The 1,127,575-nt window shown below is 37.4% G+C and overlaps 2 protein-coding genes, 7 long non-coding RNA genes and 5 pseudogenes across 44 annotated transcripts, besides 16 other annotated features; 6 read left to right on the top strand and 8 right to left on the bottom strand.

Annotated features, from left to right (window-relative positions):
* Nucleotides 2,021-2,147, bottom strand: RNA5SP31 (RNA, 5S ribosomal pseudogene 31; annotated as a pseudogene).
* Nucleotides 30,030-30,604: an enhancer, noted in NCBI's record as "NANOG-H3K27ac-H3K4me1 hESC enhancer chr13:61159285-61159859 (GRCh37/hg19 assembly coordinates)". NCBI's record gives its function as "activates a minimal SCP1, AML or CMV promoter by ChIP-STARR-seq in naive H9 embryonic stem cells {active_cell/tissue: H9 hESC(naive)}" and the evidence as "EXISTENCE:reporter gene assay evidence [ECO:0000049][PMID:30033119]".
* Nucleotides 31,126-31,420: an enhancer, noted in NCBI's record as "tiled region #4317; HepG2 Activating non-DNase unmatched - State 3:PromF, and K562 Activating DNase matched - State 5:Enh". NCBI's record gives its function as "activates a minimal TATA promoter and a strong SV40 promoter by Sharpr-MPRA in HepG2 and K562 cells {active_cell/tissue: HepG2 | K562}" and the evidence as "EXISTENCE:reporter gene assay evidence [ECO:0000049][PMID:27701403]".
* On the bottom strand, nucleotides 41,876-220,222 carry TDRD3 (tudor domain containing 3). Of its 14 annotated transcripts, none has more exons than XM_024449417.2 (16): nucleotides 218,745-219,298; nucleotides 175,983-176,067; nucleotides 171,007-171,072; nucleotides 155,215-155,375; nucleotides 148,376-148,517; nucleotides 131,909-131,980; nucleotides 129,807-129,956; nucleotides 121,180-121,320; nucleotides 105,836-105,992; nucleotides 105,000-105,125; nucleotides 86,538-87,388; nucleotides 80,522-80,647; nucleotides 68,447-68,511; nucleotides 68,264-68,350; nucleotides 48,105-48,230; nucleotides 41,876-42,142 (listed from the first exon to the last, which is right to left on the bottom strand). In XM_024449417.2, exons 4-16 carry the CDS (start codon nucleotides 155,286-155,288, stop codon nucleotides 42,109-42,111), a joined length of 2,151 nt encoding a protein of 716 aa, XP_024305185.1. In that variant the 5' UTR covers nucleotides 155,289-155,375; nucleotides 171,007-171,072; nucleotides 175,983-176,067; nucleotides 218,745-219,298; the 3' UTR covers nucleotides 41,876-42,108. The 14 variants fall into 14 exon arrangements, with proteins under 14 accessions (XP_024305185.1, XP_005266617.1, XP_005266613.1 ...); XM_005266560.3 differs by having other exon boundaries at nucleotides 171,007-171,068; XM_005266556.5 differs by lacking the exon at nucleotides 218,745-219,298 and adding an exon at nucleotides 218,350-218,535.
* On the bottom strand, nucleotides 85,974-86,044 carry LOC124903274 (uncharacterized; annotated as a pseudogene).
* Nucleotides 183,535-186,869, top strand: LOC124903178 (uncharacterized). The gene is made up of 3 exons (XR_007063814.1): nucleotides 183,535-183,590; nucleotides 183,716-183,851; nucleotides 186,783-186,869. It is a non-coding gene; the product is annotated as an uncharacterized LOC124903178 (long non-coding RNA).
* Nucleotides 217,684-217,733: an enhancer, noted in NCBI's record as "active region_7803". NCBI's record gives its function as "activates an Ori minimal core promoter by ATAC-STARR-seq in GM12878 lymphoblastoid cells {active_cell/tissue: GM12878}" and the evidence as "EXISTENCE:reporter gene assay evidence [ECO:0000049][PMID:35858748]".
* Nucleotides 217,904-218,473: a silencer, noted in NCBI's record as "silent region_5390". NCBI's record gives its function as "represses an Ori minimal core promoter by ATAC-STARR-seq in GM12878 lymphoblastoid cells {active_cell/tissue: GM12878}" and the evidence as "EXISTENCE:reporter gene assay evidence [ECO:0000049][PMID:35858748]".
* Nucleotides 218,614-218,813: an enhancer, noted in NCBI's record as "active region_7802". NCBI's record gives its function as "activates an Ori minimal core promoter by ATAC-STARR-seq in GM12878 lymphoblastoid cells {active_cell/tissue: GM12878}" and the evidence as "EXISTENCE:reporter gene assay evidence [ECO:0000049][PMID:35858748]".
* Nucleotides 218,614-219,213: a biological region, named in NCBI's record as "H3K27ac hESC enhancer GRCh37_chr13:60970714-60971226".
* Nucleotides 218,663-219,175: an enhancer, noted in NCBI's record as "H3K27ac hESC enhancer chr13:60970714-60971226 (GRCh37/hg19 assembly coordinates)". NCBI's record gives its function as "activates a minimal SCP1, AML or CMV promoter by ChIP-STARR-seq in primed H9 embryonic stem cells {active_cell/tissue: H9 hESC(primed)}" and the evidence as "EXISTENCE:reporter gene assay evidence [ECO:0000049][PMID:30033119]".
* Nucleotides 218,884-219,213: an enhancer, noted in NCBI's record as "active region_7801". NCBI's record gives its function as "activates an Ori minimal core promoter by ATAC-STARR-seq in GM12878 lymphoblastoid cells {active_cell/tissue: GM12878}" and the evidence as "EXISTENCE:reporter gene assay evidence [ECO:0000049][PMID:35858748]".
* Nucleotides 219,544-219,613: an enhancer, noted in NCBI's record as "active region_7800". NCBI's record gives its function as "activates an Ori minimal core promoter by ATAC-STARR-seq in GM12878 lymphoblastoid cells {active_cell/tissue: GM12878}" and the evidence as "EXISTENCE:reporter gene assay evidence [ECO:0000049][PMID:35858748]".
* Nucleotides 220,223-234,306: 14,084 nt separating the features above from the next.
* On the bottom strand, nucleotides 234,307-287,330 carry LOC105370228 (uncharacterized). Its single transcript, XR_942002.3, has 3 exons — nucleotides 287,187-287,330; nucleotides 274,251-274,440; nucleotides 234,307-234,833 (listed from the first exon to the last, which is right to left on the bottom strand). It is a non-coding gene; the product is annotated as an uncharacterized LOC105370228 (long non-coding RNA).
* Nucleotides 285,987-286,056: a silencer, noted in NCBI's record as "silent region_5389". NCBI's record gives its function as "represses an Ori minimal core promoter by ATAC-STARR-seq in GM12878 lymphoblastoid cells {active_cell/tissue: GM12878}" and the evidence as "EXISTENCE:reporter gene assay evidence [ECO:0000049][PMID:35858748]".
* On the bottom strand, nucleotides 339,605-341,035 carry TARDBPP2 (TARDBP pseudogene 2; annotated as a pseudogene).
* On the top strand, nucleotides 347,651-401,408 carry LINC00434 (long intergenic non-protein coding RNA 434). The gene is made up of 3 exons (NR_047022.1): nucleotides 347,651-347,800; nucleotides 388,937-389,150; nucleotides 400,813-401,408. It is a non-coding gene; the product is annotated as a long intergenic non-protein coding RNA 434 (long non-coding RNA).
* Nucleotides 353,826-354,120: an enhancer, noted in NCBI's record as "tiled region #561; K562 Activating non-DNase unmatched - State 3:PromF". NCBI's record gives its function as "activates a minimal TATA promoter and a strong SV40 promoter by Sharpr-MPRA in K562 cells {active_cell/tissue: K562}" and the evidence as "EXISTENCE:reporter gene assay evidence [ECO:0000049][PMID:27701403]".
* RNY4P28 (RNY4 pseudogene 28) lies at nucleotides 427,925-428,017 on the top strand (annotated as a pseudogene).
* Nucleotides 443,609-451,698, bottom strand: LOC105370227 (uncharacterized). Its single transcript, XR_942001.2, has 2 exons — nucleotides 451,556-451,698; nucleotides 443,609-443,767 (listed from the first exon to the last, which is right to left on the bottom strand). It is a non-coding gene; the product is annotated as an uncharacterized LOC105370227 (long non-coding RNA).
* Nucleotides 450,006-450,300: an enhancer, noted in NCBI's record as "tiled region #11905; K562 Activating DNase matched - State 2:TssF". NCBI's record gives its function as "activates a minimal TATA promoter and a strong SV40 promoter by Sharpr-MPRA in K562 cells {active_cell/tissue: K562}" and the evidence as "EXISTENCE:reporter gene assay evidence [ECO:0000049][PMID:27701403]".
* Nucleotides 451,389-451,438: an enhancer, noted in NCBI's record as "active region_7799". NCBI's record gives its function as "activates an Ori minimal core promoter by ATAC-STARR-seq in GM12878 lymphoblastoid cells {active_cell/tissue: GM12878}" and the evidence as "EXISTENCE:reporter gene assay evidence [ECO:0000049][PMID:35858748]".
* On the top strand, nucleotides 451,827-950,172 carry DIAPH3 (diaphanous related formin 3). 19 transcript variants are annotated; one of them, XR_002957478.1, is made up of 32 exons: nucleotides 451,827-452,168; nucleotides 482,766-482,798; nucleotides 503,569-503,745; nucleotides 522,023-522,127; nucleotides 572,935-573,065; nucleotides 599,610-599,684; nucleotides 599,773-599,842; nucleotides 605,086-605,222; nucleotides 607,106-607,211; nucleotides 623,172-623,282; nucleotides 623,569-623,687; nucleotides 624,481-624,597; nucleotides 631,868-631,986; nucleotides 634,896-634,960; nucleotides 641,299-641,403; nucleotides 644,595-644,903; nucleotides 645,697-645,811; nucleotides 690,885-690,980; nucleotides 699,506-699,600; nucleotides 703,919-704,020; nucleotides 736,287-736,526; nucleotides 754,219-754,348; nucleotides 776,307-776,431; nucleotides 782,484-782,648; nucleotides 804,832-804,967; nucleotides 840,932-841,027; nucleotides 841,507-841,566; nucleotides 915,674-919,729; nucleotides 920,310-920,503; nucleotides 921,874-921,998; nucleotides 922,917-923,038; nucleotides 936,264-936,335. XR_002957478.1 is itself a non-coding variant. In NM_001042517.2 (28 exons), exons 1-28 carry the CDS (start codon nucleotides 451,989-451,991, stop codon nucleotides 949,169-949,171), a joined length of 3,582 nt encoding a protein of 1,193 aa, NP_001035982.1. In that variant the 5' UTR covers nucleotides 451,827-451,988; the 3' UTR covers nucleotides 949,172-950,172. The 19 variants fall into 19 exon arrangements, 14 of the variants coding, with proteins under 14 accessions (NP_001035982.1, XP_011533560.1, XP_024305190.1 ...); XR_002957480.1 differs by lacking the exons at nucleotides 921,874-921,998; nucleotides 922,917-923,038; nucleotides 936,264-936,335 and having other exon boundaries at nucleotides 915,674-916,963; nucleotides 917,984-919,729; nucleotides 920,310-920,802; XR_941672.1 differs by lacking the exons at nucleotides 921,874-921,998; nucleotides 922,917-923,038; nucleotides 936,264-936,335 and having other exon boundaries at nucleotides 915,674-918,057; nucleotides 919,559-919,729; nucleotides 920,310-920,802.
* On the bottom strand, nucleotides 462,250-471,057 carry DIAPH3-AS2 (DIAPH3 antisense RNA 2). Its single transcript, NR_046540.1, has 3 exons — nucleotides 470,892-471,057; nucleotides 468,410-468,500; nucleotides 462,250-462,359 (listed from the first exon to the last, which is right to left on the bottom strand). It is a non-coding gene; the product is annotated as a DIAPH3 antisense RNA 2 (long non-coding RNA).
* Nucleotides 571,398-603,037, bottom strand: DIAPH3-AS1 (DIAPH3 antisense RNA 1). 5 transcript variants are annotated; one of them, NR_109838.1, is made up of 5 exons: nucleotides 602,897-603,037; nucleotides 594,747-594,834; nucleotides 590,896-591,014; nucleotides 572,966-573,074; nucleotides 571,398-571,559 (listed from the first exon to the last, which is right to left on the bottom strand). It is a non-coding gene; the product is annotated as a DIAPH3 antisense RNA 1 (long non-coding RNA). The 5 variants fall into 5 exon arrangements; NR_046539.2 differs by lacking the exon at nucleotides 590,896-591,014; NR_051994.2 differs by lacking the exons at nucleotides 590,896-591,014; nucleotides 602,897-603,037 and adding an exon at nucleotides 602,384-602,452.
* On the top strand, nucleotides 580,993-581,290 carry RN7SL375P (RNA, 7SL, cytoplasmic 375, pseudogene; annotated as a pseudogene).
* Nucleotides 821,994-822,859: an enhancer, noted in NCBI's record as "OCT4-NANOG hESC enhancer chr13:60367030-60367895 (GRCh37/hg19 assembly coordinates)". NCBI's record gives its function as "activates a minimal SCP1, AML or CMV promoter by ChIP-STARR-seq in naive and primed H9 embryonic stem cells {active_cell/tissue: H9 hESC(naive and primed)}" and the evidence as "EXISTENCE:reporter gene assay evidence [ECO:0000049][PMID:30033119]".
* Nucleotides 864,446-864,740: a silencer, noted in NCBI's record as "tiled region #8361; HepG2 Repressive non-DNase unmatched - State 24:Quies, and K562 Repressive non-DNase unmatched - State 24:Quies". NCBI's record gives its function as "represses a minimal TATA promoter and a strong SV40 promoter by Sharpr-MPRA in HepG2 and K562 cells {active_cell/tissue: HepG2 | K562}" and the evidence as "EXISTENCE:reporter gene assay evidence [ECO:0000049][PMID:27701403]".
* Nucleotides 941,934-942,435: an enhancer, noted in NCBI's record as "NANOG hESC enhancer chr13:60247454-60247955 (GRCh37/hg19 assembly coordinates)". NCBI's record gives its function as "activates a minimal SCP1, AML or CMV promoter by ChIP-STARR-seq in naive H9 embryonic stem cells {active_cell/tissue: H9 hESC(naive)}" and the evidence as "EXISTENCE:reporter gene assay evidence [ECO:0000049][PMID:30033119]".
* Nucleotides 1,027,620-1,125,685, top strand: LOC107984625 (uncharacterized). The gene is made up of 5 exons (XR_001749886.2): nucleotides 1,027,620-1,027,852; nucleotides 1,084,367-1,084,403; nucleotides 1,088,171-1,088,257; nucleotides 1,096,010-1,096,132; nucleotides 1,125,528-1,125,685. It is a non-coding gene; the product is annotated as an uncharacterized LOC107984625 (long non-coding RNA).
* Nucleotides 1,125,686-1,127,575: the final 1,890 nt, after the last annotated feature.

The following is a 1,127,575-nucleotide window of genomic DNA, read 5'->3' as shown; positions in this document are numbered from 1 at the left end:
CTCAATCTCACAAGTCACACACCACCACCCCCAACTCCTTATGCCTTTATCCTCCTTTCTCCTCTAAGAATTGCTTTGAGCCGGGCGTGGTGGCTCACGCCTGTAATCCCAGCACTTTGGGAGGCCGAAGTGGGTGGATCACGAGGTTAGGAGTTCGAGAACAGACTGAACCATGTGGTGAAACCCCATCTCTACTAAAAATACAAAAATTAGCCGGGCGTGGTGGCGGTCACCTGTAATCCCAGCTACTCAGGAGGCTGAGGCAGGAGAATTGCTTGAACCTGGGAGGCAGAGGTTGCAGTGAGCAGAGATCATGCCACTGCACTCCAGCCTGGGTGACAGAGCAAGACTCCATGTCAAAAAAAAAACAATGTTACTCATCTGAAATCATTTTCAACAAGTCCTACTGGGCACATGCGTTTTGTCTTCCCCTGGGATTTTCCTGGCATTGAGCCTCTCAAAGACCCAAAAACACCGAATACTAATAATGGAAAAGGAACATATAACATATCTGATGAAATTTGTACATTACAATAAACTGGAATAATGTGCAAAGACTTCAGAATGACAGAAGATAAATTCTAAATGGCAGGCATATGAGTTCAAATAATAAAATAACACCCAAATTACAAGCATATGAATTAACATATATTAGGGAATAACCACACACTGGAAAAGAGAAAATAGAATGAGAACTGCACAAATTAGATAAAATTTTAAAATATGAAAGGGTAACCATCAGGCTACTTTTAAATTCCAGACACCCAGAAAGAAGTTTTGAAAGGGCTCCATGATCCAAACAAAATACATTGTTAGGGTCCTGGGCAGAAAGAGGTGCTCCTGAATGGGAGTCTGGATAGAATTTACACCTAGGTGAGGTTTAAAAAAAATTAAAATACTAGTTGATTTGTATGCAAACAAGGGAGAGGACCGGAGAGCTTTTTAGGGATTCTGGGGAAAGCCAAAACTCCCTATGCGAACTGTTAGCCCAACATAGAAGAAACTGTACAAACCTGCGAACCACAACATGAGCAAGAGAAAGCATTAGGAAAATATGAAGAAATTAGAGGGGATGACTATTTATGGTCTAGACAGGATTCATATCAAGCCAGAAAGCTTGACTTTGAATAAAACACCGAAAAAGACTCAGATATCAGAAAGACAAAGAGAAACAGAAAGAAACATTTACTGATTGACTTAAGGGATCAACAGCAGCAGAAGAGATGGTTTTGCTCCCTTCCTCCTTTCTCTCATACCTCTGTTTGAGAAGGACCCTACCCTTCTTACATAACATGGGTTGGGGCCATGTAAAAAGACAAAAAGGAGGGCTAGCACCACTCAGCGTGTTGTGGGTGAAAGACCACGAGCTTTGGGTTAGCCCAAAGCAGAAGCACAGCTCTTCTCTTACTAGGTATGTGATCTAAGGCACATCACTCAACTGCTCCTACAAGATTAAGATATGGTTTATCTCTATATAGGTGATTCATTAAAGTTCTGTAATTATTACACATTAGAATAAGAAGGAATGAAACTCCTGTTCATTATGTTTGAGTTGTTACATTTTGGATTGTTACAGTAAATTAGAGAGTATTTTGGAGTGGTTAACATAACCTGGTCATAAGAATATTTTAATTCTTAGATGTGTCCTGTAAGATAGAGTAATTGAAGCAATAATAAAGTCCTTGTCTCTGAGTGCGTCTTAGGAGAGACTGATGAGAACAAAACCATTGGTCAGAAGTGATACCCTGCTCTGATGGACAGAAGCTGAGCTGAGGATACATGATGTGTAGACCTGGCCTCAAGTAGGAGTACATGCTGAGAGGGTGCTTTGAGTCCCAACCTGATCTCTAGGACTTCCCCTTGGCCAGAACAAGCTGTTGAAAATGGGGAGTTCAAGGTGGTCAATTAGCTGACATGGCGGGGAGCCACATCCATCCTGGGGAAAGACACAAACTGACAGTTTCTTGCCTTGGATCACAGGCAGAACAGGCAGGTGGGATTGGTGAAAACGAAGAAGCCAGGAGTGGGAGAGCCATGCCGCTTTTTATTTGCTTCTTTTTCCCATTCAAATCCTAACCAGGATCAACCCTGCTTAGCTTCTGAGATCAGACAAGATCAGACACATCCAGGAAGGTATGCTTACAGACTTGTACTTTTTTTCTTTCTCAGTAAGTGCGTGGTTCTCAGAGTGCCCAAATCTATCAAAACATATGGATGAGAATTTATAATAGGCTGCTTTAACTCTTTGCTCCTCCTCCTGATGTTGGTGCTACAGCTCTTTCTTTGAAAGATAATCATAGCCATCAAGCACATTCTGTAGAGAGAGCAGTGTGGGAAGCTAGAATGAGCAAGAGTGGTTGGGATGCAGAGCTCTCTCATCATAGAGAAGTGCTGGAGTTAGCCAATAATCCAGGGTTGACCAGCTGTCCAGATTGGATGGCACATTAGGCAATGGCCAGCTTGGTCTTCAGCATCCCTATGCCAATCTCTTTAGTTATAAACAGCACTTCCCCATTTAGTTTGTAGCTCAGGTAAGTCTTAATTCTATGGGGTTTCACATGATCCCTGTCCTCTGATAGCCAGCGTGACTAACTTCCCATTTGCCCAAGACTTTCCTACTTCTAGCACTGGGTCCTGAGAAACCTCTCAGTCTCAGGCAAACTGGGATAGTTGTTCATACTCTACAACACAGTGTCTTCAAGGACCTCTCCTTAGACAGAATCCTGGTGACATGGGATCCCTGGGAACTCACATGTTGGGACCTGAGAGCAGATTTGACTCCTTCGGCCACTGAACAGTCACCATTCACATCCTTGCCTCTTTGTTAAGGCAGCAAAGCCTGGAATGCAACAAGCATTGCCTCATAAGAGGTTTGCTAAGCTGGTGAAGACATGCTGTTTCTCCTCCTGGGATCTGGTTTTGAATAGGATTATGGAACAAAACGAGAAGATGGGGAAATAATTTGTCTAGATACAGTTAGACAGCCATACCAATTTAATTTTGCAATAAAACGGATATCTTCTGCAACTGAAAGACAAGTGGTGAGGCAAAGCATCTGTTTAACAGTAAACAGAGCTGTAAGTCTGCCTTTGGAGTCTAAGACAAAAAGCAGCCACCTAGTCAGAGTATAATTCATTAAACTGGTCAGATTCCATTACTGTGAACTTCCACCAACACAGAAACAAGAAGAATATTAGCTAAGCCTTTTAATCACTTGGGTGTACAGAGATTTTCAACATGAAAGCAGTCGTTGCTGTGGGATCCAATTGGTCCCAATTATGCCACACACACAAGTGATGCTAATACATTGTTGATTTGTTTCTGGATGCCAAGACAGTGATGTCATGATTGAAGGTTCTTTACCTGGTTGGTGTATTTGTGTAAGAAATTAAAATGAAATTAGTGGAGAAAATAGGCGAACAACCCATATAAATAAATATTCAAGAATATCAAAAGCTCTGGACTCAAATTTGTGTTACTTGCCTAGAATCATGTTTATCAGAGATAAGCTTTAGTCAACACAAGATTAATTTAGACCTGATATCACAAACTAGCAGCTCATAAGACAAAGAGGCCCAGTTTGTGGTTGTTTCATTTTTAATTCAATTAGGGTTAAACATGGCAGATCAAACACATGTTTATCTTCTCTCTCTCCTGAAATGTCACTAAATAGTAAATTAATAAAACTAGTATGCACTCCCAATGATGAAGAGAGTGGGAAGAGAGGCGGCAGAGTGCAAGAGATGCAAACAAAATTTTGGAAGACAGAGTGAATTAAGAAGTGGTGACTGATTTAGCAAAGAAAAAGGTGAAATTTAAATACCTTCAGAGGGCAATAATAACAAGAAGCTGTGTAATCTACCCTTTGGAGCTAAAGTGTCATAACTCAGAAGTAACAGATTTCAGAGTATACTTGCGGTCCAAATACCAGGATGGGTATAAAAGCCTTTTCAAGGGGCAGTTGGACTCTCAAGTCCCTGTTCCCAGTCTGTGTGGTTAGGCAATTCCCCTTATGCTCACCTCCAAGGAGACCAGATGTTTACTCTTTTGAGGGACTGAACCTGAGCCACTCCAGACTCAGAGACATCTCATACAGTAGAGGACTGAGGCAGGAGGCCTAATTGGAAGTCTACATACAGAACTACTGAGAAGCCCAGTGCCCTCTTCTGCTCCCCAGCCCCTAGAGCACCAAAAGCCAGACTCATACGGCTAGGATATCTTTTCTGAAAAACTGAAACTATCCCACAGAAGAAACTAATTATATTGATATTTGAGCACTCCAAAGAAAACACAGTTACTGCCCAATAACCCCACAGCAAACCCACTCTTGCACACAGAGCTTGCAAACAGCTGTTTAGCACCTCCCTCTGTGTATTATTAGACAGCCAAGAAGCACCAGGTTATTTGATAAATCCTTCAACATGCAAGAGACCAAAGCCCCCAAAAAATGCATATAAAAGACATTCAAAACTCTAAAACACAATTTCAAGGAAAGGAACAGAAGAAAACTTTAAAGAAACAGAAGAGAAATTGCTGTAAAAATAGAAATTCAGAGATCAAAGAAGAGATCAGAAGTTAAAAATGTGAGAAGTTATTTTTAAATCTATAGAAGAGATGGAAAATAAAGCCAGGAAATCTCCCAGAAAGCAGAACAAAAATATACAGAGATAGGGAACAGGTGAGAAATAAGAAAATCAGCAACTCGATCAAGAAGATTCCACATACAACCAATAGGCGTTCCAGAGAATAAAGTGAAAGAGAGGGAGAGAGGGAGAGAAATTACTCTCAAGGTATATAGACAATTTTTCTATTCAACACTCTTTAAATGAAGGCCCCAAGTGCCCAACACAATAAATGAAAGAGTTCCAGGTCCCAGACATTTCATCATGAACTTTCAGAACATCCAGAATAAAGAGCCTTTAGAGATGAGAAGCTAAAACTACTTAAAGGATAAGTAATCAGAATCATTCTGGAGTTCTAATGACAATATTGGGTGCTAAAATCCAGGGGAGAAACGCCTTCAAAATTCTGAGTGAAAATTATTTTTCACACTCAAGTTCTTTACCAAGCGAAACTATTAAATAAGTGTGAAAGCAGGAATTTTCAAACATGCAAAGACAAAAATTTTACCTTCCACACACTGTTCAGAAGCTAGTGGCAGCTGTACCGCTGCACAGCAAATGGGGAGACCTGACACAGAAGGAAATGGCACACAGGTCAGAGAGGCTTAACCCAGGATGATTCCAGGGGCAACTCTGGGAGGACGCGGTACAACGAACTTGTTGAAAATTATCCATGTTAGGGAGGAGGATTCAGGAGTGGGGAAGGAATGGTTAAGACATTTCTCCATTTGATTATAAATTTTCTGTACTCTCATTTTTAGCCAGTATGTGTTGCTTCGATTTTTAAAATATCATTTTTAAAATGTTTAATTGATTGCAATGTCTGAAAATTAGGAGATATTCCACATATATGGTTTGTATTAGTCTAGGTGGGCTATTTTGAGGCACAAATGACCAAAAATCCCTCAACTTTTTTTTAAATGTATTTCTTACGCTATTTGTCCATCGTCTGCTGAAAAGGCCTCTGCTTATTATCAAATCACTAAAGAAAACTATCAGAGGTTCTCTCCTAAAATCTGTTCCCATGATTTGAAAGGAAGGAAAGGAGAGCATAGAGCGCCATGCACTGCTTCTTAAAGCTTCTGTATGGAGCTGGGTGCCATGGCTCATGCCTGTAATTGCAGCACTTTGGGAGACTGAGGTGGGCGGATCATCTGAGGTCAGGAGTTTGAGACCAGCCTGGCCAACACGGTGAAACCCTGTCTCTATTAAAAATACAAAAAGTAGCCAGGCATGGTGGCAGGTGCCTGTAATCCCAGCTACTCAGGAGGCTGAGGCAGTAGAATTGCTTGAACCCGAGAGATGGAGGTTGCAGTGAGACGAGATCGTGCCATTGCACTCCAGCCTGGGCAACAGAGCCAGACTCTGAGTTCATCAGAGTAGGATTATGTAACGCATTTACAGGAGGGGGCATCCACTGGGCCCATGTTTATTTTTAGCAGAAATCTTCAGGAGATAAGTAGCAATTAGACCATTAAATACATATGCATACTTCAATTTGCTAAAATCTTCACCCTAACATCTCCCTAACACCAGACCAAATGTTAGTTGCCATTCATTATGGCACTTGCAATTTTTTGTAGCATAGTATTTTTAATGGTAGCAATAAAAATAACATGAAATATTTCTCTATACACGCAGAAGAAAAAGAAAAATAGAATGAGAAATAAGCTCAAGATAAATGGAATGAATCTTGTATTATAGAAGTCAAGAATACTCCTGTGCATTTAGTCTGCCAACAAAGCATTGGTTTTACCTCATTTGCTTTATTTTGCTTTCGTGATTTGAATTGTGTTCCCCCAAAATATGTGGAGTCCTTATCCACGGTAACTCAATAAGTGACCTTATTTGGAAATACTGTTCTTTTAAATGTAATTAGTTAAGATGAGATTGTACTGGAGTAGGGTGGGTCTTTGATAGAGAAAACGCCATGGAGGGCGTGGAGGCAGAGATTGGATTTTTGCCACCTCCAGCCAATGTATGCCTAGGGCTGTGAGAAGCTGAAAGTTTCCTCCCTTACAGGCTTCAGAGAAAGCATGTTCTTGCCAACAACTTAATTTCAGACTTCTAACTTCCAGATCTGTGAGGGAATACATTTCTCTTGTGTAAAGCCACTCAGATTGTTGTGCTTTGTTACAGCATCTTACTGATACGCTTCCTAATCCCTATAGGATCAAAGCCTCTTACTCCTAATATGGAACATTTCTGAACAGAGCTGGGCGAGAACACTACAAAACTCCTTACTCCCAGCACTTTGGGAGCCCAAGGCGGGCGGATCACCTGAGATCAGGAGTTTGAGACTAGCCTGGCCAACATGGTGAAAACCCGTTTCTACTAAAAATACAAAAATTAGCAGGGCATGAGGCGGGTGCCTGTAATCCCAGCTACTCAGGAGGCTGAGGCAGGAGAATCGCTAGAACTGGGGAGGCAGAGGTTGCAGTGAGCAGAAATCACACCATTGCACTCCAGCCTGGGCAACAGAGTGAGACTCCATCTCAAAAAAAAAAAGGAAAGAAAAGAAAACCTCTTTACTCAAGTTCTACATTTGTCTCTTTGAGTGAAGACTTTCTTCATTACATTACATATGTAATGGTGATACAGCAGACTGCAAAAATCATTCTGATCCTGATGTCAATTGGCAAGTCATGAACAATTCATTACAGTTAGCTCAGGAGGGCATAAGACTGCAGTCATTCTAGGTCACCAAATGCTACACAAACCACACTCCCATTAAGGAACTGGATTCTCCAAAGAGGGGCATGTGAACACCACATTTCACAAAGACAAAGCAACCTCAGAGTTGAGTTCTGAGCAGCCAGGAGGGAGCAGATTCCAGGTAAGCCAGCTAGGGTTAAAATCCAAACAGAAGGGCATGAACAAAAAGATCATTTCAGAAAGCATGGATGGGAGTGTGGTCTCAGTCTCAGAACGAAGAAGTAAATCCACATAAAGAACACAGTGGATGTTGACAATTTATTCCATGACAGAGATCTGCTGTCCTCTGCAGGGATAGACCTGCTAGGTCTCCGCTGAGAGTAATGGGCTTTACCACCCCCAGCAATTGTTTGGGGAGCCCTAGACGGCGTATCCACAGGTGGTCTGTTGGCACCTGGTGCCTCCCTTCGGTGCTGCCTCTGAGAAAGGTCACAGCACAGTGATATGAGCAGATCTGAGTCAAGCACCTAAACTATGGAGATGCTGTATTGTCAAGAGGAAGAAATAGCATATTTTGTCCATAAATGCCATGTGGTTCAGGAAGATGATGCTTTAATTGCCTGTTGATAGTCTAGCCTGGCTTTTTATCTTCAATTTAGGGCTTAATGCCTTTTCATTTGTGTCATGTCAAAACTGTCCTCATCACATTGTTTGTGATGCTTTCTCTATTTTTCACAGATCACATACTTTTTCATTAGGATATTACAACTTGCATCTTTATTTTCCATCATGTTCAATCAATTATAAGCCTCTGAAATCATTTCTTTCTCCTAGATATACAAAGGCACATCAAGATAAAAGGGCTAATTGTGACTTTCATCTTGTGCTTCTTCCCTGTTCTTTTTAGTAAAACGGCCAAAGAACATCATTTGTTGGTCATATATATAACAAGCACTAATTTTCACACTTCATTGTTATTGATCTAAATAGCAAACCATAGGAGAATCATTAAAAAAACTATATACTTGCCACATGATGGAAGATTGGGAATGAATAAGCATGATGCTCAAAAATAATTTTTCATATCCTGGGGAAAGACAATATAAGTAATCAGTATACAAAATACAGATATCGTATTGTAATAATATATGTTAAAATCTGATGTTTCTTTTTCTTGTTCCTCCCTTCTGTGCCTTTCAAAGTTCCAATTATTAGCACGTGTATAAAATTTTTAAATATTTTTACAGTAAAAAATAATCATCAGAAAAAGATAAACTTATTTTTAAAATTTTGGAAGATTAATGATATTCACATTACTCATTTTTGCAACACTACTTTGGAAGACTTTATACATTCTAAATCATTGAATAGAATTTCACATTTAAAAAGAATAAAATTTAGACCAGGTGTGGTCGCTCATGCCTGGAATCCCAGCACTTTGGGAAAGTTGAGGTGGGCGGATCACTTGAGGTCAGGAGTTTGAGATCAGTCTGGCCAACTTGGTGAAACCCCATCTCTACTAAAAATACAAAAATTAGCCGGGCATGGTGGTGGGTTCCTATAGTCCCTGCTACTCAGGAGGCTGAGGCTGAAGAATCACATGAATTGGGGAGGCAGATATTGCAGTGAGCCAAGATCATGCCATTGTACTCCAGCCTGGGCAACAGAGAGAGACTCTGTCTCAAAAAAAAAAAAAAAAAAATTAAAAATAAATGTTTACATTTATACATAGGCCAAAGTGTTCACACCTGTTATGTGGCCCTCAAGAAAGTACACCAAGAATAATGCTGGAACTTGACAGCTGAGTCTGCAAACTGTTTCTTAAAGGATGAGAGAGTAAACAGTTAAGGCTCTGAAGGCCACACATTCTCTGTCAAAAGTATTCAACCCTGCTGTTGTAGCACCAAAACAGCCATGAACAATACGTAAACACGTGGACATGGCTGTGTCCCAGTAAAACTTTATTTATGAAAACAGGTGGTAGTTTGCCACTCTCTGCTTTAGAGCAGTGCTCATATTTTAATGTGCACATGAATTACACAGATTTTGCTAGAAAGCAGACTCTGATTTGGTAAATGTGCACTGTAGCCTGAGGTTCTGCATTTCTAGCAAGCTCCCGGGTGATGCTATTGCTACTGGTCTGAGGACAACACTTTGAGTAGCAAGGTAGAGCATTGATTTTATTAGCCACATAATATTTAGATTAGAGACTCATGGAATAGACCTCACCAGGAGATAAAAATATATTACGTTAATCCCCAACACATATGCATGTTAAGTGGGAGATAGATGGCTTTAAATATTTAAAAATAGTTTACTCAAGAAAAATAATTAGGCTGACTTTTACATAGAAAAAAGTTATTTGCTTATTCATTATAAAAGCATTTGTTTGTTGTCTCTAGACACTAGGTTGCCAATTGCTTGGAATACAGGGATAAAGGGAGCACAGTATCTGACTTCAAGAAGCACAAAAATCAGGCAGTAGAGACAATCACACAAATAGATCATTACTTTTATTAAAAGAAATTGATGGGCCCCAAATTAGTTTTGTCTGGAAGCATTCAAATCTTTCCACAAAGATTTTAGATTGTAGAGAGAGATGGTATTCCCCTGTGCTAAAAATCCAGCCACTTACCAAACTGTCTCACGGACACATCCAACTTCTAACAAGTCATAATGGCTCCTTTTGCAAATATCTCCTCAAAACTTTCTACCTCAAGGGCATGTGTTGATTGTACCCCAGATTTCCCCAGGATTCATCTCTTGCAGTAATCATGAGGTCACATTACTAGAAATAATTAAAGTTTTGACATCTCTACTTGGATGACCAATAGACATCCCGAAGTCAATATGGCCAAACCCAACTCCTGAGCCCCATAAATCTGCACCACTTCCACTTTCCTTTTTCTTTTGAGATGAAGTCTCACTCTGTTGCTGAGGCTGGAGTGCAGTGGCACAATCTTGCCTCGCTGCAACCTCTGTCTCCCAGGTTCAAACGATTCTTGTGCCTCAGCCTCCCCAGGAGTTGGGATTACAGGCACCCGCCACCACACCTGGCTAATTTTTTTTGTATTTTTTGTAGAGAGGAGGTTTCACCATGTTGGCCAGGGTAGTTTTGAACTCCTGATCTCAGGTGATCCACCCACCTCAGCCTCCCACAGTGCTGGGATTACAGGCGTGAGACACCATGCCTGGCCCACTTTCCTACTTCTTTGATGGCAACTCCATCTTTCCTGTTGCTCAAGTCAGTTATCCCTAATGCCACCTTCTCTCTAACACAACAAATGCTGTTGGCTTTACTTGCAGAATATATCCAGATTCTAACCACGTCTTAACATTACTACCACCTGGCCCAAGCTTTCACCTACATTACTGCAATATTTCTTCAGTAGACTTCTCAGATTCTACACTATCCTCACCAGCCACCCAAGAGATCCTTTTAAAGTTAAATGTGATCATGTCATTTCCTACTCAAAACCCCACAGTCTTTCTCCATTTGACTCAGTACAAGGCCCTTTGTGATCTGGCCTCAGATCATTTTTCTAAACTCATGTCCTACTACTTGCTCCCCCGCTTAGTCCCCGCCAGCCACACTGGCCTCCTTCGGGTTACTAGAATATGCCAAGCACATTCCCACTTTAGGACCATTGCTGTAGCTATACCTTCTGCCTGGGGCACACTTTCTTTAGCCACCTGCTTAGCTAATTCCCTTACCTACTTCAATTCTTTGTTCAGACAGCATCATATGTATATACGTAGCATACATCACTCCTAGCATGCTAGAAAACATATCTATATATACACACATATATATGTATACATATAATTTCAACTTTCATTTATTTATTTTTTGAGATGGAGTTTTGCTCTTGTTGCCCAGGCTGGAGTGCAATGGCGCTATCTCGACTCACTGCAACCTCCACCTCCCAGGTTCAAGCAATTCTCTTGCCTCAGCCTCCCGAGTAGCTGGGATTACAGGCACCCACCTTCATGCTCAGCTAATTTTTGTATTTTTAATAGCTAGGCTGGTCTCGAACTCCTGACCTCAGGTGATTCACCTGCCTCAGCCTCCCAAAGTGCTGGTATTACAGGCGTGAGCCGCTGCGCCCAGCCTAAGCCACTGTGCCCCACCTCAACTGTTACTTTAGATTCAGGGGGTATATGCACAGGTTTGTTACCTGGGTACATTGCATGATGCTGAGGTTTAGGGTGTGATTGATTCCTGTCACACAGGTAGTGAGTGTATTACGCAATAGTTTTCAACCCTTGCCCCCTCCCTCCTTCCCCCTCTAGTAGTCCAGTGTCTATTTTTGCCATGTTAATGTCCATGAGTACCCAATGTTTAACTGCCACGTGTAAGTGAGAAAATACAGTATTTGGTTTTGTTTCAGCATTAATTCACTTAGGATAATGGTCTCCAGCTACATCCATGTTGCTGTAAAGGAAATGATTTTGTTCTTTTTATGACTGCATAGTATCCCATGGCGTATGTTGTGCCACATTTTCTTTATCCAATCCACCATTGATGGGCATCTATGTTGATTCCACATCTTTGCTATTGTGAATAGTGCTGCAATGAACATACATGTACATGTGTCTTTTTGGTAGAACAAGAGATCACCTTTTTAATAAGTCCTAGTCAGAATACCTTCTTCCACCCTATACTCCTAATCCATTTGTTCAGCTCCTCTTTTTAAAATTTTATAGCATACATGCTATAAACATGCTAAGAAACTTATACAACATATTATTTTACCATCCTGCCCACACAGGCACTTTTTGTAAGCTCTACAAGTTCAGGAAGTTTTGTTTCATTTGCTGCCGTTTCTCCATCTCCAAGAAGTGTGCTTGGCGCAAGTTTGTTAATGATTGAATCAATTCTATTGCCCAATATGGGACCTTCTGCAACCCCTCAAAGTCTTGCCCAGGAGTTTGGGAGAGTCTCCAGCAGTGTCTCCCATAAGTTCATGAACAGTCCTTCAGATCTTTGCCTTGCTGTTCATGATGATTCTTGAGGAAACCTGCCACCCACCTCTGCTGCCAGACCCATGATCACTATAACTACTCCCTGCCTGTCCCAAGGAGGAAAGCTCCTGAAGCCCCCAAGCAGCAAAGCTTGCCATGCTTCCTGTAACCCTCACTGAGCTGCACACTGTGTTCTGGAAGCAGCAGAGAGAGTGCTCATCTTTCCAGTTTGTGACCCTGCTTTGTTACTAGGACACCACCACAATAGGCCTGCATACAGAAGCCTCTGAACTACCGGCCCTGCAGACTCCTCTGAAAGCCCAGCAATGTCTGAATTCTACCAATAGATGCTACTTAGGGCCAAACAAGGATCCCTTCACCACAAGTTCACATTCTTCACTTCCAAGATCATGCTTCCAAGTTATGCTGATGAATGGAGTGGACCATGCAAATTTGTCGCTTTGTCAAGGTGTCTCTCTGGTTATTAAGGGCTACTCTTATAGGCTCAAATTGGTACTGCTGTATCCAAAATGTTTAGGTTAGGTGAAAAAGCATGTATGCAATACACCACGCCTAACCTAAAGTGCACAAGGTACTTGTAGTTCCTTGAAAGACACTAAATGAATAAAGAAAACCTTTCTTGTTATATATTATTCAAAGGCAATTTGAATATACATCTTGTTATACATTATTCAGATGCAATTTTTCACAATAACAAATAAATTCTCTAGACTGCCCAGAGCCAAAGGATATATCAATATTGGATGAAGTTCATTCACAATATTTTATTTAGAAACAATTTAAGAGTCACAGTCTATTATTTTTATAAATGTAAATTTGGTAGCTTTTTTGTTGCATTACATTTAAATTCTCTTTTCTTCAAACTATTCTAACTTCAGTGTTTCTGTTTTCATCAAAGGCAGTTTAAGTGTGTCTGACTGGCTCTGGCAGCAGTGTGGTGTGATGGTAATGCTTTTACTCAATTTTCCTGTCCAAAAAATAAAGTGGTTGAATCACTTCATCTCCAATACCTTTTCCAGCAATACATTTTCATGATCCCATGATTTAAGAAGAAACAACCCAATCTTAAGGATTGGAAATGAGTATTAGGGCACATTCAAACTCAAGATCAAGTACTAAATTGCAATTTCAATTGATCTTTAAGAGTTCAAAATAATTATATATGTATATGTTTAAAATTACACATATGTATGTTTAAAATTGCCACATATATTACCTGACAATAGTCTTTTGAGGTATGCCAAACTGTTTCCAATTTCATAGATTAATTCATTTGATCGGTCAGTTGGTCATCCTTTTTTGAACACCTACTAGGTGCTGGGTATTATGTTAGGCTCCGAGCATGCAAAGTTACAATGTAGTCTCTACCTTTAAGCATTAGATGAATATGATATAAAATAACGGCAATAAAAATGCAGCAAATATAGAGCAGAATTCCATATAGGGTACAAAACAGATTCAAAGGGAAAAAGTCAATTCTGTCTGGAGGGAGGGGCTGAGAAATTTTTCCCAAAGGAAATGGAGCTTGACCTGACACTGGAAAAAGGAGATGTTCCGCAGGTGGATGGCATAATAGGAAAAATGAAGGTATTCTAGACAAGGGATACATGGCCAGAGATAGTAAAGCATGAGCAAGGGTGGCACCTTTGGGGGATGCAACTACAGCCGACCCTTAAACAACATGGGGGTTAGGGGCACTAATCCCCAGCATAGTCAGAAATTTGCCTATGTGTTTTGATGCTTCAAGAACATAATTACTGGCCAGGTGCAGTGACTCACGCCTGTAATCCTAGCACTTTGGGAGGCCGAGGCAGGCGGATCACTTGAGGTCAGGTTCAAGACCAGCCTGGCCAACATGGTGAAACCCCATCTCTACTAAAAACACAAAAATTAGCCAGGCGTGGTGGTGCATTCCTGCAATCCCAGCTACTCGGGAGGCTGAGGCAGGAGAATCGCTTGAACCTGGAAAGTGGAGGTTGCAGTGAGCCGAGATCACACCATTGCACTCCAGCCTGGGTGAAAGAGTGAGACTCCATGTTAAAAAAAAAAAAAAAAAAGCTACTAATAATCTACTGTTGACAGGAAGCCTCACTGATAACATAAACAGTTACCTCATACATTTTGTATATGTATAACATACTGTATTCTTACAAAAATAGAGAATGTTATTTTAAAAATCATAAGAGAAAATATATTTACTATTCGTTGCATTAAAGTGGATCTTAAACGTCTTCATCCCCATCGTCTTCATGTTGAGTAGGCTGAGGAGGAGGACGAGGAGGGGTTGGTCTTGCTGTCTTGGGGCGACAGTGGCAGGAGTGGCAGGAGCGGTAGGAGGCAGTGGAGGCAGCGGAGGCAGGAGAGGCAGGAGAGGCAGGAGAGGCAGGAGAGGCAGGAGAGGCAGGAGAGGCAGGAGAGGCAGGAGAGGCAGGAGAGGCAGGAGAGGCAGGAGAGGCAGGAGAGGCAGGCGCACTAGGTGTAACTTTTATTGAAAAATTTTCACGTACAAGTGGACCCACCCAGGTCAAGCCCGTGTTATTCAAGGGTCCACTATAATTCACTACGGCTGGGGCTTAAGTATAAGGAGAGTCAGGTGAGAGAAAGTAGGAGCGGACTTTGTATCTCGTGCTAAGGAGTTTTATCCAGCAACAGTGAGGGATCCTGTAAGGATTTTAAGCAGGAGAGTAGCTTCATCAGGCACACATTTCTGAAAGCTTCTTCTAATAGTGTTTTGCAAGGTGGATCAGATCCTGGCAAGGAAGGCGGGGAGATAGTGTATTAGTTTTTTATGGCTGTTATAACAAAGTACCCCAGCCTGGGGGGCTTAAACTGCAGAAATGTGTTTTTGCACAGTTGTGGAGGCTGGAATCTGAGATTGAGTTGGAAGCAGTTTCTCCTGAGGCCTCTCACCTGGGCTTGCAGGTGGCCATCCTCTCCTCTGTCTTCACATCATCTTCCCTCTTTACGTAGGTCTGTGTCTTAAATTCCTCTTCTTAGAAGGACACCAGTCACATTGGACGAGGGCCCACCCACATGATTTCATTTTACCCTAATTACCTTATTAAATGCCCTATCTCTAAATGCAGTCAGATTCTGAAGTATTGGGGGTTAGGGTTTCAACCTATGAACTGGGGGGACACAATTCAGCCCGCAACATGTAGGGTAGGTAGTGGCTGCTGCAGTGGGCCAGGCGAGAGATGAGGAAGGATAGGAAGCACTGCAGGAGCAGTGAGGATGCGGGGTGCTGAGGAGCATAGCACACATTTAGGAGGCAGTAAGGGGAAGCAGGACTCCCAGGTGTCTGGGAGTCTGACAGGGTGTGGTACACGTGTGAGGAGGTGATATATTTTGATACGATAGGTTTTCATTGTTTTTAAGATGTTTATCCACATATTATATGTATACATCTTAAAGGGTTATTTATTGTTAAGAGGCTTAAATCAAAAGGAAAACCATTGCTTCCCCCACCCACCCTCTGTGCCTTTTCTTTTCCCCAGAAGCAACCACTTTTAACTTTTAGCTCATTCATCTGACATTTACCTCCCTCTTTCTCAATAATATTCATACGCTGCTGATGGAGCTTAACAGCACTCTTCCCAAGTTCAGAACACACTGTGAGGCAGGCTTGGGAGGTCAGATGGTTGAAGATCAAAGCATCAGCTTGAGTTTTGGCCAAGGCAGATGGGTTTCCTAAGAGCTCACGTTGAATTTAACTGACCTGCCCAGGCACAACAGAAATCGAAAAACTGCAGGTAGAGCAGGACCCTGAGAGCTTCTCTGTAGCAACAGCAGATGTACAGGACTCCTGCAGCCTGCTTGCCCTGAAAAGAGTTCAGAAGGGCCTGACCAGGCTTAGCTCCTATGTCCCAATTTGCTAGTCAGATAAGGTAGAAGAAATAGAGACAGAAAGAGATCCATCCCACCCTCTAAAAAACAAGCAAAAAGATCAAAAACAAAACCAAAAAAAAGGAAATTGACTATATTAAGAAATTATTTATATGCTAGTTGGCCACATGTATGTCTTCTTTTGGAAAGTCTGCTCATGTCCTTTGCCCACTTTTTAATGGGGTTGTTTTTTTCTTGTAAATTTTTTCAGGTTCCTTATAGATGCTGGATATTAGACCTTTGTCAGATACATAGTTTGCAAATATTTTCTCCCATTCTGTAGGTTGTCTGTTTACTCTGTTGATAGTTTCCTTTACTGGGCAGAAGCTGTTAGGTTTAAATGGATCCTATTTGTCAATTTTTGCCTTTGTTGCAATTGCTTTTGGCATGTTTGTTATAAAATTTTTGCTAGGTCCTACGTTCAGAATAATATTGCCTAGGTTGTCTTCCAGGGGTTTTTATAGTTTTGGGTTTTACATTTAAGTCTTTAATCCACCCTAAGTTCATTTTTTTATATTGTGTAAGGAAGGGGTCCAGTTCCAATCTTCTGCACATGGATAGCCAGTTATCCCACCACCATTTATTGAATAGGTAGTCCTTTCCCCATCGCTTGTTTTTGTCAGCTTTGTTGTAGATGAGATGATTATAGGTGTGTGGCCTTATTTCTGGGCTTTCTGTTCTGTTCCATTGGTGTATGTGTCAGTTTTTGTACTATACCATGCTGTTGGCCCCGCAGTGAAGTTTGAAGTTGGGTAAAGTGATGCCTCTAGCTTTGTTCTTTTTGCTTAGGATTGCTTTAGCTATTCAGTCCCTTTTTTGGTTCCATATGAATTTTAAAATAGTTTTTTCTAGTTCTATGAAAAATGTCATTGGTAGTTTAACAGGAGTAGCATTGAATCTGTAAATTTCTTTGGGCAGTATGGCCGTTTTAACAATATTGATTCTTCCTATCCATGAACATGAAATGTTTCTGCATTTGCTTGTGTCATCTCTGATTTCTTGGTGCAGTGTTTTGTAATTCTCATTGTACAGATCTTTTACCTTCCTGATTAGATGCCTAGATATGTTACCCTTTTTGTGGCAATTGTGAACATTACTGATCATTAAAGAAATGCAAATCAAAATCACAATGAGATACCATCTCACCCCAGAGTGGCTATTATTAAAATGTTAAAAAATAACAGATGCTATTGAGGTTGCAGAGAAAAGGGAGCCCTCATACACTGTTGGTGGGAATGTAAATTAGTTCCACCATTCTGGAGAGTAGGGTGGTGGTTTCTCAAAGAGCTAAAAACAGAACTACCAGCAATCCCATTACTGGATATATACACGAAGGAATAAAAATCATTCTACCATAAAGACACATGCACTCATACGTTTATTGAAGCACGATTCACAATAGCAAAGACATGGAATCAACCTAGATGCCCATCAATGACAGATTAGATAAAGAAAATGTGGTACATATGTACCATAGAATACTATGAAGCCGTAAAAAAGAATGAGATCAGCTGGAGGCCATTCCCCTTAGCAAACTAATGCAGGAAGAAAAAAATCAAATACACCATGTTCTCACTTATAAGCGGGGGCTAATGATGAGAACACGTGACCACAAAGGAGGGGAACAACAGACACTGGGGCGGACCTGAGGGTGGAGGGTGGGAGGAGGGAGAGAACCAGAAAAAATAACTATTGAGTACACTAGGCTTAGTACCCGAGTGATGAAATCATCTGTAAAACAAACCCCTGTGACATGAGTTTACTGATATAACCTGTGCATGTACCCTTGAATCTAAAATAAAAGTTTTTTAAAAAAGAAATTATTGCTAATAATTTTGCCAATTACACTATTAGGATTATGCTTTTTAAAGAGTTCCTTTTTTTTGTAATACAGACTGAAATATTTGTGAGTGAAATGATATGCTATCTGGAATTGCTTCAAGTTATTAAGAGTGGGGAGTCAGTGAAGGTTTAGATGAAACACAGTTGGCCAAACACTGAAGCTGGGTGATGGGTGCCTTAGCCTTTATTGTTTTTTTTTTCCTACTTTTATGCATGTTTAAAATTTTCCATAATAAAACGTTAAAAGAGAAGGAAAAACAATTGTTATAAAGACCAAAAGATGAGTGAGTTTCAACAAGGAAATGATCAAAAATGACAAAGCTATTGAGAAGTGAAGTCAGATAGGCAGAGTTCATTTGCTTTGATGATTTAGAAGACAATTATTCATTTCTTGAGCAGGTATTATGTTCTTGGCACTGCTCTGGGGACTGGGCACACAAGGGTGAGCAAAACAGACAAAATCCCTACCCTCATACAAGCTTCCTTCTAGTGACACAGATACCTTTGTCAGAAAGAGTTTCAGTGCTGTGTGAAGCATAACTGTCTAACAGCTGTTGGAGATAGAGTTACTGGGGGGGTGAGGAAATAAATTCAAAAAGGTAGAGTGAAATTTTCAAGGGGAAGAAAAACCACAGTGCTATGGTTAAAGGATTTTAAATATATAAATGAGAGAAACTTGAGAATGTAAGCAGGCTATGGGGTGAAGGCAGGAGAGAGAGAGAAATGGTAAAACAAAATAATCGATAAATTCCTGGAATAGGTGAGAGGGAATTGAATTGCATCTGATCAGAGTGGAGGTGTCTTTTTTGCTATTAAAAAAGTAAAAAGACCATCTTTCCTTACATTTAAAGGAAAGGAGGTGAAGGTGGATTCTGTGGAATGGAACTAGGCTCAGAAAAATTAGCCTGGCCCAAGTCACATGCATCATGCAGAAACTGGACACAGATGTTCTGACTACTAGGCCACCTGGAATGATCCTCCCTCCCTTCAATCCCACCTGCCACTTAGGTAATGCCTGTTTATATTTCATTCACTTCCTCAAAGGGCATTCCAGAATCCATAGTTTGAATTAAGATTCAATGTATAACAGTTAGAAATGCATTCAGCTGCAAGTAGCAAAAACCTTCAGTAACAGCAGCTGACAAACAACAAGAATGCCCATTAATAATGACACTAAGGCTCTAAGCTTGCTCCTTTCTTCTCCTCTACTATTTTCGCTTGATGTTTCATCCTCATGGTCACAACAGGGCTGCTATAGCAACAAGCAGGAAGAAAGGGGAAAAGACAGCGCCAGATGCATCTGTCCTTTTTACCAGAGAAAGCACAGTTTTTTCCCTGAACTCTCTAGCAGACTTCTGCTTGAACATAGCAGCCAAAAATATGTCACTTGGCCATTCCTTGCCACCAAGAGGCCAGAGAAACTGAGTACTTCAGTTTGCCAAACAATATACTAGGTATGGAAGACATCTGAAATTTTGCTGGTCAAGCATCCCTCCTTTTCCCCTTCTTTTGGCATCAGAACCTTGATTTTCCCTCAGGGCATGGCCTCTCCCCCAGTGCGTGCAATTCTTGGTAGGACCATCAGTCAAGATGTCCTGTTCCTCCAGCCGAGATGTGGGAAGGGATTCAAGTTAATCCATTCTCTTGTCTCCTGAAAAATTGAATCTTAAGAAGCAGATAACCATCAGACAAAGGTCTAATATCCAGAATCTACAAGGAACTTAAGCAAATTTAAAAAAAAACAAAACAAAAAAACCCCATCAAAAAGTGGGCAAAGGATACGAACAGACATTTCTCAAAAGAAGACATTGATGCGGCCAACAAACTTATGAAAAAAGCTCATCATCACTGGTCATTAGAGAAATGCAAATCAGAACCACAATGAGATACTGTCTTATGCCAGTCAAAATGGTGATTATTAAAAAGCCAGGAAACAACACATGCTGAAGAGGATGTGGAGAAATAGGAATGCTTTTACACTGTTGTTGGGAGTGTAAATTAGTTCAACCAATGCGGAAGACAGTGTGGTGATTCCTCAAGGATCTAGAACCAGAAATACCATTTGACCCAGTGATCCCATTACAGGTATATACCCAAAGGATTATAAATCATTCTACTATAAACACGCATGCACACATATGTTTATTGCAGCACTATTTACAATAGCAAAGACTTGGAACCAACGCAAATGCCCATCAATGATAGACTGGATTAAGAAAATGTGGCACATATACACCAGGGAATACTATGTACCCATAAAAAAGAATTCATACCCTTTGCAGGGACATGGATGAAGCTGGAAGCCATCATTCTCAGCAAACTAACACAGAAACACAAAACCAAACACCATGTGTTCTCACTCAAAAGTGGGAGTTGAACAGTGAGAACACATGGACACAGGGAGGGAACATCACGCACCGGGGCCTGTCAGGGGGTGGGCGGCAAGGGGAGGGAGAGCATTAGGACAAATTCCTAATGCACGTGGGGCTTAAAACCTAGATGACGGGTTGATAGGTGCAGCAAACCACCACGGCACATGTATACTATGTAACAAACCTACACGTTCTGCACATGTATCCCAGAACTTAAAGTAAAATTAAAAACAAGAAGAAGCAGGAAAAAGGATGAAAAGATTTGGAAGCCTGGAAAGACTCTCTGTTGTTCCCACTGCTAGATGCCTGGAGCTTTCCTGGTTCTTCTCCTGGTAGTCACCTTGGTTCAGCTTTTCTTTCTTTTCTGTTATTCATACCTTTACCATCACATTTTTTACTTGTATTTCTTTTGTATGTGTGTGTGTTTTCTTTTTTTTTCTTTTTTATATTTTACAGTCTGAATATGTTCATAGTGTTTGGTTTTTTAAGGAACACAGTCCCATTCTATTGACTAGGTTGGAGGGCAGTGGCACAATCATAGTTTACTGCAACCAAGAACTCATGGGCTCAAGCGGTCCTCCCACCTCAGCTTCTCAAGTAGGTGGGACTACAGGTGCAGGCCACCATGTTCAGTTAACTTTTTTTTTTCTTGGAGCGAGAGGGTCTCACTATGTTGCCCAGGCTGGTCTTGAAATCCTGGCCTCAAGCAACTCTCCTGCCTGGGCCTCCCAAAGTGCTGGGATTACAGATGTGAGCCACCATGCCCAGTCCCTTTACCATACATTTTAAAAATCATTCTATTCCTTTTATGACTGCACCAAAGAAGCCTGACACAAGTGGGTATTTAATAATAATTTGTTGAACGATTATTGTTTTAACTAAAAGTAAAATATAAACCAGAGAATCCTGAAACCAAAAGGAAATAACAAAATAAGTAAGATTCCAACTTTCATTTCTGGCCAAACTTACTGATTTATGTAAGTTTTACTTCTGAGACTACAAAATGTTCCTCTTTGCCAATCTCTTTATCTTAAATATCAGTGATTATACTTCTCTAGATGTGATTTAATCTCTCACGGTGTTTCTATCCCAATTTCCCCTGTCTGCGGAGCCCATGCCCTCTTTGTCCTCTTACCTCATTTCCTTTGAAAGGTGTCAGTCATCTCCAGACAAGCAGTTATCAAAGGAATTTCTTTTTCACACAAGTCTTTGTGAGTTGTCAGAATGAGCCTCTGAGGGATGTTATATCACCGCCTGCAACTCCGAATAGTGCATTTTCTTTTCCTCCAGGTTTGTCTCCTAGATTTACGGTTTTAAGGTCATATTTAGAAACCTTTTGTTCACAGCCAAGTTGTCTCTAAATGTTCCTCGAGCTCCTAATTCAGCCTGATAGAAGGTTAGAGGTGAGAGGAACTTTGGAGATATTATCTTCCGCCTCCTTCCCTTTGTGGAAGAGGACAGGAGGCTCGGGGTGATGTGACTGCTCCAAGGTCATGCACCAGGCTGTCAGCATAGCTGGCATGAGTGCCTGGTCCACGGATTTCCCAGCTGTTAATCTTTCCACCAGACTACTCTGGTTTCTTAATTTTTACCTTTGTTGATTCTCCTCTAGAACCCTACATCCTTTAAGATATGAAAGTACTTTATCTTAAATATTCTTCCTCCAGTCCCTTCCTCCAGTCTTATTATTTTTTAACCCCTGCTAAAAGGTGTTACAGGTAGGCTTCTCCTGGAAACAGACCTGAGCTGGGATTTAATGCACGTGTTCATTAGGGAGGGCCTTGGGACAACCACCTGTGGAAGCAAGGGGTGAAAACAAAAACGGACAGAGAGGCCGGGCGCAGTGGCTCACGCCTGTAATCCCAGCACTTTAAGAGGCCGAGGAAGGCAGATCACTTGAGGTCAGGAGTTTGAAACCAGCTTGTCCAACATGGTGAAATCCCATCTGTACTAAAAATATAAAAATTAGGCTGGGTGCAGTGGCTCATGCCTATAATCCCAGTACTTTGGGAGGCCGAGGCGGGTGGATCACGAGGTCAGGAGTTCAAGACCAGCCTGGCCAAGATGGTGAAACCCTGTCTCTTCTAAAAATACAAAAATTAGCTGGGCATGGTGGCGCACTCCTGTAGTCCCAGCTACTCAGGAGGCTGAGGCAGAGAACTGCTTGAACCTGGGAGGCGGAGGTTGCAGTGAGCCAGGATCACGCCACTGCACTCCAGCCTGGGCGACAGAGCGAGACTCCATCTCAAAATAAATAAATAAATAAAATAAAAATTAGCCAGGTGTGGTTGTGAGCGCCTGTAATCCCAGCTACTCAGGAGGCTGAGGCAGGAGAATCGCTTGAACCTGGGAGGCGGAGCTTGCAGTAAGCAGAGATCGCTCCACTGCACTTCAGCCTAGATGACAGAGCGAGACCGTTTCAAAAAAGAAATGGGCAGAGAGAAAAGTTAACTTGCAATGCAGACCCTAGAGAGTTTTGGCCAAGCCCACGGAGAAGCTCTGGAGCTAGAATGGCCCTTCAGAGTTGCCCCCAGCCAGGCAGAGATGGCCGGCCCAGTCCTTGGGTGTGGCCACCCCCAAAAGATTGTGACCCTGGGCTGAGGTAGCTCTCTACGGCTGAGACTATCCCTGGATGGGTTGAGAGCTGAAGGCTATCCACTGACAAGCCTGGCAGCCTAAGTAACAAGCCTTCCTTGAAGAGGGATCTGGAGGATGCATCGCCACACCCATCATAGACACCGTGATGCCCCTTCTCCGCAAGAACTCACACTTACTGACAGCTTGCTCTGCGCGGCATTATCCTAGACACTTCTCATGATCCCTGCCCTTGAGGAGCCTATAGTCTGGTGGAAGACACAATACATCATGATGATAATGAGAAGCACAAAATTATACACATAAAGGTAAACAGACACACAAGAATGATGAGATTTACACACAGACACGAAGAGGAAGGGGTGCCTGACTCTGTATGGGGAGGACGCAGGGAGACACTGGAGAGGGCCCAGAACTGAGCAGCCCTTGCCTTTAGCGAGAGGAACCAGCTCCGATTTACACAGTAAAGTCTTCATTCCTTCTTCCCATTTAACGCCTCTCTTTCTTTCTCCACCAATAACTTTCACTGAATACAATCCTCTTAATTTCATTTCTCACTGATTTCATGCATTTTCCTGATTTCTTCTAATGTTTATGGAGCCATTTTTCTCTATCTAAAAAGCTAGTCCCTTGGCCTATTTTAAGTTAAGCTTTAAAACCTCATTGTTTCATGACATTTTTGCGTACTCACCGCAACTGTACACCTGGAAAACAGCATTTGCAAGGGATCTATAGACTTAATGAGTTCAGGTTTTAAATATGTACATAATTAAATTTCTGATCTTAATGAAACACATTATGGACTAAATGCTAAGTAGAAATAATATCATGGAAAGGAAGGGGAGTGGGGAATGGAGTCAGTTAACAAGTATTTACTCCTCAGGAGATTTCTAACAGATTATGCTGCCAGATCTGAAAGGTTATATCGCAAAATTTACAAAGGAAATATAATCAGGAAATGCAGAATTGAGACTTAAAATTCTGTGGCCTAAAACAAAGGGAAAAAAAGAAAAAGAAAAACAACTTTCCACATTCAGCATTGAGAATTGGAAGAAAGCAATACACCACAATGCATTTGAAAATCACTGACAAATTGTTAGCCTCCTCAGAGAGCCTGGATGCTTTCCAGTTGCTGGTGGAGCTGGCCTCAGACACACACAATGGAAGATCATCGATAAGTCTAGCGTGCCAAGCCACTGCCTCACTTCCCCGGGGAACTTACCACGCACGATGCGTACGAGTGAAGACAAACCTCAAACCCACAAAACATTGCACTGGAACACTTTCAAGCCAGGCACTTCGACTGCACATTGGCTGCAGCCTTTTGGCAAGTGACAAATGGAAAGCACCCCGGAGCAGGTACACTTCCATGCCAAGAAAAGCCTGTGCAGTCTGGGACCAAAAGGGTTCTTAGCCTGGAGGGCTCCGGTGGGGTGGGTGGGGGGTGGTTAGTAAGATGCAATAATTATACTGAGTCAAAGTCCTCTCTCTCCTTTGAAAGCGCGTCAAGCCCAATCTGCATTTGACAGCCTGTGACAGTTTGTAATACTATTCACTAAAATTTTGAGAAGCGGAGGTGGAATTTTATCCAGCTTGCTCAGCCTCACCTGGAGGGTTTGGTAGATGTCCCAGGACACAGAATCTCTCTGTTAGATGCCAACGCAGCTTCCGAGTGGTTTGACCTTTACATCTGGAATCCCTTTTCCCCAAAGATGAATTATAGCCGAATAGCACAGCTGAAAGGTGTGGCAGGCCTCTCTAAATCCGTTAATTATGCATGCTCCTGAGAGGAGGAAGCAGACAATTATGCAAGTTTAGATTTTGGCATCTGTCTCTATTGCCTCTGAGTTCGGAGAGTCATACCACAACCTTGAAGAGGACTTTGTGACATAGAAAGCCAAACCTCAACCTCAAGCACTAGGTGCTAGTAGAATAACAGAAAACAAGTAGCTGTGTGTCTGTGTCTGGGTCTGGGTCTGGGTCTGGGTTACAGGGAATGCAAAAACAAAGCCAGGTAACCAAATATCCAGTAGTGACCAGAGACTGAACTGTTTGCACATAAACACTTTCAACTTAAAAAGTGATTTAATTTTTTTTTTTTTTTTGAGACAGTCCTGCTCTGTCACCCACGCTGGAGTACAATGGCACGATCTCGGCTCACTGCAACCTCCAACTCCCGGGTTCAAGTGATTCTCTTGCCTCGGCCTCCCAAGTAGCTGAGATTACAGACAACTGCCATCATGCCTGGCTAATTTTTTTGTATTTTTAGTAGACACAGGGTTTCACCATGTTGGACGGGCTGGTCTTGAACTCCTGACCTCAGGTGATCTGCCTGCCTCAGCAGTTATAGGATTATAGGCGTGAGCCACTGAGCCTGGCCAATTTAATTTTTTTTTAAAAAACAGCAAATTGTTTACAAATGTGGCTTCAGTGCAGGTTGCATTTGATATATGTGATTTTACTTGAAATTACGTGAATAAACCAGAGACTTGAATACGTGAACCCTGAATATCTGAGACAGGTCTCAGTTATTCTAGAAAGTTTATTTTGCCAAGGTTGAGGATGCATGGCCGCGACACAGCCTCAGGAGGTCCTGGCAACATGTGCCCAAGGTGGTCAGGGCAGAGTTTGGTTTTATACATTTTAGAGAGACATGAGACATCAATCAGCATGTGTAAGATGAGCACTGTTTTGGTCTGGAAAGGCAGGACAACTGGAAGCAAAGGGGGAACAACTTGAATGGGGAGGAGGCTTCCAGGGCATAGGTAGATAAGACAAATGGTTGCCTTCTTTTTAGTTTCTGATTAGCCTCTCCAAAGGAGGCAATCAGATATGCATTTGTCTCAGTGAGCAGAGGGGTGACTTTGAATCAAATGGGAGGCAGGTTTACCCTAAGCAGTTCCCGACTTGACTTTTCCCTATAGCTATGTGATTTGGGGGCCCCAAGATTTATTTTCCTTTTACAGATATTAAAAAATTAGATCAGAACTAAAATAAATCAGATGAATGGAGTAGAATTGAAATTTTTGGACTACCTACCATGTGCAAAGTACTGTGATTTGCTTATTTTAACTTGATGAATTCTCAGAACAAACTTGTGAAGTAATACAACATGTTCCACAGCAATATAACATACAAGTAATATAATATGTTCCATATGGACATTAATGCATGGGAGGTTTAAGTAGGTTGCCCTGGGACTCAAAGATAGTACAGAGTAACACCAGGCACTACTATTTGAACCCAGGTATTCTGCGTTCAGAGCTCAAGCTTTTTTCTCTCTGTCTTTCTATTTCCTTTAAAGTAAAATGCTACCTCCAAATTTGTAACTGCCCAATGAGTTCACCTCAACAACTGCCTAGACAGAGCCGAATTTATCAAGATAGGGGAATTACTATAGAGAAAGAGTAATTCATGCAGAGCTGACTGTGTGGGAGACCAGAATTTTATTATTACTCAAATCAGTCTCCCTAAAAACTCAGGTATCAGAGTTTTTAAGGATAATTTGGTGGGTAAGGGGCCAGTGAATCCGGAGTGCTGATTGGTTGGCTCAGGGATGAGATCATAGGGAGTCAAAGCTGTCGTCTTACGCTGAGTCAGTTCCTGGTTGGCAGGTCCAGGTGGGGCTGTATGGTTTTTAGAAATGCAAAAACCTGAAAAGACATCTCAAAAGACTCAAAATAGTGATATTACCTTTAAGAGTAATTGAGGAAGTTGCAAATCTTATGACTTCCAGAATAATGGCTGGTAATATTTTGAATTCCAGCCCTTCTCATTCTAACTTGGTGGCTGGTAGCCTTTCATTCATTTTACAAGAACAGTTTAGCTTTTGGGAAGGGCTATTATTGTATTTAAACTATAAACTAAATTGCTTCCCAAGGCTAGTTCGGCCTACACCCAGGAATGGACAATGACAGTTTAGAGGTTAGAAGCAAGATGGAGTTGAGTAGGTCTGATATCTTTCACTGTCATAATTTCCTTAGTTATAATTTTGCAAAGGTGGTTTCAAGTTCAAAGAAATGTCTTCCTTATTGGTTGCATCACATCTTATCTTCTCTTAAGCATTGTAAGGATAGTCTCATAATGTTAATCCTTTTAGAATCTAACAAAGCCTTAAAAGTAGCTGGTATAAACTTCAAATTAGTGGCAGATTGAATGAATAAAAGGATGGATAAATGGATGGATGAATTAATGGATGGATGAATTAACACCTCTCTTATCCTTATTAATATAACAATGTTAATGCAAAAACTAGGGATTAAACTTTTAGCCATATAGCATGGATTTGAGTCTATATTTGTCCAAGCATAATATCTGTAAAATTTTTATTAGAATTTTTGAATTTCTTTAATTGACTTTATAGTATGCATGGAAGTAAAATCTATTTTTGTCCCTATACACCTTAAAATGTAATTAGAGAGAGTTTATAAGAAATTTAAATTGCACATTTGGCCACTTTAAAACAGTTCATTTAAAATGTCATGATTTTAAATGAAATTGTGACTGAGTTTAATAATAAAAACCAAAATTTTCATGCATTGTTTGAAAATGCTATGTTAAATGAATTCTCAGAAGAAGTAGGTTGCTATTTAGCACTTTAAAAAAAACTGACAACTTCTACCCTGCTATTCATTAAACTGTACTTTAGAATACACAATACACTTTTGAGACTTTCAATTTTGCCTTGTAAAGCAGCATTAAGATTTTTCTCCTGTAATTTGTTCAGTAAATTTTATTAGGTCTTCCTCCGACCCTCACTAGGGAGAAGATGAAGAACACTCAGTGAGTAAAGATACAGAGCAGGGAAGGTGTCATTGACAATAGAAGACAAGTTGATCATTCAGATAGCAAAGGACTGGGAGCATGGGTAAAATGTGATTCATGGAGCCTAAAGCATGACAGACAGTATATTTTAAGGGAGATAGTGAAATTTATGGTTCTTGCACATGGGATAGATAGTTGCCACCTATGGAGCACCATTGGTATTAGGTGAGAGTGCCCATTTTAAAGTCCAGAATGCCAAGTCCTGTGTAACTAGTCAAACGAGAGGGTTCCCTGATCCCCCTTGCAAGACGTGTGACAGGGGTGTGGCTTCTCTGGCCACTGCTGTTGCTCAAACCCCTTATGGGAAGGGGAGCATGCAGACAGTCAGGGGCAGGAACCGGGATGAGGGCTTTTGGACTCTGGCCCCAGGGTAGCATCTAGGGGTGGGTGCCTGCAGCTCCCGAAGCCCCAGCGGGTATGCTGCATACTCTTTTAGCTCTGCAATCTGCAGATGGCTTAAGTGTTAACCAGCTCAGTGCCGTCTTGGCACCTAAGTTCTTGTCCAACATCCAGGAAGAATCAGGTCACACACAGACTTGAAGGATGGTGAATGCAGGGATTTTTATGGGTGATAGAGGTGGCTCTCAGAGGGATGGATGGGAAGCTGGAAAGGGGATGGAGTGGGAAGGTGATCTTCCCCTGGAGTTCAGCTGTTCTGCAACTGATCACCTCTCCAACCATCCCCAGCCAAACTCCTCTTGACATTCAGACACTCCTTCTCTTCTTTCCTTCTCTGCTGCATCACTCTTCCATTTGTCTGCTTGTCTGCTCTTGGAGCCTGGGGCTTGGGGTTTATATGGGTACAGGATAGGGGGGCATGGCGGGCCAGAAAGCAACATTTGGGTGCAAAAACAGGAATGCCTGTTCCCATTTATGGCCGTGGTTTCCAGGCTTGAAGGTGGGGCCTTTGCTGGTAAACTGCCCTCTCCTACCCAGTATTTCCCTGTCTCTTGTCTGTATCACTAGCTTCGGTTCTTGCAAGAGCAGCCACTATCTGAAGTGGATCCATATGAGTAGGTCCCAGACTAGAATCTTTATTTGTTGATTTATGTGAGACAGAGTCTTGCTCTGTTGCCCATGCTGGAGTGTAGTGTGGTGATCTCGGCTCACTGCAACTTCCACCCCTAGGTTCAAGTGATTTCTGGCTAATTTTTGTATTTTTAGTAGAGACAGGGTTTCACCATGTTGGCCAGGCTGGCCTTGAAATCCTGACCTCAAGCAATCCACCTATCTTGGCCTCCCAAAGTGCTAGGATTACAGGCATGAGCCACCATGCTGGGCCAGACTAGATGCTGTAGATAGCGAAATTTGTGGTCCTTGCATATGGGATAGTTGTCACCTATGGAGCCCCATTGGTAATACACAGGTGAGAATGCCCATTTCAGTATCCAGAATGCCAGGCCCTAGATAACTAGCCTCATTTCTTGCAAGAGGAGCCTCTATCTGACGTGGATCCATATAAGTGCAGCCCAGACTGGATGCTGTGCTCACATTATCTCATTTAAACCTCACACCTGCTCTCTCAGGTGTGTATGTTCATTTTGTGCTCTGTGAACTGAGGCTCACAGAGGTGAAGTGAAATGACCCAGGTCTCACCAGGAGTGGCAGACTTGAGATTCAAACCTCCAACTGCTAGCTCCAAAGTTGCATTCCACCTGTATGGTGTAGTCTACCAAGTTTCATCACATCACTGAGGTTTACGTTAAAAATTCCACTACACCCAGTTCTGCCATACCATGAAGTATCTTCTACAAAGATCCACCCTACTATTAAGACTTACAAGTACACTGGGTTTCTTCTAGGTTGTCTAGATAGTTTAGTGGAATAGGAATGGAGATAAGGCAAAAAATCCTGTAATGAAGACCTATGTTAGAATACACACTGCATATTTGTTCTACCTTCTTTTGTGCTGTTCCTGTACTACTTGAGTATACCAATTATGGTAGAAGAATTATGAGCCTTGAAACATAATAGTTGTACATATTTTGTGGGTACCCTCAAGGTCCTGCTACTTGCCTAAGGAGAAGCAAATTCATGCAGTATAGTTTGAGCCTTCATAATATTCTAGTTATTCTAAAAGCACCAATTAGGGGCTTACAACAAGTAAGATGGGTAACTCCTGCCCGTTTTAGAAATGAAGAAAATAGAGGTTTTTTTTTTTAAATAAAAAAATAAAAAATAAAAAAAAGAAGAAAAGAAAATGTGCCACAACGGGCAAATAACATGGCCTACAGCAGAACCTGCTTCTCCCCACAGTCTCGGATCTGCTCATTCATCCTATGTCCTCTCTGTGCTAAAAGGCAAATGGCTTAATCAGTCCCACTGAATTTAGGGTTTTGGTGTTGGGGAGGGGATATTTCCACCCTCCTCAAATCTCAGTGCATCGGTGCCGCTTGTCAACACCCAGGCTCCATCCTACTTACCAGGGACACACAGAGCCCGGGAAGGAAGTGGAGACGTGAGGAGCCAGGCAGGGAGGGGGACATGAGTGAGCAAAGGAAGTTTAAAACATGGGGAGGATTGTTCTAGATTTTAAAGCCCACTGAGATAAAATTTCAAACCCCATCAGCTGTAAAAGGCAAAGTCTAAAGAGGAAGAAAGATAGAGAGAAATATCACAGAGAAAAGAGTTGTCCTGGTGCTTGTTTTCTCAGCATTCTGAGAAGCATTCCTCATCGCTGAGCCTGCGCAAAGCAGCGCCCGAGGCAACCAGGATGCAGCCTCTTGGAAATACAGGGCTCAGCCAGAGGCTGAAGAAAGCGCCGCTCAAAGTAGAGCTTGGCAGGCAGGCTGTAAGCGCAAGTGACCTGTGCAAGCCCAGTGCCGGCTTTGCGCTTTGCTAACTCATGGCCTGGTGCCTGGACAGGGCAGCCAAGGTTAGCACGGGGCATGGGCGGGACAATGAGCCCTGTGGTCCTAAGGGACCCTCACAGGCTGATCACATGGCCCTGGAGACAAGGGAATAAGCTCCCCTAAATCTGTGGTTTCTGCAGAGTGGGTAGGCTCACTACTTCTCCTGGGGAACCTATGATAAATATTTGCACCTGTTGGGGGAATAGCATTAAAATCTTCTGTCAATCCAGAAAACCTCTCCTCAAAGGTAATAGAGACAGAAAACAGTTTTATTATGTAATAAACATTAAACCAGAATGTGAGGCACATCACAGGCAATCTGCAAAGAGATCGCAGTGAAAGGAAGAAATTTCACCCTTTTATAAATAGGCAAGCAGATACAACTTAGTGTAACCGCCCAGCAGGGCGCTGCCTAGGCAGAGCCGATTTATCACGACAGGGGAATTGCAACAGAGAAACAGGAAGTCATTCACGCAGAGCCCGGTGTGCGGGGAGACCAGAGTTTTATTATTACTCAAATCAGTCTCCCTGAGCATTTGGGAAGGAGAGTTTCTAATGATAATTTGGTGGGTGGGGGAAGGCCAGTGAGTCGAGAGTGCTGATTGGTTGGGTCAGAGATGAATCATGGGAAGCTGAAGCCGTCCTCTTGTGCTGAGTCAGTTCTTGAGTGGGAGCCACAAGATCAGATGAGACAGTTTATCCATCTGGGCGGTGCCAGCTGATCCATCAAGTGCAGGGTCTGCAAAATATCTCAAGTACTGATCTTAGGAGCAGTTTAGGGAGGGTCAGAATCTTGTATCCTCAGCTGCGTGACTCCTAAACCATAATTTCTAATCTTGTGGCTAATTTGTTAGTCCTACAAAGGCAGTCTAGTCCCCAGGCAAGAAGGAGGTTTCTTTTGGCAAAGAGCTGTTATCGTCTTTGTTTTAACTATATAAACTAAGTTCCTCTCAAAGTTAGTTCAGCCTACGCCCAGGAAGGAAAAAAGACAGCTTAAAGGTTAGAAGCAAGATGGAGTCAGTGAGGTTAGATCTCTTTCACTGTCTTGGTCAGTGGAGGGGAGGGGAGGCGAGGAGAGGTATAGTTTATTACTCATAATTTTCAAGAGGAGGGGCGGATACCCTGCCATGTAAGGCCATAGTAGAGATTACTGAATCAGGTTGGTCACAGGCAGAGAGGGAACAGGAAATCAGGGGAATAAAAATTTTTATTATTTTATTTTCCAGGAATGGGTGAGGCAGGGTGAGTGGGTTGACCAGGTTTAAGCCCAGCAAGTTTGAATCATTTCAGTGGCTCTGGGGTGCAGAGGATGTCCCTAGTTTTCTGAAGCCTGGCTCAGGGCAATTACGACAGGGGGTTAATGTCTCAGAAGCATAAGCGGGCTCGGGATTGGTTTGTTTGCATATGAAAGGCAGTCATTCCCTTTCAGTCTCTAGGAGGAGCAGTCTCTCCCTAGACAGCAAGGCCCCAGATGTCAAAACATCAGATAGAGAAACTAGAAAATGTGGTTAATACAATAGGATTTGATCTCGTGTTGGAGGAATTCGGGATGGCTCAAGAAAAGTGGGTGCTGAGCATTGAATGTTGTCAAGACACAAGATGATTCTCTGAGTAGGTATCTTGATAATGTCTATCTGGATGGTGGGATGAACAAAGCAGAGTGAAAGCCGTAAGAGGTAAAGAAGCAGCAGCCATTCAAATTAGCCGGAAAAGGGAGGGGTTTCATCATTTTTGTGGTTTGGACAATATTCTTATTTTGGTTTTGGCATTTTTCCTTTTTTTGCTTCATCATGGTCACGTGGCCCTGTCTGATCTTGTGTTCTGTGAAATTGTTTATGGGCCACAAGAGAGTTGGGTTGAGTTCCAGGCCAGCTTCTAGATGTCAGGGCTGCTTCTTTGTCACTTAATAGTCCTACAGCGTAAGTAATACTATTGTTCCTGTTTCCCAAATGGGGAAACCGAGGCTCAGAAAAATTAAGCTCCTTGACTAAGGTCACAAAGCCACAAGTAGATGCTTTGTTCCCAGCTACTTCATGATTCTACTTCCTCTCTGCTATAAAGGTTCCTTCTGAAACTATGGCTGAAGATAGGAGGAAAAGCTACACTGAGCAAAAGGGGGATGAATAAACGATTCAGATGTCCACCATAGTACAAGTGTGTTTAAGTAATTTAATAAGTAATTCCACTGGTGCCTTGTTTGTAGTGTGACATTGATAATATAAATAACTTCCTTTTATTGATGTCTAAAAATCTAAGTAAATAATGGATTCAAAGGTTGTAGAAACACTTCAGCACAGGAAAGCCCGACTGAGCTACTGGACATGACCTTGATACCTAAGTAGGAACTATTTGCCATGAAGACTCCAAGAATTAGGTTCCAAGAAGCGGTATAAATGGCACTTCAAAAGAGCAATTCCTGTTGGGATAAGCTGGTTTCATATAAGCAGCTTATTTGCAACATATGGCACAATTTTCTTGTACTAAATCACTCAAGTTCATTCATGGAAAAAATTATTTTAGGAAATAACTAAACTATAATCTAGCCAGCCCAAGATCTGTTTCTTCTCAGGTCGTTCTTGAACAAGCAAATGGTAAATTACCTGAGTTCCTGGGCCTTGTTACTCAAATGACTTCCTAAAACTTTTTAAAGGGATACAAAAAGCTTAGATGGAGACAGTTGTATAAAAAGGGTATTGTTTTGCTAATAACATGAAGACATGAAAAAATTACTATGATTGGGCCAGGCACAGCGGTTTACACCTCTAATCCCAGCACGTTGAGAGGCCGAGGCAGGCAGATCACGAGGTCAAGAGTTCGAGACCAGCCTGGCCAACATGGTGGAACCCTGTCTCTACTAAAAATACAAAAATTCGCCAGGCGTGGTAGCGTGAGCCTGTAATCCCAGCTATTCGGGAGGCTGAGGCAGGAGAATTGCTTGAACTCAGGAGGTGGAGGTTGCTATGAGCCGAGATCGTGCCACTGGACTCCAGCCTGGGTGACAGAGCAAGACTCCATCTCGAGAAAAACAAACAAACAAATGAACAAACAACAAAAAACTACTATGGTCCATGTCAGAATGGAGTGTTTCATATAAAATGGTTATGAAAATCTTCAACTTTATGATAATCACACGTGTCTAGATGTCTCTATTGAATGTATGAGTTTCAGCATGTTAGAAACTCAGTGCCACAGGTTAGGACAAAATGGACACTTATTCATACACATAAACCTGAGTCCACAGAACATTAGAGTTATTCGTTGTTGTTGTTGTTTTTGAGATGGAGTCTCACTCTGTCGCCAGGTTGGAGCACAGTGGCACGATCTTGGCTCGCTGCAACCTCTGCCTCCCGGGTTCAAGCAGTTCTCCTGCCTCAGTCTCCCAAGTAGCTGGGACTACAGGCACGTGCCACCATGCCTAGCTAATTTTTGTATTTTTAGTAGAGACAGGGTTTCAGCATGTTGGCCAGGATGGTCTCGATCTCTTGACCTTGTGATCCACCCACTTCGGCCTCCCAAAGTGCTGGGATTACAGGTGTGAGCCACTGCGCCCGGCAGAACAGAAGGGTTATAATCATATCAAAATACTTCCATATAAGTGTATTTACTTTAGCATGTTTATGTCACATAGATCTATTCCAAAATAGGTGGGGGAAAATTATTTTATGTTTCAAAAATGACGTGTAAAGTTTAGAAGAATTCAGAGTATGGTAAAAATACCAAAGCTAATAATCTATGAGCCATAATTTCCCAAGAGATTGAAAGTATGTATGAAGTTAAAACAAGTACTTTTAAAGTGGCAAATTAGGTAGTAGAGTTATTACTGTCAATACTCGAAAATTGCACATTAAACATAAAGAAGCAGATAGAAAGGGCACACGTGGCCAAATGTTTCCTATTGAAAACCCTAGTCCTGTTAAATAAACGACTGGGACTTCAGATATATGAAAGTTTAACAATAGCAAAGCTAGGCACACACACGTACGGACACATAACAATATAATATTTATAACAACTTATGTGCCCTCTAAGAATTAAGAGCTTTACAAATAATAGTAAGAATTTAAAGACTCCTGATCTCTAAAATGATTACAAAGCTAGTAATATTTTTGATGTTAAATATTCCCTAACAAAGGCAGTTATAACTGTCAATATATTTCTACCACAACCTAGTGAAGAGAGGATAGCTATAATGTGACTTTTTCATTGAATGCAGCAGTTATGTCTGACATTCTTTCTTTCTGTTTTGTTTTTTGTTTGTTTTTTGAGACAAGTTCTCACTCTGTTGCCCAGACTGGACTAGAGTGGTGCGATCTTGGCTCATTGCAGCCTAGACCTCCTGGGTTCAAGCCATCCTCTCACCTCAGCCTCCCAAGTAGCTGGGACCATAGGTGTGTGCCACAATGCCCAGCTAATTTTTCGTACTTTTTGTGCAGATGGGGTTTCACCATGTTGGTTGGGCTGGTCTCAAACTCCTGGGCTAAAACGATCCACCTGCTTCAACCTCCCAAAGTGCTGGGATTACAGGCATAAACCACCATGCCCAGCCATGTTTGACATTATTTCAATGGGTTAAGTAAAGAGCAAGAAAAAGCAGCTTTATTGAGGTATAATTAGCATACAGAAAAGTGCACATAGAGATGGAACAACTTGATAAATATTGGCATAGGTATAATCGGGAAACCATCACCACAATCCAGACAAGAACGTATCATGCCCCAGAAAGTCTTTTCACACCGCTAGGTAATTCCTCTCTCCTATCCCTCCCTACCTCCCCATCTTTAGACAACCACTGATTGATCTGGTTTCTGTCACTATAGGTTACACTGCATTTTCTATGGTTTTCTATAAATGAAATCACACAGTATGTCCTCCCTCCTGAAGTTTCTGCCTTCTTTTACTCAGCATAATTATTTTGAGAGTCATCCCTGTGTTGCATGTATCAATAGTTCATTCCTTTTTACTGCCGACTAGTATTTCATTTATGAATATGCCACATTATGTTTACGCATTCACATGCTTATTTATTTTGTTTTGTTTTTGGAGACACGGTCTTACTCTGTTGCCCAGTTTCAAATTCCTGGACTCAAGGGATCCTCCTCTTGAACCTCCCAAGTAGCTAGGACTACAGGCCCATGCCACCACTCCAGTCTAATTTTTTTTTTTTTTTTTTTTTTTGAGATGGAGTCTCACTCTGTCGCCCAGGCTGGAGTGCAGTGGCGCGATCTTGGCTCACTGCAAGCTCCGCCTCCCGGGTTCATGCCATTCTCCTGCCTCAGCCTCCCAAGTAGCTGGGACTATAGGCACCCGCCACCACGCTCGGCTATTTTTTTTGTATTTTTAGTAGAGACGGGGTTTCGCCGTGTTAGCCAGGATGGTCTCGATCTCCTGACCTCGTGATCTGCCCACCTCAGCCTCCCAAAGTGCAGGGATTACAGGCGTGAGCCACAGCGCCCGGCCCAGTCTAATTTTTTTTAAATGTAATTTTTGTAGAGATGAGGTCTCCCTATGTTTCCCAGGCTGGTCTCAAACTCCTAGCCTCAAAAATCCTCCCACCTCGGCCTCCAAAGCACCGGGATTATACCACACCTGGCCCCCATTCACATGAAGATGGACAGTTGGGTTGTTTCCAGTTTGGGGCTATTACAAATAAACACTCGTGGACAATTCTAAGTATGAACATATCCTTTCATTTATCATGGGTAAAGAACTAGGAGTGGAATGACTGAGTAATATACTAGGCGTATGTTTCTTTAAGAAACTGCCAAACTATTTTCCAAGCAGTTTGTACCACGTTACATTCCCACCAACAGTGTATGAGACTTCAAGTTCCCCTACATTCTCTCCAACCCTTGGTATAATGGCTCCTTTAAATTGTGGTCTTGACAATAGGTGTGTAGTGGTTAATTCATTATGGTTTTAATTTACACTTTTTTAAAATGTATAATGATGTTGAATGTCATTTTCATGTACTCATTTGCCTTCTTTGTATCTTCTTTGGCCAACTATTTGAATCTTTTGCCCATTTTTTAAAAATTAGGATGCTTTCCTATGGAGTTTTGAATAATTCTTTAAATATTCTGTAAGTCCTCCATCAGATCTGGAAATATTTGCAAATATTTTTTCCATGTCTGTAGCTTGTCTTTTTATTTCCCTAACAGTGTCTTCAAGGAGCATAAGTTCTTAATTTTGATTAAGTGCAATTTATAAATTTGTTTTTATGAATAACAAATTTATAAATTGCACTTCATCTAAATTATACTGGTGTTAGATCTAAGAACTCTTGTCTAACACAGGGTAACAAAGAATTTGTTTCTCTCAGATGATTTATAGTTTTTGGTATTACATTAGGTCTATGAACCATTTCTCTGGTATTCTGCCTTGCAACGTCTACTTACCTAGCCTTTCCTAAACTCCTCCATCTCCTACTCAGAGACTGACAGGCACTGCCTGGGTTCCCCTATACCATGGCCTTGAAAATTTTGCCAAGCAGTAACCTGGACAAACTGTAGAGCTCATCTAGCCTGCTTCCCAGCTCTCCAGGGTCACTGCACTTTCTGGCCTGGTGTCCAATGTCTGGAGTGCCAACATCTTGTATATTTTGTCTAGTCGTTCAATTGTTTCAGGCAAGAAGGTAAATCCATCCCCTGATGCTCTATCCTAACCATAAGCAGAAGTCCTGTGAATTCCTGAACTTGAACAAAATTGCCTTTCTTCAGTGGTGAAAGAGTGAGACCTTGCTACCTGAAGCTGGAATGTCACCACATTCCTCTAAATTTTGTTCTTTTCCTATAAACCTCAAAGCATTTAACAGCCTGTGATAATTATGAATATTTCTGTACACTGTTAAACTCGCTGACATAAAAACAGGTTTTTTTAAAAGTTCTGCCTGCCCTTTCACGGGGGCATTTTTCCTTACTACAGCTCTTCTATAATTTATTATTTTTTAAAGAACTAGCCTTACGAAATGGGCAGCTAGCCTCTCACAGCCTTTTATAACTGTCTCTCGAGGTTAGCCTCAGCGGGCCCTGAATTGAATTAGTATATTACTTCAAGTAAGGCTATCCCAATGTGAAACTAAATATCAGGTCATCATGATTTTCTCAAGTCATAATGTTCACTACCTTGGATTATATAATGTGCACCTGACAATTCAGCAGGCAGTGTTTTGAGATTTTTGACCTACATTGTTGATCTACCCATGGTCATAAAAGACTCTGTTTACTCTGTGTTACTTAGAAAGAAGGCAGATGGGAAAATTAGCAAGAAATAGAGAAAAGAGTCACAGGATGCCAGCAAAATCCACACTACTGTCCAGAGACCATCTCCAGTGAATTAAAACTCAGGAGAGATCGCTTAACAGGTTCTACCATTAAGATTTCCACATCCTGAGTAGGAGTGGGAGTCCTCTCTTGGAGAGTGAGATGTAAAAGACTCCTCTCGGTTTTCAGGTATTTCCCGAAAAGCCCTTCTTTTCTTTGGTATTTCTTAATTACTGTTAGTGGTTCCTGGCACCACTGGGTCCAGTCAAGAGAAACAGTTCCATCCTCTTGTGAGCAGAATCTGATATTTATAATGAGCATCTCTCTAAGGCCCTGTTCTCCAAGTAACAACCATAGCTTTTCTTCGTGTTTCTCTAGCCCAGGAAGATCCCATGTTTTTCGTAGTAGGCACTGTACTACTAGTGTGTTTCATACCTGTGTTCTCAAAGGCTGAGAGGAAAACAGATATCTGACAAATGCTTCTCTTTATCAAGCCTGTCATTTCTCAGATTTTGAAATGCTTAAGCATTAGTCAGCTTTGCTTCTAGAATGGGGGCCCAAATACCCCTTTCACCAGCCTCTTTGACCAAAGCAGTGGATTGTGACCCTATTTAAGTCACATACCAGGCCCTCCTTCCACACTGGCTGACAAACCAGTGTGGCAATAGAAAGGAAGCCTAGAGGATTGAGCTCTTGTGGGTGACCCCACCAAGTCTGCACCCTGAAACCATGCCCACCTTGAGGTGCAACTGCCTTAGTTCCAGACAAGCCTGCCTTTTTCCCAGTGCTGCACTGCTACCCACTGCTATCAATCAGGCAATGAGCAGCAGAGGCTCCCAAGTCCACCTCTATCCCAGGAGGAAAACCTGTCCTGCATATGAGGAATCTATTCCTGTGGCTGAGGAGAAGACCCACCTATCTCTCTTAATAGAACTTTATCTCTCCCATCATATGTAAGCTCTAGGACACAAAACTCAAGGTTTCCCTTTTGTAATTAACAAAGAAATTGAGCTAGTCCTGTTCTCTTTCCTATTTATATAAAACCATTTTTTTTTAAATCTGTGGCCTTGTCTTTTTATGTAAACTTATTGTCTTCATGAATATTCTTATCTTCAGTATTTTACCTCTAGAAGTGTTACTGGAATGGGAGACAGGGAAGAACGATAGACATCCTAGCACTTTTTACTTTTGAAAAATGGCATAAAATATATCTATCCATCCCAGAAGGGGACAACAGACAGGGCCTAGTAAAGGTTCTCTAGGCCACGCACTGACATTCTAAGTCACTCACACACAGAACTAGATTTTGTTTTCCTGTGTGTGCTAAGCTAGTCAAAGGGTCTGTGTTGGCAAGACTGATGGCCACTGTGGCCCAGTCACCGTGGGAGCGTAACTCTGACACTGCCGGTCATGTTTTCTTTATTCCCATGCTTATTCCTTGCGGTCAGCTGAACTAGGCATGGGCTTAGCCATGATGTTAGCTATGAGCTACAAAGAAAGGTGCATGAGAGAGAGACGTAACTACATAGAAATAGAGAATCACATGAGGCTGGAGTGTTGTCTTTATGGCCTAAGCCTGAAGGGTCAAGTAAACTACATACTCTTCAGTGAACAGGACACTTCTGCTTTGTGAGCAAAGTGACCAACCTTTCTGAAGGATATCAGCTACTTTGGTTGTAGAATGGAGATAGTGACGCCTACCTTACAGAGCTGTGTGAAGATTTTAAGAAATAATGACTGGTAAATGTTTTAGTACAGTGCTGGGCACATAGGAAAACCTTGGCAAATACTAACAATTATTTTATTATTACATACCCCATCCGCATCTAGGCCTGCAGCTGCCCTTAATAATAGAAAGCCACAGTGAAACTTAGTTTTTGATATATTTAGCCAACTATATCTTGCTCTGGCAGAAATGAACTCCTCACCCTTTAGTGCCCAGTTGCCACCAGCAATCAGAACAGATGGGTTGGCTTCACTTACTGTCCACTTCACTACTGTCCAATTTAAACTTTTCTTGAGTCTTCAGGTCAAATTTATAGATTTATAAATCTATAGCTATCTAGATAATATATATGATCCATATGTCATTTTAATATATATGATCTAGATATCTATCATTTTGTATAAACACATTACCATATGGAACTGTTCTTAAGGACGGTTGAGTAATAACTCCTAACCAACACTAGTATTTATTGAGTGTCCATTTTAGGCTTAATGCTGTATTAGGTATTATTGTCCCCATCTAACAAATAAGTGCCAACAGCCCACATTTTAAACTACCCTCAGGACTCCGTTTCAGTTCTGCTGCCTCTTCCCTTATTATCAGCTGTCAAACGCATCAAAACTGCCATGGGCTTCCTCTGTTTCTCAACCTAAGACACACATTAGAATCATTTGGAGATCTTTAAAAAAATAGCACTGCCCAGACTCACCCACTTCTAGTTAATTATGATGCACAGCATGGGAGGCCTGACAAAAACAAAAACCAAAACACCACTGCTAGACCCAACTATTAACATCTGTGGGCTAATAATGAAAATGTACATAATAGGCCCTGAGGGAATGCCTGAGGACCTCTCCTTCAAAGCACATTTTATCAATTATTTTGCCCAGTGTTCCCTCTCTCTTCTTCCTCCCTCCCTTCCTCCTCCTTCCTTCTTCTGTTTTTAATTGTTCACTCTGGCTTCTCTTTCTCTTCTTCCTTCCTCCTCTGCCTCCCTTCTTTCTTCTATTTATTTGTTCACTTCTGGCTCCACAAGACTGAGACTATAGGAAGACTATTAAACGAAGAGTTTGTAGCTCTGACAATTGGTTTACTGTAATGGATATTCTGGTTGCATCACCAACACCTCTCCCTCTCCTCTTGGCAAGTATCTTGACTTTCAGATGCATATCCTCTGCCTCCAATCCAGTCCCATTGCCAAGCGTGGGGCACATAGATCAGGCCTGAGGTAATCTCTAGGCCTTGCTGGAGTTAATGGTTCACAGATAGAAAAGTAGCCCAAAAGAGCTAAATGCGGTCTAACGAGAAAAGTTGTTCTCTTCTGAGTGCATTTCTGGAAGCAGCCCCAACCCCACCCCTAGGCTCTGGGAGTTGCTGGAAGCCATCTTGTGGCCGCATGGGGTAGGTAGCCTGCTGTAGAATGAAGCTGGTTCCAGAGAAAGCAGAAATGAGAGATAAAAAGAATCAGTCTTTCGGCCGGGCGCGGTGGCTCACGCCTGTGGCAGCACTTTGGGAGGCCAAGGCGGGAGGATCACAAGGTCAGGAGATCGAGACCATCCTGGCTAACACGGTGAAACCCCGTCTCTACTAAAAATACAAAAAAAATTAGCCGGGCGTGGTGGCGGGCGCTTGTAATCCCAGCTACTGGGGAGGCTGAGGCAGGAGAATGGCGTGAACCCGGGAGGCGGAGCTTGTAGTGAGCCGAGATCGCGCCACTGCACTCCAGCCTAGGCGACAGAGCGAGACTCCGTCTCAAAAAAAAAAAAAAAAAAAAAAGAATCAGTCTTTCATGACATCCCCGAGTCACTGAATTAGACCAATCCTGAAACCTACTATGCTTCTGGCAGTGAAGTGAGCCAATAAATTCCCTTTAATGTTTAAGCTGGTTTGAGATGGGTTTTCTGGTACTTGCAACCAGATGCATCCTTAAAGATCCACTGCACCTTTTATGAGGAAGGGAATACCTGTTTTTTAAAATTGAATTACATTTGGAAAAGCTACCTGAGTGTTATAAACAACATATTCAAGTTTTAAATACTTTTTGCCATCATATTTAGCAGGTATTACCATACTAAGAACTGCTATTTGGCTTCAGGCTGTTTTTTTAAGAAATGCGGCAAGCTGTGTCAGTTTATTCTGTAATTGTAGGGGGAGGCTTCAGTATGCTGAAATTGCTATTCTATAGAAAGGCAATTAGTATGGGGTTAATACCAGATGAACAAGAAAGATAACATCAGGCAAATAAAACACACAGTAAAACAATAATAGCACAATGGTTTTATTGACGGCAGAAGAAAAATTCTTCCTTTCACTTGTAAAAGGTATTTGCTTAATTTAACTCAGTATTTTTTTCCATTCTTTGTGTGAGTTGACTGTTTTTTCCACCCTAAAATCTGTTTTTTCTTTCTTCAAATAATAATATCCACCACAGCTACTTATTCTGAAGAGAAAGTGGAAGGTCTGTCAACAGGTTTCCACCAGGGTGTTTCAGTCACTGGCTCGTTTCTTCACAAAGAGTCTACTTTAAAAAGAAATGAAGAAAATGAAATTGAAGCCTCAAATTAACTTTTCCATACTTTGTCAAGATACATTTCTGCTGAAACTTATCTGTAAATGTGAAGTGTTTGTATAAATAGATCTTAACTAGAATTTTGGATACTGCTAATTTGTAAACAATCTTTATAAAGCAATATGAAAGAAAAAAGCAAAATTTTTTTGAAAATAAATTTTTTTTTTAGACTTTGTTAAAGTACATCTCTGCCACTGTTATACCATTTATTGCTGGCATGTTGATTTCAGGAATTTGGATTAACCGAACTGTTTGTAACGGAGGATTACCGAAAACAGATGCAGTCTGCCAATGAACCACGTCTTTCCCTATCCTAACCGCCTCCAGTTCTTCTGTGAACGCCTCTGAATTGAGTTGCTCCACACAGGTGATTTATTTTGGTCTGTCACCTCCCCCTGCCTGCTCCCCACATTTATTAGGCACCACTCTAGTTAAAACCACTTTGGGTGGTGACAAGAGAAAGAGCTGAGATAAATGGCGAGAGAAGACTTGTATGCTCCAGGCCTATTTTAGCCTCATGCATGACAGCGTGCTTAGGCAGGGACTAGTGGAGTTCCTGCGGCTGCATACAAACAGCTCGTAAGTCTTGGGAAGTAAACAGTCTCCTGCTTAGAAAATACAGAGCGTCGGGTACTATAATCCTCACCTGCTGCCTGTTCTGCTGGCATCATGGAGTTCTGTAACAGTTATCTTTACAGTGATCATTTTCCTGACATTGATGCTGGACCAGATTGTCAAAAAAAATTTCAACATTTAAAAATACATCTTTTAGTAGTTAAAAATGGTGTTAAAAACCAGGACTTTGAAAATAAGTTTACAGTACCTATGTAGTAGTCTATGCTTAGCTATTGGTTTTAAGGTTTCTGACTAACACGTGAAACTGGGAATACCATTCTTTCATCAAACAAAGAAGAAACTGGAAGTTCCAAGTGAGTCAGCGTTTATTTAACTGCTTTACACATTGAGCCTTGACCTCCATGGCAGCAGGAGCTTCCTGCTGATCTGTCTTACAAAGGCTTCCTGCACAGGTCTCTGCCATCTCTCTTTTCACAGCAGGACATGCAACTCTAACCAATGTTTGAATGGACCAGTGCAATAGCTTCTTAGATTCTTTCCCTCCTGGTGCTATAATCCATCCTACATCCAGCTGCAATATTTCCTAAGCTTAATTTTGATCATATCACTCTCTTAATCAAAAGTTCATGACAGCATCAAACACAACAAATTCAAACTCTTATGTATTTGAAGCCATGCTGTTTTCATCACCGAAAAATATTTCTAACACCCATTGTTTTGGTTCATATTCTCTATTGTAGCCACTGAGAGCCACTTGCTGTGGACTCTGCTTCCCTCGTTTAAACTTTCCTCTGCCTATACAGTGTCTTCAGAGGACTCCACCCCACCAGGAATGTGAAGCTTAAACTTCATGTCTAAGGGCTGCTCCTACTAATTAGTATCTAGTTCCTAGGACTCCACTCATGTCAGAAACCTCTCCAAACGCACAAAGTTTTGGTTGGACTAAAGAACTGTGTATAATTTCTCTATTTTATATCTGCTCATATTTCCAAGCTGTCTTAACAGTTATGACAGTGTCCAGGAACTAGAAGTTTGGAGTTTTGGGCTCTATCTCCCCTAAAGTCTCATATCTGACTTGTCACCACTTTTTCTCAGACTTGGGCCTATTTTTCCACATGCTCCCCAAGACCTTCTCTCACCTAGCCCTGATTCCTAGGTATCTCCTGCTCTGTCACTGAAGCTGTCCTTAGTATTTGGCTCAAGTGGAATCCAGTTCTCTCACCACAATGAGGAAGTATATGTGTGTGGAGGGTTGGGGGAAGGGGATCTGTGGGGGCCTTGAAAAAAAGTTTTAGGATAATCAAAGAATGTGCAAATTACAATATAAAACTTTATCAAAACATACTGATTTAATAAACACTTACTGAACAGCTACCATGTGTCATTCATCACCTAGTGAAGTACTCAAAACATAAAAAGAAAACCTATGACTGTGAAATTATGTTTTTTAAAAGTGATAATAGAAAGCACCTTAAGTGTTTTTCACTACCTTGATAATTTCAGATAACAAAACCTTAGAAAATTTCAGCATATATTAGAATTCATGCTTATATTTGCTGGAAGTCAAATGGCTGGCTACAATGTTTATCTTTTTTTAGATGTTTAAGTTAATACAAACCAGGAATGAGGAAACAAATATCTTTTATCTCAAGAATATATTCCGTTATGTAACAAGAGCAGAACACTATTATTTTTGAACCTCCCATTCAAAGATAGTATGTCAAAGAGATATTTCATTCTACTTCATAGTCTTTCATAACATATGCTTGAATTACAATGCAAAACTAAGTAAAATTTTCTTCAAACAAGATTACATGTCTTATTTTTTAGGGTGAATTTTGTAGTGAGAGTTTTAAAATGATACCTCATGGCACTGTCCCCCACCAATTTTTTTTTATTGATGTCAGGAATCCAAAATATCTGCATCATATATTTCCTGTTAACAGTACAATCCAAAGCAAGCATTTTGTCGATGGAAGTTTTAACTCAGGGAACATAGAAAACCACCAAAATTGTGATGTTTAAGTTGATTAGGAACTGTGTGCGTTGTTATTTGATATGGATAAGCTACAGTTACCATATGGTAATGGTTTACAATTTACTTTTAAGCAATATATTATTTTTCAAAGGAAATTTCCCATGGAACCCTAGTATATAAAATATATGAAAGAAACTAAAGAAGGGGTCAAGGGGACTAAGAGTTCCCCTCATCTGGCTGCACCCTCATTCATGTTCACTGCCTCCTCTCTACTTCTAGCTCTGCTAGATCCTACCTGCCTTCAACAGCCCTGAAGAAATTGAGTCCACTATTAAACAATGGCTGCCTTCCAGCAATGAGGGCATTGACAATCTTTGGCCACAATTTAAAACTTTGTTTGAAGCAATTAAAAAGAAATAAAATACCCTGATTTCCTTTCCTTTGGATAAATACACAGTAGTGGAATTGCTGGATCATATGGTGGTTCTATTTTCAGTTTTTTTAGGAACCAACTTACTGTTCTCCATAGTAGCTGTGCTAATTTACATCTCCACCAACAATGTAAAAGGGTTCTCCTTTCTCCACATCCTTGCTAGCATTCATTACTGCCTTTCTTTTGGATAAAAGTCATTTTAACTGAGGTAAGGTGATATCTCATTGTATTTGATTTGCATTTCTCTGATGATTAATGATGTTGAGTATTTTTTCATATACCTGTTGGGCATCTGTATGTCTTCTATTGAGAAATGCCTATTCAAGTCTTTTGCCCATTTAAAAAATCAGATTATTATTTTTTTTCTTGAGTTGTTTGAGCTTATATATTCTGGTTATTAAGCGCTTGTCAGATGGATAGTTTGAAAATATCTTCTCCCATTCTGTGGGTGGTCTCTTAACTTTGTTGACTGTTTCCTTTGCTATGTAGGATCTTTTTAACTGATGTTATTCCATTTGTTCATTTTTGCTTTGGTTGCCTGTGCTTTTGAGGTCTTACTCAAAAAGTTTTTGCCCAGACCAATGTCCTAGACTGTTTCTCCAGTGTTGTCATCTACGAGTGTCATAGTTTCAAGTCTTAGACTTAAGTATTTAATCCATTTTGATTTTTGCTTATGATGAGAGTAGGAATCTAGTTTCATTCATCCATATACGGATATCCAGTTTTCCCAGGATCATTTATTGGAGAGACTATCATCACTCCAATGTATGTTCTTGGCACCTATGTCAAGAATGAGTTGGCTGTAAATATAGAGCTTTATTTCTGGGTTCTCCATTCTGTTCCATTGGTCTGTTTGTTTTTATGTCAGTACTATGCTATTTTGTTTACTACGGCTTTGTAGTATAATCTGAAATTAGGTAGTCTGATGCCTCCAGCTTTCTTCTTTATGCTCAGGATAACTTTGGCTTTTCTGGGACTTTTGTGGTTCCATATAAATTTTAGAATTATTTTTTCTATTTATATGAAGGATGTCCTTAGTATTTTAATAGAGATTTCATTAAATCTGTAGATTGCTTTGGGTAGTACTGTCATTTTAACACTATCGATTCTTCTAATCCATGAACATGGAGTATCTTTTCAGTGTTTTGGTGTGTCCTCTTCAATTTCTTTTATCAATGTTTTACAGTTTTCATTGTAGAGATCTTTCACTTCTTTGGTTAAATTTATTCCTAGGTGTTTTATTGTATTTGTAGCTATTTTAATTGGGATTACTTTCTTGGTTTCCTTTTCAGATTGTTTGCTGTTGAGGCTGGGTGCAGTGGCTCTCATGCCTTTAATCCCAGCACTTTGGGAGGCTGAGGCAGGCAGATTGCTTGAGCTCAGGAGTTTGAGACCAACCTGGGCAACATGGCAAAACCCCATCTCCACAAAAAATACAAAAATCAGCTAGGCATGGTGGTGTGCACCTGTGGTCCCAGCTACTAGGGAGGCTGAGATGGCAGGACGTCTTGAGCCCAGAAGGCAGAGGCTGGAGTGAGCTGAGATGGTGCCACTGCACTCCAGCCTGAGTGACAGAGCCAGACTCTGTCTCAAAAAAGAAGAAGAAAAGGGGGGAAAAAAAACAATTGCGGTTGACATATAGAAATAGTAGCATTTTTGTATGTTGATTTTGTATCCTGCAACTTTACTGAATTTGTTTGTCAGTTTTAATAGTTTTTTTGGTAGACTCTAGGTTTTTCTAAATATAAGATCATATCCTCTGCAAACAAGAATAATTTGACTCTTCCTTTCCAATTTGGATGTTCTTTATTTCTTTCTCTTGTTTAATTGCTCTAGCTAGTACTTCTATTTTATTCAACTATGTTGAATACAAGTGGTAAAAATGGACATCTTTGTCTTGTTCCAGATCATAGAGGAAAGGCTTGCAGTTTTTCCCCTGTTCAGTATGAGTCTAGCTGTGGGTTTGTCATATATGGCAAAGCTAAGAGAGAATTCTCAGTTTTCATTCACCTTTAAAATTGCTTTAATTATAAGCACACTGAGCTTATTTTATAAGTGTTAAGTTCTGTCTTATACAACACAAAGTTGCCAAAGTCCTTACATATTCTTTTGATTCTGCTTAAAAGCAGACATGGGCACTAAATGACAAACCAGTTATTCCATGCCGTAAGAAAAATACCTAGAGTCAAGAAGTAGCTCTTCTGTGACACTATGGACAGTAGGTCAGGACTGTTTACTTGATGACCTTGCATTAGGGACACAAAACAAGCCAGTGATAAAAGGAAAAAGGTGCTACATTGGCTGGCTACAGTAATTCAGAAGTCAATTAGCATTAGACTTCCACTCTAGGCAGACTACTACTACATGAGAAGCTGAGGGTTAGAACAGATGAAAAAAATTTCTTCACTTAGGATGGCAGAACTAATTTTTAACCAGGGAAGGAACTCTGGGGAAGATAAAGACATATCACATTCTAGGACAGTGCTGCCCAGCAGAAATATCACAAGACATATGTAATTTTAAATTTTCTAGTAGCCACATTAAAAGGCATGGTGGCTCACTCCTGTAATCCCAGCACTTTGGGAGGCCAAGGCAGGTGGATTACCTGAGCTCAGGAGTTCAAGACCAGCCTGGCCAACATGGTGAAACCCCATTGCTACTAAAAATACAAAAAAAAAAAAAAAAAATCAGCTGGGCATGGTGGTGGATGCCTGTAATCCCAGCTACTCGGGAAGCTGAGGCAGGAGAATCGCTTGAACCTGGGAGGCAGAAGTTACAGTGAGCCGAGATCACGCCACTGCACTCCAGCCTGGGCAACAAGAGTGAAACTTCGTCTCAGAGAAAAAAAAATCACTAATTGGACTTATATGCTTAACATGAATTTCATCTTTCTTTATATGAAAACCACTTCACAATGTTAAGTTTACCTTTTCCTATTAGTTCCGAGCCCGGGGTGGTTGGTAAAACTGTTGGGTTGGCCGAGTGGATCGTCTTGGCTGGCCATCACCTCCCCTACGGAACTCCAGAGTTTGATCGTAGGTGCCTTCTTCCTCCTATTTGCAAAGAGTAGTGATTTTACATGTTCAAAATGGCTCCAAGTTTCTTAAGTAAAAAAAATTGTATGGTCCCTATTTTAATAATATCTCTCTTAAGCTGCCCTGGAATTCACACATGTCAACTTTTACAACAGAGGGAGGCAAGGGGAAGGGAAAAGAAAAGAAAAGAAAAGAAAAAGGCAGGGATACTGTTAAAACTCTTTTGATCCTTGGTAATAGAAAAACATCATTTATAGTGGTAAGATTAGAATTGAATTTTATTCTAGAAAAGGAAACTATTTCCAAATAATAGCAAGATCATCTCATCAAATGGCTTGACACAATGTGGTAAAAACATACAGAAAAGCAAGCATTATAATGACAATTTTCTTGAATATTTGGGCTTCTAAATGTTTCTAGGTATTTATCATGGAAAAGTGTTTTGGTAGAATAAAGAAAAGGGGTTGAAGAGCCAAAGAATGTTCATCAGCTGTCTGTCCCCATCTGATGAAATCTCCAGCACTGTTAAGAACCTTACATCTAGAGACAGAAAAAAATAATGGTTTGGAATAGGGGAGGAATACAATTTACATATAAAGAAAGCTTCATGCAAGATAGAGAGATCACCAGAGTAAGACTCAAACTATTTTATTTTTATTTGCTTTCTTACTGAGTGGGTATATCTACCAGTTCAAGGAGTAGCATAGGGAAATTAGGATAAGCAGATTAAATAGCATAAAGAGTATAGTTAATGATAATATTTGAAAAGGACTTAGAAGCAACAAAATACAGCCAAAGCCACACTGGTTTCTTACTGAGTACTGCCACCCTGTTATTTAAATGTTTTTGAATTAACACAGCTATGAAGTATGTGCCCTATTAGAGAGAGAAAAAATTAGCTCTCAGTTTTGCTTATGAAAAAGAAAGCATCTATTTCACTAAGTAGGGAGTTTAAATTCCAACTGAATTATCAGAGCACAATAATTTGCATTACTTTGGAAATTAATCCTATTTTTTCTCTTCCTTACTTTATCTTTGAATCTTCTTTCTCAAAATATTGCTTTCCTTTGACCTTATTAATAACATAGAAAAGTAAATAAGAAGACTGAGTTCTATTCTTTAAATCTTTATAGATCCAATTACTGCAATTTTACCTAATGGAAACAAAGATGGTAAGATAATTTGGTCAAATCCTATTATTTAGCAATGATTTTTAAATTTGGCATGAACATAATTCTCATTTTAGACATCCTGCAAAGTAGTCTTAAAAAAAAAAAAAGAACTATTATTTCCACTTTATATAAAGAATACTGAAGCTTGGGAAAGCTTTGTGACTTTGCCCTAATACTTCTAAGACAGTAGTATCTTTCGGTTTTGCATTCTAACACTGCTGTTTAAATCTTTAAGTTTCAGTCTGCATGTAAAAGAAAGAAGCCAATAGCCAAAAATTAATGATCATCCTGAGGGGCCTATCATCACTGAAAGAAGAGAATGCAGAAATCTGACAATATATCTGGTATAATTAAATAACTGCCTTTTAGAGATCAACTTCCAGATGAGTTTTCCTTTCCCTATATCCCTTTCATTAACAATCAATCTCAAAATGGTTAGAAGTATCAGATATTATATCTGTAATTTAGCAAAGCAATTAAAAGTAAGAAAATCATAAAAGTATTCAGGAAAGAAGTTATTTATTATTATTCTGGTCAGTGTTCTGAATGATTTTCAAGTATTATAGCTAAATGTGAAAAGTAGCTATTTTAAGACAAATGACAACATTTGAAACTCTGCATATTAACTGAAAACTATGAAAATATATTTGGTACTGTAGGAGATGAAGTAATTATTTCAGGAATTAGAATGGAATACTACTTTTCTCCATATTTGGCTGCAGAATTGGCTGGAGAACATCTAAAAATCTGTATTTTATTAATAAAATACACAGAGATAGGACACTGTATTTGCTGAGAGAATGAGCTGGATTTACATAATAAAAACGACAATGCTATTTGAAAATCTATTTCTATCTATTGTGTTTAAAGAATTCACGAACTGAACTAACCAGATCCAAGTAAATGGTTTTATAGAGATGACCAACCATGAGATTTCTTTCACGTAACTCATAACTTGATGTCTTTAATCTGTCTATATAAAGTAGAAGCTAAAAAAAAGTAAAAAAGATACTGACGGCCGGGCGCGGTGGCTCACGCCTGTAATCCCAGCACTTTGGGAGGCCGAGGCGGGCGGATCACGAGGTCTGGAGATCAAGACCATCCTGGCTAACAAGGTGAAACCTCGTCTCTACTAAAAATACAAAAAATTAGCCGGGCGCGGTGGCGGGCGCCTGTAGTCCCAGCTACTCGGGAGACTGAGGCAGGAGAATGGCGTGAACCCGGGAGGCGAAGCTTGCAGTGAGCCCAGACAGTGCCACGGCACTCCGGCCTGGGCGACAGAGCGAGACTCCGTCTCAAAAAAAAAAAAAAAAAAAAAAAAAAAAAAAAGATACTGATAGTTTGGTTTTCAGTTCCAGTATTGTCAGAGTCACAATCTGTGCTTTTTAACTTTTAAATACTCATCCTGCAGAGCTGTTGAGAGCAAATCTGGTTACCCATAACAATCACTTCTTATAGTATATGGCTAGTAATTTTTAGCACAGAATGGGTACTTCTTTCCTCTTTATTTAACACACAGCTTGATTTAATAGATCAGTTTATTTTCAGTCATCTTTGAATGAAATTTATACTTTATTCCTCTTCTAGCCTATCTTCTTCCTTTAGGTCTCAGTACTCTGTAAGAGATTTACAACTCAAAAAAATAATTTTAATTTCATAGTTTACAAACATTTTTTAAAAAATCTGACACTACATTATAGCTGGCACAGTTCTGGAAGGCCATCTAATCCATCCTTCTAGATTCGACAGATGAGTCTATAAACCAAGAGAGGTGAAGTGATTTTCCCAAGTCACAGAGCTAATTAGAGGAAGAGTCCAAACCAGGGCCATTTTCTTTCTGACTCACAGGCAAGATTCTTTACAAGATCTGCAATAATTTTCATAAACGGGAACTGTCCAATGTCATCTTCGCCTAAGATTCTGAGATTCAGAACCATTTTATTGGGACTCAGATTTTGGCACCAGAAAATCTTTTAAAATCTACCTGTAAGCTAGAAGCCCCGCTTCAAGTTGTCCCGCCTTGACCAAACCAATGTATTTCTTAAATGTATTTGATTGAAGTCTCACGTCTCCCTAAAGTATATAAAACCAAGGTGCATCCCGACCACCTTGGGCACATTTTTCTTAGGACCTCCTGAGGGCTGTGTCATGGGCCATGATCACTCATATTTGACTCAGAATAAATCTCTTCAAATATTAAAAAAAGACTTTTGCTTACCTCACCCATGTTATCAGATAGGTTTTATAAAACTAAATAACTAATACTCAATATGAGCTTTTATACTAATATTTACTAGTTTATTGCTCCTTCTTAATGAAAAGATACAAAACCGCAATAATCATTGACGCCAAACATAAATGAAGTGGTATTTTGAAAACAACAAAAGACAAAAACCAATGCAAAAAGGAGATACACAACTTCATCTATAATGTGCGTTTGACAAGTTACAACTGCGTTTTTCCTGCATATCATCTTCAATCTCTCATTACTGTATACTGTATCTGGAGTGAGAACACAGACAAAACTACATATTCCCCATTTATAAATGAGCCGTGTTATAAAAGTTCATCATAAATTGGTCACTTGGAACACACTTCAGAAGGAAGTATGAAACACACTTAAATAGAAGTCAGGTTCTGTGTTCCACAAATAGTAAGGTGAAATGCAGCTAAGCATACAAACCAGTCCTTTAAGGAAAGAGTTCTCAAGTGAGAGCTATCTGCCTCGGCTGGGGGCATCAGCCAATCCCTGGAAGGAGTTGTTATTCCCTCTAATGGGTAGAGGCCAAGGATGCTGCTAAATATCCTACAATGCACAGGACAGCCCACACAACAAAAAATTATCCAGTCCTAATGCCAGCAGTGTTGAAGTTGAGAAACCCTAGGCTAGGCAAATGACACTTCCTACTCCTAAGTATCAGAGCAGCCTGGAAAAGAATTCTAACCTCAGGAAGTTTGAGTTTGGAAATTTGGGACATTTCTTCCTCTGCTTCTACCCCTAAGATGTAAATGCTGACCCAACTCTCTATAGAAATTTGGCGGGGGCTCTATTTGCTGAAAATACTTAGATACTTACCTCAGCTCCAGCAATATGTTCATTTTTACTTAATGAATCGCCTTGCCTTTTTTTTTTTTTTTAAATTGATATGGAGTCTTGCTCTGTCACCCAGGCTGGAGTGCAATGGTGCAATCTTGGCTCAAGGCAACCTCCGCCTTCCAGGTTCAAGTGATTCTCCCCCCTCAGCCTCCTGAGCAACTGGGATTACAGGTACCAGCCATCATGCCTAGCTAATTTTTGTAGTTTTGTAGAGATGGGGTTTCATCATGTTGTCCAGGCTGGTCTTGAGCTCCTGACCTCAGGTGATCCACCCACCTTGGCTTCTCAAAGTTCTGGGATTACAGGTGTGAGCCACCATGCCTAGCCCACTTTATCTTATATTACCATTCCTTCAGCATTTTCCCAAGTCATAACTTTGTGAAGAGCCAGTGATACATTATTTGGTTGGTGGAGGTGGGAAATGGGAATGGCAATTATTCTCTTCAATGAAAAAAAAAATAAAAACTTAGAAAAACTTAATACTGTCACCTAATAGCTATGTTATGTATAATTTAATAAAATTGAATCATTTGTTTCTTTTAACAGAATTTGTATAGTAGTCACAATACATACATCAGCATATGAAATTCAGTGTACTCTGCAATAGTCCTTGAAATTGAGGATATTTTGAACCATGAAATGTTAATGAGTACATATCTCCTTCAGTGATTCATACATGAACCACTTATTCTATGAATTTCCAAGCCACCTTTTGCCTGAGGTGTTTAGCTTGTATGTATGGAAGTGTAAACTGATTTTCATATAAAACCTAAGCAATCATCATGAAGACAAATCTGCTTTCCCAAAACATGTAATGGACTTTAATAAAACTTAAAATATCTTTAAAAACAAGTCTATTTTTAGATTAACTATACTAATATTCTTCTATATTAGAGTAGCTAAAAATTGAAAGCTGAATCAGCTTTTCTTTTCTTTTTTTTTGCCGGGGGTGGGGGGAAGGGAGACTGAGTCTTGCTGTGTCACCCAGGCTGGAATGCAGTGGTGCAATCTTGGCTCGCTGCAACCTCCACCTCCTGGATTCAAGCTATTCTTCTGTCTCAGCCTCCCGAGTAGCTGGAATTACAGGCACGCACCACCAAACCCAGATAATTTTTTTATATTTTCAGTAGAGATGGGGTTTCACCATGTTAGCCAGGCTGGTCTCGAACTCCTGATCTCAAGTGATCCACACACCTTGGCCTCTCAAAGTGCTGGGATTACAGGCATGAGCCACTGCACCCAGCCTCAGCTCTTATTCTCTATGAAGATTACAGACAACCTTGGTGCCCATGGGAGTCATGTATTATTATCAATACTGAACTTTACCAATTATCCTTGTTTAAAAAAATTCCACTTTAATATTTGTAGTTCTACTACAAACAACAACAACAACAACAACAACAACAACAAAAAACCTGGGCCCATAGTAGCCTGGAACCACAGATTATAAAACAGGAAGATTTTGTAAAGAACAGTTAGTCAAACTAAGAGGCTATCACTTGCTCAAGTAACTAGTGCCACTACTTGGGCTAGAACACAGGTCTGATTCACAAGCCCGACTGCCCCTCACTGTGGTACCCAGTAATGAGGGTAAGGAATACAGGTATCGTAAATCTCAGAACTGCAGGGGAACTGGAGATAAATCTAACAGAGCAGATTTATATTTTTTTATTATTTATTTTGAGGATAAATTCAGCACTCTTGTTTCAAATGAAATCTCACGTAGAATTCCTATATAAAATATATGGGCCTAGGTTAAAGTGGGTGTTTTTACATATTTGTGAGCAGTACCCCTTTGGCTTCCTCTTCCTCACTTTCTTCAACCTCTGTAGCCCTCAAGCCACAGAAATTAAAAACCCAACCTACTTCAACCTTTGCTACTCACTGACAACCAATTGGGTGGAGTGATTTGATTAATAAAATGAGCTAGTGGAAGAGCCAGAACTGGAATGCAGGCCTCTGGCTCTGAGTTCAGAGCCTTTCTCCCTTTGCCTTCTATCACAGAGAAAATTTAAACCCTATACTTGACTCCTATAAATTAAATGTCTCATTTTATAATTAAAAACTCACCTCATATACCTAAATTGAAAAAAACCCTCGGGTTTCATTAACATATGAGAAAATTATTATGATATATAACCAAATATAGTAAGTTTTATAACAGATTATCTTGGTTTCTGAAGCTCTGAGTAAAACAATTCCCCTTTAGAAGAAAATATATTGAAGAATTATAGTCTCCCATCCCTCCAGAGCAGCTCTAAGATAATCTCTTTTTATGTACCTCATCCAGCACATTTTATTTAAACAAAACATTTTATGGCAGAAGAGAAAAAAATGCTAATTGAAGACAAAAGAAAAATCAGATCCAAAACCTTATCACTAAACAACTGTTTCAAAATGCATGGCTGACATAACATAATATTTTCATTCCAGTATCACAGAAAATTTCGGGAGGACTGTGGGACATCCCATTGTGGTTCTAATCTTTTTTCTTTAAATACTATATTTTCTAAAGTTATATTAAAATTGTTTATGATTCTACAGGATATCATGAAATCATCTGAATACCTAACTCAAGGGTTTTATTATAAGCTCTTCTTAGTAAAGCACAATCTAAACAAGACATCTGAACTTTAACATAAATGAAAAGCTAATTTTTAAATGACACTAGAAGCAAATACAGTACTATTCATCATTGTCCTTCCTCTAACATCACTAAGATCTACACATTAATATAATGTAAATAAGCTATTTTTGGCAGGTTAAGCACTTGTGAAAATTCAGTGAAAACATCAAAAAGCTGCATCCATATTTTAATCAGAATATAGTACAAAAAAGACAGTAGGAGAGAAGTCACCCTTATTAAATTCCAAATGATAAAAGTTATGGATCCTCTTCCATTTGAAAACACATGAGTTTACAACTTGAAACAGCAAAAAGGAGTATGAATGCTTATTCCATTGTGTGCCTGGCATTTTGCATGTTATCTTATTTAATCCTTACAATAAGGCTTTGAATTAATCTCACCATTTTATAGATGAAAAAACTAAGGCTCAGAGTACTTAGCTCAAAGTTGTGTAAATGGCCATGCTTCAGTGAGACCTTTAGGCTGTACACCTGAAGTTCTTTTCATTGCATCATACGGTATATATTTCCATTTCTTGCTTCACATAGTTTTCTATCAGGAACTTTTTTCTACAGTCAATGTTATTCCTGAATTTTTTCTGCTTTATTGAGGTATAGACACACAGGAATCACATATATTTAAGATGTACAACTTAATGTTTTGATATATGTATACACTGTGAAATAATCACAATCAAGGTTAACATATCCATCACCTCAGTTTCCATTTTCTTTCTTCTTTCTCCATTTTTGTGGAAAAGAACACAAGATCTACCTTGTTACCAAATTTCAAGCATACAATACACTACTGTTAATTGGAGTGACTGTTTTGTACATTAAATCTTCAGAACCCATTCATCTGGCATAACTGAAACTTCGTAACCTTTGACCAACATCTCCTCATTTCCCTCACCCTCTGCTCCTGGCAACCACCATACTACTCTGTTTCTATGAGTTTGACTATTTTAGATTCCACATATAAGTAAGATCATGTAGTGTTTGTCTTTCTGTGTCTGGCTTATTTCATTTAGCACAATATCCTCCAAGTTCTATGGTTAATTTTAACTAAACGGATGGCTTCAGCCATGAAGCTACTATAAACATCATGTAATGATTATTGTCTTTGTTGAAATAGTATAGTTAAGTACAGGAACGAATATATAATTTTTAAAAATGTGTACCTCTCTGAAACCCATTTCTAAAGATTAAATAGATTCCAAAAGCTTGCCCAGAAATCAGAGTAGGGAACATATTTCTGTTCCAAAACGTGTCAGTTGGCTCAAAGATTTCCTTAAGAGATACTATATCACAGCACTGGCATGTAAGAGCTCAACCTCTTAAGTCAGATCTGAGTCTGGGTTTAGATTCTACCACATCATAGGCACGTTACTAATCTTTTCTACATCTTCGTTTTCTCATATAGATTATAGTAATGACCTCAGAGGTTTATCAGGAGAATTCTATGAGAAATACCTAAAAAGAGCTTCACAAATAGGCAGTGTTGGCTATTAGTCTCAATCAAATAACTCTAAGTTAATAAAACATACTTCTATTCAAAACACATGAGTTTGTTTACCTACTTCAATTAAACTAAATAGACTGATAGATTTTGCTGAAAATCAGGAACTTAGCTTATTGTGAGGGTATTCTTCAAATTGCTTTCAACAGAAAAAAAAAAAAAAAAGCAAAAATGTCTTTGGAAAAAAATGAAAGAGCCAATGCAAGAAGAAAGGTTCTTGCCACCAGCTTAACTTTTATTTCTTCAGAAGTTCAAAAACTATTCACAAAAACTAATAATTTCATATAATTCATTTTATTGTTACCATTTTTTTTGTTTTGGGGAGAGGTGGGGTGGCCTCTTTTTCTTCTTTTTTAATGTATAAAGAAAAAAGGGCAAATAGAACAAAAGGAGGAAAGAAATTAGCAAAGGAGCATTATTGAAAATGATCAATCAAAAGTTACAGACACGCTATAAAGTCTGAGTATTTTAAGATAAAGCAAAAAATAAATTAACATGATTAACTTCTTTGAACATCTTGCCTTTAGCCTACACCCTTAAAATTTTAAGATATCCCATAAAAAGAAACCAGTTAGAAACAACATTTTAAAGGTAGAAGTAGAGCAATTATGATTAATAATGAAAAATGCATATGCCTATCTATGCCTATTGATATGTTTTCAGGTCAATGCCTGTAAATTATTTTTGCAAAAGCAACTACTTTCCCAAATATGCTAACTAAGTATGTTTTAGAATATTTTATGGTTAAGACATATGAGCACTAATCACAAGTGGTTAACTATTTCACTCTCTCATAGTTTATGTCATTTTTACATCTTAAATTGGTAGGCTAATATAAGATGAGTTAACGAATTCTTTCTCTGAGAGCAATGATTATATCATAATGCCAGAATGCTTTTAATGCTAAAACAGGCCAATATATTTTATGTATGTGACTGGGCAACAATACAGACAGATACAGTATGCCACGGACACCTATAATACAGATTTTAAAAAATCAGAATAAAAGGGTCGGGTGCAGTGGCTCACGCCAGTAATCCCAGCACTTTGGGAAGGTGAGGTGGGCAGATCATGAGGTCAAGAGATCAAGACCATCCTGGCCAACACGGTGAAACCCCATCTCTGCTTAAAATACAAAAATTAGCTGGGCGTGGTGGCGTGTGCCTATAGTCCCAGCTACTCAGGAGGCTGAGGCAGAAGAATCACTTGAACCCGGGAGGTGGAGGTTGCAGTGAGCCGAGATTGCACACTGCACTCCAGCCTGGTGACAGAGCGAGACTCTGTCTCAAAAAAAAAAAAAAAAAAAAAATCAGGAAAAAAAAAATCCTTTATGCCAAATTGCTAAAATACAGGCCAGATTGATGCCACAAAAAAGTACTAAAACTTGGAGTGGTAGGAGAGATAATTATAAGAAATGCTTGATATAAGAAAAAATTTTTATATCAAATGATACAAAAATAGTTGTTTGCTGATGTTTTCACCCTCTTAATGAGAGTTAAGAAATATAAAAATGACAGGAAAAGAATGAAAAATTTAAGCCTTAAAGCAGGCAGGGCCCAATGTACCAAACACCATTATCACATTTAACTCCCTATTCATGTCCAACAACCCATAGTTTGTTATTTCTCTTCAGTGAAATATAAAGAAAACTATGGTTTACAAACCTTTATCAATTATCAGGCTGAGTACTAAAGCTATAGTTTCAAAAATGTGAGGTACTCCAGCAGTCACTGCTCTGATCTTCCCTTTAGCACAAAATTCATCCATGGCGTTTCACACAAATGGTGGCTCTGCCTCTTGCAAATAACTCTGGTGAAGGGAGCTCTCTGGCTTTCTCAGGCAGCCAACTCCATTGGTTTGCATCCTTCACTAGAAAGTGCAAATCTGAACTTCAGGAACTACTTTTTTTTTTTTTTTTTTTTTGAGACAGAGTTTCGCTCTTGTTGCCCAAGCTGGAGTGCGATGGCACAATCTCGGCTCACCGCAAGCTCCGCCTCCTGGGTTCAAGCGATTCTCCTGCCTCAGCCTCCAGAGTAGCTGGGATTACAGGCATGTGCCACCATGCCCGGCTAATTTTTTGTATTTTTAGTAGAGACGGGGTTTCTCCACGTTGGTCAGGCTGGTATCGAACTCCCGACCTCAGGTGATCTGCCCGCCTCAGCCTCCTAAAGTGTTGGGATTACAGGCGTCAGCCACTGCACCCGGCCTCTGGAACTTCTATTTACATTTTCTTAAGTCTGTTTCCTTTGCTATATGAAAGATATTATTTAAAAATAAATATTCTACTTCTCCTTATTCTATTAATAAGAATTCTTGGTCAAATACCATTATTTCCAGAATCTCCATCATCTTGATCATCTTTTCCTTTATACATTTTCGTAGTTACCATTCTGCATAACCTAGTACTAAGAATAACATTCCAAGTATGGCTTACTTGGAATACAATGCTATTAGTTCTCATGAAGGTACTCTATTAGGCAATATATAAATCTATTAGGCAATCTGATATCTAATCTTGCTTTAATATTTTTAGTAGGTGCTCAATTACTGGTCACTCATATTGTGCTTGCCATCAAATGAAATGCTTACAATCTATTCCCAGATCTATTTTATTCTAAATTTGTAGAGAATTATTTTCCCAACCTAAATACAAAGTTTTAAATTTAAGTATAGTTAAAGTCCATGTGTTAATGAAAGATATTATTTTGGCACAGTATTATTGTTGGTATATTCTGAAATTAACTATGTAATATTACATCAGGTATTTCTGAAAAGTTATTTTGGTGACTTGTCAGCCTTTATTTTTACAAACTGAGTGGAAGTTAGAAGACTACCATCTAAAAGGGTAACATCTAAATGGGTAGTTGAAATGTACCTTAATCTTGAACCAAGATCCTATTGAATTTTAGAAGACAATAAAGATAGTCTTAGTGTAAAATTAAGTTCTTTTAGCAATGGAATAATAGGTTAAAAGAAATAGGTTGGGCCGGGTGCGGTGGCTCACGCCTGTAATCCCAGCACTTTGGGAGGCCGAGGCAGGCAGATCACGAGGTCAGGAGATCGAGACCATCCTGGCTAACTTGGTGAAAGCCCGTCTCTACTAAAAATACAATTAGCTGGGCATGGTGGCGGGCGCCTGTAGTCCCAGCTACTAAGGAGGCTGAGGCAGGAGAATGGCGTGAACCTGGGAGGTGGAGCTTGCAGTGAGCCGAGATCGCGCCACTGCACTCCAGCCTGGGCGACAGAGCGAGATTCCATCTCAAAAAAAAAAAAAAAAGAAAGAAATAGGTTGGTTTTTTTTCCTACCCTATGTAAAATACTTCTATCACCTTGAAAAGTACCAGCTGATACCTCTAACCACTACATTTTCCATTCTCACCCTTATAGTTTGTGAGAACTAAGATTGAATGAACTAAATGATACTCATCAGAACAATTTATCACATATTGAGAATCAATTAATATGCTAAACATTTTTATAAACATTATTTCCTTAAATTCATACAAAAATTCTCAAGTACGTTGGTATCATTTACCTCCATTTACAGATAAAGTGAAGGTTCATGCTCTATGATGTCACCAAGTCCTAAACCTGACTATCAGCTCTGCAACTTACTAGCTCAAAGATTTTAGGCAAGTTACTTAACAGCTCTGAACCCATATTTGTAGTTTTCCTAGTGTGTAAAGTAAACATTAATATTTGTTTTATAGAGATCCTATAGATATTAAATCAGTTAATGTACATCAAGAGTTATACATGGTGTCAAGCACACAATAAGCATTCCAATGGTAATCATGTTTTGAAACTCTAATCCTCACATTATCAACCATTTATACTACTTTACCTCAGTAAGTTAGTAGAGAATATATCATCTTGTTATATAAATGCTGATTTTGTGCAATATGCTTAAATGTATGAATTTTTGCTTACATTGAGATTTCAAAAGGTTCAACATATTAGTAATTAGCTCTCTTTTAAAAAGAATTATTCTCTTTCCAAGCTTAGAAAACCTTCTCAGTCATTTTTGATGGGAGTATGGTTGAAGGAAGAAAAAGTATCCCCAAGATTTTCTACAAGAACAATAAGAAAGATGAACTTACTTCTGTCAACTTAGATAAAGGAAAATTGAATGACATGTATCATCTGATTCAACTAGGACTACTAGATATATTACATTTTGGTGTAATGATTCTATTTCTAGGTTTATTGAAATTCATAAACCGTATTTTAGTAACCTGTAATTCCACATCTGAAACATCTGAGATGTTCAACAGAGGTTGGGGGAACTGATTACAATCTGGAGAGTAATTTGCTTATCATCTTACACAAAGGAAGAACATAATAAATGTATGATCATATCAAATATGTGTTATATTCTTCTCGTTCAAGGATGAAGCTATTTCTCCTTTGCCATTCAGCTGTAGCTAAAACAGTGACAGCAAGAACAAGTTAGGAAAGCACGAAGTCTCTGTATTAGAGTCACATATTTTCTTGGGTTTTTCAAATAGTATCTTCCTGAAAAGTATTAAGACAATCAACTTTTTAAAAATTCTAAGTTTATCCATAAGATTATTTAAAGTGTGCCCCTTTGTTGTGCCCCTGCCCCCAGTGTAAATTGTTTATTAAAAAGTAGAGCAAATAGATCCTCCGGACAAAGAGAAAGGTACACTGGAGTATCAATGATGATGTCTATATTGTAAAGCAATGTGTAAGACTGGAGATTATTAATTAAGGCTCAAAGAGAAATAAAAAAGACTAGGAAAGTTCAAGTTATTCTAACAGTGTTGATAAGCTACATTCTTCAGAGTACAAAATGCATGATACAATAGTCAAATTCACTTTCATTATCTTTGAATAAGAGCATGACAGTCTTTTAAAAGCTGCTCTGAAGTGAGGAGGAAAAGCCTGTCCAGGGTTAAACACTAATTTATGCAAAACCCAGGTTTTGACAAGAATCCTGTCAATGTCAAGCAGCAGGTACACTGACAGCAGGACTGGCTGAAAAACTTTATGCCAGAGCTAAAACGAAAATCACTGATTTATGAAGGCTGTTACAAACTGCAGGATTTCAAAAGTGTGAAGGAAAATGGTTTTCATAAAGAAAAACCTGAAATCTTTATAACTTTGCAACCAATATTGTTATCTTAAAGGAGCACGGTTCTTTCATTCTGTGAGAAAAACTAGTTTACTTTAAAAAGAGTTGTAGATTTTTATACTAAATCTACATTTTAAGATTTCTAATATAAAACCTCATTATATTAGTAACATTGTGATATAGTTTGACTCTGTGTCCCCACCAAAATCTTTTCCCAAATTGTATTCCCCACATGTCAATGGAGGGACCTGGTGGGAGGTGATTGGATCATGGGGTCGGTTTCCCCCATGCTGTTCTCGTGATAGTGAGTGAGTTCTCATGAGAGCTGATGGTTTTAGCAGTTCCCCTTTTGCCCTCTCTACTGCAACCTTGTGAAGAAGGTGCTAGCTTCTCCTTTGCTTTCTGCCATGATTTTAAGTTTCCAGAGACCTCTCGAGCCATGCAGAACCGTGAGTCAATTAAACCTCTTTTTTTTTTTTTTATTTAAAAAAAATAAATTACCCAGTCTCAGGTAGTATCTCTAGAGCAGAGAATGGACTAATACAGAGAATTGGTACCAGCAGAGTGGGGTACTGCTAAAAAGATAACCTGAAAATGTGGAAGCGACTTTGGAACTGGGTAACAGGCGGAGGATACAACAGTTTGGAGGGCTCAGAAGAATACAGGAAGATGTGGGAAAGTTTGGAACTTCCTAGAGACTTGTTGAATGGTGTTGACCAAAATGCTGATAGTGAATGATGATTTAGGGTATCTGGCTGAAGAAATTTCTAAGCAGCAAAGCATTCAAGAGGTGACCTGGCTTATCCTGAAAGCGTTCAGTGATCTACATTCACAAAGATATGGTTTGAAATTGAAATTTATGTTTAAAAGGGAAGCAGAGCATAAAGATTTGGAAAATTTGCAGTGTGAGCATGGGGTAGAAAAGAAAAACCCATTTTCTGGGTAAGAGTTCAAGCCAGCTGCAGAAATTTGCATAAGTAACTTGTTAACAGCCAAGACAATGGGGAAAATGTCTCTAGGGCATTTCAGAGATCTTTGAGACATCCCCTTCCATCACAGGCCCGAAGGCCTGGGAGGGAAAAATGGTTTGTGGCTGGAGGGCCCTGCTGCTCTGTGCAGCCCCAGAACTTGGTGTCCTGTATCCCAGCCACCCCAGCTCCAGCCATGGCTAAAAGGGGCCAAGATGCAACTTGGGCTGTGGCTTCAAAGGGTGCAAGACCCAAGCCTTAGCGGCTTCCACGTGGTGTTGGCCCTACAAGTGCACAGAAGACAAGAGTTGAGGTTTGGGAGCCTCCACTTAGATTTCAGAGGATGTACGGGAAAGCCTGGATATCCAGGCAGAAGTCTGCTGCAGGGACAGAGCCCTCATGGAGAACCTCTACTAGGGCAATTCAGAGGGGAAATGTGGGGCTCCAGCCCACATACAGAGTCCCCACTGGGGCACTGCCTAGTGAAGCTGTGAGAGAAGGGCCACCATCCTCTGGACCCCAGAATGGCAGATCCACCTATAGCTTGCACCGTGTGCTTGGAAAAGCCACAGGCACTCAACACCAGACTGTGAAAGCAGTCATAAGGGCTGCACCCTGCAGAGCCACAGGGGCAGAGCTGCTCAAGGCCTTAGGAGCCTACCCCTTGCATTAGCGTGCCCTGGATGTAAGACATGGAGTCAAAGGAGATTATTTTGGAGCTGTAAAATTTCATGAGTGCCCTGCCAGGTTTCAGACTTGCATGGGGCCTGTGGCCCCTTTGTTTTGGCTGATTTCTCCCATTTGGAATAGGAACATTTACCCAATGCCTGTACCTCCATTATATCTTGAAAGTAACTAAGTTGCTTTTGATTTTACAGGCTCAAAGGCAGATGGGACTTGCCTTGTCTCAGATGAGACTTTCGACTTGGAATTTTAAGTTAATGCTGGAACGAGTTAAGACTTTGGGGAACTGTTGGGAAGACATGATTGGTTTTGAAATGTGAAAAGGATATGAGATTTGGGAGAAGCCAGGGTGGAAAGATATGGTTTGGCTCTGTGTCCCCACTCAAATCTCATCTCAAATCGTAATCCCCACATGTCGAGGGAGAGACCTGGCGGGACATGACTGAATCATGGGGACAGTTTCCCCCATGCTGTTCTCATGATAGCAAGTGAGTTCTCAGGGGAACTGATGGTTTTAAAAGTGTTTGCAGTTCCTCATTCACTGTCTTTCCTGCTGCCTCATGAAGAAGGTGCTTGTTTCTCCTTCACCTTTTACCATATTGTAAGTTTCCTGAGGCCTCTCCAGCTATGCAGAACTGTGAGTCAATTAAACCTCTTCTTAAAATAAATTACGCAGTCTCAGGTAGTATCTTTATGTTGACAGCAGTGTGAAAACGGACTAATACACATTGAAACAGAAAAGAAAATTTTAACAGAAAAAATAAAAGGAAAAGGAATTAGTCTAAAGAAAAGGGTAGTGCAAAGAAGCAGTTTGGGTTTACTTCCTAGAGAGGTAATTTGGAATGGATACTCAACTCCTGATCTGGAAATTTCAATCAGTGGCTGCTGCTGCAATTAAGGGGCAACAAGCATTACTTTCAGGAGGTGAACAATAAAAGAGACTGTTCTTTCCAAAGCCTTAAAGGAAAACAAGAGAAATGGAACCAGCATTAATTAACAACCTGTGTGCCAAGCATTTCAAACATTCAATGACCTAACAAAATGTTTACTGAATAATTATTATGTTCCTCACAATAATCCTGTGAGGTTACATGTTTTTATAGGTATTTTCCATAGAAGAAAACAAAACTAAAGTTAAAAAATATTCTATATCTTTCCCAAGGTATGTGGACTCTAAAATTCATGCTCTTTCCACATATCCCAGTGGATACAGAGGCTAAAGAAGAGAATTAGACTGACCACATTAAACTCTTAAAGGTTTATATAAGTAGACCAAAAGGAAAGGCTTTCCATCTCACTCGCATTTTAAATACATAATGAAATTAGTAAAACAAAGTAGATATAATTTATATGCTATAGTTCTTACTGTCAAACACGAATTATCCATAATACTTTCTACTCTCAACAGACAGAAAGAGCTATCCTGAAATGGCTGCAGTATCCATAAGCAGCTCCTATACTTAAATGAATTAATGTAAGTAAAAGAGCTTAGAATAATGTCTGGTACAAAGTTGAGTGTTCAATAGTTCAATAAAGTGAGCTATTACTATTACTTCACAAATGTAAAGTTTTATTTTTTATAATGCCAGGTAACAACATAAACAGTTTTTCTTTTACTGGTTTGAGTCAAGCAATTTGACTATTTTATCCCAGTAAGTTAACCTAACACAAAATGCGAAACTAGCTCTTAACTGGCACTTTACAAAGTGATTTTACAATTCATCTGGATTACTTGACTAATGTAATACTAAAAAGAGACTAAGAATCTTGTCATTCACAAAATGTTCATTTTTCTTCCAATGAAGAAAGGAACCCAGAGGCAATCTATTTACTAAGACAAATCCTACCAGTTTATCAAATACAGTCATCATTTTTATAAAATTCATGCAAGTTAAAGTTTTTTCCTCTCTTCGTATCTACAGACACAGAGCATTAACTCCTCCAAGAACATGACTATTGAGAAGAAAAGTGTAATAAAGCAGTAAAATTCACTAATACAAATATTTTCACACCAAATTCTTCACATTACTGCATGTTCCAAGACATTTATCCTCAAAGGCTTAGATGAATACAAATAATTCTGTTCTGTATACTTTATTGGCAAGTTCCTAAATTTACCAAAGAATTTATCACTAGAATACATTTTTCAAATGGGATGTTCATCAATTTCATAATTTGATAAACCTCATAGTATTGTGTTTCTTCATTTAATGAGTGTTATAACATGCAGTGGCATAAACTTTGAAACAGACTATCTTTCTAAGCTCTCTCTACTCTTAGTGACACACTGTAAATTGTTTAGGTTCTTTTTTGAACATTTACCAATATTTTGGCATGGTACCAATTAGAAAGAGATCAAGTGTTCATGATGCAGGCATACTATTCAATGCCACAACAAGATTATTATATGGTAGTTTACAAATTAATTATATTATCATAAAAGTATGTTCTTAATAGGATTACTTGGTTTCCTATTTGGATTTTGTTTTATAATTCCACAGCTAGTAGTGGACAACACTTTGTCATGAAAAAAAATACGATGAGCACTAAAAAAATTTTTTCTCATTCAAAAGTGTGCTCCATGTTAGAAAAATTGCTTTTCATAAAATGGTCAATAATAGACAGATAAGTCAATAGGTTAAGCCTCATGAGATTAAACAAAAGTTTAAACAAAATTATTTTCTACGTTTTCTTACTTTCTTTACTGAGATAAGCCCCCAAAGGAAAAATTTAGTAAATATCACAACTTTTTAAACACTGATATCTCTCACGTTTGTCCACGTGCACATACACGTGCACACACACACGTGTCTTAGAATGCTCAAGTATATAATTAACATTTCAATCTATTTAATGTATTAATATCTGGCATAAAGATGAGCTCTAGAAGGCCTGAAACATTGTCAATATTTTTAGGATTATATTAATGTTACCAGCAGAAGCTAAAACCAGCTTTATAGGGCATTTTCCAATACTGAATTTTGCTGACATCCTAGGGCAATAATATAGTCACTATGATGACACAGATTTTCAAATGGCAGGTTCTTAATGAGAACCTCTACTGAAAATGGGCTGAGAGGTTAACTGTTACCAAACTTTTCTTGCAGCTAGAAACTAATAATGATCTGTCACAACATGTTTCTATTTTCATTTTGTTTCCTTTTACTTTTTAAAAGTAAAATGTAATCCAAAATTACAGAACATTTATAAAATTGAATACACATACCCAGAGACTTGACTCTAAAACCACCACTACCTTGAGTGTCTTTTCAAGCTATAAATTGCTTTTAATCACTTATATACATTCCTCATACAGCCTTTGTAATGATCTTTTTTATCACAGGTGTATAATAGTTCATCCAGCAGATGAATGACAATTTACCATTCTCCTACTGTTGGATGCTTAAGTAGCTTCTGGTTTTTCACTACCATGATAATCCTACAATGATAATCTCCAAGCAATTAGCTTTTTTCTTCTACTATTTCCCTAGGAGACATTAGCAACTATGGGATTACTGGTTTAAAAGTTATGAACATTTTTAAGTGTTGGGAAAAAATAATCAAAAGGATCATACTAATTTTCAGCACCATCAGCAATGTATAAGAGTACCCATATCACTGCATCCTTGCCAGCGTAAGTATTATGATTTCATTTTTTCCACTAATTGGTAAATTTCAAAGTGTATTTTACTGTTTCAATTTGCATTTGATTTCTACCATATTTTCCTCTAATTTTTAGTTATGAAAGATGACACTGCTACTTCAGCAAGAAACCATATTGAGCATAAGTGAATGGTTCAAGGCTTAAAAAAACAAAATAAAAAAATCTTTAATAATGTAATCTAATCATGATATGAGTAATTGTTATTATGCTCCATGGTAATTAGGCATTAATGGCAAGCGGCTCATGTAAGTGGCTATTATTACTATTATTTACAGATAGTCAGACCAAGCATTCTTAGATTGTTGGAGAGGACTGGAACAAGTACAGTGACAAGCTCTTCTTATGCCCTCATAAAAATCCCTTGATCAGAACCCAGGTGTGATCCAGAAGGCAAGTTCTCTTTCTTCCTTAGCTGCAAGCACCCTCTATAAACTGAGCACCCAATAAAGATAGCATTTTAAGTTTAGTTTGGCTGAGGGTGGGCTAGGACTTAATTTCTGAGAAGCTGAGGCAAATCAGATAATATTCAAAGCACTGACCAAACAAATAGCCACCAAATTCTTATGTCTTCCCTCTACTATACTCCTCAGGTTAAGCTTTCAGTGAGACCTCTGAAGAACTTTTAACTCTGAACTATTTCCATTTCCTTTCCCACAGAGAAAATGAATGGACTAGAGGCACATTTATATAACCATTTTCCCAGTCAACCTTACTAACTAATGGAGCAGTGAGCTAAGAAACAGGATTCAAGGGACTTCCCTCTGCCAAAATCTTTCTCCTCAACACTGTCTGAATTTTCATGCATTAGAGATTCTTTGATGTTTCTAAGCACATAATTCTGGGAATATTAAAGAAGAAAGGTGAGAGTGGGAAGGTTAAGAAGGGGTCATAATAATCCACTCTGTATAGTGAAGATTAATTTAACCAACTGGGTTTTACATTCTTAGAATACTTAACTGTTTATCAGACAGAGGATAGAAATAATATTTTCAATATGAAGAGGAGATAGGGAGAAACAAAAGTAGTTAAGTCATTCTGGCTTGCTTTAAAAAGGGATATTTGAGGACAATAGACTACAGAATAGGGGAGAAGAAGGCTAAGCCTATGATAATAAGAATTTATATTTCTATAGCTCTTGGGAGGTTATAGAGCACATTTACATAGATCATTTAATTCTCACAACAATCCTGTACTGAAACTGGGACCCAGAGATATTAGGTAACTTACCCAAAGTCACATAGGTAGTAAGTGGCAGAGCCAGGACTCGAACCCAGGTCTTCTGACTCCTCCTGTGCATTTCCAGCTCCCCTGGAGCTGAAGCAGGGGCAAAAAGGGAGGTGGAAGTAATTTGCCCAAGACCAGCCTTGCCCACTCCCCTTCTCTCAAAGGCCAAGCAGAGCAGATATTCACCTCAGAGATCCCTTTTCACCAAATCCTTTCAGGATAAAGCACAGTGTCTGAAAATGTTTTCCAGCCTTGGGTCCAAGAATGGCAAAAGTGGTGAACAATGTCATGAGATTTTTTTTGGTTATACTTTGCCATTTATGTGAAATTCATTGCAACCTCAAAGTATAGTAATTCTCATTTCAGAATATAAAACATTTTTTATAATGAAAATTATTTAAAGCAGTTTGCTTAAAAATTTTGCTTAGCAGTTTCTGTCAAAACTTTGAAATTATTTTTTTTCAATCTAGACATTTTATTAAGTTCTATTAAAAATATTAAGACATCTGAAAAACTCAGAAAGTTTATAAAACACACTCATACTCAATAATTTTCTTATTCTTTGATAGCCAGTGCGACATGTTGAAGACGTTACACCAAAACCAACCCACCATACTGCAAAAAGCTGTATCTCGAGTTTAATCAACATCCATCCTAATTAAGAGGAAATACACTCTTGTATAAAAGAGTGTAAGTTTTTATTAAGTTGTTTTTAAAAATAACTTTTCCCTTAAACTTAGGAAGGGTTGATTTTGCTAATTTACCCTGAAATTATTTTGAAAACTGCCTAAGAATCAAGACACCAAATCTACCTGCAGCCTGGTATGACCACTTTTTTCCTATCTTAATCATGTTCTCTCAATGACTATTTCATTAATGTAAGTATAGTCATTAGAATAGATAGGAAATTCACATATTCAGTCTTTTCATGACCACTTTAAATATTTTCAATAAATAGGAAAGTGTATCATCACCACCTTGAGATATATATTTTTTATTTCTAAATTATGCCTAAAATTTTTTAATGTAGGCTTTTATAATTAAACTTCTATAACAAAATTTAGACTTTCTAGTCTCTAGTTCCTTACTTTTTCTTAAATGAATTACATATTTTAATTTCCCATCTTAATTATTTATGTTTCTAATGAGTTTTAAATGTATTTAATGAGAAATTTTATTTCCCTTGCTAATTTCTAAAGAATACAACATAAATGGACTGGGCATATGATCAATATTTTATCATTTCTAGATCTTTTTGTAATAAGTTCCAATACAAGTCAGTCTCTAAAAGTCTTTCCATTTATGAGAACCACCACCAGTATGGCCAAGTACAAAGCAAGCATTTACAATAATCAGGGCATACAAAAGATCAACCAGGTATGTCAATGTATTTGTGCCCAAAGCTTTTAGAGGCTTTCTAAACTTTAAATGATGCTCTATTTATTTAGACTTCATTTGAGCACTAGTCCTGAGTTGGAAAATATGCAACCTATATAAAAGCCACATGACACGCATAAGATGAATAAAAAGGTAAACACATAGAAAACAAAATAAAAGAGGAGGAGAATGAGGAGGAGGAGCTTAGATAAAGAGAAAAAAGAGAGAAACAGAGGAAGAACAAAAAGGAAGAGAATAAACAGTTCACCTAAAATAGACTGAAAATTTAGAGTAAGTACCAATACTCTCAACCCCTTGATATGTCTCCTTTTTCCATTTGCTTTAATACTTCAATTTCATATTCTAAGAATCTAATCAAGTCTAACATTCTTTTGGGTACTGATGGTCAAATTCATGATTTCCTAATAATAATATTTATATTATCTGATCACCTTGAGAAAAAAATACATTCGTGTACATTCTCCACATTATTTTCAGCCTTATTAAGTCTTTTCAAGATAAGATGGTCACTAGTGTCCTAAGTCATTCATTAAGTGGTACCAAAAAAATGGTTACCAACACTTAAAATTACATGTCCCTAAATTTTACAGTTTGAATCATACTGAACTAAAATTAAACTGACTTCTAATATCTTGCTTTGTATAATAAACTCTTTAATAATCATGACCAAGAGGGTTGACCCTAATTTCCTAATTACACAATCTGGGAAAAGTGAACATAATCAGACATGATAAAAGATGCCAATAAAAGGCTGTTAAATAGAAGTTTCTGAAAAGTCTATATTGGGCTTCCCGAATTACTTCCTAAATTATCTCATTCACTTAACATGCTGTTATCATGTAAAACTATAATCAAGACCCATGCCAGCAATGGTTCCCAGACTGGTATCATCTCAGTGTCATGGTAGCCTTAACAATATTAGGTGGCTTCTGAAGGGAAGAAAACATACCTTCTACTTCTCTTATATCCTTTTAATCCCTTGAGCATATAGACCCATCTATTTTTCTAAAGTAGCTTTGGTACAAAAAGAACTCAGAATATTTGTTGAAAAGCTATCATATTAAACTGTCATGTACAGGCTTGGTGTCTGAAGAAGGACTTTTCAGTAATAAAGGTGACCACCAGGAATATACCATCATTCAATAAATAATTACTGATCTCCTTCCACTGTTTTAGCTAACAACCCAGTTCATATACTAACTTAAAATTCTGATACTATCAAGATTTAAAAGAGAAGGTACTTATAGTATACATCTATTGATTATTTATAGAGTTCCTTTGCATGAACTCACTTTGAAATCTCTCAAGTGAGCTCTGGAGTTTGATATGGAGTATCACAGCTCATCTGATTTATCAACTGGTATCAGGAAAGTAAGAATAGGAGATCAAGAGCAGTTAAGTACTAATAAGAGTTTGTTTTTTAGAAGGTTCTGAATAACAAGCTTTTAATGAATTAATATACTATTCAAAGGCTTCAGAGACAACACAGTAGCCTATTAATAAAAGAGCAATATAAATGTTGACACAAAGTAGAAATTGTGGTCTTTTAGGAGGCCTCTTCTCCATTTAAAAATGTACACATACCCAATGGAATTTACTAGTTTTGACAATTTTTTCTTTTCTTTTTTCTTTCTTTCTTTTTTTTTTTTTTTTAAAGAGATATGGTCTTGCTTTGTTGACCAGGCTGGAGTGTAGTACAGTCATAGATCACTGCAAGCTTGAAGTCCTGAGCTCAGGCAATCCTCCCATCTCAGACTCCTCAGTAGCTGGGACTATAGGTTCATACCACCTCACCTGGCTAATTTTTTATTTTATTTTATTTTTGTAAAGTAAGGGTCTTGCTATGTTTGCCCAAGCTGGTCTCAAATGACCCTCCTGTCTCGGCCTCCCAAAGTGTTGGGATTATAGGCATGAGCCACCATGCCCAACCCAACACTTTTTTTGATTTAGTAGCCAATGCTAGCTTAACGACAGAAAAAAATTTAAAAAAAAAGGAATTTCAGGTTTTGGCTTAGACTAGGTTATTGTGGAATAACAAATACAAAACCCAAAGAAATGATGAAAATACCTCACTGCTGGGACATATAAACTTCATGTAGGTTATAAGGTAAGAATCACAAAAAAAAAAAAAACAGCTATATTACAAAAACGATAATGGGAGTCTTCATAAATAACAATTTCTGAAAGTTAATACATAAAAGTTTCCAGAATTAGTTAAAATAAAATTAAAAGATCAGTGAGTTGTATATAATTATATGTAAAATAAAATATTTGTATGCAATAAAATAGTATTACTAATGACACAAGTACTTAAAAGGGACAAAATTTCAGGAATATATTTTGTCTTCTACTCACAGAAAGGAAGAGGCTTGGAATGTGATTGAGGAAAAATTGCTGTTTATATATTTAATCTCTATTAATAACATAAAAATACCATATTAGTAGAGGTTTGGAAATTCTAAAACAATGTATTCCAGAGATAAATCTTTACCCATGTTATGAATGAGAAATGTAAAAACTAGAAAGATAAAAACAAATAGTTAAGATGGTTTCCAAGTATTTCCTGTAGACATTGTATAATAGGTTCTATACAGGAAAAAAAATTCCATGAGAAAATAACTTCGTGAAACACATACATTATATATCTCTCTTGGAGATTTAAAATACATATTAACTTGTTATTGACTCAAAGAAGTCCTGTAATCAAAAAATGTACTTAAATTTTTTTAAATCTAGATTTTTCCAAATTTGTTTAACCATGAAGTGGAACTAATGTCCTCAGAACATACTTCAGAAAACCCCAAGCAGGGTGGATGAGGCAAGAATAATTATGTACAAAAAAATAATAACTTTTGTATTCTTATGATGGTCTGGGTTGTTTACTAGAACCTCTTCATTATGTTTACTCTTATTAAACTATATGAGTTTTTTAAGGCAAATAAAATGTACTCACTGTTGTAGTACTTCCTTTCCCTTCTGAATGGAGCTCTCAGCCAATGACAGGCTACTAAAAGAGTTATTTCAAGCCAAAATGTAAAACTCTTGCCAGTGGTTCCCAAGTTTAATGGAGCTGGAAGCTCTATAATACCAGAATATTTCTCACAGGGAAACAGAACAACTCCACTCTTTTACTAGAGGTATGACAGTGAAACCCATTATACACGATGCTAGAATAAACAGCACAGGTCCAGTAAAGTTCAATAAATTAAGATCAGTAGTAAGGGTAGCCCATATACATCAAAAGATACCACTCACCAGAGGTAAAAAGAAAAAGAAATTTAAAAATTAAAAGGCCAAAAGGATATAATGTTTAGGAAACAATGGAAATTGAGAGATGACTCATAAGACGATAAAAGTAAGACTAAAGAGAAATAGTATTAAGTAGAGACATACATAGGATTTAAAAAGAGAATGAACAACTGACAACTCATTATGGTATGCAATCAAATATGTATCATAAGTCCACTTTTAGTCCATCACCATCAAGGTTCACCATCACTGACTTATAAAGGAGAGAAGCTGCACTGAGGGAGTTCCATCTGAAAGGGAATAAAGTCTATGGTAAAATGAGCAATATTATTTTTCTGCTTTTTTAGATGCAGATGAAAGAAGCTCAGAAATTCACCAGAAACTGAAACAGGTGTGTGTGTGTATTCAACAAGGATGCCTTTTCAATTTGTACAAAATTTTTAAAATATATTGACATGAGTGTCAAGATGCATGCCCAATAGAAGACTAACATCTCTGAGACCATAGAAATAAGACAAAACAAAAATATCCTTCAGATCCACTTATTTTACTACTTTATTTCCTGTGCACTGAGTATATTAGCAAGTCTTCTACATATATTTGCGAAAGAATGGTAAAATTCAGGACAGTCTAAAATTATAGCTTTAAAAGTATCTATAAGTAAAGTAAATGAAAAGATAAAATTTGCACTTCCAGGAGAACAAGTTTTAGGACTACTGAACCATAAGTATCAAAGGGAAAAATAAGATCACCTGAACAATTCCAGCCCCGTTCAGTTGTGGCTCTCACCGATGATGCTTCCTTAAGAATATGCTGAAGGAGGCCAGGTGCGGTGGCTCACGACTGTAATCCCAGCACTTTGGGAGGCTGAGGCAGGTGGATCACCTGAGGTCGGGAGTTCGAGACCAGCCTGACCAACATGGAGAAACCCTGTCTCTACTAAAAATACAAAATTAGCTGGGCATGGTGGCCCATGCCTGTAATCCTAGCTACTCAGGAGGTTGAGGCAAGAGAATTGCTTGAACCCAGGAGGCGGAGGTTGTGGTGAGCCGAGATTGTGCCATTGCACCATCCTGGGCAACAAGAGCAAAACTCCGTCTCAAAAAAAAAAAAAAAAAAAAAAAAAAAAAAGACTATGCTGAAGGAAAAATCCATCTATTATATAATATTGGATATACATGAATGAAAAATCAATCTATTATATAATATTGGATATACAAGTAAAGTATCATAAATATACTTCTTAATTAACCAATGCCATATATTCAGAAGTCCATACTTTAGGTTACCATTAATAAAGGGGAGATTTAGTTGATAAAAGATTAATGTAATAGCTTCTGGTATTATTCACGTATACAAAAAAAAATAAAAGAATGCCGTGGACTGGGCAAGGTGGCTCACACCCATAATCCCAGCACTTTCGGAGGCCAAAGCAGGCGGATCACCTGAGGTCAGGAGTTCAAGACCAGCCTGGCCAACATGGTGAAACCCTGTTTCTACTAAAAATACAAAAATTAGCCTGGATAGTGGCGGGTGCCTGTAATGCCAGCTACTAGGGAGGCTGAGGCAGGAGAATGGCTTGAACCCAGGAGGCAGAGGTTGCACTGAGCCAAGATCGTGCCATTGCCCTCCAGCCTGGGTGACAAGAGCAAGGCTCCGTCTCAAAAAAAGAAAGAAAGAAAGAAAGAAAGAAAGAAAGAATAGAAAAACAAAAAGAATGCTGTAGATTTTTCAAATAGTTATGCTAACCTAATATTTAATATTTTTAATCTAGCATTTTCCAAATTTGTTTAACCATGAAGTGGAACTAATGTCCACTTAGTAATAGTTAAATAATTTGAGGCTTAAATTATTTTATGAATTGTAATTAAAGTTAGAAACAGATGCATTATTATTAAAATAACTTTAAAAAGAGTGACGGCATGTGTTAGGTAATATCGTGTCATGTTATTTCACTTTGGGATTTACTTCACCATCAGAAAAATGAAACATGAAATAATAACATAATCTATATTTTCATTACTCAATAAAGGAAAACTCAGAATACCCAGAAACCTTTTAAATATGTTTTTACATATAGTTTAAATAGATTATAATATGTTATTATCAGATATTAGAATTCAAACAATACTTTGTACAGATTATTAAAACAGCATATTATTTTCTTAGTATTAATTTAAATGGTCAATTAAAATGTCCCCATTGAATAATATAGCTAGATCAAAACTAAACCTCAAGTTTTTCATAATATTCCGTTAGGCTTAGCTATCACAAACTGAATTTGGATTTAAGAGTTAGATACGAACGAATTTTAAGGTAACATTTATGCATATGGAATACATTTATGAATAAATGCTCTGTCCTTCTGTGTCAGCAGTTTTTATATCTCCAGCAAAGTGTTTTTGTATAATCCGCAACCTCCCACAAAAATGGTAAAAGGCTGGGTGATAGATGAGGAAGAAATAAATAAAGCTCCATCTAACACAACCAAACTTTACTAAAAGAAAGCTTAAAGATACTGCATGGAATCCCTAAGTTCCATGTACCATGATTTGAAAATTATGTTCTTAAATGGGGCTAAACTAGCCATACAGTTTCCTTCTGATTTACTGTTGTTTATATTGCAAAAGAAAATGAGCACTGCTCACATGGTGATCTCTGAAAGTTTCCCAAAATATGTGTGGTAGAAGAAGATGTATTTCAGTGACCTGAACCAGTAAGTATGAAAAATTATAACTGCAAACTTATTTAAGAACTTATCAGTAAAAATGAAAAATCTTCTGGACTAGGGTCACATAGGTGCTTGTATTGTTTACTAAATACTAATTGGCAAAACCACACTGTTACATAATTCTAATCCTCCTTTGAGGTCAATGGTTTTTGTAAGAATTATCCTTTTTAATATCTACTATGATATTTTATTATCAAATAAAACTAGATGGAGCCTAATTTTATAACTATGCCATTAAAATTACTAACACGACCTTTATCTAGGACTCATTTTAAACTCATGATTATATGTATCACAACTCTCCATCACCCTCCTCATTAGAATTATGGAAGGTTCTATTTTTCTTTTTAATATTATAATAGTGATGGAATAATTTATAGCTTATTAATATTATTTGAATTTGAAAAGGTAACTTTCAAATGTGCTTCCCAGGATGACATTATAAAATAAATTGTATACAAAGTTACTTCAAAACTAAAACTTGAGATTGATAGCTCTTCATTTTAAAGTACGCTAACATGAAAATATATATAATTATCATAAAAAAAGAACCCAAACCCTCCTAAAAACAAATTTTACTTTTTAAATAGATAAAATATATAAGAACTTTTTAAAGAGATACAATTCTTTAAGTTATGCTTTCTTCTTCCACATTAATTTTATCTTTAAACTAATATGGAATAATAACCTATAATTATTTAAATTAAAACTTCAGTAAGATTTTCTCTACTCATATTTTGTTTAAAGCTTCAAGAAGAATTCAGACCCTAATTAGATATTTCAGTTTGTTTCATATAATAAAAACTATGACTTTCTTATCTTTGTGCAGAGGGCAGGGATTTTTGTGTTTTATAGACTTACATATACCCTCACCTAGAACAGTGCCCGACAACTAAGAGATGTACTAGATACATAATGAATATTTGTTGAATAAATGAGTATTCTACAGAAAAACACTTAAGATAGGATGCTCACCTAAAAGACGATAACAATTTGCCTATCACCTTCCAGAATTACTGGCCAAGATGATGTGTATTGTATGTTAAGGTCTTAGAACTAACAATTACCTACACAATAATCATTTTTCTAGTTGAAATAATAGCTGAACAATGATCATTTCCTGATACCAAGAAGCAGATACTATGAACTTTTAAAAAGAAAGTTTAGACATTAGCACACTGTAAAACACTTCTTATGATATAAAAGTCTCAATATAATTCAGGTCATTAATATATATGGAAAATGAGGACCCAACAATGTTTTCCCAGGTTTAGGAGAGCAATTCAGAAGCAACAACACAAAAAGTTTGCCTGACCAGCAGCACCAGAGTATTTTACAAGCCTCCAAATTGCCTGTGGCATCTTTTTACTGGTTTCCTGGAATTCGTTTTAGAGTTTAAAGGAAGCAATTTGGAAAGGGCCTGTGGGAAACACAAGTAGCAGGTTTTCTTTGCCCCTAATGTTTTCTCATACAGTGGTAGGAAATAGAAAATAATCTGTTGTTTTCCATATATAATTTTACTAGTGAAACATGAGACTCCATAATGTTTCATTTACTTTGCTAAAATAAGAAAAATCCTACAATGTTCAAAGAACTCATTTTTTGAGATAAATAAGAGCATTTATCCAGTTAATAATAAGCTGTGCATCTCATGTGTGTTAACTAGAAAGTTCACTGCAATAAAGACATCAAATTAAGATAGAATACCTTAAGACAGCCAAAAAAAAAAAAAATACAGGTGAAATCTAGCTAGAACAAATAAATCAGGGATGACAACAAAAGTTTAATGAATCATTTTGAAGATAATTAGAATTTAATCATAATCGAAACACAATTTTGGCCATATAAATGTGTACTCAAAGACCACAACATTAATACTTTCAAAATATTTCAAAAATATACTCCCTGAGTATGTTCTGGAAGTAAAAATACATATCCACACGAAAAGGAGAAATAAATATTTGGTCTACTGACAAATTTAAGGCAAATAATTTCTAAATTTCATGAGAAAAACATTAACACTTAGATTTAAAGTATTAACTTGATTTTTATTTTAATTTTCCATACAACAAGGTATTAACTTAGTCATCGAGTCACTTCATATATCATGCTTTCTATTTAATGATTTATGCTTATACTTTTAAAAGACAACACAAGCAACTAATTTTCTACAAAGGCTTTTGGCTTATATGCAGGCTTTTTTGACTGTTTTTCTGCAAACTAGTTTAAAAAAATCTTCACTAAATGATCACTGCTACATTTAGGAAAACAAGAGTTTTCCAAAATCTTGTGGCAATACAAACATAAATCTTAATGAAAGATACAATACCATTTCACAATAAAAAAAATTGTAGTGCACATATATAGTGCACAAGTTAAAAAATTAAAAATTCCACAATCCATAGTGTAATTGTGCTAAGGCCTCTCTAACCATTTCCCTGCAGCTTTGCAGCCCTTTAATTTTTCTAGTATGACTTATCAGTTACAGTTACCTTCTTATTGGTACAGTGAATGTTTTGTTTTTTGATAATTTTGTACATTTTTGACTTAAAACTTGTTACAGTTTCCTCTTACCAAAATTTTTAAAAAGTACTCAAAGACCCCAACATTAACACTTTCAATACTCTCAGGGGCTAAGAGAATTCTATATGAACTCTACATTGCATGTACTGACAGCAACACAGACTATATTTCTTCAGGGTTTTTTTACATCTATATGCACACAAATATTTTTTAAAATAGAAATAGGTTGAGATATGTTAAGCTGGTGGCCTCTATATTTCGAGGAGATATTTCTCTCAACTAAGTTAATTATTTATGCAGATAAAGAAGAAAGGCTGATCATAATGTGCATGATCCAGAGATGTCTGTTATAGTAACCTACGCAAATTCATAAAACGTCAACAACCACTTGATTATAAAAGTAGGAGAAAAGAAATACCAGAATCTCCAAAAGATTTAGTGATTCTATCCTGCTTCTTTCTGTAAAATATTTCAAATATTTTATAAAAGATTTCTAAGTTGACTGCAGAGAAAGAAAATAGGTTAATAAATGACATAATAAAGGATAAATATTCACAAATAAGTAGGAAGAATATGAAAGTATTGCTGTAGTTCAGAACAGAATCACTAAATGAGCTGTACACCTGATAAATTTATTGTCCAGCTAAGTTTATACAGACCTAAAATCAAGGATAAAGCAATGAGGACTCTTAAGGGAGAAATAGGAAAAGTCACTGACTGTAGAAAGAAAATGATCACTTCAGGACCAAACACCTCTGAATAGAAGAGCTACAGTAAGGAATAAGAAATGTGCTCATCAGCTATGGCCACCCTGGAACAGCAAAAGGAAGGAGAGAAGAAGCCACGTAAGAAAAGTAAATTTTTCTTTAGGGAGAGAAGAATAAAATTAATCTCTTACTAAGTCTTCTAAAAAGTAAGAAGTAAATAACATAAGAATTGTATTTTCAATCTTTGACTGCTATGGCTAAAAACAACTGGGAACATAATAAATAGCAAACCAGGACTCAACTTGTAGAAATACAGATTCAATAAATAATTACTTTCATCATCAAAACTAGATTAAAATGTGTGTATTAATGGAAAAGAGAGAATGAAAATAGCCATCATATGAGAACCTCTCAGAAGAGTAAAAATATGGTTACACCAAATTTCTCCAAGAAAAGAAAGATGTAAATTAGATATTGATGATTTGGAGTTTTTAGGCAAAGAGCAATTAAAGTTTAGAGGATAAGAGTTAGGGAAACGATCTCTTAATTAAACATATGAGCCATTAGCAATCTTATGTTGTAAAAGTTGGAATAATAAATTATTTAGAAAATAATTTCTCTAGAACAAAAAGGCAAAAAATAAAGATCCATGGCCCAAAACATTATTACTACTATTAGGTTTTTTGTTTTTCTGTTGCCGTTTTATTTCTCTTTTTGGAAGGTGGAGAAGGGGTACCACTGAAGATATGACAGAAAAATTTTAGAAGACCAAAACTAAAAGCAGTTCATGAGAAAACAATGTACCCTTCAATGATGAAGTTACTCTGGATGATATAATTTTCTAGAATATTTTGCTATTTTAGGAAAATACCAACATATTTGTTGATATTGGCTTATAACAATAAATTTATTAACAGCTACTCACAAATTAAAGAAATGAAAGAAGTACGAAAAACTTCACAGAGCTAATTCTAATATGTCTTGTATTCCTGTTTTTGCCTAAATGTAAGAATCAATCTATATAAAATCACATAAGTTCTTTATAAAATGGACTCCATGAGTCAGTAAGTTCTAAGTTACATCATCAAAGTTATCACACAGCTTTGACATAACATTTGGTAACAAAACTACTCCAATAATTAGCAAACAGATAATTTATAGTTAATCTGTACATATATACGTCAATATATATGCAGTAAATGCAGTGTAAAATTGTATATAACTTAAAGTGTTTTTTTTAATTTTACCTGTAACTAAAATAATAAATGACATTGCACATCCAACAGAGATTTGAATTTGACAGCTGCTGGACATAATTTAGTAAAATTCAAAGTAACAAACTGGGAAAAAAACAAAATATGCATAAAAACCCATTTCACGCATACAAATTTTTGGCAAATGTAAATAAGGGCACCTATTTCCAAAGCATAATACAACAAAACATTATACAAGAAAAGTAATTCAATGCATTCATTTTTATTGTAGTTCATTCAGTGTAAGCATTGAATTAAAATCTTACTTTAGGGGTAGCCAGTTATAAGTAAATTCAAAATATGATTCCACTTGCATATTTTGTATGGCTATCTAATTCTTTAGAGCTATATATTTTCTTCAAAATAGTTTATGCCTTTGTACAGAATATGTATCACGTACCCATGCCTCTGTTTGAATGGGCTTGATATTGCTCAGTAGCACCTCTTCATAGTTTCCGTAGTCAATGAATTTAACAACTGCTGTCATACCCGAAGAATGGAGGGCTTCAACTTCTGCCCGGTAAAACTGAGGAGGCAAAAGGAGTTTTAAATATGACAACTGGTATTGTCTATAAAGGGCAATATTTGAGGGAAATGTAAATTTTTAAAGTGTTCCAATGTGTAATATTCTTTAGAAGGAAACTTACCTTTGGAACCCTTTTGAGTCACATTAGTAAGACAATTCTTTTTTTTTTTTTTTTTTTTTGAGACAGGGTCTTGCTCTGTCGCCCAGGCTGGAGTGCAATAGCAAGATCTTGGCTCACTGCAACCTCCGCCTCCCCAGCCCAAGCGATCCTCCCATCTCAACCTCTTGAGAAGCTGGGACTACAGGTGTGTGCCACCACACCTGGCTAATTTTTTGGTATTTTTTATAGAGATGGGGTTTCACCATGTCGCCCAGGCTGGTCTCAAACTCCTGAGCTCAAGTGATCTGCCTGCCTTGGCCTCCCACAGTACTGGGATAAAAGGTGTGAGCCACTGCGCCCAGCCAACAATTCTTATATACTAATCAGAATATATAACTATAGAGTAATTTATTTTAAAAACAGAAATATCTGACTAAAAAAAAAATTGCAAAAAAGGCTGCTCAGTGCTTCAGTCATCACAAGTGGCTAGAATGAAGTAGGAATGTCAGGCAAGAAGCTAAATGCATCACTTAGATCCAGTATTTATAGGATTAAAGACATTGCAAGTCCGGAGGCTTATCAGTTTCCTTAGTGTTAGCCAGCTCTAAGAACTGATGCATATTAACAAACTCACAAGGAACTGATTTACTTAATAACTATAATTTTATCTACTTATTTATTTATATTTATTTCTAGAGACAAGTTCTCACTCTGTTGCCCAGGCTGGAATGCAGTGGTGTGATCATAGCTCACTGCAACCTCAAACTCCTGGGCTCAAGTTGTCCTCTTGCTGCAACCTCCCAAGTAGCTGGGTCTACAGGTGCATACAACCATGCCTGGCTAATTTTTAAAAATTTTTCATAGAGACAGGGTATTGCTAGGTTGCCCAAGCTGGTCTCAAACTCTTGGCCTCAAGTGATCTTCTCTACTTGGCCTCCCAAAGTGTTGGGATTACAAGCATGAGCCACTATGTCTGGCCAATAACTACAATTTTAAAATTTATCTGTTAATTAACTAGGAATAGGTCATCTGATTGCAGTAATCTTTCAGTACAGATCATCCCATCCAGGACCCAAATTGTAGGTCTGAATGTTGCTTAACTACAATTTAAAAATTTATCTGTTCAATAACTAATATATAGCTCTATTTATCTGTTAAATTAACTGGGAATAGGTCATCTGATTGGAACAATCTTTCAGTACAGATCATCCCATTCAGGACAGAAATTGTAGGTCTGAATGTTGCTTAGGAAAGGTGAAATGGACACAAAAAACAAATTGCTCTTAATGTTTTCTTCAAGCTAGGGTATTTGAATACTCTATTACAGTATAACACTATCTACTCTAATAGCATCTCTCTTTTTTTTTGAGACAGAGTCGTCCTCTGTCACCCAGGCTGGAGTGCAGTGGTGCAATCTCAGCTCACTGCAACCTCCGCCTCTCGGGTTCCAATGATTCTCCTGCCTCAGGCTCCCGAGTAGCTGGGATTACAGGCACGTGCTACTACACCTGGCTAATTTTTGTATTTTTAGTAAAGACAGGTTTTTACCATGTTGACCAGGCTGGTCTCGAACTCCTGACCTCAAGTGATCTGCCCGCCTCTGCCTTCCAAAGTGCTGGGATTACAGACATGAGCCACTGCGCCCAGCCAATAATAGTATCTCTTAAGAGGTTCACTAAAATTAGAAAATGCTACAGGCAACAAAAATTCATATTTTTCACATCCTTCTAAAAAATGAGTTACCCTCAAAATAGTTGGTTTTTAACTAGTATATTTAATATTACAAAGGTATTAAGTGAATCCACGGTGTTTCCTTTCCAGGTCTGAATGTTAGCAAGTTTAGAGACATGATGCTGTACTTTTCCTCATCTTAGAATTCTTGTTATACCTTCCTATCTCTCCCCTCTTCCTTTATTTCTTAGCCCCACACTTTTGTGTTCTGTGAATTGTTCTGAGTTGCCAAATTATGCCAGTTCAGGTAAATTAAACAAACACTGAATCATGCTATATCTTAGCATGACTAAGATATATGTATTTTTGACTTATGATATTTTCAACTTATGATGGGTTTATTGGGATATAAACCCAATAAAAATGCTAAAATCTATATTTATTCTGTCAGTGAAGACTTTAACTAGAAGGAATGACATGGTCTAAGACCAGGATCACAGTGGTGGCAATACTGAGGACAAATTTAAAAGGAATAAAGTTTCAGGCAAGGAAACTAATATGGAGGTTGTTGTAATATTTCAGTTGACGAAAAAAATAGCTGAACTAGTTTAGCAGTCTACAGGAAGAAGAACTTTCCAGAAGTTCCCAAATTCTCCTATGGAAATGAAGTTAGAAAGAAGGCAAGATATTGTGAGGAAATTTTTTAAGCAATATGTATACTAATGTATTAATTATCTCCAAAATATCATTACAATGCAATTAAGAAGATTATGGTATCTTAATGATAGTTACACTCAATTCCTTTTCTTAAATGTCTACCCTTGTCTCTGCCTAAAAAACACTGGAAAGTTGTCCATTCTTGACAAGACATTTAGAAGCCACCTCTTCAATTTGTGGTTTCAGAAGATTAACTAATTCCATCTCTTTCACAGGGTATTCTTTACCTTTTTCCCAATGGTTAAGGGTGGTGTAATCTATTTAGAGTCCACAGTTCCTCACTACAACTGAAAGTACACATCTAATCTGAATCAAAGTAGCCATCGTAGAAGATCATTCAGTTACCCTAAGAATGCTCCAATCACTCAAAACACTTTGGGTACTGTTTTGTTAGGTACTGAATTGTTAGGTACTGTTTTTTAGATGCTACATGACATTTTGAACATATTCAGCAGAGGCAATAAATTTGGTACTTTGATTTTTTTTAATTTAATTTTTTCACCACAGCTATTACTGATGGACAGTATTAATTTTTTATACAATTACAATTAACATTAGACCTTTATTAACAATTGTAACAGGTATTTGGAGGCCTTTTAGTACAGCACAGCCATAACTATCTGATATGCCCCAATCACCTGGCACATAGCAGTAGCTACTCAGTTATGATTTGTTGAATATTAGATTAATATTTGTTAAAGAACTCTGCTCAATCTAATTATCTGTAGGCCTATTCTTTTTTGTTTTTGATAATCATTCATAGTCATTCATTCATTCTTTGTTTTTTTTAACTATGGCTCATAACTTTTTAAAGGATATTAGACACTGCAGATAAGTACTGGAAAGGTTGTAGAAGATGTTATTTTTTTCCCAGTAAAACAGTTACATTTTCTACTGGCAGAGAGAATATAAGCAGATATCCCTGATCCTGTAGAGAGTTGCTTTTGACTCTGTAAGGGTTGCCTGTTTTAATTTTGCAGTTACTACCCAGGGTATGATCTTTGTGGGATTTCAATGGAAAGCCTGAGTCACTTACCAAGGCTTTCAAACATTTTGAACGTGAATTCCAATCTCTTACTTCTGCTCTTGTCAAGGTCACCAGTAACCCCACATTATCCAATACAGAAAACACTTTTCCATCCTCACCTTAACCTTTCACAGGAGCATCAGATACAGTGACTATTATTTCTAGGGTAGCTACTGTTGGCTCAACAAACACTGCTTTCCAATTACTTCACTTTTTCTTGCCTCCACCATGAAGGAGAAATATCTAAATATAATGAATCTCCCACTACTCAAAACAAACAGTTCCTGAATTTTGGAAAGTAGTCTGAGTTGGAAGAATAAGAATCTGGATAGTGAAGACCACCTGCATCTGCTTTTCAAGTCTTCCTAATAGCCAGGAAGTGGCCATGTGAAATAGTTCCAAATCTGCTGGTATTCCTGGGAAGGCTTTTGCTTTTCCAGAGAAAAAGAAAAGACACCCAGTGCTGTCTCTTCCCTTCTTTCCAGGCTTAAGTAAAGATGTGACAGAGATGCTGTTTCTAAATAATCATCATCCCAGTCACACAAAAATCTTAAAAGCCTATGCCATCTAGCTGTTTCACTCTGTACTCCTCCTTATTCTATCATCAGGCAACATCTAACACTCTGCTTATACCTCATTATTTAATGAGCACAAGAAGGCCTGGTTCTTGACCCCAAATCCTACAGCATCCTTATTAAAGGATCCACCCAAACCCCTAGTGTGAATTTCAATTCCTTGAAATCTTCAGTTACCTTTACTTACACCATTCCCTTTAGCCACACACTCTCATAGGCACATCCTTACTGTATCAACTGCAACCTATAAAATATTTATTTTGGGCCGGGCGTGGTGGCTCACACCTGTAATCCCAGCACTTTAGGACGCCGAGGCGGGTGGATCACCTGAGGTCAGGAGTTCAAAACCAGCCTGGCCAACATGGTGAAACCCTGTCTCTACTTAAAAAAAAAAAAAAAAATACAAAAAATTAGCTGGGCATGGTAGCGCATTTCTGTAGTCCCAGCTACTCAGGAGGCTGAGGCAGGAGAATTGCTTGAACCTGGGAGGTGGAGGTTACAGTGAGCTGACATCATGCCATTGCACTCCAGCCTGGGCAACAAGAGTGAAACTCCGTCTCAAAAAAAAAATTATTTAAAATATTTTTCCTCTTTTGAGTTGCTTCTCACATCCTCCCAGACCCTTCGCTCTGTAACTCCCTTACATACGTTTTTACTACCTTGCTATTGTCTCCATCCCCACACCATCCTACTTTTCTCATATGTAATTGCTCTCTCCAGAATTAACTAATTAACAGAGTTAACAAATAATTATGAAGTCCCTATACTGTGAAAGAAGCAAGACTACAGACGGAAACCAGAGAGGCACAGTCCAGCCTTCAAGGAACTTAATATCATGGTAGTGCAAAAAGATACCAATTCAAGAACCAAAACAAAAAATATTTACAAGTTGTCATAAATTTTAAAAAGTAATTAAGGCACTGATTAAGAGAATAATGTAAGTAGGAGGATGGGGCAGGTCAAAGAAGGTTTCTTCTAGGAGGTGATGTTTGAGCCAAGCCCTCAAGGATGAGAAGAGTAGCTGATAGAAGAGCATGTTGGGCAGAAGGAAAAAAATGTGCAAAGTCCCCTTCTCTCTGATGGTCCCTCTGTCCCTTTCCCTTTCTTGCTCTCACTGGGCTGGTCTTCTATCTCTTGGGTAGGCTTTTACTTGACCCACTGCACTCTTTCTTGCCCTCATCTTCTGTCTTTCCTTCCTTCTTTCCCCTACAATTTCTTTCTTTGCCTTTAGCCACCATATAATATAAAACTAAAAATTGGTTTAATAATTTTTACACTCGATCTTAGCCAAAAGGCCGAGAAGCAATGGTTTAATAATTTTAAAATTATTATAAAATAAATAATTAACTTATATGTTAACTTTTTAAAAAAGTAAGCTGAATGTGTACTATTTTCTTCAACTGAAAATCTGCAGAATTTTACTTTGTGCCTCTCAACTGATTTTCTTCCTTGTGAATCAGTGTAATTTTACCAGAGTGAAAAGCAAACATATGTAATTCAGTTGATGATAAGTAAAATAAAGCTCAACTTCACATAATTACTTTTACAATACTTTTCTGGCATGTAAGCTAAAACCAAACCGAACTTAACCAAATCTTACGGGACAGATTGTCCCTAGGCATCCATAAAAATATTAAATATTTTGTTTATCCTTTATATATCTATAAATCTGTTCAAAGATTTTAAACAGGTACAATAGTAGAAAAAGACTCATAGTTCCAAAGTGACAGCTTCTATAAAGTCCCACTAGAATGTTACATTTCGTAATATTAGTGTATAATATCTTTAAAGCATCCATACCTTGTTGTCTTCCCAATAAAGTGCAAAACATTCATCTCCAGGTTTCCACATTTTTGCATACTCCATAGGAATAGATGATTCTAGTATTTTTTCTGGCTTAATTGGCCCAGATCTTCGTTTGGGCCCACTATTGTAAAATATTTTATCATCACAGGGTACAGCTGTGACAGGTCCTGCTGGCTTAATAGGTCCTATTCGTCTTCCTTTCAGTGGCATTTCTACTTCTCCATTTGGAACACCAATGAAACTATTACTTCGAACTGGATTCTGATAATCAGTATTTACATTAAAATGTTTTTCAATTTTTATACCACTGAAAGCTTCATTATTTATTGTTTGTGATTTCCTGTCATAAAAATAATCAGGAATAGATGTTTGGCTTTCTCTTTTTCCACGTTTTTGATTATTATAATCTACAGATCCTTGAGGAAGTGGATTTTCTTTTGCCTCTGCAAAGGAGGGACCTTTTCCTGATCTGCTTTGCATAGAGTTATCTCTTTTTTTAAAAGCACCATCACTATGCTGAGAACCTAAAGGATATGAAGTATCTTTAGTTCTGTCATATCTAGAATACGGTCTATCACATTTGATTCTGTCTTCAGCCCATACTTCAGATACTGAAGAAGTACTTGGTCTTTCAGAACCTCTATTTCTAGGTAATCCACTGCCTTCTAAAACTGACTTTGAATTTTGGGAGTCTCTTTGAAAACGAGGCGGTTTTTCATTTCTTGGCTGCCTGGTATCATTTCGAGGAGGATGTCTCAGATGATTATTATCTTTTACTCCATTTTGCTCAGTATTTGATGATCTGTATTGTCCCTGATGAAGCTGCTGTGGCTGTGATTTAGGTTCTGAAAGGTAAAAGTATACCATATGCAAATTAAGATGAAGACTCTGCATTAATAATTATTTTAAAATGCTTTATTCTATTAATACAAAATTATCAAACTACTATTCTAAAATCTTCTTCCATCTTCCTACCTCATTATCTTACTCCTTCTTTGCTTCCTTGGAGTCCTGCATTTCTAATGTACAGTTTTCTTAGTCAGCAACATTAATAAAGTAAAGTAGTAAAAGGGACCACAGAAAAATGATGGATAATCCAAATTCTTATAATACAGCTACCTACATATGCTATTCTGGTAAATCATTTCCTAAAACATTAATGAAATAGAACTGCAAATTGCTAACTCAGAAACTGCTATGAAACTGCACAAGTACAACCCTGATCAACTCTTTCTGAATGCCACTCTAATTTAGAAATATATAGCTATTATTATCAGTCATGTTCTAGCCTTTGCAAAAATGTTTCTTTTCAAATCTTTCTGGATCTGGAATTGCTAAGTGTTTACGTTACAAACAGATATCCTACTATAAAAAAGAGTTTATGTTACAAATAGATATCCTACTATACAAAAGGGTTAATTTTCTTGATCTGTTAAAGTAATTAAGAGTGGGTACTACTTGGAAATACAGAAAAGTGTCAAAAGTGGAAATACCGAAAAAGTGTCAGAAACATTACTAAGCATAATACTGCCTATAATGTCCAAGAAATAACGTGATAAATATAGAAAGGTAATTTTTAATGACTGTATTTCACATAGTGATTTTTATTCTGTTTCAATTTGTACCATGTCATTTATACTTTCTTCCTCCATAATTTCACATAGCATGTCTATAACATGATTACCAAACATACTCATTGGTCTTTGGTGTATGTGTCTTGTTTCCTTTGTCATACATCATAATCAACATGCAGCTGTAATTATTCTTATATTTCCCCAAGGTTACACTTCCAAAGAGGGCCTCCACTGACATCTTGGGTGAGACTGTTCCCTCTGTTGCAAGGAAATTAACTGCAAGAAAATTAACTTCATTGGCCTACAGATATGAAATGCCAAAAGGACCCTCCCCCAGCATCCCCAGGGATGTTGACTATCAAAACTTTCCCCAAACATTTCCAAACAGCCACTGGAGGCCAAAAGGTATCTGGTAAATTGTTTAAAACAACAGGAATAAAGGTTTAAAGGTTACTGAGTGACAAAACAGGTCACTGATTAAAGATCAAGACTCAAAGTGGTCAGGCCAGGCATGGTGGCTCACACCTGTAATCCAAGCACTTTGGAAGGCTGAAGCAGGTGTATTGCTTGAGGCCAGGAGTTCGAGACCACCCTGGGCAACATGGTGAACCCTTGTCTCTACTAAAAATACAAAAATTAGCTGGGTGTGGTGGTGCACACCTGTAATCTCAGCTACCTGGAAAGCTGAGGCAAGAGAATCGCTTGAACCTGGGAGATGGAGGTTGCAGTGAGACGAGATTGTGCCACTGCTCTCCAGCCTGGGTGACAGAGCAAGACTCCATCTCGAAGAAAAAAAAAGACTCAAAGTGGTCCAAAAAAATCCATTCTCAACCGAACCAATGGAAGCTAGAAGCCAAAAGGCTTTAAATACTTTTAAAATTATGGAAAATTTTCTAAGGAAAAAAATTAATCCAGTCAAACCACCCCTTAACTGTGACAAAGAATGAAGATTTTTCTAAGATATAAGATTTCAAATATTAGCCAAGGCCATAAGAGAGATCTTTAAAAAAAAAAAAAAAAACTTTCCCCCAAGAATATCTGCCTAATAAACATAACACAATGTCTTATTTTAACAAATGCAGTCAATATTAAATTTTTCTTTAGAGAGAAGAAAAATGGTCACTTTTAGTTTCTGCTGGCATTGTTTACTGCCCAGGAGTAAAGATTTCGGGAAGAATAGCAGTGACCATAATCAGGACACAAATGAGCACTTTCAGCAGAAGGCATATATTGGCTTTTGTTCCAGACATTTTTATAAAAGCAGCATTTGCCTCCTGTTGATTATCTGCTATGTATTACATAGCCCACACTAGCACTTTATATACATTATCAATAGTCTCCAAGATAGTTTTATGATACAGGTGTTATGAGGCTTAACAGAGAGAGGTAAACTAAGGTCCCTTGTATAGTACATTGAATAAATATTTGGGGAGTAAGCTTTTCAGATCTGCTGTTTAGGGAAGAATTTTTCTTAAATTATTCCACTGAGGGCCCCTAATATTTATGATAATCAGGAGGAAGAGAAAATATTAAGTCATCACGAGAGTAACTAAGTATCCTGGACTACAGATAAAGGATGAATAACGATGCATACAGAATGAAAGTTCAGCCAGGCTTGGCAGATGTGGCAGAATTTGATTTCAATTCTTCTAAAAGGAAAATACAAAAAATTTCCTAATCTACAATTTAGAATTAAGGGGTACTATGGGTCTATGGAACTATACTGGAGAACTATATTAATAGGAAAATATAAAATCTTTTCACTTTGTTCCAGATCCAATCTACTTAAAGAATTTCTGATTTTTTATTATTGTTTTCACTAACAATTAACACTTTCATTTATGTACTCAAGCACTCTCATGCACCAGCCTTCTTACATCAAAAGTACTATCTTAGAAAAGAGAATGAAAAATTCCTGAACAGCTTATTATTTAACAAATAAACAAACTTAGGAAATTGCTGATAGTAAAGAGGAAAAGTCATTACACTTGGTACTTAAAATATTATTTTCAGTTACTGAATTGATGATGATGTACATTAGACTACAGAATAAAACAAGTAATTTTGTTAATAATGAACATACTTCATATCCATTACTATGCTGAGATAATATAGTGAGAGTAAAATTTATAAAGAAAATTATTTTTTAAAAATAAGAATTCCTGGCCAGGTGCGGTGGTTCACCCCTGTAATCCCAGCACTTTGGGAGGCCAAAGCAGGTGGATCACCTGAGGTCAGGAGTTCGAGACCAGCCTGGCCAACATGGTGAAACCCTGTCTCTACTAAAAATGCAAAAATTAGCCAGGCTTGGTGGCGCGGCCCTGTAATCCCAGCTACTCGGGAGGGTGAAGTGGGAGAATTGCTTGAACCCGGGAGGTGGAAGATGCAGTGAGCCAAGATTGTGCCACTGAACTCCAGCCTGGGCGACAGACAGAGATCTCGTCTCAAAAAAAAAAAAAAAAAAAAAAAAAGAATTCCCTTAATATAGTAAAATAAACTCACAGAGGTAGAAAGTGAAAATTGTGGGGTTTTTTTTTTTTTTTTTTTTTTTGAGAGAAAATTTTGCTCTGTTGCCCAGGCTGGAGTACAGTGGCGTGATCTTGGCTCACTGCAACCTCCACCTCCCGGGTTCAAGTGATTCTCCTGCCTCAGCCTCCAGAGTACCTGGGATTACAGGCGCCTGCCACCACGTCTGGCTAATTTTTGTATTTTTAGTAGAGACGGGGTTGGCCAGACTGGTCTCAAACTCCTGACCTCATGATCTACCCGCCTAGGCCTCCCAAAGTGCTCGGATTACAGGTGTGAGCCACTGCGCCTGGCCGAAAATTGTGTTTTTTAAAGAAGTTAGTTTTCATATATATCCATTTCATTCAAAATGAAATAATACCTAAGAAGTCATTCTTGGATTTCCAATCATTCTTGGATTCATCATCCAATCATTCTTGGATTTCCTTAAGCCCAATACCTTTTATCTTAGGTTAGTTAAATCATAAAGTCATATATAAAGTAAGTATTTTGAAACTGAGCTCATCTATTAAACACATAACAAATATACTCAATTATTAAATTGTGGGAGAGGCAATCGTTCTTTTCTTTTCTCTTTTTTTATTTATTTATTTATTTTTTTTTTTGAGATGGAGCCTCACTCTGTGGCCCAGGCTGGAGTACAGTGGTGCAGTCTCGGCTCAGTGCAACCTCCGCCTCCCGGGTTCAAGTGATTATCCTGCCTCAGCCTCCCAAGTAGCTGGAATTACAGGTGCAGACCACCACGCCCGGCTAATTTTTGTATTTTTAGTAGAGACGGGGTTTCACCATATTGGCCAGGCTGGTCTCAAACTCCTGACCTCAAGTGATCCACCCGCCCTCGGTCTCCCTAAGTGCTGGGATTACCATGAGCCCCGTGCTCAGCCAGAAAAGCAATTTTAAATAAACTAAGAAATATATCCCAAATCAACTGAAAAGGCAGCTCCTTGGTTCCCCAGTCAGATTCTAAGTTCTCACCTCCCCTTTTTGAGAAGGCATCATGATTCTAAACTACATTAGATACCAATGGACAGCACAGGTCAGGTCTGCCATCACTCTAATAAATATACTAAGATATTTTTCTGTACAGTCAGCAGAGTACAATGCATCACATTTTTTTAAATCACCCCAAAGGAAAAGGTGGAAAAAAAAAAGCACAAGTAGAAATGGGTAACATTTAATATTAAATAGCAGAAAAAAGAAAAGGTTAGCAAAAAGTGATAGAAAAATGTACTACAGGACCAGTGCTATGGCTCACGCCTGTAATCCCAGCACTTTGGGATGCCAAGGTGGGTGGATCACTTGAGGTCAGGAGTTCAAAACTAGTCTGGCCAACATGGTGAAACCCCATCTCTACTAAAAATACAAAAATTAGCTGGGCGTGGTGGCATGCACCTGTAGTCCCAGCTATTCAGGAGGCTGAGGTAGGCGAATTGCTTGAACCTGGGAGGTGGAGGCTGCAGTGAGGGAAGATGGCACCTCTGCATTCTAGCCTGGGTGACAGAGCAAGACTCTGTCTCAAAAAAAAAAAAAAAAAAAAAGAAAAATGTATTGCAAAATAGACAAAACTGTGAAAACATGTAAAAGATCTAAAAGACCAAGGTGGGGAAAGCTCATATGAGAAAACTAATCAAAGAATGCTATATGAGTTTAGTATGATTTGAGAGAAAACATTCCTATTATTACAAGATTTTAATTTTCAAAATGTATGTTTGTGAGATAATTGACTACAATGTTTTACATCACCATGATTTGAAATGCAAGAATAATTAAGAATAAACTTATTAATTGTCACAAATCATTTAAATCTGTACATAAGGATGTACTAAATTAATCAGGCATCTTAAAATATTAATACTTTTTTGCAGAATATTCTCCAGAAGCAGTTGTACCTGCATTTTGTAGTAGAAAATCAGGTAGAATTTGTTTCCCAAGACTAATCCTCATTTTATTCTGATACACCTACCTGAAGAAATGCCTTAATATTTATTAAGATCCTAATATATGCCTGACTCTATGTTAAAGGTCTTTTGCCTACATAATTTCATGTAATCCTCACAGCCATCCTAAAAGGGCAGTATTATCATCTTTATTTTGCAAGTGAAAAAATAATGTGCCTCAACTAAAGGCTGGTGCTAGAAAATGCTGAAGCCAGAATTAAACTGAAATCTAACTGAAGCTAAAACACATGATTTTTCCATTATGCCAAGCTGCCCACCCAGAGGAAAAAAAACAGAATGTAACCAACAACATGTTACCTTCAATTTTATCACCTGTATCTGTTCATTTCTGGTGAGATGTAGAAATCACAAAGGCTCTTTCACAATCCCTGATGGGGCTGAAAAATACATTTGGACGCTAGGACTGCCAGAATCCTGACCTAAAATTAATAATCTCTTTCTATTAACGCAGAAAAACCTAAACTTCTATTGAAAATTGGATTGCTATTTAGAGCTCACAAACTGGCACTTAGAAATAGCAAAAGAAAGACTACATAGCTTTTTATCATGGGGTACCACTTACTAGTTCTGTAACCTTAGGTGAAATATTTAACTTTTCTGAGCCTCATCTTTAAGATGGGGGTAATAATAGAGCATACCTCGGAGGATTAACATATGTAAAGTACTTAGGACAGTATCTGGCTTTAATAAGCACCCAATAAATGTTTAATTAGCATTAAAATTAAGCAAATAAACTTAATTGATGACACATCAGGAAAGACAAAAAATCAGAAAATAAGGTGCTTCCCTATTTATACATTCCCACTACCACCAACTCCTATTTTTAGTTCGGATCTTTATCTTGCTTTAGTTTTCTTGTTTATTTGTTTTTATTTGATTCTTAATGAAAACAGGGCAGGAAGAATGCTTTAATAAAAACTTCTTTATTCTCATATTATAAAAGTCATATTACAGAGAAAATTTAGATACATCAGAAAATCAAAATCATACTCTAATACTGTTTTTCACTTAAAATATAGTATATCTATAAACATTCTCCATATAAAAATATTCTCTACATCCTTTAATTTTTTTCTATATTAAAAATGCTAAGAAATATTTAAAAAGTAAAAAAATTACTCTTGATCCTATCATTAGAAAAATGTATAGAAGAAAGTTCCACCTTCTGCTTATCAAATCCCACTTCCAGATATAGTAATTATTCAGTTTTGGAGGTTACTCTTTTTTATATAATTCATACACTTTCTTTTTTTTTTGAAACGGAGTTTCACTCTTGTTGCCCAGGCTGGAGTGCAATGGTGCGATCTCGGCTCACCGCAACCTCCACCTCCCGGGTTCAAGTGATTCTCCTGCCTCAGCCTCCTGAGTGGCTGGGATTACAGGCATGTGCTGCCATGCCCGGCCAATTTTTTGTATTTTTAGTAGAGACGGGGTTTCTCCATGTTGGTCAGGCTGGTCTCGAACTCCTGACCTCAGGTGATCTGCCCACCTCAGCCTCCCAAAGTGCTGGGATTACAGGCGTGAGCCACCGCACCCGGCCCATACACTTTCATTTTTAACAAAAAGTAGACTCATGCTACATCTCGTGGGCTGCAATTCAGTTTTAAAATGAACAGTATCTCATGGGCATCTTTCCAGTTTAGTGACTATAGGTATCTCATTCATTTCTGTATTACATTTTTTTTTTTTAAGAAAAAGCTGCTTTAAATATTTTTACATAGTTACTACGTTGAGAGTAGGGTCTGAGTCTTGCTCAGCATTGTTTTCTCCAGTGCTTAGCTACGACAGAATCAGGCAAATAGGTGGCACTCAGTAAATATTTGCTGAAAGAAAGACAGAATTACTGAAAATACTGGGAATGAAACAAGCCTCCAAGTTCAAAATTGCTATCTGTTTAACACCATTACCTGGGCTTAGCTAAGGGTGCAAGATTGAAATAGAAAATATACTCCTTTACTTTTACTTCTTTAGGAGAAGTTTGCAGCAAAGCACATTAGGGTAGATTTAGATTGAGTTCAAATGATCACAGAAAAAGATTGCACAACACACAAAAAGTAAACTTATAAAAGCCATCTCTGATTTGCACTAGAGAACACTGAGCTTGAGACCAAATAAACTGCTTTTCTAGTTTTGCAGTAATGCACCTTTGACAAAGTCACAAAGAACCCCAGTTTCCTCATTTGTAAAATATCAGTAATGATTCTTTCCACAGGATTATGGTAACGATTCAATTTGAAAATATATATAAAACTGCTTTCTCCTGGGCCCAAACAAAGCGTTTGGAATTAGACTGACTACTGGAATTAAATTCCAGTCCTAACCACTGAGCAGCTGTGTGACCTTGTAAAATTGGGATGATGCTACTTACCTCTTTCCTTCACTGTTACTCATCATAGTTACTGAGCATCAACTGCTGGTGGTGTCGTCAACGCTCTCCTAGTCACTCTATATGAAAGCAGTAGTTAAGACCCATTGCCCTCTATCCTGTGGAGCTTAGTTATAATGGGCAGAGGCAGACAACAAATAGGTAAAAAGAACAAATAATGTAGCTTAAAGCTGTAATAAAATCTATGAAAGAAATCAACTTATGAAAAAACTAGGAGGAGTGGGGAGTACAGCAATGTAGAGGGAAAACGTCTGTGGAGAAATGGGGTTTAGGTGAGCCCTAATGAGAAGAAATGTGATGAAAGTAGGGAAGAGTCGTCCAAGAGGAGAGAACAACACATACAAAGATCTTGGGCTAGAAACCTGCTTAACTTCTAAGTAAAGCCATAATCAACATTAATTATTAATTTCAAAGGAAAAATTATTGTATATTCCAATATCATAAAGTTGATGTCCATTATGCTAAATAAAAACACCAGATCCCAGAAAAAATGATCACAAGAATTAACATTAGTTTTAATCTGGCATGGTATTTTTCTTTCAATTATAATTTGTATAATTATTCAAATATATACAATTGTTTTCCTGTTCTCATTAAAATCTTTATAGATACAACACATATTAAATTGAAGACTAAGCTCAAAATAAACATATTTATGATGCCCAGTGTTCAAACAACTAATTTTTTGGTGTTTCAAAGCCCCTTTTAAAAGAAAACTGAGAAAAGCCAATTTTTAAAAAGTTAGCATAAAGCATAAGACTAGTGCTGTTATAAATGAACAAATCATGAGAATTCTAAGAAAAAGTGCCACACACACCAACAATACAACTGCAAAGATTGCCCTGTTTAGTCCCATGTAAAATGCATGCAAAGCCCAAACTAGTCCTTACAAATACAAAAAAGAAAAAAATTTCTAGTTTAGTAAAATTTCTCACATAATTAAAAAACCAAATGAGCTTACCTCAGAGTACAGTTATAACATCCCTATTTCACAGATAAGGAAGCTAAAGAGGCTTGACAAGGTCACACAACTAGCACAGGGTAGAGCTGGGGGATTAACTGAGTAGATTCCAGACCCCAGTATTAACCTCCCTCTTAAACCTCAACAAAGCTACCATTATACTACTGGCATTAAATCATTAATAACCATGAGTTATTTTCAGTATTTCATCATGAAACTCAGGTTAGGATTACTATAAAAATATTTTTCTGCCAGGGTTAAAAAAACTACTAATGGACAAATTGATCCATTAAATGAAAATACATGTATCTGAGTAATTTAGCTACTTAGATAAAGTCAGATATGGCTCTCTTGTTGATAAACAGGTATTTATATACGAGGCACTAGACTTGTGGGTCAAAAACCATTTAGAAATAACCTTATGTTATTTTTGCTTTAATACAAATATTAATATACAAACCTATTTCCTTATCTGTCAAACGGAAATAATATATATTTTGCATTTACAGATGATAAAATGAATTAATAGTATGCAAAGCACCTAGCATAGTCCTGGCACATAGCAGATGCTCAATAAATGACACATTATTTTATCTTATGGTTAATAAATGTATAAGCGAACGGACAATTAATTGAGGAGGAAGAAAATAATGGCAAAAATGAAAAAGAGGCTCATGTGTTCTAGTATTCTAAGAAAAGCTATATCCATCTTCTACAGATCCAAGTACCAAAAAAAGTAATAATATTATCATATGCAAAGAAATTAAGTTAATTTAAAACAATGTAGATTTAATATGCAAACCCTACAACAGAGGAAACTTCTTCAGTTTACTAATGCTCAATTATATTAGATATAACATCTTTCAAAAATTCACAGCAAAGTATATTAGGATCATCTGAATTTAGAAACGCCCCTAATAATATTCTAATAAAACTGTGGGCTAAAAGGAACCTACACATCCTCTTTTCATGGTATTTTACAGAGACTAGTTCTGAAAAATCAGGTCCTTTGGGTTTGGCTCTTAGTAAAGTCTGGAGATGTTTGTAGCTTAGTGCTGGATACATTATTAGTCTAAGAAAGCATCCATGTATATAATGCATTAAGCATAATTTAAGGTTCATAAAAGATGAAGCCTAGAACTCGCACATACCTAGGCAATTAAGTATGACACTGAAATTATTAACTACCTTTTTACATGTATTTACAAAGTCAAAATACTATAATGACTTAAAAAGCAACACATCAATGGCAGGACAAGGTGTTTTTCACTCACCAGTTTTTTTTTAAATCACAATTCTAGGTGAGGCCAATTTTTAGGGATTTTTCCCCAATACTACAGTTATGTAACAAACCATTACTCAAACTTAGTGGCATAAAAGAACATTCGCTTTATTATGCTCACAGATCCTGTGGGCCAGGAATTCAGAAAAGGCACAGTGAGGACAGTGTGTCCCTCTCAGATGTGGAGCCTCCAGTGTTAAGATGCACAGCTTGAGAGGGGCTCAACAGCCAGCACCAGAATCACCTAAAGATTCACATACCACACACAGGTCCAGGGCCAGGGCTGGGAGCACTTACAGACTAGGACTGAGGACTGGAGGCAGCCTCTCCATGAAGCTTGGGTGCCTCACTGCATCACTGTCTCAGAGGAGGCAGCAGTGTAGTATATTTTCACTTCCCACCTGGTACTGTGCCTGCCATCTTAAACTACCTGCCTGGCCTTGTTACTCTGACAAAAGCTATCATGCTGTCAGAATGCAGGTAAATCCAGAGACTGCAATGTCCTAACAACATAAACCAGAACATTTCAAACTTACTGTAGTGAAAGACCAGGGTTTTTGTTTTAGCTGCAGGTTCTGGTTTTAATTTCCAATCTGCTGCTGACTGTTACTTTTGTAAAATGCAGTAACAAATGTTTAGGTACTGTCAAATTGCTAAAGCGGTTTCTAAACACTCTCAATTTCAGCACTGAATCTGTACTTTTTTGTTGACTAGATACTAAGTGGCTCTGGCACAGACTATTAACTATTAAAGGTAACAAGTTGTCCACAAATAGAATTGGAAATAATTAATTCAAGTTAAGCTTAAAGTACTATCTAGAAATTTGGGGTACATTTGCACTTCAAAACGAATGGAATGGTAAAAAGGAATCAGCTTTACAGGAAGAAAAATTCAAGGGCTGGGAAGCCCATAGAGATGGCTAGGAATAGAAAGAAAGTGATAGGCTGTGGGTAGATAGCTACACATTTCTTCTGCTTTCTGCTGTGCTGGCAGTTGATGACTTTACTCACATAGCAACCATTTATCCCTGGTTTCCAAACAGGCACTCTACCATAGATTTCCATCAATATGTAGTAATGCTGTTTGATGCAATAAGATATAAATATACATAATAGTCAATACATAGATGATTCTTGAGGAAATCCCTCACAATAACATCTAGCCTAATATATACACATTCTCTCTTGTCTCGGCCTAGTTTCCTTCCTTTCCAATTAAGCTATTACCATTATATTACATTCCCTTTGTGAGGTCCCTATTCTTCAGTCTTCAAAGTTCAAGCAGTAAATCTACAAGGCAAACTATCCAAAGTGACCTGAAACTTGAATAAAAAAAAAAAGCAAAAACAAAGCCAAAAAGACACCTTCCATGAACTATCAAAGATCTGCAACTTGATGTGAAGTGCCCATCAACCATTAATGTATCTTTATATCTGCTAATATCTAAACAGATTATTTACATCTATATATTCTGTTAACCAATATAAATACTAATTCTCACAAAATCCACAGAAAATAAAAATAATGGAACACCATAAAAACAATATAAATAATGTAGTCTGAATTTTATCCTGCCAATGAGAAGAGTCAATGGAGCATTTTAAGCCAGCAGGTAGTGTGATCAAATTTGTGGTTTGAAAGGTCACTGACCACAATATGCAGAATGGGATCATAAGGTTCTGCAAAAAACAGTGAAAGCCGATGAAAGCCTTGATGAAGGCCTGAAGTAGGGCAGTGAAGGTGGAAATGATACATGGTGAGTGGAGGATGCTGTTGCATCTGCTGCTGTTGCTGATGCCAAGCACTAGGCTTAGCACTTCATATACATTATCTAATTTGATCTTCCCAACGACCTTGTAGCCCTACAATAGGTGCTGTCACTACTTCTCCATTTCCTGATGAGAAAATTAAGGTTAATAGTTCTATATCTTGCCCAAAGACATACAACTAGTATACAAGAGCTGTGAGTTTAGTGGTGGAATTAGTTGTATGTATCTGCTCCAGTACACTGTCCTTTTCATTAGATAACAGAAAACAATGCAATCCAACCTCACTTTTTTCAGAATATTAATAAAAACGTCAACTAGAATTATGTTTTATTCCAATTTAAAGATATAACAACAAAAAGTCAATGCTGAGAAAAATTTCTAAGAAAAGTAAATGTGATAATCAATTATTTCTAATGAAACTTTTAAAAATCAGAATATATATTTTTTTCCAACCAGCCTGACAAATTACTGTCCAGAATCTGATATGACATAACAAGTCCATCCAAGCCAAGGCTTACTGCGCTAAATTCTGACTTCTAGAGGTACTAAAACTAAACAAAATCCTCAGACAGCTTATGCTGATACAAAACACAGAAGCAAGAAAGGTTTGATTATGCAACTGTATTAGAAAAACAAACTTTTTAAACCCTAAATATATGCATATCACTGAATCACAATTACTTCTTTGTAATGTCAATTTGAGTCTATAACAGACCCAAATAAATGATGCTGCTAATATGAACATAAATAAGATCTTAACTCTCTTCATTAGCTGTCCATAATGCATTTAACCATTAAACATTATGAAGATGTTATCCTGAAACACTTTCTAGATTTATCTTAGAAAAATGTCCAACATTTTCTCCCATCAATGAAGTTAATTTTAGAACAAGAGATTTACAGAAAATAACCAAATTTTCCACCAAAGTGGAGATTCAACTTTATAAAAGTAAAAATTTACTCTGGGCTTTAACTCCAATTAAAAATACATGCTATCTTAAAATGAGCTGAAAAACAATTCAGTAGCTTGCCTCAACTGTTTTTGTGTTTGTTTGTTTATTTTACAATATACCCCAGCTCACCTAAGAATACTGGCACTGAGTAGTGTGAGCAGGTCAACAAGAGAAAGTAACACAACGATACCTGCTAAAGATACCTGAGGGCAACCAACACACAGCTTTCCCATCAATCCTGTTATCTTCATTGTACCCATGAAGACAGAACCAAGAGAATATAAGAAATAGCTACAGGCAAAATAATCTTCCATATATATATGTGTGTGTGTATCACTTTATCGTCTAGCTATTTGTACTTATGTGTGTTATCATGAATCTCTTCTGTGTGAGGCCAACATCATCAAAGAGAGTTTAGGGTCAGAAAAGCTACTAGTAATGGTGCAATCAGGTCCTGGTAAGGTAAACCTTTAAAACAATGAAATAGCAAACCAAATAGTGTTTTCAAGTCTGCCTGATTAAAGTATTTAGTAGCCATTCGAAACAATGGGTAGGTCTTATTTTGGCAATAAAACTTTGAAATAAAAGACTAAATATTATTACAGGTTACAAATATACCAGATCAAATCTGATTACTGTTTTCAAAATAACTTCTGCTAAGCACTTATATTTTGCTCAGTACTGTTTTGTTTTACATTAAGTAAATGATGAAATCCTTTGAAAGTAAGCATTCCTATGTCCCTTTAGTTTATGACTTCTTCTGTCTCACACACTAGACAGTGAGCTTCTTTGGGACAAGAGGTACAAAATCAATCTACTTCCCTGTGTTTTCTGAATGAGGTATTTTAAATACTAAATAAAATACTGCATTTATTGAATGAATAATTCCCCACAACACATACAACTATTGTCTGTTTTCAATCTCAATCCCATCTTACCCTATTTTCCTTTTGCAGACAGGAAATTTTTTCTTAAAGCACCAAAATAAACCTCATGGCTCTTATGCCAAAAACCCTTTAATGCCTTTGTATCACATTCGGACAGAATTAAAACTCCTTAGGACAAAATCCTTGTGATCTGGCTCTAGCCTACCAATTCCATGTCTCTCCTCACAGCACTACCTCTACCATACATTCCCAGGCACAGGGAATTGGTGCTCTGATGCCTCCATGCCTGTATACATAGTGCTCCCTCCACTTGGACTGCCCCAACACTTCCCCTCAGTCTTAACTAGATGTCATCTCCCCTAAGAAGCCTTCTGCCCATTTCCTGAATCTGTCAGTGTGCCCTCCCCACACAGTACATCTAGGAGAGATTAAAAATTTTGCTTCCTGTATGTAGTGTGATAGGCCCCCAACAAAGTTACTAAACCTTGAAGGCAAGACTGTGAGCCAAGGTCATGGTGCTCATCCAAGGAGCAGGTGTCCCTGAGAACCCAAACATAAATTTTCCAAACTTTTATCATGTGTTTTCCCTTTAAAACTGAATGCCTTTAACAGCAACCAGGTCACATCTTGAATGCTTTGCTGCTTAGAAATTTCTTCTGCCAGATACCCTAAATCATCTCTCTCAAGTTTAAAGTTCCACAAATCACTAGGGCAGAGGCAAAATGCTGCCAGTCTCTTTGCTAAAACATAACACCTTTGCTCCAGTTCCCAACAAATTCCTCATCTCCATCTGAGACCACCTCAGCCTGGATTTCATTGTCCATATCATTATCAGCATTTTGTTCAAAGCCATTCAACAAGTCTCTAGGGAGTTCCAAACTTTCCCACATTTTCTTGTCTTCTTCTAAGCCCTCCAAACCATTCCAACCTCTGCCTGTTACCCAGTTCCCAAGTCACTTCCACATTTTCGGGTTATCTTTTCTGCAGCACCCTACTCTGCTGGTACCAATTTACTATATTAGTTCATTTTCTTGCTGCTGATAAAGACATACCTGAGACTGGGTAATTTATACAGGAAAAAGAGTTTATGGGACTTATAGTTCCACATGACTAGGGAAGCCTCACAATCATGGCAGAAGGCAAGGAGGAGCAAGTCACATCTTATGTGGATGGCAGCAGGCCAAGAGAGAGCTTGTTCAGGGAAATTCCACTTTATAAAGCCATCAGATCTCATGAGACTTACACTATCACAAGAACATCTCGGGAAAGACTTGCCCTCATGATTCAATTACCTCTCACCGAGTGCCTCCCACAACATGTGGGAATTCAAGATGAGATTTGGGTGGGGACACAGCCAAACCATATCAACTTCTATAGTGTCTCCTAAATCATGAAGTTATGGGAAAATATAGCATAAAAGTCTGGAAAATTTGCAGACTGACAATGTGATAGAAAAGAAAATCCCATTTTCTGAGAAATCCAAGTCAGCTGCAAAAATATGCGTAAGTAACAAGGAGCTGAATGTTAATCCCCAAGACAATGGGGAAAATGTCTTCAGGGCATGTCAGAGGTCTTCATGGAACCCCTCCCATCACAAGCCAGGAGGCCTAGGAGGAAAAAATGGTTTCATGGGCTGGGCCCAGGGTCCCCATGCTATGTGCAGCCTAGGGACTTGGTGCCCTGCATCCCAGGCACTCTAGCCATTGCTGAAAGGGACCAATGTAGAGCTGGGGCCGTGACTGCAGATGGTGCATGCCTCAAGCCTTGGCAGCTTCCACATGATGTTGAGCCTATGAGTGCACAGAAGTTAAGAATTGGGGATTGGGAACCTCCACCCAGATTTCAGAGGATATATGAAAATGCCTGAATGCCAAGGCAGAAGTTTGCTGCAGGGGCGGGCCCTTCAAAGAGAACCTCTGCTAGGGCAGTGCAGAAGGGAAATGTGGAGTCAGAGTCCCCACACAGAGTTCACCACTGGGCACTGCTCAGTGGAGCTATAAGAAGAGGGCCACCATCCTCCAGACCCTAGAATGGTAGATCCACCAACAGCTTGCACCATTTACCTGGAAAAGCCACAGACACTCCTCGCCAGCCCATTAAAGCAGCTGGGAGGGAGGCTGTATCCTGCAAAGTCACAGAGGCAGAGCTGCCCAAGACCATGGGAGCTCTCCTCTTTCATCCGTATAACCTAGATGTGAGACATGGAGTCAAAGGAGATCATTTTGGAGCTTTTAAGATTTGACTAACATGCTGGATTTCGGACTTGCATGGGGCCTGTAGCCCCTTTGTTTTGGCCAATTTCTCCCATTTGGAATGGCTATATTTACCTAATGCCTGTACCCCCATTGTATCTAGGAAGTAACTAACTTGCTTTTGATTTTTCAGGCTCTTAGGCAGAAGAGATTTGCCTTGTCTCAGATGAGACTTTGGACTGTGGACTTTTAAGTTAATGCTGAAATGAGTTAAGACTTTGGCGGACTGTTGCGAAGGCATGATTGGTTTTGAAATGTGAGGACATGATATTTGGGAGGGGCTGGGGGTGGAACGATATGGTTTGGCTGTGTCCCCACCCAAATCTCATCTTGAATGCCCACATGTTGTGGGAGGGACCCAGTGGGAGGTAAGTAAATCATGGGGGCAGGTCTTTCCTGTGCTGTTCTCGTGACAGTGAATAAGTCTCACAAGATCTGATGGCTTTATAAGGGTTTCTCTCCACAAGCTCTCCCTTTGCCTCCTGCCACCTACATAATAAGTGACTTGTTCCTCCTTGCCTTCCACCGTGATTGTGAGGCTTCCCCAGCCACGTGGAACTGTAAATCCAATACACTCTTTTTCCTGTATAAGTTACCTAGTCTCAGGTATATCTTCATCAGCAGCATGAAAACAAACTAATACAGGAGTCAAAAGCAAATGTAAGGGGACAGGAGGATGAAAGGAAATCAAAGGATCTCTCAGTGGGACAGTATGAAGAGAGGCTGGGACAAAAGTACTCATTAAGTCAGAGTCAGGAAAAAGAAAGATCTGAAGCAGCAGCAGAGACTCTCCTGCTGGCTTTGCAGAGCAAACAATATGTAAATTGCCTATGGGGTGGCCCATGTGGCAATAATCTGAAGGCAGCTTTTAGGAGATAAAGCAGTCTCCAGGCAACACCAAGCAAAAAACGGGACTTCATTTCCACAAGAAAATGAATTCTGCTAGAATGGGTGAGCCTGTAAGAGGAACTCAAGTCTCTGATAACATCACCGCTCCAACCAAAATCTTAACATCAGCATCTGAGACTTTAAACAGAGGCCCCAATGAAGCTGTGCCTAGACTCCTGACACAAAGAAACTATAAGGTAATAAAGTTGCATTGTTTTAAGCCACTGACTTTGTGGTAATTTGTTACACAGAAATAGAAAACTAATACATCATGCTTATAAATCTTGCCCACATCAAACATTTGTTTTCTCAAATGCTACACTGCCTTTTCTATATAATCTAGCAAACATGCTTCAATTTTTATGAAATCTGAACATTTCATATTTGTTATAAAAGCATTTTATCTCTGAGCTTATTTGGCTAGATTCAAAATATATCTGAATGAGAAACTGAATTTAAAAGTATATTTCCTTAACTTTTTGGATTGTATTTTGAAAACTTACCATTTTAGAAAATATTTACTATATTATGTGCTTAGAAAAAGGCTGCATATTTACCATACTTACTTCTCTTTTCAATATAGTAATCACTAAAGTATATAAAAAATATACCACATTGTGAAAGCATTTTCACTCATTGTGTGAACATTTTCAAACTATGTAATATGGGGAGAAAGAAGAGATATATCAATTTCACAAGCAAAATAAGTTATATAAGATTATAATAAATTTCCAACACAACAACCTGTTTACACAGTTATATCTGTCATCTAGATATGAGCAAATTTGGGAAAACTGGTTTGGTGAGATTACTAATCCCAGTTAGGGGGCAAAATAAGCTGCCATTATGTTTTCAGATTAAGTAAATTTATAAACAAACACTCAGGATATACGTTCATATTATAGTTGTTTTACACTACAATTCTAAATAAAGTTTGGTCTTTTAAAAAGAAATACGCTAAAAAAAAAAAAAAAGAAAGAAAAGAAAGAAAAAAAAAGGAATCAACTTTAAATTAGCTTACCTTCCACATTCAAAGTTCCCATTTTAGATTCCAAGAAATCAAATAATGTGCTTGGTGCTGATGGCCTTGCATTTCCCAGGTCCTCTTCATCTTCAGATCTTATTCGCCCCCTGCCTTTTCCTCTACCTTTAGATGCAAAAGCAAGAAATATGTACTGTATATGCAAAAACAAAAAGAGAATATATACTAATATATAACCAACAATAATTTTAAATAAGGATTTTAATTTCTTTTCATATTTTTTGTATAGTCTACATCTTTTAAGTAATTTTTTTAGGTTTTTAAGTAATTATATTAAGTAGCATATTTAATCCTCTAAATAAATGATCTATTCAGAAGTCCGAATTTGTTCATATAAACTAACTTTTAAGGAAAAATTATAATTTATTCTTTAACCACAGATATTTTTAAAAGAATATAGGACTGGGACCACATAAGAAACTTGACCATGCAATGATTAAAGAATAACACCAAGTAAATGTAATATTTTTGTTAATTTTTAAAAGCTTAGTCATTTACTGAGGTGGCAGAGTTCTAGAAATAATAGAACCAGTCACATATTTTCTCTATTACTCATAACAACCTTGTTAAATAAGGTATTGTTAGACCCATTTTGTTTTTGTTTTGTTGTTGTTGTTAGATCCATTTTGTACAAAGATGAAGACAATGAGACTGAGACTACAAATGTCTCTATGGTTCCCAAACTGGTGTTCCTTCCACTTACCATAATGTTAAACAAAATTACAGCCCTCACAGAAATAACAGCCTCTGTCAATAACATATATTACTCTGAAAAGCAAACAATACTATCTGGCACACTGCTTAATAAATTATACCTCTCAGAGGAGGACCCATAACAGGTTTCTGTTTATTGCTTGTAAGAAGTACGTTCAGTGCTGCTTCTAAGTTGTTGCCATTATCCATAAGAGCTTGCCTCGATGCTTCCTTACTGAAGCCCATTTCCGTTATGTGCTTCAGAGCTTTCTCATCAACCTGGAAGGAATAAAGAGAAAAGCTGGCTGATAGCCCACAGATAAGGCAAGGCATAAACTTTTAACTACTTACTGTCTTTTAACTAAAAATTACATCCCATACTTATGTAAAAATGTCATTCTAATACAACATTCTCTTGCTGATTTTTTACAAGAGGCAAGGAAGAATCTGTATGATATGTGGGGTTGTGCCTTGAGTATTCTCTGACCTCACAAGTAACACTGCAAAAGCAACACACAAAAAATAAATTTTATGATATGTTAGAGTATGGCCTTTGAAAATAATATAGACAGTGAGGAGAAAACTACTTAATGAAAATTTTTCATGGTAAAAAATGGAAATTTTTTGATACTTCTCCATACTAGAAGGGAAATGTAATTCATACAGCACCTCTCCAAAAATGTAAACTATTGAAGCTAACAAAATGATACCCCCCAGGAGCTTTTTTTTTTAAACTAGTACTTGAGTATTCTAGCTATATTCATTAGCAATACTATCTATGATGCTTTGACAGCTATACCCCAATAAGAAAATCTACTTTACAAATGCCAGAATCCAAATCTCTTTTAAAAATCTAGACCTGAATAGAATTCAAGAACCACTTAAGGAGTATAAACATATCCTACGAAGAAATTTCTTGAACCAAAGCCAGCTGAGAAAAACAAAACTTTAACTTTTATACATCTAATAGTTAACATGTTTATACATTGTTTTCCTGATTTCTTTAGTTCTTTGTCAATGGTTTCTCTCAGACCTTTGAGCATATATAAGACAGTCCATTTAAAGTCTTTCTCTAGTTAAGTCCAATGCATGGGCTATTTGAGGTGTGGTTTCTATGGATTTCTCTTTTTCTTGTGAATGGGCTAAATTTTCCTGCCTTTTGTAGGCTTTGTAATTTTTTGTTGGGAAGTGGACATTTTGAATCCTGTAATTAGGTAACTGAAAGTCAGATTGTGCCTCCTCCCCAAGGATCACCACTGTTAACTTGATGAAGGTTACAGTGATCAGTTTGCTTAGTGACTTTTCTAAACTTTTTTCACAAGAAATATATTGCCCATGCCTATGTCCTGAATGGTATTGCCTAGGTTTTCTTCTAGGATTTTTATGGTTTTAGGTCTTACATTTAAGTCTTTAATCCATCTTGAGTTAATTTTTGTACAAGGTGTAAGGAAGGGATCCAGTTTCAGTTTTCTGCATATGGCTAGCCAGTTTTCCCAGCAAAATTTATTAAATAGGAAATCCTTTCCCCATTGCTTGTTTTTGTCAGGTTTGTCAAAGATCATATGGTTGCAGATGTGTGGTGTTATTTATGAGGCGTCTGTTCTGTTCCATTGGTCTATATATTTGTTTTGGTACCAATATCATGCTGTTTGGGTTACTGTAGCCTTTTAGTATAGTTTGAAGTCACGTAGCATGATGCCTCCAGCTTTGTTCTTTTTGCTTAGGATTGTCTTTGCTACATGGGCTCCTTTTTGGTCCCATCTGAAATTTAAAGTAGTTTTTTCTAATTCTGTGAAGAAAACCAATGGTAGCTTGATGGGGATAGCACTGAATCTATACATTACTTTGGGCAGTATGGCCATTTTCATGATATTGATTCTTCCTATCCGTGAGCATGGAATATTTTTCCATTCGTTTGTATCCTCTCTTATTTCCTTGAGCAATGGTTTCTAGTTCTCCTTGAAGAGGTCCTTCACATCCCTTGTAAGTTGTATTCCTAGGTATTCTCTTTGTAGCAATTGTGAATGGCAGTTCACTCATGATTTGGCTCTCTGTTTGTATATGACCAGTGTATAGGAATGCTTGTGATTTTTGCACATTGGCTTTGTATCCTGAGAGTTTGCTAAAGTTGCTTATCAGCTTAAGGAGATTTTGAACTGAGACAATGAGGTTTTCTAAATATACAATCATGTCATCTGCAAACACAGACAATTTGACTTCCTCTCTTCCTATGTGAATACTCTTTATTTCTTTCTGTTGCCTGAATGCCCTGGCCAGAACATCCAATACTATGTTGAATAGGAGTGGTGAGAGAGGGCATCCTTGTCTTGTGCCAGTCTTTCCCTCTACAAATTGCTTTAAATGTGTCCCAGAGATTCTGGTATTTTTTGTCTTTGTTCTCATTGGTTTCAAAGAACTTATTTACTTTTGCCTTAATTTTTTTATTTACCCAGTAGTCATTCAGGAGAAGGTTGTTCAGTTTCCACCTATTTGTGCCATTCTGAGTGAGTTTCTTAATCCTGAGTTTTAATTTCATTGCACTGTGGTCTGACAGACTGTTATTATTTTCGTTCTTTTGCATTTGCTGAGGAGTGTTTTACTTCCAATTATGTGGTCAATTTTAAAGTATGACATAGTGCTGAGAAAAATGTATATGCTCTTGATTAGAGGTGGAGAGTTCTGTAGATGTCTATTAGGTCCGCTTGGTCCAGAGCTGAGTTCAAGTCCTGAATATCCTTGTTAATTTTCTGTCTCGATGACCTCATATTGACAGTGGGGTGTTAAAGTCTCCCACTATTATTGTGTGGGAGTCTAAGATCTCTTTGTAGGTCTCTAAGAACTTGCTTTATGAATCTGGGTGCTCCTGTATTGGGTGCATATATATTTGGGATAGTTAGCTCTTCTTGCATTGATCCTTTTACCATTATGTAATGCCCTTGTCTCTTTTGATCTTTGTTAGTTTAAAGCCTGTTTCATCAGACACTAGGATTGCAACCCCTGCATTTTTTTTGCTTGCCATTTGCTTGGTAAATATTCCTCCATCCCCATATTTTGAGCCTATGTGTGTCTTTGCACGTGAGATGGGTCTCCTGAATACAGCACACTGATGGGTCTTGACTCTTTATCCAATTTGCCAGTCTGTGCCTTTTAATAGGGACATTTAGCCCATTTACATTTAAGGCTAATATTGTTATGTGTGAATGTGATCATGTCATTATGATGCTAGCTGGTTATTTTGCCCTTTAGCTGATGCAGTTTCTTCATAGTGTCGATGTTCTTTTTTTTGTTTGTTTGTTTCATTCTGTCACCCAGGCTGGAGTGCCGTAGTGCAATCTCAGCTCACTGCAAACTCCGCCTCCCAGGTTCCAGTGATTATCCTGCCTCAGCCTCTCAAGTAGCTGGGATTATAGGCATGCACCACAACGCCCAGCTAGTTTTTGTATTTTTAGTAGAGATGGGCTTTCACCATGTTAGCCAGGCTGGTCTCAAACTCCTCAAACTCAATCCTGACCTTGCGATCCGCCCACCCTGGCCTCCAAAAGTGCTGGGATTACAGGCATGAGCCACTGCACTCGGCCAGTGTCAATGTTCTTTACAATTTGGTATGTTTTTGCAGTGGTTAGTACCGGTTGCTCCTTTCCATATATAGTGCTTCCTTCAGGAACTCTTGTAAGGCAGGCCTGGTGGTGATAAAATCTCTCAGCATTTTCTTGTCTGTAAAGGATTTTATTTCTCCTTTGCTTTTGAAGCTTAGTTTGGCTGGTATGAAAATCTAGATATGAAATTCTTAAAGAAAACTCTTCTTTAAGAATGTTGAATAGTGGCCACCACTCTTCTGGCTTGTAGGGTTTCTGCAGAGAGATGTGCCATTAGTCTGATGGGTTTCCCTTTGAGGGTAACCTGACCTTTCTCTCTGGCTTCCCTTAATATTTTTTCCTTCATTTCAACCTTGGTGAATCTGATGATTATGTGTCTTGGGGTTGCTCTTCTCAAGGAGTATTTTTGTGGTGTTCTCTGTATTTTCTGAATTTGAATGTTGGCCTGTCTTGCTAGGTTGGGGAAGTTCTTCCGGACAATATCCTGAAGTGTGTTTTCCAACTTGGTTCCATTCTTCCTGTCACTTTCAGGTACACCAATCAAATGTAGGTTTGGTCTTTTCACATAGTCCCATATTTCTTGGAGGCTTTCATTGTTCCTTTTCATTCTTTTTTCTCTAATCTTGTCTTTCCACTTTATTTCATTAAGTTGATCTTCAATCTCTGATATCCTTTCTTCCACTTTATCAATTCGGCTATTGATACTTGTGTATGCTTCACAAAGTTCTCGTGCTATGTTTTTCAATTCCATCGGGTCATTTATGTTCTTCTCTAAACTAGTTATTCCAGTTAGCAATTCCTCTAACCTTTTTTCAAGTTTCTTAGCTTCCTTGCATTGGGTTAGAACATGCTCCTTTAGTTAAGAAGCACTGTGCTGAGAGATCCGCTGCTTGCTTCAGAGCCGGCAGGCAGGAATGTTTATGTCTGCTGAAGCTGTGCCCACAGCCGCCCCTTCCCCCAGTTGCTCTGTCCCAGGGACATGGGAGTTTTATCTATAATCCCCTGGCTGAGGCATCTGCCTTTCTTTGACAAATGCCCTCCCCAGAGAGGAAGAATCCAGAGACGCAGTCTGGCTACAGCAGATTTGCCAAGCTGCGGTGGACTCTGCCCAGTGAGAACTTCCTGGTGGCTTTGTTTACACTGTGAGGGGAAAACTGCCTACTAAGGCTTAGTAATGGCAGACACCCCTCTCCCCAACCAAGCTCAAGCATCCCAGGTCAACTTCAGACTGTGGTGCTGGCAGCGAGAATTTCAAGCCAGTGGATCTTAGCTTGTTGGGCTCTGTGGGGGTGGGATCCGCTGAGCTAGACTACTTGGCGCCCTGGCTTCAGCCCCCTTTCCAGCAGAGTGAACAGTTCTGTCTCACTGGCATTCCAGGCGTCACTGGGGTATGAAAAAATAACTCCTGCAGCTAGGTTAGTGTCTGCCCAAAAGGCCATCAGTTTTGTGCTGGAAACCCAGGGTCCTGGTGGCATGAGCACCCAAGGGAATCTCCTGGTGTGCAGGTTGTGAAGACTGTGAGAAAAGCATAGTATCTGGGCCGAAGTCCACTATTCCTCATGGCACAATACCTCATGGCTTATCTTGGCTATGGGAGACAGTTCCCCGACCCCTTGTGCTTCCCAGGTGAGGCAACGCCCCACTCTGCTTCTGCTCGCCCTCCATGGGCTGCACACACTGTCTAACCAGTTCCAATGAGATGAGCCAGGTACCTCAGTTGAAAATGCAGAAATCACCTGCCTTCTGCCTTAGTCTCGCTAGGAGCTGCAGGCCGGAGCTGTTCCTATTCAGCCATCTTGCCAGCCACCACCGAATCAAATATTTTTTTAAGGAAAGATAAAAGCTGTAATGCTTTTTAGTTCATGTGACTTTAATATTTAAGAAACAAAATGTCTTAAGGATGGTAAAATGCAAGTGTCATCAAAATGCAAATATGTGGTCTAAATCATACAAGTCAGATACTAGGTTTGCTAAATGTTTTAAGGTTGTAAACTGCCTGCTTTACAGACAGGCAAGTCCTGGGACATATGGAGTTAGATGCTGGAAAGTCAGACCTTATCTGCACTTCTGTCTGGGTCCTAGGCTCCATACCTGGTACACAATTAAAACTGCTTACTAACCAGGTTTTTCACCAAAAGTAAAAGTTGCTAAGAGTTTACATTGCAACATGTATTTGAGATCACTAAACAGTTTTACAAGCAAGGTGTATAAAAACAGTAACTTTTTTTAGTAAAAGATTATCAGAAAGCATGAAAATGTAAATTTTGCCCAGGGATGAGTGATTATCTCAGATTTGATAAGATAAACCTAGAGGTAATTAAGCAAATTATAAAAAGATTTAAAAAATTCTAAAATTTTTAAAATTAATCTTGCAAAAACACACAAACATTAACTAAATTCAAAAAAGTATATGATCTTTTCATAAATTGAGCATTGAAATAAAAGCACAGCAAGGTTTTCTTCTGATGCCAATCTGCCCTTTAGCAAAAAGCATTATAAAAGGTTTGTAAAGATTTCATTTATGGTCAAACTGGTTAAGATTAGATGGAATCGTCTATAAGGTTTCATTTAAACCAATTGGGGTTAACATTAATAAACTGATGCAAGGGTACAATTTGGCTTTCAACAGGATTTTCATGTAATAGTAAAGGCTAATGAAAGGCTTTTGCCTTTTGAGTTATCATTTTGGCAAAATAAATAATTTGTAGCAATATGGAATTCTATTTCATAACATCAAGTGTTTTAAGTCCTCCAACATTTAGCAGCCTTCCCAAAATCAAACTTCAAGTTTCAAAATTTTCTTTCCGGATACCTTGCTTTCTGGATGGTTCAGAGGGCCCCTGAAACATCCAGAGAAGAGATAAACAGGATTGTTTGGCATGTTTAGTCACATTGGATTTCCGAAATGATGTGCAATCTTCTTTAAGTTATATTTTGGTGAATAATACTAATATATGTTCCAATATTGTATGGAATTTCTAAAAGTCGAATGTCTAATTATATCCTATTAATCATAATTAAGGTTGTCAAGTTATTGTAAACCACAGATAACTAAACTTTATCAGTCATGTTTTTAACTGTAACTACCCTGGAAATGTCATTTGCAGACAATTCTTGTCTTGCTCTGTTCCTTCTCAAAAGATGGGTTACAATCAAGCTATACAACTTTAACAGGTGCTCTCAAATGCAGGATTCTAATAGCTTTGAAGATTGTAACACTGGAATAGAGAAAAAGGTACAGGACTCATGAAGAACTGAAATGTTCACAAGTATCAAGCAAAACAGAAGTTAACTAAATGGACTAAACTCAGAAAGCTAAAGGAACCTTTTTTATTTTTCTTAGAATATTGATGATCCTTGTTTGTCTTTCAGAGTCAAGGAAACTTATTTTGAACGATTTACAGCCTTTAATAATTGAATAAGGTATTCTGTGAACAAAGTTTGGAGCATGTTTGTTTCTCTCTGCCTGGTTCCTCTAGAATTTCAAAACTATCTCTGAGTACTCTTAAGTTATCACAATATAGTAGTTTGCATCAGTTCAATAAGAATCCATTTTCCTTTTGCAACAGGACACAATTAGAAAAACCGGTTATTTTATCAAGGCTTTGACTGGAAGGATATGCTTCCCTTTAAGGAGTCAATCTCAACTTGTAGAGACAATAAAATTCCCATGGAGAGAACTGGCCTCATACCTATATATATAATCCTGTACAAGGTTCCTGACCTGTGGTCAGTAAAGAATGTCACTTTCTAACAGGACCAGGAGCTCCTGGTTTATCCTGGGGCCTTTAGAGGAGAAGATCACCCAACTCACAGGTATTTGAAGATACAAACCCATGGCTGAGCTCAGCTTTAAAAGATCTTATCTGAGGTTCCTTGTGGAACAGAGTTCCATCAAAGACAATCCAAAAGGCCTATATAGAAATAATCATTCTTGCTGCACTTTATGCAAATAATCAGGCCAAGTATAAGACTAAAGTTTATTCTACAAAAAACACAGTCCTATCATAATTTGTTTTTACCAAAAATAAGGACTAGAGAGAGAAAAATTATGATCCAAAGCTTATACATTTGTCATTAAATTCCAGTCTCATTAATTGTTTTTTAGTTTATTTTGTTGACATTTTAGACTAACCCTGCTTATTCCTGTGAATCAAGTGGTGATCTCTTGCAGCTTGGAAGAAACAAAAAGGCATGGGTAATGTAAAAATCTGGATCAATATCCTAGTTCTGGACAATTATCCTGCAAATTCTGTCAGGTAATGAAAGTGAGTAGGGTGCCCATAACCCAGAGGTTCATTTGGGAAGATAAAACTAAGGATCTTCATAGAACCACAAAAGGAAATTCTGTATCTTAGCAAGTAAAATTTTAGATGGAAATTATGTACTACACAACACTTGCGGGAACTGCTATACTCACTCTACTATTTGCAGTAGGGTTATACACGTTACCACCTTCTAACTGGAATATCAGACAGAGAGTTTCCATTGCTATAGTATTTTGTGTAATTATTATCCTGATAGCAGGAATAATAGTTACCAACAAAAAAGAAGCATAAAAATTTTACTATCACTGAGTCTGCTAGAACTTTATTGGGTTTGGTAACATGTCACACCCTGGCTATGCAAATAAGGTTATAAAGGAAAGAGATTTTATATAAGAAAGGATCTTGTATAGTAAGTACTTGTCCTAAAGAGAATAGTTGGTTGTTTAAAAGAGGGATGTTCAGGACAAGTCAGAAGGTTTAAGCATTTTGTGGATGGTTTGGGGAAGTCATAAAATGATTTTATGGATGGTAAACACTTGTCCTAAAAAGAATCTTTGGTTGTTTAAAAAGAAGGATGTTTAGGACAAGTAGGAAAGTTTAAGCATGTCTTAGATGGTCTGTGTAAGTCATGGAGGGATTAATAATTGCAGAAAAGATTTAGCCAGGGTTAACACTGAAGTTACTCTAGCCATCCAAATCCAATGCTACTTATCCCAAAAGGAATGTTCCATTTATATTAGTGTTTCAGCAACATCTGGTGGAGGCAAACCAGTATTACAACCCATCGGAATGGCTGACAGCAATCAAACTCCAAATGGTGCTGTAGACAGAACAATGCATGGACACATCTTTCTGCTGAGGACCTTTAGATTGATCCTAGGAGGAGCCCTAGCTGTTGTTCCCCACACAATGCCTCTCTTAAGCAGGAAGTAGCCAAAAGAGTCATCGTCCAACACCCCCTAACAGCAGTTAGAGTTACCACTCCAGCGGGGGGAATGATACAGGAGTTAAGAAGAAATTACTTAGGCAGATAGTGAGTGGCTATTCCAGTGAGAACAAACCTCTGCCCTTTCCATGATGGAAAATGTGCAATATAATCAACGTGCCAACAGGTAGCTGGCTGATCACCCCAAGGAATAGTCACTGGCCATAGCCAGGTCAGCCTTGGTGAGTGGAGTTCCATGTTGCTGAGCCCAAGCGTAACCTCCCTCCCTCCCACCATGGCCACTTTGTTCATGGGCACATTGGAATATAATAGGTGTGGCTGGAACAGAGGTTGAGGTGGTGTCCACAGAATGGGTCATCCTATCCACTTGATTACTAAAATCCTCCTCTGCTGAGGTCACCCATTGATTAGCACTCACATGGGATACAAACATCTTCACAGTTTTTGACCACTCAGAGTGGTCCATCAACATACCTCTTTCCCAAATTTCTTTGTCACCAATTTTCCAATCATGCTTCTTCCAAGTCCCTGATAATCCAGCCAAACCATTGGCTACAGCCCATAAATCAGTATATAATCGCACATTTCGCCATTTCTCCTTAAATGCAAAGTGCACAACTAGGTGCACTGCTTGAAGTTCTGCCCACTGGGAAGATTACCCTTCACTGCTATCCTTCAGAAATGTCTTAGAAAGGGGCTGTAGGCTGTAGCTGTCCACTTTTGGGTGGTGCCTGCATATTGTGCAGAACCCTCTGTGAACCAGGCCCCAGTCTTCTCTTCCTCTGTCAACTGATCATAGGGACTCCCCATGAGGCCACTGGTGCAGACTTGGGGAGACAAGGCAGGGTGGCAGGATTGGAGACCATGGACATTTGAGCCACTTCCTCATGTAACTTACTTGTGCCTTCAGGACCTGCTCAAGCCCAATCACATATACAACTTCCATTTGATAATGGAATGCTGCTGTGCATGAGCCATTTTATGGTGAGATAGGTCAGAAAGCACCCAGTTCATGATAGGCAGTTCAGGTTGCATGGTGACTTGATGACCCATAGTCAAATGTTCGGTTTCCACCAAAACCCAGTAACAGGCCAAGAGCCGTCTCTCAAAAAAAGAGCAGTTATCCACAGAAGATGGCAGGGCCTTGCTCCAAAATCCTAGAGGCTTCTGCTGTGATTCACCTATGGCGGCCTGCGAAAGGCTCCAACTAGCATCTGTGCCACTGACACCTCAAGCACCATTGGATCTGCTGGGTCATATGGCCCAAGTGGCAGAGCAGCTTGCACAGCAGCCTGGACCTGTTGCAGAGCCTTCTCCTGTTCTGGACCCCACTCAAAACTGGCAGCCTTTTGGGTCACTTGATAAATCCGCCAGAGTAACACATCCAAATGAGTAATGTGTTGCCTCCAAAATCCAAATAGGCCCACTAGGCATTGTGCCTCTTTCTTGGTTATAAATGCAGCAACTTATCCTTCACCTTAGAACGAATATCTCAACACGCCCCACACCACTGGACCCCTAGAAATTTTCCTGAGGCAGAACATTCCTGAATTTTAGTCAGATTTATTTCCCATCCTCTGGCATGCAAATATCTCACCAATAAGCCCACTGTGTTTGCTACTTCGTGCTTACTGGATCCAATCAGCATATGTCATCACTGTAAGAGACCAGTGTGATATCTTGCAGAAGTGAAAAGTGATCAAGTTCTCTCTGAATACAATTATGACACAAAGCCAGAGAGTTGATATACCCCTGAGGAAGGACAGTAAAGGTATATTTCTGGCCTTGCCAGCTGAAGGCAAATTGCTTCGGGTGGACCTTATGGACCAGAATGGAGAAAAAGGCATTTGCCAAGTCAATGACTACATACCAGGTACCAGGAGATGTGTTAATTTGCTCAAGCAATGAAACCACATCTGGTACAGCAGCTGCAATTGGAGTCACCACTTGATAATCCACTGTAATTCTCCAAGATCCATCTGTCTTCTGCACAGGCCAAATGGGAGAGTTGAATGGGGATGTGGTGGGAATCATCACCCCTGTGTCTTTCAGGTCCTTGATGGTGGCACTAATCTCTGCAATCCCTCCAGGGATGCAATATTGTTTTTGATTTACTATTTTTCTAGGTAGAGGCAGCTCTAATGGCTTCCATTTGGCCTTTTCCACCATAATCACCCTCACCCTACCAGTCAGGGAGCCAGTGTGAGGGTTCTGCCAGCTGCTAAGTATGTCTATTCCAATTATGCATTCTGGCACTGGGGAAATGACCACAGGATGAGTCCGCGTACCCACTGGACCCACTGTAATTTGGACCTGAGCTAAAACTCCTTTAATTTCCTGACCTCCATAAGCCCCTACTTTAACTGGAGGACCACAGTGACATTTTGGGTCCCCTGGAATCAACATCAGCTGAGCCAGTTTCCAGTAGTCCCCAAAACGTTTGATCATTTCTCTTTCCCCAATGCACAGTTACCCTGGTAAAAGGCCGGAGGTCTCCTTGGGGAAGGATAGAAGAAAGACTCACTGCATAAACTGTCGGTGGGGTCTTTCCTCAAGGGGACCCAGCCTCCCCTTCATTCAAGGGATTCTGGGTCTGTAAACTGGCTGAAAATTGATTGAGGGGCCACAAATCTCTACTTTCATAATTCAAATTAGTCTTTTGTCCATTAGACCTAGAAGCTTTCTGCTTGTCTAAATTATGTAGGAATGCAGTAGGCTTCCTATCAATTTCACATCTAGGAACACCATGATTAATTAGCCAATGCCAGAGCTCTACACAAGTCAGAATATTCTGATTGCCGTTTTGCTTCTACCGTCCATTACAGTAGCCACGCTTAACCTTGCCTTTGATGGTTGAGTGCCACCACTTGGCCCCTGCCACCTTGGGATCCAATTATTCCCACTGCAGTTAAATTTTGTAGTTGAGTGACTGCAGTTCACACTGTTAGCTCTGACATACAGAGAAGAGCAATTACAGGGCATCTTCAAAGATGCCTGTGCTGCCCTCACAAATCTATTTTGCAAGGCGTTGCTCAAGGGTATATCTTCTGGACCCTCCCAGCTGGAATGAGTAGGTCTAAAGAGACTAATCCACTCCACCATCCCAATCTCCCTAAGCCATTGTATCCCTTCCTCTACATTAAGCCAAGGGAGATCAGGCATTTCCAGCTTGCTCACAGTGGGCCATCTTTTAATCCACATTTCAGCTAACCAAGCAAATAAACTATTAGCCTTTTTTTTTAACCCCCCGAGCTGCAATATTAAATGCAGATTCAGGCCTACTTAGCAGGCCTGAATCAATAAATTCAGCCTGATCCAACTCAATGTTGCTTCCACCATTATCCCACACCCTTAATATACATTCCCATGTCTGCTCTTCAGATTTCTGTTTATATAAATTAGAAAACTCAAGCCATTACTGGGGATGGGGAAGCTGTTTCTTCTAGCAAAAAAAAATTCATCAGAGTTTACAAACTCAGTGTCCCCAGCTTCATCAGGGCCCACCCACACATCCCCATTCCAAGCTACAAGGTCCTACTCTTTTCCAACCAATGCCCTCACTTTAAAAGTAGACACCTGGCAAGACTGTGCATGCACCTTTCATTTCATGTCAGCCACTCACATGATAAGAGCTTGTGTCTGTTTTTCCACAATTTCAGCTTTTTCTCCACAGGAGATAATGAAAGACAGGACTAGCTGGATTTCCTAGGCCGACTAAGAATTCCTAAGCCTAGCTGGGGAAGGTGACTGCACCCACCTTTAAACACGGAGCTTAGTTCACACCCGACCAATCAGGTAGTAAAGAGAGCTCACTAAAATGCTAATTAGGCAAAAACAGAAGAAATAGCCAATCATCTATCACCTGAGAGCACAGGGGGAGGGACAATGATCGGGATCTAAACCCAGGCATTCGAGCTGGCAATGACAACCCCCTTTGGGTCCCCTCCCATTTTATGGGAGCTCTGTTTTCACTCTATTAAATCTTGCAACTGCACACTCTTCTGGTCCATGTTTGTTAAGACTCAAGCTGAGCTTTCGCTTGCCATCCACCACTGCTGTTCACCGCCGTCCCAGACCCGCCGTTGACTTCCACCCTTCCGGATCCAGCAGGGTGTCCACTGTGTTTCTGATCCAGTGGGGTGCCAGCTGCCGCTCCCAATCAGGCTAAAGACTTGCCATTGTTCCTGTATGGCTAAGTCCCCGGTTCGTCCTAATTGAGCTGAACACTAGTTGCTGGGTTCCACGGTTTTCTTCCGTGACCCACCGCTTCTAACAGAGCTATAACACTGCATGGCCCAAGGTTCCATTCCTTAGAATCCATGAGGCCAAGAATGCCAGGTCAGAGAACAAGCAGCTTGCTGCCATCTTGGAAGCAGCCCACCACCATCTTGGGAGCTCTAAGAACAAGGACCCTCCAGTAACAATAAGACTCTTACTCAGGGCAATCTTAGCAGATTTGAGGCTCAGTATCTGCTTCTGAAGCCAGGAGATAGGATGCCTGAGTTCATCATTTTCTTTCATCACTTTGTCCACCAAACTTAGAAGCAACCAACCAGCTTCATTATGTTCCTTGGTTCTCCACATATGGTCAAAGGTATTATGTATAGAGTCACTAAACTCCTTGCCTCTCATGAGTGATGAATCAAAAACAGTAAATGCATTTATTTTGCATAACTCTCTAAAAAGTTCATGTGAAGGACTATCAGTGTTCTCCACACTATTAGAAGTAGAGTCCATAGCAGTTTTGGATCTAATCATATTAAGCAGCCAACTCCAAAAATCCCAAATCTAACGAAACAAATACATCCTTAATATTTTGTTCCTCTAGAACCACTCCTGGTACCAAAATCTGTATTAGGGTTCTTTAGAGGGACAAAACTTTAGAGGATATATATATATATATATATATATATATATATATATATATATATATATATATATATGGGAGTTTGTTAAGTATTAACTCACAAGGTCCCACAATAGACCATCTGCAGGCTACGGAGCAAGGAGAGCCAGTCCAAGTTCCAAAACTGAAGAACTTGGAGTCTGATGTTTGAGGTTAGGAAGCATCCAGCACAGGATAAAGATGTAGGCTGGGAGCCTAGGCCAGTCTGTCTTTTCACATTTTTCTACCTGTTTATATTGTAGCCATACTGGCAGGTGACTAGATTGTGCTCACCCAGATTAAGGGTGGGTCTGCCTTTCCCAAGTCACTGATTCAAATGTTAATCTCCTTTGGCAACACCCTCACAGACACACTCAGGATCAATACTTTGTATTCTTCAATCCAATCAAGTTGACACTCCATATTAGCCATCACGGCCACAAGATTAGAAACTATGGTTTAAGAGTTATGCAGCTGGAGGCTACAAGATTCTGACCCTCCACAAACTGCTCCTAAGATCAGTGTTCTTGGCTCACTGGCTTCCCCCACCCACCAACTTGTCCTTAAAAACTTTTATCCCACCGGGCATGGTGGCTCACGCCTGTAATCCCAGCACCTTGGGAGGCCGAAGAAGCGGGTGGATCATCTGAGGTCAGGAGTTCGAGACCAGTTTCACTAATATAGTGAAACCCTGTCTCTACTAAAAATGCAAAAAATTAGCTGGGTGTGGTGGCAGGTGCCTATAATCCCAGCTACTCAAGAGGCTGAGAGAGGAGAATCACTTGAACCCAGGAGGCAGAGGCTGCAGTGAGCCAAGATTGAGCCATTGCACTCCAGCCTGGGCAACAAGAGTGAAATGCCATCTCAAAAAAAAAAAAATACCTCTGATTCCTGAATGATCACTGAGATGGATTTGAGTATAATAAAACTCCAGTCTCTCACGATAGCTGGCTCTGCATGAATTACTCTTTCTCTATTGCAATTCCCCTGTCTTGATAAATCAGCTTTATTTAGGCAGTGGGTAAGGTGAATCCATTGAGCAGTTACATAACACTAAGGAGAAAGCCAAGAAATCATGGAAATACCCACAAATGCCCTAATATTGTTATACTGCTGAATTTACCAACACTTGTAACCATCTACTTCTGAACTTCTTGTTATATGAAATAATAAACCTCCATGGTTTAAGCTGTTTTGGGATATTCTGTACCCTAAAGACAAAAATCAACCAAAGTCATTCAACCTCTAAAGGGAGAGGAAAATGAATTTTTGCAAACATCCTTAGATCTGAGAACACTACAGCATGCCAGAAATATGTTTGACTCCACTCATTTATCTTAAAAATTCAAGAATATTTTGCAATTGGGTCCACATAATACATATGCTTGTTTCACAATATTCTTCCCAAAGAGCAGTAGAAAACAAAACAAAATCACTTTAGACAAAATTTGACAAAAGATGTGGGGAAGGTGGGGAAGCACAGAAAAATGTATGTTTTTGATGCATCATCTTTTGATGGCTTTTTATCAATCCATTCCAAAATATATTATTAGGACATTAGTAATTTAAGTGAGATAGAAGTTTTAAGTAAATTATTTTTCAAACAATCCAAATTTTTAATGATTTAATTGTAATCCTTAATGAAAGCCTTCAAGAGTTATAACATCTATCCATAATACATTGCACAAAGCCAGTGGTGGTGGTAAGAAAGAATAAAAGAATCATTTTAAGAAATAACACTTTAAATTTGTGGTTAGTTCTTTAGCCTTACCAGTTCTCTATAGACACCTTCATGTTTTCCCTCTGATTTGGTTGACTTTTCTTTCTGTAAAACTTCCCTATTTCGGTTACCAGCAGCATTCATATTGAGATTACTTCTAGCACCACCACCACCTCCTCCAAATGTCTTGGTCTTTACATAAGAGAAAGATAAAAGAGAGGTATGTAGACAGCATTTAAAAATAGTTCTAAAAACTAAGCTATGACTAAAAACAACTGAAGTAATTAAGTTTCCTAATTATGTTTTACATGAAAAAATAAAATATTAACTTACTCCTTTTGAATAGCAAAAATATCTACTAGTCACAATCTCTTATTCACAAATCCAGGCCAGGCAATAAAAATAATTACATGATTTGTGAATAAAAGGGAAGTCATGAAAATGAGTGTACAACTATAGAGAAGAAAATACTACAAGCATTATGAAGACTACTTGTTAAAATGATTTTAGGGTAAAATACTTGACTACTGCCTTGAGAGTTGGGTTCTAAATCCAGCTACCAGGCAAGGTTATCTTGAATCATTAAAATTATGTCCATAGTTCAGTATTATGATTGCATAATCTTAGTAAACAAGTTTGAACATTAGATTGAAACTCTCATTACTAATTTATTATTTTCATTAATCATGTAATATGTCATTTCTTACCGACTGCATATAAAAGCTTTTAAGTCTGTATTTCTTATTTGGCCTGTCTTTTTTGAATAAATATATATGTGACATTAAATTTGAAAATTTGATTTTATCTTATATTTGTTTTTCAAAACTATTAGGAAAAGATTAGGACATAAATAATATTGGTTTTGAAAGACACAACTTCATAACTGAAAAGCATCGCCAGTTGTTACCTGTACAGTATGAAACATTTGGTTAAACAATATTTTTATAGATTTTGTTTTTGTTTTTTGAGACAGGGTCTTTCTGTCACCTAGACTGGAGTGCAGTGGTGCAATCTCAGCTCACTACAACCTCCACCTCCCAGGCTCAAGTGATTATCCTGTCTCAGCCTCCTCAGTAGCTGGGATTACAGGTATGTGCCACTACCACCCGGCTAATTTTTGTATTTTTAGTAGAGATGGGGTTTCACCATGTTGGCCAGGCTGGTCTCGAACTCCTGACCTGAGATGATCTATCCACCTTGCCCTCCCAAAGTGCTGAAGTTACAGGCATGAGCCACCATGCCTGGCAAATATTTTTATAGTTCTCATGGATATAATAAAAGAAGAAGCTAAAACAATTTTTATTAGAGACAATGACCAATATTTTAAAATATGTTTTAAAATGATTACAGTAAGGAAACATCTTACATATAAATTATATATAATACAATAACATTAGAAAATTATTTGAGGCCGGGCGCGGTGGCTCACGCCTGTAATCCTAGCACTTTGGGAGGCCGAGACGGGTGGATCACGAGGTCAGGAGATCGAGACCATCTTGGCTAACACGGTGAAACCCCGTTTCTACTAAAAATACAAAAAATTAGCCGGGCATGTTGGCGGGCGCCTGTAGTCCCAGCTACTTGGGAGGCTGAGGCAGGAGAATGGCATGAACCTGGGAGGCGGAGCTTGCAGTGAGCCGAGATCGCGCCACTGCACTCCAACCTGGGAGATACAGCGAGACTCCGTCTCAAAAAAAAAAAAAAAAAAAGAAAAGAAAGAAAATTATTTGAAACGGAAGAAAATACAAAGAAGTATACATGAAAACTTTTTTAAAATGTTGGATGAGCACTAATGGATAACATATTAAGCATCTCTATTAGGTAGCTGATAAACTACAGTATTTACATTTAACTCAAATCAAAATTAAAACCACATCTTCAATTACCAAGGATTCATTACTAGATTCATTCAATTTTGGGTTTATGGAATCCCAGCAAAAAAAAAAATATTTGAAATGCCTTCATAGTCATTACTTGTATAACTAGAAAAACGTATTTATTAATGTGATACAAAATTTATTAGACTAGGAGGCAAGGTAGCACAGTTAAGCACATAGGCTTTGTAACTAGACAAGGCTGGGACTTATCTTGGCCCAGCCACTATCTTTAGCCTTCAGGCAAGTCACTTAACTTCCACCTTCCACAGAGCCTCAGGTTTTTCATCTTTAAAACTGGGATTAGAAAACCTACCTCATTGGGATATTTGGAGAATTAAATGACATCATTGATATGAAGTGATTATCTCAGTAGCTGGCACATGGCAAACACTCAATAACAGATGGTATTTACTATTTTGGTTAATATACTAGAACAAAATTACCTGAAAAGTCTGGAATCTCACCTGCTCCAAATTAAATATATTTCCAAAATTTACATCCCCTAATTCCAAAAGTGTTTTTTCCTTTGGTGCCAGTGAAATAGTCCCATCTTCTGGATGCATTTACTTATAATTTTCTTTCCATTGTATGGATTAAGGAATAGGATAAGCAGCATTTTCGGAGTTGCTTTTTACTGCTCTAAAATAGTTACTACTCACTCATATAAATATCTAGAACCATCACAACCTAAATATTACCCATAAGGTAACTGGTGTTGCCCTTTATGAGCCACATCTTTTTGCTCATATTATATGAATTAGGCATCCATGAGATCATCATGACTGTGAAACTCAAGTGGGCCTTAATGCTGTCTAGCAATCTTACCATATTTCCCTAGCACACACATATACCTAATCTTCTAGACCACTATTTTACACATTCTCCTCACTTCTCAAACCTCCTTCTCATGTCACTGTTGACCATGCTTACTTCCTTATTAAAAAAAAAAAAAACCTGAAATAATCATTAAAGAACTCACATAGATTTTGACCACATCAACCCACACACTGTTGGTAAATGCATGGTCATACTTTATCTTAACCCCATATGGTTTATCATACCACCAACCATATGCATGTTAAGAGGAATGAGGATGGAATAAACAACTTCCTCGATTCTATATTAATTCTAAGTCCTCATCTTATGTAACTTTTCAATTGCCTTTGATAAGTTTAACACTTCCTTCTCCATAATGTATTTTCTGCATTGTCTGTTTTTATCCTGTTACTGGTCACACCTTGGCTGGTTCCACTTCTGCCATCTAGGCTCTAAGTTCAAATTGAAGTGTTACAGGGTTCATTATTAGCTTTTTCTGTTCTCTATCAACACTCATTCCTTTGGTGATCTCATTTGGCCTCATAATTTTCAATACCATCCATATGTCTACAACTCTCAAGTGCATGTATCTATTATAAAGCTCACTCTTCAGTCTTACTGTCTATTAAACATTATTACTACATGCATGTCTGATAAGTACCTCAATATTCACATGTTCAAAATGGAGCACCAGATCCTCCTCCCCTCACACCTGCTCCACTCCACACTTCTTCATTTCAAGGCAAGCAACTCTAACCTGCCAATTTCTCTGGGTAAAACTCTTAGATTCATTCTTCTTCTTTTTTTTTTTTTTTTTTTGAGATGGAGTTTTGCTCTTGTTGCCCAGGCTGGAGTGCAATAGCACAATCTTGACTCACCACAACCTCTGCCTGGGTTCAAGCGATTCTCCTGCCTCAGGCTCCCGAGTAGCTGGGATTATAGGCATGCGCCACCACGCCCAGCTAATTTTGTATTTTTAGTAGAGACGGGGTTTCTCCATGTTGGTCAGGCTGGTCTCAAACTCCCGACCTCAGGTGATCTGCCCACCTCAGCCTCCCAAAGTGCTGGGATTACAGGCGTGAGCCACTGCGCCTGGCTAGATTCATTCTTGATACCACATCTTCTCTTGTACCCTATATCCAATCTCAGTAACCCTAATGGCTCCTTCAAAATTCCAGAATCTGACCACTCTGCACTACCTACACAACTGCTATGTTTGTCCAAGGCATCATCATTTTTTTTTAAATCCTAGATTACTTCAATAATTCTCTACTTGTTGGTTTCCAATTCTCCTTCTCTGCAACCAAGTCTGAACACAGCAGCCACAATTACTCTTTCAGAATATAGGTCAGCTGAGGTTATTGCTGTGCTCAAAACATTCCAAAGGCTCCCATTTCTCCTTGAATGAAGTACAATGTCTTTACAATAGTTTACAGGGCCCTACATAAGGTAACCTCTATTATCTCTCTTGACTTTATCTTCTACTACTTGTCCCTCTGTTCTCTCTGCTTCCACTGGCCACTCCGCTGTTTCTCTGTGCTCCTGCTTTAGAGCCTTTGCCATGGCTTTTCCTTCTGCCTGGAATACTCTTGCTCAGATAACCAAGTAGTTAATTCTCGTACCTCCTTCAAGTCTTGGCTCAGCTCTCACTATCTTGAGGACTAAACAGACTATTATATTTAAAATTGCAATCTGCTTATTTAGTATGCTTATATTACTATGATTCAGATCTTCTGAGTTACATCGATTGAGTCCTACAATTATCACTGGATAACCTTGCACAAGTCCCAAGTTTGTTTGTTAGTTTTAAGCCTCCATAAATTCTCTCATATATAAATTGAGATGTTTTGATGTCTGCTGTAAAAAAAAAAAAAAAAAAAAAACTAAGATGCTTTAATTATCAAATATTCATGGGAAAATATAATATCAATTGTGACAACAAAAAGAAGCACATTATAATAGGTTAACTATGCTCCAATAAATAGACAGCTGTAACTGCATCCAACAAAATCCTTGGTAGAAAAGTTCATTTGAGATAAATGTAAATCAAAAGAACATCTTTCTATAATCATTTTAAAAAATATATTCTCAATATCTTCTGAAACTCCATAATTTTATGTATTTCTGGAAAAAAATAAATATATTTCATGCAAATTATATAAAATGTATTAATTTAAGAAATGGTAAAACTGTTTTTTTAAAAGTATGCCTTGTAGAGGAAAAAGTAAAGAATAGCAATAGTCGTGTTTACTGAGAGCTTTGAGCAAGAGTGTTATGATTTGTGCCAAGTAGCAGTAGTATTAGCTCTAAATGTTTTAATTCTCACATATGAAGTAGGTACCATTATTATCTCCGAGTTTCACAGATGAAAAAAATAAAAAACAGGGGATACAAAAAAGCTGAGTAACCATCCAAAGGTGTCAGTAGGATATGCTTCCAGCCTGTGATTCCAGAGCCTGTGCTTCTGGCCCCTTTACTAGACTGACAACAGAAAGACATTGCGGGAAGAACAACCAAAATTCAAGAACACTACTACTTACACTTCAAAATTAAATAGGAAAGCAGTTGTAAGCTAAGCTTCATTACAGGTTTTGAATAAAGGAAACAATTTCAATCTCACTGGTTAAGAAATGTCTATGTAGCAACTAATTTATGACCTAAAATTTCTTATCAGTCTAAAAGAAATCAATAAATAACTAGGAAAAACACCTATTACAAATAAGCAAATAATTCAAAATAATAAAAAGAGAACTTTGGCTATCAATAATATAAGAGAGAGGGGTTTGTTGTTCAGGATGTTGGTCTGGGCAAAGATTTTTTGGATAAGACCTCAAAAACACAGGCACACAAGTAAAAATAGACAAACGAGATTATATCAAACTAAAAAGCTTCTGCATAGCTAAGAATTCAATCAACAGAGTGAAGAGACAACCTACAGAATGAAGGAAAATAATTGCAAACTATCCATCTGACAAGGAGTTAATATCTAGAATATATAAGGAACATAACAATTCAAAAGCAAAACAAAACTAAACAAAACAAAAAATAAACCCGGCCAGGCATGGTAGCTCACGCCTGTGTAATCCCAGCACTTTGGAAGGCCAAAGTGAGCGGATCACCTGAGGTCAGGAGTTCAAGACCAGCCTGGCCAACATGGTGAAACCCTGTCTCTACTAAAAATACAAAAAAAGAATTAGCCAGACACGGTGGTGCACACCTGTGGTCCCAGCTACCTGGGAGGCTGAGGCTGGAGAATAGCTTGAACCTGGGAGGCAGAGGTTACAGTGAGCCAAGATCGCGCCACTGCACTCCACCCTGGGCAACAGAGCAAGACTCTGTCAAAAATAAAAAAAAACAAAAAAACCCAAACAATCCAATTTAAAAATGGGCAAATGATTTGAATATCATTTTTCAAAAGACCATACAAATGGTCAACAGGTATATGAAAAAATGTCAACATCATTTACCATTGAAATCAGCCCAATAGTCCCATAGACAGTTTTTTTGTATAAACAGAAATTGACCCTTCTGATCTTAAAATCTGAAACTTTCATTTGATTTATCTTTATCTGAGTTCTTTCCTCAGGAAATGACACTCAGGCCTTTCAAAAAGTATCAAAGAACTAAAATTAACCAGATCACCACATCCAGACAATGAGATGCCACACCCCTCATTCATCAGAATTGCTTCCTTACCCCTCCTTAGTTCCTATTTTCCTGCACATAGATTTCTTCTCTGCTATATAAACCCCTAATTTTAGCCCATCAGGGAGATGGATTTGAGACTGACGACCCATCTCTTCAGCTGTAGCACCCAAATAAAGCCTTCTTTCCTGGCAACACTCATTGTCTCAGTGATTGGCTTACTGTGCAGTGAGCAGCAGGATCTAGACTGGGTGTCTCAGTAACATCATCAGGGAAATGCAAATCAAAACAAAATGAGATATTATCTCATTTCAACCCAGTTAAAACTGCTATAATCAAAAAGACAAAAAAATAACAAATACTGGTGAGGATGTGAAGAAAGAAGAACTCTTATGTACTGTTGGTGGGAATGTAAATTAGTGCAGCCATTACAGAAAACAATATGGAGGTTGCTCAAAAAAACTAAAAATAGAACTAGCATATGATTGAGCAATCCCACTACTGGGTATTTATCCAAAGGAAAGGAAAGCAGTGGGTCAAAGAGATATCTCCCATATTTACTGCAGCACTAGTCACAATAGCCAAGTTATGAAATCAACCTAAGTGCCCACCATCAGATGAAGGGATAAAGAAAACGTGGTATACAGTCATCCTTTGGTATCCGTGAGGGATTGGTTCTAGGACTCCCACCACTCTCCCACTCCCAGCAGATTTCAAAAACATGCTCAAGTCGCTTACATAAAATGATATAGCATTTGCATACAACCTATGCACATCCTCTTGCATACTTTTTTTTTTAATTTTTATTTTTTGAGATGGAGTTTCACTCTTATTGCCCAGGCTGGAGCGCAATGGTGCAATCTTGGCTCACTGCAACCTCCGCCTTCCGAGTTCAAGTGATTCTCTTGCCTCTGCCTCTTGAGTAGCTGGGATTACAGGCATGCACCAGCATACCCAGCTAATTTTATAATTTTAGTGGAGACAGGGTTTTGCTAGGTTGGTCAGGCTCAGGTGATACACCTGCCTCAGCCTCCCACAGTGCTGGGGTTACAGGCATGAGCCACTGCACCTGGCCATTCTTGTATATTTAAATCATCTCTAGATTACTTATAATTCCTTATATGGTATAAATGTTATATAAATAGCTGCTATACCATATCATTAGGAAATAATCACAAGACAAAAAAAAAGTTTGTACACATTTAGTACAGATGCAACCATCCTTCCCCGCCCCCACCAAAATATTTTTGATCCACTGTTGGTTGAATCCATAGTTAGGAAGAGTTGAATCCACAAATATGGAGAGCTGACTGTCTACACATAATGGATTATTATTCAGTTATATAAAAGAAAGAAATCCTGCCATTCTCAGCAACATGGATAAGCCTGAAGGACATTACATTAAGTGACATAATCCAACCACAGAAAGACAAATACTGCATATTCTCTCTCATATGTGAGAGATAAAAAAGTTGTCTCATAGAAGAGCAGCATAGTAATTACTAGAGGCTGGGAAGGGTGAACGTTAAGGGACAGTGGGAGAGGTTGATTAATGGGAATTAAATTACAGTTAGGAGGAATAAGTTCTAGTGTTCAATAAAACACTAGGGTGATTATAATTAACAATAATTTATTGTATATTTCAAAATAGCTAGATGAGAGTTTTGAATGTTCTCAACACAAAGATGGTAAATGTTTGAGGTGACAGATATAATTACCCTGATTTCATCATTACATATTGTATACACGTATCAAAATATCACATGTACCTCATATATATGTGTAATTATTTGTCAGTTAAAAAGGAGGATTTGTGTGTGTGTAAATAGACATATAATGTAAAGATAAAATTATTTTTTACTATACACTAAATAAAATAAAGTATAAAGACAAAAATGTTAATCCTGACACAGTGACAGATCCGCTGATTTTTATTCATCTCTCAGAAGCTGCTATTTCTCATAAGTTGCTATTAATAAGGGGAAATTATCCCCAAAAAAGTGGCAACTAGCCCAACTACTAATAGGAAACTCCCTGCCAGAATAAAAAGTGTGTTCAGTTACTACATTGTATAAAAAAAAGGAAGGAGAAAAGGAGGGTAATTTGCCAGCAAGAGTAACTTACTGGAACTACCATGGAGATCTGGAAAAAGAACACATGAATAAAATATGTAAGATCCCATGAAGTGGCAGGGCATTCCCAGTTATGGAATATGCAAGAAGAATAAGGTTAAGCGTTTGTTGAATTAGTTAGCTTATATGAAAAGACAATAACGATCACAAATAATCTAAATAGAACATAATGATAAGAAATAAAACGTGTAATGATTTGATTTCTTACTTCCTTGCTCTTTGCAACTTCAGCAATAGCAGCCGTCCTTTGCTTTTCAAATTCATCATTATCATTTGTAGGTTTGACAGGCATTGTAACTTGCAATGTTTTTCTTCGATCAAGTTCTCTGCTATCCACTTGGACATGAGATACACACTTCTAGTAAAACAAGTAAGAATAAGTCAACTTAGTAGTTCCAAAAGAGATTCAAGTTTTCGTTAGAAAGTAATACTTCTTCAAAAGTATCTTGTATCTTTTACAATAGCTAAAAGCCTACACAAATAAAATTCTATCCCATATATTTAAAAGTAAAAGTAGAAAACTGGAAAAGTAACTTTTCAATAAACGTAACTAGTAAATAAAATTAAAAGCTATATAAATATGTGGCTATCTAAACAGGGCACATATTTAAAACATACACTGGATCAAGAGAGCCTTCATTTTAGGGTAATAAATAATTTTAGATTTCAAACAATCTTGACTAATGCACAATAAGACATAAATTTGGTTTTGTAATTAAGAGCTTAATTTCCATATTATACCACAATATACATATGTGGATTGGTTAGTACAATTATATTAACATATAAAAAGATGTCTCTGCACTTATAAACCACACTCTAAAAACATACCCACCCCCCGTATCAGGCTTCAAAGTTTTTATATTTTTGTCTCATAAAGTAAAAAAAAAGGCATCACTGCCTAAAAAGAAGCCCTCAATTCTGATCTCCAGTCCAATCTTACCAGTAAAAATAGTATAAAATGAACTTTTTCTCAACTCATTAATAAAAAGGAAAATGGGAAGATCTCAAAGAAATGTGTTCCACAAATACAGAAAAATTTCAGTAATATAAACATATCATATTGACACCAATAAATACACAGTCAGCATTACCTATCTTCAGCCCATGTACAAGGCTGCAAGATGCTATACAAGAATTTTTTCAGAATGAACTTTATAACCAAATAATATTATTGAAATTATAGCTTTTATTATATTCTCTAACCCCTAAGAAGCTATAAAACACACTTCAAAGTCTTAAGAATAATTAGATCATAAGTCTCTGGAAGAGAAATATTATCACCAAAATGTTTAAGGGTAAATTTTTACAAATATACTATTATTTTCAAATATAAGTTATTAGAATGTTTACACTGTTTTCCCTGTGGAGGTTTTCATTACACTGGGAGAATACCAACCATCAACATGGATCACACCATAGGACTTCACACTTTCTTTTATCTTGGCTATTTCTTCTTCCAAACTCAGTAAAAAAAAAAAATCAACATTATTTTTTAAATGCTTCAAAATAGGTTTGATGCAAAAATGACTTATTTAAGTGAGAGTATATCTTACAAAAGGCTTTCAGAGAGGGTGACAGTCAAATGATTTTACTAAATACCAAAATTTGGACACACACACACACGATAAACCTTATTATGGAAACACAGATCTGTTGCCTACCTGTTATGTCCACAACTCATTGCTACTCTTAGCCCAGCACTCTTGAATAAAATTAAAGAGCAAATGCAAGACAGATTACCAACCGCTAAATTTTGATGGCATCATCAGGAGAAGAGCAAGCTGCCACAAGAATTATTCTTAGAATTGTCAGGGATAAAGCAAGAGCAGGCTGGAGAAGATTGTTGAGAATCAATTTGATGCTGAAGACAAGTGAAGTCACAAGATACTGGTCAGAAGGGGGGCTGCTTCAAAGTAGCACTTTGATCACTCTGTGTGGCTTTATTTTTCTCTCCCCCTCTAATGTTTTTAATGAACAAGTGAGAAATTATGATGTATTTTTGTCTTCTTACTTTTGAATTTCCCTCAAAAAAAAACCCTCTCCCATCCTATTTTAATTAGTTATAAGTTACTCTTCAGATATGGCTCTTAATTGCTTCAATCTTTGGGTTAACAGCTCTCGCAAACGTCAACAATATAACTACAGTGAAGGAAAAAAACCTCAAAATTATTAAATTCCTTGAACTTCATATTTCCAAATAACTCCATAACCTCTTAATAGTTCAGCACATAATGAAACACAGCTTGAATGCTAATGAAAAACACTTTTTCCTAATTTAAATTCATCTGCCAACACAAAAGTCATTACCTGTCCAAAAGGCACAAAAGGCGGTGGTCCACCTTCAGTTCCAATATTGCTTCTATTGTGTTTTGATAAGCTCTGCGGAAAAAATCCAGTCACAAAAGAGCAGTTATACATAAAAAATATATTTCCAGCATTTATAATGTAACAGGAATCTACCTATTTGAGTAGATTCTTATAAGAAATAGGAAAAAAAAAGGCCTTCCATGAAGTATTTCAAACCACAAAAAAATATATTATTCTTAACTTCAATAATTAGGCAAAGACTCTCCTCACCTCCCCTTACCAAAACACATATTCACATAAAGCTTTCAGAAATATTTATCAGGCCATTCCCCTAAGGAGAAAACAGTCTTCTTAAGAAGCAAATTCAAAAATATCAAACTTTGGTAACAGAATTCCATTTTAAAGCATAAAGCTATGACAGACAAATATTACCTGGAAATTATCTTCAAAAATAAATTTTTTAGACACCAAATTTATTAGTTAACATAAGGGTGATTTCTAATTACTTAAAGAGAACAGATTGTTATAGTGTATAATATGGAGGTTCTTTTAATTATACTAAAATTTCCTTAACCTTCCTTATACTAAATTTTCCTGTTTTGTTTTGCAAAACAATTCATATTTTGAAAAAGTATTCAACAAATTGTTCATTAACTAAAAATAAGCTTCCAAATCCAACTAATTTTAGTTTTCTTTTTTCCTGAAATCTCATAAAGCTAGAGAGATAACAATGTATTATGAAAACGGAAAGAAAATCTTCTGGCAAAAGCAATTTCTCACATGATAAAGTCTTTCTAAAATCCCATAAGGAGTCTCCAGGACTCTCTTCAGTTATCTCTTCCTCTGATTTATTTTGGTTTTGAGGTATTAATATATACATACATTTGTCTTACTAGTTGTTACTTAATACATCTCAACTTTAAACTTTTTGTGCATTTTAATTGTTATCACTACAGAAACCATTATGATTAAAATATGTAAAATAGGTGACAAAGTTAAAAAAAAAAAACAACCACCATGTGCACTTTCAAGCATATTCCAGAGTTCCTGAATTGTGTAAACACTGTATATTTTATAAAGATAATTAAGAGTAACGACAGTCAAGCACAACATTCAGTTTATTGAGCAAAGAATAATTTAAAGTGTATATGAGTGCCACGTTTCTTTAAAACCTATATTTAAGATATTAATCTAATTTTTCACAACAACAAATGCATAAAATTATCAAGAGGCCCTTTCCTTAATTTAAACATTAAACAAAGACTATTCAAACAGCTATAAATCATTTCAACTTATACTATCATTTCCTTGAAAAGTTCATGAATTGCAAATAATACCATAGCTCAATAACATTACATAATTAAAAGCATATTACAGGACCTGATAAAGGCACATGAGCAATACTTACTCTCTCTTTAAAAACAACTAACAATCTTAACAATGTGTAAGAAACAACTGTTTTAAGACATAGGATAACAGATAATGCAAGACTATTATCCCTGAGAGAAAGAGAAAAAAAAACAGGTGAGCTATGGCTTTCTGCTTGTAGCCATGATGCAAACAGAGGTCATAGGGAGCTGAGTTTAGAATATCAGTCTCACAGTTCAAGCAGGCTGATGCAACTGGAAGTTGTGGGGCTGTTTCAGAAAGAAGAACCTGTCATAATAAAGAAGCTCCAGAAACCCTCAAAGGAGTTCCCTTGAGTCACTGCTGAGAACAAGGCTGAGCAAAAAACAACTGAGAGTTGTAAGCTGAACAATTCCCAGAACTCATAAAGGGTATACAGACAATCCAGCCAGATCAGACCATGCAGACTAAAAACTCTTTGGACATTCATTCAGGACAGGGAGTAGAAATCCAGAGAGCTAAAAAATATTTGGAACAAAGGCTATGCTAGATACTCCTTTCAAAGCTTGAATACACATCTTGAAGGGGTCAAACTGATCAAAAGTAAATTAACTGTTGACCAAAGCTAATTCTTATACTCATTAAAGGAAAATAGCAAAATCCAGGCTCTCAACAACTACCAACATCACAATGTCCAGCATCTAAGCAAAAACTACAAGGCATGTCAAGACAGAAAAATGTGACCATAACCATCTGAAAATTTAGTCAAGAGAAACTGGGCCATAGATGACAAAGATGATGAACTAATAAATAGGGCGTTAAACAGCTATTAAAACTATGTGTAAGTATTTAAAAGAAAACATAAATTCAACTAGTAAAGAAAAATACAAAAAAAAGAAGAACCAAATGGAACTTCTATAAAAGAAAAAAACCACCAACAATGAAAACTCATTGGATGGGCTTAAGAGTAAATAAAATAAGACAGAAGAAAAGATCAGTGAATTTAAAGGTATAGTAATAGAATCTACCAAAAAGAGGCCAAAGGAAAAGCCTAGGGTAAAAAAATGAATAGATCTTCAGTGACTGGTTGGAAAATTACCAGCAGTCTAATGTATGTGTAATTGAAGATATAATACAAAAAAAAAAAAAACACAAAGAGGGAAGAGAAAAAATACATATGAAGAAATAATGGCCAAATCACATTTTCTAGATGTGATGAAAACAATAAACTCATAGATCAAAAAAGTTCACTGAAAACCAAACAGGATAAAACGCACACCAACCATGTTAGGTACATCATAATTAAACAATTGAATTGTTGAAATCAGTGATAAAGAAAACACTCCTCTAAGAGTCCCTGCCTGGCCATGCCTGCAAGCAGTGCAGCCCCCACTGCCCCACCAGAGCACTTTTGCTGACAGCCTCCTGCCAGAATTTGTTTGCCTGTGACCTCGCTGCCACCCCTTCAGAAAACTTCCCACCTGCTGAATCCCTGCCACCCTATTAGAATGCCCCCCTCCTGTGGTGCCCCTCACCAGAGCTATCCACCCAAGACAACCCAACTACCAATACCAGAGGGCTTCCCACCAGAGTGCACCCCCATCCCATATGGCTCCCTGCCTGCAGTGCCCCAGCTGTTACCAAAGGAGCATTTCCTGCATGTGGCCCCCTCGCTTGCAGCACTCCCCATCATGCTGGCTATAATACCCCCTGCCTGTGGGGCCCTCCTCACTGGAGCACTCCCACTTGCAGCACCCCACACCCATGGCATTCCCCTGTGAAAACACCCCCAACCTGAGGTAAATTATAATTTAGAAAATGAACAAAACCTCTAAGAAATATGGGGTTATGTAAAGAGACCAAACATACAACTCTGACATTCCAGAAAGAGAAGAAGAGAGAACAAGCAACTTGGAAAACATATTTGAAGACAGAATCCACAGAACTTTTCCAAATCTCACTAGACAGGTCAACATGCAAACTGAAGAAATTCAAAGAACCTCTGTGACATACTATGCAAGATGACTATTCCCAAGACACATAGTCATCAGATTCTCCAAGGTCAATGCAAAAGAAAAAAATCATACAGGCAGCTAGAGAAAAGGGGCCTTACAAAAAGAATCCCACTCAGCTAACAGCACACCTTTCAGCTTAAACCTCACAAGCCAAAAGAGAGTGGGGCCTATTTTCAATATCCTTAAAGAAAAGAAATTCCAACCAAGAATTTCATATCCTACCAAACTAAGCTTCATAAGCAAAGGAAAAATGAAGTCCTTTTCAGACATGCAAATGCTAAGGGGATTTATTACCACCAGACCTGCCTTACAAGAGCTCCTAAAGGGAGTGCTAAACATGGAAATGAAGAAATGATACCTGTCATCACAAAGCACACTTAAACACATATTCCAGTGACACTATAAACTATGCAATCATGTCTACATAACAACCACCTAGCAATATGATGACAAAATCAAACCCTAACATATCAATATTGACCCTGAATGTAAACTGGTTAAATGACACACTTAAAAGGAATACGATGGCAAGTTGGATAAAGAAGCAAGACTCAACTGTTTGCTGTCTCCAAGGGACCCATCTCACAAGTAATGATACCCAGAGGCTCAAGGTAAAGGGATGGAGAAACATCTTTCAGGCAAACAGAAAACAAAAAAGAGCAGGGGTCACTATTCTTCTGTCAACTAAAACAGACTTTAAACCAACAACAATTAAGAAGCACAAGGAAAGAAATGACATACATAATAATAAAGAATTCAACTCAATAAGAAGACTTAGCTATCCTAAATATGTATATACCCAACACTGGAGCACCCAGATTTATAAAATAAGTTCTTCTTTACCTATGAAAAGACTTAGACAAACACAATAATAGTGAGAGATTTCAACATACCACTGAAAGCATTAGACAAATCATCAATGCAGAAACATAACACAAAAATTCTGGACTGAAACTCAACACCCAATCAATTGGACCTAATAAACATATGCAGAATCCTCTGCCCAACAACCACAGAATATACATTCTTCTCATCTGCACACAGAACATAGTCTAAGATTGACCAAATGCTTGGCCACAGAGCAAGTCTCCATTAATTCAAAATAATCAAAATCATACCAAGCACACATTTGGACCACAGTGCATTAAAAATAGAAATCAACAGCAAGATCTCTCAAAACCATGCAATTACATGTAAATTTTAAAACTTACTCCTGAATAACTTCTGGGTGAACAATGAAATCAAGGCAGAAATCAAAAAATTATCTGAAATTAATGAAAAAAGAGACATAAATCTTTGAGATGCTGCTAAAGCAGTGATAAGAGGAAAGCTTTTAGTGTTAACCACCTACATCAAGAAGTTAGAAGGTTCTCAAATTGGCTGGGTGTGGTGGCTCATGCCTCTAATCCCAGCTCTTTGAGAGGCCAAGGCAGTCAGATCACTTGAGGTCAGGAGTTCAAGACCAGCCCGGCCAAGATGGTGACACCCTGTCTACTAAAAATACAAAAAAAAAATCAGCTAGGCATGGTGGTGTGTGCCTGTAGTTCCAGCTACTTAGGAGACTGAGGCAGGAGAATTGCTTGAACCCCAGAAGCAGAGGTTGCAGTGAGCCAAGATTGCACCACAGCACTCTGGCCTGGATGACACAGTGAGACTCCATCTCAAAAAAAAAAAAAAAAAAAAGTCCTCAAATTAACAATCTAATGTTGCACCTAGAAGAACAAGAATAAAAAGAACAAACTAACCCTGAAGCTAGCAGAAGAAAAGAAATAACTAAAATCAGAGAACTAAGTGAAAATGAGATGCCAAAATCCAAATAAAAGATCAATGGAACAAAAAGATGGTTCTTTGAAAGAATAAACTAAGATTGACAGACTGTGGACCGGGCACGGTAGCTCATGCCTGTAATCCCAGCACTTTGGGAGGACAAGGTGGGCAGATCACTTCTGGTCAGGAGTTTGAGACCACCCTGGCCAACATTCTGAAACCCCATCTCTACTAAAAATGCCAAAATTAGCCACATGTGGTGGCACGGGCTTGCAACCCCAGCTACTTGGGAGGCTGAGGCACAAGAATTGCTTGAACTCTGGAGTTGAAGGCTGCAGTGAGCCGAGATTGCATCACTGCACTACTCCAGCCTGGGAGACACAGTGAGACTCTGTCTCAAAAAAAAAAAAAAAAAAAAAAAAAAAATTGGTAGACTGCTAGCTAGATTAACAAAAAAGAGAGAAGATCCAAATCGGTACAATCAGAAATCACAAATATGGTATTACAACCAATCCCACAGAAATACAAAAGATCCTCAGAAACTATGAACATCTCTATGCACACAGACTAGAAAATCTAGAGGAAATGCATACATTCCTAGAAGCAATCTCCAAAGACTGAATGAACCAGGAAGGGAGTGAAAACCTGACCAGACCAATAACAAGTTTTGAAATTGAATAATTAATAAAAAAAAATCTCTTAACCAAAAAAATCCTAGACCAGATACATTCACAGCCAAATTCTTTAAGACATACAAAGAAGAACTGATACCAATCCTACCGAAACTGTTCCATAAATATCAAGAAGGAGGAAATTCTCCCTACTTCTTTGCACAAAGCCAGCATCATCCTGATGTCAAAATCTGGCAAAGATGCAACAACAACAAAAAACTTCAGGCCAGTATTCCTGATGCACGTAGATGAGAAGATCTTCAATAAAATACTAGCAAACTAATCCAGCAGCACATCAAAAAGTTAATTCAATATAATCAACTGGTCTTTATCCCTGGGATGCAATGTTGGTTCAACATATGCAAATCAATACATGTGATTCACCACATAAACAGAATTAACAACAAAAACTACATAATCATCTTAATAGATGCAGAAAAGGCCTTCAATAAAATTCAACATTCCTTCATATTAAAAACTCTCAACAAACTAGACATATAAGGAACATATCTCAAAATAATAAGAGCCATCGAGCTGGGCACAGTGACTCAAGGCTGTAATCACAGCACTTTGGGAGGCCAAACAAGGAGGATTGCTTGAGGCTAGGAGTTTGAGACCAGCTTGGGCAACAAAGAAAGACCTCATCTCTATAAAAAATTTAAAAATTAGCCAGACTTGGTGGTGTGCACCTGTAGTGTCAGCTACTCAGGAGACTGAGGCAGGAGGATCCCTTGAACCCAGGAGTTCAAGGTTGTATTGAACTATGATTCTGCCATTGTGCTTCAGCCTGTGTGACAGAGCAAGATTCTGTCTTAATAATAATAATAATAACAATAATAATAATAATAACCATCTATAACAAACGTATAGCCAACATCATACTCAACAGGCAAAAGCTGAAGCATTCTCCTTGATAATTGAAACAAGACAAGGATGCCCACTTTCACTACTTCTATTCAACATAGTACTAGAAGTCTTTGCCAGAGGAATTATGCAAGAGAAAGAAATATATGACATCCAAATAAAAAAAAAAGTCAAACTATCTCTCTTTGCTGATGATATCATTCTATATCTAGAAAACCCCACAGACTCCACCAGAAGGCTTCTAGAGCCGATAAACAAATTCAGTAAAGTTTCAGCATACAAAATCAATGTATAAAAATCAGTTGCATTTCTGTATGCCAATAGCACCCAGACTCAAATCAAGAATGCAAACCCATTTACAATGGCCATAAAAAGAATAAAATACCTAGGAATACAGCTTAACAAAGAGGCGAAAGATCTCTACAATGAGAATTACAAAACATTGCTCAAAGAAATCAGAGACAACACAAAAAAATGGAAACGTTCCATGCCCACAGATATTGGCAAGAACCAATATCATTAAAATGGTCACACTATCCAAAGCCATTTAGAGATTCAACACTATTCCTATCAAACTATCAATGTTATTCTTCACAGAATTAGAAAAAAAAACTATTCTAAAATTCATATGGAACCAAAAATGAGCCCATATCACCAATACAATCCTAAGCAAAAAGAACAAAGCTGTCCAACTTCAAACTATACTACAAGGCTACAATAACCAAAACAGAATGGTATTGGTACAAAAATATAACAATGAGTACTGGGTACAAAAACAGACTCACGGACCAATGGAACAGGATAAAGAACCTAGAAATAAAGTGATACAACTACAAACGCCTGATCTTTGACACAGCTGACAATAACAAACAATGAGGAAAGGAATTCCTATTCAATAAATGATGCTGGGATAACTGGCTAGCCAATATGCAGAAGATTGAAACTGGACCCCTTCCAGTCATCATACGCAAACATTAACTCAAGAAGAATTAAAGACTTTAATGTAACATCTAAAACAATAAAAACCCTAGAAGAAACCCTAGGAAATACCCTTCTTGAGACTAGCCTTGGCAAAGAATTTACAACCAAGTCCTCAAGAGCAACTGTAACAAAAAACAAAAATAAGAAGTGGGACCCAATTAAACTAAAGAGCTTCTGCACAGCAAAGGAAACTATAAACAGGGTACACAGAAAACCTACAGAATGGGAAAACATATTTGTCAACTGTACATCCAACAAAGGTCTACTATCCCGAATCTATAAGGAATTTAAACAAATCAGCAAGCAAAAAACAACCTCATTAAAGAATAGGCAAAGGACATGAACGAACATTTCTCAAAAGAAGACATACAAATGGCCAACAAACATATGAAAAAAATGCTCATTATCACTAATCATTAGAGAAATGTAAATCAAAACCACAATGTGATACCATCTCATAACAGAATGGCTATTATTAAAAAGTCAAAAAACAACCAATGCTGGCAAGGTTGCCAAGAAAGGAAAATACACATACACAGTTGCTGGGAATGTAAACTAGTCCAGCCACTGTGGAAAACAGTTCGGAGATTCCTCAAAGAACTAAGAGTTCAACTACTATTACTGCACATAAGACACATGCACTTGTTTGTTCATTGCAGCACTCTTCACAACAGCAAAGACATGGAATCAGTGAAGAGGTCCATCGACACAGAACTGGATAAAGAAAATGTGGTAGATATACATGATAGAATACTACACAGCCATAAATAAGAATGAAATAATGTCCTTTGCAGCAATATGGATGCATCTGGAGGCCATCATTCTAAGCAAACTAAGGCAGGAACAGAAAACCAAATACCATATGTTCTCACTTATAAGTGGGAGCTAAATAAACACTGAGTACACATGGACACAGAGATGGGAACAAGAGACACTGGGGACTGCTTAAGGGAGAAGGGTGGGAGGAGGAAATAAGTTGGAAGGCTACCTATAGGGTACTATGCTCACTACATGGGTGATGGGATCTTTGATACACCAAGCCTCAGTGACACACAATTTACCCATGTTAAGAAGCCTGCACATGCACCTCCTTAACCTAAAATAAAAATAGGAAGAAAAAAAAAAGGAAAAGACTTAAAAGTAGATAAAGAAAAGATACATTACATAAAAAAAGATTACTACAGACTGTAGATAGTATACCAGGTAATTGACAATGAGATGATGTCCTTAAAACACTTAAGAAAAATTTAAAAAATCTTTCAATGTAGAAACATACATTCAGAGAAAATATCCTTAAAAAGTAAAGAAAAAAAAAACATTCTGACAAACCAAAACTAAAACACTTCATCATCAGCTAACCTGAACTAAAAGACACACCATGCAGGAACTTGATCTTTACCAAAGAAAAGAGAGAGGGACGGAAATGGTAAATGTGTAGAAAGACAAAAATATCTTTTAAAAATTGTTTCATTGTTTTAAAAACCATTTAAGGGAAAAAAATTAAAACGTGTTGTGACCTTCGTAACGAATGTAAAGTATATAACAAAACCAGCATAGAGACAAAACTGGGTACATGAAAGCATATAATTGTATGGGTCTTACAATACGCATAAAGTGGTATGTATTATTGAAGGTAGAAAGAAAGAAGTCAAGGGTACACATCTTAAACCTTACAGCAACCACTTAAAAACAAAAACACAGTCATATAGTATAGGGCCCAGCCCTACAAGGTCTGTGGGTTTTTTCTCCTCGTGTGTGGAGATGAGAGTATGTAGAAATAAAGACACAACACAAAGAGACAGAAGAAAGGACAGCTGGGCCCGGGGGGGGCCACTACCACCAAGGCGCGGAGACCGGTAGTGACCCCGAATGCCTAGCTATGCTGTTATTTATTGGATACAAGACAAGGGGGCAGGGTAAGGAGTGTGAGCCATCTACAATGATAGGTAAGGTCATGCGAGTCACGTGTCCACCAGAGGGGCCCTTCCCTGTTTGGCAGCCAAGGCGGAGAGAGAGAGAGGACAGCTTACGCCATTATTTCTTCTATGCATTTCAAAGACTTTTAGTACTTTCACTAATTCTGCTACTGCTATCTAAAAGGTGGAGCCAGGTGTACAGGGTGGAACATGAAAGCGGATCAGGAGCGTGACCACTGAAGTACAGCATCACAGGGAGACAGTCAGGCCTCTGGATGGCTGAGGACAAGCCTGCCATCAGTCAGGCCTTTCACAAGAGGTGGTGGAGCAGAGTCTTCTCTAACTCCCCCAGGGAAAGGGAGACTCCCTTTCCTGGTCTGTTAAGTAACGGGTGCCTTCCCCAGGTACTGACGCTACCGCTAGGCCAAGGTCCACTAGGTAATCGGCACCTTCCCAGGCGAGGGCGTTACTGCTAGCCCAGGGAGCCCTCTAGTGGCCTTGTCCGCTAGACCAGGGAGCCCTCTAGTGGCCCTGTCCGGGCATAACAGAGGGCTCACACTCTTGTCTTCTGGTCACTTCTCACCATGTCCCTTCAGCTCCTATCTCTGTATGGCCTGGTTTTTCCTAGGTTATAATTATAAAACAAAAATTATTATAATATTGGAATAAAGAGTAATACTACAAACTAATAATTAATGATATTCACATATAATCATATCTATAATCTATTTCTAGTATAACTATTCTTATTCTATATGTTTTATTATGCTGGAACAGTTTGTGCCCTCGGTCTCTTGCCTTGGCACCTGGGTGGCTTGCCGCCCACAATATAGCTGATAAGCTAATAATGCAGATAACAGAATCATTTAAAAAATGCAATTCATTTAAAAGGAAGTGCTATGATTTGACTGTCTCTCCAAAACTTATATTGAAATGTAATTGCCATTGTAACAGTGTTAAGAGGTAGGACCTTCAAGGGGTGATAAGATTATGAATATTTTTCCCTCATGAATAGATTAATGCTGTTATCACAGGAATGGGTTAGTTATCTTGGGAGTGGGATCCTGATGAAAGATGAAGTTTATGTCCCAGCCTCTCTCTGTCTCACATGCTTACTTGTCCTTCCACCATGTTATGATGCAGCAGGAAGGCCCTGGTGAGATACCAAAGCCATGTTATTGTACTTCTGGGCCTCTGGAACTGTGAGAAATAAATTTCTTTTCTTCATAAATTACCCAGTCTGTGGTATTCTGTTATAGCAGCAGAAAATGGAGTAAAACAGGAAACAAAAAGCAAAACAACAACAAAAGAAATAGCAAGATAGTAGAATTAAAACTTTCCATACTGAATTCCATTAAAAGTAAATGGTCTACTAATGCTGAAACTCTATACTCATTAAACAATAACTCCCCCATTCTCTCCTCCCCCAGTCCGTGGAAATCACCATTGTACTCTCTCTCTATAATTTTTGCTACTTTCAGTACCTCACATAAGTAGAATCACACAGTATTTGTCTTTTTATACCCAGCTTATTTCACTTAGCATAATGCCCTCTGCCGCTGTAAACAAGGGTACACAAATATTTCTTCAAGACCTGTTTTCCATTCTTTTGGGTTTATAGCCAGAAGTGGAATTGATGGATCATATGGTAATTCTATTTTTAATTTTTTGAGGAACTGCCATACTGTTTTCTGTAGCAACTATGCCATTTTATATTCCCACCAGGAGTTCACAAGGCTTAGTTCCAATTTTTCCACATCTTCGCCAACACCTGCTATTTTCTGGGGGTTTTTGTTTGTTTGTTTGTTTTACAGTAGACATTGTAATGGATAATGGCTGTAGGGTAGTATATCTCGCTGTATTTGATTTACATTTTGATTAGTGATGTTGAACATTTGTGAATGTGTTTTAAACTACTGTACATCTAAGATGGTTAAGATGGTAAATTTTACGTTATGTGTATTTTACCAAAATTTTAGAAATTAGGAAAAAAGTAATCTATCATCAATGAAAAACCAGTAATCAGAATCCCATACCATATAAAAAGCATTAGAGACCATGACCAAATGTGATTTATTCCCAAAATACAAGAATGCTTCGACATATAAAAATCAATCAATGTAACGCATTAACAGAATGAAGCAGGGGAAAAACACATGATCATCTCAATTGACGCAGAGGAAGCATCTCACAAAACCAAACACACTTTTATAATAAAAATATACGACAAACTAAAAATAGAAAGGAACTACTCAAACCTGATAAAAGCCATATATAAAAAACCCACCACTAACATCATATTCAATAGTGAAGGACTGAAGGTGTTTCCTCTAAGATCAAGAACAAGAGAAGGATGTCATTTTCATCACTTCCATTCAACACTATATTAAAAGTTTTAGCCAGGGCTAAATAAGGCAAGAAAAATAAATAAAGGTATTCAAATTGAGAAGGAAGAAATAAAATTAACTCTTCACAGATAACGTGATCTTATATGTAGAAAACTCCAAACATTCCACACTAAAAAGAAAAAAAAACTGTTAGAATACTAAATTCAATAAAGTTGGAGTACGCAAAATCAACACAGAGAAATCAGTTGTGTTTCTCTACACTAACAATTTAGAACAATGTGAAAAGGACTTCCCATGGTCATGAATTGAAAGATTTAATATTGTTAAGATATCAATACTGAGTGGTCAATAGAGTCAACATAATCCTTATCAAAACCCCAATGATTTTTTTTTTTTGCAGAAATAGAAAAATCTATCCTATAATTCATAAGGAATCTCAATACTGAATAGCCAAAACAATCCTGAAAAAGGTCTCACTTTCCAATTATGAAACTTAATAAAAAGTTACAGTAATCAAAACAGTGTGGCATAAAGATAGACATTTAGACCAGTGAAACAGAACAGATAACCTAGAAATAAATTTGTTCATATATGGCCAAATAATTTTTGATAAGGCTGACAAGATCATTCATTAAGAACACTATTTTCAAAAAGTAGTGCTGGGAAAACTGGATATTCACATGCAAAAGTATGAATTTGGACCCTTTACTAATACAAAAATTAACTCAAAATGGATCAAAGACCTAAGCATAAAAGCTAAACCTATAAAAACTCTTCAACAATTCTGTGCATCAAAAGACACTACCAACACAGTGAAAAGGCAACACATGGGATGGGAAAAATATTTGCAAAACATATTATGTTAGTAGGAATTGATATCTAGAATCTATACATAACTCATACAATAACAACAACAACAGCTGACCTGATTAAAAATGGGCAAAGGACTTGAATAGAAATTTCTCCAAAGAAGATCTACGCATGGCCAATAAGCACACAAAAAGATGCTCAATATTACTAAGCATTAGGGAAATACAAATCAAAACTATAATGAAGGCCGGGCATGGTGGCTTACACCTATAATCCCAGCACTTTTAGAGGCTGAGACCGGCAGATCACCTGAAGTCAGGAGTTGGAGACCAGCCTGGCCAACATAGTGAAACCCCGTCTCTACTAAAAATACAAAAATTATCTGGGCATGGTGGTGCACACCTGTAATCCCAGCTACTCGGGAGGCTGAGACAGGAGATCGCTTGAACCTGGGAGGCAGAGGTTGCAGTAAGCCGAAATCGTGCCATTGTACTCCAGCCTGGGCAACACTCCATATCAAAAAAAAAAAAAAAAAAACCCAACTATAATGATATTCTATTTTACCCATGTTAGAATGGCTACTATCAAAAAGACACAAAATACCAACCGTTGGTGAGGATGTAAAAAACTGGAACCCCTGTAATATCCTGGTGGAAATGAGTGTAAAGTAAATATAAAACAGTATGGCAATTCTTCAAAAAATTAAAAATACAATTATATGGTCCAGCAATCCCACTTCTAGATCACACAAAAGAATTGAAAGCTGGGTCTCAAAGAGGTATTTGTGTACCCATGTTCATAACAGCATTATTCATAAGACTTAAAAAGTGAAAACAACCCTAATGTCCATTGATGGATAAATGAACAAAAGATGGTATAGATATAGAGTACTATCCAACCTTAAAAAGGAAGGAAATTCTGACACATGCTGCAACATAGATGAACACTGAAAATTCTATGCTAAGTGAAATAAGTCAGGCACAAAAAAGATATATACTGTATGATTCCACACATATGAGTTACTTCGTCAAATTCAGAGACAGAAAGTAGAATGGTGGTTGCCCAAGACTGAGAGGAGGAAGGAATGCAGAGTTACTGTTTAATGGGTACAGAGTTTAAGTTTGGGAAGATGAAAAAGTTAGGGAAGTGGATGGTGGTACCAGCTGTGCAACAATGCGAATGTTCTTAATGCCACTGAAATTTACATTTAAAAAATGGTTAAAATGTTAAATTTTATGTTATGTATACTTTGCCACAATAAAAACATTTTTTAATCTACAGTTTGGGGGCACTAAAACTTATAGAACTACAGTATTTTGTAAATTACATCTGGCACCAACTTGCTACAGTTACAATGCCTGCATATAGTTTACTGAATGCTTAGTGCTTCTTCACTTCCAACATTAGCTTTATGGTTTATAATTTCTATGTATATCACTGCCAGCTGCTCAAGTAACTGCACTTTCCCTGTTTCCTACATTGCTGTGGCTACCAAATCAAAAACTATAAAGCCAAAAAGAACTATAATCATATTAAAATGTTTTAAAATGATTTTAAATGTAAATTTTTATCACTCCCTAACAAGAAATACTAATGTGGCTTGCAGGAAGTCAAGTGCAGAGACATATAATTAAACATTTCAAGGGCAACTATTAAACTACTACTAAACTCCGTGTGTGTGTGTGTGTGTGTATGTGTGTGTGTGTGTTGGTGAGAAGGTTACTAGGAATGTTTACAGTTGTTAGCAAAGTGGTCCTGGCTATGGGACTGGGTTGTGGGAAAATTATATAAGGTATTAGAGTTGAGAACTTTTTACCACACTTTAAAAAATCTCTACTGATTAAAAAAATACAATTATATCAACATATGAAAAGATCACATGAAATGGGTAGTTTCTCCAGGAAATTCAAAGTTCACAAACTTGGCTGTTTATGTAGAACTATTAAGCTACTTCTGAATTACTTTTTTGGGACATTTTCAATTAAACAATGCAGTTGTGGAACATTACTTTATATTGCATAGTACAGCAACCCAAATCACAGCACATTAGTATCATAAGAAATTAGTACTAAGGAATAAAAATGTGCCTAAGGTCCTTATCTATTTACCTCCCAAACACAGGCACTTCCCAACTAAGAAAATAGGAGAGAGTAGTGTATCACAAAATACCAAAAGCTTGAAATATTGCTTAGGCCTTTGGCTGACTTTACAAAACAGGCAAGATTTGAGGGTGTCACAAGAATACATTTCAGCTCGAGGAGTAATCAGTTTTGCTATTCATTTGTTCCACAAATATTTTTTATGTGCTTTGTAATTCATTTATACCACAAGTATTTTTTATAACATCTATTACATGTAAAGTTCAGAGCTACTGCTTTGGAGATTGCAAAAAGGCTACTCTGGTATAACAGAAAAAAATGGTCTTGGATTGTGCTCAGATCCATCATCTGTCTAATCATAAAGTAAGTTATTTAACAGCCCTTATAAAGACTACTAGGAGGATAACTTGAGATACAGATGCAAGATCCCAGCACAGTATCTACACATTGTTCAACAGATACGTGCAGAACTTAAGAAAGATGATACAAACAAAAATTCTGACCTCAGAAGCATACTATCTGTTACAGGAGATGAGAAATGAACATAATTTTAGTGCTAGGTAAAAAGCAATACACAAAAAGAATAAAATGTTTAAAGAATTCAATAAGGAAACAAGTACTTCACCTTGAGAAGAAGCAATCATTTGATCTGGGTCTAAAAGCACAGGGATGATTTGGCTATGCGGGGATCAGGAGAGAAAAAACAAGATGAATAATGTAAAAATGGAAAAACGTTTAATTAAAAATGTATAACTGAGGAAATCATAGAGCATCAAAGAAAGACGAAGCAACTCCATTTGGCTACAACAAGATCTATGTGGAAGAATTTAGAAAGTTGAAAATTAAACGTAAACTGGAACTAGGGCTAGAATATAAATGGCATTCAATCTCAAATTAAGGCATTTGAAATAAAAGCATCTCAACTATGCTGAAGGAAGAAAACCTGGTGAAAGTACATAAAATAAATTAGAAGATGGAGAAAGGATATGTGGATAGACAGTCAGAAGGCTAATACAGCAGTCCAGGCAAGAGATACTAAAGACCTACACTACAGTAATAATAAGAACTGGAGAGCAAGGAAGTGATACGAGATTTGACTGCAATGGATCAACAGAAATGGTTGTTGGAAGCAAAGTAGAGGAACAATTACAAGATAACCTACATGACTGGAAAGATGAAGATATTGTTAATATAAATGGGGAAAAATATTAGCTAATGAGACTAGGAAGTCAAGTGCAACAAGAACTCCTCCATTACAGTGAAATTCTAACTTACTTTTACTTGCACGTATGTGTGTCTGTAGATAAGACAGGTATACATATATTCACATAGATGCACTTTTGTTTTTTGCAGAAAGAATTATACACAAATAAATTGTACATAGCTTATAACTGGTATCTTGACAGTTTTGAAACTTGTCAGGAAAGAATGTTTAAACATAAGTAATAAAATGTAACAAATACTGAAAAAGTATATCTACTTTAGAGAAACAATACACTTAGACAAAGATAGTTTCTCTAAAGATAATCATATTCCATTCTATTCAACTCCGACACAAAGAACTAATTTTACTCATTATTGAAAGAGCTCTTTAATGCAATAAAAAAGAGTGTAATGTTTCAAAAGTTCAAGCCATAGTTTACACTTACTCTCTGTAACTCCCATTTCTCAATAAGGTGTTCCACTTCACCACCAAGAACTGTGGTGTTAGAGTCATTCAAGAGCAGGAATCCATTTTTTATGTCAACAATGCCTGAGAGCTTAACTTTAGTTCCAGGTGGTGTGTTCAGGCTAAAGCAAAGAGAAAAGTGTTAAAAACATATTGAAGCTGAGAACACATGGACACAGGGCGGGAAACAACACAGACCGGGGCCTGTCAGGCAGTGGGGTAGTGGGAGGGAGAGCATTAGGAAAAACAGCTAATGCATGCTGGGCTTAATAGCTAGGTGATGGGTTGATAGGTGCAGAAAACCACCATGGCACATATCACCTATGTAACAAATCTGCACATCCTACACATGTACCCTGAAACTTAAAACAAAAAAACAAAAAAACACACACACATTTGAAGCTCTTTCCCAAAACTGGAATTCAGTCTTATATTATGACCTAATCAGGTTCTTCAAAATGCACTAACACCAAAACTAATTTTTCAGGAGGCTGACTATATCATATGAATAGACCACCAGAGAGGAAGTGAGAAGACCAGGAACAAGATTTTTTTTTTTTTTTTAAAAGACAGAGCCTCCGTCACCCAAGCTCCTCAAGTGCAGTGGGCAGTGGCACAATTTTGACTCACTGAAACCTCTGTCTCCCAAGTTCAAGTGATTCTCCTGTCTCAGCCTTTCGAGTAGCTGGGATTACAGGCATGCGCCCCCACGACCAGCTAATTTTTGTATTTTCAGGAGAGACAGGGTTTCACTATGTTGGCCAGGGTGGTCTCCAACTCATGACCTCAGGTGATCCACCTGCCTCAGCCTCCTAAAGTGCTAGGATTATATGCGTGAGCCACTGTACCTGGCCAAGATTGTCATTTTCTATCTCAATGACAAAGAAATGAGGTTTAGTCTTCACTTGCAAAAGAAAAAAAAAGGTGGACAATAACCACATGTCACTAAGCTGTGATAAAGACATGATAAATAGAATAAAAATATAAAATACTTTTTCAACTATGCTATGCTATATAAGATTTGACATTTTTTCCCTCTGAGCTTTAGCTGTGCACAGAAAAAATACTGTTTTTTTGTTACAAAGTTGAATTTCAATACAGAAGATATCTGACCAGTAATAAACCTAAAAATTTAACATCTATATGAGCCATAGTGATTTATACAAAATAATGCTCTTTTTTTGTTCACCATCAAGTCAAAGATCAAATGAAAGTTATTTATGCACTAACTTTAAAAGGATTTTTATATGCTAATTTTTAAGCTATTTATATACTAACTTTAAAAGAACATTTCTATAGTAGGCTATCAGATTTGGGGCAAACATTACACCATGACTCTTCTTATAGAAAACCAGAGACAAAATGTTTACCCTCTTAACCCTCTGGCAAAGGAAAACAAGGAAAGAAATCCATGCTGTCACTTAGGTCTGTTCTAAAATAAAAGCATACACACCAAGCCCCACCCCATCTCTTCTCACATACAGCAAGAAGTACTGCAAATAGTACTTCTAAGGTAAATACTTAGGATAAATTAGAAAATTATTCTGAAATGGCTTTGCATTGTTCACATCTTAAAACCTCATAAAATTCACCACATGCTAATATATGCAAGAGCAAACCAGTAAGAATGCTAATATCACTGGCCTTTTTTGGAGAAAGATAATTAATAAAATAATTATTAAGAAGAAATAGAGGATGTCTGATTTTAAAGCTTCAAAGAGCCCATACAGAGTAAGATAGATTATATATTAAAAATTATTCTGTACATTTTGCATATATACAATTTTTATACACCAATGCTATCTCAATAAAGCAATTAAAAAATTATTTTGAGGGCCCCAAGCTTAATCATTTTTAGTGATCAATCACAACTGACAAAACAAATGGTCATGAACAGCCTTACCTAACCTAACCCTTAAGTAGAGAGCTGTGGTGGTAAATGTAGTAACCATCTATTACCGTTCAAGATCAGCAACAGCTGAATACAATTACAATAGTGAAGAAGCGTTCCCAATTCCAGACAATCAGCAAATTCAGATTTTCATAACTCTGACAGTCATTGTACAAGGATAAATAAAAATAAGCACCAAGGACACCAGGCTACTGTACTCTTTACCTCCAAAGAAATTGCTAATGAATTAGATCATTTACCTAAGACCTATGTAGTCAAGTTATTTGAAGCTGGACCTACAATTTCACTGAAACAATTGATAGTCTGACCAGATTAAATTCAAGTTCTATTCCCACAAAAGGAATTAGGGGCTAAATTTTTATTTTTGTGTTGTCATAATTATACATATTTTGGGGGTATGTGTGATATTTTGACACATATATACAATGTGTAATGATCAAATCAGGGTAAAAATGAGATATCTATTACCTCAAACATTTATCTTTTCTTTGCGAGAACATTATGAATCTACTCTTTTAATTATTTTGAAATATTCAATAAATTACTGTTAACTATAGTCACCCTATTATGCCACTGAACACTAAATCTTATTCCTTCTATCTAACTGTATTTTTGTACCCATTAACCAACCCCTCCTTATCACTCACTCCCCACTATCCTTCCTGGCTGCCATTTTACTATCTCCAGGAGATCAATTTTTTTTAGTTCCCACATGAATGAGAACATGCAATATTTGTCTTTCTGTGCCTGGTTTATTTCACTTAATACAATGCTCTCCAGTTCTATCCCTGTTGTTGCAAATGACAAGATTTCATTCTTTTTTATGGCGGAATAATATTCCAGTGTATGTGTGTGTGTGTGTATGTGTGTGTGTGTATGTGTATACACACACATATACATACATACATATGTTTTCTTTATCCATTCAACCAATGATGCACACTTAGGTTGATTCCATATCGTGGGTATTGTGAATAGTGCTACAATAAAAATGGGAGTGCAGATGCTTCCTCAATATGCTGACTTCCTTTCTTTTGAATATATATCCAGCAGTCAGACTGCTGTATCATATGGTATTTCTATTTTTAGTTTCCTTAGGAACCGCCATACCGTTTTCCATGGTGGTTGCACTAATTTACATTCCGATCAGTGGTGTTTGAGCATTCCCCTTTCTCTGCATCCTCAACAGCATTTGCTATTGTCTTAGTCTATTTGTGTTGCTATAAAGGAATACCTGAGGCTGGGTAATTTATAAAGAAAGGTTTATTTGGCTCATAGTTCTGCAGACTGTACAAGCAGCATGGCATCAGCATCCAATTCTGGTGAGGGTTTCAGGTTGCTTCCACTCATGGCAGAAGGCAAAGGGGTATATGCAGATCACATGAAAAGAGCAGCAAAAGAGAAAAGAGGGAGGTGCCAGGCTCTTTTTAACAACCAGCGCCCACAGGAAGTAATAAAGAACTCACTCACTGCAAGGATGGCACCAAGCCATTAATGAGGGCTCTGCCCCTCCATGACCTAAATACTTCCCACTAGGCCCCACCTCCAACACTGGGGATCAAATTCCAATATAGGGTTTAGAGGGTCAAATATCCAAACTATAGCAGTTATCTTCTGTCTTTTTGATAATAGGCATTCTAACTGTGTGAGATGATCTCTCATTGTAGTTTTAGTGATGCTGAGCATTTTTTCATATGCCTGTTGGCCATGTGTATGTCTTCTTTTGAGAAATGTCTATTCAGGTCTTTTATCAATTTTTAATTGGATTTTTTGTTTTTTTGTTTTTTGCTATTATTTGAGCTCCTTATATATTCTGGATATTAATCCCTTGTCAAATGGATAGTTTGCAAATATTTCCTCCCATTCTGTAGGTAGTCTCCTCACTTTGTTCATTGTTTCCCCTGCTGTGCAGAAGCTTTTTAGTTTGATTTAATCCCAATTTTCTATTTTTACTTATGTTGCCTATGTTTTTGAGGTCTTATCCAAAAAATTTTTGCCCAGACCAATGTCTTGAAGCATTTCCCCAATGTTTTCTTCTAGTAATTTCATAGTTTTAGGTCTTATCTTTTTTTTTTTTTTTTTTTTGAGCCAGAATTTTGCTCTTGTCACACCGACTGGAGCGCAATGGTGTGTTCTCAGCTCACTGCAAACTCTGCCTCCTGGGTTCAAGTGATTCTCCTGCTTCAGCCTCCCAAGTATCTGAGATTACAGGTGTGTGCCACCATGTTTCACCATGTTCGCCCAGCTAGTCTTGAACTCTTGATCTCAGGTGATCCGCCCGCCTTGACTTCCCAAAGTGCTGGGATTACAGGCATGAGTCACCATGCCCAGCCACATTTAGGTTGATTTTTGTATATGGTGAGAGACGGGAATTTCATTCTTCTACATATGCTAGTTTTCCTAGCAGCATTTATTAAAGAGACTATCCTTTTGCCAATGTATGTTCTTGATGCCTTTGTTGAAAGTGAGTTGGCTATAAGTATGTGGATTTATTTCTGGGTTCTCTATTCTGTTCCATTGGTCTATGTGTCTGTTTTTATGCCAGTACCATGCTGTTTTGGTTACTATAGATTTGTAGTGTAGTTTGAAATCAAGTAACGTGATACCTCCAGCTTTGTTCTTTTTACTCAGGGACTAAAATTTTAATACAATTTTTACTATCACCTTCAGAACCATAATTAATTCTTATTCAGAAAGTATATTTTGGTTAATATTTTCATTGGCACCCAAAGGTTCCTTTAATCTCACTTCATTGTAATAATAATAATAATAATAAAAACTAGCAAGGGGCAGGGCAGGAGGTAGGACAGAAAAGTAGAAACAAGCACCGCAGAGAAATGCAAAGCCCATGTAAGGTAACACATCCGTATTAGCACCTGGTTTATCCCATCTAGAGAGTTGTTTCACCTTCCTTCTAAGATAACTATAAACTTATTTTGTATAATGTCTTCCAAATTGTTTACCTGTAAGAACTATTTTGTCAGCTGCCATTTTTACGGCACCAAAAGTAGGCATGCTGCTTCAATGATGAGTGAAGAGCATACGACGATTAATTTTTTCAGTTTTCAAGCTGCAATAAATTCAACAAGGGATGACAGTAGACAGCACTGGGCAGATTGGGCAGTGACACTCAGGGCTGACCTTGTGTTTTTATTCCTCAGAGAAATATACAGCCATAAAATCAGAGAATGAGCCATTACATGGCAAGTCTTTCTTCTCAGTCATCTGTGAGCTCCCTTGCAAGGGGTGTGACTGAATTCGTCATAGGAATTTGAAAAGCTGTTTCTACACAAAAGTACGAATCCTACTCTTCAAAAAGAAGAGAATATAATCACAATGTCAACAAATCTCCCTTTGTATATAGAAATCAACATTTTCGACAAACATATCTTCTGAGGAGGGGGCCTCATTTACCAGAGGCAGACACCAGATGAAAGAAGAAAAAAGAAGGGAAATCACTGAAAAGGTCATACAAGGCCTCAACCTACCACATTTCCTCTCGCATACCCACTGTTCTAAATCACCTAAGCTCCACCAAATGTAACTTCTCACTCTTTCTGTTGTCAGAACACTGTGTCTCTGCATGTGCTATTCCCTCCCTGCACCTTAAAATACCTACTCATATTTTAACCCCACTCCTGGTTACCCCAGGCAGAAGTAATTTTTGAGACTCTTAGACCTCTCAGTTTATATATGTCTTACAATATTTGTATGCCTACGTGCCTACTTAATTAGCATATGAGCTACTAAGAGGCTGAAATCTAAACCTCATTTACCTTTGTACCTCCAGCACTGGATTAAAGGGCTGGAACACCTGATAAATGCCTGCTCAAGAGAAAAGTATGGTATACAAGTTTATATTAAGTGAAAAAGCTTAGAGGAGCCCGAGCTGCAAACGTGAGTGTATAAAATGACAAAGAAGACCAAAAAAGGCAGGTGGGAGGAGGGCTGCAAATGTCTAGTGAAAGTTTCCACCTCAGAAAACAGAGCTCAGAATGGCCAAATGGAAATATCAAGAATAGAGGGGACAATTTCCCTTCCTTCTCATTGTTTTCGTCCATTCCATTGGGCATGGCTCTAAAAGATTCTTATTAAAATAACCAAACAAAGGGTTTGGAAAATCATTCCCAATGATTTCCTAGGAAATGACTAAAGTCAATCACAAACCTCCCTGACTTCAATCATTTCCTAGGAAAATTTATTAGCCTATAAAACTCTGCAAGAACATTAAACAGTGTGATGAACACACTATTATACACACAACTACTGAACTGTCAAGGATGAAACCGTATTTTTAAAAATTCTGTTTGTTCTAACAATTGAGTGACCTAAAGTATCTGACAAAACTGAAAAGATTACTTTCATTTTATAATTAACATTCAATCAAGAAGTAACTATATACTTAACTATTTTTTAATTTATTTTTATTTTATATATATATATTTTTGAGACACAGTCCCACTGTCACCCAGGCTGAAGTGCAATGGCATGATCTCAGCTCACTGCAACCTCCGCCTACCAGGTTCAAGCTATTCTCCCACCTCAGCCTCCCAAGTAGCTGGGATTACCGGCACCCGCCATCATGCCTGGCTAATTCTTGTATTTTGTAGAGACAGGGTTTCACCACATTGGTCAGGCTGGTCTTGAACTCCTGACCTTGGGTGATCCGTCCCCCTTGGCCTCCCAAAGTGCTGGGATTACAGGCTTGAGCCACCACGCCTGGCCATATATTCTTAACTATTTTTATACAGGTGAAGCAGAAATGCAGAAAAGCTCTATAATTTCATCTGAAAAACTGTAACACACAATTAAGGGTCCATTCCTACTTTTCAAAATTCTTAAGTTATTCCAATTGAATAGCACCTTCAACATTCTGTAACAAATACACAAAATAAAGTGCCAATCACCTTATTTTTGACATATAACTAAATTCTACTGCTGTGCAACTTATATGACCATCAGTCATCTGTAATCGCAGCATCCTTGGTGCAGCCTGAGATTCTTCATTATCCTTTGGTGCAGCAACATTGCGAATTTTTTGAATTTGCAAAACACATGGACCTTCGAGCTGTCAAAACAGAAAAGAATAAAAATCACTTTCTAGTCATGAAACTCTATTCAGGGCTGTGTTTTCATTTATAGTGTTTCTCTTTTCCTTAATAGTCATGCTTTATGATTTATAATAACTTCAATTAAGATTGAAACTGAAATTATATATTATCAAGTTTTTTCTTTGTTTTGGTATTAAAAGAGAAAACTTCAAAAAGGTCTCCTGAAGAACAATTTTGTTTTAATAATTCTGAATTCATTTTCAGAAGGTAATGAGAAAAGAAAACCCTAGGAAAACAGTTATATTTCTGGATGAAAGGTATATTTATTGCTGTTGTTAGTCTTATGCACTCTAAATCATACCCATAAATCCCACTTCTCCCTCCTTTTACATTAAGGGACACCTTGAAAATAAAGAACTTTGCAGTTTTTTTAAGTGAATCAAATTTATGGCAGCAATCCAAAAGAATGCTCTCTGGACCGGGTGTGGTAGCTCACACCTGTAATCCCAGCACTTTGGGAGGCCGAGGCAGGTGGATTACCTGAGGTCAGGAGCTTGTGACCAGCCAGGCCAACATGGTGAATCCCCGTCTCTACTAAAAATACAAAAATTAGCTGGGTATGGTGGCATGCACCTGTAATCCCAGCTACTTGGGAGGCTGAGGCAGAAGAATCACTTGAATCCGGGAAATGGAAGTTGCAGTGAGCCGAGATCAAGCCATTGCACTGCAGCCTGGATGACAGAGCGAGACTCCGTCTCAACACAACAACAAAAGAGTGTTTTCTGTTCAGAGACATCAAGTTTAAAGTGCTCCCTCTCCTGGTATACATGAAGCATACAATACCACCAAAACTAAAAAGTTGAAGAAGTATGAGTTGTAATTGACATATTTTCACATTTTCCTTTTTAAAATAAAAACTTTAACTTCGATATTAAATCTAATGCTGTATTATATGTGTTGGCCAAATTTCAATCAAAGATAAAAATAAAACAAATATACTTAGAGCAAAGTTGAGAAATAACAGTAAAATCTGCTTACGTGTCTGAAAAGTAAATTTAACTAAAGTGGCAACTTCTACATCTTTAAGTAGTATCATACCTTAGGGGAAAAAGGCTGTTTTAAAAATAGGCTTTTAAGTAAAATCTTTCTGTGCATATTAATTTATATTTTCAGCAAAGAGAAATGTGAAATGATAGACAAATATTTACACTACATTTCCTAAGCAAGCATGTTCCTAAGTTGAAAAATTTCTACTCCATATTTATCAGTATTTTGCCTAAAAAAGGAGTAATTTTGTTATTATAAATTTAGGCCTAGAGAACATAATTGGAAAAGATAATCTAAAATTTCATCTAATTTTCACTTACGAAAAAAAATTCCAAGTTGAAGCAAGTCCGAAACTGTTAACAAGTATAGATAAGCTGCTAATTCAGGATGAACTTTTTATTTGGCTTTTGTTAATGCCATTAAAATAAGGACATTTAAATTAAATCACAGGCATGTTATGGTTATTATAGCTCATAATTCTGTTTATTTTGGTATCCCATATTTTTAGCCTAGGCATTGACAAATATCTAGCCTATGCTGTCCAATACAATCCTCCAGCCACATGTAGCTATTTAAATTTTCACTTAAAATTAAGTGAAATTAAAAATTGTTCAATCGTACTAGCCATATTTCAAGTGTTCTATATATGGAGAGCACAGAGTTAGACCACTTTCATCATTGCAAAAAAACCATCACACAGTTGGTGATGATCTAGGCCTACATGTTCCAAAATGAGACTCATGCATCCTAGGCACCGCACTTCCATTCAAATGTAGGAGGGAAACATTTGCTTTTATTTAATGTTTAGTAGTCAAAAAAATCCAACTTTACCAATATTCGATATCTGGAGCAACCATGGCACCCTTATTCAATCCATACAACACAGGTCACTAGGCATCTTCATGGAATTTTGGGAGTTCTACGTCCCCTGGGTGTTGACATGACACCTTCTCTTGTTTGCTTTCAATGTGTTGTGACAAACTGCCTTTTCTTTGTACAGTTAAATGGACACATGCATTACATTACCTAGTTTTACTCACTATTGCTCACAAAGTGGACATGTCACTTTAAAAGATTCTGTCAAAGGAACACAAATTGAAGACAATGCCATTGATGCAAACACAGGGCAGGAATAGGACTATTTTGGTGATCTCCTACATCTGGTTGACTATGAGAACAAAGATCTGGGGAATGAAGGATAAGGAGGAACACCTGCCCCCAAATGCCGATTTCCAAGCAAGCAGCAAGTTTACTTATTTAATTAATCCAACTCCTGGCCTCTCCACCTCTTTTAGTGGGTTAAATAGTGGCTCCACCAAAAGACAAGTCCACCTAGAACCTATAAATATGACCTCGTTTGGGAACAAGGCTCTTTTCAGATGTAATTAAGGTAAGGATCTAAAGATGAGAACACTGTGAATTACAGTGGGCCCTAAAGCCAATGACGAGTGTCCTTAGAAGAGAAGGGGAAACAAACACAGACAGAGTATAAAGACCATTTGAAAATGAAGGCAGAAATTAAAGTTATGCATCTACAAGCCAAAAAAGGCCAAGGACTGCTACAGCTACCAAAAGCTAGGTGAGAAGCATGAAACTGATACTCCCTCAGAGCCTCCAAAAGGAACCAACCCTGCTGACACTTTAATTTTAAACTTCTGGCCTACAAAACTGTGAGAAAATAAATTTCCATTGTTTTATAGCCACCAAGTTTGTGGTAATTTGTTACAGCAGCCTCAGATAACTACTATACCCACTTATGGAATGAGTTACCTGATTGCGAAGAAAATACTGTATATTGGCCTCAGCCTCACTCATCTTCCTCTTGAGATCTAGCCTAGCTAGGGAACATGAGGGAGGGGGCACTTATTCAGCCTCCTCACCGGATTGGCACTTCTACGAGTGAGTGTACAAGCCTACATGTTCTGTGGTTCAGTTAATGCGTCCATTTGGCTGTCCCACTAAGCCACATCTTCAAAATACATTTTAATCAGTAATAAAGTTATTTTGGCCCACATATGCCACTCTTGTACTTGTTAACTGGTTCAAAAGCAAGGTAGAAAGGAGGTATTATTTATTAGATCCTCCTGAGAAACCCACAGATTTTACAGAATCTCTTGTCACTTCTTAATTTGAATCATCAAGCCTTAAGTTAGTAGTTCCACAATTCAGAAATATTCTATGAGTAAACCAGTAAATATAACGATTTTTTTCATTATTCTGCTTACAATATTCAGTTTCTTATACTCTGTAGTTAAAACATAGGGAAGTAATGGACCTAGATAAAATATACATAATAAAATTTTTTAAATGTTATGGTTCTAAGATCCTAAATCCTGAATCTAAAATCATCTTAAGGCTGGGTGCGGTGACTCACACCTGTAATCTCAGCACTTTGGAGGATGGAGGTGGGTGGCTCGCTTGAACCCAGGAGTTTGAGACCAGCCTGGGCAACATAGGGAGACCCCATCTCTACAAAAAATACAAAAATTAGCCAAGCGTGGTGGTGTGTGCTTGTAGCCGCAGCTACTTGGGAGGCTGAGATGGCAGGATCTCTTGAGCCTGGGAGGTGGAGGCTACAGTGAACCACGATTGCGCCACTACACTCTGGCCCAGGTGACACACATACACACAAAAAGGTGTCTCAAAAAAAGTCATCTAAAACATCCACAAAAATAGACAAGAATTAATTTCTAAATCTTTCTTCAACTACTGTTAAGAGCAACTCCAAAGTAAAAAAAATACCAATTTCAAATGAAAATAATAAAAAGGATTAATCTTGATCACCCAAGTCTTCTTTAATGTCTGATTTTCTCTTTTGTATTAGTAATAAGAAAAAATCAAAAGAAATTACTCTAAAAAATTTTAGTGGCTTAGAAAGATGTATCATTGCACCTCCAGGTAAGCATGTCTAACTCTAACAAACAATATTAAGTATCTGCTAGAAATATTCTCTCAGGCCATTAATCCAGGCATCATTCCTTCTTCTCCTGAGGTAGACGAATACCTCTGTCATCTAAACTCCTAACTAGTCATACCAACGGATATGAAATATCAGATTTAAATGGTTGTGTTAATTTATTAATTTATTGATCATACTAAATAACATTCTTGTCTATCAATCAGACTCCAAAGTTTGGATGACAGGGGACTAATTCTCTACAGTATAATCACATCTGGATAAACACTTAAAACAATTTTTTTTTCTTAACTCTAGAAACCATTTAAGACACTTAACCTGAAAATACATGCCAGCCATTAATCTTTTTTTTTTTTTTTTTTTGAGACATAGTCTCACTCTGTCACCCAGGCTGGAGTGCAATGGCTTGATCTCGGCTCACTGCAACCTCCGCCTCCCAGGTTCAAGTGATTCTCCTTCCTCAGCCTCCCTAGTAGCTGGGATTACAGGTGTGAGCAACCACACCCAGCTAATTTTTCTATCTTTTTTAGTAGAGATGGGTTTCACCATGTTGGCCAGGCTGGTCTCGAACTCTGGACCTCAGGTGATCCACCCACCTTGGCCTTCTAAAGTGCTGGGATTACAGGCGTGGGCAACCATACCTGGCCTGTTTTTGTAATCTTATTAATTCTCTTGAGAAAGAAATTTCTCAATCTGTATACCTAACAACATAAGCATCACACTCTCCATCAACCCTAGAAACAAACCATACACCCAAAAGGAATATATGAGTGTGATTCAGTTCCAATCAATGTTCCACCATTATTGCAAAGTAGATTAAAATTAAGAGAAAATGAAATAGTTTAATCTTCCATAGTTCTTTTATCTACTTAAAGTCTTAATTCATTTCCTTCTCTACCCCATCACTACTTCCAAAAGCATTTCCAGTGGCTTCAGGGGAGATTTCCTAGGGATCATTTTTTCATCCATTCTTTTATTTCAAGGGAGGTTTTTGACTAAATTATTCACATCTTTACCTTAAGGCCCATTGCCCTTAACAGGGCAATGTTTCAAGAAAGCTGCCTTGGAAGAAGAAATACTAATTCTGCCTATAGCTGCTTTAAAAGCCTGAAAGATAAGCTTTAAATAGCACTTATGACGACCTCTTTTTTACCTACTTTCTCTGTCAAAACATCTCTTAGTATCATTTCAACACAATTTGACTTTAATAAATAAATATAAGCCAGGTGTGGTGGCACACACCTGTAATCCCAGCACTTTGGGAGGCTGAGGTGGGCGGATCACCTGAGGTCAGGAGTTCCAGACTAGCCTGACCAACATGGTGAAACCCCGTCTCTACTAAAAATACAAAATTAGCCGGGCGTGGTGGCAGGCGCCTGTAATCCCAGCTACTTGGGAGGCTGAGGCAGGAGAATCGCTTAAATCCGGGAAGGAGAGGTTGCAGTGAGCCGAGATCGCGCCACTGCACTCCAGCCTGGGCAACAAGAGCAAGACTCTGTCTCAATCAATCAATCAACCAATCAATCAATAGAGGTGGGATAGGAAGAGAGAAAAAAATAAAGTCTGATTTGTCACATACACCCTGTACCATTCTACGTATGGTATCAGACCCAAGAAAACAAAAATAAAAAAAAAAAAGAAATATACATTGTTAGAAATTTCAGAAACATTCCCAATGTCATCCATGTACGCATCTAGGGTGAACCCCAATTTGGGCTACATTTCCCTCCAAAGAAGATGTTTGCTTCTGGCAGTAACAACACTGCAACTAAGAGTTTCAGCTTTGGGCTGGTGGCCAAGGGGCAAAGTTAACCTTAGCCAGCACTTTAACTCACTGTAAGTCAAGTAGCACCCCCACTAGCTCAAGGCAGAAAGAAGCACATATCCCTTCTAAAAACAAAACAAAACAAAAAAGCATTTCTGATTCAAGTGGCCAGGATTCTCACAGAGAAAGATCAAGAAAAATGAAATCATAACAAACTATCATGAGACTTACAAGGAAACAAGCTACGAAGATTGAGAAATATTAAAAAAAATTATTAAAAAAAATTTTAAGCCCCTAAGGACTTGAGAATTTGTAAGTATCAAACACAGACTACAAAATAATAAGCCTAAACTAGAAAATTTATACAAAACTTTAAACCCAATAGGAACAAGTATCTTCTCAAGCATACATGTGACATTTACCAATACATATCAAGCCATAAAGACTCTACAAATTTCAAAATACAGCTATCATTCAGTCCAAATTCTCTGATCACAACGTAACTGAATTAGAAATCCGTAACCAAAACAAACCTAATATTCTGTAATCAAAATAGGGAAAGAAGTAATCATAAGGTTAATTGAAAAATATTTAGAGCTGAATAATGAAAGTACCATGTATAAAACCTTTATACCTGAATATAAAGTTATGTTTGTAAATATGTAAATACACATATATTTCCTATGTAAATATAGGAGTATAGTTAAATCAGTGCTAGAAGAAAAATTGATAGCCTTAAAGAGAACTGAAAAAAAAACAAAAAAAACTAATGAGTTGAATTAAGAAGTTGTCTTTTATATCATGAACAGCACTCCAAGCCAGCTCAAGAAGCAAAGCAGGCCAATAGAAATGCCGTATTTTTAATTTATTCTACTGAAATGGTTTAAAATGCTTTGTATTTACTGAAAGCTTAAATGGGTGGGTGTTTGTTCACATAGCTCTACAGTACCTCACCAGGGAGCATTCCAGTATCCTGCAGGGTCTTGTGATCTAGCCAAGAGCAGCCATTAACCTAGTGATTAACATGGGAGTCACTGTCTTATGGAGAATGGGATGCTTAACTTTGTCAAGAACCTCGGTTAAACATTTGCCTTTTCTAGAATTGCACTTCCCAAGTGCTATTCCAATAAGAGCTGATATTCATTTTACGTACCAAACCTTTTGAGTTCAACTGATTAAAGGAAAGTGTTGCTAGAGAAAATTAGGGAAAAGGTGAAAAAGAAAAACTGGTACTAATTCAGTAGAAAAACAATTACTCTAATTTATATATGTATTGATTGGTAACCAGATTTATCTAAGTAGAACTGAATTGGCTAGGAAAAGAAAAACTACATGTTACTCGTTTTCCTAAGCTGTCTTTTTGAGGCTTAGTCAGTCATTGGGAAAATGTTTAGGATTGTTTCTTGCTATTAGTCCCCATTTTATGTATGTTACCCTTCAGTAAGTTCTTCCCATTTTAGTTTTCTAGTATTGAAAGGCTTATTATATACATTATTCATGTGTATTGTCATATTTAGCTTTTGCTATATATTTTAACTTCATCGTTAAACTTTTGTATTGCATAGTTTCTTTGGTATATCTTAAAACCTATTTTTGAAAAAATAAAACTAATGAGTTGAACTAAGAAGTTGAGGAAAAAAAGCAGTGAGTTCAAATCAGGTAGAAGAAAAATAAATGAATCAAACTAAAAATACAATAACAACATTAACAAAGTCTATTGTAACAAAGACTAATGAAACTGATAACTGACAAGAGTAATCAAGAAGCAAAGAGTAAAGGCACAAACCAACAATTTAAGAACTGATAACAGTAATAAGAGACATATACATTTAGTAATTAAAAAAAAAAAAAACTAAGAACAGTGATCAAAATGTCCAGAAACTATTAGGTTGGTGCAAAAATAACTGTGGTTTTTGCCATTACTTTCAATGGAAAAAACTGCAATTACTTTTGCACCAAACTAATAGTAAGTGGAAGGACAAAATGTGGGATATCCATACAATGGAATATTAATCACCAATAAACAGGAAAAACTATCAACATATGCTATGTTATCGATTATCCTAAAAAATATTACACTAAATGAAAGAAACCAGATACAACAGGCTATATATCATGTGATTCCATTCACGTGAAATACCAAGAAAAGGCAAATTTATAGAGAAAACTCAAAAGAATATACAGAATAATGTAAGAATATATTATTCTTGTTGTAAATGGTGTTTTAAAAATTATATCTGGAATAAGAAGAAGAATAGAATATATAAGAATAATAATGTAAGAATAACTGGCAGGTGACAGAATTACAATCAATATGCAAATATCAGCTGCCTTTCCATGTACCAGTAACAGAGGAAATAGTAATTAAAAAATTTTTAAACACCATTTACAATAACAAAAATAGATAGGTCCAGGAATAAAGCTTACAAAAGATGCACAGCCCATATACTTCCAATAAATTATAAAACTTTATGGGAAAAATAAAGGAAGAGATATACCCAGGGTTGTGCTGGAGCCAGCTCATGCAAGCTCACAAAAACTTTTTATGTACATTTCTTCCTAATTCCCGGTTCAGTGATTTTATAACATAGCTTACAATCAGCCAAACAGGGAATATTTATACCATAGAAAGTGGCAAATGCTATGTGTCAGGGCTATTTTTTGCTCTTCAGAGAAGCATTTTACCAGCATTTCACTGGTAATATCATATCATATAAAGATGTCAATTGTTTTTAAGCTAATGCGCAGATTCAATGCAATTTCAATCAAAACTCCAACATGATATTTTTAAGAGTCTTAATCATTTGATTCTAAAATCTGTATGGGCAGGGGAGAGAATAGCCTAAGGAAGAATAATGTATTTTACAATCACAAGATTAGAAAATTTTGATCAAGTGCCACAAAAGATATGGCTCAATTGAATCTCATATACAATACTGAAGGTAACATAGTTGATACAAGTGCTTTGCAAGATAATTTGGCATTATCTTGTAAAGTTGAATACTGGCTTAATTCCACAATGCAGTAGAGTTCCATTCCTGTTTATATTCCTTAGGGAAACTGTTATATGTGTGCAGAGGTGTGTTGGTAAAATACTTCTGGTAGAGGGACAGGGGAAAAGCCACTGTAATCTGTAATTTGTGCCAATTTCCATGGCCAACCACAACCGTCAACTGGAGGTTATTGCACTCTAAATTGGAAAAAGATGCCGACAATGAACTTCACGAGCTGGAACAAGCTGGATCCAGCACACGGCAAGCATCTAACACTATTTCTTGTACCAGAGATCTCAATGGCTCTGGACACTTACTCTGGCACTCCTGCAGCCACTACTCCAGAAACAATCTTGCTGCAACTTCAACTATTACTGACAGGATTCTCCACAGGTCCCGCTTTTTTGTGTGTAACTGGCCCAACTCCAAGGCAGCTACACCTGACTAGCATAGCTGCAAAGGAGGCTGGGAGAAAAGTATCTGGCATTTTCTTCTTCTCTACCACCAAAACTCTTAAAATGGGAAATTCCCCCACAGGGAGATAATTCAGGTTTTAGAAATTACAAATATCCACTATACTTATCTTCCATGTATTGTTACCAGTCAAGATCTGTCAAGCTTTATTTTTTATTCTTTAGTTTCCACTACAAAGGAGCTTTTTGTGTAATAGAAAACATTAAATATAGTGTGTGTGTATGCGTGATCTGTGTGTGTATGTGTGTATGTACCGTAGAGCTATAACCTAAGATTTTAAATACGCCCGATATGGGGCATCTACCCACTATTCCTTCATTGAAAATCACATCTCTAAAAGCTAACAGTCTAGCAAGAAAAGCAACCTAATACCCTCACTAAACTGAAACAGCTGCCCCTTTATTGTACACACCTTTGACATAGCATTTGTTTCACTACATTGACACGGCTGGTTTCTCAATCTCTCATTAGGCTATGTGCTCCAATAAGACAGAGGCTATCTTGATCTCTACATCCCTATCTCTTGGCACAAATACACATTCAGACACCGTCTGATTAAAAAAATATATTTTCTAGTGCTTTAACTATAATTTACTTAGCACTTCCTAGATACATACCAGAAAATATAGCAGGATCTTTACATAAGTTCTTTAATTTACCTCCAGAAATATAAAGTACCCTAGGATTATTTGTATTTACTAAATAAGAAAATTAAGGACAGAGGATAAAGTACTTTACCAGTGGTCACTCAGTCAGTAAGAGGCAAATTAGAATTCCAATTCGGATCTATCTCATGCCAAAGCCTGTCTTTGTAGTGCATATTCTAAAAGTATGATAATATTTGTTACATACTAAAAACAGATGTAGGTATAAAGGGCAATGAGAATATTCGTATTTAAAAATTAATTCTGCTCAAAAGAGGTCAAGAAAATTAGAAGAGAAGGGTCACACCTCAGTTGGAATCTGAAAAATAAATAGCAGTTTGTCTGACAGCTGAGGGAAGGACACTCAGGTGCTCTAGCAACAAAAAACTGTGATCTTAGGGAAGGTGCAATTCTCTTATCTCTAAAGTAAAAGGGAAGGCTATAATAGTTTATATTTTCTGTGTTGTTCTGAATATTGTATAGATAATACATATAAATTATTTAACATGGGACCTAGCATAGAATAGGTACTCAACAAATGACAGAAGAAAAACAAGAACAAGAATTATTAGAATTCACTAAAAACCAGGGTTCTCCTAGGTAAGGTAGGTGCTTGTGCCAAAAAAGATCAAGAGGGAAGCAGATGACAAAAGCATCAAGAATATTGAAAGAAATAGCTTTAGGGAAGGGAGTACCTAATCCTAATCTCAAATTTTTCAAATGATATTCATATGCAGCAAAGGAGTTTAAGTGGAAAGTAAATAATAAAATTAAAACTTTCTAAATTATAAATATAGTTGTATATTTACTAGAAGATCTACCCCTTAGGAATTTTTAAAACATTTAATAAATTCCTTATAATTAAGAAATTGACAACATAATCTTGAATAGGTTTTTGCAAACGTAAGATTCCCTGAAAGTAAAAAGCCTCAATTTAACCCTCAAAATAACAGTAGGGCACATAAGTTGCTCGTATTCAATCACAAAGTAATTATAGCAAATGAATACAAGGAAAGTATGTGGGACTACCAGCCAAAAGCAACACTTTTCCCAGTGTATCATTTGACAATTTCCACATTTCTATTCTTCACTTCTCTAACTTTTTGTTCCTTGGAACCAAAAACAGAAAAAGGTAAGTTGAATAGTTTATTTTTCAGTTATCTATTTAAACTCCACAGAAGTCCTATTAGTAATTACCAATAAGGACTTGTAAATAAAGCATGAAAGTTTTAGTAATCCATTTTTTCTAATACAAGTAGATGTTTAATTTTAATATATAGCTCACTAAAAGAAACAAATTGTATTACTTAACACAGACTAACATATAGGAAACATATTATTTTATTAAATCAAAAGTTAAAACTTTTTTCAATTCCTTTTCTTTTTAAAAACATCCGATTTCTAGACTATCCAAGGGCAAGAGAACCTTCACTTTGAATTTTAAGGCAGTGAAGCCATCTTGTGGTTGATGTCAGTATTGCTGAGGTTTTGAGACCAGTCACTCCTACTTGGGAAAATTAGGTCTTATTCATAGTTTTACATTTAAAAAGGTATATACAACCTGTCATTCTTAGAACTTAGAAAAAATAAACACAGAACTCAAAGACTGTACAGTTAGGACTCCATAGCAGTACATAAGGTCCTCGAGTAGCTGAATTGATAAGAAAGTATTTTGAAACTAATCTGTATTTTATAATTAACTTTTACGCCTAGGTTTAAAAAGCTACAGCAAAATATTAAAATTGGGGAAGAATATTAAACAGTTATACTTCCTTTTTATCATGACTTTTTCCATAATTTTTAGCTTACAAGCTGCTACAGCAGTCCTAGGACTTTGTAATATCCAAGAAAAACAAAGCATGCCCTGAAAAACTCAGAAAATAAGTTGCATAATATGGCTTCCCTACCACACTTCCTTCCAGTCACAATTTTTACAGCTTTTGAATCAAATATGAAGTGCCTATAAGAAAATCTGGAAGCCTGGAAAAAATTGTGATTGTCCAACTCTCACCACTTTTTAAATTTTTCTGAAACTTTTGCATCAAGGTTCTGGGGAAACTTTGTGGAGAAAAGACAGAAATTGAAAAGTATGTTAAGAAGAGAATGGAAGAAAGAGAAAAGAACCTGAGCAAAACTACTATATTAATTAGTAATAAAGCTACTTCTACTTTTTGCCATTCTGTCTTCTCCCAAAATAATCAATGATAGTAGCAATTATTAAGACTTCAGTTTCAAAGCTTCAGGACGACGCCTTTCTGAAGGCCTCTGATGCGTCTTAGAATGAGAGCTGTAAATTCAATATGTCCAGGATTAGCTGGTCTTCTAACTGCAGACTTACAATCTTTCTTACCTGATGACAGATCTATCAGCTCTCCATTCTCCCTTCCCACTCTCAAGTTCCCAAATGCTGAAAACAGCATTATCTAAGTCTTATTAACTATAAAAATAATAATACACACTGTGTGATCATTTACTTTGGGCTTTCAGGAGATGAAGTTTGAAGACTCGTCTCTACACTCCTTTAATCTACTTCCAAAAAAGATTACTGATATGTCTTGGAGAAGCTCCAGTGCATTGTACTGAGCCTCAGGCCTAGTGAATGAGATTCCAAGGTGGTTGGAAAATACATGGGTGAGGCCCTTTCAAAGGCACCACACAACGTTAATGGAGGCAGTTTCTACTAAGATGACACCCTCCTCCCCGCAACATGTTGCTTTTTAACTCTTTGCTTCTTAAATACTGGGCCAAATGCTCTCCAATCCTCACTCTCCTTTGGCTTTCTCTCTCAGAAATGGTAATATCAGATGGGCTTGGAACTTAGTAGAAACAGTCAGAGAAGGGGTTTTAGCTTGCTTTCATTCTACCAGAGACCAACCTACCTCAAGTAGTAGAATTCTGCATGGGGTTTGGGGCCAAAACCCAGACAATAATGATTTACCAATTTGCCTTACCTTATTTATTGAATCCCCTTGAAGATCTCTCAGTAACAAGATACCTAGCTGACATAATAAGGATTCACATATTCTTAGACTTTCAAGATAAAAATACCATCCTAAATTGCTCATAATTCTCGAAGCTTGCCATATGCATTGTACTGGATTTAGTATTATCTCATTTATGTCTTCAATGTTGTAAGGGAGTAGTATTTAAATGATAAGGAAATTAAAATCTGGCAAGATTAACTGACTTATGAAAAGTCACAAAAACCAATAAGCAGGAGAAAGAAGATTTAAATCCAGGGCAATGACCCTATGTCTGGATGTCTCTAATCTGTTCCTGGTCCGTATCATTTAATGCCTCTCCACCCTCAATCAGAAACATGCCACAACCATGCCTCCTCTGCTTCTTGAAATAGTCTATTGTATATTTTAAGTTTTCTAAGTTAGTTTTTGGAACATTGGTTTTTAGTACGCCCTATTTGAAAGATCACTGGATAACCCAGCTCTTTCTTTCACTCTTTTCTAATATAAAAAGAAAACTAGAAAATATCATTTTATACCAAAATCTGGCATGGTCAAGAGATAGGCAGATTACTTATTCAAATATTCTGTTTGCCAACTGTTGTCCTGTATCTTATGCACAGATTCAAACAAAGTTGATTTAAACAAGAACTATAACTTACATAATGTTAGTAAGTAACGGATCAGTAGTGACTGATTCTAGAGTCATGCATTTATAGTCATCATTAATGGTAAAATGCTGGTTAATAAAAGCATTCCAATGAAGACATAAATAAGGAGCTTTTACTATATTAGTCTTATTTTACTAACAAAGAAACCAAAATAATTCCATTCACATCAAAAATATATTCCTTGAATATGTACTCTGGTTTAAGATAGTTACATTTTTATATAACATATGGATTTTTAGCTAAAGACAAACCAAATGAGTAATTTCTGTGTGCCAGCTTCTAAAATGTTTATTTAAATTATTTTTCAAAACATCTTCATTAATACTGGTGAAGACAATTATTAATTCTGTGAGAATAATATATATTCTTATATGACATATAAGAATAATTCTGTGAGAAGGCCAGGCACAGTGGCTCACACCTGTAATCCCAATACTTTGGGAGGCTGAGGTGGGCAGATGACTTGAGGTCAGGAGTTTGAGACCAGACTGGCCAACATGGAGAAATCCATCTCTACTAAAAAATACAAAAATTAGCCAGGCGTGGTGGCATGCACCTGTCTGTAGTCTCAGTTACTAGGGAGGCTGGGGCAGGAGAATCAACTGAACCCAGGTGGTGGAGGTTGCAGTGAGCTGAGATCATATCACTGCACTCCAGCCTGGGCAACAGAGCAAGACTCCATCTCAGAAAAAATAATAATTCTGTGAATAATAATTCTAGAAAACTATTAGTTTATTAATATTGTGTTGGAAGTATGTAATGAAAGGAAAAAATATAATCAATGAGGAAGAGCAAGCAGAGATATCAAATTTTTGTTTCATGTGAAAAGTTACATTTGCATTAAGAATGTTTTAAAAGATAAAATTTGACATAATAATCTAGATCAGAAAGTTTTAAAGTTATTTTTCTTCTTGCTAGCTACATTCAAAGGAAATCTTAAAGAGACCACTGTGCAAAACTTTTAAAAGTAAAAACACTCTGAAAGAGTGAAGGGAGCAGACAAGAATCTCTGTACTACTATTCTATGAGCTTGTAGCAGAGGTGAGTTCTCAGCATCTTTTTAGGACACACAGAGAAAGCAGAAAACCAAGAATCAGAAAGCTTCAAAATTTTAAGTAAAATAATGTAAGGATGTACAGACACTGCTTTGATATTATTTACTTTTCCTATAGAGATTTGTTGCATTCAACACACCTAGTCAAGATTGTTGCCTACTTTTCTAAGTATCCTTCCTAGAACTCTACATCTCCTGGAAAACTGTTCGAAATGCAAATTCTTGGATTCCATCCTAGTCCTACTGAATCAGAAACTCAGATGGGAGTAGAGGTTGTTTGAGGTCCAGCAATTTGTGTTCTAGCCAGACCTCTGGGAAATTCTGGTGCACACTGAAGTCTGAGATAGCCACTATAACCAAAAGAAAAAGAAATGTAAAGAAACTGGAGAGGATTCTAAGAACAATAGAGATGAAAAGTAAAGCTTGAGACTAAAATAAACAAAGGAATCAAGATAGATGGCTTTAGCAAAAAGAAACCTGTGGCACTGACATTTATGTCTTCACGTATATAATTATTTACAAAGGAAGGTAACCAGATGTACTCCATTTCTCCTGATGAAAGACAAAGAAGACATGGACTTTAACTTGCAGCATAAAATGTTTAGGTAAAAATATAATTAAAGTTTGCTGACGCAAAAAAATTCATAACACGAATACATATGTGTGTACTGCAAAATGATTGCAATAGACAAATGCACAGCTTCACCAACTTGCTCCTAATACTTTCATAATCTTATATTTGTATATAATAAGTTCATTAAATAAACATAACAGTTTATTAAGGTAACTAAAATAAAAAGGTAAATAAAATTGAAAGGTAAGAAAAGGTCATTGTAATGAGTGCCAATTACATCTGGTTTTAAGTCTCACCGTTCATGTAAGCATGCCATAGTTACAAATTCTGAAACAAAAGGTTGCTTTTTTTTTTAATGTTGAAAAGTCACCAAAAGTTGAATTCTTAATAATTTTCCATGGAAGTCACCATAACAATGACTTTGTGACCTGTTCACCTCCAGAGTATTTTGCAATTGCAGTCTTTATTGACAAAAAGTAATTCCAGTAATTTAGTTCATATTTATTGTAACTAAATTAATTAATGTAAGAAGTTATTGATTTTCTTTACCTTTTCTACCTTTCCACTATTGATGTCACTGGGGAGGAATTTCTTGCCAATTGTTCTCAGATCTGTCTAAAATAAAAATATTATTATTAAAATGGAATTATAGAAAAGAGTAAATTTAAATCTAACCTCATGAACAAAAGATGAAATTACTTATGGTTTGTGAAACAAAAATTCAGTTTAACTGGTCATGAGATCTACATGTATTATCAATCTTTCAAGTAACAGTGTCCCATAATACGTTGTTTAAAGTATACCAGTAAGATGAACAGTAACACATAAGGCCTTAATCCTGGTCATATTTCTTTAGGTAACCTTTTTATTTACTAACTCTTCTCTATTAAAATCCAAAACTTAATTTATGTAAATTGTGATCTTACTAAAAAATATCACATTCCAAAATCAAATGACAGCTTTTGAATACATATACATAGTATGTTTTTTAAAACTGAATCTCATATAACCTTGACATTACATAAAAACATATCGCCCTATAGGCTATGATATCTGTAACATAAAGCTATATAACATACAATATCCCAGGATACAATACCACTGGAATACCAAAGAAGTTATAGTAACCTTTACTATAGTAATTTCATTTGCTTAAACAAGTTACAGAAATAGAAGGTGGTAAACAAATAACTATGAAAATGCAGAAGTACCTGTAACTCAACAAGGAAAATATAAGGACTAACAAAAACAAGGCTATAGCATTCATGACATAAGAAAAGGAAATTCTGACTACACAATCTACATAAAAAGCAGAATATTTTACGACTGTGTCCTCTTTAGAAAGTGAAAATATAAAGGAATGGTAAGAGATTTGTTCACAGGAAAACTGTCAGTACTCATAAAAAAGATCCAATTATTTAAACTAATAAATTATCCTGATGGTTGAGATAGTGAGATTAGCATAATAACTGAAGTTGTGTTGTTTTATTTTTCCTTATAATATAGTAAACAGTAGCTCTTCATCACCTTAAGAACAAGTTAAAAGAAAACAGACTTAAAGTGCATTTAACCACATAAATTATAAGGGAAAAATTTTTGTTAGACTTAAGGAGAAAACACTAGATGATTAAAATTACTGTGATGTGAAATGAATACATACAGAGGGGCAGGACCATCTTCTTTTAACACCTACCATAATAAAACATCCTCCTATTTGAAATATCCACATGTAGTCAGCTTAAGAAATGAGAATATAAGTTGTATAATCCCTACAGATTCTTTCCAGTTTTTTACTACTGTGATTCATAATTTATTCCTTAATGTAATGCAGGGATCACTCAAAGTAAAACTCACTAAATAGAACTGCATGGCAAATTAAGAGCCAAATCCAGACTCATGTGTAACAATGCTTTAGACTTATGCTTTTTACAACCTCAATCCAATGACAGAATTAAAAGAAATATAAACCGTACCTCACGTTGTACGCCTTTTCACTTGGAAAGTACTGAATAACATAAGTGTAAAAAAATACTTTCTTACACCAGCCTTCCCTATATTAAGACGGTTTTATAATTAAACATTAATAGATGTGAAGCACTCAGTATAATGACTTGCACAGAGTAAGCACTCAATAAATGTTAGCCATTCTGTTTATTTTAGTGAGTATAAAACATGTACTTTTTTTAATCATCTGAACATACATAACCATCATATCAATAATGTAACTAACAGTTCATGAAAACATTTACATTATTTTGAAGTCACCCAAAAGCTGAAATATTTAAATATGAATGAGAAACAGAATACATACAAATTTTATAATATATCATGGTCCCTCATTTCTGGTTTTCATCAATAATTATGAAATTTAATTCAAGTGAAAATGAGCCATCACTGTAAAGTAAATGAGCACTAGACAAAAATCCTAAACTTTGATCCATCCCAACGGTAATTAAAGAATCATATGATCTAGGACACTGTCACTAATTCTCTAAACCCAGTTAATTTACTCCTCTATAAAATGGAAAAACACCACCAATCCTATCTCACAAAGTTGTTGTCAGGCTAAAAAAAGACTACACGCTCAAAGTTTACATAATTTCTAAAGTGCCATACATATATATAGTATGTGTCCTTAAATATACAAATGTTATTTTGATGTATTTTTAGCAAGATGAAAATGATCTACCAAATCTTTAAATGCCCTAAATTCACACTATAAAGACAACTTTATTATTCAGATGCCATTGTATCAGGATTGCTAGGACGATGACTGGGTCCAAGAATGCTGTTATATTGAACAACAAAAAATAATAATACAGGAAAACTTTTAGCCTGTAAAACTTTAAAAATAATTTTCAAAGCATCTACCTACCCACGCACACATACATATGCACACATAAATACACACACACACACACACACATAAAATCCCTATTTACTTAAGTAAATGCAAGATAATATCTACTTGGTGAATCATTTTATATTATACAAAATCTTAAAAGAAATAAAAATATAATTTGTTTTTAAATTTTTACTAATGGATAGTGATCAGTAATTTAAGACTGGTCTATCATTAAATATTTTTCTGAATAATTCCAGTATTTGAACGTAAAACTTACATGCTGGATTTCAATGTCATTTCTTAATATTCTTACTCCCCAATTTAAAAAGCAAAAATTAAAAACATTCCTTTTCAACATAAAAAGCTAAGCCTAAAAGTTACATAGCAGATCTGAGGCAGCTATCTTTAGAAAGGCCAGCTTACAAGGTTAGCCCTAGGCTGGCAGCTAGGGACTTTGCACTTGGACCACTCCCTAACTAAAAATGTAATTCACTGCATGGATTATTCATATAAACAATATGATTTATGGTGGACATCTGTTTTCTGGGAGGGATCTGAAATTCTGGTACCTTTGCGGGCAGCCCAATAAAGGCCTTGGGTATTAGTCTTCAGAGGGCTTCCCTGGAGAGAAACACTATATACATGTTACTGCAGTGTTCATTGTCAGATAAAGGAACAAGCTCAGTGTCTACCCCATAGAAAGAAGAGAAGAAAACTTGTTCATGGATTATCCTCCCAATATATAATTAGCTATGCATGTGTGGGTACGTACATATATGCACAATAAGAATCAATAATACACGTCTTTCTCAACTCGTGGTTAATTTCCCACAATCACTCAAAAGTTGAAAAAAATTCAACAGAATACTACAAATGCCTAAATTTTATTAAAAGATGATAAATTTGGAAAAATAGATGATTTGTCTGGTATAGGCTTCACCCTAATCAAAATGGTTTTTTTTCCTATCATATGGCATCATAGCTTTGGACTGCAGTATTTAACCACATATTTCAGGGAAAATAAAAAAGACAAATTAACTCATTCAGATAATAGTCAGCATGCACCTCTTACGAACACAGCACAAATACTTCATCCTGATTTATTTTATTCAAATTTTCATACCAATTATAGTTTATTGCTATTTACCTAAGAATATAAATAAAAAAAAACCCCAGCAAATTGTCATAAAATCTCTTTCCTAGAATCTGTAGAAAGTTTTTCTTAAACAAGAAGAGTCCTTTATAATATTTTTAAGCAATAGAATTAACTAATTTCAGTGCAAGACAAACAGTTTTTAGTCATAAATAACATGCATAATTTCTAGCTAATGCTTATTATTAAAAAATTAGTCTTTTATTTATTAAAAACCTAAATACTTAGCTCAGAAACCAAAATAAAATGATCTTACTTGTCTTGTTAAGTAAAATTCAAAGAAGCTGAAAAAAAGATGACTCAGTGTAGGACATAAATTTTATCTGTTTAAACCCAAGTTTAATTCTATAAATATAAATTTAAGTAACTTTTTTAACGTTAGATTTATACATTTATTTATGTTTTAAATGTTCCTTGTGCCCATCATTTCTGCTTTACATTGATTTTGCAGTGATATGATGGATTTGTCAGACTATAGTTCTCTTAGGAATTTCATTGACCACATATTGTAGTACATACATTTGATTGTTTATAGCTTATTATAAAGCTACATAGAAAAACAATCAGAGGGTAATTGCAGGAATGAGAAAAGAACATTTGTTTACTTACTTTTTTTTTTGAGACAGAGTCTCACTCTGTTGCCCAGGCTGGAGTGCAGTGGCATGATCTCGGCTCACTGCAACCTCCACCTCCTGGGTTCAAGCGATTCTTCTGTCTCAGCCTCCCGAGTAGCTGGAACTACAGGCACACACTACCACGCCCAGCTAATTTTTGTATCTATGCTAGAGATGGGGTTTCACCACATTGACCAGGCTGGTCTCGAACTCCTGACCTCATGATCCTCCTGCCTTGGCCTCCCAACGTGCTTGGATTACAGGCGTGGGCCACCATGCCCAGCCTGTTTACTTACATTTTTATTTCAAACAACTTTTATAACTCTTGAAAAAACCCAAAAGCCAATACAATTATGGAAAAAAAAAACAGCTAGAGGGTTGGGTGGACAAAGAGTTGAAAAGAAATATACACTAAAACATTAATAGTAATTATAAGCAGATTTAATTTTCTTATTTTGCTTTTCTGTTTTTTTCTGAAATGTTCCACAATAAGTATTATTTCTATCATCATGAAAAGTTATTTTGAAACAATAAATACCACTGTCAAAAAGCTATAACCTAGCTAGAGTTTCTATGTAAATTAAATGGCAATTCATTTTAATGAATAGTCAGTTTTTACTACTATTACGTAGCTATTGTAAATGTTAAAAAAGTCTATGACTGATCAGTGGGTGAAAAAAAGGGATGTTAATTTCATTTTTTCCTTTTTCATTGGATTCTGTATAACAGATATTAATAACTTGCTAATATGAGATTATTAAATTCAACAAACATCATCACTACAACTTAAAATGGACAAAATAAGAAAGATGTTCTCTATATTTGTTATCATATAACCCAATTTACTCTGAGACTTTTTTATGAATACAGCTTCCAGATTTCAAATGTTTACAAGTTAATAAATATAACCTACATTGAGAGCAATCAGGATGATGTCATTTACATTGACTTTGTCTGGAGAGCTTGTGCAAGCTTCAATGCCTTCATCTGAAAGATACCTGTTAAAATAAAATAAATGGCTTAATATTATCTAAAATCAAAATTAACCAAAATTCTTAAGTCTACATGCAATTTTGTTTTCTACTATAAAGTGCTTCTGCTACAAATACTAGGGAAAGAGTCTTGGATATGGATTCCCTGTTTATTTACTATGTCTTATAGAAGAGATGAACAGTGCATACTTTTCTTTTGTACCCTTAAAGAGCTATTGTGTCAATAGGATTATTCATACGCTTTCTGAGAAAAGCTATTTAAATGTCAATATACTTAAGGGATGTATAAGCTGCTCTTTGCTATTATACAAATATAATCTCGACTTAAGTATCTGTTAATACCATAAGATCTTAAAAAGAGATTGAGATGTGTTATAAAAATAAAACTAAAATAAACACTGTTTTAAACTGAGTACAGCAGAACTTCTCTCTGGACTTTCTCACATTATCTTCTCAAGTCCCCTTTCTTTCACATAAGGTTCTCAAGGATCCTTCAATAAAGGCTATTAATTCCAAGTAACACAAAGATAGGCAACTTTTTACAATACATCTTTTACTTTTCCTATCTCTTTTCAGTTTTTTTTACGCATTGTCTTATTTGCCCTTTTTTCTTTTATCCAGTCCAAATCAGCCATGCATCTGTCAGAGACAATTAATTCAAGAGTAAAGAGATTACTGAATCTGAAGGAAAAAAATTCGTCTCTACCCATACCCATGGACATTTTGAAACTCTTTGATAAACTCAACAATTCTAAAATCAACCATCAAAAATCCACTTGTAAAAACCCCAATTAATATCTCACATTTTTTATAATCAGTATCAACCCCTTTAACCAAATGGCTAATGGTACCATCACCATTGCAGACATTCTTCCACAGTTAAAAGGATCCAAGACTGCTAGTCTAAGAGATCTAACTCAAGCTCATTTTTGATGAACAGCAATTCCACCATCAACTCTCAACACTAGACTGATTCTAAGATACTTATCAAAGTAAACCTTACCCAGAAATAGCAACCAAAAAAAAGTGCCTTTAAGAAGTAGAGAATAATTTCTCCAAAGTAAAAAAGCAAGTGAAAAGAAATGTGAATAGTTAGAACAGTACAGAAGAGCAATAGAAGATTAAAGTAGATAAGCCAATGAGCAAGACCAAGGCGATAAAAGTCAGAAAAATATATATTTAAGTCAAACCAAGAATGTTAACAAAATGAGGTACTATTAAAAGTTTAAGACCATGACACTGTTAAACCACAATGATAAATGAAGGCAAGTAGTTAAATGGGTGACAGAGAAAATACAAATATATCGATGAGTCAGTAAGAATGAATAGATGGTAGGCAGGAATGACAGTATATAAGTGACCATGGAATACAAATATCTGCAGTCAATTTTGATGGTTAAAATACTGCTTTAACTCAAAATGGCTATAATAATTTATTATCCTGTTAATTTTTCACTATGAATAATGAAAAATTGTCCAACTGTATCTGTAACTCTAATTAATAATCTTATAAATTCACTTTCATAAATATTATGCCCCGCTTATGTGAAAAGTATTGTGTGAAATCAGTAACAAGATTAGTAAAATGATGAAAACTAAACACCTGCCCTCAAGAAGTTTACAGTCTGCTATACAGTATAACACAATACATAAACAGCTATCATACAAGGCCAAAATAACTATAAAAATGTTATAGGAGCTCAAAGTGGCTGTGGGATGGGAAAAACACAGAAAAGGAATAGTGTAATCAAAAACATGGAAGTGAGTAAGTGTGAAGCACCTTCTAGGAATAATATCCTAGAGCTTTCTGGCTGGAAAATGGAGAAGAAAAAAGAGATAAGTATAGGTTGAGACCAATTTTAGAAAGCAACAGTACACAAAAGGATATGGGTGATAAATTAAATTCTGATTGAGTGATTACAAAAACACAGCTTTCCAAGCTCCTACACAAGAGGGAAATAGTATGTAATGACTAATAGAATATTTTGTTTTCTAGAAAGGAAACTGTAGAATTAAAGAATTATAGGATGTCAGATAAACTAGAATAGATTAATTAATTTAAATTATAATAGATTATTTATATTATAATAAATTAATTTAATTTAAAAATAACCAAAATTCACCTCTTCAACTTTACAGATGAAGGAGTCCTAGAGATGTAAAATTAAACTTGCCCCAAAAATACAAATTTAGAAGATGCAAAGTTAAAAACAAAAATGACTCCTAACTCCCAATTCAGCACTCTTTCCATTATAACACACCATTTTCAGCTGGGCACAGTGGCTCACGCCTCTAACCCCAGCACTTTGGGAGGCCAAGGCAGGTGGATCACCTGAAGCCAGGAGTTTGAGACCAGCCTGAGCAACATGGTGAAACCCCGTTTCTACTAAAAATACAAAATTAGCCAGGCATGGTGGCACATGCCTATAATCACAGCTACTCGGGAGGCTGAGGCAGGATAATTGCTTGAACCCGGGAGGCAGAGGTTGCAGTGAGCCGAGATCATGCCATTGCACTCCAGCCTGGGCAACAAGAGCAAAACTCTGCCTCAAAAAAAAAAAAAAAAAAAAAAGTTTAATTTATCAAACAATTAATGCTGATACTAGTGATATGATAATCTCATTAAAAAAAGCCAGTAGCTATCCAAATCAGTTTCCTAATCAGCTAGATACTTCAGCTCACACAGACAAAAGCAGAACTAGACAAATTCAATTGGTGAGCTCCAAAGTACATTAAACAAGAACAGGTATAAAACTCAGTTGATAAAAGCAGTCATGCTGTTCCCTTCTGCATCGTAGAAGATCAGGAAACTAATATCAACTAATTATTAGATATTCAAGTTTTCAGAAGAATAAAAATATTCCATCCCTACAAAATATTAAAAGGTAAAGTCTAACAAAAATTCTAAAGGCAGAGTTGTAAGGGTTTGGAAACTTGCCTTTATCCACATAAGTCAAATATGTGATTTCTTTCAAACAAGGCCCATACATCACATTGCTAGACTTAAAATTATACTACAAGGCTATAGTTACCAAAACAGCATGGTACTGGTATAAAAATACGCAATGATACCAATGGAACAGAATAGAGAACCTCGAAATAAAGCCAAATACAGCCAACTGATCTTCAACAAAGCATACAAAAACATAAATTGGGGAAAGGACACCCTTTTCAATAAATGGTGCTGGGAAAACTGGCAAGCCACATGTAGAAGAATGAAAATGGATCCCCGTCTCTCACCTTATACAAAAATCGACTCAAGATGGATCAAAGATTTAAATCTAAGACCTGAAATCATGAAAATTCTAAACATTTTCATGGTTTAGAAATTCTAAACATTGGAAAACTCTTCGGACATTGGCATAGGCAAAGAATTCATGACTAAGACCCCAAAAACAAATGCAACAAAAATAAAAAGTAAGTAGAACTTAATTAAACTAAAAGCTTCTGCACAACAAAAGAAATCATCAGCAGAGTAAACAGACAACCCACAGAGCAGGAGAAAATATTTGCAAACTATGCAAAAAGGACTAGAATCCAGAATCTACAAGGAACTCAAACAAATCAGCAAGAAAAAAAAAAAAACAACCCATCCAAAAGTGGGCAAAGGATGGAAATAGACATTTCTCAAAAGAAGATATATAAAAACAGCCAACAGACATAAGAAAAAATGCTCAGCATCACTAATCAACAGGGAAATGCAAATCAAAACCACAATGAGAAACCACCTTACTCCTCTAAGAAAGGCCATAATTAAAAAGTAAAAAAAAAAAAACCATAGATGTTGTCATGATGTGGTTTACACTGCTGGCAGAAATGTAAATTGCTACAACCACTACGGAAAACAGTATGGAGATTCCTTAAAGAACTAAAAGTAGATCTACCATTTGATCCAGCAATCCTACTACTGGGTATCTACCCAAAGGAAAAGAAGTCCTTATATGAAAAGACACATGCACACACGTTTACTGTAGCACAATTTGCCAGTTGCAAAGATGTGGAACCAACTTAAGTGTCCATCGACCAAAGAGTGAATAAAGAAAATGTGGCATATATACACCATAGAATACTACTCAGCCACAAAAACGAATTGAAATAATGTCTTTTGCAACAACTTGGATGGAGCTGGAGGCCATTATTCTACATGAACTAACTCAGGAATGGAAAACCAAATACTTAATGTTCTCACTTGTAAGTGGGAGCTAAGGCATGAGGGTGCAAATACATATAGAGTGATATAATGGACTTTGGGGACTCTACTGGGGTAGGTTTGGAGAGGGTGAGGGATAAAAGACTACATATTGGGTACAGTGTACACTGCTTGAGTGATGGGTGCACTAAAATCTCAGAATTCACCACTATAGAACTTATCTAGGTAACCAAAAACCACCTGTACCCAAAAAAACTATTGAAATAAGAAAATAATAAGGCCTATAAAAGGTTTTCTGAACATAACAAAACCAAAAAACTTAAGCCTTATAGGTTTACTCCATAATTTTCAAGAAACAGGGCACCCATTCACAGCTCTCCCTGAATAATATCTTACTGATCCTTTTGTTAATACTGGACGATTGTCACAGAAGGACTGAGCCTAAATTAACAATAATTTGGGATTTACAAATTAATCTTTTCATTTTTATAAACATTTAAAACTCCAATATTACCAATGAATAAAACAAGTGATAAAAAACAAAAACTCAAAGACCAAAATGTGCTTCAAGAACTTCAGTAACACAGTAACTGAAGAACAACACAACACAGGATTCACCAGTCTTAATTGAGGTAATCAGGAAAGAAAGCAACTGAAAAGTGGAGCAGGCACTCCAGTTACGGTCCCTGTGCACACCCACCTGGTGGACCTTGAGAGAAGAGAATTATCATCAATTCCCATGTGCCATCTTTGAACACCTAAAACCCAAGGGCATTGATACAAAAGAAGAAACTGACACCAGAGGGTTCTTGTTTACTAAAACAGCCAGCAAAAGCACACTTTTTTTTTTCACTCTCTAATGGAGATTTTGGACATTAATATTATAAAACCACTTATTACTAATCTAAACTATGACAACATCTGAATACATTTTACTGACAAGCAGGGCATTAAAAGGCTAAATTTCTGCATTATACTCACAGAACAGACAAATATTTCTCACTAATTTTACCTTCAAATAATGCAATTTTTAAGTCACCGCAGTTTAGTAAGTGCTCAATTTTTTTTTTTTTTTTTTTAAACAGGGTCTCACTTTTCACCAGGCTGGAATGCGGTGGCACAAACACAGCTCACTAGAGCCTGAACTGCCTGGGCTCAAGCAATTCTCATGGCTCAGTCCCCCAAATAGCTGGGATTACAGGCACTCTCCACCATGCCCACTTAATTATTTTATTTTATAGAGATGAGATTTCACCATGTTGCAGAGGCTGGTCTCCAACTCCTGAGCTCCAACAATCCGCCCACCTCGGCCTCCCAAAGTGCTAGGATTGCAGGCATGAGCCACCACACCCAGCCTTAAGTGCTCAAAACTTTTTAAAAAGGGATTTTAGAAAATGCTTCCTTTAGTAAATGCTTCTATTTATGAGATGTCAAAATTCCGTCTTAGAATCACTTAACTGTCTTCACGTCGTGTTCAGAAGTCACTTGGCATATAAAACAGACATGTCCAAACCATAGCTCAAGAATCTCAATTGGCAGAAAACTGTGATAAAACAAACACTATTGTTTTAAACTCATTGTTCCAGATAGTAGATCTCCATTACCACCCTTTACCATCAGTAAGGAAAGAAGAGGGCCAATTTTCTTTTGATCCATTTCTTTGAAAGCAGGTAAAATCGGTGAATCTAACTTACTCACTGGCTATAATGTATAGATAATGAAACGGAGCAAGGCAAACTACACATCAGCTGACTGAGCTAAAGGGGGCAGCCATGTCTGCACGAGGACTAGTAAAGCAGTTACTGCGTCAGATTTGATTTTTAGCTTTTAGATTTCCGTAAAGCAGTGTACAAGCCAAACAAAACAGGGCTCAGCCTGCATGTGGTACATGTACTTTGTACTTATTAAACACATTAGTTTATTTAAATTATTTGCTCCTGTTCACTTCCAAGTTGTCTCTGACATACAGTGTTGTGCCGTAAGTGTACCTCAGATAGTATAACATTCATAGCCAACTTCCTTTCCAAGCAAGAAAAGAACCAAGTATCTTTTAGGTCACTTTGTACGCACTGGGAGAGCAAAGAACACAATTATGCCTGTAACAAATGTTCTCTGGTGAGTTGTTTACATCACACTAAAAAGTATCAAATCATTCAGTCTGGTCATTGACATAAATATTTTACAAACTGGACATATAAAGAACCCATGCTTACTTCAGACTTTGAGGACTACTTATATTTTTAAGGAGGAGGAATGTTTTAATTGGCCAGAAAGTGAGCCATAAAAGCAAACATTAAAGTTTTATTCTCTTTTACCCACTGCCACCCATTGAAATAATGAATGCCCATTCAAATCTGAACTGCAACTTGACTTCCTGAAATAATAAAATACAGAATTATTGCACATTGATATAAACTGGGCTGATGACACATGAAAAGTCTTTAAAATGCCAATGAGAAAACCAAGAGTGAAAACATTCTTCACAAATGGATAGGGACTATGTCAAAAAAAATAAGAAGATATCTGGACAGTGACTGGTACATGGTGTTCTTAATTGCCCCTGAATAAAACCCAAATCAAATGGCTTCATGCAGTTTTTGGGGTTCTAACCTACACCTGATTATCTGCTACCACACTGAGGTTACTAGCCCCCGCACATGATATCCAAATACCAAAATGGGAGTTTGATAAATGAATTCTTGCTTAGCCACAAAGAAAATAAAGATAACTAATTCCCAATTACCCAAGCTAAGGTGGGACAAGAGAGGGAAAAAACATAAAAGATAATTTAAAAAATAACTTCTATTAAAGGATATTTTTGATCTTAGCAAATATGGAAGTAACTGACCTACTGCAAATTCCCAAAACTTCAATGTTGTAAAGATATTTTTTAAAAATTACCCATACGAAGATCTCTCTGTTCACTCTGCCTAAACTGTTTCTCTCTCCATAGTGTAAATTGATTGTAATACACCTGCCAAAAATTTGTTTTATATATTATTCTTATAGACTCTTACTATACTATACCTAGTCAGAGACACTGAAAGAATTAACTTGCCAATTCCCTCCTCTAGGGCAGAAGGAAAATGGCTTGAAAGTTCTTGTTTATGAATATAACTTGGGAAAATACAGTATTTTGCCATAATGAATAACAAGATTAGTAAGGTAAAAATGCTAGTAAGAATTGGGGCACAAGATTTTCTTCAGATAACCTGTTAAAAATAAAATCAATATATTCAATACAGCTTACAGATATATTGGAAAGATAGCACATGAGAATATAAAATGGAACACCAGCAGTTAGTTGAATGAATCCATGAATTCCATGGCAAAAGCTCTATTAAGCATAATAAACAGAAGGATCAGAATTCTACAAAAGGTAATTCAGAGGAGTGAGTACTATGAAAAATGGTGGAAAATGAAAAAAGAGGTCTTTTATTTTGTTTCCCTTAACAACTAAGTACCTCTTCTATTAATATTACCACATTTTCTTTTCTTGTCTAGGCAAAGTAGCCACTTCCTATCCCACATTGAATACCACAATCTGTATTCCAACAATTAAACCAGGACTTGAATCAATGCTAGCTTAAAAATTTAATTTTCTCTGTGGCTTATATATAAATGGATCAGATAAATAAAGGTACGTACTATTTAAAGTACTTCTAAGTACCAGCATGTAGTGTTAATCTTAATGTAGTAAACTACTTTCAATATAAGATTTATTTTACTCATTAATCAACTATCTATTAATATGCATTATTTTTTCAGTTTTTAGTTTTTATGATTTCTTTGCCATCATAAATATACATTAGTTCCACCTTTTTTTTTTTTTTTTTTTTTGGTAAAGATAGTCTTGCTTTGTTGCTCAGGCTGGTGAAAGGATTAATATGCAAAAAAAAATTTTTAATTACTTAACACTATTTAAGAATCTTCTTCTAAATAAACAACTTCTGATGATGCAAAACAATATGAAATGCCTTGATATCATCATGGTTAACATCCACACTGGTCAAATATCAGTATTTCAGTAGCCAAACAAAAAATTTATTTTAAAAATTGAGATGGAAATTTAAAAAATTTCTAGGGAAAATCCTTTGTAAGTTTATATCTAATTTAACAGTATTCAAAAGTGTTTAAATTCTGAAAAGTTAAACCTAGATAGCTTTTTGTTAAGCACTTCCTTTAAAAAGCTGAAGACTATCAGCTAGCTAATTGTGAAAGCTGTACTACTTGAAAGCACCACTAGATGACAACCTTGTTTCACAAGTAAAATATTATACTCCTGTTGAAGCTAAGACCCTGAAGAGATACTAAACTAGCTTAAAGGTTTCTGACATTTGTTTTTTGTTGGAGAGTAGGGATAACAAAGAAAATAAAATAGACTACTATAATTTTGAATTTGTGTTTGATATAAAGATCACTCAGGGTTTAAAAAAAACTCATTTAGTAAGCATTCAAGAAATACCTCACCATTAGATATATTAAGACAATTTTCTCTTCCCGTCTCTTCTACATCTATATCGTCTGGAAATAGATGATTTTATAAAAATAAAGTACACATAAATTATTACAGACTAATGCTTTTTTGCTGTAGAATAGTTACAAAAAGTATTTTCAGCATTATTTCAATAATTGCTTTTCTGTGACATCAAAATACAGCATGACGATTTTAAAATGATCGTGAGATAGGTAATAAACAACAAACTTCTATTTTATGACTCATATTCAAAATATTAAAATATTTTCCCCATACATAAACCAATCCATGAAGGCATTCACCCTAGAATGCTTATTTGGTATTAAAAAAATTGTAACAGCTGAGCAAGTAAAAATTTGTAAATAATTCCTTTGAAATCCCATAATTGATATATTACATAGTATAGTGGCAATGGTAACCTAACTATGTTGTTATTCATCTTTGTAAACCATGACTCCACATAAATTTAAAAGTATAAAATGAAGGCCTAGATATTTTTACTTTCATTGGGGTTATAATTTACAGCCTTCCTCTAATTCTATATTTTCATACATTAATTCAGAAGCAGAACTGGGGTTACTTTTTAATAAATCAGATTTTAAGATGTGAGATTACTTAATATTTCTGTCCTCTTTTTCTCAGCAAAAAGGTAGTGGCTATAAAACCATATATCAGTTCAAAAGGCTTACATGAAGCCTAATGCCCTAAACACTACACTGACTACTGCACTCATAGCATTGCTGCCTACAAAGTCCATGCTGAGGGTCTCTCAAGGTGAGGCCTTCCAGAATTAACCCCAAGGAGATCACATACTTGGTTAAGTTTCCATAAGAAATGCTATTTATAAATGTAAGGTATTACAAAAATTGGAAGGCATTTTCATGAGTAGCTGGAGAGACTATCACTTTTTAGTGAAACTAGTGAAAACTAGATGAAAATCTCAGCCTTACCTTTCAATACATGTGGGACCCTAGTCAATTTACTTCATCTTTCTGTGCCTCAGTTTACCCTTGCCGAAAAAGACCGTACTGAAAATACTGATCTACAGAGTTTTTCTAAGAATAAATGAGGAGACAGCATGTAATACCTAGCATATGCTTGGAATACAGTAGGTGCTAAATAAGTATTAGTTTTCTTCCTTCTTAAACATGGTGCCCTTGTTTATTCTACAAAATATTTTCAAAACATAATGATATTCAAAAATCTGGATTCTAATGAGAAAGAGAATACAATTTCTCTAATGAGAAAGAAAGAGAATAAAATTAATGATAAAGGGAATTTCTTCAAAGGCTACAGCTAATAGTCAAAAGTGTATATGCTTCCTTACTGGTAAGCCTAACTACATATTTCTAGCAGGCTACTCACATGGAGTTCACTGAGAACTAAAGAAAAGTGTCAGAAAGAAGGAAATACCTTTATTATTTATTTTGTTTAAATCATTCAGTTTTACAATTGAAAGTTTTTTAACAATAAGAAAGTAAGTTATTCCATTAGACTGTGCAACTGTTTCTGCCTGGAACAGAATTTCTAATGCAAAATGAACTGCTATTGTTTTTGTTCAACCTGCCATTTATGTCAAAATTTAAAACAATAATGTCAAGAAAGAGCTAGTAAGCAATAAAGTTTAAAATTATATTGCACAGAGAAAAATTAGCCATTTTACAATTTACATTTAAAATTTATTTAATGTCATTCAAACTCTTAAAAATGAAAATCTACTTCAATTATCATAGGCAGTTAAGACAAATACCTATTTGTTTCTAGTATATGCAATCATATGTCTTACAATCTAATAGCATAACGATTCCCTGTACATTAAAATGAAGTAAAAAATGAAAGAGGCATATAAAAAGCACAATATTACAATTAAAAAGGGCAGCCATTTAAATGTGTCACTAAACAGGTAAATACTAAACAATAAATTTTTTGTCAAAAGAGTGAAATAGTCCCATATATATGTCAGCTGATAAATATGAATTAGTAATTCTCATTTCCATTTCTTTAAAATGCATCTTAAATACAAAGTGCTTAGTGTTGCTTACATTTTTGAAATAGAAATGCTGCAAATAAATTAGATATTTTTTTCTATTGAAGGAGACCAGGAAATTTCACCCCAAAATATGGCACCCTGGTATGCTGATTATTTTAAATTAAAGGCCCTTGGAGACTGGCAGATACTAGAAGAAGCTTTACTCTGATACTCCCTTATCTGCTTAAACTCCAGACTCTTCAAAGAAGAAAATTACCACTGGTCCTTTCCTTGAGTTTTCATTAACTCATACTGCAGGAATAAAGACTGAAGTCTGTCAACACACCTGGACAGAACCACTGTCTTCTCTGTGGGCCCACAAGGCTTTGTCTCAGGATGCACGAGGACGTATGTCTCAAGACGTATGTTCTCCAAGCCCATTGAATTCCCCTAAAAATCACTTTTCACCTTAAAATTATCCACATCTCCCTTTCCTCTGTGAAGAGTATATAAGCTTCTGTACCCCCACTGCACTATTGTATAAACAATCATTCTCTTGTAATTCCCTTGTGCTATGCACGATAAAATTAATTTTGCATGCCTCTGCTATTAATCGGCCTTTCTTCAGCTGATCTTCAGCAAACCTTCAGAGGCAGAAGGGAAAATTTTCCCTTGGCCCCTATATTAACTTAGAAAACATAATTTGACTACATCCCCCATACCTCTTCATAGTAGCCTGAATGGTGGCCCACAAAAAGATATGCTTATGTCCTAATGCCTGGGAATCTGTGAATGTTACTTTATTTAGAGACAGTCTTTACAGAAGTAATTAAATTAAGAACTTTGAAATAAGAAAATCATACTAGATAATCCAGGCAGGTCCTAAATCCAATGACAAGTGTTTTTATAGGAGAGAGGCAGAGGGAGTTTAAAAATAAACACACAGAGTAAAGTGACACACAGAAAAGTAAAAGGCCATATGAAGCTGGAGGCAGAAACTGGACTGATGATGCCTCAAGCCAAGGAATGTCAGCAACCACAGAAGCTGTAAGGGGTAAGTTACTGATTCTCCCCTAAAGCCTCTGCAGGGAGAACAGCTCCAAAGACATTTTGATTTCAGACTTCTGATCTCCAGAACTGTTAAGTGAATAAATTTCAATTGTTTTAAGCCACCCAGCTTGTGGTAATTTGCTACCGCAGCCACAGGAAATAAATATACCCATTACAAATTCCAGTAATTACTTGAGAAGTATTGATTTAATTAAATAAAAAACATTATTTTGAAAGGCCATCCATCCCTTAGCTTAGAATCTAGAAGGACATTTTCTATTCAACTTAAAATGCCTTGATTCATTATCTCTTCCTGAATGAATACTTTCAGTGAACCTTATTGGTTAGCTTAAGTCTATAAATAAGAAAATACAAATTACACAGAGTGTCAGTGGCCCTTCTTATTATACAGAAAAGGATAGTGGGTAAACCAGGAGCACTGAACAGTGTGGAGAGATCAGTCAAAGGAAAGACGTAGAGAGGGGATCACCAAACTCTGTCTACCTACACCTGACTGACCTCCAAATGACACGTGCGAAGCCGACTCCAAACATCCCAGCTGAAGACAAAAGATTTGAAAAGAGGATGGAGCTGCTGCATTAGAAACGAAACTGCAGTTCAAACCCAGCCTCCCCACAAAAAAAAAGTACCTTTAATAACACAGGAAACAATATTCATCAGTGTAAAACAGAACAAAAATCTTTACAATTTAACACTATTAATATGCACTACAAAATCCAAAATTACCCAACATACAAAGAACGAAAAAATGGAACACATTCTGAAGAAAAAACAAAATCAATCAAATCTGTCTGATGCCAAGATGAACCTGATGCTGAAAATAATAAAGATTTAAAGTGGATATTACAGCTATTTGCTCTTAAGAAAAAAAAGTTTTCAATACAGTCACACTCCACATAACATTTTGGTCAATGACAGATACATATATGACTGTGGTCCTCTAAGATTAAAATACTGTATTTTTACTGTATCTTTTCTATGTTTACATATTTTTTAATATACAAATATGTTTAAATACATAAATACGTACACAATACTAAATTGTGTTACAATTGCCCACAGTATTCAGTACGATAACATGCTGTACAGGTTGGTAGCCTAGGAGCAACAGGCTATGCCATATAGCCTATGCGCGTAGTCGGCAATACCATTAAGGTTTGTGTAAGAACACTCTGTGACGTTCCCACAGTGACAAAGTTGCTTGAGAACACATTTCTAGAACATACCCCATAAAGTGATGAATGACAGTATATGGTATGTGAAGGTTTTATAGAATTCCTCTGTGAAACCATTTGTCCCTTGGTGCTTTTATGGAGTAATCTCTCCTTAATTTTCTCTATTTCTTCTATAACATTGGTCTGCTTAAGCTTTCTAACTCTAATGGGGGCAACTTTGGTCATCTGTACTTTCCTAGAAAACTACCCATTTCATATAGGTTTTTAGAATTATTTGCAAAGTGTCTCATGACATTTAAAAAAATTTTTATTGTGTATATTCAAGGTTTACAACATGATGTTACAGGATACATATAGATAGTAAAATAGTTACCATAGTGAAGCTTATTAACATATCTATCATCTCACAGTTACTTTTTGTGTGTGACAAGGGCAGCTAATATCTACTTATTTAATAAAAATCTCTAATTTTAATAACTTTAGTCCTCATGTTGTACATCTCTCAACTTGTTCATCCTACAGATCTATTTTTTGTCCTTGGACCCACATCTCCCCATTTCCTCTGCCCTCCCCACTGCCTGTGGTAACCACTGTTTCATTCTCTATTTCTATATTTGAGCTCTTTTTTGGTTTATAATATTGCACATATAAGTAAGATCACATAATACTTTTCTTTCTGTGTCTGGCTTTTTTCACTTAGCATAACATCCTATAGGTCCATTCATGGGTGAGAAACGGCAGGATCTCCTTCTTTTTAAAGGCTCAATTATATCCCATTGTAAATACAAGTCACCCTTGAACTCGGGTGTTAGCAGCACCAACCCCTGCACAGTTGAAAATCTGAGTATAAATTCTGACTCCCTAAAAACTTAACTACTAATAGCCCACTGCTGACCAGAAGCCTTACCAATAACATAGTCAATTAATACATATTTTGTATATGTATAATGTACTATATTCCTACAATAAAAAGAAAATGTTACAAAAACCATATGGAAAACATATTTACTGTTCATTATGTGGAAAGAGACCATCATTAAGGTCTTCATCCTCATTGTCTTCATGTTGAGTAGGCTGAGGAGGAGGAAGAAGAGGAGGGGTTGGTCTTGCTGTCTCAGTGGTGGCATGGTAGAAATCAAAGAAAATCCACGTATAAGTGAACTCACACAGTTCAAATCCGTACTGTTCAAGATCAACTGTATATACCACATTTTCTTTATTCATTTTTCCATCGATGGACATTAGATTGTTTCCATAGCTTGGCTACTGTGACTACTGCTGCAATAAACTTGGAAGTGCAAATATCTTTATGAGGTAGTGATTTCATCTTCTTTGGATATATACTCAGAATAGGGATTGCTAGGTCATACTGTAGTTCTATTTTTAATTTCTTTAGGAGTTTCCATACTGTTTTCCACAAGGGCTGTACCCATCTACATTCCCATCAACGGTGTACTAGGGTGTTTCTCCACACCCCTGCCAACATTTGTTATCTTGTATCTTTTTTGATAATAGCCATCCTTATAGGTGTGAGGTGATACATCATAGTGGTTTCAATTTGCATGTCCCTGATCATTCGTGATCTTGAGCACCTTTTCATACACCTCTTAGACATTTTTATGTCTTCTTTGGGGAAAAGTTTATTCAGATCGTTTGCCCATTTTTTAATCAAATTATTTTTAATGTATTCTGTTTCAAAGATGACTTCTCTTTGTTATTTCTTATTTTACATAGTTATGCATTTTTTCCTTGAATAAGTTAGCTAATGGTTTGTCTATTTTGTTAACTTTTTCAAAAACACCAAGACTGTTCATCCGATAAATGAATATAAACAAAATGTGTTATTTCCACACATTGTAATATTATTGTCATAAAAATAAGTGAAGGAATGATACATGCAGCAACATGAATGAACCATAAAAATGTTATGCTAAATGAAAGAGGCCAAACATTAAAAGCCACAATCTGTATGATTCCACTTATATGAAACGTCATATAAAAAAATCCATAGAGACAGAAAGCAGATGAGAAGTTGCCAGGGTCTAGGAGGAAAGGGGAATGATGCCAATGCATATCGGGTTAAATGTTCTTGAATTAGATAGTAGTGATGATTACAAATCTCTGTGAATATACGAAAAGCTACTGAATGATATGCTTTATTTTTATTTATTTTTTCAGACAGAGTTGCCTTCTGTTGCGCAGGCTGGGGTACAGTGGCACAATCTCTGCTCACTGCAACCTCTGCCTCCTGGGTTCAAGCAATTCTCCTGCCTCAGCCTTCGGAGTAGCTGGGACTACAGGAGCATCCCACTATGCCCAGATAATTTTTGTATTTTTAGTAGAGAAGGGGTTTTGCCATGTTGGCCAGGCTGGTCTCGAACTCCTCCCTCAAGTGATCCGCCAACCTCAGCCTCCCAAAGTGCTGGGATTACACGCGTGAGCCACTGCGCCCAGCCAGAACTGTACACTTTAAAGAGGTGAATTTTTTTCTGTGATTTATAACTCAATAAAGTTGTTTTTTAAAAACCACTGTCTGGGGGCGGTGGCTCACGCCTGTAATTCCAGCGCTTTGGGAGGCCGAGGTGGGTGGATCACGAGGTCAGGAGATCCAGACCATCCTGGCTAACACAGTGAAACCCCGTCTCCACCAAAAATACAAAAAATTAGCCGGGCATGGTGGCGGGCGCCTGTAGTCCCAGCTACTCGGGAGGCTAAGACAGGAGAATGGCGTGAACCCGGGAGGCGGAGCTTGCAGTGAGCCAAGATGGCGCCACTGCACTCCAGCCTGGGCGACAGAGTAAGACTCCATCTCAAAAAACAAAAACAAACAAACAAAAAAAACCACTGCATGGCCAGGGAGAGAAAACATCAGGATTTTGGCTTATTTGCTAGATTTACTGTTTTTCTATTCTTTTGCTCATCAATTTCTGCTTTTATAGTTATTATTTTTCTTCCTTTCTTTTGACTTACCTTGATCTTTTTTAGTTTCGCTGAAAATTTAGTTCATTTATTCATTTTATTAATAAAAGCAGTAAAATAAATTTTCCTCTAATCACTGCTTTAAATATACCACATAAATTATGATATAAAGTGTCACTGTCATTACATTTTTTTACAATTAAATACACTTAATTGTATTTCTCCTTTTACAATTTTTTAAAATACTTTTTAAAAAGTTGTTTAGTCAAACTTTTTAATTTCTAGGTGAAAGGGCTTGTATTTGGTTTTGTTAGTAAATCCTAGTTTTAGTCCACTGTAATCAGAGTGTTTATAATAGTTCTACTTTATGGAAGTTATTAATGTTTTCCTTATGACATAATATATAATCAGTTTTTGTGAATGTGCCATAGGCACTTAAGAAAATGAGTATTTTCTCTTATCGAGGTATAGCATTCAATATACAGTATACCCAGAAGATCAACCTTATTGGCTATATTGTTTACATCTTCTACCTCCTTATATTTTGTCCACTTAAATCTATCATTACTAGTAATGAAAGCAGTATAACGAAGTATCCTGTTACTGGTATGTTTCTATGTATGTGTCCCTGCAAACTCCTGAAGTTTCTGTTTCAGAAAGCCAGTTGCTCTATCTCTTGATGCATAAAAGTTCTGGTATGATGAAAACTATTTTTATATGGCCTTAATATTTAAAAAGCAGCTTGGCTAGATATAAAATCCCAAATTCATACTTCCACTGACTTTTCTTTGAATGCTGCTCTATTTCTGCCTTGCTTTATATATTGGTTTTGAAAAGCTTGATGCTACTATAATTCTTTTGCTTTTATTTGACTTGTTTCATGTCGGTCCTAAGGATTTTATTATCTTAATAATCTGATAATTTTTAACTGGGATATGTCTTGGAGTTAATTGCTGTGGATTAATCTTTCATTGCACTTGACATACTTTCAATGTGTGGATTTACATCTTTTTCCATCTGGAAAGTTTTCTTGAATTATAGTTTTAGATATCAGCTCTTTTCAATTGTTTTGGTTTTTTCCCCTTAGGGACTCAAATAAAACAAATATTATTCCTTCCTTGACTTGAATATTATTCCAAAGGAATAATATTCGACTACTTTCTCTCTGACATTTCTTATTTAAATTCTCATAGTTGTTTTTCTTTCTTCAATGCTCCTTATCAATTTTTCATTCTAGTCCATTTTCCCTTGGGTATCTTGTAATATATTCTTTATTTCTAAAATAATTCTGATATTTTCTTCCATTTCTTTCCAAAGCTCCATCAACATTTTCCCCCATTTGTCCCTGTTTATTGTCCACTTCTGTCTTTAGTTTTTTAATTTCTGACTCAAGTGATTTTTCATACTTCCAAATGCTCGTTGGAGTAAATTTAATTCTGTTGGAGTATGAACTTAGAGTTATAGTTCACGGTTGTTTTGGGGAAAAAGAATTTTCCTAGGTTTGCGTGCAAATTTGTTTCCTGATTTAGAAATATTTTGTTCATTTTTGTGACATTGGGCTGTTTTACAATATTTCTAGTCCAATGTCACCCTTTCCTACCAGTCAATCCATGCTATATACTTTAATGAAGTGGTTGGTTTCATTAGGGGGCATATTATGAATCCTCCACCTGTGTAGTTCTATTTTGTCTCACAGGGCCTTAATTTTTCCCTTTTCCTTCTTTTCCTCTTCATTATCCAATTGCCAAAGGAAACGCCTTCCCTCCTTTTTGTTTCTTTCTCCCCCAGAAGCTATGCATTTCAAAAATTGAACCCTTTAAATCGTACCTATTCTTTGAAATCAGACTTACCCATTTAAATAGAATCTATCCCTTTAATTCACACACCAATTCCTTTATATGGCATGTGTCTATTTTAAGTTACATGCCTGACCCACTGTTTTTCATCTGTTTCTTTCTGGCCCTTTACTTGGCACCTGTCCTTACTTTGAAATATCTTCCTAATAAGCCAAATTTCTTTATTTTTCACATTTAGGGTGGATTTGATCTTTCTGGTGGTCATTCCTACCACCCTCCAGTCATTTCATTTGCATCTCTCCTCTGCTTTTCTGTAGTTTTTTTCGAGGTCTGCCTTGGATCACCAAAGCCCCACAAGTGGGACAAGATTGGCACAGGAGTGTGTGGAACCATGGGGCTGGCTTTTAACTTTTTCTTTTTACTCACAGGTCTTTGATAGTTTCCACATTCTCTGTGCTCACATAAGGTTGAGAGCATTGTTTTACACAGATTTTGCTTAGGTGTGAAGTCATCCGTATAGTTTGGGGGAAAGATTTTGGGAAGTTATTTACTACACTGCCACCATTTTCTAGTTATCATAAGTCCTAGTAGGATTTTCTTCAGCAAATAGACAAACTGATGTTAAAATTCGTATGTGATATGGTTTGGCTGTGTCCCCACCCAAATCTCATCTCGAATTGTAGCTCCCATAATCCCCATGTGTCACAGGAGGGACCCAGTGGGAAGTAATTGAATCAAGAAGGCAAGTTTTTCCTATGCTATTCTCGTGATAGTAAGTAAGCCTCATGAGATCCGATTGTTTTATAAAGGGCAGTTCCTGTGCACATGCTCTGCTGCCTGCCACCATGTAGGATGTGCCTTTGCTCCTCCTTCGTCTTCTGCCAAGATTGTGGGGCCTCCTGAGCCATATGGAACTGTGAGTCCATTAAACCTCTTTTTTTTTATTAATTACCCAGTCTCGGGTATTTCTTCACAGCAGTATGAAAATGAACTAATACAATATGGAAACGCAAATGCTCAAGAATTCCCAAATTAACCTGAAAGAAAAGATGAGGGCTCACACTAATTGTTATCAGTACTTATCATAAAGCTTCATTAATCCAGACAGTGTGATATTGGCATGAGGACAGTCAAATAGAATAATAAAACAATATAGACCCACAAAATACGGTCAACAGATTTTCTTTTTTTTTGAGACGGAGTCTCAGTCTGTCACCTAGGTTGGAGCACAGTGACGTGATCTCGGCTCACTGCAAGCTCCGCCTCCTGGGTTCATGCCATTTTCCTGCCTCAGCCTCCCGAGTAGCTGGGACTACAGGCGCCCGCCATCACGCCCGGCTAATTTTTTTTGTATTTTTAGTAGAGACGGGGTTTCACCATGTTAGCCAGGATGGTCTTGATCTCCTGACCTCATGATCCACCCGCCTCGGCCTCCCAAAGCACTGGGATTACAGGCATCAGCCACCACGCCCAGCCTGGTCAACAGATTTTCAATCAAAATGCCAAGTCAATCCAATAAAGAAAATTTTTTTTTACAAATGTCACTGAAATACCTGAATATCTGTATAAAAATAAAAATAATACCATGCTTCTTTCCCACTCCACAAACCAACATAATTTGATCATATACTTAAATATAAAACCCATATCATACAGCTTCTGGAAGCAAGCATAAGAAAGTACCTTCACAAACTTGAAGTAGGCAACAATTCTTGAACAGGACATAAAAAGCCCTCATTATAAAAGAAAAAAAAAACTGATAAAATTGATCTTGACCAAAATTAAAAATATTTAGTCATCAAAAAATATCATTAATAAAGTAAAAAGGCCACAGATTGTAAAAAACATTCATAGCATATGTATTTTAAGACTCATATCTAGAACATATAATCAACTCCTACAAATCAACATTAAGAAGTCCAACAATCCAATTTCTTTTTGTTGTTGTTGTTGTTAGGTAAAAAACATTAACCTTTATGGAAATAATTACAAGTAGAAAAAATCATACTTCTTATACACTGATTAACTTGATGTAAATGATATCTATCTTCTAAGTCTATATTTGTAATATTAATAATCTAGTATATCTATCATTACATGATGTATTACATATAAAACACATAACCACAATAATTATAAGAGAGATGAAAATACCTTTTCATCTCTTTTTGTCTTCTAATATGAAATATTTTTACTTATAGGAAAAACATTAAAAATAATTTTTAAAAATTCCTGCTCACACCACCTAGATTTTTAAAATATTAGCATTTTACCATATTTACTTTAGATTATTCCTTTTCTTCCTTTCTGCTTTCATCCATCTATTCTTTTTTTTTTATTTTACTTTAAGTTCTGGGATACATGTGCAGAATGTGCAGGTTTGTTACATAGGTATACATGTGCCATGGTGGTTTGCTGCATCTATCAACCCATCATCTAGGTTTTAAGCCCCACATGCATTAGGTATTTGTCCTAATGTTCTCCCTCCCTTTGCCCCCCGCCCCCACAACAGGCCTCAGTGTGTGATGTTCCCCTCTCTGTGTCCATGTGTTCTCACTGTTCAACTCCCACCTATGAGTGAGAACACATGGTGTTTGGTTTTTCTGTTCCTATGTTAGTTTGCTGAGAATGATGGTTTCCAGCTGCATCCATGTCCCTGCAAAGGACATGAACTCATTCTTTTTTATGGCTGCATAGTATTCCATGGTGTATATGTTCCATATTTTCTTTAGGCTATCAGTGATAGGTACAACAATCCAAATTCTTAACGGACAAAAGACTCAAATAGATACTTTATGAAGAGCTAATAGTCACATTAAAAAGTACTCAACATCTTTAGCCATCAAGAAAATACACATTAAAACCACAATGAGATACCATTTCACACCAGATGAACGGCTAAAATCAAAAGGACTGAAAATAGAATATTGGTGAGGAAGTGGAGAAACCAGATCTCTCATACACTGTTGGTTGGAGTATAAAATGTCACACCCACTTTGGAAATAAACGTTTGGCTGTTTCCTATAAAGTTAAACAAAAATGTGCCCTATGGCCCAGCAATTTCACTCCTAGATATCCTCTAAGAGAAATGAAAACATATGTCCACAAAAAATACTTATAAATGAATGCTCCAAGCCTTATTCATAATAACCAAAAACTGGTTATTGTCTATCAAAAGGAGAATGACCAAACAAATTATGGTATACTCAAACAGGAACTACTACTCAACAATAAAAAATGAACTACCAATACAGACAAGAATATGAATGAATCTCAAAAGCATTATACTTCTAAGATGTCAGAAGAAATAAGGTTTCCATTTTTATAATATCCAATTACAAGATAGTGAATTCATGATGCCAGATGTCAGAAAAAGACTATCTGTGGGCACAGAAGGAACAGAGCAGGAGAAAACTTTCTTGGGTGATGAAAACATTCTATATAACATTTAGAATGGGGGTTACTTAAACGTACACAACTATCAAAACCTATCATGCTAAACACTTAAGAGCTGTGCATTTTAATGTACATTAATTGTGCTGCAATTTAAAAAGACAAGTCCATTCAGTTTATTTATTCAATAAACATTTGTTGAGTCTCTATCTACTCTGTGGCAGACACTGTACTAGTCCCAAGAATTCAAAGATGAAAAAACCATGGTACTGACCTCAAATAAGTTTAGTCCCAGTGAAGCTTGGTTTACTTGAGGAGACAAACATATAAACAATTATAGCACAATGAGCTAGAGACAGAATGTTAAAGGACCTCAGAAGAAGGGTACCTACTTTCTATCAGGGAAGACTTCTTATAACAGATGACAGTTATGTTTTAAAATGATGGACAATAATTAACTAACTTAAATGGAGAAAAAAATCCAAGCAGAAAGGACAAGATCAGAAATGGTACAGTGGCAGGACATAAAATACCATGTACATAAGAGACCCACAAGCAAGTTGGTCTTGTTAGAGCATAAACTGCTGGAGAGGTAGGAGCAAAAATGGATGCCACAAAGAAACAAGAGGCTATGCATACCTTTGTAAGACAGACTTCATCCTGTAGGTGACAAAAGATCTAAAGATTAGACAACCTTTATAGATAACTCATTCTAACACCTATAGAAAAGACAGATTTGAGACAGTAAGCAAGAAGACCAATCAGGAGGCTACTCTCAAGAATAAAGGCCTGAAGTAGAAAAATATTTAGAAGGTAAAATTGGCAGGTCTGATTCTTAATTTAGATATGAGTGAATAGGAAAAAGAAAAAAATGACTCATGAATGGTGAGATGAGTGTACCACCTCTAAAACAAGAGTGTAAAGAGAAGAAGAACTTGGGAGATGGAGGGGAAGAGAAGTACAGTGAAAGGCATGAGGAGTTCGAGGTGCCCCTGGGATACCTAGTTCGAATTGTGCAGAGTATTTCATATATAAGGCTGTATTTTGAAGTTCAGGCCCAGAAAGATTTAGGAATCATCAGTATATAGAAATTAGTTTAAATCGGCCAGTGTGGCGGCTCACACCTGTAATCCCAACACTTTGGGAGGCCGAGGCAGGTGGATCACCTGAAGTCAGGAGTTCAAGATTAGCCTGGCCAACATGGTGAAACTCCATCTCTACTAAACATACAAAAATTAGCTGGGCATGGTGGCAGGAGCCTGTAATCCCAGCTACTCAGGAGGCTGAGGCAAGAGAATCACTTGAATCCAGGAGGCAAAGGTTGCAGTGAGCTGGGATAGCCTCCAGCCTGGGCAACAGAGTGAGACTCCATCTCAAAAAAAAAAAAAAAAATGAAATTAGTTTAAATCATGAAAGCAAATGAGACTGGGTCAAGTACAATGGCTCACACCTGTAATCCGAGCACTTTGGGAGGCTGAGGCAGGAGAAGCCCTTTGAGGCCAGGAGTTTCAGACCAGCCTGGACAACATAGCAAGAGCCCATCTCTACTAAAATAAAAAATTGGCCATGTGGGGTGGTGTGTGCCTGTAGTCCTAGCTACTTGGGAGGCTGAGGTGGGTTTATCACTTGACCCAAGGAGATTGAGGCTGCAGTGAGCTATGATTATGCCACTGTACTCCAGCCTGGGCAGCAGAATAAGACCTGGACTCAAAAAAAAAAAAAAAGAGAGAGAGAGACTGATCAGTTAAAGTCAGAAGAACAAGAAAGTGGACCAAAGATAGAACTTTGTTAGTACCAATAAGGAAACTAAGAAAAGCCAGGGAAAGGTATGATAAGAATATCATAAAAAGACAACGAATGATGAGAAAGGAATGAAGAGAACAAGAACAAGATGAGGAGAACAGTGTTAGGGGAGACAAGGAATAGTGAATTTTAAGACACTATGTCTTAACAGTGAATTCCAAGATAGACATAAACCGTCCAAAGTAACAGAGCCAGTAAGGAAAAATTTGAAAGATATCTCACAACTGGAAGGTCACTGGTACTTTAGCAAAAGCATTTCAGCAGTGTGGAAGAAGCACAAGCCAGACTGTAGCAGACAGCCCAAAGAAACAGTAGCTATAAGTAAGACTAATGCAAACAAATGTGCACATGAACACAGTCATACATGTGCTAAACATTACAACAACAAGAAAAGGCATTCGTAAAATATTTTCTTAAAAAAGGAAACTCAGATTTTGGAGAAAAAAGTCTTGCTTAATAAATATCTACTTGGTAAATGAATGTTTTAAATACAGCTTCATTCACATACTGCTTTGGAAATAGCACTAAGAATGGAATTAGTAGTTGACCATATCAGCTCAACTGATCATGGGAAAGGTAAGAGCAAGTATCACCATCTTTCAATAATCACTGTTTTGTAAATCTGTTCTTAAAACTTCCTTAGTTAAAAAAAAAATCTCATTAGAAATTTAGACTAAGAACTATATTATGAGTACTTCCACATCTTCCTCTAAAAATCTTTACACTTTACACTTAGAGAAACCTTAATTATTGAAAAGAGTCAGTGAAATCATAAAGTGGATCATTTTTGCCATGATTTGATATTGTACCATGTTAAATCTAAAATCAATACCTTATCAACTTCCAAAACACAATTTTTGAGCCATCCAACAAAGTTATTAATTCTTAAGCAAAGGGTATTTTAAAATGTCCAACATTAACACTAATAAACATTATTAACTGATTCTATTTTTAAATAGGGGAAGGAGACAAGTCAAGGACACTGACGGCCAACCAGAGTTCTCCCTTTCTTCACTTTTCCTTAAGAAAAAGATATATTGATGAAGTTTGTCTCTAAAGAATGTTTTTCCGTAAATTGTCTTTGCTTGAGCCTTGATCTCTTCACCTATCCTTGAAATAAAGGCCAGAACTATCTTTGTAAACTTGGCAAATCTGATCTTTTCATGGCTCTTATTTAAAACTCAATAAATCTCTGGACATGGTAGTTCCCGGAAGATCCATCAAGGCATCTGTACAAAGCTTGCCCATTTGAGAAAAGAAAGCAATTTTATTTGCATACATCTTACAATTTGATATTAATCATGTTTTACAGAAAAATTAATGTACTCTTCAAAATTCTCATATTCTTTAAGTGTGTGAATGAGTTATAAAGATTGCATTGGTCTGTTTAGTTAGCTAACATTGAGGGCCTAGTTTTCCCAATAATGGCATTTGCCTATTATTGCTTACATTTGTTAAATGAGTATGTTTGCTTATTACCAATATGTTAATTATAGTCCTGATACACCCAAGTGGTTGGCTGAAGCGTAAAGATTCTGATGAAATAGTAATGTAATCAGAATAATATAATCTGATAATAAAATAATAATATAATCAGAATAACATCAAAAATGAAAATTGTGCACTGGATCCCGGTTGATATGAATGTCCACAGAGTGGAATTGGTAATTCTCAAAGTTTCAGAACACAAATCTAAAAAGGAAAAATATGAATGAGAATGGCAATGAATATTGTAAAACAGGATCTCATTAGGCCCTTCATGCCTAGTTCCCTAAACACTGTTATAAAACATCAATCTTGGTCAAATCAACACATGAATTTTTTTTTCATAAGTTCAATTTCTTATATAAAATAATCAGTATGCTGATGACCAATCAGTTTAATTTAAATATGATTGGCTACCAAATATATTTTGATATCTAAGAACAAACTCCTCCTATATTTTACTCAAGACTGATGTGTTTTAACAGGTTTTTCAACCTCATATTCACCCTTTTCCCTCTGTTTAAGCAGTACTGATTTTATTTTTTAAAAACAAAAACAGAAAAAAAAAACCACTGTCTGTTGTCTAGGTATTCTACAGAATCCAAAAGTTGTCCAAGTGTGATAGGAATGCTCAATTGAAACCAATGAAGGATTTCTATCTGCCCTAGGATATAATGGAAAGTTCTATTAAAATTAGTAGACCATTTCAAAACACCTGATAACTCTGTATTTGACAAAAAGCCCCCACTGCAAGTACTGACACATTCCTATCAAATAGTTAGGATTTACTAATTTATGAGGCAGCCCTATTCATACTAGTCACTACAAATAAGGATAAGAACAAGGATTGTGGTTTTCTTGGCAAGTTATTTTTGACAAATTCTGGTACCAATAGCATATACTACTTGTTCCAACTTCAGTTTTTTCTAAGTAATAAAGAATTAATATATCTATTTTACTAATTACTTAGGGCAGAGATTGGCTAACTTTTCCTGTAAAGAACCAGATAGTAAATATTGCAGGCTTTCCTACAATATTTGATTTCTGTCACAACTACTCTTTGCTCCTGTAGCACAAAAGCAGCTACAGACAGTAGGTGTATGAGTGGTTCTGGCTGTGTTCTACTAAAATGTTATTTACAAAAACTGGTAGCAGGCCAGATTTGGCCCACTGGTCATAGTCTGCCAACTCCTTAGGATAAAGCTATATAATCTTTCTTTCTTCAAAAACTAGATGTAATAGACATGTCCTTCTCTCAAAAAAAATGTATCTGGACTTAAAAAAAAACGTACATTGTCTCACAAATTTACATATTGCACAACTGGTTCCACACATTTAATTTTTGAGGAGGGCAACACATTATTCTTTAAGTGAAATCCTTATTTATAAAAATATAAGGCAAATACTTAATAACAATGCAACATTTCAACAAGAATATGAAAATACCTCCCTTCAGCTGAGACTTAAGTTCATGTCCATATTAAGAGACTGAATATTGACAGTTTCCTCTCTCAAATTTCTATTCTTCCTGTACAAGTGAAATAATGTAATATTATGTGAAATATTCTACCTGTACCTTTTATCTTTAATTTGAGACACTAATATTTATAAGATTATAAAATGCTAATGGTATGATATATATATTTGAGATTAAAAATCCATAAGATATAAAGATTTTATCTTTATTGAAGTAACACTCTCACAGGCTATATAAGGTAATCTAAAATAGAGTAAAGGGCATCAACTTTTTCCAAAGGTGACACAAGATCAGAAATTCATGTGTGCAAGTAACATGAATGTATTTAACTGACAACACTAATTTAAGTGAGTCCAGTCTTGACATACAACAGCAAGAACATTAAGTATTTACTGGGCATTCAGCATATGCCAAGCAGTATTCTAAGCACTTTGTGTGTATTAACTTATTAATCCTCCTAACAATACTATGAAGTAGGTATAATATTGACACCATTTTATAGATAAGCAAACTGAGACATGAGCAGTTAAGAAATGTGCCCAAGGTTATAGCTAATCTGTGGCAGAACCAGGACTGATCTCAGCTCAGGAGAATTGGTCTTCAAGAGCCCATGCTCGTAAACACCAGCCATACAGCTTCTCAAGCAGATATATATCTAACTGAATATAAAAGGTACATGGCAGTGTTTTTGTAACTATTTTTTTCCTCAGTAATCTCTCACAATAATTCAGTTTTGTGATGAAATTCTAATTAATTATAATTAACTAATTCTAATATAAATGTTTATTCAAAATCATTTAATTTACACATCTCAGTTTCAAACACAAAGTGATTCAAGCTTTTGGGCCCATTCCTTGGCAGCATTTTCACATGCTAACTTCCTGTTGACCTATTAGTTCATATATATTGGGTACTTAGGCAAAAAAAAAAAAAATTGGGAGTACAGGGATACTGCAGGGAATACCAGGCAGGCCGTAACAGCAAAAAGCAAGTTGAAAATAACAAAAACATTCAGTCAAACATGAGCCTGTATTTCAACTTTTAAAGTACGCATCTTAGATATGTAGAGATCTATAATCATATTTTACATATACTTTTGCTTAAAGCATTACTTTAAGCAAATGTTTAAGAATAATGATAAGCAATTTAATTTACACATGAAATGAAAGCTACTGCGATAAGGTAAACCATTTTAAAAGACCACTAACAGTCCAATTCAATTTTATTTTCCATGAAAACATGTCAAGGCAAGAATAATAACAAAAAAAATCAAGCAGTTGGCCAATATAATGGCCCAGATAAGTTTCATAACACCAATTCAAAACAAATACTAATTAATAACTAAAAGTATAAGAAAGTTACAAAATACATAAAAAGAAGGCATCATTTCATTAAAAAAGCATCCATTTCTTGATGTGTCATACTAGTTATCAGCATGATTAAACCAACAAGGCTTGTAATCCCTTTTTATAAGCAAATACAGTCCATACTACCTACTATTATAGAATGCCATATAATGTAGGGAAAAGGGCTTTTCAAGCTGAAAAGTCCTTACAAACGTAAGATTATCACTAAAAATAAGTGATATCACTATTTTTTAAAAAGTAGAAGAATATTAAGTAAACTAAATCAAAAAGTATCAAAGGCCAAAAAAATAGAGCCTCATTTACTCACACCAATTCACTCAAATTTACCGTAAGCTGAACAATATCACTGAATGAAAAATTCAAATATGTCAAATATGACCTACTTCAAGTGTGGTTCATGGATTAATGCCAATCCACAAACTCTGTTACTGTCACATGATTGGATATGTACAGAAACTTTTGGAGCAATCTCACACTACCACAAGGTTTTACAGTTTATAAGATTTAACTAGTTGTTTGTTTGAGAGTCACTGAGCTAGGCCACAGTTCTCAGAATCCCTTTCAGGTAGATGTCAGATTAAAGTTCTTAGAAACCAAGGATACGATGTCTCTCTTCCTCAGGGAACTGACTCTATGGCTCTCTGCTGTTCTTCCCATTCCAGCTAGGGAAACCCAAATTTGTCAGCTACTCTGCTATGACCATGAAGACAATGACAATACCCTAAAGTGCTGCTCCTCAAACCTTAATGTGCAAAAGAATCACTTTAATGTGCAATAAGATTCTTTAATAAGAATCTTACTAAAATTAAGATGCTGGTGAGGTTTGAGATTCTACACTTCTAACAAGCTACCAGGTGATATCAATGCTGCTGGCCTGTGGACCACACTTGGAGTAGCAAGGGGTGAGGGGACATCAAAGCAATAAGATGAAAGGAACCTGGGTCCTTAAATGACAGCACAAAGCAGAACTGTCTAACTATTTTGGGTTGTTTTGTGACCAAAAAAAAAGAAAAACCAAAAAAAACCTATGTTCTCCAGGCTTCTCTTACATCAGCCTAGCCTTCAACCTAATTAAGGCAGGGCATTTTTTTTAAGCATTGGAAAAATGTAGCTCAGGCCAGTTTCGTATTTAATCTGCTTTTGCATTTTGCTTAAAATAATATCAAAATAAATGCTTATTCACATAAGTAGAAACTAGTAAAAATGTCAAGGCTCTGTTGAACTTTCAAGATAATCAAACTTCAGTAGGCACACCATAATTTCTGTCATGTATTATTTAAGTATTAAGTCCATTCTCATTACCCTGTAACTGTAAAAGTATATACCACTACACTGCACTCTTTTCTTCATGAATTTTTAATTCAACTTGTTAAACTCTCAATTTGTTAAGAAACTACATCTAATTATATGAGAGTGTCTTTTAATTGTGAACTATCATAGCTAACTAAGTCTTTATAACTAGTAGAAAATTTAATGAGTACTATGGCAGGTGTCTGTGTTGCAAAGAGCAGCTAGATATGTTTATTAACAAAGTTAAATATTTTGGGTGGCCACTTTGCACTAACAACAATGTAAACACAGGCACAAAAATGGTCACTGAAATTTCATGGTACTGTACAGCCATTATGTTTTTAATATACGCATATACAAACTTTCATTATGTATCAACTTTACTAGGGAAACATCTAATTAATATGTTTATAAAGACTTTTGATGAATGAGTAATTAAACAGGGAAAAAACATAAAACCAAAGCAAAAAATCCACAACCAGAAAAGGCAGTCAAAAAATTTATCAGCAACAACCAAAATAAGGGAAAACGTACATCCAGCTCTTGCACAACTTCAAAATGTAGCAACCAAAGAAGATTCTCATGTAGCCTGAGAACTAACCCTACCCTATCCATCCCCAAGAAGCAAAACTGAGGAAAGAAGTCAAATCAAAACGATCCTGAGAAATCTCATTATTACTCAAATTAGAACATACTAAGGGAATCAGCAGGCAGCCTAGAGAAAAGATCGTGGCCAATTCCTAGGAGTAGAGGCCCCTGAATATCAACTTGCACTCTCAGCACAGACACAAAGGGTTGCCAGTACTTGCCATTCTGAGTACAGTGAACTGAGCAAGGATACTGAGGAGCCCATTTTACATGCTTTATGTCCTAACAGTAACACATACACGTCCTTTTTGGTGCTCATAATTGCAAGATAACAAGAGTAAACTCTGTTTAGCAGAGTCCTCAGGTAAAACCCCAGTGGACTTGAACTCTATGACAACTTAGACTGCAAGATACCTAGATTCCTACTTCTTTGCCTCATTAAAGGCCCTAGCATGAAATATAATTTCATCATCTTAACTCCTTTCTAACTGAATATACTAGACCATTTTCATGCTACTGATAAAGGCATACCCAAGACTAGGAAGAAAAAGAGGTTTAACAGGACTTACAGTTCCACATGGCTGGGGAGGCCTCAGAATCATGGTGGGAGGTGAAAGGCACTTCTTTCATGGCGATGGCAAGAGAAAAATGAGGACGAAGCAAAAGCAGAAACCCTTGATAAACCCATCAGATCTTGTGAGACTTATTCACTATCATGAGACTAGCACAGGAAAGACTGGCCCCCATGATTCAATTACCTCCCCCTGGGTCCCTCCCACAACACGTGGGAATTCTGGGAGATACAATTCAAGTAGAGGTTTTGGTGGAGACACAGCCAAACCACATCATTCCAACCCTGGCCCCTCCAAATCTCATGCCCTCACATTTCAAAACCAATCATGCCTTCCGAACAGTCCACCAAAGTCTTAACTCATTTCAGTATTAACCCAAAGTCCACAGTCCAAAGTCTCATCTGAGACAAGGCAAGTCCCTTCCACCTATGAGCCTGTACAATCAAAAGCAAGCTAGTTACTTCCTAGAGACAATGAGGGTACAGGTATTGGGTAAATACAGCTGTTCCAAATGGGTGAGGTTGGCCAAAACAAAGGGGTTACAGGGCCCAGGCAAGTCTGAAATCTAGTGGGACAGTCAAATTTTAAAGCTCCAAAATCATCTCTTTTGACTCCAGGTCTCACATCCAGGTCACACTGATGCAAGAGGTGGGTTTCCATGGTCTTGGACAGCTCTGCCCTTGTGGCTTTACAGGATACAGCCTTCCTCCCAGCTGCTTTCACAGGCTGGTGTTGAATGTCTGCAGCTTTTCCAGGTGCACAGTGCAAGCTGTCAGTGGCTCTACCATTCTGAAGTCTGGAGGACAGTGGCCTTCTTCTCACAGCTCTACTAGGCAGTGCCCCAGTAGGGACTCTGTGTGGGGGCTCCAACCCCACATTTCCCTTCTGCACTACACTAACAGAGGTTCTCCATGAGGGCTCTATCCCAGCAGCAAACTTTTGCCTGGGCATCCAGGCATTTCCATACATCCTCTGAAATCTAGGTAGAGATTCTCAAACCTGAATTCTTGACTTTGTGCCCCCACAGGCTCAACACCACATGGAAGCTGCCAAGGCTTGTGGCTTCCACCCTCTGAAGCCACAGCCCAAGCTATATGTTGGCCCCTTTCAGCCAAGGCTGGAGTGGCTGGGACACAGGGCACCAAGTCCCTAGGCTGCACACAGCACAGGGACCCTGGGCCCAGCCCACGAAGCCACTTTTTCCTCCTGGACCTCCAGGCCTGTGATGAGAGGGGCTACTGTGAAGATCTCTGACATGGCCTGGAGAGACATTTTCTCCATGGTCTTGGGGTTTAACATTAGGATCCTTGCTACTTACACAAATTTCTGGAGCTGGCTTGAATTTCTCCCTAGAAAATGGGTTTTTCTTTTCTATCACTTAGTCATGCTGCAAATTTTCCAAACTTTTGTGCTCTGTTTCCCTTTTAAAACAGAATGCTTTTAACAGCACCCAAGTCACCTTTTGAATGCTATGCTGCTTAGAAATTTCTTCTGCTAGATACCTTAAATCATCTCTCTCAAGTGCAAAGTTCCACAAATCTCTAGGGCAGGGGCAAAATGTTGCCAGTCTCCTTGCTAAAACATAACAAGAGTCACCCAGTTCCCAACAAGTTCCTCATCTCCACCTGAGACCACCTCAGCCTGGATCTTATTGTCCATATCACTATCAGCATTTTGGGCAAAGCTATTCAACAAGTCTCTAGGAAGTTCCAAACTTTCCCACATTTTCCTGTCTTCTTCTAAGCCCTCCAAACTGTTCCAACCTCTGCCTGTTACCCAGTTCTAAAGCTGCTTCCACATTTTTGGGTATCTTTTCAGCAATGCCCCACTCTACTGGTACTAATTTACTATATTAGTTCTTTTTCATGCTGCTGATAAAGACATACCTGGGACTGGGAAGAAAAAGAGGTTTAATTGGACTTACAGTTCCACATGGCTGGGGAGGCCTCAGAATCATGGCGGGAGGTGAAAGGCACTTTTTACATGGCATTGGCAAGAGAAAATGAGGAAGAAACAAAAGTGGAAACCCCTGATAAACCCATCAGACCTCCTGAGACTTATTTGGGCTTACAGTTCCACACGGGTGGGGAGGCCTCAGAATCATGGCGGGACGTGAAAGGCACTTCTTACATGGCGGCGGCAAGAGAAAATGAGGAAGAAACAAAAGCGGAAACCCCTGAAAAACCCATCAGATCTCACGAGACGTATTCACTATCACAAGAATAGCATGGGAAAGACCGACCCCCATGATTCAATTACCTCCCGCTGGGTCCCTCCCACAACACATGGGAATTCTGGGAGAAACAATTCAAGTTGAGATTTGGGTCGGAACACAGCCACACCATATCACTGAAGTGCTAAGCTGTAAGCAATTCTGAAATATCAAAAAGAAAAGAATTTGTTGCTATCTCATAAAACATCAAATGTGAAAGAAATAGTTCTGAAAACAGTTTCTACTAATATTACCTTGAAACAGAACATTTCAAAGACCCTAAAGAGACAGCTGGTTGTCTCGGGCAAAGAAATGTTATCAACATATTTCAAACTTTTCTTCTAACTAAATACAAACATATACCTTTAAGTGTATTATCTTCATTATCACTAGTTATATCTCTTAACAGTTGAATTCTATAAACAAGGTAGAAAATATCAACAAATAGAGAAAGCTTTCTATAACAGGCTATTTCCTGCATTTCTGAGGAGATCACATTTTTCATAACATTTTGTTTAAATTTCACAACATTCATTTCAGAAATAACAATTTTCTACTCTACAAAAAGCTTGAAGAAGTTTCATGTCCCTTGAGGACACAAAAGCAAAATGATGAATGATACCAAGACCAACTAAGATGAGAGTAACATTCATTCCACAAGTATTTAAGTGTCTACTGTGCACCTTACATCGTGCTAAATGCTTGGAATACTACAAAAATATGAAGACTTGATCTTTCCCTTACAGAAGCTTACAAAGTCATAAGGCATCAATCAAACTATCAATGTTATGGACACCTAAACTTAACATATGTCCCTATTTCTCTCTCAAAACAAAGCTTGAACTGAGTCAATTCCAAATTCATTATAAAATACTGGCTTAATTTATTTAGCAAGTTTTTCCATCAATACTTACATTTATTATTTCACATTAGGTATTTTACAAAATCCACCTTTATTAATTTTTAAACTCTTCATGGTCCCACTTAGAAATTTAATAAAATAAAATTTTGTTTTCTTAACATCTTCATGTAATATCCATGACAGACTGCCTTCTGAAAAGCTGCAGCTAAATTTTATTTGTATTTTATATATTTAGAGGAATTTGGGGAAAGATTGTGGGGAATTTTTTAAAAGACTTTCAGATATCTAAATTTATAAAGAGTGTTTTAAAAGGTGCTCTGAGTCTCCAATATCAGCAAGTCAATAAACTAACAGTGACCATATCAAATAGTCTTATCAAAGAACTCCAAAAGATATGTCCATTTTCTGTTCTTAGAAAACTCAATGACTTTATAATGCATTCTAAAGCTTTTTCCCCTAACTAGCAGGTCCTTAAAGGCTAATTCTCCTCTAAAAATGCTAAAATTTCTCAGTACTTGAACCTAGCCTCTTACTCAAAGCTTGGTTCTTACATCAGTACTGTCCAACAAATATAATGTCCACATATGTAATTTTAAATTGTCTTGTAGCCATATTTTAAAAAGTAAAAACAGGTGAAATTAATTTAATAATTATTTTAACAAAATATATTTTAAAGTATGATCAATATAAAAATTACTGAGATCCTTACACTCATTTTTAGTACTGTCTTCCAAATTCAGTGCGTATTTTACATTTATAGCACATCTGAATTTAGACTAGACATATTTCAAGTGATCAGTAGCCATATTTGTCTAATGTCCACCATACCGGACAGCTGCAGCCTTAGATGATCTTATCCATGCACCATTTCAATCACCACCTATACTGGAATGACTCCAAATTTATCTCTAGCCCAGTCTTCTCTTCTGAGTGCAAGATTGGTATTTCCTAATGCCTAACATCTTATTTTAGATGACTTAAAGGGACCTCACACTCAAGTAATGACCAACTTAACTCATGACCCAACCCCCAAAAATGCGACCGTCTTCTAACAGTCCCTAACTGAATTGTAATTGATTTGAGGATACAAGTCCAAAACCTAGAAATCAAGCCTTTAACAACTCCTGTGTCACATTCATGTCCAATCTGTCAAAAAGTCCTGTCCATTTACCTTCCAAATATCTGTCAAGTCGATCTGCTGCTCTCTATCTCAACCATCACCATCTATTTCATAGTCCTGCCCAGCTCCATTTTCTTCAGTCCAAGGATACTTCAAAACCATGATGTTATTCCCACCATAACCCTCACATCATGATTAAAACTATTCAACTGATTCCTATTGCCTTCAAAATAAAAATAAATCCTAACATGGCCAACAAGGTCCAAGCTATGTGACCTGTCCCTAGGTAGCTCCTAATTCCATCTCACTACACTGTCCCTCTGTCTTGCCCTCTAGCCACCCAGGTCCTTCAGATGTTTGTATTCACCATGCTCCCTAGTGCCCTATGACTTTTGCAGATGCTGTGCTCCCCTCACTTAGTCAGTTACCACTCATTCTCCAGATCTCAGGATAGCATTCTCTGACCACCATGAAAACACGAACTCCCCTTTAGTAATTCTGCTATTCTCTGACCACCATGAAAAGGCTAATTCCCCCTTAGTACATGCATTTGGAATGATGTCTCTTCTCCTCTCTAGTATTCTTTATAGATGCAGTATGTTTGAATATGTAATTAATGGGTTTTTTTTCTATAAGACTATATCTGACTATACTAAGAAAGTGCCTGCCACAATATGCTGTTTAAGAATTATTTGTTGAGGCTGGACACTGTGGCTCACATCTGTAATCCCAGGACTCTGGGAGGCCGGGACAGGTAGATCACTTGAGGTCAGGAGTTCAAGACCAGCCTGGCCAACATGGTGAAACCCTGTCTCTAATAGTCCTTTTTCATGCTGCTGATAAAGACATACCTGAGACCGGGCAATTTACAAAAGAAAGACATTTATTGGACTTAACAGTTCCACATGGCTGGGGAGGCCTCACAATCATGGCAGATGGCAAAGAGGGACAAGCCACATCTTATGTGAATGGCAGCAGGCAAAAAGAGAGCTTGTGCAGGGCACCTCCCATTTTTAAAACCATCAGATCTTGTGAGACCCATTCACTATCACGAGAACAGCATGGGAAAGACCCATCCCCATAATTCAATCATCTCCCACCAGGTCCTTCCCACAACATGTGGGGATTATGGGAGCTACAAGATGAGATCTGGGTGAGGACGCAGAACCAAACCATATCAACTAAGAATACAAAAATTAGCTGGGTGTGGTGGTGGGCACCTGTAATCCCAGCTACTCAGGAGGCTGAGGCAGAAGAATCTCTTGAACCTGGGAGGTGGAGGTTACAGTGAGCCAAGATCATGCCACTGCACTCCAGCCTGGGCAACAGAGTGAGACTCTGTCTCAAAAAGCAAACAGGGCCGGGCGCGGTGGCTCACGCCTGTAATCCCAGCACTTTGGGAGGCCGAGGCGGGCGGATCACGAGGTCAGGAGATCGAGACCATCCCGGCTAAAACGGTGAAACCCCGTCTCTACTAAAAATACAAAAAATTAGCCGGGCGTAGTGGCGGGCGCCTGTAGTCCCAGCTACTTGGGAGGCTGAGGCAGGAGAATGGCGTGAACCCGGGAGGCGGAGCTTGCAGTGAGCCGAGATCCCGCCACTGCACTCCAGCCTGGGTGACAGAGCGAGACTCCGTCTCAAAAAAAAAAAAAAAAAGCAAACAAACCAACAACAACAACAAAAACGAATTATTTGTTGAATGAGTGCATTGATGAATGTGCCTTGTTTTTTCCTTAGCCAAATATCAGAAGACACAATATTTAAAGAAAACATATACAGTGCCTTGTTTTTTCCTTAGCCAAAGAGCACAAGACATGATATTTAAAGAAGACATATACAAAAACCTTGCTTATACATCATCAGTACTGGAAAGGCTTCCAACCTTCCCAAGTCTGGGTTAACTGCTCTCAGATGTGTTTCAACAAAATCTTGCAAGTAAAATAACAGTGTATATCATGTTTAAATTCTGCCTGTCTTGTACATCATAGCTCAGCAACACAGTGCTTTGTGTACAGGAGGTATAAATATTTACTAAATGTATTTCAGTGCACATATTATTGTATAGAGTTACATATTTCTCTGTATATGCCTTACTTATTATTGTAAAGATATTATAATTCAAGAGCACTATACTGCTATTTGTCTCTACTTTTAAGGCCATAAAATTGTACTACATGTGAAAAGTACATACACACACTCACATCCATCCAATAGAGATGTGAATCCTATTGGAGTTCCAGTGCTATGGTACATATAGGCTCTCTGTCTATGCAGTTCTTTCCTCCTTTTGTCCATCACCAACCTGTTTCTTTTCTGCTATCAGTGTCTTTGATTTCACACCCTTCTTAATACTTTACATTATTACCATACATTTTTGCCCCATCTTGTTTGCTTTTCTTTGCTGTGCTATGACTTCACAAGTGTTTCTCAAATTTTTACATGAAAATTTCTGGGCATTCAGTATTCTTCTTCCAAAATTTATCTGGCAATACTGTTCTTCGGCTACTTCTATATCCTAGACCTTTCAGAAAGAATGAATTTCTAGACTGATGGCACTTAACTGAAACATGATAAGTCAAAATGCCAATATTCTTTTGTCAAAAGGAGAAAACATAAGCCAAAAAAGTTGATATAGTCATATTTTTATGGTTCTTAAAATGTTACTATGCAATTTTAGTTGATTTAGCAAATGCTGCTGTATGAAAGGAGAAAATTATTTTCAACCTGCTGAGGTAGCAAGTTTCTTTTTATACCCCCTTTATGCTTAAGGCAGTCAAGTCTACAGGCAGTTGAAACTAGATTTATAGGTTAGTCACCAGAAAAAAAAAAAAAATCACTGCAAACAGCACCTTGAAACCTGAACACTTGCACAGTTTAACAAAACATCCAGTCATTTTTCGCAGTTTACAGTATCAGCAGAAGCTGTAAAGCAATATGTAACATATTTTGAGACAGAAAGTCGGCAAGGCTTATTACCTTTGAACATTTTCATTTCACAAACAATATAAGCCAAAGAGATAGTTACAAATGTTCATTAAAGAAATAGAAAATATTTCAAAATAGAAGGATGTCTCCAATAAGCTCCACTAAAATCTGATTAAAAAGCAATTGGCTAGCCAGGCGTGGTGGCGCATGCCTGTAATCCTACCTACTTGGGAGGCTGAGGCAGGAGAACCTGGGAGGTGGAGGTTGCGACGAACCAAGATCGCGCCATTGCACTCTAGCCTGGGCAACAAGAGTGAAACTCCGTCTCAAAAAAAAAAAAAAAAAAAAAAAGCAATTGGTTTCCTCTAATGTTCTTCAGCATCTAAAAAAGTGTTTTAATGATTCGAATCCTTTCCAAAAGAGTATACCAAGCTATTTATATCTGCCTGTCTTGTACATGTGACTTACTTTAAAGGCCATGAAGCATGGTAATTAAAGGTATATCATAATTCTAGATTTTAAAAACCCTGCACTTAATATTAAACCTTATAAAGAACTACCAATATTCTCTACAAATATTTACCTATTTCTAAGAGATGTACTGGAATGGTGAGGGAGCAAAACTTCTAATACCCTCTTATTATATGCATAAACTCATATTTTATGTCTATTACCACTAGTATAAGAAGGTATAATTACATTACTGCTACTGCAGAGGTTGTACTGATGCTGCTACACAATGTTTCTCATCTGAAGAGTGAGATCATTCACCAGCAATCTCCTGGAAAAAAGGTGTGTCTCTAAGAAAACTAGAACCAAACAAACAAAGGCACAGCAGTGGCTGCAGGCTGGGTATCTGAATTTCTTAGTCATGATCATTAATGTGTTTGAGAAGAAGCCTCTATGTAATGGAATGTGAAAAGAAGCCCTTCATCTGTGGACAGGTCAAAAACTAGGAATTAGAAATTCCAGCAAAATATCCTGAAGTTGTTCCACATCTTTGTAGTAGCTATCTTCAAAGTAATGTGGAATAGAGTGGGCCCTTGAATACAAGAGTGCAATAATCACTTTATAACCTATACTGTCATTATGCTTCTTATTTTTTTCTATTTATCCCATGGTTGTTTTCCAGTTCTACATTTTGACAAAGACCTTAATAAGCTGTAGGCTTTCTTAGTTGTTCAAAGGTGAAATGAAGGGAAAGGAGTTATGTATGCACTTGGGCCAGAGGATGTTAGCATGGTGATAGCACCAATAATCAAATGGAGATAACCCCAAAGGGGAAAGTGAAATTCAAGAGGTAAGAAGGAGACCTTTGTTTATCCTCTCCATCCCATCTCTGCCCTCAAAACAAACAAACAAAACAAAACCTGGAGTACTCCATGGCTAACACCTGGGTGTTAGAAAACTGGGCTTCCTAAGACTACATGTTCTTTCAGAACAAAATGGAAATGCTATTTCATATGCTACCTTAAAGGGTCTTCAACTCAAACTACTGGGTAAAAGAAGCAAAGACACACAATACAGTGTCCCACTTTTTCAGATACAGTCATCCCTCAGTATCCATAAGGGATTGGTCCCAGGGCCCCTACAGATAACAAAGTCTACTGATGCTCAAGTCCCTGACACAAAATAGTGTAGTGTAGTATTTGCATATAACCTACACACATCCTCCTGCATACCTGAAATCATCTCTAGACTACTTAAAATACCTAATACAGTGTAAATGCTATGTAAAATTATATTTTATTTTTTATTCATATTATTTTTGTTGTTGTATTGTTATTTTTATTTTTTTTTATTTTTCCAAATATTTTAGATCTGTGACTGGTTGAATCCAAGGGTGCAGAACCCACAGATATGGAGGGCCAACTGTATTCTTAAACCTTAAAAAATACAGAATTTACCAGATTTTCAGATAAGCCTAGTACACAATTAGTTGATTCACTGCAAGGCAAAGATTTATTTGATTCTAATAGGATCACCCCTCAGAATAAGCCCTTTATCTTTCCTGGACTAGGAAAGTAAATTTACACACCACAAAATGCTTCAACCCAATTTTCAATTTTTAAATGTGTCACTTTTGATCAATAATTTAAATTAGATGCGGTCACTTCTGTTAATTTTTGGTGGAAATGAGTACTGAATCTTTATTCTAGACATCTGGGCTCTATTCTTGGTTCTGCCATTTATAACTCTGAGCAAATTATTGAAACTCTCTGTGCTTCAGTTTCTTCATATGCACAGAGAGAGAGTTAAGCTATGCAACATTAATTCCATGGAAGACACTTTTTTTTTTTTTTTTGAGACACAGTCTCGCTCTGTCGCCCAGGATGGAGTGCAATGGTGCAATCTCGACTCACTGCAACCTCCGCCTCCTGGGTTCAAGCGATTCTCCTGCCTCAGCCTCACCAGGTAGCTGGGATTACAGGGGCCTGCCACCACGCCTGGCTAATTTTTTTGTATTTTTAGTAGAGACGGGGTTTCACCATTTTTGCCAGGCTGGTCTCCAACTCCTGACCACCCGCCTTAGCCTCCCAAAGTGCTGGGATTACAGGCATGAGCCACCACTGCGCCCAGCCAGAAGATACATTTTCAAAAACAAAAACACAACTGATTAGGTACCCCGTGACAGGTTTCTGTTAAAAACAAACAAACAAAGGAGGAGATGGAAGAGAAAAATTCAAAATGTCCAGAGATCAACATTTTGAATCTTTCTCCTGTGAGTAGAATTTTATATTTCCACTCACAGTGATCAGGGATATCATCCTAAAGGAGAATGAACCTCTGAAGAGAGAAAACAAAAATGCAGAGTGAGTAAAATTGTTATCTAGATAAATTCAGAGTCAAATTTCTTCTCCCCGTGAAGTTATTCCATGCATATAATTAAGCTTTACAAGGTACCATTTAGTGCATTATTTAAACATTATCACTACTCTGTAGAAAGCCCTGGAACATTCAAGTTCAAATCAGCAAAATCTAATAGTTTGTGTGCTACTGGCCATTGAAGAACAAAAATTATTTTAAGTCCGCCAGGTAGCTACTTTTGAAGTTATATTTTAAAATACTGATTTTTATAGGGGTTCTAATGAAGATTAAAACCTTAAGAAGGAAAAAAACTGCGCTTAAAAATAATGTAAACTTGAACAGATTGGTCTACATAGATCTTCTGTACCCCCCTGAAGATCACATTTTCAGAATTGTAAACTTTTCAGCACTAAATATTTCCCTAATCTGCTATTTTAGGTGAAGCCTATAGAACAGATTTAACAATAGTGTGTCCATGTTTTAGCATCTACTTCTTTTTAGCTTCTACAAGTAACTAAGTACATAGATTTGAATACTAAGAAAAATGGTTTGTCAGTGACAGTTAACAGAGAACCCCAAGTGTAAGAGCAAACTCAGGATATAAGAACTAAAATGAGTTGGTGAAAGCCCTTCAGTCAGAAATTTTCCCTCCAGTGCTCTTTTCTGCCTTTAAACCTTTGTGATTCTAAATTTTAACATAGTAAGTCCCCAATTAAAGACCTAGTAGAAGCCACCTGAAAGCCTAGGAGATCCTCATGCCTAGTCTGTTCGAGACCTAGCAGGAATTACATGAAACTCACAATTCCTAGAAAGATAGTGTTTTTAGCCCCGCAGATTACTACTGCCTTTATGAGTCACTGCCATACAGAAGCAGCACAGACAGGTGGGAGAAACATAAACAGTTAAGTTGCAATATAAAGTAGCAAATGCTACAATATAACATTGCTGAAGATTTATAACAATATAACGAAGCAGGGTGGGACTCTACCTAAGCTTCTGCAGAGGCCCTGCCCAGAGAATTCTGACTGGCAGGGGCATTCCAAGGTCAACTGTATTAGACTTTACAGAGAACCTACAATCTGGTGCATTTCTTGACAATCCAGATAAGGAGAAAAATAAGACTCACTTCCCTGCCCTGGAAAAGCATAAGAGGCCAGAGAAAACAAAGTCAACACGTGTTCGGGACCTAAAAAATGAGACTAATCTTTCCAAAGGAGGGGGGGTCATGTTGGAAAGCAGTAAAATACTGAGTTTGTAAATGAAAATATTACTAGTGTGAAGGATCAACGCTCAACCTAATGAGAAATGGGGAGAAAGGCAAATGAAAGAGGGATCCAAGATTATTCAGGACACCCTTGTGGGTAAAAAAACTGAAAGAAGAGATTCCTATTGAACAGAAACAAAACTGAAGACAGTGTTTTTAACTCTACAATCTTTTACGCCCATGCTGTTCTGCGAAAAAACTGTAACAACAATAACGCATAAGCGTTAAAGGAACCAGGCCCAGAGCCAGGCCCTCTGTGCTCAACATTCAACTCCACCACTTTCTAGCTATGTCATTTTGGGAAAGTTACTTAACAGCTCTTTGCCTCAGTCTCCTCACCTGTAAAATGGGGTGTATAATAACACAAGTGCCTTTAAAATCAGGAGGGGCTTCTTCAAAGCACAGTTGTGATTATATCCCTCTACTGATCAAAAACTTTATTCACAAAATCAAATCCACATCTTTCACGAACCATATAGATCTTGTGTAGGTTCTGCAAAACAATAAGCGCTTCCCTGTGTCATCTCCAGCAGCTCTGTGCTAGAAAGCCTTTTCCTTACCATCTTTCCAAGTCCACTTTAGGAAAGTAACTCTCCCTCCCATTCCACAGTGCACTCATCTGTTCCTCTGTACGTACGGTTTATCACTATTCCCCCTGGTTTTGTTTGGTCTTTTAATGCCTCACTCTTTCTCCTAAAGCAGTAATTGCAGAGAGCCGTTGCAAATCTTTTTCATCCCCGTTCCTACCCTTCATCCCAGAATGTGCCTGTGCAAGCCTGGGAAAAGCGTTACTGAATTAAACGGGATGATTACAACCGTAATGGCCGCAATTCCAGAAACTGCCTAATTTCGCATAATTTTGTATTGTTTTCAAATCCTGAAAATCTTGACACGAAAGGCCTCTTAAAATCAGAACACCATCCTTTCAAGAAAAGTTCTACCGAGCACCCCCACGAGTTGACATTGCGGTCATTCTTAGCTCCAGAAGTTGTGTGTGTGCCGCGGAAGGCAGATTCACACTGGTCCACACTGTACTTTGAAATAAGGGGTAAGAAGAGGCGGCTCCGGCCGCAGCGCGGGCTGTGCTCTGCTCTGCCCTCAACTTCCTATGGGCCCGCGGGCTCCGGCCGCGTTCGTCCCTCTCCGCCGCACTTCGTTCCCAGCCCTCGCCTCCCGATCCCGCTGCAGAAACACCCCCTCCCCGGAGAAGCCGCGCGGACGGCGCTGCAGGTCCTCCCCGGCGCTCCGGTCGGCCGGGGTCTGGGCCGCCACCCGCCCGGCTCGCGGCCCCCGGCCTCTCCCCAGGCCCGCCGCCCGCCGCCCGGGGCCCAGGCCCGCCGCCCGGGGCCCAGGCCGCCGCCGCCGCCGCCTCCAGGGGACCTAGGGGAACTCGCAGGGCTCCGCGTGGCGCCGGGGGCGGAGCCGGCCCGAAGGGCCCGGGGAGAGGCCGGGGGCGGACGACAGCCTCCGCCTACCCCGACACGCACCCCGCCGCCCCCAACCCAACCTCCCTGGGGCCCCGGCCCGCACCCGCGGCCCGGCAGCCGGCGGGACTCGCCACTTACCAACCCGCCTGGGACAACGCCGCGCCGGCCACCTGGGCCATGGTAGCTGCTTAGGCCGGGGGTGGTGGGGGGCTGGGGTGGGGGTGATGGGGAGGCCTCCTACTTGAGACCCCCCCCCTTAAAAAAAAAAAAAGAAAAGAAAAGAAAAAACTCCTCTGGTCGGCTCTGCAACTGGGCATGCTCAGTGCGGCCGGCGCTTCCGCGTGCGGGTTCCGCTCGCCGCGTTTTCTGAGCGGCCGTAGGGGCCGGCCTGGTGTGGGGCTCCCAGGCTGCGGAGCTCCGGGACCTGATCCACCAAACACCGGCTGGTGGCTGGAGTCAGGACGGTTCAGGGACTTTGCCTCTTCCCCGAAGGCTTTTACTTGTTTTGGGGGGCGCTTTTCTGAGTTGCACACCTTGGAAAGTCGCGAGGAGGTTCTTCGTAGAGCAAAAGTGTGGCGTTTGCAGCGCCCACAGGCGGCCACCTCAGAGAGGGCAGGATAAGGCCTGAGGAGACTGACGGGTTGGCTGCGAGGGAACGCGTCCAGGACCGCGCTAAAAAGGTCACGTTGCGGGCAGCAAAACTCAGAGGTGTCCCCAGCCCATTCTGCACAAAAGTTTACTTTCTTATAAACACTCGTTCCCTTCACCTCGCCTTTTGGTCCGCCCGGACGCAAAGAAAAAATGCAGCTCAAGCTTTTTTGAGTCCCCGCGGGCAGATCGAGTTGCCCCAGTCGGACACCACAGTGAAAATGCCCTGGTCAGCCCAAGAAAACCTGCTTTTAGGGGACATGGGGAAATGGGGCAGTTGTGTCAGTGCTTGTTTTTCCTGTTGCCCTCCCCCTGGGACCATCCGTGTCCTAGCGCGGCCCTGCCACCTTGGCTCTGTACTGCCAGATCTGGCAACCACAGCCGCTTCCCCGCCGATGCCCTTCGCCCGCGCTGTAGAGGGCTGGGGCGCAGGGTGGGTCCCTGAGTGGGCATGCGCGCCGCCGTCGCCCAGCGGCACGGCGGACGCTACCGCGCGATTGGGCGTCCGTGACTCACGCTGGCCAATCAGAGAGGAACAGGCGGAAGGGTACGCGGGCCCAAGAGGCGCTCCCTAAAAGTTTGCTCCACCTTCTTGGTCTTTCACCTCTGCGGCGTCCCGTATTGCGGGGAAAAAGGCTTCTAAGGGGCAGCGTCCCCATCTGCCAGGTCAGGGGAAGAAGACTGTTAGGAACTTAATCCCTATCTCCGCCGCTTGCCGCTGCCCCTGCTTCTAAGGGCATCATCAAAAACAGACTTGGAGCAGAGACTGCGGAACTGGGCAGAGGCGCTCTTGGGATTGGGGAGGAAATTGGCAGTTACGGAAGGAAGGGGATAATTGCCCTGGGTGGAGCTAAAATTCCTTAATACAGATTTTTCTCATTTCAGCTGGGGTATTCCGTTTGGTCTTCCCAAAAGTCATAGTTATAAAATCGCGATGCTTTCGTTAGATGGAATGCTATTGAGATTTGCTCCCAAGTATATTGTTTAGATAATTTTAGATCACAAGTAGCTCCATCCTGTTCGCTGCAATGTGCAGTAGTATGCAGTGTTTAAGTCATACGTATGCTACAGGTATATTTCAATTTATAGTCATCGGCCATCATATACAGGAGCCAGGAATAGATATGCCATTTTAAAGGTAAATAGATGACTCAAAAATAAATTGCCAATAATTTTTATTGGCGGTTAGAATTTTCTGTTACCAATTATTTACATTTTTCAGTTAGTGTAACCTGTTAACTATGAAAATATGTTGTACCAATCATCAGAATTTCTCACTGGTTATAAAGTCATTTGTTCTCACATGTCGTGTGATTCAGTAAGGATTTACCACTGCATGGTCCTTACAATAATAAAGTACTCCACAAAACACTAAATTCTCTTAAAGAATGGGTTTTTTACTGGAGAAATGTGGGACAACATGAGCATCCAAAAAATGGTGACAATAATTGATGAAACACATTGAATTTCTTCGGAGTGCCACCAAAAATGAAGGAGGACAAAATCTTTTCTTTCAGAGCAATACAAGATAGTAAATGTAGAACAAATGATAGAATTAGAAAAATCACAGTTTTCCAAGTCAACCACAATTGATAGAGGAAAATTTATCAGACGATACTAAAAGCCACAGGGTAAAAGACTAGGAGTACAGGATCTTCACATGGTCTCAAAGTTTCAAGCCATAACTTACTTATTACAGAAGGGAAAATGTAGCTTTACCTTTTAAAAAAAAAAATCACTGCCTTAAGAGATCAAAGCTAGAATCACTAATAATGGGACAATCTAATGTATTCTGCTTACTGATGTAATGCAACTAGACATACACATCACTTAAGAAGTATTCTTGCCAAAATGGTTTAACCTGAGTTTAACCAAGCTTGTGGACAGTGGATCCTAAACCAACCCCCACACCCCCAAATCCATTTAGCAATGTCTAGGTTGTCACAATCTGAGGAGGTAGGAGTGTTGTTATGCATCTCATGGGATGCAGCAGGAATGCTGCTAAATATCCTACAAAGCACAGGACATCGCTGAACTCCAAAGAATGATGTGGCCCAGAATGTCAGTAATGCTAAGGTCTAGATGTAAGAAGAAATGTAAAGGACGTATAGGTGATATTTGAGCAAGTTAAACATGAAGACGCAGGCACATAAATCCACAATGAGGCATATTCTCCTCTGGCCTAGACTGTTAAAATGTAATTTAAGACTTTTTTTTTTTTGAGACGGGAGTCTCGCTCTGCCGCCCAGGCTGGAGTGCAGTGGCACGATCTCGGCTCACTGCAACCTCGGCCTCCCGGTTCAAGCGATTCTCCTGCCTCAGCTTCCCGAGTAGCTGGGACTACAGGAGCCTGCTACCGCGCCTGGCTAATTTTTTGTATTTTTAGTAAAGACCGGGTTTCACCGTGTTTGCCAGGATGGTCTGGATCTTGTGACCTCGTGATCCGCACGCCTCGCCTCCCAAAGTGCTGGGATCACAGGCGTGAGCCACCTCGCCCGGCCAGAAATAATTCTTTAGAAAAAAAAAAAGAAGGCTGGGCGCAGGGGCTCACGCCTGTAATCCCAGCACTTTGGGAGGCCAAGGCGGGCGGATCACGAGATCGGGAGATCGAAACCATCCTGGCTAACACGGTGAAACCCCGACTCCACTAAAAATACCAAAAAAAAAAAAAATTAGCCGGGCGCGGTGGCAGGCTCCTGTAGTCCCAGTTACTCCGGAGGCTGAGGCAGGAGAATGGCGGGAACCCCGGAGGCCGAGCTGGCAGTGAGCCGAGATCGCGCCATTGCACTCCAGCCTAGGCGACAGAGCGAGACTCTGTCTCAAAAAAAAAAAAAATATTATTTCAGATTTAAGAGATGCAAGAGACATGAAAACAAAATTCAATCCTGGATCTAAAAAATAAATGAAAAAAATAATTACTGGTGGCCAATTGCAGAAATTTGAATCTGGACTGGATATTGGATAGTATAATGGAATATGGTTTTCTTAAATGTGATAATGTTATTGTCCTTAAATTGAGAATTTTATGTCAAAACATTTATGGATGAAGAAGAATTGGATCTACAAGTTATTTGCAAATGAGTAAGAGAAATACATTTGTAAAATATATAAAACATATAAACATTGATACATGTATATAGGTAAGAAAGAGAAAGGAGGCTGAGGCAGGAGAGTCGCTTGAACCCAGGCGGCGGAAGTTGCAGTGAGCCCAGATCGCGCCACTGCACTCCAGCCTGGCGACAGAGCGGGCCTCCGTCTCAAAAAAAAAAAGGAAAAAAGAGAAAGGAGGTAAATATGGCAAAATATTAAAAATGGGTGAATCAGTTGGAGGAGGGTCCACATGTTTATTTTTTTTCTCTAGGTTTGAAATTTTCCAAAATAAAAAGAAGCGTGGATTACACTAATTTCACATCAAAATTTTAAATTGGAATTATGTTCTGTATAGATAATTTAGTGCCATGAAAAATGGTAATAGCTAACTAGATAAAATGAATTTCCATTTTTAATTAGATAAATCATTGATTTACAGAAAATAGAAAGTCTACAATGAGCTGAAGTTGGGGGAAACCCTAAGGGTAGAAAAAAAAATTGTTAGGTCCAAGAAAACAAAAACGAGGAATGAAATCTATTTCGAGTCTGTGGTAAATTAACAGAAGAGAGAGACTGAAAATCCATTCTCCTCTGTTTCGCCTCTTATCATTTTAGTAAAGGAAAAGTTTCTCAGACTGAAAAGGGTAAAAGAATATGGGTAAGTAAGAATAGAAGCTACAATAAAAAGTGAGATGATAAGAGTGCCTGGCCCTCTGAGGCAAATTACATCTTGTGACTGTAAGCCATTTGCATCCTACGGAATACTAAAATAACCTATGAATGACAGATGAGCCAGTGCCAGAGGGCCCTATTATATTTGAAATCACCTGAAGAACCTATAATTTAAAAGAATGCTAGTTGCACTCACTTATAAAATGAAACATCACAATTTAATGTATCTTCTGGATACATTTTAGATTCCCATACTCACTTTGATTTCAGTAAAAATCAGTCACTTTCCAACAGTTTTACCATGTGACTTTTCATAAGTATATACAAGAGGAATTGGCCTCTTTTGCTTTCACATCACAAGATACAGCTGTATATATTTTAGTTAATTCATTTCAAGCACTAAACTTTGCCATATTAAAGCCATTAAACTTACCATTTTAGCTATTTAGGACAAAGAAAGACTACATCTATTTTGTGTTTACAGCATGATACAGTGTGCAGGAACGTCTGTTTTTTAAAGAGAAGTGGAAAATGACCCCCCAAAAAACTTTGTAAACTTTTGGTGTAATTTTCACAGTTAATGAAATTTGCAAGATTACGTCCCATATTTTCTCACCTTCCTCATGAGGGAAATAATATATACAGTGGTCCATTTCCAAGACAAAGTGCCTTAAGTCGGCTTAGGCCAACAAACTACAGAAGAAACAGGATGTACTAAGCTCCTGTTTGGATAGCTGATGCCTGCTTGTTGGCCTACCCTCCCCCCTTCCCCGCCCCTACTTAGTTGCCCTCACCTGAATCAAAGAAGTTTAGTCTAAGATGAAAGTTTACTAGCCTGCAAAATAGCTCGTTTTTTCTGTTCTTATCAGCCTACCCAGCTACTTAAGTCTTAAGTCAAATACTTGAAGAGCCTCTGAGCTAACTAGATTGCAATGCATTGTGGGCTGCAATAAAATGCAGCAAGACAACCCTAAAAAAAAAAAAAAAAAAAAAAACACCTAAAGCCCCTACCCAACAATCAATATGCAATGTCCAGGAAAACTGTGACCCCATAGTACTCAGCCAATGAGGAACCGGGGGAAGGACCTGTGCACTAGGGGATAAATTGCTTGTTAAAACTGTGCTGGGTGTGCCTGCTCATCAGACACTCAATCTTGCAAGACTATCATTAAAAGTCTCACTTTCACTGTTCTCCAGTTCTCTAAGTCCATTCTTTGGATTTGGACAGGTGACTTTATGTCTCACACTCAAAATTACCATAGTCTAAATATGCTACAAATCTCTCACTCTCTCTGAAGCTTACCATTAACACTTGGCCTAACATGCAGTCCCCTCTTCAGATCTCCTGAAGAGCTCAACCACTGTCACTTATCCCTGGTCTTTAGTACAAAGCCACTTTTCAGCACACTGAAAGGACTCTTATCTAACTATTTTGAATTAATTTTAGAACTAACACTTCATGAGAAACTATGTAAAAGAAAAAATATATACGCTTTATTATTCACCTTTTTTCAACTAATGTTAACACTTTCCTTTAGAGTGGTCAATAAAGTAATGAAATTCAAGGTTAAAAAATATGTTAGCTCTATTTCTTTACAGACTATTTCTGCCACTCTCCACTTCTCTTGAAGTATGAGGAAGTTTTGATCTCATATGTTTAATGGCATCTTGTTGATGCGTAATTTTCTGTTAAAATTGGTAAAATGTAGAAACAGGACTCCAGAATATTCTGACTCCAAAACGCATGCACTTAGCTCCTATATTCATAAGGAACTGGAAATATGACGGAATCATCGGCAAGGAACAGAGGATGAAATGAATGTGCTGATTTTAAATCTGAATCTAAAGTGACAAGACATGGCAATTATCAAATAGAGATGTGGGCTGGGAAGAGGTAAGGGCAGATTTGGAGATAATGATTTTAGAAGTCACTTTATAAGACATTGCTAAAGCTTTAAAAATGAATAGGCTTCTGAGGAGTTGTGTAAAAACAGAGAAGAGGCGCAAAGATGCAGCCTAAGGAACAACCGCAGTAAACAGCAGAAGAAGAAGCCACAAAAAGATAGAAAAGCCATACTCAGATTTCGAGAAGGAGGACTAGAATGCTAGAAGGACAAATAATATGACTGGGTTTTTAAAACAAATAAGCTAAATTAAGTTAAAATGTATTTGCTTGACAACCTATAGACAAAACCTTAATAAAAGGGCAATTTATGTATACAGCCAAGCCTCCTCAGCCCATCTTGCACATCAGTATTCACATTATTAACATCATGATTGCAACAAAATTTATTCAATGTGCTAAATATTTTCTAAATAAAAATGAAGAAAGGATAGCAGTAAAATGACCATCTTAAGGTAGCTTCGTCGTTAAGTGACAAAGCTGGGATTTAAATTCATGTCTGTCCAACACTCATACCACCCTCTTAACCAGTACACTATTCCCAAAATGTTGGACAAGTAGAGATAAACAGCATTTCTACGTGTTCGTAACATGACATTAAATAACATTGACTCAATAAATATTGCTGGATCAATCCCATAATGAGAAAGCTATTTCCCCTTCCATTTGTCCAACAGCCTCAAAGAGAAGGTGTCAGTTTGGAGTGAGTTAACATCCCTTTAACACTTGCCAAAATCCATTTTTAACAAAAAGATAGCAGGCCTCAAGGTCATAATCTTCTGTAGACTACAATATCTAGCTATAATTTAATAACATTATTTTATTTTTATTATATTTATGTTTTATACTTATGACACATTATTTTGACATTTCATTAACAGTAGTGAATAAAGTTTTCTGTTTAAATACACACAAGGCCAGGTGCAGCGGCTCACATCTGTAATCCTAGCATTTTGGGAGGCTGAGGTAGAAGGATCACTTGAGGCCAGAAGTTCAAGACCACCTAGGCGACATAGCGAGACTCCATCTCTTCAAAAAAATTGAAAATTAGTCAGGCATGGTGTTGTATGCCTGTAGTTCTAGCTACTCAGGGGGCTAAGGCAGGAGGCTCGCTTGAGCCCAGGAGTTCAAAGCTACAGTAAGCTATGATCATGCCATTGCACTCCAGTCTGGGTGACAGAGTGAGAACCTGTCTCTAAATTAAAATAACAACAACAATAATAAATACACATAAGATTTTTTAAAGTAACTGTTCAAAAACTCATATTAAGCAAACAATAATACAGGAAGTGTGTGGATGTGGCAAAATTGTAAGGGAGGCTTGTGGATAATTAAAATTTAGGGAAAACTGCACTGTCTTAACTATCTTCCTTCTTTCTGTGAAATCCTTAATCATAAACTTGGTGCCAAAGATCAATTATTTATTTTCCACCCTCCATTCCTATAACTCACTATAGCACTGATCCAAGTAATACCTTCCAGGTGATTATCCCTCTCACATAGTAGATTTTTTTCTCTTTCTTTTTTTAAAATCCCTATTCACCAGCTGTCAGAGCACTAGCTGTCATACTGAGTTTCGATGGGATGTTTGTAGGCCAAAAAAGTAGAGCTGAGCTTTGAAACGCTGCTCTCACAGTCCAACTCTCTTCACTGACTTTCTAGGGCTAAAAATATGAGACCTCTGCATCACCAGCAAGGAGTCACTTCTGCTCATTTTTGCTATAAAGGACTTAGGGGCAAATTTTCTAAGCGCAGAGGAAATGAAGCAGGTTTACATTCACTTTTATGCCTAAAATGTTTCAGTAATAAATAAACGCTATTTTTACTTTTCAAAGCTTTTTTTTTAAAACCTCTCTGCACATTCAAAACTGTCCAATTAACATCTATGCTCCACTTCTTGAGAATGACCTTTAGAAACAAACCAGCTCATGTAGAGGAGTATCATGTAAGCAGGGATTAAGGGAGGTGTTGGGTGGAGATCGCTTTATCCAGTTAGCACTTTTTGAAAAAACTTGGTGCATAACTCTTCCATGACCTAAATAAGGAAAGTTCCTGCAATGAGAGCCACACCTTTTTATGTATTAGATCATTTAATCCTAGCAACAAAGCTATTAGAGGTGTGTGTGTGTGTGTGTGTGTGTGTGTGTGTGTGTGTGTGTCTAAAGTCCTCATTTTGCAGATCAGGAAACTAAGGCCCAAATTTGCATGCATAGTTGGTCAGTGGCAGAGCTGGGGTTTGAGCCTAAGCTTTGGATAACACATTATCCACCCTCCAACCACCTACGCAACCCTGTCTCCACTTCCATAAACCATCCTAACATCGCTTTTGTGATTTTTGTAAATTTCCAAACCCCTCTGGATTTTAGGTGGCATGAGGAGACTTGGAACTTAGGGAAAATTAGGATTCTGGGAACAGCAAAGACTGAGACAGTAAACAAGACATCCAGATTACAGAGGCTGAGGATCTCTAAATTACAACAACAGCAACAAAAGAAATCTATAAGAATGATTTCAAATAGATTCTTCAGTAAATGTTTTTGTAAAGGGTAATAAATTGGGTAATTTTATAATGCTTCAGCTTGACTCAGAATGAAAGGAGGAAAAGGTAACAGTTTAGGTATTTTTAGACAAAACTTACCCAAATGATTCTTTCAAATACCCTTCAGAATTCTAAGTCAAATAAAATCATTGCTAATTAAATGTTAACTATAATTTATTAGCGCGATCCAAATATTCACAGGCTGTATCTGCCAGCAGGTTCAACTGAGGCTACATAAGCATTTATACTCAATTTTATTGTCACTCTTCACAACATAACTACAGGATTTAAACATCATCCCCCTAACCCCTGCTCTCTCACAATAATTCATTATAGTTTTGCAAGGATTCCTCAGGGGCTGTGTAAACATGGACAGTAACAGTCCTCCACTATCTTCTGTTCCGACCCCTTGTATCTATCCACCGTTCAAAACCCACTAGAGAAAAGTAACTGTGCCAGGCACAGTGGCTCACACCTGTAATCCCAACACTTTGGGAGGCCGCGGTGGGTGGATCACTTAAGCCCAGAAGTTCAAGATTAGCCTGGGCAATACGGCAAAACCCCATCTCTACAAAAAGTACAAAAATTACCCAGTCATGGTGGTTCATGCCTGTAGTCTCAGCTACTCTGGAGGCCGAGATGGAAGGATTGCTTAAACCCAAGAGGTCAAGTCTGCAGTAAGCTGTGATCCCACCATTGCACTCCAGCCTGGGCAACAGAGTGAGACCCTGTCTCAAAAAAATAAAAATAAGAGAGACAGAAAGAGAAGTAACTGGATATTATCACGCTGCAGTGACTTCTTTGAAAATGCTGTTTCTCTGCATAGAAGATTGTTACTGACCCCAAACCTGCACAATCTCAATATGTCAAGCAGCAATGTGTTCTCTCCTGTTTCTGTGCATGAAACGAGGACTGCCCCTCTCCAAATCCCAGTTGCATTTGAGTCACCTGGGACCCAGGGCAGCTCAGCTTACTCTGTGGTCTCACAAGTTCCTTTTGGAGCAGCTTTTGCTTCAGCCCTCTGGTTCCCTACAACCCAAACAAGAAACTGCATGGAACAGGGTTGAGGAACAGACACTATACTGTCCTCTCCACTCCTCAGTCTTGCTGAAACTGACCTATACATCCAGCTCATACAAGTAGATGTCAGGGAGATCACAAGCTAGGCTGTTTGTCAGACACACCAACTTTTTTTTTTTCAAGTTAAGTCTGGATTTTTAATTTATTTATTTTAAATTTCAACTTTTATTTTAGAAACAAGGGGTACATGTGCAAGTTTGCTACCTTTGTATATTGCACCTAGGTAGTGAGCACAGTACCGAATAGGTAGTTTTTCAACCCGCACCCACCTCCCCACCTCCCTTCTCCAGTAGTCCACAGTGTCTGTTGTTCCCATATTTATGCCTGTGTGTGCTCAATGTTTAGCTCCCACTTATAAGTAAGAACAGGTGGTATTTGGTTTTCTCTTCCTGCATTAATAATAAAGACATATTTCATTCTTGTTTATGGCTATGTAGTATATGTGGTACATATACATGGTGTATATGTACCACATTTTCTTTATCCAGTCCACCACTGATGGGCACCTAGGTTGATTCCATGTCTTTGCTATTGTGAATAGTGCCGCAATGAACATATAAGTACATGTGCCTTTTGGTATAATAATCTATTTTCCTTTGGGTACATACCCAGTAATGGAATTGCTGGGCCAAATGGTAAATATGTTTTAAGTTCTTTGAGAGATCTCCAAACTGTTTTACATTTCATTAGTAAAATGAACTAATTTACATTTCTACCAACAGTGCATAAGCATTTCCTTTTCTCTCAACCTCATCAACATCTGTTGTTTTTGACTTTTAAATAATAGCCATTCTGACTGGTGCAAGATGGTATCTTATTGTGGTTTTGATTTGCGTTTCTCTGATGATTAGTGATGTTGAGCATTTTTTGTATGTTTCTTGGCCACTTGTATGTCTTCTTTTGAGAAGAGTCTTTTCATATCCTTTGTGTATTTTTTAATAAGGTTGTTTTTAGCTTGATTTAATTCCTCTAAGTTAGACTTTTGTCAGATGCATAATTCGTGAGTATTTTCTCCCATTCTGTAGGTCATCTGTTTACTCTGTTGATAGCTTCCTTTGCTGTGCAGAAGCTTTTTAGTTCAATTAGGTTCCACTTGTCAATTTTTGTTTTTGTTGCAATTGCTTTTGGAATCTTAACCAAAAATTTATTTGCCAAGGCCAATCGTGAGAAGGTTATTTCCTAGGTTTTCTTCTAGGATTTTTATACTTTGAGGTCTTACATTTAAATATTTAAAACATCTGGAGTTAATTTTTGTATGTGGTGAGAGATAAGGGTCCAGTGTTATTCTTCTGCATATGGCTAGCTAGTTATCCCAGTACCACTTACAGAATAGGGAATCCTTTCCCCATTGTTTGCTTTTGTCGACCTTGTTGAAGATCAGATGGTTGTAGATCACACCTACATCTTTAAAACTCCCAGCTGGGGAATATCCTCCTCTAATATTAGTTTTAATAATTCAGATTTCTCATATAAGGATTGTGTTTTTTATACAAATGGATAGTTTAAAATACATTGAGCCCTTTTTAAAATCAACGAACAAACTCAGACATATTTTATAGCATATTTATAAGGTAAATCACTATAAAATTGAGATTCAGCAAACCTGGGTTTAACTCTTGACACTGGAATAACCAGGTGAATGGTTCCATTCAGATAATCTATTTCTCTTAGACTCTATTTTTCATTCAGGGGGTTAAATTGCTTGAAGAGGTGGAGAATAAAAATCCTCTAGAACCTTCTACTTTCTATGATTTTAAATAATAAAAGTATAATTTTATTATTTCATATTATTGATAGGTTAGCAAATTGCATTTTCCGAAGATGGCTGCACCAATATATAGCTCCTCCCATGCTCTTCTTACAGTGTGGCATCCACATGCCTCCAGTGAAAGATGGAGTTTCTATTTCCACCTTTTGGATCTTTGTAATTTCCTTGACCATAAGAATCTGGCAGAGGTAAGGCTGCTTGATTTCTGAGGCTAGATCATAAAAGGCAAAACAACTCCTGTGTAGTATGTCTCTCTGTCTCTCTCTCTCTATCTATCTATCATCTATTAAGCTATCTTGATGCTTGTCCTTAGACTCCAACCACTATGTTGTAAGGAATCTCAGGTGACACAGAGAGGCCACCTGTAGTTGTTTCAGTCAGCAGCCCTAGTTAGGTCCCCAATCAAAAATCACCATCACCTGCCAGACATGGGAGTGAAGAAGCCTTCACATGAAGCAGCCATTAGCCTTTGAGTATTCCAGCTGAGGCTTCAGATGTTGTGGAGCAGAGGAAAGCTGAGTCTGTGTGCCCTGTCTGATTTCCTGGCCCACAGGAACCGTGAAAGGGAATAAGTGATCATTACTATTTAAAGCCATTAAGTTTTGGGGCAATTTGTTAAGCAGCCAAAATAACCTTATTCTGGGATATGAGAAACTAACACGTTTGGTTTGGCTCCCATATGCCAGGCACTCTTGCTGGACCTTTATCTGCATCATTTCCCTTAGTCGGCACTATGCCTCAACATTTGCTTTTATGCCGTATTATTGGACATATCTTGATTTATTATATGCCAAGTTTTGGGTCAGTAATGCAACTCCCAGATATATCATTGTCCCTTGGGAAAATTTCCTAGTGCTGTTCCCAGAAATGCCTGGTACTGTCTGATTAGTACAGAGGAAAAACTACCATGAGGTAATGAAGACCCACTTCAGGGTTGATGCTTACAGATAAATGTTTTGACAATGACAATTTTAAAAAACCTGTTTTTAAAATGATTAAAATTGAACTCTAAACTGCCTTCCATCTCTAAGGTTTAATTCTATAAAATTATCAATATATTTATTTTTCAGATGCCTTTTAAAAAGAGGGAATGTTAGTCACTACTCTAAAATATTTCTTCTACCTCTTCTCTCATATTAACTAATATCTATCTTTCTTACTTTGCTGAAGGTAATAAATATAAGGAAAATGTGGTCAAATGAGATAGAGGTGTTTGCTTTTTTAATTCTTAAAAAAATAATTTTTTATGCCAGACTTTTGTTACAGAAATGTAGCTGTTTTATGCCTAGTATTTGAGTGAGATACCTATTTCCCCCAATCAGTCTCTCTTATGCAAAAGTAAAAATAGTAAATATAGTAATAAAGCAATATTATAGTGATATATATGTTTACTTTTATGCATTATGATTGGTGTCAATTAGTATCAGACATAAATATTATTACTATTAATTATAAATATTATTTGTATTAAAATGCTTGAGGTGGAAATTCTACCCATATTTAGTTCAAAGCAGAATTCAACTGCTTTGTTTTATCAGTCATCAACAAATGGAACAGATGCAGCATTTTGTTGACAGATAATATTCAGCGGTATATTGGATCTTCAGCTAGAAACACTGGTGAATATTAAAGTCGTAAATAATTCAATCCTTTATAGCGTCAGTGAATGACCTCAAAATAACCCTGTTCAATCTGAAGCCACTGGTAATGGCCCAAAGTTCGGCAAGGCCAAATCATACCCTGCCATATATAGTAACACACTGTAATATAGAATTTCAACAAAGAAAATACAGTTAGCATAATAATGAGGCATTAGCTGAAATGCACATGGAATTGTTGACCTAAAACAAAAAAATCCACAGAAAGGATGTGTTCTGAAGGATGCTGATAAAGTAATAAAAATAACTAGAGAAATAGACCTAGCTAAAAACTTAGCAAGTCATAAGTCCTGTCTTAGTCACTTAACCTCTAACTTATGCTCTCTAATCCTCGCAGACTATTTTAATATTCAGTTATTCAATAGAGTAAATTCAGAGCATCGCCGTAGTTAATTCCAATGCTCCTGCCACAACCACCTCTACCCCAATATCGAACTTTGCATGATTTCCATAACGTGCTAATGCCTTTTCCTCTTTGATGGCTTTTTACTGATTGTGTCCTTAGTCTCGAATGCTGCTCTTCTCATTTGTGCCTCAGCTATCACTTCTGCGAACCCTTGCCTGATTTACCCAGATGCAATTGCTGCCTCCCGCCTCTATGGTCACATGCCATTTTGTATATCCATTTTCTACAGTTCTCGCTGTACCACATTGATATCATTTATGTGTTTATGCATTCAATTCTGAGATGTGAGGTGCTTAACGTCAGCATTATTTCATCCTTTTTCAACCATTTATTTTCCTTTTCAACCATTTTCAACCATTTCAACCATTTTCAACCATTATTTCATCCTTTTACTACTCAGCCTGGTCACAGAGCTTGAAAGTTAGACATGCAGATTTGAATTTTGGCTCCACCTTTTATTGGCAGTGTGATACCAGAAGAGCTACTTAACTTCTCTAAACCCTCTAAACCCTCATTATCTTTTCATGGACTGTCTTGGTAGGATTGCTTTGAGGATTAAATGAGATAAAATACACATACAGTGTCCGTTATACAGCAAATACTCAATAAACACTGATCACGGAATGTGATAAACGTGGGTCATCATCTAACTAACTTGAAATGTTTATGCCAGGTTAGATCAGACTGAAATTAGTGTAGTGATAGCATTCATCCTTTCTAGATTAAAAGAACTTCATGTACTTTTTCATTTACATGTTCGAATGTTATCAAACAAATCACCAATTCATCGTAAGAAGCAATGAAAAAAATCCCTAGAGGCATCATTTGAGTCTATACCTTTATCTGTCCCAGGACATCCTCAAAACTACAAAATGATCACGACCATCATCATAATAGTTATCAATTACACTAAATGTATTCCCCCATAATTTTTCCTTGTTAATATGAAGTGTATTTAAATTAATTGAATGCATTTAAATTAATATGTTTACATTTATATATGAAAATGGACCCATTATTACCATTCTAACAAATATTATTTTATTATATATAAAAGGTTCAAAATATATTACTTAATATCTTTAGAGATGGTGATTAATGGCAAAAATAGGAATCATGGGAAAATAGTTTTCTTTGTGTTTTCTTAAAAATATTTTTATACACACACACACACACACACACACACACACATATATATACATATATACATATATATATATACACACACATATTCCAAAATATTTATCTGCAGGCTCACATAAGGCAAAGGAACTCTGTGTAGAATCAGACTTGTCTCCTGCTACAGGACAAGGAGCTTGAAACATTTTGCATTTTGCAGTTTCAAACTAGGCTATAAGGGAAAATTTGGTCTGGATAACTGATTGGATATAGGTTAACCTTATTTATAGCCCGGGACAGTAACAATAATCAGCTGCCAATGTCCTGAAGCCATAGTCCCGAATACAGGACAGTGGCTGAATGAAGGACAAGTGCCTGTGTGGAGTAAAGTCAGAAGTCAGGGGACTGGAGGGTGTTCCTGAAACACAGCAAAAATGAATCCTGTCTCTCCCAAGCATGCCAACCTCTTTGTCTTCTAAGGACTGGAGATATTTTCCTCCTCCCCACATCAAAATGCAAAAAAACAAAAAACAAAAATACCCCACCAAAGATAGCCCCTACTGCTGAAAAACAGCATGTGGGAGGCAGAAGGTAGGAACTGAGCTGAATAATAATATTGTTCAGCATTTCCTTCCATTATCACTGCTCTTCATTACTTCCTGTACTTAAGCTCTGTTCAGAAATGTCAAGCAAATAGCCAGGATAGTATTACCTCCAAATGCACATTCTATCTACAAATGAGCGGTGGGGGAGAGGTTGATCCTTATTATATATAAACTGTAAGTCTTTTTAAAATTCAAGGCTCTTAGAAAAGCCTGCATAAATTCATTCATTCTCAAATTTAGACCTTCCAGCAGATGATAGCTTTAAAATTGATTATTCTAACTTTAACAAAGTAAAATGAGATTTCCCAGGAAGTATTAATAAGTGGAATTAAATATAGTGGATAAAAATGTAAATAGATTAATAATGCCTGGAATGTGTATAATTTTGTTCATTATACCTCAAACTACTTTTTAAGTCTATTTTTTATTTATGTTGCAGTATTGTATCTGTATTTTTTAATCTTCATTTTATTAACAATAAAACTAAAAATATATATCAGAAGCTGTTTCTTGATCATTTTAGGTAATAAAAAGAACTCAGGGATCCTGGGTAATTCAAGTCACTATATATATTAGCTGTCATAAATTCTCAACAAATGGCCCTGACTGTGACCCTTGTTATACTATTGACTAACAGCAAAAAGGTAAAAGGGTTTTTTTAAAAAACAAAACAAAACAAAACAAAAAAAACACTCATTTTTGTAATACCTATAGATTCCATAAGGTGGTAATGAGTTAGGCTCATTAGAGTAGTTACAGGAATGTGACAGACCCAGTAGAAAAATACCCTTCTCTTTGAAAGTAATATATTGAGGGGCATGCAGTCAAAAGCTTATTGGGTTAGAAATAATATTGGAAGCTCTTCTTCACACCAAAACCCTGTCAAAGACTTACTTACTTTCTCCAATTTCTCTCCTCTATTTTCACTTAAACCCATCTCATTTTGTCCCCATTACTCCTTTGAAACTGCTCAAGGTCATCATAGGTCTGCAGATTGCCAAATCCAGTACTCAGTCTTTCTTTACCCTTTTGTGGCCAATCAGCCTTGACAATGGACACAGTTGAGCATTTCTTTCACTCTGATACATATTCTTCATTTGACTTGCCAGATACCATAGTCTCTTGATTTTCTTCCTACAAGAGAGAGAACAACTTCATAGAAATTGACCCATTTGAAAGATTTTAAAAATATTCTCAGAAAGACATTCTTTGTCAATGCCCTATAATCCAAGATGGCTGAGGGTTCAGTGATCTGAAGGTTTGCAATATTATACAAATAAAATAATCTGCACTAAGCTAGAGAAATATAAACAAAGCAGGAGGTGGGAAACCTAGCATGAGATGAAACTGGCACTTAAAAGAAGTCTGATGGTCTGGCTCCTACCTAGCATCACTTGTTATAAATTCTCTTCTTGCAACAGGGGATAATTATTTTAATTGCAAATATTCACTGGGTTTGCAGCTTGGGGGCCAAAAGTCAATTAGCCATTGCCTCTTCACTGGCAGACCATATGTTCACTGTGCTGGGAGACAAAGGCCGAGATAAAGGTCCTGAAACTGGGGTCTAGGCAAACAAAGAAGGAACTGAAGGTAGTTGCTAAGAAGTACAAATCCCCTGCCCAGCTTCTATGTTGAAAGACTCTAACTTTACATCAACAGAGTTGGTGATTAACCCATGGAATTTACAGACTCAGAGCTAACTAAATTCTTTTAAAAACTGCGCTGCCAAAGAAATTCCAAGATTAATAAACAAAAGTTGATAATTACTAAACCCCTAAGTCCTAAGAAATCCCTTCACTTCCTCTCAGTGATGTCCTGGTAGAATGGTAATACTGGCTATGGGGAGCATTTGATTCATAGTTGCTGATTTTGTGGTATAAATACTCCCTTCATGGCCATTTCAAGCTATCAACATGTTTCACTGGATACAGAGGTGAGAAGGGATGTATACAATTGGCTCTCACACTCCTGTCTCCTCTGTACCAGGAAGTGGGGTGTAAAGATGTACATCCACCACAAGGGGCTTCCTTCCTATTACTCATTATCTATGGAGGATACCAGATTTGGGAGAGCTTTCCAGAGGGAAGAAAAGAGGCAGCTAAATTCGCTGTCCAAAAATTTTCTTTTACCACCCAGTCAAAAAGTTCCTCATCTGCAGGACATGATATATAATATTGAGTCAGTCACCACTTAAAGTTGTTTCCCATTCTATCCTCCTCTCTAAAAGAGTTCTAAGTTGATATTAGCCTATTTCTATCTACAATTACATTTTGAGTGTATTGGGAGGGATTAGATTTATCATTTATCTATAAGTTCTCAGACCATGAGAATTATATTAAGATCTAAACATGCTGATATGGTTTGGATCTGTGTCCCTGCCCAAATCTCATGTTGAATTGTGATCCCCAATGTTGTAGGTGGGGCCTGGTGAGAGGTGATTGGATCATGGGGGAAGGTTTCCCCTCTGGTGATGTTCTTGTGACAGTGAGTGAGTTTTTGTGAAATCTGGTTGTTTAAAAGTATGTAGCACCTCCCCGTCTCTGTCTTCTTCCTGCTCTGGCCACATAAGATAAGCCTGCTTCCCCTTTGCCTTCCCATGACTGTAAGTTCCCTGAGGCCTCCCTAGAAGCAGATGCTGCCATGCTTCCTGTACAGCCTGCAGAACCGTGAGCCAATTAAACCTCTTTTCTTTATAAATTACCCAGTCTCAGGTATTTCTTTATAGCAGTGTAAGAATGAACTAATACACATGCATAACCGAGATATTATAGATTTATAGTTAGATGCAGTAATTGTACCAAATGCTGAGTTGTCTCACTTGCGGGAAGGCATGAGTACACATGAAAGTGTGTCATTACGTGGCAAATTAAGACATGTTTGGAAGCTTATCTACATGAAGAAAGATGTGTAGTGATGTTAAGTTAATCAAAGGGTAGGTTCCAGATGATTTTCTTAAGTCATTACCCCGCTTTTGCTAGCAGTTTTGTATTTGAACTTCTTTTGGGTTCCCATTTCTCTGCAACTCTTGCATCCATGTGGTTCAGGTACAATTTCATCTCTTGTTCCAGGGATGAAGCATATGACTCAGGCCTGGCCAGTCAGACTACTAATTTCCCCTAGGGGATAATTTGATTTGGAATGGGAATATGACCCCAGTTGGTCCAGTAAAAATAGCATCTAAGATTCTGCTGGAGTTACCAGTAAGAGACATGTTCCCTTTTTACATAGGTTTAAATCCGGGATGATACAAGCCTGGAGATACAAGAAACCACTGCTTGAGGCCTTAAAATGATGCCCCACAGTGGATAGCATGGTTGAAAAAGATAACTTGATTTATTTTAGCCCTTGAATCAAGCCAAACCTGATGAAATTAGGTTGTACAGGCCAATACATTCTTCAGCCTGTTTGAATTGGATTTTCTCTCTTACAACCATTTCAAGCACTTCTCTGGTGTATTTCAAATTGAAGAGAAAAAATTTACACTAGATTATAGAAGTTGTATATTTAATATGCACACTTCATCTGATTCCCTTAACCACAATCTACTTGTTTAATTAAATGGAATGCTACCATTTCAAAAAGAAATCAAATAGCATTTAGGAAAGCTAGAATACTGATTATTTTATTCCCTATCTGAAACCTTTCAAAAACTCCAGAAAATTAATGCATAAAACAAACACTGGCATATTTTATGTTTACCAAATAAAATTGAAAATTGAGATTTCCACAGTAGCTGGTTTCTGTGACATTGCCCCAACTGTGTCATCTTATGATCAAAAATTCTACTGCCATCAAGGTCTTGTCTCTGCTGTCTGTGTTCCATTCAATTTTATTGACCCACAGACCTGTCAGATTTTTTGTCTCTACAGAAATCAAGATGATAAATAGCTCATATAATTAAATAATTTATATAATCACAATAGGAGATGGGCATGCTCTACTAAAATATCCCTTTTTGCCATGACATACAGAAATATTTTGGAACAAGCTGACCTTTCGGTGTCCTCCAAATAAAAGTTGTACTGGAAACTACCACTTCACCAAATTATTCCAACAATGCTAGTGAGTCTTCTTTTTAAGTCATAAGTTAAACTGAATTATTTCTTGAAAGAGCATGGGACTTTGAACATGGCAAAGCTTTACTTACATTAAAGATGATTAAGTATCATCTGGTACAGGAAAATTGCGATCCAGACATAAATTAATCTATCTGCTCTCCCTACATTTAACAATTTTTTTTTTTTTTTGAGACAGAGTCTCTCTCTGTCACCCAGGCTGGAGTGCAGTGGCGTGATTTTGTCTCATTGCAACCTCCGCCTCCCGAGTTCAAGGGATTCTCATGCCTTAGCCTCCCAAGTAGCTGGGATTACAAGCATGAGCCACCATGCCCAGCTAATTTTATTCTATTTTTAGCAGAGACAGAATTTCACCGTGCTTGGCAGGCTGGCCCCAAACTTCCAACCTCAGGTGATCCGCCCACCTTGCCCTCCCAGAGTTCTGGGAGCCACCATGCCCGGCCCTAATAATCTATAAAATAAAATATTTGTCCTTCCATTGAACAAAGATGCCACATTTTCTTTTTCTCATTTCTTCATATGGTGTTTTATGTTTAAAACATATTTCATTTTCTCATTCTTATATTCATAAGAAATGATTTCTGTCTATTACACAAGGGTCAGGTAACTTCCAAGGTTAAATCTTAAAGTACCAGATCTCAGTTGGTAGTCTCAGAAAGTCTAGAGTTTGAACAGAAGAAAGTAAAGAATTTGTACAACACAAGAAGGAAAGAAATTAGGCACCAAATTTGTATCTGAAGAAAAATATTTAGACACTTAATGGGATACAAACATTCAGGGAACAATTGCTCTTAATTTGCTGGGCTGGGGCTAGACCAGCACTCAGTCAGAGTTCAGAGGGTACTGCTCAGTGAATAACAAAATTAAGCAAAATGCTGGATCTAGTCCTCTGGCTTCATATTCTTTTTTTTCCTCGAGACAGAAGCATGTTTACTGTGCCTGTTTTATAAAATTTGCAAAAGAAGGATACTTTACTCACTTAGCTAAAGCCACTGTCTCTTTCTACTCTGCATTGTCATTGTGCAGGCATTTTCTGGATTTGCCTAAGGGGAACTGTGTTGGGTTACATTTAGTTTGGGTTTGGTGGCATGTATTTAATGTGGTTTGTAGGTACTTTTCTTTTTTTTGTTTTTTGACGTTTTATAGCACCCCCCTCTTTATTGGTCTTCATCGCCAACAGAAAAACTTACAAAAGAAAGAAAATGTGCTTTGTTATATTTAGAAAATATATTAATTTTCAAAGTGGGGGCACATTGCTATATATGCATGTTGTTTAGGTCAGACATATTGAAGAGTCACAATTTGAAGGTAAATATTAAAACATCTTTTTAATTAAAGGCATTTCCGCAAATGCCTAGGGATTATTCTTTTTTTGTTATTATTATACTTTAAGTTCTGGGGTACATCTGCAAAACGTGCAGTTTTGTTACATAGGTATACACATGCCATGGTGGTTTGCTGCACCCATCAACCTGTCAGCTACATTAGGTATTTCTCCTAATGTTATCCCTCTCCTAGCCCCCCATCCCCCAACAGGCCCTGCTGTGTGATGTTCCCCTCCCTGTGTCCATGTGTTCTCATTGTTCAACTCCCACTTAAGAGTGAGAACATGTGGTGTTTGGTTTTCTGTTCTTGTGATAGTTTGCTGAGAATGATGGTTTCCAGCTTCATCCATGTCCCTGTAAAGGACATGAACTCATCCTTTTTTATGGCTGCATAGTATTCCATGGTGCATATGTGCCACATTTTCTTTATCCAGTCTATTATTGATGGACATTTGGGTTGGTTCCAAGTGTTTGCTATTGTGAATAGTGCTGCAATAAGCATACGTGTGCATGTGTCTTTATAGTAGAATGATTTATAATCCTTTGGGTATATAACCAGTAATGGGATTGCTGGGTCAGATGGTATTTCTAGTTCTAGATCCTTGAGGAATCACCACACTGTCTTTCACAATGGTTGAACTAATTTACACTCCCACCAACAGTGTAAAAGCTTTCCTATTTCTCCACATCCTCTCCAGCATCTGTTGTTTCCTGACTTTTTAATGATCGCCATTCTAAATGGCATGAGACAGTATCTCATTGTGGTTTTGATTTGCATTACTCTAATGATCAGTGATGATAAGCATTTTTTCATACGTCTGTTGGCTGCATAAATGTCTTCTTTTGAGAAGTGTCTGTTCATATCCTTTGCCCACTTTTGATGGGGTTGTTTTTTTCTTGTAAATTTGTTTAAGTTCTTTGTAGATTCTGGATATTAGCCCTTTGTCAGATGGATAGATTGCAAAAATTTTCTCCCATTCTGTAGGTTGCCTGTTCACTCTGATTTATAGTTTCTTTTGCTGTGCAGAAGCTCTTCAGTTTAATTAGATCCCATTTGTCAGTTTTGGCTTTTGTTGCCATTGCTTTTGGTGTTTTAGACATGAAGCCTTTGCCCATGCCTACATCCTGAATGTTATTGCTCAGGTTTTCTTCTAGGATTTTTATAGTCCTAGGTCTTACATTTAAGTCTTTGATCCATCTTGAGTTGATTTTTGTATAAGGTGTAAGGAAGGAGTCCAGTTTCAGATTTTTGTATAAGGTGTAAGGAAGGGGTCCAGTTTCACTTTTCTGCATATGGCTAGCCAGTTTTCCCAACACCATTTATTAAATAGAGAATCTTTTCCCCATTGCTTGTTTGTGTCAGGTTTGTCAAAGATCAGATGGTTGTAGATGTGTGGTGTTATTTCTGAGGGCTCTATTCTGTTCCATCAGTCTATGTATCTGTTTTGGTATCAGTACCATGCTGTTTTGGATACTATGGCCTTGTAGTATAGTTTGAAGTCAGTTAGCGTGATGCCACCAGCTTTTTTATTCTTGCCCAGGATTGTCTTGGCTATGTAGGCTCTTTTTTTGGTTCCATATGAAGTTTAAAGTAGTGTTTTCCAATTCTGTGAAGAAAGTCAGTGGTACTTTTCTTACATAGTTTTTTTTGTTTTGTTTTATTTTTTGTCTTTTTGAGACAGAGTCTTGCTCTTGTCACACAGGCTGGAGTGCAGTGGCCCGATCTTGGCTCACTGCAACCTCTGCCTCCCGGGTTCAAGCAATTCTCCTGCCTCAGCCTCCCGAGTAGCTGGGATTAGAGGCTCCCACCACCACACCCAGCTAATTTTTGTACTTTTAGTAGAGACGGGGTTTTGCCATGTTGGCCAGGCTGGTCTCGATTTCCTGACCTCAGGTGATCTGCCCCCCTCGGCCTCCCAACGTCTTACATAGTTTTAAATGCTGGCTGTTCCAATGTAGGAATGGCTTCCAGCAATCTTCTAACACCACACTGTACGGAACCACCGAACATCTTAATACAAAGGCCTCAATTACAAATTTTTTGATCTCCTATCAGCTCATATATGAAAGAAATTTTATAGAGATAGTTTCTCAAATTTAGCAACAATATTAAAATTGTACATCAACCTTATCAAGAAGGAGTTGTGAAGCTGAAACTTTTCTAAACTTTCAAAAGGAGAACCAAGTTTACATCAACGATGCTAGGGAGAAGCCTGAATTATTTTTCTATTCCCTGGATAAAAAATTATATTCTGAAATTATTGTCATATGAAGAGACAATCAGTGAGTTTGAGGATAAAAAGTGTAAGGAAAAAATTTTTATAGAGACATATCAGAAAGTTCATCATTTAAAAGCATTTTGTTAAATTTCTGGATATTACGATCTTTGTGGTATTTTTTAGCTTTTTGAGATTTATAATTTGTTGTGCTTTTCACTATATTTCTAAGTAAATACTCACTTTCTTGCCAAATATTTGTGCGTAATTTTGTATTCTATTTCTTAAAGAAGTGCCACCCCTCCCAAATTGTATAAACTTGAGGACACATAAAATATGGATCCACACATTCCTTCAAAATAAATATCAACAAAATTATATCTATATGAATGCAAAGTAAAAATTTGTGTCTGTCATCCCAGAGTTTCCAAATATCTAGATGATTTGCTGAATTAAAAAAAAAAGCTCATCAAAATGTTTAGCATCAAATGCCCATAATCAATGGATGGCATTGCAGGAACAAACACATTAGAATCTGATTTACAGCCTCTGCCAATTCTCCAGGCAGTGAAACATCATTTGTTTGAGGGTTCAGTCCTACTAAAAATTAAAGAAAGTTTTAAATTACTCTCTTTATCATGGAAAATTATTTCTGACTTCTTGCCTCCTTATCATATAGTTCTTCTCATCTAAACACAGCGAGTTCTTCCTTTGCATTTTTATTCATTATCTTTTACCTAAGCATAAAACAGTCACTATCAATTTCTCACCAGTTCCTGAACATTTCTAAGTTGAAATTATTTTAGAGTAGTTATTCATGGGGCTTGCAAATTGAAATGAGAAAGCACTGAAAATCAATTTCATTATAAGCTTTGAAGTAAAGGGATGTTGCATCAAAAAACTTTACTGGTTGGCAGGTGGTATTTACTTATTTTATTCTGGAATGCTACAGCACAGCAGCTTTTAAACCACTGAAAAACCCAGCTGGTGATTTTCTGAACATATTCCCTATACATAATCAGGGAAGTCTCAGCTTGACTGGGTGTTTGCACAGAATTCACTGAAAAGAATACATCTGTATTATTTCATGGCAGTGACTTCATTTATAACATTATGCACTTTCCTTCTCATAGTGGCTGCTTCAGTTAACGATCCTGTTCCATAGCAGGTTGGTTATTTTCCCTGGTGGGTATCAAAATAGTGAGACTAACAAATGATTCTCAAAACCCTGAGGACAGTTCAAAAATCAAAGTTTGCTGTATTTAATGGGCCAAAAACCTAAGGTTTTAAAGTCGTGCATACACAAGCAGTGTGATGTGGAGAACAGCAATTGACACTCTGAAATTTTAATACCCTAAAGTGCTAGTGGCATCTGACCTCTATGGGAGACCAAAGCTCTTCCCTACCCCTACTCACTCCAACTAGTGAAAGAGTCAAGGACAAAATGGAGTCCAAAGAACACCAGATTTAGGTCTTTGTATTAGGGAAGGACATTTTAGTGGAAATTGCAAAGATATAGTTAATAGAATTATAATAAGAACATCAGCCTCTTTCCTTCCTAAGCCACTGGACTGATTTTCTTCATTCTCATCCCCTCCATGTGACTATACATCAAGGCAGAGCCTGGGGGTATTTCCCATAGGGGAACTCCACCCTACTACAACTTAAACAGTGTAGTTCTTTGGAATACTGGGATATCTGAGAGCAAACAGAAGGCTGTTTACCAGCAGAATTCTTATTGGGAATGCCTTAAATTTGGAAGGTTTAAATGGACAGCTGGGTGACACCAGGGAAAGAAGACAATGAAAGCTCTTCTCCAGTCCTTACAGAGAAGTCTCTCTTTTTCTCTACCTAGCTTCAGAGGTGAAATTCCAGGGTGCCAGGGAGAGTGGTGCAAGCCTCCTGAAGGAAGCCAAGGAGCAAGCCTCCAACTTGTCTCTGGTGTAATTTGAAGAAAGTCTCCTGATCTTGTGTTGAACGACAGCACCAAGCAGAAAACCAGATAGGAGTTCTGACCAAAGTCCAGGCATCAGGCCTGAATAACATAATGCCTGTAGGATCAGGTAGGTAACATGACTGAGCCAGGCAGGCCAACTCTAAGGTAAACAATGGCATGAGTGCCATGATAAAGGATCAGTGCCATTTGCCTTCAGGGTCAGAGACAGGAGAAAGCGGTAGGGCTGTGGCCAACTAGAGTGCCTGCCCTGTCCAAACTGGGCAGCTGCTCCTCTACTCTGGCTCATTGCTACCAAACATTCCAATTTTTCAAGGGAAATTGGAAATCTGGGTTTTTAATGTGAAATCTCCTGATTTTTAAGGTTCTGTCAATTAATTAAAACTTTTTAAAAAACTGGCCGACACCATCCAGGCTAAGCAAAATATCTGCAAACTGGATGTGGTTTATGGGCCATCAATTTGTAGTTTCTGTGTGGTGTCCCCCCTGTGTTACATGATCTTCATGTCTTAGCAACTGCGTGGCAGTAGATAGTTGTTTAAAGAGTCAGGAGATCTGGAGTTCGTACCTCTTTATATCATCAGATGGTGGAACTAAGACTACCTACTTAATAAATAATAAATTCTAAAAACAAAAAGCAATGATTAAAATTCAAAGTAATATGACTATTATATTGCATTTAATTGGAATTGAAGATGATAATTTTGCTTTAATTTCAAAAGCTGGATAGAGAAAAACCAATGGGATATAGGCCAAGCTACAAACCATAGAAAACGCAGGAAGATTGCAGTGCTATAAAACACATGTTGACAATAATGAATGCAGATGACATCTTAAGGATAAGCTTTAATGTAGGATAAATTACTCAATTCTATGGTTTTTAGAATAAGTAATTTTAGCACACAAAACAGAAATACATTATATTAGATGTGGATGAAAGTAAAAATAGGAAGTCCTATCTATAGAAAATCTGATCATATACCATTAATGTATGAGCTATCTCAATATAATTAAACTTAAGGGAAAATAAAAAAATGCTATAGCACATTTACCTTATTTTACCAATACAATAAGATAAGTGCATTTATGAAGAAAATAATCATGAATTAATTTAAAGTAAATAAGCCACAGGCTCTCTGCAGATAATTTAAAAACTACTCACCGGGAGCTAAAAAAAAAAAAGTGTGGCATGAACGAAAATGACAAGGATCCTTCATGGTTGATTAAAATGTCTTTTAAAAAAGGCAACATTGGCCCAGCACAGTGGCTCATGACTATAATCCCAGCACTTTGGGAGGGTGAGGTGGGCGGATCACCTGAGGTCAGGAGTTTGAGACCAGCCTGGCCAACATGGTGAATCCCTGTCTCTACTTAAAATACAAAAATTAGCCAGGTGTGGTGGCATGCAGCTACCTGTGAGGCTGAGGCAGGAGAATTGCTTGAACCCAGGAAGTGGGGATTGCAGTGAGCCAAGATCATGCCATTGTACTCCAACCTGGGTGACAAGAGAGAAAGTGTCTCAATAATAAATAAATAAATAAATAAGGCAACATCAAAGGTTCTATTACAGAAAAGGATAGAGATTCTCTCTAAAAATGTGGGAGGCTAAGGAGGGAGGACTGCTTGAGCCCAGGAGTTCAAGGCTGCAGTGAGCTATGATCGTACTACTATGCTCCAGCCTGGACAACAGAGCAAGATGCTGTATCTAAAAAAAAGTAAAAAATAAAAATAAAATCAAAATGTAAAGATTGCTCAAGCTGAAGGCCATTTGAAAATTAAATTATGTGAGGAAAAAAATTAAGGGCTTATCTTGAATTAAAATATCAATGATATAAAACAGAGGTCCCCAACCTCTGGGCCACAGAACAGTACCAGTCTGTGTCCTGTTAGGAACTGGGCCACACAACAGGAAGTGAGTGGCGGGTGAGCAACCGAAACTGACATCTTCCTCCTGTCAGATCAGTGGCAGCGTTGGATTCTCACAGGACCGTGAACCCTATTGTGAACTGCACATACAAGAAATCTAGGTTGCATGCTCAGTATGAGAATCTAATGCCTAATAGTCTGAGCTAGAACAGTTTCGTCCCAAAACCATTCACCCATCCCCCTGACGAAGCCCGTCCCTGGTGCCAAAAAGGTTGGGGATTACTGATATAAAGAACCAAACACACACACACACACACACACACACACACACACACACACACACACACCAGGAAAACTGGGGAAATCTTAATATGATTGGTGAATTCTGTCAATGTCAATATCCTCATTGTGATACTGTATTATTGTTCTACAAGATGTTACTATTGGGGTAACTGGGTAAAGGGCACCTGGATCCTCTCATATTATTTCTTACAACTGTATGTAACTCTATAATTATCTCAAAAAAAAAGTTTAAGCACAAAAACTAATAAAAACATAAAAGATTAATAGTTTTAAAAATGTTAACAGGTATGGATCTTGCTAGATAGGCACTTAATAATCACAGTGTAAAAGAAGGACAGAGGAGACTAGAGAGAGAAAAAATGAGTTGCTTGCTTCAGTCAGAGAAACATATGAGAGAACTTCTCATTTCCATATTGTTTTTTTGAAAGAGAAAGGTAGCTGGTGCTATAGCAAATATAAAAAATGGCATGTCCCAGCTTCAAGTTAGTGCTAGTTAAGTTATGGTACTATTCTTCAGAATCTTTAACTTGTTGCTGTTAGCCACTGTCAGCCTGAGGGCAGGCACAGTGCTATCTATTACCTATGAGAGTAGCTGGCATATAATAGACATTTAATAAATGTTTTATTTTTATTTTTTTAAAAATGAAAGAATAAGGAACTGATGGCCTAATGATTGAAGAAATGCCAGAGTAAGCCCTTTCTTCAGGAGGTAGTATAACCCAATAATTAAGTGTATGAACACTGGACTTAGTCTGCCTGGGTTCAGATCCTGGCTTTGTTCCTAACTAGCTGGACAAGTTATTCAACCTCTCTAATGTTTAGGTTCCCACCCTTGAAATGAGGATGATGACAATAACATGACCTACTTCAAAGGTTTTTGTAAAGCTCAAAAAACAATGCAACTAAAGCACACTAGCACAGAGCCTAGTTGACAATAAACACTAATGAACATTAGTTGTTACTGTCCATAAAATAATCCCAGTGGTAACACTGAGAATTGCAGGCCAGTAATCTTTCTGCCATATGGATGAATTTGTTAAATGTAGAATAATAGTAATCACTAGCAACTAAGCTAAGTAGAGCAAATACAAGAGGATAATCCTTACATAATGACTGGAGTTATGCACAAATATAATTGTTTATTAAATACTTAGTAAATACCAGCTACTTTATGCAGTAGTTAACTCTCCTAACAACCCTAGGAGGTAGGTACTATTATTTTGCCCATTTTACTCCTCAACAATGTGAAAAAAAGAGGTAGGTAAACTAACTTGCTCAAAGCCAAACAACTTGAAGCTGGAAGAGCCAAACTTTGAGCTGAGGTATTACCTCCAGAGCCATTGCTTTGATGTCCACGACAGCTGGTCTTTTTGGGGAGATAATTAAAGATAAAATTTAAAGCATGATCAAGGACCTAAATATTGATACTAAAGTACTTACTGTAGATTCTCAGGCAGTGCATACTTTATGAGATAGTAAGCACCAAAAATTGCGGGGAAATAAAGGTCTCCAGTGTCAATAGAAATTCTTTTTTTTTTTTTTTGAGACAGAGTCTCACTCTGTTGCCCAGGCTGGAGTGTATTGGCACGATCTTGGCTCACCCGCCTCCTGGGTTCGAACGATTCTCCTGCCTCAGCCTCACAAGTAGCTGGGACTACAGGTGTGTGCCACCATGCCCGGCTAATTTTTTGTATTTTTAGTAGAGATGGGGTTTTACCATATTAGCCAGGATGGTCTTGATCGCCTCACCTCATGATCCACCCACCTCAGCCTTCCAAAGTGCTGGTACCACAGGTGTGAGCCACAGCGCCTGGCCAGAAATTATTTCTAATGGATATCTAACTCATATTAAGGCAGTTTTATAAATAAAAAAGTATGTATAGATTAACTTTTGAATGCCTCAATGATTCTGGAGAGACACTTCTAAAATGATCAAGTAATTTCTGGAAAAATAAACAAAAACTGTTGAAGAGAAAATTGGTGACCTGTTGCATCTGAATGAACTTGAGCAACTAGAAGACAGAGGGATTGAGAAATATATATATATATATATATAAATATATATATAGTTATATATATATCTAATTATATATATAGTTATATATCTAATTATATATATAGTTATATATATATCTAGTTATATATATCTAGTTATATATATAGTTATATATATAGTTTTATATATATAAAATCATTGTACATATATGTATAATCAGTGTATATATATGTATATAAAATCACTGTACATACTTGTAAGTTCTAATTTTTTGTTTTCCATGTATTATTTACAAAAACAAATGACTAAAAAATGAAATGACAAGGGCTAAGTGTATTTGTTCATTCACACACTGTTGTAAAGAATAACCTGGGACTGGGTAACTTATAAAGAGGTTTAATTGACTCACAGTTCCACAGGCTGTACAGGAGGCACGGTTGGGGAGGCCTCAGGAAACTTACAATCATGGGAGAAGGGCAAAGGGGAGGCAAGCACATCTTCACATGGTGGCAGGAGAGAGAGAGAGAGAGAGTGAAGGGGAAAGTACTATATGCTTTTAAATAACCAGATCTCCTTAGAACTCACTCAGTATCATGAGAACAGCAAGGGAGAAATCTGCCCCCATGATCCAATCACCTCCCACCAGGTCCCTCCCCCAATATTGGGAATTACAATTCAACATGAGATTTGGGTGGGGACACAGAGCCAAACCATATCACTAAGTATCTAGTTTGATGCTATAAAAAGCTAAAGTATTAAACAAATCATCCCTAGGTATTTACTAGATTAGATAGATGTTGGCTTCAAACAATATGCCGTTTATATTTTCTCTTAAATTTGATTGTGGTTAATTACCTAATGTTAACTTTTGATTTCACATAATATTACCACCTGGTTTAATAACTTTTCTTCCACACAACTTCAGTCTTTTAATATTAAGGTTTAATTAACATTTTTAAAGTCTGGTCTCAACTTTATATATTTCCTTGCTTGTCTGATATAACAGTAAGGAATGTTGTGGTAGGCTGAATAATAGTCCTTCCAAAGTTGTCTACGTCTAAGCCCCAGAAACTGTGAATATGCAACCTTACATGGCAAAGGGATTTTGCAGTTGTGATTAAAGTGAGAATCTTGAGATGAGTCTCCTGGATTATCTAGGTGGACCTGATGTAATCAGAAGGGTCCTTATGATAGAAAGGATGGATAGTCAGAGAAGGAGATGTAAGGACAGAAGCAGAGGGAAGAGCGATGCAGCCCAAGAGCCAAGGAATACAAGCAACTTCTAGAAGCTGGAAAAGGCATGCAGCATATTCTCATTAGAGCCTCCAGAAGGAATGAAGTCTTGCCAACACCTTGATTTTAGCCCTGTGAGACCCATTGCAGACTTCTGACCACCAGAACTATAAAATAACACATTTGTGTTGTGTTACGTCTCTAAATTTGTGGTGATTTTTTTACAGTAGCGATAGAAAACTAATATAAATGCTGTGTTTTCAGTTTTTGAATATTGTAAATAAGAGAACAAATGCATAGATAATAGCAACATCTAGAGCTAATGTAACACAATAAATAAAGGTTTTACTATAAGCAAGAGGTTTAACCACAAAATCCAATGCTGTTATAACAAGAGGAGAAAATAAACAAAACTAGTTATATCAGCAAGTAAATGTGTAAACATTAAATAATTATATTGGAAGTAGAAACTTGTTATTAAAATTAAATTGGATTAAACAAATGTTTATTGACCTAGGCTGGGGTGTCAATCAAGGTCTGAGTCCCAGGTGAGTTGATCCAGGGCCATAAGGTAAGCAGAGAGCAAGAGCAGGATGGAAATTCATGGGTCTGCCATGAGGCCATGAAGGATAAGAGATTGTTTCTGGAAGCAGAGCATGGAGAAAAGCCCTGATGCAATGGAGTGCATGGTAGAAGGGAACCTGTAGGTGAGGAGGAATCCTGCACCTGCACCTACATCAGTGGGAAAGGACGAAGTCATTAGGACTTTCCCAAACAACTAGAACGGCCATGGTGATTTGCCTGATTAGTGATTTTATTCTTTAGCTGATAAAAGGCAAGTAGACTTTTCTCAATCCGGTCCGCAATATAAGAATAATTGATCGTCACTATGGCCGTAATGTCAATACAACCGTCAGCACAGTGCCCATGTGGAATCAGAACTCTTTTTCCATCACATGGTTTTATAAAAGAATAAAATAATACCGATAGTTTATTTCGCTATGTCCCTTCCTTCCCTCCTTCCCCCAACTCTCAGGTTCTTGAGCCCAATAGATGGACAGTGAAACATTTAAAAGAAACTCTTCGACACATTTACTTTGAGTTTTTGTAAATATAAGTAATAAAAGTTCCAAAAATTGTGTTCACTTTAGAGCAATTTATTAGTAATTACTTAAACATATCTTCTCTTAGAAACTAAAAATGGAAAGGAGTGTTGCTAAGTGGAATTACAATTCATTGGTAAAACAGAATTAACATTTTTAGAGTATAAATATGAAGAGTGACATTTCATATAGACTGACTAATATAATCATTTCTATTTCACTTTCTTGACTTTTAAAACAAATCTACCTAACTTCTAACTTCTAAAACAAAATTGAAAAAGTTAGTGGTCTTAACTCACTTAAAAGCAGGTTAAATATGTTATGATTAAATGGGATAAATCTAACTATACTTTCAGAAATAATTCAGAGAAATACTTGTGTACACTATAGTACTGTTAAGACTAACTTGTACTTATTGTGCTCAAATTAATTACCCTATTATCTTCATTTTACAATTCTCTACACTTAGTTAAACACATGGTTCACAATATATTAAAGGATGATACCGAAAATAAGAATTAGATAAGCTTACAATATGATCATTAAATCAAATTAACTTGACTGTAGATTAAAGATAATAAAAGAAACACCATTCTTACAAAGACATGATGAGTCAAGAATGTTAAGTACTTAATACATTTTGGTTTGTCACTTGCAGAATATTTGTACCATATAAGTAAGGCTGAGATTAAGCCTTGACCTTGGATCCAGATAATTTTTACAAAATGTTTGCTCCCCCTGACTTATTTTAAGAATAGAAAAATGTTTGTATACCATTTTGCAGACAAACACGGGCACAGGGGAGGTTTCCTGGTTATAGACTCCTACTCCATGAATTGACTTTCCTGGACACAGCAATGGATACAGGTAGAAGGATTCAGTCTAAAGTGAGCTATTTATGTTACTATGAATCTGGGAATGGGCAGGTGACTCAAGGTAAGCCTATGGAAACCTGCTCCAGTAGCTGAAGTTTCCTTCCTTCATGATGACAAAACTGAGAGGAAGTAAACTTAGGGCTAGTGTTTGCCCCCTCTATGACCCGAAAACTGTCCTCACCGAGATCACCAATAGCTTCAGGTTGCCAAAGCTAATCATCACTTTGACCTCTTACTTAACCTCTCAGCAGCATCCAAAGCAGTTGACCACTTTATCTTCCAGTTGGCCACGTTGTCCTCTTTGAAACTCTTCTCTTGATTTCTATGACACCACACCCTCTTGCATTACTCCTCATTCACTGGCCAGTTCTTCTTAGGCTTCTGGCTGTCTCCTGTTTTCAGCTGCTCTAAATGTTGGAGTACTCTAAGATTATTTCCTGGACATCCTTCCCTTTTCTACTTACACTCTTGCCGTAGAGAGTCCTATCTAGATCCTAGGATTTTTAAAAATTATTTTATTTATTTATTATTATTTTATTTTACTTTTGAGAAAGGGTCTTACTCTGTTGCCCAGGCTGGAGTGCATTGGCACGATCTTGGCTCACTGCAACCTCCACCTCCCAGATTCAAGTGATTCTCGAGCCTCAGCTTCCTCAGTAGCTGGGACAACAGGTGTGCACCACCACACCTCCTGTAATTTTTGTATTCTTAGTAGAGACAGGGTTTCGCCATGTTGGCCATGGCTGGTCTTGAACACCTGGCCTCATGTGATCCACCCACCTCGGCCTCCCAAAGTGCTGGGATTACAGGTGTGAGGCTCCACACCCAGCCCCTAGGATTTTTTTAAATCTATTTTTTGATTGAGATAAAATACATACGTATAATTTACCATCTTAATCATTTTTAAGTGTACAGCTTAGTGGTAATAAATACATTTATGTCCTTTTTTTCCCTTCATGCTATCTATATGAAAATGGCACACAAATCTCTGTGTCTCCAAGTCCATCCACTCACTTCTGCCTATTGGACATTTCTCTTAATGTCTTTGAAATCTCAAACCTACCATGGTAGAACATAATTCATGATTCTCACATTCTACCCACTTACCCTCCATCGTAAACTATCTGCTTCCCTTTAACTTTTTCCATCTGAGTAAATAGCACCACCATCAACCCAGACCCAATTTGTAGCATAAAAAATATTGACATCCCTGATTCCTTTCATTCCCTTAGCCTCCAAATCAACAAATCTTGTTGATCTACCTAGTCCAAAACGTGCTCCAAGTATGGTGACTTCTGTCTCCATTATTACCACCTTAGTCCGAACACTATCATCTCTTACCTAGACTACTGCCAGACCTTCCCACCTGGTCACCTTGTTTCCACTCTCATGTACAATAACTTCTTGCCACAGCATCATCAGGCTTCTTGTCAATCGGATTCAGCTTAAATTTTACTGCACAGGGGTCTTCCATGGCCAATCATTCTCAAGCAGTCCCCCCACCTTGTTTTAATTCTTGGGATAGCTCTTCCCTGTCTCACTCTGCCTTGCTCTCCTTAATCTACATTCTTTCACAACAGGAAGATATGCTCCATGTCTTGCTCCCCACTGTGCCCCTGGCACCCAGTAGAGAGTACAGACGAGATAAACATTTATTGAATGACTAATTAAAGGAGTAATTATACTCCCTGGAGCTTCTCAACATAATTTTAAACCTCCTTCCAACCAAGAAACCTCCTTGTATTTCACAGTAGTTCTCTATACTTCTATACCAAGTTGTCAACATTAACCCCCCTCATGGTCTTACTGAGTTGTCCCTAAGGAGCACCCAAGTTTACAAAACTGAGGTCTTTGCCCTTTACTTATTGATTTGAAAGGCGCTTTATACATTAAGATATTACCTTTGCCTAACACATTGCCAATTTTTTTTTACCATTTTGTCATTGATACTTTAAATTTATTAATAAGCTTTAGTATTTGTTTGCTGATTTTTTTACTCCTATATAGAAGTTTAAATTTTTATGTTCCTCTCTTCAGTGTTGTGCTTAGAAAATTTTTTCCTTCCCAGAGATCATATGAATTATACATAATTATATCTATTGTTCTCTGGCTTATTTTAATGTAAATTGTTTCCATTTAATCCCTCTGGAAATTGCTTCACTCCGATGGGAAGGATCCAACTTTATTCTCTTCCAAATAATATATCAATTGCCCCAACATCAGCTATTCACTAGTCTAAACTTTTGCCAACAATGTCACCTTAAGGCTATATTGACGGTGGTTAAAAGGATGGCCTCAATGAAGTCTACTGTTTTTGATGCCAAATTGCTTCAGCTGTAAAAGTGGAATAATAATAGTATTTACCTCAAAGAGCGTGCCAAAAATAAAATAGTTGTGAAATACTTAACATGATTCCTGCCACATGGTGAGCATCATTATTAATCTTGTTAATATTAGTATTACTATACTTCTATTTATCTAGTCTCTGGTAGGGTAAGTTTTCATGACCTTTTAAAAAATTTCTTAATCTAGATTTTCAACTTCAAATGGAATTTTTATTGGACTTGTATGAAATATATAGATTAAATTATAGAATTGCAATATTTTTTTGAGACAGGGATCTCACACTGATGTCCAAGCTGTAGTGTAGTGGTGAAATCATGGCTCACTGCAGCCTCAAATTCCTGAGCTGAGGTCAAGCAATCCCCCTGCCTCAACCTCTGAAGTGCTGGGATTATAGGTACATGCCACCATATCCGGCTAATGTTTAAAACTTTTTTAGAGACACCCAGCCTAGAATTGCATATTTATAATATGCAATCTTCGCATTCAAGAGCACAGCATGTCTCTGATTTTTCAAGTCTTTTTAGAGGTTATATTAAAAAGTTGTTCTTTCTTTCTATTCTTGTTAAGCTTACTGCTAGGTAATTTATATGTTTCTATTGCTGTTTTGAATGGGATTACTTTTCTCATTATCTTTAATAAATGGTTAGTTGTACTTAGAATTCTATCATTATTTAAAAATTTTTCTCTGTGATGTATATTTCTCTTTTCTCATTGGTCAGATTTGTCTGATGTTTGTCTTACTAGCCTTTTAAAGATTTTCGCGTATCAATTCTATTTCTGTTTTTGTCTATTTTATTGTTTTTAACATATTCAATTATAGATTTATTAATTAATTCTTCCTGCTTTCTGTTTATTTTTTGTTTCCCCCCTCCCAACATTTTAGTCGTGTTGTACATTATTCATTTAAAAATATAGCTTTATAGCTTTAACTATATCCCATAAAAAATGTTCCCCCATGGTATTCTCTCTCTCTCTCTCTTTTTTTTTTTTTAAGTCCAGGTCTCACTCTGTCACCCAGGCTGGCATGATCACAGCTCACTGCAACCTCAAGCTCCTGGGCTCAAGCAATCCTCCTGCTTCAGCCTCCCTGGTAACAGAGACTACAGGTGCAAGTCACTGTGCCTGGCTACATTATTGAATAAGCTATTGACATCCTACATATATTTATTAATGTGCTGTCCTATTTAGTGGTTTCAACCTTTACATTTAATTCTCTCATTTTTTTTGGAACTCAGGTTTTGACTTGCATTTATTTATTACTGTGTAGCAAACTACTACAACTGGGTGACTTAATACCACTTATATTTATGACCCTTCAGTTTCTGTAGGTCAGGAGGCCAGGCATGGCTTAGACGGGTCCTCTGCTCAGGGTCTCACAGGCTGAAATCACATATTGACCAGGCTGTGATCCCTTCTGGAGTCTGGAGTTCTCTTCCAAGCCTACATGGTTGTGGGTAAAATTCACTTCTTATGATTACAGGACCCTCTTTCTTGCAGGCTCTCTGCCAAGAAGTATTATAATTCTGAGAGACCCCCACAGTTACTGGCTATGTGATCCCCTTACATCTGGATGTTTGCTTCTTTGAGGCCAGTAGGAGAATCTCTGACATTGAAACTTTTCATTAGAGGGCTCACCTGATTAGGTCAGGCTCACTCAAGAAAATTTCCCTTTTGATTAATTTAAAGTCAGCTGATTAGAGACCTTTATCACATCTGTTAAATCTCTACTTTTTCCCAGTAACATAATCTAACTACAAGAGTGACACATATTCATAAATCCTGCTTATAATCCAGTAGAAGGGATTGTAGAGGCCATGTACACTAGGAGGCAGGAATCTTGGGGATCATCTTGGAATTATGCCTCTCAAAGGGTGTTAAGTATCTTTTTAAAGTATTTTTCAGAATGCACAACAGTTTTTTCAACACCACTTTTTGATTAGCTTTTTTCTCAACAGCTTTCAGATGTCTCATTTATCATATACTAATTTATACTATATATTTGGCTCTATTTCTGAAATTTTGATTCTTAACCTATTTGGTTGTCTGAAGGCCTTGTAATATTTTAATACTTCGTAAGGTTAGTTCTACCTCACTAAAAATTCATTTCCTTTTTTAAGAGTCATTATGTTTTATTCTTTCTAATTTTTCTATGTGAAATTTAGGAACAACTTGTCTAGGTAAAATAAATCTGTTGTATTTTCACTGAGACCATATTAAATTAGCAAATTAACATAGAGGAAACTGATTTGAATCCTAATCAAGCACATGATATGTCTTTCCATTATTTCAATTGTTTTATATGTGTCCTTCCTTTGTGTTTTAATATTTTTGTGTGTGGGTCTTGCAAACTTATGAAAAAAATTGACTTAGAATTTTAGTTTTTCTCCATACTTGGAATAGTTCCAATAGCATTGGAGTCATTTTTTTAAAGGTTATGCAGAAATTCCTATAAAATTGTCTGGGCCTGGTAATTTTTCAAAGAAGATCACTTCTTGACAACTGTTATTTCTTCTTAGAAATTGGTTTGTTTACATTTTCTATCTTTTTATGGTAATTTATTCATTTCATCTAGGTTTTTCATTTATTTGCATAGAGTTGAGCAGAGTAGTCTCAGAATTCTGTGAATGTCCTCCTTCATGGGTTACTTCCTTACTGTCATTTATTAATTTGTGTAGTTACACTTTTTTTGTGTTTTTTTCTTTATTAAGCCAGCTAGTTTGTGTACTCTATTGTTTTTCCACCTCAAATAATCTGGTTTTGGATTTATCCATTTTATTTTTCTATTTTTAATTCATTAATATTTTATCTTTATTACTACTTCCTTATTTCCTTCAGTTTATTTTGATTTCCTTTTTCAAACATTTTCGGTTGCTAGCATAAGTCATTCATTTTTATTCTTCTTTGTTAAGTAATATAAATATTTAGGGCTATAATCTTTTTATTTAGCTGAGTTTTATAGTATTTTCCCTATTATTATTTTTAGAAATTCTGCAATTTAAGCTTATAGCTCTTTTTGACCCATGCCCCAAGTTGCTTAAGAATTTTTAAGTTATCAGATGAAAGGACCTTTTTATTTTCTCATTAAAGTTTTACTTGATTGTGATCACAAAGTTATTTGATTGTGATCAAATATACTATTTGAGGAGTAATCTATGATCTAAAAGATGACTAATTTTCATTACTTACTCCGTGGGCATTTGAAAACAAGGTGTATTTTTTATTTTCAGGAACAAAGTTCAACATGCATCAGCTGGATTTATTTTAATAATGTTTAGGTCTTTTAAGACATTCATCTTCTATACTGATGTATTTTTGTCCATTTCTCCTTGTAATTTCTATCATTTCTGCCTTATGAGTATGACTGCTATTTTGACTGGTGCATAGATTTTCATGACTTTTATATCTTCATTGTCAATTTTCTGCTTTGGCATTATAAAAACATTTGTTATAAAATGCTTTTTATTCTGAATTTTACCTTATCTGATATTTACAATTCAAGAACTACTGTATTTTGTATTTTTAGAGACAGGATCTCTCTCTTTCACCCAGTCTGGAGTGCAGTGGTACAATCATAGCTTATCAGAGCCTTGAGCTCCTGGGCTTAAATGATTCTCCTGCCTCAGCCTCCTGAGTAGCTAGGACTACAAATGCACACCACCACATCCACCTAATTTTTTTTATTTTTGTAGAGATGGGGTCTCGCTATGTGGACCAGGCTGTTCTCAAACTCCTGGCCTCAAGTAATCCTCCTTTACTCAGCCTCCCAACATGTTGGGATTACAGACATGAGCCATCACACCTGGCCAAGATCTACTTTAATTTTAACTCTTCTGAAAGTTTTATATGTGTCTCCTGCATATAGAACAAAACTAAATTTTTATTTATTCTCCAATAAAATTTTTTGCAGAAGTGAGTTAAACTCATTTACACTTATGGATATGGTAGATATATCTGGCCTTATTGTTTATGCTATGTTATCTGATGAGAGTTTTTTAAAGTACTTTTAATGTAATTTGTTTATATTTTATGTAGTTTTTTTATATTCAGGAAGGCCTATATTTTTATTTTTCGATTTACCCTTATTTCTTTAGATACCATTAGTTTCTATGACGTAATCCTATGAGATAATATCAGAATGTTTTCTTCTTTGCTATCCTTTTTTGCCTTTGTCCCCATTATGAGTCAATACAATTATATTTATTAGTATTTATTCATTTTCTTTTACTTCTAGTATTTAACTACCAACTCACAATAATATCTTGTGACTTTCAGATATTACAGATGAGACAATCTTCCTTTTTCTCCCCCTTACTCTCCCAATTAATTAGCTAATTAATTTCAAAATTGTGACCATGTATACGAGGTTTGCTTTCTACAGTAGAGTGGTAGAAAGTAAACCCTGTATACATGTACACAATTTTGAAATTAATTAGCTAATTAATTTGTCTTGGTTTTATTGTTAAATGAACTTAATTCTCACTGTAAGTTCTTTGCTATTGTTTCCTTAGTCACTCTTTGTTAATGAAGTTTATCCTTCAATAATTTCCTCAATAAGGGCTCATGGGCATTCTATTCCTCAAGTTCTTAAGTGCTCAAAATGTTTTCAAAATTTACTTCAAGGCCTTGAAGGACAACTTGGGTAGATATAAAATTGTTAGCTTGAGAGGCTGGGCGCAGTGGCTCACGCCTGTAATCCCAGCACTTTGGGAGGCCGAGGTGGGTGGATCACCTGAGGTAGGGAGTTCGAGACCAGCCTGACCAACATGGAGAAACCCTGTCTCTTCTAAAAATACAAAATTAGCTGAGTGTGGTGGCACGCGCCTGTAATCCCAGCTACTAGGGAGGCTGAGGCAGGAGAATCGCTTGAACCTGGGAGGCAGAGGTTACGGTGAGCTGAGATCGCACCATTGCACTCCAGCCTGGGTGACAGAGCAAGACTCCATCTCAAAAAAAAAAAAAAAAAAAGCAATTGATAGCGTACAGGAACAGAAAACCAAACACTGCATGTTTTTGCTCATAAGTGGGAGTTGAACTGTAAGAACACATGGACGCAGGGAGGGGAACATGACACATCAAGGCCTGTTGGCGGGTGAAGGGCAAGGGGAGGAAGAGCATTAGGACAAATAAGGCATGTGGGGCTTAAAACCTAAATGATGGGTTGATAGGTGCAACAAACCACCATGACACGTGTATACCTATGTAACAAACCTGCACCTTCCGCACATGTATCCCAGAACTTAAAGTAAAATTAAAAAAATTAAAATTAATATAAAAAAATTGTTAGCTTAGTAATTTTGCTACGATATATCTTCAGATTGACCATTTTAGGTCAATTTTCCTTGAACTAGTATATACCCTTTCAACAGGCTGAATCAAAAAGTATCTTTAAATTTAGGATTTTTTTAAATTTCATCTTCCTTTAAGGATTTCAAGATGCATACACTGAAGCTTCTTTGCCTGATTTTTCTATTGTTTTCCTTCTAATTCTTTTTATCTCCTCAATTTTTTTCTACTTCCCTAATTTCTATTTCCTCTATCTCTTATATCCCCATGAATTTCCACAGTGTCTATTTTCCCTTGTTTTCTAACCAGTTCCTCTTTTTCTGTAATTGCTTTACCTTTTTGCTTCAACTTTCAGTTCTGCACTTCATATTTCATTTCTTTCTGTTATTTTACAAAATTCTTATATATAGCCCTGCTTCATGGTCCCTTTTTCAGAGACAGTTGTTTCATTTACCATTTAAAACATATTTGTTGCAATTAACTGAATGTTTGTGTTTCCTTAAAATTCAAAGGTTAAAACCGTAAGCCCAACTTGATGGTATTTGGAAGTGGACCCTTTTTGAGGTAGTTAGGTGATGAGGGTGGAGTCCTTACGAATGTCATCAGTGCCCTAATATAAGAAGAGGCCAGAGAGCAACCTAGCACTCCTTCTACCAAGTGAGGACACAGCAAGAAGATGTGTCTCATAACCCTACCTTTCTGCAGGAAAGGTAAATACAGAATTTTCTTACAGGAACAAGCAAAGGAAAGACAATAGGCCATTCTGCAGACCCCCTTATATGTCATTGCTAGCCTTAGCTTTCCTCACTGTACAACTAGCCAGTACCTCAAGGTAAGAAAAGCTGAAACTAATGTTTTAGATAATTCCATGGGACACAGAGTTGAAAAGGCTCTTCTTTTCTCTTCTCTTTTCTTTCTTTCTTGCTTGCTTGCTTTTTCTCTCTCTCTCTTTCTTTCTTATTTCTTTCTTTCTCTCCTTCCTTCATTCCTTTCCTTCCCTCCCTTCCTTCCTTCCTTCCTTCCTCCCTCCTTCCCTCCCTCCCTCTCTCTATTTATTTATTTATTTATTTATTTTCTGAGATGGAGTCTTGCTCTGTTGCCCAGGCTGGAGTGCAGTGGCGCGATCTCGGCTCACTGCAAACCCCACATCTCGGGCTCAAGCAATTCTTCTGCCTCAGCCTCCCGAGTAACTGGGATTACAGGCACACACCACCACACCCAGCTGCATTTTGTATTTTTAGTAGAGACAGGGTTTCACCACACTGGCCAGGCTGGTCTCAAACTCCTGACCTCAAGTGATCCTCCTGCCTCAGCCTCCCAAAGTGCTCGGATTACAGGCGTGAGTCACTGCACCTGGCCTGAAAAGGCTCTTCTTTCTTTTTCCTACATTTTGTTCCCATCCCTGTGTCTCTCCCTTCATTGTCTCTTCTTGATGTAGCATGACTACTATCGTACTTCTCTGACTCAACAAACACATAGGTTGTGTCTACCATATTGCCAGCATTGTATTAAATACTGGAATTGGTGCTTGAGAAATAATTCTTATTGAAAGTTATAAAATCTTGATCTATTCTGAGGGAAAAGCTATGGAAAGCCAATTAATAATGTAGGGAGGCTGCCTTACTATAGCTTATTGTTATGTCTGATTTGGAAATACAGCAACAAACATAGTTTGTGGTTTGCAGAGTTTTTGTTTATTATACATCATTTTCTCCTTCAGCCAGATTTGTGGCTTATAAAAATAACCAAATATTTGCTTACAAATTGTTATAATGAAAATCTGTAGCTTGCTGCAGTAAGATTCATGGTCATGATAACTTTGAAAGCATTTGTTTGCATTTAGAGTGTGGGGGAATAATTTAAATTTAAAATTTTTGCCTAAATTATTTATATGTTGAGTCCAAGATGCAGTGCAATTACAGCATTTTTTAGAAGTGAGGCAGAAGTTTAAAATTTATAAATACCTCTTTACATTTTGGTGGCACTCGATATAGTTTTCTAGAAAGCTGTATTTTTTGTTGTTTGAATAGCAGTTAGCTGTTTTCACTCTCTCTAACAGATGGAACCAAAGCATTGTGAACATTTTTATTAAAACAGCAAATGAAGCTATGAAAGAAGTGTCACATTGCCAAGTATTCATCTTGCAAATTAAATTCTACAACTTAGCAGGTGGTTTAAGTTCCCTTTAGAAATTTAAAATCAGCTTATTTCATTTCTCTGTGGTTTAACAGAGACACAGGTTCACTGCTGCATTCACTTACACAGATTCTGTTTGCATGTTTCTTAGAATTGACAGTTGGGAAAATATTTGCTAACTCTCACTCAAAATGGCTCATAATTGCCACATTCAGATGGTTGAGTCTTCAATTTTCCTCACTATTAAAGTGTACCATTTGTCTCTGCAGTCTGTTTGCAAGGCCCTGATGGATCCAAAAATTTGAAGCCCACATTCAGTATATTTTTTGACCATTTCAATACATATTATCATTTCGTGTACTGACAGTATACTACCCAATTTAGAAAACTCCAATATCAGTTGATAATATTCAGCTAGTCTGCTTCTAGTTTAGAGAATGCCAGTGAAGTAATTGGCATTTCCAGGTCTCTACAGAACCGTACTGATGAGCTAAGGCAAGTCTAAAGAGCCACCTTTACTGGTCCTTGCAGAGGAGAGAAAGTAGAATTTCCTGTACTGCTTCTAATGTCACTGCAATGAGATTAATTTCACAAAACATCATTTTCCCTCTACATAAATTTTCATACTTTCACTACCTGCATAATAAAACTTAGGCTCATTGTTCACAGCCTTCTTCAATTTAGCCCCCAAACTCTTTTTACATCGATTTTTCAACAAATGTTCTTGGCCCAGGTAAAATGGTCTATTTATTATTGTCTCCCAATAATAAAGGTTGACATTTCTTTGCCTACCCCTCTGTTCACCTGTACCAATGCATTTTCCTTCTCCTTTTTGATTATCCAAGTCCTTTTTTTCCCAGAAGGCACAGCTGAAGTCACAATGCCGAGAAGCCCTCCTACCTTCTCCTAGCCCCCCATCTCATCCTCATTCCTTCTCCTTTAATCCTCTCTAGCACCACTTATTACATGGCACCTTGCATTATTCTTTATTTTCCATGTATACATCCTGTTTCCTCAATTAAAATGTAAGATCCTGAGGGTAGAGATACCATTTATACACTGAATTACTGGCACCTCTGTATCCAAAACACAACAGTCAGTCATGTGTGTTGATGTTGGTAAGGTAACCAAGATTTACAATAAGGGCTAGCTCAAAACCCTTGGGGTTTAAAATTAAAACTAGTTTTGCTTATCCAGCATACTTTCCTATTTCTCTTCTTCTGGCTTTCTTGTGAACTTGACCCCTACTCTATGTAGAGTTGTCAATTATAGTTCTGTATTTGTCAGGACAGACCACTAAACAAAGAACCTCTGGATATTAGATAGTTCAAGCAAAAGTTTAATTTTCACTCACACTGTATGCCTGTGTGCTTTGTCTCAGAGCTCTTCATGTTACTATCACTCTGAAATCCAAACTAAGACTTCAGCCTCTTTTGGGAGCATTGCCAATGAAAAGGCAGAGGAACAAAGTGTGGTAAATCATTCACTTTCTCTTAAAGCCTTCACATAGAAGAGACACACATGTCCTGGTAGAAAGCTAGACATATAGATCAATGATACAGAATTGAAAGCCCAGAATTACACCTTTTTATTTATGGGCAACTGAATTTTGAAAAGGTTCCAAGACTGTTCAATGAGGGAAAGAATAGTCTTTCCAACAAATGACATTGGGATAACTAGATATTCACATTAAAAAGAATGAAGTTGAGCCTCACATCATATACAAAAATTAACTCAAAATGGATCATAGACCTAAATGTAAAAGTTCAATGTAAAATGTAAATGTAAAGCTAACTGTAAAAACTAAACATAGAAATAAATCTTTATGACCTTGTGTTTCTTTTTTATGACAGAAACAACAACAAAAAAATGAACTTCATCAAAATTAAACTTTTGGCTTCAAAGAACACTATCAAGAAAGCAAGATTACAACCCAAGGAATATAAGACTATATTTACAAATAATATATCTGATAAGAAACTTGTATTCAGAGCATACAAAGAACTCTTACAATTAAAAAACAGCAACCCAATTTAAAAATGAACAAAGGAGTTGAATAGACATTTCTCCAAAGAAGATATACAATTGCTTAATAAGGAGGTGAAAAGATGCTCAACATCATTAATCATTAGGGAAATGCAAACCAAAATCACAATGAGATACCACAAGGATAGCTAAAGTTAAAAAGAAAGAAAATAAATAGCATTAGCAAAGAAATTAGAATGCTTAAGCATCGCTAATGGGAATGTTAAATGGTGTAGGTGCTTTGGAAAACCGTAGAGAAGTTGTTTGTGTGTGTTTTTCTTTAAGAAAACATTGAGTTACCCTATGATCCAACAATTCCACTCATAGGTATATAACCAAGAGAACTGAAAATATGTCCACACAAAAACTTCTACACAAATATTCATAACAGCATTAGTTGTAATAGCCCCCAAATGGGAATAGCCCAAATGTCCATGAACTGATGAATGGATGAACACAATGTGGTATATCCATAAATGGAATACTATTCAACCATGATAAGGAATGAAGTACTAATATCAGTTACAACATGCAAGAACCTTTAAAACATTATGAAAGAAGCTAAAGCTAAATGAAAGAAGCCAGTCACAAAAGGGCCACATATTGTATGAAATGTTCAGAATAGGCAAATCCATAGAGGCAGAATATAGATTAGTAACAGACAGTGAATAGGGGGAGGAGAAAATGAGCAGTAATTACTAATGAGTATGGAGTTTCTTTTTGGGGTGACTAAAATATTCTGGAATTAGTGGTGATGGTTGAGCAGCTCTGTGAGTATACTAAAAACCACTGACTTCTATAATTTAAGAGGGTGGCTTTTATGGTATGTAAACCATAGCTCAATAAAACTGTTATATTTTTAAAAAGTAACTCCCATCACTTCTGTTTAGTTTCGTTAGTCAAAGAAAGCCACAAATTACTCCAACAGGCCAAGGAAGTGCAATCCTTCCTTACATGTGCTTAAAAGGGAAATGGAAACATTTGTTGAACAGTACTAATGACTACAACAAGGCCCCCAGCCTTCACGAGGGTATGAGTCTCAGAGTAGGCCAGTCGTGATCTTACACCCTCCTGCATACAATGATTGGTCCACTAGTGGTCATATAACATAGGCAGGCCAACCAGCCCTTTTATGGAATGAATGTATGTTACAGGCAGAAACATCTTGTGATTACTGAATAGGAGGATGGGAGACTGGGACTGTCAGAAGCCATCCTATCAGCTTTATGGAGAGAGCCTGCATCCAGTTGTGACTGTTCAACCTCGAGATTTTCAAGATGCAGAAGAACTTTGCTTAGTAAGTCATTAGCAGCAAAATGGAATTCCAATCTTATAACTCTTTGCCCAGCAGATGTCTCACATTATTTCCTAAGAAATCCTGACAGTATTTCATCTTGCCACCTTCTAGACTCTCCTCTCTTCCCCATACTCTTTCCAATGCTTAAAAGGGAAGATCCCCCTTCTCAGCCTCTCATGTTCCCCTTATTTACAACCTCAGGCTCCATCTCCAATGTTATCTCTAGATTGAGAGATTTTCAATGGGGCTTATTCTTCCCATGTTTTCCTACCTGTATTAAACACCTCCTAAGATGGCTTGTAATCTCCTCCTCTTGCAAGTGGGCTGGACATTAACTGCTAGCAAATAGAGCATAGGGCACTTCCAAGATTAAGTTACAAAAATGTTCTGATTTCTGATGTGCTTGCCCTCTGATGGACACCAGATGCCATGTTGTTAGCTGCCCCGTGGAGAGGCTCACATTGCAAGGAACTGCAGCTGGACTCTGGCCAACAATCTACAAGAAAACTAAGCCCTGCCAATAACCACAGGAATGACCATGGAAGTAGATACTCCTCCAGATGAGCCCTGAGATTTCTGCAGCCCAGCTGACATCTTGATTGCAGTCTGTGAGAGACCTTAAAGCAGAGCATCCAGCTAAGTCATGGCCAGATTCCTGACACGACACAAACTGTGAGATAATAAATATTGTTGTTTTAAGTCACTAAGTTTTGGGTTAATTTGTTATGCAGCAATTACATAACAATTGGTTATCAATGCAGTGCCCCTCCCAAAAAATCTTGGCAGAATCTGTCTTTAGATCTGGGTTGGGAATCATGTAAACTTTGTTCTAAACTGCTCTTAAAAATGATCTCTCCTAGGCTGAGCGCAGTGGCTCGTGCCTGTAATCCCAGCACTTTGGGAGGCCAAGGGGGGCAGATTACCTGAGGGGAGGAGTTCGAGACCAGCCTGGCGAACATGCTGAAACTCCATCTCTACTAAAGATACAAAAAAAAAAAAAAAAAATTAGCCCAGCGTGATGGTGCATTCCTGTAATCCCAGCTACGCGGGAGGCTGAGGAAGGAGAATCGCTTGAACCTGGGAGGCAGAGGTTACAGTGAGCTGAGATCATGCCATTGCACTCAGGCCTGGGTGACAAGAGCGAAACTCCGCCTTGGAGTTAAAAAAAAAAAAAAAGAGCTATCCTTACTCATAGCTTATTTAAGGTCCTAAACCAAGCAGGTTCACCTTACCACCCTTCCTTTCAGTGAGCTGCTTCTTCATTTCAGTATGCTATCTGGGGAGGTTACTGAATAGGAAGATGCCATTCATGTTCTTTCTTATCTTGATCCTAGAGTTTCAACCTAATGTGCCCAGTAGTTTCTTATTCTGAGACTACGATGCTGCTTTCACACTAATAGAACCTCATTCCTCCTGGACACTCTCTGACACGTTCCAATTTGCAGTGAGCATGCAGTTAATCATCCACTATAGGAATCTCATTTTACTAAATTCTGAGACTGAATGAGAATCAGGATAGTAGTAAGTAAATTTCAGAATAGGCTTAGGTGGGCTTTTTATATGAGCAGGCAATGGTTCTACAATAAGAATCTGATCATATCCCTACTACTTTCAGTCATCTGAAGCCCTATAAATCTCTGCAGAATAACGTCCAAGATATTTAGCCTTCCCCCTCATCTGTCACCCCTAATCCTTCCTCACATCCTAGGGTCCAACCATGTTGCATTCTTTGGCATTTCCTAGACTTGCTGGGATCTCTCATGCCTGGGATCTTTGGCATATGGCTCCCTCTGTTAAGAATACCCATTTCTAGGTTTCTTCATGCTTCAAAACTTTATGCACACAGGACTCTTGACCTCTCTGGAGAGCTCCTCTCACCCAGTCCCTTCACCATACACTTCCCCCAAAATAGAGGAATATTGTTATATTTGGTCATCTTAAAGGCATTTTACTGAGTTCCATGAGAGGAAAAGAGCTTTTCTTTGGGTTGAGAAAAGACATCACATGGTAAACCCGTGCATGGACAGTCTTTGTGGTTCCTTCATCAGTTGCTGGAGAGGTGCAGTGGGCTCAGGGACTGTCCCTGCAGCCTCAGCCTGACGGGGTTGGAGGTAGTTGGTCTGCTCTTGGGTCGAAATCAGGGTGAAGGACAAAACAGAAGGAGGCAAAGGATTGTGGGGTTACTTTTGTTGTAGGCACTTGATCTGCACAATCCCCACGGTCTGTCCTAACTTGCTCATTTCACTGACTTAGGGCCAGAGCTGATCATCAGTTTCTGTGCACACATTTCCCTGCAGAAGTTTGAAAGAGCAACTACTGGTTAAAAAAGGATTTTATAGCTCAGTGCTCCCGTCCCAGGTCTGTCTGTCTGTCTGTCTCTCTCTCCCCCCCGCCCCGACTCCCCTCCTGGCTCTCTCCTCCTTCCTCTCTCTCTCTCTCTCTGTCTCTCAGTGTAAGATTTACATCCTAGTTGACATGACTTTCTTTGTCTGGGAGGCTGTTTTTAGCTCCCAGTCTAAGTAGGGTATTCTCCCTTGGCCTTCCATAAGACTTGTTGCTTGTATGTAATATAGCAAATTAGGCTTTTTTTTTATTTATTTAACTCATGCGCTTCTCTACTAGACAAGGAGCTTCTTGAGAACAGTGGTGATATCATTCATCTTTGTGTCTTCAGTACCTAGTATGGGTCTTGTCCCATAGCACTTTCTCAACAATTATTTAATACATGAATCAATGCTCTATAATGCCCTAGTTTTTATCCAATCTGTGTCATGTAATGACAAATGATCATATACTGTCTTGACTTGTTCTATAATAAGTTATTCACAAGTCTCTTCTGCCCCCTCAGAAATCAAACTCTGTCCATATTGATGGCAATTCCTGTCCCTGTCTTAGCCCCTTTCCAGATGGTCCAGATGACCCCCTGCAGCTGCAGTCTGCTCTGCCTCAAAATTAAATCAGAAGATATTGAATCTGCATATCAACTTTTTCATCCAAGGAAGCAATAGGGTGTGAAATATTCAAGCCTGAGACAAGATTGCTAGGGGAGCCTATGAATCCATCTAAAAGAACCCTTTGAATAACTCCAATGGGGGGCATGCTGCCTAACTGACTTCTTCCACCTGGGTGTTTAAGATTCCTCTCCCCTGGTCGACATCGCCCATCCACAGACTCACAACTCCCACCACCACTCACACACAGACCTTAACCACCCTGGTCAGAGCCCCGGCTCCCTGTGGGAGCTCAACCAATGTCTCTTGCCAGCAGCTAGGATCTGCTCATTACCTTGTCCCTGCCAGCCCTACTCCCAGAAGATTGAACCCACTTACTGCCTTCCTTGATCTGGTGACAGTAGTGCCTAAAATACGGTAGGCAGCCATCAGTTCACTTCTCTCCTGTAACCTAGGGATCTCCTGGGGCTCCCCTCTCCATCAGAGCTGTTAGAAATGCCCGTCCCAGCTGGTGTCCATCTAGAGCCCTCCCTGTGATTTCCTATAGCTCTCTGGGAAGGGAATGCTTTCCCTTTTCTTCATTATGTTCTCAACATCCATCTCCACCTTTCCCCAGTTTCTACAAGAAATCCAACCAAACTTGGTATTTTGTAATTTTCTGTGGATCTTTATTCAAGTTGGGAAGCTTGAAGGGCATGGGGGAGCTTTCAACACAGGCTTCTACTTCCTATCCGGCCCTATCAGCCTGTCCTGCCCTCGGCATCCACCCAGGTGACCTATCCAGCTGAGCACAGTGCCTGGGAATTCTATCTGGCTGTCATACACACAGCACCAACTCTGCCAGGAGTTTTGCTTTTAAAAGTTTTTTCCTTATTATCTTGTTTTGGATGCAGTTTTTAGTGCGACCTGGCACTATGCCTGCTAATAGCTACCTTCTCTGTAAATCCCTATACTTCACCTATTCAACCACATTCCCCCAACAACAAAGCACCCCTTTTGTTTTCAAGGCCTGTTCTAGAACCGGGCTGCATCTGCCAAGCCTTGGATGTATTGGCCTGTTCCTGAGGTTTGGTCTCCCTTCTCCGAGCTGATCCTGCATTGTTTACCACTAAACCCCTTTTTTGGGAACACTCTAACAATAGACTGGGACAGCAAAGCTTTTTCTGTTTCATAGATGTGTGTACTGAGCCTGAGGCAGTGTTTTCTCTTGAATCTGCATGCAGGGAAGCAGATTAATCAAAAAGATCTTAAGCAGGCACTGTTTGTTTTGCATGAACAAACAGCAATTGCTCTTTGCTTAAATTTAATAGTTAAAAATGAACAGTTCTGGTGATAATTACCACATATTTATATTGGCATTTTATCTTTTAAGTTCCAAAAGAACAGGAGTTTCACTCAATTGAATCATATTTATCAAGCCAAAGGTTAAGTTCTACACAGTCTTTTAAAATTAGAGAAGGCAGTGAATTACTAAGAAAATGCCCCAAATTAATAGTCGTGTATAATATACATATATTTTGTTGGGAAGGTGTGAAGGGAGAAATACGAGGAATAGCAGACCAAAAGAAACAAATATAACATTTGTCTACCAATATCTGAGACGGTTCACAGAAAATCATCATTGCTGTTCACATTTGCACATGCTGACTTAGGTCACTGGACCATTGAAACATGTTTGTCATTGTAGGCACTGCAGCACAAATCAAACACTATAAACTTCACACCCAAAACTAATCCTGCTGATGCGGCATGTACTACACTATAAGTGAGAATGTCAACAGTGGCATTTGCAATAAGAATATTGTTAATGATAATCTCATGGTTTATGAAATACACTGCTGGTTTAAGAATCATTCTTAATTTTAATCCTGTTTCCAGCCAACACAAAGAGGAAATTTTCCCTTTTCATTGTGACAATCTATTTGCACCTCTCATTAAAATGTGTCTTGCCAGTGCATAGTATGCAAGTATTTTAATTAAAACTCATCTATATGGAAGCTTCCTACCTGCTCATAGTAAATAATTCCAAATAGAAATGTTTGAAAAGAGACCAAGTTATGAATTAGAAGCAATTACCAATTTGGAATTGGAAACAGAGTAGATAACATAAAACATGTTTATAAAAATGTGTCTATAGTTATTTTTACTTTAGAAATTGAAGACACAATTAAATTATAGAATTAGAAAACTAGAAGAACTCCACAGGTTACCAACCTCTCCTCATTTTGCTAGAGAAGGTAACAAGAAGTTAATTATGTCCCTGAGACCACACAACTGGTGGCAGGGATGGAACTAATACACAAAGCTCCTGATTTCTAAATTAACATTCTTTCTACGACCTCAGTGTTCCAGTAGTAAATAAAATTAATTTGAAGTATTAAGCTTCATTGTATTTTAATAAATCAATTTTCTAAATGAAATTAAGATATCAATATTTCAACCCGTCAAACCATTGACTTTGTGTAGATATATTTTCACGTTTATAGTATTTTGCATATTTAATATTCAAGATGTTCTTTCCATACACCTAATTTTCAATCCCTACAATTGCTCAAGGTTGAGGGAAGGATAAGATATAGACTTTCTATATTTGCATCTTTTATTCCAAATGAGAGTTCAAAAAATTAGTTTCAGTGAGGCTTTAATATTAAAATATGACTTGAATTGTAGAACGCATTAATAGGAAATATATATTCATTTTCAGATAAGTAAAATGCTTAATCCATTATTCCTAAGCTGATTTTTTTGTTGTCTTATAAGATTAGGTTGCTGATTCCATTTTATTAGAAAAGTGCTTTACAAAACTCATTGAACAATACTTCATACAAATAATCTTTCTTGAGAATTTGAAATAAATCAGTGACTCTCTAACAATTAAAAATAGAAGGAGCCTTCATATATCACTGTATCAGATAAGTGGCTTCCAGCTACAAGTAACAGAAACCCTAAATTAAACTGACTCAACAACAAGGAAGTGTATTAACTTGCATAACAGAAAGTTTGGTTTGGTAGATTTGGCAGCTCAACCATGTCATCAAGGACTTTGGTTACTTTAATCTCTGTATTGGAGTCTAAAGTGCCAGCTTCATCCTTTATGATGCATTATCCCCATTTTACAGATGAGGAAACTTATGGTCTTAAAATGGTACCCTCATTATCACTTCATGGTTGTAAAATGGCTGCCAATTACAGTCAGTGCTATTATTTACATCCAATGGGAGAGAAAGTCACTGGCTTCCTGTGGCTGTTTAGTAAGAGAAAGAAAGGACTTTCTCAGAAGTCTTTAATACACTTCTTGCCAGAATTGGGCCTCAGGTTCATTCTTGAACCAAACATTGGCAAGGGAGCATAGGATTGCTTTTTACTCTTTCAGATTCACTGTTGAGTCAGAGTCCCTTCTCCAAAATATGCGATGGCGCTACTCAGTGAGGAGGAGAGAATTTCTGAGTTCAGCAGAGGGGACCACAACTTCCTCCCTGAAACATTTTAACCTCTTGACTTCCATAACATCACATTCTTAGCTCTTGGTTTGCCTTCTACCTCTTTAGCCACAACTTCTCAGATTCTTTTGTAAGCTACTCTACCTCTTCCCTCCCTCTGAATGTCAAAATTACGGATGCCTCAATCCTAGGTCCTCTTCTTTTTCTGTCTCTAACCCTCTGCCTAGGTTATCTTACCCATTTTTATGGCTTTAAATATCATACTAAGCTGATCGTCTCCCACCCAAAACTATCTCCTAAGCTCCAGATTCATATATCCAGCCTTATTCCACATAATATTCAGGGACTCGGGTTTCTCTCATTTTGTGTTTTCTCCTTCTCTTAGAATAGTGGCTCTCAAACTCCAGCATGCATCAGAAGCACTTGGGGGGCTTGTTAAAACACACATTGCTAGGCCCTGTGTTAGTCCGTTCTTCTACTGCTATAAAGAAATACCTGAGGCTGGGTAATTAATTAAAAAAAAGAGAGAGAGAGATTTAATTGTCTCACAGTTCTGCAGGCTGAGCAGGAAGCATGGTGCTGGCGCCTGCTCAGTTTCTGGTGGGGCTCCAAGGAACTTTACTCATGGTGGAAGGCACAGTGGGAGAGGGCACTTTACACGGTGAGAGAGGAAGCAAGAGAGAGGGAGCAAGAGACAGAAAGGGGAGATCCCAGACCTTTTTAAACAACCAGATCTTCCATGAGCTGAGAACTCACTTCAAACCAAGGGGATGGTGTTAAGCCATTCATGAGGGATCTGCCCCATGATCCAGTACCTCAAATTAGGTCCCACCTCCAACATTCGAGGTTATGTTTCAACATGAGATTTGGAGGGGACAAACATACAAACGATATCAGCCCCATCCTCAGAGTTTCTGATTCAGTAGGTTTGGGATGGGGCTCAAGAGTCTGCCTTTCTAGCTAGTTTTTGGGTGATGTTACTACTGCTGATCTCAGACAACATTTTAAGAACAAGTATTTTAGAGTCTTCTCCACATCTAAACACCCAAAGCTTAAATTGCCACAAAGAGGGTGCAGTTAAACATTCAAAGAAGCTGCTACAAAGAGGATGCAGCCAGTTGGAGTGGGGGAAGAGAGGATAAGGAGGTGCACCCATTGTATGCATTATTGGCCCAAAAGTATTCCACATCACTCCCACTGACATGCCACTGCTCCTCCTAAATGAGGGGAGCCTGGGAAATATATTGCAGTTGTACCTCCATTCACCTGGCTGCATTCTAGTGTTACAAAAGAAGAAGACAATGGGTTTTTGTGAAGAGCTAGGTCTCCACCCCTCTCTAATCTTATACTACCAACAAATCAGCAGTCACACTTGCTTTCTTTTATTTTAACTGAGGGTCTCTATACATGCTTCTATACACTCCTCTTTGCTCTGCTCATGGTTGACTCGTTCTGTTTCTTTGGTTTCAGTTTAAATGTCACCTTCACAGAGAAGTCTTTCCAGAAATACCCTGTCCTAAGTAGACATCAGTCTACTTCCCAGCTCCTTGTTTATTTCCTTTTTATTACTCATCACAATGTATAATTTTATTTTTTAAATGTAATATCTATCACCCTTGCTAGGTGATTTTGTTGTTGTTGTTAGCTTCATCAGGACAAGAAACTGTGCCCCTTTTACTCACGTGTACATTACTCATCTAACAAGACCATTTCTGTTGTTGGCTCAAAATTCATTTCCCTTTCTTTCTTACTAACATAATCTCAATTTAGTTCAAGTATCAGAAGATTCATCTCAGGCAATATGGGACTAGTGTTCCAGGGGCAAGCGTGTAATCCAACTGTGGACAGTGGAAAGCAATGAGAAGTCTGGAAAATGGAGGAGAGCTTTTCTTCCCTGATAGTAAAGAGATGGTGAAACAGAACTCTGCCCTGCATTTCTGTTTCTTGCTTCTGAATGCAGTTATGTGAGGGCATGATTTCTGGAGTTGCAGCATCCATACTGCAACTATTAAGTCAAGAGAATTGTAGAGATATGAATCCTAAGACCTAACATCATTAAGCCACTGCACCCGCCTAGCAACCTCCTACCAATTGTTAAGGGAGATAATAAAACACACTCTATGTTTAAGCAAGTTTCTGTTGAATAGTCGTATAGAGCCAAAGTATTGTGACTTAGCATATTACTTGGTCCATACAAGCAGTATATGTTCAACTTATTTAGGAATTTGTTGTTGAATGAATAGAAGAATACATAGCTTGCTGGCCACAGTGGCTCTCACCTGTAATCACAGCACTTTTGGAGACCGAGGCAGGAAGATCATTTGAGGTCAGGAGTTCGAGACCAGCCTGGCCAACATGGCGAACCCTCACTCTCCCGTTTCTACTAAAAATACAAAAACAATTAGTGGGATATGGTGGCACATGCCTGTAATCTCAGCTACTTGGGAGGCTGAGGCAGGAGAATCGCTTGAACCCGGGAGACAGAGGTTGCAGTGAGTTGAGATCAGGCCACTGCACTCCAGCCTGGGCAACAGAGTGAGACTCCATCTTGAAAAAAACAAAAACAGAAACAAAAATTTAAAAAAAGCCAGAAGAAGAATAAATAGCTATTCAGATACTTTAAAAAAACAAAACATAATTCTGTTTCTTTGGGTTACATCTGAGGGGAAGACAAGTGAGCACAGGGTACATATTATACAGACTGGCTATCTTTATTAGAAAATCATACAAAATACTCTTTCATTCTTTTAAACATAATAAAGACTTACTACTTTGAAAAGTAAGTAAATAAAGAAGCATATAGCACACTATTTGAAAATACAGGATTTGAGTTTTAATTTAAGGCAAGTCACTATCTGTCATTGACTTCAGTTTACTCATCTTTAAAAAGGAAATATTTATGCCTTTAAGAGTTAGTGTGATGAATAAGTGAGATAATACACGTAAAGTGCTCAATGTAAATATACCCATCTATGGTAAACAATAAATAGTATTATAATTGTTATTATTATTAAGCATAGTTGGGACAAATGGGACATAAAGGTGAAAAATACATAGCCCATTCCATAACTAAAATACCAAAGAACATTTAAGTAATACAATCAACATGAGAAACGTGAAGGAAGGGAAGGTCTTTCTGTCGTGGAAGATCAAACAATGTTTCAGGAAAAGAGAAGACATTTAATCTGGACCTTTAAGGAAATGTTCAATTTAATACACAGAGATGAGCAAGAAGCATGTGTATTGTGGTGGCTGGAAGAGGGAGAAAAGATAAATGTGTTACAGACAATAATGTATGGGGAAAGGAGGACAGGTGTCTTAGTCTATTCCTGCTGCTATAACAAAACACTGCAGACTGGGTAATTTATAAATAATAGAAATTGATTCCTCATAGTTCTGGAGGTGGAAAAGTCCAAGATCAAGGCGCTGGCAGGTTCAGTGTCTGGTGAGGGCCCGATCTCTGCTTCCAAGGTGGCACCTTGAATCCTGCTTTCTCTGATGGGGAGCAACACTGCGTCCTCACATTGCAGAGAGTGGGCTAAAAGGGTTGGGGTGCTCTCTCAAACTTCTTTTATAAGTTCACCAACCCCATTCATGGGGTGCTACCCTCATGATTTTGTCATCCCCGAAAGGCCACTGCTTAATACCACCACATTGGCAGTTAAGTTTCAACATATGAATTTGGAGGAACACATTCAGACCATAACAGCAGCAAAGTACAAATCATGGTTATGTAATAGCTGATAGAATGGTTTGGCACCAGTAGAGCTATACAGAGGAGGTCCATGGTGATGAGACTGGGGAAGTGGAAGGGCTACCTCATGGAGGAGTCTTAATAACTGCTGAGCAAGGTGAGAGCACTTTGAACAGGCGATGTGGTGACATGAAAGGGTTTTGAAGCAGAGCAAGAAAGTGACATGATGAAAGCATAGCAGACACTGTTAACTAGCTCCCCAGTAGCTGTTCTTTCTTTCGGCCTGCCTAGCTTTAATGGATGGAGACCACTAGCTCTGGCAATATAACATAAGTCTGAGCAATAAGCTGTAAAATAAATCCACTGAATGCATCTGGGGGAAAAAAAACATTTCTCAAAGAGAAAGACATACCTTTTAAGAGAAAGACATACCTTTTTAAAGGTAGAACAAGAAAATCATCTTGCTACCGCATTCTCCAAATCCATCTTGTTCCCCTTGTGAATTCCGTTGTGTAAGGATGTGGTACTTATGAGCTTCAGCAGCAATCTTAGCTCCATAAGGAAGGCTCTCATGTTGACCACAACCTTCTAACTGATGCGGAGATGGATATTTTAGAAAGATCTGAAAGGAACCAATGGGGATGGATTGTGATGAAACTAAAGGCAGGAGATAGAAAAACAACTATTGAACACATCTTGTGTGCAATCGTTAAATTAAGAAACGTGTATAGCACTTACTATGCACCAGACACAATGAAGCACTTTGCTCATCTATTCCTCATAAAACTTCTATGAGGTTGGAATACTATGCAGCCATAAAAAAGGATGAGTTCGTGTCCTTTGTAGGGACATGGATGAAGCTGGAAACCATCATTCTGAGCAAACTATTGCAAGGACAGAAAACCAAATACTGCATGTTCTCACTCATAGGTGGGAATTGAACAATAAGATCACCTGGACACAGGGTGGGGAACATCACACACCGGGGCCTGTCGTGGAGTGGGGGGATGGGGGATGGATAGCATTAAAAGAAATACCTAATGTAAATGACGAGTTAAGGGGTGCAGCAAACCGACACGGCACATGTATACATATGTAACAAACCTGCACATTGTACACATGTACCCTAGAACTTAAAGTATAATAAAAAATAATAAATAATAAATAAAAATAAAAAATAAATTAAGGTAAAAAAAAAACTTCTATGAGGAAAGTACTATCATTATCCCCATTTTTCAAATGAGTCATAGACAGATGATACAATTTGCCCAAAGACACAGAGCTAGTAGGTAGCCGAACATTAAACCAAGCAGTCTGGCTTTAGAGTCTGTGCTCCTAACCACTAGTGTGCATTTATTTTACAAACATGTACTATCTTGCTTCTACATAACAATTCTATGAGGAAAAATACCATGGCTATTGCCATTTTACAGATGAGAAAACTGAAGCAGAGAAGTTAAGTAATTTACAGTGACACATGTAACAAGAGATGGAGCAGAAAGTCAAGCCCAGTTCTACCCAACTCCAAAGTTCAAGCATGATACCAAATTCCTAGTTAGAAAACTGTTTTAGGCATGCTTCTTGGGGGAAAAAATATATTTCAAAGAGAAAGATATACTTTTTAAAGGTAGAAAGGAGAAAATCATCTTGCTACCTCCTTTCAGAGACCTGAATCAAGGCAGTGGCTTCAGAAATGTAAGGGAAGAAATCTATGTGAGACAGATTGTGAACAAAGGTTAGATAAGAATTATGGGTAGGTTATATACAAGGTAAAGAGATGAAAGATGATTCTGTCTTTTCAAAGCTAAGTTAAAACACAGGGATACTTTATTTTAAAGGAAGCCTATAAAATGAATATTTTAAGTGTATATTTTAAGTGAATACTTCAAAGTCATTGTCAGCATATCCAGTAAGCTAGGGTCAACTCAAAAAGTGGGTATTATGATTAACTATTACTTGTTTAAGTGGCAATTTCTTTGTGCATCTAAAAATGTAGCCCTGTAAGAGTGGGTAGGGGTGTCTTCTATATAATGCTTTTGCAGTTTAAATCCTTGCGTCAATTGTCTAAAGTTCCCTGATAACTCACCTCCCCTAGAAGTAGGGTATGATTAAATTGCTTGTCCCTCCCACCCAGGCTTCTCCCACTGTCACGCACAATCTTCCTCAGTGTAGGACACAAGTAATAGTTTAAGAACTTGACATATTGTACTGCTGTGGAAGGATTCTTATATATATTCCCAGGGTTTTGGTGGGCTATTTCCTGCCCTTTCTTCCCAGGGTCCCTTTGCCCTCTAGCTCCAATCTTTAATCACTCTGCTCGTTCCTCATTCCACACCATACTTTTTATCTCTGAGCCAAGGCAGATTTTCTTTGTTTGTTTTGAGACAGAGCCTCACTCTGGTACCCAGGCTGGAGTGAAGTGGCACCATCTCCTCTCACTGTAGCCTCCACCTCCCCAGCTCAGGTGATCCTTTGGCCTCACCCTTCTGTGTAGCTGGGACTAGAAGCATGTGCCACCAAGCCCAGCTAGTTTTTTTCTTTGTATTTTTTTTCTTTTGTAGAGACAGGGTTTGCCATGTTGCCCAGGCTGCTCTCAAACTCCTGAGCTCAAGCGATCTGCCCACCTCAGCCTCCCAAAGTGCTTGGATTACAGACATGAGCCACTGTGCCCAGCCCAGATGATTTTATTTAGTTTCTATAGTCACTAAAAGTTTAGCTGTAGCTCAAGGCATTGGTTTTGGGTTGAAATCAATTTCTTCATCTCCACCTGTAGCTCAATTTGGTAGCTTCTAGGAATTCAACTTAATTCATTCAATAAATTTCCATTAAGAGTTGACTAAGTGCCAGGCGCCATGCTAGAAGCTTAAGGTCTATGAAAGTGGTGATTCTCAATCTGTAACATGCATAGGAAGCATCAGGGTATCTTGTTAAAAATGCACTTGTGAGTGCTTAGTTCTGGGATAGGGCTTGAGCGCCTGCATTTCTAACAGGCTCCCAGGTGAGGCCCATGCTGCTAGTCCTAGGACCACATTTTGAATAGCAATAGAGGACAATGGGAATATAAACAATGAAGTTCAACAAAATAGTTACAGATGCTAGGATAAATATGTTAGAAACTGAGAATGGAAGGTATGGGGGTCCCATATCTCTCTGGTCTGTGCTAATTCCTCAGTAACCCCCTCTAACCTCCCCTCCGCTGCTCTTGATTCGTTTAAGTATTTTTGGTCCTATTCTGAACCTCTGCCATCAATTCTCACTCTAAAAATTTACTAAGCACCTACTAACAACTACAGTTGATCCTTGAACAACATAGGAGTTTGGGGAGCTGATACCCTGCCAGTACCCGTGTATTCGAAAATCTGAATATCATTTTTGACTTTCCCTAAACTTAACTGCTAATAGCCTACTGTTAACCAGAAGCCTTACCAATAACATAAACAGCCAATGAACACATATTTTGTAAGTCATATGTATTACATACTTTATTCTTATAACAAAGTACACTAGAGGAAAGAAAATGTATTAAGAAAATCATAAGGAAGAGAAAATGTATTTACTACTCAATTAAGTGGAAGTGGATCATCAAAAGGCACTTTATCCTCATCATCTTCATGTTAAGTAAGCTGAGGAGGAGGAGGAAGAGGATGGGTTGGTCTTGCTGTGGGAGGGAGGGAGATAGAAGTGGTGGAGGAGGTAAAAGGGAAGGCAGAACAGGCAGGCATACTCTTTGTAACTTTTATTGAAAAATTTTCACATATAAATGGATCTGTGCAGCTCAAAGCCATGTTATTCAAGGGTCATGTGTAACATTCTTCTTTCCACGTCTACGAAAGCATCTCTTTGCTCTGCTATTTCCCTCCTTTGTTTCACTTAAACCTTTATAGAATTCCTTCATCCTGAAATATCTCATCCTTGGTCATCAGTCACTCTTCAGAAAATTCCATTTTCTAGGCATACAATGCTGAATTTTATCTCATCTTTATAATCACTAGCAGTGTCTAAACATATACATGTAAACCTATTCATTTATATGTTGGTTATTTGTACCTAATAATAATAACAGCTCACATTAGGGGAAGCTTAAATTATGCCAAGCACTGCTATCTCATAATAGCCTATGGGATCAATACTAATACCCCATTTTGCAGACTGAATATAACTGAGACATAGAGCTTAAGGTCACATTGCCACTAAGTGCCAATTTGAATATAAACAGGTCTTCAAAGAATGGTGCCCCTTAAAATGAATTGCAATACAATCTATTCGCCGTCCTGGTATGGTTGGGAATGTGTGTGTTAAGCATTCCTGTGGCATGGGAAACCTCCATGATATGGAAAGAACTGGACATTTTCTCCTCTGCCTATGAGTGAAAGGGTATCAGGGCAGATCCAGTATCTAAGAATCATCTTTCAAACCTGCATAAAATGCATGCCAAGGTAACTTATTTCCCTAAGAGTCACTTAAACTCTTAATTCAGCTCTGCCTTATTTAGATGAGAGACTCACTTTTATTTGACACTTTATGTTCTGATCAAGCCTCTCAGTCAAGTGTCTCAAAATGCAAACACAAATTTTGGTTTTATAAAATCATCTGGGTTTAGCAGTAAATCTGATCTTGATAGAGAATTGTATCATATTGGGTTTCTTTTATGCTGTGACTATAATTGAATTGCCTTTTCACCAAAAGGATTATTTTGAACTCATAGAAAACTTCTTAAAAAAATGACAATGAAAGCCCAAAGGACATTCAATATGAAACCAAATTATTATGGCATTAAAGGATCTAAGTTAAATCCATGAAGGCAAGAAAATTCAAAGCAAGGTTTTAGGAGTAAAATTCCTTTAGTTTCATGCCTCACCGCATGTACATGACCACTTCTGTTGATATATAGCAAGGAGGAGAGGCAGTTAAATTATTTTGCTGATGACAACTCCTATGGGCCATTACATAATCAAGAAACAAAATATTGGTAATAGGAGTGGGATCATAAGGGAATGATCAACTTTTTTTTTCAAATGAAACCTTTCAAATGAACCTACTCTTCTCCCATCTTTTCTTTGTCCTTAGTATTTTCTTCAGCATACTTCCTGGAAGCTATCTTTTTGGCCAACAGAATGATATCACAAAAAATGAGATTCTGTTTCAAATGCTATTGCCATCTCTTTACCTCACTTAATCACCTCCCACCCCCAACCATCACTATTTCCCTGATTCTGTCTCATCTTCATTTTCTATCAGCCCCTCCTAACAAAAACAATCTTTCTTTGTTCTTTTCATTTGGCCCTCTATAAAACCTCAAATACATGGGCAGCATGGTGACTCACACCTGTAATCCCAGCACTTTGGGAGGCCGAGGCAGGCAGATCACTTGAGGTCAGGAGTTCGAGACCAGCCTGGCCAACATAGTGAAACCCCATCTTTACGAAAAATATAAAACTTAGCTGGGTGTGGTGGTGTGTGCCTGTAGTCCCAGCTACTTGGGAGGCTGAGGGATGAGAAAGGTTTCAACCCAGGAGGTAGAGGTTGCAGTGAGTCGAGATCGTGCCACTGCAGTCCAGCCTGGGTGACAGAGTGAGATCCTGTCTCAAAAACAAACAAACAAACAAAAAACACCTCAAATACAAATTCATTCCCTATATTAGTGCCTTCACCAGATCTCTGTACTATCCTGATGAAAATGTATAACAATTTCCAACATACATACGTGTGGGGTGTTTCAATAAGAAAAGCAGTCAAGGACAGTGCTCCTGAGTCAGTAGGCAAGTAGCCACTTTTGTCTGTTTAATCAGATCATTCCAAGGGCCTTGAATTTCCTTGTAATGTGCTTCACCTCTCCTCTCCATTGTGGTTAGCAACATCTTTGGTTCAATCATATACACAGCTTTGCAGTTTAGAGCATCAGACATAATGTTTTTCTCTTCTTTTTCCCTTTGGAATAAAAATGTTCTGAAATTTGGTAGTTCCCCTTGCACAATTTCAACTCAATATGTTACCCTTGCCTTTCTGGCTATTATCCAGGCTACAGAAATATTTAGGCAGCTGGGAAACCCATCTAAATTCTATTTTTTAACATTAAATCTAGCTAACAGAAATATGCTGATTAATCTTTATTATGCACAACTTTTAGCTCTATATCCCTTTCCCCTGTTATATTTCAACTTACACAAATAAATTAGTGTAATGCAGTTCTGCATCTTTTTCACAAGATGGCACTATACGTTTCTGTATTTATTATCAAGCAAGGAAACAATGGAATTCTAAAAATTTATAGTTTAAATTACATAAATTGTAGTTGAATATTAAAGGGAAAATAATAGCACAAAAACTATATGATGATCTAGTTTTCTTTAAGATATTTTAACTCCCTTTTAAAAAGTAATCAGTGAAAATTAGAATGACCTCAAGGAAATTTGTGTTTTTATTTCTTCCTGGTTTTTAATATCTATTAAGTCAGGGAAACCTTTCCTCCTTTAGAATAATATGATATGGTATTTTCACTGGTGCAGTGATGCCAGACCTCTACTTGGCTCTACTTTCTTGATTTAATTTTTCTAATAATGTAATAAATACTTACTTGGAGAACAACTATTCCAATATTATTAATATATAAAAAAATCAGATTTTTTTCAGAAATATGGGGGAAATCATAGAACTATGAATTCAAATTGGATTCTTAATGACATCTATGAGCATGGCCCTATAAAGAGTAGATTTTTTTTTCTTTTTTTTAATTTAAATAAAGATGGGGTCTCACTATGTTCCCCAGGCTGGTCTTGAACTCCTGCCCTCAAGTGATCCTCCTGCCTCGACCTCCCAGAGTGCTAGGATTACGAGCATGAGCCACCATGCCCAGCCAAGAGTAGACATTTTTTAAAAGAAGATATAAAGAATGAAAGTAACAGGAAAAGTTAAAGAAGTTAAGGGAATGCATAATTATTTAATTCTTCTATGTCTAGGCCCTGAGATATGCATTTCAAGTAACTATATGGAATAATAATAATAGTTAACACTCACTGAGCTCTTACTCTATGCTAAACGCTATGCTGGGTTCTTTGCAGAGGTGAGCTCACTTAATTCTAAAGCCCTATGGCGAGGTTACTATTATTGGCCACATTTCACATAGGAAGAACTGATCCTTAGCTAAATTATCCATCCATTCATTTATTCCTTCAACAAGTAATTGTTGAGTCCCTACAATGTGGCTTGAACATCTGAGTGTGGCACAGTTGAAATTTAAACCCCGAATCTGCTGAAACCAAAGCCCCAAACACTTCTGGTTAATTATAGAACTATAAAGAATAAATTTCTCAGATAAGCCTAACAGGAAATTCCACAGTGAAAAAGAGAAACAACTGCTATAAAATGAATAAGCAAATTGACACACTATCAAAAACAGTATTCTTCTCTTGTTTTGTGTATTTTCCTTAAGATTGATTTAAAGCTCCTTTATACAAGGTCCAATTCAGCCAAAGTGTGCTATAAACCTTAATTATATAACAATTCAACAACTATTTCTTGAGCATCTAATCTGTACCAGAGTGAAAATTACTTTTGTGGTAAAGACAAGAAGACCTGGAATGACATCCAGTCCAAATGGTGGACTAAGCAGAAGGGGAAATCCTTTTCACTCCTCCAGAAAAGCAAAAAATCAAAAAACATAGACATCTAGATAGGACATTTAAAATATTTTAATAGCATGTATCTAAACTAAACACTAAAAAAAAAAAAAAAAATCCAGGTTGCATAAATGAAGAAGTCTCCAAGTAAAGAGGAATTAAAGCTTCATTGCCTATGAAGTACCAGGATACCATAATTGAGGCTTTAATACTTTGTAGAGATAAGACTCAAAGTGCAGAGCCTGCACACAGCAAGAACTAGATTCATTGCCTAAAGTGAGAAGCCAAGGAAGAATTTTCCTGCCATGAGGCCAGTAGACTTTAAACAGAGCCCAGAAACAGCCCATCTGGTTGGGGATATGGAGGAGTCTACATGGAAAAGTCAAATCTATGCTCAGGTGAAAGTATCTAAATTTACATTATTCACATTATGCAGAAATCTCAAACTGGAAAACATGATAGTTCAGAACCTCAATAGAGGCTATGGGAAAATTTCCTAAGGGAAACCTCTAGGGCTCATATGATACTGCTAGGAAAGATAACTTACAGAAGGTGAATGCATAAAAAGAAATTATAATATATAAGAGAGTTTAGTGGTAAACAAGAAACCCAACAAAGTGGAGATTTCACAACTATGACAATACAGCAATCTAAAGGGGACTTTAATATAAACATATTTAAGATGTTCAAAGATATAGGGTTTTTGATGAGTAAAACTTTAAAGCTGAAGGAATTTGGACCATTTAAGAACAATAGAAAGGAAATAACAGTCACTTAAAAATAAACCTTTGATAGACTTGTTAAATAACGGTTTAGATACAGCAGAAGAAAAAATTAGTGAATTGAAGATAAATCTTTGAAAATAAACCAGAACACAGCACAGAGAAATAATAAGATAGAAAATGTGAAAGAGAAGTTAAGAGAAATAGAAAATAGAATGAAAATATTGGGATAAGAAGATAAATGGCTAAGAGAATTCCAGAATGAAATGAAGACATGAGACCTCAGACTAAAGAAGCATACTTTATTCTGAGCTAGATAAATGAAACAAATCCATTCTTAGACATATAGTGAAATTGTGGGATAAAGTAATCAAACTTACAAGTCATGAGAAAATCTTAGAAATAACCAGAGAAAAAACAGATTAACTTTTAAAGTGGACTATCAGCATGAGCACTGAGTTTTCACTGGAAAGAGATGTGTTTTTTTTAAGGGCTAAGAGTAAGTATAGTAAGCTAAATTTTATTCTAAAGTGAAGGCAAATTGAAGATACTTCAGATTTACTGATACCATCTAAAAGAAGCATAAGTTGGTCGACCTTTCCCTCTCACACAGCAGTTTTCTTTTGAACTGAAATATTGCCCAAAGTGGAGGGGAAAACTGACAAGTACAGTAAACTCCACTTCTAGGTAAGGGAATCTGTAATATTTCAAGTACTGGGAAGGACTTCCTCTTTTACCACCTGCCCTGCTAAAAGAGATTTTTAGTTGTCTTCTTAAGAAAATTCCTGTTACCTAAAAGAAAAAATAGCTTTGATAAACACCAACTTTTGTTTCAGTGAGAAAGATGCTGAAGGAACCATAGGATTTTGACTTCAAGATGTCCAGAATAAAGGCTTTCCTTTAATAATTTCATGTACAGCTATAAACCCAAAATATTGCTTTCTCTCCAGCTGGTATACCCATCCTTGGGGCAGAAGATTAGGGACATGCAACTTTTGGAATTTTAGATTTGTGGCAAGCCAATTCTTCCTTGTGTAGGTCTGTCCTGTGCATTGCAAGTTTAGCATCTCTGGTCTCTACCCACTTATTGCCAATAAATCTCCCACCCACACTATTTTAAAAACTAAAAATTTCCCCATATTTTTGGAAGACCGGTTCTGTGTCACCGCAGAACTAATTGCTTTTCTTTTCCAGTAACCTCCAGAAATACCAATTAGCTCAGTGCTTATCTAAAGATAGCACTTACCGCCTTCATCAGCCATCTTATCACCCAGCCATTTAAACAAACTTGGCTGCAACCAGAACAGCAGTTTTGCTCTGATTGGTGCTAATTCCCAATCTCTGTCCAATTATAGCCAATGCAATCTACAAAATACAATGTTCCCTAATGAATCAATCATATTAAAGTCAGCTCAAGTTATGAAAACTCATGTTGTAGCAGAGAAGCCTGCACTCCTGAGACCTCTGCACACTTTTTGTTCCCCTGTACATTGGCAAATCTTTCAACTTGTTCTCAGTTCTGAGCTCTGAGTACAAACCCTTTCCACCTCTTACCCACCCACCTAGAAATCGAACCTCAGATTCATATTGTGTAGAATACATTAGGTCAGAAGTCTAAAGAAATCAGTATTTAAGCCCATTTGAAAGTCAGTGAGAAATTTGAGAAGAGAAGCATTACTTCCCTCCTGGAGACAGAGCACTCTCAAAATTATAAATAAATAAGAGGCAGGAAAGAGTGAAATGTTTCCTGCTGAACTCTCTCCTTCCACCCCTCCTCCTCAGGCATAATGGGACCAGGCAAGTAAGGAAACCAGGGAGAACCTTAGAAACTGTGTGTTCTCTTGTTTTCTCTTTTGGGTGTGGTGAAAATCTTCAAATAGGAAATCAGTTCTATTCTTTTATAACACAACGTTTTCTGATAAAGAAAAATATTCTCTCCTATTAGAAGATATAATGAGAAAAATGTGATCAGTAAAGACAGTTAGTAACAAAGTGATGAGGTAAGAAACGGGCTTACTTTAGTGGACAGGGCTTTTTGGAGGCAGCAGACAGGGCCTTGTTGAGATTGAGCTGCCCTGTAGCATCACAGGCAGAAAACGCAGAGGAGATCCTCTGTAAATGCAGAGAGGAAATGCAGCAAGGTGTCAGACTGCACCTGAGGCTTAGGAGGCAGCCTGCAGAGGACTGACAATGGACAAATCAGCAGCCCAGAGAAGGAGCAGCCCGTTGGTGCTGTGCTCCACAGATAAGATGGGTGTCCAGGGGAAAATATGCAGGAGAGCAAAACTGCAGAAAAAAAGAAAATTATGCTCATATCAGGACATTCATACACAGGACAGCAAGGACTAAATCCAAAGATTTATATCTTCCTTCCTTCCTTCCCTCCCTCCTTTCCTTTCTATTTTTTTTTTTTTTTTTGAGACGGAGTCTTGCTCTGTCGCCCAGGCTGGAGTGCAGTGGTGCGATCTTGGCTCACTGCAACCTCAGACTCCCAGGTTCAAGCGATTCCCCTGTCTCAGCCTCCCAAGTGGTTGGGATTACAGGCACGTGCCACCAGGCCCGGCTAATTTTTGTATTTTTAGTAGAGATGGGGTTTCACCATGTTGGCCAGGCTGGTCTTGAACTCCTGACCTCAAGTGATCCGCCTGCCTCAGCCTCCCAAAGTGCTGGGATTACAGGCGTGAGCCACTGCGCCTGGCCAAAGATTTATATATTCATCCATCCATTCCTTCATTCAAGGAGTCTTTAGGAAGCTATAATTCCATGCCTGGCAATGTGCAAGGTGCTGCCCCAAAGTGAGCATAATAAAATCCCCTTTGGAGTTTGGCGAGGAAGACTCACAAATAAACAGACACAAAACAATGTGATCAAGTGATACAGAAGAATACAGGATGCTGGGGAAAGAATGGAGTTTTCCTGGGGTTATAGAGAAGGCTGGAACATACTTCACAGACTGTTTCTTTCAAGGGCGAATAGAAAAGCCAAGATGTAAATGTATAGGTCCAGATGCTGACGTGTAGGAACTGCAATTCATTTACAATGGTCAGAACCTCAGTTGTCTATGGGAGAAGGTGGGGAGAAGGCTAGAGAATAGGCCCATGAAAGGCCTGCCATGTAAGAAGTCTTGGCTTCATGTTGTAAGAAATTCAGAGAAAGAGCTTCTAAACTTGGAAAATCCTGTGGTCTAAATGTTTCCATACCCTGAGAATTCATTTGTTGAAACCTAATCCCCAATGCAACAAAATTAAAATGTGCAGCCTGTAGGAGGTGATTTTTCAAGAGGGATTCACCCTCATGAGTGGGATTAGTGCCCTTAAAAAAGAGGCCTAAGAGAGCTCGTTTCCCCCTTCTACCATGTGAGGACACATAGAAGGCACCACCTCTGAGGAATGGGTACTCACGAGACACCAAATCAGCTGGCACCTTGATCTTGAACTTCTCATTCTCCAGAACTGTGAGCAATACATTTTTATTGTTTATAAATTACCCAGTCTAAGGTATTTTGTTATAGCAGCCCAAATAGACTAAGACAGAAAACATGGCCAACATTTATTAATGATGCCCAACACTCATTTCCAACTTCCTTCTTCCTTGCTCATCTCTCCCTCTCTAGAAGCTGGAAAAAAACAAAACAAAACAAAAAACAACAAAACAAAACAAAACCCATATATTTACTTTCCTGGTCTCCCTTGTAGCTTGCATGACCATGGACCCAGTTCTGGCCAACGTGACCTGAGAGGTCTCATGGGCAGGCTTCTAGGAAAGGTTTCTCTCTCCCTGATAAACAGGAACAGGCCTGTGGGAGGAGCTCTCTCACCACTCTGGCCTCACTCTTGCTTCTTGTCTTTAAATTTTGAGGCCCGAGAATGTGGTGCCTGGTGCTGCAGGGATGTCCAAGATAATCACAAAGACATCAAGCAAGTACCCTAAAATCTGGAGCTGCTGATCTAATCCTCAAATCATATGCCTCCAGGCTTTTGTTACATAAACAGTAAGAATTCTTATGGCTTAGGTCAATATCAGCTGGAGTTTTCTATTACATGCTGCCCAAAACATTTCTAAGAGAGTTAATAATTTGTAAGTAGTTACTAAGAATTACTACAATGTGGTATTCATAAATTAAATTAAACTTATTTTGGAATTTACTAGGGACTCTAAATTAACATTCTACTGGCTTTTAAACAAATTTGCAAACTGCTCACTATTTATACATTGCAGATACTTGAAATTCTTTCTGCTTTTTGAAAGTACCCTTTATCATCAGTGTATCAACAGTATTATGTTGGGTTAGTCATAATTTTCTTCACTACTAGTCTTACTCTTTAATTATATAGGACTGTTCACTTCATCATTATTAATCTAGTTTATTTTGCATTCTTTGGTTAAACTTATAGTGTAGGCTTATTTTCATTTGATCTATAAATTTCCAAATAATAGACTTTACTTCATGTATACATTGTGGTTCCAAATAGAGCTCAACAATGTTGCTACTGATAAAGGAGTAACTCTCAACAAAAAGTTATTTGTCCACGTTTCGTTGGTGTTAGGCTACCAGCGGATTTGTGATTTTTTTTTTTTTAACTTACAATGCTATCACGGTGTCATATTATTACTGGATTATTTTTAAGATTATCTATGAAATCATGCTTATATGTTACGAACAATTCATGTGTATTATGAAATGCAAATGTTTCCTAGTTTCCTCTTTTCCCCTTTCAGGGAAGCATTCTCCAATCTATAAGGGTTGCCAGGTTTGGTCTTACATTTCTTTGGAATACTCCTCTAAGACTGCCAAACAGCACTGCTAATCACCTCGTGGAACTGTGACCCACGGTCCACTCAAGAAGCTGATGCCGTCTTCCCTGAGGGCACCATGTTCCTTTGGTCTCTTTAAACAAGCACATCACACACAGCTAAATGTAGATTGCTCTAGTAGAGCACTAGCAGAGTAAAGGATAAGTTTCTAGCTAACATAAATTTTTTATTTTGTTATCAAAAGGAAAGACACCTTTTGATAACAAAATACCTACCTTCACAAAGAGGTCAGTCTTCCTTCATAGCTGCCTTTCCTGCACACAGAGGAAGTCAGGTCTCCTTACTCAGTTCTCTCCCTGTGGAACTCTCTTCTTCTGGGAGCATTACACTTCTTTACACAGTAAGAGACCCCATTTTCTGGGTTTTTTTTTCCATCATACAATACCCCAAATATAAAACTTCTGTCAGGTGGTAGGGGTCAGGTTCTATTTTCATGTGTAAAAATTGATATAGATTTTCTATTCTGAGTTTCTGTTCCTGTGGTTTCTTCATCTGTAACAAGATAATAATAGTAGCTATCTCAGAGTGAATAGGAAGATTAAGTAATAGCTCATGTCTTCTAACAGTGACAGGCACATAGAAATAGCTACAGAGGAATTTGTTTTAAAAAAATCATGTGATGTTCCTTTGACTAATGTATCTAACTAAGATAGGTATATCTCTCCACGACAACTACCAATTTTTTCGGATATGGAATGGTCAAGTCCTGTGCTGGGGCTGTTAGTCTATTTAAACAAACGAATAAATAAGTACTAACTGGTTCAAATAGTGCACTTCCAACTAGCAAAAAAATAGAAATGCAGGGAAAAAAACTGAGACTAGAAATGGGCATTAGATTATTTTTAAAACAACATAAAAAGAAACTAATGAAATTAAAAGTGAAATAAGAACGGGAAATATAGTAAGAAAACACAGAAGAACAAGAAGCAAAGAGGAAGAAAATCAAGTTGTTTGTTCCAGGAAGCAAGCTTCAGAGTTAATGAATATAGTTTCCCGTGGATTACAGCCAGGAGAAAATTAACAGTTTAGGTAACAGCCAATCCTCACTGGATGTGGAAGTCCAGGAAATTGCCAAGGCAATAGCAGCTATTTATGACATTTTGAGAAGAAGGGATACGGGGAATTTCTCGTTATTAAGCAGCTGAGACAATGGCAGAAGGCCATCAAATAGTGGAGGTGAAGAACAGAACATGTCCAAAACTCAGCAGAAATGCAGTTACCAGCCATACAAATGTAGGGGAATGCTCCAAGTGTTTGTTGAATTCAGTTGGGTTGAACAGTAAAAGAGATGTAAGAACAGTGGGGAAAAAATGTGGAAATGAAAAGAGAAACGAAAGGAGACGCTGTGGGCTTTGCATCTTCTGTAAAGATGGGATGTGGCCTTTAGTGCCAAAAGAAAACTTGGCTTTGAATCCTGATCATATGTCACTGGACAAGTTAACTTAAATGCTTTGAACCTCAGCTTCTTCACCTGCCAAAAGGAGGTAATCCTAGAGGATTGTTATGAATTTAAGTGAAATAATGTTATGTCATTTCTGCCTGTTCTGTTGTTAGTGCTCCATAAATTTTAGACCTCTCCCCCTTTCTGTAGCTTTCTAATATTCTAAAAAATATTAAAAATATTTTTATAATGGAGAATTCAAATATTCAAAAATTAGAAAGCATGAAGCTGAAAAAAATTAAATGGTGCTGTGTTTGGACAATTAAAAGTAAAAAATAACTTGAAAAATCTGAGGTTTATTTCAGCTCTGTAAAATCAAAGAATTACATTACTAAGCATAATCCTTCATGTTGTGTATATTGATATATTTAGGCTAACTACAGAATGTGATTGACTTTATATTCATAATATATATATAATATAATATTAGCTCAAGCTCATAGATCTGACTTTCTAAATTACACCTTTACTTGAATTTCTCAGAGACATCTCAGATTGCATGTTCAAAACCAACCTCCTGATCTCTCAACACACAGATCTTTGTAGGGTTTCTCAGTTCAATACATGACACCATGTTCACATATGAAACACTCAACCCAAGAGGTTTCCTTGATTCGTCCAATCCTTCAGCCTCCACATCGAATTCAGCTTTAAGTCCTTTTCATTCTACCACCAAAATCTGTCCGTTATTCTTTATGTCTTTTGCCAACCTCTGCTCTAAGCCACTCTCATCTCTAGCCTGGAATAGCGCAATAGGCTTTTTTTCCTACTTAGCTTCAGACATCCACTTTAGCTTGTTTATATCTATTCCTCACATAGCCACAAGGGTGATCTTTTGAAAACATACGTTCCCTTTCAATTTAGAGTAAAATCCCACTCCTTTGCAGGGCCTATAAGGCCCTAAATGATCTGGCCTATGACCACCACTTCCTCATTTCATACCATTCTTCACCAGGCTCACTGACCTTTGACAGTTCTAGAACAGTCTACACTCTTTCTATTTTAGGGCCATTGTATTTGCTATTCCCTTTATCTGGAAACCTCTCTCCCAGCTCCTAACATAGCTGACCCCACTTTCTTTCGTTCTCAGACAAGCCTTTTCTGAATGTCCTGTGTAAACAATTCCTCGTTTTTACTTTCAATCACGATCACAACCTGTAGTTATTTATTGATTTATTACGTTAGCTTTTACTTATCTGTTTATCCCACTAAAATTTAGGCTATATCAGGGTAGAGACTGTGTTTATCTTTTTTTTTTTTTTTTTTTTTTTTGAGACGGAGTCTTGCTCTGTCACCCAGGTTGGAGTGCAGTGGCGCGATCTCGGCTCCAGGTTCACGTCATTCTCCTGCCTCAGCCTCCCCAGCAGCTGGGACTACAGGCGCACGCCGCCACGGCCGGCTAATTTTTTTGTATTTTTAGTAGAGACGGGGTTTCACCGTGTTAGCCAGGATGGTCTCGATCTCCTGACCTCGTGATCCGCCCGCCTCGGCCTCCCAAAGTGCTGGGATTACAGGCGTCAGCCACCGCGCCCAGCCTGTGTTTATCTTATTCTGTGGTGTAACCTTTACAATTACATTCAGGACTTCCTTGCTCTATAACTATGTGCAAAATAAGTACGTTTTTAGTGAATTTCCCATGTTTCCCTTTCTGCTAATGTGTATGTGTAGGTATATACATATTTACACATACACTCAGTGGTTTTTTGTTTTTAAAGTAAGCCCACCGAGAGTATAATCAAAATTTTTCTTCTATTTTCCCATTATTTTTTAAATATTTGCATTTTGTTGTTTCTGTGGTTATTCAAGCCAAACATGAAGATTACTTTCTCCCACAATAATTAGCTCCTTCTGGGAAAACTTTCTGGAAAAATTCTTTGTAGTCTTGCCCAATTTGAGCTCTGGTCTTATGTTAGCTTTTTTCTTTCACCCCTTATATTTCATCTCAACTGGCAAAAATATTGATTGACAGCTTAAAATCCATGTCCCTCTCTTGGAGCAGGAATTGATACAGGGATTAGGAAACCCCAGCACAGGCTAAGAAGTCCAACTGGCTGCTACAAATGTGAGGTCCTAAAGAACACCCAGGCCAGATGCTTAAACATATCTCTTTGCTAATAGCTTAGTACAAAGAAGAAAAAGGGTCCCTTGCTAGATACCATATTTCAAATGGTTTTAGAGATGGGATTTAAGGTAATGAAAACAGGTGAATAAATACCAATTTTTCTTGTTGAAAATACAGGTGGTTCTTTCAAGTGCAGCTGCTGTGTTTTAGGGGAAGATACTAGAAATATATTTTTCTAATTTCATTATTCTGAAACTTGATTTTTCTTTGGAAAAGTTTGAAACACTACATAAATGCAAGATACTAGGACAGTTGTTAATATTATTAATATTGACATTATCATTTGTATTAGTTATCTATTGCTGTGTAACACGTTACCCCCCAAACTTGGTAGCTTGAAACAACAGTTTTTGTAAAGTAGGAATCTGGCCATGGCTTAACTAGGTCCTCTGCTCAGAGTCTCACAGGCTGCAATCGAAGTGTCAGCTGATCGGCAGAAATCTCAAGGCTCAGGGGAGGAAGGATCCACTTCCATGTGCACACATGTGGCTGTTAGCAGTATTCATTTCTACCTGGGCTTTTGGCTGGAGGCCACCCTCAGTTCCTTGCATTATGGGCCTCTCCATAGGGCAGCTCACAGCATAGCAGTTTGCTTTATAAGAGCAAGTGAGCAATAAGGCAAGTCAGAGTGCTGCTAAGATGGAAGTCACAGTCTTTTATCATCTAATCTTAGAGTGGCATCCCATCACCATTGCCACATTCTGTTTATTAAAAGCTAGTCACAGGGAGGGGATTACGTGAGAGAGTGAATATTAGGAGGCAGGGATCATTGGAGACCTTTCTGGAAGCAGTCTACTATCTCATCATGACTTCAGATATACTGAGGCAATGTCATATTGTACTTAAGAGCACAGGCTTTGAAGACAGAGGAGATTGAGTCCCAGAACTGTTATTTATTAACATGTGACTGGACAAGTCACTTAACCTCTGTAAGTTTCCATTGCCTAATCTCTAAAATTCATGCATACTCCACAGAGTTAGAGGAATGATTAAATAAGACATCTGGCCAGGTGTGGTGGCTCACACCTGTAATCCTAGCAATTTAGGAGGCCGAGATGGGCAGATCACCTGAGGTCAGGGATTCAAGACCAGCCTGACCAACATGGTAAAACCCTGTCTCTACTAAAACAAAAAACAAAAAACAAAAACAATTAGCCAGGCATGGTGGCGGGCGCCTGTAATCCCAGCTACTCAGGAGGCTGAGGCAGGAGAATCGCTTGAACCCAGGAGGCAGAGGTTGCAGTGAACCAAGATTGTGCCACTGCACTCCAGCCTGGGCAACAGAATGAGACTCCACTTCATAAATAAATAAATAAAACATCAAAGTCAAGCACTTAGTACAGAACTTGGCACATAGTAAATACTCAATTAACATTGCCAATTATTATAGGTATGATACGAGACCAGACAAGTGATGGGGCCATCAATGTTTTCTTAATTGCACATCACTCCTTTATTATACTGATATGGAAAAATCATTTAGTATATTATACTAAAAATGAACATTGGGCCCATGTGGCAGGGCTAAGCAATTAAAACATGATTCAGAAATAAGACAGTGAAAAACACACTTGGACATGATCAAGGGGCATTACTCTGCCACAAAACAAGGTGGGGAAGATATTCTAAAACACACAGCAGGATGCATTCTTACCCCTTAGAAGTCAAGGAGCTTATCCCATATTGGTGTGGGACTATTTCTAATACTTTCTAATGATTTCGTGTGGGACTGTTTCAACTACCACTAGAAACCCCAGAAGGGCTTTTGTTTTGTATCATTATATATATACATGTATATACATGCATCATTTTATATATATATACACACACATATATATGTATCATTATTTATATACATATATATATATAGAGAGAGAGAGAGAGAGAGAGAGACAGTGTAAATATAGCATATAATCTTAATTTAGGATTGCCCTCAACCTTCTGGAGCCAGCTCCTCTAGAGTCAGGAAGGAAAGAAATAGTTATTTTTTTACATCATCAGGCAGGTTACATTTATCTTTCACTGGAGTGACTAAAGCCCCCTAAGGCAGTGGCCTGGCTACAGGAGAGCACAAGACTGGGGGGCAATAGGCTTTCTTGCTTCTCCTCATTGGTCATGCCTCAGCATGGTTCCCTCCCTAACCCCTACTTAAGCAGGTTCTTAGTAAACAAAGCACTAGCAAAAACCCGAGTTACTACCTCAATATTACCTTGAAAAAGAGGAGCCTTCCCTCAGCTTGGACTGAGAACCCAGGCCCCAGAGGTGTCATTCTGACTAGACTGTATGAAGGAAGTAGGTGCAGGAGACAAAATGGCTAAAATAAAAATGGGAGGCACCAGTCCCCATCTGCAGCTACAACTTGAGATGCCTGCAGTTGTGTTCAGTGTGGTACCTGCAATGGGCTGGGCAGGGAGGGTGTTCCTGGGGATAGTAGCCTGCCTGTTGGCCTTCACTTCTTGGCCTAGCCCTGGCAGCCATGGCTTCCTTAGCTTTATCTATGGAAGTTAATCCCCCAAGAACTGCATGGGCTTAATGGGCTTCCAGATCTTGTCCAATACTTAAACAATGGGAATACCAGTCAACAGGTTCAGCTCCATGATGGCCTCTTCAGGGAGACTCTCCAGATGCTTGTCAAGGAGACATCAATATTAGAAAGGACTCTTTAAAAAAAAAATTTTTTTTTTTTGAGACAGAGTGTCATTCTGTTGCCCAGGCTGGATTGCAGTGGTGCGATCGTGGTTCACTGCAACCTCCACCTCCCAGGTTCAAGCAATTCTCGTGCCTCAGCCTCCCAAGTAGCTGGGATTACAGGCACGTGCAACCACACCCAGCTAATTTTTGTATTTTTAGTAGAGATGGAGTTTTGCCATGTTGGTCATGCTGGTCTCAAACTCCTTAACTCAGGTGATCCGCCTGCCTCAGCCTCCCAAAGTGCCGAGATTACAGGCATGAGCCACTACATCTAGCCTACAAAGGATTCTTATGTGAAAAACCCAAGCCCTGGGATGATGGGATGATATCAATATGAGCTCCTATAGCAGCCATCTCAACAATTCATCATTATATCCTATGGATTTTACCTCCAAAATATACCTTCAGTTTACAGCTTTCTTCCTCGTTCCTCAGACACTTTCTGTCACCTGCATGAGAGCAATGCCCTCCTAACTGGTGTCCCTAATTCCTCTCCTGAAGGACATCCACTGAAGCCTTCATATGGCAACCAAGGTGATCTTTATGGTATCTTAAAAGACCAAAGCGGCCGGGCGCGGTGGCTCACGCCTGTAATCCCAGCACTTTGGGAGGCCGAGGCGGGCGGATCACGAGGTCAGGAGATCGAGACCATCCCGGCTAAAACGGTGAAACCCCGTCTCTACTAAAAATACAAAAAATTAGCCGGGCGTAGTGGCGGGCGCCTGTAGTCCCAGCTACTTGGGAGGCTGAGGCAGGAGAATGGCGTGAACCCGGGAGGCGGAGCTTGCAGTGAGCCGAGATCCCGCCACCGCACTCCAGCCTGGGCGACAGAGAGAGACTCCGTCTCAAAAAAAAAAAAAAAAAAAAAAGACCAAAGCACTCTCCAGATTTAACACCTTTCAATGGCTTGACCTTTTACATGAAATCCAGGTATTTTAATCTGGTCTACATGGTTCTATCTTTCCAACCTCATCTTTTCCCTACTCACCTTCCCCTTTATACTGAGCCACACCAGCTTTCTTTTGGGCCCTTGGGCTTGACAAGTTCTTGCCTGCCGTGGGGCCTTTGCACCTTCTGTTTTCTCTGCCCAAAACCCTCTTACTCAGACACTTCATCTAGCTGACTCCAGTTGTTCTTCGGGTCACAGTACCAGTCACTTAGTACGGACTTCCAGCACCTTCCTCTTTCAGTTTAAATGGGGCTTTGCCATCATTATTTCTTGTAGTAGCTTGTGCTCTCTCTCTCTCTCTCACTCTTTCACAGTTTCTTTTTATTTTGAGGGAATTATATGTTTAATTTCTGTCTGTTCTGAACAAACCGAGACTGTCTGTTTTATTCACCACATTATATTTAAGAATAACACAATATCTGACACATACTGTTAAGTAGGAAATAAAGGAGAAAGGGGAGAAACCTCGCAACTTGAATTACAGCATACCCTAATACTATACTTCTCTACTTACTTAAAACACCTCACCTACTTTCAACATTCTATCTGCTGTTAAAAGAGGCACCTGACCAGGCGTGGTGGCTCATGCCTGTAATTCCAGCACTTTGGGAGGCCGAGGCGGGTGGATCACCTAACATCAGGAGTTCAAGACCAGCATGGCCAACATGGTGAAACCTTGTCTCTACTAAAAATACAAAAATTAGCTGGGCGTGGTGGCGGGCACCTGTAATCCCAGCTACTCGGGAGGCTGAGGCAGGAGAATTGCTTGAATCCAGGAGGCAGAGGTTGTAGTGAGCTGAGATCATGCCATTGCATTCCAGTCCGGGCAATAAGAGTGAAACTCCATCTCAAACAAAAGAGGCACCTACACGTTCTCTGTTTCAGGAATATCTATATCCATTAGGGAACAGCTTTCTCTCTATTTCATTCCACCTTAAGAGAATTTTTGATACTTTTTTTAAGTTAAGCACTTAAAAACTCAGAATAGTCTCATTATTTGGTTATTTTATATTTTCTTTTACATCTGAAATAATATTGAGAAATGTTTATGGAGCCTGTATTTTAGAGATATATGCAATACTTACAGATGAAATGATATATTATTGGGAAATTGCTTCAAATAATTTGGGGCATTGGTGGGAGCTACAGGTTTAGATGAAGCAAGATTGATAATTTTTGGAGCTAAGTGATGGCACACAAATGTTTGTTATACTATTCTATTTTAATTTGTTTGACATTTTTAATAATAAAAAATGTAAAAGGATCCTTACAATGTAACTTTAAAACCTCCCAGATTCTATATACCTGTTTGGTTTCTCCTAACTTCACCTTAGGTTCTTACCATACTGGACTTAGAACCATAGTGACTGAGAGTGTGGTCTGGTCCAGACTACGTGAGTGCAAATCCTGGCTCCACTACTTACTAGCACACATAATTGGTATATCCTGAAAGAGGCAGTACGACCTTTCTGTGATTCAGTTTCCTTTTCTATAAAGTGGGGATAAAAAGAAATCTCTAACTATTATGAAGATATAATGAAATAAGGAATATAAAATGTCATCTGGCATGTAATATATGCTTCTTCATGCTAATAATGACAATCATTTATAAATTAATCCAATTGATAATTTATTGAGTACCTACTCTACATAGGACACTGCTCTAAAGGTAGCTATTCTTATTCCTAGATTTGACTGTTGGCTATAAATACACAGAAACCTGAAAAAGCAGGGAAATTTCCAGAAACTCAAGAGTTGAAACTTGGTTCTTGAAGGACATAAGACCCTATGGGCAGAAGATCTATTTTGAGGTTGTCCTCTTTATAATGGATAAGAACCTAATTGCCTGGTTAACAACAACAACAACAAAAACAATTAAAAACCTATACACTGGGAACCCTTATCTATTCAGTAAGGACAAACCCAGGAGAATTTTTATCTCAAATTCAAAACTTCAGGGGTACAAGATTCATGGATTTAATATGCATTTCTTTCTCAGGTTGCCTCTGAGGGAAATGCCCTCACCCTAGTCACCTGTCTGGTGTTGCTTATTTAGCCCATAGCTACCATAGCCTCAGAAAGACCAGAAGCAGGGGCAGACAGAGAGTTTTTTCCAAAGATAAAGTTTCTTTGACATTGTGAGTGCCCCCTTCTCTATCTGCAGCTGCCTGGTCCTGTCCCTGCCTACAGATTCTCCCCAGCCTCTACCTCTAGTCAGGGGCCTCAGACCCCCTGATGTCGGAGCCCTGGTGTGAGATCTTGATTTCCTCGCTTCTGCTCCTGCTCGTCCAAGGCTCACACCCGGCTGCCCTCCTGGCTTGGTGCTGTCCACCTCTCTACTCTCTGGGTCCACAGTTTCATGAACCTGATGCCACCTCCTGCCTTGGTGCTGTCAAGAGAAAGAAAGAGAAAAAATTACGACCTTGGAGATTAAGATTCTTAGCAGCACACTTATTGAGAGTTGTACAAACAAGAAAGGGAGAAAATAAGTTAAAAAAAAACTTTTTTAAGAGTACACAAATGTCTTAAAATGTGGAAGTTTTCTTTAGGAAAATAATTTTAAGGAATTCTTTTAGAATTATTTCAGAATGTTTTTGAAAGACTTAGAAACACAAACACTTTTACATAAGCCTCAATTATCTAATTCAGGGTGAACACAGAGTGACTGCTTTTCTTAGGAAATCAAGCCTCCTCTCACCTAAGCATGTGGCATCTGACAAAATATGTTGACCACCACTACCTTAAAAGTTATTTTCTCATTTTTATATATTTGTCAAGATCTAAATTAAAGGTTTTTTCTTTTGTTTTTTTCTTTCTTTTTCATTTCTTAAGTCATTAGCTGGAAAGAAAAGGAGAATCATCCTATGGTATCTACCAATGATATCTGTAGCAGTTACAGGGGAGAATTTGAAACTCAGTTTGGCTGATGTGATCTTTTAAAAATTGCTGTGGATTATGTTAAATAAGTGATGCACTCTAATGACCTTTTTTCTAGTATTGGTGGAGTTGGTAGAATGCCCACTTTTTGAATCTCGCGGGGAAATCAGCAGAATTCTGTTATTGACGTGCTCAGTAACTATTCATCCTCCCATGTTGATTTCCTGTAGATATCACCATAGCAGCCACCTGGACATTTCCTACTCTCCTTAACACTTCCAAGCTTCCCTACTCCAGCCACTCTCTGCTGTTAATATCACTTCCTCTTCTTTTTGAGACAATCAGAGCCATAGAATGTGAGCTTTTGCTTTCTCAGCTTTCCTTCTCTCCATGGTGATTCTCCACATCTATATAAGCTCAATGAAGATTAAAATGTGTGTTGGCAGAGGCAACAAATAGGTTTGCAAAAAAAGTACTGGCAGTAGAATTCTCCAGTAGGAGAATTTTAAGGGATTGCTTCTTGCTTCTTAAAGATTCTATCCATTGCAAATTGTCAGAAAAAAACAGTTAATATTTTGATCAGAAAAAAACCCTATATTTTGCAAATAACTGAAAGAATTTTTTTTGTTCTCTGCAGCATCTCTTCTCTTTTACCCTTCCTAGCACCCCTTTCATTCCTTAAAAGAAAGCCAGTATCAATTTCAGAGCAATAGGGGGTAAAACAGGTTTATTTTGTAGACCTCAAAAGAAACTGTTTTTCAGTCTTAGCTCAGTTCCCAGGGGCCCGATTTCAGTCTGTTCACAAGACTCCATTTCTATCCCTCACACCTTGGTCTTGTTCCCGGTCCCTTTTCAGACTCTCCCTCATACAGTGCCTAATCTTACCCAATCCCTCACCCTTTCCTCTCCTCTCTTAGCACTTCTTTTGTCTTATAGAATTCTAGATCCATGATCAGCAAACTCCCCTGTAACTCCGACTTCTTGAATGTACCTTGTACTTCTGCTTACAACTGAAACGAGGCTGTTCCCTGAGGATATGGCTCCCTTACAGCCTTCATGCCCTCCCTTTATCTTGGGCTAGAACTAAAGGGTAGAATGTTCATTTCCATACCCAAGCCATTTCTCTTCCTTCAAAGCCCCAGATCTTCTGAGTCTCCTAACTTCTTATTTGCTGCATTTTCATCTCCTGTTTAGTTGCCATCTACTGACCCCCTTCCCAGACTCTTTTCTTTGAGGAGTTTTGCTCACTGTCTTCCTCTCCACCCCTGCAGTTGGCACCATTCTCAGTGACTTTTGACATCACAAGATGTCAAACATCCCAGTCTCTCTGGTCTTGGCCCACTCAACTTCAGTCAGCTTTTCCTTCATCCTGCTCCAGCCACGCACACCTATAGTCACAGCCTACTCATCCTGATCACCACTAATAGCACTCTGCTGAAATCACACTTTCAATAAGCTGTCCTTTTTTTTTTTCTTAAGAGACAGGGTCTCACTATGTTTCCCAGGTTGGATTCGAACTCCTGGGCTCAAGCAGTACTCCTGTCTCAGCCTTCCAAAGCGCTGGGATTATAGGCTTGAGACACCATGCCGGGCTAATAAGCTGCCTTTTAAATACAAACGCCTATCTTTCCAGCCCCCTTGTTCCTCTATAGACACTGTAATAACTCTTTGGCCCCCTTGACATGTTTAAGTGACCACTTTCTTTTTTAAAGAAAGGTGAGAGGAGGCTTGATTTCCTAAGAAAAGCAGTCACTCTGTGTTCACCCTGAATTAGATAATATAATTGAGACTTATATAAAAGTGTTTGTGTTTCTAAGTCTTTCAAAAACAAAAAGTGTTTGTGTTTCAAAGTCTTTCAAAAACATTCTGAAATAATAATTCTGAATAATTCCTTAGAATTCTTTTAGAGTTCTAAATTACATTTCTTTTACTTATTTATTTTTATTGATGTATAATTATTGTACATATTTTGGGGGTACATGTGATATTCAGATTTCTGTATACAATGTGCAATGATCAAATCAGGGTACTGGGATATCCATCACCTCAAAGATGTATCTTTTACCTGTGCTGGAAACATTACAAATCTTTTCTTCTAGCTGTTTTGACATACACAACAAGTTATGTTTAACTTTAATTTTCGTACTATACTATCATTCCTTTCTTTTCCTTTTTTTTTTTTTTTTTTGAGATGGAGTCTCACTCTATCACCCAGGCTAGAGTGCAGTGGCGCAATCTTGGCTCACTGCAACTTCCACCTCCCAGGTTCAAGCAATTCTCCTGCCTCAGCCTCCTGAGTAGCTGGGATTACAGGCGCACATCACCACATCCAGTTAATTTTTGTATTTAAGTAGAGATGGGGTTCCACCAAGTTGGCCAGGCTGGTCTCAAACTCCTGACTTCAGGTGATCCACCTACCTCGGCCTCACAAAGTGCTGGGATTACAGTGTGAGTCACTGCGCCCAGTCTCCTACTGTACTATTAAACACTGGAACTTATTTCTTCTATCCAATTGTATTGTTGTACTCCTTAAGTAGCTTTTCTTCACCCTCCCAACCCTTCCCTTCCCAGCCTCTGGTAACCATCATTCTACTCTCTACCTTCATGAGATCCACTTTTTTAGCTCCTGTATATGAGTGAGATGAGAATTTACAATATTTATCTTTCTGTGCTGATATAGTTTGGATGTTTGTCCCTCCAAATATCATGTTGAACTGCAACCCCAATGTCGGGGGTGGGGCATGGGTAAGAGGTGTTTAGATTCTGGGGGAAGATCCTTCATGAACGGTTTGGTGCTGTTCTCACGGTAATGAGTGTGTTCTTGCTCTGAGTTCATGTGGTGATTGTTTAAAAGAGCATGGCACTTCTTGCCTCTCTCCCGCTCCCTTTCCCACCATGTGATACATCTGCTCCCCCTTCACCTTCTGCCATGATTGAAAACTTCCTGAGGCCTCATCAGGAGCAGGTGCTGGCACCATGCTTCCTGTACAACCTGCAGAACTGTGAATCAAATTAAACCCCTTTTCTTTATAAATTACCCCGCCTCAGGTATTTCTTTATAGCAATGCAAGAATGGCCTAACACGTGTACCTAGCTTATTTAACTGACCATTTCCGACTATTCATCATTTCTCTTCTGTTTTCATGTCTTTGCTTCCCAGTCTAGAGTTCCTGGTCCAGCACTTCCATGCAACCATCCTCAATGAACTTTCCCCTCTTCTCTTACATCATATTCACCTGTCAAAACTCCAACCTCTTTGAACACATATCTGTACCAAAGTTGCTAACCTTTGCTAGGAAAATGATACATAGGACCCATGGGGTGACTGGTTGCATCAAAATTCATGATCATAAACCCCAAATGAACATCCAACAGTGCCCAACTATCCTGCTCATTCATTTCTAGTGGGTTTGTTTTGCTTTCCCACTCTCTGAAATTGCTTTTTTTTTTTTTTTTTTTTTTTTTAGAACAGAGTCTCAACCTGTAGCCCAGGCTAGAGTGTAGTGGCACGATCTCAGCTCATTGCAACCTCCAGCACCCAGGATCAAGCAATCCTCCTGCCTCAGGCTCCCAAATAGCTGGGATTACAAGCATGCACCACCATACCCAGCTAATTTTTGTATTAGTGGAGATGGAGTTTCACCGTGTTGGCTTGAACTCCTGACCTCAAGTCATCTACCCGCCTTGGCCTCCCAAAGTGCTGGGATTACAGTTATGAACCACTGGGCCCAGCCTGAAATCACTCTTTCACAAGTCTTACTTCCCACATTTTCTTATTTCCTCACTCCAGCTGATGACCTTTCCTTGCTGTTGATTGATGGAATAGAATTAAGAACTCTCTTATTCCTGCTACCAAATAGAAAAACCTACCTATTTTTCAGGTTCTCCTGTGTTACTTCTTCCTCTTGTTACCGCCCCCTTCTTGTGACTTGAATACCATCTCCCCTCTCAAGGACTTCATTCATCTGATTATTTCCTCTCTCCAGTATCATCTGTTTCTCTCTGTCTATTGGCTCATCTGATCAGTACAACAGATAGGCTGTGTTTTGTCCTATTTAAAACAACAACCTTCCTTTGCCTCACATTTCCTACCAGGTTTTTCCTTATTTCTCTTTTGTTTTTCGCTGCAAGGTGTCCCCTAACTGGTTCTATACTTACTGTTTTCACTTCTTCACTCCCATTCTCTCTTCCAATAACTTCAGCCTGGTTTCTGCCTCCACCATTCCAACGAAATGCTCCTCTCAAGGTCACTAATGACCCCCAGGTCGCCAAATAAAATGGGCACTTTTTTGTCCTCATTCTGAACTTTTAGCAATTTTTGCCAAACTCGATAACTTTCTGTTTCTAGAAATTCTTCCCGCTCCAGGGGTTCTCTTCTACTCCCTCAGAACCCTTTGCTGGTTCCTTCTTCTCTTTCTTCCACCCCAAATATTGGAGGGCTCCTGTACTCCCTCCTTTTCCCTTGTTTCATCTACAAGCCACCTCCCTCCCTCCGAAGGCAACCTCCTCCTCCTCCATGGCTTTGAGCATCACCACTATACTGCTTACTCTCAAATGTAATCTTGGGCACTCTCCTCTTTCCCCTGAGCTCCAGACTCATACATCCAACTGCCTATATGTCTCCACTTCAATGTCTAGTGTGCATCTAAAAATGGAATTGCCCAAAGCATTCCCTACCCCTCAAAACTGTCTGTCTGCCAGGCTTCACAGTTTGAATAATGGAACCACTATGTACCCAGATGCTCAAGTCAAAAATCTAAGTGATATTTTGCTTCATCTCATTCCCTCCTTCTCACTCCAACACATTAGAATATATCCAGAATATGCCCATTTCTTTTGTTTTTGAGATAGTGTCTCACGCTGTTGCCCAGGCTAGAGTGCAGCGGTGTGATCGCAGCTCACTACAACCTCCACCTCCCAGGTTCAAACAATTCTCGTGCTTCAGCCTCCTGAGTAACTGGGACTCAGGCACATGCTGCTATGCCCGGCTAATTTTGGTATTTTTAGTAGAGATGGGGTTTCGCCATGTTGGCAAGGCTGATCTCAAACTCCTGGCCTCATGTGATCTACCTGCCTCAGCCTCCCAAAGTGCTGGGATTATAGGTGTGAACTTCCATGCCTGGCCCAATTTCTCTTCTTATCTACAGTTGCCACTCTTCCAGGACACTTGGAATATTCCCTTGAACAGGCTTAGCTTCCACTCCTGCCCCTCTTCAATCTGTTTTGTGGAAGAGTAATCTGTTTAAAGACAAATTGGATCCTTTAGCACACACTTTACTGGCATCCCATTATACATAGAATATACTCCAAATCTCCTTACCGCCTACTCCTCCCTCAGGCCCCAGCCCAGATGTCACTTTCTCCCGCTCTCCTCTTCTTTGACTGCACCCACTAGTCTGAATCATTGGCCTTCCCAGAGCCACGGAACAGTCTACTCTTCCTTCACAGCTCTTCTCCTACAGTGCTTCCCCTGCAACTCTATCTCACTATGTTTCCTTATTGTCTGCCTCTCTTATTATGCTGGAAATTCTTTTAGAGCAGGGAATATGCCTATGCGGTTATTATTATATCCCAGGAACTGAGCACAGTGTCTAGAAGATAAATAATTATAATAGATGAATGACCCTCCCTACTATGTAACTCTCCCCTGTATTCACCACAGTTCACACTTCACGTCACTCTGGTAGTGTTTTCTCCCTATGAGTAACTGATAAAGAATCTTGCTACTGATTTAAGTGAATTTTTTAGACAATACAGATTTATTGACCTTTATTTGATGAACACAAGGCAAATAAAATAAGCAAGCAATTTTTGCAGTCTCTAGAAGATTCAGAGATATGAAAGTGCTCTGTGAGTGTATTTTCTCCAGTTCCAGCTGCCAGAATTACATGTGGAATGGTGACAGATATTCAGGACCTTCAGCTTTCTCTTGCTAATTACACAAAGATCTATCCCAAGGGCCTAACTTCAGGCAAGATAATCAGTGAAAAAAAAAAAATTATGGCCACAACTAGGAGTAGAAACTTCCAGCTTAGCAGTTTTCTTCCAAGCAAAGCTTAAAATGAATTCAAAGCTAACTACCAAGTATACCTCATTTGAGTTTTTGTTGTTGTTGTTGTTTTTGTTGTTTTTGCAGTTTCTTTCAAAACACCTACAACAGTCCAGGCATGGTGGCTTACACCTGTAATCCCAACACTTTGGGAGGCTGAGGCAGGCAGATCATTTGAGGTCAGGAGTGCGAGACCAGCCTAGCCAACATGGTGAAACCCTGTTTCTACTAATAATATTTTTTTAAAAAATTAGCCAGGCATGGTGGCAGGCACCTGTAATCCCAGCTACTTGGGAGGCTGAGGCAGGACAATGGCTTGAACCCAGGAGGTGGAGGTTGCAGTGAGCCGAGATCGTGTCACGGCACTCCAGCCTGGGTGACAGAACAAGACTCTGTCTCAAACAAAACAAAACAAAACAACCTGTAACAAATATTAAAGATAAAGTTTGTTTTTAATTAATTCATTCATTCATTTAATAAATATTTCTTGAGACATTCTATATATATAAGTATATATAAGGCGTTGGGCCAGGTACCAGAAATTCAGCAGAGAAAAAGACACAAAAGGTATCTGCCTTCAGGGAGCTTACATTCTAATAGGAAGACAGATGCTAAACAACTAATTATGCTATCCCTTTTTTATTTAAAATTGTGATAAGTGCTACAAATAGTAACTATGACAACACATGGGATAGATTATCTTCATTTCCTCCTCCAAATGCATCCTCTCCCTTCTCTGCTCTGTGCCATGGGAGACTGGCTTTGTTGGGCAGCATCAGTGAGTTCCCCTGTACACTGGCTTCCCTTTGGGTTCAGTAGGAGATAGGAGGGCCAAAATGTATCAAGGTCAGGGTAGTTATAGTCCCAGCTCCCTCCCAGCCAGGCCATAGTATGACAGTAGTTGCCTTCCTCTGCAGTTTCTGGGAACCACTTCCTGTGCCACTCAGGCGTGGGTGTGGTCACAGCTCCCACGGGCCAGGCTGGCATTATTGGTCTCCCTTAACCCTGCATACACCTTTGTGGATTATCTCCTTGTTGAATTCATCAGTTTCCCAGTTTGAGTGTGCCGCCCACTTCCTGTTGGGACTAACTCAGACCAGATAGCTTGGGGGATCCGACTTAGCTTAGACAGAGGAGGCAGCGTCAAAGATGATCTCCTTGACAGAGTTATATTTAAGCTGCATGCTGAAGGATGTTAGTTTCCTAGTCATCCCTCCTCATACCTCCTCTTTTCCTCCATTCCAGCCTAGAAATATCTCTGTCAAGTGGAGAATATTGGCATAGTTCATCATTGTTCTTTTATTTATCTCTTTCTTCCACTGATCTCCCACAACCAGCAGTAAACACTTTCTTTTTTTGGCTTTAAAGCCCCTCCTCATTGGTCTTTTTGTCCTCTGAGACCTTTCCTTCTCAGTCTTCCTCCCAGATCTTTCATTTCCTGTCAGTGTCTATCAAATATGTACAATCCCTCCCCATATGACCCACCTTTGATCAGCAGTTGCCTCATCTCTCCCTGCTCCTAGAAATTCAGCCACACTAGACCACTCACTGTTCCCACGCCTTTGTTCACTCTGTTTTCTTGCCCTGGATCTCCCTAACCTCACCCATACCCTCTGCTGAAATCCAATCCAGTTTAAATGCCACCACTCTGCAAAGCCTTCCTAAAGGTCTCAGCAGGAAGTCCTTACTGCCATTATTTTTTGCTCTCATAAATACTTTTTTTTTAACCTTTGTTGCACTTCCTACATGCTTTATAGTTTTGATATTTGTGGAATGTCTTATTTCTCTCCCATGACCATTAGCTCTGAGCAGGCAGGGGCTAGTTTTTCTCTGGAAAGTCTGCAACATCTAATGCAATGCCCAGCACGTAGTAGGAACACTATGGCTTTCATATTGACTGACGCCTATTTTATCGTCTGTGTTGTAGAAAATCATTCTAAAGTTATTCCCTTATACAACAAAGTAAATGAAAACATTAGTGTGCTCTCTCTGTATGAGGTCCTTGGCATGGTTACTTTCATTATGTAGTTTTTTATTGCAACGTAATTAAATTGTATAGTTAAACCCAAAATAACTAGGAGAAATAGAGCTAAGAATATTTTCTCCAGTTAAATCTTGGTAGGCCTGATTTTATTCCTCTATTTCCAGTCTTTTCACATTTGAGAATCAGTGATGCCAAAATATTTATTGTCTCAGGAAAAATAAAATAGAAATATTTTAAGGGCCTCCAGATACCATATAGCTGCATAGAGCTGGAGAAGTAGAAATGAGACATAGACAGATTAATTGGGAGGAAAATAAAAATATGTTTCCCCTATCTTACGGTTCTGCACTCCAAATTGGGATTTCTAAAAGTTCTCCTCCAGGAGGGTTTTATTATATCTAATGTTTGGTTTGAAAATGTTGGAAGATGACAAATATGAGAATTTTAACTCCTAAAAGGCTTTTCAATTAAATGTGTTCTGTGAAATTGAATTTGGTTTTAAGTGGTAGTTTCTCTATTTTTAAGATATATTTAAAACAACACAGTAATAACCACCATTTATTCATCACCCAATAACTATTTTAATGTTATAACCTGCTCCAATGCAGGTAATATTGCCCCCATTTCATAGATGAGGAAACAGAAGCTCAAGATGTTAATTGCTGTATTCTAGGGCCCAGATTTTGGGTGACTGTCTTCTGTGGTCTCATGCTCATGTTTTTAGCTAATAAGCATACCTCCTCCTGTTGTGAGTGCACATTTGCTTGGCCATCCTCTGTGGATGCTGCAAATATTCTATAACCCACTGGAACACTTCCCCAGAAGGCCCGTCTCTCAGGAAGGAGAGATGAACAGGAGCTAAAGAAAAAAATGAACTGGCCAGAAAAATGCTGGAAAATGAACCAGACAGGATCCCCCAGAGTGGTGCACCTGGGTGCATCCTGCCTGGTTCATTTTCCAGCAATTTTTTGGTGCATTGTGGTGCATTGTGGAAGCTGACAGGGCTTCCTGTGCCTTCCAGACCCACAATGGCAAGGAAGTGAGCCTGTCAATATGCTAGGACAAGAATCTGTGGAAGGACAAAAAGACATTCTGCCCTGCACACACAAGTGAGCATGCTCCAATAGCTTATACTTATCATCATCTGTTAAAACATTACTCAGGTAAAAGTGAGTTTTCAGGCAATTTGAGGATAGATGTTTTACATTGCTTTCTATGCATATTTAAATGCATCTTTTCCTCAGTTGTCACATGTTTAAACATCAAAAGCCTCAAAGACATAGAAATCTGAGAAAAATAGTTTGTATTGAATTGAAGCTATTTTTTTTTTAATGGAGAAAGAAGTCAATCTAAGTGGTTTTTCCTATTTTCTATCTCACGTATAACAGAACATCTCAACAGTAATGTGAGAGACAGTATTCAGAAAGCAATTCCAAACACATTAGAAGAGCTGCTTTGGAAAAATGAATCTAGTGAGTTTTTTTCCTTCAAAGGTCACAAAAAAGGAACACCCTTCCTATGGTGCAATAGGTTGAAAAGGGGATAAGAAGAGAAACACAATATCTCATCTAAAATCTTGCAGGCAAAAACATTTATTACTGCAGGAAGCAGAAGGTGAACCTAGCTTATAAATGAGATCCTGCAGACGAGGGAGATGTATCTTACTGAAGTATTACTGTACAGAATGAACCTTTAAAGCTTGGACTCTGAAGACATAAACTATTGTCCAATAAATCTAAACTGATATATTCATTTTTAATAAAAGTAAACGTGACATCACATTGCCACCATAATATGTAATTTCATCCTTGCATTTCAATTCTCAGGGATTATTTAATTTTCCTTAAAACATTACAGGAAACCACAAGGGGTTGGTTGAAAATAAATCTTGTCACCTAACACTGAGAAACAATAGTAGAATTCTCAAATGTAAAGGTTCGTCTATGGTTGATCTGTTTAATAAGTTTAAATACCGAAATTGACAAATACAAGAAGAGATGGCTAATTTTTTTCCTTAAAATTAGTCTCTTCTTTGGATATTTAAATTTCCTACAAAGAAGGTGACTCACAGGAAAGACATAAATATTAATTGTGAAAAATAAAGAGAATGGAGTCAATATAGGAGTATTTTATTGAAAATAGTCCTCAATATGAATAATCGATGGGGTTAATTGCAGTCCTGAAACCAAATGATGGCCAAAGGTGTTTGTTTAAAATGTTTTTCTTAACGTTACATTAGGTTTTCTTACCTCAGCTGTTTTTCTCTCTTTTTCCCTTTTCCTCTTCCCTATTTTCTTTCCTGCATCCTTCTTTGCTGTTGCTTTCAAAGTCAGATTTAAGTCAGTTATATTAAAGAACACATAAATAAGAAGGTAAAGAAAATAAAAAATGAAAATTACTTGAAACTAATAACTTTACTATAATGCTCTATGAAGATTGTGGAATCTTCCTGTGTCCCTGAGAATGCAGCTGAGTGAGTTTTATGGTGACCCAGGGAGGGAGATGTTAGGCCTTCTATCAGTGACCAGTCATCAGTTACTTAACCTCCTCCATTACCTATAACATACCAGAGAAACTTTTAGTTTCTAGTACATAACTGTATTCAATGATTTAACGTAAGAATGTTTTTCTTGAAGCTCATATCATTCAAAAAAAAAAAAACCCCAAATATACAGTTGATCCTTGAACAGTATGGATTTGAACTGCATGGGTCTACTTATACATGGATTTTCTGTCTCCATCAACCCTGAGACAGCAAAACAAACCCCTTCTCTTCCTCCTCCTCAGCCTACTCAACAAGAAGATGAGAATGAAGACCGGTGTGATGATCCACTTCCATTTAATACATAGTAATTGATATGGTTTGACTGTGCCCCATCCAAATCCCATCTTGAATTATAGTTCCCATAATCCCCATGTGTCATGGGAGGGACCTAGTGGGAGGTAATTTAATCATGGAGGCAGTTACCCTCATGCCGTTATCATAATACTAAGTGAGTTCTTATGAGATCTGATGGTTTTATAAGGGGCTTTTCCCCCTTCTGCTTGCATTCTTCTCCTTCCTGCTGCCCTTTGAAGGACATGTTTGCTTCCCCTTTGCCTCCCACCATGATTATAAGTTTTCTGAGGCCTCCCCAACTCTGTGGAACTGTGAGTCAATTAAACCTCTTTTCCTTATAAATTACCCAGTCTTGGTTATGTCTTTATTAGTAGCATGTGACAGGGCTAATACAGTAAATTGGTACCACAGAGAGTGAGGCCCTGCTATAAAGATACCCGAAAATGTGGAAGCAACTTTGGAACTGGGTAACAGGCAGAGGTTGGGATAGTTTGGAGGGCTCAGAAGAAGACAGGAAAATGTGGGAAAGTTTGGAACGTTTTAGAGACTTGGAGGATTCAGAAGACAGAAAGATGTGGGAAAGTTTGAAACTTCTTAGAGACTTGTAAAATGGCTTTGACCAAAAGGCTGACAGTGATACAGACAATGAAGTCCAGGCTGGGGTGGTCTCAGATGGAGATGAGGAACTTGTCGGGAACTGGAGTAAAGGTCACTCTTGCTATGCAAAGAGACTGGTGGCATTTTGCCCCTGCCGTAGAGAGCCATGGAACTTTGAACTCGAGAGAGATGATTTAGGGTATCTGACGGAAGACATTTGTAAATGACAAAACATTCAAAAGGAAGGAGAGCATAAAAGTTTGAAAAATTTTCAACCGGATGATTTAATAGAAAAGAAAACCCCATTTTTCTGGGGAGAAATTCAAGCCAGCTGCAGAAATTTACATAAGTAACGAGGAGCCAAATGTCAATCACCAAGATAGTGGGGAAAATGTCGTCAGCACATATCAGAGACCTTTGTGGCAGCCCCTCCCATCACAGTTCTGGAGGCTTAGGAGGGAAAAATGGTTTCCTGGACTGGGCTTAGGGGCCCCCCTACTCTGTGTAGCTTCAGGACATGGTGCCCTGCTTTCCAGCTGCTTCAGCACCAGCCATGGCAAAAAGGAGCCAAGGTATAGCTCAGGCCATTGCTTCAGATGGTACAAGCTCCAAACCTTGGAGGCTTACACATGGTGTTGAGCCTGAGGGTGCACAGAAGTCAAGAATTGAGGTTTGGGAACCTCCACCTAGATTTCAGAGGATGTATGGAAACATCTGGATGTCCAGGCAGAAGTTTTCTCATGGAGAACCTGTGTTAGGGCAGTGCAGAAGGGAAATGTGGGGTGGGAGCCCCCACACAGAGTTTCCACTGGGGCACTGCCTGTTGGAGCTGTGAGAAGAGGGCCACCATCCCCCAGACCCCAGAATGGTAGATTTATCAACAGCTTTCACCATTTCCCTGGAAAAGCCACAGACACTCAACACCAGCCCATGAAAGCAGCCAGGAAGGAGGCTGTACCCTGTAAAGCCATAGGAGCAGAGCGGCCCAAGGCTGTGGGAGCCCACCATCTTGCATCAGTGTGCCCTTGAAGTGAGATGTGGAGTCAAAGGAAATCATTTTGGAACTTTAAGTTTTAATAACTGCCCTACTGGATTTCAGATTTGCATGGGGCCTGTAGCCTCTTCGTTTTGGCTAATTTCTCCCATTTGGAACAGGAGTATTTACCCAATGCCTGCACCCTCATTGTATTTAGGAAGTAACTAATTTGCTTTTGATTTTACAGGCTCATGGGCAGAAGGGACTTGCCTTGTTGCAGATGAGACTTTGGACTTGGACTTTTGAGTTAATGCTGGAATGAGTTAAGACTTTAGTAGACTGTTGTAAGGGCATGATTGTGTTTTGAAATGTGAGAACATGAGATTTGGGAGGAGCCAGGGGAGAAATGATATGACTTGGTTCTGTGTTCCCACCCAAATCTCATCTTGAATTATAGTTCCCATAATCCCCATGTGTTGTGGGAGAGAGCCAGAGGGAGGTAATTTAATCATGGGGCAGTTATCCTCATGCTGTTCTTGTGATAGTGAGTGATTTCTCATGAGATCTGATGGTTTTATAAGGGGCTTTTCACCCTTTTGCTCATACTTCTCCTTCCTGCCACCCTGTGAAGAGGGATGTGTTTGCTTCACCTCCCACCATGATTGTAAGTTTCCTGAGGCCTCCTCAGCCATGTTGAACTGTGAGTCAATTAAACCTCTTTTCTTTATAAATTACCCAGTCTTGGATATGTCTTTATTAGCAGTGTGAGAACAAACTAATACAGTAATATATTTTCTCTTCCTTATGATTTTCTTAATAGCCTTTTCTCTAGCTTACTTTATTATAAGAATACAGTATTTAATACATATAACACACAAAATATGTGTTAATCAACTATGATTGGTAAGGCTTCTGTTTAACAGTAAGCTATTAGTGGTTAAGCTTTTTAGGGAATCAAAAGTTACACAAGAATTTTCCACTGCACAGAGGGTCCGGACCCCTAACCTCCATGTTCTTCAAGGGTCAACCAAAAATAATCAAGTAATTGATTATTTTGAATTTTTTTTTTGAGACGGAGTTTCACTCTGTCACTCAGGCTGGAGTACAGTGGCATGATGTTGGATCACTGCAACCTCCACCTCCCGGGTTCAAGCGATTCTTCTGCCTCAGCCTCCCGAGTAGCTGGGATAACAGGCACACGCCACCATGCTTAGCTAGTTTTTGTATTTTTGTAGAGATGGAGTTTCACCATGGTGGTCAGGCTGGTCTTAAACCCCTGACCTCAGGTGATCATCCCGCCTCAGCCTCCCAAAGTGCTAGGGTTACAGGCATGAGCCACTGCACCTGGCTGATGACTTTGATGTTAAGACTCTGGGTGCAATTCAAGGAAAACTGACTTTCAGAGATATTTCATCTAAAACTTTAGTTTTTGTTAAAGAGAAACTTTACAAGTTGAGGAAAACACATTTGCAGTTCCTCAAAAAAATAAAACACAGAATTACATAACACACAGTGATTCCATTTCTAGATGTATCCCCTAGAGAACTAAAAACAGGCACTCAAACAAATACATGCACACGCATGCTGGTAGCAGCATTATTCAAAATAGCTAGAAGGTGGACAGTTCAAATTTTCATCAGTGGAACAAAGGACAAACTGTAGTATATAAATATAGTGGAATACTATTCGGCCATAAAAAGGAATGAAATACTGTTACATGCTACAGTGGAAGAACCTTGGAAATACTGTACTAAGTAAAGGAAGGCAAACACAAAAGGTCATATGTTGTATGATTCCATTTGTATGAAATATGAAGAACAAGTAAATCCAGAGAGATGGATGCAGACTGATGGCTGCCCAGGGCTGGGAATGGGAAGCAACTGCTTAATGGGCACAAGGTGGTGTTTTGGAACCATGTAGAATAAGTTTTGGAACTATGTGAAACCAGCACTGGGAGTGTACTCCATGCCACTGAATTATTTACTTAAAAATGGTTAATGCTATGTTTTGTGAATTTCACCTAAAAAAAACCCAAAACTTTCCAGTAAACAAAAAAGTTTAGAAATGAAGCCTCAAAGCCACTGCAGCTTAAAATATGGCTCAGAAAAATATGTATAAGAAAGGCATTGGACAGTCAGAATTTTATGTAAATGAACATGTGATAAGATCAGGATACAGAGAAGAAAACTGAGCTCAAAACAAGTTTAAAAAAAACAAACTTCCATAGAAAGGCACACCTAACAAAAGCAAACCTTCCCTAAAGCAAACTTTGGAGCTGTTTTTAAATAAATGAAATATAAATGTAGACATGTTTTAAAATGTTAGATTATTGACCCAATTTCCCAATAAAGGTTCTAATTCAATTTTTTCATTGATAATAGGTAATTTATTTATACTTAGCTTATGAAATTATATAATTATTTTCAAATGTATGGCATAATTCGAGGAATTAAATGTACTTCCTCAATCTTATTTATAGTTTTGCTCCATATGCCCCACTTTCAGAAAGTAATGCAAAGGAAAATTTTAGTCTATCTTTGGTCTGTTGTCAAAAGAATTCTATGTAAGTTAGGTTTAATTAGTTTTAGCATACAAAACAAAGAACCATATCAGAATAAGGGATGTGGAGCAACTTCTAAATACAAAAAGGGGACTATAAAAGTCCACATGTTGAGTCTGAGTTATAGCGATGGTACGATACAGTTATTTCAAATCATTTTAATGATTAGGGTACGTTAATCTGAAAAAAGAGAAAAGCAATTTGAAAACACGGAGACCATATTGAGTACAATACAGAGGGATAAGCGAGAAAATAGGAAAAGAAATGGAAAGTGTTGAGGAAGCAATTACTCGGTCTCCCAGGGTTCTGTGAATGATCTAACAGTAGGTGCCCCTGGAGTGGAAAGGGGCGACTACAAGAGAATAGGACCTGGAGGAAGTAATCAGAGATAAGAATAACGAGTATTAGAGGCACAAGATACAGAATATAGAGAGAGGGTGACAAAGTTTACAGCCTGAACTTCAAAGACATTACACAATGAGAAAGCAAGTGAAAGCTGAAAATTAAATGAAGTGTCTGCTCACAAATACTATGAAAATGTAAGATGATGGAATACAAGCTCACTGAAGGAGGCAGTAAGGGCGGGTGAGAGAAAACCCAGGAATGATGTGCAAAACACAGTGACATTATGAAAAGCATAAGTGAATTTTCAGCCTTCATGTTCAAATGTATAGATAGGCAAGATGAATAGGTGCTGCAGTCAGGAATATAATTCTCAGAAGAAACAATTTTGGAAAACCAAGTCCACCTAAACTGAAAAACAGAAAATGAGTCCTTGGCAATCAGGGATGCACTGAGACCAGTTTCCCTTCTAGAAGTTTCAAGGAGGTGCAAAACAGTGAACTTAGAGCCTTTCCCAAACACTGACTATGTGTTTGGAGAATACTGAACAAATACCGCAAACTAAATATTGGGAAGAAAATGATAAAAATGATACAAGAAACAATTCCTTATCCTCTACCTACATCTATACACAAATGTGAAAATTGAGAAGCATGTTTGATTACTCAAATTATACCAGAAACAGTTCTAACACTTCATATCCCCCTCAAAAATGTTTATGTGTAAATATGATGTGAAGCCAAATGTGTTGTCTTTACTTACTGTTTTAAATGACAGATGTTATAGTTTTATATGCAACTTTGTCTCTTTCCAGTTGTGTCACTTAAGATTCCTCCCTCTCAATTTTCTTATCTGTGGAAAGGAGCTACTGACACTATCAGTATATGCTGTATGCCACACACTGTTGACATCAAAAGAAACAAGAGATAATGTTGTGACATGCCCTGCAATTTGTGACACAGTATACTGCTGTTAATTTTGTTGTCATTATTATTATTATTGTCAGTATGACTCTGTCAAATAACATGGAAAGGGAGAAGAAAATCTTTTGGTCACAAACAATATAAAGCTTATTTGGTAGCAACTTACCATGACACAAGAGAAAATGACAAGCTTCTTTCCTACATATTTTTTAAAAATTAAATGTTATATTTTATTAATAACCATATTTTGTCAGAAAAGAGGAAATGTGCACATTAAAAATGCTTCAAACCAAAATTAGTCCAATGTAATTAGTGTGAATTATCAAAATACCGGCATATAAGAGTATATGTGTCCTGTTATAAAAACCAGGTGTTTAAATAAGATAAAACTGCCTCCTGAATTAATAGGAGATTTGAATTATGCTTTGCAAATGTAGAAAAGATTGTTTCTAATTGCTTTTCCATAGGTACCAAGTTTTTACATTTTATAAAAATGTTTCAAAAAGAAGTTGTCAATGTGATGTGGACATTTGCATTCATTTTATCCCTTCTCAATGTATATTTGGCCCCAAGAAAAGAAATTTAAATATCAATCTATTATAGAATATTAGTTGGGAAAATGCTAACTACAATGAAAGGAAAAAATGTTTTTCAGGATCTTGAGTTTAGCATAGAAATTTCTGCATAAAGTTTTGAATCCTAGGAAGGGTATGTAAAGACAGAACAAGGCCCTGAAAGAGGCCAAAGGTAACTGGCTCAAGGGACAGGTAAAGGGTTTGGCGTTAGGCAGGAAAAGGGAACACCTCAGCCTCTGAGACAGGGTGAGAGAAACTGAGTGCAGGCATGAATGAAAATAGTTTATGGGTCGAGGGGCAGGATTCAAGAAAGATTGTGTACCCAATGGCCTCGATTTTCTTGATTAATTGGGAGGCAAGATTGTCTGCTGAGAGTGGGGCCAACAGGGGTAGGGCCAGGTTGAGGGAGCTAAAATTAAAAGCAAAACCAAATGAAGCATTAGTTATTGTCACGGACTCCAGGACTGGGATTAACCTGAAGAGATGTTAAGCTTTTTTTTTCATTTTACATATTTTCCTAAAGAAGTAAAAGATTATAATCTCATATCCTAAATTTTTTACATGGCATCAGACTATCCTTTCATCTTCCATGTAGCTTTCACATTTTTCCTTATAAATATTCTTCACTAAACTGCCAGAAATACACGTATGTTTTGCTCTGGCTGAAAAACCAATGCATCAGTCTCCGATTCTTCCAGGTTATCCATGCTTGCAAAAATTGGTTCATCTCAGATTGATAAGAGAAGTCATTTCTAGGGCTTTATATTTGCACGAGGCTGTCTCAGCAATAACATCACTATGAAATCTTGGTTCCTACTGAATATCTTAGTCTCTGAAGATAATATCCCAAGGAGTATGCCTGTAATTTCTACTCTAATTACTATAGTTCTCCAAAGGAAACTCTGTTTGACAGTGAGGTCAATTTGCCTACTCCTTCCATTAGCCAGGAAACAAATTCAGGATCCTATCTCTTCCATTTTTGCCCAAAAAAAGTCAGATAAAGAAAAGTTTTGAGCATCTTGTCAACAAAACTTAGCTGTCTAATTGGCAATAACAAGCATCTTTTCACTCCTCAATAATCAACAGTTAGATGTGGACTTAGAAAGGTGGCCCATGCCTCAGTCCAGGTAACATCAATTTGTCAAACCACAGCCTACTGGGAACCATAATATAATGGCACCTGGTGAAACAGTTGTCTTACTGTTGGATAAGCCCTTTAGTTGTATCCAAAATGATTGTATCAGTTAATGTTTAAGTTCCAGGCAAACAAGATGTTGAAACCATAAAAGAAATCTGCTGCGACTTCTATTGGCAAGCCCCCTTGTGTCTGATTAATCTTCATAAAGTCCTGGAAGAGTTTTTCAAAACAGTTGGTGGAGGAAGGAATTTGGATTCCTGGGGCTTGAATATCTGTGAAACTATTAAACTTAAATAAGATACATAGGTGAAGGAGACAGGAGAATATATACCATTGGAACCTGACCCATACTGAAAGCACAGTTTCATCACCCACTTCCATCTACAGCCAATTCACATGGAAAATCAAATTTCTGGATAGTATAGACTGCAATAATACAGCCTTAGATGAATGACTAGGAGAAATGAAATGATGAAGCTGCATGATGTCCTAGCAAGAGCCGGGACTGATTCAAAGAGATGGAAGTTCAATTAGCTAGAGCACAGCCTGTCCTCTTACTAACAAACACTCAGCAGCTGAAAGGCTGTTTTTTGTCTGGTCCCCCACATATTTGAGCACTGGGAATCTGTGGTTTGATAGTGTGCATTGACTTGAAAGTCACGCATCTCAGAGATCAGCAAAGACCCAGGACCCAACAAAATGCCAGCACCCAAGGAGAGGCAAAATGGGATGTCATTATTAGATGTAAGCACACTTGCTAACTCACTTTCCAACCATCCAATTCTTTCATTTTTTGTTTTTTTTGTTTGTTTGTTTTCGAGACAGAGTCTCACTCTGTCTCCCAGGCTGGAGTGCAGTGGCAGCATCTCTGCTCACTGCAACCTCCATCTCCGGGCTCAAGTGATTCTCCTGTTTCAGCCTCCTGAGAAGCTGGGATTACAGGCACCCACCACCATGCCTGGCTAATTTTTGTATTTTTAATTAAGATGGGGTTTCACCCTGTTGGCCAGTCTGGTTTTGAACTCCTGACCTCAAATGATCCTCCTGCCTCAGCCTGCCAAAGTGCTGTGATTACAGGCATAAGTCATTGCTCCTGGCCCTATCCATCCAATTCTTAACAATCATATTTTATCAATCTGACAGAAGATGCAGAAAAGAGGATGCCACTCTGAGTCACTTTGCGTTAACCCAGACAAAAGCCAATGTAATCAAAGATGGAAGCTCTTCTTTTGTTGATATAAAACAAGATCCATCTGTCTGTTAATAATAGGGTATTGCATTGCAGAGACATTACTAAAAAAAAAAAGAAAGAAAAAAATAGGATATCAGTGTCAATAATATATTTTTAATAATATATTATGATCACGTAAGAGGCTATCATCAGGGAAAGCCAGGTGGAGGATACACAGGAACTCTGGCAATTCGTGAGTCTTACATAAAAAGTTTTTTAAAAAGTCAACCAAAACAAGACATAAAGGTCCTTCTGCATACAAATTTGTCTCAATCTCTCTCCAGTGATCTATTTGTCAAAAAAACATGATCTGCATTAACAGCAGAAGAAGTGGTTTCCTTTCTGTACTTGTTCCAGGAGATTTCCACCTTACTCATAGGTTCAAGGTGGCAGTAAAGATGGTATGAGGAGTGGGCCAAGACTGGGAAGCTGAAGGATGGGGAAAACATGTCATACGAGGGCTTTTGTGTATTTGTCTTCTGTGGGGAAATAAAGTCCAGAAAGTCCATGTGGTTTATGAGGAGTTGGTGTAGCTGGGCCAGGGCTGAGAATGCCTGAGCACACAATTTATGTCCCATTCTGGATGTGGGCTCCTGGATAGGCCCAGGGACCACATCTCTCTCCAAGGTCAAAGAAAGTGGGAAGGCCAACTTGCCAGTCCTTCTACTTCCTCCATTTATGCCCCTGTTGCCCTATCTCTACCCTGCTGGCTAGATAAAACCAGCCAAGGCCTCCTTGGCTCACCTGTCTACCCAGAAGCTGACTAGGAAGTGTCCTCCTCTGAACTGGGTAATGCAGACTGATCACACTCCCAGATAATCCCCACTGCTCAGCTCTCCAGCCCTACCCTTACCCTATGGCCAAGTCTTTCTCCAAAGCTCATTCTCTGATTTTCCACAAGGCCAAAGCAAGGCCCTGTTATTACACAGTGTCCAACTTCACCTTTAATTTGGCCTATTCTGTTTATGATTAATCCATTTTAAATTACTATACCATATCTGCTTGGGTCACCTGTTATACATGATCATTTCATCAAAGGTATGTAGAAGACAGCATTAGCACCATGCTTGTTAGCCAGCTATGTATGTTGGCCAATTTAGACACTGGCCCTGAGTCCCCAGAAATATGCAAGGGAGATTAATGGGAGAAGTAAGTGTCCTCATCTCATATGCATCTGACTCCTGCGATGTTTCTAGTGCTACCTCCTATGGCTGATGTGGGAGAGACCTCAGATGGGCTTATGAAGAAAGCATTGGAAGAAAGGGTCATGAAATACCCTGGACATACAAGTTCTTCACTTAGGCACTGATATTGAGAGGTGTTGGATGAGTGTGAGGAACACAAACCAGAACTGAGCCAAGAGGTGAGAAGACCGAGGTGGCAAAAGGTAAGAAACAGATGGGAAATGTAGACAAAATACTAAGTTGAACCGTATGAAATAGCCATTTGTGTAGATCAAAAATAGAGTATCAGGCTTGGTGCTGTGGCTCACGCTTGTAATCCCAGCATTTTGGGGGCCAAAGCAGAAAGATCACTTGAGTCTGGGAGTTTGAGACCAGCCTGGGCAACAAAGTAAGATCCTGTCTCTACAAAAAAGAAAAATTAGTGTGTATATGTGTACACACATATACATCCAGACATAAAAACATTGACTATATATAGTCTATATATATATATAGTATGTTAGTAATATGCATGCACACATAGTATGTTTATCTTAGTATTACTATCTACATCAGTCTAACATTATATATATAATGAATGAGTGTGTGTGTATATATATACATAGTGTGTGTATGTATATACATATTTAGATAGTAATATGTACTATGAAGAAAAATAAGAAGGAAAGGAAAACAGGTAGTGCAGGAGGTGTAATGTACAATTGTAAATAAGGTAATAAAGAAAGTTTTTATTGGTAAGTTGACCTTTGAGCAAAGACCTAAAGGTTATAATGGAGTAAACCATTAGGATATCTGGAAGAATGCTCCAGGAAGGGGGAACAGCAAAAACAACAAGGTGACAGAAATGGAATGAGCAAAGGAGAGCATAACAGATGATGTCAAAGAAGCAATGCGAGCCATATTATATCGGGCATTGTCAAGTTTTGGCTTTTACCCCGGGGGGTGTCAAGGAAGCCATTGGAGGGGTTTGAGCAGATGAGATCTGTGCCCTGATGTACATTTGTAAATAATCACTCTGGCTTTTCTGTTGAGAATGCACTCTATAAGAGCAAAGGTGGAAGCAGGCAGCAAGTTAGACAAGTCTTATGGTAATTCAGAGGAGAAAGAGAGAGTGGTAGCGATAGAGATGAGGAGAAGTAGTGAGATTTGAGGAGTATTTTGAGGGTGGAATAAATAGGGTTTGCTGAAAGATTGGCTATGGCATGTGAGAGAGAAATAGAGAGGTCAAGAAGACTCTGAAGTTTTTGGACTGAACAACTGGAAGAATAAAAACCTGAAAGAATATGAGCCGGACATGGTGGCGCATTCTTGTAGTCCCAGCTACTTGGGATGCTAAGGCAGAAGGTTCACTTGAGCCCAGGGGTTAGAGGCCAGCCTGGGCAACATAGCAAGACCTCTTCACCTATAAACAAAACACAAACAAACAAAAACTGAAGAAAAAAAATGGGGAAAACTGTAGCAGAAGTAGTTATGAGCAAGATATAGGGAAATAAAATATGAAGAGTTCAGTTTAGATTGTGTTAAATTTGAGATGTCTATTAGACATCTAAGGATCATAATATAACATTTATTCCAGAGCTAAAGCTATAAAAATTTTCATACATTTATAATTTTTAAGCATCCTCAAATGATTGCCTGTGCAGTTATAGAAACACCTAGTTCTTTAAAATTAACCTTATTTTTATGTTAGCTTAAATGTTAACATACTCTTTTCTCAAACAAACAGGAATTATATCAACTGACTGTAAAGTGTTGTACAAAAGAATAGGCAAAGGTAGAATTTGATCCACATTTTGCATGTTAATCACACAACTGAGAAACTTTTGCATTTAAAAATGATAAACACATTCTTCACTTTATCCACATGTACATGAGAAATAAAATTTGACTCAATTCTAATTTTTAAAATTCATGAACTTATATCTGGTGCTCAGTCATGCAGGACTGTAATTTGCTACTCTTATGTTCTCTTTACTTTTTTTTAAGTTCAGCTTCTTTGACTCTCTGGTGTCAGAACAAATGTGTCCAGAGTCTTCCAAAAGCATGTATGTCATCTCTTTTTGTTTCACAGAGTCCTAGACAAGTCAAGATCTAAGCCCGGGGCAGTCAGAACACAGGTTGTGTGTAAGTGGGTCATGGTAATCGTCATTTCTGTGGATCAGAGACAAATGCAAAGCAGAAATCCAGTTATGTGCATTTTTTTTTGTTTTTTTTATTATTATACTTTAAGTTTTAGGGTACATGTGCACAATGTGCAGGTTAGTTACATATGTATACATGTGCCATGCTGGTGCGCTGCACCCACTAACTCATCATCTAGCATTAGGTATATCTCCCAATGCTATCCCTCCCCCCTTCCCCCACCCCACAACAGTCCCCAGAATGTGATGTTCCCCTTCCTGTGTCATGTGTTCTTATTGTTCAATTCCCACCTATGAGTGAGAATATGCGGTGTTTGGTTTTCTGTTCTTGCGATAGTTTACTGAGAAGGATGATTTCCAATTTCATCCATGTCCCTACAAAGGACATGAACTCATCATTTTTATGGCTGTATAGTATTCCATGGTGTATATGTGCCACATTTTCTTAATCCAGTCTATCGTTGTTGGACATTTGGGTTGGTTCCAAGTCTTTGCTATTGTGAATAGTGCCGCAATAAACATACGTGTGCATGTGTCTTTATAGCAGCATGATTTATAGTCCTTTGGGTATATACCCAGTAATGGGATGGCTGGGTCAAACGGTATTTCTAGTTCTAGATCCCTGAGGAATCGCCACACTGACTTCCACAATGGTTGAACTAGTTTACAGTCCCACCAACAGTGTAAAAGTGTTCCTATTTCTCCACATCCTCTCCAGCACCTGTTGTTTCCTGACTTTTTAATGATTGCCATTCTAACTGGTGTGAGATGATATCTCATTGTGGTTTTGATTTGCATTGCTCTGATGGCCAGTGATGGTGAGCATTTTTTCATGTGTTTTTTGGCTGCATAAATGTCTTCTTTTGAGAAGTGTCTGTTCATGTCCTTCGCCCACTTTTTGATGGGGTTGTTTGCTTTTTTCTTGTAAATTTGTTTGAGTTCATTGTAGATTCTGGATATTAGCCCTTTGTCAGATGAGTAGGTTGCAAAAATTTTCTCCCATTTTGTGGGTTGCCTGTTCACTCTGATGGTATTTTCTTTTGCTGTGCAGAAGCTCTTTAGTTTAATTAGATCCCATTTGTCAATTTTGGCTTTTGTTGCCATTGCTTTTGGTGTTTTAGACATGAAGTCCTTGCCCGTGCCTATGTCCTCAGTGGTAATGCCTAAGTTTTCTTCTAGGGTTTTTATGGTTTTAGGTCTAACGTTTAAGTCTTTAATCCATCTTGAATTGATTTTTGTATAAGGTGTAAGGAAGGGATCCAGTTTCAGCTTTCTACATATGGCTAGCCAGTTTTCCCAGCACCATTTATTAAATAGGGAATCCTTTCCCCATTGCTTGTTTTTGTCAGGTTTGTCAAAGATCAGATAGTTGTAGATATGCGGTGTTATTTCTGAGGGCTCTGTTCTGTTCCATTGATCTATATCTCTGTTTTGGTACCAGTACCATGCTGTTTTGGTTACTGTAGTCTTGTAGTACAGTTTGAAGTCAGGTAGTGTGATGCCTCCAGCTTTGTTCTTTTGGCTTAGGATTGACTTGGTGATGCGGGCTCTTTTTTGGTTCCATATGAACTTTAAAGTAGTTTTTTCCAATTCTGTGAAGAAAGTCATTGGTAGCTTGATGGGGACGGCATTGAATCTGTAAATTACCTTGGGCAGTATGGCCATTTTCACGATATTGATTCTTCCTTCTCATGAGCGTGGAATGTTCTTCCATTTGTTTGTATCCTCTTTTATTTCCTTGAGCAGTGGTTTGTAGTTCTCCTTGAAGAGGTCCTTCACATCCCTTGTAAGTTGGATTCCTAGGTATTTTATTCTCTTTGAAGCAGTTGTGAATGGGATTTCACTCATGATTTGGCTCTCTGTTTGTCTGTGGTTGGTGTATAAGAATGCTTGTGATTTTTGTACATTGATTTTGTATCCTGAGACTTTGCTGAAGTTGCTTATCAGCTTAAGGAGATTTTGGGCTGAGACAATGGGGTTTTCTAGATATACAATCATGTCATCTGCAAACAGGGACAATTTGACTTCCTCTTTTCCTAATTGAATACCCTTTATTTCCTTCTCCTGCCTAATTGCCCTGGCCAGAACTTCCAACACTATGTTGAATAGGAGTGGTGAGAGAGCATGCTGTTATTCTGTGGTTGAACTGGTTTAACTTGGGCATTTTACTGTGTCTATCATTGTTTCAATAGCCTTTAGGTAAACAATAAGAAGACCTTGGATTCAACTAGCAGGATAAATTATTGGATGACAAAAAAGATAAAAAAAGAAATGAGGGAAAGATGCAGTTTAGGATAATGATAGAATATACATGTTCCTTGACTTATGATGGGGTTATGTCCCACTAAACCCATCATAAGTTGAAAAAAAATTAAGTTGAAAATGCAGCCTAGCCTGCCTTTAACGTGTTTAAATTACATTCGCCTACAGTTGGGCAAAATCATCTAACACAAAGCCTATTTTATACTAAAGTGTTGAATATCTCATGTAATTTATTAAATACTGAAAGTGAAAATTAGAATAGTTGTATGGGTACTCAAAGTATGGTTTCTGCTATATATGTATTACTTTTACACCATTGTAAAGTTAAAATATAGTAAGGCAAACCATAGTAAGCCTGGGACCATTTTTATTTTTTTAAAAAAAGAAGAAAGAAAGAAAGGAAAGAACAAACAAGGCACTCCCCAAAATTCAGCCTTGTGTTTATTATATTTTACACAGTTTTCTGTACCTCCCATTTTGTAGTTTTCAGACTTGAACTGGGCTGACTGTGATTTCAGTCCGCCATTCCCTATTCACCTTGCTTTTTACCTATTATCCTTCTGAGAGCTTTGAAACAGGTAGGCATGTCTTTTAATGTAAACACGATAGTTTGATCTAAGTAAAAAAACCAGAGTGAGTAACTGGTTACACAGTTAACAAGGTGCTCCGTTTTCACCTCAAGATCATCACGGATTCCTTCTCAATACCACCTTAGAAAGAAACAAATTCCCTCTAATCAGCTAGAACCACTATAAATTCTCAGTCTTATGCTTGGCCTGCTTTATAAGTGAACACAGTGTTTGCATAGGAAAGGCTACAGACTGGTATTTTTTAATTAAATTATCCAGATAATTATGCAATTCTTCATATCATTCCACTAATATACACATAGACTGTGCTAGAGGCTTGCTGACAGTGCTAACTACGATCCCCAATGGTGCAACCACTGAGCTTTCCTATGTTCTTTTTTAGTCTCTAGTTTTAAAAGTAAGCAAGAGGCGAAAAAAAAACCTAGAATGAAGGAGGAAAGATGAGTGATTTGATCATCACAAACCCCAGAGCCCCGTTAAAAAGTATTTGTACTTTAAAAAATCTTTTTTGCCGAAAGCTTTTTCAGGAGAAATAAATTATACTGACTATATAAATAAAAGCAGAAAGAGCAAAGACGAACATGAACATATATTACCAATGCCATTCATCAAATATAGCTGATACTTCAATCTAATCCAGCAAATGAAAACACAGAAGTTTATAGAGTTATAGGAAGTAAGTAAGCAATTTAAACATACCAGGGTGCAGGGTCATCTAACAACACAACTAGGAAGATGTTCCCTTTTTCTTTTCTCTTTTTCTCTCTTTCATCCTTTCGAGCCTCTCAAATACTGATTTATAATCCATTTTTCTCACAGGATGAGGTGATCTTTAAATCATATAATTGATAGTAGCAGTCCAAATGTTCTTAACAAGTCCACCTTCCTCTAATGTCATAAAATAAAAGGACATTTCATCCTATCATTAGGGTGCCAGGTTTCTCTTTCCATAATAAAGTAATACATTTCTTAACTAATTAGTTCATTAATTTTAAATGTGATTCCCAGTAAAAACTCTTTGAGATAGTTAATCTTTCCTAAAAGTGTGTGAGGTTGTAAAAAACAGTTCTTAGAGCACTGTCACCACCAATCATGAACAGTCGGAATGGGTGAGGAAATACAGAGCTGCAAAGACACATCTCATTTGTTTCTGAAAGCAAACCTCCAAGGCTGCTTTATAACCAGAAATCATATCCACATCATGCAGATGCTGTGGTAAACTTTACGATTCCAATTAGGAATGGACAGTTTTCAATGCACTGCTCAAACACTTTGCTAGTCTATATGTAAATACTTCACTAAAACCACTGAACGGTGATGGAGTTCAATATTAATATCACAAATTAAAGATGACATCTGAATGCCTACTATCCAGAAGAGCGATCAGAGCTCATGGCAAGGCAATAATCAGTGGCTTAAGCAACTTTCAAGCACCATGGGGGGAAAACCAAATGGGATAGAGCTTGGAAATTGCACTGGTGCATGAAGAACATACCATATTAAAGAGCAACTGCTGATTGACCTGGTGATGAAGTGGAGGATATGACCATATGCTTCTATAAAGGACATTTGGAAAAGGCTTCGAGATTATCCCCTGAGAGCTCATGACTATTACCTGGTGTATTCCCATTAACTGACAATGTAAACTTTATCTGTAACAGTGAAATAAGCTGTCAAAATAACCGCCTGTCCTCCTGGGAGGAAAAAATTACCTGAATAATTATCATGCCAAGCATATTCTCCAGGCAGAACTATCAAAGAGTTATGCTGGCTGGATTCCCCTTACATATTGTACTCATTGCCTTGGAAAGAGGAATGGTTTCCACTTCTTTACTTGGATCATTTGGATGGGGAACATAGGTGTGTTACAGTGGGAATAAGAATACAAAGTTATAGAAGAGGTGAAAGGTGAATCAATAGAATCAATAAAGAGTTTATAATGTCAGTACAGTGCCCTTTGCCTTATGCTAAGAATACTGTTCTGGGCCTGCATCCTTTAGTAAACCATGTTTTTACTTACAGAAACCAATAATAAAGAGTGTGTAAAGAAGATAGCCCCAGACATGATGTCCAAATCCAAGAATCTCTATGAGGAAAGCTATGCAGTTCCTAAGACACTGCACCATCATTTCTTACTGCATGTTGGGAAAATGACAGGAGTGAAGATGAGCATAGATGTGAATAAATGTTATTTCCCTGTGGCCCTACGTGCAATGGTCAGAAGTGCAGACTCTGGAGTCTGGTGGCAGGAGTTCAAATCCCTGCTCTGCTATTTGCCAACTGTGTGGCCTTGGTTATTTATCTGTGCTTTGGCTTCCTGTGTCAAATGTGGCTACCCCACAGGTCAGGGCGTGGTATACATTCTATGGATACTGCCTCTTATTTTTGTCTTCCTGGCCCTAGAACAGTTTAGGGACATGTTTAGGGAGCAAATTTAGAGTTTGACAATTGTCCTGGCCCCAATTCATCCCTTTGCTCTCTTTGGTTCAAAAAGTGAGAAGGGGGATTTTGAGTTGTTGTCATAACTCCCTTTGTCTGTGTCTGTCCTGGCTTCACTGAAGAAACCACAACCTGGGCTGCTTCCCCTGCTGAACCTGGGCCCAACAGGGATGTCACTCCCCAGGTCCCTTCTCCACCTGAGGAAGAGCCCTGGGCCATAGGCTGGGGTCACAGCAACTCTTGCCCCCACTGCCTTTCTTTGTACTGTCTTCCCACATGTTGTTCTACTCTAGGTCCCAGGAGATAGATCAAGCACCATGAGGAAAATGGAGCCATCCCACTCTGGACACCTGTCTCCGACATCCCCCATAACTATGTAAAGCACCAGACCTCTGATGCCAGATGGCACCATCTCCCCTGATTTCCCAGGACCAACTCCTAAGTAAACAATTTGCACTTAGGATCCTCATCTTGGGTTCTGCTTCTGGAGAAAACCAAACTAAGATATTCAGTGGTCGTTTTTTTCTGGTGGCGTCCCTAGGGCTTGAAATAGGTCAGGGAACTGCAGTAGTTACATTGCTTTGGATGTTAGAGACACAGCGTCAGCAGCAGCAACCAGGCAGACACCTGCGAGCAGGTGAACAAAGGGAGAAATGTTCATAAACATTTGCATGTCATGCTAATCCTTCTTTTATTTATGGCCTTCTCTTTTCCTGAATATTCTTTTTCTTTCAAGAGGCTTTAAAATAGGAATTTTAGAAGAAAAGAAACAGGATACAGAAACAGGTCCAAAGAGAGCACTTCTTCCTCCTCTAATTGCTGTGAGTGTAGAGACAGACTGTGAAGAGCAGGTGCCACATTAGGTTGAGATTTTCTCACCTGCACTTTTTCCAGGAGGCTGACACAAATGGAAGGATGTGACATGAGGGCAAACTCTCTGGAACAATCATCTCCCGCAACTGTATAGGCCATAATAGCTTTAATAGAGAAAGCAAACAATAATAAAGGCATGCTACCTTGCCTCTGTGAGATCAAACAACGCTCAGGTTGATGGAGGGGACACTTTTATGTCTCCTGAAAAGTCCATATTTCTGGATATCAGTGAACTACCAAGACTTTTCCTAAGGGAAGGTTAAAAAAATAATTGTAGTTTGGGCATCTGTTTCAAAAGGAGAACAAACTGTTATTTAAGTTCTATGAGAGAACAACAGAGACACTGACTATAGACAGTGTCTCTGACCCATCGTGTGACAGAAGAAAAATAAAGCGGAGGCTGCCCATTAATACCCTGCCCTGAAGTCAGGAGTTGTTGGAGTGGGTAGGACAGGCAGGAGGTATTATTATTTTTTAATGGCTACTTCAATGGAGATGTGCACGCTAACGTTGTTCTTGGAGAGAAAGCTTTTATTCTGTGAGATACTTGTCACGCTCCAATTAAAAACAGAATTTATTGTTAAGGGGTAGGAGAATATCGGTTTCTTTCCACCTGTATTTTGTCTATTGTTGAAAATCTTACATAAGGAAAAGTTTGAGGCTGAGAAGAGCTTTTTTTTTTTTTTAAGTCCAAAGTAGGGAACATTGCCACTTTAAAAAATATCATTTCTGAAAGAAAGCAGAGGTGTCAGAGACAAAGAGAAAAGGAGGGAGATGTGTCAGTCAGTCAATAGTATTTATTGAACACTCACTGTGTGGGGAGAACACAAAGGGCATAATACACTTGGTACTCATTTGCCAGGAGCTAGTAAGCTACAGAAAGGACCAGCATTAACACAAGTAAACACTTTTAAAGCAGACACATAAGAAACCACATGACTAATTGTAACTTTTAAGAAGTGTGTGTGTGTGTGTGTGTGTGTGTGTGTGTGTGTGTGTGTGTGTTTAAAGGGAGCCTGAAAGTAAGAAATAGCCATGGTAATGAAATCAGAAAATAAACGCCACCAAACGTAGGAGAAATGATATGAGAATACAAATTATCCTGTAGCACTTTTGTCTTTCAGTTGACTCTTCTCTGAGTGTAAATCAGGAGTGGAAACATAACACAGGATACCTTTCTTGTCATTGGAACATCGGGGAACTGGCATCTCACCATGTCTGATCGCTAATGCTTCAAAGATATGTGTCATATATATTACGGTTCCACCTCGTGCAAGTGATTTGACTTGAAAATGCAATGACAGGGAGCCATATTGGGGAACAGAAATTGTTTACATAATTGCTTGGTCTGTTGGTGAATCTAGGCCCTCATTTAGAATTCATTATTTTATAAACTGCACAAAGGGATTTCCAAGTTGTCAACTTAGTTTGTAAAAAATAAAATAAAAAGATATGATAAAATGTCTGGCACAAGCTTTTCTGACTTTAATTTTTTTTCCTCTGTCCTATTCATCTTCCCAGTCATAGCGGGTACTCCATCAGCTGTGATAGCTGCTATTTTCTCTGGATTTAGATCAAACAACCTCAGAACATCCATCAGGGCCATTTTTACATCCTTTCTCCTTTGATGCCAAACCCCAAAGATTCCCCATCATGTACAGTCTGCAAGTTGTTGGACTGACAAGCATTAGTAACCTTGGAATGTCACCCAGACACCAGCTTTCATCCTGGAGGAGGCTAATGAATTTTGCTGCAACCAACTTGGTCTTGAAATGATTTTTCTTTAGGTCACCTTTCATAGTTAAAATAGTTTGCTTTCTTATAGTTTACTTTTTGTCTGCTGAGTTAAAGTGGCAGAGAGAATTGAGCCCGAGGACATGAGAGTCTGAAGCACAAAATTCTAATACCGACTTTTAATGCTGCATATTTTTTAATCATCTGAGCAAAACTTTAATTTCTGAGAGTGTCCTCATCAGTGAAATAGAAGTATAAAAGTATAATCTACTATTTAGGGTTTTTGACTTTTTAAGCATAGGAACCCTTTTAAAAATACATATATACAGTATACACACATTTAACATACTTTTAACATAATGTGGGTACACACACATACACACAGAGACTCCTGTGTGGAATTAATTATACATATGGTATATCTTAAAGAGGAATATACCAAATGACATAAATGTAATAAAATTTTAAGCAAATTTATATCTTATTAAGCACAACAGCCACTCTACATACCCTTTAACAGGACAGTACGAACACACGTGAGATATATCAATTACTAATGCAATTTCTGTATGCCTAAAAATGTGCCTGTTCTTCAACATAACTGAGTTCTAGGGGATGCCACAGATTTAAGAACCAACTAGTGTTGGCATAATATGCAATAACTATTTCTGGGTCTATAATTTATTCATTTGAGAAGAGTGTTAATGTGGCCCAAGTCAAATGTTCAATCTCAGGATCCATGCAGTTATGTAATTAGTATTTGTTGAAGACTAACCACATGCATGTCACCCCTGTTTACCCAGCCATTGCTGGAGGCAGAGGAGACCCTCAACATTTCAAATAAAAATAAATAAATAAATCTATGTCACCTAAGTTGTCCTCCCTCTCTCTAGTTTATAGCTTCTAGTGGAGTTACCTGATTTACGGATAACTTCACTGGCTTCCGCCCTCGCCCAAATATTGCAGGCCTTTGGCCCCTGAAAACCCCACCTAGGGACTGTATTTCTTTTCTTTTTGTTTTGTTTTTGTTTTTGTTTAGTTTTTTTGTTTTGTTTTGTTTTGTTTTCGGTTTTAAGGAGCGTTTAATAGGCAAGAAAGAGGGAAGAAAAAAAAGAAGTTCCCCTGTACAGAGACAGAGGGAGGGGGGTTCCAAAGCCGAGAGATGGAACCCCACACTTAGGTAATACCAGCCAGCTATATTTGATGGCTAGAGGAGGCCGTGTCTGATTTGCACAGGGCTCAGGGAATTGCTTTGACCAGGCATGTCATTCACGTAGACCGCGAAAAAACTGGCCCTCCCACCCTAGCCTTTTAATATGCAAATGCAGAGCGGCAGGATGTTCCACATAAGTGGGGATATGTGGGGGTGGCCATGCTGCCAGGCACATGTGCGGGCAAGGGCAAGAGGAAAACGGTGGGAATTGCCATGTTGGGTGGACGCAGTTTCCAACGGCTGGCATTTGCATATCAAAGATTGCTGGCTGGCCCGGGTCAAACAGCCAGGGCTTTCATGCTAGACAAGAGCTATAGAAAATTAGAAAATTTTCCAAGGACCCCTTTTTCCTCTCTATGTGCCTAATTACTTTTTTTTTTTTTTTTGAGACGGAGTCTCGCTCTGTTGCCCAGACTGAAGTGCAGTGGCTTGATCTTGGCTCACTGCAAGCTCCGCCTCCCTGGTTCATGCCATTCTCCTGTCTCAGCCTCCCGAGTAGCTGGGACAACAGGCTCCCGCACCACGCCAGGCTAATTTTTTGTATTTTTAGTAGAGACGGGGTTTCACCGTGTTAGCCAGGATGGTCTCGATCTCCTGACCTCGTGATCTGCCCGCCTCGGCCTCCCAAAGTGCTGGGATTACAGGCGTGAGCCACCGCACCCGGCCTAAAATAATTTCTTAATAACTCCTACCTCATTTCCCCCTGTGGAGACATCACTCTAACTGCTGTTAGGGGGTTCTGGGCGACGACTCTGTCTGGCTACTTCCTACTGAAAGGGGGCGTTGAATGGGGAACAGCAGCTGGGACTTCTCCCGTCTTGTCTTCTCTACGTGTCTCACACGTGCCCTCCTTTCCTATTCCTCATTCCCACCATGGCCCACGGATCCACTTGAGGGTGCCAGCATCCTCCTCCCGAAGGCATGGTCTCCCAGGGCTTCCAAAGCAGAAAACTGGTCATTTTAGAGGATGGTCGCATTCCCTGATGACTTCTCATGCAAGTTTCACCATGTTTGTCACAGAATAGGGGGGGATTGTGCTTCTTTCCCACTTTGTGCCACATTTTATCAACGAGGCATCGAAAAGAAAGATGTCTCACCTGATCCCTCATGAAAGCAGCTTGTCCTGGTAGCTTCCGCTTGTTCCATAGCCACTGTTCCACAAGGCTCATGAGGAAGACCTGAGGAACAGATATCTGAAATGTGCCCCACACTGTCCTCTCCAATCCTGCCCGCCCCCCTGCACCCCATCCCAACAGCACTTCAGCAGTGCTTCTTGAATTTTATTATGCATCTCAATCACCTGAGGATCTTGCTAAAATGCAAATTCTGATTTAGTAAGACTGACCTGGGGCCTGACCTTCTGCTTTTATCAGGGCCAAGACTAGGCACAAAATTTAAGGGTTGACAAAAAATTCAGCAATGAAGATAATAATATTTTCATGCAATATTTTGAAAAATCAAAATGAATACCAAAAATCCATGATGAACAGAATACCCAAATTTTAAATGCAGAATTAAAGATCCCAATTGATGTTAATCAGACCACATTTTGAGAGGCAAGTTTCCATAGCCAAAAAAACATTAACTTACTCCAAGGGGTTATGCCACTTATTTACACCAATTATGCACTAATCTGCTGAGTTGGGCATATGCTAGGACTACACACACACACACACACACACACACACACACACACAGAGGCATCTCATCTTATGCTTACGTCATCATGGGAAGGAATTATTATTATTATTATTATTATTATTATTATTATTATTTTTGAGACGGAATCTTGCACTTTCCCCCAGGCTGGAGTGCAGTGGCGCAATCTCAGCTTACTGCAAGCTCTACCTCCCGGGTTCACCCCATTCTCCTGCCTCAGCCTCCGAAGTGGCTGGGACTACAGGCGCCCGCCACCACGCCCAGCTAATTTTTTGTGTTTTTACTAGAGACGGGGTTTCACCGTGTTAGCCAGGTGATCTCGATCTCCTGACCTCATGATCCATGCGCCTCGGCCTCCCAAAGTGCTGGGATACAGGTGTGACCCACCACGCCCGGCCCATCATGGGAAGGAATTATAATTAGTTGAAGAAACTTACATTTTCAACTAGGGAGAGGAGTCATTTTTGTGCCCCTGGGAGTGTTAGCACTACCTCAAGACATTTTTGTTGTCACAAGATCTAAGGAGTCTACTGGAATCGGGTGGTTAGATGTCAGGATGCTACTAAATATCATACAATGCACAAGACAGCTCCCCACAACAAATAATTATCTGGCCTAAAATGTCAACAGTGTCAAGATTGAGAAATTCTGCTATAAAAATAGTATACAGCACATAAGTATACCATAGACAATCAATGTTGTCATAACTGAGTTTGATCTCAAGTATTCTTGAGTTTTTAATCTTTCCTACTCACCATCTTCTCTCACTATGAATAAAGGATTTTTACTTCTAACTTTGTGCATGACTTAGTAACAGTCAATAAATAATACCTCTTTATGTATAAAGATATAATATATAAAGAAATTAATATTCTGGGAATCTTCGGGAAAGGCCATTAGGTGACAAATTGAAAAGGTTGGGAAGAGTGGTTACATGTTTCTAATTTAAAGCCAATTAAGGATGCAAGCCCACTGTGATTCTGTGGAAAATTGGCTGCGACAATGTTTAATGAAAGTAGATCTCAAACCACATTATCTGGCATTGAATTTGGAAAGCTGAACTTACCCTGAAGTTTTGCAGGGCTTTAGATTTGAAGCCAGTAGAAAATTCATCTAGCTTTCCAAAATTGTTTATCTGTCAGTTGAATAATAATATCAAATGCCAAAATAAAAAATGCATAAGAACATAATTTAAAATGTGTGAGTATATGAATTAATAAAACATCAATATAATATTTTCATCTTGCAATAGTATTTTAGGGGTATTAAAAATGATAGGATCCAATCTTACTCTGTACCCCTTGTGATCACAAAGTCCCAAGGTATAAAACAACTATAAATGGTTTCAAGGAGTCTTAAGGAAAAGTAAAACGTGCCTGCTTGTACAAAAATTTAGACAAAAAGGTACTATATTAACTAATAATTATTGCAGAGCTGTGGATTGATGATTTGCATATTGTCTTTCAGCACTAAAGCCACTTTTCTATGATCTGCTGTGTGATGCTGGGCCCGCGATTTTACAAAACATTTCCAAGGCTTCCTTGACTTCTACCTTCTCTTAGGCTAACAGAAGGCACAGACAGGAGATTGGAAGGCAGAAAGAAGGGAGAAGATATTTCTGTCATGTTCTCCAGTTTCTGGACAGCCACTGCTACAGCCTCCAAGTTCTTTTGGCACTCCCGGCAGCACACATGCCCCCAACCCAGGGACAAACATCAGCAGTGGGGTGGGGTGGAGGCCTCCTCCAAGCTCCTCTTCTCTTCTCTTCTCTTCTCTTCTCTTTTGTATCCCTAGGCCTAGGGGTAGTATCTGCTCTCAGCAGTTACTGACATCAGGGTTTGTGACGGTTAATTTTATGTGTCAACCTGACTGAGCTAAGGGATGTCCAGATAGCTGGGAAAACATTACTTCTGGATGTGTCTATGAGGGTGCTTCTGAAAGGGATTTCACGGCTGAGTAAGGAAGAATGTCCTCACCAATGTGAGTGAGCATCATTCGATCCATTAAGGGCCTGAATAGGAGAAAAAGGCTGAAGAAGGGCACATTTTTTTTCTCTTCTTGAGCGGAGATAACTCTCTTTCCCTGCCCTTGGACATCAGTGTTCCTATTTCTCAGGCTTTGTATTTGGACTGTGACCACACCAAAAGATTTCCTGGACCTCCAGCTTGCAGATGGCAGATCATGAAACTTCTCAGGCCCAACAATTACAGGAGCCAATCCCTCAAAATAAATCTCTTTATATGTACCTATCCATATCTATCTATCTATATAGGCTAGAGAGATGGAGAGAGGGAGGGGAAGAGTGAGAGAGGGAGGGGAAGAGTGAGAGAAGGAGAGGCAGAGAGGGAGAGGCAGGGAGGGAGAATTAAGGAGGGAGGGAGAGGGATGGAGGGACGGAGAAGGATGGAGGGAGGGAGGGAGAGAGAGAGAGAGAGAAAGAGAGAAAGAGAGAGAGAGAGATCTCCTATTGTTTGTTTCCCTGGAGAACCCCTGACTAATACAGGGCTACCTCAGCATTCCCTTTCTGTTCTTTCAACCTTCAAACACCTGAGTAAATAATTCTCTGCATGAAGTCCCTCTGCTTGAAATATCTATTCTCCTTCTGTTTTCTGAACTAGAACTTCACTGATGTAGCATACTAACAACAAAAATATAGCAGATATATAGCAATAAAATGCATGTAAATGTGCTGGTTACATCTTTTCATATACAACTTATCAGTTGTGCGTTTCTCCGTGACTGTGCCAGGAATGAATAACACGTGTAGAACATTACATTGTATGCCTGGAACAGAATAGGTAATTATAAACAGGGCACATTTCTTTGCCGTTCATGCTTTCTTTTTTCCAAACTGGAGGAAGTTGAAGATTAGGCAGATCAAAATTTTATTTAAAAAAAAAAAAGGATTCCAGCTGTTTGACCAAAAGAAGAACTGTCCAGAATGTATTTCAATAATGTATCACTACCAGATGTTATCCTTTTTAAGAGCAATGAAGCCTGTCCAAGAGAAACACTTAATCATCCCACTTTTCCTTTGGGACTGTGGAAAATTGCTACCTGCAAATGTTGCAGGCCTAGTTGATCATATGAGAGTATATATGTATGCCTGTGTATAACTTTTGATTTGCCTGTTCATTTTAAACAAATACATCTCGTTTTTTTCTGTGGATCCTGGATGTTCTTAAGTCTTAAAGAAACTTGAATATTTTGGCAGCCTGGCTTCAGTTATCTAAATTATACTCTGCATAACTGTGAAAGTTTTCCCTAAAAAACCAAACCTTAGGAATGATGACAATTTCTGAATCTTCTGACAATCATTTTATTCTACACAAACACAGCAGTTAGTGATTTTATGCCAATTTCAATGACATTTGGTAGGTAAGGAGAAGACAAATGAATGTCTGTATCTTTATAAAGCCAGTTATATATCTTATTATAGTACCTTGTTGTTCATAATATTCATGTTAGAGGAAAATATTTTTCTTGCCCTCACTTATGTGATTGTATTGAGTGAGATCTACAGTTAATAGAGATATTTATACAGCCACTGTCTGCAGGTTACCAGTGGCACAACACCATGAATTATCCATTGAATTTGGAGCAACATCCTGGATGCTAAAAAGGAGAACCAAGGGAACATGAGATACGGGCCCTGCTTTTTAGTCTTTAGCAGGAAGTGATGGGATAATCATGTGTGTCTTTATTGCAGTGTGATAAACTTTATAAATACATGTACATATGGAGGGCTCTTTGTGATGCACTGAGACATGCTTAAGTGACAGATAATTCATGGAGAGGACATTTGAAATCAGGGGAATGATTGCTGTGACCTGTGGTATGAGTCTGCTGTCTTAGCCTGACTTCCCCCTGGGAAAACAAAGCCTGAGATTCAGGCTTTTGTACAGGTAGTTTATTTTGGGAAGGAATCCCCGGGAACAGGAGTGAAGGATTAGGGATTATGAAACGAGGAAGGAAGAGAAGCCAAATCAAGGATATATTCTTGAGTTGGTCACCTCTGTGAGTTTACTGGAGCTCTACCATGCTGGTACCTTGGGTGGCCAAATAGACAGTCCACCCAAAGGATCATGGGGAAAAGCATTTATCCATTGGCTCTAGGATGCCCCTTGGATCTCCTCTGGGGGTTTAGCACTGCCCTTTGGCACCCGCTTCCAGAGTCACAGGGGTCCCATTCCACAGCATGAAGAGCACAGGGCAGGTTATGAGAGAAGCAGTGCTTTCAGCATAAAATCGGCCAAAGCTCCTGCAAGCTTGTTTACAGTAGCTGCAACTACAACAGGAAGCAAGATTAAAATGGCATGAGGCAGTGTCCAAGAGGGGTCCAATAGGTCCAAAACAGAGTTTAAGCAAGGAAGTCTTCTAGAAAAGATATTTGGCCTTCTCTGCTATGATAAATGTTTTCATAAGGAAGTACCTGTCAATATGTCCTGGTTTATCTTTTCTTTCTTTCTATCTTCTTCTTCCTCCTCCTTCCTTCCTTCCTTTCCTCCTCTTCCTCCTCCTCCTTCCTTCCTTCCTTTCCTCCTCTTCCTCCTCCTCCTTTTTATTCTTCTTCCTCCTCCTCCTCATGCTGCTGCTGCTTTTGTTTTTGTTTTTGAGAAAGGGTCTCACTCTGTTGCCCAGGCTGGAGTGCAGTGGCAGTCTCGGCTCACTGCAGCCTTGATCTCCCAGGCTTAAGTGATCCTCCTGCCTCAGCCTCCCTAGTAGCTGGGACTACAGGTGCACACTACCACACTCAGCTAATTTTGCTCATTTTTTGTACAGACAAGGTCTCACTATGTTGCCCAGGCTGGTCTCAAACTCCTGGACTCAAGCAATCCTCCTGTTTCAGCCTCCCAAAGTGCTGGGATTATAGGCATGAGCCACCACACCGGCCTTCTTTTTCTTATGAAGCACCTCATTTTCACAGACTTTCCACTAACAAAAAACTAATTTATTTCCTGGCTCTTATATAAGTGATATATATGTCATCAACTTTGAAGAAAGGGAAACTTTCTCGTCTTACTTTAATCTGGCTAGATTGTAATCTTTATTGCTTACTATAACTAACTACGGGGCCACCCTTACCTTGGGATGGAAGGAGGAAGGTAAATATATTTTTATTTATTATTATTATTTTTAGAGACAGAGTTTTGCTCTCTTGCCCAGGCTGAAGTGCAGTGATATGATCTCGGCTCACTGAAACCTCCACCCTTCCAGGTTCAAGCAATTTTTGTGCCTCAGCCTCCTGAGTAGCTGGGATTACAGGTGCACGACACCATGCCTGGCTAATTTTGGTATTTTTTAGTAGAGACGAGGTTTCACCATGTCGGCCAGGCTGGTTTCAAACTCCTGACCTCAAGTGATCTGCCTGCCTCAGCCTCCCAATGTACTGGGATTACAGGCATGAGCCATCACACTCAGACCGTTAATATATTTTTAAAGAGCTACTGTCTACATAAACAATTTGAGTCACCCCAAATCAGCTCGTTAGCAACATTCTGATGGTTCATCTCATGCAATCCAGCAAAAGAAATACTGAGCCTCCAGCAAGAATCACTTGCTCACCAGGCTGTCCTCTGGGAACTGGCAACTGGCAACTGGCCGCAGGGCCCTAGGATGGTCCCACAGATTCGAGTACTGGGATTCCTAAGGGAATCTGGGTGACTTACACTTTGGACATGGGGAGAGGATTGGAGTACCTTAATGGGTAGCCATGGGGTCCAGGGCACCCCACAGGTGTTGGTCCAGCTCAGGTCATCCTGCTGGGATGGCACTGCTGCTCTGGCTGGTCTCAGCCACAGAAGGAGGGCTTAGAAGCTTTTGAGGAAGTTGCTCCAACACACAATGGGGAGAGGAGGACAGGACCGGGTCCCTGCTACCCTGCTCCCAGCCCAACCCAGGGCCCAGAGTTGGAGCCTTTTTGCCTAGATCTGAGAGCAGAACTAACTCTCCTAGTTGCCTCCTGTTTTGAAAACATCTTTCCTAGAGGCCAAGTCACTGTTATTCTGACAGACTAAACACCTGAAGAAATTGACTTTTCCTTTGTGTGCTAATGCTGAACGTTTATAAATCAGGCTTTATGCACTGTAGAAATGTGTATGTATATTGGAAACCCGTTTTTATCTGCAATACAACCAAGGGGCAACTCATTAGCAGTATTAAAAAACCATCTTCATGCTTTATATATTACTCCCCAGACATTCATATTCTACTTAGAATGCACTCCTGGTTTAAGCAGAATGGAACTTACCTCATTTTCATTTGATCTGTAATAGAATCTGTAGGCAACACTGTATATTTTCTTCTTTTCTTCATGTTTAAAGGTGCTGCTTTATTATTTTAACACTTGGTTAATATTTCTTAAAACCCACATTTAAATCACAGGTTCTACAGAAAACAACATTATCAAGGTCATATAGTGCAAACATTGTCACCTATATACCCTTTCTTAAGATGACAGCATTAATGCTGCAGTTACTGTTGAACTGCTCCTTTTTCCATGAGGTTAACATATAAAAATGTATTATTCATGAATGAAAATGCATTTCATATATTTTACCAATTGTTATTATTGTTCTAGAGGGGGAAATAAGTGAAAATGGTGGTGGTTGTAGAAATGCATCCTTATTCAGGACTTAATATACACTACCAATTTAGACTACTTACCTTCTTCAACTTTAAGCCTTCCATTAAACTGCAAAGCTTGATGTCAGCTAAACTCTATAAATGTTAATTTAAGGTCAAGGTGCTCCTGGGAAGCATTTGAATGCTTAGAGCAAAGCCCAAGAAAACTTCTTTTCAAAGATTTATGGGATGATATGGCTCCTTTCTGAAAAATAGGAACTCTATTTCTACCTTTTCCAATCACTTTCTATTTCAAGCTCTAGGACACACTTTCCTTTATGGATCTTTCTGAGATATTTAATAGCATTCTGGAGATGTTAAAATGCAAATTTTTTCCATGTGTAATATATGGTGTCTCTCCAATTTAAGCTTCATTTAGTAATGCCAAATGCTTTGTACAGTGAGGGATGAATCATCCATAACTCAGGAGCACCTTCGTCCATAAAGATGGCCAAAGCACAGTTGCATCATTTACAATATCCAAATTATCACAAGGTTGGATTTTTAGCCAATAAGCACTTTTTCTGAAAATAAATCACATTTCAAAGTGCATTTAAGGTTTGGTTCAAAGGGGCCCATCATCCAGTTTTCTTGTTGCCTAAATTACTGTATGGAATAAAGTTGAGCATATAGGAATCTAAAGTTGTTTTCCATATTTAGGCTACCAAAGTTTTTTCAACAGGGATCTGGAATCTTTTGGGGAGATCAGAAAGAGCAGCCTGGTTTATTATTTGCCTGGAAGCTATGGAGTCACTTCATTTCATGCATGAACATGAGGTGCTGACAGTGAAGTCTCACAAGGAGAGAGGAAACACCATCACCACATTCAAACTTCTTTCTCGGGTACAGAGTAGTTAGGCCAAAGTTTATTGGCTTTCCTAGGAATCCCCCATCCACAGCTGCTGGTTAAGGAAAGCAAATTTAGACAGTCTCTTAAGTGTTTTTTTTTTTTTAATTTAAATCAGTTTTAAGAATTTCCAACATTGACAACTCTTATAAAAAGCATCCAAGCACAGGACACAGAACTGCAGCAAACAGCATTCTTATGGCTAGCTAACAGACATTAGAACTTCCACCCTTCTTTGAGACACCTGAGCTCACTGGTGAACTCTGCTTCCAAGTACTCCTGCAAAGCACATTACAAGCTCAGTCCATGTTCTCAACCCATCAGCTTTAGTTCACATCACCACACTTACATATCAGTAACAGAAGAGAACACACACCATACAGCATTCACAGCAGTTGACAAAGGGGTGGGGGGGGGGGGTACAAGTATCGTTTTACTTAACACATTCAACTAATGTGGGTTATCTAAGAACAAAAACTCATTTAAGGTCTTCCAACAGATGTGGATGTGCTTTGAATGCAAAAAACATTTGCACATTATTTGCTATCATTGCTTTCTGCACACTCTTTCACCGAAGCCACAGGATTGAGAGACATAGCTCACCAAGTTAAAAAATATCCATTATGCACCACCAAGTCTCTGCACGCACTTTCTCCCTTTCTTGCTCATACTAGCCTTTCATGCTTTGGCACCACCAGCAATCCCACACAAGGTTTCAAAAGTTCAAACAGCCTTCTGGTTCCATATCACAGCCTTGCGTTCATAGCGTTGATACAACTCCATGAAATAAAGAGTAGTGGATAAAAATCAAAGACACGGCCTGTGATGCGTGATGACGAATTCTTGAATGAGAAAGGATGTAGACAGAAGTATTCCTATGGCAGAATATTTACAGCACTACTTTCAATGAAATGCTTGTTCCATAAACATTTGAAGTGAGATGAACTGCAGAGAATAAATGAAGGCTTCATATTGTGCTTTTGTATATGAGGGGAGACAAATGTTAAAAAACAAAACAAAAGAACCAAACACTGTGACACCATGATCTCCCAAAAGGATATTTTCTTAAGGAAAAAAATTCATATGGTGGGGTTCACATTAAAACAAGGAGTAAAGAATGTAGTTCTAATCCATGGTTTCCATTTTGAAAATGCAAAGAATTCACTTGACAAGTCCAGGGATAAAATATTACAGGAGAAACTCTTTGATATCAATTGTAGTGTGTTGGTTTACCAATCAGGCAAACAGCAGTTCACTTTCAACCACTCAATATTTCAACCTTTCATGTAACAAAACTTATTTTTATTTATATATTTTTTTTTATTTTTTGAGATGGAGTCTCACTCTGTCACCCAGGCTGGAGTGCAGTGGTGCGATCTTAGCTCACTGCAACCTCCGCCCCCCACATTCAAGCGATTCTCCTGCCTCAGCCTACTAAGTAGCTGGGATTACAGGCACCTGCCGCTGTGCCCGGCTAACTTTTGTATTTTTAGTAGAGACGGGGTTTCACCATCTTGGCCAGGCTGGTCTTGAACTCCTGACCTCGTGATCCACCTGCCTCAGCCTCCCAAAGTGTGGGGATTACAGGCATGAGCCACCGTGCCAAGCTCTTGTAACAAAACTTATAAAATTCCTTTAGCTCTTCATATGTATATGTATACTTTAAGTTCTAGGGCACATGTGCACAACATGCAGGTTTGTTACATATGTATACATGTGCCATGTTGGTGTGCTGCACCCATTAACTTGTCATTTACATTAGGTATACCTCCTTACTGCTGAATATACTCCACACTGAACAAACCAATTTTGAAAATTCTTAGTACATATGTATTTTTACAATATACTTATCATGAGTTTAGAAAAATTTGAATTCCCACCATTCTATATCAACCAACCACAACCCCACTGTCTACATTCCCCAGCCAGAAGACTTAGAATCCATGCTTGAGCCAAAGCCTCCATTAAAACCACTGCCCGACCCTGCATTTGATGCTGATCCCCAACCAATTGCTGCACCAGAATTAGAACCACTATAGGAGTTATTTCCAGAACCGAAGGCCTGGTTTGGCTCCCTCTGCATGTTGCCTTGGCTTTGGTTATTACCCGATGGGCCTGACTGGTTCTGCTGGCTGGCTAACATGCATATCATACCCCAACTGCTTTGTAGCACTGCCTGGGCTGCAGCCATCATGGTTGGATTTATGCTGAATGCACCCAAGTTTATCCCACCACCCATATTACTACCTTGATTGTTTCCCAAAATAGCTCCACCCCCTCTACTATTACCACATTCACCCTGATTCCCAAAGCCACCTGGATTACCACCAAATCTTCCACTTCTTTCTGTCTATTGCTGTTGTGCTTAGGTTCGGCATTGGATATATGAATGCTGATTCCTTTAATGATCAAGTCCTCTCCACAAAAAGACTGTGCAACCTGATCATCTGCAAATGTAACAAAGGCAAACGTCCTGAATGGCTTGAGGATGACGACATCCACCACTTCCCCGTACTGACAGAAGAACTGCCGCAGCTCATCTGCAATCATGTCCTCTGTTCAGCGCCCCACTTTCATGCTTCTCAAAGGCTTATCTGGGCTTTGCTTAGAATTGGGAAGTTTACAGTCACACCATCGTCCATCTATCATATGTAGCTGTGACATTACTTTCACCTGTGTTTCATCTTCCGTAAAACAAACGAAGCCAAACCTCTTTGAATGACCAGTGTTAGTATCTTTCTTGACCTGCACCATAAGAACATCTCCAAAGGTACTTAAATATTCTTTCAGGTCCTGCTCAGTTGTTTTCCATGTGCGACCCAACACTACTAAATCAGATGTTTTCTGGACTGCTCTTTTCACTTTCACAGCTGATGAAGCATCTATCTCATCCATTTCTCTTTTGTTATCTTTAGGATAGTTGACAACATACACCAGATTTCCCAGCCAGCATCGGGGGCATGAAGAATTCCTTCTACCAACCGGACACCTCTCATACACTGAGACACTGGATTTCTGTAGCGAAGCCCACACACCCCTGGAAACTGGGCTGTAACCATGGACAGCAGCACCGTCCCATCGTCTTCCGATGGTATTTCAATGGGCTCATCCTTCTCATCTTCGGTACGCGAATATATTCAGATATCTTTTACTTTTCTGCTAGGCCACTGCTGGGAAGCATGACAGGGACACCAAGGCAGCGACCGCTTTGCCCCCACTTTTAAGCGTTTTATATAACATTTTATATAACACAACATTTCCTAGACCAAGTGATAAAAGGCCAGCCAATATCCAGAGGTTTATTAGGTGGTTTGACAGAACAGCTTTGTCTAGCAAGGGATGATGTTGATTAGGCAGGGCAATGAGATTTTTCTCCCAGGAATTTGAAAGTGAAATAAAAAACAGAGTTGAGCAATTAGCAGAGGGGTTGAAGGTAAAAGGACTGCAGAGAAGGCCATTTGCAGAGGCCATTAATGCCATAGTCATAAAGTATAAAATGCACATGTAGAAAGAAATTCCTCAGAAACAACAGGAGACAGAAGTTAAGTCATGTTAATCACAAAATACCAGAATACAAACCTTCTCCATGAGGCCTTGAGGTAGGCCTTTTTCTAATCCCCTGAGGCACTTGCTCTCCTCATTCCCATATGTTTTTTCACCATAAATGTTTTGTTTATTGACATAACCTGAATTCTTTTCATAGAACCAACAAAGAGGGGCAGGATGGTCACTTATGGAGCTGCCTGTAAGGCTGAGAAAGTAACTTAGGCACCCTTATCATCTGATGGAGGACTGCTCCTGTCTCATGACTGACAAAAGGTGAAATTATGCAGATTTCACAATAATCATTGCATTCCTGAGGAAAGTCCTGTCTAAATAGCACCACCTTTTTGATGGAAAGGAGACACCTGGAGGTTGGCATGGATGTGCCTGGCAACAGCAACATGAGGAATCCAGGTGGATCCAGAACAACTGCCATCCTGAGAGCCTGAAGGAAGAAAGTCAGCCTTAGACTTACTCTTAGTACTTTCCCCTAGTTGATGCTGTGAGGCCTCACTTTCAAGACAAATGTACACCTTGAGTCCCTTCTCTTGGTTAACTGAGTCTAGAAGAAAGACGCCAGAAGGAAAGAGTCTCTTAGAGTCCTTGACAGAACAGACTTGCTTTGACCAGTGTTGGGCTCCCACTAGGAACTCATTCTCTCAGGGAAAATCTGGTCTAAAATAATTAGAAATAAGATGGGGAGTGAAATTCCAAATAACTCAAGCAGCCTTATTTGTGAAATGGTGGACTGTGGTAGAAAGTACTGGGGCAAGAATTTAGAGCCTATCTGTGACTAAGAGCATCTCACTTCACCCCTCTGGGCCTCAGTTTCTTCATGCCCTCTGCTACCTGCAAGCTAAAGACCCAGGAAAGCTGGTGATATCAATCCTACTCTGAGCCCAAAGGCCTAAGAACTGGGAGCATTAATGGGGTAAGTCCTAGTTTAAGGGCAGGAGAAGATCAATGCCTCAGCTTAAGTAGTCAGGTATAGAGAAATAATTCAACCTCACTTCACCTTTTTGTCATATTTGGGCCCTCAACAGGTTAGAGAATGCCCACTCACATTGGGAAGGACAATCTGCTTTACTTAGTCCACCAATTCAAATGCTAATTTCTTTCAGAAACACCCTCACAGACATGCCAAGAAATCATGTTTAACCAGATATCTGAGTATCCCACACCCCAGTCAAGTCAACGTATAATTAACCATCACACTGCCCATAGGTAAGAAATAGTTCATGGATTATTTACTTATTTATTACCTCTTTCTAAAAATGATCTAAGACAGATTTATATAATCATAGTTTTTTGGTTTGAAGAACCTTCCAAAGTTTTTAGAACCATCACTCAACTGAGATATGTAACATATATTTGTATACTACCCAAAAATGTGAGAACGTTCTCACATTTTTGGATAGCATTCTTCAAAATGCTATTCATTTACTCATCTATTAAACAAATATATAGTCACATTCTACAATGTACTTGGAACTATGGTAGCTGCTGGGAATATAATGAGGAATAAGATGTGGTCCCCACACTCAAGCAGATTTTCCTCCAGTAAAAAAAGATGGGGTTGGGCGTGGTGGCTCACTCTTGTAATCCCAGCACTTTGGGAGGCCAAGGCAGGCAGATCACCTGAGGTCAGGAGTTCAAGACTAGCCTGGCCCACATGGTGAAAGCCCTTCCCTACTAAAAACACAAAATTAGCTGGGTATGGTGGCACATGCCTGTAATTCCAGCTGAGGCCAGAGAATCGCTTGAACCCGGGAGGCAGAGGTTGCAATGAGCCAAGATTGCACCACTGCACTCCAACCTGGGCAGCAAAGTAAGACTCGTATCAAAAACAACAACAGCAACAACAAAAAGATGGAAAAGTAAACAGCCAAGTACAATACAGCGTGATGAGTTCATTGATTAGGTATGCACAGAGGGTGCCACATAGGAGTGTACCCACAAGGAGGAATAACACTGAGTCTTGGGGTGTTGCGGACCAGAGGAAGAAAGAACGAGTTAGTAAGGCAAGGGTAGAAATGGGAAGTGTGTGGGGGTGGGTGCACATGGATATATGCACAATATGTGTGTGCATGCAAACTTGTTCTCTTTTTTTACTTCTATATGTGTGGATTTTGAGGGAAGCTGGTTTCAGGCAGAGAGCTACATGTGCAGAAGCCCAGGAGTTAGGAAGAAATGGTGACTTAGGAAAGTGGCAAGTAGTTCTTTGTAAATAGAGCTTAAATGTGGGGAGCAAGAAAAGGTTAGAGATTGAAGCAGGGGCCCTTGAGCATTTGGATTTTGTTTTTGTGGTAATCAAAAGTTATTGAAGGCTTTTAGTGGGGGAATCAGGTTTTCCTTTTTGGAAATATTACTTTGTCTGCAATGTGGATGAAAGAATTGAAGCAGCAAAGCTGAAGGCAGGAAGACCAGCTCTGAGACAGTTTCAGAAACTCAGATGAAAGATAATGGAATTTTGCATGAAGTGGTGTCAGTGAGGATGGAGGAGCTGCCCTTGGCACCCGCAAGCAGATAGTCCAAGCAGATCTGTCCCCAAGGCAGATACAGGCTGCCTTCCTCTATTCTCTCACTGAATACAATACGTATTGTTTGCATTTATCATGATCTGTTATAATTGTTTGCTTGCATGTCTTTCCCACTGGACAGTAACTTCCTTGAAGTGAATAAGTGCTGATTTCCATCTTGCATCTAGTTTCTCAGAGCTCTACCCGATACCTGGCAGTTTCTTCAATGTTTGTTGAAGGAGAAACATGCATCCCTTAAACGTTTCACCCATTTTCCTAGTTCTACCACTTGGCAACTGTAAGACACATATTTAAACCCACTTTCTATTTATTTTATTTTATTTGTTTGAGACAGAGTCTTACTCAGTTGTCCAGGCTGGAGTGGAGTGGAACAATCTTGGCTCGCTGCAACCTCTGCGTCCCAGGTTCAAGTGATTCTCCTGCCTCAGCCTCCCAAGTAGCTGGGATTACAGCTTTTGTATTTTTAGTAGAGACAAGATTTCACCATGTTGGCCCGGCTGGTCTCAAACTCCAGACCTCAAGTGATCCACCCGCCTTGGCATCCCAAAGTGCTGGGATTACAGACGTGAGCCACCACGCTCAGCCTCAGCCTCCACTTTCTGTTTAAAGTCTCTTCAGAGCTCCCCTTTCCACTTCCAGGGTCAACGACTTAATCCTTTCAACAGTTCTTTGTCTGACTTAGTTTTGAATCCTTCATAATCCTACTTCCAGTTTACCAACTTATACCAAACTCCCAGGACAGTGCACTTGATTTCTGGTATCTTGGAAGATACAAGCCAAGCTCCAGAAGGTAAGTGAGATGGAAGAACCTAGCCTATACTGTTAACCAATGTTTATCTGCAGTTTGCATGATCTTCTTTTCCAAAGACTAAGCTAAAGACTAAAGCAAAGAGAAAGCACTTTAAGGAAATGAACAATTTCCTCATACATTCTACGAGAATGTCCTCTATGTAAAGATTGGGGAAGGAGTGAGAAGCTGTGGAGGAAGGTTCCAGGTAGGCAGGAGTGAATCCAGCCCCACTAACAAAGAACAAAAGGAAATGCAAGCAGTTGAAATGAGAACCCAAGAGGGTCTACATTGCATTTTATCCCTTAGGCTGCCAAAGCACAGAGTATCAACTTCAATCCCACTCACAAGTTACCCAACCATCTCTCTCCCACAAAACTAAAATATTTAACATTCCTTGTTATTTTTCTTTAGATATACATGTATAAGCACAGACTTTCTGGCTGGAGAAGGAGAGAGACAGCAATATTGAAGAATAAAAGTTCCATTGTTCTGTTGCTTCTAAAGTAAATGATGGAAATTATAAGCTAATTTACATATGGGAGATTAGCAGAGTATCCCTTTATTCCTATTAATATATTTTCCCTTCCTAATTATAAAGATTTGAATCTTTTTAAAACAACTTTATACAAAACATTTGTGTGGATATAAGAATTGCATGTTAAATGCTAATTCTGGATGAGTTATTTGCATAACCTTACAAAGGAGCTAAATTGCTTGTATTTAATAATAAATAGAGAGTTTAAAAAGGATTGAGGATATCTTGAGAGAATGTGAAACAGAGAAAAAATTTGCTTCTATTTTAAGATATGGAACTTTTTTTCCACTTCGAATTTAAAACTACTCTCCACCCTCTAGGGAAAACTTGTCCTAACTTTCCGATAAGCTTAATATTCCAAGTCTCCTGTAACATGACAATTCAAATACGTTGAAGGTGAAGAGCTAATCTGTTTTTAAATGAACATGGATAATTTTCAAAAGACAATAAACTGCTTCTAAAATAGTTTTGCATTTGAAAAGTGAAGACTTGAAGATTATAGATTCTGCATATGTTAGCAAAATAAAGAGAATTGTGGAAATTATCCAGAGAATTCAGGGAGAATCAAAATTTATGAAGAAAAAAAGATTAAAGTCTTTTTTTAAAGTATGAGATTTGACAGTGCTCATGAATCAGATAGTAGTCATCACTCCTGCAGGAGAAACATGATAGTAGGTGAAATACACATGAAATAAGTATGATAAATACTTCTAAATTTGATTTGATGTTTATGCTCTTTGAAATTAAGAACCAGCCTCTTCCTTACCAGTATTCAATACAGTAGGCAGTTTATCTTTCTTTCTCCCCTTCTACCCTTAACTCTTTCCTTAATTGACACCATCCTCTCTTGGGTTTCCTTCTATCTCTCTGCCAAATCCTCCTCACACTCCTTGTGAACCCCTATCTCCTTTTGACTTCTAATTGTTGCGTTTCCCCAGGATTTAGTCCTGAGCTCTCTTTTCTTCCTTATTGCCCTCTTTCTAGGGGATCTCTTCAGTTCCCATGACTTTAAATTCCATTTATATGCCCCCGAATACCAACTTTACACCCAAAACCTCTCCTCAGAGTTCTGGTTTGCAGGTTCCTGCTAGCTATCTGCTCTCAGACATCTCCCAGCATCTCACAAGCAACAAGGCAGTCCCAAACCACACAATCAAGGCAACCCACCACTCTTATCTCCCCAAACTCCTCCACTTCAGCAACGATACTCATTCTGGTTACACCGTATCAACACAATCTCTCTGTCATTTCTACATTGAAAATGTACATCGAATCCTTCCACTGTTCTTCACTTCCACCACTGACACTCTAGTCTAAGCTACCATCTCACATTGACTATTTTGCAGGCTTCTCTACTGGGTACTGACATGACTCCAAAAACCGGTTTTCTCCACAACAACTACAGTCATCTTCTTATATCACAGATCATTACTGGCTGCCTTTCCTTCGAGTTAACAAGCAAATTTTAGACCCTACTGCAAAATGGCTACTCTGGATTGCCATGAGTTTGACCTGATCTGTGAACATGTCACTTTTCTATTAAAACCCATTCATTGGCTTCCTACTGCATGAGAATAAAATCCAAACTCCTTACTATGGTCTACAAAGACCCCATATGATTTGGCTATTTCCTGTCTCACAAAACTCAACTATCTCCCGGCCCCTTCCCCTTTCTCACTACTCTGCAGCCACACTGACCTTCTTTCAATACTCAAAGGCCCCATGCTTTTTCCATTCTCAGGAACTTTACATATGCTGTTCTTCTATTGCCTTCCTCTACAGCCCAGTGCAGTGGTGAGAGGAGGGGCTGGCTGGGCTTCCTGGGTCGAGTAGGGGCTCAGAAAGCTGTGAAACTCCCTTATTTCCTGCATCAGGACTTACTTTGGTCCTGGATGGATAATATTGAAGATACATGCTTAAACTATTCCTAACACCAGGATTTCTGCATGTGTTTTCTTCCCCAAGAAAGCCATAAACAGCGAAAATTTTCCTGTACGTTTCTCTGTGTCCTCTCTCCCTCTCTCCCCTTCCCCCTCCCCCGAAACTAAAGTAAAAAGAATGTTAACTGGCCATTTTTCTGTGACCAGTGGACCTTATCTATACTCCCAATCCCAATTCCTTGTGAACATACTTTGTAAAGTCCTGTAAGATGCTGTCTCCTTTGCCATGCCGCTGCGAGGTCATAAAATAAATAAAACCTAAGTTGCAATTCCGGTTTTCCTTAAGATCTAAGACATGTCACAAATGGTTGTCTTTTTTTCTTGCTCTGGTAACATCTTCCCGCTGCACGTATTTCCCACCTTAAAGAGTTTAAAAGGCAGTTGTATAATCTAACTCTGGCTACCCATTCGGGAGGGACCCCTTCCACGCTGTGGAAGCTTTGTACTTTCACTCTGCTCAATAAAGCCTACCGCTTTTTCTCTCTATCAGTCCTTGTGTCTATCACTCGCTGCGGTCAGCTGCCACACCAATTCTTTGGTGTGGCTAGGCAAGAACCTTACGTGTTACATTTTGGCGAGCCAGCCAGGAGTCTCCAGGAAAGGCATCTAGATCGTCACATGGTGAGTATGATCGGACCTCTTTCACTTGCTATTCTGTCCTGTCCTTCCTTAGAATTCGGAGGCTAAACCGGGCACCTGTTGGCCACTTAAAGGCGATTAGCACGGCCACCGGACTAAAGACACAGGTGTCAGGCTGTCCGGAAAAGGGCTCTGTGACAACCCCTGACCCTTCGGGTTTGGGAGCGTTGGTTGGCCGGTTGGCCTGGAACCAGTTCCAACTCTTTTGCTTTCTGTGGTGGTCCCAAGGTACACCGGGAGTGCTCAGCAGACGTCTTAGTCTCCCGGATATCCTGGTTGAGACCATGGCCCCACCAGAGGCTCCCCCTGCACAGGTTACTGAGCGTGAGACAGCCACATCTTCTGACTCCTGCCTCCTGGGTCCTAATGTCCGCCAGTTAGACTTCTTTCCTAATCTCATAAGCAAGGTTATTCCCGCTAGGCAGGATCAAGATTCCCTATTTAGAAGTCTTTAATTCTTCAGGTGGTGCCCAAAAGATCCCTGTTCATGGTTCCCTCCAGGGTTTAGGCAGATGTCGCCATTTGATGGCTATTTTGAAGGGCCAGTTCCCCACCATGGTGTATGGTCCCCCACATCAGGACAATTTAAAGGCAGGTCTGTAATTTTCATGTGGATAATAGAAGCCTTAGGGCATTTCCTCCATTGCTCCCCAGATAAATTTTCCCCTTCCTTGGTGCCTCTCAAGTACAATCTGTGGTGCATAGGCACAGGTCTTAGAGCCGTTGAATTGTTGTTTCAACCATTCAATAATTGGTATTGGATGGAAGAAAATATGGTCAACTGGGACACAGGATACTGGTACCGCCTTGAGAGGGGGGCTTACTCCTTTGATGGCAAATGGGGACAGAAGGCTAAAGTACAGCAGCTGTTCTCTTGGCCCTGGCCTAGAGGACATCCACTACCTCCTTTAAGCTTACTAAGCCTCCTGTGGCTAATTCAGAGATTTCTCCTTGAAAGACGGTTTTATGGCCAGGCCCACATAAATTGGGCCTTAGTATGCAAGCATCAGTGGTGCCCCTGACCCAAGCCTTGCCACCCTGGAACAGGTAGGATGTGTTGGCAGAAGGACCACCATAAATCCAACAATCCTTGTGCTCCATTTAGTGGTCAATGGGCCCATGGCAGGGGCAAGGGAAGTTTCCACCCTGCTGGTAAGCATGGTTAAATGCTGTAGATGGAGAGCTCAGGAAAAGTGGCCATGAGCTTTGAGCACAATTGGACCTGACCCTTAGGGAATACCCTAAGGGAAGACAAGTCCCAGGACTAACCAGGGGTGCGGGCGTCCCTGTGTTTAAAATTCCAGATGGGCATCACACCTTCAAAACTGGACACTCCCTTAAGATGTATCCTGAATTACTGGAACAAATTCAACCCTGAAACCTTAAAAAAGAAGCGGCTGATTTTCTTCTGTACCAATGCCTGGCCACAGTACTCCTTACAAAATGGAGAAACTTGGCCCCCTGAGGGAAGTATTAATTATAACACCATTCTACAACTAGATCTTTTCTGTAAAAAGGAAGGTAAATGGAGTGAAGTCCCTTATGCACAGGCTTTCTTTGCCCTTTGTGACAATACTGCCCTGTGCCAAGCCTGCAAGCTTTGCCCAAATGACAAAGGCCCACAATTGCCTCCATACTCAGGGCCTCTTCCCTCAGCCCCACTCTCCTCAGTCTGTGTCTCTATCACTCGCCGCAGTCAGCCGCCACACCAATTCTTTGGCGTGGCTAGGCAAGAACATTAGGCATTACAGTGGCACATGCCCGTAGTCCAGCTACTCAGGAGGCGGAGGCAGTAGGATTGCTTGAGTGGAGGAGATCTGAGCTATATCACGTGGTGACTGTGCCTGTGAATAGCCACTGCACTCTAGCCTGGACAATATAGTGAGACCCTCATCTCTAAATAAATAAATAAAAATAGAGGTCTTCCTCTGCAATACGTAATACTATGTATTATGTGTTTGTTTCCTTCGGTGCACTTAGCGTAATTTATATTTATTTACTTGTCTATTCTGTTCTTGTTTTGATACTCTTTCTAGACTGTTAACACTCTAAGGGCAAGGATTACATTTGTTTTATTCCCCAAAATACCTAGAGCTTAGTACAGTACCTGTCACAGACTAGGCCTTCAAACATTTCTGTAGAATGAGTAAAGGAATGAAGAAATGAATAAGCTGTGGAAATTACAGAGATAAAGTGTTTTATCAAATTCTTAGGGAGTGAATAAAACTAGTCAACTTCTTAGCATGTGGAAACTCAGTGGTGGGTGGCTGTAGTTTGCTACTTAGAACTTGATACACTTTAGGGAAGCAATTATGTTCTATAGCAACATTTTCATGTCTGGAGAATATTAAAAGTTTTGTCATGTAACCTTTCAAAATGTCAAGTGCCTATTGTATTAAGGTTTTTAATGTTTTTAAATGATTTAGGCTAAACTGCATTCTCATTATTTACTCACAAAACCCTTGCATGACCCCAAGGAATAGAGTCAAGACCTACAAATGAAGACAAGGAAGTCAGCACACAGAGACTGAAATGGCCTGTCCTGTCATTGCAGGTCTCCAATTTTCCTGGCATGAGATGGAAAAACACTGTAGCAAGGTGACTGCAGAAAAGAATTATTCACCAGTGTGGGTTGGGACCAAATGACTTTAGGAGTACATGATTCAGTGACTCTCAACATAGTCAGTGAGTTGATGTGGCTCCTTGGACTTCTATGCTATTTTCTTTGTTCCAATATAATTTTTTGAGTCCTAAATATTGCTTCTGGAGTTATATAAAATAATAACCTATGCAAGGCCAATGTCAAATCCTTGACAATTAAAAAAAATGTATTGAGATCTGCCAGAAAATAGCCTGTGCCCTGCTAATTCCCTCTGAGTGACATTTCAAAGCTGATTACTTAGCCCCACTCAGACAGATATCCTACTGCAATCAACATCCTTCTTGTGTTAGCCTAATAGGGATTTTGCCTTAATAAGAAATATAGAATTGGGTTCTTAGTGATAATTATGATAATAATTTTCAAAAGACAAGTCTTTCCTTTAATAAATAATCCTTTTCTAAGAGCAAGCATCCTTGAATCTTACCTCTGCTGTTTTTCAAATTAACATTTTCAAAAATCAATTTTGATACTTGAGACTTATGCAAGGATAAGCGGAACTCAGAAGTGACAGATTCTGCTTTTATGTGGATATAGATGTGTACCTGATGCCAACAGTAGGGGCAAAATAAGCAAATTTACTCATTAAGGTGTTCTTTAATCTTCAGATGTCAAAGATAACCTCCAATTTATGTTAACCTAAATATCCCGTCTTCCTAAATTAATTAATTAAAACGAACAGAGGCTATCATATCAGCATATTGTTATCATTATAGCTTAAAACAAGACAAGTGATATCTCATTGAGGTTTTGATTTGCATTTCTTGATTACTGATGAGGAGCATTTTTTCATATGCCTTTTGGACATTTGTATGTACTGTTTGGAGAAATGTCTATTCAAGTCCTTAACCCATTTTTAAATCATGTTATTAGTTTCTTTGCTACTAAGATGTAGGAGTTTCTTAATATTTTGGAGATTAGCCCCTTATATCAGATATATGGTTTGCAAATATTTTCTCTGATTCTATTGGTTGGCTTTTCACTCTGTTGATTCCTTTGCTGTGCAGAAGCTTTTTAGTTCCATGTAGTCCTACTTGTTTATTTTTGTTTTTGTTGCCTTTGCTTTTTGGTGTCCTATCCATTGTCTTAATATGCTCAGACTGCTATAACAAAATACTACAAGCTGGGCACTGTGGCTCGTGCCTGTAATCCCAGCACTTTGGGAGGTCAAGGCAGGTGGATCATGAGGTCAAGAGATCAAGACCATCCTGGTCAACATGGTGAAACCCCATCTCTACTAAAAATACCAAAGTTAGCTGGGTATGGTGGTGCATGCCTGTCGTCCCAGCTACTAGGGAGGCTGAGGCAGGATAATCGCTTGAACCCAGGAGGCAGAGGTTGCAGTGAGCAGAGATGGCGCCACTGTACTCCAGCCTGGTGACAGAGTGAGACTCTGTCTCAAAAAAAAAAAAAAAAAAAATTAAAAAAATTTAAAAAAATACCACAGTCTGAGTTGCTTATAAACAATGGTAATTTATTTCTATCAGTTCTGGAGACTGGGAAGTCCTACAACAAGGCACCAGCAGATTCAATATCTAGTAGAGCCCACTTCCTCATAGATGGCCATCTTCCACTGTTACTTCCATGTGTTCCATATGTAACCTCACATAACCAACAGGGGTAAGAGCTCTCTCTGGTCTCTTTCACAGGGGCACTATTCCCATTCATGAAGGCTCCATCTTTATGAACTAGTCACCTCCCAAAGGCCCCATCTCCAAATACTCACACATGGGGGATTAGGTCTCAACATACAAATTTGGAATACAAACATTCAGCCTATAGTTTCCATGAAATCATTGTTGAGACCAATGTCAAGAAGCTTTTCTCCTATGTGTCCTTGTAGGGGTTTTATAGTTTCAGGTCTTACACTTAAGTCTTTAATCCATTTCCATTGATTTTTGTGTACAGCACAAAATAAAGGTCTTATTTCATTCTTTTGCATGCAGATATCTTGTTTTCCCACATCACTTACTAGTCTCAAAGAGACTATTCTTTCCCTACTGTGTCTTCTTGGTACCCTTTTCAAAGAAGAGTTGACCATATATGTATGGATTTATTTCTGGAGTCTCTATTTTGTTCCATTGGTTTATATGTCTGCTTTTACTTGAGTACTATACTGTTTTGATTACTTTAGCTTTGTAATATATTTAAAATCAGAAAGTGTGAAGACTCCACCTTGGTTCCTCTTTCTCAAGATTGATTTAGTTAGCTATAGTCTTTTGTAGTTCCATATAAATTGGAAAATTGTAGAAGAGTTGGTAAGGATGTGGGGAAGTTGAAACCCTTGCATACTATTGTTGGGACTGCAGAATGCTACAGCTGCAATGGAAAACACTATGGATGTCCCTCAAAAAATTAAAAATATATTTATCATATCATCCAGCAATTCCACATTGGAACATTTGTCCCAAATAACTGAAATCAGGATCTCAAAGATATATTAGTACTTCCATGTTAATTGACACACTATTTACAACAGCCAAGACATGAAAACAAATCTGTCTGAATGGATAAAGAAAATGTTGTATATACACATAATGGAGTATTATTTGGCCTTTAAAAAGAAGGATATCCTGTCACTTGCAACAACATCGATGAACCTGGAAGACGTTATGTTAAGTGAAATATTTCGGTCACAAAAAAACAATACTGCATGATTCCACTTATATGAGGTATCTAAAATAGTTAAATTCATAGAATCAAAGAGTAGAACAGTGGTTTCCAGGGACTGGGGGAAGGGGGGAATGGAAAATTAGTAATCAACAAACAAAGTTTCAGTTAAGCAAGATGAATTTCTAGAAATCTGCTGTATAACATTGTACTTATAGTCAACAATACTGTATTATACAACTTAAAAATTTAAGAGGGTGATTTCATATTAAGTGTTCTCGCCATAATAAAATAAAATTTTAAAAATACATAAGGCAGGTGGTTGGATGACTTGAGGCAATTTAACACTTCCTATTTCCATCAGCCATCTCCCACTCTACCTCCTATAAATATATAATTAAGTAAAAACAGAGCATTTGCTAGGCTATAGCTATAAGTTCACAGCCCTCTTTTAAATTCACATTCCTGCCTCCAAACTGCTCATATATGGAAACTCTGGACCCATCATCGGAGACAGGCAACATGGTGAGGCTGCTAAAACTGTGCAGAGGTTCTTAAAGAGTACAGATGATACAGGAAGTAAAAAGAAATTATTTAGGCAGTTAGGGTAAGAGAGTCCTCAGTAAGGCTTCCCTTTTAACAAAAAGCAGCCCCCAACTAATTTCTTTTCTAACAAAGAACAGCTGTAAAATCGAGCTGCAGACATAGATAAGCAAGCTGGAAGCTTGCACGGGTGAATTCCAGCAGCTGTGTCAATAGGAAAAGGCTACCTGGGGGCCAGGCATGTTCAACATGGAGGCTCCATCTTTCCTTTTGTCAACCACCTGTACAGTAAAGGAACAGGCAACATGACGCCGGCCGGGCAGAGAACCCATCTGCATAATAAAAGATCAGCGTGGAGCAGCCAGCTTCTTTACGTGCTATGTAAATGACACACCTGGTCTGACCAATCTTTTGGGCCCTATGTAAATTAGACACTGCCTCCTCAAGCTCATCTATAAAACCCCATGCATTTCACCAGGGAACTGGCAACCCATTTTTCTCCAGGACCCTGCTCTGCACAGAGAGCTCTTCTCTTTCTTTTGCCTATTAAACTTCCGCTCTTGATCTCACTATGGTGTGTCATGTCCTTGATTTCCTCGGTATGAGACAACGAACCTTGGGTATTACCCCAGATGAATGACACTGCTTCACAGAGTAAAGAAAAAAAGTTGCCGAGAGTCAGTGGCAGTCCCTACAGTGTTTTTATGACACTGTCTCTTGTTACATCATCACAGGTACACATCCTTTCAGTATCAAGAAGATACCCAAATTTCACTGTTACAATGATGAGAGCACTGAATGAAGTGCTGCAAAAGTAGGTTTCTAATTCTGTCATGCCACTAGTAGCTGCAGATCCTTACCCAAGGTTTTAGTTTCCTCATCTTAAAATGGAATGTGTTGAATTTCTGCTTCTTGGAAAATAGAGTAGATGTATTTTTCCTATTTGTCCTGTTAAACACAATTTTAAAACCCTGAGCTTTACAGATAAAACAAATACAAGAAGACACTGAAAGGTAGAGAGAAGACAGACCAACAAGAGATTTTGGGACATAGGAAAAGAAATGGGGATGAGTTTCCTAAATTTTCTTTTAGCCTCATATATCCCAGACTTAGAGCTGAAGAAGCCAATAATATTGGAATGCCAGTGGGCTCAAACAAACAAAAAAAACCACAACAAAAACCTGCTCTCTCTAGCCAAAGACAGAAAAAGGACAGTCTAGCAAGGCAGAAAGCTTTTAGACAATAAGAGCGAAGCACCACAGTTAAGACTGTGGCCCCAAACTCACTCGTGCCTGCAAAGGCTGATTTAGGAGCTGAGACTTTCAATCACACATCACTATAGCTAGATGGCCCAAAACCCCCACCAGAGGGCTGTTTGAGAAGGCCAAGTAACAAGCCAGGACATCCATTCCTGCTGACTGGTTATAAATCCCCTCTCCTCATAGTAACGCTGGAAACCATTTGAGAGTCTGTAGTTCCACCCCCATTCAGCGGTAATGAGGCACCACTCCCTGTCCCTGCTGGAGTGGTATCAGAAAAGGCCCAGAGGATAGTGGGGGCTTTCACCATTAACTAGTAATAATAAGGCCATCTCTACTGTAGTGTCAACAGAGACCACAGGGGGAACCATAAGTCCCACCGTTTCAGCAGTAATGTGAAGCACCTCTTTTCCCCAGGTGTCAAAAGAGGCTGGTGGGAAACTTGGACTTCTACCTCCACCAGGCAGTAACAAAGAGATTCCCTCCCCTTTTCCTGACAGAGAAAGATAGTTAAAGTAAAATGCTTAGATAAGATCCAGAGTCTCATTTAAAAAATATAAAAAGGTTAAGATTTTATTTGAAAATCACTCATCATAACACAAAGACCTGAGCAATGTAGCAAGAACCTATCTCTACAAAAAAATAAAAATAAAAAAATTAGGTGTGGTGGTATGCACCTGCAGTCCTAGCTACTTGGGAGGCTGACACAAAAGGATAGCTTGAGCCCAGGTGATTGAGGCTACAGTGAGCCATGATTGTACCACTGCACTCCAGTCTAGGTGAGAGTGCAAGAGCTCATCTCATAAAAAAATGAAAAATAAAAATAAGACCTTAAACTTAACTAAAAATACTAACAATAATGCCAACAGTGAGATGACACAGATGTTAAATATTATTAAAATCTTTTTTAATAATAGATTTTAAATTAGCCATCATAAAAACACTTAAATGAACTGTATAAACACTCTTGAAACAAATGAAAAATAGAAAGTCCCAGAAAAGAAATAAAAAATATAAAAAGGAACCAAAGGGGAACTTTATAACTTAAAAATACAATAACTGAAAAAAAATGAGTGCAACAGTAGAATGGAGGGGACAAAAGAAAGAATCAATAAACTGGAAGACAGAGCAAAAGAAATTACCTAATCTGGCAGGGTATGGTGTCTCACGCCTGTAATCCCAGCACTTTGGGAGGCCAAGGCAGGCGGATCACGAGCTCAGGAGTTCAAGACCAGCCTGACCAACATGGTGAAACCCCATCTCTACTAAAAATACAAAAAAATTAGCCAGGCATGGTGGCAGGCACCTGTAATCCCAGCTACTCGGGAAGCTGAGGCAGAAGAATCATTGAACCCTGGAGGCAGAGTTTGCAGTGAGCAGAGATCTCGCCACTGCACTCTAGCCTGGGCAACAGAGCGAGACTGTCTCAAAACCAAAAAAAAAAAAAAAAAAAGGAAAAAAAGAAATTACCTAATCTAAACAACAGAGAGAAAATAAACTAAAAAATAAATGAAAAGAGCCTGAAAGACATGGTGAACTGTAACAAAAGATCTAACATTTGTGTCATCCTAGTTCTGGTGGAGAAGAAAAATAAGATTTCTCTAAGTACTTTAAAAAGTAATAATTTATACTTTAAAAAGTACTCAAAGACATAGTGACTAAATACTGCCCAAATTTGGCAGAAAATGTAAGTCTATAGATTCAAGAGGCTGGGGAAAGCCCAAACAGGACAAAACCCAAAGAAATGCATGAAAAGACACATAGTGATTAAACTTCTGAAAACTATAGACAAGGAAAAAATATTGAAAGCAGCTAGGAAAAAATGACACCTCACTAATGGGGGAAAAATAATTCAAATGACAGTAGATTGCCCATCAGAAATCACAAAGGTCAGAAGCATGAAGAAATCACAAAATATACTGGACTGAATAAAAATGAAAATACAACATGTCAAAATTTGTGTGGCACAGCTAAAGCAGTGATGAGAGGGAAATCTATAACACTAAAAGCATAAGTGAATCAAGAGAAAATTCTCAAATCAATACTATAACATTCCATCTCAGTGACCTGATAAAAGAAGAACAAAATAAACCCAAAACAGGTGGAAGAAAGGAAATGATAAAAAGCAGAAGTCAATGGAATTAAAAACAAAAAAACAACATAGAAAATCAACGGAACAAAGAGCTGGTTCTTTGGAAAGATCAAGAACATTGACAAACCTCTACACTGCGAGGGTAAAACCACCTACTCAAGCCTCAGCAATGGTGGACGCCCCTCCCCCGACCAAGCTCGAGCGTCCCAGGTTGACCCCAGACTGCTGTGCTGGCAAGGAGAATTTCAAGCCAGTGGATCTTAGCTTGTTGGGCTCCGTGGGGGTGGGACCCGCTGAGCCAGACTGCTTGGCTCCCCGGCTTTAGCCCCCTTTCCGGGGAAGTAAACGGCTCTGTCTCACTGGTGTTCCAGGTGCCACTGGGGTATGAAAAAAAAAACCTCCAGTATTATTAACAAAGAAAAAGAGAGAGAAGATAAATTACCAATATCAGAAATGAAACAAATGATATCACTAAAAACTCTCCAGACATAACAAAAGATAATAAGGGAATATGGATTGAGTATACCTTAACTGAAATACTTGAGACCAGAAATTTGGGTTTCAGATTTTCTTTTTCCAATTTTGGAAGATTTGCATATACATAATGAAATATCTTGGGGATGAGACCCAAGACTAAACACAAAATTTATTTATTTTTATGTAAACCTTATACACACAGCCTGAAGGTAATTTTATACAATATTTTAAATGATTTTTGCATGAAACAAAGTTGTGTACATTGAACCATCACAAAGCAAAGGTGTCAGAAATGAAATTTTTCACTGTGGTGTCAAATTGGTACTCAAAAAGTTTCAGATTTTGGGGTATTTCAGATTACAAATTTTCAGATGAGGGATGCTCAACCTTTCTCAAGGTAGTTTCCTTGAGAAAACTACCATAATCCATCCAATATGAAATAGATAATTTGAAATAGACCTATAAATGTTAAAGAAATTAAATCCATAATTTTAAACACTACCAAACAAGAATTCTTCAGTCCCAGATGGTTGGTTCTACTGGAGAATTCCACCAAACATTTAAAGAATTAACACCTATTCCACACAACATCTTCCAAAATCTAGAAGAGAAGATTCCCAGTTCATTTTATGAAGCTAGTATTACTCTATATACCAAAACCAGACAAAGACAGTGCAGAATAAGAAAACTGAAGACCAATATCTCTCATGAACACAGATGCAAAAAAAATTTAAGAAAAATATTAGCAAGTAGAATTTAGCAACATATAAAAGAGAATTATACATGATAAGTAAAAGAGATTTATTCCAGTGATGCAAGGCTGATTCAATATTTGAAAATCATTCAATGTAATCAATTTGATGTAATCCACTATATTAATCAAAGGGAAAAAAATACAACACAATGAAATAAATCAATGCAGACCAACTTATTTGACAAAATTCAATGCCCATTCATGATTAAAACTCTCAGAAAAATAGAAGTAGAGGGGAATTTACTCAACTTCATAAAGAGCATCTACAAAAGAAACCTACAACTAACATTATACTTAATGTTAAATTGCAAGGATCTACTTTTACTACCCTTGTTTGACATAAAACTGGAATTTCTAGCCAGTGTAATAAGGCAAGAAAAGGAAATAAAAGGCATACAGATCTGAAAAGAAGAAATAAAATGGTCTTTATTACAGACGAAAGAATTTCAAATTCTACAAAAGAAAAAATCTTGTAGAACTAATAAGTGAAATTAGCAATGTGGCAGGATACAAGATCTACATGTAAAAATTAATTATATTTCTATATACTAGTAATGGATACTGAAATTTAAAACATGATACTTCTACATTAGCTTTTAAAAATTACTTAGGTGTAAATCTAACAAGACACATACATGATTTGTATACTAAAAACCACACAATGCTGATGTAAGACATCAATGTTATAAATAAATGAAGAGACATACAACGTTCATGGATTGGAAGAGTCAAAATAGTAAATATATTGCTTCTCTGCAAATGGATATGCAGGTTTCACACAATTCAGCAAGGTTTTTGGTAGATAAATAGCATAAGATCAGTCTAAATTTTACGTGAAAATGCAAAGGAACTAGAATAGCTAAAGTAATTTTGAAAAAAGAATAAAACAGGAAGAATCAGTTCTGTTTTAAGACTTATGATATAGCTACATTAATCAAGACTCTGTGGTCTTAATGGAGGGATAGAAAATAGATCAATGGAAGAGAATAGAGAATCCAGAAATAAATTCACACAATTATGCTGATATAATTTGGGTCTGTGTCCCTGCCCAAATCTCATGTCAAATGGTCATCCTCAGGTTGGAAGTGGGGCCTAGTGGGAGGTGATTGTATTATAGGGGTGGATTTCCCCTTTGGTGCTGTTCTTGTGATAGTAAGTCATCATAAGATCTGATTGTTTAACAGTGTTTAGCATGTGTGTCCCCCCACCCCCAATTCCTCCTGCTCTGGCCATGTGAAATTGTGCCTGCTTCCCCTTCACCTTCCACCATAATTGAAAGTTTCCTGAGGACTCCGCAGCCATGCTTCCTATACAGCCTGCAGAACCATGAGCCAATTAAACTTCTTTTCTTTATAAGTGACCCAGTCTCAGGTATTTCTTTACAGCAGTGCAGGAACAGACTAATACCTATGCCCAAAAGATTTTGACAGAGGTATAAAAGCAATTCAATGGAAGAAAGATGACCCATTTAACAAACTACTGTATCAAATGGACAGCCGTAAGTTCAAGAAAACATGAAGAAACTTGGCCTAAGTCTTATAACTTATTCAAACAATGAAGTTGAAATGAATAATAGATTTAAATTTAAGATGTGAAATGACAAAACTTTTAATAAAAAACAAAATTTTCAGTAATTAGGGCTACACAAAGACTCCTTGGACCTGATACCAAAAGCATAATGCATAAAAAAAGATGATAAATTGAACATTATCCAAATTTTAAAATATTTACTTGGTGAAAGTCCTCATTAAAAGATGAAAAGACTGGTCACAGACTGGCAGAAAATATTGGCAAACCACATATCTGACAAAGAGCTTCTATCTAGAATATATAAAGAACTCTCAAAACTAAACAGTAAAAAAAAAAAAAATACTATCAGAATATTGGCAAAATACATGGAGAGACACTTCACTGGAGAGAACACACAGAGAGTAAATAAACACATGAAAAGATGTTCAACATTATTAGCCATCAGAGAAATGCAAGTTAAAACCACAATTAGATATCACTGTGCATCTATCAAATTGGCTAAAATAAATAATAGTGACAACACCAAATGCTAGAAAGAATATGAAAAAATGGAATTACTTGCATATTGTTGATGAAAATGAAAAATGATAGTCACTTTGAAAAATAGCCTGAAAGAAAGAAAGAAAGAAAGAAAGAAAGAAAGAAAGAGGAAAAGAAAGAAAGAGGAAAAGAAAGAAGAGTAGAGGAGGGGGAGGGGGAGAGGAGGACTGGAGGGGAGGGGAGGGGAGGGGAGGGGATGTCCTTCAATGGATGAAGAGTTAAACATATGGTGCATTCATACCAAAGACTACTACTCAGCAACAAAAAGGAACAAGCTATTGATACATGTAATAACTACATGAACCTCTAGAGAATTATGCTGAGTAAAAAAGCCAGTTCTCCAAGATAACATTTATGATTTCGTTTCTACTACATCCTTGAAATGACAAAAGTATGCTCTTTGGTGCTGAAATTATGTCAGGAATTAGTATACAGGGTCAATGTGGAAAAGAAAGGTAGGCAGCTTAACTGGCTTCTTTTTTTTGGTTTTTATTTATTTTTATTATTATACTTTAAGTTCTAGGGTACATGTGAACAATGTGCAGGCTCGTTACATAGGTATACGTGTGCCATGCTGGCCCGTGGCACCCATCAACCCATCATTTACATTAGGTATTTCTTCCAATGCTATCCCTCCCCCCGCCCCCCACCCCATGACAGGCCCTGATGTGTGATGTTCCCCACCCTGTGTCCAAGTGTTCTCATTGTCCAGTTCCCACCTACGAGTAAGAACATGCAGTGTTTGCTTTTCTGTCCTTGTGATAGTTTGCTCAGAATAATGGTTTTCAGCTTCATCCATGTCCCTGCAAAGGACATGAACTCATCCTTTCTTATGGCTGCATAGTATTCCATGGTGTATATGTGCCACATTTTCTTAACCCAGTCTATCATTAATGGACATTTGGGTTGGTTCCAAGTCTTTGCTATTGTGAATAGTGCCACAATAAACATACGTATACATGTGTCTTTATAACAGCATGATTTATAATCCTTTGGGTATACTCCCAGTAATGGGATCGCGGGGTCAAATGGTATTTCTAGCCTAGATCCTTGAGGAATCACCACACTGTCTTACACAATGGTTGAACTAGTTTACACTTCCACCAACAGTGTAAAAGCGTTATTTCTCCACATCCTCTCCAGTGTCTGTTGTTTCCTGACATTTTAATGATCGTCATTCTAACTTGTGTGAGATGGTATCTCACTGTGGTTTTGATTTGCATTTCTCTGATGGCCAGTGATGATGAGCATTTTTTCATGTGTCTGTTGGCTGCATAAATGTCTGCTTTTGAGAAGTGTATGTTCATATCCTTTGCCCACTTTTTGATGGGGTTTTTTCTTGTAAATTTGTTTAAGCTCTTTGTAGATTCTGGATATTACCCCTTTGTCAGATGGGTAGATTGCAAAAATTTTCTCCCATTCTGTAGGTTGCCTTTTCACTCTCATGGTAGTTTCTTTTGCTGTGCAGAAGCTCTTTAGTTTAACTAGATCCCATTTGTCAATTTTGGCTTTTGTTGCCATTGCTTTTGGTGTTTTAGACATGAAGTCCTTGCCCATGCCTATGTCCTGAATGGTATTGCCTGGGTTTTCTTCTAGGGTTTTTATGGTTTTAGGTCTAATATTTAAGTCTTGAATCCATCTCAAATTAATTTTTGTATAAAGTGTAAGGAAGGGATCCAGTTTCAGCTTCCTACATATGACTTTTTTTTTTTTTTGAGACGGAGCTTTGATCTTTTTGCCCAGGCTGGAGTGCAATGGTGCGAACTCAGCTCATTGCAACCTCCACCTCCTGGGTTCAAGTGATTCTCCTGCCTCAGCCTCCCGAACAGCTGGGATTACAGGTGCGTGCCACCACACCCGGCCAAATTTTTGTATTGTTAGTAGAGACGGGGTGTCACCATGTTGGCCAGGATGGTCTCAATCTCTTGACCTCGTGATCCGCCCACCTCGGCCTCCCAAAGTGCTGGGATTACAAGCATGAGCCACTGCACCCAGCCCTTAACTGGTTTCAATCCAAAAGGTTCAAGCTGAGAGAGCAACTGTAGATATGAGATATCAAATCAGAAACCAGAGATGGTAGAAATGCTGCCCAGAGCAAAAGAAGGCTGGATAAATTCTCCATATTGCTGGGACATAAATGAAGACACTTTTATAGGATATTTGTGCTTCAACTGCAGATGAAGAAAGCTGTTCTATGTTGGTTCAGACACATTTCTTTCTTTTTTTTGTTTTTTTTTTTTTTTGAGAAGGAGTCTCGCTCTGTTGCCCAAGCTGGAGTGCAGTGGCACAATCTCGGCTCACTGCAACCTCCGTTTCCCAGATTCAAGTGATTCTCCTGCCTCAGCCTCCTGAGTAGCTGGGACTATAGGTGTGTGCCACCACACCTGGCTAATTTTTGTATTTTTAGTAGAGATGGGGTTTCACCATGTTTGCCAGACTGGTCTTGAACTCTTGACCTAAAGTGATCTGCTTGCCTTGGCCTCCCAAAGTGCTACAATTACAGGTGTGAGCCACTGCACTGGGCCCCAGACACATCCTTTTATTTGACAGATATATAGTGAGAACTTCCTATATGTGCCAGGCCTTGTGCTGAGTATTGGGGAAGTAAAGGCCATTAAATGCTTACAGTTTAGTTGAAGATAGAGATAAAGTAGCAATTACTAAGTCCTATGAAAAGATAGAGGTAAACATGGGGAAATATAAGTGCTCCCAAAGAGGCATTTCTGTTGTTCATGAGTTTGTATTGGTAAGGGATGGTGAGGGGGTTAGGCCAGAGAAAATGTTTCTGAGACCTGCCACTTGAACTGGGTCTTGGAAGGACAAATAGGGGTTGGCAATGTGAAGGAGAGAAGGAGGGAGAAAAAATGTCAGGCAGAGGAAAGCAGAAAAAGTCTGTGTGAAGGCACTGAGGTTCAAAAAACCATGATGCCTCTATGCAAATTCCATTACTGAAGAAATTGACCAGGAAAAGGTGGTGGTTTGGGAAACACTGGACAGAGCCTCTGCTGAGAGTGAGTCGTAGAGCTGAAAGCAAGAGCATTAAAAGGAAGACTGCACAAGAAAGGTGAATCTTCAAGCCCCGACCCTGTGTTCAGAATGCCAACATCCAGGCTTCTACCACCTGGGACAGAAGTTTATTCTAGTTCAGTGTTTATGACACTTTAACGTATGTATGATTATCCTGGATATCTAGCTTTGCAGATTCTGATGCAGTGGGTTTGGGGAGGGGCCTGAATATTGCATTTCTAGGAGTCTTCTGAAGGATGCTCAATCAGCTGGTATGTGGACCATACCGTGAAGAGCAATGGTTTAGAGTGGACTCGTCTCCAGGGCAGACATGAAAACATTCCATAGGAGTGATGGAAGACAATATTAGAACTTGTAATTTTTATAAAAACTGCTTTATTAAAAAAGTAGGAGTGAGGGAGGAGCCAAGATGGCTGAATAGGTACAGCTCCGGTCCACAGCTCCCAGCGTGAGCGACGCAGAAGACGGGTGATTTCTGCATTTCCATCTGAGGTACCGGGTTCATCTCACTAGGGAGTGACAGACAGTGGGCGCAGGTCAGTGGGTGCAGTGCACCGTGCGCGAGCCGAAGCAGGGCGAGGCATTGCCTCACTTGGGAAGCACAAGGGGTCAGGGAGTTCCCTTTCCTAGTCAAAGAAAGGGGTGACAGATGGCACCTGGAAAATCGGGTCACTCCCACCCAAATACTGCACTTTTCTGACGGGCTTAAAAAACGGCGCACCAGGAGATTATATCCTGCACCTGTCTCAGAGGGTCCTACGCCCACGGGGTCTTGCTGATTGCTAGCACAGCAGTCTGAGATCAAACTGCAAGGAAGCAGCGAGGCTGGGGGGTGGCGCCCGCCATTGCCCAGGCTTGCTTAGGTAAACAAAGCAGCCCGGAAGCTCCAACTGGGTGGAGCCCACCACAGCTCAAGGAGGCCTGCCTGCCTCTGTAGGCTCTACCTCTGTAGGCAGGGCACAGACAAACAAAAAGACAGCAGTAACCTCTGCAGTCTTAAATGTCCCTGTCTGACAGCTTTGAAGAGAGCAGTGGTTCTCCCAGCACACAGCTGGAGATCTGAGAACGGGCAGACTGCCTCCTCAAGTGGGTCCCTGACCCCTGACCCCTGAGCAGCCTAACTGGGAGGCACCCCCCAGTAGGGGCAGACTGACGCCTCACAGGGCCGGGTACTCCTCTGAGACAAAACTTCCAGAAGAACGATCAGACAGCAGCATTCGCAGTTCACGAAAAACCACTGTTCTGCAGACACCGCTGCTGATACCCAGGCAAACAGGGTCTGGAGTAGACCTCTAGCAAACTCCAACAGACCTGCAGCTGAGGGTACTGTCTGTTAGAAGGAAAACTAACAAACAGAAAGGACATCCACACCAAAAACCCATCTGTACATCACCATCATCAAAGACCAAAAGTAGGTAAAACCACAAAGATGGGGAAAAAACAGAGCAGAAAAACTGGAAACTCTAAAAAGCAGAGCACCTCTCCTCCTCCAAAGGATCGCAGTTCCTCACCAGCAATAGAACAAAGCTGGATGGAGAATGACTTTGACGAGTTGAGAGAAGAAGGCTTCAGATGATCAAACTACGAGCTACAGGAGGAAATTCAAACCAAAGGCAAAGAAGTTAAAAACTTTGAAAAAAATTTAGACAAATGTATAACTAGAATAACCAATACAGAGAAGTGCTTAAAGGAGCTGATGGAGCTGAAAGCCAAGGCTCCAGAACTACGTGAAGAATGCAGAAGCCTCAGGAGCCGATGCGATCAACTGGAAGAAAGGGTATCAGCAATGGAAGATGAAATGAATGAAATGAAGTGAGAAGGGAAGTTCAGAGGAAAAAGAATAAAAAGAAATGAAAATAGCCTCCAAGAAATATGGGACTATGTGAAAAGACCAAATCTACGTCTGATTGGTGTACCTGAAAGTGACGGGGAGAATGGAACCAAGTTGGAAAACACTCTGCAGGATATTATCCAGGAGAACTTCCCCAATCTAGCAAGGCAGGCTGACATTCAGATTCAGGAAATACAGAGAACGCCACAAAGATACTCCTCGAGAAGAGCAACTCCAAGACACATAATTGTCAGATTCACCAAAGTTGAAATGAAGGAAAAAATGTTAAGGGTAGCCAGAGAGAAAGGTCGGATTACCGACAAAGGGAAGCCCATCAGACTAACAGTGGATCTCTCAGCAGAAACTCTACAAGCCAGAAGAGAGTGGAGGCCAATATTCAACATTCTTAAAGAAAAGAATTTTCAACTCAGAATTTCATATCCAGCCAAACTAAGCTTCATAAGTGAAGGAGAAATAAAATACTTTACAGACAAGCAAATGCTGAGAGATTTTGTCACCACCAGGCCTGCCCTAAAAGAGCTCCTGAAGGAAGCACTAAACATGGAAAGGCACAACCGGTACCAGCCACTGCAAAATCATGCCAAAATGTAAAGACCATCGAGACTAGGAAGACACTGCATCAACTAACGAGCAAAATAACCAGCTAACATCATAATGACAGGTTCAAATTCACACATAACAATATTAACTTTAAATGTAAATGGACTAAATGCTCCAATTAAAAGACACAGACTGGCAAATTGGATAAAGAGTCAAGACCCATCAGTGTGTGGTATTCAGGAAACCCATCTCACATGCAGAGACACCCATAGGCTCAAAATAAAAGGATGGAGGAAGATCTACCAAGCAAATGGAAAACGAAAAAAGGCAGGGGTTGCAATCCTAGTCTCGGATAAAACAGACTTTAAACCAACAAAGATCAAAAGAGACAAAGAAGGCCATTACATAATGGTAAAGGGATCAATTCAACAAGAAGAGCTAACTATCCTAAATATATATGCACCCAATACAGGAGCACCCAGATTCATAAAGCAAGTCCTGAGTGACCTACAAAGAGACTTAGACTCCCACACATTAATAATGGGAGACTTTAACACCCCACTGTCAACATTAGACAGATCAACGAGACAGAAAGTCAACAAGGATACCCAGGAATTGAACTCAGCTCTGCACCAAGTGGACCTAATAGACATCTACAGAACTCTCCACCCAAAATCAACAGAATATACATTTTTTTCAGCACCACACCACATCTATTCCAAAATTGACCACATAGTTGGAAGCAAAGCTCTCCTCAGCAAATGTAAAAGAACAGAAATCATAACAAACTATCTCTCAGACCACAGTGCAATCAAACTAGAACTCAGGATTAAGAATCTCACTCAAAACTGCTCATCTACATGGAAACCGAACAACCTGCTCCTGAATGACTACTGGGTACATAACAAAATGAAGGCAGAAATAAAGATGTTCTTTGAAACCAATGAGAACAAAGACACAACGTACCAGAATCTCTGGGACACATTCAAAGCAGTGTGTAGAGGGAAATTTATAGCACTAAATGCCCACAAGAGAAAGCAGGAAAGATCCAAAATTGACACCCTAACATCACAATTAAAAGAACTAGAAAAGCAAGAGCAAACACATTCAAAAGCTAGCAGAAGGCAAGAAATAACTAAAATCAGAGCAGAACTGAAGGAAATAGAGACACAAAAAACCCTTCAAAAAATTAATGAATCCAGGAGCTGGTTTTTTTGAAAGGATCAACAAAATTGATAGACCGCTAGCAAGACTAATACAGAAAAAAAGAGAAGAATCAAATAGACGCAATAAAAAATGATAAAGGGGATATCACCACTGATCCCACAGAAATACAAACTACCATCAGAGAATACTACAAACACCTCTACGTAAATAAACTAGAAAATCTAGAAGAAATGAATAAATTCCTCGACACATGCACTCTCCCAAGACTAAACCAGGAAGAAGTTGAATCTCTGAATAGACCAATAACAGGAGCTGAAATTGTGGCAATAATCAATAGCTTACCAACCAAAAAGAGTCCAGGACCAGATGGATTCACAGCCGAATTCTACCAGAGGTATAAGGAGGAACGGGTACCATTCCTTCTGAAATGATTCCAATCAATAGAAAAAGAGGGAATCCTCCCTAACTCATTTTATGAGCCCAGCATCATCCTGATACCAAAGCCGGGCAGAGACACAACCAAAAAAGAGAATTTTAGACCAATATCCTTGATGAACATTGATGCAAAAATCCTCAATAAAATACTGGCAAACCGAATCCAGCAGCATATCAAAAAGCTTATCCACCATGATCAAGTAGGCTTCATCCCTGGGATGCAAGGCTGGTTCAATATACGCAAATCAATAAATGTAATCCAGCATATAAACAGAACCAAAGACAAAAGCCACATGATTATTTCAATAGATGCAGAAAAGGCCTTTGACAAAATTCAACAACCCTTCATGCTAAAAACTCTCAATAAATTAGGTATTGATGGGACGTATCTCAAAATAATAAGAGCTATCTATGACAAACCCACAGCCAATATCATACTGAATGGGCAAAAACTGGAAGCATTCCCTTTGAAAACTGGCACAAGACAGGGATGCCCTCTCTCACCACTCCTATTCAACATAGTGTTGGAAGTTCTGGCCAGGGCAATGAGGCAGGAGAAGGAAATAAAGGGTATTCAATTAGGAAAAGAGGAAGTCAAATTGCCCCTGTTTGCAGATGACATGATTGTATATCTAGAAAACCCCATTGTCTCAACCCAAAATCTCCTTAAGCTGATAAGCAACTTCAGCAAATTCTCAGGATACAAAATCAATGTACAAAAATCACAAGCATTCTTATACACCAATAACAGACAAACAGAGAGCCAAATCATGAGTGAACTCCCATTCACAATTGCTTCAAAGAGAATAAAATACCTAGGAATCCAACTTACAAGGGATGTGAAGGACCTCTTCAAGGAGAACTACAAACCACTGCTCAAGGAAATAAAAGAGGATACAAACAAATGGAAGAACATTCCATGCTTATGGATAGGAAGAATCAATATCGTGAAAATGGCCATACTGCCCAAGGTAATTTATAGATTCAATGCCATCCCCATCAACCTACCAATGACTTTCTTCACAAAATTGGAAAAAACTACTTTAAAGTTCATATGGAACCAAAAAAGAGCCCGCATCACCAAGTCAATCCTAAGCCAAAAGAAAAAAGCTGGAGGCATCACGCTACCTGACTTCAAACTACACTACAAGGCTACAGTAACCAAAACAGCATGGTACTGGTACCAAAACAGAGATATAGATCAATGGAACAGAACAGAGCCCTCAGAAATAACGCCGCATATCTACAACTATCTGATCTTTGACAAACCTGACAAAAACAAGCAATGGGGAAAGGATTCCCCATTTAATAAATGGTGCTGGGAAAACTGGCTAGCCATATGTAGAAAGCTGAAACTGGATCCCTTCCTTACACCTTATACAAAAATCAATTCAAGATGGATTAAAGACTTAAATGTTAGACCTAAAACCATAAAAACCTAGAAGAAAACTTAGGCGTTACCATTCAGGACATAGGCACGGGCAAGGACTTCATGTCTAAAACACCAAAAGCAATGGCAACAAAAGCCAAAATTGACAAATGGGATCTAATTAAACTAAAGAGCTTCTGCACAGCAAAGGAAACTACCATCAGAGTGAACAGGCAACCTACAAAATGGGAGAAAATTTTCGCAACCTACTCATCTGACAAAGGGCTAATATCCAGAATCTACAATGAACTCAAACAAATTTACAAGAAAAAAACAAACAACCCCATCAAAAAGTGGGCAAAGGACATGAACAGACACTTCTCAAAAGAAGACATTTATGCAGCCAAAAAACACATGAAAAAATGCTCACCATCACTGGCCATCAGAGAAATGCAAATCAAAACCACAATGAGATATCATCTCACACCAGTTAGAATGGCAATCATTAAAAAGTCAGGAAACGACAGGTGCTGGAGAGGATGTGGAGAAATAGGAACACTTTTACACTGTTCGTGGGACTGTAAACTAGTTCAACCATTGTGGAAGTCAGTGTGGCGATTCCTCAGGGATCTAGAATTAGAAATACCATTTGACCCAGGCATCCCATTACTGGGTATATACCCAAAGGACTATAAATCATGCTGCTATAAAGACACATGCACACGTATGTTTATTGCGGCACTATTCACAATAGCAAAGACTTGGAACCAACCCAAATGTCCAACAATGATAGACTGGATTAAGAAACTGTGGCACATATACACCATGGAATACTACGTAGCCATAAAAAATGATGAGTTCATGTCCTTTGTAGGGACATGGATGAAATTGGAAATCATCATTCTCAGTAAACTATCGCAAGAACAGAAAACCAAACACCGCATATTCTCACTCATAGGTGGGAATTGAACAATGGGAATACATGGACACAGGAAGGGGAACATCACACTCTGGGGACCGTTATGGGATGGGGGGAGGGGTGGAGGGATAGCATTGGGAGATATACCTAATGCTAGATGACGAGTTAGTGGGTGCAGCGCACCAGCATGTCACACGTATACATATGTAACTAACCTGCACATTGTGCACATGTACCCTAAAACTTAAAGTATAATAATAAAAATAAATAAATAAAAAATAAGTTGGAAATTAAACTTTGCTAATGTAACACAGAGAACAACGCTGGCACCTTCACCCGCTCTGTCTAGTGCATGCTTGAGAGGTATAATATGAAAGGAATTTTAAAGGCAGTGTGACATTCTGGAACTTGGAGGCATTGACAGTGGCACTTTTTCTCCTGTCAAATTTCAACTTATAGCCACATATTGCAGTTATAACATATTGTTTAATGGATATTATATTATCTAGCATTAACTAACATTCATAAAATGAACAATTAGCTTAAAAGGATCCTACAAACAAACCACTGATCAAAAGTAATACTAGGTATATAAATACAAGTGAACAATAAAGTAGCAGTGAAAACATTTCCACTACTCCCTTCACATAGGGAAGTCAAAACAGTGATTCCAAGATCTGACTCCAAGTTGGTCAAAATAAATCAAAATTATGAATAAGACTTTGTGAGCTATGAATTTACATCTACTAATATTAGCAATGAAGCTGGCTATGATTTTTTTAAATTACCTATATGTTGTTTCCACATGAATGTGTTTTGTTTCTTAGGATATTAGTGAAGCCATCATGATTGGCAAGACTTTTTAAAACAAAGCATCACCGTGAAGCAAACCTCTACTCTTTTTTGATTACATTTAAAGACATACAATACTCAACCTGGGACAACATTGTTTTAAATTTGATGGTAAATTTTTAGAAACTGATTTTGAATTTTCTTGCATAATAGCAGAGGCAAAAAATTCATGACTTGCTCTTTCTGGTGGAGTAAAAATGGCTGAAACATTACAGGGAAAACAATCTGGCATCCAAGCATGTTGAATATACCCTGATCACCAATACTGTTTGAAGACCCATAGAAAAATCTGCCAGTATTTAAGTCCCTTAGAAAAATCTGCCAAATATTTAAGAAACAAAAGCTGATTAAAAACTAGTCAGCTTTTCACAGTTTCACTCTTAAATATGAAGAAACATCCAAGGACCACTAGATATATGAGGAAATTCTCCGATGTGAGAAAAAGAAAGAAACAAGAACTAAATCTAGAGCACATAAAGAAAGCAGAAAAAAAAGTTTTTAAAAAATTACCAATAACACTTTGAGAGAGGAGAGAAAAGATATTGTGTATTGTATCCATGAAAAAGATGAAGGGAAATAATCAGAAGATAAAAATAGTTCTTGGAAATTAAAAATAATACAGCAGAAATAATTCTGTAGAAGAGCTGGGAGCTAAAGATGATAGAGAGATAAGGAAAGTTGAACCAAAAGACAAATAGATTGAAAGCAAGAAAGATAAGACAAGCTGATAAGGCCCAGAGGTTCCATATATGAGTAAAAGGATTTCTAGAAGGAGATTGCAGAGAAAACAAAGGGAAAGAAAAAAGCAATATCGAAAGCTTAAAGAAATGTCTTTGAAATTTTGAAGAAAACAATATTTCAAACAGTCAAATTATTGCATCAAGTGTGAGAATTTTAAAAAGACATTTTCAAAAATGTAATTATTTAGAAATGTTACCTACCATGTATCTTTCTATTTTTTTGGCAAGCTACTAGAGGATATACAGTAAACAAACCAAACAAAGGCAGTAGATCAAGAAATATCTATTAGTCAGGGTGGGCTAACTGCTATAAAAAAAATCCCTAAATCTCTGTGTTTTGGCACAATAAGTTTATCATTTATGCATCAGTCCAACAGCAACTCTTGAGACCAACTCTCCTCCAAACAGTGATTCAAGGATCCATTATTTTAGGTCCCTGAGTCCCCTCCATTTGCGGGAAATTGGGAATAATATCGAGGAAATTTTTGATGGGCCTGGAAGTGGCTTGCATTACTTTTACTCATATTCCACTGGCCTAAACTCAATAACTTGGCTGCAAATAATTGCAAAGGAGCCTGGGAAATGTTATCTACCAAAGACTTAAAAAGAGCTGAGTTGGTATCCCTGTTGAGTAAGACTGGATGCTGAGAAGTGGGGCAGGGTATATCATTTTACTTACTGGTTAAACTGTGTGCATGTTGGCTTTTAAACATTATTTTGAAGAATAACTTTTTAAAAATAATAAAAGCATAAAATAAGTGGACATCTAGCAAGGCATTTAGAATCAGCAACCAATCTGTTTTAGGCATGTATGTGTGTGTGGTTTTAATTTTTTGGAGGATATACCAGTACCTAGATCTATTTGAAAATATAGATAAACAAACAAGAAGGTCAGCTAAAATTTTATTCAAAATACATACAAACAACTTTTTACTAGACACCTACAAAAAACAATGAAAATATTCATAAAATTTGGGGTGTATGATAAAGACTAAGCATTAAAATATATGAATCTAGGTAAGTTTACTTTCTTTTAATATTAGTCTATAAAACTACTATCTAAAATTACCATTTATAAATGCTTAATTGATATCTAATAATATTCTCTAGAATTTAGGGAATTAATCTAATTAATTTTGTTAAGCTGACAACAAAAAGCACAGAAAACAACTCAAGAAATGCAGACCATATAACAGATGACTGTTCTTATTACCTCTGGAAATAATAATTCCCAGGGAAGATAAAACGTTCATCATACTGTTGTAAAATGAATGAAAGATGCAATTTAAAATTCTAAATCCTGATAGCATAACTGTACAAGAGGGGAAAGTGAAATTTACAAGGAACAATTAGAAAAATTATAAATACTTTGGTTTTCTAAAATTATTTTATAATGTATTTGATCACTGAGCTATTAAGACTTTTCTCTCACAAAATTATAATAAACCCTAGGCAGTCTGAAAATCCTATCAGCAGGAAGCATGTGTCTTTTTTTTAATGCAATGTGGCTTTAAAATGAGCAATTCCCAATTATTAACCTTAAAACATTTCAACAGACAGAAATAGAGATAAATTCATTGTTTTTCTGGAGCCCCACACTAGGCATTTCCGTCATCTCCTCTTTCCTTCATGGGAAGCAATTAAATTTTGCATATAAGATTTACGGTCTTTGGAAAAGCAAAATCATTAGAACAAAACAATGTGGCCATTTGAAAAGAGTATCAGGGTAGGTAATAACAATTGAACTTTGAGTTATTAAAGCAATAAATTTTTTAATCAATTTGGAAAGTATGATGAGTATCTGAAATCTTTACTTGGTATTAGCTAATTTTTCTCTTCTAAGACAGGTATTCTCAGAGTGACCTCTCAAGATCTCTTCAAGACCTAACTCAATTATTACATTTTTCTTCAGACTTCCTGAAGAAATATAAAATACTTTTAAAAATCAGTATGATCTTTATTTTGTTTAATTCTTGTGAAAGTTACTTGTTCTATAAGTCTAAGGATTTTTATAAATACACTTCCCCTTTTTAACCTGAAGTGATATCTGCAGTTGCCAAAAGCAGTAACACTATCATTTATTGCTCTAAGTAGAGTTAAGGTTAATTCAGGATGGTATCTAGCACCTCATAGCTGATAACATCACGCTGGGACAGTCCCACCAACAAAGGAATGAAACAAGTTACTTAACAGTTTCAGCATTTGAATACCAATTCTTGAAGTTGCAGACAGGATCCAAGAAACCAAGACTGGAATATTGTTTCAAATCTCCTGGGAAACCCTTTCCACTCAGGAGAGTGTAAACACCATAAAAAAATCTTTCGGTTGTTGAACAGCTGAATGCTGATGAATGTGTACCCAAAGTGCTCACACCAGCAGATTTGCTGGATATATGGTATTGTTTGGGGGAGTCAGCACAATGTGTGCTCATGATCAACCAAAGACCCCAGACAGGCTGCAGCCCAAAGATACAGACAGGAAAAGACACAATTCAGAAACATATGACTGTGAGCCAAGATCAATTCAAAAATGCTCCCAAATATTTCCAAAGGGATGAAACCATTTATGTCGTAGTTACTTTTAACAAAACAACAAAAATTCTTACAGTACTGCCTCCATCCTTGTCATGGTCCTAATACCTCTCACCAGGTTTACTGATGCAGCCCCTGATATCTCCTTAATTTCAGTCTCTTCCATGAATTCTCATATCTCTGTGAACTATTGCCAAACTAATCTTCCTAGAGAATTGCTCTATTATTTTTCATATCCTCTATACTTCAGTGAGATGGCCCATGCGGAAGATTGCGAAAGTAGCCTTCCCTGTATCCTTTATGATGTGACTTTGCAGCTCCTCCCATTTAAGTCTCTACCGCTGGAATCCAGGCTGGCCTTGTGATATGCTTTCACTAATAGAATTTAGCAAAAAGTGATAGTGTGCCAGGTACACCTCAAGAGACTTTGGAACACTTCTGCTCTTGCTCCCTTGAATCCCTACCATGTGAGGAGAACAAGCACAGACCAGGCAATTGGAAGATGAGAGAATAAACAGAGGTGAGCTGAGGTACTTCGGCCAACAACCAACCAACAACCAGCCAACAACCAGCCAATGAGCCTAACATGTGAGTTACTCCAGACCAGCCCACCCCTGCCTGACCTTCCAGCTAACTGCATCCCAACTGATAGCAAGTCCAACTAACATCCACAGAGCCTGTCCCAGATCAGCAGAATCACCCATCCAATCTTACAATAATGGACAATGGCAGATGGCCTTTGTTTTCAGTCACTACGTTGGGAGATGATTTGTTACATAGCAAAAACAAATGAATATAGCCCCCACACACTACTTGCTTATTCTCACCTCTAAGTTTACATCTACACATTGATCTTCCTGGAATGCTTTCTTTCTCTTTCCTCCACTTCCATCTGTCCGGACACTTTAGGTTCCAAGTCAGGTCCTATCTTACAAAGCTTTCCTTGACTACTTCAATCCAAATAAATCTCTCTCTTTAGTTTAGAAAAAAAAAAGTTATCATTATCTCATATTTCACATATCCTTTATTATATTATACAATCCCATAGTTATCTCAGTCCCTAATATAGAGCTAATTCATTCTGGAGGCTTAATAAAAATTTATTGGCTGGAAGCAAATATTCTCCCAACCCCTCCAACCTGTGGCCTGGTTTAGGCATCAATATAAACTCTGTCAACTGACTGTGTCTTGGAACCGATTAACAGGTGCAAAAATTTCCCTGTGGAAGATCTTTATAAGGAGAATTGATGAGTATATAAATACAGTTTACTTAAACCATCACTTTCCTTTAAACAAAAGAACTATGTTGATAGATTTTTCATATATATATAAAGCTTAAGAGAATTCCCCCTTTGTAGGGGCTATCAGTTTTTGTTTCTACTTCTTAAGGATGTACTTCATATTCATTTTACTTGACACCATAGGAAATTGTGCATGCCTCAGGCTACATAATTCTGAGCCTATTTCTGAGATGCTTTGTCTATTATTTCAAACTGTCATAGGTCGGCTGACTCTTAAAATACATCAGGTAAAATAAGGTCACCTACTATTTTATTTGTAATATTAATTTAAATGCCATAATAAATATCCATGTTCAGTAACATCCATGATTGCCTCATGTTCTGACATTACTTTTTCCAGAATGTATGATACATACACATGACAATGCAAGAGTTACAGCACTAGAAATTTCATGCAATAAACAATTTTAGAATTATTTATAATTTTGGACTCATTCGTCACCCCCAAATAATTCCAACAATTAGGATGAAAAATTTAACTATTCAACCTATTTTAAATATATGTTTTCCCTTTACTGAATTTTCCTTAGAAATCACAAATGCATACTCATTACCAAAAAAAAAAAAAAACTGTCTCAGCTCAAAACTCTTATTCTGAGATTAATATTAAATAGTGATACTACCGAATATTATATACAGGCCACTCAAGAAGAAAATTTAAGCCAATGTGCAATTTGATTTATGCAGAAAAAGTTATCTGTTAGAAGTGGTACTGGCTAGGAGTGAAAGTAGCTATTCTTTATTTAAAGACAACCACTTACTGAGTATTTTCTATGTGATGTACATGTAAAGGGCTTTACCTTTACGATCTGATGTAATTCTCACAACAATCTCATGAAAGAGGTATTAATATCAGCTTCATTTTTGTGAATAAGGAAACTGAGGCTCTTCAAAGTAAAGTAACTTGCTCATAATCACTCAGATAATGGGTCATATTTTTAACATCACGTAACTTGCAGCTTGCTCTTGTTTTAAAAAATTCCAAATGTATTGTTAAGTGTTCCCCTTGAGATTATTCTGAAGGCAAAGCTTCTTCCTATTAACATTTCCACCCATATCACCTTTACCTAGGTAGCTGCTGCCTTCTGTGTACAACCAGCGCAGGACAGTGGGTGTGCTGCATGTGTAGTTTCCACACATGCATAACTATAACTTTAATGCTTGTGTCTTCATTTTAGAAGTCTGCTAAACTCACTAGTCTAAATTATTAGAAACTTGATGTATTAAATCTTTGGAAAAAAAATATGTTTTAAAAGAAGATAACCAAGAAAGGAAATAACCAAAAAGGAATTCTTTAGTCTGAAGGAAACAGTTACTCATGGTAGAATTTTAGACAAGTGTGAGGATGTGTAATTAGATGAGTGGTTCTCAGTCTTGGCAGCACATTAGAATCACCTGTAGCACTTAAAAAAAGCCCTTACCCAGCAATCCCTAGAGGTTCTGATTCAATTGCTTTGTGTGGTGGATACTGGGTACCAGCATGTTTGAGAAAATTTCCCAAGGTCGTGATAATTGTCAACCAGGGTAAGAAAACCACTAGTTTGGATAAGGAGCTCCTAGAACCGTTCACAAAATGCTTACATATCCAAAAAATTGGATCTGTCTTTGGTTTTCCTCAGACAGTGAATCAGTCTGTGGCACTGAGCTTGCTCTCTAAATGAAACCCAATTTTTTTCTTCACCAACATAAAAGTATGTGCACTTTAAGATTTTTTTAAAAATATTTTTCTAGGAAAGAATTAGAAGAAAACATTGGGAAAATGTTTTAACTCTGAAGTGTGGAATGGCTAATAAATTAATCCCAGAAGCAAAACAAGAATGGTGGGCAAATTGGGCTGCAAAATGACCAATTATTTCCGAACAGGAAAAAAATCATCATAAATAAAGTCAAAACAAAAACTTCCCACTGAGAAAAGCTACTTGCAACACAAGTGACAAATGGGTAATTTTCTTAAATGATAAAGAAAGGGCTTGAAAGGCCTGAGAGAATTGGGAGCAGCAACACCCCAATAGCAATATGCACACCTAGCAACCAAAGTTTAGTTTCTAAGTACCATTTGCCATTAAAAGGAACTGGGGTCCTTAGAGAAATGGCTGATTCCAGGGCTGGGGCAGAAAAAGGACCAGATGAGCCTAGAACATCTTCTTGTGCCAGGAAGTAAGAAAGTACTAAACAAATGGTGAGGACATGTGAAAAGGACATGGGAACCACCTTCAACGGGATCCCACTGTCATTTGAGTATCAAAATAAATATAGTAACATTATAATCCATTGAATGAAGTAGGAATCCAAGAGCCCGCACTGAAATAAACAGGAAGTTAGATATGGAACAAGATATTTATGTAGCTTAAAGTATCTCCCCATAAAGCATTTATTGATTTAAAAGGGGAAGAGGTAAATACAGATAAGACTGGCAGGTCTTTAACATCAGCTCATCAGACAAACCAAAATCACATTCCATCTGATAGGATACAATGAGAACCAACATCCTTTTGGTGGCATTCCTGCCAAAAATTCATACTGTGAATCTAATCATGAGGTAACAAAATGACAGCCATTCTATTAAAAAAAAAAAAAAACTAATCTGTAATCTTTAAAATTGTCAAAGTAACGAAAGTCAAGGAAAGAGAAACCCATTCCAAAGATAAGGCAACTTAAAAACAACTAATGGAAACACTTAATTCTGAACCAGATTTTTTTTTCTGTGAAGGATATCGTTGTGACAGTTGGCACATCTTGAGTGGAATCTGAGAATTAGATGGCAGTAAAATATCAATTTTGATCTCCTGATTTGCGTACTTGTATTGTGGTTATGTAGGAATATGCCCTTGGACTAAAGTATTTAGGGATTATGAGACATCAGGTCAACAATTTACTCTCTAATGGTTCTAGGAAAAAATCTTTGTACGGCATTTGCTGTTTTTCTGTAAGTAAAAGTGTTTCCTTTTTTTTTTTTTTTTATTTTTGAGATGGAGTTTTGCTCTTGTCACCCAGGCTGGAGTGCAATGGCACAATCTCAGCACACTGCAACCTCCACCTCCCAGGTTCAAGCTATTCTCCTGATTCAGCCTCCGGAGTAGCTGGGATTACAGGCATGCCCCAGCACACCCGGCTAAATTTGTATTTTTAGTAGAGACGAGGTTTCACCATGTTGGCCAGGCTGGTCTCAAACTCCCAACCTCAGGTGATCCACCCACCTCGGCCTTCCAAAGTGCTGGGATTACAGGCATGAGCCACCGCACCCAGCCTGAAAAACTGTTAATGCATTGGAATTAGGAGATATCAGTGAGGTAGAGATGTGAATATACGTATTCACAGGAAAGGGAGAATAGTAGAAATCCTCTAGATACTATACATGGCTAAACAATACAAGACCTTGCTAGCTAAGTATCAAAAGATCCTACCTTGAGGCTTCCATGACAGGTTTCACCCTGCCTTCTGACATTTAGGATTGCCACTAAAAACCATAGCAGACTGCTGGAAGCAGAGGGACTTCTTGGAGGAGAAATGACTTATTTTCCTCCTCAAAATTCAGTGGAAGAAAGAAGGAATCTGTAAAGAGAAAGATTATGTAAATAAAGCTCTGAAGTTTTGCAGCAGCTCTCTAGCAAATCTGAACATTTAACTGCAGTTAAAATATTTTTTAAAGCACAGATATTTATGAAGTTTCAACAAATACTTCACAATGCAATTTTTTTCAAAAGCAAACTCAGTTTTTTAAAATGCTACCTCTTCTCAGAGATAAGAAAGACAGTCTTCATTGAATTAGAGCTTAAAGAGACCTCTGGAGCTCAACTAACCCATATACCTCCTGCTGGATTATAACCCCATCCTTTTTGTTCTGCCCCGGTGGGTGTGGAGAACAGATGGAAGTCATCCTCTGATCCGAATGAGCTCCAGGGTCTGCAGATAGAGTGCCTAGCCCCTACGCAGCCTGCAGTCATGCCATGCCTGATTCCCATCAGATCTCCTCCAGCTGATGTCAATATTGATGTTTTGTGGTTCACAAGCTCCACGGGCCACAGGCTTTTCAGACAATGCTTACCTCCTGGCTGGCATTTTGCTAATCCTCCTGAACCGTGTAGTTTGTGGACCAAGCTAAATGGGAAAGGGTAGAAATTGGCTTTCATCATATTCTGAGGATATCTGTGGGATGCACAATGGTCATATTTCACCCCTTCCTAGAGTATAATCATCTTTCAAACAAGATTGCTTCCTAAAATCACTTGTCCAGTTTCTATTCCCAGACTTCAAATGCCCTGCAGAAAGAACAGCACTATCAGTCTCCTGTTCCTCCTTCCTTGCCCCTTCCTTCTATGTGATCTATTAACCAGCCATCGAGTGGATTGACTGAATGACGCCTTTATTTGTTTGCTTTCACCTAACATGAGATGACTGGGCCCAAAGTGGAGAGTTCCACAGGAGAGGGAAGCCATGGACAGAAATAATGCTAAAATCAGGGAAATCTGTCTCTGAGAAATCCGAGTTCACATGTTTTATACCTGAAATAAACTGCAGGAAATCAATGAATCTTCATAAAACCACAGAGTGGGAACAGACTTTATAGCCACTTGTTCCAGCTGAATCCTGTTTACCATGAATACTCATAGGAGTTCTTAAGCTATAATCCACATTTCATTTACAAAAGCTTTTTCCTTTCCTCTTTCGATCCATAGAAGAAGCAAGTTTGTGTAGTACTGCTTTGTCCCTACAAGTTGTAATGTCCTTACCTTCTGCCTAGATAAGAATAGACAAAGTCAGTATTTCTTAAGCCTCCCAACTTACCTATGAGGTAGGAACTATTATTTTCCCCATTTCCCAGATGATAAAACTGATTCTTAGAGAGGTTAAGTGGCTTATTCAGGATAAGTCGCAGAAGCTAGGAGTGGCAGAACCAGGATTTGAAACCAGACTGTCTGATTCCGACTTGTGTTAATAATCTCATTTCTGAAAAAAAAAAATTGTAGTGTTTGATGCATACAAAATAATATATGTGACATCATGTTCTGGCTATCTCTTGTATGACCAACCATTTCCAACTTTGTGGCTTAAAACAGTGATGTACTAATCTCTCTCACAGTTCTGAGGGTTTACTGGGCTCAGTTGGGCAGTTGTCTCTTGGAGTTTCTCATGCAGTTGCAGTCAGATGGTGGCTGGGGCTGAAGTCATCTGCAGACTCAACTGTGCTGGACACCCATGATGGCTTCTTCACTTATATAACTGGTGTCTCAGCTGGGAATAGCTAGCCAGACATCCCTTGTCTCCAGGCAGCCTTTCCATGTGGCTGACTTGGGCTTCCTCACATGGTGGTGTCTGGATATTTGGACTTCCTGCATGGTGGCTTGCTTTCTCAGAACATGTGTTCTGAGAGGCCCAGGAGGCAGATACAAGGCTTCTTATGACCTAGGCTTAGAAGTCACACAGTGTCACTTCTGCTGCATCCTCTTGATTAAACCCCCAGGTTCAATGTGGGAGAGGACTATACAAAAGCATGAACACTGGGAGGCACCGTGCTTTGGAGAGCCATCTTTACAGACTGGTTACCAAATATAAGTTGTGAAGCATAATCAAAACACAAACAGCCATCAATCCACCATTCAACTAGTGAAACAAAATGTTATCATCACCATTGAAGATATTATGTATTTTATCCTTAGCCAAATCCACTGACCTCTACAAGTGGTAATGCTGTCCTAAATTGTGTAGTTTTATTCCCTTGCTTTGTTGAAAAACAATGTGTGTATATAACTGTTTAATTTTGTTCACTTTAAAACCATATTTGAATGGTATCATATAGTATTGTCAACCTAAATAACAAACAGAGAGAGGCTATCTAAAAATATTTAGTTTAATCAGGAACAAATAGGGCATTGCAACGTGGGACACATGCTGTGACAAATCATACGCACATCCAGGAAGGCAAAGAAAGACAAGCGTTTTTAAAGGTAAAATGAGGAGGGTTACATAAGTTGTGAGACAATTATCCTTGGCTACAAGGATCAATAATAAGGGTAGCATCGGTCCAAGACTGGAGAGGCATTTGCTAGGCAGATGTCCTCACAAAAGTATTTTCTTTTTCTTTTTCTCTTTTTTATTTTGGCAGGGGGCGGTGTGCAAGGTTGTGGTGGTTTTATGCAATCTTATGGGTTTGGCAGAATCTTTTGTGATAGTTTCTGGCAAATATGTGTAAGCATCCCCCCACTTCATGACTGCCTAACTCCATTTTGCCAGCGTCTGACATAAGTCAGTCCATTTTGATACCAACAACTTTCACAGTATGTAGTCTTTCATTACTGCTTTTTTTTACTCTCAAAACTCTATAGTAGTCCCCACTTATCCACAGTTTTGTTTTCCGTAGTTTCAGTTACCCATGGTCAACTGTGGTCCAAAAATATTAAATAGAAAATTCCAGAAATAAACAATTCATAAGTTTAAATCACATGCCATTCTGAGTAGCATGATGAAATCTTGCACTGTCCCACTTCTTCCCAGCTGGACACAAATCATCCCTTTGTCCACCATATCCACACGTCCATGCTACCCACGTGTAAGTCACGTAGTAGTGGTCTCAGTTATCAAATCAACAGATCATAAGAAGAAGGCTAAGTACAGTAAAATAAGATATTTTGAGAGGGAAAGAAAGAGAGAGATCACATTCACATAACTTTTATTACAGTATAATAGTTATCCAATTTTATTATTAGTTGTTAATCTCTTACTGTGCCTAATTTATAAACGATAAACTTTATCATAGGTATGTATGTATAGGAAAAAAACATAGGATATATAGGTTTCAGTACATCCAAGATTTCAGGCATCCACTGGAGGTCTTGGAATATATCCCCTGAGGATAGGGGGACCCCTGTGTTTGTAAGATTCATCTATTTAATTGCATATAGATTTGATTCATTCATTTTCACTGTTGTAGCAAATTCTCTTATGGGAAAATACCACAATTTATTCTCCTATTCATCGATATTTGGGATAGTCTTTTTTTTTTGCTACTACACACATTGCTACTATGAACACTTTTCTACTGTTTCCTAAGGTACATATATTAGATTTTTTTCTCAGACACATACCCAGGAGAGGAGGCTGGGTCCTGAGTTATAAAGAAAATCATCTTTTAATCAGTCTCCCTGTCTCCAGGATCACATCCCTCAAGTCTGTTCTCTACGCTCTTTGCAGAGTGATCTTTCTAAAATACAAATCTGGTGTTACTCCCTTACGCCAGGGTCTTCAGTGGTTCCTCACTGACTATACCAGTGGCTCTCAAACTTTTGGGTACACTAGAAGCACCTGAGGGGCTTGTCAAATACATGTGTCCTGATCCTGCCTCTGGAGATTCGGATGCTGTCACTCAAGGGCAGACGCTTGTGTTTTAATAAACTCCTCCAAGTAATTCGATTGCATACTAAAATTTGAGTATTACTGGATACATCATTAATGTCCAAATTCTTACTGTAATGCAAAAGACACTGCACAATTTGGTCCCTGCCTATGACTCCAGCCTTATGTTCGGCCCACCTTGTCAAGCACCCTCGAATCTAGCAAAGCCAAAGGGCTTGAAATTCCTGGAATGCCTATTTCTGTCTCTAGCCCCATCCCATCTATTTCTTACTGTGGCACGTGTAGCTCTTTATTATTATTTTTTTACTGCCAGTCTTTCTCAGGGGAAAGTTGAAGAACTTTTCCTATTGTCATTTTAGCTTCAACATCTTGCATAGTACCTAGGTGCTTAAGGAATATTTATCAAATTCATTGATTTTTCCCAAGGTCACAAAACCAGTTAATGATGCATCTGGGATGAGAACCTACAGTTCCTTTTTAGTCCAGTGACCTTTCCACACCATGCAGTCATAATAACCAAATATCGCATTACTATAGTGCTCCTAATATCTGGACTAAAAGAAGAATGACCCTTCATTCCCCTTAGGAAAGGAGTACAAAATCGGTCCTGAAGGATTACACTGAAAAGAATATCCTCCTTTCAGAAGTACAGGTTGAGCATTTCTAGTCAGAAACCTCAAATCAAAAATGCTTCAAAGCTGAGCACAGTGGCTCACACCTGTAATCCCAGTACTATGCGAGGCCAAGGTTGGCTGATCACCTGAGGTCAGGAGTTCGAGACCAGCCTGGCCGACAAGGTGAAACCCCGTCTCTACTAATAATACAAAAATTAGCCGGGTGTGGTGGTGCATACCTGTAATCCCAACTACTTGGGAGGCTGATGCAGGAGAATCGCTTGAACCTGGGAGGTGGAGGTTGCAATGAGCCAAGATCATGCCATGGCACTCCAGCCTGGGTGACAAGAGTGAAACTCCATCTCAAAAAAAAAAAGAAAAAAAATGGTTCAAAATAGGAAACTTGTGGAGTACCGACATCATGCCCCAAGTGGAAAATTCCCCAACTGACCTCGTATGTCAGGTTGCAGTCAAAACTTTCTTACACAAAATTATTTTAAAATATTGCATAAAATTAGTTTCAGGCTGCGTGTATAAAGCGTGTATGAAATATAAATGAATTTCATGTTTAGACTTAGGTCCCATTCCTAAGATATCTCATTGTGTATACGCAAATATTCCAAAACTAAAAAAAATTCTAAATTCAATAATACTTCTGATCCTATCATTTCAGAAATACTCTACCAGTACATGTAAATCCTTGAACCTCAATTTCTTCCCAACTGGACTAAATTATGGTTCTCCAAATAATACAAAGTTTGTTTTTGTTCACTTTAGTAAATAGCTTTGAAAATCTACCTTTTTTTTTAATACTTTAAGTTCTAGGGTACATGTGCACAATGTGCAGGTTTGTTACATATGTATGGATGTGCCATGTTGGTGTGCTGCACCCATTAACTCGTCATTTACATTAGGTATATCTGCTAATGCTATCCCTCCCCGCTCCTCCCACCCACGACAAGCCCCGGTGTGTGATGTTCCCCTTCCTGTGTCCAAGTGTTCTCATTGTTCAATTCCCGCCTATGAGTGAGAACGTGCCTACCATTGTTTTTAAAGGTTGCCTTTGGAAAAGTCATAGAGGTTTGTTTATTTTGTCACCCATCTTGTTTCTATTTGTTTTAAATTTATTTACCTTCAATTACTTTATTAATCTTTTCTGCACTATTTATAACTGATTCCATTGTTTTAATAAACTCAGGCAAACCATGTGTAACCTATTCAAAACTATCCATATTTTATTATGCATTTCTGGGAGGCCTTTTTTGGAGATTTCCCATAGATCAGAATATGAATGGAATTGTTATTGTTGTGTCGTTGGACTTGGCTTCTAGCTTTAGAATTCCTTCTAAATGTTTTTTCAATCAGACTTCTAGGGTCTTCTATAGTTTAATGTTCTCATGCTTCCAAATTTCTGCTCTTTTAGAAAAGCAATGTTGTATGCAACTTCAAATAAAATATAAACAACAAAAAGATTTATCTGAAAACTCATTTAAGGTGATTATTGGGTAAATGAAGTTAATCTCATGTTGAAATAAGCCAAGATATTTCCATTTAGCAACATATCCTATTTTACCGATATGAATTATTGCCCTGACAGTGAGCCACAGCAGACAACTTGAGACAAGAATAATTAATTAAAAGATACATTTCTTGAAGCAGATGACATTGACAGAGTAAGAAATAAGCAAAGCAGGAAGGCAAAACAGAATTTACAATCTACAGATGAGGCACTAAAAAAGCTCAGCCCTTTCAAGTGGTATAGGTATTTTCTTCCGATGAACAAAAATGCAGAAGGCAATTCAACCCTTTAGAGGTCTGTTTTTCATCAGCTTTGATCTGAAAATTGAGACAAGTGTTTGGAGTACTGTCACTGATAAGGAGGAAAGTGAGGGCTGGAAGCATAGTCGAACAGAATGTGGTTACTCACACCCTGAGCGATTAAACACTCACTGCATTTTTTAAGGCAAATTCCACAAGTCACACAGTTTCAGAAATCATTACAGGGAAAAAGAACACCACACTCAGTACTTTCATAAGAGCAAAAGCTGTCATGACCACAGAATACCAAAGCATAAGCTGTGCACATATTCCCAGTTTCATCTTTAGTTTCTCTTATTTGTTTCTAGACACTGTTTTCTCTGCCACCGACAGTGTTTACAGTCTCTGACTGTCACATAATGAAACAGAAGCAGAAAGCCTTTATTATGGTGTTCATACTTTGGAAGACACCAACATAGCTAGGTGCCAGACTTGCTTTTGTTTTATTTTATTTTTATTCTCTCTCCTGGAGAAGTTTATTTCCTTGCTCTGAGGATCTGAAGAAATTTCAGGTCAGCAGATTGTTAGTAATTAAAAGGTCAAATTAATAAATCCAGTTGCATGGTTGAGACACAACCCAATGGGACCTAAATTATTATAGACATTTGCTCCTAGAAGAGGAAGAGCCATTCCATAAGCCCATCCATCATTGTAATTCTAAGACTTTTTGGTCCGGGCAAGAGTGAAACTTCTCCTACTGGCCTGGATTGAGCATGTGGAAAATCTGACCATTTTATTCAGTGCCTCTAAGGCTGGGGCAAGATCTCATCAGCAGCTAAAAAACAGAAACTTCTGACTTAACCATAGTGCTTTAGTTTCCTCCTTATTAGCAGAATGCGTGAAATCTCTTTAGAGTTGCTCTCTTTCTGTATCTGTGCTAAATGACTGTGCATGTGTGACAAAGTATAGTTAATGAAATCATTTAAACATTACTCAGCACCCACTATGTGGCAGATACTGCAAGGCACTGGAGACACAAAGAAGAATGAAACATAATTATCCCAGGCCTCAAGCAGTCATGGTCTAGTGGGGGGAGACAGATCTGCAAACATCTAATTACTATATAATGACATAATGTGGAAAATGCTGTAATAAGAAGTACACAGGGAGCTGTAGGAGCATAGAGGAGGGATGAACTCATTCCACAGGGTTTCCAGGAAAAGGGAGACTGGGACCATGTGACAAAGATAATGATATATTTATCTGCTGAGCCAGAGTTCTCCAGGTAGAGGAGTAGAAAGGCACTCCCAAAAGAGGATCTAGCAAAGACCAAAGCTAGTTGAATGTTTGAAAATATGTTTAGGAAACAACTGATTTGGAAAGTTTGTTATCAAGGGACCTCATTCAACAGGGGAAACCTTGGAGAAAAGAAATAATCCCCTTTCTACCGGCACACAGAGGAGAGTAGATGAAATAAACATTAGAGTTGCTTTGAAAAGGAAAAGAAGTAGAGATGGTTCAAAGAAGCAACAGACAGTGTGATGGGGAGGGAGGAGGGTAGGATAAGGTAAAGCCAGTCCCAGATGGATGCCCTCATGTTTCCACATTGTTTCTAAGTCCATACCTTTATCAGGTGCATTTTATTCCATTTTTACACACGTTCCCCTAGCCACCTGGTCTCTGAAGCAGCACTGAACCCCTTAAGTGACAGGGTTCAAAGATGAAACCGGATTCGGCCATGCCCCAGGGATGGTGTTATCTAAATCCCAAGAGAGACATAGACTAAAGGTCCCCTCAAAGAACAAAAATAAAAGGGAGACAAAGATTTCATCAGCCAAATTTGGGATCTTGAGGAGGAGAAAGGCTCTCTGGACAATTGAACTCCTGTCAGAACTGGGGAACAAAGCAGAAGCTTGTTACCTAAAAGACCAGGAACGTTCAGCCAGAAACTAGTGATACGGATTAATTTCCAGGATATATGTTTTTTGTTTTTTGGGTTTTTTTGAGACAGAGTTTCGCTTTTGTTGCCCAGGCTGGAGTACAATGGTGCAATCTCGGCTCACCGCAACCTCTGCCTCCCAGGTTCACGTGATTCTCCTGCCTCAGCCTCCTGAGTAGCTGGGATTACAGGCATGTGCCACCATGCCGGCTAATTTTGTATTTTTAGTAGAGACGGGGTTTCTCCATGTTGGTCAGGCTGGTCTTGAACTCCTGACCTCAAGTGATCCGCCCACCTTGGCCTCCCAAAGTGCTGGGATTACAGGCATGAGCCACCGCGCCCAGCCCCAGGATATACTTTTAAGTGAAAAAGCCAAATGTAATCCTAGGATGTTATGTACATCCTAATGTGTATAACATAGTATTAAAAAGTACACACATAAGGCCAGGTGTGGTGGCTCATGCCTGTAACCCCAGCACTTTGGGAAGCTGAGGTGGGTGTATTTCTTGAGCCTGGGAGTTCGAGACTAGCCTGGCAACATGGTGAAACCCTGTCTCTACAAAAAATACAAAAATTACCAGGGTGTGATGGCATGAGCCTATGGTCCCAGCTACTCAGGAAGTTGAGGTGGGAGGATCACCTGAGTCTAGGAGGTCGAGGCTGCAGTGAGTCGTGATCATGCCACTGTACTCCAGCCTGGGAAAAAGAGTGAGAATCTCTAAAAAAAAAAAAAAAAAAAGGAAGAAGAAAGAACGAAAAGAAAAAAAAGAAAAAAGGGAAAAGAAAATATACATGTATCTTCTTATTTGTGCAAATAGAAACATAATAAGAATAAACTTGAACTAATGAGATTGGTTACCCAAAGGAGATGGGTAGGGACTCAATAGAAAGAATGGGAGAGCAGGAACAAAGGAGAAGGGCTAAAGGGAGGTGACATTTCTCTGATTATACCTTTAGATATATATGTATATGTATATATATATATGTATATGTATATGTGTGTATATATATGTATGTATATGTATATATATAGATACATATGTACACACACACACACATATGCTTTGACTTTTGGTATCATGATCACATTAGTCATACTGAATAAATAGTCAAAATGAATTAGGAAGTAGAGAACATCGAAAATGAAATACAGTAACAAATTTGAAAAACAATGTTTTGACTATATTTTGTAAGGCTAAAGACAAAAAAAAACTGTTCACAAATATTGTTAGTTACTGAATTTGTTTTTCACTGGAGTATGAGTTAGCAATTCAGTAACTACTTTGTGTATGTTCTAGGACTGCTCAAATAAATATATTGGGGGTAATGAGAGTCTGGTTCCTCACTATTGGAGACAGAGATGGGACAGGCTTGAATGAACACTGAGGTGGTGGTTTGGAATCTGAGGTATCAATGTGAACTTGTGTTTTTGATATATTTGAGATAGCTAGAGATAGAAAAAGATGTAGATGGATGTATGTGGAACTTATGTATGTGTATACATGTATATATTTCTCATCTGTTTTCTCTGTGAGCACCTAGAAACAACATCACCTTGGCAAATGAGCCCCACCAGCACTCAGATCTCATTTTCATTTTAAAACCATTCTCTAATAAAAGGAACCAGTGCTCCTTGGCTGATTCCAGAGTTGAGGAAAAAAAAATACAAGGGGAGCCTGAAATATCTTGTGATGCCAGAAAGTAAGGAAATGATAAAAAATTGATGAGTCATGTGAAAAGGACACCAGAGTCCACTTGAGGGAACTCCCCATGGTCAAAGCTGGGAAAGGCAACAAAATAAATGAGACTAATAGATTATAACCTACTGATTACAATAAGTATTCATGAGTCCACATTGATAGAAAGACATACTGTTTTCATGTGGACCTTTATTTTCTACAATATCCTCATCTATAATAACGGAATTAGTAATGTTTATCTTGCAATATTGTTGTGAGGATTCATTTGGGAGAGGGTTTGAAAGAACTATTTAAAACACATAAAAAGTGCCTAGAAATGTTAATTGACTTCCCTGCCTTGTTCTCTTAGTACACAGTCATTTTCCTGGAAAACCAGACTATCACAATTTTGAAGCTGAATCCCTGGTAGAGTTTTGATTTAGTTTTAGAAATATGGTGTTAATCACTTTTTAGCAGCCTCCTTCAAAATGAAACCTTCTACCCATTGACTTGTCAGTAGTATTTAACCTAGAATAGTCATTAGGAATTCATCATCATTTCCCTATGCATTCTGCCTTCAGCTTCTTCCCTCCAGGTAAATTGCAGACGTGATGCTCAGAATTAAACTGTCAGGATGCTGCCATTCTGCTGCATGCTCCGGACAGCTGGCCGTTAGGGAGCACTGCAGGCTTGGAAGAGGTGACTTGTCTCCCTGTGTACAGCCCTCTGGGTAGAGCAGCTGTCATCTAAATACAGATGCTGATCTCCAAAAGAAGTTCCAGTTTGGTTACAGAGGTAATTTCAGCATTTTTCCTTTCTCTCAATATTTGAGTGGTCCATTTTTAGGATTGTTTAGAAGAGCTTCAATGGACCTATTTTCCTACCTATTTTCTATGGGTATTGTCTTCCCCTTCAGGTAATATGATCCTTGAAGGCAGAGAATGTTTCTACTTTTCTTTGCTAATCCCTCAGCATCCAATTTAATAATCTGCACACTAGACTTGATGCTATCAATCCAGTTATGGGTGCAAAGTAATCTTAGGAAGCAGATACAAATCCAATCCTCCTTCTGTTAGAGGGAGATAATAATACCTGCTTTTTACCTATCATACAAAGATGTATGTTCAAATCATTTTTTTTTAAGTTGGAAAAACATACTATGATTTGTGTGTAAGTGCTTTAGACTCTCTGGCATAAAGACAGTTAATTTGTTGATAACACTATGATGTTACTTATTCAACAAATATTTATCAAGCATTCATGTTAGCCCTGGTATTGTGTTAAATAGTGAGGATAAATAAAACTCAGGGCAAATAAAAGACTGTAACATCTGTCCTCAGTGAGTTTATAGTCAAATAATACGTGACAGATGTATAAATATGTTCAGCAAAGTGCCATAGTGTATGTGCTATGACAGCCATCTGTACAAGGCACATTGAGGCACAAGGAAGGTCAAGACATTCTACTGAAATTATTGAGAAAGGCTTCACAGAGAAGCTATCAATGTGAGCTAAGTTGGAAAGACAACCTAGCAACAGCATGAAGAACAGGTAAAAAGGAGAACTGACTGTAAGCAAGGAAACCAGTTATGAGACAATTCCAAGAGTCCAGGCTGGAGACAATGAGTCCTGCAGCAGCGACAATGGCAGCAGCCAGCACTCTGCAGGTCTTGTATGAAGAGCTCAGTGAATATTTGTTGAATATGTGAGGAATATCCAAGGAAACTGAGACGATAAATGTTGAAGGAGTAGGTATGACAGGAATTAATCATACAGTCATTTAACAAATGTATGTTTTGTCTCTACTAAAGATTGAACACTGTTCTAGGGGATGAAAATATAGTTAGTAAGCTAGACCCTGGTTTCAGGGGATGCACATTTTAATAGACAAGAAAAATGAACAAACAAAATAAGTCAGGTGTGTATAAGTGCTAAGAAGGAAAATGAAGCTGGATAGGAAGATAAGAGAACAGTAGGGGAGTAGGTTACTAATTTTATGTGGGGTGGTTAGGAAAGGGCTCAATGACAGATATTTCTATCAGTAGACAGATGAGCAAAGGAAGGTGGGGAGCTGTGTATCTGGAGGAAGAAAGGTCCAGGGAGAAGCAGGAAGGCTAGCATTTCTGGCACAGAGGAAGCAGGAATAAGAGAAGCAGAAGGTGAGGGCAGAGAAGAGGAATACACTGTGATAATGTGGGATGTCATTCCAGGATCACAGGTTGTCCCACAAGTCCTGTGTGCAAACCGTAAGTGAAATTCTGAGGGCTTCTGTTGGCAGCTCCACGGATGCTGGAGGTGGTGTCTTTAGGAGTACTCAGGTCTCTAGCCTTTGAGGAAAAGGAATACTCTAGAGTGGCTTCATGCTTCCTTGTTGAATTCCTGGTGCCATTCAACGAGATAAATAGTAGAGGTAAAGCCAGCCAGAGCGGTGGTGAATGAGCTACGTAATGAGTGTGTTAAGATATGTTGAGGTTGAGGTGTCTATGAGTGGCCAAGAGGGGCTGTCTAGTAGGCTGCCTATATAAAAATCTGTATCCAGGAGAGACTTCAGAGCTGGAAATAAGTGTTGTGTGCTTGTTTTTGATAGTTCTCTCATGGGAGTTGGTGTGGTCGTTGAAGGAGGGGTGAGGGAAGCAGAGGATGATGCTAGCACCTGACGATTGCCAACGTTTTAAGAGAGGGCAGAAATAAATGAGATTCCAAGTAAGACTGAGAAGGAATGTTTGGAGGTAGAAGAAGGAATAATAAAAAGTGATATCATAGAAGTCAAAAAGAAGAGATTTCTCAAAAAGACTGGAGTGGCCAGGTGCGGTGGTTCATGCCTGCAATCTCTGCACTTTGGGAGGCCACGGTGGGCGGATCACTAGAGGCCAGGAATTCAAGACCAGCCTGGCCAACATGGTGAAACCCATCTCTAATAAAAAATACAAAAATTAGCTGGGCATGGTGTCGTATGCCTGTAATCCCAGTTACTCAGGAGGCTGAGGCAAGAGAATTGCTTGAACTCAGGAGGCGGAGGTTGCAGTGGGCCGAGATCGTGCCACCACACCCCAGCCTAGGTGACAGAGCAAGACCCTGTATACCTCCCCCACACAAAAGACAGGAATAATGAACATTGTGCATTGAAGAAATGCCAAACGGGAGGTAAAAACATAAAGACACTGAGCACAGGTTACTTTTTCAAGGAACTTTGGTATAAAGGAAAATGTGTGGGATGTTAGCAGGAGAAAAATCAAAGGAATTGAAATGAGGCAGTTCTTCCTTTTGTTTTTGTTTCAAAGGTGGTTGGAACTTTAGCAAGTTTGTAGGCTTTGGGAAATGAATGCCTATACAGAGCTAGAAGCTGAAAATTTAGGAGAGAAAAGAAAGAGCTAATTGAGCAAACTCGCGGGAGACAAATGAAAATGGGAAGAAAGGCATTCCACTTGGAAGCCTGGTTCACTAGTGGGAACAGCACCCTTATCCTAAAGTCTAATCCTGTCTTTATTTCAGATTTTGATATTCTATGAATCATGGGTTTTTTGCATTAAGTTTAATTTTTTAAATATATTAAATTAAATACTATTTATCTTTATCACAGAGTTTTTTGGTCCTCTGAAATTTTACAGCAGAACTCTTACACACACACATACACACACACACACAGACACACACACGCACACATATATATATCCCTTACTTACCAATGAAAATGTTATTAGGATTAATTATTCAGGAATAAGGTTAATAATTAGACAAACACTAAGGACTGGGGATGCAGGACATAGGTGGAGGTGAATATTCTCTGGGGCTCAGGGCCTGGACTCCCAGGGAGCAGCAATACTGTGACTTCCCTGGTGAAGGAAACGAAACAGAAAGGCACCACACAAGGGATCCCCTCTACGGATGGGCCTGGCTTTGAATGTGAGCACATTGACAACAGCCATTAGATGTTCACTAAATCATTCTTCTGTGACCTGATCCCAGGATCTTCAGTAAAGCTTTCTATCAGGGACAAACTACTGCCCAGAAAACATATAGCAACTAATGAACTCATATTATTACCAAATTATGAACCCATGCAGTGCATTTCCTTATTTTAGTACATTCTTTTCACAAAGCACAATTTATGTCCCTCCCCTTGTGATAGCTTTTTCTCCATCTCTGACTGATATATTCATGCAATAGATTTATGAGTTTCATATATTTACTTATTTTCTAACAGCATAAAATTCTACCCACATAGTTGATTGGCATCATTTTTATTTCTTGTTGAAACCCAATTTAATTCTTTATTGCTGCTGATTTACAATTTTCACTGGTGATAAAGAGAGAATGAGGGAATTCAGTTGTGAGTATCAAGGCTCACAACATTATAAAAATAGCTAGTTGATGGCAAAATGTCTCACTAGCCAGTCATGTAAACATAAGTAATTGTTTTGTCAAGTATTGGCAAAGGAATTGACATCTATTTATACTCTCGTTGTCAATGGTGTGATGGTAAACATTTAACAACTAGTTCTCTTGAAATAAAAGCCCTATTTTTTTATGTTTGCCAATTTCCATGGTGTAAATGCTCATAGTTGATTTCAAGCTACCCACCTGACATCGCTGAATGTGGAGTGGAAAAGAGTTGCACACTTTTACATGATATTTCTACCATATAGATAAAATGAACATAAATATTGTGTATAGATTGTTGTAAAATGTAGTAAAATCACCAAGATGTGAAGAGTTTGGATTATTTGTTACCTTTTTTTAAAAGAAATTTATTTAATTCTAAGGTTATACAATTTAATTTTTAATAGTGGGATGTATTAGTTTGGTGCAAAAGTAATTGCAGTTTTTGCCATGACTTTTGATTACTTTTGCACCAACCTAATAAAATAAAATTCCTAAAAATATAACAGTCAGCTCTAATGAGGCTGTATTGTCCAGCTTCAGCATACCACTGTTCCTTCTAACTTTAATGAAGAGAGTTAGTTATGAGGAGACAGATAGGAAGCACATAACTTCTTATTTACTATAATAGCAGCAGCTCTCAGAGATGGTGGCTGCCTGCTTTGAAGGAACAACAGAGAAACTGAAAACACAGTCAAAGAAGCTTTCCATGCAAAGGTACAACATTGAAATATATAATCATGATTATCACATACTATGAACAATTCATAACGCTTTGACACATCTAGCTTTGCGCTACGCAAGTAGGTCCTTACTATTGAATCTGCCCAACGTAGCTATTCTGCCAGGTAGCTTTGTTTAGGATATGGAAATGTTTTTCCCTTGTAGATTTATAAAAACCAAGGATCCCACTCTAGAACTGGAAAATGGGGGCTCATCCTAAAGATGGTTAGTCTTCTCAAATATAATGCAGGGAACTGTTGTCTGTAGAATAGTGCCTCTGGGATCAAAGTTCCCTTTAGCAAAGTAAGGTTTGGCATGCTTGCTTGTGTTGGAAGAAAAATTCTTTTCTCTCCAGTCTTATGTCAAAGTCTAAGCAACTTAGGAGTATATCTTTGTGATGCAGGATTTTTGTCTGCCACTTTGCCAGTTGGGGCCCTCCATGGCCAGCGATGCCCCCACCTAGGCCTCACTTGGCCCCAGGCTGGCTGCAGGAGGCACTTCATCCACTCGGCCCACCAGGCTGCGCCTGGCTCGTGCACCAGCTCAGCCCACAGCTGGGCTGGGTGTGCCCCAGCCTGCCTGTGTTACAGCTTGTACCCACATTTGCTGGTTCCTGAGTTCTTGTCCCATGTCCAAGAATGAGGTTATACTCACAATAGAAGGGTAAGGAGGACGGAGAAGAATTTTATTGAGCGATTGAACAGTTCTCAATAGAGAGGGGAGGCAAGGGTGGTCCCCCGCCCAAAGTTGGGTGGTGTCTCTCTCAGTGTGTCTAGGTCCGGGGCTTTTATGGGCTCAGAATGGGAGAGTACATGCTGATTGGCTTGTGAGTATGCAAAAGAGGCTAAAACAAATCACCACAAAAGGTGGGCATGACAGTGTAAAAAACCAATTAGGGAAGGGTAGGTATATGTTAAATAGGTGAAGGGTGGAGATCAATCAGGGGAAAGTGTGCCAAACAGGAAGAGATGTTCTTAATCCAATCCATGGATTTTTCCGAGATTGTGGCTTGATTTTCAGGATTTAAACTGTCTTTGGTTTCAAAGTGGGGTTTCACCAGCAACCTGCCTGTATCTGCCTAGGCATTTGTCTGCCTCCTGCCACTATCATTTGTACTGTCTCGACTGGGAATGTGGGTCCAGAATATGACCCATTTAGGTTTTCTTCCAAATGGGTCATATTCTGAACCCACATTCCCAGTGTTTGGATCAGTTACCCAGTTTGAAAGTCCTGGGCTTACAACATGTACAACTTTGAATTATTGGGAGGATATCCATTCAGGAGAGAGGCAAGAGAGCCAATTGCTAATGTGCTGCTCCAGAGCCCCAGCCCTTCCAACCTGCAGGAGATGGGGAATGCAGACTGGGAAATTCAGTCTAGAACCTGTGTAGCCATTTCTATTTCTGGTCACAAAGCCTAATCCTGGAATTCAACTTTTTCATGACTACAGTTACTATATGTTATTTTCTACATATGTTACTTAACAAATTTCTATTCTTTGAGCAACTTACATTTTTTGAGGAACTTACATCCTCTATTCTGGCTAGGAAACCTGTCAGTGAAAGTATTTTTGGTATAGGGCAATGATTTTCCAATGATTTTCCTGATAGGAGATACTTCCTGAGCAGTTCCACTATGCTGTTGGGTTCTGAGTCAGATTTTATTTGATAAGAGATTCCTCAGCTCAAAACGCAAGTTTGAAAACCACTAGGAAAAAAGAGACTGTACCTGTGCTATATGACAAAAGTAAGAAAGAATTAATCTGGAAGCATTTGAAAGTCACTGTTGGAATTTAGACTACGATACAAGTCAGTTTAAAGTTAAAAAAGATGTGAAAAAGGGCCCTCAATATTAAATTGAAGATTGTTGTCCTGATATCATTCTTATTCAAGGACTATTGATTTTTTAAAAATCAAGCTGTTTAAAAATGTTGCGCTAAGGATGAAACCATATTCAATGACAAATGAACTGCATAAACTGTCTTCACAGGGCCTTATCAAAGCCTTTCACATGGTGCTTGGATGGTTGGTTTTGATGGGCAGAATCTGAGTCATGTACCCTTATCTAGCTTCATTATGATGGATATGGACTTGGTTCCCAGAGACTCTCACTAGTTCCACAAAAGGAGATTTTTTAAAATGCAGCCTGATAAATTCTCCATTCAATGAGAGATGGGGAATGTTTTATTCTACTGTATTGCAACTTAAAGACACCTGACCTGAGTTTCTGCAGGAAGTTGTATTTATAGGGAGAATATTTGGGTTACAATCCTCAATGTTGCTCTCCTCCCTTCACTTTCACTTTCTCCAAACCAGGTTTAAGTATTCCCTGCCCCATCCACCCCCCTCCCACCCACCCCCTTCACTTAATAATCCAGGAGAACTTAGAATGAGAGACTATGATTGGAATAGAAGGAATTGAGAGCTTTGCTAAACATCTGGAAAAGCATTTTGGAGGAGTATCAATTTGCTTCATCACTATAGTAGCTCAGTTCAACTCCCCTAAGAAAAAAATAAGACTAATCTTAGATCTGAACCCCCGCAGTGCTAGATTTGCTATGACAGATTCTCTCCAGTTTATGCAGTTGTTCTTTTCAGTTTTTGTCATAACTTAAAAGTAGGAAAAGATTTAATATGTAGGTCAGCAAAAGAAGAACCCTGCCATTGGGGTCAACAACATTAAACTCTGAATTTACTAGCAAGGGTATTTACTACAGGCTGCTATTATGCTAAGAGTACCTGATCTATTTCTGTATGAGTACCATGCACTAGTTGATTGTGCCACTGAAGCTCCATACCTGATCTATCTCTTATAACAACTCTGAGAAAGAAAACATTACTCCTACTTCACTGATTAGAATATTGAGGCTTAGGCCAGGCATGGGGAGGTTCATGCCTGTAATCCCAGCACTTTGGGAGGCTGAGACAGGCGATCACCTGAGGTCGGGAGTTGGAGACCAGCCTAACCAACATGGAGAAATGCCATCTCTACTAAAAATACAAAATTAGCCAAGCATGGTGGCACATGCCTGTAATCCCAACTACTCAGGAGGCTGAGGCAGGAGAATCGCTGGAACCTAGGAGGTGGAGGTTGCGGTGAGCCAAGATTGCAGCATTGCACCCCATCCTGGGCAACAAGAGCGAAACTCTGTCTCAAACAAGAAAAAAAAAAAAAGAAGAAAGAAAGAAAGAAAGAAAGAAAGAAAGAAAGAAAGAAAGAAAGAAAGAAAGTAAGTTGAGGCTTAGAGGCTTTAGGTGACTTACTCAAGGTCATTCAGCTAGAAAATGGTAGAAAAAGGATACAAATCCAAGCAGCCAGATCCCAGGGTCTGAGCGCTTAACTGCATCCTGTACTATGGTACAGTCAAGGATGCAGGGCTGTGATTCTAACACATGGCAATGTGACATGATGCATCAAAACACTTTGGGAGGCAATTCATCTATGCACTAGGCTACTTTTTGTTTTCACATAAAATGCAAATTTTCTACATTTCTAAAACTTTACTGTGTTCCTTATATAATAATTTGTATAAGGTCAAATTTGCATAAGTCAAGTGTTGAGTAACGTGGTGAGCATCTGTACATCATTATACTGTAACTAAATAGAACAGGAAAGGAGAAAGGTAGGTAGGATTAGGTTTGGTGTTTTTGTTGTTGTTGTTATTGTTGTTGTTTTGAAGGGAGAGAAAGGATCACAAAGAATAAAGAAGTGGAGGTGGGGAGGAAAAAAACAGCAATTGGAGGACAGAAGTCAGCTTTTACTTGATAATAAGAATGAATACGCTAGCTCTGATCACACGTGCTTCTTTCTCTCACTCTCTCCCTTTCTCTTTTCTTCCTTCCTTTCTTCCTTGGTGGTTTTGTTATTAAACTCTGTCAGATTCTCAGGATCATAAACATGCCTAGGGCATCTCAGGTAATAGGAGTTATTTGTAAGGTACGTTAAAAATAAGGAAGGAAGGTAGGTAAGGTAAACGCACACACACACACACACACACACACACACACACACACACACAGAAAAACATCCAGGAGTTAAACAAAACAACCAGGCCTTCAGGATAATAGCCCTTTGCTCACCAAGTCACACCTCAAGGAGAACTGGAACACCCTTCAGCTACCACATGGTTGTGTCTCATTATTTCACCCTCTTCATCCACAGGCTTCCAGTGTTTCTCTCTGTCTTGGCTTCTACTTTTCTTGACACCGCAGATTCTCCTGACTCTCTGTTCACCTCATACCTTTTTCTCACTCTAGACTTCTGCTGACCCATAGCTTTGCCTTTCTTCTGTTTATATCACAGCTTTTGCCGAGCCATCCAAGAAAGTTCTGTGTATTAATTCTTTCACTCAAAGAATATTTAGCTTGGATGAGATGTCTCTCACACATATATTCTGGACACCCATTTTTGTCCCTGTATTGAAGACCTTTTAAAAGCTCTGATCAGTTCGCAAGAAATTCCCTTAACTGCCCCCCTGTTACAGGTAGTTAAGCATGAGCAGGGCAGGAGAGGGCTCCCTCCCCTCTACCAGGAATGTTGAGTGATGATGGTTTGGCAGTTATCACATAGCCTATCTAAAAGTGATAAATTGGCAGCCAGTGCCAGGGAGAGGCCATTTCCTGATGGTCTACACCTGTCGCACCAAAGTGTTGACTGAATGCAGATGTGAGAAAAAGCAACTTCCTGGGCATGCACATTATGAGACAAAATGATGGAGCATGACTTTCCTGTGGCACTCCATCAGAAAAGGGAAGAAAGCCTCAGATGGCTATGCATACAACTTCCTAAACACACTAGGAGTGTTCACTTCCCAAAGGTAAGGAGGACACTGTGCATGCGGGCAGCCCACCCTAAGGGAAGAAATCATGGGAAAGGGATGCAAGACCCCAGAAGTGGGCCAGCCTTCTAGGATCAAGGTTAAATGCCGCATTTGTCCTTCAAGTTGCTTGCTTGGGTCTCTTCCAAGTGTACTTTCCTTTCTTTCCTATTCTAAAGGCTTTTAAAATAAACTTCCACTCCTGCTCTGAACCGTGCCTTGGTCTGTTTTTCTGCCTTATGCCCCTCAGTGGAATTCTTTCTTCTGAGGAAGCAAGAACTGAGGTTGCTGTAAACCCGTACGGATTCGCCGCTGGTAACTCAGATACATTCCACTGGTAACACCCCAGCCCACCCCAACATAAATGTGGATCCAACAGTCATTTTGTACATAATCCCACCCTTCTATCTGCCCCTCTTGTCCCAAGATAAGCCAAGCAGAATTCTTTCCTGGTCATCTGAAATTTAACGAAGAGAATGCATCAATCTCTCCAGGTGGCCAAGTCTTTAGCTTGTGTGACTTGGTTGTCCCTGCTCCCGGCACTGTCTTGTTTTGTTGCAACCCAGACAACTCAGTTCTTTTGTTAGTTTCTAGTAAAATATCTATCATCCCCAGTATCTTATCATTTTAATAGTCTTTACTATAAATGGAATGGAGAGGGGAGAGTTCATTCAGTCCCTCCCCTCTCCCTCTCCTTCCTAACTCTGTCTCTCTCCTGGGCCACACTAATTCTCCTCCTTGTTTTGTGCATAGCAATTTACAGCAATCGTCTTTTCAGACATGAGCATGCCCTGAGGGCTCACCCACTAAGCCAATCAGCTGATCGAAGAGCTTATTGAAGCATTACTTTCAAGAGTAGATATTCCTCCTTAGGGGAATTCTGGTCAATATAATTGTCTTCTCTGGACAGGTCTGTACTTAAAAGCTGTGACCAGTTTTACAACAGCACTTGGACTGGGGAGCAAATAAGACAGTTTTGGGGTAAAGAAAAGGAGAAGCAGAGAGGAGAGTCAGAAAGAACATTTCCTAGGGAGACAATGACTCTCCAATTCCCAGTCCCTGTCCTCCCAAAAGTCAGGCTGCGTTCCCCCTCTTGTGTTCTGTGAGACACCCCATTACCTAATAATTCCCTTTTTAACTTGGATTAGCTAGGCTGTCTACTTGTCACACCAAAACTATAACTAATCATATATTCCCCCTATCAAAAAAGTATTACTTGGCCAGGGGTGGTGGCTCATGTCTGTAATCCTAACACTTTGGGGGTTGAGGCAGAAGGATCAACCCCCTAACACTTTGGGGGTTGAAGCCAGGAGTTCAAGTCCAGCCTGGGCAACAAACTGAAACACCATCTTTATAAAAAAATTTTTAAAAAATTAGCTAAGGGCAGTGGCACATGCCTGTAGTCTCAGCTACTCAGAAGATTGAGGCAGGGGGATGGCTTGAGCCCAGGAGTTTGAGGCTACGGTGAGCTATGATCATGCCTCAGTACTCCGGTGTGGGAGACAGAGTGAGACCCAGTCTCTTAAAAAAAAGTATTACTTTTTATTATGATATCATTGCCAGTTATCATCTTCTCTGTGCTTTCCACTTGAAAGCTTCTTAAGGGCAAGGACTGCACTTGTCTTGCTCACTATTTTATTCTCAGTAATTAGCATGTTCTCCAGACACTTAATAAATACATTTTGAAAAACTGTAGAGTTATTGACTGCCAACTGTGTACCAAGCACTATTTTATGCACTGTGATTAAGAAGATGAATGATATAATCCTTTACCTCCTATTGCTTAGAGCCTAGATTATTCCCAAATCTATCTTGTTCATCTTTAATTTTTCCTTGTGTTAGTTAAAACTCTTTCATGGGGCAGTGTTGGCTCAAGTGGCCAAATATTATAAAGGGCAGAGATAAAACTGGACCTAAGGGACAGCTGGAACCAGGTCACATGTGGTCAGGACTCTTTCCCCTCTTGTCTCCATCCACGGGTTGACTTCACCATCTCAGACTCATTTCCTCCTGAGTATGGAGTATGGGACACTCAGCGACAGCAGTTTTCAAGCTTACATTATTCCAGTTTTATCACTTTCCATGGTTGCAACTTGAAAAATTGGGAGAAGTCCTCCAGTCGGCTCAGCTCGTGTGAAGTGTCCTTCTTTGGGCCAATTACCGTGGAGGAAGGCGCTAGGATGATTTTAATTTAGGTTTCCATTTCTACATCAATCACCACAGCAGAATCTGTAGGAGGATGGCAGCTTCCAGTCTCAGCCGTATGAGTGGGGCATGGCCAGAAGGGGAGTGGATTCTCTTCTATGCAGATAAAATAATAGTTGTGTGTCCACTCCATTCCATTATTCTCATATCCATAAACTCTTTCCCTGACTTTAAGTAACAAATGTTTATAAAATGCTCATTGAGCACAAAGCATTATTCTAGGCTCTTAGATTAAGCTTTTAGATTTCGTATATCGAAATTAATTTTTAAAAGAAAAACATTTTTTCTCAATTCCTGCAATAATAGCCTGACCTTTTCTGTGTTTCTTTTCCAGAGTTACAGCATAGTGAAACTTCAAGAACTAGGTTTTTCTGGACCATCCCAGTGCGCATGAATCAGGTGATTTTATCTTTTGTTCCTCTCCTTGCTATCCCTAATCTGTCAGGCAGTCCTAAATCTATACCATCAGGCTTGTTTGTTCTACTTCTCTATCCTTTTATTATGGTTCCATTAACTCACATCCAAGGATGTCAAGAGAATAAATAGCCCAATAAAACAAAAGAATATACTTCCAGATTTAAAAAGAAAGAAACATACAAGAAATACATAAATCATACTATATGACGATAGCCCAGAAGATTGCATGGAGGATCTTTGTGTTTCCTGTAGAAGAAAAGAAAAATGGAATTTCCATCTCTTGCATCAGCACTTGACAGCTGGAGTTATTGTTGACCAGGCATCAAGAAAGGAGGGATATGCATCAGAAATCATTTTGCCTGAAATAAGCACAACTCCATGGAGGACAATGACACATTTTCTCTGGTGATCTTGTAATTGGGGATGATGTAAACATGAGTCTAATCTGCATTTTGTCTAAGAAATTCTTCATCATGAGCATCTTCCAATAAAACGTGGTTCCTTACAACATGAGTTTGCATGACAACTTCTTACCACTTACTTCATGTCACACTTATATAATGGAGACTCATGTCTCAATGAACGCTTTCCAGATAAACAGAAGCACTTCTCCAAGAGTAATAAACACCTGCCATACAGGTTGCTAAGAGCTCAAATAAAGATAAATTTGTTGGCTTGACCCAAACGTTCTCTGGATCTCAAATTAATCTAATGTTATCAGACATTTGGCACTTTCTCTATCTCAACCAAAAAGACCAGTCTTTGATCATGGTCTCATCACTCTTTTTCAAGAAGTAATTGTTATTTTTCTTCCTGGTGTTCACGTGCTGCTTCAGTAGGGTACATCATGATCTCCAAACGTAGCACCCAAACTCGAACAGAATATAATTCCCAGTCAAATTGAATGTTTGCTTCTTGGAATTACTGTTAATGTAAGTCTAAGTCCAATATCAAGGGAGAATTTATTTTTTTAGGTTCTCTACAAGACTTGATTTAGAAATTATATTAATATTTTAAAATATTTAGAAATTATATTAATATTTTAAAATGCGCTTTAAAGATTTCTTAATTTAGGCTTATAGTTTTACAGTTGACGAAACTCAGACACAAGAAAGCCCTTCCCCAAGGTCACACAGATCTTAGTGACAGAGTGCTAACTTACACTAGAAGATAACTTTGTTTTACTTTAATTATGAAGAAATTGAAACTATTTAACTTCAAAATATGTTCTATATATCTTAATATATTTAGTTATGACAAACAAAGAATTTTTTTATGTCAATGAAAGCTGTCTTGGCAAGTAGCCAGCAAGCTTATCTACCAGCTTTTATAGATTTAAAAGTTAGTAATTACCTTACCTTTCTAGGAAATAAAGATTCGATATAGAAAACTCAGAGGGAAAAGTCAATGCAGAGAGGGAGAGAAACCACTTGAGAAGGTCACCAGCTGTGGATGCAGAAAACACCTGCCCCAATCTCCCCCATTAGATAAGAACAGACTTACACTATTAATATTATTATTACTATTACTAGTTTTATTCCATTTAATCTAACCTCTGATGTCCTCCCAGAGCAAGCTCTAAAACATGATTTACAGCACTTAGGAAACTTTTATTTTTTTTTCCTGAGCAAACCCTTTCTGCTGTTGTCTGGAAGCCTGGAATTTGCAAACAGCAGCTTTCTGACAGCTGAAACTGTAAAAAAGTTTTTCTTCTTCATTCCCACTGGAACCTAAACTGATCTGAAACAGGTGAGATGGGCTTACAGTAGAACAGAAGAGACCACTGGAATTGCACTGCATCTGCCTCAAACCCAGGAGTCCAGAGGGTTTTGGGATTGCTGTGTGCTTCCTGCAAACCCTCCCAGGAGTGCAAGCTTCCTTTGTTTACCATTTTAGCCAGCTCGTTATCTCTCTGTTTTCTAGTTCTGCCAACACTCTCCACAGGATTACCACACAATCTTACTGATTTTCCCAAACATCTGCCCATTTCATTTACTCGGAAGTGACAGCTCTCTAGCTGACTACATCTGCACTTCGGTTGTAGTCAAATGCTCTTAAATGACTTTTTTTTTTTTTAAACTTTCTCCCCTTAAACCAGTTTATTTAACCATGCATTTATTTTACATCACAGTGAAATTTAAACAGAAGGAAATGCACTATTCTATATTCTGCAGGAGGCAGATTACAGAAATCATTAAGTCCAGTGACAATGAAAAACAATCAATTCCAGTCTCATGCACATCATGGATGAATTCCCCAGACATAATGCTGAGCAAGAAGAAGGAGATGCAAAAGAGTACGTATTGAGTAATTCCATATTTGTGAAACTCAAAAGCAGCAAACCTAATCTGTGGAGATATAGGTCAGATACCGGTTGCCTTCAGCAGTGGTATCAACTGCATGTGGGCATGAGCAGGCTACTGGTGACACCAAAAGATCTCTCTTGACCTGAATAGTGGCAAAATGAATTTATAGTTATATAAATATTCACCTAGTTGTAGATTTTAGATTTTTGTACTTTACCATATATAAATGTATATATAGTCATGCTTTAATTTAATTTAATTTAATTTAATTTAATTTAATTTTTTGGGACGGAGTCTTGCTCTGTCGCCCAGGCTGGAGTGCAGTGGCACGATCTCGGCTCACTGCAACCTCCGCCTCCCAGGTTCAAGCAATTCTCTTGCCTCAGCCTCCCGAGTAGCTGGACTACAAGCGTCCACCACTACATCCAGGTAATTTTTGTGTTTTTTAGTAGAGACGGCGTTTCGCCGTGTTGGCCAGCCTGGTCTTGAACTCCTGACCTCAGGTGATCTGCCCACCTCGGCTTCCCAAAATGCTAGGATTACAGGTGTGAGCAACCGTGCCTGGCCAATAGTCATGCATTAATTTTAAAAGTTTTAAAAACATGTTATATCACTACTTGAAAGTATAATCTTTTTTTTTTTCCTTTTAAGATCCAGTGTTGTGCTCCAGTCATTGATTCACATAAGAAGCATTCCTTGGGGTTACCACCCCTATCATCACAAATTTCCTTCTAAGAGTTCACAAGTCTATAGTCCTACTGTTTGTTGATGGAGGGGCTCACCTCTCTCCGCCAGCCTGGTTGCTCCACCAGGGGGATAATCCTGCCAAGCTGCTCTTCAGGGAAGGTAGACTCCTCACACTTCTTCACTGGAGTCAGCTAGATCTTCCAATGTGGCTGTGATCTCTTGGTGTTTTCTCCTGGTTGGAATCATAGTCCAGATATCCAGGGTACCCACATATCTTTCACCCACAAGCATAATTTCTGAAAGCACTCCGAAATCATCTTTAAAATATTTTAAAACATTTTAAATATAACAGCATCATAATGGCAAAGAATACTGTGGTACATTCACAATCATCACAAAAATAATATTAAAAATACAGGAGAGGGATCTCAACAATTATAGCAAGCTAACAGGCCATTTATTTTCCTGGGTTCATGTTCTTTATCAGTCCTTGTCTATAGGTATAAATAATTTAAAATATATAATATAAAACATTTTTACTTAATTGATCAAATATTTTTTGAAAAATTAGTTGAATTGATAAAGTGTTAAGTATCCTCATTTTGTACAATACTTGAGGTTTTCAGTTTTTTAGTATTGTAAAGAATAAATCTTCAGTCATATAACTTTCTTCATAGTTTCAGCACTGAGCATGGTTTAAATTCCCAGGGGCAGGATTACTGGATGGAAAGACTTGTACAGCTCACGGAAAGTATAGTCAAATTTGCTTCAGAAAAGAATTGTACTGATTTCTAAGCTTTAGAAAAGAATTGTACTGATTTCTAAGCTGCTAATAATATGTAATTGTACCAGTTTCATCAGTCTTGACAACATTGAATGATACAATTTATTTAAAGAACAGATTTATTGATATATTGTTCACGTATCACCCATATCCATTAGGAGCCACTCCCCATTTTCCTTTCCTCCTAGATCTTGGCAACCTCTGTTTACTTTCCGTTTCCATGGGTCTGCCTATTCACAGAAATGAAATCATGTAATATGTGACCTTTTATGACTGCCTTCTTTCACTGGGTCTAATATATTTTAAGTTCATCCGTGTTGTAGCATGAGTTAATACTTCATTAATTTCCATGGCCAAATAATACTGCATTGTATGGAGATACATTTGGTTCATTGATTCATCAGTTGATGGACATTTGAGATGCTTCCACTTTTGGCTATTATCTGCTGTGAACATTTGTGTACAGTTTTTGTATGGACATGTCTCAAATTATTTTGGATATATAACCAGGAGTGGAATTTCTGGGTTATAGTAACTCAGGTGACTATAACTATTTCTGGCTTAGCTATAACTCAGTAACTATAACTCTTTCTGGGTTAACTTCATGAGAAATTGCTAAACTGTTTTCCAAAACAGTTTCATTTTTTACATTACTACCAGCAATGTATGACAGCTCCAATTTCTCCATATCCTTGTCGATATTTGTCTGTCCTTTTTGGTTATAACCATCCTCATACATGTGAGGTAGTATTTGAGTTAATTATGGTTTAATTTACATTTCCCTAATGATTCATGATGTTGAGCGTTTTTCTATGTGTTTATTGGCCATTTATATATCTTTCTTGGCAAAATGTCGATCCAAATTCTTGTCCATGTTAAACCGAGTTATTTGTATTTTTATTGCTAAGTTGTAGGAGTTCTTTACATATTCTATATACAAGTCCTTTGTCAGGAACTTGATGTATGATTTGCAAGTATTTTCTCCCGTTTCTGGCATTGTCTTCTCACTTATTTAATGATATCTTTTGAAGCACAAAAGTTTTAAATCTTGATGGAGTTCAATTTATTTATTTTTTTCTTTTTGTCATTTTTACTTTTGATGTCATATCTAAGAAACCATTTTCTACTCCTAGGTCACAAAGATTTATGCCTATGTTTTCTTCTAATATTCTTATAATTTTAACTGTTACACTTAGATCTATGAACCATTTTGAGTTAATTTTTGTGTGAGGTAGAGTCCAGCTTTATTTTTTTTCATGTAGCTATCCAGCACCATTTGTTGAAAAGACTGTTCTTCATTGAACTGCTTTGGGATTCTTGTCAAAAATCAATTGCTGTAAAGTATAGGATTTATTTCTGGATTCTCAGTTTAATTCCTTTGATCTATATTTCTATCCTTATGCAATCTATCACATTGTCTTTATTACTGTATCTTTGTAGTAAACCTTGAAATCAAAAGGTGTGTGTCCTCCAAATTGGTTCTTTTTCAAGAATGTTTTGGCTTTTCTGGGTTCTTTGAATTTCCATAGGAATTTTACAATCAACTTGTCAGTTTTTGCCCCTAAAAAGGCAGCTTGATGTTTTTATAGGCATTGTGTTGCATCTGCAGATTAATGCGAAGTGTATTGTCATCTTAATAATACTGAGTATTCCGATCCAGAAGCCATGGGTTGTCTTTTCATTTATTAAGGTCTTCTTTAATTTTTTTCAATGACGTTTTCTGGTTTTCAGTGTACAAGTCTTGCACATATTTTATTAAATTTATTCCTATGCTTTTTATTTTTTTGATGCTTTCATAAATGTAATTGCTTTAATTTCGTTTATAAATTTCTCACTTATAGTCTATATAAATACAATTGATGTTTGTATGTTGCTCTTATAGCCAGCAACCTTGCTAAACTCATTTATTAGTTATCATAGTTTTTTGTGTCTTTCTTTAGATTTATGTCATCTGCAGTAGAGAGAGTTTCTTTTTTATTTCCAATCTGAATGTCTTTTATTTCATTTTCTTGCCTACTGGCTCTAACTAGTACCACTAGTACAATATCAAATAGAGCTGATGAGAGCAGATATTCTTATTCTTGATGTTAGGAAGAAGTCATTCTGTCTTTCACCATTAGTTTTGATGTTAGCTATGGGTTTTTGTAGATGGCCTTTATTAGGTTGACATAATTCCCTTTTACTTTTTTGTTTTTTTTTTTCATGAAAGGATGTTGTATTTTCTTAATGCTTTTCTTTATTATTGAGAAATTGTGTGGGGTTTTTTCCCCTTCGTTCTGTTTGTGTATGTGTGTGTGGGTGTGTGTGGGTGTGTTTCTTTTTTTTTTTCAAGATGAAATATGGCTCTGTTGCCTAGGCTGAAGTGCAGTGGCGTGATCTCAGCTCACTGCAATCTCCATCTCCTGGGTTCAAGCAGTTCTTCTGCCTCGGCCTCCCAAGTAGCTGGGACTACAGGTACGCACCACCATGCCCAGCAAATTGTTTTATATTTTTAGTGGAGACGGGGTTTCACCATGTCAGCCAGGCTGGTCTCAAACTCCTAACCCCAAGTGATCCACCTGCCTCAGCCTCCCAAAGTGCTGGGATGAGCTACCACGCCCAACATGAGCTACAGGCATGAGCTACCACGCCCGACCCCCTTCATTCTGTTAATGTGGTCTATTACATTGGTTACCTGGGCTAAAGCCTGTTTGGTCATGATGTATAACCTGTTGTTGTTTTTTGTTTTGTTTTGTTTTGGTTGTTGTTGTTTTTAGAGACAAAGTCTCTTTCTGTCACCCAGGCTAGAGTGTTGTGACACAATCATAGCTCACTACAGCCTCTACTCCTGGGCTCAAGTGATCCTCCTGTTTCAGCCTCCCAAGTAGCTAGGACTATAGGCACATGCCACTGCATCTGGCTAATTTTTTTATTTTTAGTAGAGACAAGGTCTTGCTGTGCTGCTCAGGCTGGTCTCCAACTCCTAGGCTTAAGCAATCCTCCTGCCTTAGCCTCCCAAAGTGCTAAGATTACAGACATGAGCCACCACACCCAGCCTGTAATCTTTTTTATATGTTACTAGATTTGGTTTGCTAGTATTTTGCTGAGGATTTTTGCATCTGTATTCAGAAGAGACATTGATCTGTAGTTTTCTTTTCTTATGATGTTTTTGTCTGATTTTGGTATTAGGATAATACTGGCCTCATAAAATGAGTTGGGAAGTATTTCCCCCTCTTCTTTTTTTTTTTTTGGAGGAGTTTGTGAAGGATTAATGTTAATTATTCTTAAACATTTGGTGGAATTCACCAGAATATCATTTCTCTTACACATTAAAGTGGTGTAGGATATTAACACAATTATTTTAGCTTGTTTTTCTTTGATAACTAGCAAGGTTAAACATTTTCCCATATGTTTGCTTGCTAATTATCTTCACTGGCATGTATTGTTTATTCATGTCCTTTGCTCATTTTCATATTGGGGTCTCAGTGTTTTTCTTATCAATTTTAATGAGCTCTTTAGAATAGTAACCCTCAGACCATTGTGTTCTAATCTGGTAATTTTTTACTGTCCAGAAGTATTAATGTACTATAGGCATACAGAGGACAAGTCATGTTTTAAAGACCCTTCTGTTCATAATTTTCTTGGCCAGTCACGGTGGCTCACACCTGTAATCCCAGCACTTTGGGAGGCTGAGGCGGGTGGATCACTTGACGTCAGGCGTTCAAGACCAGACTGGTCAACATGGTGAAACCTCGTCTCTACTAAAAATACAAAATAATTAGCAGGGTATTGTGGTACACACCTGTAATCCCAGCTACCTGGGAGGCTGAGATGGGAGAATTGTTTGAACCTGGTGCGGAAGAGTGGGTGGAGGTTGCAGTGAGCTAAGATCATGCCACTGAACTCCAGCCTGGGCAACAAAGCGAGACACTGTCTCAAAAAAAAAAAAATTGTTTTTCTCACAACTTTTATCCTGTTGGCATACAAAATTATTCCATATTTGGAGAGGGAAAAACAGGAGATCACAAATCTAATTAAAATATATTTATGTCTCTTGATGCCCAGACCAATTTTTAAAATTTATTTTATTGACTATTTTATCATTGTTACTACATCAAACTAGGTATATGTGTCAGGCATACTCAAATCCATCACGTTTTATTCTTCCTGTGACTTCTTGCTGTGGGTTCCAGCCAGTGAGTTTGACTTACTGTGTATCATGCCTGAACACTTAGTTCAACATCTAGTTCAACTTCCCCTTTTTCATTTCAGGAATATAACACAACAGGAATAAAAAATTTAACAAAGATGTATATTCAAAAATTAATTTTGTCCACTATGCTAATAAAGAGCCAATTGTATAAAAAACGCTTGATGACCCCACTCTAGAGTCGAGCATCTGTTTAAGAAGACCAGTTGGTATAAGCTATTATACCCCACAGGCCTATCACAGTGCCTGTACCTCCCCCATTAAAAATGTATCGTTTGTGATTAGATCTGGAAAAGTCCTATTCCAAATATATTTTGTGTGGGTTATCGTGTGTGTGAGGGTGAATGTGGGTATGTGATTTGAAATGCAAGAAAAGTAAATAAAACACACAGATGCACAATGGTGTATTTTTGCTAGCACAGATTAGGAATCAAATTACTCTTAAAGTCTGTCTCAAGAAAGTAATTTAAACTGGCTGGTAAACTAGAGTTTTGTTGGCTCTTTGCACTGTCACCAGAAACAAAAACTGCCATTTGGGTTAGGAGATTTTTATCTCCTACTATGTTGTCACATTGGATGGGTACTGCACACAGTTGTACAACTTCTTCCCATTCCAGAAACTATAGAGATAATGTCCATGCAGACTATCTGGAGAGCAGAGAGAAAAGTTTACTTTGTTTTCGTCATTCTTAGGTTTTCCCTTCTTCTATTTTAGTCCACTTCTCCTGATCATAAATTGACACCGATCCTACACTTTAAAAATCGTCCCCACAAAATATGTTGCCATATGTATAACTTAACAAAGTATAAATATCACCAGAAGCTTGCTAGACAGTATATTGAATACAATTCTCTTTCCCCCCAAGTTATCATTTTCATTTCGCTGTTTGAGCTAGACAGGCCTGCAGGCGCTATCATTTATATCTACATAATCGTAGTACAAGTCACCTAACCTCTCTGGGTCTCAGTTTTCCCATTCTTAGTAGGATAATTCTTCCCTTTTGAGGTTGTTGAGAGGGTCTGTCAAACTTTTTTTTTTTTTTAAGTAAACTTTAATGTCGAAAATGCAAATTGGGGAAGGCAGAAAGATCACACACAAGGCTGTCACTTCACACTTGGAAGGTTGCACAGCGGCCGGGCAGAGGCGCTCCTCACATCCCAGACGATGCAGGGGCCGGGCAGAGGCGCTCCTCACTTGCCAGACAGGGCTGCGGCCAGGCAGAGGCACTCCTCACATCCCAGACAGGGCAGCAGCCAGGCAGAGGCGCTCCTCACTTACCAGACAGTGGGCAGCTGGGCAGAGGCGCTCCTCACTTACCAGACAGTGGGCAGCTGGGCAGAGGTGCTCCTCACTTTGCAGTCAGGGGTCTGCCAAACTTTTGCTCTCATGAAGCTCCAGTTGTAAGGCTACTTAGATGAATATAACATGCCTATTCTCTTCCAGCACAGCTGGATCCATGTTGACAGAATCGCTGGAAGATTGAGGAGTGCGAAGAAGTTTAAAACTGTTTCTGTATCCTTTCTCATTGTTATATCTTCCATGGATATTCCATCCCTTATTATATCCTAAGTCTTGACATAAATACTTAGATATCTGCTTCCTTTTTGTTGTTGTTGTTGTGGTTGTTTGAGATGGGGTCTCACTCTTTTGCCCAGGGTGAAGTGCAGTGGTGCAATCTCACTGAGCCTCAACCTCCTGATCTCAAGTGTTCTCCCACCTTAGCCTCCCAAGTAGCTGGGACTACAGATGGATGCCACCATACCCAGCTAATTTTTGTATATTTTATAGAGACAGGATTTTGCCATGTTGCCCAGGCTGGTCTCGAACTTCTGGGCTCAAGAGAGTCACCCGCCTTGGCCTTCCAAAGTGCTGAGATTACAAGTGTGAGCCACCATGTCCAGCCTTCTGCTTCCTTTTGAAGCAAGGTTTTTAAGCTACCCCTTGAAAACTTTTCTCCAACCTTATCACTATTTATGTTTGACCTATTGCTAATGGAAATATTTCACCCAATGTCCAGGAAAAATGTACACTTTACTCACCTTACTCACATAATAACTCAAATTATGAAAATATCTACAGTCCTAAGTGTATCAACACTAGAAATAATTGCAACTAGGTCATTGGAACTTGAAATAGATAAGCATTACTATTAGCAGAAGCCCAGAGAGCGGAGGCCAAGAGTTAGGTTTTCATACAAACTAAAGGCTTCTAAAAGCTTAACACAGGAAAGTGTTGATCAACTCTTTGCATCCAGTGACATAGGTAAGTTTTATTCATCTAGGAAGTGAACACTGAAGCTGTGAAGGAAGAAATTCCCTCTGTATAGACAACTTTCTCATCACCACTAAGCGATAAAGCTGTTGATAAAAGTCAATGCTGTGTGTTCACATTATCTCTTTCTACAACCTTAAGCCCTTCTCAGCATATCATCAAGAGCAGGAAAATGAAAACCTGAAAACAACTTGAAGAAAACGGAAGCACCTCATTTCTCATTATGGAGTTTAATCAACTGAAAAGTTTTCCCTGAGTTTGGTACATACTCATTTGGCAGCAAAACCTGAGCTGATATAAGGCTGTTTAAAGACTTTATTTATCCGACTTAGTATGAATATTCATTCCTTTCTCTGCAGAAGTGACAATGTGGTGATTACAGGGCACAGACCTGTTGGTGATGTTATATAATATATATCAGTACATTACAGAAGGCATGTGCATTCAAGTACCTTTCTGAAAGCCAAGAATTCTGAATTCTAAAATATTTCTAGCCTTAAAGGTTTTTAGGAAGAAAGGATGAATTTATACTAGTTTTTCCTATTCAGGTTATATGGAATATTTCTAGACACTTTTACTTTATATAGCCTTATACTTGGCCCATATTCCTGATCCTAGCTTCTTTCTTTCTTTCTTTCTTTCTTTTTTTTTTTTTTTGAGGTGGAGTTTCGCTCTTTTTGCCTAGGCTGGAATGCAATGGCGTGATCCCGGCTCACCATAACCTCTGCCTCCTGGGTTCAGGCAATTCTCCTGCCTCACCCTCCTGAGTAGCTGGGATTACAGGCATGCACCACCACACCCAGCTAATTTTTTTTGTATTTTTCGTAGAGACAGGGTTTCTCCGTGTTGGTAAAGCTGGTCTTGAACTCCCTACCTTGGTGATCTGCCCACCTCGGCCTCCCAAACTGCTGGGATTACAGGCATGAGCCACCGCGCCTGGCCAATCCCAGTTTCTTAATTTGTATCCTTAATGTATCTCATCTTAATCAGAGTACTAGGTAATTAATAATAGCTAACCATTTAAAATGATAATATGTATATTATCATATATGTATATTCATGTGTATACAAACACACACATAGCTGCTACAGCAAATACCTTGAATTTAGTAAACACAATTGATAATGGATACTTTCACTCAACTCTCAACAACAACACTTTCTCAACAACAAAGCTTTCATCAAGAGCCCAGGCTGCCAGCAGGTAGGAAAGTGAACCACTGAAATATCGTTTGGTTTTAAAGAGGCTATCTCTAGGCAGAGAACTCACGGATCATTCTTCCAATTGCTGAAAGTTTTAGAGGAGCCTAATATTCATACTGAAAATTAAGTTATCAAAATATTGTTTAAAGAGCTTATATGTGGCATCTATATCTATGCGGAGCACTGTAAGCATTTCTTGACTGTGTTGCAGGAGTATCTTAGGTTTCTATTATGGTTTTTCAAAGAGCTGCAGTATATAGTTTCTATATTTGATTTTACATAACGGGATGATAATATCACATCGAGAGTTGTTTTGAGAATTAACTAACGCAGTAAATGTCAAGCCCACTGCATTCCATTTGGTATCACTGTGCATTATTATCCCCAGTTTTCAGATGGGGCCCAGAAATTGTAGGTAGCTTGCCCAAGGTTACATGACTAGTAAGTTGGAAAACTGACACTTGATCTCATTTTGCTGTCAACAGTTGTTGTTCAGTGTTATTTACATACTATTTCACTATCTAAAATAAATGATGGTATCTTTTACCATAGCTTTTTGTAAGATGGAAATGACTCTGCTGTTTTTACTGATTATTCAAATAGTACATGCTTAGTGTAAGGACAATAGCACGGATCTAAAATTGAATCAATATAAAAAAGTACACAGAGAAATCTCTTATTCAATCACCCAGAGAGAGCCATGTCTGAATAGGAATATAAACTTTAAGACATTTTTCTAGCTGGGCATGGTGGCCTGCGCCTGTAGTTCCAGCTACTTGGGACACTGAGGCAGGAGGATCACTTGAGCTCAGGAATTCAAGGCCAGTCTGAACAACATAGTGAGACCTTACCTATAAACAAATAAATAAATAAGGCACTTTTCTATGCATAAAAACATGTAAATACAATATAACAATTTGAATATAATAACATGTTTTATAATGTGGTTCTTTCATATAATAATATATTGTAGACACCTTTCCCTATCAATACATATATATTTTGTTTATGCATTTCAAAGTAGTTACTAAGATGCACAAAAACGTACCTTTCTAAAATGCTATTTAATTTATTCTTAAGATCCACGACTAGTAGAAAAGTCAATCTGGCCAATTCATGGTCAACTCAGTCACTCCTTTGTTTTCTTGGTTACTCTGGTTTGACCTAATCTCATCACTTCAGGATTTTTTTCTCTCTCACTTCTCCGTCTCTTCACCTAGGATGATTTTTCAGTAATCAGACAAGAGCTAAAAATCATCTGGACAGCAAAGATGCTAAAGTCCTTTGCACAATGGCTTCTACACTTGCTACATCTGCGAAGAGGCTGGAATCATTCCTTGACATCTGCCTGTCAGATTCTTCATTCTTCATCCTCCTTATTCCAAATACAAGGCCTCTTCAAGTCTGCCCAACCAGTCTGTCTGTGCCCTCTCATCCAACACTAAACTGAAGTTGCCCTTGGGACCATCTGCTGACACATTTAACACAGTCATTGCTATTCTACTGTTAGGGGTACCATGTGGTAGTATGCAGAATAATGACCCCCAAAGATGTTCAAAATCTCATTCGCAGAACCTGTGAATGTACTATCTTACATGATAAAAGAGACTTTGCAGATGTGATTAAATTAAAGATCTTGATACGGAGAGATTATACCGATTATCCTGGCGGGCCAAATGTAATCACAAGAACCCTTATAAGAGAGAAGCAGGAGAGTCAGAAGCAGAAAAGGAGGTGTGATGTTGGAAGCAGAGATAGAAAGATTCAAAGGTGCTATGCTGCTGGCTTTAGAGATGGAGGAAGGACTAAGGAGCCAAGAATAGAGGCAGCCTCTAGAAGCCAGAAAAGTCAAAGAACAGATCCTCCCCTTAAGCCTTCAGAAGCAATGCAGCTCTCTCACCTGTCTTGATGTTTAGCCCACTGAGACTGATTTTGGACTTCTGACCTCTAGAATGATAAGATAACAAATGTATGTTGTTTTAAATCACCAAGTGTGTGGTAGTTTGTTAAAGCAGCCATAGGAAACTAATATATTAATACATACTGAACAGGAAGTTTCTTTAAAAGTCCTGCAGTGTTCCTGGGCTATACCTAGAAAAGTAAAACACAGATGCCTTCTCCATGAATGCTCCCCACCCAAACTCATTGGATTTCTATTGCTCCTACTCATCCCACCTTCAAAGCTTGGCCAAAAGGGCAGCAGAGAACTGTATTTCTTCCCAGAGACCACCACCCACAGCCAACTCCATCACTCTAACCTCTGTGAAAAATAAACCTGTTTCTCTGTCCAGTAAGGGGAAAACACTGGTCAGACATTATGCTTCCAAATCTACCATTCATTTTTAACATCTGAGGACTTTGGCTTTTAACATGCAAAGACGAACTTTTCAAACTAAACATCTTTCTCTTAAAAGGTTCAGCTCCGGCTGGGCGTGGTGGCTCATGCCTTTAATCCCAGCACTTTGGGAGCCTGAGGTGGGCGGATCACCTGGGGTTGGGAGTTCAAAACCAGCCTGGCCAACATGGTGAAACCCCGTCCTTACTAAAAATACAAAAATTAGCTGGGTATGATGGTGCATGCCTGTAATCTCAGCTACTTGGGAGGCTGAGGCAGAGAATTGCTTGAACCCAGGAGGCGGAGGTTGCAGTGAGCTGAGATCGGGCCATTGTACTCCAGCCTGGGCAACAGAGCAAGACTCTGTCTCAAAAAAAAAAAAAAAAAAAAAGTTCAGCTCTTACAAACCTAAAGCTTATTAAGTTTAAAATTTTATTCCCAAGCACCTATTTTCTCAGTTATATTTGTCCTCTTTTTGAGTCAAGAATGCATTAATTTAACAATAGGTGGGGATATAATGTGGGTTAATATTACTGCAGTTTAACTCTGTTCATATGGAACTCCAACAACACTTTTAATAACTGTGGAATATTCTATTATATGACTACTCTACTATCTATTTACCTAATTCCTTTTTGATGAACATTTCTATTATTGCCAAGCTTTTACCAATATAGATAATGCAGAACAGAATATTCCTGTATATACGTTTTGGTCAAGTATATAATCACTTTTTTAAGGGGAAAGCCCTAGGAACAGATTTTTTAAGCTAAAGTGTATAGACTGTATAGACATATTTTATTTGTAATTTTACAGCCAAACTGCTTTTCTTTTTTCTTTTTTTTAATTGGTAAATAATAATTGTACATATTTATGGGGTACATATATTTCAATGCATGTATACAATGTAAACTGATCAACTGAGGATAAATATCTTTCTGACCACAATGAAATAAAACTAGAAATCGATACAAGAGGAACCTTGGAAACTACAAATGCAGACATACCTCTTTTTTTTGTGCTTCACTTTATTGCACTTCATAGGTACTGCATGTTTCCCAAATTGAAGGTTTGTGGCAACTCTGTGTCAAGTCTATTGACGCCATCTTTCCAACAGCAGGTGCTCACTTTGTGTCTCTGTGTCACATTTTGGGAATTCTCATGATACTTCAGACTTTTTCATTTTCTATTATTAATGTTGTTTCATTATCTATTATGGTAATATGTGGTCAGTGATCTTTGATGTTACTATTGTCATTGTTTTGGGGCACCACAAGCCACACACACCCATATAAGATAGTGACCTTTATCAGTAAATGTTGCATGCGTTCTGACTGCTCCATTTAGGGGCCATTTCCCATCTCCCTCTCTCCTTGGGCCTCCCTAATCCTTGAGACACAGCAGTATTAAAGTTAGGCCAATTAATAACCCACAATGGCCTCTAAGTCTTCAAGTGAAATGAAAAGTCACATGTCTCACACTTTAAATCAAAAGCTAGAAATGGGCCAGCTTGAGCAACACAGTGAGATGCTATCTCTACAAAAAATGAAAAAGTTAGCTGGGTGTGGTGGTGCACACCTGTAGTCCTGGCTACTTAGGAGGCTGGGGTGAAAGGATTGCTTGAGCCTAGGAGTTCTAGCTTGGTGAGAGAGTGACCCTCTGTCTCAAAAAAAAAAAAAAAAAAAAAAGGAACAAAATCCAGAAATGATTAAGTTTAGTGAGGAAGGCATATCCAAAACTGAGACAGGCTGAAAGCTAGGCCTCTTGTGCCAATCAGCTAAGTGATGAATGCAAAGGAAAAGTTCTTAAGGAAGTTAAAAGTGCTACAAGTGCTACTCCAAGTAAACACACAAATGATAAAGAAGCAAAACAGCCTTATTGCTGATATGGAGAAAGTCTGGGTGGTCTGGATAAAAGATCAAACCTCCCACAACACTCTCTTAAACCAAAGCCTAATCCAGAGCAAGGCCCTAACCCTCTTCAATTATATGAAGGCTGAGAGAGGTGAGGAAGCTGCAGAAGAAAAGTTGGAACCTAGAAGAAGTTCGTTCATAAAATTTAAGGAAAGAAGCCATCTCCGTAATATAAAAGTGCAAGGTGAAGCAAGCAGCAAATGCTGATGTAGAAGCTGCAGCAAGTTGTCTAGAAGATCTAACCAAGATCACTGATGAGGGTGGCTACACTAAACAACAGATTTTCAATGTAGATAAAGCAGCCTTACATTGGAAGAAGATGCCATCTAGGACTTTCACAGCTTGAGAGAAGTCAATGCCTGGCTTCAAAACTACAAAGGACAGACTGACTCCCTTTTTAGGGGCTAATGGAGCTGGTTGCTTAAAGCTGAAGCCAATGCCCATTTACCATTCTAAAAATCCTAGGGACCTTAAGAATTATGCTAAATCCTCTCTACCTGTGTTCCAGAAATGGAAAAACAAATCCTGGATGGCAGCACATCTGTTTAAGAATGCTTTACTGAATATTTTAAGCCCACTGCTGAGACCTGCTCAGAGAAAAATGGTTCATTTCAAAATATGACTGCACGTTGACAATGCACCTAATCACCCAAGAGTGCTGATAGAAATGCATGAAGAGATTAATGTTTTTTGTTGTTGTTTGTTTGTTTTTGAGACGGAGTCTCACCCTGTCACCAGGCTGGAGTGCAGTGGTGTGATCTCAGCTCACTGCAACCTCCGCCTCCTGGGTTCAAGTGATTCTTGTGCCTCAGCCTCCCAAGTAGCTGGGATTACAGGCACGCGCCACCACACCCAGCTAATTTTTTGTATTTTTAGTAGAGATGGGCTTTCGCCATGTTGGCCAGCATGGTCTCTATCTCCTGACCTCATGATCTGCCCGCCTCGGCCTCCCAAAGTGCTAGGATTACAGGCGTGAGCCACCACGCCCAGCCTAATGTTGTTTTTATGCATGCTAACACAACATCCATTCTGCATCTTATGGATCAAGGAGTCATTTTAACTTTCAAGTCTTATATAAGAAATACATTTCACAAAGCTATAGCGGCTATAAATAGTGATTCTTCTGATGGATCTGGACAATGCACATTGAAAACCTTCTGGAAAGGATTCACCATTCTAGATTCCATTGAGAACATTTGTGATTCATGAGAGGAAGTCAAAATATCAACCAACATTAACATGCATTTGGAAGAAGTTGATTTCAGCCTCCATGGATGACTTTTAGGGGTTCAAGTCTTCAGTGGAGGAGATAACTACAGATGTGATAGAAACAGCAAGAGAACTAGAATTAGAATAGGAGCCTAAAGATATGCCTGAATTGTTGCAATCTCATGATAAAACTTTAACAGATGAGGAGTTGCTTCTTATGGATGAGCCAAGAAAGTGGTTTCTTGAGATGGAATCCACTCCTGGTCAAGATGCTATGAACATTGTTGAAATGACAACGAATAATTTTAAATATTATATAAGCTTAGTTGATAATTAAGTGGCAGGATTTGAGAGGATTGACTCCAATTTTGAAAGAAGTTTGACTGGGGTAAAATGCTATCAAACAGCATCACGTGCTGCAGAGAAATCTTTCATGAAAGGAAGAGCCGATCGATTCAGCAAGCTTCATTGTCTTATTTTAAGAAATGGACACAGCCATAACAATTCAGAAAACTTAGTCTCTAGCATTGCGATATTTGCTACACTGGTCAGGAACTGAATCCATGCTTTTCTGAGATATGCCTGTACATGGAAATTAAATAGCATGGTTTTGAATGAACAATGGGTGATTGAAGAAATTGAGAAGAAAATGAAAAGTTTTCTTGAGATGAATGAAAACAGAAGCACAACATACTAAAACCTATGGGATACAATAAAAGCAGTACTAAGAGGGAAGTTTATATTAGAGGTAAATATCAAATTAATTTTATTGTTGATGTAAAAGAGGAATCATTCCATTGCTTGTACAAATTTTTGCTTTCATATGTACCCCAAAGTGTGAAAGTCCTAGTTTATCTATACTCTGCCAATTATAGATGTTATTCTTTTTTCTTTTATTGTCTTAATAATCAAAATAATATCAAAGTGATATTTTACTTTTTACATCTGTAATTATTAGTCAGATTAATCATCTTTTCCTATGTTTATTGATAATTTTTATTTTTTCTCTAGATTCCTCAATCTTATTCACTGCCCTTTTCTAAATTTTTGAATATCTTTTTAGATTCAGGGTCTCACTCTGTCACCCAGGCTGGAGTGCAATGGTATGATCATATCTCACTGCAGCCTCAACCACCTGGGCTCAAATGATCCTCCCACCTCAGCTTCCAAAGTAGCTAGGACTACAGGTGTGTGCCACACACCCAGCTTTCAGACCATTTTTCTATGTTTGTCTGCTTTATATTAGCTTTACATGTCACTATAAAAATTTCCAACATCCTTTTTGCTTGCCTTCTAAAAAATTTTTACCTTTTATTTTACTTTCATGGTTTCTTTGCCCTAGGAGGTTTACAAGTATGTCAATCATTCCTTTGAATTTTCTGATTTAGATATTACTCCAGCTTTTAATTTTGGTGCTGTGGATGATTTGCAAAGTGTGATATCTGAATACTGGGGTTAAGTAGGAAAGTTTTTAAAAAACTTTTCAATGACACGTCAACAGTTTATTTCATAATAAATAAATACACTTTGATTGAACTAAAGATTCAGGGTCTTTAAAAGCTGTCAGGCATAATTGAATGGTTTTCTGAAATTTTACAGTAATGTTCATAGCAGCACGTCCCCACAAAACACACTCATTTAATGTTTCTGGTTCAACTAATGGTTTTTATTTCACATTTGGCATCTTTTTCTTCTACAAACTAATAGACTCTCCAGAACCTATTCACCTGAGATTTCTTTTTCTACCATGCCTGTCCTTTGCAGGATTGTTTGAATTTTCAAGAGAATTTGAAACACTTAGTCTCTAGACAGTTTCTTTCAATGTAGCCCTTTGCTCTTCAGACATATGTGACAGGAGTCAAATCACTGTTGAACACACCAGAATTACCTCTGTGTCTGCTGAAAGGTTGGCGTACTTTGTTCGGTAGGTGCATGTCTTCAGTCTCTGAGGGAAATGTAACCTTGAAAGTAACCAGGGGGAAACACTGGGGCAGTATTTATACTAACCTACCAGATTAAACATTTGGACTAAAATAACAGTCAATTCAGTTAGGCAACTAAACTGGCTGTTAAGCAAGCAGTTGTTTGTATAAATTAATGAAATCAATTAGTGATTTGGTATTTTGTAAATACCAAACTATATTTTGGATTCTTTAAAACTGAAATCATTGTCATGGTCTTGATATTTTATTTCTTTTTTACATTCTTCTTAAAATTTTTAAATATTTAATTGACAAATGAAACTTGTATGTATTCAAAGTGTAAAATATGATGATTTGATATATGTATACATTGTGTACTGACTATATCAAATTAATGCATCCATCACCACTCATAGTTACCATTTGTGTGTGTGTTTGTGTGTGTGTGTGTGTGTGTGTGTGTGAGGAGGGTGGTGAGTACACTTAAAACTCTGCTGTCATCAAATTTCAAGTAAATAATACAGTATTATGAACTATAGTCATCATGCTGTACCTTATATCCCCAGAACTGATTTTTTATTTCAACACATTGTTACTCTTGGTGCTCTAAAGTATGTGTGTGTGTGCATGTGTGTGTGTGTGTGTGTGTGTGTGTGTATTGGAAAGCGGATGGCAAAGAAAGTAATTCATGCCATGTAATTGTTTATAGATAAAACTTTTAACATGGGATTTTTTAAAACATCAATGACTCTTTCAAAGACATTCTTGATAAGCTGATTAATTAACTGATTAATAAACAATTCTCTAAATAAGTACTATTATAATTATGTGCCAGATAACTTTAATATTCCTACTTAAAATAGTTACATAAAAGATACTGTGGAATAGTACACAGCCACCAAAAAGAATTAACATAAATTGAAAATTATGTTTGTTGGCTCTTTCCTTCTAATGTAATTTTATCGGTTGAAACTTACTTTTTCTAACTGATACATACATTCAAGAATTGTTAAGCTATGAATGGAAGCAAAACCAATGTACTTATTTCTTAAAATAATAACTTCTGGCTCAAAAAAATTTATGTTGACTATTTCTAAATGTCAGATAGCTGGAATGTTAGAAATCTTTAATTCGGTTTTGCTAAAAGAGCTTGGTTGAAAGTTGAGACCATAGGTGCTATGCTTTTCCCCTGATAAATTCAAGTAGCTTGCATGAAAAAATCTGATATATTTTCATCTTATAATCTTTACTACAGACATAAAGAAAGCTTTGATTCCTCTTGACCACAGTCTATCTAAATCAAATTCATTTTTCTTCAACAAAAAGTTCAGGAAGACAGCACAGAAATATTATTAATGTTGAAATACCAAACATTTTCCAGATAATTCTACAAAAAGATAATTTTGAATGGGAGTTTTTATCTTGATAATGTGTTGCTATTCATTTTTCTTGGAACTATTTTTTCCTGATATATATAGTTTTTCTCCTGTGGTGGTGAAGCCACTGTTTTGCTAATAGTTAACAATATATCTCCCAGATGGTCACTCCCTCTGCTTTGGTTCCTTGACCTTTTCCTTCAGCAGTGTAAAATTCTTTTCAACAAATGCTTTTTAAAGGTATCTACCAGCTTTTAACAATTAAATTAGCAAGGAACTCAGTAGGTCCTCTGTCTAATTGCTTTTCATCTCTGACTAACTTGTCATTGGCTGCTGATTTATGTGTATCCAGAATCCCTAACTTCCTTAGCATGCTACCATGTTACCAACTGTTACTTGGGCAAGATCTTTCTTATTTCTAAATGGTAAAAATATATTTTCATTTTTCTTTGTAAAGAAAGATTTTTTAAAAATGACTTCAGTGGCACAGTCATAGTTTTATGCTTGTCCTCATTTATTAACAAATTTATTTCCTTTTGGTGATCTTCTTCGCCTGACATATTTGTTAACATCCTACTGATTAGTGTTAATCCTTTGTATTATTAGAATATTTTGCTTACTTGCAAACACATATCTTTTCATCTAAAGTATCTTCTCCTTATCTGATGTGTTTGCTTTGCTTCCTTGTCATCTTTTTATTTCCCACACAGATTTTATTTGTCAAAAATTCTTTTAGTGGTATGTACTCAAGTCACTGTTCTATAGAGTTCTCATTCTTAAAGGAGTGAAAAGATACGCTGGGTTTTAATTAACATCTCTTAGACTGAATACTTCCTTCACACTTCTTGATTTTAGTACATTTTTTCCTCTGAGCAATTTTCAAGAGTTACTATATAGTGAAGTCTCTACTATTATTCTAGAGCTAACCATCTTCTGCACTCCTACCTGTTTTTATATCTATAGTGTTCCACAAAATACGTATTTATGTTTAATCAACAAAACATCTTTTAAGAATTTCTAAAAAGACTTAGTCATTGTATTCTATGTTTTTTGCATCACCTAACATTGGAGATGAAGAAATAATTTAAGAATATAGTGGGCCGGGTGTGGTGGCTCACTCCTGTAATCCCAGCACTTTGGGAGGCCAAGGTGGGCAGATCACCTGAGGGTGGGAGTTCAAGACCAGCCTGGCCAACATGGTGAAACCCCATCTTTACTAAAAATACAAAAAAATTAGCCTGGCATGGTGGCGCATGCCTGTAGTCCTAGCTACTCAGGAGGCTGAGGCAGGAGAATTGCTTGAACCCCAGAGAAGGGAGGTTGCAGTGAACCAAAATTGTGCCACTGCACTCAAGCCTGGATGACACAGTGAGACCCTATCTCAAAAAAAAAAATAGTGATTAATACTAGAATTCTTTGGATTTTTTTTTCTTTTTTTTGAGACAGGGTCTTACTCTGTTGCCCAGACTGGAGTGCAGTGGTGCAATCATAGCTCACTGAAGCCTCAAACTCCTGGGCTCAAGTTATCCTCCCACCTCAGCCTCCTGTGTAGCTGGGACTACAAATGCCAGATGTGTGCCACCATATCTGGCTCTTTTTTTTTTTTTTTTTCTGTAGAGATGAGGTCTTGCTGTGTTGCCCAGGCTGGTCTGAAACTCCTGTCCTCAAGCAGTCCTCCTTTCTCAGCTTCCCAAAATGTTGAGATTACAGGCATGAGCCACCACGCCTCACCCTTATTTGCAATGACTACCTTCTACTTACTTATTAGCAAGTAACTTGAGGCAACTTGTTGAAATTGAAAAAGGATAAAATCTATATATTTTTAAAATATTTGGGTTTTAACACTGCTGTTTCCCAGCTATGATCTTGGATGGATTTCACAAGCAATTTATGTCTAGCATCTTTATTTATAAAATAATACAAAAGCACTTTGAGAATAAGAGCATATAATTGAAAGAGCTACGTAAAATGTAACAGACTCTCTAGACATCAATTTCTGTTAAAACTCCCTCTTTGTTTATGTATGGGTTCAGAAAATGTGATGTGAATTGATTTATATGTAAAGATTTGATCAGGGAAAACATATAAATTAAAAGAATCAAGGTTGGAGAAAGGAGGAGGAGAGGCCTTCTCATTCTTCTCTTGATGGATTTAATTATCTTTTCTCAATTTTCAATGGTTAAAGTTAATTAAAAGAGCTCCTCTTCTCCCTCCCACTATTGCTCTTTTCTACCTTTCCACTTACCCCATCATCTCAGGACAACGTTGACCTTGATTTGGAGGATGCAGCCAGGTCATAATAACTCTGGAGGATGGTAGGTCACTATTGCCTGATTAAGCCTTTGTAGATATTTTATACCTAATCACCTCTCCCCCATGAAAGTTTAATACCATAGATTTAGTGTATATGTGTTGTCATAGTGTGGCCCTTCAGAAAGCCGCAAACCATTGTAATAGCTCATTTTTTTAACCCTATGTAACAATTTTTACCCTCTTAGAGGTAATATTGCCCTTATTGAAAATTTGTGCTACGATAGAGAGACAGCAGAATTAATTCTTCAAGTTCATCCTCCTCTTCCTGTCCACTCTTATAATAAGGCTTCCCTTAGCTAAACACAGCAGAAAGCCAGGAGGCAGTAGTGTTCATAATCATAGTCTGTACAGCTCAGCCTCCTAGGACACAGAGATGAAAGAAGAATGGTGAAGAGTGGGTCTGGATGGGTGAACAGATGATATTAACACAGACAGTAAGCCAATAGCCATGAAATACCTTCAACCTACGTGGGTTGGTTTTGAGAATAGGCAAAGTCAAAAGTCAGATTTGCTGATGCTCTAGAGGAGACAGAGCAGACAGGAAATCAGAGCAATAAAGAGAGAGCTGAATACAACACACAAAACAAATAGCAGTGGCTAAGCCAATTCAACACCTAGATCTTCTTCCCAAATCTTCAAGGCAGGAGTCCTCAAACCTAGTGCCAGAATTGATGATACTCTACTGCGGGCGTCTTGATGGATTTTCTTAGTTAAATTAGGTTCTGCCAGGGATGTGGCCCAAAAGGGTTGAATAAAAGATTTCATTTAAAAGAATAAATGAGGCCCAAGAGAAGTGATTGGGAAAAATTAGAACTTGTGTTTAAATCTCTAATGTACTCCAGGGCTTTCCTGGTGTACCACATTGTGTCACAAGATTTCTCTTGCTGACCCAAATTTTCCAGCTCTTTCCTGAAAGTGTCCAGTTTATAACTATTGATACTACTTGTAAAATGTTAAGAAAAAGACTCCACTTTCCCTCCCTTAAAATTTCACAAGTAAGATTAACAGTTATAGTTATAAAAATCATACCTAATAAGTTTTTTTCAAGCATTCACATAGTTGACTTTTCCACTTTTGATTCATAAATAATCCCAGATTTTCATGCCATATAATACAGTCGTCTGTGGAGTGGCAATGGGCATATGTTCTAACAAATGCTTCATTAGAGCAGATTTGTTGCAGGAACATCATAGAGTACACTTACACAAATCTGCATGGTATAGCCTACTACACATCTAGGCAATATCCGTATAGCCTATTGTTCTTAGGCTACAAATCTGTACAGCATGTTACTGTACTGAATACTGTAGGCAGTTGTAACACAATGGCAGTTTTTGTGTATGTAAACGTGTAAACATAGAAAAGGTTACCCATTGTGCTACAACTTTATGACAACTACAATGTCACTAGGCAATAGGAATTTTTCAGCTCCATTATAATCTTATGAGACCATCTTGTACATGCAGTCTTTCTTTGACTGAAAGGTCTTATGCACACATGACTACGATTTGTAATTTTGCTGGGGATGCTGATTTTAGTTCTTTGTGTTACATGGTAGCTGTCCCTTAGCTAGTGAGTAAGGCTAGCCATCCATCCTGCGTGAACATTCAAATGAGCTTTGTGTTTAGCAACTTTTATGGCCATCACAAAGCAACTAAAAAACTTTGTGTTTATTGACTCATACGGTCATTTTTATGTCAGAAATTATGCATTAAGGTAGTATTTAGGAAAAGAGGAATATGAAAATGTAGGTAGGCCGGGCGCGGTGGCTCACGCCTGTAATCCCAGCACTTTGGGAGGCCGAGGCGGGTGGATCATGAGGTCAGGAGATCGAGACCATCCTGGCTAACAAGGTGAAACCCCGTCTCTACTAAAAATACAAAAAATTAGCCGGGCGCAGTGGCGGGCGCCTGTAGTCCCAGCTACTCGGGAGGCTGAGGCAGGAGAATGGCGTGAACCCGGGAAGCGGAGCTTGCAGTGAGCCGAGATTGCGCCACTGCAGTCCGCAGTCCGGCCTGGGCGACAGAGCGAGACTCCCTCTCAAAAAAAAAAAAAAAAAAGAAAAAAGAAAATGTAGGTAAAGTTCCACTATAGTTGAAAAACTAAGTATATAAAACATAAAAGAATGACTTTTCTCATAGGGTTTTAGTTTTGTTGTCTTTTAGATGACACGAGAGAAATCTTCAATAAATGCAGTTAGAAAGAAAAAAGGAAAGAGGCTTAGTCATTATTCTCTTTCTGATGAAGTCCTATCACAAACTAAAAGTTTTCTCAATTTATCTAACACTCTTTAGAAGAGGCACAAAATGAAACAAATGGTAATTTTTAAGAGCACAAATACTTACTCTGTTCTGCTTAAAATAAAATTACATATTCCCTCGTAAAAGAAAAGATGTCGAAGTTAGCACAGAAGAATGAATTCATGTTATTAAGAATTCACAATTAAAATATTAAAATTCTGACATTATAAAAATGCTCATAAACCCATAACCATCATTTGATGTCAGGATGATATTATAGTCATTAAAAAATAATATCACCTAGAAATTGCACTTCGAACAAAGAAATTAGATAGAAGAATTTTATTAAATAAAATTACCATTCCTAAAGATGTTTGGAATCTACTTTGGGTAACTTTTGCATTTGTGAACAGTAAATATGAGCATTAAGTACATATTTAAACCTGGTGAGTTACATTTACTTTTTATTTTTGTCACATATTTAGTTCTCCAGTTTGTAAGCAATACTAGCAAATTTATATTTAGAACAGCTTTCAATTTTTATATGCACATTTAAACGTGTTAAAGATACAGTTTTCAGCAATGTGATAACTTATTAGGTACCCATACATAGTCAACTTAGTACTGTGGATGAATTGTGTTCACCTATATATTCATCAATAAAATATAGAACATGCTTATTTATTTTTGTCTACATAGTAAAGTGACATTGACAGTGAACATTTAAATGCAAGTCAGAATCTATCCCTTAGCTTTACTTCACCTGGGATTAGAAGCAAGTATCAGTAATGATCCAGTTTGTGCAGTGTTAAGAATACACAAGGTACCTGCAAATTTATTACAAATATATTTAATCACACAAATGACTTTATAATAACAATAAAGCGTCATTTAAAAAGCATATTTTTCTCTGTGCCATGAGAAAACAAAAAAGTACACCTTTTTCTTTATGATGGAGAAAATGATATTTACTACTTTACGGAGCAGACATTTGGCCTTATCATATTGCAAATGTGGAAACGAGGATTTTATGAATGGGTTTCTTTTCAGATTTTAGGGGATAGGTAAATCTCGTATAGCAAATTATCACTTTTATATACTCCAGTAAACTGTTATTTTTCACTATCCTTATTATGTATGTTGACTCTCTAAGAAAACATTTTGAAATCTCAGGGTTTATTGTAGTTCCACTGGAAACATCTTCATTTTAACCAGAAAAATATTTGCTGGAAAAATATTTTCCACACCTATTTTTAGTCCCAGTAATATACATTTATTTAACTATCTGTCTTAATTTGTAAATAACAGTTCTGCTATAAAAATATTTCAGTTCTTATGAGTAGAATGATCTAAGATATAGAACATTCTTGCCCAGCTATTTATTCCATTTCTATGATCAAGAATTAATGTTTCATGTTTTCTTTCTCACTGTCACTTATGTTTAAAACGCCTTTCTCTTCTCATTCAACTAAACCTCCTCGCCTTCTTCATAGTCTTTCTGAAGTCCTACCTTTTATAAACATTTTCAAATAACTAAAATGGGACAGTTGCCCTTTAGAGTAAATGGCATCGGATGTTGATTTCTCTGGTAGGGATAATAATGGCCCACCAAAGATGTCCATATCCTAAACCCCTGGAACTGGTGAATATGTTATCTTACATAGGAAAAGAAAATAAAGGGTGCAGATGGAATGAAGGCTGTTAATGAGCTGACCTTAAAATAAGCAGATTATTATTGCAGTGGACCCAATATAATTATAGAGAGTCTTAAAAACAGAAGCAGAAGATTGAGTCAGTTAGAGATGCAATGATAGATGAAGAAACAGATGAGGTTTAAAATTTGAGACATCTTGACCCTTAGTTGCTGGATTTGAAGATGGAGGAAGAGAGCTTTAGTAAAGTCATCTGAGTGGTCTCTAGAGGCTGGGACCAGCCCTCAACTGACAACCAGAAAAGTAATGGATGCTCAGGCTACAACAGCAGGGAAATAAATTCTGTCAACAATCTGGATGACCATAGACATGAATTCTCCCCCAGAGCTTCCGGACAGAAATGCAGGCTTACTGGACACATTGATTTTAGCCCAGTAAGACCCATTTTCAAAGTTCTGAACTCCAGAAATATAAGACAATACATTTCTATTGTTTTAAGCCTATAGAGAAGGTTGGTTCTGTTCCACTGTGGCAAACTGAGCCAAAGGCTTTTACCACCCACTCTTCCCAGAATTCCATTGAAATATTAGTAAATAGAAGAATATATTCATAAAAGACTGAAAAACAAGGCTGGTCTGATGGTAGTGGGTTATCAAAACATAGCATTAGTGACACTAAAGTTAGTCTACAACCCCTCACTGCTAAATTTGACTGGCTTAAAAGAAAGAAATCAAAACCAAGAGAAGGAACATCCACAGATATTTAATGAATTGTAGAAGATAGAAAATAGTTGGGAACATATTGATGAGCAAGCTGAAGTGGAAGAATTAGAGACCCAAACCTGCACAGACAAGCCTGTGGTGGAAGCGAGCATGGGCATTTTCTGCCAAGTCCTGGAAGACTGGCAGTTTAAAACTAGAGAGTGAGAAGTGAGACAGAAATCACAGTGACTATGAGAAGAAATATCTATAGATCAGCTGTGCAAGTTTCTTCATTTTCATCCCCAGGTAAAAAATTAGTGGAATAATCTTCCAGAGGAGTACGGTTTCCAGAGTGGGGGTTGTCCACTGGTGTAAGCCGTCTTCAGAGTGAAAGATGGGAAAGAAGACTTCCTGCCTGTTCCTGGATCTTGTACTTAAGGGGAAAGAGTCAATAGACTTAATTATACTTTTGGTAAGTGGTATAAACTTTGACAATGTAAACATAACTAGTTGATAGAAATGATGGGGGGAGCTGCCACCAGGGAGGTAGAAAGAAATAATTTCCTCATTTTATGGTGGTTGAGAGATATTCTCTAAAGATGTAGAAATAAGAAACAAGATTTAATTATGTATATTGTTTAAAATTATAAGTGTGATCTATTGTAGTAGGTAGCCCCTAGGATCATCCCTACGGGTCCCTGCCTCCTGTTATTCACATTTTGTGTAATCCTCACACCTTGCCTGTGGGCTGGATTTACTAACTTCTAAAAAAACAGAATACAGCGCAAGCAGGACGTCACTTGAGACTAGGTTATAAAAAAGACTGTGACTTCCACCTTAAGTGCTTTCTCCTGCTCTCTCTTGGATTGCTTAGTCCCCAGGTTATGGGACAATCCTGTGGAAAGGTCTTCTTCCAGAGGTGAGCCTTTCGTTGAGACTGAGCTCCTGGCTCATAATTTGACTGCAGCCTCAAGAGAATCTTTAACAAGAGGCACCGAGCTAAGCCACATCCAGACTCTTGACCCAAAGAAACAATGAGATAGTAAACTGTGATATATTTATTTTTGTATTATTTATTTTATGTATTATTATTGTATTATTTACATTATTATGAAGGTAATTTATTATGCAGCAATAATTAATATACATATTTATATGTGTATTTACACACACAAATATATAATTTGTCTATTGACTTTGTAAATTTTGAATTTTTGTGTAATCAAATATGTCTCATTTCTTACAGAAATTTTAGTTTTCCTATTCATAGATTGTACATATAGTATCCCAGGTATTTGGGTAAGAATGTTTTTTCATTTTACATTTGTATTCTTGATCCATATAAAATTTATTTTTTGTCTAAAATGGAGTAATGTACTTATATGACCAGTCAGTTTTGCCAGCAACGTTTATTAAATAATCATTTTCCCAGCTACATGAATGAATATAGTAAGTTTAATGAATTATTATATATACTTGGATTTGTTTCTGGAGACTATTCTACAGATCCGTTTGCCTCTTCCTATACAAATATCATTGATTTGATAAATGTACACTCTGCTACATATGGTGGTACAAAAGTAATTACGGTTTTTGAAAAAAAAGAAAACACATTTACTTTTGCACCAACCTAATAGTAAAGCAAGGTCTGACCCCATCCAAAATGCTTTTCTTTTCCACATTTATTGGCTATTCAACCTATAACATACAAAGAGCTCAAGATGGGTAAGAAAAAGGCAGCTCAATTTTTAAATGGGCAAAGAACACAACAGTAATTACGAAATAGCAAATCTGGCTGAGTGTGGTGGCTCATGCATGTAATCCCAGCTCTTTGGGAGGCCCAGGAGCACAAATTGCTTGAGTTAAGGGCAGATCACTTGAACTTAGGTGTTCGAGACCAGCCTGGGCAACATAGCAAGACCTTGTCCCTATTAAAACATTTTTTTAAATCAGCAGGGCATGGTGGCACACACCTGTAGTCCCAGCCGCTCAAGAGGCTGAGTAGCCAGGAAGTTGAGGCTATAGCGAACCTTGATTGCACCATTGCTCTCCAGCCTGGGTGACAAAGACCTGTCTCAAAAAAAAAATCACTTTGCACGGTTTTACCTTACGTGGCCATTTCAATAGTGCTGTCCTACATGCAAAGAGATTGACTGCCTCCGTAGATTTTTTTGGCCATTGTTTAATGTTGAGATCATGTTACCTACACTTTTCTGCATTTTGCTTTTCTCATTTGACAGTTCTTTGTGGAAATCTTTCTAAATCAACTGATACAGCTTTAAGGGATTTGTAAATAATCATTGCAAATTTTGTGATATACATGTACTATAATTTATTGAACTATTCCCTTCTAATGAGCATTAAAATGTTTTCTGGGGGTGGCTGACGCCTGTAGTCCCAGCTACTCGGGAGACTGAGGCAGGAGAATGGCGTGAACCCAAGGGAGGCGGAGCTTGCAGTGAGCTGAGATCGCACCACTGCACTCCAGCCTGGGTGACAGAGTGAGACTCCGTCTCAAAAAAATAATAAAATACAAAAAAATTAAAAAAGCTTTTTTTTGTACCACAATAGTAATCACTTCGATAAACATCCTGTACAAATATTCTTAAGTACTGCTTGATATATTTATGTGAATTAGATTCCTAGGAGTGAGATCGCTAGGTCGAAAATATGTGGTCTTTAAAAATTCTTTTAGATGTCATCAGACAGATTTCCCAAAAGGTTGTGATGTTATACACTCTATTACCTGTAAGTAAGTTAAAGTAAGGAAAGTAAAGTTAAAAAGTTCCTCACTAGAAATAATTAGAGCTATTAAATTGTTGCCAGACTGATAGGATAAGATTATATCTCATTGTTAATTTAATTGGCTATTATTGACTATTAGAGAATTTGAACATATTTATAGTCTGTTGTCATTGAGATTGGTTTTTGTTGTTGTGGTTGTTGTTGTTGTTGTTGCTGTTGTTTGGATATAGGGTCTCACTCTGTACCCCATGCTGGAGTGCAGTGACGCTATAATGGCTCACTGCAGCCTCAATCTCCTGGGCTCAAGTGATCCTCCCACCTCAGTATTCCAAGTAGCTGGGACTACAGGTGTATGTCACCACCCCCAGTTAATTTAAAAAAATTTTTTTTTGTAGAGACAAGGTCTTATTGTGTTACTCAGGATGTTCTCTAACTCCTGGACTCAAGGGATCCTCCTGCCTTGGCCTCCAAAAGTGTTGAAATTACAGGCACTAGCCACCACGCCAGGCAGCAAAGTGATCTTAATAGTAAATGGAGTAAACTATAATTGTTTTGACACCTTTAAAAATTTAATCCAAACATTGTTTTTTTTTTTACTGTAAGTTATAAATATGTAGGGAAATAAAAAATTTTAAAACTAGTATTTACTTAGTACTCTGTAAATGAAAATATTAGAAGCATTAAAAATTAAAGCATCCTTTTTGTAAAATCCAATTAAAACAAACTTATTAAGTGTAGTTGCAATAGTGCTGCCTTCTTATTGTATAACTTAGAACATACAGCAAGCATCTTTTCTATGCCTTGGCAAATTGTCATACTTCTTTCTAAGTTTAGATCAGCTCTGACATTTTATTCATTGTACTTTCAATGTTGTCAAGTAGCTCCAGAAATTTCCTTAATGTGAAGTTTTTGTTGGTGTTGCTTCCTCTGGGACACTATCCTTTTTGTCACAATTATTTTCCTCATTTATGTCAATAAGTTCACTTTCACTAAGTTCCTCTAGCCACAATAGCTAGAGTCTTCTGAACATTGGCAGTGTCAACATTTCTGTGGCCAGCTATTTTTTTAAACATATGTATATATAATTTTATTTCAATAGCTTTTAGGGTGCAAGTGGTTTTTGATTACATGGATGAATTGTATAGTGGTGAAGTGTGAAATTTTAGTATACCCATCACCTGAATTGGGTACATTGTACCCAACTATTTTCTTCTATAACTCCATTTATGATCAATTTGAATTTCTCTTTCAGCATTATTTCCCCTTATTTGCAGCATTTTCATCTTTGTTGACCATTTCCCTCTTTTGATTATTTATTTTTGTACAATGTCATGTGTGTTTATTTCTGGGAGACAGGGAAGCAATACAACTATATGCTTTGCTGTCTGTGCATGAACTAAGTAAAAAATGTGCAGTGACCAATCACCAACAGATTTTGAAAGAAGTGACATGATTGGTCACCAACCATGATGTATATTTGTTGTCTACGGTGAGTTGTAGAGTGACAAGGTAGCAATGAAGTTTATATTTTTATGGAGTCTTTCACATTAATACACCACGGCAACTGATTTGACCCATGTTTTTGGGGTGTGGTGTTACTTAATTGAATGGTGGTAACTGAAATTTATATATAGGAATGGTATAAAGTGAAGACTTCCAGTATGTGTATTATTATATACAGGTATGTGGATACATATGTGTATGATTATAAATAAGTATACACATACATATGTGTACAATTATATAATTATGTATTTTTAAATTTTTAATTGTGGTGAAAAAACATGAAACATAACTTTAACATCTTAACCTTTTTTTGTTTTGTTTTTTGAGACAGGATCTGTCACCCAGGCTGGAGTGCAGTGATGCAATCAATGGCTCACTGGAGCCTTGACCTCCTGGCCTCAGGTGACCCTTCTTCCTCAGCCTCCCAAATAGCTGAGACTACAAGCATGCGTTACCATGCCTGATAATTTTTAAAAGTTATTTGTAGAGACAGGGTCTCACTATGTTGCCCTGGATAATCTCTAACTCCTGGACTCAAGTGATCCCCCTGCTTTGGCCTCCCAAAATGCTAGGATTACCAGTGTGAGCCACTGTGTCCAGCCATCTTAATCATTTTTAAGTGTACTCTCTGGTAGTGTTAAGTACATTCATATTATTGTGGAACAGATGTCCAGGACAGGCACAGTGGCTCATGCCTGTAATCCTAACACCTTGGGAGACCAAAGCGGGTGGATCCCTTGAGTGCAGGAGTTCAAGACCAGCCTGGGCAACATGGCAAAACCCTGTATCTACAAAAAAATACAAAAGTTAGCTGGGCATAGTGGTGTGTGCCTGTAGTCCCAGCTACTTGGGGGGCTGAGGCGGAGGATCGCATGAGCCTGGAAGGTTGAGACTGCAATGAGCTGAGATCAAACCACTGTACTCCAGCCTGGGTGACAGAGTGAGACCCTGTCTCAATAAAAAAAACCTGACAAAACAAAAACCAAACAAGCAGATGTCCAAAACTTTTCATCTTGCAAAACTGAAACTTTATATCCATTAAACAAAGTGTAAGTTTTATATAATTATATAATCATGAAGAAATATTGAAGCATTCTTAACAGGTTGCAAACGTGTTAATGGGAAAAGACTATTTCTGAGTTGAGGGAGGGAGAATTAGGTAAAAAGAAAAGAAAAAAGACTGCATTTAAACAAAACATATAATATTATATTTATGTACTTATAATAAATGTAAATATATTTGTGTGTATACTTATGAATAAAAATAAAGGTAGCTAATTGGATAGAAATAAACATTAGCAAAAATTAGGAGGAGGAGAAGAGATGGCAGAAGGTAGAAATAAGTTAACTTTTTCATTTTGTCATAATAGCCAGTTGATACCATTAAGCACCAATAAATTGAGAAAATGAGACCTAAGCATAAAATTCAGTATTTTGGAGGTAATGACCAGAAGAACTTGAAATAGAAACAGTTAAGTGTGGTTATCTCCGCTGAATAGAATTAGGAGTAGAGAATGGGAGATTTTTACTTGGTATTTCATAATCTTTTATAATGTTGAATATTTTTATTACCACATCTATCTTATTTTTATAATTTTAAGAAATAGAAAACATAGTACATATTCTCTAAGTGCTTAAAATCAAGTTATACATCACATAATTAATTAAAGTACCATATAGGGCAGTATCATTTGACAGCATAATTATCTGTTTTGAAATACGTATATAATATGATCATTTTTCCTTAAGAATTGAAGCTTAGTAGCAGCATTAATGAGGAGAAAGGAAGTACTACATTTAAAACTTCTGTGATCATTATGCAGACAGTAATATCTAACACCATAAAATACTGAGATGGATTAAGGTAAGTGGCAGGACAGCAGTAAGAACATTAACCTAAAATTTGAAACCAATTTAAATAGTCTTTGGTCAGCTATACCATATAATGGATAAGCATGTCAGTTTCCTCCTTAAGTGAGCCAAGGCACTTTAGCATTACTTGTATCAGGCAGACATAATAGAAAAATGGATCCCGATTTAAAAGGTTTTCTAGAACATCCTTGATATTGAGTAATTTAAGTAGAAGTTATTCATTTCTTTTAAAGTTAGCCATATTTAAATCATGGCTCTAGATATATTTGTGGGCAAATTTCCAGACTTTCAGAGAACATGTGTATGTATACCAGTATCAGAAGGGGCAATGATTGAATTTGCCAAAATGTATGAGTGAAGATCTAATAATATTTTGAAGATGTTAAAAACCCTTCGAGAACATGATAGTGTGGTAGTAGGTCTGTTTGTTTTCCTGCTGCTGTTATTAGAAAAATGAAGTTGTATTTTGGTATGAAGCTGAAGGTTGGTGTGGGTTTTTGTGTATGACATAAGACTGTGGTTGGTAACAGGCATTCTTCTCCCTAAATTTTGGTATTGAAAGGATAACATATTAATGGGAGAGATTAGATTTTGCTTACCAAGAAGAGAAAATTTGATTGTACCTTCTCAATACTAATTTTCAGAATGGCTCATGTAAATGGACAGAAGGAATAAAATAAATTAGCAAACCACATGGAGGAGAACATCTGTTGTCCAATCTTACACTTGGTAATTAAGGCAAATAGACTCATTTATTTGCCTATTTTTTGGTACCAGTTATTTCTGAATGCATGGGAAAATCCATTTTGTAGCAATGACTGTTGCTTTTCCAAGACTTCGACTTTATGTTAAAAAAGAGAGAAAAACATAGGGCATGTATTTAACATTTAACATGCTTTCTTGAAGAAAATATTCAATATTTACAGAGTTTCCATAAATGAGTGCACATTAAAAGGGTTATAACCTTTTAGTTATGTATTATATTTTGCAAACATACATACAGAAAAAGACCTATCAACCATCTGACATGATTAAAAATTTTTTTGGTCCTCCATGTAGTTCTGAAAGTATGTTCCATATTAACCTAAGTGAAGTACATAAAAAAACTCAAGGTAGTTAAATTTTCAAAATGTTTAGCTTTTAAGAAAACTGGCTATTTATATCAGTTATGAATCAATTCTCTGTGTTACTCTGCCAGTGTAATAAAAACAAAATGTTGATTATATTTTTATCTTTTACTAGTTATCTTGTTTGTAATAAATTCTCTATTCAACTATTCCTAGAAATTTAACTTTAGTCCTTTCTCTTTGAGAGTGTAGAGAGCTGCTTTACCTTCTTCGATGAACTTTCAATAATGCATGGGCTAAGGGTGTAACCAGTACACCCATGTGTAAAAGAAAGGAAGCTCTGGAATATACTTCACAAAGTTGAATGAGAAAGACACAGAAAGCTGTTTAGCTTGGAAAGCTGAATAGGTAATGACTAGTAGGGAACCTTTAGAAAAGGGCTTGTCTTAAAACTCTTGGAAAAGTTACATTTGGTAAATTTTTAAAATTCCATCTTGTTATCTCCAAATTTTCAAAAGAGCTTTATTTATCACTACAAATTGTCTATCTGTACTGAGGGGAATTAAAAGACAGATGATCAAGTTTTTACAAATAACGTGTACCATCTCTATTTAGGAAAACCTGTTCTGGAAAAAAGTCAGAGTCTTTATATTGTAAACACAAGTTTCCTGTCGCTTGTCCTGCCATTTGTCCTTTAGCTTTCTCTCAACCGTTACGTTAGTGGGTTTCGCGGAAGAGATTTAGAACCAGCCAGAATCACTGTGCGGTTCATCTTTACATACGGATTTGAAAACTGTACCTCTACCCCAAATTAATGATACAATTCTTCATCTGAGGCCCACACTATCATTAGAAAATATAAAACAGGCCGGGTGCAGTGGCTCATGCCTGTAATCCCAGCACTTTGGGAGGCCGAGGCAGGTGAATCACCTGAGGTCAGGAGTTTGAGACCAGTCTGACCAACATAGTGAAACCCCGTCTCCACTAAAAATACAAAAATTAGCTGGGTGTGGTGGCGCATGCCTGTAATCCCAGCTACTCGGGAGGTGGAGGTTGTGGTGAGGCAAAATTGCACCACTGCACTCCAGCCTGGGAGACAGAGTGAGACTCTACCTCAAAAAAAAAAAAAAAAAAAAAAGATAAAGAAAATACAAAACGAACTAATATAGGTTGAATGCCCATAATGTAGTATTAACCACTTCATTTAATCTTCACAACTGTGAATTAGAAAGATTAAAAAACTACAACCAGTAGGGTGGCAAATCAAACCCAGTGGGTTTTATGTGGTAATTTCAGTTTTGCTTGTTTAGGATACTGTTCCATCTCATGTTTACTGGTACGAACATTCCAGTTTCCTTTGAGGAGCCCTTCCCCAGTTCCTTGTGATTTGGATGTATGGGTCCATACCATTATTTCACATGTATAACTCCACCTCTTCCCTGCAGATCTCCTCAACAGAGAGGCTTTTCACTTAGGCCTGACCAATCAGAGCCCTCTCTGAGACCTTATGTGCTTGAATTAGCAAAGAAGACTGGCTCAACCCCTCTGCAGTAGGAGACAATGAGGAAAACAGAGAAGGAAAAGAAAAAAAAAAAAGAGAAAAGTAGATATGAGACATTTCAGAGTGTAAAAGGGAAGGGAAGTCCTGGTTGACTTGAATCTCCAGCAGGACCAGGTTTATGGGCATGTCACATATATAGTCACACGCAATTCTGATCCTAGAAGGGCCCCCACACTTGGTTTCATGCTCTACCATCTAGAAATTCTTAATAATTTTTAAATAGGACATTTTGCATTTTAATTTTGCAAAGTGTGTAAGCAGGCCTCATCACCACCTCCAGATCTAGTTGCTTCTATCATGTGAACTTCCCAGGTATTTTTCTCAGTGTTGTGAGAAAATAAAATGTCCTATGTGCTTAAACTAGTTTGAGTTGAGAATTTGTGACTTGCAATGAAGCAGTTCTGACAAATACATCTCTGAACCTGCACTTTCTATCAGTCCTCAGGTTATGGTACTATCAACCCCTGATTATCTGTGAAGGATACATTATTCACTTATGAATAATTTATGACACAGTTCTAACACTAAATGTTATTTTCCTGCCATCTGTCATGCTTTCAGCTAACTTCACAACATCAGTGAGGTAGTCCATGGAATGAAAACTAACGTTAAGAACATCTTAAAATATATCTATTTCTTATATACATAAAGTGTATTTTAATATATAATATAAAAATAATATAAATATTTAAAATATAACACATTTGAAAATATATATTCTATATATTTGTGTATATATAACTATCTCATATATATGTAACTATATATCACATATATATATTTATATATTCTGATACCTATATAGCATACCAGAGAAAAACATACTGGAGAAAATTACAACACATACAAGAAAAAGTAGTAATTTTTTTATGTATATGTGTGTATGTATATATATGTGTGTGTCTGTGTATGCATATATATATTTGGAGACAGGGTTTTGCTCTGTCACTCAGGCTAGAGTGCAATGGTGTGCAGTCACAGCTCACTGCAGCCTCAACCTCGTGGGCTCAAGCAATCTTCCTACCTCAGCCCCACGGGTAGTTGGAAGTACAGGTGCATGCTACCATGCTTAGGTAATTTTTAAAATTTTTTGTGGAGATAGGGTCTCACTATGTTGCACAGGCTGGTCTCGAACTCCTGAGCTCCAGAGAGCTTCCCTCTTCAGCCACTGAAAATGCTGAGATTACAGGCATGAGCCCCATGCCCAGCCCATAATTTGTATTTTTAGAGTGATTTCCAGTTTATAAAATGCTTTTACTTACAACATATTACTATAAGAAGTTCGAGGCAGGCAGATCACAAGTTCAGGAGTTCAAGACCAGCCTGGCTAACATGGTGAAACCCCGTCTCTACTAAAAATACAAAAGTTAGCCAGGCATGGTGGCGGGTGCCTGTAATCCCAGCTACTCAGGAGGCTGAGACAGGTGAATTGCTTGAACCCAGGGTGCGGAGGTTGCAGTGAGCCAAGATTGTGCCCCTGCACTCCAGCCGGGGTGACAGAGCCAGACTCTGTCTCAGAAAAAAAAAAAAAAAAAAAAAGAAGTTTTCTGTTTTGAAATAAACTCATGGGTCATTGTTAGGTAAACTATCTATTTTGAAATTGGTACATTTTCACATTTGAATCTTTTGAAAATGAATGAAAACCATATCCCATTGCCATATAAAAGCATGGTTCATTTACATATGAAATTCAGTCTGTGGTTCTGGTTATCACATGTTAGTAAAGACACAGAGAAGTAGAAAAAAATTCATCCAAAATCAACCAAAACATCTGAAGGGGCTGAGTGCTGCTATATTGAGGTAGAACTCAAAGATGGGAATGCTTTCCACCAAAAGAATGAGACTGGGGGAGGACATGCTCAAAAGGCCTAAAATCGTATGTGTTAATTCGATGGAAAAGAACATGTACTTCAAATTCTGAATTATTAGAATGAAGTCTTGTGTTCTGAATTCCCAGTTTAGAAAGTTAGGTCCAACTAGAAGTACCATTTAATTTTAAAAAGCATTTGGTCAAATTTACTAAAGACAGAGGAATAGGTGGTTACCAAAAGAAAACAGACTATGCCTGAACATTAGGGTTTAACATACATTTGAAGGAGGCTAACACATGTTTGCACAGTCTTGTGGTTTTTAGGTGGGACCTTTGGGAGGTGACTAGGGCATGAAGGCAGAGTACTCATGAATGGGGTTGGTGTCCTTATGGAAGGGACCGCAGAGAACTTTCTTGCCCCTCCAGCATGTGGGGCTGCAGAAAGAAGACATGCGCCTGTGAACCAGGGAGCCGGCTCTCACCAGACACTGAGTCTGCTGGCACCTTCGTCTTGGAGTTTCCAGCCTGCAGAACTGTGAGAAGTAAGTTTCTTTTGTTTATAAGCTGCCCAGTTTATGGTATTTTACTATAACAGCCCACATGGACTAAGACAAGTCTCCTAGGTGTTCATATCTCAGAAGAACTTCAGCAGGGCCATGGTGCACCAGAATTGTCTTTTTAGCATCTTCAGTAGCGCTTCTCCTTTCTTCCTTTGCCAGCATGGTTTGTCCTTGCTCAAGACCACTTTCAGGAAACAGGTAAGTTGCAACTCTTTCTTGTCATAGTGAATGTTTTATTTTGTTTATGACAGTTCACTCTCTCCTGTTAGTAAGAAGTGGAAATTAGGTTTAGGGAATCATACAACTGAAGAGGTGAGAAACAGTTATAGAATGGCAAGACCTTAAAATGAATTCAGGATTTAGTAGCCATCTGAAGGACAATGGCAGATGGTAAGTTTAGAGGTGTACAAATATAATGGGAAGAGGTCAGGTGAATTTTGATAGCAATTGCAGAAGAACTGCGTGATAGGTATGAGGAATAACGAAGAGAAGAGAAACCATATGGTGAGATGATAATTAGGCTCAAGTATTTGTCTTTAAGAAAAGAAAAATATTGGAGACATATTTATGAAGACACAACCTGAGGTAAAGGAAAAGAATTACTGGAAAAGAGAAAAAGGAGAGATGGTGATATAGGTCTAAACTGAAGAGTTTTGGAGAGATTTTGCAGTAGAATTAAAGCTAGGAAAATGGAGGAAGGAAATACAGTTATACGTTGCTTAATGGCAGGGATACGTCCTGCAAAATGCATTATAGGTGATTTCATCATTACGCAAACATCATAGAGTGCATTTACACAAACCTAGGTCATACAGCCTGCTACACAGCTAGACTATGTAGCATAGCCTATTGCTCCTAGGTGGAAACCCGTACAGCATGTTACTGTACTGAATACTGTACAGTATAATATACTGTGAATACCGTGTAAATAATTTTATTTTGTTTACATACTGTGTTAATAAATTTACTTTATTTTGTTTGTCCTCTTGCTGGATCCCCACATGGTGGAGGGGCAAGAAAATTCTCTGAGGTCCCTATTATAAGGACACTAACCCCATTCATGAGCACTCTGCCTTCATGTCCTAGTCACCTGCCAAAGGTCCCACCTAAAAACCACAAGACTGTGCAAACATGTATTATCCTCCTTCAAATATATGTTAAACCCTAATGTTCAGGCACAGTCTGTTTTCTTTTAGTAACCACTTATTCCTCTGTCTTTAGTAAGTTTAGCGAAATGCTTTTTAAAATTAAATGGTACTTCTAGTTTGACCTAACTTTCTAAACTGGGATTTCAGAACACAGGATGTCATTCTAATATTTCAGAATTTGAGAGACATACAATTACAACACAGTGGCAAACGTGTGTATCCAAACATGCCTAAACATAGGAAAAGTAGAGTAAAAATACAGTATTAGAATCTTATGGGACCACCATCGTATTTGAGGTCTGTCATTGACTAAAATGTTATGTGGTGCATGACCATATGTAGTAAATTAAACAGTACAGAACTATGAATCAGGCTTAATTGTAAGAATAGTAGAATATTGTTTTACAATATATTCTGTATACTAATTCTTAGAATGAGAAGATTGAGACTCACCTGACCTATAAAATTAGCAATTCTGTATTTCTGAATCCAGGATTACATTATAACTACAGGGGACCATGACACATGTAGTTATGTCCCTGAAAAATTAAAGAGTTCCCAAAGAAATTATTTATGAGAGCTAATAAAAAACATTTTGACACTGAAAATAAACTAAGTAAAACTTTACTAAACTCAGGGGTTACTCCTTTACCTAGGCTAGGCCCAAGTTTGTTTCTTTTAAGGTCAACGGAAGGTAGGTTTCATGACATAAAGCAACTAGTTAAAAGGTTTTTCTGCTGCCAGTTTTCTAGTCAAGGCAATACTGCTACATTGCTTTGTGGCGGTTTCTCCTGGAGTGGTTTCCCCCTCTCATTCTTTTGAGGTGTTGGAGGGGTGTGAAGTGGAGTAGCTGGATTTTAAACTGTGGGAGTTACGTAGATGATTAGATATCCTTTTTACAGACAGCACTGTGGCAACAGCCTGCAGAATGCGTTGGAGGGATCCGAGCATAGCCTCAGAAAGCTGGGCTGGGTCACCTGTCTGGGGGAGCAGGGGCAGAGCCTGTTCTCAGGTGGAGCAATGGTGTGGAGAGAATGGATTTGAACGATATTAAGGATGAAGAATTGACAGGATTTAGAGGCTGGATGTGAAATGGAGCAGATTTCTGCTTAGGTAATTGGGTAGGCTATGTTGCTATTGAGTGAGGTGAGTTTATTGGGTGAGACAGGTGTAGGGGCAAAAATGCTGAGTTTACATTTGTAATGCGTTGGATTTTTAGATGTCCGTGGGATAGGCTCATTTTTTTTCTCCTTTCCGATTCTGACGGCAACCTCTGGTTAATATTCTTCTTTGCTGATAGATTAATATACTCTTGAAGTAAAAATTACCAGTTTTTTAACTCAGAAAACAAACAAAAAATAATCTCCTTCCTATTATATGTTAATGTAATTGGTTTAATTATCAGCGAGGCAACCTATTTCATTCCTCCTTCCCAGAGTTTTGGGATGGTACTACTCTTTGTTCACCCTATGCCACCTTGAATTAGGTGTAATTTGTCAAAGAGAGGGAAAAATCAAAGAGAACGTTCCGGATTTCTGCTTGGAATACTAAAGAACAGTGCTAACGCCGGCAGACACTGGCAATCGGGAGGGGAAGGTGATAGCAGTAGGACTGTGAGAGGTGGCTTTTTATGTTTAAATTGGGAAGATCCAAGTAGAATTGTAATTTCATAGAATGTCAGACTGCATGAGACTTTCAAGGTGAAAAAAAATTAACCTTTATTGAGTATGTAATATGTACCAAGTGCTTTCTCCTGTTTTGTAAATGGAAATAGAGATTCTCAAGGATAAGAAAGTAGCTCGAAGTTACCCAATTATTTATTTAGTGGGTTATTTAGGTGATTTACAGTACAGGGGGGACTATTACCCTTGAAAATTTATTATGAAAATTCACATTTTTGAGGTTATGAAAATTGGTTCTTAGGGGGCAAATAAATGTTCTCTTTTTAGATACAAAACAGTGGCATACATATAGTACCTAAACATATACAGTATATCTAAAGTAGTAAAATTTCATAGAGGAGGACAATTAAGAAAAATGTCTAAAAGATTTTTTAAAAGGCTGATTTATTTATTTATTTGTTTATTTATTTTGAGATGGAATGTCTCCCTTGTCGCCCAGGCTGGAGTGCAATGGTGCCATCTCAGCTCACTGCAACCTCTGCTTCCAGGGTTCAAGCAATTCTCCTGCCTCAGCCTCCTGAGTAGCTGGGATTATAGGCATGCGCCACCAGGGCTGGCAAATTTTTGTATTTTTTTTAGTTTTAGTAGGGACCGGGTTTCGCCATGTTGGCCAGGCTGGTCTCAAACTCCTCTCCTCAGGTGATCCGACTGCCTCGGCCTCCCAAAGTGCTGGGATTACAGGCATGAGCCACCGTGCCCAGCCCAAAAGGACGATTTTGAAAAAAGGTTAAGAAACACTGATTTGGCCGGGTGTGGTGGCTCATGTCTGTAATCCCAGCACTTTGGGAGGCCGAGTTGGGAGGATCACTTGAGCCCAGGAGTTCAAGACCAGCCTGGGCAACATAGCGAGACCCTCATCTCTAAAACTGAAAGAAAAAAGAAACACTGATTTATAACCCATTTCATTTAATAAAGGTTTTATTCTTTTTTGCTGACTTCTTTTTTTGTTTCACATGGTACCTCGTGTTGAATAATAAAACAAACAGGTAAAAGCAATGTCAGTTTAAACGTCCCTAGAGGGAGGGTCTAGAATCATACCACATGGATGCTTTTTCCCTCACCTTCTGCAGTGGTCCCTGAAGTACTGGTGTGAAAGCTTAGAGCTCTGAGTATCCCAGTTTGAATGTCTGGGGAATACAATTTGAACTCCTCATTTTCCCCATGAATAAACTGAGGCAGATTTGTCCTGAGTAAGCATTCACTCCTCCAGTTGTTTTATTATTTGGAAGGTGCCCACATAGTGGAACTAAATCAGGCTTTCTGTCTCAAAGCATTCTACACAAAGAGGCATACCATCCCACTAGAAGATGGGGAGAGAAAGAAAAGCCCAAGCAGAGGTCAGGGAGATAATTTTTAGAGAGATGATGAGAGAAATAAGTGAGAAAAGAGTCTCAAGAAGGATACTGTGATCAACAGCAGCAAATAAAGAGGGATCAAAGACTGAGAATGAGGCTCTGGCAGTATAAAATTATCTGGTGACTTGTGACTGCAGTGTCAGGACAGTGTGCAGGCACAGCTTGATTTCACAAGAAACTGTAAATATTTCAGACATCTCAGCAAAAAGGTAAGGACGCTAACTTGCCCTTGTAACTGTTGCAACTAATTACACGTTACTCTTTCATGACCCAAATATAAACAGCAATACCTTAATCAAAGCAAATTTAGTAAATAATTTTAAGTCTATTGTGTTACAATGGGTTCAAAGAACAAAACAGAAAGCAAATAATGCACACAAATGGACACCCTAAGGAGAGACGTAGATACAGACAGGTTTTATGTACATTTGATCTTGAGGAATGTCCACAACACAGCAATTCACCTGAGGATAAAAAGAAAAGCATATGTGGTGATGAGACAGAAATATAGATGAAAGAAACAGACAATTTGAAAATCTCTATTGGGCACCACAGAATTCTTATCGTTTATTTTACATTTCTTTTTAGCTTTGGGACATAATTTCTATTTGCTATTGTCAGACAAATTATTTTCCAAGTGACTCAACAAATTATATTTAGGTTTTAGTAATTGTGCTTTAAAGGAATTAAACTGTAATCTTACAAGAGTCTTAATAATTACCTAATTCCTTTTTTCTACTTATTTAATACTGGGAATACGATCTGGTAGTGACATCTAACACTTTCAACTGAACCTTAGTTAAGTATCTCACACTAATAGGAATATTTCTGTTCTCCTTTAAACGGCTCTATCATCTACAAACAGGGGCAGATTAATTTTCTAATCAAAACATTCTGGGAAACTATTAAGCATGACATTAAACTGTGTTATACTAATTACATTCCCTATGAAGAATTTCTATCTGAACTTAGAGCATAAGACCTTGGAGAAAACTTATCAGAGCACAAATTGCTTTAATGTATTTTAAGAAGAATCACATATCCATATAATAATTTAATAATTTTAATAATTTGGCTTTTTTTTGCCATCTCTTCCTGCTATCATTTTGCTTTTCAGATGTACCTTAAATCAACTTGGTTCTCCGCAGTGATTCATTATGATGGCAAGATATTTTTGACCTTGTTAAATAGGTTAAAGAAAAAAAAAGGATTAAAGCCTGTGTGGGTGTATAATATGGCAAAGGCAAGTACTTAGCTCCATTGTGAACACTTGTCCAAAATTAACATTTACTTTTTACTAGAATACTACTCTCATTGAAGAAAAAGAAATAACCAAACAAAAGTAATTGTGATACAATAAGGGAAAAAACATCCTTTAGCAGGGCTCAGAAAACATTTTCTGTAAAGGGTTTGATAGCAAATTCTTTAGGCTTTGCAGGCTATGTGATCTCCGTTAAAACTTCTTACCTCTACTATTGTAGAGCAAAAGCAGCTATAGACAATATATAAAGGAATGGGTGTAGCTATATTCCAATAACATTTTTTTAACAGAAAATAGCAAATCAAAACCACTTCACACACACTAGGATAGCTAAATTCAAAAAGTCAGATTTTAAAATATTGTTGATGAGGATGTGGTGAAATTAGAACCCTCATGCACTGCTGGTGAGAATGCAAAATGGCCCAATTCCTCAAATATAGGATTACTGTATGACCCAGAAATTCCTCCACTGCATATTGACAAAGATTCTTTCCTTTGACCAAATTTGAGTCAGCCTCCTCTGAGTTCCTTCTGACTAGGCTTGACCTTGAGCTTCCCTATCTGTCCTTGTAGAGTCCATATTGAGCAATAATCCTGCTAAGTCAGTGTATCCCCCACCACTGGTATCTTTTTTTTTTTTTTTTTTTTTTTTTTTGAGGCAGAACTTTGCTCTGTCACCCAGGCTGGGGTGCAATGGCACGATCTCAGCTCACCGCAACCTCTGCCTCCCAGATTCAAGTGATTCTCCCTGCCTCAGCCTCCCGAGTAGCTGGGATTACAGGTGTCTGCCACCACACCCAGCTAATTTTTTGTATTTTTAGCAGAGATGGGGTTTCACTATGTTGGCCAGGCTGGTCTCCAACTCCTGACCTCAGGCAATCCACCCACCTCGGTCTCTCAAAGTGTTGGGATTACAGGCGTGAACCACCATGCCTGGCCTGACTGTTTTTATCACTCTGGTCTGTCTTCAACAATAATTCTGTTGAGTCGGTTTAGCAAGAATCTCCTTACCCCTGATGTTTCCTCTTGGTAATTTTCCATCCACTGACCCCCCAACTCAGCTCCTTGGCTATAAATCCCCACTTGATCTTCTTGTATTGGAAGTCAAGCCCAATCTCTCTCCCGCCCTGCAAAACCCCATTGCACTGGTCCCTATGCTTGCCTTGATGGCAGTTTGTTGAATAAAGTCCACCTTACTTTCTTTAACAAGTGTCATGGATAATTTCTTCCTTAACAGTGTATACGTGACAGAAGTAAATACTTAGGTTCACACAAAAAGTTGTACATGAGTATTTGTAGCAGCATTATTCAAAATAGCCACAAGGTGGAAATGTCCCAAATGTCCATCAACTGATGAGTGGATAAGCCAAATCGAAGTGTTATGTCCATATAATGGAATATTACTCAGCCCCTCAGGGATACTTGGCAATGTCTGGGGAAATTTTTAGTTGTCACAACCATGGGTCTGGGTCTGCTACTGGCATCTATTGAATATAGGCCGGGAATCCTGCTAAACATCCTGCAATGCACAGGACAGCTCCCACACAAACAATTATCCAGCCCCAAATGTCAATGGTGCCAAGGTTGAGAAGCCTTAGTGTAGACACATACATTATGTGACTATATCAGTGGTTAGTCTTTGTACCTATTTTGCTTCTTTCCCATGTAACCTTATATTGTTAAACAGCAGCAATCTTAAGACACACAAGCATGTGGAGAGTGTGGAAAGTGCCATGCCACAAATCCTGTAAGACAAGTAACAGCATTATATCTTATCACTGAGGGTTTGAAATGGAAGGTGCAAAGTCAGTGCTGTTGGCAAGATAATATTCTAATACCCTGTCATTAAGCACAAAATGCTATAAGATTTGTGTTCAGTGAGGTATATTTCTGCTGTAGTCAGATGGTGAAATAATAATGAAAGTTGTGAAATTAAATCAATTAGGCATTGAATTAGACAGGTAACTGAATGGTTCTTCTTTTAATATACTGACCACTTGGAAAGCATGCATGGTAAAGAACTGAATTTTTAATCTAACCTGAAACTGGAAGAGTGAAATGTTTTCCTGTCTTTTGACTCTGTCTCTGCACTACTTTAAGGGAGAGAAGAAAAAGGGATGTGAGAAGAGAGAATAGAAGAAAGTGGAAAGGCAAGGTGGAGGGGAAATAATATATTTTATTATCCAGAATTAAAAATCAACTTAAAATCATCCTGAAAGGAAATTAATTATTTTATACTTTCTTACATAGACTTAATATCTCATCGTGGGCTCAATGCCAATAAACCAAGAATTTGTGGAGGAACAAAGTTAAGGGGCCTAGTTCTAAAGTGTCTATTTTTCTGCTAATTTGTGTATTGTGTTAAAAATTTAATATGAAGCATTTCCAACAAACAGAAAATAATAATATAGAAACCAATATCCCACCACTGAGATTAAATACATGTTAATATTTTGCTAGATTTACTTCAGATCTTTCCCTATTAATAAATAAAACATTTACAGATATTTTAACTATGAAGTTCCAGCTTTAATTCCTTCCCCTTCTTCCTTTTTTCTCTCAAAGTAGGTGAAGTTGTTGTGTATAATTCCCTTGTGTTTTTGCTGTGTTATAACATGCACTTACATATAACATATTATGTATATATACACACACGTATATATACAATTTTGTTTGTATGCTGTTTATATTTTGCGACTTGATTTTTCTGTTTTTGAGATGTATCCATATGTAGGTTTAGATATTTATTTTATATGTAGTGTAGAATTCCACTGTAACAGCTCTTTCACACTGTAATCTCTTGCTCTTTCCCTGACTATAGGACAGTTAGGTTACCCATTTTTGCTTCTATGAAGTGTTTAGAAAAAACTCTCAGCCGGGCGGTGGCTCACGCCTGTAATCCCAGCACTTTGGGAGTCCGAGGCAGGTGGATCACAAGGTCAAGAGATCGAGACCATCCTGGCCAACATGGTGAAACCCGTCTCTAATAAAAATACAAAAAATTAGCTGGGCGTGGTGGCATGCACCTGTAGTCCCAGCTACTTGGGAGGCTGAGGCTGGAGAATCACTTGAACCCGTGAGGCGGAGGTTGCAGTGAGCCGAGATCACGCCACTGGACTCCAGCCTGGCGACAGAGTGAGACTGTCTCCCTCCAAAAAAAAAAAAAAGAAAAACTCTCAAACTGTTTTTCTTCTGCTCATCAACAATCTACACACAAGACTTCTGTGACCCCAAAATATGTAAGGATTTCTCCCCACCAGCAAGCAAGCAATCAGTTCTCCTGTGGACACCAGCTGAGTGTCTTCCAATTCAGTTCTGATACTCCTTATCCAGAGATAGTGTCAGATCCCACAGGTTGAGGGCTCAGTCCTACAAGATTGCGTCCTCCTTCCCATCAATCACAAGTCTGGGCCTCTAGCACTTCTGATCCACTGGCTTCAAGCAGGGGTTTCCATTATACCTTCTTTGGGCTGGATTAATTTGGAGAGAGGCACAAAGAACTCAGGAAACACATTTTCTGGTTTATCATGAAGGAGATTTTAAAGGATATAGATAAACAGCCAGATGACAAGATACCTAGGGTGAGGTCTGGAAGGGCCCTGAATGAGCTTCTATCCCTGTGGAGTTGAAGTGCACCACCCTCCCAGAATGTGGATGAGTTCCTGTTCACCTTCCTGTCAGCCTCCATGTGTTCAGCTCTCTGAACCCTGCGTTTTATGTAGACTTCATTGGTTGTTCATGATTGAAGCATGGATAATTGTGTCGAAATGTGATTGCACAAAAGGGTATGCTCTAAACCCAGCAAGGCCTGTCTGTTCTGTTCAGATTTTCCTGGTCTCTCTGTGCAGCATTCCTTTCTCTAGAGCGTGGGGCAGGACTCTCTCTGGCCTGAGGGTCTTATGACCCACCATCAGATTAGATTCCTGTCTTGGGCAGGTGAAAGGAGAGCAGAAGTTCCCAGAGAGAGATTCTGTTCCCTGAGGCCTACTTCTGAGGCCTAAAGCACTCTCACATTATAACAAAAGGCTGTAACAAGAGTTATGAAACTTATGAACTAGGAACCATGGGTGAAAATCTGTATCTATATATATATACATATATAGATAATCATAATATGGCAGAAGTGTTCAAGAAATATCTTTGTAGGTGTATGTTTGGGCTTTTCCAGGGAGACATCTAGACATGGAATTGCAGGGTCATAGGTACACATACCTTCACCTTTACTAGGTATTACCAAGTTTTTGTCCAAAGTGCCTATACCTGTTTTGCACTTCCACTATCTATCTAGGAATTCCCAACTTGGCCCAAACTTGGAAACATGGAACTTTGTAGTATTTGCCAATTTAATGAGGGTAAATGACATCTCATTTAAAAAAATTGATTAAGGATAATCACTTCCTTCCCTCAGCTTTCAACAACTTTCTCATATGGTCCATAAGAGTGAGCCATCAAAAGAAAGGCATTAATAATTTTCTGGATGTTGACACTGAACAGAAATGATAAAGGGAAGAAATATATTCCTAGATTCCAAGCTTTTCCAGGCCTTTTTTTTCACCTTCAACTTTCTATTTCCATGACTATTGACTCACTGGGGTGTATCATCTCGCTGGGTGATCAAAATGAGGGTCAGTGCATGCTGTTATGAGGTTTAAGTATGTTGGGGCACACATATAAAATGTACTTTAAAAAACATAAAACTTATACAAAGATATTTTCACTAGTACACTGAAGTTCCAGTGCATTTCTATGAGAAAAAATTCAGAGTGCTGTACGTAAACTTGAAAATTAATTATCATGGCTCCTGTTTACTTATATTTAGTACCTTCTATGTGGCAAAGACATGAGAAAGAAAGGAGCAGTCCCTGACATCAGGGAACTAGTTTGACACTTATAGCTAAGCCTCAGTGTTTTTAGAAACTGGCCTGACACTCATAGCTAGGCCATGTTGTTCTCCTGATGAACAGCATCTCACAGAACAGCAATATCAGACAGGGTCACTCTGTGACCATGATGAAGTGAGACAAAACAAGATCACTTCCATGTTTTGTCTAAGCACAGACAATAACAAGGTCAGTATGCAAATCAGAAAATATCAATGTTAAATAAATTCATGGGAAATGATTATAGACTAACCTTAGTTTTGGACTAATCTGCTGCACTAGGCTCCGGCAGACCAGACCAAAGCAGAATGGTCCCTCATGCGTATTGCCACATAATCAAAAGCAACTCTGAAACCAGCCAGTTTTCCAAAAAGCAGGAAATTCATAGCACCCAATCAGAAGGGGCCAAGTTTATCTGAGCTGGTATGCTAAGAAAGTTCCCCTGTTTTAACCCTATAAGGAAAGTAACTTTGAAACAACTCATCTGCTTCTCATTCCTTATTTCTGTTCTCTAGCTTTTTTCTGCCTATAAAGCCAACCTCCTCTGCTTAGCTCATTGGAACAGATTCTATTTTAGAGAATGAAGTTTTGCCTATTCTGGAATTGCAAATAAAAGCCAATTAGATCTTTAATTTGTTTTGTCTTTCAAAATCAAACATTCCCCTCTCTCCATGATATGGATGACTAATGCTTGTCAGTTACAGCTTTAGGCTTGTCTTTTAGCCTGCCATCCTCCTAGATAAGATAATCACTGAACTGTCTCCACTTCCTGAAGGCACTTAATCTTGAGCAACCCTTCCCACCTCTTTCCACGGAGTCTTTCCCAAATCACCTAATCAAAGCCCAAATCCTTTAAGTGCTTTCTAATACCATTTACCTAAGACACTTCATGGCTCCCCATAGTGCATGTTCTCCCTCCCTGAGTAATAATCCCAACTTCTTCAACTACAGTATTCCTGTAGGAGCATTGACAAAACTCTAAGGGCTTTACATATGCTATGTTATTTAGGCCTGAAAATGCCCCTCTTTCATAGGTATTAGTATAATTACCCCCCTTTTGTAGATGAAGCAGCAAAGAAAGTTAAACGTCATCTCCGGTATCAAATAGCTAGTAAATGGCAGGAATAAAATCTGTATCTGGGTCTGTCATCAAGATATAAGGAACTACTTGTAGTTCTCCTGACCTTGCTGTTCTCCTGTAAGTTTCCCTAAAGATTATGTGCTCTTTGAGGACAGAGCTGTAGAGTCTGGCACAGTAAAACAAATATTAAAAAAGAAAAGCTGTAGTGTGAAGACTTACTGAGAACTAAGGCTCATTTTTTGAACCTCTGTGCCAAACTCCTCAGAGTACCTAGAGTTGTTTCTTGTACCAAAATCAATACTGCATGTTTCCGAGTCTTGGCCTACACCACCTCCATATAATCAGAAGACAGATATCTTAAAGGAATAGTTCCAAGGAAAAGCTCATTTTTAAAGAGGGTATATTGATGTGTTGAGAAAACGGTGTTTGCCTTGTAGCTTGACCTTGGGTTTACACAACAAACTCTTTTGCATGGTTTCAGTTCAAGGCCCTTTGTTATGTGACCTTAAAGTTTCTTCACCTCTATGCTTTCTTGGCCTTGCTCCTGCCTGGAATGGAATGCCTTTTAAATGAATGCCCTGCCACTGTTTCCTGCCTAGTGAAAACCTATGCAGCTTTCCTTTTACCTTTCCAGATCCACTCCTTCAGATTTAATAACTTCCCTTTTTGTTCTCAAGGAACTTCTAAAACAACTGCTATAGACATTTACATTCCTTGGTTAATTGTGTTAGGGTTTGGAAACTACAGGAGACTGTGAGCTCCTGAAGGGCTCAGCCTAGCCTAGCTCTGTCTGATTTTGGGTGGACCCCTCTGCCACCCCAGAGCGAGCACTTAGGCAGGAAATATGTCCAGAAGGCTTCCTTTTGGAGCGTCGTGGGCCCCGTCGTTTCATCCTGCCTAGTACCCCTTCCAGCACCGTACCCAGTCCCAGAACTACTTTTTCCAGCCCCAGACGTGCAAGGAGAGGGCTAGCAGATGGTTTTATATCCCAGCGCTGCTCAAATGGTGGCGCAGGGCCTGTCTCGCCCACCTTCCAGTTCTGCTGGAACCCTATCTGCAAATCCAAAGAAATCCAGGCCGATGACTTCCTCCACGGTCCCCGGCGCTTCTCCAAATCTGACGCCACTCTGCGTCCTTAAGGTGAGCGGCCTGGACCGCCGGAAGGGTTGAGCGGCTGCATAGACAGGCCGCAAGGCCAATCATGTTTCGCAGTGCCCGGAAGGGGCGGTGCCTCAGCGTGTCATTGATCCGGCGGCGCGGGATTGGCCAGTCCCGGGCCAACACGGGTGGCGGGAGTTTTCAGATGTGTTGGCTGCGGCCCCGACTTCAGCGGTTGGGCTAGGCTGTGCTGACTGTTTGGGTGGCGGACCCCGGGAGTAAAACCTGTTGTCGATCCCTCAGCTTCCAGCTTGCGGCTTGCTGAGTGGCCACCTTCTTTCCGGTCCCCGGAGCTGCGGGGAAAGATGGAACGGCACCAGCCGCGGCTGCACCACCCGGCCCAAGGCTCAGCCGCTGGGACTCCCTACCCTTCCTCAGCCTCTCTCCGCGGCTGCCGGGAAAGCAAGATGCCGCGCAGGAAGGGCCCCCAACACCCTCCGCCGCCCAGTGGCCCCGAGGAGCCTGGGGAGAAGCGCCCCAAGTTTGTGAGTATCGCCTGGAGCTAGGGTGGGGCCGCTCCCGCCCCGCCGTAGGGCTGACTGCCGAGGGTGGGCCCACAAGAACTTGGGGACCAAGTTTTATTCTAGAGATCCAGAGGTGCCAAAGATCATAGATTGACAACGACCGGGTCTAGTTGTAGTTGGATCCTGTGACAAATGCCCAGATCTTTGTGTTGCCCCCAAATTTCTTAACGCTGATGTGAAAAGCAGTTCAAACGTGTATATGTATTGACGTCATCTAGGTGGACATTGCATTTTTTAAGTCGAAGTTCTCCCTTCCTCCCTAGTGTAAGAGGGTATAAGATATATCAAAATGAACTTTTAGGTGACAGGTTTTTTTTCTGCTTATTATTTTAATAAGAACTTTTAATTACATATAAGAACTTTTAAGGTAGATATAATTTTCCAAGTTGAAACAGCTAGTTTTAGAACTTGGCGGGTGGTGTGGTCACTGCTAAAGAATGTTTTGCTTAGCTTGGAAAGAATTCTAAATATTTGAAACTTGCTATTCTGGTTTGCTTGTGTTTAACACTTAAGGAAAGTGTCATGATTAACACCTTGTCTTTTCGTTGGTGTCAACTAGTGAAAGTATAGGCAGTGATGATTATTTTGGGGTTTGTGTGTGTAAATAAATCACATAGAGGGTTGATAGATTTGGGATGAGTCCAACAGAATTGAAATTTCACATTGACCACTCCACCATTTTCCTTAGGAATATGGAAAAACTGTGTGTGTGTGTGTGTGTGTGTGTGTGTGTGTGTGAGAGAGAGAGAGAGAGAGAGAGAGAGTACAGCATTTGCCTTATGTGGGCAAGTAAAAATTGTGAGAAATTTAAGTCATGATTCACAAATTAAGGGAATAATGGTTTGTGAACCAGTTGCTAACTATAACATTTAGTTAAAAATAATAGTTGAATAAGACTGAGAGCCCATATTCTGATACATGAGATATATCAGAATACTGAAAATGAGAAACAGCATAGATTAATTGAAAATGAGGAACAGCATAGATTAATTATGCCAAATTAAGTATCAAAATGGTCATAGGAATAGTGACATTTTGCAGAAGGATCAAGTATGGACTTGATCATTATCTTGACAAATCTGAAGAATGAATAGGACAGAGTTAACTTCCCAATGAAAGATTTTTGCCTAATGTGAGAAGAATCCACTAAGGCAATGACTTTTCTTCCTTTTATAGTCTACTCTCTGGGTTAATAATCTTATTTTATTTTGTTTTAACTTCTGTGGTCCAGAATACAGGAGGTGTTATTTTCTGTGACTCATTCCCAGCAAGGAGGTCATGAAAACAGGATCTAAATTAGTATTTATGTTAAGTTTCATTGAAGGATTTCATCATTTGGTTTCCAGTCTCTGTGCTGTTTTTCATTCTTATGTATGTCACATTGACCATCTCAGCATGCCATTTGTTAAATGGATTCTCATAAAGATGAAATGACATCTAAAAGATAACACTCTTAAGCTGTAAAGGTAAAAAACACATCTAAAACACTGTGTTTTTGGGTGGGAGTCTGGTATGAATCATGACTTCCAGTTAATTTAGAAGTAATTTGGACTCTTGGTACTTTGAAACTAATTTAGGTTCTTGCTTATATGGTAATTTCTTTAGTTATATCTTCCAGTTCATTAATTTTGTTATCAGCTATGTCTAATCTGCTACTTTTCTGAATATTTGATTTTAGCAATTATTTTTTATTTTAATAAGTTCCATTTGCTTATTTTTCAAATCTGTCTGGGCATTCTTGATAGTCCTTTGTTTCTTATTCATTTATTTCTTTAGACATTTCCTACTTGATTGTTCTTATTCTTTATTTGACAGTTCTGCTGTTTGCAACCTGGGCTGTCTACATTGACTCAGATTCATGATGGCTTGCTCTCTTTCTTGTGTGTATTTATCTTTGTAAGCTCATTGCTTTATCTTCACCTGTAGGATTCCAGAGATGCTTTTCTTTGGAGATAGTTTGAGTTTGTCTGCCAAGGAGCCTGGGCATGCTACTGATTTTGGACCACCTTCCTGTTGAACTGGAAATCTTAACATGGGCAGAAGTTCCAGGCACAGCTCTACTCTGTTCCTGTACTAAAGTTCAGTATCCCAGTCTCAAGACTGCTTCCTGAGCAGCTCTTCCCAGTTTGCCTACCTTTCACTGCTCTTGATTGCACACCAGTAACTCTTGTTTTTTGGATGGAGAGGGATCTTTGAGACCATCAAAGTTCCCAGCAATGCCTCAGAAAGTAATTGTACTTGTAGGTGTCAAGTCAGTCACTGTTCTTGCAGATGTCAAGTTAGTTCTTGGCTTTTTCTTGATTGGATGAAGTGACGTTATCCTAAATCTTTTCAGGTCACCCAGTCATTATCTGAGCCTGGGGCAGCTGTTTTTGATGGGAACAAGTAATATAGGTTGGTGATGTGATGGATAGGAGTAATTTAGGTGGCCAGTGTTTTGCACACTTCTGCAAAGCAGCAAGCGAGTAGTAGAATGGAGTGGTAGACTGGTCACTCCCTCCTATCTTAGTGTAAGAAAGCAGGAGCTCTGGTACCCGCTGAAATCTTGTTTTACTTTGAGTCCTGTTAAAGTTGGCAAATTCTTGTTTTCTACCAAATGTATAGTTGCGGGCTTCAAGTCACTTGTGAGTTGGGTAAAAGAGTTTGTAGCTTAGATATCTCTTCCCATAGATAAGTATAAATAGTAGAAATTAGTCTATTGTAATTGTATGATACTTTGGCTGTGCTACGAATCAATTGACTTTGGGATGCTTGTGAATTAACCAACTTGGTCTCATTTGAAAATATCTTAAGCCGTGAGCATTGAGATGGTAGGGATAGCTACTGGGGCATAGAAGAGAGATGGAGGAGGCTGAGAGGACAGGGCAAGTATCTGGGTGGAGACTTTGTGAAGGCAGATAAAATTCCGTAGGAATTAAACTTGGAACCTGCCCTAGGCCACACTCAATACCTGGACCTGAGTCCTATATCCTTTGTAGAACAGAACAGTTGTCCTACAGATTGTGGAAAGCCTTTCAGTAATACCTGTTTCTCATTACTCTTGGCAACACACAGGTAGTGGTGGCAGAGCAGGACATGTGGCTTCTAGAAGTGTCCATCTCTAGGATGTAGGTCAGTCCATTCAAAGGGAGCCTGTAAATTGGTGGTCCAAGTTGATGAAGGAGTTCTTTTTAATTAGGAGAGTCCTCTAAAAGTTCTCACAGACTTCAGTGTAAATCGTCTAATCGTTTCCATCAAATAGATTGTTAATTATTGATTGATTATGTCATTGTAGTACCTTCAGTGTTGGTTTTGAGATTTTTCTTTTCTTTTTTTTCTTTTTTTGAGACGGAGTCTTGCTCTGTCGCCCAGGCTGGAGTGCAGAGGCGTGATCTCGGCTCACTGCAAGCTCCGCCTCTCGGGTTCATGCCATTCTCCTGCCTCAGCCTCCCGAGTAGTTGGGACTACAGGTGCCCACCGCAACGCCCGGCTAATTTTTTGTATTTTTAGTGGAGACGGGGTTAACCGTGTTAACCAGGATGGTCTCGAACTCCTGACCTCGTGATCCGCCCACCTCGGCCTCCCAAAGTGCTGGGATTACAGGCGTGAGCCACCGCGCCTGGCCGGTTTTGAGATTTTTTCACCTTGTCCTTTAATTTCTGTATATTTACCATGTTTGGGCATTGATGGTAATACTAGTTAACCTTTCTGAGTGAGCCAAGCACTGTTCTAGGTGCGTTGTAATTATCAACTCCTTTAATTCTTAGAACAACCTTGTGAGGTAGGTAGTATTATTAATCTTGTTTGCCATAGGAGGAAACCAAGGTACACAGAGATTAAGCTGCCTAAAATCACACAGCTGCCAGTTCATGAGGCTGAGATTTGAATCTAGGCAAGCTGGCTTCAGAGTATACATTCTTTCTTTCTTTCTTTTTTTTTTTTTGTGAGACAAAGTCTCATTCTGTTGCCCAGACAGGAGTGCAGTGGCACAATCTTGGCTCACTGCAACCTCTACCTCCTGGGCTCAAGCAGTTCTCCTGCCTCAGCCTTCTAGTAACTGGGATTACAGGCACGTGTCACTACGCCCGGCTAATTTTGTATTTTTAGTAGAGATGAGGCTTCACCATGTTGGCCAGGCAGGTCTTGAACTCCTGACCTCAAGTGATCCACCCGCTTCGGCCTCCCAAAGTGCTGGGATTACAGGCGTGAGCCATCGCACCTGGCCTAGAATACACATTCTTAATCACTGTCCTGAATTCTCTCCCATAGCTGTTGGGAACTTTAATCTTTACTGCTTCTTTTCTCATCCAGGAACCATTAGCAATAATTAGTGATGCCTTTAATTAATATATAATATGAATATAGAATTGATTTTCTGATTATAGGCAGGCTGCGAGGTGAGAAGATATACAAGGTTGGAGAATTTTTGTTGATTGTACACGTAGTAGGAATTTGAGTACAGATGAAATCCCAGTAAGCTTAATGAGATTAGTGCATGTTTGCCAATTACTTTGGGTTATTTGGAAGCAGGTGTAGTAGGCCGAACAATGATCTTCTGAAAGGTAGACACTCCTTAATCCCTGGAACCTGTGAATGTTACCTTATATGGCAAAAAATGACTTTACAGGTTATTTGGTTTTTTTTTTTTTTTTTTTTTTTTTTAAGAGGGGCCAGGCAGGAGCAACAATTAAACCCAATGTATGACTGTGCTGTGGTGTAACTTCTGACAGCAGGATGTCTGAAAGAGATACTGCTCTTTGCTCTTCCAGCCCCTGAGAGACAGGGTATCTCATAGCCTCCAACCTCCTGCTGGGAGGATGAGGAACCATCCTTCAGTGCTTGCCTGCCTGAGTTTGGGCTGCCACTCTAGAACTCCCTGCTCAGCTTCCCAGCCAGTCCAGATTGTGGAATGTGGCTGCTTCTCCCCTTTTAGCTGGGGCAACCACAGGTGGTTCAAGCAACCTCTGCCTGGGCCTGTTGAACTCCACCAGGAGGAGGCAGCCCCAAAGTTCCACACATCTGGACATCTGGGGCCTTGGACAGTGATATGGTCAGCACATGGAGATTGAATCTATGTCTGAGGTGGATACACATTAACTAAGCTCACAAGCTTAATGAATAAGCTGTAACCCAACTCATTAATGTATACCAGCCAGTGTGTTGCAGCCAAATCCTTCCAGGCATGCAGGCCCCAGAACAAAGAGGATTAACAAAGAGCAGATGAAAACAATTCTAGCCAGTAAGCTAAAGGAGAAATCTGCTGGGGAATTCTGAGAAAGATGTCTTTGCTCTGTAAAAAGGAACTAACAAAAACTTTGCATCCAGTATTGGCTGAGATCTCATTGGACCACAGACCTCTCACATGACAAAATTATAAAAAGCAACTATTAAAACACTGGAGAGTGATCAAAAGACATGGCTATTGGAGACAATACTTGGAAGAAGGGACTAGCACTGGATAAGTTTGTCATTTTTTGTAGCTTTTTGCATAAGGGAAGCCCCTAATCAGGGTCATGTGGGGTGGTTAAAACTAGAATATAAGCCCACAGTTGTACTGGCATAAAAAACCAGAGGGCAGAGTTCTGGTGACCATATAGCTGATAAATGAGGAGAAAATCCTGGAGAGGAGAAGGAGCCACAAATGGGTAGCCCCAAATTCTGTGTGTAGAGTCCTCAAATTTCTGAACCCTACATGTATGGGACAGACTCCAAGCAGCACAGGTAGGGCTAACATATCTGAACTAAGATTTCAGGTCCCATCCAGCGGATGGGACAGTATGTGCAGTTTGAGAGTTCAGCCAAGTTAACTGCCTGCTAAAACAAACACAAAAAGCAATACTTCTCAGAAGAATAGAAGGAATTCAGAGTCCCTACACCATACATTCACAATGTTCAGGATACAGTGCAAAGGTATTTGACATTAGGAAAAAACAGGAAAATGTGACCCATACAAACAAGAAAAAGGAATCAATGGAGACCAGTCTCAAGATAACTCAGTTGTAAGCATTAATAGACAAGGATTTTAAAGCAGTTGTATAACCATATTTAAGAATATAAATGAAATATGCTCACAATGAATGAAATGATAGGAAACCTCTGTAGAGAAACAGAAACTATAAAAAGACCACAGTGGAAATTCTAGCATTGAAAAATACAACATCTGAAAGAAAAAGGCTAACAAGAAGCAATAGCCCATTTTTTGCCTTTGGCCATAGTCAGGATGTGATGCTTATTTTGCCATAGTCTTCTGGTCATGAGGATAGCTAGCCTGAAGACAAGGCCCATGTACTGCGCTACATATGGCAGAGCAAGAATATAGGAAGGGGTTGGGTACGGTGGTGCATGCCTGTAATCCCAGCACTTTGGGAGGCCAAGGCAGGCGGATCACTTGAGGCCAGGAGTTCGATGACAGCCTGGCCAACATGGTGAAACCCCGTCTCTACTAAAAATACCAAAATTAGCCAGACGTGGCAGTGGGCGCCTGTAATCCCACCTACTCCGGAGGCTGAGTCAGGAGAATCGCTTGAATCTGGGAGGCAAAGGTTGCAGTGAGACGAGATTGTGCCACTGCACTCCAGCCTGGGTGACAGAGTGAGACTCCTCTGTCTCAAAAAAAAAAAAAAAAAAAATATATATATATATATATATATGAAGGATCTGGGTCTCTGGGCCACTATAGGTTAGGTTAACCTGGGAACTTACCTGCCACCAGACATCTTGTACTGGGAGAAAAAGAAAACGCACTTATTTAAGCAACTTCTGTTTGGAGCTTATGATACTAATCTGAGAAAGAAAGCATTGTTAGGGCTCAGAAAATTATACCCCCAAATATGCCACTTTGGACTTCAAATCGAGAGAACCTGGGGAGCCAGAAATGCAAGAAAGGGTCTTCTCTGAAGTTCCCCTATCTACCTAAAGGTTGTATCCTCCAGAAGATATTCAACTTGTGAATCTCTTTCCCAGACATCTCAAGTCAAATAGATGTATACTGAAGGAAGATTGGAGTTGACACCACACCAAGCCCAGATAAACTTTGTCTCAGACTTTCATCTCTTCTTTGGGCCCATTCATCCCCCCTAAAGATTATTTACTCATCCTGTAAATTGCCTTACATACCCCACTTCCCTCTTCCCTATGAAGAGGGTATTTAAGATTTAGCCATCTGGCCCTTGTTTGAGTTTCATACTTTGTATGACTCCACACTTGCCACACTTGCACATAATACCTTTGTATGCCTTTTCTCCTGTTTTCTTTTTTAAAGGACTTTACACAGATGATTAAGGATTTTAAAATGAGATTATTCTGGATTATCACAGTGGCCCCTAAATGCAAACACATGTATTGTTATTTGACCACAGAAGAGGAGAGAGTGTTGTGACTGCAGAGGCAGAGATTGGTAATGCAGCCATCTGAAGCTGGAAGAGTCAAGGAAGGCTACTCCCCTAGAGCTTCTAGAAGGAGAGCAGCCTGCCTTCATTTTGGCACAGTGAAACTGATTTGGGACTTCAGGCCTCCAGAACTGAGAGAATGAATTTCTGTTGTTTTAAGCTGCCAGTTTGTGGTAATGTGTTACACCTGCCATAGGAAATGAAGCTAGGTATAGTTACAAGGAGGACCATCAGATTCATTTAAATCTCTGCCTTCACTTTATTTCAGAGGGTTTGTTTGTAATTTGGGAGGACAGACGATAACCAAATTACAATAGAAAAATAAACCACCACTGGAATAACAACCAAAACCTCCATTCATGTTTTGTCTACTCTGTATTTATAGTTTCTAGGAAGCTGGGAAAAGATGGAGGTGATATCTAAATGCTCTTTTTGATTTTTTGAACTTGTTCCTTCATTGAGTTCTCAGCTTAAGTGATGCTCTCAGTTGTCCTAGGGTTAAACTGTCAAGAATTGAGATACTGTTTTTAGTTGAAAGCTTTAGGCACCTAAATTTTATTCGTGTCAGAATTCTACCTAACACACACCAGGCATTGTAAGCTTCAGAAGGAGGTAAAATCATTTTATTCAGGCTGCTGTTCTAAGAAATTGCTCTGAATTTTCCCAGCCATTCTTTCCTTTCTATCCTTCTTAATAAAACAGAAAAACCCAGAAATTTTTTTAAATAAATGATTTATCAAAAGAAACAATATATATTAAGTGGCTTTTTGGGGGATACATTTAGTTGCTGAAAGTAGATAACATATGGCATTTAATACTCCTGGACCACTCTGGGTCTTTTCTTTGACGGTAAAAAGGGGTGGGGGTAGAGATAGGGATGATTGTCTCAGATTTAGAACAGGGCTTAATTGCTTTTTTCAAAGACTCATGTCTTTAATTATGAAGCAAGCAAACTGACATACATTTATTACATGGTGAAACCTTGCATCTCATCTAGTCTATCTTGTAGCAATTGCTTCTGAACAGATGTTACCTGAAACACCTTTGTGCAGTTGGTGGAATGCTAAAATTTGTCATGCTTTTATTATTGTTGTCTTGAATTAACTCTACTTTATGGCGTAACTTTATTGCTGTGTCCTAGAATCTTTATATATTTATTGCCTTATAAATTGGATTTAAAATTGGCTTTTTATATAGAATGTAAATTAACATGTGTCTAACTTGTTTATGCTGCAGAATAATACAGGAAAAAACTGCTACGTATTACACTAATGTAATTGTCTTTAACTTAGCACATAGTATCCTCTAAACTAGGAATCAAATGAATGCTAAAGAATATGCTTATCCTTACACTCTTGCTTGTTTATCTCAGAAACTAATTTGACTTTTAGATCTATAAAATATAGATTAAGCATAACCTTTTACTTCATGGGATATTAAGGATCAAAGCATGGGCTTTCTTTGAACAGGATCTACAAAGGTAACTTTTCTTTCAGTAGCAGCAGGATGGCATTGAAATACCTTACCATTGGGAGTAATTTTTCTCAAATAGCAAATTGAATAGTCTTTATTAACTTAGGGGAGAATTTAAGAGTTTAAATAAGCTTTGGTCCTGAAACATTCATGTTACTAGTTACTTAGTGAAATCTATTTGGAAATGCTTGCCATAGATTTTATTCTTCAAAAGACCCACTGCTATCTTTTCTTACAGTTTTTTGTAGAAGAAGCGTTATGAGTAACATTTATGAGCAGTGACTTGAACCACTCTCAGGGGTTGAATCCCAGCAATATCACTTATTAGCTGTGTGAACTGAGCAATTACTTAACCGTTCTCTGTGCCTCCCCTTTCTCATGTGTAACATGGGGTTGTCATGAAGATTAAAAGTTATGTTTTGGGCCTAGAATACCTGGCTCATTGTAACCTCTATGGAAATATTTGCCATTTATAGGATTGTTGTTTTTGTTATCATTAGTAGTAACAGTAATAATAGTACAATTTTTGCCTACACTTTAGGGCATTAGGAATACATTGGATATTTGAAAAGCTTTCTAATCTTGGAAAACTTAATTGAACCAGGCTATTTCCTCTTGGTGTGCTGGAGGCAGAGCCATTCTGTTCTTAGTTCTTATCCTGGCATACCAGGTAACATTTGGATTGATGCAGAGTTCTGATCTGATGACTGAATGGTCAGAGCAAGTTTCTGAAGCTTTCTTAGGGGCCTGTTCTTTATGTCTAAAGTGGGGATAATAGGATGATGAAACTTGGGGTACAAATGTAACTTACAAAAAAACGTATAAAGGAAACAACTTCAAACTTAGGAAAAAAAATTCTTGTGATACTCCAATATGGACTTGAATGATAATAAAAATAATGTTACTAATATATGTACAGATATAAAACTAAGTGTAACTCTTTATGCCTATCACTTTTTACAGCTATAAAACTAAAACAGATTTACATCTACAATCCAAAACAAAACTATAAAACCCATAAAATTCAAATTAACAGCAACATTAATTTAATGCGATTGATGATGTTTTGCTGAAATTAAGTCATCATTATTGGATTTAATAGTGGAAAAATATGTGTATATTTTGCTGTTTTTCTTTCTATCAATTTAATTCTTGGGTGGAAATGGAATCCCAGAGGCTGAGGAAGATATGTGTAGACTGAGGAGTTCACAGATAGCCTTACACTGTTAGCAGAGGCCTGTCATCGGACACCATTATCTTTTTCATAGGTGTTGGCTTGAGGATGTAGATGAAGTAGTGAACTGTTATAAACCTGTTTTTAAAAAGAAAATAGCCATATATAAACATTTTTTAGTAAATGTTATAAAACTGTTGAAGCAGCAGAAAAAATAAAAACTCTTATACTTCCAGCTTCTATATTCATTTTTCTCTTGAAATCTAATTTTCCATACCTGTGGGTGCATAGTTTCCAGAATAATGTGATTTTGGAATTATAAATAGCCATTTGGAACTGAACTCTTCCTAAGTGGAAGAGCTTGTGAAAATCTATTGTGTCATGATGTTGCTTGGCCCTCATTGAGAACCATATTGGTAGTAAATACAAAAGTATTTACAAAAGTAAAACCAAAAGTTCCTGAGAGAACATGGTTATAGAGTGGGTCATTCACAATGTCCAGAATATGCTTACTTTAGTTCTAATGTTTAAGATAATCTTGAAAAAACATAAGACTTAAGTAGAATTTGTGGAAGGCCTCTGTAGACCACAGTTTGGGGTACCCAGAGATGACTTGAGTTAAGAAATTAGATGTGTACCTGAACCAGGCAAATGTTTTTCACCTTAGTCCTTTGTTTAGTGATGAGGTAAAAGTGATTAGTAAGTATCAGTAGTGAAGGATGTATACAATGTGTTTCAAAACAGTTTGCTTCTAATAGTTTTTTTGGTTAAATAAGAAACTTGCAATCTTTAAAAAAATATATTTTATCATGTATGTATCATACAAAAGAGGTGTAAAACACTGTATACTCACTAATAAGCTTAAAACATTAAATATCATAAATTCCATTGAAATGTTCATTTTCTCCCTTCTTATCTTTATCTCCTTCTAATCTTTACTCTTCATTTCCTGGGTTTACAGGGCTTTTTTTTTTAATTCAATTTTGATTTTTTTAAATTCAATTTTGATTTTTTTAGGGTTCCAATTTATATATATATATATATATCTTTCCCTAAAAGTAAATCTGTGAATGGAATTAATACTCAGTAGCTTTCTGATCTCTCCATCTTTGAGGATCATGACAGATCTTAAATACTGGAAAGGAAGGGGGAGACTATGAATTAATGTACCAAGTGTGAGGTCATTCTGTGTGCTGAGGGATGTGGGATATATCCAAGTAGCTGTGGTCTAAGTACACACCCTCTTGAATTAAAGAAGACTGAATACCTGTTCAGTCATAGTTCTGTCAAAGGAGTTATGGTGTAGAATTTCTTGAAGCCCTTAGTAAAAGCCCTGAGTAGATTAATTGTGAGATCCATAATGCTGCATTTATTTAGTTAATTTTATTATGAAGTATCTTCCCAAGATACAGAGAGTTTATCCCGTAATTGCTGCATTTTTTTCCGAGGTTGGCTGTTTATTTGGGTGTCATAAAATGAAACTTTGTAACATTCAGTTTTTAAGTAAAAGATTTGCAAATTGGTGACATTAATTATGGACTTTACTATAGAATTAAACTGTTTTTGTTTATTAAAACCTTTGATTGAATTCCTTGCATAATGACAATTACAATTCTTTTTTAATGAAAAAATTGACAGCCTGGGAAATGAACATGAAAAATGGAGTGCATATAATCTGCATTGAGAAATTCAATATGACTATTTCACTTCTTTATAAAAGGTGACGGTCTCCAATTAAAACCATGTTCTAACTCCACTCAGTCTCTTTTGAGGGTATAATTTTGCTCTTATTGTTATGTTATATTGAACCTGCTTTTAGTTACTTTATACATGTGTTTGTAAGCTTTTGGAAGTCACTTTCTGTGTGGTGCCTGGTATAGACTTGTGCTTACAGTAGGAATCTGAATGTTTGGCTAATTGAAAATCAAAACAAAGTACTCTTGTAACTTTATATTGCCTGGTTCATTAACCCATTCATGATGAATTTGTTTAAATGTTATTAATAATTACTCATTTCTTTTTATAAAAGATCCTAGTGGTGGTGGGCAAGGGTATGTAAAGACTACCAGAAACATATGTGGGTTATTGAAGAACTTGGGCCTGGCAATGTGGCTCTGAAGTCCCACCCTTAAACTGTGATAAAAAGACTTGAGAGAGACTCAAACGTGTCTGTATATCCTTGGGCAAATTATCAACCTTTGTGCCTCTGTTTTCCCTTCTATAAAATGGAAGTAATTAGTCTGTTTGCTTATAGATTGTTGTGAGGATTAGTTGAGTTAACACATGTTACGATAGCTTAGGCACAGCACAATTAATATGTGACAACTATTATTAATAGGGGAGACCTCATCACTATAGTGTTAAGTTCTCAGTTATTGACAGTATTTTAACCTCTTCTTCCTGCTTCCTACTTCCTTTATCCTCATAGCTTTTTTTTTTTTTTTTCCTGGGGGACACTGGTATTGTGTCCAGGGACTCAGCCATTCATTGCAGTGGGACACACACCAGAGGTTTGTTTGGTGCCTGGATATATTCCCTTCCTTTCTGTTTCATGTAGACCTACTACAGCCTCTGTACATTGCCTCTCTTTCTCTGTCTGCCTCCTGCTGTCAACATTTGCTCCACACTAAACCCACACTCCACAAAAGTAACCATGGAGCTCCCTTTGAACTGGGATGCCTTCAAACTCCTCACTTCCTCACACCTCACATAAGGTAGAATATCAATAAATAATAGAACCTTTGGCCTCCTTGTTCAGTTGCCTCAGATCTCCAAGCCTGGAGCAACCTGGCAGGCTTCTGTGGCTGAACTGGGTTCCTGCATCCTGGTGGAAACCACTCCCAGCTTTGTGAACTGATGCCCTTAGACACTGGGTATCTGTGTGTCCTCAGTGCTGCTAGATAACAATCATCATCACAATAACCGCATTTGTTCAGCTCATACAACGGGCTGGGCACTATTTTAATCACTTATCCCTCACACAGTACTTTGAAATGGGCACTCTCCCTACTGTTATTTTGCACATGAGGGGGTTGAGACACAGAGAGATTAACTGGGAATAGGGCATGATGGGTCCTGACTTTTCACTAGCTCTTTGGTCATCTCCTTTTCAATTTCTCACAGCATTTATGCTAAACCTATCACTTCTTTATCTCATCTATTGGCCTGATTCTTTTTTGTCCCAAATAGTTTTTTTTAATTGAAAAAGCGGCCAGGCGCGGTGGCTCATGTCTATAATCCCAGCACTTTGTGAGGCCAAAGCAGGTGGATTGCTTGAGTCCAGGAATTCACGACCAGCCTGGGCAACATGGTGAAACCCCGTCTGTACAAAAAAATACAAAAACGTTAGCCTGGCGTGGTGGTGCATTTCTGAAGTCCCAGCTGCTTGGAAGGCTGAGGTGGGAGGATTGCTTGAACCTCGAAAGCTGTGGTTGCAGTGAGCCATGATTGTGTCACTGCACTCCAGTCTGGGAAACAGAGCGGGATCCTGTCTCAAAAAATAAATAAACTGAAAAACAACATCTGTACTTCTTAAAAAGTCCAACAATGTAGGAGTACAAAGGGGAAATTCCCTAAGCCTCCCTTCCATCCTAGACCACCAATTAAGGTCCCCCTCCCCACCACCTGCCATGATGACATTTATTATTTTTTCTTTTTTAACATGAAAGAAAGTATCAGAGAAGTAAAGAAACAAAAGATGGCTACTCCATAGGCAGAGCAGCCCCAAGGGCTGCTGGTTAGCTTATTATTTTCTTTTATATCTTTTTTTTTTTTTTTTTTTGAGACAGTGTCTCACTCTGTCACCCAGGCTGGCGTGCAGTGGTACAATCATGGCTCACTGCAGCCTTCACCTCTTGGGCTCATGTGATCCTCCCACCTCAGCTTCTGGAGTAGCTGGGACTACAGGCACGCTGCACCGCTTGGCTAATTTATTTATTTATATTTTATAGAGACAGGGTCTCATCGTGTTGCCCTGGCTTGTCTTGAACTCTTGGGCTAAAGTAGTTCTTCTACCTCAGCCTCTTAAAGTGCTGGGATTGTAGATGTGAGCCACTGCACCTAGCTCTTTTGTATCCTTCCAATGATATTCTGTGTGTATGTCAAGCACCCACTTTTTTCCCACATGGGAACATACCACAGCATTCGCTTAAGATCTTAGGAATGATTACTCCTGACTCTTAGCATGCCCCTTGATACCTTTTTCAGAGAAAGTTTTCCTAGAGCTTGCTGTAATTGTCTATATCTGCGACCATTCTTCATTGTTTCTCCTCCAATATCCACACAAGGAATATATTTTCCTATTTGAGGTTAATCTCTTTACTGCTGTTTTTGGCCCATCCACATTCTGTCAGGAAGGTTTTGCTTTTTACACGCTCCATCCTGTAATGGTGCTGAAATGTTTACCATTGTGAAAGAAAAAGCAGAAGGAAAACCAAACAACCCCTTTCCTCAACTTTCCCTTGACCCTTTGTCTCTCTGAATACCATGCTCTGCTTCCTTCCTTTTTAGCCACTTTCTGTGAATTACTTGTTTTCATTTATTCGGTAAATTTTTGAATGCCAGTTATACTGAGCATAGCACACGGGTAGATGCAATTTGGTCCTTGATTTCAAGAGGTTTATATTCAGTCTGGTATGGGGAAAGAGAGGTGTGAATCAACACATACTACAGTGTTGCTGGGGAGTTCATGTAGCATAATCTTTAAGAACTCAGGCTGTGGAGTTAACTTGGGCTTTTTTTTGAGTCAGGGTCTTGCTCTGTTGCCCAGGCAGATCAACTGCCAAACCCAGTGCTGATTTTTGTCTTAAGCCTCACCCTATATGACTTCTTCATTGTATTTGTACAAACCTTGCCCCCCTTGAAACCATGGTCTAACATGTTCTTCTCTTCTGATCTTTGGTTATTCCTTTCCCTATCCTTTAAAATGAGTCTTTCCAAGTAATCTCTTTGATTTTCTCTTTTTACTTTATACGTGCTTCTAGTGTGAACTCATCCATTTCTTTAGCTTTTACTACCACTTAGATTAGTGCTTTCTGAAATGATGGAAATGTTGTGTCCTGCCATGTCCAATTTGATAGTCACTAGCTATATGTGGCTTTTGAGCACTTGAATGTGGCTACTGCTACCAAAGAGCTGAATTTTTAATTTGTGTAATTTGAATTAAGTTGTGTTTAAATAGCCATATGTGGCTAATGGCTAGCATATTGGACAGCTCAGATTTAGAAGCTGATGACTTCTTAAAACTCCATCTTTATTTTAGGATGGTCTTTTGAGCTTTTGTCCAAAATATTCAACCTTATTTTACATGGATGGCTTAGAGGTACCTCAAACTCACTGTATCTCAACTCGAATTTATCTGCTTTCTCATAAACTTCTTTCTTTTGTATTCTCTTAGTCAGTGTCAACATTTTATCCTTGGATTTATTTTCAACTTCTTGATCTTTAACTTCCATATGCATTGGTTATCCAGTAACCTTGATTATGCTTCCTGGGTACTTATAGCACTTGCCTCTTCTCTTCTCCTACTGTCCCTGACCTCATCTATCTTACCTTCCATCTCTCTGCTGGGTTATTGCAATAGATTGCAATAGCTTCCTAACTGATTTCCTTGGCTCTCGTTCTTGGGTCTACTCTGTTTTATCCACCATGTTGCTGCTACAATAGTTTTCTTTGGAACCCAAGTGTGATTATGGAACCTGCTTAAAACCCTTCAGTTTCTCTCCTGCATCATCCACAACTTAAAGGCCAAGTAGCATGATCTTGTCCTTTAAATTTTGTCATTGCCCACATTTCTAGATTGGATCCCTCAACTTCCACCTGAAATTCCAGTTCCTATTCATACAATTTACTTGTAGGTCCCTGCATGATTGCAATGTATTTTTACAAGCTAGACCTCCTGTCTAGAAAGCTTTTGCTCTGTGCTGGTTTGGTCCATTCCAGTGTCCTCTGTGCATGCTTGAAGCAAATCTGGACCCTGAGGTGTTCCCTGGTATCTGTAAGCAGATCTTCTGGAATGCTTAGATCAGTGTCAGTTATAGCACTAATCTCACTGTACTGTACCTTACAGATTGAAGTTTCTGTTAGCCTTACTTATCTGATAGAGGGGAAGGGGAGGCCCAAGAGCAAATTTTCCCTATTTGAGTCTCTAGTTCCAAACATGTACCAAGTAGATTGATGAACAAATTTACCTTTTTTTTGTTTTGTCCCAATCTCCTATACTTAAGAACCTTGGCTGCTCAGTCTTCCAAAAATGGCTATATTTTCCAAATGACCTTTTCTCTGTAAATAGGAATTTGCACAAGTTGAAGACACATGCTGAGAATTTTCCTATGGTATTCTTGGCAGCATTTTTTTTCCTAGTTCTTCAGCTGACAGACATTTGCCTACATTCAAGTTTAAAGGGACTACCTATGGGCCTTGGAGGCTTCACCTGTGAGTCAGGTGTTTCTTATAGACTACCTTCCAGTAACGTGATTTAACTCTTATAGATAACATGGACATTTTATTCTGGCAAAGATGATGCAGTTTTATAGCCTATGGAGCTACCCTCAATAAGTTTACGAGTGAAACAACATCAGTGATGACAGAAACAGGCATGTGAGAATTATCTTCACATCCTTGTGAGATCTGCAGTCCTTAGTAATTTTCACTAGATTATTAGGATCAATGGGTGCCTTCCCTTACCTGTGGCTATCAGCTGCTGACTTCCTGCAAACCTTGTTGCCTTTTTTTATTAGTGTGTTTGAATGGTGCGATAATCAACCTAAAACTATTGTACTTTTAAAAGTCCTATACAAATATGCTTAAATCATTGCTGAAGTCTCCTTTGGCATTGTTGGAGGATTTCCAAGGACAGTTAGGCTGCAGTTGCTTGAGCTTGTGGCTGGACTACAGAAATTGGTGTGTTCATAACCAGACTGCAATATAGACTGTAATGTGTTAGGATTTCACTGTATTGCATATGGCACAGTGCAAATTAGGTACAGTATTGGGCCGCTCTGTATCAAATCCCATTCTAGAATTTCTCTCTCCAAATTCCCCACATTGCTTTGGATGACAAGTGCAAAGGAAAGCATTAAGGAGATGAATCTGTGTTTTTCAGTATGTTTAGCTCTGGCAGGCAGTTACTAATGTTATATTGTTTTTTTGAATCACCAAGAAGGGAAAATAAATGACCCAGCTTATTTCTTTTTCCTCTAGAACTTATTGGATTGTAAACTTCTTCAGGGCAGGTACCATATTTTATAGGTCTTTATGACCCAGCCTGCACCTGGTGGCCTGGTAACTTAGATGTGCAGTAACTATATCCTGTTTGGTTAATATTTCTGAAAGAAATGTAAAAGGTAACCTACATCTTATGCGTAGTACTGGAACTGCATGTAAAAACTGGAATTGTGCTCTTCATTTTTCAGATGCTCATTTTATAAATATGTAATCATCTTTTTGATTCCTTTTAAGAGATAAAACAACTTAGAGGGTGTAATAAGTAGTATTAAATTATACAAGAAAACTTAATGGTAATTCAGTTATTTAGAATAAGTTCAAACTTTATCAATAATTTAAGAAATTAAATTTTCTTTAGCTGTTGTATTATAATTCCTGACAAGCATTTTTTAGTGACATGTTGGAATGTGGATAATTTTGGCTTATGTTTCAGTCTGAATTGGGAGTGTATGGTTTATAAGGTTTGTGGTATATACCCCAGCTTTAAAAATCTATAAATGAGAAATAAAAAAGCTTTTCATTTCTATTACACATTTGAGAGCAACTTAAAAAAAAAAAGGAGGAAACACCCTAGCAAACCATGTATTCTTATTAGTGTTAGTCAATTGACAGAAATTGCAACCCCCCTCCATGCCCATTTATCTTTGAGGTTTTGTTTTTTGAGACGGAGTCTCGCTCTGTCACCCAGGCTGGAGTGCAGTGGCACGATCTCAGCTCACTGCAAGCTCCGCCTCTGAGTTCACGTCATTCTCCTGCCTCAGCCTCCCAAGTAGCTGGGACTACAGGTGCCCGCCACCACGCCCAGCTAATTTTTTGTATTTTTTTTAGTAGAGACGGGGTTTCACTGTGTTAGCCAGGATGGTCTCGATCTCCTGACCTTGTGATCCACCCGCCTCAGCCTCCCTGCTGGGATTACAGGCGTGAGCCACTGCGCCTGGTTTTAAGGTGTGGTTTTGTAGTCAGTGTTGTTGTTATCATTTAGTAATCATCCAATTGGAATTATGCTCATCTTTCTTGTTAAGATTTCATTTTTGAATTCTTTGCTCCATAAATAATTCAGAAACTGCTTCAGCAGCTGGCTGTCCCATCATAGTTCTGGGGACTGAGGGAAAGGAAGGAGAGTGAGGCTGGATTTTTGACTCATTCCCAGCCTAGGTACTCACCAACCCTTATAAGTCACTTCTGTGCTGTTCAATTTCCTGTTCTCTAAGATGGGGATAATAGCGAGTTTTTAGGGTTGCTGGGTATACTAGTAATCGCAAAGTGTCCAGTAAGGTGTAGTAGTAGTGATAAGGTGGGCTGTATCATATGGGTACCTAGGGACCCATTTAGCAATCTTGGGTTCTGTCTCAGTTAAAGGCCCATTTGGTCTAAAGGAACAGATCCCTATACAATATCTACTGTAATCCTGAAAGGAGGAATTGTAAAGATACACAAGAGTAGCACCTCTAATCAAGCTGGCCGTCACAAAGGACTGGAACCAGGAACTAAAAGCTGACAGCTTTTCTCAGTCTCTTTCCCTCTCAGGCCATCCAGTGTCTCTTTGCTTCTCACTAGGCATAGCTCCACTGTTGATTCTCTGCATTGTGTGGCTTCCTCTGCTTTGATCTTCACACAGCCAAGCCTAGAACCTCATAATTCCAGATAGACATACATGTCCTTGGTCCGTGCAAGAGTAGAGCCTGATTTTCATATCTGAATTCCAATTCTAGAATTCTGGGAAAATGGAGATTTGATTGGCTCTGCTTGGGTTTATATTCTGCCTTGTGTTTAGCTGCGGCTAGGGCTGGCTTACAAGGAACAGTGAAGACTGGTGGGCCTACCTCTATGGCATAGGCATTCTCAGAGAAGAGACAGTGTGCAGGAGGCAGATACACCCACAGGTGTCTACCTTGTTTACATGTGGGGATCTTTGGAGATTTCTTGATGACAGTCTTGGTGCTGAAAGACTGAGTCTAAAATAGTTTGCCTAGTTTTAGTAGTTTTGTTTCCAGGTTGCACATTAGAGTTACCTGGGGACCTTTAAAATTATCCATGGCAGGCTCCATCTTTGGGTATTGATTCATTTGGGCTGGGATATTACATAGGCATCCGTATTGGGAAAAGAAAACAAGCTTTCAGGTGATTCTCATATGTAGTCAGGTTGATAACCACTGCCTAAAATGTTCCCTGCACCATGGTAGGGCTGGGGATTCAAAGTTGAGGGGAACATAGTACCTGCGACATACAAACAGAAAAGGAGGTATAAACACAAACTGCAAGACAAACCATTATCGGTGACCCAAGGGAATTGTAAACAAAAGGGCTGTGGGAAGAAGGAAATGAGATCATTTCTCCATAATAATGAAGGTTGATCCACCCTTACTCTAAATTTTTATCTGCAGTACCTACTTAATCTGTTTACCTCACATCTGATTCGTCCATCTGACTGTGAGTCTCCTGAGGCCCTGGCAACATGCTGGCTCTGGGGATGGCATTAGGAAACTGCCACTGCATAGATTTTTCAACCCCCATATTTGAGCCCCAAAGAAATATGACAGCATGTGAAAGGCCCCAGAGGGCAGCCCAACATAACTGACACCCAGCAAAACAGAGCTGCTGGTAAATTGACCATGACAAAAATCAAGCCCACAGGAGAGGCAGTACACATTTAAAATGGATTTAGATGGATTACAGACTGGTTATGGGGCCCTAGAGGAGGAGAAGACTATTGGGAGTATCCTTGAGAATGAGTGAGCTGAACCCAGGTGATGCCTATATGGATCTTACTGTGAAGGAAGCAGAATAACATTGGTCAAAGTTTCTGAACCTCAGGTGTAGTATTTTGTGTACCATGGTCTTTTCTATAAGTCTTCTACCAAGCCTATGGGGAAGATGCTTGTTTGCCTCATAGTACAGTTAAGAAATTCAGGCTCAGAGAGTTTAAGTGCTCAAGATCACACAGATGATTGGTATCAGAGCTGGATTCTGATCCAGGTGAGTCTTATCCCAGAGCCGAGGCTGTTCACCTCTGCTCAGTACTGCTCTATTGTGCCACAGTGCAAGGCAGGATGTAAAAGTGCTAGGAAGGCACGCTTGATGTGGGCAAGCTTAGAGAACCTTCCTGAATCAGGCAGCATTTGAAAGGTGAGCCAGGTATTGAGAGGGAGAGGACTGCGGTAGTGTCTTGGTCAAGGCCCAGAAATAAACAGAAACCAAGGTAGGTTGGTTTAAGGTGAGGATTATTTAGGAAAGTATTAAAAGAGAAAGGCTGGCCGGATGAGGTGGACTCACACCTTACTGTAATCCCAGCATTTTGGAAGGCTGAGGCAGAAGGATCACTTGAGGCTAGGAGTTTAAGACCAGTCTGGGCAACATAGTGGGACCGCCGTCTATAAAAAAAAAAAGAAAAAAAAAATGTGGGGCATGGTGGTGTGCTCTTGTAATCCCAGCTACTTGGGAAGCTGATCGCTTGAGCTCAGTAGTTCGAGACTGCAGTGAGCTATGATCCCTCCATTGCATTCCAGCTTGGGCGACACAGCAAGACCCTGTCTCTAAAAAAAATAATAAAAAATAAAAAAGAAAGGAAAAGGGCATATTGGAGATGCTGAGGTAAATCAGAGATTATTAACTGCAGGAAGGGAAAGAGTCCCTGATGGTAGGAGCTGGAGGAGGGGCAACCATGGCTGGTGCTGGGCTGTCTACAAGGGTCCCTGTTGCTGGGACTCGCACACGTGTGGAGCACATTACCATCTGCATGTAGACCTCTTGGGGGGACTCCTTAGGGTTGGCGCTCAAACTTCCGAGGGGTCCTCAGAGTTATGTTTAAATTGTTGTAAATACTGTTTTTCTTACTGTTTTTTCTCTAGACATGCTAAACTGGTCCCTCTACCCCCTAGACTAATTCCATATTAAAAAAATAATTGATAGAATTAACTGAGTTTTTCCAAAAATTGCCTTTATTGGCTTTACAGTGTTTTGAGAGTATTTCTAATACCTTCTGGTAAATGACTCCTGGAAGCATAACTAAGCCACTTAAAGGGCCCTCAAGTAAATAATGATTATTTGAGTACAGACCTTCCTCCCTACCTTCAGTAATTTGTATAATATGCTGAATATGCTGATCTGATTATTATTTACTGTGTAAGTTGGTTATTTATATTTGTATACTTACAAAATATTTGTGACTATTCAGTTAGAAAAGTAAAAGCCCACGTCTTTGAAATGGTCTGGGACTGATCTGCCTCCTCCTTCCCTCTCACTGACTTCATTTTGTCCTGTTGGAGCCAACAAGCTCCCTTGTTTCTTGAACATCAGGCATACTCCTCCTGACAGCCTTGTTATGGCTGTTTTTTCTATTGCAAACACTCCCCTGCCCATCCATATAGATGACACCTTAGCCCACTGGCAACTCTGCTCAAACACCACTTTGTCAATGAGGCCTATGCCTACCTCAATTCCCCATGTTTAAAATTGCAACCTGCAAACCCTCTTGGCTTATGCTACTTTTTATTTTTATCAGAGCATTCATCACCTTCTAACATCTTAAATAAGTAATTTACTTATTGTGCTTATTGTCTGTTTCCCCAATAAAGATAAGTTCTTTTAGGGCAAAAATCTTTGTTTTATTTATTGATCTCTCCCTTGTCAAGAATATAGCAATATTTAATTAACAGTTGTTGCATGAATGAATGTTTTAGGAATCTTTCATTCTGTTAGAAGAACAAATTCTACATTCCAAGTTTTACCTGAATCATGGCTAAAATTTTATTTGCCTTTAGTCTTAGATCATTGCTATAATGCTTGCCTGTTAATTAGCATGCATTTAAGCATATATGATTAGCAGGTGGAGACTCCGCTTTTCTTCCAATCACCATTGAATACCTTATTATGAAGCATTTTGGTTATTGGTTTATCTTGTTCTTTTGGTTGCAAGCTTGTAAGGGGAGAGACTGGGTCTTCATATTTAATGATGTGTCTCACACATGTTGGCCTAATTGTGTAGTAGAAAAAATTAGAATTATGAGACTAGGTCTTGCTTAAAATCTTTATCTTTTATTTCTTATATTTTGGCATCATGACCTTATTTACATTAAGGAATTATCTAGTAAGTGGTATTTACCCTAACTTTCTCAAGATGGCATGATATCATTTACATTTACAATAAAGAAAAATGATAGATTTCTTTTAACTCTGCCATTAATAAGTGTCATAAAGTAGAAAAATAAAGCAAAGTCAATATATTATTGTTGCCACAGAAATTGAATTTGTGTCAAAAGGATTTGTGCTTGTGATGTAGTGATTCGTATATTTTTCTTGGAATTAAGTCTGTAGCAGGTGACAACATCAATAATTCACAGAACCAAGGAGCTTTTTGAGATTGGATAATTTATATATGTGAATTAGAAAACAGACGAATAATGTGCTTAATATATTCTGACATACTTGAAAATATGCATTAAAAAACTAGCCTATTAAAAAGTCTGTGCACATATTTATTAGATGTTTTTTAGATTTTCATTTTTTCTTTTACTAATACATACATTTTTATTTGAAAAGGAACAATCTGTATTTTCTGCTCAATCTGAAAAGTATTATCCATAGTAACTTAAAAAATACTTTCTGTATTAAAAGTAAATATGCTTATTGAGACAACTGGGAAAATACATGAAGATATGAAAAAAACCCACAAATCCCATAATCCAGATGTGTAAAATTACCTATGATTCCTGTTTTATTTTTTCCATATATATGTATATTAATGAAGTTGGAATTATGTTACATATGCAATTTTAAATGCACTTTTTTTCATGTACCATTGTATTGTAAGCATTTTTCCATGTCATTATAGTTCATATTGGTAGGACTGTGATTTATTTAATCTTTCCTATGTTTGGGGAAATCTCAGGCTGATTACAGTTCTAGCTATTTAAAGTAATGCTGTAGTGATACATATTTGTATATAAACTTTTGATTGTATTTCTTAATTCCCAAGTATGGATTCTAGAAGTAGAATTATTAGGTTAAAGTGTGAACATGGGATTTGTTTTACCAAATTGTTTCCTAAAATGGTTTAACCAAATTTCCTTTATGGTGATGCTGAAATATAAACAAAATCTTTCTCAAATATATGTGAAAGAATGGGTGATGCTCTGTCAGTCTCAGGAACATCCAATCTAAATTTGTGTTGTGGACAAGATGTCTAGGATGCTAAGCCACTCTCAGAAGTAATTTAGTAGTTGCGATAAGCTTCAAGGTGACTCTGGGAGTTCTGGGATCTCTAATTCTCTGTATAGCAAATACTGTAAATGCTTTTCAGCCTTCTCCAGACAATGAAAAAGGTCTTGGATTCCCATAACCTAGAACTGAACCTACTTGTAAAGTGGTTCAGAGATTCGATTTGCTTTTCCCTGGACATGTTGCAAAAGAGTTTTTCATCTGGTAGTATAGGTGAAAAGAACTGAAATAGACGAAGAGGCATCTTAAAATATGTACAAAAGCTGTGTTACTAAATTAGCCATTATATTTTTCCTTTTATTTTACCCCAACATTGAATGAGTTCATTCAAGGAAAAAGAATATTGGAGTTATGTTAGAATGAAAAATGACTTGTTAGGTTAGCCTCTGTGGGGTGCAATCTAGGTCAGAGTCCCAAGCCACAATATGATAATTGTTTTTTTCTACAGAGGCAGTTCTTTCCTAGCAGGTATGTTGCCTCCTTAAACCTTGTGTTCTCAGAGAAATGCATCTTTTCACTGCTGTGGACACTTGAATGATGCCTTCTCCTTAACGCTGATCTCTCGTTGGCTCTCCTTTCACGATGGAGGAATTGAGGGGCAGGGAGGTCTGGATACTTGAGTGCATGACAGTAGAGAAGCTTTGGATAGTGAGTAATACATGGTATGTTTGTCTTTCTGAGGTTGGCAGAATTGCAGTTTTGAATAAATGAGCAGATTAAAAGAGGCTGGAGAGCTTTTCCTAATTCTCACCTGTTCCTAACATCTCCCCTTTCACTTTTTTCCACCTTGGACTGAAAAAACATGTCAACTTAAAAGTTTTTCTTTGTAGTATCAAAGAGCCAGCTCTACTCTTGTCCTCAGTGCTATGAAAGCTTCAGTATTATTTTTGGACCTTTCTTAGATGTTAAATCTGGAGCCCTTGAAGAATAATATTTTCACATCTATGTGTGTTGTGTAGTTGCCAGGGAGATGATCCATAGACTCTGTAGGTGTGTCGAGAGTCATGGCTGGTAGGAATATTACTTTAAATTTTCATAGTCTTTATAATTGGTGTTGACGTTAAGATAAACACAGGTGTGTGGGCTAGAAATGTTATCAGATTGAAGTACATATTCATACATTATTGTTGGAAAGGAATAATCTGGACTTCAAAACAAAAATGTGAGCAACATCTCAACCTATTATCAGCCATAGATTATGATTAAGAGAAGATGATTAAGAGAAGACTAATCCTTTCCTTTTTTCTTTAAGATATCCTCCCCTCCCCTCCCCTCTTCCCTCTTCCCTCTTCCCTCTTCCCTCTTCCCCTTCTTCTCCTTCTCCTTCTCCTTCTCCTTCCTTCCTGTTAGTAACCTGTGATTTATTCATTTTGTCAAGCAAATGGTATCATGTCATAGTCTGATACAATGAACAATCTTTAATACTTAGGTACTAAGTTTATGTTTATGAGACTGAATGATTTGTACCTTAGACTAAGCATTTAAATAAATGATGCAATTGGTAATTCATCATACATACCAGAGATTGTTGAATTATCTTAAAACAGTGCTAATTGGTACCTTTCACTTCATGGCAGTAAGGCCTGTCCCAACTTTATCAGCTCTCTGTTTTCACTTCTTTGAAATACTCTTGTACTTCTTATCTATACCCTTCATGTGGCTTGTTTCAGGTATGTCCAGTTTTTAAAGTGAGCTACATGATGAGAAATTCATATGTGTGCAGGCTGAGGGAATGTTTAATGGCTGATAGTGGTGGAGTATGGAGTAGGGTTTCTCACGTGGTCCTGGGCATGCTGCCACATCATTACAGGCATGACTTCTTAAACATGTGGGTTCCCAGGTCCCACCTTAGACTTACTGAATAAGAATATTGGTAGACTGAGGCCCTCTAATCTAGCTTTTCAGAGAAAGTCTTGGTGTGATTCTTGTGCACGCCAAACAAACAAAAACCTGGAAAAACCAGCTGGTCCGGAGGATCTAGCTTATGAAAATTGTGTCTGAGTCTTTAATCTTACAAGTTTTCCTCATGTTGGTAATCCCTCATAACCCACTTAAATGACGTAAATTTTTGGCCAGGCGTGGTGGCTCACTCCTTTAATCCCAGCACTTTGGGAGGCCGAGGTGGGAGGATCACCTGAGGTCAGGATTTCGAGACTAGTCTGGCCAACATGGCGAAACCCTGTCTCCACTAAAAATACAAAAATTAGCCGGGCATGGTGGTGCACGCCTGTGGTCCCAGCTACTCGAGAGGCTGAGGCAGGAGCATCACTTGAACCTGAGATCAAGTGCACTGCTGCACTCCAGCCTGGGTGACCGAGCAAGACTGTGTCTAAAAAAAAAAAAAAAAAAAAGTCAATTTTAATGGAATTAAACTGTGTCAGCCAAAGATTATTTAAAAATGCTACCACATATTTGGTTCTGATAATAATAAATTGATGCAAGCCTACTGGCTTGAATCTGATGGTGGCTGTCATGTTCCTAATGATATCAATGGACAGATCCTTTGCTCCATTGGCCTGCTAGTTCAGATATGCTAACCAATGAAAGAAAACATAAAATTTGCGAAAAGTCTTGGGCTACAGCTTGGCATCTTTTTCACTGTGTGTGGACCTCCTGGGTTTGTATATTGCTTTGTGTACTACAATTTATCTGTCTTTGTTACTTGTAAACTAAGTTAGTGGGGAAACTATTTCACATGCCTCTTGATATTCACAGCATTTAGCACAGTTCTCTGAAAGCTCTAAATCCATTTTTTGACAGCATGTACTATCTTCAATAAAAGTTTTGATGCATTGCTTAAATGGGAATATAGAGACCGATGTTCTGTGTTTCTACTTTTTTCCCCCCGACTCCTATGTTCTTTTGAAGAAAAATCTATAAAGGCTTTTTTTCTCTTTCAATTCCAGAGTGACCCTCTTGACCATTCATCCTAGGAACTGTCATTAACAGAAAACATTGTTACCCATCTGTATGTGGTTCTCCTTACTTTTTAGGGAGAAAATAGAATTAGTATTTGAGAAACATAGGACCAGAGGAAGAAGGATGAGTTTTTAGCTTAGGAAAAGAGCCCTCATATTCTTTAATATCACACCTTAACCAATAACCAGTAGTCTTGTGGACAGAACGGTTATTTATTATTATTTTTTTTTTTTTTGAGACGGAGTCTCGCTCTGTCGCCCAGGCTGGAGTGCAGTGGCACAATCTCGGCTCACTGCAAGCTCCGCCTCCCGGGTTCACGCCATTCTCCTGTCTCAGCCTCCCGAGTAGCTGGGACTGCAGGCACCCGCCACCACGCCCGGCTAATTTTTTTTTTTGTATTTTTAGTAGAGACGGGGTTTCACTGTGTTAGCCAGGATGGTCTCGATCTCCTGACCTCGTGATCCGCCCGCCTCTGCCTCCCAAAGTGCTGGGATTACAGGCGTGAGCCGCCGCGCCCGGCAGAATTGTTTATAATTTAAAATCATGAGTTTTATTTGATTTCAGTGCCATAAAACATTAATAACACCTCTAGAATCATAGGCCAGGTAGGTAATATATGTAAAGGTCACAAAGTCACATTTAGATATGAAAGTTTTAATGTCTAAAACTGTATGCTTCTAACTTTTTTTTTTTTTTTTTTTTGGTAAATATAACCCTAAAAATTTGCTATCAGGTTATTATTTTTAAAGGTGTTTCCTAGTTGCTTCCATTTAATAGTCGGTTTTATGTTTCTATTTCCTTTTTGGAGTAGATGTCCACGGTGGCTACTCATGAACTGGATTGATGTTTGCAGTTAACTATTTTCCTGAACTAGAAGACAGTAAAGAGCATTGCTGGTGGCTATAAAACAGAGGTACTTCATTTTAAACAGTACCTCAAGTACCACCATAAAATCAATATTTTTGTGTTACAAAGTTTTTTCTAATTTTAATTAAGGATATTACCCTTATAGTTTTGTATTTACAAAAGTAAGGCTAAAACCCCATAGAATTATCTGAGGATTTAGTTAGTCATTTTCTTCCTTTCTCCCTCTTCTTGGCAATTTCTACTTCATGGATAGTCCCTATTTTATGTGTATAAGCCAAACAGGCAGGACCTTGAGATCATGTAAACTTTCAATGATAAACTTGAATTTAGTATTAACATTCAGACATCCTACAAAAGATTGCCACTTGATATAGTGTTTACATTTTTTCACTAAGTATTTAGTGTTTATTTTTTCTTTAATTCACGTTTAAAGTAAACTATGATGAGACATTCCAGTTTTTAAGGGAAATTACTAGTGCTTAGATTTATTTAGATTTTTAATGCTAGCCTATCTTTAGTGGTTTAAGATTGCATGTGTGTACATAACTATGTAATCTCTATTCTTCAGCAAGCTAAATCTTGAAATGAAACCTATTCTGACTTTATTGTTTTGGTGTAGAAAGAAACACAATTCTCAGATCAGTTTTCCAGCTCCTTACTCTGTTAGTGAGTTTCTCCAGTCCCGTCTGGACTCTTGAATTTGCTGTGATTTCCTGCCCTATTGACTTCTCTTGCTGATGGTGAGAATTGATAGGTAAGTGTTCTCTGGAAGAGAAGGAATGATGAATTTGACCTTCTTTTCTCTCAGACTCTGTTATACTCTCCACATCTACATCCCTTTGAGTTTTCTTCTCCATGCAGGATACACCTGCATCTTAATTCTGTTGTGATTCATCACATGTTCTTTGGGAAATATAATAACATAGGTTATAACTGGGCTTATGTACATACCTATATAGTTTGAAAACAGATCAAGCCTTTAGGAAATTAAATCTTTTAAAAAGCTATACCCTCAATGAGATAGTTTCAGAATGTATATATTAAAAAAAAAAAAAAAAGAAAACCATGACCAAAAATGGATCCCTGGGTTGCCTTGTTTTTACATAAGAGTGGCTGTTCTTTTTCCTGAACGTTGTGAGCCCAACTGAAATTTTAAAAAGATGGTCTAATTTTAGACCTTTGACAGTATATAAGTGTTTCTCTTGAATGTTTACAACTGGATTTTGCATCATGTAACTTACATTTCCTATTTTCCTGTCTAGTTTTATTTTCCTTTTACTTTCTGTATCTTTTATGTAGTTTTTAGATCATAAATCTTGCCTGGACCCTAGTCGTCTTTATTTTAAAATTATTTATCTATTTTTATTGTCTTTTACTCTTACTTTTTAAAATATCACTTTTATGGCATTTTCCTGAGGCAATTCAAGCTGGTTTTGGGAATATTTTATTTGTTTAAGTAGATGTTTTTCTCTTTATTGTGGCATACCATCCTAAATAGGATTTCAGCTTTATAGTTTATTTCTTTGGCTTTACTTTTTAAGCATTAGGCCACTTGGCATGCCATTGTGCCAGAAGTTCATTACCTGCCACTTTTTTTTTTCTTTTTCACAGGAACTTGAAATGAACCCTTTTGAGAGTGAAATGAGATGTGATTGGAGTGATACCTCTGATTGTGGAATAACAAGAGTGAAATGTGGTTAACCAAATGCAATAGGCTGGAAGCCTCTACTGGCAGGAAGGCACACATACAACAGGCTGTTAGAGGAAGGGCGCCTCACACAGGCATTGCCCCAGCTCCTTTCTCTGCAAACTCAAGAGCCCTCTACGTTTGGGTTTAATTTTAGTAATGGTCTCTGGGGTGACACTGTGGCCCTAAGTTCCTTACATACTTTACATCCCGCTCAGGATCCCAACCACTTTTAAGGACCACCGTGCGTACTTGTTAATTTCAAAGGCTGAAGATAGTATTGATAAAAAAGCAAATTCTATAGCCTGGTATTAGATACTAACCCTTAGTTAATCCACTATTATTACTTCCTTATTCCCAAGTCAAAGTAGGTGATTCTAATTCAACAAGGCAGTTTAATCTGGAGCCTAGTGGTGTGGCTAATGGTCTTTCATTTGGCTACATTTTCTTTGGTATACACAAAATTCATTTTAGATACAAGTTACCTTCTTTCCTTTGCACTAGAAGAAGGAACATCTTGGTGAAAGAAAGGGAGAAGAGAATCTGGGATGGTGATTTACATTGTACAGATTTTTAATCTGGATCATCACTGAGGTAGATTCATGAGCATGAAGGTGTACTTGAGTATACAAACATGAATGATAAATTTCATTCTATTAAGTAAATGTTGAATTTAACTGTGTACCACTTAGTCTGTTAGATAATGGTTATTAACATCTGTCCTTATAAAAGAGTAGACCTTGTTTCCTATTTAGAAAATGTGTTTGACCCTTTCCCTGCCCCTTTAAAAATTGAATGCTCCAGTGAATAAGAGAAAGGAGAATTGGTAATTGATTCCAGTTACTTGAATACAATATCTTTCCCGACACTGGGACTTATAAAACTTAGATTTCTGTGTTTTTTCTCTAAATAATTATTTTTTTCTTTTGAATTGTATTTTGCAGGAAACTATTCACTCTCTAGAATGGTCTTATGTTTGTCTAGCAAGGAAATCAGCAAAAGGGTCCTTGAAGCTAGCAATGAAATTGAAAAGTGTCTACTGTCACCACTCATGATAAATCAAACTGATGTTAAAGATGCAAATAGTCATTTTAGTACATTCTTCTCTGTTACTAGAATTGTTTAAGTTAATTAAGCCAGCAAAGTACTTCATTATCTATTATGCTGCATACTAATGGTAAATTTAAAGTTTCACTGTTCTATAATATGAAAAATTTTCTGAAAAATCATCACATTAAAATCTTTTATATCCAGTGTTCTTTTTCATTTTATTTTTTCTATGTGCCCTCATTCTCAGACAGATACATTGTGTTCTAAGTTAATATACTTAATGGTAATTAATACTGTTAATTGGGATAATATATTTATTGTACCATAGTTAATTTTTTAGTTTGTGAGTTTTACAAAGTAAAAAAATTTTAGTAAGTGTTTGGAACTATCACACGCAGGGTAACTTTTGTCCATCTTTTTGAGAAAGAGATTAAAACGATTATATATAATGTGTTTTTATTGGACTGTCAGAAATTTAATTATATTCAAGTTAGGATTGTAGAATTTTGAATGTACCCTATTAACTAAAATAAAGAAGCTGTTATAAATTACTAATATGATTGCTTTTTTTTAATTTGCAGCATTTAAATATTAGGACACTGACGGATGATATGGTAAGATTATCCTCAACTTTTCCTTTGTTATGAATTGTAACTAACCATATAACGTTGATGGTGTGCTCTGCTAACATCTTTGAAATGGCTAAAAGTCACATATATTGGAAACGTACTATTCTTATAGTGCTGAAATAAGAGGCAGAACTGGTAAAATACACTAAATTGTTGGTTTTAAGTTGTAAAGTGAATGGTGGATATGTTAATTAAAAAAATTTGTTTAATTACAAATTGTTAGTCAACTTTGAATCATTCAAATCAACTCTCATTCTTTAGGAATGAGTTGCACACTTCAAAAAAGAAGTAAAAATAGCAAAGACATGTCAGCTTTTCAGAAATATGTAGTTGCTAATTAAAGTAAGTCAGACTAAAATATTATGCATATATATTTTTAAAATTTTGCTTAAAAATGAGAGAACCGGGTATGCCTTACTACGTTTTTTATGTTGAAAATAATAGGGCTTCTCATAGTAACACTTTATAGCACCATTGTAGATTCTTGCATAGTCAAGTAAGTTTTTCTGAGAAATATATTTTTAAATGTAACTTGTGGTTAATAGTAAAGGAATAACAAGAAGAACAACAACAAAACACAAACAATGACACCAAAAATATGTAAGTGTGTTATAGAGGAAAAAGCATGGCCCCCCATTGACCAGGCTTTGCATTAAACTTCACCATATATGAAGCATGAAGGAGAATGCCTAGACCATAGTAAGCACTTAGAAAATAGTACTTCTAATATCCAAAGTACTGTCTTATGCACCTGGGTAAGGCAGAATACAAAGACGAATGAAACGTAGATCTTGACATGAATGACTTAAAAATTGTATTAGAATGTTGGTATGTTTTATTCCTTTGAATAGTACCTAAGAAAAGCATATTTACATATAATTTTCTGGATGACATTTTCATATACTAACATATAGAAATTGGTAACAATACAGATTTCTCACCTTGCAAGGTAGATGTCTTTATTTTACAGTTGACAATATTGAGGCTCAGACAGATTAAGTAGCTTGCTCAAGTGTGCCCAGCTGGCAAGTGATACAGTTATAGCTTGAATTTTGTTCCACATTGCTTTAAGTCTCATATACTTAGTGTGCTAACTTAACCCAGCTTGCAAATGGCTTCTTAAGGCTGATAAACCATCTGCAATTTTTATGTTTGAAGTTTTATGATATACAATGATATATTTGTAACAGCTTTGATCTGTTCAGAAGAATTGTACAACCATTACTACAGTCATTTTTAGAACATTTTCGTCAACCTTAAAAGAAACGTCATGTTCATAAATAATCCCTCTCTGTTTTCCCTCAACTCCCTCAGTTCTAGGCAACCACCAATCTACTTTCTGACTGTATAGATTTGCCTGTTCTGGACATTTCATATAAATTGACTCATATCGTATGTGGTCTTTCGTGATTCACTTATTTCGCTTACCATAATGTGTTCAAGGTTCATCCACATTGTTGCATGTATCAGTACTTCATTTGTTTTTTTTTTTTTTTTTTTTTTTTTGAGACAGGGTCTCGCTCTGTTGTCCAGGCTGAAGTGCAGTGACATGATCATGACTCACTGCAGTCTTGACCTCCTGGGCTCAGGCAATCCTCCCACATCAGCCTCCTGAGTAGCGGGGATTACAGGCATGCACCACCTCACCTAGCTAATTTTGAAGTTTTTAATTTTTTGGAGAGACAAGATCTCCCTATGTTGCCCAGGCTGGGTTTAAACTCCTGGGCTCAAGTGATCCTTCTGCCGTGGCCTCCAAAAGTTTTGGGATTGTAGATGTGGGCCACTGCACCAGCCTCATTCACTTTTATTGCTGGATAGTATTCTGTATGATGACATTTTTGAGGTTTATTCATATTTTATGGACATTGCATTTTTTTCTCTTTCAAACACTGCCCTTATTTTCATTATATGACAGTCCTTGCACACTGCCAACCCACGATCTTTACCTTAAGTTTTAGAAACTAGAGTCATAGGGTGGCTTCGGCATGCCATTCCAGAAGCCATGTTGCTCTATCTTATATTAATAATTGAGTTCCTCATTGAGGACTTTCTTAGTTCTTTCTCTGACCTTCCCCCATTCCTCACCTCTCCCTTTATCCTTGCAACTGGCCTTGGTAAGGTAAAAACTTTTGAGTTGTTACCATAATGCCTAGTGCATATCTTCAACAATACATCATTTATTATCTGCCTTTCTCAATGGTTTAAACCTTTTGAAGGCAGGGACGATGTGTAATGAATACTTCCAGTACCTAGCATGCTTTCTGGCACATAGTGAGTATTTTAATAAATTTTTTTGTTGAACAAGTGAAAGAGTCACTGTTCTGATAACCTGCCTGGTATTGGATCTCAGCCTGGCTTGGCGCTAGTCAGGCTTCCCAGAGACAGAGTCTTGCCTTTTTTGCACAAGGTAAGGGAGCTGTAATGAGGACCTTCTGTCAGTCTTTCTGACCGCTTGCCTGGATTGCCTTGCCCCTGCTTTCTTCTTAATTGTACACGTCTGTCTCTCCTGGATTCCTCATTGACCCTCTTCACATGGACTTGCTGACTGAACTACTGTCTCCTCACTCTCACTGTTCTCTTCTGATCTTGTGCTTTAGCTTGTCTCTTGGGTAGGCCCAGAATTTAGTCCAGGGAAGGATCAGGCAGGTAGCCTAGTTTAGGCATCTGTATCTGTTGCTGTAGAGATTTGAGAATAAGCATGGCTATCTTCAACAGGAGACACCAAAGAGTAAATTCTTTCTTATTCATTGTTGACTGATACAGTGTAGAAAGAGCATTGTTGGATTTGGAATCAGAAGATTCTTGGTGAAAGACAGAATTTTACCTCTTATTAGCTCTGTTACCTTGGCAAATCAATTATTTGATTGTTCACTTATTTAAATTGGGACTAATTATACAGTTTCTTCCTTTCTCATAGTTTTGGTGAGTTTCTTAAGTTTAAGTATGTTGACCTGCTGCATTCAGTTCTGTCCGTTTTTACCCCTTTAAAAAATATTTCTTGATGTACAGACAGAGAAGTGGTGTGACACATTTGCAGCTGAGCCTTCCAGGGTATATGTTATAGATCAATGCAGAGTTGTGAGAAGGGAAAGGGTAGCTGGATATTTTGAGGGCTCTTTAAACTATTTCTGGTGTGTTAGAGCTCAGGGCAGCATTTGCCAATGATGCTTTGATATGTACTGGCAATATGTTTTCTGATTGAAGTTTGCCCCCTTACAACATACACATTGCATGTATGCTTTCAACGTAGAAATTCTTAATGTGAATAGCCTTTTTTTTGGTCAGAACTTGAGAGAGGCATATAAGAATAGCAATGTGCTGTAGTCATACATTTGAATAACAGTATTTTAGAAACATTAAAACATCACGGGAAGCATTAATGTTAAAAACCTATCCCTTTAAGTTGTTTTGTTAAAGGTCTGCAAAAGTACTTCATGTTTTAAGGTTATTTCTTGAGTTACTATCAGAATTGAATTTCACTGTCTTGTTAAAGGAATAAAGGATTGCTATATTGTTGGGTTCCCTAGGCAGAGTTAATAGACTATAAGCAGTGTTTGTTCTATAAATATGAGCATTCTCTTTGTATAAAGTGCAGCTTAGGTGCTAGGGTAATAAATAAAGGTGAATAAATGTTTAGCTTATAACTTCCATTGCTTATACCTGGGTTTTGAAGAAGGTTTTCCTCATAGAGGCAAAAAGGTTGGGAGGAGGGGGGAGTGAGGGGAGACAGGTTTGAAAAGGTAAGTTGGAAGACATTGAATGTGGATGTGACAATGCTAAATTATCCATCAGTGTGTCCACTGAGTGTTTTTGGAGTATAGGAGTTGTTTTTGACTTGCTGTTTTCTCTCCTGTCCTTCATAACCATTTGTCTACAGTATAGTACTTCTATGATCCTCATCTCTTTGTTCATCTGACTGCAGCCTGCTTTACTGTTTGGCCTGCAGCAATGGTTTTCAAATCTTTTTGACTAGATACTGCATTAAGAAATATATTTTATTTTGTAGCCTGGCATGCATAAACTCCTAAACTCTCTGCTTCTCAGTTGAAACAAAAGTTTAAAAACCAGTATTTAACATTTCTAAGCAAAATGAATTCTGATCTTTTTATTTCCATTCCTTTCTAATTTTCTTCACTCCTCTCCATTCCTTAAAAAAAAAAAAAAGGTAATTGAATCCACTAAATTGATTTCATGACCCACAAATGGTTAACAGCTATAGCTAGAAAACCAAACATTGGCCTGCACAGAAACTAGAGGAAGTCATGAGGTCTTTGCATTAGTGTCTATTCTTTATTATATGTAGTTGCATGTAGGAAAGCCAGGTTAGAATGCCACCTCTGCCATTTACTAGCTGTGTGACTTTGTGTTAGTTATGTAGCTTTTGAGCCTTGGTATAGAGATAGTTTAAGGGACAAATTAAGTAAGATGCTTGGTAAACCGTGCATTTATAATTTAGTGCTATGTTTAGTAATACACACTTTCAAAAAATGAGGTATGATCCAGCAATCTCATTGCTGGGTATATACCCAAAGGAATATAAAATTTTCTACCATAAAGACACATGTACACGTATGGTCATTGCAGCACTATTTACAATAGCAAAGACATGGAATCAATCTAAATGCCCATCAATGGCAGATTGGATAAAGAAAGTATGGTACTAATACACCATGCAATACTATGCAGCCATAAAAAAGAACAAGATCATGTCCTTTGCAGGAACATGGATGGAGCTGGAGGCCATTATCCTTAGCAAACTAACACAGGAACAGAAAACCAAATACTGCATGTTCTCACTTGTAAGTGGGAGCTAAATGATGAGAACACATGGACACAAAGAGGGGAAAAACAGACACTGGGGCATACTTGAGGGTGATGGGTGGGAGGAGGGAGAATATCAGAAAAAATATCTATTAAGTACTAGTACTAGGACCAGTACCTGGCTGAAATAATCTGTACAACAAACCTATGTGACATGAGTTTATCTATATAACAAACCTGCACATGTACCTCTGAACCTAAAAGTTAAAAAAAAAGTTGAGGTATGATTTACTTACAATATAATTTACGTGCATTATATTGTACCAGTATTGAGTATAATCTGATGAATTTTGAGAAATATATACAATAATGAGTGCACTAGTCGTGATATGAAATATTTCCATCACCCCAAAAGGTTCCCTCTGTACCCGCTTACAGTCAATTCTCTTCTCCCATCCTGGCTTTTGACAAACACTTATCAGCATTCTGAACTATAGTTCAGTTTTTAGAATTTCATATAAATGGAGTCACAAAGTGTGTTGCCTTTGTGTCTGGCTCATTGTTTGGTAATACTACAATTGGTTTAACTTCAGCAGTTTGGGTTGTTTCCAGTTTTCGGCTATTATTAGTACAGTTGCTATGAGCATTTGAGTACAGCATTGTTTTTTTTTGTGTATATGTTTTTGTTTTTTGTGGGAGTCATATAGTAAGTGTGTCTTTAACTTGATAAGAAACTGACAAATTGTTTCCCACAATTACTAATGTTGAACTTTTTTTTATGTGCTTATTTAACATTTTCTTGTTTAAATGTCTGTTACTAGATATAGGACTATTCAAGTAATCTATTTTTTCCTAAGTGAGCCTTGGTAGTTTATGTCTTTCAAGGACATACATTTTACCTATATTGTTAAATCTAAATTTTTACCTATATTTTAAATTTTATCTATGTTGTTGAATTTATGGGTATAAAGTTGTTTGTGATATTTTCTTATCCCTTTAATGCAGGATCTGTATTAATTACCCCCTTTGCAATCCTCATATTGATAATTTGTGTTTTCTGTGTTTTTCTCTGTGACTAGTCTGGCTAGAGGTTTGCCAGTTTTATTGATCTTTTGAAAAACTAGCTTTTGTTTTCACTAATTTTCTTTATAGTTCTTTTGTTTTTGTTTGTTTTACCTTTATTATTTACTTTCTTTTGTTTTATTATTTTTTTCTCTGATTTCTTAAGGTAGAACTCTAAGTCATTGATTTAATACCTTTGTTTGCTAACATGTTAGATTTTTTATGCTATAAATTTTCCTCTGACATCTGCTTTAGCTGCATCCCACAAAATTTTATTGAATTGAATATTTTTAAATTTCTTATTTTCTTTGACCCATGGGTTATTTTGGTATATGTTATTTAACTTCCAAATATTTAGGGGTTTTCCTGATATTTGACTGTGTCTGATTTGTAATTTAGTTCCCTCGTGGTCAGAGACCTGTAGTTTGCATGAATTCTGTCCTTTCTGATTTTTTAAGTCTTACTTTATGTCCCAGAACATGGTCTATCTTGGTCAGTATTCGTGTATATTCTGAATGGTTGGTAGTGCTGTTCACATCTTCTGTATTCTTGTTAATTTTCTGTGTGTTCTAACAATTATTGAGAGAAGTATCGAAGTCTCCCACTGTGATTTTAGATTTTATTTTTCCCGTTCGATTGGTTTTTGCTTCACGTATTTTGAAGCTTTGCAGTAAAGTGCATATATAAGATTGTTGTGACTTCTTTATCTTTAATAAATGACGTTTTAAAATCACAAATAATTTTTATTAGTTTTTAGTTCTTGGAAATTTATTGGATTTACCTACTCTACTTGATATAATCATATGCTGCTTCTTTGGAGAACAAAGATTTCTTGACTTCTGTGACATCAAATTTTCTCAATTTCATACCCCTTTGACTTTTCATTATCTATCTGGTTGCATAATTTTTCCTTTTTGCCTTAAATTATTGTTTTTTCTCAGTTGTTTTTCCTGATTCTACTATTCTTTCCCTCGGTATGTAGTGTTTTACTTGGGTAATCACCTCTGAAGTTTTCAACTAACCATGTATATCTCTGTTTAGGACCTTTTCCTCCAATTGAGAAATAATTCATTGGCCTACTGAATAACCTCAATGGATGTCTCATCTATTCTAGAAGCTCTGTGTGCTCTAAGTTAAACCCTTTACTTTCCTCATAAACTTGTTTTATTCCTTATATTCTCTTAGAAAGTAGCTTCACCTTTCCAATGTTTCTTTCTGATTATTTCTTGAATCTCTTCTTCTCTCGTTTCTTCTATCAGTCCTAGTCTTCTCATTTTTTCTTCTCTGGACTCTGGCAGCTTCCTATTGCTACCCAAAATGCCACCTTCCCACACAGCTATCAGAGTGATCTATCTACATTGCCTATCTGATAATGTTTTATGCTGTTTGAAACTGCTTAATTGCAACTGTTTTATATAGGTCAAGTCTAACATGGCAGATAAGGCCTTCATGACAGGACCCTGCCTCTCTAACTTGATAATGCATCTCTCATTAGCGTGCAGAAACCTTCTAGGGAATACAAAGATATAAGATGCTGGAGAATTTACTTAGGGAGTATAAAAACATAATTAGGGGGCTGAGTGTAGTGGCTCATGTCTGTAATCACGGCACTTTGTTTGGGAGGCTGAAGTGGGAGGACTGCATGAGCCCAGAACTTCGAGATTAGCCTGGGCAAGATAGGGAGACCCTGTCTCTACCAAAAAAAAAAAAAAAAAAAAAAAAAATTAGCTGGGTGTGATGGTATGCAGATGTGAACCTGTAGTCCTAGTCCTAGCTACTTGGGAGACTGAGGCAGGAGAATCACTTGAACCCTGGAGTTTGAGGCTACAGTGAGCCATGATTGTGCCACTGTACTGCAGTCTGAGTGACAGAGGGAAACCTTGTCTTAAAAAAACAAAACAAAACAACATAACTAGGGAATTGTGGTTGCTAATTAGAAGAGCGGTGTGTTAAGTAACAGTAAGGACTATGTAATTGTTAGCTATGTGCTAAAGAGTGTTCCAAATGTTTACTATATAAACACATTTAATTGTAACACCAAACCTCTGAGTAAGCACTGTTACTGTTCCCATCTTTAAAGATGGGGAAACTGGGGGAAGAGAGAGCTTAAGTAACTTATTCAGAGTCATAGAGGGCAGCCAGGAAAACTCTGGCAGATTGGCTCCAAGTAACATGATCTTTATCAAAAGCATTATAATGCCATTTAAGTACTATCCTTTTCTCCGCTGAGAGCACCAAATGTAAAATCTAGAAGTATATCTCATTCTTTCCCCTTTTTTTTTTTGAGACAGGGTCTCGCTTTGTCACCCAGGGCAGTGGTGCAAACACAGCTCACTGTAGCCCCAACCTCCTGGGCTCCAGCTCAGACCCCCAAGTAGCTGGGACTACAGACATACACCACCTTGCTTGGCTAATTTTTGTATTTTTTTGTAGCGATGGGGTTTCTCCATGTTACCAAGACCGTATCTTAATATTGTCCGCTTTTCCCTTGATGCCATCGATATGAGACTTCTAATTGGAAAAGAGAAATTGTATCATAGCCATTGACCTTAATCCGGAGAAAATCATTATAATTATAAAGACATACTATATCTAAGATGTTTTCTAAGATGAGAAATGAACTATTTTGAATATCTCAAGTAAACAAAACTGAAAAAAATCCACCCCAAAAAATAGTGAGGTGTTGGACTGAGAGGTCATCTGTTAAAGGATATGAGATTCTTTTAATTACAAAGGACATGGAAAAATTTCTCTGTATAGAAAGCACTTCACATATCTCAGAACAACTGCTGCCTGCGCCCAGATATAGATACAGGCTTTCCTTGTTCTCCTCAAAGTTCCCGGGGTAATGGGGTCATAGAGCCACTGCAGAAATCACCTGCTGTGGATGTAGGTTCTAGTGAGTGAGTGGAAGCTTTCACCTCACTCTTCTCTCACCTCCTAACTGTTCTCTGGGCCTTCTTCCTCGGTATAACTGTTACCAGACAACTCTAGTACATTCCGATGTGATTTCTGTGAGACTTCACTCAAAGATGAATGCGGCCTAATAGGACTGAGCTTTGTTTACCTGTACCTACCTAGATGTGATGTGTCTTGTGGGATATATGCTAAATTATACATCATATTTATGAAAGAAAGGAAAATGACTTTAATTACCTGAATTTGTGCCTAACTTTAAAGTCAAGTAATAGAACATAAGTCAGTAGCTTTTAAAAATAAAGGCTCAACCTAGAATTATTTAAGATAGTTTTATCTTATTATTCTAGTAGGATATAAGGCTCTCTGTACTATAATTTACTTTCTATTTTCATTAACTTTTTATATTTTCCTTGGTAAGTTAATAACAATGAGTGATAAAAAGTGTGATGTACCATCTGCCCAACCACAGTTTTTCAGTAAAACTATATATTCATATTATACTCTTCTGTGTAAAGTAGAAATACCAGCATGGATTGGGGCGACTGAATGTAAAATACATCCAAACAAGTTCTGTTTTAAATAACTTAAACTGTTCATTTAGTCAGGTGGGCCTTTCTTAGCCCATTAATGAGTTAATTAGGACTTCCTGTACTTAAATTTTCAGTAGTAATACTTAAGTACTATCTTAGAATCTTTAAATATTTATAGGATAGTTTAGAGAGCTCCTCCTCAAATCAGCACAAACTTGGGAATAAGATCAAGAGCTCTCAGAGTTGAATATACTAATATGTAGTAGGGTGTACAGACTTGTATATTCATTGTTTTGTCCACTCATTCATTAATAATTTGTTGAGTGCCTAGTACTCTTTTAGAAATACAAATATGGAAAAAGAAGGTCTCTGTCGTCTGGGTGCAGTAGAGAAATGGATGTATAGACAATCAGTAGTTTTAGTGTGATATGATAGGGGCTGGAAGGTCACTTGATCTTAGAAGACTTCATGTGAAGGTGACTTTTCAGCTGAGTTTTGAAGGACAGGTTGGAATCTGGGCTGGCAGGAGTTGGTGTAATTTTTACTCCTTATTAATTTTACTTCTGGCATACCAATGAAATGGATTCGTAGTGGAAGCATGTCAGGTTGGCAAGTAGAAAGCGATTATTGATGTCTTCACATGACTTTTTGTTTATGGGTAATATAGGTCTATGCTTTTTAAAATAAAATGTAATATATACAGGGCTAATTTATATTACTTCTCAAGTATATATTATTAATATTTAAATATATGCAATTAGAATTGTACTTTGAGTAGATGGGTAGATAGAACTTTGGGGTTTCTTGAATGTTAAATTTTTTTTCAATGATATGTGTGCTCCTTTTTGAATGGATATTTTTCTTATTACCTTATATCATGATATTAAATAACATAAGTTATCCTTGTTTTTAGTGTAGGGGCCTACTCTAAATTATCAGTGTTAGGAAGAGTCTGGGTTTTCCTATTGAATATATAAAAGGCATAACACCTGGCATTCTCCCTTCATATGCTGTGTTAATTATTTTTTATTTAAAATATTGTTGAGAAAAATTTAGCATGGCAAGAAGCAATGGCTAGGGTGTTCCAGGCCTGGAAGATAGGAAGCTAATTATTAATTTATTCACTTAACAAATATTAATATAACATCCACTACATGTTTAGAACTGTGGTAAGTTCAGAGGGGGTTTAGTGAATAAAATAACAGTATCTGTTCTCAAGGACTTAAAGCCTAGTTCACAGGCATTTAAAGAATTGTATACATATTATATGATGCAAGCACTAAGTCTTTGAGCATCTAACTCAGTCTTGAGGAATCAAAATGGGCTCTTACATGAGCTGTAGTTTAAGTTGGGAGCTGAAGATTGAGTTGAAATTAGCCAGGTAAGGGGATGGGGTATGAGGTGTGGGTAGGTTTTAGGCACAAGGAACAACCTGTACATGTTTAGGAGATTCTAGGTTGTTCATTATCTCTAGATCATACAGTGTAAGGTGGTGGAGTGGTGAAAAGATTGTCTAGAGAGGAAATATGTTCAGATCAAGATGAACCTTTGAGCCAAGAATGTCATCCTTTGAGTAATGAGGGGCTATTGAAAGAGTTTAACCACAGGAGTGAGGGGCATGACTGGATTTGCATTTTCAGGTGGTTGAATGATGTTGGGGTAGAGAATTGCTATAGCATGGTAGGGGGAGAGGGCAGTGAAGAGATGGAGGCAGGTTAGAAGGCTAGGAGGCAGGTTAGAAGTGGCCTGAGCTAGCGACAGTAGAGACAGAGAGAAGATGAATAAAGGAGGTGTAGTCCACATGCTTTGGTTTATGTCTTTATTAATTTTCATTACAGTTATCACAATTCAAATCACCTTTCGGCAGAGCTGAGTCATAATCAATTCATATCATCAGTAATCACCCCTTTGCTTCTCTCACTATTCAGGTCCATTCATTCTTCTAATCTGATATCTATCAAGTCCTCCAGGCTTCCCAAACCCTCCTACTTTGCCCTTTGGAACTCGAAGTCTGTCGTCTTCTTTGAATGTTCTCTTTCCTCCTTGCTGTAGTTGAAACCTGGATGTTCTTTGATGGCTTTATTTTCCTGGTGGCTTCTTACTTCAAAAGCTTCCAGCTCTCTTTGAAGCATAAACCATCAGAGTATACAACCTGTTGGTTCCTCCTTGTTGGTGGTCTCAACTGTAGGTCTTCTAGTCCCTCCCACTGATTCACTGAAGGCATTGGAACTTGAGTTACTTTCTCCTTTTCCACCACAATTTCTGCTATCGTTCTGTACCCACCTACCAGGTGTTCTTAGCTTGTGGTCCATGGACCACCAAGGGGTCTTGGTGGAATTCGTGGTGTCCTTGAAGAAAAAATTAAATCTTTATTTTCTTTAATCTGTAAATGAAATTTAGTATTTCTTTCAGTTATGCATATAGGAAAAAAAAAACCTATCAGCATGCCAGAAAAACCCACAGTAGTATTTGGCCTGCGACTTTATCACCAACAGAAATCAGATATTTTCAAAGCACAGTAGTTACTGAAGACATTTCAAAATATGGTTTACATTTGACAATATGTTGAAATTAGACTTGTCATTACCTTTGTTATTTAATGCAATAGTGAAGAACATTTATTGATATATTAAAATTTAATAATTTTATAACCTCATTTTACTTTAGTTCGTATATATTTTAGGCATTTAAAAGTATTCTATGAGGAGCTCTGTAATTATCTATTGCTATATAACATTTCTCAAAACTTGGTGGCTTCAAACAATAATAAACACTTGATATTTCAGTTTCTTGCATCAAAAATTTGGAAACAGCTTACAGTATGGTTCTGTTTTGAGGTCTTTCATGAGATTATAATCATCTGCAGCCTTGATGGGGCTGGAGTATCTATTTCCAAAGTGGCTCACTCATGACTGGCAAGTGGGTGCTAATTGGTGCGGGGAGGCCTCGGTTCTTCCCTGTGCAGGCATCTCCAAACACTGCTCCATGGCATGACAGCTGGCTTTAGAACACGTATTGCATGTTGTAACTTATTTTCAAGCAATTGAAGAAATTTTAAGAGCATAAATTTGTTTTTCATTTAATAATATTAAAATACTATGTGAAACCTAAATGTGGACAAAATATTATAAGTAGATAATCAAGTATTTTTTGGTAGGGAGGGAACAGTAAGTTTTCGTCTTTTCAAAGAAGCCTCTGGCTAAAGAACTTCTTATAAATTCCAGTAAAATACAAATTAAGAGGTGAAGAAGCCCATTTGTAACATTGAGGAATATCGAAGTCAGAATGCAGTTGATCGGATGGTAGGAATTGTTCCTGGGTGGTTAAGTCTATGGCCTAAAACTGGCCTCAGCTTATCATACCTGAAAGATTGAATGGTTGGTTTTTCTCTCCACAGTGATACATCTTTGTAAAACCAGTGATGTCACTAGTGCTTAAATGTAAAGACCATGGAACAGGCAGACATACTGCTTAGCAGTTAACATGTTCTATAATTTTCATATCAGCATCACAAGTTCCCTGTTGTACTTACATTCCAAAGCCCCTCTCAAGGTACTTTTCCCCACTCTAGAATTAATCATTCATTCCTGTTGCTAGTTCACTTGGCTTATTTTCTTGGGGGCATTTACAATATTCTACCTTAAATTATGATCCTTTATTGTATATTTTTCTCTCAAATGGTAAGCATCTGTAGGGATGGTAACTATGTTTTATATATTTTATCATCTAGTAATTGCTCATTCATTCATACCTTCAACAAGTATTACTTGACTGACTGCTAACTATCAGGTACTGTGCTATAGGCTGCATACACAACATGACTATAATCGTTATCTGTTGGTATATAACGAGTTGCCCCAAAACTTAGTGACTTAAAATAGCAAAGATTTATCATTTCTTTTTTTTTTTTTTTTTTTTTTTTTGAGACGGAGTCTCGCTCTGTCGCCCAGGCTGGAGTGCAGTGGCGGGATCTCGGCTCACTGCAAGCTCCGCCTCCCGGGTTCACGCCATTCTCCTACCTCAGCCTCCCAAGTAGCTGGGACTACAGGCGCCCGCCACTACGCCCGGCTAATTTTTTGTATTTTTAGTAGAGACGGGGTTTCACCGTTTTAGCCGGGATGGTCTCGATCTCCTGACCTCGTGATCCACCCGCCTCGGCCTCCCAAAGTGCTGGGATTACAGGCGTGAGCCACCGCGCCCGGCCAAGATTTATCATTTCATACCACTTCTGTGTGTCAGGAATTTGGTAGTTGCTTAGCTGGGTGGTTCTGGGTTGGGTTCTGCCTTGAGTTTGCGGTAAAAATGTTGGCTGGAGCTACAGTCATGTGAAGGCTTGACCAGGACTTTCAAGATGGCTCACTCACATGGCTGTTGGCAAGAAACCTGTTTATCTTTTAGTGGAAGCCCTCAATTCTTTGTCATGTTCTTTGCCTCCCCTTAGGAGTTCTTGAGTGTTCTCATGATCTGGCAGCTGGCATACTCCCAAGAAGGAGCAAAACAAAAGCTGTAAAATCTTTTATGATCTAGTCTTGAAAATTGCACTTCATAATTTCCAAAATATCTGTTGGTTACATAAATCAGGATCACTGGGGCCATCTTAGAGACGGGCTGCCACAGTGATTAAAACAGTTGATGGTTTGTCTAGCATGGCACTTACATTTTAGTTGGAAAGAGACAGAGTTAACAATTACAAAATAAATGAGATAATTACAGATTTTCGTAAGTCATGTGAAAGGACATAGGAAGAGACTGTACTGTGTGCTGTGACGGATAAGGGGTGGGTACACGTGCTACTTTAGATAAAGTGGTCAGGGAAGGCATTTCAGCCTTTTAAATCCAAAGATGAGAGTGAATAGTACTTTTATTTCCTGTTAACACTTCTCTGTGATGGGTACCATCATGGAAGGTTTAAGTAGCTTAGTTGTGGTAACACACTAAGCAAGTGGCTGGACAGGATTGTGAAGTCAAGACTCCAGAGCCTTGCTTGTTTTTAATCACAAAGTTCCCAGATTAGTAATAAAGTTAACTAAAGAGCCAAGCTATGTTAGCTGTTAGGTTTTTACCCCCTCTTAAGCGTCGTGTAAGATTGCCTGAAAATAGAGAATTTCAAGCAGTAGATTTTATTCTGTATTTCAGGTATGTATTTGGATAGAATTGATTCTATAATGAGAAGGAATTTTTGTTTGCTTAATAATTCTCCTGGATTTCGTGAAAATTTCTACTCCCTTCTGGGTTCTAATGAAGTATGTTTATGATCATATGTAGTTTTTCATACTTGTGAAATTGTAAGATGACTAATTATATTTTCCTTTCATTTTAAATTAAAGAATCACTTGCCTTTTGGTGTTTAAAATGTTGTAATACTGAAAACCTTAAACACTGAGTTTTCACTTTTACAGTGATATACTATAGCTAAAAATTCAGATAGTTTTTTTTGAACCTTTTTTTGTTTAATTAATTTTATTTAAACTGTCATTACTGATTATTAGTGTAATTACTCAGTATGAGATAATACTCAGTAGGGTGCTCATTTAGCTTCCCCTGAAGATACGTGATATTAATTTATAAAACTTAGTGTACCCCAGACACAGTCAAAGCCATATTAATGAAGTGTGGTGTACCATCTCCAAATGGCATTATAACAGAATCTTCTCAGTCTTGCATATGTTTAACTAATTCTTCAACAAAGGCAAATTGTTTGTATACTTCACCTCTCTGGGTTGTGTTTCTTGCTCAACTTTAAGAGGAGAATTTCATATAAAATTATGGAAATTTTACATGAAATAGAAAGTGCACAAATTGTAATACACACACATAAACAACCCCCAGCCAAATTGCCAAATACAAGATAACCAACTTATGGTCAATATTAGGGGGATTCCTGTCATATTTTTATGTAAAAAGTATTTTTAAAGTTTGCTCAAGTGTTCTATTGTACCTTGGTTTAAGCAAATCGTGTGTGCAATTTCATCAAAGATAGATTAGGAGTGATTTTTCCATGTGTGAATGGAATCATAGTAACCTCTCTTTTAAAAAATGAAACTTCTTTTATAACATGTAAAATGATTTGATAGTAAAGCTCACTTTGTGCCTAGCTTTGTTATAGTGCCCAGATTTTGTAGAATCTACCTGGAGTGCTCAATAGGGCACGGAATGCTTTTACTTTTAGCCTCAGGTATTCATTAGATTCGAGTTGCTATTCCAGTATAGGAGGAAGGATTGTGCTTATTTTTCTTTTATGGTTCTTTCCTTATTTTTTTCTTTTATTCTTTCTTATCTGGGAAAAGAAATAAAAGCATTATATTGAAAATATGAAATACTGATTGATCCTTTTGTATCTCATATTACTATTTTGACCATTGTGGATTTATAAGCTAGAAGAGGGGAATGCTAATTTTTCCTATCTTGCCTTCATCCGTCTATACTAGTGGTAATGTACAAATTTATTTTTCCATTTGGGTAAAATTTATCTTTTCCCCAGAGTTTTAGGTGCTAAGCATATGGGGTAGGTGTGATAATTATATTTTATTATTAACGTTATTACTTTTACAAATTATGTTATTGATACAAGTACAGTTTTACTAGTTTTACTCCTGAAAGCATTAATGGCTGATTTTTTTCCTTTGTCCTATTTTTGAGCTCAATACTATGAAATCGTTAGGTACAAAAGTGTTTTGGAGCTTGTTCTTTTATTTTTTAGACATACAGTTTCCTCACTTTAAGGATTAAACCAACGTATTCAACCTGATGCTGCATTTCAAGCTCTTAGCCTGGTGCTTGACATATAGAAAAGGCTCAGTAAATATTAGTAAAAATATTGTTAATTTTTATGACTTTAGAGATTCTTTTTAAAAAAAGTTTTGGTTTTTGGTGAAAATTAAGATTTTATGTCTTCTATTACTGTTAGAACCATTAGGTTATGCATTTACAAATTAGCTTGTGAAGTGCTTAAGCTTATTATTCCCATTTATTGACATGTTTACATTTATAATATTGATGTTGCATTAATGAAGTTTTGCTTAATTTCACTTCATTATAAGTTTGGCATATTAATTAAGTTACACTGGGTTTTTTTTTTGGATGTGTGTGTATGTAAAGAACCAGAATAGTTTCTGTGCTTAGGAATTGATATTATCCGTACAGAAATGATGGCAATGAAGTAGTGACTTGGGAGATAGGTAACCAGTCCCATTTCCTAAAACAGTTTTTTTGGTTTCTCTCAGTTTTTGTTTTTGTTTTAAACAAACATCAGTAATGAGGGTACAAATGTACATAGGGATAGTAACTTCTGGACATATATTCATGTGGAGACAGTTTTATGTTTCTGAGTTATTCCAGAGTAGGAAACGCTTATGGTGGTGAGTTATATGCCACTCTTTTTTGCTATTATAATACATTTCACATACCTCCTACATTTTCTGTGTAGCTATATAATTACCTATGTGCTTGTCTCTTCCACTTGATAATTATTTAAGGTAAGTCTTATAGCTCATTTATCTTTGTATCACCAACATCTAATAGACAACTGTTGATTGCTCTTCATTTCTTTTTGTAGATCTAGGATTTCATCCCAGAACAAGTTAAGAAAAAGTTATATATGTATCACTTCCCTACAGCCTGAAAAAATTCTTTTATACTTTTTGTAGTACAGGTCTGCTGGAGACAGATTATCTCAGTTTTTGTCTGAAAGTGTGTTTCTTTTGCTTCTACTTATGAAGGGTAGTTTCACTGTATATAGAATCCCAGGATAACAGTACAGCTGATCCTGGAACAACATTGATTTGAACTGCCCAGATCCCCTTACACACAGGTTTTTTTCAAAGAAATATATTGGAGATTTTTGTAGATTTGCAATAATTTGAAAAAACTTGCAGACAAACTGGTTAGAAATCTCGAAAAAAGAAAAAGTTATATATATCTTGAATATATTTAAATAATAGTCTGTTTTCTCACTTAATACCATAAAACATTTACAAATCTATTATAAAAAAAGTTAAAATTAATCAAAATTTATTGACTTTAGTTCATACAAACATGAACTAAAGATGGTGCCGTTTGCAGTCAAGAGAAATGTGAACAAATGTAAAGATGCAGTATTAAACTATAACTTTATAAAATTAACTGTACCGCACACTATATTACTCTATTAATGTTGTAGTCACCTCTGGTTGCTATTCCGGTGAGCTCAGGTGTGTTGAGTATCTACTTAAAATGTCACCTGACACTAATCATCTCCACTTGAGCAGTTAATCTCTCCAGTAAATTGCGTATTTCAGTAAAAACTGATCTCTTGCAGTTCTTGAGTATTTTTCATCGTGTTTAGTGCAATACCGTAAACCCTGAGTAACACCATGGGACCCATACAAAGTGCCACTAGTGATGCTTGAAGTGATCCCAAGAATCAGAGAAAACTCATGACATTACAAGAAAAAGGTGAATTGCTTGATACGTGAATTGTATAGATTGAGGTCTGTAGCTGTGTTGGTCACCATTTCAGCAGACAATTCATCTTGTTATATGATGTAAACTTACAGTATTGATAAATATAGTACAGTATTGTAAATGTATTTTTTCTTTCTTATGATTTTAATAAGATTTTCTTTTCTCTAACTTATTGTAAGAATACAGTAAATACATTTAACATACAGCAATGTATTAATTGACTGTTTATGTTATTGGTAAGGTTTCCCATTAACAGGAGGCTATAAGTAGTTAAGTTTCTGGGGAGTCAAAATTTATATGTGGACTTTGACTGCCCTAATCCCTGTGTTGTTCAAGAGTCAACCCTACCTTTCTTTCAGCACTTTAAAGATGCCATTCCATTGTCTTTTGCCACCATTGTTTCTGGTGAGAAATTAGCTGTCATATCATTTTTTTCTCGTGTATATAATGTATTTTTATTTCTCTGGCTGTAGTTTTATGGTTTGCTGTTTATTTTTAACTTTCAGCAGTTTGACCATGAAGTGCTTAGGGGTAGGTAGGTGTGTGTGTGTGTTTGTGTGTGTGTGTGTGTGTGTGTGTGTGTGTCTTTTGTATTCTTTTTGGGTTTTGCTGAGCTTCTTGGATCTGTGAATTGAGTTATATATATGTAATCAATTTTGGAAAATTCTTAGTCATTATCTTCTGAAATATTTCTTCTGTACCATTTCCACTCTCTCTTCTGCTTCTGGACCCCAGTTACACTTGTGTTACAACATTTGATGTGTATCACAGATCATACTCAATTTTTTTTCTATCTCATTATTTTGTTTGTGTTTGAGTTTGGAACTTTCTATTGATCTGGGTTTAGGTTCACTGATTCTTCCTCAGCTATGTCCAGGTTACTGTTAAGCTCATCTAAGAAAATCTTCATTTCCGATCTATTCTTTATTTCTAATTCATCCGTGTTTTTTTTTTTCTTAATCTGTGACTTTGCTGCTGAAATTATTCATCTCATGTGTAATGTCCACTCTTCATTATATCGTTTCAGGAAAAAAAAAATGCCCATTTTAGGGTTAATGTAGAGTTCTCTTTCTGTTTTCAGTTCTACTTCTGGCTGTTTCTTCAGGAAATCTCTTTGACCAGGTACCCTGCCCCAGCCTTTAGATGGCATTATGACATGCTCTTTCAAAGTCCAGAATGTGTCATGGGGATTTCTCTCCAGTCTTTTGCCTAGTCTATGGCCTTTGGAGGGCAGTTGTTTGCATATGCCTCACGGAGTATTCATACAGCTTTCCTGTTCTGCTCCGAGCCATTGGCTTACTACCGCATTCAGTTGGTGAAGACTAGGGAAAGAGTTGGTAGGTGGGTGTAGACTTGCCAAATGGCTGGGGCTTCATGTGGGGCTCCTTGAAATTCTAATGCCAGCACCCATGCAGCTATCAATATTTCCTTAAATATTTGGCTGGCTTTTCTTTACCCTTGTTTAACTTATTCTTCTTCCTCAACTGTTTGTCAGGGATAAGAGCAGCTTGTCATTTTCTGGTATTTGATTCTTGTAGATTTCTTTGGGTCTTCAGTTTTCTGTTGGGTTGACGACAACAGCAAGTATAACTTTATACGTTTTCTGGTTTGTTTTGGTGGTTAGAATGAGAGCAGTGGTGTTTTATGACAACTTTCTAAATCCTACAGAAAGCTGTCGTATTCTTAGTACTTTAATGTTTAAGTGATGTTAGGTGGACCATGGGTGAGTGCAGTACATAGTATTTTTCCTAGACATTATCTTCATAGTAAATTTAGAAACCTATTTTGAAAGATAATACTTATCTTTACATCTCATTATTTGAAGAAATCCTATTTCTTTAGTGAATTGAATAAACAATACTGTGACTTAATTGTCCTTTTGAATTGAACCTTTGAGGTATCAGACGTTTTTAATGGCTATACCAGCTCTGTCCATTAAAACTTTTTGCAATGATGGAAATGTTCTATATGTATTAGTATGCTGGCCACATGTGGCTCTTGAGCACTTGAAATGTAGGCTAGTCCAATGAAGGAACTGAATTTTTAATATCATTCAATTTAATTTAATAATCATACATAGCTAGTGGCTACCATAATGAATAGTACAGGTTTATATACAGTATACGTGGTGAGAACAGTAGCTTAAAAATGTATACAACAATGATAAAAAAAAACTCATGGAATCACTGTGCTGTTTGAGTATACTTCTATTCTTGATGCCTGGTTCAGCTTAAGACTTTTTGCATTTTTGATTGTTGAAACATTGTATTAGTCATGAAATGTATGAGTCTGGGTTCTTTGTGAGCAATATAACTTGTGAAATTCAAACAATTTTGAATAAATGAATAATTAGCTTTGTAAACTAATATCTATGCTTTTTTGAATGTCAGCAAGCTATTTGATTATCTAGTTGTAGAAGAAATTTCATTGCAACAAAAATCTAGGTTTATTTCTTAAGGCCTTAACCATTTTGCCCTGTAGATATTCAAGAAGTTCACATACAGACCAGCCTGAACAAAGATAAATAGTTTATCAGGCCACTAAGCTATGAAGATATAAGTAGAATTCAATTCCTAAAAATTCCTAAATCATGTTCCCCTCCCACCCCCACTCCGAGAGACAGGATGCATTATGGAAAGGGCAATAGGCAGAGGGGCCAGGAGGGGGTGGGAGATGGGACAGTGAGTACTAGTTTGGGACCAACACTAAATTATCTAAGTAATCTTTCTAAACTGCTTAATTTGCTAATATATAAAGCAAAGGTCACCTGTCATTAGAAGCTCAAATCTATGTGTGGTTTTAAGATTAGAAGGAATCTTTCAATGTTGTCTGAGCTCTCTTCAATCTTTAGATAGAATGGTTGCTGAAAAATTTTCACCACTCTTTATTATTATTAATTTTAAATATTCCAATGCTGAATGCCTCTTGATGAAATCACAATGATAACACGATTGGCCCTCTTTGTTTTTCTCATTTTTGAGATGAGATAAATGTTGGGAAAGGAAATACTTACACGTGTGTCATTCTGTCTTTCTTTGTAGCTGGACAAATTTGCCAGCATAAGAATTCCAGGGAGCAAGAAAGAGAGACCTCCACTTCCCAACCTGAAGACTGCATTTGCAAGCAGTGATTGCTCAGCAGCACCTTTAGAGATGATGGAGAACTTTCCAAAGCCACTGTCAGAGAATGAACTCTTAGAACTTTTTGAAAAAATGATGGTAAGAATTTTGATTCTTTAGGAAATGTTTGAGGAAAAAGCCTTAGCTTTTGCTCATGTTAATGGAACTCTAAGCATTTTTGGTAGTCATACTCCATAGGCTAATTTCTGATGTCACTTAAGATAGCACTTCAGCCACAAAGAGTTTTTGGATTACAAAAATATGAAATCTGAAGAAAAACAACATACCAGGTTTTGGTTTTGTAAAGAGTATGTGAAAACAAATACTCCAAAGTATCGAACGGTATATTTTTGTCTTGAGTAGATATTTAAGTCAGCGGTCCCCAACCTTTTTGGCACCAGGGACTGATTTTATGGAAGACAATTTTTCCATGAGCGTTTGGGGGGTGGTGGAGATGATTTTGGAATGAAACTGTTCCACCTCACATCATCAGGCATTAGTTAGATGCTCATAAGAAGCGTGCACAGTTCACCATGGAGTTTGTGCTCCTTTGAGAATGTAATGCCACTGCTGATCTGACAAGAGGCGGAGCTCAGCTGGTAATGCTGGCTGGCCTGCCACTCATCTCCTGCTGTGTGGCCCAGTTGCTAACGGGGTTGGGGACCCCTGATCTAAGTGGTCTGAGTCCAGTCCATGTTAAAATGACAGTCACTGTGCTCTACTGTTTGCATTGTTATGGGCTGGATCTTAGACCTAACTTGTTTTATTCTTTTCTTAGTTTTTAGGATAAACAGGTTCTTTTTGCAACACTTAGATCTGTGGAGACTTGAACTCACTTTCTACGTCTTTTTCTGGATGCCTAACCTTTTTCTGGTTAGCCTTTGCCTCTGTTAATGAGGCCTATATGAAGGTAACTCTCTTCAGTACTATCTTTGAGGACTCAAGATCGTAAAGTGCACTTTTCTCCCATCCGTGCACTATATATCGAACCACTCACCTAGGTTATCCATCCATGAGATTTCAGGATGACACTTTTATGGTTCACTTGTGGCTACTAAGTTAAAAAATTTCATCATAATTGAGGGTGCCATCTGAGTAAGTGGACTAAGTAGCCCATTGATGTTAAACATTTATGGAGGCCACATTTTATTTCCACAAGTTAAAAGTACAACTACCTAGAAAGTACTGAATATAGTTTATGTTAGTTTTCTGTTACTCGTAGCTGGGAGGGGGCTAATACTATATATTTTAATATTATTTAGAGGTCAGATGAATATCAGCATTTTTGAAATATTTACAGAATACTTTTAAAATAACTGGGCCAGATCACTTTTTCACCCTTAAGCAGGTCTACCTATTGGCATTAGATTTTGGTGATCAAACCCTCACTGGAGTAACTCAGCAGAAATAAAATGAAATTGTTGCCTTCTCAGGGCTGTCCAATTTGCTAAGGGATGAGACAATTACAACTAAGCCCTTTTTAAAAAATAAGAAACAGATTCTTTCTTTCCCTTACTGATTCCTTGAGTATACTACAGTACTCTGTAGGGAAAAACTGCTATTGATTCTGAAGCTGAAAGGCTTTTGAAGGGTGTTGTTGCCTTCTTTAAATGTGGATTAGGATATTTTTCAAACTTCTCAGGGTACCATATTTTTGACAAATTTAGAGCTATTTCTATGTCTGTGGAGAATGCTAGATTTAAACTGGCTTGATTTTTGGCTTGTACGTATCTGTTACATTTTTATTAATAAGAATTCTCTTGAGAAAGCAACATTGAATAATCAGCCATGGTAACCTTTTGGCATTTGTACCTACAGAGGCTTTATACTATTTAAAGTTTGCATCTAGGTTCTTTGCTTTGGCATTGTGCAATTTTTACAATGATTGTTCTTATTTATCATTATCAAAGGTATTTAGTAATTTTTACATGAAGTAACAACTTTGTTTTGAAGAACACCTCTTTTCCCTCCTCAAGACAGTCCTTTGAAAGACTGTGCTGACTTGATTACTTAATGAATGTGAAGTACAGTGTAATAACTTCAACATTCATACTCATTTCACTTGGGAAATTGATTTACTTGGTCTCTGGGTAATAGTCTAGTTTCTGTGTGCATTCTTAAAAGTGGTGTTGAATTTTTAGTTATACTTAAAGACTTTTCCCCCCGTTTGTCTTTTGGTGAAAGCTGAAATTCTAGCTGAAAGCCCATATTGGTTTCTGTATGACTATTAGATACGTGAAATAGTTGTGTTCATCACTACATTTACAACTTACGTTTCTGAAGTCAATTTCAGTGATTACTCCTGAACTCTTAGATACCTGTAAGTAGTGTTTTTTGAACAAGGTGAACATGATAGGTGTAAGTTGGAAGTGGCTAGTTTATTCCAGCTGTTGCACCTTTAAATCAGCCCTCTGAGCTTATTTTTCTTCTGATCCTGGTTAAAAGTCCCAGGTAGGTTCCAGAGATTTCCTGTTGGTTTCAGATAATACAAACCCTAGCTTAATATAAATTAATTTTCACCCAAAGAAAGCTGCTCCTTTTCCCTTGTTCAAGCTTGTTCCATTTCTAGTCTCCAGTAGGGGCAGTTGTTGGGGATGTGGTTGGCCTCTTTTCCTCCATCTTGCTTTTCCATTCTTCCCTATTCTCTGGACTGAATTTGTCTCTTCCAAGACTAGATTGGGGTCGGGGGAGGGAAGGAATGAGCACTTGCTGGCCTAAGGTATCTATTGGTTTCCTAGAGTGTTGTATTAGTTTCCTATTGCTGCCGTAACAAATTACCACGGACTTTGTGATTTAAAGCAACACACATTTATTATAGTTCTGTAAGTGAGAAATCCTGGTCGGCTTGACTGGTTCTGTGGCAGTCACACACCGTGTGAAAGAAGTGTGTGTCTCTGTGACACACACTTCACTTTTCCTAATTTTCCTTCTCTCTGGCCAGTTTTTTCCAGTTTACTCTCCATATCCTTCTATGTGTTCTTTTACTTCCTCTCAGTGTTGCCTCTGCCTGTCAGTCTTATCTTTATACACTTGAGTTTTCTGCGTACTCCTTTTGGGAGACTTGAGCCCTTTCATGGAGAATATCTTTTATATTGTGACACCTTGGTATGTCTTCTACAGAAGAGCAGTTATAATCCAGCTCTCTAAAAGATGCTGAACCTCAACACATCAGAAAGTGAACTCATCATATTTCCTAAATACACACACACCTCCCCCCAACACACACACCCACTCACCAAAATTTCTGCTTCACTCTTAATTTCTTATCTCAGAAGTCCCCACTGAAGTCATACTTGGGAGTCATAGTTGATCTCATTAAGGCATCAGTCACATCCATTTACTTCTCTATCTTCATTAGCTCTTAAGTTTATTTCCCCCCTGCTTTAGTTCAAGCTTTCATGACCTCTTATCTAGGATACTGCAGTGTTCTCTGCCATTTATCTCCCTCCATGCCTCTGTTAGAGACTTCTTATACTTCATTTTTTAATTTTTATTTTTTTTTCGAGACGGAGTCTTGCTGTGTCACCCAGGCTGGAGTGCAGTGGCATGATCTTGGCTTATTGCAACTTCTGTCTCCCGGGTTCAAGCAATCCCTGCTTCAGCCTCCTGAGTAGCAGGGACTACAGGCACATACCACCATGCCAGCTAATTTTTGTATTTTTGGTAGAGATGTGGTTTCACCATGTTGGCCAGGCTGGTCTCGAATTCCTGACCTCAAGTGATCCACCCGCTTCAGCCTCCCAAAGTGCTGGGATTACAGATGTGAGCCACCGTGCCTGGCCTTATACATACTTTAAATCTTAGTTTAAACATTAGTTTTCTTTAATTATCTTCACATGTGCTGAGTTAAGGATTCCTTAAACCTGCCTCTCAAAACTGCTTATGAGTCTATTGTGAAATTCATTCTTTTTTTTTACTTTTCACTTTTTAGATATCTGTCTTCCCATTAGATTATATCCATGCAGTATCATCCATTGGTTTATCATTCCAAACAAATGTCTGTTAAGTGCAGCTTCCTAACTTAAGATTTCTAGGATACTATATTTCTCTTCACCTTAGACACTATACTTAGATGGAGATTAGCTTTAATTGCTAGTCAGCCCAATAACACAAAAACATTAAAATAATGAATGGAAGATAGCTTTTTTCATGCATTCATACCTTTTCTTATTTTCACTATCGGTTGAGAGAATGAAAGCTATGCAAGAAAGCTCATCTATCAGAATGCTATCATTAACAGGCATTAAATGAGTTCCAATGATACCAAAATCATTCTGACAAAAATTATTTAAATTCTGGACTTCCTGTCTAGAATTGTTGTAAGTGTAGAAAAAATGACCTGATAAAATTGCACGAAGTACTTAAGTATGAATAGTGATGTTCTATTCTTTTACTGGGAAGATGTTTATCAGGCTTTTTTGTAATGTAGGAGAAAGCACATTTATAAAATGCCATCGTCATCTCTTAAGCGTATGTTTGAAGTATGTCCTGGTAGTAAGAACTTAGATGACCTACTATTTAATACATACATTGGCTTTTCAGTGTGGGAAACCTGGTTTAGATAATACCAAAGGCATTAATATTTGACTTTGAAACAATTTTCTGTGTATAACATAGAGTGGAATCTAATTTTGTCCTGCAGTGTTTTTTTTAAATTATACAGTATTTCAGGCATACAAAAAGTATAGAACATAATATAAAAAATACCACCACGGATATAAGTGAAATCCCTTGTGTAATTCTTCTAATTCCCGCTTTTATCTTCTTTTTTTCCCTGAGGTTAACAGTACCCTGAATCCAATAGTTTTGCTCCCATACACTGAAGAAACTTTCCTTTTTTTTTTCTGTCTGTATAAGAATACAGTTATACGGAACAAAACCTTTTTTCTTCTGAGATATTTGATGGTAAATTGCTGATTCAATGCCCCATAATCCTGTAATACTTCAGTGTATGTTTTCCACAAGTAAGGACTTCCTTCTATATGACCACAATATAGCCACCAAAATCAGAAAGTTAACACTGATCAATTTCTACCTCACACACTATTAAAGTTTTACCAATAGTACCAATATCCTCTTTATAGCAAAAGAATCTAGTTCAGAATCATATGTTGCATTCAGTTATGTTTTTAAAATCTTCTTCAGTCTGGAATAGTTCGTATGTTTCCTTGTATTTTATGAATTTGAAAGTTTTGAAGATTGCAGGCTGGTTAATTTGTAGAACATCCCTGTTTGCATTAGTATTAGACTTTTTAAGTTTTGCAAGTAAACAAATGTAAACAGCATATCTCATACTAAAGGATTTATATTTTTCTGATTATAAATGTGTCCGAACATCTTTTCACATGCTTATTGGCCCTTTGCTTTACTCTTCTGTGAATTTTCTGTTTATATTTTTGCCCATTTTGTTGTTTGAGATTTCCGTCTTTTTCATATTGATTTGTAGAATTTCCCATATAGCCAGAATAATACTCATGTGTTCAGTTTATATGTGTTGCAAATATCTTGTCCTAGACCGAGTCTTGTCTTTTTACTTTTGTTAGCGGGAAAGGGGAGCTGAAGTACAAAAATGTAAAATTGTGGTCAGATTTATCAAACTTTTTATGGTTTGTCCTTTTTGTATATTATTGAAGAAATCTATCCTGACATCATAAATCTATTCTCCTATATTTTCATTTAAAATTATTAGAAATATATATCTCTATGCCTGATGTGAGATGTGGATCCAATTTTTTTCCACATAGTTTTTCCAGCAGCATTTATTTGAATAGTTCATTCTTTTTTATGATTTGTAATATCTCTAATGTTATAGATCAAGTTTGTGCACATGTGGGTTTGTTTCTGAGGTTTGATTTTTGTCCATCAGTTCGTTTGTCTAGTTCTGCATTTACGTCTGTTGTCTTAGTCACCACAACTGTATAATAAACCTTAATATCTAAGAGCTGTTTTTCCAGAGGAGAAAAGAAGGGCTCAGGTGAACCGATAAAAATCAGATGTGACCATGTTCTTTTGATATTTTTGGTATAGAGGTGGGGAGGGTTCATCTTGCTAAGCTTATTCCATATTGCCACTCTTAGGGTACATACTAATGACAATTTTTCTTTCTTTATTCTCTTTAATTCTTGGTGTTAAAGATTTATGCATAGCTATTACTTTGGTCAAATAAATGAATTTTGTGTTGAGTGTGCAAGGAATATCTTAAGGGTCAACCAAGAGTCTGAATGAAAAGAAAAACCAACAAAGACCCCTTTGTGTTAATTCTCTTAAGTGTTTATTGACTGCTATAGATTCCTACCAGCAGCTTATTTCAAGTATTAGTATTCTTTACAAATCTACTTTCCTATATCGTGAACATTTTCTATTTCTTACAATCTAAAAAAGTGTATTAAGGCTTGACTAGATAAAATGAGAGAGGTTCTGTGGGAATGCTTTGTTCTGATTTATTACTTGTCACTCTTTTCCCTCTCCATTGGGTAGAAATTGAAAAATTCAGGGAAAGGTGGTTTAAAAGCAATCCAAATAATGAAGAGGAAGAGGGAGAGAGTATAGTAGTTCAAGGCAATTATCAAGTTGATTCATGGGTTGTGTTTGTCAGGGGGATAATGTCAGTGTTTAGTTGTTTCTTCTAGATCCAGATAAATGAGAAAATAAATGATTTAGGTGTACTGGATTTTGCCTGGTGGGATTTTGTAGCACCAATAAAATGGTTAGAGGGAGGAATTTTAAAGGGGTAAATGTTATGGTAATATTTCAGCATGCTGTTTTGCCAGTTAGGAGCTGTGCAGGCAATTATTTGTGTATACCTGTGAAGGCCTTTTCTCAGTCATATTTTCTTCTGTAGAAAAGGTGGCCTTAAGAAAAAAGTTGTATCTTAAGTCAAATGACCATTTTATCCTTTATGTAAATGTATGAAGAAATTGTCATTTACTTAGAAAAGTTGAAAAACAAATATATGAATGAAAATCCTTTTTCATCACTGGCAGTTTTTTTTTTTTTTTTTTTTTTTTTTGAGATCGTGTCTCACTTTGTCGCCCAGGCTGGATGGAGTATAGTGGCGCAATCTCAGCTCACTGCAAGCTCTGCCTCCTGGGTTCACGCCGTTCTCCTGCCTCAGCCTCCCGAGTAGCTGGGACTACAGGTGCCCGCCACCACTCCCAGCTAATTTTTTTGTATTTTTAGCAGAGACGGGGTTTCACCGTGTTAGCCAGGATGGTCTCGATCTCCTGACCTCGTGAACGAACCGCCTGCCTCGGCCTCCCAAAGTGCTGGGATTACTGGCGTGAGCCACCGCGCCTGGCCAATCACTGGCAGTGTTCTTATCTGCAGGATTACACAGCAGTTGTTTGTGATTGTAGGTGCTTATGCATACACTTGAACAATTCTGGCAAGGTTACATTCCAGAATAAATTAGAGTTGTGCAGCTTTCTGAATATTCAGCTCTCTTCTTGTCTGTTCTGCTAAAATTTACAGTATATGAAAGAAAAGTGATATTTAAATTTCTTTTTTTCTCATCGTGTGTGTGTGTGTGTGTGTGTGTGTGTGCCTTGATACTGCATTAGGATAAACTGAAATTTGTTTTTCAATTAAGATAGTTTACACTCTTCCCATATTCTCCAGTTAGAATATTTGGCCAAAAAATAGTGTTTATGAGTTCATTATCAGTCTCTGGGTAAATGTCATTCTTTGGCTGCTGTTCTATTAATGAGCTAGCCATCTGACTTTCTTTTAATTTTAATGGGAATTGAGTAATCCAGTGTCTACTGGATAGTACAGTGGAAATTCAACCCCACTATTGGTAAAACCAAAAAATATAACTTTTAAATAATCATATTTCTGTTAAAAATGATTATTTAAAGGTTTATATAAGGACATAGTAAAGCTGATAGGCAAAATATTTTATAGCTGTTTTAAGCTATTTTATAGCTTCAATGTATTTATAGACATCTTGAATATAGAAAAGTAGTAATAAAGTTAATTCTAAGTTCCAGGTTCTTGGTAGTATTTATCTTTTAGTTTTCTAATTATGTCTAAACCCAATAAAATTTATTAAATTGCAGAACTAGATAAGATTCATTTAGTCTGCCCTGTTCAACAGTGTATAATGACCTTGAATGAGGTCATGAAATCTTCTGTTTTTTTTTATTTGGCACTAAGCCATTCATGGTAGTAAAAACCTTAGTGTAATGAAAAGCTTGACCGTTTGATATTGTGTGATGTCAAAGATGAATTCAAATGTAGTTAAGAACAGAATTACACTTTTAGCAGAACTCTGGATAAAATTGTGCTTATATGATGTTGAGCTCTGTCACAAGAGAGGGAATTAGGGGATCTTTGTGGACCTCTTAAGATGCTTAACCAATTTGTGGCTTTAATAATATAATGCTGGCAAAACAGAGACTGCTACCAAGAATAATTATGTTGGCTTTAACCCCTAAAACAAAACATAATGTTATTGAAATTAGATGATTGCTGTTGACTTAATAGGAATAAATGTTTGGTTTTGCTATTGCAGTGCTTCTAATTTTTATTTTCCAATATTATGCTTATTGGTCCATTATAATACTGTATTTCCCATATCCATTTTGTAATGCTAGTCATGCTCTGCCTGTCTGTAGTGTTTTTCCTTTTTGGTTGAATATCCTTCCACCTGACCATCTTCAGCAACTTGCTGCTTGTATATATTCACTTAATTCTGCAAATAGTCAATCATTTTAAATTTAATCTGACTCTCTGTGGTGTTAACTGTCCCGCTCAACTTGATGTATGTAAATTTAATGAGCATGCTGTCTTGCAAAATCCACAGCCATGAATGAAAATATTGAGTCTAACGTGTGTAATTCAGTTGGAAAAATGTCCACTCTCTCATTGCTGTTCTCTGCTTGATTGTGCCTTAGTGCTCCAACGAGTTGCATGTGTGTGCACAGGTACTAAGTTACATATTTCCCCCCCACCTCGGTTTTGCTAATAAAATGTGAAAAATATTTATTTGGTACTATTTTTAAAAAATCAGTCTAGTAGGGAGTTAGGGTCCCTAAAAACAGTAGCAAACTGGCAATTTGCTGGTGTGTGGGAACTTCTGGCCCCATGCAACTTGTAGGAAGACTCTTTGGGAATATCTTAAAAGTTGCTTGATTGACCTGGTTTCCAGGTAAGGGCTGCCGCTGACTAATTTGGTGTCCTTGTGCAAGTTACAGAATAGGTGTATGCTTTCATTCTGGATGGACACAGCACCACACAAGGTCACAAGTTTGGAAGTTTGGAATAGATGATGAAGTGAGTCTGGAAGGGACCTTGACCCCATTCATTCCTCAACCAGGTACTACTTGGCAGGGGTCAGTCGTTATATTGACTCTGTTCTAGGTCACTGAGGTTTAGTGTGGGTCTGCTAGTGTTCTCTGAAAAAGTGATGGATTTTAGCTTGGCCATCTTTGTGTCAGTGCCACGACCTGAAGATTTCTACCTCCAGAGTTGGAACTTATTCCCGTAACTGTTATCTGAAGATTCTTGAGAATCTTCTTAGGAGCAGCAATTGCTCAGTGTTCTAGTCTGGGGCTGTATCATCTCCAGCTTCAGTTCCATCTCCCAGAAGCTTACCTGCATCTCATGTTTGTCCTAAAATAGGATGAGCAAATTCTATTTGAGAACTTTTCTGACATCTTCTTTATTTAGCAAATATTTAAAAAGTGACCATTATGTTCCATGCACGGTGAAAGAGGCAGCAAGTATAGAAATATTTCTATTAAATGTTATCGGTGAGGGAGAAAAGAGTTACATATAAAGAGCCAGAGTTGAGGGAAGTTTTTTTGTTTAATTTTAATCCATTAAAGATTAACTTGCTTACATATTGATACTCAACCAACTGAGAGAATTTAGTGAAATAAAATAGAAGAGGATAATCGATGTGTAATGCCCTTTCTTGAGGTGGGAGGAAAAGGGATCTCGAGCATAAATGAATAGGAATGTCTTTGGATAAATGCATTGGTTGGGTAGGGAAAGATAGTAGTGTGCAAATAAAATGGTAAAACAGCAGAAAATGGAATTATAGCTTTCTTTTCATATAGGGAATTGAAATTTATTTACTGAGGGTGATAGGCAGAAGTAGTAGTTTCACAGTTCCTGAAAATAGCTAAGGTTTGAAATAAGTACCATATGAAATGTGAAAAGAGAGAGACTAGTAAGATTTGCCATAAATGTTGTAAGAATTGATGAATCAACAGTGGCCTGCATTGGAAGAAAATGGAAGGGTCAAGAAACTGGAGGTTTTTACTGGGGCCAAGAAAAAGATGGTTTGGGAGTGGGAGAAGTGGCAAGATGGAAGATTGAGGTCAGAGATAAGGATTATGGAGATTCTGATGATGCCTGTGGTGGACAGGTTTTAGATAATGAAAAGGTCCAGGTGTGGTCATTAGGACTGTAGCTGAGGACAGTGGAAGTGAAGCTTGCATTGGCAAGGAAGCCAAGGACACTCTAGGGCAGGGGTGCCCAATCTTTTGGCTTCCCTGGGCCACATTGGAAGAAGACTTGTCTTGGACCGCAACTAAAATACACTAACACTTTTGATAGCTGATGAGCTAAAAAAAAAAAAAAGAAATCGCAAAAATATCTCATGGTGGTTTAAGAAAGTGGTTTGAATTTATGTTGGGCCACATTCAGAACCGTCCTGGGTGCAATCTGGACAAGCTTGCTTTAGGGCCATTGTGGGTGATAGCAAGGTGTGGAGTGTCAGAGGAATCAACCCAAGTTGATGGCAGTGGAAGTGTTCAGTCAGATGTTACTAGCCCCAAGGAAATCGGACTTTAGATGATAACATAGATAAATAATATGGAAATAAGAATGAGGGAGATGAGATAGAACAGAGTTTAAATCTAAGTTAAAGAACCATGGTCAACTTACAGAATTTTCCTAAACCTCAGCTCTCTCCTCAATAAAGAGGACATACCTCAAGTTACTGAGGATTAATTAAGTAATGCTTATGAATGTTTAGCACAGTGCCTGGCTCAAGAATTTGACCATAGTTTAAGATTACAGGAGTACTAGAGGTCTTTGTAAAATGGTTCTGGGAGAATGGGTGAGAAGGTCAGTGCATAGAGCAGGTTTGGAATGAAAATAGGAGGAAATGTAAACAGTTGGAGAAGTTTGTGTTTTGAATGGAATTCTGTTACCTGTGTCTGACCTACTTAACCCTTCCTCTCAGGACCCTTGGATTTGTCTTGATTGTGGTTTCCTTAGTCTCCTTTCCTCCCTCAATTCAGTGTGTATTTACTATAGCCGAATATTCTACAAACCTCTTCTTTTTATTTAGGGGATATAAAAAAACTTCTTTTTTTTTTTAATAATGATGTTCTGTTTTTCTTTTTTTACCCCAAGTTATTTATAAAAAGTTCTATTAAAATATTTCAATTTAGTCTTTTAAAATAACTCTTTATTTTGAAATAATTTTAGACTTATAGAAGAATTGCAAAAATAGTATAGAGAATTCTTGTATACCTTTCACCAAACTACCTCTAATGTTTACATCTTATATAACATTAGTACAATTATTAAAACTAAGAATTGAATACTGAGACGATATTGCTAACTAAACTACAGACTTGCTTCAGATTTTGCCAGCTTTCCCACCCATGTCTTTTTTTTCTTCCAGGATCTAATCCAGGATCACATCTTGCATTTATTTGTCATGTCTCTTCCAGTCAATGACAGTTCCTTATCTTTTATGAGCTTGATACTTTTGAAAAGTTATGGTTAGTTATTTTGTAGGGTGCTCTCAATTTGGGTTTGCCTGACTTTTTTTTTCCTTGTGATTAGATTGAGATCTATTTTGGGATAAATACCACAGAGGTGATCAGCCTTCTCATTATATCATAGCTGGAGGTTTGAAATATCAATATGTCCTATTATTTGTGGTGTTAGCCTGGACAACTTTGTTAAGGTGGCATCTGCCAGCTTCTTCCCTTGTAAAGTTAGTATTTCCCCTCTATAATTAAGGAGAAAAAGGATATCTGCACAGTCTTAAAGTATCTCCTCAATTTATTTTGCTTTTTAGGTTATAATCTAATACTATCATTTTATTTTTCAAATTGTTCTAGTTTTGGCCACTTAACAGCTCTTTCAGTTTGGCTCATGTCCTTTTGACTTTCCTTCCTTCCTTCCTTCCTTCCTTCCTTCCTTCCTTCCTTCCTTCCTTCCTTCCTTCCTTCCTTCTCTTACTTTCTGGTACCACATTAATTTGGTCTTTTTAATTCTAGTCTTTTTGGATGACATAGCTGTGTTCCCACGTATTGAATGAAAAAAAAAGCTTTCCAAGTATTGTACTTCTGAAATCTGTTCCTAGTGCTAGTCAGATCAGCACAGTGATTCTGTTTAGATATAGATTTTAATTAGAAAGTAATTGGCCAAAGGGAAACTATTTTTTTTGCTGTTGCAACTCGGTTTCCCCTGGCAAGCCGAGAGTGGTCCCCAACATATAGTGGTTCGATTTAACGATTTTTCGACTTTACAGTGGTGAAAGCAACATGCATTCGGTAGAGACTGTACTTTGAATTTTGATCTTTTTCCTGGGCTAGCTATATGCAGTTTGACACTCTCTTGTGACGTGGGGCAGCAACTGAGAGCTGCAGCTCCCCTGTCAGCCATGCAATCATTAGGCTGAACAACTGACTGTACTGTGTCCCCAGCATTTTTTGGATATTGTGCTTTGTGTTTTCGCATCCCACCATGTCTACAAAATGTGCATCTGTGTATTCAAAATGTTATTATAAAATAGCATTTGTGTTAGATTATTTTGTCCAACTGTAGGCCAATGTAAGTGTTCTGAGGATGTTTAAGGGAGGCTAGGCTGAGCTGTGACATGCAGTAGGTTAGGTGTATTAAATGCATTTCTGCATTTCAATTTTTAATGGCTTTTTTGGGACATAACCCCATTGTAAGTTGAGCATCTGTATATTAAGGAGTACTATGAATGAGATAATTCATAATGTATATTACTAACATATTAATAGAACTTTTTAATAGAACTTTAACATCAAAAACAATAATATGCTCTTCAGAGAGATTAAAATTTTGAATAGGTGACTTGGCAAATGATGTTTTTGAGTGTGATATATTCAGCCCAATAGCCAGTTGATAAGATTTTTCCATTTAAAGGGTAGAGATTTATTTCATATATCCATGGAAATTTTAACCTCATTCAGATTACTCACTGAGCCTTATGTATTTATGTTTACTTTGTATTTCCTGTTCAGTATTTTACCTATAATAGATATTTAATGAGATACGTACATATATCAGCATACTGATATATTGAGGTAAACAGCCATTTTAGAGCCGTTTTACAATCTGTGTCTGCAGTGTCATTTTGTACCTATGTAGTGTGGTAGCACAGTAAAGCAGCATGTTTTACTGACCTGTGTTTGAATGGAAGGAGGAGTTAATACACAATAGTTTATATTGCCTTTTTTTTTAAGGTCAGCTATATGTGTTTCTATATTTATTCTGTTCAATTTATTCTGTTCAATTTGTTTCTATATTTATTCTTTCAATTTGAAAGAAGTCTTATTTTAATATCAAGTAAATTATTTTCAGATGGTATAGTAGGTACTTTTAGTACCCCCTCCCAGCTCCTTTTTACCAGGCTGGTGCACCCATGCCCCAGGTGATGAGTGTTGGCTTCTAATAGCTTATAGATGCCCCTTTCTCCAGAGATTTGCCCTCATCAGAACTAGGATTCTGCAGCTGATGACTAACTTGAGGTTGTTGAGGCTGGTTTCTGCTACCAGGCTATCCTGACTGTGGTGCATCTCAGGGTGAAGTGAGAATCCACCAGAGGCCACCTTTAGTATGTCTTTTTTCCTCTTTTGTCTTACCTCCTTTACTTTCTTATCCTGAGAGCAGCCCCACCTGCACCTGAATCCCTGTTTCAGGCTCTGCTTTTAAGGGAAACTGACCTTAGATAATGGAGATACAACATGATAATTTTGAGGAAATATAAACTAAGAAACATAAAAAATGATAACTTGCTCACTTCTCCCCCACTGACCTTCACCAAGTCCAGTTTCTTAGATAGCCTTGGGAGATGCTTCACCCTTCTGGAATTGCAACATAAAATATGGATATGCATTTTTTAGGAAAAAAAGCTCCCAATAAATTTTCTAAGGACTTCGTGACCCCCAGAAGTTAAGTGCCACTGCCTCATGGAGTTTTCTTCTTTCAGCCTTGTTTTCCATAAATAGAAATTCAAAATATATTCTAATAATACCATACCCCTCATGCTTTCATGCATATTTTCTCTCTACTGCCCCCTTATTTCTCTCTCTCTCTCTCTTTTTTTTTTTCTTTTTTAAAGGGCAGAGCTTTTCTTACGCTTTCAAATGCCATTTCCTCCTGGAAATATGGAGGATGACCTGTTAGATGAAGTTACATGCCTAGTGGGTATCCCACAAAAGTTTAGGGTGTTATGTAGTTGATTCCAAACTTTTGTATTGTTGTCTTAGTCCATTTTTATGTTGCCATAAAGGAATACCTGAGGCTGAATAATTTAAAAAAGAGGTTTATTTGGCTGTCAGTTCTGCAAGCTGTACAAGAAGCATGGGACCAGCATCTGCTTTTGGTGAGGGCCTCAGGGAGCTTCCACTCATGATGAAAGACAAGAAAAAGCTGGTGTGTGCAGAGATCACATGGTGAGAGAGGAGGCAAGGGAGAAGGTGGTGGGGAGGTTCCAAACTCTTATAAACAGCCTGCTCTCATGGGAATTAATAGGGCAAGAACTCAATCGCCCCCACCCCAGGAAGGTCATTAATCTATTCATGAGGGAGCTGCACCCATGACCCAGACACGTCCCACTAGGCCCTACTTCCAACATTGGGGATCAAATTTAAATATGAGATTTGCATGGGATAACATCCAAATTAGAGCAAGTATTATTTGTTTCCTTTTGGTTTTTTATACTAGGACTGTCATCATACTTTTGTCAGGAAGGCGAGTGCCATATTTAGGCAAAAGAGGTGGGATAAACCAGAGGAAGCAGCTGGGAGAATTTTGGGTTTCTCCCTTAATTCCAGATGTATCACTACTAGTCAGAGTTCTCCAGAGAAACAGAACCAATAGGATGCCTGCCTGTCTATATGAGAGGGGATTTATTAGGAGAACTGGCTCACATGATTATAAAGGGCAAGAAGTCCTACAGTATGCTATCTGCAAGCTGGAGAACCAGGGAAGTCAGCAGCGTGGCTCAGTTAAGGCCCCAAGTTTTCAAAACCAGGGAAGTTGTTGGTGAAACTCAGTTGGAGGCTGAGGTGGCTTTAAGGCCTGAGAACTCCAGGGAGAGTGTCACTGGGGGAAGTCCCAGGGCCCAAAGCTTGAAGAACCTGGAGTTCTGATGTCCAAGGGCAGAAGAAGTTTGTCTCAGCTCCAGAAGAGAGAGGGAGACTTAGCCTTTCTTCTGCCTTTTTGTTCTATCCAGGCTTTCAGCTGATTAGATGGTGCCTGCCCATACTGAGGGCGGATCGTCCTTACTGACTTACAGTCCAATGATTCAAGTGCCAATCTCTTCTGAAAGACGTACCTAGAGATAATGCTTTACCAGCTATGTGGGTATACTTTAAGCCAGAAGTCTAACCTAAAATTAACCATCACACCTAAAATTAACCAACCCCCAAAAATAACAATCACAACCACTTTTTTGTATGAACTGGTGTTATCATGAAGATGTCTTTCCAAAAAGAAAGCAGAGGCCTTTTTAAAAAATTCTTTCTACTACTCACCTTGAAATTTTATTTCAATTTCAGCCACAACTAAAGGGCTTTCTGTTTTTTGGTATTCTGTGTATATTAAGTATTTTAATTTACTAAAGAGACTGGGTAATGTTTGGCCATTAGCCTGAAAATAAAAATAAAGTGAATAATTTAAAACAGAATTTTCCAGTGCTCTCAGATTGCCCCACGTTTTATAACAATTATCCCCTAACTATCTCATTACTTTCTTCCAGTGAAATTCTTTGTGGATAATGTTACCTATGTTCATAAATTAAGAAAATCAATATGTCTTACTCTACTATATAATAAAATATGTATTTCAATTTAAACAATTGGCCATGACTACTCAAGAAGGTATAGTAAATTCATACTCTTGAATCTCTGCTTCATACCTCTGTGAGTACAGCAGTGGCATTGTAGATTGGTAGATTGATATAGTTGTGCTATTTTGGGGATTCAGATACCACAGACAGTATTTCCCTGGGATACCTACATTTCAGAAATGAAGCACAACTGTTGGTAAAGCTTAAAAAAAGCAGAGTGTAACTATAATTTACAGAATAGTTTGATTCTTGGAAAATTCAGTAAAGTAAAACTATGCAATACAAAGTATTTAATATGTAATAATTTTACATTTTACATCTATTTCTGGAATAGGAGACTGGCAGAACATGTTTTCTAGTCACAACCCTGCTGATCAAAACAGAAACTGGTCCAGACAGACTAAAATATTAAAAAAAAAAAACACAAAAAACAGCAATAACTGGCAAATGGGACAAAAGCAATCCCTAGCTGCCCTCATTAATTAGCATAAGACACTCTCACTAGCGCCATGACAATTTACAAATGCCATGGCAATGGCCCAGAAGTTACCACCCCTTTCCTAGAAAATTCTAAATAACCCACCCCTTAATTTACATTGACCCACCCCCTAATTTGCATATAGCTAAGTGAGTTTAAGTGAGTATAATTACAATTGCCAAGAGCCCATACATTGCTGACTCTGAGCACACTGCCTATGAGTTAGCCCTGCTCTGCAAGGAGCAGCACCATTCGATAAAAGGTTGCTGTGTAACACGACCATCTTGCCTTTGAATTCTTTCTATGATGAAGCCATGAGCCCCAAATTTGGGGCTCACCTGTCCTGCAACAGTTCCATTGAATTCGAGTCTAGGCTTAGTTAAGGATGATTCTTTCTCTCTCTCTTTTTTAGGTGTGTGAATCTCTCTGTGGGGCACAAGGTAGTTTTTACTGTACAGGTCAAACTGTGATGCTACCCCCTGTAAATGCTGGTAGCATCACCTCAATTATTGTGACAACTAACATGCCTCCAGAAGTTTCCAAAATTTCCAAAATGCTTCCTATGTCATATTAAGGCCTATTGAGCCTTCTCTCACTAGCTTAGAGAAAAAAACGAAACAAAACAAACACTTATTCACGTAACAGGATGTTTGTGTTTCTAACTAGAGCAGCAAAAGTGACATTGCCAATTACTACCTTTTATCGTAGTGTCAAATGGAACAGCTTCTAAGATCTTAAATATTTCTATCAAGGTAAAATGAAGGGAATTTTGACTTTTAAGTGCTCGAAGGGTTTGGTAGCCAAGAATTGAGTCAGCTAAAGGCATAAACTACAGCGTTTGATGAATGTAGCACCCTTATAAAATCTGTAAGAAATTTAACTTGCTAGGCTCCATAGGTGATCCAAAGTCCTGAATTTTATGGATCCATTCTGAGTAGATACGAAGTTTATATACATTCAGATATTTTACATTGCATATCACAAATGACTCAGGGCTAAGTTCACGAGGAAATTCATTTGAGCTGCCCTTCTCCTTTAGCCATTTCTGTCTTACCTCAGGCGCCCTTTCCTTTGCCAGAATAGCCTCTTACTTCAGGAGCTTAATTAAGAGCAATTCATATATTTATGTGGATATATACCTGACTTGAATTTTTAGTCAAAATTAAGCTTGTAGCAAGATCTTAGTTACTTAAACCCTTATTTTGGTTGGTGCTGTTGAGAAATGTTCGATTTTAGGTGGTAGCTGTTTTTATAAGTACAACTTTTATGTAATTTAGAACATTCAATAAATTAGTTAACATTTTTGATAAGAGTAGGGAAAAGACAAAACTATAAAGTGCTTTGTCTTTTGCTGGAACCAGTACTGGATATTTGATGTGGCTATCAGAATCTGAAAATTGGTTGGTTTATTTACCTTTTAATTTTTATGACACACAGAGCAGCTCTTTCAAAGCAGTGGAAGATAGCTTCAGGTGCAGCTGTTGTAAAAATAAATAAATATATTGAAATTGTGTGACCTTATGAATGGCAGAAATCTGCAACTGTCTAATTATCTATAGTTATGTGAATATAATTTTATTTGCCTGCTGTGAATTTTAAAAGTTCTTTTAGTAAGTGTTTTACCTGTTAAAATGATCTAGAATACTTTCTTCTCTCCCTCTCCACCTCTTTTCTCTCTCCTTCCTTCAGGCAGAACTACACGTAAATCATTCCAAAACAATTAATGCTGCTTTAGTCACAAATTATTGATTTTTCCATTTGTAGTGCATGTAGAATTGCTGCTCTACTTAGATTCTAAAATGAGGCATTTTAATTGTGTTTTCCAGGAAGATATGAATTTAAATGAAGATAAAAAGGCACCATTGCGGGAAAAGGACTTCAGTATCAAAAAAGAAATGGTGATGCAGTACATTAATACTGCTTCTAAGACAGTAAGTAAAACTGTCAAGTTGAAAAATACTGCCGAACATGTTTTAACATGGAAAACAGCACATTTATCTAATGAAGTACTTAAGTTTGTGGGCAACTGTAATCAGAGGGCTTCTGAATGTATAATTAAGGGCACAAGTATATTATACATTTGTTTAAATTAAAAATATTTCTCATCTTAAAACTTTTAAGCTGCTTCTGTTTTTTAGCTAGTTACATTGCTAAGAAACACTGGGAGGGGGTCTACTCTGTCACCTTTCCTTGTTAGTGAATTAATATAGTCATTGATTTTTAATGTCACTTATAAATCACAGTGATATCTGCATTATAGAAAAGTGAGACCGATTTTACTCTGTCTACATCAAGGTACATAATAGTGGCTTAGAAATGTCTTTAATGTGAGTCTCCCTATGAATAAAATTATCTTGTAACAAATTATAAATGTTGGTATTGAAAGGAGCATTAGGCCTCTACATGGCTGCCAATTTTCTAGAGAAACATGAAATATGTGGGTGGAAGTAATGACTAAATGTCTAAGAAACCATGACTGGCACACAGAATCAATTGCATTTATTTCATGGAAAACAAATGAGCTTGACTAGTCACATACAAATTGTGAATAAATGGATTGGATGAAAATATAAAATGGAAGCCAATGAAGAAGCAATCAGTAGAAAGACAGTGGAAAATGATTTTGGCTCAATTTACAACAGAATTGGATTAGGAAAAAGTAGCTTAACACACTAGTTTTCCTTGGGTATTTTAACCTAAGTTCAGGTTACAAGAACATAAGTTATTTATACTTTAACTCCACTTAACTGCTAGACCAGTCATTGACTCTGAGGCCTTTCTTTTGGAAGAAAGACACAAGTGATGTTTAATTTTTAAACGTGTCTCATGTTTTGGCAGCTTGCTCTTCAGGTATAGAAATCACTGTGAGTACTGTGCTTTTTTTAGCGGCACTTTTTTTTTTTCTTTTGAGACGGAGTCTCACTCTGTCGCCCAGGCTGGGGTGCAGTGGCGCCATCTCGGCTCACTGCAAGCTCCGCCTCCCGGGTTCACGCCATTCTCCTGTCTCAGCCTCCGGAGTAGCTGGGACTACAGGCGCCTGCCACCACGCCTGGAAATTTTTTGTATTTTTATTAGAGACGGGGTTTCACCGTGTTAGCCAGGATGGTCTCGATCTCCTGACCTCGTGATCCGCCCGCCTTGGCCTCCCAAAGTGCTGGGATTACAGGCGTGAGCCACTGCGCCCGGCCTTTTTTTAGCTCTCTATATAGATGGGCTCTGTATCCTGCTACTATGATACTGATACTAATTGCCTTTGTCCTTTAATGATACTTATATATCACAAATTGGTATTGGGGGTTTAAGAATCAGAGCTCTGGTGTTTTGGATCTGCTTATGTGTCTCTGCTTGACCTTGGAAATCTTATTTTACCTCTTTGATTCTCAATTTCCTTACTATAAAATGGGAATACCTACATAGTGGACTCATTATCAGAGTTAAATGGGCAGGTATGGTGGTTTGAGAAGTCAAGGTGGGAGGACCTCTTGAGGCCAGGAGTTTGAGAGCAGCCTGGAGAACATAGTGAGACTTTGTCTCAACCAGAAAAAGAAATTAGCTGGATGTGGTGATGAGAGACTATAGTCCTGGCTACTTGGGTGGCTGAGGTGGGAGGATTGCTTGAACCCAGGAGTTCGAGGCTGCAGTGAACTTCGATCACATCACTGTACTCCAGCCTGGGTGACAGAGTGAGACCCTGTCTCTAAAATAATAATAATAATAAAAACAAAATTAAATTGTTTATTTCATGATTAGAACACAACATATTTTATGACTGGTGACTGCCTCTTGTGGTAGCAGTGGTGGTAGCAATAGTTTGTTTTTCTTTGTAATTTGTTTTTTGTTCTTGTTATTGTAATCATTATACCATAATTTAAAATATAGAGAAAAGTACATCAGTAAAAATACAGATTTACTATTTGTAAGTTCACATTTCTAAGGCTTTTTTTTAGTTGTTGTTTTTTAAGTGTCTATAAGGCCAGGTGTGGTGGCTCACGCATGTAATTCCAGCACCTTGGGAGGCAGATCTCTTGAGCCCAGGAGTTCGAGACCAGCCTGGGCAACATAGTAAGACCCTGTCTTGACAAAAGATATAAAAATTAGCTGGGTGTGGTGGCATATGCCTGTAGTCCCAGCTACTCAGGAGGCTGAGGTGGGAGGATTGCTTGAGCCCATAAGGCAGAGGTTGCAGTGAGCCGAGATCGTGCCACTGCAGGTCAGGCAGCATTTTAGGCACTAGAGATGGTGTGTGACGATAGTCTATCACTGTGTCCTGTGAAGCAGCACTGGATGTACATAACAGAAACACATAAACATATATGTAATAGGAGGTGAAATGTGATGTGGAAAAAAAATAACAGACTGGTGAGTGTAGATAGTGTTTATGTTTTGTGTAGTCAGTGAAGACTACCCTGTTAGGGAATTGTAAATCTAACAAGTAGGAATTCATTTATTATAAGAGATACGACATCAGTTAGAACTGGTTTAGAAAACCTTGGCATGATAGTTCATATTAATTCTTGAATTTGAGATAATAAACATAATTTTAAGAAACAAACTGTTTTGAACTTTGTTATGTGGATCTATTTCAGTTTGCATTCACTGATTTTCAACTTTAATCCTCTAATCATTTTGGACTAAGGTTGAAATTTGTTTACCAGAATTAGGTAATTAAATTATCAGGATTGAAATAGATTAGTTATCTAAAGTGTGATTACAGCATTGACTCATTTAATTAGTGTGTGGAGGATCATGGCTCTTCCTAGGAAGGTTCTGAATAATTTGGCAGATGGTTAACATTCTAGAAAGTTCAAGCTGACCAGTCATTTGTTTTTGCTCTGGAAGTAGAAACACATTTTATTAACTCTAGGGTACAGACTTTGTCATGCCACTTTATTTACATTAATGACTATTGAAAAAGCTACTCTGAAAAGAACAGAATCAAAGTTTATGGATACATTGTTCTACACAGGATATGAAAAGGACACAGGATAAAAAAGATATACTTTTGTTATGGTTTTAGGCTTAGAATTGCTTTGAGATTCTCCTTTTTGGGTAAGCATTAATATTATTTTTTTGAAAATAGTACTGATGTCTAACAGTGCATGGTTTGAAAATACTTAACCCTCAAAGTATTAACCCTCAAAGTAGGCCTAACGTAGATAAGGTTGGTTTTTAGAATTAAAAAAAAAAGCCACCAATCAAACTAGGTTATTTCTAAGACGTTATTAAGTTTGAATTTAGGTGGCACAAGAATAAAACTGAATTTGTGCAGTTAGGAAGAATGATTACAATTTTATTAAGGAAGTGTCGTATTTAGAAGCAGAAAATACCAGATTTACATTTTTCTAACTTTCAGGGCATGGGAACGTGATCCAGGTTTGTCCGGTACACTCTGGTGGGCAGTTCCACTTTGGGGTTTTTGAGAAAGGTTTCCCTCCCTCATGAAAGGATCCAGAGTTGGAGAGCCACTTTGTTCCGCCATTGGATGTGATTGTGAGAGGTTGTACGGTGCTTGATGTCACAGAGCTGCTTCTCTGGCTTAATGCATTCCTGCCCCTAGACTCTTCATTATGTGAAGTGATGCAGGTTCTCATGGAAGCTACTCCGGGTTTTTTCTTTGCCGCTGTTAAAGAGTCCTGATATACCATCCACATGCATTTTTGCCTGTGCTGGATCTTTAATTCTAATTCAATCTGGAAATTACTGTTTCCATTCAAAGGAGCATCCTTAAGACGCTCCCCTCACTTAGTGTGGGCTCACTCATAGCATAGATGAGAGAGGTACTACAAGGCGCTGTGCCCATTCTATGGTAAATGACTCAACTCAGATGTTTAACAGCAAGTTTATTGGAGAAAATGTCTTTTAAGAAGAATATAGACTTGACTTGTTAGATCACGTAGCTGGAAGGTAAGACTGTGATGCAGTTAGTGGTAAAGGCCTTGATAGCAGGATGTGATGTGATAGGCCAAATGGAAGAGGATCCATGGTTTCCAATAAATGTAAGAACAAGAAAATTCTGGACCAGAACAGAGAATGCTCTTGTAAACCACAACTGCCTGAGGATTTTCATTATTTTTAAAAATAAAAAAGAATTAGAAATTAATATACAAATCTATTATATAAATATAGATGTATTTAATAGTAATGCTTAACCTTGAGTATAGTTCTCATTCTTTATTAGGGTTTGATTATTTTTAATCTTATCTTCCCTTAGAATGCTTAAAGTACTCCATCAGATACTGTTAAAAGATGATTTCTGTAGTCAAGCTTCTTATGTTTGAGTGGACAAACCAAGCATGGAAGATATATCCTAATAGAGTTGCTGCCTTCACTTAGTTTTCTTTTTCCTCTTTTCTCTTTGGGATGGTGCATCATACCTATGTCTGTGATAGAAGTGTTTATTAATGCTTATTTTCTTGTAGGTGCTTGAGTTGTGTTAAAGGTGAGCTGTTTCTGGATGTATTATTTCTGGATAATGTGAGAAAAATCTCATGATGGGGGTCATGGGAGACTATGGATTAATTTATATACAATTAAAGTATGTGTTAAAAAGGATTCTTATTGATCTAAATCTATTCTGAACAAGATTTATATATTTTTTCTCTATCAATTACAGAGGGTTAGTAAAAATAAAATATATGGCTGCGCTTGGTGGCTTACTCCTGTAATCCTGGCACTTTGGGAGGCCGAGGCGGGTGGATCATTTGAGGTCAGGAGTTCCAGACCAGCCTGGCTAACATGGTGAAACCCTGTCTCTCCTAAAAATACAAAAATTAGCTGGGTGTAGTGGCACAGGCCTGTAATCCCAGCTATTCAGGAGGCTGAGGCAGGAGAATCGCTTGAACCCAGGAGGTGGAGGTTGCGGTGAGCTGAGATCATGCCACTGCAGTACAGTCTGGGTGACAGAGTGAGACCCTGTCCCCCTCCCCGCCCCTCAAAAATAAACATACATTATACCTTTCCTATCTGTTGAGAGGAAGGAGTCTTCTATTTGCCGTTCTACTTTCAGGTTTGTCCGGGTAATCTGCGGCAATATGAAACTAGGGAAGTCCTGAGAGGCCAAAACCTATATTCCAGACAAGTGAAAGCAGACCCTTGAAAGGAGCAGCAGATTCTTGAAGGAAGCAGAGGGGCAGAGAGGGAGTAAGGATAGAGGGAAGGAGGACAAGTTTGAGAGATAGATAGGAAAGGAGAACCAAAAAGATGTCTGGTCCTTTGTGGGGAGGTGGGGTTTCTGGGAGAGATTTGGAGAGATATTTAAAGAGATTTTCGGGGGAATTTTGGTTTATGTTATGTAGTGCAGTGTGTTTATTGTGTCTCCAAGAATACTTAGTAGAGATGAACATTTGCTTATCAGTGCTTTGCGAGTTGTCTTTTTCCCCAATTAATTTTCGTAGGTCAAGATGATTAAACTGTCCAGACAGTTTAACTACCTACAGATTACAACTGGACTGCTACCTCTTAGCATGTTGCACTCCCCCGTGCCCCACCCCTTACTTTTTGGCTGTACCATTAGGTTTAGATAAAATGCTTTAAACATTTCTCTTTGAACTTTGTACTTCTAATTAAAAGCCCTTCTGAATGCACTAGCTTGGAGTCAGAAGTTGTGATAGACTCCTCACCTCCCTTATCCACGTATCATTGGCATCTGTATTACAGCTGCATTAACATGCCCAGTTTAGGTGAGCTGATATCGAAGGATAGCCCATCCCACATTTCTAAGATTCTTAATTAGAACATCCATTCTTTATTTTCTATTTATGTTTTTTTTTTTTGATATTTTGGATCAAGAAGCAGAATTCCTCTTTTATAAATGCTCCTGAAAGTTTGCTAGCTCCTTCTTTTTCCCTGTCAAGCTGGTTTCCAACTGAATGTAAGGGCTATTCTGAGGAATTTATTAGAAAAGTTTTGGATAAAGTTTTTATTCTTTGAACGCTTCCTTAAGTATTACTGTAGTAGTTCTTCCTCAGACTTTTTAAATGTGAAAGTTAAATATCAAGTATTAATGATCATAACTTTACGAGGCATAAAGACTAACAAAAGTTTTTTAAGCAACACAATGAAACAACTGAGTCTAAATTGAGTTCATAAGTGTAGAATTATAGTTTCTTGTGTGTATGTATATATTTGTGTGTATGGATATATGTATAATATAGTGTTTAAAAGTATTTTGAAAGGTCTTGTCATAGTACTGCTCTAGCTCAATAGGCCATTATGTTCTCAAGGATGGAAGACATTGTATTCTGCAGTATTACTCTTCTAGGCGTATCTTGATCAGAAAAGAACTATGTTTTGAGAAAAATCAGTCATATATTTAGATTTATGTATACAGTCGAACCTCTGTATCCATGGGTTGGTTTTGCATCCATGAATTCAACTAACCGTAGGTTGAAAATATTTGGAAAAACAATTGTGTCTACACTGAACATGCACAGCTTTCTTTTCTTGTTATTCCCTAAACAATATAATGACTATTTACATAGCATTTACGTTGTATTGGGTATCATAAGTCATCTAGAGATGATTTAAAGTATATGGGAGGATGTGAATGTTATATGCAAATACTATGCCATTTTTTATCAGAGACTGGAGCATCTCTGGATTCTGGTGTCTGTGGGAAGTCCTGGAACCAATCTCCCATGGATACCAAGGGGTGACTGTATTTTCTCTACATGGAAAATCTGGAATTGATTTGTTAGTTTTAGCATTGATTTGTTAATATTGTAATATTAGTAGGGAGTTTTAATACATTTCAGTGTCAGTTTTTCTTGCTTTCAGTTACAGTTTCCAATGTTAATTTTGGAAAACATTGTCAGTTACAAGTAAATTAAGTTCTTTTTATTTTCTCTCACTTTTTGGTTGTTCTTACTTAAAGGAGGCTTATATTTTAACCACTAGAAACTTAGAAGAACCAAAGTTTCACACATTCTTGTTAACATTAACGTGAATTTTTTTTTTTTTGCTTCTATTTCCGATTAGGGATTTGATAAAAATGCCCCTATAACACAAAAGCTTAGTAAAAAATTTGTGATTGACATTAGATGTATCTAATAAACACAATGCCCTTGCTTATGATGCTTTGCCTGCTTGTTTCCAGGTCTTACTTGCTGACTAGCAGAAAATTTCAGAGCCTCAGCACAATGAACCGATTTCTTGTTAAGAGTATTTTCTAATAATCTAGCTGGCACTTCAGTTTTCATTTATTCCTATATAGGGTAGGTTTTATGTATGCACAATTAAAATGATCTTCCAACAGCTAAAATTCATCCAGATTCCTTATGAGTTATTTCTGGGCAGCACCAGTGGTGTTTCATGTTCTCTAGTATTACTGCATTGTGTTTTTGTTTAGGTAGGAGATGATAATGAAGAAACTGATCATCTTTTCTTTTTTTATAGGAGTAAATTATATTAGGCTCACATTAGAATTGTATACTTTTGGTCTTTTAAAAATCGTATAGGTAGTTAAGACAGCTTTTCTTTTATTATAGCGTTTTTTAAAAAAGGCTTCATCAGATATGGAAAAACTGCTATTTACTAGTTGAATTTTATTAGATCCTGAGTTGGTTAATGATGTTTATACCGCTTGTTGGCATTAGAGGTCATCCAAGGTCATTTTCACCCTGTCACTGAGTTGTTTTCATCTTGTCACTGAGTTGTTTCTTGGCCTAAGACATTTTGCTATGCTCGTACTTACTTTTTAGATTTTTGTGAATATAATTAAAAACTTACCATGTCAGATAACCATGAATGTAGTGATAAGTTTGAAAGTGCCACAAGAGGCATGTGACATCTGTATATACAAATATAAAGAAGCTTTTAAAAGAAGGAACACTTCTGAAGGAAAAAGTGAAAATTTAAGAAAATAAATGCTATGTATGTGCAGGTGTCTTTCAGTGAACAAAGGGGCTAAGTAATTGATGAAATGAGGAAAAAGTATCCAGGAGCAATAACTCTTGATCTTGATATCCAGTAGAATGATCTGGGAACTTTAAGTATTTTAATGTCCAGGCCTTACCACTTAACACTTCCATAAAACAGTTCCTGTGGATGGGACCCAGGTATCAATATTGAGTAAAGCCCTCCTGGTGATTCTAGGATACAGCCGAGAATGAGAATTACTGGGCTGCAGAAGATGAGCCTTATCACCAGATGTCTCTTAGTATAACATTAATTTAACAAGAGACCAGGAATTGACAGAATTTAAAGGCTAAGCATGGACCATTTACTATTAAAACTATTATCTAGTCATGGTGGCTTCAAGGATAGTTTGCCATATGCATAACATCAAAATGAGTGTTCAAGTACCATACATACTAGTAGCTGCTAAGAAATTCTCTATGACATTTGGTCACTAGTAGAAATAATCAAAGGAGAAGGTTAACTATTGTAACAGAGAAGAACCTGCTTTCTTTTGGAAAAAGATGCCCAATAGAACAGATATTAGTAAGGAGAAGAGTATGCCTGGTTTTAAAGCTTCCGTGAATTTACTCACCTTCCTAGTTGGTGGCATTAAACTTAAACTCCTAAGCTCTTTTGTACTTAAGAGATATCCTTTGATTTCTTAGTTATTCCTAAAGGGCATAAATTCTATACATACTTAAAAAAAAATCCTTAATAGGCTAATCAATCACCTTGATGCCCAAAAGGCATTTGTTCCCAATTTAATGGTTTCCTGACTTATTACCATTTCCTAACCGGCTCAGTGTAGTGGTTTCCCCCACAACCCTCAAGACAATAAATATGGTTGGTATAGCCTCTTACTATCAATATGCTGCAAAAATTTTTCAAATGCTTTTATTACCAGAAGGCCTTCCAGAGTAGATTAAGTAAATTAAGGATCTGTCCTTAGGATTTGTTGAGATGTGGAAACCAAATAGTCCAACAGTAACTTTAATCTTAGGTTTTGACTATTCCTTGTATATTACTGTTATGGTAGATTTTATTTGTGGATTTTTTTTTTCCTTGGGAAACTGCTTTGTGCTACTTTGGTGAGTTTAAAACCTTTTTTCTGCATTTTTGTTAAGGATGACTTTGTTATACTCTCGTATTTAGTAGATATATTTAGTAGTAGTTCTTTTTTTTATTTTTATTTAGGTCTGGAAGATATCTTACAGCATCTTTAAATTTTGCACATGAGGGAATGGTCCAAGGGAATGTGTGACTTTCCCACATTAATGCCATAGCTAGGACTAGAAACTAGGGTTTTAGAAAAGAAAAAAACCGTTTGTCGAATAAAAATAGTTACAGAAAACATCAAAAAAAGATGTGTAGCTTAATGAATTATCATAAGGAGAATACCACACAGATAAGTAAATAGAACCTTGCCAGTCATCCTGGAAAGCCCTCCATCTGCCCCGTCCCATGCTAAACCTTTCTTCAGTTTTGTGTATATTTTAGCCTAAAAGTAATCACCATCTTGACTTTTATGGGAATCATTTCCTCGAGTTTCTTTCTAGTTTTATCACTCAAAAGTGCCTCTGCGGACTATAGTTTATTCTTTCTATCTATCTATCTATCTATCTATCTATCTATCTATCTATCTATCTATCTATCTGTCTATCTATCTATCACTCAAAAGTGCATCCTCAGACTATAGTTTATTCATCCATCCATCCATCCATCCATCCATCCATCCATCCATCCATCCATCCATCTGTCCATCCATAGGGTCTTGCTCTGTCACCCAGGCTGGAGTGCAGTAGTGATGATAGCTTACTGTAATACTGAACTCCTGGGCTCAAGTGATCCTCCAACCTCAGCTTTCCAGAGTGCTGGGATTATAGGCATGCACCACCGTGCTTGGTCTTTATTTAAAATTTTTTTTTGAGAGGGAGTCCCTTGGTCTATTCTGTCCAATCACTGTTGAAGCAAGTGATAGATCCATGGGGGCCACAAATGCACTACTGTTGCTTATATTTTAAAATTTGGATTATCTCTATGTCTTGTTTAATCTTCAGTTATTTTATCCAGGACATTCTGAATTTTGCTGATGTGTGTATTTGTGGTAAAGTTAACGTGTTTTCCTATCCTCTGTATTTCCTGCACAGAGACAGCTAGATCTAGAGGCATGATCAGACTCAGGTTTCATCTCTTTACCAAGATCATAAGAAGTATTATATTCTTTCATTAATATCTAGTTTGCAGTTAGAATTCTATAATTTCATTTTCATTTATTGGGATACTTTTACAAAGAGACATCTCTCAAATACTGTTTGGTTAGCCAGTGATATAGGAAATTTAGGATAAATGCTTGATTCTTTTCCTTTATTTGCCAGCTTTCAATATATTGATTTCATTCTCTATCATTCTCTGAAGATGATCAATCATTTTTAATATCATTAAAAATTGATGTGTTACAATTATTTTTAGTGAAGATCAAATTGTCCCATCTTTGGCCATTGGGACTTGTCTAGTTGGCTCCTAGTCATTTTGATCTGATGATCAAGCTCCTCCTCTAGAATATTTAGCCCGCTAGACCTGGTATCAGTTGACTCTTTCCTTTAGGGTGGGGAACGATATTTCAAAGTTTACAAGCTGAGGGCCAAGGATACTTACTGTTCTTTTTGTTTAATTACTGTTTTTAGTGGAGAAATAGAAAACTAAAAAAGCGTGTGTGGATGTGTATGTAAAAAGTTTTTATTTTGCATATGTTCTGTCTCCAACTGCTATTTTTGTCCTACTATGTCGACATTGACTAAGCATATAGCCATTACATTTCACACTCTTCCTTTTAGTTCTCATTTAGTTTTAACCTCATTTAGTAACTATATTTGAATGCTCACCATGGTCCTTATGTTATTTCTGCAGACTTTTTGTTTGTCTGAAGTTTCTTCTTTAGTAGATTCCTCTGAAGGACTCATGGAAACAGTATTTCCTGAGTTTTGCATGTTGGTAATAGTATATGCCCTTTATTGTTTAGTCAGCTTTGTTGGATATAAAATGCTTGGCTCACACGTTTTTTTGCTTAGGATCTTGAATAATACTATAGGATCTTGAATAATACTATTTTTTTTTCTAGCAAAAAGCTTAATGGCATTGTTGTCAAAAGGTCAGCTGATAACTAACTTTTAGTTATAAATTAATGTCTTTCTTTCTCTGGGATATCTGAGTTAGGATTATCAAGTATGCAGTATGCTCTTTTTCTTTTTTTCTTAAATTTCTTTTTTTTTCACTGATGTGTTCTAATTTTTTGCTTTGGTTTTCTTTTTCATGGATTCTGTTATCTGTATGTTGGATTTTTGTCTATCTTTAATATGCCGTCTTCTCCCAAATGCTTTTTATCTTATTCTTTATTTCTATTTAGGTTTTAAACATTTTATTTTTTTCATGTCTGCATTCTCTTATGACATTATGTTTATTCTTGTGTTCCTTGTTAGTTTTTATTTCTGAAATGATTTTTTTATTTCTATTTTTTTCTTGAATTCCCTCACTGCATTTTTGAGTGTGTCTTAGTCCACTTTAAATATTTTTTTCATGTCTTATATATTCTCTTAATGTCTGTTAGCTCACTTTGAAATTGTAAGTTACAATTTGATTTATAGGTTTGTCTTTGAGGTGTCTTTCATCTTTTACAGGAATTTTCTGCTCAATTTTGATTTCACTTTCAGCACTTTCTCTTCAATGTAGGATCCTGTTCTGGAAGGAGCTCTGGCAACTCATGGGACATTGAGTGCTCCAGCCCCTTCAGATCTTTTCTGGGCCTCTTGTAGTCACTCATACTCCTTCCAGTTCCAACTGCTGCTTTCAAATTGGTCTACTGAGATGTCCAATGGATATCTCTGGGCCATTTTGGAGTTATCTTGTTTTCATGTTCATTAGCTACTCTGTTGCCTTCCTTTGGTTCTTCCCATACACGTATTGCTACTGTGCGGATTTGTGGCTGTTGGTGGTTTGTCTTCAACCTCCTGTAGTTTGAGGATTGTTGAGAAGGTACTTTGTCACTCAATATTGTTGGGTGTTTGATTTTGCTACTTAGTTATTTTGTCTTTTTTTGTGGGAGATCAGGGAGTTTTCAAAACTGTATTGCTGCTGCCATCTGCCTAGCTCCTCTAGTCTCTGATTTTGAATCTCATATTCTTTTCTTTATTCTATGCCAATTTATGTCTTTGGTTAAAAAACAATTCAGGGTTATTAGCACCCCCGCTGCCCTAACTATTAGGGTAGAAAATAATGACATTTTTCTATGTAACTTTTAGCTGTTAGCTCTTGGTTTTGCTGTTATTTCATCCATAAACTTTCATTAAACCTCTTAATGGTCCATGACCTACAAATAGTTTTAAGTTTAATTTCTATGCTATGCTTATGCAGTGTTATCATTTCCTTATGTAGTTTCAAAGTTATGCAGGATGCATCCCTTTCTGAATCCCATTGATAGTTGGGAAATTCAGACTGCCCTTCAGTACTATACCCCACCCCTGGAAAAATAGGTCTCATCTGCTTGTATATGTCTATAAATTAGTGAGTGTGTTAAATCTATCACAGCAGGAAATCACTTCAAGCACTGTGAAAGACTATCTTAAAGAATTTAAATTGATTGCAGATGTTAGTGCAATTAAGCAGGCCTGATGAGCTCAGAATCATGTTTCTCAGATTTGAATATGAGCGCATTTTAAAAAAGCATAGTGATGTACTCCATGTAAATTGAGTTCATAGGCATCTAAGAGTTTTTATCACCTTCTGTTTTAAAATGGCTCAGTAATGTGAAAAGTGATGTGTGACCCCTTGTGCAGATACTTGTATTACTTTGGATAAATGTGTATTATTTGTCTTAAGTATATAGAGTTGACACTGAATGATTATTTCCTTTGTTAATTCATTTGTCTGCTGATTAGTTTGTCTACCTTTTGTGCCTATAATTCATTTAAAAATTATCCTATAGACAGAAAATGTAATGTTATTTCATTCCATTTTTAAGAAAAAAAATGAGTATGACAAGTCAAACGTATTGGCTTAGATTATAGGAGCATAGGATCTTTTTTACCCTTGAGTTCAGATTTCTTGACTAATCAAACTTTACCTACCTTAATTTCTTTTGCTTTATTTTAGCTGAAATGTAAAAGTTTTCTAATTATTATTTTAAAATGTAACATACTGGGTTTCAAATTAGAAAGTGAATTCTGAAACCAAACTATAACGAGATTAAGTAGAGTGTACAGTATGTTCATTTTCAATTTATTTCTAATTGATCTGTGCACATTAAGTAATTAAACTCATCAATTTCTATAACACATTGTAGAATGTTACGGACATTAGGGCTTTATTATATATAGAGTAGTAAAATAAAGTAGAAAAATGGTGAGTAATTGTATTTTGCTACTGTTTTTAAATACTAAGAAAATCACTGAAATATTGTTTGAAGGGTAACAACATTAATGATTTTTAAATAGGAACAAAATACAATATATTTTTTCTAGATGGTAAAAATTAAAGCTGTGTTCTTCAATATTTTATAATAACTTATTTAGCCCTTAAAACTATACTTTGTTTCCTGGAGTTAAGAATCTAGCTTTGTTGCTTCTAACTTTGTGGTTTCAGAAAATTCATTATTTTTCTCTAGGACTCGGTTAACTAAATTATAAAATTTAGGGGTTTTTGTGTGGGAAAGTTTGGAATAGGGGCTAGGTTTAAAGTCTTAACAGTTCAAGTCTTCTAATCCAAGTTCAAGTAAAGTGTAAAATGAGCCTGAGAAAATAAATGTTACAGTTGAAGGCTTCTTAAATCTGATTCATATTTGTAATAAAAAGTTGAATAAAAAGTTAATAAAACTGGGTATAAGAAAAAATAACACATATAATATTTTTCCCGCACATGAAATATACAAGTATGTATTCACAACCTGTCTTTAGATATTGAGCCAAACCCTTTTCTTTGAGTAGGAGTGGCTCTTACTTTTTTTTTCCCACATAAGACATGCCCATAAGACATCATCTGTGATAACCATTTTTGTGTATGTTTTGAGTAGACCAATAATTTATACTCGTAAAGCAATCTAAGTTTAGACTTATAGGAGATGTATATGGTATTTATAATGTGATTTTTTTGTTATCTTAAACCTATACCTAATTTTTAAGATAAGTTTTTTTAAGCAACTTACCCTAACCTTGTCTTTCTTAAGCCCTAATAATATTCTTTCTTTTAATTCTCATATATGATTACATTAATGAACACAGAACAGTTCATAAACAGGGGTACAAAAAGTCAACTCTTGGTATTCACAGAATTCAATTTATGGAAGTAGATGTGTAGCCTTCAGTATGCTTTGAGCATCTATTGCTTACTATGTATTATAAAATAATGGAAAGCCTAATATTGAACATCTATCTCTGGAATCTTAAATAAATCATGCTTTATTTTTTCTGGTGAACTTTGTTTTCTGCCCTTTCCCCAATGGGGTCATAGAAATATATTTTTCTATAACTTGTTTTATTTTTCCCTCAGTTAACTTTTCTGCCCTTTTTTCTGTCAGAAATGACCTACTGAATTCAAACTGAATCAAAAACAGAGCATATTGGCTCGTGCATCTGAGAAGCCTGGTATTGGCTTCCAGCACGCATAGATCTGGGTTCTCAAATGACCTAAGGATCGGTTCTTTCTGTATCTCTTAGCCCTGCTTTTCTAATCCTGGCTTCATTCATGTAAGTTCTTTCTATATCTAGAAGGTTAGTAGAACCTCCCAGTTTAACACCTGTATTTTAGGTCTAGTAGTATCCAAAAATTTTAGGTCTCTCACCCCATTGATTTTTAAAAAGTTGATTATATGTTACTAAGCTAATATATATGTATTTGTCTATACCTCATATTTGTTATTTTATATGTAATATAGATTTTATTTCAAATATATATGAATTGAAAATATAAATAAAATAATGTATTAATATTTCATCTGAAAATTTTGCCTCTTAAATCAGTTTGGTCTCTCTTTAATTTTTATCATATTTTAGGTATGTTAGATTCATGACATAATTCCTTTTATTAGTTTTCTTCTAAAAATTATCTCCATTTCTACTCCTGAATTTTAACTTTGAATGACCCATTCTATTCTTTCCTGTATAACTGAACTTAACCATATTCCCTCAGGGATGTTCTGGGATCATGTGCAAACATGCAGTAACCATTATACTTCTCCAAAGTTCATTCTGACCTCCACCTTGCCCACTTCAAGTCTTTTTTTGTTCTTGCCTTGCCTGTACTAGTTCCGCCCTTCTTATACCACAAACCAGCTCCTGTTCTCTCTTTAGTCACATTTAACTATTCAGTTTGAATTTGCTGTTTTGACTTCAGCATTGCCACCCTTTTTGCCTATTGAGTTAGTAGTTGAGGGCACTGAGTGAGATATAATATGCTTTGGTTCTCCCTTTTTGTGTTGCACTTGGAGGAAAAGACATGTACTGAGGTAATGTGTCATTTAGGCAAAATAAATCCTTAAAAGAGTATTACTTTTGTGAATTCTTCATTATTCACATTGATGGGGATCTTGGAGGCTCACAAACTTGATTGGTCAACATACAAAGACTCAGTTTTCATTTCATGAGCAGGTATACAATCTGTTTTAATGGAGACTGATGTTTAAAAATCCAAATGTCACTTTAGTAATTTACAATCAGAAATATTATTCTTAAGAAGACTCTTGTAGTCTCTTCTCTCCTTATAGGCTAGTCTACACAGGAAGCCAAATGATAGAGAGTTGCTTACTTGGTTTGTTGGATGATCCACTGTGGAGATAATGGGGCGTATATTTAGACTAAGATCCTGCCACTGTGCGTGCACCCAGCATCATGTGCTTTCTTTAATGTGATAAACTAGAAGCTCCACGAAGGCAGAGAAATCTTGCTGCAGCAAAAACTAGATAATTGTGTTTATGTGTCTGAATACTCCCTTTCCTGGGGAGTTGCAGTGGTATTTTGCAGCACTTTAGGTCTCTGGACATGTTTGCAGGTACCATGCAGACTGCCTCCTCCTGTAACACATATTCACTTCTCTTAGAGTACTCTGAAATTGATAAAGTCATACTTTCTTATGGCAACTAAAATAAATTTGTTTTATTTTGAGGTCATAAATTAATTTTATTCTGATATTGGTGCAACTGTGTGTGCGTGTAATCTCCTGGGTCATTTTACTGGGAGGCTCATATTATCTCATATTTTGATTTTCCTTAATTTAATCTGAAGTTAATTATAATTTAAGATTTGGGAATATCTTATAGTTGGCAAAATGTATCTCTCCTAAAGTATACTTCTTGTCTGGTTATGTTTTAGAGAAGTTAGATGAGAACTAGTGTTCTCATTTTATTTTTGCACTATTTAGATTTTATAGCTCGTGATCTTTACGCATTTCCCCCTGTCATTTTTGAGGATTTTTTTTTTAGGACACAAAGGTTGTTTCAGTAATCAAAATAAAATGATTAGAAATTCTAAGATAACTTGTTTAGTAATCAAGTAACATTCCAAGTATCATTCATTTATTCATATACTCAAATTTAAAATTATTAAAATCAAAGATACAACTTAAAAGAATAGAGTATCTCTTAATGAAGCAGTCTTTAGTGTGAAATAATTTGTTACTATTTTATTGCTTTGTTTTGTCTACTTATGTGAAAAAGGTGTATGATTTATATATACTTCTCACATTAACAGTGCTATAGAAGTAATACTTCTGATATATGATCAGAATTCAGATATCATTTTAATGCCCAATAAATAAGTAACAAGATAAATGAGTGAATAAAATGTCTTTAAATAATTACTTTTGTATAATGCTTATTTAAGATTAGTGGCAAAATCCAAGTTAAGATTGTGACCAGTGGGTAATGTGCCAAATAAAGGTATTTAAAATACAACAGTTTTAACAGTCTTTTTTTCTTCTTTCAGAAGTGATTCATTGTTGCAGAAAATTTAGAAAGTATAAGACATTATGAGGAAAGAAATAAAAATCCTACCAAAGATGAGGCATTTATCTCTAATATTAAGGTTGTTTTGATTTTTGAACAGCCTATATAGGAATTTAATAACAGTAAAACTAAGATTTCTATAACAGAAAAATTAAATATGACTTTCCTGTTATGTCAACGTTTTGACAGAAGCCCAGGGGCTGAGGATATCAGGTGCTGAAACAACACAGCCATGAAAAGAGACTGCAGAGCCTATTGTGCTACCATTAGCCTGTCATCTACTTTGAAACTATACAAGATAAGGTTCACAGTAATTTAAGAAATGGAAGATCGACAGAGGGGGTTTCTTCGGAGAGAGAGGTGTCGGAATGCTGTGATATTATTTCTGACCCCTTGTGAGGGACTGGAGCCAAATGAGTGGGCATTTGAGAGAAGCACTCAGAGGTTGATGTGTATCCCTTCCAGTTTGGAGACCCAGATTGGAAACTTACTGTGTTCACTCTGCTAGGTTCTAAAGGCAAGAGGCTATTCGAGCTGCTTTGGTGGCAGAGCAAAGAAAAAGGATTAGACTTATGGTTGGAACAAGCTGGACTTGTGCCAAAACATTGGTCAGATGTGGATCTTTCAGAAGGCATTGACTGTGACTTGTCTTAGGAGGAATTTTGTCCCAAGGGGACCCCCTGCATGTGCAGTGACCCCCAATAGGGACAGTTTATGCAGGGTGGACTGCTATTTCTTTAGTAGTATTTCTTTACTGTCTGAGTAATGCACATATGCATTCCATGGAAGATACGGTCAACACTTGGATATCAGCTACATCTGGAGGACCGTGGCACCAGAGTATAACAGTGATGCTTGATTATAGCAGTTTTCTGCATCTGTTTCTCTTTCCTCCCCACTGTCTCCAGCCCTGAAGGTAATGGAGGAAACCTGAAAAGTTGGCATGGTGGAATGGAAGTACAAGGTGGGAAAATGGTGAAGATCTGCAGCCCCGTTCATCACTATAGATTTCTTTGAGTGAGGTTCACACTGAGAAAGGGGAGAAACTTTAACATAATTAAGACTGAGGTTTTAATATTTTCTGTCTCTTGAGAAAGAAAAACTTACTTTATGAGGCTAGATAAGTTATCTGAAAATTACACTATCATCCTGAGATGATATTACCAAAATTAATCTTCAAGTGAGAGAGTGCTATTGAGCAGGTTAAAATCCAGAAGTCATAAGGGAAAAAAGATGGCTACATTTGCTAATACAACTAAAAACTTTTGTATGGGTAGCGAAGGAGAGAGAGAGAGGGAGCAAGCAAAGTTAGAAGAAATAAAAAGCTGGAAGAAAACGTTTGCTATGTATCAATAATGTGTAAAGAACACCTACAAATCATTAAGAAAAAGATGAACAACCCAATAGGAAGAAGTTTATTTCATGTCAATAGGCAATTTGCCCAAGAAAAATAATGAATGTCATACATCCACATGAAAAGACGTTCAATTTCAATATGTAAATTAAAATAGGTATGGAGAGCATTTTTTGTCTGTCATAATAGAAAAACTAAAGATTTTTGACAGTAAATGTTTGGTGAGAGTATAGAAATATATATCAATGCAAACTATTGCTAGTATAATTTGTCAGTATCTATCAAAATAAAAACTTGTATACCCTACTGATGTAATGGTTCCACTATTTTGAACCTATTTTATAAGAATAGCTTGAACATATAAAGATCTGTGTACCAGCATGTTCTTGCAGCACTGTGTGAAATGTCAGGAAATTTAAAACCAAAATATTTATCAATAGAGACATGATTAAGTAATTTATAGTACAGTCATGCAGTTGATGGATAATACAGCTGTTAAAACCAATGACTTAGATCTGACTTAGAAAGTTACCCAATATTTAAAAAAAAAAGCATATGTATAGTATGAACCAATTTTTGTTTAAAGACATTGTGAGTTTATACTGTGAATGAGTGGGTGTCTGTGCATATCTGCCCATGTAAAGGAAAACCCTTGATGGATTCTAACCAAACTTGTAAAAGCATTTGCAGTGATTATCTTGCACTAGGGCTGGAGAAACTGGGGCAAGAACTTTCATTTCCTTGTGTACTTAAAAAAGAGTAGTGAGATTATGGGTGACTTTTTATTGTGGTATTTTTGCATATCTCAGGATAGTATTTTTTGACACACACACACAAAGGATAATGTGGTATAAAGAGCTAGAGGAATAGGAAGGGCAGCCATCCCTCGGATCACGTCAATCTTCTGGAGTGGTGAGATGTAAACCATTGCATAAATGACTGCTCCTTGATTTTAGCCTAAAATAATCCAGTCTTTCTTCTGTTAAATGCAAGAAACTTGGGGTAGTTAATGTGAATAAGATAAGGTCTATAGCACTTCAGAGAGCTCACAGTTTAGTAGAGACAAAATGTATAAGCAGGTAAGAGGAGTACAATGTGATATATGGGCCCTAAGTATGTGCTAAAGTGCTGAATTATTGCCAGGACAGTGTTGAAAATGCAGTACTCTGACTTATTGGAGTTAATGGGAGAGACCCTGGATTGTCGTCAGCATCTTAGCAGGCAACCTAAGCACTGCAACAAGCATCTCCTACTGTGGCCTCCTTTATCAAAGTTTTCAGCATTAGTACCAGAAAATATCCCTTTAGAATAATGTTTTCTTAGCAGAAACAGAATCTGATATTGTTCCTAACAGAGAACACCATTTTTGTCTTGTTTACCAGGTCATTTTGCCACAGTGCAGATGGCCTGATAACATGGACCACATTTCAATTAGGAAAAATAAAAACAAATCAGCAGAGCTAATAGCATGCTGTTTGCAAAGCTTTTAAATGTGACTTGGAATAGCACAAAAATTCATTTTATATTCTTGTAGTAAATTGGCACTCATTTAGTAACTTTTATTTACAGAACTTAAAGTCTTGGAAACATCTGGGTAAATCTGTGAATAATTTAAGTGTTCAGTTTGTGATCATTGTCAAATAGTGTTTATTAAGCATTTACCTATGTGTTACAATGCTGGATGCCATAAATATCACCATAAATGAAAAATAGAGGCAGCTGGGATATTTACCTCATAAAGGAGGTATGTTACTACATTAAAATATATGAAAAGTATGATTTTATATTTGAAGAATTTATGTATTGTCCATCTGAGAGTTTATTTAATGTTACATAAACGGATTGCTTTTAATCTAAAAAATTAGAGGACTAGATTTGATAACATCTAAGTTACTTTCCATTTTGCAAAGTTCTTTCATTCCTTCATTTACTAGGAAATGCCACCCAGTTATAATTCTTGCTTCCAAAAGGATTCAGTTGAAAACTTGGTATTTTCATCTTTTTTTTTTTTTTGAGACAACATCCCGCTCTGTTGCCCAGGCTGGAGTGCAGTGGCGCCGCCTCGGCTCACTGCAACCTCCACCTGCTGGGTTCAAGTGATTCTTCTGCCTCGGCCTCCTGAGTAGCTGAGATTACAGGCACCTGCCACCACGCCCGGCTAATTTTTGTATTTATAGTAGAGATGGGGTTTTGCCATGTCTACCAGCCTGGTCTTGAACTCCTGACTTCAGGTGATCTGCCTGCCTCACCCTCCCAAAGCGTTGGGATTACAGGTGTGAGCCACTGTGCCCGGCCTATATTTTCATCATAACACAACTTTTCAAAAGTAATATATTATCATTGTAGAAAATACACAAAACAAAATGCAAGCCATCCATAATTTCTCCCCCAGAGGTAACTATTGTTAATATTTTTGGTTACTTTATTTTTAGTCCTTGAAAATGAGATTGAAGACACCAACCTCAAATGGTTGTTGTGAAGAATAAATGAATATTACTTTATGTGTGTAGGCTGGCAGATATATTTGTTAAAGCATCTAGCAGTACTAAACATAGGTGCATTCTTTAGTTATCTTTTAAGTGTCAGCCTTATTTCTGATATTATTTCTCCTTTTTTTCAATAATGTCTGGATTGTGTTTCAACTTTTTATTCTGAGATTTGTTAGAGACCTTTAGTAACTATAACTTATAGTAAGCAGTATGAGGTATATTTTGATAAAGATACATTTGTAATCTAGTGTTTCTTGGTACTATCCAATTTTCCATTTCAAGGAAAATTTTAATGTTCATATATATGAAAGTTTAAGTCTGATAGAGAAGAGCAAGGAATACACATTTTCCCCTGAAATTAATAAAATTAGTTATGGCCTGCTATAGATTGGTTTTCTTGTGCATGTGTGTAAAGGCATGTATGAAAGCTTATCAATGAAGTTAACTTAGCAAGAAGAGAGAAAAGATGGAGTGATAGTGAAAATGTCTGTTAAGTGGGTAGAGGAGGAGAAACTCATGAAAGGACAACGACCAGCTGCTACAAGCATATCTACATCTATAGGTACAGTGGAGAGAGGTAGAGAAGAATTAGATGAGATAGTCTAGGAAGAGGGCAGTTCAGGTAGGAAAACACAAAGTATCTTGCTTCAGGAGATTGGCAGATGCGCATCGAGAAGAGACTTGTAGATTATGAGGTTCCTGATGGTCATTTGTAAGAGCTACCGTGGGAGAGGGCCCATGTGGAAGGTAACCAAATCTATGGAGCCTTCTGAATTGAGTGTCTAGTGAGGAAGGGGGTTGGCGAATGTGCCCCACACTGCTCAGATGTTTGGTGATTAGCAGTGAGGGATGAATTAGTAGCCTGATGGGAAGCAGAATTGGGGGAGGTTTGGGTGAGAGGGTGAGTGGTTGAAAGGTTTGTAGAAAAGGAGTCACTAGGGAGAAAGAGATTGAAGATAAAAGAGGCAAATAGGTATTGGGATTAGATTGATTAGATTAGATTGATTAGATTAGATTTAGGGTTAAAAGTTTTAAAAATAAGGAATCACACATATTTCTCTGGGCAGAGGGATCAAGTATAGATAGAAGAAAACTTGTTTCCTTGACAAAGAAGAAGTTTGAACCAGTTCATACTATGTAGCTTCACTATTCTCAGTGAAGTAAGGGGCAAAGTTATGTGTTCAGAGTGGAGCAGATTTCAGGATAGTTTTGAGAAGGGCTCATAGGTTTGGAAGAAGCATTGAAGGAAATGGGATATGATAAAAATATCTGAAAGCTACCTTGAGGGCCCATTTGAGATTGGAAAATATAAACAAATAATAATGCAGAATAATGGTTCTTAAATTCTGTTTAGTGCAGGAAACCTTTCTGTAAAAATGGAGTCTTACACAGTCCTCCCTCCCCACTATATCTGAAGGATAAATATGAAGCTATTCTGTTTGAAAAAGGATAGTGGGACTTAGAAGCCACGGTCAACTCTCTTACAGTCAGTTCTGAATCCTAGAACTCTGAGGAATGCAATGCAGACTGCTATTGTCTGTCCTGATGGGAGAGGAGTACAGCAATCAGAAAAGGAAGATGATAAAAGAGAAATGGAAACTTTGGGGTCAACTTCTCCTTGGCTACAAATAGGTCAGAACAATCTCAATCTGTAAATAACACAATAATGACTCTGAGGTTAAGGTTAAGGCTAGAGAATAAACACGTAAAATGGGAAGTATTTTCTGAAATTAAGTATTAGCCATTGTATCCATAACTTTTGGGTGAGTGGAAGTGAGAATAAAAATTTTGCATGTTTAAGAAAAAGAAACATTTGTCAAATGGAAATTCTAAATGTATTATTACTGTGGTTCTTAGGAATAATTTAAATAATAATGTCAATTATACATCAATTTCAAAAGCTTTAGCTATTGTACATGAAGAAATAATTCAATTCCATTTCTCTCAAAATAAACCATGTAATGATATGTTCTTTGTATAAACATGTGGAGACTTAGGAATACTGACATGGGTAGTGAAAATGGAAAATAATTTATATAATACCAATTTTCTAGTACTGACATAAAGCCGCAGTGTATCAAACTCAACAATTCAGTTGGGTAAGTATATGGCAGTGTTAGTCAGATTTCTTTTTGTTGTCAGTGACAGAAGCCTAACTTGAGATAATTTGAGCAAAAAGGGAAATTTTATTGGCTTGAATATCTGGAAGGGAAGGGGTAAGGTTGGAATGACACCAGAATGAAGTCCGATGCCAGGGCATTTTCTCCCTTCTTCCCTTGGCCTCTTTCTGGATGTTGATGTCCTTTTTGCAGACTGCAGAACAGTTTTCTCCAAAAACTGAAAACTTGAAACTAAAATAAAACATAGACATGATCAACTTTTTTTTTTAAACCCTAAAACTGTTTTTATGTCAAATTAAGCACAGGCAAAAGACAAATAATAGATCTGGTAAGAAATATTTCTAATGATTTTTACAAAGAGCTGCTAGCAATACCCTGCAGTGGGCTTTTAGGACTTGGCTAGAAAAAAAGAGCAAAAAAAAAAAAAAAATCCAACAGAAAAGCCAAATCAAGAATGCAATCCCATTTACAGTAGCCACAAAAGGAATAAAATACTTAGGAATGCAGCTAACTGAGACATGAACAAACTCTACAAAGAAAATTACAAAACATTGCTGAGATAAATTAGAGACAACACAAACAAATGGAAACATATCCCATGCTCGTGAATAGGAAGAATCAATATTGTTAAAATGGCCATACTGCCCAAAGCAATTTGAAGATTCAGTGCTATTCCTATCAAGCTACCAAGAATATTTTTCACAGAATTAGAAAAAAAAATGTATTCTATAAATTCTGTGAGCCAAAAAAGAGCTTGAATAGCCAAGACAATCCTAAGCAAAAAGAACAAAGCCAGAGGCATTTCACTACCCGACTTCAAACTATACTACAAGGCTACAGTAACCAAAACAGCATGGTATTTGTACAAAAACAGACATATAGACCAATGGAACAAGTTAGAGAAATGAGAAATAAAGCCATACACCTGTAACCATCTGATCTTTGACAAAGTTGACAATAACGAGCCGTAGGGAAAGGACTCCCTATTTAATTAATGGTGCTGGGATGACTGGCTAGCCATATGCAGAAGATTGAAACTGACCCCTTCCTTACACCATATACAAAAATCAACTCAAGATGGTTAAAGACTTAAATGTAAAACCTAAAACTACAAAAACCCTTAGAAGAAAACCTAGGAAACACTATTTTGGACATAGGACCTGGCAAATATTTTACGATGGAGACTCCAAAAGCAATTGCAACAAAACCAAAAATTGACATTTGGGACCTACTTAAACTAAAGAGCACCCTCACAGCAAAAGAAACCATCAAGAGAGTAAACAGACAACCTACAGAATGAGAGAAAATATTTGCAAACTATGCATCCAACAAAGGTCTGATATCCAGAATCTATAAGGAACTTGAATCAACAAGCAAAAAACAACCCCATTAAAAAATGGGCAAAGGACACGAGCAGACCCTTTTCAAAAGAAGGCATACAAATAATCAACAAGCATATGAAAAGTGCTCAATATCACTAATCATTAGAGAAATACAAAGCTAAACCACAATGAGATACCATCTCACACCAGTCGGAATGGCTGTTATTAAAAAGTCAAAAAATAACTGGTGCTGGCGAGGTTGTGAAGAAAAATGAATGCTTATACACTGTTGGTTAGAGTGTGAATTAGTTCAACCATTGTTGAAAACAGTATGGTGTTTCCTTAAAGACCTAAAAACAACCACCATTCAGTCCAGCAATCCCATTACTGAGTATATACCCAAAGGAATATAAATCTCCCATAAAGACACATGCACGCACATGTTCATTGCAGCACTTTTCACAATATCAAAGACATGGAATTAACCTAAATACCCATCCACAGTGAACTGCATAAAGCAAATGTGGTACGTATACACCATGGAATACTACACAGGCATAAAAAAGAATGAAATCATGATCTTTGCAGCAACGTGGATGGAACCAGAGGCCATTATCCTAAGCAAAGTGATGCAGGAACAGAAAACTAAATACTGCATTTATAAGCAGAAGCTAAACATTGAATACACATGGACATGAAGAAGGGAACAATAGACACTGGAGCCTACTTGAGGGTGGAGGGTGGGAGGAGGGTGAGGATTGAAAGACTATCAGGTAGTATGCTCATTGCCTGGGTGGCAAAATAATCTGTACATCAAACCCCATGATATGCAGTTTATCCAAGTAACAAACCTGCACATGTATCCCTTGAACCTAAAATAAATGTTGGAATAAAAAAAAAGACAAAGAAAAATGGGCTAAGGATCTGAAAAGTCAATGGAAGAACAAATTCAAATAAGTAAGTACATCTGTAAAGACTGACAGTATGGATATCCAAATTAAAGTAACTTTATACCTACCAGTATCTTTACTTTTCTAGTGGAGAAAAAATACCTTCATACATGGCTGGTGGAACTGTGATGTAATATAGCATTTTTGGTTAAGTTATCTGAAATGTCTATGAAAAAAGAAAATATGCATTCTCATTGACCCAAGAATCCACTCCTGGAACTCTATGGTGTAGAAATGAAAGCACCAATAGATGAGCACATATGCACAAAGATGTGTTTTCTACAGTTTTATTCACTGCTGTTAAACAATTGGAAACAAAAGGAGATGGTGAAGTGAATTAAGACTATTCATGTTATGAAGCAATATGCCCATATTAAAAAGAATGAATTTGAATAATACCAGATAACTTGAGGAATTTCCATGAGGTGAACAATGAGAAAAGCAAATCTGCAGAAAATCATATAAGATGATTCTATTAAGAAATAATGGAATTATTCTCTATGTGTATATGTGTGTGGGTGCATGCACACACCTATATAGGATTTTATCTGTAGGGATTAAAATACAGAAGCGTATATATACCAGGCTTTTTACATGGATTACTTTATTACGGGAAGGAGATAGAAAAGCTAGGCAAAAAAGTGTGTTGCTATGGATTTATGAAAAAAATCAGATAAATATACACAATCAAATTAAAGAAGAGTTAAAAAATTGTTTAGAAAACCATATTAAAAGGGTAATATAGATTTGGTTACTCTCAGGAATTATGACTAAAGGATTTCAGAATGCCATATTTACAGTCCACTTTTCAAACTAAAGAAGTGGAGAAACATTAAAATAAATCTCCAGGCATAGTTTGAAGATGGCAGATAGACTTACTGTGAAGGAAATTAGCTTGAGGTAATGGCATATCTAAGTCTAATTGTATCTCCTCATCCTAGCAAGGGGTCGGCTATCTGTATATATCCATGGCTGTATCTGGCATTTAATAGATGTTGGTTGGATAAAGAGATATGTTTATGCCTATTTATCCAATATGTATATATACCAGGCCTGTATATATTTGACTTAATAAATGTTGGTTGAGTAAATGCATTGGAAGATGTAAATAGAGTGACTTTCAGTGAGAAAATAATTTTCTTTCTTTTTTTTTTTTGATATAGGGTCTCACACTGTCGCTCAGGCTGGAGTGCAGTGGCGTGATCATGGCTTACTGCAGCCTCAATTCCTCATGCTCAAGCAATCCTTTCACCTTAGCCTCCAGAGTAGCTGGGACTACAGGCATATGCCACCATGCCTGCCTAATGTTTCATTTTTATTTTTTGTAGAGATGGGGGTCTCATTTTGTTGCCCAGGCTGGTCTTGAACTCCTGGAGTCAAGCAATCCTCTGGTCTCAGCCTCCCAAAGTGCTGGGATTATAGGCGTGAGCCACCTCACCCAGGCAAGAAAATAATTTTTGAAAAATATAATTTCGAATACCAATTATATACTTCCATAAACATATAGTTCCTTTTAGGAAAGATCTGTAATTCAGTGTCACTTTGATACATTTTGGTTAACTTGATGATATTGAGATATGTATGAAATCAGATTGATGATTGAGCAATCTAAAATGAATGTAAGCTGTTGCCAATTTAAGATGGAAAAAATAAATATCTGTTTTAGATTTTTAAGCAGTTTAAAATTCATATGGCATGTGCCATTTCTGATTTTCACAAGAATTCTAATTTCATTGAGGGCAGGGATTATGTAATTTTTAATCTCAGCCTGGAATGTAGCATATGAACAATAAGTTATTGATGAATAAAAGTGATTTATAACTACAGTATATCTCAAACACAAATTAGTCTAGCACAATATATCCTTCAGTGGTGGTCTAGATTCACTTTCTCCTTTGCATTCAGTGACATTGCACTGGTTGCTTGTAATCAGCCATCTGGGAGTATTTACATCACATAGATTGGCAAACAATATTAGACTGTTTTTGCGTTACTGAGAAATGGTTGTTAAACATTTACCAGCAACACCACTGTATTTAAGTATGAATCATGACCTGTGATATGGTGACTATACAAATTAATTCATGAAGGTGAGTGTTACATTCTGTAATTTGTGATGTAATTGTTTCATCAGAAATTAGATATAACATTTATAATATATAGGATATTTTTCTCACTTAAAAATTTTATTGTTGTATTGATTATTATTAAAAAAATTAATCCATTAATGCAAGTGTGAATTACTGCACTTCCACTACTAGATTTGAGGGTGGTAGTATTTCAAGGATAAACCAATTTACTTTCATGTTTAATGAATGGCTTATTGCTTATGATTCATGTTATTGAGTGCAAATGACACTTAAAAATTATACTTCTATGAAAGTTATACTATTTTCTTGAATTTTCTTGTCTTGTTTCTGAAGAAATGATTTATTAAAAATGACATTTTATTTTGATATATATGATTTGTAGGAAATGTGTAGGTTTCTGCAGATCATCATGAATATTAATCATTCTGAAATATATCATCCAAAACAATGATTAAATAATGGCTTTTCAGGGCCACTGTATTTTCTCCTTGATTTTCCATTCAAAATTAGAAACATACTTAATTACCTACCCACCCCCACCAGTTTTTTGTTGCTCAAAGCTGTGATTGGTGTGCTTTTCTCTCCTGTTAGTAGTTATTTTAGTAGTTGGCCTGGAAGATAGCATATTTATAAACTATTCTGGGAACTTGGGAAAATTTTTTAAAGATCAACTCCAGAAATGGAAATTTGTTGATGAGTTGACATGGGTCATGTCTCCAAGTCATGAACTTTAGTTTGAGATACTGTAACAGCAGTGTATCTCTTAAATTAGTGGAATTGTTTCATCTCTCTCTCCCTTGTTCATTCATTTTTCTTTTGACAAATATTGCTGTGTTTCAGGCACTGTTACTAGGCAGTAGGAATACTATGATGAGCAAAGTTGATCATGTCCCTACCCTAATGTAGCTTACATTTTATTAGGGGAGTCAAACAATCAGTAAGTGCAACATAAGATCAGATTTGGGAACAGAAGAAATTATAATAGTTGTATTATAATAGTTGTAGTTTTACTATTATTAATATAGGTGTACCTTGTTTTATTATGCCTTGCTTTATTGGTCTTTGCAGATGCTGCTTTTTTTTTTTTTTTTTTTTTTAATAAATTAAAGGACTGTGGAAACCCTGCATTGAGCAAACCTATTGATGCCATTTTTCCAACAGCATGTGTTTACTTCATATTTCTGTGTCACATTTTGGTATTTGGTAGTTCTTGCAATATTTCAAACTTTTCCATTATTTGTTTGTATATCTGTTATGCTGATCTGTGATCAGTGATCTTTGATGTTACTTTTGTAATTGTTTTAAGGTGCCACAAACCACACCCATGTTAGAAAGTGAAGTTAATAAGTGTTGTGACTGCTCCATTGACCAGCTCTTTTCTGTTTCTCTTCCTCTCCTTGGGCCTCCCTATTCCCTGAAGCACAGCAATGTTAAAATTAAGGAAGTTAATAACCCTACAATGACTTCTAAGTGTTCAGTGAAAGGAAGAATCCCAAGTCTCTCATTTTAAATCAAAAGCTAAAAATGATTAAGCTTAGTGAGGAAGGTGTGTCAACTCGCTGAGATAGGCCAAAAGCCTCTTATGCCAAACAGCCAAGTTGTGAATGCAAAGGAAAAATTCTAAAGGGAATTAAAAGTGCTACTCCAGTGAACATGTGAATGATAAGAAAGCAAAACAATCTTATTGTTGACATAGAGAAAGTTTTGAGTGGTTCAGATGGAAGATCAAACTAGCTACAACATTCTCTTAATCCAGAGCCTATTCCAGAGCAAGGCCCTAACTCTCTTCAGTTTTATGAAGGCTGAGAGAGGTGAGGAAGCTGCAGAAGAAAAGTTGGAACCTAGCAGAGGTTGGTTCATGAGATTTAAGGAAAGAAACTACCTTCATAGTATAAAAGTGCAAGGTGACACAAGCAGCAAATGCTGATGTAGCAGCTGCAGCAAGTTATCCAGAAGGTGTAACTAAGATCATTGATGAGGGTGGCTACACTAAACAACAGATTTTCAATATAGATGAAAAAGCCTTATATTTGAAAAAGATGCCATCTAGGAGTTTCACAGCTACAGATAAGTCAATGTCTTTCTTTAATGCTTCAAAAGACAGGCTGACTCCTTTGTTGGGGCTAATGCAGCTGATAACTTAAAGTTGAAACCAATGCTCAATTACCATTCCAAAAATCCTAGGGCCCTTAGGAATGATGCTAAATCTTCTCTGCCTGCACTCCAGAAATGGAACAACAAATGCTGGATGGCAGTGCATCTGTTTATAGCATGGTTTACTGAACATTTTAAGCCCGCTTGTTGAGACCTACTATTCAGAAAAAATATTCTTTAAAAAAATATTTCTGTTCATTGACAGTGCATTTAGTCATCCAAGAGTTCTGATGAAGAGGTATAAGGAGAGTAATGTCTTTTTTTTTTGAGTTGGGGGTTTGCTCTTATTGCTCAGGCTGGAGTGCAATGGTGCGATCTTGGCTCACTGCAACCTCCGCCTCCTGGGTTCAAGTGATTATCCTGCCTCAGCCTCTCGAGTAGCTGGGATCACAGGTGCGTGCCACCATGCCTGGCTAATTTTGTGTATTTTTTAGTAGAGACAGGGTTTCACCTTGTTGGCCAGGCTGGTCTCGAACTCCTGACCTCAGGTGATCCACTTGTCTCGGCCTCCCAAAGTGCTGTGATTACAGGCGTTAGCCACTGTGCCTGGCCAGGAGAGTAATGTTTTTATGCATGTGAACACAACATCCATTCTGCATCCCATGGATCAAGGAGTCATTTCAACTTTCAAGTCTTAAGAAAGAAATACATTTCTCAAGGCTGGAGCTGCCATAGATAGTGACTCCTCTCATGGAAAACCTTCTGGATAGGATTCACCATTCTAGATGCCATCAAGAACATTTGTGATTCATGGGGGGAGGTCTATCTATGAACATTAACATGAGTTTTGAAGAAGTTGACTTCAACCCTCATTGATGACTTTGAGGGGTTCAACACTTTAGTGGAGGAATAACTGCAGATGTGGTGTAAACAGCAAGAGATCTAGAATTAGAGGTGGAGCCTGAAGATGTGACAATTTCTGCAATGTTATGATAAAGCTCAACAAATGAGGAGTTACTTCTTATGGATGGGCAAAGAAAATGGTTTATTGAAACGGAAACTACTTCTGGTGAAGATGTTATAAACATTGTTCAAATGACAATAAATGATTCAGAATCTTCCATAAGCTTAGTTGATAAAGTAGCATTTGTGATGATTGACTCCAATTTTGAAAGAAGTTTGAAAGTAAAATGCTATCAAGTAGCATTGCATGCTACAGAAAAATCTTTCATGAAAGGAAGAGTCAATTGATGCAGTAGACTTCATTGTTGTCTGATTTTAAGAAATTGCCACAGCTACCTTAATCATCAGCAACAACCACGCTGATCACTCAGCTGCCATCAACATTGAGGGCAAGACCCTTCACCAGCAAAAATAGGACTTGCTGAAGGCTCAGATGATCGTTACCATTTTTAGGCAGCAAAATATTTTAAAATTATGTATGTTGTTTTAAGACCTAATGCTGTTGCTCACTTGATAGACTGCAATATAGTGTAAACATAACTTTTCTGTGTACTGGGAAACCAAAAAGTTCACGTGACTCACTTTTTGTAATATCTATCTGCTTTATTATCATGGTCTGTAACTGATCCTGCAATATCTCTGAGGTATGCCTGTATTTTTGTTCAAGTTCCTTCACAGTACCACAGAACTTAAGAATCTGACATGTTCACCTTTTCTACTGGCACAGATATCCTTATTCATTCATGATGTTCATGAGGGGTTGTGCTTGGTAGATGTCAGAATGTAAAGGTTTAAAGGTAATTGGAAGGAAATAGTATACAGAAACACTGGTTTAAGTAGTAATCGTAAAAAAACTACTCTGGAAAGAATTACCCAGTAAATTGGTAAAATTCCCAAGCATGTATTTCCAGAGCTCAACAGGAATTTTGCAGGTTTTGTTCATTTTTGTATTTTTAACATGTAAAACACTGCTTGTATATAATAGATGTCCAGCAAATGTAGAATGGATAAATGGATGTAAGTATCTTGTTTTAACCAGTAGCCCCAATATGGTTTTAATCAAGGATTACAAAAATTTTTTAAAATGTTTTTTGAGTTCCTGTTTTCTGAGATGCAGGTAAAGATAAACCCAACATTTATCTTTCTCTCAAGGAGTCTTTAATCTTGTAGTCATAAAATGTCTAAATATGTCACTGAAACAAGGTAGAAGTAATTAAGATAAAATAGGGGAAATAAACCTAAGGTGGGAATTTGAGGGTCAGCACTATCTCCTGCCGAGGGGGTTAGAAGAGGTTTTGTTGGGAAGGAGCAGATAGGATTTGAACATTTGGAGGTGGGGTTGTGTAGGAGGCTGTAGGCAGTAAAGATGTTTGTATAGGGAAAACCATGGTGTGCATAGCTGGATTGGAAAGTTGTTCTCCCCCTCACCCCCCGGAGTTAAGGCTCTTACGAAAGAGAATAGTGGGATATGAGGTTGGAAAGGTAGGTTTTGGAAAATTTTTACTTTTTTTAGATAGTAGAAAATTGAATATTTTTGAGAAGAGTTAGATTGTTTGAGAGACGCTCCTTTGCTTAGCGTCTATTAAGAGGAAAAACAATTCTCCCTGTATTTTGTCTTTTAAGTTCCTTGAAGTCAGATGTGTTTAGTTTCCTTCTTACATGTGGGGGTGGGAGGTGTGTGTGGGGGGAGGGGCATGTTTTGTGATCAAATGTAGCAATTTTTTCCAGCTGTTTCTTTCTTGATTTTTTTTTTTTTAAATGTTATGGTAGAACTGAGAAGATGTATTTATTCATGTCCACCTGAACGTGCCTCTTTGTCTCTGTAACCTTCTAAGCCTCTGGAGAGGCTCATGTCTCAGTCTTCCTCACTGTTGCTTGAATGTATTTCTAACATACAGCTTTTTGTAACTTCATTTCCAATCAGTTTTGCAGTTCCATCCTATTGTCCATGGGTTAAGGTCTCCTTTCCTTAGTATGAGGTAGGCACATTTCACTTTCTTGTTTCTGTGTGTTTTGTGCTTCTATTCTCTCCCTTCCTATAAAACCTGTAAATGTGGACATCTAGCTCCTAAAACACACCAGCTCTTCCACCTGACTCTGCCGTGGCCCATAGTGCTTTTGTTATTCTGCTTTCCAATCCTGGTCTTTTAAGACCTGGTTCTTGTAGGATCTCTGCTGGGAAGCTTTCCTGACCTTCTAGGCAACAATTGGGACATCTTCCCTTCTGCTCCCAGAGACTAGGTTCATATACAGGATCCCTTACTTTTTAACTGTTTAGATGTTCTTACTCAGCTAATGATGAGCACCTCATGGGCAGAATTTTCTTATTTCTGAGTTTCAGTGGTTATTATAACAGTATATAATAGATACTTACATGGTTATTTGAATGTATCTTTTAGGTGGATAGCTGGGTTTTTACAGAACATCCTAGAAATTATGAATTTATAAAATCACTAGATATAATTTTGTATATTATTAAAATTTTAAATTTTCATGTTTGTGAATTTTCTTAGGAGCATGGTAGTTGAGTAAATTTAGGTCTATTATCCTTTTTACCCTCTCTTTTATTTAAGAAGTATTTATACATTTTCTGTTTAGAACATAATAGTGCCCAGGATTCTGGGAAATATAAAAGGCGTATGAGACAATCTATCCAGTTAGTTACAAAGAGGATGAAGTATAAGCAAATGAACAACACAACTCTTTTGGTTGGACTTTAGTTGCTTCTCATTTTGATCTATTCATTTGATCAAGTTGTTCCCTTACCCTACCCTGCAAACTATGGGTGAGTACTTTCTTCTTTTGCTTTACTCTATAAACTGCACAGCTTTAAAAACTGTTAATCATAAAAGAGAATATTTGCTTATTGTGACAACAATGCAGGCATTTTCCCAGTATATTTCAATTTTGCAGCTTCTTCCACTCCATAACCACTGTGAGCATTTTATACTGAGGAAATCGGAGACCAAACTCCCATAATGGATTGTAGTGGGGTGTGATCCAATGATCCAAAGATTTTGTTTTATCCTCTCTACTATTTATTTTTTGCCTGTATTTAGCTGGTACTATTATTAATATGAAGAATAATCTAGAAAGTGAATTAGATTTTGTTCTGTTTATGTTTTTGAGCTTTTTACTAATATAAACAGATTACATTTATAGGCTAGCTTGTACATATGAAGAGGCAAGGTGGTGTTCTTCCAAAAATCAAGAAAAGAAAAAAAAGGAAGACAGACTTAAAGTGTAAATGTAACAGTGACACTTGAAAGTAGTACTCTGAACTGTGGAGGCAAATAATTGTGCGATTACCTGGAGGGATTGGAAAACAAATTGCCTAATTTTAAAGACTGGAACAGCTGGTGTTTTCTTGTCCCTCCTCCCCTTTTGTTGGTAAATGCCCAATGAAGTTTTGTTGTGGCTTTTCTTTTTACATAAACATAATCAACACAGTAAAGACGATAATGAACCAATGACTAAGAATATCAGTGGATTTTTTCTATCCGTTCAGATGTGCTGAACACATCTTCATCCTTCAATGAACCATCAAATAGAGGCTGGCAAATTAGAACATCCATGTTTGTTTAATCAGCTCCCCCACCCCCCAACTTTGAGCTGCCTTTAAATCTTTAAATCACAATTTGTTTTTTAGGTGAGAGTAAACATTTTCCAATACTAGAGGTATACTGAAGATCCAAAATAAAAACAAGTGGTCCTGTGTGACACCATATGACCTTTTTATTTAATTTTATTGTTCAGAAAGGAAGCATATAATGATAATCTATGTAAAGTATTTTAAGTGGTATGTTTAAAAACCTGAATTAAGGATTTCAGAAGAATTTGATTTGAATGTACCTTATAAATAGCATAAAGCATGAAACATTTGTAAATTTAAAAATAGTTGTTTAGTACTTTTAAGATTACGTTCATACAGTAAAATCCATAAATCTTAAGGATACCACTTGATAAATTATCAATGAGTAGACACACCCATGTAATCAGTATCTAGCTGTGGAAATAGAATAATGCCCATAAACTCAAATGTTTCAGTCACTACCCTTTCTCCTCTTCAAGACTGCTTCTCTCCTGGCTTCTAACACTACAAATTAGTTTTTTTTTTCTATTTTATAAATTTTTTTAAAACATTGTATTTTTTAGTTTTTTAACCATTAAAAAATTTTTACTGGACATCTAATACATATATAGAACATGTAAGTCATACTTTTTATACATATTAACAGTTTTTAATCTAATTAATATTTTTAATTTTAATTTTATTTCAACAGCTTTAGGGGTACAAGTGGTTTTTGGTTACATGTATGAATTGGATAGTGGTGAAGTCTGGGATTTGATGCACTTGTCACTTGGGTAGTGTACATTGTACCCAAAAGGTAATTTTTCATCCTCCAGTATTTATTATACCACGCTGTATGCCTTGTGTACACATAGCATAGCTCCAACTTATAAATGAGAACATGCAATATTTGATTTTCAATTCCTGAGTTACTTACATAGAATCATGGCCTCCAGATCCATCCAAGTTGCTGCAAGATATGATTTTGTTCTTTTTTTATAGCCAAGTAGTATTACAGTGTATGTGTATGTGTGTATATATATACATACACATGTGTACACACCAACACACCACATTTTCTTTATCCACTCACCAGTTGGTGGGCAGTTAGGTTGATTCCATGTCTTTGCAATTGCAGATTGTGCTGTGATAAACATACGTGTCCAGGTGTCTTTCTGATAAAGTGATTTGTGGAACTGCTGGATCGAATGGTACATCTGCTTTTAGTTCTTTGAGAAATCTCCCTACTGTTTTCCATGAAGGTTGTACTAATTTAAATCCCCACCAGCAGTGTATAAATGTTCCCTTTTCACCACATCCATGCCAACATCTGTTATTTTTTGGCTTTTTAATAACGATCATTCTAGCTGAGTAATGCAGTATCTCATTATGGTTTTAATTTGCATTTCCATGATGATTGGTGATGAGCAATTTTTCATTTTTTTTGTCCATTTATATCTTCTTTTGAGAAGTGTCAGAAATGTCTATTCATGTCATTTGCCCACTTTTTAAAGGAATTATCTGGTTTTTTTTTTTGCTGATTTGAGTTACTTTTAGATTCTGGATATTAATTCTTTGTCAGATGCATAATTTGCATATATTTTCTCCCATTTTGTAGGTTGTCTGTTTACACTGATGATTTCTTTTGTTATGCAGAAGCTTTTAAGTTTAATTAGGTTCCATTTATTTTTTGTTTTTTGTTGCATTTGCTTTTGGGGTCTCACTCATAAATTATTTGCCAGGGCCAATGTCCAGAAGAGTTTTTCCTAGGTTTTCATTTAGAATTTTAATGATTTCAGGTCTTAGATTAATTCTTTAGTCTATTTTAAGTTAATTTTTATATATTGTGAGTGATAGGGATCCAGTTTTATTCTTCTACATGTGGCTATCAAATTTTCTCAGCACTATTTATTGAATAAGGTGTCCTTTCTCCAATTTATGTTTTTGTATGCTTTGTTGATGATCAGTGGTTGTAAGTATTTGGCTTTATTCCTGCGTTCTCTATGCTGTTCCCTTGGTCTGTGTATCTCCTTTTATACCAATACCATGCTGTTTTGGTTACTATATCCCTGTCGTATAATTGGAAGTCAGATAACGTGATGCCTGCAGATTTGTTGTTTTTGCTCAGTATTGCTTTGGGTATTCAGGCTCTTTTTTGGTTCCATATAAATTTTAGGAATGCTTTTTCTAATTCTGTGAAGAATGGGATTGTTATCTCGATAGGAATTGCATTGAATCTGTAGATTGCTTTAGGTAGTATGGTCATTTTCATGATATTGATTCTTCCAATTCTGGAACATGAGATGTTATTTCCATTTGTGTCATCTGTGATTTCTTTAAGCAGTGTTTTCTTGTTCTCCCTGTAGAGATCTTTCATCTCCTTGGTTAAGTATATTCCTTGGTATTTTATTTTTTTGTAGCTGTTTTAAAAGGGATTGAGTTCTTGATTTGATTCTCAGCTTGGTTGTTGTTGGCATTTAGCAGTACTACTGATTTGTGTACATTGATTTTGTAACCTGAGGCTTTACTGAATTCATTGATTAGATCTAGGAGTCTTTTGGAGAAGTCTTTAGGGTTTTCTAGCTATAAGATCACATCATCAACAAACGGAGATAGTTTGACTTCCTCTTAATGCCCTTTATTTCTTTCTCTTGCCTGATTGCTCTGGCTAGGACTTCCAGTACGGTGTTGAATGGAAGTGGTGAAAGTGAGCATCCTTGCCTTGTTCAAGTTCTTAGGAGGAATGAAAAACTTGTTTTAATTGGGCAAAATTTATATAATATAAAATTTATCATTTTAAATTGCACAATTCAGTGGCATTTAATATCTTTACAGTGTTATGCAACTAGCACTACCATCTAGTTCCAGCACATTGTTGTCAACCCAAAAGGAAACTTCATATGGTTTAAGTAGTAACTCCCTATCTCTTCCCACTCCCCCAGATAGATTTGGCCAATAGAAGTCTCTTCAAGCTAGTTCCTTTGTCCTTTTTTGTCCCTATCATTCTTTGAATACTTCCTATTGTCTTGTACACTGTCTTCCAGGATCATCTGGTACTATTCTACACCCAGCCTTGGAGTCAGACATTTCTCCAAGGACCCCAAGTTCCTTGTAGTTCCTTTTAGTGGAGAATGTTATTTAGAATTCAAGATCTGGATGCTAGGTCTTTTAATGGTATATCTTCTAGGCCCTTATAGACAGAGCTAGGAAAAATAAAATAAAATAAAAATACACAAGTACATATGGGTGTATATTTACATGTATGTGATATGTGTATATGTACATGAGTATGTGTGTATATGAAATACATGTAGATCCATGTATAGAAAACACATATTTGTATACACATACCCATCTTTATTCTTCTTTTCATCTATCTATGTCTATGTATCTGTATCCCTCCAACTCTCCTTTCTCTGTCTCTATTGCTCGTTCTCTCTCCTCTCTCTCTTTTCTATATATATAGCTAGATAATATATTATAGCAGATTATATATAACATATAAAATAGATAATAGATAATATATGTATTTTATATATATTCAAAAACCTCAAGTTCATGTTGATAATCTTTAGTTAGAGTCTAACATTACAGGGTTCATTCTAGCCTTCCATATTTTCATACTCTTATTTCTCTGACATTATTGTTCATTTGAAATACAATTAGGTTTCTTGTGTTTGGATTTTTAGGATTTCCTTCCACTCTTTCTGATATTAATATTTCTCATTTCAAGTGTATGAAACATTAACATATTTCCAAAAGTCAGAACTATACAAGGAGGACTATACTAAAAAAGTCAGAACTTTACAAAAAATAACTATGCAAAAAATTGTCACTTAGTCTCTCATCCCCCTTTCTTCTCTGGAAATTTTCTCTCCTCATCTTTTCTACCATATTCCCATCCACCCCGAAGGTATGCGATTGTATTAGTTCCTTATTCCTTCCTGTGTCTTTTTGCACAAATGAAGAGATATGTGTATTTTTTCATTTCTTTCTTTCATAAACATAAGGTAATATACTGTAGATATTCTTTGGCATGTTTTCTAGTTACACATGCTTTCTAGGATATGATTTTATCAGCTCATAGAGATATTGTCTTTTTTTCTTATAATTGCATGCTACTCCATTATGTGGTCCATCATGGTTTGTTTAGTATTCTCTGGCTATGGGAGAAACATTAGACTGTTATCTGTATAGTATATCCTTTTTGAGGCTTAAGAGCTAAAAGAATACTTCAGTTCTGGTCATGGTAAGCAGGTAGAAGTGTTATAACACTGGAGTATTGCATTCAGCAGTTGAAGCAACACTTCTTAAATATGTAAAATAGTCTAAATAATCAACTCTCTTATTGAAGGCACTGGGCCAATGCAGGACAGCTTTTCCATTAGATTGGAGGTCGTGCTGGTTAAATATTGATGGATAATAAGAGAATGTTGTGTGTCAAATTTCTTCTGCTATGTCAAGTTAATTTCTAATTGTCTAAAATTAGTATTAGATCACTATAATTGTTCTTTATAGAGATATTTTAGAAGTGAAAAGGGGGGAAGTAGCATATTTTCTGTACTTTATCTTTTTTTTGGGTAAAATATAGTTGGTAATTTTAAGCTTTTTAATGTACTCTAAAACCAGCTTCCAAATTATAGGCAGAGTTTTTGGCACGTAATGATACTCATTAAATGTTTTTTTAAAAAGCCAAGTAACTCTTTAAGGGAATCCCTTGCTAAACTTTATTTTGTTGGTGAATGCACCTTTCTGCAATATTCTTCAGCTTTCATAGTTTCTACTATGTGTTTGCATAAAATTATCTGTGAATAACAGATTTTATTGGCACTGGAGATCTGTTTGTATATGTTCTGAAAATGAGTTATTCATACAGCAGTGACAGCTTAGTGTTTCTGTTGATCATTGACATTAGAGATGCTTGAAATCATTTGAAAAATGCAAGGAAATAGTCGCAATGCATTTTAATAGTAATATGCATGATAGTAATTTAGATTATAATTACCCTCTTGGCAGCAACTGTGCTTACCCTTGTTTTGTACTGCACTGACTCTGCTCTGCTCTTAAAATATTGTCCCTACCAGTGCAAACTATTTCTTTAAATAGTCTTGACATTTCATATCATCTCATTCTTCTTCACAAGTCTCATCACCTGAGTAGGTACTGGGAATTCAGCAATTGCAAAATCAAAGAAAAACTGAGGCAGTTAATTAATGGTTATTGACTTAAATAGAAACCTACAGGCATAGAGATAGATACATATACCCAGGCAAGAGTGCATTTAACTCTCTTATCACTATGAGAACGTAAGCTTTTTCACTATTTAGGCTTTATGTAGATAACAGTTTTCTGTTTTCTGTAATTTACTTGCTTAAAATTACAAAGTAAATGTTATGGAGAAGGATCTAGAATCTAGTAACTAACTTCACTTAAAAATTAAAGTTCAAACTATTCTTACAGTTCTCTGATATCTTAATATTTTAATCTCTAGAGGCTATATATTATGGGCCTTCATGTTAAAAAAAATACTGGTTTTCTCTACAGGTTTAAGTGTGATTTAAAGATTAAGCTATCACCAGCAGTTGAAGATGTTGCATGGGGAATTTTGGTATAGGCTACTATCTGGGAGAAATAAGGTATCATTTAGTGAGTTGGAAAACAGTCTACAGTGATTGGAGTAGTGTTTAAGAATATAATTTCTGACTCCTTTGATATCACAGGTATTCTAGGCAAACTTTTGCTTTAAGCAACTACCATATGTTAGATACTTCATTAGGCAGATAAAGAAGGTCATTGTCCTGATTGATATTGGCATTATGCTGTATCATCTTCTTTCAGAGTGTGTAGATATATCAGATTTAGTTTTTTTTTACATTTATTATTTTAAAAATCTGGTCATTAATAAATGGTAGATTCTTTATGGTTGTATAAAAACCATTCAGTTATTTCAAAAATCAACTGGTAACTAGAAATTCAATGTATTCTTATACATTGAATAAAGCAAACAATGAGATAGAATAGTGAGTGAACATACACTGAATAAGTGTTACACCTGAACTGAGATGAAATGTAGTCATTTAGGTAGGGGCAAAGTAATCTTTTCAAGACAGGTCAAAGGGGAGGGTTACTATTACCTGTAATAGTTACCTAGCAAAAGAAAGAGCATTTAGTTTTAGACGAACAGAAATGGTATGGGAAAGGGTATATTACTTTTTGTACCTTAGAATACATTTAATAAAGAATATGATAAGAGGAATCTATGTACTTTTCTTTCTATGCTGCATTTGGTATTTTAGAATAAAATTTGCTAAAGGATTTAAAAAGATTTAAAAATTATGTTGGATAAATATCCTTCTAATTTTTGTGATGTCAGGCAGACATCCTTATCTCACTAATATGTTTTGATACCACAGGGGATAAGGCTTTCTAAGTATTTTCATCTTCATGGCTAATGGACTTAAAGATATGCAGCCGTGAGTATCCTTTCCTTCCTCCCCGTACTTCCCTCTTCCTTTGAAGTTATGTAAAATGAAATACAAGAGCTGTTCTTAAAAGGAGTATTTCTGATTATTCTTGTAATATAATATTTTCCCCCTCAATTTCCTTTTTTTCTATACCTGTGTTTGGATAGTAATATAATAAAAGGTAGTTAATTGTGTTGAAAAATAGTCTCTCTGGTCTATTTCCTATTTCTTTAATTTAAGAGGTGTGTGTGACTTTTCTTCTTTCTTATTATTATTTCTTTTTTTTTTTTTTTTTTTTTAAGAGGGAGTCTGGCTCTGTCACCAGGCTGGAGTGCAGTGGCGCGATCTCAGCTCACTACAATCTCTGCCTCCCGGGTTCAAGTGATTCTCCTGCCTCAGCCTCCCAAGTAGCTGGGACTACAGATGGATCCTACCAAACCTGGCTAATTTTTGTATTTTTAGTAGAGACGGGGTTTCACTATGTTGGCCAGGCTGGTCTTGAACTCCTGACCTCAGGTGATCCGCCCGCCTTTGCTCTTTTCTTATTTTAACCTTAGTCTATGTATACCTTCCATTTTATTATAACTTCATTCATTCACTGAAAGCCATTCACTTTGCAAAGAATTGGTGTTACAGTGATGAATTAGGCAGATGCAGACACTGCCCTGTAGGGTGTATTCTAGTGGAGAAGATGGCATCACACAGAGATGCTGGCATGTATGACAGACTTCTTATACCTTGAAGACTGGGCTACCTAGTTGATTGCTTTTCCTTATGCTACTACCACCTCCATCATCCCTAATGATTTCATTATTCACATATGTGATCTGTCCAACATCCCACTTTCTCATTTACTTGACTTTATCACTCCTAGTGAACTTTGTTTTTTCACCCAATCTCAGTCACCTGGGACAGTAAAATACCACTTCTAAATATGATTTACAGACTTCCTTTCCTGTGCACTGTCTATCTTTCCTATTTACTTAGTGCCCTCACTTTAAGAATTTTGCAATCCCATTGGCAATTCTGACCCATTGACTTTACATGTTTCATGTTCCTCACCTCCCTGTTCCTGCCATGCCCTTACTTCTCTCCTTATATACTTAACACCCTCAGATCTTCACTCTCACACATACCATCAGTTTGTTTGCCTCATCGTTCATATAAACCCTGCCCTTGGTTAAACTAAATTGCCCCCTCCTCTGCATCTGCACCTCAGCACAGCATGCATCTGGGAGGAAGCAGGTAGCTGCTACACTGACTAGTGTTTTTTGAATGACCACAGTTAATAAGCAAGCCCTTAACAGTGCTCCGATATCCTACCACATGACCATTTTTATTGCAATTCTTTACTTCCTGAAAACAATTTCCTACCTTCAGCTCGGTGTTCTCACTTTTAGTTGATTATATGGCTGCTTTTTTCACTGAGAATGTTGATGTAATCAGAATAGAACTGCCATACCTCACTTTCTAATCATCAGATCTGACAAGGTACCAGAATCTGTTCCCTTAAACTCTGCTTTTGCTCTTTTTACAGTGATAAACTTTCCTTGCAGCTGTATAAGGTCAGTCTCTCCCCTTGTATAGTAGGGCACATCCTCTGTCATCTACTCAAGTGGTTTTTGTTTTCTTGTTTTTTTTTGAGACGGAGTTTCTTGTTGCCCAGGCTGGAGTGCAATGGTGTGATCTTAGCTTACTGCAACCTCTGCTTCCCAGGTTCAAGCAATTGTCCTGCCTCAGCCTCCCAAGTAGCTTGGATTACAGGCATGTGCCACCACGCCTGGCTAATTTTTGTATTTTTAATAGAGACAGGGTTTTGACATGTTGGCCAGGCTGGTCTCGAACTCCTGACCTCAGATGATCCACCCGTCTTAGCCTCCCAAAGTGTTGGGATTACAGGCGTGAGCCACCTTGTTTGGCTGCTTGTTTGTTTTTCTGAGCCTGTACCTACCTCCCTGCGTCATCAGTTTTGTTTCCTTTTCTTGGTCATTCTCATCAGCATGCAAACATTACCATATATATATATTTTTTTCCCACTCCCCCCAAATTATACCCCAGGATTCCCTCTAGCCACTGCCCCAGTTCTTTTTTCCCCTTTACAGAAAATCTCCTAAGAGTTGTCCATTCTTCTTGCTTTTCTTCTTGAATTTGTGATCAGGCTTATCCCTAATCCACCACTAAAACGGGTCTTTTCAAGGTCACAGTGATCAGTAGACAGTATTCATTTACTTGCTGAGAACAAAAACCTGGACATCATCTTCACAGTTTACTTTTTTCATTCTTATATCTAAACTACCAGCCTCCTGTCTGCTGTACATTGAAAATTTATTTTCATATTGAGGACATCTAATGTTTTCCATCACTGCATCTTATGCCAGGCTACCAACAACTCTTGACCAGACAATGCAGTAGTCTTCTAACTGACCTCCTTGTTTCACGTTGTTTCTGTCTGTTGCCACACAGTAGATAGAAAAATCCTTAAAAAATGTTTATTTCATCTTATACTTTCTATGCTCAGAACTCTCCAATACTTATCCATCCCACTCAGAATAAAACCTAAAGTCCTTACCATGGTTTATAAGATCCTATCAGGGGATGGCATACTTTTTCTTAAATGTCCACACAGTAAATATTTTAGACTTTGTCACATATGGTCTCAGTTGCATCTGCTGCTGCTGCTGCTTCTGATTTCTTCACTTCTTCCTCCTCCTCCTCCTCTTCATTCTCTTCCTCTTCTTTTTAACAAGCATTTGAAAATGTGAAAATTATTCTCAGCCCCAAGATCATACAAAAACATTTGACACTCAGGCTGTAGTTTTTCAGCTGCCTGCCTAGAGGATCGGAGCCCTGCCTTTTCTGTCTGTCCTTGTCATCTGTAACTCTTGTCGTGTTCACTGAGTCTTCTTACTGTCCTCTAAATATGCCAAGTTCATTCCTGCCACAAGGCTTTGTATTTTCTCTTCTGTTTGCTAGAAGTTCTTTTTCTCAGCTTTCCCATGTCCTCTCCTCTTCATTCTGGTCTCTGCACAAGTGATATTTTCTTTCCTTCTGTCTTTTCTTTTTTTGAGACACAGTTTTGCTCTGTTGCCTAGGCTGGAGTGCAGTGGCACGATCATGGCTCATGGCAACCTCAAACTCCTGGGCTCAAGTGATCTTCCAACCTCAGTCTCCTGAGTATCTAGATCTACTGGCATGCACCACCATGCTGGGTTAATTAAGAAAAATGTTTTTTGTAGAGATGGGGTCTCACTGTGTTGCCCAGTATGTTTTCAAACTCCTGGCCTCTAGCAATCTTCCTGCCCCAGCCTCCCAAGTTGCCGGAATTACAGGCATGAGCTACCATGCTTAGCCGCACAAGCGTTATTTTCTTAGAACAAAAGATATTATTTTCTCTAGAGGCTCTTAAATAGCTATTTCCCCTATCACTCACTCTCTTTATTCTATCTCCCCCATCTAAGTAGATGGTACCATGTTTTGGCATAGACTGAAGTCCTAGGACTCATCTTTGACTTTTACGTCACTCCTGTGTCTGCATCATGTAAACAGTACTTGGCACACAATAGGTGTTCAATATATCCTTTAAATAATAAGTAGTAATGAAAGTTATTTTAATACAGAGTAAGAGTTATGAAAAATGAATCCATAGACTGGGGGAAGGGACCCATTGCGTGGCTCACGAGAGGCCTTTTGTGGGAAGCCACTCTCAGCCCAGGTCTAACCAATGTTTAGGAGTAGGCCTGGGTAAGGGTTGTAGTAGTGGTGGTGAGGGTTTGGATAAGGGCGGAGGGTGTCAGAGGCAGGATTCTCAGGTGGGAATGCAGAATCCTTGAGGCAACAAATTGTTCAAGTTGGACAGTTCAATATGGCTGAAGTAATTATCGTTAGCTAGTGGATTTAGTCTGTCTTTCCCAGTGTTTATTGGTTAAATCTACTTGCTGCCCTATTTAAAATGTTGCCTCCTTTTAATCCTATCCTCCAGCCAAACACACCAAATTTAATAGCTCTGCTTCTGTGCCTGAATTGTAATGGTCCTAGAGAAAAGATTGACAGGTTAGTTTTGGTTTTTCATATAAATAGAACCATCCACTGTGTACTTTTTGTTTGGGCTACTTCAACCTAGCATAATTTTTTGATTCCTTTGTCTTGTTGCATTTATCAGTAGTGAATTCTTTTTATTGCTGCATAGTATTTCATTGTGTGGTTATACTATAATTTGTTGATGAATACTTGGGTTGTTCTCAGATTTTAACTATTAAGAATAAAGGTATTCCATACATCGTAGATTTTTTTCATTTTTTTCCTCCTGCTTAACACTTAACTGCAATTGCTGAGTAATATGGGCAATGTATATTTAACTTAAAAGAAACAAACATCTTCCAGGGTGATAGTATCATTTTATATGTCCACCAGTAGTGTAGAAGAGTTCCAGGAGTATCAAATTCTCACTACTCTAGTAACTGCAATTGCTGAGTAATATGGGCAATGTATATTTAACTTAAAAGAAACAAACATCTTCCAGGGTGATAGTATCATTTTATATGTCCACCAGTAGTGTAGAAGAGTTCCAGGAGTATCAAATTCTCACTACTCTAGTAACTGCAATTGCTGAGTAATATGGGCAATGTATATTTAACTTAAAAGAAACAAACATCTTCCAGGGTGATAGTATCATTTTATATGCCACCAGTAGTGTAGAAGAGTTCCAGGAGTATCAAATTCTCACTACTCTAGGAGACTACTATAGGGACTGTGTAGCACTCCCTCATTTGTTGTTCCAATTTGAATTCCTCTGCTGACAGGTGATCTTGAACATGTCCTCATGTGATTATTGGCCATTCACATATCTTCTGTTATGAAGTTTTTAATCTGTTTATTAATTTGTCTTATTACTATTGAGTTATAGGAGTTCTTTATTCTGAATACTAGTCCTTTATGAAATGTATCATTGGGAGAGGCAGTCTTCCATGGGTCCTGAGTTTCCCTACATCTACTTGCTGGCTATGCCAAGAATGCAAGGTTTGATTGCTCTTTACCCATCCCATTTTTCTGAGTTGCATTTGCAGTGAGTAGCCTGGAGAGGCGAGGTTTTGCCTCTCTCTGCACAATGAGCATGCCTATTACTGCTCACTATAAAAATGGTGAATCCCCCAAGCTTTGTGTTCTTCTCTTATGATGCAATCCACTGCATGTGCAGGCATTCACCATGGGCCCTGCATTGTCCCCGTGCGACTGGGTGGGTTAGGGACCCAACACATGCATAATGAAGTCCTTTGGCTCTAATCCAGGAGTCTTGTGTTTTCTGCCAGCATCTGTGAAATAGTAACAGGCTAACTTAGCTTGTAAGTTGAAATCTCAGACTCTATACAGTTGAAATCTCAGACACTATACAGTTCTTAACTGTATTGCAAATATTTTCTCCTGGTTTGTGCTTACCTTTCATTTCCTTACTGAAACTAATTTAATAAGAGACTTTTGAATTTAATGAGGTACAATATTTTAGTTTTATAGCTAGTACTCTTTGTGTCCTATTTAAGAAATCTTTGCCTTCTCCAAGGCAAGGAGGATTTTTACCTGTTTTCTTCTAGATGTTTTATAGTTTTAGCTTTTACTTTTAGGTCTAGGATCCAGGTTCACTTTCTTTCATATGAAAGTCCAATTGTTCTAGCACCATTTGTTGAAGAGATTCTTCTTCCCCCCATTGAATCATATTGACAACTTTCGTGAAAATCATTGATGATATAAGTTATATTTCTGGACTCTCTATTCCACTGATGCCTGTATCACTCTAATTTGATTACTATAGATTTATAGTTAATCTTGAAATCAGATAGTGTAAGCTCCCCAACTTTGTTCTTTATCACAATTGTTTTTCCTATTTTAGGTCTCCTTTATTTTCATATAAATTTTAGAATGTAGTTTTCAATTTCTACAAAACACTTGATGGGATTTTGACGGTAATCATTGATTGCATCTATGGATTTTTTTTTTCAGAAAATGTACTTAATGGATTTCTTAATAAAATTAATTCTTCTGTTCTGTGAGTATGGTATAACGTTTATTTTTGTAGGTTGTCCTCAGTTTCCACAAATGTGTTGTAGTTTTATCTATAGGTATTTCCTTTTTCTTTTTTTAAAATAATACTTTAATTTCTGGGATACAAGTGCAGAACGTGCAAGTTTGTTACATAGGTATACACGTGCCATGGTGATTTGCTGCACCTATCAACCCATCATTTACATTAGGTATTTGTCCTAATGCTATCCCTCTCTTAGCCCCCCAACCCCCCGAAAAGCCCCGGTATGTGAAGTTCCCCTCCCTATGTCCATGTGTTCTCGTTGTTCAACTCCAACTTATGAGTGAGAACATGTGGTGTTTGGTTTTCTGTTCTTGTTGTTAGTTTGCTGAGAATGATGGTTTCCAGCTTCATCTGTGTCCCTGCAAAGGACATGAACTCATTCTTTTTTTATGGCTGCATAGTATTCCATGGTGTATATGTGCCACATTTTCTTTATCCAGTCTATCATTGATGGGCATTTGGGTTGGTTCCAAGTCTTTGCTATTGTGAACAGTGCTGCAATAAACATACGTGTGCATGTGTCTTTATAGCAGCATGATTTATAATCCTTTGGGTGTATACCTAGTAATGGGATTGCTCGGTCAAATGGTATTTCTAGTTCTAGATCCCTGAGGAATCACCATACTGTCTTCCACAATGGTTGAACTATTTACACTCTCACCAACAGTGTAAAAGTGTTCCTATTTCTACACATCCTCTCCAGCATCTGTTGTTTCCTGACTTTTTAATGATCGCCATTGTAACTGGCGTGAGATGGTATCTCATTTTGGTTTTGATTTGCATTTCTCTAATGACCAGTGATGATGAGCTTTTTTTAATATGTCTTTTGGCCACATAAATGTCTTCCGTTGAAAAGTGTCTGTTTATATCCTTACAGTAATTGAGCATTTTATGATTGGGACATATAATATCCTATTCAGTGATAATAAAATGAACTAAAGCATTAAGATTTTTGGATGCCTGAACTCATCTCTTTAGGGATGTAGCTGTAAGGACTTTATAAAATGTGGATTCAGTTAGCTCTCATTTCATGGAATGGCATCTTTTGGTTCAATTGAGTTTACCTATTGCTATTCAGGAGTTGGAAGAGAAGAGGTTCCAATGTTTGAAGATAATTAAATCCTTATTTTTCATAATACAAATCAAAGGTAATAATGAATATTTAGAAATCTAAAAATATCAGGTACATTAGACATATTAAGCAACTATCAGAAGAAACTGTTAAAGGAATTAAGAATTATTGTCTTTGTGAGACAGGGCTAAGATGTAGGATAGGTGGTTTTTGTTTTTTATCTTTTAATATCACTTTTGTTCTTATCCACATGCACTTACTGGTTATTCTCATACTTAAAAAGTATTTGCTACATGGAGCTTACTTATTGTTGAAGAAAAAAATCTATTTATTCAGTTGTGGTTTATTTTGATCCTACCCAAATTGCAAGTTTTTCGGTAATAAATTTAGAATGGGCTGCAAGAGATCATCTAGTTAACCTCCACTGCTGTATTTTTGGATAAAAATATTGGCCTGACAGCACACACAGGAAACTTGAAAAATTTATGATATCAAGAAATTGTAAACAACCTACTTGCCCAAGAGCCAGGGACTAATTAAGTAAGTAATGCAATAGTCTGTAGGCAGGAAGAGGTCATATTCTTTATGGCTTATGTTTTGAATTGGAATATGTTCATGAAATATTGCTTAAAGATAATAGCCTATAGAACAATAGGTATCAAACGATGTTTTAAATAAGTAAAGTGTATTGTATTAGTTTTTTCTCGCGCTGCTAATAAGATGTACCTGAGACTGGGTAATTTATTTATTTTTATTTTTATTTTTTTTTTGAGACGGAGTTTCAATCTTGTTGCCCAGGCTGGAGTAAAATGGCATGATCTCTGCTCACCTCAACCTTCACCTCCCGGGTTCAAGCGATTCTCCTGCCTCAGCCTCCTGAATAGCTGGGATTATAGGCATGTGCCACCATGCTCAGCTAATTTTGTACTTTTAGTAGAGATGGGTTTCTCCATGTTGGTCACGCTGGTCTCGAACTCCCGCCCTCAGGTGATCCGCCCGCCTCAGCCTCCCAAAGTGCTGGGATTACAGGCATGAGCCACTGCACCCAGCTAAGACTGGGTAATTTATAAATAAAAAGGTTTAATGTACTCACAGTTTCACATGGCTGGGGAGGCCTCACAATCATGGCAGAAGGCAAAGGAAGAGCAAAGTCACATCTTACATGGCAGCAGGCAAGAAGTGCCAAGCGAAGGTGGGGGAAAAGCCCCTTTTAAAACCATCAGATCTCGTGAGAACTCACTGACTATCATGAGGACAGCATGGAGGTAACCGTCCTCATGATTCAGTTACCTCCTACTGGATCCCTCCCAAAACATAGGATTATAGAAACTACTATTCAAGATGGATTTGGGTGGGGACACAGCCAAACCATATCATATATGTTTTAAAATATAAATATATGCAAATATATTAATATTCTCTCTATATATGAGAAAAATGCTTTATGTAGAAATATATTAACAGTAGTTATTTTGAGGCACCTTTGTTCCTGTTGCTTTTCTGTGTTTTCTAAATTTTCTCTGTTGAACAATCAGTCCTTTGGTAATTCAGAGCAAAAAGAGACATCAATAAGTGCTCTGTTGGTACAAGTTGAATATGTTCTTTGAATGATATCAGTGACTGCGGTAAAAATAATCGGATGTTCATTTTCATAGCTTTCACCATTTCCCCTTTTATTTTCGGAGATTGTACCATTGAATTCTTCTTTATTAAATTACTACTTTGATAATGACATGAATAAAAATAACCCGTCTTTACAGTGCTAATTTGTTTTGCTTTATTGGGAATGTTGTTTTGAATAACATTATAGTAAATTAATAAAAACAAAAAACATGAAAAACACCGAATTTCGTACCACTTCACCTGATCTTCTTTTGAACTTACACAATTCATTTCCTGCCGTTGGATGGTGAATCTGTAATTCAAATAATATAATTCAGAACTTTATTGTTAGTTCACCATCCTCATCATTTCCTATCTAGGCTATATAGATACCTTCTCAACAGATCTCTCTGCTTCTGATCTCAGAGTAAAAGTCCAAGTTCTTTCAGTGGACTGTAAAACCTACAGTTCCCTCCATCACAGCATTTTTTTTTCCTGTATATGCATGGTTAGCTGTCTTATCTCCTTCAGACTTTTTATTTAAACACTCAAGTTTGAGGCCTTTGAAGTCTTCTCTGTGAGGCTTTCTTTGACCATCCTGTTTAAAATTGCATGTCTCATATGAAGCTACTTATTCTCTTTCCTGCTTTTATTCTTCTCTACAGCATTTATTATTTACAGTGCAATGCATTTTCGTTATTTTATGTATTGCCTGTTTCTCCCCATATGTAGTAAAGCTACATGTAGGTAGGAAGTTCAATCTCTTATTCTTCTTTCATCTCTGCTCTATTCTCAGTACTTAAAACAGTGCCCAGTATTTAGTAGGTACTTAATGTTTGTTGAATAATGAGTGAACTCTAACTCTTCTAATTCATATTTCACACTGGAGTGATCCTTCCAAAACTCCCCAGGAGAGCTAATTGCATAGTAGTGCTCTATCACTCCATGATCTGGCCTCTGTCTTCAGTTGCATATGTTTTTGTTTTTCTCTGCATGTGTACGTGTGTGTTATGTTTTGGTCTGGAAGTTAATTCCTTTCTCATTCTTTGCCTCCCTAATGCTTACTTACAAAAGAAAAACCAGGAAGATGTAGCCCTGTTTTGCAAGCTTCCCTGATCTGTTCTGCCAAGTTAGATGTTCTTTCTTTGAGTCTCTTGGTGCTGTGTTACAGGAACTAGACTGTAAAGAAAATTATTATTTTCTTGCTTGCATTTCTTCCAGACTTCGCTTTTTGTTAATCCATGTGTCTACAGTGCCTAGAACTAGGCTTATAGTGATAGTTGAATGAATTAATACCTAATAGCCTTTTCTACACTGCTCAGAATACTAATTTTAATAGGGTAGTTCTTGTATTGAGTTTTGAATTTTATTTTGTGTGTGCCTAAAAATATTACTGTATTTTAAGATATTTTCTATAGTATACAATTGTTCTCCATGTCATTTTACATTTGAGAAGGCAGTTATTTCAATTTGCACACCTTCTGATGTTATATTACTATCTTTTGTGGATACCACACATTATGAATTCATAGATTTTTGGGCAGAAGTAAGGAAATTATTTACCACCCTTGCCCAAATAGTGTTAATTATAGTAGTTATGTGCTGCTGTTAGGGAGATTAACTTGTTATTTTTTAATGGGTAATCTCCATGCAGTATTAATCAAAACATTTTTTGACTTATTTTATAGGGAAGTCTTAAGAGAAGCCGACAGATCTCACCTCAGGAATTCATTCATGAGCTGAAAATGGGGTCTGCAGATGAGAGACTTGTCACATGCCTGGAGTCTCTCCGAGTGTCTTTGACCAGCAATCCTGTGAGGTAATTCATCTATTTGAACACCAACAGGGCAGATGTCATTAATGTGTTCTTTTAGTTTAATACTTTTTTTCATTTTGCCTGGTAAACCTCAACAGTTTCTCAAAGTACAAACTGAATACCTAATATTTATATGCAGGAAGAAATATAGTCTCAATAGTACCTTTTGCATTTATTACTGAGTGGTACATTGCTCAGGGACTGTAAAAAAGCCTTTTGCCCACATAGAATTTTTAGAAACTTAAGGTGTTTTCTAAAAGACAATTGTCATGTGAGAAACTATTAATTTAATATGACTGAGTTTCACCCTGAATTTTGTCATTGTATATTTACTTGCTGATCTTATTTGACACAGTAAGAAATACCACTAATTAATTTTTTCTGTTGTTGGAAATGATGTCGTTGTAGGGGCCTATAGGTTAGTATTGCTATATTTACCAAATAAAAGTACAGAATGACCAGAAATATTCAATTCTAGACACACACACACTGTTTATCTGACGTCCAAATTTAAGTTTGTATCCTGTATTTTATCTGAAAACAATACCATAGGTGTTTCCATAAGTCAGTTTTGGAATGGGGCTAATTTTTGGTGCCTCTAAGAAATAGTTGTGAACAAAATTGAACAATCAGTGTAAATATATTTTGATAAACTGGACATATTTAAACTTGTCAGATTATTGCATGGTAGGAGACAGACTTGTTAAAAAAACAAAAATCAGGAAGATGTACCTGAAATATATCATGTATGTTAATTGTGGTGCTTAAAAAGAGAGATTTCAGTCTATTCAGAGGCCATTTGCTAACTCTGAATTAGGTAGGTGGCTAAACAAGAGTATTCTTGAAAAAATTCAAGCAGAAGTTGTTATGAAATACCTAAACAGTCAGAAACAGAGAATTTCAGAGCTACAAGGATTGTAGATCAGTTTTGGGTTTTTATTGTGTAAGAAATGAATGATTATTTCTGCATAAGAATATATGTATATGTAGTCATGTATCTATACGTGTGTGTGTGTGTTCTGAAGGCTAGAATTGCATACTATAATTGGAGGTTCATGATATGGAGAAGAATTTGCTCTGATTATTACTTTTTTGGACATTTCTGTGGCTAGGATATAGTATGCAGAAATCTTTGACCGTACATGTATTTAAAAGAAAACAACCTTACCTGCTGAGATGTGAGACTGAGTGAGATTTATCTAAGGAGTATGATGAGTCAACAAAGAAACTTTAGTATATTTCAACTTTATTTTTCCATATTTTGCCATTTCCAGTCTGTCCTCTAGACTGCAGACTAATGGTTGGCATGAGACTAGGGCTTCATATGTGTAATTTACCTCGCGTTACCAGACACGCTGTTTAGCATGTAGGAAATGCTCCATAAAGATTTGTTGATTGAAACAATGAGGTTTTAATTTTAGCCTTCTTTAGTCTTACCTTGGCTAGTGTTAGAAACTGAGAATGGATTGGGGAATTTATTTGACAGATATATTCATAAATGAAGAGCTTTGGTGTCCAGCTTAATCTTTGCCTGTAGAATATGTTCATTTAAAAATATATTTGTCCAGGTTCATTTAAAAATATATATTACAGGCTCAAGCCTGTAATCCCAGCACTTTGGGAGGTCGGGGCAGGTGGATCACTTGAGGTCGGGCATTCCAGACCAGCCTGGCTAACATGGCGAAACCCCGTCTCTACTAAAATTACAAAAATTAGCCAGGCATGGTGGCAGACGCCTGTAATCCCAGCTATTCAGGAGGCTGAGGCAGGAGAATCGCTTGAACCTAGGAGGTGGAGATTGCAGTGAGCTGGCATCGTGCCACTGCATTCCAGCTTGAGTGCGAGAGCGAAAAAAAAAATTATTGAGCACCTGCTGTTTTCCAGTAGTATGTTGGGTGTGGGGCTTGAATAAACAAAGCAGATTCACATCGTATTTCTATGGAGTTTAAACATAGAAAGGGTATTGGGGGTGTTGACTGGGGAGACAATTCACACTCATTTCTCAGTTTATCTGTCAGCTAGTGGGCACTGGAAATATTCATAGTTTTTCAATATAATGAGGAGTAGACCCTTTATTTACTACTACTATTATTCTCCTCTTCATCTACTCAAAAGTAGATGTCTGTGCTAACAAAAGAAAACAAAATAGAAGGTTTTTATATATGAATTCATGCATCTTACAATGGGTTATTATTGTGATTTTACCTAAAAACACTGGGAAATTATGCTGTGTCTTGTTCATTTGAACCTTATTTAAAGAAGAAAAACTAGAAACTGGTGGAATTCTTTCTCTAAGGATGGACAATTCTAGAATATGTTATTAGGAATCCATGATGTTATCCATGAAGTAGTTTTTTTTAATTGAAAAGAATAGAAAATATCATTGGAGAATTTTTTCTGAAATCATGCCACTTTATTTAGAGAGAAAATTGAGAAGATCCTTTTTTTTTTTTTTTTTTTTTTTTTGAGATGGAGTCTCACTCTTTTGCCCAGGCTGGAGGGCAGTGGTGCAATCTCAGATCACTGCAGCCTCCATCTCCCGAGTTCAAGCGATTCTCCTGCCTCAGCCTCCCGAGTAGCTGGGATTACAGGTGCGCACCTGGCTAATTTTTGTATTTTTAGTAGAGACAGGCCTCACCATATTGGCCAGGCTGGTCTTGAATTCCTGACCTCTAATGATCCACGTGCCTTGGCCTCCCAAAGTGCTGGGATTCCAGGTGTAAGCCACTGTGCCAGGCTCAAGAAGATACTTTTGAATATTTCTTTGTCCAGTGTTCCAATTAGAGAAATGACTTAGCTGGACATGTAAAACTTGGAAGTTATGCCTGTGATCAAATTTTTGGACTTTCCTGTTAGTTATGATATGCCTGCTCTTTGAATCAGTTTTTAATTTTTATACAGTATGTGACTAAAAAGAATTTCTAATTTTTCTTAAGTTTGAGATCATTGTTAGACCTGTAATATCATTAAGTAAATTAGAGTTAAAGTTTTTAAAATGTCTGAATAGAACAAAAAAGAAAATTGAACTGATTGATGGTTTTCCAATGCTGGTGTAGGTTCAGGATTTATTTAAATAAAAAATGAAGGAAGGCTGAGTACGGTGGCTCATACCTGTAGTCCTGGCACTTTGGGAGGCTGAGACGAGCGGATCACTTGAGGCCAGGAGTTTGAGACCAGTCTGGCCAACATGGTGAAACCCCGTCTCTACTAAAAATACAAAAATTATCTGGGCATGGTGATGCATGCCTGTACTCCCTGCCACTTGGGAAGCTGAAGCACGAGAATCCCTTGAACCTGGGAGGCAGAGGTTGCAGTGACCTGAGATCATGCCACTGCACTCCAGCCTGGACAATAGAGTGAGACTCTATCTCAAAAAAAAAAAGAGAAAGAAATCAAGGAAAAAGTAGACTCCTCTGTACTCCCAATTAGCTCTCCCCTCTTGGCTCTGGATATGTAATATTTTTAGAGCCACTCTTCAACTTCTGAAACTGCCTAGCAATTGTGAGCCATGTCAGCCTTTTACTCTCTATGAATTATGTGAAAATCAGTATGCTAAATACTAGATTATTTGCCTTGCTTTATGAAGATTTGATGTAGAGATCACAAACATCTTCTATTTGTTATTTATTGATTATCTAGTATTCTCGGTGACAGTTTTGAGCTAGTTCTGAACACCAGGGAAAAGACCAATTTCTTCAAATTATCAAATATTATTTTTAGTGGATCTTGACATAGTCAATAATTATGTTTGAATTATGGAATACATTTGGGTAGAAACATAAAAAGGTAGACAGCAACATCATTTTGATTGATATCAGCATTTATAGATCATACTCATCTATGCATATAGCAAATTAGTGATAGAAGGTATCTTTATTTTCTTAATTTGACGTGCCTGTCAAGGGTAAGATTTTTTGTCTCAAAATCTAGGCTTATCAGGTTTTTGTGTTTTGAAATTTTAGGCATTATTTTCCATTAATCATAGTTAAAATTTTCATTTTCAAATTAACAAGAATAATTTTCTCATAAAGTTATCTTTTTGTTAGATTTCTAAAGAGATTCTTAAGTTGATAACTATAATTTTGAGAAAATCATTTTGGAAAATTTTGCAGAAATGTATGTGTTTACGTGAAAACAAGTAAACAGCCTTTGAATGTCATTATTCCATTTAATAAGTGTCGTTTTTGGAATCCATTTTTTCTTCATTTCTGGGATTAAAAACACAAAGCAGGTGGAACATCTTGATTTCGGAGTTGATCTAGTTCATACCATAAGTCACATGTGTAAAGACAGAAAAACTTGTGACAAGCAGTGAGATCAGTGTACTCATTTTTATCAACATGATCTGAGGAAGTCTTTCAAGATCAGAAATTTGAAGTTGCTAATACTTTGACTTACTTTAAATTTTTAAATTAGATATTAAACATTTCCAAAAGACAATTTGTCATAACAATATAACATGCATCTCCTTGCCTACTAATGAGGCTGAGACATATAATATTGCCTATAGCTTTGAAGCTTCCTTTCATCCCTTTTTAATCCTATACCCTCATTCATTCCTAAACACCCCTTCCCCCTACTATTCTGTGGTAACCACTATCCTGAGTTTTGGGTTTATCATTCCTTTCTATTATAGTTTTAGTATATACATATTCCTAATTAACCTACTGTTTGGTTTTATATGTTTTTGAACTGTATGTTAACCAGTCATCTTCCATGCATTCTTCTGAGAGTTGTATTTCCTCTCAATATTGTTTCATAGATTTATCCATCTTGATGTGTGCAGCTGTTTACATTTTTCCCAACTAATCATTTTCATACCTTGTATTTTAGGAATATCTATTATAAATAGCATATGAATAATTTTTTTATCCCGTCTGATAATCTTTGTCTTTATCTGGTAGTTTTAACTTTTTGTATCAATTGTGAAAATATGTTGGAATTTATATCTGATGTTTCATTTTGAATTTTTAATTTATGCTACTTTTTCCAGGTTCATCATCCAAACTGCTCCTGCTCCTCCTCATTTCTTCTTTCTGCTTCTTCCTTTTCTATATTCATCCTTCCTCTTTATTCTCCTTAACTTCTTTTGGATTGATATTTAATTTCTTATTTTATTTTTCCTCATTTACTAATCTAATTCTAATCTTAGAAAAGAAATTTAACATGAACACACTTTAAAAAGAAATTTAACTTGCATGTACTTCAAAGGTACAAAAGTAAGCAATATCTCTTCTCTTGAACCAAAGAATACTTTAAAATCTTTTTTCACTTGTATGCTAGTTTTGAGTGAAATTTCAGTGTATCTGTTTTCTTTTAATAAGTTAGATTTTACTATTATTGAGTCATATTATAACTGTGTGTATATGTATATATGTTTCTACACACATCATTCTTTTTGATTTTTGTCCCCGCCCCCCAGATTATTTTACTTTTGCTTTAAGTATATTATTAAGATTCCTTAGTGAGAGTGTGATGGCAAAATTCTGTTTGAAAATATCTTTTTTAAAAATGATATTTAATCAGGTTGACCCACAATTTTTTTTTTGTTATTATACTTAACGTCTCAAAATATCTATTTGCCTTTGCTTTGGAAGGATAGCCTTCCTAGGGCATGCAATTGAGATGCAATTGAGGGTTTTAGATATCTATGCTTAAGGTGTTGTAGAGTTTCTTTTACGTGTCTGGGTGAGATTTCTTTCTTTTTTATTCTGATAGGGAATTTTCTTTGGCTTTTTGAATATGATGGGTATCTTTCTGTGAAAATTTTGCCATTGTTTTGTCAAGTATTGCCTTTTCCCCTCTAATTTTGTATATGTTAGACCATCTTGCTCTATACTTTATTATTTCCTATTCTATCATTAATACTTTGCATTTATTTGTCTCTCTCTACTCCATTCTGGATATGTTTTTTAGATTTGCATGGCATGTTTTAGAATTTTAGATTAACAAGTTATAAAAACTTATTAAAAATTCACCTTAGGTTAAAAAGTGTTTGATAATTAACGATATATTCAGATTCATTTTGATACTAGTAGTGATAATTTCTGAAAGGGGCAGGTGGAGTAAAGGTTTTATTGGGTGTATTTCTTTTCTCTTTTTCCTTTCCTTTGTTTTTCTTTCTCTCTTTTCTTCCTTTCTCTTTGATATTGATACCACGGAGGTAAGTAATGCAGGCAGCTCTGTTTTCTTTCCTGTTATTCAATATGGTAGCCACTAGCTGCCTGTGGCTATTTAAATTTAGTTAACTAAAAATGAATGAAAAAAAAACACAACAACATATTAATTGCTTGAGAGCCACATGTAGTTAGTGGCTACCATTTTGGACAATATATATATATAGGCCATTTCTGTCATTGTAAGCAATTCTATTAGACAGTGCTGCCTAAGGGGCCTTGGTTCTGCATATCCACTTCTTTGATATATTAACTACATTATTATTACATTCTCAATGTTATATTCCAGATGGTGAGACTATTATAAAGAAAATAAACACTGACAGATTGAAGATTGTTTTTTAAAATCTGCAAGGATGATTGGACATTAATCTCAAGAGAGTCCCAAGGGAATAGAAGAGTGATCTAAGGAGGTTTCCCTTCAGCAGAGAGTGCTGGCTTAGCAGGATGAGGCTAAGGGAGGGAGTGGGCTTTATACCAGGTATTAAGGAATAGAAAAGGAGAGGTGAAGTATGTCTGACAGGAAGTGCTATAGTTATGGTCCCTGGCAGTCATCGGTGTAACAGCCTGTAGCTGGAATGAGGGAATCAGCAATATAGTACATCATAGAAGTTGTAGAAACATCTCTGGTAAATTAAAAATATTAGCGGGATGCATTTTTTAAACAGAGTTTTCATTAGAGAGATGTGCCTACTTGTACCTCTTAAAGGCATTTTTTCAAGATTACTTTCCAATAAGAAGTCAAAAAGTATTAGGTAGGTTATTAATATTGTTCTTTATTGTTTTGACACTGCCATCTATCTTCAAATATGCCTTCTATTATTTCTTAATTGCCATTCAGAGTTTGTAATGTTTATGACAAGTAGCATTGCTTATTAAATAAATATTTGTTGAAAATACCTTCTAATTTTAAGTCATGTGGCTGTCCTTTCTAAAAGCATGTCAAATTGATGAAATATTAATGAAAAAATGTCGTGGAAGAAAGTAACTATTAATGTTTTCAAATAAGTACTAACTTTACATTTTCAAAGGACAAGCCATTACTTTCTCATGCTTTCACAGTCCTTCCAAACCTAGCACCATTTCTCTAAGAGACCTCTAGAAGACTGAATGTTCCCTAGGGGTAGGAGGCTGCTTCTTTTGTATACCGTCATTCATTCTATAGCTTTTTTTTGGTTTATAGATGTAGCAAAATGTTGTATAAATATTTGGTTTCAAAGTGTATCTGTATCTTAAAAGCTTTGGCTTTGAATACAGGGTTAACAGTAAACAAAGAGCACATGGAAAATTTATTAATTGCTTTTAACAGACACGTGTATTCTATAGATGGTAAATAAGAGCTACTCAGCTCAATTTATAGTTGACCTGAGAGGGCCTGGAATTGTAAAGTGCTCCAAATCTATTTTTTAAAGTTATATCTATATCTATATATGCTGTACATATATACATGGCGTATATACATATATATGGTATATATATCTGCCATATATATCTCCCAGTTTATTTAAAATATAGCTGTTTAAATGGCCAAGATTGACTTTTTAAAAAAAATTCTGTTAACATGTAAAGTGAGTCACAATGTGACACAGAATCCAAAATCTTCATTTTTAACGCAGTTTCATATAACTACGAGAGCTCATGTATGTCTAGATTAGTTAAATTCAACTACTCTATTAAAAAATAGATTTTGTACCCTATATTACTGATACTTAAGTATAACGGGGAGAAAATGTAACTAAAACCTAATTATTTGAGCTGGGCATGGTGGCACATGCCTGTAGTCCCGGTTACTTGGGAGGCTGAGGCAGGAGGATCTCTTGAGTCCAGGAATTCTGGGCTGTGGTACACTGTGCCAATCAGGTGTCCACACTAAGTTCAGCATCAATATGGTGACCTCCTGAGCACGGCAGATCACCAAATTGCCCAAGGAGAGGTGAACTGGCCCAGGTCAGAAACAGAGTAGATTAAACTCCCATGCTGAACAGTAGTGGGATTGTGCTTGTGAATAGCCACTGTACTCTAGCATGGGCAACACAGTGAGTCCCTGCCTCTTAAAGCAAAGCAAAACAAAACAAAACAAACCTAATTATTTGAAACTATCAGTTTACTGTTTAAAAGACAACAACAGAAGGTAGAGTGTTAAACCAAAACAATTTGGAAAAAAAAACTCATTAAACTTTACAGTTTCTTATGGATATAAAGGTAGAATATAATAAACTTTCTTTCTTTTTAATTGTTAATGCCTGTTTTCTGAGAATGTAAACCTTATGTGTTTATGGCTTTACAGCTATCAGTATGAAGTTATTAACTGAATATTTTGGTTTCTTTGGTTTCTGTTGAAAGATAAATATTTTCAATGAGAGAAATTATTAAACTGCAGATACTAAAGCCTCTAGTTATTAGTACTCTACATACAAAGAATCAGTATAGTTTATTCCTTAGATTAATTTTCTGGGCTTGTTATTATGTCTTAGAGTATTGCCAAGTCGGTTAAGTAAAAGATTTTTAAAATGATGATGTTTATCTTGGTATTCCCTTACATATCTATACATGAAGAAAGGCCTTAATACAAAGGAAGGCATCACATTGACAATAGAAGAAGTTTTAATTTTTATCATTCAGAAAACTTTTTAAGAGTAAAACTCCGTCAATTAGATTGATGATGGATTAATAGTTCTTTTATTAGAGGGGCAGTATATGTCTGAAAGGAACAGGTACAGTTTATTTCAGCTTCTTGTATATTAAATTTCATAAATAATAATTGATATAGTTTGGATATTTATTCTTGCTCAGATCTCCTGTTGAATTGTAATCCCCAGTGCTGAAGGTGGGGCCTGGTGGGAGGCGTTAGGCTCACGGGAGTAGATCCCAATGAGCTTGGTGCTGTCTTTGCAATAGTGAGTGAATTTTCATGAGATCTGGTCATTTAAAAGTGTATGTCACCTCTGCCCACACTCTCTTTCTTGCTCCTGGTCTCACCATGTGATGTGCCTGTTCCCCCTTCACCTTCCACCAAGCTTCCTAAGGCCGACCCAGAAGGCAAGCAGATGCTGGTGTCATGCTTCCTGTGCAGCCTGCAGAACCATGAGCCAATTAAACCTCTTTTCCTTAGAAATTACCCAGATGCAGATTTTTTTTTATAGAAATGCAAGAATTGCTTAATGCAGAAAATTGGTAAAAAAAAGAGTGGGGCATTTGCTGTAAAAATATCTGAAAATGTGGAAGGAACTTTGGTACTGGGTGATGGGCAGAGGTTGGAAGAATTTGGAGAGCTCAGAAGAATATGGGAAATAAGGGAAAGTTTGAAACTTCCTTGCGACTCATTAAATGATTGTGACCAAAATGCTGATAGTAATATGGACAGTGAAATCCATGCTGAAGAGGTCTCAGATGCAAATGAGGAACTTATTGGGAACCAGAGCAAAGGTCATGCATGGTATGCCTTAGCAAAGAATTTGGCTGCATTTTGCTTCTGCCCTTGGGATTTGTGGAAGGTTGAACTTCAGAGTGATTTAGGGTATCTGGTGGAAGAAATTTCTAAGCACCAAAGCATTCAAGATGTGGCCTGGTTTCTTGTAATTGCCTATGTTCCAATGTTGGAGCAAAGAAATTTATATTTGAACAGGAAGAAGAGCATAAAGGTTTGGAAAATTTGCAGCCTGCCCATGTGGCAAAGAAAAAGGTTTTTTCAGAGAGGAACTCAAGAAGGCTGTGGAGCAACTACTTGCTAGACAAATTTGCATAACTAAAAAGGAGCCAAGAGTTAATGTCTAAGACGATGAGGGAAAAACCTTGAAGACATTTCAGAGACCTTTGGCAGCCCCTCCCATCACTGGCCCAGAGGCCTCCTGGGGAAGAATAGTTTTGAGGGCCAGGCCTGGGACCCTGCTGCTCTGTGCAACCTTGAGACACTGCTCCCTGCTTCCCTGCCACTCCGGCTCCAGCTTTAGCTCAAAGTGGCCCTGGTACAGCTTGGGCCACAGCTCCAGAGAGTGCAAGCTGTAAGTCTTGGTGACTTCCATGTGGTGTTAAGCCTGTGGGTGCACAGAATGCAAGAGTTGAGGTTTGGTAGCCTCCGCCTAGATTTTAGAGGATATATGGAGAAAGCCTGGGTGTCCAGGTAGAACACTGCTGTAGGGGCTGGCAGAATCCTCACATAGAACCTCTGCTAAGGTAGTACCAAGGGGAAATGTGGGGTTGGACCACTTACAGAGTCCCCAGTGGGGCACTACCTAGTTGAGCTGTGAGAAGAGGGTCAGTGCTCTTCAGACCCAAGAATGGTAGATTGACCAGCAGCTTGCACCCTACACCTGGAAAAGCTATAGACACTCAATGCTGGCATCTGAGAGCAGCTGTGGGTGGTGCACGCTGCAAAGCCACAGGGGCAGAGCTACCTAAGGCCTTGGGAGCCCACCCCTTGTACCAATGTGGCCTGGATGTGGGACACAGAGTCAAGAAGATTATTTTGGAGCTTTAACATTTAATGACTGCAGGCCAGGTGCGGTGACTCACGCCTGGAAGGCCAAGGCGGTGGATCATGAGGTCAAGAGATTGAGACCATCTTGGCCAACGTGGTGAAACCCCGCCTCTACTAAAAATACAAAAATTAGCTGGGCATGGTGGCCTGTGCCTATAGTCCCAGCTACTCAGGAGGCTGAGGCAGGAGAATTGCTTGAACCTGGGAGACGGAGGTTGCAGTGAGCCAAGATCGTGCCACTGCACTCCAGCCTGGTGACAAAGCGAAAGACCCCATCTCAAAAAAAAAAAAAAAAAAAAAAAAAAAAGATTTAATGACTGCCCTACTGGGTTTCAAACTTGCTTAGGGCCTGTAGCCCCTTTGTTTTGGCTGATTTCTCCCATTTGGAATGGGAATGTTTACCTAATATCTGTACCCCCGTTGTATCTTGGAAGTAAATGACTTGTTTTTGATTTTACAGGCTTGTAAGTAAAAGGGACTCACCTTGTCTCAGATGAGACTTTGCACTTTGGACTTTAGAGTTAATGCTGGAATGAATTAAGACTTTGGGGGACTATTAGGAAGGCATGATCACATTTTGCAATTTGAAAAGGATATGATATTTGGGAGGGGCTTGGGGCAGACTGATACAGATTGGATATTTGTCCCCACCCAAATCTCATGGTGAATTGTAATCTCTAGTGCTGGAGGTGGGGCCTGGGGGAGGTGTTTGGATCATGGGTCAGATCCCTCATGGCTTGGTGCTGTCTTTGTGATAGTGAGTGAGTTCTTGTAAGATCTCATCATTTACAAGTTTGCCTCCCCACCCCCTCTCCAGCCAACACACACACTCTGGCTCTGGCCATGTGACATGCCTGCTACCCCTTCACCTTCTGCCATGATTAGAAGCTTCTTAAGGCCTTCCCAGAAGCAGAGGAGATGCTGGCGCCATACCTCCTGTACAACCTGCAGAACTGCGAGCCAATTAACCTCTTTTCTTTATAAATCATCAAGCCTCAGGCATTTCTTTATAGCAATGCAAGAATGGCCTAATACAATAATATGAAAGAAACACCCAAAAGAATGTTAGAGCCACTGATATCACCTGCAGTCCCTCTGCAGGGCTAAGTAGAAGTTTAGCGCATTTGAACAGAAGCCTGATAGAACTTTCTACAATGACAAAAATGGTCTATGTCTGTCTTGTTCATTACAGAAGCTACTTACCACATGTGGCTGTTGAGCACTTGAAATATTGCTAGTGTGATTAGGATTTAAATTCAGAATTTAAATAGCCACATGTGTCTAGAGGCTACCCTATTGGACAACACATCTTTAGAGATCAGAAAAACATTTCTTGTGCACTTGTTTTGAGCCTTTGTACTCTTGAGTCTATATGTGTGGCTGCTCTCTCCACTGTGCTATGAATTTCTGAGGAGGGGACCCGGTATTGTATCATTGTGAAGCCTTAATATGGGACTCAGGAGAGAAGATCAGAGTACATGTTAAATGGATTTGAATAGTAAAAACAGAATAAGGAGATTAATGCTTGAAATAAAGTAAAATACATGAGCCTGTACTGCTCATTTGCAAGACAGGAGAGCAGGTATTTCAAGTGTTTTTATGTATTCTCTGTTTGGAATACTAGATGAGGTGCAAGGATTTCTTTTCTTAAATTGTTGCGATTCCTTTTAGAGAGAAACATCTAACATGTGAAAGAATAAAGCTCTTAAGTTCCTAAGTATGTGACATGGATAACATGCCACTAAAATATAGCACAGGATTTTGTAATCTATATATGCAACAAGTATTCCAAGGGCTATGCTAGGTACCACAGTAAAAGAGAAGCATATAGGAGAGAGAAACCTAGAACACAAATAAATAAAACAAAAAGGTATAATCAGTTCAGTGAAGAAAAAATGAGGACTGAGAGTAATTAATGGAGAGGTTTTTTGATTTAGCTGATTATAGAAAGTCTTTCTGAGGTGGTGGAGTTTGACACCAAAGGACAAGGAACTAGTTTAGAGAAGAGTGGGCAGTAGTACTGAACATGAGGTGGAAAAACCGTGTGGCAGAGGGATGGAGAGAGGAGAGGATGGTGGAATCCAAAAGGCTGTCAGAGAAGGTGGGCAGTGGCCAGGCCATGCGGAAGGTCATGGCCATAAAGCTCGTGGTAGGGTTATTGGATTTTCATTCTGTGGAAGTGGAGTCTGTTGAAGAGTTTCAAGCAGGAGATGAGCTATTCTGGCTTAACTTTCTAAAAGGATCACTTTAACTGCCACAGGAAGTGTATTAGTGTGTTCTCAGGCTGCTATAAAGAACTGCCTGAGACCGGGTAATTTATAAAGGAAAGAGGTTTAATTGACCCACAGTTCTGCTTTACTGGGGAGGCCTCAGGAAACTTACAATCATGGCAGAAGGCAAAGGAGAAGCAGGCACCTTCTTCACAGGGTGGCAGGATGGAGTGAGTGGAAGCAGGGCAAATGCCAAATTCCCCTTATAAAGCCATCAGATCTTGTGAGAACTCACTCACTTTCAAGAGACTAGCATAGGGGAAACCACACCCATGATCCCATTACCTCCACCTGGTACTGCCCTTGACATGTGGGGATTATGGGGATTATAATTTGAGGTGAGATTTGGGTGGTGACAGAGACCCAAATCATATTAGGGAGAATTGATTGAAGGGAGGAGAGAGTGGACAAGAAGGTGTGAGATAGGAGGCTCTGGCAGTAGTCACATGAATTAGGAGGGTGGCTTGTATAAGGATTGTAGCAGTGGTGGGCCAAGGGGTGGGTGAATGTTGCAGATAAATTGGAGGTGGAAACTGTAGGACCTGTTGGTGGATTGGATGTAGGATGTGAATGAAAAGGAGGAATCGAGAATAACAGTTTTTTTTTTTACTTGAGCAAATAGGCAGATAGTAGTGCTGTTAATTGGGGTGGAGGAGGTTGTTACTTGTTCCGTGAATTTTGGAGAAGAAAAAAAATCCCCCCTTTTTTTTTTGAGACGGAGTCTTGCTCTGTCACCAGACTGGAGTGCAGTGGCACGATCTCAGCTCACTGCAACCTCCGCCTCCTGGGTTCAAGTGATTCTTCTGCCTCAGGCTCCTGAGTAGCTGGGACTACAGGCGCATGCCACCACACCTGGCTAATTTTTGTATTTTTAGTAGAGATGGGGTTTCACCATGTTGGCCAGGATGGTCTCGATCTCCTGACCTTGTGATCCGCCCACCTCGGCCTCCCAAAGTGCTGGAATTACAGGTGTGAGGCACCGTGCCCGGCCAAAAATATCCCTTTTTAACATGTTAAGTTTGACATGTTTAAAAGAGTATCACAATTTGAGACATCAAGCAAACCCCTAGATGTGTGAGTCTGGAGCTTACATATGTGGAGTGGAGATATTTAAGTCCTGAGAATGGATGCAATCCCAGTGTGGGCAGGTTGTATGGAGAAGGAAGCTAAAGATACAGGTGAGCGGTCAGAACAAGTTCTGAAGGACTCCGGGTTCAGAAAGTGTCCAGAAATAGGTGATCCAGAAAGGGAAGAGGAGGCAGAAACACAGACTGAGGAGTAGCCAGTGGGGAGGAGAACCCCAAATGCTGGTTTCTGGACCTAAAGGAAGAGTGTTTCAAAATAAGGGAGTGACAAACTGCATAGCGTGCTGCTATGAGGTGGGGCAAGATGATATTATTGGAACTGGCAAGAGGAAGGTTGTTGGCGTCCTTTTAGAAAATAGATTTTTTTGGAGTCTTGGTGGTAGAAGCCAGACTGAAATGAGATTGAGTGAATGGATGGCAAGAAGTGCTGACCATGCTTGTGATGAAATTTTTTGAGACCTTTTGCTATAAAAGAAAGGAGAGAAATGGGAACTAACTTGAGGGGTATCTGAGGTCAAGTGAATGGAACTTGGTGAACACATGGAGAAATCAAATCAGCGAGAGTTCAAAGAAGAAGGAAATGTGAATTGGCCTTGAAAGCTGAAATTGTTTCAGTTGTTACAAAGGCAGTTCTGTGGAGGGGAGCATTATGAGTGCATTGCCACACAAAAGTAGCAATGAAATTTATAGAATCAAGGGAAGATCATGGGTTTTAATAATTAGGACTGCTCTGACCAGCATTGGGTAGTAGTGACAAGTATTTAGGGTGGGGACAAGCGGTGAAAAGCCTGAAATGTGACCATAACGTCTTTTCCACATATATTGTTGGCAAATTAGTCTATATTTAAAATGAATAATTTAGTGCTTTCTTGAACTAATGATGTTTAATTTGATACTAAGAAACTACTTACTGGTACTGGTAGTGCCCTTTAGTTAAATATTAGTGTACTAATATTTAACACATTCCAAATAAGATATTTCCTTTTTTATAATATGTTCCTTTTAATAGTGGACTTAAGTTTTGATTAGAGCACATACCAGTATCTATGTTTTAAAATCCATACTTGTTTTACTGTTTTTTCATCTAAAGGTCAAGAACTCTTGTTTCTTGTGCTTTGTTTTTTTATCATTCCTGTTAACCTGGTTTTATTTTCATTTTATTTGGAATGCTTTCTCTAGATATTTTATGCCTTTCAGTATGTTATAGCCAAAAAGAAACTAGGAGAATACTACATTTATTACTGTGTTATCTTATCTGATATGAAAAGTGGGAATAAATGATTGTTTTTAAATATACAGTTTCTTTAAGAAGTATATTTCAAGAAAATATACATATTAGTGGTTGTATTTTGAAGGTTAGTAGATTTTACAATCTGAACATTATTTATAATAGTTCCTGAATTCCCAGCCTTGCTCTGTAATTTAGTGTAATTTGGGTGGATGGGCCATTGAATGGCATGTAGGTGTATGTTTGTCTTGCCCCACAGGGCATGCTAAGTGCTTTGTACTCCCTCCTAGAACTGTTCATTTTAAGTATTTAGTCACCTTGGTAAAGGTAGGTGAAAATGAAAGCTTAAAATAAGCTATAATTATATTCAGCATTGGTGATATATTACTCTGACAGAAGAATGTAAATTGGATCTAGATATTATACAGTATTAAAGCTGACCTTCCAAGTTTAAGGTACAAAATTTGTTAGTTTGTCACATGTGAGCAGTAATGTATTTTTTCTCCTTTTAAGAAGCTTTGTGTATTGATTTTAAACCATCTAGATTTGTGTTTCCCTAGGCATTCATGTAAGATTATTCTTTTGGGTAATTAAAAATATTTTTCTTATTACAAAAAAGATAAGATCATTATAGGACAATAAGAAAATATGCAAAAGCAAAATCAAGAAAAATGTATAATATTATCTACTTAAATAGACACTAACTTCTTGGAGGAGAGAGAGAGAGAGACACTTTGTCTACAGAGGAAGTCTTCCTGTCTAATACCGTTGGTTGGTTGGTTAAAAAAGTTGCTTAAAGCATGTAATAATCAAATAAATGATTCAAATATACCCCAAACATTTTTTTTTTCAATCTAAAGCATAAACATTTTTTTCTGTAGACATTTCATATGGAGCCCAGACCTTTTCTTGGAGTGGGCAAAGGCTGATTGCATAAAGCATACTCATAATGCGTTGTCTTCCTGATATTGGTGCTTTAAAGAAGAACAGGATCATAAAGGCTCTGGCAGAGCAATCTGAATGCAGAAGTATTCTTCTGCTAAAAAAATTTTTTTTGGTACTACGATTTCCCTTTAATATATAGTTGTGCCCACATTTACTTCTACAGCAATTTAAAAAGTAATCTATTTTTAGCTTTCCAAATCATTACGCTTAGTTTTCATAGAAAAAGTACCCCTTTCCCCAATTATGTGTTATCTGTTTATATAATATTAATTATATAAATACAATAGTAGGTACAACTGTCAGGAATGGATTTGGAAAGAAACCCAACTGGTTCTGGTGGGAGCAGTGTGTGGGGATGTATAAGAGAGTAGAACTCAAGCCTTGAATTAGCTGACTAGGTGGAGGATGATTAAGAATGTTTGTATAGCTACACATATGTACATACATTTCTTATATGTGAACAAAAACATTTAAGAATAATAATAGAAAATGCCTTATATACCATTTCTGCTTTTTAAACTTAAGATATATGAGCATCATTCCACTTCAAGATTGTAGGCATAGTTTTTTCTTTAAGTTTGGTTTTGTTCCTAGGCCCTAGCTAAGTGTGGTAGCCATCTTCATTGCTCCTCTAATATTCTCTGTTTATTTTTGTAATAGTGTTTATGGCACACAGTTTTTTTTTAAATTGTCCTCATCTCAGTCCTCCTACAAATTTCTTCCATCAACTCTTTAATCCCAAATTATGTTTTTTTCTTTGTTCTTACTACCCCTTTTCTGTTTTAATTCTTTTGCAATCAGGATTTCACTTCTACAGAATTATTTATAAATTGTTGTTGAATTCATTTCTTTATAGTTCTTTTTAGCCCTTATTTTCTTTGACCTCATTTTAGCACTTGACTCTTGACTCTTCTCTTTTTGAAACTTCTTCTTTCCTTTGGATTTGTTATGTCAGGTTTACTTGGTTCTCCTCTTACCACTGTCACTGCCTTTTTCTCATTTTCTTGGTGGGAGCTTCTGCCTGTTCTCACACTCTAACAGTGGATGTTTCAGACTTGTGTTTGAAAGATAGACTAAATCTACTATTTCCTTTTTTTTTTTTTTTTTGCTAAGCACAACTAGAAATACTGGACATTATATGTGAAACAAATATAAGAAGACAGGCTAGGAACCTTGAGATTTAAGAAACAATATGGCGGTGAGTTTGCTGGGTTGTCTTTCTGCCTTTTTGTCAGATTTGGAGGTGAAGAAGTCAGTAACCCAGAAGTGACAGTGGGCACAGAACAAAGAAGTCCCAACAAAAGCCTTCTCTCTGAAACCAAAGGACCACAAAAATGGCAGCAAACAAGACAGAAAATGTTGGCAATAACTGCTTTGTATTTCTGCTAAATATCGCAGAAAAAAATATGTGGCCCCATCCCCCACCACACTATCAAAAAGCAAAGTGGGTAGCCTGGATTTCTACCCACAGATGGCATTAATGAGGCATTCTTCCCCCTCCCCACTGGCATTATGTCCAAAGAAGCCAATAGAGTCAGGGCTTTCACAACCACCCAGTGATAACAGACGTCCACATCCCCCTTCCATGGTGCTATTGTAGGTTACATGGTGAGCATAATGAGGCAGTCCTCCTTCTCTCCATCAGGGAGTACCTAGATTCCCATCCATGTCAAGTGGTAACAAAGAATCTCTCTTGGACTTCTGTTTCCACCTTGCAGTAATGAGGTGGTGCTTTCTCTTCTTCCACTGGAGCTGTGTCATAGGAAGCTTACTGAAATAAGAGGTTTATATAAGATTTAGAATCTTATAACACGATATCCCAAATTTTCAGCCTTCAGTATAAAAAATATGGTCATACCAAGAAGCAGGAAAATCACAAACTGAATGAAAAAAGACAATAGATGACACACTGATATGACAGAGATGGTAGAATTATCTGACAAGAATCTTTTAAAAAGCAGTCATCATAAAAGTGTTACAATAGGCAAATAGGAATGTGCTGACAAAAGAAAAAAAATAGAAAGTCTCAGCAAAGAAATACAGGAAACTATTTCTTCTTTTAAAGAACCAAATGTAAATCTTAGAAGTGAAAAATACAATAACTGAAGTAAAAAGCTTACTGGAGGGCCTCAAAAGCGAAACATGAGGCTGAAAGGAGAGAATTAGTGAACTGGACTATAGAATGATAGAAAGTATATAGTCTGGACCACCAGGAAAAAATAGATTGGGAAAAAATACATACAGAGTCTCAGGGAATTATGGGTCTATAACCAAAGATCTAACATTCTTGTCATTGGAGACTTGAGAGGAGAAAGAGGACAGGATAAAAAAGTACATGAAGAAATAATGGCTGAATAGGGTGGGCACGGTGGCTCATGCCTGTAATCCCAGCACTTTGGGAGGCTGAGGCGGCTGGACCACCTGAAGTCAGGAGTTTGAGACCAGCCTGGCCAACATGGTGAAACCCCATCTCTACTAAAAATACAAAATTAGCTGGGCGTGGTGGCACGTGCCTGTAGTCCCAGCTACTTGGGAGGCTGAGGCAGGAGAATGGTGTGAACCCGGGAGGCGGAGGTTGCAATGAGCTGAGATTGTGCCATTGCACTCCAGCCTGGGCGACAGAGCGAGACTCTGTCTCAAAAAAAAAAAAAAAAAAAAAAAGGCTGAATAGTCCCCAAATTTGGCAAAAGACATAAACCTACCTAAACTGAATCACAAACAGGATAAACTCAAAGAAATTCACACACAGACATATCATAGTCAAATTCCTGAGAACTAGGCTGGGCACGGTGGCTCACGCCTGTAATCCCAGCACTTTGGGAGGCTGAGGCGGTTGGGTGTCTTGAGGTCAGGACTTCGAGACTAGCCTGGCCAAAATGGTGAAACCCTGTCTCTACTAAAAATACAAAAATTAGCCAGGCATGGTGGTGCGTGCCTGTAGTCCCAGCTACTCAGGAGGCTAAGGCAGGATAATTGCTTGAATCCAGGAGGCAGAGGTTGCAGTGAGCTGAGATTGCACCACTGCCCTCCAGTTTGGGAGACAGGGTAAGACTGTGTCTCAAAAAAAAAAAAAAGTTCTGAAAACCAAAGATAGATAAAAACATCTTGAAAGCAGTGCCCAAATTGCGAATTTCATGAACTAAACAAGATATATTACCAAGACATCAACAGGATAATAAGGGAATACTTTGAACAACTTTAAATATACAACTCAACAACTTAGATGAACTAGATCAGTTCTTTGAAAAACTACAACACACCCAATATGAAATAGATAATTTGGATGGCCCTCTGACTATTAAGATAATTAAGTTCCTTCTCCCCACCAAAAGATCTTCAGGTGCAGGTGATTTCACTGGAGAATTTTACCACAAACTTAAAGAAGAATTAATGCCAATTTTCCATAGTCTGTTCCAGAAAATAGCAGAGCAGACAGCAATTAATTTTTTTTTAAAATGAGGCTTGAATTACCTGATAGCAAAACCAGACCAATACAGTACCAAGATAGAACAAAACAAAACCAAAACCCTCAAACTTACAAACCAATGTTCATCATGAGTATAGATACAAAAATCCTTATATAGTGCATTATATTGACAAGCAAAAGAGGAAAAGTCACTTGATCATTTGAATCAATGCAGAAATAGCATTTGACAAAATTCAACACTTGTTCATAATGAAAACTCTCAGAAAAGTAGGAATAGAGGGTGAATTCAGTTGTGTCCCTAGAAAGATGTATTTACATTCTTAACACTCTGCAGAATGTGGCCCTTTTTGGAAACAGAGTCATTGCAGTGTAATTAATTAAGATGAGGTCATAAAGGAGTAGGGTAAAGTCTTGATCCAGTATGACTTGTGTCCTTAAAAGAAAAAGGCAGAGATACAGGAAGAGTCCCATCTGATGACTGGAAGGATTGGCAGCTTCCATCAGAAGCTAGGAACAGGCAGTGAAGGATTCTACCCAGAGTCCCAGGCAGCAGCCCTGCTGACACTTTGATTTTGAACACCTTGCTTCCAGAACTACAAGATAATATATTTGTGGTTTTAAACTCCTCAGTTTCCTGCAGCCCCAGGAAACTAATACAGAGGGGAACTTTCTTAACTTGGTAAAGAGATCTACAAAAATCCTATAGTTAATATTCTATTTACTGATGAAAGACTAAATGCTTTCCCTCTAAGATAGATTGAGAACAAGGCAAGGATGCCTGCTTTCAGGACGCTTGTTTTACACCATAGGGAAGTTCTAGGTAGAACACTGAAGCAAGAAAAGGAAATAAAGGCATGCAGGTCAGAAAGGTAGAAATAAAACTGTCCCTATTTGCAGATGACATGATTGTTTACATAGAGAATCTCAAGAAATCTATCAAAAACTCCTAGAACTTATCACTGAGTTCAGCAAGGTTGCAGCATTCAAGATAAAAATATAAAATTGTATTTCTATGTACTAGCAATGTACTTGTAGAAAATGAAATTAAAAACACAATACCATTCATAATTGCTCAAAAAATAATTGTAATTCTAATGAATTACCCATAGGACTTTTATGCTGAAAACTACAAAATAACGATGAAAGGAGTTAAAGAAGATCCAAATAAATGGAGACATCTAGTGTTTATGAATAAGAGACTCAACTCAATTTGCTTGTCCATTTGGGTTATTGGCAGAACCCAATTTCTTGTGGTTGTGGGATTAAGATTCTTACTTCTTTTCTAGCTGTTCAGTTGACGGCCATTCCCAGGTTTTTCAGTCCACCTACATTTTTTGGCTCTTCTTTGGCCTCCTTCATTTTCAAAACCAGTAAAGGCAAGATGAGTCCCTTTTATGCTCTTTTTTTTTTTTTTTTTTGAGACAGAGCCTTGCTCTGTTGCCCAGGCTGGAGTGCAGTGGGCAACCATCTTGCACTTGTTGTCTGGGCAAGATGGAGCCCAGGCACCATCTTGGCTCACTGCATTCTCTGCCTCCTGGGTTCAAGGGATTCTCCTGCCTCAGCCTCCCAAGTAGCTGGGATTACAGGCACTCACCACCACACCCGGCTATTTTTGTATTTTTAGTAGAAACGGGGTTTCTCCGTGTTGGCCAGGCTGATCTCAAACTCCTGGCCTCAAGTGATCCACCCACCTCAGCCTCCCAAAGTGTTGGGATTACAGGCGTGAGCCAGGGTGCCCATCCCTTTTTATGCTTTGACTCTCTTTCTTTCATCTCATCTCTCTAACCAAGCTGGGAAATTAAGAATTACATGATTAGATTGGAACCACCTGGATAAACTAGGGTAATTTTCCTATCTTAAAATCATCTGATTAGCAACCTTAATTCCATCTGCAATCTGAATTTCTCCTTTGCTACATGAGGTAATATATTCATATGTTCTGAGTTTAAGATGTGCAGATCTTTTGGTGGGCAAGGGTAGGATTACTCTCTTTACTACACATGCTTAGTCCTTTTATGCCCTCCCATTGCCCATGGCATTACATATGTGGTTTTTCAAGATCAAGCCCTTTCTTACCTGTTTGGTTTTATCTCTGATACAGCTTTCTCTGTTGCTCAGCACAGGCCATTTCTTTTACATTTAATGTCTTTGTGCATATGCCCTCCTGCTTAGAAAGAAAGACTCAGGTCAGACAGCAGATGCTTTGAAGTTCCCAAGAGAGGTAGATATTGTACCTTCTGTTCCCAGAGCACCATGAGTATAGCATTTATTGCATTATGGAAATAATTTTGTTCGACATTTGTTTCAACCACTGGTCTGTGATCTTTTCAAGGGCAGAGAACATATTTTATTCAGTTTTGTATTTCTCATACCTAGTGCAGTATCAAGAATACAGTGTGCCCTTTAATAAAGGCTGACTTGGCCAGGCATAGTGGCTTACACCTGTAATCCCAGCACTTTTGGAAGCTAAGGTGAGAGGATTTGCTTGAGGCCAGGAGTTTGGACTGGCCTGGGCAACGTAGTGAGACCCGATCTCTACAAAAGTTAAAATTAGCTGAATGTGGTGACACATGCTTGTAGTCCCAGTTACTAGGAAGGCTGAGGCAGGAGGATTGCTTGAGCCCAAGAGGTTGAGGTGGCAGTGAGACATGATTGTGTCACTGTACTCCAGCCTGGGCGACAGAGTAAGACCCTGTCTTTGGTTTTATTATCTTTGATTCAGTATGGGCAAATAACAGTTCTGAAATTGCAATTGAAGTTTCTAGCTTGAAGGTTGAGACAGGTTCAGTAATGGTGTGGAGATCTGTCATCTCTTTGTGTTTATTTCTGCATATATAAAGGCCACAAGCCTGGTTATCAGCAGACCTAAATATTATTTCTAAGTGACTATAACCTCTTATATGTAACAATAGAAGGGGACTTAGTTTCATTCTAAAATGATTTATTGAGTGCTCAGTCTATCCCATGCTGGAATAAATATGATATATAAGAAACGGTCCCTATACTCAAGGAGTATGCATCAGGTAAGATTGCTCTTATGATCTGGTATGTTTATTCCAGATCATAAGGGTAATAATTCCAAGATTAATTCCATTATAATTCATGATGCATTTGTCTTTCCCTTTCTACGAGCACATCTGGGAAGAAAGGTAATAACTTTAAACAAAACAAAGGAAGAGTAGGAGATCAGTCTTTGGGAAAAATACTTGAGAGCGCTTTGTTCCTTTTGGCCAGGAGGTAAATCTGAGACCTGATTGTTGCCTCTATTGCTCAATGAGGTGACTGACTGTATTTACTTCTGTATTAAAGCCAACAACATGTCAGAAACCACTTTACACACTTTCAGTTTCATCCTGTGTTTCTGGAAGTAGTAACTGAATTTCAAAGTCTAAGCTGCTTTTGAACATTTAAAGGCGGGTTAAACATTGTAATTCTGGGAACCTGTTCTCCCTCTCCCTCTGTTTTTTTTTTTTTTAATTTTTATTAAGTTTTATTACCTCTTCATCTCTTCTTTTCTCCTATATTGAGACCCCTACTAGGAAATGCTGAAGGGTAATATACTTAGAAGTTTTCCTTGAAGCAATTAGAAGAGTTTAATATTTCCTGTTACAGAATTTTAAGAGGTAGATTTAGTATTTAGCACACTACGGTTGCTGTTTTAAAGCAGTTTTTTTCTGATACAAATGTCATACTGATCTCTATGTCATTTCTATTCATGAAGAAGAAACGTGCATATTTATCCATGAATGCAGTTTATAGTTAAACCACATAATGCCTGATGGTACTGTGCTGACAGGCATAGAACAAATAGTGCAGATTTTAGTTCGTGGAAATTAATCATTTATAGATCAGTTGATAATTTTTTTCTAGGTTGCTTCTTACACTGATGATGAGAAATTTTTTCATTTTTGTAGAAAGCTATGGATCTCAATAAACCTCTGTCAAGACTACAGACCTGCCTACTCAATATCACTTTTTATCTTGAACATCTTTTCCAGTGGAAATAGGAAGTGATATTCATACCCCTATCTTTAAAAATAATATTGCTGAAAATAGTAGGGGTGAGGGTGAAACACTTGAGATTATTGCTTTGTGAGTGACACCTGTTAATACAACAGTATGTTGAGTTTGCAAATTTTTAAGAAAACAGGGAGATGTTTTATGCATATTTAATTTTTAATCTTTTTAGTAAGTACTTTTGTTAGCTTTCTTTTAATTCTTATATTGTTTCTTTGGTTGTCAGGTGTCTCAGTTTTCTTTCCCTGTACCCTGTCCCACTTTTCTTGTTTTTGACATGTTTTATGAGATATAATGTATAATCTGGTTTTCAGAAGGCCATTGCCCAACTCTCATTTTATTGTTGTTGAGAAATTCCCACAGTGACTTAAAAGATTGTAATAGATGAAGTGATTTGGTTTAATGCCTCTTTACACGGAACTTTAATAAGTTTTGTTTTATAGAGAATTAGTTTATATATAAAATACATGAGTAGGCATAAATTCTATTTGAATAGTTCATATTCTGTAGTTTAGAAGAGAGTTATATAGTGGGTCTAGAAATAGTTGACTTTAGACCATCTATGAGTCACACTATTCTAGTTATAATTATGTTAAAGGTAATACATTTTAAATAGCTATTTTTTATTATTAATTATGTAGATCAGAGAACTTACTGATTTACATGGATTTGTGTTTCTTAAATTTTATAGTGGGTCATAATATAAGCATATTAAGTGTAACAAAGTCTTTTTGTTATATTAACATAATTTAAAATTACTTTGCCTATTTTGGTGTGAGGCAGTTTGATGAACAGTGATTTTATTCTTCACAATGATTAAAGGTGATAGCAGTATGAATAATCTGAAACCATTTATATTGGCTTTAGAATATCTTTGTGGCTATACTTTTGAATATGGATATTGTTGAAAACTTACTTCAAACAAAATATTGAAGGCCCTCTGTGAAGTATTAAAGAGGAGTGCCTTATGAACAGTCTCTCTCCATGCATCTCAATGTCAGCCCAAGTAAAACTCTCAGATTTCTCCTCACTTCCCTGCTGCATGTGAAATAGGAATAAATTCAGAATAGGATGTCAACAAGGCAAACAGTTAAGTGAGATGCTGTAGTTGTTTTCATGAAACATAAAAACAAGATTCAAAATGCCTACAGATAATCTGTGTGTCGCTGATAGTGAAGAGTAAACCCTTCACTTTTGAAGTAGCAGCCTGGTTTGAAAACAACCTCTGTTTAACTTTTTTCCTTACCTTAACTATAATAGCAATCTTCAGTCTTTTACAAGAGAGTATCTTTCCTGTTTAAGTGCATTTTAAAAATTAGTTATTTCATGGCTTTCACTGGCAAGAGATGAGTAAAATATTGTCTGACAAGAGATTGCCAGTCTAAATGGCAAATTTCTTTTTCTTTTTTGTAAAATCAGAAATCCTCAACATTGATAGGTGTCAAGTTGTATTTACAGAAATATGCAAATGAAGAAGCTGGATTTTACTCAATATTTGTATTTTTTATATAAATATGTTGCATTTGGTTTTTATTCTCTTTTCACTGGAAATGTTGTATCTTAAGAAAAAATGATATTTTGGTATTTTCTGATATATGACTTAAGCTTGTTTTTATTCTTTATAGTGTTCTGTTTTTCATTCCTTGAATTTTTTTTTTTTTTTGTGATGGAGTTTTGCTCTTGTTGCCCAGGCTGGAGTACGATGGCGCGATCTCGGCTCACTGCAACCTCTGCCTCCTGGGTTGAAGTGATTCTCCTGCCTTAGCCTCTCCGAGTAGCTGGGATTATAGGCATGCACCACCACCCCTGGCTAATTTCGTATTTTTAGTAGAGATGGGGTTTCACCATGTTGGTCAGGCTGGTCTCGAACTCCTGACCTCAGGTGATCTACCCGCCTCTGCCTCCCAAAGTGCTGGGATTACAGGCAGGAGCCACCACGCCTGGCCGAAATTTTGTTTTTAACATCTTACTGTTCAAACAGTACACATACACATATATAAAATCACATATATAAGTACAGGCATACAAATAAATATACACACATATATCTTTTCTTTCCTTCATTCTTTTGGTGACAGATTATTATCATTGTTATTATTTATTGGCCTAGGTTTACTAATCTCCACTGAGAAAAGGTATTCATTTCTAGCGAGGTAGTTTTCATGTAATCCAGGCAAGCTGTTGTCTAGTGACAGTAATGTTCTAGTTATGTAAAGGCCTGTGATTGGGTCAGTGGGTTTATGGGACAGGTTTGGTTTGGTGAACATGGAGATAACTCATTTAAAACCCAGTGATGCAGTTTGTTTGTTTGTTTGTTTGTTTTTAAAGCAACTGAACTTTGAAACTTAGGAAATTCTTAACATTTGTAGGAATGTATTTCAGTGGTTTGGGGAATTCTGCTAAAGCATCTCTTTTTTTTAATTAATTTTTGCCAGTAATCTTTTTCTTTATGTTGATCTACATCTTTCCTCCATAGATCTTTACTCACTTGTACAATTTGTCTTCTTTGGCATAGCCCCAAATGGGCTGTAATTAGTGGTATGCTGGTAAATGTTTAGAGCCAGCTCTGGGTGCGTGGGTGGGGGAGGCTCTGATTGGTTTGCCAGTTTCTTTGGTGTGAATACTTTCACTGTGGCTGATTTCAAGCTACCCACGTGATGTCCCTAAACATGAACCATGGAAGAGATGGGCACAGTCTGCTCTTACAAGCCTGTGCAAGCGGAGTTTAGCACACTATTGGCATATCCATCTTTGCTTCTTTCACAACTAAGATGAGTCATGAATAATTTTTATATATGGTGTTATTCTTATGTTTTAGTTACGATTAGGAATATAGCAAATATAAAATACTTGTAGGTATATAATATGATAACACAAGCTGCGTTACTGACAATGTGTAACTGTCTTTTTTCTGTTTTTCAGTTGGGTGGAAAGCTTTGGACATGAAGGGCTTGGATTATTATTAGACATTTTGGAAAAACTGATTAGTGGAAAAATGTAAGTATTGCTAATAATTATTTTCAAGTAAGCATCATTCATATGTCCAATTATAATTCCAACACTGCTATTTTTTATGTCAATACAGCCAAGAAAAAGTTGTAAAGAAAAATCAACATAAAGTCATACAGTGTCTAAAAGCCCTGATGAATACGCAGGTATGTACATACGTAATTAGTATTTGTCCGTCACCAATTTTGTAATATATGATTTTCAGTTGCAGTAAAGTGATGGTAAATTGTTCTGATGTGTTTTTTAGTACATGATGGAAAAATATTGAATTTTATTGAATTCTAGTTTCAACTGTCTTGCAATAGGAGAAACTTGATAATGAATAAACCTCTTCTGGTGCTGAACTCCTCATGTATAGGTTAATTATCTCTCCCCACCCTTTCCTCCCTCTCAACCCTGCCCACCCCAACCCCATCTTCTTTCTTTTTTTCTCTCCACCCACCACCCTTTCTCTGCTTTTTTGTCCTACTCTTCCTCTTTTCTTCCTTCCTTCATTTCCTCCCTCTCCTAACTCTCAAAAGTACGGCGTGAGTCAGCTTTAAGATCATGATTATTAAATGTGAGCTGCAATAATACTTATTACCAAAGGTTCAAGTTAGGAAGATTTCTTATATTCTAGGAATTTAAAATCTACAATGAAATTAATGTAAACAGATATAAGCAGGTCTCAGAAATAGAGCAATGAGGCTTAACCCAAGTAATATTGAGAATAAACGTAATATGGAGGAATTTGCATAGTTAAAGAGGTTACATTAGAAGGGAGAAACCTGCTTGTGGCTCTCACCTATAATCTTACCGCTTTGGGATGCCGAGGCAGGAGGGATTGCTTGAGGCTAGGAGTTTGAGACCAGCCTGGGCAACATAGTGAGACGCCATCTCTACAAAAAGTAAAACAAATAGCTGGGCATGGCGGCACATGCCTGCAGTCCCAGCTACTCAGGAGGCTGAGATGAAAGGGTGGCTTGAGCCCAGGAGTTTGAGGTTATAGTGAACTGTGATCGAATCACTGCACTCCAGCCTGGGAGACAAAGTGAATCCCTGTCCTTAAACAAAACAAAACAAAACAAAACAAAACAAAACAAAACAAAAAAACTAGAAAAAAAGAGGAATTCTTAAGCTCTTTACTGAAGTTAGATTTTAGGTTTATCTAGCAATGTTTCTTTTTTGCTTTTATACTGTTAACTGTAGAAATTAGCATTATCCTATGCTGTTTCTTTAAGCTCCAGCATCTAAACACATTTACCTCATGATGTGTGAAGTGATGATAGGTGTTTAAGTTGCTGTTAGACAGCAGGGGGGGAAATTTTACCTGTGGTGGTACGATTATTTTTGTTTTATAGCAAAAGCATCTGTATATTTCTGATTAATTTTAATTATAATATTTTGCCTTATTCTAATTTAAAAACAAACTTTTATAGGGCTACACACTTAAGTACTAGTACGTAAATTATTGATTTATTTTATATTTATTTTACTACATGTATTAGCAAATATTTATATTTTCTAATTATTTTTGTCTTGTTAAACTGTGTATTTTTAAGCATTTTCTGGAGCTAAGCTTTCTATTTTTAACCAATGAAATATTTTTTCTTCCTTGCCTCCTCTAAACAGATATTATTTTCAAAGAAAATATGTGATGTAGGAATCACAACTCCTTTCTATGCTGAATTCACGGTTCTTTGAAAATCAGATATTAGATATATAAGGTAGCTTTTTACATATCTGTTTTAAGAGTAAATGAATGAAAGAATCAAATTGCTGATAGGGAGAGGTCTTTGCCCACTAAGTACATAGAACTGGTTTAGGAAGCCCTTTTTAAAGTGAGAATATAGAAATTGGAAATTTCATTGGTGATGGAAAAGCCAAAAGTAGAAAAAATCTAGGAACTTTTTTTAAACCAAAGGGACATTTGGATCATAATTTGAATTTAAGAAGAATATCATGGTTAAATTAAGGTGGTAAATAGAAGATAATATTCTTACTTTGTTTCATAATGAATCTGAGGAAGATTGAACTTTATTTTCTAATTAATATACTATTTTTCTCTTAAGAGATTTTTGTTGCTTGTAGTTTATATACATGGAGCTATAAAATATTGCCATTTTATTTGGTGCTTTTATCTGTGTTATTAAGAATAAAAAGTTAATTTAAGTTATTGTTACTTAGTATTATAGTGTCTGAACTCTAAACCTAGCAATATGTGAAATTTTTGGTGAAGTTTTTTTTCCCTTCAAGATTGGTTAATGGTTGTCTTAATCTTTATTTGATCACATCTATAAGTACAAAATTTGTTAAACCTCACTTATACAGTCTTTATTAGCATTCATTGAATGGTGAAAATATAAGTTTTAAGAGGAAAAAAATGTGGTACCTTATTTGGTACTAGTAATTAATTATACAATTAATGGGCAAATTTGATAACATTACATGAAAGTGAATTTCTTATAACATTAAATTGGACTAAGAGTATTTTTTAAATGGAAGAGAATTTTAATTGCGTAGGGGAAAGAAAAGATAATAAGGATGAAAAGTTAGTATATTCAAATTGAAAGGTAATTAGAACAGAGACTTCAGTTTGGTCAGTTAACTGTGTGTGTTGCTTTGAAGAGTGCACCCAAGGTGCGGGTGCTTTGCTTCTGAAGCCAGCAACTTTAACCACATTATTTCTGCTACTGGGATTAACTCACTGTGGGTGGCTGCTCAGCACTAGTAGTCATGCTGTGTGCGTCCAGATGTTGGGCGTCCTACACGAGGATTTAGAGCATTAACTTTCCTCTACCTAAAACATCATCTTCAGTGCCTGAAATTCCATCTATTAGCTAATAATAGGCCTCATGTGGAATGCAGGCGGAACCTGGCATTGATCCTCAGTTTAGAACAGGCCAGTTACCATATTGTCCGGAGTGGGTCCTTGACATTCAGGAAAGATACATCCTTAGACCTTTCAAAATTTGTCATGCCTCTCTAACCTAAAACAGCCCTCATTAAATGCACTTTAATCCGAGCACTGGTAAGTTGACAACTTCTCACACAGAGTCAACAGTTTTTGTTTTGTTTTGCTATGTTTTTTAAATAATTGAGAGTAATTTATACAAGTAGCAATTCTGTATTTATAGATACTGAGTAGTAGTAATTGGCCTCATTCCAGTCTTAAAATGAGTGTGACACATTTTTGCATTACCAAAATCAGAGAACGTTACCTGTGATGGACTTTTGGGGTCACAGGATGATGGTTAAAACTGTGAAATCAGAGTATGCTCCTATTTCACCTTTCATACATGATAGGTTAGGGCCAGAGGGTTTGGCAGAGAAGGCAGGTAGTATCACTTGGAGGAAGTCAGCATGAGTCACCTTGGGTGGCTGGAGGAGTCACAGGATTCTGATTCTAGAAGGGCAGGTGTTAGCTAAGGACAACCAGGTAGGTGGGAAAAGAAGGGGAAATGCTAGAGGCAAGCTTTACTCAATTCCCAGATTTATTAGGACAGAGCCAGCTCTTGTGTACTTGGTAATCATTGACTGACTTTCTGAATTGAATCTAAGTGGTACTTTATAAACCTGACAATTCCCTGGAATGATTAGCAAGGCATATTGTAGTTTCTGGTCCTGTGCCTGCCTTTTCATTCTTTTTCCAGTTAGGTAATAGCCCAGGCTATCATAAAAGTAAGTATTTCCTGACTGTTTAGCTGTCTTGTTGTAAACTTTTCCCTATTACTAACAAGACAGAGTAATCTCTCCAAAATTCATATTCTTGGGCCCTTGGCCTTTCCTCATACTTTCTCCATTGTTCCTGTGTTTCTCAGATAGTGGTTTAAAGTAAATGGAGTATTTCAGCCCAGTACAAGGTTTCTTTGCATAAATGGCCATATACAAGATAGGAAAGTTATAAATAGGATTTTATCACAATCAAAGTACTTGGGTCTAAGCTGGTTATAGATTCAACTTCAATGCTTACATGTAGTGCTGATTTTGAGTTTAGTTCATAGGCTTGTAATTGGGAATAAGGCCCTTTTTTAGTGTTTGGTAGTAACTCTGATTAGTCAGTTCTCATGCTTTAGTAGGATCCTCTGAGATGCATGCTAGATAAATAGTACTGTTTTATTGTTTCTATTCATCTTCTGTATTTTGACAGTTATCTTTCATAGATACATCATTAACATAACTTATCTTCTAATTGGATTTGACTTCCTGGCAGTAGTAAATAAACTTTATCCTAATCCCAATCGTCTCATTTATAGAATGAGTTTACAACTGCATTGTTTTCCTTATAATAAATACCATTGTGATTAGAATACCTGTGCCCATTGTGGCAGTTTCTACATGGTATCTGCTCAAATCATCCTTCAGTTTTTGCTTATTTATGAACTAAGTGCTAATATCTAGGCCTGTATTTTGTAATATGGTAGCTACATGTGGCTTCTGAGCATTTGAAGTGTGGCTAGTCTGAATTGAGATGTGCTACAGTATAAAATACACACTGGATTTCAACTATTTAGGAAGAAAAAGAAGTGAAATGTCATCAATAAATGTTTTATATTGGTTATATGTTGAAATGGTAATATTTGGGGTATATTGGATTAATTTTATTGAAAATAGTTTTGCTTGCTTGAAATTTTTAAATTACTCATGTGGTTTACATTATATTTCTCTTGGACAGTGTTGATCTGTGTGTTTGCTTATGATAATATATCTCTTACCAACCTTCCTTCCCAGGAAAAAGATTTTCATGGCCTCAGTGTCTGGTTCCGTATCTGGCTGTTTGTTTCATATGCTTCTGTTGGCAAATCCCATGTTTCTGACTGCTTCCCACTTTCTCAATTTGGCTACTTAACCTGTCTTAATAATTGTCAGCTGTATTGTTGTAAGATCACCTTGAGTTATCTTTATTTGGTTTAGTTTTGTGGTTCTTGACATAAAGTGAATACCCTTATGAACTTTTTATTTTATTTTTTTTTTGAGACGGAGTTTTGCTCTTGTTGCCCAGGCTGGAGTGCAATGGCGTGATCTTGGCTTACTGCAATGTCCACCTCTCGGGTCCAAGTGATTCTCCTGCCTCAGCCTACCGAGTAGCTGAGATTACAGGCATGCACCACCATGCCTGGCTAATTTTGTATTTTTAGTAGAGAGGGGGTTTCTCCATGTTGCTCAGGCTGGTCTCAAACTCCCGACCTCAGGTAATCTGCCCGCCTCTGCCTCCCAAAGTTCTGGGATTACAGGCGTGAACCACCGTGCCCAGCCATGAACTTTTTAGAGTGTTACACAGTCTATATTTTTTAGCTTTAGTAAGTGTAAAAATGTCCTATAAATTTTTTTTAATAACTACATTTCCTTCAGGGTATTATTTTTCTAACTAATTTCTAACATTTGACCTCTTATTTTCAAAATATTATAGTATGGCTTGGAAAGAATTATGAGTGAGGAGAGGAGCCTTTCCTTATTGGCCAAAGCCGTGGATCCCAGACACCCCAATATGATGACAGATGTGGTTAAACTTCTCTCTGCGGTATGCATTGTAGGGGAAGAAAGCATGTAAGTGTTATCAACATATTCCCCTAATTATATAATAATTTAATACAGATTGATTCATTTAATGTTTCATTATCTACTCTAGGCTAGAATTTACTAGAATTTAAATAAATGTTGAGGTATATTTAAGCAGCTAATATAGTTTCTTATTGGCTGGAAATTTTTGAGTAATTATTTCTCTTAATTGATTTATTAGTTATGGTCTAACATACTTCTATGAAAAACTGATTTCCTTATCATATTTAAACTGTTTTTTTAACTGAAACCCTAAATTAAAAAAAATTCTAAATGGAGGCTTTGAAAATATACAAATGGTTCTATTTCTTATGTGATTTTTTTTCCCCACATAGAATTATTTCAAACTGTAGGTCTTCTCTATCCCCTTGTAAAAGCAAACATATTACGATTTGGAAATCTATATATAAGGCAGATTAGAAAGTGATTTATGTAATAGTAGTTTACTGGTTGAGGGTACAAAGTCCTTGAGCATAAAGCACACACTAGAGCTGTAAAGAACTTAACCACATTTGTTAGGAGTATAATTAAATACCATTACATACATATTAAAGATAATTATAAAGATAAAGATTTTTAAAAATTAGGGTTCTAATTATCAGGAAGCATTTAAAAATTATTTAAAATGCCTTTTAAAAAAGATAAAAATGTAAAAACTAAACAGGCAAAAGAACTAACAGAAATATCCCCCATATGTAGGGGTTGGCAGAGTCCTGTAAGGGGAGCCTCCTGTGTTCGTTTGAAAATCAGCCTTGTGGAGGTCCTGCTGGAGTTGGTGGGATTGAGCAGGTTCGGCTTGATGGTTGGATAGTCAAAGACACCACTCGGCCTCAGCCTGGCAGTCTGCCCGCAAAGTGTGCCTACAGTGTTTATCTATAGAAGAGGTGTTGCCACACCCAGCAGCAGTCCCAAGCGTGCAAAGCCAGGCATACAGCTTCAGTATTTAAGGCCATATAAATGTTGGTGTACAAATCTAAGAGTGAAATTTATGTGGACATATGATACTTTCTGAGCTTCCCTTCCCACTTTCTTCCTTTCCCCTTTCCCCCATCATTTTTTAATTCTGTCTTTTAACCTCCTCTTTTTCCCTTTTCTTCCTCCTCTTTCCTCTTGGACTCTTCCTTGCTTTTCTTTTCCCTTCCCTATTCTGTTATCCTTCCCTTTTCCTTGTTTCTTGACTTCAGAATGGGTATCAAGATCCTGTAAGTAACATTTAGGACTGCATGCCCATGTCCACGAACTGTGAGCTTCTCCAGTGTGCTGGATGCTGTTAACTATTACTTAAAAGAAGAGGAAGTATAGTTTTTGCATAATTATTATATTTTATATTTGAATATTTATAATACCATACTATTATATATTTTCGACTATCACTCAGCTTCATTTACTTAAACTTGTGAGGCATAAGAGTGCAGTGGTTGAGAGCATTTATATGGTGCCCACCACATAAACTGTCTGGTTTCAGATTCTTGCTCCACCATTTCACAGATATGAGACCTTGGACAGATTGCTTAACCTTTTTCTGCCTTAGTCTCCTAATCTATAATACGGGTTAATTATAGTACCTACCTCAAACAATTGTTATATACTTTAAAATGAGTTGATGTTTGTAAAGTGGCTTAAATGGTGCCTGATGTGTAGTAAGCATTATATAAATGCTTGATAAACATCTTCACAGGGTTATTGTCAGGGATAAATGATTAAAATGTAACATGCTTAGAACTGTGCTTGATACATGGTATGTACTCAGTAATCTACTTCTAAAATATATTGGCTGCTTAGGGTATTGACTTCTTTAGTAGGATAAAGCAATTGTATTATGGCATTTGTGTTTGCTACTTGCAATTTAATTGACTCAAATTTTCCAATAGCCTTGAAGAAGTTTTAGAAGCTTTAACTTCAGCTGGTGAAGAAAAAAAAATTGACAGATTTTTTTGTATTGTGGAAGGCCTCCGGCACAATTCAGTTCAACTGCAAGTAAGTTTTGTGTGTATATAAAATCTGTTTTTAAATGGCATATATTACTTTTAACGGTTTTATGATTGGTTTATATGAAAACATTGTTATGAAGCTCTGCATGCCTTTTAATATTCTTTTATAGCATTATTTATTTATTTATTTATTTGAGACGGAGTCTTGCTTTGTCGCCCAGGCTGGAGTGCAGTGGCGCGTTCTCAGCTCACTGAAAGCTCTGCCTCCTGGGTTCACACCATTCTTCTGCCTCAGCCTCCCGAGTAGCTGGGACTACAGGCGCCTGCCACCATGCCCAGCTAATTTTTTTTTGTATTTTTAGTAGAGACGGGGTTTCATTGTGTTAGCCAGGATGGTCTCGATCTCCTGATCTCGTGATCTACCCGCGTCGGCCTCCCAAAGTGCTGGGATTACAGGCATGAGCCACTGCGTCCGGCCTAGCATTATTTTTAGAATATAGAATTCCTATTTGTACTGTGTCATAATTTATCTTATAGATACATCTTGGCACACAACAATGGTTATTTCCTAGGTTGCTTTTCGTGTAGTAGAATTATTAGATTTCCCTGTATGAGATATTATCATAGTTCTATGAACTGTTTATTCTATGTTAGTCTCTTAAATTACTTTAACTTTTGAGATGTTTTGCCAATTAGGTCGATTAGGGCTTTTCATTGTTTTAATAACTGAAAAGTTGAGCTTACGTGAATAATAAGGAAACCCAAGGTTATAGATGTTTCCAAAAATACTGCTAAAAAGACACATTTAGACTTAAACATTTAAGTATTCAAGCTGAATAATATTCATTTAATTTCTCTTTCTTTTTTTAAAAAAAGGAAAAGAGGCTTTTATTGGTATAATTGTTCAAAAGTGGTCATCTTAAAAAATACTAATACCTGATTCTCACCTCCGTACTTCTAAAACTTAATTGGCATGGTGTGACCTGGACATTGGGAAATTTAAAATGATCCTCAGGTGATCCTAACGTGCAGCAAAGTTTCAAAGCCAATGTGTTAATAGATATGAAGTAAATCTCTTTCACACTTAATAAAAGTAAAAAGTTATAGTTTTTTTTTAAAGGTTCTGGGTGCTTGGCCATTTTATTGTTTCTTGGTATATTAGGAATAGAAAAGCTAAATCTGAAATAAAAAAATAAAGTGAAAAATTAAAAGTAAACAAATGGTATTTTAAAAATAATAGGCTGGGCGCGGTGGCTCATGCCTGTAATCCTAGCACTTTGGGAGGCTGAGGCAGGCAGATCACCTGATGTCAGGAGTTCAAGACCAGCCTGGCCAACATGGTGAAACCCCATCTCTACTAAAATACAAAAATTAGCCGGGCATGATGGCAGGTGCCTGTAATCCCAGCTACTCAGGAGGCTAAAACAGGAGAATCACTTGAACCCCGGAGACAGTGGTTGCAGTGAGCCAAGATCGTGCCACTGCACTCCAGCCTGGGTGACTGAGCGAGACTCTGACTCAAGAAAAAAAAAAAATGAGAATATGATAGGAGCTGTGAAACTAATAATTTAGTATGACATTTCAGATGACAGTGTTAGTGAATAGCCAGTGAGGAACCCTATGTTGTGATTTGGTTCTCTTCGAATAGGCAGGATTGAAGATCTGACCAGAGGGTCTCTATGGCATGGGTCCTGCAGGAACCTCTGTAAGAGAGCCCCTTTTCATGCATTCTGGGCTTGTTAGATGACATTGGCTTCGAGGTCTGGGATGTGTTCCCCATCTGTGACATCGACCTTGCCCATTTAGTTGCTTGAGAGACTAGAGTCTTTTAATTCATGTACTGCTAGCCTCATTTCCAGTCTCCTCCTCTTTTCTTTTCTCTTGCTTTCTTGTCTCTTCTCTCCCACCTCATCTCTGAGCTCCCCCTTCCCTGCTCTCCTTTTCCTTCCTATTGCTTTTCTTTTTCCTTTCTATTTTTTATGTCTTTCCTTGTCAGGTTGATCTGCTGTCATCTGGTGCTTTGAACAAGTTTCTTTGTCATCTGGTCCCAGGCTTTTTATTCATCTGAAGATTAATGAAGAGTAGCCCTAAAGAAAACTTTGTAGAGGAAAGTTGAACCATTACTTTATCTGATTTTTTTTTGCAACTATCTATGAATCTATAATTATTTGAGAGTAAAAGTTTTATGAAAATATTGGTAAAACTGGGGTCCCATCCTTTTGTTTACAACAGTATTACATTACATGAGGTTTTAAACTGTAAGGGAAGAGATAAATAATGGCTTGTTAAAGACAAAGCCCTGTTTTGTCCTGGTAAATGACATGATCTCCTCATTTATTGGAAAGTTTCGACTATTGCAGTCTAATTCTTGGTTATTTGGAATATTTGTTTTGGCTGTTAGACATAAAGGTAAATATATCTGACCTTTATTTTAATTAACTACAAATTAAATTGATGAGTATGAACTTGAAGGCAAACTACGTTGATTTAAAAAATTTAGGGGGTAAATTAAGTAATTTCTTTTATAGGTAGTTCTGCTTTTATTGAAGGTGCTCTTCTGTGGAAAAATAACATTTCTATAGTCATGATAAACTTATATTTAGTCAGTAAATATCTAGAAAGAGAACTATCAGTTAAAAGTTTGGGATTTTATAGGTTACTATTCTATAGAAGATATTAAGACTTAAATAAATATTAAGAATTCTGTTTATATAAAGTTTTGATACAGGTTTAATTTCTTTTATTAACAGCTCTAGTCAGACTAAATTAACGTATCATAAAATTTACCCATTTAAAATGTGCGTTTCAGGTCAGGTTGTGGTGGCTCATGCCTGTAATCCTAGCACTTTGGGAGGCCAAGGCGGGCAGATCATGAGGTCAGGAGATCGAGACCATCCTGGCTAACATGGTGAAACCCCGTCTCTACTAAAAATACAAAAAAATTAGCCGGGCATGGTGGTGGGTGCCTGTAGTCCCAGCTACTCGGGAAGCTGAGGCAGGAGAATGGTGTGAACCCAGGAGGCGGAGCTTTCAGTGAGTTGAGAACATGCCACTGCACTCCAGCCTGGGCAACAGAGCAAGACTCTCTGTCTCAAAAAAAAGAAAAAAAGTGTGATTCAATATTTTTTGTATATTAACAGCTTTGTGGAATCTTTACCACAGTCAATTTTAGAAGATTTTCATTGCCACCCAAAAGAAAGTCCCCATCCCTTAGCTATAACTCCACAATCTTTGATTCTCTCTAGCCTGAGACAACTATTGATCTACTTTCTGTCTTTATAGAGTTGCATATTCCAGACATTTCACGTAAATGTAATCATGCATTATGTGGATCTTTGTGATTGGCTTTTTTTACTTATTAATAGCAAAATATTTTAGAGGTTCGTTCATGTTGGAGTACTGCATTTTAAAAAATCGCCACATAATCGTCTGTCATGAGTGTACCACATTTTATCAGCTGTCAGTCGACAGACATTCAGGTTGTTTCTACTCTTTGGCTGTTATGAAAAATGCTGCTGTGAACATTTGTGGAGTTGATTTCTTTTTAAACTACTGCTTATTTGCCATATTTAGTGTTGAGTGAATAGAGGTAGGGAGGAGGAGAGCTTAGAGCAATGTTTTCCTTCCGTAGTTATGGAAGTCACGGGAATGATACAGTTTCTTTTTAATTTTTAATTTTTGTGGGACATAGTAGGTGATGATTCAATTTTTGAAAAATTTTTGCCAATATATAAGTAGCTGATTATATTTGCTTTTATGAAACTAATTGCTTTAGTTGTAATTATATTTTCTGTTACAGTTAGTAGTAGTGTTAATTATTTGATATCCTGTAAACACTAAAATAAATTTCTTGATATAGTTCTTAGAGCTTAATTTTTAAGAAGTGAAAGATTATTTTAGCATCATTCAAATTTATTTCTTTCTCATTTTTCTGATATGTTCAGGTTAAATTTCCATGCTCTTAATTGGGAATAGAAAATGGAAAGAATTGTTTTACATTCTTATTTTTTCTATTCAAATATTTTGTTGAAGGCTTTTACTCCTTAATAAAGGTTTCTCATTGTTTTTAAGCCTAATGTGTGAAATAGCTAGCAGGTAGCAGGCTTCAGAGTAAAAGATACCATTTTCTATAGTGCTAACTTAGGCCAAACAAACAAAAAAAGGTAACATAGATACTCTTTTCTGCATATTGCAGGTTATGCTCTTTCTAAAAATTGTAGTAATATCTAAAAATACCTATTTCTCTGTCTTTCTGAATTTTCCACAAATAAAGTAAATTTTGAGGTGGCTGGCTATCAATTTTCCTATAAAACTATTTGTACCCATTTTATTCCATTTTAATAAATTGCATTATTAAAATGTGCTAAACTAGATGACATTAGCAAATCGCCAATTAAAAATAAAACTTGTTTATTGGTGAATAAAATAGGAACCAATTGTTTACTTTTAAATTGGAGAAAATGAGATAGCAAAATAAACACATTCTTCATTATTCTTTTACTGCAAAGTATATTTATGACAAAGTATTTTTTTTAAAGGAGAATAAGGAGAATTGTTACTTTTTTGTTATTCTGATCCTAATAATGATAATTTGTTTATGATTATGATAGAATTGTGCACACTTCCCCCATTTGATATTATATAGTAAGAAAATGTTAAACTTTGTACTTGGAATAACTTTATTCTCAGGCCTTGAAGAATATTATCAGGGGCCGTGCGTGGTGGCCCACGTCTGTAATCCCAGCACTTTGGGAGGCCGAGACAGACGAATCACAAGGTCAGGAGATTGAGACCATCCTGGCTAACCTGGTGAAACCCCGTCTCTACTAAAAATACAAAGAAAAAAAAAATTGCCTTGCGTGTTGGTGGGTGCCTATAGTCCCAGCTACTCGGGAGGCTGAGGCAGGAGAATGGCGTGAACCCAGGAGGCGGTGCTTGCAGTGAGCCGAGATCGCGCCACTGCACTCCAGCCTGGCTGACAGAGCAAGACTCCATCTCATAAAAAATATATATATATCTATATCTATCTATCTATCTATATATAGATAGATAGATATATCTATATATATATGTATACACACATACATATATATTATCAGGAAAGAAAGTACAAATATAAATCTAGGACTTAAAATAAGCATACATTACTTTTTTTTCAAACATCAGACAGGGTTTCTCAGCTGCAAGCAACATAATCACTCTGGGTAATTTAAGCAGAAAATGTTATTACAAAATTAAATATGCTATGAAACAAATTGAACAGATTTCATCATAGCCTATATCAATTAATTACTTCACAAATTTTGTACCTACCTTACAAAATTTCTGGTAGGCCCAGGGAATCATGTGGGTGGTCTGTAGCTAGAAGTAATACAGAAGATACGCTGCACTGTATCACAGCAATGCTCTAATGGAAGTGCCACTCCCAACTCTCTGCTGTGGTCAGCACTTGTGACACCAGGGACAGACAGCCTTCTGCCACAGTTGCCCCAGGAGAACCAAACCCTCCATCGTAGTGTCCATTGTTCATGTGTGTGCTTGTCCCTCATGTTGGCCAGTTTTTCCTTAGTAGAAAAGGACTGGGATAAGTATTGGTTAACCAATCTCTAGTTTCTGCCGTCCTTTAATCTTCTGTTATTTTTATTTCTCTCCTCTTTTTCTTTTCCTTTCTGTGTCTTCTGTCTACTCTTGTCAGGGTCATACTTTCCTGGAGTATCAAGAGCATTTTCTAGATTTCAAAGAGTTTGTTGAAACCCTTGCTGTTGGTCATACGACTGATTGAATTGTGATATATTTTTGGAAGGGAACCAAAACATGGGAATCCTAGAGCATTTTGGGTGGATATTTGGTTCTTCTTCTGTGTATATGTCCTCAGGTCTGCAGTGATAGAATGCTGTAACTTCCTTTTCCTGTGGTTTCTCCCTGATCCAGTACCCATGAAGTTGCTGATGGGAGGGTCAGGAACATGAATGGTCTTAGACGATCTGCCACTTGTAAACTGACATGTTAGTCTGTCATAGTTCTATTGGTGCTGTCAAAAGACGTGAACTCCTAGGTTAAAAACAAAGGATTTTATTGCTCACAGCAATAGCAGTAGGCTGAGTATCAGCTTTGTGTCAGTCCCAAAGCCCATATTGTGACACTCATAGTGTAATGTGAATACTGCCAGTTGCAGTGGGTTGTGTTTTAGGAGAGAAACCTTGAGCATAGGGAATATTACTTTTATATTATGGGCAGCAATGACTGTAATTGATCTGATTGATACAGGCTATGATGAAATCTGTTCAGTTTGTTTCATAGCATACTTAATTAAGTTCAGGAGAGACTGTGGGCAGCAGAATGAGTCCTGTCTGAAGTATTTGCCTCAGTCCTGCCTTCCAGGTCCCAGATCTAGTCAGCTGAACAAATCCCATAATCCAGTAAATCATCAGAGTCTACCTTAGAACACCAGGTGGCTTTCTTTTTAAATTTTTTGATTCATCTTTCCACTTGGCCCGAGGTGTTAATTCAGATACAGTATGATGTGTTAGTGATTGCGCAAACTTCCCCTTGTTCAGCAAAGAAGTCTAGGACAATTCTTTCTTCATAACAATCCTGGTCAGTGAGTTGAAGCTGACCTGATTGCCTCCCAGGGCTGATGTGGTGTCACTGATCACTTTAGCTGAAATCAGGCACAGATTTTTTACCACTTCCCATTGTAGGGATAACTGCCTGCAGAGTACACATAGTAAGTCAGTTTTTTTCTCCAGGAAGCTCCCCAGAGTAACTAAGCATAGCTTCCATTTGGAGAGAACTCCATAGTTGCCTAAGAGTTGCATGACATACTGGTGGCATTTCTTTAAACACTTGAACATTTCTTATGATCATACCTGTAGGGTTCAAGTCATGGTGTTTTTGAAGAGAGAGGCAAGTTAATGCCTGTCTTTCACATAAGATAAATAGTCTTGAAAGGTGTACATGGTGCTCCTGGAAGGAAAGTGTTGTTTGTAGTTGTTGGGACTACCCAAATAGGAACTTTATTAGTTAAGGGACTACAGGGTGGCAGAGCTTTCAACTTGGCTTCCAGGTGGCTGATAAATTTTACAGTTCTTGGTTCAGGAAATAATTAAGTCTAACAATTTTTGGAGGGACTGTCTGAAGACAGTCAGTCCAACTTATTCCTTTTTGTCAGTGCCATTCACCCACTCCACAGAATGACTGAGCTACAGTTATGGGAGTTGGAATGGGGTTGACATCCAGAGAGAAGGGAAGATGTTTTGCATGGGAGATGCAGGAGCTGGATCTATTCTGATTGACCTCTTAGTAAAGTGTAGGTAATGGTAATCAAATCATGGTCAGAACTTTCTGGTGGTAAATGGCAGGATGTGCTGTAGGAGAGGAACTTTGAACTTGCCTGCACTTTGCTCTAAAAGACATTATCTTTATTATACTAGACATGAAGTGAGCCTGCTCTTTGCTCTGGAGAGATATGCTGTTTTCCAAGATTGTTTTGTATACACACATCCTTGAAGAGCATCTAGATCAAAGACCATCAATGTCTTTACTTGCAATACAAGTGGAAATGAAATATGAGAGACCCAGGGAGAATTGTCTTGCAACAGACAGAAGACCACAAATCTCCTAGTGTCACCTTGGCTACTTTTCCTTTAGCCCGGTTCTTCTAATGTTGTTCCTATACATTGGTTTTATCTTGGATGTAGATTGAATGGAATGAAACCCTCATTAATTTTGATTCTTGGAAATACCTCAAGAATATTTTCCCTATGTTAGTTACTGAATAAAGGGAAAACATGATTTCCAAAGTTTCTGAGTCCAGAGAGGAGAAATAATTATGTCAGAGAGCAAATAAAGGAAAAGATGGGAAGCTTGTTTCAGAGAGAAAAAATTGTTTGGTTGTCTTTGATGGTTTGATGTGAATCTGTAGCATCTTTAGTTCTGAGCTTGCTCACTTAAAATATATACTTAAATCCTTTTACTTAATTTCATTCAGGGTTCTAAATATCTGATTTTAGTATACTCTTTAGATATAATACCAATAGCTGGGTTTATGTTGTCCTTCTGTGGATCTCTACTTGTTATGATTATCTAGTAAAGATGACCCAGATCTTGTCATTTCTTTACCCACTGTTGAAATACATAGCCATTGTTTGCTTTAGGTTTTTTTTTTTCCTATTGTGGTAGGATATATATAACATGAAATTTACCATTTTAACCATCTTTGAGAGTATAGTTCAGTGACATTAAACACATTCACATTGTTGTGCAACCCTTATATCTTCAGGCTTCTTAAGCTATGGTGATAACAGTGATGCAGTACTGGACAGGGGTGATTGATGGTTGGTATGTCTTTCTAGGATTCCTGTGGTAGATATTTCTCTACCCTAGAATATATTTTTCAAGGAAGCAAAAGCAAGGAATATAATCCAGGCTATTGGTGTCTCTGGAAATATTACTAGAGAAAATCTGTGTTCCAAATGTATTTCAGTGTCTGGCATACACATGGTCTTAACCCGTATCTCATAGTAACATATGAAAATACAGAAGCTGGTCATATATAAAGAACAAGAAGAAAAAGCAAAAGTGTTCTGTTAAATACCTAAAAAATAAGAAATTTGATTAAGCTTCAGTTATAATACTTATGAGTCTGACAATTTGAAAATGATAACCCTTGTTGAAACTTGCATTGTGAAATGAGGCTGTTAGTCTTGGTTCTATGAGAAGCAAGAGGTTTGATGTGTAAGGGACTAGAGGAAATGCCTGTGAGAGACCCTGGAGGAGGAGCTGGGGGAGGCTGGGAGAACTGTCAAACTCAATGCAGATCTGACTCTAGGTGAAGGAGAGTGGGAAGGAGTGGAGATGGGGTGAAAGTGTCTCAGGCTGCCCTGAAATTCTAAGAGAGCTTGACAAGCCTGTTGGGGAATCCTTGAGCCAAAGTCCCATGTGTCCCAGGAACAGGTCTATTTTAGTATACTTGCTGTGCTCAAGCCTTGGCTGGGAGCAGGGAACTGTGACTTCAATTCAAATGCTGTGATAGCTTTCAGAAGGTAGCAGCTGGGGCTGTAGGCCATTTATGTTTCCTGCAGTCAAAGACTGAGAGTTGCATTGTTATGGCTGCTGCAAAGATAGTTAAATTTTTCCTTAACTTAAAAAAAAACTCTTCAATCTGTGGATTTCATTAAGTTTAATTAGAAGATAGATCTTTGAAAGTTTGATGGGATTGCATTTTTCCATGTCTGAAAAAGTAGAAAAAGCAATATTTTTATAAATTAAAAAGGATAACTTTTTATCATTATATAAATAGTTTCATTAAAGTATCAAAAATAGTACCAAAAACCTTTCTTAAGTGAGGGATAATCACTATATTTTGAAATTTGTCAATGGGCAATAATCAGACAAATATGCCATTGAATACTCACATTAAAACAAATTAGAGGTTAAATGCCTTTCTGGATTTAGCCAAGTATATTTGCTTTGGTTGATTTTGTTCCACCTACCACTTTAATCTTCAAAGTTTACCCAGGTTTTATTATGCCCAAGACCAAGTAAAGGTCTTATAATAAACAGTTATATCTTGATTTACTATTTTTTGTTTTAAGTGTCTCTTCTGTTCCATCAAATAATTATTAATTAATTTTCTATTTTAAATAAACTTTTCTCACATTTAGTGAAGGACTAAATGAAGAATACAGACTATTAGTAAAAGGCTTATTTTTAGGATCATTGTTGAGCTATCCCGGAAGGATGCAAATGTTAATTTGTTTTAATTCCTTTCTCTTCTGACTACTACTTTTATTGAGGTTTGCATGAATAGGGTTGATATATAAGTACCAATCAATTAAAACATCAACCATATTAAAATGGATCAGTAAATAATAAGCCAGTATGCTAGTAGACATTAAAGGAACAGATAATATTCTAATGTGAACTCATATTATCATATGGAGCATACCCAAGTATAAACTAATGGTTATCATTATCTAGAGTTTACTGGCAGTTTTCTGAATCTACCTAATAAGTCTATATAATACATTTCTTCATTTATTCTACAGTGGACAACTAGAAAGATAATTAATGTCTTGAAGGTAACTAAAAAGTTTCATAATTAACCGATCAATTACTTAGTTATTCAGTGACTGCTAGGTACTGGGCTATGCTGGGTATTGGAACTACAAAGTTGAGTGAAATACACCTCTGCCCTTAAGAAGCTTATACTCAAGAATTTAAAGCCATCTAACATTTCATACGAAAATTGCAATAAAGGCAGTTTTAGAAAAAGGCATGGGAGGACATAGAAGAAATTAATGATGTCTTGGGGGAGTTTTCAAATAAATATTTTAAGAATTCAAGTTTGTTCTTTAGTATCCCTGGTATAAATTATAGCTTCTTGAGTCCTGCATTTTATTTCTCTGAGTCAATGTGGGGTATATGCAGTTACTTCAATGCATGTGTATAAAATTTTAAAATCTTTGGAATTTCTCTATTTACACTAGAGGCAAAATATTTCTCCATAAGCATCATTTACTCATTTTAACTTGATAAATGTGAAATTTAATTGTGCAAAGAGAGACAGATGATTTCTGCTATGGGGTAGGAAAGATGAATAGCAGTCTAAACTGTATCTTCCAGGCCCAGATAATAAGCTTTTGCAGCCTCTGATAGAATTTTTATTTAAGTATTTTACTGGTTCTTGTTTTCAATCTGGATTTAGCTCCTGAAGCTGATATGTTGTTGCATTGTAGAGCCACGATTTAATTGTAAAAACATCTACTTATACCCAGGATGAACATGTTGACTCAAGAGTAAACTTTCTAAGAACTACTTACTTTTGCTATTAGACAACTTTCTAAATCTCATCAGCGCAATCAGGTTGAAAGCTTCTGCTCTGTCGGCCTTTGGAAAAACTGGATGGTCCTCGTGGATGGGGCTCAGGGATAGTACCTGTTAGTGAACCTTGAATTTTGTGCTTAAGTTTGTTGTCCAAAAAAGGGTCAGGGAACCAAAGGTTAGAAAAAAACAGTCTCATTACCGAGTATCCACCCAAAAGAAAATAAATAAATATTTCAAAGGGATGCTGGCACTCATGTGTTTATTACAGCACTATTCACAATAGCAAAGATATGGAATAAACCTAAGTGTTTATCAGTGGATGAATGGATAAAGAAAATGTGGTACATATTCACTGTGGAATACTATTCAGCCATAAAAAGGAACGAACTCCTGTCATTTGCAGCAACATAGATGGAACTGGAGGCTATTAAGAAAAATCAGCTAAGCACAGAGAGACAAATATCACATGTTCTCACTTATATGTTGGAGCTAAAAATTGTGATCACATGGATGTAGAAAGTGGAAAGATAACAGTCTGGGAAGAGTGAGTGGGGGCAGAGGAGGAAGGATGAAGAGAAGTGTGTAAAGGGTGCAAACATATGGTAGAAGGGATAAGTTTAATGTTTGATAGCAGAATAGAGTGACTGTATCTGACCAAATAAATATGTTGTACTTGGGGAATAGACACCCTAAATACCTTGACTTGATCACTGCACCTTATATGCATGTAACAAGATTTCTCATGTACAATAAATTTGTACAAATAAACACATTTGTCTTTTCTCATATTTGTGTTGAACATAGTAATTGCAGTAAATTATGTACCAAAGGAAATTTAGGTACTATATATTCACATATGAAGAAAACTTCTCACTTTATTTTCAAGGGCAGAAAGCCACTTTGCTGATTCAGTGATGTAGATGTAGTGGCATGTTCCTCTATCTTGTTGTTAACCTCTTTCGGCTTCTAATGATTTTCCTTTGATCGTTTGCCCTGTTCTTAAGATGGCCTTTGACTCGCTCTGCCCCACATATTGAATATCTTTGAGATTTCTATTTACAGCTTATCTACTTTATTGGCCCCTGTTATGTCTTTACCTTCCTACTTTATGGTATTGCTGACTTTTGTCCCACTCTTTGTCATTACCTTTTTGGCCGCTCGCTTTCCAGTCTTAGGCTGTCTGGAGTTTGCTGATGTCAGTCCTTGTACTATACTTTTAGTTTACTGCTGCCCTAAGGAAATCCTCAACTATCCTGAATCATAGATGGACACACACCCCTCCAGCTAGAAGTTACGTTTAAAATACCTTTTCTCACAGAAGACCCTTTTTGATAATTGACACAAGAGTAATAAAGTGAGCTTACAGTATTGGCTTTCCAAACCATTAGAATTGAATTTGTAATCCATAACACCTAGAGATAAGTGTCTTTACATAGACTTTTTAAAAACAAAGATAAAGGAGCAGTTACTTCTAACATATAAAGATGCATTTAGGGCAAAGAGGAGAATATTTTACAGCAATTGTTTGTTTACTGGCTGCATATGGCATCTGTGGGGAGGCAAGTAGTTTCTGCTTGGAACAGTAACTCTATCCCTTTGTAGAAACTATTCTTGTCAAGTCACCAGTGTTTTCATTTTGCCAAATGCAGTGGTAATTGATTAGTCCTTGTTTTATTTGACCAGTTGACACAGTTGATCACTCTCTCACTGTTGAGACCACTTTCCATACTTCCAGGACACCACAATCTCCTTGTTTTCCTTCTACCTCACTTATGGTTTTTAACTTTTCTTTTTCTTTAACTTATTTCTCTAATCTCCATGTTGAAACCTACGGTTGAAAATGCCCTAAACAGTTCTGACACCTCCTTTTTCCTCTATACTGTCGTGATTCCATCTGAGGTCTTGGTTTTTACGTATTATTGCTATGGCAATTGCTTTATTTTGAACTGGAGTCTTCTATCTTCAATTTCCTTCGCAGCTTTTAAGATTTAGATCACTAATAGGCATTTCCAACTTATCATCTCCAAAACTGATTTCCTCTCTCTTCCCAAGCCTGTTTTCTCCCGTGGTCATTTCTGTTTCAATAAATTACAATTTCATCCTTTAAGTTGCTCAGGCCCAAAACCTTGGAGTCAGTCTTGACTCCTCTTTCTCTCAAAGAAATTTCCATCTTTTTTCACAGCTGTATGTCTAGCACCAAGAACAGTGCCTGGTATATAGTAGGCATCAATAAATAGGCTTTGAAGGAATGAAGTATGTGAGCCAATATCGGGGTAAACTGCTTCTGATGCCCTAAGATGGAACCTTTAGTTAACTAGATGCTCTCAAGAAGATGGAAGTTCCTTGTTTTCTTACCCTTATTAGCGCAGAGGGAGGTTGGTTTTGTAATGTATCATAACGATTTCTGTAACATGCAAATTAAGAGAGATCATATGCTACATTTTTGGAACATCAACTAGAGCACAGAGATTACTTCCTTATGACGAACATCTCACTTTTGGTTCTCATTTTTTGAGTATGAGTATCTCCAGTTGACAGAAGTTGTAGGTAGTCAGTAATTGTTTTTTTAATGAATGAATGATTCTAATATACATCTCAATCAGAATTTTGAAAGTAGGATTTATCCTATTCTCTAAAACCTGTTGCTCTTCTTACATTTTGTATGTCTGCTAATGGTACCACTTTCTATCTAGTTAAATAACAAAAGTGGGAGGCCTCTTGTAAATGCTTTTCTTCTACCTCATTCTATCAATTTTTCTTCATATTTCAAATGTTTGAACCTTCCTCCTTGCTCAAAAATTTACTTCTACAACAGCTTCTGAACTTGAATCTATTGCCTCTGTTATTGTGCCCCTGTTGCATAAAATTCCTTATGATTTTCACTATTTCTGGTTGAATCTGAATTTTGTGACTTGACACACAAGGCTATGCCCTCTCTCCTGTCTCCTTGTTCAACCTCATTTCTTGACTTCTTCCCGTTACTCCCCTTTCTACCTTGACAAACCGCTCATAAAATTTGAATTGCTTGTAATTTAAAGGTTCCATGTCTTTGAACATGTTAATTCCTCGGCTTAGATCTTCCTTCTTCACTTCTTCATCAGGCCATTTTATTAATCCTTTAGTTAGTACTTTATTCAGCTGTCTTAGTTCTCATTTAGCATCTCCATATTCCCATTATTTACCAAACATATTTCTTACAGTATATAGTATATTTTTATCATTTTACTGATATATCTTCATTGGACAGGCAAAATGTCCTGTTAACCTTTGTAGTTTTTTAACGTTTCTCGATATCTCTAGGCGTTGATTGATATGGCATAAATGCTGATTGACACTCCCTTCTGCTGGTATGCTAAATTATTGTGAAATTGTGTGATACCGCAGGTATGTATCTCATTATGTATAAAACCTACAAGGAACTCCTTGGTCTTTACCTTGATTATAGAATTATTTATCCATAAAGAAACAATGCATTTTAGTGCATACCTATGTGTATTCACAGACATGTTTGCATGATTTAAATTAAATAGATTGTAAGCCATGCTAATGGCAAATTATGATTAGAATTGGGAAGCAATTTTATAAATTTAACTTGAATTCATTATTTCAATTTAATTTCCTATTTTTTTTCTTCTATGGAGAATCACCTTTTTGAATAGTTCCCGGAAATAATTTGGATTATCCTTTCCCTTATTTCTAAATTTCATGCTACTGTTGTCTACATATATGTATTTTCCATTTAGGTAATATTTGCTGCTAGTTTTTGTGTTCCTTGTTTTTGCTACTTTCTGTGAGTTATCTGTAATTTGTGTTTTTCTAGAAGCCAGGTGACTGAGTTTGATTTAGTTTCTCTGAATGTAGAGAAGCATTATTTGCTCTTTGAGATCTTTAAAAATTATATGGCATTGCTGAAGAAAACATTTGTGGGTCCTGGGTAATGACTGGCAAGGGGGTGGAAGGAAAACATTTTAAACTTGACTTTTTGACATGAACTGGTTACAGCTGAATGAACATGTACTGGAAAGGTAGATTCTGTTAAGTTTTTTTTTTTTTTTTTTTTAAGTATGTTTCTCTTCTTCCTCTCTCTTCTGACATATTTCCCATTCCCACTTTAAACAACCTTAAGTTTCGACAGTAGAGGCATGCTGGTCAGATTTTAATGCTTAGATATCAAATATAACAATTACTATATATTTCAAACAGCAGGAATTGAGAATTCTGTTGGTGTCTTACTCCAAAACAGCATTTTAAATTCATATAAACCTTGCCTTAAGGGATGGAGAAAAGACAATTTAGGGAACAGCATGAGGTTAAACATATTGATCAGTAGTCCAGTAGTTCTTGCTAGACTTGGATAGAATGTAGACTTTAGAAAAATAGTATTATCAACAACAACAAAGAATGCTTCTCTAGAAAGACTGTCTTTTGTTTCCATTTTATGGATTTTGGAGGATGAAAGATATATTTTAGCCAGGGATGAAAAAAGTGGAGAAGTTGAAAGTTGAAGTGTTAAACATGAGCTGAAAATTTTGTGATTTAAAAATTTTTATCATTTAAGCTATATATTAAAGGATTTAGTGAGCTCTGTTATTTATTTCTGGTTAAAACATAGGGTAATTTTGAATTTTTGCCAAAGTATGAGAACCATTGCCTGATAAATTAACTTCTAGAAATTAATTATACAGTGTTTATTTATAACCTTGTTAACTAGAGTTAAGACCCTTGTTGACCTTGAAGTCTTTGGGACTTTGAGTCTCTCTTGATGAATGGAAAACTATTTTATTATCCTATTTTAGGTAAGTGTTATCTATCCAATAGGTATATTGGATATGTTCAATTTCTGTTGTATGTGTGTAGAGTGATATTATTGGACAAGAACTTAGCTTTTGGTTACAAGTGTTTTTTTTTTTTTTTTTCTATTTTTTTATGGAGCAGTAGTAACGGCTAATATTTTTCCATCTTCCTTTCACCTCAGTAACCCTCAAATAAATGAGAAATAAAAAACGCCACTGAAACTTTATTTCTTCTGTAGTTTATAACTGACTGAAATATTTTGCTTACAAATTGTTTTAATAGGAAAGATATTTAATAATGCTGGAACAAAACCTTGAAGTTTACGTTTGTTACTCTTTCTTTAATGTTGGAAACCCAGTCTGTCTCACTGTTTGATCTCTTGTAGGTAGCTTGTATGCAGCTCATCAATGCCCTGGTTACATCTCCTGATGATTTGGATTTCAGGCTTCACATCAGAAATGAATTTATGCGTTGTGGATTGAAAGAGATATTGCCAGTAAGTGCCCTGCAGTCTCCTTATTAATATTTAAATTAAAAGAGTACTTGAGTAGGGGGAAATTTAGATAAATTACCTTGAAGAATAATTTATCTGTGGGAAAAGGCTTGAGTTAAAAAATCTATTTTTGAAATATAGATGATAAGATTCGAGTGTTATTTAACACTTTAAATGTTCGAATGCTATAAATCAAGTTGAATGGTTGGTTTATTGTTTATATGTTTTTTATTCTTTTGCATAATTAAAAACAAAATCATTCATCATAATTTCTATTTCATATCTCTAGAATTTAAAATGCATTAAGAATGATGGCCTGGATATCCAACTTAAAGTCTTTGATGAGCATAAAGAAGAAGATTTGTTTGAGTTATCCCATCGCCTTGAAGATATTAGAGCTGAACTTGAATATCCTTTTGTTCTGAAGTCTAGTCAAATCATATATAAAATTATTGCTAAATCCAAAATACTCAGCCACAAATATTTAGCTCATTTCTATATAAACAACATGAAATCAAACCTTCATGCATCAGAAGAATGTTATTATTTTATTAATTTGTGTGTTTTTATGAATACACATATATGTAAGCGTATGCTGCAACTAACAAATGGATTCTGTAGATTGGTTTCTTATATGTATGTGTGCAATCTATTTTGTTTTCTTTTTATATTTGACACTTTTCCTTCTACTTAGGGCTTTTTAGCATTAGGAATAGGGCAGCCTTAGTCACTGGCTGCTCTTTCCCTGCATCTTGGGTGCATACTCATGGGTCGCATGTTAATCTGTGGGTCTGCAGACGTCTGTGCTCCTCATGAGACCCAACAGGTTCCTATCCTCACCTGGGGCTTCTTCATGGTAGATAATTAACCTGACCACCAGCTCTGTTGGTCAGGCAACCTTTAGAATTCAACACAGTATTCATAGCCAGCTTCCCTACTACCTTTGTTCCCAACAGCATCTGTGCTTAGGGGAGACAGATTAGTTGGAACTGATTGTAGAAGGGAAGTCAGGAAGTGTCAGGTTAAGTCACCATTTCCAGAGTTTTTCCACTACCCTCAATCCTAAATATCTGTATTTTATGTTGAATATATAAGATGCCTGTATTACAGTTCCAAAACCTTACAGGACAAATTCTGTCATATTATTATAGTTGTTTGGTGTAGAGTATAAATAAATCCATATATTCCTTAATCAACTCACTGAAGCATATGATGTTTACAACATGGTGTGGAGCACAGTTAAAGAAACTAGAGCAGAGGGATATTTTATTTCTATTCTTCAGCATCTTTTGCTGATTCGAAATGATTATTTTATAAGGTAAGAGGAAGTTGTATTCTAATGTTTTCTTTCACTAATAAAAATCTATTAATTGTGAAATTCACATCATATTTGCCTTTGACAAGCAAATGATTTTTATTTTTGTCATAACACTGATTCATAGAATGTGTTGTTTTCTCTGGGCATATATTTAGGTAGACGATGGTAAAATGATATTACTATTACTTTTTAAGCTCCTGTGGATTCCTGGTTACAACCTTTCATCTGAATAAAAATGCAAACTAGCAACAAATTACTAGTTTATCATGTGACAGATAATATTTTCTAGTTATTTCTTAGGCAGTAGGAATGATGTTGATAAGTTTCTTCTTATAAGTTACATGAAGGGCACTAAACATTGCTTTTATTAGTGTTTAAGTAGCTGGCAAGTCTTAATAATACAGTTGCGTTTAATGTTGCTAATATATCAAAAAGCCAGACAAATGGCTTTTAAAGATTGATTATATCCTAGCCATCTGAGGTTAACAAATTATTTATCTTTCTTTTAACCTCATCTACATTATAATGTGACTAAATATGGAGATTAGTGCCTAACTCACTGGGTTGTTAGGCAGATGAAATATGGGAATGTGGGTAAAAGTTCTAGCCAAACCCTTGGCATATGGTGTATGCTTAGTAAATGTTCTCTATATCTACTTTCCATTTCTATTACTGTTTTATGGTGGAAGCTGAGCTCTTTGAATATAAAATCATTTTGTTGCCACCAATTTAGGTTTGCTGAAATTTCATTCTCTTATACTTTGGGTGTTTTTTTCTTTTCTACTTAATTTCAAGTAGAAGAGTTTTTTAGACAAGCTTCATTCAGGCTGTGTCCTCGGGGTAACATCAGAGGGTATGACTCAGTGATTTTTTGATGTACCTAACAAGCAAGGAGGAGACCCAAAATGTTAAAACTTTAGGTTTTTCAGGATGAGGATAGGACATGCATCAAAATTACTCTCTTTGTAGCCAGAAATCCCACTGATATTCTAAAATATGAGTTTAGTAACTGATTTTTTTAATTTGCTCCTTTCTGATATTTTATTAAAAATAAACCAGTTTAAATATTTATATTATAAATGCTAGATTAAGAATTGCTAATTTAGATTTTTAAAATATCATTTGTACCATGCTGTTTATGATACTATATTTCTACTCCAAATTTACTTAAAAATGACATTGAAACTTCTATTTACTCTAAAGTAAACTCCATACATTTTTTGATCTGTGTGTGGTCAGTCCTGTCGTCTTCTGGAAGTTTGATGCTGTTTGAGTACCCAAGAATTTAAGACTGTTGTTTGTTTTCAATGGTTTGAACATGCCTGTAGTCCTGCAGGGGTTTTATCATACTTATGACTTTGATCCCTTCATCTGTGCCCCAAGAGAGCATGTGGTTGTATCTAGCTTCAAAACAGATTAAAAAACACAACTGTTTTGGGTTATGTTCAGGTGATACTATCATTTGAGTTAAATCAAGAGTCTTGGAGAAAGATTAAATTGTGGCATTACCAAAATGACATTAAGGCATAGAAATTTAGATATTTGGCCATCTTTTGAGTATGAACTTTTACATTTGATGTTCACCTATGTTAATTCCTTCTTTGGCTCTTTAAACCCCGGGTATCTTGATTCCAGATATGGTTGCCACAAAGGCAGTGTTCTTCCTGTGACTGCTAGACTCAAGACAACTCCATCAGTTTTTTCCTCATGTTTCCAAACTCTCCTATTTATTATTGTTGTTGTTAATATTTCTTTAAAAAAATTTCTTAAAAAAATTCTTAAAAATATTTCTTAAAATATGCTTTTATTCCAAGATTGTGTCAGAATTGTGATAATTTACATATATTTTTGTCATGCATTTATTTTTTAAAATTTTATTTATTTACATACAGTAAAACTTACTCTTGTTGGTGTACACGTCTATGAGTGTTGTTTTTTTGGTTTTTACCTTCATTTTTTGGTTTCATCTACCTCAGAAGGACCTCTATTTTACCTTTTCAGCAATCTTAGATAACCTGTAACATTTTTTGTTTAATGAGCTCTTTAAACTACTTTTGATACGAACACACATAATTTTTCTTTTTCTTTTTACAAACAGTAGATTGTTCTATTGCAGAATGTTAAATGTTCTCATTTGAAAGAATTGGTGGATGGAAAAATTAGAATCTTTTTTCATTTCCACTTTTGGGACAAAAGAAAGTTTGACAGAAATGGAATTCGATTGGAGAATATATGTCAAAGGCAGCCCCTTTTCCCTGGGAAAAAGGGAGGGGGCTGAAATACAGCAAGATAATTGGGTGGAGAAGATCAAATTCAGTTTTACACCAAATAATTAAGGCTTACCATGTGTAAAATACCACGCTAGTTAAATGCGCATGGGAGATAATTTCTGATATTTGTTAACAATACCACAGAGAAAAGTGAAGATTTCAAAAACTCCTCCAACAAAAATAGCATTTTGTCAGTAATGACAACTTAATGTTCATCCCTTAATTAAGTTATTCACATATTCCTCAGACACATTTACTACCTCACCAATATTGCTCATGGAGATTATTTTCTAGATTGACATTTCTGGAATCCAGAAATGTTGTGTATTATTCTTTGATAGTATTGCCTCCCCAGTGAGTTTTTGCATGAAATTTCAGCCACATTATAGATGAACTCATAATTGGACATTGTGGAGTTGAGGAAAAACTTACTAAAATTATGATTTCTTAAAAAGATGACATGAAATAGCTTGTGTTGTTAATTTAAAACATTTTCATTTTAAAAACATTAGAATAATGTTGAGTAGAAAAGAAATACATCATCTAGATTTTTAAATGTAATAGATGTAAATGTGTTTAAATGTATGTACCACGTGTAAATGTGGTTATTATGGCAGAAATATTTGGGGATGGGAGATAATGTCTTGAAAGAACTTGAACAAATAGAGGCAAGCATAGATTAACACTTTTGATTTGTACCCAGGAACCGTTTCTTAAACATTTTCACTCTATGACAGTTAATGATCATTAGTCATCTTTGCTAGTGTTAAGCTGTAGTGGATTTTCTTCACTGTAATAGATGGTTTATTAGGTGTAAGGTAAGTAGGTCAAGAGCAGTGGGTCATAGTTTATGGAAAGGAAAGTCTAAATGGCTTGAGGGACCCACACTTTAGAATTTAGAGAGGAAAAGTATGTTAAAAGTCATTAAGGAAAGAAGTTCTAGGGGATGATCTGAGATGGAGGACTGTGCTTCATTAGAATAGTACCCAACCTGTTTATCACTTTAGTTTGGTTTTGCTTATAAAATCTTTTATCTGTTTTATTTACATTTATTAAATCTTTTTTTTTTTGTCCCTTTCTGAGACATCTTTCTTGTTCCAGTTTTCTCTTTAATCCTCTGTACTAATGATGAGTGACATCATTTTTCATATTACCGGCTTTCCAAAGTGAACTAATATTTGGCATAACCAAAAAGGTACAATATCTAAAAGCACTAGGATATTTTAAAACCAGTCTTCTCAAGAAGAGATGATTATGCTTTACAAGAGGAAATATTTCTACCATTAGCCTTATTTCACTAACAAGTTTCTGGCCAAAAAGAAAGCAATAAATACCTACTCATGCTCAACTAATCTCAAATAACTTTTTTTTTTTTTGGTTTGGTCTTTTTTTTTTTTCTTTTTTTTTTTTTTATTATACTTTAAGTTTTAGGGTACATGTGCACATTGTGCAGGTTAGTTACATATGTATACATGTGCCATGCTGGTGCGCTGCACCCACTAACTCGTCATCTAGCCTTAGGTATATCTCCAAATGCTATCCCTCCCCACTCCCCCCACCCCACCACAGTCCCCAGAGTGTGATATTCCCCTTCATGTGTCCATGTGATCTCATTGTTCAGTTCCCACCTATGAGTGAGAATATGCGGTGTTTGGTTTTTCGTTCTTGCGATAGTTTACTGAGAATGATGATTTCCAATTTCATCCATGTCCCTACAAAGGACTTGAACTCATCATTTTTTATGGCTGCATAGTATTCCATGGTGTATATGTGCCACATTTTCTTAATCCAGTCTATCATTGTTGGACATTTGGGTTGGTTCCAAGTCTTTGCTATCGTGAATAATGCCGCAATAAACATACACGTGCATGTGTCTTTATAGCAGCATGATTTATAGTCATTTGGGTATATACCCAGTAATGGGATGGCTGGGTCAAATGGTATTTCTAGTTCTAGATCCCTGAGGAATCGCCACACTGACTTCCACAATGGTTGAACTAGTTTATAGTCCCACCAACAGTGTAAAAGTGTTCCTATTTCTCCACATCCTCTCCAACACCTGTTGTTTCCTGACTTTTTAATGATTGCCATTCTAACTGGTGTGAGATGATATCTCATAGTGGTTTTGATTTGCATTTCTCTGATGGCCAGTGATGATGAGCATTTTTTCATGTGTTTTTTGGCTGCATAAATATCTTCTTTTGAGAAGTGTCTGTTCATGTCCTTCACCCACTTTTTGATGGGGTTGTTTGTTTTTTTCTTGTAAATTTGTTTGAGTTCATTGTAGATTCTGGATATTAGCCATTTGTCAGATGAGTAGGTTGCGAAAATTTTCTCCCATGTTGTAGGTTGCCTGTTCACTCTGATGGTAGTTTCTTTTGCTGTGCAGAAGCTCTTTAGTTTAATTAGATCCCATTTGTCAATTTTGGCTTTTGTTGCCATTGCTTTTGGTGTTTTGGACATGAAGTCCTTGCCCATGCCTATGTCCTGAATGGTAATGCCTAGGTTTTCTTCTAGGGTTTTTATGGTTTTAGGTCTAACGTTTAAATCTTTAATCCATCTTGAATTGATTTTTGTATAAGGTGTAAGGAAGGGATCCAGTTTCAGCTTTCTCCATATGGCTAGCCAGTTTTCCCAGCACCATTTATTAAATAGGGAATCCTTTCCCCATTGCTTGTTTTTCTCAGGTTTGTCAAAGATCAGATAGTTGTAGGTATGCGGCGTTATTTCTGAGGGCTCTGTTCTGTTCCATTGATCTATATCTCTGTTTTGGTACCAGTACCATGCTGTTTTGGTTACTGTAGCCTTGTAGTATAGTTTGAAGTCAGGTAGTGTGATGCCTCCAGCTTTGTTCTTTTGGCTTAGGATTGACTTGGCGATGCGGGCTCTTTTTTGGTTCCATATGAACTTTAAAGTAGTTTTTTCCAATTCTGTGAAGAAAGTCATTGGTAGCTTGATGGGGATGGCATTGAATCTGTAAATTACCTTGGGCAGTATGGCCATTTTCACGATATTGATTCTTCCTACCCATGAGCATGGAATGTTCTTCCAGTTGTTTGTATCCTCTTTTATTTCCTTGAGCAGTGGTTTGTAGTTCTCCTTGAAGAGGTCCTTCACATCCCTTGTAAGTTGGATTCCTAGGTATTTTATTCTTTTTGAAGCAATTGTGAATGGGAGTTCACTCATGATTTGGCTCTCTGTTTGTCTGTTGCTGGTGTATAAGAATGCTTGTGATTTTTGTACATTGATTTTGTATCCTGAGACTTTGCTGAAGTTGCTTATCAGCTTAAGGAGATTTTGGGCTGAGACGATGGGGTTTTCTAGATAAACAATCATGTCGTCTGCACACAGGGACAATTTGACTTCCTCTTTTCCTAATTGAATACCCTTTATTTCCTTCTCCTGCCTGATTGCCCTGGCCAGAACTTCCAATACTATGTTGAATAGGAGCGGTGAGAGAGGGCATCCCTGTCTTGTGCCAGTTTTCAAAGGGAATGCTTCCAGTTTTTGCCCATTCAGTATGATATTGGCTGTGGGTTTGTCATAGATAGCTCTTATTATTTTGAAATACGTCCCATCAATACCTAATTTATTGAGAGTTTTTAGCATGAAGGGTTGTTGAATTTTGTCAAAGGCTTTTTCTGCATCTATTGAGATAATCATGTGGTTTTTGTCTTTGGCTCTGTTTATATGCTGGATTACATTTATTGATTTGCGTATATTGAGCCAGCCTTGCATCCCAGGGATGAAGCCCACTTGATCATGGTGGATAAGCTTTTTGATGTGCTGCTGGATTCGGTTTGCCAGTATTTTATTGAGGAGTTTTGCATCAATGTTCATCAAGGATATTGGTCTAAAATTCTCTTTTTTGGTTGTGTCTCTGCCCGGCTTTGGTATCAGAATGATGCTGGCCTCATAAAATGAGTTAGGGAGGGTTCCCTCTTTTTCTATTGATTGGAATAGTTTCAGAAGGAATGGTACCAGTTCCTCCTTGTACCTCTGGTAGAATTCGGCTGTGAATCCATCTGGTCCTGGACTCTTTTTGGTTGGTAAACTATTGATTATTGCCCCAATTTCAGCTCCTGTTATTGGTCTATTCAGAGATTGAACTTCTTCCTGGTTTAGTCTTGGGAGAGTGTATGTGTCGAGGAATGTATCCATTTCTTCTAGATTTTCTAGTTTATTTGCGTAGAGGTGTTTGTAGTATTCTCTGATGGTAGTTTGTATTTCTGTGGGATCAGTGGTGATATCCCCTTTATCATTTTTTATTGTGTCTATTTGATTCTTCTCTCTTTTTTTCTTTATTAGTCTTGCTAGCGATCTATCAATTTTGTTGATCCTTTCAAAATCTTAAGGGATGTTTCACCTATGACCAGTGTAGATGGACTAGACTTAACTGTAATGACAACATGAAATCTACTTGGAGGTTTTAGTTAAACTTCGATTTTTGGACAAATATTATTATACTGAATTTTTCTATTTCCCTTTGAGTAAGAAATATGAATTTGATATTATATATAACTTACAGTACCAGTTTTAAATTTGATTTCACAAACACTTGGAAAACAGTATACCACATACTCCCATAAAACTTTTTAGAGAAAATTTTTGTTTATTTTGGTTGTATTAATGAAGTGAATTAATGATAGCTATTTCAGTGTGGTACAGTGGAAAGTTGATGACCTCTGAGCACAAATTTTAAGCACTTATCACTTCACTTTCAGCTAATTTACTTAATTCAAGGTTTTGACTTTTATAAGAAAATTAAGGGATACTGTATTTCCTAAAAGACTATAAAAATGATGTTTTGAATTCATTAAAAGCAAAGTGATGACAATTGTATTTACTCTCACTCCCAGGTAAAATCTGTTGTGTCAACTATTGAAATTATATTACTAATAAATTGTTGAACTTGAAATCAATCTTAGCCAAAAAGTTTTGTTTTGATGTAAAGTTACACTAATTATCAATTGTACATTTACTCTTTTCTTTGGTTTTAGGCAACAATACTTCAAATTAATTGATGAGTGTGTATCCCAGATTGTATTGCATAGAGATGGAATGGATCCAGACTTCACATATCGAAAAAGACTAGATTTAGATTTAACCCAGTTTGTAGGTGAGTATTTATTATTTAAATAGAAATATCTTATTGTCTCTTATTCTATGAATGAGCTCTAGGGCATTGGTTCTCGGGTTGTGTCTCTGGACTCCTGAGGGCCCTAATTGTCAAAACTGTTTTCATAATAGCACAAAAACATTATTCGCCTTTTTTATTGGGTTGGTATTTTGCACTGGTGGTGCAGAACAATGGTGAGTAAAACTCCTGGCACTTTGTTATGAATCAAGGCAGTGGCACTAAACTGTGGGAGTAGTCATTATCATCTTTACTGTCAATAAAACAACAAAAACTGCCATTTTTTACTTAAGAATGCCTTTGATAAGGTCCTAAAAATGTTAACTTTATTAAAGCCTGACCCTTGTATACACACTGTTTTAATATTCTGTGTTAACAAATGGGATTTATACATACAGTACTTCTGCTGCATATGACCAGTGCCTGATGTTACAAATTCTCCATAGGCAAAGATCTATTAAAAGAGTTCAATAAGAAAATATTTGTGTAATTGAGTTGCAAGCAGAATTGCCTGTCCCCCCCGAAGCCTTTTTTTTTTTTTTTTTAAACTTGGAATGACTCATACAGACGATGGCTTCTATAACTTGAGAGTTTTTTTTTTTTTTTTTTTTAAAGATAAAGCATTATTATTTAGTGTTGTAACATTTGAGTTTTTATTAAAGTTTTCGTCAGGCACTTGCTTTCTTAAAAATGAAATAAAGTGAGCCTATAACTTCAAAGAAAATGGCCGATAAATAGGCTGCCAATGAGAAAATTTGAGTTTTTAAGTGGAAATTTGAATTTTGGAAAACTTGTATCTGCTGCTTTTAGGCTGACAGGTTCTCAATACTAAAATTATTTCCTGATGTCACTGGTGTTATTAACCTATCTGATTATTCATTGTGATATTGTATAAAGACCTGTTAACGTTCGGAACATTTGCATGACTCAGCACACCATTCTTTCCATATGACCAGTGCCTGATATTACAAATTCTGCATAGGCAAAAGATCTATTAAAAGTGCAACATTTATCAAGAGATTTTAGGGTAACAGAGTACAAGTTAATTGATATGATATGTGATTCCACATTGTAACTACTGTTTAAGAAGTCACCATTTGTCAGATTTCGATATAACATCAAAGAAGATTACCCACAATGATTTGAAAAGGCTATTAAAATACACCTCTCATTTTCAGCTATGTATCTGTGCAGGGTTATGTTTCTTTTCGTATATTATCTGAGTCCTGGGAGAAGAATGAAATATAATTAGTGAAGAACTAGATAATATTAATGAAAATGCTTGTTTCTCTCTATAAGAGATAAGCAATTAGAAGTTCCTGGGGTGGGGGGAGTGGGAAGAGGAAGCAGAAATTAAGAAAATGGTGCTGTAAATATGCAGCAAACTAAAATGTGGAATGATTTTGAATAGTATCTGAAAAAATGTATTCCACTGGGTCATTTAGGAATGGCAGCTGAGAGGTTTTTTTCACTGAGCTCTTGAGAAGGAAATAAAATATTTGAACACCATTTGGTTGTATAAGTGATGCGTGCTTATGTAGTTTTAATAAATTAATTGTATTTACTGATTTTTAAATATTTAGAATAATCTCATAAGTAAATACAAAAGATTTAAATACAGAAGAGAATGTCATTGTATTTCTATGAATAGGTGAGAGAAGAACCAAAGGTGGGCAATAGGGGAGAAAAGGTATTGGAAAGCATGAGGCACAGATAATTTGACATACTGTGGCAAGAATTTTAAGTTATTCTTAATGTAATGGGAATCAAAATTAAATATTTCATGCTCTGGAGCAATCCAGTTTAGTAAATAAAATATCAAAAATTAGGATTAGAGAACAAATACTGTCTTAATCTTTTATAATAGAAAGTTATCTATAATGTCTTAAATAGATAAATCAAGAAATAATACTTATGTACATTTTATTTACAGTTAAGAAACTAACCACCAAAATAATCTAGTATAGAAATGGTAATAAGAGGTTGCATTTAGGAAGTGTGATTAAGATTTGGATACAGTAACTTTGTTGACTTATTTTTTATTATAAATTCTTCTGTAATATATTTTTATAAACTTTGTTCATGTATCGCTTTCATTTAATAAAAAAGAAGGGATAACATATGGGAAATCCATATGAATTACTTCTACATTGTATTCTATCATGTATATATATCATAACTTATTTAAGCAGTTCATTATTGATGGGCATTTAAGTTATTTTCAGTTTTTTTTTTTTTTGTCTAACATCAAAAAATATTTTAATGAGTTTTCAGGCCTAATGGCCAAGTCTCAGAAATGGAATTGCTAGGTTAAAAGAAAATCCATATTTACAATTTTAGTATATATTGCCTAGTTTTTCATCAGCAAAGTTCTTAGCTTTCACTATTGGTTTCCTCATGTCAACTCCAACACTTGGCATTATCAGTCATTTAATCTTCACATTCATATTGCTAATTTTCATATTGTTAGGGAATAATAAACATTTATTCATCTGTTTTGGTGATTTTTTAGTATCAATTTTTCTAATTTTCTGTTTATTACTGTTGGCTGTTTTTTTTAAGCTTGTTTATAGACATCATCTTTTTTCTTTAAAATATGTACGAGTTGGTGATAGAAACATTTGAGTGTTATTACAATTGAACATCTCCTTTTGCCTGCTAGAAGTTTAAAATTGTTATTGAGTTTGGCTTTTCCTGTGTTTTCTGTTTTCTGGTATCATGCTTAGAAAAGCCTTTTTCATTCCAACATTATAATATTTTTTCCATTTTGTTTATTACTGGTAGTATCAGTATTTAATTATTTTCTATGATCTTTTTTCTTTCTAAACTTTTGAAGTCATAATGAGTTTAAGAAGTTTCACATTAAAAATTTCCTGTCATTGCAATTTTAGACATTTGCATAGATCAAGCAAAACTAGAAGAGTTTGAAGAGAAAGCATCAGAACTTTACAAGAAAGTAAGTAGTTTTCACTAACTTTATAGTATTCTGTGGGGAACCACTGCAGGCATGCTTCTGCCTCAGGGAATTTGCTTGTTATTCGTTCTTTCTTCTTTATCTGCTTCAGGTGTGTGCATAGATGCCCTCCACCAAGGAGGACTACTGTATCTAAAAAGTCTTAACTCCCCACTCCCAACCTTGACCTTCCCTATTCTTCTTTCCTTATTTTTCTTTGAATGTATTTATCATCATCTCACATGCTACATAGTTTATGTATTTATATGTGAATGACTTATCTATTTCACCCTAACAGTAAACTTTGAGGCATTTTGTTTGTTTTATTCACTATCCCTGCACCAGGAACAATTCCTGGCCCTTTGTAAGAACTAAAAAGATCCTTTTTGAATGAGTGGATGATGGAGCAAAATGTATGTAATCAAAATTTTAAGGTTGTGGTAATTCTCAAGAAATGATATTAAGCCCTTAAGAATGAAATCATATATAAAAATTTTAAGAGAAAAGTTAACTTGCTTTTAGTTTTGATTAAAGTTGCTTCATTATATTAAGTTGAACTTTATAAAATTGCCATTTTCATAGGTCATAGCTGTTGGATATTACACAAACAAAACCAGTTTTGTTTCAACTCAGTAGTATTTCTAACCATCCAGCCAATTCCTTACTTTTCTTTAACCCATTTATGCCTGAGATTGCAATTTTTTTGAGTTTTGAAAAATCAGACATTGGCAGTGACCTTAAGCAGTAGGATATAAATAACTTCCACATGCTCAGCGTTCCAATAATGGAACAGTAGGCATAAATTTAAGGTATTGTTTTGTCCTTTTATCTCTGGCTTAGCAAGTACCTATTAGACTTTTAATTTGTTATTCCAATTCTTTGCATTTTAAATAGTCAATCTGATTTGAATTATTCAGGTGGTTTTTCACATTGAAGGAGTGACGATAATTCTTACTACTGTTGTCACCATGATGAACCCACAGCAAACATTTACGAAGTGAATATTTCCTGTGTGTTAGGCATCATGCCAAGGAGTATAGGTTTTTGATGTAGCAGATACTAAATGTATCTTGAGGCAGTTGCACATTTCTATAGCTTTGAAGATAAAACATAACTTACAAATTATAGGCACTGTTTTGTAAGTTAAGAGTAACTTAGGTAAAACATTATAAATGTCCTAAGGGGCCTTAAGGTTCTGACTTTACCAAACGCTAAATGAGAGGTTGTTATTTCCCACGCCTTCGGCTGCAGGTTAGGATTACAGTTGTGAATATAATATTGTTGTTGCTCTGAAGTGACTTAGTTTAGTGGGGGAAACAAATTAATGGATCATTTAAATTTAGTCTCATAGTGTTACAGTGGATAGATGTTCATGTTGTGGGGTGACCCTTCCCCCAGCCAACATTGTATTCTAAGCTGGATAAGCACTTTAACTCTTCATAGGAAAGTAGTAGTAGACTTTCAAGTACTTGATTTGGATACATCCCAGATAGTATAAATTTGATTTTGTTATCATTTTTAGGTATATAGTATATATGAATGGAGTCAAACATGAATGGAGTTAAAGTTTCTCAACAGATTTTTAAACAAATTGTAGGTTTTAAATATATAAATAGAAGAAAGACCTTGTTCAAGGTTACTTGTCTCCTTTTAGTCAGAAATTATATGTGTTAGTTAGATTCAGAAAATACTATTTGCTCCATAAAATATTTCTATTGCCATATCATTTTGTATATATCAGCAAAAACTTTGTTCTGATAGTTTTATAAGGACACATGTAAATACTTTGCTTTAGGCAGGAAGCTATCATGGTTGCTAGACACATTCTTTATTTTGGTGCATAAATTTGAAAAATGAAGACCAGAAATGTCAGAAAGTATATAGAGAATATTGAATTATCAACCTTCTTGTACAGATGCACTAATACATTCACCCTAGAGAATGAAATTAAGCAGAGCCTCAACCTTAACTGTGTCTTTCAACATTTTTTTGCATGTAATTTTGTAAGTGTAATATCGCTCTAGTAACTCTTTTTGGAGAAGGCTATCATATCAGTTTTTATAAGGTGTGCTTTTAATGGAGATTCATTTTTTCCCCAAGGCTACAGTGATTTGACTATAGATATTACAAAAATGCTAAAACAAAGTTTATATTTCAGCTATCTTTTTATAGGCGAGGATGTGGAAACTTATTTTTTCATAAGTAATACAGTTACTTTAGTATTAGCAAGTTAATTTAATAAATGTTCTTAGAATGTACTCATTATGACTGTGGTTGTTTTTATAATTTTTATCTTAAGTCCCGAAATAATTCTTTTTCCTTATGAATTTTAGTCTAGGATTTATGAAATAGATATTTCATAATTCACATATTGATATTGTAGAAAGGCTTTTTCATTCTTACTCTCATAAGAACGTAATTTTTTTTCTTGCTGTGTAACAGTGAACTTTGTCTTAGTTGTCAAAAAGAGAAAATGACCTCTCAAAGATTTCTGATGCTGGGAGAGTGACTATGTTGACATAGTCATTCAACATATAAAGGAAGATTTGACGAGGTTGGCTCATCACTTCGTTCAACAAATATTTATTTGACTTTAATTATAGATGTAAGACACTGGAAAGGTGATGAATAAAATAGAAAAGTTTCTCACATTTATGAGCTTTCAGGTTGGTGAGTGTTATTTTGACAATTTTATATTACAGTGTGCAATTGGTATGGTAGACAAACCCTATGTGGTATGTAAACCTAGAGGAAAGGTCCCTCACCTAGTCATGGGTGGCCAGGGAAGCCTTCTCCAAGGAAGTGATGTCTAATCTGAGCCTTGAGGAATCAGTATGAAGAACAACGCGAGATAGCCAAGAAGGATGCATATCTAAATTTCTTTTGAATTTCCTATACCTATCTCAAGCTGAGCATATCCAAACCAAATTTATCTTTCTTCTCCCTAAAAATATCTTTTCCCCCTGCATTTTATAACCTTATTTATTTTCCCCAAATAACAACACTTTTTTTCTAGCTTGTAAAACAACAAAACCCTGTAGTCATCTTAGATACACTCCTCTCGCTCATTTCCTTCATTCGGTCAGATACTAACATTTTTGGATTCTGTAGTCTTTTTTCATTTCTTTGTCATTACCCTCTCCTCCACCTCAATTCAGGAAGGCCTTCAGTTCTCGCTTGGATAACTACAATAGCCTCCAAACCAATTTCCATGCCTCTAGTATGTCTTTTTCAGCCCATCTTTCACACTGCTGCTGGTTGAGTTTTTGAAAGTAAAAATTTGATTATGTTGTTTACTTATTATACATACCTAATAATGCTCCAGGATTTTTAGGAAAAGAGGATTAACTCTTTGGCTTATTGCAAAATTCCTTTCAGCAGTTTTATTTCTGTGTTCATCTCTGGCTTTATCCCCTTCAGTTTGTTCTCATACCTCTTTTTGTGCCCCTTACAAAGTATTGCTTGTCATTCATCCACACGCTGAAATGCTAGTAAGTTTTTCAGACTTTGAGGTCAAACATCATTCCTCCAGGAATCATTCCCCAGCTTTCAGTCTCTCTCTGTCTCTCTCTTTATTGCTGGTATTTTTAATTGATTTAGGGTTGTTAGTTTGCTTTTACTTCTCCATCAGCCACTGTGCTGACTAAAAGTACACTGACCATATTCTGTTTAACTGTGTCTTCAGAACCTACCACTCTGAGGGGGCATATCTCGGGTGTGTTGTTAAATATTTATTGCGTAATGGGAAATAGGTAGATTAGGGCCAGATCCTACAGGGTTCTTAGATAGTAATGATTATAATGAAGTCACTGATAGTTTAAGAACAAAGAAGTCATGTTAGTTGAGCTGCCCTTTACAAAGAATAGCAACATTCAAAAAACAAATCTTGTAGGGGGAAACATGTTTGGTTTTGAAAATATGTTTTTTCGTCTGTCTTGAAAAGTTTTCATTAAGTGGTTGGAAATATATTCATGGACTGATTTGTAGTCTGGAATTCAGATGAGAAGCTGAGATGTTGATAGGGATTTGTAAGCCATCAGTGTATGCATGGTGATTTAAACATGGCTGTGGAAGATGAGACAAGCAGGAGGAGGGTGAGGAAAGAGTCCTATAGAATGCCATCATTAGTGGGTTGGATTTTGTAGAAACCCATAACAGGAATTGGTAGGAGCACTCAAGGAGTAGCAGGAGAACCAGAAGTGTGTGTTGTAATGGAACATACAGGAAAAGAGGTTGAATATGGAGGCCTATTTGTAGGTATTTATGCTATAGAACTGGCCTGTCTAATATGGGATGGTGGAAATGTTTTATAATCTATATTGTTCTGCATGGTAGTCATCAGCCATATGTGCCCATAGTGTACTTTTTAAAATGGCTGGTGTGACCGAGGAACTGAATTTTTAAACTTTATTTATTTTTGATAATTTAAGTTTACATTTACATAATCATTTGTGGTCAGTGGCTATGATATTGAAATAGCATGGCCCTAGAGAGATCACCTAAGATGAGGCTGAGAGCAGTCCAGGGAATTTGGACTTCTGGAATTGGAATTTGGTAAGTCAGCGTTTTTAGAATGAATTATAGCTAAGTGTGATAGATAATGAAATGAACAGAGTTCAACAGGTCAGAAAAGTGAGTGTGGTTTAAGAATACCCTTTGAAAAAGTTGACTTTTAAGCTAAAGAGGGATTATGGTAAGGGGTTATAAGGAGTAAAATGAGGGATGAAAGTACAGAGAGGTAAACTATGCAAGGGAGGTGTGAAGGCAATTGATTTAGCAAGTCCTTAGGGGGAAGCACTGGGTGACAGGAGAAGGTGGGCGGACCTCTGAGACTCATGCATGGCTTGTTTTGTAGTTAGTAATTTGATTAGATATAGGCTTAGAATCTTTTTAATTATTTAACGGTAAGAGGGGTTTGTAGGAGCCGTAGTAGTTGTGGGGAATGGTAGTGTTGCTGTGGCTTACGTCAACTGAAGGACATTTGGACAGTTTTTACCTATTAGTTTTTGTTATTTTAATAAAGGAACACAGGTTGAGACTGAGAGAATCAGTAGTCTGAAATTTACCTTCCTTCCCTGTAAAATGGGAATTAAAGCAGTATTTCTTATTTCACAGAGTTTTTGTAATGAAATTTAAGAATGCTTCTTTTTATGCTTCAAAAGCTATAAAGTATGGGGAGAGAGAATGCATGTGTAGGGTTGGGGGTATGTGGAAAATCTCTATTTTCTGCTCAGTTTTGCCGTGAACCTAAAACTGCTCCAAAAAATAGTCTGTTAAGTAAAACCGTAAAGCATTATCTAAACGTTAATTGCAGGGAGGTGGCATAGTTTCATTTGAACTTAGACTCTGAAGGCGGGGAATCTGGCTTTTTAATCTCACATCTTTTACTAGCTATGAGGGACTAGCAACTGCCTCTTAGTGTTATTAAGGACAAAGTAAGATTCCCTTTATAAACTAAGTAAAAATAAAATCCCTTTGTAAACGGTGGAGTTCTACATTGTTGTTATTTTCCTAATTAAGGTTTGAGTGTATTTAAAATGTGGAGGCCACATTTGTGAGATAGTTGCATTTTTTTGATTGATTTTTTTTTTCATTTTTCTTAAGAAAGTCAAATGCTTGTGTTTGTGAGCAAAAAGGAGGTTTTTAGTCATAATAATGGCAAAGTTGAATGTGTTTGAATGCAAGATGAGAACTGGTGATGAGTGGATATATAAATTATTATAGAAAATTCACTGGATTCACCAAATTTTATTGTTTCCTTTTTTTTCCAGAAGGTATTTCACTAGGGACTTTGAAAAATTAATTTATCATTACTTTCCCAAAGATATCAGGAGATATTATGTTGTTACAAGAAAAAAAGTTAGAAACTGAATAGAATGGAGTTGTTTAGTAATAAAAAATATTAAAATGAAATCCTCTAAATCATGTTGATATACTTCAGATAAGTTTCAAGAATAAGTTTTTGCAGGTGGAAGATGCAAGGAATTTGTACAATGCTTTGCTCTCTATTATTTTACACAAAGTCACAATAATATTTAGAGACTTTGAAGAAAAATGCCAATGCTGCAGATAACTGTGGCCAGTTTGCTCTGCAGAGAGAAGGTCACAGACTTGTCTATGGCTTTTTTCTGCCCCCTTGTGAATGAACGATTTTGGTTGGGACCTGGAGGGGCCTAGAGAAAGACTGTAAGTGACTTTTCAAAACTCTATCACTCCTTTCATAAAACCAATTCAGGAATTTGTGTTCTACCGGCAGATCATTCGAGTCACATTTCTATAAGAAGAATAGTGCTTTTCATTTTCATCTTCCTGTTTTTGTTATTATTTTTAATTTGTTTCAGTTTGAAAAAGAGTTTACCGACCACCAAGAAACTCAGGCTGAATTGCAGAAAAAAGAGGCAAAGATTAATGAGCTTCAAGCAGAGCTACAAGCTTTTAAGTCTCAGGTAAAATTCCACTCTGAGTGAATTTGGGTATTAAAAACACAGTGAGGGAGCAAAGGTTATGTTATATCTTCATAGCATCAAAATGTTTAAACTTTAATTTTGCTTGTATATTTTTATAGCATTATTTGTACTGTGTTTTGCTATTTTTTTGTCATTTTTTTCTATATGTATGTATATCTAAGCTTTTACTAATTAATCTGCTTTCTTATGTTTTGTTAGGGTTTTGTTCCTAATGTCACATGTTTCCTAAGTAATTCAGCATAAAGAGTAAGAAAATCTTTTACTCTCAGATTTGTTATTCATCACTGATCTTTATCCCACTACAAGAAATTATTGCTCAAGCTATTTATTTTTTAAAACCTTCAGCCTAGGGGTCCCTTGCAGTAAAAGATAACCTCTAGCTGAATGAGAACATTTTCTGATAATTTTTCAATTTCCAAAGTAAACAGATTTAAAACATGACAAAAAAGAGAGTAAATCTGGATTATGAAGCAGATAGCTCCCATGCACCCTCTACACATAAAACATTTAGATAGCAAGAAATACGTCATCTGCATGCTTTATGTGGATGTAAGTAAGGAGGTAGAATATTCATAGCTAAATTTCTTCATGTAGATTTACGTACAGGATGATGAGCAATAAGTATAGTTTTGCTATTTTCCTTTCATCTTAATTTACAGTTATGTTGAAATAGTCTCAGGTATACTATATCCTATCTTACTGGCAATTTTGTTTTCTTTTAAATGCTTAGTGGATAGTTTTGTTGCTGAGGCTGTCTGGAGATACCTTAAGAGATAGCTATCTGTTAGTATTCAATTTTAGAAAAAAATTAAAATCTCCTATCTACAAGAAAATTATTCTCATTCATCTTCTTTCTTTAGTGCTGCAAGAGGGAAGTATCACATTTTATTGAATTTTTTTTTTTATCTTTCCCATATGGTTCCTTGTCTCTCATATTGAAAGAAACATTTGATTGTGTCTGTACTTCAGACTGAGTTACAGACAGTGGCTGAAATATTTATAACAAGTTTTTCTTGGTCTGGGGTAACGTAAATTTAAGAACTTTCTTTTCTTTTTAATTATGTTCAGTTGAAGGTTTGTTTGTAAATCTCCAGAAAATTCCAGTTTATAAAAAACGTATCCACCATTTTTGAATAAGTTATTGCTGCATAGTGCTTTTACATAAAATGGGAATAAGTGTATGTTTTGAAAGTGAAATTAAATCAAGGAATCTCCTAAATTGTTTTAAATTGTATACAGTGATGACCCATGTTTATGGCTATGAGAAGAAAACCTAGAATTAGATACTTAATATTGGCCACCATATTCATGTTTGAACAACTGGCAAATTCTTTCTTTGGATTCTGGTTTATTTCTTATGAAATGTGGGCATTTATCTTAAGATCCTTCTTTTTGTTCAAAGCTATGCTGACTATGAAGAGTATGAATAAAATATGTTCTGTTATCTGTGATTTAATTCCTTTGCTCCCGTAGTCTCTTCACAACCAGGTAGTTTAGGTGCTGGAGAGACATAGTGATGAGCAAGATAGTCACAGTGTCTGGCCTCCCAAACCATATCTTTAAGTCAGTCTTCACACTTTATCAAATGAACTATTCTAGAGCAGAAATTCAGCCATATCTTTAAGACATTGATAGTTAATTATTAAATACGTTCAAAAGGAAGTATCATCTTTGATCACAGCAACCCAGAGTAACACTGAACTGGTTCTTCTTTATACTTAATGGTTTTGATAAGGCATGCTTTTGATTTGTGGCCTCAACTTCTTTTATAACACTGTTTTCTTTGTCATGATTTCAGACGTCATTGATTTCGAGCTTTTATACATGGTCTATTTTTCATAATTGTGCCATGAAAATTCAAAATTATGTAACATTTATTAAATGTTAAAGGTAGTTAGAATTGAAGTTTGTAATTTCAAGAAGCTACTCATATTACAAAAGTTATTTATTAACCCAGAATGTCTTCTTTGTATCCATCGAAATGCATCTGTTAAATTCTTATTATGCCATGGAAACATGAGGACAAAAGTGACCAGTGGACACAGGCGGTTCTTTTTTCACCCCTGATTTTACCTTGCTTCTCTGTGGCATTTGATTCTGCAAAGCAGTCTTTTAGGTGGTGCTCTCTTCATTCATAGTTTTTGACCCTGTGCCCAGTTGGCTTTTTCTCTTCTTGTCTTTCATGCATTTATCCTACGCATTTCTTCCATAGCTGTCATGCACCAGTCACTGCTTTAGGTGCTGGGGAAAGAGCAGTAAATAATACAAGATAGTCACTTACCTCATCAGCTTATGATCTGTCAAAGAGATAAATGCTAATGATTCCTTAAATAAATTCTCACTTTTGATAAGAGCTATTGAAAAGTACAAGGTGCTATCAGTGTAAAATGAGTGGTCAGATAAGGCTTTCCCAAGGAAGGGACCTGTTAGCTCAGACTGAAGAGGCTAGTAGGAGATGGTCAGGTGAAGAGAATGTTCCAGGCAGAGGGACCAGCATGTACAAGGGCCCTGAAATTAGCATGAGGTTGGCACATACACAGAATTAGAAGAAAGTCCCCTACAAGACCAGATAGCAGGGACTAGATCATGATATACTTATATAGGTCCTACGAAGAATTTTAGTTTGTTGTTGTTGTTGTTTTCTCAAGTGCATTAGGACACCATTGAGAAGATTTGAGCAAAGTCATGATGTGGCAATACCATTTAAGTTCTTTTGTTGAAATCTTATTTCTTACTTATCACTTAAATGCTTGCACTCCATAGAACTCTGTGCATAGACCCTTTGTCATGCTACATATTCTCTCCATACTATGAGTGAACTTCTCTGCTTCCCTGGCTTCAACTGTTCTCCAGAGACTACTGATTTTCAAATCTTCTAGATCCACATACCCATTTCCCTCCTGGACATTTCTACCTAGATGGTCATAACTACCTCAAAACAGGGAATTATACTTCTGGCAATTATGTTTTTATGAGGGAAAAAAAGCTATAATTATATTCTTAAATTAGAAGAAAAATTGTTGGAATTTTGATTTTTGGTTAAACCTTATGAAATTACTGATATGTAATTATTTTTGGTTTAAATGAATGCCTTATTTTTGAGTAAAGTGCATATTTACATGTTTTGTAGATATGTTCTTAGTTATGTCTCTTATTGTTTTTTTCTCCAGTTTGGTGCCTTGCCAGCTGATTGTAATATTCCTTTGCCTCCCTCTAAAGAAGGTGGAACTGGCCACTCAGCACTTCCTCCTCCGCCTCCACTGCCTTCTGGTGGAGGGGTGCCGCCTCCACCTCCTCCCCCACCACCTCCTCCACTTCCAGGAATGCGGATGCCATTCAGTGGTCCTGTGCCTCCACCACCTCCCCTGGGATTCCTTGGAGGACAAAATTCTCCTCCTCTACCAATCCTGCCATTTGGGTTGAAACCAAAGAAAGAATTTAAACCTGAAATCAGCATGAGAAGATTGAATTGGTTAAAGGTAAAAGAAATTAATAGAGGAAAATACTTTTACTTAGATCTAAATCTAATTTTGGATTTATATATACATAATTTCTAATGAGATTTAATTTATGCCTACATAATTTAATTTATATATACATAATTTCTAATGTCACTAATCAAAGTGACAATAAAATAGCTTTTTTTTTAAAGTATTGGGACAAATCCCTTTCATATTGACTAAGACTTTCTGCTTTATAAATACAGTGAGAGTTGATGTTGTTCCAGTGGAATCCGATTTGTAATTAAATTGATAATTAAACATTATTGCAGTGAATCCTATGTTTATGAAGTGTTTCTCAAAAAAAAATGATGGTGTTCTTAGGAAATTTTCTCTATTGATAGATGTTGGGAAAGTGTTAACTAGTTGTCAGAAGCTAATATCTAGTCAGATCTTAAGAATTCAGAATCCTGCAGAAAAATGGTTTCATGGTAACAGAAACATGGAAAATGCTGTATAATGTGTCCTGCCCACCAAAATGTATAGTGCAGGTGAAGATTATTAGAGACTATGAGAAATGCAATTGAGAAGAAGCTAATTAAATCGTATTTCAAATCCTCAACTATTGGATCATGGAAGCCTTTTCTTCCTAATAAGACCTTAACATCCTGCAGAACTTGTATCTTATTGAACACACTTCAGGGAAAAATCTTACAGATACGACTTTATAAATATCTGCTGACAGCTATGATACTCAGTGTATGCATAGTGCTTGACTTGGGACAGGTGAAACACTCACCTATTGATGAATCAGTCTTCTCTCTGATTGTAGATCAGACCTCATGAAATGACTGAAAACTGTTTCTGGATAAAAGTAAATGAAAATAAGTATGAAAACGTGGATTTGCTTTGTAAACTTGAGAATACATTTTGTTGCCAACAAAAAGGTAAGTTTAACATCTTGATTATTTATTAATTTGATTTTAGAATTTTAACATATACTTTTTATGTATCAATTTTCAGAAAACATTATTTTATGAATCCTGTACATGTTATTTTTACATTCCTAATGGGCAAATAAATGGTATAATGAAATAAAGTGCTTAAAAAGTAAATTCTGTTTTAAAAATGCAAAAGGTTAATATAAAATTTTGATTATTAAATTTTCTATATGATATTATTTTTGAAGATATTCCATTGGGATAAATTAGACTTTTGTAAAAGAGGATATTTTCTGTGACAGTTTTGGCATGAGAAGGTCCTTCAGTTTGAAAAATAGAAAAACAAAATGTGTGCTTTCTTGTAGTTAGAATTTTACTACCCTTTAATATTACAGTGACTAGGGGAGCTAGGAGAGGGATAGCATATAGCATTAGGAGAAATACCCAACGTAGATGACGGGTTGATGGGTGCAGCAAACCACCATGGCATGTGTATACCTATGTAACAAACCTGCATGTTCTGCACATGTATCCCAGAACTTAAAGTATAATCCAAAAAAAATTACAGTGACTATCACATAATTTAATTAATTGCTATGAGTCACATGGGATAAAAATATCAGATTTATAATGTCTTCAAAGTTAGCTTGAAAGAGAAGTATCTGAGTAGGTTATATGATCTTTTCATTAAAAGCAATGGCATTCATTTTCCAAAATGTTTTGTGATAGGTTTTACCTGTGCAGTGTGATTTTTAAAAAATTGTTTAGGTATTACATAAGTGAAAATTGAACTTATTTCATCCAATTTCGTGGGCCTGCTACTTACATTTCAAGGCTGATATCCACACAGAATTTTTAAGTATTATATAAAACTTACATTTTAGGTCTGTAGTGCAAAACACTTAGATCAATCATTACCTTTTAATTTTCAAAAAGAAATTTTTCACTATAGACTTATGCCACCTATATCCCTGGGCTCATAGAACAAAGGAAGAGGTGGCAGGGAGAGATTGTACTGGATGGATACAGGTCAGAGACCTTTGTGTAGAGGGTTGAGTTGACTTCCTAAATGTTGACTGTTAGCCAGGCACCATGCTAGATGCTTTATGTATCTGTTTAACTTGAGCACAGCAGCCAAAGAATGCTGGCAGATATTTTAAAAATGTATTAGTATTCCTTTGAATGAGTTTCTGAAAGATTAGAATCTCTTTCTAAAAGGTAATTGTAAATTAAGAAATTATTAATGTAAATTAGAAACTCTCTCCAAAAGGTAATTGTAAATTAAGGTAGTTTTCTAGAATTTGATAAAAACAGTTAACAGATATTTTTGAGTACCATTTATCCTGACTAAAGTATTAAAAATGGTATATTTTTGGTCTTTGAACACAGGGAGAATTTTCTCAGCAAGCTCACCCTAGTAAATTTGTGAATAAGATTTTAATTTTACCTTTTGATTATGGAGGATCAAAATTTTCTTCAAATAAGATTAGTGTACTCTTCTGGCAATCAAGGAAAATACATGGCAGTTAAAATTTGTGTTTACATGTAAAACACTTCAGAATTTCAGATTTCATAATCTGGAGTTGATTAGTTTTCCTTTTGCTTTCCTAGTAGGTACAAATGGTGGTACCTAAAAACTATTTAAGTAATTCTGCCATACAGCTACTCTCTTTTTCTCCTTACTCTGATTACTTTCTTAATTAATGAGGCTCAAAAGGGAAACTTGTTAGCATGTCTTTAATTTAGCTGCAATGTTAGCCCTAAATGAAATAATTGGACCTTTAAAAAATTCTTAAGTCATCTAACTTTAGCCTTGAGATTCAAGGTTGAATAAAAAAATGATGTATTTGCTCTATCTAATACTAGTTAGAAAGATTAAGGTGAAAAGGTGATCATTTTTTGCATACTCCATATTTCCATCTCTCTCTGCCTTTGTACTGCTGGTCCTTTGGCCTGGAATCTCTTTACTTGACTTAGAGGCTGGCAGAGGACTATGATACCTTCTGTCTCAATTCAACTCAAATGCTGCTTTCTTTTTTTTCTGTGACAGTAGATGACATTTCCAGGGGGAACACAAAGAGTGGGGAAGCCCAGGGTTGTGACTCCGAGCCCTGCTAACATTTCTCAGTGGTAAGCAGAGATGAGCTGTAAAGGTGACTATTTTTTTGGGACTTCATTTTAAAGAATAATTCCTAGAAAGCATTATTTGAGGAGTCCTAAGAGTGCTTTTTGGCATTACTGGTCATCTGGCAATCAAGGAGAATATATGACAATTAAAATGTGTATTTACATGTAAAACACTTCAGAGTATTTTATAGGAAAGGCCAGTCATTGCTACGTTCAGAGAAACAGGATTTTATATAGACATTTAATAGGAAAGATCAGAAAGGAAGGAAAGAGAAAGATGTCCAGAGAGCTTAGACAGGACTGGTCAAGTAGACAGGTCTACTTGTGGTCTTTTATTCATGGCCTGGCTGCTGAGGCATTGGGTCCAAATGTTACATTCACGTATCTCCCTGAGTCCAACATACTTTGTTTGAATCAATTTTGTAATTGCTGCAGAATTCAAAACTATGGCCGGGTGCAATGGCTCCCGCCTGTAATCTCAGCATTTTGGGAGGTCGAGGTGGGTTGATCACTTGAGGCCAGGAGTTTGAGACCAGCCTGGCCAACATGATGAGACCCTCATTTCTACTAAAAAAAATTAAAAAAAAAAATAGCCAGGCATGGTGGTGCACACCTGTAGTCCCAGCTACTCCGGAGGCTGAGGCATGAGAATCGCTTGAACCTGGGAGGCAGAGGTTGCAGCGAGCCAGGATCACGCCACTGCACTCCAGTCTGGGCAACAGAGTAAGACTATGTCTCAAAAAAACACAAAAAAACAAAAAAACAAAAACAGGCAAACCCCCAAACAAAAGTAAACCTGGTCACTTATGTATTGTTCACTCCAAGGTGAAAATCCATTTGTCTTTCCACCCTTTCGCAAGCCAGTGCAGGAGGTAGAGGCATTGGCTGCTGGCTGATTTTCATCACAACTAGGTAGGGAAGGATGGTAATTACTGAAGAATAGTGGGTTTTTTAGAGAAATGGTGTATCTCTGTTTTTCATTGCAGTAGTAACTGTTTGGACTGAGAACCGAGGCTATTTCTTTGATTACAAAGATGGACATTCCATCCCAGGCATTTAAATGATAGATGCCAATCCTTTGTGCTTCCCAAGCATTCAAATTGGGTAGTAAGAACAAAGGAACTGAATCCAATCATTTAAAGAGATCCTTGAAGTTTTCTGTCATGTAGACTTTATTTGTTGTCAAGTAAGTGGGGCTTTTTTCTTATGGTAGACACTACTTTAGGTTTTCAGGACTTCTAATGTTTAGACTACTGGGATTTACAGGTCTAATACACTTAGAGTTGGAAAAGGAGCTAATATCTATATCAGATATTGTGCATACGTGATATATCAGTGCCTCAGCTGGGTTCTCTTCATATTATCTTGTTTAATCTTTAGTGTATCTCAGCTGAGATCTTTTCTCCTGGTCTCCTGATGGCAAAACAATTCTGGCTTCTTGTGATACTATCCAACCCTACCTACATTTACATATTACCAAGATATTCTTGGTAAGGGCTTGGCTCTTTCCTCTTAATTCCTGTTGCCTTTTATTACATTCCTACTTTTTTTTTTCCAATTAGATCTTACCTATTCTGCTTTTTAAACTAATCTTTGTGACCATTTACAACAACGCTTCTGTGGGAAAGTACCTTGTGCCATATCTGTAGAGGAATAGGAATCCTCTCTAATCCTTTTCCTGTGAAAAATCAGTAATTTTTTCCTGATTCACTTACATCATTTTCTTTTACACTTTATTTTGCTGTTAAGTAGCTCACTTCAGTTTTCTTGATTCTCTCTGTTGTAAGTTTTTGGGAGACATCTTAGCTTTCTGTATTTTAAATTATTCTGGAAATGTATATAAGCACTTTTCCAGATTATGTTTTTTCTTTTTCTCATACCTCCTCTTTCATACCTTCCACTTTTTCTTATTGGCTACCACTGTTCCACTCAATAACTATTTATTGGGTGCATATTGCATGTTGTGCCTCATGCTTGACATTGGGGATACCAGCATGAATAAGGCAGGTGTGCTTCCCATACTCATGTTGCTTTTACATTCCTGATGAAACTCAGTCAAGTACTTAGTTGAAGCATAATAACAAGGAGTGGAATAACAAATGCTGATTTTGATTTTAGAAAAGACTGACATTTTACTAAATTCAGCTTCTGTTAAGACTTAACAAGGTTATAAAAAAAGATTGTTTATCTATCTCTCTGAAATTTAATCATAATATTCATATATTGAACATTTGGTATCATCAAAATAATGCTAATGACCTATGTATTTTTTTTTTTTTTTTTACCAGATTGGAAGCATCTGTTGGTTAATTTTTACAGGCTGTTGGAAAATGGATTAGAGTATACTAACAGGTTATTGGTGTTGGATTTGTCAAGTAAAATTAATATTAACTACTTTCATTATTCACAAACTGTTAATAGGGATTAAAGGGCTTTCTGAAAGTATATGAATAGTCTAATTCACTTAGACTAATTTATTATGAAAATGTGGTTCCACAATTGTTAGCTTTCTGAAGTAATCATATTTTATAACAGGTGTGTCATTTTTGCCAGATAGGGCCCATAAATTGGTTTATAAATTATTTCTCAACTGAATAGTTATGGCATATGGAAACAGTTAATGGATTATCCACTTAAAAACAAATCAAGCTTAGATTTCTGACATCATAGTTCAGTGGACAAAGAATTGAGGAAGTAGGTGATAAACGTGGATTATCCCAGCAACTTGGCGGTGTTCAAGATGTTGCATTGTGTTTGAAACATAATTTATTCCTCTATACAAACAAATGTGTATAAAATTTTTTAAACTACCTCACAAGGCTACATTAAGGTGAACACATAGAAATATGTTTTTTTGTAATGCATGCTAATAAAGAGATGATGCCAAAATAAATGCAACATGTTTTATAGATAGTAAAGTTTCCTGAAAAGAACAGAATATTTCACAAATACTGATTTGGAAAGATTGGGGAGAAAGTCAGTAGAGAATGAAATATTTCTCTAGGGACATATCATTTGGTTCTTGTCTGTGGCTGAATCTCAAAAGTAGTAAAGACTTAAAGAAATTATGAAATGGGTCAAGAATATCTTATCTTCCCATTAAAGGATCTTATTGTTACCAGTTATAGTATATTCTCTGTTGGGGTGCGGAAGAAATGGAAATTTATTTTGAAAGCTTTAGCGAAATGGGAACTAAAGACAGAGGCTAAAGAAAGTGGATTTATTTAGCTTGGAGCCAAGGAAGACTTGCAAGTCCACCTAATGCTTTGGTTAAATGCTTAGTTACAGCATATCTTTGGTATAGTGTGGTAGAAATTTATGCATTGTAACATCTGTACAGTATACAAAAAACATGTCTGTTTTGAATCCCTATAAATAGACATGTTTCTTGCATACTGTACAGATGTTACAAACAGAAAGAGAGGAAACTAGGGTGTATGTGTATTGGTGTGTGTATGTACATACACATAGCTTTTTCCTTCTTTTTTCTCCTTTCCTACTTCTACTGGAGAAAGGAAAGATACTAGGGTAATGGATTTGACTGGAGTCACTTGACGAATGGTAGATTGGAGGATACTGTTGCTTTTCCATATTACAAGTTGACCTTGATATTTTAATCTTGGTAGTAAGTTCTTAGTGGTGTGTCCGTAGCTATCATCCCTTAACAAAATTATAAAGTTGTTACATTTCATTGTTGTTATCTCACACCTTTTGTCTCAGAATTTATCTTCCATTTTCTCTGTCTTCTGCCTTACTCTCCATTTCACCAGGGCAATTCCAGTTGCCCTCCGATTGCTTAAAGTTCACTTCCCTATTTTAGGCAGTTCTTTGCCTTGTCTGCATCATGTTCTGTCATTCAAGACTCTGGCTCAAATTAGTGCTTGTTATTATTCACCTGGAAATTTAAATGAGGCTTATCCTTCTGAATGCACTATTGTAATCTTAGGGCATTAATAATATTTTGAGGCTGGGCACAATGGCTCATGCCTCTAATCTCAGTGCTTTGGGAGGCCAAGACAGGAGGATTGCTTGAGGCCAGGAGTTCATGACCAGCCTGGGCAATGTATTGAGACCTGTCTCTACAAAAGTAGAGATTGGGTGATAGAGTGAGACCCTGTCTCTATTTAAGAAGAAAAATTTGTAAATCTAGCTATTCATTTACCTGTTCTCCCCCTTCCCCTCCCCCCCATTACATACACTGTTTGCCTGGCTAGAAGAGATGGAATCACCTAGAGTTAGAATGGTAACCTGATACCATCCTTGGAACACAGGAAGAGAATAGGGTCAAGATAGGAGAGTCAGAAGTAGATACAGAGGACTTCTTGCTAGATTAAATGCTATATAGCAATTTGGTATTAAATAAATAGTATAGCAAATAAATGGTATAATATAGTAAGTAGTAAATTCTATGTAGCATTTTGATGTTAAACAGTATAGTATATTCTTAGAAAAATCTGTATAAAAATAACTTTATTATATATTTTAGAATCTTGAATTTCACAGTTTAGATTTTTAGGTGATTATGCATTCATGTGTTTAGATAAGCTGTTCTTGTCCCTCAAGGTTAAATCATTTGGGCATATGATCTTATAATGTATTCTGTGCATTTAATAGAAGCTTTCACATGTGCGTTGGCATCTGAGTAGGTAAGCCAGGTTAGAGACCTTTTGTTAACCACAGCTTTCACTTGTCTAAGTGCATCTCTGTATCTTAAAAGAATGGATGTTTCAAAATCAGACACTTTATCCCAGGATTCTTAACTTGGGGTCTGCAAATAGAATTCTGGGGTCTGAACTTGAATAGGAAAAAAAACCCACATACTTTAACCTCTAATTGAAATTTAGCTTTTTCTTCAATTATAGGTAACAAACATAGCAGTACCTATTAAGTTTCCATGAGTACAATTCACATATACTTTCAAAATACATTAGAATTATTTTAGTTAAGTTGAAATATCATTTAAAATGATCAGTATTTCAAAATTAAGGTAGTTATTAGACTTGCAACTAGATCTTGTTATTTAATTCATTAATAAAGAAGCAGATTTTGTTGATTGCTTCCACCTGGAAGCAGACACAGAGATGCTGGAGTGTAAATGTGTTTTTTTTTAAGGGTCAGGATGCAAGACCGGGCGGGAAAAACCTTAGACCATGGTGTAAACCTGATAAATTCTCAGCCAGTCTAGCCAGGAAGGAGCTCTGGAACAAATGATGCCTGTGAGGGGAGTCCCTCGTTGGGTCCTAATGGCAGTCCTTACTACTTGTGCCAGGCTCAGCCATTGGCTGGGGGCTGCCCAGGAGGAGTGTGGCCTGGACTCAAAAGCTAAGGAGGATTCTAAAGGTGCTAACAACTTGAAGCCTGTCAGCTAAATGCACTCCTTGCGGCTGAATGGAAAGTTCTTCCTAAATGGAGATCTGAGCAGCACATCTACATTGCTTCCTCACATGTGTATTACTATTTCATAAACTGCTGTTTAATGCATTTTGATAGCTGCATTCAAGTATAATTTACTTCCTTTGAAATCCTATGTATTTTTGTTTATGCATTTAAAAATACTATTTTGAGAAAGGGTCCACTTCTTTGACTGTCAATGGGGTCTTTGGCAAAAAAGGTTAAGAATTAATTTAGACTCTCTAATTTGTGCAGTGGTGAGAGTGAAGTAACATCAAAGACCTGGGCCTGAGCCTCAGCTTAACTGCTGCCTATTTAAATTTATATTGCCTTTTTTTCTTTTTTTTAATTCAAAGAACCAATACATGTAATGAAATATTTCATCCAACTTAGAATAATGTTTTAAGGCAGTTTCAACATCAGACTGTCCATTTTTGAATCTCACTTTAGCAGACTACTCTGATGCATTTATTAATAAAAGTATACTTAGGTCAAATCTGGACAAAATATGAAACTCATTAATTAGATAATAATAAAACAACATATTATTGATGTATTTTTTACTAGTCAAATGTTTGCTTATGTTACTTTATTTGCTCCCAGAAACATTTATGTGAAAGAATCAAGGCAGATATTGTATACATTTATATATAAGAAAGTTACATTCTTCGGTGAATTTCAGCTAAAAGAAGCAGCCCCTCTGAATGGAATACAGATCCGAGTCTAAAGCCATTGCTCTTTGTGCTATGCCATGCTGCTTCTCTGATTAAAAGAAATCCTATTATGTTTTATTTAAAGTGCTCTGCATTGATTTAAAATAATTTTCCTCTCATCTTCTGCCACCTTACCACTGCCCCACAGCAGTTCACCCTCATTCCACAATGTATATTAAAGGCTTTAAAAACTTGCCATTTTTTATTAAAACCATCTTTCATCATTTCGTACCTCTATTCACTTCTGTAAGTATTTGAGCTGTAAATACTAACACCATGCTGTGTAATATACACGCGAAGTGAGGGATGTTGTGGAGTCCACCCTACAAGTGTGTGACCCTGGCTTTTACAGCGTAGTTTCTTTCCTCTATAAAATGGGGGACATAATACCCATATCATGAGGTTATTGTGAGGATTATATAATGCATATTGTAAAGCATCTTTTGCAGTGCCCAGCTCATTGTAGTTGCTCAGGAAATGTTAGCTGAACTTAAATGTTGAGAATACAGAACTCATTTCAACTTGTAAAGTTTTGTGTATCATCTCTGAATCTTCCACAATGTAACAAGTTAAATGGCCTATGTTCACTGTAGCCTTGCTTTCAAGTGAAACTTTCTAAATCATGAAACTACTGTGTTAACTGACCTATGTTAATAGCCACTTATGGAGACTACTGTAACACTAGTTCATACCATTAACTTTAGAAAATAATAATAGATTATTCTGTATATCTAGTTTCATTTTTATGTATGTCTTAAATGTCAAGTGCTTCATTAAGTTTCTCGAGACAGGGATTTGTTGAATCAGGAATAAATATAAAGCTCGTTTTTATTTGCTGATTTTTTTTTTCCATGACTTTTTTCCTTTCAGTTGATGACTCATTTATGGGACTGGGGCCTAATAATATTTGTAATTTTGAGATTTGAAAGCTGAGATTCTAAACTGCTTTTCTTGTTGTGATTCAGTTTTAGAGCATAGAACTGGTGACTTTGGGGGTGATCTTGAAAAGCTCATTCAGTCTCATAAAATATTACTTGTTTTTGCTAATAATTCATTATTTTTGACAGTTATTTACATTTTCAGAGATTAGTGAGGATGGTAGAGATGGCTCAATATAATTATGGAACTGGGTTGAATTAAGGCATAGAGAGCCTTTATTTGATAGGCAAATAAGAGTGCCAGATAAAGCGTATGGCTAAATTCTCCCAAGGGTTTGCAGGAGGCGTGATAACTCTTAATGTTTTTAGTTTCATAGATTGCTAGCAGAAGGTTTGGAAGAGTGATAATTTTTTAGGAATGGATTACTCCTTTTTTTCTCCTCCATTTGTGTGGTGCAAGCTAATAGAAATTAGTTGAGTGAACTATATGCCATTATACCATTTTGACAATCGCAGCCTTCACACGGTTCAACTAAATACTTGTTTCCTAAACTGGTGACAAATTATTAAGGAAACACATAAAGAAATGTCTTTAGTTTTTAGCTTAAATGAAAGTGAATATTTATACTTCCCTACTAGCTTCACAGGTAATAGATGAGGAGGACAGAACTCTTGAAGTGAAAATTATTCAACTCAGAATATGACTTATAGCCCCCCAAATCTGTGATTGGAAAAAAACCTTAGAATTTTACATTCTGTATTAGTGTATATAAATCAGTCTTGTCTTGTGAATCATTGAGGAAATTTGCCTGCAGGGAATGATTAAAACAAGAAGTCTGGTGGTTGGTGGTCCTAGAATTGGTTAATTCAATATCCCAGTGATGTGAGAACTCTAGGTTAGCTTCTCATCTATTTTTCCTAGTTTTCCCTTCAATTTCAGCTTAGCTTAGCTAGAGACAGGAAGAATCATTATGCTCACAAATGGCCTTTGTATTAGTTTTCTATTGCTGCTATAACACATTACTACAGATTTAGCAGCTTTAGAAATGCAAATTTATCATCTTCTAATTCTATATAAGTCCAGTATGGGTCTCACTAATCTAAAATCAACAGGACCATGTTCTTGATGCTCTGGAGAAGAATGTGTTTCCTTGCCTTTTCCAGTCGCTAGAGGCCACCCACATTCCTCAGCTTGTGGCCTCCTTCCTGTATCATCAAAGCCAGCAATAGCCGAGCAAGTCATTTTGTTAGATCTCTCTCGCCTGGCTTCCATGATTCCATCTCCTTCTCTAACTCTGACCTAAGTTACAAAAGGTTCTTTTAAAGACTCACACGGGCTTAAATTGGGCCCACCTGGGTAATCCATTCTGCTCTTCCCCATCTCAGAATCCTTAACCTTGATCACATGTGCAAAGTTCCTTTTTTCCATGTGGGGTAAAATATCCACTGGGTCCAGAAATTAGGGCATTGATATCTTTGGCAGCAGAGGCTGTGGAACAACTCTATGCCATAAAATTTCTTATTTCACAGTTAAATGAACATATTTGTGTTATGTCACTTTCTTTTAGCTTGCATTCCTTTTATAGGAAGGCCATTTTAGGAGTCCTGGGGCATTTTGACTCAACTTCTTAAATCATTTATTCTATTCACAAAAGGTTTATTGAAGACTGGGTGCAGTGGCTCACACCTGTAATCTCCGCACTTTGTGAGGCTGAGGTGGGTGGAGCACCTGAGGTCAGGAATTTGAAACCAGCCTGGTCAACATGGTAAAACCCCATCTCTACCAAAAATACAAAAATTAGCAGGGTATGATGGCGGATGCCTGTAATCCCAAGTATTTGGGAGGCTGAGGCAGGATAATCGCTTGAACCCGGGAGGCGGAGGTTGCAGTGAGCCGAGATCGTGCCATTGCTCTCCAGCCTGGGCAACAGGAGCGAGACTCTATCTCAAAAAAAAAAAAAAAAAAAAAAAAAGTTTATTGAAGTTTAGATCTATATCAAGTCACATTAACATATGTTTTTGTCACCACAGCCAAAAATGCCTTTCTAGATTTTTAGGAAAAATTCTTATATTGTGTTTTCTTAAGTACCAGGAAAGATTTTTTCCCCTTCCTTTTCAAAATATTATATTTAATTAATGTGCATCAAGTATCATAGTGTATTATATATTTTGCAGTTTACAATATATACTACTAACTTCATTTTTTTCTGGGAAATAATTAAATTATATATGTTTTTATTTCATATATGTTTTTAAACCTGGAAATACTTTCTATAAACCTAAAGAGCCATTGGCATTTAAAAACATTTTTTGTGACTCTCACTACTATTTAAGATTGAAAGAGAAACTAGTTCTAATCTAGAGAAAAGATTTATACATTATTAACTTTTAAAAGATAACAATGTCTACATTGCCTGTTGATAAACTAAGTTTCCTTATCTTAAAGTTTTTATTTTAAAACACAGATTGTTACTCTTGTTTTATGATGTTTCACAACATATTTTTACTTGAATATTTCTGTTCATGTGATAGAGACTCTGGCAATAGAGACCTTTTCCTAGTTCAAATGTTACGCAGACCTAATAATGGATATGAATATATATAATTTTATCACAACATGGAAAATATATGTTATTATAATTGCATATTTAAATGGATAATTAAAAATACAGTATATAAAGTTTATTTTAATTGGAAAAATTTTATCACTGAGGGAAATCACATTTATCAAAAGATCTATTGCAGCGACATTTCACACAAAATAAGCAATTTATTTTAATTTAATTGTTGGCTTAGTCATTTTCCAGTCCACTCTTCTATCATCATATTACCTTAGACTCATTCTTCCTGAAGCAGGGCTCTTCTTTCTCCTTTAATCTTCTTTTCTTTTTGATTAGAGAACCAATTATTTTTCAGGGTTTCACAGGTCACAGTGGGACAGTTTGGCTTTCTGTTTCCCTAGCATAAGATTCAACCCAGGAGAGCTAAAATAGCCAATGGGATAATTGTGTTTGTTTTTAAATGAGGGGTATTAGTCTTTAGAGATTTTATGTTTTTCTATTTTAAAGTTAGGCTTTTTCTGAATATTTTACTTTCCCAAGTTTTATTTTACTTCATTTTGTATCTTCTGTATCTGTATATACATAAATACATTTTAAAATTGACCAGTTGTTTGTGTTTTCATTAAATACTTTTGCAGATTCGGCAGTTTTTCAGTACTAATAGCAAGAAAAACGGCAGTTTGTGTCAGCTTCTGCATGGTAACTATAATTGTCTGTTCTCATGCTGCTAATAAAGACATACCTGAGACTGGGTATTTATAAAGAAAAAGAGGTTTAATGGCCTCAGAGTTCCACATGGCTGGGGAGGACCCACAATCATGGCACAGGCAAAGGAGGAGCAAAAGCCCATCTTACATGGTGGCAGGCAAGAGAGCATGTGAAGGGGAACTGATCTTTATAAAACCATCAGATCTTGTGAGACTTATTCACTATTATGAGAACAGCATGGGAAAAACCCACCCCCATGATTAAATTACCTCTCACTGGGTCCCTCCCACAACACGTGGGGATTATGAGAGTTACAATTCAAGATAAGATTTGGGTGGAGATACAGCCAAACCATATCATTCCACCCCTGGTCCCTCCCAAATATCACGTCCTCACATTTCAAAACCAATCATGTCTTCCCAACAGTCTCCCAAAGTCTTAACTCATTTCAGCATTAACTCAAAAGTTCACAGTCCAAAATCTCATCTGAGACAAGGCAAGTTCCTTCCACCTATGAGCCTGTAAAATCAAAAGCAAGTTAGTTACTTCCTAGATACAATGGGGGTACATGCATCGGGTAAATACACCCATTCCAAATGGGAGAAATTGGCCAAATCAAAGGGTCTACAGGCCCCGTGCAAATCTGAAATCCAGCTGGGCAGTCAAATCTTAAAGCTCCAAAATTATCTCCTTTGACTCCATGTCTCACATCTAGGTCACACTAATGCAAGAGGTGTGTTCCCATGGTCTTGGGCAGCTCTGCCTCTGTGGTCTTGCAGGGTACATCTCTACTCCTGGCTGCTTTCATGGGGTGGTGTCGAGTGTCTGTGGGTTTTCCTGGTGCATGGTGCAAGCTGTCAGTGGATCTACCATTCTGGGGACTGGAGGACAGTGGCTGCCTTCTCACAGCTCCACCCAGCAGTGCCCTAGTGGGGACTTTGTGTGGGGGCTCCCACTCCACATTTCCCTTCCACACTGCCCTAGCAGAGGCTCTCCATGAGGGCTTTGCCCCTGCAGCATGCCTCTGCCTGGGCATCCTGGCATTTCCATACATCCTCTGAAATCTAGGTGGAGGTTCCCAAACCTCAGTTCTTGACTTATTTGCACCCACAGTCCTGACACCATGTGTAAGCCGCCAAGGCTTGGGGCTTGCACCCTCTGATGCAACAGCCTGAGCTGTACCTTTGCCCCTTTAGCTACAGCTGGGACACAGGGCACCAAGTCCCGAGACTGCATAAAGCAGCAAGGCCCTGGCCCGCCTACGAAATCATTTTTCCCTTCTAGGTCTCCGGGCCTATGATGGGAGTGGCTGCTATGAAGACCTCTGACATGCCTTGGAGACATTTTCCCCATTGGCTTGGTGATTAACATTTGGCTCCTCATTACTTATGCAAATTTCTGCAGCTGATTTGAATTTCTCCTCAGAAAATGAGTTTTCTTTTCTATTGTATCATCAGGCTGCAAATTTTTTGAACTTCTATGCTCTACTTCCCTTTTAAACATAAGTTCCAATTTGAAACCATATCTTCTGAATGAATAAAACTGAATGCTTTTAACAGCACCCAAGTCACATCTTGAATGCTTTGCTGCTTGGAAATTTCTTCCACCAGATACTCTAAATCATCTCTCTCATTTTCAAAGTTCCACAGAACTCTAGGGCAAGGGCAAAATGCTGCCAGTCTCTTTGATAAAACATAGCAGGAGTCACCTTTATTCTAGTTCTCAACAAGTTCCTCATTTCCATGTGAGACCACCTCAGCCTGGAGTTTATTGTCAATATTACTGTCAGCATTTTGGTTAAAACCATTCAACAAGTCTCTAGGAAGTTCCGAACTTTCCCACATCTTCCTGTCTTCTGAGCCCTCCAAGTCTCTAGGAAGGTCCAAACTTTCCCACATTTTTCTGTCTTCTTCTGAGCCCTCCAAACTGTTCCAACCTCTGCCTGTTATCCAGTTCCAAAGTCGCTTCCACATTTTTGGGTATCTTTACAGCAGCGCCCACTCTGCAGTGCCAATTTACTGTATTAGTCGCTTCTCATGCTGCTAATAAAGATATACCCGAGACTGGGTAATTCATAAAGAAAAAGAAGTTTAATTAACTTACAGTTCCACATGGCTGGGAAGGCCTCACAATCATGTAGGAATGTGAAGGAGGAGTAAAGGCACGTCTTACATGGTGGCAGACAGGAGACCGTGTGCAGGGGAACTGCCCTTTATAAAAATATCAGCTCTCATGAAACTTATTCACTATCATGACAACAGCACAGGAGAAACCCGCCCCCATGATTCGATTACCTCCCACTGGGTCCCTCCCATGATGGGATTATGGGAGCTAGAATTCAAGATGAGATTTTGGTGGGGACACAGCCAAAGCATATCAGTAGTAATAGTTTTATAATAGAATTTTTCATATATAAAAATACATATGTACAAATACAAATACAAATATATATAAAAGTGTGTGTGTATATATACATGTATATATATATATACATGTATATATATATATGAAAGAATATTCCATAAACCAGAAAATCTAAAGTTGAGTAATCGTTGGATTATTTCATTTGTTATTACCTTGATATGGTTTGTCTCCATGTCCCCACCCAAATCTCATGTTGAATTGTAATTTCTGGTGTTGGAGATGGGACCTAGTGGGAGGTGATTGGATCATGTGGGTGGTTTCTAATGGTTCAGCACCATCCCCTTAGTGCTGCCTCATGATTGAGTTCTCATGAGATCTGGTTGTTTAAAAGTGTGTAGCTACTTCCCCTTCACTCCCTTTTCCTCCTGCTTCAGTCATATAGGATGTACTGGCTTCCCCTTTGTCCTTCTGCTGTGACTATAAATTTCCTCAGGCCTCCCCAGTCATGCCCTCTCTACAGCCTATGGAACTATGAGTCAATTAAACCCCTTTCCTTTATAAATTACCCAGTCTCAGGTAGTTCTTTATAGCAGTGTGAGAATGGACTAATACACACCTATATTATTTAATAAGAGAGTTGAATCCAGAGAAGTCAACTAACCACCTGACATGGTCATCCCCTGTCCACTTTTGTATCTCTGAGGTATCCGTTATTAAGACGGTTGTTTTGTGAATGTGTTCTTGATGAATAAGCATGTCCTACAACCATAATAACCCAAATTTTATCATTATTTTTGATTATATTGGGGTTATAAGGCCAGAGCAGCTGTTAGAAGCAAAAGGGAATGAGATAAAGGAAGTAACTTACAAGTTAAAGGAAAAATGAGTGCCTTGCATAATAACCCCAGGGATGGTGCCCAGTCCTCACATTTGTAATTTAGGCTTTTGCCTTATTTTAATGTAAGAGGGTGAGACTCAAAAGTTAAAACTCTGTCTGTCAAGGTTGCATTATTAGAAAGGAGTTGAAAATCAAGAATTTACTTTTTGACTTCATAACTTTTGTTCTTTCCTCTCTATCCTGTTCACAGACATTAGAGAACAGGAGGGAGGGAAAGGCATGAGAGCATACTAGGTGCATCTTGAAGGACCTTATGCATTGGTATGGAATGGACCTTGGTGTCAGGAACCCTGACTACTTATACAGCACAGTTACATCTCCTATTTTGCCTTATTTTGTTTCTTGACACTTAGAAACAGCGATAGCCTTTCATTTATTACATACTTTCTTCAAATACCTCTTTAAAAAAATAGCTTCCAAATTGCTCTTTCTATTCATATTCTTTTTTAAAGACAATAATGCAAACTATCTTCAGATTTATGGTCCTGAGGAATATCCCATTTATCATATACTTTGTATGCACACATACGAAAAGATTAAAAAGAAAAGGGACTTCTCAGTCTGGCATTTGTAGCCTTCTGCAATCAGGTCTAACTTGTGTATCTAGCTATTTTCTCCTTGTTACTTTTCTGCTCTACACATCGTTTACTCCAGTAACATTGGTCTCCTTTTTCTCTAAATTTGGCTTTGCATTTCATTGCCCCTTCCTTTTGTCCTCATCATTTATCCTTGAGTGTTTTAATTTGTAATCCTTACCCATTCTTTATCTCCTACCAAAATTCCTATTGGTTCCTTCTGGGAGCTGTGGCTGACTGACTTAGAGTACGTCTTTCACCAGGCATTGGAGAGCCCACCTGGATTCTGCCCCTGTCCTCCACATTCCATGTAGTTCTCTTTCTACCTTCAAACAGTTGAGCCCTTTTTTCTCAGTATCTGGAAAATGCTGAAGCTTCTGGAAACATTTTATTCTCCCACTCCTTGGCTTGCCAACTTCATTTCCTATTACCTCTCTTTCAATTCTTTCACTTCTACCATACTGGGCAACCTTCATGATGTACCCCAGATATGCCAGGTATACTCCTGCCATGGGCTTTTCCCTGCCAGGAACATTCATGCTCCAGATATGTGCTCCATGAGCCCCTTACCACCTTCAAGTCTTAACTCAAATGTCGCTTTCTCAATGAGGTTCCCATGCTCAACTCCCAAATTAATCCTGCCATGTTTTCCTTTGTCCTCACGCCATCCCCATTTTCTCTACTGTGTTGTAGTTTTCATGTCATTTATCTCCTTCTAACATACTGTTAGCTACTTATATATTCGGTATGTTGTCTTATTCTCTCCCTACTCCCACTGGAATTTAAGCTCCTTTACTAAAGAGCTCTTTGTTTCATTTACTGATGTATCACAAGCACCTAGAAGAATGCTTGGCACATATGGGCATTGAATGTTTGCTGGATAAATGAATGCTTTTTCATTTCTTTAAAGCAGAAATGCAATAATTTCAGCCTCCTCAAGCAAACTGTCTTTTTTCATTTTAAGCAAATGGAAATTTTGGAAGGGGAGTAGAAATATTTAAATGATCTAGATTCCAATTAACTCTGCCTCTGATGACTTTAGCTCTGAGTGAATAGCAGACTCTTGTAAATTAGGTTAAAAAAATTCAGAGAATAATGAAGGTGGTTGGGAGTGGAATAGGTTCAGGACCTAGATGCTAAAATGATTCACCTTTTTTTTCCTTCTGTTTTAGCAGCAAAAAGTAAGAAGGAGGAAAGTAAAAATTATAGGTAAATTCTGTGTTGTTGTTGGATGCACCCTGATTGGTGTCTACAAACCAGGAGCAATTAATAGCAAACATACTCTAACACATTTTGTAGGTATTTTTCCTGAAAATTGCTCCTTTGTTTGGTGTTGATTTTTGTTAAATTGTGATAAAACTTAATATCACATAAAATTAACTATGAATAATTGTGGCTTTTAGTACGGCCTCTATCTAGTTCTAAAACATTTTCATCATTCCAAAGTAAAACCCTGGACCCCTTAAGCAGTCTCTCCCCATTATTCACTTCCCCTAGCCCCTGGCAATCACCAATCTGTTTTCTGCCTATAAATTTATGTGTTCTGGATGTTTCATATCAGTGGAATCACACAATATGTGACTTACCGTATCTGGCTTTCACTTTACATAATATTTTTGAGTATGCATTGTAGCATGTGTCAGTGCTATGTTTCTTTTAATGGTTGAATAATATTCCATTGTAGTTTTATACCATGATTTATCCATTCATTCACTGGTGGATATTTAGGGTGATTCTGCCTTTTGGCTATTGTGGATAGTGTTGCTGTGAACATTGGTGTACATGTATTTGAATACCTGTTTTCAATTCTTTTGGATAAATACTTTGGATTGGAATTGCTGTATTATTTGGTAATTCTATGTTTAGCTATTTGAGGAACTGCTAAGCTGTTTCCACAGTAGCTGAATCATTTTACATTCCTATTAGCAATGTATAAGAGTTGTAATTTCTCCACATCCTTGCCCACACTTGTTATTTTTAATTTTTTATAGGTGTTGATTTTAAGCTTTAAAAACCTCAAAATTTTACTGAAAGTGATGCTTTTATAAAAGTTTGATGGGACATAACAGAAAATCAAGTATATTAATGCCTATTATAGAAACTAATAAAGTCTTTAAGTAGGGAAATATGAAGATCAAAATAGTATTTAATTATGAAGTTTATTGAGTGAATGATGGCAGAAGATTCATAAATATGACTGAGAAGCTTGCAATTTTACATGAAAGATATATGTGTTATAGGTAATACAGTATACAGTATTATGTATGTCTGTATTAGTTCATTCTCACGCTGCTAATAAAGACATACCTGAGACAGGGTAATTTACAAAGGAAAGTGGTTTAATTGACTCACAGTTCAGCATGGCCTGGGAGGTCTCAGGAAACTTACAATCATAGCAGAAGGGGAAGCAAACACGTCCTTCACATGATGTCAGGAAGAAGTGCTGAGCGAAGTGGGGAAAATGCCTTTTATAAAACCATCAGACCTTGTGAGAATTCACTCACTATCACAAGAACAGCATGAGGGTAACTGCCCCCATGATTCAGTTACCTCCCACTGGGTCCCAACCACAACATATGAGGATTATGGGAACTACAATAGGAGATTTGGTTGGGGATGCAACCAAACCTCATCAGTGTCTTAATAGTTAAGTACACATAAAACATTACTTATGTATTTCATTAAGATTATATAAAGCTTGTTTACCTAAGCTGCCATAATTTATTCATTATAGAATAATTATGTTACAGAAAATTTAGAAAATTGATGAAAGAAAAAAATACCACCCTAAACTCCACTACACTATTCAATTTCATCGTAGAATTTAAATTTCCTTTAAGCTTTTCAAAACTTTTGTTTTCTAGCAGTGTTTATACTGCTAGAGTAAATAACAATATATATATATAGTTATTTCCACATATTTCTCATGCTATTAAATAGCCTTCATATCTTGACTGATCGTATAGTATTACATTTAGTCATTATATCACAGCTATTAAGTATATTTAAAAACCTGTTGATTTTAATTGGGATAATTAGAAAAGTATCATGAAGGAGATAGCTTCACTTTGCCCACCTCATATACTTCATTTCTTGGCTTATGTGTCATCTCCTTTGGGAAATGATTTCTATGACTTCTCAGATTGGCATAGGTTTTGTGATTCAACCCCACAGTGCCCTTTATTTTTCATTCATAGCTCTGGTTTGTAATTCTACTAAAATTCTTAGTTGTGTGAGTGGTTAGGAACTATGTCTTCTGCCTACTCTACTCCTTTTACTCAGGGCAGTGTCTGATGTTTATCATTGCTTAATAAGCTTGTTGGATGGATGAGTGAACGTACAAATAAGGAGAGGAAGTCAAGAGTGTGAACAAAGGCACTGAAACATGTGCTGCTGGGGTGTTTGGGGAAACACGTAGGCTTGGGAGCTAAAGATCAGCAGTGAAATATACTGCTCTGTGTTTGAGAATGAGAAGATATATATGGGACAATGTCACTGGAAGATGAACCTAGAAAGAGTTGTGTTTACATTAGGGAGGTTTATATGCAAAATCTAGGCATTTATATTTTCTTCTGTCACGTTTATAAATAAATTAAAATATTATATTGTCACAAAGTTTTAAATGGAGACATAACATATTATAATCTATGTTTTAGCATGACACCTTAGTATCACACAGCTCTGTGTTGCAGTAGGTAAAGTCCAGAAACTGGAATGTCAATTAAGAGACTACTTTTATTACCAAGGGCATTGGTGATGAATTTATGAATCTAGGTTACTTCCATGGGAGTACATTAGCTATAAAAGCTCTTTGAGGAAGTGTGATCCACGAGGTTTAGACAATCATTAGCTGGTAGATTTTGGGAAGAAAGCAGAGCATGGGATGATTTAGGATTATAGAGTGAATCAAGCTGGTGTCTGTAGATTTTAGGCTAAAGATAAATAGGTTTTATTGTTATCTGCTTGACTCAAGATACTGTTATGGATCTCCACTACAGATTATAAGTTGGCCACATTTTTCTATACAAGACTGAATAGTAAATATTTTTGTTTTTGTAGGTCATATGGTCTCTGTCACAGCTACTCAGCTGTGCTATTGCAGTGTGAAAGCAGCCACAGACTCTATATAAACTAATGGTCATATATGTGTTCCTCTTATACTTCATTTATTAAAACAGGTAGCAAACTGGTCTTGGCCCATGGGGCTATAGTTTGCTGACCCTGGTTATATTACTGAGGTTTTATTTCAGATTATATTATTAAATTATAGTAGATCCCATTGCAGGTGATGTGATTTCCTTCAACAAGGAGCACCAATCACAAGTAGGACTAGAGATATAGACTGTTATATCTATTAGGTTTCTTGATTCCCCTCTCCCAGATATTTGTGACTAAATGTTGCTAAACAAAATTCATGGGAGGCCATTGTCTTTTACTAAGCTGTTGCACTTGGCCTTAACATGCCAGATCAAACCAGAATGGAGTCACTTGTGCTAGGTGCCATTTAATCAAATTGAACTTTAACATGTGCCAGTTTTCTGAAAAATAGGAGATTCGCAGCAGCCAATCAGAAGGGGCCTATTTTACCTGAGCCTATATGATAAGGAAGTCCCCTGTTTTAACCCTATAAAGAAAGTAACTCAAAAATGACCAGTCTGTTTTTTGTTCCTTCTTCCTGCTTTCTTTACCCCTTCTCTAGCTATAAAATCAACCATCTCTGCTCAGTTTATTGTGGCACTTTTCTACATTTTTAGATGAGATGCTACCTGATTAATGAATCATGTATAAGATCTTTAAATTAGATCTTTAAATGAAATTTGTTGAAGTTTCCTTCCTTCCTTCCTTCCTTCCTTCCTTCCTTCCTTCCTTCCTTCCTTCCTTCCTTCCTTCCTTCTTTCTTTTTATGTCAAGCAAGGCAGAGAAAGGGTGTAGAAAGAACCACATTAAGAAGTTTGATTAGAAAATCTAAAGCATGGGCTGGTGAGGTAGCTCACACCTACAACCCCAGTGCTTTGGGAGGCCAAGGTGGGAGGATTGCTTGAGACCAGGAGTTTAAGACCAGCTTGGGCAATATAGCAAAAACAAAAACAAACACCCAACATATATACGAAAAAACACACTGGGCCTGATAAACCCATGCCTGTAGCTCTAGCTACATGGGAGGCCAAGGCAGGAAGATCACTTGAGGCCAGGAGTTTTGAAGCTGCAGTAAGCTATGATCACACCACTGCACTTCAGCCTTGGTGACCAAGTGAGACCCCATCTCTAAAAACAACAACAACAAAAACTAAGTGTAATGGAAACTAGGTAGACGTACAGGGACTAGAGATTATCTGAGTGTTAAGAGCAGGTTTCTTGGACACAAGGAGAGTAGAAAATGTGGAAGTATAAATGCTATGTCTTGGAATAAAGACCTTCTAGAAATAGGTCTAATTCTACAGAGTCAAAGAATTGTACAGCCAAGGAATTGGGATGAAATAATGGAAAATAAACAAGATTCTAATGTGGAAATTAACCATGAAGCCAGGTGAAAAGCATCGGCTTTGGAATCAGACTACCTGGTTGGAATCCTGTCTCCATAATGTTTTGACTTGGGATGAATTTTCAGTCTCTTTCAGATTAGCTTTAATTTTCTCATCTGAAAAAGAGAGTTAATACTACTTTTAGGATTATTAAGAGACTGTGTCTGTTGAGTGCCTGGTATGATACCTGACTCACATTACTCTAAAAATGGCAACTAGTATTATCATTATCATATTAATTCCATTTTATTTTTATTGCATTATGGCAAAGAAGTAGCTATCAAAGCTGTTATGAATAGGATGTTGGACTGGATTCTAAATTCCCTTCCCTATGTAGGACTCCTTTTTTATTGATATTCCAGATTTCTTCAGTGATATTAATTTATTTTTCTGAATTGACAGTTTAAAGCAAAAATAATAAATAATGATTTTATGGGACTTCATGCAAAACGATTGTGGTTTGTTTGTTTTTTTTTTTTAAATACAGAGTCTTGCTCTGTTGCCCAGGCTGGAGTGCAGTGGCATGATCTCAGTTCACTGCATCCTCCGCATCCGGGGCTCAAGTGATGATCCTCCCACCTCAGCCTCCTGAGTAGCTGGGTCTACAGGTGTACACCATCATGCTCAAAACAATTGTTATTAGTAAGATGTGAAACTCTTCTCTTCCTCCTCCTCTCCCTCCTCCTGCTTTTCTGTCTTTAAATTAAATCACAAATTTAGATCGTGTCTGATTGTAACACATCAAAAATATTACTTCTTTTCATGAAATAGTACAGTAACAGGGTCAATGTTTTTCATTGGTTTATTTCAAAATAGGAAAGCGTTAAGAGAATCAGGCGGTGGACCATGCAGAGTTAAAGTTAGAGGAGATTGCTGTTTGTGATAATGACATTTCCTTCACTTCTGTTGAAAGCTATTCAACACGAACATGTGACTCTTTTACTAATTGTAATGCATTACAGTACCCCATAATCTATGAGAATGTTCACCTCTGCACTCTGCCTGTCCAGCTGTTGTCTAGAACAATTATCAGCGAGTTATTATTCCGGTATGAGCTGTGTCATGCTCGAAAGTGGGATGAAAAAAATGTTAATGAGCATGCATGAATGTTGGTTGATGAAGGTTAAGTGGTTGCAGATATGCCCTCTGCATTCTTTCCTATGAATGTTCAGACTGAGGCAATGGGTTCTGATGAGGGATTACAAACAAATGGTGCTGATTGACAGTTCTTGATTTAACATTAAAATGGTATCTAAAGGCAAATTCTGTGTTTCAGCTGAATAATAGACACAATGTTGTTGACCCCTGGGTGCAACTCAACACTTCAGCATCCATTTTATCTTAAGAGTTTTTTTCCCTTATCGTACCAGATTTTCAAATGTTCTCATTTTTGTATTACATTTTATTTTAAAGTTGTGCCTGGCAGTGGTGGTATAGTTAAAAAAAATAACATATCCGTTATGTACTTACATTTTTAGAAGAATAACTTTGCAATTTTAAGTATGATTGAATTAAAATATTGTACACAATAGCTGTCTAAGTAGGTAAGCATGGGCCAGTACTCATCAGCAACATGTTTGTTTCTCTTTGTGTGTTTGCATGTATTTTAAATGACTCAAGTGCTTTTTTAGCATTTGTTTATTTGTGTGCTACTTCAAATTAGCTGTCTATATACTCTTTAGGAACTTTTAAAATTTATTGTTGTGAACATTGTGTTTCATATGCTATCTATTGAGCATAAACTTCAAATACTTCTCTTTTTTTGGAAGAAATGAACAATGTAAAGAATGGTATCAGGTAGTGTTCGGGAGGTTTTTTTCTCTCATCACTTTCCCCATCATTAATAATCTTGAACTTGGTGCATTGTATCCAAACTGGATTCTGTGCTTTGTAAACTGTAAAATGTTGTGCAAATATTTGTTTTTACTTAACCATTTTAGCTGAAAGGACAATATAATAGGAACACAATGCTTTGCAACATGTAACAGAAGTACAAAAAAGTGGAAGATTGTTCAATCATCATAGGATTGTAAAGTTACTAGATCATAGCTATCATTTTCTCATTTAATAGATGAAAAAAATCTGAGCGCTAAGTATGGAAGCCATAAAAGTGTTGCCAGTAGAGATATCATTTGACATATTTGGGTTATTTGTTGATCATTGAGAAATATTTTCTTATTTTTTATGTCCACTATGGAGACAGCTCTCTGTAACTCACTGCCTACTTAATGTATAAGCTTTCAGTAATAAGCCAGAGTGTTCGTCTTCATTTTTTCTTCGTAAGCATATTTTTAATATGTGAAGCTTTCATTTAAATTTTAATTCATAGATTTTTAATCTTTTTTTGGTAAAATTATAATTGTTATGGAAAATACTTGTAAATTAACCTTGAGTCATGAAGGAAACAGGACAGAAATACTCACCTGTACCTCTTGACCCTGGTTCTCATGTCAATATTCCTCTGTGGAAGAGGGCCTCCCTATTTCCTAGCCCAGCAGCTTTGTGCTTAAGGACTATTTCTTCTCAGAGCTCTGTGATTCCTATTGTATTAAGTGCTTAAGTCTTAGTGCTAGTGTGGCTTTTTTTTTTTTTCTGTCAGCAAGTGAAATTGGATATACAAGTCATATTCCCTCAAGGCTAGCTGCTACTTAGTACTATGCCTAGGATTGCAGCTATCTGCTATCAGTAAGCAGGGCTCTCGTTTTGGTTACTGGGTCCATCATGGCAAATCATGCAGCCAGCTGAACAGTTATTCAGCCAAGCAGCAAATAACATTGGATGCCTCTCCCATGAAAGGTACTGTCCTAGCTCCTGGGATACAGTGCTGAGCAGATAACTTCTTGCTTTCCTATAGTATATAATCTAATGGAGAAGACAGAAAATAAATAGGCCAACAAAAATGACTGTAGTTTTTGAATGTGCTATGAAAGTAAATGAGCAAGGTATGATGAGGGGTGTGTTTAGAGAGGATAGTCATGGAAGGTCCTCAGATTGGAAAGAATCTGTGATCTAGGATCCATCAGAAGTTTAGTGTGACTGGAGACAAGGGCAGGAGATGAGATTTGAGGTGTGGATTTTTTGGAAAATCTTCAAAGAAACATTTGAGTTGTTTTGAAGCATGAGTATATGATTTTTGAAAGCAGGGAGGAAGGTGAGGGCCAATCCAGCAGTAGGAGTGGTAGGGGCAAAGGAAGCATTGGTACAATATTGAAATACCCCTAGCTTAGGGCATAGTTATGTAGATGTTGATGATGGTGTTGCTGGCCCGCAAGAGGGAGTGGTGGTGTTACAAGTTAGTTAGTGGCCAGTTATGAGCCTGGAAAGATTGATTACTAAGGGCAAGTTCTTTCCACATGTTTTGCCTCTCTCCTTTCTAAAAGGTTCTAAAAGGAGGTATAAAGGATAATAGCCCCCCCCCTTTTTTTCTAACACACAGAAAAGTTGCTAGAAACAAGTTAGTGTTAAACATAGTAGTTTTTAATTCAACTATGCATTAATAATAAATGTATATATTTAAACAAACTATCAAAAATCCCATTGTACACAAGGTATGGGTAGCAGTAGAAGTCAAATCTATCAATTTTTCTTTCCAAATTTGAGTCCTTACGATTCTGCTTCCTTGTGAAGATTGGTTATGTGTGATAATTTTTGAAACAAGTGTTCCTATTCTCCAGTTGTCTTCCAGAAAATAAAACTGCAAATGCCTAAAGCTTTTGGATTCATCTATATTTTAGTCAAATTTTCTTCTACACTGTATGGAAAACTTATTCAGAGCCATAGTTTGCTTCTTTCTCTGTATGTATACAAATGCATATATTTATATTTGGAAAATAGCTCTTCATAGAGAAGAGAGGAAAGGAATGCATTCCAGTTTTGTCCCCTGTTAATCATTCATGGCCTACATGTAATACCATTTACTTTGTGAAGATTTTCCTGGTCCATCTACTGAGATGTTATTGCCTCTTTTAACTTTCTAAGTCCTCCATCATTTTTTTTTTTGAGACAGTGTCATGCTCAGTCACCCAGGCTGGAGTGCAGTGACATGATTATCACACACTGCAACCTTGAATTCCTGGGCTCAAGGGATCCTCCTGCCTCAGCCTCTCAAGTAGCTGGGACTACAAGTATGAGTTAGTATGCCCAGCTAATTTTAAAATTTTTCTTGTAGAGACATGGTCTTGCCATGTTGCCCAGGCTGGTCTTGAACTCCTGGCCTCAAGTGATCCTTCCACCTTGACCTCTCAAAGTGCTGGGTTTGCAGGCATGAGCTACCGTGCCCAGCCTCCATCATCTTTTCCCTTGGTTGGCCTCAAGGAAATAGTAGTAATTGTTATTATTAATAAGTATTAGTGAGACCTCAAATAATTGAGGCCAATCAAAGCCTTTGGTCATTGAAAAATTTACTATCCTTTTAATAAACTTTTACTGGGCTTCTGATAGAATAAATATCAGAATTTGCTTGAACTCTGTAATGCTTTTCACTTTATATAAATGATTATGTTATTGTATAATTTTATATCTTCACATCTTATTGTTCCAATAGATCTTCACATCTTCACATCTTATTGTTCCAATTTCAACCGAGATTCTTTATGAGCAAGCCTTAACATTTGACTTTTCTGTATTCTTCTATAGAGAGCCTAACTCAGTGATTTGGGAGGGAGTGAGTGAGTGAATGAATGAACGAAATAGATTAAGATTTTCTTTATCATGACAGGGAAGCCCTCAGAGGAGCTCCATATTGAGAGCTATTACATTTCCAGTTGCTATTATTGTTCTAACAGGGCTTTCTTGGTCCTGTGTGTCTGTGTTCGTCCTTCCCCAGGAAATGGAGTGTGGTACAGTAACAGTGGTCTAGAAGCAGGAAGCCGATTTCTTGTCTTGAATCTACCACTAGGTAGCTGTGTGCCTTGGAGAAATCAATTCTCCAGGCCTTAGTTACATATCTATAAAATAAGAGTTCTTGGTAGCTTAACATTCTACAATTCTTTGAAACTGCTGATCTTCGTTGACATTAAGAAATAAACTGCCAAAATAAACTTTTTTTAAAAACCAGAAAGCCCATTTTGTTCAGACTCGATAGAAGAGGAAATGTGCTAACGGTGTTAAATTGATCATATGTCTTTTCTCATAAGAGAACGAGATTATTACATCGGCACAGTTAAAAGTAGATGCAACAAATGCTTATATATATATGGAAAAATATGCAAGAATATTTTAGTAATATTGATAGCAAAGATTTATAAACAACTTAAATGCTCATTAATAAGGAAAATAGCTAAATTATTATATGTAGCCAAATTATGGTACCAGGTGATATGCTATGAAGCTGTTAAAACAAATGTTGTTGATCTAGACATATGAACATGGAAAATTACACTGGGTTTATTGCTTTGTGAAACAAGTAAAATGCAAAATAATGTATATGGTATGAGCTCATTTAATTAAGGAAAAAAACCCTTCAATTGTATATTTGTATACATGTGTATACATCTTTTTTGTTTATGTACACCCTTATACACTTATATGTGTAGCCTTTCAGAAGGCTACCAGCAGTAGCTTTTGTTAACAATAACTATCATTTCAATAGTTTCCTTTGGGGAATATTTGTATTAATGTGTGGGGAAACTTTACTTTTTAAAAATTGTACTTCTATATTGTTTGAATTGTTTCACAATGAACTTTAAAAAGTCAATATCTTTTCCTGGGGGACAAATCTAGAATAATATGGCAATTAGCTGGAATAGCATGTTTAGATTTTTTTGAAATCCTTATATATTTTGATGTGTATTAACTAGAAAATAAAAAGGCAACTTTGCCTTAGTCAATATAAATGAATCTAAAAAAATTGTTGCAAGATCTGTGAGTCATTTGTTTTATTTTTAAAGTTACAGCTTAGAAATGACCTTAGCTTTTCAAAGTGAAAGAAATTTTTGTCAAGTATATTACATACACAGGGTTACATTAATTCAATAAACTCCATTCAGAAAGCAATATATTTGATAGTTAATTATTCCAAATGGTGCCTGTGATCAAAAGGGACACTCATTTGTAATGAAGGAAATCTGTATAATGGTTATCCTGAAGAATATTTGCTCAAATTTGAGGATGGAAGTAATTGATGAAGTGAAAAATCATATATATCTTCTTCAGGCTTAGAAGGAGCAGCTTGTGAAAAGCTGAGAAATCATTATGAGTATTTGGGAAACTAAGCCAAAAGAGCTAAGTATGGGGATAAGATGTTAAATTTGATAATTTGAGATAAGGTATTACATAGGTCAATAGAAATACGTGTTTTATATGTTATAATGCCTTTGGGCCTTTGCATGTACATATTGGGAAGAAATAGATTTTTTTTGCCATCCTTCTTTGCTGCCTTATTCTTTGAAATATGAAATATGATATTTGCTGCTAGTATACATTTTTTTTCCTAATTGAGTTGCAGGGGATTTTATATCCAATGAGAATTTTTCAGTTGTTACTTGAAAAATCTAGTGCAACGTAGTAAATATTTTTTGAAAATATGTCCGCTGACTCTTTTAGTGCTTTTACATCTCCCATTAACCACTTACAAAGCAAGATATTGTCACAAGCACACTTGTCTAAACATACTATGCACTATTTTTGTCTCTAGCGCTTGCCCCATATTGGTAGAGGCTTCTGTGAGGCGGTCTTCCTGTGGAGGTCCAGACAGGAAGCTGGCCACAAATACCCTCTGCTCTGGGGGTCTCTAATATCTCTTTAGTTATTTAGTTATTCTTTGGAGTTACTCCCCAGGTGGCTCTCCTTCAGCCTTGCACCATGAGGGAGGAGGAAGAGAGCACACCCTCCAGAGGTGTATATGAATTCTGATCTTGTCCTTCTGATCCCCTGCGAGTTCTCTCTTGGCCCAGGAAGGGCTTTTGTGTCTTCCCTATGTCTGACACTCTGTCCTTTTCTCATGTGCTGCATCCTTCCTAGCCACTCCTTATAGTAGGGCCCTATTCTCAGTTTTATATAGTTAAAGGAATGTTTTGTGACTGCATTAATTTTTTTTCCTGTAAGTAACCAGCTTTTGCAATTGAACCACATAGCTTTCAAGACTATTGTCTCACTGTAGATATTAACAGAAATCTAATTTTATACTCAGTGCTCAGGAATGACCTCTTATTCTAGGGTTTATCTTTTCTCCCCAGAGGAAATAAATGCCATTGATCCTGAAATGGCAAGGCTATTGGACAAATTTCAGGAAAGAAAAATATTAATCTCCAGTTATCATCTCCAATTATTATCTGGCTCTACTTTCTCTGCAGGGTAGAATGAATCTTAGTCATTCTGCTTTTAATTTCATTTAGTTCTTCTGTCATCACATTTGCAGTTTCTACTGATGGGCTAGATAGGCTTTGAATGGCCAGGATGGCATCAGCACAAGAATGAGAGTCCAGAGTCCTCATTTTCATTTGCCAGGCCCTTAGCCTCTTATGGGTTAGTTTTCTTATTGGAAATAATGGTTTCTTATTGGAGATTTTTTTTAATTAGATGATATTCCACTGTCCATTAGATAATATCCCACTGTCCATTTTAATTGGGAAAAAAAGGATTTGAGTCTTACAGAAATTCAAGAAATTATATGAAATACAGATTTGATGTTTCCAACATGAAGTAAAATAGTCTTAAGCATATGAATATGATTTATTCAAACATTTTAGAGATTAGAAATTTTGACATGAGCCAGAGTCCCAATTAATAGGTGTTCCTGGATGTCAGAGGTATTCTGTTTAGTATTGTTCTGTTCTGCGTTGGCTTGTTGGTGTATGTCTTTTGAACAAAAACTTTTACTTTCTGACATTTTCATGAAGCATTTAAAGATAGTTTTTAATTAGTTAGGTTGGGGAGTTTACAGTAAGGGATATTTCAGTTCTTGTAAAGATTCTTCTTCACTAAGATGTTAATTCTTCTCTGCCCAAGTGTCAGGTGGCCAAACATAATTGTAAAGTAATTGAGTTTAAAGTGAGATTTCTAATACAATTTAAGCCACTGCATTCCCATTAACGAAAGGTTACCTCGCTCCCCATTTCACAATACAGCTCTGTTAAGTACGTTCTTTTTAATAGCAGATTTGGTTGTTACACTGAAGGTAAGATTGTTTAGGGGAGTGGGGGCAGGCTCGAAAACATTGGGAGATTTTCATTTTATAAGTAGCCTAACTTTAAATATGGACATTGGCAAGGGGATGAAAGTATTGCTTATTTTATATTCTTTGGAGTTTTTGTTGGGGCTTGAAGGATTATAAACCATCCAGGGATTTCTGAATCCTGACTTGGCTTAGCTCTCCATTTTTCCTGTGGGATTCCTTAGTGATACACACACACACACACACACACACACACACACACACGCCTCATTCTCCCTGTAGATACATATACATATGTATTGTTTAACTAGAAAATAAAAGGTGACTTTGCCTTAGTCAATATAAGTCAATATGTATATACAGGGATCCACAACAAACCTAGATAAAGAGCCATTTCATTGTTAACTTGGCTTTTGTCTGAATATTCCAAATACATCTCCCTGGTCTCTGGTCCTGGGTAAATGGTTTGAGGCTTTTAAGCATAAGGATGGCTTGGGTTTCCTTTCCAGAATCTAATTCTATACATTATCCATGTGCCACCTGTCTTTATGCGACAAAGAACAAGAAGCTGAAGAGAGTCAGTTTCTGTGTAGGAAAAGATGAAGATCTTCCTTTCATGTAAAAGTCTGCCCTGGCTTTATCACTATGCACCTTTAATGACGGAGTAATTGATATGGGCTACTATAAGCTTAGAAATCTGAGAGCTGGGTATTCAAGGAAATAGAAATGCGATTAGGTTCTTGAAACACTGAATTGCCCAAGAATGAAATTCTTTGTACAATTTGGAGAGGTAATCTGGGTGAGAGGTAGAAGAGAAATCGTTATTTTGTAACAGCATTATCTATATCATTATATAAATAGTCAAACCAATGTATAAGTTTGAGGTGTGCAGTGAATAAGGACCAACTCTGCCTTTGAACACCTCTTGGGAAAGAACGTATACATTTTAAATGATCCCAGTTTGGTCTGATTAATTTTACAGCCACTTAGATTTTTGTTCTTCATTTGACAAAGCAAAATTTTAACTACATGATTCCTACATAAATTTTCAAATCAAGAGGTCAAATTAAAATGAGTGATTTGAAATCAAGCCTCATAAAGAAATTTTTTTCTATTTTTAAATGTTGTGGTTAAGAATACATAACAAAATTTTACCGTTTTAACCATGTTTAACTGTACAGTTCTGTGGCATTAGCAACACTAACGTTGTGCATCCATCAGTACCATCCGTCTTTAGAACTTATCTTCTCCAGCTGATACTCTGTACCCATTAAACACTAACTCCCCATTCTCTACTCTCTCAGGAAGATTATTTTTAAAAATATCATTTTCTAATCACAATATAAAATGAATCCTGCTAGTCTTCCTTTAACCTCACCTCCTTATACTACTAGGGAAGTGTATATGGAACATTTGGGTTGCAGTTAGATGGTACAGTGGAAAAGAGGTCTGTATGTGAGCTGGGCATTTTATTAATTTTTTTTTTTTTTCCAAACAAGGTCTGCCTCTGTTGCCCAGGCTAGAATGCAGTGGCATGATCTTAGCTCACTGCAGCCTCAAACTCCTGGGCACAAGTGATCCTCCCACTTCATCCTCCTGAGTAGCTAGCACTACAGGTACATACCACTATGCCCAGCTAATTTTTACGTTTTTTGTGGAGATGAGTACTCATTTTGTTGCCCAGGCTGGTCTTGAAATCCTGGCCTCAAGCAATACTCCAGCCTTGGCCTCCCAAAGTGCTGAGATTACAGGCCTGTGCCACTGCAAGCCGGGTGTTATAAATAGCTATATAGGATGTACACAACACAAGCTCCAGCCAGAAGGTAAGATAACATAGAACTACAAATTTTAACAGCCCAGATTAATAAAAATTCCAAATTCAGGAGATTGTGGGGACAGAAACTAGCACAGAATAGTTTATTCTAGAACACAGATCAGGCAAATAATGGAACTCCAATTAGCTAGACCAATTGGAGACCAGAATGATCTGGAATGCTAACTGGGGCATTATTCTTAGAGCACAGAGAAATAAAGATTTAATAACTGAGAAACTGGGCAAGTGACTTGAATTCCCAACTGAGCTATCAAAAACAAGAACGTAAAAGCAGAGAGAGAGAGACAGGATAACTACGTATCAGAAAGTCCAGATAATAAAAGTTGAGTTCAGTTGAACAAATACCTAGGTATTGTCTCTACCTTCTCCTCCTCTTTTCTACCCTGGCACACCCACACTCCATTCCCCACACAATAAAGCATTTTCTTTCTTTTTTTGCTTCCCGTCCCCTCCCCTGCCTCCCCACCTCCCAAAACAAGATCACAAAATTATAGGCATGCTGTCATCAAATATAGAAGTAAGTTTATTGTAAAATTCTACTACTTAAGCTTGACCATTTTGCTGTCAGTCAATTCTTTTTCAGTATTTTGGAATAATGGTCATTTTTGTGTCAGATCACTTCTCTTCTATCAAGTTTTGGATAATCACTCTGGCTGTTTTGATGATTGTGTTCTGTTTTCCCCAGGAATATGCCAGGATGGTCTGCCTATGATTTAATGTGGCATTGCTTTTTATCTGTTTGTTAATATAATGTATTGTTACTTCTTCTAGTCTCAAGTTGCTTAGCATTGTGTGTACAAATACTAGTAAGCTGGTTTATCAACTCTTTCCATTCGACACCATGCTAGAGATCCTGAATTACCTGTGTTATCATTTGGATTTAGTTCTTCTAAATTAGGAATGTACACTGAGTTCTCACTCATGACTTTTCTCCTCTCTTGTACTTTCTTTTGTATATGTCTTCGTATGTCATACATTAACTTTCAGAGTTGGTTTTGTAATTTATTCTAGCAGAGATATATTTCTACCATCAGAGAACATATGAGAGAATGTTATACGTAAAAATAGTGGAAAAATTATTATTATTATGTTTTTTTTTTTTTGAGATGGAGTCTTGCTCTGTTGCCCAGGCTGGAGTGCAGTGGTGCAATCTCAGCTCACTGCAAGCTCTGCCTCCCGGTTTCAAGCCATTCTCCTGCCTCAGCCTCCCGAGTAGCTGCGACAACAGGAACCCGCCACCACGCCCAGCTAATTTTTTGTATTTTTAGTAGAGATGGGGTTTCACCATGTTAGCCAGGATGGTCTCGATCTCCTGACCTCATGATCCGCCCACCTCAGCCTCCCAAAGTGCTGGGATTATAGGCGTGAGCCACCGTGCCCAGCTGGACAAATTAATTTTTATGAATATACATGTATGATTCCATGACTGGGAAACACCAACATTCAAGAAGAATTCACAGGGGCCAGATACTAGAAGTATTTCTTATGGTGGTGAGATTTTGAGGGCACATAAAAATTTATGGATGTTTTCTGGAGAAGTTGTGATGAGCCAAGATAGATGATGTTAGAACAGGATTCAGTTTTCCTTCAGTCGGGTTTTGAACTCTCTTTCCTGATATCTTTTACTTTCTTCTCTCAGTCCTTAGATCTATTCAGTCAGAGCTCATCTCAAATTGTAATGAACCCAGTTAACACTAAGATATATGTGATAGATAGGCTTAACTTTTCAGGATTATTTTTCTCCCTAATCCACAGCTTGTGAATTTAAAAAGTTGTTTCATCTGTTATTTTGAATGGTGTTAATATTTTATTTGATTTGAACTCTTGTTTTTCTGCTAGTTAAATCTTTGGTTATGAGGGGGTGATTATACCCAAGGAGACCTCAATAAAATGGTTCTTTTTGTAGGGGTCGTACTTTTGAGATGAGCAAAGTTGCTAATTATTATAATTTAGAAGGTCCTTGGATATTAAGCAGTTTTTATGAAATATTTTGATTTTTAATTTCATATAGGATTAAAGAGGTAGGGGAAGCATTCTTTAGGTAGCCTTTGTAAAAATCTTTATTGTTTTGAGGTATGTACTTTAAGTTTTTTAACAAGGTATTTCCCGATACTTTAACAGTTCTTTTGTACATATGACTATGGCTAAAAAAAATCTAGATATACCCATAATGAAGGGTTTATTAAGTAGTGAGATTCTTATTCCTGTCCATGTAGGACTTGACTTGCAGAAAAAAGACCTTCAAGACTGTTTGTTTTGTGACATTGTCTGCTAAAACAGAATGTCACAGAAAGAGAAATACGCATTTATCTGCTACATTTTTTATGATTGCTACAGTTGAAATAATCTGTTTCACAAAATTTTATTTAGGGCTTCAGCTACTCTTCCTATATATTATATAATTCTTAGCCTTGAATTGTCAAACAGACTTCTTTTTGCTAGTAAAATATCCTGATTAGTTATGGCAGTCATATATTAGTATTTGAATAGAAAAATAGCCTATCTGTTTCTCCACTGATTATTTTCTATGTAGTTAGGTACACACCCATTTATTTATGTGCCTAGAAATATTAAAACTTGGTTTGGGAAGCCAGATATGACTAAAGTGATTTATACAATGTGATTTTCAATACCAAAGCATTTACTTCGATATTTTCCCAACGGTCTATTGCCATCTCATAAAAACATTCCAAATTTTTTGACTTTTTTTCCTATGTATTCTGTATCATTTGCTTTTGAGCTACCTAAACCTTCTTTGAAACCATATTGTCCTATCAACCACCTATATTGTTAACTCTCAGAAATTTAGTTTTTTTCTCAGTCGTTTGCCTATTCTCCATTTCTGACCTTTAAGTTTATCAAGTGTATTCCATTCTACTATATTGCTGAATAACTGAACCCTATCCAAAGCAAAGTTACCCACTACTTGAGAGGTAGTGATAGGCGCATTCTTGACTTTTCCTTTGGAACCAGAGTCATCCTTCTGTATTTGCAGGGGATTATTTCCAGGAACCCAACAGATACTAAAATCCACACATACTCAAGTCCTAAAGTTGGTTCTGCCCAGCCTGCAGTTGACCTTGCATATCCACAGGCTTTGCTTCTTGAGAATACTGTAGTTTCAGTCTGTGTTTGGTTGCAAATGGGAGTCTGTCAATATGGAAAACTGACTACATTTATTGAAAAATACCTGCATATAAGTGTACCTGTGCAGTGCAAGCACGTGTTGTTCAAGAGTCAACTGTGTAGTTATTTCCCAAAGCTTTAAATCCTGTTTATTGTGTTCTGGAGACTAAACATTTCTCTTCCCTCCCTCAGGCCTATTCAGTTTCCACTAACTGTCCTGGTGAACATGTACAGCAAGGGAAAATTTGGATCAAGTGTAAATGCAAAGTGTGGGGAGTTATCCTTTCTAATGTGCTTGGTTGCAGACTGCTTTCCTCATGCAAATTCCATGTCCCAGAGGATGCTCTAGGCTTGCTGTGTGGTGGTCAGTTCCTGGTCTCAGGTCTGCTCATAGCCAAGCCTTGTGCCACCTTCAGCATGTAGCTTATATTCTCTGCTTAGGTTTCCTGATTTATAGAATGAGGTGGTTAAAGTCCATACTGAAGGGCCGTTCTGGTTCAAAAATTTGTATCTTTCAAATTTTGATACTCTTTATCAGCCTCTTAGAATCTCATGAGTTAGAAGGCAAAGAAAAATAACAGCCATTATGCAAGTAATTCATAGATATCTCCCCATTTGAAGACTGTCAGGGACTGGTGTTTTTCATTTTCTAGGTAAATTATTTTGCTTACTTTATTTTTTTAGTTGAGTTGAATTTATTATCTTCTCTCTGTGTCATAGAGAAGAATGCTTGCTTATTTATTCAGATATACTTATTTTCATACTCTTAAGGCTAGTGTAATTACAGTCTATTTAGAAAGGTAATTTATTATAAACATTAACATGTAAAATTTAATAATATCTATGCTAAAGGCATACCAGAAAAAAACTTAAAAGGCTTAATATTTTAAGTGCCTATTGTCATAAGATACATTTAACCAGGGAGCACCAACAAAAGCAGAGTAAACACTTATTAGTAACATTTACTGATTTAAAATACTCAGTTATAGAAAGAGAAAACTGGTTTTTATTACCTTTTATGCCTATACTGACTACTAAAACATTTAAGACTGCATATTCTGAGGTGTTTTTTCTTTTGCAATGGTGAAATAATGTATGATAACATTTATATGAAATCTTACTCCTAAAAAGCTATATTTTTAATCAATCTGATTAGTACATAATGGAAAATGAACTGGAATAATATGTATAACCATGTGACATGGAATTATGATTTTTAAATGGAAAATTTAGTATGAAAGAAAGGATTTTGAAATGATATTCTTTACATAATTTTGCTACTATTTTTGAAACTTTGAAAATAGAAAAAGAATGAAGAGAAAATGTAATTAAAAGAGACTTTTTCAGTTCATGGCTCTTGGCAACATAGGAACTTTTGTCATCTTTGACTTCATTCTGACATAAAACCCTTATAAAATGCTGCATATGCTGTGTTAGTGATCAGAACAGTTTTTGAACGGTATTAATCTTCTCTTGGAAAAATGGAGCCTTACACAGCATCTCTAGGAAGTAAGATTAAACACAAAACTCTAATGGCAACAAAGCTAGATCACAAGTATAGATGGCACTAATAATCTGACTTTATGATTCAGAGTTTCATGTTATATTTGAGAAAATCTAGTCTTTCAGAGTAAGTGTATTTTGTACTGGCTTTAGAAGAGTAGCTCCACCGATTCATGGGTTTGAGCCTGAAGTGTGCTTTACTCTTGAATGCTAAATTGTGTTTATGGACTCTGATCGTACTCTTCTTTGTCACCACAGGGGGAGGGTTACATGAAGGTATTTATCATCTCATTTCATTTTCACAACTACTCATAGAGGGCCAGTATCCCTATATCATAGGTGAGCAATCACAGCCATAATGAGGTTTAGCTACTAGCATGTGGCAGGCTGGGATGTAGAACCTGTTGTCAGGATTCCAGGCCTGAGTTCCCAGACAGAGGACCCTGCCCTTCCTCCAGGCATGCTAGTATTTTACCAGAGGTATTGCCAGCATGGCTAGCAGAAATAGTATTTTGTACAAAAACTTCATTCTCACTAAATGTCCTCCTTTATTCTCATTTGTTTTTAATTCATCCTTATTGTTGCCAACATTTATGTGCGGCTTTATCAGTGGTCTTTGCATAAAACATTTTTGCTGGTTTTCCACTGATGCAGCCCTGATTGCATTAAAAAATAAAAAACAAACAAAACTTTTGTTATCTCTCAATATGAAAGATTTTTCCAAATCAATCTTTTTGTATAATAGACTCATTATCTGGCTTCATATCAACAAAAAAGTATTTCTCTTTTGGTTTTAAAATTTCTGTTGTTTTCTCTCTTAGGCAGTTCTGCTTCTTTGTATCCCTTTGTCCATATTCTCACTATCTAAGTTCCATTGATCCTTTGTCCCAACAATCCTATGACTATATGATAGCAGTGAAGATGGTAGAAGAGGATTACCTTACTGGGTATATACTCACCATCCTGAGTATGCTGATACATTAAATTAAGTGAGTCTAATTTGTCATTTTTATTTTCAAAAGGTAGAATTGGTTAAATTATATCAGTGTCTTATTTGGAGGTTGAAGTGGTGAAGGTTGCTTGTATTTGTTTTTTTTTAAACTGTGACACCTAACATACTTCATAGATAGTGAAAAGAATATTGGAGTCCAAGTCAGGTGGTCATCATTCTTTTATCAGATTTATTGCTTAAAATTACCCTAAGCGTTATTTTTCCTTATTGTGATGATGATGATGACAATGATACTAGTAGTAGTATTAGGATGACTATAATGAGAATTATATAAGAAACGGAAACAGAAAGCCTTCAGTGCAGTACTTAATAGGGGTTCAGTAAATGTGATTTAAAATTTACGGTTACTTGTGTCTTTGACGTTTTTCTTTAGGTAGACTACGAAATGTTTCAGAATGTAAAAGGATACTGATAATGATGAGAAAAGTAAACATTTTAAAAAGTTACAGTCTGCTCTTAAGAATAAAGACAAGAAAATAAAATGTATACATTTTCTGAGAAGTTGAGGATTGCTATTTGGTCAGGTTAAGGAAGGGAATCCTACTAACTTTTTTATTAGCCTTCATCTGAAAATTTTAACTAATACAACAAGACCAGAAACAAGTTTTAAATTCTGGGAATAAGGAGATGAAAGTGTTGTTATATGGTATCTGGAAAACCTGTGACAGTTAGTGGAGTAGTTACTAGGATTGATACCTGTATCATCATTCCCATTTTCTCTTCTCCACATCTGTATGTCCAGCTGCCTCTTGTACATGACTAATGTGGATATACAAGAGCTTCTGTAACTGAACATGTTTTAAACTGGACTAGTCCAAACCTGTTCCTCAACTGTTGCTGAATTAAATAAACATCACCATCGTTTATCTAAATAAACATCATCATTATCATCTATCTGATTGCTTAAGCCTGAGTATCCTCTTTATTCTCTTTTACTCTGCCAATTCATACATACATACACACAAGTGACCACATGTATGTCCATCCAAAAGATATTTGTTGAGCACCTGATGTGTTCCAGGCTTTAATCCTGGTGCTAAGAATATAGTGACAATCAAAGTTTCTGCCTCTAAGGATCTTATCTTCTAATGGAGGAAGAGGGACAATATCAAATTTATGATATGTAAGGAGTAAGTGCTTTGAAGGAGAAAAAAGTCAGAACAATGGTGATAGAGAACACCAGGTGAAGAGTTTGCTTTCTATATAAGGCAGTAAGGGAAGGCTTTGCCACTAAGTTTTTAACAGGATTCATTTGCTGCACTGTAGTGGAGAGACTACAGCTAGTCAAGCCTGAAAGCAAGGAGACTAGTTAGAAACCGGCTGTGGTCCAGGTGAAAAAATATGTTGGCCACAAAAAGAGAAATTGTAGCCAGGGCAATGGTGAGGAGTGATTACTTTAGTGAATATTTTGGAGTTAGAATCGACTAGATTCACTGATGGATAGGATATTATCGTGAGGGGAATAGTAGCAAAATTCAAGCGTTTGACTTGAAAATAGCAAAAAGAACATTCCCATTTTTTAAGCTGAAGAAAATAGTTGGGAGAGCAGATATGGAGGTAGGCACGTATATGTCAGGAGTTTGCTTTTGGGCATGTTAAGTACAGGTGCTCATTAGACATCCAAATAAAGATGTTGAGAGGGAGCAGTTGGTTATTCAAGTCTGGAGTTCAAGAGACAAATTTGGGCTGGATCAATAATTAGTCTATTTCCCACTACAGAATCAACTTTTGGAACTCATCCACACTCTCCTTCCCTGTTGTTATTGCCCTTGGTGAAGGTACCATTGACTTTCGTTTGGATTACTGTAACTTCCTTCAGTCTTGCCCTTCTATTGTAATTTTTGCCATTCTTCTAATCCACCTTCTTTAGCCTGAGTTTTTCCTAAAATATAGTTATCCTGATGTCTCATGTGCTTAAATCTTCAGTGGCTCCTCATTAGTGTGAGAATAAAATCCAAATGTCTTAGCCTGGCTTAAAATATCTTATGTGATCTGGTACCTGACTCATTTCTGGTGTCATTTATTTCTGTTTAATATTTTCTGTTCTTATTATCTTCAAGTCTTTCAGTGCCTTTAGAGTTTTTGCACCTTTACACCTTCAAATACTATTCTTCTATTGTTGTGTCTTTCCCACATACCCCCACCTTCTTACCTGGCTGACTCATTTTTCCTTTCAAGCTTTGCTTAGGTATTTATCCCAAAAGGATTATTTTTGACAAGCATAGTTAGGGTGCTCTTCTTTATTCTTGTGTAGTTTTCACTATAACATCACTAATACATCCATGTATTATAATTGTCATTTATTTTATAGTCACTTCTATTAGACCTTAAATTCTTTGAGGCAAGGAATTTCTCTATCTTGTCTAGCATTGTATCTTTGTTGCCTAACACAGTCTCTTTTTAGTTGCTTAATAATTTTTTTTATCTGAATGAAAGACAAAATAAGTAAAATCCTGATTATAAAACATGTATACAAAATTAGGCAAAGTTTCTACACAATACCTAGGAGTACAAATGTCCTTTGGATACCTAACACTTAACATAAAATATACAGGTCATGTATGAAGAACACTGTGCTAAGTTGAATAATTATAAACACATGCCATGTTTATGATAAGGAAGTTCAGAAATTGTCAAGATATTAAATCTCTCAGAATCTATTTGCAATTACCTTGCAATTCAAATACAGTTCAAATGGATTTTATTTTTAGACCTTTTGGATTGCTCTAAAGTTCATGTGGAGAAATAAATGAGGGCCGGGCATGGTGGCTCACACCTGTAATCCCAACACTTTGGGAGGCTGAGGCCGGTGGATCACTTGAGGTCAGGAGTTTGAGACTAACCTGGTCAACATGGTGAAACCCTGTCTCTACTAAAAAAAAAAAATACAAAAATTAGCTGGGCATAATGGCATGAGCCTGTAAATCCCAGCTACTCAGGAGGCCGAGGCAGGAGAATTGCTTGAACCTGGGAGGCGGAGGTTGCAGTGAGCCGAGATCACACCGCTGCACTCTGGCCTGGGCGACAGAGCAAGACTCTATCTCAAAAAAAAAAAAAAAAAAAAAAAAAAGAACAAAATTTAGATATGGAGAAAAATAATTTGAACAGCCAATGAATAAAACGTATCATAAATCTATAGTACTTAAGACAGGGTGATAGCAGTGTTAACAGTAGCACAGAGAATAATGTAGCAGAACTAGTAGCCCAGAAAAATAGAAATAACTTATCTAGACACTAATTATATGATCAAAGTGTAACTTAAAATCAGTTGAGAAAGATGGTTAATTATATAAAATGACACAGAAATATCAAATGTTTTGAAAAATGGAAAATTTGATTCTTACCTCATGCTATGTACCAAAATATATAATTGTAATATACAGGTTGAATATCCCTTATCTGAAATGCTTTGGACCAGAAGTGTTTTGTATTTTAGATTTTGGAATGTTTGCATAATACTTACGGGTTGAGCACCTCTAATCCAAATCTCTCTAATCTGAAATGCTCCAATGAACATTTCCTTTGAACATAACCTTTGAGTGTCATCTTGATACTCAAAGTTTCAGATTTTGGAGCATTTCAGATTTTGAACTTTACCTTTAGTGATTTACATATCTACCAAAACACATTGCTACACTCTTCTTTCTTATCAAGTTCCCAATTTTGTCCAATAGCGACCTCGCCACCTCCAGTGTGGGACTGCCATACGATCACATGTGCCACCTGACTGTTACTGCCATTCCCCAAGTACAACCCCCAGGGGCCCAAGGACTAGTCTTCCCAGAACCTATGTTTGCTGCCCCGGGGATGAAGGACTGATGTGACTAGGGCCTGCTGGTATCCATATACATGCCACTTGGGCTCAAGGACAGACCCACCTTGGGTTTGGCTCTTCATCTTCATCACTATGAAAGTCATACCAAAGCCTCCACAAACAACTGCAGCCTAAGCCACTGAGGAAATCTCAGACACTGCTGATGATTATAGCTGAAGAAATCACACAGAGACTATGTGGCTGCTCCCACCCAAAACTCCAAACACTCTACTTAATCGATGCTGTAAATACATCTGCAGGAAAAAGTCTTAGCTTATTAAAGCTACTCTATAAAATTAGAAGTGATTATTAGAGGAGGTGCACAGATATCACTTTAGGGACACACAAAAAAATCTGAAAAAGAAAGGAAACATGATACCTCAAAGGAACATAGTAATTCTCCCATAACACACCCCAAATAAAAAGAAATTTATAAAAGACCTGAAAGGGAATTCAAAATAATGATTGTAAGGAAACTCAGTGAAGCGCAGAGAACACAAGTAGACAATATAAAGAAATCAGGAAAACAATTGATTAGAATGAGAAATTCAACAAAGAGATAGATATAAAAAAAGAGCCAAATAGAAATTCTTGAATCAAATAATTCAATAAAGGAAATAAAAAATATAATCAAGACCTTCATCAGTAGACTAGACAAGGACAAGAAATAATTTCTGAGTTTGAAGATAGGTTTCTTGAAATAACCCAGACAAACCAAAAAAAGAAAAATAGAGAAAAAGATTTAAAAAGTCTGCGTGACATGTGGGATAAAATTAAGCAAATATATATTTGTGTTTTGGGATTACTGGAAGGAGAAGAGATGGGAAAAGGCATAGACAACCTATTTAATGAAATAATAGCTGAAAACTCTCTAAGTCTTGGGAAAGAAATAGACATCCAGATACACGAAGCTCAAAGATTCCCAAATAGATTCAACTCAAAAACTCTTCTGTGAGACATATTATATTCATATTTTCAAAAGGCAAAGGCAAAGAGTGATTTATAAAAATAGCAAGAGAAAAGTGTCAAGTCACATATAAGAGAATGCCCATCAGACCAACATCAATTTTTTTTAGCAGAAAATTTACAGACTAGGAGAGAATTGGATGATACCTACAAAATGCTTAAAGAAAATAACTGTCAGGTAAGAATGCTTTACTCAGTATAGCTGTTCTTCACAGGTGAGGGAGAAATAGTCTTTCCCAGCCAATCAAACACTGAGGGAATTCATCACTGCTAGACTCCCTGCTTAAGGGAGTCATATATCTGGAAGCAAAAGAAAGCTGTATCTACCACTGTTAAAACACATAAAAGTAAAAAGCTCCCTATAGAGCAGACACACAAATGAGAAAGGATGCAAATATTGTTATTACAGAAAACCACCAAACTACAAAGATAAACAGAGAGGAAGAGAGAAACAAAGGATATACAAAACAATTAGAAAATGATCAACAAAATGACAGAAGTAAGTGCTAACCCATTAATGACCTTGATTATAAGTAGTGTAAATTCTCTAATTGAAAGTTATGTACTGGCTGAATGGATTAAAAAAATGGGATGCAAATATATGCTGTCTACAATAACTCACTTCACCTGTAAAGATAAACAGTGACTGAAAGCAAAGGGATTGAAAAAATGTAATGTATGTAAATGAAAAGTCAAAGTGTGCAGGGATAAGCTATACTTGTATCAGTCAAAACAGACTTTGTCAAAAAGAGATAAAAAGAGACAAGATCATTATATAATGATAAAGGGACCAATTCAGCATGAGAATATAACAGTTTTAAATGTGTGAATGCCCAGCGCCAGAACACCCAGATTTTTAAAGCAGATATTATTATATCTACAAGGAGAGAGACACTCCAATATAGTTGTAGTTGGAGAATTTAACTTTCAGCATTTGTCAGACCATCTAGGGAGAAAATTGTCAAAGAACTATCAATCTGAAACTGCACTGTAGACCAAATGAATCTAATAGACATTTACAGAACATAGCATCCAGTAGGTGCACAACACACATCTTCTCTTCAGCTCATGGAACACTCTCCAGAATAGACCATATGTTAGGCCAGAAAACAAGTCTCAACAACTTGTAAAAAATCAAAATTATATTAAGTATCTTTGTAGCTCACAATGGAGTAACACTAGAAATCAACAACAGGAACTTTGGGAACTTTACAAATAATATGGAAATTATACAGCTTGCTTCTCTAATGTCCAGTTAGACAATTAGTCTCAATGTCCAATATGTTATGAAGAAATTAAGAAAATAAAAAATATTTCTGAAATGAGTTAAAGTAGAAACAAAATATACCAAAACCTTTAGAATATAGCACAAACAGTACTAGGAGGGAAGTTTGTAGCAAAAAATGCCTACATAAAAAATAGATTTCAAATCAAGAACTTAGTGATGTATTTCAAGGAACTAGGAAAACAACAAACCAAACCCAAAGTTAGTAGAAGGAAAGAAATAATAAAGTTCAGAGCAGAACTAAATGAAACAGATAAAAAAAGAAGACACATTGCTGGGTGAGGTGGCTCACACCTGTAATCTTAGCACTTTGGGAGGCTGAGGTGGGAGGATCACTTGAGGGCAGGAGTTCAAGACGAGCCTGGGCAATATAGTGGGGCTCTGTCTCTATGAAAAATAAAAAGAAATTAGCTGAATGTGGTGGCACACATCTGTAGTCCCAGTTACACGGGAGGCTGAGGTGGGAGGATCAATTGAGCCTGAGAAGTCAAGGTTGCAGTGAGCTGTGATTATGCTGCTGCACTCCAGCCTGGGTGACAGAGTGAGACCCTGTCTCAAAACAAACAAAAAACAAACAATATGAGATTAAACAAATGAAAAGTTGTTTTATTTTTAAATTAAATTGATAAACCATTAGAAGAAAAAGAGAAAACCCAAATGAATAAAATCAAAATCAAAAAAGGAGATATTACAACTGATACCACAGAAATAAAAAGGATTGTTAGAGTCTAATTATGAACAAATGTTTGCCAACACATTGGAAAACCTAGAAGAAATGAAGAAATTTCTGGACACGTAGCTACCAAGATTAAATCAGAAAGAATAGGAAACCTGAGCAGACCAATAATGAGTAAGGAAGTTGATCAGTCTTCCAACAAGACTGGATGGCTTCACTGTTGAATTCTACCAAGGTTTTAAGGAAGAACTAACACCAATTCCTTTCAAACTATTCCAAAAATATGAAGAGGAGAGAATTCTTCCTAACTCATGCTACAAGGCCAGCTTTACACTAATACCAAGACAAGACGAGGACCCAACATAAAAAGAAAACTTAGACCAATATTCCTGATGAATTTAGATGCAGAAATCCTCAACAAAATAGTAGCAAAACAAATCCAATAGTACATCACGAAGATAATACAGTATGATCAAATGGGATTTATTTCAAGGATGCATAGATGATTCAACATTCACGATCAATAAAATTTATTCTGTTAATTTTTCATAAGGTATGTTTTTAAATAAGAATGGTATTGTATATTAGACATAAAATGACTGTTTTAGTTAGCATTCTTAGAGCTAGCTTCATAATCCAATTAATATACTTGCAACTTGAGTGCAGGTGTTTTAATTTTTATAACTGTATCCTGTATGCTATTCAAATGAGCTAATTGTAGTTATTCTTATACCCATTGGTATTGGTTTCCATAGTATACATAAGTTTTATTTTTGTTTTTCCTGTTAGACCTTCAAATATTTACTTTCCATAGTTTCTCTGGCATAAAAGCTCCCAGTTTCTATCTTCAACAGTTCAGGTCTTGGGATATCTATCGTTTTATTTGTTTTTATAACTTTTATTTAGAAGAGTTACATCCTTTTTAGCTTATTTAATGATAAAAAGTTCACTTTTTCCACTTTTGTATTTGAATGAATTGCTGCCCCTAACATGGATCTATCTTGGTTTTACAGAGAGAAGAGAAGAGGAAGATATTGAAGAGAAGAAATCGATTAAGAAAAAAATTAAAGAACTTAAGTTTTTAGATTCTAAAATTGCCCAGAACCTTTGTAAGTATCATATTCCAATACCATTCAAAGACAGTGGAAATATTTCTTTAAATGATTTCATTTTCTTTAAGACCGATTATTCATTATTTGCTATTTTCATTTTGTTATTATATGCATGATAAATTCACAGATAACTCTCCTTTAGGTAAATTATGGGATTAAATGCTTCAAAAGATAAGTGCATATTAGAAAATACAAATAAGAAGAGGTTTTAAAATGAAATTCTACCTTTCATAACTGAAAAAAAAAAACAGCTACTCTTTAAAGTCCCTTTTTTTAAAGTATAAAAATAAAGACTTAAGGAATTTAGGTAATGACATCATATTTTGAAAAAAATTGGTAGTGTATTGCTTCTTTTATAACTCTGAATCTCTAATATTTGTGATACTTGATCACACATAAAGGAGGTTATAATATTAACGGAAATAAGGATGGTGAGTAAAGTGAATTCAGTTATCCCATCTGAGCAGTTCAAAGCCTTTCCTCAAAAGTTCTGAGTAGAAATATTTTAGATTTAATTACTGTTACAGGAGCTAAATACTCAGTATTAAATTATCTTCTTGACCAAATTACTGTGAGAGAAGAAGGCAAATAGTTTTGCTCTTAACTCATTTCTAACTACTCTAAATGCATCAAAGGTAGTTATGCTTAGAGATGATATACTATGGTCTGTATATATCACTTTCTGATGGTGCAAGAGGGATATGAATAATGGGGAGAATCTAGAGTGATGAAGAATTAACATGGTTTTTAGTCTCCCTCAATTATTACATGCCTCAACTGAGCTTTTAGCAAGTATTGGAATAAAACAGTTCTTCAGCGAGAGGATAAAGATCCATGCTACTGATTAAAGAGAGAGTTATGTTAGAGGCAATATATTCAAATGGTAGAGTTGGCATTCCTTTTATGAAAATTTCAGAACCTCCTCTCCTTCGTAATCACTTTGATCTAAACCCATCTCTTTTCTACAATGCAGGCCTGCCAAGATCCCCATGGATAGTATGGCGGCATTGGTGTATTGTCTAGTATTCAATTCTCTATTTCTGGGCACTGCTGATTGCACATCTCTGCCCCTGTCAAGTTAGGAGTCACCAAGTGACATGCTTGGACCAGTGAAGATGGGAGTGGAGTTAATGTCACTTTTTGGGGTGGAAGCATTTCATTGGTGGTTGAAGAAGCTCCCCCTGGCACCCAGAATGGCATTCAGAGTGGTGTCCATCATCCTGATATAGGGATCATAATTAATAATTAACAGAAACTGGTGTGATGAACATATGGTCTTCATGAGAAATAATTTGTGTGTGTTTGCTTAGACCACAGAGATTTTGTGTTTTTTGTTTTTTGCATGATGTACATATTTTAGGGAATTTCCCTCCCAAAAGAACTTTGTCTAGGTTCAAAGCACTGTGTTTTGAACTATGTCAGATAATGTCAGAAAGTTCCGTATCTGTGATCTAAAAGAGATGATTTTATTTTGAAAAATGTTCATGACCTGCATTACAAATTACTAGTGTTGATTCTAAATAGTCTTGTAATAGTTCCCGAAGAAATATAATGTTTAATAGAATTCTTTCTGAATGGGTCAGCTGTGGTAAGTTAGCCTAAATGTCCATCTCATAGTTAAATAACTTTTTGAACACGGTTATTTATTTATGTATTACAGAACATGTTCTACATGGGATTTCAAATTTAATTAAAACAGCTAATAAATACTGATTACCTTTGTTTACTAGTTCTGTATTTGGCCCTTTAATCTTCACTACAACCCCACCAGGTGGGTATTAGCATTAACAGTATAGGTAGGGAATCTGGTGGGTGTAGCAGTTAAGTGATTTCAATAAGATTGCTCATTTTGAAAATATTTTAATGTTTATATAGTTTAATGTATATCTGTTCCTTTTTACAGAAAACAGAATAACATTTTTATGGAGAAAGATCCTGTTTGCCTTGTTTAATTTAGCTAGAGTATATATATCCTATTCATTTAATTGAGAAACATGTTTTAAAGTGTAAGATGAAAAGATACAGAATTTATACCATGTCATATTATGATGTAATCCATTTTAAGATTATTCTTCTCCTCTCTGATGGTAGCAGGCATTATGATTTAAGCTTTAAGAAGCTTTAGCAGCCTATGATCTTCATTGTAATTATAGTTTTTTGTCATGAAATTTAGAGTTTTGAGAGTCTGAATTCTGAGATGAGTCTTAGAACTGTTTTGGAATGAGATAAATTGAAATAAAACAGTGGTCAGTAGTAGAATACTGATACTAAAATGGAAAGGTTCATTTCTAAAGTTCATTGAAGAGAATATTATGGGTATGTACTAGATTAGAACTTTGGAGAAAGAATCTAAAAGTCATTCATTTATCTACTTGTCTATTTAAAAGTGGTTTTGGTTTCCTATATTTTTGAGTTCATAAAGGTTTCCAGACACTAGGATCAAGAGAAGGCTTAGGAGTTTTATAAGTTTCATTTGTTTATGATTTTTTATATTTAAGGTTGTTTTCTGCAAGCAAGTACAGCTTAACTTATTTCTGCCTATTTTTTTTCTCTTACCTAATTGCCCTGGCTAGGACTTCAAGTAATATGTTGAATAGAAGTGGTGAAAGTGGAGATCCTTATCTTCTTCCAGATTTTATAGGAAAAGCTTTCAACTTTTCTGTTTGTTATGATGATAGCTGTATGTTTGTCATATATAACGCATATATTTATTGTGTTGTGACACATTTCTTCTATACCTAATTTGTTAAAATTCTTTATCATAAAAGAATGATGAATTCTGTCAAATTATTTTTCTATCTATTGAAATGATTATATGGTTTTGTCTTCCATGCTGTTAATAGGGTGTGTCACATTTACTGATTTGCATGTTTTGAACCATCCTTGCATCTCTGGAATGAATCCCATTTAATCATGGTGAATGATCTTTTTCATGTATTGAATTCATTTTGTTGAGAATTTTTGCTTCAGGGTTATTGACAAGTAGCTTTCCTTTGTTGCATTCTTGCAGGTTTTGGTTTCAGGGGAATGCCAGCCTTGTGGAGTGAGTTTGGCAGTATTCTCTACTCTTTGATTTTTTTTGAATAGTGTGATAAGAATTGGTAATAGTTTTTACTTACATGTTTGATAGAATTAAGCAGCAAATGTATTAGATCCTCAGCTTTTCTTTGGTGGGAAACTACTTATTACTAATTTCAGTTTCCTTACTGGTTATTGGTTTATTCAGGTATTGTATTGTTTTATAATTCAATCTTGGTAAGTTATAAGTTTCTAGGATTTTATCCATTTTTTTTCTAGGTTATCCAATTTATTGATGTATAAGAAATTATTCAAAATAGTCTCATATAATTCTTTTTTTATTTTTGTGGTGTCAGTTGTAATATCTTTTCATTTATGACTATATTTATTTGAGTTTTCTTAGTCTAAATAAACATTTGATTATTTTATTTTTTCCAAAAATGAAATTTTTGGTTGTTTTTTCTTTCTTTTTTTTTTTTGGTATTTTCTGGTCTCCATTTCATTTATTTCTGCTTGGATCTTTAATATTTTCTTGCTTCTACTAATTTTGGGTTGAGTTTGTCTTGTTTTTCTAATTCCTCCAGGTGCAATGTTAGGTTGTTTGAGATTTTTTTTTTTTTAGTGTAGACATTTATTTCTGTAAACTTCTCACTTAGATCTGCTTTTGCTATATCCCATATATTTTGGTATGTTGTGTTTCCCTTTTCAATTTTCTAAATACATTTTTATATTGAAGACTTTTAATTTCTTCATTGACCCATTGGTTATTTAGAAGCATGTTGTTTAGTTTTCATGCATTTGAAAAGTTTTTGAATTTTCTTCTGTACTGATTTCTAGTTTTATTCCATTGTGGTCAGAAAATATACTTGATATGATTCTAGTCTCCTTAAATTTGTTAAGACATGTTTTGTGGCATAACATATGATCTGTCCTGGAGAATGTTCCATGTGCAGTTGAGAGAAGGATGTTTATTCTGATTTTGTTATATGAAATGTTCTGTAAATATCTGTTAGGTCCTTTTGGCCTAGAGTTCATTTTCTAGTTCATGTTTGTTGATTTTCTGTCTAGATGACTGTTTTATTGCTGAAAATGAGGCATTGAAGTCTCCTAATATTGTATTGCAATGTATGTCTCCCTGTAGATCTATTTTCTTTGTATATTTAGATGCTTTGGTGTTGGATACAAATTATATATATATATACATATATATGTATATACACGCACACACATGCATATACACATATATATGTTTACAAGTGTTACATCCTTTTGCTGAATTGATCACTTTATTATGTAATATCCTTTGTCTCCTTTTACAGTTTTTGGTTTAAAGTATATTTTATCTGATGTAAATATAGCTACTCCTGTTCTTTTTCGGTTTTCATGTGCATGGCATATCTTTTTCTATCTTTACACTTGGTTTATATGTGTCTTTACGGGTGAAGTTAGTCTTCAATAGTCAGCATATAGTTGTAGTTTTGTTTTGTTTTCATTCAGCCACTCTGTCTTTTAATTTGAGAATTCAGTCCATTTAGATGCTAGATAATTATTGATAGTGAAGGACTTATAACTACCGTTTTGTTGATTGTTTTCTAGTTGTTTTGTAGATCCTTTTTACTTTCTTCCTCTATTACAGTTTTCCTTTCTGGATAAGTGATTATTCTCTAATAGTATGTTTTGATTTTTTTGCTTTTAATTTGTAGTACATTTAGTATAGATTTTTGCTTTGTGGTTATGAGGCTAACTAAAAGATTTTTTACAGTTACAACAATTTATTTGAAACTGATAAACTTGATCACTTATAAAAAATAAAACTACATATTAATTTTACTCTTTCCTTGAATTTTGAATTTTTGATGTCACAACTCACATCTTTCCATATTGAATATTCCTTAACAATTTATTGTAGTTACTATTAATTTTAATAGTTTTGTCCTCTATTCTCCCTTTTAAAGATACAAGTGATTTACATACCACTATTACATTATTAGAATATTCGGAATTTGACTATGTACTTACTTTTACTGGTGAGTTATACTTTCAGATATTTTTATGTTTCTCATTATCATCCTTTTCTTTCAACTGGCAGAATTTCATTTAGCAATTTTTATAAGACAGGGCTGTTGATTGTGAACTTCCTTAGCTTCTGTTTGTCTGGGAAACTCTATCTCTCCTTGATTTCTGAAAAATAAATTTTGACGGTAAAGTATTCTTAGAAGTTGTTTTTCTTCAGCACTTTGAATATGTCATCATATTTTCTCCTGGCATGTAAGGTTTCTGTTGAGAAGTCTGCTGTTAGGTATACTGGAACTCTCTTGTATGCTATTTTATTATTTTCTCTTGTTGCTTTCTGGATCCCCTCTTTGTCTTTGATCTTTGACAGTTTGATTATAATGTCATGGTGTAGTATTGGATTCAATCATACTAGACACCTTTTACCTTCCCGTATCTGGATATTTATATCTTTTTGCAGGTTTGGAAAGTTTTCTGCTATTACTTTTTAAAATAAGTTTTCTACAATGTTATCTACTCTCTCAAACCTCAATGACACGTTTTTGCTCTTTAATGCTGTCCAATAAATTTCACGTTTTCTTCATTCCTTTTCATTCATTTTTCTTATTCTCTTACAGTATATTTTTAAATAAACTGTCTTTAAGTTTACAGATTTTTTTCTTCTGCTTGATCACTTGTACAGTTGATGCTCTCTACTGAATTTCTCATTTTGTACCTTGTATATTTTAGTATTTCTGTTTAATTTTTAAAAACTGTTTTCTTTGTTAAAAAATACTGATTTTTTTTTTTTTTTTTTGTATTTTCTTGAAGTTCACTGAACTTTCTTAAACCACAGCTTTGAATTCCTTGCCAGATAGTTCATACATGTCCATCTCTAGTGTACATCACTGGCAGCTGATTTTGTCCCTTTGGTGATGTCATGTTTCCCTGATTGTCTTTTTGCATTGTGGTCAAGTGTTGCTGTCTGCATGTTGAAGAAGTAGATATTTATTCCATTCTTCTCAGTGTGACTTTATTTTAGGTCATCTTTCAACAGTAAGTCTGTCTAGGGTTTTTGAGTAGACCATCTGGTATGGGTTGCTGTTGTTGGTGCAGTGTTAGGGAGTGCCCTAAGCCTAGAAGTGCTTTGGGTGGTGCAGCCCAGGCTGGAAATTTTTGGCTCCCACAGCTGGCCCTGCATCAGGCTTACTTTCGTGGTTCTTAATGTTGTTGCAGTCCTGGGTGGTTCCTGAAGCCCATGGCTTCTGTTGCCTGTTTGCCACTGAGTATTTTCTGTAAACGAAGGTCGCTGCAGTCATCCGTCAGTGATATAGGCCAGAACTCGAGTCTTTTCTCAAAGGACCGTTAGATTCCTGTCTGGTACCAGTGTCAGTCTAGATGCTTAGACTGCAGATACCTGTCAGGAATCAGAGTCCATGAGCATTTTATACTGGTAGATTTGTTGTTAGCGACAAAGGGAAATTTCTATGTTCACTTCTCTTTTTTTTCAAGTGGACAGTATCTCTCTCTCTCTCTCTTTTTTTTTTTTTTTTCCTGTGCTGCCTGACGTTGGTGGATGGATTGATACGGGTGATGTAAAACATTCTTTACATAATCAATGTATCTTTTTTAGTATTAGTCTATACCAGGTACTGTGATTTTTCACTTGTTTTCTCTCTTTTGAAGGTATTTTCTTTCACATGTGGCTAGTTCAAATTCATGTTTCTGTGAGGGTGGAGAATTACTGGAGAGCCCTACTTCACCATCTTCAGTGATTATATTTTTTGCATGTTCTATTGTCTACTACGGAGTTGTCTTTTGTAATTTTATAAATTTCTACTTACTTTTTTTTTTTTTTTTTTTTTTTTTTTTGAGACAGAGTCTTACTCTGTCGCCCAGGCTGGAGTGCAGTGGTGCAATCTTGGCTCACTGCAACCTCTGCCTCTTAGTTTCAAGCAATACTTCTGCTTCAGCCTCCCGAGTAGCTGGGACTACAGGCACATGCCACCATACCTGGCTAATTTTTTGTATTTTTAGTAGAGGTGGAGTTTCCCCATGTTAGTTAAGATGATCTCGATCTGCTGACCTCGTGATCCGCCTGCCTCTGCCTCCCAAAGTGCTGGGATTACAGGCGTGAGCCACCGTGCCTGGCCAAATCTCTATTTACTCTTATACCATTTACATATTTCATCTTGTTCTTGGGATATTAAGGATTATAGACATCTGTGAGTTTTATTGTAATGATTTCATATTTAAGACTTCTTGGGTTCAGAACTGTGTGTGTTGGTGATATGAATACAGATGATGCCCTTGTTAATCTGTAGGTGATACATGATATTCTCACAAATCAGGAATACAACCTCAATACAGAAAAGAAGTAGATCCTGTTTCCTGAGTTTTATAAAAAATAGTCATCCTTTGATATCAGAGGGATTGGTTCCAGGACCCCTGATGAATACCAAAATCCACAGATGCTCAAGTTCCTTATATTCTGCTTTTATATCCATGGTTTCTGTATCTTTAGATTCAACCTACTGTGGATTGAATTTGATCCACAGTTGGTCAGATTTGTGAATATGGAACCCACAGATATGAGGTGCTGAACATAGTTTCTTTATCTAGAAATACACATACCAGATGACATAGAAATTCATTAAATAAAAAGAAAAATAATAGGCTATTGATTTGCAGGTGCTGAGTATGGTTAAGAAGTGACATCTTGAATGTAAAAACATAATAGTACAATAAGGGTTGAACTAGCAAAAGCGTTGTATCTGTTGCTGTGAAAATATCCTTCTACTTCAGTAACTTTTGAAAAAATCATTATAATAGTTGATATAAGAGCCATCAAGAAAGATGTTTAGAATTCTCAGTAATAACATATTATACTATCTAGTACATTTGGATAATTTTCAGTGAGAATTTGTTTTCTAAAACTGGATATTTTAAGCTTTGGTTACATGTGAAGGTTTCCCTAGCATACTGTTTACAATGTTTCTGAATAGTGAAGTGCTACTATTACTTGTAAAAGTGTTAATGTACTGCTTAGCAGTTTTCTTAAAATACTTTTTCCTGAACTCTTTCCTAAGGCTAGAAGAGATACAAGCAAATAATACATATGCTTAGACAAATATTACATGCACATACTGTGGTTTTCTTATTATTTTCATTACAATGTGATGTTTTTATAGTGTACCTTATTTCATTTTTTGTTATCACATGAAAATTGACATCATTCCTATGGTAGATAAATAACTGAGCATTTAAAAATCAACCTTGGATCCAGTGCAATAACACAGGACTGTTGTTTAAACACTAGTTCTAAAACTAGAGAAGAGTATAAAATGTAGTAATGAAAGTTTCCCCCATAATATGTTTCCCCCAAACATAATATTAAATGTTTGAATTCTCTTGTTTTATGAATTTATTTTTGATTTTATAAATAGAACTACATCTGAAATACTTTTTTAAACCTTATTCATTATAAACCTTTCTCTCTTTCTCCTTCTTAGCAATCTTCCTGAGCTCTTTTCGGGTGCCATATGAGGAAATCAGAATGATGATATTGGAAGTAGATGAAACACGGTTGGCAGAGTCTATGATTCAGGTAAACAAACAGGCACAGCTTAAATTTCAATATTTCATTGCAAGCTTCTCATTAAATAGAAATCTGTAAGTGAAGCAAAATTCTTCACCCAAATCATTCAACTGGAAAATCATTGCTGCATAATTAGTTTTAGCATAACTTCTGCATTGCCAGGAGAGAAAGCTGCATCTTCTCTTAACTGCACATGAAATAGAATGCTATCAAATGATTACATTTTAAGTATTTTAAGTTATTGTTTCTGAAAAGCAAATTGTTTAATTTTACATTTTTGTTTTTGTTATACTTTATTAATGTGTTACTTAAAATTTGTTTCTATAGCCCTTTTAGAATGTGTTTTTCTTTGGCTTATGAAGATATTATTATATGGTTTAGAAGATTGAGGGAGTTTTCAATTACAGTTACCTTTACTAACAATTCTTCTTAGAGTCATTTGGGCTCCTATGAGTATTAGAGATTGTTTACATAGTATTCTGAATTTATTCAGAAAGCTAGAAGATTTTTGTTAATGGCTTTTATTCATAGTATTTTCAAATGAATACTAGCATCATGTCGAAGTTATTGCTGAGTTCCACATAAGAAATCAATAATGTATATCTTGATAAAATTTAAAGTTGGAGAATCAAAACACAAATTATATAGTGAGAGATTATCTTCAGCTTACCATCTTTTGTTCTGATAGCGGATATATTTAGGAAAATGATTACTTAGCAATAAAAAGAAACCAAATATTTATTAGTGCCAACAAGCAATTAAAATTATTCTGAATATTTTAACTAATCAATAAATGATATCTTTGGAAGTTGTTCTAAGTTTTGCCTTTCCTATCTTGTCTTCTAAATGTAGTGGTCATATAATTTCACTAGTGATTTGTGCTGTGAGTCGCTGAGACTCATAAACTACCTGATTCAGCTACTCTTATTTAAGCATTTTTTTTCTCTTTCAGTTTGTTTTTTACTGGATTTTCATCTTCGTTCATGTTGATTATATGTGTGCCTTCTTGCTAGGAATAGATGCCAACTTCCTTAAATAAAATTTTTCTACTTAATACTTGTTTGTATTTCTTATAATGAATTAGTTAAATATTTACAGAGTAGCTTTTAGCTTGATTACATGAATGTTTTAAATGAACATGTGGTTTTGTTATATAATAGAAAAGAGATGATTTGCTTTTTAAAATTCATGTCCAAAGTACATTCAGCTCCATATATTTTGTAATGTATTAGTTTTTTATTTGTACTATACCCATTCACCAAGAACTTATTTGCTTAAAATAATACAAATTTATTATCTTACATTCCTGTAAAACATAAGTCTGATATTGGTCTTACTATGCTAACATCAAAGTATTGGCAGAATGACCTGTGTTTCTTTTCGTAGGCTCTAGGGAAGAATCTGTTTGTATTTCCAGCTTCTCATGGTTGCTCATACTCTATGGCTTGTAGAACCATTCCTTCATCTTCCAAGCCAGCAATCTTGCATTCCTCAATTCCTTTGTCTCATAGTCACATCTCCGTCCAACTCTATTGTTTTTTTCTTCCACTTATAAGAACTTTTTGATTACATTGAGTACATCCAAATAATTCAGGATAACCACTCTAAGGTCAGCTGATAGCAACTTTAATTCCATCTATAACCTAAATTCCCTTTGCCATGTAACTTAATATTTTCATAGGTTTTGGGGATTAGTCATGTACATCTTTAGGAATGGATGTCATTATTGTGCCTATCATACTTTCTAAATATAAAACCAGCCTTGGGTATTTCTAAAATGTAAAAATTTATTTTGAACATATATAAGGTTTTAATATATTCATTAAAAAGTAAGAATTTCTTGCTATTTGAACTCTTAATTTTAAAAGTATATTCCTCATTTTAATGCGAAGAATTCCTATTTTGACCAGGGCATGGAAACAGAGCTTTATGTTGTAATAATCATGATTTTGGTTCTCTGTGTTCACTGTGATGGTTATATTTTGACATATTTAGTTACTTATTCATATATATGTACAGGTCAGCAGTATGTCATTGTTTTGCCATTTTTCATGCCACTTTTCTGCATCATTTTTTACCCATTTACCTTTGTTTGTCACATCAGTCATTTATTAATTCATTTTTCATATACTTTATTTTATGCAACATGTCCAGGGCATTGTATTAGGCTCAATAATTTTTATGTTTTATTACTTTTGTTTTTTTTTTGAGACAGAGTGAGACTGTCAACCAGGCTGGAGTGCAATGGTGCGATCTCGGCTTACTGCAACCTCTGCCTCCTGGGTTCAAGCTATTCTTCTGCCTCAGCCTCCTGAGTAGCTGGGATTTCAGGCACCCGCCACCACTCCCAGCTAATTTTTGTATTTTTAGTAGAAATGGGGTTTCACCATGTTGGCCAGGCTGGTCTTGAACTCTTGACCTCAAGTGATTTGCCCACCTCGGTCTCTCAAAGTGCTGGATTAAAGGCGTGAGCCACCATGCCCGGCTGTATATTAGGCTCAATAAGAATTAGACTTGACCTTCTTGGAATTTATAATTTGACAAGGGAAATGACATTTACATACATAATTGTAAAGCAAGGTAAGCAAAGTTTTAAGATTGGTTTAGACCTATAGAATATGTTGAGGGAGTATGCTTTGTGAGTGTATGTGTGGAGGCAAGGGTATGTAAATGTTGAATAGGTATAGATGTAGAATAGAGCAGAGGAGTTGCATGAAAAATGTAGTGAAGGGCAATTGTTTTGGCAGTAATAATACTGTGGGCTGTGAGGGAAGCTGGGCATGCGTGCCTGTCTGTGCAGAATTTAGCTGAACAGTAGCTTAAGATTTGCGAAGGGTGTGGGGAATTTGTAAGGGGAGAGACAAAGGGAGGTTGGAACCACGCACTTAAAAATCACAATAGTATTTTTATGTTAGAATGTAAAATTAATGGAGTGAAAAAATTAAAAAATTCAGGTGAAAGATGAAAATCTGATTATATATGAGATATTCAGGGGGATTTGTCTAAAAGGATGCTAAAGAAATTCAGAGGCCTGAAGTAATAAAATCTAACAATCCAGCTGTCAACTAGAATGGGTAAAAATATAAATAATCATGTCTTTTGGTCTCAAGCAATTCCACTAAGAGAAATTTCTATTTATGTGGGGAAATCATATACTTTTATTTTTATTCAATTTGATAGTATTAATAGTGAATACTTTGTCTAGGGATGATCTTAAAATGCCACTTTTTTTTTGTTTTGTTTTTGGCCAGTTAACCAAGTTTTTGTCCAAAGGTACACAGTGAGTCAATAACTTATTCTTTGATCTAATTGATTTTGATGTATAACATTCTCTAACAGTATTTTTAACTAATAACACCTTTGGGGAATTTCCCCCCATAAATATATATAGCATGATCTAGGCTTAATTATAGTTTGTATTCAACTTTGGGCTTGTACAGAATTTACTCATGCTGTAATTTGGAATTGTGAGCACCAACCACTCTTTTTTATCTTAATTTTAATATCAATGCACTAACTTCTTGTAACGCTATTATAGTTGATTGTATTTTGATACAGAGGATCGATATAGACTTTGTCCAAGGGATTGTTTAATCATTTAAGTTGTATCAGGAAGACATAGTCTTGTGTATTCCTTTAATCTTTATTCAAGTAGTTCTGTTGTTTAAGTGTGTGGCTTACTTAAGTTTCTAAAGGACCTCTACATGCCTTTTATCTGCAAGGTATATCAATCATCATGTGTCTTCAACACCTTTTAAAATTTTCTTTCACATCAGAAAAGTTAGTTTGTTTTAGAGATATCTTCAGTTTTTATTATTAAAACTGTAATCCTATTGGTAAATCTTGCAAGCACTGCCATTAAAATTCCCTTGATTTCTATTCTGTCCCTTCCCATGCCTTTTTGTAGCAATATGATGATTTCTTTTATCCCCCTGAGTGAAGTGTTAAAATATGTTTGGCTTTGCCTGAAATTTCTGACATTTAATTCCCTAAAGCTGAAATGTAATGGATCACATTCATCCAGGTGAGAAAGCTGTTCCTTTGGTATAGGTTGAGTTCTCTTTCTCAATTATATAGCTAATCAAATAAACATTCAGTTTCAGTAGTGCTTGATTTGAATATATAATAACTCTGGGATAGAGAAATGGAAAATTGACTGTTTTCAAGATGCAGGGAATTTTGCTTAAGGCTTATTAGGAGGGAGGTTACCTAGAAATAAAACTGAAGATTAACTTCACTGGTTTTCTTTCAGTAGTTTTTAAATTATATTTTTAAAATTCAAGAAGTACATTTAGTGAAGATCTTTCTTTCTGGTTTTAATTTTTAGAACTTAATAAAGCATCTTCCTGATCAAGAGCAATTAAATTCATTGTCTCAGTTCAAGAGTGAATATAGCAACTTATGTGAACCTGAGCAGTTTGTGGTTGTGGTAAGTACCGAGTCTCAGAGAGGATTTTTATACTGTGCCAAACAAGAGAACCTGTCAACTGTTTTTATATCGCTAAATGTAAAAAAGCATGTGAGTAATCACATACATTTAATATCCATCTTACTTTTTTTTAACTTAAGGATATTCATGTGAAATTACCTTGATTTAAAATATATATTGAAACTCTGGCATTAAGTGAAGTCCAAGGGGCTTTTGAAAATTGTATGTATAATTTTTTTGCTCTCTATTTAATGTTAAAATGTAAAGTAAAAACTGTACTTCTTAAGAATAGAGAGGTATATTTGTGATTTATTCTAGAGCTGTGTATTCCAACATATTGCAAGAGTAGCTTTGGTTTCTTGTTCTGATCACTTACTTGAATTCATCTCGTAGTTTAGACCGAAATTATAAATATAGTATCTTTCTTGGCAATGAGGATGAAAAATGAATTCATTTTAGAAAATCTTTGATAATCATCTTGCTCCAGCCTTTTATTTTATAGAAGCTGGGGTCTAAAGAGGTGAAAAGAATTTCCAATGCCATATATTAAATGTATTACAACTTAAAATTTTAAGATTTTTATCAAGATTTCTTTTCTGTGCTCTTTTCTCCTACCATTAAATTATTATTTTTAGGTCGGTTACACTTTGTCATTATAACAATACTATAGTGTTGTTTCTCTAATAAGATTGTTTATTTTTTCCCTTTCATCTTCAGTTATATTAATAATCTCCAGGGCCAGGATGAAATTTGTTTGACAGAATTTTAAAAATTCAGGTTGATTTACTTAATAGCTGTGCCTGCACCTCATATTTTGGCATGTTGTAGACATTTGCTTTTACATTCCTTCCTATCTCTTCATAAACGCATTCTACTCCTTGCTACCACCAAAGTTAAAAAAAAAAAAACTCCAAATAGAACACAAAAGGAAAAAGCATGATTTTCCTTGTTCACAGTCTTATAATTCTTATTCTAAAACTTTTTTTTTTTTTTTTTTAAATACTTGAGACAGAATCTTGCTCTGTCGCCCAGGCTGGAGTGCAAGTGGTGCAATCTCGACTCACCAAAACCTGCGCCTCCCAGGTTCAAGCGATTCCCCTGCCTCAGCCTCCTGAGTAGCTGGGATTATAGGTGGCCAACACTACACTCAGCTATTTTTTTGTATTTTTAATAGAGATGGGGTTTCACCATGTTGGCCAGGCTGGTCTCGAACTCCTGACCTCAGGTGATCCGCCTGCCTCCGCCTCCCAAAGTTCTGGGATTACAGGTGTGAGCCACCCCACCCGGCCTTTTCTAAAACTTTTAAATTCGTTGTCTTTAAGAAAACAAAAAAAGTTTTTACTTTTTACTCCAATTCTTCAGGGTATTCTCTTCCCCGCCTGCCCCTTTTCTGTCTCCTTTCTTTTTTCTTTATTTCCCTGCTTGCTTGCTTTTCTATTATTTGGTTAGTTTGTCTATTTGATACTCTATTTGCCATGTCTTCCATAAGAGAATAGGTGAATAAGGGAGAATTTGCATTACATTTTTAACCACAGACTATTTAGAGTGTTTTTTTTTTACCTATGTTTTGACACTTGAATTAAAATAATATATAAAATTACAATTTTGAAATATTTTCCATGTACATTAAATCTGATACCATGCAAGGTTATATGAAAATGTCTATCTAACAAGTAGCTTTTTATGTTGCCTACCATTATAGTAAAGATTTAAAACTATTTCTGTGTTCTAGTGATTCAAGAAGACTGCTCAAATTTGCAGATATTTTCAATTTACTTAAAATAGCCAAGTTATGCCTTGTTAAAAATTAAGAATTCACATCAAAGAGCTTTGATTTACAAAAAGTGTACTTTTAGGGATCAGCAGTTAAAACAACTGGATTCCCAGATACCAATGCTAGAGGTAATAGTTTTGATTTTAAGATGGTGATGGACCACTTCCCTTTCAGGACATGTCAACTCAAACTTAATCTGGAATGTACACATTCCATGCTGGGTCATACCTGAGTGCCAGTGGAATATAATTTGGAAGGAATAACGTTGTTGAAAAACATCCTCTACAGACAATATGAACAATGCCTTAGTCATCTATTGATTATGACAATATACTCTTGAACAAATTGTTTTCGGTTCTGGTTTCTGTGGTACTAATATTTTAAAAGGTAATTGTATTGGTGGAAAAATCAGAATGAAAGTTGAGGAACAAAATGAAATATTTTTATTTTATTTTTTGTCAAATAGTAATGTTCTTAGATTTTACCTTTTTCCATTTCTATTTTTCACCATTTCCAATCTGGCTGCTACTACTTCTCAACTTTTGCTCTCCAAAGAGAAGTGGGAAACCTGCTTAAAGCTCCAAACAATCCTTGATAATTAACCAAAAAAAAAAAAAACAAAATACTGGACAAAGAGTGTTAGACAGTCTGGAATGTCTGAAATTTTCTGTACTCCTTTCTAGATTAAAAACCTTTGCTAACTTACTAAAGAATGATGTGTTTTCAGTTTATCAACATTATCAATAATACAGTAATTTGATGATTTTAAGAAATTGGTTATAATTGCCAAGTGTATTTCTGTAAGACTTCCATAATAATGTTTCATTTTTAAAGTAATAAACTTTTTGAAGTGTTTGTATCAAAAATGGGCAATTAACTTGAAGTGAATTAAACTCCAGATTTCTACAAGACATCCTTGCCTTAAAAACATGTTTACTTCTTGATTTAGCCTAGATTTAAAGTACATTAGAAATGTGCTAATCATCTTTACCTGAAAAATCATCACACAGTTAGATATAAGAAAAAGTCAAGAGTTTGGGGTAGTGTTAGTGCTTTCCCAGCTCCAAATAGGACCAAAGCTTGACTTTTCATTTGTTTTTCACTGTAGAAAAATTAGCTCTTAACTCTTTCATCTTTAGGTTCCGTAGACTGATGTTATGATTTCTAGCATTTTCATTTGAACAAAAATTAGTTAAAATTCTACAGTTTTTACTTGCCACTAAGTTTAAGTTTTCTTTTATCCAGTTATGTGAATTCATTAATTTGATTCATATTAATTACAATTTTTTCTGAAAGGTTGTGTTTTATTTAAACTGATACCCTAACTTGAGACAGTAGATTAAATTCAGTCAAGTTGCTTGCATTATATAATCAACTTTAATTCTCCATAAGAATTAGTTAAAAAACATAAGATGTAGCTCCACCAGGATATTGATGTTTATGTTATTTTCCTCTTTGATAGAAAGGCAGGGTGTAAAAGTAAGACATCTAAAATATTAGTAACCAATGTCAATTAAGGTCAATTAGCATATATCAGAAATAGTTTGTATACTGGAAATGTCTTACTTTTTTTTTTTTTTTTTTTTTTTTTGAGACAGAGTCTAGCTCTGTCACCAGGCTGGAGTACAGTGGCACGATCTCGGCTCACTGCAACCGCCTCCTGGGTTCAAGCGATTCCCCTGCCTCAGCTACCTTAGTAGCTGGAACTACAGCTTGGTGCACAACACCAAGCCCAGCCAACTTTTTGTATTTTTAGTAGACATGGGGTTTCACTATGTTGGCCAGGATGGTCTTGATCTCTTGACCTTGTGATCTGCCCACCTCGATCTCCCAAAGTGCTGGGATTACAGGTGTGAGCCACTGCACCCGGCCATATGTCTTACTTTTATCATGTATCACTTAGATACAGTTTTCTAGGGCTCTATATCCTGTAGAGTATGGTATACAAATTTACTGTGGGAATTATGTCAATTTCTATTAAATTGTATATCCTTGAAACTTCTAACCACTAAACCATGTGATGTGCCTAATTTTTCACATTTTCTGTAATATAGACTTTCATGTTCATATTTATGTCTCTGTTGAAATTGGAAGCAAAATTATTTAATGCTGATATTACCTCTCTTTCTAATTAAGTCATAAATGTATATGTAGTAGACATGGATACTTTTTGTGGTACTCAGTTCTTAGTTGTTCATCTGTCACTTATATAGTAATTCAGAAACTTAAGTTACCTTCTTGAACTGATCTCCTTGTGGTTCTTGTCACTGGACATGCACTCATTTGATCAGGATAGCTCTCAAGGTGTTCTAGAGCTGATTATCCATGAGTGGGGTAAAGTAGTGCTGGTAACATGTGGTCGTAAGTTGGCTTGTACCTATTAGGATTGAAATCCAGTTATATGATTTCAAGGCCTTAGAGCTTAATTATATTATTGACTTTTTTTTGTAGATGATCATATATTTATATGTCCTGTGTTTTCTAGGAGATTTTGGTATATGAAAAGTAACACATCAAAAATCCAATAAACTCTCATTTAATGCTAAAAGACTAAGGATCCTGGCCAAATGGTGTTTTAGAGGAGTGCCCTGAGAGGTGGTCTATCTCTGTATCTTTTTATAGTGGCTTGTAATGAATAAGGCCATTTACATGCTGTTTTTGTTGGTTTAGGTTCTGGGCAGAGGACACTGAATACTGACTGATGTGCTTAATTTGAAATATTCTTTTCCCTGGACAGTCCAGGACAAAATTTTCTTGTGGAGAAATTGGTGTATATTTGAGAGGCAATAGCCTCCTCTTTTACTCAGCTTAATTTTCTATCACTAGATTAACAAATGAAAATATACTTTGTCATTAATTGGAGTCATTGCTTGTGTCTCTTCTTGGATTCTTTCCATCCCTGTTTATCCCCAACACCTTCTCGTCCATCTTTCCAAAATATTACCTACTTACCAAGGGTTGATTCCGATGGAGTAGAGCCTGACTTTAGTTTTATGACTGCATTTCTTGTATTTGTAGGCTTTCTTTGATCAATAAGCTATTAGGTAAAATCACTGTGTTCACAGTGGCATGCTTTAACTGTGAGAAATGATTTATGTAAATATTCAGTGGGATCAGAAGATTAGCTGAAGTTTGGAAAGAGGCCTAAAAATTTGCAGTTGAAGCTTGGTGTACTAGACTTTCTTTGATTAAAAATTCTAGGTTTTTGAGTATTTGTCTCCACGTTATTTAATTCTGTTAAGCTTCCTGTTCTTCAAAGAAATCAAACATTTATAGGAAGATTGAATCGAACAAATGTCCTGTTTGTGTGCTGTATTTTGATCTACCACCATTTGGTGTCACTGTAGGGCAGGGCTTTTAAACTTTGTGCAGCTGAGGCCTTTTTAATGAAAAATGTTGTAGGAAATTCGTGCATATCTCCCTGCATTAAAAATCCCTCGCTTTAAAATACATCATATATTCTTGTTGTAAAACATTCAAATAACATAGAAATATTGAATACAATGTAGATGTCCCCCGTATCCCACTACCTCTTTTCATTCCACACAAATGATCATTTTTAACAATCTGTTGTACTTCTAATTCCATTTCTGTGTATTTACCAATGTATGCATGTTCACGTGAACATTTTAAAAAATCCATTGTTCTGAAACTTTTTGGCTGTGTCATATATTTTGAATATGTTTTTCATGTTGTACTGTTTTTAAATTCGTGCATTTTATTTCATAGCCCATATTATGATTTTTCCTTTTAATCATTCTCTTAATGAAGGACACTTAGTTGTAGTTTCTCTCCGTGCCTCAGGTTTTTTAAAAAATAATTCTGTATACATCTTTGTATTTGAAGGCAGTGCATTAGTATTGCACATTGTCTGGGTTTAAATTCTAGCTGTACCTCTTCCTAGCTATATGATCTTTGGAAGTTACTCATTTTTTGATACCTCCATTTTCTTATTTATGAAGTAGGACTATATTAGTTTCCTGTTGCTGCTATAACAAATTACCACAAACTTGGTGGCTTAAAACAACACAAGTTTATGATCTTACAATTCTGGAGATCAATAGTCCAAAATGGTTTAGCTTGGGTGCATTCCTTCTGAGGGCTCTAGGGGAAAAATTTATTTCCTTGCCTTTTCCAGCTTTGAGAAGCTGCTAGCATTTCTTGGCTCATGGTTCAGCATTGCTCTGACTTCTATTTTTGGCATCACAACCCCTTCTCTGACCCTCCTGCTTCCCTCTTATAAGGACCCTGTGATTATATTGGGCCTTCCCAGATAATCCAAGATAATCTTCCCCATCTCAAGATCCTTAATGACATCTGCAAAGTCTCTTTTGCTATGTAAAGCAACACATTCAAAAGTTTTGGGTATTAGGACATGGATATCTTTGAGGGACCGTTATTTTGCCTATAACAGGGACAGTAATAGTGCCTACCTACATTGTATTGTTCTGAGGATTAAATAAATTGAGAGTGAAGAGATGTAAATCATCTCACAATCATACTTAGTCTTTGAATTGCTAAATTGAAAGGCCTTTTTAATCTTGCTAGTTACTGTCAAATTGTCCTTCCAGAAGGCATGTGAACTTACACTTTTTTTTTTTTTTTTTTTTTTTTTTTTGAGACAGAGTCTCGCTCTGTCGCCCAGGCTGGAGTGCAGTGGCGCGATCTCAACTCACTGCAAGCTCCGGCTCCCGGGTTCACGCCATTCTCCTGCCTCAGCCTCCCGAGTAGCTGGGACTATAGGCGCCCGCCACCACGCCCGGCTAATTTTTTTGTGTTTTTAGTAGAGACGGGGTTTCACCATTTTAGCCAGGATGATCTCGATCTCCTGACCTCGTGATCTGCCCGTCTCGGCCTCCCAAACTGCTGGGATTACAGGCATGAGCCACCGTGCCTGGCCAAACTTACACTTTTATGAATAATATAAGTGAGGATTCTTTTCCTTGCATAATCATTAATATTGTTTTTCTTTTTTAGTTGGTGACTTTTATTTTACTTATTTCATATTTCTTGGTTATTAAATGAGATCGAAGCAGTTATTATGTATTTATTGGTTGTTTATATTTTTTCTTAGAATTGCCTATTAATATTGTTTATTTTCCTATTTTATTGCCTTGTAGCTTGTAAGAGCTCCTTATATGTTCTATAGCGCTACTCTTGTAAATATTTGCAATTTTTCTCACTGCCTCTTACTTGTCTTTTTATTTTTATTTATGACGTCTGCTGTATCTTGCATCTTTGAAGTTTGGTTTTAAAAGTGAATTAAAATGAAGATCTGCATAACTCACTTAACGATAGAGATGTGATTTTTTTTTAGGGACGCATTGGTCCTTTGTACATGACAGGTGCATGGAAAATAGCAGTTGGTTAATTCTTTAATTTGATTAAATAGAGGATCTTGTAAAGATGTAAAATGGAGAATGAAATGCCCCTAAATATGTTTCACTGACTCTAAATTCCTTCAGTTGCTCCCCGAGCCTTTCACACGGTTACCCAAAATTCTTAGAATAGCATTAAAACTTTTTAAAAAAAGTATCATTTCGGTAAACTGACACAATAAATGGCATATATTTAAAGTACAGCAGTTGATTAATTTTGACATATGAAAACATCCATGAAATGATTACAACAATGAAGATAATGAAGATACCCATTACCCCTAAATGTTTCCTCAGGCTCATCTGTAATCCCGTCCTTCCCACCCAGCATTACGTCTTTAAATGAAGCAGTTCCTAACATTCCCCTTCTACCTCCTATCTTACTTTTTTTCTCTCTGCCTCATCATTGCTAGACAATTTGTTGAGCTCTGAAAGCATCATGCTCAAGCCTGTCAATATTCTGCCTTTCCCTTCTTTCCCCTTTGAGGAAGCCTCTTTGGGGAGCTTTCCCTAACACTTCATTCTATACAAAATTCAGTATCTTTCCTCTTTGTTACCAGAGAACTCTGTGCATATCTCTAAATGGCTTGTATTATACTGGAATATAAGTGTTATTTTACAAGTCACAGTCTTCATTTATGCTCTGAACTTTTTGACAGGCTAGAGTGTATTGTGCTCATCTTTCTATTCCCAGCACATGGCACATCTACTGACACATAGTGCCACATAACATATACATGTATGTTAAGTGAATGTATGAAATAAAGAATAGATGAACAGAAAGGATGGAAAAAGTATAGCAAGAACAATAAAATGAAAACAGTGTTTTTAAAAATCATTTTGAGTATTTTTGATTTTTTTGTTAAAAATGAATCTGTAGATGATTTCTCTATGAGTGAAAATGGGTTAATTCAAAAGTAGACCAAGAAATCAATAACTTGGTGCATAATTCACACTTTTTTTTTTTTTTTAAAGAATAGAACTTAAACCCTAAGTGATCTTGCCATTTAACTTCTAGGTTTGTCTAGTACAACATCTTAGATTGAACGTTTTCCTGATTTTTAACTCAGAAGGCCATGTTGTTTTGAGTGTGACTACTCATGGTACTCTATACAATACTTGTTTTAGTACTTAGTGGTTTTATTTCATAAAAGATGTTGAGGAAATTGTGATTTGGTATAAGAATCATGGCTTACTGAAACACTTATAAAAAACATTGACCAAGATAGGTGAGGAAACTGAAAGGATATCTCCACCAAACCAACACTTTCCCAGACTAAATATCTCCAAGTCTTTCTTGCATTCCTTAGGTGTTGAATATTTCAAAGCTTTGCAAATGTCCAGATACAAAATCAATCATGTTTCCCAGAGTTCAGTCTCCTAACAAAGACATACAGTTACTCTGATATAATTTTTTTCAAGAACCCATTTTGGTTTCTTGTAATTACTACTTCCTTTTCTGTTTAATAATTCATCTTTGATCTCGTCTGTCAATTACATAAGTTGTGTCAGTCTGAAGTTGGCAGAATCTACTGTCTTCTCTTCCTGGAAAAGAGAAGTTCCATTCATCCACTGCTACTGCTTTGTCCAGTTGTCCAAGGTCCCTCAAGTTCTATGGTGCTTTAGATGGCCATTTGGTAATCTTGTCTGGAAATCTTTCATTACACAGTGAGAACATTGGTTTGAAATAATAAACTATTATTTCATAACTATATTTCTAGCTATTTTAAATCTTAGAGGTATGCATCTTTTAAGATAAGCATTCAGTCATTGTTTTTCTTGTCACTTTATTTTTACTTTTATTTTTTGGAGACAGTTTCACTTCATTGCCCAGGCTGAAGTACAGTGGCACAATCTTGGCTCACTGCACCATGTGCCTCCCCAGTTCATGCGATTCTCATGCCTCAGCCACCCGAGTAGCTAGGATTACAGGTGTGCGCCACCATGCTTGGCTAAATTTATTGAATTTTTAGTAGAGATGGGGTTTCACCATGTTGGCCAGGCTTGTCTTGAACTCCTGACCTCAAGGGATCTGCCTGCCTTGGCCTCCCAAAGTGCTAGGACTATAAAGAAACACCTGACACTGGGTAATTTATGAAGAAAACAAGTTTAATTGGCTGACAGTTCTGCGAGCCTTACAGGAAGCATGGCAACATCAGCCTCTGGGAAAGCCTCAGGAGACTTATGATCATGGTGGAAGGTGTAGGGGAAACAGGCACGTCTTACATGGCCAGAGAAGGAGTAAGGTGGGAGGGGGGTGCAACACACTTTTAAACAGCCAGATCTCCTGAGAACTCTTATCACAAGAACAGCACCAAAGGGGGAAATCCACCCCCATGATCCAGTCATCTCCCACCAGGCCTCACCTCTAACACTGGGGATTGCAATTTGACTTGAGATTTGGATGGGGGCTCAAATCCAAACCATATCAACCATACACAGTTTTTCTTTACATGTTTAACAGTCAAAATAATGTGTAACTGATTCATTGATTTAACCAAATATAGTGACATTCATGGAAAATTAGAGGCTTTTTAATGGTGAAACTTAACATTGCTTTTACTGCTGATAGGTTGGGTATACTTAAGAACTTTGTACATTTTTATTTGCACTCTCATTAGATGATTCGGGTGGCTGAGGCATGAGAATCGCATGAACTGGGGAGGCAGAGGGTGCAGTGAGCCAAGATCGTGCCACTGCACTTCAGCCTGGGGAATGCCTCCTGGTAGCAACTATTCCAGTAGTGTATGTTTCAGTCTTTGGATGTTTCAGGGACTTGGATTTTGTTGGAGAAACTTAGACTTTGAGTTTGTATTGGTAGACTGTACCATTGTCTGATAAATTTTCTTCAAATACTTTGTCTCCTTGATTCAGCAATAATTTATTCATTTTTTGACAAATATTTATTGAACACCTACTGTGTGCTAGGTATTGCTGCAGACTCTGAGTTAAATGTGATGATCCTTCTCTTAGTCCCTATTTGTCATATATTTTTATTGGGGATGGTAGCAATATATGCATAAATAATAATGTAATATCAGATAGTAGTGAATGCTCTGCAGGAAGTGGTAGGATGAGTGTGTTTGTGTGTGCAATTTGTGTGGTTAGGAAGGACTTTCTGAAGAGGTAAGAGTTGAGCAGAAGCCGGAGTGACTTTAGTTAGAGGTGTGGATATCTCAAGGAAGCATGTTATAGACAGAAGAGACCACAAACAGCAAGGCCTTGAGGGATAAGTGAGTTTGGCTATGTGAGGCCAGTGGCTGTGGCAGAGTGAAGGTGGGAGACGGTGTAAAGAGGCCACCAGGGCCTTGATCATGCATGGCCTTGCAGCCATAGTGTGAGAATTATGGATTTTATTTTAAGAAAGCCGTTAGTGAGTTATTAACAAAGGGGTGAAATGATCAGACTGATGCCATAGAAGTGTTATGCTGGCAGCTATATGGAGAAACAGATAGTAGGGTGAGGTGAGGAATATAATTAAAGCCAGTGACTGGTTAACAAGCTATTTCAATGATCTCATTATTAATGTGTGAATTAGTGGTAGTTTGACAGGCTTAGCAGCAGTGTCATTGGTGAGAAGTAGATTCTGGATGATTTTGAAAATAGTGAATTAGAGTTTCTGACAGATTGGATTTGGGGCATAGGAGGAATCATGAATAACTCCAGGTTCTTAGGCTGTAAAATTAGATAAGAGTTCCCATTTATAGAGATGAGGGAAAGTCTGCAAGAGAAGCAGATTATGGAAGGGAAGATAACTAAGGGTCTGTTGACCTCTTAGTGGACATATGAAGCATGCATTTGGGGGTATAAGCTGGGAGTTCAGGGATGGAGTTATAAATTTGGAAGCCAATAGCATACAGGTCACATACAAAGCTATAGGAGTGGATGAAATCACTGAGGGAGTGAATTAGAAATGTAACACAAGAGGCAGTGAAGGGCAAGGTGAAATATGCAAACCTTACTGTTTTTCTCAGTCTTCTCCCTGGAGAGGGGCACATCATCAGCAAGGTTTTGTTTGTTTTTGCTGCTGGTTATCACCTCTCAAAGGACAATTGCAATCCCTTACCTAGGGAATTGTACAAGGTGATTTTATATATAACACTATTGCAGTTTGTTTCAAAAACTAACCATGAGTTGGGGTGAGAGGGATATTTGGCATTTGTAGGGTATATAATTCATCAGGGACATTTAGAAAGAAGCTAGTGGCCATGACAACGTGTGTCTGTGCAGTGAAAGAAAAAAAACTTTTTGCCTCCAGACCTTGCTCTCATATGGAAGAAAATGGAATAATCTCTAATACATCATGATAATAAATATATAGTTCCTGTATTATGAACTAAGATAAAGTTAAAATGCCAGAAGTGTGCAGGCATATTCCTTTATAAAATAACTCTCATTTAATCAAGGGATTGAGCTTATTTAGTTCAAATCTCCATCAAAATAGTAATATCAAATCCTGCCATTACAGGGAAAAAATCACTCACATGCTGCCAATTGTGTTCTCTGTAGAGTGGGAGGATAAGTGGAATTGAGCTCTGAATGAATTCTCTTATGAGCTTTTGTTACTCTTTTTCCCTTGAAATTAGTAGAATGTCAGCTATATTAAATAACTCTGCAATTCTTTAATTTATTAGAACTAATAAAAACCCAGCATGATCAGAATAATATGCTATTTCCTTGAGCTGCTAATAACTTGTGAGTTTCTCAAAAAGTTTGAAATTTCAACTGTGACTTATATTGATCTCTCTTCTTTTTAATTGATGGCAAAAGGTACAAAATTTTGCTTGTGTTTTATATCACGTGCATGTAAAATTTGTGAAAGAATTTGATATAGCATCTCAAGTTATATTTAACACAGTCTATTCTTAACACAACAGCCAACGACTTCAGTCACATAATGTTCTGTTTTACCTATAACCCTACAATGACTTCCCACCTCAGAGGAAAGTCCAGAATTCTTGTAGTAGTCTACAAGGCTCTACATAATTTGTCCCTGCCTTGGTATTTCTTACCTCATCTTCTACCATTCCCCCTGGCTAAGGCAACTTTAATCATATGGCTTCTATACTGTTTCCTAAACATGCCAGTCACATTCTTGAGAATTTCTCACTTGTACCTTGCCTTGTCCAGTTATTCAAATGGCTTGTTCTCTCATTTCTTTCTGGTCTTTTTTCACAGGTCCTTTGTGGAAGTCTTCTCAATGCACCTTCTTTGAAATTGCATAATCAGTTGCTCAAAATACTTCTTTTCCTCTTGTATTAGTCAGGGTTCTCTAGAGGCACAGGAGTGATAGGATAGATGTATATATGAAAGGGAGTTTATTAAGCAGTTTTGACTCACAGGATCACAAGGTGAGGTCCCACAATAGGCTATCTGCAAGCTGAAGAGCAAGGAAGCCAGTAGGAGTCCCAAAGCCTCGAAAGTAGGGAAGCTGGCACTGCAGCCTTTAGTCTGTGACCGAAGCCTGAGAGCCCCTGGCAAACCTCTGGTGCAGTCCAAGAGTCCAAAAGCTGAAGAACTTGGAGTCTGATGTTCGAGGGCAGGAAGCATCCAGCATGGGAGAAAGATGGAGGCCAGGAGACTTAAGTCAGTCTAGTCCTTCCATGTTCCTCTGCCTACTTTTATCCTAGCCATGCTAGCAGCTGATCAGATTGTGCCCACCCAGATTGAAGGTGGGTCTGCCTCTCCTAGTCCACCTACTCAAATGTTAATCTTCTCCTTTGGCAACACCCTCAAGACATACCCAGGAACAATACTTTGCATCCTTCAATCCAAACAAGTTGACACTCAATATTAACCATTACACCTCTTCACTGCATTATTTTTCTCCCTAGTACTCATCGGCTTCTCATTTACTGTATTACGCTCTGTCCACTAACCTAGTTAGCCTGCCATAAGTATCTATGGTGGCAGGAATCATTCTGTCAGGTACTCACTTGTGAATTCCTAATGCCTCAAACAATATATGGTATTATACAATAAATATTGATGAATGAATAAGTAAATTTCTCTCAGATGCTTTATTTATTTTAAATATGAAAAACTAAAATCATTTAGCTCTTGGCTTATTGAGGCTTGCCTGGCAATATGTTCTTAGTACTGAGACTTGAATCTGGGTTAAAAAAAACTTTGTCTTAGTATTCCAGAAACCTTCAACTGTCCTTCCTTGTGTTTCTAATCTGATTGTGAAGACCTGGGTTTGAATTCTGAATTTACCACATCTAGTTATGAAACGTTGTATGAGTTTCTTACTATCTTTCAATTTCATTTCCTTTGTTTGTTAAAATATACGTGAATATAGAACCTGTCTCACAGAGCTGTGGTGAGATTAGGAGAGCATGCATGTGTGTAGTGTATAGTGGATAGCAAATGCCCAATTATGTTAGCTGCTGTTATCATTCTCTTTTTTTTTCTTTTTTCTTTTTCTTTTTTTTTTTTTTTTTTTTTTGAGGCAGAGTCTCACTCTGTCACCCAGGCTGGAGTTCAGTGGTGCAATCTCAGCTCACTGCAGCCTCTGCCTCCCCAGGTTCAAATGATTCTCCTGCCTCAGCCTCCCGAGTAACTAGGATTACAGGCATGTGCCACCATGCCTGGCTAATTTTTTTCTATTTTTAGTAGAGATGGAGTTTCAACATGTTGGCCAGGCTGGTCTCGAACTCCTGACTTCAAGTGATCTACCTGCCTCGGTTTCCCAAAGTGCTGGAATTACAGGCGTGAGCCACCACGCCCAGCCTTCATTCTCTTATTTTTATTTTACACTTTTTTCTTCTCATCTATTGTGATCCAGTTCAGCACCCACTTTCTTTTTTTTTCTTATTCTTTTTTTGTTTTTTTTGAGATGGAGTCTTACCCTGTTGCCCAGGCTGGAGTGCAATGGCGTGATCTTGGCTCACTGTAACCTCCGCCCCCTGGGTTCAAACGATTCTCTTGCCTCAGCCTCACGAGTAGCTGCAATTACAGGTGCACGCCACCATGCCTAGCTAATTTTTGGATTTTTAGTAGAGACGGGGTTTTACCATGTTAGCCAGGCTGGTCTCGAACTCCTGACCTTGTGATCCGCCCCCCTCGGCCTCCCAAAGTGCTGGGATTACAGGCGTGAGCCACCGTGCCCGGCCAGCACCCACTTTCCTTAAGAACTATATTCCACTTTACATTAAGAATTTTCTCTCTCACTATTCTACGATTCTTTAGCATGTTTTATGTATATGCTTTTGTTCCCATCACTGTCGTAGAGTTATTCTCTTTGTGATATAGACAACCTCATAATTCCAGATTCAGCTTAGGTCCTTTCATTTCTCATTTTGTGTGGTCTTGACCTCTGGTCAGCATTTCACCCTATTAATTATATCTACTTTTTGTTCTCTTTCCTGGCTCCCTTGTGCTTCTAATGTCTGACTCCTCCCTGACTCTTTTCCCATATCTTCTAACACTTGAATAAGAATCTTACTCAGATGCTCTCCTCTACTCTCTTCTTTTGATACCCTCTTCTTTCTCAATGATTTTATAAAACACATATAATTTTTTTAATAACTCTTTTTGAGCAATTTTTACCTTCCAGACTTTCTATACTTTGGCTTTCAAGTAGACACAATTGATTGCAGTGAAAAGTAGCAAAGGGGATGCCATATAGGGGTTGACATAAAGGTAGATACTAACTGATGAGCATTTCAGTGTGATCAATTATTGTGACTTCCAGATCTCATATTGAGACACAGTGCTGGGTTATTTATTTTCTTTTCAACACAGTGGGTTTCAAGAGTATAATCTAAATTACTAAAAAAGTAATTAGAATAAGCTTCTCTTCTGATATTAGTTGCACATGTTGGGGCTAGAAATATGAGCCTTTAAAAGCTTTCTACCTCTAACTCTCTGACTAGGTATCCCGGATTTCTCGGAATCCCCTGAAATTAAAATCAACGAGTTGTGTATAATAACAGCCTAATAGTTGTTACGGAAGTATGTTCAAGGACCGACCCCCCTGCCTCCACCCCCGCCTCCCCCACCAAAAATACTGCAGTTCATGTAACTACCTGAGATATTATAAAACATCAGGTCAGCCTTCTGTTTGTAAATCATATAATGCTTTAGGATACCTAGAGGAGATTAAAATCTTACTCTGCATTCCTTTAGTCTGATTAACTTTTAAAATATGGTATCTGTGACTTGTGATACTCAAAAGATGATGGTTTGGATAAAGGGAGCGGGGAGAGAGGTGAATTTTGGAGTTTCAGGTTAATGGCATAATATCGCATCAAATGAGCCACTATAGAGCAGACAAGTAATTACATAGCAGTTATATGAAGTTTATTTAGTGACTTACAGTTCACAAAGTATGTTTATATACATGTATATGACATATTGTTTATAATAGCTCCTCAGGGTTATAAGAACAGAAACTCATATAGAATAGACTACTTAACCAAGACCTCCTCCACATGCCATAAGCAAAAGAGAAAGATTGAAACTGCGGATTTCTAAACTTACATTTCCATATTTCATTTTGTTTCCACCACACTGTGTTGTTTTTAGGCACAGAGTTCTTGATATATTGGCAAAGAATTAGATGCACACAGGAGGTGGGAAAAAGGTAAATGAATGCAAAGGGAAAGGTTTTTAAAAATAGAGTTTACCTTACGTTTTTGTTTAGGATCAATCTTGTCCCTATTTTCTGTCTTCAGAAATAAAAGACCCAAATGGGAGAGGATTCCCCTGTCCATCCTTAAAGAGCCCAGTGAATGTGTACACTTCTAGAATGTCGACTACCTCGTCTGGCTCATTATTCTTGTGGCCTGACCACTGACTTCTCTTGAGTAGGCCTTTCTCCATTTTCTGTCCTCAGCTTAACAGGGAAACTGGCAATCTGAGGCCAAGCACTTGAAAATTTCTCTGAGATACTCAGAATCAACTTTTAAACAGTTTTATTTAACTTCATTCACGTTGTGGCTCCTGAGACAAAGGGTGGTAGTGTTTTGGCCCCATATGTATTTGGTTAATTATAGTCTTTGTCTGAGTTGATTTTTCTTCCCTTTTTCGCTTTTCTTATATTTTTATTTTGTATTAAATTATATGCGTCATTAAACATCCTTGTCTTCCATACCAGACTTGGCTCTTTTCACAAGATAAATGTGTTTTTTTTTTGTTTTTTTTTTTTTCCTTTAACATTGGATCAAGTTTCCTATCCTGCAAGTCTGCTATTTTCCATTACTGCTATTTTTCTTTCTTTTCCAAGGATGCCAATTTTATATCCAAGTCTAGATATTACAGTTATTTAGAAGAGCGGATACCGAATAGCCAAAGTGATTTTTTCCCGTTTAGTGAAACACTAGCACTAACTTATATGCCACCAGCATCACCACTACCAAATAATTTGATTTACTATATTTGTCCAAGGAAAATCTAGGAATTTGTTCAAATTGTTATATGTTAGGAAATTCCTTTTTTTGTGTTTATACTGTCCCACTTACAGTATATTGACTTACATTTATGCATTAAATAGTCAAAACTTAGTAATATAAATTTTAATTTGTTTAAGGGTTCTCAGTTTGTGGCTTTATGCTGAAACTGTCATTAGGTCAGTTTTTATTCTGTCAATATTTTGTTCCTTGTTGTAGCATTATGTGTCATCTTCTTATGGTAAGCTATGTGGCATTACTGAAGTTTTATGTTTTGGACAAATGGAGTCTTTCTACCCTATTTTATCAATGTTTCCTTTTTAAGTAGCTCTCCTTGGAATCACTAGCCACAGTAAAGTGCCTAAATCATTCTGATCACTTGAATGCTAGTATTTTCTGAAAAGATTTAAGGTTCCAGCAGCTTAATATTGTTATAAGTTTCCTTGACACTGTATTTGTTTTTCCTAAGTTCTGACCCAGAATTTCCAAAAACATTTCATATTTTTAATGTAATTAAGAGAAAACTAGTTCAATTAGCTTCATGACAATCTTTTTCTTTACTGCTCAATTGTCTGTTCTATTCTCATTCTATTTATGTGCTTTTGAGGGGTGGGGGGGCAGGGGAGACTTCTTTCCTTTTCTTCTCTCTTTCTTTTTTTTTTCTCCTGGGAAGGACTATGTCTGCTGTGGTCTTAGCTACTTCTTACTGAATTCTTATTACCACTTCCTTTGGAATTATCCATGATTTTGACTGCTGGCCTCATTAATGATCTCTCTTAGCAGTTAGAGACCACTGTTTCCTCAACCTGTACTTCCTAAAACGCAGGTTTCTGCCTATTTTTTTTATGCCCACGAGCCTTAATTATAGCCTCATCCTTTATTATGTCCGTTACCTGAATGCCACCTGATGTCCCATCTTCAGTAGGTTTTCCTTTGTCTTCCCACATTTTAGTATCTCCCATTCTGCTTAAATTGCAGATCACAGACCTGGCCCTTCTGATATCCTCAGACAATAGCAACGGGTATACTTTATTACTGAAGGGCAGAGGAGTTGCCTGAAAAAAAATGTATCACAGTGATTTGATCTGAATGCTCCCAAAATGCACCCACCAAATCAATGGCTTGAAATAAAGCATAACCCAAATACCAGATGAATTATTGAAAGGCTACCAATTTATTTTTAGAAGTCCCTGAATGAATTTTACTTGTCCTAACGTAGAAACAAAGAATAAAAATTGCATACAATCAATACTAAGAAACACAGCAAGCTGTCGTTCTTAATGGGTTTATGTTTGGAATATAGAGAAACACTTTTGTCATTAATATCCTGGCATCAGCAAAAAACAAGAATTGTAAAATCGCATAGATTAAACTTAAGGCAAGGAATTAGTCATTTAAGAGTATGTGGGCAGAGTTATTGTTCGAAATATGAGCTGGTTAGCAAATATCATAGAAAAAGGTTCTCTTGTTCATTATTTTTGAATAAACTAATCTGCAACATAGAGGGCTTTTTCCTGTGTCACACTGTCTGTATCTCTACCCCTGACCCTGCCTCCCTAGAAGACCACCAAGAACTTTAATGTCTACTGGTTATGTCTGCTTTTAAAGATAGATATAAAACCATTAGCTGGCTGGAATTGCATTCAGGGATCTGACTGCATTGTGTTTTGTTTGGATCCTACCTCCCCAGCTCCAGCTTTCCCTTTTACTCTGTGACTAACTGACCTTTACCTGGTCCACTGATCAATCTTGAACATGTAGTTAATTAACCACTTGCAAGTTCAGAGGATTTAGCCAAGTGACTCTAGAATGTAAGTATCACATTTATAGTATTTTAATGAATTCTCATAATCCCTCTTTTGTTAAATAAAATTCTGAAAGTACGGCAGGGGTTGCCATGCTTATAGTGTGTTTGTTTCATAAATGTTAATGAAATGGCAATGGAAAGCCACATTTAAAGTAGAATAAAATATGGTTATTAATCTTAGAACAATATTGTTGAGAAAAGATGTAATGTTAGAGATGCTGATGCTATGGCGGTTCATCATACCATATGTATTTTTGTATTTGCCATTTGTTATTTACTGTTTCAGGACCTGTGCTTCATGTTTTGAATATACTATTTTCACATAGCAGCTACTGACTCTTGTTATTAAATGAGATTTTATGTCGTTCACAAACTTCAAATACTCTAATGGTTTCTGAAACTTACTTTGTGTTATCTTAATATAGCCACTTCAGCTTTATTTTGATTAGTGATTGCATGCTATGCCTTTTTCTATCCTTTATCTTTTAACCTACAGTTTTTATAGGCAGTCTATTGAGTTTTGCTTTTTAATCCAGTCTGACCATTTCTGCCTTTTAATTGAAGTGTTTAGACCATTTTAATTTAATCTGGTTATTCATATGGCAGGGTTTAAATCTAGCATCTTACTATTTATTTTCTATTTATCTCATCTATTCTTTGCTACTCTTTTTCTACCTTCTTTTGGATTGAGTATTTTTAATGAGTCTGTGTTATCTTTTTTGACTTATTCACTCTTATTCTTTGTTTTGCTATATTATTGGTGCTTTAGGACTTGGAGTATTTCTTTTTGAAAGAAATTTTAAGTCTTTTTATTTTTTAAAAAGAGTCTTTTATATCTACTTACCTATATACCATTTCCAGTGTTATTCACATCATTTTATAAATCTAGACTTCTATCTGAAATCACTTCCTTTCTTCCTGAAGAAATGCTTTTAACATTTCTTTTAGTGCCAATGAATTCTTTCAGTTTTTTCTTTGACCCTTCTAATGGTTTCCAGTTTCATGATAATTTATAAGATAATGTAGTCTCTGTTTCTTTAATCCCAACTTTTACTACCCTTGTCCTTTTCCACTGTTTGAGCTATATACATTTTCTTGTTCTCATTTTAGGTTTTCCTCTTGCTGTTTCCTCTTGGGCCCAAATGCCACTTCCTTATAGAAGTTTTCATTATAATGATGCTGCCCCCCATCATTCTCTATCTATGTTACCCTCTTTTTCATTTATTTATAGCGTTTATTTTTGTTTAAAATGATCTGATTTGTTTGTTGTTTTTCTATCTCTTTTTCTCCCCTTCTCCCTCTGCTTACTTATGGTATATTCCATGTGCACCAGGTTCTTGTTTTGTTGTTGTTGTTGTTGCTTGTTTGTTTGTTTGTTTAATATGAATCTTCAGGTCCTAAATCAGTGTTTGACACATAAATAAGGGTTCAATAAATATTTGATACACAATGAATGAGTAAAGTTAAGTCTCATTTTCATATAACTGCAGAAATAGGCATTACCATCACATAGATTAGGCAACTTTTTGACCTGTTTACTCAACCGGTAACTATTACAGCTCAGCTATGAACCATGCTTTTTTGACACTAAGGCCATACTTCATTTCTTATGGTGGCAATCACTCTTGTGTTTCTGTTTGCTATAGGTACCTACTGTACTTAAAGTTGCTTTTAGCAGTGGTTTCCCTGTTTAAATGCTTCTGCAATTTATTTTTAATAGCTGAAGATTAACTTCGAGGTAAAAAATTACCTAGAATATTTAAGCAGGAACTTGAATTGATGGCTAATTCAAAGTACGTTTTTCAAAATTTTCTTAGTTTCTGCTTTTTCTTATATGGGATTTAAAATCTAAAATCCCCACTTCCCCACTAAATTCCTGCTAAAAAGTGGGGGCATTTTATTTTATCATAGAATTGTAGATTGTTTTTTTTTTTTGATGATAATTTTTGGGGTTTTTTTGGTATGGAAACATGATGCTTTCTAGTTAGACCATCTATGTAGTGTTGAAATTTTATGGCACAATCTGCTTAATTTCTTTCATTTGGAAAAACAAAACAAAACATCATTATAGTCACATACTAATTACCAGCCATGCATCATTCATTTGAAATACAGCCTAAAGCATTTTGTAGTTATAAGCAAAAAGGTCTCTTGTGATTCATCACTTTGCAAACAACATTGTTTTAAGGTTGCTTTTAGATCTGACTTTCATCTAGTGCCTAGGAATCATTTTTCTGTACTCTTCAAATCTCATTATGAGGTTTGAGATTTGCTTTACCTATACTCTTGTAAGACTATTTTGGAAACATAATGGAAAAGAGGAGGCTGGACTTATGGAACTAAATCACTGAAGTTAGACAATTTTGTTGCAGTTGTGGCTTAAAGTGAAATTATTGTAGATATATTCTGGTTCATTTGCACTTTTATGTCATGCTCTTGAAGGTACTGCTGTTTCTGAAAGGGTCCGTAAAGTTCAGTTTTAATAAAGTTGAGTAGATTCTGTATTTTTCTAGTTAGTGTGCTATCTCTGTTGATACAAATGTGAAAATTTGGTGAAAATAGGTTATATACATACTATTTACATAGCCTCGAAACAGCTCCCCATAAACTATTAATTATAAAGGAAAGAAACAGTAATTTAACATTGGAAAAACTTGTGGAGAGCACCTTATACATACATACATATATACATACATATATGTATATATGTGGAGAAGAAGAGAGAAAGAATATGATGAATTAAGTGAAGCAGTATGTGGACAGCATGTTTAATTTGGGTACAGGATTTTTTTTTTTGTATTTTAAAAACGGAAATTATAGTAAAAAGTTGTAAAAATTACGTTGACATCAACATCAGAAAACTTAAAAAATGCTTAGGAATACATATAACAAAACATATATAAACTGCTAACGGTGATAAAACTGGACAAAATATCCAGGTCAACTGTTTTCAGACAGTGAGCAGCCAGTAGAGAAAAGCTGCAGTTCTTGAGAGAACAGAAACTTAAAAGTTTCATGAATACTCAGCCTTTGGCTTGGTGACAGTTTTCCACTTAAATTACAGAGATTTGAGTTCTAGCAGAGAATATAGTTCTCTGAGCTGAGGAGGCAAAGATCAGAATTTATGGCAGTGAAACAGCTGGTATCTACAGGGCAGAGCACTAATGGGGAAGGAATTGTGCAGAAAGGAACTCCAGTAGTCCACGTGGGTATCTCCCTTGTGTCTGTGCCTGGGAGCTGGAGTGTTCATACACTGAGCAAGACTAGCCAGATAGCAGCTGCTACAGGGTGAGAGTGGAACAGAGATACTAGAGGTTCAGCTTTGTACTTCTGGCTCTGCCAAATTACAGAGATCATCTTAACACTTCATTAGCATATTTGACATTCAATCAAATAAGGAAAAGCTGGTGCTTTAGGAAGTAGGGCCACACCCTAAAGACCTAGTCTAGACCCACCCTAATAAAACCTATAGCACGTCTTGATGAACTCCCCAGGGAAAACAGGTTGGAGATTGAGTTTCACTAAGTTAGAGGGTCTAAGAAAACAAATCTTACTTTCCAGAGAGCTACACTAACAAAGTTTATAGTGAACTATACAACTTAAGATGATCACCCAGTGATTGATTTGACTGCTCAAATAAGAACAAATAGTTTTCAATGGGATATTACAGAACTGAGAGTGGTTATATGTAAGTAAGTATTCAATATTGAATGCAATATTGAATTAAAAATTAAAGAATAATAAAATGGGATGTATTATCAAGAAAAAAAGAAGTCCAAAATGGCCCAGGTTTTGGATTTCACTTGCAAAGACAAAATAAGGATACTACAAATATGTTCAAAGAACTAAAGCAAATGATCTTCAAAGAATTAAAGAAAAACATGGTCATAATTAAGGAATATTTGCAGGGAAATGAAAACTATAAAAAAAATTGCTATATAGAAATTATTGAAAAGTTCAATAACTAAATTAAAAATTTTAGTATGTGGGTTTAATAGTATATTGGAGATGGCAGAGGAGTCAGTGAAATTCGAAGGCAGTTTTATAGTGATTATTTTCTCTTAGTTATGTAGGAAGAAAGACTGAATAAAGTAATAAACAGCAGGTATTATTGGGTAGATATCATTCAGTCTAAAATACCTGTAACTGGAGTCCCCAAAGGATAAGAGAGTAAGATTGTGGCTGACAAAATATTTGAAGAAATAATGGACAAAAAAGTCTCATTCAGTGAAAAACATAAACTTAGGGTTTAAGAGGCTCAGCAGATCCCAACTAGGAAAAATATAAAGAGAAAAAGATATCATGGCACAGCCTAGTAAAACTGTGGAAAACCAAAGAAAAAGAGAAAATGATAAAAGTATCTTGAGGGGAGGAAAAAGATAAAAGGCACAGTACATGTAGGAAAACAAAGATAAAAGATTTTGCTGGCTTCATAGAAGTAATAGACAGCAGAAGTCAACAGAAGAGTTTAAAATGCAAGAAGCTCAACAGAAAGGTGTTAAAAAAATACCCTGTAAACTCAGAATTCTCTATCTAATGGATGTCTTAAAAAAAAATAAGGTGACATGAAGACATTTTTAGTATTATAAAAGCTGAAAGAGTTTGTGACAGTAATTCCTACCCTACAAGAAATGCTAAAAGTTGTCCTTCAGGCAAAAGGGAAATATGCCAGATGGAAACTCAGATCTACAAAAAGTAATGAAGAGTACCTGAAATAGTAAATAAAACCTTTTTTCTTATGATTTTTTGAAAGAAAATTTGTAATAAAAAACATTGCGTAACAGGGTTTATAATTCCAATTAGATTGATACATTAAGATGTATTAATCCTAGACAAACCAGAGAAAATATAAAAAGAGGCATAGTTAAGCCAGTAGACGAAATAGAATACTAAAAATTGCTTGACTAACACAAAGCAGAAAAGGGATAAAAGAGGTTGTCTTGGTCTATTTTGGCTGCTGTAACAAAATACTGTAAACTGAATGGATTATAAACAACTGAAATTTATTTTTCACAGTTCTGGAAGCCGGGACTTCCATGATCAGGGTGCTGGCCGACTCCATTTCTGGTGAGGGCCCACTTATTTCTGATTCATATATGTTGCCTTCTATCTGTGTTCTGAGATGGTGGAGGGACAAGGCAGCTCTCTGGACCCTCTTTTATGAGGGTGCTAATCCCATTCATGAGGACTCTGCCCTCATGATCCAATCACCCCCAAAGGCCCCATGTCATAATCCTATCACACTGGTGAGTAAGTTCTCAACATTTATGTTTGGTGGGACACAAACACTCAAACATAGCAGTGGGGAAAAAGGCAGAAAGGACATATGGAAAACAAATAGTAATAAAATAGCACATGAAAAATATCATGGGTATGTGTATTTCCAAGAAGGTATCTTTCAAGGCAAACTATATTATAAGAAATGAAGTATCAGTATACAATAACAAAAATAATAACTTGCCAGGAAGAGATAATCATTTTAAATATGTATGCCTAAAAATTGAGCATCAAAATTTATGAAGCAAAACCTGGCAGAAAAAAATGGAAAAATATACAAATTCTCAATCATAATGAGACTTTAACACTCCTCTTTGAATAAATTCTAGAAAAAGTGTACAAAAAAAATCAGTAAATTCTTAGAAAATCAAGATACTTCTATCATCCAACTTGTTCTGATATTTATAGAACACTATCTACAACAACTGCAAAATACACATTATTTTTAAACGCATATCAAATGTTTACCAAGGTAGACCATATGGGAATATAAAATAAGCCTCAGTAATTTTCAAAATATAGATATCTTGCAGGGTATGTTTTCTGTCTATAACAGAATTAAGTTAGACAACAACAATAATAGAACATCTACCACAGTCTAAAAATTGCATAACCTAATTTAAAATTACCGGTGGGCCAAAGAAGGAATTATTTTGAGCCAAATGAAAATGAAGCGCTGAAAAAGACAACCAAATTCTCAAACTACTGGTATCAGGAATCAAAGAAGGGAATCTACTACAGCAAAACTAGAAACTAATATCATATATGAACATAGATGCAAAAGTTGTCAACAAAATATTTTTGCATCAAATATTGCTGAACTTAATAAGGAGAGTATGTTATGACCACATGGAATTGATCCCAGGAATGCAGGGTTGGTTTTACATTTCAAAATTAATTAGTTAGCCATATTATCAGATAAAAAAATACAAGGTAATTATGAGAAAAATCATAATTACCTAAATACATGCGAAATAAGACGCATTTGACAGAATTCAGTCATTTTTTATGAAAAAACTCAACAAACTAGAAATAGAAGGAAACTTCCTCATTTTGATAAAGGACATCCATGAGAAACCTGGAGTTATACTCAACTTAAGGGTGAATGATTAGATGACTTGTCTTTTATGGTTGAGAACCTGGTAAAGGTGTCTATTTGCATTACTTCCTTTCAGCATTATAATGTACTAGTCTGTGTAACAAGAAAACATAAAAGATGAATACATTAGAGGAAAGAAAGTATACCATCTTTTTCTTTTTTTCAGCTGACCTAATTGTCTATGTGAATTGAAAAAGGTCATAGAATACAGTCAGTGTACCAAAAATAGTTATTTTTTTCTACAAACAGCAAAAATTTAAATGTAATTAAAATAGTATTATTTACAATGTCATAAAAAAAACTAAAAATACTTTGGGATACATTTCACTAAATATGTGCAGATTTTCTACTGAAAACTGTAAGATATTGCTGAGAGAAATGAAAGAAGTTGTAAAGAAATGGTATTTATTATGCTTATAGACTGGAAGAGTTGGTATTGTTAAGATTTCATTTCTCCCTCACATGACCTAGGAATTTCACACATTCCCAATCAAAATCTCAGCAGGTTTTATTATAGAAATTGACAAATGATTTCTAAAATTCATATGGTATGCAAAGGACATAGAATATAGAAAACCAATTTTAAAGAACAACAAACTTGGTGGACCTAAACTACTGATTTAACATCAAGGCAAAAGTTTTGGCTTAAGGATATACAACTAAGCTTTCTAGAAGGTTAGAAATAGACCCACAAAAATACCATCATTTGATATTCAATGATGTTCTTTGTATCAAATAGTTTTGTAAAGTCTATACATCTTAGGGACTAAAATGAATCTCAACTCCTGCATCACACCTTACTGAATAATTAGAGGAATGGAGTACGGACCTAAACATGAAAAGATAAAAGATAACTAGAATAAAACATAAGTTGGTAAAAGGAATATAAAATCATATAACCTACTTTGCAAAAACACTTTGGCAATGTTTTAGGTTAGGTATACATTTGTACTATATTTTTTACTAATTTAATAGAAATGAAAACACTCATACGAAAGTATTAAAATAGCCTGTATTAGTTTCTTAGGGTTGCCGCCACAAATGTCTACGATCTTGGTGGCTTAAAACAACAGAGATTTATGCTATCACATTTCTGGGGTCCAGAAGTCATAAATGAAGGCATTGGTAGGGTTCCTTTCTTCCAGAGTCTCTGAGTGAGAATCTGATCCATACCACTCTGCTAGCTTCATTAATCTACTCACGATCCTTGGCGTTTCTGGGTAGATGTATCACTCCAGTCTAGGGCTCACCCTAAATCCAGGATGATTTCATCTTGAGATTCTTAATTTAATTACGTATGCTAAAACTGTTTCCAAATATGATCACATTCAAGGTAGCAGAGGTTAGGATTTAGACATACCTTTTGTGGGTCTCTGTTCAATTCAACTCACTACATAGCTCCAAACTGGGGTGGGTTGGGGGGAAAGTCCATCAGCAGGAAAGTAGATACACAAATTTTGGTATATTCTTGCATGGAAATCTATTAATAAAAAGGAACAAAGTACTGAATTATACAACGTGTGTATAAATCTCAGTCTTTTTTTTTTTTTTTTTTTTTTAGTGAAAGAAGCCAGCTATATAAACTGTTTACCGTATAGTTTCATTAATATAAATTTCAAGAACAGGCAAAACTAAGCTATAGTGATTGAAATCAAAACACTGGTTTTCTACGATGGGATGGGGATTGTCTGGAAGCGGGCATGAATGAATTTAAGACACTAATATGATTCTGGGGTTTATGCCAGCTTTTTAATTCAAGAGATATGAAACTTATGTGTTAAGACTGTGTGCTGAGACTGCCAAATTAAATAGGAAGTCTCTTTGTTCTTTAGCTTTACCAATCATAGCTTTACCACTTGATGATCCTGAGTATCTTCAGAACTCATTTGGACCTCCTGTGAAATCCTTAGTGATCCAGAATTGATAAGGATTTATAAACAAAGGTGCAGCAGTCTCTAATGTCTATAGCCAATTGTTTATTTCTTGACTAAGTGGAGGAATATACATTTTAGCCTTTTAATATTTTTGTACAAGCCTTGGCTTTACCTTTCTCCTATGAAATATGTAAAAATTATACCATATGTACTTTGTTTTTGTATAGTTTTCTTAAATAACTTTAGCATAGCAGCTTTAATATCGTAAGAGTACATTTATTTTAAAAACAGTTTTGATATTCTGAGTATTACCTCAGGCATAAGTCACTTGAATAGCTTTTTTTTTTTTTTTGAAGCCTTTCTCCAAGTGAAATGAACTTGTGTTTTTTTCTGAGAATTCTGGAGATCATGAACATATTGGTCTGTTAACAATGAAAGATATTTTTTATATCATTAGAAAAATCAAGCTCAAAAATTTTTTCTCTAGTGTCTTAATTCTGTGATGTATTAGATCACATTACTTTCTCAAAGTATTTTCTCTTGTCTTTCATAAAACTGCATTTGTTTTTTCACATTCTTCTTGCTTATCATACCTCTCCCATAGAGAACTGAAGAATTAGCTAATAGGAGAGTATGAGTGGAGAGTGTAGTGTGGAGCAGCAGTCCTCAACCTTTTTAGCACCAGTGAATGGTTTCATGGAAGACACTTTTTTCATAGATGGCAGGGGGATGGTTTTGGGATGATTCAACCATATTACATTTATTGTGCATTTATTTCTATTATTACATTGTACTATATAATGAAATAATTATACAACTCACCATAATGTAGAATCAGTGGGAGCCCTGAGCTTGTTTTCCTGCAACTAAATGGACCCATCTGAGGGTGATAGGAGACAGCGACAGATCATCCAGGCATTAGATTCTCATAAGGAGCATGCAACCTAGATCTTTTGCGTGCATAGTTCACAACAGGGTTCTCGCTCCTATGAGAATCTAATGTCACTACTGATCTCACAGGAGGTCAAGCTCAGGTGGTAATGCAAGCAATAGGGAGCAGCTATAAATACAGATGAAGCTTCACCTGCTCGCTCAGGCCCGCTGCTCACCTCCTACTATGCAGCCTGTTTTCTAACAGTTACTGGTGTGGGATCCCTGATGTGGAGAGACAACAAAAGTAGATCTGAAAAAGTATTAAAGATTCAGCACAATAGGAGGTAGTTGGGTATATTAAGGAGGAAGGTAAGAAATATTGAGATAGTACAGGTGGCAGGCAGAGCTCATTGCAGGGTGTTACTTGATAACTACTGTGAAGAAATTAAAGTTCATTCTTACCTACTAGAAAACATAGCAGAGGAAGCTTGAGTTCCAGATGGTTTGTAAATTGTGGTTCTTAATTTCCACATTGCGATGCTCTGAGTGGTAAGGACAGTTGATTAGCAGCAAGTTAGCTCTAGGCCTGGGTCCTACTAGCCAGGTGACTTGAAAGAGTCATTTCACCTTCCTGAAATGCTTTTCTGTTATTTCTTATAATGTGATATCTACAAAGTAGATGAACTAATGCTTTTAGAGTATTATAAATTAAGACCGAGGCCAGTAACTTCCCAGTCAGCAGGTTACTATACTGTTAGAGAGTTAAGTGAACAGTGAAGTTTCATAATAACTTCAGGGAAGAATAAAAAAGAATAAAAAATAAATCCTTCTGAGGTGTGCCATGTTAAGTCTGCATAGTAGGACGGGGGAAAAAAACATCTGACAACCTGTATTTATAAAAGAAAATGTATAAAGAGAAGTAGATATGGTGTTAAACAAAGTTGATGTAAAAAATGATTTTTTTCCTTATAGAATAATGGATAAAATTATATGTGAAAAATAGAACCATAATGAGATTTTGAGAGATTACATCTTCCTGGGGACCTTTCTGACTTTATACTCCTTAAGACAGGCAGAAAGAATTCAACGATAAGGGCTACAGGGGCAGCTGCTATGGCTCCTGTGCCCCTCACAGCACTGAATGGGGCCCAGTCAATACTTGTTAGTTCATTGATTTTTCTAAAGGTCTTTTTACGTTGTTCCCTCTCTAACAACATATATTGCCAACAAACAAAATTTTGAAATAAAATTACCCTTAGGGTTCTGGATATTGCTTCTTGATTTTTACCAGTCACTGCTTTTAACATCTCTTCATTCTGACATATGACATCTGTGTGTGGGGGGGTTACAGGAGTACTGCTCCCTGCCTTCAGGAAAAACAGGAGTGAAATCAATGTATTTTTCCTTTTTTGGATTGATCTTCAGATTACATCTCATTATTGTCAGATTTGGGTTTCGTGAATTTATATTGCCAAGACTTTGTAACAATAGATTTAAAGGATAACTGTAAAAATGAAATTCTAATTTCTTCTAGCATTCTAATTATTAACTAGCTTACATTTTATGTTTATTGTTCATTTACCCTTTCCTTTTTCTCATTTTTAAAAATGACTTTCTGTTGCCATTCAGAGTATTATTTGAGCACCATAGTTCATTTCTGCCTTCCACTTAGTCTTAGACAAGTCAGAAGTTTAGTTTTCTTAGCAGGAAAACAGAATGCAAATCCCCAGTGTTGATAGAATATGAGAAGTGGTGAGGATGCGGAAACATTGGTCGGGCTTTTTACATATACATATATTTTCCCCCTTCTTAACCCTTTTTATTTGATTCCACCTGAAGAAATAAAGTTTGATTCAAATAATGAGGAAAAGGGCTGGGCGCAGTGGCTCATGCTTGTAATCCCAGCACTTTGGGAAGCCCAAGTGGGTGGATCACTTGAGGTCAGAAGTTAGAGACCAGCCTGAACAACATGGTGAAACACTGTCTCTACTAAAAATACAAAAAATTAGCCGGGCGTGGTGGCTCATGGCTGTAATCCCAGCCACTCAAGAGGCCGAGGCAGGAGAATTGCTTGAACCCAGGAGGTAGAGGTTGCAGTGAGCTGAGATTGTGCCACTGCACTCCAGCCTGGGTGACAGAGTGAGACTCTGCCTCAAAAAAAGAAAAGTAACCCTTCTGTTATTATCATAGATTCCATGATTTAGATCTTGGAACATTAACCTTAAATGATATTTTGTTGTTAAATAAAAAGGGCAACCATTTGGCCTAGGGGTCATCATATGACTAAATAGTGAACTAAAGACAGGCACCTTCTCCAGGTGACCTTTCAAGTTCTTTTCCCACTCAATAATTTTATTTATTAAAACACATTTACTCAATAATAGTCAAATACTGATTTATCTAAACTTGGAAGAAAGAACAATAGGAAAAGGACATCTAATTTTTTTTTTAAGTGTTGTTCAAAGCTTTGTTTTTAGGTTACATTTCCTGACTTTGCCTTGTCAGGGATTTTCATGAACTTGTAGCACTTTGTTCTGCATTACATCATAGACTTACTCTATCTTTTCAAGGTACCTGTCCCTAGTGCCAGATACACTCATTATTCATACAAATCTAGGTTATATTTTTCTAGGAGAATTAATTACTCTATGCTGGCTACATATGGTTAGCTTGTCAGCAGGAAAGCTTTAACATATTTTGGGGTGGTATAATGTAGGCATTTAAGCAGTCTCTTTTTTCTTCTGTGCATGAATGTAGTAGTACATTAATATATGTTAGAATTAATATATTTCGTAATACAAATGTTTTGCATAGAATACTGGAGAATTTCTTCTCATATGTATTGCAAGTACCTGGCTTCATAATCATGAATAATGGCACTTACTGAAAACAGCGATGCTATGAGCCCATTATACACCTTCAGAATGGCCATAACTACAGGTACTACATGTGAGTGCTCTTTTGTATGTCTGACTGCTCTAAAGGACATATTAAGTGTAATAGAGCATTATTCATGTTACCAGTGTCATATGAACATCTTCCTTTTGCAATGGTTAAGGATAAAAAAAATCCAGGTAAGTGAACCCATCTGTCTTAAAATATAATATATTTTAAGACAAATGTCTTTGTGATAAGTGATCACTGCTTAAAAAGAACAATTCATGCCCAATAAGAATCAACATTATAATAGTACATCTTTGTCTCTTTATAATTTCATATCGCTTAAACTTACTCTATAAACTTAATGATATTTCTTCTTCTTCTTTTTTTTTTTTTTTTTTTGGTCCTTGTTGAACTTACATTCTTTGTTTTTCCTAGACAGTGGAATATGAAGACGTTCCTTAAAGTGCCTTGTAAAGTAGACTTCTTATTAATAACTACATTAATTGAGCCCTTAGAATCTTGATTGTATATGAATAACCATTTAATTTGGCAAGGGTCTGGGGAGAAAGCTAAGTATAAATTAGATATTTATATTATTTGAAAATGGAACTTTTCATTCACTATAGGGCTTTGGTCTATATGAAAATATTCTCTCAGAGTTGTGTACAAAGAACTAATTCTTTATTGCTCAATTTTTGTCAGATGAGTAAGCTGAGTTATGTTTAGTCATTAAGGCAGTGTCTATAATATATTGGAGTCTTATAAGCCTTTGTCTAGTATATTTTAAGTAACGGTCATTATTATATTATGAGCTGATAGCTTTCTGTATCCCAAACAATCATGATTTTCATTATATTTGGCATCCTACAGGCTTCATATAGCATTGTTTTTTAGCCTTTCCTTTACAGTCTGTGACTAAGGGAGAAACAGTCCCTATTTTAATCTGTCACTGCTTTTTTTCTGACCTTGCCTTAACCTGCTTTTGATATTTACAATAGTTGTTGAAGTTCAACAATTTTACTATTACCGCCCCTTCAGTGCGTTTTAAGTCCCAAATCCCTAGTGTGTTTGGTCAAGGAATTCATATCTAGCTTCATATGTGGTATGTCTTCAGCCTACAGCTAAGTGATTATTTCCTGCATGTGTGTTGATATAACACAGGAGTAAGGATAAAGGCAGGAACTTGCCCCTTTGTTCTTTTAGACACCTCCAGTCCCCCACATTCCCAGTAGAGAAACCTAGAGTCCCAGACAGGGTTAACTTGGCATGTGATAGATTTGTGGGTTTGCACCGCTTCTGCCTGCTACTACTCCCATGTTTCCTAACTCTGATTCTGCTAATTTAGTATGTGTCAGGAGTCATTCTACTTTCCTGTGTTTCTGAAGAAAGTCAATTTAGTACAAATTGGGACCTATTTACTCTCCCTCTATCTAACACATACTGTTAGTCAGCAGGGTTTCTGAGGACAGCAATTGCTATTTGAAGAAAACAAACCCTCTTTAGACTTTTCTGAATGTGTTTTAAACATGACCCAGTATATTGCAGTATTGAACAAAAATTATTCAAAATAATGACATGAATGCCTTGTAATTTGTGGCCTATGTATCTTGTTACCTTTTTAGAATTTAGTTTAAAAAATGCTTACTTTATTGCTTAATTAAACATTATCATTTAATTAAAGCTTTCTTTTCATTGAGCATCTAAATTGTTAATTTGGGTTTTGAGGGATGACTCTGGATTCCTTACAAAAACAAGCAGGGCTTTTCTCTCTTCCTGCTATCAGTTTTAGGAGACATATTTCTTCTTTGGTACTGTCATACCAATAAATCATCCCAGATTACTTGCAGTCGTACAGTACTAAACTATACCATGCATTTTAAAGGAAATCTGCTGTTTTCTTTTCAATCAGATGAGCAATGTGAAGAGACTACGGCCACGGCTCAGTGCTATTCTCTTTAAGCTTCAGTTTGAAGAGCAGGTGAACAACATCAAACCTGACATCATGGCTGTCAGTACTGCCTGCGAAGAGATAAAGAAGAGCAAAAGCTTTAGCAAGTTGCTGGAACTTGTATTGCTAATGGGAAACTACATGAATGCTGGCTCCCGGAATGCTCAAACCTTCGGATTTAACCTTAGCTCTCTCTGTAAAGTGAGTTTGTTTTTTTAAAAACACATATTTGCCTGAACACTTGCTCTTAAATGTCAGCCCTGATTGCATTATTTAAATATTTTTTTATTTTGATGTGCTCATTATCAAGAACTTGAACTGAACCATGAACTCAAACCCAGAGTGAACTGAGCTAATTTACTCAACCTCTGAACTAAATCCAAATATTAATTTTCTTCAATCTGCAAATCCAATTCAAGGATTTTATTTAATAACAAAATTATATCATAAACCTATGCTTTCTCAAACCAATGAAATGGAACGTCAAAATATTATTAATACTGACTCGTACTTACTCAGTTCAGATACCTGTATATATATTGAATATTGCTTAGGATTGCCATTAACATTTTTACCTTTAACTATTTAAATATTTCTCTGCATTGCTTTCATAAGCAGACTGAAAGGAGAGAAAAATGGGACCCCTTTATATAAAGGGGAAATTATTATATTGGAAATATATGCAACTCGGATATTATTGATTTTGAAGTGTTTCTATCTAAATATAATTCTAGAGGACATGAAAATGGAGTAAGTTTAGAGCCTTTTTTTTCTCCTGTGTCTTTCATAGGTTGAATTTCCTTACAGCAAATATATTCAATGTTTTATAAAACAGAGCTCTTTCCTGAGGAGTGGGCCATAGTAATAGGGCTTTATTGATCTGCTTACAACAAATTCTTCTCAGTTACACATCAGAAGAAAACCTTTTTCTTGTTCTTGACCTCGTAACAACCACACTCCCTGATTAAGGAATTTGATTATTGCTATTGCCAGCTAGTTAGGGAAGGTGAAAAACAAGTTCTGCTTTACCTATAGGTTTACTGCATGCTTATTCTATTGGGGCTTTCATGAATTTTCTTATACAATTTCCCTGGCCTAAGCCTCTCATTGCTATCAATGCCTTGTGAGTGTTTCCTTTGCCCCATCTCCATTCTTTTATTTTCCTCTCTGTTTTCTTAGGCAGCTGTATTTGGTGAAGATCCCTAGCATGGGCGATGCAATTCCTAAAACACATCCTGAAGACTTGGCACATCTCTCGTGGGCTTACTCAGAGTGAAGTCCTGTGCCAGATGCTTTGCCAGATTCTATCTTTAGATTCTATCTTTAATGTATGTGATTAATATTTACCTGGCATACATGAGACTCATATTTTCCACATGTAAACCATTAATTATGATGAAATGCTTTAATGAAGCCACATACTAAAAGTTATGGCAGCAGAGTTAAGACAGAGAGCCTAGCTCAGCTATGAGAGGGCAGTTAGATATTCAGAGAGAAATGGGAATTTAAGCTGGATCTTGAAGGATGAGCAGATGTTCTGTGAGAGGAAAAGGCGTTCTAAGCAGGAGTCAGCAGCTTCCAAAAGGGTTATAGCATGGCATGTGTGAGTACAGTGAGTGGCCTACTACCTTTGCAAACTAGATGGGAAAGGAGTGGGGCTAATGAGACTGAGGTGATAAATTGGTCTAGATTGTAAAGAGCTTTGAATATCCTGCCTAATGATGGAGATTTTATGGAGTCACACTCTGTAAGGCAAGTAATATGATCAGATGTTTCGTAGCAAGATATGTCTATCAGCAGTATGGAAGAAGGTTAAGCTGCACTGTTTAGTACTGTTGCCATGAAACATATATGGCTACTTAATTCAAATTAGTTGAAATTTAAATAAAATTAAAAACATAGTTCCTCAGTCACACTCGCCACATGCCAAGTGCTCAGTGTCCATACCCGTTGGCAGCATATATATGGCACATTACCATCATTGCATAAAGTTATTGGACAGCGCTGGGTTAGAGGGTTACATTGAGGAGGTATTTGGTGTTTGGTTGACATGTAGTGTGAGACCTAAGAGAGCAACAGAGGAAACCAAACTGAGAAGGTAATAGGAAAGATGGTATGGGGGTGGCAGAGAAGAGAGAAAGGTCAAAAATAATTCCTAAGTATCTACCTTAGGCAACTAATGGGAGATATTGCTACTGGCATGTTTGAAGTGGTTGCTCAAAAGAGAATGAGATCAGGGGTTTTTTGTTGTTATTCTACTCTTGTTTACCTCAGTATCTTAAAGGGCATATGATTGAAGCTACCTTATTCAATTATTTAGCAAAGGTTTGAGTGTCCACTAAGTAGCTATCACTGTGTTTTGAGATGATGGAGTTCCAAGCTAAGGTAACGGCAGAAGGGTTTGAGGTAGAATGTAGTGGGGATGTAGGGAAGTACACAAATTCAGGGACATCTGAGGAGTTGTCAAGGTGTGCTGGTTATGAACTTGGAAGCTGAAGGAGAAGGAGGCAAGCAAGAATGGCAGATTCAGGCTTTCCCTGAGAAGGAAGGCAAAGTAAGAAAAACAGGGTGAGGGGCAAGATAGGGGAAAGTTAATCCACAGCCACACATGTACTACAGTCTGTTTCCTCGTGCAAAAGTGTCTGTGATCCTCTTTAGGTTTTACATCTCAGAATTATAGTTGACACAAAAAAACTGGCTGCATGCTCTTCCTCATGTCCTTATGCCTTCCTCTAAGGAGAGCTGTTGACAGGGAGACTAGGTGTGATTAATGAGGTAGGATAGCCTACTGCAGTGGTTGGTATATAGTAAGTACTCAATAAATAGCTGTTGAATGAATGAAACTTGTCATAAGACAAAAAGTAGTGTCTTATGTTTATTTTGTTGTTGAAAATAAATAGACATCCTCTCATTGAGATACAATCACTGATGCATAGTAATTTTTAAATCTTTTACAAATGCAATGTAGCTGTTATTCTTTTACTACAGTTAGTCGGCAAACCAGTTAATCTGTCTGCAGATAAAGAGTTGACTTTATTTTCTTGCAATGATACTGAGTATTTTGATCATCCCTCTTAGGAGCCTTCTGTTGTGGAAGAAACAAAATAAATACTACAACTTCATGTTTTTTATTAGCCTACATGTCAAGTTGAAAGCATATATTGAACAAGATGATATCTCATCATATTTGTTATCAGAAGTAGCAGCTTGATCTTTGACAATTGTGATTGAATTTTCACACTGAGTATAAAGCATTTGGTTTGATGATAAGCTTCTACACAAGGAATTCCATATATATTTGACAGTAGAAAGACAAGGAAGTATTTTAATCTGTTAAAACATGCTGGGTAATTATATGACATTTAACATTTTATATCCAAAATCCTTACTTTTAAATGCCCTTTACGAATTTAACTCAAGTATGAAAAATTCATGAAAATTCATATTAAATTAACTTTGCATTGTTTAGAAATAAGAGCATGAATACTTGAGTTTCATGCCCATTATAGTTTAGTTTGGGGAGCTGTATCATAGCTTTGTAGACATTTGTAGTCAGGATGGCAATGAGTAACTATAATATCTCTGGATTCGAGAGAAAAGGATTTGCTTTCTTATATCCCAAAGATTTCATGTGACATATGACAAAAAAGTAAAATATGACATATAAGGTAAACATAACTGAATTTATGATTAAGATCTAAATAAAAATTAAAGTTGCTATATAGGTGCTTGACTTTTTGGTGGTCAAAGTGATGTGCAAACTTCACTTCATGAGCAAAAATAGTGTTTTCCCTGATTAAACCTTCATAAGAAATTTTGCATATGTATCTTTACAAAAGGAAAACGTGTTGAATAGTGTTATAAACAACAAATGAGTCAGTTTCGTCAGGATTTTTTTTTTAGAACAATCTCTCTTTCTCCTCCTCTCTTCCCCTCTCCCCCAAAATATGTATTCTGGGCCTCTTAAGGACCTGGCACCCCATGCGAACCCTTATGATGTGAAAAAAAATGTACGTTTCAGTCACAGTAATGCTACTTCTAGTTTAGTTAAAATGGTGTAAGTACCTTGCTTTCTGATGGCTTGACTTTTTAAAAGGATAAACCTTGCAGAAATAATGGAGGACTGCTTGTCATTAAAAAATCCTCCAAATGTAGTACTGAACTTCAGATAAAAAATGGATATCATTTTGACATCATATTAATTTTGAGAGTGGGGAGACTGCTGTTGATTAAGTGGAAAACATATCTTTAGAAATTAAATCGGCAGATGGTAGATGCTTATCTGACCAAAATGCTGACCTAGAAAAGTTTGTATCTGGTTAGTATCAAAGATGTTTCTCCAAGAGACACGTTGATAGGGCCAAGTTCATTTTTTTCAAAGGATTTTAGGTAAAGAGTGAATTGACCCAACCATCAAAGTTCAACACCATATTAAAATATATGAGATAATTTTGACTTGTAAATTTAAGAAGATGTTACTAATCCACATATAATAACCATAACATGTGTTTAATAATGTTTACTAATGTCTAATAAGATGTATAATTTCTGAGTAACAGATCATTCTGATCAATACAACAGGATGATGCAGCTCTTTGTTCCAGGTGATTGATTGAATCAACTGACTTCCTATATTGGGGTAATAGATATAAGTTTTGAAGGAGTTTTACCACGTGTAATAACTAATTTTTATTGGTATTTATGCTGTTATTCTTTGGGAAAATTGCAGAAACAAATAACTATTGATCCCACTTTAAATTTATCCATACTGTCACTTTGTAGGAAGCCTTCTGTTTTCTATGGCAGTAGAATATCTAATGAGTTCGTCTCAGAGTTGAAGTCATTGATGAATACATGGTAATGGGGCTATGGGCGTTGAGGAGTAGGTGCTAAGACGGTGAGGGGGTGGCAGGCAAAATTAATTTTTCCTAAATTCTCTTTTCTAATGCATGAATTTTTTATCTGATTCTGGATATTCCTTTTATAAGCAAAAAGTAGAAAAAGTAGAATAACTTCATCAGAGCTGTGATGGAGATAATTAAAACAATAGAAACAGCAACAAACATTAAATTCTCATATTCTTTAATGTTTCCACCAACCCTAATGAGACACTTTCCAAAATTGTGACAAATGGCTTTTGGATGACATTGATTAGCAACCTGGAGTACCCTTTAAGAAATACTGATGCCGCAGTCCCCACACCAGTTCAATTAACTTAGAAAGAATGGATGTGGATCCTGATTGGTGGCATTTTTAAAGCTACTTCCTAGGTGATTTTCATACTCAACTTGAAATGTGAATCGCTTGGTCTTCTGCCCTACTTTCATATCCCAGAATGGAAAATCCCTGACTGGTGATCTGGAACCAAAAGCAAACATGAAAAAATGAAAATTAACCAACACCAAAGCCACGACAAAAACGAAACAACTTTACTTCTTCACTTAAGAATGAGTGGTGAGGCCAGGCGCAGTGGCTCATGCCTGTAATCCCAGCACTTTGCGAGGCTGAGGCGGGCCTATCACCTGAGGTCAGGAGTTTGAGACCAGCCTGGCCAACATAGAGAAACCCTGTCTCTACTAAAACTACAAAACTTATCTGGGCATAGTGGCAGGCGCCTGTAATCCCAGCTACTCTATTCGTGAGGCTGAGGCAGGAGAATCGCTTGAACCCGGGAGGCGGAGGTTGCAGTGAGCCGAGATCATGCCACTGCACTCCAGCCTGGGTAAAAAGAGTGAAAAAAAAAAAAAAAAAAGAAAAAGTGGTGAAAATATTTTCAAAAATTGCTGCTTTTCCTCTCATGCCAAGCTAAACATTACTCTGAAAATGAAAACTTTGAAAAGGAGTGTGAATTTCAGGCACATAGTGGAACTGAAATAAGTTGAAGGCCTGTTTCTCGAGCCATTTTACAAGTCTCTAGCTTGTACAGGTAGAGTTTCAGTGACTACAAAAGCATGAGACAGGATACCTTTGCCTATTTCAGGCAGTTTGTATTTTGCATACCTGTCACACTCACACAAGTTAACACTGTGAGTCGTTTTTGTGAAGTTTTGATCCCTATGTATCACTTTTTCCTTTACTCTATGAATTTATTTTTAAGAAAGATCTCTGCCGAACAAATCCATTGTTCCATTTGCATTCAGGGTATTTTGAGAGGGATTTTTATTCTTTATTAGGTTGGCAAAATTATACCAGTAAATTTTGGCAACCTTTGAAAGTAAAGCAGTTATGGGCCAAAGACTTGCAAATAACAAATGCCATTCTTATTTTACATGCAGCCAGTTAAATCACAGAAATACTGATTTCCAAAGCAATGTGAAACTATTTAGAATGCTTAACCCCCTTTGACTCATTCATTAACACATTTAATCTATGACATTTTCTAAGAAATATTTAATTGGCTTTTCTAAATAGCGTTTTTGGTAAATTATTTTCATGTCACCTTTGTTATTCAATTGCTGTTAAATGTTGTAAATGAGAATGATTCTTCTAATAGAATTATAAAAGATGGAGTGACTTTGCTCAGGCTCAGCAAATAGGCTGCTTGTGTGCCTTCATCTTCCTGCTCTCATAGCAAGCATAGCTTCTCTATCAAACTACCCTTTCCCCCAAACACCCAGCCTCTGAATCCTCCTCGGCGTCAGGCTTATAGACAACTACCCCATCAGAGATAGCACCGAAGGTGAATATTACCATCCCTGGTTTAATTCAGACTTCACTTTTATATATTTTATAAATGAAAAATAAAAACCAGAAACAAGACACTCCATTCCTGATACTCTAAGAAGTGTCTTACCTCTCCTTTATCAAGGGTCTGCATTGTTTCTACATTTTTGGAATCAGAGACAAAACATGCAACATTATTATCCACATAGTAATACTTAGCCATTGGTACTTATGAACATTTGTTCTTGGGGGACAGGGGAGAGGATGATGAAGAAATGTGTCATAAGTGGCTTTGAACTATGGTTCCAGCATTGGGAGGTACAGAATCCACCACCACCAGAACAAACTGAAAAATATCACCTGAGATATACCAGGCGTGTGTTTTGTTAAGTCCTTTAATGTAAAGTTCAGAAGTTTCTGTATTTTTTTAAAAAAACAAAACCATCTCATTTAAAATTATTCTGTTTGATCCACTTATATGAAACAGCAAAATGAAAATACAACTTATAAAGTTTTGTTCGATGCAATAAAAGCAGTGCTCACAGGGAAATTTATAGCATCAAGTGCCTATATTAGAAAATAAGAAAGATCTAAAAAGAATAATCTTTAACCTTAGGAAACAAGAAAAAGAAGAGCAAATGGACTCTGGAGTAGGTAAGACAAAGAACTAATATATACTAGAGCAGATATCAATGAAATTGATACAGAAAATTAATAGAGAAAATCAAACCCACCAATATCTGATTGAGTCTTTAAAAAGATCAATAGCCAAGCTAACCAAGAGAAAAAGAGAGAAGATACAAATTGCCCATATCAAAAACGAAAGAGGGACTATCGTTACTGATCCTATGGATGTTAAAAAGATAACGGAAGAATATTATTAACACAACCAAGCCTACAAATGTGATAACCTAGATGAAATGGACCTTGATAGATGCCATCTACCAAAAGTCACACTAGAGGAAATGGATAATCTGAATCTATTAAAATACTTGAATCAATAATGAATAACCTTCAAAAACAGAAAGAACAAGGCTCAGATGGTTTCACCAGTAAATTCTATCAAACATGTAAGGAAGAAATAATTTCAATTCTCTAAATCTGTTCAAGTAAATAGAAGGAGAGGGAATAATTTTTAATTCTATGCATCCTGGCTGGGTGCGACATTTGAAAATCCATTAATGTAATCTATCATCATCAATGAGCTAAAGAAGAAAACTCACCAATAGATGCAGAAAATGCATTTGAAAAAATGTAACATTCATTAATGAGAAAAATTCTCACCAAATAGGGGTAGAGGGGAACTTCCTCAAGTTGATAAAGAACATCTACATAAAATCGACAGCTAGCATCATACTTAATGGTAAGGAACAAGATGCTTTTTCCCTAAAACTGGAAGCAATGCAGGTGTGTCTTCTCTCACTACTCCTCTTGAACATTGTGTTGGAAGTCCTGGCTAGTACAGTAAGACAAGAAAAATAAAAGCTATAAAGATTGGGGCAGAATAAACAAAACTCTTTCTTCATAGATGAAATGATTGTCTGTGTAGAATGCCCGCCACCCCCCCCCCCAAAAAAAATGGACAAAAAATAAACCTCCTGGAACTGTTAAGCAATTATATCAAAGTTTTAGATTATGAGGTCACCTAATTTAAAAAGCCAGTGGTTTCCTGTATGCCAGCAATGAACAATTGGAATTGGAAATTTAAAATAGTGTATCATTTTCTTAGTAACAAAAACCATACATAGGTATTAATCTAACAAAATACATATAAGATCTGTATGAGGAAAACTACAAGGCCAGGCGTGGTGGCTCATGCCTGTAATCCAAGCACTTTGGGAGGCTGAGGCGGGCAGATCACCTGAGGTCGGGAGTTCAAGACCAGCTTGACCAACATGGAGAAACCCCGTCTCTACTAAAAATACAAAATTAGCCAGGCGTGGTGGCACATGCTTGTAATCCCAGCTACTAGGGAGGCTGAGACAGGAGAGTCGCTTGAACCTGGGAAGCGGAGGTTGTGGTGAGCCGAGATCGTGCCATTGCACTCTAGCCTAAGCAACAAGAGTGAAACTCCATCTCAAATTTAAAAAAAAAAAAAAAACACCTACAAAACTTTGAAAAAAATCAAAGAAGATCTAATAAAGTAATAGACATTTCATGTTCATAGAAAGCATGTCTCAGTACTATTAAGGTGTCGTTTCTTCCCAACTTGATCTATGGGTTCAATAGAGCCCCAGTGAGAGTTCCAGCAAGTTATTTTATGGATATTGACAAAATGATTTCAAAGTTTGTATGGGGAGGCAAAAGACCCAGAATAGCTAACACAATACTGAAGAAGAAGAACTAAGTTGGAAATCTGACACTCCCTGACTTCCAGACTTAGTATAAAGCTGCAATAAGGAAAATATTGTGGTATTGGCCAAAGGGAAAAAAAATAAAAATAATTTTAAAATAATGGACTGGAATAGAGACCCCAGAAATAGATTCGTATAAATATAGTCAGTTGATTTTGACAAAGGAACAAAGGTAATTCAATAGTGAAAGAATAGTCTTTCTTTTAAAGAAAAGGTACGAGAACATCTACATTTAAAAAAAAAAAAAGTTGCCAGACCTAATATCTTTCACAAAAATTAACTAAAAATTTATCATGGACCTAAATATAAATTGCAAGACTATACATTTTATAGAAGATAAGAGAAAATCTATGTGACCTTTGGTTTTATTATGACGTTTTAGATATAACACTAAAAGTATAATCTATGAAAGAAAATTGATAAATTGAACTTTATTAAAATTTAAAACTTCTGTGGCAAACAGTTAAGACAATGAAAAGAAAACAGGCTGGAAGAAAATCTTTCCAAAACACATACCTGATAAAGGACTTTTATCTAAAATGTACAAAAACTCTTAAAACTAAGAAATAAACAACCCAGTTTAAAGAAATGATCAAAAGATGTGAAGAGATACCCATCAAAACGTATAGGTGTCAGGTAAATGTATGAAAAGATATTGAAGGGATTAAAATATGCTATTCTGGTATATTGACTATTTAAAGATACTTGAAAAACAGCAGGTGTAGAAAGATTGCTTTGACCTCCTTGCTATTTCTTAAAAGCAGAAGTTAACATTTTCATGCAAAAGATGGCCTTTCCGTACTGGAAAGATGCAACATCCTTAATCGTCAACAACAAAAAGTCGAAACAAAGAGAATTTTTTAGAGGCCTTGTTAAAAGTAATTTCCCACCTAATGTAGTTGCTCCTTAACAACTGTTCTTTTCACAATCCGGTATATGGGTAACTGACTCTATTTCTTTCAGTCTTCATTCCTTTGATGGCCTTTGTGCTACGGAAAACTTGCATTACACGTTTCTCCTGTTAATCTCTCTCATGTCAAATTAAATTATCAGACCAGCAAGGACCCTAAGAGGATGGAGTTGTAATTTTTCTGTCCCTATAATAGTCAGCAGCAGATGTCATTAAGGAATTGCAAACTCAAACAATAAGACACCACTGCATATGTACTGGCATTGCTAAAATACTAAACACTGACAGCACCAAGTGCTGGTAAGTATATAGTACAACCTTCATTCATTGCTAGTGGGAAAGCAAAATGTGGCACATCAACTTTGGATAACTGGCAATTACAAAGCTACACGTAGAACAAACCATCCAGTAATCACACTCCTAAGTGTTTACCCAAATGAATTGAAAACTTAAGTCCACACAAAAACCTGCATACAAATGTTTACAGCCATTTTATTAATAATTACCTGAACTTGGAAGCAAGCAATATGTCCTTCAATAGGTGAATGGATAAACTGTGGTATATTCATTTGGAATATTATTCAATATTAAAAATAAATGATCTCTTTAAGCCAATGGAAGACATGGAAGAACATTAAATTCGTATTGCTAAGTGATAGAAACCAGACTGGAAGGGCTATCTACTGTATGATTCCAACTATGTGATGTTCTGTAAGTGGCAAAAGTCTAGAGACAATAAAACATCAGTGGTTGCCAGGGGTTCTGAGGAGAGGGAAGAAGGAAGGAATGAATAGGTGAGACACAGAATTTTTTAGGGTGGTAAAACTATTCTGTATAACATTGTAGTGATGGATGAATAACACTGAGTTTATCAAGACACATAGAACTGCAGAACACAAAGAAAGAACCTTAACGTGGAAACTAGTTAACAATAACGTGTCAATACTGGTACATTACTTGTCACAAATGTACCACACTAATGTAAAATGTTTACAACAGGATAATTTGTGTGTGTGTAGGGAAGGGTATACAGGAACTCTGTTTTCTGTTAGTTTTTCCTGTAAAGCTAAAATTGCTCTAAAATATAAAGTCTAAAATATAAAGTTAATTATTAATAAGGGTTAAAAAACCTTTAAAATTAATGTATTTGGTCCATTTGTATAAACAATCTAAACATGTTCACTTTCTAAGCACTTACTCCAATTTTTGTTAATTGTTCCCATGAGAAATTCTTATTATTAGATTAAGAAATCCGTGCTCTAAAATAGCAGTTTAGTTACATAGCTTTGGCTGGACAATGTTGGACTCCAGTGAGTTTTCTGAAACTACTCCAAACAAGAATATTTTTAAAATTTTTGACGTATGTTACTAAATCATTTTCCTGGAGGTTTTACTGATTTGCGCATGCCTGCAGTGGCTTTCATAGACTGGCACTATGAAAGTGCCAGTCTCACTGCGACCCTGCCATGACTTCTTGTTCTTGGTGAGAGTGTTTTTGTTAGGTGGAGAGTGCTGATATAGTTGCTGAAGCAGTATCTTGTATCTTTTTTATGTCTTTGATCATCCGAGTTTAGCATTTAAAAAATATATTTGTATTCTAATCATATTTGTTCCCTTGCAGATTGTTTATTCTAGTACTTTTTCCCATTTGCCTGTTATGAATGTCTGTTTTCTGATCTCTCAGTACTAAAAGAACTGAAAATAGTCCTTTTTTGTAAGGAACATTGAGCTGTTTTATATCTTTTGCAGGAAAAAGGGGGCAGTATGAACAGAACAGTGCAACGCAGTAGATAATGTAGTATGCTAAACTTTTACTAAAATGCACAAATGCTTTCTATATAGAAGTTTCTACACTCACTGTAATTCAAGAGAAATGTGTTAAAAATATAATTCAGAGAAAGTGTGTGGGGATATGGTAGCATATTATAATTACGGAAGTCCACATTATTTAATGCACTTTCTTGGTCACTTAATGTTTTAATTTTCATTATCATTTTAAAATGAATATTAAGTAATTAATATAAATTGTTTTTATATATGGGTGCCATAAGTAATTTAGTATTTATATGCCTTAGTATCTAATTTATATAATATCAATTGGTTTCTATCTTTAGAATTATTAAGAAAGTTATATTTTAATATTAATGGTTGTGGTTATGGCAGTGGCATAAGCACCTTAGGCTTGTTTTGTTTTGTTGTTTTTTTTAAGAGCCAGGTCTCACTCTGTCATCTATGCCGGAGCGCAGTGGAGAGATTATATAGCTCACTGCAGTCTTGAACTCCCAGGCTCATGCAGTTCTCCTGCCTCAACCATCTTGTTTTATTTACTTCAAGATTTTCATTGCCATTTGTATTGGAGTGATACTCAGTTTTGTTTTGAAAAATTTTGTTAGCACAATGATTATTTAAAATATATATTTAAAAATATTTATATATATAAATAAATAAATATATATGTAAATAAAGCAAGAGCCCATCTCAAATACACACACAAACACACACCAGGCACACACACAAGCACACGTACATACCAGAAAACAAAATCCATTCTATAATGGTGGTTGGTTTTATTAGTGAATTTGTACTACCACATTGACTTTTTGAGCTTTCTGTCTGAGCAATTGTGTTATAGTCTTTGTTAGTATGTCTTCATACATTCATTTTCACGTAGATACCTTTATTTTTAGGGATGCTATTTTATGCATACACAATCCACTTTATTCTGCAAAAGATTTGAGATGGGATATGATGCTATTAAAATATAGTGGTATAAATCCATTGAAGGTTAAACTTTATAGATACCTTTTTCTTCAATCATATGATATTTTGTCAGCAGTAATCCATTAGAAATATATAAAGAGTTGCTATTTGATTGATAAGATTCAGATGGCATTTTATTTATTTTACAGATAAAACAATAGAATGTTGTGCTCTTAGAACTAGAAATGACCTCAAGGGAGTGTGGTGTCTGTTTTTAGATGCTTTCCAGGCTAGAATTAACAGGTTAAAGGGTGCTAGTATTTTACATTGCATTAGTGCTCTTTTGTTGTTTTACTGCCATTTTTTGAGAATTTGGTTTATTTTGTTAATAATAAGCTAGACTAAAGATTGCTGTAAAGGAACTATATTTTATAGTGGATAAGAGCTTTGTATTCACACAGACATGTGTTCCAATCATTGGCTCCATGTGATCCAGTGTAAGCTATATGATCTCTCTAAATTTCCATTTTCCTTTTTAAATAATGGATATAATACTAGTTTGGGGTTGTAATGTTTTAAGCACTTAACATGTGTTATATTATTTGGCTAATGTCTGTCTCATGGTAAGTACCAAACATTAATGCTGAGGATGCTACTGTCATCCTCAGCATTAATATTATTCACAGGTTGTATTCTTCTAAAATGGTAATGGTGCCATTACAAGATTTTTCAGAATTTTGTCTTGTTTCTGGTGTTCACTAATGTCCACAGCATCTAAACATCTAAATATTCAATGCTGCTTTGATACATACCTAGATTATAGGAACATAATGATGCGGAGTAGAGTTATTAATGTGATAATATTCTTAAGATGTAAGTTTCATTATTTCAAACAGGAAGGGATTCCAGTTCCTTGACTTCTGAAGATCACGAAGATGCTTAGTTTTTATTTTAGGGTTTAAATTTAAATTATTACCATGTGACTAAATAAATGGAATATTCTTTAAATGTCATCCAGATTTGTGCTGAATACCTCAAAAATATCCCCAAACCTTGCACTGTAACTGCAAGGGAGTTTTACTGCAGACTGACAACTAGGCCATGATTTATTACAGGATCCACTTTTAACATTATTTTGTCTGGAATGAACAGAGTGGTTGGAGAAACTCCATCCATCTTTTGTTTATTTGACATTTATGCCACGTTAAATGTACCTTAAAGAAACAATACATAAATAGGAAATTCTGTTTAACGGTGATGATTACTCATCAGTAAGATAAATCTCTTGACAGTAATACAAAAGAAATCCTGTCAAGCACTGACTGTTAAAGTTTAAATAAAGCATACTTTTAACCTGAAGATATTTTTAAAGCAAATATTTTATTTTCTTTCCAAGATTTAGCGTTACAAAGTTTACATAAGTTGTTACTCATCTTCAACAAAATTAACACTGTATTCCAAGCTTTACTTGTTCTAGCTCAGAAACTGATTATGATATGAGTGAGTATGATATGAGTAGGAGTAGAATGTGCCTTTTTAGTTGGTAATTTTCATTAATGAAATGAAAAAAATATTGAGCAAATGGATAAGGACCTAATACATTTTATGCTTTGATGCTTTTGGAAGACTTTTTAAAAGATGGTTAGAGAGAGGGGAGGGAGAGAATAGAGTAGTTGAGGCAGGAAGAGTATCTTGGCAGCATTGTGAAATTTTTCTAGAGAATGTTAGAGCATAAATGAAGAATCTCTGCCCTGGAGTTTAGAGCTGCATAGTAGTTTATAAATGAGACACCATGCATGATCAACAACATGCTTCTTTTCTGAACCTCTTATTTATTAGGCTTAGTTTCAAATTTATTTACATGAAAGTTTGAGTGGTGTCTTTCAATTGTTAAATACCCATTTTGAAATGATAGGAATATTGTGCTTCCCTTTACTATTCAGTGAGTGTACTTTTTAATACTAGATTGTTCCCATTATGCTGCTTGCTACTCAGTTGATGTTTTCAACAAGACAACCCATGGTAGCACCCTCCTCCTAAATCAGTGTTTAGCTTTATAATGGTCTCTGAATAACTCGAATCTGTGTTTGACTTGAGTATTTAACATTTATTAAACTAAGTTGCTACAAACTACATTGTTTTCCATGATTCTAAATTCTGAATTCTCATTGCTTACAAATAAAGACCAAGAGCAATCCAGTTGGTTGTTCTTCCGTCATTGAGATTTCTTGATACGTTAATCCTAGCAGTTGCTGGCTGTTTAGCTATATCACAGATACTATTGGAATACTCTTTCTAGGCTTTACAAATTGTGAAGGTAGATGGTGATTGTCTTAACGTTCCAAACAGTCTACAAGGGTGTAGACTAGTAAAAATGGGTTGCCGAGAATTCAGAGTAGGAACAGTGTTCCCCAAGTAGTCATTGCTGTAAATGAGGGTGGGTGAGATAAAGGATCTTTGCTACTAGGGTGCTTTTTAACAAAACAGAATACAACTTTCATGTTAACTTTTGGTGGCTGTGCAAAGAGAAAACTGTTTGTAAAAGTTTGCTGCTTTTAATCTGGCCTTACCTATTTAAGATGATAGTATGAATGAAATTATAGGATTGTAACGAAACTTAAAGATTGTATTTGACATTCATGAGTCTATATGTAAAAACAGAAGCCCATAGAATGATTCCAACTGACCCAAACACACAGAAATAACTCTGAAATGAGATTATTACTACATTTCTCCACTCTTCCAGTTTTTAAAAATTAAATTGTACTGTGTCTACTAACTCTTAGTTCCACTATAATGTATACTTAACATTTTTAGAGTAAAAAGTGAATTTAGAGTTTCTATGTTGTTTCATTTTCTTATTTTACCTGTGTGAAAGCTAAGGTCCAGTAATGTGCTCAAGACTATTAATTAGTCAAGGACATGTTTTAACATTGCCAAATCATCCACGTATGTTAGTGACTATTTGTCTAGGTAGTCAATGGAGTCATGTTTTTGAGGCATCCTCTTGTAAAACACTCAGCTCTATGTTGTGAAATCTGTATTTCTTTTAAACAAGGTACCAAATCATGGACTAAGTGTTCATATTCAGTCTGTTTTTAAAGTACTGGGAACCACTGTATAAGTTGCATGTTGTGTAGGTCAGCATAGCATTTGAACCTATTACATGTGTCATGATGTGAAAGTAAAGCTGTCTAGGTGGGTAGCTCACTGTTCCCGGCTCTATGATAGTTTTTGAATCAATAAGTAGTCAGTATGTTAATATGTCTGATGGTACGGAAATCTCCCATTCTTCCACTACTGGACTTTAACAGTTATTTGGTATTTTTCTGATAGTGATAGAATATTTAGTGAGGTTGGATTTTTTAAAATATTACTTATGGGAATTTATTTAGGAGCCAATTTTAAAGTTGGAAATTCTTGGAAAGGAAGCAAGTAAGTAGTACTGTGCCCAATTAGGTATGCCTTGAATTTCCAGCTGTAAATTAAATTCTGGTAGAAAAGACTGATTTTTTTTTTAACCCTTTATTTGTATCTCTGCTCTAAATGATTACTTAATGGTAGGGAATGCTACCAGATTACCTATTAGTCCTGTGTTCATACCACTCCTCCTTGCCAATACTTTCTATCCCAACACTACACAAAACCCAAGCTAACTTTTATCATTGTTGAAGTTTTAGCTTAACTACCTCTCCCTGTGATTGCACTCCTTGGCCATTTCAGATTAGGATTGGTCCACCCTGGTCGTCTCAAGCCCGTAACCTCTTTTCATTCATTCTACATACCTGTTTATGTTAATTTGATCAACTAATTAGCTTTGGGAGGAAAGGGGTCACAAGTTGGTGCCCCAGTTTATTCCTCTGAGGTTTAACCATGTATTTTCAATAGGTATCTTTCAGGGATAAAAAGTTGGTTCTTGGAGAGCAAAAATGTCTTACTTGTTTAACCAGTTTTTAGGTGTAAAACACAGATATGCATACAGTATATAAACATAAATGCATCACCTTTGTGATTTTAAAATTTTATAGGTGCAGTTAGGAAAAAAATGCCTAAAAACTTCTTAGGGGGCAATCATGAAAAAAAATAATGAAAGCACTGTTCTATACATAGATAGATAAATGTATATTCTTTCAAGACATTTCCACCTGGGTACTACTGAAAAGCTTCAAATTTACCTTGTCCAAAACAATTTTCTTCTTTGGCCACCTCACACAAATCTGTTTCTCATCATTTCTGACATGGTAGTTAACAGCATCACCTGGGTTTCCACACCCACATGGTCTCATTGTCCCCATTTCCCAGGCACAACCTCCATTCAGACTGCCCTCTTTCCCTGCCTGATTATTGCCATGGGTTTTTAACTCACTCTTCATGCTTCTCTTAGTACTCTTGCCCTAATCTTTTTAGCCACACTCACTGGAGGGAGCTTTCTAAAATGTATATCTGATCATCTCTCATCTAGTTGGAAAACTTATATTGCTTCAAAATCAAAATCCTACTTCCATTGCATGCCATTATCTTTCCTTTTATTTTTTGGTCTTTTCAGATTTATATCTTTGCCATGTCCCTACATGCCTTCCCTAATACAGATACACTTTAATTCTGGAGTCACTCAGCTGCCTCAGAGGTGTCATATCCTTCCTCATCTATAGCCCTTGTAAATGCTGCTCCATGAGCCTGTGTTAATGCACTTTTGTATTTTTTCTTTCTTTTCCCTAAGCCCATACAACTTCCTGTCTTTGAAGTCTCAGTTCCATTGTCATGTCCTCCTAAATGAAAGTTGTGATTATTTTTACTATACTATTTGTCACACCAAGGCAAATACGTATATTTTTTAACTAAACAGCTTCTTGAGGAAAGTCTATGTTTTATTTGTTGTTAGGTCTCCAACTACTACAGTAGCTAGTAGGCATTCTATGGATATGTGCCAAGTGATAAATGGATGAATGCCAAGGATGTTTAAATACTACTATTAAATAGACTCATAGGTTACTCTGTTTTCCTAGGCATTTTCCATATTTTTTTCTATAAAACATTGCATGCTCGATTAAACTTATTCCTTTTTTGCGACAAATAATGATTTTCACCAAGCAGCAAGTCAAAAGTAGTTTTTCGAGTATTTAAATATTTGTTTTTCAAAAACGAAATCAACTAATTTTACAACTTTTAGTCCTTATCTACAAAATACAGTATTAATATTATTTAAGTAGACAGAATATCAACATACTTATGACTCTGTGTTTTTTCTCCCTCCTGTTCTATTTAGCTAAAGGACACAAAATCAGCAGATCAGAAAACAACGCTACTTCATTTCCTGGTAGAAATATGTGAAGAGAAGTACCCTGATATACTGAATTTTGTGGATGATTTGGAACCTTTAGACAAAGCTAGTAAAGGTTTGTGCCTTTTTAAGAAACATTTCATGGCTCTGATCTTCAGTGCTAAAAGACTGAAAATTATACCTTTTATTTGTATGTACTTTCCACTTTCTCACAGTGTTTTCATACCCAATATCTCATTTTAAAAATAAAGAGAGTTGTAGGATATTATGAGTTGTCATGATTGGAGCTATGAGTTTAATTTGTTTAGTTAGATGATGAGGCCTTATATTATAAAATACTTTGTTTTACAGTTTAAACCTTGTAGATACCTGCTAGCCCTACCTTCTACTGCTAAATCTCCTGCACTTTTTGGCCAGGGTGATGCTCTCTTGATTCAATGTCATTCATAGGCACTGATAGCCTATTACATACCTGATACCAGAACCAGCAATCAGTGTCCCTCCCTACTTACCTGAGTACCAAATCTATCTCTGCCCAACTTGTTGGTGCTCTCTTTTTTTGTTATAGAAGACACCATACTGCCAGAGTTTCATTTCACTCTTTCCTAATGCCCAAATTTCTAACCTGATTCTAGTCTCAATTGTGGGCTTAGATCAGGTCATAAAGGGTCATAGAACGGATAGAGCTATTATTAATACTTGGTTATAATATGATTTAAATATAATTTTTTGACTACCTTAATAATTCAATTTTCTTTTTCTTTTTCTTTTTTTTCCTTTTTTTGAGATGGAGTCTCGCTCTGTTGCCCAGGCTGGAGTGCAGTGGCGTGATCTTGGCTCACTGCAAGCTCCGCCTCCCAGGTTCATGCCATTCTCCTGCCTCAGCCTCCTGAGTAGCTGGGACTACAGGCACCCGCCTCCATGCCTGGATAATTTATTATATTTTTAGTAGAGACGGGGTTTCACCATGTTAGCCAGGATAGTCTCGATCTCCTGACCTCCTGATCCGCCTGCCTCAGCCTCCCAAAGTGCTGGGATTACAGGCATGAGCCACCGCGCCCGGCCTCAATTTTCATTTATATTTCACATTGATTCTTTCAACTTTACTTGGTGTCAAACAACCAATTTATGAATACATTTTGGAAAACAACTCATCTGGAATGCTGGAATATCTGTATTCTTTTTTTGTTGACTACTAGTCATTAGTAATATGAAATTGTCTTTATAACCTCTTTATTTTCTTTTTAATATTGGAATTCATCAACTTGAAGGATATTTTATTGTTTTCCATATTAGAGTGAATATTTCTTCTTTAAAAAAAATTAATTTTATCTTTTCCTGCTCCCTTTAAATTGTTCTTCTTCTATAAAATGAGGATTATAGAACTTTATTGACAAAGAAGCATGTGATTGGATGAGATGTTCTTTGAAACTTTGTTCTGAGATGTATGTTTCCTTGAAGTAAATATTTCATATGGCCTGTCTTGATTTGTAAGACAAAAAATAAGCCTTTTACTTAAATTTTCACTAATAAATCCTAGTGTTCCAATGAATTATTGAATTACTCACTTTACCCCTCTGCAACCTGAAAATGTCCTTGCTATAAGAAGAATCTTCCCATATATATAGTTATAGATGTTTTAATAGGATTCAAGAAGGGAAAATAATTGAAATTATTTTCTTGTGTTAAATCACCTGAGATAGGGCAAAAGGGCATTGAACTGAATGGGTTGTAAACATTCAGAATCACTCAGTGATATTCAAAATAACTTTTACCTCAGGGAAATCAACTCTCCTAAAGAGAGAATTCTGATATTTTGGATTTTTTGACCAAATGGGATAAAAAAAAATTGGAAATGAGTATTCTTGATGGACATTAATCAGTTTGATAGATAACGGAGTAGTGGATGAAAACATGGTAGGTACAAAGTGCCTTGAAATACACCGGGAGTTTTTTTCCTGGGGAAAAACATGGTTGAGTAGATGTATTTTTTATTGTAGAATTTATTGTTTAGCAGGTTTTGCTGTAAATGAAGTTTTTGAAATATTTATGTTGACTCATACTTAAAATTCTTTATTGATATTATAATTTGTTCTTTAAAAATATTTACCTTTGATAAGGACTTGCAGAACTGTAACTTGGTTTGGTTCTTCTGGGTATTTTTCTTTTTGTTGTTTTTGTGTTTCAGCAGGGCGTTCTGGGGTTTTGGGACTTTTTAGTTTCCATCTGTTAAGAGTGGAGTCTAGTGTCTGTGTATGGGTCAGCAGACACCGTTAGTATGTTTCACAGGGAGCAGCCAACTTCATCTTTAACATAGAAAAGCCATCACTGAAGTACTTTTTATAGTATAGGTGATTGTTAAGCATAACTTTTTTATTATTATATTACTTTATTAATGAGATTTGAGGAGAAAATGTAATATTTTGAATGAGGTAAGTGTGTTTGCTTTGGAGTATTTTAATGCTCTTATACACGTGTTATATATCATCATTTAAAAGTTTCCAGATTTGAAACCTCCTCAGTGAGCTATCACATGAATTAAAAAGTACCTTTGTTTTTGAGGCATAACAAATCCTGGTCATTAAGTACTCCTAGATCAGCAGGGAGAACTTTCATTGCAACTAATGAGCTTACCTGTATGACAATTTTCAAAAATCTACTTCATTAGGACTGCTTCTTTTCTAAGATATAATGGCTTACAACTTTTCTGTTGCATTTCAGTGGAAATATTTTTAGTCATTATTGTATTTCTGTATACCATTGTAATATTTCTCTCTTTTTGGACTTCTAAGGTTCAATACATTTTTCCTTGTCTAAGCAGTTAAAATTAATCTATAAAGGTTTTATTGATTACTTCCCAATAATCTATTTCATTATTAAATTTTATTAAAGAGTAAAAAATATGACAAAACTTACTTTTTTTTGTTGGTGAGTATATTAAAATAAAACTAAGGTAAGTTTACAACATCACCTTGGTCTGACCTTTTTAGAGTTATAATTCCACCATGTATTTCCATCCTTTCCTAGTCAACTCTTAATTCTAGAAATACCGTGCTAGTTCAGTCTGTAACTCATTCATCCAATCACTAACTTAACAAGCCTTTATTGAGTGATTACACTGTGTCAGAAACTGTGCTCTTGTCTTACTCTTGGTTCAGGTGTAGTGTCTGTGTCTTAGTGAAACCCAATCTGTCTCACTCCCATCTAGCTCTTCCCCAGCTGGCTCTTCCCTCCTATGGTCAATTTCCTTTACTTTCTCCTCTTCCTCTGTGCAGTGTCTATGCATTGCTTTTTTAAAAGTGCTTTTCACTAGCCTAATGGTGAACCCTTCTCTTCTTTTCTCCCTAGATCTTCTCTTTAGGTGATGTTTTCAATTCCCATAATACCACCATTATGTTAAAGACTTACAAATTTATATCCCAGACTTTCCTTCTAAGATCCACACTTCTATAGACAACAGCTTTTGCTATTTCCATAGCATCTCAAAAAGGTGTCAGAATCATATTATGCCACAAAATGGGACTTTTGATTCCTACACCCTTAACCTCTCCTTCCAAATTTTGTTTACTTGAAAAAATCCTGCTTGGCTCCCCTTCTTTGGATATCTTTTCTCTCATTTGTCATATCTCTATATAGCCTTCAGCATCTCAATGCAGAGCTGCATGGTGGCTTTTGCCTAAGTTAAATCCATGGGAAGTGGCAGCTGTGGCAAGAATGTTGTCTAGTTTTCTCCTTCATCAAGAAACTTAAAAGTAAATGTCACCTTCCCTTTGGTGCTTTTTGCTGGGAACCTCACCTAAATTTGTGTATTCTACTCTTTATTTAAGGATAAATTCATACGTTTTCCAGGAATTCTTATACTTTAGGAACTGCTGCTCTAGACCAGGGATTATTCCTGGGACAGCTGTGAATAGATTTAAGCTTCTAGAAGAGATCAATATTCAGTGTATTATCAGAGTGGATTCAATGTTAACTCATTTTTAATTTTTGCCATATTTCTCTGTTTCCATATTTTACCATTAAGAGCATTCACTGATATATTTGATTTTTAAATCCTTTCCATTTAATACTATGCTTTCTGCTTCTAAGACTCTGTTTATATGTTTTTAGCTAGCAATTCCTTGATTTGACCCTAATATTTGTCTGCTCAAATACGTCTCCTGGTTTCCAGTTTCTCATGCGTTTCCATCATTTTATGATAAATGTCTTACTAAATACCAAATGTTTATCTTTTATTCACCTACTGTGAGCACTTAGAACACTTAATTTCCAGGTGGCAACCACCTGGAAAATTTATAGTGTTTGAAAATTTCAAATTTATCTGCTATAACCAAAAGACACGTTAACCTCTTTGTTGCTATAGCCTTCTAAAAATGCCAGTTACAATTTGTTAGTGAGTTTGATACATATTTTGAATAATCAGTATTAGTTATTAGTTTAATTGCATTTTATATCCCCTGCAGCAGAGTCAACAACACAGCTAACATTATATTGGTTGGAATCATTATGTCGTGGAGGTTGTAGGTTGGGGCCTCATAATTTGTGTACGATATATTATTTGGTCTTTCAAATCAGGAGTAGAATATTAGAATGTTATGAAAAGACACTTTTTTTTTTTTTTTACCAATATCTGCCTATATGATGTAGTTAATAGGTTACATTGTTGGTGGTGGAAATATTTATGATAAAATAATTTAGTTATAGAAGACAACCATGTGGGATGTTGCTTTTATTGACTGGTCAAGGGAACAAAAATGTTTTCTAACTGTTACAAGCTGTACTGTTCCCTCATAAATTCCTATGTTAAAGCCCTAAACCTCAGTATGTCAGAACTTGACTATGTTTGGAGATAGGGCCTTTAAAGAGAGGAGAGTTAAAATGAGATCATTAGGATATCCCTAATCCAATCTGACCTGTGTCCTTATAAGAAGAGGAAATTTAGAGTCACAGCCATTCAGGAATGTACATGTACAGAGGATAGACCATGTGAAGACACAGTGAGGAGGTGGCCATCTGCAAGCCATGGGGAGGGGCCTGGAGCAAATCATTTCCTTATGCCCCTCAGAGGAAACCAACTCTGCCAACACCTTGATCTTGGACTTCTGGCCTCCAGAATTGAGGAAATGAATTTCTGTTGTTTAAGCCACTCAGCCTGGGGTATTTTATGAAGGCAGCCCTAGCAAACTAATATACTAACTTAAGACATTTTTCTCATTTGCTTAGTGGTCTTTGGCTATAGAATACAGTAGCCTATACTGAATGGTTTTTCACTTTATCAAATCAGTTGAAGTAGCAGTTGTAGAGCTGCTGTGTTGGATGTGCACTAGTAATCAATTTAGAAATATCAAAGATTCTTCTACAAACTGAATTATCAGATGTTTTGAAATAATTGCAAGTATGCTTCAATTCCTCTTTTGAGTAGACATGAAACATAAAGTAGTACATGTATAAGGATATATTAAGGCATTTTAAATAAATATATTCATGAAAATTCTCATTTAATTTCAGGATTAGATCTACGGCATTTCCTAGATTTTGTTTTAGAATACAGTTAATCATACTATACCAAGTTTTTGTTTTGTCTTTTTCTTTTACTCACTATATCCATATATATATATATCCATAAATATATATATGTTTCTTTTCCATTTCTCCCTGTTTTGCTACTATAATAGTTGTAATTTTCATATAAGCAGGTAACTGATAAACATTAGTAACACTCTGAGTTATCTCTTGACACCTTTCCAAAAGTAAGGCATAGGTGGATGATGTTACTTTTTTTTTTTCATTTTCCTGTGGGAATAATGAAAGTATTTAGTATATCCAAGTTGTGTAGTGCTGGTTCTACAGATAGACTGTGGAGTAAAACCTATGTTCGTAAAGCCAGCTTATGACTCCTAATGGTTTTATGTCTCAGGGAACTAATTTGACTATCTGCAGTCATCTAGTAAGTATACTTAGGAATTTACTTAGGAATTCTAAAGCATACATTAGTATACTTTACATTTATATTTAGTAAGTATACTTAGGAATTCTAAAATAATTTTAATGTTAATATAAGCCAAATATAATAAAAGTTAAATTTATTTTTAAAATATAATTTATATATGTTTGCATATACTTACCAAAATGTTAGAATATGTACAATTTTATGTTCAATAAATTAATACTTTTTTCACAAAAAGGTATGATGAGATATAACTGGGCCATTCCCAAGGTAATTACAGGATTTGTGAAAAATATTTGTAGTGTATTGCAAGTGTGGTATAGTGGTAAGAGACCACATATTTAAATCCTGCCAGTTTATTTCCAGGGATTATCTGTATAGAGTTGGCATGAAAAGTTTAAGTTGTAGACTTGGATATGAGATTGTAAGAGTAATCATTTTGCAGTGCAAATATAAACTGTGTTGGAAAGCAGCAGAGTGGAATAGAAAGAGAATGTCCCAAAAATCACTAGAAGGATTAAGGATTCTGTAGATTGACATTAAAGAACACTGGGCACAGAGGAACTACTTGCAGCTAAAGATTGCTTTTTGAGATACTGAGCTAGGAACATTTCCTGAATCTGCTGTGGCTTGGGCTAATAGATGATGATGAAGAAGAAAACCACATCAGGAAGACCTCTATATCTTTTTGGAGGTTAACAGGCTGAAAGTGTCATCAATACATCATTAATCTTTTCGAGAAACTAACAGTTTACAGTGTTTGCAGATTTTGGGCCAGCTACGGATTTGAAGTAGCTACTTGAGCAGTTCTGTCAGTGTCACCTATGAACTATAGCGAACATCAAGTAACAGGACAGTATCACCAGTGATGACCAAGGTTTTAGAACTCTCTTACACTTGTGGCTGTAAAGCAATATTTACTGCACCTTAGTTTTGCAATATGAAGTAGGTGAAAGAAAATTTCAGAATAGTATATTCTGAAGGACAGTTTAACATAACAAATCTGTGTACTACAAAGAAACCTAAGCAGTAGATAGAGCAAACACATTAATGGCAATCTTATGAATCTTGTTGGAGACAAGGTTGACATGTAACCAATTGGGGGAAGAGGTATGGAGATAATCAAATGCTGCAGGTAGAATTGTCAGCTGCTCTCCAGAAACCAGAATGTATTTATGCATCTTACAGAATCTTGAATTAGTAGTTGTATTGGTTTGTTAGGGCTGCCATAACCAATTACCACAAACTGAGTGCCTGTAAACAACAGAAATTAAGTCTCTCACTAAAGTCTCTGAAATCATAGTATTAGTAGGGTTGGCATCTTCAGAAGACTCCAGGGGAGGAAGCATCCATGCTTCTCTTCCAGCTTCTAGTGGCTACTCAGAGTCCTTCGTGTTCCTTGGCTTGTAGATGCATCACTCCACTCTCTGCCTGCATCTTCTCACCATCTTCTCCATGTCTCTCGGGGTCCTCACCTCTGCTTATGGACACTAGTCATTGGATGATGTCAGTCACAGGATGATTTCATCTCAAGATCCTTAACTAATTTCATCTGCAAAGTTCCTATTTCCAAATAAGTCACATTCTGAGGTTCTGGGTGGATATGCATTTTTGGGGGGCACTACTCACCCACTACAGTCATCTTTGGCATAAGTCCTATAACTGCATGGAGATAGCACTGTCATCTTTGAGTATTATGAAACAGTGCATGGAAATTATACTAATAAGCATATCTGGAAAGCATGTATCATTAAATTGTGAAATAGTTTGGTTTTTAAAGTTATTGTTAATATGCTTCAGAAATACCCTTTTCTTTGTCATTGTGTGAAAATACTAAACCAGTTAAAACTGAAATTATTGTATGCCTTTGTATTAGTCCGTTTTTGCATAGTTACAAAGAGCTACCTGAGACCGAGTAATTTATAAAGAAAAGTGGTTTAAGTGGCTCGCAGTTACACAGGCTATACAGGAAGAATGGCTGGGGAGGACTCAGAAAACTTACAATCATGGCAGACGGCAAAGGAGCAGCACGCACATCTTACATGGCTGGAGAAGGAGGAAGAGAGTGCAGGGAGAGGTGCTGCACACTTTTAAACAACCAGATCTCGTGAAAACTCACTCACTATCATGAGAACAGCAAGAGGAAAACTCACCACCATGATCCAATCACCTCCTATCAGTGCCCTTCTTTAACACTGGGGATCACAATTCAACGTGAGATTTGGGAGGGGACACAAATCCAAACCATATCAGCCTGTGAATTTAAGGAATTTTTTTATTGATAGGCCATGATAACAGCAATAACTGTAATAAGTGATTTTAGTGGGCAAAATTAAAAATGTGTTTGCAATTAGATTATAGAAACATTATATGATAGGAGAAACTGTTATCTGGACCATGGACTCTGAGGTTAGGTAACTGGTTCACCTGGAGTTGAAACCCCAGCTTGTTATAGGTATAATCTTAGACAAGTTTCTTATTCTGTCTGAGCTTCCCTTTTCCTACCTATAAAATGGGTGCAATATTAGTACTTAACCCAGATGTTTGTTGTGAGGATTAAATAGGTTAATATGTACAAATGTTTATCAAGTTTGAAAAGTACCTATTAATCATTATATAAATATTCTCCATGTTTCTTATAGTGTGGGTGTTATTTTTCCGTGATTATTTATTGTTGGCACACATCTGCCTGTCATTAACAGTGCAGGTAAACATGAGTCTATGTGAATAATGTGTTAGTATAGAATTTTAATATGTATTGTCAGAAATTTGAACAGATTCCAACTGTGTGTTGCCTGAAGCTTATTCAAACTTTAGAACATAACGACTGCAAATTTTGTAGGCTTATGTTAGTAGTTTTCTAAAAATGTTGGTACTTTTCTAAAAATTAAAGAATAATACACATGCAGTTACATAAGTGTACAGGATCATAAGTGTACAGCTCAATGCATTTTTACGAGTTGGACATACTAACATAGGGAATGGAATTTGGAAAATGAGTTCTATTTTTCTGCCTCTGCTTCAGCCTGCAACACGTTATTTTGTATTTTGAACTTTGACATAAGATTTCTTTTGAAAACGGAGTTCTAGTACTAAACAACCTTTGAAAACAACTGGTCTCCAGCAACTCTTCAACTCTGAGTTTATTTTTCTGGAGGTGATGCATGAATTTAAAAAAGAAATTTTTTCATTTCAGCCAAGAATTATGAAGGAATGCCATATGGAAATATGAACTACTTTATGAGAAATGATATAAGTGCTAGGAAAATCTAAAATAATATTTATTCACGCTCATAGGAAAACCTAAAGAAAATAAGATATTGGGTAATCGTCCTTTCTCCCCTCAGAAGAGATCACCTTTAAGTATAGATTTAAAATTGATCAGCAGTGAGACCCTTTTGTCATATAAGTGTCTACCACTGTGATGGTGGCTTCTTGGCAGCTATCTTTCAAACCATATTTTATGGAAAAAAGAGCTAGTGTTAATTAGTAGTTTTTGATATGTTTTGACTCTATAAGGAAAGGACTCTCAAAACAGCTTATTGAACTCCTGTTTGGTAGGCATTGTGCTAGGCACTTGTATTAGCAAGGATTAGGCTTGACTGTGAGTGACAGAAAAAAAAAAATAAAGTTAGTTTAAATAAGATTCATCTATTTGGCTGGGCGCCATGGCTCACGCCTGTAATCCCAGCACTTTGGGAGGCCGAGGCGTGCGGATCATGAGGTCAAGAGATTGAGACCATCCTGGCCAACATGGTGAAACCCCGTCTCTACTAAAAATACAAAAAACTGGGCGTGGTGGTGCATGTGTGTAATATCAGCTACTGGGGAGGCTGAGATAGGAGAATCACTTGGACCCGGGAGGCGGAGGTTGCGCCATTGCGCTCCAACCTGGGCAAAGAGCGAAACGCTGTCTCAAAAAAAAAAAAAAAAAAAAAAGATTCATCTATTCATTGTTGAATCAGTCATTTACTGAATACCTCATCCATTCCAAGGCACCAAAGAGCTGTAAAAACAAAAGCCTCTGCTTTCTTGAAGTTTACATTTTAGGTGGCAGATATAGAACCAAGCCAATGAAAGAAGTCAATGTATGTCTTATGTCTGACTCTGGCATGCCAGGGCAGGGTTTTTTGCAGTTTTAGATTGAGTGGTCAGAAAAGGTCCTGTAGAGAAAGTGGTCTTTGAGAAAAACATAAAAGAGTCGTAGAGAGGCCATTTATGTTGGTATTTGAGAGAAGACTATTCCAGGCAAAGGGAAAAGCAAGTGTAAAGGCCTCAAGGTATGGAAGTGAGACTGGAGCAGAGGGAGAGAGGGGGAGCATAATAGGAGATAAGGTCAGAAAGGTAATAGATCCTGTAGGGCATTACTGTCCATTGTAAAGATTTGACTTGATCATGGTGGATAAGCTTTTTGATGTGCTACTGGATTCGGTTTGCCAGTATTTTATTGAGGAGTTTTGCATCAATGTTCATCAAGGATATTGGTCTAAAATTCTCTTTTTTGGTTGTGTCTCTGCCCGGCTTTGGTATCAGAATGATGCTGGCCTCATAAAATGAGTTAGGGAGGGTTCCCTCTTTTTCTATTGATTGGAATAGTTTCAGAAGGAATGGTACCAGTTCCTCCTTGTACCTCTGGTAGAATTCGGCTGTGAATCCATCTGGTCCTGGACTCTTTTTGGTTGGTAAACTATTGATTATTGCCCCAATTTCAGCTCCTGTTATTGGTCTATTCAGAGATTGAACTTCTTCCTGGTTTAGTCTTGGGAGAGTGTATGTGTCGAGGAATGTATCCATTTCTTCTAGATTTTCTAGTTTATTTGCGTAGAGGTGTTTGTAGTATTCTCTGATGGTAGTTTGTATTTCTGTGGGATCAGTGGTGATATCCCCTTTATCATGATCAAGTGGGCTTCATCCCTGGGATGCAAGGCTGGTTCAATATACGCAAATCAATAAATGTAATCCAGCATATAAACAGAGCCAAAGACAAAAACCACATGATTATCTCAATAGATGCAGAAAAAGCCTTTGACAAAATTCAACAACCCTTCATGCTAAAAACTCTCAATAAATTAGGTATTGATGGGACGTATTTCAAAATAATAAGAGCTGTCTATGACAGACCCACAGCCAATATCATACTGAATGGGCAAAAACTGGAAGCATTCCCTTTGAAAACTGGCACAAGACAGGGATGCCCTCTCTCACCGCTCCTATTCAACATAGTGTTGGAAGTTCTGGCCAGGCCAATCAGGCAGGAGAAGGAAATAAAGGGTATTCAATTAGGAAAAGAGGAAGTCAAATTGTCCCTGTTTGCAGACGACATGATTGTTTATCTAGAAAACCCCATCGTCTCAGCCCAAAATCTCCTTAAGCTGAGAAGCAACTTCAGCAAAGTCTCAGGATACAAAATCAATGTACAAAAATCAATAAGCATTCTTATACACCAACAACAGACAAACAGAGAGCCAAATCATGAGTGAACTCCCATTCACAATTGCTTCAAAGAGAATAAAATACCTAGGAATCCAACTTACAAGGGATGTGAAGGACCTCTTCAAGGAGAACTACAAACCACTGCTCAAGGAAATAAAAGAGGATACAAACAAATGGAAGAACATTCCATGCTCATGGGTAGGAAGACTCAATATCGTGAAAATGGCCATACTGCCCAAGGTAATTTACAGATTCAATGCCATCCCCATCAAGCTACCAATGACTTTCTTCACATAATTGGAAAAAACTACTTTAAAGTTCATATGGAACCAAAAAAGAGCCCGCATCGCCAAGTCAATCCTAAGCCAAAAGAACAAAGCTGGAGGCATCACACTACCTGACTTCAAACTATACTACAAGGCTACAGTAACCAAAACAGCATGGTACTGGTACCAAAACAGAGATATAGATCAATGGAACAGAACAGAGCCCTCAGAAATAACGCCGCATACCTACAACTATCTGATCTTTGACAAACCTGAGAAAAACAAGCAATGGGGAAAGGATTCCCTATTTAATAAATGGTGCTGGGAAAACTGGCTAGCCATATGGAGAAAGCTGAAACTGGATCCCTTCCTTACACCTTATACAAAAATCAATTCAAGATGGATTAAAGATTTAAACGTTAGACCTAAAACCATAAAAACCCTAGAAGAAAACCTAGGCATTACCATTCAGGACATAGGCATGGGCAAGGACTTCATGTCCAAAACACCAAAAGCAATGGCAACAAAAGCCAAAATTGACAAATGGGATCTAATTAAACTAAAGAGCTTCTGCACAGCAAAAGAAACTACCATCAGAGTGAACAGGCAACCTACAAAATGGGAGAAAATTTTCGCAACCTACTCATCTGACAAAGGGCTAATATCCAGAATCTACAATGAACTCAAACAAATTTACAAGAAAAAAACAAACAACCCCATCAAAAAGTGGGCGAAGGACATGAACAGACACTTCTCAAAAGAAGACATTTATGCAGCCAAAAAACACATGAAAAAATGCTCATCATCACTGGCCATCAGAGAAATGCAAATCAAAACCACTATGAGATATCATCTCACACCAGTTAGAATGGCAATCATTAAAAAGTCAGGAAACAACAGGTGCTGGAGAGGATGTGGAGAAATAGGAACACTTTTACACTGTTGGTGGGACTGTAAACTAGTTCAACCATTGTGGAAGTCAGTGTGGCGATTCCTCAGGGATCTAGAACTAGAAATACCATTTGACCCAGCCATCCCATTACTGGGTATATACCCAAAGGACTATAAATCATGCTGCTATAAAGACACATGCACACGTATGTTTATTGCGGCATTATTCACAATAGCAAAGACTTGGAACCAACCCAAATGTCCAACAATGATAGACTGGATTAAGAAAATGTGGCACATATACACCATGGAATACTATGCAGCCATAAAAAATGATGAGTTCATATCCTTTGTAGGGACATGGATGAAATTGGAAATCATCATTCTCAGTAAACTATCGCAAGAACAAAAAACCAAACACCGCATATTCTCACTCATAGGTGGGAATTGAACAATGAGATCACATGGACACATGAAGGGGAATATCACACTCTGGGGACTGTGGTGGGGTGGGGGGAGCGGGGAGGGATAGCACTGGGAGATATACCTAAGGCTAGATGACGAGTTAGTGGGTGCAGCGCACCAGCATGGCACATGTATGCATATGTAACTAACCTGCACAATGTGCACATGTACCCTAAAACTTAAAGTATAATAATTAAAAAAAAAAAAAAAAAGATTTGACTTTACTCTGAGATGAGGAGCCACTCAAAAGCCACGGAAGGTTTTGAGCAAAAGAGTGACATCTGACTTAAATTTTCAAAGGATTGCTTTGGCTGCTCTGTTGAGGAAAAAGTGTAGATGAATAATGGTAGAATGAGTAAAACCACTCTGATGCTGTTAAAATAATCTAGAGGAGGAATAATGTTGGCTTGGATCGGGAAGAGTAGTGAGGGTGGTAAGAAGTATTTGGAAAACGAATGCATTTTGAGGTTAGAACCAGCAAGATGCGCTCTATGGTTAGATGTGTGCGGCATGAAAGAGAAAAGAGTTATAAAAACTAATGATTTACTGCGATGTAGGGGCAAGTCAAGGAGGAAGATAAATTCTAATTGGAAAAGTGAGTTTAAGGTGCCAGCTAAATATTAAGGAAACATGTCCAAATAGGCCATTGGAGTTCAGGGGAAGGATCTAGGCTTGAGAAAAAATTTGGACTTTTTTGAAGTCCAGCTAATACACAATCTTGGAATTGTGAGGCTGACCTGGTCTCCAATAGCAGCAAGTGAAAACTAGTCTTACTTGAAAGTCAGTCAGTCTGTGCTTAACATTTCCCCTGTGACAAAGTAAAAAGCAGTAAAATTGCCCTCCCATGTACATGTACACAGAACCATTATACTAAGGGAACATTTTGAATATTGTTATTAAACATTTCTGTTATGCACCTCTTATGTAATATTTATACCATGGTTTTGAACATCTTATCTAAGGGAATTCTGAAATCTTATAGGTAAACATGATTTCCTTTGAGATGGGCTTCTCCCACTAATACACTTTCTCTTCTAAAAGGCTGCCGCCTTTAATACCCTCTTTGTACTTGTAAAGGACAGGGCTGGCTCTTTCTTTCAGGGGATGAAATAGCTCAACAGAATTGACTGGGGGCCTTTAATTGGTTGTATTCATTTCCTCTACTTGCCTTCTCCCTTTCTTCTTTCCATGTTCCATAGCAGATGAAGGCATTTCTCTTGCAGTATTATGTAAAAACAACAAAAATTAAACCATCATTGCATACAGTATAGTAAATTAATTAAGGAATGCAAATTCCATTTGTTATTACCTGGGGTTCCATCAAGAATCAGAACAATGGGAAGAAAGAAGATCTGAGTCAGGTAAGTCAAGGAAGGTACAACTACTTGATGAGGATGACTGGCTGTTCACTTAGCATTGCTCCTTTGTCTTTCTTTTTTTTGAGACAAGATCTCCCTCTGTCGCCCAGGTTGGAGTGCAGTGATGCAATCATTGCTTACTGTAACTTCAAATTCCTGGGCTCAAGCTATCTTCCTGCCTCAGCCTCCTGGGTAACTAGGAGTATAGGCAGGCACCACTACCCCTGGCTAATCTTTTTAAAAAAATTTATAGAGATGGGGTTTCACTGTGTTGCCCAGTCTGGTCTCAAACCCCTGGCCTCAAGTGATCCTCTCACCTCAGCCTCCCAAAGTGCTGAGATTACAGGAGTGAACCACTGCACCCGGCAGCACAGTTTCTTTCAATTTATCTTTGCCTGTTACGAACTAAGCTACAATTTATTTTTACTTTGATTTTTTTTCAGTATTGTTTTAGTTTTGTATCTTTTTGTCATGTAATGGATTTTATAATGGTATTCTAGAATTTAGGTTTTGTTGTAGACCTACTTAATAGTCAAGATTTTTTTTTATACTACTGAGGTTTGTTTTGGACCACCTTGTCCATACAATTTTATTATTTTAACTTGCATTTATAAAATGTTGCTATAGCTTTATAAAATGCTTTTATTATTACAGTTGTCTAGGAAGAAATATATTGCTTGGAGCCTGAAACTAAATAATTTTGCACATGAAACAATTGATTCTATGAGTGTAGGAAGGTTTGATTTAGTTTGCATGTTTAAATTGTCTATGGTAATAAGTTGTTCTTTAAGCTTTCCTTAAAGAAATCAATTTCCCTGGATTGTATCATGATGTGTAAGAGTGAGTGTGGCATTTTTTAGTAAGCTTATTATGAAATAATGACCAACACCTCCAGGAGATATTCATAGAGGATTTTTTTTTTTAATTACAAAGATTATGTAACCTCTCCTTTCTTACTTGAAATCTTAATCTAGTAAATCATAGAGGCCATGGTGTTATAAAAAGCATGTATTCATGACTGCTTTAAACTTAAATATTTATAGTTTCGATTTTAACTTTTACTCTAAAGCTTCTTTAACACCTCTGGTGTATAATTATCATAATAATAAGACACTTGGAGGAAAGCCTGTGTCTTTGATTTTAATGTCTGGGATATTTAATCTGTTATATTTTCCTGTTTCATTTTTAACGCTCTTATCTGGCGAGGTTAAAGTTAAATCCAAAACCCATTCCTTCAGCAAACATTTGGGTATCTGCAATATGTTTTGTAACGAAAATACAAAGATGAATGGTGTCTTATCTTAAGGAATTCCCAGCCATTTGGGAGAGGAAGACAGATAAAAAGATAAATGTAAATAGAGAGTAGTAATTGCAAAGATAGAGATAATTACTAGTTGTGATTGGGAGAAAGGGCACTTTACCTGTGTACTTGCTGTAGTTTTTGATTCCTTGTAAATTATGAATGGTTATGACCCAGGGGTGAAGTGCACAAGGCAGATAGACACACATTATTTCCAGGATCAGGTACAGATTAGATGAAGAGGGATATGGGCAGGGGAACTATAAGCAGTATGTATTTTGGAGATGAATATTTGGCAGGATATGAAGTAGAGCACCCCAGGTTGTAGGTGGGGCTTTGTTTAGGAACTCAGATGTTATGTAACCAGTTTACTGACATGCATTGAACAGGAAAGGGGCAGCTTTACTGATTGTCTGGAAACCCCTATGCACAGTGTGAAAATGACGCTGGAGAAAAACTGTAGGAGACCAGAGATCAGAGAAGACAAAAGGGTTCCCTATGACTTTAAAAGTGTTAAGTCAGCCAGGCGCGGTGGCTCACACCTGTAATTCCAACACTTTGGGAGTCCAAGGCAGGCAGATCATGAGGTCAGGAGTTCAAGACCAGCCTGACTAACATGGTGAAACCCCGTCTCTACTAAAAATACAAAAATAAGCCAGGTGGTGGTTTATGCCTATAATCCTAGCTACTCAGGAGACTGAGGCAGGAGAATTGCTTGAACCCAGGAGGCGGAGTTTGCAGTGAGCCGAGATCACACCAGTGCACTCCAGCCTGGGCAACAGAGTGAGACTCCATCTCAAAAAGAAAAAAAAGGAAAAAGGAAAAAAATGGTGTCTCAAAAAAAAAGAGAAAGAAAAAAAGGTGTTAAGTCAGGAAGGAATTAAGTACTATTTGTCAAGTAAAATGCCTGAGTGTCATGATTGTTTGAATCTGAGAATTGCAAGAGAGGAAAGGGTCAAGACCAGCAGGTTTCTAGCACAAGAAATGGGATTTATGGTCCTTTTGCCTTCTGTGGTATGGAGATTACACATAGGGAGCAGGTTGGAGATAGAGACACATGATGTCTGAAGTGACTGAGAGATGTCATCTGGTGGAATGTTAACTGAGGAAAATGCAAAAGTCAAAATTGTCTAGCTAGCTCTGTTTGATGATGGCTCTGTTTTGTTAGTTTTCTTCCAAAGAATGAACAGGAATACAAAAAATATGATTAATTTCTTGGTGAGAAGATTGAAAGATAAAATTCACACATAGGTCACATACAGAGACACCAGTAAATTAAAAATTCTTTAAGAGTGTACAATTTAATACTCCCTGATATAGTTTTTGTTTTGTTTTGTTTTTTCCTTTTTTTTTTTTTTGGGATGGAGTCTCGCTCCGTCACCCAGGCTGGAGTGCAGTGGCGCGATCTCAGCTCACTGCAAGCTTTGCCTCCCGGGTTCATGCCATTCTCCTGCCTCAACCTCCTGAGTAGGTGGGACTACAGGCGCTCGCCACCACGCCTGGCTAATTTTTTATATTTTTAGTAGAGACGGGGTTTCCCCGTGTTAGCTAGGATGGTCTCGATGTCCTGACCTCGTGATCTGGATATAGTTAAGATTTTTAAGACATAAAATATAGTTCCTGACCTCAAAGAACCTGATACATGTGAAAAATGTGGCTAAAATTATGTTTGAAGATACATACAAGAATTGTCTATAGAAATAGAATAATTGCTGAAAAAATAAAAACACCAAGGGAATTCTTTTTTTTTTTTTTTAAGTTCTGGGATATATGTGTAGGATGTGCAGGTTTGTTACATAGGTAAACGTATGCCATGGTGGTTTGCTGCATCTATAAACCCATTACCTAGGTATTAAGCCTGCCATGCATTAGCTATTTTTCCTGATTCTCTCCCTCCTCCTGCCCGCCACTCATACAGGCTCCACTGTGTGTTGTTCCCCTCCCTGTGTCCATGTGTTCCCATTATTCAGATCCGACTTATAAATACAGCAAGGGAATTCTTAAAATGCTCTTTAGTTTTACCCATCAGATGGCATACATTTTCTTAGCCCAGAATTCTCACGCTGCTTTCTTTCTTCCAAGTGTGTGTTGGTCCTTATTTAAAAACCAAGTGAGAGGTTGGTCAATTACATTTAAATCTGCTTAACCATAATGTGCAAATAATGTGCAAATAATCAGAGACTTCTGGTGAAGCACAAGAAATGGCTTAGTGAGATTTGCATCTGTAGAGTAGCCTCAAGAACCATTTTATTTTTTTGAAGATAGCTTGCTTACTCTTTATGAAATGTCTGTGAGGTAAAAATACGCGGTGAGATCCTTCTCATTTCACTAATGTGGAAATCAAGCCCAGGAGAAATTGCTTCCAATCATAAAGAGCATAGTTCCTGACCCACTGACAACCACAGAATTGGAAAAGTCACAGGCCTTTTATCCAGTGGACTAAGTCCCTCTCCCACCTAGCTGAGAAGCACTCACTCATTGGGGTAGCTCTATCTTCAGTTACCAGTAGCTGGCTTCCTCTGAGGGCAGCCTAGACTTTAGGCACCTCTGAGAATGAGCCAAAAATGTGCTTCTCTTACACCTCCCTACTGGAATTCTGCCCTCTGACCAGACATGTACTTCTATATCCATACGGTACAATGAAAAGTAAATATTTGGTCTTTGCCCCCTGGTTCCTGACACGAAGCTCCTAGAAGTTTTGGAATTTCCTGAGTGACACATATTTTGTATGTTAATGTAGTGACTAAAGACAGGTAGGGGTATAGCTTCAGGATGAAGACTGGTTTCTAGAAGTAGTAAACATACGATTAAAGGGTTAGAACTGTGGGCTTATACCCAATGTATGGGTGCGAGAGGGGCTGAAGATTGAGCTCAATCACAAATGCCAGTGATTTAATCAATAGTGCCTTTGTAATGAGGCTTCAATAAAGACTGAAAGAGGTTGGGGGAGCTTCTGGGTTGGTAACACATGGATGTGCTTGGAGGGTGGAAGTGCTGGAAGGGCAGTGAAACTGTGCACCACCCCCGTCCCACCATTCCTTGTCCTGTACCTCTCTTCCGTTTGGTTGTTCATGGGTTGTGTCCTTCATAATAAAGCTACAATCATAAGTATAGTGCTTTCCTGATTTCTGTGAGTCATTCTAGTGAATTGTGGAACTTCAGGGAAGGGAGTTTTGGGAATCCCCAGATTTATAGCGAGTCAGTCTAGAGTGGTCCTCTAGACTGGCAACTGGCATCTGAAATGAGGGTAGTTTTGTGGGAGTGAGCCCTTCTACCTGTACAGCCTGACACTAAATCTGGGTAGTTAGTATCGGAATTGAAGGATTTTCTCCTTAACTTATGGAGTCTGCACTAACTCCAATTGTAGGACACCCAGTTGGTATTGGAGAATTAGACAATTGATTGGTGTTGGAACAATGTATTTGGTGTCAGAGAAAAAATCAAACAATCTATGTTCCCTCCCAACATTTGCCCTGTGCTTTTTCTCATATGGGAGTCCCTCAGACCTATTGGTCTGTTCTCTAGATCTTTTGCTAATTTGACATGTGTGCATAATAAAATTGGTTGAGCAGACTAAGTATTTTAAGTATGTGGTTTTGTTCAAGGTGAGATACCACTTTAATATATATAGTACTTAAAAATAAATACATATATAAAAAGTTATATATATATAACTGCACACTCACCCGTCCATCCAGAATGCTTAGGCATATATTCCCTGGGTTTAGGCAGGGAATATGGATTGCTTGTGATTGCAATGGGCAAGAATGTACAAGAAACCCCTTATTATGTGAAAATTATATCTGTTTATTTAAATGTTACTGACAGGGGTTATGAAAACAAAATGGTAATTTCTATAATAATTTATATATAACACAGTGGTTAAAAATAAGGTCTGGAATGAAACTGCTTGAATTCAAATTCTAGCTTCACCAATTTTTAATTTGACCTTTTTACTTACCTACTGAGCTCCAGTTTCCTCATCTGTAAAATAGGAATAATAATAATGCCTACTTCATGATGTTCTGGTGAGGATTGCATGAGTTAATTAATAGAAAACACTTAAGACGGTACCTGACATACATAAACACTTACCACATTTTAGATGTTGTTATTACCATTACTATTATTTTTATTGTCACTGCTACTAATATAACAATTACTGCTACCATTATACTACTAATACACTACTTTTTTGAACCTAATTTATAGCACAAAGTAGATGTATGGCTTATAAACATTTCTGAGCATGTATTTACTTAATAAAAGAGACAGGGTCTTGCTCTGTCACTCAGGCTGTGGTGCATTGGTGCCATGACTGGTCACTGTAGCTTCAAACTTCTGGGATCAAGCAATTTTCCCACCTCAGCCTCCATATTAGCTGGGACTACAGGCACATGCCACCATGGCTGGCTAATTTTTTTTTTTTAATTTTTGGAGGCACAGAGTCTTGTTGTTGTCCAGGCTGGTCTTGAACTCCTGGCTTCAAGTTGATCCTCCTACCTCAGCTCCTAAAGTGCTAGGATTACAGATGTGCATCACCATGCCCAGCTTGCTTTTGAACCTTTATTTAGTCAGAAGTTGCAGAGTTTTAGGAAGTATAAAAAGTGACTGAACCACCTGTAAGAGTTCTTGAAAAATGATAGAGGAAATGCTAATGAGACTTTAAGGGAGAGATCAAATAGACTAGGAGAGCAAAAGGAATCTCTTATGTAATGCAGATAGAGAACTTTGAAAGAAGCAAAGAAAAAAGTTGGAAACGGGAAGAGTAAATGAAACACCATTGGCCTAATCAAATAGAATCTTGGTTGTGGATAATTGACAAGCAGACATAAAAATGAAAGAGTATAACATAGGAAATATATGTTACCACTATGAGCAATGCACAGCAAGGTATTGGAATAATTTAAATAGTTAAAAAGGTAAGAATATGTGATTCTTAAATTTGAGACAATGACTCAGATAATAGTGTGTATTATTATAGCATTTAGTGTGTAAATTCAAAGTATCACAGAAAGGGAATACGTGAGAAGGAAAAAAAAAACCTACTGAGAAAATATGCATGAGTGTAAATCCAGACTAGCTTCATCATAGTGGGAGCAAACAGTTAAAGTACCATCACTCTTCAAGCACAAACAAGTATTATATGTGGTTCTCGGAAGAGTTCAATCATTGGACTCCTTAAACGTTGCATCTGAGAATTAGATTGCTAATTTTTTAAAATAAGAAAATACATTTAGGTTTTATTAAAAGCTGTTAATGTCAGAATACCAAATGTTATTTTCTGTACAACCAGGTTAAAAAAACAATAAAACACCATTTCATATTCTTACACATTATTTTTAATGTCTCCTTACTATTTTATTCTTTTGAACCAAGCTAAAATTAAAAAAAAAACAACTCAGTTTCATTTTGTTGGGCATTTAGATTGCTTCCAAGGATATTCCTATCCTTATAGATAAAACTTGAATTGCACCCATTCTTCAGGATTAATTCAAATCCTTCAGGATTAATTCAAATCCTAAGAATGGCAGATTACCTTGAATTACTGTATTCATTCTTTAAACATCATTTTATATAGTTCACATTGAACAAAAACAATAGATTTTTTTTTAACCTAGAATTCATTTGTACCTAAAGCAAATATTTTAAAAGTTGGTTTAGGTCACTCTATCTTCTTTTTGCACTATTAAATCTTTTTCCTGGTGTCATATAAAATTGACTATGAAAAGATTTTCAGAAATGATCCTTAATGTCTGTTCTGCTGGGTGGCTAGTATATTCTCATAGTGACACAGTGCCCTGGTTTACCATTTCTTCTTCATGTGTACCGTGAGAGCCACTTTAAGTCAAAGAAGGAAAAATATTATTAGATAATAAACACAAATTGTGTTCAGGATATCAGCAAAGAAAGCTTGACATTTGTCATTATAAGTAGCCTCTGATACCTTTTCTTTCCCATTGTAGATAAGCTTGGACAATAAAAAACACTTTTCCCCATCTTTCCCATCTACTCACTGTTCCCTGTCAAGAGATGATTTTGAAAAATGTTCAAATTATATTTAAATCAGTCCAATTTTAAAAAATGTTTTCTTTTTGTCTCTGAATAGACTGATGATTTTGTAGTATTTCCAATGGTCAAGAATTCTAATGAAACTTATTTCTGAAGTGTGGTTTATTTGTGTGTGTGAGCATTTCTTAAATTTTGTCTTACGTTTTAAAGACTGTCTTACTGAATTTCTTTTATAACTAGATTTTAAATTGAAAGGTTAAAAGTGAAATTTATTTTTATTTTATAATGAATTTTCTTACATTATTGTGAGTTGTTTTCATGAATGTTTTGTTTCTAGGGTGTCTTACCTTTTATATATTATAATTTTGTCCTTTCCGGGCATTTAATATACTCTCTTTTAGTCTCTGTAGAAACGCTGGAAAAGAATTTGAGGCAGATGGGAAGGCAGCTTCAACAGCTTGAGAAGGAATTGGAAACCTTTCCCCCTCCTGAGGACTTGCATGACAAGTTTGTGACAAAGATGTCCATATCCTTTTGATAGCTAAATAACTTAAGTCACTAGTCAACTAGAGATACAATTTATTTAATATTTTAGATGTCTTTGTGTAACCAGAGATCATTCTGTAGTGCCAAATTACAGAAAGTTTAACCTTTGCCTTCTTGCAGGGAAATTTATCAAAGTGTCTGTCAATCATGAATAATACACAAATGTCTGTCTGTCTGTCTGTTTGTTTATTTATTTATTTATTTATTTTTTGAAACCCAGGCTGGAGTGCGGTGGCATGATCTTGGCTCACTGCAACCTCTGCTTCCCAAGTTCAAGCAATTCTCCTGCCTCAGTCTCTCAAGTAGCTGGGCCTACAGGCACGCACCACCATGCCCAGCTAATTTTTTTGTATTTTTAGTAGAGACAGGGTTTCACCATATTCGCCAGACTGGTATCGACCTCCTGACCTCAAGTGATCTGCCAGCCTCAGCCTCCCAAAGTGCTGGGATTATAGGCGTGAGCCACCACGCCCACCCACAAATGTATGATCATTAATTTCTATTTTTTTCCTTTTTATCAGCTTAGATAATAGTATGTTCTCTCATCTTTTCCCTGTCATATACCTTATTTCCTTCTGATGTACATGATGAATTGAAAGGATATTAAAACTCAGGTTGAGGAAGTTTGACTCTAAACTCATGATGTGATTTAGATACCTTTGAAATGTCTGAGGAAGCAGATACAAGACTTCATAAACGTGTTTAACTAGTCAGCTTAACTTCAAGAATTGGCATATATTATAAATTAGTTTGTGCTCCATAAAATTTAATATTTCCTTTAGAAATACTAGATGGTTATAAAATCAAAATGGAGTTTATTATAGTCACTACTTGTATTGATATTTTCCTAACCCAAATAAATCGGTATGTATGTGTGTATATACATACACACACACACACACACACATATATAATTAATAGCATGAGGCTTGTGTCCTGTTTAAGGTTTCTTTTGTATTCAATTATCTTTATTATCACTAACTTTGTAGCTTAATCTCTAATGAGTAACTGAAGTAATAAACTTTTATTTCCTGAAAGTAATGTTGAGTTGCTTTGCAAACCATTTTATGAAATTACAGACTGATATCTTTTGTGTTGTAATAAAATATTACTACAATGCATTATTAAAATCCCATATGGACAAATGAATTCTGTATGAAAGATAACTCACTTCTAAAATGAGCTCTTATAAATAGACACTCCTAATATCTTAAACTGAGGTACTTGAAATAAAATGACTATTTTTCCTCTTTCTACCTCTTCTCTCCTGAGATTTAGTGAATCACAAAATTAATATTTGGCTTGTCATAGATTTTATTGTATATGCTTTCAGCTTAATTGTGAACTAGTTGAGTTTTAGCTTCCTTCACTGTCTCTGTCGGGAAATATCATAAAAATATACTCCAGCAACAATCAATTCAGGCTAACGTGTTTGTTTCCTTTTGTATCTTGCCACCCATCCAGTTTCTTATTTCATTAGGGAGGATGCCTTTATCACCCTACTGAGTAAGGCTTTTTTTTTTTTTTTCTTTTTAAGTAAAGGTGAAATCTGTATTCATCAAAAATTTTTTTGTACTACCTTCTCATATGACAAAGTGTGCTTTCTAAAATAAATATATTATTGCAGTTATATGTTTCATCATTCTTAGCTTTTTTCTTAATTTTATCATGTTAAAATATTCATATGTGACAGTTTGTTAATAACTAAGTACTGTTAATTGAACTACTTATTATTGTTCCCTATAGATATAAAGCAGTTCAGAAAAGATTTTGCTTGCATGTAGCTTCTGGTAGTACACTGTGAATGCACTAATTATGAAGCTCAGGTTTATAGAACCAAGATGAATTCCTGAGCTTGGAGTAAAGGTTGTAGAATCTTGCTTAGCACACGATCTCAGGACATATCTATACTTGGATTTATATGACACAAGAAACTGAATGATGTCGGCTTCTTGAAAGGTATGCGGCTCATAAAAAGCAACCAGCAGGAAATCAGAAACAGGAAGGATGATGCTTTGTTGGAAACAATTTTTCATTCTGAGTACAATTATACTCCATGGACAAGAAAGCTACTACATCCTGTCATTAAATATCACAACCTAGAAGCCTCTAATGAACTGATTAGCATTCATGTATCTCTTGGAAGTCAGATATATGAACAGTTGGTGCACTTTGCTATTGACAAAGCTTATAATCATAAATATTCTTTGCTGAGATTAGATTGCACTCGTTTGCTTTTCATCTTAGTTAGACATACTAGTTTCGAAGTAATTAAATTCATTCATTGCGAGTCTTTGTTTACATTAATTAGGACTGACATGTCAGATTTTGCATATTAAATGCATTTATACAGATCTTATTAAAATGGCAAATTGTGAGCTTCTTAGATGTTAAAAAATTGAAGAATTTGGAAGCTAAAATGCACAATGAATAAAATATACTTAAAGTTTGTTATTAACCACTTAAACTTTGTTCATGTTTTTCATTGAAATGCTTATTCATCGAGGTACATATCAAATGTTTGGTTCATTCACCAATTCTGGAAGAATATGTGTATTTTTAAATTTGTTAACAATGTATCTTACAAGTACGTACTTAAATAATTATAATTTAGTGAACTGTTAAATCAATTAATTGAATTGTTTTAAATTATTAAGATACAATTTTATTGTAATGTGAAATTTTACTAATAGCACTCGATGATAGTATGTTGTATTTTTATTCTTTCTGTGTATGCTTACTCTTTACATATACTGCTTAATATTAAAAAATTGAATTTAGTGCATCCTTTAAAAAGGATGCACTATTATTTCAAATATCATTGACATTTTAGTAATAATTATTACCTCCCACTTGCTAAGTCTAGTCAGAGCCTTAATTAGAATTGAATATTTCCACAGTAACTACTTGCTTGAAAAATGTGAAACCAAATTCAATGTATATCAGTATTGTTACATGCAAGCTATTATATGTGAGGTGTACGTACTTACTAAATTTTTATCGGTGAGAAAATTAAGAATATGCCAGGATTTGTGTCATGTAGTGCTTGTTCCTTTCTCATGATCTTTAAATTCTGTGATATGTCTTATTTTAAGGAGAAGAACAAATAGAATTTGGAGCATTGCACTTGAAATTCTTCTTGCCTGAGCACTTGCCTTTCTATTTTCTTCCTACTCCCTCTCCTGAGTCTTTCAGAAAAACTTATTTTGCTAGACATTTATATATTTCTGTATTTATTACAACTTATGTGACAAGTTACTTGACTCCTTTCCATGTTATATTCTTTAAATTTGTTCATTGAAATCCCACTTTATTTTCACACTTTTTTTGTGTGTTATTCTATATAGCAATGCTTTAGAAACTTCTGAAATCACTGGGTAGATGCTAAAGCCAGCCCAGTAAATTCATTGAGAGAAAGATTTACTTATATCTATATTCTACACTGCATAATGTACAGCATTTTTCAGATAAAGGAATTTAGTATGTTGAACTTTGAACTGTGGCGACTAGGAAGTAAAATAGAAGATTGGAATGGATGAAATGTAAACTTGTATAATACACGGCCCAGTTGTAAGAGTGGGAAGTGGGGCAATTGGGTGATTTATTGTAGCAGATTTTTCTTCTCTTGAATTAGTCTTCTCACTTTCTTCTCCTTTTCTTCTTCTGTTCTTTCTTTCTTGCCTGTGTTCCACTTAATTCCTTCTTAGCAGACTTTTAAAACTAGCATTAAATGTGCTGTTCTTAATTCTCTCTGAGTCCCCAAATTTATAATAATCTTTTCATTTTCTGAAGTCTTATACCTACAAGGGAGTACTACCCAATGGACAGCTCACTGCTCTTTAACAGTCAAGCCTCTGTTGTTTTAGTCAATCTCACTTTCTTAGCCAAGATTTTAACTACCTAACCTCTGTCACTCTACGTAATATCATATTTTTTTTCTACATCATACTTATTACTATGTTAAAAATCTGATTCATTTGTTTATTATCTGTCTCCATACTCTAAAATGTTTCTTGACAGCAAGGACTTTGCCTGACTTGTTAGCTACTGTTTTTCCTAGTGCCTAGAATACAGTGGAACTCAGATAATACTTACTGAATGGCTTGCTGGATCCTGTGTACTTAAGAAAGTCTATGAAATATATTAGACACATAGGACTGAATGATGCTGATCCTTATAAAGTATGTTAATGGAAGTTATGGGCATCCTCAGTGACAGAACTGTAATAAAGGCAGTATGACCTAAAAATAAATGTGGGATATATTTGTGGTAGGTGGTTTGGTAATGAGCAATACTGGCATACCAGGAGTAGAATTCCAAGTCATAGCTGGCCAACACTTAACACTTGTGGTTCAATGCATGTAAACACAGATCTGGTTGTTATCTACCTCTCAAATGGGAAGATGACAGTGATTCTAGTAGAAATTCATGAGAATTTGGCCTCAGTGTTGGTAAAGGAAAACAAAATAGATTTCCCAAAACATCAAGTAATTGGGCTTATATCAATATTTTTATAATGAATTTTATGAAATGTTTATTTTGTTGAGTATCTCACGTATTTTTCCAAAGCTCTTGACGAATACAGAAGTTGGAGTTTAACAGTTTGCACAAGGACAGCTAACTACATTTGCATTTTCTTTTAGATGAAGATGATGATGAAGAATTAGAATTCTTTCATATGCTAGCCTACATTTACTCCCTACCTGGCAGTAGTGCTGTCTCTTTTTTCCTTGGTCTTTCATTATTTTTCTCAAAGAAAAGGACCTGCATCAGTTTCCTTATTTCATCCTCTACTGATGTAAGTTCTGGCCAGAAGAACCATATCTTTTTGAAATTGTGGGCCAAAAAAATTTTAGATATAAAAATTCCATTTTTAGCTTCTTTCTCTTGGCCTGCCTGAATACTGTTTTTTATTTGTTTTAAATTTTGCTAATGGCTAGTCAAAGTTAGTAAAAGGACTTCTGCAAATTTAACTATGTTCCATTTCGTTAAATGTTAATTTAAAGGAGCCATAGGCAATTATGAGTGATGCTCTAAAAGAATCATTTTTTCTGGATATGGTATAGTGATGTTATATCTGACTGCATTAGCAATTTGCCACACAAGAAAAAAAATTTCATTGTTTATTTAGAAAATGTTTTCTAATGTCAGTGGCTGTCACATTCACATTAAATTCATCTTCTTAATTTCAGTGTGTTTTGAAATATATTGTCATGAGTGAGAGAAGAACGTTTCTATATGTGTGTGCCTGTGTGTGTAATCATAATTTTTAATAATCTAATGCATAAAGAAATTATATACCAGTTTTCTAAGAGAAGTTGGAACACTAATTTGGTTAGATAATGGGAGAAGTTTTCAGTTTAACTCTTAAAATTTTGTTTGCTTTTAGAACCTTAAAGTTTAAAATAAGTGAGGGATGATGATAACAAGTATTTTTGTGTGCTACTAAATGCCCACTTTTCTGAGAACTTTGCATGTGTTAGCTCATTTAGTCCTCTCAATAGCCCTGTGAGTTGGTGATATTATTGTTCCCATTTTACAGATGAGGAAATTGAAGCACAGAGACATGAAGGCACTTGCCCACAGGCACACTATTACCAAGTATAGGAGCTAGAAATTGATCCCAAGATGTCCAATTTAACTGTTGTGTTTAATGCTTGTACTGTTGATTTCAATATCATTGCAATTATTCAGCTGCAACTACTGAACTATAATTTTAAATCATATTGTATGATCTGCATATTATATTATTATAGTAAGTTGGAAGAAAGATTTTTTAAACTTGTTAAAGAGAAATATTAAATATATAAATCTTTTCTAATGATTTCCCAAAGTTAATTGGAAATTGAATTTAAGATTTTGTTGCTATGTAGTATAGACTGACTTTAAGAATGGTCAACTATTAGAAGTAATTTTAGAATTTTGGAAATATAGTAATGGTGGCTATTAGACTAAAACATTGGATTTACAGAGTTCCCCCTGCCCCCAAAGCATTACTTTGTAAATTTCAGAATACCTTAACTATAGTATACAGATTTGTTATCAGTGCAAAAGAACAATATGAGACACTTTCGAAGTTACACGAAAACATGGAAAAGTTATACCAGAGTATAATAGGATACTATGCCATTGATGTGAAGAAGGTGTCTGTGGAAGACTTTCTTACTGACCTGAATAACTTCAGAACCACATTCATGGTATGGTAAAAAAATTGTTTTTTAAAAAGTTTTTTTATTTATACTATCTTATCTATTATCTCATTACATCGTTCTACTCTTGTTGCTGTAGGAAAACCTATCTTTTCTGATTTTGAAAGCTATAAAATTTCAGATTTAAAAATCTATTGAAAAATGTATGGTTTGTTCTCCTTTTGGCCTTTCCAACATTAAGCTGTAATCAGACATTTTGATTGAAAAAGTGACAAATTCTGAAGTTCTTCATAAAGACTCCCTTGCTGGCTAATTACAGAGCACTTCTGTAATAAGTTTTTGGCTATGAATTTGTTTCTTTATACTTCAAGATCAGTTTATATTTTTGTGATATAATTTTACCAAATTCCTTGCAGCTTTTGTAAGGCTTTTTTTCCTTAATGCATTGTACAATAAGCTACACGCAATTTGCCTTTGAATAGGTTTTACATTCGTAGGGTTTCCTTTAGGATACTTTAATAGGGAGGTCAGGTCTTTGATGTGGAATCCTTTCATTTAGGCATTAAAAATATCTTTTCAAACATATTAGCTGATTAGGTGGGGGGAAGAAAAGAACTACACACATATTAAAGTGAGAAGGCATTGTTGCCTCCCTAGGGAAACTGGTGACATATTTCTACAATGAAAAATTGTTATTCTTAATAGATGGGTAAGTCATTTCTGTATTTTAGCAATTGTTTGTGGCGATTAAAAAGTTTTGAGGTGTGAAGAAAAAGAAGGTTGAATTTAAAGAACTGGTTCTTTTTAATCTCAGGAAAACTTTATTGCTGAGGTTGTTGGACTTGGTTATAATTATTTAGTTAGGATTAGATAGCCTTTTAATAAAAACACTATTTTTAAAGGAAAACTAATTTACAGGAAAAATACACATTTGGTCACAGTTCTAATTTATTTTCTCCACAAATTCAAAGCAATTCTGTAAATTATTTTTCATTGCCAGAAATGAATTTGGTTAATAAATATGATATACCTGTATGTGTCACATACTTTGCAATATATTATTTTAAATTTTGTAATGTTTTGTAAAGCAATATGGCTTAGTGGAAATAGTAAAGACTTTGCAGTCTGAGAGAGCTAGATTTGAATTTCATACGAGTTATGTGTCTGAAGACTTGTTTAACCTTGAGCCTCAGTTTCCACATTGGTTTTAAAAAAGTAATGTGAATTCCTTCCCCATAAAAATGTTTTCAGTATTAAATGAGATAATATATATTTAATGTTTATCATAGCTCCTGGCACATGGTAGTTGCTCAATAAATTATTATACAGTAAAGGGTTAATTCAGCAGGCTTGGGGTGCTCAAAACCTTCATATTCCAAAGAACACTGGCCCCTGACTGGCTACTAAGAGACCTAGAAATATCCTGCCTGATAAGGGCGTTTTATATACCTGGGGCCTTGGGCCAACCTATATAGATATGCTAATGATGTGATTTATGTTGAACACCTGTTTTGTCTACCTGGGGCCCTGGGCCACACTGTCTCCATTTGACCTCTTACTGAGCTGGAGATAGAATAGCTAAAATTAGTCTTCCAGGCAGTCTATGCTAAAGTGACTGACTCTCAATAAAATCTTTGACACCAAGACTCACAGAAGCTTCCCAGGTTTGCAATACTTTGTACATGTTGTCACATATTGTTTTGGGGATGATGAAGCATTGTCTGTTGGACTCCACTGAGAGAGGGCAATGGGAAACTTGGATCTGGTTTCTCCTGAAGACTGCCCTTTGCACATTTTTCCTTTTAATAGTGTTTGTAATAAACCATCACAGTGAATATAATGGCTTTTCTGAGTTCTATGAGCCCTTCCGGCAAATTATCAAACATGAGGGTGTCTTGGGGACCTCTGACACAATTATGCATCAAGTATAAAATGGATATATGAAGTAATAATATCCTTCTATTCTAAGTATTTTCTATAAGCCAGGCATTCTTCTAAATGCCTTACATATAGTATGTCAGACAAGCCACACAGTTCTTCTATGGCAGATAAAGAAGCTGAGGCACAGAGAAGGAACATATCCAGCTCAGTGTTATACTGCTATAAAATGGTCGAACTAGAATTTAAACCCATATAATCTTCTCTAAAGCCTTCTTTAAGGGCCCTAACTCTTAAACATTATGTCATGCTGCCTCTTGTATTCTACAGTTTGTGTTCCATTTCACAAATTAGAATACTGACGTTTGGAGGGTTTCCAAATGAGATCAATGCCATATTGTTTGTAAGTGATCCAGTTGGGATTTGAATCCAGATCCCAACTATGTAAAGTATACATATTTTAGATCAATTATTTACAAACCAAATTATTGTTCCAAAAAATGACCACTTTTTCTTTTTTTCTATTGGGAGAGGGGTTAGGTTTCAAGCTAGTCCTGTTGGACACAGCAGTAGCAGTTATGCATATAATAGAGGTAAATAGATCTAAAAGGATTAGAGGGTTTTGGCATTCTGTGGGTAACTTGGCATTTCATGTGGGCAAATAGTGGGCAGAGAGAGAAAGTGTTTGAATGGGAAAAGGGTTCCAAAAAGTGGGTAACAGAGTGACAGCTCTACTTTGTTTCAGAGTTCTCATGGGGTCCTAGAAGTCACTACCACCACACACACATTCATGTGTACACTGCACTAAATTAAAATTGTTAACATTAAATATTAAAATGTATTAAATCTAAAGAATAGTATATAGAAGAAATTTTATTTAGGAGAAAAATAAGCATGAAGGCTGGAAGGGAAGTGATTGTAACAAGGTTGTGAGATTTTATACAGGTACTTTATTCTCTTCTATTTTTCTTTCTTTTTGGGGGGTAAATATGGTTATATTGTTTAAATTTTAGACAAAATATATCGCTTTGAAGTCCAGAGTAGCAATATTGGCAAAAACTCCTGACAAATAAATGTCTCGTTTTGTCAGGGTCTTCTGATCTCTTAGGTTGCTCTTTAATTCCGTATTATTCAACTTTGAAAATCAGGTTAATGTGAATGAGTCACTACGGAAATCTTAGATATGTAGCTAAAGAAAGATGTAGAGTTTTATTTGTTGAAGATCTTGTTCTGGAAATCCCCATTAATAGACAAAAATTTTCTTCTTAAAAAGTACTGTTAAAATGTTTCCATTGTTTATTCATCCACTGGCATTTAGGTATACTTCTGGTCATGAATGAGCTTTTATCATAAAGTGAAGGCTAATTTTTGTATTACATATCAGGGGTTGGAACCACTGTCTTCACTCCATACCTACTCCCCCATTGGCAGTTTTCCATGCAATGTTTTCTCTCAAGTTCAGACCACTGTACTTACTGTTTCCTATGTTTGGAGCACTTTCTCCATACTCTGCCTGGCTAAATTATCATACTCATCCCTCTAATCTCTGTTCAGACATTTCTTCCTTTAGTAAGATCTGTGTCTGTCATATTTATCTTTCTGTCTCTAGTGCAATTCATGGCATATAATAGATAAATTTGTTGAGTAACAGATGATCAATGGGTGATTTAATAGCTAACATATATAGAGCTAACCATGCGTCTGGAGCTATATTTACCCATTTAATCCTTATAGTAGCAACTAAATGTGGTATGTGTACTGTTATTATTCCCATTTTTCAGATGAGGAAACAGGTATAGAGAGATCCTGACTTGCCTATCATTACATAGCTGCCAAGGAGCTAAGATTCTTTCCAGGCTGTCTGGCTCCACAGTCTATACCATATGTGGCTGACCTGCGTTAACATCTATTAAATGCATAACTGCTATTGCTGTGTCAAACGGGACTAGCTTGAAACCTAACCCCTCTCCCAATAGAAGAAAAGAAAAAGTGGCCATTTTTTTGGAACAATCGTTTGGTTTGTAAATAATTGATCTAAAATATGTATAGTTTAAGATTGTCTTGGGATTTAAACTTAAGTAGTTAAAGGCTGGGTTTAAAAGCTTTTTGCTATACCTTTGACTAACTCATACAGTCTCTCCTCAGTGTTTCTAGAATCTCACGACTAATATGTATAGATACAGCCCTTCGAGTTCATTTTTTTGTTTGCTCTATGAGAGCCTTGTTACAATAGCTAAAGAAGGAATATCTGTTCCAGACTGCTGCCTCAAGCCATGTAGAACAAGGGGGAAAAGTTTCAAAATCTTGTAGCTTCTCTGAGGAACAGCTGTTTATTTTGACAGCAGTTTAACTCACTTCTCTTCTACTTGAGAATTCTCAACTGGGAATTAATTTTTTTTTTAAACAATCGACTGTAGATAATGTGCTCATTGGGAATGGTTCTATTTTGAACTACTGATCAGTTTCCCAAGAAATAGGGAGTAAGTTTGCATTGTAATTTTCTTTAGCTTTATTTTTGTTACCATGATCAACAGAACAAAACCAAAACAACTGTCATGGTTTGAAGTTACTTCTTACTAGATCCAGTGCCCAGTGCTTTGCATGGAGTGTCCCACCTCGTCTTTCAGTGTTTTTTTTTTTTTTTTGAGGTCCAGAATGTGACAGGTGAGATAACTGCAGGGTAGAGAAGCTCCATGTCTTTGCAGAGAAGCTTCAGAGTTGGTAGGGCTAAGACTGAATGGAAGCCTGCCTGACTCCAAGGCCTGTTCTTTAACAGCTTCAGGTACATTGCTGCTCAGAGAGTTTGCAAGAAAAGCCAAGGTTGTAATTTTTAAGAGTGTTTTTGATAACTTACTAGAGAGAATCAGCACAGGGCATACTTTCTTTTCATACTCCTTGGGTATAATAATTGTCTATTTACATTGATGGGTTCATGATAGAAGAATGTTTTCAGATCTGCTTCTATTTCAAAACATGAAATGTGTTCTTTTAAAATTAGAGGACTATTAATGTAAAGCCTGGTTGCTGGGGTGAAGGATAAGGTGAAGGATAGAGGGTCAGCATCTTTTCGTAATAGATTTTTACTTACTGTAAGACTTGAGTGAAGACAAAAGTTCAGATTGGAGGTACTAGGTGGAAATATCTGACCTCATACTATATGCTGAGTAAATCGGTGGCGTATCGGGCATCAAGCTTTATACCAAGTGAAGTTCATACCTTTATTCATGTAGTGTTGTATAGCATTAATCATTGTTTTCTATTTGTGACTGGTTTTAGATTCACTGCATGCTATTAACCAATCTATTTGTTATTAGCAAATGATATCATGCTTCTACAGGATTAATTGAGCTCATGGAATTTTTGTTGGATCTTGTGAGCAACCTCATCCTCCTTAATCTATCCAACAGCTGTAGCGTGTTCATGTTTGTCCATTGAGTTTAAACCTAATTTTTCTGCCTTTCATTGGTCACTGTGGCTTTGAAGCATAATGTATGTACGGTTCCCACTTTCCATTCATATTAGAGGATTTTGATCTAATTGCTTTTTCTCACATAACCCAAACTACATGGTCTCTTCTTTAATGCTCTGTTATCCAGGTGATGCTTCTCCTAATTGGTACGGGTGGAAGCCTGTACTAATTAATCCATTAGCCCAACTTTGCTGAAAGTTCTTTTACTATTCTCTTTCCTTATCCAAAATTATTAGCAAAGTACAACACTCTTATCTCCTTAAGCAAATTTCATCTGACATCTTACTTGTTTTGCTTAACATTTCATCTTAAAGAAATTCTTCCTAATGCTTTCATCCTCTTCACACCCCTTTGTTGCAGAACTCCTTACGGGTAATCTATTTCAAAATAATTTTTCTACCAAATTATACTTATTAAAAATGTGTCATTTTTATCCTTCGCCCAGTTTTTGATGGGGTTGTTTGTTTTTTCCTTGTAAATTTGTTTGAGTTCATTGTAGATTCTGGATATTAGCCCTTTGTCAGATGAGTAGGTTGCGAAAATTTTCTCTCATTTTGTAGGTTGCCTGTTCACTCTGATGGTAGTTTCTTTTGCTGTGCAGAAGCTCTTTAGTTTAATTAGATCCCATTTGTCAATTTTGGCTTTTGTTGCCATTGCTTTTGGTGTTTTAGACATGAAGTCCTTGCCCATGCCTATGTCGTGAATGGTAATGCCTAGGTTTTCTTCTAGGGTTTTTATGGTTTTAGGTCTAACGTTTAAGTCTTTATTCCATCTTGAATTAATTTTTGTATAAGGTGTAAGGAAGGGATCCAGTTTCAGCTTTCTCCATATGGCTAGCCAGTTTTCCCAGCACCATTTATTAAATAGGGAATCCTTTCCCCATTGCTTGTTTTTGTCAGGTTTGTCAAAGATCAGATAGTTGTAGATATGCGGCGTTATTTCTGAGGGCTGTGTTCTGTTCCATTGATCTATATCTCTGTTTTGGTACCAGTACCATGCTGTTTTGGTTACTGTAGCCTTGTAGTGTAGTTTGAAGTCAGGTAGCGTGATGCCTCCAGCTTTGTTCTTTTGGCTTAGGATTGACTTGGCGATGCGGGCTCTTTTTTGGTTCCATATGAACTTTAAAGTAGTTTTTTCCAATTTTGTGAAGAAAGTCATTGGTAGCTTGATGGGGATGGCATTGAATCTATAAATTACCTTGGGCAGTATGGCCATTTTCACGATATTGATTCTTCCTACCCATGAGCATGGAATGTTCTTCCATTTGTTTGTATCCTCTTTTATTTCCTTGAGCAGTGGTTTGTAGTTCTCCTTGAAGAGGTCCTTCACATCCCTTGTAAGCTGGATTCCTAGGCATTTTATTCTCTTTGAAGCAATTGTGAATGGGAGTTCACTCATGATTTGGCTCTCTGTTTGTCTGTTATTGGTGTATAAGAATGCTTGTGATTTTTGTACATTGATTTTGTATCCTGAGACTTTGCTGAAGTTGCTTATCAGCTTAAGGAGATTTTGGGTTGAGACGATGGGGTTTTCTAGATATACAATCATGTCATCTGCAAACAGGGACAATTTGACTTCCTCTTTTCCTAATTGAATACCCTTTATTTCCTTCTCCTGCCTAATTGCCCTGGCCAGAACTTCCAACACTATGTTGAATAGGAGCGGTGAGAGAGGGCATCCCTGTCTTGTGCCAGTTTTCAAAGGGAATGCTTCCAGTTTATTCCCATTCAGTATGATATTGGCTGTGGGTTTGTCCTAGATAACTCTTATTATTTTGAGATATGTCCCATCAATACCTAATTTATTGAGAGTTTTTAGCATGAAGGTTGTTGAATTTTGTCAAAGGCCTTTTCTGCATCTATTGAGATAATCATGTGGTTTTTGTCTTTGGTTTTGTTTATATGCTGGATTACATTTATTGATTTGCATATATTGAACCAGCCTTGAAGGATATGAACAGACACTTCTGAAAAGAAGACATTTATGCAGCCAAAAGACACATGAAAAAATGCTCATCATCACTGGCCATCAGAGAAATGCAAATCAAAACCACAATGAGATACCATCTCACACCAGTTAGAATGGCAATTATTAAAAAGTCAGGAAACAAAAGGTGCTGGGGAGGATGTGGAGAAATAAGAACACTTTTACACTGTTGGTAGGACTGTAAACTAGTTCAACCATTGTGGAAGTCAGTGTGGCGATTCCTCAGGGATCTAGAACTAGAAATACCATTTGACCCAGCCATCCCATTACTGGGTATATACCCAAAGGACTATAAATCATGCTGCTGTAAAGACACATGCACCCATATGTTTATTGTACACTATTCACAATAGCAAAGACTTGGAACCAACCCAAATGTCCAACAATGATAGACTGGATTAAGAAAATGTGGCACATATACACCATGGAATACTATGCAGCCATAAAAAATGATGAGTTCATATCCTTTGTAGGGACATGGATGAAATTGGAAATCATATTCTCAGTAAACTATCGCAAGGACAAAAAACCAAACACCATATGTTCTCACTCGTAGGTGGGAATTGAACAATGAGAACACATGGACACAGGAAGGGGAGCATCACACTCTGGGGACTGTTGTGGGGTAGGGGGAGAGGGGAGGGATAGCATTAGGAGATATACCTAATGCTAAATGACGAGTTAATGGGTGCAGCACACCAGCATGGCACATGTATACATATGTAACTAACCTGCACATTGTGCACATGTACCCTAAAACTTAAAGTATAATAATAATAAATAAAATAAATGTGTCATTTTTCTGTTTTAGTTAGACATATGTAGCTGTTATGTGGACTCTCTGAGTTTGCAATATCACCTGTTCTCATATAGAATACATTTTTATTTCTGTGACTTATTTTTGAGCACACGAACATTTCCCGATGGGATTTTAAAGTACTGAAAAAGGCCACTACACTTCTTTCTTACTCATAGTTTCTAAGACCTTGAATATCTGGAAATCCCACTTTGAGGTTAAGATTTAGAGGGCAACAAAAAAATCCCTGCCTTAAAAAAGATTATTATTGCACACAAAAAGTGGAGAAGCATTATATTGGTGTTCTCTTTTTTGTAGATGGGTATAGACATATGTGCCAAACTTTGTAGTTATTATTTTCTAGTTCATAAAATCCAGTCTCTTTCTCCCGTAACTTAATTTCCTATATATATCTCCCATCTTAATTGCCTGTGATGACCCTCAAAGAGAGACATGATTAGTCCTGATTTCTTCAAATCTTAAGTGATTGATGAAACCTGCCTATGATAGGCCTCAGCCAATTCATTTGTTATTAATAGTGATGTTTTGCTGTTTGCCGTTCTAGTGGGAAGACAGCAGTAGTTGAGATGCAAGTTCTGGCATCAGAGCATCTTGGAGTTGAGTCCGGTCTCTGTAGATTATTAGTGATACGTGTATAGGCAAATTACTTAACCTTACTGAGCCTCAGTTTTCTGATAATAACAGCCTGCATCTCTTAGGGATGTTACTTTTTGAAAATCAAATTACATAACATACATATACCCTCAAAACAAGTTAGCCATGTACAAATAATAGAAGTACAGTAATTTTACATTTTCAATCTCATTATAATAGGATTGATACTGTATTTTATCCTTTTTTATTTTTATGCTCCCATATAGAATACTGTGAAATAAATAAATAGCTACCTGTTTCACATGTATAGCTCTGGCTTTAGAGTATTTCTACAATTTTGTTAAATTTATGTTTCATCTAGATAAAGATTTGTCATTTGTGCTGTTTGCCGACTTTAAGTCAATTTTTGGTTTATAAAATTGAAATCTATGTTGTGAACAAATATAAAATCAATTTTAACTCAGTTAATCTTGCTGCATCTGTTGATCAAATATAATTTATTATTCTACTGAATTCTCCGACTAAAGTAGTGAAGTGCCAAACAAAAATGAAATCATCCAGTCAGAGGGTATTTTTAGTGTAAAATTGTTTTTGATAGGGAGGACAGCCAGAACAAAACTCATTTTGCCAAATCATTTAGATTACACAAATTTGATCCTTGTCAACTCTAAATGCCATTTGTGCTGACTACTGTGTGGACCAACTAGATCATCAAAAGGAATGTCAAAACACTAAGCATTTCCTGTGTGCTCCTAAATCTTGTAGATTGACTCATTATATGTGTTAGAGGAAGGAAAATCATGTACAAGTCCTATGGTCGAGTGTTGAGCCAGCTTTTGCAATTTTAATAGGAAGCATCTTCTATCCTTGCTTAATTTGGTGGGCTTACAACTTGAAAATTGTATTTGGAGTCTTTTCACATAAGACTTATGTCTTCATTAGCACATTTGTTATTCTGAGATCAAACTTGGAGCTAAATGCCACAAACCTAGAACAAAATAAATATGCTAACTATAAGACTGTTTTTCTTATTATCCTTTAGTATTTGTTTATTTAAGGAATTAGATCAATTTCAGGTGCTGAATATTTTGAGTTTGCAACTTTGAAAAATAATTTAATTCTGATAGGTTCTCCTAGTCTTTACTCTTTAAGTTCTTCACAGTAAAAACAGACCTTTACTAATTGGCTTACTTTTCTTTCTTGGTAAGATTTATTCGTACTATGCATTGCTAAATGGGATAATAACTGGATTTGACTGCCAGGTTCTGTATGACTGCTAATAACTGCTAATTTTTATTTCTTTTCCACATTTTCAGTATTTTGTTTGTTCCCTGAAATAACGTAGCAAAAGGTAATGCCTAGATTATTCTAATACGGTAGTGAGAATAAAAATAGATTGATAATATAGGGAAAAGAAATCAACTTAATAACTAATACATAATAATAAGATATATTAACTCATGTAATTAAAAAGGTGACAACCTAGAATACCACAAAAAAAAATGAATAAAATGGTATGTTCTTTGTACATCAAATGCAGTGGCCTTTTCTAGATTATTCTCATACACCCTCACATAGAGACAAGAGGAAACAGAGAGATAGAAGGAGAGGATACATGTTAACTTAAGGCTATTTTTTATGTTACATTTTAAACATAATTAGGTTCATATGGCTAGGCCTGGTGGCTCAGGCCTGTAATCCCAGCACTTTGGGAGGCCGAGTGGGTGGATCACGAGGTCAGGAGATTGAGACCATCCTGCACAACATGGTGAAACCCTGCCTCTACTAAAATACAAAAAAAAATTAGCCAGGCATGTTGGTGCACACCTGTAGTCCCAGCTACTTGGGAGGCTGAGGCAGGGGAATCGCTTGAACCCAGGAGGCGGAGGTTGCAGTGAGCCGAGATCGCACCACTGCACTCTAGCCTGGTGACAGAGCGAGACTCCGTCTCACAAAAAAAAATAAATAAATAAATAAATAAATTAGGTTCATATGAGACTAGTGGGACTTTAGTTGGATGTTTCCCTTGAATATGTGTTTAGCAGCAACTCAAAAAACTGCTGCCTTATCAGCAAGCCTACCTTTAAGCACACTATGGCTGCCATCTTGTGCATAGCGACTTGTGCTTGTATTTAGCTTTGTAATTGGGAGATAAAAATAATATTTTTATTATATATCACTTCTGAACAAAAGGGAAGAGAACACACAATGGGAAATCAAATTATACTTTGGGAAAAACTTTATTACAAACATCTTATACTTTATCTATTAAAGAAATGTGAATAGGTTGAAGTATCTCATTTACTTGAAAATTTTACGAATTGTGGAAGAGATTGCAAAGAAACTCATAGCAAAGTTAAGAAGGGCCAGTAATGTTACATCCCTGATGGGTTAATAAGTAATTTGTTGTTTTACCTGAGACCGATTTTACAACAAATAGCAACTTAAGCTGAAATAGTTTAATAATCAGCACCTGCACATCCTTTGGGATATTCTAGTTTGTTCCTCAAAGGATAGTTTCCCATTTTCATAAGTTTCACGGTCATAAAAAGTTCAACTAATAGCAACGCATATTGAATGTTAAGATGATGAATTGTTTGTGCCAGAGCACAGTATATCATGTTCTCCTATTTTCATTGATAACAGTTTTTTAATTGGATTTGGTAATACTAGAAAAATTATTTTGATTAATTTTACTGTCATTCTAGATTTCTTTCTAAAACATCTGTCTTGTAATTATTACAATAAACTTACTTTCCACAAAGTAGCTATAATAAGTTTGTTTTTGGCACTTGGGGAAAATTTTTACATTTTTACATTTAGTTACCAAAGAAAATAATTTTAATGGAAAACTGAAAAGTAGATCACGTAATTTCTATATTCTGACAGACTTTGGTGACTAGTATTAATTTTTTAAATTTTTTTTCCTGTTCCACTACAGGAATATGTATGAGAATACAGAAATGTATTTTTAAGGATTTTTTCCAAATTAAAATGTTTTCCAATTATTCCTAAAGCTGAAGTCATCAGGAGTTTCTAGAAAGTAGTAATTAAGTATGGTGAAGCATTGCCTTTTATTAAGGTTAAACAACCCTAAGCAAGGTGTTTAGTGGGAATGTGTGAGACCTGCATGAGCTTGTTTACTCTGAGAAAATTAGTCTTGTTTTCATAGTACCTAACTGTCATTCCCCTGGAAAACATGGAGACTTAAGTTAGGTTTGTCTAATCTAATCTCATTTTAGGGACTTGAGACAAAGTTGAATACTTAGGAAAAAGTAAAGATTTTTGAGTTTAGTGAAACCTGTGTTAAAGAGATCCCTGACTTGTATTGCTTGAGTATCCATTAATGTTGAATGAAATAGAACTCTGAACAAGAAGACATTCATAAGCTTTTCAACTTTTTTTCAAATGATTAAATCTCCTAGTTTTCTATGTCGCAAAAATATACAGGATATTATAATATGTTGAAAAATGTTGAGTTGGGTGGGCGAATCTGTTTAAATGGGCTGAGACTGAAATAGAGATGAAGTACGATCAAAAAGTCAGAATCTATGGCAGCCTACTTTAATAGTTAAATAAATAGTATTAAATAGTATTTAATACTATTATAACATTAAATAGTATTTAATACTATTATAACACTAAATAGTATTTAATGCTATCATTTTTATATTTTGTTTTATTAAAATTTTATTTTATAACATAAAATAAGACTGATATACCTGTCAAGTAAAGGCCTATTTGGAATATAGGCTGTTTATAATGCTTTTTTTAGAAGGAGGGGAAAATGCACATTGATTTTTTAAATTGCACTTTTAGGGAAAAATATAAAACAAATGTTAATTGCATTATTGGGCAGTGTTTTAAGTTAATTTTTTAGGAATATCTAATTTCAAGTGAAAGTAGTACTTTCGTGGAGAAAACACAGGAAAGCTAACTCTTTTTTTCCAGAATGAAATCTCATAATGAACATTAGATTTAGAATATTAAAAACAATGTGCATATATATGTAAATTAAATCTTCAGAGGTATAATAGCTAGACTTGAGGTTGAGAACTACATCTTGCCTTCCATATTTAATTTACCACTATAGCTTTCCTGCCAAGTGATGCAGCTTGTATTGGATGCAACCATTTTACTCCTGATCAGCTCAGTGTACCATCGTATTCCAATATCTCTGAATAGAAAGCATTCATATTCTTATAGGAACTATGAAAATTGGCACTCCCCCATATGTTTGATGGAAGCATATATAATTGATATAAGCCAGCATATGTTTTTTTCTTGAATTGTTGCTGGATAAATGTGTTTGAGGCACTTCATTAATGGTACTGTAATAATAAAAAATTGTTGATGTTATTGTAAAGAAATAATAATACTTGTTAACATTTATATAGGGCTAAAATTTATGTGTGAGGCAATGATATAAGCTATTTACATGCATTATTTCATTTATTTCTTAAAATATCCTTGTATTGCAGGCACTATTTTGTCCATGTTACAGTAGAGGAAACTGAGGCATAGTCACACAGCTATTTAGTGCTAGGTGGTTATTTAAACCAAACAATATGATTTCAATTTCTACCCTCTTATTATACTGTCTTTATAATATGCAGCAATAAGCTCAGATTGATTTTTTTTTTTTTACAACTTCTAAAAGTGATGAAATGTCATACTTAATGTATTCTTGAAGGCATTCTTGATCTTCAGTTCCACAGTATTTTTTTGAGTGCTTGTTCAGGACTCATTTGATATGGCTGTCCAATTACCCTTTTTTTGTTTGTTTGTTTGCAACCTTTGGGTCATGAAACACACATGTATAAAGTATCCCCCGAAATACATACTGTATGAGAACTGCTACATTATATGAACGTTTTTTAGAAATAAGATATCTGTGTTGTTCAACCCTATAAAACAATATACTTTTGAGGACTTTGCTTATCACAATACGATTTACTAGGGACTCTTAAAAATCCATCCCACCAAAATACAACAAACTATTTTAAAAACGTGGCTGTCCTGTGAGAAAATTAGGGAAATCTCCAAGGCAAAAGTGGTTAAAGAGAAAGAATGAAGTTGAAACCTGAACAATAAGCACAGGTGAGCAAAGGGGAAAGTTAGGCCTGCCCTGGGAATGAAAACCAAGACTACAACTTGGTGAATACAATGAATAAAATGTTTACAATAAACCTGTGACAAAAGCAAATTAAAGTTATTCAGGTTAGAAATGATCCCTGGCTATTTACAGAAGCAAATTCAAATCTGTGCCAGAGGACAGTTACAATTTAGGTCCTCAAGATTCTCACAAATTAAGTTCAATTAAGTAAGAACACTCAATCCTAACCACCAAACACACAAAGAAACAAGGGATTGTTTGGTGAAATGATCAGAAAAAGTAATACATATAGGCCTCCAAGACCCCAGATATTTAGTAACAATATATGAAATATTTAAGGAAATAGAACATGAAATTTTTAAAAAGAGAAAAAGTAACAGGAGAATACTAAAAAGGAGCAGTTTTGAAAAAAGCAAATAGAATGTATGGAAATGGAAGTGTGGTGGTTGAAATTTAACATTCAATGGATTAAAGAGCAGGTTATGCTCACTTAAGGAAAGAAATGGTGAATTTGCACAATACATCTAAATAAATTGTCCAGAATGCAAACCAGGGGGACAGTATAATTAGAAGTGTAAAATACTTCTTAAGAAACATGGAGAACAGGATGACAAGGCCTACCACTTGTATAAAGTCCCAGAAGAATAGACTCAAAAAGAATGAAAGACAATATTCAAAATGGTGGCTTAGAATTTTCCAGATCAGCAATCCATAGAATAGGAAATACAACTTATACAAAGCCAGATAAATAAAATGAGACTCACTTCAAATAAATAATGAAGCTGCAGAACACTAAAGCCAAAAAAAAAATTGCAGCCAGAGAGAAAAGATATGACCCCCAAAGCAACAACAATTAGATACAGATTACTTATTGCAAAAATGGAAGGCTGAAGAGAGTGAGATCTTTAAGTGATGCACAAACATAAATGTTCTTCTAATTTGGGGTATCCAGCAAAAGATCTTTATAGAGCACAGGTGGAATTATCTACTATTTGTAGATAAACAGGAAACAAAAGTGTTTTTCATCAACATCCTTATGTTAAAAGATTTTTTTTCAGAGACTGGAAAACTTTTTCTTAAATAGCCAGATAGTAAATATTTCAGGTTTGCAGGCAATACAGTCTCTGTGGCAACTCTCGTGTAACAGTGCAAAAGCAGCCATATCCAATATGTAAATAAACGGCTGTGGCTATGTACCAGTAAAACTTTGTTTACAAAATACGTGGTCAATCTAAGGATTATAGTTCGATAGCCTCTGCTCTAAAGGTTGTATTTAAAGAAGCAACAAAAAACAGATTGAGAGACAGGAAGCCATAGGTACTATGAAAACAAATGTAAAGAAAGTACACAATAAAACAATGTTACATAAATTTATAAATTGAGTGAGAGAGATTTAGAATTTGGGTTTTCTTTATTTTAGTCAAGGGAGAAAGGGAGATACAGATATTAATTAACTTTAGGTCTTGTTAAGTTGCTAAAAATTTATTTGTGTAATAAAAATACAAGGATAACCAGTGAAAGGATAGAAATATCAAGTATAAATTCTAAACTGTAGTGAGAGAAATAGACTAAGAAGGATACACCAAAAAAAATCAGGAAAAATAAAGGCATAACTAAAGCTAGACAAATAGATGGAAACAAACATTTTATAAATCACAATAAATTTTTTAAAGGACTGTAATATCGTATAAAAAATAAAATCTGGTTTTATGCTGTTTATAAGAGACCTCCCTTTACCCTATGGATATAGAAATGTTTGAAGTAACAGGACAGTTAATGAAATACAAGGCAACTATTAATCAGAAGAAAGGGAAACTATGTTAATAGGTACAATTGACTCAAGACATTAATTACTTCATGACAACAAAAAGCTTAATTCACGTGAAAGATACAACAATTTAAAAATGGTATGTGCCTAATAACATAGCCCCAAAATGACATTGTAAAAATTAATAAACTATATCGATAAGTTGACAGATTTAGGATTATGTTAGGAAATGTCAACAAAGTTCTTTAACTTACTGATAAGCAGAAAAATATCATTAAAGACAAGCGTTAAACAATTAACAGACTTGATTTGATTAGTGTATATAGAATTCAAACTCGATAATTAAAGAATACACATTTTTTCATGCACAAGTTGAACTTTTATAAAATTGGTTACATACTAGAGACCATGAAATCTCAATACATTTTTCAGTGCCAGTTTTATTTATTTATTGACCACAATGACATGAAATTAGAAATAAAATTAAAAGGATGAAATTTTAAAACCTCTAGTTTGAAAATTCTAAAAACACATTTAAAAAGTCATATGTCAAAGATGAAATCATAGAAAACAGTTATACCTGAACAATATTGAAAATACCCCACATTAGACTTTGCTGGATGCAGTAAAAATGGTATAAATTTATACCATATGTGCTTAAGAGAATAAGTCAAATGTTCCTACATATATAAAAGATAAATATTTAAGGTTATGGATATTCCAATTACCGTGATTTGATCTTTACACATTATATAAAAGTATCAGATTATCATATGTACCCCCAAAATATGTACATGTATTATGTATCAATAAAATAACTTTTATCAGAAAGACTTAAAAACATCTGACTTCAGAAATTTAAAAAGGATTTATATGATCCTAGAGAAACCAGAAGGAGGGATATGAAAGATTAAATGAAAGAAAAAGTGACATAAAAGGCAAAAATGAGGTTATTCTGAAAAGACAAGTTAATTAGATATATTGCTAAAAAGATTAATCAAGAAAAAGAGAAGATAAATAATATTGAGGATATAAAAAGGAACATAACTAAAGATACAGAAAATAGTAAAAAGAGAGGAGCTTTCTGTAAAAATTTGTAGGATAGTATTGGAAAAGGTAAATGAAATGGATAAGTTCCTAGACAAAAATAACTTACTGAAATTACTTTAAAAGAAATAGAAAGCATGAATAGTTCTATAACTAATTTTGATTTTAATGACTTTTAATCTTTGAAATAAATACTTGGCCTAGAAGTTTTTCAGATACATTTTACCAAATTTTAATGAAATGATTATCTCAAACAAATGGAATACAAAAATGTATTTTATGACTAAATGTTCAAAAAGATAAATTCTTCCTGTCCAAATTGAGTTTATCCTAGAAGTGAAAGTATGGCTTAATATTAGAATATTCATAAATATAATTCACTATATTGAGTCTAATGGGAAAAAAAATTGTGAAATTTCTCTCAGTCAAGTCAGAAAATCCTATTCAGATTTCAAAACAAGAACCATGAACTAATTTAACCCTCCACCCTACTCCAAAGTAGGAAAGGAGTCAAAGGAAACCCTTTAACCTAATACTTAGAATCTAACTCCTAGTCAGTATAGCAAGATAAGACAAGTAGGAGTTGAAAATGTAAAGATTGAAAAGGGAGAAAATCAAGCTGACATTATAGCACTCTATGAATAGCAAAAACAAATCCTATAGGAAAACTATCAGAAATAATAAGAAAAATTATCAGTAGCATATATAAAAATTACATTTTTTAGGCTGGGTGTGGTGGCTCATCCCTGTAATCCCAGCGCATTGGGAGGCTACGGTGAGAGGATCACTTGAACCCAGGATTTCAAGACCAGCTTAGACAATATTATCAAGACCCCCATCTCTACAAAAAGTAAAAATTACATTTTTATATGTTACAAAACAATAGAAATCATTGTTTTTGAAGAAGGCACCATTTACAATAGCAAAAGAAATGTATAGAGAGTAAATCTAACAAAAATGTCCAAGACCTGAATGGAGAAAATGAGTTTTTTTCTAAAGCTTTTTTTAAAGATCCAAGTTAATAAAAAGCCACATGCTGTTCACAGAAGACTCAAAATTGTGAAGATATCAATTAAAAATGCTTATAGTCCTTTTCAATGAAACTTAACAAGTCTATTCTAAAATACAGATGGAAGAGCAAAGGCCCAAGGATACAGAAGGCATTCCTAAGTAAGAAAAATAAGATGTAAGCCTTAATAATTAAAATAGAGTATTATTCTTAGAGACATGGTTATATTGATCAAATGGACTAAAACAGCCATAAAATGAAGCAACACACATGTGCTAATTGAAATCCAAAAGAAGTGACTTTGCATATTATTGGAGAAAGGATGGGCAAAAGTGAATTGGATCTCCAACTCATACTGTTCAAAAATGTTGATTCCAACAATGAATGAATGGATTTTTAAAATGTGGTTCATATACACAATGGAATACTATTCAGACTTAAATGAAAAAATGGAAATTCTGTCATTTGCAACAACATAGATGAAACCAGAAGACATTATATTAAGTGAAATAAGCCATTCACTGAGAGACAAATACCATAATATGATCTCACTTACGTGTGGTATATAAAAAAGTCAGACTTATAGAAATGGAGAATAGAATGGTGGTTATCATTCCACTTGGAGGGTAAGGGGGTTGCACCAAACTCTGTCTGGCAAGTAACACTCAAAGAATTTCTTTAGGCAAAGTGTAGCTGAAAGTAGTTGGAGGCAGTGCGGTTTATTTGCCAGCTGACTAAATATAAAACAAGGTCAAGAAAAGATGATGGTTTTAAAAAATCAATGTCTTATAGCCAATTGTCTTTATATCTGGCTAACCCTTAACTTTTCTTTCTTAATTCAAATTTAGGATGGAAGTCACTAAGAGGCAGTCATATCCAGAAAAATGTTGTTCTCATTTAATTATTCAGTTTTTCTGTTTTAAGCTACTTTTACTTCTTAACATTTAGAATAAAAGAAAATCTCAAATTACTGTTTGAACTCGGATATTAGTCTCAGACTCACCTATTTCTGTGCTCTCTATTGGTATTTTTTCAGCTAAAATTCTTCTCCTAATAGTTACAATATGAGAATATGGTATGTTTTAAATGAAGTAGGCTTTTAAATGAAAATCAATAGTGCATTTTTCATGAAACAAAATAGGTTTAAGAACTCCTTTAGACCTTATTTCTAAATGTAAACATTGTTTTATAGGTCTTGGAAAAGTAATTTTCACTTTTTATTACCCATGGGAATGCTAAAAGGGTGTGGCAATTATATCTGATAGCAGATTGCCTATTATGTACTCACATTTAAATGTATTCAGTCATTAGAGTAGAAAATTCACATCAGAAAATGTTATACCTTAATTAGACTCATAAATAAGCTACATGATATATTATTTATTTATTGTAGGTTCATCTTGTTCATTTCTCTCAAGCAAGAAATAGAATTTTCATTCCTGAATATTTGCTTTTCCTTTCTCTATCACAACCTATCTTCTTACCCCATCTCCCTTATAGATACATACATGAGTATACATGCACACACACATACAGATATACTCACTTGTCTTTGAACCCATGATTATCTTCTCCTACCTTTCTTATGTTGAATTTTTTTTTTTTTTTTTTTGAGACAAAGTCTTGCTCTGTTGCCAGGCTGGAGTACAGTGGTGTGATCTCGGCTCACTGAAACCTCTGCCGCCTGCATCCCAGGTTCAAGTGATTCTCCTGTTTCAGCCTCTGAGTAGCTAGGACTACAGGTGTGTGCCACCACACCCAGCTAATTTTTGTATTTTTAGTAGAGACGGGGTTTCACCATGTTGGCCAGGATGGTCTCAATCTCCTGACCTCATGATCCACCCGCCTTGGCCTCCGAAAGTGCTGGGATTACAGGCATGAGCCACCGTGCCCAGCCTCTTATGTTGATTTTTATTACAACTTTTGTCTCATAGCTGCCTCTTAATATACATGACCATAATATGAAGCAATATGGTGGAAAACCACTGACTGTAGCTAGCTTTCAAATCTTGCAACTTACTGCCTCTTACTACTTTTATTACAGTAAACAAGTACTTAACCACTCTGGGCCAGATTAGAGAATGCAGAATCCAATTTGAGAATTAAAGGGATTGCACATTAAAGTATCTAGTATTGCAGCTGGTATTTTATAGCTTAGCAATAATAACTAGCGTTTATATATGTCAAGAACTGTGAAGAGTTTGAGAGTTTACCTACTAACAGGCTAACAAGTTAACTTGACACCATTTCATGGATGTGGGGTCAGAGACAAAGAATCCTTTGCTACTCACACAATAGCAATAGCCAGATTAAACTTTTTTTTTTTTTTAGGTTTCTGCGCCCGTACTCCCACAGGGCTATAGGAAAGGGACAGGTGACACTTATATACACAGTGGTTTGTGTCATCGGAGGGAAATCCTGAATTTAGGGAATGCAGTCTTTTATAATAGGTAGTAAGACTGTCCAGCCTTTGCTCCAGTTTATCATTCTGGGCAGTAACAAACCCCTTAGCTTAGGAGGGAGATACTACCTCTATCTTCTGTTCATTATGCAAATATCTTTGAAAAGATAGTTCGAAACAAAGGTGCTTGGTTGGTTCTTGTATCTCAGTGTACGTAGTTTTGCACTTGCTTGAAAATCTCTAGTCATTTTCCAGAACGCTTAAAAGAAAATCTAACCTCCCTGTCTTGGCCTAGAAGATCCTGAGGGATCAGGCCTCAGCATACCTCCCTGACCTCATCTTATACCTTTATACTGGCCTTCTGTCTCCTAAACCCAACAGCAACCTTTGCATTAGCACTTCCCTCTGCCTGATGTGTTCTAGATCATCACTTACCTAGCTCCTTGACATTTAAGATTCAGCTTGAATCAAGTCAGAGTGAGACCTTATCTAACTACCTAATGTAAAGTAACCCCTCAGGAATGCTATCACGGCACTCTTATTTTGTTGTTGTTATTTATTATTTATCTCTGCCTCCTGCCGCACCCTACCATATAGAATGTAAACTTGTTTTAGTGTGCTCTCTTATGCACTCTTCCTTCTCCCCTCTCCGCCTTCCTTTCCTCTCTCTCTTTTTTTTTCTCCCCTACTTTACAACAATACTATTTAGTAGTCCCAGAGTAAGTATTAATTGGATAGATGGAAGGATGGATGGATCGATGGATAGATGGATGGATGGATGGATGGATGGATGGATGGATGGATGGATGGATGGATGGATGCATGCATGCATGAGTTACTGTCCCCTCTACTCTGTGCTTTTTGTTTCTTTTTGTTGTTGGTCAAAAATATTAAACTTTATTATTTGATTTTTAATGAAGAACTTGTACTAACTCTAGGGTTAAAATAAAGAATACCACAGTAAAGATATAAAAGCCTTCTCCCGAAACAACATAAGCCACCTACTTGTTATAGTTTAATTACACACTTTTCTATTTAATACCAGTGGTGATAAACGTCCAATGTGTTAACCTGTTTGGTTTCATTGGTGTTTAATATAATGTTACTCTCTTTGTTGGCACTTAAAAATCCCATGTTTACCTGCTAATTCCCCTTAATGCCACATGAGAGGTATTTCTTGATGTGTATAACACTTAAGAAATAAGAAATTAAACAAATAATCACATATCTATTGAGATCTTCTTATGATTAGCATGTTATTATTAGTTTTGATCAAAGCCAGAGGACCTGGCTTTGAAATGACAAACATTTCTTTTTTTTTTTTTTTTTTTTTGAGACAGAGTCTTGCTCTGTCGCCCAGGCTGGAGTGCAGTGGTGCGATCTCGGCTCACTGCAAGCTCTGCCTCCTGGGTTCACACCATTCTCCTGCCTCAGCCTCCCTAGTAGCTGGGATTACAGGCACCCGCCACCACACCCAGCTAATTTTTGTATTTTTAGTAGAGACAGAGTTGCACCACGTTAGCCAGGATGGTCTCGATCTACTGACCTTATGATCCGCCCACCTCGGCCTCCCAAAGTGCTGGGATTACAGGCGTGAGCCACTGTGCCCGGCCAAGAAATATTTCTTTAGTTACCTTTACGACATTTCTCTCTATATTAGAAAAATTCATATATGATTGTAATAAAAAGTAGCCACTACAAGATTTCACTTCTTTTATTATGTCTTTAATTTGATAATTTTTCTTGTACTTGATAATTTGCTTTGCAAAGAAGATGTGGAAAACCCTAATTCAGTTGCTAGACACTTTTGGAAATGTATATGAGAAAACAGTTTTGATTTGTGAATTAGTTTTTTTTTTATTTTCAGTTTCTGTCTCCCATCTCCCTTTTAGGTAGTTAATTCCATCAAGATGTGGATGTTTTAAAGATGCAGGTTTAAGTTTAATAACAGTCGTATTTATAGATACATAACATAGTTAACAAGGGTTTCTGTGCATACCTTTTAGAAGACTGTATTACTAACATAACTCACCATTATCTAAAAGATAATCATGTTTCTACCTTAAGCATATTTTCAAATAGATAACTTTCCATTTTGCGGGATGAATCACTGGTTAAAATTGATCATTTTTCAAAATTTTTTTAGCAAGCAATAAAGGAGAATATCAAAAAAAGAGAAGCAGAGGAAAAAGAAAAACGTGTCAGAATAGCTAAAGAATTAGCAGAGCGAGAAAGACTCGAACGCCAACAAAAGAAAAAGCGTTTATTAGAAATGAAGACTGGTGAGTACTATCAAATTTGTTATTTATTCTATGTATACTTAAGATTTATATGGGCTGCTTTATTAGTATATTAATGAACTTAGTGAAAAAGGAAAATACAACCACTTGTTTCTGTAATTAAACCATAGAACAATTCTTTCTTTATGGTCTTCTTTCCCTTCCATTTACTAACGAGTAGTGTAGTGTCTTCATTCCAGTGTTGGTCATAGGTGATTTGGTCCTCTGTTATGCTGTTTTCGTTCCAGCGTATTCACGTTTCTTTAATTACTACCTCAATAATCAATCTTTAATAATGTATGTCAGTTAATAAAGTAACTGTCAGAAATGGACTGTGGAAAATTCTATAGGACATGTAACCCGGTTTCTTCAACAAAATATCCCAAGGGAGGGAAAAAAAGTGATGGAGGATAAACATTGTTTAAAAGAAAGAGACTTAAGCGACATATCAGCCAATTGTAATGTATGGAATTTATGTGTATTCCAATCTGTGGTCCCAGCTACTCGGGAGGTTGAGGTGGGAGGATCGCCTGAGCCTGGAAGGTTGAGGCTGCAGTATGCCTTGATCTTGACACTGCACTCCAGCCTGGGAGACAGAGTGAGATTTTGTTTCAAAAAAACAACAAAAAGAAAAAAGCAGTCTGAACATTTTGGATACTTTTTTTTTTCTTGTAAACATGACAAAATTGTTGTCAATATGTTTCAAAGTATCTTTTAGAGACTGGTACTGAAATTTTACAGAAACATATGTATATATGTATTTCAAGAAGCTAAAAGATACCACTTATTTAGAAGCAAAAGAATTATGTAAAATATAGTTATATTTTCATTCCCTGAAAAATTTGGCTTTTCTACTTCCAAGTCAGTAAGGATTGAACAAGGCTTTAATTAAAATCCATCCGCTTCACTGCTAAATCACCATAGTTTACAATTCAGGGTTGCAAATTCACCTAAGGTTTCCCCAGGAATAGACAGAGATGCCTACTTTGCCTTCTTTACTTTCACTTTACAGGTATATTTTTATGCTTACTAAAGCGAAACGAGTACCTTAATGTATTGCACTTGTTTCTTCCTGGGAAGAAAAATCATCTAAGCACAATTTCTTGTTTATATTTGAAATTCAGGGAATATTCTCAGAATTATTTTTAAGTATGAATAAAAATGGAGATCAGAAAGATTTAGTATTTATTTTTAAAATATGCTTCTGGAAAGAATTTTAAATTAATATATTACTTCCTAATTTACAGAAGATTCTGGTGTTTGAACATTAGCTTTTTTTTTTTTTTTTGAGATGGAGTTTCGCTCTTCTTGCCCAGGCTGGAGTGCAATGGCGCGATCTCGGCTCACTGCAACTTCTGCCTCCTGGGTTCGAGGGATTCTCCTGCCTCAAGCCTCCCGAGTGGCTGGGATTACAGGGGCCCGCCACCATGCCCGGCTAATTTTGTATTTTTAGTAGAGACCGAGTTTCGCCGTGTTGGCCAGGCTGGTCTTTAACTCCTGACCTCAGGTGACCCACCCACCTCAGCCTCCCAAAGTGCTGGGATTACAGGCGTGAGCCACTGCTCCCAGCCTGAACATTAGCTCTTTTAGCGTTGTCTATAGTTATCTAGATGAGTTGCTAGATGGCAGATTGGATGTATTGTTTGTGGGTTTTGCCCAGGGTCTGATCACACAGAGTGTCTCAGTAATTCTCTCTTATACCAATTTGAAAGATTGAAACTTGATAGGGCAAAGAAATTCTAATAAAACTTCCAATGTAATGTCAGTGATGTTTTAATTTAAATTTATGTCTCCCTAAGGAAGCTTTCACTTTTAAGAATAAGTTTATTTCTCAAATTTATTTACATTATCGAAAACACCTAAAAAATAGTAGATCAAAAGGCTGTTACCCATAATCTTCCTATCCAAAAAATCACTGTAAACATTTCTGCACACTGTTCTTTCAGTTTTAAATTTTTCTGCCTTCTAATAGTAGCTATGATCCTAGTAAATATGCAATTCAGTGTCTCACTTTATGTTGCTGAACTTTTGAATGTTTCATGTTATTCATAGCTTGTAATTCTTATAATTTTTAATATATATATGATTGATTCCACTGGTTGTGCCATATACAATTTAACTTGCATTAGTCAGTAATGAAGTCATGGAACAATAGTTATTGCTGACTTTTCAATGTGATTAATCTTTTTGTCCATAAATAGAAAATGTTTGTAATTATTTTATTGGACATGGAATAGAAAAGGATATTTTTAAGACTTTTGATGCATACTTACAAACTGATTTTCAGAAGCATAACTTTAATTTTCTCAACTTTCAACATTGGGTTATGATTGTGCCTTGGTTGAATATTCTTATTTTTTAAGATTTTTGCTAATTTTATAGATTTTAAAATTATGTTTTATTATCTTAATTTGCATTTCTTTGAGTATTACTAAAGTTGGACTTTTAAAAAGCGTTTATAAGTTCATTTTTAGTTCCTCTGTTGTGAATTGTTATCTTTTTCTTATTGATTTGTACAAGTTAGCTCAGTATGTATTCATATTTACATTTTAAATACCTCCTTCTAATGTGGCTTTTTTATTTCTATATCTTGATATATATAAAACTTTTATTTTCATTCTATGATGTTTTAATATTTGCCTTTGTGATTTTTTTCTGTCACCTTTAAGTTTAGAAAATCATCCTTTCACTGATTTCATATCAACTTCATTTCTTTTCTAGTTTTGATTATTTATAATATGACTGTACTCTACTTATTTATAATCTTCCCTTAATCATATATTTGATATATAGGTTTTAATATAAAAGGATCTGTTTCTAAATTTTACCAAAAGCATTCTAATATTTAGCCATCAATTGTGTTTAATAGCTGGTTTATGTTTCTTTAAAATAGGTAATTTTATGTTGATGACATTACCTTCTTTTCTTAATTTTAAAAAAAGCTTGAATGTTTTTAATTTTAACAATAGATTTAAAGAAACGTTTTATTATATCTTTCGTTAATCATAGAGCTCATCTTATTTGACCTATTGGATTATTTTATTAGACTTTTTCTGTACTATCTCTTCCTAAACATGGTCTGCAAATTAACATCGGTGGGCCTCAAGTAAATGTAAAATCTTCACCCAATAGGACTTTCCAAACCTGTAATTTGCTGAGGTACATATGCATCATACATTTTAACATTTTTCAGGGGTGCCCTCTGCAGAGCATAGTCTGAGTAACTTAGATTTATATAAATGATATTAAAATAGGTAAGTTTAAAGTAATATATCTGTAAAATAAATACAGATATGTGCTATGTCTATATCATACATATGAATTTGCTATAGATGTAATCGAACTCATTTGATACAACATGCTGAAACAGCTATGATTTAAGAAGCTACTGTGAGACTTTGTCTTTTAAAAACGTTTGAAATTTTTGCAAGTCAACTTTGAATTTTTTTTTCAGACTGTGGGATTTAAAATAATCTAGGGATAATAGCCCAAATTTCATAATATTTGTAAACACATATTTTTCTCACCAAAGTGAAAGACCTCTTCTAAAACCCCAATAAATGATGATGATGGTCCTTAGTTTTCCTTTAAAATCAACACAATTATTAATGTAGAAGAACAAAGCATTTGATTTCTTACAGTAACTCTTATTACCAAGTGAGTCATATAACCATATAACAAATATATTACTACATGCTTATTTATTGATAACTTTTTTCATTTTTAAAAAAATCACAAATAATACAGTCAACTTTTTTCCATATTATATGTAGAATATGCTTTTTGTCAAGTCATGATTTTTATAACATTTGAAGGTTTTATGAAATAGAGGTTACTAGTGTATCTAATTTAGCACTTAATTACTGAAAATATGTTAAATATCAGTTTTTTATACTTTTAAATTGATACATTGAATTTTATGCATATGATATTTGACAAATATGATCTTCAATAAAGACATTGTACTATTATAAAAATATGTGTTATCATTTCTATTATTATTTTATTGGTAAAAAACGAAATATAGCAAGGCCACTTTTTATTGTTCTTTTATTCATCAAGTTTTTTTCTATATGTTGAGATTACAGTGATAAATAAGAATAAAAAGGTTCCTGCTGTAATGAAGTTTAAAATTCTAATGAGTGCTTCAAATAACCAAATATATAAAATAATGTCAGATAATAATTTACAGGAACTAAAATAAGATAGGATAATGAGATGGAGACTGCTTAGGCTGGTGGTAGTAACAAAATTTGGTCTCAGAGAACTAAGGAGACTATTAGTATGTATCAAACTTTCTAGTTTAAATATTGTTTAATAAAAATCCTCAGAAGTTGGTAAGATTTATATAATTAGTGTATGTGGTTTTTGGATAACCAGGCTTATAAGCTGTACTATATGTGCTAATATGGTGTGTTTTTTAAACACTGTGAGGATCAGTTGAAACTTTATGTAATTTTTCTTCGCAGGTGTTATATTTTAGTACAGAACATGGTACTGCTCAAATCTTCGTAGAAATTTTTAGCCCGACTTTCTCAGCCTTAAAAGAATGTGGAAGGGTGAATTATTGAATTTACATTAGTGTTTTGTTACCTCACTGGGCCAGGAACTTTTTGTTTTAGCTTATTTTCATATGTAAGGCACATACCCCTGGATGATGGAGGAAGAGAGAAATCTTCACATAACTCTGCCATAAACCCACAGGGAGCTTCCTTCCATATATTTTCATGGCTTTAGTATTTTCTCCATGCAAATAAGAACTGAATTTTTTCACAGGTGTAGAAATTCTTGTATCACTATCTGAGGTAGCACAGTAAATTAAATTCCTGTTCTTTCTTACCCATAGTAAATCATTACTTGCCCTCAGCAAGAGAACAGGCAACTATTTCCAAATCTACTATTATTTACTATCACTATCATTTCAGAATGTGATTTTTGTTAATAGAATGAAAATAAAGATAAAAATAGTGGACTAAATTTCTCCAAGAAGAAAAATGAAGCATTAAAAATCCTTCTGAGCAACCAAACTAAGAAAGCAGTCTCCTATTTTCATGTTATAGTGTTAAAACATGATGTTTTTCGTTTTTGTTTTCTCATTTTTTTTTAAATGATGAACCTGAAGGTCTCTTAAATATTCACATACACAGTTTTGGTTATTTCTGTTGAATGTTTTGGTATTACATAAACAAGCAAGTTACATTTTCATGATGTCTTTATTTAATCAACATATAAATTTTGAGTAAATGTCTAAGGTTGATGCTTGAGTTTGAACTATTTTAATTTAAAAAGTACCTATTCATCTGACATGAAAACTACTAAGCATAGACCCTAGTGGTTATTAATTTAAAATGCATAACTCTTCTTAAGTGTAATCATTTCTAGTAAGGCAAGTAGTAGTAATAATTTTATGTGATTATGCACAACTTTTTCTTAATTCCATTTCTGTTTCTTAATCATGGACACAAATAGGGCATTTGCTAACAGAATTCAATATTATGCTTTAAGACTTCCTGAGTATGTAGGTTGATTCACATCATTTTTAAATAGCAGATCAAAATGGCCTTGAAATGGACCCAGTGTTGTGTAATTATGTTTTGTGGGGGAAGTAAATAAGAGCTTATTTAATGGAGCAATAAAAACTGTATGAGCAGCTCCTATATTTTAGTCTTTAGGTTACAATTTGTCTATTATTTATTAGACTTAAATGTCTCATTTGGTGCAACTTCAGTCTATTAAATAAAGAGATAATTAGCTTTTAGAAATCTGTTGTTTACCCACATGGCCAAAACTGCTCCTTTGTTTTCCATTCTGCAATTTAGAATAACTAAGCAATTAGGCCTCCATTTTAGAGGAAATGCATATTACATAAATTCTACTTCGGAATGTCTCTGCCAATCTCAACAGATATGCAATTAACGTTTGTACTTGCTTTCATAAAAGCTTTAACAATTACCCTGTCTTCTACAGATATCATAAAACTTAGATTACTTTCCATAATTGCCCATATTCTAGTTTTGTGCAGTAATGCTTTCAGTTTTTTAGTGTTATTGGCAATTGGTGCATATAAATAAGCCAATAGTTTTAGTAATTTCTCGATATAGAAGGGTAGAACAAATGGAATTGCATTGGCTTGGATATATTTCTCTTTTCTTTACTCCATCATTTATAGAACAGACATTGTAACAACAACAACAACAACAACAACTGCTACTACTACTGCTGGCATTTATTGATCACATATTATTTGCCAGCCTATATTTATTATTACATGTAATACTTATAACAAACTCATGAGACTATTTTATATGTCGAAAAGTTTAATTTACTTGCACATGATCACAGATTTAACAAGCCATGAAGCCAGTACTCAAGTCTTCTCACGAGGTCATATTTTTAACTATTGTGCTATTATATTTTACCACTGATGATTTAACCATGGTACAGGAAAAAGGGACCAAAATGATTGTGGTAACTGTCACTAGACTATACCTATATAGGAAGATTGAGAATTATTTTCCCTGGAAATGTGTGAGAGGGTCAGTCATGTCTTTGGTAACATAATCAGTGGTTTTAAGCCATGTGGTCTTCCCTTTGTGTTTGGAACTTCTGGGGCGATTGTCACAGTCAAAGGAGGGATTCTTCAATGTTCTGAATAGTTCTGACCCAACATAGTTGCCAGAGGTCAACTTTTCTGAGGGAGGTAGAAATGTGTTCAGTACTTTCATTGTTTGACTCAGAATAGAAGTTAAGGAACCAGAGAATTTGCAATATAGTAGGTTTTAGGAGTGGCACAAACATTTTGTGTGCTTTACTTGTAATGTGTGCCCTGAGACATTCTTCCACGTCCACCAACTGTACCATGTAACAATTTTTTCCTTCTGATGGTATTAAGAAACTGAAATTCTGTTCCATAAATAGTAGCAAGCAATGTCTGGTGGGAAATTTTTCCAAGAGTCTCTCTGTCAGTTAACTAGGCAGCTTTTCACTTATGTGCAGGCATCTCTTTCACTGGAATAACATAGCTTAAATTATGAAAACTCATTCAGAGTTCAACCACTTTGTGCACTAATTTGCGTCTTCTCCATGCAGCTATACAAGGCTCACACACCATCCTTTGTCCCCTTCCAACAAGCCCCAGAAAAGAGGAGGTTCTCAGACTTCCAACATAACTTAATTTGAAAGTGATTATTTTTTTCTTTTGTCTTTTTCTTTCTTTCTTTTTAAACTTTCTTGAGGGTTATCAGTGCCACTCTTGTTAAGCATTTTTGTGGCATATCCTCATGCTAATTAGTTTATTGCTCATCCAATATTTTAAAATCATTTTCAAAATGTTTTTCATATTATTATAATATGGTATTTACTATATTCTGAACTTCACTTTTTGTTGTTTAACTTCTCTGGGAATAAAAGATTAAATGCCAATTTTCATAAACTTTATTTGAGGCAAAATAATTTAAATTTTTAAGGTGTAGCATGGTCTACCTCTAAGAATTTTACCAAAGAAATCTTTATATTAACATCACTTATTCATAATTTCACCCTGTTCATATTCTAGGGCAAAAAAATCATACCAATCAGTTCTTTTGATCTTATCACAATGTGGAAAACTCTGTAACTTTGATAATGTCAGCCACATTTATTGTATTATAATTGAGAACTCAATCACAGCATTGCATCTTCTTTGTCTGTAACATTCAATACTCCTTAGCTGTCTCCACTAATCAACATAAACCATATATCCCACAAAGCCTAAAATATTTGTTAGCTGGCCTTCACAGAAAAATTTTGCTGATTCATAATATAGATCGGCTGGGCGCGGTGGCTCACGCCTGTAATCCCAGCACTTTGGGAGGCCGAGGCGGGTGGATCATGAGGTCAGGAGATCGAGACCATCCTGGCTAACAAGGTGAAACCCCGTCTCTACTAAAAATACAAAAAAAAATTAGCCGGGCGCGGTGGCGGGCGCCTGTAGTCCCAGCTACTCGGGAGGCTGAGGCAGGAGAATGGCGTGAACCCGCGAAGCGGAGCTTGCAGTGAGCCGAGATTGCGCCACTGCAGTCCGCAGTCCGGCCTGGGCGACAGAGCGAGACTCTGTCTCAAAAAAAAAAAAAAAAAAAAAAAAATAATAATAATAATAATAATAATATAGATCAATAAGTCATAGACTCTGTTCTTTGATTTTAAGAGACAGATTAAAAAAAAACCATGAAGTAAAAAAAAAAAACTTTTCCTTGTCTTCCTATAGCCAAAAGTATGCATTTGCAAAATGACCAGTCTGTGTTGAAAAATAATGAGTTATTGTTATTTTGATAAAATTGATATATTTATAAATTGATAAATAAATAATAATTGATAAGTAAATTAATTAAAATTGATATATTGATAAAATTAATGATAATTGTCAGAGAAAACTTAATCTTTAGGCATATTTCTTGCTACAGAGAATTGTGTGATTTTTAGATCTATTAATTTGAAATGGAAAGTCATGCAGTTGAACTTTTGAAATGCTAGCAAGCATCTGGGCTGCTGATTGTTTCAGCAACCGATCTAGCACAACCATTGTGCTTCTTATCCTTTTAGCCCAGCTTATAGACCCCAGTATTTCTATAGTATTGTTTGTATATCTTTCAAGATGGAAATATCAGTGTGTCAAAAGGTCATAGGTGGAGCCAGGTTTTTCTTTTTTTATTAATAGGTTCTCTCTTTTCTTTGTATTTTGGGTCATTCTGACATTAAATCCTTAAAGTTGAAGGAAATCTATTCATTGGTGTTGAACTTGGTCGTGAAGGTTGCTCAAAGTCTAAAGTGATTATCTCAAAGAGGGGGAAAAAAAACAACTCAGTAGTATTTGGCATTTGATGATGAATAAATATACCCTAGGGCAGACTGGGGAAATTAAGCAAAGAAATTGAATATTTATATGTTACATGTAAATGGTATAAATAGGCATTAGTGTTTAGATGAAATTAGACATTATTTTGTAATAGGATTTTAAAATATTGTTTCCTGGATAGCTTCCTTCCTCAGATATCCAATGTTTTTCAAGAGAATTATAAGCAATATGATAGTAACAGAGTTAACAATGAGGGCAGCCTTAACACAGGCTAGAATGCCCCAAGGCAGGAAGAATATGACAGACTAGCATAGTAACAGAAAATAGATGACTGACTGTCTTTAGAGCAAGCAATTCTTGGAGACCATTGCCTGACTAGAGTGAATTGCCATCATAGAACTTCCAATAATAATTATCATTAATGGGTATAAGTGACAGTAATTTCAGTTCAATAGAATCCTTTGAATGTTTATTTTTAAACTATTAGTGCTATTCAGGCAGGAACTCTTGTAAAATTAGTGCTGAATCTGAGGTTCTATTACTAGCTTTCATGAGTGTTGTGTAAAGGATCACTGCTTTAGGAAACTGGATAGATTCCCTCCAAAGTCATTCCAACACTGATTCTGTGGCAATTAGTTTGAAGATTCTAAATGTGTGACAGTTCCTCTTTTTAACTTAACTGCAAAGTAGCCTTCAAGTGTTACAAAGTCAAGAAGATTGTTTGCTTGGGGAACAAAAGATTATTTTAATTCAAAGGCCAAGAACTAAGAAAAAGTCTTTTTGCTGCATTTCAGATATATTTCAGAAGTAATGATTCTATTAGTGCTGAATTGCAATTATGATCTCTGATTTTCAGTGGATGTTTTCAAGGCTAATTAGATTGTACTTTCTGCTGGATTCACGTGTGAATAAAAGTACTTTTTTAAAACCTTTATCCTTTATTATTTATTTTATGGTTTGATATGGAACACTAATGCTCTTCTCTCAAAAAAAGGACAGTGCCTTTTGATAGTAGTCACTCATTATTTCTTGAACGCATGGGATACTTTTATTAGATAAAAAATAAATGTATTAACTATTTTAACAGATTATTTTACCATTTTGCTGTGACTCTGTTAATTGTACTCTGTGATTTTGGCTTTGGTAGATGAAAATATTGTTTATGATCGTTGGAAATACCGTTCACACTTGAGCAAAGATGCTAGTTCTGCTCCCACTACCCATAGACAAACTTTCAGAGACCCGTTCCATGGGATTCTGAAGGAATTTGGTCTGAGGAAACATGTCGTTTGGATTATACTGTATTCTAATTGATTCTATCATTAAGGTAAATAGCATTGCAGTCTGAGGAAATGCTGTTTCCTAAATCATGATATCTGCCGAGATTGAGCATAAAATGTCTTAATGTTATATTTGGAGGCATTGTGGGAAATTAAAGAAACGTTCTTCTCTGCCCAGAAAATATTAGAAGAACCCAAATGATGTCAAGCTTTGTTCAGAATTGCTACACTCATGTGATGGGGAAATCTTCGGAAGGAGTGTTGTTTTTCACATCTTCCTCTTCCCTATGAGATAATTCCCATTTTATGCTTGATACTGTCCTATTCCTAAAGCATTGCACTTTGATATAAGTAGGATATGAACTCAGTCATCTTTTATCAGTTCTAAAAAGGGAAAGGTAAGAAAAGAAGGGGAAAATATATCTCATGGTGTTTACCATTCTTAGAAACTGAGGAACGCTTAGAGATAAAATTTTCCATCTGAATATATTACAACTTAACTAATGAGTAATGAGGGTTTCTATATGGGGGAGGATGCATGTGTACGTGTACACACGCACTTGTGTGCATGTTTTTAGCCTGCTCCAATTTGAGGTCAGCTGATTCTGAAACAGAAGTTTTGACAATTTGGTGTATTCCTCCTAGAAACTTCAAAAAGAAGTCTTTTTGAAGTAAGTGTTTATCTCATTTCATTAATTAGATACTCAATATTAATCTTTAATAAAGTACAAGAAAGGAGGGACATGATATGAAACATTTACTATAGTCATTTTAAATGATACTTCAGTTAATATTTTGATTTTGCTATGAAAAATTTGCTTTTCATAAAGATCAAACATGCCATTATTTCTCAATAATAAATCTTACAAAAATAAAACCTTTAATCAAAATTAACCATGTTCAAAAAAATATCTTTTACAGTGAGCTGTTGCTTCTAATTTCTTTCCATAGCAGGTGTTTAATAAGCACTTTAAAAATATTTATGGAATTCACATTTGTGGGACAAAAACTCCTCAACTGTACATGTTCTATTTATGCAGACCCCATAAAATAGATTGGCACAATCCTAGGACAAGATATGACATATGTCAAGTTTGTTTTATGTGCTCTTATACTTTTGGTAACAAACGGGGAATTTCATAGTTAGGACAGCAAGTTCAGATATGCAGAGATATAACTATTTCTATAAATGCAGTTTAATTTATGACTGAGTCATCAGCCTACCTGATGGTTAACAATGTAGTCAATTCTCCTTCTGTGTGTGTGTGTGTGTGTGTGTGTGTGTGTGTGTGTGTGTGTGTGCATATTTCCAGTAATTTCAGTAGAGAGTTGTTATTTGTGTTTGAAATTCCCTTCCATGATCTCTTCTTATCTCCCTTCTTCCTTCGATGAAGGAAGCCAGCTTCGGCCACCCTTCTGTGCATATGCCCTCTTTCTGGTTCAGTTGGCATCTACGTCCATAACAGCCTCCCTGCTTTGGCATCATTCCTCCTGTCTGCTTGTGGTAAAGGTGATCACTGGTTTGCCTTTGAATGGTAACCAAATAGAACAATTGGATTTCTCTTAGTTCCCTCCTTGGCTTCCTTATGTTAATGATTCTTGGAAACATTCTTCTCTTGCACTCGTGCTCTTTCTTAGTGAACTTTTTTTTTCTTCCCCAGGCAGGATGCATAGGAAATTACTGTGCTTCAACCACAGCACTCAGCTTCTTGTGGTGCTTCTGCAGCCTTCTTGTACCCTAATCTTGTTTCCTTAGCCCATTCTCAACAATTCTGCATGTTGGACACAAGACACCTCCACTCTTGGACTCAACTCTCTGTAACTTCCTAGGAAAGTCTACCCAATATGCGCCACTTCCTCCTGGGATGAATGCGCAGGGCTACTGCACTGCATGTAATCTCACTTCCAATTTCTCTTCCACCAGATGGGGGCATCTTTTCTGTTCAGAGCCTAAGAATGTGGTGTGCATTTTCTGCTACATGGGTGGTTCCTGTACTAAGAATGATCCTTTGGCTCTCACATTGGGGTGGGAGAGAGGAGGATGGATTGACATCTGAGCAGTAAATGTGGAAAAGACTACCTTTGTTGTTCCTTTGAAATGTGGAATCTTGAATTAGGTGGATACCAAATGAACACAGTGAAATGAAGGGCCAGAGTTTCTGTGCCTGGGCATCCAATGGGCTAAGTAAATTCAGATACAGAGGTGTGACATTTATATATGGACTAACCAGTAATGTAGCAGGCCTGATTGATCTTTGGGTAGAACTATGGGCAGAAATGATGCTAAATTGGAAGTCAAGAAACCATGCTATGCTTTGAATTTTTTTTTTGCTTTATTTTGTAGGCACATTTCAAGGGCATTAAACAGAGCAGTGATATGATTTGCTTTTAGAGAAATGGCTCTGTAGCAAAAACGCAGATGGATCAGAGGGTGTTGGGACTAGGAGGAATGAGACTAATTAGGACACTTGCAATTTTGCAAGAGATAAATGTAGAAGACCTGAACTAGGATGCACTGAAAAGAGAAGACAGGATGGATTTGAAAGGCAGTTTAGAGGCAGAATCAATGGGGCTTTCTAGTGGATTGGGTGTGGGGAGACAGGGAGAATACTTCATGAACAGGTAGGTGATGCTGCTCCTACCAGCTTTAGAACACATAGATTTTACATCTCCAATTTAAAGGCTTTTTAATCTTGGGAGTGTTTTTTACCTGAATGGGCCTGGCATAGGGTAAGAAACACAACATCTGCACAGTAACTATTAACTTCTTTCATAGAGGAAAATAAAAACAAATTTGTTAATAAAGACAACTTTGCAAGTTTTTGTAGCTAGATTAACCGAGAACCTCTGAAAATAAACCATGTTTAGCTCATGAGGATAAGCTGGAGGTGGCCCTTTCCTGGAGAATCTGAGGCATGGGGTTCAGGTAGGGCAATGGAGAGAATGTGTCCCATTATCCCCTTGAAGGAAAACAGGTCAGTCCCACTCCTTCCTCTTCATCTAAAACTAGCCCAAACATTCAGTTCCAAGGCTCTAGGATTCTCATTATTGAAGTCTGCATTCGTTTATTTTGCTGGCAGGTGATATTGTTGTAGTCAGTATTTGGTTATTGTTTTTTCATTAGGTACTAATTACACCTTATCTAACATTCTGAAAGACATTCCCAAGGCTCCTGTGTGATTTGCTTTTGTGACCATTAAATTTCTGACAAAAGAAATTATAAAAATGGGCATTGAAATACTTCCTTCATTAGCAGAATTATTAGTGTGATGGTGAAAAAAAGTATTTCTATCAAAACTTTCTTTCAGCAAATATTTATTTATCGCATATTATGTCATGATACTATCCTAGGCACTAGGGGTACAGCAGAAAATAAAACAAGCGAGTGTCCCGGCCCTCATGGGCATATATTCTGGCAGGAGACAGACAACATTTAAGATAAATAAACAGCATTAGAAGTCCACAACTTATAAGGAGAACAAAATAAAGTAGGGATGGGGGGATAGAAAGTGTGGGAAGGAGTGACATTTTACATAGGGTGTTTTTTTTTCATTTACTAAAACTATTGACATTATATACAATATTGCTATTCTCTGTTAATAGTGGTGTCATGAAATGTTTGGTGCTAAGGTTTAGGAGTTGGGTTATCAGTATTCCAGTCCCTGCTCCACCAGTAGCTAAGTAATAGCAGGCCAGTTAGCTTCAGACCATAATTCTCCTTATCTACACAATAAGATTCCTTCTAATTTGGAAAATTCCATTTGTATTCTGTAAATTAATAACAAACTTTATTAGAACCCAAGGAATGAAGTTTTGCCTACTCTTCCACTCACTTGTTCTATGACACTGTCCTCTTTTACAACATAATCTCTACTTTAAGATACTTTTTATTACACAGTAAATATGACTCTCTTCTTATACAGTATGGTTTTTTTCCCCCCTTTGGTTATAGGATGAATTTAGTTTAAAATTACCTGTTTAGAATGTTTGCCCACAATATGGATCAGTAAAAGATATGTTTAGAAAAAGTTACTGATATGGTGAAGTTAGGGAAATATATCTGTATGCACATATGTGTGTATGTATATGGACAACTCTTTTCATTTATGAATCTCATAGTTTTCTGTCTATGCTCTTAATTTTCTGAATGGAAGGTACTTAATATATTTGTAGAACAGAAATGAAAATGTCTTACTATAGAAATGGTTGACCTTTCAACAGACTGACAACTTCTCATTTTCCCTGACAAATACTCAATCCACACTTCAGTCTATTAAGAACAGAGCTCATTAACATGCATAAACTAGCAGTCTAATCTAGTTATGGTGCATCCTTAATGTGTGACATGTTCAGCATAGTGTAACTACTTAGTCTTGTCATAAAAGGTAGAGTGGCCTCCCGTGATCGAGGTTCTGAGATCAATTTAACCTGGATAAAATCTTTATCCATAACAACTGTCATTAGAAATGACTAGCATTTCACTAATTAGCCCACCATTTACGCCCCATAAGCTTCTCACAGATGGTAAATGTTTATAAACACCCACAGATGTGTGCACAGCTGACTCTCAGTTATCCGCAGGAATAGGGGACATAGATAATTTAGATTCACTTACAATACAAACCCCTCATTTTAGCTAGTTTCAATCTTTTTTCTCCTTGGACTTTTTACCACAGCTGTTAATGAAGTAGCAAATTAACTAATCTAATTTCAACTTCTCCTCTTATTGATGCACTTACCCCCTGATGAAAGCACTAATATGTACAAATGTGGTCACAAGATGGCTGGCAAGCGGGTGGAAATGGTAAGCATGAGCTTAGAAAAATACATTGAGCAATGGAGAATATGTCTGTAACTGTTTGTCTAGTAACAAACTTTAAGTTGTGAAACCATAGCAAGCCACCCAGTTCAAGAATGACATACCTGGCCAGGCGCAGTGTTTCACGCCTGTAATCCCAGCACTTTGGGAGGCTGAGGCAGGTGGATCACGAGGTCAGGAGATCGAGACCATCTTAGCACGCACAGTGAAACCCTGTGTCTATTAAAAATAAAAAAAAATAGCCTGGAATGGTGGCGGCCACCTGTAGTCCCAGCTACTCAGGAGGCTGAGGCAGGAGAATGGTGTGAACCCGGAGGCGGAGCTCGCAGTGAGCTGAGATCACGCCACTGCACTCCAGCCTGGGCGGGAGAGCGAGACTCCATCTCAAAAAAAAAAAAAAAAAGAGAGAGAGAATGATATACCTAAATTCCCTGGGACAGAAGCATCTCCTTAAATTCAAGAGAAGGGAAAGGATGCCATTTTCCTTGGTGGCCAGGCCCTATAGTAATAATGATTTCTTTTCAGATAGTTCTTCCTGAAATTTAGTCTTAATTTTTCATTATATTATCAGCCTATCTACTGTCTCATGCTGAATGAAGATGAAGAAATATAAATATAATAACCCAGAGCACCATGAAGTCACTTTTTTGTCTTACTTCCTTTGGCCTGAAGAGTCTTGCGTCTTGTGCTTCTCGTACATTCTTAATCTGAAGCTTTCGTTCATTCTCCTTTGTGCAGTTGTCCAGGCAAATTTAAAGGCAATATTTGATGGAGCCCACACAGAGTGAGGAGATGTGTGGAGCTAACTGCGGCCCACAGGCCATTTACAGAATGAACTATGAAAGACAACCATTTTGTTTCCTAATGACCTACAAAGCATGTACTATGTCTTGCAGACTGAGGCATTCACAAGTTAATACAAATTGTTTTCCAGAGTTTCATTGCTTGAGGAACATGTCTTTCTTTCAGCTTATTGGGAAGGAAAATTAATCATTCCTAAACAGCATGTTAGAAATATTCCAAAATGTTTAAAGAAGAATATTTATACTAGGCTGGGCATGGTAGCTGGTTCCTGTAATCCCAGCACTTTGGGAGGCTGAGGTGGGAGGATCTCTTGAGGCCAGGAGTTTGAGACCAGTCTGGGCCACACAATGAGACCCTGCCTCGATAAAAATAAATAAATAAATGATATTTATAGTGGATTAGATAGTGATCAAAATTCGCATCAGAACTTGGACAGTAGAAGGATGTGGCATTGAAGAAAAAAATCTTGCACCACTGGCACTATCCAACAGATCTGTAACTTTTCAAATGAATGATACATTTTTTAATTTTTTTTTTTTCACTAAAGAAGATTTGAAATTGCTGACAGGCTATATAAGAATCCTATTGAATATTCCCCTAATAGGAAATGTAACTGGAAACTCAGTGCTTAGGGATACAGAAATCCTTCTATTATATTTACCTTCAACAGTTGTTAAAAAGGACTCATAGTGTTTTGACATGAGTAGGTGGTGCCATTCACTGAGATAAGGGACACAATAAGAGGTAGAGGTTTGGGGAAAATGGTAATTCAAGTTTGTATATACAGATGCACCTCAACTTTTGATGGGGTTATGTCCAGATAAACCCATCATAATTTGGAAATATTTTAAGTCAAAGCTGCATTTAATATACCTAAACCTACCAAACATCATAGCTTAGCCTAGCCTACCTAAAACATTCCAGAACACTTATAGTAGCCTACAGCTGGGCAAAATCATATAACACAGAACCTATTTTGTAATCAAGTATTGAATATCTCATGTAATTTATTGAATACAGACAATGGTTGTATGGGTAGTCAAGTACAGTTTCTGTTGAATGTGTATTGCTTTGCTTGATTGTAAAGTCAAAAAATTGTAAGTTGGGAACAGTCTGTATTATATTTGAGGTATCTCTAGGACATCCAGGTTACCATGTCTAGTGAGTAGGAAGGGGCTAGTATGACCAACACATCCCAGATTGCCTAATTCTCCCAGTTTTATCACTGAAAGTCCTGTGTTCCAGGAAACCCCTTAGTCTTGCAAGTCAGGATGGTTGGTCACCCTAGTTGGAACTCAGGAATAGCGCTTGTTGCTGGTGATAAAAACTTGGGAGTTTTCAGTAAATGAAGCCATGGAATGAATAAAACACCAATGGAAAATTCAAGGAATGGTGTAAGAATGAGCAGAGTAAGAAGATCCCAGAAGAGGACCTTGACAAGGGAGTCACATGAAAGTAGTAGGAAGACCAAGAAAGTCTGGTATCATGAAGCCCAAGGAAGAGACCATTTCAAAAAGGAATGGGTAGTCAACACAATCAAATACTGCTAAAGAATCATGTAATGAACTAACAGCCATCCCATTGACTTTAGCTCAAAGAATAGCGTAAAGAGTTAATGAATGAATATGGGAGATGAGACTGAGATATGAGTAAGAAAGGGTAGTAACTACAGGGGATTTAGAAGTCAAAGGGGAGGACAAAGCAGGTGTTTTAATTTGTTTAAATGCAGACTGGGAGGAATGAGAAAGGAGGGCAATTGGAAGAGAATGACAATCAATGGAGTAAACTTCTGAGGGCGGCAGGAGGGGTGGAGAACAACAAGATACTAGCACAGGTAGAGGAAATTGTCTTGGAAATCCACATGCTCTGCCATTGTGATAGATTGAAAGGAGGAAATGTTGGGCCTAAGTGCAGATACATTTGTAGGTTTGATGGTGGGAAGTTAAGGAAGCTTTCATCAAGTGGTTCCTGTTTTCTATCTAAAAGGAAGGCCTTTGCAGAGGAAGGGCCATGGTTGGTTGGGAGGCTTGAGTGAAGTGTGTAAGCATGTAAACCCTCTCAGGGAGTGGGAGAGCCTCCTGATGAAACACAGAGGAGTGCTGAATAGCATTAAGAATCCAATTGAGGTAGCAGTTGCACATATGTACTAGTTCAGATCCTGTGGTATTGTTTCTTACCGGCACTACTCAGCATCTGGAGTAATGCCAAGAAGATGGAGTTTGGGGCTTATTTACATTTTAGTGGGAGTCTGAAAAAGTAGGAGAATGAAGGAGGGAAGTAAGATACCAGCGTGTGAACCATGGTCAAAGTGATGCACCACAGAGTCTAAACTAGATAGTCAAGGATATGAAAACAGTGGTGCCAGGGCATTGGAGATTTTCATGGGTAGATGACAGGAAAAGAGAGAGAGGAAAAGGACATGGGTCAGAAAATGGTTGTATGAATTCAAGTTATTGGAAGTAAAACAGCTCTGGGTAGTGACAAGATTTCGATTATGGCCAAGGAAGTCGGTGATGGGAAGTAGAAGGGATTGCTCCCTGGAGAGGAGGAGGTCAAGGAACTCTTAGGACCTGGTGTTGGATTAGATATTAACATTAAACTGAATTCTCACAAGATGATGGCAGAGCCTGGCCTGATGAGGAAGACTGACTCAATTGACAGTTTATTCTGAATGAGAGGGTAGACTTGTGCGTGATTAGATGACAGTGACCCAGAGGGATGGCAGCAGTGTAACTGAATGACATGTGTCTCAAAGGCGGGTGCTTTTTACATGAGGAAAAAAAAGTGACAGCCTGACATAGCAGCTTTGATCAAGGAGAAAGCAGACATTCCCATGTCCTCCACCTGTGCCCTGCAGACTTTAAGCACGTGAGATAGGAGGGGAACAAGCAACATCTACCAGAAGGGGTGAGCAGAGATCATCTGTCCAGTTTCCAAGTAGAGCCCATTTTCAATTAAGAGAACGAGGTGAAAGGAGTGTATGGTGAAGAAATTGAGGTAGTAGAGAGATTGTTCATGCTAATAATGCTGGAGGAAATAAAGATCAGAAGGACACTGTTGTCTAAGAATGATGGTGATGGTGGTTTAGCTGCCTTCAAAGTTTTAGCCCAACTACAGCAATCCCCAGTGGCTAGGTTGAAAGGAGGAGTCAGGAGGCCATGGCAGATTGAAGTAATTCTAATATTTTCAGATACTCCTGGTCTCAGGAGGAGGAGTGTTTCTGGTCTTTCTCTCTGAGGAAGGAGCATCTGTGAATGACCTGCATCTCTCTTATTGTCAGATTCTGGGAGAAAGCTCCCGTCGAATTTGGGGAAACGAGCTTGTGCTTGCCTGCTCCTGTTTCCTGCTCTGAAAGCTACTACCTCTTTGTGCCTTAAAGCATTTCCTAAAACACCTTTAAATATAAGTCAGCAAACCTAAGGATCTGAATAGTTATCAATTTTCATGTAACACCTCTCTCAATAAAAGTCTATAGTGGAAAGAATGAGCTTTAGAATCAGAAAGATATCAAATCTCCCCTCTGCTACCACCCTATGGCAGGGCTTTGGGCACCTTACTTTACCTTTTTGAGCTCCAAGTTCCCTAACTTTAAAATGGATTAGATAATAGCTACTTTGAAAGAGGGGAGTGAGAATTAAATTAGAAAATCTAGGTAAAATGTTCCATACAGACTCTAGCACATAGGCATTCAATCAAAGTGATAGTTCCTAGTGTGTCTTAATTCATATTTAAATTTTTTATTCTTTATTTTATGTATCTCTTGTTTCCTAAATAAAACTGTTCTTGACCAGGAATGATGGCTCACACCCGTAATCCCAACACTTTGGTAGGCTGAGGTGGGAGGATTGCATGAGGCCAGGAGTTTGAGACCATCCTGAGCAATATAGTGAGATCCTGTCTTTATAAAACAAAATTTTTTTTAATTACTTGGGCATGGTATAGTCTCAGGTACTCAGGAGGCTTTAGCAGGAGGATCCTTTGAGCCCAGGAGTTTGAGATTATTATAGCGAGCTATGATTGTGCCACTGCACTCTCCAGCCTAGGGCAACAGAGACAGACTCATCTCTTTCAAAAAAATAAATAAATAAAAATAAAATAAAGTTGTTCTCAAAGTTACCTAATATCAGCTTTTACTGTGGGGCTCGTGTATTCATTTTGTCAGCTTTTTATAGTTGTGGAGCGGGGGGAGGGAGTCTTTCATTGTTCTCTTGAGACTGTAGCACATTTTTGCCTCCAGTTTTTTTACAATTGTTAATGAGTTCATTGAAAGTTCAGTTGTCTCCTCTTTCATTTTTCTCATACTTGCTTTCTTCTGAAAGCATATGTCAATTCTTTTTCTTCACCAATTTTCACTCATTCAGATTTGCCTTATTCTCCTTGCTGACTTCCTCCTTTTCAAAACAATGTTGCTGTTATTCTGAATAGGATTTTAAAATTTCCTCTGTGTTTAATACTAATGGGATGCTACATCTCACTGTGGAAGGAATAAGGAAGGACATTATATTTGGGCAGAATAAATCTGCATTTCTCCTTTAAAATGAAACAAAGGTAATGAATACTTATAGTACTTTGAACACAAAGTTTATGTTAGAAATGAACAAAGAACTTGAGCCTGGTAAAAATTACTTTGTGCAAGGTTGGCAGCAGTGAGATGGGCTTTAACCCTTAAAGCTCAAAATGAGAATACACAGGTTTCCACAGTTTACTGTGATATCTATATGGTTCTGTGTTTAAGGTACAAATAAAACATATCTTCAGAAATTTAAGTAAAAATCCAGGTATCAAAGAATAACCCCTGGAATCATCACTAGGCAACCATAGCTATAGCTCTTCACCTCTATTGCCTCAGTATTAAGCAATTTCATAGCACCCTGATTTATTTTGTGTAACATTCGTCATACAGGTAGTCATTAATTATGTGTTGAACTTGCTCTTACATTTAAGTCCCATGGGAACAAGGGCTGGGGCTAGTTCAGTGCCTGACACGTAGTCCTTAGTGTATCTTTGTAGAATTGAATTAAACAATAGACTTTATAGTTTTATATTTCCAACTACTTCCTGAACAAAACAGAATATTCTGCCAGTACCTCAAAATCAATTCATCTAAAACCTAACTTGTCGTGTTCCACATAAAACCTGATTTTCATGTTCTCATTTTGGGTTAATGATACCACCATTTTCCCAGTCACCCAGGCTTGACACCTTCACACTATGCCAGCTTTAATCATCATGGAGTACAGTTTTGATTATTTCACACCTTTCAAAAACATTTGATGGCAGTTCTTCAGCCTCGAATCCAAGCTCCCAGTCTGCCTTCCTGACCTTATTTTCCCCTTCTTCCAGTGCGCACCATATGCTGCTGTCAGAGCATGACTGCTGGGCTCCTCTGGGCATCATACGGTGTTCCAGGCACCACTCACTGGCTCCTCGTGGCCTCAAGTCCATTTATCCTGGCTTCTCCTGAAAGAAAATTCCTGTGAAATTACCGATATTATTCTCTAGCTCCTTCCCCTTCTTTTTTTAATTCTTATTGAATTAAGCATTTTCATTATCTGAAACCATTTCATTCTTTATTCAAAAACTTCATAAGGAAAAAAGCCATTGAAAAGTCAATTCTTCACTAATAAAATACTAAAACAAATCTAAAACAAATCCTAATATATTTTCAATGCGAAGTAAGCATTTGTCAAGCTTAAGCTTGTTAAACTTCACTCAGAATAAAGTGAAGCTCTTGTGGGTGACAAGTGAAACTTCTACCCAGAAGTGGAGGTGCTGTGCCATGTAATTAACCTTTTCCTCCCTGGGTTACTCTGTGATTAAAGGATCGTGGGTGTTCGCTCTGTGTGATAGTCACATTTTGTTAAATGTCATTATCACTTCACATCTACATATGTATTTAAATAGATACATTCCCCCCCACCCGCCGACATTCTGTGCTTTTGCAACTGAAGGCATCTGTTCAGCACCCTAGACCCTACATAACACACAAGGTCGACTGTGGTAGCATTCTTTTTGCCAGGGAGTCAATGCCAGTTTCTAAATTTTGCTTTCTTTAGTAATTTTAGAATAGGTCAGAGTGAACAAGCTCATCAGAGTGGGTTACTTGAATACTTACATGCAAGACATTTTAACAATCATTTACCACTGGAAAAATGATTAAGTAGTTCCTTTTTTCAGCACCATGTGGTGGAATAATTGCTAAGCTGCTGGAAGTCGTAAAACCCATTGCTGGCTCTGTAGTTAATAGCCATAAGTGGTCATAGAAAGGTCTTCATTCGATGTCCTCATTGATAAAATAAGGACTTGGTTTATTTCACTTACTATATTTTGGAGATGGTCCATATCAATAATTTAAATATGCCTCATTTTTTGACAGTACAAAATATTCTGGTATATGGATGTCATAGTTTATTTAGTCAATCTCTTGTAGATGGACATTTAGTTTGTTTCTAGTCTCCTGTTACAATGAACAACAATATAACAGACACCCTTTTACATGTTTTTCCACACATGTAAGTTATACATGTAGAATAATTTTCTCAGAGAAAAATTATTATGTGATATGTGCAATCTTTTTTCTTTTTAAAAAAGCTATTTTTTAGAGGAGAGGTCTCACTGTGTTGCCCAGGCTAGTCTGAAACTCCTGGCCTCAAGCGATTCACCCACGTTGGCCTTCCAAAGTGCTAGGATTATAGGCATGAGCCACCACAGATGGCCACAATTTTATTTCTAATAAAAATTACTAAATTATATTCCGAAGTGATTGCATTAGTTTTATATTTTTCAGCAACAAATGTGTGAAGTGACCTCTTCCCCAACCCTTCACCAATACTGATTTATCATAATTTTTCATTGTTGCTATGCTGTTAGATGAAAATGATCTCTCATTGATGTATTTAGAATATCTTTAATTATGAATGAGGTTGAGGATTATATCACATCTAAAGCATGGTTTATTTATTTTTGTTATGGTGTCTTAGTCCATTCAGTCTGCTATAAAAAATATCATAAACTGAGTAGCTTATGAAGAACAGAAGTTTATTTATCACAGTTATGGAGGCTGGAAAATCCAAAATCAAGATGCCAGCAGATTCAGTGTTCACTGAGGGCCTGTAACCTTCTAGCTGTGTCCTCACATTGTGGAAGGGACAAAGGCAGCTCTCTAGAATCCCTTTTATAAAAGCACTAATCTCATTAACAAAGGCTCTGCCCTTATGATCTCATCACCTCCCAAAGCCCTTTCTCCTAATATCATCACCTTGGAATTAGGATTTCAACATATAAATTTGGGGTTGGGGGGGAACACAAAGATTCAGATCATAGAAGATGGGTTCCCTGAATAGCAATTGCCCATTTCTTGGTGTTTCTTACTGAGTTACAAGCATTCTTTATTTTAAGAAAATCAGACCGAGGGAATGCCAATGTTTCAAATATTTTTTCCAGCTTATCCTTTCATTGTTTATGTGTACAGTTTGTTATTATTTGATTTTTTATTATTTTTAATAGAAACAAAGTCTCACTATGTTGTCTAGGCTGGTTTCAAATTCCTAGGCTCAAGTGATTCTCTCTCCTTGGCCTCACAAAGTCCTGAGGGTACAGGCATGAGCCACTGTACCTGTCCTATTTGATTTTTAGATATTTATATTACTTTTGGATTTTCTTAGGAATATCTTCCCATTCCAGAACTACTGAAAATATACTTTTCCATATTCTCTGCTATAGTTTTACACTTTAATCTTTTAATGTTGAAATGTTTGATCCACTTGGAATTTATTTTGGTATAAATAACAAGGTGAGATCCAAATAGGCTAATGCTACCACAGTAGTTATTGAACACATTTTTTTAATCTTCTACTGATTTGAAATGCCACCTTTATCATGAATTGACTTGTCATGTGTATTTGATATGAATCACCAAGTGTAGTACATGTTACACATTATTATTATTGTTATTGAGACAAGGTCTCACTTTGTCACCCAGGCTGCAGTGCAGTGGCTCAGCTACGGGTCACTGCAGCCTCAACTTCCTGGGCTCGAGTGATCCCCCCACGTCACCCCTTGAGTAGCTGGGACTACAGGCATGCACCACCATACTGGCTATTTTTTTTTTAAGAGACAAGGTCTCACTATGTTGCCCAGGCTAGTCTTGAACTCTTGGGTTCAAGTGATCCTCCTGCCTCAGTCTCCCAAGTTGCTGGGATTACAGGCGTAAGCCACAACACCCAGCCTCTGTTGCTCATTATTATCCAAACTTATTTGACCACAGAGCCACCTTCTCTACCCCCTCTCCCTAAACACATACACACAGAGCTTCTTATAGGACTAGTGTTCTGTGGTGCACACTTTAGGAAATGCTGTCTTATGTACTGAAGTTTTTTTTCTTTTTAAATGTGATATATCTCCTTATTTTTGTAATGACAAATTCATCCATTATATGGTTACTCTTACATCTTGTGCCTTAATATGTTTATATTCCAAAAATGATTGTAACTTTTTTATTTGAGTAGACAATTAAGTGAGCAGATAAATAGCTTTTTTATCCGGAATTATTTTCTTACAACAGAACCTAAATCATAAGAAATGTGAAAATTAAGAATTAATAACAATATGATACAATTTGTTATAGTATATTTATATTACCATTTTTCCTGGTTGTGTATATAGTTAAAATTCAATCATAGTTTATTCATGACATCCAAGAATAGGTTTCTTTTTTTAAGCTGGAGAGTTTGTAGAATAATAATCCTTTATTTCATAAATATCATCTCTATAATCCTATTTAGTGTAAGACATGAAATTATTTAGATTCAAATTTGGATACAATGTAATAAATTGTATGCTAATTATGGTTTACACATTCTAATGTAGCTGCAAAATATTTTTCACTTAAACTTTGAAAATGTAGCCTTATTTTTTGTTGTTGGTCATGGGATTTTTTTGAGACAGGGTCTTGCTATGTCACCCAGGCTATAGTGCTGAGGCGTGATCTCAGCTCACTGCAACCTCTGCCTCCTGGGCTCCAGCAAGCCGTATGTTTTATCCAGAGCAACTAAAAGAATGACCTTGTGGTCTGTACTCCTAAGTATAAGATGGATGCTACAGATCCAGGCCTATTCAAGATAGGAAGAAGGAGGTGGTAACATATGATAGCAGTCATAGCTGCCGTAATTCCAGGCCATATTTAAGATAGGAAGAGGAAGAGTGGTTATCAACATATACATCTTTTATGTCTAGAAATACCATACTTTATGTACATATATGCCTTATTAGACAGAAATGCATCACACGGCCACTTCTAGCTTAGCTGCAGGGGAGCCACAGAGAGAAATTTTAGCTTTCCTAGCCTCTGTGGAAGGAAGGAGAAGGTAGAGAATGAATGTGTTGCATTGACTAATCAGCAATATTTGCTATATTAGTGAACAAGAATAGTCATCAAAATATTAAAAATATGAATAGCTAATATTTTTTAAGCCTTACATATGGGGGGCACTGTGCTAAGCTCTTTATACCTTGCTTAATCTTCACAATAGTCTTTGAGGATAAATACTATTATTATCCTCATCTTATAGGTATGAGGAGGCACAAGGAGACAGGGGTGGTCTTTAAGGAGCACACAGCTGATAAGAGTAAGAAGCAAGATTCAAGTCCAGGAGTTTCACTCTTTAACTTTGCTCTTGGGTGCTCTATTTTAAGGAAAAAATAAATAAAACTTCCTTTCTTGTAAAATATTCTAATTTTTTCTCCTAACTTGTAACAGAAATATATTTAATGAAATTTGTACAAATCATGACGAATAAGGGAGAAAAAAACAGAAATATTAACCTATTGGAGTTTTTTCCCCATAAAATTCCACTTCTTGTGGTTGAGCCAGTCACTTAATTACAGTATGAAAGAGAACTGTTCTGATTATCATTTTATCAGTTAAATCCCAATGAAAATCGGCTTTCTAACTCCCTTGACTCAAATAAATTTTCAGTTTCACATCTGGATTAAGACAAGTTCAAAGACTTTGTTTGAAGTTATTCCTGTCTTTTTGCTGTCTGGTTTAAGTAGCATTTTGAGCTTTGTTCTAGCTAGTTAAAGACTGAACTGGGTTACCAAGAGAAGCTGTATAATCTTTTTCCCAAAAATCTCTATAACCAGAATCATAGAGGAATAATTCATGTAATTATGTTAGGGCAACTGTGTGTGTGTGTGTGTGTGCGCGCGTGTGTGGTTTTTCTTCTAGAATTGGGTTAAACTATAAGCCTATGAATTTTGTATATCAACTGCACACTTTCAACCTTTGGGGAAACTGTGCTTTCCTTCCCTAGTCCCATTCCAAATTCCAGATTGTAATCTTCACGTCACTTACTACTACTGAAATATTAGAAAATGTCACTGGGCGTGGTGGCTCACACCTGTAATCCCAACACTTTGGGAGGCCGAAGCAGGCAGATTGCCTGAGCTCAGGAGTTCAAGACCAGCCTGGGCAACGTGGTGAAACCCCATCTCTACTAAAAATACAAAAAATTAGTCAGGCATTGTGGCACATGCCTATAATCCCAGCTACTCTGAAGGCTGAAGCATGAGAATCACTTGAACCTGGGAGGCAGAGGTTGCCATGAGCTGAGATTACACCACTTCACTCCAGCCTGGGTGACAGAGCTGTCTTCAAAAAATAATAATAATATAGGCTGGGCATAGTGGCTCACACCTGTAATCCCAGCACTTTGGGAGGCCAAAGCGGGTGGATCACGAGGTCAGGAGATTGAGACCATCCTAGCTAATATGGTGAAACCCTGTCTCTACTAAAAATACAAAAAATTAGCTGGTGTGGTGGCGTGCACCTGTAGTCCCAGCTACTCAGGAGGTTGAGACAGGAGAATCACTTGAACCTGGGAGGCGGAGTTTGTAGTGAGCCGAGATCGCGCCACTGCACTCCAGCCTGGGCGACAGAGCAAGACTTCGCCTCTAAATAAATAAATAAATAATAGTAATATATAGTTGTTTGACTTTAGGAAAGTATGTCAGGAGACAGTGGAAAGTAAAAGAAGGAGCTATAAAAGCACACACAAAGTAAACACAATGGAAAATGGTCACAGGTTGATAATAGTCATTTCCTCTTAAAAGCACCTTTTCCTATTAGTTTGCCTTGTGCATTACCCTCAGCTCTCTTTTCTTGTCACTACACAATGTCTCCCTAAGAGAGCTCAAGCTCTACCATAATATCAATAAGCAAAATAACAAAGATTCACTGTTAGTAAGCTCTTAATATGAGCCAGGCACCCTACTGAGCATTGTACGTGATTTATCTGTTTTAATCCTCTCAATATTTTGTGAAATAGGTGCTGTTCTTCTTGCCCTTTCAACGTTTAGGGGGAATAAATGAGGGTTTTAGAGACTAAGTAATATGCCCAATAACACTGATTGTTAGTTGGGGAGCCATTGGTTTGAATCTAAATGGATGAATTCAGAACTTGTGTTCTCTACCACTTTACTATGCTTGTACTCTTTTCCATAGTTTCAGGTACGACCTATGCTTCTAAGTTGAATGTATTAGTGTAACCAATTCCTCTTTCCCAAGTTTTAAACCTGTGACTCTATCAGCCCTCTAGAAGCCTTGAATCACTTTGTATTTGTATATCTCATGAACATTTCAACTTAACATATCCAAAATTGAGCTCCTGTCTAGATCCAACTCATTCTATCATCAAACAAAGACGGTTCTGTACTTGGCAAATGATATCAATATATATACAATTGGCTGAGCCAAATGCCTGGAAATCAGCCTTAACTATTTCTTTATAATATTCACAACCACGGATACCAAGATTTCTCTATGTCTCCTCCTTTCTTTTTTCTATTTTCACCACTTCTGTAACTTACTTGGGCCCTGAAATCACATTTTGTCTAGATTTAAATCATTAAACATGCCTCTTGGGTTTGTTTTTTGTTTGTTTGTTTTTTGCCTTTAGTCTTTTCTCTTCTCAAAATATTCTTTCTAAAGTAGAAATTTGACCATGTTACTTCCTAGCTTAAAATGACTTCATGGCTCCTTTAAAGTCTAAACTCCATAGCATGGTATATTCAGCCCTTGGTGAGTTGGCCCCGGCTCTCTCTTCACCTTCACCTCGCAGCGTTACCCCTGTTATCTCTTCCTACTCATATCCACTGCACATTCTTCAAGAATCCCTGCCTTGTACAGCTTTCCTGACAGCTTTAGCTGGGTCTTGTCTCTTTTGACAGCTCTGGCACTCTTAAATCGGTTCTTTAAGTCTCAGATATTCTGAGCCTTCTGTAACTGCTGTTCCTTCTCCCTCTGCCCCATACTACATGCCCACCACCCTGTACCACATTCTGAATATCTCTGTCATAATATTCAACCTGTTGTGTTTTACGATTTTTACCTGTCTTCCTCCCCTTCTCAGAGGTAAGCATCTTTAGGTCAAGAATCAACCTCTTCCTTCAAATTCTCTTCCTCAGCCATCTTCTTTCTCTTTCAATAAAATTTTTAACTATCTTGTATTTATCAATGTCTACAAATTCCTAAATTAAATATAATAGGCTCATAGCATGATAAAATATCTTCTCCCTCACTCCTCTCAACCTCCTCCCACTTCCCAGAGGCAATCACTTTTAATTCTTAGATATTTCTTCTGATATTTATGTGTTCCTTATTTCTAGATAATAGCATAGACTGTTGCATATCAATTTTTTATTTTAGACATTACTGAGTTCCTGATTTAGTTCCCTAATGCCCTCTCACCACTAATCCACCTTGTGTGGATTACCCCTCTTCCTTTACCCCATTGTCTTTCATTATAATTATATCACAGTTGATGGCCAACAGAATGGCCAGTGTTTATAATATTGGCACTATGTAAATATACTTTGTTTTCTTTATTTTTCTTCTTTTAATTTTTAAGTTTTTTTTTCTTTACCCCAAATTTCAGTATTCCTTGTTTCTGTCCTGGTTTTTTCCTGCTGCTATAACAAAAACACCTTAGACTGGGTAATTTATAAACAACAGAAATTTATTTCTTGCAGTTCTGAAGGCTGGGAAATACAAGATCATGATGCCAGCAAATTTTATGCCTGGTGATGGTTCACTGTCTGCTCCATATATGGTGTCTTGCTGCTGTGTCCTCATGTGGTGGAAGGGACTAACAGCTTCCTTGAACCTCTTTTATAAGGCCACTAATCCCATTCATGAGATTTCTGCCCTCCTGACCTAATCACCTCATAAAGACCCTACCTTTTAATACCATTACATTGGAGATCAAGTCTAACATTCAGACTACAGCATTTCCTATGGGACAATCTTGTTGTTTCTAGATTAATAGAGACTTCTCAAAAAGTTTGTTTAGTATTTGTACATACATACCTGTTACTGTATTATCCAAAGTCTTCAATGGATCTGGGAAATAATCAGCAATCATTTTGCAAATGGTCCGACACAATAGATTTGCTACCGGTTCTGTGGCCACTACTCTGTCCCACTGCCCAGTTTCCTCCCATGTGATCCATGTGATCTAAACTGGCTGCTCTGAGACTGGGACATCCTGGGAATTCCTTTTGCCACTTTGCTCTCTTGTCCCTTCTCCTTTTCTGGATGCCATGTTTTCCTCTTTCTTACTATTCTACCCCTCTTGTTTTGGTTTTGCAAAAGCACATCTTGCAGTCTCTTTCTAAGATGGCATGTATAGACACTTGCATGTTTGAAAAATGTCCATTTTCTATCCTTGTCTGATTAGCAACATAATCATTTCTTCACTGGAAATAATTTCGCTTCAGAATTTGGAAACCATTTCTTGCCTATCTTTTGGAATTCAGTGTTGCCACTGAGAAATCCAGTCCTAGTCTTATTTCCTTCCTACATATTTGACCTGTTTTCATTTGTTTACTTGCTTGCAGCATTCTAGAACCTTTTAGGATCTTCTTTGTATGCTTAGTTATTTAAAATTTCAGGTTGTACCGTGGCTGAAGAAAATGGAATAAGGAAAGAGAGTTCCTACTGGATCACTGACTTATCTTTTTTCTCCTGTCCTTTAAACTTAGGTGGTTTCCAAGATGCCACCTCTTCTGATTCAGGCATATACTTTTCCAGAGTGCTGAATGAGTATTTTTTACAATATGGAAATGACTTCCAAAAATATTACCCACATTTTTGTCTGAATTTGAGGCCCGAATTTCCAGCTGTCTTCCAGAAGTTACTGGAGGTCCCTGCTAGCACCTTCCATTAACATGTCCAAAAGGAAACTCATTATATTTTCCAATCTTTGTTCCCCATCAAAATCAATAATATTTAAATTTCATATTTTCTTTTCTCCAGCAATGGGCCGCAGAGATCTCAGACATGTCCTTAGCAGTTCCGCCTTCTTTCGGTTCCTAAGACCTATTGATTCCACTTTAGAAATGTCCTTAACTCTCCCTTCTCCATTTCCTTTGACACAGTGCAATTTTTTAAAATACCATTTACAAATTAAGATGATATGTTTTTCACATATAGGAAATCTTTGACTTTTGCAGTTAGTCTAGTTATTTAAGAGTTTTCACAGCAGGGGAGAAACTATAAATATTTTTAATATAAATTATAGCTGGAGAAATTGAATTCTACTCTAAGAAAAACTGACTAATTTTAACTTCTCTGGTCTATGTTAGAATACTGTAAATATAAATCATCTAAACATCTTATTACACCTCATTTTTTGTTTTTATTCATACTTTTTGCCTTCGTACCTGTTATTCCTTTTGCCAAGAATGCTATTCCCTCTACAGTCCCTAACATGAGTAACTCCTGCTTATTCTTCGAGTCATCATTCACTAGGAAGCTGTACATCTCCAGTAACTCATATATACACTTTTCTGCTTGTGAGAGCAGAAATGCTTTTGTGTTTACCTTTGGGGCCTAGGTATCTTGGTGCCTAGTAACATCCTGGCACACAGTACCATATGCATGGGTCTTAGGTATCTTGGTGCCTAGTAACATCCTGGCACACAGTACCATATGCATGGGTCTTAGGTATCTTTAGTGCCTAGTAACATCCTGGCACACCGTACCATATGCCAGGTGAACATGTGTTGGTTGAATGTTCTAAATGCATTTTTAACATTTGGAAGAACATCTTCTTTATATGTCCCCATCTTACACTTTGGTTTATTTCAAGAGTCTATTTGTACTTCAAGTCAGAGTTTTTCTTAGAAATGATGTTATACCTAATGAAGAGCGTAATAGAATACACTATAAAAGACTTCCCTCGGCCGTGCGCGGTGACTCTCATGCCTGTAATCCCAGCACTTTGGGAAGCCTAGGCTGGCAGATAACCTGAGGTCAGGAGTTCGAGACCAGCCTGGCCAACATGGTGAAACCCTGTCTCTAGTAAAAATGCAAAAATTAGGTGGGCATGGTGGGGCACGCCTGTAATCCCAGCTACTTGGGAGGCTGAGACAGGAGAATCGCTTGGACCCGGGAGGCAGAGGTTGCTGTGAGCTGAGATCATGCCACTGCACTCCAGTCTGGGCGACAGAGCAAGACTCCATCTCAAAAAAAAAAAAAGAAAAAGACTTCCTTCATTTGTAACATATCTAAAACAGTGCTTGAAACATTTAATAATAAGCAGGCATTTCATACATGTCCTGTAATTTACCATGGATTTTATCTGTGAATTTCTTTCCCTATATTTGTATATCACTTAGCAATTTATCAAGTGCTTTCATTTGTATTATCTCATTTGATTCCCTCATTAACCCTAGACAGGTATTGTCTGTATTGCATATGTCAGGAATGATTATGTATATAATAGTCTAGTGTCTCACAGGTAGTTAGTTGAAAGCTCAGACTAGAATGCAAGTTGTTTTACTTCATTATTGTATTCTTCCCATTATGCATGTGAGAGTGAAGGCCAAAAATAGCCATCTGCTCTGGAGGATGAGAGCAGGGGTAGAGGTTCCAGGTGGACAGTGATGGACGAGAGAAAGAATGTTTGTAGAGAATCACAGGCAGTTGCCTTTAGCTAAAGAACAGGTTGGGATGGTTGGAAGTAAGAGATACAATTGGAAATACAATTGAAATCATTGTTGGGGTAGGAATAAGAGTTTGGACTTTATCTGTCAAAATCCATTTGAGCAAAAAAAAGAAAATTAAAAATAAAAATGAAAAAAAGAGTTGGAACTTTATATTGTAAGAACTGAGATATATTGAAACTTTGTGACCGGGGGAACTGAAGATCATTTCTGCTGTAGGACTTACTTATCAGTAATGCATGGGCAGAATTAGGGAGAAACTGGAAGCAATGTGACTAGGCAACTCATGCAGTATTCCAGATAAAAAATAATTCAGTTCTGTAATACCAACATAAAGTGTAGTTAGAAAAGGAACAGCAGATTAGTTCAGGAGATAATGGGGAGTTTCAGTCTATAGTATTTGACAACTAAATAGATGTATGAGACAAGGGAAAAGGAAGAAAGAAAGCTGTGTTGTTTAGAATGGTGGCGGGAATGTATTCCCATCTCTTCCCTGGACCCCTGTCCATCTATGAGCTTTATTCTCATGCATAATCAACCCTTCCAGCTGACCATCTTAGCTAATTTAGTCAACATATATTTAGCTAATTTAGTCAACATATATTTAGCTAATTTAGCCAGCATATATTTATTGAACACTCTCTATATAATAGTCGCATTTTGCCAGGTGTTGAAGATAAATGAAATCTATAATCCCTGCCCTCAGTGGGCTCGTGGTTTAGTGGTAGAAAGAGTCACATAAACAATATAACATTGTAAAGAATTTATTGGTATATGTATTACAGACCACTGGGACACAGAGGGGCACCTAGTTTATGCCACATGGGTCAGGAAAGGATTCTCAGTTCTCCGTTTTGAAGGAAGGGTAAGAGCTAGCTTGGTGAAGAAAGTGAGACAGATGTTCTGTGTAGATATAATAGCATGTTCAAAGGCATGAAGTAATAAACATGAGACTGTGTAAGTTGTTTTGTGAGCCTAAAACTGTCAGCATTTATTGCCTAAGAACAATGAGATTATTCTAGTGAACCATAATACAGTTATCACACTCTGATAACTTAACATTGGTACAATGTAATTATCTGATACCCAGTCCATATTCAAATTTCTCCAGTTATCCCAATAACGTCATATATAACTTCTTTCAATTCAGGGGTTAATCAGGGACTCCTCTATACTTCATTGTCGTTCCTCTTTAGTCTCTTTTAATCTAGAACAGTTCTCTAGCCTTTTCTTCTCTCTTTCTCTATTTCTTCCTCTCTTTATCTTTCATGATATTGATACATTTTTAGATCCTAGGCCAGTTGTGTCACAGAATGTCCCTTACTTTGGACTTCTATGATTGTTGCCTTGCATTCAGATTCAAGTTAAATATTTTTGTGCGAAGTGCTACACAGGTTAAGTTGTGCATCACTTCAGGAGGCAATTGATATCAGCATATTCCACATTGTTGGTAATGTCAAATTTGATTATTTGGATAAGGTGGTATCTACCAGATTTCTCTATATCCTGTTCCTCTACATCCCTTATGCACAATAGTTTTTGCAACCGTTGATGACTCCTGCCTGAATCATTTCTTACTATGTGAATTGTAATGTGGTGAATTTTGTAGTTCCCTCATATCTTTGACATCTATTAGTTGACACTGTTCTTTAAAGAGGAACTCTCCTTCCTACATTTTTATTACTATGTATTTTTTAGTATCACTATGGATGCATGATTCTTTTTTCCTCAGTGTGCAATAATCCCATTCCCATGATTATTTATTTGATACTCAGTTGTCCTAAATTTGGCCAAGGCAATGTTTCAATCTGGCTTCTTTGTCTTTTCAACATATCACTATCTATTTTTGAGCACTTTCTTATTTTCTGGCACAACAATATGTTTCTGACTCATTTCACACTTTCTTGGCCTCAGTTCTAGAATCAGCCATTTCTGTAAGCATTGTCATTCCTTTTAGGGAGTAATGGTATGTAGAAACCAAGATCTGAGGGCGAGAGAGGTCATTAGAAACGAAGATTTTAGGACTAGTAACGGTAGCTAGAAACCAAGATCCAAATGCTCATTGATGCTACTATAGTGTTATAGGAAAAGGGTTTTTTTGTTTGTTTGTTTGTTTGTTTTGTTTTGTTAAGCCTTGAGCTTACATTAATACCTATACATCCAATCCAACCCTTCTTGGTTCTTTTTCTTTTTCTCCAATTCCATATTTCCATTTTCTTTCCCACAGTGAGCACATCGGCACATTTACACATCTGCTCCAGCTTTTATACACACACAATAGTCTGAGAATCACTACATCAATACCACTACCAACAATAAATTTACTAAGAAGAAAGTTCACATTTTCTTTATAGTTTTTTTCCCTTAAACTTTATGCCATTAAAGTATTCAAAAGTTACTTGGATTCTTTTTTCCCCCTCCTTTATAATCTATCAATATGAAAACATGTTTATTTGTTTCTATTTGATTTCAGTACTAGGATTTTTTTTCAATCTCATGACTGCTTGAAAAAGATTTAAAATTGTAATTTTAGATTTTGAAATGTTTTCTTTTTCTTTTACTATCTTAAATATTTGACATTACCTGCAGTTTTTTAAGGAAAAATATAGTTGAATTTGAAAATAAATTTTCAAATAGCTATTTGTCTGAAATATTTAATGTATTTTAGTTAAAATAGCCATCAAATCACTTAGAATTACATTTATTGTAAATTCACAACTTCCAAATATTCTATTTCTCACCCACCTTTTTTGATAACACCTACAAGGTTTAGTACTCTTCTAAAAATATGAAATAGCAGCAGATGGAAAAGGGGCTGATACATATTTATATTTATATATCTGTTTATAAACTGTAAATGAGTATGTTATTTGTATTCTACTGCATTCACTTTTCATCTTATCTCTGTAAAGGGATTGTGTATCAAAAAGGAAAAAATAAAAGTTCGAAGGAAAATAGCTTTCCATTATTTTAAATGTAGCAGTATACCAGCCATACAATTTCATAAAGAATGCCTGCAAGTTACCTTGTCTGGACGGGCAAAAAGTCCTTACGGTTTTCTTGAATTTGGTTTGGGCCAGTAGTTCCTTTGAAGCTTTTTCTCCTGTTCTCTTTGAACAATATTTAACATTGATAACTATAAATACTTATAAGTATTACAGGCATAATCTGTTCTTTGTAGAGATAATTGGCTCTATATCCACGTATTTCCTTAATTATATACAGGATATCAATTTAAAGTAATCTTAATGGAGTGCAGTCCTTTTGATTTCAGAGAGCCTCTTTTGATTTATTTCTCATTATAGAAGATAAACTATACGTTCTGTAAAATTTTGTAGTGATTGTTCTGTGTCACCTCAAGTCAGGGGATGATTATCTTCTGATATGAAAAATCAATTGTTGGAAGCATGGAAATATAATCTGTTATATTTAAAAGTTAGCATGGAAATATAATTTGTCTGCTAAGTTTAGACAGCAGAATCTCAGTAACAACAAAAACACTCTCCCGGGCCGTGTGCAGTGGCTCACGCCTGTAATCCCAACACTTTGGTAGTCTGAGGCGGGCAGATCATGAGGTCAGGAGATGGAGACCGTTCTGGCTAATATGGTGAAAGCCCATCTCTACTAAAAATACAAAAAATTAGCCGGGCGTGGTGGCAGGCGCCTGTAGTCCCAGCTACCCGGGAGGCTGAGGCAGGAGGATGGCGTAAACCTGGAAGGCAGGGCTTGCAGTGAGTAGAGATCTCACCACTGCACTCCAGCCTGGGCGACAGAGCGAGATTCTGTCTCAAAAAAAACAAAAAACAAAAAACAAAAACTACTCTCTCCCATACCTGGTTGACTTTAGAATAGAAGATGATGCCTTGAAAATAGCTCATCTCTACAAAGGAAATGTGATTTATAACTCAAGACTCAAACATGACTAGAACCACATTCCATTTAAGGTAATTGTGCTGTTGGACTATAAAAGCAGTGCTCTGAAGTGAATCCGTGGAACTCGGTCCCTTTAGTGCACAGTAACATAGGCACTAATGAGGCAGTTTTCATTAAAAGATAGTTGATTTAATGAGAGAGTTAAAGTCCTGTCCTATTTTGAAATTGCTAGCTTAGTCCTGGCATCTGATCTTTTTTCTCCCTACCATCACCATCACCAGTTTTTGTATATGCTTTGACATTGCTATGGTAACCCTGAGGGCTGATGGAATTCCCTGCATCTCTTTTCACAGAGGGTGATGAGACAGGAGTGATGGATAATCTGCTGGAGGCCTTGCAGTCCGGGGCTGCCTTCCGCGACAGAAGAAAAAGGACACCGATGCCAAAAGGTGAACCCTATACTTGTTTCATGTTACTTTCTAGGGAGCTATCACAGAGAAAGAATCCTGTTTTTCTCATTCTTTTGAAGTTGTGTGTCAAGAATGCAGTGCCGTGGGCAACAACTGTTCAGAAGTTTCATAAGTTTGCTTAATCCCTTGCACAGACAAATGTCAGAGAGATATGCATTCCAGTTGGCCGATGTCAGTAGCACATTAACAAATCAATGCACTGAACCTAGAAAATCCTAATTAGTGTGACAAGTCTCATCTAAAGAACCATATGTACCTTATCCCAGTGGAGTTTACAGTAGCATAATTAAATGGGAAGTAAAAGTCATAACATTACTGCTTCAAGTATTTCAGGATATTGAAGCATTACTTTGCTGCCAGAAATACATAACCTTGGAAAAAAGTATGTCTAATACTGTTTTCCTTCTTGAGATGCCCAGACCTCTATATTAAGTTTATTTTATTTTTTTTTTTAACAGATGTTCGGCAGAGTCTCAGTCCAATGTCTCAGAGGCCTGTTCTGAAAGTTTGTAACCATGGTAATAAACCGTATTTATAAATTGCACATTCTTCTTATCTACTTTTATCCTATTGATCTGTGATTTTAGTAGACTGCTGTGAAATTCTCAAGTTCCAATATAACTAAAATAGTAAAAATGTGTGCATGTACATATTTGCTATGAGATTGCGTACTCGTATTTTTCATCCTTATATTATTGCCTTGAGGTTGTGTCTTAGGTTCTTCTATCAGGTCTCTAGTGAATTTTTTATTATTATAATTATCTGAAGTTAACATTCAATCATTGCTGATCAGTGTTATCCAAGGCACTCTTTCTCATAACACTTTTTAAAGTAGTGGACTTACTATATGTCAAGATACAATTTGAAGTATTAAATCTGTCATCTTGTTTTAATCTCCCACATTTGCCAGTGCAGTTAGAAATACCTTAACTGGCATTTTGGCAAAATGGTAAGTGTAGATGAGCTTCATGTGGTATTATTGTGGAAGGATGTGATAAAATCACTAAGAAGATGAATTAACTTAGTCTCTGATATTTATCTAAGATGGACTCCTGTCAAAAATCTCTAACCAGTCCTCCATGCCCAACCGCATAGAACTCTCTGCTCTGTTCAGGGTACCATTTCATGTTGATTGGCTTTTATTTGCTTTTGTTTTTTTCCCTCTGTGTTATGTCCTTGGGTTCTGCCTACCTTCCACAGTCAAAACACATTCGTTGATTGTGGGTGCTGTTTTTCAAAGTGAGATTGTCACTAATGTTTGCCAGATTTATAAATGTAAAACAACTTGACAGATTTTGTATGAGTTTTTTGGGTGCAGATGACTTAAGTTCTGGAATTATTAACATGTGACTGAGAGAAAAACCTGTGCCAATTTCTAGGGAAGCTAAAATAATTATTAGGTAAATAAGAAAAAGACATGGATGTAATTATCTTTTAATAGGTGTGGGGATCCTTACTGCCGAAGGTAAAGTATATATAGTAGGTGCTTAACAAATGACAGTAAAGGTAAAAATATACTGCAGTCTCTTAAATAGGTCTTTTTTGTTGTTTTTGTCTTGCCTTTCTCTTGTATAACAATACAAATAAAAAGAGTTGGAATAAGAGAAGTTCACTGTGAATAATTAAGTAATTCCTAAATTTAGGGTTATGATTTAGAGCCATTGTGACATATTTTACAATGGCAAAACCTGTAGAGAGTAGATCTATCCTGATCTTAAGGATGATTTTGTATTATCCATGAATAAATAGAAACCCAGAGAGGCTGAAAACTTCCAGAGTACAGAGCTGGTTAGTGACACAGCTGTGACAAGAATATGGTTCCAATTCCTATTGTATTTCTTTTTTGATTTCGTATATGTACTTCAGTTATTTTTTATTATTAATAGTAACAGCATAATGAACTCAGCCCCCACTTTAAGTCATTAAAAAAGAGCCACAGCCAAACACAATGATTGTGATATGATTAATGATATGCATATACCATCCTACAGTTAATTTAAAATATATATTTTTAGATACTATGTGGGGGAAAATTAGTTCAGATAACTTTGTACACTGGTCTTGGAGAACTCAGCCTTGTGACTATAATATTAGTAAAGTGTCTGGGATATAATGGCTCAGATACAATTACGTATAAATCATAATGTTTCTGTTTATTATATATATAGCAGATGAGCATTGCATTTTTATAAAGCTAATGTGTACTGGCTTAAGTTCTAAGGCTGTTATGATAATTAAGCTAGTAGATTATACAGCAAGCCGAACAAGATATATCACAAAGTTCAAATTCTCTGTTCTAATATAAATGTGATGAATTCCTACATTTTTAGAAAGTATTTTCTATTCATATTTCTGTTGTGTTTTCCCTTCATATTTCTAACCAAGTAGAAAGAAATCCAAATGACCAAATTTATCTTAAGAATTGTGTGTATGTAGATTTATTGGACTAGATGTTCAAAAATGCAGGATTTGGTTAAGGAAAATGTCTTCATTGCAAAAAGGGTAGTGATTATTTTTAGTATAGGATGACATTTTGGAGTTCATTGGAAATCTTTCTATTTCTAAAAACTACTTTTTTTCATTGAAAATACTAACCCTACGACTGAACTATGTGATTGAAATGTAAGATTGAACTTATTTTTTAATTTGCTTTTATATACTTAAAATTGATGTCTAATATTTATATTTTCTACAAGTATATATTGTTATTGATCTCATAACTTATTTTTAAAGATTTAAAAGATTTTCTACAGCTATGTGAAATTCATTTATAGCCTATGTAAAATAATGATAATATTAATAATAATAAGCTAATGTTTACTGAGATATTTGGCTTACTAAATGCCAAGCACTATGATGAATATTTTATGCATATTACCCATTTAACCTTCTCAAATATTTCTATCAGAGAGTCAATATTTTTATCTCCATTTCATAGTCGAAACTAGTCAAGTATTAAAGAGGTCTGATAACTTGTTTAAGGGCACGTAGTCAAATTTTGAATGCATGCCTATCCGACTTCAGAGTCCAAGTTGTTACTTTCTTTGCCATGCCATACTCTTAATATAACTGCTTGAATCCATGTCTAATTCCTTTCCCATCCATGAGCTGGTGACTTATATGCATACATTTTTTTAGCTTGTAACATAAAGTTAAACAATTGAGACACAGCCTCTCAGAGGTTCTCCAGCCTCTGGTGTGCCTCATCTCTTCTTCCCAAATTTAGCCACTAGATAGCACTGTTTTCCTAGTCTGAGGTTTGGATTATGAAAATAATCTGGAATTAATTATGACCACTTTTTATTTATTTTAATAAACTCAGTATTAAAACATTTTTGTTAATTTTAATAAACCTATGCTGTGTTAGAAATATTATAGAAAGCTTGGGTAAAAAATATATATCCAAAGCCTAAATTTGAGTTTATTAGCTGCAATTTTAATTTTTTATTGTCTGTATATCTTTTGCTGTCTGTGTGTTGTCTGTGCCTTCTTAAATCATAGCTATAGTCTCAGACTTCTTAGGTTTCTTTTTATATATAGAGAGAGCATCTTTTCTCTCAGAATAGAAAAAAATTCTGGTAAAGTATCCTCCTGGACGTTGGGGCTAAAATGTCCCTATATGTATTTTAGCAAACTGACCTCAAGCATTCTAACTTCAGTGGACTTCAGAAGCAGACATCTCATGCACTGAATTATCCAGCCTTTGTGCTGTGGTCCAAACCTCTACCAAAAACACTTTGGTTACAAGTTGTACCTGTTATCTTTTGCTTTGGCTGTAAAGGCACAGGCAGAAATGAAGTATGTGCTAAATCTTTATTTATTCAGCAAAATTTATTAAGCTGTTGCTAGGCACTTAAGATTTATAGATATCTTCCAAGAATGCACCATCTAGTTGAAAGACAGACTAGTAATAATTGCCCTACTTTTGGTAAATGCCAGGTTAGAGGCAACAAAAAATTTTGGCAAGACCAGGAAGTCAGAAAGACTGATCCAGACTTCATGAGGACAGTTTAGAGCTGGCTTCCAGAAAGGATCTGAAATGCAAGCTGAGACTTGAAAGATGAGTAGAAATGAGGCCAAAACCCAAGGGCAAGAGTGAGCCTAGCAGCAGCAGCAGTAGTAGCATGTATGCAATTTTTCAGGAGGTCCTTTCTGAACCCCAGTCTGAACCTTGTAGAACTGTACATTCTAGTAACACCCTAGTCTTCCCATTTTATAATACACACTGCCCTGAAGATGTTTTTATTCAGTGTCTGTCACAGTACTCATGAGTTTCATCAGAGTGGAGACAAGGCATAAAGGAGCATATCTGTCTTGTTGACTGCTGTAACCCCAATACTTAGTTGGATTGGTATCAGGCATGTAAGTGTTTATAAGAATGTGTTGAATGAACAGACATGTTTATGTTTATACTTGAATGGAACTGTTAATACATATTAAGGAGTAAAATCAAATCTCTTAATGTCACCCAAATAATTTGATATGCCAGTTGCTAAAGTTCCAGCTGTGAACACAGTTAACCGCTTCCCATCTCCTCCCTTGAAGTTATCTATCATCAAAAGGAGATATTTGATTGTTTGGTCTATGCATAGCTTCAAAGAGTTGTCGGATCAGATGTAGGGGAGGGGAGATTCAATTTCGATTTGGTTACTCACTTCTTAGAAGTGGAGGGCTACTTATTAAATATCTTTCCCTTAGTCAAGCAAAGTGTGGCAACATTAAAACAAAAGAATGTATTTGTTGATGAGTACAGGGCATTATCTATTTTCTTTATTCAACACAGTCCAAACCTAAAGATTTTCTGTAGTCTACAGAAAATAGTAAAATCTCCTCTTTTAAATCAAGATAATTAAAATATTTATTAATGCATTTTAATAAATATCATAGTATGGTGTTTGAGTGTTAAGAAATCAGCTGGCCCAGTTTAAGGTACCAGATGGGGAAGAAGTATATTGCGGGTCTGACACCAGGCCAAGGAATTTGGATTGTTGAGGTTTTTGAGCATGAAAATGACAGGTCCCCATAGTTAGTATGGAACTAAAGTGTAAGTGAGAGGGAGGGATTGAAAGGACTTCATGGCAACCTATATGCCAGTATGAATCGGCTGCTATGGATGGGGAAAAGTCAAAGAGGGGAAGAAAAAAAAAAGTCAAAAAGGAAAGAGGCCCAGCCTAGAGCTCTAGGTTAAGACACCCCCACAGAGAATTGCTAATAATTCATAAGCAAGTGAGTTATCTAAAGGAGAATCTTTAAAACAAGAGAATGGCAAGTTAAGGACTGAACCTTAGGAATGGAGTCAGGTGAGTAATGAAGTGAAGGAGAAGCAGAAAAGAGATCAAGAAGTTGGGAGGAATTACACAGTAGTGGAGCCTATACAACGAAGGTTGAAAGAAGACTTTGGTTTTCTCATTTCTTTTTCTTTTCTTGATTGTTTTCTTTGTAACCTCTGGTATACCACTGAGTGACTGGTGTTTTTCAGGATACATTAATTCCTACTCTCCTAGGGACTTCTCTTCCACTGTACACTCTGTGAACTGTCTGTAAAACTTTTGTGATAAAGGCTCCACAGATATGAATTGTTGAACCACACCTTATGCTGCATCTGCCTGCAGTTTGTTTGCATCCTTATTAGGTGGTTCTCTTTTCATAAGTGGTACAGTGGGATTTTTTTTCCAGTTAAATGGATAGAGAGTAATCAGAAAGAATTCTATAAACTATATGCAATTAAAACCCCTAAAGATAAAACTATTTAACTGTGACAAAATAAGATAAAACATAATCAAAATTTTAGGCAAACAAGTATTATGCATTTTTAGAGAGCATCCATAACCTAAACAAAATCTTGCTATATTATCTTTACACTAAATCAATTCTTAATAGCCTTAATTTGGATTTGATTATCTATTTTTACTCTTCCACTTATATATGGCACTTTGAGAGATTTTTATAGAAATAAGATTGTATTGCCTCCAGGCACAGCTGCTCTGCCACTCTGATTTGAAGTCAGAGTTAAATGTGAAGCTGGTTAGATATCTTTGAATTAGCATATTTTTCTAAGGGAGGCACACAAGATGGGCTTTGTTGTTGATATATCAAAACTTCATATATAGCCACCCCTCCCCCATCCCCAATCCACTCGATCTTGGGACACCTTGTTTCTTGACCTGCCTTTTCTCAAACAGCAAGAGTTTGTCTTTAGGCAGAATTAGGAAATTTCTAAGGTTTCCATTGGTGTCTACTGAGCACTAACTGCCTTAAGTCTTCTTTGGAAACAATGAAGACAACTCTATTGAAGTAGTAAATGTTGACAACTACCATTTTCATTTATTTTAACTGTATCTTATTTTAAAGTAGAAAGAGCATAAGGAACAATATATTAAAATAACTTGATTTTCTAAATGTCATTGGCCTATTTTTTGAGAGTATTTTTTGTTCTTTTCCTGATGAACTCATGCCTGACAAATAACCTAAGAAAGGGAGCTATTAAAATACTAATGGTTTTTGACACCCTTACACTTGGGCTTTCAAGCAGAATCAAATGCTACCTGTAGCTGTCAAAAGACTTAAATATTTTTTAAGGAGATTTTTTTAGGCTAGGAATGTAAAATAATTTGGATGATTTCACAGTTTATTCAAACATCAGTCTCTTATATTTACCATGTAGTCAAGCAAAAGGCAGAATGGACTCAGCAGGGCTCCTGCCTAGGTAAGGATGCCCTGTGGGTAGACAGGAAAGGCTTTTCTTATCTAATTTATAGTCAGGGCAGGACAACCTTTTGGCATAGTCATTATCAAACAGACTCTTAAGCATGAACAGGTTAGAAAAGTCTCAAGTAGTGAAGACTTCAAGTTGTTTTAAAAGGACATTTATGCAAGAAATAGCAAATGTCTTTCATTTAATGAGCATTCACAAATGTATGCTGAAGGCTGGAATAAATTTAGTGAGAAGGAGATAAAGAACTGTATTGTATAAGGAAAGTAATGTCCTTGACTTCCCTGAAATGGTTGTTATGATTAATATCTCTTGTTCTGCTTGTGTTCCATAGTGGACTATAATTATTATGATCTTTTTAAATCGTTTGCCCATTCTGAATCTCTCCCTTTTCTTATGGCAAAAGTTCAGAGTCTAAGTTTATAAGGAATCAATGGACAGACTTTAGAAGCTCCTTGAACTCTGTACTTTTGTTTTAAATTTTGTGTTTGGACTTAAAAAAAAAAACTGGTAAAAGGATATGTTGGTTTCCTCAAATTTCTCCCAAAATAAAAATCCCTTTTAAAAGAGGATTAAAGAATTACTTATTTTGTCGTTTGATTACTGATTTGTTACACATTGTCTCTGTTTCTATGTGTTGTGTAATTTTGCATTACTTAAAAGGGAAGCCATTTCTATGATATTAATAATTGTTTGCCATTTGAGAACTAAACTTTCATGGGCATGTCAAATTCTTGGTGAATCTACAGTTTTAGAGACAAATAAATTGTTTAACCTAAACAGTTACAATCCAACGAGGTGGTGCTACTGTGGAGGTTCACTGAGCATACAGAGGAAATGACGTCATGTGTACCTGGGATAGTCTTTGGTCTTACTGGATCTCTCAAGCTGGAAGGAGTGCAGGGCTCATCTGGGTCATACAACTTGGAAGGAGCAAGAAAGAGAAAGAGAAGCCAGAGGAGGAGCGTTCTCCCCTAGGAGCCACCAGTGACAAAGAAGTTGGGAAAGAATAGTCACCAAAGCCACATGTTCAGAAAGGCCAGGTACAAAAAGGATGGATAAGCACCCGAGCACAGATTGGACTGAAGGACTCGGGTATCACTGCTTACCTTGAGAAACGCAGTATTGGTAGAAACTGAAGCCAGGTAGCCTTGGCTGGAGGAGGAGTGGAGCTTTTTTTCTTTCTTTCTTTCTTTTTTTTTTTTTGAAAGCCTAGATATGAAGAAAAGAAAAAGTAGGAAAATAGCTGAACCAAATGGTTTGTGATTTAATGAGCATATTATGTTTCTTTGCCATTCATATGACAAAGGCTTTACTGTCTTTGTATTCTGAAAGGAAGTATTAATAGTTCTGGAGGTGTGGGGCTAAGACTTAGGGGAGCAGTAGCTTAGGTTAGGTTCCCGGGGAATGGGATATGAAAGCATAGGTGCAGAGCACCTGGACAGTTACAAAGGAAGGATGTTTGAACAGAAGTGGATGCAGACAGTAATTGAGGGAAAATTCTGAGCTCCCATCTGATAACACCTGTTTTCTCTGAGAATTAGGAGATAAGATCTCTTCCTTAAAGTCATAGTCTCTGGCTGGGGGAAGGAGGCAAGGTCATTGGGGCTGACAGATCTCTAGGGAATGTCAGAAGAAAGTGATCAGGGAGACACAAAATAATTTTTACATTAATGGCCCAGTTGCAGAGGGAGATGATTACTTATGTAGTGATAGTATAGTGTGTGAAATCCATGGTAAGAAAAGTAGCCAAGGTGCCTCCCGGGCCCTGTGAAAAAGGGCAAATGATCCCCAGCAGCCTAAAGGTTCTAAAAAGTAATCACCACGTGTGACCACAATGCTCAGGCAGTAGGCAGACTGGGTGTGCTATAGAGCACCAGCCAAGCAGAGTCATCAAATTTTCTGATAGGATAAGATATTTTGTGTTTTGAAAACTGTAGTAGTTACAGGAAAATAATGAAAACTCTTTTGGAACATAACAATGTGTGGTTCACCAGTGTTTCTGCTGTTGTATTCCATCTGTAGTAGGCATTATGGCAGGGATGGGGGACCCTACTGCAGCTGAGTTTCTTCCAGGCATGTGCCAACTGCATTATGTGTCTGAAATCTTTTCTAAGAAAACAACACTTGGTATTTATTTATAAGATACCATTGGATTTATATTTTACTTTATTTGCCCTCCTTAAAGGTCAGTTCCAAGTAGCCACAGATATGGAAACCACCTGTCAGTATTAAAAATAAATAATTTGCAAAATACCTTACACATAGTAGGTATTTAAAAAAAAATAGCAGTAGTTGTTTTTATTCAGTGACTATTTGTGAAAGCATAAAACTAGCCAGATTTTCAAATACTCTTTCTACAAGTGAATGGTCTGGCAGAGCAGTTTGACCTTGAAAAACAGTTCGGAGTCAGGTTTGGGCTTTGAGGTCAAACAGGTCTGGTTTAAATTCTTTACTTACTATCAGGGTGACTGTGGTTATTTGTCTTTAAGTTTTCTTTTCCTCAGCTATAAGAAGAGGAATTACACTATGTGTTTCATAGGCTGTTAGGAAGACTAAATGAAAGTGTATGAAGGTGCCCAGATTTGTGATGTAGTGCCTAGAATTGAGTAGCTACTCAATAAATTCAAAATACGCTGGCACTTTCTCATTCCTTCCCCTTCTTCACTTTCCTTCCATGATACATTTGCCAATAGAAAGTTATTGCAAATCCTTCAACAAGAATGGCACATAGAATGGATTTAGTAATTGGAGACATGGAAATTAATTTTCTTGCTATGAATAGTTCTTGGACTGTACTTAAAATACCGGAAGTAATATAAACTAGTTTAGCAGAAAAAAGTTGAAAATTAAGACTATGGAGAATTTTGTTTTTAAAATAGAATAATAAAGATGTTTTTACCTCCTTTTGTCCCTGGGAGTCAATCACCACAGAGCCACCAAGAGAAAGAGTTACAAAAACAATTCCCAGCACCTGTGACATCAAGATATCTTTAATCTGGAACAACAATATGTAGACATGGGAAGGATGGAGAAAACGATGATGTGAGTGGAAAGCTGGAATCCAGATGTATTATTTTCCTAGGGCTACCATAGCAAATTATCACAAATTGGAAGGCTGAAAACAACAAAAATTTATTCTCTCACAATTCTGGAGGCTAGAAGTCTGAAATAAGATGTTGGCAATGCTGGTTCCTTCTGGCAGCTCTGTGGGAGAATCTATTCCATGCCTCTCTCCTAGCTCTAGTCATTGCTGGTGGTCCTTGGTGTTCCTTGGTTTGTAGCTGCATCACTCCAGTGTATGTCTCCATCATCACATGGTGTTCTCCCCATGTGTCCTTTAACTTGTCACATGGCTGCCTTATAGGGACATCAGTCATTGGATGAGGACTCAACCTAATCTAGTATGACCCTGAGTTTACCTGATAACATCTGCAAAGATCCTATTTCCAAATACGGTTGACATTCACAGGTACTAGGGGTAAGGGCTTTAACATATCTTTTTTGAGGGGACACAGTTCAATCCACAACACCACAGGGCCCCAGTGGCAAATGGACTGATCCATCCCTCCCAGGACTCTGAGGGCTCAGGAATTATTGGTGCCAGGAACCGCTGACAGAACTAGTGAGCCATAGAGCTGAAAATGGGACTGGAAAAGGAGCAGTTCAGCCACCATCTAGACAGTCTGACTCCGAAGTCCAGAATTTTAACCATTATGCTATACTGCCTCACCTCACTTCCCTTTCTCCCACCCTTCCAGGAGATCAGAGATTTATTGTTAGGAACAATTGCGCTCAAGAATCTAGAATGGGAATATGAAGCAGGAGCAAGGTGTTCTACTGCAAACAGGGATTATGTAAACACAGAAGATGACCTAAGGAGAAAAAAGTGGAAATGAATTGAAAAAGCCTCTTCTAACTCCCTTTTGCCACTTAGTTCTTAGCATACAGAAGCAAAGTTTATGCTCCAAGCAGATGACAGAATACATCTCTGGATATAATGAACAGTCTAGAGAACAGGCTTTCTGGTACTACTCTGCTCCTCCCCACAGTACTAGCTCGGAGCAAGAGAATTACACAGAGAAACCCATTAGTTAACCAACTTACTTATTCACACAAAATGTTTACTCTTAAATATTGATTTGGGCCACAGATTCATTAGCTAACATTTGAGGAAAACATTTAATATGGAGAAAAAAGGAAAAACAAAGGACCTCTTAATAAAAAGAGAAAATATGAAGAACAAAAGAAAAATTTCAAGCAAAACACCACAATTATAATTTCAGGGATATCAAAGACAATTTTTTTTTTGTGACAGGGTTTCTCTCTGTTGCCTAGGCGGAAGTGCAGTGGTATGATCATAACTCACTGCAGCCTTGATCTCCCAGACTCAAGCCATCCATCCACGTCAGCCTTGCGAGTAGCTGGGACTACAGGCACGTACCACCATGCCTAGCTAATTTTTTTATTTTTTATTTTTTGTGAAGACAGAGTCTCACTGTGTTGGCCAGCTTGGTCTTAAACTCCTGAGTTCAAATGATTCTCCCGCCTGAGCCTCCCAAAGTGCTGGGATTCAGGTATGAGCCACCATGCACAGCCTAAAAGACTATTTCAATGATGAAAGGAACAGGATACATGCATACACATATGTGTGTGTGTACACACATATATGTATATACATATATACACATGTATATACATATATGTGAATATATGTATATATGTGTACATATGTATATACACTTATATGTGTATATATATACACACATGTATACACATATATAAAGATATATGTATGAAAAAGAATTAGGAAACAAGGATCCCTTGGATATGGAAAACAAGGTAGCAGAAAAAAATAGTACAATATTTGAAAAAGCATAAAGATAGAGGGTTCTTGGAGATTGTTTTGTCTATTTTTTGCTGTTTTAACAGATTACACAGACTGGGTAACTTATGAACAGAAGTTTATTGGCTCACAACTCTGGAGGCTGGGAAGTTCAAGATTGAGGCTCTGGCATCTAGTGAGGGCCTTCTTACTGCATCTTCCCATGGTGATGGGCTAAGGGAGACAAAACAGGGCTGGACTCATCATCCTTTGTAAGGAAACTATTCTCACAATAATGGCATCAACCCATTAACTAAGACAGACGCCTCAAGGCCTAATTACCTTGTAAAGTTCTCATGTCACAATACTATTATGATGGCAATTAAATTTCCACATGAGTTTGGGAGGGGACAGCCATTCAAACCATAGCAGGGAAGATCAGGGGAAAATGTGAATCTTACAATTAATCTGAATGATCATTTGTACAATTGTATTAAAAGGCTTCCGGGACGATTTTAGACCACCATAATGATAGACACTAAAAAAAAAAGAGGCAATAGGCAATTATTAATTTTAGAAAAAAAGACAAGTGATATATGATTATGGTACACTACTTGGCATAGTCCTAGATACTATTTTACTTTGCCATAATAATAGAAACATTGTAACCAGACTTTAAAATGGTGCCCAATGATCTCTGCCTCTTTTTCACACCTTTATATAATCCACTCCCACCTCAAACATTGTTCCAATTAAATATGGCAGAAATGTATCTCACTAACAAGCTTAGATTATAAAAGATGCTGAAGCAGCCGGGCGCGGTGGCTCACGCCTGTAATCCCAGCACTTTGGGAGGCTGAGGCGGGCAGATCACAATGTCAGGAGATCGAGACCATCCTGGCCAACATGGTGAAACCCCGTCTCTACTAAAATACAAAAAATTAGCTGGGTGTGGTGGTGCACACCTGTAGTCCCAGCTACTCGTCCGGAGGCTGAGGCAGGGGAATCGCTTGAACTCAGGAGGAAGAGGTTGCAGTGAGTTGAGATCGCGCCACTGCACTTCAGCCTGGCAACAGAGCAAGACTGTCTAAAAAAAAAAAAAAAAAAAAAAAAAAAAGATGCTGACGCTTTCATCTTGGGTGCTCTGTTCTCTCTCCCTCTTCTTTGGCTATGGGGGACACTATGTTTTGAGCAGCCCTTTGGAGAAACCCAAGTTGTAAGGAACTGGAGCTTCCATCTAGCAGCTGTCTGAGCTTCTAAGTTTATCTGTATTAAGATATAACCAGAAGCCGAAATCTCTTCTTTCATTTAGTTATCTATCTCCTTTTCTCCTAAAATACACTGGTTGTACTTTTATTTTGCATTATTTCTCTTTACTTTCTGTCTTCCAATGCTATATATAAACCTAAAGAGGAATTTTCTCTGTTCTACCTCTCAGCTTATCATTTTTATGTGATCCAGAAACTAAAATGCTCTTCAGTGTACACTCCTAAGGAGTGATAGGGATGATAGGAGTCAATAATGGTAGTGTCACTAGCTCAGGATAATAAATGTGCTTTTGCATATAAAATGAACACCCTTCCAACCTTTTCTTTTGTGTTGTATAGATAATATTGACCAGTGATTTTGCAGCACATTTCTGAATTATTTTCTTCCCTTGTCATTCTTAATGTGCGAAAAAAAATGATAGAAATGAGCAATAGAGAAAAATCAAGTACCACTCTACATTTTTTTTTTACTTTTTAGAGCAAAGGTACCCTTCTGGTAGTGTGTAAAACTCTGGTAGATAATGTGTATCCACTGACTCCTTAGTAAGCAAGAGGGTAGGATGAAATTCGCATTTTGAAACACTGATGTTAGTTATAATCGTTGACTTTTTTTATAAAGAAGTGACTTTTCGTGTATTACACTGATCTCATGAAAGCCAGGGATGTAGTTAGCATAGCTGGAACTGTGGTTTGGAGGGGAAATGATGGTTAGACAGTTTGTTATTTCGTCTAGGTAAAGAGATAAATACTAAATATTTTTATGCTTTTAAAGGGTTTATAAATTTTTTGAAGCAAGAATTGACATGCATTAAGAATGCTATAATGTCTCATTGATTCCCAAGTAAATTAGAAATTATTAGTGTTAGCCATGATGTACTTTATTGTGATGTGACAGCATTTGGCTTAAACAGTTTTACCATTTATTAGCACTAATATTAGAATAAATGATAATGATCATTAAGTGCTATGTACATGATCATTTAAGTAATCATGCTTGCAATCTCCTTCTATTAGTCAAACCTCTTTGGGTTAATTAGTCACAGGAGCTGTCTTATTACAATTTCTAGAAGAATAATGAAACAAAGGAACACTGAAATATACCAAAGAAAACAATAGCGCATCACTCATTTACCTCATATATTACTGTATGTACCCTCACCTAGTTTGTATTGCCACCTTAAGGTTAAAAAAGTCTGACAACATTTTTTCTTTTGAGATAAGATAATTAGGCCTATTATATTTGCATACCTTCCTCCATTAAAGCATGTATGCAGCAGAACAATGCTAATATGATATGCAAATAACAACGAAGTCCACATTTACCAACATATTCACATGGAAAGATGAACTAGTAAATACCGTTAGGGTTTAGGATTTTAAAATGTTAAAACATCTTGTTGTATTTTAGCTCTGACAAGCCAGTAACTCAAAATCTGTGTAACTTCAAGGCTACAAATATAAGAGACAACTAAGAAACTTTTATTATCAGTTCTTTTATTACTCACATCTTATTAATATAGTTACTCTGAAGAGTTGTTAAGTTGATATTTGATAAACCATGAACAGAGTTTTATTAAATCCAAAGTGCTATTTTATCACTGGATGGAAAGCATATTTCATAACTTTTTCTTAGTTTTCCCCATGTACGAAAGGAGGAGAAAATATAAAGAAAAAGATCTTTTAAAATTCTTTGTTATCTGTTATCAGGCAGCTTCTCAAATGAGAGTGATGATGTATGCTCTATTTTTTAATATGCCAGAAGAAAAAAGTGAAGGGCATAGTGCATTAAGGAAAATCTCTGACAGTCTTATTAGGGCAGAGAAAAGTCCTGCCTGAGACAGCGCCTAGGACCTGTTTCTACACTTGCAGCCTTTGACAATAGCAGCCTCTCTAATAAGTCTCAAGGCTTTCATCACTTTTTGTTTGTTTGTTTGTTTGTTTGTTTGTTTGTTTTGAGATGGAGTCTCACACTGTCTCCCAGACTGGAGTGCAGTGGGCGCGATCTCGGCTCACTGCAACCTCCGCCTCCCAGGTTCAAGCAATTCTCCTTGCCTCAGCCTCCCCAGTAGTTGGGATTACAGGCACACACCACCACACCTGGCTAATGTTTTTGTATTTTTAGTAGAGATGGGGTGTCACCATGTTGGCCAGGCTGGTCTCGAACTCCTGACCTCATGATCCACCCACCTCTGCCTCCCAAAGCCACTGTGCCCAGCCACTTTCATCACTTTTTAAACACTGGTGTCTCTGTTTGCTGCTCACTTACTGGAAGCTGAACACCGCCTATTACTCTTCATTCTGTTAACCTACTTTCTCTTCATTTACTGATCCCCGTTCCCTTTCCTTGCCTAAATATAAGCAGTCTTGATCTGCTGAGGATGAGAAAGAAATGTATTTAGTGATGGGATGAAGTAATACAAGTCAGTAACTCTAGGTACTATGTTGTAGAAATGTGATATTTCCTAGAAATTAACTCTGTGTCTTCTGCATATTGTTTTAATAACCAGAAAAGGGGTTCTGAGAATAATTTTTTAAGTTATTTGTGATTAGTTTTCATATCCTGCTGATACCACTCTCCTTGTGGTAGTTTCTGTGCCCCCGGGCCCATCCTTATGTATTTTTCAAAGTTTGCTTTTTTGTGTTGTAGGCCCATATGGTTCATCACATGCTCTTCTAAACAGATCTCCAGTTCTATCTATAACCTCTTTGTATTTTTGCACTAAGGTCTTCTTTAATCATGTGAAAAAGGTATTTTTCTTTCAAAAAATGCCAAGCACTATTTCAAAATCAGAAATAAAAGACTATCACTGGTCTGGATGTGGTGTCTCATGCCTGTAACCCCAGCACTTTGGGAGGCTGAGGCAGGAGGATAGCTTGAGCCCAGGAGTTCGAGACCAGCCTGGGCAATATAGTGAGATGCTGTTTCTACAAAAAAAAAAAAAAAAAAATTCAAAATTAGCCAGTTCTGGTGGTGTGCGCCCATGGTCCCACCTACTCAGGAGGCTGAGATAGGAAGATCACTCAAGCCCAACAGGTTAAGGCTGCAGTAAGCCATGATCCCACCATTGCACTACAGCCTAAGGGACAGAGCAAGACCCTGTCTCTTAAAAAAAAAAAAAAAAGAGAGAGAAAATTCTTGCCTCTGTGAAGCCCCCTCTTCACTAAATTGCTTGGCATTGTGTATTGCATTGATTTAGGACGTTTTGTTTTATTTTATTTAAACTTCCCATATACTCCCTAGCTTCTTCCTTCATTTTAAATGTAAACTTTATATGATAGAATCACATACATATGGAAAAGTAAACCATCCTAAGTATATGGCTTGATGAATGTTGATTAAATGAGCTTGCCTGTATAACCAGATCAAGAAACAGAATTTAATTAGAAACACAGTAGCCCCGTGGCCAGTCATTACCTCACATTCCACACATGTCCTGACTCTGAGCATAAACTAGCTTTACCTTGTTCTTTCCAAAAATAGGATTGTACACTTTGTATCCATGTTGTTGTATGAAGCTGTAATTCATTTATTCTTACTATTGTTTAGTATTCCACTATAAGGGCATATCACACATTTTTTTCCTGTTATCAGTGGATATTTATGTTGTATCTAGATTTGAACCATTACAAATAACATGGCTAAGAATGTTTTTATTATGTATGTCTTTTGCTTCTATCAGACATACACCTAGGAGTGTAATTGCTGTTTTGTTGGATATGCATATATTCAGCTTTAGTAAATACTGTCCAGCAGTTTTCCAAAATAGTTGTACCAGTTTATACTTCCAAAAGCCAGGTATTAGAGTTTTAGTAATTCAAGTAGGGTATCTCAGTGTAGTTTTGATTTGCATTTCTTCTATGGATAATATGAGTACCTTTTCATAGGCTTATTTGCTTTTGTGGGTATCCTATTATGTGAAGTGCTTATTCAAGTCTGTCCTGTGTGTTATTTCTCTATTAGGATCAATTTACTGTTTGTGATGATTTTTCAATGCTGCCATTGAGTAGGTTTTATTTGCCCATTTTTCCATTAGCTCACCATCATTTTTCATATTGAGAATGAATAGATTTTGATGCAATTTTATCACAACACATGTCAAACTGCCACTTGTGTTATGAATATTGTCCTTGTAGCATGTACTCTTTTAACAGTGTTTCAGTGGCTGCATGACATGGCTGTGTAGTAAAGATGACCCATAATAGGCCGGGCGCGGTGGCTCACGCCTGTAATCCCAGCACTTTGGGAGGCCGAGGTGGGCGGATCACGAGGTCAGGAGATCGAGACCAACCTAGCTAACACGGTGAAACCCCATCTCTACTAAAAATACAAAAAATTAGCCGGGCGTGGTGGCGGGCGCCTGTAGTCCCAGCTACTCGGGAGGCTGAGGCAGGAGAATGGCGTGAACCTGGGAGGCGGAGCTTGCAGTGAGCCGAGATTGCGCCATTGCACTCCAGCCTGGGTGACAGAGCAAGACTCCATCTCAAAAAAAAAAAAAAAAAAAAAAAAAAGGATGACCCATAATAACTAGCTTTCCTAGGTAGGGTTTGGCTTTTATGTTTTTCAATTTTTTTTTACCATTATATATAGCACTGTTTCTTCAGGATAATGCAACAGATATGAACAATTTTGAATCTTTTTATACATATTGCCTCACTGGTCTGGGTGGAGTGAAGAGATTATACTAAATTATACTCCTACCAGCAGCCTATGGACATGTCCGTTCATCTAATTCTCAATAACACTGGATGTGTCTCAGAATTTTTACTATCGACAAAATGGTGTCTTATTGTTTTGCATTTTTCTTTAGCTGTGAAATTGCATATATTTTCATCCTTTATTTGTAACTGATAAAATTAAGGGGGCAAAGGAACCAGAAACGGAGTAGGAGGGAGAACCTTCTCAGTATTTCTTAGCAAACTATGTCATCCTTAAGGAAAAATCAGAAACTTCAATATTATTATTTCCTCTTTCTTTTTTCTCTATTAGGATAAATTATTATTACTGTTTGTGATGATTTTTCAATGCTGCCATTGAGTAGGTTTTATTTGTATGTTTTTATCATTACTGATAATAAATACTATTAACTCTGATGTACTGGAGTAATGGGTTGGAAATAGGTGAATGAAAATCAGAGACAGACCTAAATCCCAGTGGCAAGAAATAGCTGGAACCTCAGATGGGTTCACACCTCCTTCCCCAAGGTTTTTGGGTAATGAGGTAGCAGCTTAATGGATCTGTAAAACTAACTGTGACTAACCTTAGTCTACATGATGCCATCCAATGAATTAAGTTCTCTTCCAGGCTATTTTAACAGCAACTTTAGCAGATTTCCCTCCCTCTCTCCCTTCCTCCCTCCCTCCCTCCCTCCCTCCCTGCCTGCCTGACTACCTGCCTGCCTGCCTGCCTTCCTTCCCTCCTTCCTTCCTTCCTTCTTTCCTTCCTTCCTTCCTTCCTTCTTTCCTTCCTTCCTTCCTTCCTTCCTTCCTTCCTTTTTACTAAATTTACCACATGTATCTATTTAAGAAAAGGTATTTCAATAGTGAAGGTATTAGTAGATTATAACTTTTTTAAAGTTTATGTTTATATACCCTACTTATTTCTAGGAAGAATTTGAAATGGCTTACAAAAGGAGACACATAATAATTATGTAATTATAAGAGAAAACAGATGCTATAAGAAAAGAAAGTTGGCTTCTTAGCTTATAGCCTTGGTTCTCAAATTTCAGCATGCACCAGAATTACCTGTGGTCTTGTCAAAATACAGGTTTCTGGGCTCAACCCAGAGTTACTAATTCAGTAGGTTTATGGTAGGCATGAGAATTTGCATTTCTCAATTCCCAAGTGCTACTCATACAAGAACCACACTTTGAGAACCACAAGATCTGGATCACCTTTATCTGTTTTGAGTATTTGGAATCATCATTGATTAATATCATATTTTTTATTAGTCTTTGTGAGCCATATATTTCAGTGTCTGATCATAATAATAGCTATTATTTTTATAAGGCTCATTATATGGCTGTACAGGATATGATTAATTCTATGTCATATCCTGTATATTATCCTCTATATTCATATGTATTCTGAACCTTGGCCACATTAGAAATACCTAGAGAGTTTTTCTAATGGCTCCAATATGGAGCCTTAGCTCCACACATTCTGATTTAATTGGTCTAAGATGGGGTCTGGGCACTGTATTTTTTTGAAACTCTCTTTGTGATTTCAGTGTGCAAAACAAAATTGTAAGCCACTGATAGGTAAAGATAAAAAATAGCCCCTTTTGCCAACAAGTAACAGATTGTTTCATCTGTGGCTTTTTTTCCATCCATGTGCCTAGCCACTCATTCTCTTTTTTTAATCAGTGTGGTATGTTTTTGGTTCTTGAGTATACCATTTTGTTCTTCTCTTAATTGAACTTCATCCTGTTTTTGATGAACCGTTTCTCTAATCTATCAAGGTCATTTTAAATTCTATTTCTTCTAAAGCATTTAACCCCTGCCCAACTAAGTATCATCTGCAAGTTTAATGAGCAGATTTTCAATTTCCTAATTGAGACTGTGCTCATTAAGTTTTAATATTTTATAATTTTATTGCAAATTATTTCCACCATGTGGGTGATTCTACCTTGACCTTGCCCTGGCTGTGCACATTTTCTTCATTATCAATGAACATTTATTTAGTGCTTAGAAGTTGTGTGGTATTGAAACAAGTTCTGTGACTTCTAAATAATTGAAAATAAGTACTGAATCTGACACCATGTAGTTTGAACTCTAAGGAGAATATGTATATAACATAAGCTGTATGAGCAATACAGAACATATAAGCATTTAAACAGAAAAACTAAACATTGAACGTATAGTTCATAGGTCTGTAATGATCTTTACTATACCTGTATAGAAAAGAAGTTAATGATGTAGGTTGCCACTTTACTAGCTGTGTAACCTTTAGCAAGTCACTTCCTTCTTGTGCCTCAGGTTTTTTGGTCAGTAAAATGGGACCATAATCATTCCAGCCTTGGTTCTTTGTGAGGCTTAAAATCCAGTAATGCATGAAAACTTATCAGTACAACCTAGCACATAGCAAGAGTTCAAGTAAATTAAGAGTCAAATGAGAAATTGATAGTAGGAAGTATTTTAGGTTTGGTTTGACAAGACTGATAATAATCCAAGTGACAAAAGGATGATTAGTCTCAGATCTACCTTCTTCAGTGACTAATTAAGCTAATGTGGAACCTTCCATTTTTACAAACTAGAGCTTATTTTTCTGTAAGTAAACAGTTTCGATTTTCATTCTCAATTTGCTATATTTGTAATTGGAAAGGGTGCTTTTGCAGATCATTATAGCTATTAAGTGGCAGAGTCAGGATACAAACTCAGAACTTCTGTCTACAAGTTGGTTACTGCTAAATGGTAGAGCGGAGGGAATAGATTGCCCCAGACATAAGAGGTGAGAGGAGTGGGAGTCTATTTTAGAAAGATAAGATGCCAAAAAGAATAAAGTAGCTAGTATTTGACCACTTACTACGTGTCAGACGCTGTTGAGTGTATTATTTGCATTGTCTCAAACTGAGGCTTAGAAAAGTTAAGTAACTTGCCCAAAATCGTAAAGCTGATAAATGACAGAGGCAAGAATTAAACCCAGATCTGTGACAGCAAATTCCATTTTCTAAGTCACTTCAGTAAATTGCCTTTCTTTGAATGGAATCAGGAGATTACTTTTTCTGGAACAGAAGATGCCCTCAAAAATATCAGAAGTAGAGAGCAGAAAGATAAGTTGGATACAGGAGTTGTGTTTACTCCCTGGCTGTTTTGTGACAGATTAGATGGGAACAATCAGCTGAGGGATTTCTCTTCAGTTTAGCATGTATTTAAATTGGTTGAATAGCTAAAAAGTGAAGGTGTCCCAGTAGGAGGAGGCTGGAGATGGCCTAGATGAGGGTTTTAGAAGGGGTGGGTTAGAAGGGTATGGAATTTATATACTTTATCTTCTTTTGTTCTTTGATTTACTTAAAATAAGTAAATGTCAAGGGTGATCTCTTTGAGCCCATAAAAGCTAACGCTGTTTTTGTGAAACACACATTTTTATAGCACTTTACAGTTTTCAGAGTGCTTTCAGGTACCATATTTTGTTTGATCTTAATATATTGCTGGCACTTTTACAATTCTGCTTCTATTATCCTAAAACATCCATAAGCATAAGAAATATATTTATAACAAATTGGATGGAAGGCACAACTATTCTGGAGTTTCTTTGTATATACCTGTTTCAATGTGTTTATTTCACTGTAAGTGACAAGTATAATTATGATCAAAAATTAAAATATAGATATTACTCAGAAAATACCAGCCATTAGGCAGTGTCACGAGAGGATATCTGCTTTTCTATCTCAAAAATCTCAATACTGCTACTGCTCAAACATGTTCAAAGCAGTTTTCCCCCATGCAGTACACTTTTGAGTCCCAAAAAACTCAGTATAACAAAAACATATTTTTCAGATTTGTATTACTATATTATTTGGAGTCATGAAAATCTTCCAGCTACATTTTGTCTGAAGTTTAGTGATTTATAAACACTCTTGATCTCATAAATTAGAATTACATAAATATCTGTGATTCATCAGAGTAGAAGCCTCAGATATCGAATTTCTTGAAAAGTTTTCTAATATTTGCCCTTTACTAATAGATTTGACAAAAGTTAGGCTTCATCAAGTTTATCTATTTATAAAAATCATTTTTAACCCTGAAATTATTTCTGCTTTTGTTCTTTAACCCAATTTGTTTGGTATTAGCCTCAGAGCTAAAAATACAGTATGATCTGAGCTATCCAGATAGTATTTAAAAAGCTGGAAAGCAGAATCATTTCTGCCAGAGAGTAAAATATTTGTAATTTTCATTAGTAGCTACTTACCACTAATAAAGAGTTTACTTTTAAAAATAATCTTTTATAAAATGAAAATGGATGTCTACATGTGTTCTTAAGAGAGATAATTTCTGTTCAGACACTTTACATGTATATATTCAGACATTTTATACCAAAACCAGAACTAGCTAATGTGTTTCATTCTCTCTTCATTCCCCACTTACCCACATCCCCAGATAATTATTTAAGAAATTTGAATGATTAAATTAAATATTATTCTTACATGCTAAGAGTTTTTTGTTTAGACCTTTCCCATTATAGAATTTGTACTTACCCTTGTTTTAAAAGAGACTGAAGCTTTAAAATGACTACATTAGCTGGGTGCAGTGGCTCACGTCTGTAATCCCAGCACTTTGGAAGTCCAAGACATGGGGATGCTTGAGCCCAGGAGTTCGAGACCAGCCCTGCACAACATGACGAAACCCCATCTCTAACAAAAATACAAAAATTAACTGGGTGTGCTGGTGTGCACCTGTAGTCCCAGCTACTGGAAAGGCTGAGATGGGAGGATTGCTTGAGCCTAGGAGGTCGAGATTGCAGTGAGCCATGATAGTACCACTGCTCTCCAGCCTAGGTGACAGAGCGAGACTGTGTCTCAAAAAAAAAAAAAAAAAATTGACTACATTATTGCTTATTGTGGTACAATACTAATAATGTAGCTGAAGTAAAGAAAACCCTATAGGGGTCTACTTAGTTTTGAATCCCAGCTTTGCTGTTTATATGCTGGCAGTTACTGAATCTCTTTGCACCTCGGTTTCCTTATTTAAATTATACCTACCTTATAGAGTATTTGTGAAAACTAAATTAAACAAGCCATGCAAAGCACTATGCACTCAATAAAATGTTAACTGTTATTACTGATGATAATATTTAGTTCTATACTAACAAGGATATTGGCTGGGAAAGAGACTGTACTCTGGAAATGTTTCAAGTTTTGAAAATTTTAGACCACTGTCATCTGCCAGGTTATACCTGCTAGCCCCATTGTCCTGTGTTGCCTGTGAATATATCCTGCTTCTTGGCTCATTAAGAAGTGTTACTGGATCAGATCCATAGAATGTTTTACATGACTATGAGTGGCACTGGACCAATTTATGAAGCTTGACTGCAGAGGTATTGAATGGTGGCTGAGGTAACCCATTTTTATGTCATTTGATTAATTTTTCCATTTTACTTGTAGTACTGTTACCACACCAATTTCAAGATGTTTTCAGTTTCCTGCTTTAAAAGTTTACTTCAAAAACAGTATAATAGATATTCTCCTGTTTGATGTAAAATTATTTAGAAGACCTGCAAGATTGTAGCTCCTAATATAAAATGCTTAGATATGGTTACACCTTCTTTCATACAATTACAGACATCCAGAGGTTGATTGAATATCCAGGTGTAATGAAGCAACTTAACTTTTTACAGGTTGTATACATTTATGTCATAGCAGTTGATTGAAGAAAAAATGGATTTGTAAATAACACTCGTAGCAATGAAAGTAAAGGCTGCCTCTTAAGGTGTTTACAAATAGAAAAATCAAGTTAGGAGGATTCTAATTTAATGATTAATTGTTTTGCTGGAATTTTAAAGGAATGGATCCATAATGATATTTGTTTCAGGCTATTAACAGCCAGAACCTTGGCTCCCAGAATTAAGAAATCAGTTCTTGTTAATTAAACTTAAAGATGATGGCAGAGATCTTTGTGCCATGAAGCGAGAGCCTGATCTATGGCTATTTTGTTCCATACTTGGTATAACGCAGTACACTCTTCTCAGCCAAAGCCCTATGTTGTCTGGGCAACTCCCGTTGCCATAGCAATGAAATTCTTTTGCAGGAGCAGGGCGAATGCTAATTGTAGCCATTTGTTGTTCCTTCTGTCGATCCCTTAACTAGCACAGTTGTAGAGCAGCCAGAGACTCTGGGTGAACAGCACGCAGTGCCCCCAAAAGCATTGCTGCTGAAGGCAACCGGCTGCTCTGCTTAAAAAATCATTTGAGCAGCCGACAGTGCTGACAGTGCCACTATGTGGGCAGAAGCACAGCTTGACTCAGACCCTGACAACTGTTGATCTGGGAGAGGGAAAGAGAAGACTGTTTAAAACCTGTTGAGAAGGTACTGATGACATGGAGATTAATTTGACACCAGTCCCTCAGAGGTAGGTGCTAGGCATATCGTAGCAACTGTTTATCCAGGCCTGAACTCAATATTGGAATGCCCAGAGGCTATAGGAGACAGATCAACGGTTATTCCTTTTATTTCCATCTAAAACTGCATTACCGTGGCCTACGGTAAAAATATTCATTTGGTTGGAACCAACCAATTGTAATTCACACAGGTATTAGATTCAGTTTGTACTGGTAACTCCCTCCTCTCCTTATAATCTCTTATTTTTAAAGACTTATGATTTAACTGCCAAAAGTGACTTGAAGCTGAAAATAAACTCAACATAAACGAGAGCAGACCCTTTTGAAAAATAAAAGGCAAAGTGATACCTACCAATTGCATGATCTTTCATGCTAGTTTAATTTGATAAAATGTTCTTAAACCTGGAAAGTAGTAATTCTTGTAAAACCTAATTGCTGTAGGTATTTAGAGATGAAAAAACTTATTATCATGGTAAGAAGAAACATGTGAGGTACTATTTATACTATTATATCCTCCCTTTGAAAGTGTATTGGCCCATAAAAATGGTCAAGTTCATGAGGTTTTTAAAACCAGCTATTGTGTAAACATAGCAATAAATTTCAAGGTAGTTTTTTAGGTATAAATTTAACGTATGTGCCTTCTAATTGAGTAGACTGATAGTGCATCCTGGCTGAAATGTTCTTAAAATTCAGGAGAACTAATATTGTAGGCTTGTTATATCAAGCTATTTCTCACTATTGCTTTATGTTTTTTTGTATTGAGAGAGTCAAAATCAGTAATAACAATGACCCAGTCATTACCACAGATTCCTCTTTTTATTGACCAAGAGGGAAGGAAGGTTTCAACTCAATGTGATTTTGTTTTCCTTGAAAGAACTCCATGTATATTTAATGTTTGTATCACTTGTCCTGCTCTTTCCAGGGAGATAGCTAACAGAGTATCATGAAGGGCCCTGAAATAAATTAGTTTCTGATGATGGTGATCCTAATACATCACTTGTGTGCCTCAAACACTAAACAAATTAGTTTCATTCATTAAAACAGATACCATTCCATAAATTCTAAGGAGAAAAAACTTGAAATTTATTTTTTGAAATTTTCTAAGACCTGTTGTTTTTTCTTTTAAGAAATACCTATGAACTGTATAATACTATTTTTAAAATATTATATACTTCTTATTTGTGAATTTTATATGCAAGGTATCTTGCATATAAAATTGTGAATTATATATCTGAGATATTCTTTCATAAGCCCTATTGGATATAATAAAAGATTATTTTATTAAGTCATCTACTTTAAAATATTTGGCTTTTTTTTTTTTTTTTTTTTTGAGATGGAGTCTCGCTCTGTCACCCAGGCTGGAGTGCAGTGGCACAATCTCGGCTCACTGCAAGCTCCACCTCCCGGGTTCAGGCCATTCTCCTGCCTCAGCCTCCCAAGTAGCTGGGACTACAGGTGCCCACCACCACGCCTGGCTAATTTTTTGTATTTTTAGTAGAGACGGGGTTTCACTGTGTTAGCCAGGATGGTCTCGATCTCCTGACCTCATGATCCACCTGCCTCTGCCTCCCAAAGTGCTGGGATTACAGGCGTGAGCCACTGCACCCGGCCGTACTTTTTTTTTTTTTTTTTTTTTTTTTGAGACAGAGTCTCAGTCACCTAGGCTGGAGTGCAGTGGCACTATCTCAGCTCACTGCAACCTCTGCCTCCCGGGCACAAGCGATTCTCCTGCCTCAGCCTCCCAAGTAGCTGGGACTATAGGTTCATGCCACCACACCTGGCTAACTATCTCACTCTCAGTAGAGACGGGGCTTCACCATGTTGGCCAGGCTGGTCTCGAACTCCTGACCTCAAGTAATCCACACACCTCGGCCTCCTAAAGTGCTGGGATTATAGGCATGAGCCACCGCACCTGACCTGGCTTTACTTTTGAAACACTGTGTGCTCAGCATGATGAAAGAGCTCTAAAATGTCAGAAATACTCTTAATTCCTCAGTCAACAGAGATTGAGATGCTGTCAGATTACCACCAACCGTGGCTTCTGGCCCCCTCTAATATAAAATGCTTAGATATGGTTACACCTTCCTTCATACAATTACAGACATCTAGAGGTTGGTTGAATATCCAGGTGTAAGGAAGCAATTTAAGTTTTTACAGGTTGCATACATTTATATCACAGCAGCTGATTGAAGAAAAATGGATTTGTAAATAACACTTGTAGCAATGAAAGTAAAGGCTGCCTCTTAAGGTGTTTACAAATAGAAAAATCAAGTTAGGAGGATTCTAATTTAATGACTAATTATTTTACTGGAATTTTAAACAAATGGATCAATAATGATATTTTGTTTCAGACTATTAACAACCAGAAACATGGTTGGGTCTCCCATAGGGTTCTGAGCACAGGTGAAGTCTAAAATGTCTTTACAATGAGGCTGCACATCCATTTTTTTCTTGGCAGAGAGTATTTGTGTTTTCACAAAACCTTGCAATGTATTGCATGAGAACTGGTAGGATAGATTTCCGTAATGATCAAGCCACAGCAGCCCTCTAGAGAACTAGAGTAGATATTCCGCCGTCACTCTGCCAAAGTTCTTTTCCCTAATGACCAAAGATCTGAAGGGCCTAAAACTGGAATGTAGGTTGAGGAGTGCTCTAATATCAAGAAGCTTTCTACAAGTACATAATATTCAAACTTAGCAGGAAAGCAGCTCTTTTGGTACCCGGAACTCTACCAACGTTGTTCCAGGGGCAGAATCAGAGCCACTGCTGTCTCTGTTCCATAGTCTTCCAGTGTAAAAACCTGCAACCACTTATCTTATTGCATGATTTGTAGACCTTTGCTTTTAGTGGTGCAGCATGCTCTGGCTAGCTAACCTCATTTGGGCCAAGACATAGCATTCTCAAATAATTTATAGTGGAAGGCATAGAGCCTGCAGGCATTTAGAATCAGTCCACTTGATTGTAGTGGCATTTATAAGAACTATTACCTAGGAAGGAAGAGTTGACTATGCGGAAAAGAAATCTAGGAACCAAAATGGCTCTCCTGTCATTCTTGTGTGGACAGCAGGACAGTCACTTCCTGAAGTGAGAAGAATGCAGTCATAGATGTCATTCAAATTTGACACATTGCCCCCTTGAGGAGAGAGTGCCTCTATAGTAGGATGTAACTGAAGCCCAAGAGGAAATCTTGTCTGGGTGCTCATGAGGTTATATGGCCCTCTCCTTCCAGCTTGATATTTCTCAGGTCCCAGTGGCCAAGGCAGGACCTGATGGCTTGAAAATACACTCCAGTGGGAGAATGGGGCAATGAGTGACCTGAATTTTAAAATTCATTTTTTAACCCTTACTTAAACCACTCATGCCTTGTCCCTCCTTTTAAATAAAGGAACCTTGAAGGAGTTACATCTCATGATGATCCATTCACCTTTCTCCCAGGAAGGCTGATGAGCCATTCTAGCAACATACGGGTGTAAACAGGCTGATTTAAAATACCTAGATGCAAAATCTGTAAGTCACATAAATATTTATTGAAAGATTCATTCCCTCTTGATTTATGCCAGAGTCAAGTCTTACCAGGACATTGTCTGGAAAATCCTTCCCTAAGTGCACATGTTTCAGTGATCATCCCGAATAATACTGAATTTTTTTTTCATATTGGTACTTGGCAATCAGTTATTTTTTAGTATATTTGTTTATAGTTTGGTTTGCTATTGTGGTTATTTTCTCAGTCATTTTCAGCCAAATATGACTTCTTTGCAGCTTAGTGATGTTATCTGAATTATTTTTATTGTATGCAGCATTAAGCAATTTGCTCCTAAGAAAACGAGTCAAAAATGAATGTTTCCAAGTAATTATATATTCATAATTTTTTGCATCTCATTATGATTTTATAACTTGTGGGTGATGGTAGTTCAAGTTTTTACTTTTTAAAACATAAATTCATTTTTCTCTTTGTCAGTCATTGTAGGAAAATGATGAGTCAAGCCAGAAACTATCACTATTTAAATTATAAATTATACATAATGAGAAATACGCTGTCAGTGGTTCCAAACCTTGCTATGTGTCATAAGCAAGTGGGCAGCTTCTGTAAAAAATACTTTTATGAACTTCATTCCAGACTTACTGAATCAGAATTTCTGGGTGTAGGTGCCTAGGAACTGTTTTTAAACAAATTCCTCCAAAACTTATTGTGTAGCTGAAATGTCTCTGATCAGAAAAGGAGAATTTTGGAGATAATGATCTGGAATAACTCTCACCTTTTAATATCAAGTTCCAATGTGAAAACAGGGTTAAAGTCTTGAGGGTGACTATTCAAAACCCAGCTGGTGCTGGTTGCAGTGGCTCACACCTGTAATGTCAGCACTTTCGGAGGCCAAGGCTGGCAGATCACTTGAGGTCAGGAGTTTCAAGACCAACCTGGCCAACATGGTGAAACCCAATCTACTAAAAAAAAAAAAAATTAGCTGGGTATGGTGGCGCACAGCTGTAATCTCAGCTACTCGGGAGGCTGAGACACAAGAATCGCTTGAACCTGGGAGGCAGAGGTTGCAGTGAGCTAAGATTGTTATCACTACATTCTAGCCTGGGCCACAGAGCAAGACTCTGTCTCAAAATAAACAAACAAACAAAAACCCAGCTGGCTTATATTTTTCTTGTTGGTACTTGTTTGATGTTTTGTTTTTCACTAAAAAATAAAATATTTTTAAAGCTGCCTGAATATAAAAGATATATACAATAAAATCATGCTAAATAGGTAATATTATTACTGACCAAAAATAAACATGAAATAAATGTAATATACAACATGGACAGAATTGCTGTTTTTAAGATGTAAACATTGTTTAAAAAGAACACCCTGAGAGTGCAAAAAGAAAATTAGTGTATGAACTAGTGATTAGAAATATTCACTTTCAATTCATATCATTCCAGAATATTTACTCAGCTTGAAACATATTTTCAATATTAGTGAAAACTGCCAAACAAGCAGAGCAGAGTAGTTGGGTGAAACTATTAGAATATTTCTTTGTTTAAAAAATAATTTTTACATATCCCTAAGGTATGCATTGATTGTATGCATTCATTTCTTTTTTAAATCAGTTTGCTAGTGACAGTTCACTGGAGCTGAGAACAGTGCTGGGTAGGCTGCTCCTCTCCAGTCTGCCTTCCCTAGCTAGTATAATACATTGTTTCAGTGAAGTCTGGGCTTCTGATTAACCAGAGCATTATGAATGACTGTTTAACTTAATCTGTGTTTGTATGTGCAGCCTTACCTCATATGTTACATATTCTTGAGAACTGGCAACCATTGGCTTGCACGTAATTCTCAGTTGTGCAAGGAATATCTCTATTACAAACACTAGTCATTTTTTTTTGTGAGTCAATTTCCTTTCTCTACCCACTAAAATCATGAGAAAACTCAACACCCTAGGTACACTTGTCTGAAATACCTCTTCCAAGATATTTTGCTGATCCCCTATTGGAAATATCATTCTCCAGATATACCAGAAGAAATTGCTAAAACTTTGGTATTCTGTTTTTAAAAGATAATTAACCTCTAGGTTAAACAATTCAGTATTCACACTTGAAATAGTACTGGCCCCTGCTGTGTTGTTTTTTAGTCCATCTCCCTTCTCTTTTGCCTTCTCTTTCACTTTCTTGCTTGGCTCTTGTTAAACATGCTGACAAACCTCAGGCTGTGTGTTAAAGCTAGAGGAAAAAGCAAAGCAAACAAATAACCAAGTTTTTAAATTCTTCCTTTCTAGCAGGCTAAAGTTGTTCTCATGAAAGCAACTATAGCAAGAAACCTTCTTGGAACAAAAAAGGTTCCAAGTCTTAAGGTTATCCATAAACTCTAGCTATTTGTACTGTCATGCAGACCTATAAGGGGTGAGGCCAGGGTGAGAGCATTCTCTCCCTGAGTGTTCTCATCTACTCGATGGCTCTTCCCTCAGGCATCCCCAACATGGTGCATCTCTATCCTCTTAAAGTGCTTTTGCCTTCACATCTTTGGTCAGTCGCCCTGATTGCAATTTTTTTCTGCTTTGTCCAGGTGCACTGTTGGTTCCAAAACTCTTTCAGATGTCACCTTCAAGGCCCACTCTTGCCCCACTCCTGGCCAAAGAAAGCTAATCAGGGCTGCTCTGTGCTGTGATAATAAGTTATACCTCTCTGTAAACGTGGTCAGTGGTGGTTATAGTTGTCTTTCCTAATAGAGAAGGAGTCTCCAATCTTTTGGCTTCCCTGGGCCACATTGGAAGAAGAAGAATTGTCTTGGGCCACACATAAAATATACTAACACTAATGATAGCTGATGAGCTAAAAAAAAAATTACACACAAAATCTCATAATGGTTTAAGAAAGTTTACAAATTTGTGTTGGGCCACATTCAAAGCCATCCTGGGCCACAAGTTGGACAAGCTTGTAATGGAGTGTGCCCTCTTGGAGGGCAGAGACCATCTTCTTCATCGTTGATTCCCTAATGCCTAACAGAATACCCAGCACATAGTATGTATTAACTGAACTTGGTGGATATTATTTCTACTCATAATGTCACCTGTCCCTGAGTCATAGTTTTCAGATAATTGACCAATATAATCTGTGCAATAATTGGATATCATGTCATCATCTGGTATCAGATTAATTCATAACCATCATTAAAATGTGGGGTTTTATTTTTGGTGGTGGTTATTATTATTTTACTGAAAAGTTATATACATGCAGAAAATGTACAAGTCATAGGGCACAGTTCAATGTATTTTTCTCAAAATGAACATATGTGACCAGGACCCGTATAGTTGTTTAGAAATATAGAAACTTAACCCCCAAAATAAAAAGTCGATCCTAACAAATTTAATGTAAGAATAGCATGATTTGCCACCATTTTACTTGATTATGTGTGTATATGTGTGTATTTTGAGACAAGAAAGGGACAGTGATGCCTGTGGGGTGTAGACTTTTTTCCTCTATTAAAGTGCTTTTTTTATTCTCCCTGTTGCAGTCCCTTGGCAATTTCAAAGGAAATTGAATTTAAATATGCTTTTCCAGCTGCATTTAAATGTATGTAAATGGATTGTAAATAAAAACTTTAAAGGAAATGAAAATGCTTTACAAATATCCCATTAATTCCCCAAGCATCCCATATAACTCTGAAAAAGGCAGTTGTCATAGAATCAAAAGGGCTAGAAGAGACCCTTCAGTAGATCTGTGAAGGGCCATTAGAGAAAGATAATATGCCACTTTTTCTTTAAAATGTTCAGAAAAGGAATATTTGCACTTTTCTTGGCCGTTCTTAGTTTGGGCTCTCACACAGACCTTTAAGGGGTGAGGCCAGGGTGAGAGCATTCTCTCCTTGGGTGTTGTCATCCACCCCCAACAAGGTACATCTCTGTCCTCTTATCTCACCTCCCAAACACCAACCCAACTTGCTCCCCCATGTTGGAAACTTCCTCCTTTGCCTTACTCACGACCACTACTACATACATACCACATTTGTCACCAAGCATGATTTATTCTATCTCCTTAAGGTTGCTCAAGTCTGGTCTTCCGTCTCTTTGAGTGCCACTGCTTTATCTCAGGCCAACTTCATTTCCAGACTGCTTTGTTGCAGTAACATCCCAATCATTCTCCCTTCCTCCAGTTGTCCTCCTGTCCATTTCATTCCTTCATACTATCACTGCCAAAGAGATCATCAAAAAATACAAATCTTTTCTTGGGCTGTCTGTGTAAGTTCCAGTAGTTTAGAATGTGAATTCCCCACATGATTTTGTTTGTGCCTCCTAGGCTTATTTCATCCCACTCCATCACCAGATTCCACTGCCTGGCTATAATTGAGCCACTGGCAGTTCCCAGTGTGATCCACACTTTTCAACTCTGTACAATTCTTTCACCTTCTAGGAATGTTGCCTCTTTATTTCACATTCCAACATTTCATTAAGATTCAAAATGTGGTGTTCTCTTTGAAAATGCGTACCCCAAAATCTATCATTTCTTTATTTCTGTTGAGTCATGTCAACTTATGAAGGATGAATTGTCAAAGCTACTTAAATATCAACATCAAATATAAGCATAAAAAGTAAAAACAGGACCTACTGTGTAGAAGAGACATGTCTTGATCTGCTTCTTTCTTTTCTTTCTTTTCTTTTCTTTCTCCCTTTCTCCCTTTCTTCCTTCCTTTCTTCCTTTCCTTTCCTTTCCTTTTTCCTTCCTTCCTTCTTTCCTTTCTCTTTTTTCTCTTTTCTTCTTTTCTTTCTTTTCTTTTCTCTTTCCTTTTCTTTCTTTTCTTTTCTTCTTTTAGCAGCATCCATGCTTACATCAGAAGCCAGCCCTTTTAGATTACTACTCATCTGTGGATTGATCTAAGGTAAGTCATAAGAACCAGAAAAGTCCTCCCTGTTACCCAGAAGGATGCACAGAGACATTAGGAAGAATCTGAACAAACAGGCCTTCATAAATTCTCCACAGTTTATCTGCTTGACTATCCACTTTTCATCAAACCTAAGCATAAAAATATGCAAATTTTCCTGTTTCTTTGGGTCTTCATTTCTGAAGTTTCACCTGTCATGTAAAACTTACATTAAATAAATATGTATGTGATTTGGCTGTGTCCCCTCCCAAATATCACCTTGAATTGTAATAATCCCCACGTGTCTAGGGTGGGGCCAGGTAGAGATAATTAAATCATGGGGGTGGTTTCTCTCATACTGTTTTCATGATAGTGAATAAGTCTCATGAGATCTGATGGTTTTATAAATGGGAGTTCCCCTGCACAAGCTCTCTTGCTGACTTCCATGTAAGAAGTCTCTTTGCTCTTCCTTCTCCTTCTGCCATGATTGGGAGGCCTCCCCAGCCGTGTGGAACTGTGAGTCCATTAAACCTCTTTCCTTTATGAATTACCCAGTCTTGGGTATGTCTTTATTAGCAGCATGAGAAAAGACTAATACAATATGCTTTTCTGTTGTTAATATGTCTTTCGTTATAGGGGTCTCAGTCATGAACCATGCAATAGGTAGGAAATATTTTACCCCCTATGTCATTTTGAATTTATTTAAGATGATACAGTTGTTTAGAATTATAGAGTGGAATATCTCATTAAAAGTTGTATTTTGTAACCCTCTTTTTTCTCTTTTCTTTCTTTCTTTTTTTTTTTTGCTTTGTTGCCCAGGCTGGAAGGCAGTGGTGCAATCACGGCTTACTGCAGCCTCAACCTCCTGGGCTCAAGCAATCCTTCCACCTCAGCTCCTGCCTGACCAATTTTTATTTTTTGAAACAGGATCTCACTATGTTGCCAGCTGGTCATGAACTCCTGGGCTCAAGTGATTCCCCCTTCTCAGCCTCCCAAAGTGCTAGGATCACAGGCATGAGCCACTGCGCCTGGCCCCCCACTTTCTTACTGCTAGCAATACTTACAGTTTTGTCTTCTGTTTTTGTCTCTCTGAGATACACGTAAATCTGTAATACTTTCATTAGGTGGAATATGAGAAACTCACCTATGTAGTACAATAGCATAAATGCTGCAAGAGTATAATTTTTTTCTTTCCCCTCTATAGATATTCACTCAGATTTTTTGTTTATGTGTTTGTTCTCTATAGATACACTTTTCAAAGTATGCCTATAAAGAAAGAAAACTCAAGAAAAAAGCTTCCCTTTGTATTTCTTCTTTCCTAACTACCCCAGCCCTTATACTCATTCATTTTCTTTCAGAAAGCACCTGCTTCATTTTAAAGTCTTCTTTAAGTTGATCATGTTTGTCTTGTCAGGAGTAACAGTGGGTCAAGCTGTAAAAATGATCCGTTAACAGCTAGAGTGAGGCAGAACAAATAACTAGTCACCTTGGTTTCCTACAATTCCAGGTCACCACTTACCCTTACCCCTATCTGCTCATCATCCTTATTGTTTCTTTTCTCTTCCCAGCCTTGGGCATAGATTCCTTGAGCTGTTCACCAACAATCTTTGAGAAAATGGCCTTCATGCTTTGGGGCTACACCTTCTTTGTTCATCTCTTCTTATTTATTTCCTCATTTCCTGACCTCTATTCCTTTATAATAGTGTGAAAAATATGAAGGGGGAAGTAAATATATTTTTTCTCTAATATAGATCAAGTGATTCTAACTTGTTAAATAAAGGTAGATAAGTTACCTAATTCCAGCTTGCGGTACGTTTCTTGACCCTTTATATACAACTTGATGAAATTTTTCTCAGGATACCTAAGTTAAAATTAAGTTTGCTTTTACTTCCTTCTGTGGCATTTTTTATTTATTGCTTAAATTTCCATTGTTTGCTAATTTTACAAACTGTAGAAGAACTTCGTGCTTGGTGTTAGACTTAGCATCTGGGAAATCCCAGCAAACAGGCTAATTAAATGTCACCAGTGCTATCACTGTAATTAATATTCTCAGACATCACTTACTGAGCACTCTGTATGTGACAGGTACTATCTATTATCTTATTTAACTCTTACAACAGTTCTAGGAAACAAGTCAGATTATTCTCATCTCCAAGGTAAAGAGAAAGAGATGAAATCATTAGTGTACAGTCTCATAGGTATAATATGGTAGAGGTGAATTGGAACTCAGATCTTTCTGACTCAAAAATAGGTATTTCTTAAATGCGGTGCTTAAAATATTCCGTAATGGTTCTTACATGGGGTATATTTTTAAGGAAACAAAGAATAGTCTGAAACAATTCTGTACCATAACCTCGAATAAGTAGATAAATGAGTGTATACACATTATCAAAAATGTGAATGGTGTATATCTGCTGAAGTTTCATTATTGGCATGTAAGTAGAGTCATCCTTTAGTATTTGTAGGAGATTGGTTCAAATCTCCTACAAACATGGCATAGTGTCTGCATGTAACCTAGGCACATCCTCTAGATTATTGATCATACCAAATACAGTGCCTACACATCACTTCATTCATGTGGATTCAAGTTGTCGGTGCACAGCAAATCCAAGTTTTGTTTGTTGGAACTTTCTAGAACTTTTTTTTCTGAATATATTTGAATCACAGTTAGTTGAATTTGTGGATTCAGAGGGTTGACTTTATACTCTTGTGTATTTTTCAGGGTCCTCCATTATGTTTGAGTAGTGCTTTGCAGGAGTCTCTGTAGCGCTGTGATAAAGAGGATGTACATTGGGATAAGCAGATTTGGATTCAAATCTCAGTTTTGATATTTACTTTATGTTTAATCTCTCTATGTCTCAGTTTTCTCTATTTAAAATCAATAAAATAAACATATTTAGTAGATGTCTGTGGTTACTAAATAAGTTCTATATGTAAAAGCAGTTCACAAAATGCCTGTTCCAGAGTAATACTGAAGTAGACCTGAATACCACAGTGACCATTGTACTTCTGATGCTACTAGCACCGGTGCTGTAATCATTAATACTCAAAAGGGTATTGTGAGGGCACATGTTGGTATTAGTATTCCCAATTAACAAATGAATACTTAGAGGAGTTAAGGCATCAGCTCACAGTGTTACATATGGAGTAAAAAATTTCTGACTCTTGTATTTGATGTGGTTTTTGTATTATACCATGCAGCCTCCAACAGTTCAGTATTAGGATGCCAAATACATTCAAGATTCGAACTGCAATTCAGTAGATGAAACGTAGTCAGTTTATTTTATACAGCACATTATTCTAAAGGATCACATTCTTAACAAAACGCAAATTCAAACCTTCAAATCCCTTTACTAATCCCTCTACTAACAGTTGTTAATTTTGATACTTTGGACCTAAGCACGAGGGATAGTTCTTAAGAAACATGATCAGGAGAGATGGGAGGCCAGTAAGGAGAGCGTTTAAATGTCAGCCCTGAAATGTTCTTAATACATATAATTGTATTGCTTCTATTCTGTAAAAAGAAAAATTCAAAAAGGGGGAAAAAAAGGAAGCAAAGCTTCCAAAAGTGAGAAAGCCATTGGTTGTAAACATAGTCAAGTTTTTATGGACAGATGATGTGTTAGGGAAAATATCTCAGTATACAAGGAGGCATATAGGTAAATATGTACAGTGGTCAAACTGACTTTTCAAAATTTGAAAAGATACATTTCAAGTCAGTCTGTAACTGTTACTGGAACAGATGCAGAAGTGACTTGATCTAAAGAATTCCCTTATGGGTGTTGCAAGCTGTTATGTGAAGGAGTAGATTTTTAAAGTGGTGCCACTTAAAGATACCTTCATGGATTAGTGGGATTATAGGTTTTCATCAGTTGAGGAATATATTCCCTTGTGCATATCCTCTTTTTAGTAGTCTTAGTATTTGACAGTAGGGTAAATCCGTCTTGGTGGGGGCCTGCCTGTCATAACAGCCCCTCCCTTCTCCAGTACAAGGAGGGAGAAGAAAGCTAAAGGAGTAAGACAGTTCTTAAGCAATTTAGGTACTGCTTTAGCAAGTTGGCATGCCTTGGGTCTGGCCAGTCCACAGAGCTCGCTGTTTCCCTGGAGGCTCCTCTGCTGAGCTTTTTCTACTCCTACAGCCAGCCACTCCTGATCCCACTCATTCCCCATTCACCCCCACCCTCTTGCCTCTGTGGTCCCCTTGCTTTGGCAGGCCACCTTCTTGAGCAGGATCTCTACTAAGATGACCCCAGGCCGTTGTTGTCATGGGCACCAGTTCTGGTCAAAGAATTCTAGATATCAGGTAATTGTTTATTTTAATTTATTTTGTTTTTTATTTTTTGAGATGGATTCTCTCTCTGTCGCCCAGGCTGGAGTGCAGTGGCGTGATCTCAGCTCACTGCAGCCTCCCTTCACCAGGTTCACGCAATTCTCCTGCCTCAGCCTCTCAAGTAGCTAGGATTACAGGTGCCCACCACCATGCCAGGCTAATTTTTGTATTTTTAGTAAAGACAGATTTTCATCATCTTGGCCAGGCTGGTCTCGAACTCCTGACTTCAACTGATGCACCCACCTCGGCCTCCCAAAGTGCTGGGATTATAGCCATGAGCCACTGTGCCCGGCCTAATTTTATATTTTAAATGAAGAAGATAGGCCTTGTATATTTCTGAGGATGGCAACTAAACTTAGAATGTATTTGAAGATAAGAGTTTGCGTAGAATGAGCAACTACTATAATGGCCAGTGTTTTGTTGTATAGGTTAATTCATTTGGAATTCAGAATAACCTTTTTGAGGTAAATCCACTTTTACAGATGAGCAAAAGGTGAGGTTAAGAGAGTAAGTTACTCCAGGCCTTACAGCTCTTTACCTAAATCAAGATTTACATCAAGCTTTATAAGTCCACGTATGTTGGGGTTTGGAGCTAGTAAAATTATTGCTGCCTTACTCACTATGATACTATCTTTTTTATACTCTGAGGCTGACATAAAACTTCCCTGGTTTTATGCTGATTTTGTTTAACAATAGTCCCAATGCCTAAGTTTTGTTCATATTTCTATGTCTGATGCTTAGCTTAACATAGAATACATAGTAGATTCTCAATAAATGGTGAATAAATGATAATGAGTATGCAAAGAATATAGGCATTAAAATTAGGCAGAACTGTTCATATCCTTTGCCCACTTTTTAATGGCGTTGTTTATTTTTTCTTTTGTAAATTTAATTTCCTTATAGATGCTGGATATTAGACCTTTTTCAAATGCATAGTTTGCAAATGTTTTCTCCCATTTTGTAGGTTGTCTGTTTACTCTGTTGATAGTTTCTTTGGCTGTGCAGAAGCTCTTTAGTTTAATTAGATTCCATTTGTCAATTGTTTTTGTTGCAGTTGCTTTTGGCACCTTCGTCATGAAATCTTTGCCTGTGCTTATGTCCTGAATGGTATTGCCTAGGTTGTCTTCCAGGGTTTTTATGGTTTTCGTTTTTACATTTAACTCCTTAGTCCATCTCGTGTTAATTTTTATATATAGTTTAAGGAAGGGGTCCAGTTTCAATTTTCTGCATATGGCTAGCTACTTATCCCATCACCATTTATTGAATAGGGAATTCTTTTCCCGTTGCTTGTTTTTGTCAGGTTTATCAAAGATCAGATAGTTGTAGGTGTGCAGTCTTATTTCTCTATCCTGTTGCTTCAGTCCGTGTCTCTGTTTTGTACCAGTACTATGCAGTTTTGGTTACTGTGGCCCTGTTGTATAGTTTGAAGTTGGCTAGCGTGATGCTTCCAAGCTTTGTTCTTTTTTGCTTAGGATTGCCTTGACTATTTGGGCTCTTTTTGAGTTCCACATGAATTTTAAATTTTTGTTTCTAGTTCTGTGAAGAATGTCAATGGTAGTAATGGGAATAGCATTGAATCTATTTTTTGCTTTGGGTAATATGGCCATTTTAATGACACTTCTCAAAAGAAGACATACATGCAGCCAACGAACATGTAAGTCTCAAAACGACAGTGAGGTACTACCTCACGCCAGTCAGAATAGCTATTATTAAAAAGCCAAAAAAATAACAGATCCTGGTGAGGTTGTGGAGAAAAAGGAACACTTACACAGCTGGTGGAAGTGTAAATTAGCTCAGCTATATAGAAGACAGTGTGGTGATTCCTCAAAGACCTAAAAACAGAAATACCATTCAATCCAGCAATCCCATTACTGGGTATATATCCAAAGGAATATAAATCAGTCTGTTGTAAAGACATACACACGTATGTTCATTGCAGCACTCTTTCACAATAACAAAGACATGGAATTAACCCAAGTGGCCATCAATGATAGATTGGATAAACAAAATGTGGTACATGTACACCATGAAATACTATATAGCCATAAAAAAGAATGCAAGCATGTCCTTTGCAGGGACATGAATGGAGCTTGATGCCATTATCCTTAGCAAACTAACATAGTAACAGAAAACCCAATGCTGCATGTTCTTACTTATAAGTAGGAGCTAAATGATGATAACACATGGACACATAGAGGGGAACAACACACACTGGGGCCTGTCAGAGGGTTCAGGGTGGTAGGAGAGAGGATCAGTAAAAATAACTAATGGAGACTAGGGTTAATGCCTGAGTGATGAAATAATCTGTGCAACAAATCCCCATCACACATACTTACCTATGTAACAAACCTGCACATCCTGCACATGTACCCCTGAACTTAAAATAGAAGTTAAAACAAACAACAATAACAACAAAAAAAAGAAATTAGGCAGAACTGAATTCAAATTCAGTCTCTTTGACAGGATCCCGTGCCTTTATTTTTATAAGTTGGGGAAAAAAAAAATCTACCTCATGGGTTTGAGCAGCCAATGAAATCATGTCTGTAAAGCATCAGTTACCATCTTATAGAAAATAGACACCTGATATATGTTACTTTCATTCCCTTCTCTTCTCCCTCTCATATAAATGCCTTATGGTCTTTTGAATTGCCTTTGTTTTGTTTGTACTGTGAAAGATACCTGCAAGATCATTCTTTCCCATTTATTTTAGCACACCACCTAACACGATGTCAAATGTATCCAGATTTTTTATTAAATATTTTTTGCCATTGAAGATTGCATAGTAAGGTGTTACGGACTTTCAAAATGTTCTTCAAATTCTGCAAATTAGATCAGTGTTGTTTTCTTTTCCTTCAAATGACCAGGTGTTTATTTAACGTCACAAAATATCTAAAGTGTACTGGTTTTAGTCTGCAACTAATAGCTTTGCCAATAATTTTATATTTTCATATCTGTAAAACCAGTCTTCTATATGCAATTAATATTCAGTGCTACTAATATTTGCTTATAATATTGCATTGTTTTTATTTCATTTTTGTAATGACATTGCTTAATAGTAAAAAAAAATTCTGTTTTTCAAGAAGTCTTATTATAATATTTTGTAAACATTCTATTTAAAACATGACATCATATCTGGAATAACCTGAAAGAAAATATGATTTTTCTTACTAAATATAAAAGTCACAGATTTCAGAATGTAAAATTTTCTCTTTCAAAGTTTTAGTGACTCACTTTAGAAATTGAGTTAAATAATAGGAGTCTTCTGTGGTGTTAAATTTTTGTTTAGAGATTCTGTATTATGGGATTACTTACAGGTAATGTTAGATACTTCAAGAAATAAACTTTTGGCATTAATCTTGCTTAATAGTTATATTTTTTAAAATTTGAAAATAAAATGAGACCAGATGGACTGAAGAGAGCCGCCTGCACCTTTCTGCATGGTGGAATTGCTATTGGTTTATGACAAATGCCAGTAAGAGAAGGCAGGGACTGGGTCGTTGCTATCAGATGAGAACTGAAAGCAGACAGGTTTTGTTATCAATCACTGGTTGTCGGTGTAAGACAGCAGCGGCTGTTATAATTGATTTGATGGCTCCGAATGACTTGAGCTTTAGTGGCCAAAGCGGATTGTAGCAACTCAGCCATGCATGACATTGACATGAAGAGGAAGTGACATGACTCCTCAGAGGCAAAGTTAGATGATTTAAAGGGGTAAATCTACTCATCAATTCAATAATTCATAAACTTTAACTTTTGATATGAGATGATATTGATGAGAAAAAAGGAAAAAATAAGCTTTTATTTTTCATAATTGGGCTTTAGGTGGTTTTTGTTGGATTAGACCCACTTTTCATATCTTCTTTTTTCACCCTCAGTACTCTGTTATCCATAAATGATACTTATATGTTTTAATGCAGAATGTCACGTATTATGTATCATTCCTACTAAGCTGTTTGATGGGAACATGAGTTTAAAAGGGGAGCCAAAAAAGGAAGATAATAAGAACCAAATATCTACCTTTTATATATGACCTAACTCCTCAGTTTGAAGAATATAAATAAATAGTTTTATCAAGTCAGGTAACTTTAGGAACTAAACACAATGAAAGGTTAGAATTCCTGATGATATCATGCCTAATTATAATCTTAAATCAACCAGATTTCTGAAGGCATGTATGTATTAGCCAATTGGGCATGCATACTGGGAATGCGTAGGGTGTGTATATGTGATGACAAGCTGGTTTCCATACTAATCATGCCATAGATTCTGGCCTGGGCCAAATAAGAAACTGTCTCCTCCCAACAACTCATTGGTTGGTATTCACTTCTTTGAGCACTGGGTTGGAAAATGCTGAATTGGAAAGAACATGGTGCTCATTTAGTGATGACTGTGGTGATGGGTGCTGAAGAGGGAAGTGTCGTATTCCATACCACATGTCTGTCCTCACTGAACAGTGCTTGAACTGTCGAGGTTGATAATGAAAAGAGATTGGGGGTGACTATTTGCTTGGGATTTTTGTTTCCTACACAAATATATATCAGAAACCTAAAGGGCGATGGCACTGGTGGTACAGAAGACTTTAATACAACTAAACCTTCCTATCTTAGATATTATTCTTCAAATTTTACTTGTAGAGAATTCTTCAAAGTTATATATTTTTCTTTTATAAGGACTTTTTTTCAGAAATCTGAACTTTGGTAGTTTTATTTTAAACTTCAGGATAAGACGATAAGACACAAGTTACACACTAGTTTTTCAATAGCACCTTTCATTTTCTTTTCAATCTTTATACTCAGATTATGGGTGTTTTAGATTGAAAGATTTTACGGAAATTAAGTTCTGGCTTTGTTATTTGTTTTGAGGAAAAGAAATGGTTAGATATATATTTCTTGCAAGTTTTACTCAATAGTGAACATTTTCATATTCATTAATGTGCTTATCTGTTAAACACTTTTTAATAGTCTCCTTTGGATAAAATTGCCTATAATTCAGTAATAGTTCTTAGCTATGATGTAAGAAGAAAAGTTAACATCATTTCTAAGTGAGTGCCTTAGAAATTAAAGAATGTAGATAATGAAGGAACCTAAAGATTGTCTATCCTAGTGGCTTTCGAACTTTTTTAACTGCAACTCACATTTAGAAAAACATAATATACTAAGACCCACTACATACACATACACACACACACCTCTACCAAAAATTGAAAACAAAAATTTCACGACTTCTACCTGTACTACAGGTGATGTATTCTATTTTCTTTTCTAATCTATTCTTTTCTACTTTTTCCACTAAAAAATGGAACACATAATGCCAGTTTTGGTGGATGGAGAACTGAAGTTTAAAAATAATGTTCTAATTTTCTGATTTCACTGATTAAGTAAACCTAAAACTTGAGAGGTACCTTTCATCAGATATATATATATCTATCAGGCCAGCACAGTGACTCACACCCGTAATCCCATAATCCCAGCACTTTGGGAGGCTTAGGTGGGCAGATTGCTTGAGTCTAGCAGTTTGAGATTGGCTTGGGCAATGTGGTGAAACCCTGTATCTACTAAAAATACAAAAAACTAGCAGGCCGGGTTGGAGTGCGCCTGTAGTCCCAGCTACATGAGAGGCTGAGGTGGGAGGATCACCTTAGCCCAGGAATTTGAGGCTGCAGTGAGCTGTGATTGCCACTGCACTCCAGCCTGGGTGATGGGAGTGAGACTCTGTCTCAAAAAAAAAAAGTACCAAAAATTAAGCTCCAGGCCCTCAAGGAATTTACAGACTGAATTATAAATAGGACAAAACAATTAAGCATATTTAATTGTTTTGTCCTATTTATAATTCAGTCTGTAAATTATATTTGTTATTTGCAATCTATTTGTTTTAAGTTGGTATTAAGGGGGTTGGTTGTAACACTAGTGAGAAGAATATAGATAGACTCAAAAAAATACTTGAGATACTGAATATAATTTGAGCTAAATTTTGAAGGAATGGAAAACAATAAACTTTTTTTTTCACAAGAGGACTTTTTTAGGAAGATGTTAAAAAATAGCATTTTGTACAAATAAGAAAACATGACAAACCAAATCTTATGGAACAATGAGGGTCAGAATAAGAGATTAACTCGCTTTGGCTATATTAAGAATATTATGCTGATGTTGTTCTAATCTAATCCGTAAACTAATACCCCACAAAGATTCAGCATAGTTTAGCACAGTGAATCAGTTCTCATAATACTAGGCTTTTAAGTGTTTTCAGTGACATAAGACACCAGGATTGAGAAAGATGATCAGTAAAGACATCTAGATGTTAAAAATCTTCAAATTCAAGTGAAACCAGCAGAAAATAAGCAAGAAATCTTTCTAACTTTAGGTACAAACATTTTTCAGCTGTGAAAAGCTAAGCAACTTTACTTTTTGGTTCTTCTTACCATTTTCCTTTTTCATTTTTTAATAACTATATAGGACTATAGATAACAAGCAAACTCGTATGATCTTTGAATATGGCAATTATGTCTCAACGTTGATTTACTCACTCATTCTGTTTCTAAGCTTTTTAACTGTGGTGATCAGTGTAATTACAGAGCTGCCTTTACGGTGAGAAGGCACAATTTACAGGTCAAAATGTCATACAGAAGTAGATATGGTGTCTGTCTAATTAGATTGCTTAATATTTATCAGAATGGCATTCTTTTTTGTTGTGCTATTGCTTGACTCTGGGTCCCAAATATTCTTTCTTAATATAATTATATAATTGGATTTTCTGTGAACTTTATAGAACATTAATCAGAATTAAACATTTAAGCTTAAAGTTTTATTTGCTGTTGGACATAAAATCGACAGTTTTTTCCCCAATGTCTTGTAGTTTAATGCTAAGAAATTCATTCCATAGAGGTTCATTGTGTTGCTCCAGGGAGCACCTGTTTTAGATGCTGGGTTGCTCTAGCTGTTCATGCCCTTGTAGACTTTACATGTCCACCTTCTTCTGCAACAGCAAGTAAATAAATAAAGTAGCAGCTTATTATGCTGTCAATGAAACAAATGAGAAGATATGATAAGCAGCAGAAGCCTTTCTTAGTCACATTCAAGCTACAGTGAAGGGAGGTCCCAGAAGTTTGCAGGTAAGCAACAGTGAATGCAAGGAGGCAGGAAAGATCTGAGCTTTTTAGAAGAACCAGTAGAAGAGTGATGTTGACAAGAAGGGAATAATGGGGAATGGCAAGCAGTTAGAGAAATTAGCAGGGTAGGCTGGGACCAGACAGGTAAGGTAAGGATTTGGGATTATATGCTGACAGCAATAATACCATCTCATTTTTATTGAGCACTGATAGGTGCTGGGAACTGTGTTAAATATTTCACATGCACATTCATGTGATCATCTCAACATCCTTTGAAGTAGACAGTAATACTGTCTCTGCTTTATAGATGGCAAATGGAAGATTCAAGGAAGGGAATTAACTTGCCAATGTAACAAAAGCAGAGTGTTTTAAGTGCAAGGCAGAATGGCCTCAAATCTCAAAAGTCAGGTTCCAGAACTCACATTCTCAACTACTACTATACTTTTTATACCAATTTCATTTTACCTTTAACTAAGTCTATATTTACTTTCCTGTTGTTGTTTTTTAAGTTATTTCCTTGGAATAGCTAAATGTACAAGCAAAAAAATAGCAGACTTACTTTTCTGTGATGCATTCCACCCTACAATCTCTCCTTTTATAATAAAAATAAAAGCTATGGACTCTTCTCAGTTTATTGTATTTCCTTTTGTTTTGTTTGCCCTTGTGTAGTCAAATGCTACACTTTTCCTTTATAATTTTTCAAGCACTTCCAGATTTATGAAACATAAAGGTGTAAAATTATTCTACTGGTAGAGTAGAAATAAAAGCTAAAAAATATTGCCAGAAACCAGGCACATAATAGAAATTGGCGTGCCAGGCAGAGGCCTGAGGGGAATTGAAGAATGTGTCCTATCTGAAGAAGCCAGTTGCTGCCTAGTTCAGCCACGTGATGTCTAAGACTAGTTTTGCTATTTCTCATAGAAAAATCACAAATCTACATTTTTATGTGAAATGTCACATTTAAAATTTAGGGCTCGCTGTTTTTTTAAGTATGCTGACCAGATAAAACCAAATACTGTAATAGCTTTCAACTCAAGAGCCTAACTAAACTGTTGTCCTCTCATTTTTTTAGACCTATACTTAATTCTGTGATCCATCTGAATTTTATTTTTATTCAGAGTATTTTGTATAAATTTCAATTTGCTGAAGTGGAAAGATCACTTGAGCCCAGGAAGTCAAGGCTACAGTGAGCCAAGATCACACCACTGCACTCCAGCCTGGTCAACAGAGCAAGACCCTATCTCAAAAAAAAAAAAAAAAAAATATTAATGTATTCACCGGAAGTCACAAAAATAGTAGAGAAAGATTCCTTGGACCCAGTTTTCCCCCAATAGTAATATCTAGTACATAACCAGGAAATTGGCAAATTGATGTTGGTACATTCTACAGGTCTTATTCAGACTTTACAAGTTTTACATGCATTTTTTTTTGTATGTGGGTTATGTATTTGTATATAGGTCTTTGCAATTTATCACACGTATAAATAACTAACATCACAATCAAGATACAGATTTCAGTACCACAAAGATCTCATGCTACCACGTTATGGTAAATTGTTTTTTGTTCTCCTCCCTACCCCATGCTCCACCCCCACCTCCTCCTCACCCCACACACAACTGCCAGGAGCAGCTGTAGTACAAATTATTGAATGGTATCTTTCTAATCTATTTAATTACTGTTTGCTTCTGTATTAGAGTTCTTTCTGGTCATTATTCCAACTCTTATCTCTGTGCCTGCTCACAGCTACTGTAATCTTACTAGACTAAAAAAGAGACAATATGATTTCAGACCAGCCAAGGGGAAATGTCATAAGTAATTGCCTGACTGATACGTACCTAGGATCATGCTTCTGCCAAGATGAGTGCTGGCTCTGTGGTTTTTTGACCCAGTCCACTGACTATAGTCAAGCTTTTTATATTACATTGGTGGACATTTTCACACCTTGCCAGGAATTCTGATGCCTCTCTTCTTTGCCACATGAATGTCTTGGTCACAGGCAGTTCCAGTGTACTTCACCAGAAACATTCTTGTGCCTTCTGAGCATCTCATTGTGATTAGTGAAGTTATTCAGAGATTTCAGCTCCCAGTAGCTAGGAGGCTTCGTGGTGCACAGTCAGCTGTCCTCTCAAGAGACTGATTTATCCTCCCACAGCCCTTCTTTGGAGCTTTCTACTTCTTCTTATAATATATCCTACCTTTGTAAAACCATGTTTCTTACTTAGAGTTCCCCATGTATACAATTTTCTACTTCCATACATAGAGAAAAATTCATCTACATAAGTACTTTTTTCCATTAAATATCAATACTTTCCTGTGTGTTGGTAAAAGTTAAATATATCCTATTATAGTCACCTGTTTTTATATTACTTCACAGTCTACATATTAATTTTCCTTTTCTACATGCCATGATTGATGTTTATATATAAGTCAACTTGTTCCAATTAACCATGATTATATTCATTTTATAACTTTATTTTTAATAGGTAATACATTATTATACCTAAAAATGGAAAATTTACAAAAATTTTACTCCTACCTATGTCCCTTATACACACAATTTCTTTCTACAGTGTCAATTAATGTTACCACTATCTCTTCTATCTTTTCTTTTTTATGTAACTTAAATCTCTTTATATCTTTATACCTTAAATCTCTTTTCCCATTTTTATTGGGTTATTAGTTCTTTTTCCTAATTATTTCCAGGAATTCTTTATGTATTAATTCATAAAGATGTCAGTCAACATTAAGTCATTTATAATAAAAATTATCTATAGAAGTTTTCTTAGGAACAGATAAGCTAATTCTTAAAATGGAAAAGCAAATAAGCAAAAACTAGATAAAGTAACAATTAAAAATAAAAAGAGTAACCAGTGGGGGTGTCTAGCCTTACCAGATACTACAACATGAAGCAACAAACAAGAAACTAGGAGAATATATTTCAACTCATGTAGGACTTTCTCCTTTATTTTTATTTATTTGTTTTTTTTGATGCCCTGTTTTTTTTTTTGATGCCCTGTCAGACTGGTCTAGTAAGGACTTTCTTTAAGTTTCCATGTACTACTCTAGGCATTTTTAAATTTATCTTTAAAAGTTGACAACAAGGTATCCCAGGCCCATTTTGACTTTTTGTTGTTGTTGTTAAACCCTGCTGCAGGACTTAGAATCAATTACTGTCCACACTCACCTTCTTTAATGGAAGAGAGTGTCTGAGACCAAAATACGGGTATTAGGGCTGCATGTCAAATTGTGTATGGTGGTAGACCCTCTGTATGAAGCCGCAGCCAGGCCTTTTTAATAACAGACTAGACAAGAAATTCCCTTTTCAAGTTCACAAGTTCATGATGGTTTATTTATTTTCTCTACATCACGTCTTCCTAACCATAGAAATAAGAGCCAATGCTTATATAGCTCCTACTCTAGATAGGCAGTGTTTTGCCCTTATATGTACCAACTTACTTCATCTCCAAAATCCCATAATGCACAGGGCTTATATATATGTATACACATACCGCACACATAGGCGAGGAACTTTAGACACAGAGAGGTTAAGTAACTTGCTCAAAGTTAAATAGCTAGTAAATGGCAGAGGTGGGATTCAAACCCACACATTTATCCATATTTTTTGAGAAAGAAGGATGGATGTTGATAATGACTCCTATGGAAATGTTTCCAAATTCCCAGTTTCATTTTAGGCAGACATTTGGGAAGAAGACAGATTGTGGATCAGCCCAGAGAAGTTCTAAGTCTTCTTCCCTGAATAACAAACAATTGTTTTTTTTTTGCTCTATGTGACCTCAGGGATATTGGACCTAATTATCATTTACCAGTTTCCTAAACAACCACCTGTACCACTAAGGAACTGTAGCCTGGATTTGACCACCAGCTGTTGTCAGGGGAGAGTAAACACCTACTTTGTTAACTGTAGGTCACAGTAACCTTGCAAGAAATCCTCAGAGGGTTGCTTTGTTTTTGAAGAGGTTTCTTCAGATAGAAGTAATTCACTGCCCCATTGAAAGACATGATAAGGAAAAAAACATTAATGTAAAAAGAGACCCATTTCTATTTCTTTGAAGTTTTTTAATATCTATAAAGAGAAAAGATAATTTATATGAAAAGGCTTTATAGATGAGTATATTTTATTATTATTCTTGATTTCTAACATCTAATTTCTACTCCATTCACCAGGACCTCTTCATCAACAATCTTATACACTTTTATTTTTAATGTGTTTGTATTTACATCTTTGTTCCTAAGGCTAATGTTTTATTATATTGCATTTTAACACTCAATTACTCATTTTTCTTAAATGTCTAGTTAGGACAGTTAAACCATCAGTTGAAAACTAAAATGTTGAGACGGAATAGCCCCACAGATCACTTCCCTTATGAGGGAAGGGTCACTACATCAGCCATCTGAGCCCCTCTTGGCCAGGCATTGAGGAGTGAGACTCTCAGGCTGGATCTATGGCTAAGTACAAATGGAAGAAATATGTAAAGGATTGGGGGATTCTTGAGTTGGTTAACTGGACCAGGGTGCTCAATTATCCCATGAAAATAAGGTCCTGAGGTAGATATAAGGAGGTGTACATTGTATGGAACATAGGATAGGAAAGTCAGATAAGAGCAGGCAAATAGACCTAGCCATTGTCTGGGACCGATGGCTGCCCTTTCCCAAAGTGTTATACTCAGATTAACTGGTTCTATCTGTGAATAACACATTCACACAAATTCAGCATTATTTGATTCAGTGATCCTTGTTTTATTGTATGTGCATTCCAGAGAATACATGAGTTACATATAAAAGATGACATATGTAGGTCCAGACACACAAAAACACACATGGACACACAGACATATGAACATATGAATTATATGGAAATAGAAATAAGTGGTTTTATATAAAATGCTTTCTATAAATTTGGCTATATGAAATAATACATGCAAATCTATACAGTTCTAGAATAATATACTTGTAAAGTGAAATTTTAATTCATAGAATGGAATAGGCTTTTTATATTCTGTTAAATATGGCAGCTATGTTTTCAAGAGAAATATTTCCCCACCAAGTTAATAATCAGGTTGGAATTTTAATAAGTAATTATAAATTTTTAGCAGAGGAAAGACATTGGTCATCAAAGCATATGATGCTATTTTTCCCCTCTCTCTTTTACCTTTGTAATAAGGCTTTTTTCTTAAGTTGCTTTCTGCTGTTTAAAATGGTGGCATTCGTGTTCTAGCAATAATTGTAGAGGTTTGGGTTATTATAAACTTTGAATATCAATTCCTCCCCTTCTGTGACAGTTCTACCACTAGGGAAGTCAGGCTTGCAAGGTCTAATTACTGCAGCATTTTGATATCCCTAGCTACAATATTGGCAGGAATTTAAGCTATGGTAGAATTCATTGGTGACACTGTTGTAACTAAAAAGCACAGAATCTGTTTTCAAGCCTGTTCAGGATGGAATCAAGTATTGGATGATGTCAAATAGTCTTGCTGCAAGTTCAGAAGTGCCTTGGACGAATCTAATATGAAATGCTAATTATTTGCAATAGAATGTAAATAAGGTGGCAGTAAGTCTTATTTGCAGTGACTAATGAAAGCTGTTGTACTATAATCATTGAGATATAGAGCAACAGGACAATTCATTAGGAAAACCGTAGTTGACAAGCGGTTAATTCATGCCAGTCTGGACCTTTCCTCTTGCTTCTGTTTACTTCTATTATTTCTTCTTGATAATAAGAAGTCCCATATGGAAACATATAACAAGGATAAGAAGAAACTAGCAGCTAAATTTTGCCAAGCTATGCTGAATATCTACAGACTAAGTCTTCCTTAGCTTTTCTTTGCCTATGAAAAACAACTGCCATATTAGGCTGATTGAAAATATAGTCATTTTCTAGTCAGCAAATTGCTAGTCTGAAAATTTTTCATGTTCTCTCACCAGACTTGAGCAAAACTTAGCTATGCTGCAAATTATTGTATTTCCCAGACATATATTACATTTCAAAATTTAGCCACATTTTCACTTCTCAGATTTTAGCAGTAGAACACTTTTAACAACTAAAAACAGTAAATTGCTTGATACAGCTCTCTTCTATGTATTATAGAATACAGTCCTTGATAAATAAAAGTTGAAACTCTAGAATAGCTTTTCTTTTCTGGGGCATATATTCCTCACAGCAACAATAGTGCAAGATGCTATCTTATTTTCAACTCATATAGCCAAATTTTGAACTTATAGAAGAATTAAAGTAAACAAAGTACTTTCTATTCCCCAAAGGTGTAAAAATTAGGAAGGTGATTTCTATTATGTGTAATTTTCACAACGATTTCTTTCACTATCTGTGACTACCATAAAGGAAAGCCAGCTCATTTGACGCAATCGGCAATTTATGGCCCATCCCCTTTTGAAAGGATTTAAGGTAGCTTATCTTTTTAAGGATGAAGAAGTGAAAAGTTAATACTGTGATTTATTTTTGAGCTTCCTAACAGCCAGGGGAAAAAGAGGAAATAGAGCTTTTAGAGTGCCAAAACTTGGGCTGCATCTTCTAGGCAAATTCATACTTGAATTTAGGCTCAAGGAAATAAAACCCAAGAAATACCGAGAGTAAGGCCAACCAAGAGTTTTGTGTACCATTTATTCCCCATTATTTATAAGGCCGTGGATTACCCATACTGAGCTCATTCTTTCTATCTGAAAACAGGTGTCTTAAATTCTTTAGACAGTCTCAGGCTCCTAAGCTGGTTTGGAATAAGATCACTCTGCAGTGATAGTTCACACACGAGTTTTTTCTACTACTAGGGTTGCCAAATAAAACATAGAAATGTCAGTTAAATTTAAATTTCAAGTAAACAATGAATACTTAATATAAATATGTCCTAAATGTTGTGTAGGGTATACATATACTAAAAAGTTGTTCATTGTTTATCTAAAATTCATACTTCACTAAATGTACTCATTTTTTATATTATTTTATTTTGCCAAGTCTTGCAACCCTACCCATACTTGCTGGTAAAGCCCCTCACAGTGTATAATAGAGAACTATCCCTTTATCACAAAAACTGAGGGCCCATAGTGACAGCCAATCATATTCTTTTTTTTTTTTTTTTTTTTTAACTTTTAACACATTGAGGTGAACAGATAGATAGACTATCATTTTCTGGCTGGGTGCGGTGGCTCATGCCTGTAATCCCAGCACTTTGGGAGGCCGAGGCGGGCGGATCACGAGGTCAGGAGTTCGAGACCAGCCTGGCCAACATAGTGAAACCCCATCTCTACTAAAAATACAAAAAAAAATTAGCTGGGTGCGGTGGCACACACCTGTAGTCCCAGCTACTTGGGAGGCAGAGGCAGGAGAATTGCTTGAACCCAGGAGGCGGAGATTGCAGCGAGCCGAGATTGCGCCACTGCACACCAGCCCAGGTGACAGTGTGAGACTTCATCTCAAAAAGGAAAAAAAAAAAAGACCATCATTTTCGATCAGTGTCACTTAACAAAGAATCTTTAGACAGTGTACGACAAAACAGACTTTTACCAGGAGACTTGAATACTTCAAGTGAGCTATAGATTGGTGGGGAAAGACCACACACGCACACACATACACACACACACACAATATATAGTTAAATTAGGTTTCCACTTTAATTAGCCAGGGGTATAACATCTTATGGAAAGTTGGATGGATGCGTAGCAGGAGCAGATGTAGCATGTCTCAGAATCCATTGCCTCTAGAAATGAATGGGCACCTGCAGCTACCAGGACACACTGTTGCTGGAAAATAGGGTCTCACTGACTCTAAGAAGCTTAGTTCTTACTGTACTACTGTCTTAGGGTTTACATTCTAGAAGTACACTAACAATCTGGACACCTTGGCTCAAGTGAATATTTTAAACATTGAGCTCTCCTGGTCCTGGAATATATCTCAGTGTCACCAAGAACACATCTGCATTCAGAGTGGGGGAAAGAGTTCACACCCATTAGTCCCTGAACATTATTCTGAAGAGTTATTTTTCCTATAGAGTTTTAGAACCTCTTCCTCATCACTACCAAATAGGAAATCCATTTCTTGGAAGGGGTATGTATGTGCTGGCATGCTGTATAGGTCAGGGTTCTGGCTCAGAGACTAGAATCCAGTTTAAGCAGTGAAGTATTTAATCATGACATTGTAAGTGGATTCGGGGTCATTAGGAGGACTGAAGAAACAATTTAGATCAAGCTTTGATGAGCTACATGTGAAGCCCTAACACAGGCTACCATGGCATTTGCTCCCCGCTCTATGATACAGAAACTGCCTGCTGAATTGGGAAGCTGCTGGCTCCAGAACCTCACTGCCACTCCCTAACAGGAAGTCCCCATGATCAGGAAGCCACCACTGTTACTGCCAGACACAGAACCTTGCAGTGCCTGTTACAATCCACACCAGCATAACAGAGAGCTATCTTTCTGCCTTTTAGTACTACACAGCTAGTGACTAGATACAAGGATGGTTGCTGGTGCTATGAGAGAAAACCAAATGCTTCCACAGTCACACTTGCAAGAAACCCCACAAAAACGTGGCCTCCACCTTACTTCCAACATCCTAACCGTGAGCAATTTGAAGATTGGCCAAACCAAATCACATCCAAACTGCATGGGGTCTCTGATGTGGTTTTTAGCTTCTAGCCACTGCAGTACAGGAAGACACTCTAGTAGATGGTTAAAAATGGATGTTGAATGTCAGTCCACCATAACCAGGATACATTACCTGTTCACAAGTAATAATCATATTTTATTAATTCCTTTGAACCCTACCAAAGGGAAAAATCAATAAAGGCCATGTCATAAGGCTCTCAGACTCTTTTTGAAAAATGTTTCCTAAGGACCTCTGTAGGTTAAATCATTATTATTTCCTTCTATGAGGACGTATACCGATTCTTGAAGAGTGGCAAGCTTTTTTTGTGGCTTTGAATTCCTAAGGGCTTTGAATGCAGAACCTTTGACAGGGATAATTAGATGTTTTATGGACAATGTTTTGACAGCAGTTTTATATAAAGTGTAAAAGCTGCTTCATATGGTTATATCTTTATTCAAAAGCTTTTATCTTGCTTTTGCTGGCAGGTAAAGCCCAGCTTCTGAAAGAGCACAAGCAGCCAGTACCACTCTGACCATTATTTTGGTGGTGCCCAGAAGCTGCTTTCAAAACTCCCTCTATCTGCCTTGATTAGTTTTGCTCTTGTTCTTCTGGACACAAGCAACCCAGTGGGACTGGAATTCCTTCCCTCTTTTACCTACTGTCATGGCTGGATTGGTGCCAAATGGGACAAACTCAGATCCACCCACATTTTGTTCCAAGAGGTTGTATGGTACAACCTCTTGCCCACTGTCGTTGCCATTATTTTGTCAGATGAACATAAAATGAAAAGTATCCTAAGTCACTGGTGAAAGGCAAATAAAGTAGAATTAGTGACAATCCACAAATATTTATAGGGCTATTACACTCATTTCTTTTCCTTGGGATTTTTTATGATTTAGAACATAGAGAAACTCACACCGTCAATTCACCTAGTTCTTATGCAGATGAAGAGACATTGACAAATAACTTTAAAAAAAACATGAGTTAACAGCTTGAGTACTGAAATACGGTTCTTCCTCTTATATTACTTGAAGAACCATGGTTGTATAAAAATCCCAGTGCAATAAATGCAATAAAATCATCTTTATTTATCAAAATAACATTTATTACCAAGACATGAAAAATGAAACCGACAAATTAAGTTACATATCCCTATCAATCTTCTGAAAGTTTTATGCATTTGCTCGGTAAAAAGCCCTTACTTGCCAATTCCATTTGAGCTGTTCTAATCAAATTTTCATATCAGCTGGTTATAATTGTTAACAATCCATTTTGGGAAGATGGGTGATTTTTATAATAGAACTACCCAAAAAATATGTGTTATATATGTAAACTATAAATCAAAATTCTTGATTTGTGTAATGGTTAGCAAGTTATTTGTGGAATTTTACAGTATGAAAATTTAGCCAAGTGTGCATTTAGTCAGTTGTATTCTTTTGGATTGTTTTAATAGAATACAAATATTAGAAAAATAAAAATCATGGAAATTAGGCTAAATTCCTACAGTGCTCCTTTAACAGCAGCCTCCACCCCACCCTACATATATACTTTTAAACTTTCACTTGGGGATTATTACATATGCCAGATAGTCAGTGAATACTTGCAGAGGAAAATGAGTTATTGGGGCAGATAAATAAATGGACTTATAATGTTTGCTTACTAGCTTACATAACTACCAATAACTGTGTTCTGCTAAGCTTCTTCTCAAAAATTCTAATTTTTTTTCTTCTGTGTTTGCCTAAAATCTTCCTCATATATTCAGTTTTATAGATAACTGTCAGGCACATACAGAGGACAGCTCTTTGGAATGGGGATATATTTTACAGCATTTTATTTGTTCGACCATCATTTACAAGCACCAGCCACATGCAGAATACTGACTGGATGTTCTAGTTGCAAAGGTGATCACAATGTTTCCTGTCCTGATAAAATTCTCGGTTTTACAGAAGAAATGATTATGACATATCACATTGCCCATGTTTATTAAAATAAATATTTTATGTTCAATTTTTAAGAACTTTTTTTACAAAATAAAAAAATTTTCATTTAATAACAATTTCTAATATTTTGAGCATAGTGTTTTTACAGTTTTTAGAATTTAGTTTTGGACTAAGTAATAAATATATATGGTTCAAAATTCAGATTTTGAAAAAATATAGTCATGTACCACATAATGATATTTAGGTCAATGACAGACCCAATATACAGTGGTGGCCCAATAAGATTATAATGGAGCTGCCCTATACAGGTGTACAATTTTTATCTTTATATTGTATTTTTACTATACCTTTTCTGTGTTTAGATACACTTAGATACACAAATATTTACAATCGTGTTACGGTATAGCCTAGGTGTATATAGGCTATATCGATTATGTAAGTATAGTCTATAATGTTCCCATGACAGCAAAATCACAGTGACGCATTTCTCAGAACATAGCCCATTGTCCTCCAGCTATACACTTTCCCCTTCCCAACTATCCAGTTTCTCCTCCTCAATTGTTTAGGATTAAGTTCAAGTGCATAGGAGAGAACCCTCAAGTTATCATTGACTTTTATACTTCATTTAAATGGAGAAATTCAAAGCTAGTCTGATGCTTGTATGGAGGTTCCACAATGTCATCACAGACTTGGGTTCCCTCTGTCTTAATGCTTACCCTCTTTATCCTTTAGCTTGTAATTCCCAAGTCTGCCTCTCAGTCCAATTTCACCGCTAGAGTGCCATCTGTCATTTCTTTATTCAGAGAGGAAAAAGAAGACAGTAACAGCCAGAAAGCATGGCTCTTTAAAGAGCTTTCTCCAACACCAAGAAGGAGAGGTATAGACACAAATTCAGGTTGCAGGGTACTTCACATGAAGGAATATCTTTAGTAGATAGGCCATGAGCAGCGTGAGAGAACCCATTGCCTGGAATGTGTTCTCCAATAGCTGCTCATGGCCTAATGGAATGTCACCACCAAGGAAAACAACATCCAAAGGCAGGCTTCATTTAATTCACCTTTTTGCTTAGAGCCAACCTCTCTCCATAAGTTTTAAGTGTCATAGCTTTCAAATTAATCCATTCTTCATTAAATCACAGTGTTTTATTTGTTAACTAAAATTTTACCTAGAAATAGGAAACAGAACTAATGTTAGTATTGTATTTGATAGATATCTTCACTAAGTAAAAATGTGGCTCTCTTCATTATATGTGCTACAATTGAACTCAAATCACACAAATACGTTTGTCTCCATTCACTAATATATTGATTTTCAAGCACGACATTTTATTTTATGGCTTACTTTCAAAGGAAAAAATATTCTGGAAGGAAGGCTTTATATGGTATGTCAGAAGAAAAAGAGCAGCCTACTGTTTTGTTTTGTTTTGTTTTTTTGCTAAAGAAAATTGAGTGCTATTTAGAAAAATGCAGTTCCTTATCAGAGGCATACCATGAGCTAAATCTCAGGGAAAGAAATGGACTATCAGTCATCATTATATTGTGTTTATTTTCAGGTTATATTATGAATACATTTTCTTTAAGTTATCAGTTAGGTGGGGGGGGCTACATTTTGAGGTGGCATTGTCACTAAAATATATGAATTTGAAGTATCTAGTACATCTCTCAAAAGCCTTAATAAAATATACAGAAAGATATTCTCCAACCTTTGTGATGATTGAAAACCAGTTCAAAATATTACCTTCTTGGAATACAGCCTACCAAAAGGATTTAACAAATGACAGTTCCTTAAAAAAAAGAAATATTACATTTTTCCTTTTTCAACATTCCACTATTGAAAATGTCTCAATTATATATGTTGTATAGTACATGTGTTAATATTAATGTTTCTTTATAAGGTCTATTATTAGAAGACATAACAATTTGACTTTGGAAACTTGCTTTTGGGGGTCCCCTTTCTACCTTGTATCATCTTAACAGGCACATTAACCTAATTCATTAAGTTCTTTATATTTAGTAGCTATGAGTAGGATCAGGGAGTGTGTTTCATTTAGACCGGTAACATTCTGGTGTTTATAATTTATAATGATTTGCCTTGATTAAAACACTATTGCTGTTTCTGAAAATTTGAATGGATTCTCAAATGCTAAACATCTGATTTTCTTTCTGAGCTATTCAGGGAGACTTCAGAACAAGAAGAATTTAGCTTTGTAATGACAAGAACTTTCCATAGTAATTCCTCTAAATGTTTAGGACCTTATTAGGGTGGTTTATGTTCTGTGATATTCTTTTTAAAGGAAGGAAAGTTAAGTCTGAGCTTTTTCCTCACCACCAGCAGCGTGGCATCAGGGAGGTGGCCAAGGATCTGACCTTGTGCCTTTAAGACTGTTTTTCCTCACCTGTAAAACTGGAATAACAATTCCAACCATGAGAGGTTGTGATAAGTCTGAAACGGAATAAATAATGTAAAAGGACCTGGCTAGTGCCTAATATATACAGTAGCAGCTCAGTCATTGTTAATTTTTCTGTCATTGTATTGTTAAAATTACAGGTTGTATGTTTAGTGATTTCTGTATAGGTGATTAGAAATAAGTTCAGTACAACTAATGACAAATAAGATTGTCCATTTTAATAGTCTCTCTGTCTCTTTTTTCTTTTTCTTTGTTTTTTTTTGTTTGGTTTGGTTTTGGTTTGGTTTGGCTTGTGGTTTTTTTGTTTGTTTTTTGAGTGGGGTAGAATGGAACTCCAAGGGTAGCATTTCAGAAGATTTATCCTCCTATACCTATAATTTTCTTGGTTGCCACCTAACAATGTTGAGGTGGATTTCCAGTTATATGGGAAAGCCAACCAGTATTTTGCATAGATAACTGAAAACAAAACCTAATCATTTATGGAGCTTTTAAAAGTTCTTTAAATACAATATTTGTATTGTATAATCATTTGTAACCGAATAGGAGACATGTGGCTAGAAAGTAAGACTTATCCCAAATGGTCTGAGTGAGTGGTCAGACTGTACACACTGGCCTTGGTTGGACCAGGAAGAGTGGGCTGTTGGGTGGCAAATTAATGCAAGACTTGAAAGTAGAGGAAGCAACAGAGACCAGAAGTTCCTGCCACCATGGATCACTGGATGGCACTGAAGGTGACTAGTTGGCTGATGGCCACCCCATCTGCACACTGTCAAGTAGGCCCCTGAGAAGATACTTCAAAATACTTAAAGTACGGAAAAAGTACTTAAAGCTTAATCGGTATGTATAGATACTATTCTTATTTAAAAATTTAACTGCTGTTTTATAAATTCTTAACATTTTAATGATTTTTTAATTCCTTCCCAAACTCGGAGTAGTTCTAAGGTTTCGTTAACTTACTGGGTTTAATAATTTTTTTCTAATGTCAACCCTCCTGGACTGCTGCATTGCAGATCTTTTGAATATATTTTGTCACTGTTTTTAAGACAGTATGTACACGCTTGACACTATACTGTTCTTTGTTTCTGTTGCATTTTATGATAGTTAACACAGTACATGAAATTTTTAAAAAATTAAGTGAGATTTTTTTATTCTTACTACTTTTTTTTTTAATAGGTCCATCTGTCATTGTAGTTACAGAATCATCACAAAAGAGTGCTGACGTAATAATGTATGCTACCAGAGTCAGGTATTCCCTTGTTGATAGATAATCTCATTTAAAGCAGAATTTAATGAGTGATATATTTTAAACACAGTAATTGTGTCAGACCCACCCATTATATGTATTAAGGGAGCAAATAAAGGGAGTCTAACATCAAAGAACAGATTTCAAATCCAGCCTCAGCTGCTTATAATGTGATCTTTTTTTGAGTTATTTAAGCCGTCTTACATTCAGTTTCATATTTGTAAAATGGAGGTGATAATAATGTCTACTTCAAAAGGGTTTCCAAGCACTAGGAGCTATTCAGCATATGAAGGGTTTAGTGTATTGCCTGGCACAGAGCATGTCTCCATGAGAGGTACCTGTATTTTTGTTGCTGATACTTCTTCTTTGTTATCTCTTTTTTTAAAAATGTTTCCTGGGGCCGGGCACGGTGGCTCATGCCTGTAATCCCAGCACTTTGGGAGGCAAAGGCGGGCAGATCACAAGATCAGGAGATCGAGACCATCCTGGCTAACATGGTGAAACCCCGTCTCTACTAAAAATACAAAAAATTAGCCGGGCGTGGTGGCGGGCGCCTGTATTCCCAGCTACTGGGGAGGCTGAGGCAGGAGAATGGCGTGAACCCGGGAGGCGGAGCTTGCAGTGAGCCGAGATTGCCCCAGTGCACTCTGGCCTGGGCGGAAAAAGCAAGAGTCTTTCTCAAAAAAAAAATAAGTTTCTTGGATATACAAGCGCAGCATTATTCCTGTAAATGTAAGAAAGGCAGAATCATGAATATTAATGCATTTTAACTTAAAAATAGTCATCAAAAGATGAGCATGTCCATAACCAACTGCTTGTAATATGTAGCTGCAGTTGTCTGTTAAGTGACATTTTTGTGCATTAAGACTTTAAATGTATTTAACATTAATGTGGTATGCCCACTTTAAAATTTTTTTAACTTTCATCTTTCTGTAAAGGATTATCCTTAGAAGTGCTCAGTAGTATCATTATCTTCTTGCATACCTTAAAAAAAATGTTTTATCTGCAAGCAGGCACTGTGTACTTTCACTTACGTAATCTCACAATAAATGTGGCAAGTGAAGATTATCCTTATCTTAGAGAAAGAAAAAAATGAATCTCAGCAAGATTGTGTGCCCTGTTCAAAGTTACACCTGGTCTTGTGTCACCAGGTCACTGTTAATTCCATTAAACCACAACCACTTTCTTCAAGTGCTATAATTGGGACAAACTATGGAAATTTCCTCTCCCCTCTGAACAGGGGAACAGATTTTTTTTTTTTACTCTAAAGAACATTATAATGGTCAGGACTGTACAGTGATAGACTGACCTCTCTTAGGACAGCATGACTTCCTTACAAGTTCTAATATTGAAGCAAAAGGATTGTTGCTTGTCAAGGATGTTATGGAAGAAATAGAGGCTTGCGTGTTATGTGTCTATAAGGAACTTTCAAAGCTTAAAATTATGCCTTCTAGTCATCTCTTTCCTCATCCCCTCCTCTAATCAGATGCCATATCCTGAAGCTTTTATCTTCACAAGTTTTCTTTAGAACCCTCTAAAAAATGTACTGCTACAGAACAGATGCATTAAACAAATATTTGATCGTCTACCATGTGCTGGGAACTTTGCAAAGCAGATAATTTGTGCTGTCTTCTTGAGGTGAATTCTGAATTATTCTTGGAGGGCAGAGATAATGATGTGCTCTCATTACCATCAAGATAATAGATGGTTACATCATAAATGGTAACAAATATTAGATGAACGAAAGAGAGGAGTACAACCATATGCTGCATCTAGATAGATAAATGGGGAAAATACGGTCTATCCTACTTGCTAGCTTATAATAAGCATCTCAATTCATGAGAAGCTGGTTAAAAGAGAAAAACTACGTCAGTACTGCCCCTTTTCATTCTTCTCCCTGCTCCCTTATTGTTCTTGGGAGAGGGAGAATATGGACTGGTGACTTTTTTGGTTTTTTTGGACAGGTAGAATACTTATTTTTGTTCTCAAAAACAATTTTCTTATAAAATTGAGCTGTATGATTCACACTAGAAAATGAAGTTGCACACTCTCCACACCCCCAGCCAGCTCCCTCAGGGCCCAGTTAGCCATATCAAAAAGCCAAAACTTAGGATTTCTTGTTAAGTGAGACAATAAATACACCTTGTAATAAGCAATCTGCCACTTTTGGGAACATCCTAACTGATATAGACAGGATGGATGGAAGAAGCATTGTGAAGGTAAAGTTGAGGATGTGGCATCTTATTAGAGGAAGGGGGGACAAAAAAAAGGTAAAGTTATAAACTGAGGTTTAACATCCTGAAATTTGTTTTCTGATCATTAAAACTTATTTCTAACTTAGACATGGTCTCACTGTGTTGCCCAGGCTAGCAGGCAGTGGTGTGTTCATAGCCCATTGCAGCCTCAAACTCCTGAGCTCATACAATCCTTCCACCTTCACCTCCCAAGTAGCTGGGACTACAGGTGTGTACCACCATGCCTAGCTAATTTTTTTTTTTTTTTTTTTTTTTTTTGAGACGGAGTCTCGCTCTGTCGCCCAGGCTGGAGTGCAGTGGCGGGATCTCGGCTCACTGCAAGCTCCGCCTCCCGGGTTCACGCCATTCTCCTGCCTCAGCCTCCCAAGTAGCTGGGACTACAGGCGCCCGCCACTACGCCCGGCTAATTTTTTGTATTTTTAGTAGAGACGGGGTTTCACCGTGTTAGCCGGGATGGTCTCGATCTCCTGACCTCGTGATCCGCCCGCCTCGGCCTCCCAAAGTCCTGGGATTACAGGCGTGAGCCACCGCGCCCGGCCCTAGCTAAATTTTTTAAAACAGTTTTTGGAATATGGGACCTCACTGTGTTACTCAGGCTGGTCTCTAACTCCTATCATCAAGGGACCCTCCTGCCTCAGCCTCCCAAAACACTGGAATTACAGGCATGAGCCATGAGCCATGATGCCAGGCCTGATTCAGACTCTTAATTTTCCTTTTTGCTCTCCATGGCTGTTATCCATGGCTCAGCAACTCATGCTTACAGAATAACTGGCATCACATCCACACACAGCTATGTCCAAAGACATATGGATCTTGGGACAGGCCCTCTTCTTTTCAGTGCCTGTTTTTATGAAGGGGAATTTTTCTTGGAAGTCCTTTAACAGACTTTCTTTTTTAAGCTTTAGTAGCCAGAACTAGGTTACGTGGCCATGTAGGTGGCTGTCTCTGCCATCAAAAAAGCTTCTTACCTATAGTAATTTAATAGCTCCCCTTCCTCAAATATTAACTCACTTTAGTCCCCCACACTGCTGCCAAATTTTTCTTCCTAAAACAGATCTTATCCAGTCATTCCACTGCTTAAATTGTTCAGAACTTCCCTTTGAATACTACTTCCCCATCCCAGATCACTCTGCACGGTGCCTGCATAATGTCAGTCCTCAGTGGAGGTGGACTAAATTTTAGTTCTTTTAATTGTAAGATGTTTACAGACACATTTGAGATCATTTATTGAGAGTTTTTTAGGTTTCAAAAAACAGACTGTGCCAGATGTGGCAGCACATGCTTTTAGTCCCAGCTACTCCAGAGGCTGAAGTGGGAGGATTGCTTAAGACGGGCCTGGGGAAAATAGTGAAACACCATCTCATAAAAAAAAAAAAAAACCTTCAGATTACTACAGATGATGTATTTGTTGAGCAAATATGTTTCACTTCTTATGTGCCAGGCACTGTAGCACTGTACTTGGTGTACAGGGGTCCACAACCCCCAGGCCACAGATAGGTACTGGTTAGCAGCATGTTAGGAACTGGGTGGCACATCAGGAGGTGAGCAGCAGGCAAGCAAGCATTACCCACTGAGCTCCGCCTCCTGTCAGATCAGCGGCAGCATTAGATTCTCATAGGAGCACGAACTCTATTGTGAACTGCGCATGCGAGATATATAGTTGTGTATTCTTTATGAAAATCTAACTAATGCCTGATGATATGAAGTGGAATGGTTTCATCCTGAAACTATCCTTCCCCCTCACCCCTGTGGAAAAATTGTCTTCCATGAAACCAGTCCCTGGTGCCAAAAAGGTTGCCTCTGGTGCATAGTATTAAACAAAACAGACACAGGATTGTTTTCATGGAGACTGCCATCTACAAGGGAAGACTTATTAAAGTGAACAAGTAACTGTAAGTGTGGTAGTTTTAAGAAAGTAAAATGGGGGATGACAAGTCAATAACAGGAAGATCAACCTACTCTGAAGGTGAGCCTCCCCCAAAGAAGTGGTATTTAAGTGAGAGCTGAATAAATCTGAGCTAGGTGCATAAGATATGTGTGGGAGCCAGCTATATGGAGAATGGATTGAGGGGGCCCGAGTCGATGGCTGGAGACTAGGTCAGAGGGAATTGCTGTAATCCAGATAAGAGATAGTGGTAGCTTAGGCCAAAGTTCAACCAGTGGGAATAGAGAGAAAATACAGAACATGGTATGTGATTGTTTATGGGGAATAAAACATATGGCTCTTGAGTTACTGACTTGAACAGACAGATGAGTCTCTTGTTTCCTGAGAAAAGGACCACTGCTTTATTTGAGAAAGAGAAGCCAGACAAAAAGTTTGAAAGACCATGTCTGCAGCTACCTAGCCAACCACTTGGAGAACTAGAAGGTTGTTCAGGATATTGCCATTGCCCCAAGAGTGCAGTGTCATCCTAATGATGTATCTTCTGCCTCTTTCTGCCTCTCTGTTTCTCTTGTCATTACCAGCTGGATATAATGCTGTTACCTTTTTGGCTAATATTTACATGCTTTTCTTGACTTTGTTGTTCTAACATATTGTCTTCTCTCTGGTCCTTGATTTCAGTGGTCCTATTCTATTTGTAACCTTCTCTTTGTGTTTTATTGTCCCAAGAGAGGAGCTTATAGGGTGAGTTGGATAATGTCTAGTATAGAATGTCTCATAAGGCATTCTTCTGCCAGGTTGCCTCATGCCAAGTTCACACTGCCTGTGGATCAGATACCATCCTTTGTCCATTGAGCCATGTTACCCAAAGGATGACAACTTTTATTTATTCGTGCAACAATTTTTTTTTAGTGTTAACTCTGTGCCAAATGATATGCTAAGCCATGGAAACATGTGCCTTGGAGTTATTCAAACTTTGATCTGAATTCTGGCTTTCCCATTCACCTAATATAGGAACATAGGCCAAAAATTATTAAGTTCTCTGGGCCTTGATTTCCTCATCGATATAATGGATATAGCATATCTTGAATTGTTCTGAGGACTAAATGAAGTAATTCAAGTAAAAGACTTAGTTTACTTCTAGCTCATCATTAGTGGTGTTGGTAAGAGAGGGGGTAGTGGTGGTGATGGTGGTGGTGGCAACGATGGTACTGATAGTGGTAGTAAGAGAGGTGGTGGTGGTGTGGTAATGGTGATGGTAGCAAGAGCAATAGCATCATTGTGGTAATAACAAAAGAAGTCATTGAGTCAGTGAGAATGGTGTGGTAGAAATGGAGATAAATAGTTCTTGATCATGACAGTTGTGGGGATGGTGGTAGTAGATTATAGGGAAAAAAAAACCTGCTGTTAGCTGCAGGATGCTCAGAAGGGCTGTGGATAAGAAAGCCACTCCAAGCTTCAAGGACTGTCCAGTACAAAGGAGTTTTTAAATGTGGTTGGGCTCCATTGTTAGGAAACAAATCACTATGCTCACTTAAACTTGGACCTTGGGGAGTGTATTTTATGAGTTCAGTACTTAATTACTTTCACGGTTCAAGAACACTGGCAAAGTGACTTAAAAGTACACAACAATTATCTAACTATTTCATAAAGTCAATTTAAGGGTGGAAAGTCTATATTAAAATGACAAGAACAGTGCTCACTTGCATGTACTTTAAAGAGCAAGGTAAAGCCTCGCTTCTTGGCCAGGGTGCATTATAGTCATTCAGTTACATCCTCTGAGTGTTTTTGTCTTTTTGACAGAAGAAACTCATCTCAAAGTATTGTTTTGTTCTGTATAATAAATTGTGTTGCTTAAAAACTTTCAAGCTGAACTCAGAGCTCTGTGAATTTTTTTTAACTTGTTTATTTGAATAGCTTTTGTGAATAAACCTGTTCTGAAAAAGGAGGTAGTAAAACAGTTTAAGAAATTAATACAAAGGCAGTAATAGCCAACATTTGTTGAAAAGGCCTGATACTCTGCTAGGATATTTACGTATATTATCTCACTTAATCACAACAATGTTAAGATGAGAGCCAGCACAGCATTATCTTCTGTTTACAAATAAATGAAGACTCAGATTTTCCCAGGCTCACACAACTGGCAACCCAGTCTGTTGCCAGAGCCATTTTTAACCAGATTGTTAATTGAGCAAGTTCTTTATTATTCCTTCTCCCTTGATTGTTTAACAATAAGAGAGATGAGTCACCATTTTATTAAAATATCCCTAATCTACTCCCATATTTTAAATGGCATGTCTTTTTCAGCTTTATAATTTGTTGTGCCATTTTTTAACTAACTTTAAATGTAGAGAGTACATTTGAAATAATCAAAATGAAGTTGTTGGGGTTTTTTTTTAAGATCTTTGCAGATATACCATGGTATTACTTTTTAGCACTTTTCTTTTTTTTTTTTCCAAAATAAATTTTTATTTTTTGTTATTTATTATTATTATACTTTAAGTTTTAGGGTACATGTGCACAATGTGCAGGTTAGTTACATATGTATACATGTGCCATGCTGGTGCGCTGCACCCACTAACTCGTCATCTAGCATTAGGTATATCTCCCAATGCTATCCCTCCCCCTTACCCCCACCCCACAACAGTCCCCAGAGTGTGATGTTCCCCTTCCTGTGTCCATGTGTTCTCATTGTTCAATTCCCACCTATGAGTGAGAATATGCAGTGTTTCGTTTTTTGTTCTTGCGATAGTTTACTGAGAATGATGATTTCCAATTTCATCCATGTCCCTACAAAGGACATGAACTCATCATTTTTTATGGCTGCATAGTATTCCATGGTGTATATGTGCCACATTTTCTTAATCCAGTCTATCATTGTTGGACATTTGGGTTGGTTCCAAGTCTTTGCTATTGTGAATAATGCCACAGTAAACATACACGTGCATGTGTCTTTATAGCAGCATGATTTATAGTCCTTTGGGTATATACCCAGTAATGGGATGGCTGGGTCAAATGGTATTTCTAGTTCTAGATCCCTGAGGAATCGCCACACTGCCTTCCACAACGGTTGAACTAGTTTACAGTCCCACTAACAGTGTAAAAGTGTTCCTATTTCTCCACATCCTCTCCAGCACCTGTTGTTTGCTGACTTTTTAATGATTGCCATTCTAACTGGTGTGAGATGGTATCTCATTGTGATTTTGATTTGCATTTCTCTGATGGCCAGTGATGGTGAGCATTTTTTCATGTGTTTTTTGGCTGCATAAATGTCTTCTTTTGAGAAGTGTCTGTTCATGTCCTTCGCCACCTTTTTGATGGGGTTGTTTGTTTTTTTCTTGTAAATTTGTTTGAGTTCATTGTAGATTCTGGATATTAGCCCTTTGTCAGATGAGTAGGTTGCGAAAATTTTCTCCCATTTTGTAGGTTGCCTGTTCGCTCTGATGGTAGTGTCTTTTACTTTTTAGCCCTTTTCTATCTTAGCTGTAGCCAATCTGTTGTTTTGAAAAAAGACCAACTTAATAAAAGTAAATCATGTTAAACTAATGATTCTATAAAATTACAGGCTCACCCAGAAATAAAAGTTATTCATCTGAAAGAATACAAAAGATTATGTATTCATTTAAAAACTTTTTCTCAGGTATGATTTTGTTCCAAATGGGCATAGATCTGCATTTTTTACAGATTTTAAAGAGTTTATATGTGTCTGAAAGTAGTTATCTCTACGTGTTGAGAGGACAGGTGATTTTTAAGTTTCTTTATTCATCTTTATAGTCCTGATACCTGGTAACTTTTTAAAAAATTATACATGGGAATAAAGGTCTTTTGGTAAAGGATTTTTAGTCTATAAGGTCTTTTTAAAATCCAGAATAAATAGCATGTTTTTAAAATATATTTATTATTATTATAAAAGCAATATGTCTTATTTAAAGCATTCAGAAAATGCATTCCAGAGACAGGTCAGAGCTGTGAAAATATAAATTGGGGGATTGCCAGTAGGTAAATGGTATTTAAACAATATGACTGGAGTAGATTGCTTTGAAATTAAGTGTAGATATGAGAGTTAATGTATTCAAGGACAGCCCTGGAACATACGGACATTTGGGGCTCAGGAGGAAGGGCGGAAACACAAAACACTGAGATGGAAAACCAAGCAAGGGTGAAGTCCTGGAAGCCAAAGGAAGAAAGAATTTCAGGTAGCAGAGAGTGACAACTGTGTCCCGTCTGCTGAGAAATCAAGTAAGGTCAGAGTTGTAAAACGACCATTGGATTTGGTAATGTGGAGGCTACTGTGACTTCAAGAAGAAGGGGAATTTTAGTGCAGTGGTAGGGACAAATATCTGATTGGAATGAGTTCAAGAGAGAGTAAGAGAAATTAGAAACTGCGATTGTAGGTAACTCTTTCAAGGGAGTTTGCTATAAAAGGAAAGAGAGGATGAGGCTGGAGGTTCAAGACTAGCCTGGGCAATATAGTGAGACTCCATCTCTAAAACGTTTTTTTTTTAATTAGCCTGGCATGGTGGCTCTCACCTGTTGTCTCAGCTACTTGGGAGGCTGAGGCAGGAGGATCGCTTGAGCCCCTGAGTTCAAGACTACAGTGAGCTATGGTGATGCTGCTGCACACCAGCTTGGGTGACAGAGCCAGATGCTGTCTCTAAAAAAATAATAAAATGAAAGGAAGGAAAGAAATGAATTAGTAGTTTGAAGAGGAATTAGGATCAAGGGAAGGGTTTTTTGTTTTTTTTTTTTTAAAGATGAGAGAAATAGTATGTTTGTTTGCTGGAGAGAATAATGAAATGAAGTGGGGAGAAATTGGTATGTTAGAAAAAGATGAGTAAATTGTTGGAGCATTGTCCTTGAATGAGAGATTATGAAGTCTAGGTTGCAAGAGGAGGAGTTGGCCTTATTGGAGCATGGACAGTTCATCGGTAGAAATGGGAAGAAAGGTAGAGTCTACTGGCAAAGTGATGTAGGTGGAAAGATGTCAGCAGTGAAGGGAGTTTGTAGAAGTTCTTGTTTCACTGGCTTAGTAATTTATTTTCATTTCTTCTCTTGCAGTTTAAGAATTTAATAAAAGCTTTTTTCGAATCGTACAGTATATTTAAACCACCTTCATAGAAATATTAAACCTTGATATGAAATGTATCATCAGCTCTTCTAAGTTATAAACTTTGGGGAATTTAAACTCCCAGAAGTACCAGATTTTCTACTTCAATCCCTTTGATTCCAATTCCCTTTAATATGTTCACCCAATTTTAACTTTCTAAAACCTTATTCTGCAGTTTTCTTCTTGATACGTTGTAACTGTGAGAAAGTCCATTTTATTTCTGTGAGCTTTCACATTTAACTTGAGAAACCTGTTTTCCAGATACTTAACCAGTTTCTAAATTACTTAACCAGGTGCCAGCGTACTACATTTAATGTACCAAGTAATGATTACTGATTGCTGGTCAATCCATATTCTAATTGCTTTTCCCCTCAAGGTATTGTTCTCTTGAGGGAAATTGTCAGCTGTTCAATGTTTTGAGACCAGAAACATTTAAAAATGCATTAAAACTTAAACTTGGAGCTTAGTAGAAACGCATTTAGCTGGCTTTACTACTAGGTTCTAATCACTTTTTTCGTGTAATGAATATGACTTCATTTTGTGTTAAAGTCTGTTTTCTCAGACAGATGGATATAACCATTTTCTGAAATTATTGCCACAATAACTGCTAATAATATAATCATAGTTAATTCCTTGCATTTATATGCATGTGTCAATTCTACCCAATCAAACTATTCCCATGGAAAATATGTGTTATTACTATAAAATAGCAACATATTTTTGTTAGTACTTTCCATTTGAAGAAATCAATTTGGCTATCTTGATTGTCCACAAATGCAAATATAGACAATCACAATTATTAATAGTAATCTGAGAATGACTAACAGGAGAGAAAAAAAGGAGACAAAAGAAAGTTGACCTCTCAGAGGCTAGTTTATTTCCTCTTATTAACAGCAGACCATTCACAGTCAAAACTTATTTTGTTCAGGATCTAGATAAAAGAAATAGTCTCTTAAAGTGGTAGCTTATGTATGGGTTATGGACACTTTAAAGTGTCTTATCATTTGGAGTTCTATAGTAGGGTTTGTAAATTAAAATGTCAGAACATTTACAAAGTATACATTAAGCAATATATTAGAGTAACTTAATCACCTTTACGAGCAGCCAGCTTTCAGTTTCGTAGCTTATATTAGTTTGTATTTTATTTGTATTCTTAATATTTCTCGTTTCCTTCTTCTTCCCTATTTGACCTAGTAACTCCTCAACTGAAAATGGGAACAAGTTACTTTTCTCTTCACCATTGTTTGGTATTATATGTGTTCTCAAGTTCATGTTAGAGGGTGATTCAAAAATTATATGATGTAAAAGATGTGCAGTTGACCGTCTGTATCCAGCGGTTCAGCATCCGTGGCCGCAACCAACCACAGATAAGAAATACTCAAAAATTGCCTCTGTACTAAACACGTGCAGACTTTTTTTCTTGTTATTATTCCTTAAACAATACAGTGTAACAACTATTTATATAGCATTTACATTGTATTAGGTGTTAGAAGTAAATCTAGAGGTGATTTAAAGTATACAGGAGGATGTGAATAAGTTATTTGCAAATACTGTGCCATTTTATATCAAGGACTAGAGCATCTTTGGATTTTGTTATCCTTGGGAGGTCCTAGAACAATCCCCCATGGGTACTGAGAAACGTCTACGTAGTCCTACTAGATAACAACAGTAAATGAGGAAAACCAAAGTATTATATACATAGTTAATTATCATGAAACACAAAATAGAACTCTTCATTATTAAAAACCTGCTTAGTAATATCAGCACAGGAAAGTTGTGCATTTAAACCATGAAATACAGGATTTGAGAAATCTCAATAATCTCATTTACCATAACAATTAGTAATATATTTCCCTATATTCCCAATATACTAGTTGTTGATCCCTATATTCTTTCATTCTTAACTTTCAGTGTGTATTGTATACTTTGAAAATTATATGTTCAGCCATAAGACTAAAATAATGAAAGAAAACACTAACGTACTTACTTCAACAATATTTTCATGCTTCTGTATTTTCAAGTTTCTTGAAGTTGCCTTCAGAGCCAGTTTACAAAACACACAAGAAGTCCCATTTACTTTATGGTTTTCTCTCATTGATCTGAAATGATTTTATGAGGTTCCTTTTTTATCAGGCCTCACTCCAAAGGGCTTCTGACTGTTTCTAAAGTCAAATCTACTTTCAGGGGGAAAAATTTTTGCCACCATTGAAAACAAAGATGCTACAGACCCTGAAGGCAATTATAGAAAAATTGGCAGATTGTTCTGAGTAGAATCTGAGTGGCACCGTGGGAGTAATAAGAGTATAACTTCCCACAGAAACTTTCGAAGGGGTTTGTGGTTAATTAGGGTCTCCATGTGTTTAAAAATTCATGGCGGCTCTCTTGTCATGAGTCAAGAAAGTAGGTGGTTATTTTGTTTTTAATCCCTATTTTTTTTTGCCGGTCTGTTTCTTTGGAGTGAGGACTAGGCTATAATCATTTTTGAATGCAAATCTCTCACACACTGTTTGGCACACAGGAAGAGCCTAGTAAATTATGGTAAAAAAAATTCTGTTTTCTTGGCTGTCAGACTGGAAGGACAAATCAGTTCATTTTTATTTAATAATCACTTTCATTCAGGTTTCTCCTATCTTACCATTGTAATGGCTATGGAACTAATTCTTTTCACATTTTTGAGGGTGCAGCTGTGAAAAAAATAGTCAAACCCTTAGACCTCCTGGAAGTTACATTCTGCTGAAGGAAGATGATGATAAACTAAATAAATAAAATATAGTCAGACGGCACTTAACGATGAAATATGTTGTCAGGCGATTTCGTTGTCATGCGAACATAATAGAGCATACCTAACACAAACCTAGATGGGATAGCCTACTACACATCTAGACTGTTGGTGTAACCTGTTACTCCTAGGCTGCAAACCTGCACAACATGTTACTATGCTGAATACTGTAGCCGATTATAACACAATGGTAAGTATTTGTGTATCTAAACATATCTACACATAAAAAAGGTATAGTAAAAATGCAGTTTTGTCTTACGGGATCACCATCATACATGCAATCCTTCATTGACTGAAGTGTCATTCTGCAGCACATGACTGTACATAGCATGTTAGATGGTAAAGAGTGCTAAGAAAAAAATAACCACAGCAAGCTTCTGCTTCTGTATGAGGGTGGCAGATCAACATTCCTGCCAAGAGCAACTAGAATACCAGAGGAAACAAAGATCATCCAAGAGCTGTGGAAACAGTGAGGACCAGAGGAACTTAAATTTTGGAGCAAAGTCTACCTGTCTGTAGGAAGATACTTGCAGCTGCCAAGGCGAGAGATTGACAATCTGGGTTTGGCCCCAGGCAGAGGGCTACCGCTTTGGGACAAGAAGCCAGCCACGTTTCGGCAGTTGTGTGGGGCCAGACTGGCAAAAAGGGAAACTTGAAGGGCCTCAGCACAGAGTCCATTTCCCCTTCATAAGATTTACTGAATTCTGAAGCTGTGGATGATGAGGGGTTGCAAAAGAGACGAAGTCTAAGAAGAAGATCTATTTTTGCTGAGGAAATGATAACCTGCCAGACAATCAGTCGAAAACCCTGGAGGCCTGTGCCCTAGGAAATAGAGCAAATCAAAATAGACCCAATCTTGCTAAAACTGCAACTTAGCCTGGGGTTAGCTCAGTTCCTGACTGGATGGAGATTAGTAAGACATTTACCTTTTCTTTCCAGAAGAAAGTGAATCCTCAGGTAGAAGACAACATCATCTGGGGCCTCCTAGGTTTTTGTTTTCTTTTTATATTTTGTTTTTTTAATATATACATAGAATATCCAGATTTCAATAAAACACTGCTAGGCATGCTAAGAGATAGGACATTTGGACACACACACATAAACACGCATACAAGAAATAGTTATTTAGATGATCCAAATACTGAAGTTACTAGACAGGGACTTTGAAATGAATATATTTCAGAAACTAGAGGAAGAGAAAATACATAAAAAGAGGGAGTGCTTCACCCAATAATAAGAATCTATCAAAAGAATCTAATGGAAATTCTAGAACCGAAAAATACAAACTATAAAATTAAGAATTTAGTGCTGGATAAAATAGCAGTTTAGATAAGCAGAAAACAGGAGAGGTGAACAGGAAGACTCTCAGAAAATATCCAGGCAGAAGCAGAGAGCAAAAAAAGATGCTGTATATAGAAAAAAGTATAATGGACATGCAATACAACAAAAAGGTTTAACACTGCATTGTCCGATAGACTCCTAATGTGGAACACGTATGTTACTTAAACAGATGAAGTTAATTTTAATAATTTATTTTACCCAATATATTCAAAGTATTATTTCAACATGTAATTAATATGAAAATTTTAATCAGATACTCTGTTTTCTTTTACTCATGCGAAGTCTTCAAAATCAGTGTGCATTTTGCACTTCACCACATCTCAAGTTGAGCTAGCCATTTCAAGTGCTCCATCATCACATGTGGCTATGGCTACTATATTGGACAGCTCAGTTTTACATGTATATAAGGAGAATCCCAGAAAGAAAGAGAAAAGAAAGGAGAGCCATATTTATTTATTTATTTATTTTAAAGATTAGGAAAAGGGATAGAGAGTGCCAGACATTGGTAGTGGCGAGCATGAGGGGCATACAGTTTCAAATGGAGAGATGAAGGCAGGCTTCCCCACAGGGTAGTGTTTGAGGACAGACATAAAGGAGATGAGGAAGTGAATGAGCCTTGCACATGAGTGCAGGAAGGAGTTTAAGGATAGGGACTCAATGCAGAAGTGTGCTTGTATGCAGCAAGAAGGTAGGTATATTGTAGAGGGATTAACTAGGAGATTAGGTCAGAGAAGCAACAGGAGGCCAGACCATATAAAGCCTTGATATAGTTCTGGAAGTTTATCTAGAGATAAAGAATATAACTGTATATTTTCATGTTTTGTGTACTCACTTCATCTTAAGGAGGGGGATCTCAAGGCTTAAATATTAGCTTTGGTTTTTCTACTGCTGTTAATAAGAAAATAAAAATACTTCCTAAGAGAGACTGAATGGTAAAGTCATGTAATGCCTTTGTAAGTGCAGTGTGAAAGGTCAGGGAAGGTTTGTGTGCGTGTGTTCTAAAGCTGATTTTCAGAAGTCCTTTTCCCCTAATCAAGCTCTGTCAGCATAAAATATTTTAAATAAACAGCTTTTCCACACTGTGAATATAATATCTAGCAAGACCAATATAACGCTTCATTTTCAGATTTCTCACATTTTGTTTTCTTTTTTTAAAGACTGAAAATAACCACATTCAATTTGTAAGTTAAGCGTAATTTCTTTTATGACAAGTGGCTCAGTCTTCATTATAAGTTAGGTAATGAGAAGGCATCTAGTTAGAAAGCTAGGGCATTTCTTCATCTCACAAATGCAGATTTGAATGCTGAGTATGCCTGGGTGTTGTATATCATCTTCCTAATTAAAGGTAAGAAAAATACAATTACTATGGCCAAGATGGTAAAATAAATAATAACAAATCTTTATTCGTTGAGGTTGGATGAGAGGTTTACTTACAGTAAAGGAACTATCTTAGGAAAGGAAAACAAACAGTAAGAAGAAAAGGTTGAGAAGTTTAAGGAATAGGTTTCTTCAGGGATTGATATTAGCTCTAGGCTTACTTAACACTTTTACAAATAATCTGGAGAAAGGCAGTACTCAGTCAAATATCAGAGGTTTTAAGGAACGCTAAACTTTCTAGTAGGAAAGAATCAATAAATTGGAGCGCTGCCCAGGGAAGACCTTGCAGATCTGTGCAGGTGGGCAGATGAATACAGGGTGGTAAGAATGCAGTGATGTATGTATGGCCATTGAGTTAGTATGTTTATGTATGTGTGTATGTGATCTTCAAGCAATGGCTTTTAGCCTTTTTGAAAGATTTCCCCATTCATTTGAGAATCTAATCATAGTTAAGAAACTTTTCCCTAGGAAAGAAAGCTCATAACCCCCACAATAGGAAGTCATGGTCTTGAATGAGCTAAACATTTCAGAAATAATTTTCTTCAGTTCATTTATTCAGTGAGCAAACAAATATTTATTGAGCTTCAGCTATGAACTCTGACCTATATGACGTGCTGGGAATACAGAGAGATAAAGACACACTTGGCCTCTGACCTCAAACTGACCTAGGTTACAATTTGGAAGGAGCTAGATAAGCAAGCATTTTTGCAGCAATGTGATCACTGTTCCCACCTCTATGCCAAAGTGCTGTGTATGTCTCTAGAGAGGCACTGGATTCAGACTGTGGAGGGAACTAAGGATTTCAGAGATGGCTTGCGAGAGAGCATCTAATTGATGTATAATGATTACCTTCAGTCAAAATTACCAAAAATGTCAAAGGCCAAGATCTTTGTTATATCATATTGCGAACATTCAGTATCTATGAGTTTGATATACCTCAAGGTAGGTACAATGGAATGCACGCAACTAAAATTAACAGAAGGATAAGATCAATTTCTAAATGTGTAATTTTTTAGACTTGGAGGCAGAGGCTGGGAGAGAACATTATAAAATATACATACATGCAATGTATATATACATACAGTAAGAGAAATGGTGTTAGTAAAGACTGATATACCAAATCTTCTAATACTAAAATAAAAAATGAATATCCTTGAAACTTAATCTGAGTAGCTTCTTTTACTAAGTAAATAAACTACTGAACTAATTATCTTAAAATAATAAAAGGAACTATTAACGGAAATGATTTTTGATAAATTACCGAATGCCAGAAGTACTAAAATAATCTACTCTTTAACATTTATGGTTGATTTAACAAGGATAACCAAGCAATCTTTATTATTCAGCATAAAGACTTACCGTTATAGCAGATGAACTCTAGAATCTCAAGGGCTTAACACAATAAAGGTTTATTTCTTTCCCATATGAAGTCCAGTGTGGGTCAGGCAACTTCCCCCCATCAACTGGCTTTATCCTCTGGAAGATCATGGTCTTTGCACCATGGAAAGAGGCATGGAGGAGATACTTTGACTCTTAACTACCTCACCCTAAATATTCCACAAGTTACGTCATACCCATGAACCAGAGATTTTCACATGGCTTAAACCTAATTTCAGAAAGATATGGGAAATGAAAGAAAGTACGTAGAATATTTGGTGAGCTCTCTCTCTCTGCCACATCCTCCAATGTTACATTCTTGGGGATACTTGTCAGAAAAAATATCACTGTGGCCTAATAAAGGAATTAGTGTGTGTCTGTGTATTCACCCTGCAAGCACACATTCATCCCTCTATTCCAGAGTCCTCCAAACAGGAAGTCCCCACCAGAGAAATATTTGACTACTATTACAAAGGTTTCCAGCTGAGTAATTGCTGGATAAAAGGGAAGGGGGCAATTAGGTGTTATACTATGGGGAGATACATCATTATTAGAATTGCTCTTTCCTCCCCCTTCATCTTTCCCCATGGTAGAAATAATGGGCTAAATGGGAAAATGGTGGTAACGCTAACTAAAATGGGGAATGTAAAGAGAAGCAAGTTTTTTCTTTCAGAAGAAAAGCAATGTCCATTCAGACGTGAGGAATTTGAACAAGAAGGAGATACACCATATACAAATAGAAACCGAGATTTGCAACTCAGAAATGTATTTAGCACAGAGGAGTAAAGTTTGAAGCCGAAGCCTGTGTTTAAGCCATGGAGACAGATGACCTCAAGCTCTCTCCCTCAGGGAAGTGTTCACATTTAAGGTTGACCAAGGGAGAGTGTGTGTGCGGTTGGAGCAGCAAGGGTGGGTGTCACCAGGGTAAGAGAAGTGAATGAGCTGCATACTCAAGTTTGGAAGAAAAATAATAGCTCTTTCCACCTAATTTAAAGATTAGAAAATCCATGTAAGCCTATCATTCTAATTTAGCTCCAACAGTCCATAGGAGGTCACTGCATGGACTTTCCCCAGTGGGCTCTGATTCCAAACTGTTCAAAGTCCTGTAAGGAAGCCCTGGAGAAAATCCAGCTATAAATTAAGATGGAGTGAATTACTGAAATCACTTTCTGATAAAACCTGGATTTAAGATCATTCTGTGCCCCAAAGTGTTTCTGAAAAGGGTGGGACACAGGGAAATAAATTAGTAAGTCAGATTGGATGAGATAACTCTTCTCAAAACCCTCCAGTGAAGTAAGAGACCAAGGGCCAAACCATCTGTCCCCATCATCTCTCTGACCTCATTTCTGCTACTCCAGCCCTGGCTCACTCCCCTTCAGCTGTCCCAGCCATCTTGCTATTCCCAGAACACATCAGTCTTTGTACTTGCTGCTTCTGTCTGGAACATCTTCAAAATATATGTATACTCACTCCATCTATTCCTACAGATCTCTGCTCCATTATCCCTTTGTGAGAGAGGCCTACTCCAACCATTCTTTGTAAAGTAGCAACCACAACCCTCAGCATGTTGACACTGCCTTTTTCTCCAATGTACTGACCACCCTATAACATATGTGTTTACCTGTGTGTCTCTTGTGAGCTGCCTCCTGCCTTACTCCTAGAATATAAGCTCCATGAGAGCCAGGGACCTTTTCAACTTTGTTGTCTACTATTCCTAGAACAGAGCTTGACCCATATTAGAAGTTCAGTATCTGTTGAATTAATAATTGGGTATTAAAGATTATCCTTTGCAATCACTAATATTTTACTCTTAGCATGTTTTAATACCAAAAAGGAGAGAGGACATAATTTTAAATTTGTATAAATTTAACTTCCCGAATCATTATTTTTCTCATTTTGCTTCAGTGAACACATGTAAGCTGCAGTTGGGGACCACTGCACCATGCCATCCTAATTCTTTTAGGTCTGTTAATCCTTGCCATCCAGTATTTGTGTTACTCATAGGAAATAGATTACTTCAAGCTGATTTAAGGAAATAAGAATATTGCTTACTTCCTATTTTTTAAGGAAGCAGGAATATGGCTTATTGTGCTATTCCTTTTGGTAATACTTTTTCATGCACTAATTTAGCAACTTTTTTGCACATTTGTTCTAATATTTATGCAAGAGAGATTTTAAAAAGATAGATGAAAGGGATTTTTGCTTAGTTAAGTATTGTTAAATAGGATTTTTATATTCAGGTTGCTTCAGCAACTGTTGTGTTTGGTAGCTCTGATTTTCAAATGTAGCAGGTTGTCATGGAAGGTCTGTTGTTACTTCATTTATTTTTTTTCTTTTATTAGTTGTTTGAGGCAGTAAAATAGGCTTGTGTTACCTCACTAAAAAGACATCATTTTAAGTTATTTTAAGTCCTTGAGAAGATCAGTTTACCACAAGGAAAAGACTTAAAATCTCATATTAAGCTCAGAGTGAAATTGTAATCAGGCAAGCAATTATTTAATTTTCTTCATGGTGTACTTCATAAATGTCAACATGACTTGTTGAGGGAAAAATGACAAAAGCATGAAATGTATTGGTAAGTATGAGGAGAGAGAAGACAGATCATTGAAAGGATGCTGTCCATATTTTAGTGGTTGAACAATAAGCATTCTTTAGTTTATGCACATTTGGGCATATGCATTTTATTGGACTTTCTTGTTTTCTTTTTACCAATACATAACTTTCTTTGACTACCATAATTTAAGATAATGTAAAAAAAATGCCAGGAGTGTTATTTACTTCTGAACAAAATTGAATGTAAAAGCAACTATTATTTTCAAACATGATTAACATCTTAAAATGAAAGCATAATTATTCACTGTATCTAACCCTTTTCTGGGAAATACAAGACATTGGCACAATAATCAAGTAGCTGATAATTAGTTGAATGATTTAAAGTTGTTTTTAAACATCCTGAACATTTATCCTTTCCTTTTATCAATAGGTAATCTTTTTCTCATAGCTTGTGTGGAAGTGAAAACCCAACCTCCCATCCTCAGATTCCAGGCTGTTCCAATGGTGGGCCTCACAGGGAAGAATGATTCTTAGATCTGTCACATATCTCTAATAATAACTCTGTCAGAGCTAAAGAGGCAGTGCAGTTTCCTGGTAGCTGCGATGACTTAATGACCATCCACATAGAGTGTATTTATTTGTAGTGATATTTAAATAAATTACATGAAATAATCACAGATATTGGTATATGAGTTGAATCCCCTCTTCTTTTTTTTTTTTTTTTTTTTTTTTTTTTTTTTTTGAGACAGTGTCTCGCTCTGTCGCCCAGGCTGGAGTGCAGTGGCGCAATCTCGGCTCACTGCAAGCTCCGCCTCCCGAGTTCACGCCATTCCCTTGCCTCAGCCTCCTGAGCAGCTGGCACTACAGGCGCCTGCCACCACGCCCGGCTAATTTTTTTGTATTTTTAGTAGAGACGGGGTTTCACCGTGTTAGCGAGGATGGTCTCGATCTCCTGATCTCGTGATCCGCCCGCCTCGGCCTCCCAAAGTGCTGGGATTACAGGAGTGAGCCACCGCGCCCGGCCCTGAATCCCCTCTTCTAAAAACCTTTCTGCTGTCTTACCTATCCTATTGTCAGCATGTGGAGTAGTTTGAGGAGGTATTATTCCTAATATTTCAGGCTGGAATTTCTGAATTTTTACAACTATCATTAGGTTATAAAGCCCTCAACATACCATGTGTTAGTCAAGTTCCTACTCAAGTTAAATGATTCAGAGGTTTAGAATAGGATAATCCAAATCTCTTGGGAATATGATTCCCTAATTCATTTGAAATACAATTAAAAGTTTATTTTGCAACTAACTAGGATAGAATTACAAGTTTACTTTTACTTTCTTTCTGCAAGCAGAAGCAAATACATGTCAATTAATAAAATGAGAAGATGTTTTTGGTTTATTAATGATTTACATAAAATCGGGAACCTACTTAACACATACAAATAAGAAAAACACCATAGAAAATTCAATTTAGCATTACAGAAATTACTGCAAACCAACTCTTTGTCTGTACTAGTATATAAAAATACTTTTAAAAGTGCATCAATTTTCACAGCCATTTAGTAGATTAGAAAGCAATTGTAAACAGCATAAAACCCACATTAATGCCTGTCAACATCCTGCCTTTTGCTCAGTTATGGATTTGTTTGAAATAACAGTGAGATCTAAAGTGATTGCATCAACATCACAGACTGTATAAATATGAATGAACCCACCGTAATGGGATGCATAGCACTATATAGCAGGCATTTGTCCTCCCTGTCATGGTAACAGGTTTGTGATGTAAGAGAACATGGCATTGTCTCCAAGAAATAACTCCACATGTTCTTATACTGTAATCATAGCAACTGATGGGTTTTTAGATTGCTCTAAATTTTATATTCTAATATTGTACTATTAAAATCCATCTGTTGTTTAATGTTCAAAAATCAATCCAGATAATATGAAATCCATTGAGCTATTTCTAAAAAGTGATTGTTAATTTCAGTAACATGCCATTTTGATTTTTAGTGGATTATCTTGATGGATCTCTGCCTAAAAGCATAAGATCAACGGAACCATGTCATCTGAATAGAAGCTAGTGAATGGGATTGGGTGCAGTAAAATGGAAATCCTTTTTAATGAAAGATAAGAGCTGCATCCTTACCTCTCAACCTTTCAATCCTTTCATTTGAGGATTTAGTAAGTTGTTGTTTTCCTTTGTTTGGAATATAACGGTGTATGTTAACTTAGTTCTAGTTCTACTGTTTTATTTTTAAAGATGACCACATTAAGAGGTTTTGGTGGTAGAACAAATAATTTTTTAAAGACCTCTTTTATATTATTAAATTAGAAGAAAGGGTACCAGTGCATATCTTTTTAATTGGTTGACTCAGCTTAAATTGTCATTCTTATTTAGATAAGGGTCATTTTATTCTAGTACTTAATTTTTTTGTTGGAATACTCTTATGCTGGTAAAAGTTTTAGTACTAACTTCTTAAGTACATGTTTTAGTCTTCAGAAAGGGTAAAGTGTACATTTCAGTATTAAAACCATTAATCCAGCTTGGTTGTATATTGACATTTCACTTTTTAGCAGATCATTTACCTGACTGGAGATCTCTCTTCTTTGTTAAGAATGTTGCTTTTACAGTTTTCTGATACTTAGGAGAGGAGACCATGGCCATTTAATAGAACTAATATTTGTCTAGTGACTTTTCTACTGTGCTTTGTGCATTGTATTATCTCATTTAATGCATTCTACCTTTTATTTCTGTTTGAAGGGAGGAACCATCTGGATTGTAACAGCAAGTTCTTTTCAAGCACAAAAGTTCCAGGAGAGAGAGAATATAGATTTAGTATTATTCCTCCTGGCATTCCTCATTCTAACTTTTGCCATCACCTGAGTTCCAGCATTGGGGAAGACAAAAGCACCAGGGTGCACATCTTTAAAGACATTTATGCTGCTTGCCTTCAAGTAAATATCAGCTACAACCAGGAATATTAGACTGTCTCCCTTTTCCCTGTAAAGTGGGCCTTTAATGGGATGGCCACACTTTATTGATGGGAATCCTGTGTTCAAGTTGAGATCACAGGTACAAATGAAGCCTAACTAGTAACCTACAAAATATATGCACTAGAAGCTATGGCAGTGGTTCAAAGTTAGAAAGATGATTAGTATATTCATTTTTATCGACTGTAGCACTTTATGATGCTTATGGAAATATTCTTAGTAAATTATTCAATCAAATAAATTTTACATGAGGGTTTTACTAACAAGTCTAAAAAATTATTTTCAACTAGATTCAGTCAGACAGATGGATTTTGTTCTCCAGGTGGTTGCGTATTTTTTGCTTGATAACCTATTTGGCAGCACTCTTTTGAACCTGTGAATATTTATATTTTAGGGCCCTCTCAATAATTAAGAAATCCACTTTCAGTACCAGATGTTTCCAATGACTGAACAACTTTGTTTCATTCTACAACTGTAACTTTTTTTTTACTTTGTTTGTGTTTTCAATAATATTTTCCCAAGAACCAGGAACAAAGGAAGCATTTACTAAAGTCATATGTTCACTAAGAAACTTTATAAAGGCTAATTTACTTTATTAAGCAGAAATGTAGGCATCCCAAGAGCATTGTTTATTTTAACAATCAAGCGTTTTAGAAGCTATAAAAATTAGCTAGTTTATAATGTTTTCAGTGACTTTTCTTCTTAAGTTGTTGAAGTACCCAACTAAGACACAAATTTAATTTCAGAAACTATGAAATTATGCTTTCCTGTAATGTATTATCTAACCTTTGGATGAAAAGCTTTAAATTTTTCAACTAAGAACTGTGCAACAAATGAAGAGTAAAATAACTTCCTTTATAGTAAACTAGACCAAAATCAGTGTATCAACCTCATACACTTATTCTCGGAATAAACCCTGACCTGAGACGAGATTTTCATTCTATAGCAAATAAATCTTGAGTATCCTGTGATGGTTGGAGTCATACACAATTATCTGAGTTTTTACCAGTCTCCTATTTCATTTTACCTTGACTAAGTCCATTCTTCGATTATTTTTCTTGATGTCACTGAGGCTAACTATTGGTTCTTAATATTTCAAAGACAAAAATATATAATATCTTTCATATCTGTCCTTTCTTATAATGGTAGACAAATTGAAAGTGGAGTATTTGGTGACTTTGGTTTATATATAGCACCACAAGAACAATTAGGGATCACAAGAATGAAGTCACTTATTTGAAGAATCACATTTTAGGATATTACTAAGATTTTTCTTTATGTTGAATTTAGAAGGTTGTATACTAAACATGTCATCATTTCATAATTTATTTCAGAAACTATTTCCTTGAAAATTCACTTTTGGCCTTGCTTTCTAAATGAGGATTATAAGGATCATTTAAAATTCAGATTTAAAAATATAATTCCCTATATAAATTAAAGCTTCAAGTTTATTCTGCAAGTAAGAAACTCAAATTTATCATATCATTTTACAATAATTTTCTTTCTCTTTTTATTAAAAACATTATCATTTTTACTGTTTTTGAGATATCCCATCACGTGCTTCATGAATTTTGCATAAACTTTGTGACTTTTTTCTAAGATTGGGAAATACGCTGTTTTTGTTCCGCAATGAGTTTCCATGTGAGATTGCAAATAATTCCGATACTATATAAAGACCATCCAAGAGCATCTACTTTAAATTGTCTTTACAAGTAGGAGAGAGGGATTTGCACTGATAATTTTCCTAATTCCTTGGAATAATGTCATACACTTTTAAGCCTGAGTTTTGACAATCAGAATCAGACAAAGAACTGAGTTTCATGATATCAAAGAGCTTATAAAAGGACATCTGGCCAGCCCATACTCCTACCTAACATCTTTTAGTGGCTTCCTGTAGTTCTTTGAATAAAATAATAAAATAATAAAATCTCAGTTCATACAATGTCCCAGAACACCCTCACCCACAGGCCCAGGCTACCTCTTCCGTCTCAGTCCAGTCACTCTTCTCTTTGGTCACTACTTTCCAGTCATAAGCGCCTTCCACCGGAGGCCTTCACGCTGTTCCCTCTACCTGGAATGCCGTTCTTCCACTAAACCTGTCTTGCTAACTCTTTCTTGTTCTGTTCTGAAATATAATTTTCTCATAGTAATTTTCCTGTGACTGCCTTCCCTCTAAAACTTAAATCAGGTCCCTTGTTACATTCATAATTGTACCCTTTACTTTTCCTTCATTGTACTTACAAGTTATAATTACATATTTGTTTGATTATTTGTTTAATGCCTGCCTTTGCCAATAGAATGTAAGCTCTGTGATTAAAGAAAGAGTTGGAGTCAGAAGAAAGATTTTATTATAATCAGTATTTCACACTTTTGACAGGTAAATTAGACCCAAAATAACTCCCAGGGAGCAATACACAGCCTGGAAAACATGAAACAAGGAGCGGCTGTTTGGTGTAATAAAGGAGGAGCACCAGGCTGAATTTTCAGAGGCCTAATAGAGTAGGTTATGGTTGATGGAGGTGGTGGTGGTGGGTCGATTTCTGCATGGCAAAAGAGTGTACCCTGACTATTTCACTGTGTCATTTGAGGCATATCTTTTGACCATTCTGGGCCTGTTTCCTTGTCATTAAAAGGAAACCTAAGGTTCTATGACTATAACATTGTCACCTTCAAACAGGAGAATGGAGTAAGGCTGGGCTTCAGCATTCTTTAGTGTCCAGAAGATGGATTATAGTTGTGAGCCTTACCAAGAATTCCAGACACAGCCAATAATATAGACCTTATTTGGTGTCGGGGGATGGGGGGGTTGGGGGTGTCAGTCAGGGAAGTAGGGGGATGTAAAAGGTCTGAAAAAAGGGATACAACTAGAAATGATTTAAATGACCTCTTTGGCTCAAAATTCATAATTATTTATTTACCATTCATACCTCTTATTAGCCCTCAAATGTTAAACCTCAACCTTCCTTTTGCCTCATCAGATTTCATAGATATATTCTCAGGTACTCAGAAAAATAGCTAAGCTATCAAGAGTAAAAGTTTGTATTCTTTTCTAAAAAAAAAAAAAAAAAAAAAAAAAAAGAATTTCTCAAAGCTATGAGTAATCTGTACCAAGTAATTAAAAAAATAAGTTTTATTCTAGTATTTTTATCAAAACCATAGAACAGAGAATACTGTGAACTATACATGGGGTATTCTACATTCTAAATTCTATACTTAGCTTTTTAAAATCCTTTTTGACTTGTCTTAGGCTGAATGAAGTATTTGAGTCCTAACATGAACATTGCATAAGCTTCACACTGAAGAGTCAGGATTATTTTTAACTAATGTTTACAAAGGATCAGTGGACTGTATCCTTTTGTTTATGTTATACATGAAAGAAATACAGTTTACATAGTCACAAACACCCTCAGTCAGCCCTCTGCAAATGGATTATGTACTTGAATATAAAAAAGTTTCTCACACATTTTAAATGCACTTGAGCTAAAACATTCTTTCCTCCTTGTTTACTTCTTTCCCTTTCTCTAGCTTTGCTTCCTGTCTTTTGCTTATTTTATTCGTTCTACATGCTTTAACTAAAATTGATCTATATACAGACTGAAATTTCAGGTTGAGTTTTATTCTGAATATTCCTTAATCATCATATGTTCACAGTGAGACCTTTTCTTGTGGTCAAAAAGATTATAATTTTGCTGATATAAAGCATATTAATTTAACAGAAGCAAGCATATGGAAATGGTTCAAATGTGCCAGGTTTTATTTTAACTACTGGTCTTTTACCATATTTCCTAAACACCTAGATATCAGTAAGTAAGCTTTTATAATCTTTGATCTGATCTCATAGTTCAGCAAAACATTGCTCAAGGTTGACAGTATGACCCATGGGGATAAAAAACAAGACTAATGATATGAGTAAGCAGAAATTCTTCTCTCTCATGCAGGGCAAGGGTCTGTGTAATTTTCTCAATCTAGTCATCCCCTTTCCTTTGGAAAATCCAAAAAGATAAGATAAGAAATTACTTAAATTTTTAATGACTAAAAAGCAACTGATAATTAACAGCCATCCTGCCTTCCTGTGTGTTGCTGCCATCATTCTCCCTAAACACCAGACCCTTTTACCTCCCAGCATTTTGTATTTGCTTCTTTTTCTACCCGCAATGCCCTACTATTCTTCTTTATTTGACAGACTCCTACTTACATGTCAAGACCCAACACAAATGTTACTTTCATAGTAAATCCCCTGGAGGTCTAGTTCCTCTGTCCTCTTTGCTTCTGCAGTATTTTTTCCCATAGCTCTATTTTAGCACTTATTTATAATTTATTTGTTTTAATAATTTGTTTCTCTCTGATAGATATGAGTGCCTCAAGGCCTAAGATCTTGTTCATCCTTGCATCCCTGGCCTCAGCACAATGGCTGGTAGATGCATAGTAGGCAATCCATTATTGTTTGCTTCAATTGCATGAATTAAGCAACCAATCACATGAAATGTCTGACCAACAATCTTCTACTTTGAAACCAGTGTATTCCCAAAGTTAATTTTTAAATCAGTTGTTTTGGAATTCACAAAGCAATTTCCCATAGAAAGAATGTTATAAATGGTGGTTAGGTTCCCAGGCTAGCCCTCAAGAGTCTATTTAACCCATAATGTAGCTGTAACACTATGCAGTTGTAATGAAAAATAGCAGAAAACAACACTGTTACAAATGTGCAATGTTTTCATTACATTAAGTAAATACAATTCCTCTTCTGTATAGAAAATGCAGTCTAGGGCAAATTATACCAACCAGCAAATGTAATATGATCTAGTGACAAGAGCAGGATGGCTGAACATAGGCCAAGCTCTTTCACTAATTTGCTTTATAAATTGTTTAACTTTACTATGCCTGAATTTCTGCATCTGTCCAGCCAACTTGGTAATTCTTGCCTGCTCATGCTGAAGAAAAGGTAAAGTAATGTATATAAGAATGCATTGAAACACATAAAGCCCTATAAAAATGCAGTGTATCATGGCATAAAGTGCTCACAGACAAATGAAATTAGACTGAATTTTGGACTTTTAATGGAGTGAAAAATAAAGGAGCAGAGTTGATGTTTCAACTTCAGTTGCCCAACCCCATCACCTGGAAGCTAGGTAACCATCATGTTATCCTTTCTTCACCATGAGCAAGTCGAAAACACATGAGTTAATATCTCTGGGCCTTGGTTTCCTCTTGGGTAAAGTGACATTGTGCAAATTAGATGACCTTCCAGTTCTTTTAATCTGGATGTCTGTGTTTAACATTATTTGGATAGAGTAGCAACTTTCATAGCATAAAAAAATGTCCTGGAAGGGTCATAATTATATGGTCTGAATTTCTTCAGTTTTCTGTGATCAGCTTACTTAAAGCATCACTTGCATAACATACATACACACACACACACACACACTGCTTAATACAGTTTTTTTTCTTAATCTGCCAAATCTGTCCGCCCTAAAACCAACTTGTCCCCCAACATCTGCCAAATCTTTCCACCCTAAAACCAATTTGTTCCCCACCGTCTGCCATCAAAATCAGCGTGGAAACCAACTTCTGTCAAATAATATCTCCATCCAAACCTGCAGAATAGCAGTCTTCTCGTTTCTTACTCAGAATTTTGCTTTCTTCCATGAAGAAGAAAGTTTTCCTTCATGATTTGCCTAAAAATTTCTCCTTGATTCTGGTGCACCAGATATATACTTGGGAAACTGTCTAATCAAATTTTATTCTCTATTAGGAGCCATCTGTTTGCTGATGACGACTCTGTTTGTTTTTTATTTTAGTGCAATCCATTTTCAATCCTTCATCGGTTTTATCATACCACCTGCACTTCCCATTTTCCCAGCTCATTCCTTCCTTCCTCTTGTGTGGGTGAAGAAGGAGACAGGGTGTGGACAGCAGGAGGCCGCCGTACTCCTAACAGAATACTTGAGGCTCAAATTCTTCTCTCTGACTGATTAGAATGCCTCTCTCCCCAGGTAGTCCAGGCCTTCTTTACTTTCTCCCCTGTATTTAAGCTTCCTCAGAAATCTTGTGGCCTTTCAGGAGACTTTCTTGCAGCAGAAGAAAGAAGGTGCTAAATTCTTGCAATCTTTAACTTTCTATAACAAGAGATTCACAATTATCTCTCCCTCAATCATTGCTTTCTTTCTGTGCCTGGGGATTGACTAGTACATAATAAAGATGAAACCCAGTCTACGTAGTTGATTGCTTTTTGGTGAAACTCTATTACATAAACATCTTCTATGTGAAATTTCCAACATAATTTGATACTAAAATGTTAGTATTAGTTAACCCATGTTATGTGAGTTTTTTTCATTGTCTTCATATATTCATCTGCATGAGTGTGGCCTGTCTTGAATCCTAACCATCCACTAAATGGGTACTTGGTAGCATTTTTAATAGATTTTTCCTTTACGTAAAGTTCCCTGCAAGTTGTTTCTGATGTATCTAATCCTATTGTTACTCAAAACTGAAATGAGACCCTGCCCTTATGAAGCATGATTTCACTTAAACTATCTCTAGGTGGACCTCACTCCACCAAAATTCTATTGTATTTATTATGTGCACAATTCATTTGACACTTGAGTGACACTAAAAATGAGTCAACATAAGCTCCTCTTTTGTCCCTGGTCCCTTTCAGACCAATGACAGTACCTTAAACTTCTTGGTGGTTCCTAGCTCTGTGTCTTATGCATATAGGTGCTCAATAAACATTTATGGATTCATTATTCATTTATGTTTGGACTTACTTGTGAGGTTGAAATGTTCAATTGATCCACTTTTTGACCTTTTCAGTTATTATTTTTTTGTCAGTGGTTTTGATTATTCAGGTGCACTTTTACCATCAATAGGTCATATCTATAAATAGAAGTCTAGAGACATTTTTAATATGTTTGGGGAAAGAATAAAGAAATTCAGATTTTAAAATTGCAGGTGAATATTGTGCTAGTGATTAGCTTGGCCAACATACTTTGAAACAATTTATCAAGCTGAGAAAAAGACAACAATAGAGCCATCCCTTATGACCACAATTTCTATGGCTTCCTTCAAAAATAGCCATTTTAAAGTTTTTGTTTCCTTCTTCTTTTAATCTCTCATGTTATGAATAATATTTAGCTGAACTCCCAAAGCAACTGGGGGAAGAAAATCTTTGGTATTGATTTTGGATAAAATATGAGACATTTACTTTTGTGAATGCTAATCTCTGAAGGCTTCAATACAATCTTTTGTTCTCTGGGTTCTTGTGTCATTCAAAGATTTAAATTTAGACACCAATATGTTTTTGACCACAAGAAAGCCCTCTGAAACACCTAAGTATTAAAGTTTTAGTTGTTAATATCTATAGGATTTCATTATTTTAATTACCATCTCAGCAATTCCCAGTGGGTAATAATGGCATGTGGTTGTCCTGCCTGTACTTCTATGGGCAGTTCATCGAATAATCATCCTTATGTTACACTACATTGTGGTTCATTGTCTCTCTGAACTTTTTATTTTATCCATATTTGCTTAGCAACCAAGTTATAATTGTTTAAAATTTATCCTAACATTCTCTGAGTTTTTTCAATATATCATTTCAAGACACTAAGAGGAGATGTCAGATTTTGTCCTGACGTCTTATCAAAAGGGTTAAAACTCTACTTCCTGTATTCTTAGCCTCATAAAATCCTTTCTTCCTATAAATTCCAAAATATGACTGATCACAAAGCATATTAATAGATCTAAAAATGGGTGTGTTTTCTTTAAAACTGTATTTGTTGGAGACAAATACTTATACTCCATCAAAAGTTTTATCAGCTATAATTCCCTCTTATAATTGTTTTTAAAAGTCCAAACTAAGTTATTTTGCTCTGGTTGAGGCATGTTGGCTGATTTTTAGACTTGGATGAATTTCATTGTAAATTGCTGTTGGATGTGACTGGAGTACCCAGGAACTGTCAGGATGGCTCAGTGATTTAACGCTGGTGTCCTGCAGCTTTGACTGTAATCAGCAGATGCTGTGGTATTACCATAAATGTTTTCCTAACTGCTTCTGTCAAAAAGAGAAAATTCTTCCTGCACTGAGTCTGCTGCTTCTGATTAAATTCATTTTGCCTTCTTTTGCATAATTAATGTCCCATGATGATCTCTAACCTTTTGTTTTTAATATTGCCTCTTGGTCTAGACTCAGTCTTTACAGGGAAGCTCAACTAAGAGCAGACAAAGAGAAATGGTTGGTGCTTTTACATGAACCCCTAGCACCTCCATGGCTCTGAAGTCGTTACTGTTTTATATACCATGACTTGTCAAAGACCATGAAAGCTTCTGGTGTTTGCAATGTTTTTCATTGTTGTCCTAGTGCTCTATTCTACTTCAGAAGGCTATTTCTGTAATGCTTTGGTGCACATGGTTTTGCCTGAGGATGTGTGATGATAGGGTCTGCTTTAGAATGTTCTTACCCTGGTTGTGTAAATTGATAAACCTCTGACACAAGCCAGGCAAAAGGCTTCCTATTCTCCCGCAAAACTTTCTATACCCCTAGCCCGAAATAACTCAGAGATTATATTTGCTACAACAAAGTAAATGTGTATAAAACATAAGTATGTTAAAAATGAATACCATGTTTTGTCCGTGAACACATTTTATACATTATCTCAATGGGAAAAGATCCTTGAGTTTATTAAATAGCAGTACTTTTTTTTTTTTCCTGAAGAGCCCAAAGTGCTTTCTTATTTGTTCTTTTCGAACCTCTGAGTACTCTTGCATGACAGTCACCTGTGAGCCGAATTTTTTTTCCTCTTTTGAGTAGAACATTGATGTGAATAGATATCCTTTGTGATTTTATTCTTACAGTGTAAGATAAAAGGTGTAAGTGACATCTCTAAGGTACTAAATAAGGCCTGTAGTAACTGGCAAATTTACAGCTTAGAACTAGCCTGTAATCATATTATCTGAAGTTAGAATTCTTCCGGTTCCCTTTGTTTCAGAAAAAAAGATGAATGACTGAGTGCCACATTTTCTGGGGTTTATCTACTTCTTTCTCCTATAGCAGATTCCACTAACAAATATTTATAACATTATTTTCAATGTAATTTTATTTGCTTATAGAATCAAATAGCTTTTGAATCAAAAAGGATCTTATAGATCACAAAGTATTTTGTGACTGATGAAGCTGAGTCTAAATACACAGAGTCACATGCAGTGGCACATTTAGTTTGGGGATTGCCAACTTTTAACTACTGCAATGTTAACTTGGACTATAGATTTTAGTTTATCTCAGATTAAAACCAAATAAAAGAGAAACACAGGAATTTCAAAATAATTGTAGCAGTCCTCACATATCTTCCACATGAAAACAAGATTTATGATCAATAGAACTTTATTTTTTCTTACTCCAACTGTTACTACAAAATCTTTAAGCCTGTAGCTGCTTAGATCTCCTGCAGCTCCAGTATATTATTTTCTTCTACACAACCAACAGTGATACCACTTTTCCATCTCTATTTATCATCTCTTTGTATTACAAGAGAGTCCCCCCTTTCAACAGAACAAGGAATCCATGATCTAGGCGATGACAGAGTACCCCTTGAAACTGAGACTTACAGGTTTTCATTCTGGTTCTGTCTTTTCCTTGCTCTGTCATTAAAGTAATCCACTTAACTTCTGGGCTCAGTGTTTTTGTTGGGAAATGGAGATAAACAATAACCACCTCAAAGGAGGATTCAGTGGATGCTCTGTGCGCTAATGTGTCCACATACCTGCTTCTTTGAGACCTATATTTGATAGCCAGCAAGAACTTGGAAAAGGCAAGGATATAAGAACAAGAGGTCTTCAGTGAAATTAAACAAGAGATGTCAATTGTTCTTCTTTGTCTGTTTCTGATTCTCATTTATTCATGAGCATAATGTATTCATTACTACTCAAAACAAATGTCACAGATATTTCGATATATTTGAAGGTATATTTCAAGATATTTGAAGGTAAGAGTAGAAGGAAGTCAGTTTAAAAAGCACCAATATTTAAGAAAATGTGAAATATTTCTCTGACTCTAAGAAAATCTCCTTCCCACCCTTCACCCCTACACTCCCCAATAATCTTTCCATAAATTATTTCTTACCTTGATAACTCTAGGTGCCCTGAAATCCTCAAACTTCATATTAAGTGTATTGCTGTTACCATGCTGTAAGAGAAAGCTGTCAGGTTATTTTAATGACAAAGAGCTGTAATTCATATGTATTACAGCTGCCATTCTCATAGGACATATTATTCTGAATTTGGATATCCACCCACCTTATCCCCAGCAAATTAGCACATAAATACACATCATAGGATTTATCATTGTAACCAGGAATTTAACGATACTATGTGTAAGCATAAACCAGTTTGCTGATGAGATAGATTACATTGAAAGTCTTAGAAATGAAAGTTCTTTCTTTATTTGTACAACCTTGAAAGACATATGTTGATCAATTATTCCCAAAGCTTCTATGACTCTGTTTTAACCCGGAGTTATCTATCTTTAGTTAGTGTCTGTTACTGATCTATCTGCTGTAACCATCAGAAAAGAGGCCCAAACCCAGCCACTTTCAAGATTTGTGATGAGTATGATTTGTACTTTTCAAAGAGCTTTTGCATATGTTGTTTTTGTCATAAAAATCCTTTGTAGGCTTAGCTTGTTTAATCATCCCCAGTAAACAAAGAAAGGTGCTGAAGTCTAAACAGATGAAGAGCATTGTTCCAAGATATAAAAAGTAAATGATAAAGCCAAGAAGAAACCTTTGCAATTTTTCCTTTTATATATAAACTAACCCCATAATACAACACCCTCTGATCTAAGCTGTCACAAATGTACCGTTTGCAACTAACCAGATGAGCCGGGGAACATTGTTTTGGTTCTCTGTAAATCCATAGAACAAACAAATCAATAAGCGTACAGCTTGATAAACATAAAGGTTGCTCCGTGGCAGAAAGCTCAGGCAGAAAGCTCCAAATCTGTGGAGACAACAGATGCTTCCCAACCTTGCATCCCATAAAAGGGTTTTTAATTTGCCTGAGATATTCAGAGTTCTCTTAAGAAGGCCCAGAAGAAAGCCACAGCAGCAAACCAAGAACGTTGTCAGAGTCTCACAGATAACAGCTGGCTCCTTGGCCTTGTTTTTTTTTTTTTCCTCCCCCTGCAGAATGGGAATATTAACAACAACTTCACTGAGTATGTCAGAATTAACAGGAGAAATGTTATTCAAGTTCCTCCTCGTGGCTGGCAGACACACAGGCACATTATATAAGTGGTAGCATTACCATCATCACCATTGGATTAAGACCTACTTTCAGACTGACTGTGAAGAGAATGGAAAACTGGAACACTAATCTCTTAGGAGAGGCCCAGGTGGAATGATGAATTCATTTTATTCTTCCTCTTTAGTATAGCATTGACAACAAGGAAAGTAAAAAGAGGTTAACCTCAGTGAAAGAACGTTAGAGGAAGCCACCATTTGTAATGACATCTGGGACAAACGTGTCTCAAACTCAGGACTTCTGGTTATAAATCCATTTCCTTTTTCGTATGCTGCTCTTCAAATTCTGCCCAATGCACCCTTTATAAACTCTTCCAGATTTTATCACTTCATGCCTGCATTTCTACATAGCTTCCTTTTTATTTCCTGCCTCTTGTCTTTCAATGAGTCCCCTAAATATCCTAGTTCATTAGTCTGGATTAGAAGATTTCCTCTAATTAGTGTCTATTACCTTCACATTGCTTATGTTCCCTTCATTCATCATCTGCTGCTACAGATGACACCCCACCCCCAGCTCTATGTATTTTCTTTTAGAATCTAACACAACCACAGGACTTAAATGTTTGTATTTAGTATTTAAGACAAAATGGACCCTAATTTTGCTAAAAGTCATAAAAGATTCCAGATTCAATACGGCTTTGAAAAAAAATGAGAGGTTTGACTGACTACTCAACACAATCCAAGCTGTTCTTACTGTTTCTACTTGTTACATAGGGAAGGTAATAAGCAAATCTCTCTGTCGATATAGATATATGAATGTGGTTAGATTGTAGGCTTCCTGAAGGCAGGGACTGTGTCTGTTTATTCTCTGCCATATCCCTGAAACATAAAGCAGCATGGCCCACTGTTCATACTTTTGACTAAATGAATGAAAGCATATTCTTTATCTTGTGCCTTGCAGTACACCAAAGAATTATGAAACATTGTCCTCTTGAATGTAGAATCTTATGATGAAATATGACACATCTGCATTAAAGTACCGCTTTTAACACAAAGAATGGGAAGTACATAGACTCTACTTTGAATAGTTTATGGTCATCACTAGACTTGAGTATGAGGCAGGGGCACAAAAAACTACAACACCAGGCTAACTAGGATACAAAACATATGAGAGAAATACAATACAAGTTGGCATCGCTATGTTTTGGAAAATCAGGAGGTCATATTTGATTGAGATTTGAGGGATGAAAGATTATTATAGACAATGATTCAGACTAGGGAATAGGGTATTCCTTGTTATACAGACAGTTTTATGCAGTATTATATATAGAGTTTAATGCAGTATTTTATATAGAGTTTTCTGCATAAGTACAGCTAAAAAATTTAAAGGCATTTTAAGAAACTGCACTATTTCCTAATAGAAGAATAGTGTCCTAAAGCATAGCTTGCTAGTGAGAGAAAACTATATGCTAAAACTTTAACCTTTAAAATAGATTGAAGCCAGGCATGGAGGCTCACACCTGTAATCCCAGCTACTCAGGAGGGTGAAGGGGGAGGATCACTTGAGCCCAGGATTTTGAGGCTACAGTGAGCTATAATGGTGCCACTGCACCCCAGCCTGGGCGACAGACAAGACCCTGTCAATAAATGATTATTAAATAAATAATAGAGCAAGATTTTTGTGGTTAGCTCATTTTTGTTAAAAAAGAAAACAACTGAAAAATAATTTTATGACTCTGGACCCTTCGTACAAATTGGGTAGTATTTGTTAAAATGTGAGGATTTATGTATAATAACATCAAAATAACTAGCTTCTAATATTTTCCAATGTACTAGTGAACCTGGGCCATAAATTTTGCTGCTCTTGTCAGTAGATATACAGCAAAGATAAGTATGGACAGTACTCTGTACCATATAAGCAGAAAACCTGGAAATTAACATTCCTGGTTCTCTTTAACTAGAGAGCTAACTATATTTTTAGGATATTTGTCAGAAGCAATATCAGTAAAAATGAAGTGTCTCATAGTTTCTTTTTGGTTCATTGTACTGATATAGAAATACTTCCTGCTTCTTTTACAGCATTTACAGTTTAAAAATGTTATTAAAGTGCTATAGTTTGGAGCCAGGAGCTGAATTGGATTACTTGAGCTTGCATCAGAGCTCCACCCTAACTTGCCTCTTAATTAGAACAGGTTTCTTAATCCCACAAAGCCTCCTTCCTCATTGTGAATTAGAGAGTATAAAAATCATACTTTCTTAGGCTACATGATGATTTTTGTAAAGCACTTTGTGCAAACCTGGCACTTAGTAAGTGCTCTAACATACTAGTATTGTTTTTATAATGAGTCTTGTAAAATATAGCCTGAAATGGAAAAAAAAAACACTTAAAACAGTTATTTTATTAATAAGTTGGTGAGAAAGTGAACATAATTTTGTTATAACTAAATTTGAGTTCCTTATTTGTGGATTGTGTTATAGTTGAAAATTTTTTTTAATCTTTTTGTTTTTGAGAGAGGCTCTCACTCTGTTGCCCAGACTGGAGTGCAGTGGTGCAGTCATGGCTCACTGCAGCCTCAACCTCCCAGGCTTGAGTGATCCTCCCACCTCAGCCTTCCAAGTAGCTAGGACTACAGGTGTGTGCCACCATGCCCTGGCTAATTATTTCTCTTAATTTTTTGTAGAGACGGAGTCTTACTATATTGCCCAGGCTGATCTTAAAGTCCTGGTCTCAAGCAATCCTACCATCTCTGCCTCCCAAAAAAATGTTGGGATTACAGGCATGAGCCACTGAGCCCGGCATTTTGTTGTTTTTTTAACAAAGTATGTGTGATATGCCACATAATAAACCTCATTGGAAAGACAAGGAGTAACACCTCCCATTATAATAATCTTTAATAAGTAAAGCTATAACTAGGTACAATAAGATTTGTATATACCAGGAGAAAAAAGGCAAGAGATTAGATTAGATAAATAAAATGATTCAGATCGGAAGGTTCGTAAGAGTTGCATTACCAAATGTGTTTGGTAAAACTACAGAACACATTGCTTCCGTGTTCTACTCCAGACAGCGGTCTTTTCGTATCATGAGATTCCATCAATTGCAAAGGTTTCTAGATTCCATTATTGCAATGTTTTCCTTCCCCTTCCAAATAAAATGAAAGCCAATAGAGAAAAGTAGTACCATTGCAAAATCTAAGACCTTTAGAAATAGAATAATTAATTAATAAACATATTATTATTTTACCATAATAGTTGTAAATGAGTGTACTCTGTTCTATATTTTTTAAGTCACCAAAAGTTATTCAGGGAACTATAATGCCCCATCAAATTTAATGATTGGTGACAGGTGTAGCCGTCTGACCTCTAGTGGCTATAGCTTATAGCTGCATTTTCATTGATTGAGTTAAAAAAAAAAAAAAGACTAAGGAAAGAAGTCTTCTTAGATCCTAATAACAGGGTTCTGCAAGTAAGTGTATGATTAGCATCCCTGAAGTTCTGCTGGTCTAATTGTTGGGGTACTAACTACCTCAAGGAACAGAGGTCAGAACCAACTTCGTTAATCTATGAGTTTAAATGCTTGCAATGTGTCAGCAGATTCTGCCCTGAGGCCCAGCAGCCAAGCAATCTCTACAGCATTTTTTTAATAGGCATTCTAAAGTTCATAACAAGCTCTCAACACTGATATTCAACAACACGTCATAGGCTTGCATGAAATATTTTTAAAATCCTGATAGGATACATATGTATGACAATGTATGTTTTTATTAGATATCTATATGAATAATATATCTTTCCTAATGTGTAGGTGTGTGTGTTTCTTAAATATTTTGGGGTTTAAATTGACAGCATTACTCTTCCTCATATACTCCACCATGTTTTTGAGACAACACTTCTGAGTTCAGGGTGCTGCTTGTGACCAAGAAACCAAATGGAACTGACCAACAGTTTGAGGACATAAACCTTCTGATTATTTTGAACCACTGAACTAACAGATGCTACATTTACTATGATGCCCCAGATTGAAATAAAGTAGGAAAATTTGTATTTAGAGTTGAAAAATAAAAAAGAGAACATTCTGCCATTTGATAGTAACATATTTTTCTTTGTCTTTAACATAAACCATACCGTAATACTTGATGTAATTTATTCTTTTTGTGCATTGTGTCTCCACCGAGAATTCTTATTTCTCTCAGTAACTTAATGAATTGCCAAGTATTTATGGCCAATATGGGTCTCCAATATTTTTTTAATTTCAAATACCACATGGATTATAAAGTTCCACATACTTTAAGGCTTCTGTGCTAACACTTATAGCTCTTTTAAGAGGATGTATGTGAAATGGAACAACTAACAGTTACTGTATCTTGTCCTCCTTGTCCATTTTCCTGCTGTCAGAACCTTCTTTAGCTTACCAGGAGTACTATACTCTAATTTCTTTCTTTTCTGCCCTCTGTATGGTACATTTCTAGTCTTTGTGTTTTGTGTTACCATAGAGACAGGAGGTGCTCCAAAGCCCAAAGCCCCGAGAAGACAGACTGGAAGCAGGTCTTTGAGGAAACAGTCCCTGCTGACAAGAGAAGCCTGAGGCAAGAATCTACAGCAGTAAAGGGAAAGAGGGGGATTGTGTGGCCCAATCTGATGGTGTGTCCACAGTCTCAGGAAGCACAAGCTCTGCCAATGCTGTGTTAAAAATGAGTTGTTTACAGAAACCAATTTTACAGAGACCTCAGTGCAGCCTGGGGTTTCATAGGAATCAAACTTTGGTGTTTTATTTGCAAAAAAATAACTGAAGTGACATTGACCTATTCCTTTTACTATTTTCCTCATTAAAAGGGAGCAGCTTCTGAGAAAGGTCCTCTTTGCTTGACTTATTTTGCTGATCAAAAATCTCATCTTTAAAATAAAGGTTCATATTCTTTGACTCGGCAAAAACCATCAGAATTGAAACTGCAGTTTGATTGCAGAGGACTCTACAACCAGCACCCAAATCATTGATCCAAATATGCTAGTTATAGAAATAAGTAGTTTCTATTTATCCTGAGTTGTCATGTAGTCATGTACTCCCTTCATATTTTAGATAACTTACAGCTTTTAAACATTTATCTGTATTTAATGAATTGTTATGTTTCCTGCTATATTAACTCATGTCATACTTGTTAATATTTTTATTTAGGAGAAGGCTGCTAAAAGATTTAAAAATAATATAGAGTTTTGTTTCTCTTTCTTTTTCTTAGAGATGTGATGTGAGGTCCTGTAGGGAAAGTGGGAAGAAGAGAAAAATGAAAAATTTAACAACAAAATAATGTGAAATAGAATTTAAACGAACAGATGTTTTCTGAATTACCTTTAAAACCAATTTCTTTTTCGGAATGGAAAAAGATCCATGCTCACGGTGTTTGCTGGATTTTTTTTCACAGATCTAGCAGTCTAAGCAAGGGAAGAATTCAGGGAAATTCAGAGAACATCAATATTTCTTCCTAGGTTATCTGCACAAAATTGTCCTTTGAAGGAAGAAAGCCACTTGTCTGTAAACCTGTAAATAGAAATAAGGATGAGTAGGGCTCTCTCACTTTCCTCAAACTGACAGTAGGAGGCAGTAGTGTACTAGCCTGAGTACTCTCTTTAAGGTAATGCCTATGACTTATGCCAGATTTCTTTTTTTCACTCATTTTCTAGAAATACATGAAACTAAAATTTTAGAAATAGTTTAAGATTTCATAATGAAGCTTGGTACCATCAATCTAGTACAAGATAATGCTGCTGTGCTATGAATAGAACAATAAAAAAAGGCCAGTCCGTCAGCTTCTAATAATGGCAACACTGTGAACCTAACCCCCACATAGGTCCTGATCCAATACGAATAGGAGAATAGCATAAAGGTCACTCTCATTTTGAAAGGAAGGAGAATTAGATTTAATAAGTTAGATCCTCCTAATTTTCATGGATTTACTAAAACATGTACAGAACTAGTAAGCAAAAGTAGAAGAGTCTCTGAACGGTAACCCAGTCTCCCCATGCCTAGATGGCTGGATAAACAGATGCCAAAACATAGACAGTAGCAACAGTAGGCTTGCATTATTAGCATTCAGATTTTGTGAGTATATTTTTAATCTTTAGCCTTTGTCTATTTTGCCATTCACAGAAGCTACCTAAATCCAACTTACCTAGAAATATATAACTGCTCCTTCCTCTTTATATGAAACAAAATCACAATAAAATGCTAAATATTGGAACAATTCATTTTCACTTGTTTATAATATATACATATTCAACTCTAAATACATAATGTATAGGTAATAGCACTGTGAAAAACTCCAGGTTCTAGATCTGTGCTGTCCAGTACAGTAGACAATAGCCAGGTGTGGCTCTTAAGCTCCTGAAATGTGGCTGGTCTGAATAGAGATCTGCTGTAAGTATGAAATACACATTTGATTTTGAAGGCTTAGTACAAAAAAATGCCAAAGATATCATTAATATATTTTTGCTATATATATGTCAAAGTGATAATATTTGACATTGGATTAAATAAAATATATTATTAAAACTAATTTCACCTTTTTTTTTCAATGTTTAATGTGGCTTCTAGAAATTTTTACCTTGCATGTATAGCCCATTTTTGTGATTCTCATTAAATTTCTATTGGACAGTACCGTTCTAGTCTCAATGTTGAGTCCTCAAGGGACCCAAAAGCACAAAAAAATGTACAATAAAGCAAAATGTTATGTCATCAGCTGTATCTGGGTAATATTACTCCAAAGTGTTCCCTTTTTTTTTAAGGTTTAGTTTAAAACATTAAGTGAAGCAAGGTAATAAAATCATGCCATGCTTGGGTTTAGTCACTCAGGAAATAAATTATCAAGAACTTGTTATGAGGTGGGCACTGTGCTAGGGCTTGGGAATACACCAGTGAATAAAACAAGATACCTGCCTTCATAGAGCTTATGTTCTATCAAGTTAGGTCACAATTAGATGGATATGAATTAGATTTCTTACTACTTGAACATATTGCTATGTTTAGATATGGCTAATGTAGTATATATGTAGTAATAGGCCAGGGAGAAGTAAAGGAACATTTCTATGTATATAGTCATACATAAAATTATTTTGTTATAAAACAGTTATAAACACAAATGTATCCCAGGACTGAATTCTCTAATGAATAAAAACATTATTTTAAGCAGATTCTTATTAAATGCATATCAAAAATCAACCTGAAGTATTAAGTCTACATGGAAATTTTTTAGGAGTCTATGAACATATAATTGTATTGTTTTACAGTACTGCACACCCTAGTTAGCTTTAGCTTTTCCCCAGAATTTTGAACTACTAAGTGAATATTGTTTTGCATGTTCATTATAGAAATGACAGGATCTTAAATGTTTCAAAAACTTAGCACCTGGCATGGTGGGCTAAACCCTCACTGAATTAACTAATGAACTGACTTAACCATAATTTCAACTCATGATCACTGAAGGAACAGTTGAAGAAACTATAGCTGTTTGGCTTGGAGAAGAAAAGATTGAGAGAATATAATATCTGTCTTCAAATATTTGAAGGGCTGGTGGGTGGAAGAGGAATTGGATTTAATACAGCCCTAATGGAAAAAATCAACAGAGCCAGTGACTAAGATTTCAGGGAAACAAACACTGGATAAATCTAAGGTAAAACATGTAATTATTAGAGCTGACCAAAGGTAGAATATATTGCCTGATGAGATTGTGAGGAAATGACTCGAGGTCTTCAAACTGAGTCTGGATAGCTACTTGATAGGATGCTAACTAAATGTAATTCGAGCATTGGCTAGGTGGTTCCACCAAGTAACAAGGGGTCTTTCCATTTGATTCTACATTACATGATTCTGTGAATCAAAATGAAATGAAACAGAAATAGCATAAGTTATTCAGAAGAAATACCTGTGCATTCGAAATGTCTAATAAATGTTGAAGAAGTATAAGAAATAAGGAAATATACTTAAAAGCACACTATGTGATGAGACTTAGAAATGGCTTCAGAAATATGTTCTAGTCCTAAAGTATTTAAAAATAGTTAGCTAGTTAGTTTCTAATACAGCTCGCAAGTTATTAGCACTCGGAATCTACCTCTCCCCAGCCTCTTCATCCTTGGGAAGTGCTTTTTCCATTTCACAACATGTCTATTTGCCATGGCCTAATCATGTTCCCCCAGAACCATGAGGGCCAACGATTTGGACTGAATTTGCCAGAGGCAAATAGCAAAGCCTGTGTGGCCTTGGCAGTTCATGGACTTCTCTAAACCTCAACTTCCTTATCTACAAAATGGGCTTGTTGATACCTGCACTTTGGGATTGTTGTAAAAATTTTAAAATAGACCAAGGCGGGTGGATCACAAGCTCAGGAGATCGAGACCATCCTGGCTAACACGGTGAAACCACATCTCTACTAAAAATACAAAAAATTAGCCGGGCGTGGTGGCGGGCGCCTATAGTCCCAGCTACTCAGGAGGCTGAGGCAGGAGAATGGCATGAACCCGGGAGGCGAAGCTTGCAGTGAGCCGAGATCGTGCCACTGCACTCCAGCCTGGGCGACAGAGCGAGACTCCGTCTCAAAAAAAAAAAAAAAAATTAAAAATAGCATGTAAAGGCTAGGCACAGTGGCTCACACCTGTAACTCCAGCACTTTGGGAAACTGAGGCAGGAAAATCACTTGGGACTAGGAGTTCTAGGTGAGCCTGAGCAACATAGCAAGACCCCGTCTCGATTTTTAAAATGTTTAAGTTAGCCAGGCATGGTGATACGTGCCTGTAGACCTAGCTACTCCGAAGGCCAAGACAAGAGGATACCTTGAGCCCAGGAGTTCAAGGCTACAATGAGCCATCATGGCACCATCGCATTCCAGCCTGAGCAAGCGACAGAGCAAGACCCTGTCTCTAAAAACAAAATGAAAAAAGATAGCATGTAAAAGTTTTATCAGGTATGTAGTATGTGTTTAATAAGTATACTGTCAAACCATATCCCTGTATTATTTCTCTACCCTTTCCCTTATGAACCACCAGATCAACTGATCAAATTACTTCTGACCTGGTATCTATTAGCTGACAAGCCATTACACACTTTAGAAATATTTATTTAATATCTGCCAAGCCACCTCCAGGTGACCACAAGTGCTTAGTAGTCTGAGACAGCTGTCAATAACAGATAGCATGACTGATAAACAGATGCCATGGTTGGTTTCAGTCTGTTAGTATGAAGAGCATGAAAGTGTGGTTTGAGAATGTGTTATTTGAAGTAGTAGTAGGGCATATGTAGGAATGTTTAGGGAGGCCATGGTGGATACGGTATTGGAGCTCTGTTGTCAGGGCTGGAAATGCAGATTTGAGTCTTCTTCCTAGAGGAAATAGTTGAAGCTGTGAGATCGTGATGGAGAGAAGGTAGAAAGGGCAGAAAAGAGGGCCAAAGATGTAACTGTGAGAAATGGCCACGTTGAGGTTATGATTGTTTGGTAGAGGTTGGGAAGGTAGCACAAATTACCAAAGAAGGTTTAAAATGAATCATCGAAAAGTAGAAGAGTAAGCACAGTCAAGGGCAATATCATGATAGAGCATGTTAACCAGGAGTCTGAGGACTTAGTTCTGTCTCTGGCTCTGCCTGAAAGTTATGTCTGCTTTCTCAATTTTATGTCAAACAAGGTAAATATACTAAATATACCCATATTACCTATCTCACAGGGCTGTTATAAGAATCACATGAGTGGATATATGGGGAAAGTGTTTGCAAGCTATAGAATAGCCATATATAAAGGTAATATGATCATATCGATATTATGCCATAATAATGTTCAAAGTCACAAATAACATTCTACATTGACTTCTAACACCAGCTAGTTGAAGTTAAGCCAGATTTCACAGGTCACAGTCCTCTAAAAGATTGCCTTCACTTCAGTACCAGCTGCAAATTTGAGGTCCCTAGGTTACCCTCACTTTTGATCACTTGGCTACAAATTCAGTGCTTCCTACTACCCTCTCAAATTCAATAATTTGCTAGAATGACAGAATTCAGGAAAGTACTATACTTCCTGTTACAGCTTTATTATAGCAAAAGAATACAAATCAGAAACAGCCAAAGGAGAGACACCTGAAGCCCCTATTGTCCTTAGGGACGCATCAGCCTCCCTGCACATTGATGTGTAAGGATGCACAGAGGATTACCAACCAGAAAACTCACCTGAACATCAGTGTCTTGAGTTTGCACTGCGGCTTTGTTACTTAGGCACAATTAGTTGAATCATCAGCCACATGATTGAGCTCAAGCTCCCGTACCCATCTCTCACTCAGAAATCAGGCTGATAATCATTTGGCTCAAAACCCCAACCCTCTAATCACATGATTGGTCTTTCTGGCTTGGTTAACCCCCATCCTGAGTCATTCATTACTATAAACTATCTAGGGGCCCACCATGAGTTACCTCATTAGCAAAAACTATCAGTTTAGGGTTTCAAACTATTCATCTGAGGGGCCCAACATGAATACAAAATTCCAAGGCTTTAGAGGCCACCTCCCAGGGACTGGGACAAAGACCAGATGAATTCTTTATTACACACATTCCAAAATGTTGCAAATGTGAGAGAAAAAAGAGGCATGAGTAAATGCAATTGAGTTTAGGAATTTCGATGCTTTGGGTAATATTGTAAGGAGCAATTTCAATAGAGAGGTATGGATGAAAGCCAAATTAGAATTGCTAAGAATTGAGGGGAGAGATGAAAAAGAGGAAAGCAGATATGGAAAAGAGTATCCAACTCAGGTAGCATATTACAAATCAGGAAGATAAGCAGTCAAACAGAAGAGTTTACGTTACTGTTCTCTTTAGAGGCTGAACCTATCCTGGTTGTTGTGTGCACAGAGCCTGCGTCATCTTGAGCTTCCTTGTAGCCCTACACTCAATTAGAAAAACTCAGCATAGGAAACTGTGAAATGGCAGTACTGTCTTTGAATTTTATTTAAAGGATAGTGATACAGAACAAGAATGAATAGAAGTTTATATAATAGTTTCTGCAAATAAAGTTCTTCATCAGTTGTTTCCTCTATTCAAAGATATCATTATATTCTGCTTTGCATACTGTGTTTAGATAGGGGGAGTATTGTTTTGTTTAGTTGTTTGTTTTTACATAATTTGTTTTAATAAGAGTTTCTGGCACCCCTAAAAGATTTTAACTATATGCAAAATGACCTTTTGCTCTTTGAATTATTTTTATATATTTTCAATACATAAGATAAACAGCGAAATGAAACCAAAGGAAGACAATTATTAATAGCATCAGTAAATCAGCAATAAGGAAAACCACAGGGATATGGGCTGCTGGCGGCCACCACTAACTTCCGTTATTGCATAGATTAAAAACATATATTTGTCACACACTTTACTATCATGTAGACCCAGTGGTGCTTTAAAATTATATTTATGAGTGATTCTTTTTCTTTCACCAAAGTAAAGCCATTGCTGGGGTGAAACAAAACAGCTACTTAGTAGGTCAAAGTAATAGTTAAAAACAAAAGGTAAAGAATTGCGAGGAGAGACCAAATTTCAGGAACACTGAATAGATGGAGTCAATTTAGGACACCAGAGTTCTACATTCTTCCTCCTGTCAAGGCTGCCACAACTCACCATTGACCACAAAAGACAGGAGCTCAATTTTATACTTCATCTGAGAGTTGGCACTCCTAAGAAGCCAGTGCCCATTAGAACCACAATGTGAGGGGGGATCAATACTAACTTCAAAGGAATAATGCCTCTTTCTGAACCATAACTGATACTTCCTGCAGCAGAGAAGTCTTCCCCAAGGGCCGTCCGCCAGGGCCTTAGTTAGCCTTGCCTTCTTAGCTCAAGAAGCATAACAACTGTTGGCTGAAATATTTCCTCATTTAGATGCCAAGTTGCATATATTCACATATATATACATAATTCTTTTGTCAGCAACTTTCCCAGTTTCCTGTGTCTTTTGTGTTTCTCAAGAAACAGTGGAAATATTAGCACAGGATGAATGAGTTTTTTTAAGCTTTCTTTGTCATCCAAATCTATACTCTGCCAAAGATCATGTGGGACCCAACACTAGATGTAGTTTAAGGCCTTTATTCTCATTTTTAAGTCCAGTGGGTATCAGTATTTAAGAGGCATTCAGCTCTCCAACAACGTTCAACTTTTAGTTCAGTTTCAAAGAAAAAGCTGTGGTGGGTCTCTAGATTCAATTCTTATAGTAAGAATCCTATGAAGAATTAAATTGAAATGAGTAAGTATTCCTATCTTAAAGGAAAATAGCATGTATTCTCATCGTGTTTATTTCCACAGAAACACAAATACAAGATGTGTGGATTGCATTTTCTTACTGAATTGGTACTAAGAATAGCAGCTGGTTCTTTGCCTATCAGTACTACAATCAACAGTGGCCCTGAATATTGGCAGTAGTCCTAGATATATTGCACATAGAGATCAATTGTAATATCTTAAACAGAAAAAAAAGGCCTAGGATTCAATTTGTAAAATAATAAAACAAACTCCTCACCTTGAAGAATTAATCATCCCTCTTTGCCTTAATATTTTTAGTTTCCATTTAAAAGTGTGTATGGTGAAGAGTTGAGTTGAGAAATAGAAACGCTTGTCTTTTTATTGATACCCCAGCCTTACCTTTCATTGAGTCCATATGTCCTAGGTATCATCTTGCATTTGTAACTGTCTAACTTCATATGAAAAGAATTGGCCTACCTGCCTCAAATTACAATTTATTTATGCCTCTGAGCACCTGGTAGAGTATAGAGTTTTCTCCAACTTACAAGGTTGTGGGATCACTCTGTTGTTTGAAAGTCAACCATTTAGAAACTAAGTGCATGTTTTTGCATGGAATTTAGGTCTCCAGCCCACACAAAGCCACCAATAACAAACTTTAAAATAATGGTGATAACAAAAGACACCTGGCCTTGACACATTATAATAAGATTTCTATATAAGAGTGAACTTCTGGGGTCAGCAGGCACAGTGGCTCACACCTGTAATCCCAGCACTTTGTGACGCTGAGGCGGGTAGATAGCTTATCCCCAGCCTGGCTTTGTTGCCAGGCTTTAAAAAAGTGAACTTCCGGCCGGGTGCAGTAGCTCACACCTGAAATCCCAGCACTTTTGGGAGGCCAAGGCGGGCGGATCACGAGGTCAGGAGATCGAGACCATCCTGGCTAACACAGTGAAACCCCGTCTTTACTAAAAATGCAAAAAAATTAGCCGGGCGTGGTGGCGGGCGCCTGTAGTCCCAGCTACTCGGGAGGCTGAGGGAAGACAATGGCGTGAACCCGGGAGGTGGAGCTTGCAGTGAGCCGAGATCCCGCCACTGCACTCCAGCCTGGGCGACAGAGCAAGACTGTCTCAAAAAAAAAAAAAAAAAAAGTGAACTTCCAGCTTGAGCACTTCCTCTACCTGCACTATCTCTAATTATAGTGGGATAGGCAACTCCTCCTGTCCAGCTTCATTTATCTGCTTTGCAGTTTAAGATCTGACTTGCTCATTTCTACAGTTTTGGTCTCCCATGTCTGGAGACAAACCAAAAAGAAGGTGAGGACCAGAATGGGGGCTGTTGGGGTGCTGAGAGCTAATGTGAGGGCTGGGAATGAAGAGTTGTTATCTAGGAATTTCTAAGAAAGCTATAAACATCTTTTAAAAAACTCTTGTGCACTTTTCTTTTTTATTTCTTCAGTGGTCTCAGGAATGGCCTCTTTCCTTTTTACACTGTCTTGTCTGTTACTTCTCATGAAAGATTCCTCACCTGAAACCACAGAGGAGATAAATACCATCTTAGTTTTTCTCTTATCATTTTGTCCCTAAAGCAAGCCCACAGCTATTTTGAGTTTTCTCAAAAGGATAGAAATGCTTTTGCCTGCCTTGGCCCATCCATTATTATTTACCTTTGTCTCCAAAGAAGTTCAAAGACCAAACGCTAAAAGAAAAACCCAGGAAATGCTAGGCATTTCATCCTTGGATCTGGTATAGATCAAGGAGTACTAAGACATTCAAAATAGATATGCAATCCTTGTTTTTGGCAGCATGCATGTTCATTAGCGACCTTGACAAGAACTGTTTCAGAAGAGTAAAGGGTCAAAAGCATGATTGGAGTGGGTTCAAGAGAAAAATAGGGAGCGAGGAATTAAGAGAGTAAGTATGGGCAATTCTTTCAAGGTATTTTACTATAAAGGGAGCCAAGAATTTAGATAGCTGGAGCAGGATGTGGAGACAAACAGAGATTCCCCCCACCTCATAAATTTATGATTATTAGAGCCTCTCTGCTGAGGGGAATGAGCACCTGGAGAAAGAAACCTTTACAATGCAGCAGAGAGAGGGCAAAGCAGCCAGAGGGATGTCCTTGAATAGACAAGCAAAAGTCACATCCAAGCAAAAGTCACATCCGTCACTCACCTTGAGGGCTGTCCTCAGAGGGGAGCTCGGAAGGTTGATTCATCCTAACAGGAGGGGCGGATGTATGTGTGTGCAGTAGGCAGATAATAGGTGTTGGGGAAGGGGTGAGGCACGTGCAGGAGCTCTCTTCTGATCACCTCTATGAGTGAGTTAAATGAGAGGGAGGACATATTGGAAGTTTCAAAGAGTGGAGAAGGTGTGGAGCAGTTGTCTGGGAGAATGGAAGAGTGAATGGACTAGGGAATTGTAGTGGGTTAAAGGTCATGCTTTTGAAGTTCATAGTCATGAATCTAAGTGAGACCAGGAAAGAAATGGAGGATATGTGTGACCTTGGATATACTGTGTTAAGGTAGTTTACATAGGTGTACTATCTGCTTTACAAAGCTGTTGCGAGAATTCAGTGTGTTAGAAGGCATTTTGAAGTATAAGTGCAGGACACCATTATTATGAAACTTAGCTTTGAATTACTTAGCACTTTCCTTTGGCAAAAGGGTTTTCAGATTTCTTGAAGACAGCCTCAGTATCTCTAGAGACAGCATTTGGCGTCTACCACCGATTTACTCAGTAACTAAGTCTAAGCAAATGACTTAACCTCCTTTTGCTTTTACCCCTCAATCTATATGCTGAGGGTGGTAATGTTTGAAGTGCAACAAAATACAGGCTATTCATAAGATGGTATGTATGTATGTGTTTTGTGTGTGTGTGTGTGTGTGTGTATACATACATATATATATATGTGTATATATATAGTTTTAATAATTTGCCTACCAAGTTCATTATTTCTCTGAAGGAAAACCACTGACTAAAAATTCTGATTAGAAACTTTCCTTCTTGGTTTCGTTCAAGAAAGAAATTAATGTCATTAGTATTCAAACTAAAGTTTATCTTGTGTCACAGAGTATGGAAATAATTTCTTTACCCAACACATATTTATTGAGCACCTACTTTGCACCAAGGACGGTCTAGGCACTAAAGCTATAGCAATATTTAAAACAATGTCCCTACTTTCTTGGAGTGCATACATGGACACGCGCACACACGCACACACACATTTCATATTCTATACCCATATTTTGGCTAATTTAATCTCTTCTTTGCCATTAGACTTTTAACTAGAGTTGTCCAATAGCAGAATAAACTGGTTTGTTGGAGATACCATCATGATGTAGTGGTTTGCAGGAAATCAAATAAGCAAAGATAGGAACATTTTGGGGAAGGAGCAGTAAGCTGGCCAACATTCTACATTTAGCTGCAAATGCAGTTTTCAAGCATTCTTTGGGACAGAGGTGTGGGAGCTAGAAAAGAAAAGGATGTGGTCATAGGAACTGCAGGAATACCACATCTACCGTGCTCTTTCCGGCAAACACAATATGTACATTATAAGCTACAGAGCATACACTCCTTTAAGAGAAAATCACTGCTCTATTAGATTTTGATTTTTGAGTAACAGTTGCCCACCTGATATAGAAGGTGAAAGACAAAGTGTATTTATTTTCTTCCAGCAGCTAAAAGGTGATCATACTTCTAAAATTTGTTGAGATTGTCCAAGAAAGTGTGTAAAATCCTCATCCATCACTGGAAGCCTCTGGTCAGAAAATGACAGTGCAGTAAATATCTTCAGCAGCCACCTTTTAATGTACAAGCTGTTTTCAGTTGGAATTTTCAGCACTCACATAAAACACACTGTCATGAGTGACTGCTTGTGCTCCAAAGTCATTACTATTGGGACAATGGAACATCTCTCAGAGAATAACCAAAAAACTTTAAATGTCATGTCAGGTTTGTTGAAGCCATTTTCAAGCCCCATTCAAGGTTACATGAATATTGAGGGTGTCTGTTTTTTAAAAGTCATCATTACCATCACTTACCAATAAAAGAATGTATGTGTGTATGTATATATGTACATGCATGTATGTATAGATGTGTATATACTTGACAATTACATATAACATTCTGGTTTGCTAGGAAGTTTTAATTATTTGCTTGCCAAGTTCATTGTTTCTTTAAAGGAAAATAATCGACTTTTTAAATTCTTATTAGAAACTTTCCTTCTTGATTTCATTCAAAAAGGAAATTAATCTCATTATTATTCAAGCTAATGTTTAATCTTGTGTCACAGAGTGTGGAAATTATTTATTTATCCAACAAATATTTATTGAGGACCTACTTTGCACCAGGGCCATTTTAGGCCCTGAAGTTACAGCAGTATTTAAAATAATGTCCCTACTGTCTTGGAGCACACATTCTAGTAAGACAGACAATGGACAAGTGAGCAAATATATTGTGTGTCCAGCCATCATGTGCCCTGTGAAGGAAAACATGACGGGGAAGGATAGAGCAGTGCAAAGGGCAAATGCTATTTTAGATGGGTGGCTAGGGAAGGCCTCTCTTTTTAGGTGGTGTTTGAACAGAGACCTGAAAGAAATATGGGACCAGGCCCTGATAATAACCACGTGACAGGCATGTCAGGCATAAAGGAAGAAGGAAATGGGCATTAGTGCTAATGAAACGGTTGGCTGTTATATTTTAGTTTATTCTTAAACCCCTGTGTGATTATTTTAAACCTGTCTTACTCTGTTGACTGTTTCTTTGTTTAGTCTATCTAAGAAGACTACTTATTTATTGAGAATAATTATTTTAAATGTGTTTCATAACGTGCACAGTCCTTGGTTATCATGGTGATAAGTTTTATGTTTCTTTTTTCCTTACTGTAGAAAATCAGAAAGTGCAGTTGACAGAAGGGTCACGTTCACACTACAATATCAATTGCAACTCAACAAGGACTCCAGTCGCCAAGGAGCTTAATTATAATCTAGACACTCATACGTCTACTGGGAGGATCAAGGCAGCTGAGAAGAAGGAAGCGTGTAATGTAGAAAGCAACAGAAAAAAGGAAACGGAACTTCTTGGCTCTTTTTCTAAAAATGAATCAGTTCCCGAAGTTGAAGCCCTGCTGGCAAGATTACGAGCTTTATAAGTTAAACTGGTTTTTAAAAAAAATGATTAAGCCAAATATAAAGCCATGCTCTAAACTATAACACTTGAAAAAATTGCTTTTATGTAAGTGACTTTATATAGTTTTAAATTATGATATATATTAGAAAAATAAAGCTAAATATATGATTGCAATGCTTTTTCTATGTACTGGAGGTTTTGGTTTATTCAAGATTGTACCGGGCTTTAATCCTTTTTTTTTTTTTTTTGTCTCCTGGTATTCCTCAGTTCTTTATTTGGTGGTTAAATTATACATATTGCTTTAGAGAGCAGGTAGGTGGCCATGTGTTCAGCAGTGTGTCCTTAAGAAAATACCATCTTTCTAAGCCACTGGAATTTTTACTTTACTATTTTTAACATTAATGGATGTCAGGTCATCAACCTCAAGTCTTTACATATCCATGTATATTCCATATATATTGTTTATATAGGCCCAAGTTTCTCCTTAATTGGGATCTATATACTACCAGCACAACATCAAAAACATGTAATTGAATACATCAGAGCTATATATGTAAGGAAATGACTGGTGACCCCATTATCATCATTGTTGAATTCATGTTAAGTAGACCCTCTAGGGGACCATAAGGCAATTGAGCACATAACGAAAAATGATGCAATAAGAATGTATGCACTCTCTTTGCCAAATGCATGTGCTTTTGTGTAACGTGGATGTAAACAGAATTGCAGTGCTGCCGAAATTCTTGATCTTGGCTAAGAGAGTATTTTTCCCCTTGTAATTATGACTCTGAGATAAAATTGCCATTTTGAAATTTCCAAAGTAACAACTTTTTTTATTTTATGAATAAACTTGGGATTGCAATTTCTCTGATCTGACAATCAATAACTTTAACAAAGATCTAAATAAGTGTTTCAAGGAAAGTTTTCCTAAGCAAATGTAATATTACCTCATTTGGGCATCATTACTCTGTTAATTCTATATCAAAGGAAATAAACTTGCTACTTGCACTAAATGAAAAAAAATGCTTTCTTTTGTCTCTCTTTTTTTGAAAACATTCTGTGGATAAGCTGAGAATAGACTGTGCTATGCAGTCTGTCTAAGCATCTATTTTGCTTTATTACATGTAATAAGTAAGTGACTGTTCTTTTACCTTCAGTTAAAAAGCAGTTATATGGAACTAGTCGGGCAAGGTCTATTGCTTTTTATTTCCTTAAGTTGCCACCTCCTTTCAGCTCTAAGTTAATAAAGTTAATTAATTAGAACTATGAGCCAGGCCCTGTTTATAGACATTGGAGAACAGAGTATTCTCTGTAGCCAGTGTAGGAATAAATGTGAATTTGTATGTATTGCTGAAATGTGCATTTTGCCATCCAGTTGCAATTCCTGTTTTTCTGAAAACAAACCTTAAAAATCAAGAAAGGTGAAGGACATTTACATATTTAAGCTGACGGCACCCCTAACAACAAGGCAGGATTGTTTTGTTTAGGAAAGAATTTAAATGAAAGAACTCTCACTATCAGTTCTTAATGTGATTTTGCAGACTTGGGTTTTTCAGAAACAAAACTTAAATTCAACTAGATAGTTTGGGCACACCAGGAAGCAGGTAAAAACTCTGGAAACTTGGGACCGGGGAGCAGCCACGGGGGAGAAGAAGCCCGGCAAATAAAGGAAAGTGAAGATGACGGAGACTCCGAGGGGCAGAGGAAGGCAAGGAAGTCCAGAAATGGAGCAGTCAAGCCCCAGAGCGTCTGTCTGCAGGGGCTGAGGACAACTTTCAAGCAAGAGGGCCAGGAGCCCAAGGCTAGCAGAGTATCAGAAGCGTCTGGCCACCCACAGGTCAGCAGCCAGCACTCTCTCTCCCTTGATGACAGCAGCTGGCTCCAAAAAGGACCATAGCTGTGGAAAGGAAACCTCTAAATGTCTGATAAAGGTGAGTACCAACTCAAGGAACGATCATTTGGAGATACTTTTATTGGTAGATGCCCTTTCAGCAATGGGCTAGAGGTATGATTAGGGTTTTAAAATGCATGATATTTCCTTAGCCAAACCATAGCATTGACCTTTAATTTGAGGGCAGGAGTTGAGGTACAATTTTATTTTTTTGAATAAGCAGTTTGTTCATTTGAATGAGCCAGTATAATGATTAATTTTTTTTTTTTTTTTGAGACAGAGTCTGTCGCCCAGGCTGGAGTGCACTGGTGCGATCTCTGCTCTCTGCAAGCTCTGCCTCCCAGGTTCACACCACTCTCCTGCCTCAGCCTCCCGAGTAGCTAGGACTATAGGCGCCCACCACCACGTCTGGCTAATTTTTAGTAGAGACGGGGTTTCACTGTGTTAGCCAGAATGGTCTCGATCTCCTGACCTCGTGATCCGCCCGCCTAGGCCTCCCAAAGTGCTGGGATTACAGGCATGAGCCACCGTGCCCGGCAGATGATTAATTTTATGTGTCAACTTGACTGGGCTAAAGGATGCCCCAGACAAGCGGTACGGTTTTATTTCTTATTGTGCCTGTGAGGGTGTTTCTGGAAGAGATTTGCATTTGCATACATAGACTGAATAAGGAAGATAGCCCTCCCACTGTAGGTGGGCATCATCCAGTCTCCTGAGGGCCAGAATAGAACAGAAAGTGGAGAAAGTGTAAATCTGCACACTCTACTTCAGTTGCGACATCGTCCTCTCCTGCCCTTTCTCATCGGCCTTCCCGGTTCGTGGACCTTTGAACTCAGACTAGGATTTACATCACGGGCTTTTCTGCTTCTCAGGCCTTTGAGGTTGGACTGGAATTACACCTTCAGCTGGCAGATGGCAGATGGTGGGACTTCTCAGCTTCCAAAAAATCACCTGGTCCAATCCCTCATTATAAACCGTGCACTCTCCCTCTCTCTCTTTCTTTTGTCTGTCTCTCTAAGTGTGTGTGTGTGTGTGTGTGTGTGTGTGTGCATCTTGACAAGGATGTTCCATCCAGGCCAGTGACAAACCCCATGATATGGTTTGGCAGTGTCCCCATCCAAATCTCATCTTGAATTGTAGCTCCCATAATTCCCATGTGTCATGGGAGGGACCTGGTGGGAGGTCTTTCTTGTGCTGTTCTCATGATAGTGAATAAGTCTCATGAGATCTGATGGTTTATAAAGGGGAGTTCCCCTGCACAAGCTCTCTCTTGCCTGCCACCATGTAAGACATCCCTTGCTCTTCTGCCATGATTGTGAGGCCATGTGGAACTGTGAGTCCATTAAACCTCTTTCCTTTATAAATTACCCAGTCTTGGTTATATCTTTATTAGCAGAGTGAGAACAGACTAATACACCCCTGATCCCAGAAAGATCATTGTGCCCTTTCTCATGTTAGTGTAGAGAATTTGGCTGGAACACACAGACAATTGGGTGGTCATTGAGTTGTCCTAGAGCAATGATCCACTGCTAACAAGTTTTCCCCAACAAATATTTAAAGTAACTTAAAAATAATGGAAGTAATCTCATTACATGAGCTTGTATCTCCTTTATTGTTAACATATTTGCATATTTAAACAATATATCAAAGACACCTAGTTTTTATATGCGGAAGTGGGTATTTCAATAATTCATATCAAAATTTTCTGGTAAATCTAAAAAACACAATTTACAACAAGTTGCTCCGAAACTCTTTTAGTTGTTAATATACTATTTACTCAAAAACAGGAACGATTAATGACATTAAAATGATAGTTTACCCAAAAGTGATTATTTCTTGGGTGATTCATTTTTATTTTAAAATATCATAATCTGAAGTAGATCTTCATTTAGCTAGAAACTAAATTATTTAGGCTATAACATACATTTGTGCTAGATTTCCTCTGATTAATTAAGCTTTCTTTGATATGTAAACACATGTAGACTGGAAATACTTTTGGTGATAAGTTGTGTGGCAAACTTTTGTAGGGACTGTGTGACTTTTGGAAAGTAATAGGTCCTAATATGTGAACTGCTAGTTTGATTGAAAACCAAAAAAGTGACATTTATTTTCTTTGCCTTTCATATAAATTATTTAAAATGTTGAAATGTAAGAATTGTAGCTGGCAGTGACCTGGTAATCATTTTTGTCTGGTGAATTCTTAAATGGTAACCAGGCATGAGTGTTCTTAAAATATGTCCTAGGGCCACATTGTTCAACCGTTTTGCTCGAAAAGCTACTGTTTAGCAAAACACGTGGAGTTCCCAAAGACCCACAGAGACCGGATGGCATTTCAGAATTGAATCCAGATCTTTCCATAAAATGAAAATAACGGAACCTTGATCCATGAAAGTTCATTATTCCTAAGCAGACCTTTGCCTTTTAAAGTGGATCTAAGGAGAAGGTTAAAGCTAGAATGGAGGATAGGGCTTGAAGTAGAACAAAATGTCCTCTAATTAGGATTCAACTATAGAGGCCTCTTTGTCTCCTATTCAGCTAGTTATATTTGAGTGTTGTATTTTACTTCAACAATAGTCTCCCTTTAGGCATCTCCAAGAAGCAAGAACTTAAAAGGAACCTTGGTTTCTTTCAGAAAACCTCTAAAATGATAGATGTTATTCTTCTATCCATTTTGAAACCCCAACCATTGGACAAAAGATGTTTTAAAAGCTCCAGATATTGCCTTCTTACATTGATATTATCAACATTCATCGTGTTCCTATGGATCTACATTATTACAGGTTTCTTATTTGAAATCTCATTGTTGAAAAAGCATTCTAATGACAGAATTGGAAACCAACTATCTGGATTATCTCTTCAGGACAAATCACTCACTTTCATTTACAACAGCTTTTTAAAGTATTTTAGTAAGTTTCTGTTGTGTTACTTAACTTTTTTTTAGCAGTATTTAAAGGTTAAGACTTCCCATTTTTATCTTGACATTTTTATCTCATGTTATATTTGGACTGTAACCTCATTAGTAAAAATTTATTTTTTCTCCTTATTTTCTAACTAAGGGTTACTAGCATTTATTTTAAAGATGAATGTCCAATCAGAATCTATCTAATCTTAATATTTTATGTATAATGTGAGTTCATGTGATTGATGGTCAAACATGAGGCCTATTGTAGGAAGCTATAATAAAATAATTAGATTAAACAGATTAAAACAAATGTTCTGGTTTCTTGAGAGTGGGACTAAGTCTTCAGATATGTATATTCCAGTGGATTTCTACCTAAAGTATCTGCTTTCTCACAGACATGACTGGTTCTGGTGGAGAATGTTCATTTATGCATCAAAAAAATAGAAGATTGACTATAAATATTTAATGTGTATTTAGTTTAATACACGTAATAGCCATAAAGGCAAATATAGTTAGGTGCAGATATTAGTGTATAGAAATGTCTATTTACATATTTGGTAATTATTTCCTTTCAAGGCTTAATCTGTGTGAAGTATTCTCTATTAAAAGACTAAAAAATTAGGCAACAAAAGCTTAGACTTCATAAGTAAAGTACCCAATTCATCAGGGAAGCTTGATTTTAAAATGGGATATTTCTTTCCTTCCCTTCTTTCAGGCACAAATACATGGCTCTTTCAATGCAAAACCAACTAGTGCCTAATAAAAGCAAACAGATGCCTCTCCAGCCTGAAGAAAATGACAATTTCTTTGGAGGGCCTCATCTTGAATCCTTTCCTTTCCTTAATGACCTAACGAGAGCCATTCTGATGATTGTAAGAGCCATGACTGACATTCCACACCTGTGGCCTACCCAGAGTCCAATTTGACAGTGATCATAAATAAAATCTTGTCGTACTATTATAGGATGTTTGGCAAGGACAAGAATTAAGGCACCTTTACAACTCCCTAAGGAATCTGGTGATATTTCTAACATGATCTCACACATTCTGTCCTGCCCGACCTTCCTTGTATCACCTTCCTGAGTTATAGCTTGTATCCGTTACCCTCTCCTCCTTCCACAGCCTCTCCCCAAAATAAAGAATTGCTGACCTGAAGAAAACAAATCCCGTTTGTTTTGTTTTTTTTAATCTTTATAAGACAGTTGGTTAAAATGTTCTGGAAATCATGCCATATGTTTTCTGCAAAATATTTACTGCCTCCATTAGATTAAATGTTGTGTCTCCCGTTATGAAGTGAATACTGAAGGTCTCTTAGAGATTAAGGGACCTCATCAAGAAGTGTCCAGCCTCATCCTTTAATAACTTCTGGGGCCCGGGATCTTAGAGGAAACATTATCCATTCACCAAGTCCACCAATTCACCACCCAGCATTTCAATGATTAGTTCTTTTATGCTGGCAGTCAATGGGGAAAGTTGCCTCTCAGGCACTTCCTTGTGAATCCGCCTGGAAAAGGAGTTTGTTTTTTTTTTTTTTTGATATTGTAATAGCTTTTCTCATACTCTCCAGAGATGCTTAACAACTTCTGTCTGATTAGCCAAAGGAAGCACACTTATGTAAGAAGAACAGCACACTTCAAGGACGCTATTAAGCATGAGGATGTTAGAGGCACATGGGGACGGCAAGCCTGCAGAAACCAAATGCCCTGTTCACAGAGAGTCACTCAGGGTGACCGTTCTCTGGGCCTGGCCCAGATACAGCACAAGGAAAGCAAAGTTAGATTTTGATCAGCTCCCATCTTCCTGGGAAGCTACACCTTTGCTACCCTTACGGCTTCTCTTTCTCTGTTAACTGAGCCTCCTTTCAGTTCTTTAGGTGAATGGTAACAGCAAAATGTTACCCTTCCAAGGGAATATTTGCATTTTAACTTACATCTGACCTATAAGGGTTAAAAGTCTACTAATGGAGAATTGGGAAGCAACAAACTAAGGGAAACTATACTCACTTATTTAACTGAGCCCTGAATCTCACCTCCTTCTTGGCATTCTTTCAGTCTGGATATCCTTGTTACCACCACCCTGGTCTTCAAAGGAAGTTACTCCCCCTTAATGCTGAGGCCAAAGCACAGGCAAAAGTTCTTCCATTCTTCTTTGTGGAGTTCAGACAAGATGGGTCTTTCAAAAAGCTTGCTCTGAGTAGAGAAGTGGAGAGTTAGAAAAAGGCAGCAAGAAATAGAAAGACACCCAAGCTAACAGACAACAGTTTTCATCCTCCACAGTAACCATGTGCCTCTCATTTTGAGAAAAAGCTGTTGCGCGTGTCCTCTGGTAGGACAACAGATGATGAAGGGGACCAGTGGTTCATTCCTGAGGAACAATGCAGCCACCTTTCATCTTCAGGTATCTTGCAGAATAGCAACCATCGATTCAGTCCTAGAATTATATCCCACACACCTAGGAGGATTGCATGGGCATTTTGGCCTTTCCTAAACCTCAGAAATGAGACAAGAGACCTTACCTGAACTGTACAGTGTTGTCAGCTCTACTAGGGTGAGTTGGACCTTGGGTTTGATGTTTGTGTTGATGTGGACATGTGGTTCCTTTGCTATAAGCTGCATAATGCTAAACAGCAACTGCCTTCAGAAGCCACACTCACCAACTGGCTGACAGGTGCACTGACTGGAGGGTGTGGGGGAGGGCAGAGACCATGCACACATACGGAGAGTGAAGAGAAGGGCCGAATAAGAAGCATGAGATGAGAGGAGTTTGCTGAGGGGGGCATGAAGCAGGAGTCCTCGGCAGTGAGGGCTGTATGCTATACACATCACAAGTTCAGAGGGAGGCAGGACTCAAAGAAGACAGGACAGCTGCCTTCAACTCCTTCAGGAACTCACATGGAGAAGATAATGAACTGACTTTCTGTGTCTCCAGAGCTACAGCCAACAGATAAAAATAGAGCATAGCGTGTACGGGAAAGCGTTTTAACTGTAGAGCTGCCCAGTGATGACAGAGTCTGCCCTCCAAGGTTATAGAATCATTGAGTCTTAGAATTTGAGAAAGTTCTTAGAAGGAACATTGGAGGTCATCTCATTGGAACCCCTTGGTCTTCTCCTGAGGGGGAAGTGGCCTGCCCCAGCTGGAGCACCTGTCTCCTGGCTCTTCCCGCTCCCTCCCTCATCACTCAGCCTCTCTCATTCACCAAGCTACCTCAGCAAGCAGAGGCTAGTCTCGGTTTGGTTGGGAGATAATAAAGGAATCTATTACTCAGGGAGGAGGCTGGCATATATGAGCTCTGAATAACTTTATCTTGCTTAGAATCAGTGTTCTGTGATTTTATGGAATCATAAGTGGGCACCCTAGCCTTGAGGCTTATCACCTTCCTCATGCCATCACATATTCTGTTTGCTTATCTCCTTGAGGGACATAATAACTGTCTTGGTTTATTCATGTGCCTGCGCCAGGTCTTGTAACTGAAATAAATCAGCACTGCCCTCGAAAGGAGTGGCCTGGACAGGCAAAAAGCCTCGTGGGAAGAACACCTGCTGAGGACCTGGGCTGCCGCGGGGCTCAGTCTGAGCAGTAAAGCAGCTCATCCCCAGCATGCCGAAATGCAGTGAGGAATAAAACCACTCACTGATGCGGCTTGTGCACTCACACGCCAGGCACTGTTCTAAACATGCTATGCGTATTATCTTACTTTATGTATATTACAACCTTATGGGAAGGAATCGCTATTGGGGCTGCATTTTAACAATGAAGAAACTCATGTGTAAAGAAGTTAAGTAACCCATGGTCACACAGCTAGTACGAAACAAACAGGGCAAAAAGGTCAGCATTCCCAAACTCTAGACTCTGTGATCTTAGAACACACTGTTTCCTTGCACTGCTCTGAACTGCCCCATGGAACGACACTGACAATTAGCACCGAACACGCTACCTCTGCCATGCCTTGCACGCAGTTGTGCGGCTGCCCTTGTGGATGACTCTCCCCTCAGCTTCATTGTTCCAGAGTGCTACGAATCTTCAGAAAACCTATGTGCCAAAGATGACAACGGAGAAATTTCTCATTTGAGTTTCTGTCATCTCTGTTTCTCTTTTAGTATAGTGTTGTGAGGTAATCACATATATAAACTTAAGGTAAGTTTAAACATGGATGTTTGCTGCCGGAGTTGGTCAAATGACCGGCAGTTGACAGGAATTTCGGGTCCTCTGACAGTGGTCGCCTTCCCGTGCACTGCTCTCCCTAGGAGTGCTTCTCCTGCACAGATGAACAGCTTGTCAGACCCTCTGCGTTTGGAAGACTCTTGAGATTTCTGCGAGTCTGGTTTGTACAGGAGGTGAGTGCTTCTCAAACAGTTAGCCTCTCTGTAAAGTACCAGTGCTCATAATTTTTTGCTTTCTTTTTCCTTTTCTTCCCTTTTTTCTGAATTTAGGGAGAAATAGAAGCACAATACATAAACAGTAACTTTCACAAGACTTATTTTTTGCCAAAACAATCACTTTGTTTAAGATAGGCCTTTTAATAGTATCTAAAAAATAGAGTACTTTCAAGTGGGGTTTTTAAAATTCTGAATGTGTGAAGTTCTAAGGAGACAAATCCACTCGTGACAGTATTTCTCACACCTTTGATTAGTAGTAAGCTGTGTGTTTTGGAATACCATATTTTGAGAAATTTCTGAATTTCATCATTTGGATAAGAGGCAATTTTTGTTCCGTTCATACTGAACATTGGATAACAGGCAATTTATATTCCATTCATACTGAAGGTAAGAGATTTATTGTAGATGAACTAAAGTTGGTGTGGCCCTCCCATAGATAATGCTTTTTCTAGTCCATAACCAGCAATACTGACAAACAAATAATTGAGTCTTTAAAGACAACTTAAAAAGCAAATTTGCTCCTCTTATTACTAAAGCATTCACACGTAAGTCTTCTGTTCATCCTGTTTGTTTCCACAGTTTAATCCTTATATTAGATTTTCATTATAATTATATTGAAACAAAGTTAAAAGTTCCTGACATCCTTTGCACACTGATCTAGCACCATACGTACCCATTATCTGATTTGCTTACTAAGCACAAGAATATTCATTGTCCTGTATGATATCTGACATAAAGCTCAATAAAATCTACTTCAACTGTAAAAAAAAAAAAAAAAAAAAAAAATTCTAATGAACTATTTGTTTAATCAAAGAAGACCAAGGGATTCATTAGAGAATTTTCTTGGTTTATTCTTTAAAAATTCATCCTTTTGTTAAACCCCATGTATGTACATTCAATAGCAATTAGATGCAAGAGTCCGTCATAAGCTGTTCAGATGTCGATCCCTAACATAGACCCATTCATTCAGTAATGCCAGGGGCTGTGCTAAATATTGGGAATGTAAAGTGCAACAAGCAAATACAGCTGACCTTTGAACAATGCAGGGGTTAGGGCCACTGATCCGCTATACTGTCAAAAATCCACAGATAATTTTTGACTCCCTAAAAACTTAACTACTAATAGCCTACTATTGACTGGAAGGCTTACTGGTAACATAAATAATCAATTAACAGTATTTTGTGTGTTACATGTATTACATACTGTATTCTTTTTTTTTTTTTTTGAGACAGAGTTTCACTCTTGTTGTGCAGGCTGGAGTGCAATGGCACAATCTCAGCTCCCTGCAATCTCTGCCTCCTGGGTTCAAGCAATTCTCCTGCCTCAGCCTCCCGAGTAGCTGGGATTACAAGCATGCACCATCACACCCAGCTAATTTTTGTATTTTTAGTAGAGACAAGGTTTCACCATGTTGGTCAGGCTGGTCTCGAATTCCTGACCTCAAGTGATCCACCCACCTCAGCCTCCCAAAGTGCTGGGGTTACAGAGGTAAGCCACTGCACCCAGCCTACATAGTGTATTCTTAAAGAAAGCTAGAGAAAAGAAAACTCTATTAAGAAAATCATAAGGAGGCCAGGCGCGTTGGCTCATGCCTGTAATCCCAGCACTTTGGGAGGCCGAGGCGAGTGGATCATGAGGTCAAGAGATCGAGACCATCCTGGCCAACATGGTGAAACCCTGCCTCTACTAAAAATAAAAAAAATTACCTGGGCGTGGTGGCGGGCATCAGTAGTCCTAGCTACTCGGGAGGCTGAGGCAGGAGAATGGCGTGAACCTGGGAGGTGGAGGTTGCAGTGAGCCGAGATCGCACCACTGTACACCAGCCTGGGCGATAGAGCGATACTCCATCTCAAAAAAAAAAGAAAGAAAGAAAAAAGGAAAAAGACAAAAAAGTCATGAGGAAGAGAAACTAAATTTACTATTCATTAAATGGAAGTGGATCATCATAAACGTCTTCATCTTCATTGTCTTCACCTAGAGTAGGCTGAGGAGGATGAAGAAGAGGGGTTGGCCTTGCTGTCTCAGGGGCAGCAAAGGCAGAAGAAAATCTACGTGTATAAGCGGACCCATATAGTTCAAACCCATATTGTTCAAGGATTAACTATATGGTCCCTGCCCTAGAGGGGTGCATAATCTAACAGAGAAGACAAACATAGGATAACTGTGCTTGGTATAAGAAGTACAGGTTTAGGGGGAGAATATAATGGAAGGCTAACCGAGCTGAAAGGGGGATCAGGGAAGCCCTCCTGGGTAGTGACTTAAGTTGAAGTTAAGCAGATGGGCAGAACTAGACAGGCGGGAAGGAGTGGAACAGTGCCAGGTAGAAGGAACAACATGTATGAAGGTTTGTAAGAGGGAAACAGCATGAAATTTTCATTTGGGGCACAAAATAGGTCTGAGATTGAGGGTAAGCTAAGTATATTGCATCTTCTATAGCATAAAAATTCATACTTTTTAAAAAAGCCATTGGAATTTATTTTTGAGAGAGAGGGTTGTATAAATTTTACCAAGCCAACTACAAAATGAAAACAACTAATAATTACTCATGGTATCAAACTTCCTTAAATTCTGTTTCATCTTCATAAAAATATGTATAATTAAGTTAGAAGGCTTCAACCTTTAATTAATTTTAAATGCATTAAGATTTCTATTTTTAAGGTATTGCAAGGTGAACATCTGTTATATTAATTATTCCAAGGATTTCTCTACACTAAATTATCTTGGTATTTAAGGCAAGCACATCACCTTCCTACTTGATACAAGTATATTTTTTTCAAGTATACATTTCAATATATGCTTTCATGTGTTATTTTAGAAAGTAACCGTACAGTTTGAGATGAAGTCTGTCACACCAATTTTCAACATTGCTGGTAAAAAATGCCATTAGATCATCCACATCACCGTGGGATGTACATTCTTTAGAAATGATGGGAAGAAAAAAAAGAATATGTAAAAATAGCCATTTTGTCTGATTTTTCAGAGAGCCCTTTCTTCCTCCATAGGTACATACTTTTATGACAACTATGAACAGTGGTGTTTTGTCTAAGATCCATGCAGGCAAGGTTGTATCCACTAGGGAGCTTCCCGGAGACAGTAATTTTCAAACAATAGAGGAAAAATGCACAGATCAGCCAACTAATTTATGCTACATCAATTTTACACACCCAGAAAGCATGAAACTTTAATATGATCTCACCAAAATCAAGCAAGACAAACAGAAGCTACCAAAACAGGCTTGGCCCTTTCATCTAAACAAGCTTATGTCATGCCGGCTTTCAGAATACAATGTATTCCAAAAGGGCAGGGTGGCCATGCTTCTAAATGCATGTTATATTAGACAGCAAAGAACTACAAAAGACTCTCACAGCGAAATGTCTGGACCCAAGTTGATTAATGTGCAGCTTTATTTCACTCCAGAGGCAAAGGACTAGAGGGAAAAAAAAAAAGACCATAAGCTCATTTGACAACTGTAAAGGTCACAGAGGAAATGATGGTAGGTAATGTGAAGTTGTCAGAGACCCCGTACTCAGAAGTGTACGGCAGAGGCCCCAGGAGTGAGGTGCCAGGTGGGTGTTGGCTATCAGAGGGTTCAGGCCAAAGGAAACACGTGTCCCTAGAATTCTCTGTTCTGGTTCAGGGTTCTCATGCCCAGTAAGAGACAAGAAGCAGATCATCCAGGACTAGGAGTCTCAGCCACCCTCTTGGAGAACTTAGGGCCCTCACTGTGGTCAGATATCTCAAACTTGCCTGCTCACAATGGCTCCTGGCAGCTCCCAACACAGGCCTCCCTGTCCAGTGGCACGACATAATAGCAGTGCCAGGTAGTCACCATCATTCCTCATCGTGAAGCAAGGCTGAGGGCACAGCTACGGCCATCGCAGGGCAGGTGCTCCAGTTTGGTTGCTTCGGGGAAAGCTCCAAGCAAACAGCCTGAAGAAGTACTTGTCCTCCAGGATTATCTGAAGGACAAGCAAGCCTTCCAGAACTGCTCTTTTATGAATTCCATAGCATTAGAATCCTGGATAAAAATGGAAACAAACAACATTTAAGAGTAAATCTTTGCATGCCTAAAGGCTCTTCGGTCATTTCTCAAGTGTTTGTCAGTGGACTGAAGCATTTGCTCCCCAAAACTGGTAACCAAGAATTACAACTGGTATCTGTAGAGATCAAAGCTGCACCCCCAATTTCTGGGACTTGCCCTTTCGCACACTTACGCAGTTCATTCAGTAAAAGGCTACAGTGCTGTGGGGGGAACTAAGAGCTTTTCCTTGAAAAGTGGAAAGAGCATAGAAAAGAATCTTATGATTAATACAATCTCATAAAACTTCAATACCATTATGACAGAAACAAAAAGATTCATACTTAGGAATTCACAACTTTTTCCAACCTCTGTTCCTTTCCCTGGACCTTTCCTTGTAGCTCAGTGTATTGAGTGAGGCATGAAGTATCTGAAGGAACTGTAGCAGGATTTGCCTTAAAAAGAACAGAGAGGAGCTAGCAAAAGAGGAGGAAAACGTAAAGAGATCGCCACGGGGAGAGATGTTTGAGCAACCACTGTAGGGAATTGGTAGAGATGGATGGGTGAAGAGGAATTTTAAAACATTTTTCTGTGTGTCCTGTGTATAAAGCCTTGCAGCACTCCTTGCAGAAACCTTTAGTCAATATTCATATAATTTCTCAAGGCTTCTGGAGTCAGATTTGTGGGATATGTGTAAATGGCTCCACTAAATTTGAGTGCCATCTGAGATAGGCTCACGAAGAATAGTCAAAACAGCAGTCTCGTTCTGGAGGAGACAATTCTCCTGAAATGTCTGCAGCCTCTTCCAGAACAGCACATGTTACAGGAGCCCCCTTATCCGCAGGCATACGTTCCAAGACCTCCAGTGGATGCCTGAGACCAAGGATGGTTCCAAACCCTATATATAAAATGTTTTTCCTATACATACACATCTGTGATAAAGTTTAGTTTATAAATTAGGCACAGTAAAAGAGTAACAGCAATAACTAAGAAAATAGAATGAATATAACAAACTGTAATAAAATTATGTGAATGTGGTCTTTCTCTCAAAATATCTTATTGTGCTGTACTGCAGGTAGCTGAACAGTAGAAAGGAAACAGGATAGAGAGGACTACTGTATTGAGTTTTAGTTATAACTGTCACTTTAAACCTTTGGTTTTTCTCTAAATAGGAGACTTCTGCTATTTTTCCACTTTCAAAACTGCAGTTTCAGCTTCCACATCACGTTCCCACCCGTAATTGTAACCAACTGAATGGATGTAGTGGAAAATACTGCTCTGTGTAACTTTTGGCACCTGAGATGTACCCCACAGAGTGTGCCTCTGTTTCACACTGAGTGAAAAGATGAACAGTTTTGCACCCAGGAGATCGAATTAACTAATGAGGTAAATCTGACATTCATGGGTGAAACACCACACAGTGTTTGAGGATTCCTCTGAAGAGGACTATTACAAATAAAGTCATTAGAGATAAAAATTTCATTCTCAAGCCATTTATGAGCCACTCTTGAGAATGTGCCACTGTTTTCTTTAGGGTAGGCAAGATGGTGGAAACAAGTAGACCGGAAGACTCAAGGCCTGACAGCAGCTAATCTCCTGAGCACACGTGGTCTAGAGAGGTTTGAGGTGGGATTGAGTTGGGAGCGGGGGTGGGACTAGCATGTTCCACACAGTCATTCAGAGCCCCAGGCTGATGCTAGCTTTGCCATTTCAGCCGTAGGTGGGGAGGTGAGTTAGGTGAGGGGTAGGCAGCCTGAAGGAAAAAAGAGCGTGGAGGAGGGGATGTGGGAGTTTTTGATGCCATGCCTGGGAGTAGCAGACAGCACTTGTGCTCACATTCCATTGAAGAGAACTTAGTCACCTCATGGTAGGGAAGGCTGAGAATGGTAATCTAGCTGTGTGCCCAAAGGAGGGGACACCAGTGGGCAAAACAACAGTCTCCACCACAGCCTTTTCTCTGATCTGATTTTCTGCTTTTAAAGATATTATTTACACATATTAATAATTATAGAAGTCCCACAATGTGGAAATCCTCTGTTAGAAGGTGACTTAGTCTTATGCGACAGCATGAGTTACAGATTTTCATTTTGATAAAATGATCTCTTGAGGGGAGAATGATTGCCAAAATACTAACTTTCATGTGGGAAAAGATAATAACAATGAGAGCAGATATGGGGCTTTACAGTTTCTAAAGCACAGCCCACCTTAGGAAATTCAATTAGAACATTAAAAACTACAACCAAAATAATGTTTTCAGGGCACCTTCTAGGGAATTTCAAACACTGGTCTTTTCAAGACATAGAAAATTCCCCTTGTTACATCCTGCAATCAGATGAGTTTAGTTTTATACATTTCTGGGGTATTTTATGTTAAAATTATAAATGAAAATATAAAGAAACTAAAAGTCACCTGAAATTCCACCAAAGATCATCACCACTAACATTTTGGGAGTGAGGTGTTTTGTTTTGTTCTTTTCTCAGACAATGAAATATCTGATTCCTTTATTCATGTAAGTCAGATGTTGTGACCTCAGCTGTCACCTCACTGGCCAGTGGAAAATCCCCCTCATCACATCTGGGACCCCGTCCTCTCCTTCATGGGATCGCACAATTCTCCCAAGCTGAAATCATGCCAGAGAAATCAGGAAGGGGCTGTGGGATCTTAATCCGTGTTTTTCTCCATCTTCACCATAGACCCATCAGCTACCAAAGGTGCTGCTGAGAACCGGTTCTCAGGTTCCCTCTGTGCACTCCATTCTTGGCATTTAGAGGCATCCTTGAGTCCATCCTGTGGCCAACTTCACTGACCCCAGACTAAGGGAGACCATGTAGAGTGCCACGGTTTGTGTTCAGCCTCTACAGACTTTCTCAATTTTGTGTTCGCTGTCTCCTACTTTTGTGATATTTCCATATATATATATATTTTTTTGTATGTATACATATGTATGTGTGTGTGTGTGTCTGTCTATATATATACTCTCAAACAATGTGTTTTAGTCTCTCTTCCAACTATTCTCACTGCATTACTTTCCTCTATAAGTTTGGAAATTACGCATTTTTCTTTTAGTGGTTTCCCTAGCTATTTTGATGGATTAGTTTTAAAAATCTAAAGTTAACTGTTTTTATTACTCTTCTTCTAAATAATGCAAGCTCTAAATAAATAACACCAATTAGGCCCTCCAAAACTATATGCTTAAATTGTCCGATATTTTACTTCAATCTATCTTTAGCTTAATATATTTGACATTCTTACTGCTGTTTTACACAGACAATGTTTTCTTCATCCCAAACCCTTCTGGAACCATCTTGCACCTACTTTCAAAATTTGCCTTAGTAAGACTCTATTGGTGGTAAACTCTGTCAGTTTTTGTTTGACTGAGAGATTTTCTTTATTTCACTCTCATTCTTGAAAGACTTTATGTTTGCAGATTTTCTTTCAGCACAATGATGATATTATTCCACGAGTTGCACTATGGCTGTTGAGACATCAGTTGTCAGTCTAACTGCTGTTCTTTAAAAGTAATCTCACTTTTCTCTCTCACTGCTTTTAAATTTCATTATCTTTGGGATTCTGCAGTTTCACCATGACATATCTAGGTATTGTTTTGTTTCTATTTATTCTCCCTAAGATTCATTGAATTTCCTGAATTTGAGCTCTGATGTCTCTCCATAATTCTGAAAAATTCTGGCTATTATCTCATCAAATATTGCTTTTCTGTTCTATAATCTTTTGGCACTTCTATTAGATACATAAAAGAGTTTGTCTATCTTCTATGTCTCTTAATTCTGCTTTAAAATTTTCTATGTGAGCCAGGTGTAGTGGCTCACGTCTGTAATCCCAGCACTTTGGGAGGCCGAGGCGGGCAGATCACTTGGGGTCAGGAGTTTGAGACCAGCTTGGGCAACATGACGAAATCTCGTCTCTACTAAAAATACAAAAATTAGCTAGGCGTGGTGGTGCATGCTTATAATCCCAGCTACCCAGTTGGCTGAGGCAGAAGGATCGCCTGAACCTGGGATTCGGAGGTCGCAGTTAGCCAAAGTCGTGCCACTGCACTCCAGTCTGGGAAACAGAATGAGATGCCATCTCAAAAAAAAAAATTATATTTGATGTTCTATGTGGTACCCTGAATAAAGTCTTCCAAACTATCTTTCAGGATGCTAACTTCTTTCCATCTGTGTTTAATCTTCCATTTAACCCACCCACTGAGTATTTGATATTAATTATTATATGGTTCAATTTTAGAACTCTGCTTGCTTCTTTTCCAAATCTGCTTGGTTGCTTCTGATAGTCTCTCGTTCCTTTCTCATCTTTCTAAGCTTCTCATACACACATTTACTTACACATATTAAATATGTTATTTTATACTTTGTGTCTGATAACTCCAGTATCTAAAGATGTTGCCAGCTTTTATCTGCTGGCTCTTGCATCTGGTACCTTGTTTCTTTCCTTTTTGACTGCATGCTCATTTTCTTTGGCACATTATTTCTGAGAGTTCTTTAGGCCTGGGTTGAATTTGCATGTCCTCAGAGAAGATCTGCACTTGCTTCTGCCGGTTGCCTGGGGCCACTGCTAGCTTGAAGTTTCTTGGACTAACTGCACCAGATAATGAGAACTCTGACCCCATGAGGCCTGGCACATCCTCAGGGGAGTTTTCCCCTCTGTCTGCTCAGTGCCACAGCGGTCCTAGACACTTTTCCTAGCTTTCCCCTTCTATCCAACACAGCGTGTTTCTCATTCGCCCCAACAATAAAGGGCCAGGCCTTTGCTTCATTGTGTCCCCTTCTCCCTGCGCAACCACCATAAAGAGCAGGTGTGTTGGCAACACCCTGAGAGTGGAGTCTGTTTCCATGCTTACTCACCTCACAGGGTCCTGCTTTAGTTTCTCTTTTGACCTCTGCAGATTCCTTAATTTCTGTCTAGCTTAGCAATGTATTTAAATAACTTAAAATGTTTTTTAGCCAAACTTTTAGTTGTTTTCAGCAGGAAAATTGTTCAGGCTATTTTTTCCACAATAAAACCAATAACTAAAGTTTTGTCAGAATTTTTTCCTCATAATGTCAACTTCTAACAAATATATAGAATTTTGTATTTTCTAAAAGAAAAATTAATAATGTTCTGTATTATATATTTTCATATACTTAGAAAGAATTATACACACTTATTCCAAAATTATAAAAATATTTAAGTATGTGTTTTTCTAGTTTGGCTTTTTTCCCGTTAAAATATTTGATTCCTTGGCTACTTATTGTGATATAAGTAATGAGGTTGTGGATCCAACTTCTTATTTTTTAGAAATGGCTGGCCAGTTGCCTAACATACTTTATTAAATGATAATTATTTTCCCTAATGATTAGAAATACTACAATTGTTATGAACTATATTCCTATATAGTACACCCATCTATTCTGGTGTGGATTTCTAGGCCCTTGTATTAGTCCACTTCATGTTGCTGATAAAGACATACCTGAGACTGGGAAGAAAAAGAGGTTTCATTGGACTTACAGTTCCATATGGCTGGGGAGGCCTCAGAATCATGGCGGACAGTAAAAGATTGGTGGTGGCAACAGAGAATGAGGAGGAAGCAAAAGTGGAAACCCCTCATAAACCCATCAGATCTCATGAGTCTTATTCACTATCATGAGAATAGCACAGGAAAGACTGGCCCCCATGATTCAATTACCTCCCCCTGGGTCCCTCCCACAACATGTGGGAATTTTGGGAGATACAATTCAGGTTGAGATTTGGGTGGGGACAAAGCCAAACCATATCATTCTGCCCCTGGCCCCTCCAAATCTCATGTCCTCACATTTCAAAACCAATCATGCCCACCCAAAGTCGTAACTAATTTCAGTATTAACCTAAAAGTCCACAGTCCAAAGTCTCATCTGAGACAAGGCAAGTCTCTTCTGCCTATGAACCTGTAAAATCAAAAGCAAGCTAGTTACTTCCTAGAGACAATGGGGGTACAGGTATTAGGTAAATATAGCCATTCCAAATGGGAGAAATCGGCTAAAAAAAGGGGGGCTACAAGGCCATGCAAGTCTGAAATCCAGCAGGGCAGTCAAGTTTTAGGGCTCCAAGATGGTCTCCTTTGACTCCAGGTCTCACATCCAGGTTAGCTGATCAAAGAGGTGGGTTCCCATGGTCTTGGGCAGCTCCATCCCTGTTGCTTTGCAGGGTACAACCTCCCTTCCAGCTGCTTTCACGGAGTGGTGTTGAGTGTCTGCAGCTTTTCTAGGTGCATGATGCAAGTTGTCGGTGAATCTACCATTGGGGAGTCTGGAGTACGGTGGCCCTCTTCTCACAGCTCCATTATGCAGTGCCCCATTAGGGACTCTGTGTGGTGGCTGCAACCCAACATTTCACTTCCGCACTGCCCTAGCAGAGGGTCTCCATGAGGGTCCCACCCCTGCAGCAAACTTCTGCCTGGGCATCCAGTCATTTCCATACACCTAAAATCTAAGCAGAGGTTCCCAAACCTCAATTCTTGACTTTTGTGCTCCCACAGGCTCAACACTATGTGGAAGCTGCCAAGGCTTGGGCTTACACCCTCTAAAGCCACAGCCCAAACTGTACGTTGGCCCCTTTCAGCCATGACTGAAGCAGCTGAGACACAGGGCACCGAGTCCCTAGGCTGTTGTCAGCACGGGGACCCTGTGCCTGACCCACAAAACTACTGTTTCCTCCTGGGTCTCAGGGCCTGCAATGGGAGGGGCTGCTGTGAAGGTCTCTGACATGGCCTGGAGACATCTTCCCCATGGTCTTGGGGATTAACATTAGGCTCCTTGCTACTTATACAAATGTCTGCAGCTGGCTTGAATTTCTCCTCAAAAAATGGGTTTTTCTTTTTTACTGCATCATCAGGCTGCAAATTTTCTGAAATTTCATGCACTGTTTCACTTTTAAAATGGAATGCTTTTAACAGCACCCAAGTCACCTTTTGAATGCTTTGCTGCTTAGAAATTTCTTCTACCAAATACCCTAAATCATCTCTCTCAAGTTCAAAGTTCCACAAATCTCTATGGCAGGGAGAAATGCTGCCAGTCTCTTTGCAAAAGCATAACAAGAGTCACCTTTGTTCCAGTTCCCAACAAGTTCCTCATCTCCATCTGAGACCACCTCAGCCTGGACCTTATTGTTCATATCACTATCAGCATTTTTGTCATTCAACATGTCTCTAGGAGGTTCCAAACTTTCCCACATTTTCCTCTCTTCTTCTGAGCCCTCCAAACTGTTCCAACGTCTGCCTGTTACCCAGTTCCAAAGGCAATCCCACATTTTCGGGTATCTTTTCAGCAAAGCCCCACTCTACTGGTACCAATTTACTGTATTAGTCCATATTCATGCTGCTGATAAAGACATACCCAAGACTGGGAAGAAAAAGAGATTTCATTGGACTTACCCTTCCACATGGCTGGAGAGGCCTCAGAATCATGGCAGGTGGTGAAAGGCACTTCTTACATAGCAGCGGCAAGAGAGAATGAGGAGGAGGCAAAAGTGGAAACTCCTGATAAACCCATCAGATCTCATGAGACTTATTCACTATCATGAGAATAGCACAGGGAAGATTGGCCCCCATGATTCAATTACCTCCCCCTGGGTCCCTCCCACAACATGTGGGATTTCTGGGAGATACAATTCAAGTTGAGATTTGGGTGGGGACACAGCTAAACCATATCAGCCCTCTATTTTCTTTAACTGATCTGTCTTCTCTTCTTGTACTAGTGTTACTTTGTTTCACTTAGGGAAGTTTTATAGTCAATTTTAATATCTGATAAGTTAAAAGCTTTAGGCTAGGCATGATGGCTCAAGCCTGTAATCCCAGCACTTTGGGAGGCCAAGGCAGGATGATCATTTGAGGTCAGGAATTTAAGACAAGCGTGGTCAACACAGCAAGATCCTGTCTCTACAAAAAAAAAAAAAAATTAGCCAAGTTTGGTGGTGTGTGCTTGTATTCCTAGCACTGGGGAAGCTGAGGCAGGGGTTTGAGGTTACAGTAAGTTTTAGCCCAGGAGTTTGAAGTTACAGTGATCTATGAGTGCACCACTGCACCCTAGGCTGGGAAACAGAAAAAGATCCTGTCTCAAAACAAACAAACCAAACAAAAAACACCTCAGAAAATTTTAAAAAACTTTTCCAGAATTTTCCTGACTATATTCATGGATATTTTTTCTTCTATAAGAAATTTAGAATTATTCTATCAAGTTTCCTAATACAGTTATCAAAATGTTTGCTCGTTGGACACAGTTGTTTCCATACTCACATTTATATTATTTCACAAAAGTACCCTATGAAAATATGACTGTTGTCTCCATCAGAGAGCAGAGACAGGAAACACATGACACCCTTAAAGGGTTTCATTGAAAAAAGGCTAATAAAGGGATGACTTACAGGGGTATGGGCAGGTATGGCAGAACCAACAAGGGTTGGGGAAGCCCTAAGCACCCCTGAGCCTGAAGGGGGCAAAGGGAGAGTCCCTACTCCTGGAGGCCACAGAGGGACCATCTGGCAGGAACCTCAGCAGGGCAGATAGGGACTAGGAGGAGGACTGAGGAAATTAGTACCCTGAGTGCTTTTACATCCTGCCCTGTGGTCTCCTACTAGTGCCCCCAATACACAATCCCAACAAGAATCCAGAGAACGGGGAGATTAGTGAAGCCCTTTCTAGAGAGCAACCTACTGCCACATAGAGAAGGCCAGAAAACAGACCTGAGGTGCAAACAGAGAATAACTGGCATGGCTCCATTTACAGCCTGGTAGCTTTTCCACTTGCAACCCTGAGTGCTCTTAAAATTTGAAATGTATTCACAGAGAAATTCTATTGAAAGTAATCCTAGAGAAATAATAGACTCATTATCCTGAAGCCAGATGACTTTGTGAAAATGCATAGTTACCTGCATGGGTAACACTTGTTTTTCACTTGAGGTTTGATGTGTTCTAGGCTGCAAACTTTCCTTGTCAGGTTGTAAAGTTGAATTTTTTTCTGGTGACAGAGAACAGCAGCCGTCAAATTGCCTGTTCCCTTCATCCCTTCCCTCCACAGACACAGAGCCTTATATCTCACCTATTACAGGATGATCTCTCATTAGCTTCAGCTTTGAAATATAATTTTCTACTTCCTGATTGTAAAATCCCCAAAGACGCCTCAGAAGTTTTTATAGACATTTTTCACCCAAGAAATGCAAGAACAATAAATCTTTTCACAAACAGAATCCACAGAAACTAATAAACAGTCGTTTAAATTCCAGAGCACCTGACAGGAATGCAGAACTCAGCAGGTGAGAACAAACTGGGCTTTTTCCAGGAAAGGTTGTCTGGGATCATTGCTCTCCTCCTTCTGCTAATTTCTCCAGCAGCCTAACCACAGGCAGCTGTGGTCAAATGCCTTTGACCCAAAGAGTGGCAAGTAAAAACCCAGTGAAATCAGCCTTTTTCCATCCTCTGCTGGGTGGGCATTTTCCCTCTAGGTTATACCTAGGGTCAAGGAGGATTCAGAGCCTTCATTCTAAAGAACAGACACATCCCATCCTTCCCAGGAGGCAAGGGCAGCATGAGAATATAGGGCGAACCGACAGGATGCTGTTGAAGGACAGATGTAGTATGTAGCTGAAGGACAGATGTGGGCTGCAGTGAACTCTCAGTCCTCACATTATCACCAGTCATCTCCCCTGTTATATGGCAACAGGGTGGTATTAACCACAAACCATTGTTTTCTGTAGAAATAATGACCTTCAGACCTGATAATGTGCTTTGGCATCGGGGCTTCAAAGCAAACGCAGAGAATGCCCCTGCGCCTGCCCCAGCTGCTCTGATAAATCACCCATCAATGGAGTCTCGGGGAGAGACTCTAGCAAATGAACAGATTATTGAATTTGTTCAGGTCATTTGAAGTATGCGAGCCTGCCTTGGATAAAGAAAGCAAATAGGTCTGTCTCTTCTGTGTCACGTTCTTCATGATGCAGGCTCTTGAATACAAGGGGGCAGCACCAACCCTAAGGCTAGACTCACCCTGGCTAATTTTATTACATAATTTCTGGTTAGTGCAGCAGGCTGTGGATGTATTTTGATAATTTCAGAAACAGATATGTACTTTGTTTGCTTTCTGGAGATGGATTTGCTTGGGGCTGATTTCACTTTTCCTTCTTAAAACCCTCCTCGTCTGCCTCCTCTGGCTCTCTGCAGTCCTGGGTCATTTAGTACCTTTTCCTTTCTTCACTCAGTGTCTAACTGAAGATCATCACCAGGGTCTGTCCTTGGGCACCACACCTTCCCTCTCTCCTGTCTCTCAGCCCTTCACCCGAATCTGCATCTACACCACCTGTCCCTTGCTTAAGCCCCACATTTTCTCTAGTTTGTTGGTTACCCTACTGCATGTCCTCCTAACACCTTAAACTGGACACATCAAGCTCAGTTGGCCATTTCCCCTCAATACCAAAGCAATCTTTCTCCTAACATCCTTCTTTCTTTCCTATTAGCCCTATGCCATTATCTAATACCCAGGATAAAACCTCGGAACTAATTTTGCAATATTCCTCATCTGCCCACTTTCAGTCTTTTCAGGTGAGATTCATCGACTCTTATCTTGAGTATCAGAAGAGGCTCCTAATTGCTCCTCTCTGTGCCTGTAATCGCTTCTGATTCCATTCATCAGAGGTGTTCCTAGATGAATAATACTGGTATGGTTTGGCTGTGTCCCCACCTAAATCTCGTCTTGAGTTGTAATCCCCGTACTCCCCACGTGTTGAGGGAGGAACCTGGCAGGAGGTGATTGGATCATGGGGGTGATTTTCCCCATGCTGTTCTCATAATAGTAGTCCTCACGAGATATGATGGTTTTATAAGGGTCTAGTCATTTCCCTGCTTGCTCTTCTCTCTCCTGCCACCATGTGAGGAGGTCCAAACTTGTTCCCCTTCGCCTTCTGCCATAATTATACATTTCCTGAGGCCTCCCCAGCCATGCGTAACTGTGAGTCAATTAAACCTCTTTCCTTTATAAATTATCCAGTCTTGGGTAGTTCTTTATAGCAGTGTGAAAAAGAACTAATACAAATGCTAAAACAAATTTTACTCACACACTTTCTTTTACGTCTTTACTCACATACCTTTCAATCTGCTTTGACTTCCTATGAACTATCTATTGAATTATTTACTCCACAGTTTAGGATTAAGGGTACTACACCAGCCTCCACTTGTAGCCCTCTCAGTATTCCCTAGACAAGGTGTCAGCAAACTACAACCCAAGAGCCAAATCCAGCCCAGCACATGTACTTACAAATGAGATTTTATTAGAACCCAGCTACACCCTCTTATTTGCATATTATCTACAGCTGCTCTCACAATACAGTTGCAGAGTTGAGTTGCTGCAACAGAGACCATATGGCCTAAATATGTGCTAACTGGGCCTTTATGGAAAAAGTTTGCCAACCTTTGCCCTAGACACACACTTATATTAAAACCAAACCCTTATTTTTTGCCACTTTCCAAACAGTATGCCCTGAACTTCCCATTTATGCATTCTTCACATTCCTAAAACATTTCCCCAGCCCCATGTCTGTGATTTCTTTAAAATTCTTCTCAAATGCTACCGCCTTCAGGAAAACTTTTATCTAATAGCTCTCATTCATTCATCACTGAACCACTCATTTGGCAACTGTCTTTATTGTACATCTATTTTCCAGGTACTCTGATACAGCATGTGGATGTTGTGTGAAATAGCGGCCCTACTGAAGCTTACCTTCCAATGGTAAAGATTCACATCAAATGAGTAATCACAAACCTGAGTGTGTGATTGCAAACTGTGATCAGTTGTATGAAGAAAAAGTCCAGGTGCTATTGGATAATATGACAGAGGATCTAATTTAAATAAGCAATCAAGAGAATCCTCCTTAAGGCTAAAAGCAAAGGACTGGGGTGAGAGTATTCCAGGCTCAGGGAGTGGCTGGGAGAAGGCCCTGGGGCAGAACAGAGCATGGCAAGTCTGAGAACCTAAACCCAGGGGTCGCTGTGGCTGGTGCCTATGTGGAGAGCAAGGAGGAGTACGGACCAGGCAAGGCTGAAAGGTGAGTAGGGGTTTTGAGGGCCATACCAGGAGTGGGATTTTTTCTTTTCTTTTCTTTTTCCACATAGAGCTTTTGTATAGTTTCGAGCCTGGAAAAGCCTGCTTTGAGGCTGTTCAGTTTATTTTTAACTCATTTTGGCTTCTGTGTGGAGACAGAATAGAAGGGATGACAAAGAATATCCTCTCATCTAACTCTCACTGCACTTTGTTAATCCTTTTTAATGACCTCCACCACCTTCTACCTTGTATTATAGTTATTTGCATAATATTGTGCATTGTAGTTATATGTGAACATGTCCTGTTGCCCTGCTATGTGGAGGTCCTGAACTCTCTTCTCCATCTGAAAATCTTCTGCACCATCCACCACAGTATATTGCACAAAGTAAACACATAATAAAGAATTGATGAATTACGTTGAATTAGTTGTCCAGATTGCCCTGCTTTCACAAACCTCCACATTTCTCTGACCCTTAATGTTTTAGCTTCAGCTCTATTCATTAGTCTTATTGCAAAAGAACTGAATTTATCTCTCAGTATTTCCATAGGCAGAAGTAGCACTGATGGGGGAAAATTACACAGATGCTGATTTGGGCACAACATGAAGATTATCTTTTATGAAATTAGAGTTTAGCAAAAAATGGAATCAACTGTCATGTGAGAGAAGAAATTGCCAGTCATTACAAATTTGAGCCGTGATCATACACTGTTGGTCAGAGAGGCTATGGCTAATGTAATATGTAGAATGATGGCTCCCAAAAAGATATGACCATGTTCTAACACCAGGAACTTGTGAATGTGGCCTTATCTGGGAAAACTATTTTTGCAGATATAATTAGGTTAACAATCTCAAGATGATATTACCCTAGAGTATCCAAGTGAAGTGAGGGGTATGGCTGGGGCTCTGCATAGTGGGCATGCTGGCAGGTCTGGGAAAAAAACTCAACCCGGAAATGGAGAAGACATCAAAGAAGTTGGTTCCAGATACTCTGTGTAATACCAACACTATGTAAGATCATCTATGCTGTCCAGGTGAGGACAGACAGAATAAGCCCCTTATCTCTCCATTGTGTCTCTTAACCTGGGAATGGAATCTTTTCTTTAGGATGAGCTTTTGTGCAGCTAGTTGTATTAGTTCATCCTCATACTACTATAAAGAAATTCCTGAGACTGGGTAATTAATAAAGAGGTTTAATTGGCTCATGGTTCTGCAGGCTGTACAGGAAGCATAGCAGCTTCTGCTTGGCTTCTGTGGAGACCTCAGGAAACTTACAATCATGGAAGAATGTGAAAAGGAAGCAGGCATATCTTATATGGCCAGAGCAGGAGGAAGAGAGCAGGGGTGGGTTGTGGGGGGAAGGTGCCATACACTTTTAAACAACCAGATCTCACGAGAACCGTTATCATGATAGCCTCACCAAAGGGAGAAACCTGCCCCATGATTCAATTACCTTCCACCACACCCCACCTCCAACACTGGGTATTACAAATGAACATGAGATTTCTATGGGGACAAAGATCCAAACCATATCGTTAGTCAATTGAATAGTTATGTAAATAAACCATTGAACAACTGAGCATTTGAAACATGCTAATAACACTAATACAACATATAGGTATAAGAAGGAAAGGAATAGAAAGTATTAGCTATCCAAATAACTTCACAGTCTGGTTTTTGTTTGTTTTTTTTTTGAGACAGAGTGTCACTCTGTTGCCCAGGCTGGAGTGCAATGGCGTGATCTCAGCTCACTGCAACCTCTGCCTCCCAGGTTCAAGTGATTCTCCTGCCTCAGCCTCCCGAGTAGCTGGGATTACAGGTGTATGCCACCACATCTGGCTAATTTTTATATTTTTAGTAGACAGGGGGTTTCACCATGTTGACCAGGCTGGTCTCAAACTCCTGACCTCAGGTGATCCTCCCGCTTCAGCCTCCCAAAGTCCTGGGATTACAGGCATAAGCCACCGCACCTGGCCTACTGTCTGTTTTAAAATCAGTTCCCAGGAAGAAAAATTAGAAACTTTGTCACTAATATTTTTATTGAAAGGTGTTGAGGGTAAAAGCCCTGAAACTAAGGAATATGGACGTGCTTATCAGGTTACATAGCGGGATACCAAAGACAGATGCAAATAGCAAGCAACCCTGAGCTCATCACTGTGCTGGAAGGGTAGTTTCTGGTTGGCAAAGTCCATTTGTCACAGGATGCAGGATAGATCATACATCCCAGAATATTAGAGGGATCTTAGGGTAGCGGTTAAAAGCGGATGGTCAAGTCCCATCAGACGTGGGGCTGAATCCCAGCTGCACCAACACCAACTTACTCATGCTATGACCTTAAGCAAATGACTTTTCCTCCTGTGTTGTGAAAAGGGACAGCATGATTCCAATGAGGCCCAAGGAGTGACACATTGAGACCTAGACATGGGTCTCATGCCTACGCCTAGCAGGTGCTCAATACATCCCTGTGTTTAATTATATTGTTTGCAAGGTGCTCAAGCCTTTGGTTTCTGTGTCACTCAGGGAAACATAACTGAAGAAAACAGCAGAGAGAAGGAGAATTTAGACCACCTGCTCTCCATGGCCCAGAGCAAGGGAACTAAACACTAAGTTCAGTTACTGAGTGTTCCTATCAAGATACTCAAACCTGGCATGCACCAGCTGGTTTAAAGCACATAAAGCAGAAGCTTAAGCACCAAAGTAAAATCTCAGTCTGCAGACAAAGAGAAATAATCTCTGTGCCCAGAAATAGAACTTCCTGAAAGTCCTGGAATTCCCTGGTCACAGGGGAACTGTGTGCTTTTGGTAAGCATGCTCCTGTGAGGAGCTTCTGGTTTGCCAAATAGACAGTCCTGCTCCAGCCCCCCAAACTGTCCCCCTTGGCTTTCCCCAGATCATCCACATTTCCCTCTAACTTCACAAAAATGCCCCCACTCTGAGCCTTGTGCTGCTACCTCCTACCGACTGTTCATAAGTATTTTAAGCAGATGTAGTGGAATTAACAGAAAATCTATTTATAGGATATTTTTCTTGAGGAACTTGAAGATAAAATTTGAGAGATGCCAAAGTCCTCCTGGAGCTATTTCTGTACCTGCAGAAAGGTAGATTAGAAAGATGACTGTCGTCTGATGAATGGTGTGAATAGTCTTCGGGCTACGATCCTGGAGTTTCTGTGCAAGCTGTGCTGCCCGCCCACTGGCAGGCCAAGGCAAATTGCTGACACTCACTGTGCCTCAGTTTTCCCGTATGCAAAGTGGAGATAAAAATATACCTCCCCACCGGGGATGTTCTGAGGATTAACGAAACAATATCAGTGAAGCACTTTGTGGTGTTATATACCCCAAAAGGTATTACCATTATAAAAATGCACAATATAAGACTCCATTTTTACTTTGTGACTTTGATGGCATGAACAAACTTCACCCTCCAGCTTTTTAATATGATTATAAGCCCTTTACAAGAATACAGCTTTCACTTTGCACAGCAGGATACATAATATTTCTTATAAATTTAATTTAGAAAACGGCAGGAAAATAAGGATTTGCCTTAAACCTACTAAAGCAAGGCAATTCCATTAATATTGCCACTCCATTTTTAACTTGACACATTGTGCTTTAAGATGACAGTCTTCTACGATCCCTGCTATTCTTTGGAACAATAAAGGTAAACTTGAGATACAGGACACATTTTGTCTCTGAATCTTTTTTTTCTAAAGCTGCCTAGTCTGATCCTTAACAACCCCCTTAATGTGTATTTCTGCTTTTGAAGCAGTAGTCTGAAAAGTTCTGAGGTAAGTTTCACGTTGACTTCCAATAATGGATGTCCTTCATTGTGCACTCTGCCCATCTAGAACTTCTGAATGCCTGCGGTCACAGGGGATCTGGCTTAAACTCTCTATGCCACAGGAAGAAGTGGAACTTAGGAAGCTTTTAGGTTGTGGTTAAAGATGAGAAGTTGCTCTCTTCAGGGACTGAGAATATGATTTGTGGCTTTGGACAAATCGGCTGGTGGAACGAATCCTTGCATCTCCTCTCAGAAGGGTCCTGTATTAGTTTCCAATGGCTGCTATAACACATTCTCGCAAACTTTGTGGCTTAAAACAACACAGATTTGTTATCTGACAGTTCCGTAGGTTACAAATCCAACATGGGTTTCACTGGACTGAAGTCAAGGTATCGACGGGGCTGCGTTCCCTCTATAGTCTCCAGGGGTCACTCCCTTTCCTTGGTTTTTCAGCTTCTCGAGGCCACCTGCATCCCTTTCTGGGAGGTAACTCTCTTCCTCCATCTTCAGAGTCAGCAAGAGTGGGTCAAGACTTTCTTATGTCATCACACCGGCCTTTTGTACTGTTTCCCTCCTCTACTTTTAAAGATCTTCGTGATTATATTTGGCCAACCGGGATGATCCAGGATAACCTCACCCATCTCCGGGTGAGCTGATCAGCAACTTTATCTGCAACCTTTATTCTCCTTTACCACATAACTTAACATATTCATAGGATTAGGGCACAGACATCTATGGAGGGAGCATTATTCTGCCTACCACAGGACCCAAATATATTTCCCAACTCTTGCTAAAGTGGACAGCAGGATCCCCTGAGCTACAGGGATGGTGCAATAGGAAGCTGTTACCAGTGTCAGAAAGTGTGCAGGACCACCAACCTTCCCCACCCCTCAAGTTTCTCACTCCACAGGCAGTGAATGCCCTCTTCCTTATCAGACCCCACAATCCAAATTCCAGTCTGCACTCTATTCACGGATAAGAAGCCCATCAAACTGAGGCCAGTGCTGATCCAAGTATCTCATGTAGACAACAGTTACCTTCCTACAGTGATCTGGATGCATCTTGATTATCCTGAATGCCCAAAGTGGAGACTACGAGTCTCACTCTAGACCCCCAACCTCCATCTGTTGAAGTAGCCACTGATTTGCATTTTTGTGTTCTTGACTGAAGCCAAGTCTGGCCAAAACTAAATTTGGCAGTGAGTGGTATTTGTATTTATTATAATGCATCTGCATGGTGGGTCATATAGTTTAATGACCTTGAACAAACCCAGATGGTTTGTTTGACTCTAGGGTCATGTTGCATCCTCACTTAGAGTCTCACTACTTGCAGGTACCCAAAGCCCTCAAATGTCTCAAGACACCCAGAATCCCATCTTCAGTACCCTTTTCCTTTCCTTTCCCCTTATCCCTGTATGAACTCTGTCTTAGGACACCACTGCCTTGTGAGAGGCAATTGGTTAATTTTTCTAGGAATTCTTTATTCTTGGAAAGAAGTCCTCAGGAGTAATGGAAAGGGGCTAGGAGTGAGTTCCCACACCCTGACACTCTGACAAGGGGACGCCTTTTGTTGACAGGGCCCTCAGATCATTCTATAGGGCAGCTGTCTGTGTTTCAGCCACAGCTCATCTCATAGGGAAGCAAACGAAGCCCAAAGCATCCCCTCTGCGAAATTCTGTAGTATGCAAGGAGGGAAGTGTGCTGGATTTACTGGCAACCAAAGATTAATTAGGTCTGTGTGGGTAAGTGGTTGATGGGACAAGGTCAGCCTTTGCTCTGTGTCAGCTTGAAAGGGGATGTTGGGAGTGGAGTCAGGAGGCTGTGAAGGGCGGCCTCAGGGTCAGAATGACAGCAGCTCGGGGAAGGCTCTGGGCTGTGAAGTAAAACAACCACAAGTGTAAATGACCCGAGGCTCTGATGATGTGCAGCAGTGATGTGCATGCTTTTAGACTGACATTCAAATGACTGAAATATCACCCGCCTCACCAGCCTGATCTATACTAAGGGAGAGTGAACTCAGATCATCAACCGAGGGTTTAACGTTTACTAAACAGAGTGTTAAAAGGTTTCTCAGTCCCTGAGGTTTGAAGCCTTTGTGACAATGTCACAGCAAGGTGCAGTTAATGTAACGCATGGGTGGCCTGTTTAAAATATTTACCTCTAAATGAGCCTATTAAATTTCTAAAAATATTAAGTCTGTAACAGATACAACCCTTTTCCCCAAAGACAGATTCAAAGAAAAACACATCAAATGCATAAGCGGACATCACTCCTGATCCATTTGAAGCTGGGAACTGAAAAACAACCCTAGTTATTTCTTATTCCATCTGGATATCTGTGCTTAAGGAAAGATTGGAAGGAGGAAAGTAAAAGAAAAACAGGAAATCTTCAAGTACCAAAAATGTTCTGTAGAAGAGTGATCAGATTTAAGGCATGTGCTTCTGTGTGGCACAATTGGGAATGGCTGATGTTAAGAGACAAAATCCCACTGTCAGGATAACCCATTGCTCACTCTCTGAGGGGTGGGTCTTCTTGGTGCAGCCACTGATCCAGGGCAAAGCACATCTCAGAGTTTGGTTCTTCTTAGAAATGAATATAAGTTTAGGGGCCTGACTCAAGCTAACCTAACTCAACAGAAACTACATGTAAACACAGTGCTATCTTCTTACTATTCATTGAGAAATATACTTTTATTGGTGGCCAAGATACTCATAAAGCAGCGCTCTAGGAAGCCAAGTTAATAATCAGAGTTTCCTGATTTGTAGAGACATATATCGAAAGAAGGTAGAGGCTATGAGGTCTAGTTTGTCCAGGTCATGGAGTGACCTGTTAGAATTTTCTAAGCCCATCACAGGGCATACCTAGTAGTATCACAATAAAACTAATATTTATTTAGCACTCAAACATAGCAAGCAGAGAACTAAGCAGTTTACAGTCTGGCAATTATTACTCCTATTTTACAGAAGAGGACATTGTGGCTTAGAATTGATTGCTTGTTCTAGATCACATAAGCTACAGAGTGATAGATTTGAGGTTAAACCCAGGTCTGTCTGACTCCAAACCCAGACTCTTACCGGCCATTATATACTTCCTCTGTAGTCACTGGGGTGCTCAGATTCTCAGATTTACCGCCTCTTCCCTGACAGTGTTGGAAAAACTCTGCCAAATCCCTGCTTTCTGACTCCCCTTTGTTTAAGCTGCCACATTGACCATTCCTTTATGTTAACATAATTTTTCTTCTGTCTTCTCTCTTCTAATTCATTCTTTACATCTCAGCCACAGTGATCTTTCTAAAACACAAATCTGTTCCTGTCACTCCCCTGCTTAAAACCTTTAATTGGTTTCCACAGAACAAAGCACAAACCGTTTTTCTTGGATTTGGAAGTTCCTGATGATCCGCCTGCTGCCGGCCTCTCCATTCTCACCTTTCCACTCCCTTCCTCACCCCACTTTATATTCCTGCTGCATTTAACTTTTTCCGTCCTTGGAGTCTCAATCTCAAAGCCAGTTAATTTCTCTCTCTGTCTCTCACTCTGCCAACATTTCTCCATATCTTTTCATTCCCCAGTCTCTCCTTTTCACCTCACCTCCTCTCCCTCCAGTACTCATTACCCCCTCCTCTTCTACTATCATCATTCATCCATTCATTCCACATATATTTATTAAGCATCAAATGCATGTCAGGCAAAATTCTAGGCCCCAGGGATACAGTAGCAGACAAGATAGACACAGAGTTTCTGTTCTAGTGGTAGTAGACAAACAAGAATCAAATAAGCCAAAAAAGGAGGGTAAATCACAGACTTTGATAAGTGGTATGCGGAAAATTACAGTGGTAGTGACGTGAAATTGAGTGGAAGGTCAAAGAAGGTGTCTGAGGAGGTGACCCTTCTTTGTGATCCGAATGATGAGGAAACCAGCTCTGTGAAGATCAGAAGGACCAGCCTGTACAAAGGCCCAAAGTTGGGAAGAAAGTAAGTGAATGGGAGGCACAGAAAGGCCAGCGTGTCTGGATGAAGGCAACAATAGCAGGAGTTGAGCTGGGAGAGAAAAATAGGGGCTACATCACATAGGTCAGGAAGAGGAGCTTGGATTTGATCCCATATGCACGGGAAGCCGCTTGATGCTGGTAAGTGGCACACTCTGGTTTATCTTTTAAGAGAATTTCACTCCGGATGCTGAGTCAGGAAGGGATGTGTGTGTGTTGGGCTTGGACGAGAAGGACGGAAGCAGGGGGACCAGTCAGGACTTTATCCCAGCGGGCCATGTGAGAGACGATAGTGCTAGGCCAGAGAAGTGGTTGTAGAGACTGTGAAAAAAGGGAAGATTCACGGTGTGTTTTGGAGTGGGCAAAATTTCTTACTGGATTGTGTGTTTAGGGCTGAGAGGACCAGGAGTGAGGGTAAGCGGTTAAGGTTGAGGGAAGAAGAAGAATGAAAGATGACTCCTACAATTAGGTTTAGGCAATTGAATCGATGTGGTGACATTTTCACAGCTGGGAAAGACAGAGAGAAACTGGTAAATCAGTGCTATAAGTTCTGTGAGGGCAGGGAAAGGTACACATACAATATATGTGATATATGAGGGAGTGAATTCAGTTCATTATTTCCACATGTCTATTCATTGTATCTGGATTAGATAATAGCTCCAATTTAACACATGCATAATTGTTTATCAGTTATGTGTCTTAACATTTTCTCAGCCAACCTGTACAGATTATTTTTTGAGGTCAGTCATTTCTATGTCTAATGAATCTCATCTCTTGGCTTTTGATTCTAATTTTACTTTCAGCAGCTGCAGAGGTGTCAAAGGAGGGCAGAGACTGTGCTTTGCTTGTTTTATTATCAGGACCTAGTGCAGTGTCTAGCAGGTGGCAGATGTTCAGTAATAATTTATTAAATGAATAAATTGACCAATGTCTAAAAAATACTTGGAGGCAGACTTCAGCTTTATCAAACATTTTATAACAATAGGGACATCAGGGAATGCCAGTCTGTCCTCTCCCAAATCTGAGTTTTTCACAATGGAGATAGCTGGGTGAGGTGACATATGTACTATAAAGGGATATAATTCAAGGAATATGTTATTTACGACACAACAAAATGAAGTTTCAGACATTCTTGTGACTATCATCATCCGTTTTCTTATGAGAAAATCATTTGGAAACTTCTCATACTGAGGAGGCCCCTGGGAACGAAATGATATTCTGAATGTCTAGTTTAGATCTCCAAACCAATTTCAAGTCGCTCAGTTCCTTTGCTATAATGCAAAGGATCATATTATTCCCTGCCTTCTGCCCACCAACTTCATGGAGAACTTATTTGAGGACTAAGAAATGGGTGTAAAACACTTTTCTCAAGCCAGTGCTGTGTGTTACATTATACCGCCAATTTCAGCAACATCTGCATTTATTCAATAACGCTTGCCTTATAATAATACTGTGTATTTAATTGTTCTGTAATACTAGGGCTAGGTCATTTTGGGTGCAACTTCTAAGGTTGAGTAAAAACAGAAAGCAGCCTGATACTGTTTGCAAGGTTTTGGGCTCCAGAATGGATTTTGTCTCTATTCCAATAATCAGGCTTAAAGAAGGCTTTGTTATTCAACCATTTATTGAGGTTTGTTGTGGTTATAAAGTATGTGACAAAATAAACACTTTGGGATTCAGAATAAGCACTCTTCCAGGAGTGACAGAAATTTAAGTTTCTTCTGTGATTAATTATACATTTTAAATGGAAAGCAATAATGAGTAAAGATTCCAGTCTTAACAAAATTTTCCTTGGGTGCCGTGGCACCAGAATGATCTTATAGTCAGAAGATCACCTAGGTAAAGCAATCAGATTATGTCTTGTACTTTAGGTTTATTCTTCTGACCTAGAGAATGGATACTAAGACAGACTAACTAGGTAATTGAGGAATTTTTTTTTTTTTTTTGCAGAGAAGGGGAAAAAAAGGCAAGAATTAGCTTGTTTTCTCACACAGGAAAATAAAACAAACTCCTTCAATGTAGCTAAGTCTTGATTATTTTGTCTTCCAACAAACCCCAAACATAGATAAAGTGGTTCAAGTGCCAATTTGAATTTGGCAGGCAAGTTGGGCTGCAAATGATCTAATTTATCTCAATTCAAATCAGCTTAGCAAATTTGGAAGCTGCTCCATGAAAATAGGTAACATGGGAGTCACAAACACATGAATTTTAAGGTCTTTAAGCAAAAGTGACTTTCTAGGACAAACCACTTCCTGTTCTCCTTCCAGCAAACAGTGCATGCAGAAACCAGGGAGACAGGACAGGCTACTGGGTACACAGCTTTCGGATTTAAATGCTTGGCTCAAAAATAAGAATTATAAACCACCTGCCTTCATTTCAGAAGGAAAGAAACTTTCAAAAGGCAACAATCTAGCTGAAACCCTAGGAAGAAGTGGGAGTACAAAGAGAGACCTCAGTAGGAGAACACAGTAATTATTCAATAATTATTGGCAGTGAATAAAGTGCATGAAATGCAGGTGTAAATTATAATGCAAGAATGCCATCATCGTCTAATGGCAGTGCCTCCTCAATCCAGAAAAGAGCACCCCCATGGATTCCTCTTTCAAACCCTTTACTTTGCTAGGGGAGCTTTAGAAACAGCAGCAGACTGTGAGTTTAAGAAAGTCACAGAAATTTTATAAGAGGATTGCGGCTTGTGTCACCTAAGCATTTTGGAATTTTATCTTCCCTTTTCTGAGTTTGGCAATTTTACTATAAAATACAAAGGACACGTTGCTGATTTGGTTTCTTAACTTACAAAAATACAGCAGCACAAAAAGAAAACCGAGCCAAAAATTAGGCCTTTGGGCATGGGCAAATCTAGTCCATTATTTTTAAGGCAATTAGGGCCACTGAAAACAATGACTACTGGTATACAACGACCTATGCTGATATATTGCTTTGTGGTTTTCGCAGTGCTTTTATGTCCATTTTCTCATTTGACTCTCACAGCATCCTTTTTTAGGTAGGAATTATTAAGTGAAACAAGGAGTATATAAGGTCTCTGGCCTACACTTGGCTCATGGTTGGTGTTTTACAAGTGAGACTACTGGGATGCAGAGAAGTTAAGTGAGGTGCCCAAGGTCATGCTTTCTGTTTGGGCGAAAACCACCTCTCAAATGCAAGTCTTCTGATTCCAAGAGCAAATCATTTTTCCACTACCTAATTGACTTTCTGACTTCCCAAGGCACATTTAGAGACAACCTGAAAACATCCACTTACACAACAGCTTCCAGTCCTTCCCTGGATGGAAGCTGTTAATTGGTGGTAATGTCAAATAATTTACATATCATCTCTTTATTTCACCTTTTTGTTCTTTTACAGAGGTGAAGATGGGCAGAAAAATGAACCATCAAAAAAGAAGAAGGAGGATCAATGCATGACTCATGAATCAGTCTTGCTTTACTGAAAAGTTTCAGAAAACTCAAGATTTTCTTCATGCACTCAATTTGTGGTAATACAACCTCAAGCAAATCGTATATTTATCTGATATGTGCATGCTGGAAACTTTCCGTCTCATACTTTCCAGAATCTCAGGACTCACCCAGCACAAGAGGGGGCTGGAATTTGGAAAACATAAGATTGATTTTAAACCTAAAGACTCAGTGAAGATTTCTGTATCTGAATCTCTCTGCCTACCTATTAAATGTTGTTCCCAGGGAGATCAGCTCCAACTGGAACCAGAGTGAAGCTTCTATTCCCCTATCCATGGACAACACCTTCACCCACCTAGGCATCTAGACATCTAGACACAGACCTATGTCCCACCTAGAGATCTAGGCACTGAGACATCTAGATACCTAGATATGTCTAGACATCTTCCCAGCAAAAAATCCCAATCCAACTCGCTCCTGGTCATTCCTACTTGGATGTCTCACAGACACTTCAAAATCAATGTTGTAAACGAAATTAATCCTCTATCTCCTGACCCTCAATGGCCCTCCCTCATCATTTGTGTCTTGCAGAATGACCCCACCATTCACCAGTTTTTCCAGCTGAAACCCAGGAGGCCACAACAGGATTTGAGCGGCCTATAGAGATCCAAATGCTACTGACAGCAGCACTGAGGGCCCACTCAACTGCAGGATGAGGGGCCCTGGCATGACAGGTACTCCTGATGAGTACTTTAGCCATCCTGCTCCAAACTGCTTCACTCGCTTTATCCCTGCAATTGCCTAAGATAACAGTCCCCAGAACTGATTAGCCAGTTTCATCTAAGGTGGGGTCCGCAAACTGGTTAATTTTCCAAATAAAGTTTTATTGGGACTCAGCCACACCCATTCATTTATGTATTATCTATGGCTGCTTTTGCTCTACGGTGGCAGAACTGAGTGTTCATAACAGGGACCGTATGATCACAAAGCTAAAGTGTTTATAATCAGGCTCTTTACAGAAAATGTTTGTAGGCTGTGCTCTAACAGGACATCAGGATTAATCCCCTGATGCCCTACATTACTTCCTACCTCAGTTTCCACCACAAAAAAAACCCCACAACCCACCCAAGGAGCTATCCCTATAATGGCTCCATGCAGCCCTCTTCTGACCCAAGCCCCTACTCCTCCCTGAGCACCTAGACCTTGCAGCTGGGTTCTCTGGAACTCACAGAGTGTCATCAGCAAAATCTCCTAAATCCTCAACCTCAATGTTCCTTTCGTTTTTCCCTTGCAGATATCTGACTTTCCCTTGGGACAGTGCTTCCCATCTTAACTCTATCAAATGATGCCTATTTTTCTCCCACCATCCCATGTACCACATGTTCATCATCACTTCTAGACTATTATTCTCCCTGCTCCTCTCCCCTACAAATGTCTCTAACTATAGTACTTGATACTCCTCCTTTTAATAATCACTTACTATCCTTCCAGTTTTCTACCTTTATTAGTTGAAGAACTTAGACTTGGCTTACTGGAAATTTCCCTATCACTACCCTGTTATCATTCTTTGTGTCTTTAATATCTATGTAGATAATTTGTCCACCTTGTCCTTGCCTTCAATGACTTTATCTTCCATTGCACCTTAGCTATCCAAACCCATGGTATGCTTTGTTACCAACACAAACATCTCCAAAAATCTCAGTTTAAGGCATCCCACTTTGATCACCACCTCCTATTTTTCTAGCTCACTTGCTCTAATACTTTCATACCAATGGTTTGGTTTGGTTTGGTTTGGTTTGGTTTTACTGCATTGGGATTTTCTATCCATTGGCTCTACCTCTTTTTACTTTCTATCACTGCCCATGTTCTCACTTCCATTCTTTACCCAACTTAGACTCTGTAGTCCATACTTATAATTGCTCCCTTGCATTGACCCATGAATCACTTCTCCCCTTCTCTCTCCATCATGTTCACATTTAAAATCCCGATCCTGATTAAATCTAACATTTCACACTCTCCATTACTGCTCCCAAGCAGCTGATCATGGCTGAGAAAAAACAGGCACACAACCCTGCTGGTTTTAAACTAATGACTACAATCCTCAAGGTGATTTCCACATTGCTCAGGAAATCTGCAACATTTCCCATGTCAACACATTCTCCCACTCTCTTAAATAAATATTTCACACTTATTCCTCTCTCTTGTAATCATCAACACCCCACAACCAAACACACACACAGCAATACCCTTATTTTATATTCCATCAGGGGAATAGGTAGAATACACTGGTCTCTCTATGTCCGTTCTCTCTTGTTCCACCTTCACCCTTGTTAACAAAGGCAGAGTGATTTCTGTTCCTACCAAGATCAACCCCTCCACTTGTACACTGGATCCCGTTGTGCTCTGGCTTAGCCAAGGACTATACTTCTACTTTTAACCCCTTTTATTCCTGTGTTATCCACTTTCCCCTCTTTGCTGTATGCTATATTCCCATCAGCAGACAGACTTGCTGAAATATCTCCAATGTAAAAAAAAAAATTAAAAAGCAGCAACAAAAACACCTCCTTTGACCACACATTGCCCTTCAGCCCCTTTTTTCTGTTCCTCTTGGGAATACAATTTTTTGAAAATATTCTCCACACTGCATCAGAAGTGAACCTTCAAAGCTGTAAATTAAATCATGCTACAACTTGGGTTGTAGATTCTCTGAAGTTTTCCCAACACACTGAGAATAAAATCCCAAGTCTCTACCATGGCTTATAGACCCCTTCCTTGACATCATTTTTTTTTTCTCTCTCTAGGGTCACTTTCCATCTGCTTACCCAGCTTTACTTTCCTCATTGCCATCAGCTGGATAATGCCTGCCCCACCCCACCCCTACCACCAAATGTCCATATTCTAATCTCCAGAACCCATCATGGCAAAAGAGACTTTGCAGATGTGTTTAAATTAAGGATATTGAGATATGAAGATTGTCCTAGATTATCTGAGCGGAACAGGAGTCTTTGCAAGAGGAAGGTAGGAAGATCAGAGTCCTGGAAGGAGCTATGCCCACAGAAGCACAGGTCAGAGTGGGGCCATGGCAGGAAGGGAGCCAGGATCCCATGAAGGCACGTGGCTTCTGGAAAATGGAAGAGGCAAGGAAATGGATTCTCAGACAGAACACTGTGCCATTGACACCTTGACTTAACCCATAAGATGCTCTTTTAGACTTCTGACCTCCAGAACTGTAAGAAAATATTCTTAAGGTATTTTAAGTCACTCAGCTTGTTGTCATCTGTGACAGCAGCAATAGGAAGTTAATGCACTGGTGTTAATTTATTTCTTTACCTGTTTAGTATCTGTTTTCACTAGTGCAATGTAAGCCCCATAAACTGAGGGGTTTTCTTTCTCTTTTTCACCGTTAGCGTTCCTAGTGGTCAGTACAGTGGATATTTGTTGAATTAACAAATGTTTGTAGAAAAATGAATGAGAACCACTTCCTCCCTGACTGAAATATATTTTTTATTCTTCTTTTTACTCTCTGCCACTAGTCTCTGGTACCAAAGACACAATACATAGCCCAAGGCGCTCCTTTGACCCCATATGTCTGCATTTCCATGTTAAGTCTAACAGTATTGAAAAGCGAGCCCTTGGAAACTGAACTCTCAGGCTAAATAATCTGCGTCAGTCCATCATTTTCAGAATACAAAACTAAGGCATTTGTTTTACCTTATGGAAAGTTGTTCATGTCTCCTCTATACTGCATGATAAATAAGGAGACAGATTAATAGGAAGGGTATAAACTGGAAATTAATTAAGCCTTAAATTTCCTTAAATCCATTCATTATCTTTATTTCTCACTAGAATATAAGCTCATGATGGCCCAGAATGTCTTATTTACGGCTTTATCCTCAAAGCCTAGAAGCACATTGGTACTTAATAATAGTAGGCCCTCCATCAGAGTTTATGAGTGAATGAGATTTCTTTGGTTCCTCCTTCCTCTCAATCCCAAATCCAGACAGTCACCAAATCCAATAGATTGTTTTTCTTAGCATGTTTAAATCTATTCTCTATTCTCCACCCCTTACCTTCACTGTGCTTGCCTTAGTTCAGTGTCCCCATGAGGATGCTGGGATGAAGGCAGTGTTCTCTACATTCCCAAACCTTCTACCCTCTGCTGTCAGGGGGATTTCCTCAGATCTGATTATTTTAGCCTCCCCTCCCCACAAGATGTCTTCTATGGCTTCCGTATTGCCCATAGGGTAGGATCCTCACCCTTGGGTATGGCCTCAGTGATCAGCCACATCCTGCCCCTGATCCTGCTGCTTGGCCATTCCTTCCTTCTATTGCCTTCCTCAATCTCAGTGAACCTGCAACATCCAAGGTCTAGCTGTTGTTTAGCATCTCTGTGCTGTTACATAGGCTTCCTCTTGTTTCTGTGTTCTAGTTATCTGTTACTGTATGGAAAATCACCCCAAAACATTGCAGCTTAGAACAACAGTCACAATGTTTTGTGACTCCTATCTTCATGGTGGTGGAGATTCAATGCATCTAGGTCGTTCTTGCTTGTATTCTCTCATGAGGTTGCTGTCGGCTGGTGGCTGGGACTGGAGGCATCTCAAAGGTTTCCTCATTCATATGTCTGGCAACTGTTGCTGGACATGGGCTGGGAGCTGGGGGCTCACAAGGGCATCTCCATGTAACCTGGACTTCCTCATAACATGGAGTCTAGATTCTCAGAGCAAGCATTCCAGGCAGACTAGGTAGAAGTGGCATGGCCTTTTCTAACCTAACCTTGGAAGACACATGGCATATTTCTGTCACATTCTACTATTAAAAGTGAGTCAGTAAGATCAGCCCATATTCAGGGGCAGGGGAAATCCTCTGACGCTTGATGTGAACAATGTCATGCACGTACACAGAGGGCAGGAATTGATGGTGACAGTCTTTGGAGACTAGCAACAGTGGTCAGGAGTGCATTCTTCTCCTCTATTCCTCTATCTTCATCTACTAGCAGACACGCCATTCACATTTCAAGATCAGGCTTGTCTCTGACTCCCAAACCTTGAGGCAGAATTCAGCCCTCCCTCCTTCATGGGCCTACTTGTTCTTCCCCTGGTTTGCTTCTTTCTTGGCATTGATGGGGTTCAGGACACAGTATCCCAAAATATGACACCTTGGCATTTGAGAAAACAGCAGAAGCAGGAAGGTCTCTCTGCCCTTCTCCCACCCTTCTCCCCTGAAGCAGGCAGTGAAATAGTTCTCTGACTTTCCTCTGACATGGTTTGAGACCCTTATTCGAGAAATGCTATCTGTAGACCCAAGGAAAGAAATATTCTTATCCTCAGAGAAAGAGAGAGAGAGAGAAAGATGCCAAGAAGAATCTGAACAAACAGGCTTTGCTAAGTTCCCCCCAGTTTACTACCATTAGCTCATACCAAATGTGTTCAATCATACTTTTCCATGACTGTCCACTCTTCATCAAACTTAGCATAAAAATACACAGATTTTCCCTTTTCTTTAGGTCTTCATTTCTTTCTTTCTTTTTTTTTTTTTTTTTTTTTTGAGACAGAGTCTTGCTCTGTCACCCAGGCTGGAGTGCAGTGGCACAATCTCAGCTCACTGCAAGCTCCGCCTCCTGGGCTCACACCATTCTCCTGCCTCAGCCTCCCGAGTAGCTGGGACTACAGATGCCCGCCACCACACCCGGCTCATTTTTTTGTATTTTTAGTAGAGACGGGGTTTCACTGGTTAGCCAGGATGGTCTTGATCTCCTGTCTTTAGGTCTTCATTTCTGAAGGCTCATGTGTCACGTAAAATTTGTATTAAATACATTTGTAGGCTTTTCTCTCGTTAACCTGTCTTTTGCTGTTGGTGTCTCAGCCATAAACCTAGAGAGAAATGAGGGGGAAAAAAATACTATTCTCTCCTATGCATCTACAATATATAATTTAAATTCCTTGTTTACACAACTGTCTCTCCTGCTAAACTGTAAGCACATCGGGATCTGAGTCTGTGTTTTCTCATCTGTGCCCATGAAAGGGTCGGGTACAAGTTAGGCCCGTAAAAGTATGTGTTGAAGGAAAAAAAAAATCAGTTTCTTTGTTTTTGAAGATTAAATTAGCCAGAAACATGCTTCACACAATTGGTATTTGAAAAAAGGAAGTCTAAATGGAAAGGATGACAGGTGAGTTTTAGGAAGCTGTCATCTGGGCCACACAAACCATGGTCTCTCTGTGTATTGGTAGGATTTCATAGGATCCTGGGTACATTTAAGGCAAAAGACAAAAAATTACCTCAGTGTAAGAAAGTATTTTAAACTCATTTGAAGAGGTCGAGGGTCACAGCAGTAAATGAAACTTTCTGCTGAAGAAAAGAGGAATTCTGAATGTCGCTGAGCCTTACAAGTCCTGGTAAGCAGGAAACACCTTTGGAGGTAGAAAAAGCTTTAGTACTTTTCTTCTCAGTGGACTCCAGCTGTTTGTGGTTTGAGCCCACAGGGCACCAGGGCACCCACAGAGATAATGGTCAGGCTCCCAAGCCCCAGCTGACACCACGACTAGGAATTATCCCAATAGTTTACCAACTGATCAAGCGCATAATAAATTAAGAAAATGTTTAGCCAGGAGTGATAAGAAAATCTAAAATACTTCTCTGTTCAGATTTAATTTTCCAAGCAATAAAGTTTCTAATATTAACAAAGGTGGTGGAGCTTCTAAATTATTTTTTTAATCTTTTTTAATTTCTTTGAATATCTCATTCCAATGACTAATCAGGAGATGGCACCAAAATAGCAGGTGAGTTGAATTGTTCCCATCAGCATTACAAAGCCAACATTTTAAGGATTCAGTCCTTTTGGATTTAATTTCCTAATTAGCTTTTTTAAAGAGAAGTACAAAGGTTCAAAACTGCTGCCTTTCTAGAATTCAAGTATTTAAAGCTCCACTGCAAACCTGGAAACTTAATTTCAAAATTAAACAAAGCAATCTGTACAGAGCATCTAAATAAATATCTAATAAAATCTGTTTATAGTTTAGCCAAACTGAGATTTAGGACAAATCTTGCTACGATCTGCTCCTTTTAAAAATCTAACACTTTGTGGGCATAAATCATGTCTTCATAAACCCTATACTGAGGTTTATTTCATGCTGTTGGTAAGGTGTGAAACAGCAATTTTATAAATATGGCTGATATTCTTTAAGCTGGTATTCTGGATCAGACTAACAAGAGGTGCTGATTTTTCCCTAGTGGTTAGGGAAGCAGGAAAGAGTTATGAATGGTGAAGGGCAGTCTAGGGAACATAATAACTCTTGTATTTCTTGAGAATCATGTCTATATAGTATAGTTTTCCTGTTTAATTTGACTCACCAAATTTTAAATAAATTCATCCATCAACTGTATGCATCTTTTCCTCTGATTACTTTCATGAGTAATCACTACTTTGGGTAGTGATATGGTTTGGCTGTGTCTTCACCCAAATCTCAATTAAACCTCCTTTTCTTCCTAGTCTCGGGTATGTCTTTATTAGCAGCGTTAAAACAGACTAATACAGGTAGTATGGTCTTTTTTTTTTTTTTTTTGTGAGACAGAGTTTCACTCTTGTTGCCCAGGCTGTAGTGCAATGGCGCGATCTCGGCTCACCGCAACCTCTGCCTCCTGGGTTCAAGTGATTCTCCTGCCTCAGCCTCCCAAGTAGCTGGGATTACAGGCATGCACCACCACACCTGGCTAATTTTGTGTATTTAGTAGAGACGAGGCTTCTCCAAGTTGGTCAGACTGGTCTCGAACTCCCGACCTGAGATGATCTGCCCACCTCAGCCTCCCAAAGTGCTGGGATTACAGGCATGAGCCACCATGCCTGGCCAGTCATTTTGACAGTATTAATTCTTCAGATCCATGAGCGTAGGATGTCTCTTCATTTGTTTGTATCCCCTCAATTTATTTCATCCATGTTTTATAGTTTTCCTTATAGAGGTCTTTCATCTCCTTGGTTAAATTTGTTCCTGGGTATTTTATTTTAAGTGATTATAAATAGGATTGCCCTCCTGGTTTATTTTCAGCTAGCTCATTATGTGTAGAACTGCTACTGATTTTTTCATGTTGATTTTGTATCCTGCAACTTTACTGAATTAATTTGGCAGTTCTGAGAGTTTTTGGAGAGTCTTTAGGTTTATCTATATATGATCATGTTGCCAGCAAGCAGAGATGATTTGACTTCCTCTTTTCCAATGCAGATGCTCTTTATTTCTTTCTCTTGTCTAATTGGTCTGGTTAGGACTTTTAGTACTATGTTGACTGAGAGTTGTCATAGTGGGCATCTTTGTCTTGCTTGTTCCAATTCTTAGAGAAAAAGCTTTTAGCCTTCCCCCATTTGCTCTGACATTAGTTGTGCCTTTATTGTGTTGCTGTACTTTCCTTCTATATCTAGCTTATTGAGAGATTTTATGATGAAGGAAGGTTAAATTTTATGAAATGCTTTCAGCATCGATTGAGATGATTTTATGGCTTTTGTCCTTGATTCTCTTCATGTGACGTGTCACATTTATTGATTTGTGTACATTGAATCATTTTTGCATCCCTGGAATAAATTCCATTTGATTATGGTGAATAATCTTTTTGATGTGTTTTTTGCTGGTATTTTGCTGAGAATTTTTGTGTCTATATTGACCTGGGATATTGTTCTATAGTTTTTGGTTGTGTCCTTGTCTGGTGTTGGTACCATGGTGATACTGACCTCATAGAATAAGTTAGGAAGAATTTAATCCTCTTCAATTTTCTGAAATAGGTTGAGAAGAATTGATATTAATTATTCTTTAAAAGTTTGGTAGAATTCAACAGTAAAGTCATCTGGTCCTGGCCTTTTTTTTTTTTTTTTTTTTTTTTTTGGTGGTAGACTCTTATTACTGATTCAATCTGGTTACTTGTTATTGGTCTGTTCAGGCTTTCTATTTCTTCTTGAATCAATCTTGGTAGTGTATATGTTTCGGGGGATGTATCCTTTCCTCTAGTCTGTTTATTTATTGGCATATGGTTGTTCACAATAATCTCTAATGATCCTTTGTATTTATGTAGTATCCATTGTGATGTCTCCTTTTTGACTTCTGATTTTACGTATTTGGGTCTTCTTTCTTTTTTTATAGTCCACTGAGTGGTTTGTCAATTTTGTTTATCTTTTGAAAAGGTAACTTTTTATTTACTTGATCTTTTGTATTTTGGGGGGGGTCTCAAATTCATTTATTTTTGCTTTAATCTTTATTATTCTTTTGCTGTTACTAATTTTGGGTTTGGTTTGTTTCTGCTTTCTTATTTCCTTGAGATAGATCATTAGTTTGTTTATTTGAAATCTTTCTACTTCTTTAGTGTAGGAATTTATTCCTATAAACCTGCTTCTTAAAACTGCTTTTTTGGCTGGTCGTGGTGGCTCACTCCTATAATCCCAGCATATCGGGAGGCCGAGGCAGGCGGATCATGAGGTCAAGAGACTGAGACCATCCTGGCTAACATGGTAAAACCCTGTCTCTACTAAAAATACAAAAATTAGCTGGGCATGGTGGCACGTGCCTGTAATCCCAGCTACTTGGGAGGCTGAGGTAGGAGAATCGCTTGAACCCAGGAGGCAGAGGTTGCAGTGAGATGAGATCGCGCCATTGCACTCCAGCCTGGGTGGCAAGAGCGAAACTGTGTTTCAAAAACAAAAACAAAAACAAAAAAAACTACTTTTTCTCTTTTCCAAAGCATTTGGTATGTTGTGTTTCAATTTTTTTTTCAAGGAATTTTGCAATTTTCTCCTTAATTTCTTCCTTTACCCACTGGTTATTCAGGAGCATGTCATTTAATTTTTTTTATTGGTATAATTTCCAAAGTTTCCCTATTATTTATTTCTAGTTTTATTTCATTGTGGTCAGATAAGATACCTAATATGATTTTGATTTTAAAATTTGTTGAGACTTGTTTTGTGTACTAACATATGGCCAATCCTGGAGAATGTTCCAGGTGCTTATAAAAAGTTCTGCAACTGTTGGGTGAAATATTCTATAAATGTCTGTTAGGTCCATTTGTTCTATGGTGCAGTTTAAAACTTATGTTTCTTTGTTCATTTTCTGTCTACATGATCTCTTTCTAATGCTGACAGTAGGGTGTTGAAGTCCTCAACTATTATTACATTGGGGGCCTATCTCTCCCTTCAGATCTAACATTTGCTTTATATATCTTTGTGTTCCAGTGTTAGATGCATGAATTTACAGTTGTTATATCTTCTTGATGAATTGATCTCTTTACTATTACATAATATCCTTCTTTGTCTCCTTTAGCAGCTTTGACCTGAAATCTGTTTTATCTAAGTATAGCTACTCCTGCTTGCTTTTGGTTCCTGTTTTTGTGGAATATTTTTTTTTCCATCCTTTCACTTTCAGTCTATGTCTATCTTTACAGGTGAGGTGAGTTTCCTTAGGCAGTATATAGTTAGGTTTTTTATTTTATTTTATTTATTTACTTATTTCATTCAGCCAGTCTTTATCTTTTAATTGGAGAATTTAGCCCATATACATCCAAGGTAATTATTGATAGGTGGGAGCTTACTCATTTTATTGATTTTTCTATTTTATTTTATTGATTGTTTTCTGGTTGTTTTGCATACTCTTTGTTCCTTATCTACTTTCTTATTGTTTATTTTTGCTGTTGGGTATTTTTCTGTAGTGAAAAGGTTTGATTCCTTTCTCTTTCTCCTTTATGTGTCAGCTCTGCCATTGATTTTTATAACTTTGCATGTTTTCATGATGGTAGTTATTGTCTTTTCACCTCCAGATGTAAGATATCCCTTGAGCATTTTTGTAACAGAAGTCTAATGATTAGTTTATGCTTCTCTGAAAGACTTTGTTTCTCTTCGTCTCTGAAGAATAGCTTTGCTGGGTATGATATTCTTGGCTAGCAGTATTTTTCTTTCAGTGCATTGAATATGTCATTCTATTCTCTCCTGGTCTGTAAAGTTTCTTCTGAAAAATCTGGTGTTGGTCTGGTGGAGAGTCCCATATATGTGACTTGACGCCTTTCTTTTGTTGTTTTTAGAATTCTTTGTCTTTGACTTTTGACAATTTGACTAAAGTGTGTCTTGGAGAGGACCTTTATGAGTTAAATCTATGTGGGGACATTTGAGCTTCCCGAATCTGGATGTCCATCTCTCTCCCAAGACTTGGGAAGCTTTCAGCTATTTTAAAATTAAATATATTTTCTACATATTTTCCTTTTCTTCTTCTTCTGGAACACCCATAATGCAAATATTTATTCACTTAATGGTATCCCATAAATCCTGTAGGCTTTATTTTTTAAATTTTGTAAATAATTCTTCTTCTTCCTCTTTGTCTTCTCTTCTTCTTCTTCTTTGTCTGCCTGTTGTTTCAAAGGATGCCTTCAAGTTCAGAAAGTCTTTGTTCTGCTTGTTCTGGTCTGTTGTTGAAGCTGTTGATTGTATTTTTTATTTCCTTCATAGAATTCTCAGTTGTAAAATGTCTGATTCATTCTTTTTTAATGATATCTATCTCTGTTGAATTTCTCACTCAAATAATGTTATTTTTCTGATGTCATTAAATTGTCCGTCTGTATTCTCTTGTATCTCCCTGAGTCTCCTTAAGATCATTATTTTAAATTCTTTTTCTGACATTTTATATATTTTCTTATGATTGAGACCTATTACTAAAGAATTATTGTGTTCCTTTGGAGAGGGGTCATGTTTTCTTGATTTTTAGTGTTTGATGTGTTCCTATGTTGATTTCTATCCATCTGCTAGAAGAGTCACCTCTTCTAATTTTATGGGATAGGGCCAGGTGCAGTGGCTCATGCCTGTAATCCCAGCACTTTGGGAGGCTGAGGCAGATGGATCACTTGAGTTCAGGAGTTCAAGACTAGCCTGGGCAACATGGTGAAACCCCATCTGTACTAAAAATACAAAATTAGCCAGGCATGGTGGTGCACACCTGTAATCCCAGTTACTTGAGAGGCTGAGGCAGAAGAATCACTTAAACCCAGGAGGTGGAGGCTGCAGTGAGCCTAGATTTTTTCACTGCACTCCAGCCTGGGTGACAGAGTGATATTCTCTCAAAAAAATAAAAATAAAAATAAATAATTTTATGGGGTAGGTTTTCTAGGGAAAGACTTATTTTTATGGGTAGATTCTGGCACGTCAGTTGGGCGGGGTAGGTTTCATTATAGGTAGATGCAGTAGTATATAGTCTTTGTGCAATTTCTCTAGCTGTAATCCATGCTAGTAATGTTTGTGAGTGTCTCAGTGGCATAGGTAGTGTATTGTGGCAGTGGAGGCATAGCTTTGCTGGGGGTTGGTTTACTAAAGTGTTTCTAAAGTCAAAGGCATTTGTTCACACATGATGGGTCAGCCAACTTGAAGTCTGGCTTGCTTAGGTTGGGGTCACAGGGCTGTTACTCTGGCCAGAGGCTCAGGCATGCCACTGCTCAGCTAGCTTGGAGGCATGACTGCCTGGGGTGGGACTGCCTGGCTGTTTCTCTGGCCTTGGGTGCTAGTGTTCATCTGCTCAGCCAACCTAAAGTTGTGTCTGTTGGGGGTGGGCCCATTATGTCTTTTTCTCAGAACGTAAGTGCCAGTGTGCGGCTGCTTGGTTGGCCTTGGGGGTGTTTTCAATGGGGATGGCTCCTGAGGTTTTTTCTCAGACCCAGAATATAAGTGTGTGTCTCCTTCACGGCTAGGGGTGTTTCCACTAGGAGTGGACGTGCTGGGCTGTTTCTCAGATCCACAAGCCTGCGTTGGCAGCCTAGGGGTGTGTTTGCCAGAGGTGTACCACAAGACTGTTTCTCAGGCCCCGAGCGTAGGCACAGGGCTGTTGGGTAAGCTAGGGACATGTTCATGGCAGTGGAAGATGTGGGGCTATTTCTCAGGCATGGAAGGCAGGCATAGGCCATTGGTCAGGTCAGAGGTATGTCTGCAAGAGGAGAGTGCCCCAGGTCTGTTTCTCAGACCTGGGTGTGGAAGTATATCCATTATGCTGGCCTGGGAGGGTGTCAGTTGCTTGGTGGTTGTGGATCTCTCTCTTAGGGGAGGGTGTGCAGCAGTTTGGCCAGCTCAAGGGTAGATTTGTTCTGGGTAGGACTGCCAGACTGCTTCTTAGGCTGGAAGCGCAGGCAATGGGAGTTGGTAACCCGATTGTGCAGGACCAAAGACACAGCTGATCCTGGGCCCAGGCTCCACACAGCTGGGATTGTGGAGTTCAGCCACTCATGTGAGCCTGGTATAATGAAGATGGAACCCCAGTGCTGGAGACGTACAGTGGCTACTGGCCCCTGGAGCAGGGTGCACTCCAGAAATGGCTCTGGTCTCAAGATGGGCCCATGCTGTGGCAGCTTGGCTCACAGGGGTTTGGTAGGGGATGGAGAGTGCACACCTTGTACTCCTAATGTGGAAAAATACAGCTGCTCAAATTCTTGGAAACTCTCCAAACTGGGCTCAGAGCTTGTGAGGATTGTGGGATTCTCCTATAGTAAAGACTACAGGTGTTTGTGGTGGCAATGGGGACCGACAGGGTTCTTCTGCTTACTTTCCCCACAAAGGGTTGTCCCTTCTGACTCCAGGTCAACCTAGGTATGAGAGCTAGGGCTACAGAGGTCAGGTTCTTGCAATGGGCTTGCAGTTAGCACAGGTTCCTCTTCATTCCCCTGCTGAACTCCAGTGCTCTCCCTTCAATACTCTAGTCAAATCTCAGCTGCTTTTGTGTTGTCTTGATCCTTTCTTGTAGGGAGGATGAGTGCCAGGTGCCTCTGGTCAACTGTCTAGCCACTGTCATCTTAATATATATGTTTGAAGGAAGAAATAGACTTTGTATAATTATTGTAGTAGGCATCCTTTTTATTTAGAGCTCAATAGAAATGCTTATGGCATTTTACCACTAAATGTTGATATTGTATATTTATTCCCATTCAGATCTCACATTGAATTGTAATCCCCAGTATTGGAGATGGGGGCTGGTGGGATGTTTGGTTCATGGGGGTAGATCCCTCATGAGTGGCTTGGGACCATCTCCTTGGTGATGAGTGAGTTTTGCTCTGAGTTCACACGAGATCTGGTTGTTTAAAATGTGTGGCCCCCTTCCCCCCTTTGCCCCCTCTTTTGCCATGTGACATGCCTGCTCCCCTGCCACCCTATGCCATGATTGTAAGCTTCCTGAGGCCTCCCCAGAAGCCAAGCTGATGCCAGCACCATGCTTCCTGTAAAGCCTGCAGAACTGTGAGCCAATTAAACCTCTTTTATTTACAAATTACCTTTATAAATTACAGTCTCAGGTATTTCTTTAAAGCAATGCAAGAACAGCCTAATACAAGTATGATATGACCTTTTGGGTTGCGATAGATATTCATCATTATAGAAAAACAGTCTTCTATTCCTAATTTTTAGAGACCTTAAAATTAAGAATGGAAATAAATTTTTATCAAATTCTTCTTCAGCATATACTGAGATTATCCTATAATATTTCCTACTTAATTGACTTTTTATGTTTTTATGTACCTTAACCTTTTTATGTACCTTAACAAATTTCCTGTAACAAATTATGCTTGAAGATAGTGGATTATTATTTTAACATACTGTTGAATCAAATGCAATGGTACGTTATTTGGAATTTTTGCAACAAGTTTCAAAAGTAGCTTGGAGGGTATGAAGTTCAACCACATGCCACTAAGTTCACTTCCTGCCTCACTTCCCCATGGAGTATATCCCATGTGTTTCTGAAAGGAATGGAACTGATACCAGAATGGATAGTATTAGCACAACCTCTATGGTAATTAGCTGATCCTGCACCCAGGCTCTGTGCAGCCAGGTTTGTGGCACCCATGTGGACTTGGAGGAATGAAGATGGACCCCCAGGGCTGGAAAGGTACAGTGGCTACTTGGAAATCAATCCTCTTTTCTTTCAAATCTTCTGAAACCACTGACTGACATTAACTAGCGATGTCTGATTCCTATTGTTAAGCCAAAGCCCTTCCACCAATCCCTAATTGCCTGAAGATTTTTATTCTCTTTTCCATTGTTGTTTCCTTGAAAGAGACTTGAGCTATCATAAAATTTGCGTTTTCCCATCTTTTGGGATGGTTTTATTGTTGTTTATTTGAGATAGGTCCAGTACTGTTATTTGCACACACTTTGTTGGACATTAGAAGTTAAAGCCCAATTCATCACAGAATAACTAGTAAAAAGGATTAAACAACACATAGGCAGAGCATGACAACACAGAGTAACCTGAGTAGAGTGCTACCTGGGTGTTCACCATCAGGAACAACTGTTAACATAGCACCAAGAATGCACCGTGCAGTCTACCATGCAGATTTTTGTCTCTCAGAGTACATAATGGTGTTTAGGGCATGGGGAAAATCATCAGGTAACTTTTTTTCGTGGGGAGGAAATGCTTCAGACACAAACTTTTTTGACTAATTGGTCCTACTTATGACAGCATTAAACAGAATATGCCTGCTTTAGAAAATCCCCAAAGACAAACAGAAATGATTATCTTTAATGTGCCAACTTGAATTATAGAAAATATTATTGCTTCTTTGCAGAATGTAAAGTTGACTCTAATCTAGGTCCATTTCTAGGTGAACACGGTGGATTTGGAAGAGGCCAAAATCATGATTGGGTTGTTAAACTGTATTTCTTCACCCATACTGTAGGTGGAGTTATGGAAACATTCCTGATATTCTTAGACTGTTAAGAGGCACCTAAGTAAGTTGACTTGACCTAAAGTCAATGCCAAATCCACTAGATATGGTATTCACAGCACCTGGTACATTCCAGATGTTTAATACATATTTGTGGAATAAGTCAATGAATGGCTATTTCTTGTACCTAAAGATGCAGCTGTTATGTTTTAATAAATATGAAAAAAGTGGTCAATATTTTCCACCCATTAGTGTAACATTATAATCTTTGAAATAAGAACACTATAATCTTGAAATAACCACTTAAAAAAAAAACACAGAGCACCAACTTGCATGAAACTTAAAATATCTTAGCCAGAGACACTGGGTAGCCCAGAAAGTTATGCATGCAAGATTTATCTAAGCATATTCCTCTTCCCTCATATCTGTTCAAATGAACAAAGATGGGGATAGGGGAGGGGTAGAAACTCAAAATTGGCTTTAGGGAAGAGCAATAAAAATGATAAGCAGGGGCCCGGCGCTGTGGCTCATGCCTGTAATCCCAACACTTTGGGAGGCAGAGGTGGGCGGATCACGAGGTCAGGAGATTGAGACCATCGTGGCTAACAAGGTGAAACCCCTTCTCTACTAAAAATACAAAAAATTAGCCGGGCGTTGTGGCAAGCGCCTGTAGTCCCAGCTACTCAGGAGGCTGAGGCAGGAAAATTGCTTAAACCTGGGAGGCGGAGCTTGCAGTGAGCCATGATTGCGCCACTGTACTCCAGCCTGGGCAACAGAGAGACTCCATCTCAAAAAAATGATGAGCAGGTTGGATATGTTATTATCAGTAAAGGCTAAGGGACTCAGGACTTCAGATAGGTGAAAAGGAGAATAAGGAAAACTTAACATCTGTCTTCAAGGATATGAGAGGTTATAATGAAGAAGGTGCTGATCAGCTGTTTTTTGCTGTCACAGAGGTCAGAACTAATAAAAGAGGGATATTTTATAGAGAAGTAATAGAACTTCATAGTGAGGCCTATTTAATACTTGTCTCTATTACCAAAATAGGTGGGGTTTGGGCAGATGAGAGGGTCTCAAGTGTTGCTAATGAACCAGCATCATTAATATCACCTGGAAACTTGTTAGAAATGCAAATCCTTGAACCCTGCCCCAGACCTACTGAATCAGATACTCTGGGATTGGGACTCAGCACTAGGTCTTTTAACAAGCCCTCAGGTGATTCTGATAGATGTGAGGTTTGAGAATCACTGGGATAGATAAACTCTTGTGGACCCTGTGCTTTCAGATATCCTTGGAAAGCAGGGGTCCAGAAGAAATGAAGTCTTTAAGCTTCTTCCAGCTTACTGTTGTCTGTCTTTTGTGAACAAGACACCCTTATCAATGTAGTTTATGTCCATCCGTATTATAAACTATAAGGGAAAAAAGCTGTCTCTCTTGGAAGATAAAGTTAGTGGCTGTAGTAAGGTATAGTTTGTAATCAATAGCAGTAAAAACTGCCCCAAAGGAAAATGAAATTCCTTTTGCTCCAGGAGTTATTGAAGATGTTCCACAGAGTGCTACCTTAGAAAAAATGTGAACCACCAGCCTGATGTCAAGATTTTCAGGATATAGCAAGAGATGTGAGCACACAGAGGGATGATTATGATTAGAGATATAAAGTAGAGTCAGTGAAGAGATAAGTATAAGAATGCTGAATACTGGGGAGGGTGCTGTACAATAAGCCCTCATATACTCTGTGATATGGTTAGGCTTTGTGTCTCCACCCAAATCTCATCTTGAATTGTAATCCACAGGTGTTTAGGAAGTCACCTGTTGGGAAGCGATTGCATTATGGGGGCGGGTCCCCCATGCTGTTCTCGTGATAGCGAGTGAATTATCACGAGATCTGATGGTTTTATAAGTGTTTGGCAAATTCCTCCACGTACTCTTCTTTCTCCTGCCAGCGTGTGAAGAAGGTGTCTTGCTTTCCCCTTCGCCTTCTGCCACAATTGTAACTTTCCTGAGGCCTCCACAGCCATGGGGAACTGTGAGTCAATTAAACCTCTCTCCTTTATAAATTACCCAGTCTCGGGTAGTATCTTTACAGCAGTGTGAGATTGGACTAATACACTCTGCTAGATGGATTTAAAAGGCCACAACCACAGTTTATCTCGAGAAAAATTTGGCAACATCATTAAGAATCTTAAAAATGTTCTAGCTCATTAATTTGCTAATATAACTTTTAGGAATTCAGTCCAAGGAAACAATTGGAGGTGTAGTCTAGAATGTTTGTTGCAGTTTCATTGTAATAGTGAACATTCTGAAAGCAAAAGAAGAAACCCAGAAGCCACAAAGAAAAAGATAGGCATGCTTGACTATATACAAATCAAACATTTAAACAATTGTTGATAGCAAATACAAAATCAAGACACAAATGATTTATTAGGAAAAATAAGTGCAACACATATATGATAGACTAAACTTATGCAATAACCACCTAAAAGGGGGCAGAATAGAAAGGAAGATCTTGTTAAATGGACAAAAGATATAAATAGATGTTTTACAGAAAAGGAAATCCAAGTGGAAAATAAACATATAAAAGGATTAAACTTTACTAGTGGTCATGAAAAGACTCATTAAACTAGCAATGAGAGAGATGATTTCTCCCATTAGAATGACAAAAATTAAAGAGTGATCATACACCTCCACGGGTAAAGAGCTGAGGAAAAGAGCACTCTTCCACTTGGCAAACAGATGTGTGAATTCTGAAAGGTTTTTTGGCACATAATTTGGCAAAATTCATTAGAATAAAAAATATACACAATCTTCAACATAGCAATCCTACTCCTAGAAATAGTCAAAGGGATAAAAGTGCCTGGCATATTGAGAATATATGTAAGAAGATAAGTACTCATACCTTGTTTGTAGGGACAAAAAAAAAAACCTAGAAAAAAATATGAATCCCCATTATGCAGAGAATGAATAAACTCCAGCTATCTGTATCATGGAACATTATGCTGACATTAAAAATAATGAATGAAATGTAAACCATTGGCTTGGAGAAATTTCCAATGTTTATTATTAAGTGATAAAAGCAAGATAAAGGGAAGAATACATACAAGTTTTCATTCAAAACAATGACAAGTCCCCCATATATGTGTACATATGTTTATGATTCTACTAGAATGTCTAAGCCACGATTTAAAAATTTTTAAATATGTTAAAAAATTTTAAAATGTGTTTAAGAACCATGATATGATAAAAGTAACATGGATAAGATGGTCCCATTTATGTAAAATTATACAAATTTATATGTATTTGTATTAAGACATATTAAAGTTAGTTTGCTAACAGTGGCACTCTGGATTGTAGGAGTTAAGGTGATTTTTACTTTTTTTTTATATGTCACTTGAGTTCTTTTTATAATAGGCATGTAGAGTAAAGCATAGCTTTTTTAATTATAAAAAGAAAAACAGGCTGAGTGCAGTGGCTCATGCCTGTAATCCTGACACTTAGGAAGGCTGAGGTGGGAGGATTGCTTGAGCTCAGGAATTTGAGAACAGCCTGGCAACATGGTGAAACCTCCTGTCTACTAAAGAAAAAACAACAACAACCAGCCAGGTGTGGTGTAGTGTGCCTGTAGTCCCAGCTACTCAGGAGGCTGAGGTGGGAGATCACATGAGCCCGGGAGATTGAGGTTGCAGTGAGGCCAAGATTGTGCCACTGTACTCCAGCCTGGGCAACAAAGTGAGACCCCATCTGAAAAAAAGAAAAGAAAAATATAGCAGAAACATAAAAATGAACAGAATCACTAGCTGACATCATTTAGGAACTAGGAAGCAGAGGAAAGGGTATGTTGAAAAATATAAATGACCAGTTATTGCTTTTCCGGAGATCTAACAGTCTCTAGAAAAGTGTTAGATCAGGCTGAATAGAAAGGAAGTTGTTAAGGAGAAATGGTGGAGACAGTAGTTTCAACAGTTTAGAGTTGGTTGGTGGGAAATGGGCTCAGAATGGTGTGTATTCTGTGAAGAACTAATCCATGTGTCTAAGGACTGCTGAGGCTACTGTAGCAGCTCTGCTGGTGATTGGGGAAGTTACGAGTTGAGTGTTCATAGGACGCTTTCATGTTACTCTCTGGCACTGATGCTATCTGTCCCCTCTAACTATCATGATTCCTGCTATGAAATGTTGGTGTCCTGCAAAATTCATGTTGAAACTTAATCCCCAGTGTGATAGTATGAAGAGTGGCGGGGGTGGGCCTTCAGGAGGAGGTTAAGTCCTGAAGAATTAAGATATATGGTATTAGTGCCCCTATAAAAGAGGTTGAAGGGAGCTGCCTTTCACTTCATCGTTTAATTATTAAAATAAAACCCATTCTTAAAAGACCATTGGTGAAGTGAAAGGCAGCAACAAGGTGCCGTCTTTGAAGTGGAGAGCAAGCCCTCACTGGACCCTAAATCTGCTGGTGACTACATCTTGGACTTCTCACTCTCTAAAACTGTAAGAAATAAATGTTGCTCTTTATGAATTAACTAGACTAAGGTATTTTGTAGCAGCCCAAATGCACTAGACAATTCTAATTCTCTACTCCTGGCTAATGCCTCCCTATATATTTTCCATTCTTCCCTAGCTGTACTTCTGGACAACTGAGGCAGGAGGACTGCAGGAAAAAAGGAAAAGTAGGAAAGGTGATTCCTGACTCTTGACCCTCCCACAACCAGTCTTGGGTCTCTGGAAACAGAAAACTGTTTCTCTCTATCAAAAACCCTGTCATGGACTTCCTATATAGCACTTATGGTTGCTACTTTCTTAGCTGTTGTTGTTACAGTATCTGTAATTACTTTCAAAGTTCTTTAGCATTATCTAGAAAGCACAGTCAAGAAGTGGTCAGTCTACTAATTAAGAAAGTGTAGCCCAGGGTGTCAAATAACATTCTATCAGCAAGGACTACTCACTCCAGAGGCAGCTATCACAGGCCTTCCTGTTATCCATATCTCCATCAATAACAGATGCTTTCTAATTAGCACACTATCTGTAAGAAATAGGCTTTTATTAGTGTAAAAACAGCCTGTTGCTAAATGTGAGGAATATTAGAAATGAGCTGCCAATTGTGAAATAAAGATATTTAATATACATTGATTGTTTTTAAATTAACATGAATACGATATAAGAATTCAACGGGATCTGTAACTATATGCATCCTTAGGGACCGCACTTAAAAGGCCTGGTTTCTAGAACGCTAGATTCTTTCAGATAAAGGTGGCAGAATCCTGCCTCTGGAATCTTGCATTGTTCTAGAATGAGCCTTTCATACAAAATTGGTGGTCAGATCATCTGAAAAGAAAGACAACAGAAGCCTTCTCCAGTCTACAGAAGTCATATAGTTTCTTTAATACTGTCTTTGCTGATAAAATTTTAATTGATAAACATCTAATTAATAAGCAACTCTGAGATTGCTTTTAGTATAACCTATTGTAAGGAACCAGCTGACCCTCTGCCCTTCAAACTTCTTTGGTAGACACCATAATCTATACAAGACCTTAAGAGCTGTGCATATGGTCAATAGGTCGGTCTGGAATAGTTGGTATTATGGCTGATTGTCTTCCTCCTTTCTTAGACTATAAACTCATCATGTTTATACATGGGAGGCTAGCACATGGATGGCTATGGAAAAGATATGAAAATAATTAGGTGCATGTTGTGAATCTGTTGGCTGAGCTCTCCAGAGCTCTTTCCCACTCTTCTCCAATCTTCCTGCTGAAAGTAATCAAAGTAGCAGGATCTTTTGAACTGCCCAGAGCATAATCCAAAGCTTCAGTGGGTTCTGGCAGTGAAGAGATGCTCTTTCCAGGCTGTTAATTTTATTCTTGGGCCTTTTGGAAATGTTACATCATGGCCATGTGTTTGCCCAAACTTCTCTTCAGGTATGGTTGTGGCAGATTTGACAAGTGGAGATAGAATAGTTTTGATAAAAAGAGTGGTCATGGAATCAAAGAGCAGAATTAAACTGTGGTTCACTACTTACTGGTATGATTGTAGGCAGCTGGTACCTTAGTTGCCTTATAAAAACAGTAACTACTTGTAGGTTTGTTGGATTAAAGAAGATAATACATACAAAATACTTAGAAAAGTGCCTGCCTGGCCTGAGGTAAGCTCTAGGTGATAATTAGCATTTCTTATTACTGCCATTATTTATCCCAGGAAACAGAGTTGCAAATAAAGTGTGTGGGTGCCAGGTGCTCTTTTTTTTTTTTTTTTAAGGTAAGTGTTTTCAAACTGGAGAAACATTAGAGTCATCTGGAGAACCTGTTAAATATTCAGATGTTCAGCCCCTGCCCCTGGGGACTGATTCAGAAAGTCTGTTATCTGTAGCCTGAGATTCCCCTCAGGTGATCTGTATGATAAGGCAAGTTGGGGAAACACTACTGTAAGTGAATAAGGAAATGAATTTCTAAGCCTACAATCGACTAGTTTAAAGTTGGCTTCTGATTAAGAAGCCTGCCTAGGGCAGTTTTTGGTGCCTTAGGGCACCTTTTGGAAGTGAGAGCTAATTTTATTTCTTAAAGCAGTAGGTTAAGAGTATGGACTTTGGACTTTAAAACACTAGGTTTGAATTTGTTATTGGAATGTAACCTGGGGCCTTTCTTCACTTCTATTTCCTTATCTGTAAAATGTAAATAATAACAGTTACTTCTCACTCGGACTCCTGTAGGACTAAAATGAGATAATGTATGAAAAAGCACAGTTCCTGTGCAGAGCAAAGACTTAGTAAGTGATTATAAATCATAATCAGGAATATTGAATTTTCCCTTCCTGTATGACTGAGTAGCTCCCACTAAATCTCACCCTCCTTCTGATAAAACTGCAAATTCTGGACAAAATAAAACACCAATGACCTAAACTCACTGAGGAGTGAACAAAAGCAGACTGATTCTGGAGAAGAGTTGACACTTAAAAAAAGGATATGAGTTACCAGTTTTTTAACAGCTTTCTGTCTGAGGGTGGGTCAAAGTTGACACCAAGATGTCACTATAATTCTGAAAGGAAATTCTCAGTTTTTCTTGTATAAAGACCCAAAGGACAGTTAGGGCAAGTGAAAGGGAAATTCTGGAGAGCTAGAGACAGAGAAAGCACCCAAGTTCTGTTACAAACTCTGCCTAAATCTTTGTCTAGCTGCCAAACCATCAACGTGTGTGATAGACTCCAGCTAAAGGTTAAAGAACTGAACTGAACTTGAAGGTGCTTCCCAGGAGTCTATGTTTGCAGTTTGAATCCAACCAAATCATTGCTTGCAAAAACAGCAAATGTACAATTTTCAGAAGAATGTAAAAGAACCCAGTCTCTCAAACAGTATTCACAATGTCTGAGATAAAAATCCCAAATTACTTGACATTCAAAGAACCAGAAAAATCCATTCTTAAGAGAAAAGACAAACTTTGAGATAAGTGAGATGTTAGAAATAGTGAATAAAGATTTAAAGCAACTTATTTAACTATCCTCGAGGACACAAAGGAAAATATATTTGCAACGAATGAAAATATTTTTAAAAATTCAGCAGAAAATAGCAATGAAGAAGAAACATTTAGGCATTCTAGAACTGAAATGTATAAAATATCTGAAAGTAAAAATCACTGAATGAACTTAACAGCAGAAAGTAGATGACAGTAGAAAGTAAGACTTCCTGGAAGACAGATTCAGAATAATCCAATCAGAATAATAGTGAGAAAACAGATTGAAAAAATTGAATGGCACCTCAGGGACATATGAAATAATATAAAAGAGTATAACATATATAAAATTGTAGCATAAAGGTGGGAGAGATAATGAAATGAATCTTAATTCTTTTTTTTTTTTTATTGACACAGAGTCTCACTCTGTTTCCCAGGCTGGAGTGCAGTGGCGTGATCTCGGCTCACTGCAACCTCAGCCTGCTAGGTTCAAGCAATTCTCCTGCCTCAGCCTCCCAAGTAGCTGGGACTACAGGCATGCGCCACCAAGCCCAACTAATTTTTTGTATTTTTAGTAGAGATGGGGTTTCACCATGCTGGCCAGGCTGGTCTCGAACTCCTGACCTCGTAATCCACCCACCTCGACCTCCCAAAGTGCTGGGATTACAGGCATGAGCCGCCATGCCCGGCCAGTATATCTTAATTCTAATCCAAATATATGAATAAAGATGGGTAAAGAGGTAGGAGGAGCCATAAGAAATTTAACAGAACTTCACCCTGTGGGAACAAGTTCTTTTAGATGTCTTCGTGTTTCATCTATGGAAGCCCTTTTAAGCTTTCTTTTTTTTTAAAAAAAAGAAAAATCTATTTTTATATAAATTTACAAGGTACATATGTAATTTTGTTACATGGATAGATTGCATAGTGGTGAAGTCAGGGTTTTTAGTATATCTATCAACAGAATAACATACATTGTACCCATTAAGTAGTTTTTCATCATCCACCTACCTCTCACCCCCTCATCTCTCCAGGTCTCCATTGTCTAGCATTCCACACTCTATGTCCATGTGTATACATTATTTAGCTCCCACTTATAAGTGATAGTTTGTGGTACTTGTCTTTCTGTGTCTGAGTTGTTTCACTGAAGATAATGGCCTTCAATTCCATCCATGTTGTTGCAAAATACATGATTTCACTCTTTTTTATGGCTGACTGCTATACTATTGTGTATACTTTCTAAACTTTCAAAGTGAAAATGGGTTCTCCTATTTCAAGTGATGATTCTCCTTCCTTCCTTCCTCATTCTTCCTTCCGTCCTCATTCTTCCTTCCTCATTCTTCTTTCTTCCTTCTTTCCTCCCTCCCTCCCTCTTCTTCTCGTTTCCTTTCCTTTTTTCTTTCTTCCTTTCCCTTCCTTTCCTTCTGCTTAATGTCTCTCCACTATATTTTGTGAAGAACAATTACTTTATCTAGTTCCTTTGTGTTACAGTCGCACTGGAGACTACTGATAAAACTCTCTACTTGGTTAAAAGGGTTCAATGCGTGCCTAGGGTGAATTGAAGGAATCTGATTCCGCAGGAGTTTTTTCCCCTGTGTTACAGATTTGGTTGAGGCATGAAAGGTCAGAGGCAAAAGGCCACAACTATCATCTACTCAGAACTGCAATGGGAGCCTGGTCTTCATGGCACCATGGATGTAGATGCTATAGATGCTGCTTTCATTCTCTTGAGGACTTCCAAGAGTATTTACTTACATAATCTCTGTACTATTGCTGCTAGTAGCTTCTTTGCATGTTTACATTCCTTAAACTTCTCTTTTGCTGGATGAGAGTAATTTTTCTTGAATAAAATTTATTTGTACAAACTTATAGTGTACATGAGTAATTTTGCTACATGTATATAATGTGTGGTGATCAAGTCAGGGTATTTAGAGTGTCCATCATATGAGTAATAGATATATATATATATATATATATATATTTTTTTTTTTTTTTTAAATTTTTGAGACAGAGCCTTGCTCTGTCACCCAGGCAGGAGTGCAGTGGCATGATCTCGGGTCACTGCAAGCTCCGCCTCTGGGGTTACGCCATTATCCTGCCTCAGCCTCCCAAGTAGCTGGGACTACAGGCGCCCGCCACCATGCCCAGCTAATTTTTTTGTATTTTTAGTAGAGACAGGGTTTCATCATGTTAGCCAGGATGGTCTCTGTCTCCTGACCTCCTGATCCACCCCACTCAGCCTCCCAAAGTACTGGGATTAGAGGCATGAGCCACCGCGCCTGGCCAAGTACAGTATATTTTTGATAAGGGTAGTCACTCTACTATCAAATATTGAATTTATTTCTTAAATATTACTGCATGTTTATACCTTTTAGTCTGCTTCTCTTCATCTTCCCTCTTCTCCCACACTCACTCTTTCCAGTTTGTGTTATGTATCTTTCTCCTCTCTACTTCCATATGATCAAATATTTTAGCTCCCACATGTAAGTGAGACATGTGATATTTGTCTTTTTCTGTCCGGCTTCTTTCACTTAAGATAATGACCTCCAGTTCCATCCATGTTGCTGCAGTGATGTGATTTCATTCCTTTACTACCTTTTCTTTATCCATTCAATACTGATGAACACTTCAGCTTTCCAAGTGGCTGGGATTGCTGGCGTGAGCCACTGTGTCCAGACGAAGTCCTCCACCATTATTGTGTTGCAATCCATCTCTCTCTTTAGATCTAAGAATATTTGCTTTATGAACTGGGTATTGCAGTGTTGGATGCATATATATTTAAAATTGTGTATCCTCTTGCTGGATTGATTTTTTAAAATTATTACATAATGATCTTTTTTCTTTTCCTACTTTTCTTGACCTAAAGTCTGTTTTATCTAAGTATAGTGACTCCTGCCCACTTTTTGCTTCTGATAGTGTAGAATATCTTTTTCCATTTCTTTCCTTTCAACTTACATGACTTTACTCATAAGGTGAGTTTCTTGTAAACAGTACATAGTTGGATCATTTTTTAAAATCCATTCAGCCATCCTATTATCTTTCAAGTAGAGAATTTAACCCGTTTACATTCAAGGTTATTATTAATATGTAAGGCTTTGTTTCTGTCATACTGTAAATTGTTTTCTGGTTGTTTTATATATTTGTTATTTCTTTATTTTTCTCTTATTGTTTGTTGTTATGGTTTGGTTGCATGCTCAGTTGCCTAAGGTAGTGGATTATGTTGGGCAATCCCCACGACCCTGGGCTATGTGCTCTTTCTCACAGCTAGGGGGTGAAGCTGGGCTAGGTTGGCTAGTGTTCAGGTTACCCAATGGTGAGAACCAGCACTAGCCATGGTGGATAGAGGTGGGGTGATCCTTGGTTTCCAGGTGGAGTGCTCAGGTGAGGGGCAGTAGCAACTACGGTGAGGCTTTACCACTGGAGTAGGTTGTGCCATCATCATTGTCCACAGTAGAAGCTGGTGGGTGGGAAATATGTGTCCTTCCTATGCCCCATTTTTGGTGAGGCTCACCCTTTGCCATATGCCACCCTGGTGCCATAGCTCACACCTAGCTCATGTCCCTGCCCTGGCTGCAGGAGCAAACACCCAGCTTGTGACTAAGTCCCAGCAGCAACTCTGTGCTTGCATTCCAGTAGCAGTCCTGGAAGTATTCCCTTTCTAGCAGTGGCAGCTGTAGCCTGTGCCATGCTTGCTTCTTAGCCCTGGCCATGGCAGTATTCCCAGCTGGCTTCCCAGTCCCAGCAGTGACAGCCTGACTTCCATAACATTTCAGTCCCAGTGCCACTGGGCCCAGGACAGCATTCAGTCTGTGAGGTTTGAAAGTGTCACCTTGCTGTAGCTACTTAGCTCACAGAAAGGGTATAGGACCCAGCATGAGCTCCGTCTCAGAGCAGTTCTCCCCCATCATCTTCCAGCAGCTTCCCATGTTAGTTTCAGGGTTTGCGAGGGTCAAGGAGTTCTCCTGTGGCATGGATTGCACAATCCCACAGTGGGACTGTGGGCTACTGGAAGTCCATTACTCATCCTTGCCCTGCATTGAGAGGAAGTTATTCCCAGCCCCCAGCCAATCCTGTCCCAGCAGATTGCCTCTTCCTTCTCCTTCCCCACTTTTGGTGTTCCCTGTCACTGCTCTGTTCAATTCTAGCATTCTCTCTTGGATAGTGTATTCGAAGTATGGCTATCTATGTACTATTTTTGTATTTTCTAAGTGAAGGAGGTGGGTATGAAATGCTTCTGGTCATCCATCTTAAGCCTCTCTTGAATCAAATCCTAACACTCCTTTAACATCTTAGTAGCTCAATAGTAACTTGCCCAACAGAGTCTAGGCTTCTTGTTTTACCATATAGACACTTTTGACATTTGCCTAGATAACCAGACTCATCTTAAGTTCTCACCAACTGCTTCAATGCCCAGCTTACCCTGTTGCTTTATGTCTCCATGTATTCCCCTTCCCCTCCCCTTTTATACCTGTTGACTGCTTGTTCAACAATTAAACACACAAACAGAAAACCAAATGTGGTCAGATATGACTTTTTCTCAGAAACCATCCCCAACAATCCCAGAAAAACATAGCCATTCTTTCCTTTATACTGTCATATTATATCAAATCTAAAACACACTATTTTTTCCTCTACATCTTATTTCTGAAATCAGGATGCCTTTATCATTACTGATATTTTATGATCACTGGTAGCCAGGCAGCAGTTATAACATGGTGGTTGTTTCATGCACATACTCAAAGCTGGTTATTATTCATGGAAGCATGACTGAAAAACTCTCATTGTCAACAAACTTTAAGAGAGCCATTCAAAGAAGTATTATGAGTCTTAATTGTTTGAAAATCTTTTGTTGACAACTTCTCCATAAAGTCAAGAAAGAGTTGTCATCAAAACTTGCAGATACTTGTAGAAAGAGTATCAGCAACTTGAAAGTAAATCCTAGAGACATGAGTAAAGCACTCTTTCAAGAATTGTTGCATCACCAATATTATTGAGGGCACAGAAAACTATACTGTGTGGAAAGACATAGACATGAAGAGCTCTGACTCAAAAAGTGATATTAAAAAATGAAACTCTGAATATGAAATTTCAGGAACATGTTAACCAATTTATTTTCCTTTTTAATGTATATATAATACAAATCTACATCTAAATAAGTTTATAAGTTCTTTCAGTAAGTATAACATAAAGATCCTGTTATAAAAATGTATTGTGTTTAAGCAGCAGTGGCTTTTCTTTCTTAATGGTACATAGAATTATGCAACATCTGTGGTATCTTATATTTGATAAAATACAGTATTTCTGCATATTCTGTTTTGTATCTTTCCTTCAGTATTTTATTTATTTGAAATCTATTAGCTGTAAGCTTCTTAAAAGCCAGGTGATATCATATGTCTGTCTATAGATATAGACAGATATAATCTTGTGCAAATCAGTATCTGTATGTAAAAAAGACTTTTATAAGTCTTTCTCAAAGTCAGCTAAACAAAATATGTAAAGGAGATCAGAAGCTGGCAAAGCCAGCATTGAAAAGATCAAATGAGTCAGAAACAGTCCAAGATAAACGTGCTCCAGACACAAAACCTCCGAGCTAACCCCCACTCATTCGGTCTTTGTTGAGATTAGCATAGAGAGTCTACTTTCCTCACACTCAGAATACCTGAGACTGGCTCTGGGGAGGGTTCATAATGACTATGACAGAAGTACAAATAGGAGAGGAGCCGAATCTAGGCACCTAGTGTGAGTGGCTATGTGGCCATGTGTGATTGATAGATGGTCTGACCCAGAGCAGAGTGGTTTGGGACCAGTTGGAAAGAGGAAGAGGGGTAGTTCTGAAAGATGCTGGGCTTATGTATATGGTCTTCAAACTTTTTTTTAATTCGCCTAACCACACATTTTAATTGACCTCGAACATTCTTCGTAACTTTAATTGGGAAAGACGTAGTTTCTGGTGTTTTATAAATGCTGGCATTTAAATATAAAACTGCTACATCATTTTTCTTAAAGTATCCAATGGTATCCAAATATGACAATAATTTAATACTATAAATCATTTAAAAATATATAATTAAGTTATTCATTAAACTTGAAAAATTATATAACTTTTGTCTCCTTAGACTTGAGTTTCCAATTTCAGGAAAATATAGTATACTAAAAAGATGCTATCAAGACTTATAAAATGATAAACAATTTTACCTATTATTTTTTAAATTTAGAGGCATCCTATTTACCCAAGCCCTATATACATTCAAAAAAGACAGGGAAAATTAAACATTGTTAATTTTATTACACTTTAACCAGGATAATATGTTTGATATAATACTTTCATTTTATCATGTGGCTTAAACAGTTTACCTAGAGTAGAAAATTTAGCTCATTAATGATCAACAGAGAGCCTAATTAGAAAGCAAGGACACATTGTCAAACCAACCAACCAAATGTCTGACTTCATTTTTTGGAAAAAAAATTTTAAAACTTATTTTGAGATAATTATAGATTCACAGAAAACTGCAAAGGCAATATAGCAGGTCTGGTACGCACATCACTCACTGAGTTTCCTCCAATGGTTACACCTTACATATCAAAACCAGGAAATTGACATTGGCATAATGTGGTGTATAGTTCCACACATTTTTATTATATGTATATATTCCTGTAACCATCACCACAATCAAGATACAGAACTGTTCTATCACCACAGTGTTATCGAGGGCACAGAAGACTCAAAGATCTTCCTCATGATATCCTTTTATGGTCACACCTAAACATCTCCCTAACAATCATCTCTGGCTTAAGTCTGTCATTTTATTGTTGTTTTCTGATTCTTCCCTGTTTTCTTTTCCTTTCCTCATTTTTGCCTCTTTATTGCCTCCCTGTGGGTTACTGAAACATATTTTAGAATTTTCTTTTGATTTATTTAAAGTGCTTTTGAGTATATATCTTTGTGTAATTTGTGTGTGTGTGTGTGGTTACTCTAGATATTACATAACTTATCACAGTCTACTGGTATTGACATTTTACCAGTTTGCATGAAGTATAGAAACCTTACTTCCCTTTTAACTTTCCTTTTATCCTTCCACATTTCTAATATAATCATCTTAAACATTTCCTCTATGTACATTGAAAACTAAAAATGTTACAAGTCTGGCTTTAAACATCAAACTTAATTTAGAAAACTTAGAGGAGCCACGATCCACTGTATTTACTCATATTTTTATTCTGTCCATTGTTTTTTCTTCATTCTTTCTTAGGAAATTACATTAGCTATTCTTTTAAGGTAGAACTACTAGTGAAAACTTCTTAGTTTCCCTTCTTTTAAGAATGTCTTAATTTCCCTTTCATTCTGAATGACATTTTTGCTGGATATAAGATTCTGGGTTGACAGCAATTTTCTTTATGCACATGAAAAATGTTTTATCATTTCTTTCTGCCTCTAGGTTTTTTGATAGTAAATGTGCTATCATTAGAATATTTTTTCCTTTATAGGTAAGATGTTTCTCACTGCTTTCAAATTTTTTTCTTTCATTAGTTTTCAGAAGCTTAATTATAATGTATCTTAGCATGGGTGTCTTTGGGTTTAATCTGTTTGGGATTTGCTCAGTTTTTTTGTGTCTGTAGGCTTACATTATTTTCTAGATTTGGAAAATTTTCAGCCATTATTTTCTTTAAATACCTTTTTAGTACTGCTCTCTTCTTGGGATCCTGATGACATAAATTGATATGGTTTGGCTGTGTTCCAACACAAATCTCATCTTGAATTGTAGTTCCCATAATTTCCACATGTTTTGGGAGGCACCTGGTGCAAGATAATTGAATCATGGGGGTGGTTTCCCACATACTGTTCTTGTGGTAGTGAATAGGTTTTCTAATGGGTTTCCCTTTTTGTTTGGCTTCATTCTCTCTTGTCTGCCACTGTGTAAGATGTGCCTTTCACCTTCCACCATGATTGTGAGGCCTCCCCAGCCACATGGAGCTATGAGTCCATTAAACCTCTTTTCCTTTATAAATTACCCAGTCTTGGATGTGTCTTTATCAGTAGTGTGAAAACGGACTAATATATAAATGTTAAATTTTTAATTATAGTCTGATAAACCCCTAAGGCTCTCTTTATCTTTTCAGTTTATTTTTTCTATCTATTGTTCTGATTGGGCAATTTCTATTGCTCTTACAGTTCACTGACTGTCATCTCTACTGTGCTGTTGAGCCCACCAACTGAGCTTTTTATTTCAGCTACTGTATTTTTAGTCCTAAAATTTCCATTTTGTTCTTTTTTTATATCTTCTTTTTCTTAGCTGAAACTTTTTTTTCCCTTTGTTTAAACCATGTTCATAGAAACATTTTTTCTCATGGCTACTTTGGAATTTTTGTCAGATACTGTCACCATCTCTACCACTTATGTGGGAGGAGTGTTGATGATCTTTTTTTTGTTTTGTTTTTTTTATTTTTTATTTTTTTTGAGACGGAGTCTCGCTCTGTTGCCCAGGCCGGACTGCGGACTGCAGTGGCGCAATCTCGGCTCACTGCAAGCTCCGCTTCCCGGGTTCACGCCATTCTCCTGCCTCAGCCTCCCGAGTAGCTGGGACTACAGGCACCCGCCACCGCGCCCGGCTAATTTTTTGTATTTTTAGTAGAGACGGGGTTTCACCTTGTTAGCCAGGATGGTCTCGATCTCCTGACCTCATGATCCACCCGCCTCGGCCTCCCAAAGTGCTGGGATTACAGGCGTGAGCCACCGCGCCCGGCCGATGATCTTAATTCATTAATTCATTCAAGTTAAGCTCTTTGTATGATTTTCAAATTTTTCCTGGACATTTTAAGCATCATGGGACTCTGAATTTTATTTAAATCTTGTGTTTTAGCAGATATCTTTTGACACCATGATGGTGGTGCCACTCAGTTAATGTCAGGTTGGGGCAGATGTCCAAGTTCCGTTAATACCCTGGGGGAGGGTACCTCATTACTGCTGGGCAGGGCTGGGAGGTCAGGCTCCCCATGTGGCCTTCACTGACACCATGGGTGGTAGAGGGAGCTCTAGTTACCACCGGTTGTTGGTGGAAGCTCTGGCTGCACACTCGCTCTTCTCTCACACCATCCCAGCAGTAAAGGGGCACACTTTGTTATAGACTTCTGATGAGATGGAAGTCTGAGCTTTCTACTTGGCCTTTGTACCTGATGGAAGCATGGCCTTAGCTTTTTCCATGTTGTATGGCCAGAGTAAGGAAGGCATTGTCCAAAAGTTTTTGTCTTACTGGGCAGCCCTTTCCTGGTTTTTTGACTACAGAGAACGGACTATTAGGGAGATTTTCTTAAATCTCCACCATTGGTGTTTCTGGATTACTAGCTCCTCTATCACCCCGTATAGGGTATGTATACAAGGCAAACAGAAAAACCAGGAAACTCATTGCTATGTGTTTCTTAGAGCCCAAGGCCCCACACTAGCCTGCCCTCTTCTCTCCACCTTTCAGTCTTCTTGCTTATTATTATATAATGTCCAGAGTTTACAGCTGTACTTAGCAGGTGGAAGATAGATATGTATGTTTACTCTTGTCCTAGAAGTGAAAATCATTGACTTAATTTTTGAATTAAATTAAATTAAATAAACTTATGTCAATAAGCATGTTTTAAGGTATACAATAGAAACTCTGAAGAAAGAAATTATAGAGTGCATTTTATAAAAATGATTACCAAGGCTGGGTGCGGTGGCTCATGCCTTAATCCCAACACTTTGGGAGGCCAAGGCAGGCGGATCACAAGGTCAGGAGATCGAGACCATCCTGGCCAACATGGTGAAACTCTGTCTCTACTAAAAAAATACAAAAATTAGCTGGGCATGGTGGCGTTTGCCTGTAATCCCAGCTACTCGGGAGGCTGAGGCAGGACAATAGCTTGAACCAGGGAATCGAAGGATGCAGTGAGCTGAGATCATGCCACTGCGCTCCAGCCTGGGCGACAGAGCAAGACTTCATCTCAAAATAAATAAGTAACCAAAACACTTAAATCAAGATTAAAATGCTTCAGATCTAATATAACTAATTTATCCCTTTTGTTCTAGGATATAAAACAAGATAATTTAATACGTAGTTTCTCATTACTTAATTTTCTAAAAATGTAATGTAATATGTAGGTAAAATTATGTTACCAAATAGGGTTTGATATGGTTTCTCTATGTCCCCACCCAAATCTCATCTTGAATTGTAGTTTCCATAATCTCCATGCGTCATGGGAGGGACCCAGTGGGAGGTAATTGAATCATGGGGGCAGTTATCCCCATGCTGGTGTTCTTGTAATAGTGAGTGAGTTCTCATGAAATCTGATGGCTTTTTTTTTTCTTTTTCTTTTTCTTTTTTTATTATACTTTAAGTTCTAGGATACATGTGCACGAAGTGCACGTTTGCTGCATAGGTATACATTGGTTTGCTGCACACATCAATTCATCATTTACATTAGGTATTTCTCCTAATGCTATCCCTCCCCCAGCACCCCCCACGACAACAGGCCCTGGTGTGTGATGTTCCCTGCCCTGTGTCCAAGTGATCTCATTGTTCAATTCCCACCTATGAGTGAGAACATGAGGTGTCTAGTTTTCTGTCCTTGTGATAGTTTGCTGAGAATGATGGTTTCCAGCTTCATCCATGTCCCTGCAAAGGACGTGAACTCATCCTTTTTTGTGGCTGCATAGTATTCCATAGTGTATGTGTGCCACGTTTTCTTAATCCAGTCTATCATTGATGGACATTTGGGTTGGTCCCAAGTCTTTGCTATTGTGAATAGTGCTGCAATAAACATACGTGTGCATGTGTCTTTATAGGAGCGTGATTTATAATCCTTTGGGTATATATCCAGTAATGGGATGGCTGGGTCAAATGGTAATTCTAGTTCTAGATCCTTGAGGAATCGCCACACTGTCTTCCACAATGGTTGAACTAATTTACAGTCCCACCAACAGTGTAAAAGTGTTCCTTTTTCTCCACATCCTCTCCAGCACCTGTTGTTTCCTGACTTTTTAATGATCGCCATTCTAACTGGTGTGAGATGGTATCTCACTGTGGTTTTGATGTGCATTTCTCTGACCAATGATGATGAGTATTTTTTCATGTGTCTTTTGGCTGCATAAATGTCTTCTTTTGAGAATTGTCTGTTGATATCCTTTGCCCACTTTTTGATGGGGTTGTTTGTTTTTTTCTTGTAAATTTGTTTGAGTTCTTTGTAGATTCTGGATATTAGCCCTTTGTCAGCTGGGTAGATTGCAAAATTTTTCTCCCATTCTGTAGGTTGCCTGTTCACTCTGATGGTAGTTTCTTTTGCTGTGCAGAAGCTCTTTAGTTTAATTAGATTCCATTTGTCAATTTTGGCTTTTGTTGCCATTGCTTTCGGTGTTTTAGTCACGAAGTCCTTGCCCATGCCCATGTACTGAATGGTATTGCCTAAGTTTTTTTCAGGGTTTTTATGGTTTTAGGTCTAACATTTAAGTCTTTAATCCATCCTGAATTAATTTTTGTATAAGGAGTAAGGAAGGGATCCAGTTTCAGCTTTCTACATATGGCTAGCCAGTTTCCCCAGTACTGTTTATTAAATAGGGAATCCTTTCCCCATTGCTTGTTTTTGTCAGGTTTGTCAAAGATCAGATGGTTGTAGATGTATGGCGTTATTTCTGAGGCCTCTGTTTTGTTCCATTGGTCTATATCTCTGTTTTGGTACCAGTACCATGGTATTTTGTTTACTGTAGCCTTGTATAGTTTGAAGTCAGGTAGCGTGACGCCTCCAGCTTTGTTCTTTTTGCTTAGGATTGTCTTGGCAATGTGGACTCTTTTTTGGTTCCATATGAACTTTAAAGTGTTTTTTTCCATTTCTGTGAAGAAAGTCATTGGTAGCTTGATGGGGATGGCATTGAATCTATAAATTACTTTGGGCAGTAAGGCCATTTTCACAATATTGATTCTTCCTATCCATGAGCATGGAATATTCTTCCATTTGTTTGTGTCCTTTTATTTCATTGAGCAGTGGTTTGTAGTTCTCCTTGAAGAGGTCCTTCACATCCCTTGTAAGTTGGATTCCTAGGTATTTTATTCTGTTTGTAGCAGTTGTGAATGGGAGTTCACTCATGATTTGGCTCTGTTTGTCTGTTAATAGTGTATAGGAATGCTTGTGACTTTTGCACATTCATTTTATATCCTGAGACTTTGCTGAAGTTGTACATCAGCTTGAGATTTGGGGCTGAGATGATGGGGTTTTCTAAATATACAATCACATCATCTGCAAACAGGGACAATTTGACTTCCTCTTTTCCTAATTGAATACCCTTTATTTCTTTCTCTTTCCTGATTGCCCTGGCCAGAACTTCCAACACTATGTTGAATAGGAGTGGTGAGAGAGGGCATCTTTGTGTTGTGATGGTTTTCAAAGGGAATGCTTCCAGTTTTCACCCATTCAGTATGATACTGGCTGTGGGTTTGTCATAAATAGCTCTTATTGTTTTGAGATACATTCCATCAATACCTAGTTTATTGAGAGTTTTTAGCATGAAATGCTGTTGAATTTTGTCAAAGGCCTTTTCTGCATCTATTGAGATAATCATGTGGTTTTTGTTGTGGTTCTGTTTGTGTGATGGATTATGTTTATTGATTTACATATGTTGAACCAGCCTTGCATCACAGGGATGAAGCCGACTTGATCATGGTGGATAAGCTTTTTGATGTGCTGCTGGATTTGGTTTGCCAGTATTTTATTGAGAATTTTTGCATTGATGTTCATCAGGGATATTGGTCTAAAATTCTGTTTTTTTGTTGTGCTCTGCCAGGCTTTGGTATCAGGATGATGTTGGCCTCATAAAATCAGGGAGGATTCCGTCTTTCTCTACTGATTGGAATAGTTTCAGAAGGAATGGTACCAGCTCCTCTTTGTACCTCTGGTAGAATTCGGCTGTGAATCCATCTGGTCCTGGACTTTTTTTTGGTTGGTAGGCTATTAATTATTGCCTCAATTTCAGAACTTGTTATTGGTCTGTTCAGAGATTCAACTTCTTCCTAGTTTCGTCTTGGGAGGGTGTATGTGTCGAGGAATTTATCCATTTCTTCTAGATTTTCTAGTTTATTTGCATAGAGGTGTTTATAGTATTCTCTGATGGTAGTTTGTATTTCTGTGGAAGCAGTGGTGATATCCCCTTTATCATTTTTTTATTGCACCTATTTGATTCTTCTCTCTTTTCTTCATTAGTCTTACTAGCAGTCTATCAACTTTGTTGATTTTTTGTTTGTTTGTTTTTCAAAAAACCAGCTACTGGATTCATTTTTTTTTTTTTTGGAGGGTTTTTTGTGTGTCTATCTCTTTCAGTTCTGCTCTGATCTTAGTTATTGCTTGCCTTCTGCTAGCTTTTGAATTTGTTTGCTTTTGCTTCTCTAGTTCTTTTAATTGTGATGTTAGGCTGTCGATTTTAGATCTTCCCTGCTTTCTTTTGTGGGCATTTAGTGCTATAAATTTCCCACAACACACTACTTTAAATGTGTCCCAGAGATTCTGGTACATTGTGTCTTTGTTCTCATTGGTTTCAAAGAACATCTTTACTCTGCCTTCATTTCGTCATTTACCCAGTAGTCATTCAGGAGCAAGTTGTTCAGTTTCCATGTAGTTGTGAGGTTTTGAGTGAGTTTCTTAATCCTGAGTTCTAATTTGATTGCACTGTGGTCTGAGAGACCGTTTGTTGTGATTTCTGTTCTTTTCCATTGGCTGAGGAGTGCTTTACTTCCAATTATGTGGTCAATTGTAGAATAAGTGCGACGTGCTGAGAAGAATGTATATTCTGTTGATTTGGGGTGGAGAGTTCTGTAGATGTCTATTAGGTCTGCTTGGTGCAGAGCTGAGTTCAGGTCCTGGATATCCTTGTTAACCTTCTGTCTTGCTGATCTGTCTAATATTGACAGTGGGGTGTTAAAGTCTCCCATTATTCTGTGGGAGTCTAAGTCTCTTTGTAGGTCTCTATGGACTTGCTTCATGAATCTGGGTGCTCCTGTATTGGGTGCATATATATTTAGGATAGTTAGCTCTTCTTGTTGAATTGATCCCTTTACCATTATGTAATGACCTTCTTTGTCTCTTTTGATCTTTGTTGGTTTAAAGTCTGTTTTATCAGAGACTAGGATTGCAACGCCTGACTTTTTTTGTTTTCCATTTGCTTGGTAGATCTTCCCTTTATTTTGAGCCTATGTGCATCTTTGCATATGAGATGGGTCTCCTGAATACAGCACACTGATGGATCTTGACTCTTTATCCAATTTGTCAGTCTGTGTCTTTTAATTGGGGCATTTAGCCCATTTACATTTAAGGTTAATATTATGTGTGAATTTGTTCCTGTCATTATGATGTTTGCTGGTAATTTTCCCCATTAATTGATGCAGTTTCTTCATAACGTCGATGGTCTTTACAATTTGGCGTGTTTTTGCAGTGGCTGGTACTGGTTGTTTCTTTCCATGTTTAGTGCTTCCTTCAGGAGCTCTTGTAGGGCAGGCCTGGTGGTGACAAAACCTCTCAGCATTTGCTTGTCTGTAAAGGATTTTATTTCTCCTTCACTTATGAAGCTTAGTTTGGCTGGATATGAAATTCTGGGTTGAAAATTCTTTTCTTTAAGAATGTTGAATATTGGTCCCCACTCTCTTCTGGCTTGTAGGGTTTCTGCTGAGAGATCTGCTGTTAGTCTGATGGGCTTCCCTTTGTGGGTAACTCAGCCTTTCTCTCTGGCTGCCCTTAACACTTTTTCCTTCATTTCAACCTTGGTGAATCTGACCATTATGTGTCTTGGGCTGCTCTTCTCAAGGAGTATCTTTGTGGTGTCCTCTGTATTTCCTGAATTTGAGTGTTGGCCTGCCTTGCTAGGTTGGGGAAGTTCTCCTGGATAATATCCTGCAAAGTGTTTTCCAACTTGGTTCCATCTCCCCATCAGTTTCACATACAACAATCAAACGTAGATTTGGTCTTTTCACATAGTCCCATATTTCTTGGAGGCTTTGTTTGTTCATCTTCATTCTTGTCTCTCTAAACTTCTCTTCTCGCTTTATTTCATTAACTTGATCTTCAATCACTGATACCCTTTCTTCCAGTTGATCAAATTGGCTATTGAAGCTTGTGCATGTGTCATGAAGTTCTCATGCCATGGTTTTCAGCTCCATCAGGTCATTTCAGGTCTTCTCTACACTGTTTATGCTAGTTAGCCAGTCATCTAATCTTCTTCCTTGCGATGGGTTTGAACATCCTCCTTTAGCTTGGAGAAGTTTGTTATTACCGACCTTCTGAAGCCTACTTCTGTCAACTCGTCAAAGTCATTCTCCATCCTGCTTTGTTCCATTGCTGGCGAGGAGCTATGATCCTTTGGAGGAGAAGAGGCGCTCTGATTTTTAGAATTTTCGGTTTTTCTTCTCTGGTTTCTCCCCATCTTTGTGATTTTTATCTACCTTTGGTCTCTGATGTTGGTGTCCTACAGAGGGGGTTTTGTGTAGATGAACTTTTTGTTGATGTTGATGCTATTCCTTTCTCTTTGTTAGTTTTCCTTCTGACAGTCAGGTCCCTCAGCTGCAGGTCTGTTGGAGTTTGCTGGAGTTCCACTCCAGACTCCGTTTGCCTGGGTATCACCAGTGGAGGCTACAGAACAGCAAATATTGCAGAACAGCAAATATTGCTGCCTGATCCTTCCTTTGGAAGCTTTGTCCCAGAGGGGCAGCCGCCTATATGAGGTGTCTGTTGGCCCCTGCTGGGAGGTGTCTCCCAGTTAGGGTACACAAGATTCAGGGACCCACTTGAGGAGGCAGTCTGTCCATTCTCAGAGCTCAAATGCTGTGCTGGGAGAACCACTGCTCTCTTCAGAGCTGTCAGACAGGGACATTTAAGTCTGCAGAAGTTGTCTGCTGCCTTTTGTTCTGGTATGCCTTGCCCACAGAGGTGGAGTCTAGAGGCAGAAGGCCTTGTTGACCTGTGATGGGCTGCACCCAGTTTGAGCTTCCTGGCTGCTTTGTTTACCTACTCAAGCCTCAGCAATGGTGGACGCCCCTCCCCCAGCCAGGCTACCACCTCACAGATCCAACTCAGACTGCTGTGCTAGCAGTGAGCAAGACTCCATGGGTGTGGGACCCACCGAGCCAGGCATGGGAGAGAATCACCTTGGGAAAAGCACAGTATTTGGGCAGGAGTGCCCCGTTTTTCCAGGTAGTCTGTCACAGCTTCTCTTGGTTAGGAAAGGGAAATCCCCTGACTCCTTGCACTTCCTGGGTGAGGTGATGCTCTGCCCTGCTTCAGCTCGCTCACTGTGGGCTGCATCCACTGTCCAACCAGTCCCAGTGAGATGAACCAGGTACCTCAGTTGGAAATGCAGAAATCACCCGTCTTCTGCGTCGATCACTCTGGGAGCTGCAGACTGGAGCTGTTCCTATTGACCATCTTGGAATGCCCCTTCTCTTTTTTTTCTTTGAGTCAGAGTCTTGCTCTGTTGCCCAGGCTGGAGTGTAGTGGTGCAATCTCGGCTCACTGCAACCTTGGCCTCCCAGTTTCAAGCGATTCTCCTGCTTCAGCCTCCTGAGTAGCTGGGATTACAGATGTGTGGCTGTAATCCCAGCAATTTGGGAGGCCAAGGTGAGTGGATCACTTGAGGTAAGGAGTTCAAGACCAGCCTGGCCAATATGGTGAAACCCTGTCTCTACTTAAAAATACAGAAATCTGATGGTTTTATAAGGGGGTTTTCCCCTTTTTGCTTGGCACTTCTTCCTGCTGCCATGTGAAGAAGGATGTATTTGTTTCCCCTTCTGCCATGACTATAAGTTTCCTGAGGCCTCCCCAGCCATGTGGAACTGTGAGTCAATTAGACCTCTTTCCTTTATAAATTATCCAGTCTTGGGTAAGACCAATTAAACCTCTTTCCTTTATAAATTACTCAGTCTCAGGTAGTCCTTTCACAGTGTGTGAAAGGACTAATACAGGCATTATAATACAGGGATTATAATAAAAGTCATTATAATCCTTAGTAAATGTGTGTATGTGTATGTGTGCATATGTGGTATGTGTGTATCATATTTTGGTGTTCGGTTTTCACATATAATTAAAAAAAATTCAGGTATAAACAGAATACATAACACCATTATTTTAGTTTGATACTATAATCAAAGTTCCTACAGAAAAAACAAAACAGAAAGGTATATAAACTGCTAAAAATGAATTGGCCTGGCAGCTAGCATAATTTTATATTTTATTAATAAGGGGGAAATGTTAAACTTTTCGTAAGATGAAGTTTAAAATAAACACTTTAACATATAATACACACCAAATCTGAAAAGTAATTAAATAGAAGTTTATCTGTGAGTTTTACTAAATCTAAAACAATTTGGAGTCCCAGAAAACATTCCACTTACATTTAGAAGATCTGAATCACTAACCCATACTGTTTTGGCTAATGGAAGGTGCTTTTCTTTGGATAATGGAAGCTGATTTTTCCCCCAGCTAATAACATGTCTTAGGAATGAGCATTGAGAATAGCTTTAAAAGAAGTGCTTACATTTAAGTACATGAAAAAGAACCATTTTTTAGTGTTCAATATTTCCCACAGATGCTTTTTACCTTGCTCTCAACAGATTTGTCCTTGTAAATAATGAATTCTTTAATAATAGGAGAATAGAAGAGGTAAAGTCATTAAACAAAAATTATCATTTCTCCCACTTTATTTCATTTTTATTTTTATTATCATTAACCACACTTTATTGTATACCTGAATTTAGAACATCCAGACAGGGATCCAAATTTCTTTGGTTTTTGCCCAAACGGCAAATTTCTCTTTAATGCCCAGCTTCATCCTTATCAGGAAAGTGTACATAAAAGAGAAGGAATGATGGGAAGCCCTAGGACCTTACATAGTCTTGAGTAGTCATGAAAGGAAAACGCCACCATTTTTTTTTTTTTTTTGGCACCTAGTAATTTTTCACTGAGGGTGAAGCAATGATTCATTTTTGGTAAAGTTGAAAAAAAGGGCTATTGGTGAACACATTGTATACTCAGGTAAATCTTATTTAAGAGAGGATATAAATGGAATTTGGGAATCTGGAAATTGATTTTCTGACAATTGTAGGAATTCTTTTACCCCTTGGGAAATCATTCTGTAATGCCAGGGCTGTGAGTACCCCACTTTGATCATCACTGTACAGATCATTGCTCTAACTTGTGGACCTTGGGGTCCACATGCTAGAGCAGTGAGAGGGAACAAAAGAACACTTAGGAGCACTGAGGTGATAAGTGCTCAGTGATAGCACTAACACACAAGTTGTGAATGATACCAGAATACCAGCTGAGTTTGAAAACTTAGAGTTGCTTTTTTCCACATTTGTTAGAATAACCAAATATTCCCTTTCAGCACTTTTGCTGATTTCTGAAATTGTGACTCTCTTCATTGAAGTTACATAGGGGTAATCCCCCATCAATATAGGTTTTTAAAGTAGCTGGAAGGGTACAAGGGTCACTAACCGGATTAATTAAATCAAACAATGAAGCTTTCTCAGGGTGAAAAATACTGCATTATACTCTTTCTCATGTGACTACTTCAACTTTTGTTGATCACATTAGCATTTGTGAAGATAGGAGGCAAAACAACTTGCAGGTTGCTTTTCTAGCAGCTAAAGAAAGCCTACAGGATTTTTGCAATTGAAATTAAGACCTATTGGTTAGGAATCATTAAGATTGTAAAAATTTGAGCCTGAAAGCTGATGATGCAACATCCCTGAGTAGGAAAGACTGAGTTGATATTACCATTAATATGTGTTTCTGAAAAGCCAGAGTGGAAATAATTTCATATGTCAGAAATCACAGGCATTTTATCAGCCTCCCAGACTTACAAATACCCACTTGCTATTGCCAGTCAGGTCCAGTGTGTTTAGTTTGCAAATTAACACTTCCCTCCTGTGCAAAGTTTTATGAGAAGGTTAACAAAACATTTGAAGGAGCTGTGAAAAGGAAGTTACATGCAGCACAAACCAGGCAACCAAGAGCTTTTGGTGGTCATCACTGAAGATGGAAACTGTGGCAGATGGAAGTCTCTGCTTCTTGAAGAGAAACTATGCATTGAGTATGCATGATCTGTGTGCCTGGATATCATCTTTACCTGCTTTGTTCTGTATGTTGTCAAAGAGGATCGCTTTGGGGAGCATTGTGTCTGTACACTCTGGATGAACCCCTTTGAAGCAGGAGGTAGGATGGAATACTTGTGCTTTTGTTTAAAACATGCCTGGGGCCTATATTGACAATTTTGTTAGGTTCTTTATTAAAAATGTATTTGAATAAACCATAATTAATTTATACCAGAAGAGCAAAACAGCAGACATTGTGCCTTTTTTCACAGATTATGGCTGAATGGATTCTAACCAGTAAATCTGTACATTTGAATTTTATTTCCTGGATCTTTTCTCATTAAGTCCAATGGAGTGATGAGCTTGGGATGGAGGCTTTATAGAGGTATCTTTTAATATACTTTTGATAAAGCACTAAGAAAATTTATAATAATTTTAATTGATAATGCGGAAGCAGAGGAGCAGAACAGAAGATAGTTTCTCAGTGTTTAGAGACCTTGAATTTATTGTTTCCTTTGCAAAGTCTATTAGTCACCCCTGACAAGAAGCCTGCAATTTCAGGTGTTTGCAGTTTCCTGACCCTTCATAGCTACTCTCTGTGGGATCTTTATCTGGCCTGGCTGCTGAGACTGTGGCTGTTTTATATTCATTATTTGATTAAAGACTCAACAACTTTATTAAGGAGGTATCGCTCTAGCTTTGCAGCTGGGAGTTTCAGAGAGGGAAGTGCTCTGCCCATGGGCCACAGCTGTAGTCACTGTTGAAGCTGAGATTGACCCAGATCTACTAGGCTCTGCAGGACACACCCTTTCCACTGTATTATTCTCACCCCAACCATCAAATCAAAGGGGCGGAGCAAACAGAGACAAAAGGTTCTCAGGAGCTAGCTAACAGTTTGTGTCAAACAAGGTGAGAGCGGACAAGTCTCCTCCAGGAATATTCCCCCACTCTCTACTGAGCAGCAAACCTCAATTAGTTCCTGTAGTCTTGGCTTGTAGAAAAGGGTTGAACTCTAAATTAGGCTTCACTGTCCTAGCTCTATGCCTTCTACTTATCCTTTAGAGCTTAGCCTAGATTTGATTCCTTCAAGAAAACCTTCTGTGACATTCCTCTAAAATGGATTTCCAGATCATAACACCTACCAAATCATGTTTATCTGTGGCAAGCATTAGACTGCGAGATTTGTTAGTACTTTGTTTACTGTTTTTTTGTTACCTAGCGAAAATGTCTAGAGCTCAAATATTTGTTGAGTAAAGGAAGAATATCACTAGCAGCCTGAGTGACTTGGGGAAGCTAGATATCTCTAGGTATCACTTTCCCCTGGCGAAAAATGAGTTTTTTGTAAATGATCTCTAAGATCATTTCAGATATAGTATTTTATGACACTAGCTGCAAGCTATGCATCCTGCTAGAAGATACCTGACCTTATTGACCTAAATTCCAGGAACTTCTTTATGCTTATTGCCGCAGGGGAAAGAAAGGACTCTTTTTTCCATTGTTTCTCAGGCCCCAAAATATGTGCTCAATATATATCGAGTGAATGGATGGATATTTAGTTCCAAAACCAACATACAAATACAACAAATCTCCATCAGCATTATCATGTGGTTTTTTAAGGGCACAATTCTAAATCTGGCTCTGAGACAAAGTCAACATGCTCCATAGCTGCCTTCATTTAAAGTTATTTAGTTAGAGGGAGTGGGAAAAGGCTCAGTTCCACATTGAGACATAGAAATGTACACCTTTAGTCATTTTTAATATTCTATTGACATTTCACAGCTAAGGATATCTGAGATCCTTGGAAGTGGAGTGATTTTTCCAGCATCCCACTGGCAGAGAGTGGCAGAGCTGGAACTAGGTCCCAGGTCTTCTGACCCCAAGTCTAATGCATTTTAACCCCCTATGTTGCTTCCAATAAGTCAATAATCTTTGCTCACCAAGACCAGCATCCTGAAAATCCATATCACTGATCACACAAGAATGATTTACTGCAAAGCTGTTACTTGAGATAATGGCAGATACATACCCTGCTCCTTAACACCATTACAATGATGATGTTGAGATGAGGGCATGACTTACAGTCCATAGAACACCTTTGTTCGATACTATTGAAATTTCCACTGAGAATCAGGAATTTCCTGCCTGTCCTTGCCTCATTCAAGAGGATCACTAAACGATTGTGTTGTACCAATCAGTGTATCTATGTGTTTTCTCTCCAGACTGTCAGGTTCCTCAGGGCAGTGACCGTGAGTATCCTTTCTGACAATCCATACCTATCACAGTAACTATCACACTGCGACACTCACCCATAGATGCTGAATAAATGAAAGGGCTTAGAAACTGAGGTGACCTGTCTAGATTGAGTTAGCAGTGACAGAAGTTAAATAAACATTTTGTTATTGAAACAAAATAAAACCTTAGATGACTCTGCTAGTGACAGGCCACCTAGAAATGGCAGTTTCCTTCGCTGTTACAGGCTTCCTCCAGGCTTGCTGAATTTGACTCCCCAAGACAACAGTTTTATAGGCTGCAATTCTGTGGATCCAGTCTTTCCTGCTCTGTCAGTTGTCAAGCTGCTTCCCTTTTAATTCAGCATAACAAACTATTTTAATAATGCATTCCTTGTAGAATGAGGTCTTCTTAGATCTAGTTCTGATGGTCATTTGGAAGCACGATGTGCTTATAGTCTTCGAATTTTACTATTGAGGAAAAACTAAATCTGAATATTTCTCTATCATTCTGATAAATTTTCATCATGGACCCTCATGTGAATAGTACAATTTAGCCAATGGCCTCTTATAGATAATAGACGAATATATCAGAATTAAACGGCGCAGAGTCCATGCATCTTTTAAAATCATCAAATACAAAATCCTCCTGGCCACATAAATATAAATGAAAGCTTGATTGTATCACAGTCTGCAGGCGTATGGTGCTTGTGATGATAGCCAGCATAAGCTATCGATTATTAAAGACAGACATGAATTTTTCCAGCAGTGTCTCCAGAGTTTGTACTCTTTAGTTTTCTCTTGTTGGCCACATTTTGTAAAATCCACATTCTTCCTTGCCTCTCCTCTATGCAGGAGGGAGGGAATCTTTCTCCAGGGGCCAGAACAGTGTCTTGGATATCAACCCAAGGACTAGTATGAGAAAAATGCGTTCTCTTCTCACACTCACATGTGATGGTGCTGTGTCCTCAGCAAAGCAAGACCACAGAGGCCCTTGGTAGGGGGTCCTGGGATGCTATCGTAGGAGCCTGCATCCCTGTACTAATTCTGATATATATTCTGACTATAGGTGGCTTTCCTTTGTTTTTTGTCCAAGAAAGCCCCTAACTTTTTCAGGATTCCTTGTTATTTCTCACCAAAGCCAACACAAACTTTATAGGAGGGAGAATCCTCAAGCAGAGTAGAAGAAATTGGGGACTCTCAGAGGTGTATAACAGGTGGCACAGGCAGAAAGAATGGCTTAGAATGTCTTTCTTCCCTACAGTCTCAGGAAGGGACACATTCTGTGCAACGGTGAATCCAGGATTTCTACATATTAACTTGAACCACGTGAAATTGAGGACAGTCAACTGTGCTTGACATATAAAAAGGGTTATTTAATATGGTTCAACCTAGTAGAAGGGGCTTAGGAATAGAAGCTAGTCAGAGGTGGGGACCTGGGAGACTTGTAATTGGGCTTGCAAAAAACAAAAACAAAAAAAGAAAGAAAAATCACGTGACTTTACTTGCATTTTTACATTGTACTTGTATGTGGATTACTTGAGGGAAGTACAAACTGAAATTGTTGGGGGTGGAGGTGGAGCAAAAACCCTGTCTGTAGACACTCCTTGACATCACCTCTTCTGGGCTTGCTGAGAAAAGGCAAGCCAGGCAAGTGAGGAAAGTAAGGAATGACCCTGATATAAGCATCAAAAATTAACACCAGTTTAGATTACTTTTATATACACAGTCTGTTTTCTTCCTTTTTCTTTTTGGCTCTTTATTTTATTTGCCAGTGACCTGAAGAAGATGGGAAGAGAGAATTCACCAAGAATTAGAAAATGCCCCCAAAATATATCAGCTATAGAGTCAAAATTCAGTGAAGCTGAATCAGGCATATGAATCATAAGCTGTGATTTTACTTGTGTAAGCACTTACAGGAGTACTTTTTTCAGTATAAGAAGATGTATTTTGAAAATCAAAGAAAATGTACTTTAAGCACTCAATACAAGAGTATGTCTATTCCATGTAGTGCAAGAATCCTATCCAAACAGATGGTACCTGCATGGCACGAATAAGATTCTTTGACCACTCACGAGACTTTCTCTAGCCACTCTCTGTTTCTGGGGCTCAACGTATGTGTGTGTGTGTGTGTGTGTGTGTGTGTGTATGTGTATGATTTAGATTATAAGAAAGTTTATTGGTATAAAAACCTTTTTGCGGCTGGGGGTGGTAGCTCACGCCTTTAATCCCAGCACTTTGGGAGGCCGAGGCAGGTGGATCACGAGGTCAGGAGATCGAGACCATCCTGGCTAACATGGTGAAACCCTGTCTCTACTAAAAATACAAAAAAAAAATTTAGCTGGGTGCGGTGGTGGGCACCTGTACTCCCAGCTACTTGGGAGGCTGAGGCAGGAGAATAGCGTGAACCCGGGGGGCGGAGGTTGCAGTAAGCAGAGATCGCACCACTGCACTCCAGCCTGAGCAACAGAGCGAGACTCTCCATCTCAAAAACAAAACACCAAAAAAAAAAAAAAAAAAAATCAAAAAACAAAACAAAACCAAAAAACACCTCTTTGCAATCCCCTTTCTTTATCCCACTCCCCAAATATTCCTGCTTCTAAGTTTCAGTCTTGGATGTCAACCTGAGCTGTAGTTCCTTAGTGGAAAGAAAAGATGTTCTCCCCTCACACTGCTATGTGCTGTGTCTGCAGCACAACAAAACCACCCAAGGCCCTCAGTGGGGGTGGTCCTGGGATATTTAAGCCGTTTATCTACAATTTAAATCCTCTGTGAAATGTAAATACTCCTAGCGAGGGTGATAGATTGCCTTTTTCATTTCTATTTGCTTTTTTATGTCCTAATGTTTTTCGAGGTTTTTAATTTTTGTTTTGTTTCTCTTTTTGCTATGTCATCTCCCACTACCTCATTTCAGTCTCTCATCACCTTTGTCTTGGACTTCTGCAACCATCTCCTGATGGTGTTTCTGCTTCTAGGAGGGCCAAGGTGATATCTAGCATTTGAAGCTGGCCAGTTACTGTTCAAAAACCCTTTCTCCACAGTCAGGTCATCATTACATTCATCACCCTGCCTCACCACCTATGTAAGGGTCCAGTCTCTTGTACTGGCCTTTCACACTTGTAATTTGCCATAGACTGCATGGCACTTCACACCTCTTCCCTCGGCTCAGGCTGTCCCTTCTGCCCAGAATGACTTTAATCAGGCCCACACAGTATTTGATATAGTCCCACCAATGGTGAATTGAGCTTCCATGCATTCATTCATTTACTTATTCTTTCTTTCTCTGCTGTGTTTTAATGGATAGAAGGTCAAACCCCAGGGGATATTGGCCTTACTTCTACTTCAGGATAAATACTGACTTTCAACAAGTGGAATTTTGGACTGTGGGCAGAAAAGGAGTAAGGCATTTTGTCTTGGATTAATTGTCTAATATTCCTTAGAGATGGGTTCTTACCTTGGGGCCTATGGACTCTGTATGCCAATATGTTTCATTTTAGGAAGAAAGTCTGTAGCTTTATTTAGATTATCAAAGGAGTCCAAGACCCTAAAGATATTAAGAACATTACCTTAGAGAAAAGTATGTGTGTGTGAAAGTATATTCAAAACACTCTTTTTTTATTCTCAGAAAATTTTCTTCCATTTTTGATCATTTCTCATCACATACTATTTGCAATAAATTGTTTTTCTTTTGTGCATTTCCATTTATGACTCAAAAAATCTTTGCTGATATTTAAAGCCATTCTTTATTTTTTCAATGAAACCATGTTAGTAAAAACAGATCTTTGACAGTCCATAGAAAACATTTAAGCCTCAGCTTCAAAGTTTTTGAAACATGTCAGACTATAGAAATGATTACTTTTAACACAAATCTATTACTAAAGCTTAATGTCATAAAATATGAGTTGTCAACAGAAGTTAAATAAGGGTAAAACAAGAATAATAATCCCAATAGATATAAGAAAATATACAAAAGGGTTAAAATGTACACTTAAATCTGTTCTTGAAAATAAACACTTTAACAAAATAAAGCAAATAGGTATGTAGACAGACAAAAAGTCTATCAAATGCTTGGTTAAAATGCAACTATCTAATAAGGCTATGGCTCTGAGAGAAGATTTTTATTTTGAAAGATAAATGATCTTAGAGGGTGAAACTGAGAAAGTTTATGAAGATTGTATGGGCGAATTTGCAAACACTTCCCCTGATGCTTAAATACATACATCTTTGCAGTGGAAGATCAAAGCTTGAACTCTTAAAATAAAGACAAATGACAAAGATTGATTTTTTTTTATGGTAGAAAGAATAACTTAATGTAATATTCTCAAGGTTGTTTTTCTTCTTGCATGTGCCAAGTTTTTTATGACATAGTATGCCTGAAAGTTAACCAGGAAAAACGTTGCTTTGGGAAACTTAAGTAGGGATTGGGCTTCATTCTGTTTGGAGAAGGAAATAGAGGTTAGAACTAACAAAAATGAAAAGTGCAAAGTGAAGAAGGAGAAGAAAGAATTAGAAGAAAAAGAAGAAAAGAGGAAGAATAAAAAAGAACATGAGAAAAAAAGGGCTAAAAGGAGAGAGGGAGAACGAATGAATGAGTGAATGAATGAGTGAATGAATGAATGAATGAATGAGAGACTGCTATATAAGTTTGGCCTCTCAGAACCAAAGTTGGTGGGATGCAATGTCATGCTTGTGATTGCTATGTGATCCTGAAGAAACTTAAGAATTATGTCCTTTGACCCCTAACATGTCTGGGAAAGGGTAAAGAAGAACTGTATGGAGGCAAGATCCCAGTGGATACCACTCAGTTGAAAAATGTAGGATGATTGCCTTTCATAAGGTCTGAGCTAGGGCCAGAGTTTATGGAGCAAAGGATTTATTTCAAAGCAAAATACATGAGCCAATGTACCCATGCCATGGGATTCACTGGTCTTACTGTGTACTCTACCATCCAGAAGCAGCTGGACTAATAGCACAGTGGAACGGTCCATTTAAGACTCAGTTACAGCTCTGGCTGGGGGACAGCTCCTTGTGTGGCCCATGTGCTGTTTAAGATGTAGGTTTGCTGTGAACCAGTGACCAATACCTGGTGCTGTTTCCTTCATAGCCAGAACACAGGGTTTATGAAACAGATGTGGAAGTGAGAGTGGTATATCTCACTATCGTAACTCTTGGCTCCAGCAGCTAGAACAAAATATTAGAAACTGGGTGGCTTATCAAGAACAGAAATTTATTTCTCACAGTTCTGGGGGCTGGAAGTCTGAGATCATGGTGCCAGCATGGTCCGGTTCTGGTGAAGGCCCACTTCCAGGTTGTAAACAGCTGACTTAAAATAAATCTTCTATGGAGGTAGAAGCTTGAGCTCTCTCTATAACCAAATTACTCCAATAGCCTTTGTTTTCTCTGTCTTTGGAATCTCCTTGTTTAAGTGTGTTAGTAACCAAGAGAAAAATATTTCTGTCAATAAATGCAACAATGATGGAAGTTGAGATTGAGATGAGTTGAGAATGCCATCTAGCATTCCTCTGGAAAACAGGCAAAAATAAGAATTCCATGTTAACTAAGGTGATGGATCCTTATTATCAACGAAAAATAGGGTTACTTTTGTACAATGGAGGCAGACAGGGAGAATTCTTCATGGAACCCAGGAAATCTCAGTGATGTTTCCTAGTTTTTCCTTATTCAGTGATAAAGATAAAACTACAGTAAACGTCTACAGGCAAGATTACCAATGACTTGTATATTCTGAGTAAGATTTGGAGAATCCCACCACGTAAAGAACCTTGACCAGCTGAGGTACTGGCTGATTAGATTGGGAACATGGAATAGAGGAGAAAGAAAATTTAAAATACTGTAACTTTGTCACTAATTCAGAGATAAGTACTATCGTTCTTACTCATATTTTCTTCCTTACTGTTTCATGTATATATTTACCTATTCTAACTTTCCCTGCTTTCCTGTTGCCTTTCATACTTTATTTGCAGTGAGCAAAGTTTACAAAATAGTGCATAACTGAAAGACTGTCCAGATGGAATTGCAAAAGATGTAGAGGAAGAATAGACCTTTCAGAGCTCTTGGATTTGGGCCTGGAGGCAGTGGCAGTTAACGATTTATCTCCCTTTTACTGATGTCTTCTATAAGGGGTATATTTGGTGGCAGTATTTTGCATTGCATAGTTGCTAAATCTGTTGCTGCTTAATTGTAAGCATGGAAAAAGTATGTGTATGTGAGTGTTTGGCAGTCAAGTCCTCGAGTGGACATTTGTCATGTTATTCATAATAAGCCCCTCTCACCCATACCTGGGTTTACCTGAATCAAGTGGCTCTGGATGGGCCCCTAGATAGCTTCAGGATGGGGGCTGGTTGCTAGAGGCACCAACCATGTAATAGAGGGCTGGACCTTTCAGCCCCACCCTGCAACCTCCTGGGAGATTGAGTTAATCACCAAAGGCCAATAATTTAATTAATCATGCCTAAGTAATAGCTCCTCCATGAAAGCCCTAAACGACAAGGTTAAGAGAGCTCTGGGTTGGTGGACACGTAGATGTTGGGGTGCTCATCCTGCATTCCAAGAGGATAGAAGCTCATGAACTGAGGATCCCTCTGGACCTTGCCCAATGGACCTCTTCATCTGGCTGCTCATTTGTATCCTTTATAATATCCTTTATAAAGGATACAAATGTAATGCTTGGTAAATGTAAGCAAAGTGTTTCTGTGAATTCTGTGAACCATTATAGCAAATTATTGAACCTAACAACGGGATGTGGGAACCCCTGATTTGTAACCAAGTCATACAGAAGTGTGGGTAACCTGTGGATCAACTATTTGTGGCTGACATCTTAAGGTGGGGAGCAATCTTAAGGGACTGAGCTCTTGATGTATGGCGTCTGTGCTAAGTTGGTTTTAATGTCAGAATTGAATTACATTATAGGACACCATCTTGTGTCCACAGACAACCGGAGAATTTCTTGGTGCAGAAAACCCACACATTTGGTGTCAGAAGTTTTGTGAGTAGAGAAGCAGTTTTTTCCTTTAGCACTTCTATTATGTAATTATTTTAACTACCCAGAAGGGATGGGAGGAGAACTTGTCACAACTGAGATTATGTTACAACCGCATAAGTTCATTGTTGTCAGAATGTATCAATATTCACTAGACAAATTGGTTTATCCCCAGTACACCTGCTACTGTGATGGATCAGCTACTTACCATCACAGGAGCATTAATTCTTAGAGGACATCAGAGATCTCTTCTAAGTATTTCCTATAATATATGACTGGAGTCTTTCCTGCTCATCCTTTCCAAGACTGGAGGGAGGAATTCTGAAAATCATTAGTTCTCCTTCTTGCTTTTGTCTTTCTTTTTCTTTAATTTATTTAATTAAAAAAACCTTTATTTCCTTTCTTTTTCATCTCCTCCTACTCTTCTTGGCCTGTTGTGACCACTAATTTACTCTCTATTTTTGTGAGATCCATTTTTTTTCCCTTTTTTTAGTTCTCACATATGAGTGAGAACATGTGACATTTGTCTTTCTGTGCCTGGCTTATTTCACTTAACAGAATGACCTCTAGTTCCACCCATGTTGTCGCAAATGGCATGATTTCCTTCTTTCTGTCACCAGTTAGTATTCCACTGCATACATATACCACATTTTCTGTATCTTTTCATCCATTGCTAGACATTTAGGTCAATTCTATATCTTTGCAATTATTAATAGTGCTGCAATAAACATGTGAGTGCAGATGCCCTTTTGATATACTGATTTCTTTTTCTTTGAGTAAATATTCAGTAGTAATCACATAGTAGTTCTACTTTCAGTTTTTGGAAAAATCTCTATACAGTTTTCCACAGTGGCTGTACTAATTTAAATTCCTACCAACAGTATACAAGGATTCCCTTTTCTCTACATCCTGGCCAGCATCAATTATTTTATTTTTTAAAAATAAAAGCCATATTGCCTGGAGTGAGATGATAATATCTCATTGTGGTTTTGATTTACATTTCTCTGATGATTACTGATGTTGAACATTATTTTTCCCCATGTACCTGCTGGCCATTTGTATGCCTTCTTTCAAGAAATGTTTATTCAGGTCTTTTACCCATTTTAAAATCAGAATATTTGTGTGTGTGTGTGTGTGTGTGTGTGTGTGTGTTTGCTATTGAGTTTAAACTCCTTGTTTATTCTGGTTATTAATCTCTTGTCAGATGAATAGTTTACAAATATTTTCTCCCATTCCATGGGTTGCCTCTTTATTCTTTCCTTTGCTCTTCAGAAGCTTTTTAGCTTGATATAATCCTACTTGTCTATTTTTGCTTTGGTTGCCTGTGCTTTTGAGGTCTTTTACACACAAAAAAATCTTTGCCCAGATCAATGTCTTGCAGCAATTTCCAAATGTTTTCTTCTAGTACTTTCATAGTTTCAGGTCTTAGATATGTCCTTAATCCATTTTGATTTAATTTTTGTATATGGTGAGAGACACATGTGTAGTTTCATTCTTCTGCATATGGATATCCAGTTTTTCCAGCACCATTTATTGAAGAAACAGTACTTCCCCTAATGTACGCTTTTCGAGCCTTTGTCAAAAATGAGTTGGCTGTAAATGCATGGATTTATATTGGGTTCTCTATGCTGGCAGTGGTCTGTGTGTCTGTTTTTATGCCAGTAGCATGCTGATTTGGTTACTATAGTGTTGTAATATACTTTGAAATTAGATGTTATGATACCTCTAGCTTTGTTCTTTTTGCTCAGGATGGCTTTGGCTATTTGGGATCTTTTGTGGTTCTACATAAATGTTAGGATTTTCTTTTTTCTACTTCTGTGAAGAAATTGTATTTTGATAGGCGTTGTATTGAATCTGTGAATTGCTTTGGGTAGTATTGCCATTTTAACAGTCCAGGAGCATGGACTATCTTTCCATTTTTTGTGTCCTATTTAATTTCTTTCATAAGTGTTTCATAGCTTTTTTTTGTATAAAATCTTTCATATTTTGGCTAAATTGATTCCTAGATATTTTATTTTCTGTGTAGTTATTGTACATGGGATTGCTTTCTTGATTTCTCTTCAGACTGTTCACTATTGGCATATATAAATGCTACTGGTTTTTGTATGTTGATTTTGTATCCTGCAACTTTACTGAATTTGATTAAAAGTTATAACAATTTTTTGGATAGAGTTTTTAGATTTTTCTAAGATTATGTTTTCTATGAACAAGGCTAATTTGACTTCTTCTTTTCTACTTTGGATACCTTTTCTTTCTTTCTTTTGCCTAATTGCTCTGGCCAGGATTTCTAGTATTATGTTGAATAAAAGTGGTGAAAGTAGGCACCCTTGTCTTGTTCAGATCTTAGATAAAAGGTTTTACATTTTTCCCCATTCAGACAATGTTAGCTTTTGGTTTGTTACATATGGCTTTTATTATTTTAAGGTATGCTTTTTCTATACCCAGTTTGATGAGTATTTTTTTTTAACCATAAAAGGGTGTTAAATTTTACTGAATACTTTTTCAGTATCTATTAAAATAACCATATGGTTTTTGTTCTTGATTTTGTTAATGTGATGTATCACATTTATTGATTTTCATGTATTGAACCATCTTTGCATCCCTCGGAGGAATCCCACTTGATTGTGGTGAATAGTCTTTTTAATGTGTTTATGAATTCAACTTGCTAGTATTTTATTGAGGATTTTTTGCATCTATTTTCATCAATGATATTCTCTTGCAGTTTTCTTTTTGTGTTATGTCCTTCCTTGGTTTGGTAGAAGAGTAATGCTGGCCTCATAGAATGAGTTTAAAAGTATTCTCTCCTCTTTAATTCTTTTGAAGAGTTTGAGTACAATTGGTATTAGTTCTTCTTTAAATGTTTAGTAGAATTCAGCAGTGAAGCCATCAGGTCCTGGAGTTTTCTTCAATGGGAGACTTTTTATTACTGCTTTGATCTCATTACTCATTGTTGGTTTGTTGAGTTTTTCTATTTCTTCAAGGTTCAATCTTCAATGTATGTGTCCAGGAATTTATCCATTTATTTTCCATTTGTTGGTGTATATTTTTTCATAGTAGTCTCTTAAAATTCTTCATATTTCTGTGGTCTCAGTTGTTATGTCTCCTTTCATTTCTAATTTTGTTTAGTTGGGTCTTTTTTCCTTAGGCTAGCTACAGGTTTGTTCATTTTGTTTATCTTTTCAAAAACTCAAGTTTTTGTTTTGTTGATATTGTTTATTGTGTTTTTAGTCTCAAATTCATTTATTTCTGCTCTGGTCTTTATTATTTCTTTCCTTTTACTAATTTTTTTTCCTTGCTTTTCTAGTTCCTTGAGGTGCATTCATTGTTAGGTTGTTTATTTGGCATATTCCTACTTTTTTATAGAGATATTTGTTGCTATGAACTTTCCTGTTAGTACTGCTTTTGTTGTATCCCATATGTTTTGATGTATTTTATTTCCATTTTCATTTGTTCAAGAAAACTTTAAATTTTCTTCTCAGTTGGGCATGGTGGCTCTTTCCTGTAATCCCAGCACTTTGGGAGGCTAAGGCAGGAGGATAACTTGAGCCCAGGATTTCAAGAATAACCTGGGCAACAATGTGAGACCTTGTCTCTACTTTTTTAAAAAAAGGAAAAAAGACAAAATTTTCTTCTTAATTTCTTCATGACCCATTGTTTGTTCAGGGGAAATTAACACATGTTAATTTCCATGTGTCTGTATAGCTTCCAAGGTTCCTCTTGTTATTGATTTCTAGTGTTATTCTTTTGTGGTCAGAAAAGATACTTGATAAGATTTCTGTTTTCTTGAATTTGTTGAGACTTGTTTTGTGGGCTAAGATATGGTCTATTCTGGAAAATACTCCATGTGCTGTTGAAAAGAATGTGTATTCTGCAGCAGTTGGGTAAATGTTCTGTAAACGTCATTTAGGACTATTTGGTCTAGTGTGTAGCTTAACTCGAATATTTCTTTGTTGATCTTCTGTCTGGATGATCTGTCCATTACTGAGAGTGGGGTATTGAAGTCCCCTACCATTACTGTATTGCAGTCTCTCTCCCCCTTTAAATCTATTAATGTTTGTGTTTTACACTTGGGAGCTTTGGTGTTGGGTGCTTAGATGTTTATAATTGTTACATCCTGTTGCTAAATAGACCTTTTTATCATTATATAGTGACCTTCTTTATCTGTTTCTATGGTCTTTGATTTTCAGTCTATTTGATCTGATAAGTATAGCTATTCCTGCTCTTTTTTGGTTTCCAGTTGTATGAAATATCTTTTTCCACCTCTTCCCTTTCAGTTTATGTGCGTCTTTATAGGTGAAGTGGGTTTCTTGTAGGCAGCATGTAGTTGGCTCTTAATTTTTATCCATTCAGACACTGTCTTTTTAATTGGAGAACTGAGTTCATTTACATTCAGTGTTATTGCTGATAAGTAATGATTTACTATTGCCATTTTGTTGCTTGTTTTCTGGTTGTTTTGTAACTCCTCCTTCCTTTCTTACTCTCTTTCTGTGTGGCTAAGTGATTTTCTCTGGTAGTAAGTTCCAATTTGTTGCCTTTATTTTTAGCAAATCTATTATAGGTTTTTGCATTGTGGTTACCACAAGGCTTCCCCCAAACAACATATATGTGTGCATATATAAATGTGTATGTGTATATATAATATACATATATACATATGTGTTATTTTAAAGAGATGACAGCTTATCTTAGACCACAAAGCAAAGAACAGAAACAAATGAAAAAAAGAAAAATTCTACATTTCAAATCTATCCCCCCACAGTTTGACTATTGATTCTCATTTTATATATATTTTTCTCATTTTATATATATTTTTTGTTGCTTATCTCTTAACAGATTGCTGTAGCTATTATTATTTTTGATAGATTTGTCTTTTGGCAGCTTCATACTAGAATTATGAGTGGATTACACCTCATAATTACAGTATTTGAGTATTCTAGGTTTGTCCATGTACTTAATTTTACCAGTGGGTTTTATATCTTCAATGTGTGTGTGTGTATGTGTGTGTTTGTGTGTGTGCATATTAGTGTTTTCTTATTTCAGGTTGAAGAACTTTCTTTAGCATTTCTTGTAAGTCAAGTCTGGTGGTGGTGAATTCTCTGTTTTTGTTTGTCTAGAAAAGACTATTTCTCCTTCAGATTTGAAGAATAGCTTTGCTAAATATAGTATGCTTGGATGACAGTTTTCTTCTTTCAGCACTTTGAAAATGTCGTCCCGCTCTCTCCTGGACTGTATGGTTTCTGTTTAAAAGTCTGCCAGACAAATTGCAGCTTCTTTATATGTTATTTATGTCTTTTCTCTTGCTGCTTTTAGCATCCTCTCTTTGTCCTTGGCCTTTAAGAGTTTGATTATTAAGTACTTTGGGACGGTCTTATTTGGGTTGAATTTGTTTGGTGTAATCTGACCTCTTTGTATCTGAATATTTATATCCTCAACTTTTGGAAAGTTTTTTGTTACTACTTCTTTGAACAGACTTTCTACTCCTTGCTCTTGCTCAAATCTCTTAAACACTAATAATTCTTAGATTTGGTCTTTTGAGGTAATTTTCTATATCTTGTAGGTCATCTTTGTTCCTTTTTATTCCTTTTTCCCGTTACTCCTATGACTACGTATTTTCAAATAATCTGTCTTTGAGCTCACTGATTCTTTCCTCTGCTTGATGCATTCTGTCATTGAGAGACTCTAATGAATTTAGTTCAGCACATGTGTTTCTCAGTTTTTACATTTCTGTTTGGTTTTTAAAAATTATGTCAACATCTTTTTTAAATTTCTCTGATAAATTGCTGAATTGGTTTTCCAGGTAACATTGAATTTCCTTAAAACTACTATTATGAATTTTTGGTTGGAGAGCTCACATATTGAGGTCAGTCACAGGTTCCTTTCTATGTCCGTTTGGATGGTCATAGTTCCCTGCTTGTTTTTGTTTCTTGTGGATGTATGTCTATGTCTTTGCATTGAAAGATTGGTTATTTATTCCAGTCTTCTCTGTCTAGCTTGTTTTTAAATTAGATATATTTGCCTAGAGCTTCTTTGTAATCTACCTGTTGGTCCTGCTGATTTTCTTTCTTTTTTTTTTTTCCTGCTATGTCACTGCCTCCTTTTCAGTACTAGATGGCACCTTAAACACAGGTTTGCCTCTATTCTAGCAAACAATCAGAGTGCTGTCTGTCCTGAGTGAGGAAGATCCCAAAGGGGGATACCTTGGTAGTATAAGAGGGCTGCTTAGGAGTTTGCATCCAGGATACCTGTGGAACAAAGCTCTTCCAGCGTGCGGCTGCTGAACAGCAACTTTGATTTGGTGTCTCCTTTGGCTGAGTTACAGAGTAGAGTTTCTAGGACTTGGAATGTTACTCCACCCTCCCTCCTTAGTCTCTGGCTGTCTTCAGGGGTATCTCTCTCCACGCATTCTGGATGCTTCTTGTGGGTTGAGACAGGGACAGGGCTTCTGGCAGGGAACCCAGGATGGTAGGGAAGCTGGTTGTCCACCTCAATCTCACTTTTTCTAGTATACAAACCATAAGTTGGGGATAAATTTTCAAATACTTGGTGCTGTGCAGATTAAGGGAAGGAGCATCTTAAATATGGAAGTCCGATTTTTACTTCTTTATGACCCCATGAACTGCCTAATCCTCATAATTTGAATTCTAAGATATTGCTGGTGATAATCTCAGCACTGTATATTTGTTTTTAATTTTCTGTGTGTGGGGTGAAGCCAGCTTGCTTCTCTACTGATATTTAGGAACTCAGAGTCCCTCCCTTTTTTGCTTTTAATAAATGTTTCCTTGGCTTTGTAAGCTTGGAGACACAGCTCCTCAATTCAAGGCTCCCAGAGGACTCTGTTGGTGCTACTAAGCTCCAGGTCTCTGCTTCCCCTGGCTTTTTGCTCCCTGGTGGGCTAATGCTTTCTCTTAAATTACTTTAGAATTCTTTTCACTACTTCTCCTCTTACCCACAGAAAGGAAGTTTCTGGAAAAATGTTCTTTGCATCTGCTGCTTAGATCTAATAGCTTTTGTGGCTGGAAAAAAATTTCCTGATATTTTTGAAATAAAATCATACTTAACATCATTATTTCTAGGTACAAGCCTTTTCTGAAGCTAAATAATTGCTTTTCTTCATAGTGTTTGCACCTTTCAAATAATTGCAGATGTTTCTTTTGTATTGAAATTATAAATATTTATCCCTATTAACCTTTTTATTTGCATCACCCTTGGTGATTCTCAGTTCAGATCTGTTCTGTAGTCTCAGACTTTTCCAGGTTGAATACTTGGTGCCAAGTTAGACATGCTGTTCTATGTTCATCTCCACAGAGTCAGGAGGAAGGGAAAATTTCTTCTCTCCCATGAAGCAGTATCTTCATATTTACCCTAACGTAGGTCTCTTTTTTGGGGGGCTGGGTTTCAGGTGGGATGGTAGCTTTCATATAACATCACAAAATATGCATGTTCTGTATCACTTTCAGACATTTCCTGTATTTCCCCCTTTTTTCCTTCCTTGTATTTTTAACCATCATGAGTTTATTTATTACTCTGTTGTCTTTACTGGTATTAGCAACAGCTCTGAATTTAGCATCATCTGCAAACTTCATTTAAGTACCCTTTGCTGCCTCCACAAGATCATTAATAAAGATGTCAACTAGAGCATTTTAGAAAATTGCTACAACACTTCTTCATCTTCAAGAAAATGACAAAGATGTAGAGAAAGTTTTCCCTGATCTAAACTATTGAGATCTTCTTCTTGTTTGTTTGACTTTCAGGCCCTCACAAGTGTCTTCTGAGAGACAGCTCACCTCGTTAGCAGAGACTTGGCTACATGCTGCCTCTTGTCATGTTTTCACTGTGTGTTCAAAGTAGTTTTCTTTAAAAAAAAAAATGCAACGTTAGGATAAAATTGTCCAGTAATTCCAAAAATTGACTTTCTTACCATCCAGATGGCACAGGGCTTGGGGTCAGATTTAAAATATTTAAAGATAAAAAAGAATATAATTACGTATTCCCACCTAAGTTTGTGGTCTGAGATTTATTCTTGCTGTAATTTGACTATCTGGTTGCTTAATTACCAGTAATCTAAAGCAGTGACTGGTTTACTAATCACCACAGTGTTTCCAATACTGACATAAGGACAAAAAGCATACTTAGGTATTCTGGGAACAGTTAATCTTTATTAACTGTTGGTCTTTGAGGACCAATTGTGTTCCAGCAGGTGTGGAAAAGATTATTGTCCCCAACCATCCCTTCTCTCCTTCTTCCTTTAAGTCTTAGAGCACACTGCCCCTCTGCCTATTATTTTTCTTAGCCTGCCATACAGCTGTATGACCATGTGACCAAATTTTGGCTAATAAGATATGAGCAGAGTGATGTGAGCAACGTTTGCTACACATCCTTAAAAATAAAGGTGCTTGAATTTGCTGCTCTCTTTTCCACTTCCTGTGGGCTAGAACAGGGGCATGGCACCAACTTAGCTTGATCATGCATGAAAAAACCAAAAACCAAAACCAAAAACCCAGAGAAAGGTCAGGTACCAAGATAAAAGAAACTTGGTTCCCTGAATGACCTCGTGAGATGGAGCTACTCAGTGAGCCTCGATTAGCCAAATGATTAAATGAGAGAGAAATAAATCTTGTCTTATTTAAGCTCTTACCTTTTATTGTCTCTTTGTTACAGCAGCTTAGCATTTGCCTTAGCATATAACACAAATACCAATCTTTGTTATAATAAATCTTTCTCAAAAATATAAATAATGTTATTATATTCTGTTTAAGAAGTGTAAGGATTGAGTCCAAAAGTTTCAAAAGAAAGATTTGATGTTTAAGTTTTAGGCAGTACCATATACGTGAACGTAGAGCTTTATGCTTGAATTTTGCATTTAAAATATAATGAGCAGCTCCACCTTCCTTTCTCCCCACATCACTGAATGTTCTTTATAAACATTTTTTTAATGGTACGATATCTGGGCATACATAATTTATTAATAAATCTCATGTTGTGAGGTATTTAAATCACTTCCAGGTTTTCATTTTATTTGTAGCACTACCATAAATATTTGCTACATAAATATTGGTCTTCACTTTTTATATTTTTCTAAGGATGGCATCTTAGATGGCGAATAAACCGTATCACTTTACTCTATTTTCTAACCCTGGACCACCCAAGACCCATCTTCAAAGAGCTCTAATACCAAAACTTTCCCACATATACTCCAAAAAGAAAATATTTTAAAATCAAATTTTACCTAAACTTGCTTCTATAATCAAATTTATCCTTTCTAATATGCACTTCAGGGCCCTCCTTAATTAGTCCACAATTTACCTTTCACAACTGTATTTTTTATTACACCTGTATATGAACACTGCTGCAGTTCAAATACCCTATTCTACTTTTTAACCATACCTTAACATTTCCTATCTTCATGCCTTTTAAGCTTTTGTCACATAGTCAAACTGTACCATTCTCAAAGATACCTCTTAACAGTCACTTTCTCTATTTAGACTTGCCAGTGCATACAGTTCACTTAGATATCTGATACCATGGAACTGTTTGAGGACTCCTGTTTTTACTATGTGCATTGGGCAACATACAATATATCTCATGTGATACCTTAGAATAGCCGTGAATGACTACCTTTGCATGGTTCTTGAACTTTTACACATGTATTGTCTTAGTCTATACAAGTGGCTATAACAAAGTGCCATCGACTGGGTGGCTCATAAACAACAGAAATGTATTTATCACTGTTCTGGGGACTAGAAGTCTGAGATCAGAGTGCCAGCATGGTGGGTTCTGGTGAGAACCCTCTTTCTAGTTGCAGACTGCCAGCTTCTCGTTGCATGCTCACATGGCAGAGAGAGGGTAAAGGAGCTATCTGGCTCCCTTTTATAAGGGCACTAATCTCCATTTTTGAGAGTTCCACCCTCATGACCTGATTACATCCCATAAGTCTCTACCTCCTAATATCACAGTTCTATAGGGGTCAATCTAGACTCCGTGTGCTCACAAACCTCCTGCCAAACCAATTGACAACAGATAAATTTCTTGGCCAAGGGCAAACAATGCAGCTGACTGCAATGGTGAGGGGGACACTGCCTGACAGAGAAGAGAGACATGTGCTAGTAGCATAAAGTGATGGACTCCAGAGTTAAGAGTCAGGCTGCATTGAGCTATTTTCAGATATGCCAGCAGAGGAAACCGGGTGAAGCAGAAAGGAATTCAGAGCAAAGAATCCAAGGAAGGTCGAGATTAGAGAATTCGTGCTGAGCAGGAAAGATTAAGTGCCTGCCTCAATCCCTAACGCTGTTTCACTTTACAATTCTAGTTTATATGGCTCAGGCATACTTCCTTTTCTTTCTTTGAAACAGCCTTATAACAAAGCATCAATTCATTTGAGTTATCTTGAATGGGTTTTTGTTCATGTGACTTAAAAGAACCTTGAATACAATGTCTAAGTTCTTTAATGGTAAGAAGAATATCTTATACTCTTTGGCCTCTCTTGAAGCATTGTCCTAAAAATTAGTTTAAGTAATTAAAAAAACTTTTTCTATGTCTCTTCACAATCTGTTATTCTATCACAAAGGATATGTTCTCCAAAAATGTACTATATCATTCTATATATTCTTTTGCCGTTTTGTTTTTTGTTTTAAGAAGTGGAGAGTTTAATAGGCAAGAAGGGGCATGAAGGAAGGGAGAAGGAAGAAGCTCCCTTGTACAGAGACAGAGGGAGGGGGCTCCAAAGCCGAGAGAAGGAGCCCCTCATTCTATATATTCTCACAACTTCAACATTTATCTATGGGTCTGATTGGACGTGAGCCCAATTCTATCATTTACAAGCTGTGAGATCTCACTAAAGAGAGAGGTTTATACCAGAAAACTCCTGGAAATCTCTTTCTGTTGGGATTGGAAATCGTGATTAACCACCAAGGAAGTAAATCTGAGTTAGTGCCCTAACAATTACATTCATAATTTTCCCACTGAGCAAATGCCGTGCATAGAATAAAAATATAGAATTTTCAATAAAACTAAGCTCATCAATAGAGCAAATGAAAATATTTACTATATTTAGGGTTGGAAGATGTGGTACTCTATTTAGATATAGTATGTATTTATATAAAATACCATTTAAGGGAAAATAAAGTAAATGTAAAATTGGAAGGTAATTGAGACATTGTTAATGAATAAAATTTTAAAAATCTAAGACAGATAATAAGATCTTTAAGGCAATACAGTACCAAGCTTTGTTATAAGTGTTCATGTTTAACAGAAATCTTTATTTGGGGAGAGTAATAACAAGAGCTCACATTTATGGAGAACTTAATACTTGCTTGATTGCGTTTTGCATGTACTAAATTACCCTTAAGCAGACCTATAATGTGAACTCTGTAATATTTTCCATTTTACAAAAGAGAAAATTGAAGTTTAAGCAATAATCTCATTTTTCCGTGGATTGAACACAGATAATCTCTCTTATATTCATGTCAAACTATATCACTTCATTTAAAACTCTCTTTCAACATGTAAGAATGAACAAGAACAACAAACCCATAAATATATCATGGTGTTTTTGCTTATACCTGATAGCGCAGGACCTTCAGAGCTTTGTCAAGTTCAGCCTAGTTATTTCTAGCAGTGCCTGGGGTTGTTTCGTATGTGTTAATGACCAGTCCTGATTGGCCACCATGGTGTGCTGCAGTTACTTGGGGTCAGGTAATTGAAAGGACTCACAGGACTCTAACAAGGTATACTTATGAAAGATTTATTACAGGCAAAGTATACACAAAACCAGGAGCAAGAAAGCATACAACAACATTATGACAGCCAGGAACACCTGAGCCCGGTGTTGGTCCTCTCTCAGTTGCGCAGACTATGCTCTATCTCAGGATCACAATCCACCACTATGAGAATGGGATATCTGTCTCAGGCAATGTGAGAAACAACTTTACTGGGTTGTCTTTTATTCTTCTGATCAAACTGCTAACATTGGGCTGAGTGACCAGGTAAACCAGGTGAGGACCATCAATTTATACATTTCACTAAACAATGTAGACAAGCTGGCACCCAGTGCCTCTGGGGGAATTCCAGGCTTTAAACAGCACATTGTAAATCATTAGCTAGTACATTTCATCCCTATTTTGGCCCAGAGTTTGTACCATAGCTCCAGGCATCCCTGAAGATAAGCTATAATTTAATATTATTTCTACACATGTGGATTTGTCATTTAAGAAGTTCTTCTCTTTCTATAACCCAGTGCTGTCTACTAAACTTTATGTAAAAATGGAACTGTTCTTGTCCAAGAGGGTAGCCATTAGCCATAAGTGGCTCACTTGAAATGTGGTTAGTGTGACAGAAGAACTTAATGTTAAATTTTGTTTAATTTTAGTTTAAATAGCCACATGTGGACAATGGCTACCGTATTGGACAGTGCAGCTATAGCTCCTCCCTGTGCTTGACTCTGCTGTATCTCTTGGGCACCACTTTGTCTACCAGGAACCACTGATGCTTCTGTTTGGTACTGCCTTTCCTTCTGGGCAGTGCTGCCTCTGGTAGGCATTGCAGCCACTTCTGCTGAGTATTGCTCTGTCCACTGGTCACTACTTTGCCCTCTTCTGGGTATTGTAGTAGATATTCTGTGGCATCCAAGGTGAGTAGTAGGTACTGTTAATAAGTTTGCCTACCCAACAACCATTCCACACCCCCACTTAAACTTACTAGCAGAACCTGCCTCCCACTCTAGAGATGGAAAATCCCAGCTTTCCTTGTTCTATTCTCCCTTGCATTGATAGCATGAGTACGTGACCCAACTCTGGTGAATGTGACCTGGAGGAGTGCATACCTCCACTCCAAACTCATATATTGCAATTCTAACCCCCAGTGTAATGGCATTAAGAGATGGGTCTTTGGGAGGGAATTAGGTCATGAAGGCTGAGCCCTATGAATGGGATTGGTGCCCTTAAAAAAGAGAAACCAGAGAGCTCTCACTCTCTCTCTCTGCCGTATGAGGATAAAAGAAGTCAGTTGTCTGCAACCCAGAAGAAAGCTCCTCTGTAATAAAAGACAGATGCATGGCAGGAAACAACTCTTTTCTTCACGTAGATATTGGGGGCTGTGGCAACTCCCATGGGACTACTACACAGGGGCAAATCTGAAGACCGAGTCAATGATCTGAGGATGCTAGTGTAGAAGCAGCCTGGCTCCTGATGGCATTGCATTGCATGACTAAACCAATCTTGGAAATAGCTACTTCCTGACTTTTCATTATGTTCAATAAGAAAATTGTCCTTCATATCTCACAGTGCAGTTAATTATAGCTTCGCCTCTCCAAAGACGTGACTGCATGGTGGGTGGAGGTAAGAAACAATTATAATTGATAACATCATATTTTACTCTGAATTTCTCCTATTGAAGCTTTGTTAGTTTTAAAAAAAATCTTTAAAAGAAAAAGTGGATGGGAGGCCAGAAAATGGAGGCCCCGTGTATAACAAACCCTTCCAGGCAGCTTGACTGAACAGGACTTTAACTGCAGGTAGAAAACAGTCACTGTAAGAGCATGAATGCTGATGGAAAAAAACAAATCAAAACAGAGAAGGAGAATTGAAAAAAAGAGCCTACATGGAGAGATTAAATTTTGTCAGAAAGAGGAAAGTTTTTTTTTGTTTTTTTGTTTTTTGTTTTTTTTTGAGACAGAGTCTTGCTTTATCGCCCAGGCTGGAATGCAGTGGCGTGATCTTGGTTCACTGCAACCTCCACCTGCTGGATTCAAGAAATTCTCCTGCCTCAGCCTCTGAGTAGCTGGAATTACAGGTGCATGCCACTACGCCTGGCTAATTTTGTTTTTGTATTTTTAGTAGAGACAGGGTTTCACCGTGTTAGCCAGGATGGTCTGGGTCTCCTGACCTCATGATCCTCCTGCCTTGGCCTCCCAAAGTGCTGGGATTACAGGCGTGAGCCACCATGCCCAGCCGGAAAAGACCTTTGATTTAAAAGTTGTTATTGTTTTTCATGTTTACTTTTCTCTTTCTTGCCTCTTTAACTTTTCCTTCCTGCTTTATCTAACTGTGTCACTTCACCTCATTTGCTTAGGAGAAATCATTTTTAGAGAAATAAAACATCCTATCATGGAAACACTTCATAGCCCACTCATTGTCCTCTCCCCAAACGGCAACCACATTCTGAATTGGTTGTTCATTTTTCCCATGCAAGATTTTATTATTTAGTACATATTTATGTAGAAATAAAATATAATATTGCATTTCATGTTTTTTTAATAGAGTTGACCATACTCTTCATCTCTTTTTCAGTTTGCTTTGTTTTGTTGTTTTGTTCAGCATTGTTACTGAGATTTTTCCACCTTGAAACATGAAAGCTCCATTTTATTACTTAAAGAGCTACATAATCGGCCGGGCGCGGTGGCTCACACCTGTAATCCCAGCACTTTGGGAGGCCGAGGTGGGCAGATCACGAGGTCAGGAGTTTGAGACCAGCCTGACCAACATGGTGGAACCCTGTCTCTACTAAAAATACAAAAATTAGCTGGGCGTGGTGGCACACACCTGTAATCCCAGCTACTCAGGAGGCTGAGGCAGGAGAATCACTTGAACCCAGAGTTAAGGTTGCAGTAAGCTGAGATCGTGCCACTGCACTCCAGCCTGGGCGACAGAGCAAGACTCTGTCTCAAAAAAAAAAAAAAAAAAAAAAAAAAAAAACTACACACGCAATCCATTGATTAAATATGCCAGTGGTTACTTTTATGGTGATGGAAAACTATTTGTTACTCTTAAAATGTTTTTAAAAATCAAAGTTTTATACATGCACATAGTTTAAAAAGTCAAATTGTCCTACAAGGCTTGTTTTCTTTAAAAAATTTATTATATTTAAGGGGTACATATGCAGGTTTGTTTGTTACAAGGATATATTGGATCATGGTGGATAGGAGGCAGGACTAGATTGCAGCTCTGGACAGAGCAGTGTGTGGAGGCTTGCATTGTGAATTTTGGCTCCAGATCAACTGCAAGAACAAACCAGCAATCCCGAGAGGACTCACAGACCCTCTTAAGGAAGCGGTCTGCTCCTGCAGGACCCGGGAGACAACCCAAATACTGTGAGTACCCCAACTTAGAAGTGGGAAAGGGAGAGCCTCCTTTCCCAAACACACACCGTCACTGGAGAAACCGAAGGTCTGTTTGCAGAAGTTTCTGACCTTACCTGGAACTGAGTCAATTTAGAGAGCTGAGCAAAATACAGGAGTAGATGAAGCAACAGAAAAGCCCTTGGAGCTCACTGGGTCCCCAAGGAGGCCATTCCTGCCTGGCACCACAGGGATCCATTGGGAGGGTGACCAGAGGAGTGAGGGATAAAAATCCAAAGGAGAAGGAAATCTCTAGTTGAACTTTGTAACAATTTGAACAGAGTGAGAAGCCTCCTGGCCAGAACTTGGGGGAGCGCGCAAATCCAGCGTGCAGACTTCACAGGCAGGGGAAGAACCCAAGATCTTTTCTTTCACAGATGGGAGATGGCTAGTCTGTGGCAAGTTTTCATGCCCCGCTCACCCACTGCCTGGAAACAGACTCAGGGCTGTTGGGGGCAGGGGTACGGAGGAAGTGAGTGCGGCCCCTCAGTTTGCATGGGAGCTGGCTGAGGCCTGTGACTGCTGACTTTCCCCCACTTCCCTGACAGCCTGCATGACTCAGCAGAGGCAGCCATAATCCTCCCACATACACAACTCCAGTGACCTGGGAATCTCACCCCTATCCCCCAAAGCAGCTGCAGCAAGACCTGCCCAAGGAGAGTCTGAGCTCAGACACGCCTAGACCTGCCCCCAGCTGATGGTCCTTCCCTACCCACCCTCACAGTGGAAGACAAAGGACATATAATCTTGGGAGTTCTAGGGCCCTGCCCACCAGTAGTCTCTCTTCATACTATCATAACTGATGCTCTCTGGAAAGTGCCACCTCCTGGCAAGAGGCCAACCAGCACAAAAATGGACCATTAAACCATCAAAGCTAAGAACCCTCATGGAGTCCATTGCACACCCCTGCAGCTTCTGCTGGAACGGGTGCTGGCATCCACGGCTGAGAGACCCATAGGTGGTTCACATCAAGGACTCTGTGCAGACAACCCCTAGTACCGGCCTGGAGCTGGGTAGACTTGCTGGGTGGCTAGACTCAGAAGAGAGACAACAATCACTGCAGTTTAGCTAACTGGAGGCCACATCCATAGGAAAAGAGAGAGAGTACTATATCAAGGGAACACCCCGTGGGACAAAAGAATCTGAGCAACAACCTTCAGCCCTAGACCTTCCCTCTGACAGAGTCTACCCAAATGAGAAGGAACCAGAAAACCAACCCTGGTAATATGAAAAAACAGGATTCTTTAACACCCTCCAAAGAATTACACTAATTCACCAGCAACGGATCCAAACCAAGAAATCCCTGATTTACCTGAAAAAGAATTCAGGAGGGTAGTTATTAAGCTAATCAGGGAGGCACTAGAGAGAGGCAAAGCCCAATGCCAGGAAATCCAAAAAAAATGATGCAAGAAGTGAAGGGAGAAATATTCAAGGAAATAGACATCTTAAAAAAAAAAATTCAGAAAACATTGGACATACTTATAGAAATGCAAAATGCTCTGGGAAGTCCCAGCAATAGAATTGAACAAGTAGAAGAAAGAAATTCAGATCTTGAAGACAAAGTCTTCTAATTAACCCAATCCAACAGACAAAAAAGAACAAGAAAATACGAACAAAGTCTTCAAGAAGTCTGGGATTATTAAACAACCAAACCTAAGAATAATCAGTGTTCCAGAGGAAGAAGATAATTCTAAAATCTTGGAAAATATATTTGGGGAAATAATTGAGGAAAAATTTCCAGCCTTGCTATAGACCTAGATATCCAGATACAAGAAGCACAAAGAACACCTGGAAAATTAATCACAAGAAGATCATCACCTAGGCACATTGTCATCAGGTTTTCCAAAGTTAAGACAAAGGAAAGAATCTTAAAAGCTGTGGAACAGAAGCACCAGGTAACCTATAAAGGAAAACCTATCAGATTAACAGCAGATTTCTCAGCAGAAACCCTACAAGTTAGAAGCGGTTGGGGTCTTATCTTCAGCCTCCTCAAAGAAAGCAATTATCAGCCAAGAATTTTGTATCCAGCAAAACTAAGCATCATATATGAAGGAAAGATACAGTCTTTTTCAGATAAACAAATGCTGAGAAAAGTCGCCACTACCAAGCCACCACTACAAGAACTGCTAAAAGGAGCTCTAAATCTTGAAACAAATCCTGGAAACACATCAAAACAGAACCTCTTTTAAAGCATAAATCACACAGGACCTATAAAACAAAAATACAAGTTAAAAAAAAACAAAAAACAAAAAAACCAAAGTACACAGGCAACAAATAGCATGATGAATGCAACAGTATCTCACATCTCAATATGAACATTGAATGTAAATGGCCTAAATGCTCCACTTAAAAGATACAGAACCACAGAATGGATGAGAACTCACCAACCAACTATCTGCTGCCTTCAGGAGACATACCTAGCACATAAGGACTCACATAAACTTAAAGGGCTAGAGAAAGACATTTCATGCAAATGGACACCAAACATGAGCAGGGTAAGCTATTCTTATATCAGACAAAACAAACTTTAAAGCAACGGCAGTTAAAAGACACAAAGAGGGACATTATATAATGGTAAAAGGCCTTGTCCAACAGGAAAATATAACACTCCTAAACATATATGCACCTAACACTGGAGCTCCTAAATTTATAAAACAATTACTAATAGACCTAAGAAATGATGTAGACAGTGACACAATAATAGTGGAGGACTTCAATATTCCACCGACAGTACTAGATAGGTCATCAAGACAGAAAGTCAACAAAGAAACAATGACTTTAAACTGTACCTTGGATCAAATGGACTTAACAGATATATAGAGAACATTTCATCCAACAACCACAGAACACACATTCTATTCAACAATGCATGGAACTGTGTCAAGATTGACTATATGATAGGTCATAAAATGAGCCTCAGTAAATTTAAGAAAATTGAAATTATATCAGGCACTCTCTCAGGCCACTGGAATAAAACTGGAAATCAACTCCAAAAGGAACCCTCAAAACAATGCAAAAACATAAAAATTAAGTAACCTGCTCCTGAAGGAACACTGAGTCGAAAATGAAATCAAGATGTAAATTAAAAAGTTCTTCAAACCGAACAACAATAATGATACAACCTACCAAAACCTCTGAGATACAGCAGAGGCAGTGCTAAGAGGAAAGTTCATAGCCCTAAATGCCTACATCAAAAAGACTGAAAGAGCACAAACACATTCTAAGGTCACACCTCAAGGAAGTAGAGAAACAAGAACAAACCAAACCCAAACCCAGCAGAAGAAAGAAAGAAAAACAAAATCAGAGCAGAACTAAATAAAATTGAAACAAAAATATACAAAAGATAAATGAAACAAAAAGCTGGTTCCTTGAAAAGATAAAATTGATAGACCATTAGCAAGATTAACCAAGAAAAGAGAGAAAATCAAAATGACCTCACTAAGAAAAGAAAGAGAAGATATTACAACTGACACCACTGAAATACAAAAGACCATTAAACACTACTATGAACACCTTTATGCAAATAAACTAGAAAACCTAGAAGACATGGATAAATTCCTGGAAAAGTACAATCCTCCTAGCTTAAATCAAGGAAGAATTAGATAACCTGAACAGACCAATAACAAGCAGTGAGATTGAAATGGTAATTTAAAAATTACCAATAAAAAAAGTCCAGGACCAGATAGATTCACAGCAGAATTCTACCAGACACTCAAATAAGAATTGGTACCAATCCTTTTGACACTATAACCAAGGATGCAGGGATGGTTTAACATATGCAAGTCAATAAATGTGATACACTACATAAACATAATTGAAAACAAAAATCATATGATCATCTCAATAGATACAGAAAAAGCATTTGACAAAATCCAGCCTCATTTATGATTAAAACTCTCAGCAAAATCAGCATACAAGGGATATACCTCAATGTAATAAAAGCCATCTATGACAAATTCAGAGCCAACATAATACTAAGTGGGGAAAAGCTGAAAGCATTCCCTCTGAGAACTGGAACAAGACAAGGACGCCCACTCTCACCACTCCTCTTCAACATAGTATTGGAAGTCCCAGCCAGAGCAATCAGACAAGAGAAAGAAATAAAGGGCATCCAAACTGGTAAAGAGGAAGTCAAATTTTCACTGTTTGCTGACGATATGATTGTTTATCTTGAAAACCTTAAAGACTTCTCCAGAAAGGTCCTAGAACTAATAAAAGAATTCAGCGAGGTTTCTGGATACAAGATTAATGTACACAAATCAGTAGCTCTTCTATACACCAACAGTGAAAAAGCAGAGAATCAAATCAAGAACTCAACCTCTTTTACAATAGCTGCAAAACACACACACACACACACACACACACACACACACACAAACCCTTAGGAATATACTTAACCAATAAGTCAAAAGACCTCTACAAGGAAAACTACAAAACACTGCTGGAAGAAATCATAGATGACACAAACAAATGGAAACACATCCCATGCTCATGGATGGGTAGAATCAATATTGTGAAAATGACCATACTGGCAAAAGCAATCTACAAATTCAATGCAATCCCCATCAATATACCACCATCATTCTTCACAGAATTAGAAAAAACAATTCTAAAATTTATATGGAACCAAAAAAGAGCCAGCATAGCCAAAGCAAGACTAAGCAAAAAGAAAAAATCTGAAGGCATCACACTACCTGATTTCAAACTTATACTATAAGGCCGTAGTCACCAAAACAGCATGGGACTGGCATAAAATAGACACATAGACCAGTGGAACAGAATAGACAACCCAGAAATAAACCCAAATACTTACAGCCAACTGATCTTTGACAAAGGAAACAAAAACATAAAGTGGGGGAAAGGACACCCTTTTCAACAAATGGTGCTGGGATAATTGGCTAGCCACACGTAGGAGAATGAAACTGGATCCTCATCTCTCACCTTATACAAAAATCGACTCAAGATAGATTAAGGACTTAAACCATAAAGTCCTTAAGGACTGAAACTATAAAAATTCTGGAAGATAACACTGGAAAAACCCTTCTAGACATTGGCTTATGCAAGGATTTCATGACCAAGAACCCAAAAGCAAATGCAATAAAAACAAAGATAAATAGCTGGGACTGAATTAAACGGAAAAGCTTTTGCATGGCAAAAGGAACAGTTAGCAGAGTAAACAGACAACCCACAGAGTGTGAGAAAATCTTCATAATCTATACATCTGACTAATATCCAGAATCTATGACAAACTTGAACAAATCAGTAAGAAAAAACAATCCCATCAAAAAGTGGGCTAAGGACATGAATAGACAATTCTCAAAAAAAGATATACAAATAGCCAACAGACGTATGAAAAAATGCTCAACATCACTGATGATCAGGGAAATGCAAATCAAAACCAAAACCACAATGTGATACCACATTTCTCCTGTAAGAATGGCCATAATCAAAAAATCAAAAAACAGTAGATGTTGGCATGGATGTGGTGATCAAGGGACAATTTTACACTGCTGGTGGGAATGTAAACTAGTATATCCACTATGGAAAACAGTGTGGAGATTCCTTAAAGAACTAAAAGTAGATCTACCATTTGATCCAGCAATCCCACTACTGGGTATCTACCCAGAGGAAAAGAAGTTATTATTTGAAAAAGACATTTGCACATGCATTTTTATAGCAGCACAATTCATAATTGCAAAATCATGGAACCAACACAAATGCCCATCAATCAATGAGTGGATAAAGAAACTGTGGTATCACATATATATACAATGGAATACTGGTTAGCCATAAAACGAAATGAATTAACAGCATTTGCAGTGACCTGGATGAGATTGGAGACTATTATTCTAAATGAAGTAATTCAGGAATGGAAAACCAAACATCGTAATTTCTCACTGAGCTATAAGGACACAAAGGGAGCTAAGCTATAAGGACACAAAGCCACAAGAATGATACAATGGACTTTGGGGACTTGCGGGGAAGAGTGGGAGTGGGGCGAGGGATAAAAGACTACAAATATGGTGCAGTGTATATTGCTCGGGTGATGGTGCACCACGATCTCACAAATCACCACTAAAGAACTTACTCATGTAACCAAATACTAATTGTACCCCAATAACTTATGGAAAAAATAAAAGATTCTCTGAATTAAAAACAAACAAAAAACAAGGGTACATTGCATGGTGCTGAGGTTTTGGATTCTATTGATCCCGTCACCCAGATAGTAAACGTAGTACCCAATAGAAAGTTTTTCAGCCCTTGTCTTCCTCCCTCCTTCCCTCCTTTTGGAGTCCTCAGTGTCTATTATTCACATCTTTATGTCCATGTGAACCCAAGATTTATTTCTCACTATAAGTGAAAACATGCAATATTTGAGTTTCTGTTTCTGCATTAGTTCCCTTAGGTTAATGGCCTCTAGCTGCATCCATGCTATTGCAAAGGACGTGATTTCTTTCTTTTTTTATGGCTGTGTAGTGTTCCATGGTGTATATGTATGACATTTTCTGTATGCAATTCACTATTGATGGGCACATAGGTTGATTCTGTGTCTTTGCTTTGTGAATAATGTGGCAATGAACATATGAGTGCATGTGTCTTTTTGGTAAAATGATTTATTTTCTTTTGGGTACATACCCAGTAATGGGATTGCTGGGTCAAATGATAGTTCTATTTTTAGTTATTTGAGAAATCCCCAAACTGCTTTCCACAGTGGCTGAACTAGTTTGCATTCTCACCAAGAGTTCACTCCCTTAACTCCACAACCTTGCCAGCATCTCTTGTTTTCTGACTTTTTAATAATAGCCATTCTGACTGGTGTGAGATGGTGTCTCATTGTGGTTTTGATTTGCTTCTCCTGCTGGCCAGTGATGGTGACCATTTTTTCATATGTTTGTTGGCCACCCGTATGTCTTCTTTTGAGAAGTGTCTGTTCATGCCTTTTGTACAAGGCTTGTTAAAACCACCCTCACAAACTCCAGAATAATCATATTCAACTTTTGTAGCTGACTTTGCAATTTGCCTTCAAAGCTCTAAATAAATATAGCAATCACTTATTTTTACATTTAGGCTTTAGCTATTATCATATGGAAAACAAAGCTTTAGCTCTCTTTCCCACAAATATTTTCCTCCACCACAGGCCAGCACTGTCATTCTTCTTTCCACATTTTCAATATAAGTTTATTATAATTTTGATTAGATCAATATACAGTTTTATTAAGACTCTGAGAACACTATCAGATCTGAGTCATACAATGATTCTTTTTTCTTTTTTTTTTTTTTTTTTGAGACGGAGTCTCACTCTGTCACCCAGGTTGGAGTGCAGTGGCACGATCTCAGCTCACTGCAAGCTCCTCCTCCCGGGTTCACGCCATTCTCCTGCCTCAGCCCCCTTACCCGTAGCTGGGACTACAGGCGCCCGCCACCACGCCCTGGCTAATTTTTTGTATATTTTAGTAGAGATGGGGTTTCACCATGTTGGCCAGGATGGTCTCGATCTCCCTACTTCATGATCCGCCCGCCTCGGCCTCCCAAAGTGCTGGGATTACAGGTGTGAGCCACCGTGCCCGGCCTATTTTTTCATACACAACTTTTTGTTATCACTGAAGTTAATAATAGCTGCTTTTTAAAATTTCCATAGTTTTTTTATACGCTTAAAATTACTGCACATGCAGAACCTTCCCTAGTTGTGTAAGTACTCTCTGATCCAAATAAACACAATTGATATTCTCTCATTTTTATCTTTTTATTTTTTAAGAGACTTAAAAAGCTTTTATGATTATCTTTAAATGACACATAATAATTATAGATGTTTATGGGGTACAGTGTGATGTTTTGATACATGTATAAAATGGGCAATGATAAAATCAGGGCAATTACCATATCTATCACCTCAAACATTTATCATTTTTTTGTGTGTTCAGAACATTCAAAATCCACTCTTCTAGCTATTTGAAAATATATAATAAGTTGTTCATTAGGGTCACTCTACAGTGCTATAGAATACTAAAACTTATCCAGCTGTAGGCCAGGCATGGTGGCTCACGCCTGTAATCCCAGCACTTTTGGAGGCTGAGGCGGGCAGATCACCTGAAGTCAGGAGTTCAAGATCAGCCTGGCCAACATGGTGAAACCCTATCTCTACTAAATATACAAAAACTAGCTGGGTGTGGTGGCAGGCACCTCTAATCCTAGGTACTCAGGAGGCTGAGGCAGGAGGATTGCTTGAACCCAGAAGGTGGAGGTTGCAGTGAGCTGAGATTGCACCATTGCACTCCAGCTTGGGTGACAGAGTAAGATTCTGTCTCAAAACAAACAACAACAACAACAAAAAACAACTTATCCAGTTGTAATTCTGTATTTATTAACTAACCTCTGACTATCTCCTCTCCTCATTACCCTTCCCATCCTCTCGTAACTGCTATTCTACTCTCTTTCTATGAGATCAACTTTCTTTAGCATCCACATATGAATGAGAATATGTGGTATTGTCTTTCTATGCATGGCTTATTTCACTTAACACAATATACCACATTTTCTTTATCCACTCGTTTTCTTGATGGACACTTAGGTTATTTCCATATCTTGGCTATGATGAATAGTGCTGCAGTAAACATGAGAGTGCAGATATCTCTTCAACAAACAGATTTCCTTTCTTTTGGATGCATACCTAATAGTAGGATTGCTGGATCATATGATAGTCCTATTTTCAGTTCTTGAGGAAGGAATCTCCATGCTGTTTTCCTTAACGGCTGTTACTAATGTACATTCCCACCAACAGCAAATAAGAGTTTTCCTTTCTCTACATCCTTGCCTGCATTTGTTATTTATTTATTTATTTTTTGGTCTTTTTGATAATGGCCATTCTAACTGGAGCCAGATGCTATCTCATTGTGGTTTTGATTTGCATTTCCTTGATGATTAGTAATATTAAACCTTTTTTTCATATACCTGTTGGCCATTTATATGACTTCTTTTGAGAGGTGTCTATTTAGCTCATTTGCCCATTTTAAAATTTAATTATTGGTGGGTTTTTTGTTCGTTTTTTGCTGTTGAGTTGTTTGAGTTCCTTGTATATTCTGGACATTAATTCCTTGTGGGACGAATAGTTTGCAAATATTTTCTCTCATTCTGCTGGTTGTCTCTTCACTCTGTTGACTGTTTCCTTTGCTGTGCAGAAGCTCTAAAGTTTGGTATAATCTCATTTATCTATTTTTACCTTTGTTGCCTGTGTTTTTGAGATTTTATCCAAAAAAATCTTTGCCCAGACCAATGCTGTAAAGTGTTTTCCCTATGTTTTCTTCTAGTAGTTTTATAATTTTGTGTCTATTAAGTTTTTAATCTGTTTGAGTTGATTTTTGTGTATGATGAGAGATAGTTGTCTAGTTTCATTTTTCTGCATGTGGATACCCAGTTTTCCCAGCACCATTTATTGAATAGACTATCTTTTCTCCAGTTAATGTTTTTAGTGTCTTTGTCAAAAATCATTTGTCTGTAAATACATGGATTTATTTCTGGGCTCCCTATTCTGTTTCATTGGTCTATGTGTCTGTTTTTATGCCAGTACCATGCTGTTTTGATTACTATAACTTTGTAGTATATTTTGAAGTCAAGTATTGTAATGCTGCAAGCCTTTGGTTTTGTTGTTGTTGTTATAGTTTTGCTCAGAATTGCTTTGGCTATTTGGAGTCTTCACCTGAGGTCAGGAGTTCATGACCAGCCTGGCCAACATGGCAAAACCCTGTCTCTACTAAAAATACAAAAATTAGCCGGGCGTGGTGGTGCATGCCTGTAATCCCAGCTACTTGGAAGGCTTGAGGCAGGAGAATTGCTTGAACCTGAGAGGTGGAGGTTGCAGTGAGCCAAAATTGTGCCATTACACTCCAGCCTGAGTGATAGAGTGAGACTTCATCTCAAAAAAAAAAAAGAAAGAAAAAAAATCTTAAAATATTTCTTTGACAAGTATCATTGGTATTTTGATAGAGATTGTATTAATTGTGTAGATAGCTTTTGGCAGTGTGGCCATTTTTTACAATATTAATTATTCTAATCCATGAACATGAGATGTCTTTCATTTTTGTGCATCCTCTTCCATTAACTTCATCAGTGTTTTATAGTTTTCCAGTCAGTGATTGTTCATCTCCTTGGTTAAATTTATTCATAGGTATTTTATTAGTATTTTGTAGGTATTATAAATGAGATTTCTTTTTTGTTGTTTGTTTTGTTTTTCTGCCAGTTTTTTGTTAGTGTGTAGAAATGCTACTTTTTTTTTCACATATTGATTTTGTATCCTGCAACCTTACTGAATTTGTTTATCAGTTCTAGGAATTTTTTGAAGTTTTTAGGGTTTTCTATATATAAAATCATATCATCTGCAAAGTGAGAAAATTTGACTTTTCCAATTTGGATGCCATTTATTTCTTTCCTTTTTGTTAATTACTCTGGCTAGGACTTCTATTACTGTACTGAATAAGAGTGGTGAGATGGGGATCCTTGTCTTGTTTTAGCTTGAAAGCTTTTCCTTATTCAGTATTATGTTAAGTGTGGGTTTGTCATATATGGCCTTTATGGTGTTTAAGTATATTCCTTGTATACCTAACTTGTTGACAGTTTTTATCATAAAGGGATGTTGAATTTTATCAAAAGCTTTCTCTGCATCTGTTGAGATGATTATATGATTTTTGTCCTTGATTCTGTTAATACGATGTATCATGTTTATTGATCTGCATATGTTGAGCTATCTTTGCATCCCTGAGATAAATTCTTCTTGGTCATGGCATCTTATTTTTTTGATTGATGTTGGGTTCAGTTTGTTACTATTTTGTTGAGAATTTTGGCATCTATGTTAATCAGGGATATCAGTTCATCAGCAGTTTTCGGTTTTGGTTGTTGTATCCTTGTCTGGTTCTGCAATCAGGATAAAGCAGGCCTTGTAGAATGAGTTAGGAAGAATTCTCTCCTCTTTAATTTTCTGGAAGAATTTGAGAAGAATTTGTATTAGTTCTTCCTTAAAAGTTTGGTAGAATTCAGCAGTAAAGCCATTAGGTCCTTGGCTTTTCTTTTACAGAAGACTTTTTATTATTAATTCAACTTTGTTACTCAGAATCAATCTTTTCAGGTTTTCTGTTTCTTCATGGTTCAATCTTGGTAGGTTCTATGTATCCAGAAACTTATTTATTTCTACTAGGTTTTCCAATTTGTTGGTGTATAGTTGCTTGTAATGGTATCTAATGATCCTTTATGTATCTGTAGTATTAGTTTTAATTTCTCTTATTTATTTGGGTCTTTTTTATTTTGGGGTAGTCTAGCCAATGATTTATCAATTTTGTTTATCTTTTCAGAAAAAAACAAAAAAAATCTTCTGTGTTGTTTTTTAAGTCTCAATTTTGTTTCTGCTCCGATATTTGTTATTTATTTCATTCTATTAATTTTGGATTTGGTTTGTTCTCACTTTTCTAGTTCCTTAAGCTACATCATCTGTGTGTGTTCATTTGAAACCTTTCCCTTTTTTGATTTAGGAGTTTATTGCTATATACTTCCCTCTTAATATTTATTTTGCTGTATCCCATAGGTTTGGCAATTTGTGTTTCTATTTTCATTTGTTTCCATGTGTTTGTACAATGTCAAAAATTCCTCTTGTTATTGATTTCCAGTTTTATTCCATTGTGGTCTGAAAAGATACTTGATACGATTTCAGTTCTTTTAAATTTGTTGAGACTTGTTTTGTGGCCTAAGATGTGATCTATCCTGGAGAATTTCCATGAGCTGATGAAAATAATGTATTCTGTAACCCTTGGATGAAAAGTTCTCTAAATGTCTATTATGTCCATTTGGTCTAAATACATTTTAAATGCAATGTTTCCATTTTAAATCCAATGTTTTTTTGTTGTTGTTGATTTTTTTGCCTAAATGATCTGTTCAATGCTGAGAGGGGGGTGTTGAAGTCTCCAACAATTATTGTATTAGAATCTATCTCTCCCTTTATATGGATCTAATATTTGCTTTATGTAACTGGGTGCTTTGATGTTGGGTGCATACAAATTTACAATTGTTATATGCTCTTGCTGGATTAATGCCTTTATCATTATATAATAACCTTCTTTGTCTCTTTTTACAGTTTTTAACTTAAAGTCTTTTATCTGATATAAGTATAGGTACTTCTGCTTTCTTTTGCTTTCCATTTGCATGGAATATCTTCTCCTATTTCTTCACTCTCAGTCTATGTATGTATAGGTGAAGTAAGTTTCTTATAGGCGTGTACAATTGGGAATTTTTTTTTTTTTTTTTTGAAACAGGCTTTCACTCTGTCACCCAGGCTGGAGTGCAGTGGCACAATCTCCACTTACTGCAACCTCCACCTCTAGGGCTCAAGTGATCCTCCCACCTCAGTCTCCCAAGTAGCTGGGACCACAGGTGCATGCCATTATGACTGGCTAATTTTTGTATTTTTTGTAAAGACAGGGTTTCACCATATTGCCCAGGGTGGTCTTGAATGCCCAAGCTCAAGTAACCTGCCCACCTCAGCCTCCTGAAGTGCTGGAATTACCGGCATGAGTCACCATGCCCAGCCAAAAAGTATGTTTTAAAATATCAATTTTGCCAGTCTATATCTTTTAAGTGGGGAATTTAATCAATTTACATTAAAGGGTGTTAGTGACAGGTGAGGGTCTACTTCTGTCAATTTGTTAATTGTTACTCTGGTTGTTTTATATATTCTTTGTTTCTTTCTTCGTATCTTATTGTTTATGGTTGCAGTTTGGTGATTTTCTGTAGTTATCAGGTTTTGTTCTTTTCTCTTTCTCCTTTATGTATCTGCTGTACCAGCGAGTTTTATACTTCTGTGTGTTTCATGATAGTGATAATTATCTTTTGGCTTCCAGATTTAGGATTCTCTTGGACATTTCTTGTAAAGTTGGTCTAGTGGTTATGAATTCTCTCAGTTTTTCATTGTCTGGGAAAAACTGTATCTCTTTGTCATTTTTGAAGGATAGCTTTGCTTGGCATAGTATTCTTGATTGACAATTTTTTTCCTTTCAGCACTCTGATCATATCATCTCATTTTCTCCTGATATGTAAGTTTTCTGCTGAGAAATCTGCTGTTAGTTTAGTTGTGATTTCCTTATATGTGACTTGATGCTTTGCTTTGCTGTTTTTAGAACCTTCTCTATGTCTTTTAATTTTGACAGTTTGACTATAACATGCCTCAGAAAGGACCTTATTAGGTTGACTCTATCTGGGGACTTTGAGCTTCCTGAATCAGGATGTCCTTATCTCTCCCAAGACTTGGAAAGTTTTCAGCTACTTTTTTATTTAATGGGTTTTCTATGCCTATTTCTATCTCTTCTCTTCCAGTGACTACCAAAATTTAAATATTTGTTTACTTAATAATGTCCCATAAGTCTTGTTTTCTCCTTTTCATTCTTCTTCTTTTTTTTTAAAATCTCTGGCTAGATAATTTCAAATGACCTTTCTTCATATTCAGAGATTCTTTCTTCTGCTTGTTCAAGTCTGCTGTTGAAGCTCTTTATTTTGGTTTCATTTATTGCATTTTTCAGCTTAGGATTTCTGTTTGTTTCTTTTTAATGATAACCTATCTCTGTTAAATTTCTCATTCATATCATAAAGTGTTTTATTTCATTGAATTGTTTATCTGTATTTTCTTTTATCTCACTAAATTTCCTTATGATTATTGTTTTCAATTCCTCTTCTGGCAATTCAAAAATTTCCTTTTCATCAGGGTCTGCTACTAGAGAGTTATGGTGTTCCTTTGGTACTGTCAGTTTTTTTTTTTTTCTTTTTCAATTTTTTTGTGTTCTTGCATTGATGCCTGTGAATCTCGTAGAACAACTGCCTTTTTCGGCTGGGCACGGTGGCTCACACCTGTAATCCCAGCACTTTGGGAGGTTGAGGCAGGCAGATCATGAGGTCAGGAAATCGAGACCATCCTGGCTAACACGGTGAAACCCCGTCTCTACTAAAAATACCAAAAAATTAGCCAGGTGTGGTGGCAGGCGCCTGTAGTCCCAGCTGCTTGGGAGGCTGAGGCAGGGGAATGGCGTGAACCTGGGAGGTGGAGCTTGCAGTGAGCCGAGGTCGTGCTACTGACTCCTGCCTGGGTGACAGAGTGAGACTCCGTCTCAAAAAAAAAAAGAACAACAACAACAAAAAGAACAATTGCCTTTTTCAAACTTCTAGAGTGATTTTCATAAGTAAAGACTTTCACCTGGAGATGAGTCTTAGTGTGCTATTTGAAAAGGATGTGGTAAATCTGCTTCCAGATATATACAGTGGTATAGTCTCCCTGCAGCTTCTTTAGTTGTGTTTGACATCAGCAGTAACTGTAGGTACTTCAGTGGCCTAGGCTGTAGAATTTTGGAAGCTGTAGAGTGGCATAGGTTGTTAAGGTCCTCAGGAGCAAGGGCTTCTGGGGTCTTCCTATTCTCATTTTCTCTACAATAAGCTGAATGGTTCCTTCTTGATGTCAAGTCTGACATGTCCTACAGGTGGCTGCAGTGGTTGTGGGTTCCAGGTGCATATGCCCAGAGCATCTGTGGGGCTGGAGTCCTAGGCTTAAAGTCTCACATATTGCAGCACCAGAGTCTTAGGGCATAGCTTTTCTCTCTGTGGCAGTGTTGGACATAGGTTGCCCACAGCCAGGACCTGTGACTCTGAGGCACCCCCTAGCAGCTTGGGCCCAGGGGCCCATTTGTGATTCTACCCTTGGGAGACAGGGCACAGGACTGTTCTAACTCTGAGAAAGAAGGGGTTCTCTGGATGTTTGAGCTCAGAGACCAGAGTATAGCTGCAATTTGGGAACCTGAGCCAATAGGGCTCAGTGGCAATTCGGGTTCCAGAGGACGGACACTGTGTAGTCATGCCTTTAGCCCTTGGGATGGCAGGCCTTGGCTGTATTTCAGACTGTGAATCCAGGTACAAGTATCCCAGAATGGTGGAACCCACCTGTTGTTTGGTTGCTGGGTGGCATGGAATAACATAGTGATGAGCCCACTCTCTGGGGAGATGGGTGTCTCAGCAGTTCAGACTCTAGGGAACTAGTCCAACTCCAGGGAAGCGGGATATTTGAGTTGTTTGGCCTGTAGGGTGGGGTGTCTTGGCTTAGCTTCTTCTGTTTCCCTGGAACACACAGTACTATCTCAGCTCAGCCCTGGATGTGCAGCTGCTCAGTTTGACCCATGTACTCCCTCCCCAGGGGAAAATGTGCCTCTTCAGCTCAGGCCCAGAAGGCATGACTATTCTAAATGGCCCAGGCACTGTTTCCCTGGGATTTAAGGCACTGCATCAATTTAGGCACTGGGAAGGTGTGACTGCTCTGGGCAGTGAAGGCGCTGCTTTCTCAGGAGGCAGAGTATTGCTTCAGCTCAGGCACAGAAAGGTCCTTGCATTCTCTGTGTGGTTATTCTGAGTTTCTGTGCTCTGGGTAGCCAAGGCACCATCCCAGGATGACTGATATTGTTTCATTTCCAGCACAGGGGTACAGGGTGCAGCAGTGACTAGGAGAGGTATTTGAAGCAGCTCTGCCAAGGCACCATATCTCCAGGAGGCAGTGTGCAGCTTCAGCTTAGCCCCCTAGGGGCAGGGTGCCACAGCAACTGGGAGAGGTAGATGGAGTTGTTCTGCCAAGGCATCCTTTCTTTCAGAGAGAGTGGGCAGCTTTAGCACCATTTCCCAAGTGCAAGGTGCAGCAGCAACTGAGATGGGTAGATGAAGTAGCTCTGCCAAGGCACCATTTCCCTAGGAAGGAGTGTTCAGCTTCAGCTTTGGCCTGAGCAGGCAGGCTGCACCTGGGCACTCTGAGAGAGGTAGGTAGAGTGGCTCCACCCCTAGTTTGTCACACAGGGATGGGTGTAACAGCTGGTTGTAGCTCAGTTTGGAATTGTTGGGCCATTGAGTGGGGCTTTAGCCTCAGGGATTAAGGGGTGCCATGAGCACTTGCCCCCAGAGCAGGATATACTCCAGTGGCAGTTTCAGTTCCAAGATGGCATAGCAGAGTAGCCAGGTGGCCACAGGGAGTGGGGCACAGTGCTGGCTCCTTCTCTGAAGGAGCACAGCTATGTAGACTCCAGGTATCTCTCTTAGCTGGGCTTAGTGTCTGTGAGGACTGCAGGGGACCCCAGTGGAGAGGACTGCAGGGGACCCCAGTGGAGAGGACTGCAGGTGTTCCAGGTATTGATGGGGCTGCTGGGACTCTCTTGCTTACCTTTTTCCTGAAGGGAGAAGTTCCTTCTGGTTCCCATCTGGGGGATGGGATGGTGGAGGCCCAGTTGTTTTCTTTTGCTCTCTGTATGGTTATTCTGAGTTTCTGTGCTCATCAGAGTTTCTGTTACTACTTTGATGTACTGTGGCACTTTCCTTTTGCTATTTTCATTAAAATCTAGTTGTTTATTTGTTGTTTTGGCTGTCTTTGCTGGAAAGAGAAGCTCTAAGGGCTTCTACGTGGCCATCTTGCTGATGTTGCTATAATTTTATCTTCTTAAAGCAGTTTCTACCAGAGCTGAATGATCTGCTTCAATCTAGAGCACTTGTCCTCTATACTGAGTGACTTGTAGACTTTGTATTTTGCTTCGACATAATCTGTAGATCCAAGAAATGGAACCTAATTCCTAGGGTTTTTTTGTTTGTTTGAGGTGGAGTCTCGCTCTTTCGCCCAGGCTAGAGTGCAGTGACGCAATCTTGGCTCACTGCAACCTCTGCCTCCCGGGTTCAAGTGATTCTCCTGCCTCAGCCTCCTGAGTAGCTGGCACTACAGGTGCATGCCACCACGCCCGGCTAGTTTTTTGTATTTTTAGTAGAGATGGGGTTTCACTGTGTTAGCCAGGATGGTCTCGATCTCCTGACCTCGTGATCCGCCCGCCCTGGCCTCCCAAAGTGCTGGGATTACAGGCATGAGCCACCACGCCCGGCCTATACTGAGTGACTTATAGACTTTGTCTTTTGCTTTGAAATAGTCTGTAGATCCAAGAAATGGAAACTAATTCCTAGTTTTATGATCCCTTGTCTTTATTTTATTTTCTGATTTTGATGAAGACCACTGTTGGTCAGCTTCCTGAGAAAAGGCCAATGGGAGATAAAGGGAGATAGTCACCCCTCATGTTTGTTTGATAATATGGCTGGGAATAGAATGATAAAGATAAGTTTCCTTCAGAATTTTATCAACGTTGCACAAGTCATCTAGTCTTCAGTTTATTTCAAGTCTGGCACCATTCTGATTCTTGATTCTTTATGTAAGTCAGAGGTTAGCAAACTACTGCCCACAGGACAAATGCAGCACAATGTCTATTTTTCTTAATAAAGTTTTATTGGAACACAGCCATGCTCATTTATTTACATGTTTTCTATTGTTGTCTTTCATGCTACAAGAGCAGAGCTGGGTAGTTCTGACAGACTCTATGGCCCCAAAAGCCTAAAATAGTTATAACCTGTTGTTGTTGTTGTTTTTGTACAGAAAAGGTTTTCAATCTCTTCTATAAGTGCTGGGTTTGTTTCTTTCTTAGAAGTTTGTAAGAGTTTCTTTTTGTCCCAGTGTTTTAATGTAGCTTGGTGTGGGTCCATGTTTTTTTATTGTGTTGAGTGCAATATCCTTCATTTCTGGTATATTATCTTGAATTATTTCCACTATACTTTCTCCTCCTCCTCTTATAATTTCCTCATTTCTTTCTTTTTATGGTTTCTATTATTTAAGACATCTTCTATTTTATTCTCTTAAAATAATTTTTTAACTTGTCTTTTTACTCTAATTTCTGAAATATTTTTGTAACTATTTTCTAAAGTTTCTATTAAGATTTCTAGTTTTGCTGTCATATTTAATTCCCCCCTACACCAGCCCCTAAAAAGCATCCTATTTGTGTATCAAAATATTCCTTTTCTTCCCTGAGGATAGTTAATAATAGTTTTCCTTTTTGATTTTTTCCTCTGTCCCGTATGATGTCTGTATTCCATGAGTTTTGTTTGTTTTGGGCTCTGATATTTGTATCTGTTGCCTTTCTCAAATGTTGGCGATATTTGGCTTATATCTAATGTGGGGCATTAAATCGTTGTTTAAAGATTTATACCCATGAGTTGGTTTGCCACTGTGAGCTTCTCTATATAGTGATTTGACATGGTCTTTTTTGGAGAAAGATATCAGTATTTCTTAGGTCTTTTTTCTTGGGTTGGTCAGATTCTCTAGGGAAAGCTCTTCCAATATCTGGCCTGGAAGGTAAAAAGCTGGCTAACACCTACAGGAGTTGATGGGGGAAGAGAGCTACAAGGTCCGAACATTTAATATGTTCATTTTCTCTTAACTGCCCTGTTTTAAGATCTGTAACCCCCGCCATCAACTGAGTTTACTGTTCTGGTTTTTAGAGATCATCTGTTTTATACCTCATCATCCTGCACCAGGGAGGGGCAATTACCCAGTCTGACAAATGAGGAATGGGGTCCAGGAAGTGTTCTCTGCTGGACTGACAGATGGCAGCACAGCTCCTTTACTCCCCCTGTTCCCCCTGCCATCATGCCTCTTCTATCCCCTCTCATATTTCAGGGGCTGGAAGACCAGGAACTGTGTTCCCAGAGTCATTTGCTGGTCATGCTCTGGATTGAAGTCTGACAATGAGAGGTACACCTCAAGATTTGGAAGGCATAAGAAAGGCACAAACTATATTATTGCCTTTAGCAGCAGTAGGCAATTTTGCAGATTTCAGCAAAAATGAAATTTTCCAGCAGCCTCAGGGTGTTTCTTTGCAAATCCTCTGCTATGATGCTTCAGATAGCTATAGTCATCTCTGACATTTTCTGAAGTTCTTGCAACTTCCTGACTCTCTGATAGCTGACAAATCTCAGGAGTAGCCATGGCTTTCCCTGACTTGTGCTTCTCCAGTCTTTCCAATTAAGTGGTAATTCTCCATATTATATTCCTTCCTTCCTGACCGGTACAGTTTAAGTGCTCCTTGAATGGCATTTTTAACCAGTCCTTTTGTTTTTAGCCTTCCCTTCCCCCATTTCACCAGGTAAATTGGTAAACTGGGTAACTTCTCAGCTTTCTGCACTGTGGTTTTCTCGGATTTGATAAAACCACTTTTGACATGCTTTTCAAACTCTAAGGATTCTATTGTTTCACCTGCATCTTTTTGTTCTTGGGGATTTATGCCTTTCATAAAAAAATTACTCTCTGTCATTTTGTAATGGGTATTTGGAAGGGGGCAGAGGAATTCGATCCTGCATTCCATCCATTACCATTCTATATCAAGTTCCCCATTCACTCTTCAACCTTCTCCCATATGGACACCGGCCACCTCTCCAGCCTCATCCTGGGCCATGTTTTCCTTTATTCCAGCTATGCTGACCTTGACTGATAGTCCTTGAACTCACCAAGGTCTTTCCTGCTTCAGGATCTTTTGCATACTGTTACTTTTGTCCACTCTCTCTCCTTTTCTCACCTAACTTGTCTCTGTTCTTCGCGGTTCTCAGAGAGGCCTTCCCTGATGACACATACAAATTGGGTTATCCTTTTTTTTCTATCATAGAACACCATTCTTTTCCTTTATTATACTTGTATTTTATACTCATATTTATGTGTTAATTTATTTAATGTTTGTCTGCTGCAAGAGCATAAACTTTATACCTAGTAGACATAATCAGATCTCTATTAATAATTGAAAATGGAGAAGAATTATTTTTAAGGAAACTTACAGAAAGGAAATATTAGGCCCTGTCTGGTCTGAGTGTTGCAATACTGGCAGTATCATTCAAATAGAAGGGACATTACAAAAGATCCATTTCTTAAAAGACTCAATCTCAAACTATAAATTTTCCCATACTATTTTAATTCTACAATCTACCATCAAGGAAAAAATAACAGGATCAATTTATAGCTATAAGGCTTAGTATCCCCATAAGCCTTTCTTTTCTCTTTTTTCTTTTGTTTTCTTTCTCTCTCTCTCTTCCTTTTTCTTTCTCTTCCTTCCTTCCTTCTGCCCTCCCTCCCTCCCTCCCTTCCTTCCTTCCTTCCTTCCTTCCTTGCTTCCTACCTACCTTCCTTCCTTGCTTGCTTGCTTGTCTTTAACAGGAAATACCCCATTCATTTTCTTTTATATCCCCTTAGGCTTGAGCCAGTTGAAAAAAACTTCCTTAATAGTGCTCAAATGAAAAAAAAGGAAAAGTGATGAGAAAATTAATATAATGAAATAATCAATGCAAATGACATACCATTGTCCAGAAAAACCCTCAATCAACTCTCTTAGAATTACTGAATCTGAGGGGTAATTGTGCCGTAATCTCTAATTGTAAGATCAAGGCATGCTGTCAGAAGTACTGCCAATATTAAATAGATATTTTATGTTACTCTTTTTAAGGTGGAATTTCTAAGAAATCGAAAACCATTTATCAAAAACATAAATCATTCACACTAAGTATTAACTAAAAATCCTTAATTTTGGTAAAACTAAAATTTGTATTCATCCTCAAATAACACCCATCAATGCTTTATTTTTCTAGAGTCTACAAGTGCAGAAAAAGTTTGAATAATTTTTTAAAATAATAACTTTAAATTTATCTGTATCAGGTGAGTTACTGAAGTGTGTTAACATAGCTAAAGAATCAGAGGTTTGGGGGGAGGAGGAGAAGAAACTTATGTATAATATTTGTTTTATGAAAATACATAACAATGTATCTACTGTTTAAATTCTATGTTGTTTTGGGGAAACAATTTAATGTGCATACATAGTAGCAGTTTACGATTTATAAATGTTTTCTCATTTATTACTCATTTTACAATACATCTTATATTTATAATGATTTTTTAACCTCCCTAGACCTTATAAAATGATGTGATTGGCTTAAGCAATCATTAAGGTTCTTTCCAGCTTTGATTCCATTATGTTTTCAAACTGTGACTCTGCCTAATCACAAGTACAGCTCAGTAAATCCCCTTTCCTCTGTGTGTTTCTGTGTTTGTCTCCATCACTTTGGTGTTCTCCCAGTAGATACATTGAAGGGCATGTTGATTAAATTAGTCAAATTAACTCTTTGCCTGACTCCATCCTCATTAGGCTAATGAGCAGACTTAGGAGTAAATCTGTGTGTCTCAGTTGTCTTAGGTCAGAAGTACTGTCACTGGGAGCACCAGTGAAAAGTTGTAATTGTGACATTCTTTAGGAGTTTTTAGCTGGCAGCTCATTTTACATCCTTTCTCAAGAGGGAACATGTGGCTTTGCTGAATGGAAGTTATAATGTGTTGGGCAATCTCATTTTCTCTGCTGGATCATTGTTAAAGAGGGTGTAATTTTGTTTCCTCCCCTGGAAAGAGTTTCTTGGGTAGGCATGTGTGAGAGATGTTGAACAAGTATTAATCAAAGGGTGAGGGGGGAAAATCCTATTATCACCATAAGGTGCTGTGAAGTAATAGATTTTAATGATGAAGTAGCCATGTGAGTAGCTACACTACAGATTTGTTTATGATTAAGTGTGTGCTTGTGTGTAGGGGATGAGAGAAGGTGACCTGAAGATAGATTTGGGGGAAGGACAGACAAGGAAGAGAGAGAAAAAAACAACTGGTTTCAAAGGTTGAGTGTCCTCTGATTCTAAAAGGCATACTTCCCCTGTTCAAATTACACATCAGAGCACTCATTTGACTAAGTGACAAGTCATATACATATTAAAACATAGGTCTAAAATTTTTACACTGGCCAAATGATTTTTAGTGCTTGGATATATTTGTAAAACATAAAACACTGACGGTTGATAGCAAAGTAGCCAGCATATGGTAGGTGCCAGATACATGTTTTTGAATAGACAGAAGGACACTGTGAACGGTAGTTGTGTTTAGATATTACAGCTGGCTGAGTCCCCCAGTGGGAGCTGGTGATAGCCTACACAATACCTTCCTTTGGCTCATCAAATAGTGTGAATGAAGATACGGTAATACTTCCAGGGATTATGGTCCATTTATGATGGAAACTATTTGTTTTCTAGAAGGAAAAAAAAATTTGCTGTCTCTATGAGATTGGGTTAGGTAGAAGTTTCTCTCTTTGGGGCTCTCAGGGGTACAACTGTGTTGCTACATGAGCCCTACATGGGCTAAAATGTGAATATAGTCAGACACTGCATAATGACGTTTTGGTCAATGACAGGCCACATATATAGTGATGGTCCCATAAGATAACTGTATTTTATTGTATGTTTTTTATATTTAGATATCTTTAGATATGCAAATACCATTGTGTACAATTGCCTACGGTATTCAGTACAGTACATGCTGTACAGGTTTGTAGCCTAGGAACAATAGGCTATGCCATATAGCCTAGGTATATAGTAGGCCATATCGTTTAGGCTTGTGTAAGTACACTCTGTAATGTTCACACAATGACAAAATCACCTAATGATTCATTTCTCAGAACCTACACCCCTAGTCAAGTGATGTATGACTGTATATACAACCAGCAAACATCTAATATTCTGGAAATTATGAGGAAACTATGAGTTTTCTAAAAACATAAGACATTTTAAAAAATTATGTCTTTTTTCCTTTTTCAGTTCAAATCTTATTACTTCCCAGTTGTGTGACACTATCCTCACAGGGCTCAAAGCATTGAACGGTAGATCCCAGCGCTTCATTTATGGCTCTGTGGCAGCTAAGAAAGTCATCTATTGGGAACCATAGCAGATCCAGGGAGTGCCTGGCACAATTTCTATATCAACAGTCTACGTTTCTACGTTTCCTAACCTTTTATTTGCACAGATCTTGCCAAAATGCTTAGCAATTGTAGAACATCTAGACCCATCTTTGCAATGAGGATTAGGTATACTATAGAGACCAGTACCATGTGAAAAACAAAACCTGTTGGAAATGGAAGACTCCTTTGTCACTATACTGTTTCAGATTTCACCAGTAGGTTTACGTCCTGGCTTTGCCTCTTAGCATGTGTTTGTTCTTATCATGAGTCTCCTCAACTATAAAATGGGAATAATTAAAACCACCCACATCGTAAGTTCACGGTGAGGAATAAATGAAAAAATGCATGCAAAATGCTTAATACACTTCTTTGCACATAGAAAGCTCTCAGTAAATGCCAGCCGCAATTACAAATGTAGCTCACTGTGGCTGGGTTGGAGTAGCTCCTTGAATCTCAAAGTGTTACAATAATCAGTGACATAACATTTTTATTTGATAAAATGCAACTTTTAAAATTTGGTGTAATTAAATCCTCCTAGCCAAGAGGAGGCCCCACAGCTACTATTTGACCAGGGAACTAGAATGGTTCCTTGGAAATTTGTATCAATGTTGTGTCTCTTACAAAATAAACAGGATGCTCTACTCTATTTTTCTCCATCGGAGAGAAAGGCTACCCAAGCAAAGTGACTTAAGCCCTACAATATAACTGAGTTTGGCGAAGTAGCTCTTTTACAGTGAACACCAGCCTCTGCCTACCCAGTATGCACAGAGAAATGAACTTTTAAAGGTGCACTGAAGTATCACAGGAGTTTATTGATTATGGTGACACTCCAACCCAAACCATGCTCAAAGGCCTAGAAGTTTAAGAGTGTAGGAAAAGCTCAGGAGATGTGAAGAAGAATTGTTGCCGATGTTACCTGGGACAACAATGAGGTGCAGCCCAATAATCTGGACATAAAAATCAGATTATCCACCAAGTGTTTCTATAAAACAAACATTTAACATATCAGAGCAAAGATATATGATTATCTTAAAAAAGGCAGAATATCTTCCATCTAGGCCAAACTTGAAGGAAAAAGTATTTTTATGGCAAAAGGAAATTTAAAAAGTCTTAAAGCTGATTGATCAACAGTATGGCAGGGCACAGTGGAAAAATATAGACTTTCCATCTCTAGCTATGTCCAGAAGACTGGTTGTCCTGAGCTGTGGGCCCAAGGACCTGGCCTGTGCAGCACACATATTGCTCAGTACTCTGGTGACTTGACCACAGCAGCCGTTTGGCTCAGGCAATAAGCTTCTAATTCTATATCCATCAGGTAACTTTCCAGTGAGCCTTGGCCTGCCCAGATCCATCAATGGAGCCTTATATTTTTTATCATAAGTGAATACATTGGCATTCTGGATTCCTTAATGTCAGACTTGTGAATTGGGTTGGTGTGAGTTATTTCCCTGTGCTTGATTAACTCTGGATGTACTGACTATTGACTCTCCAATCTCCATATTTAAGACCATACCCTTGGTAACTACATCAAGGTGGCTTTTTTCAGGAAGCCACACCAGCTCGCTTTTCCCAGGAAGTATTGCTTTCTCTCTAACTGCAATGTGCATGTGACATGAATGTAAGGGAATATCAAGACTTTATCAATGCAGGTGGTATAATATTGTGTTAACATCACCAATGAAAACTTGCGAAGGGGACTTAAAAGTTGCCTCTGAATTTGAACTTCTTTCCAAAGTCTGCTGAATACTGAAAATAAAAATCTGTCCAATAGGAGACGGTGGAGCATAATGGCTGAATAGAAGCCTTTGCTCTTCATCCCCCACAGCAGGAACACTCAATTTTAACAACTAACTACACACAAAAAAGCACCATCACAAGAACCAAAAATCAGGTGAGCAATGACAGTACCTGGTTTTAACTTTTCATGCTGAAAGAGGCACTGAAGAGGGTAGAAAAGTCTTGAATCAATAATGCCACCCCTCTCCCATCCTCTGGCAGTGGCCATGTGGTGTGGAGAGAGAGTCTATGCACTTGGGGGAGGGAAAGCGCAGTGACTGGGGCACTTTGCATTGAACTTAGTGCTGCCCTGTCACAGTGGAGAACAGAGCCCTGCTGTGCTCAGCTGGTGCCCAAACACGGAGGGAGCATTTGGACCAGAACTAGCCAGAGGGAAATCACCCATCCCAGTGGTTGGAAGTTGAGTTTCTTAGCAAGCGTCACTACCATGGGCCAAAGTGGCCTTGGGTCCTAGGTAAACTTGAAAGGCAGTCCTAGGACACACTGATTCCTAGGCAACTCCTAGTGGCATGTGACCTAGCCATGTGGCACGTGATCTAGGGAGATACCAGATGAGGAGGCTAAGGAAGTTCTTGTGCCACCCCTCCCCCAACTCTAGGTAGTGCAGCTTGCAGCAAATGAAAGTGACTCTTCCCTTCTGCTTTAGGAGAGGAGAGCAAATAGTAAAGAGGACTTTGTCTTGCATGTTATATTCCAGCTCAGCCACTGTAGGGCACGGGGCAGAGTCATGAGGTCCCCATTCCAGGCCCTAGCTCATGAACAACATTTTGAAACACTCCCTGGACCAAAAGGGAGCCTGCTGCCTAAAGAGCTCTTGGGCCCTGAATAATCAGCAATACCCAGGGAGTGTGCCATGGGCCTTAAGTGAGACTCTGAGATGCGGTGGCTTCAGATGTAACCCAGCACATTCCCAGCTATGGTGGCTATGGTGAAAGGCCCCTTCTGTTTGAGAAAAGCAGAGGGAAAGATAAAGGAGACTTTGTCTTGCACTTTAAGTACCAGCTCAACCGCAGCTGGATAGGGTACCAAACAGGCTGTTGGGGTTCCCAAGCCTAGGTCTAGGCTCCTGGACAGCATTTCTGGACCCGCCCTCAACCAGAGGGGAGCCCACAGCTCTGAAGGGTGAGTGCCAGCTCTGGCAGCATTCACTACAAGCTGAAGAGCCCTTGGGCCTTAAGTGAATATCAGTGGTGGCCTGGTGAACCTCTCCTGTGGGCTAGTGGCAGTGGTAGCCACAAGGAGAGGCCTCTTTTCCTATAGCAAGGAGAGGGAAGAGGGGAAAGGACTTTGTACTATGATCTGAGTGCTAGCTTAGCCACAGTAGAATAGAATGTCAAATGCATTTCTAAGGTTTTTGACTTCAATCCCTGGCTCCAAACTGCATTTCTGGACCTTCCCTGGGCCAAGGGGAACTCACCACTCTGAATGAAGGGACACAAACCTGGTTGGCTTTACCACCTGCTGATCGTAGAGCCCTAGGGACTTGAGTGGACATAGGTGGTAGCCAGGTAGTGGTTACGGCAGGCCTTGGGCGAGACCCAGTGCTGTGCTGGCTTCAGGTCTGAACCAGTGCAGTTCCAGTGTTGGTGGCCACAGTGGTGCTTGTGTCCCCCATTCTCAGTTCCAGGTGGCTTAGCACAGAGAAAGAGACTTCATTTGTTTGGGAGAAAGTAAGGGAAAAGAACCAGAGTCTCTAGTAATCCAGAGAATTATTCTGAATCTTATCCAAGACCACCAACACAGTACCTATATAAGTCTGCAGGAATGATAGCATTACTGGGCTTGGGGCCAAAGTTCCTTTGAATATCTAGAAAGTCTCAAGAAGGATGGGCACAAACAAGCCCAGACTGCAAAGACTACAATAAATACCCAATTGTTTCATGCTAAGACACATATGAACATCTATAAGCATCCAGACTATCCAGGAAAACATGACTTCACCAAAAGAACTAAACAAGGTACCAGGGACCAGTTACGGAGAAACAGAAATATGTGACCTTTCAGACAGAGAATTCAAAATAGTTGTATTGAGGAAACTCAAAGAAATTCAAGATGACGCAGAAAGAGAATTCAGATTTCTATCAGATAATTTTAACAAATAGATTGAAATAATTAAAAAGAAGCAGAAATTCTAAAGTTTCTAAAATGCATTTGACATACTGAAGAATGTATCAGTCTCTTAATAGCAAAATTGATCAAGCAGAAGAAAGAACTAGCGAGCTTGAAGACAGGCCATTTAAAAATACACAGTCAGAGGCGGCAAAAGAAAAAAACAATAAAGCATGCCTACAGGGTCTAGAAAATAGACTTGAAAGGGCAAATCTAAGAGTTATTGGCCTTTAAAAAGAGGTAGAGAAAGAGATAGGGGTCAAAAGTTTATTCAAAGGGGTAATATTAGAGGACTTTCCAACCTAGAGAAAGTATCCATATTTAAGTACAAGAAGGTTGTAGAACACTAAGAAGATTAAACCCAAAGAAGACTACCTGAAAGGATTTTATAGGCCAGGCATGGTGGCTCATGCCTGTAATCCCAGCACTTTGGGAGGCCGAGGTGGGCAGATCACGAGGTCAGGAGTTTGAGACCATCCTGGCCAAAATGGTGAAACCCTGTCTCTACTAAAAATACAAAAATTAGCCAGGCGTGGTAGCACACACCTGTAGTCCCAGCTACTTGGGAGGCTGAGGCAGGAGAATCACTTGAACCCAGGAGGTGGAGGTTGCAGTGAGCCGAGATTGTGTCATTGCACTCCAGCCTGGCGACAGAGCCAGACTCTGTCTCAAAAAAAAAAAAAAAAAAAAAAAAGGCATTTTATAATCAAACTCCCACTTATTTGTGGAAACATCAAAATCAAAGCGATTGAATGAACTCATGGAGATATAGAGTAGAAGAATGATTACCAGAGGCTGGGAAGGGTTGTTGGCGGTTGGTTGGGGGGAAGTGAGGATGGTTAATGAGTACAAAAACATAGAATGAGTAAAACCTAGTATTTGATAGCACAACAGGGTGACTATTGTGAATAATAATTTAATTGTACATTTTAAAGTAGCTAAAAGAATATAATTGCATTGTTTGTAACAGAAAGGAAAAATGCTTGATGGGGTGTTTACCCCATTTCCTCTGATATGATTATTATGCGTTGCATGGCTGTATTAAAGTATCTCATGTACCCCACAAATATATACACTTACTATGTACTCACAAAAATTAAAAATTAAACTCTACATAGGACTTTTGCACTTTCAGTAAGACAAGAACAAAAGAGAAGTCCCCCTTTCCAAAAACCATCTCAATTTGCTCTTTTTAAAGTAAGAATGTGTTGATATAAAGTTTGGAAGACAATAAACCTACTATCAATGGCATATTTTGCTATAAAAGCTAAGCCCAGAGCAAATGTGAGAATAAACTCTGGCAACTTTGATCAACGAATACTAATAATGTTGTATGTTTATAAGTGTTTTCAATATTTCTAAACTTCTTCTACTTCTTTCATATCATTTGATAGTAACAATCCAGTAAGGCAGTAGAGAAGACAGAAATGTTATTCCTACTTGAAAATAAGAAGCAAAGAGACAGGGAGCTTATAGGGCTTCCTCAACATCAACTGACTAGTTAGTGGAAGAGCAGAGGAGGTAAAGCTCACCTGCAGTCCCTGTGTGTTTCCCTCAACACAAGATACTGTCCGTTCATATTCACTTAGGCTGTTGACAATAATCATGGCTACAGAATGGATGGTAGAACAATCTCCACAGATAGTAAGGATGAATAGATTGTGCTATAATCGATCAGGTGTGGTGACTCATGTCTGTAATCCCAGCACTTTGGGAGGCCGAGGCGGGTGGATCATTTGAGACCAGCAGTTCGAAATCAACCATGGCCAAAGTGGTGAAACCCCATCTTTCCTAAATATGCAAAAATTTTGGAGTGGTTGCCCACGCCTGTAGTCCCAGCTACTAAGGAGGTTAAGGGAGGAGAATCACTTGAACTTGGAAGGTGGAGGTTGCAGTGAGTCGAGATCATGCCACTGCACTCCAGAGTGAGACTCTGTATCGGAGGAAAAAAAAAAAAGGTTGTGCTGTATTCTGCTTATTTCATGGCAGTTGTCATTTGTCTATAGCCATAGCCTGGGAAACTTTCAGCTCTAGTCATCCAGATTATTTTGTGGGGACTGTTTTCAATTAACATTGTAACACTGGTCCTTTGTTACATATTGTTTTTCCACAAATTGTGATGGAATCAACTCTGTATGATCAGTTCTGTATTTCCACATCTTTTCAAGGCGTTTAGCCAAGAAGGAAATCTCGTTTGTTGTCATGGAAAAAATTTGATTCCCACAGAGGCATCGCACCTGTAATTCTGGTCTTTTCATTATAGCCTCAGATAAAAAATATCACCTTATCCTTTCCAACACAACTCTCGAAATAGCTATGTATTCTTTTATAAAACCTTTTTACTTTGTTGAGTTTCCTTCTGAGACTTCCTGATTTTCAATGATTCTACTCTGGATGGTTGAAAATGCTAAAACATTTTTCTTTTTCATCAGATCTGTTCTCTTCAAATCCCTCTGTTGCCTTTCCAAACCACATTTAAACTTTGTGAGTTTTTTTTTTCTTTAAGATTTCTATCAAACTAAATTTTTAAACCAATCAAAAGAAATAATAACTATAATACAACTCCTCAATTTTCAGCAATAAATAATTCTGGCAACAAGAAGGAAAAGAAAATTAAACTACTGAATGCATTTTCATACCATGCTGGGAAGAACAGCTATAGAAAATTATTAGATTCTCCTCTATAAATGTCTTAGTACAGAACCTGGCATTTTGCTAAGTTTTTTTAATCCCCCCAAAGGATGTGAATTATCTAGGCAAAAATGTTTATAGAGGTAAATGAGAACCAGATAGTTTATAAATAGAATAAGAAAGGGAGCCAGGGAGGGAAGGAAGAAGGGGAGGGGAGTGGGAAAGGATCAGGGGGAAGAAGAGGGAGAGTGTGAGAGGGAGTGAGAGAGAGGAAAAGATTGGAGAAAGAAAAATCTGCCCAGCACAAGCTGGTGCCTTGCAGTAGTCTGACATGATACTGGGTAGTAGAAGGATCTGGCAGGATAAGATTCTTCTACTGTAGATGAAGCAGGAAGCTCTGAAACTTTCCAATTTCTTTAGAACAACATGGGATAGATCCTATAGTTCTTCTATTGTCCCAAGGACTAGGACCTGACATATAAGGAACAACCACAGAACCATTCACTTGTAATAGTAAAATTGAATTTTAATTCTTGTTCTATTTTATAAATGCACAATTTATTGAACAAAATGATCAATGCACTCCACAATGCATTGTAAATATTTCTATAGGCAGTTGTAAAGGATATTATCTCTTGAGACAAGTGCTTCTGGTATTTTCTATAAATGTGGCTGGGGTCAAGACCTGTTGGTCTTGACTCACTGGTATTTTATGCTGTTACAGGAAGTCTGGGGCAGGTGGGGGATGGCTTAGTAAACATTAGTTCTTTCTGAATCAACAGGAATATTGAACGTGATATCTGAATACTCAGGTTAGAATGTTATTTCACTTCTGTCAGTCTCCCATTAGCAGCGACTGATTGCAATAAGCTCTAGATTTTCAGAAGTACTATATGGAAAATGCCATAAATCAGAAATTAAGACGAAGTGCAATTTGACAAAAGTACATTACAATTAGCATTAACTTTATTGATTGGTCTATAACAGAGAACTGTTTACCAATGCAATCTAGATGCATCTGCTCTTCTATAACTGCTTATTTAGGTGGAAGTTTATGAGTTTTCTATGCAAAGTGTCTTGCCTTAAATCTCTTTTTCTTTCATGCTAGTAAATAGAAGTAAGAAGCTTTCTCCCTTATAAATACAGACCAGAAAGAGGTCGATAGAATGCCAGTTCTATGTTTTTCAAGATTAATAGATGTTAATAAAATGAAGTGATAAAATTGCTAATTGGATTCAGAAGGTAGAACTGTGGCAAGAAATACTTTTTAAAGGGTTTTTAAAAATTGTGATTTTTATTGGAAGGAGGTGGATGGGAAGATACTCCTTATGTTGGGATCTGGAATGGCCTAATTATCTTTGGAAAGTCCCTGTTTTACTTAATTCTGTATTCATATCTTCCTTACAGTACTCAGTTTTCTTAGATTTTCTTCTCTCTTGCAAAATGAGAGGGTTCAAAATTACTTAATTTCAATTGATGCCATTGTCTCTGGAAAGCTGCAAAAAGGCATCAGACAGCAATTATGCATTTACTATTTTATTGTTAGTGTCATGTACCTTCCAAATGGAACTGCTACAAATAAACATTTCATATTTGTCAGCCTTCACAATGTTACGGTGGTAATATCAACTGGGTCTACCTTTGTACATGGGTGTATATCTGTACATATGTCTTTCTAGAAAAGAATATTCAGTACATGCTTGGAGAAATTTTAATAAAAAATAGTTATAACATCTAAGAGTACAAGAAAACACACGTTTAGTTTTAGGCCTATTGCAGAGATAATTTGAGGCCTAAAAATTGTAAGCCTTTCATTAACACATTTATTTGTAGAGAAAATTTGTCTCTGAATATATAGTGGATTGAAAATTCCTGGACAGTGAATGAGTCATATGTCTTGGTATTTGCCGTAGCAACTAATAAGCCTGAGTAATTTACCTGGTAATCTGTAATCTTGCTTCAAAAAAGTATTTAAGGTAGATTACTGTAGAAGCCACACATAGAGTTGCAAAAGACAAAAGAAAAGAATTAAAATCTTTTAGGAAAGAGAATGACATTCTCCAACCTGGGCTAATATTGAATTCTGCAATTTTAGCTTTGAGTTTCCTGGAAAATAAGACAAGAAGTAAAACATGATGGATAAATATTTATCATTATCAAATGTAAGAAAGTAAGTCATTTTGACAAGAACAACAAGCTTTTACTGATAAAAGAATGTGAAATGAATTCATATGGAACTGTAGAAGGAGAATATTGAGCTACATGAAGTGTAGCTTGAAGACCAGATTTTTAAAAAGCGGAAATGTTTTTGGTATAAATATTTCTTATATTGATATTTGAAAAAAAAACTCTGCCTGCTTAATATTAAAATATAAGTCAGCAGTCATCATGAACAAAAATGTTACGTGGAAAGATTGTCATATCCTAGAAATTAGATGGCGGCCTAGAGAGTTACATAAACAAAGAATAGCTGGAAAGAGTTCAGCATAGCAAAAGCAGCTACAAAAATAAACTCGGGCAAAAGCTGTGCTGAACAAAAGCTTCACCCTGGCAAGCCGCCAAGGGAAGTTACTCAAACTGGGCAGAGCCTTTCCTGAGAAACCTCTGCCTCCTGGTCGGGAAGTTTTCCCTTGAAATCCTAAGCTTTTCTGGTCGTTTTATCTAAGAATTCTGCCTAGAGTAACAGTTATTAGGTTCTACCTCACTTAGCATACTGTGATCTTGACATCAGGGCAAGGAGCTCGCTCTTATCTCAGTGCATCTGCACAGTCAACTTCCTCAGTTACAAACCCCTCCTACCTACCCTCAGCCCCTGCTGGGCCCAGTATCTACTTAACAGTTCACACGTAGCCTCTGCTTAACTACTGCTTCCTTCAGGAAGTCTTCCCAAATCTGAGTAAGTTGTCCCCAGGTCGGTGATTCTCATGCCTGGCTGCACATCAGTATCACCTTGTATGCATTTGAAATACACCAAGGCCCAGGCTCCACTTTTGGTAATTTAGACCAGGAAGTTCTGCTTTAATTATTCTGGGTGAGGCACAGACGTAGATAGTCGTGAAAGTTCCCCAGGTGATTCTTTTTCCTTTTTTTTTTTCAGAGCCAGCACACTGGACCCAGCTGATTCTAAGGAGCAGGTGATACTAAGAACCTCTATTCTGCATTATCTATTAGCTCTCTGCATTTCCCGGTCATAACACTTACCAATTCAATTTAATGCAATATTAATTTATTGAGCATCTGCTACGTGTAAAGGATAACTTGGTGAATAATTAGTGAATAAAACATACAGGATCACTATGTTTATAAAGCTTACAGAAGACTAGCGCAGTGAATACTGAGCCAGTTCTTTGTAAATGCAATGAGTATTTAAAGAGGAACATTACAGAGTACAATGTACTCTGTATTCTGTAACCAAAAAAAGGTAGTCTACTGCAGCAGGTTGAGTCATCTTTTGCAATTTTTTTTTCCTTAGGGTCTCACTGTTGCCGAGGCTGAAGTGCAGTAGTATGATCTTGGCTCACTGCAGCCTTGACCTTCTGAGCCTCCTGAGTAGCTGGGACCACAGGCGTGCACACCGTGCTTGGCTAATTTTTGTATTTTTAGTAGAGATGAGGTTTCAGCATGTTGCCCAAGCTGGTCTTGAACTTCTGAACTCAAGCAATCTGCCCACCTCAGCCTCCCAAAGTGCTGGGATTATAGGTGTCAACCACCGTGCCTGGCCCATCTTTTGCAATTCTTGACACCAACCCTATATTAGAATTATACATCTATATCTTTTATCATGTGACTTTGCAGTACTTTCCTACAACAGGCCTTTCCTGCACTATTGACATTGAGCTTGGTCATGGGACTTGCTTTGGCCAATGGAAAGTTAATGGACATCATGGGGCAGAGGCTTCTAATGTATTTGACATTTTGTGCTCTAGCGATCCACCAGGCAGAGAGCATGCTCTGAGAAGCCTGTGCCCCAGAATTAACACACAAGTGTCTTTGACCTGAACCCAACTCACAGTGAGGAACTATGCCCAGAGAAACTTCAGTCTGAAGTAGAACCTCCCACTGGAGCCTAGCCAAGATCAAGCAAAGTATAGAGAACCTGCAGACCCATGGGCATGAGAATGAATGCTTGTAAGCCACTGACATTTGGGATGGTTATATAGCATTACTGTGGCAACAGCTAACTAATACATGAGGCTGGGGCTCAGACCACATTGCATTTGCCTAAATAAGCCATGTTTACTTTATCTTGTTCATCATTGTATTTCTTATTCCTATTACACTGTGTGATATGTAGCAGGTGCAAAAAATGTGTATTGAAGGAATACAAATATGGTTTCTGACCCCAGCGATCTCACAGGATAGTGTATGAGACAGTTCTGTGAACTGTTATAATGTGAAGTGATAAATGCAGTAATAGAAGAGCTATGATAGCATGGAGGTAAGAAGTCTTCAAGTCTGGTGTTACCTACACCAGGGAAAAGTGTCAAAAAAACAAAGCACCCATATTTGAATATAATAAGAGCTACTTATTTTGTCCATCAGAAGTTTTTATTAAACTTGCTGGTATAAGGTGGGCTACTTTGGAAGTCATATAAAAAGACTTATAGTTCCTGCCATGACTTAATAAATTATATGTTCAAACATTTTCAATATATGCACAGAATAACACGAGATATATAGAATCTACATTGCACACAAGAAAAAGGTCAATGGGCTTACAGCTGGGGTCTAGTGAATGAAATTCCAGAGAGTTATAGACTGGAATATGTGTTTATTCTGAAAAGGCACATTGTGGCTTTATAAATCAAAGTGAGAACTCATCAGAAATTGCACAGTGAAGGATAAGGAGTGGGTGAAGATGAAAGTGCAAGATGCACCTACTCCCTGTTTTCAACTGTGCACTATAAATAAACGTCCTCCCCAAATCACCAGTGACCAACAACTGTCTTCCTTCTTCTGACTACTTCACTCAGTCCCTTTCACACATGGCCCTGTGAGAGCTTATGGATTTATAATTTGATCAAGGTTAGAAACGCATTGTCACTCCTAACTAGGTATTGCAGAGAGATATTTAGAAGTGTTGTTTATAGGAAAGAGATTGCAAAATATTTTAAAGAGCTGTGCGTCTCAGTGTTCATTAGTACCAATTTGTTGGCTTCCCATTGGCACCCCTCTGCAGCCTTCTTCTACTGAGTCAGTTACTCCTCTCTATTCTTTGTCTTCCAAAAAATGTATTAAAATCTCTAACTTGCTGAGGTCTCTTCTATTTTTATCTTCCAAAAATACACTGAAATCTTTAATTTGCTGAGATCTCCTCTTGCACTATCTTTTTTTCCTTATGGATTAATGCCCCTTTTCTGGTATTTTAGCAGGGTTTGGGGAAGCAGAAGGCTAAAGTGTGTGTGATCAGTCTGACATTTTTAAAACCAGAAATCTACAACCTTATTCATCATAAGTAAAAATTGGGGACAACGTACATTTGCAAAGACAAGGAAGTTGTTAAATAAGTCAGGTGTATGCCCAGGCTGAAATTACATGTGGGAACTAAAAATATGGCTTTGAAGATTATTTAATGACAAGGTGAAATGCTCAGAATAGAAATTAAGGACAAAAAGTCAGATTGTAGAATTCTCTTTACAGGCTGACCCTAATTCTCTCATTCACATATCAAAATGATAATAGTTGCTAGTACATTTGGATGGTGAGATTATAGCAAATTTATCTTATTTCATTATTTTTTCAATTTAAGATACCAGCTTATTTTGTGTATTGCTTTTATAATTGAAATAATAATACAAAATTCTATGTAAGTCTTTTTTTCATCTAATGTTTTAAAGAGCAAATCCCTCAAATCTTACCAATAGATGCTTTTATCTGTAGGTGACTAAAGCAATCAAAATTTGATTATTTTACTATTCAATTTCCAGATTAATTGATAACATTTTTTAAAGATCCCAAACTCCCAAATTTTAGATGATTAAAAGACTCCAAAGATACCATTTCTTTTGGAACATTTTGCTGTCCCCCACTACTTTCCAGATAATAAGAGAAGATGGTAGGGTTATGGAGATAAAGAAAGGTCTTTATGATTTAGCATTGCTAGCACAAATACACTTTTTCAGCACTCCACCCTTAAGCATTCAGCTATGCACAACTGGGTATGAAAAGCATTCACATTTCATCTATATTAAATGTTGTAAATTACATTCTCAAAAGTCCCTGAGGTGTACCTACCAGTCACACTAATAACTTTCAAACAGCATGACCAAAGCAGGAAGTAGCATCCTTAGATAAGACAGGAGGTTCTGCTTAGAGCCTCACCATGGGACATTTCATTTATTTTGAATGTGTGTGCAATGATTTGTTCATTTCTAGTTTTTCAGATTGCAAGCAAGCCTTCTAGATTATAGAGGTGAGAGTACTAACATTTTCTTCTAGGTTGTTAAGTTTCTTAGCTCAAGTGAGAGGGTACATCTGTAGTCAATTATCTTAAATGTTATGATTGTTCCCTTTTTCAAAGTCTATTGCCCTTGAATAAAAATCCAAGCTCCCTGTTATATTCTTCAAGGTTCTGTATTGCTGACTCTAAAGGTAATGTTAAAGGAATGAACAGGGTGCACAAGGGTCTTGGTGGAATGGTCAGAAATGGCTGCTATAAATGTGAAAGATGAGCACAGTGTGCACGAGAGCACAGGGACTCTTGGCTGTGTGTGGTATGGTGGGGTGGAGTGGGGTGGAGCTTGGCTTTTTCAAGGGATGTAAAGAAAGCCTATGTGACTGTAGCACATGGGGCAAGATGGAAAATCATGCAATATGGGACTGGGGAAGCTGTGGTTTTCAACAATGCTGGTCTTGAGTAACCCAGATCTCTGACTTGGGCATTATTTTCTCCTCCTTAAAGTTTCGATCCAATGTCCTGTGTTCCTAACAGCCAACATGATGTGTCTTCTACCCCAGCATCGTGCCTTTCATTGGACCCTGGAGCCAGGTGAGCAGGAGACACTGAAATGGGCTCCAATCCTAGGACAGAAGCTCTCTACAACAACCTTCTCTGCTAGCCAAATATGGCCTTTGAGTCAGAGTTATTTCTTATAGGACTGCAAGAACACATTGCCCTAGATTTAGACAAGAGAGAAATTTAGAGGTTATCAGAAGGTAACTTAAGACTCATTCCAATACCTTTTAATCCAATTGGTAAGAAATTCGTGTACTTCACAAAACACAGGGTAAATGAGTGTGAGGCATGGGGAAAGAAAAAAATTAATGTCTGTCTTATCTACTTCCATTAGGAAAAACACAGTGTCTAGTATGGCCCATCACCATATCTGTGGAGCCTAGCAGAGTGCCTGGCATATGGCAGGTTTTATAATAATGTGTGTGATGCCAATAAATAAATGGCTTCTTTCAGGGCTGGGGCAGGGAAGGTCCAAGATGAGCCTGGACCATTCTGTTATACCAGAAAGTAAGGAAGTAATCAAAACATTTATGGACATATTGAAAGGATACACAAGCCAGCTTGAAGAGGTTTTCACTGGCCAAATACAGAAGGATTTTAACCATGGATGTAAATAAGGGCATAACTCATTAAAGAAAATAGAAATCTGTGAGTCTATACTGAAAATAATTAGATAGTAAATAAAAATGGGAAAGAAGAGGGCCCTTCCTTACAGGTTAATTTAGACAGATAAATATGGATGGGATAGTGAAGTTGAAAATTAACCATTTTACAATTATTATAGTAAAGATTGATTCAGGCAAGAATCATCAATGGATGCTAAATCTGTGGAGAAGAGTGTGATGAAGAGCAGGATATTTATATGTTCTTAATATGACTACTCCCAGATAGCTTACTAGTTGCAGTGATACATGGCATAACTTAGAATAAATGCAATCTATATACAACATGTGATCTTAGACTGGATTCTGCACTGAAAGTAAAAGCAAATATCATAAAGGACTTTAGTAGAACAATGAACAAAGTTGGAATATAGACTGCTTTGTTAAAAGGTATATATCATTGTTAAATCTCCACAGTTACATAAATGAATAGCCTTATTCTTAGGAAATACACACTGAAATATTAAGGAATAAAAGGGCATGACATATGCAACCTATTCAAAAGAAGTTCAGGAAGGAAATATTATACATAACACACATACACAGAGAAAAGAAAAGGTACAACAAATATTGCAAATGTTAGTGTGTATCTGTGCAAAGGGTGTATGTTCAGTATAATTTTTGTAACTTTTCTGTGAGTTTGAAAGTATTTCAAAATACAGAGTTAAAGAACTAACATGACAAGTACATAAAACAAAACAAAATAAGGTCAGGGAAGGTACAAACTGAGCACTAGTGCTAGTCAAATAATGAGAGGAATTTTGACCAGTGGAAATTAGAGGGCGAAGAAGTCTTTCAGTCGGGGGGAAAATAAATGCAGACAAAAACTGTAGGAACTGAGCTACCAAAGAGGGAAAGCAAAGGCATAAGGGAGAGCAAAGGGTCCTGTTCAACTAAACTGCATAAATTTAGAAAGATAAATCGGCCGGTCACAGAGGCTCATGCCTGTAATCCCAGCACTTTAGGAGGCTGAGGCGGGCGGATCACGAGGTCAAGAGATCGAGACCATCCTGGCCAACATGGTGAAACCCCATCTCTACTAAAAATACAAAAATTAGCTGGGCGCAGTGTCATGTGCCTATAGTTCCAGCTACTGCGGAGGCTGAGGTAGGAGAATCACTTGAACCCTGAAGGCGAGGTTGCAGTGAGCCAAGATCGTGCCACTGCACTCCAGCCTGGCAACAGAGCAAGACTCCATCTCAAAAAAAAAAAAAAAAAGATAAATCAACAGTTGTGATTTGGAGATATGTTGTGAGAGGCTATCTTGAACGTCCAAGGGCAGATTATCAACGCGTGCAAATTCAAACCACCACCTAGGTTGAGCATCCCTAATCCAAAAATCTAAAATCTGAAATCCTCCAAAATCCAAAACTTTTTGAACACTGACTCGATGCCACAAGTGAAAAATTTCACACATGACCTCATGTGATGAGTCACAGACAAAATGCAGTCAAAATTTTGTTTCATGCACAAAATTATTAAAAATATTGTATAGACTGGCCGCAGTGGCTCACGCCTGTAATCCCAGCACTTTGGGAGGCCAAGGCAGGTGGATCCCTTGAGCTCAGGAGTTCGAGACCTGCCTGGGTAACTTGGCAAAACCCCATCTCTACAAAAAAAAAAAAAAAAAAAAAAAATGTCAGGTGCAGTGGCTCACACTTGTAATCCCAGCACTTTGGGAGGCCGAGGCAGGTGGGTCATGAGGTCAGGAGTTCAAGACCAGCCTGACCAATCTGACCAATATGGTGAAACCCCATCTCTACTAAAAATACAAAAATTAGCCAGGCATGGTGGCAGGTGCCTGTAATCCCAGCTACTCGGGAGGCTGAGACAGGAGAATCGCTTGAACCGGGGCGGCAGAGGTTGTAGTGAGCTGAGATTGTGCCACTGCACTCCAGCCTGGGTGACAGAGTGAGACTCTGTCTCAAAAAAAAAAAAAAGAAAAAAAGTATAAAATTACCTTCAGGCTATGTGTATCCGGTATATATATATGAAATTTAAATGAATTTTATGTTTAAACTGATATTCCATCCCCACAATATCTCATTATGTATATGCAATATTCCAAAATTTAAAAAACCCAAAATTTGAAATGCTTCTGGTCCCAATCATTTTAGATAATGGATACTCAGACTGTACTATAAATAATACATCCAGTCTTAATAAGCGATAACATACCATAAGGGTCGAGAGAAAATTTTTTTAAAGTGTGATTTTAGAGAAGAAAATATTATTTCTAGCTCTTTCTAAATCTAAGCAAAAACCAACCAAACAGAAACCCCAAATATGCTGCTCATATATTTACTTATAAAACTAAAACTCAAATATGCTACTCAGAAAAAAAAGGGACAAGTTATTACAGTGAACTTTGGACTCAATTCAAATTCCTTCAGAATTTTTATTTTATACTCCTATTTGTTAAATTGCTGTAAAATTATTTGAAAGAAGGTCTCATTTTCTAATCATTGGCAGCTCTTTCTTTCCTCAAGGTACTTCAGCGTACTCGATCAATCCTTCATTCAGCATTCAAATGAAAAACTGATTCTCATCTCAAAGCTCCCCTCTTTAGCTGGGAGCTACTTTGCTGCATGCAACATGCCCTGGACAGCCAGCTGCTTCAGCTGGCCCTTGTGGGAGCCATCAATTGACCCAGAGAGAGTGTTTCACAAGATCAAAGGCAGATGTAAGGTCAAGGAGGCTAAGGCTGGCACAGAGGCCAGGAGGCTTAGCCCCCGAGGAGGAGGTAATTGGTAGCTCTGTATTTCAATGGAGTGAAGTGGGTAAAAGCCAGATTAGAGAAGGTCAAAGAGAGAATTGAAGGAAAGAAACTTAAGGGCACAGATGCAAACTATTGGGCAAGAAGAATTGCTTAACCAAAAGAACAAGGTTAAGAGGAGAAGTAATCAAAGCCGAAGGAGGCAACAGGGGATGATACCGCACTCTCCCGGGACATAGTTCAGAGTCAGGGCGAGATGAGAGAAAGGAGAATGGCATTACAACCACATGAGGGGGCTGAAAATAAAGGTTATAGAAAAAGCTACCAGTTATGAGACAGAGTTGGGAAAATTGGACCCAGAGAAATTAGATCCTATAGAGTGTAATAAGAAGGGCATTTAAATCCATATGTCAGAGTGGTTAATGGATTAGAAGCTGTGAAAAATACATGTGGGACAAGGATAAAAGAGGAAAGAGTGTTACTAAAGAAAAAGGAACAGAGAGACTTTCAGGAAGAAATATTTTATGTTAAAAGCTGTCACTAAGCCAAAAAAAAAAAAAAAAAAAAAAAAAAGCCCAGTACAACGTTCCTTTATAGGCGCCTATAAGATTTTTTATTAAAGAAATATTTGCTTTATAAAAAGTCTATGTTTAATATACATGTAAAATGTAAAGCATAATAATAAACTACTCATGAACCTATCACCCTACTTAACAAGCAGAACTTTACCAAACACATGCAAAATGGAAGCCACTTCCCCTGACTCCATGCACAGCAATAATATGCATTTATGCATTTGTGCTTATCCTTTCCTAAGATAATTTTTCCACATATGTATATATTCCTAACATTATATTGTTTAGTTTTCCCTCTATTTGACCTTTCTAATTATGGTAGAACAGTACCACTATACTCAGTTTTATATGCTTTTTTGCACCAACGTTTATGTTTTGTATTTGTCAAGACTCTCCACAGAGACAGAGTCAATAGGAGAAAGAGAGAGGGACCAAGAGAAAGAGAGCAAGATAAATTTTAAGGAATTGACTCATGCAACTGTGAGGACTGGCAAGTCTAAAATGTCTAGGCCAGGCCAGCAGGCTGGAAATGAAGACTCAGGCAGGGTTGGATTTCTTTTTTCCTCTTTTTTATTTGTTTTAAATTAACAAATATTGTATATATTCATGGTATACAACACAGTGTTTGGAAAAATGTGTACATTGTGAAATGGCTAAATTGAGTTAATATATATATATCACCACACATACTTATTTGTAATGAGAAAGCTCAAAATCTACTTGCTCAGCAATTTTCACATATTGTTATGAACTTATAGTCACCATGTTGTACAATAGGTCTCATGAAGTTATTCCTCCTGTCTAACTGAAATTTTGTGTTCTTCAACCAACATCCACACAATTCACTGCCCCCACCACCAGGCACTAGTAACTACCATTCCACCCTGCTTCTATGTATTTGACTTTTTAAAATTCCATATATAAGTGAGATCATGTGATATTTGTCTTTCTGTGCCTGGCTTATTTCTCTCAAGCCAATGTTCTCCAGTTTCATCAATGTTGTCACAAATGACAAGATTTCCTTCTTTTTTAAGGCTGACTAGTATTCTATTGTGTTCATATACCACATTTTCTTTATTCATTCATCCGTTGATGGATAATTAGGTTGATTCAATATCTAAGCTATTTTGAATAATGGGGCAATGAACATGGGAGTGAAGATAATCTCTTTGATATACTGATTTCATCTCCTTTGGATGCATACCCATTAGTGGGATTGCTGGATTATATGGTAGCTCTATTTTCAATTTTTTGAGAAATCTCCAAACTGCTTTAATGGCCACACTCATTTACCTTCCCACCAACAGTATACAGGTTTCCCTTTTCTCTACATCCTCACCAACACCTTTTTTCTTTCATCTTTTTGATAACAGCTATTCTAACAAGTGTAAGGTTATATCTCGTTGTGGTTTTAATTTGCATTTCCCTGATGATTACAGATACCACTGAATATTTTTCATATACCTATTGGCCATTCATGTGTCTTTTTTTGAGGAATTTTTATCCAGGTATTTTGCCCATTTAAAAAAATCACATTATCTGACTTCATGCTATTTAGTTGTTTGTGCTCCTTATGTATTTTGGATATTAACCCCTTATTTAATGCATACTTTGCAAATATTTCTCCCATTGCAGAGGTTGTCTCTTTACTCTGGTGAATGTTTCCTTTGTAGTTCAGGAGATTTTTTTAGCTTGATATAATCTCATTTGTCTAGTTTTACTTTTGTTGTTTGTGCTTTTGGAGTCATATTCAGGCAGGATTTCTATGTTGCAGTCTTTAGGAAGAATTTCTTCTTTTGTGAGAAACCTCAATCTTTGCTCTTAAGAGCATCGACTGATTAAATGAGGCCCACCCACATTATGGAGTTGGGGGACTCTGCTTTACATAGTGTCTACTGATTGTAAATGTTAATCTCATATAAAAATAGCTTCACAGAAATATCTAGACTAAGTTTTGACCAAAGATCTGGGCTTTATAGCTTAGCCATGATGACACACAAAATGAACCACCCCATGTTTCTAAGAGTGACCCTTATTGTTGTATGCAGCGCTAGTTTATTTTAGAACACTCACCATTCCATTATTTTAGCATTCTCTTCTCAGTTGACACTCAGATGTTTTCATTTATCAGGTGTTGTGGACCAAGCTGCAATAAATATTCTTGTACATGTCCCTTGTGCACATATGCAAGAGTTCATAGGCTATGTTAGAATTGCTAGTTCATCGGCTATGTTAATTAAACTTTAAAAGAGTGTAGGCTGGGTATGGTGGCTCACGCCTGTAACCCCAGCACTTTGGTAGGCCGATGTGGGCAGATTGCCTTAGCTCAGGAGTTTGACACCAACCTGACCAGCCTGGGCAATACGGTGAAACCCCGTCTCTACTAAAAATAGAAAAAATTAGCCAGGGGTGGTGACGTGCACCTGTTAGTCCCAGCTACTCAGGAGGCTGAGGCAGGAGAATCGCTTGAACCCGGGAGGTGGAGGTTGCAGTGAGCCAAGATCGCCACTGCACACCAGTCTGGGAGAAAGAGAGAGACTCTGTCTCAAAAAAAAAAAAAGTAAAAACTGTTTGCTAAGTGATTGTATCAACTTCTTTCAAAATATTTTAATAAATAGAGTTGTAGTTTTCAATTTTTGAGTTCCAAAAATAGGTTTAGGTACATGAAAAGAGTTCATTTATTTTGACAATTTGACCCTTCTCTACTTTTTCACTCCCTTTGCACTTTTATATTTACCCCAGGTGATTTAGAAGCAGGAATCAGAAGTGAGGCAAGATTTTTAAGGAGCTTTTCGTAAAGACATTGTAAGCTACTCCTTCATGCAGCAAATATTTATTGAGCATCTGCTATGTACCTAGCACTGTGCTAGGCATTAGATAGGGTATATAATGATTTATCACAACTCATACCTGCCTTCAGAACTAAGCAGACAGAAGTGTAAATAGGTAAATAATTACTAACAGTGTAAAGTAAGTATAGGATTCCATGTTTGCACACAGGAGGGGTACCTATTTATAACCTTGAGGATTGAAAGGCATTCCATAAGATAATTTAACCACTTATTCTAACTATAATATATAAGCATGGTTAGATATGGGTAGGTATATGCATAAGTAGATGTGTGGCATTACATCTAATCAATATTTGAATTGTTATGTGGTATCTATTGGAGTTTGTACTAAGTCTACCTCCCTGGAGTTGTACACTATAGAACTTCTCACATGTACACAGATGGTTAATTTTATGTGTCAACTTGATTGGGCTAAGAGATGCCCAGATAGTAAAACGTAATGTCTGTGGTATGTCCATAAGTATGTTTTCAGAAGAAAGCATTTGTATCAGTAGACTGAGTAAAGATTGCCCCTACCAATGTGGATGGGCATAATCCAATCCACTGAGGGCCTAAACAGAATAAAAAGGAAGAATAAGAGTGCATTTTCTCTCTCTGTTTAAGCTAATTGGACTGGGACTTGGCACCATCATCCCCAGACTTGGACTGAATTACATCACCAGCTTTGCTAGTTCTCCAGATGGCAAGTTATGGGGTGCTCAGCCACCATAATCGTGTGAGAGAATTCTTGCAATACATTCCCGTGTGTGTGTGTGTGTGTGTGTGTGTGTATGTGTGTGGGTGTGTCTGTGTATCTCCTATTGGTTCTATTCTCTGGAGAACCATGACTAATGCAAGAGAAGTTCAGTAGAACAGTTTTTCAGCTATCTGCAGCAAGAAAGCACCATCCTTAAACTGGGAGTTGGGACCCCAAATCCTTTAGGTCATGTCAAAGCCATCTCTGAACTCACCTTATGGACAATTGGCTTTATTTCTTTCAGCATTATACCAAAGTAGCTTGAGAAGTGAAATTTTCTTAATCCTGACATGAGCCTAACTTGAACCGAGAGTCTAGAAAGAATGTGGAGAGACATTTCTTCGTTCCCTCCCAGTGATGACGCAAGGTAAAGCCCTCATGGACTAAACCCTTTTCATCTGCTTGAAGTTGTGGGATGTCATTCACATAAATTTACCAGATGATACAGGTTATTTGTAAACAATACATTTCTTAGAATAGTAAGCATTTATTTTTAAGATAGTAGCTGGTTTTTAGCCTATTGTTTCTCTGCTGCATATTTGTTAACAAGTATTTGTATTAAGAATGTAAGATCTTTCCTTTGCATAATTCATTTTCTGTAACTACTCTTCATAATCAGGTCTTTGCAGTCTGTAATAAGTGTCTTTATGGGAATGCATGACTATAAAAATAGGCTAAAATCCAATACACAGAAACAGTGAGCTTCAGACCAGCTACCAGGAAGATTTATTTTAGCAATATCACTCTATGTGAGGCTGCTGTCTGGTACTTTTTATCCGGCTTACAACATTTTATCTCCTTATGTTGGCCAGAGTTAGTCCTAAGAGTAGGATTCATCTTTAGGAAACCTTAAGTGTCAATAAGCTATACTGGTCTTGTAGAAGACTCCAGCCCCATCTATTCTGAAGAGTATGCCACTTCATTCCAGTAATCTAACAGTTTCTTTAGTTTCTACACTTCATCTGTCCCTGCTGTCAATTTGTCTGTCTTCCTTCTCCTAGTCACACTAGGTATCATAGTACTTACAACGGTACTATAGAAGGCAGGGAGTAGGGAGGGCACAGAGCTGAAAGCAGGCCATTAAATGAAACTCCACCAATATTTAGAATCATCAGTGATCTCCCACTGTCCCACTGCCAGGAGTATGATGTGTATTCACAAAGTTCCCTCGCCTCCAGCAGGGAATTAGATAATTTTTGGAGAAATATAACACTTCTAGAGTTGGGATCCCCAGATTGTAACATTTGCTCTCTCACCAAGCCTTGTTTACTTCAGAGCTAAACATCTTCCAAATTCGCTCATCGGTGGACAAATCATGGCCATGCATGCCACACTTCCACTGATAGACGAGTCAGAATCATGAACACTGAGCTTCCAATCAGCAGCTTTGGAATTGCCAGCCTTAAATGTGAATGTACAGCCAAAGAACACTGTATATTTCAGCAAGTCATCCACCATTAAAGGAAAAAACAAACAAACAAACAAATAAAAAAGGACCCATAAAAAACAGAGATGATGAAGAAGAAAACAAAAATCTATATTTAATATCTTCAGAGCAATAAAAGATACTACATCTATAAAACAAACACAGGTGCTATAAAAAGAAATAATCAAGGGATTAGAAAGAGCCCTTAAGAATGAGAAATATGGTAGTAACATAAACAATTCAATAAAAGGATTGGAGGATGAAGTTGAGGAACTCTGAGAAAATAGAACAAAAACAGAATACGGAGGAAAGAGAAGGATATTAGAGCAATCTAAAAAGTTCAACATCAGGTTAATAAGAGAGAAATCAAAAACAAAGATGAGGAAATTATAAAAGAAATAAAGGTTTTTCCAGACATACAAATAGTGAAAGAAAAAAAGAGAAGGATCTCCCTTGTTCCTCTTTTTGGGAAGCTGCTGGAAGTTGTGCTTAAGCAAACTAGGGAGTAAACAAAGATAAAGACCAAGAAAAATGGATATTCATGTAACACAAGAGAAGGAAGAAAGGGAAGTCCTAGGAAGTTCTTGGGAGGGAGGACTGACTATATGATCTATTTAAACATCCGCAAACATTAGGAAAATATTAGAGATAATTACATAGAAATAACAACTATTAACTTAAAACATTGTACTGGAAAGGAAATCATGTAATCACAGCACAGTTCTTGGATTAATGCAATATTTACACAGCTATAATGATATTAAATGAAGGTTGTGATATAACAAAATTGGGAGCAGGAAAGGACAGAAAGTAAAGATGAGTGGGGTTGATGATGAGGGGAGAGTGGATATCTTGGCCCCAATAATAATATCAAGATAGTGGGTCTAAAACTGGCAAAACAAAAAGCAGCAAGGTAAGCATATTATTTAAAAATATGGAGTTACATATTAGAAGAAACATCAAAGAGTGGAGGGAGGTGGAATCTGATGAATGGGCTTATGGGAATGGGGAACCTTGAGTCAGGGCTGCTATGTTCACTAGAGGCTTATGCTGTATTGTAAGCCTTATAACCTATTTTATGTTTCAAACATGCACATGTGTTCCATTCATAGAAATAAAAATTAATGTAATTCTTATATATAAATTGCTGAGCATAGCTCTGATTTTTTCCCTTAGGATTAATTACTGGAAATGGAATTACTGGGTCAAAGGATTTGATCATTTTTGCAGCCATTTATGTGTATATATAACTCAGTTTTCTCCAAAGCTCACTGGTGGTACAGAGAATGCCCATTTCCTCACATCCCCATCAATATGGGGTATCCACTTTTAAAAAGTCTTTGCCTGTTTGGGCAACCTACAGAATGGGAGAAAATTTTTGCAATCTACACATCTGACAAAGGGCTAATATCCAGAATCTACAAAGAACTTAAACAAATTTACAAGAAAAAAATCAAACAACCCCATCAAAAAGTGGGCAAAGGATATGAATAGACAATTCTCAAAAGAAGACATTCATGCAGCCAACAGACACATGAAAAAATGCTCATCATCACTGGCCACCAGAGAAATGCAAATCAAAACCACAATGAGATACCATCTCACACCAGTTAGAATGGCAATCATTAAAAAGTCAGGAAACAACAGGTGCTGGAGAGGATGTGGAGAAATAGGAACACTTTTACACTGTTGGTGGGACTGTAAACTAGTTCAACCATTGTGGAAGACAGTGTGGAGATTCCTCAGGGATCTAGAACTAGAAACACCATTTGACCCAGCCATCCCATTACTGGGTATATACCAAAGGATTATAAATCATGCTGCTATAAAGACACATGCACACGTATGTTTATTGTGGCACTATTCACAATAGCAAAGACTTGGAACCAACCCAAATGTCCATCAGTGATAGACTGGATTAAGAAAATGTGGCACTTATACACCATGGAATACTATGCAGCCATAAAAAATGATGAGTTCATGTCCTTTGTAGGGACATGGATGAAGCTGGAAACCATCATTCTCAGCAAACTATCGCAAGGACGGAAGACCAAACACTGCATGCTCTCACTCATAGGTGGGAATTGAACAATGAGAACACTTGGAAACAGGGCGGGGAACATCACACACTGAGGCCTGTCATGGGGTGGGGAGATAGGGGAAGGGGGATAGATAGCATTAGGAGAAATACCTAATGTAAATGATGAGTGAATGGGTGCAGCAAACCAACATGTCACATGTATACATATGTAACAAACCTGCGTGTTGTGCACATGTACCCTAGAACTTAAAGTATAATTAAAAAAAAAAAAGTCTTTGCCTGTTTGATGAGTAAAAACTGTTTTTTCAATTAGTTTAAAACATATTCAACTCCTCCATATTCTGCACTGCCCTGGTTAACAGGTTTCAGATCATTATATATATACACATATAAAAAATACTTATTTTAATATAAATGAAATCTTACAGCCCATGTCGTTTTGCAAATTGCTTTCTACACTTAAGAATATGTCTTGGGATTGTAGCCACCCAGGGCTGAAGCTGGCATTTTCCCAGAGCCTGTTAATAATTTTGATTTGGGTTTTAAGTACCTGTAGATTTTTCTTTACTAGATGTGTTGATCCAAAAGCAGCATGTTTCACTTAAAAGTGCATTACTAAACCCAATAAAAAGTTCCAGCAGACTTAGTGATAGCAAAACTTTCATGCTTCCTTTTTGTTAGTGACTATTATCCCTGCTATAAGGATAATAATTAAGCAAAATATACAGCAATGAACACTCTGTGTCCAATATTTCAGTTAGAAGGTGCTACCGTGTATAACCCTATTGCAAATAGCAGAGTGAGAATAGCGATTCCCACAAGTGTGGTATAGTAGATAATTTCCATCTAAAATTTTACTTGCTAAGATATAAAATTTCCCTTTGGGGGTCTATGAAGTTTCTTGGTTTTATTTTCCCAAACAAATTTCTGGGTTATGGGCATCCTACTTACTTTCATTACCTGACATAATTTGCAGGTTAATTGCCCAGAACTAGCATATTGATTTAAAGTTTTGCGTCACCCATCCCCTTTTCTTTTGTCCAAGCTGCAGGAGATCACCGCTTGATTCACAGAGATAAGCAGGGTTGGTCTAAAATGTAGGCGAAAAGCCTGAAAACAATTCGTGAAACTAGGAATTAATGACAAATATATGATAAGCTTTGGAGCAAAATTCTTCTCTCCAGTTTTCATTTTTGGTTAAAAACTAATTATGAATAAACTTTATACTTGGCCTGATTATTTGCATAAAGTGCAGCAAGAATGGTTATTTCTATATAGGCTTCTCAAAACAAAACAAAACAAAAAGTCTTTGATGTCTCCTGGCCAAGTATTGCCATTATGCATTTTAAACAATGTGTTGTGGTCAACCCACAGAGGTGGGGTGGACCCCTAACTCAAATTTGGTTGAGATGAAATCATACATGCACCAAGAATGTGCAAAGGTTTATTACTCATAGAATGAGACTCTCTGTGGAGAGCAAGGAAAGCTCCAAAGCTGGTCTGAAAACAGCTTGAGAAGGCAGAGAAAGGAGATTTTTATAGTGATTAGTGAGGTGTGGCCAGGGTGAGGGTTCTGTGCATGGACAGTGGCTTCTGTTATTTGGACTTGTTTTTGATGCCAAAAGGGAGACCACCTGGGCTGTCTTAAGAGCGTGCTCAGATGTGGGGCAGAGAGGAAGGAGGACTAGTAGGGCTTAAAAGCTGTCGGCATTCAATCCTCAAAAATGGAGTCTGACTCTTCATTAACAGTGTTTGCTATTCCTTGAGTGCTTAGTTACACGGATCCTCTTTATTTTTGGAAAATATTCCTTACAATTTAGAAAGACTGGACAGAGCAGAGTGACATACTAAGGCAGTGAATGTGTGTTTCTTGTTGGTTTAGTAACCTCCCATGCATGATGGCTGTGCTCCTGATGGCAAATAAATGGCAGTGACAAGCCACCGTCAAGCCGGCACACACAGCAGCATCCAGCACCATCCAGAGTCTCCATCTGGAGAGGCCGATGCCCTCTCGCTCTTCTGGCTCTGGTCTCATTTTATTGCTTTGTGCAAACCAACCCACCTCATTCTTGAGAGTCCGCATTGCCAGCCTGGTTGTGCCCTAGTTTTTGAATGTGACCTTGTGTTGCTTCAGGCCTGCCTCCCATATGCCTCTGAAGGGCTTTCTCTGTCTCTTTTCTAAAAGTGAGTTATATTCTGCTTTGGTCCCAGGAGGAGCACTCATCTTTGGTCTTCTCCCCTCAGTGCTCTGTAGGCACAGAGATTAAAGGTGGAAGGAGGCCTAATATTTTTCTAATCTCAGAACCACAGGATCGACTATTGCCTGCTCAGCAAGTGTGAAGGGCTAAGCGAGGGTAACCAGAAGGCATGCTGACTGAGGTCTAATCACTGATTTTTGGGTAAAAGCTTAAAAACGGTCTGTTGATAGTACATAATAGCCAGAACAATTATTCTCTCCCTTATAAAGAATTCTAATTAATGTGGAAATGTAAAAGAAAAGCCTAGGCTTAGAACAGAAGGTCTAAGGCAACAAGACCTCAGTTCTCCCAGCAGCATTTAGAGCACTAGTAAGTGTTTAGGCCCAATTTCACATTTCAGATCAAGCAGATTAAAGCACGTAGTTTTTTCCACCTGGCATAATCCTAGCCTATGGAAGCCACAGTTAATTATTTCCCTGAACCCAGAGGGTGTTCCACAAAAGAATCTCTTTTATCCTGGCAAACTGAAGTCATATTGTGGCCAGCATTTTCAAAGCTGGCAGACCAAGGTTTGGCCTGCTCTGGGTGAAAATGTCTTTGTTTATTATTATTAATTAATTAATTAATTTATTTATTTATTGCTGTTGCAAGATTTAATAGAGTGAAAACAGAGCTCCCATACAAGGGAGGGGATCCAAAGAAGGTGGCCATTGCCAGCTTGAATGCCTGGGTGTATATCCCGATCATTGTCCCTCGTGCGGTGCTCTCAGGCAATAGATGATTGGCTATTTCTTTACCTCCTGTTTTTGCCTAATTAGCATTTTAGTGAGCTCTCTTTCCTACCTGATTGGTCGGGTCTGAGCTAAGTTGCAAGCATGACAAGCGCTATTGTTCCCTCAGCCTCTAGCACTTTCTGGGCCACGTTTTGTCTTTGCATCATGAATCTCTCAATTGCATTTGTGCCTTTTGTACTTCTGGGTGACTTTGCACTTGGAAGAGCTTGTGGGTACGTGGAGGTAAAGGAGGGAGAGGTTCACGATTGTACATGTTGAGGATACATCAGGCAAAGGTTCACAGTGGGTCTTCTCTGGCTATGTTTGGTCAAGCATTTTGGAAATCTGAATTGCTAACAAACTGAGGGGTAAGGATTTGGACACTCACTAATGACAAAATTGGGGAGTCCCTCAGGATACAAAAAATTATAACCCTAAGCAAACCAAGAAGTGAATATTGGGCATCTGCTCTACCCAGGATGCTGTGACAGTTATTAGGGGACATTCAAAGCAAAGCTGATAAAATAGCAGATAGTGTTTCTCAAGGAAGGCTTATAAGGCAGAGCTTCTGCCATTGACTTTCTGTTATCAAACCACAGGCACCAATTTTGTCATCCATAAATGATGTACATTTGCTCAGTTACTTCTCCTTTAGGTAAGTATTTGGAGACAGGTATGAATCTACTAATTATTACAGTTTCTTCTGGGAGATCTAAAGTCATAAATACCATCGAATAAGATAAGGTATATCAATCATAGCATGGTGGTGAGAACACAGTGCTCACATAACTGTTGTTATCGTCTACTTAAAGGTATATGTGGTATCCTTTGTCCTTCACCCATTTACATTTTCCTTTTCCACCCATTTCTCTCTTGCCTTCCCTTCCTCTGACCTTGATATTTTTGGCCATCTTTCTACAGAGATGCTGTCTCTCTTCCATGGGGCTCTAAGCTTGTGACAGTAGGGTTTGTGTTTCTGTGTTCTTTCTACTCTTATTGATTTATGCAGCATAGGGGCTTGCTGTGGATTGACTTAAACACACCAGAAAGTGTCTTGTAACTATAACGTCTTCTTATCCCAAGAGGGCGTTACCTCTCAATGGGAATTGCCCACCCCATTATATATTTACTCAGTTTAAAGCAGAGCAGGACCTGCTTAGCTTAGAACCCCTAAGTGCCACCATAATCACCTTGTCCAGCACAGCACACACAAGGTTTGAAGGTGGGGTAAAGGGGAGGGAGGCATAAGTGTTGCCAGATGCTCAGATGCTCACTGTATGTCTTCTCCTGTACTTCGTGGACTTCAGAACTTACTACAACATTCTTGAGGAAGCTTTGTAGCAAAATGATGGGATGATGACGACTTGTTTGGGAGCTTTTCTGCTGCTGTCTGAACTCAGGGAAGCTTTTCTAAAACGGACTTTCTGGCTAAAGGATCAACCACCTTTTGGCCATACATGCCCAGAGAAAACCTTAGGCAAGAGTATTTAAGATAGACACAGAAGTTTTCTTGCCTTTTCTGAGTGAGAAGGGGTTAAAAAAGGAAAACACTCAATGGAGATAAAATTCTTCTCCAGAGATGGTAACACTGGTCATTGGTCATTCATGGTTTCTAGTGTGTGTGTATTAGTCATCTGCTCCAATGCTCTTCATCAGAGCCTTGTCTCTTATTTCCCAGTCTATTATAAGCACTCACTTCTGCCCCTCCAAAGCTTGTTTCCTATCCAGACCTTCAGATTCCAGGTACTCACTATTGTTCTCAACCATGTCCAATGTCCCTTCTTGTCATTGCATTCTGTCAGTTACCTCCATCAAATATGATCTGTCCCCTGTCCCACCCATTTAGGCCCTGATTTCCAACTTGTTATTCATGCTGAAGGATTCCTTGGACAATTTCAGGTGATAGCCCCTGTTGTATAATACATGATTTCCATTTTAACAATATTCTCCTAGGAATGCAACGGTGTAAATTTAGAGAAAGACATACAATGGTGAGGTTTTCAGGCATAAAGCCAGACTAGAGGCAATGATCTGTTTGGGTGGAGAAGGAAACAAAGTTCTACTCTTTGGTATTGCATTTCTCACGCAGGAGCAAAGCTTCAGGCTTTACTTGTGACTCTCAATGACCCTTATTGACATGTGCATGACCCAAACTATCCCTGGCTTTGGTGTCAGGAAATTTGAGCTTCAGTTCCAGTCTACTGCCCTAGAACTGTGATTTTTAGGACAGTCTGGGTCTGAGTTTCTCATTTGTTAAATGAACGTAGAGAATAGAGAATCTGTAAAATTATTTTCAGCTATGATTCTATGACTTTCTGATACCAGGCTTTATAGCACTTGATGTAAACATGACAGTAGCAGATAATCAAATGGTACTTAGAAAGGAAGGTTGACTGAGTATGGAATACCACTGTGAATCTGGTGATCTTGCCTGCTCTGTGTTAAAGACAACTATGGAGGCAATACTTCCTTAAGCAGCTCTAATTTGTGTAGAACTTCTATTGCCGAAGTAGAAAAACTCAACCAACGCTTTCAATTAAGTTAAATGACTTCATGTTCTGTTAAGTTCAGGCTGGCTAGGAATTTCCTAACTTTAACTGACTTCATTACAATAATGGTTAGCATTAGGTTCACATAGGTGATGTCTACTTGATAGTATTTTCATAATTGTACAGCTATCATCAAATTATGTTGATTTATAGCTGGATGAAAAATGACAGTGAATAGCATAATTGTGAAATTTCACAAGGCACTGACATTTGTCTTTAAAGCAGAAAAATTCAGCAAGTACGACTACTGCAATGGAAGTGCAATTGTAAAGACTTCATGGAAAGTTCACGGATTCAAATGTAATTAAGCATGAATTAAACATGATGAGCTACAGGGCTGATTCTAGCACTGCTGAAGCTCCATTATGGAAATCCGCTTCAGAAATATGACCAGCTCTTTTTTAACATATGTCAGATGCCTAACATATGGTCTCCTAAGGCCTCCAGCATACCTTGGGTGATCCAGGGCAGTCAACGTCTGTTTGGCACTGTTGAAGGTCTAGTTTATTGAGCCAAGAAGCTAGGAAACATAATGGGAAATCAGCCCATGCTTGTCAGAATCTCACTTCTTCTCCTTTAGAACAAGTATTATAAATTCAAAGAAAAATTTGAGCCCTTGTAGTGCGGTGTTCTGACTTTTCACGCTGGTGCAACAAACAATAAATCATGAATGTAGGCTAATGCCTATTTACAATTAATTTTTCAAAGATAATAACAAACTAAAGGGACAAATTTTATAAGCCACAGCCACAAACAAAATCAATTGCTTGACAACTCTCTCTCTCTCTATATATATATATATATTTTTTTTGAGACAGAGTCTTGCTCTGTCACCAGGCTGGAGTGCAGTGGTGTGATCTCAGCTCACGGCAATCTCTGCCTCCTGGGTTCAAGCAATTCTCCTGCCTCAGCCTCCCGAGTAGCTGGGACCACAGGCAAGCACCACCATGCCCAGCTAATTTTTGTACCTTTAGTAGAGACGGGATTTCACCATTTGGCCAGAATGGTCTCGATCTCTTGACCTCGTGATCCGCCCACCTTGGCCTCCCAAAGTGCTGGGATTACAGTCGTGAGCCACTGCGCCCGGCCGACAACTCTATATCTTGTATATGTTGTGGGACACAGATAACCTCGAGAAGAGCTTCCTGTAATATTGTCTTTCATCTCCGACCTCCCTTGCATCCCAATCCTTCAACCTCAAAAGGAAAGAGCAAAAAGCTAGGAGACTGAAAGGCAGAAATTCAGGAACAAATCTTCCATTGATTGCTGTGGCAAAGTTGATCTGCTTCATTTGGTGTAGTTTTTCTGTATGTAAAATTAAGATAATTACATTACAGAGGCTGGGTACGGTGACTCACGCCTGTAATCCCACCACTTTGGGAGGCCGAGGTGCGTGGATTGCGAGGTCAGGAGTTCAAGACCAGCCTGGCCAAGATGGTGAAACCCCGTCTCTACTAAAAACATAAAAATTAGCCAGGCACGGTGGCTGGTGCCTGTAATCCCAGCTACTTGGGAGGCTGAGGCAGGAGAATTGCTTGAACCTGGGAAGCGGAGGTTGCAGTGAGCCAAGATCACGCCACTGCACTCCAGCCTGGGCAACAGAGTGAGACTCCGTCTCCAAAAAAAAAAAAAAAAAAAAAAACGATAATTATATTGCCTTGCCCATGTCACAGGGATCCTAAATGAAGGTGATGTGATAAATGCAAAAGTCGTTCGTGTATATGTATACATTTGTTTATATATGTATATGTGAACATATCTATCTATCTATCTATCTATCTATCTATCTACCTAATCTCCCTAAATAGAAGATATACTAATACATACTAAGAGTTGCCTCTGTCCTCTGGTCATATCCCCACTGGAGTATGGGAGCTGATAATCATAATGACAATAATAACAACAGTAATGATGATCATTTGTCATACTTACCCCGGGCTAGGCACTAGCACCATATGTTTATATAGACAAGTAAATTGTATGAACATCTTTTCTGAATCCTAGAACAATAAGGAGTAAGAAGAATAAAAATGTCTAAAATGTAATAGCTAGTCTCTCTTTTAAAAAATAATGTGCTTTTGGCCAGGCGTGGTGGCTCACACCTGTAATCCCAGCACTTTGGGAGGCCGAGGTGGGCGGATCACAAAGTCAGGAGATGGAGACCATCCTGGCTAACATGGTGAAACTCCGTCTCTACTAAAAATACAAAAACAAAATTAGCCGGGCGTGGTGGCGAGTGCCCGTAGCCCCAGCTACTCGGGAGGCTGAGGCAGGAGAATGGCGTGAACCCGGAAGGCAGAGCTTGCAGTGAGCCGAGATCGCGCCACTGCACTCCAGCCTGGAAGCCTGGACAACAGAGCGAGACTCCATCTCAAAAAAAAAAAAAAAAAAAAAAAAAAAAAGGGCTTTTCTGGCCATAATTATTGAAGTAAAATAGGTTTCTTCATTATTGGCAGTGGTTTGTGGTCTTTGTGTCGAATGAAAGTAGTGGCTGTATCCTGCCCCAGTGAAAGATTTGGGGAAACGGTATTTTGCCATTTTATCTCATGGTTTTACTCAAGCGTTTTCTCCTTTAGCCCTTTATTGTTTTTTTCCCCCAAATCTGGGTATACCAGAGTGACCCCTTTAGAGCTGAAAGAAATAAGTTTGGAATGTGAGAAACTCACTCTCCACAAATGTTAGAGGGAGCTAATAACGTAAATAGCTTGTCAGCCTGGTTTAGATAAATAACAATGACAGATCATTAATGGAAGTTCAGGCATGTCTTGGAGGTTGATGTGAAAGAGCACAGAGACGTACTTTTGCAGCATAAATTTCAGTGCCTCTGACAGAGACAAGGTCTGCCACCTGTGATTCTGCAAGATGACTGTATTTTCATGTAAAACCCTCCTTAAGGTTACCAGGTTCTAGAAATTTCTCTCGTCAAACTTATGTCATATAGGTGGGTTAGAGAAGAGACACTGTTGATCAGCATCTTCATTGTCATCATTTGATCATTTTTTCATCATTAATTACCCGGGGAACATCAGTTATAACTTGAGTTTCCACTAAGTGCAATATAGTTCTTATCCTATATGTATTGATGCTCAAAGATTTCAGACAGAAAAAGCAAAGATCTTATCACCCATTACCCAGGCAGCATGAGTTAGAACATGTTTCTAATTCACTGAGTGAAATACAGTTCATCTTATCCTGTATGTGTCTATTCTAAAAGATCTCAAAAAAATTAAAAAGCGAAGAAGGAAATGCTAACAAATCATTCCCAATAGAGGTAAAAATAAGAAACAGACAAAGAAATCTCATGGTTAATGTACTCTTTATCCCAAATTGCTCTGCCTACTTACATGTGGGTTGTAGAAATCAGAAATTCAATCTTTAAACCACTGAAGGCCTTAACTGATATCATGTCAACCATTTCTTCCCAAGTAAACTGGAATCTGAAGTCTGCTGGGCCCACACTTGGTTTTCTGGGCACCTTCTTAACACTGGGATGCAAATCACCAAATCCTCTGCTGAGCATCTCAGTTATTTATTTACTGAACATTAGTGAGTTTTTAGTAGAAGATTACATAATTTTTTGAGCACTCTTTTGTATGGAACCCTCTTCTAAACCTTTTACATATAACGAACTCACAAAAACATTATGCAATAAGTATTATCAACTTACCTATAATATACTGATTATGAGGGGAAGTAATGGTGTTCTTCAGATTGGGAATCATTTATGTGATATGCTAGAAGTTTTGTTATTTTCCCCAAAGTTTGTCTTTTACAAAATAAAAGCAGAGAACTCTGGAGGACAAATTTAAGACAAGAGTATAGCAGAGGTGATGAGGTAAATTAGGAGTGGAATCCCTTACTACAATTCAGGAAAGTAATGATGAGCGCCCTAACTGTAGCAATGAAAGTGAAGATAGACTTGAGTAGAGCTGTTAAGACGTATTTAAGAGGAAAAATCAATAGTATTTGGTGAACAACTGTGTGTGAAGGGCAAATGATAGGCAAGATTCTAGACTGACTCTCAAGCTCTGGGTTTGGGTGACTGAGGGCGAACTGAGTAGTTATCAGAGACTGAAAACAATAAAATAAGGAATTTTTGTGAGGAAGCACATGAGTTCAATTTGGGATGTGATGAGTTGGAGATCGTTCTGGGATTTCCAAATAGAAACAATTAATAGACTCTTTGCACAGAGTAGCCTGGAGCTCAGGAGATCAGGGTCGGCTCTTTGAAAGTCCTCTGTATATATGTGGTTGGTGACAGCTGGTCTGGGTGAGATTTTATAAGTAGTAAGGGTACTGTGAGAAGAGAAAGGGAGAAGAAGAGATATCGGTGAGAGAGTCTATGAAGCGATAGAGAATAAGAATAAGATAGAAGAGACTGGTGTCACAAGAGGCAACAAAGGAAAGTGGACAACTGTGTTAAATGCAGTGAGTGAAACATAGAAAAGAGTCCATTGGTTTCCATCATGAGCAGGCAGTTGTTGACTTGGTGAGGGCTGCTTCAGTTGTGCCAGGTGAATAGGAGGTGACAAAGGAGACATTTTTGAGTATAGAAGAGCCTTTTAAGTCACTTGGGAAAATAGGGAAGGAAAGAGGTAAAGGAATAAATTCTTTTCTTTTTTTAATGTGGAAAAGTAGCTAAGAGTTGGTGCAAGAGAGAAGCTGAAGATAGAGGAAAGGAAAGGAGGATGTAATTGATGGAGCAAGTTTGCTGAGGACTTGGACAGGGTGTAATTCAGAGTGCACGTGAAGAGCTTAACTTTGAGAAGAGTCACCTCTTTTTCTGAGGTTCAAAGGAAGAAGGCTGGGTGTGGTGGCTCACACCTGTAATCCCAGCACTTTGGGAGACTGAGGCGGGCGGATCACGAGGTCAGGAGATCGAGACCATCCTGGCTAACATGGTGAAACCCTGTCTCTACTAAAAATACAAAAACAAAATTAGCCATATGTGGTGGCGGGCGCCTGTGGTCCCAGCTACTCGGGAGGCTGAGGCAGGCGAATGGCATGTACCTGGGAGGTGAAGCTTGCAGTAAGCTGAGATCACGCCACTGCACTCCAGCCTGGGAGACAGAGCGAGACTCCGTCTTAAAAAAATAACAAAATAAAATAAAAATAAAAAAGGAAGAAAGCAAAAGTCCAGATACCTTTTCAAGTCAAAGGGCAGGGGCAGGAGATTGAGTTATTTTTTACCCTAAGATTTTTGTTTTCTTCATAAAATGGAAGGTCCAGTTGGCAGAGAGCCGTGGTGAGAATGGGACATAATGGGAGTGGAGAAGTTGAAAGAGCCCACTGAGATGTCAGTATTTTTAAATGGAATCTTGAGGAAGATGACTGGGTACACTGGGCACGTTCAGATGGAGGTGAGCTAGGTCATTAATTTTAGTAATTGGACCATCCCACTCAGGAGAATTTTCTCCTGAGTTACCTGATTAGTGATCAGATATGTGAATGGACATGTAGGTGGTTGAATTGATCCAGGGTTGGGGGTGTTCCTGGCAGATTCATCACAGGGACAAAAATCAGAAAATGAGCCCATTAAAAGCATACACACTTATGGAATCTCAATAAAATTCAAAGATGAGTGTGATGAGCGAGGGGGAGAGTCAGTCTGGTTGGATTTTTGTCCTCTCTCTTTCTCAATTACCCCTGCCACTTTCCATAAACCAAGTTTACTTGGCCAGGGACAGTGGTTCTTCTTGCCTGGTTACTACTGGCCCCTTTCTGAGAGTGGGATCCTGCTTCTATCATCTTTCACAGCCCATGGCTCAGGCACCACCTGATGCCCAGAACTCCTGCCACCCATAAGTCCCTTGTGTGCTCAGCCAGCACCTGGGGCCTAGAAACATGCATACTGCCTCCTTCCTGGAGCAAGTGAGCATTCACTGCATACACTGGGCCCAGTGTTTGGCCTCTTGGCTCCTTCCTAGGGGTGGCCATCTCTCCTCCCCAGGTTGGTCACTTCTCTGCCTTCCACATCTCATATGGTCAAGACATGATATCTTTGTGGGAGTTACAAAAGAGAGGGTCAGAAAGCATTACCCTTATTTTTATCTCACTAAAATATGTCACCTGGAAATGCCAGAAAGAAGAAAAATCACTGTCAAAGCATTTAGTCTCTTGCTTTTGGAGGTTAAAAAGATGATAGCACATTTGCAGATAATTCAGAGTGGCTGAAAAACAGTCATATATTTAAACATTGGTCATATATTCAAATTGTCTGGAATAATTCCAAGACAGCAGCTCACCCCTTCTCTACATTTTTGCCATGTTTTACTGGACCTGAGAGGGTCAAAGCCGGAGCTAACCTTGTATTTTATGGATGTCAACAGGCTGCCGGCACTCGGCTCTGGAGCATCATCCTGCTCTCTGCTTTATATGCAGGTCATATCTGAGAGCCATTCTGCGAGGCTGCTGCAGGGTTTCCATCTGTCTTGAGCACAGCAGAACTTCAGGGATCACAATAGGAGATTCACGTGCCCTGACAGGATTTTTATTCCACCTGCTGTTGATGGTTGATAAAGAAGGCAAAAGTGAAAATTCCATATATTTAGGCTATTTCTTTTCTCTATCCAGTATTCATTCAATAAATACATATTGATTACCTACTAAGTGCCAAACTCTGACGCTCTTAGGGGCAAAGGACATTATAGAGAACCCACATGTAGTCTAGTGGAGGTAGAAAAATAGTAATTAAATAATTTTCCAGACACATATAGAATTTCAACTATAATTAGTGCTGTGAAGAAAAAGTCCATTGTATTTTGAGAATATGTGAGAGGTACTCTGACTTTTTACGTGGGGACTAGGGAGGATTTCTTAGCGGAGGTGACTTTTGCATTGAGTTATGAACAATGGTTAGGAATTAAGCAAGTGTAGCAGAGAGGGAGGAATAGGCAAAGTCCCTGAGGAGAAAGGAAATGATCCAGGAGCTGAAGGATGGCTGTGGGCTTGAGTTCAGAGAGGAGTGAAGAGTGGGTCAAGATGAGTTCCCAAAAGGGGCCAGACCAAGCATGGTCTTTTACCCACAAGAAAATGGGAAGCCTTGAACATTCTTTAAACAAAGCAGTATGATGATTCAATTTATATTTGTGAAAAATGACTGAGTGGCTGCAGTCACAGAGGATGGATGCAAGGTGGGGAAAGTGAATATTAGGAGAGGAGTTAAGGGGCTACCTCAGTGGTCCACTAATAGTGGATAGAGGGTTGGATTATAGCTGTGGCTGTAGAGACCGAAAGATGGAGATGAACTCATGCTGCATTTTGGAGCTAGAACTAATAGGATATATTGATGGATTGAACATGCCCCACGGTAGAGAGAAATAAAGGAATGATGAATGATTGCTATGCTCTGCCTTGAGGGGATGCTGTGTGGATAGTGGTGACATTTACTGCTCAATTAGAAGACTAGGGGAGGAGCAACTTTGGTTAATTAGGTCCTAAAACTGATAGAACACAATAATGTAGATTTTTTCCATTCCATATGAAATTCAGAACTACTAACTTATTAATTTCTTAAAATTTAAGAACAAGTTATTCATGAAAAGTGTATTTGCAGGTCAGTTGATATCATCAGAAATACTTTGTAGTCAAAGATAGAATAACTCCATTTGCAGCAAGAGTCGTAATATTTATATGGAAATTTGTAAAAGAAAAATCAAGTAGAAGTGGGAATTTAAGGCTCCCAGCAATGGAGATATGTGTGTGTGTATTTTTTTTTTTTTTTTTGGCTCTGTGTAGGGGTATATGTGGGTAGATTATAGTCAACAGATGAGCTTATTTCCTTAGCTACCACATCCATAAATTTGCTATGGTCTTCCCCTACCTTAGTGTGTTACAAGCATAGTAGACCTTATCCGCCTGTGTAATGATAAATTGAGAGAGATTTTCTCCTTATTGGTTTTATGGATATTTCTTCTCTGTACAATCTGGAATAATGTTTTTTCTTTAAGTTATTGTAAATAACCATTTCAACTTCAATGACTGAGTATTCCAGCTATTATTTTTTCCTTCTAGTTCATTGCTATTGCTGTTTTGTGTTAGATGGGGCACTGGGTCCAATTATAGCTTTGCATTTAATTATAAACTTTGCATATGTGTGCATTAATTAGAAGATTTTATTGCTTTGTATTTTATGGCTGGAGGTTGTGAACTATAGCAATTCAATATACCACTTAAGGGGATAATACAAATTTAGAATAATAAAAAGTAATTTATAATGATCATCTCAGGCATCCGAAGTAGTACATAGAAAAATAATATAGCATAAATACAATATGCACAAGAGTCAAGTCTATTCTTATTTAATGAAGAACTTTAATCTGATAAGGAAGACAAAGATCTGGTACAATATATAATTGACACTCAATTAGACTGCAAATTTAAAAGCAGGACCTAAAAGTGTGATCTTAAAAGCATGTTTAGCTGTGTCTGCCCTGAGAATGAACTACCTAGGTAACTCTGGAAAAAGGTATTTTAACTAAATATTGTAAAGACAAAAATAACTGTATATAAGTAATGTATTTTAGTTAGTAGGTGTGTCTCTCACAGGGTCATGGGTTAGAAATCCTGAAATACTTTATGCGTATACTGGAGTTGAATAAACAAGTAAATATATCTACTTATGTAATAAATAGAATAAATCAGAAAGTAGATAATAAGCCAGATCTTTCACTATTGAAGACAGATGTTACAGATAAGGAAAGGGGTAAGGCTAAAATGAAACCTATGGTGTTGGACTAGAATCAGAGGTATCAGCATAAACTCATGGACTTTGATCTATATACAGATAGATAGGTACAAAAATATAGATATGTGTGTATGCATAGGTTAGTCTATAGATATGCATTCCCACCTCTCTCTGCTGAAAGGGTCTGCAAGCAATGACACTACTACAGCAATGAATACACCTGATGCCCAGATCTTGGTTTCTAAACACTGTTTTTCAATAAAGAAAACCAGAGCTTCATAAAGAAATGATAAATTCCTGGGTAGGCTGGGAAAATACAAAACTAACCTGGATCATCTTGTGGAGTAAGGAAGTGTGTAAAAAAGAAAGAGCTCTTTCTGGAAAGACACAGGTGTCAACCTAGAGTATCTCTTTTTGTTGTTGTTGTTGTTGTTGAGACTGAGTCTCCCTCTGTCACCAGGCTGGAGTGTAGTGACGCCATCTCGGCTCACTGCAACCTCCGACTCCCTGGTTCAAGTGATTCTCCTGCCTCAGCCTCCCGAGTAGCTGGGATTACAGGTATGCACCACCACGCCCAGCTAATTTTTGTATTTTTAGTAGAGACAGGGTTTCACCATGTTGGCCAGGATGGTCTCAATCTCCTGACCTCATGATCCACCCGCCTTGGCCTCCCAAAGTGCTGGGATTACAGGCGTGAGCCACTGTGCCCCAACTCAGAGTAGCTCTTAACAGTGGCCAAAGTTGGAACAATTTGAGCAAGAAAATAAATGATAGAAATATTAGATGATAATGAGGGTTTCCTCAGGGAGTGCCTAAAGAGGGTTAGCTTCTTTGAAAGGAGCTGGCCCCAGAGGCTATAAGGAATTCCAGGAAGAAGTTTGGAGGTCTAGGGATGGAAACTGGCAGAAGTCATTCAGGCTGTCCTTTGGTTGCTTGTTGGAGTGGAATCAGCTCCCCAGGGGAACAAAGCCTGTGGGAGATGGTGAGGGCAATGACGAAGTGAAGTGAGGATTCTGAAGGAAGCAAGCCTTACTTAGGCAAAGTGGCTTGCAAGGGGAAGAGTACCCTGGAGCCTGGGTTAGGTTGGGTCATATTATGTTGGTGCAAAAGTAATTGCGGTTTTTGCCATTGAAGTAATGCCCCAAACTGTAATTACTTTTGCAGCTACCTAATATGTATGTAGCAAGACCCTCCCATGCTAATGATTCAGGATAAACAGACCAAATGTTCCCCTTGTTTTCTTCTCAAAGGTAAAGAAAGGTCTTCGGAAGGAGAATGGAAAGAGATTTCTAGGATTGACATCAACCGGGCACCCGATCTACATCTCTCTGCAGTGAACATATTGGTTCTTCTCTGAGGGAGGGGTGTAGGAGGAGATCTTAAAAGACCTGGTGATCCCCTACCTTCAGGCTCTCAAAAACCTTCAGAGCAGAATATGCTGGGAAATATTATGGATTATGCCATAAATGTCTGATGTTCATTATGAAGCTTGCTGCCTTTCCCAAGTGTTGCTCAGGTGCCTCCAGCTGGGGTGCTTTGAATAGCCTGATATCAGCCTAATGGCTTTCCTTAGGCCCTTTTACTGCTTCCATTAATTTCTTTAGTAGGTTATTTCCAGGAAAACCCCACCTTCCCCCCCTCCCAGCTACTTAGAGGCTGAGGTAATCCTCCTGTCTCAGCCTCTGAGTAGCTGGGACTACAAGTATATGCCTCCACGCCCAGCTAATTTTTAAAATTTTTCATAGAGATGGGGGTCTCCCTATGTTGCCCAGTCTGGTCTTGAACTCCCGGCCTCAAGTGATCCTCTAGCCTCAGCCTCCCAAAGTGTTGGGATTACAGGCATGAGCCACTTTGTCTGGCTGAGAAACCCCCTTCTTATTAGCATGCAAACTTTAGGTAAATTGTTTCCTCAGAATTCTAAGAGTAAGTTATATAAAGTATTACAACTATTGGAATAGCAAAGATTAAATAAAACCACTGGACTTGATCAGTAATCATTCCTTCTACCCTAAATGATGATAGCATAAATAGAGCTCTGAAAAATAGTTTCTATCTGTCTAGTTTGGACCAGGACTCCTTGGAAGAAAAGACAACCTGAGACCTGTAAGCCCCTCTAAGATTTGACATGCCTGTCTGTCAATATTGGTGATGGTCGTGGTGGGAAATGAAGAGTGAGGATGTAGGTTGCCTATGTAGCATTTACTCCCCACACCTTCTCATAACATTAACTCAATTTTGTTCTGTAATTCACCCTCCCCACCACAGCCATATGACTTAGGAGAAGTGGATCTTACTTTTTGCACCAAGGGCTTGATTAGTTTAAGGGTTATAACTCATTCAATTATGTAACAATATCAAGAGACCCTTATTATGTGACACATACTGTTTTATGCGAATAAAACAACCCTGGATCCCTAACACAATGAAACTGACATTCTCATGTGTGTGGAAGAAAAAGTACAAATAACAAAGCAAATCGTGTGCTGATAAAAACTAAGGAGAAAAACCTGGCCTTAGCAGGGGCAGAAGGGAATGCTGGGAGATGTTGTCGGGAGCGCTTGCCGTTTTAAAAGGGTGATCAAGGGATCAAGGAAAGGCCTTGATGAAGTGACATGTTCTCATTCCCTTGCCTTGCTTTAAAATTAGGTCAATTCTGCCAATGAAACCAGAGGGAAGTCTACCGGGGGAACTTGTAGGAAAACGTTTCCTCACAACAAAGATAGAGGCACAGGAAGAGACAATCGCCCTTCTTCCTCTGGATGTTATTTTAATTGGATGTGATGCCAGAAAGAGCTGCAGACACCTTGCTCCCTACTTGAGACACAAGAATGTCAGGGTGGAGAGAGAGAATGAAACTGGGACCTTGATTATTTTTCTGAGCCACAGAGTTAACTAACCCTGAAGTCTGATCCGTGTCCATGCTTCTTGTAATGTGAAATAGTAATTTTTCATATTGTGTGTGCCAGTTTAAATCGGTTTCTTTTTCTTGCAGCTGAAGGCATCCTAACTGATATAGAATGGGTCTTGGTAGCTTTAATAGGCTACGATAAATCAGTTTGCAAAATTCCATGTAGATAGGAGTAGAAACTTATGATACTCGTTATAACACTGGCACTTCCCTTGTACACACTATTAGATGTTAGCCTAGCAGCATCTTAGAGCTTGAAGCAGCAGGGATAGAAAAATGACTACCTGTTAAAACTCATTTTCCTAAGACAATGACATAAAGGATTCTAGACACTATTCTTGAAAACCTTATATTCAGGTGCTCATAGTCCACATGTCCTAATTTGCAACTATGTATGGAGAAGAGCTGTACAGATGCAAGGACACATGGGTGAAGACTACTCCACAGAAAATAAGAGCAGCAATTTTAGACTATTGGGGCTGCTCTATGGTGGTTGTGGAGGGGATTGGGCCACATCGAGTTTGTAGTTAGCTTTGTAAAAATCCCCATTGTAATGGAGAGTTGGTGAGAACTAGAATCTGTGATTTCTTCCTTTTTCTCTGTTCTTTTTTTTTTTTTTTTTTTTTTTTGAGACAGGGTCTTGCTCTGTTGCCCAGGCTGGAATACAGTGGCATGATCACGACTCACTATTGCCTTGACCTCTTGGGCTCAAGAGAGCTTCCTGCCTCAGCCACCTGAGCAGCTGGGACTACGGGTACATGTCACCACACCTGGCTATTTTCAAAAATTCTTTTGAAAGCAAGGGGTCTCACTATGTTGCCCAGGCTGGTCTCAAATTCCTCAGCTCAAGTGATCCTCTTGCCTCAGCCTCCCAAAGTGTGCTGGGATTACAGACATGAGCCACCACTGCCAGGCAGTCTCTGATTTCATTGCCACAAGTTGCCAACTATTGTAGTCAGAATAATGTATCCCTTCTTTTTTCAAAATATCCACATCCTCATCCCTAGATCCTATGAATGTGCTATGTTATGTGGCAAAAGGGGCTTTTTACAGATGGGATCAAGGTTATGGATCTGGAGATAGGGAGATCATCCTGGATTATCAGGGTGGGCCGCATCTAATCACATAAACCCTTAAAAGCAGAGAAATTTTGCTCACTGGAGTCGGAGAAATGTGATAAATGAAGAGGCAGGAGAGATTTGAAACATGAGAGGGACTTGACCTACCTTGCTGGCTTTGAAGATGGAAGAAAGGAACTAACAGCTGAGACATGTGGGTGTTCCCTGGAGGCTGGGAACACCCCTTAGCTCACAGCCAGCAAGAAAACAGAGCTCTCCATCCTACAGCAGCAAGAAAATAAATTCTACCAACAATCTGAATAGCAAGGAAACTGATTCAGAGCCTACAGGAAGGAACACAGTCCTGCCGACACTTTGATTTTAACCTGGTGAGATCCGTGTCAAGCTTCTGACCTACAGACCTTGGAGATAATAAATGTGCATGCTGTTTTAAGTTGCAAAGTTTATGGTAATTTGTTATCATAGCAAGAGAAAATGAATATGCTCACCCAGCAGAGAGTGGTGTCTTGAGTGGATGAGGCACCAGACTGAACTACCAGCTGGTTGGAGAGGGTAGGCCAGAGTTGAATAAAGGAGTGCCGCTTTGAAGCAGCCCAAGTAAGCAAGAGACAAAGAAGATAGTCTGAGTATTAGGGTAGAGAAAACATGGGAAGTGGGTAGGTGGTATACCAGTTGCCTCATGTATGTAACAAACTACCTTAAAACTTCATGGTTTAAAACAATAGCAATATTCTGTGGGTCCACAGTTGGGACTGGTCTCAGCTGTGTGGCTCTTCTGCTGATCTCTGTTGGAGTCTCTCATGCATGTGTGGTGGCTGGCAGTCAGCTAGGCAGCTGCTTCTGGGGTTTGACTTGATGAGCTGACTGGCCATGTTATCGCCCCATCCAGCAGATTAGCCCAGACTTAGTTGCTGGCAGGACTCTCAAGAGCAGCAAGAGACATTTTCCAAGTCTTTGCTTATATCGTGTTTGCTACTGCCCCTTGGCCAAAGTCACATGATTGGCCCAGCGTCAGTATATTAGTTTCCCTGGGCTGCCATAACAAAATACCCTAAGTTAGGTGGCTTAAACAACAGAAATTTGTTTCCTCATGGTTCTAGAATCTGAAAGTCAAAGATCAAGGTGTCTGGGGCTTGTTTCCTCTGAAGCCTATCTTGTTGGCTTGCATATGGCTGCCCTCTTGCTGCCTCTTCACATGGTCTTTTCTCTATGTTTGCATCTCTGGTGTCTCTTCCTCTTCTTATAAGGACACTGGTTATGTTGGATTAGGGGTTATGGCCTCATTGTTAACTTAATCATCCCTCTAAAGACCTTATCTGCAAATATGGTTACATTCTGAAGTACTAAGGGTTAGGCCTTCAGCATATGAATTTTGGGAGGATGCAATTCAGCCCATAACCGTCAGTATGGAAGAAAACTCCCCGGGGCCTGGAGAGTGGGAGGCATGAACAAATGAGGGAGCTGCTGCTCTAAGAATCTACCACAGATAGTTATGGAAGTGTAGAAAACTAAATAAAACCCACAGTATTTCCCACAGCTGACTTTATTTAAGATACAGTGTCTTAGAGAAGAGATCCCCAAATTGTGGCTGTGGGCTAAATGTGACACCCAACCTATATTTGTAGATAACGTTTCTTGGGACTCAGCCATGCCCATTTATTTGTGTGTTGTCTGTGGCTGCTGTCACGCTATAACCTCAGCGTTCAGTAGTTGTGATGGAAACTGTATGGTCTGCAAACTTTTAATCTATTTACTATCTGTCCTCTTACAGAAAAATTTTTCTGACCCCAGTGTTAGAGGATTCTAAGAAAGCTATGAATCGGGTGGTGAAAGGGTAAAATAAAATAACCAGACAACTACCAGCAGGAGACATACGGTCTAAGGGAGGCAAGGAATGTGGCAGGCATGATTCTCCTTGCTCATTTTATGAAAACAAATGACCAGATAAGCAACAGTCCTGGAATTGTTACACAGATGGGTCCTGATGGTGCCGCTTATGCAGCTCGCTGAAACTCTTTCTCAGAGGGTTGTTTTACACAGCCTTGGCCTCCCACCCATCTGCTGCCACACCTCTCAGTCCTTTCAAGTATTATCTAGAGAGATCCAATTGTCAGACACTGAGAACAAAGCATGAGTCTCAGCTTTATTAGGGATTTCCCCTCCTATAATATTTCATACAAAGCCTCATTCACACCCAATATGAAGGCAGTGCTGCTTTTAAAAACCATTTCACATTTTTAAACCAATTCTGTTAAGCATGACTTCAGCTGTCACTTCTTGTTATTTTTGGAGAAGCTTGATGCTCGAAGGTTTGAAACGTCCCGTCCATTTGTTCAGTGGGCTTCTGATAACTATCCCTGCCCACTGGGTATGAAGTTGACACTAATTAAGCAGCTGACTGCCTTAACGATAGAGTATATTAGAACAGGCCACGATGCCATGTAGTTATAATTGTTCTTACAATGTCTGGATACTTGGTGCTTACTATTCTAGAAAACCCAGGACTTCCAAACTGGTGAGATTTTATTATTGCTGCAAATGATGAGTGCAGAGAGAATTTGGGAATGAATGAATGTTGATAGTGGGCTCAAGGCTGTCCGCACTGCAGACGTAGTCTGTAAACCCCCTAGAATCAAGAGAGAAGCAGGCTTTTTAAACCCTTGCTACATAAGCCTTGTTATCGCTCAAATAGACCACTTGAGATGGAAGTACAGACAGATTTGGTGCTGATGACAGCTCACCAGGACCCAGCTCTCCATTCAGGTACATTGATATGCATATTCACTCTACTGGAAAAAAAATCATCTCCTCTTCTACCCTGGGACACGGCTTTTGTAGGCTCCGGAATCTGCTATTTTATACCCACCTGCTGGTACAATATAAGCAGCTGCAATAGGCATCAAGCTATGAAAAGCTCTGAGGAGCACTATTGCAGTGCGAATTGCTTCCTTGCTCTGCACTGTTTGGTGATTGTAAGATGGATTGCCAGATTAGCACAGACACACAGTATTTGTGTAGGTAACTGGGAGGGTGATTTTTCCCTGCTTCTCCTACCAGCTATTTCTTACCAGTCCCTTTGCCACCTATAAAAAATTGGGTATTTGCTAATGTTTCTTAGTGGAAATTCAAAGGCCGGAATCACTAACTCAAGCCCACAGTAATACCACTCTGTTTCTTTCTGCCCTCAAACTGCCACATAAGAGCCTCTGATGCTACTGGCCAAAGAGGCCACTAGCCTATGCAATTGCTGGCTCACAGAAGCTTCCAGGACAGCAATTCTCTGTTCTTAATGTTTTATGTCACCAACTAACTAAACATAGCCACCTTTCCCAAATGCAGAAAGTTGTTTCCAAAACACAAAAAGTTGACCCCCCAAAAAAAAAAAAAGTTACAGATAACTCAGAGGTGTGGAGGCTGTCTCATGCTTTGGGAGACTTGTGCAGCCGTGTGGGTAATCTATGTTAACATCTTGTCTTCAAGATGCTGACCTCACTTTGGTTCAGACATTCTAGGAAAGGATTCATTTCTTCTCCATTTCAAAGCTGTTTATCTGGCTTAGAAAATAGCTGTTTTAAACAGAAGCCTTTACACTTGTCTGAGTAAATTCTGTTCCAATTTTTGTTTTGGCCATAAGTCAAAGATAACAGCTGTGCGCTTGTGGGTTCACTGAACTCTACGTGCTTGTTGGCTGCATCACCGACCAGAGGGAATAACCAATAATTAGAACATTTCAGGTCATCTTGGGAAGAACAGAGTTTTCTCTTGTTTGGAAAGGTGGTGTGACCTCCCTCTGATTTTCCCAAATGTGGATCTTTTGGTGACTGAGTGTAGAGCTCAATATACAAGCCTGGACTCATCACCACTGTGTCCTCCCTTTCCCAAAATATTGCCTGATAAATGGAAGCTTAAAACCATATTTACTGTTTTTCAGCTTAACTCTTGCTCTGCAACAGGCCTGGGCCATGATAATAAGCAAAAATACTTGTGCATTCCTAGCACATCAGCATTTCTGATCACAATGATTTGTGACTCAGGCCTTGAAAGCTGTGGGGTTTCTCCCTAGTTGAATCAATACAAGTTTACATAAATATATGTTTCTGTTTTTCTTTCATTCTTGATTCAGCATTCATGTTTACTATCTGGTAACTACAGACAGTGGGAGCATGGGGGCAAGGGAGAAGTCGAGCAAATAGAGAGATGATTCAGAAGAAATTATTTGGGTGGGTTCTAATGTCTTAACTGATTATGACTTTTTTTCTTGTGAAGAGTAATGTGTTAGAATTTTCATTTCAAAAGATAAAATTTATTCTATATATCTAAAGAATATAACTGCTCATCTATTACACTGAGTATATACTACTATAGCCATGCCTACAGTAGGAAGTGTTCTTGTATCAGGGTATTTGGTGTGCTAGATAGAGCCTTTCATATTGGAGATATGTATCCTAAAGCATTATTAATCCAATAGTGACATAGAGGCTGGATTGCTACTGATGCAAGCAGTATTTGTTCTATATTTAAAATCTTCCTGAGTCAAGGAGACAAAGTTGGCAAGAGATATGGTGATTGTTTTTTGCTCAGTTTTATGTCATGACAGGGAAACCTTTCACTTTCACTTGAATAACCACAAGGATGAAGGAGAGGCCACCTTTTCAAAGATTCACCTGCAAGACAGTTTCTGTTATTAAGCAAGGACTCATTACTGATCTGCTCTCACTCTGCTGTAGAATGTGGCCTGGGCTGCTTTCGGTGACTGAATTGTTTGTGAAATGTAAAAATGCACCTGGCTGAGGTAGAACATGGGGTCTGAAATTTAGACCCCCCTACTTCTGTTCAACAAACTCTTGGCCCACAGGGCTGCTCAGGGTTGGAGTGGGAAGACAACAGGTTTTTCCTAGATTGCCCACATTTTCCATATTGACTAATGGCATCTCTGAGCATGTTTAGGCTTCTTGGTGTCAGTTTGAACCCAAGACATTTTACTTTAATCATCCCTGATTTCCTTACCCTTAAATCCTGTTTCAATATGGAAATAAATGAATTATTGATAAATGAAAGTAAATCAATAATTATTGGTTAATATGGATACATTTTCTGTGACTGGTTTCACTTAGGTAAAGGCTGCCTAGATATAGAGATTTCTGTGGAATATCCACATATTTTTCATTTATTTTGTTAGGAAGACTTTAAATAACATTTTATATTCAAAGGGAAAAATTATAACTAATTTGAAGTTTATGTGATTATATTCTATCAAGCTGTTAGTCAGTATAGGATCGTTTAAATAGATTCTTGAAGTGTGACCTGGGTTAGGATGGATATTGATTGGTAACAAAAAATCTTGCCCAGGAAGTCATGATAAGAAAATATCAGTAGTTGGCTGGGCGCAGTGGCTCATGCCTGTAATCCCAGCACTTTGGGAGGCCAAGGCGGGCGGATCACCTGAAGTTGGGAGTTCGAGACCAGCCCGACCAACATGAAGAAACCCGTCTCTACTAAAAATATATAATTAACCAGGCGTGGTGGCGGGTGCCTGTAATCCCAGTTACTCAGGAGGCTGAGGCGGAGAATCCCTTGACACCCGGGAGGCGGAGGTTGTGGTGAGCTGAGATCGTGCCATTGCACTCCAGCCTGGGCAACAAGAGTGAAACTTCATCTCAAAAAAAAAAAAAAAAGAAAAGAAAAACAAAATCAGTAGCATACTCCCATCCCTGAAGGTATGTATTCAAAGTGCTGTGCCCACCACAGCCATTGTGTCCCTGCAGGCAGCTTCCTAAACTGGTCCTAAGAAGGACTCTGAATAAGCCGGAACTGTTTAAAACTTTCTCCAAAGATGGAATGTGTGAGTTCAACTAGAGGAGACTGAGAAACACTCATCTTCCTGAAACAAGACAAAAATATGTCGCCACACTTCTGGGTCACATTTCCTGTCTGCTTGGAGCATCCCTCTAGGATTGAAGGAACAAAGAGGGGTGGTAGGGAAAATCCATTGAATCTCAGAGATGCCTGTGCTTGCAAATTATTTTCAGTGTGAAGATTTAGAATCTGGGGAAAGACAGGAAAGTGTGCAGCAGGGATTTTTTTTTCCACCTCAGCATTTCTTGCAATGGACTGATTGGTGTGAGAAATTAGCTGTCCTGCTGAGAGTTAGGTGTAGCATCATAAAGAGTACTTCAGGGAAGCCTTTGTTTCTAGCATATTGGTCTTTAAACTGTGGGCCCTCTCCAGTAGTTTTCCTGATTACCTTCATCATGTTGTCACACAGGGGGTGTAGAAAACAGATTGCAGATCTCTATCTACTAATACACTTAATCTGATTAATTTTTATGCTAGTGCCTTTTCTCTTTTATTCCTCAAAGTGCCTTTTCTCTTTTATTCCTCAAAGTGCCTTTATCTCCTTCATCTGTGACACTACCACATAGGTGCTCATTTAACAATGAAAAAGAGCCTCCAGAATGTCTCCTTCTGTTGTGTGAACTTAAATAAATCTAATGATTTTAGCAGAACAGATCCCCTCCTAACACACAGGAATAAATCATGATTCAGTTTTCTAGGGACCAAAAAAGAAAACCGTAGACTTTTCTATTAAAGAAACAAGCCAATTTTCTTACACTTCTGAAGCTAGATATTATTAGTGATTATTACTATTATTATACTCATTTAATTCCTATATTGAAGCCATTTTTTCTGACCTATCTACATTTAGAAAAACACACATTTGGGGAAAGAATAAATCAGTAGATATGGTATAGGAGCAGTGGCTTAATGACAGAACTAATTCCCCACTTCCCACTAGTCTTTTTACCTTAAGCCATTAGTCCCTTAACAGTGTTTAGTAAGGGCTGTCTGTAGCTTAAGGAAAGAAGGAAAGAAATGAATACAGTCGGCCCTCTGTACCCATGGGTTCCACACCACGGATTCAACAAACTGCAGATCAAAAACATTTGAAAAAAATGTATCAGTATTGAACATGTACAGATTTTTTGTCATTATTCACTATACAACAACTCTTTATATAGCATTTACATTGTATTTGGTATTATAAGTAATCTAGAGATGATGTGAAGTATATAGGAGGATGTGCATAGGTTATATGCAAATCCTACACCCCTTTACATCAGGGACTCTAGCATCGCTGATTTTGGGATCTGAGGGAGGTTCTGGAACCAATCCATACAGATATCAAGGGATGACTGTATTTTTAAACTATCTACTGTATGTCAGGCACTGTGCTAGCTCCTTTTTATTTGTTCTGTCATTTAATAAAAAGGAGCTCATCATGATACTGTGAGGTGGGCAGTGGTTTTATTTTTCAGATGAGGGAACTGAGTGAAATAGAAGTGGGGGCCAGAAGAAAGGGGCCCTGGGGTTTCTGTTGTTGATCATTTGGCTTTTGAGTTAAACAGGCTTTCTGTTCTTGGAATTATGAAAGGGGCACAGCAGAGCTCTTGTAGCATGGCCAGAAGCTGTTCCTGCTGGGAGGCTACAGGTGCACAGTTGGATTCTTCTGGAATGAGTCCTTTCTGAGCCTCACTGGAATGATTTGCTGGGGCAAGCACAAGATGTGAGAGCAGATCATGGGACATGTTTCTGCTTTGGGCGGATAATGATATGGCCCCACCCAACTCCAAAGAGGTCAAATACCATATGAATAATAAGGACTGACACCTACTAAACACACTGAACCAGGCACTATCCTAATAACTTAATGGGTATCAATTCATTTAACCCTCAGAACCATATAAGGTAGATGTTAATATTATTCCTACTTTATAGAAGGGAAAACTGAGGTAGTGGTTGAGTAGCACAGAGATTAAGTAACTTGTCAAGGGTCACAAAACTCGTAAATAGTGAAATTGGGGTCTGATCCAAGGGAGGCTGGCTTCAGAGTCATTGCTGTTTAAAACTTTTACTTACTGCCTTTAACCCATTCCCTTCAGAATTGTCCTTTGCTAAGCTGACTTTTTGGGACAAGGCTTCTGTCCCTGTTCACCTCCTCCTTCTCAGTTGCTTTCTTCTGACTTACTTTCATTCTGGGGGAATCTTTTTCTCTTAGAGGAACTTCAGCTCTCTTGAAATTGTGTTTTTCTTTGTTCTTGCAGAGTGGATGGCCCATTATACTCAGAACCCTTGGCATCCAAATTGTCAGCAACTCATCAGCTAGTGTTTCTTCCTTGAAGGGCGAAGTCTCAATCCTCAAATGTTCTAGGAGGTGAGTAGAAATTTTTGCCTTCCATCGTTTTAATGTAGCAAAGCAAAAAACAGCTGAAAAGGGTAGTTCACGAAACTATCATAGCATCTTAGGCTCTGATGTCAGCCTGGGTTTATGTCTCCACTATTCCATTCTACATAACTAGCTGGCTCAATATATAACCAGTACAAATCCTTGGTTTGTCCACTGTAAATCAGCTTTACTTTCTAGTTCACTGAGTGGTTATCAGAATCAATGGAAATGGTGTGTAGAAAGTGCTCATCACTATACCTGGTAGCTATAAGCTTTTAACAAAAGATATTTTCATTAGTTGTGATGATGATAATTATTAAAGCTCTGGATGACTAATGAACTGGCTAAGGTTATTGCATTTTAACTCTGCAAATGCATGGAAAACACTCCCCGTGACTGGGAATATCTTAAATCAGTGCGGGACTTGCCATATTCTGATGGCTCTTTATAACATGTTAAGGTGGCCTTACCTAATTTCAGATTTCACTCAAGATCTGTTATGAGAGGCTGGGAGGAGACTTTTATAAAGCTGTATTCAAAAGCAATTATATTATTTTCAGTGTATTTTTAAAAGATTCAGAAAGAATGAATTATTTTCCAGAAGTAAGATTTTTAAAAATTCATTGATAATATATAAGGCCGGGCATGGTGGCTCACGCCTGTAATCCCAGAACTTTGGGAGGCCAAGGCGGGCAGATCATGAGGTCGGGAGTTCAAGACCAGCCTGGCCAACATAGTGAAACCCCGTCTCTACTAAAAATACAAAGAATTAGCCGGGCATGGTGGCAGGCACCTGTAATCCCAGCTACTCGGGAGGCTGAGGCAGGAGAATTGCTTGAACTCAGTAGGCAGAGGTTGCAGTGAGCCAAGATCATGCCATTGCACTCTAGCCTGGGTGACAGTGAGATTCCATCTCAAAAAAAAAATTAATAATAATAAAAAGAAAAAATAAAAAAGATAATATACAAGAAGTCAAATATATAAAGAGTCAAATATGTAGAAAGGGGAATGAGGAGAAGAGAGGTTGATAAACTGAATTAACAACTCAGCCATTTAGATTGAAAATAGCAAAATCTGAAAGTAGGGTCATGGTTTGGTGCCAGACAAAAGACCATCCCAGTTTCTAGTTGTGCATCTTTTCAAGTAAGATAGTAACAGGAAGAAAGGGTAAAGAGAGGGAACTGAGTTGACTGTCCTGAACAGGAGAGGAGGTAATGCTCTGTACATTGTTTTCTTTTTGAAACAAAGTCACAAAACAAGCAAACACACAAACACGTTAGTGGCAAAGGCATATAAATGCTGGCCCAAAGGGCCTTAAAACAATACAGACACAAATTCCATATCTGACCAACTATATTGGGAAGAGTGGCAAATTCTCATTTCACAGATAAAATATCTTCCCAGACATGGGCAATAACCAAGCACACAGGGTAGGAGTCTTGACCCTATGAGTCAGAGCAAACCTACAAGCTAAGAACAGATCAAGTGGTAACTAATAAAAAGCAAGGATTATAAACAAAGAGGCAGCCTCTGAGATGTTCAGTAATTCTGTTTTCAGTCTTTCAGTAAACAAATCTTTCTCGGGCATCTATTCTACATCAAGCACTGGACAAAGCATGATGATAAAGATTTCAGAATAATCCCTAACCTCAGAGAGCAGGCAAGTTAGTTTCTGCCAATCTTGCTTTAAACGGGATTTTCCATAAGCCTAATATGTAGACAAAGGTCTAATTTTCAGTTAAGATTCATTGTTATATAAAAGTAATGGCCATTTTTTCATAAGGAAATTTGTAGTACTTAAATTATGTGTGATAATTTTTGAAATCTTAGAGAAACATACTTAGCTAAAGTTTCTAAGGGATCGGCACATGCCTAATGATGGACACTCTAATTTTAGGCACAAAACGGTTATGAGGATTTAACCAT

Source organism: Homo sapiens, chromosome 13, assembly GCF_000001405.40.
Source record: "Homo sapiens chromosome 13, GRCh38.p14 Primary Assembly".
In the NCBI taxonomy this organism is placed as follows: Eukaryota; Metazoa; Chordata; class Mammalia; order Primates; family Hominidae; genus Homo; species Homo sapiens.
Note: the sequence above shows the minus strand (reverse complement) of the source record. Positions and strands in the feature narration are given on the sequence as shown.

Coding starts and splice junctions, on each gene's coding strand:
- TDRD3 (XM_047430681.1), bottom strand. CDS start 190,145: ATGTCCATCGATGGAAAAATGAATAAAGAAAATGTGGTATATACAGTT. Junction 87,389..104,999: donor GGGAACTTTGAATGTGGAAG/GTAAGCTAATTT, acceptor TTTACCTTTCAG/AACCTAAATCACAGCCACAG. Junction 80,648..86,537: donor TTTATTGGGAAGACAACAAG/GTATGGATGCTT, acceptor TTGCCTCCTCAG/TTTTACCGGGCAGAAGTTGA.
- DIAPH3 (NM_001042517.2), top strand. CDS start 451,989: ATGGAACGGCACCAGCCGCGGCTGCACCACCCGGCCCAAGGCTCAGCC. Junction 641,404..644,594: donor TACAAGCTTTTAAGTCTCAG/GTAAAATTCCAC, acceptor TTTTTTCTCCAG/TTTGGTGCCTTGCCAGCTGA. Junction 704,021..736,286: donor CTGAGCAGTTTGTGGTTGTG/GTAAGTACCGAG, acceptor CTTTTCAATCAG/ATGAGCAATGTGAAGAGACT.